Source organism: Vidua macroura, chromosome 6 (genome assembly GCF_024509145.1).
Source record: "Vidua macroura isolate BioBank_ID:100142 chromosome 6, ASM2450914v1, whole genome shotgun sequence".
NCBI classification, from domain to species: Eukaryota; Metazoa; Chordata; class Aves; order Passeriformes; family Viduidae; genus Vidua; species Vidua macroura.
In genome coordinates, this window is record NC_071576.1 from 20,551,639 (window position 1) to 21,574,335 (window position 1,022,697).

Sequence of the window (1,022,697 nt, forward strand, 5' to 3'; positions counted from 1 at the left end):
GCAATGTGTGGTTGAAAGTCTGTATGGAATAGGTCTGAAATGGAAACTGAGCATGCTTTCAAGACAAGATATTAAGGATAGATGAAACATGACTCAAAACTGTCTTGTAAAGATGCACTACAGTCATCTCACCATGAAGCAGGTGAAGTTTATAAATGGGCAAGGAGTGCATTGACTCTGGTCTCTCTAAGACTGTCACTATAAATTATTTTGACTTGTGACAGCCACAAGCCAAAGTAATAAAATAAACTTAAACCTGACTCTGTGTGCAGCCTATGAACATCTCTCTTCTGCCAGACAAAATGCTTTCAGTTGTCTCTCCTAGGGCAACTGATTATTGAAAAGCTTTTTTTTTTTTAAAAAAAAAAGGCTGGTGACATACCATTTGTATAGATATTTCTCTTGAGTCTCCTCTTCCCATCCTCTGTGTTGTTTATGCAGCAGACAGCATCAGTGCTGCATGTTCCCTCCTAGCCTGGAAATCGACTGTGTGGAATAAGCAGATGGAATGAGCAAAAGGAAACTTGAGGTCTAACTGGGCAGTTGGACTTAAGGAAAATAAAGAATAAATGTTTGTCATAGAGCCTGCATGTTAATGATCAGCCAGAGTTGAAAAAATATCAAGCTCAACAGTCATGAGGTGTGACAAACTCTTCTCTATGAAGGGAATTCAAGGCTGGCCTTTGTTAGGATGAGTTCCAGACCAGGATTTAGGCATCATGACTTTCAGTAGAGGAATTCCTTCCCTCCTCCACAGTTCAAAAGCTTGGTTGCAGCACATGAATGTACGGGGCTGACTTTGGATCATTGCGTCATGAATTTAGGTGTCTAAGAATAGCAGTCACACTGAATGGAGGGGATGAGGGAAAGTCTGATCCAGCCAACTGGCAATGTGATGGACCTCTCTCTATATTGCCTGGATTTAGAGAGTGATCTCAGAGGTGGCATTTTGAAATGGATATTCAGCTTCTGAAACTGCTTCTGGCAGATAAATGCCTGGCCTGTATGCTTCAGGTAAAAGCTGCCACTTTTTCATAAAACTTGTTTGAAGGAGGAGCCTTCAACAATCCTTGTTTCATAGCTATATTACTCACTCAGGAAGTGTTAAAGATGAGTATAGACCTTTTCCCTGCAATGATGCCATAAATAACTCTCATAGGGAAAATGTTCTGCATTTCTTGAGCCTCGGTTAGTGTGCACAGATTCATTGGAAAGCAAGTAGAAATAGAGTATAGTTGAATAGTACAGTGCTTGCACCTTGAAATTGTTCATAATTTTCAATTATTTACTTGTTCCTTTCATTGAAGGCAAAAACTATAAATTCATACAACTTCATGAAAAGATATAAATGAGAAGCAGTCAGATGCTAGTTAACAAGTTCAGATTACTTCCTCAATACCAGGGTTGCACTTTGAGTGTTAGAGTGAAGGATAAGAGAGCTGTTTTTTCAATGAGTATAGCAGTAATGGCACCCCACTAATGTCTCTAGTGGTATAAAATGAGAGAGATTAAGGACAGATAACGTAAGACATAAATATGCCAGTTCTTCTGAGCAGACAATATGACAAAGGGGAATTCAACAGCAGAGCAATAGACTGGCATGCAGCTTGGTTGCCACAATCAAATAGAGTGAAAACCATCACACCCTCAAGAGGTGTAATTTTGCTCTATCTTTTTCTGTGCCCATAAGCAAGGTCCACAAAGGCATATGGGATTTTTTCATGTACTTTCCTCTCTTTACTTTCACCTTAGAGATGACACTTGATCATTATGATTTCCAATGACTCATGCTCAGCAACACAAAGCTAAATTGATTACCAATCCATCCTCCAGGAAATACTGGTGGGTATCCTCAGGAATCTTGGTTAGGTTCAGGTAAACATCTCTCACACTGGTTCTTCTGATGACTAGAGCAGTTTGGTTCTTCCTGCTTTCTGTTTCTAACAACAGAAGTCTTGTTCTCAGTTAAATAAAAAAGTATATACATAGTAGGCAAAAAAATCCAAACAACAACAGCAACAAAAAAAAAACAAAAAAAAACCTATCCAACAAAACCTTCCAACAGAAAATATAATGATATACCAGAAGAACCATTTATGCATTAAAATCTCTTCTCAATTTTCCAGAAGGCATCCGAAGCTCATTAAAAGAGGCTTTATTTTAGTGTGGTTGTGGTTTTCATTTTCTCTCTTCTTAAAACAGCTTCTGTCACAGACAAATCACTTTCTCTGGCATTTTCAAGCACATATTTCCTAGCAGTCATGCTAATACCATCACAGGAGGGAAGCATTTAACTATTGCTGTTTCAACTCTATCTCAGCAGTGCGAAATTGTGACTTGCAATTACCATTGAATTTTTCTGCAGGGAAATGTAGCCGAAATAGAGCCCTTGCCTTAAAGAATAATACCAATGAACTTATGCAATGACTGATTTCTGCACTATGCAAATCTGTTCTTTTCCGTGGTTGAATTGGTGGAATACAAAGATATCTCCAAGTCAAGTGATTGTGATGTACACAGGACGTAGCACACAAGCTTGAGATTTTGTTGCAGGCTATGATAAGGATCAGATCAGGGGCAAAATTATTCAGTGATGGTTGATCTTACCTGAAATCTGCCTCTATTGTCTGAGTGCCAATCTGTGGTGGCCTTATCTGCAATACTTGCTATGTAACAGCCTTATTCAAAAAGTTTTAAAGTCAGTGCGAGGCTTCTCATTGCTTTTAACAGTTTTATGTAAGGCTCTGATTTGAACACACATGGGAAGCCTCAATTATAGCCTTCATCTCCCTACTTTGAAAATGTGGTCTTGGCCACCCAGCGTGAAGAAGCCTTCCTTGGTGCCAACAGCTGGATTTTTTTATTGTTGTATCCCTTACAGGCAATGTCACTTAGTAGAGTCTGAGTCTTAGCAAGGTGCTGCAGACACATTCTTAATTTTAAGTCACCTTATGAGCCTGTGTAAATCAGGAAGCATTGCTTGGGCACTTAAAATCGGGTAGGTTCTCACCCAAGTCTTTAAAATGCAGAATCAGAATAGCCATACCCACATCTAGCAATCCTCAGTGATACTACATTAGTAACTACTGCTGTGGTTTTGTGGAATGAAGATGGGACCCTTTGGACCAGATGCATTCTGTTGAATGATCTCAAACAAAGCACTTACTTGTCAGAGAAATACTAGAAAGAGATGGTCTTGAAGGGAATACCTGACAGGAATGGTGTCGAGTTAATCACTGGAACAAATATACCCACTGATGGAGAAGTGGTTAAAGAGGACCAGCAGTCCCAGAACTAAACACTAGACCAGAAGCCTCTGCCTGAGTGGTTGCTATAGATGTAGAAAGTTAATAGGAGCCTGGAGCTAAATTCCCTTCTTGTGTTAAGGCATATATGACCAGTTGTCTGTGATGGCTTCAACCTTAATGCTTTCTTCATGGGTCTCCTGATCTGCAAAGATGTAGCAGCATTCCCAATAGAGTCAACCTGGTGACTTGACCTTGATGGGCATTTGAGGCATACTAAGGTGAAAGCTTCCAGGACACTGAAGCTGGCCTGATACCTCATTTCTTTTTATAGGAGGTGAGCTTGGTACTTTGTCAGCTTTATTATTAGCTAGTTTAGGAAGTTAAGTTAGCTCACAACATAAACAAGCATTGGAATGGATGTATAGGAGAGTGCAGAAGTAGTCCACAGCTGTGGCAGGGACATGGACTCTCTCTAGAGAGAGAATTAGACAAATGCAACCACTTCATGCAAGGTCAACATTTTTCATACTTCTTGCCCTGTATTTTCAGAGCTTAATGATCTACCCTGGTTCATGTCATGCTACCCTGTGTAGGATAGTGCTGCAGGACTGAGACACTGAGGATTATTGTGCAGATAAGAGAAGGTGATAACCTCAGCAGTTGTGATGGAACGTGAATAGATGCTGAGTAACAAGAAACTTCCCATTTACTCTGTCTTCTTCTGTCTTCCTGTGTCAAGTCACTGCCTTCATGAGACCCTCTTTTTATCTCTTTACAGGAAAAGAATAGTCCTCTACCTTCTAAAAGTATTGCAAGGCTACATTATTTTTTTTACAGAAAAAAAATAGTTGGTTTCAGCTTCAGACCTATCAAACATTCTCATGGTTCTTGTTTGTATACTTATTTTTTCAAAAATGTATGGGAGATGAGAAGACTGAAGGTTAGTGGTCCAAAACAAATTTTAGTGGTTATTACTGTAGCAAATAGTTGGATTAGGTAAACATATGAACAAGAGCTTTTTCTTCTCAGCACTTTTTTTTCCCCCACAGAAGAATGTGAGCCACTCTTTATTAGGTGTAAATTGTGTATTACTGCATCAAGAGATTGATGTTGATTTACATGGGATCATGGCTTGGCTCTCTCAAGCTCTGATCCACTTTGCTGGACTACTTTGTGACTGCAATGAGGCATCCTACTAATTTCTCCTGCAACCCTATTCCTCACATTTCCCAGGCCGTGGTGTTTGTGTTTCCTGATTTTACAGCACAGTGTTTTAATTATGGTCAGAAAAAAAACATAAGGGAAGGGAATGTTCTGATCTGTCTTTTAACTGCAGTTCTTACTGGTATTTATTTCAAAGTAATTATAGGAATGGAAATTGCTATGAAAAAATGGCCTTTTCCTGCTAACAATCCCAGACACTTATGTGTATTTGAGGCAAATCTGCGCACCTTTGTTGACACAAGTTTTATTGCGAGTCATATTTATTTTCCAGCCACTACTGTGAAATAGCCTTGCAGCAAAGGCTGTCTTCAAGGAGAGGAGAAGGGTAAAGAACCGGAGGGACTTGCAGCGCTAAAGTCACTTTTTTCTCTTATTCTCTTATCACAGGCAGCTTTTGCTGCCTGAAAGTGTGAGCCTCTCCTGCCCCCTCGTGCGGATTTGTGAGCACTGCCAGCAAGTCTCTTTCGAAAGTCTCCTCAGAGAAATAGCAAAATAGAATAACATGCAAAAGAGTTTCGAGATAAAGCAGTTGTGCTGGATAGTGTTTTAGAAAGGATAGACATATGAAGGCAGCTGTACAGACCTGCACTGGAGTATCTCCCAAACCATTAACAAAGAGAAGTTGCTTCTTGAAACTTGCTTTTCCAGGCTGTAGAACACATAACTTTGAGGATGGTAGATCTGGTGAAAGTCTCTTTATGTGTCACATTCAGATTTGGCAATGACTGTGTCCAAAATTTTAATCTGAAGAATGGTGTCTTCAGGATTTAAGCATGGAAAGAGTTAAGCCTTCTACTCTACTGCTTCTCTCTGCAGGACAGGTCTCCCATGTATGTTTAGCCTTAGCTGGAATGTTGCTGGGTCCTGCTGCCACCTGGTGCTTCTTATACCCTCATCTGGTACCCAGATGTCTCGGGCTACACATCTGTTCCTCTGGCCTGCGGTCTCTCACTATACTGAGTTCTAAAATATTTTTGGGTGCCTTTAGCTGAAAAAAATTATCAAGATGAATATCAAACAGTTGGTCAGAAATGGCATGGTGATCAAAGGGTGAGAGGCTCAGCAATACCTAAGCTTTGCATTAGTATTTCAATGCACAGTTTTATGTACCTGGTCCAATACTGACCATATTTCGAGACTATTTGTTTTGTTTTTCTCGGTGCTTAGACAAAATTTTACTGATGTTAATGGAAGTTCAGCTGAGCAGAATACAACTGGAATCAGGACTGTGGTATTTGATTGTTTTGGGTGTTTTTTTCTTAATACAGTGAGAGTCAGAGTGGATGGGTCTGTGTTCCAAAAGCATCTTAGCAGAAGATATTGAATTACAGCAGCAGCTTCCTCACCTTATTTTTGAGGACCAAAGTAGATTAACTTATGTTGTTGAGCAACCACATACTGACATTGTCTGTGGCATTAGACACCTACTGTGGGTGTCAAAAGAACAATCAGTAATACAGGACTTATCAAGAGCAGAGAAGATAAGTGGAATGGTCCATCCCCTAATTCTCTTTCTAGGTTCCCATCCTGTAGGGTTTGGATCTTTTTCATCATCTGTCTTTGCATAAATGAAATCCTAACATCCCTCTTCTCAATTCAGAACAAAAACCCCAAACCAAAACCGAAAGCCAAAACCAAAAAAAAAAAAAAAAAAGAAAAAAAAAAGAGAAAACGCACAACAAAAAAACCCTACAAACAACAAAGAGAGCAAATTGCTTCTGTGATTATGGTGAACAGACTCTTAAGAGCAGATTTATTAGGTCTCCTAGTCTCTAAACTGGCTTTGCTTACAGGAAAACATTCTTGCAAGCAGCAGGGCACCATCATGCTGTAAAAGAGAGGGGTGATGGTGGGGCACTTGAATAAACAAAGTCACAGAAGAAAAATCCACTAACAGTTATTAAATTTGAAGATACAATCTCTGTGTCAAGAATTCCCTAGACTATGGATTGCTGAGACCCCTGTCTTTCTCAAGGGAAGTATAATAACAATCTTGCTATGCTACTTCCCTTCCTAACAACTGATAGCCACTGCCAAAAAAGAGATAATCAGGTAGCTGATCTTCAATCTGGTCCCACCATTCTATTCTTAAAGGGTCTCTTAATCTGAAACTAAATGAGAGCAAATAAATTGTGATTTGCAAGGAAAGAAATTAAGTAGAGAGTAATTCACACACTCTTCCCAGTACCCAGCAGACCTGGCTGCAAATGTACAAGTAACTACAAAAACAGGGAATTGAAGGCCACAAAGAGCCATAAATGGATTAATCAGATCCAAATTTTAAATAATTCAGCTTAGAAAGATTAAGTGATAGTGGTGTTGTTATTGCAACTTTTTATAGGCCTCAATTAATTCTAGAGAAAGAGAGCCAATGCACCTTTAAAACTTTCTGCTTAATCAAGTATAGCGAATGCTCATTTAATGATTGTCTTTTTGTACCAACAAGAAGTAACAACGCTTTTAGCAAAAGAAATGGAATGAGAGAGAAATTGCCTAATCAGCCCTACTCATGCAGTGCTTTGTGAGAGAGATTATTGAATTTTCAGTCTCTGCAGAATTTTAATGAAGCTCTGTCTTGCTGGAAAATCCAGCCCTTTGTCAATAAAGTTCAATAACTCGACCACCCATGTAATAAGATGTACTGCCTGCAATCTTTCACTTGCCAAAGCCAGAGCCCTGCTGGAGTCTCCCTGAAAGTTGGAAGTACTTATTTGTTGTATATTTTCCTACAGTCTCCATGCAGTGGAATTTGTATTTACTTTAGTGAAGGTGTTTATAGTGAGGTAGAGAAAAAATTCAAATTTGTCTCAATCTGCTGGTTGCTATGCTAATAGGAATATTGCCCTGCTGAAAGGGTATACAGTGAACCTGTCTTCAGGACCACATCTGTCACAGCAAAACTCTTTATTAAGTTACAAAATAACTAACAAGGTATTGAAGAATTCAGAACTATAAGAAAGGAAGTGAAAGGTGTTTCAGTAATGTCTGCACTGAGAAATTAATGTCCAGAGAAATTAAGAGAGTCACTAAACATGAGAATACCCTTGCACCACTGCTGTTGCTTGGTATCAGAAGAAAAGTGAGACCACTAATCTGCCAAACTAGACAGAGCAAATTTCAAGGGATATTCACAAAATCCTCCAATAACCAAAACCAAGCAAAACAAAACCCAAGCAAATAACAAAAACACCAAAAAAAAAAAAAAACCAAAAAAAAACAAAAAAAAAAAAAACAAAAAACAAAAAAAAAAACAAAAAAAAACAAAAAACACAAAAAAAAACCCAAAAAAAACCAAAAAAAACCAAAAACCCAAAGAAACGAATTTGTCTGGATATGTGTGGAGTAACTATTATGTATACACCAAATTTTAAGTTTCAAAATAATCAGAAATTGCAGGGATGTGAGCAGGCTTTTTTCTATGAATAACTGGCCACACTGAGGTCTTATGTGCTGCTAGTTTCAAACAGAAGTTCTACATTTCTGGATTTACAAGACTTTTTGTTGATGAAAATTTCATTGTGGCACTAGCTTATTGCAGTGAGAAATTGTTTTTATATTAACTATGTTTTTTCAGTGGAAAAACTTTTGCTGAAGCAACTTCTATACCAATTGCTCTCTAAGTCTGGACTGTATTCCAAGATGAGCAAGAAAGGAATTAAAACTGAATTGTAATTTGTGTAAAGGAAAATCCATAGACAGCAGTGGGGAGCTGGGACTTGATAAAAACAGGAGAAAACTCGGTCTCCTCTGATGAGAGGACACAAATTTATTGAAGATAATGTTATCAGAAACTACTGGGGTAATACAGAGAATAGCACAGAAGCAGATTAGCCAGAGTAGGAGAAAACTTAGAATCAACCCTGACATCAAGGTTGTGATGGAAGTGAAGAAACCTGTAGAATATGTCATGGAGAGCAGTAGGAAGTATGAAGTTTTTCTTGTCCCAGCTGCCCATAAACATCTTTCAGACAATGGTATACATTAAAGGAAGCTAATACCACAAAGTTAGATGGACAGAATAGACAGGGGAGTAATTAGAGATACCCAAAGGATGAAGAATAGGCAGCCAAAGAAAAGTAATGCAGTGGATGGTGTTTGCTTTATAGACACAGCAGAAGATCAGAAAGGTTTAATGAAGATTCTTATAAGCTATGGAAATCTGTCAATTAAAACAGTATGAGTAGCTCTAAATGTTGCAGACTGCTTTGGAGAAGAATGTTTGTATACTGCCTAATAAAAAAGCCTTGTGGAAGGATGCCAAAAATGCATTAAAAGTTTCACAGTGATTGTTCTGGAGGAAAAAGGACTAAAGACTGGTGACCGTAGTTTTGGGTAGCTTTTAAGCTAGGTAGGTGTTTGGAGCTTTTGCTACCCTGACCAAAATACTCAACAAGTCATCCAGATTAAAGGAGATGTGAGTAATAAAGGACTCCTTTTCCAAAACTGGTCACAGGTAGCATTATGATCCTCTGGGAATTTTATGACAATCACTGGTAGAAATGAGAAGAAATGAGATAGGAAACAGGTAAATATCTTAGTGAGAAATATTAAGAAACACTGCTAAAGCTGTGGGGATTTTAGTCAATGAAAGAATAAATATGGAAATAGAAGAAAGCAGACAGAGGGAGGCAAAGAGAATGGGTAAGAGTAAGGGAAAGAGGAAATAATTCTGGAAGGAAATGGACATAATGGCACTACTGAAGAGCAATTTAATAGAATGGAGCTGTCCATCATATTGAAAACTAATATAAGTGGAAAGGCAGATTTAAATACTTGCAGAATAATTGTTTTCATGTCCAGCCAGAGCTAATCCCAGAGCAGGATAAGAATATGAACTGAATTTTTAAAAGAAAGAGACTTCTTTCCTGAGTACTTGCTGGTAAAATATTTTGGAATTGGATTAGCAGATAATGTATTGGAGAAGGGAAATTTATAAATAAGGTGTTGAAGATCGTAGGCTATTGAGCCCTTGGGAATTAACTGTTAAAAAAGTGTGAACAAAACAGCTATTTTAAAGGATATGTGTACCAGGAAAGATCTAGCTGCCTGAAAAGAGAAAAAGAGAGAAAAGACCAGAGGAAGAAACCCAGGAAATTAATGTTTGAGGCATATGATGTATCCTAATAGCAATGAAGGGAGTAAAAAGGATTGCCAGCAAGACTAGAAATCAGAGAGGGTGTGTCAAACAATGAACTTGCATGTAGCAGTGTTTGCTGGAGTCAGATAATTGCCAGAGCATTTGTGGTTTATGTCTTAGAACAAATGTCTGGGAAGAGTCCAGGCTTTGTCTTATTGAATGTACAAACCAACTGAGATTAACTGATTACTGATGAAAACAGGGCAAGAACCTTTTCCTCCGTACTCACCAAGTGAGACTCTCCAAAGGTGGGTGTAGGTTAGCCAAACCTTTTAAGAGTCATTTATTTTCCACCTCATAAGTTATTCAGACAAGTTAAAATGTGCCTTGAATGAAACATCCTAGGTCAATCATGAGACATGTTGCTCCATGCAGGAGTTACTGGGTACAATTCTGGCCTTTATGTCAAAGGGAGTCTGAAAAGTCTATCTTAATGTCCCTTTTAGTTTTACACTTCATTAACACAAAGTATTACATTTCATCTTCTTCATATGGAGACAGCATTCTCTATAGAATAGTGTGTTCTCTGAATTCAGAGTGAGTAGTATTTTATTACAGGAGAGGATTCTTACTGCATCCTTTTCTACTGGTGTGAATCCATAATTAAAAGGTATTACATTGAGCAGGTGCATGAATAAACTCTAGGTGGGACAAAGCAATGGCATCTCAGCAAAATGATTTAGAGGAGGATGTGTTTTGGTTCCCAGACTTCCCTGAAGACCCACCGTGTTCACTCCTGAGTGCACATCCTGCATGCAATTCTGTACCATAGGAGTACAATAAAGAGACAGCAAGCGGGAGCCAGTAACATGTGAAATGCATGGGTTCCTGTGAAGCAGCAATTCCTGCCAATACTTCCAAGACTAGAGCTCAGTTGCAGTCTTGCAGATGACATCTATGTAGGTCATTGTGGCTAATTATATATCCGAGAGCTATTTTCTTTTCTGAAAAGGTGCAAATAACTGCGAGTAGCTGGGTACTTCTCTGAGTTGAAATGGCATGAGATAACAAGATTTAATTACACTACATACAAGTAATTTTAACTTTGTTGAGAGCCTACATGAAAGGAAAGAAATATGGATTTTATTCCTATGTTTGCTACAGCATTTCCTTCATTATGAGAAATTTTTAAATTTACTCTTGCTGACTAGTACTGTGTTTAAGTATTTTGCATAAAGTGAGCCACCAGTGTATGGGTTAAATACTTGTTCTTTCTTCTCCTGTATATGTCATTTTATGTCTGTAAAATGTGGCTTAAGTCCTTAATATAAGATACAAAACAAGCACAAAGTTTGGTAATACAGTAAAAAATTATGCTAATGAATATGCAAAAGTCAGTCCAGCTCTTAAAATAAGCGTATGTGATAAAATATAGCTAAACAAAACTATAAAAATAGATGAAACAGAAACCGATGCAAAACTGCATCCGTACCGGATATAATATACACTAGGACAGTGTAGCAAGTGTGTTTTCATCAAAGAAGCATCACTACTGGAAAAATTAACACTTCAAACAGGAGCCCAAGAATATCCTTGGCCCTTATGAAGAGGTATTTTTTTGCCCTGGGTATATTTTGTTTCATTTTTAAAATAAAACTTTTTCAGTTTAGTGCAGCTTAAGTTTTATAATAGAAAATACTGATAATCATGCTACTCTTCTTAGTTGTTGCCATTTTAAATTTCATTAGGTACCATGACTCATTATGTACCATGTATTTTATTTTTTGGTGGAAATAATACTGAGAGATACTGCTCTTATGATATCTGCATGGTCTCCCTGAAAGGAAACATGCTAGCTGCTGTCTCTCTGCATGCAGGACAAAAGCTGAATGGGTCAGGAAGGCTTGAAAGCAAGCTCCTTGTTCTTGAAATTGGTAGGAGTGGTTTCAAGCACCAGCTAAGTGCTTGGATTATATAATAACTGCTGGCATATATCATCACAGGTATTTAATGCCTTTCATTTCCTTTGATTCTGTGAGTATCAACAATTTCAGAGTATACAAAGTGATGTATGTGAGCTCCAATATGCTGATAAAAGTCCAAATTGCCAACCTTCTTCTTTCTTTCTGAATGCCTGTCCCCACCTTCACCACATTATGTAATGATCTTTGCTTTCAAGGCACAAAATAAAAGAGTGCTTAAACAGTTAGATGCCATAACAATGACAAAAATCCTACTTGTGAATCCACTCCTTTAAACTTTACTCTCGCTTCTCTTTTGTACTAAACATATCCATATCTCCAGTGTTGTTTCATGTCTGCCTCTCTGTTTACCCTTCTTGAAGAAAGTGGGGGAGCGTAGGTTGCCTTGTGAAAGCGGATGGCAGGGAACTCGGGGTAGAATTCTGTTATCTTTTTTTCCTGTATTATATCCCAACTTTTCTTGATTAATCCTATGCTAAAGCTAGAGGAGGATCTTTTATTTGCCCGGCCTGACTTCCTCATCCTAAAAGGCACTTTGATTTGCATGGAAGGAATGGCACCGGAAAGATTACACAGAAAGGGGCTTATATGAAGGAAAGCTGATTGAGAAAGCTTATTTTTAAAAGTCTGGTCCTTTTAGTTTTGTATTATACATTAAATTAGTTCTTTACCCTTTATACTTCTGTGCTCTTGGTATGAAATAAAAAGTTAAAAAGAAGCATTTCTAATATACCATAAATTCTCAGGCACATTTTCCCCAAGAATGTGGAGCCTTAAAGCTGAGGATAGATCCAAGGAGAGTTAGATGTCCTGTTGTGAGCTGGGGAAAGGTTAGTAAACCTGACCTCATTCCTGCTTCGCTCCTGAGTGTTAGAGCAAAGGACAGCAAGGGGTGGAGTGCATAGAGCAGTTGATCTCAGCCAGATTGTTGTGGTTTTAGAAGGGAGGTCTTGATGGGTGGGTCCTGAACCATCCCCAGGGGAGCAGCATATATTACTAGAAGTAGATAGACCCAATTTTTATAAGAAGCAATGATAGACACTAGTGATAAAATGAGATAAATCACCCTCAGCTGGAAACACTAAAGGTCATTTGTGATTTAGTACTCAGAGCAGCTTTGGAAAGGCAATCCTATCCTCTTCATTAATCATTAAAAGTCCTGTATTGAATAGCTTCTTTGTCTGCAAAAATTCCAAGATGCAGAAATTTTTATGTTTTCCCTTCTTGATGTTAGTTAGTTTTGTATTTTTCATGTGTAATGCCCAGAGGCATAGCTTATCCTTTTACTTATTCTTTCTTCAAAGTCTCTTATTTCTGATGCTGTTGTAGAATGACACTCTTGCCCACTCCAACCTTTCATTGTATGAATGGCAAAGAGATAAGTGGCAAAAGGAATAGGAAATATTTTGTGTCCCAGCTTTGCGCAGCACTGAAGCTCAGATCTTGTCTTGTGTCTAATGAAAACCCTTCTGCCATAGAAGACATATTTGCTGCCCCAGTGGGCCTGTGGCCTTCCTCTAAATTCATTGTTGAAGGACCCTCTTCCAGACTGCCCCTAGCTGGGCAAAATGTATTTTGCCCTATGAGTAACGTAGGTAACATATATATTTACTCATTGATATGCAGAAATGGTCCTCTGAGAAAATGCGAAATTCATAATTATCCCACTAAAGTGAATTTCTGTGTAACACTGGAAACAATAATAAAAATAAAAAATCATTTTATTCTAGTGAAATGTAACGAAAATAAATTAGCTACCAGTTGTGAAAAATGAAGAGGTGATATGAATTTCACAATTACCTGAGATTTAAGCAGAGCTTTATGTCTTCTCTGTTAAATTCATTTGGTAGAGAAAAATAGCTAATTTATACAACTTGTGATAATAGGGGTCAATTTCTTTCCAAAACTTATCTTTTTTCTACAGCTCCACATATCCTTGGGTAACCTTTTGTCAGTGATGATAAATATACTTCCAAAGACTTCTGGAGACCTTTAACTTTGATGAGCAGTTCAATCAACATACTCAGTTATGACATTACTTCTAATGGATTAGGGCTTTTTTTTTTTTCACATACAATTGGGATGTGTCTATTCCTATAAACAGGTTAGAGAGAATAAGCATTTCTGAATTGTCATGACAATTTCATCTAAGTTTGTAAGCTGTTATAGCCTACAATTTGAGAACAATTTAATTATGTGAACATTGCAATGGTAATAAGGAAGACTGCTTATTGCTAGCTCACAGCAGAGATTATACATGATAGGTAATGAGACAAAGCTGCAGACAGCGGTAAACTGTCCTGTCAATTCTCCAGTCTGAATCTGCTGGTCCATGGATATAGAGTATGCTTTGTGCCTTTTTGGGGCAAGACCCAATGGACATAAGCCCTCAAACCTGTATATTTGTAGAGGATTGTTTCACCTGCCCTTTATAACTGTATATGCAGTCTCAAAGAAATTACTCACTATTAAACAGTGAATCAGAAGAAGCACAAACAGAGGGCAATGGAATTGTATGGGATTTCAGCAGAACCACAAGTGCCTTTTTGGCTTATTTTTCTTGTTGCTTATGTAAGCCCTTCACTATTGTGAGAAAACAAATGGCTCAATAATCCTACCCTCCTCCAAGTGGGCAGGATTATTTTTTTTCCACACCCCCGCCATCCCTCCACCAACAGTATGTGAATAAGAGTATTGATGAGAAGATGAAGGAATGCTGATCCCAGACAACATGTTGCCCTCTGATTTGATCCATTGTGCACATCTCTGCCATCCAGGATTATAAAGAGACCAACTTTATCTTATGTAAAAGGTGATTGATGCTGCACATATGTTGCAAGACTCAATAGTGAGCCTTTTATTTGCGCTCCTCTACCCAGCTGCTGACTCTGTAATCCAGGGTGGACTGTCAGGACACAGACATTTAAATGTGTATTTCATAGCTGTATTTTCAGTGGTTATGTCTCAAAGTGGCCCTTTTGACTCTGTTGTTATCAAATATCTTTTGAGCTTTGCACTCCTGGAACATGACATTGCCAACCCTTTCATAAAGTAACAGTTGTGCTCCAATGTCCGCTAGCCTCTGTTCAATTTCTGTATTGGTAGATGTCTCTGCTTCAGTAGTGAAGAATTGGGTCTGACTGCTGTTATTTCATTCTGTCAGTGCCTGTTGCCCTTTGGAAGGTGTGCAGGGCATGAGACTATGTGGCTAGCATGCCACTGCACCACCAGTTTCCATTTTTATTCTACTTGATGTCAGCTCTTCATCAGCTGTTTTAGAAAAAACTATGTGCGATGAAAGAAGACCTCGTATTTGCAATGTCATATTCCTTTTTGGAATCCATCTGAGGGCTGTGCCTGTAACACCTTTTTTGCTAAATGAGAGAGAATACACCTTTTTCATATTTTCACAGTGTCCATTTTTTTCCCTTATGTTTTGATGATTTGCAGACTGGGCATGTTTTAAGTCAGCAGTGAAATTCACTGTGCCCTGGGGACCACCATTTAAGGGTAATTTTAGGCTCTGGCACCCTGACTTAGCAGACACAGGTGGATACAGCTGCTGAGCTGTGCACACAAATGTTAAGCCTCTTGAGAAACAGCACAGAAAGCCAAGCAAGAAGGCGACACAACATATTATTCCTGCAAATGCCTGAACTCAACAGAACAGTGGTTGTGAAAGTGTGCAGTGTGCTGACTGAGTCTGCCTGAATGTGTGTAATTGCACCCATTGTTCATTCAGTCACAACGATGAAGACTGGTCCATATTTTTCCTTCTTCCCTCCCTTTCTCTCTTTTGTAATATGTAACTTTTTCTGTGCCTTCCTCTTTGTGTCCTCTTTGCAAATGGCCTTTGCCAAATAGAAATGCTGTCTGGCATTAATGGTTATACTCTGAAATAACATTGCAGGCTATAATAACATTCCATAAGAAATAAGCCATTATTTTTGAAAATGTGTGTTCTGTACAAGACTAGGTAATATGTCAAAGTTCTTTGCCTCCTTGAATGTGGATCTGTGCTTCTGTGTTATCTCCATAATGCAGAAGCAACAACATGTTGCCACTGTTTATAAAATTTTCAATATATTTTGATTTTTTTTTTAATTTAAAAATGCCTATTCCTCCTGTTTATGTAAAACAAGGGTGTCCAGAACTGTAAAATCACAGAAAATATGTTGCTGTTGTTGGGGAGGAGTTTGTTTTTGTCTTCTACACTGCTTTTAGGTCTTAAGTTCCTCTCAATGCTCTTGTACTGAGTTACATTACCTCTCAATTTTAAAGATTAATCATTAAGGCTTCTTTAGATAGCTTTCTGGTTATACAGAACCTCCAACAGAAACCACCAGCTGTATTCTTGAAATATTCTTGCCTCAGGAAGCTCATCTTCATAACAACTGTATCAAAGAGTTTATTAGCCGGAACTATGCCACATTTTACAAAATATGCCAGACAATGGAAATATTATCCAAACCGAGCTTTTCTAAGTACAGTTGGTATGAGCTACATCTTTGGGAACCTTTTCTCACTAAGCCAGTTTGCCAGCCATTCTTCCTAATTTTTGTGCTGTTCACAGTGTTATTTGCTGGGATAGGAGTTAGTAAACATTTCCCAGACTTCCAGATGGGACCACAGTCCCTTTCTTCTCTATTTCATATCTACCAGGGCTGACAAAAGACCCAAATGAAGCAGGTAACCAAACTGGGAAACTAGTGTAGACCCATTGCCTCCTTTTTCGGTCAGAGCTCTGTAAAGCAACATTTATCGCTGCTGGTGCCACCAGGGAATGACTGTCATCTGTGGCATAGCAGGTATGAATGCTTGTGAGGAGTTCAGTCTCTCCAGAAAGCCCAAATTACCCTTCCCAATAATTTCATTACTTGGCAGGAGCAGAAAGTGTGCTCTTTCAACAGTGAAGCTAAGCCTCAGGGGCTCAGCCTCTTGCCTGCCAGGCTGTGATTGCCCAGGCCTGTCCCTTCACCATGAGACCACAGAGCTCAGTGTCAGTCATGCTGCCTGACACCATGGCATGATCACCACAATATTCTACACTTCCATAAATTACTCACTTTTTGGACTGCAGGCAAGTCACATTCTCAGTGCCTCAGTTTCTCTGTGAAACTCACTTCCCTTTTTGTGGAGGTAGTGAAGGCTGGGTAATATTTGATTAATGCTTTCAGAAACAGGGGTAATTATAATCTCCATTCACCCCTTCTTCCCTGTGACAGTACAATGAAATGTAATCAATAACAATCAATTCCTAGAACTAAATAAAAAAGCCTCAAAAGGTAAAATGGAACTATTGTGGATGCTAGAGGCTAAAAGGTTTAAGAGATGGAAGTGAGCTAGTTTGGATAACTAGTTTTTGATGATGCTAGTAGCAAATGGTAAATATAAACTTAAAAATGTAAACTCTAAATCCAAATTTTACCTAGGGTTATCCCTAGGAAAAACAAGTCAGGGAAATGGTCTGTAAATGTCTATCTTCAGCAGTCCTAAGAAGATGGCAGTATAAGGATGATGTAGGAAGGACACTCTTACTCTCAGAATCAGGGCTGCTTTTGGTGGTGCACATGTGGACACTATTAGTCAGGGTTGGATGTCTTGTATTTTTAACTTCAAGATGAATCTTTCCTCTGAAAGATTTTGGTAAAAAACATTGAAACACATGCAATTAAGTCACAAGGTCAGATCCCACAAAAGGAATCTCAATTGTTTTGAACCTCTCTTACTGTATTTCCACATGATCATATGTGAATGCAAATACTGTCCCTTGAAATTAATTTTGTGTCAATAGCATGTGTATAAGAACTCAGCAGATATTTGCTTATACAATGAGGTGGGTGACAAGAAAATACTTATGATTTGATGGAAAGAATGTAAAAACCATTTGTCAACTACTCAGTAAGGCGAGTGCTGGATATACTCAACAATTTGCTTTGATGGTGGTGTGCATTTTCTAATTTATTGGATGCCTGCTTCCTTCATAAAGTAAATTATGTATCATTAATCTTGCTTGGAAGCTGGTACCTTCAAGATAATTTAGTGATTATTTTCTTAGATAATCTACCAGTTAGGAAAGTATGATATGATCAATATAGAGAACTAATCTAGCTATCAATGATTTATGTGTGTACATGTACAATATATGCCACACCACACTTGACCTCTCCTCTCAAAGGCATTCACATTTGTTTTGGGGAGTGAAATATTTTATTTCACATCTTTTGGCACTCAATGTTGATAGCAGCTAAGATTTATAATGGCAGAGGGAGTACATTGATTGATTCCTACACTCATCTACCTAAACATTTCTAAAATGTGGGAAATTAGCACTGATCCTTCAATAACCTCCATGAAGACAAAGCCATGAATCAGTATGCCCTGCAAGATCTGGGCTATAATCAGTGTTGGGAGGACAGATTGATTTTTGATTCAAGAAAGCAATTAAGCATATGCTTAACTTTGAGACCATTTTATGCCTATGGTAATCAGCTACCACAAAACCCATGTGCTTTTATAGCACAGCACTGGAGCCCTGAGAGGACAGTCCAAAGCCCATCCTACTCACCTGGAAATCACAGGAGGTTGCTACAAGAATGACTGAAGTGGGTGCAAGGAAGTGAGCTGAGCAGGGACAGCTGGTGCCTGCTTGCCTGCTAGATAACTGTGTCCACGTGCACTCCTGCAGTGCACGGATGCACTGGAGCTGTGCCTGAGCCTGCTAGGGATGGTGGGATGCTCCAGTGGAACTGCCTAGTGAACTTGTTCTCAAACAAAGCCTGGAGGCCACTTTTGCAAACACTACAGGGCCAAATATTATGGTCAAAAGATGCAGCAAAGATGAAACCCAGTGTTTTCCTGGAGGTAGAGTCTATTGAATCAGACCTTGTTCAGCAGATGCTCAACCATCTTCAGGGGCAAGAAGTATTCTTTCCTTCCAGCTTGGTTGCATTTCTAACCTGATATTCCTGTTACAATAATAAAAAAGGGAGACAGGATCTATTTGCTTTTGGTGAAATGTGTAGCTTAATGAGAAGGTAAAGTGGTTTGAAAAAAGTATGGCTCTGCCTATGTCTTCTCCTCAGCTGCAAGGTTTTGAAAAAAACTGGGTAAATAAATATATCTTTGAAGTCCATCTCCACTGCCTTCTGTGAATTTGCTGGTTCAAGTTGGAGCTGGAGATATAAATACTGCTAATGTCCAGTGGCAGATATTTATGTCATGGTTCTACACCAAAGGGGTCTTTTGGTCAGAAGTCTGTTCTCAGGAGATGTACTGGCTGATGAGACAGATAAATCAATGGTGTAATGCTACTGAAATTAAAAGGCAAATAGCTGTTCTCTGTTACTTTCATTTATACCATGTAAATGACAGTGGAGCATGCTCTGCTCTCTTGTTCCATGGAAGAATATAGTCCAAGAGGTAAGAGAAATATCTGAACTTTGGATTGTCCAACTAAAGTTGATTTTTGAACTTTTAAGGTTTGCTTACCACTGAAGCTAATGTGTTCCAGAAAAAGCTGTCTCACTTTGTGACCTTCTAATGACTAACTATTCTGCTCTATTTCATTTTTTATTTCACACCTCTCACCTTTGTATTTGGATGCCAGTGAGATGAACACCTTGAAAAGTGATTGAATTCAAAGGACTCCAAGTTTTCCCTAACTTTAGTTTTATAGTAGTTTTTACAGAAACCTATTTTTTTGCTCCAGTTAGCTGGCCTCTTGGAGATTGCTTTCTGACAGTAACCTGGGAACACTGCAGTCTATTATCCTGCAGGATCAAAGGACATGGTTTTTTTGCAATGGAGCCTTTTCCAATCCTATATCAACCATAGTAGAAGAGAATCTGCACACAGAGAGTTGATCCCATTTGGGCTTTAGGATGCAAAGAGTTACTTCATTAATTTTTCATCTTAGAAAACGTAGCTTGAAAGATGGCTTGAGTCATTTCACAAGACATAATGGGATAAAAATGTATACATCACTTTGATATATATAGATAATGTAAAATTGTAGAATAATTCTAGATGGAAAAGACCTTTAAGATCATTCAGTCCAACAATTTACCCAGCACTGCCAAGTCCACCACTAAATAATGCCCCTGAACTCCGTATCTACATATCTTAAAGACCTCTAGGGATAGTGACTCAACCACTTCCCTGGGCAGCCTGTTCCAATGCTTGAAAACCCTTCCCACGAAGAAATTTTTCCTAATAACCCATCTAAACCTCCCCTGGCACAACCTAAGAAATTTTTCTTGTCCTATTGCTTGTTACTTGAGAAAAGAAACCGACACCCACCTTGCTAGGACCTCCTTTGTGGGGAGAGATAAGATCTGCCCAGAGTCTCCTTTCCTCCAAGCTAAACAACCCCAGCTCCTTCAGCCACCCCTTGTAAGGCATGTGCTCCAGACCCTTCATCATCTTTGTTGCCAGCAGGCAGATTTCCAGCCTCTCTGTCCCCAGCCTGGAGCACTGCATGGGGTTGCTGTGACCAAAGTGCAGGACCCAGCACTTGGTCTTGAACTTCATGGAGTTGGTGTTGAGGATATAACAGATGTTATCTGTCATATAGGAGGCGTTGTATGGACATCTGCTGCCTATTGTAAAGAGCATGGGGCAAGGCCTTTCATTCAAAAAATGGCAGATTTGCCTGGATGCATACAGGATCAACTGGTCTTTGCTTATATCTAAAATCCACCCAGATCCTCCCAATTTCTGTTCACTTGCTTTATGTTCTTAAATTTTCCTCAATGAAGTTTTCTAGAAAAAAGTATCTTCTGTTAGTCATGCCTAGAAATGCATGGAGTGGAGGGTCAACAGTGCTGAAATCTGAAGTTTACCTATCTGCTCCTTAATGGTTAATGGAAGATATTTTTGGAATACAGCAAACACATGGATCTCTGCACCAAGATGAATGTTTTACCCTACATCCTTTTATTCAGTGACTTAGTCATAAGAGCTAAGAGATGGGAGATTGAGATTAATTTTATCTCTGCCTGAGGTTTGAAGTTGCATCTCCCACACTAATGGTCTGAATATCAGTCAATTAAATATCATGGGGTGAATAATCTTTTTCCCTTGAAACAGTATCAATTCATATAGAAAAAATGAGCGACTGAAAATCTGGATGGGGAAAAGAAAAGGACATTACTGCTTCAGAATTACAAAGCTACAGGGGAAATAGAAAAAATATTTGGCTTCAGTAAACCTTATGTGTATATTCACTGAAATTATACAGACACTGGAACTCAGGTCTCCCCTTTGCCAGATGGGTAGTGCAACCATCTGTGTTTCTGTGGATTTCATAGGACAAAAAGGGTCCTAAAATGTTGATGTTGTACAATGCTTGATTCTGGTTGCAAGGGCCAACTACCTTTGAGAATCTAGTACTGACTTTTTGCAATAGCTGGGGTGTTTTATAGTTAGCAATTATGGAAATTATCTATTATAATTTGCATTTTTATATACTTCATTCACTTAGCTGAATAATTATAGCTTAGGATTTAATTATCCCAAACACATATCCTTCTTGCCTCTAATTTTAGTCTGTTCTACTACACCTGTCTCTCATCTGCTGTGTTCATCTCAGTCGCAATATGATTGGAATGTGTTTCATGGAATTGTAGAATGGATTGGGTGGGAAGGGACCTTAAAGATCACCTAGTTCCAACCCCCTTCCACTAGACCAGGTTGTTCAGAGCTCCATCCAGTCTGGCCTTGAACACCTCCAGGATCCAGTTTCTCTAAGCAACCTGTGCCAGTGCCACACCACACTCACAGTAAAGATTTTTTACCAAACCTCTGATCTTAATCCACTCTCTTTTAGTTTGAAGCCATTCCACTTGTCCTGTTACTACATGCCCTTGTAAAAAGGCCCTCTCCATCCTTCTTGTAGGCTCCCTTCAGGTACTGGAAGGTATTTGTCTTCTATAATTTTCTTTTACTAAGATTTCTGATCTCCGTGTCAATGACTCTCTTGTTCTCTGAGCTGTTTCAGTTAGTATACCATTTGCTAAATCTTCTTAGAAGCTAACTTTTTTTTCCCTTTTTGATGCTGTTTCCCCCTTATTTAACATGCTCTTAAAATAGAAATAAAACCATATTGTGGATCTACTAATTTTAAGCAATATCTCTTCCCTCTTGAGGTCATTATTTTTATAAACCTTTTTAGAATATAAAGTGAAATGTCAAATATAAATATTTTTAGAATAGAAAGTGAAAAAGTCACTCTAAAGGAGAAACTACTAACAATGCAGAACAGAAAATTTAAACTTCTTCACTTGCAACTCAGCCAAATCTGTGGTTGAAAAAAGAGTGTTGAAAAATCTTCTGATGACAAGCTATGCCATTAAACTTCCTCACGACTTCATTTCTTATCAATGTGGCCATCCTACAAAGGCAGTGTTTTGATTCTCTCCTGTTTGATTTTCTTGTGTTTGGTGTAATAGTGCTGACTAATACACAACTTGGAAATTTTTTACTTTAAGAAGAGGCATTCCCTCCTCAAAATAGCTGAATATTTTGAGCAAAACATATTGAATTTTGCTATGTTGTCAGTTCTTGCTGAATGCCAGTAGAATAATCTGCCTCTGGCACTATTACAGTGGTGAAAGTACTGTTCTTGAGATCTGAAGGTAAACAAAAACTGGTTGCAACTGTTGAGCAACATCTGCAGCTCTTGGAGAGTAGAACAAAGAAGACAGCAACAAGAGCCATATTGTTATATTATTTATTTCCCTTTATATTCCTTTGTGAAACCAGAAAGATTTTCTTTTTTCTTTTTTTTTTTTTTTTTTTTTGGTAGGTGGTGTTCATTGCGGCTGCCAAAGTGTAAAATTATGGAGCTAAACCTCTTTGCTGAAATGATGTCTAAGGCTAATTCATCTGTCACATGGCATCCTACATCTGGACACACAAAAACTGTTTATGGGAGAGTCCCCCATGGGTAGGATCACTGCAAGTGATTGGCTTATGAAGAAAATTCCAACATACTAAAGTTAGGAAATACAATCTCTGTGTGGAAGTTATTGCTGGGAGGCATATGTCTCATTCTAACCTGCTGGGCTATATACTGTTAAATCTGGAAAAGAACAGGAGTGTGATTATGAAAATGAAGCTAGATACCTGTGAACAAGCAAGCAGCAATTTTCCTGGGATATGACTCTGTAAGTGCAGAGCACTCAATGCCAGCCAGGTGGAAGGTTGTAGTGGCTGTTTAAAATCAACTGGGTTTAATCAGTCAAGCAGCACGTTTTTGGGAAATGTGATTTTGTTTTCAAACTAGGTTGGACAGCAGGTTCCTCTGTAATGTATTCCACAGCATTGCCAGCCTCCAGCTATTAGCTGTGGATGGATTTACCCTGAGTTACCATGGTGAGCCTGAGGTTCAGATTTCAGCCTTATGTATTTATTGTGAATAGCATTGTGAATAAGATTTCAGAGTTTGGGAACATTTGGAGCTGGGTATAGTGACACTGGTAATTTGAGTCACTGTATGACCCCAAGCTATAGTGGGTCTGCATAGAGCACAAGGAGTGGAAGGAATGAAAAACTTCTTGAGATAATGCTGTATCACTGGGATCTTCCTCCACGCCTTTGCCTTTGTGTAGTTGATGAACTACAACAAAAGTACTGATATGGGCATCACACTGCTGATATAGACACAACAACTGGGAGCAGTGTGCTGCTACTAGCACAGGGGAATTCCTTCTCTACATTAGATTCCCATAAAATACCAACACCCTCACTGACCCAGTTTTTGATTTCACGATGCTTAGTGATCTGAGCCTGATAACTGAAGAGTCACCTAAAACTTCAGGAGCAGAGTGCTCAAAGACTTCTCTGTTAGAGATAAATTATTCGCAGCAAGAGTGAAACTTGCATGTGTTGGAAGTAGAATTGTTGCTGCATCAGACTGTGATCATGATGGCCTCAAAACTATCTCAAACATCACTAGAATTTATTATGGTCTGCTGTTCAACTACCTTTGGTAAATGGCAGCTGAAATACAGAAGATGTTCGATAAGTAACTGAACAATAAACCAACATAGAAACCTCATTTTCTCTAAGTAGTAAAGCAAGAAGCAGAGAATCTGCTTTGAGAAGTATCAGTGATGTGCAAGTGCCAGTAAGGTGCTTCTAAAACATGTAATAAGCTACGTTAGAAGAGGGAATTGAACAATCAGAGCAATATAATGTGTCACATCTCCCGTCTGTTTCCCTTTTCAGTTTTTTGAATTAAATTCAGTGAATGTTCTGATTGAAAACTTTTTGAGCAAGACCACTTACTCCCTTTCCTAAAATAAAGTATATTTTTTTTCTAGGATAAGTCACTCTACTTTTATTGCATCTCCAGTAGCATCCAAACTGTTGGCTATACTGGTAGCTGGTAGCAGGTCTTTGTAGGAAGCAACAGAATAAGCAGTTCATGACTCCCAGTTCAGAAAATCCTGTTTTCTAAAATAGAAATGGTGCAGGGAAAAAAGTCCTTCCAGAAAGTGTAATTCCAGATTCTGAGATTTCACGATATTTGTAGCCGAAGAATGCAGAAGGCATCTCTTCATTCAGCCTCAGACATGGAAACAGAGTCAATGTGGTCCTACACATGACAAAGCAAGAGCCTTTTGCACTGCTGTGCAAAAGAATTGCATATGCATATTGCATATGCAGAAACTAAGAAATCCTGAAGAAAGTGTTGACTCTCATAATTGCATCCCAGGATATAAGAATGAACCCATGCTAGATTCTTTCTAGCTTGTAATAGAGATATATAATCAATTATTTTCAGAATTTCTCAAATCCTGTAAGATCAGGGCTTGGTTGGACAGGATCCAAGCACGAAAGAGACTGAATTAAAAGGCAATTGAAAAAAGACCTAAAGAATACAAAGCTGAAGCCAAAGCCCCAGCAGAAACTGCTTTTGTTCTCATAGCTGGGGGCAGAGTCAGTGATCTTTCCTGAAAATAAAAAGTAAACAAAATAAAATGTGACAAGATATTCCTCTTGACAGATGGTTTAAATTTTAATACATCCTGCTGATGTTTAAAGGCTAGGAGGTCTTTTACTGTTTCAGCCACCGTGAACTCTTAAACTTATATCTTTTCAATTTTCAGTTTTCCCAACTGTAAGATGGAGACAATTGAATTATATCTTTTTACACTATTTTTTAGCAGTTGAAGATAGGTGAAGGTTTCTGTGGATCTTGTGAAATGGAGCAAATTGAATGTAAATGTTTTTCATGTTCTTAGATACTTACATTGCTGGTCAATGGAGACACGCAACTATTGTGTCACTTTGCTCTGATACAAGAACTGAGAAAGAACACTTCTCAGTCAAGCTTCAAACTGTCTCCAAGTGCTTGTGACATGGGAGAGAATTGGACTCATGTTCTGGATCTATCTATTTTTAATGTAATAAACAATTTTCATCTAAACACAAGCCTGTCTAAGAGCCATGAACATTGAGCTGAGTTTCAAGATAAGCAAGCAAGGGAGAAGGTACAAAACCAAGCCTCAATATATCCTATGTGTAGTTACTCACAAAGCTGTGGAAAAGAAACCCATGTCTCTGCATTCTCCTCAGTCTGCCCCTTGGGCTGCATAAGATTCCTCTAATTTTTCTGTCTCCCTCAGTAGAGCTAGAATTGTTCATCTTAGACTGAGCTCACAAACAAGCTTCTAAGCTTTCAAAATAATACTTGCAGCAACAGCAAAAATGTTTCTGTAGTTATGTTAAATTTTTGGTGTCTTTTATTAACTTAACAATAACAACACTGTCAGTCATTCTAGGATATTGTTTTTGTAAATCATGTCCAGCTATAAACTGTCCTGATAATTACACCACTTCCCTGAAAAATCTTAGAGCTTTATCTCCATGAAAAAGGAGACATTACATTCCAGTCATTAGACACATTGCTTTGCTTTTCTGATTTCTAACATAGCTGATGTGTGACTCAGAAAACAGATACATGATTTGGCTTTGCTGTCATCGATTTCTCTAGCACATGAACAATAGGATTTCAGCCCACTCCTACGCTGCTAAGAAAATTTCTGCCAGTTAGGGCAAGTAGTATGATATCAATCTACTTTCCCCTATATTTTTCAAAGCTGCAGGTACTTGTTTTACTTTGCCATTAGCAAGTTTCACTTCAGAAACTGTAGCTATTGATTCCATTTCTATTAGCAATATATGAGCCTGGCTGGCACAAGAGGTGCTTAGATCCATTGTGTAGTAAGAGTTGAGATTCTTGGGCTGATGTGACCTCAAAGAAGCAAAATACATCTGAACGTTTTGCACCACAACAGTTCATTCCTCACACCACAAGCTGCATAGTCAGCATGATGCCACAGGGAATATTACTTTTCCATCAGAATCCCAGTATTTGTCTTGTGGTGTATCCTCTCAGACACAGCTGCTGCATTTCACTTTACTTGTCTCCCTGGTACTTTGTTCTTCCAAAAGAAAATTCAGATTCCTTCTGATATTACTGATAGATGGGGTGTTCCATTTTCTTGCATTATCAACCATATAATCTCAGTGGCAAAATTTCTCATTGATTTAAATGCACTTCAGTATGACTAATTCTTCTGTTGGAATGTGTTTCTGATTTCAGAATTCCAGGTGTCCAGTTACAGATAGGAAATTTTCCTGAAAAGGTTTTTTTAACTGCTCATGAAAATGATAAGCTGAAGTTTGAGATTCTGGAGTAAAGCCTATCAAAGTGGAAAAAAATCCTCAAGTACCATCAACATTTGGAAGGCTCTAGATCTGACCTATTAAAACAGACAAGCCACATATGTATTTTCATTTCAGTGATAAAATGAAGTTAACTATTTATATTTGAGCTCAGAAATCTCAGCTGGGGTAAACAAAGGTCTTCCATCAGATCTTCATAGTTCTTATTTTTATTTTTGGATTTAAAACAGAACAACTAACATTCTCATGCATGAAGACTGACTGAAAATGTATATGTACAAAAATACCAGAAGAAACAATGCAATCAGAAGAATTACATGACTTGTTAACCAAGGGAACAGCTGTTTTTAACTAAAATCTGAAAGGTGTGTATTTGCATCAGGACAAGAAAGCTGTTGCTCTGATAAGGTCACAGTAGAAATGACTTCTCAGCAGAAAGCTTGTGCTCTAATAGCAGGAGAAAGGCAACAAGCTACATCTCTGTGAGCCATTTCTTCCCCTACTTTTTATCCCAAGAGGAATTTGGTCTAAGACTTGTGGAGAATGAAGCAAAAACATATCTTGAGGTAAAAGGTTGTGATACCTAGTGTTGCTCCAGCTGTGTCTGAAATAACCCTGGGTGATGATGCTTCTAGACTTATCTCTTGGGGAAAACAACCAGTATTTAATAAGCCTGTCTTTATGAGGAATTTTTCCTTCTTACTAGCTTGTAGTCCCCTGAAATCAAATATGGTGTCCACACCATCATATTTAAAAATCAGTAAGACTCATTGAGGGAAAAAGCTCTATAGAAACCCTTTGCATTCAGAATAGTAAAATCATGCCCAGATCAAAATTAATTCTCATAGGTAAACATCTCCTGATTTTTTATGGATCTGAAATTTGGACCAGAATTTTGTTTATCAACTAATTATTTTACTGAAGGTTCTTTAAACTTATTTGTTCTCTTTATCTCTGTGAACATGATTGCCTGTATAGTCACCATAGGTCAGTGGGTGGCTTGTGGGGAAGATGTTTAATAGGCATTTTGCACAGAAAAAGTGTTCAATTTTCTCTTCCAAAAGTGAGGTGATGACTTTGTCTGCAAGACTGGATGCTCATTTTCAACAACAATTTCTTTAAGGGATAAGTAGCCTTTCAGTTGAGTGTCTTTTAATGTTGTTAATCCAGTTAAGTGCTTGTGCAAAGGAGCCTGACAATAATGGCTAACCCATCTGAAAGCCACCCGTAATTGTCAGGATCTGGCAAAAGGCTGCCTCAAACACACTGGCTCATACCCTGCAGCTGACATGTCTTCTTCCCTTAGAGCTCCCTTTCTGCACATCTTTCTGACTTGATGTATTTTGTCTTGTCAAGTAATTCCATAGCTGTGACAATCTTGTTTCCAAACTCTTTAGCACTCATTCCTGACCAGTTTATCTCAGAAAAACTCTTTTCTTCCCTTTCAATAATTTAAAAACTATGGCTGATGTCTTCATAAGATGGTTTTTCACAGTGTTTAAGTTTTGAATGATATTATTATGGCCATAAGCTACAAGACAAAGGATCATGTACTGGGAATGATTTTCTGACATTAAAATCAGTTTCTGCATATTTGAAATGTTCTGAAGAAAAAGACGAATAAAAAATTTTCTTCTGGCTTTGCTCATCACCAAACATATTTATTACTGTGATGTAAGAGTAAATAAAGTGTTTCTTTTAATGTGTAAACGTATATTATATTGTGAAATATTTTAACTTTATTCAGTAGGCCTAAATTGAATCATTTCAATAGAACTTTGAACTGCTCTTTTTATTGCCTTTTGACTGTTGTGTCTTTCATTGGACCCATTACTGCTGGAAATTATACATGCTGTATAAATGTATACATGGCCCCTTTAAATAAACTTGTTTATTTAACACACCTGGCTGCAGCTGAGTAATTGGCAATAAACTCTGCAATTCACACCCTGCTCCTCTGGTTTGGTGAGGCCAATGTAACTGTCAAGAGATGGTGCTGGTCAAGGTAGGACTGTGTAACAAGCCTCTGGAGAAAGGCTTTCTGAATCATGTTTTTGGCTATAAGTATATGACATCTACCCAAGCTCCATGCTGCAGTACTGGTGACTTGGCAACTGCTTCTACCTTGCAACTTTGCTTATAGCCTAGCTACTTAAAATGTTGTATTATGTAAATGCTGTTGCTTGTTATCCATAGTTTTTGGATAGGTATGCAAAATGTAGACAGCTGCATATTAAAAAGGCTCTGTTATGAGCTAGTTGGAACAGATTGCAGTTTTACAGAAGCGCATGTTTGCTGTGCAAAACTGAAAGAGAAATTGGAAACTGAAAGAGAAACTGAAAAAATGAGACTTGCTAGACTTCTCAGCTCCTATGATTACTGGACAATGTACCCAAACCAAAATATCCCATGTCAGGATTGTATTCATAAATTCAACTACCTACAGTGTGGGCTTCCACACCTGAGCTAGTAATATAAACATTTATAAAAGTGTGATCTGACCTGAATGTGGCACTTATAATTTAGTATTAAACTGAAGGCTGTTGGCAAACTCTTTGATCGGATCAGTCACAGTGTAAACTCTAATGAGTGTAAATGGACAAGATTTCCAGTGATCATGAAGTGATTCTAGACAACAAACAGAGATATTAATGTGTGTTCAACATGTGTTTAACACACACCTAAGTTCCTTTGCTTCTTGCAAATATATGTGGCCTATGCCAGACCATAAAATTCAATGCTGAATAGATCCTTCAAATTTTTCTGGAATGTTACTGCTTATATTCATCAGAGGATTTCAAACATATTTGCAGGCACATACTATGGCTAAAAGTATTACCAATGCCATATGACTGAAAGTAGTGGTGGCAAAATCCTCAAGAGGTTAACAGTATTTACACTGATGCAGTTATTGGAAATGCACACATAAGCATAAAGCAAAAGACTTGAACCAGCCCAGATAACTTTGTGTGAGTCAGAGTCTGTGGCTGTCACATAGCCTGTCCTTGGCAGCTCTAATGAGACACTGTAGAGAGACCACAAGGCTGAAAATTGCTAGGGTCAAATTCAATACAGCCTCCTTCAGGCAATCCTTCCCACAGACGCTTTTTGGTCCTGTGGTTTTTAGCACTGATGTGCAGTTTGTTGGAGTGTTGTAGATGCTCGAGTCAGTAGGTGCATCTTCCCGTTGGTCTTTCTTGCACACGAGTTTATTTGGCATTTGCATGCTGCACTGTATCAACTTTTCTTTTCTTGGTATGTCCTATGCAAAAAATCCTCAGCTCTAACAGATCAGAGAAGGTAAACAACTTCCTCAAAGGCACAAAATAAAGTGGTGAGAGAGCTGAAAAAAGGACTGAATATCCAGGTCCTCTGATCCCTTTGCATTAAATTTTGACAGCATTCTTTTCAGAAACTGTTCCAGTGCCACAGTTTTTAAGAGGACTGAAAGAATTCCAATTAAAAAAATAAAGACAATCAGCTCTTTATGATTTCTTGCAGGAAAGCTTAATGACATATCTCAAATTTTCACATTTGTGAAGCTGAAACTGGTTAGTTTTTCTCCATATAAAACAAGATATCAAGAGCTTGACAGTAATGAAACATTCATTTTCTTTATCTTTGTACAAGGCAGACAATTAGTAATTTTATGGTTGAAAAAGCTCATTTTTAAACCTTGCATGTGGATGTTATTGCTAGACCTATTCTGATGTCAATTTTGTTGAAAAATGATGAGTGTGACTTATTCTGAATCTGGTCCCTTCTGAAGGGGGAAAATCTTTCAAAACAAACAAACTGAGAAAATATTTTCAAAAGATTTGCAAGTCTTGTACACTTTCTCTTTTGATTTGTCAGGACAACTACAATGTATATTTTCACACTAAATTTATGCTTCACATAACTGGCCTTTCTCTGGCCATCTTGAATGCCTTTTCTTCATTGAGTGGAAAAGCTTCTTAAACTTTCTCTCTTGTGCTGGCTCTTCCAGTGTCCTGCTGCACTGGAAGTTCATCAGTTGTGGTTTGAGCAGACTTGTTTCCAATTGATAGCCAAGTATTACACAAAAATATAGAAATGACTGTTCAGCTGAAGACCTTTTGTCCCTTAAATGCTGTTCATGAGTTTTGAGGCCTTGTTTGACATCAAGAAAAGTGCTAGATTCAGTCTCTGAGAGTTTCTACTTCAAAGGCTTAAGCAATATTTACTTGGGACTATCTCTCCTGAAGTTCTCTTCTGAGAAACTACATCTTCCAGGATTTCATAATAAGCCCTAATTTTTTTTTTTCCCCTATCTGTTTCTATGCCAAGGAAATAAGCCCAAAGGGATACAACATAAAATTTTATCAGAGGAAAAGAAAAGGAGTAAGAGTAAATAATCATGATAGGAAAATATGAATGATAGGTTTAAATTCCTGCCAGGGCATCCTAAACTACAGAGTCCGTGAGGTATCTGGCTGTTACTTTTCTGGCCTTGTAAGTAATATTTCAGGGTTGATCGCTTCAGTTTGGAGAACATCAACTTCTGAGCAAATCTTAACCTGTAAATGATATCCAGAACCCAGTGCCTTTTGATATTTGAAAAATGATCTGCTCAGGGGGAGTTCAGGCTGCTTCAAAGCTGCTTGTTTTGTCTCCCAGCAGATGGTTGTGTTCTCCTTCCTAAGCTAAACAAGCTCTCTAGGCTCTTTGAAAAGACAAATATTTATTGAAATCATATTTGCAAACTGAATGTAATTTAGTAGCTTTGCAGATTTTGTTGACCTGTGCTGTACAGTCCCTCTTGCCACGGAACGAAAGGTTTCCTAGTGTGTGCAGTCTCTGAATGGCTGTCAGTGCTCACCGTGTTTGAAGTGGGGGCTCAGTCACATCAAGAGTTTTCCTATATAAGTTAAGGCAAATCTTGCTTCTGAAATTAAAACAGAAAACTCTTTAATTTCAAAGTAGTAGTTGAACGCTTAAGCTGAAGGAGATTGTCCCTTAACTCCTTGCAGACAGTAATTTCAAAGTTAATTTTTTATCTTAGTTATACCTGTGTATCTACAGTCCTTGAGCAGAATTACCATATGAAAAAAATCTTCTCCTTGCTCTTCATTTTGACATGATGTCTGACCCTGAGCTCACTGACATCTGAAGATGTTTGAGGACTGTGCTTTTATGTTTGTGTTCTCTGTGCTCTGCATGCTCACAGGCCCAGCCTGACAGATGTTGCAGCAGGCTGGAAAGCACAAGCAGCACTAAGATGGGGAGATGCCTTACTGCCATTAAGGTTCTGAACTCCTCACTGTTGATAATTTAGCTTTGTGGGTATGTACTTGAAACTTTGTGGGTTTCATGGGATGTAATATCAACATTGTGAACCCCAAAATGAGAGCAAAGGAGTTAAAGCCTTTTTTTAGCCAACAACCCCTCATGCAGCTGTGCAGCCCCATCATAAGCCACAGCACACTGTGCTTAGACAGTTTCAAGTTCACAAAGATCATTTCTATGATGACCTCCATTAAACTGATTTGTGGAATGTTTCATTTTTTCCCAGCTTGGACATATCTTATAAATTTCAGGAGTCAGGACTGTTATATCATTATAATGGCTTTCCTGTAGAGGGAGGTTTGAAACAAATCTCTTCAGTGTAGTGGGGATCCTTTTATGATCACAAGCATCAGCATGTAGTAGGGTCCTTAAAACAACATTATGACTTTCATGATTTCTCCTTTGTTGTTGCCTTTTAGTATTTCCCTGGACCTGCTTGCCCAGTTCCAAATTGCTGTTTTACAAGGGTCTCGTGCTGCCCCTCCAAGAGGTGAAGTATAGTGCTCCTGCTGTATATGCTGCTAGCCTGTGTTGAGCTCTGGTTTTGAATTTAGAAGAATGCCTGCTGTCTCTGTTAACAATTTAAAATAAAAATCTGTCTCCCTCTTGCATCACACCCCAAAGGAAAAAAAAAAAAAAAGCTTCAGTTTTCTATGCAATACCCCCTATAATTACTTAAGTTGGTCCAAAATGGTTAAGAACCTTTTTACTATTTTGGACTTTTTTTTTTTTTTTTTTTTTTTTTTTTTTAATTTTTATTTAGAAGCGGTATCATGAGGAAAAAATATAACCATGGTAAGAACTACCAAGTTCTGACAGCACTGGCATTTGCAAGCCATTGTTTCTATACTGTTGTCATGGTTGGACACTGGCGCAATGCCAGCGTCCCCATGAAAATGCACTTTTTCTAAATAAATGCTGTGAGATGTTATCAGGAACAGAGCAGAGCAGGTCTAAGCTTAATAACAAAGGAAAAAAAACTTTATTAAACTACTACTAATACAGGAAACACATAAACTAAATCCAGGATGAAGACCTTTTAAACCACCCCTCCTCTTCTCAATTCTAAAAACACTTAGCTATGAAACATCACCCGGGATTCTTGATCAAATTACCACCCTTCAGGTAATCTATACTCAAACTATCAAGGGAGAGAGAAGTCTCTCTTGTACTACAGACCCCTAGGAAACACAGCTGCCCCCCTGTGTTTCCCTGTCACACATGGCAACCGCCTGGAAAAAATCTGTCAGTGTGACACTCTCTATTCTATGTCACAGTGTTCTCACCACTGTGCATGGACAGACTGCTCATAGGGCTCCTTTAAGGATGCTTTGCTACGGACTCAAAGATATAACAGTTCAGTTTCTCATCCTGGGACTACAGTCTCCCCTATTTTTCTTTGGGGCCGAGGGGTCTAAAAACAGGACTCATCTTCTTCCCGAAGATAGAGGGTATCACTATTCTCTCTTCAGCTTTCTTTGTTTCTCGCCATTCTTGTGCTGCTCGAAGCTGAAACAGGTCTCCTTGGGTTACCACTGCATCCCCTTAAAATGCAGTCTCTATTGCAGGAGAGTTTGGTTCAGTCTATGGCTAACAAGAAAAGTCAAGCTAAAGCTACTTCATCATCTCTTCTCACTTAAACATTTCTTTTTCTAACATCTCAGTTCCTGGACTATCTCTCTTTTACTATAAATCAAGGAGGGGTAATACTTTTAAAAAGCCCTCATTTCTTGGAAAGGGTTAAAAGTTCAGACTCCCTGGACGGCTGATATCTCAGTCTAGTGTTTCACTTTTCACGCTGGGCATTCCCCCTCCTTCTCTTTCTCCTCTGCTGGCAGATTTCCAGGTGCCGCCAGGCTCTCTGTCTCTTTCCCTCTTGGTGGGGGGGGGGGGGCAAAGGCATCTCCGCTTCTCCCACTCTTCCGTCCACAGGAGCTGGCTCGGTTCTAGACCCTCAGCCTCCCTCGGCTTACCTGGACAAGGCCGCGTGGCTTCCCCTCCCCCACCCAGCCTAAGGCTGGGCAGGGGGAGAGCCTGCACTCTCTGAGGACCGGAACCCAAAGAGAGAGTTCTCCTGGGAGTTCTTGCTTTTAACCCCTTGTGTTCTTAGAGGCGTGTCTATACTTTCAGTGGTCACTCTAGGTGCTAATATCTAAACCTGACTACTGATTGGTTTGACCCAACTTCCTGGAAAAAAAATTTACTTCTATGTCAAACTACGACACTCTACCCTTCGCCTCTGAGAACACACATTTTTAAAATTATTATCAAAATTACATTCAACACACTTCTACATAAAACAATAACCTACACTAACTCTCTACCTCTATATTGGCACTATAACTTAATACATGCTTTGCTCTTATTCCTTTTGATCTCATCTTATAGCTCTCATCTTATCTTCATCTCATCTTGCCTAGAATTCGATTCCCGGTCAGGGAACCAAAAAATGTCATGGTTGGACACTGGCGCAATGCCAGCGTCCCCATGAAAATGCACTTTTTCTAAATAAATGCTGTGAGATGTTATCAGGAACAGAGCAGAGCAGGTCTAAGCTTAATAACAAAGGAAAAAAAACTTTATTAAACTACTACTAATACAGGAAACACATAAACTAAATCCAGGATGAAGACCTTTTAAACCACCCCTCCTCTTCTCAATTCTAAAAACACTTAGCTATGAAACATCACCCGGGATTCTTGATCAAATTACCACCCTTCAGGTAATCTATACTCAAACTATCAAGAGAAAGAGAAGTCTCTCTTGTACTACAGACCCCTAGGAAACACAGCTGCCCCCCTGTGTTTCCCTGTCACACATGGCAACCGCCTAGAAAAAATCTGTCAGTGTGACACTCTCTATTCTATGTCACAGTGTTCTCACCACTGTGCATGGACAGACTGCTCATAGGGCTCCTTTAAGGATGCTTTGCTACAGACTCAAAGATATAACAGTTCAGTTTCTCATCCTAGGACTACAGTCTCCCCTATTTTTCTTTAGGGCCGAGGAGTCTAAAAACAAGACTCATCTTCTTCCCGAAGATAGAGAGTATCACTATTCTCTCTTCAGCTTTCTTTGTTTCTCACCATTCTTGTGCTACTCGAAGCTGAAACAAATCTCCTTGAGTTACCACTGCATCCCCTTAAAATGCAGTCTCTATTGCAAGAGAGTTTAGTTCAGTCTATGGCTAACAAAAAAAGTCAAGCTAAAGCTACTTCATCATCTCTTCTCACTTAAACATTTCTTTTTCTAACATCTCAGTTCCTAGACTATCTCTCTTTTACTATAAATCAAAGAGAGGTAATACTTTTAAAAAGCCCTCATTTCTTGAAAAAGGTTAAAAGTTCAAACTCCCTAGACAGCTGATATCTCAGTCTAGTGTTTCACTTTTCACGCTAAGCATTCCCCCTCCTTCTCTTTCTCCTCTGCTAGCAGATTTCCAGGTGCCGCCAAGCTCTCTGTCTCTTTCCCTCTTAGTGAGAAGAAGGGGGACAAAGGCATCTCCGCTTCTCTCTACTCTTCCGTCCACAAGAGCTAGCTCAGTTCTAGACCCTCAGCCTCCCTCGGCTTACCTGGACAAGGCCGCGTGGCTTCCCCTCCCCCACCCAGCCTAAGGCTGGGCAGGGGGAAAGCCTGCACTCTCTGAGAACCAGAACCCAAAGAGAGAGTTCTCCTAAGAGTTCTTGCTTTTAACCCCTTGTGTTCTTAGAAGCGTGTCTATACTTTCAGTGGTCACTCTAAGTACTAATATCTAAACCTGACTACTGATTAGTTTGACCCAACTTCCTGAAAAAAAAATTTACTTCTATATCAAACTACGACAACTGTCTGAATGAAGATTTTATTTATAAGTTTCATATAATGTATAAGCCCAAATAGAGACTGTATAGAACTTTGTAATAGTCTGAAATAAGATATCTACTTTAAACAAAGTTTTCAGGACAAAAAATGTCATAAAAAATTTAAGAACTAGCAGCATAACTGCTCATATGGGAAAAATGGAAACTAAAATTAATTAAAAATTTGGGATGTTGACTGAGCAATATTCATTGTAACAGTTAGGACTTAAAAATGTAAAGGGATAAGAAAATCTCCTTATTACCTTTCATGTTCACCGTCATCCATCATGGCTTTCAGGCACTATATCAACAGCGGGACAGATACGAAAGATTGTCATTTCAGCTAAGAATAGTATTTTTAGATGTCTGAAGCCATTTTTAGTTTGTCACTGATATACATCTGGAACAGCCATACTGATTTTTCTGGATTTACTTCAAATTCACACTGGCATTTCCCTATGAACGGGTGTGAATGCCTCATTTGAAGAGAGCAGCTGTGAAGTCCAGTCTTTGGCTACCCCTTGTGCACAGCGGCTCGGGTGAGAAAGCGCGTAGACGGGAGCGCGGGGCGTTTGTTGCAGGGCCTGGTGCGTGCAGAGGCTCCCTGCTCACAGAATAACAGCCTGTCACACCCCCCTTAATGGCCACCGCTGCCAAGGATCGTGGCGGGTCTGTGGAGTGCAAACTAATTATCACCAACAATAGTGTCTGCTTATTTCTCGCATGAATGGATAACATCTTCAGCAGAGCTGGGCACATATCATCACTCAGGTTTAAGGGCTGTTGATTGGACAGAGGATGGTTTGTGGCTATTCATAAAGAGGAAGAGTGAAAATATGGCCAGTTTCGCCTTTTATAACTGCATTTGCAGTTCCAGGGTAATTACCTACTAAATACACTCCAAAATCTCTTCTTCTAGATGCAGCAGGTGAAAAGTGCAAAATGTGGAGGATGCAGAATAAAAAAATGCCTTGATGCTTAGAGATGTTTTAGACATATTTTCTCATAATTAAAGCAGCTCTCTGTCAGCTACTGTAAAGGGCTACTCATACAAAATGCTGAGTAACTCCTATAGTCAATTTTTCACCCTCCATTTCCAGACTGTTCATACAGTCCAGTTCTGCAAGGTGCTGTACTTTCTTGGGACAAGCTGATTCCACATAGACTCAAAGGCATATTCTAGAATTGGGCAGTGAGCATGGTGCATATCACCAGGTGTAGATAGGCACACAATGAGTGTGAGAGCAAGGGTAGGAGCTGAAATGGTGCTTTTCTCCTTTTCAAAGGGGAAGATTTGATCTAGGACTAGGTAGGAATGAGTTACTTGTGGCAGCTACCTGCCACGACCTCAGGCAGTGGAGAAGTGCCGGCTGGCACTGTCCATGTGAGGCCGGGTGGCCGCCACGTGGGTGTGGACACTCCAGGGAAACGGCGTCTGCCACCCTGGTAGTGCTGCAGCGTGGGTTATGCAGCTTTGGTAGCTCCACATGCTGAGAGGAGACGAAGAGATGAGAGAAGGACACTTTGTTTGCGAGCCCTAAGAATTTTTATTCCCCCAAGTGTGGTCAGAAAAAAATGCTCTCGGAGCGATGCAGTGCAAAATGCCCGAGAACAAAGAACGACAACAGGTTAAGTAGGAGGTGGGCAGACAGGGGTGGAAACCTGGCTCCCCCAGTGGGGACAAACGATGGAGACATGACATGGATTATAACAACCAATGGTAACATAACAGAGGTGGGTACAGAGTCCTGGCACGAATAGAAAGGCTAAGGTGGGGTGATTGATACAGAACTTTCATGAAGAACCTGGGGGTGGTTACAAGATTGACACCCCGACAAGGAGTGACACCCCTGACTGACAGAACCAAACAAGGAGAAAACAGGGAGAGGTGAGGAGATTGACAGGTAACTGTGGATCTGAGTGGCAGGAACTTTCAGGGTAAACACCTTGGAACAAACCACTGTGAGGGGAAAAATAGGGAAATACAAGGAACAAACCTAACTAACATTAATAAAACATCTGACTAAATAAAACCAACCCACAACAGTTACTCTATGACTAAAAACAAAAGCAGCTGGTATGTGTGGCATACAGGGGGGTCCTAAAGACAAGAAAGGGATATTTAAGTGGTTTTCCATGTAGCAAGAAAGGATAACTCTGAAGTCCAGGAATCCTGGGAGCTAAGGGAGCTTGCAAATATATATACACACATTTGTCTGCTTACTGAGGCCTTGCCTTTGAAGTGGTGGCTAAAGCTGAGATACAGAGTGACTGCAGTGAAGAAAGTACTGGTCTTAATGAGCAATCATAGATAAAAAGCCAAAACGAAACAGAAAGATGGCAGGTTTTCCTACCTGATATTAACTCCTGCTGAGAAAATATGGACAAATTATTTGACTTTTGATTTTCTTTTTAAATTTATACACCTAATAGCTATTTCATAGCTTCCCTAGGATGTGTTACCAAAGTCACTGTCCTTGAGATCAAGGTTGTGCCCAGAAGTCTGGTGATAGTCGTAATTAATGTACCAGGTTACTTTGGAAAAAGGGGGAAAGGAAAAGAAAAGCTTCTACCACTGCTGACTACATTTCATAAGAGTAAAAACACTTCAGTAAGCATTTCGACACTGTAAGAAAACTCCCTGTTTCAAATATTTCTCTCATCTCTCCCTCCCATCTGTGTTTTTGCACGATAACGCCCAAGAGTATTGTCACTGGACTAAATCATGTGAAGGACATTTCTCAAGGTGTCCTGCTTTCATTGTAAAGTCATTTCTTCCCTGGAGCTGCTGCTCTTCTGAAAGAAAAAGTCAAGTTTTTTGAGCTAAGAAATCATGATTGTGCTGGAGCCCAGGCTCCCCTGTGAAGATGCTCCTGAACTAAAGAAACATTTGGATGCTGGATTTGGCTGGTCCTGGCTGCCAGCTGATTCACAGACTGCTGTTCTTTTTATGCAGTTTGCTCTCTCCCTCTTTGCTTGCATGTCTGGAATAGGATCTAGATGCTTTCTGAGAAGCTGCTTTTCTCCTCTCTTAGGTTGTGGATTCTGAGAGTGGCATTGATGGACAGTGCTGCCTGCTCTCCTAGCTGGAGGACTCTCAGTAATGACATACCATGAAGGAAGGGGGCACGGAAACCCCTGTAGATTTTGAGATCAGTGAAAAAAAACCCAAAATCCATAGAGAAAAACCATCAGGAATTTTCTTTCTCCTGCAGAACAAGCTGTATATCAGAGTACCACTATTTTGCTGGACCTTTCCTGCCACCTCTGAAAATTCTCTCTGGTTCAGGTTCATAGCCAGTGATTCATCTGTATCTGAACCTGCTCTTTAGGTCAGACTTTGGGACATAGAAGAAAGACAATGCAGAGGGGCATTGCCCTAAAGGAACTCTTGAGAATTTCTGGTTCTCTGATGCATTTTGGTATGTAGCCTTGGGGAGGGACTGGCCCGCTTTCCTCCTGTCTCTTCCACTCATGTCTTTAATGCTGCTTCTTCTTGGAGCTGGTGGCTGATGGAATTGCAATAAATGGGTTCTGTGCAGTGCATGATCCCATCCACATATGGAGAAGGGGTTTGGCTCCAAAAAGGTTGTTATTCAAATATTACAGTAACCTTGCCTCATGGAACAGGCACTCGAAGCCAAGGCAGCTCAAAAAGCAGGCTACTAGAAGGATTTAATCTGAAAATAATATGACTTTTAAATTCTCTCTGTGTGAGAACCCGTGTAGAGCAAAGCTGTAGAATGCCTAAAATAATGCCAAATTATGAGTTGAACTGAAAGAAATATAAAGAGGATGCTAAATGTTTAGTACAATTTATACATACACAATAGTTCAAATATATTATAAATGTGCAATAAATACACAATATAAATGTATAAGGGGAGCCAAGCTGCCTCTTTCAGAACATTACAAGTGACAGTAATGACAGCCAGTGTTGTTAGTGCTGAGAAGCTGAAGGAATTCTCTATGCTAACATTTCACACCCCTGTCAAAGGCTGTATTGTTTTAATGACCAAATGCTCCTTATGAAGAAGTGCAATTTTCAGGCTTAGTGATGCCAAAAAGGTATAGTCATTTTAGCAGCTCAGGATTTCTAATTTTTTATCAGGAAAGGAATTAATTGTTGGACAGTGTCAAAGAAATAATCTGGGTTGAGGCTGGCAGCTCAGATTCTTGGCATTTTGCTATGTGATTGCCAGGAAAATATACATTTTACTAGAGAATATAATCTAAGGAATGTGAAAATTTCTAAATTGGGATTTTATTTCTCTCTGTCTCTCTCCCAGTGTCCTCCTAGGTGACTTGGGAGAAATCAGTTGCTGTGCTTGAATTACTCCATTTATATGGCAAGCAAAATAGTACAGAACATGAATTTCGATACAAGAAATGAACTTGACTCTGATGTCTCATTTAGACTTCTAGTTTCTTACTGCAATCAAACTGCAGCATCTCAGTAAGTCTCATATTCAGAACAAGCTGTCCTCCTGTCTTATAACTTCTCAGAGTTTCTTTTAAAGTTATATCAAGCTGGTTATTTAATTCCACTAATTCTAAAACTTGTGATCTCTGTTTTCATTGCACAAAATGACAAACTGAAGCAGTGGCTCGCTGGCTTATCTAAGGTCACACACAAAGTAAGCATCAGTCAGAAGTCTGACTTTGAGTCCCTTTTTGAAAACACAAGATAAAAATACTTATCTTGGGCACGATTTAAGAACAGCTTGGAAAAAGAACTTTCCTAGAGAAAAAAAACAGAAAAGTCTAGGTATGGCCCATGCACTTTAGATCCCAGGTCCTCTAAATACCTTTCTGAAGGAGCAGACAGGGGTGAAATGTGAAGGATATTTATGTAGCTTGCTGAGGGTACAGCAAAGGGGAAAAAGAAGAGGGTCAAAAAGATTGATCAGGTAAGTCAGTGAGTTTGATGTAAGGGTTAGGACTTGTGACATGGATTAAAGATTATCTTGGAGACTTATAGGACACTGGGGGTGTCAGTAAAAGATAAGAGAAAAAGTCAGCAAGATGAGGACCACTCTTATCTTTACCTTGGGTATAAGTGAGCCAAAGAAACATGCCATTTCAAGCTGCTGAAGTTTGCAGATGTTGCCAAGAATGAAGACAAACTTGGGAAACACAAGAGAGAATGCAGGCCCAGATTTCCAGTTCTTCTGACTATTTAGATTTACTGTCATGCAGAAACAAATTTAGAGCCACTTGAGATATGTGACTGTGTTCAAAGATGTTTTGAAGTAAAAACACTGATATAATAATCAAGTGTTGGTAATAGTTCTGTAATGTTGAAATCAGTTCTGGATTTTTATAACAGCTCTCATATAAATAGGTAAAAAATGATTCCTAAGTTTTTACTAATCTGTATTACTTCCCTCCAGGGTGAGATATAGTAACTGTCTGCAACAGGGAGCAGGAAGCATTTAGAATGATTGTCTGTGTCTGAGCAGAAATGAGAATCTAGGTTTATAACTGCACCCACTGGAAGTGTGACACTAGAAATTACATATTTTATGGAAAACTGCTCAAGGCAACTAGTGATTAAGCCATCAAGCAATTTGAAATCAAGGGATGCTCCTTCTCAGTAACACAGTTAAAATCAGGTAATTGTTCAGGGCTGTATCCAGACCACACGTCTAGGAAGGGGGGCTTGTGATCTCTGGAATTAAACAAAGAAACTGGGCTAGGCTGAGATGAAAGGGCAGAACTCTACTATCAAATTTTCTGTGGTTCTCTTCAACAGTGTACCCAGCCCAACGGGGCTGCACTTCTGCCCTTTGCTGAAAGCACAGAATGACAATGCAGCTCTGTCCAAGTTTATGATGTAATTTTGTAAGTGCTCTCTTCTGTGTATTTCTTCTCAGTAGTGTAGCTCTTTCATCCAGTGCCACTACTGTCTTGGTATTCTGAGCACATTCAGAAGCCAGTCCAATTTAAATGTACCCCTGTTGTGATACCTTTATTTCTCAAACCCATCTAGAGTGTGTGGGAAGGAATCATTGTGGCTTTCTGTTTTCAATGGAATCTGATCTCTGTCAAGATCTCTGCTCCGGGCTTTCCATTAACAGCTTTTTGTTTACTAATCACTTCTTTTGAGCTACAGGCATTAACCATTTATGCAATCAACCATAATACCTGGATAGGATCTTTTACATGTTAGATTGCTGTTGTTTGTTAAGAGTGAAAAAATTGCTTGTTAAGTCGATGTCTGATGAGAGGATAAATTGCTGGCAAAGGAAATAAAAACAGCCATGCTGTAACATATCCACAGCTCATTTAAACTTTGACAGCAGCTGGATCTGAATGCTTCATCAAAAGGTGTAACATTTCCCCAGCATAAACAATTGTATCTCTGTGTTCCAGAAAATTTCTTCCTTATTCAAAGTGGTGCTTATTTTATGCCAGAAAGCTTGAATGCTAATAACCTTAATGTTCCTTGAAGTAATATTAATTAGGCTAACGTTTTCCATCTATAGAATAAAACTAATACAGTACAGAACTTTACAATTTTAATAAGAAAATCAAACAGCCAATGGGACACCAAGTGTCATCCCAGTGCAAAACCTGACTGGCAGGATTTTTATGATTTGTATATATCCAGCTCCCAAAGAGTTGTTTTGATTTATTTAGGTGGTGGAGAAACAACTCCTGCAGAAATGTTGGAGATGCTCCTTTGCCCAGCCTGCATGTGGCTACCACGAGTGTTTGGACTTTGCTGTACACATCATTTTCTTGTTGTGTGTCTCTGTATTAACTGTTGCCCTCTGAATCTTGGCTGTAGACACACCAAAATGGCTGTTCATGGAAACAGCTTGCTTCCAGCAATAGTCTCTTCCTGTGCTAGTTTTGCTGGGTCCAGTTGCCTCAGTGTGATGGTTCTGAGACATTTCTGTGGACTTCTCCTCCTTCATAGAGAGTCTAGGAATACTTAGTCATCTCTGGAATGACTAAGAAATCTGGCAGATGTTATACCTGAGATTAGACACTCACCTTCAATTCAGACACCACTGTGTTTAGGGCCAATGCTGATGCAGTAGTAACACTTCTGCCTGCACTCATGCTTTGTTGAAGTGAAAGCTGTTATTTCTGTATTGTGGCCTGGCATAAATCCTCTAGAACTGGAATTTTCCTATTTCCCAGAAAATGGAGAGCCACAGAACCACAAATAATACTTCACAGGTAGGGAAAAGAACAGAAGTAGTCACCTGCAGGTCTTTAGGTCTTCTCTTTAGATGTGCTGCCTACCTCTAGAGGTCCTGGAGTCCCTCTGTGTAGTATTTCAGTCTCCTGCATTGTCTTCTAAGAGAGACAGTGACCTGTTCAGTACTCCTCAGCCATTGGTTTCCTAACATCTTGCAGTGGCTCCATTTTGAGCACAATTTACTCTGAGTATTTTAAAAAATGTCAGAATACCAATCTTACATCAGTAATCAGGTTTACAAGAGACTGGTGAAAGTTTTCAGCAAGGACAAATAGACTCTTTTTTCCTGTGTAAGCTTCACTGGAGCCTGGAGAGTGAGAAACATCTAAACACAGATTTGATGCTTTCAGATATTTTCAGAGGTCTGAAACATCATACAGAAGAAGAGTATTTGCTGTTAATTTTTAATTTTGCACAGAACACTAGGGGCAAATATTTTGTAAATCAGAAACAGGATGACAAAATTACAATACACCACAACTTATGGAAGATTCTGATGTCTAGAATGACCCAGGGTAAAATGTCCCAAGATTAGAATTTTAACATGTAGCAAACTTTTAACATGTAATTAATTAAAATTAAGGAATGCAATGCAGCACATGCTACACATAGAGGGTGATTTGCTGGCTTAGGGCCTAATACTTAAGAGATTCTAGATATCTATCTGCTGAGTACAAGATCAGTAAAAGCATGGTATCTCTAAGTATGTAACTAAAATGAGATTAACTTCATCTAACACCCCCCCCCCTTTGAAATTAGTAATAAAACTTCTGTTATCATCAAGAACTGATAATCAAGAGATAATCCTGTTTTATTACTTGGTAACTGAGACAGAGATTAAAAGTAAGATTTTCCAAGAGATGAGAATTCTCCCAACTCTTGTTCCTTATGAGATGTCTGGGAATTTTACTGCTGCATATGCCAGTGCCAAAATATATTTGGAACCTCCCTTCATCGCCTTAAACTCAGTAGGTGCAGAGCACCACAAAGTATTGTGTGTGTGTCCTCTGTTTGACCTGTGCATGATTTCTGTCTCTCAGAGCACACACTTCCTTGGGTCCTACAATGTTGAGTGCATTCCAAAGGATACAGATAAAACAGTCTCTTCCACATGGATTAAACCCTTTTACTTCCTGCTTTCACCTCCTTCAAAATTTCAAACTGGGAGAGAGCAATCAGAAAGGAACCAGACATACTTTGAGATTATTTTTTTTAGTGTGTACAAAATAGGATAAAATAGGCACTGATGTAATTTTGAATAAAAGTCATTGAAAAATAGTGGCAGCAAACTGAGAAATTCGATTAATTAAACAAAAAATATGAGAGGAGAGGGTTGTTTATCTGTGCTTTATCTAGTAGAAATTAATGGATCATGTGGAAAAATAGCTACCATTGCAGATGAGTATATACTTCAACAATTAAAAAAATTATTATTGTTTACCTACAGCAGTAGTAAAGAATAAAGTCTATGGAACCCGGTCTGTGTGGGGATGTCTGTGAGTGCATCAAAAGCAAACTCATGAACACATATTCTCTGCAAAACAAAGGACATTGTTTCCCTGTAAAATACAGGTGTTGCTGGCACTGCTTCAGATCATCTGCATTTCTTCACATGTTCCCAGCCAAACAAAGCAAGACTTCACAAATACTTAGATGAACTGCGATGCACCAGAAAAGAGGGAGCAAACAGAGTGCATTATGTCTCTACCCATCTGAAGGCTGGGGGAGCAGAGGAGAACCAGGGAGCAGAGGTATAGCAAGGCAGATCTCAAATCTTTAGTAGTCTTGGGTTCCTGCCTAGTTTTTGACTAAGATATAAAGGATTTGTACAGAAGAGCACCCAAGCAGAAATAGTGAGCCCATCCCCTTCCTGCGACCACCTGAATCTCAAACTATGTAAGAAGTACTGTAGAGAGCACCTAGTAGTCCTTTTCTTGGCCACTTGGCCAAGTATATTGAAATTCTTGCTTTTAACAGCATGACCAAACCAGGACAACATGGAATTCAGGCAGGAAGAAGACTGGGAGTCACTGCAGAGCTGGAAGGTGAGAGATTATTCCTGCTGGACAACTAGGGAGGTGACTGAAGGGCTTCATTTCATGGCACTTTATGAAAGCAAAACAAATTAATGCCTTCTGACTATTAAATCTGTGCAATATCAGTGAAACATTGAACATTGTCCTAGCAATAATTAAAGGGGAAACAAAGGAACATGATTCTATGTTTTTGTGGTCCTTGCCCCAGATTATTGAATTTGCAGCTATAATATCTTACCCTAAGAAAGCTTTAAATGAGACAAGGGTTTTTCATTTAATTTGTCACATTATTTTTGCAGATTTTATTCAATTATTTTTCCCATCAATTAAGAAGATTTATGAATATGTTTTCCATTATGTGATGTTTGTCAAGTAAATTATTCATTAGTTTTCCCTCAGCTAGCAAATTATTTGTGAACCATCATTTCCCCTTTTGTTTTTCAACCTGCTTAGATTTCTAAAATGGTGACAGAGTTTGTGTTTGATGAATGTGCTTTGTTTTCTTCATATTTTTTACATAACCTTTTTTAAAAATATTTTTTAATGTTATTTTTACATAACAAAAAAATACACTTTTTATAGGCATTCAGACTCACAGTTAACTAGTTGAACAGTTGCACTTAGTAATGAACACATCTAAGACCCCAGCTTTAGTCTAAGTTATTAGCCCATACTATGTTCTGCAAAAGTGAAGTATGTTAGATGTCATGTTATTGCTCAGTTGTCTAACATTAAAGATTTGAAATATCACTGAAGAAACAGAGGACCTTAACTCTCTCAACTTGCATAATGATCACAGTAACACCAGGCTACAGACCCAATTTTCATTTCATGACTCCTAGTGCTTTGAATAACAAAGGCTGAAAGGCACATTCACCTGCAATACTGTGGGAGTTAAGGTGATCTTGAATTTTCAATGTCCTTATTTGTTGCTGCCTCAGACAGGTGGTGGAGGATCTTGTACAAGTTACAGCTACAAGACTGATATCGTTGGATTGTCGGTAGCAATGAACCAAAATGTCCATCCCTAGGATGCCTTTAATACAATTGCTTATCTACTTTGTAGAGCTCAGCAATGCAAGTTAAGAGGGGCAATAACTTTGTCAATAATACAGCCAGGGTTTGAGTTTGGCATACAGGAAATGAGATTAATGGGTGTTGATATTTATCTGCATCATCCATGTGACATTAGGAATTGGCCTTCTATCATGTCCTAGGGGGCAAGCACTTGTATAGAACAAGATATGGTCATCATCAACACTGAATTGCTGGCAGACTAAATGCAGGAGCTGTACAGGGTGATGGGGGTGAGTCTAATTTGCCCTTTGCATTGGTGTAAACCATTCTGAGTCTCCAGGCAGTGGTAAGGTGCTACCCTGCTGACAACAGGGGGGAAAAAGTGGCCTGGTACAAGTGAGTCAGAAGTGAAGAAAAATAAAATGGCTGGAATAATTTGTGCCTATTTGATTGATTCTCAAAGCGTGTCCCATCCCAAACACTTTTTCAATAATTTAGCTGTTTCTATTGTGCTTGCTACAGCTATTGTTTTTCTGTTCCTTCTTGCTGCAGTGGAGCAAGTATGTTTTAAACGTCTACTGCTATGGAGTTTATCTCCAGGGCTCATGTGAGAACGTTAAAAGAGCATGACATGGGTGTGCATGTGGAAATGATCAGTAATCTTTAGCTTGCAAGCGGAACTCTCTTATCTCACGATGAGGGAGGAGGGAATGAAATTGGATTTCCTGCTCCTCATGACAGTTTCTATAGCTGTTCTGTGGTAGCCCCATTGGGTACAATACTGCACAGCTAACCTAAGCTGCTTTTCTCATTGGGAGCAGCTGCCAGTTTCTCTTCAGAACTGTGGGATGCGAAAACTATGTATAGAATTGGCACTTTCCTTCTTGGTTTATAATTTTCTGACTCACCTTATATAAAGTTTTCTCAACATTTGTGCCTCACAAGAGCACACCCAAAGTAATTAAGAGAAAAGCCCCAGTTCTTTACAAGAACAATAAAAAAAGCATTATTGCAATTGTGACTTTAGCTTTTGTCTGGAGAGATAAACCAAGAGCAGATGTTATATTTGAAAATAACTGACAGTGAATTAGCCATCTACAGTGTGTCTTGAAGGTGCTGTAATGCAAAACAGACACTGTGTTCACCCCAACTCTCAGCCACACACTCAGTGCGTCGGCATAATAGGAGCAACCAGATATTTGTAGTGGTGGAACATGAGACAGAGAAGCTGAAGCTTCTTGTTGGAGATAACTCTCAGTCAGGTGCAGTCCATGGGATTATTCTCCTTTCTGTTTCTTGAGTCAGTGTTTTTTGGGGCTTGTCATTGTGAGGAATTAAGAAAGTTCAGCTCAGTCTAGATTATGTCCTAAACTAATCTATCTGCTCACTTTTTGCCTTCTACTCAAATCATCCTCACCTTCGCTTGTGTGAGGTGAGAGTGAATCCTGTGGCTTATCCCTTCTGTGTCATGTTATTTATTGAGCGTGAGAGCCTTCCACTGCTTTTTGCGTTGCTATGGCAATGGTAGGTGAGGCCCATGCTTCTAGTCTGGTTAAATGCAATTTTAATTGCTTCAATAAATGTACTTTATGCAGTGAAGGCTAATGTTAATGTTGTAGTTATGTTACATCACATGTAGTAGAGATAAAAATAAACGTTAATGTAAACTTATCTTTAACTGGTTTTGAAGCTGATGATTTAGCTTTCAGCACTCTGCCTTTCGTGCTGTGGCAGGGCTGATTGCTTTGGGTAAACACTTGTCTCCAGCTGAAGCCATGGGTAAATAGGATCGGAAAGATGTGTCTGCGCCATAGAATTCAGTTCCTTAGGATTGCAGGTGACTGTAAAATAGGCATTTAGCCTAGACTGATGCACAGAGCGTCTGGATCACGCGATATTCTAGAAGAACCCTTGGAGCATTCTTCAAAATCCTGTAACAGAGTTTAAAACTTTGTCTGCAGAGTGCTGTTAGGAAGAGGGCAAGAGACAGAGCTATTGCTGATCTATATTTCCATGATTACCCTGCCCTACAGAGCATAGGGAAATCATATGTCATGGCAATGGAATGCATTTCTAAAGGCCTTTGGGAGAAGGTTTTAGTGGCAATTGCTTTTGTTCTTCTCACATGTGAAGAGTGAAATATGAGTTGAAATAGGCATGGTAGGGTCATCTTCTGACAAGATACTGAAGACTGGCAGTGGACCTGTAGACTTTGTCTCTATATCCAATATTTCTTCCTAACAATGAATTGTGGAAAGGGATAGAAAGGAACTGCAAAATTGGTTTGAAAGTAGGAGACAACATCCTGGAATGGAAAAGCTACAAAATTGGCATGTTTGAATTATTAAAAAGCTTTAGAGGAAGCTTGGACAGAGTGAAGAGATATCTTTCCTAAAGAGAAAATACCATATACCAAAAGGGCCTTTTATTTAGCAGAGAGAGGACATAAGACCAGGCACATCCAAGCTGTATATAAACCAGATTAAGCTTGAAGACAGACTCATCAGACACAAAGAGAGTCTCCAGCAAGTCTTCACATGAGGACTGGCACATTCCTAGAGAAATCGTTTCAGTTTTACACAAGCTGGTGGACAGAAAGGGGCAGCAGAGGGGGAAATTCTGTAACATTTTATATACAGATATAGCTACACTGTTTATATGCTCACATAAGCACACAAACATATAAGGCAGAAGTGATGATTTGTTAGGCTTTTCTGGCTCTAGACTCCAAGGCAGTGATCTGTGTGGCAGTACTGAACTTGCTGTTTATAAACTTCTTACAGAAGACTTCTTAAAATAAGAAAGGTAGAAAGCAATTATAAGTTTTGTTGAAACCAATTATAATTTTTGTTGTTAAAGCTCTGTTAGATTCTGAAGCAATTATGAGAGAATTTGAATTATAATGTAAGTGTACAGTGGTTAGCTTTGATATGTGAAGGAAACATGGTTTCTAGTAATGGAACAATGTTGGCAATTAAACCTTGCAGTGCACAAAATGTTTGTAAACGAGATAAAGGATGTGTGTTGGTTGCAAGGGTCTTTATATGCCATTAGTGAAGTCTCCTTGAGTTTTGAAAAGTTTGACATAACCACTTTTTCATGGAGAATATATAAAATACAGTGTTTAAGTTCTAGATTAAAGCATATTATGTAGATGAAATAACTAACCAGTGGACATGGTGTACAAGTGTGTACATAAGTCTCATATTCTAGAGAAAAAAATTGTTTAGAAAAATGGTTTGTAATCAGAAGAAATTTTACTAGTACTTTTGCTAATATTAATATTTAGAAGTATAAGAATGATGCAAAGTTTGTCTTTGTGAGAAGTTTAATTTGACTTATTGCTTCCAATAAATAAATAAGATATTGATATATAATCTATAAATAATATATTGATATAAGTAATATAGAGATAAAGATAAAAAAAATTATGAACTTAATTTCTGCAAAGTGTTATTTCTTTGTCTTGGTCATGCCCAGATTTATTAACTGAAAATGTTAAACTTATGCTATTCTGCAGATCTGCACCATTTCCTACAATAATTTGATCATTTGTGTGCTTTCCAAGGCTCTAGAAGTGTTAATCTTGAATAGTTCTTAGGGTCTGGTGATAGCATAATGTAAAAACAAAGTTAACCAATTCAAAAAGTTCTAATGTAAAAGCATACATCATATGTTATAGCGGAGCATTTTTTTAAATTAGCAGTTAGAAGAAGATACCTAAATAATGAGCTGTTTTGGGTGGCTTGCCAACTTGCAGCCTGATTGTGCTTTCCCCTGGTGCTGGCTGCAACCTTACCTGCAGTACAGGAGGTGGTGCGTGGCATCCTCTGCTCCTGTGGGAAGTATAAATACCCTGGTAGTGCAGGGCTCCCAGGTAAGGGCTGGGACTGCCAGAAAGAGCCATTTGGGACCTCCTCCCTCATCCCCCCTTCCTGAATCCCCAGCATAAAAGAGATGTGTGGAGATGCAGAGTGTACCTGTCTGTTAAAATGAGCAAACATGATGGTTTCAGGTAGTTAATGTTGCATTGAACAGCACTAATTTGATGAGTATGACATGAGCTATTTAATTTGCATTGAATCATTGCCTTGCAGCTGCATCCTAAGCCCTAAAAACTATGGGTGTCTAATAAATCACAGGAGCCAAAGTGGCAGGTTTAGAATTTGCAGTACCTCCTAATCCTAGTAAAACAGTTATGAAGTAGGGTGAATAACTAGTGGTGAATGATTTTGAGATCTATTTTGTCTGTTTTTTAGTTAATAAATAGCCTACCAAAACCTTGTGAGCCTTTTTAACTTGCCTTTTATTACCAATTATTTCCTGATTCCTTTCTGCCAGTAATTTTTGATCTGTTTTATAGATGAGATTGCAGATCTTTTGACGATCAATTCAGAAGTAATAAAAGTATATATGTATTAAAGTAAAGTATACCTTTAATTATGAGCAGCTCTTCCTGATTAAATCTCTGCTTTTCTCTGAATTATGTTAATTGACTTATTAATTTTGGAATAACTGCATCTGCTTATTACAAGTAAATAAAAAATGAATATGACATATTTATCTAGGAATAAAGCATATGGAATAAAATCTGTGAATCACAGATTTGGGTCTAGACTGGCTTCTTATGTTATCTAACTGCAAGAATGCACAAACCTCCATTTTTTTAATGTCACTGCTTCCTCATATGTGAGATGAAACCCTCATGATTCTGCTATCTTTTCTCAAACACTTTGAGATTTTAAAGTGGATTACATCCACTGTGATTTGTCCCTGTAGATGATGACCCACATCATAACTTTTGGGACTCAACTTTATGACTTTATAAATTTGATCCTTTTTTTTTTTTTTTTTTGATGTCAGACCTTCATTGCTACTCTTATAATTTCTTGTTATCATTTCTTGGTGCAGTCCATATTTGTAAACTGAAATTTGAAGCCTGATACCAAGCTTGTCTGTGCAAAAAGATTTCTATTTTGTGAGGTTTGAGATGTCTACCTCAAATGCAGAAAACAAAATTTGAGCATCTGTGTCCAGTTTCTGCTAAAGACACTAGAAAGGACTGCTCTTTCTCTGGGGTTGGTAAGTGTAATCAGATCAGACAATTAGATGTGCAGTTGCTTGGACACTTGCAGAATATTTTTACAGAGCAGTTATATTACCAAAAAACATTTATTCATCAAAATATTCTGTAAGAGACAATTTTGACAAAGTCAGAGCTAAACCAAGAGCACTGAGAAAGTCTTCATAAGCTTTTAACTACTTGGGAGGTGTTACTTAGTGAACCTCAGTGGATAGTTGCAGTGGATAGTGCCCAGTGTCACAAACATAATACCTGTGAGATGGCCCCATACGGAGCCATCCCAGTTCATTCTCTGTGATGTTCAAGAGAAAAAAGTGATTTAAATTAGGTGAATACTAATAACCTGGCTGTTATTATTCTAAAGCTGAGTAACCCTGAAACAGCACTTGATCACAAAAAATGTGTCCCAGGTGACTTGATGCCCCTCATCCTTTCACCAGTCTAGAGAAATCTGGTGTTAGACAGTGTCATTCCAGCTGCAATATAAGTGAAAGAAAACAAAAGAAATGAACCCACCCCCCTCCCCCCAAAGTCTCTATTACATCGTTAAAGTTCACTGTCTTTGGCTGAGCTGTGAGACTTGACACCCAGACGAAAACATCTATTAACATTCCAAAGGCACATTTGTTAACTGCAGAACTATTTCACTCAGTGCCTTGGCTAAATTATCTTTTTGCAAATTACATTTTTTCCCTAATCACCTCGGGTACTTCACTTGGAAGGCTTCCTACTTTTCTGCATCCAGCTGTCAGGTATTAGAAAAGCTTCACACCAAACTTGTTTTGGATGATATCTGGAGTAAAAGGCCACTAATTCAACCTGCTGCAGTGAGCCCACCTCTGCCCCTTTAGCTGTCAGGAACCTTGCTTGTTTCTTAGCTCATATTTGATATGATGGGAAACTTGTGAGACTAGCTTGTGCTTTTCTAGCACCTGAAGCACATTCAGACTGGATTTAGTCATTATTCTGAACCCTTGCCTGTATCTTATATGGAGATGCAAATAAACAGCTATGCCAACATTCACGGGGCTGTTAAGTTCAACAGGTGCTGAGGTCCTGGGTAGGGTGTATCAAGGCAGATCAGTTTATATGGCTTACAGTATGCATCATTACCCTCTTACTTGGATGCCATGGCTTCAGGCAGGCACAAGGTTTTTCTTGGCTTCAGGCAGGAATGAGGTGTTATCTTTTTGCCTGTGTTTATTGACTTATGCAAACTTAAGATTCTTGAATTATTAAGTTAATTTTAACATGATGATTTCTGGATAAAATACTCAAGCACCAAGGCAAACCCTGCACAGATTAACTTATGATTTAGCAGAATGCTAAAGTCTCTCTTGCTTGAGGGATACATGGAAACCCAGACTCCCAGTAACCCAGACTTCAATCACTGTACTGCCAACTATGCAAGTGGAGATGTTTTCTATTCTTCATTTTGTAAAAAAACTACTGTGGAGCAAAGACTGAAAAAAAAAATCTGAGGCAACTAAAATATCTGTGAGAGGATCTGATCTCCAATTTCTGGCCTATAGAAGTCTCTTCCATCATATAGTTTCTGGATGAAATGCAGAACAATCCAGGGAATAAAGACCAGATAGCAGAGCAACAGGTCATCAATAAAACCATGTCAGCATCTTTCTAAACATGGGAACCATTAGGTACCTGTGCAAGAGTCAGGCACCATGAGTGGCATTCTCACATTTAAGGTATCTAAAACATTAGCTTTGAAGCTATGGGCATGGTAGGCAGACAGTGAGGTGGATTGAATACTGGCTTAACAGTTGTACCTAGAGGGTGGTGGTGGTCAGTGCTATGAAGTCTAGTTAGAGGCCAGTGGCCAGCAGTAGGGGAATCCTAGGGTCAGTGTTGGGTCTAGTCCTGTTTTCATCAATGTACATAAATGCCAAAAGGGATGGTGTCAAGAAGATGGAGCTGGGCTCTTTTCAGTGACAGGACAGGACAAAACAGTGTGAGTTCATCTGAATTCAGACTATACTTATCAGACAGGGCTCTGAAAGATATGTAGTTGTGGGGGATGCCTGGCTCTGCACATCAAGCTTAGGAAGAATATAGAGATGGCTGAAGCCAGGTGACATTGTCGCAGAACCTCAGCTCTGCTTTAAAGGGAAATTTAATTGTTGACAGCAAGAGGTTGGCTTGTATTTTTTCCCCCCATCCTTTTGTTAAAAGACACCTATTTTATACACCAGACAAATTAAATGGCCTCAAAGTCTCATACCTCTAAAAGCACAGTTGACATTCCTGCAGAAAAGTATGTTCCAGACTCCAGATTTCCTTCCCTCCCAAGCCTCAGTTACTTTAACCATGAGATGATTCAGCCTCTAACCCATTCATTGCCTAAAAAACCTGAGAGCAAAAGTTTTGTGTTAATCTCTGTCAGTTTTGTGTTAATTCCAAGTGCTCAGATCTGAGTGCTGACAATGTTTTTTAAGGCTTAGCCTACCTACATAGGCCTATCAAGATGTCTTTGGAGATTTATCTTGGATATGGAAAATAGGATAGTCTAGGAATCTGGGCTGACCCATTTAGGGAATGAAAATAATTTGTGATTGAGAGATGCACATTCAGGGATATAAGTCTAGATTGGTATTTTAATGTGAATGAGTAAACAGTCAGCACTATAATAATCTGTAAAGCATTTGATCCCAATAAACCATCTTAATCCTTAAGGCTATTCTGGCAGTAAGAGATAACGGCACAGAAACAGAAACAGAAACGTTCTTAGCATAAAGCTTACATATCTATGTTTACTGTGTGTGTTAGACAGTTTCAGACCCTTTTCTCCTCTTTCCCAAAACTGATGAGCACTTCATCTGTACAGTCTGCTAGTTCCCTATTTCACTAGCCTTTCAATTTGGATTTTTATTATTTCCAGAAAATGCCAAGACAAAAGGAAAATCAAGTCATAAAGAAATGCTTGGGACTAATGCTACCCCACTGACATGCCCTCTGCTTCAATGAAGTTTCACTGCAGATTTTGGTTTTAATAGCCATACATGTGGTCCTGTGCTTTGTGGGAGGATGCATTTCCACATCTCTGGTCTTAACAAGCCTCTTAGCTCAGTGTTTTTGTGGCTGTCTCCTGGCAGCTGCATTATCTTCATTGTTGTCTGCATTGCAAAGGGCTACAGCTGAGAAATGCAGAGACAGTGAATGCCCAGGCAGTGAAGTGCTAAAATTTATTTAAATTGTTGTCACTACTAAAGACTGAATGATACCTATGAAAGGGTAGGAGCAAGAGCACATTGTACCTCCAAAACCAGGTAGTGCCACTGCAAGGTTATGTTACCATAATTTTTTTATAATCTTCAAACCAGCACTTGCTCCTCTAATTTTGGTGTCCTGGGATCTAAAGACACTTGAAGTCTGTCTAGTATTTAGTGAACATACAGACCTTGTCAGCAGTGCAGATGTGTAGTGCCTGGTGCTACTGGCACTAGTGCTCTGCTGGCCTAAACTGTGTGGCAGACATGAAAAGGGGACTATTACTTACAGCTCAGAAATCCCCAGGATAAAGGTGGGAATTGTTCTATAACTTTTTTTCATTGATCAACTAGTTTGCAAAATCTTTCTAGGTTAGATGGGTGAATGGCCATTAGGGCTTTGACTCAGCTCAATGTTGTTTGCTAGGGAAGATGAAACCAATTTTTCCTTCCCCCACAAATAACAAGCTCAGGTTAAGACTCTTCAGCACAAATGTCGCCTTGTAATGGCATTAAAATAATACTTGTGGTGTGGAGTCTTCAAGGTCTGGAAATGGACTTTGAGTTCCCTCAGTTATGCAAATACCAGCAAAAACCTAGCTGGGAACTGCTCGAATTGGGACCAAACAATCATTTTGCATCCATATTTCACATTTAGCAATAGCTTTAAATTGCTTTTATAAACAAGAATTTGTAGTTCTTATTTTTGGGCAAGGATGTGTAAGAATTTTAGCTTCAACAAATCTGCACAGGTGCCACTGCAAGAAATGATCCTTAGTATATGGGACACATTATAGGTTGTATTATTGATTGAGAATTTGAGGAAGGAAGTATATATCCTTTTGTTTATATAGGAGAATCAGGAACTGGCTTCAGATTTGAACATACTTTCCCTTTATATGTTTTTTTGATCAATGACAAAGGATTTCTTAACTTCAGTAGTAAGAAGTTGCTACTGCTATTGCTCAAGCTGCACTATGTCTTAGTGTTAAATAGTATTGTCTGATGTGGTGACCCTGCAGGTGTATCTTAAGTGCAAGAGCCCATGCTTATGTTAAATGCAACAGTCTTGTTGATGGATTTGGCTTACATTTACCCTGATGCACTGTATATGCAGCTTATTTTCTTCCATTTTGCTAAGCAAATTAGTCAATGAGAAAGCAATACTATGAAGTGCAATTAGCTATGAAAAAGAAAAAAGAATTGTAAAGCAATTTGTAGGTAAAATAAGAATTGTAAATTTATTTGTAGGTCCTGTTCTGTAGAAGAAATGTTGATATTATGGCCACTTAAAATGAATTTTTGAGGGCTCAGAAACATCAGAGAGCAGAGAAACCTTTCAGATGCTTTCTATACTCTCAATCCTTGTGTTAAAAAGGCTTTGAGGGAGCAGAAAACACTCCTTCAGAAACTTTCCCTGTTACAAAGTAAGCCTTTATGGTGCATACCATAATAGTAATTCTTTATGATCATAATGTGGCTAATATTAAAAAAAAAAAAAATCAGTGAACACCATGAGGTAAGGAAAAAAAGGAACCATCCAAACAGTTTTTACAGCAAAACTTGTAGTGATTCAGAGATTTATGGAAAGGGAACACTTTCTGTTTATTGTCAGGAAGCTTTGCCATTAGCTTCAAAGGAAGTTTCAGTAGGTTCTGGATGTTTGTAAGAGTTATGACTCAATTTATGCAGATAACAATATCTTTGTTATCTAAAATCTTGGAAACACTATGTATTTCAGGGCAGACTTGTGAGCGATAACAATCAACTTCAACTCTCACTGACCCAGGAGGGCTGTGGTATGGCATTTAGTCTTACTTCCTATAATTACATGTAATAAAATTGTCTTGTCATTGATGTTATTGTAATTGGTATAAAAAGTAGTTTATAGCAAAATATTACAGATGCAGGCAGTGATTTTCTGCAGGAGTTCACAGATGGCAAAGCTAGACTCTGGCAGATTAGTACTGCCAGAGTATAGTGCTTGCACAGTACAAGTAAGCTCTAGCTCACAATGCACATGGGAGAAAAGGGCTTGATTAACAGATTAGAAGTTGCTTTGGATGTTAAAATGCATTCATATGCCTGTATATTTACCAGTATGTATAAATCCAGGACATTTAAAATAAACAGTTAGAAACCTGTTTCCATTTTTAAATGGTTTGTTCTTAGTTAAAAGTGTTTTATTCTCTTTTTAGAAGCTCCTGCATTTACAGCATTTGTTCTAAGTTTTCTTAGCCAAATCAAATCAAGCCAGCTCTTGATTTGGAGAAGCTAGTTAATGGGAGGAATGCGTGTGTTATACCTCTGGCAGCACCACAGTGTACTTTGGAGGCATGAGTAAAGTGGGAGAGTCTGGAAGCTTTGAGAGCTAATCTTTTTCAACCATGGATTTTCTATATAACCACAGGCAAGTCTCTTTGTCTTAATTTTCATCCTTGCACAGGGGAGATACTAGTATCATCTCACGAGGGAACCATGGATGTAAATTAATGTTTGTGACTCAGAGAACAGCCAGAAATGAATAATCATATGATGCAGAAGAAGTGGTAGAGATCAAATACTTACAGAATTCAAATAGACCTACTGGAAGTGTCCTGCATAGTAGAAGTAAACTCCAGTGCATGATGCATGTGGACAAAAGGACTTGATTTAAGTTACACAAAGAGTTTTAGCCCTGGCACAGTTCAGCTCAGTATTCTTGGTTTTGGAAATCAATATCATGTTCTTCACCTGCTGCTTTACTAGGTGCATGGCTGCGCACTGCATGCAGGCTCTGTTTCTTTGTCTTCATCTGTTCTTAAAAATAGCTCTTGGAAACTGTGCCTCAGAAGGGGAACCACATCACCTTGTGAGTGATCCTTCCATTTATCTCTTTCCCTACGTAACTAAAGACTTGCTGTTACCATCACTTGATAGTAGTAGCAAGTTTAAATTACTGGGCCAGGCTATAAGACTGAAAACTGTGAGAACTGTGTGCACCAAAGAGGTCATGCAGATACCATTACAAATGGTTTACAGAGCATTTACTTTTCCCATTTCCACTTCTGTTTCTGTGGTGTGAGTCAGTCCTGTTTTGTTGTTCTGTGTTTTAGCACTTTATGTAAGTATTCTTGAAATCCAAAGGCTGAATGAATTTTTTAGAAGTGTTACAAAGGCTTTGGCAGCGTTATTAAATGTATATATATAATTCTTTCCCGGTGAGTTTAATTTTCCATGTTTTTCAGCCAAAGCTGTTAGGCATAGTGCCCATAGCTTACGAGCCATTAAAGAAAAGCATGCCTTGAGTTTTTCCAGCTGCTTGTTCAGGATTTTTCTGACCCGTGTGGACATTGTCCTTTTGTTGTATTCTGTGAACAGGCAGACAAATGAGATGCATGGAGTGGTAGATGAAAACTCTTGCTGAGTGGCTTTAGGTTGTGCTTGGTGGCAAAAGTACAGGTTTGGACTTCAGTTGGGTTTTTACAAGGCATGTAAATAATTTCTTTTTTTTTTTGGTCTGCCTCAATTGAATTTTGGGAAACAGCATGCTCACGCAGCTTCATCTTAGCATGCTGAAATGGATTTGTCTCCAGGGAATTTACAACATATCTAAGCCATCTCTCATTTTTACTCCCACTCTGAAGGCAGGTGAGTTATGTAAGCTTCATGAGAAAAAGCAGAACCTTGTCCACCACTTGCCTACACCATTAGGTACTGCAAAAACCCAAGCAATTAACACTAGCTAATTAACTTTATCTGACTACTGCACTGAAATAGCCTCGATTTTGAAAGGTGTTTATATAGTTGATTTCCCATTTTCAATAAGAATCAGCCAGCTTAATACCTTTAAAAATTAAGCCTTTCTTTAGCTGTATGCAGTCCAACATAATCTCTTGAGTGTGCTCTTTTCCCACTCTCATGCAATCCATGTGCCCAAATTATAAACAACAAATCCCTGCAGAACAACATTTACTGAAAAGTTTCCTTGAATGGCACCGCATTTGCTGATGTGTGAAGGACAACATGAACAGGTACGCCAGAAAAATGGGGTTATTTGGAACTGTTTGGGGACAGAGAGGAGGTATAGCAGTGTGCAACATGTATTGTCTGAAGAGAAAACAGAGTGTGATAGCTTACTATACAGTGTTTTACCAAATTGAGTAAGAGATTCTGATTCTTTTTTTCTTAAATAACCCAGCAGATGTTGCTACTGTGGGAAAACTTTCACCAATAAAGAGTAAGTATCAGCCAAGACCTTGCAGCACCCCAACCTCCTTAATTTATCACGACACCTCTGGCTGCAGTACTTCTGTTGCCTTTTTTTCCATGCAGCCCCCATCCCCCAGGCGCCGGCCAGTGGCCGCCGTGGGTGGCCGGTGGTGAGCAACACACGCCACTGCCCCTGGGTCTCTGCTGTGATTCCCAGGTAGCGGTTGGTTCGCTGTGACACGGGCAGCACTGCTCTGAGAGTGCTACTAGGACCCGAGATAAAGAGACCAAGAGAGGACACCTGTGTGCAGTTCGAAGAAAGTTGTATTGCTCAAACGCCGCAGGGACAAGTGACGGGGGGGCGGGGGTCTGGTTACAGTTTTTATAGGGGGTATAGGTGATAAGGTAAAACCATTAGAGACAGTGTCCAGCCTGAATACATTACAGGTCAAATCCAATGGGAATAACTCAGGGGAGGGGTAAATGCTCAGGGGAATACAGAAAAGAAAACTTTCTAACTTCAGATTCACAAAGCCTTTTGCCCTTTGCGCAGCTGCGCGTCACCACATACTTCTATATCACCTAGGCAAATGTGCTGTCAGAGTTCAGCCTGGGTCCCATCCAGAGAGCCAAACAGCAGGCAATAGTCTTTCTTTTCATGCTAGTACCTCTACCAACCCAAGAAGAGCCAGTGAGGTTGACAACTGGAAGGCAAGTCTTGTTGCTGTTCCATTTCTTTGTTATCGCTTGCATATGGGAAGGGAAAGGCAGTGACTTGTTCCACTATATAAGAAACACCCTCTAGGGAGCCAGTGCCAACCTTGGCAGTATGATAAAATGGCAACAGATGCATGTGACTTTATGTTCTCACAGGGCCCTTGACAGAACTATGTGATCTTGCTAATGCCTTACAGACTGATAGCATTAAAAACTGCATCTCTGTAGAAGTAACATGCTTAACTTAGGCCCTAAGTGTTAAGTCACATTCATTATTTATAATTCATGTGTCTTTGCTTTCCTTGGGAGTCGTCATCATCATCTTATGGTTGAGATACTTTCACTATGGAATTGACAGGAAGGATATTTGTCTTTTAATCATTATTACCAAACTGTCTGATCAGTATGTTCTCATTTCTTGTGGAAGAAAAACACTCTGGCATGGCAACTGCAGAGGAGACCAGCGTGTCTGCCCTCCCTCACAGACAAGAAACACAGACAGAAAGGTCTGGAAAAGGAACCAGCATTGACATTGCTCCTCACTGTCCTTTTCTGCAACACCAGGGCTGGGAAAGCTCAAGCCCATTCGTGCCCAGATCTTCATGACTTGTTTCAGTGAAGAACTTCTGCAACTGTGCAATAAACAGAGATATGCTGAACAGTTTTAGAAATACTGAACTAGGCAACTAAGAGAGGGATCTTCAAAAAGTGCCACAGTAAGTGGGATGTTTACCAGTAGAAAATGGCAGGAAAAGGAGCAGCTGTGCAGTCCTGGTCCTTGAAAAGAGCTATGTACCTAGCTCACTGATGGTGATAAGGCAATTGTGTCTGCTCCAGATACTGGAGTGAGTCCGATAAAGTGACATGAAGATGAATAAGTGATTGGAGCATATGTTGTACAAGGAGAGGCTGAGGAAGCTGGGACAGCTCAGCCTGAAGAAGCAAAGGCTTATGGTGAATCTTACTAATATGTATGAACACCTGAAGGGAAGCTGTAAAGCAGAGAGAGCCAGGATCTTTTCACTGGTACCCAGAAAAAGGGTAAAGGGAAATGGGAACAAATGAATTAAATTTCATCAAACCACAACAAAAAATGCTTAAAATGAGTGTGCTCATTCAGAGCAGGTTGCCTAGAGAGATTGTGGCATTTACATGTAGAGATATTAACAAAAATAGACATAGTCCTGGGTGAGTTGCTGCCGTTGACTCTGCTTTGGGGTGGTAGTGCTTCGACTACATGATCTCCAGGGGTCCCTTTCTATCTCAACAATTCTATGGTTCTGTGATGAGCCAAAGACATACAATTATTCCAAGCCTTTTGGGCAGCAATGAAATCTCTTTTCTGACATTTTCATTTAGCCTAAGTAATAAAATGGTCATTAGATGACAGAAAAAATGAGAAAAAGCATGACTATAGCCAGAGGGTTAGGGTAAGTCAGGTTGAAATTTCTTGCTTCACATAATATTTCATAATGATATGAAGTAAAACAGGTTTTGAGAGAAGTACCAAGGAAAAAAAAAATTTTCAGAACACCAACTGCTTGGTGATAACGAACTTTTCTGCAATATTAGAAGAGATATTTAGGTTCAGATCTATATCTCCCACATGCCAGCTGATTGCTCCAGTACTGAAAATATTAGGTACCAGTCATCACTCAGGAATTTAATGATTTTGGGAGGGAAATGAGTGAAGATCAGACCAGTACCTGTGGGTTTGATACATGTGGGAATCTGTAAGTTGTCAGAACATGATTCACAAAAGAAAACAGTAAAAGAACCTCACATGTATGTACACATACATATTCTCACCTATGCAAATGTGAGCAAAAACAATGTAGAAAATCACAGGCAATACCTGAACTTTATCCTTCATTTTATCTTAAGTTGAATTTGGTTGTAAATGAAACCTGTGGAAAACACTTCTCAAAAGACCTATGGATTCCACCTAGGGGAAAAAAGGTGTAGTCATCCCCAGGTGAAAATGAAAGGGCTGTGAAATACTCATTTGGCTGACCTGCAGATGCCTGTAAAAAGTAAAAAACTTATCAGATAGCTTGGGAAGCTTGAATCTGTCAAAACCCCACACTACTACTGTGAACAGAAGTTCTGCGTGAAGTTCTGCTAAATGACATTGGTAATTTTGCATGATGGCCAGAATCAGACTATAATGCCCAGTAGGACAAGGAACATTCACTACCGTAGTTGGGGTTAACTGGAAAGAAGTGAACACTCAGACCATCTACCATTGACTCCTGGCCAAATATGAATCCAGAATCCCATAAACATCATTGAAAGAGCTACACACTTCAAAGGGAGCACATAAGAAAGGGCATACTAATCAATGTCCTAGGTATGCTTTTATCTGAGATAACTGAAACCCATATTACAGAGAACTGTGCAACTGATGTGGTGGAAGTGGTATGAGATAGACTCCAGACTCAAGTTTAATTTCTATACCTGCAAAGGAAAGAAAAAAGGTTCATTGGACTAACAGAAGAATGCAAACATGAATGTGATTCTGTAATTTGGTGGTTAGACACTCCTGTGGGATGGGGGATACTTACATCACAGAATATTTTCACCTTTAAAGGTCTGTAATTTCCCTGAAGTCTTTTGGAAATAAAAACGCAGCAAGATCCAGGGCTTTGGGAAGAACATTTTATTGCTAAGCATATCTTTAAACAAAATGCAACTAAGAAAAGAAAAAGAATCAAAAAGAAGAAGAAAAAGAAAGGAAATAAAAGCAATAACATCACGATAACTCAAATAAAAATTCTCCAGGTTGTCCATAAAGCAACAGGGATATGGTAGTAGCCCACATACAGAAATGCACATGTTCCCAAAAACTGTCCAATAGAAACTTACACAAAAAAGGAAAGTGTAAATATTTTTTCCTTTAACTTAAAAAAGGAAAGCAAAAAGGAAAGGAAGAAAGAAAGCAGAAAATCATTTCACAAGACTCCAAGACTCCAAGAACAGCAATCTTTTACAGACATCAAGATATAATCAATTTTTATATAGTTTCGGCCAGTTAAGTCATCTAAAATCGTGCTTTCGTACCTTTTTAAAACCTGTCTTTTTTTCTTTATAGTATAAAAAATAAAAAAGAAAAAAGCTCAACCTCACACACGCACACACGCACCACACACACGCACACATACACGCACTGAAAATATTTGTTAACATGAAAGTGCCTTCTCTAAGTGTTTGAGAAGACTGTTTTTCTGAATTTAAGTTCCCATGTGCGTGTGTGTATCTGATGAAACTTCTTCAAAGTCAAATATTCATGCGACTTTAAACACCAGCAAGAGTAGATTTCTAAACCTAAACAGCTGATTATTTTTCATCCGCATACAGCAAAAGTTTTCATTTCTGATATCCCAGGGTTCTCAACCTGTCTTGGTTTCTGTTGTTTCCCACTCTGTCTGTCTCTCCCTCATCTACTTTTTTGCACATGATAAGCATGGCCGTCAAACCACCTCACTATTGTTCTGTACAGTAAGATAATCCTTTTCACAATAACTGGGAAAATGTAGAAACCAAACAACCAAATTAAATAAGTCAAATAAAACATAAGACATTCCCAATTTAACCATAAAACAGTATATACACCATTAGGGTATCCATATAGAAATTATACTAGCAAAAAAATAGTAGTAAAATATGTAAACAAAATTTCAGGTTTTTTTTTTTGACACAGGTAACTGTGACAAAGCTAAAACACACGCTCCCTTCACATTTTAAGGTTTGCTTTTGTTGTCTGTTTCTTTTTACTCTGTTCTTCAAGAACATTCTCATTCCGCATTAAGACCATAACAGAACTCCTTTTCCAGCCGTCCCATCAGACATACCATGATAAATATATCTGTGTGTATATATATATATTAAATTATTAAATTAATTTTTCTTTATTATTTTTTGTGTGTCACAGCAGCTTTATTTATTTTCTTTTATATAAAAGAGAAGGAAAAGGGAGAATAGGGCAAATGGAAAGACAGAGATGATCTGAAATGTCAAGCTACAAAATTAAAATATTACATATGAAAAACAGTTATATGTCAAAAAAACTATGTAATTTGCATTCTTTTACAAGTGTTTAGCTTTTTGGATGTTCATTGGTCTTGTCACAAGTTGAACTCCAGTGGTGTCTTTCTGATCACTTTATTAAACTGATTTATTATTATTTTTTGCATGCATTGCAATGTCACAGAACCAGATCCCAGAGGAAGGCTCCTTTACTTTTGCACAGTATATTCAGTTCAGGACAGTAAATAACTTTTAAGCATTGTTTTTTGAATCTCCGAATCCTGTTAACTATACTTTGGTTGTCGAATGCATACTGAGTGCTATACTCAAATAAAGCCAATGACTGATCAGAACAGACCCAAACCCATCTGCTCTTCAGTTCAATTGCAAATACTGGAGCCAGATCCAAGAGAACCAGCTTTCCATGATAATTTTCCTCAGCACCACTCATCAGACACTTTAACTGCGTTGTTAGCAAACAACTTACTACAAGATGACGGATTGTAGAGACAATACAACCAGATATGCAGAGTAAACACCACGGGTAGCTTTTGAGTTCATATACGGTAATAGTCTCTCTTTATTTATTATGGATATTTTTTCCGAGATTTCTTCTCATGTCCTGGGTCACCCCCCACATCACTCCACTCCACTCTTCCCTCCCTCACCCAAAGTAACCAAAGAAACCAAACAAAAAGCAACCCAAGAAACAAAACAAAATCAAACCGAAAAACCAACAATCTCCAAACTCATTTATTCCCCTCCTCCAATCTCGAAAAATTATGTGTATGCTGGACACGGCCAGATCAGTTTGTTCAATATTTCTTTGTTGTTTAATAATGTTTATATTTTTTCTTTTTCCTTCTTTTTTTTTTTTTTTTTTTTTAATAAGTAAACTGAAAAATTATTGATACAGTCAGGGACCACGAACATTGTTAAAGACTCACTTGGAGATATGAAACAAGTAAGCCATGAAGTCTTCTACCTTTGCAGAAAGTTCAGCGGAGGAGGAGATTTGGAGATGTCCGAGTTCACTAACAGAGCAGAGCTGTGCGTGCCATCTCCAGAACGCTAAGTGTGCTTTATAATACATTAGGGCAAAGATGCTGACTCCAAGTGATGACTTAGACATTAACAGTCACTGCTGAATTTTTTCCCAATACTTTTTCCCACAAACGATATCTCCCAATCATCTCGTTCGCTGCAATGGTTCTGATATCTCAGTTAAATCTCATTAAGTATTTCTATATTTATATATAAATAATTATTCTTTTTTACACATAATACTCTTTGTCCTTGTTTTTCTGCTTCTTGTGGCCACTCTTTGAGCTCTGCTGCTTCTCCTTCACGAGCGTGCCGTTGCTCTGGGCTGAGTTGCTGATGTAGTTCCGCGTCTCGTCCACCTGATAGGACCCCTCGTCCCTGTTCCTGTACTTGTACATGGCGTACAGGAGGATGAGGATGCAGAGGGCGGCAGCAGCCACAATGCCGACGACCATCCCCGTTGTGCTGCTCGACTCACGGACCACCTCTGAGGCCCCCGGAACCCGTCTGATTCCCGGCTCCGTGGGGTTTGCTGTGGGCACATTACGGAACATGGGGGAAGTGATTAGCGGGCTCTTCAGCTTTGTGCTGTCTAGCTCATAGGCAGTGGGCAACGGAAGCAAGACTATGTCAGGCTGGGGTTTGAGCTCACGGTTATTCATTTTGCCGGCTGGCAATTTGGGAATCATCACAGTCGAGGACGAAGCTGTGGAGCGGATCAGCTCAGGGGACAAAGACGTGGTAGTAGTCCTACCAGTTTCGGAGACTTTGTTAGGTCTAAAGTCCTTGGATTCCCACTTAGGTGCGTGTGCTTTGTAGCCACCTTCGAAGATTGAAGTGGAAAGACTCTTATCTGTTACCAAGGAGAAGGTGGTGTAAAAATCTTCATCATCAGTAGGGGGTAGGTTAGAGTCAAAGGTTTCCCCTGAGCCATACCCAGATATCACCAAGCCATCATCATCACAACCATCGCTGCCTTGGTCCGACAAGCAAGGTAACCCCGCCTCAGAGGTCATGGACAGGGAATCTTTGGTGGTCTCAATAATGGTGAGGAGGGGGCGAAAGGTAGGGGGAAGTGTAATGAAAGGTGCACGAGTAGCAATAGGAGGGATATCTAAAGGGTCTTCTACAAGTAGAGGGATAACTAATTCACCTCCTGGGATGGAAAAGAGAAAAAAAAATAAGATTAGTACATTTTAATGACACAATGCACCATTTTCAGTTCATTTAAGGGTGAGAGAGGATCTGGGCCTTATGAAAAGGTGTCAGGGGTCAGCTTTCTCTCTCTAGCTACACTACCAACATACTTTCCTGGGGCTGCTTTTCAGTGTTCCCTCCCACCCTGCTTGGACATTGGTAAGGTGCATGTTCCATTTCCTACCTATGCTAGGTATGTACAGTGAAATACCCTGAATTTTTACAGACCCAAATTTTTTGATTTTTGAAGATACTCTCAAGTGACTCTGTGGTCATCAATTTTTGGTAGTGATCTTTTTCAAGCATTTGGTTAGAATACTGTTTAAATTAATTACTTTAGACTGCCATAGACCAATGTTCTCCTAGATATATTTTCCACCACTCATCTTGCCAGTTTTTCCTCTTCTGATTATTTTAATTTAAAATAACAGTGGTATTTCTTCTCTGCCATTCTAATATGCTCACCCTCTGCAGCAGTATATAAGTCCTTTCCCTATGGGATTTTCCATTCATCCATTTCTTCCTGATCATTGTCTGGCTTTTAAATTGTGGGAAGGTTCATGAAAGTGAGGGATGGAATAAGAACCAATTACTTACTGGGTCCATGAAGGTACACTCAATGTTCATCTCTTTTTAATCTTTAGCATTCTGTTTGACACTAAGAATGTCCCTTTCCTTGCATCTTTTGGGGCTACTAGTGCCATGCTATCTTCATCTTCCATTCTTCTTGATATTCATTTACTATAATTTGATTAAAAATTAAGATAGATTTTATTGTGATTGACAAAATAACCGAATAAGGACTTTGATGAACCAAGTTAACACTTGAGCACAGGATTGTACTGCAGAAGTTGTCTTCACACCTACTGTAACTTCTTGACAGGCAGAGAGTTGCAATCAGTTCTGCTGGTTTCTAACATGATGGTTACCTGCCTACAGAGGGCTGAAAATAAGGTGGACTTATGGTCTCCTCTTCAAGCAGAATAATAAAGCTATAGATGTAACATTTGTACCTTACAACAATATAAGATGCAAATGAAACAAGAAAATCAGTGTATCATTTCTATGATTTGGATTCTGAGCAGCAATATTGCTACTTTTAGAGTAATAGTCTTGTGTTGTCTCTATATTATAATGTGACTGCACCTCTACTTTTGAGTCTGTGGTAGTTCGTACTCCACTTATATTGTGGAATAAAAAAAAAAAAAGGCATGGAATCTTATTAATTTATATAATTCCTCTACCTCTGGTTATACAGTCTTCTGTTGACATACAGGTCATCAACAATTTTTTTTTAGAGTGAACTATATTGGTTTTGAAAGTTTGTGTATAAATTTTCCTTTGGGTAATTTTTCTTTGCCTAGCCATTTAAGTAAGCAGCTTAAAATATAAATTGAATTGTTCAGCTGACATAATGAAAATCACCTAGATCTGTTCAAAGGAGTGCAACTCAGTAGGAAGCATTCCTAATGCATAGGAAATTACTCACCATTGCTTAAGGAGGATGTACAAAAGGAATTGTAGTTTCTAAATAAATAATTCTGGGTTTTAGTTATGTATTAGTAACTGCTAATGAACAGTTTGGCATAGCTACAATGCTGAATTCATCAGAGTCAAAAGTTCTACTCTCTCAAATCTACCCTATATATTACATGCACTTGTTTCCCATTGAATTCTGCCAGTAATGTCCATGGAATGTCTATAAGGAATATTGTCTAAAATCAAAATACCTTCTAAATGTATTTGGAGAGCAATATATTTGAACAAATTACACATGGGAGACAGAAATATACTGAAAAAGATACTTAACAGTTTGATTAAATCTGGATAGCTGAAATAGCAATATGGCTTATTCTTTTCCTTAATGGGAAACTAAGTAGTGACACAGTTTAATCAATTGAAACAGTCGGAATTCTCTCAGAGGTACCAGGGTAGAAATTATGCCAAAATAAGAAATGTGGTACTTTGCATACTTTCACGCAAAGCTAGTTTTAAGTTAACATACAAAGGAACAATTTGAACATGTTGTTTAGTTTTCTGAGCTTCCTCAGTATGTTCATATATCTCTTTTGTTACTGCAGAGAGACTGAGGAAATAAGTATCAATGTCTCCAAACTACACGCTTTCAAAAAAATTATGTAAAAAAGCCCACAGTGTAGTCTGCCAAATGGCTACACTGCATTTTGTGCTCACGCATCTGGGCTGTTTTCTGAGCAATGTAGAAACTAGAGCATATAATATGATTTATAATGTCCAGAAGGCCTATCCATGGCTTGAGTAGAGCATCTATAATCTATGCAAACAGGTGGTCTCAGGATGAACTTGGAATATGCCTTGGGGGGAAAGATCATCTGTGAGCCTGGTAAAAAAATGAATAAAAATAACAGAATTTAAGTGAGGATTGCAACAAATTGCATGAGTCTGGAATTTAAGTTTCAGAAAGTCAGGGATAGATAGTGTTCCTTTAAACAGTTTTTTAAAATCACTGTTTTACTGTTCAATTGCAATACTCATCTGTGATTTTCATTCATCATCTATGGCACTCAATTGGAAAAAAAAAAAAAGTTTGTCAGCTTTTAATTGCTCATCTGGAGCCTTGAAGTGCCTTTGTTCTTAAAAGCTATTATACTGGCCTACAGCATCAGTATGTAGTTGATCTGCCACCCATTGGAGCAATATTTTGGGTAGCTTTTGTCCAAAAATAAGTTATCTTGGTTCTCTTAATGATTAATTTTCTGGAAGGAATCAGACATTTCTTACATTTAATATGTATTTACCTTTTGCCCCAGTAACCCTTGCATTTAAAACCAGGTCATAGTTATATAGTTTTTGTTGCTATTGAGGACTTGAGATAATGATCAAGACTACTGGAACTATAAAAATGATCACAGCCCTCTTGAAATATTAAGTAAAGTTGATAGACTTGCTATGATAAGTGGGGTTTTACATAAGTGATGGAGAAAATAATGGAGCTTTTCAACACCAGCAAGTCTGTTGGATGGAAGGCAATAAGACAGAATCAGGACTAAGTTTTACAAAGCTTTAATCTCTCAATGTATGTGAGGAGAGAAATTACTTTTATACCAGGAGCACTGGATTAATTTTGATGCAATTATTTAATCTTATCACTAGTTTTTATTCCAAATTGTCCAATGATCCACACTATGGTTACTTGCATACTCAAGAAATAGAGACTGTTTAAGGTCCTTCCTTAGGAGTCACATCTCCCTCAAGGAGTTAATTTGTTGCATTTACCTTTGTGGGGTACCAGGTAGATGCAAAGATGGTAATAATGTTTTGATTTTTAATTTTTTAATTCTCTGTAATAGAAGAAACTGAGGCCAAAAAAGGCTGTGTGACAGTAAATCAGAAAAAGCACTCTAGGTATCAAATCTGGCTTCTCTTTTATTGCATGTTTAGGCATCTATGCAAAACTCACAGCAAACTTGAAGCTGTAGGTCTAACAGGATGCAATCACAACAAATACTTCTTGGGGTATGTGATTTATAGGGGAATAAAAACATCCTTAAAAATGGCATGATAAAAATGCCACTCAGCCTAAGAGAAATGTGTTATTTAATGATAACAGGGAATGTAAATCCTGAAAAGTTCCCAGGAAAGTGTGAGAAATATGATCACCAATATCTATAGAGCAAGTGCAAACTTTCATATCATACCTGCAAGCAACTCTATAAGTGGTTCTACATTTCTACAGGTAAGAGACATGAGAGGGAGTCTGGTGACCAGCAGATTGTGAGTGTGTGTCTAGGGGGAATCATCTTTCACAGAAAAATGGCTGAGGGTGCACGAAGCTGCCTGGAGCCAGTGGTCCTCTGATCGTGGAATAGAGGCGCCTCTTGCCCAGGCCCCGCGTCAGTTTAAAGGTGAACACTGAAAGATTTTAAAAACTAAACAGTCACTTGGTTGTCAAGAATATCTTATGCAGGACTTGGATCCTAAATGGTTTCCTGTAGAAGGCAAATGTTTTATAGATGTAGGCCTCTAGAAAGAGCTAGAGGAGCCCGTGAAAAACCTTACATGACAATTTCGAAGGGAAATACGTTTGAGAGAGCTTTTATGTTTGTCATATTTTCTTTTCTCCTCACCATGTCTACCCATTTTTCAATTGCAAAATTAATGCTTTGCAGCCTTGAATAAAACTTACAGGTTCAATTTCCAAATTGTTCTGTGCTATTAAAAAAAAAAAAAAAAAAAAGAGCAAGGCTGCAACCCTTGTTGCAATTTGGGCCATGGCTTTCAAACAAATATTCTTGTAAGACTTAAATTCTTCTTGTGAATGATTCAGGCTGTTTCCTGGTAGTTATAGGTTTCTTTGCCCCCTTTTCTTCTGTTGGCTGTTAAGCACCTGTTAAAAGTGTTCACTGGTATGCTTTGAGTTCAGGGTTACTTGAGCAATCCAAAGATTTCACAAGGATTTTCCAGATTTATTTTTCACCTACTCTGTCCTTTCTCCCCTAAGGAGGAAATAGATGTTTCTTGAATAGAAATATGTGTTTTAAAAAGCTCCTCTTGACAACACAATGCCAAAGAACTAAACAAAAGAGAAACAGATAAAATTGTTTCCTCTGCAGTGACATAGATGCAAAACTCATCCACAGTGTAGATGAAAAAAAAACCCAATCCCAAAAAACTTAGCACCAAACTGGAAGGAGCTCTGAGAGAACTGAAGTCTGTGAGCTGGGAAATCTTATACCAAACAGCCGAGTGGTTTGCTTGGCCTTCTCATTCCAGAAAGTGTGTATATATTAATTAAAAATTAGCCTTTTAATCTAACACATATACTACTTTCATAGAGTCGTGCTTTTCTTTAAACTACCAAGAGCACTGGGGATATAAAAGGTCTACTTAAGCCTTGGAGTGGCCCTGCTTTTTGCTTTATGAGAATATTTATAGATATATAATTCATACCTCTGGAGCTGAGCTCTAGTCAGAGTCCTCTGCCACTGGAAAAGACAGAGTGTTTAAAATTTAATAGAAGCCTTATGAACTGTGAGGATAGTGTGGGCAAACCAGGAACGCAGAGGGCACCAAAAATTCGATAAATAAAACAACATGAAAAACTGTAGCAGCTGCTGGTTTTCATCTTTAGAACCACAACTACTTCAGTGGAGTTTCAGGCATCAAACTGATACAGGACAAAAGGCACACAAAAAGGAAGCCTGAAAGATTCATCTTCGGCTGATGATGATAAGGAACACACCTTATAGTCTCTCTTTTCCAGCTGCAACTGCAGAGCTTTAAAATGTCATCCATAAAGGCTGCACAATTCATCCATTCCTGCAGGTACTTGAAATTCTGCATACAAAGTTTGCAATTTTCATTCTATTCTATGATGTTCCTCTGAAGTCTGACTCCATTTTTAATCTGAAATACTTGCCAGAGAAATAATTCCTTACCTTTCCCCCCGCTTTATCAACATAATAATTTCTTATTAAAAGACTGAGTTCATAAATTTCAGTCTAATGGTATTTAGTTAATTCTGCTTTGAGTCCTCTGAGGATAAAAAGAGGAAATTATTCAGGATATAGTCTCTGATGCAAAGGAATGATGATGCTAACACAAAACCTAGTATATGAACATCCTCAATATTTTCTACTCTTACAGTCTGAATTAATTGCAATTGACAGAGAGTAGTAGAGAGAAAAACAAGATTTCCACAACGGAATACTGCAACTCTTTATCTCAGATATCTCCTTTTCATTTCAGAGACTATATAGTCCTCAAAGTCATTTGATAAACCTGGATTTCTGGTGGAGTTGCTTGAAAAGAATTTCCTAAGCCCCTCCCTCCTACTATATTAAAAGACATCAGTAAATGCAGTGTTTCCCACCAGATGGCTCATGAGCAACAGGAAGGTACGGAGTTTGGGAGCCCAACAAGTTAATGTTGGGCTGTTTGTTACTGATGTCAATTATTGGTCACCTTTGTGGAGTTTTAATGAAACAGAACCTTCCAGAGAGGTCCTGACATCATGTCTAGAAGCAAAATTCTAAAGCAAAACCAAGTATTTTGGTGCCCAGACACTGAGCTTCTCTGAACCAATTGAGGTGTGCCCTCTTCTATCTCCCACCATTATTTTAAACTTTTATGATTACCTGGTGACAGCTTCCTATTCAGTAAAATTATTTGTTGTGTTTTCAGTGTCAGTTGTCCCAGGGTTGAACCTAATATAACTGCTGAGCACAGCATTACTATGCAGAAATGGTGAAAACATATGTACTTATAAAGAAGTACAGCTTTCTCTTACTTTTAGTCACTGCTTTTTGAAGAAACTAATGCAAACCTCTTTTGTGGTAAGGAAATGTTAGAGGTTCAGGATCTGTCTGCATAATTTCTGGATGATGCTATCAAGTCTGATACTAATGGTAATATGGTGGGTGCACTAACCTGGTAAGAGTACACTTGAGAGTATCATTTGGACTGGACATCAGGCACATAATCAGCAATGAAAAAATTCAATAGAATAAAATAGTTTCATGGGAATAAAGTAGTAATGGTGTAGAGCTGCAGTAGGAAAACCTGGAGAACTACCAAAATGCTACAGAAGTCCCATAAATTTTGACTTGACATGAAGGCTACATCACCAGGTTAATTACAATTTAAGTAGCATGAAAAGAAGTAACATTACTGGTGATTTGTGTGGGGAAAGGGAAAGAAAGCTTATAGGGGGGACTGAGAAAGAACAGAACCAAACTGCCTCAGACTCCTTCACCCCGTCCTATGCATAATACAATATGGCAATCGACAATATACAAAGAGCACATAACATAAAAGCAAATACAAACTGGTTAAAAAAAGAAATAAACTTATATGTATTTTCCTAAAGCAAAACAATACACTAGAAAATAAAAATGCCACAGCAACAAGGTCAGAGAAAGGAAAAACAGAACAAGTAATTCACTTTATCAGCAAAAGAAAGATCAAAACCTATGAGAACTGAAAAAAAAATGAAAATCAAAAACATTATTTCCTTTAAAAAAAGGTAACCAAAAATACATAAAAATATTTAGAAAGCATACCACATTGATTTCATAACAGTCAACTTACATCAACAAATTGCCCGCATGTTTTTTGGCATGAAAGGAAAAATTTACAAAAGAAAGTTGTGTAAGAATGCTCTTGGACAAGTAGCATTGCCACATTCTTGTAACTTGCTTTTTTTTGCTGTTGTTTCTTAAAAACTTTTTTAGCAAAATGTTTATTATTTCTTTTTAAATATATTTTGTTTTACAACAAAGGGCGATACAGGGAGGCAACAACACATACATCCACACCACATAACATGAAAAGAAAAAAATCTTGCACCTTAACAAATTTGAACTTGTTTTTTTTTCTGCTGTTTTTGGTTGTATTTTTTTTTATCTTATGTAAAGTTGTTAGCATATTGCAGTTGAAAAATCCTGTACAATTTATTGAATTTACTTTTGCTTGTTTGCATATCTACACATATAATTTTTTTTTTTTTGAAAAGCAAAGTTGGTTGCTTTTTTGCCTTTTTGGTCAATTTGATATATATTTTTTTAAACATTTTCTTTTTTTCTATAATTTTTGTGTGTGTGTGTTTTAAGGAATGGATGACTGCACATAAAATTTTAACAATGCTAAAGAAAGGGGTGGTGAAGGGGAACTTATAGGAAGAAAAAATGCTTAGGGTGGATGGAGTGGGAGTGTAAAAATCTATGAGTGTACTACACAGGAGATGAAGATGATGGGAGTGAATGTGTAAGTCAGTTGCCATGTCCATGTAAGGGCGGTACGGAGTGATCTAGCAGCATTAGAGCTTCTGGCTGTAAGGAAGGGATGGGCAATATACAAAAACAAATGAGCATATTCATGCCCATCAACAAAAAGAAAGAACAGAACTCTAACATTGACAATCTCACAAACCCTAAGCTGCAACTTCTTCAACATGCAAGTTACAAAAAAATTAATAATTATAGTATTAATATTTACATTTTCATTAAAGGTTCTCAAATTATAAAAACAGTTAAGACTTTTCCCTACTAAAATAGCAGTAAAAATACACAAACTAATAATAATAGTAATAATAGTAATAATAATAATAACCAGAGAGTAAAACAAAAAAAACAAGGAAACTAGTTTTATGCATTGGAATTAGAACAACTTCATCTGTAGCTACCCACAGCCTTCTCGTTCTAAGAATCATCTTTTCTGAAGTCCATCGAATTGACATCGTATTCTTAGTAATTGGAGGCAATCATTTCTTGAGTACATCAAATGTACTGTTTCAAATGTAAAGACTGTGTTTGCACACCCCATCTCCAGTGTCAAATTAGACTGCTTTTATATACAGATTCCCTGGAGAATCTCAAAAATACAGCTGTAGGATTCTGCCAGTGAAGTAGTTCCTTATTTAAAGACAGAAATAGAGGGAAAAAATTGCAGAAAACAATTCATAACTCTTTTGTTTTGTTTGTTTTTTTTTCATTATTAGATTGGAACAAATCAAATCTAAGATAGAAATTCAACCATTGAAAAGAAATACATCAAAATAGAACTATGTAGAGATATACTAAAAAAAAAAGCAAAAAATGAGAGTTCTCTTTGTTCCCAGGAAGAAGGGAGATAAGGACAATTGCTGGATTTTGAAATTTTATTTTTAAAGAAAAAAATTATTCCACACACTTTCAAAGATGGACAAACCAGATGCACACATTGAAAGGAACAGACAAAGCAGTCTAGGGACACTTTCATAATTTGAACTTTTTAAAAAATAATTGGATTCTCTTTCCTTCCATCCCCCTCCCATTCAAATATGTTTTCAATTGTCGGCCAAAACCCCCACCACCCTTGAGTGTTGCTTTTTTTTTTAATACATCTTTTTTTTTATCACTTATTTTTAAAATAAACATGGAAAGGAAAAAAAAAAAGACGTGCAGTCTGGATGTACGTCATAAATAGACATAGAAAAAGATAGAAGAAATTGGCTGAGATCGACAAATGGGTTATATAATAGCTTAATTTTACTGTAGGATGTTAATAATAATGCATGCTTAAAGTAAGTTGCATTTAGGGAAAGTAGAAAAACAGAAGAGCAAGCAAGGATTTCGGGGGTGGGCAGGCAGAAGGGAAGGGGCAGACAAGGGGTGTATGATCCATGCCTCTCCAGAAAGGGCAAAGCACATTCCAGCAAGATCTCTGCATTTCTGGGGGAGGTCAGAAGGGGAAAAGGGTAAGGAGAAATTATAAGCTATGCTAGGATATACTTTTCACCCTGTGACCTACTTGAATCCACTCAAAACACCAAAATCGATCCCTTCTTCTGACTCTTAACTCTCCAAGGCACACCTGAAATCAGTGGCATATATTTCTTCCTAGTGGCAGAAAATGCTGCCACTGCTAGCATTAAGACAGAGACTACTTTCTCCTATGCTACAAAAGTATTAAAAGTTCAAGGAGCTATTACTAATTGGTTCTTTCCTAAAACAGTATTCCAGATACTATATGTCCTAGAGGGGTCCTCAGCTTCTTCTGAATTCCTTAATGACACATATGATGTCTGCATTTTTCTTGTATAAAGACCATCCCCCTAGATATCAGAGTCCTTCCAAAAAGGAACTCAGGACCTCAGGCAAACAAACTGTTTTGTTTGGTGTTTTAAAAGACAACAAAATTACATATAAAGCTCTGGACCCTGCCTAAGAGAAATCTCTCCAGCAGGTGGGAAAATCTGGCTGTAAGCACTGTGTACACCTTAGCTTTCCATCAGGAATGTCAGCAAAATCATTCCCTAAGCCATCATAAGGTCATGCTACCACCAATCAGTTGAAGTGGGAGCTGTCTTGAGATTGAATTTCTGGGAATAATGGGGATAGCCTCCCTGTGGATGTGGCCAGGGGTACTTCTGTGTAGGTACGATTACAAACAGGTAGGATATTCTGGTACTTATTAACATGAGGAGCAATAGCACCTCTAAAGCCACTGACAGTTCAGTGCTAGTTCTGGGGAATATTAAATAAGTATAAAGCCCACAAAAATTAAATAGCCTGGGTTGGTTTTAGATGTATTACTGAAAAGTGTCCAGTTCTGAGAGGAGTTATATAAGAGCTCTACTTCAGAAGTGATGAGGTTGCACTGACTAACAGCACAGTGCAGCTGTAGCTGGAATGTACCATGCCTGTTCTGGGAGGCTACACTGGACCTATCTCCTGCATCCCTTAGGTAAACATGTTAGGAAGGGAAGAGGTCAAACCACAGAAGAGGAAACCTGGTCAGGGTAATCCCAGGGACAAAACATGCAGGTTACAGGAAGCAAAATGTTGGTCTACACAGGAAAATTTGGAGATTCATTTGTGGATCAGAAAAAATTGATTAGGAATATGAAAAAAAAAATACAGAAGCGAGGCCCTTTCAGACCTCAGTGGAGATTTTTGTTTGGCAAGGTTACAAGGCTAGTGTCCCTGGACATCACTCCCCACCAGGGTTCCGAGCCTCTGGTTTAATTGTATTTAGGGAGTTTCACAAAGAGGCATTTAAGCTTTGAATTTTAATCAGTATTTGTCATGACTTGCAGCTGGATTTTCAGAGCAGTGAAATATCCCCCTTCAGCACATTAGAATTGAGTGCCTTCTCTTTGATGCAAAACAGACTGTAAGGCATGAATCTGGTTGCCAACTGTGCAGTCTATGTCAGGCCTCTCCAGAAAATACTTATGCCCTATTTGACGATAAACTTCTAACTCATTGCGTGAGGGTCTGGAAAAGCCTTTTACTGCCTGAAAGATCAAAAGAGAGAACCATAACTGGAGCCAGAGACACTTAAAGAGATGACAAGATTTTGTAAAGGAAATCTTGATGTTAGCTTTACAAGAGGATTTGAAGGGTGCTAAGCCATTTTTTATTTGGTCAATACAGAGGTGCTTGAATAGAAGTAGAGTTCTTCAGAAAATCTGGGACTAGCAATTTCTGTTGAGGCTGGGAAAACCTTCTTCAGTATTTAAAAAAAATTCTGGCTGTTAATAGTCAAAATTAGATGTCCTAATTTGAAAATTGGATCCTAAATGCTTCCACATGAAGCTACAAGATGCCATTTTATTGCTGAACACTTAGCAAATTATTCCTCAGAAAAACAAAGACTAAAAAGCACGAGTAGTACAGCTTTTTTTTTTTTTAATTTTCAAAAACTTAAAGTAGATCAAAGGACTGGTAGTATAAACATCTGTATTATCAAAGCTTACAAGTTTCTTGCTTGAAGGATTGAGCTGATAGCCAGTGTTTTCAAATGAAAAAATCCATATATCAACAGAGAAGCAATTATACAAAAAGCTCCTTGTTCAGTGACTTCAATGATAAAGTTTTATTATACAATTTTTTTTTCAAGTTGCATTTTGAAGGGAAATGAAAAAAGTGAAGGTAATGCACATTTGTCTCTCTCTCTCTCTGTGTGTGTGTGTGTGTGTGTGTGTGTGTGTGTGTTAAAAACCAATTTGAAAGATGGATGGTAAATTAGGATCTAGGGCTGCACTGCTGTACCCAGGTTCATGCTCTGGAATTAACCTCTGGAATTTCCATGTCTTTTACCACTCTAGTCACAGAATCACAGATTTACAGAATCATAGAATGTGCTGAGTTGAAAGGGGCCCACTAAGACTATCAAAGTCCAACTCATGGCCCTGCACAGCACCATCCCCAAGATGAGTCCCACCATGCACCTGAGAGTATTGCATCAACACTTGAACTCTGCCAGGCTTGGTGCTGTGACCACTTCCCTGGGGAGCCTTTTCTAGTGCCCAACCACCCTCTGGGTGAAGAATCTCCTTCTAATATCCAGCTTAAACCTCCCCTTACACAACTTCATGTCCTTGTTCTCCATTAAAGCTGTCAGTTTCTCTCTTCCCTAACACACTGTATCCCACATTATTTGAGTTCTGTCCAGTGCAATGCAACTCTGGTTCTTCCTGCTTGTACTAGCTCCCAAAACAACCTGCTCATTCTTGCATGCTTTTAACCTTTCATAGTGTTTTTCAGACATCCAGCCAAACAAATGCTTAGCATACCACAAGTAACAAATAGCTTATAGATTAATAGGATTAAATACTAAATTTCAAAGCAAAACCTGTTCCCTACACCCAACTCAGAATAAAAATCTGTTCCTGTTATTCCCATCAGCTATCTGCACTAATTTAAACTGCAAGACAAGTGTATTGAATTAGCTGGTCCACTACAAAACAGAGATAGGAAGAGCCTAAGAATATAAATTAGTTATATCACTTCCCTTGCACCAGCTGTTTGTACTGGTAAAAAGCTTTCTCATTCTAAGCCCATGGGCACATCTGAAGCTTAGAAATAGAAAAGCAATCCAAAGTAAGAATACCTATATGAGAATGACTGGCAAAGTCCCACACGCTGTTCTGTTTGGGTTTGCGTGTAAGAGTTAATTAGTGGGGCTTCTTTATAGCAATGAGCTAAAAAACTATCCAAAATGAAAGCACATTTATAGCTCTGAGAGCTAAGGAAATCATAGGGCTAAACTGCCACAGCAGTAAAGAATTTTTCAGGTGCTTGCCATAAGCTTATTATCTTTTCACAGTCCTTCAAATCAAAGAGTATTTGATGCTTCGAGTGCTAAGCGGCCCAGCCAATATCACTGGCCTGAAAGCATTCTGCCCATGCATCTCTAAACTGTCTCTTTCTCCAGGGAGAAAGATCTGCTGTGGTGTTTTTTGAAAGACTGAAGATTGATATTTGTAGTCAGCCCAGCTAAGGCCTTTTTTATTTTTTTAATGTAAAGCCAAACTTATTTAATCCTAGAAGTCAGCTAAATGGAAAGAAGTGTTTCTGAAGGGATTTTGCAACCAAAACCCAGATTCTCATACTGACAAACTCAGCAGCAGAGTGTCATCCAATAATTTGAGTGGGAGCAGGAATAGATGTATTGGTTTAAATAGTTGTATTTGGTCTAAACACATGTAGCAAAAGTTTTCTGCATATTTATGGAATACTAAAATGTACATAATTTTCTGCTAATCTACAAATATAGAGCAGCAAGGCTATATTAGTGTCTCCTCCTTTCTTCAGTATACAGCTATGAAGCAGACAGGTAAAAATACATGTCATCAGGTTGTGCAAATGCTAGCAAATACTTCACGACTTCTGCATATCTTCTCAGTAGTAGCATCCTAAGAAGTCATACACTGTTGGACAGGTTGGATCAATGAGCTGAGATAAACTGTACAAGGCTCAACCAGGCCAAGTGCTGCTGAACATGAGCCAGTGTGTGCCCAGGGGGGCAAGAAGGCAAATGGCACCCTGGGCTGTGTCAGAAATAGTGTGGTCAGCAGAACCAGGGCAGAGGTTGTCTCCCTGTGCTAGTGAGGCCATACCTTAAGTTCTGTGCTCAGTTTTGGGCCCTTTACTGCAAGAAAGACACTGAGGTGCTGGGACATGTCCTGAGAACAGCAACAAAGCTGCTGAAGGGTCTGGAAAGTCCTACAAGGAGTGGCTGAGGCAGCTGAGATTGTTAAGCCTGGAGAAAAGGAGGCTAAGGTGAGAGCTTATTGCTCTCTACAACTACCTGAAAGGAGGTTGTGTACTTCAGAAGCAGGCAGAACCCTTTTTCAGTGCAATATTTCTAATCACTTGCATACTAGGCTACATTTGCCATTTCTGTTGAAAGTTCCTACAAAGTAATCAAATTAATCCCTAAAACAGCATAAGCACATTACATTTTTAAAGTCTGCAGCTAATCCAACTGCAAGTAACTCAGCAGATGGAACTTCCTCCCTTGCTTTGTGAGAGGAGAACCCAAAGCATAGTAGAATCACTGGTAAAAGGTTTCTCTTGCAATGAACTTAAACTTATTTTCTGAAGGAAAAGTAGTGATACTAGTTCTGCCCTCAATAACCCCCCTTCTTTTAGTATTTCCTGTTCCTGTTACAGACACAAATCAGTGCTGGGAAGAACCTGAGTTTGCAGCTTTTGTCCAGAGATAGATATTGTACTTTTTATCTTGGAGTTGTAAACAAAATAAAGCAAAGGAAAACCACACAAAGAAAAGTGTTGTCCACTTCTTCGATGGCTAAATAATCCAGGAACATCCCAGGCATTACTTATGTCTCTGGAAGACATTCAAGACCTAAAGCATTCCACTTTAGAAGTCTCCACTGATGCAGCTACACCATAAGGTGTACATCTCAAGGATACGTGGGAATCAGTACAACCATAGACCTTTAACAGTGTACACACAGTACCAAGGAAAGTGTTGGACAAGCTCTAGAAAAGAGCAGGGGTGATAACATGTAAGCTGGACTATACAAATATGGTGATGAATTCCAACTAATAACAATACGCAATTTCCTTGGTAATTATCTCAAGCTAAATAGTGCAATTATTGAGAAGAAATAACTAACCATGTCTTTTCAGCATTGTGAACATCAGTTCTTTATAAAATGTAGAGTGAATAGAATTTACAGTGTGATGGTTGGGAAGAGGCTTTTTCCAGTAGGCTTTGAACAAGATTAATTTACCTGTGCCTTCATAACTAAACGTTTTTATTTTAGTAATCACAGTGTATGATAGGGATTCTTTATTCTACTAAGTTTGAGCAATTTTAAGGTTCCTCCCAGAGTAATTGGGGTGTAAGAGTTAAGAATTGAAATGACCTGTTCAAGTACATGTTAAAAGACTGCACAAAATCAGGGATTAATAAGCTCCTTTTCCAAATGATGGAAGTAGTACAGCCCTGCTGATAATGTTATTTTCCTCATGTTACAAGAAGCCTTTGGAAGTCCAGAACTGTGTCCTAGGACTATGGGACTTCAATCTCCTCTTCAGACAAAACCAAGGCAAAATAGTCCTCAGAATTAATACAAGAACTGCCCCACAGCCATCCTAAAAGGCAAGAGCAAGTTCTCCTTCAGTAAAATGAGCTGATGTTGCATACACTAAGGCTTTAATCCCCAGCAACCTGTAAAGGAAAAATGCTACATAACAGTCTGTTACTGATGAGAAGTTTACTACCAAGTAGCCTGCTGACAGATTCTACAAAATTACCACTGGGAAGTGGTAGAAAACCCTAGGTAGAAACCCTGATAATCTGTAAACATAAATAAATAGAACCCCAATTCTTCCTCCAGAAAGGAAAAATGAGAGTGCCAAGCTTTTGAGCAGTATGTTAGGTGTTGTTCTCTCACACCAGACAAAGTGAGATGCTCTTTCCTTTTGATTTTAATGATATTTAAAAGCACTAGAATCCCCTTGAGATGTCAAGCAGAGGTGTAACAGAGACAGAATGGCAAATGCTTATTAATCCATAGTTTGACGTCAATTCTCCTACTAGGCAGCACTTGTAACTGCATCAGACACACAATAGAGCTAACTAACATATGAGCTATCTAGCTCTGAAGCACTGCAGGGGGAATCCTTTCTATAGGAGCTTTCAACATGTGAGCTAGTTCTGTCTATCATTTAGAAAAGACAAGAGGGGATGGTGCTGTGACTCAGGCATTTGGGAATGGATTTTTGGCAGGACTTCTTGTTTGTTTGTTTTTGCAGGGAAGTTTAATACTAGACATGAAGTGCAAAAGCATAAAGAGAGGGTGCTGTTTTTGCAAATTTTCTTTTGAAAGTTCAGGATTACAGCAATGGAAGGCTGCTGCAGGCAAGTTTGAATCCTATTTTTCAACATCATGAATGACTGGAATAAATTCTACTGCGATTCAGAAGCCAACGCTTTAAGCTGTTTATCAGAGGTTGCATTACAGCAAGAAAGTGGCTGCATAGGGTATTTGCTCTGTTTTCATAGAATATTGGATTAGAAGAGAAACAGATCTCATTCCAAAAGTTAACTTACTTTAGTATTAATGATATTAGTATCTGGGGCCCCCAACATAAGAAGGACGTGTTGAAGCAAGTCCAGAGGTCATGGCCATGGAGCTGAGGGCTGGAGCTTGGAGACAGGCTGAAAGAGCTGGGGCTGTTCAGCCTGGAGAAGAGAAGGGTCCAGGGACACCTTACAGCACCTTTTTCCAGTACCTAAAGGGGGCCTACAAGAAAGCTGGAGAGGGACTTTTTATAAAGGTATGTAGTGATAGGACAGCAGCTTCAAAATGAAACAATGCATATTTAAATTAGATATTAGGAAGAAGTTCATTATTGTGATGGTGGCGAGGCACTGGAATAGGTTGCTCAAAGAAGCCCCAACCCTGGAAATGTTCAAGTTGGATGGAGCCCCGAGCAACCTGGTTTAGTGGAAAGCGTGGCTGCCCATGGTGAAGAGGTTGGGACTAGGTATTTGCACTCACTCTAACCCAAACGATTCTGTGATTCTATACTATGATAATTGTATCTATTTCAGAATCACAAGTAAAGCCAATATGTCCACGAATAAAGTTGAGGATCTCCTCAGCAGAATTCTTCAGGTCCGTACAGACTTTTAAAACAAAATTTCAGGATGACTGCTTTTTGCTATTGATTAATTCTGCTTATTTCATTTGTAAGCTGGAAGTAAAACTTAAAGCTTAAAGTATTTAAACTTTCTCCCTAATCCTTAATCTTTCTCAAACTACGATAAGATAATGTATATCTCACTATCCCAAAAGTTTGTTTTCTTTGTTAGAGAAGCTGAAGCACTACCTTTCAAAATGGAGAAGGGGGATGGGGGTTATCTGGGTGTGTGGTGTGTATTTATTTTTTTTAAATGAACAGTTAATATTCATAGACCAGGGCAGGTCAGATTGCTGTGGAATCATTATTTAAAATGATATATAGTCATATATTTAAATATGTTTTTCATATTATTCCTTACTGTATTACAGTAAGGAATTGAAGTATTTACATTTAAATTTCAGGGTCATTGTTAGAAAATCAACTGAAAAGTGACTGCATAGCTATTAACCATGTCTGAGCTTCATGGTTTAGTAATTCTCAGGAGCATAAAAATCATGAATACCTGTGAAATGAAAGTTAACTGCAGATCAAGTCTAATAGGATGGAAAGTTAATTAAAAGAAGCTAAAAAAATCTTATCATATTAGGCTTTCCTCTGCTATGAAGTAAGACATTGTATGGTTAGATTTTAATAGGAAAGTCTATTACTTTCTCATAGACTCTAATTTCCTTTATCTGTATGAGCCACAAAATTTTCTCATGCAGAATTATTTTTCTGATGAATTCATTATTTCTATTCATATTCTTAGTCTAATTGATGGTCTTAAGCACAACCAAAAAAGAGACAGAGCTGGAAACATTATGTTAATAGAACAAACACTTTATTTGAGCAATTCTGCTATTGGCAAACTTGCAGCTTTGAACTTTGTGAATGAAACAAAAAGGTGTTCAAATTTTAACCTTATTGCCCTGTGATTTACTGCCTTATTAGGGTATTTATGAACAGCACTGTTTTGAAGTTAGAAGAAATGTTTCACGTTCAAAAGGCTCATTATAGACACTTGAGCCTGTTGCTTGCCTTCTGCAAAGGACATTAAATGAGAACAGGCACACGGACCAACATTTTACTGAAGAACTGGCAGATTTGCCTGTTTTTTCCAGTGCCTAAACAATTCTTGCTAGTCCTTCATGGTAAATTTAAGTGTTTAATGCAAAGTGGCTTATTTTCCCAACCTTCCGAGGCATTGAATTATTCATCAAAGTGGAAGCATGCCAGAAGCCAAATTATAAGTTGCTACTGCTGCCTTATAGCTCCATCACAATTCCTTATTATTTCTTATTTCATTGTCTGGTAATTTAGTAGTGGTAACCTCAGCTGAAAAATACTGAGAAAGGGAAGCGAGTGGCAATTCAAACATACAACTACAAAGAGCAGAATTCAGCACAGGAGCATGAAGCTTTGAGAGAAGATGACAGCTGTATGTGCTCTGTCTTCATAGGTGTGGACGCATAACATGGAGTTAACTGGAAAAACACTTCACTTCTGCTCTTTCCTCAGCTTCACCTTTCTCTTAAAAAAATACATTCCACTTCAAAACTCTACCATGGTGTTTCCTGCTTATTATGTCTCATTGGATGATTTTCCAACCTGATAAATATCTACTTCCAACCCTAAAGACATTCTTCATTCCAACTTGCTACCAACCCAAGTTAGGGATCTGAGAGATGAGTTCAGGTCTCCTATCATTACCACTCAACAGGAAAGACTGTAGGTTAAGGTATGTACTTGGCAACCTTGTAGCTACCCTATTGCCTTCAGTGATCTTAAAGAAATATGACTGACTGAACTTTAAAATTGAACATGATTCTACAGGGAAAGTGAGGGACAGATTGGAACCCATTCTCTAACTCCAGCACTGCATGGAATTTACAGGGACCATCAGGATACAAAACCTTAAAAGTCAGCAGACTGGTCTCTGAAGAGGAGGAAACACTTTCTGTTTGCTCATCTGTGGCATTCAGGTATAGCTATGGGTGAAATTAATCCTTTTGCTTAAACAAATATGGCTTTTCATAATGAAAAAAACAATTTTATTTAGAAACATTTCCTCTTCTTTATTACTGCGGTTCTTTTAAACTCAGCAGTAGTTTATCCTCCTTCCACCTCTGCAACTGTTGCATGCCCTACAAATAATTTTCTCCCTGCATTGCTTCATGTTTCTTTCAACTAAAGCTTGTTAGTGAGACACTTAAAGAAGTATCCTTTGAATATCTCTGATTATATTTATGAAAAGCAGACAATAGCATTCATCACTCTTACTAAAGGTCTGAAAAGCTTCTTTTTAATACCTGCAGAACACATTTCAAATCTGAGATAAACAATGCCACTGAAGAAGTAACAGTGCATTTCTGGTCAAACACCTTACCTGGCATATAGGGCTGTGTGCTCTGTTAGATAAGATCAAGAAGATCTGTAACACTATCAAGTGCAGAAATAAAAATGGAAATAGCAATGGCTTACTTTAAAGACAGAAAAAAGCAAAAGGAAGATTTATCCCTGCTCCCTTAATGAATATTAATGTGTACAGTATAGATGCACCAGCTGGGCTCAAAAAAGTAAGTGAAAATCAGAAGTTGCCTGATCTCAGAAAACCAACAGGCATTCCTTATGTACTCAAACAGTGTAGAATAAAGTCGAGCATTGTAATGAAATACAGTAAAAAATGTAGATGATACGCACCTTATGAAAACAAGCTGCTGTATTTGACAGCTGAGCTTTGAAATGCCCCAGCTGAAGTCTCTCCTCTCTGTTACATTATTTGGACTTTTTTTTACAGTCTGTGGTTTAAGGTCTAGCTAACTCTATATAGTGATTTTTTCCACATATAACTGTACAAAAGCCCTAATACTATAAACTGCTAAATACTTTCTACTTTTATTAATCCCAAGTCACTCAACATCTCATCAGGCTGCCAGTTTTTCCAGCCATGTGGCTAATGTAATTAACAAATATGCATGCACATGCATATATACAGGAATGTACACAATTTTTTTTGCATTTTTAAACTATGAAAGTATTTATTTTGAATCCAAATTCTAAACTGCTATAGAGATCCAAGTGCTGACTCCTTCCTTTCCTAAAAGAAAAATCAATATCCCGTTCACAAATGCTGTGGACAAAAGCTTTGGAAGAGAGTTATAAAACAAGTGAGGAATGCAGCAGAAAAGTTCTGGTTTTGGTAATTTAAGCCTGTTACCAAATGTGGTCTCCCAGGAATTCCTTGTACATACAATTGAGTTTTTTTTTCTATACATGCTATATATTACCTAATCCACTCTTTCAGATCTAATGTTCAGCTCTGACAAACAATCCTACTTTTGAAGCTTAAGAGCATGATTTGCTACTCACTTGCAGCAGTTTTACACTGATAATGTTTATATGCATTATTGCTAACTTACCTAAGCAGCAAAAGAGAGGTACAGCACGTGCATAATTTCTTACAGTGGAATCAGAGAACCCTAAAATATGACATGCAGTCTATCTGCTGGGGACAGGATATTACCAGCACTCTGTTTTCACATCTAAGATATTTGCTAGAACTCTCTGAAATATGTAATAATATTACGTAACAGAACAATACTGACAGGTTTTCATATATATTTACTATATGTAACCCATATATATATATTTTTCCTTTTCTTTGTTTTCTATTTCCAGCACCTTTCCCAGTGCTCCAGTCAGAGACATAAAGCTCAAATTTATTGGATTTTATAAAAGGAAACTGCATTTGCCATCCCTTAATCCTTTCTTGAAAAGAATCTCCTTCCTCTGCACCACTTCCTATGCCTATTAAGCTTCCCAGCTACATTCAGAACTCGGGCGCTGTATAAGCAGAGGCGTCACTGTAATGGAGCAGAGAGATAACAGTGCCTCTCTACTCGGCTTTGTCAGCACTACCCCTGAAATTATGTGTACAGTTCTATGCATTTCATTACCAGAATAGAGCAGCACAAGACAATACAAAAGAGAAAACTGATAAAGAACTGCTGTTCAACAAGGAACAACAATCATTGCTCTAAGTTGATGTCTAAAATCTTTGCCTTCTCTGTAGATAGCTTCATCATCTTGGTTTGTACTTGCTGAAATCTCCCTTGAATTAGAAAATTGATGTAATATGACACACAGAGTAAAAGCTGTCATTGCTCTAACATGGCTAGATCCCCAGAAAAATTACCTCCTGGTGTGTGTATCTGTTTGAAGATTTGAGAAATCTGAAGGATCCAAACACAACTTTTATTTAAAAGTAGAGCAGAGATAAACTAAGGCTGGAAACTGAAAGAAGAATTAAGACTCCAAGGTCTTATTTCGAGTTCTGCCATTCAGATAAACCTTAAGGGCTCAGTCTACAAAAGGATTAACTATCTCTTGTCATTGTATAAATCTAAAATTTAGATCCTAGAAGCAAATGCTCAACTGCTCTAATATCCACAAAGCTCCTCTTAACTGCTAGAAAAATTATGGCAATACAGCTATAAAATGTTGGGGCCATTGGACACTCACATATGCAGCCACACCCACGATATAACTACTAAAATTTGTTTAAAAATAAGCATCTTGAATGGGTAGCTGGCATCAGAGATTAAATGCCAATAAAATGCAATAAACAATATTGTTTGTATAGGGATTTTAAAGCAAAAGCCATAGGTATCAATAGCAATTGATATTCTGAAGATCACCGAAAATCTGAGCCTTCACAAAATGTCTGCTATTACAGTAGTCCAAATGGCTTTGATCTGACTTGCTGCTTAGACTCCTAATTAATTAGCTTTAATGAAATGTAAGCAGATTTGGTTGGGAAAAAGAAACAAAACTGTTCTAGTTCCTCAGGATACTTTAAGCATTTCATGTGAATATAGTGTTCTTACATGAGGCATGCCAAGCCTGGCAGGTCTTGAGAGTTTCTTAAACTATCTGAATGGGCAGCTTGTGTTTGGACACTTGCCACCTATGAGACAGGCCAACAGAAAACTTGTAGCTTGTCATCAGGAAGGAAAGGTCATCTCAGAGGCAAAGGAAAAAAAAGTCACCAGGACAATAAAAAATCTGCTGGTTCAATAGTAAACGACATAGAGATGATTGGGACTCATTTTTTCTGTACTATCATGTCTTTGTGTTTGCTGGAGACAGCACTACCAGAACACCCATTCTTCAGCAGAGAACTGTGTAAATCCTTTTCAGAGGAGGCAAAATAGGGGAAAAACTGCTGTACCAGGATTCCCTGCTCTTCTTGCATGGAAGAAGAACTACTAACAGAGTGAGTTAGACACACAAATGGCTGCTTTCATCTTTCAACAATCCCGTTATTAGAATAGAGGTGCTGCAGGCACAACATCTGCAGTTTGTTTTGCCATCTGTTTCTAAAAATATTATATCAGCGAAGGAGACTTTTTCCTTGTCTCTCAAAATCATTTTTGTTTGCTTTTTCTTTCCAAGGGAAAAGTGATGGATTTGGAAAACAGCATATGTGGGAAAGATCACTCAGCTTCAGGGGTGGACTTTACCATTGCTATTCAAAATACAGTGAAAAGCTGTGAACAAAACAACTGAAAATTCTGAAATGTACTGGCTCAACTCCTTTGATAAATGTAATCAAAGGGCTTAGTCTTCTAACGTAATTTCTACAGAGCTAGTGACAGATGTTTCCTATGCAGGAAAGTATGGTTTAATGTTCTGGGGAACCTAATGGGGGAGAAAAGAAATTGGAAAACAGAACTACAAGAAGCTCTGATGTTATTTACAGGTGAAGTTTAATAGTCATATTTTCAGAAATCATAAAAGGAGAAAAATTAAGTGGGGGGACAAAAGAAGTCCCCATAAAATACTTAAAAAATTAAGTTTACTTTGTTTCATAATCAGAGATTTTGTTAGAATGCAATTTTCACTTGTTTTAAAGCACCAAATTCAAAATGCAAAAAAAAGTAATCAAACCCAGAATTTTAGGGGTCAAAGAACCTTTTCTTGTTTTGGATATGACACAGACAGCTCAGAAGAGACTAGATGGAATCCCTACAGTATTTTGACAGCCCTGAATCTTCATTTTTTTACTAAAGAAGAGCTAAGGCGTGAATATATTCAACTACTTTTCAGTCTATGAATCCCTTTGGGGCTTATTTGGCATGTTTAAGCATGTGAAGTAAAGGGTGGGAGAGACTGAAATGTGAAAAATTAAAGACCCAAACAACTGGCCATTTACAAAAGCAGCAGGTGCTTTGCTGAGGCTTTGCTGAGGTTTGCACCCCCACACTTTTGGGTGTGTGGTGGCAAAATCTCTGATCTGTGTAAGAACAGCCCCAGTGCCAAGGAGGGGCCTTCCACCAGTGGACTGCATATGACCCACAATGTTCCAGGGAATGCCACCCATCAACCATGGGAATGAGGGCAGATCGGGTAGGATGGCCAGTTTACTGAACAAAAGAGCACTTTATTTTATTTCAGATACATACATACTCCCACTTCACTGACTTTCTCTCCAGCTGTCAAACCTTTTTAATCCTCTCCACAGGTCTCTGAGAGTCCCCAGAATCCTGTCAGAGGTAAATGATTCAGAACCTCACCGAAGACACCTCCCTGCTGTGAGTTCAGATGCGTGACAGGGATCCTCTGTTTCAGACTGTTCCCAGATCTCAAACCTGAGTCACACTTGCCCTCACTCACAAAACACCTCCCCCAAAATGATGGGATGTACTAGCAGCTTTCTGAGTTATACAACTCCAAAGACCTGAACTAGCACAACATAACAGGCGCATGAGAAAGAGGATAAGGCAAGATTCAATGTATTTGTTCCACATTTGCTTATAAAGCTCCTCAACAAGTTTATTCTACTATTTCAGTTCCCTAAAATGCTTCTTTTAGCCAGAACATAAACATGGCATTAACAGATGTATAAATATACACACATGTACAGAGAGAGAGTGAGCGCGTGTGCACGTTTTGCAGTATATTTATCATCCCTGTCTTAGCGCTGAAAAAATTTGCATACAGGAGAACCATGGATTCTAGGGGAAATACAGGTCTCCAGGCACTCCACAGTAGACTTGTTACTGAATGGAGAGAGGTCAGAAGAGAATAAAATTTTATTTTGATGCATTACAGAAAATAACCGTAACTATTTACAGGACTATTTTTGCTCTTTTCATTGGTCAAATACAAAATATATGAACTCCTCCAGATTTCAGGAGTGAAATCAGTTGTTGCTAAAACTAGTATCTAGAATCAGTCATACTGGTTCCGTATTAGGGAAAAATCCTGAATTATGGACATATATTAAAAAAAAAGAGCTCAAAATTGCTAAAATTGCTTTTCATTTCTGCTCTCACTCCAAGAGGGAGCAACCTTTCCCCCTTTTTTTATTCTTCTGACATTTATTGTTCTGACACTGAGGTGGAGTGAAACCAGTGGAGATAAAATTTGGGCCATTTTCTTGTTGCTGTAAAAGAAGCTAATTTTGAGATTTTGTTTTGAGATTTTTAAAAAATTTGTTTTTAAAATAGTTGTAGTTGCTCTTGAATGTAAAAAGAGGAGGTGATGATCCTTATAACACCACCCCATGGGACAAAGAACTTTAGTTTTTATGAGACTCAGCAGAAGTAGAAAAAGAAGGTCCTTGGTGGTGGGTCTTTTGCAAGGTTTTAATAATGTATTTGTTAATGCAAAGATCAAATGGGTTCTCAAATTAGTAGGCATCTGAGATTTCAAATCAAGCCAGTCTAATTTATTTTTGGTTTGTTTTTTGCTCCTATACCTCATTTCCAAACTGTATGGGCTTTGTCTTCTGCTCCTCACTGAAGCTAAGTAGTATTAAAGAAATACTACACTTGATGTCTCCTAGGAACTGGGATCCCCCTCTTCTTACACTTGGGAAAAAGCACTGATTTCTACAACTTGTAAATAAAAAATTGGAACTGAAACAGAGAGGCAGAATGAAGACAAAGTAATAACCCCTTTGTTGTTATTACAAATGTTGGTTTCTCATTATCTACTTGGGTGGAAAATAGAATAGGTTTTCCTGCTCTCCTGAGGTATTATTCTAGGTGTTTAGTTCATGTGAACAGCAGTACCTTTGAACTTATAGTACATAAGGCACTCTTAGGTCTAGGCATGATGACCAAAAGAAATTTATAATAAAAACCTCTAGAAGCAAAATCCTATCTCTGTCCCTAGTATCTGTAAATGCTCAGCATGATTTCTCTCTAACAGATATTACTTATCTTTCAGAAATCAGATACTTTCTTCTTGTTTAAAGGTAACTAACAGTTGCTATAGACATTTGAGGTTCTAATAAACAAACATTTGCTTTTGATGCAAAATCTGTTTCTGAGTCATGTGCTAGCTCTTCTACTGAATGTGTCATTGGCTATTTTTATTTTCTTTAACATATATTTTATGAAGCTGAAAATCAAAGCTAACAAGGACAAAAAGCAAGTCGCAGCAGGTTGAAAATATCATATCTTAGTATTTTAGACATGTGTCAGCTTGATAACATAGGCACAGCACTAGAGGGATTGCCAGAATGTGACAGTGCACATGGCTTTGAGTTTAGAGAACACGCTTTAAAAAAAGACTGGAAGGCAGCAAGGGCAAGGTAGCCAGACTGTGGGGCTGATTCTGATCTTTCCTGATCTTAAATGCAAAACCAGGGAAACTTACACCACCTAAGTCAGGCTGGAGAAACTGTTACATTTTCAAAGGAAAACTCTACAAGCATGCAAGTCCAAGCAATGGAAGTGCTGATATTTAAGATCTGTATATTGCTGTCCACTCGTGACATTAATTTTTGTAGTCTGAGCATGGTTCATTCCAATGCATGTGTTCATTCTAGAGGGAAAAGTGATATTTAATGAAAATATTGTCACACCAATGACCCCTAAGATTAAAATACTTGACTTTTGTATCCCTCTCTTTATTCTCTCTGCATTAGCGGATTAGGAATTGTACCTACTTTATAAAAATATGTGATAATATTACTTTTCACAGTAAGTGAAGATGGCATGTAGTACTAAAACCTTAACAATAACACAGTTTATTTGCACATTTGTGGTGGGTAGCAGTACAGAACCATTTTGGGGTGTTGAACAGCAATTTGCACCTGAATATCAAAGTCCATTAAAACAGTAATTAAATCTCCTTTCCATTCATCTTTACCTCATTTAGCTAGAAGTACTTCATTTACCCTGCCTTACAGGTTGGCAAACGAACAATATACACACACAGTCACAGAAGGAATTGACAGTAGAACTGGGAGTGCCACACCAAGTTCAGGCTTTTTCTTCTTGGCTTAAACAACTGAATTCTCAGCTTTCCTCCTTGCTCAGTGACAAATGTCACAAAAGCTGAAACCAGCAGCCTGCCCTGAGACAGAAAACAAAAATAAGAACTATTTCTAGTGCCAGATATCCATATATAATGTTACAGGGATAAAACAGAGCAAAATGGGACCTCTCACAGCATCTCCTGCACTTGAGGCCCCTGCCCCTGCAGCAGGCTGGTCACAGGCATAGCAGAGGCTACATAAGGCAAACAAAAGTCACCATTCAGTAGGAAACAGAAGCTTTATCACAGCCTGGAGGTTACTGTCCTGATGCCTGGACACTTGATCGTCACATTACTCCAGCCTGAAGGTTACCTTGAACTTCATGATACAGGGGGCTAAAACTCCAATTGTTCTGCTCCAGTAACCTGCCACTTGTTCTAAAAAATTGGTTTCTTTTGCTGTTTGCATCGTAACAGGAATGTCCTGGTCTCTCTGCCAGAGGGCAGTATTACACAAAACTACAAGCTTGTTCATTACAATATAATTTTATAAGCAGTTGCTTTACTTAAGCAATTGCCAAGAAAAAGCTTTAGAATTCAGTAGGAATTGCTGGTTATGAAAAACACAGGAGAACTAAAATCTAAACCAAGCCAGCTTTAAATATTGATTCATTTTCTGTTGTAATAATTACACTCAGTAATTTTTCTCAAATTACATAAGAATTAAGAAAACTAAACTGAACATAAATCATTGGTTTCCACTGGTGAAATAAAAGTGATCTTTTTATCTCTCTGCAAGTACAGGAAACATATCTTGGGAAAGTTAAATGAAATACCTAAATAATTCCATGTTGGAAACCTGAGCATATCCCATCACTTCCCTCTTCTAGTAGCTCTTAGCCTAAAAAGGTATTGTATTATGGTCCTGTGAGAAAAGTTCACAGGTTTCAGTGTCTTCTCTTCAGAACAAACTAATTCCTACAAAAAAGCTGGAATTTTAGCTAGGCTAAAGGTGTGTGTAAGTATGCTTTTTGTGATGATGTGAACATTATCTGCACAAAAACTGTCTGCCTTTTCCTCCACTATCTTGAGCTGATCCACGGATGCCAGCTGATGTACCCTAATGCGCTGAAGCTTCCTGTGCCATCAATGTGGCTAGTACATTCACAAAGAACTGAATTAAGGTACCAGGAAATGAACCACTGGGCAAGCCAAACTATATTTTTTTCTAAACAGTATTTCTAGTTTAAGCAGATGCTTGAAAACTCAGTTTGTTTTCCTTTGCCTTACACATTATTGCACATTTATGATGCATATGGCAGATGACACCCCAGATGCAATTCCAGAATTGTATTCAAGTTATACAAGTAAACATCAGCAAGCCAGCTTTCACCAGCATCAGTAAGAAGCAGAGATCACACAGTAACAGACAGAAGACTGACCCCACAGAATGAAGACACACTACTCTTAGAAATCTTAGGTACATCCTAGACTTTCGTCTGCTAACTACAAACAAACTATGAACTGTGGATTTTAAAAATACATTCAGAAAGATATCCTTTCATCTGCACATGCAGATTCCTTTTCCAAGACTGGCTTTTATAAAACTTCCTAGGTACATCCCATTGTCTGGTGCCTAAAGCACAGATAGCAGGAATTCTTACTCTAACACATCAGCATGTAGGCACAAATCCCTTAAGAAGCTGTAAAAGAAGTCACTTTAGTATTATGCCAGCAAACCACTTCTAGGAGTGAAATGATAACAGAGTTTGAAAACTATTGAAAACAGAACAGCTGCAAACTTGAGTCTTATGAAGCTCTGTGGACATCTTGAAACACCCATCCTGAAGCCTCGAGGAGACACTCAGAACATCATTCAAAGCTTGGTGCCTCTTTGTGGACCTCCCTCGGGTAGGTGAGGAAGGGAAGAGGGGAAGGGAAGGGGATGAGGGATGACAGAGCGCCGAGGAGCTAAACACCAGCTTACGAACAGAGAACAGAATCACATAACAACACTGGACCAATGGACTCCAAGACACAGTGACAAGACAGATGGACACAAACAAGACGCAAAATCACTACTGAGAAATAAAAAAAAAGCAAATAAACCCCATTAAAAAAGTAGATCTATAACTCCGAGGCTGCAAGAAGTAGCCAAGGGTACTGGTATAACTCTTCCAAAAAGAATAAATTATAATATAAATAAAAATTAAAATCAAAACAATATCCCCCCCCCAAATCATACACTACAGACTTGCTCGGTTAGCCTGAATGCGTAGCTCTGATGGAACATACGATGGTGTCATCACAGCCCATGCACGGTTAATGAAGGCCATGGTTAGTTACATCAGCTAAACTACAGCATGCCAGAAAAATGATCTTGCACTGACCCAGAAATAAAAGATACAACAGACACTCTGCATTGCAATAAAATTCTTTTTATGCCATCTGCAGTTTCTAAGGTTCTTTACATTGGAAGAGTTTTTCCTGGGAATATGCAGGGTAAAGGGAAAGGTTTTTTTCCTTCTGGGTGTTTTTTTCTCTGAACTCAATTGAAAAAAAAAAAAGGAAAAGGGAAAAAACAGGATAGAGACTTTGCAGAAGTTTAAAAAAGTAGGAAAATAAAAATAAAGGAAGGGTAATACTCTTCATTCTTTTGCACACAACTTTCTTGGGACATCCAAAAATGTGAATTTCTTGAGGATGGCAAGAAAAGATTTTGTTGCCTTTATTGGTTTGCAGATCTATATCTCATTCTTGAGATGAATAAACCATTATTTTGTTGGAAGAAATCCAAAAATATAAATTGAGAAGTACAGCAATGATTAAAAAAATTAAAAAAATAGCAGTATGGCACGATTACGAGCCAAAAAAAAAAAAAAAAAGGAAAGAAATATAAAAGAAACTAAAATATCAATCACCAAAAATTCATGCGGCACAAGATGAGGTGAAACGACAGAAAATGTTCTTCAAATATATACAATGTATATATCTATCTATATATACACGGAGTATGCGTGTATATATCGATCGATATACCTGTATAATTTTTTTGTTCTCCCTGCCCCACCCTACCCCAAGGCTAATTGGTAGATGAAATTATCAATTAAAATTAAAAAAATAAATAAAAGGAAGAAGGAAAAGAATCTAACAGAAAAGAAATTAACGTGCTTTGTTCAAATAACAATATCATGCATCTGTCCACACCAGCGGATGCCAGGGTTAGATGAAGGCATGAATTTCTGTGTAAACATGTGATTGGATGATAGGGGCTACTGCTGATATTGGTCATTTATTACTTTAGCATATAGATATATATGCACACTGTATATATAGTGCATATATAGATAAAATAGCCTCATGGGTGGGGCCTTTGGACCTTACATAGATAGAAAGACCAATATGCTGAAAACCAATCTCAGTATCCCTAATGTAAAAAAAAAAAAAAAAAAAAAAAAAAAGTCAAACACAAAACTAAAAAAAAAACAAAACTTCCTGTAAGTCATCTGCATGATTGTAAAACTTGCTCATTTGATTTTGTTTTGGCTGTAAGATTGTAGCTAGGAAATTCCACAAACAAGTGCTGCTATTATACCCTGGGAAGCGTTGTGGATGAACTCCGGTCCTTTGGGTCCATATGGTGTTCAGCTTATGAGATAGGAAGTCTATTTCTCTGAGTACTTGGAGGCATGCACATAACTTTAAAGGCCATTTCTTACTCACAACATGAGAAATGGGGAAGCATTCCTGCTTGTCAGAGGGAAAGACTGGGGATAACTGAGCACTGGATTGTGGAGGGCGTTCCTATTAGGAGAACAATGAAAATTCCCTAGCTGCTTCAGGAGCATTGATGCAGTTATGGACGACAACAGCCAAATCAACACCTTTAATTTCTTCAGGGAAGTCTTCATTTCCAACACATTGGTTTTTGTACTGTGCCAGCTGTTTTGGAAGACAGATTATGCTTGTTTTTTGCAAAGAAATCTCTGACCCAGGCAAGCTGCAGGTGGATGACTACAGGCCAGTAAATTATAGATACAGAGGGCATATCTGTTGGATATGTGTCTCCTGTGTGTAAGTGTACAAAATGTCCAATGCAAAGAACTGTAGATTTTGGCATATCTTCTGGTGTGTCCAGTCCCCCATCAGAAAGGCTTACCAGTCTGATTAGACAATGACAGCCTTAACGTATATGAAGCCTTTTGGGAAACACAGAGCAAATATCTCTGGGAAAAAAAAACAAAAAAAACCACATTGGAAACTAAAGGGCTGATAGGAAGGGAAAACTGGCAACTGCACCAGGGAAGAAACACAGGACGTGTCAAGCCAGGGAACAATGATTAAGCCCTACAGACCATTTCAAGAGGCTGTATTCTGGGCTTCAGACTAATTGGTGAGTGTTTGGGTCTCACTGTTTTGAGTAGTCCAAGGAGCAGCTTGGGCTATGATCCCAACCAGCTGCCTGGCCACCAGCATCCAGGCTGCCTGGTGCCCGAGCTCCACTAATGGACATCCTTAACAGGAATGAGGGCAATGGTATGAGGAGACAGCAACAGCTGTCAGGAAACTGTAATTATCATTGTCAAGGCTTTGAAGTCTCAGTAAGATCAGATTGTAAGGGTGCTCCTAATTTCACTGAAAAGAGATAAATGCTTTCTTTCTTCACAGTGCTTCCTAGTCATTCCTTGTTAGAAAATATGTTTTCCTTACAAATCTTACATTCTCTGAGAGCAGATGAGTGACCAAAAAACCACCACAGAGCTGTGTTTAAAAGCACAGACTCAGGACCTTGGCTTGAGTTTTGAGGAACTTGAATATTTGAGCCTCTGATCTCCTTGGAGCAGGCCAGAAGACAGTCCTGTACTCATACCAGAGAAAAGCATCTGTTTTGGCACAGAAAAAAAGAAGTTTCTTGGCCATGTACTAGGACAAGCAATATTTTCATAGAGATAAAAAAGGATCTTCTCTTGACTGTTAAGTAAATGCTTCTTCAGGGCAGATGAACAGGCTTTTTGCCCCCTGTATCATTTAGATTAAGCCTTCTGGGAGATCTAGAGATCTAAGGCTATCTAGGCTTGTCTGCAATAAGATGAATAGGGGGTAATCATTACATAAAATACAGGGGGGGTTTGGCTCCACAGCTGTCATTGCCGTCACTTAGAATAAATCCTTATGTATACATACTTGTCTACAGGTGATGTCTGTAAGCTACCTCAGTCAAAACAAGTCCAGTGACAGCTCCTGTTTTTTAAATGAAGTTTTTCTACCAAAATTCCAAAAGAAATCACTTTTGGAAGGGGGGCACAAAGTCTTAGCCAGCCTGCTACAGTGAGCATTTCAAGCCAGCCTGGAGAATCCTGGAGAGCAGAGGTAGGAAATCAGCTTCACACTGCCTTTTTTGAAAGAGATGCAAGTGTTCAGATGCAGATCGTATGCACATGAGATTCAGGTCTTGGATTCAACTGTCAATCAGAGTTAAGTGGCAATAAGACCCTGCCAAATGGTCCTGACATGATATTTAGTCTCAAAGAGGACATGGTTTTCAGCCTCTGAGTACATCAAAAACAAAGGCTTCAAAAAGACTCTGTGTAGAGTACTGCCTCTGATGCCAAGGACCGAGACCTAAGTAATATCTCTAGATATTGGGATTTGATTCTGACCCATATGAAATCTGAAAACTTCTGATCTGCAGGGAAATATTCTCTGCTGCCCTTGTCTTGGCTATTGCACAGCAGGTTCATAGTGATGTGTATCATATCTCACAGCTGCAGTAGTGAGTTCAATAACCTTTACATTACTAGACCATGGCACTGAGGGTGATGGAAGGCCAAATTTGGCGGAAACTCAAGAGCTTTAAAAGCTACACATTATCAGAGCAACAAAAAGAAGACTGTGCTGGGTTAGGTCATTTAATTTTCAGTCTGCTGTAAAAGGGATCAGGCAAGGCAGAAGGCAGTGACCTGTCAACAGAACAGGATGAAGTAATTTCAAATGAGCCCAATTAAAAAAACAAAACAAAAAACCAAAAAAAACCCCAACCACAATAAGTTTTAAAAATATCTGAAGCCACACACTAGAAAACACAAGCAAGATAATCTGGATCTTTTAGCTCCACAATGTACATATTTAAATACCAGTTCTTGGCGTGTGGCCAGAGTTCTGACTTGGCTGGTGAAGTGTAAAGGCAAACATATCTGCTCAGCCAAGCCAGCACTACTGGATTTTGATAAGCCAGCTTATTGCTTTAGTGCTCCAGAGCAGAATGGGCTGAGTGAGTGCTTTGATACTGCCTGGATGGCAGACACTGGAATGCAGACAATAAGATAGACAAAGAAAATGAGAAGCCCCATAAACCTGCTACTTTTCCTTCTTATTATGATGGAATGAGCTAAGTTTATGCAAAAAGGACCTGCATATTCCTCCTCCTTCTGGCAATTCTGTACACCAGCACCTCTGAGAGCAGGAGAACTCAATCTGGAAGTGCAGATTTCATCAGCAAAGACCATCTGGGAGACTTATTTTTACATATAATCAAACTAACTTTTATTCTCAATGTCATAGTAATTCCCTAGAAAAGAATCAGATTTCAGTGGCTTATGTGGTCCGCCTTCCTATGCAAGAGGAGTAGGGTGCAATGAAAGATACTGGTGAAATTTACAAGAATGTCTAGTAGTTTAGGAGAGAACCTTCAGCAGATTTTCAGTGAATCATATTATTTTACACAGCAGATATTCAAATGTCTGTAGGCACTTATATCTGCCAACTGTAATGCTTAGCAGGATTTTCAAAAGCAAGTCATTTTTATAAATCCAGTTTGTACCTGTTTGTAGCATTAGATTTTTAACTGTGTCAGGAAGGAGGTATTTTTAGTCTGGAAAAGTTGCTGTACAGCACTATGAAATTTCATACTAAACATGCTGTTTTACCAAATTTCTACTCAAACTTTGATTTTTCCACTGGCAGCACAAGTTGAAAATATTGCTGTTACAATTTCTAGCTGCTGAAATTATTGTGATTTTTGAATCAAAAATTTACAAGAGGAGGAATCTGATACGGACATCCTTTTGTCATTTAGTTGAAATACATGGCAGTCAAAATATAAATTAAAAAAAAAAGTCTTCACATGTTAGTGAAGCTTTAATGAAGTGACTTCATTTATTTGCATATCAGTTGCAATACCTTTGTCCTTGTTTCCACGGTCCTATTAATCTCACGCCTCACTTTCATTACAATCACTGTGCTGGCACTTCATTACTACCTTTCTTTAAACTCTTACTACCTTTATTTAAGTACCCCCATTGTTTATACTTCACAATCTAGTAATATTTTGACTGCTTTTCCTCTAGATGGGGAGTAGAAAAATTCATAGAAATCTGTGAAAAAAGAGATGGGAAGTAGGCTGAGCTACCTGTTACCAACAGTCTGTGTCACTGCCTTCACTGCCAGCACAGGGAAGTCAAGAGTATGGGTGGAAGTTCCCAGCTACAATGCAATGCCAATCTCAGGTTACAGCAAGACCAAGTTCTACTAAAAATGCAGGTACACCATGACAAATTGAAAAGAAATGTGGAAGCACTAGCCTTGGGTGAATTTTTATGTTATTATTATATTACTCAAATAGCTTCAGGAAATTAGAAACAGAACATTTATAATACTTTCTTGGTATTTTTTGTAAAGAAAAAACCCCATCATCCCAAATAAAACAAAGCAAAAACAAACAAAACAAAACCAAATGAAAGAACCCCCTCAAACTATTTATATGTTTCACTTTTAAAGACAAAAATTCTAATAAAAATTCCTCTTTTTCTTTTAAATGTACACAGAAATTCGATGATGTCTGTTCTCTATTATAGAAATGCTTAACTCATGGCAAGCCTCAAAAAAGAAGACTTGAAAAAGCCTGTAAGAAATAAAGTAGACTGCAGTTGCCTGCTGGATACCACATAATATATCTCACCAGAAAGAAAAGCCATCAATTTATCAAAATGTATCTGAAAGGGAGAAGTTGAGTCAGTTCCACATGGCCAGTCCTTCTGACTCTTTAACGGATACATTTTGAAGCATCACTGCAGATAACAAGGCAAGAATTACTACTAATTTTGTTATGTTAAAACTATGTTTTGGTGCTCCCCAATTTCTTTGGGGTCACAGGAAACAAAATTAGTATAAACACATTACCATGTTAACTGTACTCAAAATCCCATGGACAAATGTATCCCTTAACATCCATCTTCAGAGTAATTAAGAAAGATTAAACATCGCTAATAACTGATTTTTATTTCACTTTTCTCTTCTGTTTTCAAATGTTCACCCTTTCCACTTCATAAATCTTCATTATTTGTCTCACTCCATATTGATTTTTTTTCCGACTGTGCTAGTAAAGTAACATCTAGAAATATGTGAAATATTAGTCAGCTGGAATCACTTTCAGAAAGTTTGCCTTTCCATGCGAACAACTTTATATAAAGCAAATAGTGACTACATATCAGTGTTCTGCTGTTGCCAAGTCCATGGGATCTGATGCTTGGCTGTATAGTTTCTTATTTTATATACAGTGTATATATACATCAATGCATATATATACACATATACACACACATATATACATATATAATTATATATGTATACATTCACACACATATAAAATATATGTATGCATTGTTTTTTGCAAATGAAATCAGAAAGCAAGCAAAACACGACTGACCTGACTTACCTGTACTGGGCTCACAGTCAATGAAATCTTCATCATCACTGGAACATTCAGCTGATGAAACGATGTCATCTGTTGTCTGGCATATGAAGCAAAGGAACAAAAGAAAACAAAAGTAAGATATTTGCAAGTCAAGACTATTACAGAGGCAGCTAAATATCCAAGGGAAAAAAAAAAAAAGGTTTCACAAATGCAACTTTTACAATATTTAAGTTGTACCAAGCACTCCATATATGCCTGTGTAAATGTGTCCTCCATTGAGCTGGAATCTCCTGTCTAGTGACAGTGCCTATCCTGTGCTGTTGAATATTTCAGGTGTTCACAGGTGCTGTGCACCTGCTGGGCTGTTTAAGGCAGCAAGTGGATCACACTGGTGCTGTTGAATGAAGTACAGTGGGCTACAAAGCCTGCCTGGCTGTCAAACTGCCTTGAACAGCCTCTGTAGATGTGTCTGCTGGGAGGAGGCTGGGCTCCTCCATAAATACCAGTATCATGTAGGGCCAGCCAGAAGGCACTTCCTGAGAGACTTACCATGTGAGGCATGCTCAGACTGAATATGCTTTCTGCAAAGAAAAATATATAAGATAGACCCAGATAATTCACAGCACTCAGCTAGCAGTACTCTTTGCTGTGCCTGATTCACCACTCTGAGGCAGACATAATTCCTCCTGTTAATGCACCTCTTGGGCTGGGAATCTGGTGTTGACCCAGATGGTAAATATCTGTGCCACTCACTTGTTGCATGATGAAGAACTGCTGCATGTGTCAGGTATGCTTAACATGCAACCTCACCTCCTTGCTTAGCAAGTGAACAGGGCTGTGGATGCAACTAGGTTGACCAGATGTAAAGTCTGATTCTGAAAGGGTTAAACCAAACTGAAACCATTCACAACCATTACAGGTTTCATCATATTCCTTTGCATTTCCAGCTGGTGATATTCTTCTTCTTTTTAAAATTTTCATTTTTTAATATTTTTTCTTTCTCTGTGTGTACTGCTCTAATTAATGAGCAGCATGTACTGCAGCATGTTAGAGAGACGTGTACTGGTGTCTCTTCCCAGCAGCATCTCCTGCCTGTAATTGCTGCAATTAGTTGAATTAGTAATGCAGACCATTAGGGAGAGCCTGTGGCAGCCTCTGGACACAGGTTGTAATGTTCCTGTGCACAATACAAAATTACCCCAGCTCAGCAGCATTGGCTCAACCATGGCTTCTGATGAAAGTGTCTCCCTTAACAGCTCTTCCTTGCAGAGAGCTGCGTATTCTGCCAAGCAGTAGGATCAGTGGGATGACTTCTGAAACAAAACAACTGAAATGCCCCTCACCAGGCAGGAAGCATTCTTGAACTCAAGAGCAGGACAGCTGCACTTCAGTACTCTAGGTGAATATTTCTGGGAATCTCACATCTCAGCAAGACTTTCAAATCCTTATTCCTGATAAAGAGTCTCCAGCTTTAAATAAGGTCTCCTTTACATTCTTATATCTGCTATGTCTGTCTCCTACATGTCCCTTCTTTCCTTTACAACAGAGTTCTGAGGACTCTGCCCCTTTTTTAGCCTCCTGTGCTCCCAGCACTATGAAATACCTCTGACCCCTGTTAGAAGTTGCTTACCCTCCCCATCTCTGTATTTGAGCTAAGGGGAGAAAAAGAGAACCAGGAAGTCAGTTAGAAAGATCAGACTGAACCTAATGATCCTTCAGTCTTGATTTCAGTGGCTCAGATTGAGCCAAGAAAGAAAAACAGGATAGGTCAGTTGCAAGTAAAAATTATTACTCTATTAAAAACAGAGTATCTGTAAAAAAAAACAGTCATCAAGTATTTTATGTGTTACTCAGTCATACTCAGCATGGTCATTTGGCAATGTTTTGTGGAATGCTATCTTGCAGTAGTTTCAAGCTTAAATACTTTCATTAAATACTTTTACAATCTTGCTTCCATGGGGAGTCAAGATTAAAAGGAACTGAAGGCAATATGTTCCGGCCTTACATTTCAAGGTCATTTTTTTAACATCTTTTTTTCAGTCATTGAAAGTGGAAGAATTCTGTTGAAATCCTGCTGACTTCTCTTAAGACAAGCTGGCTTTAAAATTTTGTCTGCTCAGTAAGGGGACAAGAAAGGAGGAATGCACAAAATAGAAATTTACTTTTTTCAATTCTCCTGGTCCTGTCACAGACATTTTAGAAAGTATTATTTATCCCCAGAAAATTTATAACTTATACAGTGATCACATTCTCCAACAGTGAAATGCAGCTGTCCCTGGATAAAAAGATATTAGTTTTTAATTGCACCAATGTAAAGTAATTTAGCACAATTTAGTAAACAAGGCTATACTGCTAGAAATTTTTAAGCAGGGCAAATGTAGTTAGTGAAACTGGAGATTTATACTGTAGTTGTCTAAGGGTAAGGATGGCACTGAATAAAGAATAAATTATGGATAGTACTGTGAATAAGGAATAAACTATCCATCACTACTAGAGGACTTTGCTCAGACAGTGCTAAAACCCTGGCAATTGGTTTTGATTTCCAGATTAAATTGAGATCATGCGGATTTTGGTCTTAGTTGAACATCTGACAATTCACACTACTCATAGAAAAACAGTGATGATTTGCTCCAGTAGGAAATAAACATAAAAATTATAACAATGGTTTGTTGTCACTTATCAGCTGCTATACCTATTTGATTACCCACTTACTTGCTCAGATCTAAAGGCTTCATGCAACATTAACGTGGAATCAAATCCAATTGAACTGACAATGTGATTTAGTATTTGTAAAGAATAAGGAGTTCTTTTATAACTATTTTTTCCTCTTGCATATTAGGGGCATCATATGAAACTAGGAAGGTAACAAGGCCTTTTTTTTTTTTTTTTAAACTGGACATCTCCTTGCAACAGAATACTAGTAAATAACAAAAGTTTAGAGCATTTTGGAAGTGATCAGCAAACTGAGGGTCAAAACATCTTTCCAAACCTATTAATTATCCTATATCTAGTTTGGGAAGTCCCTGTACCACAACCTGAAAAATCATGAAGCCTGGCCCTTGTTCCTCTTCTTGTTCAATTTCCCACCTCATAAGCAGCTTAAGGCAGTACATGCAACACATTTATGCTGCACTCTGATACGTGTACTAGATTTCCTGCTATAAAATCCTCTTGCAGCTTGTGTTGGTTCTGAACAGAGAAGGGCACAGTAAGCCAGACTCAGACAAAATGCAAGCATGTGAAGTGCAATACTCACCTTCAACCTCTATTTGCACTTTTTCATGACTGGTTCCACACATGATTTTATCAATTAATCTCAATTTTTCCTCCCCATCTCTACTACATGCTATTTCATCTGATACTCTATTTTTTTTTTTTTCTTGGTGATTGCTCTTTATCCCATCCTGCTGATTTTGTGTATATAAAAATGAGGGTTAGAAAAAGAAAAAAACCTCCAGAAGTGGTGTTAGATTTAAGTCAAGGTCACTAATGAGATCTCTAGAAACCACAGAAAAGTACACTAATCTGTGTTGCCATTTCCTATCTTGTATTTTTAATCTGAGTACTTTCCATCACAATTCATCACTAACTGATTTTCTAGTCCCACCACATATTGGTTTTCCATACACCTTCTGCTCAGATACCAACATCTGAATTATTGCAAAGGAATAAAACTATTACAGTGAGAAAGAACAGCAAACTCCTGACCAAAGGAACAGGGTCAATGAAACATCCAGAAGGCCATTATTTCTTGTAACAGTAATTTGTACCTTTCAAGACCTTCCTGGAGCTGGGAATTTTCACTGGATGTTTATTAAACTTGCTGCTTCCACAAGATAGGAGAGGCTAGTGAGCAGAGACCCTGGAAATCTATCCACTAACATAACTTCTTCACATCAGAAACAGCTCACTGTGAGGCAGTAAGGAAAACCACTACCCCATTTCTGGTCACTTTTCCCCATTTTTGAAATGGTTCTCATTATACTCACCCACTGGCCCAGGGGATGTAGCTGGATTAATGCTTTAGTGTCTACCCAGTGATCTAGGGGTAGTAAATGCTAAACATTCTTATGTACAGGGAAAAGGATAGTAATGAAACTTCTCCATATGCTGTGATGGAAATGATGTTTGTGTTTTCATTGGAAAGAACATGAGAGAGAAAATATTTTTCCCTTCCCGATATTAGCTAAATTCTATATTAAAAATAATAAGTCACACTATACTATTTTAAAATATGTATTTCATTTCTAAAGAATCCCAGCTTTGAAATTACTTGGCCTGTATTAAAGGCCATAAAACTAAAGATAGGTATTATAATAACTTTCAATAAAATCTCTCTCTGGCAGGAACCCTTTTTATTCCTTCCTCTGAAAGATTTTTTATGGCATTTATATTATTATTTTTTCTCTCCCTCTCTCTAGTGTTTAATGAAATTGCTTTGGAATAAAACCAGGGTAGGAGAAAGTGCTAAACTCTGAGTCCACCCCAGAGGATTTATGGGCATACTTACCTTCAAATTCTTTCTATTTCACTGAATTGGCTCCCCATTCCTTTCCATGAATTATTAGTTCTGTAATCACCTCCTCCTAATTATTCACTCTAAGGGCCTCTTCAATCTTGACATGGTGATAGTTCTACAATCTTTGTTCATTACACTGTATGTACTGGTGTGGGATATGTAGTGCAAGGAAATTTGGCATGGTGTGGCAAGACCTGCTCAGGATGACTCGATTCCTGTCCAATCTTTAAATTGCCCAAAGCCCTAATTTATGTATCAGATCCATAACCCTTGCTCCTTTGTTCTACACAAAATGGCAGGTGCTGAATCTTCCTTTTCCAATTACAAAGTTTTTCTTGACACCTTGCTGTTTGGGTACACCACTATTTAAGAAAGATTAAGGATGCTGGATAAAATAAACTCTGTCACAGAACAGCTTTATGAAATTATAAAAAAACATACCCAGGAATGATGGAGTTCTCCCTTCCAGAGGGAGAGAAAAGACAAGGACACATAAATTCAACCCTCAGACAAATTCCTGCAGAATTACGCATTTGGCAGTTGCTTTACTTGGTAAAGTGGGATTCAATTTTCCTACTTGCCTTTTTCTTGAAATTCTTCTGCACACTATACATGTTACTTCCAATTCAACACCATTATTTGAAAAGCAACACTTAATGCTTCATTGTGAGAGAAGTGTAAATCTATTTGCCACCGAGGAACCAGAATTTACAGTACTTCTTGAAATATGACCATCACAAAATGCTAGGCACAAATATCTTCCCAAGAGTGGAGAAACACAGTTGTATTAACCTGGGCACTGCATTTGTCTTTCACACTTAAAATGTACAGAGAGTAAAGTCAACAAACTTTTTCCTAAATACTACCACTTGACTCCCTCCATTCCTTCCATAGTGCTGTATTTTCTATAGATCTCAAATTTATTATGGACTATGGACTACATATTTTCTTCTATGCCTAACAGCATAGAGTATAAATGATCCCTTTAGAATAGCAAAAAGTTAGTGATGTTGCCCAGTCTTCTAGAAACCAAGATGTTTCTTGGCAAAGAATAGGCTCAAGGCATTTGCTATCGTGCCAAAAGAAGATAGCAGACAAAGTGTCTGTCTCATTAGGAGCCATTTCTAGTTTTAATACTTCCACCTTTTGTACTCTGGGAACTGGGCTTTTTAAAGAACTTTTCGTATTCTGTTCACACTATTCAATTAAATGAGAATCCTTCATCTGTCCTTTCTACACGTTACATTTGTTTCTCACTTTTTAATTAATCTTTATTTGCAAAATACCCTGGAGGTCACTACAGTATAGCGGACCTGAGAGACTCAGTCTGGACAAACTCAAACTACTACATACAGATAGAAATAATCTGCATACAAATGGGAAAATATTAGAAGTGCTGCAAAAATCACAATGAAGTATTACAAAAGAAGCTGCAATCTGGGACTGTATAAACTTTTAAGGGGAGTCTTGGGTCTCCTGTCTTTTAGTAAAGTGTATTAATCTTCTCATTACTGGATAGAACAACATGTATTTTCTTATCATGGGACAGACACAGCCACAAATATGTGCAAGCCTTTTGCACCCCCACATACTAATGCTGAGGTTATGTCTGCCTCTGCAGGGTCAATGCATCAGAGAACATGAAACTAATAATTTTTCTTCATATAGCTAATTGGAGGTAAATAAAAAAACAAGAGGACCAAATCCTCTGTTTGTTTAAATTGGCATTGATTTCAACCAGACTGCAACAATTTGCAGCAAGAGAGAATGGCTCACTACATTTAGTTTTGGACAATTCAAAGCCGAAAGATTAGGAGTAATTTTAGTTAATTCAAAGAAGAGCCACTGAAAACTTGAGAGATGTATGAATGAGACAGGTTTAGTAAAACTAGATATCAGAACTTGATTTAACAAGGACTTAAGGTATGATAAATTTTTACAGGTGTCACAAAGGACATCAGAAAGAATGTAGAACTATTTAAGAGTGCTTCAAAAAAGGATAAAATTAAGGGAAAAAAAAAAAAAGGTGCTATTTTCACTAAGAAAAATCTCAGTAGTGATCTTTACCAACTATGGAGAAATTTCAAAGAAATACCAGAAACCATTAGCACTGAGGTCAAGCAGTTGCCTAAGCCATGAATACCATTAGTATATGCCCTAATGGGGAAGAGCTTACTCCATCGATCTTCACTCCAATCTAATTCACTCTAAGTCAAGTCCATATTTACATCCTCTCAGTCACTACGTAATATAAACACATTACACATTTCTCTCTGTCATTGCTAAGCAGGCATCAAAGCTATTCAGCACAGCCTTTCAGTTTGCTGTGCTTAGAGCCAGAATCACAGAATATTCTGAGTTGGAAGGGACCCACAAGGATCATCAAAGCCCAACTCCTAGTCCTGCACAGGTCAGCCTCAAGGATAACACCATGTGCCCAAGGATAACACCCTGTGCCCATGTGCCCATTGTCCAAATACTTCTTGAACTCTGTCAGGCTTCATGCTGTGACCACTTTCCCTGGGGAGCCTTTTCCAGTGCCCAGTCACCCTCTGGGTGAAGAACTTCCTCCTGATAGCCAACCTAAACCTCCCCTGACACAACTTGAGGCCATTCCCTTGGGTCCTGTCACTGGGGTGGTGTGTTACCTACCAAGAGGCTGATGGGTATCCAGCAGGCATGTACCCTTCAACAGCAGCCCAGCAGAAGTGCATCTCCTGGCTGCATGCTCCTGGCTGGATATAAAAGCTGATTTCCTGTCAAATTATAGCATTAGGTAGGGATCATGAGAGAGCTACCCCTCAACAAAATCAGCCATTTGTCCATGACCATGGCAGACAATAGATTAAGGAACTAGGCAGTTAAGTAAGAGAAAGCAAAAAATAATCTTCCCAACTGTATGTCAATCTAGATTCATGGGCAGTCATGATTAAAAAGAGCTTTGAAAGCTTGAATTATTCCTTTGAAAGCCAAAAGCTTGTCTCACTAAAATCAATAGTTCATTAAGACTGTAAAGTCTGACTCTTCTGGACCAAGTTTGATGCCAAATTTCAGAGACTTTGTTCTGTGCCTGAGCTGTGGAAAGTCAACAGGGAAAAATCATGTTTCCGCCTTTTGTCTCTGTCTGCTGGCAGTGGGAAGGGTGATGATGTTGTGAGGCAGTGTGAGCAGAGAGAGAAAGAGAAGGGAGGGCAAAGAGGGGAGAAAGGAAAATGGGGAGGATTAATTCATCTGTTGTTCAAGGCACCCTGACAGGGGAAAGAGAAGTATTGAACCACAGCAGCTTAACCCAACTTCAATGTACCTTCCCAAAAGCATAAGGAATGTAATTCTTCATGGTGTTCTGCTGATAAGCAAATCCTCCTAAATCCTTTCAATTTATTTCTTGGCCTGAAGAAATTACATACTATTTAGGAGCTAAATAAATAAATAAAATTTCATTTCCATGAATCTAGATTGGCTGTTTATTGATTACATATGCCCACAGAGCCACTTGCTTTTCTATTTCTTTCCTTTCCTAACAGAAGAGGCTCTTTTTGACTTGAACTAGAAAAGCATCAACTGGTAAGTCTTTTCCATACTATTCAATGTAACCTTCAAGATCTGCAAGAGCTTTAAACTGGGGTGTAAAATACCATTTATTGGTATTAATACAAAAAGATACAGCTTTGGTGTGAGAGAAGACACTTTCTCCCCTCTAATCAACCAATTCCTCATTTCCATGTGAATTTTCCTTCTTCCAAACAAGTACCTTCAAGATGAAAGTTGTGTGTCTATACACTGAAGACAGAACCTCTTGGAAGGAAGAATATTCACACTGAGTATTACTTTTCATCATTTGATGAAGGACCTTGTGCTCCCTCCCTATTATATTTTTATTTCTTATTGAAAGAAATTATTACTTGAAACAGAAACCATCAGTCCTCTGTTATATAACCACAGTTACGCAGATGGTGCTGATGCAGGTGAAAACTCCCTAAGAAAGGTACAAAAGGTATGCCCAACATGAACTAAAGTAACTAAAAAGCTTAATGCTAAAAATCAAGGCTCTACAGCTGACCCCACGACAACTCCCACACAAAAGTCCATGACAGCTGCTGGAAGAACAATTTGCTGTAATTCAAACACTGCTCAGAAAAGTGACTTTCTGAATATTACATTAATCTACACAATGATACTTCCCAATCCTTGTCCAAAAGTCTTCAAACGGGAGACATTTCTTTTAGGAAATGGTCTGAAAATAGACTCAGAGTGTTCTCCTTTGTGCCTTTATCCCACTAAGAAGAACCAACAACCAGCTGAACACGCAGGGCAGCATAAACTTCAACTTCCTGCTCTTTTCAGCATCTGCTTAAAGCAGGACACGGGAAGCAAAGGCTGACTAAAGATTCTTATAAATATGTAGGGAAAAGCCAGATTATTGACAGAATTTAGCATCCTGCTGGTGTGAGCTCTAGTCCCTTAGGTACACATTCTAATATATTATCTTAAATGGCCACAGAAATAATTTTATTAATATGCTGGGCTACAAACTACACTTGCTGAAAGATAAAATGTTACATACTTCACCAGCAGAAGGGCAGGGCAGATCACTGGGATGCAGTTACTTTTTAAATTGCCCCAGGCCAAATTGCCAAGGACATTGAATCAGAGTCTACATGTTACTTTATTTTCCTGTTATGGTCATAAATTTGCTATCTGACATAAGCAAAATTGCCCCCTTTCCTCGTGCTTCTGTTTATATTGCCATAAAATGGAGAGAAAACAGTTTCTCTGCCTGCTTGGCATACAATCATAATTCTAGTAAACATTTTACATTCTCAAAGCAAAGCCTAAGTACAGAAAACTCCTTTACATTTAGTAAAGGGAGGCCTACGTTTCAGAAAGTTAGAGACTCAAATGATGTGAGATGAATCAGCTGCCCTTTGAAGACTCAGCCTCTAGTAAGAGTAAATGGGTTTTTCTTTGCGTGCTAGCTGGCACTTAATAACTGTGTCAGAAGAATATTTTTCATTTACACTTTGCTCCTTTGCTGGAAATCAATATGTCGTTTGCTGGCATTTTCTCCTGGACATCTTTATTTAGCTTGTCTTTTTTCCTCAGAGGGGAGGGAGTTGTATTTGATTTTGTTCTGTTATTGATTGGATCACTCTGAGCAAGAAATAAATAACTAAGCACAGCACAGTAGCTTTAATGACAATCTCTTAAGCATCAAAATCTGCACACCATGTTGCACTCCCCCCAACACATGATTAAAAAGAAACAAATCTGTAAAGTACAGCTACTGTATAGAAAAGAGGTAGTCACACGTGCAATTTAACTGGCATTTCTACTTATGTGATCACTTAATAAAACCATACAAGTCCTGTTTCTATTAAAGCAGTAGTCTTTTTCCTGTAGCACCTACTGCTGGGATCTCATAATCGCTTGCAAATGAGGTTTAATGAGAAATTGAGATACGGGAGATCTTCTCCCAGCAGACATTGTTCTCTGGAGAAAACAGGAGCATGTTCACATACTACACACTGATGGCAGTCCAGCCTGATCCCTGAGGTACAGCAGGCCAGCGAATGCTGGCGGAGGGGCAGTCGCTGTGCCCCAGCTGCACTGAGCAGCACCAGCCACAGCAATCCTGCCAGCATCCAATGGGAAGGGGTGGGCAAGCCAGCCCCAGGGGCTGCACAGTAATTGCCCATCTTTTTTTTTTTTAACTGGGAAGTTCTTTACCTCCTCCCCTGTGTCTCTCTTAATTTCTTTCACTCATTATTACATTGACCACAAACAGTTTGCACACACAGCTGTAAAATTAATAAAGGAGAAAATACCCTAGTATGGTCCAAACTGTGGTACTTAAAAATCTAATGCGACAGGGTATGTTATTCATAAAGTAACAATGAACGTAAAGACTCTGAATAAATGTGCCTTAAAACAACTTCTGCAATTATTATAAGTACCTCTGAGTGCAAGAAGATAAACAACTATCTTTGAATATTCACATTAATGTGCTAGACTATTCTTGCCAGACAAATATTCCTCTTGCTCTCCAAACATTAACCCACACTTAGAAAATGGCATTTAAATACTGTTACTCACAGGATTCACACATTAGCTCACAAGGGGAAGGCAGTTTCCACACATTTAAATGCAGAATAAACATAATGTAGAAGAAATAAATGCAGAATAAATCCTGGCCCACTAGGCACCAATCAGCACCTAGAAATGCTCCCTGAATAACATTAGAGAGTATGACATTTAAGAAAGGAAAATAGCCACTAAATACCTATATGTAAGTACCTATACAATGTATGTGCTAAAAAAGGGCTACGTATGGTTCTAATTTATAAACAATAAGGAGTTTATAAACACAAATGTCACAAAAGCGGCTGTGGTAGAACTCATATTTCCCAGGAACATTGACAGCCTTTTAATCACAAGCCCATCCTTCCTCTCTTAATATAGGATGTAAATGATTACCAGCACTAGTACAGAGACATCTGTTTGCTCAACAAAAGGCATATATTACCATTAACCTATTAACATATTGACATTATCATGGTCAAATCTAATAAAAATTAAGTTAAACAGTTCTAGACAATATTTCACCCAAAAATACAACTGCTAGATAGCTAACACTTAAAAATCATACTTTTCTATCATTACCATTTTTTTCCATTTGAAATATCAGTAAACGAACACCTTTACTGGAGGGTCAGGGAACTGACTTCACACCACATATTAGCAAAAAACACGTAACAAAAGAGTAAACATGGAAATAAAATCATTACCACCACCACCAGGGATCATGGGGGAAAACTTAAGAAAGTTAGAGCCAGAAATTTGTCTAATCGTAACTTTATCAAAGAAAGAGATCTGTTCCCATCAAACATATACCCATCAGCTTAAAAAACATACTTGGTCCATCAAATACTGATGAAACCAGATAAACTTCAACCTCACAAGTTGTGGAACATGACAAATGGATCCTGAGCATTAAATCAGAAGTGAATTTCACTTAAATGGCACACAAAGTGGTCCAAGCTGCAAATGGTTGTTATGCAAGAAAATTTTGCCGTTGGGTAAGGCAGACTCCCATGCATAACAAGCCTGATAAACACTTATCACCGCTGGGTTTCTCAGCAGCCCCTGCCTAATCAGAACATTTGCCCTGTGAAGGATAAGAAGGCCATTTTCCTTGCTTATTTATTTGGTTTTCTAGTGAGTTTGATTAACTGTAGTAAAGACAAATCAATCTTTTGTGTTTGTGTAAAATGGAAAAAGGAATGAAGTTAGCTTTAATGGCCCCAGAGATGCTCAGCTGGAAGGCACTTACTGAGCAGAGAGCTAGACAAAGGAATTCAGGCTTTAAACACCATCAAGAACTGGCTGACATCATCTATACTTCTACCTGCTTAAAGGGAAAATAACAAACCCACTCCACACACAGTGAAGAGGCTTTCTTTTTCTTTGCAATTCTGTCTATAAAGGCATCAAGTACTACAAGGTTCTTCCTTGTGTCCTTCAGATTTCCACAGTGTAATTTGGGAGATTCTAGGAAACAAGTATCCAAAGGAACATCATCAGAAGGAGAGAGGATTTGAAGCTCTAAATCATAAGAATACTTTCACTGTCAGTAAACTTGCTTCTCAACTCAGTTTTGTGGCAATGTTACATTTTTGACATCAATAACCTCTTGGTAAGTGCTGAAAGATAGCATGAAATTCATGCCCACTATGAAATGAAGAAGCTTCTGCATAAAGAATTTGAACGAGACAGTAACCAGTTGAAAGTAGAACTCCAATAAATTTTTCCTCTCATATATTCTAATTATAGTGTCAACAACAGCAGAAATCACAAAAGAAATTATACCATTTTAATGCAATGCCCATTAAAAGCCTTTAGTAATACAAAGAAACACCTGTGTCTTCCAGACTATGGACAGCCAAGTTTTAGCCCATGGAGGATTTAACCTTAGTCTCACCAAAAGGACAGCTTGACCAGGATGGATGTTGCATCCTGGGATTGGGTTTTAGGGGTTCTTATTTGTGTTAGCTAGCCGAGTCCTGTGTACCCCTGCGCTTCCCCCGTGTATTCCCCACCCTGCAGTTTCTGGCCCCATGCTGCCTGCTGTTGGGCTTTCCCCTCTGCCGCTCCTGTAACCACTCCCCCATCCGGCCCCGGGAACCCCCGTGTCTGCTGCCCCATCCCCACGATCCCACTCAGCCCGAGGCTTGGTGCCCGCCCCTATGGTTCTCTGGTTGGTCGCTGCCTTACGTCATCATCATGTCACCTGCACGGATTGGGGGGCGGCGTCTGCCCTCCCTATCACATCCCCTATATCATCCCGCTCCTTCCTGGGTCCTGGCGCCATTTCCCCCACGTGGAGTGGGAAGCGCGGGTCGCTACCCCCCACTGCAGCTCTCAATGACAATAAAGCCTTCCTGCCTTCCTCGTGGGTGATCTGGACATTCCTTCACTCTTTACCTCGGACCCGTAGCGCGGGTGACAGAACCCGGCAGACCCCGACCCGTGTGCTGGTGCCAGCGGCACGCGGGAGAGAAGCAGCGAACCCAGAAGTCTGGGGGGAGGCGGCGCCGGAGGGCGTCAGAGCTGCCCCGAACTGGGGAGAAAGAGAGAACGCCGCAGATGGAGCCAAAATATAGCAAGAGTCCCCACATTCAAGATATTCCAGACCCTGAATAGACAGATAAAAGTGCATGCTTAGGTTTCTTGCTGCATCAGTTTCTGCTTTTTCATAAAAATTAAAAAAGCAGAAAGAATCAGAACTTTTGTTCTAAGGAAAGTTCCACCTTCCATTGCTATAGCACTTAAAGTAACAGCTTTGGGATGACGGTATGTTTCTGGTCTCTCCTGGTAAGAAACAAGCTCAGTTTCCCTTAAAATTCCCTTTTCAATGGTGTCATTATTGTAGCTTCACTTGTACCAGAAACAAGACATAATAGCCACTGAATTTAAAAGGTGGTACCTCTGTATTTTCAGATGTAGGCCCTACTCACACTAAAGGGATTACTGGCATTACAGACATGAGGGCATATCCAAGCTGGTAGAGCTCCTCCTTTTAGGTCCAGCAATGCTGACTGAAGAAGGCTTTCTGCCAGCAGAGTTACACCACCTATGAGTGTTTCAAACTCAGCTGACAATAATTGGCATAGTTATGTCCATATCAGGATTTTCATTGTCAACAGCAGGTAAACTCAAACCACGCGCATTTCTGCAATGTGGGACATGCAGTGAAGTTGTCAGAACTCCAAAGTATGACACTGCATTCCTCTGAAATGCTTCAGGATGGAAAACATGTTTCTAAGAAATCCTGTAACTGACTCCAATTACTAGCAGCTCTTATTAACTGTCTCACAGTTATTAGCAGGCATTTAACTTCTGTCAGGAATTTGCAAGTAAAAGACTGCAGTCAGTGAGATTTCTTTTTATTCAGAAATCTCAGGTGAGAGGGGTCCATTCTTTTCACCAAGTCTGTCTGCCCATTTTACACAACTGTGGAATTATACAGAAGGGCTGGGTGCCAGGATGCCTCTGCCACTGATTTGCAATGACCCTTTACAGGGCTGTTAATATGTCAGCACACGATGGCTTAATTTTTAAGATAGTGAAGATACACATGTATCTCTTGGAAGCAAATGTCTGTAAGTTGCTCTGACAGTACCTTGAGGACAGTGCTGTGTAAAGCATCTGAAGAAAGATTATAGAATTCTGAAATTGTTTGGGTTGGAAAAGATCTTTAAGATCACTAAGTCCAACCATTAACCTAACACTGCCAATTCCATCACTAAACCATGTCCCTAAGTGCCACATCTACGCATCTTTTAAATACCTCCAGGCATGGTGAGTCAACCACTTCCCTGGGCAGCCTACCCTGATTTTATCCAGTTCTTTATATTTTGTGAGAAGAAAGACTCACACTGTCCAAATGGAACTCCCATATGGACTGTAACAAACTGTTAAGGGCTGAAGTAGGAGGGACATAAGAAACATTATGCTCTCTTTAATGTTTCTGAAATGAAATAAAATATTGGAGGTGACTTCACAGTTCCTAAAATCTGAAGTTCCTGCACACAGGAATTTCTTGCAACTTGCTCATCAGCAGGGAAAGCCTGCAGTGCATATCTATAGAAGTAAATGGCAGCAGAGCTTAACACCAAAGGCAAATGACCCTCAGAAAAAGAACCCTGCCATGGTGAACCACCAGTACTCATCAGAACACAAAACTTGCTTTCACAAGCTCTAACACAGCTTTTCCAACAGGTGCAGAGTAAAGCTCTGTAACCTCTTTACCAGGCAGCTTTGAATCTCAGCACCTCATAGGTAGTGGAACAAATTGCCTGGCTGGTCCCAGGATATCCCTTTTACCTAAGTCTCCCACTTACCCAGAATGTGCAATTGATCGAAACAAGTGCTACAGCCTGACACCATGGAGCGCTTGACAGCTGTCAACTCATTAAGTTCTATTCACCGGCTTCCCACCTCCTTGCCAATGTATTACATAAATTGCATTTTAGCTGGCAGCCTTTTCCTTTGCCTGAAACCATTTTGTACTGAGCATATTTAAGTTCATTGTTTTTTTTTTTTAAATGAATTTATTCCCTTCCCTTTGGTAATTTGCCTTGCCTTGCAACAGTTTGAATGGGCTGCAGGATACTGTTTCATTATCAAGCTGCAACTGGAAATGAATATTTTATAGCAGCTGAACAGAGGTTTGGCTGTAAATGACTATATCCTAATTACACAAAACAAAAGGAAGACAGAAAGAAAAATGAATTTAATTAATGAAATATTGATGCAATTTACAGACAAAGCTTTCCCATTTAGAAGGGAATTCCTGCATTGTGAATTTTATAAAGAGCTGGAGGTTCACTGCCTCCTTCTTGATTTATCTAGTTACGTGTCTCATATTTAATTTTTGCTTCTTTCAGGCTCTTTAAAATGCCTGAAGATATGTCTGGTATCTGTCCACACTAAGTCCCAGATGTAAGTGCTTCAAATGCAAATATATACTTATAATAAATGTGTCCTAAGAACATGTAGAACCAGAGCAGAAGTGCAGCCATGCTAGCTCAAATTCCACTGAAGCCTTGACTCCTGCCACTGGCAATAGACATTTATGTTTGCTGACAGATAAAGGATAAACACAAGAGAAACCTGCAGAAGTACTTTTCTCTCACACATGCCAGTTGGAGTGGCAAGCATCAGTTAGGAAGTGGTTATACCTTCAACTCTGTGCTGCATAGATTTTGTATTTCATGGTTCTTAATGGGCTTTTTGACCACATGTTGACATATTAGCTTTTAAAATCTATTTATATTTTTTTCTATAATATCATATGGCAGTCAGTTCCACATTTTGTATAAAAGCATTTCCTCCTGTTTGATTTCAGCCTGCTTCTGCGTTATTTCACTCCTCAACCTTTGTTTCATGAGAAACTGTGAGCAGTCATTGCCTCTGATCCATTTTGATTTTAAAGATCTCCGTTATCACCACTTAGTTACCAATTTTTCATCATGAAGAATGTCAGCCTATTTAACCTCTCCTCATGTGGAAACCATTACATATCCTGCAGCTTTTTTATTCATCATAGATCAGTTTTTGAGAGCTGATGGCCAAAAGTGAGTACAATGCAGAAGGCAAGGCACAACACAGATTTACACAGTGGCACAATAATAGTTTAGATTTTTTTTTCCTCTAACAATTTCTAAATTTTGGTTTGCCATCTTGAATGCAAATTCACGTCCAAAAGTAACCAGATCTGGTCATTTGTTAGCATACAAACTAATTTTCAATGTTCCATGTGGTTAAGAAGATATATAAATCAGTGCCAAATAATGCATTTTTTCTGTTCTGGCCTCAGTTTCTGACATCTTTGAATTAAAGGCCCTATATCAGAAGTGATTTATTGATTCCTGAGATGCTTCAGAATGCCACCTGTTGAATTGTATATGGAGTGTGATCTACAAAGAAGCAATAAACCTTTTAAGAGGATGCTGCATTTCTCAGTCATTCTAAGTCCAACAAGCTGACACCTTTCTGAGGTCACAAAAGGCACCTGAGTAAGCTCGAGGGACACCTGTCAGGTTCACAGAGTCAGGAGGGAGAAGGAGAGCATTGTAATGTATAATCATTTAAAATGGACTGGAGCAATCCACACAAGATCAGTAACAGACAGAAGACTCAGTATCATAAATAGAAATGTGGAATGTATTACACATTCCAGAAGTGAGGACACACTGTAGAATCTGCTCCAACTTGTTTCCTTATCTCTTTTTGATGGCAAATGGTCTTTATTATCATGCATGTTGTAAAGTGAATTAGGCTTAAATATAATGTCAAGATGCTGCCTGAATAAAATTAGAAGATGAGAATAGACCTGAGCTTTAAAGAAAATCACATGCAGTTGTAGTTTTTAGCCCAATTTGCAGTTAAAAATGGAAAAACAATGGCATATGTTTGCCCAAAATAACCTTTCTCTTCAAAACATCTGTATCATTTTGGATGAGCATGACATTTCACATTTCACTGGTGTGGACTCTATTGTCCACTGGGGGATCAGTAAATAAATACTTTTAAGGAAACTGCTCTGGTTTGAAGTTAGTAAGGTCAAAGAGAATGCAGACTAATATATCCTGTAACTACAGAACCAAGCAACCACAGAATCTGGTTCTATGTGAAATGCAGTCTTCAGAAACATGGGGGAGAAGCTATTGACTCTTGCCAGGCCAATCAACCAGATACCAGTAGGCAAATCTTGGTAAAACAAAGAGAAATCATTGACCTGAAAGTGTATAATCTAGAATTTTCTACAGGCATAGTTTCTTTAAATCCTGTATAGGATGTGAATATAAAAGACATAAATGAAAACACAACTCCTATACAGTTCCATACCTTGCCATTGGTTTAAAGTAAATATAATTTCTCATCCACTTCAGCAAAAAGAGAAAAATATATCAGAAGTGAATGAATGAAATAAATGGATATTTGACAAGTTTGGAAGGGAAATAGACACCTTTCACAGACTTTATTGCATCTCTCCCTGTGCTATGATTTGTTTTCTAGACTTTAGTCTCCATTTCCCACACACTGTTTCCACCTTCAGCCCAAAGCTGTCAAAGTCTTTCTGTTCCTACTCTGCCTCTCCCTCCCCTGCAGTATTACTGAAGCTCAGGAGCTTTGGTCTTCTACTTTCAACATTACTCCTCTTTTTCTCTGCCACCCCTTCTTCTTTCATACTCTGAGGAAAACTGAGTGGCTCTTTAATACCAACAGAGATACTGATTGTAACTCAAACACAGGCTTTTAAATTTGCAGGGGAAACATTTCTTTAAATTACGCATTATCAGAAGGCATAAAACTTATATGTGAAGATACAACAGCTATTACCTGAATTTTAACAGTAATGATATTACCCACAGCCTCAAATCAGATCAAGATTCTGTTATTTAGATACTACAGTATAAACAGGATAAAATAGACTTTGTTGCAAGTACTGCTGTTTAGGCAAAGAAGCAATATATTTAGTACAGCTGACAAGGAAATAACACCTAAGTTTTATGGTGAGTTATGATTTGCAAAGATCAGTTTCTGCTCTATGCTTGAACAACCCCAAATGCCCTTTAAAAACAACCTCAAAACCAGACTGATATCAAAGTATTAGTTTTTGGATAATAATATTTTTTTACTTGCACCTAAATTTCAGACATACTATTCAGCACGACAGCAAAGCACCCACTGGACACCATGGAGGGTGCAGCCCCCACAGAAAGATCCAGGCTTGACATCTGTGCTTCTGAATAGCTAAAAGCAAGGAAATTTCTCACTTTGTCAGGAGCGTAGGAACAAGAAGCTGCAACATCTCCTTCCCACAGCAGTGCCCCGATTGCAGCCTGCTGTGGTGAGAGAGCCTCTCCCCTCCTCGGATGACAGAACAGAGACAGAAGACACCCTTAGGAAATACCACTTATAGCCAAGATTAATGAAAGAGCAGAGGAAGTATGGGCAGAAAAAGACTGTTTGGCTAAACATGGATTACTTAATCTGGTTAGCCTGGGAGATTTCCAAAGAGGCTAAAAAAGACTTTATTTAGGAATGTTGTTAGTGCATGTGTAACATTAGCTGAGATTATACCTTAATAGTCTACAAAATAACATTAGAAAAAAAATATGCTTCTAGGGCCTTCTGACAAGAACAACTTCAGGAAAAAAAAAAAAAGAAAGAAAAGAGAGAACAAAAATGTAATTGCCTGCCTATCAGCTCCACTATCATAATTACTTTCAAACTCTTGACATGGGTTGAATCAGATGAACACCAAATCAATTTTTGCAGCCAGCAATCATTGCATTCTTAGCTCATAAATTAAAATGTCACTGGTAGACTGAGTACAAAATAATGCCTGCTTCAGTATTTTAGCCTGCAGAGAGAGCAGCGTCTTTCTCCTTGTTTGTGAGTGTAGCTTGTGTATCCTTAATCACTGTACAGTACATTACACTCATCTAATTCAAACCAAAGTTTGCACTGCTGGATCTCACACAGGAAAACAAGAAATTACACACTACCTACAGAGTGGGATAGTTTATCCCCCTGGGTGTCCAGAGCCCCAGCCTAGATCTGGGGAGATGACAACACGAGTTTTTGTCTTGCCTGTGCACAGCAGCAGCATTGCAGCACTGGGGATTTGCTGGCTGCACACTGGTACAAGGGAGGAAGTGCCTTAAGCCTGCACTGCACTGTCCTCCCCTTCATCCTTTCTGACCTGCAGTGAACCTCATCAGGCTGAAGTGAGTAGAGGGCTACCCAGCACAAAGAAAATTCTCAAAAAAGCCCCATATTTTAAGGCCAGAAACTATTCATTGTTGTGATCTCTTTAAGGAATAAAGTGATCAGATTAAATTTATGAGTCAGCAGCATATGTTGAAACCTGACCCATAATAACAAACTGCTTAATTTCATACTACCTTTTGTGTCTCATTTCTGAGTCTGAGTAGACTGAGTAATTTAATGGGCTGCTCTGTGCCCAATACCTTGCCAATCACCTCTCCCCCTCTATTTTTAACCACAAACTCTGCAGCTGAGGGTCACAGAACCAGGCCACTGAGTTTACTTTTCATGTAACTAGAGTTACCAAGATATCTCATTGTTTTCTCCTTTTTAGGGGCTTTAGCACTTTACATAACACTTAACTGCATTTTTAACTGAAAGCACATTGCTTAATCTTTACCTAATGATTGAGATAATTTTTTTGTCATGTAATGGGACTAGCCAAGCCCCAAAAATCCTGTTTTTACTCTGAACTATCTTTAACATCATACCTTTCCAAAAGATAAAACTTCAAGCATCTTACTCTCTCACCCACCCCAGCAGAAAAGGAGCTATGAAGATCAATACAGGTTTAATTCCCAATTGCTCCAAAATTCTCCTCCAAGGCTTCACCTCCAAATACCAATGAACAAGACATCCAGCTGTACTAGCAAATCCAACTGATAATTTTAAATGCATTTCTGTAACAGCCAATGTCAGTATTCAGAATTTTGCCTCAAGGGATATATTTGAAGAGTTGAGGATTTTCTTCTGCTCTTTCTAGCCTTCTGAAGCTGAGCTATAAACTCATCGAAACCTCTACTGTAAAGTAGTTCCTTATTTAGTAAAAATAGGATTGCCTATCAGTTCAACCCAACCAGCAGCCAGTATATAGTGGAGTGCTGCATTTAGAGAAAGTCTCCCCTCTTTCTTACAGTTGATTATTTCTCTAGTTCAGAAAGAGAAATTTCATTTTTAAGTGGAATGGTTGACTCTTTATCTGATCAGCAGGGTAATCTGACCTCACAGGATGTGATTAGCCAAAGGATCACAAGGTCTTGTACGTTTTTCAGTAAGTTGCCTGCTACTGTCTGCCATGGGGAGCTCTGCACCTTTGTGCAAAAGCTTTCTGCTCAGCTGTGCCACCTAAGAGCTGACAACTGATCACACTGGAGCTCAGCAGAGGTATGGTCTCATACCTCTCTGATATTGTCATTAGTACAGTACCAAAACAGCAGTAGGTGAAGACTCATCAGGTACACAGAAGAACAAGAAGAAACCTTTAAACGTGCAGGAGCCAGTATGCAGCTACTTCAGTTCTACATCAAATAAAGCCATGAATAAACGTACTCTTCTGGACCTCTTCCTCCGGATTACTCCCATTTTGGATAGAAACCCATTTCTAACTTCCAGCTATATCTTATTCACAGTTGGGTAGCAGCCATTTTGGGCCATGCAACCCTTTTCTTTAAAGAAATAGTTTCCCAGTGTCCACTTTGTAAACACAACACCCTTTCAGAGAGCAAGCATCTCTCTTTTTTTCTTCTAGTATGCAAACTAAAGAAGCTAAATTGTGAAATATCTATTCTAATAAGACTGACTCCCAATTCACAATTTGTCCCTCAAAACCTTCTCTGTACCAGTGCCAAATCCTTCCAGTCATTCTGGAACATGAGCAGATATGCTCTGAAACAGCACTGAGCAAAGTTGATTTTCTTTTTATAAAATACTTTAAAGAACTATTCTGCTGTACTAAAATAGTGGCATGTTTGTGTGAAGATGTTTACAAGTTCTTTACTTTCACAAGTAGAGGAATACAGACAATTATGTTCTGTCAAATAGAAAACCAGGTTTGCTACTAGACTACCAAAAAATCTGACACCAGTTCTTAAGGAAGGGATTTCTGGTGGATTAAATCCAATGATGTTTAAGGATCAGCCCAACATACTATTGAACAAAATTCAATTCAGACCATCTACAAAAGTCTGGAAACAAAAACGTGTGCCTTGCTTGAGCACAGGAGAAAGTAAAGAGATCAAGCTGAGAAAAAAGGGCAGTTACTTTTCAAATTGTCATCTTTTATCTCTGAGGAAACACAAAAACTGAAACTGATAACTCTTGATGCATTATCATTTATAATAACTACATTATGGAGATGTAATACAGAGTAGTCCTTGGAAACTCCAAACTTAGAAATCAAATATAATGAATAAGTGAGAAAGCCCCACATTCCATTTCAGTTCTGCTGTCCTTATCTGCCATGCTAATATTTAGAAAGTAATTATTGCTCTTGATGATTAAACTTTTTTTTTTTTTAAACTTTTTTTTTTCTCCTCTTGAAATGACTGATTTTCCTTTTGAAGTCTGCATCACCCTGAAGGGAAAATACGATTTTTTTCCTTTTTGCCTAACAAGGAAAGGGGATCAGAAAAATTAGAATAAAATTACAATAAAAATTAAAAAGAGGGAAGGGAAAGAATGAGCAAGGAAAGATAGGAATTTTTTGTTCTTTTTTAATGAGAATTGTCTTTGGGAATTCACAAAGAGAAAGCAGTGAAAAATTATGAGCTCATCACATAGGGTATGACACCTCATGCTGCAATCTGGAGTTCCTATAAAGAGGTGAATGGGCACTGCTGAAAGCTCATTGCTGGGGAGAGGTTAAAATGAGTTCTGCATCACCAGGCCAGGCATTTTCATCGTACCACATAATTTTTTTTGCAGCAGTACTGCAGCTGGGTTAGTTCTCTAAAGCAAGCACAAATGTATCTTATCCTAGAGTCTGAGTGTCATGACCAAGTTAATCTGGGCTGGAGGGAAAGGAATATATGCTGTAATGATGAAGGGAGGCGTGTGAACCCAGATGGCTGGATATTTTATCAATATAAAGAGGTTAAACTATAGAAGTTTAACGACAGATGCATGTACCCCCTATAATAAAAGGCAAAGCAAATAAAACATTAATATACTATAAGACATACCAAAAGCAAAATACAGACATATGTGGTTTCTCATTCTGTAACCTTCTCCCATTAAAGTGATCTAATGAGACATCGGGGTTTTTGGATGTATGGTATACTGAAACCATGAGTGAAACTCCCTAAGAATCAAAGCCCACACATAGGAATGCAACTCATCCACTCCTGAGTTTCAACCCCTGAAATCAGTGTATGCCATGCAAATTAACTTGGTCAACCTGATATAGAATATTACCTCATAATTTGTGAGCATGGCTCCACTCTGCTGCAATGTGAACACGCTGGTGCAAGGTTGGACTCGATGATCTTAGAGGTCTTTTTCAACCTTAACAATTCTCTGATTCTCTGATTACTGCACTCTGCTCTTGCAGAATGGCAAGCATAAGATGTGCACTATTATAGATGAAAGACACTTTCTCCATAGCCCCTACATGAGGCTGAAAGTGTTGAAACTAATACTTCAAAGCACTCTTTGGTAAGAATACTCAAAATACCACATGACAAAGAAGTGTTTTTTTTTTTTTTTTTTTTTTAACAAACCCTCAAACCCCAAACTCAGATGTGGTTGTTTCCAAGGGAAAAAAAAAAAAAAGAAAATAAAAAGATGAGCTATGAGGTCTTAGGAGATGACATACTGACCGTGATACCCAGCTAAACTCTTGGATATCTGCTGAAGCAGCTACTCAAGCCAAACTATAATTCACAGAAACAAGCTGGAGAAGAGTCAGCTCTGGATGAAGTGACTGGCTTATTTTGGAATATGAAGTGTTTCCTCTTGACTCCAAGACATGCTGACTGTCCTTGGGGAGATGCTAAGAAGAAACCTGATCAGATGTGATACAAAGTATCAGAATTGGGTTGTGTAATGGATGGCCATTCATTGCCTTTGTATCTGCAAAGTAGCTAGGTAATATCTACAATAAAATAGATGTCTTCAGTTGCTAAAGAGGCTAAACATGCATTTCCTGGCATTGTTAGTGCTTAAATCATCAGCAAGTTTTGTCATTGTCATCTTCTTTATTGTAAATACACTGCTTTTGAAGTTAATAAAATGACTTGTTTCTCCCTTGTGCTGGACCATTTGCATAATTATAAAGAGGGTTCATGAAAGAGAGTCAATGAGATAATTCCCACATGCAAATTAAAGATCTTTCAATTAACATGGCAGGACGTGTGTGAAAACCATGCTAATGTAGTAGAAGAGATCCCTAGTGGCACTTCAGTAATCTGCCTGTATGCTAAGGCATCTCTTTGTCTCACTTCGCTTTGTCACTGGTGGCCCTTGGGCAAGAGGGCAGTGGAACAGAGAAAAAAAAAAACAATGCTTTTTGGGAAGGATCTTTACATCAATGTTACTGGTGGTGTGGGAGAGCAGTACCTTACCCTTAATATTTTTTCAGGCAAAAGTCAAGTTGATTGATTAAATAATCATGTCTCTTCATATCACGGAAAAATATTAAGAAGAGTCTGATTTCCAGAAAGCTTTTTCATTCACAGATCAATTTGCTTCTAGTTCCCCTCATGAAAGGTGACTTCTCTCTCCTGTCTTCAGTAATAATATATGCACTACTTTCATATGGCTTCCCTTGTTTCTCTGCTTACAATTAATGGCCCCTCAGAACAACTACTGAAAAGCAGATATGAGTAGAAAAGGACACTGGATACTTGACAACACCTTAGCTTATACCTGATTAAAAGCAATGAAATCACACCTTTAGAGTTCATATATATAAGTTGGTGATCAATTCAAAATCACAATTTAATATTTCCATGAGTATAAAGATGCTAGATAATGCTTTACAGAAGTATTACATCTTTCCCTCAAGCTTGGGAAACATTAAAGACCACATACCAGAAGACAGATGCTTGCTTGCTACTGTGGCACCCTGCTAGCTTTCTAATCACTGAATAAATTTTCAAAAGCAGCTCTTGCCCAGGAGAAGTGATATCTCTGTGTCTTCCAGCAAAACAAACAGAACTGTATTATTTTAGGTGCTAGTTGCTCCTTACTTCTGAATTGGGACCTGATTTAGAAGTCTGCAAGTCTGGAAATCAAGAGTCCCTATGTGAGCATGTCAGAACTCTCCCATGAAGGTATCTGCTTTATTGCCATCATGCTGATATCCTCCCCAGGAATCTGCAATAGCCTAAAAACTGCTTCTCAGGGAAAAACTTACTGATTGCCTTAAAAAAAACAATCCACCAAGCAAAATCCCAAAACCTGCCATTTGCTCTAGGTAGGAATAATTCATCAGAAAATGTATTTATGTGGATGATGAAGGCAAGTAACAGCAGTGACTGTCACAAACTCAGAACTATGTTAAAGAAAGCAAGAAAATTATCTTTGCTGAATGCACTCAATTTGTGTTGTTTTTTTTTTTTTAAACCACAGACATGCTCTAATTAAAGGAATATGACATTCACAAACAAGAATAATCTCCTACCACTTAATCATGAGAATGAACTGGTAGTGGCCTTGGTATTAGTATCTCTCTCTCAGTTTTATTAATTTCATCACCAGCCCACAGGTTATCCTTGTAAGTTTTCTGCTTCCTGGTACTGATGTATCAAGGAGCACAACCTAATTTCATGGAATAAATACAAAACTGGGAATCATAACCCTTATTGTAAGGGCAACTGCTTTTTCCCTGGCTTCTGCACCAGACTGGTGGAGCAGACCTAATCCCTCTCATCTCTACTTTAGGGACAAATCACTTTCCCACTGAGGTCTTAGTGTTCAAAACTCACAAGGGGAATAGTGTTGCAAATGAATCCAGCTGAAACGCAAGCCTTGGAGAGCAGCAAAGTTTGCAAGGAAGAAACTGTATCTCCCACATTGTGCATGTAACCTCCAAATCATTGGAGTTCTCATCCACCTACCAACATTTAAGAATAAAAAATGATAATTACAAAAAGCTGCTGTATTTGCATTCCTGCGTTTCTGGATCTGACCAGTTTATAGAGTAGTTCAAACAGATCAACAGTTTTAAATGCTATTTTTGTGGTAGCAAATAAAAATCAGGAGTTCAATCTCAGCAGGCTATTAGTTTTATAATAATTATGAATACTAGTTGTTTTATTATGCATCACTAACAAAGTAAACTCAAGCTTTCCCAGCACATTTTAGCTTTAACAAAGCAATTACTTGAGTCAAAATCATGTATCAAATTGAGCAACTTCTAGCAAGAATTGTATTTTTTTCTTCAAGTCTTTGTTTTTCAAATAGTAAGGCATAATAACTTCTTGAAGAATTAGTAATCAATGTGTCACTCCTCTAAGTAATTATTTTACTTGAAACAAGTAATAAGACTGTGTTCCCATTTGAGGGCACATGTAATTGCAGTGTATTGTTAATTCTGCAGTCTTTTGTACAGAATGAATACTCAACTTTAATAATCATAGGAAACTATCAAACTATCTCTAGTGTACATTCTCTAGAAAAAAAGGAATGAAAAAAGTTAGGACTCTGAGTACATTTTTAAGTTTCAAACTTCAGAGAAAAACACAATTTACTGAAATGTACTCTGTGTGTGGTATTTGTGTGCACACTCAGCATGTCCTAAGGTTTTGTTTGTTTGCTTGCTTTTGTGAAAGAAAACTATAGGCCTGTAGAACTTAGAATCAAACGGGCTTGTTTCTTTATGCTTGTCTCTTCAATTGCATTTTCTGTCATACAAGGAGCAGAGCACAAGGCTCTTCTCTGCCTCAGCTTCACTGCCTTTAAAGTGCAGAAAAATAAAACCATCTGCAGTGAACATTATTGCCATGAGTGATTGTTTTCTAAGTGCTTTAAGGGCAGTAGTACACATTCTTAGCATTACTTATTTTTAAAAGATAAATTAAAATTAAATATGATAGAACTTTTCAGCTTAATATATGTCTCAGGACACATTAGAACTTGAAGTTGTATTTTTGGAATGAATTTTCATGTGAACTGAAACAGATATTTTACAGTCTACATAAACACTATACTTGAGTATGAGAAATGACTTCCATCCACAGAAAGTGTTCAAGAGCTGATGGATATGGCCCTAAGTAAACAGATATGACCAGACCTACTTTGAAAAGTCTGTTGGTGGAGCTCCTTGTTTGTAAGAGTCTTCCTGTACTGTCCTAACTGTTCTGCACTCACAAGTGTGAACCTCATATGAGTGCACAAATGGACAGGACAACAGTGAAACCCTCAGTCTAAACAGCACTTGGCAGCACACAGGATGCAGCCAAGGCTGTGCTTTGAGCCAGTTCTGATCCCAAAGGTGATTATACATATTACCTCACAACTGTGCTTCTGCAAAGTCTTTCCTCACAGCTGGACTTCATCTGTGAGCATTGTCCTGTGTTAAAGCACGCAGATGGCTTTCCTAATGCAGTGAGCTCAGGGAACATGCACAACTGTCCACACCTGGCTGTGCAGTGCTGCCTGCAATATCTCCTGCCACTACACAAAAGCACCATTTATCCCAGACTCCAAAAGCACAGGTGCCACTGCTGGGTCTCTGTCATCGCCTCTCACAGCCCTGTGCTTTCAGCACCGTGCTGGGGCTTGAATTAATTGCTGCCAAAGAGAGAACTGCAGCTTGTCAGCCATCAGGAAAGCCCATGATCACTCATACACTGCTGACACAGGACCAAGATGCAGCCGAGTGTCCAAGCTGGATGTTTATGCTATTGCTCTTATTTTGCCCATTTGTTTGTGGTTTAATGCCTATACAGTTAATTTGAGCACGATAAATAGCTTTTTTGAGAAAACTAATTTGTACACAGCTGCAATTAATCAGAGTGCCGAGAAGAGTGCACCAGAGCTGAACGCCCTGCTGAAACACATGGTTGTGCTGCCGCCACACGCTCCTGCATTCCTGTGAAGGTTAAGCCAAATTGCAGAGCCCTGGGAATTTGAGCTTGCACACATGCTGGCTCTCCTCCCACATTGGGTCTGTTAGGGAAAAGCTTGAATGATTTTCACCTGGAAGCCTCCTGGGGGTTGCAGCCATTAGTTGAGAGGTTTAATAACTGCTGGCAGGGGGGAAATAAAAACCACCAGAAACAAGCAATTCACTGAACTTTTCCAACTGCACAGCTGAAATTTAGTATCTAGTCCTGTTCCTGAGTGTTTTCTTTATATTGCCTGATCCTCAAAACTTTCATGGTATGAGAGCAAAAAGATAGCAGCTATATGGCAGCTCCTTCTTACAACAGATCAACCTGTTAAGAATCCAGTAGTTTTAGTTGTTTCTACTGGATTCCATCTGATTGCAATAAGTTAATATTCCCAAGGATGGAGAAACTGAGGTGCACAGAGCAAGGTGTAATGTTTTAAAACTTCTGCAGTGCAGAGTGGGTTCCTGCAAACCTTGAGGACTGATCTGCAGTTGTACTGAATGATATGCTGACTCAAGTGAAAATTTTGAGTGCTGGTGCCAAATAGAACTTCTCTGAAATGAGACAAAAATTCTACTTAGTGGCACCTATCATGCCTTGGGGCATGCAATGGCTTGTAAGATGGTTATTAAGGTTATTAATTAGGTTAATCACCATTGCCTAAGGTGTATCCAAGAGTTATCAGGAAGAGGTTCAGCATTCACTATAAAAATCTTGTCATTTAAGAAAAAAAAAAAACCCAGATAAAAAACAGAAAGATTATGTTTGAAACCTGAACCTCTTTCTAATACTTAGATGCTCTACATAATCACTAGAAAATTACTAATATCCTTTAAGTATTACTACTCAATGAGTCTTAAATGCAGAAGAACAGTGATTGTGGAAATATCACAGCTATTACGAGTGATTCTTCAAAGGTCAGAGTAAAAGGTCCTCCCACATGTGCCATTATATTACGGAAGATAGTCCCAAAGGGACTAGAATGAGCTATCCCAAAAACACAAGACCATGTAATCTCTAATGCTATTGATTTCAAAAGTGCTAGAATAAATTTTCGTGACTTGATTGAGAAACAAAAGGCAACATGGAAGTTAAGTTCTGACTATATGGCCTTGCTGCAGCTAAGGGAAGAGAATTTCATATTCCTACCCATTTTACTTTCCTGTGCAGACACACACAGCCTAGCAGCAATACCTTGAATAAGGGAAGAACTTCAGCTAGGGAGTAAAAGCAGGTGGCCAAAGAATTAAAACCTACAAATGCCCCTCCAATAAATTCACATCGGATAATTAGTGTCAGGTTTCTAGTTCTTTCTTCTTTGCAAACTCTTCAATGGCTTCAATAATTTGCCATTACCTTGAAAAGGAGGGATGAGAAAAAGGGCACTCAAAATGGTTGCTTAAAGACATAAGCACTGCGGTATGCACTTGGGGAATTCTAGTTGCAGGGCAGAAAAACATCTGCATAGATTTTTAAGGAGACTGAACTTGTGAACCCTGGAGTTTAAAAGCTTTTTTATAATTCTGCACAATTTGTGTGTGCTTTTTCTTCTAGCCAGAACCTTCCTTTCCTAAGAAGCAAAAGTAATTATAGTGTTGATTCCAATAAACTCATAGATAGTGTTATTATTTCTCTCGTTTACACCAAGAACATGCAAACATATTCAACAGTCTTTGTCACAGGCAAGAAAAAGGAGTCACCATTTCAAGATTGATCATAACAGTGGGGAATAAAAAAAAAGCCAGGCCCAGAGTTTGATGATTGACAGTTCTGAAGGTAGTGAGATACAGTTTTGGGCTGAGAAGCTGAGGTGATTTCTATGGGGCAATAACAACTGCACATGCAACATCAGCTGAGAAACCAGAAACCCCAGCAGGACTTCCCATCACACTTTAGCAAGGATAAAAAGCTGTGTTATTGCAGACCTTACATAGTGTCTTCTGTTATTAAAGTCTGCAAAATACAAAGCTATAGATCAAGTAAAATTCGTTATTTTAGTCAGACACAGCAGTCCAGACTTCTAGTTTCTGCTGCTGGTTCTCATATTAGACTTTATATGGCCATCACTATTATAGCACCTGACCAAATTTTATGTTTTATCCTCATAACTGATATAAAAACTATTAACCTCACTTTCAGAAAGCACTAAAGGCACCAAAAGGCTATCTTCCCTAAGATCATATGGGAAATTCATAAAAGGAATGAACTGACCCAGTTCTCCCAGGACTCATGCTTTGCATTTTCTCCTTTGCTCACATCCACTCAAATGTCCATAACCTTAGTTAGATCTGGTTATAATTTTATTTTCATCAAGATGGGTAAAAAGACTGAATTTTAAAGCTTTCTGAGTTGCTAGGATGAAAGGCATTTCAAGAAATTCAGTGTATTATAATAATCATTGGCCTCATGCCTTGCAGTAGTAAAACAAAATAACATCACTACAGCTTATTATTCTTTAGATAAAATGCTTTCCTTGTTTCCACTACACTTGTAGTTCTGCAGTGTTCAACTCCATAACACTCAAGCTCTCCTGTTTACTCCTTGAGCTCCAAGCCATAGTTAAGATTTGCTCTGTAGTGCCTCACAGTGAAATCTTTGGGTGGGTATGTGTGGGCAGCCAGCAAACAGGGGCAATAAAACTGATCTCAAAATTTATTGCTACAATATACTGATTGTCTTCACTCCTACTGCGCTGAATGGGTTGAAGATAAAAAGTCAGAGATATCCTATTGAGAGTTATGTATCAGCATTACAAAGCAACTAGATCAATGCCTACACAAGAACATCAGCCAAAACCAGCACAAAGGCATAGCATCAGGTAAAAACCAACAGACTTACAGAGACCACACCATGTTCTTACTGCCTGTAATGGGACAGCTGATGCCAAGTTCAACACTAAGCCTGGAATACTCACTCTGCTTTTATGTGATAGTGGTTCACTGAAGTGACCTAGAGGAAAAAAAGTCCCTCAGGCTAAGCTAGCTGGAGCAGCACTAACAGCTATTTGAGATCTACTTCTACAGTAATAGAAGAGGACTGCTGCTACCAGCTTTTGAAACAGGTATGGGGAGCTAGCACATGGCAGCTCAGCAGAACAAATACTCTCATTAAGAGCTATATCCATTAAAGCTATCATGACCCTCTGCCTGCAATTTACACTAGCCCTTCCTACGTACATTAGAGCTGAAAGGAAATGGTGTGAAAGGGAAATGCACTAATTTGAAATAAAAGTTGCACAAAAATCCTAAATCATATTCAAGTGCTTTCTGCTAGATCAATTAGCAAATTCCTATTGCCTCTTGTAGAAAGGCTCCCTCACAAGGTTTATAACTTCCCTGCACTCTCCTATAACAGACAAAGAAGTTGAGATTTTCTGGAGGTGATCCCTCTGCCTTCCTGTGCAAACCAGAGAAAGCTTTTTAAGGGCTATGCTAATGTGACCTGACTGCGCTGGTGTGAGTGCAGGGGAAGCTGCACATGCCAAGTGTGAGCGTGGGCTCATGCATGCATTTCTTGGTGCCTGCTGAACAAGACTGCTACTTGTGGGAAGGAGTTTGCTGTACCTGAGAGCACTGACGTGTGTAGGTGAGGAACATGATGTGGGAGGGTGTAATACACAGACACATGAGTAGGTGTGTGGGTTTGAGAAATAATTACAGCCAACAGAATGACATGATTGGGACTTGCTATAATTTTTTGAAGTACATGAGTGTATACTCTCTGGGCAAATGGTATCTATATGGTCATTTAAGGTGTACTGTAAGGCATCATATGTAACTATGTACACTTTGATGAATTTATTGAAGATCTCTAGGCATGGTTTAAACTTTGCCCTCTCACCTTACATGTTGGTCAGTATGGGAGGGACCAATGCATTCTAGGACAAGAATTTTTTATGCAACTAAATAGAAACACCCCTTCTCTTCCCTTCTAGGTCTTGTCAACTCATTCAACAGCAGATTGTTGAATTACCACCTTTACTTGTCCTGTCCACGAAGCTGTTTTGGGTTTAATTCCCATCATGTACCTAGAACATGCATGAAGCACTTAGTTCTTTGGGATATAAATCATGGGAAACCTTCCCAACACTAACAAAACTGTTCTCTCTACAAGAAGTAGGCAGAAAGCTGAACTGAGCTAGAGAAGATGTCTCTACCTATTTCAAATCAGATCAAATTAAAGTCTCCAAAGGCAGAGGCATGAACCAATTTATGTTTTAAGTGTTTTTTCCTTCCTGGTGTTGAAAGAAAAGATGACTATCACTCCTATTATGCTTTCTCTTCCCTCTAGTTCAAAACTTCTGCTTGATCCTTGAAAAGAGCAGCCTGTGTAATCTCTTTTTGGTGACTCGCAGTCTGTGGGGCAGGAAAGCAATCCTTGCAAATGAAATTCATCCCAGCATTTACAAACCAGACAAGAGAAAAGGAGGCTGAAGTGAAAAGGAACCTTTTGTTTTCAGCAGGGAGCAGAGAACAACAAGGAAATAAAAAGATGAATAAACCTGTCATAGACTTTTTCTTTATGGAACAGAAGCACAGTTATTAGGTACTCGGAAAGAAGGCATTCTGGATATATGACTCCTAATACATCGTCCATAATGCAGCAGTGTGCAGAAGGCATACAACTTTTCAAACAGTTGTCAGAGACAGAAATAAATACAGTGTCTTAGCGGAAAAAAATGGCTGGAAGGATTAGAAGTGAGCATTTGGGGTGGTGCAGGCAGAAGTCAGAGAGCTCTCTCTGACAACATGTTTTCATACACAATACTTGTCAGAAAAAAAAAATATTAACCTATTATTATTATTTTTCTTTTACTAATCAGGGTGAGGTTTTTACTGCTCATAAAATGTGACAAATTGATAGTGCTCAACAGAAAGGAAAGGCTGCAAATACAGAGCTCTGCCAAGCATATCTCCTGCCACAATTGTGGCACTCTTTATTAAACATGGGTCACACCACCCATTTGAAACCCGTGATCTGATTAATTTGAAGGCCCAAAACCCCACTACTAATCCTCCTCACTGCTAATTGATAACTTCTGACCATATCAGCTCTGACTGAGTACAGTGATCTTTGTATCATATTTCTCTTCAGTTTCCTATGTCTGGCATCAACTGCATGTGCCACCATGCTCTGTAGCATTCCTTCTTATCCCAATGCTGACCTCCTAAAAATGAGCAGAATGTTCTAATACTTGAGTTGTGTGAGTACTGTCATATCTCCTAATGCAATAAAGCTAAATTTTTTGTCATACACTGACTGCATTGCATAGTCTTACCCATTGGCCTGTCTGGCTGCTTCACCAGCATCACAGATCTGGGGGGCAAAGAAGTATCAGAGTGTATAGGTCTGGATGCAGATGGGCATATTAGGAAAGATCAGGTGAGAAATCAAAGGTGGTTTGTCTGCTGTTGCAAATGCTGAGTGGAGGATGTTTTGTTCTGTAAATTTGTGCATTAATACTTTGAACTATGTATCAGCCATTTCTTTTTACATATGTATACTGCTAAAATGCATTTGCTGTTGTTTTTTGGGTTTTTTTTTTAACATTCAAATATTATCAGTAAAAGCTTCAGGTAACAGCAATAAAGACATTTACCAATTATCATTTATGCCTCACGATGACATTAGATCATGCCGTCTCCATGCTAACTAATAAGAATCAATTCTAAAATGAGAAACTTGGAAGATCTTTTCTATTCTTTGTTCAGCAGTTTGCCATTATATATATTAAAATTAACACAAGAACCACTACAAGACTATTGCCTAGCCCAAATTTCTTTAGAAACAACCTCATTTAGGACTTGGGCCTGAAAAAGAAAAGAAAATTCTTTTCAGTGCTGGATGATCGCAACAGTGAAATTTTGTCTGACCTGTTGCTAGAAGCAGGGACCACAGTACTGACATGAGATAAGTTGGTCAGGCTTAAATATCAGAAACTGCAAAGCTTTCAAATGAAACTGAAGTTTCACCTGAATAGAACTTTTTCTCTGAGATTTAGATAAAGGATGTTTTTTTTTTCCTTATGAATGAAGTAGTGTTTATAAGAGCTCTGGCTGAAACGACAAGTGCCCTACCACAGCCAAAAGAAAAAAGCTGACAATCCACCAAGGTTGGCAACACCTTTTCAGTTTCACTGACCTACCTATCTTTCACTCTCCCTCCCTGGCCTAATCTCTTTCCCTGATCTTTCTCCGCCTTGCCTCCCACATAACTCTCTGTTCACAAATTATTTCCACTGTTTCAAGGAAACTATATAGCGCAAAATGAAACAGCATAGCACAAAAACCCATCCCTTTCTTATATTGTACTAAAATGTTATGAAAGACACAATTAATTTTATTCTTTCTATCCCTACAAAAACCAAAAATGAAGTTGCAGTAGTAACAGCTCAAATTGCATCAAAACAAAAAGCTGCATTGCTTTCTGGCTGGCTTGTAACGAAACACAGTAAGATGTAAAGTAAGGCCAGTTTTTACACCAGCTCTTCTCTTTGTCAAGGTACTGCTACAGACATTATCAGTTTCTGGCTTTGAGCTTCTTTCCTCAGTACCTTATTGTGCACAGAAATGTAGAAACATGCAACTTAGCTTTATGGACAAGGCCAGGGCAATGAAACGGTGATTTGTCCTCTCAATAAGAGTGAAAGACAACTTCATATAATTAAGTCCTTCATTCAGTCTGCAACTAAGCTTTATTCACATAATTTTTCAATGTAACATAAACAAGTTTTATGGGTCATTACTCAGACAGGTGTGCTGCATACTGCATCTTTCAGATCGCAGGCCAGGAAAACGAAAAGAGGAATGGCAAAATGACTTGGCTGCAAGCAGTCAGGGAATATGGTGAAATGTTTAGTGACAAACATTAAGTTTCACTTTCTATCATCCAACAACCCTTTTGAGGTTTGATGTTACATTTCTTCACTCCTCCCCTCTTTCCTACCTTTTATACTTTACTGAAAATGGCATCTTTCTGATACCAAATTAAATAAAAATCAATTAATTGCTCTCCTAACTCTGTAAACTAAGTCCTGCAAAAGTGAAACATTCACTTCCCAAATAAATCAAAAATCTAATTTTGTTAATTTGCACCCTTTATAATAGGATACAATCTGCTGTTTGTTCCTGCTGTGTAGGACTTAGGGAAGATGCTCTTCTCAGCACAGTGATGGCCAGACCACTTCCTTGCTAATGCGTAATTCCATTCAGAAATAATATTTGTTGGGTTAATTCTACCTTCTGACAGTGGAAATGAATGTGCTTCTGCAATTGCATATAAATGGTCTATGGCATTATTTTCCTTTAGCTTCTACATACTGCCAATAGGCTTCTCCTGATGCAGTACCCACAATTTCCAGAGAGTTTTTATTCAAAATAAAAGCAGTTTCACCTAATTACCTTCACTGATGGCTTTGATGAGTGCATTTTGTACTGATGTAATCAATTCCTATATCTTAACCAGGGCTGCTAATTTCTTTCATCATGCAAACTAACTTGAACAATCATAATTACATCTTCAGCATCCTATATGACCTGTGCTGATTCTGCAGTGAAAGTGGACAAAGCTCTGACAACCTATGTAGAGAATTGCCTATTCAAAAAGTTCCTACATGAAGGTAAAATCAAGTAAATAAAATTCATCCCCTAAGGTAACTGAAGAAGTATCACACCACAGGAGGTATTCAATGATTGCAGTAAATGTTTCAATTTCTTGGACAACAAAGAGTCTTTTAAAATCTCCAGAGAAGAAGGCCTAACTTCTTTATTGGATCAGTACCTGCAGAAATCTGAACTGGATATGCCACTCCTTCTTTTGTTGCTTTCCAATCTCCCCCCCTCCCCCTACCCATGGTCTTCATGAAAATCGGGATTAAAAAATGCAGCTTTAGGAATTAAGTGGATTTGCACTTAAATCTGAGTCACCAGCCTCTCCTGTTCTAAACTACTTCTGCACATTGCTACACAGATTTTGCACTCTACAAAAGACAGATGCAAATAAGAAATGAGGGAAATGAAGCATGAACAGACTAGAAAGACAAATATGTAGCCTGTTAGGGATCTAAGACATGTAGTGCTCTGCTTATGCTGAATGATTGTAAAAAGTTACAAAAAAGCAACCTATAAACGCAAAAATATTTTGGAGAACATTAGCTTCAAACTGTATCACAATGGATGGGTAGATTGACATTCACATACCTACTTTGTTTTTGATAAATATTTCTCCATGACTTTTGCAGATTAAGAGATATAGTTACAAGCACATATTATAGAGTTTTTTCCCTAGCTCACAGAATCTTGGAGCAGATGAGATGCCGTGTTTCGACTTACCTGAAGAACCTTTTAATCACAGAACTGTAAAGAACAGAGACAACTTTGACTCAAAATAATTTCTGCAGAGGCCTGTCACTGATTTAAAGCCATAAAAGGTGAGAGAATCCCATCCACTTCTGAAAACTCTTCCCACTCTGAAATTTGAATGTATTACTTCCCACCAAAAAGAAAAAACAAACTGTTCTGACAAGAAAAGCTTTCACTTTGTACTTCACTACCCAGGAAGAAATGTTCTAATATTCCAGCCTAAAGTCATACTATTCTGAGTGCAACTATTTAAATATTACAGCTTGAACAGAGAGGGATATACAAGATCATTTCACAGACACATTGGCCAATTAAGTATATGGAGTTAATCATAGTTACATCAAAGTATGCCAAGCATGACAAGAGGTAATCACAAGGCAAACACATCTTTGTTCAATTGACAAGAGAAGCAAAATTGCTTGTAAAATTCAGAAAAATTTGTATTAATGCTATCCAGTAGCAAAAAGATTCTAGATAATTTGAATGCCCATATTTTACTATATCAAAACGAACATAATTCCATATCAGTTTTACAAATTGGTGTATATAAGGAGAATTCAATTACTGTGAAAGTTGAAATAATAAGTGTACATGCAAAATAAACTGTGCATTAGAACATGTGTATTTAAATGACGAAAGTACCTATTCATACAGACTAACATCTTATATTTGGTAAAACAAATATAGAGAGAAATATTTTTTTAAATAAAGCCAAATGGAAGGTTTTAAACCAGTGTGGATTTGAAAGACAAAGCTGTTTTTTCATTTCCCTACCTAATGAGAAACAGATCATAGATTTACTCATTATAAGTAGGAGCTATTGTACCATTCGGGTGTGCAGTGTTCTATGTACAATGCTAACTATTATGTACTGAAATTGCACAATGCAATCCTGTGGAAAAAAATATTTGCAATCTAATTTAGTAAATTCTGATACTAGAAGGAATAAAGCCATTTGGTGCTGCATACCACATTGGCTGATTTTCCCTGTTTCTTAACCAGGTAAAATTATCTGCATGGAGTTCTGGGCTGCTACGGTTAAATTGCTCCCAATACCTGTGCACATTTGTTCAAAGCTACCTTGCCAATCTCTGTACAGGACTACAGCATTCTGTGCAGGTATTTAAAAATACTTTACTGAGGGAAGAAGTCAGAGCCCAAAAAGGTAGAGTTAACTGATGTACTGTTTATTAGATTTGGTTTTAATAGCAGTCAATAGTAGCTCAGAGCTAGTGTTTTGTAATGTAACAGGCTGGGTTGGGAGGAGGATGTGAAGGAAGACCGTCTGCTTTGTGCTCTGTTGACGTGAGCATGCAGCACCTGGTAATGCTGCAGTTCTGAATCACATGAGCCATTAACAGAAAACAAAGTCACCGAAGCAAAAGACAGGAAAGCCACAATACATCTTGGAGTCAGTCCCAGCTAGGACAGGCTCCTTGACAAAAGTTCAGGATGAAAGCGGTATAGTGCAGATACCAACAAAAATGCCAAGAAGAAATTGTTTGCAGAGAAGGAGAAAGAAAGATAATCTCTGCATCACATCTGCAACATGAAGCTTTAATTAACATTTCACAAGCCCTGGCACACTTGAAATGTCAGTTTCTGTTTGGTATGGAAAATCTGTGGGGGGTTTAGAACCACAGCTATGGACACAAAAGCAGGACTATGATTAGGGCACAGCTGAAATAAAATCAAGCTGCCTTTCCTTGTGGCCACGTGAATCATGACAAAAATAGAAGCAGCTGTTACTGTTGGTTTGGTTGCACTGGGGACAGCTATTGCCACTGGCACAAGTAACTGGCTACTGCTAGCATTGCTGTAGTGGTTCCACTGGCACAGATCACCACTTTTCTGTCTGCAACAGCTTTATGAAAATATCACTGTTCAAAAATTTCCATTTGGTTCAATTTCTTAGCTGATTGCTTTCTTTAGAAATTAATACTCTATGTGTTTTTGGGACTAAGCCCCCTCAAGACACTGCTATATATAAACTAGATCACAGGCAACAGAACTGAAAAGTTATGTATTTCAACATGATTTACATTTGCTAAGCAAGGATATTTTCAGTTCTTTCTTGGGGAGACTATTCCAGAGTTTATCAAATCTTGTTTTTATGAAATTGCTTCTGCTTTCAGTCTAAATTTATTTAATCTTAGCTTCAGCCCAATACACCTAGTTGCCTCAATACACCTATATGTCCTCAATGCATCACGCTAAAGCATTTATACCCTTTAAATATGCAATGTCTATCACAGTTCTCTTGCTTCAGTATCATTTAGCAAACAATGCACATTCATATTTTGTGTAATTTCTTATCAGCTCAGCTTGTGTTCTAATTTTTACCTCTTTTTTTTTTTTTTTTTGCTAGTTAGGCATCTGAAGTGGCATGCAATGATATCACAGGAGAGGCAATTCTGTTCAAAGTTATTTTGAAACTCTTTCTTTGGGCTTGACAAGCTCTGTAGACTGGCAACTTACAGGGTCATTTGCTATTTACATAGCAGTATGGTATCTTGGCACAAATGGGCAAAGAAGAGCCTTGTGTTCTTGTCATCATCTACAGCATCATCTGCTGCCTTGATGAAGCATCTTCATTTCCCGTGTACATAGCACTAGCTAGAAGCTCTAATTCAACTATTGCTGCACTAAGTTCAGAAGGAGGAGACATAACTATTACTATGGCTACCTAATTGTTTCATTACTTTTGTTGATGTGACTCATATGGCTCATACTGCACTATCTCTGGAACATCCCTAGTTCCCTTTAGCTTGTGGCTTAGCAAACTTACTTTATGCATCAAGATTCAAGCAGTCTGTGTGGTCTCTCTAACAGACACTTCAGAAAGTTAAAAGCCCCATTCCTCTGACAGTGTTATAGAGGCACTGTTTCAATTTCTTCATATAAAATTGTTTCAGAGTTTTCAATACATAAGATGTCCCAAATGACCTTTATCTATTTTTCCCAGAACTGCCAAGACTATTGCCCTTAGAGGTACATCTGAACAACACTTCAAATCAGGATAACATAACTTCTGACCTCGACAGTTACTCTATGCTTATCCTCTGTCCCAGGAGAAGACAACTTTTTGTTTCAAAAGGTATAACAGGAGGCAACATGGATACAAATTTCATTTCATAACATCAGAAGCAGCTGCCTCTTTGCACCAGCGTGTGTACACACTATAAATTAAAATATAAGCCCAGGAATGTACAGAGGGATTATTAGAAGGTGGAAATGGATTTTTAAGCATTTTAGGTTGTAGATGTTTGATATGATGAAGCCTTGCAATTGTAACTGACTGCAAGTCAATGAAGAGAGGCCCTGCAGAAAGACCTTGACAAATTAAGAGGGCTGGATAATCACCAACCATATGAAATTTAACAAGTGAAAATTATGGATTCTGCATTTGCCCTGGGACAGGGAAACCCTGGATGTATGGACAGACTGGGGCATTAGAGGCTGGAGAGCAGCACTGCAGAAAGGGACCAGAGGATCCTGGTCACTGGCAAGTTGAGCCTGAGCCAGGCAGTGCCTTGGCAGCCAGAAAGGCCAAGCCTGTCCTGGGGTGCATCAGGCACAGCATCACCAGCCAGGCAAGGGAGGGGATTGTCCTGCTCTGCTCTCCATTGGGGTGTCCTCACAAGATTAAAAGGACATCAAACTATTACAGACCATACAAAGGAGGGCTACAAAGGTGGTGAAGGGTTTGGAGGGGAAGATGTATGAGAAGCAGCTGAGGTCAAGTCTGGAGAAGACTGAGGGGAAACCTCATTGCAGTTGCAACTTCCTCACGAGGGGCAGGCACTGATCTCTTCTCTTTAGTGACCAGTGACAGGACTCAAGGAAATGGCCTGAAGCTGAGTCAGGGGAGCTTTAGATTAGATATGAGAAAAAGGCTTTTCACACAGAGGGTGGTTGGACACTGAACAGGCTCCTAGGGAAGTGTCACAGAACCCAGAGAGTGGTTGGGTGGAACAGGCTTCCCAGGGAAGCGGTCACAGAACCAAGCCTGACAGTTTCCCAAGGTGTCCCCTGACAGAGCTCAAGAAGCACTTGGACAACACTCTCAGGCACATGGTGTGACTCTTGGGGAAATTCTGTGCAGGGACAGGAGTTGGACTCTATGACCCTTATGGGACCTTCCAACTCAGGATATTCCATGATTCTATGAATGTTAAAGAAACGCTTCAGAGAAGAACCTAAAGAAGCTTTACCCTTGCTTGTGACTTTTTAAATAACTGCATCTACTTTACCTTTCTCTCATGCTTATATTTATTAATTCTTTTTGTGAGGAGATTAGAATTTGTATTTATATATTATGTATCTAATATAATTTTGTATATCTGCATGAATGCATGTGACTAAGGAAGGAGGCAGCACACTGAGGTGCTGGAGTGGGTCCAGGGAACAGCAGGAAAGCTGAAGAGTCTGGAGTACAAGTCTTATGAGGAATGGCTGAAGGAGCTTGGGTTCTTTAGCTTGAAGAAAAGGAGGCTCAGGAGGACACCTCAGGGCAGCGGTCAGGAGAGACCTTATTGCTCTCTACAACTACCTGAAAGGAGGTTGTAGCCAGGTGGGAATTGGCCTTTTCTCCCAGGCAGCCAGTGACAGGACAAGAGGACATAGTCTCAAGCTGTGCCAGGAGAGGCTAAGGCTGGACATCAGGAAGAAATTCTTCACAGAAAAGGTGATTAGATATTGGAATGGGCTATCCAGGGAGATGGTAGAGTCACCATCCCTGGAGATGTTTAAGGAAAAACTGCACCTGGTAGTTAGTGCCATGTTCTAAGTGACAAGATGGTGTTCAGTCTCAGGTTGGACTTGATGACTTTTGCCACCTAATTGACTATGTCTGAGAAAAACTGATTCTGAGAAAAACTTTGTATTTTGAATGTGTGTAAGGATAAGCTCTTCTGGTGCCAGTGAATGAAGAATTTAGACATTTATGTGTGCAAGGGTAAATGTGAGCAGGAATGTGCAATGTGTGTGTGTAAGGAGCAAAGTCAAATTAAAGACAGTCATGTGAGTTCAAGTATAAATATAAATAGTCAGCTCCCTGTTTGAATGAAAATCTTAGGTAGGCAGAAGCTTAGAAAGGCAGTGCAATTCTGTTTTCTTTTGTGAAAATTCTTTTGTAAGCCCGTCTTTTAGGTTTTGAAGGTTTTTGGAGTACTTTTTATATTCTTGCTCTTCCACATGCAGCAAAATATGTTCTGAAATGATAGTTATCTGTGAACTCAGCAGCTCTGCCAACTAGAAAAACAGCTTTCAGCCCCACAACCCGTTTGGAGAGATAAAGAATTGCTGTGGTCTTGCACTGAAATGGACTGACTTCATTATCACACTCAATGATGGTTTTAACTTCATATTTCCTCAGCTCTGCCTGAAGGAAAAATGATAGCTTTGATAACCAAAGAATATTATTAAAGATAGTTTCCCAGGGAGTTTAATGATAACTGCATTATTTCTCCTTAAGAAAATGAAATTGTGAAGCTAGTTATGTTCGGTGTGCTTAACACTGGGAGACTTTGGACTACTGGGTTTTAAAGGGCAAGCTGGCTCGATTTTTTTTATACCTATGTGTGTTGGATTATTCAATGGAACTGTTTTTGGGTCACACTTTGAAGGTAAAAATGAAGTCTTCCTAGTAAGTGATCTTTTAATCAGATTGTGGACTTTTCTTTGGTGTTTGTAAACAATGAAAATGAAGTCTGGATTTAGTTATTCATCCACTGTGTATTTCACTGTTTGATCACATTAGGGATTTCATGACAGAGAGAACTTTAACTTTACCAGCCCCTCCTTATCTTTGGCATACATTGTACAGTTGATCTTGCTGCTATGAATAAGATTAGTGGACTTTTTTTAAAACTATGTGCACATGCTGATGAATGTTTCCAGGCTCAAAACCTTCTTAAAATGGTTTCTTCAAACACAAGGTGATGAATTATACACAGGAATTTGTTATTATATTATACAAGAAATTCTTATATTTGAAGGGATGAAGGGATGGATTCTGTCCTTGGCTGTATTTCACTAAAATGGTAATTATAATCTGGTATGCTACCATTACTGATATAACATGGGCTACATTAACATCCTTCCAGTGATAAGAAATGTGCCCTGACTTTATGAGATCACATTTTAAGCAGCAGATACTTCCATCTGAAAAGGCAAGCCAAAAGGAACTCTTTAATCTGAAATTGCAATATGCTTTATAAATTTTCTTTCACCAAATGTAATGTCATCCTTAGGGAGATAGTAATTACCAAGCAGATCAGATGAGTGATCTATCTAGACCAGTATCACACATTCCCCAGAGCAGATGCCAGCAGCTGTCTCCAGAAGACTATACCACAATTTCATGAGGTACCATGAACTACAGTTACTGTTCCAGTACAGTTTCACAGTGTGTTTCTGGTAGTGCCTTAAAACAAGTTGAAATCTCCTTTTGGAGTTCTACAAAATATTACTGAGGAGTTTCTCATTAGTATACATTTGTTTAATCCTCTTTTGAGCACTGATAAATTCTTTGGTTTAGGCTCTTTTTTGTAATTAGTTTTATAGGTTAATTATCTTTTGAATAAAGCACATTTTCTTCTATCATCTTCAAATATATCACCTTTCAAATCCTCTGAAATATTCCTGTTCTTGCCATTTTGGAAAGGACAAATAAGAACATTCAGTATTTCCTCCCCAAATCATTCAAGAATTTTCCCTGTGCCTGCCTGCCTTTTTTTGTGACAGCCACAGCCTCCTAAGTATTTCCTGCTGTAATTTACTCTTGTGTCCCTTGTCAACATTAGCAGCTGTTTTTTGAACTTCCTTTAGTTATACTACTTCATGATTCTATGAGCAGAAATAAATGCTACATCCTTGGTAAGGATGTACCACTGTTTTATATAATGCTGTGATCAGTGGAATTTTCTACCCCATTATTCCTGTATCACAGTGTAATACTTGCTTTTTGACTTCTGCTGTGCAATGAGCAGATGTTTTTACAGAGCTTCTGGCAATGTCCCTTAGGTTTTTGTTTTTTCTCCCTGAATGGTTACAGTTAATTTAGAACCTAGTAACGTGTATGAACAATTCAAATTATTCCTTGCAGTGGGCATTACTTTGTAGTTGTCAACACAGGATTGCGTATGATGTTCTGCTGCCAGTACAACCTTCTTTATCAGGTGCCTCTGAAATTCCTCACCATCTTCTTAAACATAGACTTCCATAAATAATTTCTTATTATCTGCAGATGTTGCAACTTCATGGCCAATTCCCTTTTCCACATCACTGATTAAATGCAGTGGTCCTCAAACAGAAGTTTGAGGCACTCTTCCATTAACCTTTTGCCATTTTTCTATTAACCTGAAAATCAAGCATCTATTTCTCTTTTTGGTCTCTTGTCCTTTGCCAGTTGCAAATAATGACAGACATTCACCTTTTTCTATCTGACAGCTTCGCTTTCTTATCAGCTCTTACAAGGAATTTCTCAAAGACTAAATATGTCCCAATTATTTGTTTCACTATCCCCACTGTATGGATGGCATAGAATTAATACGGGCAGATTGGAAAAGCACATTCAATCCCAGAGTCTCACTTTCATATTATATAAACTTAGGTGCTGGTTCATACAGTAAATTAATTTAACTACCAATCCAACCAACTTTCTTTAAGTCAAAATAACTGAGCTATATAAATATGTACTGAAATAATGTGTACTCTGCTTCTGTTCTACAGCAGTTATGTTCATGAATCTTTCTTAAGCTGTTAAAGATTTGCTCCTCTATTCTAACTGAAAGCCCTTTTTTTTTTAAACTAACAACCCACCCCTTTATAATATTCTAATCTATCTTCCTGAAAAGAGCAGGTTTGAAGCATGTTCCATCTATCATAGAACAGCTTCCAAGAAAATCTTCAGCAACTCTTTAATGCTTTCTAGGAAGTGTAATTTCTCTCTTTACTCCTTCATTGTCAAACCAACACAGGGATACTTTATTGAACATCCCGATTCTGATATTCCACCTGTAAAAATCATTAGCCTATTACTGCAGACAGTTAGCTAAGGATTTCCAAAACAATTTATGTCTTAAAGCCAGTGACTTGAGAGGAACTAGAGAGAGAAGTCCAGGATCATGAACCATCCTGTAACTTTTCTATGACATTATCAGCTTCAGCATTTAAGTGGTAGAAAAGAGGGGAAGAATATTCAAACTGAAAGTGCCTGGAGAACAACAGGGAGGTGAATAACAGAAGAACTGGATTTTTCAAAATCAAACTATGCCAAAGCAGCCAGTTTTCCCCATGGGTTGTTGATGAGGGTAGAACCAGAACTTTATACCTTGAAAACCCTTCAACAGAGTTTCACATGCCATAGGGAAACATACTTCTACATAGTGGCACAAAAACAACTGAGAAAACATATACTGAGAATAATTAGCAGTGGTTCTGAATGAAAATGGGAGGTTATATTAAGTCTGTTTGTCCTGCTTTTGGTATTAATATTTAATCTATTTATGACCTGGAGGATAGAATGAAAAACAGGCTGATAAAATCTTCATCTTAATCAAATTTGGAATTTGCCACAAAACTGAATTTACTTCAAATTGATTTTGAAATTTAAAATATAGGAGGTGCAATGCAATAAAACTAAACACAGTTTCTACAGTAGATTAGAATAAACCTGCCTGACTGCAGAATGAGGAGTGATCAGCCAGGCAGCAGTTGTGAAGAGGAGGACCTAGCAGGATATACAGCAGTGAAAAAACTCATGCTGATATTAAAATAGGGAACAATAAACCAAGGTGTATAAATACAGTTATAGCTTATTGCAGAAATACAAGCCAGGGGTCTACTTTAGCCTCCTGTACAATGTATTCAATGTTGGTGAATCTTTCCCTTAAACACTATATTTGGGTGCTACAAAGCCTGTGAAATTACAGGGCAAACAACTGGAGAATATACAGGACACAGCAACAAGAACAATCAGAACTCTAGAAAACAGAGACCAGAAGAAAGGTGAAAAAACTTGTTCTTTTGCCTAGAAGATTGGGCCTGAGCATGGCAGCAGTACTAAAATATGTTAAAGTGTGCTGCAAAGAAGGTGACTTGAAAGATGGACATAACAAGAATCACGAGCTTAATTTGAAGAAATGGAGGTTTCAGATTAAACATCTGTCTAGATTGGTCAGGTGGTTTTGTGAGTTTCTTTTCACCCTCATTATCTACGAGACTTACTTAAAATAAAAAAAAAAAAAGAAAACAGCGGCAAGAAAAATACCGAAGGTATCAGAAATGGCCTTGGGCAATTGGGAATAGGCCATGACACTGAGGAATCAAGTTAGTACTATGCTAGTTAAAATACCTCTTGGCTCCCTATTTTAAGCCACAAGCAGCAACTGAAATGACTGCATCCATCAGAGAGAGCACCATCTAGTCACAGTAAGTGAATTGAGTCATATACTCTGGATTTATCCTGTGGCATGGCACTGATTCACTGCGCAGCCTTAGGCAAAACACTTGAGCTTTCTGCACTTGCTTTCCTTCTTGGAGGGAAGAGTACATAACCTATCTCAAAAGCACATCACAAGTGAATCATGGTAGAAGCCCTGGTTAAAATGGCTCATCATCAAGGAAACTGAGAAAAAGCTTGCTTCCTAGAACACAGCTTCAGATAACTTAAGGGCACAGGATCATTGCTCTCTGCTACTGTGGCCAATGCCTGTGTAACACAGGTTGTTTTGATCCTTTCAGGCAGGCTGTCAGAACAGCTGAAATAGTTCCCAACAAATACAAAGAAAAATCTCAGCAGATGGTCACCACGTATCCTTTCAGCCTATTTCTCTGCTTTTTGCCTGCCTTCTTGAGCAGAAAAATCACTGCTCCTAGTGCACTCTTACTGAAGGCATTTTACAATGTACTACAGTGAAACAAACCATTTCAGTGTAAGGTTGTTCCTCGGCAATCCCAGGTCCTATGTCTCCTACTTGACATCACACTACCCTGCTTTCCTCTGGACACTTAATTTTCATTCAATCTCTAGGTATTTTATGACCATTAACTTAATGGACCATTATCCTAGGACAGATCCATCTTCACTCTTTACAAGCAGAAAGTTAGAGTCCAAATAATGAATTCAACATCACAAAGCAGGGAAAAAACTGAACTGAAAACAGGTTCAGGTTGATCTGATTTCCAGTTCTGCGCTATGATAACCTACATATATGTATATATGAGTATGCATGGATATATATGGATCCATATTAGATGTATTTTATATTTCCATATGTGCATGTGTAAGACAGTTTGCTTAGCGGTGAAGACAAATAGAAGCATATGATTCCAGTTTCCCTTTACTCTGTAAAAGTGTATTCCAAACAGATTCAAATTCAAAATATGCATGAGATAACTAAGTGTTTTAAACGATATCTTTCATGGAATAATGAACACTTATTAAGGAGTCTTTAGGGGAAAAAGAGTAGAAATTGTATATGTTGGCTAAAAATCTTCTGATTACTGTGTGCCTTATTTAGAAAGCCAACTCTGACCTTCTATTTTCTGGAGAGCTTGCATTCCTAATTTTGGCCGCTTCTTTCTTTGTTGACTACAGAACTGATACACTTTGATTTTCATACATGACTTATCTAGTTTCCATGTGCTTCAAAGCTGTCCAGCCTAAAGGCATCTATTCTGGCCTCAGTCCAAGGCAGACTTCAATACTTAGTGGCAACTGGGGACATGCACGATAGGGGAACACAAGTCCTCAACTCTTAGATTTCTCTATTTAAAGGAAAAGGCTAAGCTGTCAAATACAAAAAATGGAAGCTGTGACAGGGCACAATGTAGAAGTCACTGTATAGAAAAGAATAAGAAATTTGTTTCCCTTTTTGAAAGACTCCAATTGATAACTGACACTCCTGTCACCTTCTTAAGTCACCTGATCCAATTTTCTACTAAGCAGTTCAGAAAAATCTATAGGTAGCACAGCCTTTGCCAAAGCAGATCAGAACATCAGTCAGTCCTCCTGCTTACAATACCCTGCCACTTCACGTGCCTGGAGAGAGCAGTAGTTTCATCTCCTATTCAGTCCTGCACTGTAGCAGATCAGATAACCTCACTCAGAATGAGCACCCTGTATTCATATCTAACAGCAACCACATGAACCTACATTGTCACCCTGTTGATAGTCACTGTCTTATACACAGGAAGGGAGCAGTGAATTTGTTCTATGTGAGAAAGCTCTTGTACCACGCTATTGCAATATCCGAGCATCTTACAGCACTATTTTAAAGGCAGTGATTGTACAGCTGGAGCAATTGCTTCCTCTCACTTCATCAGCCTAACCTATTCACCTGGAAAACATATTTTCCTTTGGCAGAGAGGAAGATCTTAAGCTTTTCCCTGCATTCTTCTCTCATAGAAACAGTGATCTTGGGTAAGAGGTAGGCTAGAGAGAAGCAGAAAGGGAAGAGAAATTTCAAGGCAATAAAGTGACCACTAGCTATTAGAAGTGAGAGACAGGAAATACTTTTTCCTCTTGCAGCTCTGCATCATTCACAAGAATGAGGGAGCAAAGAGGTCAGGAAGCTGGGCTGAGCACAGGCCCTATGTAGAGTCATGATTCTCTGCAGATACAGAAGCACACTGCAACTTGCCTTTACAGAAGTCTGGTATAAATGGTGCTGATTTCATAGCTGGTTGTTTCTCACGGAAGAGCAAAGCACAAAACAGCAGTGCTTCAGCAATACATTATGGCTAAAATATGTGAATGCATATGCAAATTAAGCAGGGTTTTCCACTCCTGCAACATTACTGAGTATCCCCCTGTGTAAGAGATTTTGGGAGTGCCTGTTGTGTGGGCATCAACCTACACATCAAAGCTCTGCTATTTCTACAAGGAACAGGGGGGTAAGCGGCTCTTCCTTTCTAGCCACTGATTAATCATTCTGCACTGCAGCAGAAGCCATACTCCATAGGCTTCTGACTGGCAGTGTTACAAAAAGCAGAAGGATGGCCATTTGATGGAAAATCATTATCTTCCCTCTCCTGTGTATGACCACAGTGATAGTGGCACAGGAGAAGTACATGAACAACCTGTAGAAGTTGCAGTGTTGACAACACACTTCAACTCCTCTTTCAAAAGCATCATCCTAGAACTGCAAATGTTCTTTAAAAAAAACCCAATCCTTTTGAGGCTTTAGAGAATCTTTCTTTAAAAAAAGTCTGGCAGCAGTGAATTTCAACAGTGCTGAAGGCCAAAGATTTCCCATTGCAAATATCTTTCTATCAGAAGGTCATAATCCCATTCTGTAGAAATAACACCCATCATTAAGAGTACTTGTTTCCCCCAAAGTCATATGTCTCTGGCCTCAGCAAAAAGGTGCCATTTAAGGGGAACAGACTGATGCTCACTCTGATCACATTCTCAATGTGCATACATACAAGAAAGAGCAGTGAGCGTATTTCAGTGATCAAGCTCTTGATTTTATCCCTGAGCACAAGATTTCAGCTAGTGATTTCAGATTTAAAAGCTTTAACTTTTCCCCTCATGCTAGGAAGCTTCTCAGGTTATAGCTCTATGCTTTAGATATTGGGATCTATCAGAAAATGACAGAAATTATGCCATCAGTAACAGAATATATTAAAGTCCAGAAATGGGATTGCTAGAAGAATATACTTGGAAGCTACAGAAAGCATTTTTATAAAAAACTCAGTGTATTACAAATAGTAAATTAATAGACTTGTGCCATTCTGGTAGAACTTTTAAGGCCTGATCATTCAAGATATTCTTCAATAAAATAAACCAAATAAACTAGATCACCCTACTCCCACCTATGATGGTCATACTATTTGCCTAAAAACACGGGATCAGTGTCCAAAGTGTAGTGCATTTCAGTAATACTCAATTCATTAGTCATTAAATTGAAGACCATAAAAAAGTCTCTCTTTAATAATATATACATCTTTTTAAAAGAGAAAATTACAATTTTTATGGAAAGCTTTTTTATCCTCAGTTATAAATGAAGAGAATTTGCATTGATGTGCATAAACTAAAGGGAGAGAGAAAGAGGAAGATGAAAGAAAGTGTGTGGAAAAAAAAGGAATGTAACTAATTGCAACACAATTTATTAGCTTCAAAGGTCAAGGCAGTCAGTGTTTTTATTGGATCTGTTTACCTAGGGGCATTTGCAGCGCCTTGACCTGAAACAAATGAGTTGCTGTGGCAGTGCTTCCATATATTTATGTCATTCCTCGGCTAATGCAAGTATTTCTTGAAGTCCTAGTGCAGCACAGCCAGCTCTGTCCAGTCATTATCCATTGGCTGAAAATGCCAGGCAACAAGCAGTGGCACAGAACCATCAAATAAGTTTTTCCAACCTTCACTTCATTGCTACTGGATCCTCTTTGCCCTTGGGTTGGTCTGGTGGCAAACATCCTTCACAGGAAGGAGATGGCAGCAAGGGGTTGTGCAGAGCCCCTTCACTGAGGAACGTGCCTATCCATGCAGAAGGAGTGTTTTCTGGAGAGTTACTCCTTGCCAGGGTATTTCAGATGTGCTCTGGGATACTCACAGCACCAACAGTATAAAAAAAGACCCATAACTAGTAACCAGCAGCTTCCCAGATGATCTACTTTCAGCTGCATTTCCACTTGAATTTCCAGGCTTGCAACTTCTCTCGAAAAGAATGGCTCATCTAGTTAATAACGAAAGTTCAGGATAGTGGAGTTTTCCAATTCACTCCAGTTAAGACTATTAAATCTTCTGTAGCACTGGCTCAGATGTCAAGCCTAGTGGAAAATGGCATCCTGGCTGACATAGCAGATGTTATGAAAGACCAGCTGTTATGTTCACCCCATCTTTTATTAGCTGCTTTGGCATGTGGGCTGAATTTTTCTGTCTTGAGACTATAACCCTGAAATTCCTAGTAATACTTTTGCCAGCCAGCCTTCAGCCTCTGCAGCTGGGTTGCTGAGTTTCTCCGAGGGAAGCACCCAAGGAAGAGCAGATGATACCTGAAGATGCTTCAAGTATCCTGACTTCAGAAATGCTTGCTACAGAAAGTGTTGCAAGTTCAGCCTATGAAAAAATTACTCTAAAACAGAGATGTGAACTAAAGCCTCTTACATGAAATGAAGCAGGAAATGGCAGATACCAATCTTCTCTTCAGCTGGGGGTTCTACAGTGCCACACTGGACAAATGAGGGATCAATTCTACAAAACTATAGGTCAGTACTATTACTTGTTCCTGAAAACATGCTGCACTATTGCTAAAACCTGAACTAGTGGTAGGTTTACCAAAGGCTTCAGCAGCTGAAGTACAAAACCAAGTGCACTAAAGCAGCTATAATTTTTGGCATAATATAATACCTGTGCACTCATTTTACATAAGCCACATAAATCTTACAAATTATATTGACTCTGAACCATTAGTGATTTACATTGGATATATTCTGGAAATCTAGAGGCATTAAATATTATTCACATGACTTATTAAAAATGTTTTGCAAAAACAGTTGAAGCCTTCAAGAGGTTAAATTGAAAAGCCTATATAGTATCTATAGCCTATATAGCCTATATAGTAGCAAAGTTAACCATCTTTTTCTTTTAAAATATTCCTTCCATCTCAGTGAGCACAGTATCACTAGTTCTTAGACATGCCAGCAATGCAGAAATTTGTCATCTAATAATAGAAGTATTAGAAGCTGCTGTGATGCTCAAAGACTGAATCACCTTTAAGTTCCTTCTACCTGGCGATAGTCTGCTTGTGAGACATACATCTCAACAGAGAGAGGAAAGACAACATTCCAGCCTCAGGCTTTCTATACATACAGCAAAAATTAGAAAACCAGGACGTAAAACTGTCTTGAGAGCAGTGCTTTCATGGGATGACAAAACTAATTGGAAGTTTTAGGCCTGCAATGTTAAAGGAAAATTTTATTTCAGGCTCTAACTAAAATGAAGGCCCCATAGAGGGAAGTTTTTACAGAAGCTAAGATACAAACAATTATCCATGCATTAAAAAGTACTGCAAGAATTAATTTAAGAAGAGCAATAATCCTTTTCCTGTATGGTGCAGATACCAGACATAAGAGCAGGCAAAGGCTGATAAGAGGTAACTAGAACTCACTATAAAGTGTCAGAAAGTCATTGTCATACAAGAATGAAATGCTGAAAAAATGACATTGACTGAAAATTCTCATAGTTCCCATTAAAAGTTTGAATGAGATATTTTAATTCAAGCTGATATTATTTAGTTATACACCTCACTTCAGTTTTCAACACTCACTCAAACTCCAGTCCAATGTTTATATTCAGTTTTGACAGTTCAAAGAGTTACTGCATTTGGGAGCTGTTGGTAACCATCAGATACCACATAATGTCATGCTGGCACAGTACTGGTATCTGCAATTATAGTTTTACACAGCTCAAAGAAACAACTTAATTGTACAAGTGTGTACCAGGAACAAAAATACAAAAGATCAGCTGGACACAGGCTTACTGTAGTGCCACTGTTATAATTATGTGATATATTTGTTTGCAATACAGCTCTAGCAATATATTAAAAAGTTTAATGTTTGCGACATAGCTGGCCTGTGTGTAAAATTGGGCCTAAGGAGACTGATACCACATTTTGTTTGACAGCATTAAGAGATCAGAATCTTGACCCATCATTTTTATCCCTGAACTAAAGCTCTGGCCAGCCTTTCTTCTTTTTAAAATACTCATTTTAATTACAGGTAAACAAATGTGATGATCCAAATAAGTGACTGTGACACTGCAGGATGGAGAAACACAAATGGTTTTCCAGTGAGAACAAAAAAATCTCAAGTCTGAGAGTGGCCACTGACATTTCTCATCAATGCTCTTTAGGCATCTCCAGCCCCATGGAGAGAAGAGCCATATGACTTCCCTGCACCAGAATAAATGTGTAAAGCAATACCCATTTGCTGGAGATACACACAATTGCTCTCAAAGACTGTTCCCTGCTTCTCTGTAGTCAGAAGTGGAGGTTTGTCCCAGAAATGCTAACAAGTTTGTGCTAGCTTGTGTAAGGCTCTGGAAGAACAGTGCTGGGCAGGACAAGACGACAGCACTCAGAAAAGAAAATGCAAGCTATTTTTGCACAGCTCAGAATAGGAACACGGCGCATAAAGCTCATCATCTGCTGTGGTTACCTTCAATCCCAGCAGTGACAAGTGCTGGGCTGTATGTGCATTCTCATTTATCTGTGCAGCTCCAGGCTGAGGGCAGACAGCACCCATTTTACCACAAGACCATGCTTGTGAGACAGGACAAGTGTATTTTCAATTTGCAAGTAAGCAGAGTCCTGTCAAGGGCAATATTAATTTCTACAGTGTCTGAAAAGCAGCTCATTATTCCTGACTCTGCCTGCGGGTTATTGGTGCATTAAATAATAAAAAAAAAAAAATCATCCCAAATAAAGGCATTTGTTGTTATTGCCAGCAGTCTGCATTGGTCTCCAGGAAGACGTGTCAGCTTACTGCAGGTTTCTTCAGATATATAATGACAGTACTAATAAAAGCAATTAATTAGTGTTTTTCAGCTATACATCCAAAAATGCTTTACAAAAGAAGAAAAATAAAAAAGAAATATTAATGCCACATCACATAAAGAAATATTCTGGGTACATAGGGACTTAAAGGCTGGGCCCAATATTATGTTGAAGTGTCAGGCAAAGTCTGGAAACAAAATGTTATTGAAGAGAACAGAGAAAATGGTGTCTGTAACAGCTGGGGGACTTGACCCAATGACCCACGTAAGGTTTTCCTGCAATGGAATCCTGTAACTCTATAGTTTGTGCCTAAACAGTTGATTCTGCTGTCCTGTCTACTAGACTGTGCTAGAGAAGGAGACTGCACAAGTTATCTATTTACTGGTAACAATTAAATCAGCAAAATATCAAACAAAATTTCTACACTGAAAAAATTGCTCAGTGAACTACAGAAAATACCATGTGATTCAGGACCACTAAGAAGACTGGTGATAACAAAAGGAAGTTTTGAGAGTTCAAGGCAATTTCTGCATCTCTGTGTCAGCTCAAAAACAACTGTCTTCTGGAAAAGTCTCTGTCCTCTTGAAAAGAAAAACCAAACCATACAAAAAGCCAAACTCAAAAAACCCAAACACACCCACTGAGTATCAGAACAATTCAGAACAAATCTGGGGTTTCCACCCAAGCTGCAAATGTCAGACCACAGCCTGCTTGCATAAAGAGCCATTCTCCTCAACAGAAAGGCAGTCCTCACTAGCAAGTGTCAGGCAGTGCAGGGAATAAGAATTCTCATGATCCCAGATTGTCATAGTTAAATATTTCTGCAGTAATCAAAGAAATTATGGTCTAACTTTATTTCAAGAATGAAATGAAGTCCTGCTTTACCAACAGAAAAGAAACAGCTTTGACCTGCACTGAGTAACCCATACCATGTCATTAGATCATTGTGAGGTGGCAGAGGACATTTACAAGCTGGATCTTGAGTTTGTCATTGTTTGTCAAAGGAGAAAGCATAAAAAGAAAAGGTAGCAGGCTAGTATAAAGTAACAACTAGTTTAGAAGCTTGCTTCAACATTAATTCTTATTATTTCTCCTGTGTAGTTATTGAACAATTTCTGTTTTGTTTAATTCTGATTTGAAAGAAGAGAGTCAGGTTATTTCAATTTATAGCTAGCTATACCTAGCTAGACGTTTTCACCACTCTATAGTCACTGCTGTGACTACACTGATATGAAGTTACCTGTGACGCAGCCTTGAAGTTACCTGTTACCAGGTGAGTGAGAGAATTCTAGACAGAAGCACAGAGCTTAATGAAGGCTGTCTTAAACTGCTTCTCCCATATACACTGAATTTTAGGCTGCCAGTTCTCATGGACTGGATTACAGAAAACAGCAAACAACAGGTATGATTGACCAGAGGGTTCCATTTGTGTAGTTTTGTAACACAAAATCAAGGCTAGGCAAACAAGAAAGCAACTGATTCTGAACAAATAAATGCCAGTATTTTATATTTTGTGAAATGTACTGCTGTATTACCATGCCTAATTGAGTAATAAACATCCTGGGAGGATTAAGTATTTTCATAAACAGTGCTTGCAGGAGTCTTAGCCACGACAGTAGTTTAAGGCAGTAGTTTAAGCACTCCTCATGCTCTGGGAATCAACATCTAGGGACAGAATCCAAAAGAAATATAGCACACACATACAAAATTCATGAGCAGGTGCACTGGGAAGGTAACAATGTCCTCAGAAACCTCCTGGCTGTTTCATGGGTTCAGCTACTGTCTGCTAAGCCCATTGATCAAATTAAGACTAAGCCCTGCAAGGCAGGTGCCTACCATTGTCCCAGGAAAGAGCTTCATTCTCTTTGTATTTTGCAAATTTGCTGGAAATGGAAGGGTGCACCCTGTTCAAAGAGATGTTACAGAGCCTCTAGCATTTGTGAGACTCATAAAAGCAACTCCATCCGAGGGAGTTTATATCAATGTATTAGGTTTGTATTCAGCTGGCATTAAAATAAACAAAAGGTTTAAAATAAAGCACTGAAGAAGAAGCAAGGAACTATGAAAAGATAACTGCATGAGGAAGGAGAAAGACATGTGATGATGGTGTGATGCAAGACAGTGAAGAGAAAAAACAAATACCAAAACCAGAACATGCAAGCTGAGACAGAAAAGGTTAAGTCTGAGCCCTGGCAGTCTAATGAATTTACTGTGAATTCTTTGTGGGGGAGACAGCTGCCACTGAGTGCACATAAACACTCCACAGCAGAGCAGCTTCAGAAAGCACAGCAGAGGTCATTCAGAAAATCTCGACATCTCAGAAAGCCTTTTTTATTTAGAATAAAAAATCTAGAGTTTGACATGAATGGTTTGATTTGTTTTCCAGGTCTGCGGAAACAGATGACACAGTAAAGCCTGGAAAGTGCATGTGAGCTCATCATTTTTACAGAAGCCTTACAAGCATCTCAGCCTTGGTGAGAGGATCATGCAGATGTGCCTGCCAGTCTAGCTGTATTTTAATAAAAAACTTGCTTTCCTGGACAAGTAACTAGTTTCACTTGGCTCTTCTATCTTAAAGAGAAATAAATTCCTCAGAAACCATAAGATGTTAGCTTGGTACAGAAGGAGTAATGAATAAACCGTTCTCATGGGATGCCAACATAGGGTGTGAGATATCAGTATAAGAGGTCAAAGCCAAAGGTAAGTTTAAAGAAAACCCTTGACAACTAATGAAAATCTTTCACTGGTTCGAGAAGGACTTCAAAGTGGTAAAACTGTCACAAAAGGAAGAGCAGTCCAAGAAATAAGTCATTAGGTGAATATACCTAGGGGAAAAAGGATATTTGTCTGAAGCAAGTACTGTAGTCCTTTAAAAGGTTAGGATCTGTGTCTTCATTAGGCACTACAGAATGTAATACCATGCAGAGAAACTTCAATAACACTTTGCAAGGGCATTGAAAACTTTGCCATATTAAGAAACAGCCTTGTTTAGAACAGAAGCTTCTGACTGACATCCTGCTTTACTGTTGCAGCAGTGGTTGAAGACATTAACGTCCCCACCAGAGGTTACTGTCCCTGCAGCAAGGGCAATGAAGAAGACTCGTGTGTCCATTCCTCCACAGCTGCAGTTCAGGAACCAGCATGCAGTCTAACCTGCTCATCTAAAGGGGCTGGCACTGCAGCACAGGCTGTGACCTGCAGCAGCCCAAGCACAAGCGTTATGTCCTGATCTGCCAGCTCTGCCAGGAGGCAGCTTAAAGGAATGATCAGAGACATGTGAATGATGACCTACTAAACGGCAAAATTCAGTAAGGGAAGTCTTTAAGTCTCAAACATTGAATCTTTTCTATCTCTTTGATTCTGCCACTGAAGCTGGCCACTTGCATTGTCTGTTCATTTGCTACCTCTGAAGACAGTTGCAGTATAACATTCTATCAGTCAAGTCAGGTCATGTGTGAACCAATTAATCTGAGACAATAGATAATATTTCCTGCTTTTCAATAAGCAATGTGACAAGTTAATATGGTGAACATTTAACACTGCCTAAACTGAGTTAATTTAGACTTAGTTTGGATAGTGCTTCTCTGTTGTCCAGACATACCTGTTGTTCCTTGACAGAAAAATAATAAGAAAAAAATCAAAACCACTTACTGCCTCTTTGGATGAGAAGAGCTTGCACATGTTAACATGATATACAAAGTACACCATGAAATGCAGATGGGGAAGATTCTCATTAATCAGTGAATGTAATTTTTTGTGTTAGAAGGGGCCATTGTTGAGGTAATGGTCATCTTGAGATCATTTGACTATTCAGAAACCTTTTCTTAAATATCAGTTTTAGGGCTGTCCTGATTTACTGACAGCTTGGTTATTTATATCCTGCTTTGGTTTGTTTTTGCTTCTTGCTTCATGGCCATGTTGAAAGAATCCTTCATTGCCATTCCAGACTACTGCTGACTTAGCTATGCATTATTAAACAATAATTAGCTGCTAACCTACAATTAACTGTGTGTCTGTGATGAAAACAAACAATCCTCAGATACAATTTGTAAGGTGCTTCATAAAGAAATCTTGTTAACAGCTGTTTTCATTACTGTTAGCATGCATACACAATAGTCCAGCAGGTGCCACAAGGTCTATCCCAGAGCCTGAAGCCTTTGGGCAAGCAGGTTTGAAATCCACCTGCTTCCCTTGTTACAAAAAAAGAGAATCACAGCCCTAGACAGTAAGATTTGGCTGGAGGGATTGCTTAAGTCAACTCCCTCTACCTGGTACTATGTCAAAGGCATCAACTGAATTATCAGTTTTCCCAACTTACACACAAGTAGGAATGCAAATTCTTTATCAAGACCCAGGAATGGCTGAACTTCTGCATACAGTCTGATGCCAAACAAGGTCAAATTAAGTTAAAATTGGCTTTCTGATGCTGCCATGTAGGCTACAGCCCAAATTTCACTGCTCTGTGCAAAGGAAAATCATGCCAGACACATTTAAACAGAGCAAAAATGGCACCTGGAACAACATGATCTAGGTAAATGAACAATGACTGCAAGCAGTGATCAGAAAAATGCAGTCCCACTAAAAACACCATACCAGACTAACAGGACAGTCCACACTTCTCCATATCTCCTTCAGGATAGATGTACAATTTCCAGTAACAAGTGCTTATGATCACATTCTTCAGTGTTGTGAATTTTCTGTTAAAATATCACTTTGCATTTTCAGAAGGCAAATCAATGTTCACAAACACATCCTCCCTTCTATTATTCTATATGTTTTAGAACTGGCCATCAGATTTTCTTACATGAAGATTTCTAATAGAGAAAATTTGTTTCTAGTAATAGAGAGTATGGCTACTCCTGCCACTGACATCTTTGACAACTTTGAGGCCATAATTCATATTATGGTTTTTATTATAGTTTTTATCTGCACAACTCAAGTCAGAAAATGTTATTTTCCAGACCCACACTTCCGTGCAAGTAAAAGTGAAAAATTAAATGATGACTGCTAAGGAAAAAACCCAAACCCAAACAAGTTATTAATTCAGTTTTACTTCTGCAAAATAAAAACCAGGCTTCCTTTCTTTCAGAAAGTACTTTTTTTTCCTTCTTTTAAAGGGCCTGTCTGGATATCAAAAGGGAAGAGAAATGGCAGGGGTCTGGAGTGATTTTTTTTCTAGAGTCTTTGCCTTCTATGAATGAATTTGCACAAGACTGCAGAATAATGCTCTGGTTTGAAACATGATGAAGTTATGATTTAGTCTAGTCTAAACTACATATAGTTCTACAGTAAAATGTATCAGTGATATTAATAAAATATACTAATAAAAGATGAGAATTTCTGTCTCAAAGAGATCAAATAAACAAGTGGATTTCTGAATTCTAGGTAAAGTACATATGTGTTTTGAATTAATAGTCATTATTTCTCCCCACATCCTTAGTCTGAATTAATGGACCATTGCAGGTGGATGACAGTAGAGCTGCAAAACTCTCAGATGCCAAGGCAATATACATGACAGGTACTGCAAATGTAACTTACCAGATGGACCTTAGCTCTACCCATGGATAATAGTAATCACTCCTGTTTTCTCTGTAATGTCCTATTGGGAGAAGTCTGGTACAACACTGCCTAACCACTGTCACCTTTCATTGCCACCAAGTTGCCTTTCAGCTTTAGAAGGACAAAAAAGCAAGGGAAGAACAGCTAACAACAGGAAAAAAGACTCAAAAAAATGAAATACCCAAATCCTTCTGACCTTCAGCTACAGCTGCCATTAAATCAGGTTTGAATAGAGGAGAAATAGTAAGTTCCAAGTGACCAAACCTGGCAGAAGTAGAGGGACAGCCAGCCTGTGCTATTCCCTCTCTTTGCTTCTAGAACAATCCTCGGTGTTCTAAACTGTTATTTACACCCTCTGCCTTGCTCAGTCTGCAAGTGTCTTGGGGAAAGGTGATGACAGTGCCATCTTTTCACCCTATTTTTCCCCCTCACAGTAGAAGCCCTGATGCCATTTAACTGTGGCTGCCTTTGATGCCTCGCGTCCACCACTACAAGAGAAAGCAGGAGAGCACAAGTGCCTGCCGAGAGTTGCAGCAGCAGATCTTGCCAAGCCACGCCAAAGGAAACCTGGCCCTGTGGAGAGAGCAACTCAGAATCTGAAACAGAGACATGTCTCGAATGGTACAACAAACCATCATAAAAGAACAAGTCACAGACTGCAGGGCTAACAACTCACTCCTTTTGATACAGCATTTCCTAAGGCCAAAGTGAACATAGCAGATCCTGGTCCTTAACAATCCATTGCCAGGCTCTCACCTTCCTGTCCAGTTCATGCCAATTTCCCTCCTTTTTTTCCTCCAGGAATCACATGGAGCAGATGTGAACACCATTCCCATGGCTTCAGGTAAGAAAGGACAAAATAAATAACTTGCAAGCATTGGACATTAGCTGAGAGGCATCCAGAGAGACACTAAGCCTTTTCACAGCAGATTGTAAGTGGTCCTTGCTTCTTGCCAGGGCAACAAATGTTACAGCCAAGCAAGCAGAAATTTCTCTGCTGTGCTTGAGTCCATAAACAGGACAACGTGTAATCAGCCATCTGAGCACCAAAGAATTATTCATCTTCAGGCAAGCAACAATACCTCAGAATGAGTCAGATGTGGGGGTGGAAGAAGTCCTCTATGTGAGAGGCTCCCACCACAGTGGTTCTTTCTGAGGCATATACACAACATACAACCCTCCTTCTTCCATCCATCTTTCCTTTTCACCTTGGCATTCTTATTTATGTCCAGCAGCTGGAAATCCTGCTGATTCCCAGCAACCACACACAGCTCTGTTATAGAGCGGTTCCAGCTGCCCTCCTGGCTCTGGAGGAAGCCCATAAGCTCTGCTGCACAGATCCTCCCCTAGAGCTCTTAAAGCTGCGTGCCTTCAGGGACTCCAGAGAAACAGGCTGTATATTCTGACCTGCTTACCATATCTACATTTCTAAATTTCATTCTCACTAATTGCTAAATCTCAAGACAAGCAGGTCACAGCAGTAGTCACCTGAAAAGCCATTGCTCACAACCTTAAGAACAACAATCAAGTCTGGCAGGTGGCAGAGTAAATGGCAATGCATTAGGCAGTTAAGACAACTATATACAACTTAAGCAGTATATGTATGCATATATGGGACAAACGTGAGGAGAAGAGTGGCATGTATGAGGAGTGCAGAATCAGTTTTAGCTTGCTTTTCTACAAATATCTCCAAGGAGGCTATGTTTATAACAATGAAACAAATCTACAAATCTGGGCACTAGAGACCCGAGTGCTCACATAAGTTTTAATACAAATGGCATTGCTCTAGCAGAGAACAAGAGGATTAACTGCTGCCTAAATGTAATCAATTGGGAGCTAAGAAAATTATGCATAAGATTTGGGCCCTAAACATATTTGCAAGTCTGGAGCCTACTCTGACGGCATTATGCTAATACATCCACAGCAAAGAGTAATCAAATAGTCTCCAGGAATACTGACCCTACCAAAAAAATGCTTCCAAAGCATAGATATCACAGATCACAGAATGACTGGGCTAGGAAGGGACCTCTGAAGGCCATCTCATCCACCCCCCCCTCTTCTAAAGCAGGTTAACCTTGAGGAGGTGCATAGGATCACATTAATGCATTTTTTGAGTACCTTTAGAAAAGAGATCTCACAACCTCTCTGGGAAGCCTATTCCAGTCTCTGCCACCTGCACAGTAAAGAAGTTCCTCCAATTCAGAAGAACTTCCTGTGTTTCAGTTAGAGCCTATTGCCCCTTTCCTGGCACCACGGAAAAGTCTGGCCCCATCCTCTTGACATCCATCCATCCTACAAGATGTTTTGTATACATTGATAAGATCCCAAACAAGTCTGTTCCTTTAATTCAGGTATTCCTTTCTATATTCTTCTGCTCAAAGCGAAAACAAAATAAGGTCTGACCTTTTAATTACCATATCTTTAAGTCTTTTTTCTTAAGATCCTGAGGAAACAAGACAATTGGAATCCAATCCTACCCACTCATAAGACAGGCCTCCTACTTAAATCTAAGTCATATGCATTCAAAACATCCATTTCTGTTTTTATCACAGCACAGAGCACACAGCACAAATTTTCTGCTCTCTGCTTTGGACTCTAGAATCAAAGTGGTACTTCAGGGTCTTAATACCACTATGAAAGACCTAGGCCAAGAACCAGGGAGAAGGGAAAGGGAATACACCACCTGATGGAATTCACAAGGTATTACCCGTACTATCAGAACAATGCCTGTGAACTTGGTTGTGACAAGGACCAAGGATGCTTATTTGACTACAGGGAAAGAAAAGAACCATTTACAGAGTAGGTTTCTTGACAGATGTTGAATGAATAGAGTAAGGATTAGAAAACAGTAGGTCCTGGCTCAGGACCTGTATCCAGCCTGCTACAGCCTTTTAGCTTTCTAGCTGAAGTACTGCAACCCCAAAGCAGCTTGGCAGCTCACCTCCCTCTGCAAGATGCTTGTGTTCCACTTGCTGTGGTCTGTCCCATTAATCTTCTCACCATCAAATGTGCTCTAACCTCTTGCTTCCTGCATTAAGTTTTTCTAACAGAAGGATAATATATTAAAGGAATAATAATAACACTGATAACAATAGTCTAAGAAATACATACTTCTTTCTCCATATTTCCCCTCGTTTGATTAGTCTCCCAGCAAGAGCTGCATTAATCACTGGGACAAGAGATAAAAGATAAAGTCCAATTTGAATTTTGCTGTGTGCTACTGAGAATGTATGTGTGTGTTCAGGCAGGAGGGAGGGAGGCCGCAGGATAATCTGTCATTTTATATATTTATGCTTTTGGAGGCAGTCGGGACTGGTTCTCCATTGTTACCACAGATTAAAATCATTCATGTCCTTATACTTTCATTGGAGGTCATCGTTCAGGAAAAGAGAGATATTATGACCAAGTTAAATTCAAGCTATTTCTGCAAATCTATGTGTATGGCTTGGACACTGAGGGTATTGCTTGGATGTTAGAAGAACACAGCATGTAGTATTTTTTTGTCCTTACCTGACCTGACTCTTTTTACACTGAGTTTTCTTGCTTTGAAACAATTATGGGAAAAGAACTGTTGCAAGTGAGAGGAAAAGGTGCATTTTAAATTATCTTAGTACAAGTGAGTGTTCCCAGCTCTTTTCTGACTTCGAATTGCCATGGAAGAATCCACAGATCCTCAGATCTCACTTCCAGCATTTCTACTGAACTGAGTCCCAGCCAGCTTGGCAAAAATAAAAGACTTTATCCTTAGGGAACATGGACTGTGGAACCAAGAAAAGACTAAAAGTAGAAGAGTGGTTACTTGGCCATATGGTATGAGTTTGTCTTTCCCTAAAAGGTTTCCCTAAAACCTTTGCTTCTCCAGAATAGAGTTCCTAGAACCATCAGCCTACCAGTTCTGGCCAGGTCACTCCCCCACTTTAAATCCTGCTGGTTCTTTCCCATATCTCTGTGAGAGGGATGTATCTCATCCTTTGGATCTTAGTTACCATCTGTCCCTCAGCATTTTCAACATTTCCTACTCTCTTATCATGCCCCCTGTAAAACTACTGGTATTCCCTGGGAATTGTCCTTACCCAGAAATCAATTTCCTTAGAACACCTAATCTGAGACCCAGTAAAATGGGCAGTACAGCACCAGTTGAAAACTCTGAAAGTAATTATTAGGGAAGAGGATCCCTTTATTAGTCATTTTAAGGGTGAAAAGCCAATGTATTTTGTATGTAAATACAAACACCAAATACAAATACCAAACAACAAATAACTTTTCCTCCAAAAATCCACTGTAATAAAAAAGGGAAGCATTTATATCCTATGCAATATGAGGAGAAGTGAAAACTATTTTCTCACCCCTTTGGCTTTATTTTTCCTTGGAAATTTTGTGGAAACACATTCTTGTCTTTCAGAATTTAATAGAAGTAATTTTTCAATCAAAAGGAACAACATCCCACCTACTCATATGCCATCTAAGGGAGGAGGTAAAGAATTGGTGGTTGCATAGCCTGTCTTGTTAATCACTACTTTCATGAGCTGTACCATGACAGACATATCTTGCAAATCAGTGACAACTCATCCCACAGATGAAAAAGAAACTAGCAGAAATCCTTCTGTTTCTGTTAGCTAACAACACCATCATTCTGCAGAAAATCCAAGGCATTAATTAGATGGTTTCAGAAAACAGGTCTGTCACAACAACACAGATGTGTTTCCAATTTCTGTGCATTCACTGAAATGAATGATCTAGGAAAGGTAAGAGGTACATTCCCACCTCTCTGCCAGTCCTGAAAAAAAAACAAAACAAAAAAAAAAAAAAAACCAACAAAGATCCAAACCAAACAAATAAAATGGAACTATATGTTCAGGAAGTATTCTGGCAATGTCTGCAGCTTCTAGGCATTTCCCCGAAGTATATAAATAGCAAGAAGAACAGATATGCTATAACAAAACATGAGCCAATCCTCCAACTATATTTAAGCCATAACCATTGATTCTACTCCATTTGTTTCCAAGTAGTTGCCTTTGCAATATTGGATCTCTTCATCATCTCTTGTCGCTGCACAACCATCCTAGAACAACACACTTGTCCTATTATTTCATTTGGCTTGGGATCAAATGTATGGTCAACTAGAATAGCTTCAGTTCCTGAGTACTGTATTAATCAGATTTTGAAAATAATCTTTCACGTGACTTTCAAGAATCCTTTTTGACAAGGTAAATGACATGTCTAAATGCACAAAGGGATACTGTGCTCTGAAAAAAAGTACATACTGATGTTATTAATTTTACTTTCTGAGAAATGTATGTCTGCCTTCCTGAAGAAGACAGGTATCAGCTTACTACAGCTGTTATTTCAGCTTCCTATTATTTTATTCAAGAAAAGGGTGTGCTGCTTGTTCAACTAAAGGCAAGTAAAAATTTCAGTAGTTCTTGGTCAAGACAAAACAAAGTATCAGAGAAAAATCTAAAAAGATTGTAAAATTCTAGGAAAGTGCTAGACCTGCCCCCTTTTATCCTCCCCTTGCTCTTTGATGCTGGGCCAAATCTTCACTTCCAAAATTGACAGGAGAACAGAACTGGGTACATGTGTCAAAAACACCAGCTGAGATTTTGCTGCAAGACCCAAGTGATTGCTCAGACCTGTAAGTTAAGGGAAGGTAATCTCAACCCTTTTAGAAATGAATCAGCCAACTCAGACCTTCTGTAAACTATTAGACTGAAGAAATAAAAAGGCAATGTGTATCCTAACAAAACACACAGAGGAGTGGCTGAAGTGACTACTTACTAATGCTGCTATATAAAAAAAAGGCTATCCAAAGAATTAGTGTAAGCTATATTTTGAGAATTCATGCTATATGCCAACGTGTGAGTCTCAAGTTTACCACACACATTCAGTCAAACCCCTGCCCTGGAGTCATGAGACAGACATCTGCATTTGGAGCCAGCAATGGCTACTAATTTAATGTTTAATGTTCCAGTATCACTGCTGGTAATGTCAACAAATGACAGCATAGACCCGCATATGCATGAACTGTTTTACAAGCACAATGTTCTCTATTACTGTAATTGTGCTTAACAGAAATGCAAGGCTGAGTTTACTTTCATCATCTGTACTTGTCAGCACTGGGGAGCATAGGCTGGAAAAATAATATTACAACAAAATCACATTCTTCTTTTGAATGGGCACTGCACTTGTGGCTCACTTATGGCACTTCTAGAAGATCGGATCCCTATGGCACTTTCAGAAGTGCAGCACAACTGTCTTCTGCAGAGAGTGGATGAAACCATGAAAATGTAACATTCTGTTTTAGATTATATGACCCTTACAGGTAATCTGAGTATCCTGAAAACAGCATCAATAAATATAATTTAAACACACCATACCACTTGCACATCTAATACTCACTTGGAGAATTTTTTTGTGCCTTTCCCATACAGAACATTATCACCATATAATATACATGTTTCTGGTTAGGTAGCTACTACATTACACACCAACGATTCTGTATTTCAGAGTGCACTAAATCTATTTGTAAAGTATTTAGAGGTCATTTGGTCTTTTTTCATTAGAGCTTTGCAGTCTTAGGATGAAAATGTCACTAGTGACTTATAAGAAGCAAAAACCAAATTAAAGGCCAATTTCTTTCCCTACCAAATTATTATCTATGAGTGTAAAAGAAAGTACCTAGGCAAGACCAAGGGTGAGACAATTTTATTTGTCTTACTGACAGTGAAAGTCTAATTAGACTGACAAATCTTCTGTGCTATTTTCCTTTGTGATATACACTGTAAGGAAGGATTTAGCCTGGAGCTGCACGTTATGGAAAGACATTAATCAAGATTATTGGACACTCAACAGAAAACATAGTTAGAAGGCTGAAAAGCCTAATGGTTAAAAATAAAGGTTGAGAACCTTATTCTAAGCCATGACAGTGGGCTGGACTCTCCATATAGATAATGGCAAGATCCCCTCTTCTACTCTCTACAGAGAACAATCTGCATGTAGTAAGTCATGAACTGTCATTCTATGGGTCTAAAATCATAGCTGAAAACATCCACAAGTAATATATTCTTGTCACCTACAAGTTATAGTTTGAACAGTTAGACAAGTGTAATTTTCTGCATCTCAAGAAGTTGAGGCATGCCCTGGATATGTAACAGAGCACACAGTTTCTGGTTCCTCATGGAGAGCATAAGTTAATCTGTCTTCCCAGAAGGGTTCTGATCTCTTTTTCACATAAAACTGTTTTGTTCTTGGGTCCTCAACCATCCATGCCATAGGCCAGACATATTAGGGACCTGCCCTAGGGCCTCCAGGAGATTACCTGGTTCTCCACTTGGATTTGATGAACTGAGTGTGTTTTGAATGGAAGATGTGTATCACGATGCATGATCTCTAGACTAGCTTTAGTAATTAACTTTGCACAAATTCTTTGAAAACTGAATGACCCAGATGTAAACAAAGACAGAATGAGCCACATAAAAGCATATGGAGAGTCTCCTAAAAAGCTTTGAACAGCAACTCATAAAAGAGAATTCTGACCACTCAAGCAGCTGCCATGGAAGCAGAAGACAAGAGATTGAGCGTCACTTTAACCTGTTTTCACAGAGGTCTCCCAAACCAAAAAAATCCCTGAAGTACTTCATTAATAAATGAAGTTGTTTTTTAAATCAGCAAATAGGGACAAATAGGGATTCCAGGACCTCTAACTAATGAAGTAACCCTGTGAGAAGTGTGACAACCTTGCAAGAATGCAGTGTGGTACAGCACAGTGACTCTCATGCAGAAGCAGTCTGCATGGCACCTTACTGTACCACACAGAAAAGCTAGCAGCTTGTCTTTCAGGCCTTTGTGGCTATTGTGGCAAAGCAGAAGTCTCAGAGAGGATGTTATTGTCACAGGAGAGTCTGATGTGTCAGGGCCCTGAGAGGCAGCAAGAAATTAGCACAGCACATGCCACTTCTGAACAGACTGTACTTAAATCCAGGACAAAACCATGCGTGAGAAAAGTCAAATCAGTGCTTCTTCTTGTGGCAGCAGAGCACAAGCATCATTTGCAACTCACTGAAACAAACACCAGTTGAAATTTCTTTTTCTCTCTTATTTTCAGTTAGCAAAAAAAGTCAGCTCTTGCTACTTCCTTCTCTGAATCACAGGAACAATCCCAGCAGTATAGCACACAGCCATATATCTCACCTGTTTCTCACTCAAATCCTAGCTGTCCTCCTTTGCCTTGAGTTTTACTGCCTTGCAGAAATTTAGTACAAATTTATAGACATTTTAAATGCTAATTTCAGTGCCACTGAGTATTTCCAGCAATATTTTTCTCTCAATTCCCTTTATCTTGGTTGTTTGTCCAAAACTATATATCATATCTGAGATCTTCAAAAGTTGATGCATACCATAGGTCTGAACATGTACTGTGTATTTCTAGACCTCTTCATTTTCCCAGCTGTTTTTCTCTAACTATGTTCTAAAATACTTCTGTCAGTACTCAGACTACCTAACTGCAGGAGGTGTCTTGGTGTGTGTTACAAACAAAAATATCTTTGCACTTATCATGCTCTTCTGCAGTTTCTTAACAAGTGATGTGTAAATCTAAGTTTTCTGAAATTCGCCTGGATTTCGTAACACTTTGTGATTACTGACTTGATATTCTGTACAAGGTTTATATGCATTTCAAAAAGGAATAGTTTAAGTTACTTACATATGAAAATGAGTAATACAAGTAGCACAGATACTCCTAACAGAGTAAGAACAGTAATTCTTTATCATGATTCGTGCTATTTCACATTAGATGCTTCACTTTTATTTGTATCATGCCTGGTATTTCTACAATTGACCAGAAACATTCTGTGCCAAGTAATGTGCATGTGCAGAATAAAAAGTACATTTTGAACCCAAGGAGCCTGCAATCTTAGCATAAAACAAGATATTACACATGGATACAGAAACATGGATAATAAAACAAAAAAAAAAAAGACAATATTGATTGACTTGATAAACAGTTGTCTTAGACCATCATCAGCCTAACTTTTTGACTACTTTTTGGCATGCATCATGATGACAAAAATGTTTCAATGGGATTGGAAAAATAACCTGCTATTGCCTTTTGTGTGATATCAGGAAGCAGAAAGATTCCCATGATCTAATCTAAGAAGTGAACAAAAAATGCTTGAATTGTGCTGATCAGAATCAGAAGAGGCTAATCTTTAAACAGCCATGAAAGCAAAGAATAACTGTTTATATCTGAGCAGAAAAGAGAAGAGGAAGCTGGAACAAGGTAATAACTAACTAACTGTATTTGTACCTCTCATAGCCTTAGGTATCTATATTTTATGTTTCCCAAAGAGTAAACTTGCTAACCACCACTTAGATCTAAAATTGCAAGCAGGCTTGATGATGGTGATGTCGAACACAAGCAAGATAAAATAACCATTAGGCACCTGAAAAACTGTGGCTGGAGATACTGCCCAAACAGGAAAAGACAATTTCTTCTCACTTTCACCACACAGATACTGCAACTTAAGTAGACAGAATCAAATTCCACCAAAAATAAGGAAGAAAGCCAAGCTATCTCTGCTGCAACAGCAATAAAATGGCCCAATATTGAAATGCAGAAAGTTGTAATGGAGGTATGTATTGACCTTTATTTTTCTTTCAGCGGGTAGCATGAAGTGTCAAAGAGTTATTGCTTTAATATCAGCTGAGATGAGGCCATTTGTTGTGGTGCGTGTGTATCCAGGAAATCGCTGCTCTAACCATGTTTTTAGAAGCACTTTGACACTTTATTAAATCTTCTTGATGCTCTTTCAGCACACAGTGGTCTCTGTAGGCTGAGTGAACTGCCACGTAGGCTAGGCAGGAAGCTTTCAGAAAGAGTTCCTTTTCAAGCAAGCCAGCACCATTTCCAGCTTGACCCAGCCCATAAAGGTCCAGTGCCACTTTCTGTCCACTGGCATAGCTAAACACAATTCTGCTGCCTTTAAAAATTATAGAGGGCAGGATAAGAATCACCGACTTTATTGTTCTGGAGATGTAACTGTACAAATATTTTCTCTAAAATTAGAACTGCAGAGAAGGAACTGTAGTTCTCGCAAAGTTTACAACAAACAGTGACCAAACATGGGGTAATTTCCCCTCATTTAGTTGAGGCTTTATAAAATCACCTACTGGGTGTTTGATGCTAATAACTCAATTAATCCTAGTCCTGTTGCCATCTGGATTTACAGAGTACCAAAGCAGGCACTGTTAAACCTCAGCTTGGAATTAATTACTCTATAATAGTTGTAAATTCCACTGCAGCCAGACGTACCTCACAGAATCACGGAATAGCTGTGGTTGGAAGGGACCTCTGGGGGTCATCTAGTCCAAACCTCTGGTCAGCTAGGATCATGCAGAGTCAGCTGTCCAGGACAATATGCAGGTGGCTTTTGAATTTTAACAGCATGGACTCCACAACCTTTTGGGGCAACCTGCACCCCTGCTCAGTCACCCTCATGTTACAAATGTTTCCTGATGATTAGAAGGAAAGTCCTGTGTACCAGTTTGTGCCCACTGTCTTTGGTCCTGTCACTGGGCACCACTGTCATCTTTACACTCTTCCTTCAGCTATTCGTACACACAGTTAAGATCCTCCCATGAGCCTTCTCTTTTCAAGGATGAACAGTTCCAGCTCTCAGTCTTTCCTCATACAAGAAATGCTCCAGTCCCTTACTCATTTTAGAGACCCTTAGCTAGAGTCTCTCTAGTAACTCCATCTCTCTAATGATTTCAAAACACATTTCATTCCAGTTGATAACACAATAACATGATAGCATACTGCTGAAATTAATAACCCACAGCTCAGATTGGTTAGTCACATGATTCTTTTCTTTGCATTGACAAGGAGACCCAAGTGAAGGTGTTTATTTCTAATCAGTACCATATTCTGGCTGCCACAAAAGTGGTTCCAAAACCACTGCATTTTAAGGGTTGAAATAACTACTTTGGCACAATTAAGTCACATAATCTGAAATTAATTTTTTTTATATAGGAATGATGATTTTTTTACCAAATAGATGGGAATGGCTCTATGTTGGAACATCTACGTTTTACAAGAAACTGATCTTGATAGCATTCCTTCAAAATTCTCTGCAGGAAGGCTATAAAAGGGAAATAAAAAATGACTCCAAATGGAAGTAATGCTCCATTGCTTTTCTCCTCATTATGAACTTCACTATTGCAGCAGTTCATCCTGTCATAATAATAAATAACCATACACCCACCTCCCATTAAGCCCGTAACTCTCTTCGGAATATATTTCCCCACATATGGAACTTTTGAAACATAGTTGAAACCTTGTTCTTGTTCACATTGTGACAATCTCACACAAATCGGCTCACACTAGATCAGGAGCAAAATCTACTCCTATTCTTACATGTTTGTGCCACAACAATTCAGCCAGCTGTTTGTCCTGTGTCCAACTCAGGAGGACAACATTTTTAAAATAAAGAGTTACATGGAGCATTATTCAGAGAACATAGCTCCTATGAACTTATAAATAAGCAGCGAGACAAATTAAGAACTGAAGGGAATGAAGAAGACTAATTGACTCACCTGGATGCTGGGCGGTGAACGATTTTTTCGGGTGGTAGTGGTCGCCATCGTGGTTGTTGTTTCCATAACTGTAGTCGACATTTCCGGTGGCACCGATGTTGTAGGTGTTGTTCCCAAGATGGAAGGGACTTCCCCAACGAGTCGGACGCTTCCATTGATTTTAATGTTGGGGTTGTTCTCTGCCGCCATGTTCAGCACTTTCAGGCCATTGTAATAGAGCCCGGAGAGCTGGCCTTGGAAGAGACGCCCTCTGTCCTTCCCTCCTATGGCTATTTGCGCCTGGGTGTTGAAGATCGTTAACTGTCGTCCTAGTGAAGGGGGGTGAATAACATTATTGACAGACATTTCCTTCAACTTGCATACTACATTGAGCCCCGGCCCGAAGGATGGAAGTAGATTCATTCTTGGGAGTGCATATGATGACTGTAGAGAAACAGTATGGAAATGTGGTGCCTAAAAGTCATCAATAAGGATGATTAGCCTGGAAGTATGAATACCTGAAACTGAACCTTGTACCCCAGCATCCACTCACACATCAAAACTCTGGAGGATCTTCAGAAATTTGAACTCGTTCTTTTAGGATTGGATGAATTTTAAACTACAAATAGGACTTCAACATGTGGCTATTTTTCTACTATCAATTCAGACTGCAGTACCTGTCAAGCTTTAGCCCATAAATAAACCTCTTTTTGGACTGGCTAAAGCATTGGATTAACTCATAAAGCCACTTTTAATAATGACAAGGTTTCAAGGGTTGGCTCAAAACAGTGAAACATCAGGTAAAAATAAAGTGATATAAGAATTAAGTAGGAGTGTTATGACAGGATCACTCATGATCTTTCACCTGTAAACTTTGTGTTGTGAAGGCTTGCAAATCTAAACCCGAGAAAGAACAAACACAAACATTCCTATGTCTCTGAAAGAGCAAAGCTTTTGAAATAGTGAGGATAACAGTGTTTCAGATGCTTTCGCTCTTACAGACAGTGAAATTCAAATGTAGGCAGGATTATGTGGTTTAGTTAAGGTCACATCTTGAGTATTAGAAAAGGTTCAATATCACATGTAATAAAAATACAATTATTAAAAATAAATCTAGTAACAATTGCCAATTCACCTAGCTCTGCAGGACACATTACATTCAGCCTGGACTGCTCTATAAATACTGTTTGTGTCCCAGGCTGCACTAGGTTGACCATGTCAAGAAATAAATTGCTTCATGAAGTGCAAAGGCAGTGCCTATGATTTCATTGTTCCTCAAAAGATTAGGGGCATGCCACCTGAAATCTGCTGAATTAGCACACAAACTAGACTGGACATTGCTCAGAAGAGTTATTAATGCAGCTTCGAATCAATCATCATTTAAATATCTTGTGCTTTCCCATTTTTACAAAGTTTGAAATATATTTTCCAATCCCATTCCCGCTGCCCAGTTCTCACTTGCCACTTTCTGTCTAGTCCAGCCTGATGAGAGGTGCAGAATGCCACCATGTAAGGAAAGCACAACCTATGATCCACTGCTCATTCCTTCACAGCCAGTGGTTAGAGTAGATCAAAATACATGGGGGAGCTCACCAATTTTAGGCGTCGTGGCAGGTCTCGAGGTCAAGTGGTGATGCGGTGTAGCATCATCTTATGGTGACAGGATGGACCATGGGGAAGAGAATGGGGACAAGAGAAGAAATGTATCTGAAAGTAGTTCCTGTCCCCAGATAGGGCCCTAGCTAACTAAGCAACAGTATATGGAGAGGTGGAACACACAGACATATGGAGGTGGGCTGCACATCCCTTGTGCTCCTCACTCTCAGATTCATAAATGGAAAATCAGGACTTGGTCAGGGTGGAGTAATTGATGAAGAAATGAGAAATAAAAATGGGGGATATCCTTCCCTTGGAAAGTGTTGAAACACCTGATGTGAAGTTCTGCATCTCGGGAGGTTTTAACTTGCCAGAGGCAACATATGTCTATTAAAACATCAATAAACATGCACAGAAGCCACACATCCTCAGAATGTAAATAGAGCCTTTACTCTTGTCTATGACAGAAATAGGGCCCAGTAACAATGTCTGTTAAGACATTCATCCCTCTCAGCCCAGCTCCTGTCTGAATTAGAGGAAATGGCACTGTGTAGAAGGTCAAATTCCTGTCCCATACCATGTCCTCAGAGCTTGCTTTTCTTTTCTATCATGTTGTGCTTTGGATTTTATAAGGGATATGCTGTAAGAACTTTACTATGCCATTTTCCCTTCTCTGAATATGTTCCCTCCCTCTAGCACTGTAGTTCTGTCCATATTGTCCCTGCCCCTACAAACTCAGACATGTCACTTGCTACTGTTCCCTTCTTCCCACCTCATTCATGATAAGAGTGCCAAAGAGTAGAGGTAAGATGAGTAAAGGGACTTAATTTTGACGTTATCCCTGAAAACAGATGGAAGATAACTGTAAGTTCAGTTTTCCATTTGCATTTCCATTCCTTTCTTCCCTTGAATTAATTTAGTATCTTTTTTCATCTTTTGCCAAAGGGAAGAAGGTGGATGGTGATAAGAAAGGAAAATTTTTTGCTGTTCCAGGTAGGAGAGCTCCCCAGACAAGGATAGTAGAGGGGTTCTGTCACTTTTTCTGGAGGATTATGACTTAGCTCTGGATGTCAACTATTCTAACCCAAGATCATAGCATAGCTTTACATGTCTGTCATATCCCTTGCATTATTTGCAAGAATGAACAGTAAGTATATTAAGCCTGAAAAAAAGAGACCATGTCTCCAATTCTGGGCCTTCATCTGCATCTTCTAATGTTGAAAGAAAGTGTACACCAAGGAGATGACCCTTTTCCAGAAAAAAAAAATAAATAAAAGGAAATTTGATTGTGTATTTTGGAGTCTTCACTGTCAAATGGTTTTCCAGATCAGGGGATCAGGATTCATGCACTGCACCATATGGTTAATGCTGGAAACCACACTAAAAAGTGTTTGCTAAAAGAACAATCACTGGTTGCAGTCACCTACTACCTGCAATTCCTCATTCTTTGCTCTAAGATGGTGTACACACGCATGGTAAAGACACCAGGGAAATGAATATGGGATGAGAAAAATCTTTGGAGAGAATATACACTTCCTTCTGCCACCATATATCACTTCTGATCATTCTTTGAATGGAATTTAGCTGAAGCCTTTACTTCCCCCAAGTAAAATTTATCTGGCCACTGGATTTTATTGAGGAACTATTTACATTAATAAATTCAACTAGGTGCGTAGTTTAATTCTGCAGTCCTTTTTTTTCACAGAGAACTCTTCCTGCTGATATATTGGTGTCATACTAAAGAAAAATTATGAGGTGTTTTGCAAGTATTCTGAATAGTTCAGGCTCTTGTTTCTTTGCTCTCTTCATTGTCTTCTTCATTTGGAAAACTGAATTCTAATTAAAAATAGCACAGAGAAATCTGAAGTGTAACTTTTCTGTAGCACTAGGAGAGATTTTGGGCCTGATTTTGCAAATCCCAATTCATACTAATAGTACTTGCTTCAAAAGTACAGTCATTTACATCAAGGAGACTTTACAGGTAAGAGAGATTTGAATAATTAAGTACTTCTGGGATCAATCCTTTTGATGAGATGCTTCTGGGTCTTTATTAGCTCATCCAATTGCAGAACAAGTAACATCTGTGCCTTAGCAGACACCAAGTATTCTGCTAAGGAAATCTGCTGGATTTATGACTACTGAAGTTGAACAATTTGAGGCTAACACTTCCTTTTATATTCACATACATAATCTCAATGAAGTTAATAGCATTTAATATTTTCCTTATTACTCATGCAATTCCAGACTGTAAACCTGGGCTCTTAAAATGACTTTAAACTAATTTATAGAACTTAAAAGCCCTTCAAAGCCAATAGTGATTCCACTTCAGAAAGATAATATGTTATATTTGTTTTCCAAGAATGAACTATTTCATTATTATGAATAACATAGCAGTACCAAAGGAAGACCAAATCTATAGCATTCAAAAATGTCAATCAAAAAGTGTTTCATCTTACCTCACCCAAGCCAAGAACTCACATGGGCAAGACAGCTATTTTATATACTGACTCTTTGATGAATCTATTCCTACAACCATCAGTTTGTCTTGTTCCATTTTGATACAAAGCTACCCTTTCAGTCACCATCTTTATAAAGTCTTCTGACAGAAGGTTTCCATGTTACATTAATTGTTAGATGGATGACCAGATGGATGAGCAGGCTGATGAACAGCTACATAAATTAGTCATTCTTATATTTTTTTAATTTGAGTGGTACCTGAGTTGCTGAAAATGTCTGTCTACTTTGGAATGAAGGAACCAAGCTATACTGTCTCAGGGTTTACACTGCACACATAGTGGAAAGACTGAATTTGCTTTCACTTTAGTAAAAACATAGCTCTCTCCTTCTAGCCTGACCACACCCAGTGGTTTAAGAGTGCCTGAAGACTCAAATATAGTCTCTTTTAGACTCTAATGCATGTGTGATTGTCTTTTAACAAAGCATCAATATCCACAAAAGGTAGACTTCAGTTCAAAACTTCAGGATGGATTACAAATGAAAGTATCTTGGCATGCTTTTAAGCTCAAACTTGTAGAAGCTGTGGCATAAAGTAAAAGATATTGTGGAAAACCAAAAAGAAAAAAAAAAAACAAACAAAAAAACCAACAAACCCACAACCAAAACAAAAGAAAAAAAGATGGATTTCTCAAGCACATGAATTGCATAAAGGAATTAGACATGCATCTGTTTTAACAAAATTGAGGCAATCATTGTCTTTAGTGTTAAAGGGACTTTAGCAATTCAGACTTATCAAAATTATTCTCTTTTTAGTGTTAAACTTTATTTATCTGTTTTAGTTTGATCTTGTAAACTAATAGGGCAACCCACTGAGACTCAATAAGCATTTTCTGTTTATTGTTATCTTGAAATTTATTTACAATTTAGCTGAATTAACTGTTTATGACATACTGGTGGTAAAAAAAAAAATCTATTTTGGTTACACAAATATTTTTGCTTTACTTTCATTAATACTTTATTTTTAGTTTTAAACATTACACCTTTGCAGACCAAACCTGAAAAGTGTGCAACACTGCCAGCTCTCGTTGAAGTTAATAGGAACTGAGTGTGCACAACACTTTGCAGGATCAAGCCCTTCACATGAAAATATTTTGACTGGATTTAGCCACATCCTTCCTGACCTTAATTCATACTGGATAAATCAATTTGTTAATTCAGCTGAGGTTAGAAATTTGAGACAGAACATAAATTATATTTTTCCAGTCCTACAAGAGACTGGTTTTCCTTCCTGGAAAATGCCTTAACAACCACAGTCTAAATCAGCACAGAAAATGCAAGACCTGAGTTCAAAGGTCACCCCCTTTTATTAGCAGTACTTTCATAAATGGAAACAAGAGAAGACTGAGTTCTGCTTTGTCTAGATTTCAAGGCAAGGAGTTAGTTACAATGCTTTTGTTTTTAATGCCCCATTTACTAATAGAGAGAGAAGATCTTCCTGACTTTAACTCCACTGTGTTACCAAGAGCCTAGTTCAAGCCCTACTGAAATCAGCAAGTTATTCCGTTACCTTCAACAGGCTTTTAAATGGGTTCTACATCCAATATATTCTTTTTTCTCTCTCCAAATTCCTTACTAAAAAAAAATTACTGTTCTGACACAAGTCCCATTTCAAAAGGTCATGGACTGTATACAGAACTTTAACTCAAGCCATCTGGACTTATTAATGTTAACAAGTTTTTTTGTTGAACTGAGGCCAATTACTCCAGGCAAACCCACAAAATTAAGTGGCACTGCCTTAGACTAAGAATTTGATCCATATTTTAGATAAATATAATTTGAGTGTTCAACCTGTACTCCAGACATAGTATAAAAGCAACAGAACAATCATTTTCTCTGTTTTCCTCTCTGTAATTTAAATGAAAATGTTAAAAAATATTTTCTTTTCAACATTTTTAAAAATCATTTAATTATCCTAATATAATAAGGAAATACATAGCCATAGTGGCTAATCAGACTCATGAGGAAAAAAAAACAACTTAAAGGAAGTGGTTTAACAAGTAGATTTGAAAATCTTTTAAGAAAACTTCAATAAAAAAAGATATAAATGTAGCTCAAATCCAAAGTAAAATAGGAAAATCATGCAGTGGTTCAATTGCCATAATACATGTTGTTGCTCTTCACTCTTCTTCATTTGGCTTTTTTTTTTTTTTTTTAGAAATAATTTCCTGAATTTTTGCTTGTTTGTCATTACTATTACAGCAAGCTTAGAATTTCGTCCCTTTAACTGCATTTTAATAGCAATGTATTATAGCATGATTTATCAACATATGGCAGGTGGAAGCTGACACAAATTATAATGAAAATTAAAACAGTCATTTATGCAGCAGGCGATTATCATTTAAGAAACATTTATTTGCAGGCTTTAAAAATGAGAGTTTAGAATCAAATGGGTTTAAAATGAAAGTTTTAATGACTGTTACCTTTTTCCTGCAGCCACTCCTCTACAGGCCGGTTATATTTGAAGGGGATTTTCTGTTTTACCATTTGGAACCGTTCACTATCAGTGTTGCCTTTAAAGTTTAAAAAACAGCTTAAAAACAATCTGTAAAGTCAATGAAATAGTTAAAACATCCTAGATTTTTTTGGGTTTTTTATGACCTTATTTAGCTATAGATAAATAAATGCGCATGTGCGTACATATATATATATGTATGTATATATACATATTTGAAAAGAGAGAGATTTATCTTTAGTAGAGTGGAGAATAGTTATACATCCAATAGCCTGAGGTTCTGGAAGGTCAAAGAAATTAAAGCCTACAAAAAAGATAACTCAGATTCTCCTCAGAGTATTTGTTTATCCAAACTGATTAGAAGGCATGTGCAATTTGTCTGCAATGTGAGACCTTGAGTGAACTCAGTGCCATGAGTTAAAACATTTTGATCAGATCTGATTGCATATGGACATGGCACAATATGTCAGTCACATAAACACACAGTCGTAATTTGAATAACCTTCTTGCACCGGTAAAAGACACGTGTTAGGACTAGAAACCCAGTAAACAGAAAAATAAGAAAGGAAGAAAATATAAGAAATTGATGACAAAGTATCTAATAGAATTAGTCTAAAGAAAAATCCAAACACCTAAGAATGGAAAGATAAACAGGAAAAAAGAGAAGTAAAATTTGGCAAGAAGAAGAGCTGTTAATTAAGGATACATGAAAACTTCTGTTCAGTTACCAAAGACTTGGGCCTCTTGACAGAATAAAACAAACACTTAGAAACTAATTTAAATAAAAGCAGAAATAATTAGCCAAAATGTAAGTTCTGGCAATTACAGTTCAATTGTTCCATGTTGATGGATAGTAGAATCATCCAGTAAAGTGCACTTTGGTGGAAAGCTCTTATTACTTGCACAGCACAGAGAGGAACAGGATTCACACAAAGCCTCTGTCCAAATTCCCTAGCTACTGGAAAATTGAACAGGTCAGATGGAACCTCTAGTAGCAAGGAGCAGTTCAGTTTGATGGTGCTAGGAATGACAAGTGCCATCATTCTGCTTTTTCATTTTCTTCAGCTAGAGTCACTTTCTGATTAATTCTAACTTTTGCTTTAAGTATTATTTTTACAAAAACTCTTCAGACAGGCATAAGAGAAGTGCTTTTTTTTATATGCAACATTATAATATTGTAGAAAAAGGATTAAGCCCACAACTTACTGAAGTAATGCTACCATAAGCAGAAGTTCTGTAGATCAGTTGTGCTCCAGTATGTGTTTTGAATAAATGGTGGTTGAAGTCAGCAACTGCCCTGCAGAGTTTGCAGTATTGCCTTTAAAGTCCCACATATAAATATCCTAATGGGGCTTCATATTTATTTGACTTTCTGAAAGGAGATGCTGCAATCTTTTTTTCAATGTAAAGAGACACCAATGAAAAAAAGCATAACTAAAAACTAAATCATGTAAGTCCAGCCAGTCAAGAGCAGACACTGTCTTACTGCATGGAATAGGACTGGTGAATCTCACGTGTTTGATCATCCTTATTGAAGCTCCAAAACGCTGCCAGCCTGTGTGAGGTACCTGCTGACCACAGCTGGGCTCTCCAGCAGCACCTTGGAACTGCTGAATTTCTGCTGCACTATAGCAACACACTAAATATAGTCCCACAAGGATTCATATGACCTAATCTTAAGGAGTATTTGTAAAAATCATCATCTATATCACTGTAAGTTCAGCTGTAAGGAAAACAACAATTTGGATTTGGGTTAGTTTCTCCAACTATAATGATGCATATTTAAGAGCCTTGTTGCTTATTTGGGGTACACAGTAAAAAAGAAGTAAAAGCATTTAAGAACAGCTTTACAGCCCAATTACTTACTAACTTCCTGAAAAGTCAGATAACTTTTTACCTTCCATATTATATATTCATTATATTTTCATTGTGAAAAACTGCTATTCCCCATCATAGAAATACCTAATTAAGCACCAGCTGACACACATTATTGCTCCAGTTTCTCTGTTGCACCTCAGATGCCTGACATAATACAGTTGGTAACTCAGATAAACTAGAAGGAAAATGTGAAATTGAAAACACTCTCTGTTATCTGTCAAGTTATATTTAACAATGTACTGTGACTTGGAGTCACTCACAGACATGAAGTTACATTTAAATAAATTCCCAGTTCTCCTAATTCATATCAGCACCACCAAAAAGTCAATTCTATACTTCTCTGAATACACATTTGTAAACAGAAAATTTGAACCATGTTCAATTCAGGAACCAAGAAAAAACTGATAAAGAGGATCTGAGTTAATAGAAACAACAAAAACAAAGAAAAAACTCTACCTAAAGCTAAAGAGATGGCAATATTAACAAAACAATGAAATGACAGCTTCCCTTCCTGCAAATTCTGCCAATCATTTAAGCCTAGGTGCAGCTTACAGCACAGGGAAGCAGACCCATTGGTTTGGGGAGAACAGAAACAAAATAAAGTCAAGCTCACTACAAAAACAATTTATTTTTTAAGATCAGTTAGCAAGACATTCAGCTTAGGCCTTTTCTCAACACACTAATCCAGGCCCACCAAAACAGATAAATTACATAAATGCAATCATAAAAATTCTGCATCACCTTTAGGATTGTATTTGTTTAGTGCCTATTTTTTTTTTTTCTGCATGTAGGGAAAGAGTACTAGGTTCTGAAAAATCCTCAGGAGGCACTTCAATGGCACTTCAAGACCTAAACTTCTCTCTCAACTCAGACTTGAACCTCTACAAAGTGGCTGCTACTCCTTCTATATTGCAAGTAATAGAGATAGACACAGTTTTGATAGAAATGGGGGTTATCCCCCACTTTATAGAGTGCATTCTGAGCTAGGAATACTAGTTAAATGTGTTGATATTAAAATGTTGATGGGCAGGAACATTTTCTATAGCCCCAAAGAAATTCTATAACACTATTTACAAGCAAAAAGAAACTCCACTGTCTTCATCCATATCGGCATGCACATATAAAAGGAACCTTTTTACTGGTGGCAATGAGATCTTTTTCAGAATGAAGACAGTTCAGAGGAACACTAGAGTCAGCCAGGGGCTGACATGGAGTGCTTCTTCCTCTGTGTGAAAGGCTGACTATAGAAAAAAAAATGTGGTGAATTGAAATTCCTCAGAAATAGGGTGTCTGACAAGAACAGGCCAGCAAGACTGAGGTAAAAGAAGGAAGTGGGACAATCAAAAAAGACATAACTATGAAAAATGGGTTTCTTATAGTTCTAGACCTTCAAGAAAGCCAGAAATGACAACTATTCCCCACCACATCTTTAAAAACTTTTTTTTAAAATCAAGTTTAATTTAATTTTATTATGTTATTATTATGCAGATATATTCAGCAAGATTAAAATACATATAAAAATCATACCTTTAAAAGCGATGAAAAATTGAAGGGCATTAGAAAATTCAAATAGGTTTATATTGCAACATTAGTATCTGATCTATTCTTTGTTGGTTTGTTTTTAAATTTTATTTCAGACATAACTAAGAACGATTTTTAAAAACATGTGCATGAGAATGTGTTCACTCATATACTCAACTACAACAGTGAGCTAAAGAACAACTTTTTCATTATTAAGCGCTTAGAATAGCCATTAAATATAACCAATAGAACCACACAATTACTAAATTAATACTGACTTGGAGTTGTGCTTTAAAAAATAAACACTACATTTGATATGAGAGCTCAAAAAGGAAATATCATGGTTTGCAACACGAAGTAACATAAGTTTGGCATGAAGAAAGCTTATTGAACCTCTGACAGCTGAGGCATGATGCAATTAAAGGTGTTTCTCGTCCATCTTCATACACAGAAATTTTCAGTAACAATCCTTTTGTGACCTCAGTGTAATTTTTTTCTACAGTTGAATGATTCACACAAACAACCCATTCACGTAACTAATACAGATTCTCTCTTTTTTTCCTTTTGAGTCCAGCTTTGATTCCAGGCTGTTCTTCAGAATAGAATACACAGGACAGAGTGATTTAAATTTTCAGAAAATACTCCTAATCATATAATTCTTCTGCGTTCAGAATCAATGTAGGTCTCAAAGGTTGCAGGATATAGTTTTTAGTAGTAAAATTGTGTTGATTAGTTTTGCTACTTGTGATTTACTAAATATTTTCCCCCTATAGTTTCTAGCTGTTTAAGTCATTCAAGTACCTATAGGAAAGACTAATTTTAAATAAGTTTCCTCTTTTTTCCTTCATCCACGTAATAAATTCCTGTATGTCAATATGACTTAGAACTGCTTAACAACTTAGCTTCTTCTAAAGAACTGTGCCTCATAAACACATTATTTTGCCTATTTTTATTCCTTTTTCCTGTAAAAATTCTAAAGCCAACTGTGAACACTAGGATTAATAGAAGTCTTTTGTCCCATTTAGGACTTACATGTACAATTAATAGAAATTCTGCTTCATGTCCTAAGTTTTTCAAGAAACTGATAAGCAATCAGACTTTTATGACCTCAAGGATTTTAGCGGTAGCATCTTGAAATCTTCTAGATTCTTGAATCTCAGTTAACCTGAATATTCTTAATATTTCAAATACCATGGACATTGCTAAGGACCAAATACTTTGGAAAGGAATATGGCAGAAGTGCTCTATGTTTTTTGGGTTTTTTTGGATTGTTCCTCTTTTTCCAAAGGAAATGTGGAATCCAGTTATACAAATAATAGCCTACTGGTTAAATATGATCAGCTGCCAGCATTCTGTCTTTTTTTCTGAAGCCCTCGGTATCCCTGCCCTACAGACTACACTGATAAATAGATCAAATTCACTTTGAACTTTAGCTTTTGATAATCTTCAATTTAGATAAAACTAAAATGGGGAAAAAAATCAAAATAATTTGCTTGTGCCAATCACTACTGGCAGTTCCCACAGGAAATACTTTTTATGCAGTGCAAGAGTCCAAGGGACACAGTTTGAATTTGCTCGTGGGCAAAGCAGAATTTTCTTCCAAAACCCTTCAGTGCTGGAAGATGTTATTCTTTTCTGCTGCTCCTTTAAGAAAACAAACAACCTTTATTGCATTAAGCTTATTTCTAAACCAAAATGGAATCTTAAGCCAAAGAAAGTACAAGAACTATTGAAACTCTGAAAAATCTTGCTTCTTGGCCTAGACCAATCATAATGATTGACTACCTCTTAGGTGTGAAAGAGAAAAACTGAAAGGTTCCAGCAAATTGCACTGGGCAGAAAGAAAGTACTTGCTTTTAGGTGGAATATTAATCCATCCTGATGTGTTGTCAAGTCTGTGAAGATGCTGAAAAGAATACCATAAGAAAACACTCATCTGGTCTAAATTACTGTCAAAGGCTGGTCTATGAAGCAGAATTTTCTTCATTGCTTCTAAGTCTCTAAAAAGAAGGAGACATTTTATCTAATGAGCAGTTATTACGTGAAAGATGCTACAGTGTTACTAATGATTTAAAGAAACATCTTGAGATCAGTTTTCAAGCTTTAAAATGTTTCCACCATTTCCCCCTTATTGTAGATGGAATATCAGTAGGAAAAGGGCTTGTTAACACCTAGTGTTTGATAGCTCAATTCACCCAGCAGCCTGTAATGCCAGCTCCCTTTGAGTTTTTATGTATGCTCATAATCTCACTAAGATTTACACACACCTAATTGACATCACCATGGGAGAGAAGCAGTCCGCTACAGCATGAAAAGTATATTTGATGGGTAAATGCTCTACTAACATAAACTGATTCCGTTCAATTCAACCCCAAAACTCTCCTAGGGCTGATGCTGTGTGCACTGGAAAAGGAGACTAGCATGCATCATGGAGAAGCTACCATTTCCCCTCTGAGAAAGGGAATAAAAGTTTCCAAAGTGTGCTTGTGATTGGCACAGACTGAGCCTCTTTAACCACTTCTGTTTTCAGGCAGCTGCACTTAAAAACTTACAAGATACTCAATTGCTCCATTTTCACATTTCCTTAAGCACATATTTTGTTTTAAATACTATGAAGCACAACCACTATTTGTTCATAGCTTGTATGTAATTAGATAACTGACACAAGTCTATTAGTAAAGGATTAGAATCTATTTTTAAGACTAGACCTTCATACATCAGAAAGGAATAAAAACACTTACCATCAAGTTTTAGCATCAGGGCTGTTTATGTATAGATGTTTATTTTGTTGTGTTACTGTAAGACCATATTGTGGTTCATGTTATATAACATAGGGAATGGTTGCACTAAAATCCAAACATGTAAAAAATCTCTACTTACAATGGCTTTAGAAAACACTTGAAAAATGTCCAAACCTGAAACCACAGATGTGGCTTATACAAAAATGAAACAGGATGGCCATGGTAAATAAAATAATTATAAGGCAGATGATCTGGAATCTTTCTAACTATCACAAGCTGTCCCTCTAAAAATTCTTGTAAAGCTTCAGTTTTGCCTTGTATAAAAGGAGCGCTATAGAAGATTAATTCAAATTCGGGATTTCATTTCATTTGAGTGAATTGAAAAATAGACAAGTCTTAACATTGTTTAGCTTTGCTTCAGTTCTTGGATATTATATTTTTCCCCTGCCTTTACTACAATATAACTACAATATAGTTGCATCTTTTGCTAATGAATTCTCATTTTATTTCTTGTCCTCATTTTTCCCTTAGTCCTGGATGCCCTTGACTTTATCTTCAATTCCCCCTGATCACATTGTTTGCTGGGAGCAACACCTTTTATTCTGTTCATCTCACTATGGACTGGAGTTAAAAGCTGACCTTCACACTGCAACCCTCCTCAGCTCACTGCCCTCATGACAAGAGACAACAAGGTCTTGGTAATAGAAGTACTAAAAATATGAGAGAGAATTAGCAAGCAAGACTCCAACAGCAATACTTATTCAGGCAACTAGAGCTGTTTCTACATCTCTAGTGCCTCAGCCAAAATCTTTACAATGGCACTACTCCCTATTTTATCTGATCTTTTTTTAGCCTAAAAAACTTGGGGCTCTAATTTAAAGTAAAGCACTGTTCAGACCAAAATCATTGGGAAATTCAGAAGCAAACTAAGAGGCAGGAGTTTAAATGTCCGTGCAGGAGGTACAGCTGACGTGGACCACAGTGACACTAATAAGACCAAGAAAGACTTGAAGAAGTCATCTAATTCAGTGCTCTGCCTCAGGACAAGATCAATAACATTTCAACCTCCCTTAGATTAGTCTTTCAATCCTGGTTTGGATGACTGAGAAAATAAGTGCCTTACCCTCGATAATCTAACATAGAAGCACAATAGGAGCAAAACGAAAGAAAACTCAGACTAACAAAGGTGGAAGAGGGTTAATCAAACCTTTTCAAGCATTCAGAGGAAAAAATAATATTGTCAAAAATGTGACTCAAGTCTTATTTTATATGTGCACATTATGCTGAATCAACCCTGTAGAATTTGGGGCCATGGGCATGAAATAAAAGCAGTCTGCTTTAGTTCTCATTTGAGCTATGTTGGAAAACTGAACTAGTGTAGAGTACAGAGAAAGCAGTTACCAGTTCAACCTGTGTAAAAATATGAAACAATTTGAGTGCCTATATTACTATATACTATGTTTGAAACGTTTTGTGAGGAATGTGTAATTTACTGTGTTTTTTCACTGACCAGACCCAAATTGAGCCCCATGTCAGGCAGCCAAGGCTGAAGTATCTATTAAAGAAAAACTGAAACTACATATTGATCTTTCCATTTTAAGCAAGGGAAAAAAATCATTTTGAAGGAAGAAATCGGAGATTGGAATAAAATCCACTGCTATTGTCCCCACATCCCACTTTGATTCCCTTGTGAAAGGTCAGGATGTGATTTGTGTTGCCCAGTGGGAACAAGCAGCAATAATCAAATACCAAAAGCACTTTATTTGTATTGACACTTTAAATTCTATTAACTCTCATTTATCTTTGTGTTTTGTGCATTTGTCAGGACATAGAAACACTAATCTAATTTACATATTTGGGGTTAGACATGAGTGTAGCTATTTTGCTTCCAGGAGCAATGTGAGACTGAAAACAGCTCAGTTGCCTTTGGGGGGTGCATGATCTCAGGTAAAAAAAAAAAAAAAAACAACTTGTGACTTTATACCTGCTTCTCAAAGGGCCAGTGGTTCTCTACCACAACTCTGCAAACAAGAGCAGCTCAGTTCCAGCAGACCTGAAGTCTCTGCCTTGGTGCTGGTAGTTGGATTGGCTCCATTAGAAACCTTCAGATGTTTCTGAATCTCATTTCCCTGTGCACATATTATTAGGGAGATAATATGGGGAGTTAAATGTACAAATAGAGAGAGCATGTGCAGTCCTTTCCCATTAATACAGTGCTATTGTAGGGAAGCTACTCAGTCAGTAACAATAATGAGAGTAACACCTGTATGGCTCTTAGTCAAATGTCACTGATGAGGACTGGAAAGCTAACCAGTTACAAACAACCAAATGGCAAAAACTCTATGGAAGGGACAAATTCTCTCAAGTGAGTGCCAGGAAATAATTAAAAGCATGTAAGAAACTGATGAAAGAAGAAATTTATTAAGAAGCACTTCCTATCAAGATTGCATATGAGACTGTGCTACAGTATCCTCAGGGAAATTATTGAATTATTTAAAATTTTCCTTGTAAAAGCGGTGGGGGATATCAGTTTATTACAGATTGGAATAAATGAGAGCAAACAGGCCTTTTCCATTACTAATTGCTACAAATCATGAAATCAATTCTTCTGTTTGCAGCAGTTTAGGAAAAGGAAAAGAGAATTCTAGGATTCTGTAGCAACCCAATGAGTCTTCTCAAAGACAGATGCTATTCATGAAGTTGTGCCATGACCAAGAGCACCAGGTACTCAGTAAGTAGCAAAGATGCAAATTCATTGACCCAGAAAGACTTCCATGTTCAGTGAATTGTAGAATATTTTCTATTTAAGTCACCAAAGATAAGGTAAATTGGACCTTTATCCTCAGTTTACTGATGGGAAAAACTGAACTGCAGACTGGTAAAAGACTACTCAAGATCACAGAGAAAGGCATCTCTAAACACAAGGCTGGGATTCATGAACTTCTGACTCCTAGTTCCATGACTGGCCCCTTTCATTTCTGACCATCCTTTCACACAGTTGCTCTACTTCAGATTGTAGCATTGGATTTTAATGACTTCATGCTTTCCAGTGCCTTTAGCAAGCAGGGACAAGGCTGATGTGGATGCATAAACCCCTTCTGTCACTGCATGTCAGCATGTCAACCTGGGATTACAGCTGGCACTGTTTTTTCTGCAGGCAATGTGATCAGAAAAGCACAAAGCAGTTCAAGCCTGTGATCCCTCAGGACAGATGTTTGTTTGCTCATTCTTACTGTACACACGTGTGTTTATGAGAGAGAGACAGGGAGAGTAGGACAGTTAGGGAGAGAGAGATATAGAGAAGAAATAAAACATAAAAACTCTGTTTGACCAGGAGAACTGAAATAGAACCAGCCAACCAGGAGAGAAATGTAAATATATTAATGTCTGGAAACTCACTGCACTGTGCTGTGCAGCAGGATTCTATTTAGCCTGAGTCTCCATCTGAGAAATATTTCTCCATCCTTCTCTGCACTACATTATACAGCTACATCTGATGTACCATCAAATGGCTGAAGCAATAGCAATTGGTTGGATGGGGCTTCGAGCAACGTGTTCTAGTGGAAGGTGTCCCCACCCATGGCAGGGGGTTCGGAACTAGATGATCCTAAAGGTCCCTTCCAACCAAAGTCCTTCTAAGGTTCTAATTAATCTTATGCCAGCAAAAGAGAAATTTACCAGAAATCACTGTTGATAAGGTTTATGCTTGGTACCTGGACCTCATGCAATCATGGAGCAATGGACACCAACAGATGAGAACAGCTCAAAATATCTGAAGATTCAGTCAGGATACACATGCCTGTGTGAATAGCTGTATACTTTGACATGGAATTGTTGGGAAAACCAAGCTATCAGGATAGACCTATATCTCTTAGCCTGTAATTACTATTTATGGAAAATGGCTGGATGTCAAAGAAATACAGGGAAAAACACATGGATTGTATCTCTTTTGCCCCATAGTATCTCAGGCACTGGGACTCAAAGGCTTGTAGTAAGTATATGAATGCAATGCCAATACTTAGGGATATTCCAGGGTTCTTAAATCAGATACCAGGTGAGAACAATTAGGCAGAAAGATGCATCAGTGCCCTATGGATACTGTATTTTAGAATATTTTAAGCAACCATTCTGACAAATGAGCAAATCTAGGACTGGGAAATCATAAAGTTCGTATCTTCATGAGTTTCAGTTTATGCTGTATTACCATTGTCAAAGGTCAATATAACTTTTCCTAGGCATTCACTCTGTGTTGCAAGAATTTATCTTACAAACAACCCTAGTCAATAAACTAAGCTCAGAGGAAAGCACTGGTATTTGAGAATCAATATCGTCAATGGAAAAAGAATCAGAGAAATAGAGAAAAATTAGAGCTGACACTAAACTACCTAGGTTTTGGTTTGTTATGGTTTAAATTTGGCTGAGCAATGGAGTCACAATGCAGCAGAGTAACTTCTCCAGCTGCAGAAGAAGTGGAAGTGTTTCCACACAATCATGTCTTCCTGAATAAATTAATGACAGGAAAAAAAGGAACCATTTGCTTTCTAACTGAGAAATACAAATGTAATTACTGTAGATATGATACAAACACATACAGTGTATTTGACTTCATATTTCAGATCACAAACTAAATGCAAAAGTAGGGCAATTTTTTTTTAGGAGGACATCTTTTGGGGCATATTTTTGATGTTGACATGATGGGTTACTGTAATTCTCTGGAGCATCAGACACTTGACAGGTCTCAGACTCAATAAACTTGATTAGACGAACAATCAGGCTCTAGGAAGACAGAAGAGAATACCAAATCCAGGACCATCAGAAGGAAGTGTCATTTTGACCATTAAAGCAAATTTTCTTCTAAAATATTGGGTATTTGTCTGTGGATTTGACATACTGGACATCTAGTCTGATTCAGGAAGATGTAAGAGTGTTGCTACACTAATTCAGATAACAGCTGAATATACAATACATATACATATCTCTGTTTTTTTGGACAGCACCAAAAAAACTTTTACTCAAACTGTCAGTACTTTCTGGTAGTATTTTCTTTATCTAGGCTATAAGCAAGATAAATATTTTGGCTAAATTAAAACTAGTATTGCCTCTGTGTCACATATTTGCATGTTAGAACAACCTTTTATGTGATTGTTATGTAGCAGAAATAAAGACTGCTACAGAAGAATACTTCTTTTCTCCCCCATCGGTGGGATCTTGGATGGGAATTAGATGGTCATGGCAATTTGCATGAAGATACTTTTCTGTGTCTACTTACTTCCTTAGGTAAACTCCTTCTATCACCCCTACTGCTGTTATATCGTATTGTGCTGTTTTGCTCTGCTTCGAAGACCTTACATGTCTTCATAAAGACCCATGCATTTCCCTCTTTCTTGATGGCAAGCTGATAAATTCCAGTGCTTGACAGACTGCCACTCACATGGGCTTGAGGTACTTGGTGAAGTTAAAACTACAGCTCACTCAGACTGAATGCAGTGTGTTGCAAGAGCTCAGATAAGTTTTAAGAAACAAAACAGGAGCAATAGATACTGGAAGCTGCAATATAACCACTTTTTTTGTTCATTTGTTTTCTGTCTTTTCTCGCTAATGTTCTTATAAACAGAATTTGGAAGACAGAAAATCCTTGCAGCGCTCATGAAACTCTTTGAGGATGAGGAAAATCAAAAATAAACCACAGCTTCATTTTTCCTGTGGGAAAGTGAAACACAAAATACACAGCAGTTAAATTCTAAGTGTAGTAGCAACATTTATTTAACTTTTATATCATGTCAGATCCTATCCCATCATCCAGCATGAAAACATATGCACTAACATGAGTTTTTCTGCACAAATTCCAAAGTATATTTGTTTGTTGATGACTTCATATATGGAGATTTATATGTCATTGGATAGAGGGGAACAAAACTTGAGTGTTCTTATCAGGTAGCCATATTTATCAGTTTTCCAATCCTATAAATATATTATAGATGCTATGACCCTGCAGTGACAAGCTACAATCAACTCTTGATTTCATCAACTTGTCATGCTTTAATCATCCCTCTTGGCAGATCTTTCAACATATGTTGCAGTACTACCTTCAAAATGTGCTTCTCCAATTCTGTTTTATTAACCCTGTCTTTTTATATGTTTTGGGCTCATTATGAAATGCAGTAAATCTGTCAAAGGCACTTTATATGCTATCTCCAATTCATCTTGATAGGAAGCATCTGAGAGCTCATTTAAGTCCCACAAAATGAGTACAATATGAAAAGTCAAAATCCACAACAAAGTATGTAACAAGAACCCTGGTGATCAGATTCAGCCTACAGGGCTAATAAAAAATCAGTTCTCTTGTTTCTTACTCATTGCCCACTCAAAAAAAAACATTTGGATAGGAAAATATTAAGACCACAGTGGGATCTGGTAGCACCAAGAAAAAAATCCCTTCAACATGCAGATCAAGCAACATATTAATGATTCCAAATCATCCAGCATAAGATGGATCCACAACTGGATTCAGCCAAACGTCTTACTATTACCTTGGTTTCAGAAGCAAGATTTCAGAAGTGAAAAGGAGATCATAACAGCCTCAAGTCTAGAAATTTTCTCTAAGGCTGCATTACTGAACATTTGTAAATCACTGTGGTGGTACAATATGAGCCATGTAGAGGTACTGTGCAGAGATAAGTAAAAACTTAGAAAGAGAACTTGTTGCAATGACTCAGACATCTCAGTTAGTTCTGCTTTTGAGTTTTGCTTGTTAATTTCACAATCAGCATTACACTTTGCATCACTGAGCTCACAAGAACTAATAATCACAACATTGCCTATTATTTACAATATCAATGCACATGTCAGCTGAAGAATGAATATGTAGTCTTTTCCTAATTTCCCCAGTGATGCCACTATTAGACCATCTAAACTTACCTTCTTTTTCTTGTCTAATGCATTATAAGTTAAATAAAGCAAAGTTGGAAGAGGTAATATCCCATTGATAACAGTTAAAAACAGACAAGCTTTCAGAAACAGAAGATGCAAAAAAATTACAGAAGGAGAAAACTATAATGTTACTCATTAAAAAAAAAAAAAAAACCTTTCAAGAAGAACTTATATATGTAGAAATGAGGCTGCTTTTTTCAACTCCATTGGGCTGACTCATAAAAGCTATTAAGCTTCAGTAATTCTGCCTATATAAGTGAAGACTAATACAGATATCACACACTATTTCTCCACAATTAAGCCACTTATTTTCTAGGTTGGTCAGCAGGTAGCAAAACAGAGCACAGAGAAGTTGGCTCAGTCCCCTGCTTCAGTCTTGGGAAATCAACTGTGTCCCTATGTTCAGCAATAAAGCCAGTGAGATGAACTCACAAAGAACTTGGACACAATCTTGTGAGACCTTCTGTTTTCAGTATAAGATAGGGATAATATATAAAAATCAGCAGTCATGGGTGGGAGCTGCCCTGTATGCTTTACATCAAATAAATCCTTGCTAAATTTTGTCTTTAACAACTACAACAACCACTGCATTATCTGAGGAGATTTCTCATCATAACAAGCTCTTGTGTGTTTTGTGTAATTCCTTTACAAATAACCTTGAGCCTTCTGTATGTCCTCTTAATATCTCAGGAGAGGATCTCATTTTCTCCTCCTCTCTTCCTCTCCTGCCTGCCTTTCCCAACCCCCCCCTCCTCAATTATCTCTTGCTGTCTTCTGGGTGGTTATGTTTAATCTCAGGATTAGGCAGAAGCCTGCAGTTTGCTTTGAACAGCTTATCAGCTTCCAAGAGACATTTACAGGGAGAGAAAGACTCCAGTTTTGATAGCAGTAATTGTATTTAGCTTGTAAGATACAAAGCTATTTATCTCATGGTGGGGAAATCACAAAGGGAGAGAAAGAAAATGTTGTCGATAAAAACTAAATAAAGCCAAAAAGAATGGAGAGAAGAGAGAAGAAGAGAGAAGAGAGAAGAAGAGAGAAGAAGAGAGAAGAGAGAAGAAGAGAGAAGAAGAGAGAAGAAGAGAGAAGAAGAGAGAACAGAGGAGAAGAGAGAAGAGAGAAGAGAGAAGAGAGAAGAGAGAAGAGAGAAGAGAGAAGAGAGAAGAGAGAAGAGAGAAGAGAGAAGAGAGAAGAGAGAAGAGAGAAGAGAGAGTCGTCACAGTCCTTTCAGTAGAGGGATGAGGTTGGAAATGGACATCACTGAACAAAAAGATCATGCCAGTTGTGGAAGGAGACTTCATTTCCACATCTCTGGAAATGAAATCTCTTCTTTTGTTTTTCACAGAAACTTACAATAATATCCCATCATGGATTGTGGGGTGCCATGCAATACTTACTGCTTAAACCAACTTCAGGTTCTTTTATAAAATTCCCTTTCCATTTCACATTAGCAGTATTCAGTCAGTATTCAGTCTGCTCTCACAAAAAACAACTTCATACTTAATTTTTCCCACCGCACAATTCCTGTAAAATCTCTGATTTTAAAATCTCTTAAGTTCTCCTACTGTATGACTTCATTTTTAAAGTGCCTACAATAGGTTTGGGTGAGTATTTATGGAAAAAAATAGGATCTAGATATTTTGAATCTTATTAGGCTGCAACCAGTTTTCTAATTTGGTACAATCAAATAAGCGTGCAAGCAGGGAAGGGTTAACATCATCTCACTGAGAAATATTTAGCACTTTGAAAAAGTATCAAATGGGTAACAACAATTTAAAAAATGCCAGATTCCAAATATTCTGATACTTTTAATCACAGAATACTTTTCCTAAAGGAAGAATAAGATGGAACCAAGCTTTCAATCTTATCCAGACAAACACAAATACTTCAAGTTCTTTCTACCACCATAATTAATTCTCCATAGTTAAAACAGATGAAATGAAAAATACATCTATTTTTCTACATTATAGGGATGTAGTATATCATTTCAGGTGTCCCAAAATATGTCTCAAAATCGTGAAATTTTCTCAAAGACAAGAGATCACAAAGTGAAAAAAAAATTGAGAAAAACTGACAGTCATGAGATTCTTTCTATAGCCTTTGTTGCATCACCTTTCACTTAAATGCAAAACTCTAACCTCTGCCTGACATTCTCTCTTTCTTTGTGAGCAAGTAGTTTAGACTAGAGTATTTGGAAAGTAGCTACAACAATTATCTAGCTCAATCAGGGCTGGCCAAAAGTCAAAGCATGTTCTTAAGGGCATTGTCAAAATGCCTCTTGAACACTTAGGGGCATGAGGCTGCTGACAATCTCTCTAGAAAAATGGTTCTATTTGACCAGTCTCTCAGTAAAGTAATGCTTCCTAAGATCTATTGTGAACCTCTAGCACAGCTTTGAAACATTCCTACATGTCCCATCACTAAGTACCATGGAAAAATAGCTCAGCACCTATCTCTGCTTCCACTCCTCAGAAAGCTGTAAAGAGCAATGTCACCCCCAGCCTGCTTTGCTCCAAACTCGATGACCCCGACCTCCTTAGCCCCTCTCCCTAGGACATGCCTTCCAGCCCTGTCACCAGCTTTGTTGCTGTCCTCTGGACATTTTCATGGATGTTCACATCCTTCTCAAATTGTGGAGCACTACTGTGAGGTCTCACCTTGCTGAGACCACACCAATGCTGAATAGAGCAGGACAAACACTTCTTTTGACTGGCTGGCTGTGCTGGCTTTTATGCTCCCCAGGACATGGTTTGCTGTTTTCACTGTCAGGGTCCACATATTACTTACACTGAGCTGCTGCCCACCAGCACCCCAGATCCCTTCCTTCGGGGCTGATCTCCAGCCACTCCTCTCTTAATTTCTAATAATGCCTGGTGTTACTCTGCCTCAGGTGCATAATCCATAATTTGTTCTTGCTTAATTTTATCCCATTAATTATTTTCCAATGCTCCTATCCCCTAGAATCCCCTGTAAGGCCTCTTGTCCCTTGAGGGGGTCAACAGCACCTCCTAGTTTAGTCTCATTAGCAAACTTCCTCCATCTACTACCTTCCCTTCATCCATGAGATAGGTGACCTTACCATAGAAGAATGAATATATTGAATAGAACTGTCCCTAGAAATGTCCCTGAGGAACAGCTCTGGTGACAGTTGCCAGGCAGATGTAGCCCCATCCACCACAGCTCTTTGAGCTCTGCAGTTCAGCCAGTTCCTAACCCAGCGCAATGTGTATAATTCATCCCACAGCTGGGCATCTTGTCTGGAATGATACCATCTGAGGGATGGTATCAAAAGCATTACTAAAATCCAACAAAAAACTACATCTGCTGCCTTCCCTTCATCCATGAGGCAGGTGACATAAAATTAGTTACATGGAACATTCCCCTTGTGAACTCATGTTGAGTGTGCTTTATGACTGCATTATTCTTTAAACGCCTTTCAATAGCATACAGTATAATCATCATAATTTTTCCAGGATCTGAGTTTAGACTAACAGGTCTAGAGAGCTCCCTGTATCTTTTCTCACACCCTTCTTATAGCCTGGAATAGCAGTGGCTAGGTTCCAGTCAGCAGGGACCTCCCCAGACACAAGACCCTTGTTAGATAATTGAGAGGGTCCAGCTGCTAGCACCCTTCAGTATTCCTTCACTTAGCTGAAAAATTATTCAAAGAAGCAAGTAAGAACTCAGCCAGTTTTCCTCCCTATCTCACATAAAGTGTACGGCACAAATCAAGCTACTTCAGATCTTTCCACCAAGCAAATGAAGAAATACATTTTAGCAAGGCAAGGTTGATGCCTTTCACATTTTAGATAGGTAGGAGAATCTATCACTTTGACCTGTTTCTAAAAAGCTTATTGTTTTAGACAAAGACTTTGTCTCACATAGACTAACAAAGATGTAGTTCAAATTGGATTGCTTTAAAATGAAATTGAAAGAAGAAGATATGCTCAACAGGTCAGGAACATTCAATCCTTGGAACTGGAACTACTCTGAAAGAAAATCCCAGCACAGATACCAGGGTCTCAGAATCAGCTTTTTGTCTTACAGGTATACACTTATCTGGCCAGAGCAGTCAGTTCTGCTGCCAAGAGCCAACTGTCCAGCTTTTCCAGAAATAGAATTTCCTCTCAGAAATGTACTTCAGAGACCAAATGAAGTAGGGGCATAGAGGATGAAATATTTTTTTTCTTTTATCCATAGCAAAAAACCTGCAGAATAATGTAATTTGAAAGGGCAAAGACTACTACAAAAAGACTGAGAGATAACTCAAGAATGATAAAGGGGAAAAATATAAAATATATGCTGTATGGATGAAATAATGAACCCTGATAATAATCCAGTTGTTTAATACTGTCTTATTTCTTGTTTCTAAAATGCATTAAAAAACCCAGGCCACACTTGTCTTGCTGAATCATACATCTCTTTAAATGACAGCTCCTTCCTACCTGTTGTTTTCTTTCCTTTAATCCTCTCCTTTAAAACATTACTTTAATAAGATTTAAATTTTTTATCATGGAAACTCTTATTTCACAGTTTCTCTTTGCCTAGTTACGTTGTTGTGGTTTTTTTTTTTTTTCCTACTGCAGAAAATGTAGTTGGTGCTTGGATGAATGAACAGGAATATCAGGCTTGTTTTGACATACATTACAAATGTGGCATCACACAAAGTATTTCTTTACAGGGAAAGACAGTGAATAGACTAAAAGAAACTCGTCCTGCTTAAGAAATAATGAAAACTTAGGGACTGAGGTATCCCAGTTCTGTGTAAAAACTGAAGATTGATTTCTAACTATTCTGAAAATTTCTGTAAGCTGTCTCAAATTTGATGGGTTTCATTTTAATCAAAATGCAAATATGTCAGATGCTTCCTCTTCCTGAAGTCTGGGTCCAAAATTACTCAAATTTCATCATTAAACAATTTATTTAAATATAGAGAAGGCTCTCCCCAGGAACATAAAAGCAGGAAAATAACAATGACCAAGCACAACCTGTTTTTGGGGAGATACTTAAAAGGATGAAAGCATGAGAGACAACACAGAAAACTGTACTTTAGACTACAGCAAAAGTTGTATACCCTGACTGAGAAAAATGATATCACATTGTGACAACCAAGTTAATGAATCAAGCATGAAGAAATTGGCTATCAGTACAGCCTATGGAAAAAGCCCATCTCCTTATTGTGTTCTTGAGAGAGAGGAAAAAGGGCAAAATTAATGCAAATAAATCATAAACAGCTCAATGGTTTTGGCTGAACCACAACATCTGAATTGCAGACAGCAGCCTCTGTGCTCATGCTACTTCTTTGACATCTCCCAGTTCTCAGGAGCTTTGTCTCAGATACCTTATACTGGGCTACTGTTCTGTCTTATTGTCCAGTAAAAGAAACTCTGGTACTTTGAAATGGTACCAAAGATGAGAGATCATCCCTAGTAATTTGGATTATTTCAGTCACAAAGCCAACTTTAGCTCCAAGTTAATTCTCTCCTTTACCATTTTTCTCTAACCCTTTTCCTTATGAGAAAGTGCAAAGCTCATGTTGCAGGTGACTGGAATGCAATTGGATGCCATAAAACCCAAAATGTCAGTGCCTGAGTTGTAAGTTTGCTGACATTCTATTTTCCTTATCTTTTATTTCAAGTTGTAAAAATACAGCTTTGGAGCCTTTTGGTCCCATTGGGCTAGTTTCAGTTAATTTCAATTTAACTAAAGACTGTATTTTAAGGAAAGACAATATTCTCTCACTTTGCTCATTTAATGAATATCCAACTTTTATTTGTACTTTTCATTGAACAAGTAATTATGAGTCTAATGTATAATCCTTCCACAAGTAATAAGACTCAGAGAGGAACATGGAAATACCATTCAGAATGCAGCCCTGACTGAAGATTGCACCATGTGTGATGACAAAGAAAGTACATTAGATAGTTTATAAAATTTGTAAACATTAGGGTATAGTACTGTGTGGAAAACCAAGCACACAAAAAATTGTTTGTTTTACAGACAATGCAGTGTGCCCAAGCAAGCATGGTCTACAAATACAGCGTTTGCTAAACACTACAAATAACTGTGTTTCCAGAATTGACATGATGCTATGCAAAACATAGGGGATTACTCAGCTACTATCACTCATGAATTTAAATTTTCAGCAGGTTCCAGTTGAAACACACTGTATTGGCCTGGGTCCATCCAACCACAAAGCCTTTACAGAACTGAATCTCTGCTGAACACAGGTTTGGTCTTGCAGTCAGAGCAAAACACAATAGTGCAAGTTTGGTTTGTGAAAGACAAATAATTAATTTTAAATGCTCCTGTTCAGTCTTTTTTTTTAAACCATTGACTGCACAGAAAATGGGACTAATAAGTATTGGTTTCCTGTAATAATTGGTTCATTGAATCTTTTCTGAATCTTAGGTATTCATAATGCCACTCTATTATATGGATATTCTGGTATTTAACATCAAGCCACAGTCCTTTCCTTTGGGAAGGCTGGAACATTGCCCTCCTCTGGTGGTGTTGTTGTTTTTTTTTTTTTTTTTTTGTTTTTTTTTTTTTTTTGTTTTTTTGTTTTTTTTTTTTTTTTTTGTTTTTTTGGTTGGTTTGCTTGGGGTTTTCCCACAGGAATGTAATATTTTCTGTTTTTTTGATTTTTGCCTAATTTTTTCAATTTGGCTAAAATATTGGTTTGAAAGAAGTAGGAAATAAATAAGGGAGAAACCTGCACACACGAAGTATGGCCCCATAAGCCTTATTTTCACAGAGATAGGCTGAAAAATTCATCATCTACAAACAGACAAAAATTGAAATACGTGCACAGAAAGGAAAAGGTGTCTGGAAGATAGAGGTGTCCTTTTTTTTTAGGGTACAACTACACACACTCAATACTAGCCCAGAACATAAGATTAATGCTGATTCCATAAAACCATACATCTTCTAATGAAAACACAGAAATATCTTTAGCCAAGGCAGAAGCCCAGGGTACTGAGGTAGTCTCTGAGTGTGATTTATTTTCCCTTAAAAAAAAATAAAATCTCTAAAGCATTGAGCTGAATATTTTGTTTCTTTACACCAGAGAATTACTACAACAAGCAATATAAGAAGAAAATTTATTCATAGGATTTGTAGTGACTGTAATTGGCTGCCAACTGGATTGGAGGTATTCTACAAAATAATTGATGAAAGGAGCAGAAAAAAGATCCTCAGTTGGACCTTTCCTCTCAATCCAATGGATAGCAGAGCTAGAACCTAACACGGCATATCTGCCATGGCATTCTTCATAAAGAATTTTTTCACAGAAATAAGATTAGTAATTGAAATGTATCCTTTTGCATACACCTCACAAAACACTGACAAAGGGACATATGTAGTAGAGAGCAATATAGCACAGATGACTCACATTTAAAAATGTTCCTGTGTGCTTTCTGAGGGAGTAGAAGAGATTAAGTCATCCCCTTGGAGTAATTTATTAGTATAATGTCACATAAATTAGTATATAACCTCAAATTAGGATATTTCCGAGAATTTAAGTTTCTTTTGAACAATTCCTATACCACTATCAAGAAATCTTCCTGAGTTACTACTGCACAACCTAGAAATAAAGAACTGAATGTTTCTTAGACTCAATATTGAAAACCAAGAAGATCATGGCTTGACCTTAGGCAACAGATGAATAAGAGGAATGTGGTTAACACTGGAGTCCTTTCCTTGTGTTCATTCTTCCTTTTATAACCATACACATCATCACACCTCAGCTATCTAATGCACTGTCAGCAGCACAAAAAGCAATCTGTTTTTCACTTGGAGTAAGTTTGATCTTTCAGCATGGTGACAAAGTATCATGACATTGTGATTTGCCAGTGGTGGGATAAAACATCTGACAGTGTATCAAGAGCCAGTTATTCACTATTTCTGGTGGATTTAGGGTGATAATTTCCAAAGACACTGAATTTTTCCACTGCATTTTGACAGAAAGTCAGCTAGGAGTTGTCAGTTTTGGTTAGATGGTGTGTTAACCTTTGTATCTGCAAAACTAAGAGAGAAAGTGAAATTCAGATAAAAAATTATGAGGCAAGCATAAGGTCTGCTCAAATACTTCCTTAATCTTCCATATTCCTTAAATTTCTACTCTATATTTATATAGACAGTATAAATAGAGTCACTGCTCCTTTTCATAAAATCTGTTCAAAACCTTTCTACCCTAAATATTTAGAAAATATCACAAGTAGCAAAACCAAGTTTGTCATTGAATGGCTTTGTAGAACCAGGATTCACTTAGAGACCTCTGAAATAGCGTGATCTATGGACATCATACCACACAGCTGGCATGCTTATTCTTCCAGTGTAAAGGACAATTAATTTGATTTCCCAGAGATAAGATATACATCACCAGGCTCGTGACTTTATTGTCGGGATGAAGCAAAAAAGACTTATGTAGCAACCAGTTGTTATTAAACATTAGGTTATAGGAACAGAGAACACTGAAAGAGAAAAACAGGAAGAAAAATATATGTACCTGTGGGGTAGTGTTCATTCACTGGCCAGCTGTCAACCTGAAGCGTTGCATTGCCACCATTCCTGGTAAAGCGCACTACATGGTATTTGCCATCGTTTACAGGTGTGCTTTCCTCTTTAATAGAGATGTCCACTGTGCCAATATTGAAGACTACACCAATCTTGCCTTGCTCCTGAAAGAAGAAAATAAACAAATGTTTTAAAATTGCTGCACTTAGCAGAATGTTCTTGGCCTCTAAGTCTCTAGTGGGTAGTTCTGCCGGTAGATGGCACTGGAGAATACACAGAAGTGTCATTTTGAGCTTCATCAGGACACATTTCATTGGTTCTGCTTCAATGCAAACACTTTCTTTCACACTGTTCTTTACAGCATTAACCTGAAGACAGTGACTCATTTGTTCCCATAAAACATCACAGAAGACAGGTGAGAAACCAGGCAACAAAAATCAGGAGATGTGGATAAAGAGTTATTTGAGCAACGTCTCTACTGATTATTATTAGTCACTTGTTACATAAAATGCAGCCACAGACAGGCTGTTATCTCAAAACCTGTTTTGTTCTGTTATTCTTCTTGGGAAACAATACAGTCTTCACTCCCTAAAAAATAATTGAGGGATCCAACAGGAAGAATGCAGTTAGAAGATGAATGGAACTCAAAGGGAGCAGAAGTGTCATTAGCTGACTTAGAAATCTGGAGGGAAGCTACCTAAAAGACAGAAGCAGCTCATCTAATTTTTCTCCATCACACACCAAGCAGTGCCTTAACAATAAAGCAGTGTTTTCCCAAAATTTTGCACCAGTCACTGACTGAAAGGGAAGAGCAGGCAAAACCTGTTATAGTAGCCACAACACTTCTGCAGGTCCCCTCAGGTGATTCCAAGTAATGACCATATTTAATGACTTTAGGTTGCAAAATACACCCAGAGTATACTCTGATTAGATATATGCATTTAATACTACTGATTTAAACAGTGACAGAAATTTTCATCACTGTACAATTAAGAGAAATTCATCTTCACTCAGTAAGGAGAGGCACAGTATGCTGGTGTCAACAATTATGAAGGCATATTATGTGCATATTATGACACTGTACATATCCAAAACTGGTACTGACAGGCAGACCTAAAATGTATCATATAGGAAGTCAATGCATTTGATAGCTATCCATACTATAAAATTGAAACAACAACAGAGAGAAGATGGCCATCATCTACGAAAAGATATCTTCCTTGAAAAAAACTGAGGTATAATAAAGGGTCACAGGACAATTCTGCTCCATTTACCACCTTACATATCTGCTTAAAGGGCAGAGGATCCCATTCTTCAGGGCTGTTTCCCTAACTTTACTACATTCACATTAGCAAATCTTGGCAATAGGAAAGAAATTTCTCCTCTTGTACTTGATGGCCACCTTGGATTCCTCTCCTGGTATCAAAAAATCTTTTTCTGAAAGTTTCACTGTGTTTCAATTTCTCAGAGAGGTCTTTCTGATTCCTGATTTACCTTACATTTCAAAGCTTATTCATACCAAAGTACTCATCACAAATTCCTTGTATCTTCAATACCCTTCTTTTTTTTTTTGACATTTTCTTCCTAACGCCAAGTTTCCTGTTATCAGACTACATCACTGTTTTAGGAAAGGAAAGAAAACAGTCCTGTCGCTGAAGAGGTCATGAACAGTGGTTCAACTACTTGAAGCTTAGCACTGAAAGAGTAAACATTTTGGTTTTTCTCTCATTAAAACAGTAAATTTTACACTGTGCTAAATATATGCTGGATAGAAAGTTTCATGTGCATTCATAGTGTTATTCTGTGAAGGGACTTTTCTTCAAGATATCAGTATCATCCTTTTCTTTTTACTGGACCGTGAGGTAAGTGGATTGCTGTTCCCAGCAGATGCCTGAAATCAGATGCCATTTGGAAACAACCAATGTTTCTTCTCTTATGCTAGTCCAAAAATAAGTGAAATTTCAGTTAACAAAGATTTATTTCAGACAAAAGCATTGCTGGCACAGCTTTACCACTTTGACATATGAAGTAAGTGATCTCCCAACATTGTTTTAGTAAATCTTTTGCTGGCAACCATATAATTATCTTTACCTGCATAGCAATTGCCAAAGAATACATGAGTAATTTTTTCCTCAAAGACTCAAATAACATATAGTGACCAGGTAACCTGGCTACTGATATTGTGGTTTTACAAGAGATTTCCTTACAATCAGCATCCTGGATGACTTCTCATATTGCTTTTTAATTGCCATCAATACATCAAGCTTCTTTGGCAAACTGTGGCTGCTCTAAGAAGAGTCCACCTTAGTGAAGGTATAGCATGAGTAGGTACGATGAAGACCTGCACCTTTTCAAATGGAACAGATTAGAACCACCACCACAGAAGAGGATTTAAAGGTATTCAGAGTGAAAGCTGCATACCTTCAAGCCTACAGGCTTAATGAGGCAAAGGTAAAAACTTGCAGGTGGGGGAAAGGATGGTGGGAAGTTCAATTAATCTCTGCAGAATGAGAAAATGTTTCTGATTTCTCCTCAGAGGAAAAGGAAATAGCACCTTTCAACATTTCCTTTCTGAAGGCTTGAAGGAAAGGACCTATTTAAAGAGCTAGTGATAAGAGGGCAAACTGGGAAAGAGATAAGATTCTGGAAGCAGAGGACTGCAAAATGCCAGTGGCCTTTAGTCTGATGGAGAGGAGGGAAATGAGCAAACTGGTGCCTTCCCCATCCCAAGAGGCATCCCCTCCCACAGCCATGAAGAAGTGCAAAAAAATGTCTTAAAATAAAATCATGGTTCTTGTGGACAGTCTACTCCAGCTCTCTTCAGATCACTCTTGGGCAGAGCTCCCTGTGACTCTGTGACTCAACTTTTGCAGAATCATAACTTCCGAGACTCTTATTTGGACTAAGTAGGAACTTGTCATGAAAATGGTTTTGTTCCAACTACCAGAATAAAACACAACACAATATGTCAAAGGCACTGAAGCCAAAGTGCACACACAGACCCCAAAATACAGTTTATTTTATATTTTTAATCTCCAGGGCACCAGGCACTATAAAAAAATTAACAATTAGTTTATGCATTCCTGTCAGATGAAAAAAAAAGCAAAGCACAGAGAAAATCCTACAGCAAAGAACAGTGAGCATGGACACAAGGGGCAAATCCACAATTTATTTTCAACATCTCTTCAATTCCAGTTTCTTGCACTTCAACTTTTCATTAAAAACAGCTTTTACCAAGACCTACCTTCCTTCTAAATCTGAAAGACAAGCTTTACCATTACGGTTTAACACGTCATGATGGACATAGCCTTTCATTCCTTTCCCCACACATTCAGCTGGTGGATTTTCTTTCCATAACCAAAAAAAGGTATTAACTAGACCAGTAAATATGTGACAAGATTTACATTTGAGCCACTACCTATAAAATTTATTTTGTAGCTATAGGAAAAAAAAAAATCCTAACTATACAGCAAGGGACAAGGTGAATACAGAGCCACACAAAACAAACAAGTTAGGTGGTCCAAAAGGGTTTGAGAGAATTTTAACAGAAAGTGCAATTTTTTTTTCCTCTCTATATTGGTATTCAGTGAGTGCCCCAAAAAGTTTCCATGGAAAGGCGACCATTAATTAATGTTTTTGAAACCTCAAAGTGACATCAGGTGCTGGCACTATGTCTTGAAAAACTGAAACCATTTTATTTATAAATAATGAAGTGAACTCAGCATTCAATCTATCTTACTTTTTCTCTTCTTTCTTTATGGCTACTGTGCCAAAAAGGATTTTTAATGTTTTTTCAAGAATTTGTCTTGTGCTGATTGGTCCCATAAAATTGCTGCCCTCAAAAGCCACATTACCACTTCATTCCTTAAAGCACTTCTGGAGATAAACTTCTGCCATTATGTCTCTAAGAATTTAGAAATATAATTATGATCACATAATGGAATGGTTGTAGATAAGTTAAAAGAAGAAAAAAAGCACAAAATACTGAAAAAAAATTGTACAAGGCTTCTCCTTCACCTGTCTACTCTACACAGACTCCTGGCAACAGTTTGTTATATGCACAATTACCAAACATTTTCAACATTATTAAAGGACACGAGAGCTAATCTACAGCCTGGATCAGGAGATCAGCAATTTATTGCTTGCCCTGAAGCATTGGTTCACTTTGGGCAACCTTTTCTTTTACCTTTCTGTAAACTAGATTCTTTATCTGTGACAGAGGAGTTATAGACACCTATCTTTCCAAGCTGTACAAGCCCTGAAAATCCAGATATATTTCACTTAAACACTGATTATATACTGCCAATCCAAGCATTTCAGCCCTGAGAGCAACTACAATCTGAGTGGAGCAGGTCTTAAGCTGTCCTCAGCTTCTACATTCAACTCCTTCAAAATCTGTTCCTTTCCTCTGAAGGGACCTCAGAACAGGTCTGAGGTCTTACAGTTTAGCAGGTATGTTTTAACTTTTGTTTCCCTTCATTCAAAGAGAAGCAGAGCCTGTCCTGTGTGCAAATTGGTGGGCCTTTGCTTTCTCCATGCCATGCCTTTACATTTTGAAGGCATCTGTCTTTATGTAGCAGACCAGGTAGGAAGAAAGTGAAATGGGGTTGGCAGTGACTTTGTAAGATGAGCAGTTAGAGTGCACACACACATGAACAGCCAAGCACAGCAGTTCGATGGTACACGTACATGAACAGCCACATGCACTCTGTGCTCTGAAAAGGGCTTTACTCTAAGGTTCTCTTTTTCTAAATCTAAAATTTAAATTGTCCACATGAAAAGTATATATTTGTTCTCTGCATTCAGAAAGCATTTCATTTCAAAAACCAAGAGAGAGAACTCCAGGCATAAAGACAGATCCTACTCTCAGCTGCATAAATGTGAATCAATAGCAATTCTGTTGAAGAAACTCAATTCCTACTGATGGAAGTGGAAGCAGGGTTTATCCCAGTATCTTTTTGTGTTGTTTTGCTTATTTTTCTGAAGCAAAATGTAAAATTAAAGGAAGCATTTATAAAACATACCTGAAATCTGACTATAATCCCAGGCTGTGTTTTCTCACACTCATTTTATTGTATAATATTTAAATAGCGACTGCTGCACGTACTGCCTCCTCCTCCCACACTGGCTGGTTCCAGCATGGCTAGACACCAGCCCAAACCTGGCAGACAACACTCCTGGTTACTCCATCCTGCAGATCATAGCTGATTTTGCTGCTCTCATTTGAAATTGATACAAGCTCTTTTAGTAATACAACAAGCCATCTCATGCTGTAGGAAGGTTTAGTAAACTTCCCCACCCCCCCCCCCCCCCCCAAAAAAAAATGCCACACACATACACTTCAACTGCACTACCCTCTAAATTCAGGAAAATTGCCTTGGTTTTATATAACCCTGAGAACTGCATTTCCTGGAATGGCTTGCTTCTTCTTAGGCTCCTCACAGTTGCAGTCTATGTTTTTAAAAAGAGATTGAACTTTTATTTTTTCCTCTTTGTTTTCACTTCTTTCTTTAAGATTTTCTTTGCTTGATTTCCTTTGGGGTTTTGTTTGCCTAGTTGTTTTTTATTTTTGCTCTGCCTCAAACTTGATTCTGAATGTTAGTCCCTCTGAATGATTGCTCACTCTCTGTGGTTTAGGAGGCTTTTCAGAACAGTGCTAAATGCTGCAAGTTATCCAGGAGAACTGAAGGTATAGATGCATATTCCACAGAGGACACTCATTTCTTACTACAACTACAAATCACTTGATGTGAACTCACTGTAAACAGAAACTCAGAAAGTTCCTGCTGATTTGAAAGGTAGTAAAAACCAGCATTGTCCTTAGAGGGCCCTTCTGGGCCGTGGCTAGAACTGAACGCATGGCTGGACAGATCTTTCTGGTACACATGTATCAATGGATTTTAGAAGGGCAAGTATTAGAACCTGTATTCAGCACAGAGTATAAGGCAGTTAGTTCTACTCTTCTCTGCCTGGCCATATTCAGTACTGTTTTTAATATCACTGAGAGGTAAGTCTGAAATCAGGATTCAATATGTAAAAAACTCCTCAGCAAAAGGAGAGTTTACTGAATGAAGCCTGCCTTTATCCAAACAGTGACAGCAGGGGAAGAACACTCAAGAACCAGTATTGCCACCCTGGCAAATATGAGAATCAACAAAAACAGCAAATGATCTGAGAGAAATGACAGGCACTGAAGTGCACCTGGCTTGGAAGTTTTTTGATCAGGGTGCCAACACTTCACAGTTATCTTGAAACAAGGAAAAAATGTTAAGGGGAAAGGAAATACACAAGTCAGGTAATTTTGATTTTTAAGGGCTGTTATAAGAAGCAGTAGGTAATTTTTTGTTATATACTGTTACTGCTTCTTTAAGGTGCTCAACCAGATCTATTCAATGCCAGTTAAAACCTATTTATCAGAAAGAATCACACACACACAGAGGATAAATATATATACAAATTATTACCCTTTGGGGGCATGGTTTTTAAAAGAAGCAGTTCTCAGTGATACATAATTTATAAGGCTAAAAAGGACAATTGTTATAATCTACTCACTTCTAAAATTTTATAGGAGGTCATATATCTTGCCTAAATTGATTCTTTTATAAACTACAGGATATATTTTAGAGCAACATTTGTGATTTGCAGCTGAGTAAAGAAGTCTAGGATTCATTACAGTTGCTACTTTGATGGGATTGGCATAGTGTTGAAAACGGTCAAAAAAGCAAGTGGAATTCAAGAATTATAATGAAAAAGAACAATGTACAAAAAGAAAACCTCTATTATAAGTTAAAGGTGGACCTTTGACTTAAATTCTTGAACACAGTGCATAGATCTTTATAGGCTATCTCAAAAAGAAAAAGAGGAGATATAAAAGGTTCCAAAAAGTAGTACACTTCAAACTGTGTATACAGCCATGAAGCAATGATTCAGCACTAGCTCAAAGAACTACAAATATCTAAAAAAAAAAATTTGACAATTATGTTTAAGCAAAAAAAAGTACCAAATTCATGGGCAGAATCAAGAGCCATTGAATACAGCAATATGAATATAACCTTGTGCTCAGCTCTTCCTGAAAAGTAGATCAGTATTGTTTAACTGTTACTGCCTATACTGAAACACCATCTAGCATCATACTGCCACAAATGACTTGTAAGTCTGTGACCAAGCCAAAATTTTCTTGAATGTTGCTACTGATTCTTGTTCATTTTAAGAAGTGGTGAAAAAATTAAATTGAGAAATATTAATGAAAATCAAATCTTTTCCATTGAAGGTTTAAGAAAGATAGCTTAGATAAACATCTGTCACAGCCACACACAATGCCTTTAGTCCATCCTCAGAGTAAAAAAAAAGCTACAGCAAAAGACTTAGCGTTCCAGCTTCATCTTTCCTTGACTGCAAACTCTCTCCTCAGTTTTATAGAGCGTAAGAGAACCTCAGCTCTCCCAGTTTCTTATTTAAAAGCAGGTTTTCCAGTCTTTCTTTCATTCACACTTCTCCATGGCACTGAAACTCCTTCAGTTTACTTATACTTTTATTTCAAGTGGAGATACCAGAAATTTTTTACGTTAGTTTACAGAAATTATACAATCTTACCAAGGGGGCTCATATTTGAGGCTTATTCATCATGATCAACAGTTAAATTCAGGAGTGCTGTCTGGGAGTGCTCCTTGTATTGAAAGATGATCTCTACTCTTTGGGTGGAGACACATTACATTATTTGGCTAAAGTAAAATTTATACCAGTTTCCTTGTTAAGAGTTTAACAAATTTTCCAAACTGTCCTTCATTTTTTGCCAGTTGAAGGTTTGTGTGAGACACAGATGGTAATATGATACTTCTCCAACGACCCTTACTACAAGAAATTGTAGCACAGCCATACACTGCTACTAAAGTATGTCTTACTCCCGGTCTTGAACCTTTTTTGACCAAACACCTTTGCAATATTACAGAAATAGAGTTACCAGTGGGATATGAAACTGCCATTCTCTTGGTTTAATGTTACTCAATCGCCTTCTCTCCCTGCATCTTTCTGTCTTTCAATCTTTGTATTTTGTCTAATAAAAGTTTATTTTATAAACAAAACTACCCTGAAGAAAATTAAAAAAAAAAAAAAAAAAGCTCAATTCTGTGACAGTTCTACCAGGGTCAGGAGTGACTCATTATATGTACAACAACACACACAAGATATTTTCACCAAGAAAAGACATAAAATGTAGAAGCTGCTTGCTTATTTCAGCCTAGATACCCTGCATCAGATAAGAGCTTTACACATCACTGAAACAGTTTAAGTAACATTAACACATAACATCAGCAGAATTACACTTAGGAATTAATTTTACACCCAAAGCTCACATATTTCATGTAAGGTGATAGCATTAGTACAGATCGAGACATTTAAATTTTAACTCACTCACAGAGGTAATCAAGATTAGTTAGATAGAGTACAGGGTTGAAAGAAAAGATTTTGCTTTTACTGCTGGTCTGCTGTACCTTGAAAAAGCCACTTTAATTTCTCTCTCTCCAGTTTGCCTTTTTATAATGTGAAGTCACATTATCAAAAGGCTTATCAAACAGTATAGTTGTATGTTATCTGCCCCAGTGGAGTCCTGGTATCCAGTGGGGCCTCCAGATGTTGTTGCAGTACAGTTAATTAATATCAAGCAGGGTATCCTGCTTTACATTATCATCATAGTCATGATGAGGCTTGTACTAAGCTTACCCGAAACCCATTTCCTCAAAATCTGGGGAATTCTGTGGCACATCTAGTTGCTCTTGTATCTGATACCTGCCAAGCCCAGTAATCAGTGATATTCAGCAGTTTTAGAAGGGAGGCTTCCTTCCGTGCTATTCAGTGCCTACGACGAAGTGCCCAATTAAATCTTTATTCCTGTTACCTAGGATAGCACCAGTACACTGCCACTCAATTAACAGGCAGTAAAATGTTTCAAGAAACACATGCAGGTGTGTTTAGGCCACACAATTTCCAAAAAGCAATGGTTATTACACAGCTGGTGAAACTCCAGCCACGAGGCTGCTAAACCCCACTCATTTAGGGATATCATACTGCAAGTAAAGAAACAGAAATGAGCAGCATGCTGAAAAGGGGCATTTTCTAATGAAAACAAAATGCAAAACAGATTAAAGGGGTTGATACCTGTCTATTGGTTCACTGGCAAATACATTATTCAGATGGCTAATTTGTTCTCACAGATTAAAATACACATCATAAAAATATGCCCTATCTGAGGGTGTGAACTCCAACTATAATTAGGATTAAATATTCTGACAATGTCTTCTGAAAATATAAACAGTATATCCTGAAAAGTTTTGTGAAATTATACCTTGTAGATATGATCCTGCACTAGGTCAGAAACAGGAACAATTCTGAATGTTGACAGGAGCTTCAATTTTCTCAGAGAAGGGAACCAATGCATATTGTATGCTGCATTTTAAACATGAAGTATGTTTAAGCTGCTGCACTCTTCCAGAATTATAGAAGTTCACTGATTAAAAGTAGGCCTTTTACCTTTCTAAGAGCTGCTCTGCAACTCATTCTTCAGATAAAAACATGACCAGCTGCTAAAATGTCACATTCACTCAATAAAGAAATTACTGCAGTAGCAAGTCACATTTTAGTAGGGCACAAGAACAAGGAACTTGCTCCAAAGCAGAGATCTTCCAGGAGAAAATATGTCCATCCATCTCACAACATCTCCCCTGGGGTTTCAATCCACTGGACAACTTTGCCAACAATCTGTGCTGGCAGAAGCTAAAGTGGCAGTCATGCTCCAGTGGTTTGAACCTCACTGGACACCAGATACTCACCAAAGCCTCTCTATCACTTCTCCAATTCAGCAGGACAAGGAGAAGAAATAAAATGAAAGGCTTATGAGTTGAGATAAGGGCAGGGAAGGATCACTCATGAGTTGCTGTCACCGTCAAAACAGTCTCAACTTAGGGAAATTGGTTTAATTTATTACCAACCAAATCAGAGTAGGGTAATGAGAAATAAATCTTAAAAACACCTTCTCCTTGACTCTCCCTTCTTTCAGGACTTTACTCTCGAACTCTCTACCCTCTCCCTGCAGCACTATGGGCTTCACCATGGGCTCTATCCCACTGCCATTGCTCCTGCTCAGCAACTTTTCCCCCCTTTTAAACTATGTTTTCACAGAGGTTTTACCACTTTCGCAGATGGCCTTGGCCAGCAGCAGGTCCTAGTCTTGGAGTTGGCTGGCATTGGCTCTGTCAGACAGCTTCTTACAGAAGACATCAAAACCCTGCCATGCAAACCCAATACATACACAAAATATGGAATTAAAGATCTGATACTTACAGGCCACGTGGAATAAACCATGTACTTTAACTACTTGGCTTTCTTATCAAAAGCATTGGTACAATTGTGAGATGTCAGCGAGCTGAAGGCACAGCATATATTACTCAGTAACAGCAATCAGAGCTGTCTCCACTCATAACCAACAGAAAAGTGAACATTTGTCAAGAAGATGGCATTAAAAAAGGACACTGCATTCCAACAGGAAAGGTGATCACAAATACCAACTTGCCACCCTCCAATTAACCCAAGTGCAAGAGCTGTAGAAGTGCAAGGGGTGAAGAGGCTTTGGACAGAATTAATCTATTTAAACTTGGTTTTGCCTAGAGTATATTTTTTTGCAAACTCTCTTCTCTTAATCATAAATTATAACCTAGTGCTTCAGAGTGGTCTGAAAATTTGTATTTAAAGGTATTATATGACTAAGCACTATATACTACTACACTTTCCTTTCTTTGTGTTTTCTTTACAGAATTTTAATAGAATAGAATTCTAATAGAATTTAATGCATCCAGGGCCTGTGTTCTATGTTCCTTTTGAAATCTATGAACAGATTCCATAAACTGTATAATATCAACAGCCTATTGTAACCAAAGTAGTCTTTACTAGACAAGCAAGAAGTTTGAACTAAGGTTTAATAGGTCTCTCCAATCCAACAAGAAAAAGAGGGAAATGTGAGGATTTGCAAACACAAACAGTACCTGGATTCAATAACAGCTTATTTCTAGTTTTTCAAAGCTTGTTTTCTTAAAATGGCAGATTTTTTTTCAAGTTAGTATAATGAGGCTTTTGAGATGTGGCTGGATTCCAGCTGAAGGCTTTCCTAATTCTGAATTAAAGACGTTTCCTAAGATTTTTAATGGAAGCAGAACATTAAAAATACATGAACATTGCTGTATAGGAAACTTAAATTTCTAATGAAAATAATTTAATGGCATGACAGAGCACTGATAGATAAGAAATAGTGGAATATTAGACAGAGATGGAAAAAGAGAAGAGGAGAACATAGTGATTTGAAGACATAGCTCACAAAGGAGGCCACCAGTACCATTTCATGCTGGAAAGCAGAGACAAAGATAAATGACTTGACAAAATTTTGCAGGAACAAGAAGCTACAGAAAAAGAGCAAATAACTGAAATGTCCTTCATTTTTAAGCCACTACCTAGCAATTTACATTACCTTAACTTTGCTACCAAGGAACACTTCAAACATCCATGTTTTACATATACATAGGATGAAACAACTACTAAATAGGTAAAAAGGCTGCATCTGAAACTGGTTGGAAAAAGCACCTCACATCAAGACTGACTTTTCCTACAAAGATGAGAATTTTATTAAATCAAGCTAGGCAGCTGTGAAAAAAATTACAACTTTGCTATTTGCATATTTATTTTGTGTTGCAGAATTTGCTTATTTTTTGGCAAAGGGGTATCAGCTGAGCCCCTTGCCAAGCATGTACTATGCTATTTAAAACAGAACTGCTGCCAAATGGAAACTTGATTGTTTGGAATGGATGTCACAAAAAAAGCTGAAGTACTGAAGTACACCTTTAGAGACACCCTTTATTCAGAAATCAGTGTAGCTACCATTAGGAGCACTGAGGTAAAGGAATCTCAGGGTATGGGAGGTAAGACCAGTACAAAACCAGCCCTAACATGTCCATTCCTTGATCAAAGAAGAATTTGTAAGAATAAAATGGAGCAGCCAAAGGAATTTAGATATACAGGACTGTTGTGATTTAGACCATACAGTTTATGCTTACATACTGGAAGGAAAAATTTTCTTGCTTTTGTCCAGCACTTTGTGATTTAGCAACACTCAGTAAATATTACCCAAGTGCAAGAACAGAGTTCCTCTGTTCATTCATTATTTTGTCAGCAGGCTGCTGAAATTAGTAGGTCAAACTCTGACATTTCTACTCAGGAGAAAGCCCTACAGAGGACCCAGATCTGAAAAAGGATACTGTATGTTCAGCACAAAATAACATGGCCTTTAAAAATCAAATTTAAAGAACTGCCATTTTGTTTAGGGGAATAAGAGTAACACAGGCCTTATCTTTTTGCAGTGATATGACCATAGCCCCAACTCTCCGTATTTTCTCCTTCCTAGACAATTTAGCTATCTGAAGAGTTGATTGGGAGAGACAAACTTGCAACAGGCTGATCTTGTAAAATACAAACTGAAGGAGCAATAGGGGTGATGGATGTCTGTGGCCAACTATTACAGCTGTTATCTGTGTCTTCAGGCAGATGGAGGACAACACTGGCAGCATATGGCACGGGAGCTTGGGCTTGGAAGGCAGATAGAGCAGACTTCTGATAAAAGGAACTAAAACCAAAGCAGCATGGTGGCTAGCAAGCCAGTCTGACAGACTGAAGTGTTGATCACCTTCCTCATTTCTGCACCTCTAGACCTTACTCAGTTCTATAGGCTCCCATCTCCATCCTAGAGCTGGCCTTTTAGCTCTGCCTGCAGAGAGGGAGCCAAGAAGCCTTAGAAAGGGGCTTGTGTCAACAGGCATTTTGGCAGATGCACCAGGCAGCAGTGGCCAGTTGGTGAAGCTGGCCATGGTGAACCTGGCCTCAAACACTTCCAGGGATGGGGCAGTCACCATCTCATTAGGTAACCTGTTCCAGTCCCTCAGTCCCTCACTACCCTCATAGTATAGAATTACATACCAATCAGAAATTATACAGTATTTTAAACAGAGCCATTTATTATAAGATCATGGGCTTTCATCAGGAAAAAAAAAAAAAAAAAGCTCCGAGGATGATACACACTGTCAAGATTCAAAAGATAATTTTGCAAATTGGTGGGCAATGCTAGTGACACAGCTTTGTCAGGCTATAAAGAAAATACCAACAAAACAAAGCATGTGGGGACACTTCAAGAACAACAAATAAAGGAATGCCAGCATGGATTCATGGATTCCCTGTGTTTGTAGCTACCATGTGTTCTATATTTAGTCATATTACAATTAGAAGAAGATGAGAAAATACAACAAAATAGCACGCATCTGCTTTTTGCAAAAAAAGAGATTGTCCTGTTCATCTCTGTGGCATTCCACTGCTCCTCTGAATAAATATCACTATCCTCATTACAATATTAATAATCGAAGACTCTCCTTCAGAAAATGGAAATTGTTGCTTTGGAATTAGTAATATGAAATTTATGCTGATCCACCAAACGCCACTCATGCTCTTGTACCAAAGAATTAAGTACACGACATAAGTGAAATAAGCTCCAGGGAATTCATGTAACACCAGCCTGCATGCAAAGATAGCCTATACTAACACTTAAAGGATGGATAAAACAAACAGATTGTACTTCTGTATCATAAAATCACCATAGTCTTTCTTCACACCAGAACACAAGTTAACCTAATTACAGTCTCCCTAAATAGATGGATACAAATGCCAGACTTAATGCACAGCAGATTCCTATGTCAGGGTTCTGAAACTTTCAGAAGGGTTTGCACAGCTTCTCATTAATGAGCCTCAAACACTAGCAGAACCCTCCCATTGTGGGAAAAGAGACCACCAATAAATGGCCAGACTACATCAGGGAGCACAACAACTGGTTCAAAATGTCAGGTGTATTAAAAAAAAAGTATCAAAGAGTTTTAAAAATCCACCCTATGATGGCATTTAAACTTCTCAGATTTTCCAGAATAAAATAATTACAATAGTTTTATTTAATTACCCAAATTTTGTTAGAATTTTAATTTCTAGATATATTACTTATTCTTACATTTGGTCTATATTTTCATCCTCCCTTTTCCTTTGAAGAAAAAAAAGAAGCAGAAAAGATGACAATATGAGATAAAGCAGAAATCTTCTTACAATTTATAAGCCTAAACTTCAGATATTTATTTTATCTGAAGACACAATTTTCTAATACAAACAGCAACATTATATTCAGTGGAAGGCATTCAAACTCTAAAAATGTATCCAGTTAAAATCTTGCTTTATAACATTTGTAATTTATTTTTATCTTTCCTAGACAAAGAAATATGTGGGTTTCTCAAATTGAAATTACATGTAGAGCATAACCACTTCAAACTGGTAGCTCATGAGGCCCACTATTAGCTTCAAAAAGGCACATCTGATTTTGCATACTATATTTATCCCGTGCCGTTGTTGCTCTTGCTAAAGAGGTTGGCCTTCCTTAAGCTCCCTGCCAAACTCTGGGAAGCATTATCTCAAGGGAACAATAAGAAGAATTACTATCAAGGGAGATAACACTGCAGTCCTTTTAATAAGGACTCGACATTGAAGCATGTGCTACATGGTGGCAAGGGAAAGTTTGTTTAATATACTTTCCTCACACAAAGTTATTTGAAACTTATATTGGTCTGGTGCTTTTTAATATGTAATTATCAATTCACTTTTATCAAGAATCACTTTCTTCTTTCAGGTGACTACATCTCAGATTGTTTGGGGGTGATTTTGCTTTCAATGTCGCATGTTAAACAAAGATGCAACCCTAAATCAGTGGGCTGAGTATCACAGTCAGTGGTTAACAGCCCTACAACCTTCAAGGTGGCACTGGTGACATGTACTTCCCCCAGCCTCCAGGACTCTATTTCCTTCTTTCTTTGTGAAACTACATAGGTGGTTTCAAGAAGAAAAAAGAACACGAAAGCCTTGCCATCTTTTTTAGCAAACACTTCCTCAACAGAATGATCTGAAATGGGAAGGAAACATGAAAGAGGCTTTACTGTTTTTGAGAGAAAGGTTAATAGCAAGAGCTGCATTTAAGAAAGGAAAGAAAAGAAAAAGGTGAGGGAAAGGAAAAAAACCCAGCAGCTATGTCTCAATTTTGATCAAAGCAATAGAGAAGTAGCTCTGCCAAGTGTCTCCCCATTTTTCTGGTTATCTTTATAGACATGCAAGATACAATAGTTAGTCTTTTTTTTTTTTTTTTTAAACATCCAACTACATGCAACAAACAGTAATGAAAACTCCCTATGTGACATCCTCACTAACCAATGCACCTGCTGAGAGGACTCCAAAAAGAGCAGTGAGATTCAAACCCTACAACACTTTTTCTTTTCAGGTTTTCAGGACAGATGGACAGAAAGGAGTTCTAAATTAGTCTGGGTGCATACTAAAACCTGACTTTTTTTGGGATTTTCAATTTTTGCAACCACTATCAGTTGGGCTGAGACTCTAACTCATTTGCTGGAGACTACCAAACAGCTACAGAAGATTTGGCATCTCCTTTTATTACCTGCGTGAATTGAGATCAACTGCTAACTAGAAATTAGGGGCATTGTTTAATCCTGGCAGCATTCCTTAGACTTCACTGTTGTTTATCTAGAAATACATTTGGCTTGAAAACTGTTTCTTTAAATTGATCCTCTGAGTCTTCTTAACCCTGTTAGCGGTGGAGAATTGGGTATACTGCATTATTTTCTGAGATTTGCCTGTGGTTTATTTGCAAAAGCCACTTTTCTATCATTGCACTGACACACAAATGGAACCTGCACTTAACCCTGCCACATTTGCTAGCTGAACACAAATCAAAGATTTCCACTCTTCATTGTCAAAAAGATGAACTATTTTCTGTCCAACTCAAGCAGCCCTACTATATCCAGATCAGTCGCTTTCCAGAAACAATGTAAGCCACAATACCAGGTCTTGACCACTAACGTCTCAGAACATTTCCCTCTTTTGACTATGGGTTTATGTGTACTTTCCTTGCTGTGACAAGCAATTTTGAAAACACTCTGCAGTTCCATTTGTGTATGTCACTTACAAGTTATAGTGCTTTTTGTCTTGTATACCAGGGTTGGAACAATGCTATGAATTGCTCCTTCCTGAAGAGGCACTCATAAAACTACAAAAAGGAAAAAAATGGGAAAAATTAAGGAGGAAGCAGACCCACAAAAGCATCAACACTATGTACCAAAATACTACTGCTAATGTCTCTACTGCATGTCTGAGATAGCTGAAAAAGAGAACAGATGCAATGACTCACATTACTAAAGGTACAGGGCTTGTGATCAGAGCTGAGTTTCCTGGATTCTTAAATCAGCAACTTTTTCTAAATGCTGAATTAAAGACGTTTTAGATAGCATTTCAAAGTTACAGTTGGTTACATTTGAGCATGCTGACCGTAACAATGTTACATTAAATATTTTCTTTGTAATTAAGGTAATAGCTCTTAAGATGGGTAATGGTTTTCACTTTGCTAATTTTACTGTTAAATGGAAAGCAAAACATAGAAAGAGCTTAGCAGAGCAGCGTGACAGAAGGGCCCTTTCAGCTGGCCTGAGGTGTCACAATGCTCACAGGCCAGGGGCAGCAGTGTCAGGGCTAGGCAGGCTGTGTGTGCAGGAGCCCCAGCCTCAGGATGGCTCAGCAGGCACAGCTCCACGCGCAGCCCACAGGAGCAGCCAGCACACAGCACTGACAGCCACGCTGGCTGCTGCCTCACAGTACACTTAAGCTTCTGCACAGACACAGGGGAACCTTTTTTCCCAGCAGCACAAGGCCAGTTCTGCAAACTCCTGCTCTGTTGGCTGCTGAAGTATTAACACTGGGTATCCTTGCAGCATGATAAAGGGAAAACTTATGTATGCCAGCAATAACTTAGGCAGCAAATGACCTACTTTGGTTACTGAAGTTCAACCAGATTGCAACATGATACAACACTGTTATCCTGCAACATATTCCTACAGTTTCAAGAGGATTACTTAGATTTGAATTAGAAATTAAAATTAGTTGTGCTATACAGAGACTTTTATAATAGGAAAATCTCAAAAAACTCAAAGTACTTCAAACTAGGAAAGCTAAAAATGTGAAAGTATGAGATATACAAAATAACGTATGAAACTTAGAAGTGAAGCACTTTGATTCATCTTTTCTGATTAACAGATAACTAATGAAACTATGTTATCCATTTCTTTTCTTTTTTTAAGAGAGCACTAGTTCTAATCTAGGCATATATTTGCTATAAAATATTTTTGAGACCATTGCATTAGGAGCTAACATTCATAGAGGTAACAACAATTTCTAAGGATGCAATTTTCTCTTCAAGAAACCAAGAATAAAGACTCTTGTATTCCAGAATACAAAATGAACTGATAGTGCTTAGACAAAAAAACTTTTGTAAGAGCCCAAATCAGGAGCTGCTTCCTCTCCTTGTGTTGGTTTTGCTTGGTAAAATTTACTGGCCTAGACATTCCCATCTGGAACACATTGATAATTCTTCTGTGTTCAAAATTATCATTCTGATATAGGAGCTCTTAAAAGTTTTTGTCATGGTTTTTGGTCCTGTTTCCACAAGCAATAAATGTTTAATCTGATTTTTCAAAATTAGGCCCACTCAGCTTATCTAATATATGATGAAAAAAAACTCCTTTACCCTTCATAATTACAAGAGAAAAGTGTTAACTGTTAAGACAAGTAAACAGCTTTCATCATGCTCTCTTTTTGAAATTATCACATTATTCTTGCTCACAGGATTTATTACAGAGTAAGGGAAGATTCTCATTGGATCTATTCTGAAAACACCAGCAGCATATCACTGCTCGCCAGGTAAAGAAGGACAGCTGGCAGAGCATTTAGTCCAGTGACTGGAAAAGAGCAAGTCATTTGTTTTTGTGAGGAAAGTCATGGTTTAATAAATCAATTGGTGAGCTTCATGTCAGAAGATCTTAATCCTACCCCTTATGTTAGAAGGGACTTGCTGTGTAACTTGCAGGAAGCATAAAGACAATTTTTCCCCTCTTTTTTTTCAAATGAGAACAATATTTTTATTAAGTGGGTACAGAGATCCCAGAATGGGAGAAGTCTAGACAAATGCAAACCTCACCCAATCATTGTCTGACCTCTTACTGAGATATTTACAGATCTGTTTGCAAATTGAACAGTTCCTGATAGCAGGATAGCTTGTTTCACTGTTCAGCCCACCCCTCCTGTCTGCAGCTGCTCTCAGGGGACGCATGTAATCATTACATTTGTCACGATGGCAATGGTGATAATGATACCGTGTGCACTAATGAAAGGCAAGTACATATTTCACTTTCTGTGAGGGATGGTGCTTGGGCAACACTGCCTGCCAACTGTCTCTGTCCACAGCACAACCTGTAATTTAGTTAACAAAATGAGCCATTTCAGAGATCAGTCATTATCCTGCCTGTCTTTATCCATTTACTGTTGCTACCAGTGATAAACATAGTAGGTCTTACAAACAAGGCCCTTATGGCTGGAAAGGATGGGAAAATAAGAATAGAAAAAAAATAGGACACTTGCCCAATCTGACCTGTGTAGTCAGATCTTTTCACCAGAGTTCTGGAACTTCTGCTTCTTCTCTAAAGTTAGGCAAAAGTCTCTTGGACATACAATTTATTCTCAATTTTGCATCTTCACTTCTGGCTTCCTTGATACTTTAAAGGTTTTTGTGTGGTAGCTGTGGTCTGAGAAGAAATTATCTCTAAAATTTCTTCCTGCTTTATGTCCACCATGTGTTTTAAAATCCAGATAGATGCTATGGTTCAGTTAGTCTCCTAGACAAATGAACTTTTAGGGATCAAACAACTTCAGTAGCCATAAAGAAACAACGTCTGTCACTACTGATGTTTGACCTCCCATTTCCACGAAATCTGATGAAAGAATTCAGAATATTTTATTGATTTACTTTTCCCCTCTATTGATGGAACAGGTATATCCAGACCCCTATCCTCATCAGTATTGGGACCACTGCTTATAATTCAATATTATTCATGCACTGAGTGAAATTCTGAGCATAAATCATTCTACACCATGGTCTACAACTACAAGGTGTCACTCATTTTCCCCAAATTTAGTTAAAATTTGGTACTGCATTGTCCCTTAATTCAGTTGCCATTTACTCCACTCCTGTATGTCCATCAAAAAAAAAAAAAAAAATAAAAATCTCGTATCTTTGAAAATTGCAAGGATTTCTACATCACAAGAAGTGGGAAGAAGGATTTGGTTTAGTCTTGAGGGCTTCAGAACACTGTCATAAGAGCCCTAATTCATTTTTGAGAAGCCACTCAAGTCTCCCACTGTCACTGCTGATGAGGGGCATGCACACTCCCTGCTCTCTGAATGCAATCAACTTAGGTCTTAATGACTCTCCAGATGATTTTAAATGTCTAGAGCCATAACCTAATCACAAGGATTTCCACGAATATTTGATTCTGAAAATGGTAACTTGAACAGAAACTTTATCTGCAGGCTGAACTTCACACAAAGGTACTGCACTGAAGCAAAAAAAGGTGGGAAAGGGATGATATCAGGTCTGGATTTTCCCCATTCATAGCACAACACTAATGCTATGCTACCATTTAATGACTGTTGTGTAGTTTACTTTGTAAATAGTTGTGAAGAGCTACAATACCTACTGAAAGACATTTAAATATTTAAGATACATTATTCTCAGAATACAATACAAATTGTGGTGATCTTTCAAACATTTACTTAACAGTTACAAGTAAAGTTGATTTCCAAGCAAAATTATGCAACTTCATTCACATCCTATAGAGTACAGCCACTATAGTACTGGAAAGTAACACAGACATCTTTGGGTTTTGGTAGTTTTCTTTGGTTTTTTTTTTTTGTTTTTTTTTGGTTTTTTTGGTTTTTTTTTTTTTTTTTGGGTTTTTTGTTTTTGTTTGTTTTTATTTGGTTGTTGGTTTTTTTTGTTTTTGTTTGCTTGTTTTTAAGTATTAATGATGCTTGTGACAATGAGGCACCTGCAAACCCTACTTCATTGGTAGGCACTGTAACAGAAATAAATGTCACAAATTATTAAAATATGACAATATAAATTTATTATTCTTTCTATAAGCAATCAAATGCACCAGGACTTTTGGATCTACAAAGATGTAATAAAACACCAGATAAAAGAAAACAGATGTCAGACAGAATTTCAAAAGGCCTTTTAAAAGAACACTTTTTACCAAAAAACCCTATAAACAACATAACAGAAGAAAAAGTGCTGTAAAGGATTAAAAATTATAAAAACACAGCAAAAAGAAATTAGGATTAAAATTGTTGGGCTTTTTTTCAGTATGATAAAGAAAACAATGCAGGCACTCTGCTTAAGCATCCTCACCTCACCTAGTTGTCAGTGCTATGGAAAAGGATGTAAATAACAAAGAAACAAATCTGCAACTGGCACAAAATTATTTAAGTTGTTTCTTAGTAGAAGATCTATGAAAATGGTCTATGCAATGGCAAATTAAATTTACTGTTGACAGATGCAAAGAAATGCATGCTGAAAATAACTAATAACTGCATGTGTACTGCCAAGTTCCAAATTAACTGGAAGCACCAAGAAAAAAGGCCCCCCTGTGTGTGCATCTCAACCTGTCAAAGTCTAAAGATGAGATACAACATGGGATGAAGATCCTAAATGAGGGACACAGTAAAACCACTCAGGCAGAAAACTTCAAATACTTGGGAATTTATTGTGAATAGCTTTTTTTTTGTTTTTTTTTTCTGAAACCTCTGCTCAGTTGTTCTGTATTTCTGATACAGGCAATTTTTTTCAATATTAAAATTTGTCAGAAACCAAACAGCAACAGAACATAAGTTAATCTGGGACCAAAAAAAAAAAAAAGGTGATATCCCTTAAAGAGTCAGATTTTGAAAAAATTTTTCACATATATGTCAGTACATGAGGAGGCCACTGGAACATCATTAACCCTGGATTCTACAACATGTCCAGATAGATGCTGATTAGATGAACCACCGGTCCAAAGAATAATATTCACACTTCTAGCACTGCAATGCAATCCAGTTTTGCCCTTCATAGCACTTTGTCAAGATATAACTAGGTGAGGCACATATTCAACCTCCTTTTATTTTTTCCTTTGATTACAAAGGAGTCATTGCTCAGACTGAAGTCTTGAATTTTCCAGATTGTGACACATCTCTGATGGATGAATGATTCATGTCAAATGAACCAAAGCCATGCACAGCCTTACATCAGTGATGGAAAGATGCTTAAAGCACAAGCCAAGTGTGTTTATTTCTTAGAGGACCCTATTCCAGGCAAGCCAAAAGAACAGCCTGCTTGGCTTTGTGGGTGACGCAAACAACGGAGGCAGAATTCACGTTGCATTAAGTGTTTTGTAACAACTTGCAAAACAGAATATGATCTGACAAAGGGGTGGAACACGTAGGAGGAAAAAAACACTTACAAAGATTTGGCAGCATATCCATGGGTTAAATATGTAAAATGTGAGAAGCATAAGAAGTATTTAAGGAATGTAAGCTACAAAAAAATTACTCCTCTCCAAACCCTGACAGTTCCCTACTGACATAATTAGACTAAAAACCAAACCACATAGACAGGGCAGCAAACTCACCGTGGGATGTGATCTAGTTTAAGTAGATATGGGGCTGCTAAGAACTAAGGTAGAAGAGAGATATGCAAAGGGGTTCCTGTTTTTTCCTTACCTTGCCCTTGTTCCAAGCAGCTGTACTTGTGCAAGTCTCATGAGTTTAAAAATTTATTCCTTACCAGGGCAGGATCATTACATTTCTATGTGTCCCTGCTGGGATAAAAATAAGGTCAATGTGTCACAAGCAAGATGATCTCAGTGTGCAAAAAGGAAGAATATTACTAACAGGAAATCACTGAGCCACACATATGCTTCTCAGTCCTGCACACAATGAGAAGATATAAAATTCTGAGATCAGAAAAAAGGAAAGAAAAACTCAAATAATAAACACCCTTTCCTCACAGCAGTAGACGTCTTCAGGTTCTTATTAATGCATTCAAGAGGAGAGGATAAATAAGCCACATAAGTATCTCTAATCTAAATCTCTATATCTATGTTCTCCATACATAACCAAGACCTGTTTGAAATGATTGTGTATTTGGTTGTCCTCTACTGATCAACATTCTTGTCTGCAGAATGTACCAATCTAACCATTTACACAGTTTAAATTAAAAACATCCTGATCAACCTGGTCAAATTATTATACAAGAAACTAGGATTGAAAGACAGGATGGCTGTGGACGAGTTTAATGGATTGGGTAAGAAGGAAATGGACATTTTTACATGTATCTACATTGAAAAGTAAAAAAAAAAAAAAGTCTAATAACAGGTGCAACCACCTTGTCTTCTCTCCCCCTACCTCCATATCTTCATCCAAATGACTCAGTACTAAGGTACCAGGAGAAGACATTTCACATTTCTGTAAGATCAACCTGACAGCTTACCAGCTGTTTCTTTACTCTTCATCCCACAATGGCATGAGTAATCCAAAGAGTGTTCTCACTTTCTCTGCTAGCAGCATGGTTACCTGCTGTTCACTTCTCCTAGTCTATTCCCTGAGCAGCAAAGTACTGTCTCTTTTATATCCCACTCACTTTGCAAACCACAGGCTTTGATATTGTGTAAGAGCAACTATTACCTCTATCTCATCCTAGAAGTTCTCGTGCTGGGAAAACAGCTTCCCATCTCCTTTCTCTAATATCACTGCCCCAGAGATACTTTTGTCAATTTTTGGTGCTATTTCAGTAGTACCTCGGCCTGAAGAAGAAATGTATGGGCCAACATGTATTTCAGTTGTCTCCTTAAATACTAAAAGAACAAAAGTACAGTTATTGAATAAGAGATAAACATGGCCAGTTTAGGGGAAGGTCCTTATCTCTTACAGGCACCTATTGGTGTCTAAGAACAAAAGACACTAGTGCAATAGGCTTTGAGGGGCTATGAGTCTTGTACTCTCAAAATACAAAGCTCCTAGAAAAAAATACTATGATAAAATCACTACCTAGGACTTGAGCCAATCCTTGCAGATATGTGTAACTTACCCTGGGTTGCACTATATCACCTGAAGTCCAGAAGTCTGAAGAAAGTACATTTAGTGTCACAATCAATAGCTGGAAGGGCACTTGAAAAGCAAGCGTACCCCAAATTCTCTGGTGAATCTTGTGGGTTAACACCTGCCATGTCCCATTATATCAGCCTGAAAACATGTAAGGGGCCAGGATGTGCATAGCCTTACTCAACAGAAATCACCTCCCCTCATCCTTTTTTTTCTTTTTTAAAGGATATTTTTTCCTGTTGCCTGTGCCATTCACCATTTTCTGAATAATTGTGTCTGTGTAGGTAAAAGGCCTGTGGGATTTGTTTGCCCTTCTGGCAAAGGATGCAGGCATGTCCTAAAATGGAGAGCCAGGCTTCCATTGTGTTTGCCAGTGCTGTACAACTGGCCTTTCTGAAATGCTACAAAACAGAAACAGACTAAAGGAGGATGGTAGTACTTGCCAAATGGTATCTCCCATCAAATGCACACGCTGGTCTGGATAGCCACTTGGGTGAAGAAGTAAAAATCTGTTACCACTGGGATAGAAACAGACATCCAATATCCCCTCCCACACAGATGGAGGAAAATAGAACACCTCACTGGAAATGGTTTTCAGAAGGGACACAAAGCAGGAAACAAAAGAGGACAGACACCAACAGCACAATTTTTTTTTTTTTTTTACAACAGGTTTTTTTCTCTCTCTCATCTAGTGTCTAATCCATAAAGGAGCCTAAATCTCATCTTAAAAAAACCCTTCTGTTCCTGGATGCACTTTACAGACAATGATGTATGAACACAAGAAAGCACTGTGCTTAATAAAAAAGGACTTTCCTGTCTCATTCTGTGTAATCATATAATAATATTTCACATACCAAATAAATGGAGAAAAAAACATAGAAAAGAAAGAAGGCTCAGGATTCAAACCGTGAGGCCTAGGTTTCTTCAGAGCTTTTGACTGTCTTTCTACAGCTCTCTCAAACTAAAGTAATAAACAAAGTCAACAGCAATAATACTGATACTGCCAGCAGAAATAATTTATCCTGTGACAGAGCAAGAAGAAACCATCAAGAAAATGGCCTTGCCATACTCAGTGACAGGATGGCATTCATAGTATAAAGGATACAAATCAGCAACACAATGGGATGCAGGACAGACAGCACTTGGTTTGTCTTCAAACAGGACTTGTTTAGCAGTGGATCAGACAAAGATACTGATAGAGGAGACAAGGCAACAAGAGACAGAGACCAAGTCTCAGAAGGAGGGAAACAACAGAAAATAAATGGATTAAATCACCAATCAACAGAGATGATGGGAAGTTTTCCGTATTTTTGTTCTTCACATAAGTTCTTTGAAGAAAAGAGTTATAGAACAACACACTGAAGTTCTAGCAAAAGATATATTACAGTACAGTCACTATTATTATCACTGCTTAATAAAAACTCATTTTCTATACAGTCACAGCTCTTAGACCATCACAAAGCATTCTGACACTTTGAAACCAGAACATGGCACAATGGTTAGCAACTAAACAAAGGCACAAATGAAATTTGCAATAAAACATGTTTAAGCAATTTGGGCCCAGGAATAATGGAAATTGGGCCAATGGGAAGTCAGACCACTCAAAAAAACTATTAGCTTGGGAGAAACGCCATAATGGGAAGTACAGGTTTAAATTTTAGGTGCCAAGTGATTACAGCCCCATTTGAACTGGGCCAAGGAAGCAAGACCAGCACGCTTTCTGCTGTGAAAAGCACACAGAGATATTTAAAGACCATAAGCACAGTTGGAATGTCAGTTCTACCATCTGTCTTAAATGGATCCTCTTCAATAATGGTTCCACTCAACAAAATTTTGAAGCCCTATTTTTGTGTCAGCTCTGACAGTAAGACAATATTTAGGCTATAACCTTTAAAATGGTCTTTAGCTCCCTTCACACTTACTACAGCCTGTTGAATTAAAAAGATTACAGTCAAAAGCAAGTACAGCATCCAGAATTTATAATGGAAATTAACAAGAAACTCACACGTACTTATTGAGTTTGTTTTGGTTCTGTGTGTGCGTGTTTGTTTTTATTATTCAAGACTTGCCACAGAAAAGTCAAAGACAGCATTTCACTATGAGGCTCATGCAAAAAAACCCCAGTAGTGATGGGAAAATATAGGTGAAAACAGTGCTAATATGGTTGACAGTAATGTTTGCTCCACCAGTCTCTCCAGAAAGCTTGTTTCACTTGTGTAGACAGCTCACTATTTCAACTCTATTCACAGAATCAGGATCAGGATCCTATCAGAGGATAGACAAGTCAAATTTTAATGGTCATACTTCCTGAGAACATGCCTGTTCCTTCGTAAAACTGTTTTATTTCAAGCAACAAGCCCCATGATTTGACTTTGGCAAAGCAGAGCTGATGGCTCCAACAAGATCTGTGGTCATCCTGCACTTTTATTATAGCACTTGATTTTGGCACAGATTAAATTCTCCACAGCTTTAACCAAGTGTAAATTTTTAAAGTTTTGAAATAATTAAACTTCTCCCTTCATCTTCCCAAGAAGAGCAACTGTGAGAAATGAGAACATACTGAAAGTATGGAGATGACTAACTGATACAAAATTTTCACATTTTGGAGGTTGCTGTCAAATAAAAATTCAACCCACTTTTATAGAAACTGTTAATATTGATGTTAAATCATCCATCTCTTTGAACAGTTCCAGAAAACGTAAAAGTTACCACTGTGAGTGGGAGTTAATCCTGTATGTGAGACAGTGAGTTCCAGAATCTCACACCATGAATTGTACATACCATGCTCACTGTATGCAAGCATGACTCATCAATCTATCTGTACAGATGAATTGCATCACTCCTGAAAAGAGAGGAATGTTACATATCCTTAGTAGCACATAGCAATGTCAAACATCACTTTCAACCAGGAAATGTTTACTCAAGCAATGTAGAACTGAATTATAACAATCTGACCCATATGGAAGGCCAGTACATTTTTCCCAATGTTCTTGACTTCCCAGAAATGTTCTTGCTTTTATTTTAGGATTGCATATTTAGGCACAAAGCAATTTAAACTCCATTTAGTTTTTGAAAGCTACCAAGATGACAGGTAAGCATGCCCTGCCCACAGCTGCACTTACACTTCAGTGTGCTGTGGAACAGACAGCTCTCTGCAGCGGGACAGGTTCTCCAGCACCTTGTCTGTACAGAAAGATGGGGCTTCTCTGCCAGCCTTAGTCACTACAATTCAGACATGTACTCATAGTTGCCTAGAATACTCCCATACTGAGTAGTGGGTAGGAGCACTTTCAGAATGAGAGTGCACCCATTTATCCCAGTGGCATGATCTGCTCACTGGGAGCACCTGTCCCTCTCCTGACTATAAACAGAACCCAGAAAACACCACTGGGCTTAAAATGCAAGATTACAGACAGCTGATGATATGTAAGCTATACAGATCACAATTACATTTCCATAGCTCTTTTTCATTATTATTATCCTCTGACTATACCAAAGGGAGTGTGAAAATGTAGCAAGTCTTTTGGTCTGGTGTCTTTAAGGGAGATGCATTATCTCAAAACACACCTACATCTGCCAGCCTTTGCTATCACATAGCAACGCTTATTGACCTCAAGTGGCCCAAGAATGTTTTCAAGTAATTATTTTCAATACATATATTTGCCTCTACTGTTTTGTTTTGTAATCATCTATAAGTATTTAGGTATTAAAAAATAAATTATTTTGCCAATAATGCCTGAAAGAAGATATATACACTAAATATGCTGGAGTTAGAAAGACCCCAATGAAATGACAGCACTGAATATAAGAAACGTGGTCAAGACATGGGTGTTTTCATCAAACATGTCATAGCCTTGTTTTCTCCTAGCCAGCAAGTCTTTTAATATATTGTGTGACACCTCCATTCTCCATAAACAGGCAGTGTGGAAGTTGCCCATCTTGTCTTAATCAAAACACTGGGACAGAAAGTAACAACATTGTATAATATTATTACTGAAATACTTTCCTGTGTTTATTTTTTTAAATCCTAGTTTTTCATGTACTGCATTCTCATTAGATTTTGATGCAGTCAGCATCAATTTCTAAGCAGCAATAGTAAACCTCATGAATCATTTTGGCAAAACCTTCCTTGAAGTGACTTTGAAAAGGAAAGAACTTTTGCTAGCTTTATCTTTTTGTCTTTGAAAACTGGGACCATCACACACTTAAGTACATACTCCCCCATTCATAAACAGCAACATACTTACAGCTAACTGTCTACCTCTTGCAGTTTGAAACTTCAAAGAATCACCTTCCTAATATGTGCTTCTAATTAAATTTCAGTCCCTAACCACAGCTGCTGTGATTCATGCATACCCTGCAAGGTTCAGTGTTAATTAATGAGGGCTCCTTAAATTCTCTGAGCCGGGGTGTGGGAGAGAAATAGGGGGTATGCAAGACATGAGGATTTCTCACGGTTGTAGGGTGTTGTGATGCCCCTCTGGGAGGCAGCTCAATTACAGTATGCATCCAAACAAGAATGAAAAAGGAGGTGGGGAACTGGGAACAGAAACCCACACAGTGTATTATTCATAAGCAAATATATAATTATGCAGTCTCATGAATTAGGGATCTACACATTTAAAGAAAGACAGAAAAACTGTGTCAGAATATTGCTTTGCAGTGTATTGGTTTAATATTCCCTTCTTCCTACAAAAATTTAGAGGTAAAGTGGGACACAGTCAAGAGATCCCAGGGGCCTCTAGGCAACCCAGGGACAATTTCTGACAGGTACAATCTGAAGTATTAATAAATTTCATGGAGTGTGGATTTCTACAATCCTTTCTGGGACTGCAATTCAAGGCTGCAAATGAAAGCACCCATCAGCTCAGCATCTCTACAGATAAGAAATTTCAAGGTGAGATTCTAGAGCTTTGCTAAATAAGCAAAGCAGTTGGTCTGGCTCACATGCATGTAAGTTCATAAATAATCAGAGTTATTATCATGTATTTGTTTTATGCACAGGGCAGGCTGCTCGAGACACCACAATTCTCTCTTCAGCTAAATGTCTGTCAGTCGAGAACACATTTACTCCTCACAGGTTGCACAAAATATTGATCTGAGAAGGCTGTAATTGGTTGGATACAAGGATGAGCCTCGAACCTTTATTCTTCAGTATTTATTTTTTACGTGATTGCAATATCCTGCCTCTCCAAACATCTTTCATCCTTTATGTCTGTTCTCAGCAATGCAGCACAGAAACTATGTGACCCCAGAATCAGGGTCTGAAATTAAGTAGCCGATAGCTAAAAGAAACCTCAGAGGGGAGGTTTAGAGGAACAGAATGTAAATTAATGAGGAGGGATTTGGCCTTAGCTTTCACAGTGCTTCCTCTTACAAAATATTCTTTGGCACATTTAACAGTCCTGAGTAGTCATGTCCTCAGTCTTCATCTTACCTAACCACTGATATTACAGGTGCTCTGAAAACTCCAATCCCACAGGTGATAAGCATCATGCTTGCACTTGGGGTGGAATCACATCCTTCTTTCTCTTTCAGAGGGAAATTTACAGTAAAGACATTAGCAAGCCTTCCCAGAATCAATTTCATGTTTGGTCCTCTGAGGACTTTAACTAACAGTGGATAGGCAATAACCACAAAGCCTCTCAAAACACATTATTTTTTCCTGTTAGTAGCAATTCTGCATAGGATTAAGGAAAATGAAAAAAAAAAGAAAAAGAAAGAAAACCCCATATTTTTAAAGTAACAGGGGAAAAAAACCCCTCTAATTCAATATCTATCCCGAGTGCTTACTGTTCCTTGCTGGTTTGGAAACCCTAACCCACGGACACTCAGTTATTTTTTCTAATGATTGTGTAAGTACGTGGTAACTTAATCATTACTTTTTCAAGCCAAGGACTGGCTCTGACTTTGCTGTGCTAGTCTGAGCTAGGTACTCCCTTTGCAGGGGGCACACTGCAGCTGCTCACATGGAAACAAGACACTCAAGAAATCTGAAAGCAAAGCTAGCATGCTCTCATGGTCTAAACAGCATTTATCCACTGCCTAGATCTAGATCTGAGTCAATCTCAGGAGGAGCCTTATACAAAGCTCTTCAAAATTTTTTAGCAGGCAGAGGGGGCTGCTCTATTAGTAACTCCAAACACTGGCTTACCAGTAGAAACTCTTTCAGGATGCAGGTTTTCAGCTCTGGTTAACAGCTTCTGGATTTTAACATTTGCATATTGCCTAAAAAATACAGAAACTGCAGATATACTGCCACTGGGGCCTTTTTTATTATTGCAGATAGCAGGTTGAAGCCATCGTGGTCTAGGAACAGCACATTGTCTTCTGCCTATTTCTGTCTCCAACAGGTGACAGTTATCACCAATTCCTTTTTAGATAATTTTGCCATTGGCAAGCCCTCTATTTCCCCAGAAGCAATTATGAACTGGTTAGTCTTGTTTCCTTAAGATACAAAAAATTTTTGATACTTAGATCTTAAAAGACAGGAGAAAAAGCTTTCACTTCTTCTCCCCAGTATACTCAGAAAAAGTATGACCCCTGGGAGAGCATGATTTTTCTTTCAGTTAGATTAAAGGAAGAATCCAAAACCCACAAGACTAGTGATGCATGGAATTGCAGCCCTACATTGGCAATTCCTAAATACTATAGCAAAATACACCTTTTCAGCTGAAGAAGAGGAGGCCTAGTTTTCCAGAGTCAAACTAGATGGGCTCCAGTCCAATTCAGCTCTATAATCTCTCTTACTAAAGAGAGATTATAAATTTTATCATGTTCTGATTTATCCCAGACTATAGGCTCATGGGGCTGCTATCCTCAAGAATTGTTCTCTAAATCCTTCGGTGCTATTCATATTGGACTGTAATTTGAATCCTTCTTTCTACCAGCCTTTTTCCACTATGGCATCCACACCTGAGTATAAAATTGCATTTGTGTATGCTTGTTCACAGCACTCAGCAGCAAGACACAAGAGAACTTTCCTCTGTCCTTCCACATCCTCTTGTTGTCTTACAACTTCAATCAGCATGAAGGGAAGGTAACCAACTTTGGTAGTGCTTCTGAGGCAATCACGCTGCTCAACAGAAAACCTTCTAGGCAAATGCTCTATTATCCCTCAGGACAAATACAACAAAGAACTGACAAATCTATGTATAATGCAATTATTTCCACCTTTAAAGACATGTTAGAGTATCCTATGGAGCATTTAATCTGTCCATGATATTTTCAGGATGCAGGACTCTGTTCCTCCCTGGGGATCTATCCCTCACTCGTTACGTCATCAAATGGCTGAGATCTCCAGAAAATCTTGGAGATTGTTTGAGGACTACTGCTGAAAAGAATGTTTGCCATTCTCTCAATATTCTCCACAATACTATGAAATAAAAAAAATGTATGTATGACTGAAAGCTCAATGAACAAAATCAACATGTAACAAATGAATTGAAACCTTGACATCCTCACAAAACTGCCAAGAGATAATGCTTCTGTAATGTTGTCCTCCTGATTTTTATATTGGGAGAGAGGATTCAGAAACAATATAAAACTATTTGAGAAATAGAACAGTTGTCTTCCCAATCCAAATCACTAACAACACTTTATTCAGACTTGAGATCATAAGGTTTAGAAGATCCTTATATTGAAGTGGGATTAGGATTTAACAAATCAGACCCTTCTTCCTAGATCTCAAAATAAGCCTGGCCATACTGCCATGTGTGAAGACATTAAAAGCAGAAGGATAAACTCTTCTAACCTTTAGCCTTAATGATATTTTAATGTTGCAGAACTCAGTGGAAATGTGGCTTCAAACCATTTCGCTTTTTTTGCTGTCAAAATGTAATGATCTGTAGTTTTATGAATTTGCCACTCTTAGAACAGCAAAAAAAATGGACACACAAGAAATGTAATTTCATGATACCTAACTTATCAGTAAGTCTGAACTCTGTAGTCAATATTTCTTAAAGATAAGAGCACATCATCTTCAGTGCCACACCCTTTAAGAACTGAATATTGTCCATTTAAAATCTTTAGCTGTAAGGCCGTGCAAAGCTTTGCAATGCATCCCCTGTAACTGCTGATGATTATAGTGATAATCATGACTTTTTCTCCCTACAAGTTTCAAAGGCAGCATATACCAAAGTTAGCTGTGTTTCTCATTAGAACACTGGTCCAAACTTTCAAAATAATTTGCTTCACACTTAGAAATATATACATATGTACACACAGAGACATACATATATATATATGTATATATATACACACACATACACACACTGTGGGGATGTGTAACAGATCTATAAATTTATTTACAGTGTATTCCCCAAACTTTAGATCATGCATATGACCCTCTATAGGGTCTATCTAAAACTCTGGTTTTACATTCCAGTCTCAGCTCTTTCTCCTGGGTTTCCATAACTTTAAATAGGTCAAATTGTGCTGATAAATAAGCCCCTAATATCTATGTACAGATTGTTAAAGAATAAATGCCTTTTCAGAGCTTTTGCTAAGAACAAAATTAGTCAAAGAAATAACTAGATTTTAGCTGAAATTAACGTCAATTTACTTTACGGAAAGCTATGAAAAATCTTATAAATTCCTGCCCCTCACCCTTTATAAATAAGACCATTATTCCACCAAAACACAATCTTTTACAAAACTGCTTCGTTCACAAGACAGAAAAAATTTCAGAAAAATAATTTGAGCTTTCTTCCCTCAGCTACTCAGAGTTTCTTCCATATAGTCCAAGGAGTTATGCTATGAGACAGTGTTGTAACACTGACTTCCATCATTAGTCAGTGAACTCTCACCCAGTGATACCTGGAAAGGATACAGAAGTCACATTTTGCCTCTCACTGTCTGGAAAATGATGAACCCTTCTATGTTTTTTAATATAATTATCTGAAACTATGGAATGTGTCTCTCTTAACATTTTAGAGATCTTTTAAAAAGCCAGTTTATCTTTTGAAGTGTCCTGGAGACCCATGAACAAGAGTACCTTGTATAAATTTTGTTCTATTTAACTGGATAAATTTTAAATGTCATGCAGTAGTCGCTTTGAGAACATAACAGAGAACCACTTTTGATTAGGTCAAATCTTCATGATCTTCAGGCTCGTATTAGTTTGCCCACCCTCTAGATCTTCCAACTATCCAAAGTGCTGCCTGGCCTTTTTTTTAATCTTGAGCTATGAAAAAGCTGTTATTGCTCACACCACCTGCGACAGTGTTTTCCATTTTTGTCAAACTTCAGGGGGAAATACTGACACCCCAGATATGAGCCATGTTCCCTGCTTAGAGAAATCTGTTTCTCCTACCTAGTGTACTGGAGCCTTCATAAGATGTTGTGTTTGGGGAGGTAGTGATCTTGACCGCACCGTCGGCTGTGTTGGACCTTGTACCTGGGGCTTGAGAAGCCCACTGCAGAGCAGTAGCAGCCACTGCATGGAACCTGTGGGAGTGCCCTGTGCCAGCCTGTGCTGTGGGCTGGTGGGTGATGTGACAGAGATAACCTCACAACTTGTCAGGAGTAGCTACATGATTCTCTTTGGTACTCAAAATAAAAGCGCTACAGAAGAGGAGGGAGGGAGGCAACTCTCTGCAGACAGGATCTGGGCAGAGTGCTGTGGGAAAATACATCTGAGCTGCACAAAAACAAGGTTCCCAGACTCTGAAAGAGTGTAAAAATTTCTCACTATCTGCATTCCTCTCTTATTGAAATGGCTATCCTATTAAGCCATTTGTCACCTGTTCTTTTTATTTAAATCCAGAAAGAGCCCTGCTTTTCCAATATCATGCCCCTTTCCTCTGCAGAACATCAAGCTGGTCCAAGAAGCCCAAAACCTTGCTGGAATGAAACACATACTTTATGGGTAGTTTTACCTTCACACACAAGGACAGCAAATACTCTTCTAAAAGATCAATTTGTTTCTCATACTAAGAGAATACTTCATTAATTGACATGACAAATACAGGCTGGGAAAACGCACCATTAATCAATAAGCATTGGAATGATAGATGTAAGTTGAAAGCTTTGCAGCATCAATTGGCATTTATTTCACAGTTATGTTATTTGTCATCTGTTGTTCAGGCAATGGTTCTTAGGCAGCCTCTGGAGCATACAGAAATATGACTGCCAGCATGTCAGAGGCTCCCATGTCACATATGGCATGTGAGATGTCCTGGGGGAAGAATGGCTGCTCCACAGTGCAAAGGGTTCAAAGCGGTACCCTTACTTGTTCATTCATTTTCAGCATATATTGTAATATTGCACTTTACAGGCGCCAGGTTAAATTGATTTATGGATTATATTAACAAGTTTTAACTAAACCTTGCAAAATGGGCAACTGTCTTAAAAGAACCACAACCTGAGAACACTGATAACATGAGCACAAGTGAACAACAAAAAATGACAGAGTTGACACTACTTCTGCTCCTAGTTCAAGCTCCTCATTAGCCACTTTATGAGGTAAAAACAGTGACAATTTGGTCTGACAAGAACTAGGCCAAACATCTTTTGTAATTATCAAGAAGATTATTTGAAATATGCATTTTCATCCATGGTCTTAATGATAAACCTTGCCCTAAACATACATTATGCTTTGAAATAGTAGCCTCCACAACTAGGAGGGCATTTAAAAACTGAGCATCCATAACATGAATACAAACATCTTACTCATGCAATATCCAGCACATTACAGGACTTAAAGGCTGTTTAGTAGTAAGTGGTTTCTTATTTAAAAGTGAAAGAAAAGAAGTCACATGTTGAAATGCTTGTTCCTCCTGCCATGGTAAAAACGACTGGAATAATACATGGAAAACAACATTGCAACAAACTTAAATGTATTCCTTAGTAAGCAAGACTTTAAACCAGTAGATTCTTTACAAAACTTTGTCGTTAGATGAGTGGGTATTGACTGTGAAAATCTTTTGTACCACAGAGAAGTTGTCTGGTTATCTTGTGGCAAAGTGCTTTCACTGAGCTATCCAGCTTCAGGATGAGTTACATACTTTTCTTTAGCAAAAAAACAATTGTTCCAAATTTGCTGACCTTTTTTGAGATGACAAATGGCTGTCAGCAGTATGCTACCTAGCAAATATATTGAAAAAAATAAACACAATCTGTCCCTTCAAAGACAGGTGACATTTTAACGATGACTACAAAAACATTTACTATTCTAAGAATAAATAAAATTAAATAATTATTTCAAAATATTGTTTGTCATCATAATCTCATCCTTTTTTAATTTCTGTTTTTGTGCACATTCAATAATACACACAATATATTAGTACAGTAATATATATAATAGTACAAGCAGAGTTAGGACTAAATATGTAGGGGATGCAAGCTCAGAAACTTTTAAATAAGGAAGTGAAATCAAAACTGTTTGGAGATCACTACTGTAGTATAGGTAAGTCAACAGTTATAGCAGCACATTATCCACAGCATGCTGTGGGATAAGGGGTGGTTCATAGAGCAAATGGAAATTGCATCTAAGAATACCAAAACCCAGAAGAATTGGTGGATAGTACTTTGCAGACAGCCTCCAAAAAATAGTTGATTGAGCTGGTAAAGCAGTTGGCAAAAATCAGCCTGTGATAGAGCTGAGGAGGAAACAGGTTTAAAAGACAGTGCAGACTAGCAGAGCTGAGGGAATAGTCTATCACAGGTGCTTTATGCACTTGGAATCACACATACATACCTCAGCTGTGAAATGTGGCTAAAGCTGTGCTGCTTGTGATGAGATGCTGCTCAAGTGCATTTCTATGAGTGTCCTATGCTTATATGACACAGTGGCTTTATCTCTGCCTATAAACCTTGCAGCTGCTGAAGGGGGAAATAAAAGAAGCTTCTTTCTGAGCAGCTGAAATCATACTTTTAAAGTGTACAATTGCCTCTTTGATAGATCCTTGTAAGACAGCTGAGAAATGATGACAGAGGTGAAAATACTTCCTTGTAAACTGCAGAATTTCATCACTAAGTCTATCAATCAAAGTTCCATTTGTCATCCATCCTACACATGTAGTAATACTTATTACCAGAGGTGGGAAGCTGCCGCACTCCTACCTCACAGCTAATCTTTGTTGTAAAGAAACACAACAGCAATTTACACACAACCGACCCCTTTAGCACAAGAGATGCACCCTTATTCACCATGCCCTCAAAGATCTTAATCTTATTTTACTAAAAGGACTGAAAGAGATGAAGGACTGAGTATCCTAAGGGAATGGAAGGTAGTACAATTAAGGACTGTTTGCAGGAATGATTTTCACAAGTTTTAGCTGAATGCACCACTACCAGTATAAGGAAGATGAGTGGGGTTTTTTACCCATTTTGAATATTCTTTAAATACTCTTGGTTAGACATCAATCTCAGCTAAACCAGAGCAAATTCTGCATGCAGTGCATACTTCATATAGCAGGAGGTATGAAACAAGATCCAAAACTGGCTGTATTTTTAACTTTTCTGTGTGGCAAAACACTGATTAAATCCAAAGCACACAACATGAAATAGGAACACAGCAAATTCAGAGGAAATATTGGGAATCTACCATAGTATTATTCTGTTTGAGTTTGCTAAGAGCAACGAAGAGAAAATCTAAGAACTATTGTATTCATGGTAATGTAAATTGAAAAAACAGCCAAACAGAGTAATTGAATGGATGGCCTTTCTCTCCCACTGAAGCTAAAAGAGCACTTCCTTCAGCAGTAAAGGGCCTGTGACTCACTAAAGTATCATCATTCCCTTCAAAAAGGTGCGGAAGCACCTCTAGCAACACAATATGCTCTTTACTATCTTCTAATACTTCTAGAGATGCAGTACTAAGCCAGTTCTGTGAAATACCTCTAGTTTGTTTCTTATTTCTCAAAGCATGGTTAAATTAACAGCAAGACATGGTTCTAGATGCAAAAAGGAGATATGTAGTTACACATGGTCCAGTTTTCTCCCTTTTACAAGTGTCCTCCCTTTGGTATTGTTAGGAATGGGGTATTCATAAATACACACATAGTATTCAAAACAATACTAGCTTGTTCAATTCCACCTTTCAGCTCTATCCACCTTTTAAGAGATCCAACAACTGATGAAATTAAATGAAAATGAATGCATCATTCTGTGCTTGCACCCTTAATTCATTCCTTATGGTTAAATCTACTTCATCTACTCCAAGCAATTTTTCTTCAGCATTTGCTTTCTTCAGAAAAGCCAAGTGCAAATTAACAGTATTTTCAGTATTTTTTAGTAGACAGCTTTCTGAGGGATGACACCCTCACCCTTGGAACAGGAAACAACATCTCAAATACCATGACAGTTGTAGGTTAATCTGACACTGGTAGGTATTAGACTGACATGACATTGACCAGCATCTACTGGACACACGGTTATCTCACCATTACCTTTTTTTATCTCACACCTTTGTGAACACCACAAAAGCTTAGCAGTGGAATTACATAAATTCATTTCTTGTAAGTACCTAACAGTTATGTGAAGTGACTCTAATAATACTCTGTTCAATGCTCAGCACATTAAAATTTCTGTTTCATGATTTGTTCATTAATGGCACTATAATAACTCAGCACCTCATCAGCTGCTCTAAACAAGCATTTTTTAAACTAAATAATAAATAATTCATAAATATTTATAATTGATAAATTAGAGAGCAGAAAGATCAATTGTTGTGTATGCTGTATGAAAAGGACATTCCATTAAGGCATCAACAGTGCTGTTGGCTGGAATATTAAAGAAGAGAGAAGAACTGTCTGTGTATTGGTGGAAATGTAATGCATTCAATCCAGTCTTTTCTTGTATCAGATTCTGCCTCAGTTTTTTTACAATATTTATACTGATTCAAACCTATGTTTCTACTTGATCTTGCCAACTTACATTTCAGTTCAATCTCAGTCTAGCCTTCTGGCCAGCTTGTACACAATCTTTAGCCTACTTGCAGAACTCTGGACAAAAAGTTTCTGGACTGTCTAAATAAATGTTAGTATATCTGAAATGAAGCTCCTAAACTCCCCTGTCCAAATCTTTCCTTTTGCTGTCACTGAACATGTTTTCCTACATTCTTTCCTATCACTTATAGGATTGTAACAATCAGAAGAAAGTGTTGCTTTTCTATTCTTTCTGGCTATGCCTAAACTGGGCTGCTTCCTTTCTATACCTCCTTTGGAAATACTCCCCCAGCTTCCCTATGTATTAAAATTGCACTTAAATTGCACTTCCTGCTCAGTTAATACAATCCCTCCTTTCCAGTTTGTTCACTCTCTTTTTTTTTTTTTTTTTTTTTTTTTTTTTTTTTTTTTTGTGTCATGGGCAATATATAACAGTTTTTCAATAGACTGCAACACAACATGCAGTAATTCAGGCAAGAAGTGAAGAAAATTCCTTCAACTGAATTCAGAGAGATGATGATATAACTTCCAGACACAGATATACTGGAATACCAAAAGTAATATCTTTTATCTTGACAATCAAGTTTTGATGACAACATGTGGGCAGGTAGGTCAGATGAGGCAGCAGTACAATGCCTGTAGCTTACATTTCCTTTCCTTTACATCTCTCTCCCTTTCCACCCTTCTGTCCTCTCTGCAGTTAATGTGGAACGAAAAAAAACCAAAAAACCTAATGGATTTCTTGATGCATTTCTGAAATAATTAAGTAATTAAAATTGAGCAGAATAGAACAGAATAGTATTTTTCCAATTGTCTTTTTCAGATATTTTTCTGTTTTTCAAAAACTTGAAAACATGCACAGAAGTTAAGATATTACTCCAATGCATAAGAAATCATGTGCCATCAGTCACTGCCATGGATTTTCTTTTGTCCTTGATTCTTCTGACTGATTGCACTAGACTTAACCTATTAAATATTTAATTGCTTTCTTTCTTGGCCTCTGTGCATCTGTAACTCACCTTGAAGCCATCTAATTTTGTATTATGGTAAGATTAAGTCCCTATGACTGTTCATTTTGTCATTTATCACTTTTCAAAATGATGCAGTCTAAAAGCATTTTTTTTAAGGAGGATCCAGTGGTTTCATTTGCACTGCCTATTTTTCCTTTAAAAGAGCACAGGATGATGGCTGCTGTATTCCTCCCAGCCTACATCAGCACAAACAAAAACAGTGCATTTTATTACAATTAACAAAAGACAAAAAAGGATAAACTCATGCAACAATCCATATTCTCTGGTAACAACATAAAATATTTTAGATTACATATTTTTACATGGCATGTAAGAGCAGAGAAAAAGAGGAAAAATGAAAATCTCTTAGAATGTCTCCCTAAGAAAATTGATGGAAAGATGCCAGCAACTGCTACACAAAAGAAAACCACAAATAGTCACATAATAATTGTATGGATGACAGTCTCCTCAGAGTACCTTGATTAGCATCTGTTCTGGTCCCAGTATTGAAATACCCACAGCATGAAGACACTACCAGCTGTCACCAGCACAGTTCTGAGAACAAGACTCAGAGATGTTCAACCTGCTTCTTAATCTCCTGAAAGGTATCACCACCTACTTCAAGGATGAAGGGGAAGTAGTAGACACAGTTTTTTCCTGGGATTTAGTGTAAAATTTTTGATACGATCCCTCAGAGCACCATTCCAGACAAGATGCCCAGCTGTGGGATGAGCTGTGCACAGTGCACTGGGTTAGGAACTGGCTGAACTGCAGAGCTCAAAGGGTGGATGGGGCTGCATCTGCCTGGCAACTGGTCACCAGAGCTGTTCCTCAGGGTTCAGCTCTAGGGACAGTTCTGTTTGATATGTTTATCAGCAATCTGGAGGCAGGAGTTGAATGCAGTATTAACAAGTCTGCTGTCAGTAACAAACTGGAATGTGTTGCCAACTCTCTTGAGGGACGAGAAGCCTTGCAGAGGACTCTAAGAGAGATTTAAGAATGGGACAATCATTAATGGTATGAAACTGGACAAGTCCAAATACTGGATCCCATACCTAGGATGGAGAAAGGCCAGGCACAAATATAAATTGGGAGAGGAGTGGCTGGAGAGAAGCCCTGAAGAAAGGGATCTGGGGTGCTGGCGAGCAGCAGCTCAGTATCAGTCAACTGTGTGCCTGAGAGTCAAGACAGCAAACCGTGTCCTGGGGTGCATAAAAACCAGCACAAACAGCCAGTCAAAAGATGTGATTGTCCTGCTCGATTCAGTCTTTGTGTGGTCCCATCTCAGTACTGTGCCTCACAATTTGGGAGAGGATGTTAAGGCCTTTGAAAGTGTGCAGAGGAGGGAGGAAACCAAGCTGGTGAAAAGACTGGAAGGCATGTCAGGAAGTGGCCAGGCAGTTGAATTAGATCATTGTTGTAGGTCCCTTCTGAAAATATTCTAGTCTGTTCTAACTGGCATGGAAACTTCGAGGAAAACAGCTTAATTGCAATATTTGCCTTGCCCATTCTACAGTTTCTCTAATTCTGCAGTTCTGATAGGCTACTCAGCTGGTCACCACCTCACATAAAGAATCAGACTTCCTCAAACGTAATGTGACTCAAGTTTAGTAAAAGTACTTAACAGCTTGGAGACGAGTTGTAAGAAAGTGTAAACCAAAGCTTCAAGATTCGAGCAAGTCTGAGTTACATTCCTGTTGAGATTACTGGAAGACAGATAAATGACGACAATAATGGAAATAATTATATTGTTTTGGTATTGTCCCCAATACCAGCAGAAGTGAGAGGACTATGAAATGAAAAGCTTCAGACTTTGTATTTTGTCTTATAAAAAGGGTAAAAAATCCCTTAATCATCTCCAAGCACCACTACCCTACATCACAAATATGCCATGAAAGCTGGCATTAACTGTTCATGGCATAACTGTCATTCTGCACAACTGTTATTTCTTTTTATTTCTAGTTTCATTCACCATTAAATCTCCAATCCTGATTCACAAGATGCTACTCCTAGAGACAAATGACAAAATGGGAGCCAAAGAATTGGTAAAGAATCAGCTGTAAAACTAGTTCTCTTTAAACTTTTAACAGCATGGAGAAGTGTCTAAAACCCTTATATCAGTACTTACTGGTCTTTTTTTTTTGTTCAATTTTCCTTTACAGCCTGAGGAAATGAGCTCATCTCATGGCTGTGTCATAGACATTTCTCTCCTTCTCTGCAACTCTTCTTTCATTTTGTCACAGTTGCAGTGGGCATCTGCATTTTTCTTATCTTTGCCATATCTACATTACATTTTAAAAGGGTTCAGGCTGCAAAGACAGCTGATTCATTGGCAAAACCTTGTCTATTGCTCACTTTCTCTTCAGGAATATGTGCCTTTCAATAGCATTTTGAAGAAATGATAAACTATATAAATTACTTAATCCATGAGAAAAAAAATGGATCAAGGCAGCTAGATAGTAGTTATAGTTGATAGTTTTTTCTTTAAAGTAGATTTTTGAATTGTCTTCAGGACAGCATGAAAACAGATGGGAACTGTATTTCCTAGTCAAGTGCTGACAACTCCTGAGTGTTCTAAGAGATTCTCATTGAAAATGCAGGGAGCAGAAGATGCCATGCAATCTAACTCCTGCTCCTGAGATACAGGATCTCTTCCCAAAGAGGCAGACATCAAACTGTCCTTGCCTGTGTGACACTTGGTTTTTGTTTGGTTTCCCCCGCTCCCTTTTTCCTTTCACATTTTTGAATACAATTTCATTAACTTCAGTTTACAAACACTGAAATAACAAGAATATCTCGATTGTTTATGTTCATGGCTCAATCCCTTCTACTGGCTGTAGTGAGAACAGTCCTGTCTCATGCAATGCACACCTTAAAAACTGAGCACAATCTCCTTTTCATCAGAGGCTGACATCTTTGGTGTGAAAGCATCAGAGAAATTCTGGGGGACACCACATAACAATATGGTAACATGGTGGTGACTGCACATTACTAAGATGATTTTTATTGTGGGCTGATTGGGCCTTTCCACACATTGAAGTAATACACAAATTCAATTTCATAGCAGCAAGTTTGCAAACTTATGAAATAAAAAGTTGATACTAATATCCAAAGTTAAAAACATTCAGAAGTGCACTGTATGTACAGCAGCGTACATCCAGTCTCAGCATACACTGCTCAGAATACAATCACTATAAACTTCTTGCAGCAGTAAACACAGATTCTAATCCCACTCCAATACATCCAGCTTGCAAGATGATGGATGGGACCCATTGAGGAGCAGTTGTTTCACAGCACAGTGATGGGCCCAATGTTTGCACAAGCAAATGTCACCTAGAGGTTTCTATGACTTGGCTAGATAAATCACAGTGGATCTGTTTCAGTGTTGGAGACTGATTTGGTTTGACTCATCTTCCACAGTCCTTTCCATCCACAGTTTCAACTACTCTATTTCATTGTTTCTTTTGAGTTCAAAGGATTCCATAACTCATTATAACTAGAAACAATTTTATCATACCAAAGTAGGCTTCTTTTTTTGACTAATTGCTGCATCCCACCGAAACATCACAATACTACAGCAGATTTATGGCAGGAATCCAGCCTTAGACAGAAGTGAAACAGTATTTTTAGGAATGGATAAATTTTGCTTACTGCAAATATGTTGTTCTGTGCCTTTTCATAGAATTAAATAGTTTGGCCCTTTGCTCATTTTTACTGTTTAAAATAATAATTCTCTTATAGCACAATAAAATGGTATGCTATGTACAATATTTTATTGGAAGGACAGAAGATTATACACTGGAGTCAAAGTAATCACTGCCGTGCCACAGTGGTTGCCAGTGGAAAAACAGGAAAATACTGACCAGTTTCAGTGTTGGTTAGCTCCACAGAGAAGCCATTGGCATTATTTGTGACAGTAATGTCACAAAAACCAAGTAAAAGATCTAAGTTTCCTCCTTTCATTTGGCCATCACCAGTATCTGCCCATTCATCTCACACCCCATTCCCAACCAATTATCACCTCTTCTTCTCCTTACATAATGGCAGGGATGGGATACTTCACACTTCATTTATAGTTCTAGGGCCTTACTGACAAACACACCCATCATGCATGACATGGTCCTTTTTAGGATTTTGCCCTGGACAAAATGATTCAGACGCAACACAGATGCAGGTAGAGCCACAGGATGCAATGTTAGAGACTTCAATAATGAAATCCCACCAATGTATCATAGAAATTCTATGCAACATCAGTGCAATATGATCAACCGTTGCTATTTAATATAACTTTCACTGGAGATAAGAGAAGCAATTAGACTGTTGAAAATTGTGTTAACATCTCTCATAATTCAATATTGACCATCACCAGCACTACAATATGTGGTAAGACTGATAACTAATTTTGTGTGCAATTCCTGTAATAAGGCAGAAAAGAAACAAAAAGTTATTGGAGGTGAAAATGTTGTGGGATTACTTGATGAAACAAAACAGTGTTTCACCAGTTTGACTAGATATATCTGTCCTTTATTCCTTACCAAAAAATAGTTCCAGTTGTCGTAAAATACCATAGGCATATTCACAGACAATTAATTGCTCTAATATCAATATATTTCAAGAGTGAAAAAATATATTCTAGTAGTTATTCCACCCAAGCTCTCAGGAGAGGGATTTTGGACTTTACAAAATGCATGAGAATGTGGAATGTGTTATGAAATTGAGTTGTGAGGGCTAGGGGAAAAAAAAAAAAAAAAAAAAGCAAGCATAGTTAAGATATTTTCAGCCTCTAGTTCCAAATTATGCACCCTTTATACAGCACCCTAATACCCTAATTAAGTCACACCAAACAAAAGCCTTGACCTGGACACTGCATCAATAAATATACAGCATCTGAATACTACAAGTGCCAACAGGAACAACAGAACAACTCAAGTTGATCATAATATTCACAAGGAACATAAAGCCTTTCAAGCAGCATGCCTAGATGCAAGAGTAGATTCAAAGTATTCACCCTGTAAATCACAAAGATTCTAAATAGTGAAAGGTTTTGAAACAGCATGCAGTACAAGCAGTGGAACTTCCACTTAAGTATTTTAAATTAAAGGTAAGCAAAAGACAAGTAGAATACAAACCCCTCAAACTTATTAATTTCTTTTACAAGAGAAAGACAAAAAATCTAAGAGTAATTTCTAGACAAACTAGAAAACAACAGAATAAACAATTTGATTAAGATTTGCCCAAGATGTTTGTGCAGTTTTGGACATAAGGATGACGAAAGGCAGACTTGAGGTCCCTAGTGAAAGCAAGATACTCAGGCAGAGAAACACATCTATGAAAGACTACCTATGGCCACCCTGTCCTTTAAAACTTTCTAAACATCTCTGCATTACTTGGTCTTTCTGTTTACACTCATAAATAAGTGAGTAGCAGTCCTTCTGCAGCCAGATCTTGTACACATACTTACTTACTATGGCTTGTGTTGGAGCAAAATATTCCAAACAGCTTCAATGCATTTTTTTCACCTGAAATAAATATAATCAACTTTGAAAGCTGAAAGTTTGAAAGTTTTAAACAGGATTAATTTAGAGACATAAACCAAACAGTCCTATCAGATTATGTGCCTCAATGTGCAAAGCATATAAGAATGCCAGTTTTGGCTGTAGGTCAGCTAACTTGTGATTTTGTAAATACCATACACATAGCCAAGGGACAATGAAGCATGGGAGGGCACACACAGATGTGCTTTTAAAGATCTGTTCATACTTCTTGCCTACAGGAAAAAAAACCCCAAAACATTAGGGCTTTTCCTGGAAGATTTCTGTTTCAAACAATTAAAAGTAACTTCTTGTAGTATTTCTGCTGATGGACAGTGTTGGATGCATGTTACTGTAAAAATATTTATCTTGATCCCAGGAAAGATGCATAAAAGTTTTAGTCAGAAAATTTGGCCCTGGTGGGACAGCTATATTGATTGATTGCAATAATTACAGTCACAGTTCCTATTTCATTACTTGAAGGCCACTCTGTTCTGAGAAAGGTGCAAGAAGAGAACAGTTATCCCTCCCTAGGGAATGCCAGTTTCTAACTGATCTCTAGATTTTAAAGGAAGTTACCTTTTCTTATCATCATCTCAGACCTTAGAATAAGAGTAAATAACTAACTAGGAAAATAAATAACTAACATTAAAAAAAAAAAAAAGAACACTAACTAGGAACATAAATAACTAACTAGGAAAGCTAATCCAAAAAATGGTAACATTTGTGGTGACAATTTTCTAAACATACTGCATACATTCTGTTGCTGGCCTCAGCCCATTTAGGTTTCCTGCATGCACTACACAGCAGCCAGGTCCTGAAGGAGTTCAGTGTCACTAACAATGTAATGAAAACTAGAAAAGGGAACTGGGAATCAGGAACACATTAAACACCACAGACTTTTCATCCTTAACTGGGGCTTTGTATCATTCTTACAGTAAACAAGTTGATACTGATTTTAAAAAGTCTAGGAGTTGGACTGTTACTGTGCTAAGGAATTGGTATTACATATTGCCCTGGACTTGAATGGATCATAGCAATAATAATGGAGCTCACTGAAACCTCAGAGATTACTTTCTCAAATGTCATTTACTCTGGTGATTTGCTGTTTCTGTTTAATACTTTAGGTGGGCTTTGTAATGCCCACAAAAATTTAAAATTACTGGCCTTCACCCAGCTGGTGACTCTCAAATTCTCAGAGCTTTCCTGTTCTTATGTACTAAGAACAAAAGAATGCAACTGTTGATTTCAATGTTTTTGTTTCAGGAATAAGCTCTTTGAGGGATGTCTGTGTACATTTTTGTGGCTTACAGATTAAATAACATTTACTGACAAAAGTTTAATAGAAGTGTAGCAATGCCTTGCATTTACAGATCATCTTTTGTTAAACATCTGAAAGCACTCTATGAATACTCATTACATGAGCCTCTTAGTTGGATTTTGAAGGAGGTAGCAGGTCTATTTTGCAGAAAGGAAACTTCAGCACAGTAAAAGAAGAAAAAAAAAAACCTTTCCAGGCAATTTGTTCAAAACCATAAACAGATCTTATAATACTAAATCTTGTGTTTAATTACCAGCCCACTTTTCACTTATACATGAAATAGTTACAATTATGTGTCACCTTTTCTTGGAAAGGTTTCATTGCAGTAATTCAACCAAGTAGCACCGAAGCACTATAACATCTCCTGCTTAACATCTCCCTTCTCCCTGACTGCCACAGACTCATACATAATCTGCTGATGTCCCTGTCTGCCTTTTGGCCTCCTACTTGACAAGCTGGTATAACCTGTGATTTTTAGTAGATAGACTGACAAGAAAAAATGGGAGGGATCAAAGATACACACCCACATTTAATTAGCCTTCAACATGACTGCTTCATGGAGAGCAATGAAGTTCATAAACATCAAAAAGAATTAAAGCCTCAGTATAGATCCATATGCTTAATTTACTGCTGCCATTGACAGGAAGGCTGCTGTAGTGGGAGACTAGCCCTGCACTTATGGGTCAGAACAGAATGTCAGAAGTTAGAAATGAGCAGATATAGGCAGTCCATTATTCCAAAAGACCAAATCATATCATTTCCGCAGCTCATTGCTTTTTCACAGCTTTACATCTTAAAACTTTTAGTATCTTTACATCTCATATCACATCTCTCAAGACCTACTCACATTTACAAAACGGAACCTAAAGCCAGAGAACACATAGCTGCAACAGATACCCAGAAGAACATGCTGCAAAACAGTGGCAAAGATGCATTAGTTCAGCAATGTTTGTCCACACTCCTTGGACCTCAGGCCATTTAATCTCGCTGGATTCCTCAAGACGAAAAGGAGCAGAACTCATGTACTACACTAGCTTGCTGAAATAAACATTAAAAATGAGACTTTAAGTGAAAACTCCAGCTCTTGATGAATACACGTCTTATTTCTAAGCTGATGTAGAGGACAGATCAATGCCAAAAACCTTTCTGTTTTAAGGTGCCTGTTTAGTCCCCATTGCATTCTGGTAGCATATAAACCTGCCACTAATCACTTTTTGTATTAGAAGTAAATTTGCAGAATGACTAGGACAGAGATTTGCCTAACGTTTGCAGATGTAGGATTCATTTCTTAGAAATACCTTGAATAATTTTCAAACCACTTCTCCTACTCCCCATTCAATTAGTCTTCATTCATTGCTCTCTTTTCCCCTTATTTTCCTTCTGTTTTCATTCCCTTACCACAACCACCTTGGTTTCAACTAGGTGGTGATGAGGGAGAGAATATGTCTCTGCATTTCAGCAAGACTATTTTTCTTCAGGTAACAAAAAAATATTTGCTAATTTCTCTCTTGAGTGGGTTTTGAAGATTTTCCAAGGCTCAAACAAGTATTTCTTAACTACTTCTAGAGCATTCAACTATTAGAAAGTTTCAGGTTATAGTTCAGAACATTTTTATTGCCCAAATTAGGCAATTCTTCCATCAGTTGGCGTGATCTGGCAGCAAGAACTCCAGAGCATGTTTCTCCTGCATACCTCTTGTTCCAAGGTTTGATGTAATAGCTGGCATCCTTTCCTTCTCTTTCATGCCTGGCAGCAATGGAAACGGTGCACACATGGTACCCTTGCCCCCCATGACAGTCCACCTGTGCAGAACAAGGCTACTGCGGTGCACGCTGAGGACACAAACACACCGAGACCAGCCCTAACACTACAGGGCCAGGGTGGGCACTGCTGCTCACAAGGGCATTGCTGTTCTCAGAGCAATGTCAAAGCAAGCAGTCAAGCCAGCTGCTCCCTGAAGCATCCTCCAGGCCACAGCTGCTTCCATGCATGCACCCAGGATGCTGAATTTCAAACGCTGCATGAGCACAGACACGTCACTGATGTCTGTTCTGTATTTTCCTGTCCTCAGCTCGCTGAAGTAAGGCATGGCATTCAGGAAGCCAGTTGGATATTTCCTACTGACTTCAGTTGGATCTGAATGGTGTCCCTGCTGAGTAGTACTGCGGTGACAGCCTTTGGAAGGGCAATGACAGAGCAGCTTTTAGCTGAGATGCTGAAACATCATGTATGACATGGAAGAACAAGCTGGGAGTGTGTGGGGAGTTTAAGCTCTGTGTCTGTCTGTGAGGACTGACACACAGTCTGAGTGGTGTGCTACAGCAGCCAGGCTGCAAAACACCTCACATATTTAAGCAATCAAAAAAGATTTATCTATTAAATAATTGCTGCCACCCAAGGATATCTCTCAGTGAGGGTAAATACATCCTTACTGGCAGATTCTAGACAGACTAACTGATGCACCATGAAGACAGGAGATGCTTGCACAAGGCAAGGTTATTGTGTTGTCAGCCCAGACAGATACAACTTCTGTAGTCTTAACTAATGCAATAAGGACCAACTTAGAAGAGTGATCTAATTCAGTTTTTGTAAGGGATAATACAGTAGTCAGAAGAGCTTCTTTCTACTTGCAAAGGAAATTATTTTACCTGCATATATAATCCTTGTCCACTGCAGCATTAAGTGCATCTGTCTTTACTGATTGATTTGGCTTTTTTTTTTCCTCTTTTCAACCCTCTCCACTCCAGGCCTTCACAGGGTGCTGGTGTATCAGAACTTTTACTTGAGCTGTTACTACTCCCTTACAACTGGATGCCTTCCTCTTTTCCTTTCCTTCCTATTTCTTACTGTGCATCAGAAATATTAAATTCACCTACCAGTTCTCCTGTATACTTTATAAAAAAAAAGAAGATATTGCTGAAATTATTGATGGCTGAAAACAAGTCTTTAAAGTGGTGGTGTCATTTCACCTAGAACCACTCTCCCGCACCCTTGATATGCCTCAGAGCCTGAAAAACCAAAGAGTATTTATTTATTATTATGTTATTTTTTTATCTCTATCATCTTTGGTAAAACATGAAAATTGAGTTTTTAACCTTGCTGGTCAATTTCTCAGGTATCTTCTTTCTTCAGACCAAACCTGCATCTCTCAAGATCAGATGCCAATATTTTTTTTACTTGCTGTTTCCAAGATTTCACAACAACTCTAAGTCAGGAATCAGTAGCACAAAGGACTGCAGGTAACTAATGTATTGAGAGAACACTGACTATACTAGAAGTGAAAAAATGTACAAATAAATTCAAGTTATCTTTGTCAAGATGAGAAAAGTTTTCAAGAAAGAGCAGAAGCAGGACAGGATCAAGCAGCATTTAGTGATACACAAGAAAATGGATACACAACAATGACATCTACATCAGTATTTCCCACCAGCAGCTCAGCATTCTGCAGTAGCAGCAAAATAACTTACACTTCAGTGGAATTTTAACCACAAACAAATTGACCACTTTCTTTGTTCCTATGAATAGGAAGGAATGAAGACTAAATCTCCCATAGGAATAGCTTGTATGCACAGAAAGTAATGTAAGTCATTTATCACTACTCTGATGTTTTTTTCTAATGAACATTCTCCAGCTACTGAAAAATAACACAATAATGTAACACACATTTTGCTACCTGAGTGAAAATGCCACTCACATCTTCTCTTTACTTAACTACAGAATACAGAACAATGAAGGTTGAACCACGTAGCACCTTCTCTGGAGTGAAGCAGATTTATTCATACAAGATCCTCTCCCCATTAAAAAAAAAAAAAAAAGAAAAAAAAAAAAAAGAAAAAAAACCCAACAACAACAACAAAAAACCTGGAGCTAAATTGCTGAAATAAACAAAATATTAGATGAGGAGAAGTAAAACTATTGAAACTTCTAGTCTCTGGCTTACCAGTTCCAATCTAAACTTTGTAAAAAGAGGCTGAAAGACACCATTACCAGATGATAAAGGGACTGCATGAAATCAGAAAATGGAATTTAGTTCAAGTGACAGATAGGCCCATCTTACAAACGCAGTGAAGGAACCAATAATTGCTTTCCCTTGCTTTTGACAATTTCACTGTAAAAAAGCCCAACCCACTGACACCGACTGCCTCACAGACAGCCAAGAAGCCACTCAATCAGGTACAGTGAGTGCAGGGATCCAGGGACTTTTCCATAGATCATACTTGTGACATAATTGCTAATCAGGTTAACAGAAATCATTATTATCCTTTTCACAGCTGTCATTAGCACTAAATTCAGTTAAAATACTAAGCAAGAGTATAACATCAAAACAAACGAAAAAATCCACAGAAAAAAAAAACGATCAAGCAAACCCACAAATAAAAAAAACCCAACTCAAACCAAAATACCAACATCTCTTCCAACTTTTCCATTAATATTGTCTCAAAAACCCACTGCCATTTAATAATGATCTATGAACATGGAAAAAATACTAGTTAGTAATTATTTCTGAGAAAGGTTCATATGGTTTGGTTTCTGCTATTACTTTGACTATTACTTCATTAATTATTTGTGTGCAAGTTTAGTTCAGAACTGCATATTCACATGCCTTGCAGCTTGAAGATTTTGATTGCTGCTGCAATCCCTCACTTCCTGGATGTATTGAGCAATGAAGCTGTCCAGCTGTTCTGCGGTGCTGAAATAGTGATTCAGTAAGGAGGTGATGGCATCAGATTTGATTTGTTAGTTTGTATTGCGGTTTCTAGAACCCATGAATCCTTCTCATTAAATAACCATCAATCGTGTTGGAGATGATTAACTTCTGAAGTCAGAATTAAATCAGCATTGAATCTGCACTGCTATTAGTACAGTTAATTTTCTGTTTGATGGCTGATATGCCAGGTGTCCATTGTTCAATGTAACTTGAAAAGTGAAAAAATAATTGCGTGCACATGCTCTTCTCATTTCAGTAATACACTGAATTCAATTTCAAAGAGTGGGTGAGAGCAGTGGGAGTTATAATGGTATTGACCTTCCCCTCTGTGGAGGATGCTAATGCTGCAAAACAATCAATATACTAAGAAGACAACCAAAAAAATGAGGCCACATTTTTGCCTTTCCTCCTTTAAGATTTTTATACTGATGATGTGCCAGGAAACTCATTTTACATTAGACCAGTAATTCTTTCTATACAAAGTGTTATATTAGCAGCTGACAATCCATCGGAGCCAAGAGAGCCTTCTTAAGAAGGAAGTGAAATGAGAGAGGTTGCAGAACGGGAAATTTGACTTTTTTATTGCATAAAATAAAATTCCCAAAACAATAGCTCCTTGTCACAAAAAAATAACTAGATCAAACAGCAATTCTCTCCATCCTCTATTGAAACCACAGTTAGAAACCTATAGGCTGCTTCTAAAGGAGGAAAAAAACAATCCACCAGCTTGCCAGCTGAGCATTCTTTTTTCTGCTGTTACCAGTGTTTTCTGGGCAGAGTACAAGGTTTATCCCTTTGTTCATTAGGCAACAAGGTCTCTGCTGGACACAGAGTAAGAGCCAAAGTATTCATAGGCAGGATTTAGAAAATCAGCTTTTGCACGAGAACAGGAGATGGCAAATTTATCACACTATTGTATTTCTAAGAAAGTTTTTATTTCTATAGAAATAGGTTTTATTTCTATTTATTGTACTTCTAAGAAGAATACTAAAGAAGCTGGACTTTTGTTAATGCTTCAGTGTTGGGCACAGCTCTCTTTCAGCTCTCTTGTAGTGCCTAACCTCAGGCCACTTGTCTTTTATCCCTCTGCCCACAGAGTACAAAACAGGTTCAAAGATAGAACGGGCAGAGGTGTGAGCAAGAGAGAGCTGAGGAAGGGGTCATGTCACTGTGGTGTGCACCTTCGCAGCAGCAGCCTGTGCAGGTATGAGAACAGCCTGTCCACATTCTGACCCCTGGATGAGCGTCACCCACTGAGAGACAGCCTTGTCCTTCTGCCAGTAACCATCAGAAAGCTAAGCAAATCTAACCTGTCTGTAACATGGACTTGTTGTCATGAGAGAAATGGACATCTTATAAAGGCCCATTAGCCTTCCTGGAATTTATAGATACTGCTGGTCTACAAAAGAATAATTAAAAAGGTAAAAATACTTGTAGAATACACCCATTGGAGGAAGTTGATAGGGCAGCAAGCACTAGTGCAAGCCACTAAATTCTGTTTTGGTAAGTGTGCTTTTGTCACGATGGTTCTTTATTAAATCATTATTTAACCATTTAGAACTTACAAGCTCTACACGTCTTTGTGTATGTAAACCAAACAATTGTTTTAGCTACTCCTTCCTCCTACTTGTTAAATTTATCAGACTGGGCACTGGTAAACTGTCAGGAGTAAGTCTTACCTAACAAGGCAATTAGCCCAACAATTAGTATATATATACAGGATCTGTCCCCTCAACATCTTCTAAAAGCCAAAATCAGATTAAATACTTTTCCTGAAAGCAAAACCAATTATAGAGAGCCATACAGCAAATGAACCTACTGAACGAAATAAATGGAAGTACTTCTCAAAACCAGTTTGGCATCCACACATCAAATATTCAATAGCATTTACTTGATCTTTATTACAGCCTTCTGCCATGCCATTGTTGTTATTTTACTTTGCAGTTGTAGGCAGCTCATTTTCATCATCAGGGACTCATTAAGAGTCCGCAATTTGATGCTTAATGACTTGTTAACCCTGAGTAAATATATTAAAATAAATTCAAATTGAATTGTATTTGGTTTATTCTTTTCTTTTTGTTTTGTTTTTTATTTTTGTTCAATAACATCTGTAGCAAGAGAAAGTACCATTTAAGAAGGACTTTTTGCTAAAATGGGTTCCAGATAGTTCACACTTAGTTTTCAACACACAATCCACCTTCTTATGGTTTGCACTCCTACATTTTCTGTTATTTCCTTTTGGTTCATATAGTTTCTTCAGCTCTGGTGCTAGCTCTGATATGGAAGACATTTGGCCTACCCTCAAAAATGTCTCTTAAATACTTGGGTACTACCCTCCCCCTTCTTCAGTTTTCATCCCATTACAAATGCAGTTTTAGAAAAATCCACTCTTGTTCTTTTTCAGGGTTTGGTTTTATAGGCAAGGAATGTGAAATAAAAACATCAACACCCAGACAGTTCTACTTGGATTTTCCTATGCCGAAGGACTGCTGAATCTCAAATGTTCTTGCACTCCTCTCTTTTCATTTATGTCTTAACAAGAGGCAGTTACTGAGCTCTAGCTGGTTCAAATCAACAGGACAACAGAAAAACAAAAATAAACACCTGCTGGAGATCTGCAAGTCTTAGTCTTTCTCTACTGGGTGAATCAAGTGTCTGAAGCTTTAAAAGGAGCTGTTTGATGCTGTATTTCAGCCTCCTACGAAGCTCTTATGGCCAACTCAAAACTACCTGTGGACAATCAGAAATGAGGTGATGCTGTTCTACACCATCAGTTTTCAGGCACTGTCTGCAGGCACAGAAGTGAAAGAAAGCAGACTTCCAAATTATATTATTCTAATGACCATTTTGCTCTGCACTGCACTGTTCTCCTGAGTTATGCTGCTCATCTGTCAGGAATTATCACTAAATAACAGAATTTCTTTTATTTTATGCACTAGAACTATCCATGCTTGACAGAGTACAGTTGGTGTGCTACACATTTGTGGGAAGCAACTTCCAGAGTTGATAACGAAGAGATGTCTGCTAAACATTACAGTGCTGGGGTTTTTTTTATGATATCTCTACTTACTGACAAAATTGGTGTTGAAACTATTAGTTCAGAAACAACACGACTGCAACAGAATGGGCCAGACTTCATTTTTCTTATACATTGTACAAGTTCTGGATACAACATCAGTTAAGGAAAATGCTGATATTCTGACCCCAGATCAAGCCTGTTAATAGTATCATCAACTGATAAAGGAAATAAATGCTGTAAAATTGAGTTACAAGAAAATGTTAGGGGTGACAGGCTGAAAAGTGAAATCAAATTTTATAGGCAAACTGAAAGATGTATATATATTTATTTTTATTCCTTAATTTGGCTTATTAGATTTTCTAATTTACAGAAGCCTTTACTGATTTGCAACTTTAATTTTTTTGTTTTTTTTTAAATTTTGCGGTTTTTTACATAATTCTGGCATCTGCACCTAACAAGTTCATATACTACCCTCAACAAGAAAAAGCACAGGGAACATAGATGCAGATAGTCTCGAGTGGAATAGCTTGAATAAGATTTGTGATGGCTTTTTTCCCTCCCATGGTTTTACTTGGCAGATTTCACAAACTAGAAAGACAAGAAATGTCACTAAGCACAAGCAGAAAGACACTTCCTCAAAGTGCATTGTTTAATTTAGTGGCTGTATGCTGCTCAAAAATACTTTCCACAAAATAAATGAGACTTTACTAGTAAGTGAAGAGGGTCTCTTTTGGATCTCTAGTCAACCATGGGTTGACTCAGTCAAGTTTTATACTTTGATACTTTGTGTATTTTCATTTGAGAATATGGCTTTGATTTCATATTGACAGCTCAAAGCTTCATTCAGTGTTACAGGAATGCTGTTCCTTGGATAGAACAAAGCAATTGTTGAGTTCAGAAAAAGAATACCAATTTAAGTTATCCTATATAATTAAGAGAAATAGATACTGCATACCCAAGCTGGAAGTTGCTGTAATATGGCAAGACTAATACCTCAGTTTTTGGAAAGTTACAGGGATCTGACCAAATGCAAAGGGCTTGAGGCTGCTGCTTTACTTCTGTACAGAGCTGAGCTGAGAAATACTGCTTCAGTTGATTTTAAAAACTGCTGCTAGGGAATGCAGGTATTTACATCCAGGGTTTTGACCATTTGCTTTTTAAAATTCCTGATGGACAGTTTCACAAATAAAACCCTAAAAAGGCTTGCTATTTCAATTGTGGATTGCCTTAACAAAAGTAAAACTGAGAGGATGCTTACAAATGACAAGTAATTGATATCCACACTTCTCCAGAGTGAAAATAGATAAAAAGAGTTCCTTCACTATTGTGGTAAATAATCAAAACCAACCAACTAACATTTCTGACCCATGGTACCATTCACTCAGAATCAGACTCATTTTTGAGAACCGGTGCCTAAATGAACAAGCAAGGGATTGGCCCACTGTGGCATATCCTTGCAGTGAAGACAATGCACTCTCCTTTCCCTAAATAGTGTGCCAGATAGACAAATCAATGAAATGCAGGCTCATCAAACTTGGCTGGGGTGGCATACACTGTATGGCAGAGTATTGTCTGACCCAGATTCATCCAATACAATGTTATGAGAAGTTTGTGCTGACACAGAGATGAAGCAGAGAAAAGAGCACAGAAATTTGCAGTTTCTAATAGAAAACACTCCTCTTTCCACTGTTATTTTCATCTAGGGAAGCCTGCTAATCATACAAGAGGTTAAGGCATGTTATACATGTCTCTTTTGTACAGGAGGGCCTTTATTTCACCCTTATATATTAGAAATAATGAATAAGTCTAAAATCAATTTTTATCATTAAAAAGACAGCTTAACTCTGAAGACTTTGTTTACCTACTTCTTCTGAGGTCATTCTTTTTGTTGAAGAAGGATTAGTCTATTTCTAGACTCTGTCATAATGCATAACATCTGTACTTTTTTCTTTCATTCTCTACACTGAGATTTAATATGTAATACTAAGTAAGGTATAGTTTGACAAAATGCCATTTTAATGGCCTAAAAACCATGCAACTCCTACTGATTCCTTTATTAAACAGATTTAGGCCAGTACTACCTCATCAGTATTTAAAAATTTTACTCACAGAAGAGAACCTGGGATTGCAGAGAGAACAATGTTTACATCTTCTATAGGAAGCTAAATCCAATAACACAAACACAACAAAACAACCAACCCAAAAAACCTCCAGCCCCTCCAACCCCTGTCAGATCCCCCCAAAACTCCCAAACCAAACCAAAAACCACAAAAGAACTCACAAAAGCAAAAACCAAAACCAAAGCAAATCGCCACCAACAGGAAAAGAAGCAACTAGTGACAGCAGCAAGTTTTTCTTGAAATTTTAAGTGTATATTCTTGTGAACAAGATATACAAAAAAAATCATAGGCATTTACTTCACCATCATTCATGTATTATAACTCTCTCCCAGCGCAAGATTGTCTCACTTCTGCTAGTATTTTAGGTGATCTATTTCTAACACAGAAAAAAATTCTGTCAGTAAAGACATGATGTTTATGAAGTAATTTTCTGAGGAAGTACTTGAAAGCCCGTAAGTGAAATAGATGGCAGAAATTGAGAACATTTTAATTATTTAATGCATTTCCTAATGCTTTGTCCTGCTTTATTTTTTAGTATTCAAATAATTAGCAGTACAAATGGAAGTGGCAAAAATCCCAAATCTATAGCACAAACACAAGAAACCATGCACTTAGGCTTTTGCACTCCTCAGTTTGCTGAATCTCAGCAGCAGGAAGTTTCTCCTCCTATGCAAAGTCTTAATTTTCTTTTTTTTTTTTTTTTTTTGGTGTCATCCTATCCTCCTTTTTATAACCTTTTGTTCACCCTACGAATTCTTTTCCTTTCTTGGTTGTTACACTCAGAATGGTTTTCTAGAGAGGAGAGTGGATGGAGTTTTATTCACAAGTCTGAAATTAAGGATACTGCCATTACTATTTTCATTATTTCAAAGATGCATTGAGTTTTGTTTTTGCCTAAAACTTGTTCCAAATTCACTTTTGGATATTAAGAAATTACAATGATAAGGAATTGATTTCTCAGCAGTCAACCTTCACTTAGCTTCCTTCTTCTGTAATACTGCTGGCATTGTGCTACAGCTGGCAAATAAAAATTAAATGTCTGAAAGGTCAGAGTATAGCTAAAAGAGAAAACTCTCCAATGACAACAACAGTATTTGGGCATCCATCTATTTTTCCAAGTAAGTGACTGCCTCTTTATGGTACCTTCAGAGACTTGTGACTGACTCTTACAGAACTACCAGCACTGCAAAGATGTAATCAGCTCAATCCTTTAATTTTACACCCATCATCACTGAGAGAGCAGCTGTTTCTCTGCAAAGACAAACAGCCAGTAAGTTCCAGTAGGGCCATGCAACAGACAGAGCTACTGCCAGAACAGTTTATAGGCAAAATCAAGTTCAAAGGAAAGTAAGTGTGAGGAAATCAGCATTTTGAGACTGACTCTGAGGTGGGCAAGGCAGGTGTGGTTTTCACCAAGTACTGCATTTCCTCCCCAAATAGTTTTCACTACTTTTTTCATTTTTAAAACTATAGAGAGGAATTGGGGGGTTTTGCAGGTGAAAAGCTTTTCTCAAATTATAGCTGGATAGCGCTAGCTATAGAAAGTCTCAGGGCATATAAGCAATAGGGCAATACTACAGATAGATGCTGTGACTTATTGACAGCATCTTTTTGTTTTTATCTCAGTCTTTCCCTCCAACATTGCCCATACAGCTTTTATCCACTTAATACTCATTGCTATTTCTTGCACTGCAAGATTACCTCACCCTTACAATATTGCTGCCTTGAAATGCTCCTTTCTGAGCCTTCTAAAAGGCTCTGATAATGCTCGTGAATGCTGACTTGCCTGCCAATACTTGATAATTCCTGCTTTAATTCTATCAAACCATTCTGCTGTTTCAAACCTTCCTGATACCTTAGCCTTGCACCATCCTTGCTGTTGCATCCCTGCCCAGTCTCTAGCCCTGGGCACAAAACTCACCTTAGTCTTAAGTTCCACTGCTACTTCTGTTTGAACATCAAAATAACTTTTTTCTAGAATGATGCACTCCTCCTTGATTCCTAGACCAAGACTTCCCAACTCAATTCCCCAAAGTTTAAAAACTCTATGAAAGTTTAAATTCAATATTCAATGCCTACCTTCAGGCAGTAACTGCTGCTGCCAAGGTGGGAAGAGTCTTCCCCCCCAGACTCCCTGCGTTCCAAGTACAAGAAATGTCTCACTGTAACTCATAGGCATAAAACCCACATTAAAGGGAAAAAAGTTGGACCTCTTACATGCCTCTGATCCCATCTGCCCTCCCACAGATGCACAGCATAGGGACAACTACAGGTTTTGCTTCCTGAATAGGTGATGCCAGTGAAGCTGTGGATTGATGTTGAATATATATGGATAAATCTATTTCTCACAATTCTAAGTAAGGGTGGATTAGATAAAATACATGTTATTTTCAGGTGACATTATCTTGTTTCTAAATTGCACTTAAGGGGTGTGCAAAGAGAACAGAGTCAAAGATTTCTTATCTAGAAGCAGAAAGTTAATTTGTGTGATAAACAAATATAAACATTTTTGATGAATGAGAAAAGAGAGAAATGAGGAGTACCTTTGAAAATCAGCTATCTTCTGCATAAAACAGAAAAATTACTGATGTAAAAGCACATAGCTAAATGGTTTAGTTCATGAATGGTTACAAAACTTTTTCAAGTCGTTAGTTCAAAAAATGCTTGAGACCTAAAAATTCTCAGAGCTGATCCATTACCTAGATGACACAGCATACTAACCAACCCAGCAGCTCTGCCAGAGGACAAGACAAGCTCTTTCCCTGTAGATCAGCTAAGACATGAAATGTTTCAACAGAAAATATTTCAACGCTGGCTGACCATATATTGTTCTTCTTGATTGCTGTCTGGCTGGGGACATAGCAGACAAAAATTTGTTCTGACCTATATCCTGACCAGAAAACGACAAGCATGCAGTAAGGTTACTCATACGAAAATATTTTCATTTAGTTGTGTTGGGGGCTTGGAGCCTCTGCCTCACTACAATTTTGGAAAATATTCACTGTGGAAAGAAACAAACTCCAAATAAAGGAAGTATTCATTTCTCATGCTATCAGGGGATCTCAGAAGATTCTGAGATGTACCTATTATAGTCAGACCAGCCATGGTCACAATAATGCCACAGAGTAGGATATAAATGGGCTGCCTAAATGGGAAAAGACTATTCATCTTCCAAAAATCTTCACAGCCTTTGTCAGGTAGCTAATTTCATATCTACACATTGTCTCTCTTTGTGTCAGTAAGTCCACATACATTACCCTGAAGCATATGCTCATCTCTTTATGGCTGCTTATTTTTCTTTGTATATTTTCCCATTTGTGAAAAATCTGATCATATGTCCAGAGCAGCTACACAAGTAATATCTTTCCCATGTAACTATTGCTTATAAGCTTTTAAATAAACTTGTTTGAATAACTCTATTGAAACCTTGAGGAAAGTGACTTTTTAAATTAATTACACCTTTCCCTTTCCCCCTTTGGTCCAGATCAATCAGTATAAAGTAATATCAAAGTGGGACGAATCTTTTTCCAGCATTTCCAAAGTAAAGCAATCCTTCATGCCTTTGTTTTTTCCTTAAAACTGGACTGAAAAGAAAAAAAACAACCCTGGTCTTGCACTGTTTCCTGCTGTGAAGGTTTCTTCCTTCCCCTTCTTTCTGCGAAGAAAGGTAAGTCAGTTGAAAAAAGAAAAGAATGAAAAAAGGCAGCTTTGCTGACTGATCCATTTCCCACCAGGCAGTCCTATTGTGTCTGAACTGCATCTTCCTACTTGGACTGTGAGCAGGTGATTGATTGAAAACATTTGTTAGTGACTGCAAATGGGAAGTCAGTCTTGACTTTGAATAGTCAAGAAGTTGGAATTTTTTCCAAAGGAATTTATTCAAATTTTGTGCAGCTGGATATGTCTGCTAGGGATGAGACTCAGAGGTGCTTTGAGGGCAGAAAAGATCAAGGTGGTAACAACTTTCTAGATGATGGAGAGAAACATGCAAAGTCCTGAAAAAACCAGCACCCACCATCTCCCCTCTTCCAGCCTAGTGCTGACATTTCCTTTTCATCTGTGCAGGAACATCCTCTCTCACTACCTTCGATTTATTGCCCTGTGCTGATGTGTAGTGCCTCTGTGCATTGCTACTCTGTTACCACATCTGGTTTCAGTGATGACCAAATTTGGGTGAGAGTGACTTATGCTGATACAAAATCTTAATGTTCTTTCTGAATCCACCAGGATGACAGGACTGTATGAATAATGCTGTTAGAAGAGTATCAGTAACGTGTTTGTCAGGATAAGACCCCTTGAAACCCTGGGTTTGGCTGCAGCATTCAGAGCAGTGGAAAAACAAAGATTTCTCTGGAAACTCTGTAGGAGCTAGGAGCTGCCGCCTGTCACAGTGTTCAGGTACCTCTGGGATAAGCAGATGATTACCTGACTGTGACCAGGTGACAGTCCCTGATCTGTGCTATGGACTTCAAAATCTCAAGGCAGCAAGCCTTGGACTTTTGTTTTTTGAGTGGAAGTAATCCTTGATACAATCTGACCTACTTTACCTGTAAAAAAACAACAGGGACAGATACCACTGATCAGCTACAGATTGCTTTTTGCTGCAATGAAATCCCACTGAGGTCCTGGGGACCTGAATGCCATACAGTGATGACACAGCAGTGCTCAACAGAAATACCAAAGTGGACTGCCTACATGGAAGAGAGCATTCAGCCTAGTTAGGAAACGACAAAGGATTGCAAGTCAGGAGGTGCCCAGAGCAGACCTCCAGGGCAACGTGATTAGCTTGACTTTAACCCCCGTGCCTGGCCCAAAAGCAACAACAGCAGATAAAAAAACAGTGGAACCTTTTTATGATCTACTTCAAAAAGTGATTGGCAAAAAGCAGCAGGAAGGATGCCAGTGTGTCATTTTGAGTCCGTGGTGCAACAGATACAATTCCATCATAAAAAAGCATTTCTACTTCTCCTACACATGCTGTGACACAGGGGATCTAAGATCCCTGAGCAGCTTCAATATGGGAAGGAGTGACTTATGAAAATCTGGTACAGCTGAGAGGAACTGTGCAGAAACTCTTCAAAGGAGTAATTTCAAAGAATTTTAGACAGTACAACTGGAGAAAAACAGAAAGCAGGGAGAAATTCTGTAATATTCTATATTATATCCAGGATCAATGGCTAAAGGCAGTGAAGGAAAGTGCCTGTCACCTAAATGCTTTGAATCTGTCAACCAGAATTCAAGTTGATCCTGGATTTAGGCCTTCTGCTTATGTTTAAGATGACTGTACTTGACTTCAATTCCTGGTCCCTGCTTTGAGCAGAAAAAAAGGCAGTGTTAGAGACCAGTAATAATTAGAAAGTAATAGAGGGAAGAATTTGCTATTCTGTTTCAGTTTTTACTCTGTCACTTGCCTATAATCTAGTCCTCACTCTTCCCTTCCAAAGCCAGTGCCCATTTTTAAGAAGAAGCCAAAGGAATACATCCATGACTTGCTGAAACTGTGTATTTATGTCAGCCTGTTAACTTTTCATTGCAGGATGAGCTTTTCATGAGTAAGAAATTTTTACAGTTCTGAGACATGTTTTACTGTGATGAGGTAGTATTTTCTGTTGCCATTTACAGCATGGAACAGTAAGGAATACAAGACATCTTGGATGGCCTACTATACACCTTTCAGCCCTGGTTCTATTCTCAACTGAAGTAGAAACTTGAGTCTGGACTTAAGTAACATCACTTAATGGTGTGATGATAAGCCAGAACATTTGGCAACATTAACATTTTATTATCAACATATTAGGGGCAGCTGACTATCTTTGTCCATATTTAATATTCTTCAGTTTTTGCCATCTCAAACTCATCTATTTTCACAGCAGCCAGACACCTGCACTCTGACAATTCATCACCTTATTTAAATACTGAAGCATGAGAAGCCTCTTAATAAGGTTAGAAATCCAGGTCTGTAACTTGAAAAAATACGCTTGACCACACGGGTATTGGAATTTCATCATAAAACATTCAGTGACAGCAAGGAAAAGCATAATTGACATACACCAAGATAAAATATGAAGTATGGTTGCTTATGACACATTTTGGATTTTGTAATTCTATTTTTTGTTGTCTTGGTTTTCTTCTTGTGTGGGAATGGGAGCTACAATTGTTACTAGCTATAACTTTTGAGACCTCTATTCATTTTGAAATGGTATGTCATTGAACTATGACACTTTTGCCTCAGACCCGAACACAGTACAGTGGAATTTGTGTTCTTCCTTCACTGTGCTTACTGTTACATAAAATCTTTATTTTTATTGGTTTAGGAAGCAGGAGAATTAGCTCTAAGACACCAGTGATCTCTGTGTAAATCTGAATTCATTCTATTTTAATGAAAATCTTCCAGTGGCTCTATTTAAAACAGGGTAGCAGCAAAAAACTAAGTCTAACCCTTGGGCTGAGGATACAGCCACTGCAAAGGATAAGCACCTGTTCAGCTTGAGACACACGCATATGTAAATCCAAAGTGAAATATGTCACATGGCTTATTTTATTTTATTTTATACAATTCTTTCCTCCCTCCCAATGCTTTGAAAGCACTAAGGCTGGCTGAAAAAAAATCACAGGCACAGCAAGTGACACAGCTCCTGTGATGGCTCTAATGTCTCCCTGAAACACTTTTCAAAAATGGTGGTGCAAATGTTAAACTTTCATTTTAAGGGAATAAAAAAAGCCCCAATTTTACCTTTTTGCTTTGGAAGGAAACAGCTGTCAAAATACAAGCAGGTCATGTGATGGTGTCCTGTTAACCCAATTTTACAGAAACCTCTCGTCAGCTAGACAATAGCAACCTTTAAGATGCAATTCAGCCTTCATCTGTGCCATTACTGTCAGTTATAGATACTTTAAATGTTAAAATTGCAAAAGAGAAACTAAACTAAACTAAACAAAACCAACCCAACCAAACAAATAAAAAATAAAGGGCAAAAAAGCAATACCATTAAATGCGACCCTCCCAACATTTACATAGCACTGCTACACAGAGAGATTGTGGTTGGAGAGTTGTGAACATTTCTCTAAAGTGTAATTTAATGCTAGTCTGCACCTCAAGTATGGCAATCTAAATTCCCCTACAGAACAAGTCTTTTGGTTTTAAAGACATAGCAATTTCTACCCATGCTTAGAGAAAGAGTGGGCGTTGTGAAAATCAGAAACTACTGCACAACAGAATGTCTTATGTTCCACCTAAATATTTAGCTAGAAAAAGGAAGGCTAAACAGCTGTGCTTTTCCTATCCATATATTTCCCTACAATGAAAAGAGGTGGGAGAGAGGAAGAAAAGTTAAGCTAGAGGATAACACTGGCCCCAAAAGAAATGGCAGTACATGGGCTAACAGCACACCATAGGATGCCAATTAGAAACTGTGCCTCCTCATTATAGGATTTGGGTTCCATAACAACTTTTCAAAACACAGCAGAAGAAAAAAATTCATTGAGTTAAGAGACAAAATAGTATTATTATTGAAAGTAATTAAATGATACAGCAACTTGCAGTAGCAATAGCTTGGGATCAGTGACCCACGGGTCTTTTGCAGCCCTAAGGCCTATATTGTAAAGGAAGGAAATTAAGCTATATCAGTAAGAGAAATCATTTAGACCACTACCTAGATCACAGTGACAAGATTGTACTGGTGCTTCCTGCAGTGCTGACATGCCTTCCTGCAGTCTTGCTGAGCACTCGAGCAAGGAGCTCCCACCTGAACCAGGACAGAACCAGCCTCAGTGATAACATCAGGATTCATTCTTTTGAGCTACTAGAAGTATCATATACAGTCAGAGACCTAATTGGGAAGATTTTCTGGGAAATGAGAAATAGATACTACGCTGAACCATTTATTTGCTATGAGAAATTGTTGGCTGTCCTGGAAAGGTATAATCTTCCTAGACAAGCCAAAGTAACAGCTGTCTGACAATACAGTTTGTCAGAATAATCATTTTCATGCTATTACATAGCAGGCCCTGTGAACCCAGCTGTCTTTTTAATGGTGGCAGCTCAAAATCTTTCTGTGGGAAACAAACTCATTCTCTCACTCCCACCCATGCTAAATGCCATTACAAGCCAACATATTAATATCACTCCACTTGTACATTACATATGATGCTTATGTTTAAATAACACCCTCAGATACAGTATGAGCAATCTGAACTTTCTGATGAGACTGAAAACTGGCTGCAGATTTTAGGTCTTTCATGTAATGACTGGTTTTCCTCAGTGTTTGCTGTATACAACAAATCTGGGAGATGAGCTTCCAAGTTTCTGGTTTAGTTTAGTAAAAAATTACCATTTCAAGCCTTAATACATTACCTTCCTGGAACAAAATCTTCTCCCAAACACACAAATGTCTGTTTTGTGTAGCAAATCCTACTAAATACATTTCAAACTGTAAGGAAAGAGGAAAGAAATGTTTCCTCTTTCACAAATGTTGCACAGCAAGACCAGCAAGACTGGGGGACAGGTTAAATGTTCTAAGAACAGGATTCTGAAACTGTTTTGTTTCCTGTTGCAAAGGCACTGGAGAAACCACAAATATATACAAACTGTATGTCACCCATGATACTTGAAATCTTTCACCTGTTTATGCCACATGCTGCCATTCCAAGTTAATTAAAAAACCCAAACAAACAACAACAAAAAAATCAGTAGTTGCAAAGGCATCCAGCTTACATCCCTCCCCCCTTATAAGATATGGAATTTTTCCCACCTAGAATGTCTCAGTTCAGTTTTGGTTCAGGCTGGATACTATGTTCAAACCAAAATATAGCAGAAGTGTCTGCTAAACAGCTGGCTCTCTAGACTTCCTAATGCTTAAATTCTCACAAATTATCTATGGCATGTACGTAAATGAAATAGTGCAATGAAACATGGAAACACTCAGGTCTCAATTAGAGTTTCATGTAGCAAAGCACTTTTAGCCCATCCACTCCCATGGGAGTGTGTGTTACCTCACAAGGAGCACAGAGCCAGTTTCACTTCTAGCAGCTGTCTACAATCGAGGAAGGGAATACTGTAGGAAGCAGCTTTGGCTGGAGAATTATATCTCAAAGTCTATTCAGGTCAATACATGAACACCACAATATGACATTTCCCATGCTGCATGGTATGTGCCTTTAACACCTAACTTTAATTTGTAAAATCATTGCTTTCATCATAAAGAAATCTAGCAAATAGTGGGTAGTTCCAAATCTCGTGACTTTTGTGGAGCCCAAGAATATCCTAGGAGAACACTGTGTTGCAAGAACACCCGCTACAGCATTTGCTACTAAATTACATCCCAAACTTGAGAATAATACTCTCTATTATGTAAGGCTTATAATTCAACTTTTCATTTGACATCTCCTTTGTGCACCATGGAACCAAACAGGCTGCCTTTTCTGAATGGAACAACAGTTCTCATTTCATATGTCTCATTGAAGCAACACCTCTATAGAACAGATGGATCTCCTTTGCACTACACTCTATGAAAAGAAGTGTCATTTAAACATGAGGCCTTTATATCAACTGCAAATGGAAAAATAACCAGCATGGCTTTCTGATCCTGGCAGAATCTGACTGCCTGCTTCTATTTGTATGCTTTTGAGGATGAAAGTCTGAGGAAGAATAAATGGGGATAATTTTTAAAAAGCTAAAAGCCAATGCTTATCCCCTCAGTTTCTCTTCTCTCCCCTGACATTAGCTGGAAGATAGTGATGGGCTGTGTGCATGCATGCAACGTGCATACAGACCCCTTGCACAATTGTAGAAGAAAACCTAATTTCAGGAGTACAGCTAGACACACAGAACTCAAGAAGCAAACTATATCTGTACATAATCCCATATTGCTCTCAACAACTCCAGCAGTGTTTATTGGACATCTGCCCTCGTAGCACAACCGTGCAACATTTACAGTCCCACACTCTCTCTATTGCACAATTCAAGAAGAAACTAACACACTACTTGAGTAATTGGGTTTTGTCTGGCTGCTGCACAATGCCATCTGGGTTTAAGGCGTTTTTATTCTCCAAGTTATGAAGTCAGCATCACACAGCTATTTTGGAGGATGGCTATTGCACACCACTCACAATTTGAAGCCATTTTCTTCCACTGATAGAAAAGACAAAAGCATTAAAGTAATGCACTTTCTTTGTGGAATTGACTTTAGCTGCCTAAGTCTAAATGACTATTGCATGCCTTCCAGTTCAAGAGAGAGAAGAAGGGGAAGGAGAAAGGGATCATTAAATGATTATTTTGCCACACACATGGCAGCTGAACAAAAGTCCTGTGTGATAAGAATGAGGCAATTTTTAGGTTCTTGAAGGTAGAAGAGCATAATACTGACAACTGGTGTAATACCTAGAACAGTCTTCTGCCCCTCTGCTCTGAGGAAAATAAGAAATACACATATTTTAGTTCAAAATGTAACCTCATTCTCACAAGAAAAAAAAAGACTTAAACATATACATTGAACACACTATCCCTATTCCAACAGAAGGAAGCACCCACCAAAATAGACTTTTTCTTTCACAAAACCCCAAACAACTATCAAGAAATAGAGCTGAATTGACAGGCATACTGAGATCCGTAAGTTTCTAATGTCAGCTGTCTTTCAACGAAATACCCTGGTATGTCCACAGGTCAGTGTGTCCCTTACTCTAGAAGAGTGAGTGAGTGGTCCTCAACCTGTGCAGGTTCTGCAACTGCAGCAACCATAAATGCTTGGGCCATTGGACTGCATCTGTAGATATGCATGGTTTGAGAAAAGGGGATTGCCAAATTGGATGAACTAACTAATAGACTAAACTTTTAAGCAAAACTTGAGAATTATCCTGCTTTTTCTTAACAGAAATCAGTCCCATATTAGGACAGAGCTGGAGATAGAAGTCTGCAAAAAAGTTTGTGAGAGCCAGATACCCCAAGTTTATGTGCTAGTATGTCCACAGAGAGGAGAAAAACGAGCGCGTAAAGGATTAGACAGATCAAATCCAAATTAGATTATGCTGACAACTTCCTGAGGAAATACACTCAGGTGAGATTTCTAGGCCATCAATCTCTTACAGATTCTTATATGAGAACTCTTAAAAGAGGTTCATATCAGGCTCAGTACTCCAGAGCCCTCTCAGCTGTCACTGCTACAGGAAGATGGGTTGCAGTAATAAATCAGCCAGGGAGAACAGGCTGCTTTTGGCTACCGTGCAACTATGCTGGGACTGTGATTTTTCCTCTCTGGCAGCTGTGTCAGGTTTCCCACACTATGCAATACCCCTATCCACATAAGAAAACCTGTCTTAGCTCTCACTGTGCTAAAAATTTCCAAGATCAATGACACAAGTGACGTTTTTATTTAAATAATATAGGCAACACCGCTCAACAGACATCTACAAATGACTTTTCTTATGTGTGTACATGAGCCCCTGTATTCACCAACATTTCAGAGAGGCACACATATCTATTTAAGAAGAACTGGTTTAGGTCTAATGATCAGAGATGGCAAAAGTCAGCCTTTCAGGCTATTTTATTATGTCTCAGAAGAAGCAGGCAACTTGTAACAAGTGCATCACATCCTGCAGAGGATGTAACCAGGACAATTGTTTATTCCATTACTGTTTTCTTCTCCTTATGGTGGGAGCTCTGCTGAAGAAGAGGTTTTTGTCAGTGGGAGAGCAATTCCTAGTGTTACTTTGTCATACCCCACAGCCAGGTATCCTTTACTTTTCTCACTGCTACGGGTAGCTCAGACCTAACATACTATGTTCATTTTCTCCTAACATACCAGATTTCATCTCTTTTCCTCCTAATACTCCTCTCCACATTGCACATTCCTTTTCTTGTTTTATTTAAAACTAGTAAAGCTGTTATTCAGCAGCTGGGAGAAAAGAGATTTGATGAGACTCATCTATTGCTGAGACCATGCTGACCTGGATCTTTCACTTTTCTCTTTCTCTCCCCAGTGAGCTGCAGTAATAAGAGCTCAGCAGCTCTAAAAGCAATCAATACAGAGATGACGTGGGCAATTACCAGCCTGGACAACTCAAAGGACTTCCAGTAAATAAATAAAGAAAAAACAAGTAAGTCTTCTGAAGCCAAACAACTCCATCAGGAGCCTTTGTTGAGGTGGAAAGTCACAAGGGGTGGTGGTGAAATAAATTAATGTCCAAGGCAGATGAGGAAAACTGCAAGGAAGGCATCAGAAGTAGTATGCAAACTGGCACAACAGAAGCACAAGGGTCCAAAGATATGAGGACCAAAACCGAGTTGGTTCCAGCAACCTGTCTGTACCATTACATAACTCCATGGACTACAGCGATACAGCAGAATGCCATCGTTGCCTTGAGATGTTTACAAACTCACAGTCATACAAAGGTGTACCTTAAAGACATGTTAAGACAAGCATTCCATTTCTCCTCTCCATTTTAACTCCCACCCAGAAAGCCTGCACCATCACAGCACGTAGCTTGTACCTCAATACTTCCCTTTTCCTGGGGCCAAGACTAAATCCATTTCCCTGTGGAATGCTGAGAATGAAAAGCTCCACAGCTATGGCAGGATTGCACATTCTTCCATCACTCTTCAAGATGTTAATATAATCTTGGAGTGCCAAAAAGCTCAACCCCTCATATTAATCACCTCACTAATGTTGTACTTCTACCAGTCCCATTAATATAAAATAGTGCTTACTGAAAGAAATTTTTAATGGCTGTCCTCTTGAACATTGGTTGAAAGAAAAATTCTCCCAGATCAAACCATTTGCATTAGTTTCGCCAGAGTGATTCCTTTTACTTTCCCATCACCCCATTTTTATTTATATAGATACTCCTTAATCCTTCAACTATCTAATGTCTTTGCTTCTTTTTACCCCTTCATCTCTGACACAGAATGTTTGAGAATGTCTGATGTCACTCCTCCCTCCTATCAAAACCATGCCAGAGGCAGCAAACTAGATGTCCTGAGACTGCAGTGTAGCCCAATGGAACTGTTTTTCACGGCTGGCAAAGCTGTTTCACCACATGGTGCTCTGCATCAAACAGCTCTTACAAACCTCCTGCACCCTCAGGGGGTTTGACTCAGGCTTCAGCAGCAGCAGGCAGGTGGTCTGCAGGATGACTGACACTTCAATACTTACTATAGGACTGGGGGTGGCAGGAAGGCACATACATATTTCTTGTCTGTCAGTGACAGTAGAAATGGGAAAACAAGTGACACCTGCTGCTAATGACAAATGATGAGCTCAGGTTCAGAAAGGCTCATTCACACTGCAGGTAGTATTCATGTGATACACGTGGGTTCTGAGATCCAGAGCAGCTTAAGTCACCAGGAAAAAGCAGAGTGAGCTGCAGATGGTGCTGTCCGTATTGACATGTTTGCACCCCAACTTCTTTGAACTAAAATTTTGCCCATATACAAAAACTGGATGCTCAGTTACTGATAAGAAATCACAGCATTGTTTGGGGTCTGTAAAGTTCAGGAAGTAACCATTAGAAGTGCAGACTATTATGCTGTTAGTGCAAAGACAAAGGCTAGGTCAGGATTAATCTAGGACGACAGAGATAAGCACGGGTCATAGCCATGGGAGTTCTAGCATCAACCACCAAATATGAAGTTTCTGCCTGTTCATTAACATGCCATACAATCCCAGCATTTCTGTTATGAGAGAGTCTCCAGCAGGCATCACTGTTTCTGTGAAAACACTGTCCCCATGTGCCTGTGCTCTGCTAGGGGCATTTGCATCTGCTCTGAGGCTAAAAACGGAGCCTGGCCAACGTGATTTCTAAAGCAGCAAGATTCTCCAAGGGGGCAACTATTTCATCCATTTTTTCAATGAAACCTTCTCTAGTAGCAACTGGACTAACTTGCTCAGTTGTCACTGTTTTTTGAAACAGACAGCCATTAAACAGATGCCAGTGAGGGGGAAATACTACAGCCCAATAAACACTAGGCTTAGCCATGCCTTTGAAGACTGGGCCTCATGGCATATATCAGCTCCAATGCTTCTTGGAGACCACTCGATGGACCACAGTTCCTCTTCCCTATGTTCCTTCACTTTTGCTAAATCTGAGGCAAAAGCAGTGTGAATATTCCTGTGGGGTTTTTTAGGAGAGATTCATAAAAGTGTAGCTTGATGACTTAGGTTTGGATTATCGATGGGAAAGGTGAAAGAGAGTTCTGGCTTGAGTGATAAACTTGGATATCAGAGAATAAATCTAATGGAAAAGAAAAATCTGTCATTCTTGCTCACATCTGCAGAGCCTGCATTGGCAATTGGGATTTATTTTCTTAATTATGAGCAACTTGGAGCTCTCCTGTGGTCCCTTGTATCACCTCTCAGGCTCCACTGATAATACAATAGCATGTTTCATTCTAAAGCAGAAAAATTCACCTTGGATCACCACCCCTTCAAGGTTGTTTGGTTTTTCTCCCTTCACCCTCCCCTGCCTGTCTACGCTTACCCCATGTATTCAGACTGCCATGTGCAAAGTCCTTCTCCTTTGACCAAAGTATGAGAGAAGGGCAGATGAAGCTGAAGTCAGAGAACCACCAAACCTACTGACCCTGTGCACCTGAAACCTCAAACCAGGTTCCACTTTAAGTCTGTACAAACACAGCTGGGTCACTGCAAGATTTATCACAGTATGGATTGTAGGATCAGCCTCAGAGCATCTACTGACATCGTAAACCCTTAGACCTTTTGCTGTGGGGGCACCTTGAGCTACATTTGTTGATTAGTCTTGCAGTAATGTATCCTTGCAGTAATAACTAAGTAGTCTAATTTCAGGCATCTTAAAAAACAACAGTCTAGCAGAATTGGGCAACATCCAGGGATCTATGGACACTTAAGGCTGTTGTGACTCGCCAACAGTCTCCAAATATCTTGTATTTTCTTTCACAACTCACTAGCTCTCCCTTGGATATCATCCTCAAGACTTTTGCTATAAACACTATAAAGTTGCATTGATTCTTCAGAACATTAAAGATGAGTATGAGGTAAGTACCTCCAAAATGCATCCCATATAATGGCCACATACAAAAGTGCATCTGTTATAGCTGTACTTTCACTTACTGCTTGATTTAAAACTAGTGATCAGAAACTCTCTACTGCATGAAGAAGTTTCTGTGGTATTAATCTTACAACAGCAAACAATTTTACAGTGTCATACTGAAGTGTGCTTTCATTCATACAAGGTAGGGTATGGACACCAAGCCATGAAGTACAAACAGAATAAAAGCACAGGTTAAAGAACAAAAGCTTCAAGTCCCTCCTGCAAAGTAGAATTGTCATCCATAATAGCTCTACAGTATAATCTAATTGTGAGTACTGACTGCAGGAATAGCGGTTAGGGCATTAAAAAGAGAAGAAAAACATATAAAAAAGTTATTGCATATCTTGACATTAAACTTTTAGTTCAGTCAAGCAAGTAAAGTGGTGCAATGAGTGTATCTTGAACCAAATCACCCAGTGGTCCCTACTTCAGAGTAAGCTGAAAGACAAGCTACAACACCCGTACCAAACTACTACAATGCACAGTGATTTGCTCCTCACCCCCACATGAGAATTAGCCCAGAAAAAGAAAATGTGGACATTGCATCCTCAGAAACAACTCTTTCATTTTAGAGATATTCTCCCATTCTGCCATCCAACTTGCTAAAGCAACAATGTTCCTGCTTATTTTTTAAAGAATTATCCTGGCATGTACAATTTCCCAGTCATGAACTAATTTGAAAAATAGCAGTGAAGTGGTTTTGTTGCAGAAAATTAGGAATAAAACTCTCTAACACCCTTTGTAGCAGGAATTACTTTATTTTCAGTGCCGAGAGTGCAGGGGATATCTCCTCCTATCACACACTGCAGTTATCTAACATACTAGTTTTATATCTATGTAATTAATACATATACGTTGCATTTCCCCAAACTTATACATAAATGCTAAACATTCCTGCAAATTATTTTACATATTTAAATCACTTCTCAGAACTCATTTACATTAGAGTAGGGTTCTCTTAATGGTCTCTGGTGGTTGTTTTTGGGAACATCACATTTCTCAAATTATCCTCGTATGGTCATAAGCCTCCAAAAAAGCAGTTTCCTCTTCTTGAATGCATCCCAGCTATGTGGTATGACCAAGATATACCTTCTTATCAGCTTTGCTCAGGCCAACAGATTTTAGTCTCAAGGCTAAGATATCTACTTGCACACATTAATCAGTGATATGGGTGAATACAGGACTAAGCACTGTCTGTTAAAGAGAAAGGAATTTATGAGACTTAAACATTATTTACTGCAATTAAAGATTTTCCCAACAGCTTTCCAACCTTTTCCAAGAAAAGCTCGTTCTTTGTCATGATGTAAACCTTTTCCCTGGCAACTACTGCTGTAAGCTTTTTCCTCCACCCCCCTTAACAGTTTTATTTGTGTATCAAAGACCCAAGGCCTGTCTCTGACACAAAATAGTTACTCAGATTAAACAGCTGAGAAAACTAGGAGAAAATCTGCAGAAAACCAGAAAAGGTTAGAATTACAGAGAGAACTAAGTTTAGTGAGAAAAAAAATCGTTCCTATCTCCAGAATTCAAGAATGAAAACACCAACACAAAAATGCTAAGAAATTCTATGAAAAAATCAAGGAACTAGCCAGGCCTCTTGCTTTAATTGGAGATCAGTCTAGAACACATACTTGCTTTAACTGGAGACCAGTCTAGAACACATACTTGGATCAAACTAGCCACCTTCCTCAGGATGCTTCCTACAGATCCTGGACTTTACTTGCTCTACTTCTAAAGTACATTCAAATGTTTTGAGGAGGTTGGGAACTCTCACAGCACTGATGCCCAAACGGATATCCTACAAAAGAGGATATTCAGCTCCCAAAAGAGTCACTTAAGAGTAGAAGTAACAAAGAACTATTATCTTTGAAACCTCCTGCCTATTGACTCTTACAGTGGCTGTTACCACCTTGGTGTTCCTGTGCATCCTGATGTGATTGGAGCACACCAAGCACTTCCTTCACTCCCCATCTCTTATGGCTACATCATAAGGTTGCCAAGGCAGGGAGTATCTCATGGTTGCTTTTCAAAGCAGACAATGAGCTCTTGTTTTATTATTAGAGTTCCATCACATTAAAGTGCTATTGATAAAAATGAATAAAATTATCCATGTGGCTCAGATGAGTCAGTGCTGCCTCATCACAAATTTTCCAATAAAAATAAAGTTAGGGCACCTTCACTGAAACATAAAAACTGGCATGGAAGAAATTTTTCCAAGTGTCTAAGAACTGTCTTGAGTATCTTAGGAAGTATAGAAACCCTGCACATGCTCTACTACACTCCTTACCTACACGAGCCAAGGTTTATTCAGCTTTTATTCATTCTAAATGATGTTTAAGTTTCATCTCATGCTTTCATCAACTTGCAAACTCAATTGTGCTTTCTCCAATTATCTTTTATTTCTTCTATTGACCCTATATCTTCTAAAATTCTTCATTCCTAGTATAAAAACTCCTTGCTTCGTGTCTTATACAACAATCCCTTCAACACTCATTTCCTTGAGCTGCTTTTAATGTTTGCTGTCTTTTATAGACTTTCACTATTTCAGCCATTTTGTTGTGATCAAACCCCCATAACTCAATATTGTCTTACTTTTGCCACTAATTTATTTAGAGATTTTAAATGCAGAAGAATGTGGGTGTCTATTATGACCCAAAGTCCCAGTATCTGGATCAAAATGGGACAAGGTAGTGAGAGAATGAAACATATTGGATCATATTCTCTGAGGAGGAAGCACACTTCAAGGTGTTTTCCTACAGAACATTGCCTTAGAGTAGGAGGCAATGGAACAAAAAACCTTGGAGAAATCACAAACATTAGAACTAGCATTGATCAGTTAATAATGAAATTTCTGTAACATACAGACAGGGTAATTGGTGGGGGGAGAGATGAGTATGATAACATTAAGAAGCTGAAAATGCTGGTGACAGCAGGAAATAAGCAAATCTGTTTTGACAGAGCAAGAATGGATGTGAACATCTGCCACATTAATGATAACTAGAAGAAACTAAGCAACTGGCTTTTCTTACTCTCCCCTGCCCCCCCTCACTTTTGTTTTTTGGGTTTTTTTTCTGGTGGATTTAGTTATGGGGGCCAGGAAGAAGGCAAGTTATATAACATGGGCAAGATGACTGATGTTTGTTGTTTGCAGTCCTCTTGGAAAGACAGATCTGCTGAAATAATAAAAATACCAGCTTTATATTTCCCAAAAATCAAGGAATAAGGAAGCTCTCTGTTGTTATTGTCATTAAATATTTATACTGCTCTACATAGAAAAGAACACAGGTCATGGCACAAATGTTCTGTGCAAATATTGCAAAGGGTAGTCCAGACCCAAGAACATACCAGTAGAAATAAAAACAAAACTCAAAAGATGCTGGAGGAAAACACAAATATAAGGGTCAGGTAAAAAGCTGCACTGAAAAAAAATCTGTCTATTCTCTCTCTTTTAATCAATCCCATCTTCCCACCACCGCTGAAGGACCTGATCAGTGTCCTGTTACCATAAATCCAGAGTTCATTGCCCAGATGAGGGGAAAAAAATTTCAAAATCCCATTCATGCCACCTCCTTCACAAACGTGTCTTTTTAGCATAGATTCACCTATGCTCTCTGTCTGTATGACCTGAATTCCATTCTCCATCCCAGCCCTCTGTGCCTTCTGCCATAGGAATGACCAAGAGTCAAAAGTGGCTGGGGGACACATCAGGAGTGTGAAAGGAAGGCATTCAGAGCAAAGAGTTCTGCTATGGTGCCCTGGCTACTTTACTCCTCCTCCCTGGAACTCCTCTGACATACAACTGAGGACTGGTTCAGATGATGGAAACCACCTTATCATTCTGCATTTCAACAGCAGGCGTTCACTTGAAACAAATGCACCACTATACTAGGTTAGCCTTGAAATCATAAGAAAAGTTAACTTGATCTTTGATGGGGGGGGGGGGGGGAAATCAAGGTTAAGGGAAAAGGAAGACTGAAAAACCCCACAACCTCACCATCAGCGACAGAAGCATTTTTAGGAAGAATGAATTAGAAGAAATTACAAAGTTTTTCACTTTAGAAACACAAGCTTTCCTGGTGCAAAAAGTATTTTTGCTTCCTAAATGAAATATGCCTCCCATTTTCCCTAGATGGTAATAAAACATACAAGCATTTTCTAAGCATTTCTGTATGTGATCCTTTTGTAGTCCATGGCTCCAGAAACCTAAGCCACAAAGAAATTGGGAACTCTGGAGTCTGTAGCTCTCCATGTCCCAGGTTCTGAATCAGGCAAGCCATAAAGAACATATCATTATCCCATACCTCAGGAACATCTCCAGGCAGTTTCTTTAAAATACCAGAGAAGAGGAGAAAAGAGATGGCATGCAGTCTGCTAAATGAGTGCCCTCCAGGAGGCTACAGAGGTTTCCATCCAAAATCTACTCACTTTTTTTTAACTAAATACTCACCTGGATAATTTATTTTCTTTTAGGAAATTAACATTTCCAATTAGAAAATTCTTGACCCAGATCCAGTGTTCATTAATCAGTGTATATTACTGAGCACAGAGGACTAATACATCTGTGTATACACAGACATATTCTTCCTTCCCTGAAGCACTTTGATGTCCAAAACAGTGGGCTACAATATTTCAGAGATGTACATGTAGCACAGCCTCAGGCATACTGCACCTGCTGAAAGGGTTGGCTAACTGCCAAGCATCTTTCTTTTGGAAAAAGCATTTGCTTTAATATCAGCTAATTCCAGGAAGGGGGCTGTGCTCTTCTTGTTTGGCTATGTCTTTGCATTTGCAATGAACAAAAGAAAGGGACAAGGCAACCATCTGTGGGTGCTTCATAGAAAAATAAAACCCCAGTGGGCTTCTTATTACAAGGAGGAAAACAGAAAGAATAAGAGATAAAACAAACTGAATGAAACAAGCTGACACCCTGAGCTCACTTCTCTGCAGTAGACTTGTTAAGCATTCCAGCCCAGACAACCTGGAAAGCCTTTGAAATAAAATTTAAAATCAAAAGGTTTCCCCAAAGCATTTGCTTTTCCTTAAAACAGTTTTGTTCTATCTAGTTTAGAGAAAGGGAATCCTACTCCTCCCTACACATTTTTATAGTCTTAAATGGAACAGAGCCAGGGCATCAGCCAGACACCAATGATCAGATATATTAGAGGCATTTGCATTTGGCAACTAGAGATGATGATGAATACACTGTAATATTTTGAAATAATATATATTTCCAATTAGGTGCATATGCAATTGCTATTCTGTGATCAGATTCACTCAGCACTAGAATTCATAATGTAAGGTAAACAGAATTTTCTAAGTCTTTTCCCTCCATGTGTTATGCTATTTCTCTCCACATAAACAGCACAGTTAACACCAGCAAAAACCAACACAACCTGCCTCCAAATACAGTCTCACATCTCTTAACTTTATCAGTGCCTCAAGATTATTACTAGCATGAGCCAAAATACAATGCTCTTCGTATAAAACTAAGGTTTCGCACTAAAAAGAGTGAATCAGCAAAAGAAAGCACAGCCTCCTCCCCATACTGAAGAGTGAAGTAACAGACTTCTCTCTGGAGATTTCCAGTAATGAATTCCTGTTTTAATTGAAGATGCAGCCAATGCATGAGATCCAAATAGGCCTCCCTCTCTTTCTCTCTCTAGGTGATGCTGTGCAGGAAAGAGCTTTTAAATCAAGCAGCGAGCATAATGAACTTCAATTTCCCTTTGACAAGGGCAAAATTACAAACATACACTTCACTTCCAGACAATTAATTAATTTGTTTACATGATTTCTTTGCTTTGTTTTACTTTCATGATTGTTTTCCCCTCCACTTTTAAACTTTTTAGCTCTCTAAGGTGTAGGATTAGCTTTTGACAACTCATCCTGGTCTCAGGCATGGAGACATGAAAATAAAGCAGATTTTTGCAGCAGGGAAGGGAAGCACTTCCCTTCAGGCTTACTGCTAGCACCTAGGGACACTGTTAAAGCACACATGCCCATTCTGTAGAGGACAGCATCAGCTTTTGCCACTTGTTAGCAAGGCAGACATGGTTGTTGCCACTTGGAAAATGTTTGCCCACTTATTAGCATGAAAGGATGGACTCTCAAACTGCTGGTGTCTGCAAAGAACCACAGGCTGACAGTCAGAGATGAATGTGACTGACTTCCAGGGGCAAAAGCCTTCTCCACCAATGGAATGCAAAGGCAAAGGCATCAAAATAGCCAGCCAGAGCCAGCACCCACAGGTATGCACACAAATATGCAGGCTCCCAATATGCAGCTCCCTCTCCTGTGGGATAAGGAAACTACCTCAAAAGCACTTGGGAGTAGTAATGGGGAAAAGAGAAAAAGCACAGTGGACTCAGTGAGGATAAGACTGATAGATTTGAGATAGTGAATATAAATAATTTTTTGCTGTAAAAAGAATGTTTCTTCTACATAACACCACAGACTAAATCCCTCTAGCAATATCAATACTGTCTACATTACCACAGTGGTGCATGTTTAATTTAATTTCTGCTGCTACAAATATAGGCCAATAAATTTGACAACACATCTGTTATTTACTTGCACTCAACACAAGCATATTCATGACATTTACTTTGCCAGTTTTAAATTTAACAGCTTTCCTTTTATTTATATCTACTTAGTGTTAGTGAAAAGTGCTCTGGTGACTTTCCATATACATGTAGTAAGTGCAGCACATTTAGCAACAGTAAAATATTCCTTGGCTATGTACCATTACTGCACACATTTCTGATCACATAGGGCGAAAATATTTTAAAGTGGTATAAGATTCTTACATCCATTCACTTTGAGTATAACTAGTAACTCTGTGCAGCTAAATCATGCCTGCAGTTGTACCATCAGCAGAGATCCAGGAACTCATGTCAGTGCTCATTGAGTTGCTGACACACACCGAGGTCCTTCATAGACTGTGACTTGCATCACAAAGAGGATTTCACATGAAATATTGGCTCATTCCTATCCTCTCCATCCTTTCATTACTCTTTTGGAGTAAAATATGAGTAGGGGCTTAAAAAGCTGTGACCACAGATATAAAGGAAATACCACAAATATTACACAGCAGATTCACATGGAGAGCAGTGGGAGAGCTTTCCAAAGTAGTACAGAGAGGTGATGAGTGCATCCAGGTCAAGGACACGAGCATAGGAGCACCCACAGAGAACAGTGCCTTGCACACACTCATGCTGCTCGCATGCAGGAACCAGGGACTGGGACTGTGATGACAAAGCACAGCTGCACTGCCTCGCTCTTGCACTGCCCCTGAGCTAGGCTGTCATTCTTCTGTCTCTTGCACCACAAATCCAGTATTACACTGGTTAAACCATATAAGTTTGCAAACTGCGTTAGACAAATTACACAAGACCAAGGAGGGAGATGAAAATTCACAAATCAATACAAAATTGCAGATGTGGAATTACAGCAGTAAGATGACTTTTCCTGTCTGACCTCTGGTTTGGAATTCTCTGCATTTTCATGGTACTACAACTGGAACAAACAAGCTCATTGACATTTGACAAAGCTATACAACTACTATGCATTCCTGTAGCGTGGCCTTTTTCTTTCAGTATTAGTTATAGTTGTTAACTGCACAAAACTGACTCCTTAAATAAAAGATCACAAGCATGTTAGAAAAACTCAATAACTGTGCTGCTTAACAACAAGGCCCTCAGCCCATGGTCAGATTTTACAGATCCCTCAGACTCAAATATGGTCTATTGCGATGAAAACATGCTACTAAATTGAAGATCATACCACAATAATCTGCTTTTCTAAAATACAGTGTATAGAGAACTATGCATATCAATACACTTCATAACAGTAGGACTGGGGCACACACAGCATGGGGTCTTTTAGAATCTATTTTGTAGCTTTGCAGATGTAACAGCTTTGCAGAGAGAAAGAATAAGCAGTGTAGAGGAACCAAGTATTTATCTATTGAGTGGATGTGGATACAGCAGCCAAACTGCAAGTGTGTGTGCATGTGTCTGTTGGGGAGGATGGTGGGGGGAAATGAGACACAGTAAGACAAGATAGCTCACACCATCCAAACTTTCTATCCTGCACTAATCTGCTACCTAATTCCCAACTTGGAAATATCTTGCTAGCTCTGCTGAGGACACACAGTTGGCTGCCAGCTTGTGTTTCTACCATTAGCAGTGGAATTGCTGCTGCTCCAGACTCCAGATCCTGAGATAATAGTCACCTTCACCCTGTCCTACAGCTTGGTGTTGAAGTTGGTAATTCTGTCATGTTCATAAATGACATCTACAGTCTAAATCATTACTTTATCAGTCTAATGTTTGTTGCACTCTCAAGTTGTTCAGAACAGAAATTACAGTCTCCATTGACCACGATTTCAATTTCTGCTCTAAAAAGAAAGCATAATAAACAATAAAACACCATTTTTGGTTAACTAACCTTTGGCTTCATTATTGACAAACAAGAAAGAAAGTTGATGTCTTCAGTATCTGAAGGGGGCCTCCAAGAAAGCTGGAGAGTAATTTTTTTTTTTTTTTTTTTTTTTTTTTACAAGGGTGTGTATTGACAATACAGGGGGAAGGGCTTTAAACTGAAAGGAGGTAGGTTTAGATTAGCTATAAGGAATTAATTCTTTACTGTGAGGGTGGTGAGGCATTGGAATAGGTCTCCAAGCAGAGCTGTGGATGTCTCATCCAAGAAAGTGTTCAAAGATGGTTTGGATGGGCTTTGAGCAACTCGGTTTACTGGAAGGTGTCCCTGGCAGGGGGGCTGTAACTAGATGATCTTTGAGGTGCCTTCCAACCCAAACCATTCTATGATTCTTTGGAAACAAACATGCCCCTTGATCTCTGCTATTTCAACAAACTCTTTTCTTCTTTCCAGAAGGATATCTGATAAAGAGTGACTTACATTACACTGGAAACTGCTGAATTTGAAAACTAATGGAAATAACTCCTGCCCCTCATTCTTCCTACATTTTCACAAGCAATTTATTTTTTTCTTCCTTTGTTTTGGCTTAGTTTGTTGTTTTGCCATTTCCTTCTCTTTCCCATTGCTTAGATGAAATTCCAACAGCCCATTTCTCATTGCTTCATACAACGGAAACCACTGGAGAAAAGCCTGTAAAACTTGGCACCAGTAGCATGGGGCAGAGGAGGGGAAGTGCCATTGCCTGTGGGGATGTCTTAGAGAAAGAGGAATTGCTCCTTAGTTACCTGCCCAAAAGCTATTTTCAAGAGGTGTGAGGGAAGCTTGGAAGAAGAAATGAACAAAGATCAGTTTAAGGCTCTGTCATTTGCTGGGTGTCATTCACACTCAGAGGACTATTTTACTTAAATAATCTCTAATTTTTAATCTGCCTTTCAAACTCTAAGCTCTTTCTCAGTTAAAATTAGAGTCTGTCATGATTGTAGCACTCAGAGAGCATATCATAGGGGGCATATGTAAGTTGCTATCAGACATTACTACCAAGTGAGCCTGTTCTCTGTGCCTTCCCACTAGTCCTTCTCTGGCCTTTAACCACTATCTGCAGTAAGCCAAAACGGTTTTACAAGTTCCTCTCAAGATCAGTTTGCTGTTTACATAGGCAGACTAGTAAAAAGCTTTCCTGAACAAATATATTTGTTTTATCTCACTGAGTGTTTATGTCACAGATTATTCAGCTCATCTTCTAGTAATTATTCTATCTTTGAGCCAAATTTTGCAACTGAAAATTTCTGACAGCATTAATTGTGTGACCCAACCTTTTTTTAGAAAGGTTTTCTAGGGTAAGTATTATCAAAACCTTATTCCTGGAGATAGCTGTAAACCTTTGTTTCCCATAGCACCTTGGTAAAATCCCCACTAAGTGTCAGCACAGAAAGGTATAAGGCAACTGAAGTACAAACCTGTGACTTAAAGGCTTTAAAGGCACAGGCCACTCTGTCCCATAGCATTGGTGGTATAGCACAGGAACTGCCATCAGGACAGCACAACACCATTCTGATAATTATCTCCTAAACACAAACTGGACACAGCTTCCCTCAGTTGCCTGTGGCTTGCATTTCTCCTAAAGCTATGTAATAAAGGAGAGCAAACTAAAGAGATGTAAGCTACTGGTAGCAGGAGCAACCAGCACACTTCCCTTGAGCCCCACTTAACGCTGATGGTAGAAGCGAGCATAGACAGACTCTGTTTAGTGGTGTAAATACAGGCTAAACCCTCCAATTTCACTGGAATCACTAGAGGTTCACACTAAGCAAAACTCCAGGACTATGCCTCTAAATAACTATGTGCAATAGGTAAGACACTTTAGATATTTAATGTTCACAAAATTGAGTAAGCAACAATGAGCAAAACTGTCAGATTTACATGATAGATACATTTTTCTTGCAAAGCATCTTTGAAAGGTGTTTAAGGTCATCCAAATATTCCCTCAGAGTAATGGAAAAAAGCTGGTTCCTTTGAATTTTTTCAGCAATATTAACATTTGATCAGTGAAATTTCTGAAAGGTAGCAGCCCAATGCCAGGGCATGCTTATCCATAGAATTGAAGACAACATTCAGCTCATTTCATTAAGAGCTTTTCACCCTGCACAAAACAGCAGCCAAGTCAGGTCACTCAAAAGCAGCATGACTGCGATGGTTAATTTAATTTCCAGAAAGCTGATATTTATTCTACTGATAGAGGATTTATAAACAGTAGGTTGCATGCCTCTTAGAATTAGGAGTATCAACTAATCTGTGGATAAAAGATGCAGTCAAATTAGCTGACTTCCAATTCCCAACAGATACCTATGTACACTACAAGAAAAGACAGTCATAGTCCAGAGATAGTCAGACTGCCTTCACCTTGCTGTGCACACAAAACTGTTACACATATTTGAGATAAACCATAACTGCTCAAAGTTGTCTGACAGGTGCTCAGCCATTCAACACAAAAATGGACAGCCAGCAAAAATTAAGACTGTTAATGACATATAAATATATATTAATGACATATAAAAGCTCTTCAGACATCAAAATAGTCTTAGGGACATTTGAGAGATGCTTGCAAGAAGCAGTTTGATTATACAACTGAAACTACAGGATTCAACTAGGAAAATGCTTCAGCTTTGGGAAACCATGGGACCTGGTGTGCCTTTAGAACCAGGGTAGGTTCTTGTAGCTTTGAAAATGAATTCCCTGAGACATTACAATGGGGGTTCCAACCTCACTACAGGTTCTGGAGATGAGGCTACAGAATTTCCTGCCTCACGAAGAAGTTATGGTAACAGGAAGAAAGGAACATTAAGGATATTTATTCTCTGCCCTAATAACTCTGGCAGAAACATTCATAGCAATTCTTACCAGGTTTTGGGCGATGCAGAACACAAATAATTAGGTGCTGAGATCTGTAAGCACACAGAAACCATATATATGTACTAATTATCAAGATGCACATCAATGGCATGACTCATCAGAAATAAATGAAGCTACTCTCAGCAATATATTTTCCTCAAGGAAAGATACTTAAACAGGAAAGCAGAATAAGCTAAAGCAGGCAGGCGTAAAACAAAACATGAGATTTCCCCCATCTTGCAATTCCTACAATAATCATGAGATTCAACTTGTCCCAAAACCCCTGCTCACAGCCATTAAAACAATTTATTCTTCTTTCCCTATCACATGCAGAAAGCTAGAGAAAAGCTGAGTTGAGGTTAACCCCTTATTCACTGAAGACAAAGCATCATCATTTCAGATTCTCACAATGAGCTTTGAACACATGGGAGATGCAGGCATAGACCAGATAATGCCCCACTCAGTCTGATTTACTTCCCTAAACAAAAAAGAGAAGCCTCACTTCCTCATGGTAATTAAAAAATTCCGTCTTTCCCGAGACCATTGCAGGGGTCTGTATTTAAGTCTAGATTTGACAACCTCTCTAGCTCTACAGCTCTCAACAAGCTCAGCTTCTACTTTTGATCTGCCTTAGGTAGGTGGGCAAGAACCGTACAAAGAGTTAGTTCATGAGACCTGGCCCCAGAGATCCAGCCTTACTTACCCTCAAGGTTTTTTTTTTCTCTACCCCTAATTAAACTTGAATTTACACTTACAAATACAGACCATTCTCATTCTTTCTCTCCATGCACATGCAGAAGCTCATACTATACACATATTTCTGAGTAAATACACATATTAATATGTGTACTGGTGTAATGCAAATTTTAAAGGCCACTTGCATGTCAGGTATGGAAATGAGTCATGAACCTTGCTTCGAAGATTTTTTCATTGCTCTACAGAAGAAATAAGCTCCAAACAGTCCCAGAGAATATAGTCTGCTGTTAAGGGCTGCTGAAGCACTAAGTTTCACTAGTTAGATGTCAGTGGTATCTAGATGTTCGTCTGTCCACAAAGGTGATTCCTCTTCTCTGCCAGACTACTTAGCCACAGAGAGCACCTGTGAGAACAAGGTCATTTCAGTAGCTTTTGGCACATTATTCTTTTTAAATTATAAATTATCTGTGCTTCTACCTTTGACCAATGCATTGTGTGCTAGCAGAGCATAACTCTGTGACTCCCACTAATGATCTGATGTTGATTTTACCGACAATGAAAAGGAAAAAGTAGTACCTCAAGGGACTGTATTTGGTACTGTGTTGATTAACAAAGAAAAAACTGGGGTTATATCACACCTTTTAATCTCTTGGTATTACAAAGTATTTAACAAAACAGTATAATTGGTGTTTGAAGTGAAATACCACCTGGGCAAGGGAAAAAAAAAAGCAGCAGCTACAATGTACATGAGAAAAGTTCCCTCAGTCTCAGGAGTAAAAGGAGAGGCTTTCACACAAGTTGCACCACACATGTTTTGATATTGGTTAAAGTAACCAGATTTATCTGGGTAAGTTAAACGGCCCTTTATGCTGTCTTTGGTTTCCAAGCAATTGACATTGCAGGGGAGCAACAACAAAGGGAACTAGGAAACCTTTTGTCATTAACTTTTTGGTGTGATCAATTATTTTGTGATCTTTTGAAGATCCCAAGTAGGAAGAAACAGGAAGAATGTCAAGCAACAGTCTTTAAGAGAAATGGAGGAGGTGTCGGTATTTTTTTTTAATCAATACAGAAAGCCAGTAAGTGCTGTGATCCCACAGTTGCATACAAGTTTATCAAATAATTATAATTTGAGACTGGCCTTTGCTTGAGTGCCTAAAGGAAAATAGAACAAAGAGAATTCTACATCCAGCCTTAAAAGCCCACTGAAAAATCCAGGTGGTTACTATAGTATTTGATTTTGCTTCTGCTACTGATGACATTTAGCTGGACTCCAGCACCTTGACCTGTGAAGCAATCTGTTGGTAATCAGTTTGCATCATTATGGATAATGCATATATTCTGTATATTGCTAAGCGTACAATATTTAATGCATATATAATGATACAAATGCCACAAAGCATTAGAGTTATTTATACCTGCGTGATTCATACACAATACCACTAAGATCTGGCTAAGATTCCTTTTCCCCAGTATAGGCCAGCACTTTCAGAGGCCAGCCTTAACTCTAACCATACACTGTTATGTCATTGTAGGCATCCAGGACATATAATTAAGCTACAAAACACAGGCAATCCCGAGACTGCTGACATTTAAAACTGTAGGTTTTCACAAACATCTGCTTGACTTGTGATATGTAGGTGAATAAATTCACAAAGTCCAAACAGAGCTTCCCTCTGCTTTTTAAAAAAGTCAGAAGATGACCTTGATCTTGCTTGACCCTAATGATCTATGTTTTCTTTTAAGATTTTGTATACCTCTGTAAACAAAAATGCAGAATAAGAATAAAAGTTATCAGTTGATGAAATTCATCTGAATTTAAGAGTTCTTATTACAAAACTTTAACAATCCACTAACTTTTACAGTCTTTGATAGCTGAGGATACAGCACTCATTTCTGCTAGCACTTCATAGCCATCTATAATTCTGCCACAGAGATTATTTTTCTAATTTGTCACTGTGACATGGTCACACATCACAGTGATCCTAGTTCTGCATTGCTCCACAGATTTCCTCTCTCTGCCCAACATACATGGCCTGTCTTTATTTTCACAACCTAGCCCGTCTAGTGTTTCTCTTATTAAGAGATCACTTCTGATCTTTCAAAGATCTATTGTTTCAGTCTCCACTCAAATTTACACATAGGCAGCTTTTTGCAAGTCCTGTTCTTCATACTTGGCAGGAGTACCCAATTAAATATACATGAAGTACCCCAGTACTCCCCTGCAATTTTCAGTTAAAATTCTTAAAAACTCTTGAAATGTGGAGATCACCACCCACAGCTGCCTCATTGTTTTTCCTGCCTTATTCTTTTCATCTGCCTGTGAAGGTATATCTGTTGTCTTTCCCTAGGTTACTAGCGTAACACTCTTGATAGAATAAAACATGCTTTTTTTTTTTTTTTTTAACACATAAATTCAGTTACTGAGAAAATACCTGACACTCAGTTCCGAGTTCTGTAGCTCAGTATCTTTTTATCATTTTCTTTCAAACCATGTCTCCAATGTTTTCTTCTGAGTAAAGTAGCAGGTGATAAGCACAGGAAGGTAAGCAAGAAACTACTAGAAACAGAAACTACTACAAATAAAAAGGCTCTACACAGCTGTTTCTGAGCTAAATAGAATTTTGCACCACCTGTGATAAGGGATAACTTCAAACTACTAAATCCTCTTCCACAAAGCCTATACCCAGCCAGGCTGAGCAGCTTCTGTGTCCTCACAACTGAATAGACACATTCAGCACAGATGCCCCTGTTCAACACATAGAACCTGAGAACCTTCACTTTTGTGCAAGTTAAGATTTCCTTCACCCTCCTCCTCTTTTGCAAGTGTGTGTACGTGTAGCCAACCATCCTACTGATGAGCAGAGCTGCATCCTCCGCAGGCAATGAGCTGTTCCTGCAGCTGTTAGCACAATGTCTCCCTTGAGAGTGCTCTGAAGTGCTAACAGTTCACCATAACTTCCACACCACCTCTTCTCACAGGGCTTTTTTTCCCAATTTCATTTATAGGTGAACTCTAAGACAAGCAAAAAGAACAAGTATCCTCCTCTACATTCTCTACATTTGGATTTTTGAATCCTCTTGAAGAAGTTTCCCCTTTAGGGTTTCTTCTTAGAAATCAAACACATTGAGAAGTATGCATCCAAATTTTTATTTTTATATATTTAATACATACATACAAGTATATATAAATATATATACATGCATATATATATATATAAAACCAACCACTTTCCGATTGGCTGGATTACTTAAAACTGAATGCCTCTGCCCTAAGAAGCTGGGGACTCATTAAAAAGATATGTGCAGGGAAACAGTCTCTTGTTATTACCTACATTTAATTATTCCTCACTACTCATCTATCATACTACATAATCTCAGTATATAAGAAAAGACAATACCTTCCTAAGCATGCAACTACCCAAATCCCAAAGGTTTTAGTACAGGCTTTCAAACCCTCTCCAAGCTAGCAGGGAAAAGGAGACTAGCTTTGCTTTCTGGACCTGATTTTTTTGGTAACTTTTTAGTGGTAGCCTTTTTCAGGCATGCAGTAGGGTGGGTTCAGATAAAGCACTGCAGTCCAGTGCTTAGGGTGCTACTGTTAGATACCACAAGGCTCCTGGATTCCATATCTGGCTCTAGCAAATAACTCCCTGTGTGGCCTTGCTTTAGACTTGCATGAAATTCATTTGTTGCATCTGTAAAATAGGTATGATAATAACAGTCTAACTATTTTCCTATTGACCCAGTCAGATTTTCTGAGCATTATTGATTTATCCAGTAGGAGCACCTCTTCCAGTGATAAGCACTGTGAAACTGTAGTTTCTAGGTGGACATTCTTGCCCACATTGTATTCACTCCATCTTTCACAGGATAAGACACTGGCTCCAAAGCTGAACACCATCACTTTTAATTTCGTGTTGAGGGGTATTTCTCTTGAGAATGCACCTGTACAAGCCAGAACTACTGCACTCTGCCTTGCCAGTGATGTACTGTAAAATCTAAGGTAAATCATCCACCCCTTTACCTTATTTTGCCTGTTTTATTTAATGGAAGCATTGCTGTGTTACTGGAAATATCTGCAAGGCTGCTCTTAGGGTCAGCTAGATATTCATTACCTCAAAGAACCCAAACAATGCAGACACACCTAACAGCCTATTCCAGTGCTACAGTGCCTTCTGAAAAAAAAAATAATATATATATATATATATATATGATTGCTTGCAAAGAAAGAAAAACTGCTAGAGACTAGTTCTAGATTAAAGCACCATCTTTTAACTAACAACACATATGTGTTGCCAACAAAATATTTGAGGAAAACCTACTAATTTCTAAGATCAGAGGGAACAACCCTTTTCTGGTATGAAAAAGAAAAAGAAATACCCTTATCAAGTAATAAATAAAAGGGAAGAGTTGTAGCCCATATAACCACCGAGGCATACCACTGAAAGAAGAGAGGCTGAAGAAAGACTATCAAAAGACACAAGACATTCATTCTAGACAAAAAAATACCAGGGATGTAATTCAAACTGCCATCAAGGCAGAAATCAGCAAAACCACCAAGAGTTACTGTGTGCCTAGAGAACAATGTAATGAACACATGGAATTTCCCTTTATTATGGGTATCCCATGTTCTTTAGAAGAAAATGCATCATTACAGAATTGTCAGCCAAGGGATATGACTAAAGGCATCACTGCAGCATAACGGACTTAAAGCCCTGCTCATCTGTTGGAAGCAGCTCATGCACAGCATGCAGACTTTAATGATGGCTGGAAAGCCCTTCTGGGCTTAAATCTATTTGCACACTTTGAGATCATAGCATGACTGCCAGCAGTAGCTGCCTTAAAAATAACTCCTAAATGTTTATTCTATAACTGGCAGTCACACTGTTTATTGGAGAATAAGGTGATCACTAAGGCAGGTGGAGATGCCACAAAGGGCATAAAATGATGGGTCATGTTTTTTTGAAAATCTGTCACAAAGTTTCTGTCTATATGTCCTAGGTAAAAGCCACACAGTCTGAAAGCACCAGAGAAACAGATATCTTAAAGACTGAATGCAGAAAGGAAGAACATGTGATATATCATCACCAGGGCTGGTTCTGGAAATGGCATGGATATACTTTTGTGGGGGTATAAAGGGAGTTTTTTGGGTTTCATTTTTTTTTTTTTTTTTTGAGAGGGTGCTGGGAGTTAGTTCCCAGACAGCTTAGCTGTAAACTTCAGCTGAAAGATGGCAAGTCTATTTCACTGTATTGTTATAACCAACTACAGGCTCAAATCTGCCTGCAAACCATGTGAATTCAGATGCTACCTCCCATCTAATTTTTTGTTACCAGAAGATTTTTATAGCAAAAAAACAATCAGGAAACAAAGACGGTAAGATGCTAGTAGTAGTAGGGGGAAAAAAAAATCCATGACTTTAAAGGTGTGGTGTTTACATCTGCCACTTTTGTGATAATTCTCCATGCATTGGAGGTATTGTTCATTAAAAGCTATACCAATTACTGTAACTTTCTCTTTTCAGATCTGCATAGAAATGCATAATGGTACCATGGAGTGTTTGTTCAGCTTTCTTTGTTTTCTTCCTTCACTGCTCTCTCTTCAAAATGCTCATCTCTTCAAGATGATCTTTTTTCACTTTAGTTTCAGTTACTCTTACATGGGAAAACTTCCCCTCACTGCCTCATTCTTCTCTGACCTCTAATACTCAATGGGCTATCTTGCATGAACTCCTCTAAAAAAATTCACAATCAGAAAGCCCACTTGCAGCATTTTGAAGCTACAAGTTAGAATTGAAGGCAGGGATCTGGAGCAGTTTACATAAAAGCATTTTTTTATTCTATTGAAAATATAACTTTCACCCTACCCACAGGCCCAGATGTCACCCCCCTCTCCCTTCCCCAAACATCATGCACATACACACACTCACTCCTCAAAAGAATTTGTATAACAGCCTCAGCTGGGGTTTACATGTTCTTCCTTATTAAAGTAACTAAGTCCATTGATCTCCAGTGAATCATGCACTAGGGGATGATGCATAAGCTTAAGCCTTTTTGAAACATGTTTAGGTGGAAGAATGATTTCCTGTTGTTTCTTTGCAGATAGTATCTGCACCACCAAAAATCCATCAGATTTACCAATAAAAATTGCTCCTTGAATTTTGAATGTCCAGTTCAGTTATCCTCACAGCATAAGACAAAACGGAAACACACTGGAGCTGATATAAGATCACAGTAAGAAACTTCACTTTCCTATACATAAAATAACTCAAATTAATAAATATCTCTGGGTGTCTTTATCATTAATCCCTTTAAGGAGACTTGAAAATATATTTTCCCCACAAATTGTTTGCCATTATGCTCAAAGAGATGACGCTTTGAATGAAAGGTTGAAGTACTGAATATATACAACATGAAATGGTCTGGTTACAGCTACAGTTGGACTTCACACTTGTATGCAGCATTACAGTGCCCACAGTGCTCTCCCCACAGGAGGAAAAAGGTCAGAAAAAACCCTTCACACTATCCAACTTTGCCTACTGACATTATAGGATGACTTTCTCAAACATGGTTGAGGTTCTCTTTACCTAAACCATTTTGGGTCCTCCTATATAAGCCATCAATCTTGGAAGCTTCCATGTTGTATGTATGCATGCAACCAAGCCAACACCGACAAGTTAAAACACTATGTTTTGAGGACAAACTCAAATACTGAATTAATGAAACATCAACCATAGACTGGATTGTAGCATTCAGTGCAAAGTGGTCCAAATTCTGCTAAGGGCATCTATAATAGGACCATTAAACATATGTGGTAATGTGATACATATGGTTTTGCAGACAATTATGCCACCCCAGTGAACTCCAATCAAAGTTAGTCATTGTTTCTTGGCTGAGGTGCTTGCTTGTGGCCTATTCACTAATTCTATTTACATATTTCTAACAGGGATTTCTGGTACACTTCCAAATAGCTTTATTCATTTATTAACAATGTGAACTGGGATATGCAGATATTTTTCTCTGTAGTCCCCTGGAGATCAAGGGGCACAAGCTTGCATAAAGCAAGAGCCAACAAATGAAGTGAGTGAATTAAAATTGTAAGAGGAGAAAAAAAAATTCAACCAATTTCCAGATATTGAAATTATTATTATTGAGAAGAATAATTACACAACCTCAAGGAATAACTGAGCAGTATTTGTTTCAAAAGTATTCAACCAGCTTCAGGCCATGTGTAAGCACATGGGTATGAGAGGCTCCTTCAACTACTCATTGCCACTTCCCTGCCCCTTTTGTATCAGTACTAATTAGCAACATAAAGAAATATCCCCTGCATTTTTGTCATCATGCTGTTCAAGTTACCTAATTTTCTTGATAGCATAATCCAGTGTTTGACATATGCTTCTGCAAGATCATATTATCTAAAACAATATTACCAAGCAACCTCTGAATGAGGACTACATTAATGAGGACTACTTAAAGCCCGAGTGAGGGGTAAGTTGAATAACAGATACTTCTACTACATTAAAACCATTACAGAGCAGGCTTCTTCCTAATATAGGTGCTTGACATTTCCAATTAAAATAACTTCTTTCAAGCTATTACCATTGCAAAAATGAAAATGTTTACACTGAAGTCACCAGTACTGTCTGTCTGCTTTAAGTTGTTTGCTTCATGAAGTTTTAGCCTCAAAAGAGTATCTGCCTCTTAATACTATTCCCTCTTTGGAGTCAGGAACAGCCCCTAACACTTCCCAAACCGCAATATTTTCATACTTTAAATAAACATTTGTGAGCAACTGATCCAATCATTTCCCTCAACTCACTTTAAGTGATTGCTCACAGCATTAACAACCTTGGGAGGTTTTATTGTGTGAGATGACATCTTTTAGCAGACTAATACACAATACAGCCAGGAAAATGAGGTTTTAGGGAAATATAAGTCCTTTCTTCATGTCCCAAAGAGAGAAAAATGTTACTTTACTACAGTTTTCAGAAGAAAACCTCATTTCCCCAAAAGCTTCCAGACATTCATCTGCTAGATGGTCAAATAAAAGTTACTGCCAACATACAAACCCTGCTTTGATCTTTACGACATTGCAGCTACAACAAAATCAACATTATTCCCATTAGTTACTGTGTTGCATTCAAGTGGCAAAAGGAAGTGCAGTTACAATTAATATTACAATTAATAAATAGTCTTGTTGTGACTTAGAGATGTTCCATGGTAGAATCTCAGCTTTTTGAGTAATTTGCTTGTTTTAGTCAAACCCAAGGAAGTAGTACACATTCAAGAGAGGAATATTTGCATGGTCAGATACTTAAAATAGGTAAAGAGAATTGTTTTACTATTCATTTTTACTTGCCAGCTGTAGGCCCCAGGTTATGATTTGCAGAAATACTGAGCATTCAACTTTAACTTAAAAATTACTGAGCATGCAGAAATGCTGAACTTTCTTTCAACTTTAACTTAACAGGAACCCTGTGTGAAAATATGTAATACCACCTGGTGCTAACAAAAAATTCTCTAAACAGTTTATCAATGTACAATTTACTAAGGAGAATAAATTTGCCCAAAACCCATGGAAACTCTTGACTTTAACACTTCTGTTCCTTAATAATGACCTTCCAATATATCTGTGTGCCTTGGTGGTGACAGCTGAGATGGAGATTCACTGTCAACAGATGAGGGCTTGACTCACTTGAGTACTGATGAGCTTATAACCTTTTAACATCTGTACATAATAATAATAAAGCATTGCTGTTGTGGTTTAACCCCAGCAAGCAATCAAGTACTATGCAGATGCTCACTCAGCCCCCCCACCTCACTTTTAGCCCCCCCAACTCAGTGGGATAGAGAAGAGAACTGGAAAACAACAAAATGTGTGTGTTCAAATATGAACAGTTTCAGAACTGAAATAAGGCAAAATATAAAAAAAATATTGTAACTGTAACAATAAGGGAGATAACAAAAAGAGAGAGGAATAAACCCCCCAAAGTGACTAGAGATGCACAACACCATTGTTCACCACCCAGTGATGCCCAGCCTGACCCCAGCAGGGATTGTCCCCTCACAGCCAAGTCCCCCCACTTTAAATATTGAGTGTGACATTCTGTGGTATGGAATATCCCTTCAGGCATTTCTGGTCAGCTGTCCTGGCCATGCTCCCTTCTTGCTTTTTGTGCACCTCCCCTCTGGCAGAGCATGAGACACTGAAAAGTCCTTAAGGTAAGCACTGCGCAGCAACTAAAACATCAGTGAATTATCAATGTTATTGTTACACTGAACCCAAAACACAGCACTGCACCAGGTTCTAGCAAGAAAATTCACTTTATCCAAGCTAAATACAAGACAATCAATATACAGTCTTAATAATTTACAAGCCAGAGGAAACGTTGCTCCAAATATTTGATAATCTGCACAAAGAGATAAACTAGCCTATAACAACAGATAGTAGCATTGCATCAATATGCAAAGATTGCATATTGATCTCAATATGCAATCTTTGCATATTGATGCAATATGCAAATATGCAATCATGTGGATCTCAACAGTGTTTTGTAGTCTCAAAGAATGACCTTGCCTCATGCTCCTGAGTCAATAATGATGGCAACAGCACAGCAGGTATGAGCCCAAACCGTAATGTTGAATCAATAATCACTATGCTGGGTCATGGCCCCGCATCAATCTGAGATGGTTTTACATTATGATGTTGCAACAACTTCTATGATGTTGCAAGGTCATCTTGCATTGGCTTGGTGGTAACCATGCCATGATGTTGCATGAATATATACAGATACTTGCCTGTGACAGCAAATGAGTACAGAGAGATGGTAAATTTTGAACTTACCATCATGGAGTAATCATGCATGATATTTTTGATAATGATTGGTGACTTGTATGTCACAAGGTCACTTAATTTTCTCTTTACGGGACAAATTCAGGTGAGTGTGAGTCCTAAGTAGGTAAAGTTTTGCCAAAACTAGCAAAGGCACCCCTTTACCCAAACTGTCCTTTCACATTTTCACTCTGACCTGAATGGACATCAGGCTCTTGCACACTTTTTATCTGCTCAGCCATTTGACTGAATATTATTGACCTCACTACAATCTGTGTAGAGTAACAAGAGTCAAAAGGAAACTACTGTGACAGGGAAATGGGCCAATTATGCTGAGACCAGCTTTTTCCCTGGCAAAAAAAGATTCAAAGCATAACACATCAAGATACAGAAGGAAGCAGGAACCCAGTGATTGCTGTCAAAGGAGGAGAACAAAGGGATGGCAATTATTTTAATAATTTTCCAAGAGGTGACAATAATGTTTCTTATAATTGCAGAGAGAAGCAGAAATGTCAATAGTTCCAACAGCCTTTCTTTCTGAATGGTGCCTGAATCAGCTCTTCATTTAGGCTATTGAAGCATCAACTATTTCCCATTAAACTATACTTGGGTCAGTCTGCTTTGGTCACACTCAGCTTAGATTGAATTTGAGAATGATAATTACTGTGAACACACATCATTTTCCTGGGGTGAATTTGTTTCAATTTCTTGATACTATTTCCCCATGCATGTTTCCTTTTATGTTTCCTTTACTGATACATTGTTTTCTTCTATTTCCTCATTATTGCTACAGTGCTGATAGTTGTTGAAGTATGTTTTCCTGAAATCCATTTCATGAAGTTTTATCTTTAAAAAAAACCAAGACACTTATTTATAACCGTATTATAAAATATAACAACAAGGATTGCTTTTTAAATACAAAAATAGCCCAGTAAGATTAAACAAAAGATGGCACAGCAATTACTAGTTCTTTTGTCCTCATTTTCAATGGCACCTAGTAAGCAACAACCCAAGCTGACATAGACCTTGTACTCCTCTGCCTCTACTCTGTGTGTGCTTGTACTCTGCCTGTGCCTGTACACTGCCTGTGCCTGGAACAGGAACAAGAATCTGGGCAGGAACAAGAATCACTCTCTAAAAGCAACCAGTTTGAAAATTACACAGAAACTAGAGAATACTCAGAGAAATAGAGAAACCTGAGACTACTCAGCAGAAGAACAAAATATAACAGTGAGGAAGAATGTAACTGTGTATTCTCTGCACGGGGCCGGACACAGGAGCTTCACAGAACGGTCTGTGCACAATGTCAGCATTCCAGCCCCTCTCGTGGTACACACAGGGCTCTCCCATAAAGGATTCCAACATGAATAAATATTCTCCTTTCGATCATTTCCCACCTGCTGTAACTTTACAGGTGAACTGATCCAAAAAGCAGTTATACCAGAAGTGTATGTAATGAAGTTGGAGTATAACAGTGAATTTTAAACAGAACTTGTCTCAGTCTCCCAGTACTGTGTGTAACCTGTTCTGGAGTTCCCAGCCCATCACTTCATATTTCATTTTGACAGTTCAGTGTATTCCACCCTGAGTGCTAGACCTGAAAATGTAGACATGTTTCAGATGAAACAGAAGGTTAATTAGAAAAGCTGAAGCCATTAATGAAGGCTATCCATTATAAATCAGTTGGTCCACTATTCACTTTCCCCATATCCAGAAGTATTTATAAGTCAGTGATAGGTTTTTAGGGCTGATGACATCTCTTAGCAACTGTATCACTCTGGTTATTAGATCCCACAAGCAAAGGAGGAAAACATTTTCAGACAGAAAACTTCTAAGGAAAAATTCAAAGTGATGAAAGACAGAAGACAAAACTACTTCACACCTCCAGAACTTTCCTGACCACTGCATTGCAGTGGACTCTGGCCTTGCATCTGAGTCACTGAGTGCTGCTGGTAATGAAGCACTGAACCATGAGACACAGAAGATTTTAATTGTAGGTTTGCATTTTCATAAAGAAAAATTATAGCAACAGCTGTTTTAAAGTAAATATATCAGTCAAATAATATATGCATTCTGTATCATAAACCTACCAGGAGTTTGCAACAGACAGGTAATTTTGAATACTCATAGACAATGTTGAAAGATGTCAGAATATTAGCAGGGAAAATTATCTTCAGAAAATGAGAGCAGAGTTTCTATTAATTGTCCTCACATACATGAAATTTATTTCCCTTGCAAAATAAATCTATCATTGAAGAAAAATGTTTAATTAAGAAATGTTAATAGAAACATGCCTTTCCAACAATTTATATTAAGATTTTATTGCCACGTTAAAGATGAAAGCCTACTCAGTTGTGAAATCATCACTTACACAAAGTGCTAAAATCATCATCATTGGTTAACTGTAGAGTAAGGGAAAAAGACTTAGGAAATGCAACACGGAATCTGTCTTCAGAGGAGATGATTATTACCTTGGTCTTTTCCTTCTCTGGGATTTTTCATTACTGCTAGATGCAGGGTATTTTTCCATTGCCCTTTTTCAAAACTTAAAGATGCTTTTCTTGTGTTATGGTTTGCATGATCATAGATCAATTTTAACTTCTAACTTGAATGATTATAAGTTTCTTATGTAATATCACATACTGAAGTAGCCACTTCACAATAAATCAGTATACACAATTATCATAAACTGACAAAATTACATCATATTCCTCCCCTTTAAGGTCATTAAAAATAACTTAAACCTACCTAAAAAAAACCCAAACTCTATTGAATGTGCATTATTATGCCTTCTGCTTCAGAAAATTTTCTATTCCTTTTTGCACCAGAGATCTGCAGAACAAACTTTAGTGATACTTAACGTCTTAAAGTTCAGCTTTTATCCTCAGGAGAAAATTCACCCTAAATTCACTACTTGACTGTTCAGTGTAGACAGAACACTTTCCAAGGCAAAAGTTTACAGAAATTTTACACAAGATACCCCCCATATTGTACTAAACTTCTATCTCTTTTTATCTTACCTTCCATTTTGAATAAATTATTTCTTGCAAATACTTTTGTGTTGATCTTTGTCCCTCTTCTTCACATAAAGTAACAGGAAGTCCTGGACCATTTTAGACATTAACTTGCAAGTTTTTAGCGGATCTTTGAGAAATGTTGATTTCATCCTTCTAAATGGACCATCACTGTCACCTCACCCCCATGTTTTGAAGACTGAACTCCCTTCATCTATACTGAATCATACTTTTCCTCAGTTTGGCAAACCTTCAAAAAGCATCCAAAGCCTGAAGGAATCCCCCAGCACTCCAAACGTGGGGGCAGAAACTGTCAATAAGTTGGCACACACACAGGCTAAGAGGATCTGCTTCTTCATGTCGGTCTTAACATGTTTAGATACTTCTCTCAGTCAAACAGAGAGGATATAAGTAACAAAGAAATTCAACAACAAAAACTAGCAGGGTTTTTAGTAAGATACTATCATTACAAACCTTCAGATCTAGTACTGGTTTCAGTGAAAATTCTCAAAAGAATAGTCTTTTCCTATCAAAAATAATCAAAGCACTTTTTTGAAAGTAAGACAACTGACTTGTTTATATTAGCGCAATAAAGCACCCTCTTACCTTCAAACAGTAGTCCTTTTATACTTTGAAAATTAATTCCAGATCCTGTGAGGGTTCTATTTTCTTTTAAACTTCTAAATTACTATAGTTAAATTCCATGGCTTCTTCCTGATTTTCTACAACCTATGAGTCACTACTTATAACACTTTTTCAAGCCCACCACCCATACTCTGCTAACAGCTCTGACATGGGAAGGGAGGCAGGAGGCACAAATAATAAGAAGCAGCAGAAACCTGGACAGCATGAGATGCAGTGATAACACCCTGAAGGCTACATTTACTGTCTTTGAGGCAGATACCTTCACCTGACCTTTTAGATTCAAAGCACTCTTTTGGGTCAAATGTAGCCGTTCCATATGGAGCAGATTCAGGTTCACCAACAAAAGAATGGAAGGAATTTGAGTCTTCCAGTTGCTCAGAACTGCCCCCCTAATGCTTTATAGTGCCAGTGGCTTAGATCTGTCGGGCAGCCAAACTCTCACCCAGCTGCTTGCTCACTTTCCTTCCTAATTTGTTCTCCCTTCTGCTGAAGACTAGGAACAAGAAAGCTCATGGTTCAAGATAAACACAGGGAAATCACTTTACAATTACTGCTGGGGACAAAACAGATGCAGCTGAGGGAAATTAGTTTACTGCTAGTTAATGTATATTCATTTATTTACTTGTTGGGTTAGCAGGAAACAAAAAGACCAACATTAAAACAGAAGGAAAACACCTCTCCACCCCCTTTCCCAGGCTCTACTTGACTCCTTCACTGCAGATTCCAGTCCCCTGCCTTTGTTATTACCTCAGGCTACCCACAGTCCCCTCAGTGAGGCAACAAACGTGGATGGGGGTAGAGTCAGTACACAGCAGTTCTCTCTGCTGCTACTTCTTTCTTACACTTTTGCTCTACTCCAGAGTGGACTCTCCAGAGGCTTTTTTTTTTTTTTTTTTTTTTTTTTTTTTTTTTTTTGGAATATCCATCTGTTCCAGCATGGGGGTCTTCCACTGGCTACAGCAGATAATCTGCTGTGTCATGGAGTACCTCCTCCTCCTCCTCCTCTCACCTTGGTAATAGCTCTGATGTTTATCACCCTTTCCTGAATGTGCTTCCACCAGTGACACTGGCTTGGCTGCTGGGCTCAGCTGTGTCCTGCATTGGGTCCACTTTGAAGCCAAATGAATCTGGCGTGGGGCACACCCTGGTCTCAGCCCACAGCAGCCACCCTGCAGCATCCACCTTGCCCACATTTACACCCAATACATGCTTTTACATATGTGATGTAATAATTCAGGTGGGTGCACAACACCCTCTCTTGTTCCTCCTAGTAGTATTTAAACAAGGCACATTCACATCTGTGGATACACCAAATCTGAAGCAGATTAATTTACTTTTGCAGATATCTGCCCACTTATGCTGTAATTTTTAGGGGTCCCTGTCTCTGTACCTAATTTATACACCTGAGATAGTGCAGTTTGGTAGTGATGTGGACCACAGCCTCTTTAGTCCAGGCAAGACAAACCGAAAATCCCAAATCATGGAGGAAGTAATTTTTTTGTTCTCATTGTAAGTAAGTGACAAGAGCAACTTTCTCCCTTGTACTCTTCCATTTATCAAAAATATACTTCAAGTGAACAGAGTGAATGTCACTAACATTCACACCTGACAAAAGACACAATGCAACAATCTCACCAGAGAGAACAGCCCTGCAGATGAACTCGTCTGCTCCATATTTGCTGGTTTCAGAAACTTATCACCTACTCCAATAGGTAAGAAGTAAAAAATAATGGTTCTAGTTGTACTTGAGAAAAAAAAATACATCAAGATTAATTTTTAATGACTTCTTAAAAAGTACTGAACAATACTCAGCAGCTAAAGCTTTCAGCTCTTTAACTGGCTCAAATATATTCTGTGGACTATGCCTTGCCCAAGTGATATGAGTGACCCCCAAAACCACTTATTGTATCAGCAGTTCTGGGAAAGAGGCAGTGAATCTCATTCTCCCAGGAAAAGGGTGGCTTTTGACACAGAAGTGCAAATGTGAAAGCAAAAAAAAGTTTATGAAATAAGCTAACTAATTTTCTTCTTTCATGTTCAAAGAACCAGAAACCATACAGTGATTGTCAAGCACCACCTTCATGGAAGTTCCAAATCAGGAATTTCTTTCAGCAAGCACTGGGGAAAATTCATCATGAACCAAATACTACACTGCATAATGCTCTGAGGCACATAGCATTATTCTTAGGGTTGTCCTGTGCAGGGCCAGGAGTGGAAAATGATGATCCTTGTGCATCCCTTCCAGCTCCGAATAATCTATGATTCTGTAAATCCTATGAATGCTAGTGAAGGGATTTTATACTCAAAATTCCTCATGGCAAAAAAAAAGTTTTCCCCAACTTTGATAGATTTAAAAGTTGTTTAAAATTACAATTTGCCACTTTCATTGAAGATGAAATTCAAAGAAAAAAGAAGCAAGAATCAGGCACCATGTACATCTCATAGTAGCAATATTGAGAAATTTACTGGATTATCATCACTTTGGTCATTATGATGTGTGTCAGAGTAAGGGTAGGTGTTATGCACAGATCAATACTGAAAGCACTATGCAATACCTAAATGAGGTGGGCAAAGCAGTGCACATTTCTAGTTTTGCCTATTTTTGCATTTTTAAAGACAAAATACTCCTTCCTATGCCTCTATAAATCTCTTATTTTCCTAGTTTCTTTTCACACCCAGTTTTGTAATCTAAGTTTTTCATTAAGGAAATAAATAAGCTTACTAACAAATAGCTCTTCTGAGAGGAGGGGGACAGGAGTAGGGCAAGCAGGAAATACACTGTGCAACTTGATCAAGGAATCTTAAGACACAGCCAAAGAAAATCAATATTGGGTGCCTTGCTTCAAAATTGCGTGCAACAACGTATTACCCCTGTCCCTAAAGAGCAGCAATCATCCTTCAGTGCCACTGCTCACATTACAAGTGATGTCTTTTCAATTATCTCAAAGGCCAGATTTACCACTCTCTTTTCACAAGTTCACAAGCCCATTAATAGCCATCTTGGGAATCACTGCAAGGCTGCAGACTACATATCACATGATGATCTCTCTGATAAAGGTTTTATAAACTGAGTCAATGTGCCATCTAATGTATCAAAATACTTTTTTTTCCTAGACTGACAACAGGAAACCAGAGAACAGCCCCTCTGCCTTCTAATCCAGCATTATTATTTAACACCAGCTGTCACCGAAAGCTGGAAAAATAAGTTCTAGGAAAATAATTACATGTAATAAGTAATGACGTTATGATGAATACCACCACACTGGGAGGGAACTGAAAGGTTTTGGTTGAGAACACATCCTTTTAAATGATCCTACCACTGCTGTAAAAGAATTTTGGAACAGATGTGATTGGATGACATCTATCTGCAGATGCATCCAGCCGTGTCTACACAGCCAACCAAGCTGAGAACCAAAGACACTCTGCATGGTTTGCAAGGACCTAACTTGGGTCTATAATAAAGTAGTGATGTGTATTTGGTGCTGGAGCTGCATCAGTAAATTCTCCCAAACACAGCTGAACATTCAGGTGCAAAAGCAGTGAAACCTGCCTGGAGCTGCAGCTTGTGAACTTGTATGTTTGAATTTGCATTAGTCCTGGTTATCTTTATGATGACCAATTATAATACAGAGATAGCCCAGAAGAGCCTGGGGGGTTTGGTGGGGAGCTGCTGACACAAAGCACAGGCAATGCAATTCTCTGTAAATGCCACTGACAGGTAAATATCAAAAAACAGAGAGGAGCTGAAGGGCAACTTTGGCACAAAACAAATGTAGGTTAGACTGACATGTATGAATACATATAGACATTACAATAAGTTAAAATCTTAAGAAAAATATTGATTTTTAGACCAGCATTTCAATAGAAATAGCAAAACCAGAAAACCAGAAGGGATGAGGTAGACCTGATACAGCCAGAAATGAGGATGCAATGGTGCAGCTATGAGGGTAGAGGACTGGACTGGATAACTTAGATAGTCCTTTCCCTGTTATGTGTTCCTAAATCAAGATGTGCACCCAGCAACCCCAAAAACCTCATTTATATGTGTAGTCCCAAAACCAGATTTTTCCCATCAAAAAAGGAACACAGGAAAAATTCTGATCAGAATAAAAACCAATGAAGATTTTAAAATCTGTTTCAAGCAAAACAATTTTCTAACATGTAAAATAGTCGGAACTATATGCCTTTTTATCTACAGATTCCAGTCAAAATTGAGTTAATCTCCTTTGAAAAAAATTAAGGTAGTTAACAGCAGCAGTTGTGGGAGGACTATAGTTAATTGAGCTCTCCAAAAGTTAAGTTTTAAAGAAATATAAATGAGATGACACAACCTCCTTCCCTTCACAGAAACAGACAAGAGAAGGCAAGAATATGGTGCACATATTTCTTACGAAGGAAATTTTTGCATTAAAAAAACAGAGAAGATCTGTACATGAAAAGACTTACAAGTTCTTCAAATAATTAATACGAAAGAAATTTTCTAGTCTCACAACTGGACAGAATTAGTACAGTTGGATTTTAACACATCGTAGGCAAGTCCTTTCAACGTAACAGAACAATGGACTAAATTCCTCTTGTCAAACCTTCCCAAAACTGTAAGGGTAAAAAAAGCAAGTCTCAGCAGTGATCCCTGGAATGATGGATGATGCAGAGTATAAATTTATACACAGGCTTCTGTACATTAGTACAACACCACACAGAAAATCACACCCAAATGGAACCCCTACTTCTCCTTGACAGTCTCCTAGTCCCACAGCTTAAATATCTTCCAACACATTAATGTTGTCCAGCTCATGATAAAATGCAAATCCAGTGGCTACTCCTGAAAGTCTGTATTAAGCAAAAGATTACTGTTCATTGAGGGTATAGTCTCTCTGAATATATTTAGGATACAACACACCTTCTATGAAAGGTAACCTACTGATAGCAAGAGTATTTGTAAGTGTTGTTTAGCAATGCACCCAAAGACCTGCAAAGTTAGTGGATCTATTTCTATTGCTAGTTTAGATAGCATATTGAAAACATGAACATAGTTCCCTACAGAACTGATTAATCCCACTATCTCTTTAAGGCTGAGCAGTATCATACTAAAAGGGTTAAATGATCCAAAACCTGAAATCCTGCACATGGTACTGGATTTCAGATGAGATTTTCTGAAAATAACACAATAAGAGACATCATAAGATAGGAAAAGAAGCCTGAGTCAGTATACTTTTTTTTTCATACTTAATAAATGCTATTACCCACCTTCCAGAAACTGTACTCTTAACATCAGTAATTGACAAGAATAAAGAATAAGCTAAAACAAGGACTGTGTGAACTGAAAGTAAATTTGGACAGTCAAAGCTAGTAATATACTAGATTATCAGATATGGGTAAAAATATACTCAGCTGATGCTTTGCACTGTCCCAAATTATACCAGTTATACAAGGCAGTCCTTTTCTGTAGGCTAGAAATTGTTTAAACAAAGCACCAAGAATTTAAGTGTAGCAGAAAAAAAGGTATGCCAAGATATTTAAGAGAATATTCACACTACATAAGCTTTACTTCAACTTGCTTTCAGACTGTTGAAGTCTTTACAGTCTCTTCATCCCACTATCCCACTTTTACATAAGGAGGTGGAAGAAGAAAATGCCTGTATCATGTATTTAACATAAAGCCTTTCAAACCAGCAGGAATCCTTCAGTTCAATCATGCTTTATGTACTGAAAGGTTAACTAATGGGAGAGGCTTATTAGCAAAATAACACCACTTCTGCCTTGATGCCAACACCCCACAAGCCAAGCAAGCTCAGGCTGCATGCACGCTTAGAGAGGAAAATCAAGCAACAACAAATACACCACACAGCATTTTACACCTGGTGCTGTAAAATCAGTTCTCAGATGTGTGGGCAAGAGCAGCTTTCCCAGGGCACTACCTTCCCCCAGCTGTTGGTACTAAAGCTCTCGGGGTGGGAGAAGGGGGCACTTTGAAGACTTCTGATTTAAGAAAAGATGAACATTTGGAGCCAGTTCTGAGGCAACAGCCCCAGTTATATCATTTAACCTCTAAAGCTTCACTTTTCTCATTTCATAAGCATGTTTAAACTACCTTTTCAAGAGATACGGTGATGTATTGTGTTTATATAGCAGTTCTAAAATTACATGCAAAAGTATGTTTTAGGCATTATAATAACTGTTAGAACAATGTTTCTGAATAGACACTTGTTTCTTGAAAACTTATGGTGAGAGAAACTCACAAGAATTTGAATGCTAGAGTTTTAGCCAAATTCCAGTGCATTTTCTCCTCAGAATTGACTCTACAGTGTCCTTGTAGAATAGGAAAAGGCAAAATTGCCCTTAATTTCCTATATAAAACTGTGCAGGACTAGTCATTCATACTCTCTACAACAGATGATTTTCAACTCAGTCAGCTGCATATCAATGATCAAGTTATCTTTTCCCTGCATTGAGTTTTGAAACCCTATAAAATTCAAGTCCTACAGCAAACAATGTCTAATATTGTTTGGATTAGATCAAGTTCATATTTTTTTTCCTTATAAGATTCAATAATATGTGCTGTTTAGGATGTTCTTCCTAGAGGCTTAATAGAGAAACAATTCATTTTGCTGTAGCTGACGTAGTATGAAACAGTTGTTAACCTCTGATGAGAAGGTTACACGATCTACCAAGCTGGGGTAAATTATACTGACAATTACCCTTGTTTAATTGCTTTTGAGTAGTACTCAGTATGTCTAAATGTGTGGTGAATTATTATTGTAGCCTGCTGCTATCCATTAACATGGAGATCAAGAATTTTATTTTACTTTCTTGATGCAACCATAGAGAAGGCGATAAAGGCTTTAATTGCAAACAGATTTATTTTGGAACCTATTAGTGCAATTTATCCAAGCATACAGATGATGGGTTGGTCTGAACAAGCTTGTAAGTTTAAGGCTTCTTATAAAAGGTAAAAATCTATATTGCCAATTTTTAGAATCTACAAATACAAAAGATTTTAGTCTCTTTTGGAACAAGTACTGAAAACCTCACACTTGTCTTCTTTGACTCTTGGTTCTTTCAAGCAAAGAATGTCACTGGACATGATCTTATTTCTTTGACTCTGCCAGAAAAAAAACTTCACATTACTTCAATTCCTTTGTATTTCGTATTTAAAAGAAAAATACTAAGAAGCAGAGTAGAAATTTTCTCAACATCAAAAAAAGTATCCCTAACGTTTCTTTGTTTATTCACTCACTGACAAGACTGTGACAAAATTTGAAAATCCCAATTATTAGTTCTGAAATACTAAGAGAAAGTACTGCAAAACAGGAAAGGCAATTCATCTCAGGTTTTATTGAAATTATGATCTATTATATAGCCATAGATGACATATTCTACCAAAACACTACAGTCAAAAGAGAGAGTAAAATTAATACCAAGAAAACCACAGTATTTGTACAGTATAAAAGAACAAGCAATAGCATAATATTTATTGCCATACAGGGTGTTTGGATAGATACTGTGAGGTACTCTGACATTTGATTGCTTAACGTCTAATAGCAATTCACAGAACCACAATGAATCCTAAGACAAACCTGGACAAAATAAGAAAGTTTCAAGCTCCAGAATGTATTTTAAACAGCAGCTGCATATTTAGGGAAGAATCTTTCTTCTGAGATATCCCATTTGCTTCTAATTAGGAACAATTTTTTTTTATTTCTGCACTTAGACTGAAATACTAGTGTCTGACTTTGCCAGTTGTACAACACTAAAAGTGTCAGATGTGTATTCTGAAAAAATGCTGTCCACTAGACCAAACCACTATGATCTTAGTAGATGCTTCTGTGACTCAGCAAAGCTCTATCTTTTAAGTTACAGTATTTAGTTGCCCTTATCTTTAAGATAAAACAGACATCTTAGTCAATAAATTTTCACAATATCTGAAATACTCATAATTAAAATATGAATTCTAACAGAACAGCTGTAAATTAAACAGGTAAATATGCAACTTTGACTTCAAATCTACAAATAGAAGAGATCAATGGACACTCCAGAACATACAAGATATTGAAAAAGCAGGCTAACTACTACAAGGTCTCCTTAGAAGAGTATGAGCAACTTTTACAATCTTTAAAATATAATCACATCTTGATAAACCATAGCCATTACTATTACTTTTGGATTAGATTTTAGTTTAGTGATGCACATTAGAAAACTACGACCATCAGGTGGCTTTTTTATCTTTAAGATAGGTTTCAGAAAGTTACCAAAATGTAACTTCCCGCTGAGTGTCCTCCATCTCTTCCAATTCTAAATTTTCACTCTCTGTTATCAAGCTGAATTCAACAGATTTGATAGCTCAACTCCCCAAATTATTTTCAGATTAATAACTCTAATCAGGCTAATTTATGGTCTAATCAGCAATTTTACTATTCATGCCAACATTGCCTTACCAACTCTTTCTTCTATGTCTCCAATCAGCTTCACAATGTTCAATGACAACTGCAAAAACACTAGGATCTATGCACAAACTGTCACTGAGTGAGGAGTTAATGAATCCCTGTATCAAAGTGCTGAGCTTCCATGCTGCCTGAACGGAGCTAGGGATGCAAAATTCATCATCTTTAGCCACGGGACACCAGCGCGCCATTTCCTGCACCACTGCATTCAGCGCCACACGCTCATTCAAACTCCTGGGGCAGACACCGGGGACAGGGCAGGGAATGGAGCACAAAAGAGAGACTGGGTAGGGCACTGAGAGAGCTGGGTGGGGCACAGTGCCAAATGGTGCCAGCCATGAACAGGCTCACCGGGGTGAAAACCTCCCCCATGTTCATAGCTTTAGTCTCAACTCATGGCCTTCTACCAGAGACTCCCACTCAAGAGCTAGGAGATAACAATAAATGGACAATTCCTATGCACAATATGAACTAGTTAAAATTCAATAAAAATGGATTATTAATCACCTCCTAAAATTAAAAAAGAAGTACCAATAACGTTTTAAAGCTGGCTTGAAAACTGAAAGTTCATTTCTTTTCTTCAAATTAGTTTTCCTTTACTAATTCTTCTGTGCTCTAGGGAACGATAAATGCAGCATGCACAAACACATGGGACTTCACAGACCAAAAGGGTTTAGGAAAGGACAGGAAAAGACTGAGAGCATTTTGGGACAAGATCATTGTGTATTTAAATAGAATGCTTCCATTAAAAAAAAACAAGTCAGGCTCTTTGGCAGTTTTACACCAGCTGGCAAAACAACCCGTGACACATGCATATCTCAGATTTGAGGGTCATTCACATATAGCCTCTCTCAGGCAACATAACAACACTGAAATCATATATATTTGCTATGGGGATTTTTTATTCTATAAACCTGATATAATGGGCAAGCAGCTACATTATAGTCCATTTTTTTGTGCAGATGATCTGCATATGATAGCCTATAATAAATTCACTATTTTCAAAGTACATGGTCAGGAACAGAGGCCTTTTTCCAGGTCAAGACTATGCAGGAGAGCTTGAACCTGCCTAGTAACTGAGCCCTCCCCAATCTGCTCATTCACTTATTCCTCCCAAACAAGGATACAAAGATAATTGGAGAAGCAGAAGTAAGAGAACCTGTGGATGGATATAAAGACAGTTTACTAAGTGAAGCAAAACCGTACTGCTTCCCATTTACAGGCAGATGTTGAGCCACTTCCTGGTAAGCAGGGCCTCTACATACACAACTTACTTGGATAACAACCTATGGATAGGCCATAAACCATCAGCATCCCCTCTTACCCTTATTTTCCCTGCTTTTTTTTTTTTTTTTTTTTTTTTTTTTTTTTTTTTTTTGCCAGGTACATTATCTTATGGTATGGAATGTCACTATGGTCAATTTAGGTTAGCTTTTCCAGCTGTGCTTCCTTCCAAATTCCAGTGCACTGACGGCATATTCACTGAGACATTAATTCATTATGGTTTGTCTTTTAACTTACAAATTAGCTTTTAGGGTAATTTTACCATCTCCAATTCTTGTGATCAGCATAAAGAAATGGAGTGCCATTAACATGACAGCCTCAACTGAAGATGACTATCATCCCAAGGTAAAAGGAAGATGTGACTTAAAACTTGCACTTGATAACACAAATAATTATAGAAAGGACATAAACACTTGTGATGTGCTCTGTAAGACACTCATAACCTATTTGTAATGCAATAGCTCAATGCTTGTAGTCTCCCAAGTTATTCCTTGCTGCTAGGGAACAGTACTGCCACCCCAATTGTTGCAGTACCAGCACTCTATCTGGCCTACAAAGCTAAGCAGAAACCTGCTCCACTGTAGCAAGGGGAGGTAGGACACTTCTTAAAGTACTGCAGTACATGTATGTCACATCTTAAATGAGCATTTTCCTGCCAATCCCAATTACTTTAAATAGAATGCAACCTAAGTTAAGTTAAAGGTATCCATGAATTAGTTAGTCTGAACTTCAAGAACTGACAAATCACAGTAACAAATGTTTATAAAAGATATATATGATGATGTGAAGGAGAGACTCCAGCGAATCTTCATACACTAATGTTATATCAAAACAGTTCTTCCAGCCCCTCATTTGGCTCATTTTCCATCTCACCTAGGAGGTTAGCAGTCAAGGCTTCAAGCCTTCAAGCATACATTAATTCCCAGGTGGTACCTATTAAAGATGGTATATTCAGAAGTCTCTGCCAGAGAACTTACTCCTAGCAGAAAACTACATTCAGACAGTTTATATATATATAATAATCACAAGAGACCTGCAGAGCACTCCCTTGGATGGTTGCTAGATTTGTCTTTGTAAAAAATGTCTGTAGACAGTTTGTTCTTTTAGACCATCTAAGGATCTAGACAATATAATATTTTGCTTGAAAGCTCATGCTAATTCTCTCCCCTTAGCAGCAAGCACTCTAGTCACTCTCATTCACTAGTTGTTCACTTCCTCAGCTAAATGTGTTATACAAGATGTTGTCTCCTGCACTTAGCCATTTTATAAATAATTTCTTGCTTTAACAAAGAAGCCTTTTTTGCATTTCACCTTTTCCTGATTCACTGATTGCTTCACTATAAAACATCTTTGATTGAATATGTGTTCTATAACAATCTGTAGGGGCCCATAATTTGTATAAATTAAATTAGGAGAAATGTACACAATTCTTTGCTGTTTCATGAAGGAAATAAGGCATGATGGGCATTAAACACTTTGGAACTGACAACTGCTTAACCATTTCTGGTATTCTCCAAGAACTGTATCAAACTCAAAGATACCGATTACTGTACACACTGATTGAAATCCTGGAAAGGCAAGAGTAAAAACACTGTTCTAAATAGATATCAATGTAAACACAGTCGAGATATGGTAGATAAAATTATTTATGTTCACAAAAAATAAACTTGAACAAACTTAGGGTTCCATACAAGAATAAAAAAGGTGGTCTAACATGGTGAATCACCCTAAGATAAAACTGTAACATCAGTAAAGGTAGCTAAAAATAAAGCAAAACACAAGATAGGATATTGAAGCAGATCACTGTTCCACAGCCTCTGCTGATATACTGCCTGCAAAATAATGCAGGTTAGTCTTAAGGAAAGCCTGCTCTTTCTACTTTCTTGGATAAAAAATGTAAGCCTGTTAATGTTCTGTCTGTATTCAGCCTAGGAAAGGCTGAAATATCTTGCATCAAAGAGACTTTGGTTTCAGAAAAGTAAGACACAAACTCCTATTGTATTTTGCCTCCATTTATTATCTCAGAGTAGCCTTTAAGTTATTCAGTTCATCATATACCCTCTGGTTACGATAAGGACAATGCTGCATCTATCCCTCTCCTGATTCTAAATCATCTGCTTCTTCTGTATCTGCTCAGATGACATACCACTGCAGTTTGGAAGGCAGACTTCATAGAGAAGAGCCAGAATTGGTTTACAACTGTAAAATCCACAGACTTGGGCCACTGTATAACTGAAAAGAAAAAAAATTACAAAGTACACATTCACTTTCATCCATTTATACTTATTTTGATTTAGCAATGCCATCTCTAACTCAGGGAAAGCTTACTTTTTGCTACACTTATTGCTTAAAAATCAGAATTGGCTACATCAGATTCTGTAGCCTTCAGTGGTAGTCTAGTGCTAAATGATGGACCCCCGCTAGCCTGGGTCTACTTAGGCAAAACTCATCCTAAAATCACTAACGTTTTTGCCCAAACCTGAATTCCTTCTTGTGGGGAATTCAGAAACTGGAACAGCCTCACAACACCATTCTGAAGATCCAGAAGCTTGATAGCAGTTTACCATACAGAACAAAATGAAAGAATGCAGACTAAGCCAGCAGCACACATGAATGATTTCTGTCTCCACAATTACTACAAGAATGACACCCATCATCACTTGCAGCCGTTTCTCTCCCCATTTCATCTCTGTGTTTTGTATGTGATGAAGCACAAAAAATAAGGTGTAGTGGTACAAAGTGAATAAACAGACAGAAGCACTGAACCCACAACTCAAGACAGGCAGTCTTTTAAGGGTCCATTGTGGAAGACAATTTCCTTGTATAGGTTTGGACTTGTGCTTTGAATGAATTGTCAGAAAACCAAAAAAATAACATAAGGAGGGTTCTGATGCCCTAGCAACACTCTCACTTCATGTGCTACAGTCTGTTCACACAAGCACCTCATGCTTCAGATGCAACATCGATCTGGATGGTATGCCATCCATTTCTGCAGGGCTGCCACCTCATTCTTCACTGTAAGTCAGGAGAGAAAATAGTTTCAGAGGCTGTAATTTTTTGTCATATAAAACAGACATCTTAGTCAATAAATTTTCACAATATCTGAAATACTCATAATTAAAATATAAATTCCAACAGAACAGCTGTAAATTAAACAGGTAAATATGCAACTTTGACTTCAAATCTACAAATAGAAGAGATCAATGGACACTCCAGACCATACAAGATATTGAAAAAGCAGGCTAACTACTACAAGGTCTCCTTAGAAGAGTATGAGCAACTTTTACAATCTTTAAAATATAATCACATCTTGATAAACCATAGCCATTACTATTACTTTTGGATTAGATTTTAGTTTAGTGATGCACATTAGAAAACTACGACCATCAGGTGGCTTTTGCCACCTGTTATCACCAATAGAACACCCAGGAAAGGGTGAGGAGGTCAGCATCCAGTAAATAGCATCCAAAAGAGTTTGTGAATGGAATATCTAAAAAGGCTCCAGGAAAAGAGGTATCCCCAGGATTTTTTATTAACTTAGGAAAATCCCTGTCAGTTTTATTATTACTATTCTCATTAAATATAATTGCACCTGAGAAAGTCAAGATGCTAAATATATATAAAATAAATTACCTTAAAATTAGTGTTCTCTCTTTTTCTTATAATTTGCTTTATGGTCTAAGTAGTTGGGTTTTCAAAGTTTATTTTATTATCACATTAATCTGTTTTCATAGCTCTGATTTAAAAATCTATTTATCCCACATTTCTATTACAATTTTACCTATGCTGCTTTGCTCCTCTTGACACTTGAAAATGGCCTAATGGAAGGTTTTGAAGAAGAGAAGATGGACAAAGTCTTTGATTATGACAGCACAAGCATGTGGTAGTTTTCAGACAGTTACAAAAGATCTTCATCTCATGAAAAGTTTGCATGCAATTTGCTAAGAGATCCTAAATGGCCTTAACTGTCATTTCAAGATGCACCTTTAACTTTAGATTTCTTCTTTTTTTTTCTGAAATAATCCTGATGTAAGCTCATTTCTATTTCTTTGAACCATAAACCAGAGATAACAAAGTCTTACAGACATTCAAGAAGTCAATAACACTTTAAAAATTCCTCTTCAACTTTCCTATTGCATGTCACAGCATGAGTCTCAGACGACCTTCTTTATTTGAACAGTTAGGTAGAGTCAGATATATATATGATGAACAGTGATACCATACCCAGAAGAGCACAGCAGCATGCCTTTGCTCCTCATGAATGACTGGCAAATCCTCCTAATCCACCCTGACCACAAAAGAAATTAAAGAGAAATTAAAGCTGAACTAGTTCTATATTTACTGCTAGTGAACAGCTTCAGGGATAAAATTGGCCAAACTACACAGGAAGCATTCAACAGAACTTTTAGCAATAATATCAACTACAATAAGTAGATTTTATTTAAATATCTGAAATTAGCACCATGCCATACAGAGTAGTTTGAAAAAAAATATGGAAAAGAAGCTGAAAAATTTTAATTATTTTCTTTTCCAAAACTGATGGGAAAGAGAAAGCAATTATTTTCTTTTGTTATTATTTTTTTAATGAATGCATATGTCTCAGGTTAATTTATTTGTTTCAATCTATTCAGCAAAACTTTTTATAATTAAAAAAAATCAGTCATCAAAATGTTCAATTAAGGGTAGAGAAAGGTAGATGTTTGAGACCAAGATACAGAACAAAAAATATGTGCCTACATCATTAATGCTGAAATGAGCCATTGTGCAAGTATTTATCTTACTGTAGACCTTAATTTCTGTCATTGGTACTTGTGTCCATTTCCCCTCTTCCTTCCACTGACTACTACAAAGAAGAGCTTGACTTTCATTTTCTCTATAACATCTCATTAGGCATCCAAGAGCACATGATCCCATCTTAGACTTTTTCTACAGCCTCAACAAATTCATATCTCTGCACCTCTCCTCACATGCAAGGATACTGTTTTCCAGTTAATTGATAGCATTTTATATGTTATAATGTAACACCTGAAGAATATACATTGCCTTGCTCAGACATGTCAAGTCACATTTACATAATTTGAGTCACAGAGTTCCAACCAATTAGGCTTAGCACTGCTCACTTTTACAGTCTTCTGGGGCTCTTTTTGTTTTGTTTTTAAGAAAGGAAGAAAACCTGGGTTTCTATTAAAAAAAAGAGCCAGGATTTGATCTCATTTTCATTCCAGCACAAAAAACCCTAAATATTTGGATATATCACAAAAGAGAAAAACCAGAATGGGTGACAGTCTAATGGCTTAAGCCGTATCTATCCTATTCCAATGAATCTGAATTTTACAACAGGATTCAAAACAAAAAGAACTTAAAATGCTGGCAGTGAGCACTAGAACATTGTTTCTGGTTGTTTCAGAACCACCCTGCCATATATCCAATGCTTCAACATGATTCTGAATATGGCAAACTCCAGCAGCAGACTAATGCCCTTCATCATTTACATTAGGTCTGTTTTGGCCCCTAGCATTCCTTCCTGTTCACTTATATCTTCAAGGTTCCATGAAATGTCAACATACCCCCAGCTCATTCAAAATTTGCAAGGGGCCCAGTTGCCCTTCCACTATAAATTAATGCATAATATATTGCAAATAATCACAACATCAAGTAACACGACCAGCCTCCATCTCTAGTAAACCTCTTGGCTATTTGCCAGACAAAACCAAAGCAAACAGCCTCTTCTCCTCCCAAAGATTCGCATACAGTAACAAACTCTGAGTGTTTCCAGTCCTAGTGTTCTCATTTTCTCAAATAATTCAACTATCCTAAAACCCCCTTTGCTCAAGCTCTCACAAAAGTCTATTTTTTTATTGCAAAGCCATGTTGTGCTAACATAAAATTCTTATTCTTTTGAACTACCCTGCTAGAGCAAGCATCAGCTATGTCAGCTTGAGGATCTGTTCAGTTCTCACTTAACATTCTTTGTGAGGAAAAAAAAACAACCTTTACTTTTAAACCCTTTTACTCTTTGCTTTCCAAGAATAGAAATACTTCACCAGAAATTCAGCTGTATTCAGGACTGTGCATATGAATCAATAGATTACCACTGATGCAAAATGTTCCTTCATGTTTTGAACAAATCCTAGTATTGAATCACATAAAGCTTTTGAGTTTGTTTGTTTCCTCCCTCCCAAATTACTTTTGGCATCAAGATTTAATTCTCTGTGCATCCCATTCAGCAACTCTACAAAACCCTGAAGAACGACTATAGGCAGTTTAATCTGATGAGAATTGAAGACATAGAAAGTACAGAATACAACACAGGGTATTTTAGAGTAACAGCTTGCTTCAAACACATATCCATTTAAGAGAAACCCAGGTCTGGGAGAGACATGGGCCTGTCTGTACTCACTATGTGCAGCTGCAGAAAATCACCAAGCCCAGGGGCACTGTCAATCCGGACAAGAATGCCATCCTTCACTGTTGTGCTGAAGCCCACAGCAAGACGGTCTGTCCTTGTGCTTGGTCTGTCATTAGCTGGCCAGGTGTACAGGATGAGACCTCCACTCTTCCCAAAGATATATGTGGCACCAGCTACAAGACACAAAACCAAAGAAAAGTGTATTAGTTACTTATTTGCCAAGTCTAGTGGTAATCCTATGACTTCCGAGAGGAACAACTTAAGCAAGCACATACTTTCATTAGTTACAGGGGTGAAATGAATGTGTCCTGCTGGCCAGGCCTGATGAAGTACATTATTAGTTCCTCAGTAAAGCCATGCAGCATTTAAGACAAAGATAAGTGAAGAGTTTATCAAAAATTATCAAGATGGCTTATCAAGAATGAATGATTTCATTAGTGCTAATAGCCCAGACAAGGCTGGAGAGAACACTGTTGTTCAGGGGGAAAAACCACAAGCCACTCCTGTTTAAAAAGCATGGGATTCAAGAAGGGGATTCAAAGAAAATATTTCTCATTTCTCCTTTAGTTTAGACTTGCCTTCAGCTAAAGTCTATCACACATAGTAGGAGACTATACTTTTCTCAACACTTCATGAGATTTTTTTGATATCTAGTCCACATATTTCCAGCATCATTTGTCTTGTCACAGCTGAGCCTGGGAATTTGTTCCTTGCCCTTGTTTTTAAGGACAACACCAAACTTCTCCCATGCTGAGCACTGTCCTCCCACATTCATGAGGGCCATCTGAGCTGAGGAAGGCAGAAATGTAAGTGAAGAATTATTATTGCAGACGAAGAAGCTGAGAAGCTAAAGCATTTGGAGTTCACATTCTGACTTGTACTCAACAGTCTGAGTTAGGAGCAAGATTTTATAACTCAGCAGTTATAAAATCAATCCCTGAGCTTCTAAAAAAAACATATCTAAAATTCCTGTCCTGTCCAAATCTACAGGCAGGCCAGGAACAACATTCCTCCATGTTTCAGCCACTTACTGTGTCTCATTTTTCTGAGCACTATTACAATGGTTACAGAATAGTAAGCAAAAATAACCAGCTTCTGTTACTGCAACAAGGATAAAGCATATGTAGAAAATACAGGCAATTACTGGGTACATTTTCTAATCTGAGTGAAACTACATTTGAGGATTACAATATGTATCAGGCAACCCTGTACAGAGTAAAAGTAGACAGATACAGAACAGGTAGGATCATAGAACGGTAATTTCTACACTTGCCTACAAAGCTGCAGCTTCACTAAAGCTCTCTATGACCTGAATTCCAAATAAATCCTACACATTAGTAGAAATAATTGATACACTTCTCCCTTGCTAAAGAGGCTTCCTCTACACATCTCAGAACACATTACCAAAATAGACATCAAAAACTCAGCCACAGAGAAATCAAATTATTTGTGAACAGCTGACTCAATGACAGAGTGATAATGAATCATGTTTCCTTCTTCCCTTCTAGGCCTGTGCACATCCAACAGAACATGCCCTCAGTAAATTCAGACAAATGTGTCCAAAATCAGGGTTACATAGGAAATTTCAGTCATAATTCTGAATTACCAAAAAAGCACATTCTGGCATTCTGGAAATATGAACATACACTATTTCAGTTTGAGAAAGAATAATTTTATAGACTCGGTCTCCTCATTCAGATTTAAACTCCAGACAGAGGGTGTATGACTATTTTAAGATGTGCAGAAAGAGGTTTTGTCTGTTTGTTTAAACACATCCCCAGCTCTATCTGCAACCTTATGGTTAGACAGCTGGACATGACCAGGTAGTGAATTACTTATGTCCCGCCCCCCATGCTCAGGTATAACAACAGTCCCCCTAAAACTACACTACAAATATACTCCTTCAGTTTATCAGTTTGTTCTATAACTTGTGTATTTGCACTACAAACTAAAACTAGGCAAATTAAAACCCACTTCCCAAAATTACTCTCATTTGAATCTCAATTTCTCCTCCTTTTCTTTGTACTGGTTATCAGGCCTTTCAGCAGCAAAGACAAGCTTGGAGGTGAGTTCTTCACTCTTTATGAAGACAGATTACTTTTCTGCCTCTCTAGGAGTCATTTGGCTGCAGGTAGACCATGTCAGTCCTCCAATGAGAGCCAATTAGAACCAATTACATCTTCACAGGCCTTTCATGAGACTTAACTACTTAAACAGATCTTATTTTCTCCTCACAAAGCATAGATCTTGCTTGTAAGCCTAACCTGATAATATTTAGTACTTTGGTATTATGGTACCAAGGTTCCTAAGGTAAGGATCAGAAACACTAAGAAATAACACAGTATAAATCTGCCTCTGTTGGGTCTTATTGCAGTTTTCTCTGAGATGGGTCTGCATAATGCTTCATAAGACATGCAGTACTCTGGTTCAGCTGGGAATGTCAACTCAGTTCTGGAGTTCACCTGGTTCACAGGCTGTCCAACTTTACTTCAAAAGTGTCAGGGGTTTACTGTGATGCATTTTGCAGTCATATATTCTGGCAAGGCAGTGAGTTCTTGAAAGAAAGATAATTCAGATGCAACAACCAGAGCAGCATTAACCCAAACAGACCTTTAAGTAGAAGTCTGATGGCCAGTAGTTGTTTCCTTATTTTCCAGGTCAGAAAATATCTGCATAATGAGAGATGGGCCACTTGCTTTATCTGTGTGTAGCTGAATGTACAAATATTTGTTGGATACATCAGTGCCCCTTCCCTTCACCAGCTTTTTGATAAATAGGATATCCATTGACATTTTTAGAAAGAGATGCATATTAACATTGTGCCAGTATAATTTTTTCCCCAAATCATGAACAAAATAGTCATTCCAGTCTGAAAACATAAGGTGCATCAAGTAAAAGTGAAAGTATAACAAGAGTTAGCACCACCTTACAATCACATAAAGAGGAAAGATAACAAAAAAAAACAAACAACCCAACCATGCAACAAAAAAACACTTGACTTAAATACTTCTATTTGACTGCATCAACCATGAGTTTATAGAGTTTGAAAGCTTGAGACAATTTTGAAAAAGACAAGCAAATTATAACCCTGAACTTCAGGAAATGAGATTTCAGCTTCACCAGAACACCAGACAAGGCCTGGACAACTCTATTGGATTGGACTTGCTTCAAGCTGGTGTAAGCTGGCTAGACCAGTTTACCTCCAGCAGTCCCTTCTGATCTTAAATCAATAATTATCATTTCTTTGTGGTGTTGCAGAGAATTGTAGAATTAATCAAAGCATTCTGATTTTTAAAAAAGCTGGTGAAATTGCACATCTGTTCATCTTGATATCTTCTTATACCTAAGGTCTGTTACAGCCCTCTTTATCAGACAAGAAATTGTAATTTTTTTCTAAGATACTTTCTATTCAAGACAGACAGAAGAGTACACTCTTAATGAGCAGCCACTGTATATTTAGTTTTTTCTCACTATTGAAGGTTTAAATATGTAACTCCTTTAATAAATACAACAACAACTGTGCCCTAACAATAGAAAAGTCTGAAGGACTGATTATTTTCATGGTTTTACAATGTATTGTTGTTACAATGTCTCACCACTTCAACTATATAACACTAAATTCAACCCATACCATGCAAAAAAAAAGAAGAATAATAAAATCAAGGATACAAAGCATAAGCATACAAAATTAGTTCCTCAGTCAGTTTTGTGAGCAATCCCACTTTTCATAGTGCCCCGGGCCAGATTACCAACACATATAAACAAATGGAAGCAGAATATTTTCATCTACTCTACATGTTGCATGCAGAATTTGGTCACCACTGGGAGCTCAGAGAACTGAAGAGGCACATAGCAAGGAAACACACCCTACAGATTTAAGCTACTAGGACACCATTACATGTTTAGCATATACAAAACTTATAAACTCACTAAATTCAGTGTGGCAGACTGGCAGTTGACTTCTCCTAGAAACTACCTAACTTGTAACTTATATCACTGGTGTTTAGAGATCAAAGATGGGTATGTTACAACACACGTGACAATGCAGTCTGCATCTCTAGCTTAGGTAAATTATGTATTTGCTAGTTATATTCATGAATAGAGCTGTTCGTTTATTCATCTTCAGACAAAATAAAATAGTTTGAGGCAAAGACTCCTCATTGAAAACTTCTAACAGAAAGGTCATAACTAAGATTATAAGCCACAGCAAATAAAGCCTACAAGTGAGGTGTTTTAAGAAGCCTTTAGTTCAAGTTGGCACCATCACTTGTAATTTTAATTCATAATTGCCTAAAGACTTCAAAAACCTATTTTAAGGATGAGTTTCTTCAATCAACATAGTACAACTGCAGCAAAGTAAAGTAGAAAAATAAAATAGTAAAGTAAAAGTAGAGTAGTAGAAAAAAAACAAGTCTATTGCATCTGCACAAATTATGACTGCTATGTCCCACATTCCTATGAATTTCCCCACACTAAATAATTGATTGCAAATTCTCTATTTGCATCTACTAAGCCATCAAAAGCCTGGTTTGCTCAGCTACAGCACAGCACACACACTCATTTCCCTGTGGCCAAGAAAACGCAACATTTGGAAGGCATTACAGTGTTTATACATGACTGAAGGGTTAACTGCAGCAACTCTGCACTGGGAGGTGAATACAAGTTTAACATAGTGTAAATGCTACAGGTCATATTTTTACCAACAAAAAGTACCTTTAGAACGCAAATTATAAAGAACCCAGACCAATTCAAAAGCTACAATACTTACTTGAGTACCTTTCAGAAACCTGGCCCAAGGGGGGATAGTCATGAGTGGCATGGAAAGTTGGAGGGCATGGGCTACCTTTTGAAAGCCTTTTCTGCTTCAGTGATTTAGAAGTTCACCCCTGAACAACAATAGGACCTTGATAAAGTGACAGAATATTTGCAAAGAGAATGCTGTGGCACCTCGAGAGATGAGCCCTGGAGACATATCCTGTGCCTCATGCCACTGCCTGCATCACCACCTTGGTGCTTGAAAAGCAAGTCCTGAAGCAGCACAGCACTCTAGAAAGAATTGAGTCTGACAACGGAATTCATTTCAAAAATAACCTTGTGGACACCTGGGCCAGAGAGCACAGAGTGGGTGCATCATACTCCCCACCCTGCACCAGCCTCTGGGAAAACTGAACAGTACAATGGACTATTAAAAATCACATTGAAATGAATGGGTGGTGGGACCTTCAAACATTGGGATCTACATTTAGTGAAGGCAACCTGTTCAGTTAATACCAGAAGCTCTACCAGTCGAGCTGGACCTGCACAGTTATAACCTCCACATACCAGAAGGGGAAGAAGCCTCTGTGGTGCACATCAGAAAGGTGTTAGGGAGGACAGTTTGGATTAGTCCTGCAAAGGCAAATCTCTCTGTGGGATTATTTTTGCTCATGAACTTGGATGTATTTGGTGGGTAATGCAGAGGAACAGGGAAACACAATGTGTACCTCAAGGGAATTTGATTATTGGGTGAGAGCATTCTGTTATGCTGAATTTTGTAATACTGGTGGCTAAAATGATGTTGCCACTGTATGCCATAAGTACCATGGACAATAAGGATGGACTGCTTCAGTTACACCAGTCGTGAGCTTGTGATGCAGCTGGCAACCAGCCAACAGTACATGAGCCCTCCTGTCCTGGAAGACATCTAGATGGATAGGACATCTTGTGAGCTACTGTCACTCAATCACACACGTCAAAAAATGGAAGTCTCATCAAAACTGAGTGTCATCAATCATGACAAAAAGTCTTATTCCACCTAAAGATCCTCTCTGGCACTTGCACATCTCTGAGACTCAGTTGCTGTGTTTTCCACACCCAGAGTTTAAAAGGTCTATTGATACAAACACCTGCCTGATTTAAAAAAAGGAGTTGGGGGTTAAAAAGGTTACAGAGGATCTAATCATCATCATCATCAGGCTCATTCGACCATTCCATCACAGTATCCTTCCTGGGAAAAAGACCTAATACTTTCTATTATATGACTGCTGAAACATCCTTTTATTTATCAAGAGATTTAAATTGCCTAAGAATAAAGAAAACTTAAATCCCTGGAAAATGCAAGACTTCCAATGTAATCCTAAGAAAAAAAAAAAAACAAAAAACCAAGCTTCTATGCTCAGAGTTCTCATGAACTAGCTCTTCTTCCTTTCAGGATGCTCACTCTTCCCTTGACAAACCCTCTGAGACTGAAATTGAACACTATATTCATCTCAAAAAGCAGGCATTGTTTGACATGAAACTGAAATTCCTTCCTCACTTCAAAATATGAAGGAGCTTCTTCTATACAAAAAGGAGGAGGAACTATAAAAGCTGCAAGACTAAGACAAAACAGAAGCAGCAATTCAGATCACGCCTGCTTTCTGTGTTTGTCTTTTTTAATGACAGCAAATTAATACGAGTCACTTTCCTCCCAGTATGTGTGCATCAGCCAACAATTGGATAAGACAGTATGTTACTTCTTATTAGTTACACTGCATTAAAAAGATTGGAAGAGGAAAAGAAGGAGAGCAAGGGAGTGTTCCTAGAACTACTACAAGGTCCAAGATAATTAATGCTTGAAATAGGAATTCTCTAAATCTGGAATACCAGGAAGATTGAGGTTTTTTCCAAATATGAATTTGCCATGGGGCATGTTGAGGATGTTTATCATCTCACAAGGAATTTAGGGAATAGCTCCTGACTAAAACAGACACAAGATGACCATAGGCACACCAGCTTAAACATAAAAGATTGTAACACTGAAAATATTTCTGTAATACCTTAATTTCTATTACAACAACATGATTGCTCAGACAAGGATTACTATCATGTCTTCAGAATTGATCCTAAGTGTATACCCAGGGAAAACTGAGAGTAGAACAAGCCTATTTCCTTTAAGTATGCACTCAGATCATTTTTCTTTTCATCAATTAACTCAGCCTCATGTGGTTTGTTTATACAGTAATCCCAAAGAGATGTATTTTTCAAGTACTTATCCAGTCTCTCTTTGAATTCATTTAAAAGTTTTGCATTCACCATAATGTCTTCAAAACCCTTCCCAGTGACTCACACAAATCTGCCATTGATGTAGCAAGTTAAACATTAGCCAGCTGCGGGCCCTATCAGCACAGGCAGTCTACAGCATCTTGCACTCTATTAAAAGGACCTGAGGATGTTAGTAGATGAAGTGATTATTCCCCTTTACTCAGTGGTTGTTAAACTGCATCTAGAATAATGCATCTGATTTTGGATTGACAAACTGGAGTGAAGTGCCTCAAATGAAGTTGAGTGGATAAAGTGCCAGCCTTGTGAGGAAATGCCAGCAGATTGGGGCTTTATCAGCCTGGAGATGACACAGCTTCAAGGGGACCTAAGGGCAGTCTCACAGCACCTGCCAGGAGGTTACCAAAAAGCCAGAGGTAGGCTCTTCACAGTGGTGCACAGCTGAAGAACAGAATGCAACTGCCATACTTCGAAGTAAGAGAATCTGACTCTGCAGCAAGGAAAGAGCTTTCTCCTGACAGAGACAGACATGCAAACAGGTTTCCCAAGGAGATTTTAGAGTCTCCATGTGTGGAGGTTTTCAAGCTATCACTACATAAAACCCCAAGCAACCTGATCTGACTTCACAGCTGACCTTGCTCCAAGCAGGGGTTTGGACTAATGACTTCCTGGTGTCACTTTCAGTCTGAGTGAAAAAGGATCATCTTTTTGTGTGAAGAATCATATTTTTCATACTTGCTCTTAATAAACAGATGACATGCTCCCTAGATCTTGTTCTGTAAGGCACAGTAACCTGTCCCTATATCTATCCTCTCAGTGTCAACTTTGCTTTGCAGACTTATATCATACCACCACCCTCAATCCTTAAGTAATTTCTTTCAGTAAAGAGACCAGTTGTGTCATCAAATTGAGCTACCACAGCTTTACGCAGCTAGATGACAGTTATCAATCTAGAAGAAGTCCACAAGGACAATTCCTCTAGGTCTTTTTATTTTCCCTTTTTTCCCTACACATTACAGACTATGAAAAACATTTTGCAAAAAAAAACCAAACTCCCCACAGTACTGACAACAAAATAGAAAAAAAAAAAAAAAAAAAAGGCTTAACATCACTATGCACCAGAAGAGATAAAAGAAACTACAAACACAATTGAAATATGAAATTTGAGTAAAAGTGCCTGGAAAATTGTGACCCCTTGTAGAACAGCAGGATATGTTTACTAGGGTCAAGTTATCCACCACCTACCAAGAGATTCCATTACTTCATTACATGCAACTGTGACTAATTTCAGTAAAGGTAGATGGAACCATTTCTTAGTTGCATTCTGCTGCCAAAGAGGAGGTAGCATCAGGATGCAATTTCTTATTTCTTGAAAAAAGAGCACACTGAGAGGACGTTTGAGAAGCCCAGAAGGCAGCATGCCAGAGGAGCTGAATACAGAGACTGCTGTTAGCAAGGAGAAGCACAGCAGGATTCATAGCTCACTTGGGGCTTGGACAAAGAACCAGTTCAGTACAGTTTTACAAAATCTGAATGGTAACAAAATGGCCTAGATACCCCTCAGGACAGATGAAGGCCAAAATGCTATTACTGATCTCAGCCCAGTCAACATTCCCCTAGAGAATCTCTTTCTAGTGTTTATCCTTAGCTATACTTTATTTATTCCATTAAAACAAATTAACCCTCACAAAAAGATGAAAACAAAACAAAACAAAAAATCCAAGCAAAAAATCCCCAAAACAATGAAAACCAACCAACCAAAAAAATTCCCCAAGACCCAAAAACCTCACACAAAAAACAAAGCAAAATTGCAAAGACAACTTCTGTTCTCTCAGCTTCATTGAGTCACTTCAGGTTGAGTAGCATAACACCTTGCATGACCAGTCTGAGTCTACAAGATTTCACTTGTTTTAACTGTAGGCAATCCTTCACTCTTCATTACATATCTGCTCACATTTCCTTAATCATAGATATGAAAACAGAAAATACAGTTTAAATTTACTGTCTTCACTATCATCACTGTAAGAGACCAAACCCAAACTTTCAGTCCTGACAGCTAAAAATGTTGGGCCAGAAATATCAGCTACTGGGTATTCATTAGAGCCTCAGAAGGTAAGAGTTTCACCAAATCTAATATGCTAAATTAGCAGCAGAGTTTGGAAAAAGAAGTAAGTTTTCAGGTATCTAACTTTTTGCTGGCTACTAGCATTTTAACAGTATGCTTTTGAAACAAACTTTTTTTATCTATCACCAATAGCCATGTTTTGGTTCTCATCAGAGCAGTCTCAGAGCATACAAGCTGACTCCTTAAAATCTTCCAGTTATAAGAAGATCCAGCTTATAAGATACTAGTCTATAGTACCAGACTAGAGCTAGTCCAAAGTAACACTTCAGAAGAAAAAAGCCTGCAGTATAGATCTCAGGTCCTTGGTACTTAATTTCATTCTAAAAAATCAACTATCATGCTGGTTGTTATTATAGACAGAGCCTAGTCTTCAATGACTAAATGGGGCCCATTTTGGTCCATCAAGGAAAGAAACTCAGAGTTCTGAGCTTTTTGACCTCACCTCAAATATGACATTGTCCCTCACAAGTACTGGAAGGTCAATGATGAGAACAAATGCATTTGTGGAAGCTCACCATTCCCAAGGCTCTCTAACTTCCCCCAAGGTCACCTAGTGAGAATGTAAAAACAAAAAGTATCCAGAGCTATTAATAGGGCATACCAACTATTCTGTAAATGATGTGCAGCTTTTCTTGCTATTACCTCTTCTTGCCACCATGAAAGGACATCCACCACTAGGAGAGATGGACACAAGCAAACTTCATACAGGCAATCTGTTAGAAGTACTGTGCCAGAGCAAAAGACAAGTCTAATGGTTGTTTAATCATTCTCACCATGAAGTGCCAATTCTTTAGTGTCTTATGACATTCATGAATGATGCAGAGGGCTAGCATGATGAATGCAGAGCAATTCCAACTGACAGATACTTTCAGAGAATTTATATCCTTCCCATACTCCCAGAACAAAAGGGCTCTTGAGCTGAGTTATCATTTGTTCCATGAGAGGATTTACAGTCTTGCCAGCAACTCCTTTTACCCTACTCTATAAAGCGTTTATTTTGATATACTGATTGTGATCATTCAAGAACAACTGTATCTGAAGAAAGTCAGCAGGGGAGAGAAAAAGCAGAGTGGCTCTGAATAACTTGCTCACCTTGACCTGGGACTTCATTCCCCTCAGCCAGTTTGCTTTGTCTTTGGTATCAGTTCTTACCCAGCATCCTCTGCTATTCCATTGTGTTACATTACAAATGCAATATCACTCAAGGGAGATGTGTAATTTCCTATACCAGGCTACACTTCCTTCATGGCAAAACGTGAAGTTTAGCCTCAAAAGCCATCCACCAGAGTCTCTTTTTATCATTTCACTAGAAAGTACCTCAGCATCACAGTTTTCACACCAGCCTAGAGTGGACTCCATCTTACAGTCACACACAGCATGAGATTCAGTGGCAAAGGAGCACCCGGACCTTACCCAGAAGAGCAGGGTGATCAAGGCACAGAGTACCACAATCTCAACAGGACTCAACAAGACATTCTCCCTGCTGTGATGAACACATCAGCATCAGAGGTGTATTGCAGTTTAGCTAATGCAACGCTTCTCATCTCTGGCAGAGGCTACCAGTAAGTCTTGTGACTTGATATTTAGCCACTCTCTAAAAGTTTTTTTTCATCACTCTTGTATTCTGAGAAATTCAGCAGTTACAATCTTGACTAAAATACATCATCACCTAAGAGGCCCTGAGTCTGTGGCCTTCAGCTGCACAAAGCAATAGCATGTGTCACACAAGTGAGGATAATGAAAGATCTGTGGGCTGATCGCATCAATCTAATGACAGCAGTGATTTCCCTACACTTCATTTTGAAAGCTTTAGGGGACTTCAGGCAGAGAAGCAATAAGTTTCTATGAATATTACAAATAATATCCATAATATCACTACAGAGAAGGATATTATCTTTTTTTTACCCATTTTAAATGATGCTTTAATGCTATAATTTTGGACCTCTATAAGTATCTGATTTTAAATGCCTTGAAATATCCTGCTCTTAAAGGGCGCCTACACAAACTAATAGGAGAAACTTAACTTGCTTGCCTTTGAAAGTAATCAATCAATCATTATATTAGAGGATATTGCACCACATCACCACACATTGTTAAGGTAGACCACTGACAGGTGCTACCAAATACCTATCTAGACATGTAGAAGGGACTTCCTAGAGCAGTGAGTGAGCCATATAGTTTCTAATGGGTATCCTTAAGAAGTTCTAGAAAGATAAATTAATAAGGCTGAAGAAAAACAAAAAAAATGCGTTGGCCATGTCCTCTTAACCTCTTCTTCCACTGAGAAATTTTGATTAAAATTGATCAATATTTTCTTCAGTTATTTTTCAAGTGTGTATTAATCACCTCTAAGCACTAAACCTCAGTATTTCTGTTTCTGTCTCTACCACTTTATTGTGAATTGCCAGCTTCATTCTCAGTAAAGCACTTAATTACTACATCATTTATTTGGGAGACAACATGGGGAAGAGTTGCTATCAGATAAACCTTTCAGGGTGCCAAAGACATAAAATTCTATATAAAGTTGATTTCTGTGCTCCCTAAAGGGGGAAAAAAAAAAATCTTTCTCAAATAACCTGGAAAAAGAAATCCCAGTCTATCTTTTCTTTTTCTCCCATGCTGTAAATACAAACTATTGATTTACCTCTAGCTCTTTCATGCCTTTCACACGCTTCAATAATACAGAGGATTTGTTCATCATCCTTTCATCTCCAGGCCTGGAAGGCCTCTTAAGCCCTCTGTTAAGGGTCACTCACTCTTCCTCAAACTGCAGCACTAGCATCCCACAGAGCTCCACAGGTGACAGCTAGCGAGACATGCAAGTAGCACATAATCACTTACCTCCTGATTTTTTTGGCAGGTGAGACAGAAAGACAAAATTTATATAGACCCTAGTTATTCAAACTTTTGATCATTTATGTTTGATCTTTTGTAAGTCTCCTTCTGAATGCAACATAAAACCAGTAAAATACGGATAAAAAGTAATTTCCAATGCAGCACCTTGCATGAAGTTGAACTGGCAGCACTGTTCCATCAGGTCTATACTCCCACAGAAAACAGGGAACATGTGGACATTCTCGCCTCAAATGCTTAGAAGCAAAGAACCATTGGATAATTGGAAGGAACATGTCAAAATAATTTTGTTTTCAGTCTCCTCCAACTCAATGCAAAGTCAATGAGAGAAGGTTACTTAGGAACTACTTCAGTTCAGTTTTGAATGTCTTAAAGAAAGAAAATTCTCCAACTTATTCATTGGCAACCAGTTCCAGTATTTTACTCTCCTACTTGGTAAGTTACTATTTTCTGTATTCCATCTTGTGCCTGTTGCTTCTCATGCTATTTCTGTGGATCTCCAAGACGAGTCTTATCTATAAACTCCTAGTCTGATAATTAAAGACAACCACAGTTTTTCCTCCCTCTCTCCCCTTAGGGTTCAACAAACCATGTTCTCTCATATTTTCCAGCACTTTTACCACCTTCACGGCCTTCTGCCAAGTGAAGCCTAAACCTGAATGCAGAATTCCAGATGTAGTCTTACAACTGACTACAGGGTAGGAAAGCATTCCCTCAGCCAGCTGACTGCACTCTTGCTAAGGCAGATCACTGTGTAATTGGCTCTCCAAACAAGGACACATTGCTGACTCTAAGTCAAAATTTTCTACACAGCTGCTTTCTTCCATTCAGTTGGCACACACCCTGTTGCACCTCTTGCCCAGGAATTCACCAGCCTAGATGACTTGCCATTTTCTTTTGTCAAATTTCATAAAATTCATCATGATGACCCCATTTCTCCAACCTGTTGAGGTCTCTCCAAATTGCATCTCATCACTGGCTGTCCCAGTTTGGTAATTTGCAAGCTTGCTAGAACCACATTCAGTTTCATCGCCCAGGTCACCAGCACATACATTAAACAATACTGGCATCAGCATCAACCCCTGAGGGCTATAAGGTGCCATAGTCATAAGGTGCCTGATGAACTTTGTGCCATTGAGTTATTCAACCAACTCAAGCCCAGTCAAGCCAACTTCCCACCCACCCAACACACATCTCAGAGGTGGGTAAATCAGGATACTGCAGGGGACTGTATCAAAGCCTTTGCAGAACTGAAAGCAAACATCTCCTGCACCCGTTATCCACAGAGCCAGTGTCATTGCAGAGGGCAGTGAGTTGGGCCAAGCATAAGTAGCCTGCAGCAAATACATGTGGCCTATTCTAAATTAGGTTTTCATCCTCTGTGTGCTTGCAGGTAGCTTCTAGGAAAATTTGCTCAGTCATCTTCCCAGGAACTGGCGTTATGCTGACTAATCTGTAATTCTCTAGTAAATGTGGCATTTACATTCCCCCCCACCATTAATAACATTTTGACTCTTTTGTTTGGTTTTGTTTTTCCCATCTATTTTCTCTCCAAGTACCTCACAATTTCTCACTGTATTTATTGAAGATCAAAGCGCCACAGTGTGATGTAGGCTCCTGGATCTTAATATTTCTTCTATCCCAGACAGAATTTCCACTCTTCACATATGCTGTCCTCAAGATTCCTGTTAAAAATAGATCTCTCCTTGTAAAAACTCAGTCTCAGGACGTGCAAGCATTGCTTCATCTATTTAAGGGCCTGAAAACATAAAGAGAAGCTCCTGTTCCACTTAGTTCATCAAAGAACAGGACCTGCTCCTGAGTTATGTCATTGTCTGTTTCGTGAACACACCAACTATGACCAGGGCTACATATATCATAATGTCCCATTTTCCTGCAAATCCAGAAAAGTGTTTTCCTTCTTGTAGAATGAGTCTAGACTCACAGTTCATTAATCTGATATTTTCTTCATTTTAGCAAAGTTGAATGGGCTCACTCATGTTGTATACTTGGAGCTATAGGTCAGATCTTCTGATTTATGTATTCTGATCCAAATCCAACTCCTAATTCTGCTCCTTTGCTGTAGAGAATAAGATTACTACAGAATTTTTCCAGCATTTCCATCAGTAAATGCTGCTATAAGATACTCATAAAGCCTATGAGAGATGCAGTTTCTTCAGGGAAGTCCTTCCAACATGTCATTCTGACAGTTACATCTTCCCTTCGGTACTGATAAATTGAAATGTGTTCAAATAACATAAAGCAAGTTCCAGGAAAAGCCAATTTTTTTTCAGTGGTCTCAGAGGTGCAGGCTGTTCCATGGGCTCATTTTCCTTTGTTCAAAGCTTCACAGGTTATTTTGAAAGGTGGCCTCCATACAGTACTTTGAAGTACTTAACACATTTGTATATTAATTTATTTTTTTTTTGCATCCGATCAGTTTCCACATCACTTTTGCTAATCCTCAGTGTTATTTATATTTAAACAACAGCCTCTAGCTTTTTTTTCTCTCCATTTGATTCTCCCATAAGTCATAAAATGCTGAATTGATAAGCTGACAATAACTGCCACAACAGAACAGTAAGGTCACAAACATAAGGAAAAGAGAATGTAATTCTGACCTTGCAACAAGCGTAAATCTGAGTAATTCATCTCAGGTCAGTGATTTAATTCAAGTACATTTAGTTATAAAAGAAATCATGCTCATTGCAGTACTTCAAGGCAGTATCTGTTTGCATATTAATTTATATTCAAATATAATATCTTATGTAGCATATTGCATTGGGGAAATAATAGGGAAAACCAATCACTGGAAAACTGAAGTCACTACCAGTGAAATTTTCCACTTCTTACAGAATGCATCAGAACTTCCTCCAACACTCACATATTTCTGTGACAATGTATTGCATGAGTAGGTGAGATGGATCTATCTTTTTCAAGGCAATCCTCATATAACACTTCCAGAATAGACTTAAACCACACACAGTTGAGCAGAATCATAGACATTTCTGTCCAGTTATTTTGGCATTACACATAGTCTATCAACAACCAGTTACTGTCATGGTAGAGCAAAAGGAAACTGATGACTTGTTAGGGCTTATATAGCAGCTAGATCATGCAGTGGAAAAAGACTAGAAATCAAACAATGTGAAAATTGTAAAATCCTCTCTTCTGAGTTACGCTGAGTTAGGCAATACATGATGAGGGAGTTTAAGGCTGTCCTGCTCAATTGCCCTGGTGTAGCTACAGCTGAACTACACCAAGGAGAGGGTATAAATAATGCCTTACATGGAAAAGAAAAGAGACCATGTGCTAGTGGATGCTAAAATACCATTGTAACTTGTCCACTCATGAAAGACTGACCAATCCAGACACTGAGCAACTACAACCATACTGAGTTCAATCACCTTAAGACCTATGGTCTACATACATTTCTGTGTTCAGGCAGCAAGAACCAGATAAATAGCAGACCTGTCAGCCACTGGTAAAAGGAGCTGTTATCTCAAGAATAACTATTAACTATCTAGGATAGTTACTATTTTCCACCATATTTGCAGACACACTACATTTGTTTCCTATATGCAACATTACAAAACCAAGCTCTTTGGTGGGTAGAAAAGTACTGGGTTTTTTCTTCACACCACTTTGGAAAAATTTTGTAGGGAAAAGAAAAGAATCAAAATAAACATACTAAGAAAATACCGGCATAAAAAAAAAGAATAAATATAAGTTCCAAAAATCTCACATGAGACTCTCATGACAACAGTAACTGTACATGCTAACCCAACTAACAAAAACACAAGAGCCCTCCCCCACTCCTGCACTTTTAACAACATGCCAGCATCTTGCTTAACAAGTGTGCAGGAAAACATAAATTTCCATTGTTGCTCAGCTCTCAGATGTGGAGATTTCCATCACTAAGCACTACATACATAAATCAAGATATTGCATTTCAACATGCTTTCTTACTGCAAACATATTGCTATCGCTCTTTTTATTAAAAGGGGAAAGGTTAAAGAAGTTGTTTCCTTCAATTAAACTGCAAAGCTTGGTTTTACTTCTTTGGCAACATTAGCATCACAGATTATTGTATCGTGTTTATTTCTCCTTCCAGGCTACCCTCTGTATGCAGAAAAGAAAATAATTGCAATGTTTTCCTCTCCAGATCTTCTTCTATGACATACATCTTCAACAAGACCTATGAGAAGTGAATTATGAAATTATGGGTAAGGCAAGTGACATTTAATCAGAAAGAAAAGTATTTGGAACTTCCTAGTTATACATGTATACCACTTAAAGTCAGCCATTGATTAGACTCTCTAGAGACTACTGCAATGCAAGTTGAAGAAAAGTATTTCTATTTGAAAAGACAACTGATCCAGCATTCTGAAATAAAAATATTCTTGCTTCCAGGCACACAACCCTATTACTGCAGCTCCCATTTTTCCTTTGCTATCCCTGCTGTTCCTTTGTAAATTCATTTGCATTCAGTTTGACATTACAGGAGATCCTGACACACAGAGACATCCTGTATCTCCAATACAGGAATAGAATTTAGTGATTTGTTTGTTCAGCACCGACCCAAGGGTATTTTGATGTAATGGTGGTGTTTTGCCTGCCACCAGTATAAAATCAGCTAGTCAACAACAGCGTGTGTGTCAATAATGTTGAAGCACAGACATCTTAAATGTATGTATTTTTATGAATTAACTTAAACTCACTATATCAATCTATTTGCAATTTGAAAGGAAAAACAGACGGAAGTATTGGCTGACCTCATCCCTTTCTGCTCCAGTCTGAATTATCCACATCTAAAAGGACTCACTGAGGAAATGGAAAAAAGGCTATGTACTCTATACATAGTTTCTCTAAGGAGCATGTTTCAAAGACTCCTATAGTGAAAAAGGAGATCAACTTCCTACGTGGCAGCAAAAAGGAACAGCTAGGAGTAATGCAATGAAAATGGAAGGGGGGGAAAAAAGAAGAAACAAAGAGTCAGCTGAATATCAAGGGCAACAATATTTACATATAATTACATTTAATTAATGATAATTATATTATCATTGTAATGATAATTACATTAAGGTTGGAAAAGACTTCCAAGATGATCAAGTCCAGCCTTTGACTGAACACTGCAATAGCACTAATGAAGATGAGCTGTCTCCATGCTTTTATTTTCCCCCTCCTAGTTCTGAAGCAGGCCTTCCAAAAACCATCCTCACTTCAAAGCTATAGTGCCTAAGCACCTAATCAAATTTTCTAGACATGTTTCTAGTGGACACACAAGAAAGCTGTCTTCCAGAAGTGCGTATGGGTCCCAAAACCTCAGGTACAGCACTACTGTTTCTGGTGACCAATCTACACTGCTGTATAAAGACCAAAATTTTTACACAGAGCTTGTAATGAGCACTGTTCAGATGTGTCCTTAAAGTTCTTTTCAAGTGGCAGTTCAAAGAACATCACCAGCAATATTTATTTCTTTATTTTCTTGCCATATGTCTGAGACCTTTTACTTGGGGACTTTTGTTTGACTTCGGTTTCAGTTTCACTGCTTTTTCTCTCTCCCTGCTGATGCCTGCCAGAGGCATCACCATGGTGACTAAAAGACCTCCTGAGAAGATAACAAACTCTCAAAGTTTTCCTTCAGAGCAGTCTCCAGCTGTTGCAAACGTTCCCCATTTATCTCTTCACAGCCTCAATTAGAGCAACTGCATCTTGGAACCGATTTCCTCCTCCCTCCTACTGAAAATGCTTTGGTCCACCTGTCAATTGGCAGCCTTGCTTCATTACTTGCTGACAGCTCACAAAACAGCTCCCTTCCCCTGGCAAATTACTCCTAATCAATTCCTCCTGCAACATTATCTCATAGCTCTTCGACATACAGACACATACTCTCGCACACTGGGAAGGGGCTAGAGCTGGGATGGCTGCCTCCCTGAGAACTATGATACATAAGGAATTTGATGCATGGAATATTTTCCTGGGCTTGATGTTGGTTTGTTCTGGGACACTGGATGAGCTTCACAGTCTCACTCTCACCTTCTTTCTATACAGGGAAATTTCTTCCATGAGCTTAGGGAAAAGCTGATGGAAGAAATCTTGATTACTCAGGATGAAAACAAGAGCAAGTAAACAAACAGTATTAATAAACATCTCACTACATTATAATTGACTGTTTACCAACAAACTCCCTGATAATCTCTTAATTTTTGCTTAGTTGCCCTATCAGATAATGCTTTTGCTTTAATTCCAAATCCTCATCCCCTTTCTTTACACCAATAAGGTAAGATGACAAATACCACAGAAAGACAGCTGCCCATTCTGTAACCAGAGACAAAAAGAGCCTTCACAACTCTGATGCATCATCTAGGGAACTTTAATCACATTAAGTGATTAATGAATCACTGAACCAGGCTGTCTTATTTAGAGAAGATGGAAAAGATGAAAGTCATCATGAAATGTGACCCATACTACCAAAGATTATTACAACTTGTTCTTCTGACAGGTGGATGTTGCTTGATGCTGTTACTTCAATATTTCTTAATGCTGTTTTTTCTCGATGGTACCATACTATTCACTAGACATCAGTCTAGAAGTATGTTTGAAGAGTTTTTATGCATATATTTCTATGCAAGTGTCTCCTTTGGTTATTAATAGTTTGTTAATGTAATAAAACACACTGAAAATACCTGTGCATGTGGATACAACAAACTCATCAACTGATTGCTTCTAAAGGGTGCAGAGCATACAAGGGCACATTGCTGAGATGTTAAAGGTCTTTCTTTGCTAGCATATTTTAAAGCTGCTGAAATTTTCTCGGTTGACATGGCTCTGGATAAGGACATCTGCTTGGCAGATTTATCACTGGGAGAAGCCACACAGGTTTTAACTACACTGCCTCCAACACTGCTGCTACTGAGTCATGAATTTCTGGGGCTGAGAACTAAGTTCACCTTTGAATTGTTTTCACTCCTGGCCCTCCCAGGTGAGGCTGCCAAGAAGATGTGCAATCAGAGTCATGAGTGATAATGGGAACTGCCAAATGGATCCCAGATGCACCAGTTTCTGCCTCTGTTCTGCACAGACACAGCACTAAGTCTTTAAGGGCTAATGTAATGTCATGGAGCAGTGCTTGTTCAGCATCCTTATTATGTGCAGGGAAGCAATTTTCCTTTTGTGCTACAGAGTGCAGAACTGAGGGCTGGACACAAAGATCAGAATAAGGAATGTTGTTCTCTTTTCCTATTTTTCCATATGGAAGAAGTAAAAAAAAAAGTGTCAACTTCCCTTAGAATAAGAAAATCTTTCTGGGCACTTCATCATATAAACTGAAATAAGCTGCAACTTCTAATTTTTTTTTTTTTTTCATTTTCAAGCATTTAGTAGTCCAGAAGGCATATGTTTGTGGGTATCAGTAAGCATGTGACAAGTGTAAAGGATTATTACAGGCTGACTGGATAAACCATATGTCAATCAAAGGTGGGGAAATCACATGTACCAATACCCCCAGAGACAGGGGATATTAGCAGTCTCATTTGAAATTAAAGGAAAAATGAAATAATACATTCCTTTTCAAATCTGTGCTGTCACAGAAATAAATGGAATAAAACTATTAAGGGAAGCCCAGCAGTCTGTAATAAAAACATGTTAAGAAACAGAACCTGACCTTACAATTTTTAAGAAATGTTTTTGCTATCACTCCTTATTACGTGGAAAACAATTATCAAGAGAACATGATAAATTCTTATAAGATATATAAGATTTTTGAGACATACCACCACACAACTAGCTCACAACAGACAAAAAGTACTTTTGATTTCTTTTTTGCTCTCTGCTTGCATTTACTTCAGGCACCCAATACACCCCAAGGAAACAAATCCCAGCACTGCACAAAGACAGCATGTCTGCTCAGGGACCTTGCTCAGACATGTTCTGTTGAAGTGAATTCCAAGAAAGACTTGGAGGTCACCTTCCCCTTTTTAGTTATTAAGAAACATTTGCATGATGCTGGCTTTATAAAATGTGATGATAATTTCCAATAGGGATTCATAACAACACTGTCTAATTTAAATCCATTTTTCTTTCTGTGATAGTGCTTAGAGAGAATAAATACTACTCACATTTGTCAGCCAGGGAAAAGCACCTCAGTGGTCCACACTTCTGGAAGAGCTTGCAATTCCTAGTAGACTAAATCAAGAAGTGCAGTAGCACAGCATCTTTGTCTCCCTGTGATATACCAAGCCCCATAAGGTCAGTGAGACAGAGAAAAAATTCAGGGATTCCAGTAGGGGGATTCCCAAAGGTGGCCTAGGAGTCCATAAAGACAATCCGAAACTGCAGAACCACATTACTATGTTCCTGTTTTGTTTCTGTTTAGAAACTCTATGATGAATTTATGATATTTCCTGAAAATTATTTTTGACAGTAATACAATGCTGAAAAGAATGAATCTGAGAAAACACACTCTGTTCCTTACAATATCTCATCCATTTTGATAGGGACCTATGCTGATATCAGAGAGTTACAGCTTCTGATGAGTTCCAATAATAGAAGTGACCAATGCATTTTCATGGAATGAGTTGCACAGAAGAGTACCTAGTAATAAATAGCGAAGAGCGATAAGCACTGAAAATGAAAAAATGGAAAATCACAATCATGCCTTCCTAAGTCTTATCCCTTCAAACATATGCAACAGGACATCTGCCGCTCTTTAACCTCTCTTAAAAGCAGTTACATATCACTGTGAGGAAAAAAAGTTTGCTTGCATTTGTGCCTACCAGTGGCACAAATGCAAGCAAAGCTGATGTAGTAGTTTGATGTTTATGAGGTCTGTCTTTGTTTAAAACCAAGTAAAAGCATCATTTTCTTAAGTGTAAAATATAAATCAGAAGACAGAAACCCAACAGAACCAAAAAAAATTGACTTTAAAGATTCAGTGGGACTAAAATAACTGCCATGCAAACCCCTAACCTCTGCTCCCTGCTGCTCAGACTGGGAGCCCTGAGGTGGTTTGCCACTGAGGCACTATATCTTACCACCAGGATCCACATTATGTTATTCTGCAAGTACATTCTCTCCACAAGATTATATAGCTTGTTGCTTCTACTAATTAATTACAAAAATTACAGTCAAAAAATCCTACTGCTCAAGAAAAGAAAGGGTGCATACAAAAATGCACTGAACTGGAAACGATACCACAGAGCCCTGCAGCAGAATGATCTAGAATATCTAATTAGCTATTGCTGAATTTATTTTAACTCAAAGGTTTCCTTTTCAATCCATTTGCAGAGCTTTCCATGAAAGAACAATAAAAATTGTTTACAGATCAAAAAAGAAAATTCATTTGTGGGATGTCTACAAGAGACATCTGCACTATAACCCAAGTTATCTGCATGGCATAGAAGAGGCTCAACCACTGTTTCTTGCCTTACTGGAAGCCTTACAAATACATCCAAGTCAGTTCTGCTGCTGTCCCATTGTCAGCCCAGAAAGGTTATCTAAATCCCATCTTCTTCCCAAAGATACAAATAAAGACTATGGAACAGGAGAACAAAGACTTAGTTCAGCTAGACCTCTGACAGTCAAAGGAAACATAACCCTGTATTTTTCACATGGGAAGTATGATCTTCTGTTGCTCAAGCATCTGTTTGTGAAATCTCTAAGATATGACAGGCCACTTCTGCACACATTGTCATTTTAGTGGAAAACATAACATGGAATAATTTCCATCCATAGAAAAAACTCAGATTCTCACATTTATTCTATATGACCTAAAACTAGTTCACAAATACAGTTATACAACTGTCTGCAGGAATCTTCTTACCAGTAACAGTAGAAAACAGTAAGTTCAACCATTTGAACACATTAAACTCAAAACAATTTAGCTCAGAAAATATCCATGATGCAGAAAAAGATACACCAAAAGCATCACCCCTTTTGCTGGAAGTTTTATGTGACCATGTGAAACTTTGCAACTTTAAAAATAAGTGTTCCTAAAGATCAGTCACTTATGCTCTTCACTAGAAATGTAATTGCAGCGTCACCCGGGATTTAAAAAAAAAGAAAAAGTTACTGGAAACAATGCAACATTGTACTTATTGACATATTTACTAAAAACAGAAAAAGCAAGTGTTCAAATTACAAAATAAATACAGCTCTAAGCCATCTGGGATCCTTCCTACAATGCTGTTCCCTCCTTACCCAAGCAGGTGCCATTCCTGCTTTTAATGAAGTCAAATTAAGATCTTCCAGAGAACTTCAATGCCTCAAGATGAGACACTGCTTCTCAGTTGAGACTTCCTTAAAGCAAATCAAAAGGGTAAATGTCTATCACATCTTCGCCTTTTTTGTATGTACTGCGTTTTTAGCATGCAAATAGAAATTTACTGCATTTTCCATCCCTTCAAGTTGCAGATACGCAAGTCACGAAACGATCGAACCTACAGTCTTTGTTTGATCCTAAACCTATTGAGATGAAAGGCTTTGAAACAGGACCTTTAATGTTTGGAATGGATTTCAAAGAAGCCTCTAATTAAATTTATTTCTTTTTATATTTTTATTTTTCATGATGAGTTAAGGTATAATGGGACAAAAATTTGAAAAACTCTGGTGAGGACCACATTGATATACAGAAGGACTTGAGGAATCTTTTTGGATTTATTATCTATTATCTGCTAGTATTCCCTTCACCTTTAAGTTAAGTCTACCAAAAGAAGATTTTAGCCAGAGGGTTACAGCTGCTCAGGATATCCTCTGTGTTCAGATCCCATTTAATTGCATATTATCAACCATTCCCTGGAGAACACATTTAATAGATGATGAACATGTTTCATGAACAAACTTTCTCAAGAGAGCTGTGAGATTTAAAAGCCCTCACAGAGAGCAATGATCTGTGTAACTTCGTATTCCATGGAGAACACCATTGCTTTGTTTGAACTCTCAAACAGTGGGGGAAATTGAGCCCACCATTGGGGGAGGAATTCTAATTCTAAAAGTACATTAATAGGTAGAATGAGCAGCCATCGTGTTGGATTGAAAGATAGTACACTTGTTACCGGGGTGCTAAATATCCCAGTTCTTCAGAGAGATCAAAATATACCTCTGTTCTGCCCCCCAGTCATTTTCTGCTTATTCCCTTTTAGCTTCCAATCTGGTAGTCTCTCTCCATGTACAAAATGGAGTAGACAAAGCCTGAAAATAGGCATTAACTGAAGAGAAGCAGATGTTGCAGTCACGGGTGTCTGTCAGAGGTAACTGTTTAGTCACCTGAGGAGAGGGCACTGAAGGGGGAAGTCTCTAACAGAGAATAGCTTGACAAAAGGTAAAGCATAGGACACATAACCGAGGGCATAATCAAGACAACAAGCAAACTCCTCCTACCATGTTCATGCAATGTTTATTCAGTATCATCTTGATCCATTTATAGATAGACATAAAATATTATCTATAGCTAAACACATGGTGAAGGATCTGGGGGAAAGGACTGCCTCTAAAACGGTTCAAGTGCAGAGCATCAGCATCCTGAACCACAGCAGTTTTCAAACATACTCCCATGACTAATCAGATTATGATAGAAACTTAAAAATCTTTTTAAGAAAGCCTATCAACACAATATTAAGAGAAAAAAAAATGTGTTCAAAACAAATATCACAATCTACACATGTATATGTTTTGGTAAACCTTTCTTCTAGATTAAGTCTTTGTGCCTTACCCTTACCCTACAGTCTGCAACACACAGTCATTTAACTGGAAATTAGGTAAATCTGATCAAATTAGACAGAAGTTTTGATGAATTAGATGCAGAATAAAAACAAACATCAAACAAAAAAACCCAGAAGGGGAATTATGTCTACAGGAGTCCAGGCAAGTATCCCTTACAGCCAAGCAGCTTCACAAGTTTCCAGCTCTCTCACTGCAATCAGGAAGCTATAAATAAATACTTCTTCCCATTTCACTTTTGTAAGATCTTTCTTCCATCAAGTAATATTCTAGAAAAGTTGGATATTCCAAAAGTGCCATTTCTGACCTTCTGCATTTCTTCCTTTCTTTACACTGTTTTCAAAGAAACACAGATGCAAATACTACAAACTGACTTGGAAAACAAAACAGACTTGGAAACTTTAAAGGATCTTCTGATGCAGCCAGTTGTGTAAAAGGCAACAGTGTTTCTCTCAGATCTATGTTTATCTTGTTTTAATGAAGTGGATTGCACCTCCTTTTAACACATTGCTTTCTATCTATACATTTTTATCCAACTAGGAGTATCTAGAATCAGTCGAAAATTCATTAACACTGACATTTAGACAACACAAAGCCATTTCAATTCAATTAAACAAACACAGTGTGTTAACCTTCAGCAAAAGAAGTAGCCGTTCATTTTTATAGGCTTCCGTAAACAGATTTCTGGGCTTCAAAGCCAAGATCAATAAAGCTTCTGCAAACAATAATAGTCTCACACAGACTCCATCGACAGCTGCTCAGAAAATATAGGCTGATTCTAAACATCTTAGTGACTGGGTGCTTTCTCCGTCTTTTCCTCTTGCTCTCTAACATCAGAGTGCAAATACCAAGACCTTAGTGCATTCCTTCAGAGCAGACACTAAAAGGAGCTGCTCCATTCTTTAGCAAGAAAGTCTTCCCATTGGGAGAAAACTTCGGGACAACAGTGAAGCCATGTGTTACACAACTACCTAAATGCTGATGAGACACATATTATGCTGTAAGACACTATTTCCATATAGCAAGAGAGATAGATGAAAAGTCTTAAGCCTTCCTCTTTTTCCTTTAGATCAGTGCTATCAGCTTAACACTCATGGAAAACTTTCACTCATCCACTGAGCAGGCACAATTCAGGGACCAGCTGTGTCCACAGTGTCTTACTTTCCTTCCTATAGTCTCATAATGCAAAGTAACAGAGAATAATTCAGAACAGTAGCTTCTGCATTCCTTAGCCCTGCTAAAACTGACAATGCAAAGGGAAGTCTTATGTTCTTATCTACTCCAATAAACATTTTATTTCTTCCTACTTACATCCCCAGAATCTCCTTGACTGCCAGTTTAAGGGGATATGCCTACGTGCAGGGATTTGCTTGGTTTGGGTTTAGTTGTTTGTTGGTGCTTTTTTTTTTTTTTTTTTTTTGAGGGGGTGTGTTGTTTGGTTGGGTATTTTTAAACAGCTCTTTGGAACAGAGATGGTATCTTCTTTAGTAATGCCATACTTCAAATCCACTGATAACTGATAGCCAGAAAATACAGTAGCAGTGCTATGCTTTATCAAGTGTAGTTACTATCACAATAGTCAAAAGACACTTAAATAACTGGCTGAACAGGAAACACAAAATGCAAAGAGGTGGATGGCAAATCATATCTTTGCTCTTCTAAGTACATTAGGAATCTTGGAGACACAACATCACTGAAACTAATGTTTAACAATGAGATGCAATATTACTGTAGTTACATAATCACATATGGCCAGCCTTAGAGTTATGACTTTACTGTGGCATAAGCTTAGATCCTTATATTGTTTTTCCTTCTTTCTCAACAAACTCCCTGTGAAGTAAGGAAAAGGGATAAATACAGAATGAGTACAGAAATTCAGAGACTTCCTTCTATCATCTCTCATATGTCAGTGAAGGATTGAGGTGAGAACTCAAAATGTACTCTGTTCTCAGAGATCCGGTCTCACTCAGGTCAGTGGATTAGGCTGCTTGAGAACTACTGAAAAGTCTTATCTCTGAACAGAAGATTAAGGCTTAATTTTGTGTGGTCAGTATGAAGGTTTTGGAGGGCTTATGTAACTCCACAATGGTTGGTCCAGCTATTGCATTAAAAAAAAGAAGTGCACATCTTTCCTTCAGAATAACTCCCTACAACACTACAGAGTTTTGTAACATATGAAAAGGAAGCTATCACACATATTTCTGTCAGACATTATACACCAACAAGGCACATTACATACATTTCATTCTTTCAGAGCTTAGGACCTCATACATTGCCTGATGTGATGAAATAAAGTATAATTTAATCACAAATATTAGAGACATCAAAGGAACTTATAGGATGTGTAGTCCATCTTAATAATGGAAGACAAGCCTTCCCACAGATGGCCAGCTACCAAATTCATGGTTTAGCTGTAATTTTAGGCTATCTCCTATAAGTTTGATATCACTATTTTCATAGTCACCCATTTCATTTGCTGAAAATTAGAACAAGACTGGACATTCTGGGAGTATTTAGTAAATAGGTACATGACACCATACTGGCCAATAAGTAATGCTCTACAACATATTAACCCTTGATGCACACATGATATTCTGCTGAATACCTACAATTTGCAGATGAGGTGGTTCTGGTGCTTGCTGGATGCCTCTGGTTTTTATTTAGCGTATTTTTTCACTAGAGTGCCAATAAATTAACTTTCTATTCATGGACTTCTCATCCAGAGGAATCCTCAGCAACACAGCACTTACAGAAGCAATAAAACAAAATCCAAGCAATAAGCCTGGTGGGGTATATTCCCATTTAGGTTGATTCCCAAATCACCTTGACAGATGGTGAGGGAAACTAGTCCATGGGCTACAGCAATTAATTTAGGTCTTCTAGGTAGAAGCCTGTACAGTGTATAACAGGAATTTTTCCTTCCTTTCACTACTGCAAACTAGTGCCAGATTTACAAGGTGCCATTTCCAATGAAGTCTACAAGGAATAGAAAGTACTCCAGACATCAGCACTGTTGGGAAGTGGGTGCTACTCTGTCTAGCTGGCAGAATTATTTCTGCTTTCAAAGGCATTCAGTAACATTAGCTAAGTTAATTTTGAAAGTAATTGTGCTTCTGCTAGTAAACACCATTTGTATCACTGCATAAGAGGTTGCAATGTATTGTGGTAGATTTGTTTGGCTCTGTCCACTCCCACTCTTACCCCTCAATTTATGAATGAAATCTACTTTTTACAATGAGTGCCTCTTTGGAGGCAAACGAAGTGAACACACAGAAATTCAGCAAAAGAAGAACTGTGAAGAGGCACTGGTGGGACTTAAGGGAATGAAAAGGAAACAAATCCTAACAGAGGGTTACACAAAGCATCTGAGCCCTACGGCAGAGGACTCACTGCTGAATTCAGTTTATCTGCAGAAACATATTGTTAGTCAGGTGGAAAGAAACTAATAAGCTTACTTCTTCCAAAGGCAGCAGTTCATCACACCTCCAGTTTCAGAGGTTACAGGTTTACTCAGATGAAGTCAGGTGACAGGTACCTCATTTTTATCACACCTGGCCTAAACGAGGAAACCTGTTGGTGGGAAAGGGCATCCTTTATACCTCTCAGCACTAAAGATAACGACTGACCATTCACTCGAGAGCTCATGTAGCTGTTATATTACTTTTTATCTCTCATCCTACATTGTAAAAACACCACAGTTTGATCCTTGAACTAATGTGAATAATATAGACTATGTTCCTATATCAGTATCTTCACACCCATACTAACATGAACAGCTAAATGAAACCTATACTTCAGAAACAGATCAAGTAAAACTCATCTTCTCTCTCATCACATAAAATTATGTCAAAGATGAGACTAATCCTCATGAATCACACAATCCACTTCCTTGAGGCATTCAGTTACTTGAGTCATCCTTCACGCTTATCAGCAATTTGACTAAAATACCAGCAAAAAAACCCTCACAACTGCAGACACCTATGTGGGTGTGATGAGTTGGCCTGGCAGGAAAGCAGGAGCCCACCAAAGCCACTGTGTCACTCCCCTCCTCAGTTGGACAGGAACAGAAAATATAAGGAAAAGCTTGTGAATCAAGATAATGACAGGGAGAGATCACTTGACATTACTGTCATGGGCAAAACAAACAGACTGAAGTTGCAGAAATTAATTTATTACTAATTAAATCACAGTAAGATATGATAAATAAAATTAAATCTTAAAAATATCTCCCCCCTCTCACAAACTTCTTCCCAGGCTCAACTGCACCCCATTTTTCTCTACCTTCTCCTCACAAGCAGTGAAGAGGAGTGGGTCAGTTCATCACACACTGTCTCTGCCACTGTTTCCTCACACTCTTCCCCCACTTCTGTGTTGGGTCTCTCCCATGGAAGACAAACCTCCACAAACTTCTTGCACAGCCCATGGGCTACAGCGGTTCACAAGCCAATGTAACATGGGACCCATTCCATGGGGTACAGTCTGCTCCAGTGTGGTTCCTTTATAAGGTCAGAAGTCCTGCCAGCAAATCTGCTCCAGTATGGGCTCCTCTTCACGGGGACCCAGGTCCTGCCAGGAAGCTTCTCCAGCACAGGCTTCTTACAGGGTCACAGTCTTTCAGGCACACACGCACCTGGTTCCACTACGTGTTCCTACATGGACTGCAGGTGGATTTCTGCTCCACTTGGACTTCCATGGGCTGGTTTCAAATGTGACAGGGGAATAACAATACACCTACATGTCTGTCCGCACATGTCCTGGTTTCAGCTGAGACAGAACTCATTTTTTTCCTAGCAGTCAGAACAGTGTTGCATTTTGGATTTACTATGAGAATAATGTTGTTAACACAGTGATGCTTTTGTGCAACAGTCGTTGCTCAGGAGTGCTTACCCTAGGTCCAGGACTTTTGGGTTTCCCACTTTCTGCTGGTGAGCAAGTGCACAAGAAGCCAGGAGGGAGCAGCTGACCAGAATTGGCAAAAAGGGATGTCCCATACCAGAGAATGTCACACTCAGTTTATAAACTGGAGGGATTTGGCTGGGCATCATTCAGTCAGTGGTGGGCAATGGTACTGTGCATTACTTGTCTTTCTTGAGTTTTAGTCCTTTTTCAACTTTTATTGTCTTCTTTTCCATCATTATTATTATGATTACTTTTATGTTTAACTTAACTTCAATACTTAAACTGTTCTTACTTCAACCCATGGGTTTTCCTTTTTTTCTACAATTCTCCTCCCCATCCGCTCAGGATGGCAGGGACTGAGACAGTGGCTGCATTGTACTTAGTTGCTGACTGAGGTTAAACCCAACATACATAAATAACAATTACATCATCACTTTTCAGAGGGAAAGCATTTCTATTTCACCCTCATGGAACATTACTGTATTAAACCCTACAGTTCTGAACTGGCTGTACTGAAAATATTAGCATTGTTTAGGGGGGGTAAAATGAGTTCTCGAAACAAAAATTGCATTATTTGCTTTGGGGACAGCAAAAGGAACACAGAAGGGCTCCCTTTTAAATACATGCTGTCACTTTGCCTATGTTCCATACAAACCAAATACAGAGTTAACATCCTGATAAACAGTTTATGCTAAATTAGGATCTAACAGAGAAGGCAATTTTACTATACAGAATTTCCCACATTTTGTCAGAAAATACCATCCTCATGGCTTCCACATGGCTTTCTTCTTACCATCCCATGCACTTTGCTAAAGAAAATAATAGATTTTCATTGTTTATCGCATGGTATAAAAGACATAAAAAATGCTATAATTTAACCATGTTGTTAACAGCTGTTCCCCTTCCCCACTGGCATTCACATCACCAGCATTTAATGATATAGTTAATGATGCTTCTTCTCAAAAAATAAAAGTGCCCAAGACAGCAAGGATGATAATCAGAAAGTGTTCAACTTTTCAGCATAGAAATCAAAATCTGAAAATCCAATTCCCTTTTCTACCTTTCCTTTCAAAAGCACACATGCAAGATACTGATGGCAAAATAAAAATGGCACCACACTTCATGATTAATCACTTTCTCCACTTTCAACTACTCTATTACAATTTTCATTAGTGGGAAGTAAAAGTACAGCAAAGAGATGACAAAGTACAGTCCTTCCTAGTACTATGGAGCAGCCCCAGGACATCACATTTACATGCTTTTTCACAAGATAAGCACCAAAGGCAAGCAAATGTACTTGTCCAAATGGTACTACTAAGAGCAGATTTGTGCTGGCTGCAGCAAGTAGTTATCAGGGCCAGTCATATACACCAGATTTGGAAAAGACATGTTCTCAGAAGGAAACATGGTGTTAAAAGAGTGATAGACTGTAACAAAAACGCACAAAGAAAAAGAAACACATGAAGAATTGAGGCAGGTGGAAGTGAAGGGTGAAGAGCAGAGTTGAGAGGAAGCAACAAGATCTATAGTTAACTATTTCTACCTATAAGAGAGAGGTAAATTAAAAATTTGAGAACACACAAAGACACATATATTACTGTAATAGACCAAGAAAATGTTCTTTTCAGCAGCACCTGCCTGTCCTTCTCATAGAAGAAACATGCTTTGATCTGACTTCACCAAAATCCTAAAAGAAGAAGAAAGAACTCTAGAAATATAGTTGTAAAAGTTCTACCTAAAATATGAAGAAAAGTCATGGCCAAAGCACTCAGCCACAGTACTTTGGCATGCTTTAATGCCCCTTGGAAAAAAAAAATCGACCAAACAAAAAACCCAAACACTCCACAAAACCCACCAACTATTAGGTGGGCAAAGTCATTGCAGTGGGTTTGATGACTCACTAAGAGGATGTGATCTTTTACAATCTCTGCTCATGATGAATATGCTTTCTTGAGCTGCTGCCTGACCGTAAAGCAGACAGCATGGGCTAGAGGTCACTCATTTAATTGTCTTGCCAAGTGGATCTTCTTTAGGACAAATCCCAAGGGCTCTCTCCCTAAAGCTCTCACTAAAAGTAATGGATCAGACTTTTGAGTACCAACAGCAACTAGAGCCAATTAAAAAAAAAAACAAAAAAACCACCTGCTCAGAAAGTCAGACTTGAGGAAAAAGATTAAGAAAATTAGAATTCAGTTATTCCAGTTGCTTGCTTCATCCATCCCTTATCAACCTTCTTGTAGACTAATCAATACATAGATAGCAAATTATTTCATACACACAGTGACCTTGCAAAATATTCCAATGACAAAATCAACCAGGCACAACAATAAGACTGTTTGCTACAGAGGCTGAAATTAATATTGAAGTCACAACAGAACATTTTGCATTAATGCTCAGTACAACATACCAGCAACATATCCGCTCTCCACACTCTTTGTGAGGAAATGAGGTGAGGGTTTACATTTCTGCCCCCTGTTCTTTTCTCCACTGTGCTGACACAGGTACTCGGAGTGAACCAAACCAAAAATTGTTTTCTTGAATTATTTTTCTGGATCATTGAACTGGTTCCTCTCACGAACTTGCACAGTAGAGTCAACACCATCCAGGCAATAGGAATAGCAGTAGAACTGTTTAACTTGACCTCACTGCCAAGATCTCAACAATGCCCAACAGTAATGTAGACAGTATCAAATACTAATTCATTAAACATTTATTACTCTACTATTTTCAAACAACACACAAAAACCACCACAAAAATATAACCCACCATGCCTTAACCTCAGTGACCAACTGCTTTCAGATCACAAGCAATCAGAAAAAGATTTAAAAATCCTGCATCTCCTCCCTTCCTTGCCTTTTTATAATTAATACATTAAAAAAATATAAAAATATTGAGATTACTATTCTGTATAGACTTGCTTCTGTACTTCCCACTTACTGTTCTATGTACCTCTCAAGTACTGAAGAGTAGAACAGAAGATGGTTTCATTTGCATTGTTTTCCTCTTTAATGATTATGTAATTTTAAAAATACATTTTAGAGAAGCATTGACCCATCAGACACCTTGAGCTTCAACTAGCATTAAAGTACTTCAGTTCAGCTGGTGACACTTGCTTTCCTGCATTCCTCTGAAGCTGTCCTTCAGCCCACTTGAACCTTGCTACCACAGTGTTTCTTTTCTTTCCCACCCCTCAAGTGGCATGTCTGAGAGGACGGTATTCCCATCACAGATGCCAGAGCAGCATCTGTACCATTCTCTACACAAAATGTCTCATCTCACTGAAAGGTAACGGAACCAAGTAGCCTCTTACTCAGTGCACAAGATCTGCTCTAGTGATCACACCCCCTGGTATTTCAGGCTGGGTGGACACAGTATTTTTAAACTACAGTTCAGCTTTCACTTAAGAAAAATATCCCATTAGAGAAGCAGACAGGGACAGAAAGCTTAGTTTTGTTTTACTGGCAGAAGCTACAGGTAGAAAAATCCTCATGGTTACAACAATCTATGTGCCATAATTCCCAGAAGTCATAAGCTGAAATTGTTCAAACAACGATCATCAGCACTTCAAACTTCATTAGGGAATACAGTTCTGCTTCTGCAGCTGGCAAGAGGAACACATCTCAAGTATGAAATTATATTGTGTTTGCCTTGGCAATGTTTTGGCTGCAGGGGTGGCTTTTGTGAGAAGATGCCAGCAGCTTTATAAGAGCTGAGTCTGGTTTGGCCACCAAAAGAGTTGGTGAGTGATCTCTCCCTGCCCTTATCTCAACCTAGAAACCCTTGGTTGCAGCTTTTTTTCCCCCTGTCTAGCTGTGACTGGGGAGTGAGAGTAGCATGGTACGCCAAGGAAGGAAAGAATAACCAGCCCTCATCTTCCCACTGATTCCTTGTATCTGCCCAGGAATGATCCTCTACCTGTAAAGCCTCTCCTTCCAGAAGGGGAGTAGGCAGGAAGGCCTTGGCTGCAACATACCAGGAGTGAACAGCCTGTTAAATTTCTTTGCCATGAGCCACCATCACTATTTTGTCACTTCCATCATTAAAGGTGTTCAGCTTGCCTACGCCAATCCTTTCACAGCCTTCTGCTAAGGGAAACATTGTGCACAAAGATGTAAAGAAAACAGTAAGAAGCAAGAAATGAGAGACTCACTGCAGTTAAGGATTCAGAGCTGATGAAGTAGAGGGTTTTAGGTTATTTTTAAACATTGATGCAGTACTGTAATGTGCTAAAACCTTAAAAGCCAGCATCATAAGACACACTGCCTTGGATTCTGTGATTCTGTAATAAAGCACTTGCAGCACACTAGTCCATGTGTCAATAATTGAGCTTCAGGGTTTTTTTCCTTCTTTTTCATTTTTTCCTTAAATAGTATGTTGATATTCAAACAAGAATATTAATTACTTCATTGAATAGAAGTGTCCTAGGGCTTTTTATCTCCTGCTCAGCATATTATGATGTACTACATGGATTAGACTGCACCAGCTGCTAATTTTTTTAAACAGAGTTCACTCAAACCTTCTGTATTGTGTGCTATTATGCAGGAATTGTCAGGTCAATTAGGACTAGTGCAGCCAAAGCTCAAAAGGTGGTCATTTCACTACTATAGGGATAAAGCTGAATAAAGGACATGGGAGATGCAATAATGTTAAGAAAGAAGAAAATTCTTCTAATGGCTAGACAGACATTACTTCATGGTCAGAAAAAAAAGTTGTAACTAGGTCACAGCCCCAGTATGGATTTCTATATGACCTTGAATCAGTTCTCACAATTCTCACCAGGCATATTATGGGATCTGAGATCCTCAGCTAAGAGGTACTAGAACCATGCAAAATTAGGGCCTATTTCAGAAACACCTGCTCTCCCTTCTGGTTTTTTTTTAAATGCAGGTGACACAATCAGTGACTTCAGCAAGATACTAAAACATACTTAGCACAGCCCTTCTACAGTCACTTTCACCTCCCTCTCCTTAGGCTCCTTATTTAACCCCCTCAAATACACACAAAGGGACCCATAGATGGGAAATTTCAAGAGGCAAAGACATTCCAGAGATTTAAGATTTAGCAATGAATGGATATTTATTAAGTACATGGAGTGGACGCAAAGTGGCATTGGTTAGTCAGGTTTCACACTTCCCTGCCCCTCCTCCAGAGTTACTTTAAAGACAATAAACTTTATAATGAAGTATTGATAACATCTTCCCATTTAGGCTAACAGGCTTATCACGCACTCCACCACTGAATATGCTGTTTTAATTAGCAAGATGGATCTCAGAGCTGATATGTTCTGTTGTGCTATAATTTCTGCCTTTACAGTAATTTTCTCCTGTTTTTCACAGTATAATGTGCTATAAATCCTACTTAGGTTGCCTCACTGGCCTGTTGCTGCTCAGAGTCAATCTTTCAGGCCCTCCGTTTCCATGACAACTTCCCGCCATCCTCCCATTTGCAGAATTATCCTACTGCCCCCTGGGGAGACTGTTTCCAGTCTGGATGTTCGATGCTCATGGGCTCCTAAATCTGGAGCTCCATTCAGCCCCCTCTCTGCCTCCAGCAGATTTGGTTTGCCCACCACTGCCATGCTGTCTGTGCCTGGGGTTGCACCCAGGGAACTGGGCAACCAGTCCTCTCTTATCCCTCTGGAACGGGGGTGCCTAGAAGGATAACACAGACTTGGCTGCTTTAATCCCTAAACAAATCACAAACAAATTAAATAACCTCTCCTCTCACTCCAGGGTTATGTTTTTTTTTTTCTCTGTATCCCCTGCTCCCATATTCAATCTCCACACAGACATTTCAGACTATAAGCACATACCCTTACTGGTTCTTAATTTTCAGCTTTTGTCATGTTATCTCTCTTATATTCTTCTTTTCCCTATTTTATTTTGTCTTCTATTCCTTTCTTCCTCTCTATAATATTTTCTTCTATACTACAATGCTTTCTAAAGACAGATGTGATGATCCAGAAACCATTACAAGGTCATCCATCAACTGCTCCTGCTCCCCCAGGTCATACACCACATTCCACTAATACTTAATTAAATTTCAGTCTTTGAAAAGAAAAGCAGGATTTTTTTTTCTCTCCTATGTGTCTCCTGTTTATTTTTCCTTCAGTCTCATTTTGAGTTGTGAAACATTTATAAGTTAGGAGCAAGTATCAATCCCTCCATGCTGTTTCAAGGAAGAAAAAAAAAACAACTAGGATTGACTGTTCTCTAGAACTAAAGGAGAGGCAGAAGGGCTGCACCTGAGATAACAATTTTTCTAAAGTCACTGTATAAAGACAGCAATTAGGAGCCTACAAACATGCAGGCAGTGAGGAAACAGCATTTCTCAGATTTCCCTCTGCATGACCTATTGATTCTCCAACCTTATTTCTGTTTTTATGGATGCAGTTCTCAATAAACAAAGGGTACATAACTGTTAACAAGAAGAAACACTTTAGGGATATATACACCACCTAACCTTAGGCATCTAATAGAACTCAAAGCTCACAGGTATACAGTTTATGAATAGACAGGATCAAGTTCCTCTGAACTTTGGCCTTGGCAGCAAGCTGAAAGCCCAGGTTAGGTGCTTCAGGCAGGCTGGGTGAAGAAGGAACCTTCTTACAGAAGATTCTTCCATAAGTTTATCATTTCCACAGACCTAACCCACATCTGCAACATGGCAAGTCTCCAGCTGGACTTCACTAAGGTATGACAGACGTGGGCACGACAGTACTTCATCAACCCATGGCACAGTTAAAAAGAAAAATGACTTCTGCATGGAAAGATGGGATCATTCCCATCCTTTACTCTTCAGAATAATGACAAAGGAAGCTCTACAAAACAGCAAACGGAATCCACAAGTGGGAGTCTAGTAATTTTAGAGCACACATTATGGTATCAGATTGCTGATAAAGTGAAACATCTCCTATCTTAGCTGTAGCCAGAGTAGTAGCAGCTACAGAAATGCTGGAAATCCTTCATAATTCAGTAGCATCTCTACAATCTTTACATTTCCACTCTAGTCCAAATTTCCAAAATGCAATCTGGGCTGTGAAACACCTGCTGCCCTTTCAGCTCTAGACCTAGCCTTTAACACAAACCTTTACAAAGAAGGAGAAAGCGCAGCAAAAGAATTTGGATCAAGAAAAAATAAACTTTCCCTAGGGAAGCCTCACTTAAGAGTGTTTTGGTTTTATTCCCCCACTAAATATTCATGCTATCATCAGTTTATATTCAATAGATCTCGTGATTAATGTAAATAAGGCAATCCCGATATCTTTAATATAATAAGTGGGATTCTTTTATTCACCTTGAGTAATATGGATTGTAATTCACCTTTTAGAATTTGGTTTTTATACAAACTGAGAAGTCTGATTTTAAGACTAACAAAAGATTATACATGAAAGAAGAGAGCAAATATTAGAAAATACAGAATTAATTTCCATTAAGAAAACTTACACAGAAGTAAGGATATTTTTCAGAACTACAATTTATGAATTTTTTTTTTCCCTCACATTAAGGACAGTTTCTTGCCCTCATGAGTCAGGATCACCTTCCATCTTGCACATGAGAGCTTCAGTAGCTAAATGAAGCAATACTTAGCCTATACGTATTCCATATTCCCTGCCTCACATTAAATGCCTCAGATCACACACTTTATATAGATTGGCAAGTGTAACATGTTTGTCACAGTTATCATAGGAATTTCAGCACCTTCAGGAAGGTTTTCTTTGAACTGGATAAAGTGCTGAGCTAAAGCCTAGTTTAAATTGTTCTTTTCTCCTCAATCTGTTTCTTAGTTTAGAACTAGACTTTGGAATCCCTTGACCAAAACACCACATTTGTTCCTATTCATACAACAGATCAAACTGTTTAGAGGTTTTATTTGCATTGACACTGCTGTAATACCTATGTAATTATTAATGATTGTTTTTAAATGGTACATACAAAGAAGAGGCATTCTGTATCAGATCTGCACTCCATCTACTCTGACATTCCATCAGCTAACTTGAATTTTGCTTGTTGTGTTCTCACTCTCCCTTTCACTGTGCAGATCTCCAGACCTCACACTGTTGTTTGCACCACAAGGCAGATGGACCAGCTGAGTTCTGATCCATCTAAGACCAGAAAAGTTGCTTTATTGGAGGGGTTCTATTAACTTTTGGTTGGTTAAGGTCACACAGATAATGACTCTTCACCTGAATTCCAATGACAGCACCTGCTTAAGGTTAGAACATGAGAGCAGCAGCCTTCAGTTAAGGCTGACTTATGCTGTCACACAACAACATCCTGATGCCTTCACCAGCACAAGTGCAGAGCCTGGCTCATTTTTGAACTCAAGGAGGGCACAGAAATATCATGCTCTTCTTAAAACATTTTAGTTGAACAGACTATTTCTGTACACCTCACAAAAAAAAAAAAAAAAAAAAAAGGTGCTCCCCTGTAGCTGTATCAGTGATTGGTTAAGAAAAACTCTCTTTAATTGCATAATACAAGTTGTACAGTCATTTTAGAACTTTCAAGTATATTGGAAATAAAGTTTACAGTGCACCAGAGGCATGCATTTCTCCTACTGCTCAAGGCAATAAAAAAAAAAAACCAACAAATTCACACCAAAATAATAATAATAAAAAAATAACACAACCAAAAGTCACAACTTGCTCAGAACCTTTCATAGGTTTCAAACTCCTGAAAACACAGTATGATCAAATTTTTGTTCAGAACAACCCATCAGTGGTAAACTGACTCCATGCAAACAGTACCACACAATTCCAGCTCCCTAATACATAAAACCAGCAAACAGTCAAGACTGTGATTATGTGAAAATTGCTCTAATACTCCTCTGACAGCACTCCAGCTGAGAAGTCTCCCTGAGCAGTGAACAGCTGTTGTGTAGTATTTACATTTACTTCTTATCTTGGAGAGTGCTCTCAGTACAAGCTCTCCAGTATAACCTGCAAAAGGATGACATACTAATGACTACCTGAGGTCCAAACAAAACCCCCAAACAAACAAATAAACAACCATGAACTGTACTGTGAAACACTATACTTTTCAAAAGTTGGAGGGCCAAATAGAGAACATTTAAAACTTTTCTTGTGGACTCAACTATGAAAATTTCAGCCGAGATTTTCAGAGAAGTTTTGCTACACAAAAACCTTCTGTGCACTTTGCACTTTTGCTGAACCTTTCAATAAGAGACTAGACAATGCCCAGAGACTGGACATCTCTCCATGAACATTTGAAGGGAGCTGTGCATGTGTGGAATAAGAATGAGGGAAGTTGATGGCCTCTTGAGCAAGAATTACCCATATGTTATGGATTAACAACAGGTTCCTGACTCTTTTTATATATGTTCAATATGTGTTATCAACAACTTGAATCCATCAGTTTTTAAACAAGGAGTTGGATTTTTCTGACAACAGTTTGTTATCCTACGTAGAAATGTATCGGATAATGAAGTACTGCGTGTTTTGAAAACAAGATTATCCTCATCAAAACAAACGGGAAATTCAAAGAAAAAAACCCAGAAGGAAATATTGTACTTATCTAAACTATGACATTAACCTGGGAAACTACTTCAGCTAAACTTGTTCCAAGAGCTGAGTAATACCCCTGAAAAAGCACACATTTCTAGCAATAGCAGCAACCCAATGATATGGCTGGAAGAAAATTAAGATAACCATCTCAGTTTTCCTACCACAGCATTACCCAGTCTGGGGTGTAGAAACATTTCCTCCTGATACTGTTATTTCTCACATGCTGTATATAGCATTATCTAGGGATACAGGTAAGATACCAGTTAGCTGGAAGTCTATTTTAAACAAAGCTTATGCTCTCCAGACTGTATAAAAATTGGGTAATGAGCTTGCAATCTCTGTTCCACTGCAGTTTTATGGGAGGATCTTGGTCTCTTGATGCACACAAGAGCAGGGAGATGCAGTTTCTCCATATGCAACTGCACTTGGTATCACTGGGCCACATGATGGGGATATGCTGCTGGGACCATATGTTGAAATTCAAAACAGACACTTCAAAGCACAGACATGCCAAGGCACCCAAGGTCACAATCACAGTGCTTCAAAACAAAATGTTAAAGTCTCTAGCAAACCAGGATTAAAAAAAAAAAAAAATCAAGCCTGCTATAAACCTTTCCATGACAGATTCCACTGGTTCATCACAGTTATTCATTACCAGGTAAATAACAATTGATTTCAATGTCTCTGCACACATCCTGACTCAATAAATCGTTTTTCAGCTGATGAGCTACAGCTGTCCCCAAGATAAACATCACCCAACCTTAAAACTACATTAGAACACATCCATGTCAGCATGACTTGCAGGTTTTGTTTGGTGATAAAGGTCAGTGAATATCAGGAACTACTTTGCTTATGCAGCTAAACGTGTATATATATTAGGCTTTCTCAATTTTAGTATCCATAATAATACTTAAGACACACATTAACTAATTAAGAAATAAGAAGTGGGATCTACTAAAGAAAATCTGAGTCAGGCCAGAGTTTTCTTGTGTGGGCCACATACCCATTGCTTGAAGTGTAACATACCTCTTTTTGTTCAGTTTTCAGCCTAAAATGCCTTATGTGTCTCAGAAGACAGAGATCACTCTTGATGTCTTCCACATCCACCCACACCTGACAGGACATCCCTTCTAGTCAGAAACAATCCCTTCCACCCCTGTCAAGAAATAGTACAAAAGAAAAGAGGAACTGAATGCCCCCTTCCATCCCCTAAAATTAAAATGCCATGTCTTACTCTTTTTGCAGTATTGTCAGGCATCTCCTTACATGTCTATTTAACCCTCTCTTTCCACAGATGCCACTTGAGTCCCAAGATTCACACAGCTCATCTTAGCACCTTGGACCCAGTTTTCCATTCCTGCACACATTCTTGGGGTACCTCACAACCCTGCTTCCCCAGCATTTTTAGTTTTTTTTAAGAACTTCTTTTCTTTCTAATTCTGTCCATCAGCACTAGCCATCCATACTTATCCCTGTACATTCCACTTGCACACTCCACCCCTCTTGAGCTTGAGAGCACTGATTGCATCAAATTGGGCATAGTTACATTTAGTGGCTCAGTATCCAGCAAGGACAGGCTTGAACCATTTGAAATCTTCATTTAAGCTCCCTGCTGAGCTTGCAGGCTTACTGAGACAAGGATGCACTGAATCTCAGATGGACACTGTGATTGACTTCTCTGTGCCTTCACCCAGAGAATACTTCAGGTGCAAAATCTGTGATAATCTTGCACCCATCTGTGTGATGTGATGTGCCAAGACCAGGCAGAGGAGGAACTGTCCCCCTCCACACCCTACACACACAGACATAAAGAGCCTGCATAAGCTGCTTATGCAGCTGCTGACCCAGGAACTCATTTGTGCATGGAAGCACTATCAATTAAAGAAATCTTTATTACCCTGGAGGAGAGAACACCTTTCGCATTCTGCATTATTTTTCCTAGACCAAGGATCATCAGGTCAGGCACAGCAATAGTCTGGCCCAGTGCTCCCCAATGAACAGCTTGCTTGTGCTGCATCACGGTGGCTGCAGCAAACTACCTTTGCTTTCCTACTTCTCAAACACTGGCCTAAGGTAATTGCAACACATCCAGACAGGGCCATGTGGAATGATATGCTGGGTATGTTTTTGAAGTACTTTTCAAAGTAATGAATAAAGTGTGGCATTTCTTCAAACGTAAACAGGACTATCTTTCAACAAGCAGTTAGGGTACAGATCATCCTTGTGTAAATTGTTCAGTCACATTGGCAGCAAGTGTGGAAGCAATTCCAGACAATGGAACACAGGTTTGTACCTTCTACTTAGCATAAGAAAAGGTAGTCCTTTCACCCAAAGAAATATTTGGTTCTTAGGGTAGTTTGAGTAGAAGAGCACTGTGCAAAAAGAGGACAAGGACCATTATGCTCTGTTAGTCATATGAGCATGGAGGCAAGGGGTACAAAAAGGGGGAGAGCTTGCACCAGACTGGGGCATGGAACAAAAAAAGCAGCCGCAACAAAACTTGGAAAAGGAGAAAGCTTGGCTCAACACATTAGGGAATGTAACTGCTTGCAAAAATTTGAAGTGTAAGTGCAAAAACAAAAAGTACCTTAAATAACTCTTAAGAAGAAAAGGATGAAATCAAACAAAGGAAATTGCAGTTTGAATGCCAAAAAAAGTATTTCTTTTGAAGGATTTTGTTCTGTGAGTGTGTTATATATGATGAAAGACATTGAAGACTACATGCTGGCAATATATTGATTGGAAGCAATGCTGAACTGGCCACTCTGAGCTTGTTGTGCCTTGCCTCCCACCTCTCTTGATTTTAAGAAGTTTGGCACACTTTTTCTTTCTTCACCTTCAGCATCAGACAGATGCCAGAAAAGCATTTGATATTAAGCAAAAGCCTCACACTGGTACCTTCAGAAATGAGCTTCAATGCCCTAATTAGTCCAATACATCTTTGGCAATGTCTATATCCCTTATATAGTCACAGCAGTGAGAATCATGCAATCATGAAATCTAAGCAGGAAAACAGATGGTCATAAATAAAAACTTTGTGTGTAATTCATTTTACAACATGGTGCAAGATCTCCAACTTGATAAAGAAATGGGAAGGAGCAACACTGAAGAGATCTTTGGCTTTGAATTCCTGTGTTTAATTTGGTTTATAGATTAAAATAAAACACAAAGATTCAAATTCAAATGGGCCCACGAACACATAAGTGTATGCCACAGAACTGGGATGCAGTTTAATAAAAGTGGGATAGCTCTCAGAGGACAGCAATGCACTGAATTTCATTAGTGCATTTCATTCTCAGGAAGATGCAAGCAGTGGCACTTATGAGAAGGGAGCACCGTGGATCTCTGTAGGAGTGGGCCATGTGAAAAAGCTGGACACATTAGCAATTAGTGTGCTTGAGGCCAGGGATGAAGCCAACTCCTGTAGCTTCTCTAAGGAGCCCATGTTGGAACCATCAAAAACCACTTCAAATTCTAGATCCACTGAGCAAAAGAAAACGAGGACTGTAAGGGATGCTGTGTGTTAACAACTGAGGTTTTCAGCAGAGCCAAGTCCATGGAGCCATGTATGTGCAGAGGGCTGCTTCAAGGTGAGGTACATCCAGCAACTTGTAACAGTGATGGGGTTACAGGGGAAGGAGAATGTCACAGAGAGCTCACAGACATTATCTAAAAATTATTTACCCCATGATAAAGCTTCCAAATGAATTTCATCAGCACATCATTACTAAACTCCATTGATTTGGAAAAGAAAACAATTAATGCCAAAGCCAACATCTGTGACATCTTTTAATATGATATTGCAAACCACAGGAGTGTAACTTAATAGCTAAGCATTTTGAAATACTCTAAGTTTTACTGGAGCATTCAGGAGAAGTCTTTAAGATTTGAGCAAAAGTCATCCAGCACACAGACTGGTGCTATTACATGCACCTGCACTCCTGTTACAGGAGTTGTCACAGTAACATGAGCAAATACATACAAACTCCAAAGTCTCAGGAGGATACCTGCTACTAAGTGATACATTCAGTGGATAAGAGAACTAGAATCTGCACACCAAATGCAAATGAGACTGACAGTCAATTGCATTTGTTCACTCTCAGCCTGTGTAAGAGTTTGTCACACAAATAACACACAACTTCCCCTTACCTTTACCTTCTCCAGCTTGAGCAACTCTCCTCCCTCAGTTACAGTGAGGCTTCTTAGCTGTGCCATGACATCTGAAACTGATGGACTGAGTCAACAGGTAACCAGTTCTATTAGGCACTGACAGCACTTGAGCTGTGGGAGCATCCAAGCAAAGGCTCTGGACAAGTCCAGTGCTGCTTTGTCAGCAAGCATGCAGCTGTGCATTGCCTTCTTTCAGCCATCTACTGCCCTTTTCTCTCCTTTTAAAAACTCTGGGAAGCCATCTAACGTGTGTCAAATTTAATAATCTAGTTTCATAACCTAGATGGATCCTCTTCAAAGGCTGTAACGAAACCTGGGGAGCTCCAAAGAATCAGCATGGTGGTGATGCCAATGGGAAAGCTAACTAGGCAAGGTGGATCTATTTAAAGCCAATTCTCACTTTGTAGCATACCTGCAGGGTATTTTTAGGACTCTGAAAACACTACTGGAACATCAAAGAACACAAAATAACCAAAATTAGTTTTTCACCTGTGGGGTTTGCTGAGTTGGGAGGAAGAACAGGCTTGCAAAATGTGCCACATAAGTCTGGTAACCAAAACCTAAAAGTAAAGTACTCTTCCCAAAGCGTTCAGAAATAACAAGTACCCCTTTGACTTCTTTTGCAAGGAAGGAAAATAAATAAAAAAGACTCAGGGACAAACATGAAATATGTTTGCCTTACATATTTTCTTCTTACTCTTGCGAGTCATTCCTCTTCAAAATAAAAAGAAATTCAGGGGAGCATGCCACAAGGCAAAGAGAATCTGCCATTGAGATAACATATGAAAGTCTGTCTTCATAGTTCATCATCCTAAAGTTTTGGGTGGCTTAGAGCCTTTGCATGAAACTGTTATTGCCTCTGAGGAGGAAGAAGGAATCAATGACAGGGAAGAAAAATTGAACGCAGCTCTGTGCATTGCTTTTATTGCTGTTCAAGAAGAGAAATACCAGAACCAGGCTTCTGGCTGTTGTACAAGAATCCACTGCAACCAGAGATATAAAGTCAGTAAAACAGGATTACAGAATTTCTGGGCCATCCTTTACTGCCCAGCACAACAGCCCACAGGACTCAGACAGGTAACAACCAGAGAGCCCCTGCCACAAGAGGTGGGAAACTGCCTTAGCAGCTTCTTCAATCACTAAACAAGGACTGCAAACTTACATCAGAAGAAAAACAATTGGATATTGCATGTCACCAGGTATATTTTGTTGAGGCAGGTTTTTTTATGTGCATTTTTCCTACCTTCAAATAAACATATTGTCAGCAGGAGAAGTCAGATAATTACACAGCAGAAACTAACTTCAAAGCAAGATGGTCAAACTCAGTCCCAGGCCAGGCTACATGCAAGCCTATGGAATGCAGTGGACAGTTTACACTGGCACTTAATGGCCCCAGAAAGTTTCAAGAAATAGCTTATATCAATTTAGATCACCTCTAGATTCAGGATTCAGGCTGACAAAACTTGTCTCAAATGTGAGCCCAACCCTACCATATTATAAATCAACTTATAATAATAGAAGCTATAAAACTTATTAAAATTATAATAAAATTTATAAAATTAAACTTATAATACAACTTATATAAAGCTTATAATAACAAAATTATTTGTGAGAGAGGAGAACCATGGCTGGTGGTCTCCAGCCAAGGAGAGCCCCTCTTTTTTTTCATATCCTTCTGCAGCAGTTTGTAAGACTGCTTATAAAGACAGCAGCACTAAATAGTCAGAGTGGAGAAACTGGAGATAGAGATTTGAGCAAGTGATGGGAACGCTTTCAAAAAGAGTGAATTTGCAGCAGAGTAATTACACATTCAGTGCTTATATCAAGTGCTGCCACCCTAGCACCCATTTCTCTGGGGCTAGGAAACATCTCTCACTACAAATAAACTTCCACCATCTTTCCACAATCTAGACAAGGACTAACTTCTACTCAGTCCTTGTTTTCAGGATTAGATCACTAAACTACCCATTGTCCTTTATGAGCACACAGAGAAAAAACAACTTACTTGAATTATTTTTCAGTAGAAAGGTTCCTAATGAAAACTCTCAAGTTCTTCCTAGAGTTGCCAGTCCACCAATCTAGACAATATTTTACGTGTGTTCAGGAGATGCTTGGCTGTCATTAGTCTGTGGTCTGCTTTCAGACAGATTCCTGCAGCTTCCAGAATGCATGACTGCTATGATTCATCAAGGGATATTGTTTATTTTCTTATTGTCTTGATGTGGGATTTTTTTCTGCTTACAAATTATCTATGAATGTCTTTAGTTCTTCTCTGAATAGTATTCATCTCTGCCATCATTTAGTAATGCCTAAGTGTTCATAAGTGGATATAAATCTGAATACCACGTAGTTTTTAAATAAGGTGGAAGTGCTTAGTTCTTGCAGTCAGAACACACTGCTTCTTGAAAGATGCTTTAAGTTCCCCCTTGTACAAATGTGATACTCAATCACATCATCAAAAACCTTAAAACAAGGCTAGGGTACATCTTCTTGTTCAGTGTTCATTTCAAACACTGTCCTTTTGGAATGCCAAGAAGCAAGTAGAAACTCATAGTTTCTGTAGGATTTTCACATTATTGCCATAGGAAGAGTCTATATTTTGTAGTTCACCTATCAGCTGGAAGTTCTACCTCTATGTTAGAGGTTAGAAACACTATAGGTAGACCAGGAAATGACTATTTATTTTAGTCAAGCCGTATACAATAGGTGATCTCAGAAGACAAGTGACACAAAACTCAACAGTCTCAAATTAAAATATATAGATACACACACCAGCTAGAGATAGAAATCTCAACTTTGGACAGACAGTTCCTTTTACACTGACCACAGGTTACATAATGTGGGATATTTCACCACAAGTTTGAGTCCAAGCTAAAGGAAGTTTTTTTCCATCCTCTCAAGGGCTCAAGAGGCTGATACCGTGAGTCAGAGAAGGCTTTCAATACCATTTCCACAAAATAAAATTCAAAAAAATATCCCAAGGAATTTTATGAAGCAACCTTACAGGGAACCAGTAAAATATTGACTTGATTTCTACCCTACTCTCTCACTTAGAACAAAACTACTGACTCCACTTCATCAGCACAGAAATATGCTCTTGATGTGATCCTGGGCAGTGAGCGCTGTGTAAAATACCCAGTAAAGTATGGGATCTTAATCTAAATTCTGTAAAAATTTTGTCATATTTTCCCTAAGAGTCCTCGCTGCTCATGCTTTCTTCATTCTCAATTTGTGACCTCAGGGCACAGCACCTTTTGGTTTTTGTAAGGGTAAAAAAAGCCCTACAGTTGTTTCATCTCTTAAACATTTCCACAGAGCTGTCATTTGTGGACAAACTACACCTGCATATTCCAAGTTCAAAAACTTTTGGTTAGAATTCACCAAATGGGTATTTCAAGACTGTACAATATCTGCTCCTTTTTTAAAATAGTATGAAGCTCACAGCTTTTTATGGTAGGGAGACAAAGACAACAGAACACCAAAGCAGATGGGTTCAGCTGCAACTGTGAGTTTTATTTTGCCAGAGAGACCCCAACACTGAAAGTAAGTTTTTTCAAGTGTGTGTCCTAGTGACAGCATTACAAAAATAATTTAGAACCAAACACATAATTATGTGCATTTATTTCAACCTTCCATTACTGGAGATAACAAGATGAATAGTGGAATGCAAACTTTAACAATCCTGTAATTACAGCCACTGAACCGTATGTTATTGAAAGAATTGTGCAAAACCCAGATGCAAAACAATCAATGGGGTATGTTGTAAATAGAAGTGAAACAGTAAAATAATCAAGTGATAAAGAAGTAATGTGCAGCACTAAATAGCTTCTCAGCATCTCTTTCTACCATGTTTAGCAAATATTTTTGTTTTTTTCTTTCAGGTTATCACTCTTTCCACTACCATGTATTGTTCAGAGGTTATTCTCATAAGTGGCCTGGCAGAAAATACTCTGATAGTTGCTGTCAACAGTTGAATATAACTGGAATTATAGAAATACTGCGAGATCTTCAGTTTACACAGATGAGAAAGACTTTATTACAGGTGATCAGGATTAGAACCAGTTCTTACAATGACCCAGGGACTTCAGGCTGACCCTGAAGCCTGAACCTAAGCAGCCAAGCTTAGGAGCTATCCACCCCTGGGGTAGGCTGGCTTTAAGAGCCAAACTACAGACACCAAAAGCAGACTATTGTCCACAGGCAAACTGAAGTTCCCATTAATACACAGCACAGCCAACTATTTTAGCAAGATTAATTTATTTTCTTTATGATGGGCAAAGATCAGGAGGAAAGGACAAGTTGTTCTCTTTTCCCCAGAAGAGCTATTTTGTAACATACTGATATCTGTAGTTCAAGCAGTCTGAAGCTATTTTAGTCTACAGAAGAAGAAACATGCAACCTGGATTTTAACAATCCTAATGCATCATGGACTCTTCTCCATTTAACCTATTATTTGACTTCTAATTTTGATAGCACAGAGTCAAGGGACCTCTTTAACCCCAAATGTCTCTCCTTTCTCCACAAACACATCAAGGAAAGAAAACAACAGACTATACTACCAACTCACAGTATACCAAGAACCCTGGACCTTGTCCTGGCATTCAAAACAGCCATTTCAGCCATTTCATCAAGTTACCTCAGATCAGCAAAGGCAAATGGTGTCTTGGGGTGTGATATGAAAGGTTAGAAATATATTATAGCCTTTCAACTCCTAGAAGCAAGTATGTAATACCATCCCTACTGGATATTTGAAAAAATAGGAAAAAATTCACACTAGCCTAGACACTAGCCAGTACCAGCAACAGCATTAACTCTAGAATCTACTTTGCAGGTCAGACCTCACAGTTTGCAGTGCCCACTGTGCTGCTTCTCAACAGCTTTATGCACCTACAGTGCTCTGCCTGTAACAGCTCAAAATATGAAGCTACCTTACAACATCCACTTTATTATTCTTGCTTTCCTAATGGTACAACTAGCCAGGTTCAGCTTAACAGTCCTTTTATCATTCATAGGCCTTTTTGATAGGACTATCCTTAGTTAAGCTCTAGGTTCACTATTACAGCCCAAAGATGAGACAACTGGGCAGCCCAACCTCTGATCTTCCAGAGCTCACAAGCTGCTATGCTACTTGTCACCACTATAATTTCTCTTCTCCTAAAAGAAAAATCCCCACTCTCTCCTCTTATTGAATCTCCTACCCTAAATAACTAAGCATTCTTACCACTCACCAATACCTCAATCTTCATAATCCATACCTTCTCCCTGACAAACAGGCTCATGGTTTTCCCATCCTCTGAGGCTGCCCTCTCCTACAGAACACAGATATAACTGACCAGGAGTCCCATCTTCAGGAAATGAGGAAGCCTCCTTAACCCTTGATGGGCTGCAGCTGAGATCTTTAGCTCACAAGTACTGAACAACTTCAAGGCATTTTTTTGAGTAGGGCCAGAGAGTTTATATAAATAAAGCGTATTAAAAGTTACGTATGGTGCATTTTACATCATTATTGGTTGGTGGGTTTTACTGGGATCTATCACTCATTTTCTTGCAGGCAGCTCCACACATAGCAAAAGATCATCACAGTGTGCCAATGAGACTCTTTCAAAGTGGTCAGAGAACAGCACTGAGGATTTGCCAATTGTTTCAGGTCTTGGCATGATTGAGGGAAATATTTCATTCTACATGTTTTAAGTGATTTTTAATAACTAGAAATATGTCCTCGTTTGTCAGGTTTCAAAACTTTTGTTGGTATTAAAAATACACAACCATCAGCTAGATGTATACCCAGGAGATATTTATCAAAACAAAATTCTAATGAGAAATAGAATAATTTTTATTTGCCCTCCTTCTGCATTTCCCACTGGTTAATTACTCATCATGTATTAATTTAGCAGGATCTAATGAAAACATCCTCCCATGCTTCCACCTAAGAATGTCCTGCTTAAAGGTGAAAGACCACTAATTGCTGAGTAATCTTGACTCCACAAGAGCTGACAGTCTAAAGTCCTTGCACCTCCAATTAATAGGTTTGAACACACCTGTTTGATTAGAAATACAATTTCTAATCAAGAGTTTCTCAGAAGATAAACTCATACCTGAGTAATTAAATGGGAAAGAACATAGGGAGCCCAACTGTAACCCCTCTTCCCAGGTGGTTTGCAGTATACAATGTTATACTGCAGACAGTTAGCAGACTCTGAGCTCCTTTAGACCTTTTTTTCCCCCCAGTCAAGTGAAACTAAAGGATAAATGCAAATTCTCTGTGTACAAATAAAAGATCAGAAATATAACTTCATTGCAACAGTCTGACTATAAAATGTTATCTATAAATAGCAAATAATTCACAGACTGCTTCTGTCTGCAATCCTGGAGCAGATGAAGTTTTGGTTACCTCTTTTATATACACTTTACCTAGAGATGGTACCACTACTGCTATTTTCTCTCCCTATACACTTGAGGGAAACTAATTTACACTAACATCCAACAGCCCTTTGATATTTAGAGACTAAAAGCAAATATATTAATTGAAAGCACAAGAAGGAGGTTCTCCCTGTATGGCCTTTCCTAATCTTTCTCCCACCTGCTTGAGTATGAAAATTTTATTTCCCCAGGAACAAAATTAAGTCAAAAGAAAAGGACAAGCATCCCTCTTCCTCACATCCCCATGTTATTTTACATGGAGGTAGCATCAAAAGTCCCATCCAGTGGAGACTCACTTCCAACTATGTAATTTCTTCAGCAACAAAGTAGAATACAAACAATTCTGGAGCTTAAACTGAGAAATGTGAACTTAAGATTACATGACCTTAAAGGATATATCTAAGCCAATATAGTAAACTTAGATGAAGAAGATGAAGACAGATCAACCACGATGCACATTAAGAAGCTAAGGTATTTCTAGTGGATTTCTCTATCCTGTTATGAAAGTCCAAAGAGAATTTTGAACTGTTCAAAAATCGAAGATGGTATCAAAAAACTGCCTATGCTTCCTGATTTCTTTTATGCTTTTCTTTTGATGACAATACCAGGAGGCCCCTTGAATAAGTTGCATTTTGTTAATAATTCTAGTAGCAAGTAAGATTGAATATTTTATTTGTCCTGACCAGTAGGGAAACAACAGTCATACACACTACTGCATAGCCAGGTGCCTCCAAGCTAATTAACACCTTTTTTGGTTGGACTAAGCTAAGACAAGTTGCAAAGCACATATGCAAAATATGCAAGGAAGGAAAAGGGAAGAAAACACACCTACGCATGGAGGGAGAAGATAAAAAGATTAGATAAGGGTGGGGGGAATAGCACAGCAAGCATTTTAGAAATCTCTGCTAAAATCACTGCTTAGTTGGCTGGGTGAGAGGAGGTTAAGATAAAGGCAAAACCTGTCTCTGAGCTCCCATTTACCTCAGCAGATAAACAACTTTGGATTAAAGGCAGAAAAAAAAGCTGAGATGTCAGCATACTTCAAAAGCAGAACATTTTACTCAGTACACTTTCCATTAGCTGGATTGCTTCTAGCTCTCTCTCTCTCTCTTATATATTCCTCACTGACTTAGCTTACAATAGTGCCAATGACAAAGTTGAAGTTACTGATAAAAGCCTCATGGAATCAGTCTAATCCATGCAGCATAGACACGCTGTTCCCTAACTACACCAAACATTAGTGTTGGGTAAATTTCTGCACAAAACCAGAAAAATGAAGAAGACATGCTTAGTATTTTTTCTCCTTCTCCCTCTATACATATTTTTATAATCTGTCTTTATGTGGCAGGATAGATTATTAAAAATTATTTATCAAAATTAATTTGGGTGGTGTGGGTACCAGAAAGGAAAAATCCTATGCATTAAATTTGATGTCTACAGAGCAAATCTGAGGCCAGATTCCTCCTTGGTATTTAAAAAAGCTATTAAAGTGAGTAAACTAAATAGGCCTGGAACATCAAATCTAAACACAATTTCTAAGCTTATGAAGTCTGAGAGCTGTTCATCTCTCTTTCTGCTTTTTGAACCCTCCTTTTTTCCATATATCCTTTTTTGTTCTGTCATCTTATCAGAAACAAACAGAGGGGAGATGTGATAATAGTCTTCAAGTACCTGAGGCTGCTGCAGAGAAGGAAATAACCCATTCTCCTCATCCAGGGTGGATAAGGCAAGAAATAACAAACTTCAGCTGCAGCAAAGGAGATCCAAGTCAGATATATGAAATGGTTTTCCATACTTAAAATATTGGAGCCCTGGCTCAGACTGCCTGGTGAGACTGTTGCATATCTGTCACTGAAAGTCTCTACAAATAACCTAGATCACGCTCCATCCAGAAAGACACATGCATAATTTGTCTTGCCTTGATGCAGACAGAGGAGATGATTTCTTAAGACTTCTTAACCTGAGCTCCTGTGATCTTATAAGGTAAAAAAGGTCTGGATTGGGTCTGGTAGGTACTTGTAAGACAGGTCACCTGACAAACCAGCTGTGGAAAGATTTCTGAGAGTCTAATCAATAACTATCCAATATCTCAACTGGGCTATGGTCTACCAAAAGTGTCAGCAATTTAGTAAAAAAGGATTTCTGATGACTTTAGTCTACTAAGATTGTTTTCTCAATCCCAACTGTAAGCTGAAGTCTCAACTACAACCCAATGTTTAGACTGTCTGCGATTTATCATCTTAGTAAATCCTTGGATCCCAATTAATTACAGTGGGTGTTTCAGGAGGCATATTGGAGAGAGGTCTTAATCTAAATGGTGCTTTGAAGTGGCCAGGAAATACAGAGTTGATCAGTAGCACATGCTGAGGGTACATTCCCAGCTCCAGCAAAAGCAAGTAGCTCAACAACATCACACAGAAGTGAAAATAAGGCAGACACAGATCCACTATGCAGAAATCAGATGGAGAGAGAGAGGCAGGGATCCATTTGCTTGTCCAGTTTTGTATCAGATGCCAGACTTGAGTTTTAAAGTCATATAATGCATAACCAAAGCAGCTACATTTTGCATGCAATAACTTCAAAACCTCCTAATGAAAGTTGAATAAGACAAAATAACATAACACAAAGTTTTTATGAGCAGAAAACTGGTTTGCTTGTTTGGAAGCTATACATTCCTACTGCTCAATTACATCTTGAACATCTCAAGCAGGAAAAGGAGGAGATTCTCATCTCTCTGTGACCTTTCCTACCTCCCTGGGTACACTCCCCTCATTTCTGTAAGCAACCCTGCCTGATAATGAAAAAAACCAATAGAATTTTCCTCTTCAGCTTTGGAAGGCAGATCATCTAAACAACACAAAAGCAAAATACCCCATTCACAAGCAGATCAAAGGAAACACAGACAAGAATTCTACAGAAAAATCTCTAAAAATCAGTTGGAAAAAAATGTTTTAAGAGTCCAGTATAGTCCTTTCTTCATTTATTGTCACAGAGCATAACCTAATTTTGCATAGTTGGATATGAATAAAGTATTCTAGAGATTATATGTCATTTACCTTCACCTGAGTTCCAGCTAAAAGACATCTGCCAAGAGAGGAAATAGACTTTCCTATGGTCCTTAACCACCTTGAGGAAACCCAAGTGTAGCTGCTAATCTGAGCATTACTGAGCACTTTGGCTCTAATACCACAGTTGTGGCTACAGCACTGAAGCTGCTCTATTCAGTTGTTCTGCTGCTAAATATATTAACAAATATTGGGCACCCCAAGCCCACAAGAATGCTAAGCATCATACAAAAAACAAAATAAAAGCAGTCATTGGGTAGGAGTTTGCTTGTGCTTAAACCAGTACCATGAAAGATTATCTCCACTGCTCCATGGGAGTTACACAGAAGAAAAATCTGTATGAGAAGAAAATCAGAAGCAGTCCTGCACCAGAGGACTTCAGCAGGTGGACTGTTATCTGAGAGAGTGGGGCTCAGTCAGTGTCTCACTGGGCTTTCCAGAAGCCTCAGACAATATTAAAAATGCTGCAAGCTACTACTTCAGGATAGGGTCACTGGAAAGAACCATTAACTCCAAAAGTAGTCAGTATCAAGAAGGAGCAGGAGGGGAAAGACTAGAATAAACAACACAAATATATGGTGTTTCCACACTCACATTTACATAAATGGCACATGAAAGAAGGAAATGTTCACTGAAGAGAATGAAAGACTGAAGTCAGATAAGAGGAGAGCGCCCAACACAACCCCACAGAGACTGGAGCAAATGTAAACAGCCAAGTGGAGACATTAGAGAAAAGAAAGGCAGAAATTTTATATAGCTTTTATTTACAGAAGATGATGCACTATTAAGATTCTTTCAAATGTTTTTTTTTCCTAAGCAGTGAAAAACCAGCAGCATGCAGATATTTTATTTGTAGCAAAAAAGATGTTTTAGTGCCTAGGCGTGGACAGGCACATTACTGGGTATCCAATATTGGTTGTGTCTTTACTTGTTCATTTATCAAGCTGCAGACCTATGCATTTCTCACTAGAAATCACTCTGGGTATGTGCAGTACCTGATTCTTATTTATACTAAGGCTGCATTACTCATTCAGTGTAAAGGATCCTTATTCTGTGTTGCCTCTATACATCTTCTACACCACCATCCCTTTGTGAAAAGGCCTTGGAATAAACAAGAATCACATCTGTAGGTTATAACTAATTATTGCACTTTATATTTTTACTGCACATGTATTGCATTTCATTACTGCCCTGTTTTCTCGTGATGCCTATTGACAGTGACTGCAGTGAGAACATTACATGAACTTTATTTTCACCCTGGACTTGTCAGAAGGCTGTTCCACTGACAACATAAGGGAAAATCAAAAGTCTATCCAGAGAAACTTCCCCTGCACAAGTTTACAGAACATAACCATGAGATGTTTCCATATAAGATGCCCATACACAGTCATGATGAATATAATAGACAAATCTAGATGTATGTACTATACACAGGACAGCAATAAAGCAATTAACAAGAATTAGATGAATAAATTTTCAGGCTCTGCAAACAAAATCTACCACTTAGAATACAAACTGCACAGCTATTTGCATTTACTTTTAGCGTGCTCTCAGGAAAGTACTAATCACCTCCTCAAATCCCTACGTTTCATTAGAAAACATCATAAATTACTCTTCTTCTATCCCATATGTAAGGGGAACACATCTTTCAATATACTGTAATTTTACCCGTTCTAGATCTGAAATCTACAGTTCTAGAATTTACTCTGTGGCTGCACTGATAATAATATAGAGCAGGCTTCAGCAGACTTAATATCATTTTCAGGACTCAGTGATACCACATACAGACATAAATCTGTCACGCAAGATGCAACTCCACAGTTTCTCACCTAAATTTTTCCCATTCCTAGAAAACCCACACACATCTTCATCCTGCAATGAATATTTTCAAATTTAACTTTTTAAATTGTCTAAAGTATGGAGAATATTTTTGCCTGGGTGGTCCACAATTACCATTATTATGGAGAAAAAGATATTGAAAGAGAAGAAAGAGAAAGGAGAAAAGAAAAAAGCATGCATGAGAAGAAAAGAGAAAATGTGTAAGATGGTGTGAGAAGAGTGAAAAATACAGAGAAAAGAAGAAAACATGTCAAAGCAAGTCTGCAATAAAAAAAAGTTAAGAAGGGGCAGGAAGGAAAAAATATAATACATGTTTATTATAAGATGTGATATATAAGAATAAATATATGATTCTCATTATAAGCCCCCATTCTGACAATTCATTACAATACAGCAACTCAAGTATCTATTATACTTTTCAATCTGCTAAAGAATAGATGTTAAGAAGATAGATGCTGAAGTATGGTATCAACATTTCCCTACAGCCACAAACCTCTCTGTCAGCACAGATAAACCTGTGCCAGGATCCCTTTCTTATCAGAATATGGGCAATAAACAGTTTAAAATCATGTTAGATTGAAAAGATCATTCTTGTTGCAGCTCCTTCAGAGCAGTCAGAAGAGCAGCACAAACTTATGTTGAAATCAAAACACCTTTGCCTCTTCATAGTGAGATATTAATTATGTACTGGGAATCAGCATTAAGGGAATGATTTCTTCTTACTGACCTATGCCTGCTAAGATGCTGAGCTACAAATTTAAGTAAAAGCACTTTGGCCCAATCTTATCCTGGGAACAGATAGACTTGTGCAAATTCTGGTTATCAAGACTTCTGAAAATTAAATATAATGAGAAGTGCCTTGTTGTTTGCTCCTAAAAGAATAAAAACCTGCTGTTGGCAGCAAGAGATCTAATCTCTGGCCAGCATTTTCACACTAAAGGAAACACAGTTAATTACAGAGTTTTATTTGTTTATGAAAAATTCTAGGGAAGCAATAAAAGGAAAAGCAAGAATCATTAGTGAAAAACCTTCCTGATAGTGAGCTCTATCTGGCTGTGAAATTGTCTCTCAGAGGAAAAGAGTCCATTGGTCATTTTTAATGGAATGGATAAAAATCCTATTGAAAGTAACAAAATTCAACACAATTCACTCAGAGCTTCAGAAATTCCTCATTAAGTCTTCTGAAGAGCTACATCCTTAGATGCAGGGTTCTACCAAAGGTCTTAAAACCCCTAAGGAAAGACTGCAATTCTGAATTCACAAGAAACAATTCACAGGACTATTCTCCATTGGAATAACATATTAATTCATCATTCATACCACATGTACTCACATCACACTTGATCTGCCTTATTAAGTCTTTCTCACTTCTAATTTGCACACAAATATTCATTTTTATATTTCAGGTTCATTATCTGAAACACCATTTTTTGAGTTATATCAGTCAATAGTTATTAAATTGGGATCAATGTTAGAAATACCACTATATTTTTCTGTAAATGACACCTTTGATTTGCTAGCAAATTCCATACTTTGTAGTTAACAGTCATAAGAATTACCTTTATTTCTTGTATTATATTTTTATGAAATTGTTATAGTTCTTCATTAGTAGCTTGATTCTTTTTCTTTGATGGTTAATCTAAATAGTCCTAGGAAGCAGGATGTCTTTGTTATCAGCTATCAGGGAACTATTTGTTCCTTGGGGAAAGTCCCATTATTTCTATGAACTATGCTTTCACCTACTGCATAACATTGGCTGACAAATTTCAAAGAAATCTGATAAGTTTATTTACTACAAGGCTGTCATAAAGGGCAGATGTAGATGTAGAACAAAATTCAGAAGCTGAATTGTAAATTAGAATCTGTTAAGTAAGTCCTAATTCCTTACCAGTTTAATTTTACTAAATTAAATTTATTCCCATTCTAAACAGGAATATACTTCATCCTAAATACCACATCACTGCATATGTTAACAAAAGCAGAGTAACAGACATAGACTGACTGATGTCATGGGGAGGATTTCTTCAAGTATTACTCTCTATGAAGTGAAGAATTTCTTTCTTCTATACACCCAAACATCAAGGGACTGTGCAAAGAAAGGGTGTCTCAAAGACTGTACTGCTTCTTGCTACTATTTCCTACTCATTCTTGTGCCTTCAAATATACATGATAATGTTAGTGGTGGGAGAAGTGTATAAATTATTATTGGCTAAATGAGCATTTATTTTGCATGAAGACTTTCTGTTTTATAATCCAATCTTTTCACAACTCAAAATCCCATTGCCCTATTATCGTCTTCCATACTTCCTGGGAGAAATGGCAGAGCCCATCATCTGATTCCAGTTCTTTGTCCCATCTTTTAAATATTTCATGCTCTTCTGGTTATGAAAACCAGGAGACAGTCATCACAGCATGGTGTGTCTAGCACACACTAGACACTAGCTGCTGGAATCTTTCATGAGTTATGATTTAAAATTTAAGAATGATGGATAGTTGGCATATGAGACACAAGTACTCTTTTTGACCTGACCCTTGAGAGACACTTTCCTGCTTTCACTAGTTGTAGAATCACACTTTATGCTGTTATTTCAATTATAAATAATTAGTGTTTAATCAACGTTGTCATAAACAGCCAAGCAAATACCACAGACTGTACTGAAGTTCACTGGATGATAGGTTTTAATAGCTGTGGCTCATAATCACAATAAAATATTCTCCCCTTATGTGTTGTGAGTAACAGCAGTATTTTCTCATGATGCTTATTTGTCACATATGAACTCTCTGTAAACCATTTGCTATTCATTAGAAATGAGAGTAGATAAAATTCAATAGACAAACACGCGAAAGCTCTGAAGAAACATGAGCATTTTCTGCTCTGCAGTCAGCCAGGTGCTCTTGCACAGAAACATATACATGCTCATCTCTCCTTTGACCTAAAACAGAGATATGTACAAAATCTCACTGACTGTAATTAGGAGATTGGATATTCTATGTGACTCCTTTACAGGTGAAGAAACTTTCTTTATCTGATGAAATAGTTGTGTATACTTCTGTATTGATAGTCAGCCTGTTTTATGCTCTGCAAGAATAACAACCCTTCTGGTTTTCCTGAAGGTAACTCCCATCCACAGGAAGAATGCCAAGATACTTAATTTCTATATACTCCAATATAGTTTAGAATAAAAAAGTGCATGCAACAGAATAGCTGTTCCAGTGTCACATATAGCCAAAATACTCCGTAAATTAATGCAGGCACTTAGCATTTTGACTTAGGGAAATAGATCAAAATATTACAGAAGTTGCTTCACCCCATTCTACCATGGAGACTAATGTTATTATAAAAGGGTTATTTTAAAAACCTGTGTACATATTTAACTTTAGTTAGTAAGTCAAGGCACTTCATTAAATGCACACTAGACTTTTATGGCATCCTTGCACTTGTTTTCTTTTTCTTTTCAGTCTCCTCCATCTCCTCCAGTCTCAAATATGTAGCAGTGATTTATTATTTCCTATGGGGACTTAGAGAAATGCCATTTCATTTCCCTGTATCTTTCTATTTTTCCAGGATGACTTATTGTTGAGAGCATATTTTTACATGACAGCCCAAGAACTGTCATCTGATCAGGAAAAAAGAAGGGCTCAGCACACACATGGAAGAGGAGAAGATTCAAGTCCCAGGCCATTCATTTATTCTGTAAAAATAACTTCCATAATGCTACATGTATTAGTAAAAAGAAAACACTGATATTTCCAAAAGCCCAGCAATTATTGAAAATCTTGAAGGCTTTCAAACTTTTGGACCATTACCTTAGGTGAAGTGAGATAGAGAATACAGCTGGTGAAGCTCTACGAAACTCTCTCTCTTTTTCCTTTCTCCTAGGGAACAGCCTGCAGTCATGGGCTGACAGGGGAAAAAACCTACCAAGGTCCACTTCAACCTCTGCTATGACATAGGCTAAGTCCTCTGAATTCCAAAGGTTCTAAATAAGGGCAAGGTGATGCAGGTAAGCTTTTTTTAAGCTGCATGGTGGCTGGAGCCTTCAAAGGCATCTGCCAGGATGGGCTGTGGTTTGTGCACATCCATGTGTGAGCTGGGGTCTCCATCAGTGCCTATCAGGTGTGGCCAGAGGTGCACTCTAGATGCATCTTTGACCAACAGAGGGCAACCACCGGTGCTTGAAATCAGTTGCCTTCTTCTGGTAAGCAGTACATGGAACTGAATATATTTCAAACACACATATTAATGCTCTCTGCAGAGAAAATAATCCTAGCAGAAATCATATCCACCTCAGAAGGATGCAACAGAGCCGAAGAAGGTAAGAAAATGGCAAAATGGGGAAGGCTTATGTGCAAATGGAAATTAAACTAAGATTATTCAACTTGGAAGACAGGATTAGGAAGATTTACAAGTCCATGAAAGAGACAGGGAAGATAAACAGGGAATAATCAGTCACTATTTCACAATAAAGAAGAGAAATCAGATTAGTAAGCCAAAGCTTTCTGAAAAAATAAAAAGAAATACTTTTCTTCCACATAATTCATAATTAAAGTTGTTATCACAAATATAAATGGACTGAAAACATCATTAAAACAGTTCACAGAAGGAAATTCCACTGATGATTTAAACACAAAGACGTAAATAAAATCTCTGACCTTGGAAGACTTTTTTGGGACATGGGAATGTATTTCAGAAAAGGGATAACTTTATTTTTGCACTGGTTTTATACTTTTTCTTCTTACTATGATATTTTCATTTTTATTTTAACATCTGACCATGACTGGATATGAACAGAAACATCCAGCTGTGCAATAGAGCTAATTAACAAAGATTTCCCTTCAGTTCATGTAGCAAACAAACGCATCCTTCCATTGTATCATTACACTATTGTGGACTTTCAAGCAAGCTTTGAGTCGTATACTCCTTGGTGTAATGCAAAACCTGAGAAACTTAGAGAAACACAGTTTTGCAAGGTATATTTTAAAATACAAGAACAATCCCATGATGTCAGTGCTGACTCTGATCAGAATTCTGACTCCGTTCTGCCTTTTTGGACAGACAGCTCTACTCATTGTAGTTTTAAGAGTTAAGAGTAAAGGACTACAGTGTGCCATTGTATAAGAGAATGCATTTTTCATGCAAGGCCCTGGCTATAATGCTGACAGCATATTATGAATATAAAAGCAAAGTCATCTTCATAAAAAAGCTAAAAAGAAAATAGATTTGTGGCACAAAGCAGAAATACCCTAGTTGTGGTCTGTAGAGCACAAAGGGTAGATAAGACATTTCTTGGCTGTCTGGGAGGAACAGTTTCATCATAAAGCTCTCCCTCTGTCTCCCTTTTTCCAATGACAGAATTGCATTAAAAAGGAAGATACAAATGTACACATTCCTAATCTCACTTTTCCTTGCAAGCCATTGATATTGCTGTCACCAGGATGTTGTGGGTTGAGAATCAGTGAAGAGATGTCCCAAAAAGATAATGTATCTTTAAAATGTTTTGGAATCCCTGTAATAAATAATGCATATAACAGCATGAGAAATAATATGACTAAAACCTAAATGACACAGTTCAGGAGTTATCAACTCAGCTGGATTAAAAGTTAAACCTTTAGACCTGAATAACTCAAACTGAGCTCCAGATCTGAACATAACTTCATATGTACAATTCAAACAAGCTAATTAATTTTTAACATAAGCAATTTTGCTTCTGTGGGAAAAAGACTATCTAGTACAAGGTATGTCCATCCCAAGCTAAATCCCCTAAAGAACATGACTTATGTGATCTTCTAAGTGCCCTCACAATAATTACACTTTTTGAACTCTGCTGCTATGCAACTCTTATATCCAGTATTGCTTGAGGACACCAAAATAAATAGTTAGTAGCTGTGCTGGGCTGACACTGGCCAAACGCCAGTGCACCCACGAAAATAATTTATTCATTTATGCCTTAGCATAAGCAAACAATGTTAATATTGGTATCGAGATGTTAATAAAGGTATCGATAGCTATTACACAAAAAAATTGCTGTACATTTCATAAAGTACCCACCACCCTTCATCCCAACCACTTAATGTGGAGAATTCAGGTATGTAAGGCAAACCAAAGCCTTTCAGTTTCACTACCTTGTCCAAAAGCCCAAGTTAAGAATCCAAATTTGGGCCAAAACACCACAGATGTTAGCACAAAACAGGCATAGTGGAGTTACTTTCAAAGATATACTGATAGTTAACGAGCAGTAGATTTAAAAAAAAAATCCAAATTTAATGGTGTGGTTTTTCGTTAGTGTCATTCACTCATCCAATATGCAGCTATCAGAGGCTGCTGAGTGCAGTGGAGTCTGGCAGGGGCTTGTGTGATCAGGACCTAGCTCTGCATAATGACCATATTGATAATGTCTCAGGTTGGCAGCCGAGGCACATAACTCAGACATACCAACACCCATTTTCTCTGTTCCACAGTTAGTGCAGCTGCTTGCCTCTAAGAGTGCTCTACTGGCATGGCCAGCTGATTTTTCCAGGTGGAGATGAAGTATGTTTGTAATACCCTTCAAAATAGTCAGCTGCAGGAACTGCAGAGATTGCAAAGGGTTTTATTAAATGCAAGGAGAACAAAGAACTCAAAATCTCCTGCAGCGTATTAAAAGAGTGGTTCCATGCATAAGCAAATAAATAATGATGCGTTCACATAAATATAATGGATTTCTCTTCTCCATCTATGGTTCTTTCCCTCCTGCAATTATTTCTGAGTGAAGTGAAATTGTAAATAGCTTTACCCACTAAATGATCTTGAGAAAATTATTTCTGAAGTGCCACAGTGCAGCTTGGGGGCTTTTCCCAGTCATTCAGTGCTCAGATGATTAGCTTGAAGCAAATTTTTGCAACTATGCTCACCAGGGCAAAAACACATTGTGAGGAATGATGAAAGCAGAACCTAAGTCACATTTGATTTTCAGCAGAAAAAGGCTTTGAAACAGGACTGGAAAGATGCTGAAGGCCACAACAGAAGTGCTTGCAAGAGCTGGGGTTGTGAACTGGAACAGTGAAAGCTGAAGTTATCCATACTGAACTAGCTAATCTACAAACTTCATTTTAGGATAGAGATGCCAGGCTTGGACTGCAAGAGAGCCAAGGGGAGCAGTGAGCACTGCATGTGCAAAATGAAGCACACTGGAAATACTGCCAAGAAAACCCAGGTTGGGACAGCATGGACGAGCGAACAGCCCTGGCAGAGCTGTGCAGTACCCCTGCACGGTGCCTGGCTCTAGCCAGCAATGCTCAACCTTTCCACTGAAAACAGACAAGAGCAAATCCATCAGTTTTACAGTTTCTTCAGATTCTCAAGGCCCTTTATCTCTCCAACTAAGGGATCAAGAAAGTAATTATCTATCTAGTTTGAATTAGTTCCTTCTAGAAAATGGTAGAGAAGAGCCTTTGAAACACCTGTGTAAAACACTCTTGTGACTAAACTAATCTTCCACACCATTACCAAGATTCCTCTATGGAAAGGCAGGCATGAAACTGTTCTGATTGAAGAAATGTAATGCCTTGGTCAGAAGGTGATTCTTTTACCCAGTAGGTTTCAAGAAAATCTACCAATTCCCTCCAATTTCTGTGAGAAGCTTACACCTGAAGAGAACTCAGCAGCCACAAAAGTCTCCTAAGTAGTCCAAATCTTGATTGTTTTCCTAACAAAGGAAATAATTTGCACAATATATCACTTTGAAAAACAGTTCATCAGCACTGATGCCTCAACATCATCTATACACTAGAAGATTGAAAGATAGTCAGGAGATTTTATTCATCATAAATATACACAACTTGGGTTCCATCAGACTCCACATCAGCTGAGAAGACGGTGTGAGCATCCAAGGAAGAGGCAGAGAATAAGGATGTCCAAAGAAAGAGTTTACTCATGATTCTCATCCTGCCCAAAATCATTCAGCTTCACTCTATTAACAGGAAAGGATGTCAGGATGGCAACCCAAGGTGCTGTAAGGAAATGATTGGTGCCCATCTGCTCATTACTTTTCTTCACCAAACACATGCACTGTTGTCATGCTGCAGTATGGCTCATGTCCATTCTCTGATATTTCCAATGCACACAAATAGGTTGTTTAGGAGGCTTGATAGCTGAGTTAAATCATTGCCAATCAAAACCAGCTGTTCAACAGAAAAAAATGTTGCCACTGATGCAAGAGAGGTGTTGGTCGTGTTCCTTTAACTGGATGTGGTCACAAGGCAATATCTCCTCAACAAACACAACCCACACTACAAATCTCTGCTTAAAGATTGTTGGTTGAAAGTGAGGTCTACCCTAGCACAGTTGGTATAGCAGTCTTTCAGATGCATATTGACTGGTTCTCACCCAAGAAACCAGTAGGAGTCAGTTCTAGGGGACATCCAATTCTGCAAGTTCTCTGTGACTGAAGAAAGATCCACAATTATGCATAGCCCTAGATATCATGATTGGAAGCAATAAATACAAGAAAACTATACGTAATCTTTTTCATCTCCTATTTTCATAGAAGAATTAGCAACCCATTAGATTGACTAGGACAGACTGAGTGTTTCTGTCAGAAACAGAGTAAGTGCATGCATTAAAATGGATTTTTAAATGTATGTTGGCCTGAGGGAAACAGCTTTGCTCAAATCTTTGTAAACAGCTATTAACTCTCCCCCTGCCTTTTGAAGCAGATGTTCATTGAACTGTGAGAGGGAAAAATACCTAAGTCCAGGATGTGTTAAAGATCTGCAGCCTCATCAAAAGTTTCAGGTACATCTTTTGTCACTATGATGGGTACAGCTCATCTCTGCTTACAGTAAATTAAACTGATCCCAGCAGCTGAGACCACACTGTGTCAAAGAACTAGGTGTGCAACAGAGCAGAAGATACAATTGGAATAGCCATCATCAACAACATTTTGTCAGCGGAGAAATTACTCCTCTGATCTCCATCCTCATTGCTAATTTATTACAAATCATCATCTATTAAGGAATATCATTAGATGTCTTCTTGGCTTTGATACTTCATACTTGAAACCAAAGCTTAATTTTTGACCCATGAACATGTAGTGAGGGACAAACCCACCACAGAGCTATGAGGGAGTATCTCATCTGCTACAGTACCTTCCCCTGTAAATGAGTAATGAGTAAATGGCATGGACTGACTGTAGGAAAACAATCACTTTTAGCTGGCCTCTAATTAGCATAAAAACTTAGCAATAACTACACAACTATCTCTTCATTAAACCAATACATTCCCAGAAATAAATGGGGTAAAGGTGCTTCAGGACACTAAAGCCATCTCCCTAAGAATCTCCTGGCAAGAAGACAAAGACAGGGAACTCTCTGCTTCTTTTAATATTTTTGTGTAAATGATCAGTCACCCTCTCTATTACAATTGTACCTGTTTTTCCATTTTAATATATTTAGATTCAGCTCCAAGTTACTGTTTTTCATTATATATTCCTCTGCAGATTAAAGATCCATTAGTGCCTAGTATTTTCTTCCGGTAAACATACTTTTATACTGACACCAGGTCACCTCAATTTTGCTTTCCTGAGGTGTCTTTTAAAAATGATGGAGTGGTGTTGCAGATAATACACCTGGGGATACTTTCAGGTAGTGATTCTATTCTGCACCTAATTTTTTCTCTGATATTTCACATGTTCCAAAAGTTGTGTATGCAGGCTTTACATGTGAACTAGTTAGGAATTTGATAAAAGTATGGAACAACAGCTCCACTGTACTTTAAAAATAGATAAGGGTTTTTCCTTCTGTCTTTCTCAGATCCCAGATTAGAAAATGTTTGGTTTTTTTTGTTTTTTTGTTTTTTTTTCTAGGTTCAACAGAATACTGGTTTTTTTTTTCACTGTGTCTTCATTCTTGGTGGAAATTTTCAATAGCTGCAATAGTTTACCCTAGAAGTGGATGCATGTACCTATGGCTTGAAAGGTACATCTGGAACACTGAGACTGATTAGAGATTACTGGAGCTTTTTTCAGGAAAAGAAAAGTAGTATCAAATGCATTAACTTTTAATACAGAGTAAATATCTGCTAGAAAAAGCACTGAAGTTCTGCTTTATTTTTGACCTTGAGATTACAGTTTGTGTGTTTTACAGAGTCACAGTAGCAATCTGAAACCACACATGCTTTGCATTTAACCATGCCAACAATGATGAATCTGGCTATCAGAGAGAATACTTAAAGCTGTCAGTTTGAATTAAGGCTGTATTTATCCTTTAAAATGCTGCTGATAATAATGATTTCTCCCAAGAGTCAATAAGTCCCTGAAAAAGATTAAAAAAGAAAAGCACAGGGAACAACAAATCAGATTCATATTTTTCACACAGTACCTTCCTCTCTACCTTCTCTGTTCAGGTGAATTCAGGAGCTTTATAATTATGAACCTATGGCTTGAAAACATATGGAATAAAAAAGTAGTCCCAGGGCATCAATTTAACAATCTCAGTGAGTCCTAAACAAACAACAATTGCAAGATCTCTAAGGACAGGCTTAAAGTTAGGCACGGGCTTGTGCATTGTGTTTAGTGAAGAAAAAAGTTCTCTTGGATACCATTGCCATTTTCAGAGCAAATCTTTCTTCTTCAAATCACCCTGAACTTTTTCTGATCGAGAATATTTGGCTGAAGTAATTCCATGACCTCCATTATTCTCCTTCCCAAAGTGTTCCAGATAAAAATACATCTTCCATTTTGATTCTTCTCAGAAGAAAAAGGAGTGGAGAAACACAAGGGTAGTTGCACAGATGTTTTTACTTCATATATAAAAGAGTAATTTTGTTTAAAATGTTTGCAGCATTAAGAACCAGTAATTTAGCAAGAACTGAGAAAATTTTCTGTGCTTTGGAAAATACTATTTGTTTTTAGAATGTGTGGGTGGTGTAGAGATGTCATGACTAATGTGATTTGCAATACAACTTGATCAAATTGCAGTGACATCAGTGCTGGTACAGAGTGCTAGACTGTCACCCCTAGAATATAAAGTCCACAGAGTAGATACAACTTGAGTTATAAAGGAGAGATTCCTATTGATTTCTGCAAATGTGTTACACTGGGAGAGGCATTTTCCAGAAAGGGGACTGAGTTCCTTTCAGTTTTTCAGCTGAAGATGTCAAAGATGTCAGAAAACTATCAGTGTGCTTTTTAAAGAGGGCTAACTCCTTGTATACAGCCAAATAAAATTCCTCCAAATGAAAAAGGTCAGCCAAAATCTCACAAAGTACATAACTCCTCATCACTATGGAAGTGGACTGGCATCCACCTTCTTTCTCTGCAAATTGCAGTAGTCCTTTCTTGTGCTGTAGCTATCAGCAGAACCTGCTGAACACACATTCTGTGGGCAAATAATGAATTGAAAGGATAATAATTATCTCCATGTGGAAACATAAGGCTCATATATACTTCAGGTTGCCAGATTGAAAATTACATCTATTAAGCCAAACAAATTACTTGTGCACTGTACTAGAGGTAACCCATAAAGGAATTTACTTCTTCTACCTTTGTACCAACCTGTGTTAATTTAGATAATAATAAGTGATGATTTGCCACATTAAATGATTGCAATAACTACACAAAGTTTTATCCTATCAGTCGGCCCTTCTCAATTAAAGAAAGAACAGAATTAATCATTGCAAGCCAAGGTTTCCTAGGAAATCTTCTCTTGCTATCATTGAACTGATAAGAGGGGTCATGAGATCACCATCTGAAATCTACCCAGATTTCAATAGACCTGTTACCACTATTGCACCAACTGATAACAGTCTGTATGGTTTCATTCCAGCCTGCACATTGCAAACATATCTCACTAATACTATAACCTTGGTTTATTTCCATATGCTGGGTAATTGCCATGTACTAAGTGATAAATTAAAAAGATTAACCAAAGTACTAACTACAATAAAGCAGCTAATTTAAGAATTTCAGCTCTATATTATCTTCTCTTTATTGAAATGGAACTTAAAAATCCTCCCTCTGCTTCAGCTAATGATAAAATTTTAGATAAAGATAGGTTTCTGTATTCTCTATTGGTTGACAAATAACAGTTTATCCTCTAATTATGCAGCTCAAATAGCATTTTCCTTGACTGCAATTCCACACTTGCATATGGATCTTAGCCTGCCTAAGTGGAAGACTGCCCCCACAGCAGTAGTTTTCAATCTCCTGCAGGTTAGAGGACAGAGAAGCTGCCAGCATGTCAACAAAGGCACTTCCAGAAAAAATTCCTGGTGTGATGTGGAAATAGCAAAGATGAAGAACAGATCACCAAGGCCCCACCAATACTCTGGAGTTTATAGAGCTTTTGCCATTATCTGTAAGCCTTTCAATGCACATTGAAAAGCTGTAGTTAAACAATAATAAAAACTCCTTTAGTTAACCAACAACTCACTAAATCTTCAGGGAGGATGTCTGCCCCCTCTGTGTTGCTCCCTAAATCAACAGTGTGTGCTAATGGTCAGGAAGAGATTCAGGCTACTATGGTCCTGGGCATGAAAACCAAATCTGCACCACTAGTCACCTGCCTGGGCTCTTTTGCACCCCAGCGTGTCTCTGACTGTAAGCTGTGAAGTCCTCGATTACTATTCTGAACATTGGAAAGATAGAAAGTGTGTGAAACTGCCAGATGAATGCTCATAAGGGAGCTTTAGAATGAGGCTGTGCAGTTATATCTCTTTGAAATCCAAACCATGGATTTACAATATGCTATCTTAATAGACATTGCTCCTTGCTACCATTATAAAATAATAAAATCATAGAATCATCAAGATTGGAAAGAAATTTAAACAAGTTAAATAGGACTGCTCCCAGTACTGAGCCCTGGAGAACCCCTCTAGGGACTGACTGCAAACTGGATGTGGCACCATTTACCACTCTCTGGACCTGGCCATCCAGACAGATTTTAACCCAGTGAAAAGTGCACCTGTCCAAGCCGTGGGCTGCCAGCTTCTCCAGAAGAATGCTGTGGGAGACAGTGTCAAAGGCTTTACTGAAGTCTAGGTAGACTAGACTTCATCCACTAGTCAAGTCACCTTTCCTTCATCCACTAGTCAGGTCACCTGGTCATAAGAGGAAGTCATGTCATAAGCTGAAGATTAAGAGAGATCCTCTCCTCATGGGTTGGCACATTCTGGGAGTACTGGGAAAGTACTGGGAGTACTTGTGTTCATCACAAGTAACCTTTAGCATCACACCATAGTTTTCCCCCTTTGTAGTACAAAAGCAACACCGGACTTTTTGCCTGAATTGTATTTATTCTGCCAAACTCAGAACATGTCTATACAAAGGACATAACTATGTCTTAACCCTCTCTGTGCTCCAAGTTGTCTTAAAATGAACCAGCTGAAATCTGTAGCTACATTACTGTGGGGCTATGCCCAGGTGAACATGTCCTGCCTCTCCAGAGGTCCCATTATCTGGGTCACAATGCCAGGCTATCACAACTCTGTAAATTTTCGACTTGATCTTACTCATGTCTGAATAACTCCATAGTCAGGCAGAGTGTTCTCATATCTATTTCCATCTGTCCACTCTGTCCACTTCAGCTCTGTTAGAAAAAAAATGTTCTCAAGCTTCATCTTAAAAACAGTTTTCTGACTCTCTTCACCTGCCTGCCTCTCTTTGGAAACTGTCCAAAAACCTCACCACTGTAACAGTTAAGAATTTTCCTGTCATCTCCAAATTCCATTTATCCATTGCAAATTTATACTGTTACCTTTTTCAGAAAATTTGCCTTTCTGAACTTAAAAAACATTGCTCTCCTTTGTGCTTAACTGACTGATGCAGTTACAGGGAATAATCACCTCCACTCGTAGCATTTGCTCTGCAAGGCTGAATAAATCAAACTGGTTTACAATCATTTTCTGGGAAGAACTTTTCATTCCTCAACAACCTAGAAACTCTTTATCTGTTCCAGAAGAAATTCATCTTTCCTGAACAGAAGTGACTAAAACAAGACACACTTTCTAAAAGAATCCTCACCAGTTTGGTACGGAACAGCACTAATGCTTCCTTATTTCTGCTGGATATACGACAGGTCTGCTGATATATCCTGGGATATAATTTGACATTTCCATCGCTTTTTCATGTTTTTTCAACGCCCTTTGTTTCACAAAACTGCACCTTAAATCTCAGAGGAGTATGTTCATGCACAACATTTCTGATCCCTTTTAATTCCAAGCAAAGACAATCTTCATCAGAAAGAAGAAGATCTATGTCTGGGCACAAATACCTTGGAATCTGACTATGTTCAAAAGTTGGTTTTAATTGGATCTATTTTTTCTTTGTAGTAAGCTATAAAAAAATGCTCCTACTAGAGTTCTGACATTTTCATTTTGGAACTAAATTATATTGATGCAAAAATGCAAAGCAATTGAATAGTACAACTACACCAGATGTTTTCCAAACCAGTTTCTAAACCCAGTTCTTTTTCAGAAAAAGTCAGTTAAGAGAAGCAGTTAAGAATGTTCTCCATCTCCCTGGTCTGGATTACCCACTCCATTCATCCCTCTGATGTTCTGAGTAAACCAAATACAAGAGCATTTTCTTCCCCGAATCCCCTTCATGCTTTTTTGCAATCCTCTACAATGCAAAAGATCCTGTAGAAGCAGTGTGGTTTGTCAGCCAGATCTGACACCGGCCTTGGCCTCTCTTCTCTCGAGTGGCTCTTGAAATTCAACAAGAAGATGATTAAAGTGCTGCTGGGAGGAGGGAGAGTTACAGTGATGCCATTCACACCACACTCCATACAGTTTCTGAAGAACTCACAGCAAATGGCATATAATAATCTCTTCACTACCAGCTTTAACCAGCTCCTCTCTGGATCGTGACTAAGTTCAATTCTTACTAAAGAGACCCTGTCAGGTATTTTATATTAGTTTGCATGGGGTTTTTTGCCCTCTGGATGTCTTAAGCTATTTCTTCTACTGTGGAAATATTTTGATTTTGAGCAGGTTTTCAGGCAAAATAAGTCTGTGAAGCTCTGCAGAAGTCAGTTTACACTACTTGATGAGCTTTCCTTCAGCAGACAGATGTGGGTTTTTTATCCCAATTGTTTCTTTAAGAGAGGAAACAAACTCTTCATACTATCTATCTTTGTATTTCAGGTCAAATCCAGGACACCAGCAGCAAACCATGTAAGTAAATTTAAGTACTGAATTGGTTTCATTTAGGAAAACTAAAGAAAAAAATGTATATACTAAAAACACACAGGGCCTGGTTACAAATAAGCTAAAATCTCAGTTAAAAAAAAAGCGCCAAGATTTCAAAATCAGTTTGCAAATTTGGCAGCATTTAAATCTTCCCCCCCCCAAACAGAACAGGAAAAGTGATAGGGAATGAAAGGCCTGCTTTGTGAGACCAAGGTGGGCAGAGTGATGTGGATGTGGATATGCAGTAACCTGTTGAACAGTAACTTAGGAAGCTGACTGCTATTTTCAGTTCCACCAATGCCATGCTTCATAAGTCTCAATAAATTCCTTTATTTCTTGTGTCTCAATTTACCTACCTACAAGACAACAATAATGATTCAGACACCACACAGGAGTTTGAAAATCAGAAAACACAACCTAAATGCTAGGCATTAATATCTAATTTTTTTTTTCTGTAAACACAGGATAGTCCTTAACAGTTGCAACAAAATTGCACTGAAGTGTTAGAGATCATGTTTTCCCGGAATTCCTTTTAATTTAGATCCTCCCCAAGTCTCCTTTTAGCTCTGCCCTATTTTGCAGAGGTATTTCCATATTGATTTGTCTTTGCTTAGGTAGGTTGCTTTTCTTTTTTTTTTTAGAATGAGAGATTTTCCAGGTGTGCTGTACATTCATAAATAGCCTTTGAAGCAATCCAATATAATTTCAGCTATATTAATTCAATCCACTTGCTATCCTTGAAACAATTTTTGACTTTGCAGAAACCAGCGTTTGCATCTAATGTAGCAAGTATTGCAAATTGCCCTTAAGTGCTTAAAAATTAGTTTCGGGCTGTATCTGGCATCCATTTGTCACATAAATGCAGCAAATATAAGGCTTTTATCAGCAACATCTAACATATCTGAAAGCCACAGATAAACTGTCAAATGGCAACAAATTTTGTTTGAGTCTAATCTAAGTAGGATTTGAAATACAAGAGTGTTGCAGCCAGTTAACACCCTAGGAAGCAAGATAGATTTCTTCACAAGAATGGTAAGGCATATCTCCCAATATGGGGGGTGTATGTGCATATATATACCACACCTGGATGATGAGTCTCTATTTCCTATCAAATTAGTTTGCAGCACATTACAATCCCACAACATTAAAGCCACACCAGATCTCTATGATGCAATGAAGATGAACAGACACGTACTGGTGGTGTGTGTGTGTGCAGCCCCTAAATGATTAAAAAGGGAAAACTTCTACTGAAGTAAGAAGAACAATATCAGATTAATCCTAATGCTTTCTACCTCTAAGCACAGGTGCCATTATACTAGTTTTGCAAATGTAAAGCTACAGTACTTAATTTTAAGCACTTGCAACAAAAGTAAATAATTAAATCAGTAAATCTGATTTTCATCACACAAGAATTGTAGCTTCCACTGAAGACAGTTATGGTCAAAAGCATTCAGGCTTAGATCAGGTATAATAATAATAATAATAATAATAATAATAATAATAATAATGGTATTGAAGTACATAAGTTTTACTGGGTCTCCTACTTTTTCATTTTCCCCAGTTTGCAGATAAATATCTAAATAGGTGCTAACACTGTTGCATGTGTGAAATGAATGAAGAGGCATGTTCCGTTCCTCACCTTCAAACTTCATACTCTTTCTATCCTGCCACAACTTCAATAGTCCCTATGACAGTTGCAAAGTACATGTGAAAGCCTCCTAGTTCTTTTTTAAGGGTCTACCAAGATCTCTATATATGGTTCTCACTGTTACTACATTTTAGGACTCACTAACTTTCTTGAAAGAAAGTTAGGAGTGAATTTGATCTCCACCTTTCTGAAGCAAAATAATTTGGAAATATGAGGTATTACAATGTTCAGCTCTTAGAGGAGTACTTTTTGTAAAAAGGCACTGAAAATCCTTTGAAAGAAAGAGAACTTTTCCTTCACCTTAAATATTACATGGCAAGATCTTGGTTTGGGGGTAGGCAGAGCAGGAGGTAAGGCTGTCTAGTTCATTTAATGAATTTCATATAATCACATCAGAAGCCTATACAGAAGCAGAATTAACCAAGACTGGTTCTTTAGAAAAAAAACCCTTGAAACTAAGCAATCATTTGAAAAATTGGCCCAAACTCTCTTGCATTTATGCCAGTTTAAATGTGATGCAAATTCCCTAGCTTCTGTAGCACTACTTTCAGATCACAGCCATAGCAAGAAAAGAACCCAACTCAATCTTCTTATTCCCAGCTCATAAGCAACATGAATTCAGCCTGTGGTTTATGAAATCACTTCCATGCCACATATCCCTCCATTCTTCCTCTGCCTCATTTGCTGAACAAATGAAAAAAAGCACTTTCCGTGAAAAAGCAGCAATAATGGAATTATAGCTGTGAAGGTAACCTTAGCCCATTCCAACTCCAGTCCACAGCAAACTGCTAGCTGCTGTCCCAGAGAGCTGCACTCTGGAGTGGCCCAGCAGCAATCTCATTGACTTTAGCTTTCTGCAGGAGTAGGACACCATTCCCTCTCACCTGGACCCCCCTACATTGTCTGGGGCTGCTTTTCTCCCTTTTCAATTGGATATGAAGCCAATGATACTATATCATCCAATAATTATATAAGGTCACATTATTTCTAGATATACTATTAATCTATTAGGGTTTTTTTTTAAAAAAAAGGAAGATAAAAAAATCTAAAAAGGAAATAAAATTTTTCTCTCAATGGCCCCATGTGATTTTCACAGCTATACACTGTATGGAATAATGTTGCCCCTCACAGGCTACAAGGATGAAGCTTTAAGAAGAGTAATGAGAATAAGGAACCAAGAGGCATGGCTCAGTCAGGATTTCTGGTTTCTGTTGCCAGTCCCAAAAGAATGCACTGACTAGTACAACACATGTTGTTCCTATGCTGCTGGTAAAAAGGATAACAATATTTCCCTCCTTTCTCAGGGCATGTCAAGAGTATCAGGTAGCCACAGAGGTGCAGCCAAAAGACTGCACTGCATTTCCTTCATCCTCTCTCCCTACAGCTTCCATGTGCACTGAAGCACAAACATGCCTAGCTCTAAATTTCATTAAAACATTAAAATTCTTTTCTTTGATTAAAACAGAGGGGATGTAGGTAAGGATCCCCTATACATCCTGCTTACACAGGGTTTAGCACAGTTGAATGGCTTTGGGAACCATTCCTCATCTCTGTAAGGTTGTAGTCAGAAGGTTGAGCTAGGCACAGCAAAGAGAATGCAAACACATATTACAGTCAAAGAGAGGGTCAGGCCCAAGTCATATCCAGCTCTGGATTTCAAACTCACATTAGAGTCTGGAGAGACTGCTTTTCAGAACTGAGAACCTGCTTTTAGGGGGGATGTATAATAGTAATGGTATCAGAAGCAGTGAGCTGAGGTGACTGCTATTTTCTCAGGACCTAGAGAGAAAAGAACAAAACAGAAATGAAAGGGAGGAAGAGAGGACAATGTAGGCAGCAAACACTCATCTGCTTCAAAATTAGCAGAAAAGCATGATAGTAGGGAAAATCCTACAAAAAAGATACTACACTGTCAGCAAGAAAGGGCTGCTGCAGAGGGGGATCAGCAAACAGCCTTATTCTTAAGGCCCATGGATTTTGAATTTTAGAGAGATTAAGCAGACACATGATAGTGGTGCAGGAGTGGAGCATTATGTCCAGTTCACTCTAAACATGTGTGAGTCTTAATACTGCTTTAATTGTCTTGATACTATTTATGACATAAGCTCTGTAAGGAAGACATCTAATATGCAGAGCACACATATGGTCCCTTCTAAACACAAAATAGGGCAGGCATTCCCCTCTAAGAGCAGCCTGCTTTACAGATCCAGCACAGCACAATATCACATTGTCACTCCCATGCCATGCATCCCTCCAGTCATCACCAAACAGTAATGCACATTGTAAATGAGAACAGGCTAAAGGGCTAAATGTTTCTCACTGCTTTCAGGAAATTATTAGTGTATTATGTACCCAGCTTCCCTACTTGAACTATCTCTGTCTATCTTTGGGAGCCCAGCAAAAAAACCTAATGATACCCTAAGGATGTTTAACTTCCTCTACATACTGCCTCTTTTTGCTAAGGCAGCCAAATGTGAGGTTGGCCTGCTTTCAGTACGTGACAGACCAAATTCAGATATAACTGGCCAAGTTCAAGCAAGGTATATGCCACGCTCTCCAAAGAGATGATTAAAACTTTAGGAAATGTAAGTCGAGTCATCTTAAATCAAAGAAATGGGGCAATGCTGTAAAAGTAAAAGGGGAAAAAACTATTTTGAGCACGTCTTGGAAAAAGTCTGGGACACATTCATAATGGCACGATATTCCTCAAGGGTGTTTTCTTAAAGGATATGCAGACTGGCGCTAGCCACAAAGCAGCAGGCTGAGAAGGATTGTGGGAGGGAGCAAGAGAAATTTGGGACAAGAGAGGGTGGTCTAAAGCAGTCATGTGCTAGGAGGCTGAAAATAAATCAGCTCACAAACTCACATAGGTTGTTATGCAACAGTGCGTGAGATGCACAAGTATCCTCAGATCTGGTCATCAGTATCAGCAGCAAAGGCAGAAAAGAACCTTTTGACATCCAGTGTGTCAATTGTTGTACAACTGCTTTCTGTTTATTATCTTAGGAGGAGAATGTTATTTAAAATTGTATAAAGGCAACCTATTTGTAAAGGAAAAAAGTGCAAGTTCACTACCCTTAAGCATAATTAATTAATTTCCTTGAGCTGAAATAAACGTGGCCAAGACACTCTTGGCACTTTTCACTCCACTGTTCTCCCCACCAAATGTCTCATCAGTAACACTGAAAATCTCTTTGGTCTCATAGAAGCTTCACCAGAAAAGTCCATCCATATCCTTAGTGTGTTTCTTTCCCTGACCTGTCTTCATTTTGTATAGTATGTCAGGTTCCTCTCTCTTCAGCTGTTATTCACATTTCAGAAAGCTGCTGGGACTGAGACAGAAACACAGGAACTTCCTTCACCCAAGTTTGGACCCAAAACTGGCAAAAAAGGTACAAGAAGAGGCCAAATAGTGTTTCACTGTTGGGCTGCTGGCCTTTTGTTGGTCCAGGGCAGGAGCAAACAAAAGTGAATAATGTCTGCTGGTGGTTCAGGACCCTTCTGACATGAATTTCGTGGATTTGGATCTGATTTTTTAGAGATAGTATCAACTCAGGAAAACCAACACATACTGTTATCCTACAAGCACCTTAAAAGCAAGGAGTCTTTGGGGAGTACCTCAACAGCAAATACAAGGAATGATTGCATAGCAGAGATTCCCTTCCTGGCTGTATAGATGAGCTCTCCAAATCAGCATAAGTGTATGTGAGCTGCTTAAGCTACCATCACTGTATACACATATACACCATGTATATATACACCATGTATATATGGTGAAAATAACAAGAGAAGCTGGCAGACAGGCTATCACTTTATCATTGTAGCCATGGTCAATCAATTGAATTCAACAATTCAGCACTTTCCCCAAGTATACTGACACACTATATATCCAAACTAATATAGCCATATTCAAATTCCTCTAAAGGCTCTAGCTAAAGGGCTACTTTCCCTTGAACAGGAATCAAAGATGTGATGAGAAAATGTACAGGTTTTTTATTACCAATTATGAGGGTATTCATGCAGCACTGCTTAAATATTATCTTCTAAAATTGATAAAAGGGCAATGTAAGGGGGAGTTCTTCAGAGAGCAGGAGACCAGACAATTAAAGCTCTTAATTACAAGGCAATACCCAAGAACTTAAAGATCATACCCAGACTAAACTCTGTCCTTTATACCAATATTCATCCCTCTAAAATACATCTCTTAAAAAAGTCTACACATCATAATTTTCTATCATATTTTAAAAGAATTTTAAGAACATTTCATGCACCAGTTAGTTCAAAGATACTATGATACATTAAAAAGTTCAAAGCTGCAGCTTCTCTCTTTCCTTTAATACCTCATTTTAAGAAAGAACAGTTGCATGCAATTTAATATTCCTCTTCACCAAGGGTCTGCACTTGTTGTAACAGCCTTACCTCAAGACTGTTGTAGAAGCTCCTTTAACACAGAGAAGAAACAACAGTATATACTGTACTCATGGTAGTGAAACAGACCAATCACATGTTTGAAAGACTATGGGAAAATTCAGACCAAGAGTCCTACGTGCACAGAGGAGCACAGGTCAATCACCCCTGCAGCTGCTCCCACCTAGCCACCATCACATATCTAGACAGCACCACAGTGGGTACACTACTGTTGTGAGGGACAACATGAGCAGGTGGTGCACTACTGCCTCTAATTCATCATCTTAACCAGTGACATATAAAAAGCAGTGAAACACAAAATGCTATTAGACCTGAAAAGTTGCCATAATTGCAATAGCATTGCTAACTAACCATTCAGCCCCATGTTCTGAGTAATTAGGGCAATGGTTTAGGACCAGCACTTGGTGGCATTAGCAAAATGGAACAGGAGATTGAGCATGATGGGTGGGTTGGTAAAGAGGGGGAGGAGGAGGAGATGTAATTTACAGCTTTAAGGAATCATCTGTTAAAAAAAAACCATGTGTCCTTCTTTACTGAAAAGGAAGAAGTTCCCCATACTGTATGGATAAGGAAAGGGGATTCAAGACAATGGCAAGGTGACAGTCTGTTACAAGAACGTTTTTGACTTTTCTTCTCCCCCCACATACAGATTATGTGATTTTGCTCTGACAAGTCAGCAGGAGAAAGGAAAGTCTAGCAGTCAGGCTTTTGCAAGACAAATTCTGTATGCTTAAATGATGAGAGAAAGATGTTACCTTACTTCCTCTTAGAATAAAAAGGCTGATGTAAGTCACCTACACTGCAGCTCTGTACACAGTAGGAGGGGACTGGGGGAGTTCACATAATGCAAAGAAAAGTACCACAGAGGGAGGAGAAGCTCTTGCTTCTTGCCCTCCAGTGTAAGGCTTCAACAGTAAAGATTCTGCAGAAGATGCAAAAGATAAATATGCATGACTTATTTTTTCACGGCCATTAAGAAATCTACCCTGAACTCTAGCAGAACTCCAGCTAACTTTCTTGTTTTAATTCTTACCTGAAGCCCAATAGCAGGGTCCAAAACACAGAATTCCTTTTTTTAAAATTCTTTCAGTGGGGGTAGGAGAGGGGATTTTTGATGGAAAATTGCCAGCAGTGATAGTTTTCCCACACTGCAGAAAACTGAAATGTGCAGATTATTACATGTCTACATTTGTCTAATTTAAAGTTCCAGCCACACAATTATGTCATGCTTTCACTTTTAAAAAATTAAAAGCTCTCTTATTAAATTGCTGTTTACCACTGTAGGTAGCTGTAGATTGTTATTGCCATCCCCCCATTCTACAGAATCACAGAATTATTTAGGTTGGAAAAGACCTTTAAGATCATTGAGTCTGAATGTAACTTAACACTGCAAAGTCCACCATTAAACCATGTCCCTGAATACCACATCTACACATTTTTTCAATATCTTCAGGGATGATGACTCACCACTTCCCTAAGCAATGCTTGACCCTTTCTATGAAGAAACTTTTCCCAATATCCAATCTAAACCTCCCCATCACAACTCAAGGGCATTTCCTCTTGTCCTATCATTTATTTACTTGGGAGACTGACACCCACCTCACTACAACCCCTTCTTTCAAGTAGTTGTAGGGAAAAACAAGGTCTCTCCTGTCTCTTCATTTTCAGGTAAATACTACTCTTCTCTCACTGACAAATGTTTCAATTGTTTTACCAATTATATTTAAGAACTATCTCTCCTCTAAGGTAATAGCAGCTTTATGCATAGGAAAAGTATTTCATTCACAATCATACCAAGACTAAATATATTTGTTCCTACTCAATACTGTCCTTTAACATAACCAGAGAATGATTTAGTCCTTTGGCCATCATATTACCCTGAGAACTTATTTTCATCTGAGTAAAAGCCACCATCCTGAAATCTTTAGCAGAAACCAGTACTTCCTAAGGTACTCTGTAAGGATGGCTTACATACTTTGTTTTAAAACTGATATATTTCCAAGCAGACACTTTAAAATGCATTTTGTTCAACTGCCCTCAATTTGCAATACAATTCAGTCTATCAGTGACATTTCATCTCTGAATGTTTGGACTACCCTCTGTTTGAGCCATTCAGTGCCAGGTGGTCTGTAAAGAGGATTCACAAGATCATATATATATATATATTTCCTCTCCAAACAGCTGTTAAAGGCACAACTGTACATTCTTATTCATTCAGAGGATCTTACAACATAGGTGGCAGTGGCATTGTGAAGAAGAGAAAATAAGCCAGCTCTGTCAGATAAGGCAGAAAGAAAGGGTCATGTTGGAAGACTAGCTCAGCAGAAGAAAGCTGGCATACATGAGTGAAGCAGGAATGACCCTCCTCCACATTTCAGATCACTCATCTGTGGGGCTGGGTGCCTCTCTACATCTGAAACAAAAAGCTCTGAGACTGACAGTGCTGTTCCAGGGTCTGAATTGAGGGTATGTGGCAAGGGAGTGTTAACAGGGAGAAATATGCACCACGACCATGCAGGGAGAAACAAAGGGACTGAATAACTTGTATTTCCATGATAGGAGTTTTTTGTTTTTTGGTTGGTTTTTTTTTTTTTTTTTTTTTTTTTTTTTGTCATGGACAAGAATTTAAATTGACTGTCCCTTCAACCTCTGTGTTTTTGGTAACAAAGTCAGCAGATTCCGATAAGAGAAAGCAGAGGCTTTTTTTCTGCTTAAGAAAATATCCTTTTCTAATGGGAAGTAGAAGATTCTAAAGCCTCATCCCACCTGCCACACAGCAGTGCATGCCACATAACAGCATGCCTGGGGAAACTGGCAAAGGTAATAACATTTCCTCTGAACCCTTGATGGTGGATAAAGAAAAGGGCACTTGGTCTTCCCCTGCTCTCTTTGAGCTGTCACAGAGATGTGCTGCACCCATAAAACAAGGCAGGGCTGCTGAGGAATTCAGAGCTCCAAGGAAGCTTGTTTAGCTTTTTTCCATCCTCTGAGAGTCAGAGGCCTATAGAAAGTATTGTGGTAAGCACAACAGCAAGACCAGAGAGGGAAAAAAATGTGTTTCTGGATTTATAGCCATTTGTTCTGAGCCAACTGACAGAATCTTAAGTGGGAGGGTGAGGAGCACAGGGTGCAAAATTAGCCTGCATTTAAATAAGAGACATGTGGGTTTGGAACCCCTCCCTCCTCTGTTTAAACAGCCCAGTGCTGCCATGAACAAAGCCTAAGAAGATTATGTTCTGTGAGGATAATCTCAGCTCTCTAGTGCTGTCTTGGCTTCAGAAACACAGCATTCCAGTTTTCTCGCAGGGTCATTTCTACCCTTTCCCTTCAGCTCCTATATGCTTCTCCAGCTACTCTCTGATTTCTGGAGTGAACTTTTTTAATGTTATAATTATCAAGGCTCCTTGGATTTTCTTGCCATTCAGGCTTGAGAGAGACAGATTCCTCACCTGAAGGTAACAGGTTTAGGTGTCAAGGAGCTTTCTCAGCAATATAGGTACCCCTTTGGAAAGCAGAGGAGCAGCATTCCCCATGTGTATGGGGACCCAGCAGCCCAGAGCGCCTCATTGTCCACCCAAACACATTATCTCATCTGAGCATTAAATAACACAAAAAATATTCCAGCAGATCAAATACTGAGCAAGCAGCAATAATGCTGTCACTTTGGCAGAATGTGCAAATACTGGTGCAGATGGATAGCATTTGTGAAGTAAATGAGCAAGATGAGAGAGGACCCCTTTGATCTGCCCTGTGCAGATCCCATTGCAGCTGAAGGCAGGTCAGGGATAGCTGTTCCCATCCTGACACACCCTTTCCCACTCACATGCAGACTCTTTTGCCTTCCCTGCTGCAAGAGTGCAGAACGGCTTGCCTGGCAGGCACTGTGCACCACTTTAAACATGCTGAAGTCTGAAGAGTGCCATTCCTTTATGCTAGGTTTGAATTTGTTCCGTGCCTGCCAGAAGACTGGAGAACATGCTGTGTGGGGTTTTCAACTGCTTTAAACAGGTAAAACAGGTAAATGAACATCAGAGTTATTTTACACATCTGAATACACTGTGCATAATATGCCTTGCCTGCAAATACTGTTCCCCATGTTTTGGGGTACATGTTCATGTTGCCTCATTTACATCTACTATTTGTATATGTATATAACTACCAAGACAACTGATAAATATGCAGGAAGAATAACTGGGAGAAAAAAGAAACACAAGGACCAGGAGTCAAAACACTGTTAAGAGCTGCAGCCCTTTCCTAAGGTAGGGTCTGAGGTACCTGGAAGCTCATTGCACAGGACAGGCACAAATCTCTACACTACCCTGTGCCAAGACCACAGGATCAACCTTGTCCAACACCTGGATGTGATAAACCCAATAAACAGCCTGAGAATGCACCTTCTTCCTTTGGTCCAATGAAGGTTAGTCTGCCTTGTACTTGGTCTTACCATACTACCTTAGTCTTTCATTTGGGCTGTGGACACAGAACTCTGGCACTGACATGACAGCAGCAGAGCAAATAACCAATATCACATAAATAACCAAAGTAACTGTAATTGTTCTTTGCTGTACCAAGTCCTGCAGTGTTGACACCAAACAAATCCCTTTGACTTGTATGGATGTTTGGCCTGATTATGGATTATCTGAATCAGCCTGTATACCACAGGCTACAAAGGAAGTAGAGCATCAGAGGAAGAAAACAAACATGAATTGCTTTCAAGTTCACCCTCTGGCTTAGGAAAGATTGAAGCAGCCAGTACATTGCCCCATTCCATCATAGTCCCATTGATCTGGTAATGCTGCATCAATATTTGCCAGAGTCTTTCATATCAGAGCTCCGGATGGGAAATCCCAAATCCCAGTAAACCCAAATAAATGCCCAAATTAATTAAAAAAACAAATGCTGGAATAAACCCATTTATTCTATTGTAATTTCTTTTCCAGTGACATGTTGCAAAGCCCAGCAGGAGCACACCTGCTGCATGAAAACCTCAGGGGAATTTTATGAGATTTCCCTCAAACCCAGTAAAAATGGCCAAGAAATTCTTTGTGTTACAAAGTAGCATGTCTTAAAACACATTAGAAAGCTCTGAAGTATGCAATACAGTCTCTGTATTCAAGACCCTTCAACCCAAAGTACTTCCATCATGGTATATACACAGTGCAACTGATTGCAGCCCTCCTGAGGTGCCAGGTAGTAGCTACACATGGTATAAAGTAGTAGACCAAATATCACATGGGATAAAAAACAAAAAAAAAAGGATCAAATATCGACATGCTTCTGAAATGCTGTAAGGACATTCAGTGTCCTTTCAGATCACATAGTTGCTCTGGGTGTGAAGACACAGGCACAGTAAACCCTCCAAGGTCCATCTCCTGCTGGAAATCCAACACACAGGCAAGGAGCCAGCGAAACCACTTCTGTCTATAAACGTCCTGAGGCTTCCTGGTGTACATGCTCCTAGTGGCTGGATGCCTCTGCCACAGATAAGCTCCCCAGTGCAAGCCTTTCCTTTTCTTCCTGCAGCAATCCTGCTCAAAAGTCTCATGTCAGGCATTAGGAAAAGGATCAACAAGGTGAAGTCTGACATCACATGGTGCTATTTGACATGAGCACGTGCATAGGTGTACGTAATTCTCCCTGCTGAGAATCCTGATCTCCCAGGCCCCACAGCCACACCAGCAAAGGAAGAACAACACCCCAGCTAAGCATGGAGAGAAGTACTAAAATGACAGCCACTTTGCATTTTTAATGAGGATTGTCTCCTTAGTGTCTCTGTACCTTCACAAAGCCCTCATCACTGCCTCAAAACCCATCTTGTTTCTCTCAACTGATTAGGAATTCTTATTCTTGCTTGTTTCCCCTCCTCCCTGCCTATTCCTGTGTCCTTGGTGTTAGTGTGTCCTGACAGCAGCAGCTCTGTGGTGTTCTCCTGTCTTTGCCAAACACCTACTACTCCTTGTGCTGCCAGTCACCCACAACTGCTGCTTCTCCTGCACCACTCACACCGGGCAGTCAGGAAAGTCTTTGTCCCCCACCCCAGCCAAGAGGAAGGAGCATGCACAAGGCCCTGGGGAGATTCCATACTGCCCATGTCTGTACCCTAAGTCTGTCCCAAATCCAAACTAGGGCAAGAACTCCATATATATCAACCCTCCCACTTAACACCCTAGTTTTCATGAATGGAAAACCTGGAAAAATGAGAGGGTGCAGAGATGCCACGTGATCTTGTCCTGGTAAAAGATTCAGATGACTGGGAGACCAATAATTCGTGGTGCAATACAGTATACATGCAGAGTAAATTTAGTTACAGCCTGACATTCTTGCTTTCCTGCTTGTAAACAGAGATAATTGTGCTTTCCTAATTAGTGCATTAGTGTTGAGAATAAACATTGAAATTCTTGAGGCATATCTTAGCATAAGAACAAAACTCACAGAGGCTGAAACCATCTACAGAGGCCACAGGAAAGCTTTGCTTAGCTTACAGAGGATGTGCTCAGAGAAGGCTGACTGCTTCCCAAATGGAACAAAACCATCTTAAAGCCATAAAACCTCCAGAGTACATCCAACACTACCAAACATTCCCCTTCCTCTCACAAGCTCTTCTGACCTCTGTTTTTCCCTTTACTAGTCATCCTAATAGATCTTAACAGCTGTATACTTTAAATATACTTGTATACTTTACTAATGCAGTTCAACAAGGCTATAATTTCACTATGTTTCCTCAAGGCATGCACAGCTCAGACTCTTTCTTTCTTCCCAAAATCCAAGGTTTAGATGACTGTCTATGGCTGTACAGAGTGAAAGCTCTGGGCATACATCAAATAATTCAGAGGTAGAATAAGCATCAGGAACTAAAACTGACTGACCTTTTAGTCCCTGAGCTCAGCCCTTTTGTTTTCCAAGCATTTGATGGACCAGTAACTCACTCTTCACTCCAATCACATTGAAACTTGAAGGTTCCTAAGCCAAACTCTTCATTCAAATAAAACTATCCCAGGGGTCACAACAAAGAAGTATGTGCTTGTTCTTCAAGTGAGATAACATGGCAACTGTATTTCTGTTCTCTTTGAACAGGATTGCTACTGTTGTAGCAAACGATGGCTTCTAACCTAGGCAGCACTGCAGCCGCACAGCGAAGTTTTAGTGAGCAAGTTGAATCCTTTTGGCAGGTTTATTCTCTCGTAAGGAATTCCTTTCATTATTTAGTACAAATAAAGATATACCTTCATAAAAGGCTTCTGCTGCTCATGATGCTCACTTTTATATTTGATAGCTGAACAAACAGCTAGAGACCTTTGCCTGTTTCACACTAGTGTGCAAGAGGGGTTCTCTTCTGAGACTGCTTAATTTTCAGAAGAATATTGGGTTTTCATATGGAATTAGATTGATATTGCATCAGATTTTGCTTTCTACCTTTAAACTCCTCTAAGGGAGTAAAAAGAGCTTGCAGCACACTTGGTTCATCCAGCAAAGCTAGGCACCACAGGGAGAGACTCCTGCCTGACCTCTACAGGTGTTAGATAATGACTTGAGCTATGTGATTTGAATATCCCTCTGTTAGAGCCTGAATATGCCTCTGATACATGTTCCCCTGTAAGGGCAGGGAGTGAACTAGGACTGTAAACAGCATTTCAGACCCTCTCAACTTTAGTTCTACATTAGACTAGGAAGGACCATGTAGAGACCCTATATATGCCTTCTCTCTGCCCATGCCTGCTCTCCTCTTACAACACCACTAGCCTGCCATCATTTTCAAAGATTTGCCACTGAGCTTTGAGAGAGAGGTGGGAGTTATTGCATCCTTCCTCCTGCTTGAAGATGGCTGAATACAATCCAGTGCCTTATAATAGCAATTTGTTACTATTTTGAGTGAATGTGTGAGCTGGGTTCTGCTGCCCTGTGGCAATAGATGGTATAAAGCTGTAGGTCTTGTTCACAGCACAAAATGATACTTCTTTTAACATCTCTGCCGTGTGTTACTGGCTAGCCCTTTAGTCTCACCTTATTGAAGACTCTGAGAACTCAGTGCTGATCATTTGCTTCCTGATTCTTCACAGTCCTTTCACTAACCCTGAAGTAGCCTTCACTACCTCAAAGGTAGACAATCCTTTTCAGCATCTCCTGAACTTACCACCTTCAACAGTCAGTGCACATTTTTTCCCCAGATTTTGCCAATGCTAAGAAAACCCAAAGTGGAACTGTGTGCTCTGATTATGTCCAAGCCAGAAATCGTAAGTGCAGAATTTGCTAGGGGAAATCATTGCAAAATAAACAGATGAATAAGATACTCTGCATTTTGCAAGCCTATAAAAAGCTGGGCTGGAACAGAGTGGGCAGGAACTTAAGGGCTGAGTGCCAATCAGGATAGCTGAGGAGTCTGTTAATTTATCCCCCAAAGATTTCCTTCTCCCTTAGGTTGTAACTAATAACACAAACTCCTATCTAATGCTACTAATGCTATTATGCTGGAAAGCCCAAACCCAAGGAGGGAAAAGGCAGTGTCTGGCAGCAGATGCCAGAAATCAGCCAAGATCAGAAGCAGAGCATGTCTTCTGGCTATATGTATGAGATAAATGTGGACTTAATTTCTATCCATATCCCCCATACTCTGTTCTCCTGAACCCTCCCAGTGCCTTTTTTTCCAAAACTCTGCTCTGTTCATATCAAAATGATAATTGTTAATTTATTCTGCTTTTCTGGTTGCTGTGCTAACCCACAGCTTGTGCTGCTTGGTGTCTAAGCAGCTTGTCCTGGGGATATGGTTAAACCTGCCTTTGATCAGCATTTAATCCTTCAAGGTGCTCCAGGGGCTGCATTTTAGTTTTTATGTGAAAGCAATGAGAAAAGGCAGAAAGGAAGGAACAGGGTTTTCACTCTTGTTCTCCCTCCAACCCTCCCTTTCTCCGAAAGAAACATTTCCAAAGCACTGGGGTGGTTGTTACAGTGGGAGAAGGAGCTGCTCCATGGGCCTGATCCAGAACTGATGACTGTGAGAAGCAGGAGCCCTGAACTTCAGAAGCCTAATCTGTCCATCTCCACAGGTAGCCCAAAGATCTGTGCAATTTTGTATCTCAGCTAAATATAAGCTGCTTGTTAGGGAGAGAAGCTTATTCTCCCCTTCCTTCTTTCAAGCTTTCATCAGTGAGAACAAGTAGAGGTAGCATTTTAAACAGATGGGAGCTAAGGGAATCTTTCAAAGTAAATAAATAAAAAGTAACTTGCAGTTCCTACACACAGCTAAATATGACTGTCTAGATAAAGCCCTAACTGTGGGGTACAGCCATCTGTAGGAATGCAGAAGCTGCAGTAGGAAAATAAGGCATGGAGCTGGGGAAGAATTTGAGAAAGCAAGACTAGACTGGTTGAAGAAAGGCAGCTGATGCCAAACATCCCAGATAAAGCTACTTAGAAAAGGATTCAGTTAATGCTCTGGTACAGCATCTCTAGGAAAACTCCTGAAATCACTTAAAACTCACTGTGTGATGTCCACATCAATGTATTGCCATGGCACAGGACTTCCCTCAATGGGGAAAATGTACTATCCATTCAAAGAGTTTACAAGCACTTGGTCCTTGGAGATCAAAGAGCAGCATACTGTCCACTTGTCCCCTACATTTCTGGCTTTAGATTCACAATGTAGAGGCCACAGAATGGTACTTCTCAACCTCTCTGTACATGGAGCTTAATCATTGCAATGATATGACACCTACTTTTCTGTTGTTGGCTAGATCATGTCAGCCAAGCTCTTGATGTCACAGAAATGAGATACAATACAATAAATGCCTAGCTAAGGTACTTCCAGAGTACTGATCAATGCAGTTGTCTAGGAAATGTATCATCAGGATATTAAAGTTGGTTACCATTCCCTAAGTGCTCTGCTAGGTTACTCAATTTGAGATTAAAGGAATAAATCAAAAAATGGTTGGAACTGTAACAGGAGAATACTACCATTGTGACCACCTATATATGGTTTGGTTTAGTAAACTTGGGATACACTGTAGCTCCTGGATTCTACTTGGTTTGCAACAGAATTGTTTTGTGCACCTGATGAGGTGCTTCTTTTCTCTAGGCCTCAGCAATCTCATGATATTCAGTTTCCTTATGAAACTCAGTTTTCAATGAAATGGAATTAATGATGTTGTCCTGTTTTGGTAGGATACTTTTAGCTGGCTCCAGACATGTAAACAGCTGTGAAATTGCAAGTAATAATTTATCTCATTTGCACTTGCTTACAGCTACACTACTGTAACTCTTTGTATGCTCCTGTAGTTCTGCTCTGTAACTGGAGATAGGAATTAGAATTTTAACCTGCTACTTATCACATCAGAAAATGCGAGTCACTCACCTCCGACATTTAGGAAAAAGTTCTAGTAACTACATGTGATTTTGAAGTACCAAATAAACTTCACTGCTTGACTTAAATCTCACAAATCTTCATGCCATGACACCACACTAAAGGACTGCCAGCTGAATGTGCAGCAAACAAATGAAAATCCCTTAACAGTTAGATACATGACTTGTTCAAATGCCATACAGGAGAAACATTTTTCATCTGGTATGGAAAATAAATTAGACACATGCCAGCCCAAATTCGGCATATATTAAATTCTGTGAAACACCCCTTTTTATCACACTTAAAACATGTGGAAAATACTGATCATATAGGGTTAAACCGGTCTTCAGAAGAATTTAAACAGATTCCAGGAGTGACTATATAGACAGGAGTTCCCTGACATCCTATGCTCTCTGCTCCATGGCTCTGAGCTGCCTCAGGGCAGGAGGGGAGCAGCCCCTTCCTTCCCTCTTCTGCTGCTCCAAGCCCTGCAACCTTACAAGAATTCTTGGTTTCTCATATCATGTTGTACTCTGCAGCCGTAAAGAAAACATCACATTAGCTTTGCTGCAGAAAAAATCACCGCTACCCTTGGTGTGCTAGCAGAAAATAATTGAGAGGCACTTGAAATAAAGAGTAAAATCTATTATAAAAACATGTCCCAATCCCTCTTAACTGAGCTTCAGCTATCCTTACCCATTTTTTTTCCTTCTCGGGTTTTTTCAATATAGAAAAAATAATGTGTTAAAAAAAATAATAAAGCCAGCTAGCACAGCAGGAGCTACATGCTGATTAGAAAAATTTTGCTTTCTTGGGGTGCAGGTTTGGGGGCAGCAGAAAATGAAGCAAATAAATGGTATTAATCTTTTAAACCTGGGAGTTTTAGCTACTGCATTAAAAATTTGGCAGTGGTATCTTCTAATCCCAAAGCCCAAGTACAGAGTATTATCCAGCAGACTGCATTCCCACACTTGACACCTCCCTAAAAGCTTTCTGTCATGTGTGCCAGTTTTATCGGCTACCTGGAGGACTAAAAGAGAATTCACTCACTAATTCCCAACCTCAGAGCAATCTTGCTCTGTTCCTTGAATGGCAGGGTGAATAGGGCACTATCTTTAGAAAGCCTTTGCTTATTCAGTTACACCACCTTGCTTTGCTACCAGCCCTGAGTCCAAACCATATTAGTGAGTAGATGCAGCAAAAGCATTTTCTGGTGGTCTAATTCTGCTCTCCCTGCCTTGCCCTGAGGTGTGACTGTCTCTGATGTGGACCATGAAAGCTGATGAGCAGCTCACAAAGGCATGATGAAACACTGCAGGTCAAGACATGAGGAAAAAGTCAATATCCAAGGAAGCCTGCAGGAGGAATGTAAGGAGTTGGAGTAAAAATAACATAATTGGGACATAGCCAGAAATGAGGATTAGCACTAGACAACATCAGTGACAATGAATGAGGAGGACTCCTGGTTGCATGTCTTATACCAAAAATATCTCCACGAGAAACAACCTGCCCCAAGAAGAGTGAGCTCAGTGCTAAAATGCTCGAAGTGCCATTCCAGATGAAATCTAGGTCCAGGTAGTGCAGAATGTGTCTGTGGCAGTAGCCAGTGTCATATCCTGTGGTGAAAGGACAGCAAACCTTGCTGTAAGAGGAAATTGATGTAGTTTAGTAGAACAAATGATGCAGCTGGAATAAGCAGGCAAAATATCAGACACAAAATATTTTTAATGTCAAAAAATGAGTCTGTTACAGACCAGTTTTACCAGTGGTTTACTAACCTTGCTTTGTTTACACACTAACACCACTGCAGCCACAACACTGTTAACTACAATCTGCTGTAGTACATTTTGGTAGTATGTGCTTCTGTACCTCCTAGGTCTCATCTTCATTTCTGGGCATAAGCAGAAACAGCACTTTTCTTACTCAGAGTGAAAGACCCCTCATGCTGCCTTGTCAATGGCCACTGTGAGGCACAATCTCCTCAAAACCATGCCAAACCAACTTCCTGGTCCTCCACCAGAGGGATAAGGAAACACCACCCAGTTAAAAATAGATGTTGACAGATTTCAGATCATTAATATTGATGTTTAACAACTCCAGATCTCCTGCTCCTTTGAGAGTTCATCCATAAATGCAATATGGGGTCTGCAAGGAACATGATAACTCTCCTTTGATCCTGTCCTCTTTTGAGTTATAAAATAAGATTTCATACTAATATCTGGGTCAAGGGACAAACTGCTTGGAGTTTTGGTGTAGCAAAATACTGACTGCATTATTTTTCCAAGTCACAGCTTCCCTTCTGGATTCTGACAAGGAAAGACTGACACACCGGATAAACCAGGGAAGAAATTACATCATATGCAATCTGTTACTTTCTCTCCTTCTCTTTTTTTAAGACACCTGAAGCAGATAAAAAAGCAGAGAGGGGGGATCAGATCCTCACAGGATATAAGCTGGCACAGCTCTGCTATAGTCACTGAGTAGAATGAGTCAATATATTGATACCTACTGAGAAGTTATCCTGTGTACCTTAAATATTAACACCAGAGTCAACATGAAGGAAAAGGGAAAGGGGCTTTCACCTCATCTGTTCACCTTTTCAGCCTAATGAATGTATAAGTTCCCTAATGAGCACACATACACACACACACACACGCTTGCTAAAATAAGCCTGGCTGAGTCAGAGAGCCACTGTGGGACCCATCTGCCCCTGCTGATCAACCTCCTCCGCCCATCCACCCACCTTCTGCCCCAGAATACACCTTGCTCGGCTGCCACACTTCTGTGTGAGGCACAAAGTTCCCTGTGCAAGCAGAAGAAATAAAAATAATAGCCTAGGCAGGCTTCCAAAAGTCAATTATCAATTTTAATTGATAATTTAAAAGGTAATTGGTCCACATTCTGCTATTACTGTTATCAATGCAAACCTGGGAGATTGCAGTTAAAGATAGCAGAAAAGACCTAGGATGAGAACCAAGTACTCTCCTGCTGTATCTGAACTTAAAGCATAATTTGGCAGTATGTAGTATACATTCTTGCTTCTTTTTGTGCACATTGTACTAGTTCATGAACGCATTATTTAACCTGGGGAAACATCAGAACTTCCCTTCATAAATGTATTTCAATCCAGAGGATTGCTCAAACAGAAATGTCCAAAAATTGGATTTAGAGGAAACCACAGCTGAGAGACTGTTAGATGATGAGAAAAGTCTTATGGTACTTAAACACAGCCCAGAAACAGACAGTGCTGGATATATGTATGAAGGTACCTTATACATTGTGTATAGCTCTCTCTCTCTCTCTTAACTGAAGGAGCCAGTTAAAAAGATTATTTACATGCTCTGAAAAGCTGGGATTTGCAGTCTGGAATAGGGAATGAATAACAGCAGCAGCAGTGTCCTTTTTGGATCCAGCACAAACTATACACCATAGGCAGGACCTATCATTGCCCCCCACTGCAGAGTGAAGCTCTCCAAATTAGGTCTGCTAGACTCAGGACTTCCCTCATACCCATACCTCTCTCCAGCACTGGCAGACTGGAGAACCTTTGAGAATTCTCAGCTGTGTCATGTGGCAAGAAAAACAATCCAGTTTTGATCTCCCCTGTTTTTATTTCTAAAAACAAAGTTGACTGTGGTCAACAGCCTTTGGGGATTTCTGCTGGATTGGGAAAGTTTAATACTAGGCATGCTGGGCAATGGACTAAAATACTTCCATATTACATGTCAGGAATAAACACAAGGCGATTGAACTTAATCAACTCAATGCCTTCTTGTTCCTGTCACACCTGTAAATGCTACTGACTGTCATCCAGGGATATGCTTTTCTAGGACAGGCAATTTTCCTGTGCAAGGGAAGTTCATCACCATTAGATATGAAGGACTACCCTATCCCTCCTCATCTCCAAACTCTGCTTCCTTTGGCAGTGTTCTGGTGCTGAAAAATCAGTGTTCTGATTTTCTTAGATAATACAGTTGCTTTAATGTTTTCAAACTAAAGACTTCTTAAATTGAAAAGTGGTGTTCTAAAAACTACAATATTTTACTTTTCAACATTTTTCATTTTTACAACATTTTAAATGCCAATTCTATTATCAAAAAGGTTATTGGAACTGTTACCAAAATAGTTATAACTGTAGTAAACCCCCTTAGAATACAAAACCCAAATCTATTTTGAACCCTGGGAACAGAAAAAGCACCAGAACCTCTATATTGAAAGGGTAAGTTGAGAAACATTATCCAGCACAGCTTTTTAGTAAGTCACACAGTTAACTCATTCCTTGCTGCACTCTCTCTCCTCTCTTATCCACACTGAAATGTAAGAAATACAAGCACTGAAATGAGAGTGGCATTTATTTCCTTTCAACACAACACAGACTGAATTTTACACAGTCAACCATTCTACCTACAAACATACCAAGCAGAGTTTCTAGGGGCCTAGCTACTCACTTGCCCACAATTTCATGTAAGAAGTATGAACTACACAGGTTCAGGGCACTCTGAATAAACTGTTTTATTTTATATACTTTTTTTTTATTATACTTACTGCATGCTTTGTAGTAAGACACACAGAATGCTAAGTGGTCCTGACCACATGCACACATGCACACACCAGTGCTTGGGCCTCCAGAGCTATTTAGGCTGTAAGAAGAAAGATCAATGAATAGGATTTAGGGATCCTACTTGCCTTTTTGCCTCTAAAATGCCAGTGCTAGTGAATAGCTGCATGTGAAATCAACAACAAAAATGGGAAGGGAGAAAAGAAAACCCTTTTCTGAGACATAAATTATGATTTTTTTTAAAAAGTAAAGGCACACAGATCTCCCTCCTGTTTAAATGCTCTCTGGGAGCACAGCCATAGAGTTCAGAGTAACAACTAAAAGGGTTGTCACGTTAAATGGAGCCAATGATGGCTAAGTCTCAATCCCCAGTTAATCATTTGCTCTCACCAGCATGGTAAAGCTGAGCATCCCAAATCTCCAGGACAGTTGTGCTAATGAAATAAGCAAAAAAAGTCAAGTGAGATGTTATCTGAGCCTGCCTGATGAGATTGCAGTTTGCAGACAACCCTGGCTTATCTTAGATGATGAACTATCGTGGATAAACAGAATGCATCAGGTCTGTTTCCCCAAGACCTTGACTTGCTGGTGGTAGGAGAATATGAATAACATCTAGGCAGCTCAATATAGATTAAGTGAGGAACTGGATAAGATCATGGTGTTAATGAATATGCCCTTTAAAAATATCACCAAATACCTAGTCTGATAACCACACACTGCAAAGCTTTATGCTTCTGGTATACATACTTTAGGGCAGGTAAATTAAGGTAAAAATCAAGGACTCTAAATGTAGCTGCAAACACACATAAGGTTTTCTATGTGTGCCCTCACAATAGCACCCAACTTTTACATGATCAAAAGCTACTATCCATCTGAAAATTCCTTGCAAAGCTGTGTCACTATCACAATTCTGACACATAAGAGGAAACTGCAGTATTGGCTAGGATTATAAAACCAGAACATACAAGATACAGAAAAAGGCTCTTGGACCCTGCTCTCCTCTGGATTCCCAAACACTATATATCAGTGATGTTAGCCAGAAACAGTTTGGTAAGAAAGACACAGAAATCTTGCAAAATGAAGACTGAATGTTGTCCCACACACCTGTGATCTCATCAAAAATTATATATTCTGTTTGATAACTGCCACTGAGAAACAAATTTGAAAACATCTAGTTTAGGCAGGCAAATCAATAATGAGTAGAGACATGCAAGGAGTATTCATTTATGCAAATGTGACTGCATTATAGGTGTCTGAACAAGCTATTGTAATGCATTGCATTAATGTACCAGATTGTTTATCCTAAACAACGTATTGCCTAAACAGTGACTTGTTTGGGCTTTAAATTTATTTAGCTTTAAATACCCAAAAAATATGGGTACCTAGCAGTGATGGTGGGATTGAGGCACAGGTCAGCCTTGTTCCAGCAGCAGGCTACAGACCAAAACTGCTTGGTGCAGAAATAATACGGGAGTTCACTGTGCAATCTTTTTGTAAGACAATCAATGACACCTTAACAAGCCCACAACTATGGCTGGGTTTGGAAAAACCTACAGCACTGGGCTATTACATAGTGGCAGTTAAAATAATACCATGACCTTATAACTGATGTATGACATTGCTCCAAGTCTTTGCTTTTTCTCAGAATTTCACTAGCAGCAATTTCAATTTAAGAATTCCTCTTCAGTTAAAATCCCAGCTAAAGAGTCATAATACAACAAGTATTCCATTTTAAGCCTAAAACTGTGCAAAAAAGCATGGTTTAGAATACTCACTTCCAGAGTCCTAGTCACCTACAGCTAAAGTTTAGAAATTTTTCTCATTCCCCCTGCTGTTCAAGCCACAATGTATCAAGTACAATAGAAATAACAGCAACTATTTTAGGAGCCTTCTAAATGGATTAATACTCGTGTAACCTAGGCTTTCAGAATGGTTCTAATGGCATAGATGTGAGTTTTTGTTTGCATTTGTATACAAATCATTTTATGACTAGCATAGGTTGAGAATTTTCCACTGCAGGGTAATTCATCAGAAGTAAACTATTTTTAGGGATTGTTCCATATTCAGTTTTAAACAAGTTTAGGCATTTAACAATAAGGTTTCAACGTCCATTGAAAACACGTTTTTTTTGTTTGGAAAGCTTAATAAATAAATATTTCAAAAATTTTAAAAATGTGAAGTTTCTATACCCATGATGATTAATAGTTATAAATGAGCAAGATTTGCCTTTAGTAGACTAACCAGTATAGAAGGAAAAAAATCAAAACATAAGGAACATAAACCCTCTTCAGATCTAAAAATGTAGCAACAGCTTTCAAAACAACATTTAGGTTTATACCAATAGCTCTAAATTTAACACTGTAATCTAATAAATTAGTCAATTTAAGGCAAGAGTACTGTTACCTGCAGGTCTATGGGGAGTGGTACTAGAAATGGTAATAGGCTCTCTCAGTTGAACAGAGGGAGAACTAATTATTGCCTATAGGATATGAAGAGTTCACAGACAGCAGGACATAAGAAGAACTACAACATGCAATAAATTATTATTGCTATCCTCAGCCCTTTTAGCAGTAACACATTTTAGTTTCTAAGATCGTTCTTTGAAACTGTTTTGAAGGACTCCTTTGAGGATCAGGGCTAATAGGTTAGAGTGATTGTGAAAAATGTTCTCCCCCTGTTACCTGGATGTTTCTATTTACTGAGTGTCTGGGTGAGTTTGCCATGGTATATGGCAGGTTTCTGTTTTCCCCAGCTTTGGTTCCATGAGGACCTTTGCAAGCACTGGATGACTTTGCAACACTGATTAATAGGTTGAACCATACACGTGTTAAATCCAGGGCTCTGGACTGTTTACTGTGAGTGACGTTTTACTATGGCAACTACAGAAATCAGGCTGTCAGTGCTTGGTTTCATTACATGAATTTTGTTCCTGGGGATGAATTTGGCAAGATTGTTGCAGAAGTAGCCTGAGAGTACAGGCATTGTAAGGAATGAGTTTTGGGAGAACATCTTTTAATGATATTCGTTTTCTTGTAGAAGTTTAATGATTTTCTGTTTAAATTCCTGCATATGGTGTTAAGCCATAAGCAGATGTATACAATGGGTGTGTGTGCACAGAAAAAGGGTTGTATTACTGTTGTTTTGCATCAGGTTCTTGTATGTCTCACAAAAAGATATGACCAATCTCTCTCAAGCAGTAACTGTTTAAAGAAGTTACTTGGACTGATCTCTGGATTCCTTGGAATAGCCAGTTCAACATTTTCAGCTTTTTGGGGTTTTGTCCATATGGAAAAAAAAAAAAAAAAAAACTTGAGTAAAATAGATGGGACAGCTCTACATTATTTGTACCCTACTCTACTCACATCATATGTTACAACAACAAATGGAAGTCCTTTCTGCCCAGGTCATAAGTTCCCTGGAATCCCTTTTCTGTGGCTGAGTCTGCCAACTGCTAGACAAACACAAGAGATCAATAAAGATTTTCATCTGAAGTTGGCACAATGTACAGCTGAGGCTGAAACTGGGATACTCAGGTCAGAGCTACTTCTTTAGACAGGCAGGTACAGACTGCAGCAGCAAGGGAACTGACGTGACCTGCAGCCAGCTGAGAGCACGGGGCCAGCACAACAGACTCTTCTTGATGCTAAATGTCTTCTGGTTTGTAATGGTGAAAGTAAGATCAGGCTGGTTATGTCTCCCAAGACTAGGAAATATTTCAGCTTGCCATTACCACCTGGGAGTTTAGAATATGCAGAGGTCAAGCTCTGATTTGTCTGAAGTGACAGCAGAAGGCAGGGCTAAACCATGACCCAAACCCACAAGTTGCTGTTTCCATACTCCTTACTTAGTCTACTCTGCCTCTTTCCCTGTGGGATACTCTCATGTGAAAGCTGCTCTCTGGGATTTACAGCAGTTTAGATGAAAACACTGAATACAAAGGACTTATTTCTATGCATCATGGACTGTTACTGAAACACTGTGAGTACATGGCAGCTCCTGTTTGACACTGGACACAACAGGCTTAATGTCACAGTTTGGAGGCAGAAGAGAAAACATTTCTGGCAGCATTTAACGTGGCTGAGGTTATTATTACTAGACACAAATGCAAACAAAAACAGCTCTTCTGCAAAGCAATGTGTAGTCTCTCTCTCTCACACACACACACCATAGTTCTAGTCCTCAGAAATCCATGATGTGGGCTGCTATTAGGAAGAGGTACAATGCTGTAATTCTTGTGTAGCATGCCAAATATTTCAGGAAGATATGGACATGCACTGTACCAACAATCTACCCACAAACCATAATTTTTTAAGGAAAAAAAAGTAAGTATTTCAGACATATCAGACTAAAAGTACACGGATGGATTAATCATGATGGTCAATGCTTCCTGGTAGTGTCAAACTCACTATACATGTGCCTCCCTTCCCTGTATACGTGTTTCAGCAAAGAAATCCTAGACAGGAACACAACCCTGCCACCATGCAGGAGCAATGTGAAAAGTGCACTGGATTGGATGCCACCACTGCCAGGTTGTACTGTCAGCTTTGACTTTGTGCACAGCCACATTCAGAAAACCTAAATTCTATTAACCTCCAAAGCCTGTTAGGTGCTTCCAATCAGGCACCCTGATAACCTGGACTGAGGCGACAGAAAGCAGCATACCCTGGGATTTCAGCAGAACTCGGGCTGTTTAAATGTGGCAACAGTTTCTGACTCAGCAAACTGCTTTACCTCTCCATGTCCCATTTTCTCATCATAGAATAAGAAATACAAAAACTGGTTGCTTGCCCTCTTATCAGTGCTGTGATGGTCTAAGAAGCTGCATAAAATGCTTTGAGACGGCAATTTAAAAATAGCTAAGGAAAAAGTTAGCAAAAGAAAAAGACTTACTAATACAGAACAGCATATGAAATATTATAATATAACAAAACTACAGTGAGTCCCCTTCTCAGTTCTTTACAGCATAAGGTGATCACCATTTGTGAGGTCAAGTAAAAAAAAATTACAACCCTCCCTTGGGATATACAATTAAACATATCAAAGAGGTTATTTGCATCCATCTGTAGCATCTGGCACTGGCCACAGTCAAGAGACAGAATACCAGACCAGATGGTCCAGTGTATACGGAAATTCTTATAATCTTCTGTGATTAATTTTTTCCTTCAGGTTGGATATGTCTCTTCAAATTGTGTATCAACATCTAACCAAAACTAGTGCTGACACATCATTGATTGTACTGTGAGTTTATCTGCAGCTCAGCATTCTGGGACAGTTTAGTCCCTTGCTTACCTCAACTCTAAAGGGGAATTTCTTTATCAGTGAATTTCTACATTCACTCACACATTTTCCAAGCCTTGTCCTCAGAGATTACTGACAGAGTCCATGACTCAACTGTAATTTGAACCAAAAATCTTTTTTAGTTCCTGAATCTTTGCTACTGTAAGACTGTAGCCTACAAAACTATAGACTATAAGACTCCAAATGATTTTCAAATAGTACAGTCTTGTCCATGAACTTATAGAGTCTAGGTTTGCACATCAGGATCCTAAAACTTTCCCACAAATTCTTTTAGAATAATTGCACCGTTTTTCTGTGATCCATGCAAACACATGCAAAGCAAGGGTGAAGTAAAACAGCAAAGATAAGAGAAATCTTGTCTTTTACAAGAGTCACCCATTGCATTTTTTTTTTGGTTGAGGACCATGTAGGTAAGAATAATCAATTATTTTTAATCCTTATTTTATTTATAAATAATTTATTTTACAAATAATTAGAAATCATTAGCACTGCAGTATGAAATGATGACATTGCAATATTATAATACATCAGGGACTTTGTTGCCATATTTTAAGCTTCTTAACTAACTAGGACCTCTTTAAACATTGTCAAGTTCAGCTACACGAAGGCCAGGGATTGAATCATGCTCTCTAGTAGGTGCCCTTGAATCCAGGAATTCAACAAGGTTATAGAAAAGGGTTGCTGTAGAATGGTTGCTCAGGCAGTGAAATTGGATAAAAGAAAGAGCTCCTGCAGATATGACTGCTTTGTCTCTACACAGTATTTAGAGGGAAACACTCTCCACACAGAGCCCCTAGCCTTTTCCTGAACCTGAACTCAGCTCTCTTATGGACATGAACTAAGCATCATCCCAAACCTCAGCAGAAGTCTAAAAACCAAACACTGCTTCTGAAGAGAAGCAAGTTTCCCCAAGGAGAAATATACTGCACATATCCCTATGTACACATGGAGAGGTGACCTGGCAAAAATGCCCACTGTTCAAGCACTGCATTTGAACAAACTGCTCCTCTTAGGCTCTTGTTGTGTAACAGAGGAGCACAGACAGGGCAAGCACACACCCAGAGGCACCACTGCTGACTGCCACACAGCCCTGCCTTTACCTGGGCCTGTCCTAGTAACCTTCTTAGCAACACAAATAAAGCGCTGCACAGCTCTCCCCCTGCCAAGCAGCAGCAAAATCCAGCCCTTCTCCCTCCACAAAAAAATGTGCCTTGAGTCTTTAGACTGATAGGCAATAAGTTAAATTTATTAATGTCTTGTTCTAGGTATTGACAATAAGACTTCTAAAAACATGTGGTGAAAAAAAGAAAAAAAGAAAAAAAAAGGAAAAAAAAAAAAAAGAAAAAATAAAGCTAAATGTGTGATTCAATCATCACAGTAACTGGACTTCTGAAACATATAGAAAACTCCAAAATCTAGATCCAAGGTCAAAAAAATGTGTGGCTAAAAGACCACTGTATATTGAACATCAGCAGCTTGGGGCTCTGGTGAACAAGATGCATATCCCACAGCCTTCTTCAGAGCACTTGAAACTCCAGCTCAGATGAAGAGGAGCCAACAGAGCAGCCCCTTTGCTGAGCTCTGATACTGTTCCTTCCTGTCCTGTTTATTTGGTGTATTTTTTCCTCTAGCTTCAAATTGCCTGTCTCTTTTCTTGAGAATTACTTGGGACTTTAATGGCTCTTCTAATGCTTCTCTCCTTTACTTCTGATTAAAGAGAAAGAAAGAATGGGAATGAATTTACACTTCAGCTTAATTTCCATCTTCCTCCTCTTTCCTCCCTCCCCTCTTCTTTCCCTTGATTGCTGAAATAACCTCAATAATTTTGTTCACGATTTTTGATAAAATGAATTGATTGAACAGTTGCAGACAAAATCTAACTTGTGAGAGAAGCAGAAGACAGCCAACAAGGACAATGAAAGTAGAGGCTAGGGCATACAGTCAGCTTTTGGGTCACTGGTCTAAAAAATCCACTCAGATTTCTAAAACCAGTGAAGAGAAATGCATGTCCACAATGCTCCTTGAAGCAGTAAATGAAACCATCACCAGCAATAGGAACTGCTCTCACAAAGAAAGGACTGAAACAACACAGTGCATCTAATCACAGAGCCCAGGCATTGCCCCTGCTTCTGACAATGTATTCTTAGGATGAGAATCAGTATTTCTTTGCAGAACTGGCTTCCTAAAAAGGCACCCATCCTTCGCAGGACTTCTTCCAAAGAGAGTACCAGGAGCCATACCACTGTGATGTTCCTTCAATTCCAAGAACCAAATATGCTGGCTGAAGTTTGAAGATACGTTTCCAGAATGTTGGGGGAAAAACCTAACAACATAGTTCTTCTCCTTTCACACATGTTATGTCAGGATCTAACAAGATTTTAAAAAATCATCATATTTTTGCACTACAGCATAGAGAAACTGAATCACCTGGCAATGTATGATTCATCATCCAGTATATTGAGCTAAGCCAGGAGCAGAGCTAGGGAAAATGTTTGGGGGGGGTCTTGTCTTCAGCTCTGTTCCATGCTGTTGCTGAGGAAAAACCTCTTCAGCACTGCTCATTAACAACTGGAATATGGCTTCAATGACATCAGTGAAAAAATTTCTCATCAAGGAATGCACAAAAGGCTCAGGTTTTGACCATTTTTCAAACAGTTATCAAGTATTAATTAAACCAGTAGGGAAGGCTACTCATTTTGCCAGTGTATATTTCCTAATGACTGGGCCAGGAAAAGTAGCCAAGTATATGGCTTGTTAAGTAGGAATTAACCTGTCTGAAATAACAATTACCTGAATCGAATTAAGCTTTGATACACACCGCTGGCAGAATTTCCCACCCTGCCATCTGAGCAGAATTTGCCACGTTGATATTTGGTTACAAGATATATTCTTTTTATACAAAGCAAATACATATCAATTCTGAAGGACAGGTACCCACATCACCTTATTCTGTTCCAGCCTACTGCAATCCTGGCATGTTCATAGTGCCTAGTGTCAGAAAAATAAGTTACAAGGTAAATGGATGTTTGTATGGCACAGACACTTTTTGTCTCCAGATTCTCCATGAAAAAAAAAAAAATTGAAAATAAGTTAGTAAGAATTCTCTGCTCTGTTTCTCTTCTTCAAGCCTTTATAAGGTGCTGAATATATTTCTCAAGGAATATTAATTTCTTTGTCTTCTCCTTGCCTCTAATGAACTGCCTCTGAATGCATGAGGGGAGAGGAAAGAGAGCAGGCTCCATGGTGAGATAATAAAAAGTGAAAAGGCATTCAAAGCCATCAGTATCTTCCAAACTTACACTGACAGAAATATGCTGAACTGTAGACAGGGGAGCAAGATCAGGGAAACTTAGAATAGCTTTGGCATTCACTACTAAGCTACAAAGAGAAGATGACATTGGGGGAGCAGAGGTCATGCCACAGACAGGTTACACAAGCACGTGACTAAATGTAGGCCACATAAACTGAGGATTACTCTAGGTCCTATCCAGGCCACCAGCATTCCTAAACACTGTACTCAGTGAACATCAGTGAATGACAAACTCTCCTGTGGAAGCACAGAACATCATCATTAGCAGCAGAATAATCAGAATATGAGAAAAGCTGAGATAAACTACAGATAAGCTACCATTAGACAAGTAAATCAAGAACAAATAAAGGAAAAAAGTCAGGTTTCAACCTACTGTTATCACTTTCATTTCACCAGATACTAAAAGATCAACACTGCTTGTAAGAAAACATACCTATATGACTGCAAGCTCCAAGAATCTTTGGAGTGAAACTGTCCCACATGATCACCATAACTCAGGAAGTTACAAAAGATGAAGGCTTTAATGCAATAAACACAGGAATTCCTACATGTTAAATCAGACAGTGTGAATCTTTCCAGAGTAGAAGCCAAGTAGAGACCTTGGGAGAACCTATTTTCTGTGTGTAGTCCAGTCAATGTAACACCCAAATAAAATTAATCAGGTCCTTCTTTTTTTCTCTTTTTCCTTTTTTTCTGTTTTTATTAATTCTCTTACCCAGAAACACTTGGATTTCTTCAACAAATTCAGGTCTATTGTATCTTTTATGTGTTCTCTCCCTTAACCACCCTGTGTTTGACTTCCCAATGCTACTCAGGGGATTTCCATACTCTGATGCTTTGTCCTCGTGCTCATGGTTGAAGTCTTTATCAGAAAAGAAGGACTTCTGTGCACTGAAACATTGGTAGCTGAAACAGCAAACACGCAGAACCAGCTGGACAGAAAATATTTCCAGACGTTACCCCTGTAAAGTCTCCACTGGCTGGAGTTATTAAGCAAACTGGTAGAGCAGGAGCAGCAGGCTGCTGTAACTGCAAGATCCAGCCATGACAGGACACCATGAAAACCCTCACTGGACAGTGTAGCAGATGAGCAAGGAAACAAAGGGTTCACCAAACATGTCCAGAAAGTCAGTTCTTGTCATGCAGCATGATGTTAAAGACTGAACTTTTTGAAAAAAATCCAAACTTCAGCTCCTCGTCCCTTTCAATAATTTGATGTTCTTAATTTAGATTTATAATCTTCCAATAATTTGACCTGATTAATGCATATTAATAATCTACCAGTAATTTGACCTGATTAATATGCTGAATTTATTCTAAATTTAAAATCAAGTTCCAAGGATAGCAAAGAAACTGATTCCCTCTGAAGTTATTAAATGGAGCCTGGACTGCTGACTAAACTGATGGTACTCTCTTCCTGAGCCCTCTGGAAAACAAAGTCTTCCCTCACACTTTACCATGTGGCATTCACAGAATAAGTAAAGGGTCTTTTTTTAGCAATATTTTTACATCTTTCTGATTCATTCACCCTGTTTCTTGATCTTATGCAGACACAAGACCCTCTGCAGATTGTAAAATACTTCCCCTTCTGCCCTCCATCATCACGAATGCAAAAAGATGAAATATGCAAAAGTAAGAGATGATAAAGTAAACTTTAGCACTCAATCAATTTAGTAATGTCCTTTATCAGCCCCACTATTCATGCTTTGCAACCACTATAGCTCACACTAACTTCATTTTCATCTTAATACACCATACAGAAAAGCAGCCTAAATATACATCCCCAGATATAAAGCGTATAATCTGTAAACTACAGGAACAGGCAGATCATTTCCATTAGTTTCTTATGTAGCAAAAACCACAATTTACACCCAAAGCATATAATTATATTCAAATTCTAAAAGACAGTTTTGGAAGTACTTTAAATTCATAGTTTGGGAGAAAGTAACTCAGGGATATAAGTAGTTGTTTTAATGTGCAAAAACAACACACACATACAGAATGCAAGAGAAGCAATAGGCAAGAGTGGTGAGAGAGCCAGGGTGAATCATAGGTCCTTGGCTCCAGTGGCTCTCTGGAGTTTGGTATAGCCAGCACTCTGCCAAAATGCTGTCCTGCTCCCTCAGAAACACCAGTGCTAGCATTTGGCACTAGAGCCTGTCCAGGCTTTAAAGCCATAAGGGAAAGAAAACACTACAAGGATCTATGTACAGAATTTGATGTGTCTTGCTTGTCCTTCAAGAAGAGATACAAGCAGGCTGCTCTTTTAAGGTTCTCTCACATCTGAAGCCGAAACTGGGGTTTCATTCATTTCTGTGGCTCCCTGCCAGGGATCTCAAAGCACACAGATGCACCATAACTGCTCACCTCACCTAGGTGAATAAATGGTTTTCTTTTAATTGCACAGATGAGGAAAACAAGTCAGAAAGTAAAGTAATGTCTTGTCAAGGTCATACAACAAATCAGAGCCATCAGTCAACTGCATGTTGTCTTGTGTACAGAGGTTACAGAGAAGACATGAAACCATTTTTTTTTTTTTGTTTGTTTTTTGCTAGTACAAATGACCTTTCATAGTTATTGGACCACCAGGCCAGGACAGAAGTGCAAAAACAAACAACACAAAAAAAAAAAAAAAAAAAAAAAAAAAAAAAAAAAAAAAAAAAAAAAGGCAGCCAATCAGCACAGGACTGTCATCTGGGGCAGCTACACAGAGAGCTGGTCTTCTTAAAGCATAGCACATGGAAAAGAAAAAAAATCAGATTAATGAACTTCCCAGACAAAATTTATACTCCTTGCACTTAGAAGCTCCAGCTCTTTATTCAGTTACCTTCTGTATGGCAAACCATGGAACTTCCCCACCACCAGTTGAAGACTATTAAGTTTTTGTCAGTATTACCACATTACACGATCTAGGTGCATTTTCCTCCTTCTAGTGAGATGTTTTATGAATTTGGAGCTCCCAACAGCACAATATATAATAATCCAGTGGATGTCATAATACTGTTCAAGCATAAATTTTCATGCCGTGAAATTTTTTTGCCAACATGGCAAAAGAAGAGAAAGAAAAAGAAAACAACAAGGGAAAACTAGCCATAATTATTAAGAAAAAAAATGTATATTTTTAAATGTAGAAATATTATGAAAGGTAACATTCTCATTCTGCAGTATTGTAACTACATAGCTGATATCACATAACCATATATTCTTTACAACATCAATACCTATACAAAACATACAGCAGGATCTGTCATCTGTTTTTGAAATGTAGTCATCGCCTCTGCAGGAGAATGTGGCAGTTGCTTGAAAAGTCAGGGCTGCATTAGCCAAAAGCAGAAACAATAAAGAAAAGAAACCTCTCTCCAGTCTAAATTGCAAAGGAAATACAAGAAGGAAGAAAGTCCTGATCTAATTCTGACTAGGACTAACATTCCCCCTTTTGCAAAACGTGCTATGAGATACTGAGCAAGCACAACATAGCTTTCAGAGGAGGCTTTTTAACACGTCTTAAGAGACTATACCTTCAGCAGTATAGATCTGAGCAATGTTTCAAAGACACAGAGACATATAGTAAATAAGACTGACAGCTCAACAATAAGTTTCTCATGTTCCAGATCTCATAAGATCATTGGGATCTCCTAAGAACAAGTACCAGGTGAACAGACTTTGACATCAGTTTTGGAGATCAATGCAAACTATTCCAAGTTGAGAACAGTTAATACAGTGCACAGAATGAGAAGTCAAAGCATCTAATCAGAAACTGTTTCATAGAAAAGCATGGAAAGGACAAGTCAAATAGCAATGTAATTTTGAGGAAACAGCCTTTGTAAATATCAGATTTTTTCTGTATTCAACTACTGAAAACTGTGCTTTCTCAGAAGAGCTACAGAGTCAGCACAGGGAGGGAAAAGCCCAGATATGATCACTTAAAACTCCAAGTGAGTTAGTTTGGATGCTTTGATTTCTGGATAGCCAGCTTGAGATAATTTAAGGAGATTTCTTTTAAAAATAATTAATCATTATAGCATCTCTGAGGAAGGCAATGTAAACATCTGAGCACACACCAGCACTAGTCTTTGCCAAAAAATTAGGCTTCATTGTTGATATGAGAATAAAGGCAAGCCACAGAAAGTAGACAGACTACTAGCTTTTCACCTTTGCAGAACTTAATTGCAACCTTAATTTCAGCTCAGAGAGAAGTTAATTTTGCTGGATTGCTGACTGCTTTGTGCAGAGCGATTTTTCCCATTTTGTTAAAGCTATCAATCTTTGCTCAAAGTAATCTCCTGGTAAAGGAGTAACGGGAAAGGTCCTGCTTTGTACTGGGGAATGGACAGTGCCAAGGATGGGGAATCTGTTTCCTATCATAATGAAAAGGCAGGATTGCAAGAACACAGAATCTTGAAACGAGGAATAGGTCACACTGGAGGAGCAGCAAGGACATATGTATTTTTAAAAGGGTACACTGCTAGAGATGTGTGGCGATCTTTGATGCTGGTTTGCAGAATACCTGCCTATCTTATGGAAACACTCTCTTGATTTGTCCAAGCATTCACTCTCATTTGCTAATTTTAAAAAAGATATAAGAGAAGGAAATGCTTCATATAAATAACAGAACATCTAAGAATTGATTCAGGCCTGAGAGTTATACCCACAAGATCTGGTGATTGCTCATTATCAGTCCTCACAACAGACCCACACTTCTTCCTATGACTAGTGCAACAGCCGAGCCAGCCTAGGCCCCACAAAGTGAAAATGAAGAGAAACTATCTGTGCCCACCATTGCTCCCAGAGCTGCAGAGCAGACCCTGCAGGCAGGGGCAATCAAGGCATCACACATCACCTCTGAGCACCCCTGCTCCACAGCCATTAAGGACAGCCAGGGAACAAACAGCTGGAGGAGAAAAAGAGAAAGTAAATTAATTAATTCACCACTAAGACCAAAAAGGCACAAAATCCCTTCATTTTATCTGTCAACTAGAGGCACACATTATTCATCAGCTGAGGCGATGAGGATGTGGAAAGAGGGGCTGTGAAGTCACTGCTGCAGGCTCCAGCAAAGCAGCTGACCCAGCACAGCGCTAAATAGCCCAAGGGAGACAGGAGGATTCAGCACATGCGAACCTTCAATAAACACAGCCCCAACTTTGTTCCTCCCTCTGTTTCACAAGCCCCTAGTGAAACAAAATCAAGGGTTTCCCTTCCTATTACTCAGGGATAAAGATTCTGCTAGTCTAGGAAGGTCCTCACATGGAAAAAAGATTTGTTCTAACTTGCTGAAGTCCCCTGCCTGGCCAGGCTCATTCCTCTGCTGACAAGGAGGTAAACCTGCTAGAAAGACTTTCTCCTTGAGAAGATGTGCTGTGCCAAGTTTTGCATTTGCAGGTTGCAGCCCAACTACCCTAAAGCACCAGCTCAGTGATTTCAGAATTAACTCTTGTAACATCAGCACAGTAGCAACTGCCAGATCTGGGTCTGGTCCTGCTCAAGGTAAGCCACAAGAAGGTATTCCACTGATTTTAAAGGAGCACTAAGACACAGGCTCCAAACAAGTACTCACTGTCATGAGACATTTATTTTTCCTCTGTGCTAGATATTAATTTGCTTCTTCAAACAGATTGAAATCCACTGGGATGTAGGAGAAAAAAGGAAAATATGTTTAAATACAAGACTGAGTCCCAGTGGTCAGCACTGTGGGGCTGAAAGACAACACAGCAGGGCAGCCATGATCCTGATCTGATTCCTTCCAAAACCAGTATTAATGTAGCCACCAAGCAGGGCAGCAAGCAAAATTAATTTCTTATTTCTCTATAGAAAAAACAAATAATCAAAATCCCAGAAACACAGGGAGTGCACAGCCTCCTTGGAATCTGACTCCTCAACGCTGTTACAGATCCAAGTTCCAAGGGCCTCTGTTGTGCAACAGTGAAAGAACACACAAAAATAAACCATGCATGTTTCCAAGACCAGCTGTCTTTGTGGTCTCTTCTTCCTCTCCCTCTCTCAATCTCTCTCTCTCTGTCCACCCCATTCACCCCCTTATTCATGGCCAAAGGATGTTTTTATGACAGCTTTGCTACAAGGCATGATTAGGAAAGAAAAAAAAAAAAAACAACAACTAAAAAAAATCCCACAAAAAAACCAAACAACTCACATTGACTTATGCATTAGCCTGAGCTCCCTGAATTCTCTATTTCCCTTGTTTCCTTTCTGAAATGGGGACATAAAAAAATTGCCTGTTTCTCACTGAAGTTGATAACTGCTTTTGCTCCCGACTCTTAAATGAGGCTTCGCTTGACTTTCAGGGCAGATGGAAAAGCCATCAAGGAGAACAGAGCTATCATTTCTTGACCAGGAAACACACTCTAGACTCTCACACAGACTACTGTCTGACTATAACAGCAAAACCAAACACTATCACATTCTGTGACATCCTTCTCTCTTTTCCTCACAAGTGACCTACAAGCCAGAGTTTGCTATCCCCTTTCATCACAGAACTAAGCTACAGAAGCTGGGGTGTTGAAAACCTTTTGGGGCAGTGACTGGCTGATCTCTCATATTTCTTGCTTTAGCACAACAGGGACTCTCTCAGATGGTCCTCAAGCATTGCTGCAAATAACTGGGCTCCTGCTGCTAGTGATTAATAACCCATAACTGAGTTTCACATGGGTGGTGCTTAACAGATGGTCTTGATGTCTGGCATGGCATTGATTCCCTTCCCATGTGGGGCCTGAATGTTTCTCTTGCATTTTAGGATGGATGTGAACTTTGGAGCAGAAGTGGGAGTTTGATAGGCTGATAGTACCACTTGTATCTGCAGAAATGGCTGAACACCTCCCACTCAACCTACTGCACCCAGTGCCACTTCAGTCCTGAGCCCTCGCCTCTGCAGCACGGTGCTATTCTGCAGTGCCCTGGGCTCCCCCTCCCGCACTGCCAGAGCATCGACGACCCACCTTGCAGAGCTGCCTGTCACCCTCTTCCAATGCCCTCCAGCAGCTCTGCCAGAGCACCTTCTGCTAGCACAGCCCTGCTCCGCTGGTGCTCAGCTGTGACCTGCAGCATCTGCCTCCTGGCTGTGTTCCTGAGCCCTTTCCCTCTCCAACGCACCTTGGCTCAGACCCGCAATACTGAGCTTCTTCCACAGCTCTGCCAAGGTACCTGGAGATTTCGTTGGAGGTCCATTCATCGCTGTGCCATTTGAACCCTTCAGACTGCTCTGCTGGTCGTCTGAGCACTTATCTGGAGTGCTCCAGGTTTCAATAGCCTCGTAACCCTGACACAGCCCTGCCAGCACATCCTCAAAGTCTCTGCTGCAGCCATGTCATGCGGCACCAGCCGTGACAGGGCTCTTCCTTCCTTCCCTTCCCTCTCCTTCGAAGTGTTCCTATGCCTCATTTCTGACACTGGTTCTTCTTCTTCTGGCCCTGTACAAATGTGAATCTCTAGGTGAATACTCCTATGATGGAAGGCCAGACCTGACCCTGACCTGCAGCCCTGGAGGGAATGGGCCAGGCCTTGGCCTGCCTGCCTCTCCCAGCTGATGTGACTGAAAACAGAAGCTAAGGGACAAGGACAAGATACAGGAGAAGGTGGAGATGAGGAAAAGCCCCCATGTCAGACAGGCCTAGGCCAACTCCTGTCAGGGTGGGGAGACTTGAGAGAGCTGGTTAAGAGGTTAAGAGGCTGTGTAGGTCCAGCTGCTGAGCACTGCTCAGCATTTCAGGGCCCTCCCTCTCTCTCTCGGCATCTCTCAGACACCCTCTTCCCCTTCTCCCTTGCTGCCAGAGTGAAAACCTACTCCCTATTATTTCCTGCCCCAGGGTTTCCCAGGAAGACACTACCAGATACCAAGCAGGAAGCCAGGAGCAGGAATGAGACCTCGCCTTTTCCTTTGTACGCCCCTTTCTATGCTCACCCAGGAACGCAGCGAGCGAGCAGGCAGGGGAGGAGCGGCGGCGGCAATTCCCCAAGCTCCCGGCTGGCCCTCCCGCAGCTGGGCGACCGGGAAACGAGGGTGGCCGGCGGGGAAGATGCGCTGCTGCAATGACCGTGTCAGCCGCTGCAAGCCAGAGAGTTAGCGATTCCCCGTCGCAGGATCCCAGCGGGACAGGAGCGGATGCCCTTCCGCCGTCCCGAGCTGTTCGGCGCTGCCGTCTGACACGGAGAGACCCGAGCCCGCCCCGGCCCCCACCCTCCGTCCTGCTGGACCACACCGGCCGGGGAAGTTGGCTCTCAAAGCGGTGCGTCCTCAGCCCTAGGCTCGGCTCGGCTCGGGGGCAGGGGAGGAGCGGAGGGTTAATGGGGAGGGGGCAGAAATATGAGGGGCAGGGAGGACCCCCCTCCCCCGGAGACACAGCCATGGTCCCTGCTCCCCCTCTGCTGCTCCAACTACTCTGCAAATAGGTTAGAAAGAAACAAGAGTGGGAACCCACCGTGTCCTCCTCGGAGGGAGACAGGGGAGCGGTAGATAGAGATAGGCACAGAGTGGTGCTTGCTGCCGTGGAAGTGATGCTCATACTGAGCCTGAGAAACAGACGAGGAAGAGGAGGCAGAAGAAGCCACGTTAGAGGAACTCCACACAGAGCTGACGATACATCCCCAAAAGAGGGAGCACATCCACAGGGTCCAGGCGGGGCGGCGTCCCGGGCAAATGCTGGGGTCTATTCTCAGGTGCATGGTCAAGGCACAAGACACCTACAGACGGGCAGTCTGAATTCCAGCCAGGGAGAGAGAATAACGTTCATGATGCCAGGGGACCCATGCTAGCAGAAAGGAGAGTCGCTTCCGAGGCTCTAGGGGTGTGCGTGTGTGTGCCCAAGAAGAAAAGAGACAGTGTGTATGCGAGAGCGAGTGCTGGCAGGGAAGGGGAGGGATGGGGGAAGGTTAGTAACCACACAGAGACGAATAAGACGCGCCGTTTCCCAGGGCTGGATCTACTGTGGCAGGAACCCCGCGGCCGTACCGAGCCTCCAGGAGCGCGCAGGAAAGCCGCACATGTCCGCACGAGGGTCCTGTTCAGGTTCCTCCAGGATCACGGGGTCCTTGAGGACTTTTCCCTGCCTGCGATCCCTGTCTCTCACTTTGCTGAGAGGGACTATTAAAAAAGAAAAAGAAGAAATAAGCCAGGGACCCCAGGTAAATTTTTGATTTTTTTTTTTAATCCCAATTCCGGGGGCTTTCTCTTGCTTCTCCACTAGCAAGTGTTGCAATGCAGAACTGCCAGGACACGCACACCCGCGCATACACACACGCACACACACACAGCGATCTAGATTGTCATCCTCCTTCCACGGAATCCAGGCGACCGAGGGCTCAAGCCGATTAACCCTGCGCAGCCGTCGAGCGCATCGCCAGGTCTTTTCCTGCCGCGTCGGAGCAGCCGGGGCGGGCGGCGCGGTCCGGTCCGGTCGCGTCCGGTCCGGGCGCGGGGCGAGCGGAGCCGGGGGCGGCTGCGGGCGGCCGGCGCCAAGTGCGGCCAACTCGGCGGCGCAGGTGAAGCGCAGCCGGGGAAGCGGCTCCGCCAATGGACGAGCCGCATGCAAATGTCCCGGCGCCGGCGAGCCAATGGGAGCGGCGGCAGCGCTGCGCAGAGGGACTGGCCGGCTCCGGGGGGAGGCGGGGCCGGGGCGCGGCACCGCCCCCGCCATTCATGCGCTCGTGCGGTCCCGCGCGCCCCCGGCCCCCGGGAACACCCGGCTGCCGGAGCCGCCGCGCCGGGAACCGGAGCCCGGCATTCGCCGCCGCCCCGCCGCGCCCGCGGCCGCCGCCTGCTCCGAGCGGCCCCCGCCGAAACGCGCCCAGCCCGTCCGTGCGGGGACGGGACCTCCGCCCGTGCCGCCGTCCCGCTGCTCCTCGGGGGCAGCCGGCGCGGGGAGCCCTCGGCCGCGGCGCGGGAATGGATGCGCTGGAGTAACACCGTCCCGCCGCGCCGCCCTGTCCCAGGGCTCGTCCTGCGGCCGCAGCTGCTGAGGAGCAAACGAAGAACCAGGAATGATCGCGCTCTTTAAAACTCCCTCTGGCTCTTACAGAGTTTTAATTTTTTTTTTTTTTTAATGCTCCTGCAAAATAGGTGTAGTCCAAACAGGTGTGTCTGCACTTAATCCTCGGAGAGTGAGGAATGCAGCCGGAGATTGCAGCCCATAAATTAATAAACAAATGCAGTAGCTTTATCTAGTAATTTGCTGCCTATCAATTTGCATGGCAAAAATCCCCAGCCACACTGGGGAAGGCAAGCACCAGGAGCGAAGTGACTTACACAAGATCACTCAGGGAGCCAATAAGGAGCTTTAGAAAAGGAGCCAGCCAGCCCCAGGACTCACCTTGCACTGCACTCCCTCATCCCCTTTCATTTATTCATACAAACAAATAAATTGTTTATGACTGTAAGTTTTCTTGCTTTCCCCTCTAGAACCGTGTTTGTAGGTGTGCACGCATGCGCCCCTGAAACCTGCTGTTTGACTCGAGTATTTCCCTAACGCTGAGGTGCAGTGTTTCCAGTCCTTGATCTCAATTTGGTACAGCATGTCAGTAACTTGTAATGATCAGCTTGAGTTGCACACCTAATACTATTAGTTGAGACTGATATGCTTGTAAATTATTTTCTAGTAACTTATAGTGTAAGTGATCTAAATCAGGGGCTAAAGCATCCACAAATGCTTTGCTGTTTTGCTGGGTTTAATCAGTGATTGTGAAAAGCAAGAATATTATCTTCATATTTATCTTAACATCTGCTACCTAAGAATCTCAGCGTGCTTTAAAATCTTTTATTAATGAAGCCATTCAACAGCTTTAGGTATTACTTTGCCATTCTGTAGATAAGGAAACAGAGGCTCAGTCATGTTGAGCCAGTGAGTGACTGATAGACATGGGAACTGAACAGACACTGAGATTCTCCATCCCAAGCAGTACATGCTTTTCGTATAAACTATTTGACTGATTTGGTGGCCATTTGCTAGCCTTAAAGTGTGAATATCAGCTTTCCTGACAATGGGACACACAGGTGGAGACAGGACTGAGTAACCTGTAGTGCAGGTGCCTCCTGGATGGCAAGTTTGCAGTGCCATACAGGGGGCACAGAGCAGTTTTATCTGTGCAAGACAACTTTTCCTGGCCTTGAGTTTTGTTGAGGAAACTGAAGTTACTGCCACACATGTGGTGGGATACCCAGAAGGATGCTGTCTTTGTGGAAAAGAAGCTCCCTGCTGCTATGTACTTGGGGGAAGGGGGGACTATAACCTGTCACAACACCCTTGAAGGGCTGCTGACACATGAGTCAGCATCCTTGAATCCCTCATCACAGAAGTCCTAATTTTCACACAGTCCACAGACAAAGTGCTTTGAAAAATTTATTGTGTAGTTAAGCTGTAGGGAGCCTGATTTAGGGGAAGGGGGGAAGGACATGTATTAAATACACATCACTGAGTAGCTGATCTGTAAAATATAGGAAATCTGAATGAGTTTCAGACCCAGGTAATTATGAGCAATGCAACAAAGATCTGCCTCCAATCATTTTACTTTCTGTTTTCTCTGGCTACAGCATTACAAAAAGGACAGAACGTATCACACTTTATAGGATCAGTCAAAGGGGCTACAGGTTTAAACATTGAGGACTCAATGCTGCTTTTCCAGGAGGTGGGAGTGGAAAATTCATTACTTTGTGTGGAAAATATATATGTTTTAAAAAGTGCAATTCTAGAGATAAGAGCAGGGGAACTGCATGGATACACTCCTTGCCCCTGTCCTGCAACTATTTGCCCTGTTACTGAAAGAGAAGAAAACAGAAGAGGTTGTTTCTTTGACTAAACTGTGGTACCATCCTTCAGATTTTGATTCCCCTTTAACAGTCCAACACACCACATCCTCTGCTCCATACTCCAACCCCTGTTCATGCTGGCCACCTACCTCTTGGGTTGCTTGGGAGGCAGAGCCCTCAATGGACAATAAATTACCAAGCTCCAAAACAAGTCACTGATGCTTTCCCTCATTCAGTCTGCCACCAATCCTTCCCCACATACAGATGTACCACCTTAGGTACTGGTAGGACATACAAAGGTGAACACCGCTTCAGACTGCCCTGGCCAGAGACAGAAAATGCCTGGACAGTCCCAGAACAGGAGAAATAGAGTGGCTGTGCATTGCCCCTCTGATGGGGATTTGCTCTACATTCTGCCTACCAACCTTCTTTTGCTGGAAACAGTGGGTAAACTGCCTTAGGCAAAAATAAGAAGGGCCAAGAAAACCAAACTCTAAGAGTACACCATAAAAATAAATAATGAAAAAAAGGAAAACCTGTGAAGCTAGCTATAAATACATCACAGGATTCTGGTGACACCATAAAGTACTGGAACTTCACTCTGCATTGTTTTATGAGATGTCAGTGGATGTATTTACTGCCCTGTAGTTCACAGGTGACTCATTTATTTAGCAGTACCACTGCAGGAAGAGGGCAGATTTCAATTGCAGTTTTCCTCTTGGGTGGCAAGGGGAAGTTTATAGTCAGAAGTGACATTTCAACATCATTCCCACTAGATTTACTTCAGAAGAGGCTGCCTTTGTTGTATTCATATTAATTTATTTAATCTGGGTAAACATGGAGTCTTTCTAAATGCTCTTGTGTCTTCAGAACCAAGACGGAATCCCTTAAAGGACAATGGTTTCCATGATATGTTGCTCCCTACAGATATGAGAAAAGTCTTATTTCCTACACAGCTGTTTCTTTTACTAGAAAAGCAGAGGGCCACTATAATCCACAGAAATGAGAATAAAGCAATTGTTTCTGAGTTTTAGAATCCCAGAAAGAGACCCAGTTATCTTCAAGCCCAGGAAGAGTTTGCACTCCATCTTATTTAAAGGAGCAAGTATAACTTTCTCTATGTTTCCTATTAAATCTTAGCTGTTAATTACTTTGCTGCACTCAGAACTGAAAAATCAGTGCTGCTATAAAATCACAGATCTTTTAAACTGGATCCAATGGGGAAACTTGATTAGCATTTATCAGTACAGGGTGCCTGCCAGAGAGAGGACAGCTTTGCCTCCACCAGTAGAAGCTAACAAGGTACAGTGTTAGTCAGTGCTTTGGTATATAATAAGGTTAAGAGAATAAGGTCAGCTAGAACAGCCTGTCACCCAGCAGCTTTTCCCAGACTGAACTGTTTCTCCCAAGGTTCAAAACAGTTCCATTATTTTTTAAATGTACTTTTCCAAAAACAAGGAGGGTGAAAACATGTCATACATATGACGTTAAAATACAGTTTTAAATAAACTAAACTAAACTAAAATAAACCAGAGGGAATTGCATGCTGTAGAGAGCTTAGGACTGGCATATAGACACCTTTGTCTTTAGCAAGCTACTTCAAATTCTGCTGACAACAGCAACAACCAAAAATCTAGTAAATTCTTCAGCAGTGCTGGCAGAATTAACTGCTCTGAGACTAGTCCCTGGTGCCCCACTGTCCTTGTCATCACTGTCTCTCTGCAGGCAGCCTCAAGAGGCAGGACCCAGCAGCACCAAAAAATTATCAGTGTTTGCTCATCCAGAGCGAAAGGGGAGGGTTGCTCCAGGACAGGGCTGAAAAGTATGCACACAGCTGCTGTTATGCAGTACTTTTTCTTGTGTGCAGTACTTTTTTTGCATATAACCAAGTTGCTGCAGCCTCTGTAGTTCTCAGTTTTATTCTATATCTGGGGAAAAAAAAAAAAAAGTAACCTTTTCTCAGGGCTTCTGTGCTTTCCTTTAACAGTTACCCACAAAAGTTGAGGCTTATGCCTTACATGTTACCAGTATCAAAGGGCAGGTATTCTCTTTTCTGCTCAGCTCCAAGGGACCACAGATTGCCAAAAGCAACTAATATAGAAGCTTTACAGCCTAGTTTTGTTCTCATTTATGTCAGGAATAAACTCAACAGAGCCAGTAGGTTGACATCAGTGAAGGGAAATCTGACCCTTGGTGTCCATTTGTGAGAAGAAAAATGCAAGTTGATTACAACCAGTTAGTCTGGGCTAGCACTAAGTTAGCCAAAAGCAGTGGTAACCACTGAGACACAAATTCAGTTCTATCAAACATCTAATTTAAGGGCTAAAAATCTTGTAAAGTTTTTGTAAAACTTTACAAAAAGTAAAGTTCAGACTTTCTGACACACCTGGAGTCCTATGTTGGTGGAAACAAGCAAGAACAAGTGCATGGGCACACAAATACAGCAACATATCTCTTTTTTATAATCATTAATCAACTATAATTGGGAAAGAGGCAATGTCAGGATTTGCTAATGCAAACTGACAATAACATGTTAAAATTGCCTGTTTGCTGGATAATGTGTAAAGGATGATCCACTGTACTCAGCACTATGCAAACTAACACAAGCTGTGAGTCCCTTCCCTGGAGAGATTACAGACTTGCTGGAAAGGCATGAGTCAACATATGTCAGAACAGCTTTACGAGCAAACAGTACCTTTTTTTGGCCAAAGTCTGCTAGTCTGCAAACCTGTGAGAATGGAAGGCACTGGCAATGGTGCCTTGACACAGGAGTGTCTGGTCCATGCTTTCAGCCCTGAGCATGGGAGTTCTTTATTCCCTCATCCCTGGGAATTGTCCTTCACAGAATGTGCTGCAGAGATACCCCTGACCACCTGCACAAAACACCAGCAAGCATCCTCTCTCCTAAAGCTGCCTCAAAAATTAGGACAAAATCCTTCCCACACCTCAGACATCTACCAGATCAGCAGTTATGAATGGGATTTGTATGAAATAAAGGATGCTCAAGTTTAGTTTATTTCAGTCATCATAAGGAGGTTCTGTTATTCAAGTACCAAACCTCTCCCCTTCTGTCTCACCTACACTTTAGTCCCTGCCTCTGGGGTACTTTATCAAAGTGGGCTAAGCAGGCTCTAGTCTGCCCTTCAGCCATGTGCTGACAGGCAGACTCTCATCTCACAAGACAAAACCAGTCTTCTGTGGCTGCAGAGCTTTTTCCTCCAGGAAGGTTGGAACTACATCTATCTCCTACTCTCAGTAGAAGCTGGGCTCAATGGCAGCTGCTCAAAGCTTGTCAGGCAGAGAAACAGAACCTGCTTGGACTTCTTGTATCCCTTTCAGCAATGTGACTTTTTATCAAAGGTTTTTTCAGGCTCAGAAAGATTTTAGAAACTAAAAGACTAGCTGAGTTTGAAAAAATCAGAGTTGCCCACTGCTTGACCTTAGATAATTATTGAATCACCAATGAAGAAAAAGAGCCCAACAGTTTAATTTTCTGATGTTTCTTTCACAGAATTCACACTTCTACTACCTAAGTTTCACTAAGTATATCAGTATAAAATGGTAGTGACCTGTAGAACTGATTTCCATTATTCATAACAGCCCCCTCTTACAGATCTGTGATTATCCTGATTTTATGTTGAGCAAAATTCATCTCTAGCCTAACTCCTAGCTACTGATACTATGGATGCATGTGGCTACTATGTTTATGTAAACCAAAAGCTATGTGTACCTTCTCCTTATGTTTGGAATTAGTGTTGGCAAGTCAAGGTGAAGGGGAACAGCCTGTTTCCAGCCTAGGTGTGAGCCCTGCCTGGGATAACACACTGCTGTGATCCCTTGCCTTCAGTGACTCTCACAGCAGCAAGAGGTTAGCTACACAGCAGATCACAGATGTTGCCTGCTGTAATTTTGTCTGTATCTATTCTGCAGATCCAGAGTTAGATCTGGAAGGTCTGCAAGCCATGCCTTACACACTGGGGCACTAACAGAACTAACATTCATGTCATGAATTCTTCGTGTGGAACACTAAGCTGGGAAATTATTTTTAAGAGCTCTGAGTTATAAATTTAAATAGAACCTGAAAGGCTGAAGTAGAAAGACATAGAGAATAGATGGAGTTAAAATACCTGCTGAGATAAATAGGGAACTATTTTAATTTTACCCATGAAAGCAGAAAGAAGACTTATTTTTCCTTTTGCACTCAAAGAAATCTTGTCTGACACAGAAAGGAAAAGCTGGAAAAACTTGCTCCTTTAAACTGACTTCTGTACTAATGAAAAGCAAGTTCTCTAAAACACACTGTGCACAGGCTCCCCTCTGCTTCTCTTCTCTCTTCCATCTATCATCTTTGCTTGGCTGTTGCCTATAATCACCTGTTCAACTCACAGCAATAACTTCCAGGTGACTGCTGTTTGCTGTGGTCATCCAGCCACCAAAAAAAAAAAAAAAAAAACCAAACCAGAAAAAAACCCCAAAAAAGAATTAAAAGCAAAGAAAGATAGAGGGGGAAAACCTTTCAATGACATGAGTGTCTCACCACCTGACAAAGAGAGAACTGATTCCAGCGGCCAAGCCTCCTTGCGTGGGAGCTGCTGGTAGGTGTAATTTCCTAAGATGTATACCTTGTCAGAGTGCAGGAGATGAAAAGAAAAAGAAGGTCAGAGCAGCCAAAGCTAAAAATTTGAAGGACAAAAGACGCTGTGGGGAACAACTCTTCTGCTTTTAACCCTGAAAGAGCCCATTCTGCGTGGTCTGTGTCAAATTACTTATTGGCTAAGGTGTAACAAACAAGATGTTAGATGGCCTTCTGTGCCCAAAGGGGACAGCTGTTTTTACATGTGGTGCCTCTGCTACAGGATAGTACACAGTATACAGTCCAATTGCTCTTAACCACAGTGGAAATGAACATTTCCCCTCCAAGTTACTAGGCTCATAATAGACTAGACAGACAGGTCTAAATGAAGAGGCTATATTTTCCCTGTCTCCACCAATGTAGTATAAACTTTGCCTACAACGCTCTTGGTGATGTCTGAAGTGTAATGGTGAAGAATCAATTCTCTGGAAACAGTATATACACCAGTGTTCAACTTTATCATTTTTTTTTCCTCCTTCTCACAAATATGCCGTAGTCAAAGAAGTCACATGTGATACCTATGAATTACAAATGCATTAATCAGGATATACTTAATCTTAGCTTTTCTTCTGTGCAGACGTAAACATACTAAAATATTGTAACTAACAGCAGTCTATAATATGTTGCAACACTGTGATGGTATATATAAGCATCTCACTAAGTACGTGAGCAACATGACCACCAAACAGGCAAACAAGACGTAGTTATTTGCTCATGGGAGGCATCCAGGCAAGAAAAAGTTGCAACCAATAGAAAATATAAGCATAAGGGATGCAAACAGACAGGCATCCTGCTAACACACAAGAAACATGTCTGGGGAAAAAAGAACAAGAGAAACAGCACTGTTGGCAGTTGAAGATCCCATTTTTGGGAGATCAAAACAGCATTAAAGAATCAAGCACGTAAAGGGTAATTGGATATGGAAGATGACAAGCCAGCATCACTTTCAACTTCTCTCATCCTTCTCTACTTCTCACTTCTCACTTCTTCTGCAGCTGAAGTGACCAAGAACTGTAGCTGTCAGTGCTAAGTGTAGAGAATCAGCTCTGTGGCACTGTATAGTCACAGTTAATTTAGGACATAAATGTTGGAGAATAACAGCTCTGTAGTTTTGTATATAAAGCATTAATTAATGATAATATTTGAGAATTAACCATTAGCATAAAGTGTGTTGCTACTCAATGAGTTCAGTAAAGTTTTGGCTTAAAATTCAAAACTGGTCTGATTTACTAGTGTTCCTAGCAATCTGTAATTCCCCAACATACAGATACACACACGTTTTCAGTTGCAAAATTGAGATGTAATTTCTTCTCTATCATACAAGGAAGATTATTTTCTTCCTCTTTACAGATACTATTTATATATTTGAAGACTTCTGCTATGTCCCTCCTCCCTAAACAAGGACATTTGCTCTATTGTTCCTTAGAAATCTATGGGGTTTAGACTCTGCTCATTATTGCTGGTTTCCTAAAGACTTTTTCAAAGTATCTACATTTTTCTTGAAGTGCAATGTCCCAGACTGGATGCAGTCCTTCAGATAAAGTCTTATGAGCACTGCATACATAACAATTATTTCAGGTATCTTATTGATGATTCTCCTGTTTACATTTCTTGTAAGGTGTTTGCCCCTCTTGCACAGAAGGAGAACTCATATTAGCACTTTGCTAGCTACTCCCAGTTATATATCTTGTAACATGGGGAATACCACTAAGCTCTTGTCCACAGGCTTCTAGGCCTTTTGCACTGAGATTTTTAAAAGGTTTTGCAACTTACAGAAAGTGCAGCTTAAGTCACTGCATTATTATGCTGAGGTGAGTAGTTACACAGCATCAGCTACCTGTTCCCTGCTGATATGTGTAATACTTCCAAGGACAGGCTCTGGCTTCAAGGTATGCAATGCACCCACACAAACAAATCAAACAGATGGAAGCAGAATATAATCTAGGTCCATTTGCAGCAACTGATCAGGGACCTTACTGGGATTCTTGGTCTCCAGCAGAGAGGTTCAACAAAAGCACAATAGTGAAAATAAGGAGCACGAACTGCTTTAAAAACATCTCTCTCCTTGTGAAGCACCTCCCTCTCCTGTCATTCCCCAGGGTCTCAAACTCCACCTACACAAGCTTCCCCAGAACTGCAGGTCTCCTGAGGCACCAGCAGTTTCCTTGACTTGTCATATCCTCCAACTCACATGTAATTCAAAGAGTGTTCATAGTATTCACATGGATGCAAAAAGCCAACTTCCTCAAACTGAACACTTCCCTTTGCCCAGCACCCTAGTCTTTGAGCAAAATGGAAGGGAAAGCATCCCACAGCAACAAAATCCCACTGGAGCTGAAAATCCCACCAGAACAAGTACAGTCACCAGGAGTACAAGGATTTTAAGCACCAGGCAGCCACGAAAATTGGGACATGGAAACAAAGGGAAGCAGTGATAGGCTGTATACAACAGATAAGGCATGAACTGCTACCAACATGGATGTATGTACTATCTATTGGATAGAGCCAACAAAAAATCCAGCTACTCTTTGTAAAGTGCCAAGGAAAAAACTAAAAACAGGAATGCAGGGGTTACATTTAGATGCATACAAACACGTGTACATGCAGAAGAGCACACACATTTCTGCTCTGCTCTCTCCTCTGGAGCCTCTTTATCACCTCCTCAGACCATCAGCCCAGGACAGCTACAGAAGAAACAAAAAACAAACAAACAAACAAAAACAAAACAACAACAAAACAAACAAAAAACCAAAACAAAACAAAAAAAAGAAAAACAAAAAAAAAAAACCAACAACAAAAAAGAAAAAGAAAATAACAAAATGCCTGGCATGACTTGTAGAGGGAACTCACTTGAAGAACCACACTTCTTTATTTCTTCCATCTGAATTTTGAATTGGTCATACAAAAGCCATCTTCACCCTGGACCAATAACCCCTTAAGTTATAATTAGGTCTGCATATTTTTAATTAGATGCCACGTTTCACCCTCGTTGCCTTTTTATTAGTCACCTAAATTGAGCACTCAGATGGCAACACACAGTCTGCCACTGACTCGTCCAGGGTACTGGCAGAAGTATGGTGGGTATGTGAGGGTGAAGGAAATGTGAGTGGTCTTCAGGATGACTAACTGTGAATCATTTTGTGGCTGTCTTTATCTCTGCATTCTCATCTCCTCCTGCACAGAAATCTAAAGGTAGCTACTTTATGACAGCCCAAGCTACCAAAAAAAAATCTGAAGAGACAGAAAGCAGTATGTGATCAACAGAACAAGCAGATATACAGGTGCTCTGTATAACACATTTCCTTGCACTGAGACGCTACTTACCCACTAGCAGCCCCTACACTAGGTGTTATCACCAGAAATGTAGCAGCAGGCAGATAAAACAAGGGCATCTAACATTCCTGGCTACCTGAAAATATGTTTGTTCTACAAGCAGCAGAACTACAGAAATAACTGATTAGGAAATGAGGCTTTATGATTCCCCTTTGCTGTGCTGTGTGTGCCCTCCTCTATTCACCACAATGTCACCACATGACCTTTGGTTCCCCCTGCATTCTCTCACACTTCCTCCTCTGATGTGTTCTGATTTTTGTCACACTTCCTTACCCCACTGTAACACCTTTCATTTCTTTTCCTTCTCACGTCTTGCTTTGGCCGAGGAAGAGGTAGTCTGTGTGGATGCAGGTTCAGAGTTGCAAGCCTACCAGCTGGTGGGCCAGCCCTTACGCCTCAGCAGGGATGAGGAACAGGTTTAGGAGGAATTCAGTATCTCTGGGGCTTTAGTGCTCCTGTCAAATATGGTGGCTGCTGGCCAGGCAACCAAAGGGGTGATGGCCAAACAGAAAGATTGTAGAGGCAGGATTTCCCCATAAGAACAGACTGAAATAATACTGTATTTCCACACTTGTACAGAATGGTCCAGAAGGAGTCCTTTAAAGGTGAGTAATTCTATTCCCCTTTGATCAAGCATTATTCTCCACCAGAAATGGGAGATTTCATCTATCACTGGCAACAGGATCTAGACCAGCTAGACCCCAAAGGCAGGATGGCGCTTTTCCGCACTGCAAACATTGCTTCTGTATCAGAACCAAACACTGAACAAAGCTTGCACTGGAAAGAGAAATCAATTATCTAATGAAGTTTGAGTGAAGATGAAAATTCTATACAAGCGTAAATTTCAAAACCAGTAGAAAAGCACACTTCCAACTTCTGTCAGGGAAATGGGCAGCATCTGAGGGAAGCCCCAAGCTGGCTAATTATTTGTGGGTTCTTTGAAACCCTTTGACCCATCCCCAGAAAGACTGCTGAGCTTTGAAATACTTTTAACAAAATTTCCATCTAAAGGAATAAAGCTATAAAAACCTTCTGCTTTCAACAAAGGATGATCTAATAATTTGTGTTTGGTTTGTTATTTTTTTCCCAAGCAAGCTGTATTGCAACAAATCACTCTCATTATTGGATTTTCTCAGGTCACTAGTTACAGGCTGAAAATAATGCATATACAGATGTTTATACAGAGCTTATCATGGCTTAGGTTACATAAATCATGGTAAAATAGGGTTAAAATCACACTAGATAAAGCACTGAGACAACCAGGCAAAAATCCCACTCCATCCAAATGGGACAGCTGGCATTTAGCAGGTATTTTTACCTCCATCTATCTTCATTTTTCTCCTTATCTCCCATATTTGTAATGGCCCATCCCATCCTGCACAGTAACACACACAGGCTCACCCACTCACTCCCATTTCTTCTCTTGCCAAGAAAAGCATCCTGGTGGGATTCAGTCATTTGTTGTCCACAGAACTTCTGGTGTGCGTCTCTAAATAGCTGACATCTGGAGAAGCTATACCTTCCTTGGCACAATCAGATGCTGCTAAAGAACATGACAAAATGCCTCATTCTTAAAATATCTTTTCTCTTCCCCCTACTTCTTTCCAACAAGTTTTTATTTCTGAGAGGGATTCACAGTCCACTTCATATAGTGACCAGCTTTCCCAGCTGCTGCTCCCAGGGACATAAAGAAACCAATGTAGAAGTACACACTGATAACAATCCATTATTTCTGCCCTCACATCTATAACATGCTCATTGCTGTTTAGGAAGAATTTATCACTCTAGAACACTGCTGCTGAGCTAGGGAAACAAGTGGAGCATTGAATTCTTTAATTACAAAACTCCACTTTCCTTTTATCATTCAGAAAAATTTTATATCAACTAAAACATTGGTTTCCCAAACTACAGAATTTTCTATCTATACAAATATGTTTCACTTAATGATTATTTCTGGCTCACAAACAAATAGGGAGTCTACAAGAATATGAACCTGATCTTGACACGATTAAAAGACTGAAAGAAATGCAGAAGGGGGAAAATGTTACATAGATTTCCAGCTTGCCTCAATTTTGAATGCTTGATTTTGCAACAGAAATCCCAAATTATTCAGAGCAGGGTTGTTGTTAGCTTTTTTAACGTTCTCTCACACACACATGCCAATCTATTCATGTTCAAGTGTAATCTTTATTTCAGTGGAGTATGCTTTCATTCAAAAATATACAGCTAGCCCATACATGCCTCAGGTCACCCAGGCAAAGGAAATTCTAACAGCCAGCAAAGTGATGGGTAGCACAGATGCTCCTGAACTGATTAAACTGCTGTTGCTAGAATACACACATTGCAATCCCTTTCCCTTTTGGTTTATTCAAGGTACCCTGTCACTCTTCTCCAACCCCTTCCAAACTGCTCTTGTTAGCAAGTTGAGAGAATTAAGTTGACTTACTAATATTAATACGTCTCTCTAATTCAATAGCAGCTTGTTCAGAGAATGCCACCTGCCTTCTCTTTAAGCAAAAGATACTGAAACACAGCCAACACTTTGCCCAGATGTTTCAAAAGCTAAAATTAGACACACCTGTTTTAACAGTTGTTTCAGCAGCTGGACATTGGGATTTGGATCATTCAGATTTACTCACAGCTTTTTCCCCTTAGAGCCAATAGTGCAATTTTAGTGTTTCATCCTGTGTTTAGAGAAATGTATGCTGCAGGGGATGGTGTGAATGAATCAAAAGAGGTCAGAATGTTTCCCTTCCACATTGCTGGACCTTGCTACAATCCAAGAAAAATTGCTTTTTCAGTTCCTGCCTTCAGATTCCAATGAGATCAAGATATACTGGTCTTGACCTAGTAATATACAAGAACAAGATCTTGAGCCATCTATAAACCAACATAGTGATAAGCTGCAGGTATGAAATGGCAAGTTTGTGAGATTTGTACTCTCCTTTTGCTGCAATGAGTTGGCAATGCTCATAGCTAAAGCCAGCAAGTGAATCCTGCCAGATTTTCCATGCAAAACCCACTTCTCCAGCATCTAAAGCACAACTGTCCCACCTGTTGTCTTCACATTCAAAGCGATCCCTCACTGCAGAAACCTATGTCATACTGGAAACAAAAAACACTGAGATGTTATGAAATAATTGAATGCAAAGTGAAAAACAAAATAAATTAAATCTTACTGAAATTACACTTTAAACACTTGCTGGAGCTGTTTCCAAGCTTCTGTATCTGACTAAGTTGCTTGAGAATCCAAAAATCTTTCCAAAAAGAAAGGTTCAATTCCCTAAAACTGCAGTATTTCACAATCTAGTTCTGTTTGCCCTTTTTCCTGAGGCAAAATTAATTTATACAGTGCTATCCAGACCCATTTATTCCCAAACTAGTGTCAAGCCTTCTGGGGTTGACTGTGGGACCAACCGGTAAACACAATCAGGGAGATAATCTGTGTTACAAAGAGCAGGCAAAGCCAGGAATTCCACGAATTTGTGTTATTACTAAAAATAAGACACAAAAGAATTCTCAAGACAGTTCTTGAAGTTACAGTTGGCCCTGTAGTCTTAGAGTTCCCATATAACCAGAGGCCATAAATTTGGAAACATGAGTGCACTGAGTTATACAGAAGCAAACATCTCACAGAGTATATACTCATTATGAACTCCCCTGGAATGGGCACCTGAGTGTTTTCAAAGAAAAGACACACTTATGATATGAACCCAGAGAGTTAGCATGCACACCTATGGAGATTATTTATAATGTACATAACTGTATGCAAGCATACAACCATGGCCATACAGGCCTGTAGCCAAGGGAGCAGGGGCCTTAGAGCACAGTGCACATTATCAGCTTCCCATCAAAACACACTGCAAATTTTCTAAGAGAAAGGGGCAAGGGTAGGGAGACTACTTGGCTGTCAAATCCAGTAATAAATGCTTGTCAGGAGTGTTTTTGAGTAGAAGTGTTGGAGAAGTAGGGCCACACAATTCAAACTGCCCAAGTTGAACTCAAGAGCAGGGATGACAGGAGTGACAGTGACACAAAGACTTTCTCCTCTTTCTGGGAAATAATGAACAAATCCTTCTGGGTAATTACTCTGTTACACCTGCTAGCCCTGCTCTCAAGTCCGTATGAGACAAAAGATGCTCCTATCTTCCCTCAGATTAAATGTGCCTTGTAAAAAGCGATCCGAGATTGGCACGATAATTATCCTTCCTCATTAGAAAGCAAGCCCTGAACCTGACTGAATATGACTCCTTTGTCAAGGCCCTTTGTGGGCTCTAACAGAATCAAGCCAACATCAACAGGAACACAACACTTCGTGTGAACAAAACAACACAACATATCAAGTAATCTTGTCTTTTTAGTTGCTTTTTCTCTTCCAAGCCTGATAAGTGAGGTGGGAAGGTGCCAAATTCTTTTTTAACTAGTATAAATGTGCCTAAATGTCACAGAAGAGCCTTGTGAAGTGAAAAGCTTTCCAAATGTTTTTTTTTTTTTCTCCCACATCTAAAATAGATTGCTCTTTTTTCTTTTTCTTTTCAATTAAAAAAGGCACACTCTCTCAGACCACTGCCTTTCACCATTCCAAGGGTCAGCCAGCTGTAGGGACCCAGAGAGCTTTCAGTGTTCTTCTGGAGTATCATATGCCAATAGTGCAAGGGTACACCTTTGCCCATGGAAGCCAGAAAGAAGGGTAAACATGTGGATAAATACAAAGTTAAAAGCTCTTCTGACAAGACCATGAGCAAACCTAAAAGGCCTTTCTGTGACGGAACATACATGCTCCCTCTTTTTTTTTTTTTTTTTTTTTTTAATGCATTTTGAGCATATTTGTTGCTTTGGTTCTTTTCTGTTAGCATGAACGTGAGCTGTGACTAACCTCCAAGAACTCTGACCCCAGTGACTGCAGCACCACCATGGAAAAGGCAGTGCTGAGGCAAAACACTGTCCTAGCACAGACAGGGCAGACAGGACAATCTCATTTAAAAGGGATGAGTGGGAACAGCTCAAGCTTCCACACTGGTGCACATCTAGATATGACTGGTAGATATAGCACACTGAGAAGGATGGGTGGTCAATGGTCAGTCATTATGGGAGCTTTGTGACAGCAGATGAGGGCAGACAGCACTGGCTAGTGCACAAACTGGAGAATTAGGAAGAACTGCAGAGAACTGTGCTTGGTGGCCTCAATGAATCAGCTACTTCCCTTTTAGTACAACCAACTGTGGTCACTTTATCATCCCAAAGGTCACTCCTATCTCCTCAGTCTGGCTCATTTCTTGATGTTCTCAGTTAAAAAGCTCTGACTGCACTTCTGGTCTTACCAGAAGGTTGTTAGAAGAGGCATCCCATTTGGTTCTGCAGCCAACTATAAGGCTCAAAGAAATGATCACATCCTATAGCCTGTTCAACTGCTGCAAAATGATGCTACTTTCAGCAGTAGGAGCAGAACTGTGTCAATGCACTACAGTGTCCTGCAGCAGTGTCAACTGAGATGTGTGGTGCCAAAATGCAATGGCATTTAAAAAGAAAACTTACTCTTCAAGTCATCACATTACAAGTACGTCACAGAAAACACATATAACCTACAGGAATGCTATAACTTAACACATACGAGCGGAGGCAGACACCGAATTTAGGACACCTGACATAACAGAAAGGTTACCTTAGATATGCTGCAAAGGAGCCCTCTGCAAGCTACTCACACTTGGGACTCCACTGCAACCTATCCCATTCTCAGCCTCCTTCCAACACCCAAATCAAGAGACACCCACACTGGAAAAATGAAGTCTCGCAAAAGTAATTTTACTATTTCACCATCTGCCACAGTCTGCTCTTTCCCAAGAAGGAATGTGGGCCTTTCCATTCCAGGCAAAATCCAGAAGCTCAGACTAGTAAAACTACCATCCTCTGAACTCTAAATCTCAGAGCTGGCCCCTCAGGTGCAACAACAGGGATTTTTAACTTCTTTTTTGTTTTAATATCATCCTGTTCCTTTTATTTGCCTTTTCCTTTTTCTATGTGGGTAAAGGGAGAGGAAAACTGGGGAGTGGGGGTTGTTTTCATGCTTTCATCTGTAGTAAATAAAAAATTTTGTTTCATAAAAATTAAATGAGCACATTCAATGATACTATATGCCTGCAGGAGCTCAGATTTTAAGATACACATCAGCCACCAGTGGCCTCAAATTAAATTATGCACTAGCAATAAAAAGCATCTCACATTTAAAAAACAACAGAATTCTTGATCAGTGAACATTTCAAAACCTCTGTTCTGCAGAGGCTTACCCAGGTGTTTGCTATGCAGATGTAACAGAACATTACTACACTGGAGCAGTGGTTAATTGCTGTGATCATTTAAATACGCATTCATTTGCTTTGGATTGAGAAAATGAAAAGCTAAAGTGGAGTTGTTTTGTGGCCCCAGTGCTAGTTACTGGCCACCTCATCTAGGTAAAATCTGGGTAGGCAACGTTGCTCTTCCTTGCCTTGCCTCAGCTTTCCTAAAACTAATCACCCTCACAGAAATCTGACTTATTTCATTGGTCTCCATTCTCCTGTGACCACTTGCCTCTTTCTCCTTTTCTGTCTTCCTTCCTTGTCTCCCTGTTTCATGGGCTGCACTGGGACTAGGAGCAAGAGAGCACATGCATAAGCCCATTTCTTTACCTTGCTGCTTACAGCATTTCTCAATTTCAGGTAAGTTCCTTTTTATTACTGCTGGCTGGCGCTTTATTTGCATAAGCATGAACTATGAAGCAGTGTTACCTCTCCTCTTCTGCAATACCAGAGTCTCCTGATGAGTTTGAGTAGTTTTAAACAGGGTTATGCCTTCTCTTGTGCCCTCTTGCAAGCTTGGTGTTCTGCCAGGCAGCTGCAGAATGGCTGCACTGAGTGCTGAATATTCCCTGTGCAGCAGGCTAACAGGAGCTCCGAGGGGGAAGGCTCATCCAAGCTCCCACAGCTAAAGCCTGGCAAAAAAAAAAGAGCATTCCTGCTGCCTTGAAAATGATGTATGTGCACTGGATTTGCACAACAGCCATGTATGATGCCCGACACTGCTGCCTGAAGCCCTGCACGTGATGTGAATGGCCACGCAAGGAAACACGCTCAATAGCATGGACCTGAACACTACCAAGATCAAGCAGTAATGTAAAAGGTAAAGTAACTCCACTGCCCACAGTCAGCCTCTGCTTGCAGGGTTTGTTTTTATGTAGATATTCATGTAGAATTTAATGGCTGGCACACTGAAGGGGATAGCTTTGGCTTGTTCCTTTTGGATAGTATTAAAAGCTTTTACACTGGTTCAGTGATTCTTGAGAAAAATAACTGTTTCTCCCACAAACTTCAAAAGACAGGAGGTTGCAGTCTAGCTGGAAATGGTAACAACAGGCCATCTTTTGATACTTCTACTTTTTTGATACTTTTACTTTTTTCACAGCTCTAAAAGGAGCTGTGAAAAAAAAAATTATTTTCTCATCTTCTAGGAATTAACCAGATCAAATATGCCTGACCTTCTGATGAGCAGGAAATGTTGAGGTGTTTTTCTGTCAATGCTTAGACCTGAGAGAAAAGTTGAGGTCATATCCAGCTGGTCAGACTAAATTACAGAAAACTAAGTAGCTCAACCTCAGCAGTTCTGATGCAAAAGCAGCTACAAGAACCCCTGGCCAGTGTAATCCCAGCAGCCCACATATAATTCACCTCCATGATGCCCTCAAAGTAAGGGGTACACATTTACAGTAAGTCACATACTAAATACAATTTGCAGGCTGCTAGCCATGAGAAGGCCTACTGCTAAGAAAGATATGGGATCAGCACTTTTTTTTTGTCAATTGTGCCAGACATTTAGGTAAAACTCTTTGTCCCGGGGAAATGGCCAAACAAGATTATGCAATACCACTGACATCTCATTTTCTGTATGCTTGCTAATTCGGTCTATTAGCAAATTTCATTGCAGTCACAAACACTGGCATAAGCAAATATTTGCTTTTATTCAGCCAAGTTTTCAAAATTTTTGTAAATCCCTCAGCAGTTAGAGGAAAATTAGGGTCTGCCTGTTAATAATTTATGTCAGACTCATGCAAAATACCCAGATACGTAGCAGGAGAGGAGACTCCATTCTCCTGGTCCAAAGCTGCTGCCTCCTGGACTGCAGAAGATCTGACCTCCCCCCTGCAAGTGGTGTACAAAAGTGCCAGCACACTCTGAGCAGCTCTGGGCCTATTCAGCACATCAGCAGAACACTTGGTTTTATTCTACATTGAATGCGTAACCCTGAAAGCATACAAAAAAATCCTGCTCCAAAATCCACAGCTATACAAAGAAATTGTTTACTACATAGGAATATTTTATATTTGTAAAATGTATGGTGTCAAACTATGCCAAAGGAATTTACTGCCAGAGTTTACATAGAAAGGAAGCATTAAATACTCCAACTTAAAGGAGAGCCAAGCTGAGGCAGTGAGGGACAAAACACACCACTGGTGGGGTCGGGGGTGTCTCTATGTATTTCTACACAGCCTCTAATGACATGATCACATGCTACTGTTTTTTAACATGACCTTTCCTTCACTCCTTGCACAAGAAGAATAATGCCTGTTGAAGGTGCCATTGCCTGATCCTATGTTTTTTCTTCATTGCTCCATTTGTGGCCCTTCCGCACATTACTAATCCTGCTCTGAAGAGTAATTTATTTCCACATGGGCTTTTCTGCGGTGCCAGTCAGCAAAGCACTGGACTGTTTTGCAAAAAATAATTACTCTGGACAACACCTTTCTCAGGTGATAAGCTCATTTTCCAAGTGCTGAGTTCAGGAATAGGGAAATTGAATCCAAATGTCCACTAGTATTGAATGCGCAGTCTCAGATTGAAAATTCTGCATACACACTGTGCTTAGCACCCTATGGAACCTTACACATTTGAAGCATAGCTAGTGCTGACTTTATTCCTGCTTTTAAGGGCTCAATACTGTTTCTATCCAAACTCTAGATCTCAAGTAAAGGAACAGAACACAAGAAATGTGTAATTCAGAGGTGACCTGAAGAAAAAAATTATCCTAGTAACTTCCCCAGAATCATAGTGTGACTCTGGGGAAGAAAGAGGGATAGAAGAATGAGATGTCCCTTAATCAATGCTTTGCTACAGAGGTATGCCTCCCTTGTAAGAATCTTTTTCTTCATTCACTACACATTCAGCTTCAGAAAAATCAAAGTGGCATCCTATGTACAAGGCCATCAATTTGAGAACAGATCTCAAGTACCAGAAGCTCCTTTTTCTTCTGTGCACAGCATGGGTGAAAGGCATAGAGGGGAAATAATGAGTAAAGATGTTACCAAACATTGTAACACAAATACCATAACCAAAGGATCACAAGGCCTATTTGCATTCATTTTTAACTCCTTGACTTTGGATTGTCCCCAGTCCTTTCAGATTTGTTAAATAGGGAACAGCTTATATAAATATTTATACAGAGATAGATAGGTTTGTAAATACAGATATTGAAATATATATACACACACATAAAAACATATAGCCTTCTCTAAAACTTATTTAAAGTTTCAGTGAGCTCCTTTTGATTTAAAGAGATGCTACCATATCCATCGGCATTTCTGTTTTACATTTTTTATTGAACAAATCTAGAACTGAAAACTAGATTTCCTTCAAATTCCCCTACCTGCATAATACAAGGAAATGAAAATGTCTGTCAGCAAAAGTAATGTGTTTAATACCACGCCAGCCCTAAACATCAGTAGAGATTTCTGTGTATTGCAGATAATTCTATCACCAAGCCATATTGCTCTGTGATGTGCTTTTATCTTTGCTGTAGGATAATATCAATATTTCAAGCACGAGCAAAAGAATGTTTTATGAGATTGATGTGGGAAAATACGGTGACAAATACATAAAAAAGGGCAAAGAAAAATGCCAGGTAGTCATCATAAATGCCTTCCATTCCCACCAGAATTTGTCTAGTTTATCCAACTTTAATCAACAAGTAGAGGTCCACTGGGGCACCAGTGACTTGGATTACATTTTCAGTGCCAAAGAAGAACAGCAAGCAAAAGAAATAAGAATAAAGAAGGTAACAGGATGGGGAGACTGTCACCTACATCCTAGAAGTTTAGACCTTTAGAGGTCAAAATCGTATTTTGTTAAACTTTTAAATTAAATAAAAAGAAATTATTTTTAAAGAAGAAAATAGAATGGGGAAAAAGAAAAAAAAGTATTGAGCCATTTGCTTCACTGCACACATGCCTGATAAAGGCCAGATGACACAGGGCAAAAATACTCAGGGGATAAAGCCATGATGCCCTGAGCAGGCAGCTTTTCGGGCACTGCTGTGCATGGAAGTGCCCAAACAAGAAGTTAACCCTGTATGGCTCTGGTTGAGTGAATTATTTACCTCCTGCCTACCTCTGCAAAGGTAGACAACGTTGGTTTTTTGCAGAAAAACTCTCAGTTACAGATACAGTTATACCAAGAAAGAGGTGCTTTTCCCCAGTACAGCTAATTAGCTACCTGTGCCCCACACTGGCACAAGATCTAAGCTTGTGTATATAAACTTTGCAAGTAACTCTTCTGGCAAATCCACCAACACAGATCATTTGTCATATTGTCTTTTTTTTTCCTCTGGGGCTTGCAGTTCCTCCCAGTTTGACAACAGAACTGATGACTAGTATTTAACCCCTTTCCACATTAACACTGCAGCTGTTCAGCCAGACTGATTTGTTACTCTTGCTTGGTGTTAGGTACCTCAATATTTGTTTGTTGAACTGAGAACCCTTACAGGAAGCTGAGACTCAGGAAAAGAGTTATTGGCACACTCTGCAATCAGTTTTAAAACTGTTCCAATTCATTAAAATTGAGGTAATCAAAATACTAGTTCTGTCAATCTTGTCTCGTTTAATTGGAAGAAAAAGGAAATCTCACATCCCGATCTTTTCTAAAGTATCCTCCAACTCTACTGTCCAACTCAATGTTCTCCTGGGGACATTCAGATAGTTTTTAGTCCATCTGAAACAGTGCTCATTTCAAACCCAATTTAATGAAATGCCTAAAATCTCTTCAAAAATAACTCTCATAACAAGTACTGAACCTTTTATGATATTACATTATTACCAGACAGTAAATTCGTCTGTCTCCCCAAATCCCTTACCAACTTCTTTTAAATACATAAATAAAGAGTGGGAGTTTCAGTGGATATTATTTCATAATATGTGGATCTGAGACATTTTAATAAGGAATGCACTTTCAGGCTAAGAGGTATGAATTGTACACCAAAGAGAATAGTTTAATACACTGCTTAATGCTGTCATCAAAAATGATAACAACATGATGGCTTTTACACGTTTTAACATTTTTTTTTGTTCTGGAAAAAGTGGTAGTGAGAACTATATTTGTGTATTACATAAATGTCAGAAGTAACACTGAACCAGGCCAGTGACACACAGTTCCAACAGCATTGCCTCTCCCTTACCAAAGAAATATTACCTGAACAGAGAGATCTAGGGATTTCCTCTGAGAGTGACTCTTAAAGAGAGTGCCTCTGCTGTATACCCCACCAGTTCATGTGAAATAATGCACACCTGCCATGTCCTCACATCCTCTTGCTTCTACATACAGTGTATTTTTTCAAAAGCTTTGATACAGAGTCAAAGTGTGACATGTTGATAACAGCATTTGAAACAGGAGCAAGATGGACAGGATACTCCTATCTACCAGGGAACAACCCATGACCAGGAATCCCCTGCCTGGCAGAGGGTTATGCAAGAGACAATTTTGGAGAGGCCATCACAGCAGCAATCTCCGTAAGCTCTCTGTGCAAGGATCTAGAGACATCCTGAAGCATAGATAGATATACCTGAAACAGCACTGTAGCAGTAGTACCAAGCATGAAATAACTCTTTCAGGAGAAGGAAAAGGTTCCTCCCTCAGCTATAGCCTTTCTAACAGAACCTTGCCAGGAAAAAAAACCTGAACTGTATTAGCCTATGATCATACAGAAATACTGTTGGGGGTGCATTCTTCCATTTCTCAAAAAGAGGTATTGGAGGCCAGTAACTTAAAGACAGGAGCCTCCTTCAACTGGCAGCAGCCCATGGCAAGCCACCCAAGTCTTGGTGCCTTTCCCTTTCCCAAAAGGTAGAAGGGAAGAAGTGGTATTTTCTGGAAGCAATCCTGGATCCCCCTTTAGGGAGTTACCTCTGCATGAGTCCATAACTGTAATATTAGCAAGATTTTGACTCTCATAGTCCCAAGGATGGGAAGATTGTCAGGTCCCATATGGGAATTTCCAGGAATGAATATGGGACTTAACTCCTGAGGCATTGACTATAAAAGGGGAGGCAGAGGAAGTAATATTGCTCTGGCTTTATTTAGTCCAAAATGTGAGTCTTATTTTTGTGTTCCCCAAGCCCCACCAGGCTTGTGATATAGGACCCAGTCTACTCACACAGCACATATCCATTTAATGTATTCCTATGGACTCAGGTTGACCAAGTGGTTCTGTCTTCGAGATACTGTTGCAAAAGGAGAGTTTTTAGACTGCTAAAAAGCAATGTAAAAGTAAATGGTTCTTTTAGTGTTCTGTAGCAGGGCTGTGCTAAATTGTGCAAGCTCTAGCAAAAAGTATTAACTTGTACATAAATGTTTTCTCCTGCTTTTTTATTCTTCCAATGAACAGGAAGTCCCTAGGGTCCTGTTAACTGAGAACAGTAAAGACTACTTGCACTTGTCAACAGAAACAGGTTTTACACCTAACAATAAAGTATTCTGGCACTTTATAATGTGTACTTGCTTTTAGCTCCGTACCCCTTAAGAGGGATGCTGGCACTTTTACACATTCAGTGGGGGTAAATGGGGAACATCTGAAGCCACCCTGTGCCCACTTTCTGGAGGACAGGAACTTTTCTTATTCCATGGTACACCATTACCTTCTTGAGGATTCAGCACCTCCAAATAGTCAGGCAACATTTTCCAGGAGAGTGTTTGGATTTATCAATCATATAGGACAACTTCCAGATTTCTCTTATGTTAAGTTTCTGGCACAACACCAGTTTCCCTTTTCCTACCAATCAAGACCTCTGTTTCCCATGGTAATATTAAAAAATCTGTGCTGAGATAGAATGGGAGAGCATAAGTCATAGAAATGTCCAAGAGGGAGCACATGCCTCATACAGGTCCTCATGAAGACCAAACACATAGCTCATATGTAGCTACTGACCTAAAACAGCATTTCCCTTTCCTTTTGCTAGGGAGCATGTTTTCTACACAGGAGAAGTAAAAAAAGCAGGCTGGAGTTTAAGGCTGGAGCCTTCTGCTCTTCTAGATTTATGTCTTTTCAAAGGTATAGGAGTCCTGACTGTTTTCATATCGAGATATGTTTGGTGAAAAGGTCAGGAAAGTCTAGCCCAAGGTAATGTTAAATTTTAGCATTACCATGAAGAAAAAAAAATGTTCTTGGTTTTAGGCAGTGGGGGTTTTATAAAAGTATTAGTTCTTAATGCTGAAGTACACATGAATGAAGGGAAGTACGCAGGTAAACAATCCAAGTTTCTGTGCTGCTCTATCCTCCCCTCCCCACATACCTCAGCCCTGCCCCCAGTGCTCCTGTGAATTCTTAGACCTGGCTTCTCACAAAACTGACCAACATTTTCTTATATGTGTGTACAAGCACATCTGTTTTATTTATTTCAATGTAAGTATCTTCACGGGCTTTACAGAAATAAAATTGTTTTTCCTCCCCAGTATGAAAACATAGCACATTCAGTTATTCTTTACCTAAATAAGAAAGTTTCTCATAGCTCTGATAGACTTTCCTTTTCAACTTGTTTGCAGCTTTTCAAAACTAAAAAACCTAATAACATTATTTCCTAGCTGGTTGCTATGAGCACTGCATCAAAACTGCAAATTCTAAAGAGTGAGGGCTGGTAGTTTTGGTTGTTCTGGGTTTTTTTTTTTTTTTTTTTTTTTTTTTTTGTTTTTTTTTTTTGTTTTTTTTTTTTTTTTAAACCCCAACAAGTTGATTTTGGACTTAAAATTGCATGTGTTTAATTAAGAACTGCACTTGTGGATTCTCTTTGAGTGCTGACCCAGCTGAGCACTGGTCCTCAGCTCTGCACTGCTGCTCTGCCATTATGTCACAACTGATCTCGAACTCTTCCATCTGTGAGTTATTCATTGCCTCTCCTCATGTTCGTCTGCTGGCTATTTATAAATTAAACTCCACTATCACAGCAGTCACTAGTTTCCCTTAAAGAGGATCTAAATTTACAGAATAAAATGCTGAAGTTGCACAAACACTCTCTACACAGAGAAAAAAAAATAATTCCCATCTTAGAAACAGCAGTTACTGTGATATATTTGAAGTATTTCACTTGGGTCTATTCTAAGTATCGCCATTTGATGCAGCCATTTTGGATTTTAGCAGGCATAAGGGCACCAACCAGCTTACTGAGAATCATTTGCACATATGCTGATAAAGTCCTGCCTTGCAACAGACTGAAAAAGCAATCACCAGTAGGCAGTTTAGCTTCCTGCAGCTTCAGAAAGCCTGTGCATAAGTGACTGGAGGCTGAAAATCCCTAGGTATCTTATAGCCATACTCTGTCAGAAATAAGCCCTGGGGACCAGATCCTCAGGTCTGCATTCTCATTGCCTTTGGGAAATCCTTCTAATTTATACCAGCTGAGGAATCGGCCTTTATATGTGTAGTCTCCATAATTCTCTTCTACGACACCTCAAATAAAATGAGAATGATAAAAGCTGAAAGGGTATGAGAGCGTGAAAAGGAAGCAACTCCCTGCTCTATCTTATACCAGTAAAATCTCTGTTCAAGGCAGAGCTTGAACAGTTGCTTCAGATCCACCCTGACACACAGAGAGCAAAACCTGACCAAGGTGATGTCCAGAATTAGGAGTGCAACTCTTGATGCATTTTCTTATCTCTGCTATGCTTTCTTCCTGACCTTGGGTAAGTTGATTAACCTTTCTTTTCTAAGTTTCTCTAAAAGTGGCATGACTCTGCACCTCCCATAGAGGTTGTGGTGCTTAATTGGCCAGTATCTCTCAAACACTTGAAGTGCTTTGGATGAAATACGTTGTGCAAAAGAAATAATTGAAGTCAATGGAGCTGTGACAACTGACACTAGCTGGTGGAACCCTGGTGTTTAATAGGATCAGAAGGAGGCTTAGTTAAAATGACAGGAAGCCAAAGAGGCATTTGGTGGTAATAAGATCATAAATGAGTCAAAGGGGTTACTGTTTGCTGTAGTAATACTCAGAATTTTCCATCTTCCAGGCATTTTATCAGCATCCATTAATTCTCAGGCCTCCCCATAAACAGATCTGTAATACATCCCCCAGTAAGCAAATAGAAAAATTAGGCAGATGAGTGATGTGACTTATCCACAGAACAAGATGTAAGAAATCAAATTTGAGCCCCTGGTTCCCAAGCCTACTCTCAGAGCTCCCTTTCTGCCACTCTTTTGTTGTCTATATATTTCCTTATCTTTCTGTTTCAATTATGAAAGCCCATCTCCTGCTCCTTTTTCTGCAAGCATCCTTGCCTAATTCCCTGTTAGATACTGCTCAGATCTAACTCAGATCTGCTCTTCCGTCAACTTCTCAAAGCTTTCAGATACAAAGCAAAGCTGGGGGGAATGCTGCTGGGCTGAGCAGCTCTCCTTGTCTTAACAGCCCTTCTTCCCAAGTGCCAAGATGTAACAGCTTTTGCTCTTCCAAGTATTTTTCCTGGTTCCCTACAGCACCTGGCTGCTGCACTGCAACCTCTCTTCTCAGAAGCAGTTCTCATCAGAATATGCTGGGACAAGGTCTGTCGCTTCAGACTGCCTACTGCTCATTGCTGGAAAAAATTTGTGACCTGCTTAAGCCCCTAGGGAAAATTATTGTCATTACTTCAGCTCTTGACGATGTCTGACATTAGAGGATGCAAGGCTGAGGTTATGTAAGTGTGCCAGACAAATCCAGATGTTCTAAAGAGTCCAACCACAGCTGCTCTGCTCCTAACCCCTCTCTGGAATGGGTGCCAGGCCAAGATTTTGGGCACTCAGTCTAACTAATAGCCTCCAGGCACGTCTCCACAGACTAGTTTCTGTGTAGAGGGAATACATGAATTTGAATCAGTCCCCTACTTGAAAACACAAAAGTGTGCTGGGATGCTTCTGTACGGAAATGTCCCAGCAGATGGAAATGGAACATGAAATGGGGCAAATTATTCAACTGTTATAATGTTATAAATCCATAAATATGCAACAAACCCAGACAATATAGTTTACTCTATAATAAAGGCTTCCACTGCTGCTTACAACAACTATGCCACAGCAACACTGGGGGTAATTACTCTTGTATGCTAGAGGTTTCTTTAATTTTTTTTTTTTAAGTTATTTGCCCTAAATTTACACTCATAGTTCAAAAAGAAGAGGTTTGGCTACATTATCCCTACTTAACTAAAACCCAAACCGGAACAAAGGAGAAAATATAAAACATTACCGAATCAAACCTCAGCACTTATTTGTTATAACACCATGATGAGCTGCTTTTGCACACGTTATTTTCTGGCTAGCTACAAAAGAAGTTGGCTTTTTTCACCCTTAAAAAACAAAACAAAACAAAACACCAAACCAACCACCCAAACAAACAAAAAAAAAAAAAAAAAGAGAGCATTTTAATTTTCATAAAAGTGCAAATTTTGGTCCAGATGAAATTTGAAGGTCTAAGGAAGTAAACTGAGTACATAACTGGATAATAATTTGTTTGGGTTTTTTTTTTTTTTGGTGGCTTTTTTTTTTTTCAGAACAAAAAGGTAAAGGATGCATATTTGCTCTTGCTGACACTTGAGTGCTTTGATGGTGACATAACACTTCTTGTGCATCTCTGTTTTATACATTGGAGACAGCACATCAGACACAAAAACTGCAAAGGTAAACTGCAAATTCTTCCAATCCAGATGAAATGGCAGTTAGACTCATAAAAAAAAAAAATATATGAAAAAAAAAATTACTCTTCCTGTCCTCTTCTGTGCTCTTTGCTTACTAAGATGTAGATTTTGAGGCTTTTGATTGAGATGTTAAGTTCTTAACACACTGAGTATCTTTTGTTACAACACAAGTGAACTCCCTAAAAATTTTACCTCCAAGTCAACAGATAGGATTCAGCTGGACTGACTCCCTGTATAATATACACAGGTTATACTCCCTGTATAACCTTATTGAAATCTCGTCTTATATTCCTCCAAAAGGAACTATTACAGTCAATTCATTAATGTGTAAAAATGTGATTAAAGACCATCAGACAGAAAGTCTTAAAGAAAAAGCATTGTCGTCATAGATTTACATTAAATTATCTTAATAAAATGAATGCCATGCTATCTTTAGTTACAAAGTTTAAAAAAAAAAAAAAAAAAAAAGGTAGGCATGCAGAGTCACACTATCTGATAACTAACGCAGCAGGGAGATCCGTGACAAGTAGATCCACAACAGCTAAAACTTCTGAGGTTTTCTGCAAAACTACAGGTGAAAGCAATGACATCTTTCATTTAGAGGCTTGCTCAAAGCTCATCTCCTAATACTGTTTGTCTGGAAAAAAAACCCAGAAGAGAGAGAAGGTAGCAATTACCATTGGGGAAAACATAAAAGATGACTGCTGTGTGTGTGCCAGGCATTGGGGAAAATTACTACTTTGTCTTTAGCAGAGAGATGACATTATCCCTGCAGCCAAACAGAACCTACACTGTAAATGCAATGTCCAAATATATTCAACAAGAAGAGGAGAGAAATCCAGCTGGATTAGAAACAGAGCCATTCATGAATTAATTGGGACAAAGAAGTTTTGCTGACAGTCTAGGCTGCATACAGCAGCTTACTAGTCATTTAAAGAGGGGGCAGTACCATTCCCATTTTGGGAGCTCTAGCAGGTTTAGTGATGGGAATTACCCAAGATAACAGTGGGAAGCAAAGTGGTCACAAGCACAGGGGAGGTAGTCTCAGCTGGCACTGGGCTTTTTGGATGCATTTGAGTGAAGGATACCCCTGTACTGCCAAATGGAGAGCCAATACTTCCCTGTTTGGAAATAGATTCCAGGATTTGATTTTTTTTTACAGTAGCATTGGTCTGGAATGATCTACAATGATCCAGTGGGTATATACCAAATAAAATGATGGCTCATTGTACATGTGAGCTTTTCACATTTGTACCTGCTTTTCTCTGTGGCTGCTGGCTTGGAGGGAAAGACTTGGACAGAAAAGAAAAAAAAAAAAAGGCATCACAAGAGCCCAGGGGAAATGGGGCAAAACTGTAATGAGAAAAAGGAATAAATAAATGGAAGTGGTACGTAAGCAGCACTTAAGTCTCTGTGAGGTTAACACCAAACGCTTACTCCAAGCTAAATAAATGCTGCCTTGGGACTGTGATTAGAGCAGGCAGCTCAGGGAAGGCAGCAGATTCTCAAGGCTGGAGCCAGGGGAAAACTTTGAGAGCTCAGCAGTGAGGTGAGCATTTTTGAGCATTAGGTCCATCTGACCAAAGGGAACATGATGTTCACAATAAGGGTGAAAGCACTCCCCTACCACATCTATCTAACACAGTGCCATCACGCTGCCAGCCTGTGCAGAGATGTCATGTCATTCTGTCACATTAACATCACAGAGTTTCAGAGCAACTGGAGATATCACATGCCCTGTCCAAACTGACCAACTCATGAAGCCAACAGCTTGAAATGCCTCCTTCCCATGTTAGGGTCCTAGCTCAAGACAAATGATCAGGCAGTCAAATGCAGATCAAAATCCTTGTTTGAATAACCTGCCTCTTGTAATACTTCTCCTTTTTTCAGAAGCAGGTATTGGATAAAACTGCTTGGGTGCAGCCCTCAGTCAGAGGTAGCAGCCAAATTATCAATTTACTTCTTCTGATTCATATTACATTCTACCTGCAGGTACGTAATCAGGCTTTTATTCACCTAACTGCTCAATCCTCTAACAAGCAATTCATCTGAAGAGTTTTTTTACTGCAGGATTTCCACTATAAGGATCTTTTTTCCTGTTGGAGAAGGAACTCACTGCTTCAGTGCAATACTTTTGCTCATTAAAAATAATTTCTCAGTGAGTTTGATCATAGTAGCTCTTCAGTCATATTAGAGACCCTGTTGCAGCATTACTACTGGAGAACATGCTAAAGACCAGCAGGGAAAATGAAAGGGAGAGAGGAAAACAAGAGGATGTAAGTACAAGACAGATTGCTGCAAATTACAAGCAAGCGCAGACCTGCTGCTGCCCACTGAGGTACTGATTTGTCCAGCCCTGGGAAATGTGCTTGACCATAAAGTCAGACTGTACCCTCATCAGAATTTCTCACCTACTTACAAATGCAGTTCTTTATGTATTTTCTCTCTTGCCTCACTCTCTTCTTGGCTCCCTTTCCTCTTGGATCATCCTTGGCTTTCTTCCTTTACTACTGTAACTTCTGTGCTCACCACAGATGCTTTGAAGCTTGCTTTCACAACATAAACTCATCCCAATCTTTAGGGAAATTTGGTACAGAGAGAGCCTGCAGTTTATATCAGCAAATTCAGTAACACAAGCACATTGCCCCAGAGAGATGGCATGTTCAGCTGCCAGTGAGCTTACTTCAGCTCCTTTGCTTCTGCAGCAGACAACTCCCTCCTCAGGAAGCCTTGTGTGTGTGGTGAGGAGCAGGCCTGCACAACCTGTTCTGTTACAGGATGTAACAAAACCTGACAACTTTCCCTGAAGCTCCTTGTTTTGAACTAAATAAGAGAACTGGCACAATCTGGAGGTGGAGAAAGATTATCTCAAGACGCAAAGCATGCTAATCTCCCTTCTTCTGACTTAAGCACAGGCACCAGTCAATGACTATTTCTAATATCCCGCCTAAATAATGAATCACATTATTCAGAGAAGTATCAGCTCAGACAAATACAGAAAGAAGCAAGGTACTACTTTTCATTCTGTGGGACAATTTCACCTCCAAAGTAAGTTAAAAGCCTTCCTGAGGCTCTTCATCAGTCGAATACAGCTTTGTTTTAATAAAATCAAAGCAGAGTCCCCTAGCATAAAAGTTCCAATCACTTCAGGGAATTCATGACTGTACAATGGCATCTACTTTTCTTTAAGCAGCAGAAAAAGGAGGAGCTGGATAGTCTGTCCTGGACATAGGAAATAATATTGTGATTGATCACCGTTCAGCCTGAGGGAACATACTAAAAGATCAAATAAAAATCTGCAGTATTTGTTTAGAGAGGGACTACTGCTCTAACACAAAAAGAGTTCATATCCCAGAAATCTCCCTGCCTGTGGTAAAACAAGAAACATACAGCTCCTGGGATTATCCTGCAGCAGGACAACCAGTGCTGCAGAAGGCAATAACTAGTTGACACCTTCTAGACCTTTTCCATCTTTCATCTTCTTGAAAAGAGCTGTCCTGGTCACTGTGGTCATGTAATCTCCTAGGAAGACAGAGGAGTATAAATTTGGGCCTCCAGGCTTGAGTGGCTCATGTCAGTGTTCACTACTGACTCCTTTGTACCTCTGCTGTGTCTCAGGAGTACTTTGATTCACTTCTAACTCCCAGATTCTGGCACTGGTAGGTGAGAAATGGCCCTCCCACTTGCTTTTAAACCCTGGGGAAATTCTGCACTCTGTTTTATTTCTAGTATCTGTTCAACTGGTGTAATTGGGTTGTTTCAGGATGGATGAAGCTAGAACTGAGAAATGGGTATCCATGCGTTACTGAAAGGAGAAAAACATAAACAAAATCAAGGACTTGAAGTTAAAATCTTAGACACTCCCCTCTCTTCCAAAATCTCATCTGTAACATGTCAGCAAAATAGATGGTAAAGGAATTCAAAAGACTCTCTTGCTTCCTCAGACTGGTCCAACAGTGATGATGATGATAATGCCAAGGGAGCATCTTTCACCAGGAAGGGGAAGAAGTAGTTTTTCCATTCAAAAAAAAAGATGGAATTAAAGCAAAGAGAATGTGAAATGAGAAAGCCAGCATCAAACAACAGACATGATGAATTGAACTTATAAACGGATTTTCTAGTTGTCAGGCAAGTATCCTCTCCCAGAAAGTATGCTTTATAAAGCACTTAAAAGAAAAATCTGTAGACTGCTATATAGAAACGAAAACCCCACAGGACTATAGAAAAATGTCAGACAGGAGGCACTGGAACCTCCTTTATTCTAAACTATTAATGGGACTAGTGTCAACCCTTGTATATGGAAGAACCCTTGTATATGGAAGAGAAACAAGCATGAACTGTCAGCACTCATACAAGAAAAAGCCCCATGAGCATCTGTCACTCTTACCCATCCTTTACCAAGTGTAATACATGTCTTCTAGTGAGACTTGCCAAAAAAAACACAAATCACCAGCCCATTAGGTAGCCTTTGTACACTGGCCAAAATTCAAACTGTCTGATTTAAAATTCAAATGGGTGCCTCAGCATCACAATCATGCTGGCCAGGACTCACCCATCATCTCTTTAGGCCTTTCCATATGAGAGAGTCAGTCAGATCTTCTTCAGAGTCAATAGGGGTATTTCCAAGGCTGAGTTCATCTGGTGTCTTTTAGATGTCCATTTTAGAAAAAGAGGAAAGAGATACCAACTTCAACACTGAGCCTCAGAATGGAAATGCAAATTTTAATGCGTATCAGATCTTTTACTGAACCAACTCTCAATCAAACAGATGAGAGCTGAGGATTGACATAAATATATATAAAATTCAAGTAGTATGAGCTAAAATGAAAGGTTACAGCAAGTCCTCTCTAGTGTCAAATGGGAAGTTTGTGTGCCACAAAGATCAGCAATGGTAACATACTCCATCAGATGTTCCTCTGTATTGATGCATACTGCCAGGAGAAAATGGGTACAGACTCCACACTATGCTCCACCAGGATGTTAGCTACAAAATTTAGCATACACACAAGGTAAGTAATGCAATAAGTAAACATAGAGACTGGTTGTTACGTTAAATTCCATGACTGAAAATCAAGACTAATTCCAACAGGAGATCATTAGAACTCCAGCACCCAGACTTCAGCCTGTGTACTTTTTAAGCCAGTACTGACTCTGAGTTCAGAGACTTAGTTTGGTAAAACCAGCAAAAACCTCAGGAATTCAATGAAGATAAGGCTGTTAGCTGTGACTAATCAGAACAGTCTTTTAGGAAAAAGGAGAGTTTAATTACCTTAGTGTTCTACTCAGTAACTTTTCTAGATATACCAACACACGGAAAGATACGTGACAATGTGGGTGCCAGAGTTTATATCATCACAAGCTTGGGACAGCCATGTTAGTCATGAGTTTGATTCCTGTCTCCTTCTTTTCTGAGGTGCATTAGCTGCTATGGAAACCGTATCATTAGAATGGGCATGGCTTTCTGACACCCAGATGAACCCCGTGCTGATGCTAAATGATGTATCTTCTACACAGAGATAGGTCTAACCCCAGCATATTAACTAATCCAGATCCATCACACACAATCTGAAATACATTGCTATACAAAGGAGGTAATTGACAGAAGTTTTGCAGGTTTTTTCCTATTCTTTCCCATTCTTAACCAGTGGTGGACTTCTCATACCCTGTAATGCCATGAAAACAGCAAACTGCTCAACACACAGCTGCAATGATTGGGAATGTGACACTTAGTTAAAGAAGCCTGAGAAAACCTTCCATGCTCCAGAAAGACTAGAATCCCTCTGATGAAGTACAACCACAATGTAATGAATTTAAATTTTTATGCTTCTTTCAATTTTCCTTTTGAAAGAACGATGCAAGAGGTGCTACTTCAATTGGATCAACAGGTGTACAGAGAAGCTAGACTTTTACATCCCCATGTTAAATGGTGCTTACCAAAAGAGTAAGATACAAACACAATGAGACCATGGGACCCTGTAAAAAAAAAAAACTAAGAAAAGAAAAGCAGTTCTGTTTAATTAAGTGGCCTATCAAATTCCATAATCTGAATGAAAATTTTTAAGGGGAACAATGAAACAATAATTTTTCTGCTCAATGAAATCAATGGCTCATCTATTCTTGTGTCTAAATGTGACAACTGCCAAATTTTCTAAGCAAGATGTAACCAATTCCCTTTCTGCTACTGCAATTCATTTCCATGCTACTGCACTATAATATGCATTGTTATATTCCTCCCAATGCCATTCCGTGATCTCAGATAGGAGGATCAATTTGGAAAAGCTTCAAATGCTGCAAAATATTTACCAGATTTTAGAACACCTGGAAAGCTATGAAATAATAATAAAACCAGTAATTACAGTATATAATGTTTTTTCAACACTGTGCTTGTGATTTACTTCATTTCCCCAGTCTTCTGTAACTACAGAATAAATGATGAGATATCACAAGAAAAGCAACTGTCCGGATCTCTCATGCAAGCCCAGAAGTGCATGAAATACCTTTGCTTTAGCAACCGATCCTACACCACTGTGAAGACTCAAAAAGACTTTGAAAATCTCAGTGAAGCTTCTAAAACAAGCAACTTGAAAAAATTCAAATTATCATATTGGTCATAGCACTCAACCTCCAAAATGTCATTTTTGGTCTTTATTTGAAGAAGCAGCAAATGCTCTCAGTATCTCATTGAAGATGTATGCCTCAGTTTACCAATTAATTCTGAACAGCAACCTCCTGTGACCAAAGATATTTTTCCCCCTGAAACAGTATAGTCAAATTATATCTTAGTAATTAAGCCATAGTAAATTAGACTTGATTGATTAAAGTCTACTGCTCTGCAGAAATAAAATTATCTGGAAACCATCATGTAGCTATTAACTTTTAACAAAAAAAAAAAAAACAATCAGAGAAGTCTGAATATGAAATAGCACCTGAGCTGCATATTGCAGTGGAGAAACAAGTTCAGGACTTGGGCTCCCCCTGCAATAAGTAGTTGCAATGCTCCATGTTTGGAAAAATGAAGACAACTAACCACAACACAATAGGCATGTACATGCTTTCATTTTTTATTTCTTAGCTAGAAAATTTCCAATGCTGCCTTTGAAATTGCTAGCAAGCTATCTTTGACAAGGCTGCTCTTTCTACTATTTGATGTTAAGCAGAACCAAAAAGGAGTCTCTGGTGGGGTCTTACACATCTTTAGCCTTGCTAAACTAAACAGGTGAACTTCACAGCTCTCCCCTGAACAGTATTCAAGGCCAATGGCTAAGTACTAAGAATTAAAATCCCCAAAAGATTGTAAAAAGGTTTGAGGCACAGCATGCCTGTGCATCTGTGACAGATGGTTACTTCGGCTCCGTGGTCACACAAACGATTCTCGGTCAGATCAGCAGATACTTGGTTTACCTTGGACTTTTACAACTAGGAGGAGGCAAGGATACATTCTTCAGGACACTGGTGAGCTAATTACAAAGAGTTTCAACCTTTCAGTTTGTACACACTCAAAAAAATTTGGGCCTTTCTTGTAGATCTCTATAGCAGCCTTAAAACAAATTACAATAATCTTGCTTTACTTAGTTACTTTTTACATAACTTACATGTAGTCCACTCACATCTATTAGTTAAAATCTAAAGGCATTCCAGTAGATCTTTTCCATACCTTACTAATGAATCCACCAATTTAAAATAAAAAGTCAGTTTATCAATATTTTTTCCTAGTAGAGACCACTGCTTTGAAGATACTTCCATGGTGTGCTAACTTTAATCTCCTATTTCAGGGCAAAGTGCCACCACACTGTAGTATTTGCATTGCACTCAGTGGGCCTAAGACAATCCTGGGATGCCCGAGTGCTGCAGGTTGGCCTTTCAAGATGGATAATCCTGAGTAACCCTGCAGCAGCCCTGCAGCAAGCCTAGGACGAGTGAATCTATTTCTGCCTGCATCTCTCAGTATCCTACGGCTGTGTGGTGCTCACAGGGCTGGGAAGAAAGTCTACAGAGATAATGGCTGCAATTTGCAAGGGCTCCTCTTTGTTTCACTGTCTGAGCTTGCTTGCTGAGGCGGCACTAATTGCAGAACAAGGCTTCAGCTCAAGGGGCCTCACAAGCAGAGCTGCTTGCTCCTCAAGCTTAATTCCCTGATTCGTGACCTTGGAACAGCAGGGACAAGGGAGAAGAGGGAACACATATCCGACAGTTGTTGCAGTGAGGACGGCAGAGTGGCCTGAGGGCTCAAGACATAGATCCTGTTCTCAGCTCTATTTTCTACTGGATGTCAGCTGCGGACACCTCACAAAATCTTCCCTTGGATTTAAGTTTGTCTCATAATGGTGATGATCAAGTGCTTTGAGATATTTGGATGACAGAAAATGCAAAAACATTTTGGAGCATCTCATTATTAAATATAGGACTAGACAAACACCTCTGAATTTTGTTAATATTCAGGTAGATAAATATAGAGCTGGTTGCACTGAGTTCCTTCTGTGTTTTCCTTCTGTGAATATTATAGCAAGTGACACATAATGTGTAATGAGGAAAAAAAGGAAAAAGGGGTAAAAAGAATAATTTTAAACTTGTATTAGAAACTGTTCAAAGAAAGAGATTTTTTGATTGTGTTACCTCATTTGCATTTGAGAACTGACTTGTTTTACAGGAAAAGCGCAATATGATCTTATTGTAAAAATAATAGCAATAAACCCCCCTAATTATAAAGTCCACTGAACTTTCCTATAGCCAAATCTCTGACTAGCTTCCTCCTATGTGGCATCTGAAGAACCTTCTTTTCAATGATCTAGAATCCTGTGTACCAGTATAAAAGTAATTTAAACCACACCACATTTTCATAACTAAATATAGGGATGGTAGCAGGAGTCACTTTTAGGATACAAACTGAACAGGGAAATCACATTGCAAACGTTTAAAGAGAACAGCACTAATGGGAGAGATGAGTGGGAGTAACTCTCCACAGTGAGAGCCATTGTGTCTGCAAAAGGGCAAATGAAGGACACTTTGAGCCTTCCAGCTCCACAAACCCAGAACCAGGGAGCCAACAGAAGGGCTTCCTTCCTGACACCAGACTATGCCAAGGGCAGCTCCAGCACTGCTATGCCAGCACAACCAAGAGATCCCATGCGCAAGACAGTGCAGAAAAAGGCAGCATCTCCAGATGAGGATTCTCCAGGGTAGAAGGAAGATTCTATCTCCAAATAAAACTAGGTCAAACTTCCACATGCTATTCTTTTAGTTTGGTCCTCTCCAGCCTCATCTGTGCTCTCTGCTTATGACACCTGAGAAAATCAGTAACTACATGGCACGTGCCCCTAACTTGATGAATTCTATGTCCAGCACCTCGGTATTGGCAGTAGTGTCTGCCTTCTAAAGACAAAGGAGGAGCTAAATGACCTCCCTATGCATTTGACAGAAAAAAAAGCCAACAAAGGAAAAGCAAAAGTCATGCAGTACAGTTTGTCCTCTAGGCAATTACTAAGGTCAGTCCCAACAAGCAAAATATAAGAAAGGCTGATTTTTAGAGATTCAAGCTGAACCCCAAAATGTCATTGTGCACCTTGGTGGGCAGAAGTTTGATTACTAACAGCTTCTCACTAACAGCTTCAACTTCCCCCACCAGGACGACGGGAGAGTTATATTCACCTCATAGTAAGCAGAAGTCAAATTTCAAAACAGTTTTACATCAATAGAGGCAATAGAGGTGGGGAGAGGTGAAGATGCAGAGGTGAGAGGCACTATGTTCAAATGACACAGAAATAATGTCGAGTCTTACTTCTTTTCTTTCAGATTTGCTATAAACCTTACAGAGATTAAAATAGTAGCCCTGGAACTCCAAAGCAAATAGACTAGAAAAAGCAATACACAAGTACTAAATGTTACATTGTACACAATGGCCACACTATGACCAAGGGGCCAGAAAGACAGATGAAATTCTGATTTTTATTCCTGAACTTGCCACATCTTTGCAAGTTCATCTTCAGCAAGCCATTTATAGGTCTTCTGTACATCCCTTTCATAGTTTATAAAAGGGACAAAAATACTTCAAATTCTTCATACAAAAAGTACTGTACATGACCAGGGTGTTATAACTACTATTAATCCATATAACCCAAATAAACAGATCCCAAGTCCTTAAAAATTAAGAGTGTAGAACTGGGCTATGATGCTGGAAATGTTCATAATAAGATATTTCTAAGGACATTAATTTATGAATCACTTTTCTCCTATACAGCATTGATACAGAATAATAATCTTCATGGAAAATAGAGAGTCTTGGCAGTAGACTTCAAGAGCACCTAGTGAAAGAGCCCAAATTGCAAGTGTTCCTGAAATGACAGTTTGTTCATTGTGTTCCACTGGCATCTCCTGATTCCATCTCACAATCTTTTTTTTTTTTTTTTTACTGTGTCTCACTTGATAGAAGGAATCCTTGTAAATCCAAACAGAAGCACATTTAGAGCAGTTACTAAGCCCAAATTAAATAACCTCCCTTCCCTCTTATTTACAAAGACACATATTTTTATCTTCAAGTATTTCTATTCTACAAATTCAACCAAGAAAAATCTGTAGCCTGACAATGCAGCATTGGCATCTCCTGCTGAAAGAAACCAGTTCCTGCCTGACAACTTCAGTACTACCAAATGCTTTTTCCTATCATCCTTCAATGTTTACATTATATATGAATATGTAATAATAATACTAACACATTATGCAATAACATATATGCAACAAATAACAGCATATAATAATGTTTTAATAATGTAATATTATAATAATATTAAAAATAATTAATACTAATTAATATTGATATTAATTAATATTAATATTATATTATTATAATATAATAATAATATTATATCTGGTATAATATATATAACAATATATAATTATGTTACATTAGAAATAAAAACAATACTATTGACTTGCACCGTGGCATGAGAATCAGTTGAAGATGTAACATTATTACAGAATTTGCACTCCATATTTAATATACAGATGATTATTGAAGAATGGTAAAAAAAATTTCAGTACCAGAGCTGCTTCCCATGAATAGATAAGGTTTCATCTAGATACCTAGAAAAGCACATTAGACTTCTCTATCCTCTCATAAAAATACACCAGCAGTTGTACTGGACAGATGTGGGTTTAGCAAACACACTGGACTGCTCTGACCACACTGACTGCATGCTCAAAGCTGTTTGTCAAACACATTGATCACCTTCTGTTCAACTTAGATACTGCCTTCATCACTGGAGCTTCCAAGCAGTTTAAGTGAGATTACTTTCATCTTTTCTTGCATTTCTCTATTTAATGTCAGGATTTTTTGAGATACTTGCTGAAGTAGCAAGTTACTACAGATTGAGTGTTCATTACAGTCTCAGTTTAAGGCAAGGATAGTGTGCTGTGGCTGCAGCAGGTTACCTTGGTTGGAACTATCACCTTAATCTGTGTTGTCCCTCTCTGTTGATCATCTCTGCTTGTCATCTCTCAACTTGATTTTAGAATAGCATCTCTTTGGGAAAGCAGCCACATCTGTGTGCAACATGTTTTAGCCATTGACTAGCATAAGGCAGCTGCAATATGAATAGAGAAAAAGTTGTCAAAATTTGAGAGAAGCAGAGAGAGCTCCACTGGCTATAGCAGTGAGCTTTAAAACCCTAAGTTTTAAGTCCAGCTTGATGCACGCCACAGAGGAATCCATTTCTCAGTAATGAAGTTCACATTGCAGTGTGAAGAATTTTGGAGCAAACACTGTTGGCAGTGGTCCACCTAGAAGGTACCAGTCACTTCATTATATAAGGACCAAAGATAAAATTAGACAGAACAATGTGTAGCATCTTCTAGAGCACAATGACTCACATTCACACGAGGCTGTCAAGCTGGAAAACAGCCATGGAGAGTGTAAAAACAAGGCTGCAGTAAAAAGTACGTCTCCAGATTCCTTTGCTGAAAATAGAGAGACAACTAAAGAGCTAGGGGCATATAGTGATCTGCAACTTACTGCTGTAGGCTACAGAAACTCATGAACCATAGTAGATAAATAATAATACCTCCTTCCTTAAACATTGCAAATCAGCAAACAGAGGGAATTCATGGGGAAAATTATGACAAAAGAAAGATTAAATATCCCTAAGAGGAGTCTCAGGAGAAACTACTCAGAAGGTGAAACCCTTTCCTGTAATGACGCATCAACTTACACAGAGACTCCAGGCTACCTTATTCATACATTCCAGTTTAGCAGAGACTATAAAATGTAGGATTCTGTACATTTCTATCATTCAGAAACAGTGTATCACTCTCATTGTAGTACACACAGAATGAGATGAGTAGATCTGTCTGGCTGCAAATATCTGTTCTCCTCCCTCATTTCAACTTCTAATGAAGGAAGCAACATTGCTGATCCTCCCTTCAGTGCATTCTCTACCTGTATAACGTGCACAGCCTTGCTCATCAACTCACACAACCAAGGAAAGACCATTTTTTGTTTCCAGTCTGGTTTTATCCACCTGAATCCATAACAACTCAGGTTTTAGAATTCAGCAGAAAATGGTCCTTGAAACAATTGCTGGGTCCTGACTGATGTCAATGCCTACAGTAAATATTGTCAGGAGGCACTTCCCAGGCACTGTCAACACCTCTCAGTGAATATGTTCAGAAGCTGTCTCCCAACAACTGTGAAGAACTCTCAAATTATGTGTTCTGATGCTAGCACCCAACTGCTGTCATCTCACAACACACCTGGTCAAAGCTGCTTCCTGAGTGGCTGTTGATGCCAGCCAGCCATCCAGGTCACTTGTCTGTACTGGTGGTAACATGAAGAAAGTCACAATGCAATTTGGTTTCCACAACAGCTAAACATGATCTCTACAAATTCATCTCACAACCAGCAAGCACATTGCTCTGTACTGTGGCCTTGGATAGCAGGGAACCCCTGCAACACATGGGAGTTACAGCACTGTGTACCAGTGAACAAGAATTATCCAGCAGTTTTATCCAAGTAAGCAAGTAAAAGTACCACCACTGAAACAAAGTGGATCTCACTGCCATGAGGTTTTACCTCTCCCATATTTAGGTGAAAATTCCATTCTTAAGATGTCTCTTCTCCCTTGCTGTACCTTCTTTTCTATGGTTCATTGCAAGCAACACTTCTCAATCTTTGATTTCAAATAATCATCTCATCCCTACTTAGTCACAAATTAGTCAAATTGTTCACATTTAGTTTGTTCATTTAAATCCACATGCAATTGTTTGGCTCTCTTAGGAGATGTACAAGGCTAAGAATGCTTTTAGTGAAAGAAGAAAATGACAGATTGTCCCTCAATGTGTCTGTGTATATATACACACACACATACACTGTATGTTCTGGCACATGGTAGGGTGTATTTACTGTATGAGGCCATATGGTTGAAGAACTAGAACAGAGGAAAAAAGCCAGTTTCTGAATGTTATATGTCTAGTTTACATATCGTCAAATATATTTTAAATATATGGGAAACAGTTCATGAGATTCATAACTGGTAAAGAACAGGCAGTCACATATAAAGATCAGTGAGTGTTCAGGAGTCAGATTTACAAAGAAAGAAGGTGGAGCACTTCTAATCTGTATGAAAACTTATCACTGCTCCTGTCTTTTCAGCTTAATAAAAACTCTCATAAAAATCTGAGTATGCCAAATGTAGCAGAAGCAATATCATAATCCTTGCATCATGTGTGGATTTACTGGAGTACATTTCCACTTCCAGTGGTGGAATCACTGAGCACTCTAATCATGTAATACAAATATATCTATAGAATTCTTGATGCTTTGTGTGCAAGTATAAATATGTTCAATGGATGAAAACACTGAGAGTTAAAAGGCTTTTTCTACCCAAAAGAAAACAGCATAACAAGAATTAGCTGAGTGCTGGAAAATAAACCAAGATAAATTATGAGAAATAAGCACTCAATAAATTCCAACAAGTTTGAATATGTAGATTATGCTTGTAATCAGAAGCGATTCAAATTTTTAGAGTGAGTTACCTACATCCATGCTTTCTTGTTACTTGTTGCTTTGAGGCTTCTTTTATTCCTTTCTTATGTCATTATGGAACAGAAATAGCCACATTTTGTGGCACTTCCATTTCACTGGAGTTTTAACTGAAAGAGAAGAGTCCAGTTCTTCGACAGCAACAGCCAAAGGCTATGGCCACAATTGTTTGTATCCATTTATCTATGCCAAGTTTTGCCTCGTGAACTCATCATTAAAACCAAGACATGGGAAAATGGTACCCCTGGGGAAATATTAGACAGGAACTGGATCCCCTCTTTAGGATTTTTAGGTGTATAGAGAATTAGACATACTGTTTTCAACATATGCAGCACCTTGTTTGGAACCTCCTAATGTACTGAATTACATAGCACCATTGTGAAACTAACAGCTCTCTGATTTTGCGAAGTTATTCTCTTAATTAGACAGCTGTGAATAATTCAGTTTACTAGAGAACAGTTAAATTCATTTTAGTCTAGCAAACTAACATAGAATAGGGTAAGTTGGGAGGAACCCACAAGGATCATTGAGTCAAACTCCCAGCCCTGCACATCACCATCCCCAAGAATTACAACATGCACCTGAGAGCATTGTCCAAATGCTTCTGGAACTCTGTCAGGCTTCATGCTGTGACCACTTCCCTAAGGAGCCTGTTCCAGTGCCCAACCATCCTCTGGGAAAAAAACCTCTTCCTAATATTCAACCTAAAGCTCCACTGACACGGCTGCAGGTCATTCTCTTGGGTCCTGCAAGTGGTTACCCCTGAGAAGAGATCAGTGTCTGCCCCACCTCTTCCTGTCATGAGGAAGCTGTAACTACAATCAGGTTGTCTCTCAGGTTTTTCTTTGCTGGGCTGAACAGACCAAGTGACCTCAGCCACTCCTCCTATGGCTTCCCCTAAATGCCCTTCACCATGTTTGTGGCCCTCCTTTGGATACTTCCCAATAGCTTAATGTCTATTTTAGATTGTGGCACCCAAAACTGCCCCCAGCACTCGAGGTGAGGCTGTCCCAGTGGAGAGCAGAGCAGGACAATCCCCTCCCTTGCCTGGCTGGCCATGCTGTGCCTGATGCACCCCAGGACAGGGTTGGCCCTCCTGTCGCACTGTGAACTATGTCAACAAAGGACTTGATTGTACATCAAATCACAATATTTTCTTCAAAAATGTTCCAACACCACAGGTGCTTTAATAAGTGAACTTAAACCCAAGGATCTTCATGAACAGATAAGCTCTGCTTCTTTAACGGAAACCCATTCTTACATCATGATAGCACTAGGAATCAATTATACAATGTACTTCAGTATACTTCAGTTAACTGTTGCCTACAAAATATCTCTAGTTTTGGCAGGCCTTATTTCCTATTCCCATAGCCACTGAACCTCTGTGAAACCTAAAATCTCTTCCCATTTCAATGCCTCAGTTACTCTTCCTTTCAAATATGAGGATGATGACGTTGGTATCTACCTCAGAGGGATTCTGAAGATTAATTCTCAGATGACTTGAAATTATCTGAACTGTGATATGTGGGTAGAAGCTATGAATTATTAGCAGATGTTGTTATTATAGTGACAACTTCCTACATTTTAAAATCTCACATTTTTGTGTGAAAGAATAAAGAAAGAGAAACACCTCTTGGTTTCTACATCAGGACTTAGATTTTAACCTTCAAGATTCTAACTTTATTGAGCAGAGAAAGAAGATTGAAAGCAGGGACTGGAGAAGAATCTGAAATTCAGTGAGATTTTCTTCTCTGTCTTCTTTCTTAATAGTTTCTCTAGACGCGCACTATTACCCATCAGGACAGCATTTTGCCCCACTGGTTAGAAATGTGCTGAGAAAATACAGTCTCCAGCTGGCAAAGGCAGGACTTGATACATAATGTGAAACAAGCAGCAACAATGACAGGACAAAAAGGACTTTGACAGAGAAAGATTGATGGTGGCAAACGGAGAAGTGTCACAAAGCCAACCTCAGGCTTGCCAAACTCCAAAGCCACATTTTTCATCTGTGGCACTTTTTCCCTGGTGCAGCCTGCTTGTCAATGGGACTAGTTCAAGTGTTCAGCAGGTGAGGAGATGTGGAGGTGAAGAAGTAAAGACATCATTCTTCATTACTCACTTCAGAAAGGAGGAAATGAAAATAAGGAAGAGTCAACCACAGTACAGTCTTGATTAATTACCAGGCTTGTCAGTGACAGTGAAAGCCAGAGGATATTGCTATATACACACAGAGCAAATCCAAGTTCCCTGAGAACCATCAGTTCAATGAGGCAGGCACTAGTGTCTGGATCCTGAAATCCTGCAGGCTGAAAACACAGACCTGAACAACCATCCAGCCCCTCCTCACTCCACATTGCTGCTCTGGGCCTCAGAGCTTTTTACTTGGCAAATCTCATAGTCTGGCAGTAGCTTTGGCCTTACAGTAAGCAAAATGTTGCACATTGCATCTACAGACTGTGAGAACAATTCCGTTGTGTAAAACTGGAATGGTTGCAGAGGATTTAAATACTTCCAAAGTGCAAATCACATGAAATGGTGATTTTTTAAAAAAATTTTTCTGATATCTATCCTAAAATTAGATAAATATTTCATTTGGAAAACCTACCTTTATTGCTAAAGAGGCCAATACCTGATCTCTCCTAACATGTTACTTAAAATAATTTAGAGTGTAATTATGGGTCTCAGACCATGTACACTTAGTATTCAAGAAAAAGTGCTGGGTTTTCCTTCCCTGATTTCCAACCTTGTAAACTCAACCTCTGACCTAAAGTCTACACACTTCCAGCTCATATAAGATCTGAAATAAAGAATGTACTTTTACAGTCAATCTTATAAAAACTTTTAAGACATGAAAGATGATGCATCTCTTTTGCTCTGGAAGTTCTGCTGACTTTCATGAAAGTGAAAAATACTTTAAATGCATCTTAATTTCTACATCCTGCAGTTCTAATTCTGCAGTCACAAAGGATTAAAAATTGTGCCTATTATTATTTGAGCAAATAGTCTTGAAATCCTATTCCAACAGGTTTCAGTCACTGTGGCAACTACTGAAAACCACTTGTCCCATGTTTGTTAATAGTAAAATTGCTTTCAGCAGTGCTTGAGTGGGGATTAGAGCCACTGATGACAATTACAGTTAAAATACAGGTCACTTTCCCAGCACACACTAACCATGAGCCTCTGCAGTACCCAGAATAAAAACTCTGACACTAAGGACTTGTATACTGTGAACAATTTTTTTACACAGTCCCTGAAAGAAGGAAGATTTTCTTAGCTTAAAGATAAGTATTGAGAGGTCTTAATAGCTGTAGGAGGTCTAAAAAGCATACCTATCAATGTGGCCTCTCTCAATCTCCTCACACCCTGTCATCTCCATCTGAGGAGTTAGGCACGAGGATATCCAAAAAGTGAGCTCTGCATACATCCAGCACAGCAAAGTTGGCAGCACTTCTGGGCACACACGAGAGCAGAGTAGAAAACCTCCTAGTAAAATTTCACCAGAAAATGCAGATACAGTGTCCCAGGCAGCCATGCTGCCTAAGCAGAGTTTTCTGTATCTTTTAAGCTGTGCTTCTATCACCAAAGTGCTTTTGTGGATACCAACCACAACCCTTTGCCATGGAGACTTTCACCACCCTGTTAGCAGAACACCTAACACAACCTATTTCACAGCCTTCAATGTGTGTATCCTCTCAAAATGTGAAGGCCATAACTTGAGAAGGATTTAACTGATGTCACACCACAGTATGACCTGAAAATAAAGTAGTGGATGGAGGAACATCTTTCAGAAAGCCATGAACCAGCTGTATCCAAGCTGCAATAGAGTCAGAAGCAGCACATCTGGAAAGCATTGTGTCTGCTAAGAGGCAGAGACCAACAGCTGTACATGGATAACACAACACTGCTAGGAGGAGAACAGCACATATCTCTGCATGGATCTGTTCCACACATTACAGAGACACGACTCCTTGTGGAGCTGGGCCAATGCACCCTGCACCATGCTCAGCTCTGCAGCACAGTAAGGCCAGTCACTGCTCAAGGTCACTTTATTCATCTACAGGAAGTATGGAAAATGTGCAAAACCTGAACTCCTAAAAATGGCATCACTTTTATCTCCCTGCTCCCCCCCTTCCCTGATTATCATGTTAAAATGGTCCCATCTCTTCAAAACATAAACACCATCACCCTCAAAGCATGCATGCTTTCTCGGGAAAAATGAGTCACTTTCTAAGTAAAGGCAAACTTTCTTTAGAATCTTTTAAATGTCTTCATGCAAACATGAAATACCTGTTTTAGCAGGGTTTCTCACTAAGCAGCTGGTTCAAATCCCAGAGAAGGAAAACTGTATAGATTTGTGTCTTTTTTAAAATAGTTTAATTTCACCAGGTTCTAACTTGCAGCTCAAGGGGCAGAAAATATGTACTAATACTAGGGCCTGTCTTTTCCCTGACACACTTTATTCATTAATCCCACATAATGAAAGCCAGCTTGAAAGACTGTTCTATTTTGCATTCATTTTTCATGTTCACTGGCTCTCAGCATCCTTCACTGCAGCTGATGCCTCAGTTAAGCTCCACAGATCTGCCCCCCACCATCAAATCCATTCTGAAAGCACCCAAACCTGCTCTCAAGCAAAGAATAAGAAATGCACCTGCAAATGCCTGAGTAGCTTTCCCCTTCACCCCTCCTTGCAGGTATCTGTAATTTGTTCTTCCCAGGTAAGCCTCCAAGTTATAGCCACTATGCTTCTTCCTGGCCTGACAATGAAGCCTGACAACACTTTCTCTCAATCATCTGAAGCTGTCAGTCATTATGATTGACACACCAACTCACAGCTTGAACATATTGCACCCACAGGAATCCCACTGCTGTCTAGGCTACACAGTGATAGTTTCTGACCAAGCATTCTAAACCAGGTCTGGACAAAGGGTCTGAGGCAGAAAAACACAACAGATGTGCCACCACCAGGTTGGTGCTCTCCTATTCCTTATGTCCATCTCACAGCTCCAGAGCAATAGCAGGAATGAGATTTAGATCACAAGATTTCTGAGGCAGAAACTATACATTTTATTATGTGCAAATTCAACACACTGTATGACACATCTTTATCTTTGTGCTTGAACTAGTAGAGAGCTTCCATCAATGGAGAGGAGTTATGACACAGCTGAGAGATTCTGATTCAGCTGTTAGAGGAAGCTATATACAAATGCAAAGTTTATCAGACAAGGGAAAACCTTCCTACCTTTTGCCCCAGTACTCAAACCAAGTGTTTCAAATGTTAGAAAACACTTTCAGTTCTTCCCTATGATACTTCCATCTTTGCACCTGATAATACAGTCACAATTCAAAGTGGGAAGTGAAAACTGCCTAAGAAACCAAAGACACTATGTTGTTTCAATTGCCCAAAAATGAAACAGAAATACTAAATAAGGTACAAGAAAGACTTTCCACTTTAAAAATAAACTATGATTACAGAGATCATAGTGTTTAACTGACAGAAGAAGGTGAAGAAGTTCTGTAGAAATTATAAGGTGAACTTATTCTTAATCCTGGGGTTTAAACAGGATGATGCCTCCATACCATGCTGCCCTATGTCTCTTCCATGCTGAGCAGGTATAAACTCTCAGCACTCTTTGCACTGGGTTGACAAACTCCAGGGAGCACAGGCTGAAAGAGAAATGAATCCCCCTACATTCAAAGTAACATCAAAGTCTTGTCATTTATTGTGTGCTCAGATGTTTATTCACACTCTGCTTAGGCTGGTAAAAAGTATGGATCAGATGTTTAATGTTTTCAACAGCCACCTAACACTAGAATCAATACTGCCAAACACCATGGGTTGTCCCTCATTAATACCCTTACATCAGTAGTGTCTCTGATTTAACGTACTTTTAATGGCTTTGAGCATTTGATCCATACACTTCACTTGCCTAAACAGAAACATCTCTTGACACACTGCACAACATGTGCATGGGCTATGAAACCAAAGAAGCAGAGCAAACACTGAGGCAGTGGCTGCAGACAGTCATGCTCATCACTGCCCTTAGCTCTTTAATTAACAGATAAAATTTCACCATTCCAGCAGATAAGTGGTAGTGACAGGAAAGGCAGAAAGCAGAGAATGAGAAAGAGAGCAAGAAGAAGAGTAACTTTCATGTTATTGCTCATGTTTAAAGAGTAGTTTGGAGCGCTAAAAAAACACAAGGAGCAAAAAGGTTCTGATTTTTCATCTTTGGGGACTGTGCTATAAAGGTTTGAACTTATCTTTTTTAGGACTTGTGCAAATCCTCTCCACTTTTGTCCTAATGCTGTATCACACATTATGGAAGTATTTTTGCTGGACATCACATAGTGGTACTAAGTGAATATGCAGCTACACAGGATGCTCTGGGGCCTCATGTTATAAGCTGATGGTGTGACTATGTAAGACAAGCACCTGTGGGCAGATGGGTTGTCCCAGTGTATAAACACTAAAAAGGATCCACAGAAAAAAAAACATGCCCTGCAGATCCAGCCCACTCAGAACTACTCAGTGGCTGTTGGTTATACCCTCTATGTGTGCATGTCTATATTTTAATAGTTGTATATATACACACACACAAGCACATAATCTCTACTAAACAATTTCCAGAAACTAATTACAGCCTTGACAGGGTGGGTCTTGCATCCTGATAAATTGCACAGCCACAGCCCATATATATTCCACAAAAATGTACCTCCGGATTACTATGCTTGTGGTCACAGCTCAGTGAAAAGCACTCTCCTCTAAAGGATGACAAATGGCATCCTCACACTTTTTAGACTTTTGCTCTTATGACTGCATCCTCGCAGCTTATCATGTGTTTCCACACCTGGGGTCTCCAAGGAAATTCCTTAGCACCTAGTGACTGCCAGAATTTAGATTTCACTGTGATAGAGACCAACTCTGCATTCCACAGGGGCTCTGCTCTCTGTCTCTAATAATCTGCACAGACATTGCTCTATGGAACAAATCAGAAGGGCAAATGACAATGCATTGCTCTCCCAGCAGCTTGGCCTACCCATCACCTTACTTTAGCTCAATAATTTTGTTCTGGCCTTATTGTGGCTGCCTTCTATATAAATACATCTTTCACCTTCTACCTTTGCTTTAGACAACATAATATTTCCTTCCCTGTGGAACATGGGGTATGGGAATGTGGCAGACCGTTGCCTCTAGGAGAGTGGTACATCACACTCTGAAATCACATGGGGATTTGTTCTAACTTAGTGTCATCTGTAACTCAGCTGATTCTTCTGTTCAGTCATTGATTCTGTCAGCCTAATTTATTTCCCCTACACAGATGTGTACTTCTCCCTCAAATAAAGAAGAAAAGACAGAGGTGACAAGAGGAAGAGCAGGAAGTCAGGGCATGTTTGTTCCATAACAGCATGAGGCAGGTGTGTGGGGGACGGAGTAGGGCTAGTGCTATCCTCCAGTAATCACAGCTCAGGGAGAAAAGCTTGCACTGCAAGGCGTAAAACATCTTTGGAATGTGATTTTCACTTGATAACCAGATTTTCTTTTATATTTTCTTCCTTTTCCCTGTTTATCTTGCCAGCCTGTAACACGTGGGAGTATTTTCCTTCTATTAAAGGGGAGTTTATCTCCCATTCTTGCAATAAAATAAAACACCTAAACAAACACATGAAAAAACCTCACTGAGAAGAACACTCTTATAATCCATCTAGAATAGCTCAAGAAAGCAGCTAACACAAATTGGATCAAATAAGAGACAGAGACGGAGAACTTCTGGTCTCTCAGTATTCTTGTGGATTTCCTGTGTGGTCACCTTTGGTAGTACAAGTCCTTGGGAGAGTTTGCAGCCTGCTGTTCTCCAGAATTTAGAAGGGAAAACTTGAAATACCATTATTTCTTACTTGTGTAACATTCCTTACTCATTTTAATGGATGAAAGCCTGTAGTACTGTGGCAATAAGGGGTATTCAAAGAGTCAGTACAGTAGAAAAGTGTGGAAAACCTTAAAATACAAGGCAGCAGTCCTTTACCATGCTCTGCTAATGGTAGCTCAGCCACTATCTCACCAAAGGGTGGGAAGGAAGAGAAAATCCTGCTGCTGTTCAAATAGCAAACATGGTTTGGTACCCGGGGCCAGCAATTAGGAGACATGGTCTTATTCCCCAGCCATGCCTCTCCTCTCCAGCAGAACGTCCATCACACTCATACTCTGAAGTTCAATTTCTCCATCTGTATAATGGGCACATATTGGCTTTCTTCCATAAAACACAAAGATCCACAGAAAACTGCCACATAAGTGCTAATTATTGTTAAAAATATGATTCTGTCCTAACTCCTTCAGACACACTAGCAGCAGCTTGGAAAATGAACAGTGCAATCTCAGTAACGATGATCATCCCAACAGCACGGGTATGTTTAGCTCTGTATAAATCAGGCCTGGCAGCTTGATGAGTTGCAAGGAAGGCGATATCATGTCTCCAGAGGAATGGACAAGTGCTGACAGCTCACCAAGGCTTCCTCTGCACAGACACTAAGCAGCTTTCTGCAAATGCTCAAGCTCCCGTGAGAGGAAAGAACGATATGAAGAGAGGGAAAGGAAAACATTTTGTAAACTTTTTTCTCAATTTTTTTTTAACTTCTGCTGCTGTTCCATCTTCCTCCCCAGCTCCTTTTTATTACAAATTAAATAATTGCTGGGCTGTAGCCCAAAACACTGAAGATTTCACATCTTGTTTGTTCTAATTATATCAGTCGGCCTGACAAAATGGTTTCATCAATGGAATTGCCTTCCAAGAGCTTCAGCTAATCAATTCTTTGACACTTAATTAAGAACTCTGCTGGTCTGGGAGGATTCAGGGAAGTTTGGGGGGGGTGGGGGAATGTTGAGCAACAAAGTATCTGTAGAGTTCAGGTCGTTAAAAATCCTGGCACAAACAGACCTCTAATTCCTTCACTGTCCCTACTTTAATATTACCTCACACTTTATCCGTCTCTCTAACCACTTGCTTCAGTTGGGTTTTTAATTACTTTAATCTTAGCCCTGCCACCAGTAATGGCTTCAAAACACCTCTAGGGCCTTAGATTTACTTTCAGACAGATGCTTCCAAAGCAGGCAGCGGTAGACAGGCTCAAAGCATAACACTTCAAGCTGGAAGTGCAGCGGACCTCAAACACTAAGCAGAGCTCGGCAGCACTTGGGGAAGAGATCAGTGCAGGGAAGACACGCTGCCCTGGTGAGAGGAGCCCAGAGCAGGTTCACTTCCCCTGAGCCAGCACCATCCTGACAGTGCCTGCATGTCCTTGCAGGCTGCAGGGTAATGGCTTTCTTTTGAAAATATCTGCCAGGCAATTGGGGATCACCCATCAGTGCAAGTTGTCATCTAGGTCTGCAGCAAAAAGACAGTTGTTTTTCTTTTGAATGACCAGTGCACTAAATTCAAATCTTATATTGGTTTTCCTGATTGTACAGGCTCTCATCTGGCTAAGGGAGAACAGATAATGACCATTCTGGCATAAAGTTAGAAAAGAAGAGAGTATCTGATCTAGGATAACTATTTACATTCACTGCAAAGTTAACCCACTAATATTTTTTCTTAATAGCTCAACACCAGCAATGTGAGTTTCACCTGGACGAGTAAATTGTATTATTTGGTGGCAGTATGTTCTTATTTGGCCCAGATCAGAAATTAAAAAGTGTGAGCTACTTGAAAACTGTACCATTTAAGAAAGAAAAGTGGCCTTTATAAATAACATCAAATTAGAAAAAACAAAATAAATAAATAAATTAAAAACCAAAACCCCCACAAAAAAACAGTGAAAACGAATTGGTAGAAAATTCTGGCTAAAATCTGCTTAGTTTAACAGTGCTTAAAGAAAACACATGGCAAATGCACCCAATGTCATTTCACATGCTAAAGCCACATCACAAAGCACATACTGAGCCCTATCTTGCTGCTCTTCTCATGGAATGCACAAGGTTAGCAATATCAGAGGTAAGCAAGAGATGGGATGCTCTTAGCTTGACCATACATTAGCCAGATTTGCATTAAAATGCTTGGTTACACTGCAGATTCAGAGCCTCAGCTTCAATTTCAGCAGTGGCAAAGACTGACTATTAAGAGTTAGAAGGCCAAATGCTTTACTGCAAAGAAAGTAGCCAGAGACAGGCTCCTTCACAACATTAACACATTCAGAACTGCTACTCAGAACTCTGAGAGCAGTTACACTTTTTCATTCTAAACTCCATAAATTTTGGAGTGTAGCTCAGAAGACTTTGGATGAAAGACAACCCTTAAAAAGCTTCTCTATCTTCTGAAATTTAGGATTCAAATTCAATAATTTTGTTTCAGGTTCATCCAAGAATCAGATACATAGCAGAAAAGGAATTAACCAAAGATATAACAAGAAATGACAAAGTGTGTTTGGCACACATTTGCTTACATCTGAAAGCCATTAGCCAGTAACTGTAAAATCCTCTATTTGTTGTGTCCATTCTTAGCTTGGAAATCCAAAAGATTCCTTAAAGAACCAAAAGAGCTTTAAAAAAAAAAAATCAATATTTAGGTGTAAGGTGTCTAACTTTTACCAATATTAGATGGCAAGACTGGCACACATAGGAGATTCCCTGAATCCATTGTCCCAAACAGGAAAGAAAAAATGGTAACAGTGACAAATTCAATATATAAACTTGAAGTTTTGGCCATCTTGAAAGACTGTGGGAAAGCCAGATACACTGTGCAGAACCAAAAGTGGAGGCAAGCAAACAGACACCTTTAGCTCTCAGCTTCCAAGGAGGTTAGATCTCATCCCAACAGCATCAAGAAAAGAGTGACTAATTTTGTCTTTCTCAGTTTTGTCATTGTCTTTCTCCCAATTTTAATATTGCAACGGAGAAAACCTTTCCCTTTGCACCTCCTGCCATCAGGATATACTTTTCTGTATTCCTTTCTCTCACTACTCTTAAGCTTTCAAATTCTTTGTTTTCCACAAGAAATTCATCACCTTATCCCTGTTCACTAAATTTTCACTTCTCTGAAAACAAGAGTTACTGTACTTTTATTTCCATTGATGGAGGTGTGTCAATTTACACAGTGGAAAACTTTGTTTATACTAGACCATAAACTTGATAAAAATTATTTAAGCAATAATGGGAAAGTTCTTTTATTCACTGCTAAAACAAATCTGAGTTTGTAGCTTGCAGAAAACAGTGAATTTTTTAAGGAACTAGCTGACTGTCTGGATCAGCCAGTATCAAAAAAAAAGAACACAGCAGAGCAAATGGAAGATGAGGCTAGTAAAAAATGAAATTTGGGAATTAATTAGGAGCAGAATGAAAAAGATTGAAAAACTACCTTTATAAAGCTCTGTATTCATTCCGGTCCTTCAGTGTTGACTGTCAGGAAGTTAATATTTTGCTGTAAGAAATGTGCAAATCTTTCATATTTGTAATTTTTTTTTTTTTTTTTTTTTTTTTGGTGGTGGGTAAAAAATTAAGGAAAAAGGAGAAAAGGTCCATTTGCTTCTTCTCAGAGAATATGATTTCAAATTTCAATTAAAATGAAATGAGCAGCACGATTATCGCTATGGAGCAGGCGCTTGGTAGCGCAATAGGCCCCTTTCACTGCCATGGCAACCGGGCCTCATTGTCACGGCTACCTTGGCACTACATGTAATTGTCGATGTGTGAGCCTGCCTGATAATACACAATCAATACCCCATAAGCAGCAAACATCATTTTCTGTCTGAGGGAAAGAAAAAAAAAGGAAGGAATGCTTGCAAAGGAGAAAGAAAGCAGCAAAAAGAAACAGGGAACTGAGAAAAACAGAGTAGGAGAGAAGAAGGAAGACCTAAGTCCAAAACACCGTTAACAATGAAACGTGCAGCTTTTTTTTTTTCTTTTTCTATAAAGCAAATAGCTGGAAAAATCCCACCAGCACACATGAGCACCTGCTAAGTCCTTCTAATAATATATTAACTAATTGTTTATGCCAACATCATTAAACCATTATCCAAACACCACATCAACCAAGAGAATGCTTTTTGTACGTAATCAACAGTAATTTTGGTAATGCCAAGTTCTCTGGAAAGAGCCAGCACTTACAGTCCAAAGCAGGAAGCTGATTTTGTATATGGATCATTAAGTTTTTGACTAGCTGAGTATAAGAACAAAACAAAACAGCCCAGGGAACAAACAGATCTTGTAGGGGAGTTTAGTCCTCAAACACATAGCAGAAAGCAAACTGTGATATCAGAGTGGAGACAGGTGCAGGAGGATAAATGGAGAAATAAAAAGTCTGCTTGGTAGCAGATACTTTGGTCTGATACTGATACTTTGGTCACCTCGTGTTCCTCTTTGGACACTGTGTTCTTTTACCTAATATTTGCATGCTGTGCAGTGCAATTGGGTCCCACTATCAGTGAAAGAAAATGGAAAATAAGAAAGGATACACAGAAGAGTATAAGAGAAAAGTGGAGGGAAAGAAATAAAAAGAACAGTGCAGGAAAAATAGGGGGGAAAAGCTTGACTCTATTTTTTACAAGTGTGGGGTCCTAAAGATCAACCATGCAGGCACGTTTACTTCAGTGTGAGCTACCTGCATGTTACACCTGTATATACAAGCAAGATAGAGCCTAGAAGACTGGCACCACTAGAAATGTGCCCATGCAGCATCAGCCATTCTTCTCTAGAGAACAGCAATACTATAGAGATTTCAGGTCAAAGTGGGTAATATTGTTATGAGATGGCATGAACTCACTGTCTTCAGATTTAAGGCATTTTATTCCCTCAAAATTCTCTAGGGATAACTTTGACTCTGGACTCACCTGAAAAAGTGAGGCAATAGTAAGGGGATTGAATTCCTCTAGATATGAAAACAGGGATCTCAACTCCTTAATACCAGGAAAAGCCACAGACTCACCCAGTCATGGGGACACAAGATTCATCTCATACCCCTGCACACCTCTGGGTGGTATCAGGTGGTGTTAGTGAGGCTGAAGGTAGTTAAGAAAAATGTCTTCAGAATGGTACAGAAAGGAAGTGCTCCGTGTCCTCAGCCTTCTTCTAGATCTTTTTTATTTTCTTTGTAGATTTACGTATTCCTATGAGAAACTGAGAAGATGTTTTGCAGGTATACAGAAACAACTTTTGGGTTTCATAGCACAGGGCAAGGGAAGCTGAAGGTACAACATAACAGAGATAGGCTTAGTATATTAATACTGAGTGCACAGTGGGAATGTCTTCCCATTTTAATCCTTATGAGATAATCATCTGTAATAAATTAGGCACATCAGAGAGAGAGAAGAAATTCTTCACTAGCTTGGGCAAGCATGGGCAGATGTGAATCACCCTATTTTGTGGTCTACCATTTCTTAAATATCAGTGTTCTGTCTTGCTGAATCTGAACATGTACCTTTGCTTTAGACTGGTGTATTTTCAAAACTGTGCTTCTCTGAGATATCACATGTGGTAATATTCATTATAAAAGCACATCATGCATTCAAGCATCCAATATAGAAGTGAAAATGTGTTTCTGAATGAGTCCATTTAGACAAAGTTCCCTGTTCCCATATGAAACCACACAATGCAGTTGATGCTGAAAGTTCAGCTTTCCGAAGTAAAAAATTCTGTTATAATTACACTGTCAGCATTATTTTAGTTACACTATCAATCACCTTTTGCATGAAGGAGAAGTGCATCATACACATTTTCCAAGTCCAGGAAGACTCCTGCGTTAGTACTGCAGCAATATGCTTTGCATTCCCTTATTACCAAGCAAGGCAAGTCCCAAAAAACAGATCAAGGGATAGTTACCTGAAGCTTCTGCTCTTCCCATTTTAATCCAAATCTGAGAGAAAGATAATGAAGCATATGGGTCTCACCACACCTTAACTAAAGACCAACAGAGTCTTATATCATATAGCCCTGAACCTTTTATATGCCTTCAAACTCCCTGGCTCTTCTGAAACTACATGATACCATCTTGCTCAAACTCACACTCCCTCCATGATGATCAACTGTAACTTGCACCTTTATTTGTCAAATTCACACTGCATAATAGATAGGATAATTGGGCCCCAGTCGACTAACTTTTATGGAACAAACCTGATAACAACAGACTGATTGACAGCCCCAGCTGTAGAACACAAACACAAAGTCTTTTAGATTACAATGTTCTAAATGTTAATGCTAGGGTTGAAAAGCAAACTTAAACAATAATAAAGGACATACCTGTAACAAATGTAATGACAGAAATTTCCCTGGGACTTGAGTTAGGCCTGATAGCATTGTTCTAAAATAAAACTTGAAGACACTATAAAGTTCTAGTTTTAGTAACACTCCCCTAGGCTTCCTAGGGATGCCTTATCATTTCCCAGTATCTGAAGAACTACTTTCCAGACACTCACGTAGGAAGCTTTCATTTTCTTTTCCCTTTATGGACTTTTGTTTCATCTTACTTTCTACCTCTGCTCCTGACTAGTCCCACTCAATCACACACACTCCAAAAATGAATATAAACCCCTAGCAGACAAAACCAGCAATCTGTTTAGTTTTGACTCTTTGTCAAATTATCTGATCTATTCTGACTTTTAAGTTCTGTTTGAAACAGTATGTCAGGAGAAGCAATCAAAACCATTTTTGTTTACTGTGTTCTTTTTAGTAAAAGCAACCTTTTATCCATTTCTAAAGACAAGTTATTAATGAGTCTAATTTGTGCTATAAATAGAAAAAAGAAAGAAATTAAACAGCCACTCTTTTCATCCCAAAACAACATTAAAAATATCCATTGAATGTATTACATAAACTTAGAATACCTAAGTAATTAAATAATGTGATCTTGTAACTAGTAAGGCTTGTAGATGCAGAGGCCTTCCAGCTCACTGCAAGATAAATGCCTGCCATACTGAAAAACATCCTTAGCTCTGAGAAAAACATATGTGTTGCTTCTGGTACTTTTATCAAGACATGCTGAAGAATTCAAAACTCCTATGCTTATTTTCAGGTATTAGAAGAAAATGTGAAAAGAAAATCTGCAAATATGGCCACCTTCCATACACCAAAACTAACATTGCTCATGAGCACTGGGAACAGGAGTGATGTGCATGCTCAGGACAGAGGGATGCTACAGTCTGAGAGAATGGAGAACAAAGGGAACAGCAGTCTGAAATACTAAAGCTCTTCCTGTAAGCCACTCCCACTTTCTGAGCTTGAATGAGATCGAGTCCCTAGTCACTACATTTACAGCTGCTCATTTCTTATTTGCACTATGTAAGGTAAGTCATGGAACAGCCACACGATGGAAAGTTTCTTATGGGAATTCAGGGAGAATGTTTTGCCACTAATATTCACAGTTAACAGCAAAGCTCCAGAAAATCTGATATGTCAATCTTTAAAACCTTTTTCTGTTAAACAGCCTACCTCTTCTAATGAGATCTAACAGGCAATCTAAGCTGGCATGAACAAAATCTGTTTGAAAAGGAACTTGGGCCAGTGGATGAATATGTCTGGCCTCCTTGTGCCTCATAACCTTGTCCTGTCCTTCCAGCTCTGGGTGACTGTGGCATGCAATGGGGACAGTGATTTTAAGTCAATGTTACAGTTCAAACTGCTCACAGACAAGGCTACAAGCGATCGCAGGGGCTGTTTGACAAAACCTGCCTGATGGTTGGAAAGGCAATCTCGCATAAAACAGCGTGCTTCCATAGATGTCTATGAACTTTTCAAGGGCACATAATGCAAAAGGGGAAGAGATAGAAGAAGGGGAAGGAAACAATTCCAGGTTGTGCAATTAGGAAGAAAAAGGCACAAAGCAACACACAGGAGAAATGTCAGGATGCATTTCTATTTGGCAACAAAGTCCCTGGAACAGCCTCCAAGAGCGAAGGTGGAATTTGTGTTGCTATAGTCATTTATAATTAAACTGGATGTATCACTAGTGATTGTGACATAAAGAACAAACTTGTAGCAAATGCCAAGGGAAGGACTAGATGGCACAGGTGTTTGCCATTTCTTGTGTCTAAGGCATCTTTCACTTCATTCATAAGTGCTTTCTAGTCTTTATGCAGAAGCCTTTTAATCCCACTACCCTGGCAACATTCCAACTAAGTAATTGGTTTCTGTCTACCTTAAATTTCTTTTTTGTAGCTTTGATTTGTTATAGCATTATCACATCTCCTCTTAAGTGAAGTATAATATTTTGCTGCCATGTTCCACTACAGAAGTAGTTTTTAATACACACAGAAGGAGAATGTGGTGACTGTTTAAAAAAGCTCAGCAAACATGAAAATGTAACACAGCAAATGGAGGAGGAGATCACAGCCAATACAAATCTGCTGCAGAAACTGAGCAGAAAATAGCTCCTCAAATTGGAACTAGACCAGAACCCTGGATTTAACATATCTGCAATTGTGAAAACTGACAGAAGATCTTTACAAACACCAAATAGGCCTGTGCATTATCCCCAAAGACCAGCGGAATCAGAACAACTTCAAGGGGCAAAAGACCATCTACCAAATCATCCCTAGGGATTCCTGCAAAAAACTGTTCCTTTGGGGTGTTTTGGAGATCTTTTCTTTAAGTCCTAACTAATGCTATTTGAAGTCTTGTGACATCAGAACACAAGGTTGTGAGGCTACATGAAGTCAACTTTGTAGTTCCTTTGTAGACTACCCTCCTGTCCTGTGTTTTTAGCATGTATCTCAGTCTTAAAATCTATGAAAAATTAAAGACCCCACAGACCACACTTGAAAGAAAAAACAAACATCAAAATAAGATGTTAGATTCTTTTCCTCTATGCTTATTTATTCTGTTAAAACTTGTCAATTTAAGTTCCTAGTTGGGTTGATTTCTTCAATTTCTTAAAAATGCACCCACTCTAAAAATTACACAACATTGCTTATTTTAAACTGTAAATGTTCGAGAAAAACACATACCAGAAAAAAAGAATTTCCTCCCTTTGTTCTTCCCAATAAAATAAGTTGCATGCATACCACATGCAAAAGTAAACCCTTGGAAACTGCATGCTAGGATCTCAGGAGACATGGAATTAAAACTAGAGATGACAGTATTTTCTGACAGTCATTACAATTACTGCTCATTTTTTGAAGAGGAGCATCAATATTAAAGAAATATGAAAGCTTTTTTTTTTTAGAACTGCAAAAATAAATAAACAATTGCATTAGTTAAATCCATTCACACATCTTGAGAGGTTATTTATTTTCTCTGAGGGCTGATAAAAGTTCCTGATGACATGCTTTCTAATTTTAAAATTGCTCTCACTTCACAGTTCTGAAAAAGTGGATGCCAGGGAGTGAGCGGGTGGGTCTGTTTTAAGTGTGATTCACACATTAGGTTCTCTGATCAGCTCATGCATATTCAGAAGTGCCATCCAAGGGCTGTGGGGTTCAGGAGGAATCCAAAGACCAGAAAGGAAAAGGGTCATTTGGAAAGAACTGATTAAACTAGGGGAAATAAAATAGGAAAATTGTTACAATATCTTTGCTTCATGTGTCAGGCATGCAAAAGATGCCATATTTATGCCTCAACAGAGTATGTCACACCTGCAGAGAGCCTTTCCCTGTCCTGAGCTCTGGTTCTTCCCACCATCTTGTGACCCTCAATATGCACAAGTAAGCTGAGGCTGCCATGGTCTCCCCCCACAAAGAAGACATGTTTTCAGAGATGTCTGGGACTGGAACACAAGATCCAAAGCCAAGGCTGATTCACAGTGTAGTATTTGTGAAAGGTTTGTGTTTAAAGCATCCTGAAACAACACAATGCCCTGCTAACATGTCATCTCTTCTGTACACACTTTTAAATACTCCCTGCTCCTAATGTGGGTCTGATCAGGGTAGCTCTTCCCCAAAGTAAATAATTCCCAGGACAAGAAAAGGCCATTCTTGAGATGAGATACAACCAGGTGATGATGTCAGCTATTTAGGTGAAACTCTGCTGTCAGGCCACTAAACTCGTAACTTGGCATTTTTTTCAGATCATCAGGCTGGCTAGCAGAAATCTTTCCTCCAAGTCCTGTACTAGAGGGAAGTGCTTTGTCTCTTCCCCCTCCAACTGCAAGAGATTTGCTGGTATTGAAGAGGGTGTTACAGAGTAACAAGATGGCAAACCTGTGTCATCCTGTGTCTTGGTGGAAAAACAAAATTCAGCCGTGACAGCTATACAAGAAGATTCTGTATGATGGCTGCTGTGCTGGACACAGACATGCCCTGAAGCACAATCTGGTTCTCTCACTGCCTTCATGATTAACATAGCCCATGATGAACAGCCTCATCACAAAGTCTGCAAATCCTGCTCCAGCCTAAGCAGATGAAAAAGGTTCTGTTGACTGCAGTGCACATACCTTGGTCCTCAGGTGCTGGCAAGCACAGCTGAGCTGGGGGAGGTAGAAGAAGGTTGGGTGGCAGGGAGGGAATGTGTATGATAGAGACACACACAACACTGTAATTAAGGGTAATTTCAGAAGCATTTACCTGTGTTTCAGTGTCTGACAACTTTTCACTTGTGAATGGTGCAAACGCCTCAGCTCTATAGACTGATCTTGTTTTTATGTTACTGGAATGGGAGGAGCAGAAAAATGAGAATGTAATTTTCTGAATTAATTACCACCACTGATTTGAGCAACATGCACTGAAATGCATGTTTAACTCTTGCTCAGGATCTATGTGCCCTACCCTAAGAGAGAGCTGAAATGGAGCCATGCCTTGTGTTTACAAATACAGAGCTATTGTAGAGGCTCTCCTGCCTGCAGAAGGTAACCAAGGATGAATGCTGCCATATAGAAAACTCAGTGTTTTTTGAAAAACTACACTGGAACCTTAACTTCATCTAATATGACCTCTAGCTAGCAAAATCATTACCGTAAATATCACCTTTGTTCAGTCACCACCCTAAAAGCCACTACTTGATTTCCATTTCCTTTTGCTGAAAATCTGAGGTTCCCCATCCTTGAAAAAGTACTATAATGGGATTGAAAACCAAGCTGCCACTCACCCGACTTATATCCCTAATTCTGCAAGTGGCTCAGTTTTGGGTACATTACGTCACTTCTTTCCACTCCTATTTACCTCCTCCCTAAGGCAGTAGCAGCATCTTTCACCTTTGTCAAGTGTTCTGAAAGTAGGGACTCATAGACTTCTGAATAATGAAAACTTTGGAGATGTCCAGAGTTAAAAAGTTGTGAGGAAAAGTGCATTTTAAGTCCAACATCCAGTACTTGCCTCACTTTTTTTATTTACTTATTTTTTAAATTAGCTTAACAATTGTACTCCAGGTTCTGACCCTCAATGTCACTCTCTGTCACGTCAAGGTATGTCACACATCAGACTATGACATATTGGACATGAGAGTTTTTGTCATGAAAAAAAATACTCCATCCTGACTTGGTGGTGGTGATGGGGTAAGAAAAAGGAAATATAAGATGCAAATTATTTTATCTCACTTAAATTAAAATCACAGTTTATTTTATCCATCATTTTTCCTTAAATACATAAAATATTTCCAGAGTATATAGCACAAAATGACTGAAAGCATCAACCAGAACTGCACAAACTGTGCCCAAGTGATACATGTTATATTCTCAAACACTTCTGTCCTGGGTTCAGCTCTCCAGATAGTTCAGGCCTAGGCACTGCAATAACATTGTCACCCTCTTCAGAACTCATGCCCGTCCTTTTGTTACCTGTAGCAATTATTCCACAAGGTAGCTCAATCAGCTCCACCAATGAACCTGTGCTGAACCTCATGTTGTTCTAGTATTTCAAAACTTGTAGAAGCCCCTTCTGGGGCTGGAATCTATAGCAGAGGAGTCTGAGATAACTAGATTCTTTTACTCCAAAAATTACTAGATAACTAGATTCTTTTACTGCAAAATTGACCCTAGACCTATGCATACATCTGAAAAACCTGTAACGTATCTATGTTTACTGTTTTAATACAGTCTAAATCCCTTTTTCCATTTTTCTTTCTTGCTTCCACTGTGCAAAATGAGTATTTTCTGAGTAAGCCACTGTATGACCGCTACTACATAAGAACATAATATCTTCTTCCTGCCAGTGTGATATGCAAATCTTGTTCACATGTTTATGGCATTTTCCTTTATTTCTCTTTTGTATGTGATTTTCCACTTCTTCCACTTTTTTTTTTTTTCCAGAGCAGCAGGGAGCAGTATGTAGCTAAACTAAATTTTCTGCAGCACACAAATGTGAACAAGCTCTATGTGAACAAGCCTTGGAGTAATGATCACTGATAATCCATCCGGGCAGAACTAAGAACAATTATGACCTCCATTTCAGTATTCAAAGCAGCAAAATCAAAAACAGAAGTAATCTGTCACAGACAGCAGAAGGCACCACCATCAGCTGAGGAAACTCTAAACAGATTCTGGTGAACTGTGTGGTAGCAGCAATTAACTTTAGATTGTCATGTACCCACCTCTGAGAAACAGCATGACTGTGTCCCTTGCTAGTATCAGGCTGATTGGAAGGTTCTTCAGCATTACACTTAGATCAGCAACACTGAGTAGGTGGCTCCCTCTCACTCATTGCACAGTGCTATCTATCCCTTTAGGACACCTGGATGCCCACACTCCAGAGCACTGAGTCAATCCCAGCCCTGCCAGCAGCAAAGAGGCATGTCCATGGTCAGAGCAGCACACAAAGGAAGATGATGCTGGTTAGTGCCTGACACTGAATTGTAAGGGAGGAGAGTTTACTGTAAATAGAATATTAAATTAGGAATGGGCTCTTTCCTATTAAAATAAATCAAGAAATTGCATAATTTTTTGACACAACTTGAGCTGATATATGCAACAGGAGAGAAAACAGGAAGGGAAGTATCATTTGCACTTTGTATTCACTTCCATGGATTGATCTGACTGCTGTTGGTGGACAAAATATCATAGCAGCTACTTCTTCTTCACTGACAATTTTTAAGGATTGAAAAAAGCCTTCCTATCAGAGCAAACCTTATCCTGCAGAGCATACTTGCATCTTAATGCAACTCAGTTGCTGCAAAGATAGGGACTGAATTCACCATGTACATGGACAGGACTTTTTGAGGAGTTCCTGTCACAGACTGGAAACATAATTGATCCTAAAAAAACAAAAGAAAACAAAACTATTTGATAAAAGTGTCAAATCATCAGGTCTGAGAATAACAAAACCAGCCATACATGTCCTAAGCCCAAACACAGATGCACAGATCTGTCCTAGGCAGAAAAAGCTACTCAGTGTAATAAAGATGGAGAAGCAGGAACTCATACTGTGTTTGCAGGACCTAGCAGCCCTCTTCAGAAAGTGATTCAGGATGAGTGCCTGACACAGGTGCTCCAAAACTCTCTGACATCTTATTTCTCTTCAGAGCCTACACAGTGCCTTACAGCTTAGTTACTCAGAACACATTAATAACTTCCAAAATGCTCATGGATCAATCACAAGTCCAACTTTCTCTCTGAGGAAGACTGACAATAACAAATAGTAAATTCTGTTTAATAATCTCTGATTGGCAATTAATCATCAGTCCCCATGCCAGCACTTTCCCTCCTGCACACTTTTCTCCCGTCATACAGGTATATCTATGTAACAGCCCCATAAAGCTACCAAGTGCCTCTTTTCTGGAAATAGGTCCTTATCTCCAGAAGGCTGACTGTGGTCTACTCACCCCTCCAGCCCTACAGAGTGCCCTAACAAAGCAGACCTTGGAGAACAGGTATCCTAGGTGAAATCCCAGGGACACAGAAGCAGCAAATGCAAAGGCAGCAGCTGCCAAGATGGATGGATGTCTCTGGTACTGCAGTGAGCATCACAGCCTCTTGCTGCTCTCTATTTGGAACTGAAAAGACCATTTGTAAATCATTTTTAATTGTCATGTTAAAGTGCACAGAGTGCAGCAATCTGAGAGCTGGTGGTGTTGGAGGCTTGACACCACCATCAGGCACGGATCAGCAGACAGGATAATAGAAGGAGAAGCTGCAGGGTAACACAAGCAGGCACAGGCAGGCAAGTGGGAATGTGAGAGAGGAGGGCAAGTGCTCTCACTGCTCTCTTCTGGGGAGCAACTCATGTGAACTCAGTGGCAACATAACCTCTTACATCATGAATTAATTGGGCCCATTGCAAAGACACACAAATTCTTTAGAGGATTTTTCACAATGAAATGACCGGGTTACTCGTAATTTTTCTCTTTTTAAGTGCTGGGAAGTGGCTTCTCCAGCTCCTAATAGTTCATCCCTATCTTGACTAGAAATCATCACGAGAGGTTGCTGCTGAAGCTCAGCAGGCTCTGACAAGCTATTCACCTTATTTGTATTATGCCTTTAACCATCTCTTAAGGGAAATGGTTCCTAGAAAATCTCACCAAGCCAGGGATCTTCTTTCCAGAAAATATGGTTCTCCAGAAAAAAAGATACTCAGAATCAGAAAGGGTCAGTCACTCTGGACGTATCTTTTCAGTAAGTCCTATACTAACTGGAGAAAGAACTTTTTAGGTTGATCTAGAAGTACAGGTTCAGTTGTTTCTCATTAACCTGTCTGCCTCAGGGTATCTGTGAAACACCAAACACAGGTTTGGATCCTGTTTGTAAGAAGTAATAATAGATAGTAATGGGTGTTAATTGACCTTCACGTGCTTCGCACAACTACTATTTGCTGTTAAAAACTCTACAGCACTTTAAACTGAAGTGTGTTCAGTTGAGTTTCAGAGGACAAAACCTCTCAAATTCCTTGTTCACCTCTCTGATCAGTCAACTACTGGGGAACAGAAAAGCAAGGACTGAAATCAAGGATCTACCCTGCTTTCACGACAAAGTAGCCAGACTACTGTAGTAAGGAGTCCTGGGCGCGTTCTCTCAGTTGGTACAATCATTATGCGAAACAGCAGGCAGCAGGAGAGAGGCACAGAAAAGGGTTCTGCTTCACTGAGGATTCTTATTACTGCTTAAATACAGAAGATTGGATTTTCTTTCATTATTACTCCCCAGGAGACCTGGGGCCTTGCAGATCTAGGATATTTTGTAATCTGACATTAGGGACACCTGTTCATCTGCAACACATGGATTCACTTAGCAAACACATTCTGATTGTACTGAGAGCAGCAGAAAAGCTATGCTTGCAGTTTGAGGGTGGAAAGTAGAAATGGCTAACTGCTGCCCTTCAGTCTCCAAGAAACTGCTTTGATTGCTGTTATCCTATTTATAGTTTCAAAGAGCTATCCTTGAATTAGAAGTAAGAAGTTGAGAACAGTCATAGCCATGCCCACCTCTTCAATAGCAGCACTCCCAGGGTCATTGTTCTGCCAGGGTCATCTGCCAGCCAGAAATGAACACCATGAGAAATTAATTTCATTATAAATAAATACAGAAAATAAATACCAACTTTATATTATGAAAACAGCAGATAAATGCTCCAAAATTTGGTTCATTATGCTTAAGAACAAGTCCAGTGCAATACTGATCAGGAGAGAATCAGGCTTATCTTTTCTGATATTCTTGCTGAAGCTTTCTCAGCCGTAGGGAACAGAGATGATGCACAGTAACAAACACAGCCAGTTCCCTATGCAAGATTTCAGTGGCCTGCTGAAAGGAGTTCTTCTATATGTGAGGGGAGCCCTTCTAGAAGCCTTGAACACTTAGCTTTTCCTCCTCTCTGTTAGGCCTGTTATTGCCATCATGCTCTCTTATCTAAGCAACCACCTAAGTGGCAAGAAACTGGAGTGTTGATTTGGTTGAAAAAGTTTTGGCTATAATTTTCATTGCTGCAGTTTTCATCTGAGCCCCAAATGATTTTTTTTAAGGGTTCAAAAATATTGTTCGGAGTTTGATTATTTTTGATGCCATGGTGCTAAGTATTTTGTAACCCTCTACACTGGGTGAACTGAGAAGGAATTAAATAATTAGGTCACACTCAGCAGAATTGTTAAGAAAATCTGCCCCAGTGGTAGGACTGAAAGAACCCACAGAAAAATAAGGTAAGAATGAGCAAACTGTGAGAAGTGTGGGTTGACCCCACAGAGTTCTGTAGAATATTGATACTGAAGTGTACAGGTGACAAATTAAGTGTTAGCTTTGTGAATTACTTCACTTTTTAGCCCATTAGGAGGAATATCTAATTATTTTTAAGCTCAAAGTAGAACCCAAGGATAACGCTACCCACTCTGACAATATACCAAAACAAGAATACTAGGGAATCTTACATAAATATGCAGAGAACCTTTTCCCTTACTGCCAGTCCCAGTTCTAAGAGTCAAGTAAACAGACAACTCTGACAGATAAGCTTTGGTAAATGTATCTCAAGCAGTTTAACACATTACACACCTGTCTATCCCACTGCTTTACTAGAGAGGTCCACCCTTAAAAGTAAATAAACAAAATAGGGACTTACTCCGTGCCTAACTTGCTCTAGGTTACAGCCCTAACCAGTACCTTAGCAAAAACACTCTTCTCTGATTGATTCACCTGAGTTGTTAGATTGTAAAATCAGTTGTGAAAATGCAGATACTCCCCTCATTTTGTCACTCCATTGACAAAAGTGTTAACTATATTTGCACTGAAATAGAGTCCACAACTGAGAAATGCAATGCTAAATACATCTATTTCTGCCCTAGTCTACCCATGGATGTCCTAGGATCATTCAGGCTATCCCATTTTTGACATTTTATTCAATTCAAGATCTTACAGAAAAACTGCGGTCTGCAAACACATTCATCAGGCCACTGACCAATTCAATCGATTTGTCTGTCTTCTTTCCTTTCTGAACCACAATTCTTTTGACATGAGCTGCCTGTAAAGCCACTAACAATCTCTTTCCATCCAACCAGTTCCCTCTGGAATTGCTGAAGAACTTTCCTTCTACTGGTGCTGTCCTTCCAGAGAAGCAACATTTCACCAAGGAGCAGGGTATAAAAGCTGTGTGAATGGTTTTGGGTTCACACACTTTGCTTTCAGTTCTGTGATTGGTGCTCTAAGGTGAAAATAAGTACATAGAATAAAATGCAAAAGAGATAAGCAAAAAACAATCCTCCAAAAGGAGTAACTAAACAGGACAGAAAACAAAGAGGAGCTCAAGATACTCTTCAAGTCACACTTCTTCAAACAACTTAGAAAATCTATTTCTTGCCTACCTTGATTTTATGTAGGAAATTGGGGGTTGGAAGTAGTTAATTTATGCTTCAGGGGAAAACAGAATGTTACCCCTCCCATTTGCAGTTTTCTTCAGTTCATTAAATGAAAGAAATTGATTTGGTGAAGGTAATTTTGTAATTAAAAAGCTTATCATGGCTTTCTCTAATGAGCTAAGCAAACAGACAGTAATTCAGTGACAATATTTACACAGTGCACACTGGGGGACGTTTGTTTATAAAATTAAATAATAGAAGGAAATAGGAGGAAGAGAGAAGGAAAAGAAAGCAAAGGAGATGAGGTCAATTCTAGATTCAAGTTCATTCCAGGGCACTGGTTCTCTTACGACTTTCTCCTGTTTCCATTGCATCACAGCAGCAAAAAGAGGAAAAGGCTGTAAGTGACCTAAGCTAGTCCCTTGTGTAAGTGGGCTTTTCACAGACTGAATTTACTATGCTCTCATCTCCAGCTGGGACCATAGCCAACTCTATTCAGGATTACAGGGAACAGCTTTATACTCATTCAAGACTAAGAATTACCTTTCCAGGATACATTTCCTCCCTCTAGGGTGCCAGAAGATTCATACACACCGACTGAGGGCACAGTATGGGAGGGAAGACAAACTCTTGAGAGCTGTAGGTAAACTTGACTTCAAAAAGCTCTTCTGTTACATTTGGAATGAAACTCAGAACTCAAACTACTCCTTTTTTACCTTCAGAAAGCAAGAAAACATGACAAAGATCCTTCCTCAAGCAAAGCTTTGTGCATTGCAGGATGAAAAAAAAAAAGAGAGAGGAAATCCAGCAGTTCCCTGAAGACTTTTTTCCCTCTTGGTCTGCTCTGTTATGCAGAGGTACACCATTCCCATCCGAGGAGAAAGCTTCCTAGTACAGAAAGGAGGAAGTCTCTTCTCTGCCTGCTTCCCTCAGCCTTCAAAGTCTGTTTTCCAATCATCTCTCTCTGCTCTGTGTAACTACGGATGAAACCTCTGGCAGTTTAAGAGTGGAGGGAAGTGAGCTCTGGAAAAATCATTCTCAGTTTTCTGAGTTTCTCACACTTAAAAAGCTGTTCCCTCTATTCTTGAAAAGAGATCTGGCTCAGATACTGTAGCAATTGACAAGTGCAATTCAAGGAAAAAAGAAGAATCCTAAAAAGAGTGAGCAGAAGATCAGTTAGATGTGAGGCAGCAGAGAGACAGGAAAATGCTGCTAAGAAAAAGGTTAATAGTGGGAGCAAACTCACAAAGCTTAAAAGACCAGAGAGAGAGAACAAAACGGGAACTTCAGTGGACAGAGTAAAAGAACCTGTGGATTTAAAAAATTGTCACGTTTCAACTCAGAAATAGCTGCCTTCTGATGCCTAGCATACGCTTTGAAACCCTTCTTTACAGTGATAATGTAGAGCTCATACAAAAAACTCATATTAACAAAGAAGAAAATAGTTTAGGAGATTTAGCTCACAAATTTCCAGATGAATTCCCTTAAAAAGGATGAGGTACATTCATCCCTATGCATCATCAGAGGTCAGCATGTCACTGTGCCTCATGGATATTTGAGGGGGGACATAACAATGAGACCTCCTTCTTTCCTTAATATTTACTCCATGATAAGATAACCCACCTCCATTCTGAACTGAGTCCAACAGGAAGCACTAGTGAAGCAAATGTTCCAGCACCTCCTGATACTCTGACACCAAAAGGCATTTTTAGATTAAAAAAAAAAGAACAAATGAGTTTCTGTCTGCTGAGTCCAGGTCCACACCTGTACTTTTCTGAATAGCCTCTCAAAAATTAACACCCGGCCCAATTTACTAAGTTAATAACTGATTTCTGTGGTGTAAAAAGGTATTTGCAACTTACATAGAGTTGAAGGGAGCTCAGTCAAATTGCTCACTTACTAATCACACCTGATGCTTCCTTACAGTAAAAAAGGAAGTTCTCCATCTCTGCTTTCCTCAGAGGTATCCTGTACATATCCCATTTTTTCTCCAATACTGGATACTGCATAAGAGCATTCTGAGACCACAAGGCAGGCTCTGAAATTCTGCAGGAACTGAACTCCTTGCTGCAGGAGCTGGACATAACATACTCATATGTCTGAGAGCACACTCATGACAGTGGCTTGGAACAGAGGATAAAGTCTCTAAAATGAATTGGAGAGATGCAGACAGATAAAATCACAACCAAACTGAGCATCTGTAATAATCCTTAATCCATTCCCCTAGACAGGAGACTCCTGTGAGTTTTCCAATACCACACCCTGCTGGCTGTCCCTGAATATTCTCTGACAAGACAGCATGATTGCACAATCATTAATACCAGACATCCACACATTCTAACAGTACTAATTTGATACATATTAGGCATAAACCCACAGCTTCAGCTCTCTAAAATTAGCCAACGAATATGGTAGAACATTTAAGGCTATTGTCCTGTCAGGTGGGGTTGAAAGCACCTGACCCAGCATATAATCAGAGGTGCAAAACCAGATAGTCCAAGATCCAGCATGAAGTCTCTAAGTACATACTAAAATCCTTTGAAAAAATCTGAGAAATCAGAATAAATTTATTGGTGCCACGTGGCCCAGCTTTTCTGTTTTCATCTGAGATGTTCTAAAGCTGCATCACTGAAACATCGTCATTATGCACAGCAGGGAGAATCTCTTTCAGTACACAGGCACAGAGACAGAACCTAAGACCACAAGTGCTCTGCTTGCCATGACTCACAGTCAAATGTGTCTAGGAATTGCTGATAATTAAGACTTATGAATCTCAGTACACACACTCAATCCTGCAAGCTAACAAGCACCCCACGAGTTAGAGGAATTTGATATACTCACCACAGTTACTAATTGCTTACCAATGAACTGAATAATTGGTTGCCAATATTTCTCCCAAATCCCCTTTTCAGCTATATTTTCCAGCATAAAAACTATTTTCCTGTTCTTCATCCTTCGTCTTCTCTCATCCTTATAACTCTTCCCTTAAGTGCTTTTGAATCCAGGAGCAATCCCTTCAGGAGAACAAAGTTAGCCAGTGATGATTTGCTGGCAAGAAAATAGACAAGAGCCCAAGAAGCTGCCTAGGTCAGACCTCAGGGTAGAACTGTGCCACCTCATTAGCTGCAACAGTAACATGAAAATCCCAGTGGCTCTGCAGTAATAAATATGTAATAAACGCTACCTTTATATATAACAGAAAAACCCTGCAAGTTACACTGCTGGGGAATAATTCTGCTTTGTGCTTAAGCAAACTGACTAAATGGAATATAGCTTTTCCATCTCTTAGTTCTGTAACCAAATATTCTCAGCAAAACAGCATATACATTTCTTATTTCTGTTTTTTTATTTTTATTTTTATTTTTGGTTGGTTGGTTAGTTGGTTTACTTTCTGTTGTGTTTTGGTTTGGGGTTTTTTGTAATGATAAACTTGTAATTGATTCATTTATGGGAGACTGGGTGTAGCTGTCTATATGGGTGCTCCCACAGGATAGAAGCAGAGGTGCGCTAGCAGACAGCACTGCTCATGAGCTTAGACTATGAAGAGAGAGGAGAGAGTCTCCTACAGCTCAGGTAGAGACAGCCACTGGCTTTTGGAAGAATAGGACTAGACCTATGTCCAGTGCCATTATGCTGTATTGTAGGGACTCTTTTTTGATAGGACAGTAACTGTTGGGAACTCACCCTGGATTTCCATTGAACTGAAACAAATTATACCTGAGGCGACACTACACAGAGAAAATTAATAGATAATGACTTAAACATCTGAAGGCCAGCTGAAAGAAGGCAAGTAGAAGAGCTACTGAGAAGAACAGAACTGAAAAATGATCCACACATCTCCCACCTTACTGTCAACCCAGGGTGAATATTTTCTCCTTTTCTTATATATTTTTTTAACCATGGGAAGTGAGGTTGTCGTGATGAGGAGAGTATGAAGTGGCTGTGAGGTTTCTCCAAGGAGTATTTAACTACTCCCTGGGTATTTTAGTGCCTGCACACGTGAAACACTTGAGTATTAGCTTACCACTCTTTCTCCAGTTAAAAGCATTAAATTGCAGATACCAAGTGTTTTCCTCCCCTCATTCTCTTTAAAATTCCTGAAAGCTAAAGCAGTTTTGTCATGACTCACATTATAAAAAGAACAAGCGATGTGACTGCTCCCACTTATCATGCACATGTACAAAACAAATATTCTCTGTCCGCTCTACCTTGACTTGCTGCTGCCTGCAGTCTTATCATCACTGCCATCTGTTTAAGCATTAATGCCAAGCTCTGCTCCATGAAGCAATTTCTTTTTTTCCTTCTTTATTTTTTCCCCCTCGAGGTTGGAAATCTCCCCCTACTCCATTATTCTTCTATCACTCCCATTAAATTAACTAGAATTCGTATAGGACAATGGAAAGAAGAATTAGGCTACAACATGAGTAAAATCCTAGATGGTGACAGAAAATACCCATTCTCAGAGCACAGAGACTGGACACAAATCACAGTACCAAAGAGAATTTGAAAACAGACACTTTTTATGATTTTAACTACAACCACTTATCTCCCAGAATATATGGTTATTCTTACTAGAGTTATTCATGAACATAATTCATTCAGCGACACAATCTGATCACTGTTATACCTTTTGATTCAGCAAATTTGTTAGCGATGGAAACATGATTAAGTTTCTAAATTAAAAATACATTGAGAAAACTGGTGAGGCTTTACATTAAGTTCATAAGTCTTCTCAACACAGAGATTAGTTGGGTTTTCTCCATAATCAAAGTAATGTCAGTTGCTGAATAGAGGCTTTTCTTCTGAAAAATTATACCACCTCAGCCCCTTTCAGCTCTCAGCTTACCATGTTACCACTGCTGCAGTTACAAAGATATCCAAAGTAGGATATGAACTTTTGTGAAGTCACACGAAAAGTTAGGCTTTAACTGTCACTTGAGCATACCTTTCAAAAGTTGCAACAATGAATAGAATCTAACCATGTAGAACAGATGTCATATTTGGGACAAATAACAGATTAAATTTCCAATTTCAATAAAACAGATTAAAAAGCTTTACCAGATATGAAATAGCTCTTCATTAAATCCTCACAAAGTACAGAATTTTTGCAACTACCTCTTAACTTCTGCTCCTTTTAGACTATGAACATAACCCTTTACATATATATGGAGCTGCTGAAATTATGAAGCATTGGACCATATTTTGGTGACAAGTTTTTTGAATGACACTAGTTCATCTCTGATAAGGATGAACCTCCAATCTTCTCAGTCCTTGCTAATAAATTCAGATTCAAGGAGCTTTGGATCTGTTCTCATTTTCAATGTAAAAGCAGAAAGAAAACACTGCCAAAGGCTTGTGCACATTTATCATAACCAAATTTCAAACTTCAGCTCTTCAGTCTTTCTGAGAGATGGGTGAATGGTTAAACACCTGCAGTAGCATTTCATAGCTCAACCTTGTCTTGCAATAGACACCCAGATGAAGCAGAGGGTTCCTTGCTACTACAAAGTTGTGATACACACTGCTCTGACTCATCACCAACTTTTTCTTATGACCAGTAAAGGTTGCACAGTCTCTGCAGAAGGCAGCATTCCTAACTCACTTTTACAAAGCCTTTTATCATTGATACTGTGTATAAATCATTGAGTAATAATGATTATGGTTCATTTTTAATTCACTGGAAAAAAAATCCATACAATTTTGGCCCTTCTTTATTCCTCATGGACTGAACCATATTTCTGTGAATGGATCTGTTGTTCAGAAACATCCACCAAATAGTTCATTTGAGCACATTTCCGCCTCCAGAACACTTGCGAGCTGCTCACTTCAATTATCTGCTATTCACAGTGCGCGAGTGGCAACACAGTACTGTTTCCAGTTCCTGACTACGGGGAAAAAAGTTTTCAAATGGGGGAGTGATAAGCAGCAAATGCTAAATCACTTTTCATAAATAGCTTTCAGAGATAGATGACTGCATGCTACATTCTCACGTTAAAGCCTATAAAACCTACAAAATAGACAAATGTTTTTTTTACAAATATCTTCAGGAAAGGAAGAATCTGACCCCACATACAGCTATAATATTATTCAGTACTTTATTTCTAAAATTATTTACAAGTTAATTTTTGTATTAAGCAGCAATTTGATATCCATGAGTGAGATTTTAAAACTCTTGGGCAGTGACACTATACTGAAGAATTCATTGCTGTTTTTCAAATGGAAAGAAGAGACATATCGGAGGAAACTCAGTAATTTTTAAGCAGATTCTGCACCTTCTCTACTGACAATCATCACCACTTCCTTTTCCCATTTTGTGTGCTGTATACCTATGTGAGTAATGTAATTTTCCACCCCAAGTTGTGATGCTAGAAACCCACTCACATTTTTCCACTACCTGATAACTAATCACTGCAAAGTTCTCTGATTACAGTGTGGAGCATAATAATAGCCATGAAGGGAGATGACCGAAAATTTCTTGGCATCAATCTCAATAGCTAAAAGCTGGTTATGCTATTTCTGTTCCAGAAGAAGGAGAGGTGCTATACTATATAATTTAGTAACTGGATAACAGCATTCTGCTGCCATGGTTGAGATGTGGCACGTGATGGTTGCACAGTGACATTTGTGTGGTTGATTGATGGAGAGCAGCACTGAGTTTGACAGGGTGTGGCTGTGCCATGATTTTGCCATGGGTGACTCAATTTTTTTTAAGGTGAGGAATAGACAAGAAGCTGTTTGAGTTGACAGAAGTCAAAAATGAGATATAATAAGTACCACTCTAGCCATCTATAGTAACAACATCTGTTCCTTCTGAGTCCTCTTTTCATTTTAATTTTGAACTGTCAGTAAAAAAGACAAGATACCCAATGCTGTAACTAATGTCAGAAGAAATCAGCCAAAAATCAAGAAAACGAAAGGCAACAAACTTCCTACATTTTTTTTTAGCCTAGTTACCCTAACCCCCTTGGCTCTTCAAAATCCTCCCTCTTGTTTGCCAATACAGTGCTCACCCCCTCTTTATTTTCAGAAGTATTTTTTTACAGTTAAGGGCTGACTGTACACTCCAGGGTTGACGGGGACTTCGACTGAATGCTCACTTCAAAGGGAATGTGCTGGGTGCTTACACACAAAGGACATGGCATTACTTCTCCTGCTGCACGCAGTGCGCCCTGATGAATAATCGAGGCAGCTTTTATAGAGACGCGAGAAATGCCGATCACAGTTTGTCTCTGAGTCAGTTGACATTTTTATTTTATATATAAAGTAAATTAGGGTGGAAGACAGACAGAGAGCAAGAGATGAGGCTGTGTGCCAACCTCTTCAGATCTCATTTAGTCTATCTTACAGAGCACTTAGTCTTTACAATCCAGCATGCTAATAAGGGACATATATCCCCTCTCTGAGAAATTAATAAATCTTGAGACAGCTTAAAGGAAAGACAAAAAAAAAATTACAACCTTTAGTGTAGACATCTGTGCCTCTGTATGTGTAAAGGGATTAGAGAGGGAGGGGAAGGATTTGCAACATTGCTGAGGAGAGGGACATGGGGGGTGTCAGATATTTCCACAGGTTAAGAGCTATTCCAACATCTATTAAAAGTAACCTCGTAATTGCATTGGACACAAACAATGACAGTGGAAAACCAGCTCCCTTTATAGGAACTCTGCCACAGTGGTTTGTAAGCTCTGCTGTCTTTGTGATAGGCCTCCACCACCCTCCCATTGTGCTTGAGGGTACTCCCAAACCTCAGAGAGACACATCCCCTCACTGGGAAGTGAGTGACAAGAAGTGCAGACCATCTACTTGACAACTTAGTGAACATACAAACTAAACTCCTTTTCAGATTTCATCTTTTTTAAGAAACTAGAGTTTCATTAGTGCTTGAAAAGCCTGACAAGAAAAAAAAAATCAGAAATTTCACAAGTGGGAGAACTGAAGCACAACATATCAACAGCAGAGTCTGGAAAAGAGCTTGGGAAAATCAGCCATCAACTTCTGCCTATTCCTTGACATTTTTGCAGTATTTCCACTTATCTCTGGGTCCACTTGCTATCTATATCAGAGTCACTTTTCACACAACCTTATACTGAGGCTAAAGCCAAAGCCTACTTTTCTACCACAATGTTTCAAGAAACAGCTAGGTAGGTCCTGATAAAGAGAGAGAGCACCATGCACAGCCAGTGAGGATCCTGGGAGATACTTCAGAACAACCTGAGTTTCACATTTTTGACTGATCCTACTTGAGGGATGCTCTGTTAGAATAAATATATTTATTGCTTTTTAGAGAAAAGGACTGTTTCTTACTAATCAACCTGTGCCAGACCCAAGTTTCATCAACACAATAGCTACATGCAGGCTAACTTACAATTTAGTACATGATTACCTACTGCCAGTTGATCCTCAAACTTTACAGTCCAGTCAGTGCTGAAAAATGTTAAAAATATCACTTATTTATTATTATGTATTATTATGTATTATTTATTTATTTATTTATTATTATTTACTATTATGTATTTAGTGGAAGAGGAAGGGAACTGGGGGGAGGAAGTGGGAGAAGGAAATAGCACTATACTGAAGAAGAAAAAAAATTAAGGTAAAAAAATTGGAAGAAATAAAGCAGAAGAAAAGGGAGTTGAGACTTCACAAGAAGAAGTTGAGACAGAAGGGCAGAAATGCTTTTTGCTGCCCTTTGGCAGCTGCAAAAAGATAAAAGTTTTTAAAAGTTGAAAAATAAATTACCTGTTTTTTTCTCCTCTTTTGCAACATGGCTGCAGTAAAATTCACTTACAATCCTCCCCTCTCCCTGCTAAAACCAGCCCAAGGTTTCTCAGCTGAACTGCCAAAACTGAAATTTTACAGTCAAAATAAAGTAGATTGGGAATGCTGTCAGCATAAGAGCTTGAGCACACCACTCTTGTCCCTTCCCATTTTATGTGGGCATTGGAGTGACAATAGCAGCAGTAATCCCTGGCTAAAGGATAGGTGTCTATGAAACCACCCCTAACAGGCTTTGGAGCTGCAGCCAAAGCCAGGCTGCTTGCCCACCACAAAGCATTCAGTGGTAGAAACCTGCAGTCCAGAGAGTGCAAGGCATCCCAGCATCCAATTCCTCTCCTTCTAGTACAGGCAAAGGTGTCAGAGGGGTTACTCTGTGTTACCACTCTCAGCAAGCTACCACTAACAAGCACCTGCTTCCTTGAACTGTCCTGGCTGCTCCTACCACCATGGAAGAAATCAGTACACGGTGTTTAACACTGGGACTGTGCACCATTGTTTGGTCTCTGTCTTCTCTCTGCCTCTCTTTGCCTCACAGCTTCATTTCCCTAATAACCAAAATATTTCCATTTGATTTTCCCCCATTTACCCTTTCTACTGTGCTTTACTTGTGTCCTTCATTTGCAATTAAAACTATCTATTACTGGAGTATCTAAAAATATTCCATTTATTATAATTATTCCATGTGCCTTCTTCTGCAGTCTCAATATTCTGAAAAGCAAATTGATTTCACTCATACAGAACATGAATTCCCTGTTCTAGCTCTATGCAAGATGCAGTAAGAATTTTCCTTTTATTTTTGGGATCTCAGCATTTCTAATCTCAGGACTGTGTGCATCAGATGAAAAAAACCAAAACCAGACAAAAAGAAACCACTGAAAAAAAATTGCATGTAATAAAGGATAATAATTGTTGTTGTTGTTATTATTATTATAAGTGTGGCTAAGTTCTGATTTTCTCCTACCCAGATCATATATCTTCAAGAAAATATTTGCTCTGTTGAGTTGCATGTTTCCACTTTTACGTACTCTGAGATGAATGAAAATGAGTTAAAGAGGTGTGCTGATAGTTCACATGATTATTTTTATCTTTGCTACCTTATCAATTTCAAAATGTCATTGTATTAATGACTTAAGTGGTTAAATAACCTATGAGCTATTTGCTTTACACTGAATTAAAATACAGACATTTGATTTTTTTTTTTTAATTGTCTTTTGTTAATCTAATGAATTAAACATATCCTAGAAGTTCAATGCCACATCAGTGTCACTGACTGCAAAGCTGAGGCTGTGGCCGAATTTTGGCAGCTTGTTAAGTGAGAATACTGGGCAGAGACACTGACTCTCTCTCTGTCCTATAAGTTGTTTTGCTTATATGTTGGGGTAAAAGAAGTTTTCTAGAAGGGGAGATGCTGAGAGTTTTTCTAATTCTTTCAGCAGTAAATGTTTCTTTTTAGTTTAATTTGGTGGTTATAAAATGCTCCAATTCCATTTGTATGCCTGTTTGGGGGTCTGTGCAAGATTCAGATTCATTATCTTGTTTTATCAAGCATGTAATAAATAAATTCAACTAATTTGAAACTTTCCATTTGTTCATGTTGTTTATTTCTGTATCTGTCCTAATCACAGTTTTTCTAGCTCCCTTTTTTTTCCTGTTTGCTGTACTCTTATTACTATTTTCTTATATTTGACTGGAAGTTCCTCACAGTCATGCTGTCATATACATTCATACAACACAGACTGCATTGGGACCTTGGGACTCTGATACTTAGAGGAATTTGAGAGTGATCAAAAACAGATCCAATAAACAAGAAGAAAAGGTAAGTTTATCTCTCATCTGCTCATTCATGATTATGGCATTGGGAGAAGAAAAATACAAAATAGTTTTCTGGGCAATTTATTATAGCTATATATATCTGTGGTAATGCCTGAATACCAGGTAGCTGCCCTTCCAGCAGAGCACAAGCACAAGAAACCCATCTACATTGGGACGAAGAAGAAAAACAAAAAATTCAGACCTAACTTATAAACTTCCATATTCCAACACATCTAAAATAATGTTCTGCTTCTTTACTTGATCTCTAGCTCACTCAGCCCTCAATTTACTGTAGAGAGCTTTACAACTTCAACCACAGATGGTTTTTTGCAATTGTTTCAAAGATAGCTTAAGTAAGCACATCCAAGAGCAAATGAAGACAAAACCAAATCCAGTTCACAAGGAGCAAATAAAAATAATCCAAATTTTCTCCCCAAAATAAATAGGAGACAAGGATATAGATGATGTGCAAAACCTACAGAGATTATGCAGAAGAGTACTGTCACAAGTACATACATGTATATATCTTTCCTTGCAAAATTTCACACTTGAAGCAAGTCATTCAGTCTGTCTGCTCAAAGGAGATTCAGGGCTCAAGTGAAATCACTCGCCATCCACTGGAGACTTCTGTTAACAATGAACCCTCCCAGTACTTCCCCCTGAATTACGTTCAGGAAGCAAAAAGTTCAAACTCCATAAGTTTCTATCTATGCTTTTCCCCCCTCCAGTTGAAGCTCATCACCATTTTAAAGTGCCAAGGCAGTCTGAGAGGTTCACCCTTGTGACCATCTTGCAAGACTGTCAGAGTGGAAAACTCATCAAGTCAAGCACGATATTCCAGGGAGGGCTCCCCTTAGCCACATTACAGTAACTGGATCTTCTCATGACCTTCAAAATGCCACTTCAGTTCCCTCCAAAGAGACTTAAGCAGCCTCTCTGCCATTAAGATGTTCCTTCATTTGTCAACAGAAAGCTGCTCAATTGCTAGCCTGAGCAAATTTACATAGAAATTACCAGCAATACTCTGCAAACACTTAGGAGAATGACAGCAGAGACAGGCAGCAGAAACAGTCCAGGATACACAGCCTACAGAGTCACTACTCTAAGATATAGAGGAAAATGTTACCAGGAAAATTCACTGGACTTGCAGAACTATTAATATATGGGCATTCAGCAGTGTGAGGCCTACTGGGGCTCTGAGCATACTAGTTCATCCAAAACCTTTCCACAGAATGAAGACAATGTTGTCAGCATTTCCTTCCTACCTGACAAGTATTTCCGAGTTGCCAGGCAGTTGAATCTTATGTGAAGCCTGCAGACTGAGAGGGCATCATGATAAAGAATGCCTGGCTTTTCAGCCTAGCACTCAAATTTATCCTCCTGTCCTTGACAGACAAGTCTTGCTGCCACCCTCAAAGCTCCTCCTTGAAGAGAGCAGTCTCTCCTTGTCATACTCCTCAGGTCCTGCATCTACTCTCAGTCTTCCCAGAGACCTTTCCCCACCCCTAGAGACAGCACCCAGACAAATTTAATTGGTTCAAAATTGTCTTTTTTTTCCCCCTTTTTTTTTCTCCTTTCTAGGCTTCCTGACCTGATCACAATAGACTTTTATGCAAAAAATTGTAGAGCTGTGAAGTCTGCCCGTAATCCCTTTGTCAAGCACTACTTGTGGAAGTATCTAGCTTCCAAAGCCTTGTATGAGTGCTCAGACAATCAGAGATAAAATACAAATCTGACATGGTTGCTTCTTGACTGGGAGCATGACTGAAAGAATGCTCTAAATTCTCAATGGCAGCATTTCCCCAAAACTGGCCTTCAATGGAGCAATTTTTCTATAGCAACCAACAGCCTCAGCACAAGGCCTTAACCCTATAAAAATTAAAATGCAACCCAGAAACTTGGAAGTAATTATGGTTGAGGAACACTAACAGTACTGGGCCCTGTCTGCCCAAATAGGGACACTTCAAGAGTCAAAGTAGTGAGCACTAAAGCATATCAAGAGAAACAAGACACTACGGCAGCAGAGACTGTTGGATAACTTAAGGGTAAATAAAGAGAAATCAAACAGCAAAAAACTGTCTTCCTCCGTGAGGCGATGTACATTAATGGAGGTACATTTGTGTGAGTGTACACACAAGAGAAAAAAAAGGCAGGGCATGGGATATCTGATCCTTACTATGTGCTCTTGACATCAAATGACTGCGCAGAGTAGAAGAAAAATCCCATTTCAAATAATGATCAAAGCCACCATACGGAAATGAGTAGCTTCCACGTCTTAAAGCTAACAGGCAGATAATATTTATTCCACAGTATAGACAAAACTCTGCCTTCTGTCAAGGAGAAAAGAATAAATTGTTTTCCCATAATGGTGTTTTCAATCAATTTCCCTTCAAGCTTGATTTAAGAGGATGCCATGCCAGAACCTCAGGCGAACGGAAGAAACCGAAGATACTCCCCATGAAAGGTGAAAACAATGATGCAAAGTTCCATCCAAACACCAGTGTTGCACGTACGTACAGTCATGCACTCCTCTCCCTCCTGCTCCTCTTCAAATAAAAGGTTTGCAGCAACAATGCAACTAAGGGCCAGCAACGAGGAGGAAGAAAGAGTTCAGAGCATAAGGAATAACAGCAATGGATATAGGTTGGAGTGCATGTTGCTTTAGTTAGGGATAGAAGTCCTAGGGAAACTGTTACAGGTAATTTTGTTACTTACACAGGTATATGCTGTATATGTTATAGATTCTTTTTTAAATTAGTGAGACCTTTGTAGATATTATCTTATTATTAATATGCATGCATATAAGAAGAACAGTCACATCTGGTAAAAACCTTGGCTTCTAAGAAAAGCTGAAAGGGGACAGAATGAAGAATGAGATTGCTCCCAAGGCATTGCAGGCACTTAGGTACTCGCAGAGCTAGGTCATCGGGGAACACTTTAGCTTTAAAAATATTGCCTTGTTAAAAATTGTGCATATTTTCTGGGGTTACAAACAGCCCTTTGAGTTGGAAAAATCACAGTAGTTTCTGTTTCAGAAAGAGACTGATGTAGAAATTTTTCCATCTATTGCTTTTAAATGCAGATTGTAGAAAGACTGTTTCTAGGAGGACAGGAATTTAAAAAGAAAATTCTTAGTATTTTTTAATCCTGGAAAAAATGTTAAGAGTTTGACCCACAGAGAATATTGACACTCAGAACAGTTCCACTAGTATCAGAATCCAAACACATAGTCTCAAAATTTCAACTAAGCTTTTAACAGACAGAAATCTGAAAGACAGAGGACCCCTTATTCTTCCTCTCAAAAGGTTCCTCACAGGATGCAATTCCCAGTTATATAAATCATCTGTTCAAAAGTCATGGGATTCTTACTATAAGATTTTAGTGAGGGGATGTTGATTTAAAAGACACAACACCATCCCATTTTCTTTCTGACAGAACTTTAATTTGAATGGATGCTGCCTCAAGACAGAGCCGCTTTGCATGTTTGAGTACAATGAATTCCTCATGGCAGTACAGTAAATAAACAGCTAGCAAATGATTTGGGTGTTCAATGGACTTTGCAAGCAAGATTCTTAACAATAGCAATGTTAGTTAAGCAAAAGCTAATGAACACTTACGACAAATGACATTCCCATTTCCTGGCCCTAATTCTCTCATTACTTATCTGCATTTACTAGTTTTAGCATTGCTGACAACAAAAGCCAGAAGCACAAAGGATGCCACGTCCAATGATGACAGCACCAGAATGGCAGCTGTCAATTAAGCTGGGGAAGGGTACTGCTGGAGAGGACAGAGTTAACTCCCAGCACAGCCCAGCTAGGACCAGCAATGAGAACTCACTCCTGCTGCTGAGTACTTATCCATGCACACGTGTATCTGCGCATGCACCTGCACAAGGAGAGCCTTACAGCAATCTTTTAAAGATTAAGATTTTCTCCACAAATGTAGGCCAACATTTTCAAAAATAGATGTCCAAAGTTAGGCATTCCAAAATCCATATTTAAGCATCTACAGAATTGTCCTCATTCTCAGAAGTGCTGAAATTGCCAAGGGCTGTAAAATGCTCAAATTCTGAAAACCAGGCCACATCTTTAGGTGCTTGAAAACAGATTTAAGAGCCTAAGTTTAGGAATCTGTATTCCTAACTGTAAACTTCTATTACCCAGGAAGACCTGCTACAATTCATCACACATACATGACATTCTCAAAAATGTACAATTCTAATTGTTCTAAATTTTCAGTTGCAGCTGAAAATTGCACCACCCAAATCAGAGCAAGATCACAAAGGCAGCCACTGGCCTTCTTCACCTATTTTCTGGTAGTATTTATGGCAGTAAATTACAGTGATGTCAAAGCACATAGTGAACAACAGTGGCAACTGACCTAGTCCATATTATTTTTATCTACCCTGAATTTCCAGCAGAAGAAAGGATGAAATTGATGTAAGGTTGCACAAGTCAAATTAAAAAGAGTGCTGGTTTTGGCTGGGTTAGAGTTAATTTTCTTCATAGTAGCTGGTATGGAGCTATGTTTTGGATTTATTCTGAACACAGTGTTGATAATACAGGGATGTTTTATCTAGTTTAGAGATAGCTAAAACACAGCCAAGGCCTCTTCAGCTCCTCACACTACCCCATCAGACTGGACGTACACAGGAAGCTGGGATGGCACATAACCAGGGCAGCTTACCCCAACTGACCAAAGAAATATTCCAGACCAGATGGTACCATGCTCAGCATATAAAGGTGAGGGGAGAAGAAGACAGAGAATATGTTCAGAATGATGATGCTGGTCTTCCCAAGTCACCATTATATGTGATGGAACTCTGCTTTTCTAAGGAAGGACTGAACACCTGCCTGACCATGGGAGGTGGTGAATGAATTCCTTCTTTTGCATTGCTTGTGCGTGGCTGTCTCTGTATTTAAATCTGCATCATACAAGTGGAATAGGCTCCACACTTATCAATGTCAATCACATTTATTAAACATGTGCATAGGGTATATCTGCTTACTTAAAATGTTACCAAATAGAATTCAGTCGCATCTTTTGAAATTGATGTCAGATCTTTCAGCTTAGGGAAATTAAAAAGAAATACAACTGTGTGGCATGCTGGTGCCTCAGCAAGCAAATAACTTTCCCCTGTGCTACATGTGGTAAAAGCAAAATAATAGCATAGATAATATTTAAAGGAAAAAACACACTAAGGAAAGTTTCATCAGTGAAATAGCCAGTATAAAGAAGATCTTATTTTAATGCATTGATACAACAACTCTTCCTCCTCTGAAGCCAAAATCATTATATTATTCCTGTGAAATACACTGTAACAAAACTCTTAGTGTGAATCAGGGTCTTCATGTACCTCTCTTCTCCATTTTCCAGCAGCATTTTAAAATATTTGCTGCATCCTGTAGCTTCAGTGATTAGACAGCAGCAAAGACAACATATTCTACAAACTGCCTGAACCTGTACCCAAATAACTATACTGTCCTATACTGCTGGCAAGTGCTTGATGAATGGGCATACTAGAACAACACAAAATTATCCTGAATGTGAGGTAAGTCATCATATGCAGCAACATCTTACTAAAACTGTGGTGAAAGCAACCATACTTGCATAACTTATTTTATCAAAATATTTCCCTATTTGTCTATCACATTTACATTTTTAATATATTCTTACAAAGGCTCAAATTCTCAGTTGTCCTCAAATGTGTTATTTCACTTATATCAAGTTATTATCTTGAACAAGTGAGAATCTGATTACAAATTCCTTCACTTAACAATAAGCTATACAGTTACAACCACCATTCAATGGCACACAAACAACATTATCTAAGAGTTTATAGCTGGAAATAAAGTAAAAGACCTTTTTCCAAAGATATAGCAAGAGGAAATTAACATAGGAAATTAATCCAAAGTGGTGAATGCTTTTAAATATATTGTTTCAACATGATGTCCCAAAGAAAAAACATGTCTACTAAGTCACCCACAACCACAAGCACAGCTTAACCTCATACAGAACAAGGATGTGTGAATCTGACAGGAGCCATTGTCACTCCCTATGCCTCACCAGCCTCCTCTGGTGAGGCCACATCCCTTTGTGAGCTACCCACATAAGCCCCTCATATTTCAATAGGACTATCTCTGCTGCAGCATATGTCTATATGCTTCTTGAATCCAATGCACAGAGGGACTTGCTTACTCAGCTCTAACTTCTTCCCAGAGGCTCAAAAGCTGCTCTGAGGCTAAGCCTCTTTGTTCAAGCACAGAACCAGTTATATTGGCTTCTAGACCACTGTGTTTATTCATCAACCTGACCAAACACAAGGCAATTCCAAATGCATGTTTGTCAGCAAAAGGCCCTGCAAACCTCTCCTTAGCTCATGTGAGCCAAAAATGCTCCAGTGCAAAGGTGGCACCTATGAGTTTTTTGTAGCAAAAATTCCTTTCCATTTCATTTCATTTCCTTTACATAACTCAATGACACATGAACTACAAATAAATTCCAAAAGTATAATAAATGAGAAATGGTCTCTTAAACTACTTTTTGACCAGAAACTTCCCTTTTTACTTGTGTTGCTACAATTTTATTTTCTGCAGTGACTTAGGGAAAAAGAGGTTATGGGAAAGATTGCAAGGAAATACTTGAATGAGTTGAAAGTGGTGTTTAACACATAAAAAAAGACAGGTCAAGGCATGGCATTTGTGCCAAATAGCTGTTAAAGAGGTAAAAACAGAAGAGTGGAAAACCAAAAATAAGATCCTGAAGTCTGATAAGAGCTAAACAGGAATCGCATTAAGTAGAAATGGAAGGAAGAAAAGAATTTTACGGTGCCTTGGATGACAAGTAATATGATTTGAGTAGGAAATGTAAAAAAACCCTGTCAGTTCAGAAAGAAATGTGACGCAAGCAAGATGAGCACTAACAGAGAAATGGCTGCAGATTGCTATCTCAACAGCCACTTGAATGAACTGCACACAAGGAAATCCAAAGGAACAAAGTCACAACAGTCAGTGCAAGAGATTAACAGAATTATGAACAAAGCTTCTAGCTGGAAGACTGAGTTTAGTCAGGAAAGTGACAGCTGTTGTTGGCTGTGCCAGATCAAGAATTGGATGAGTGACAGTTTGCCAGTCACCTGCTTCTTGTGAGCTGGAGCTCAGACCTACTAGTGGGCCAAAGGAGGGAAAGCATGCTCAGCTACAAATTTTAGTGTATGGCTCTTGTCACTGATAGAGGAGTTGCTCTCTGTGTCTCCCAGTGTAGGAAGAATCAGCTGCCTCTGAATCTTGGTAACTCTGCATAGGACAACTTCCCAGAATGCCACCATTCACATAGCAATGCCAGATCCAAGTTTTTCACAGCAAGCATTTCTCTTTGAAACCCTAAGCTCAGTTTTGCAGACTTCCACACAGAAGAACACCAGTGAAAGTTGCATAGAAATGCTCCTGCAAGAAATGACTCAATGGCAGAAGTAGCAGGAGTTATGGGACCACAGGAAAACATTAGGGCAAAAAGGCTCAGATTTCTCTGCCATACACATTTCATCTTAATATTTTTAAAAAATCAACTTAAAAAGCTTTCCATGTTAACCAATGTATCTGCTGATCCCTAGGGACCACACCATCAACTTTAAACCTTGAGTTTATGAAGCTCATTTTTTTCCCTTGATTGGATCTTATTGTCCTATGCGTGCTACTGGAAGTATCTCTGCTGTTCTTAGATGGTGGCTTGCAGCCTCCTTGATCCCTGTGGAGCTATGTTCTTCACTATGACCCTGTTATTTTGACACTGCCTTTCTTACTGCACCCTCAAAGGGCCAACTCCCTCTTTGCAGAGGCAGACAGTCACAGTTAGAAGAGATACACATCATGTACTCTATTACTGAGTAATTGCATCATTATTGAAAAAAAAAAGATAACAATAGAGAGGGACCCTTTGTCTCATGCCAATGCTAGCAAATGCACAGGCTACTGTTAGCAGATCAAAGCCAGTGAACACTGAAAAGAAGTGGTTAAGTTTTGCATGGAATATGGTTTGCTAATATCCAGCATTCAATTCTGCCTCATGGCCTGTGTCACTGTAAATGTTCCGTTCCTGAGGAGAAGAGAAGCGTGGACACTTAGCAGTATTGGCAAGAATGTGCTTTAGAGCTTTTGGAAACATTTCCTTTAGTGTAAGAATGCTTTTGGTAGGCCGTTACTGAATATCTGGCCTAAATATTTATTAATCTCTTACTTGAGGGTTTGTTTATATTCTCTAAGTATTGCACGTTGCATTTCTTTTAGGTTTTTCCAAACATTTTTTTTCAGTGAGAGATTGCTCATTAGTTATATATATTGTTCCATATAACACTTCTAGTTCACTAAAGATTTCCAATGTACTTAAGATTCCACAACACCATACAGCAGTGAGTTCCAGAGGCTCATTATGTACACTAAAACAGAGTATTTCCTTAGATTTCAAATAGGCAGCTTCTTTGGGAATCATCTGCAAATATCCACTTTTAACATTATATTCCAATCTTGCATTAGCTAAGTCTCATTGTGCTCAATACAGATACATAATCAATTAAAATATGCATATCTTAAGGACTCTACTTACAAGAAAATAAGAGCAAATCCACCAGCACTCATGAAAAGCCTAGAGCACACCATAGAATAAAGCCAGTGCTGTGATTTCAGTGTTTAATGATAGAGAGCTGTGTTCAATAACAAAGTGTGTTTCACTTTAGATTAACATCACTTAGGTTATTGAAAACACACTGTGCTCTGTAGCTTATGTTTTTGTGGAGGAAGAAGGGAGTATTAAAAACTTTCTTTCATTCACTAACTTAATCCCAGTTTGAAGGGCTTAAGCTAAAAATTTGAGATGGGCTTTCATTGTTGGGTTTCTCAGCTTTCTAATTATATCCCTTACTCTATAAAACATGCACCACAGTAAAGAACCAGAGGAACTGGCAGAATGAGGCAGACTGAAAATGTCTTAATTCTTCTGACCTTTACCACAATTTTCTTTCTCCAACAGAATACACAACTGACCTTTTCCACCTACTGACAGGACAGCTTATGGCAGATTTCCATTATCGAAAGCTTTCTGAAAATTCACTGCAGTTATTACTGGTAACCCAGCTCAGCTCTGCAAGGATATTATAATAGACAACTCCCTGAAACCTTAACTGTTGTTTTTTTCACATTCCAGAAAGTCACAGTGGCCATGCTTGCATACCTGCTAGCTTTCCAGATGTGCACAGAGGCAAAATACCTGCAAGACAGCCAAACACTACAGCTGTTCCCAGCAGAAACATGGCTGAAGTGTTGCCAGATGCACCAAACATTCATCTAGGTCACAAACTGCACTGGGTTGAGGGATGTCTCAGTCATTAGGCTGCCTGCCTAGAATACAGGAGATCTCTCTCTGACTTAGGAGGTGACATTGAGAAAGTCACTAAACCCCTATGGCTCTGCTCTTTGTCTGTAAAAAGGGGGTGGAGTGCATCTCCTCTTCAGTGTTATGAAACTCTTGTAGACAGTGAATCATTTACCACTATTCTGGTAACAAGGTCCAGATGGAGAAATTTGCAGAATATTTTAGTTTAAGTTTATAATTTAATTACAGAAAGACAACAAAATATTGTGGGGTGTGGTATACAGGTTTTATTGGTACAAGCTGGATATGTGATTATTCATGCCTAGAAAAGCCAAGTGATTCATTAAATTTGTATCAACTGACTAGCAACAAAGACTTTGTACCCAGCTGCACCATCCTGGTCTCTGCAAATTTCAGACTTTTATTAAGAAACCCAAATGTTTGTGATACTTTTTATACTTTTTCACATCTTTTTAATTGAAACTATTTTTACATTGCTCCAGCTGTAAAGTCAAACTCTTTTAGCAACCATGTGTTCAACAACAAGGATCACTGTGGTAGAGAAAACTTTATATTTTTATTCCCAAAATAACCTGTACTCTTATGCTTGCTTTCTTTGTTTAAACTAGAGTCAATATAGACACATAGAGTCAGGAGGATTTTGAGTGATTATCACATATCTTGACAGAGAGCACCACAAAGTGAGAAGCTTTTCCATAACTATATGTGCCTCTATGGTCAGCAAAGACAAAGCTTCTGGGGTTTGCAAAGGAGTCAAAGGCAGTAAGACTTAAAAGAAAAGTTTTAATCTATAAATCAATGCAGCAGTTGCATTGAGAGTGTGGGAGTGATATTTGCCTTTCTCACTCAGATTTGGCTTGGGATTTAAAATCCCAGGGGTTTCCATCTTGCATCCTACTCTGGTTTTACAGGGAAATGAGCACTGAGAGAGAAACATGAATGCTCAGACAGCAAGGCCAAGAAAAGGATAGGAGAAGAGTACATGCACAACCACCACACTGAAAATGGGAACCAAGCCTCCTTACATGCACAACCACTCGAAATCACATTTTGAAAACAGAAGTGGAATTCAACACGAATCGAAGAGGCCTGTGATGAGTCCTACCAGTAGAAAACTTCTTGAGACAGCTAGAAAACTTCTATCCTACCAGTAGAGAACTTCAGAGACAGCTAGAGAAGTCCTGAGTGCAGCACTCAAAAATTATTACAAACAGCACAAAATATTAAGCCAAATATATGTAAACTTAGTGCATGAATTTCAGTGCTCTGAGTATATTTACTCTTTGGTAAATGTTTTCTAGGTAACATAAAATTCCACTGCAGACAATATTCTTTGCTTTGCTGTAGTATGCCACTAACCATCATAATATTTTGTGCCATTATGACAGAGAAAAAAATTGTTCATAAAGCTTTGCAAGGGCCTTCCACAAAGAAAAAAAACACTCCCAAAAATAGCTTTCCAGGAAAGTGTTATTTCAGATTTTAAGGCAACCAGAACTAGTACATGGTTCATGTACATTTAATTTAGAATTCTACTGACACTACTCAATAGTTCATTCTACATTAAAAAGAATTTACAATACAGGTATCATTAAAAATATCCCATGCTTCAGACAGAATGTCTCAGTCTGGGAATGAACAGTGACTTTCAATCAAAATCTAAGAACAGGACAAAAGTATTATATAAAACATACTACATATCTATTTTAAATAAATATATAGTTATACATTGCACTTAGAAAGAGAAAAGATATTGAATGAAAATTAATGTAGGTAGAATCCAGAAAGGAGCACATATTTTAAATCTCACACAAAAGTCTAATTTCCCTGTAGAATTCCAACCTGATTTCTTTTGTTTTGTAAGACAGAAAAGCTTAGGTAAATATGTAAAAACTGATTATTCATTATTACTTAGCTAGTGGGTTTGGCTCTGACATTTCCTTCTTCATTTTCCTTCAGACTGCCTATCAAATACTACAAAGCTCCATTTGACAGTGCTAAGCAGGAATAGACATGAAGAAAATCTGTGACTATCTTAGACTGATTTAGGAGGACAGTTTCAAATTTGAATATGAAAATGCTGGGCCAATGCTGACTAAAAAGAGAAATAAAATCTGCAAATATGAGATGCATAGGAAAGATGGAAGATCAATGCAAAATAATAAAAATCAAATTAAAAGCATAAAAATATAGACTGAAGAAATTTAGACTGGAAATCTTCCAGAAAGTGAAAAGATGCCACGGAATTATTATTTATTCTTTACAATGTTTTCCACAGAATCTCAAAACTAGATCACAAATATAAAGTAACAGTTCCATTTCTCAGAGGATAAAATCTGATCACTAAGGACACATAATTAAAACACAGAAGAATGAAAAAAGCAATTGAAAACAAAGCTGTAGGGGCCTTACTGGTGCCAATAGTAGCATAAAATAAGTTTTCTATTTCTGAGGAGAGTGATTGTAGCAAAAGTAAAAGACTTGCAGACATAGGAAAAAGGATACTGCATGAGAGAGTCTTGGGTTTTTAAGGGAGGTGTGATTATAGAGGGATGACCCTCCAGTGGTAAAACACAAGCACAGGACAGTAGAACATCTCTTACATGCACATCGAAACATTGCTGCTGAATGCAGAGACAAGGTGACTTTGCTGAGGAAAGGCCACAGTTTCAGACATCAATCTTTTGCTTATCTTTTACAGCCATCTGAATGTACCACCAAAATCTGATGCACCACAAAATCTTCATGAAACTGCTACTCTGGGACCTTTTGTTCATTTTGCCACTTTTCACATCTGAACTCCTCCCTCTTCAGCAACCCAAAGGTGAGATGCTCCCTCAGCCTGTCTCTGTCTGCTGCTGTCTGAGTACTTCGGACTCATTTTGCATCACAGAAAGAATGTAATTTTCAATGTCTGCCATTGACAGCCATTCCCCTTTCCCACTCATCCTTCCTCAGCAGGCTAACACATAACTCATGCTAACACCCCCGCTGAAGGTGAGAGAGATGGCCAGTTTAAGCATCCCATGCTTTTTCCTAATCTGTAACTGATAACCTCCAGTGTGACTCAACTGTTTGTCCCTGAAGAGGGCTTAAAATAAAGCAAGGCTGCAATGGTGAGAAGCTGGGTAAATAAATGTTTCAGTTGTTTAGTTTGGGGATTCTGGAATATTTAGTTACAATTGACAGAAGTTTGCAAGCATCATCTACTTCTTCAACACCTTGGGACTGCATTGAAGTCATGCTCCTAAACTAAACTAAAGATAACATAATGATCTTTCCTTGGTTTGGCAGCATATGCAAACTTTAGATTTCACAAAACTGTAAAGATTTCATACAGATTCTCAGAAACCAGGTATTTCAGGAAACATCAAGCTGATATTTTCCACACTGATCCAGAGGAAGAGAGTATGTACTGTCTGGAAAGCTGTAACTATGATTTTATCTTTACATTCCTGGCCTCCAGGGAGAGGTCAGAGAAGGAAATTAATTTTATTTTCTCTTCCATCTTTAAAAGGGTTTCTTTGTACATGTTTGTCGGGGAAAAGAGATGAAGGAAGGGACCTGAGACTAGGAATTTTAAGCAGCACAGCACGTCACCAAATACTTTGTTTCTCTACCATTATTAAGAGCAGTACTTGATTTCTCCTTTCCTGCCAGATTTACTTTGTAGGGTTTGCCACATAGAGGCCTTCATTTGCCACATTGTGGCACAGGAAATCTGGGGTTGTTTCTCTGAGGGGCTAATTAGGGATTTCTATTCCATTCCAGTATCTCTATTTAATGCCTGAAAATACAGACACCAAAGCTCCTAACTGGACTCATCCTTGCTCTGTATTTCCATCCAACAGAAAAAAATCCCCTAGAAAAATTGCTACTAGAGCAAGCTAACATTAAAAACAGAGTTTGCTTTTCTTCTTCTAAATGAGTTAGTTAGAAACCAGTCAGCTGTTTGTTCAACATTCTGAGCCAAAGCCAAGCACCAATCTCTCCCTTGACTTACATTTGCTTTGAGAGTGCAAACAATAAGCAAGCTGGGGCTTAATGAGCCTGTATGTGGGGTCAGTCTGGCAGAACGAAAGAGGATGGTCATTTTTTGAGCTATCCCAATTTGAAACAGAAACTAGAGGGGGATAAAAAGAGCAACAATGAACTGAGGACTTGCAGAAATGCCTCACAGAAAGGATTTCATGGAGAGCAACTCCCTGATGGTTTCTTTACTCCAGCTGATGGTAGGATACCATATTTCCCAAGCACTGGCACTGAGCAGCTAACCCAGATCAGCCTGCACCAACCTTTGGCATAGTGCAGTGGCACATCTGGACTGGGAAGGAAGTACTGAGCCTCTTGTACAGGAATGTATATTTTCTTTTAGAGAGATTTGTTTCAGATAAAATGTGTACTATCCAACATGCAAAAGGAACATGATTCCAAAAAACCACCCCAACATCTTATCCTTTAACTATTTCTGAACAGCACATAATAGAACATTTTGCTAAAACCCAATTGTGTTAAAAGCAAAGAGTTTAACCATCAGAGCCAAAATGAACATCCAAAGCTCGTCTCAAAAACATGGAAGATAAACAATTCCAGACAAAAAAATACTCCACCAACTAGGTGGAGCTGGACAGTACATGCTAGAGGAAATACAGAGCCATGGTAGCATCTTCCACCAGTCTCTTTTTCCCAACTTATGCCACAGGCTCCATTCTAGGGCACATTTCAAAATCTGTCTTCTACAAAATTTAACAGCCTACTTTGATTTGCCTGCCCTCCACACTTCTAAAGAGAAAGAGGAATGCCAACTCATTAACCCAAGTGCTCAGTTATAAAGGTGATAGGCTGATAGGCAAATTCTAACAGCAGACAGGATTAATGTCATAGAATATCTCTGTGCCATTCAGAGAAGGAATTTTAAATTATTCCATAGCAAGGTAATGACTTTTCAAAACTTTACCTTTTTTTTCTTCTTTTCAAAAATTTACCTTGGTAGAACACTCCCCAAGCTGCAAAACAATGATCAGAAAAACTGAACATCAGACAACTAAATGGTTAAAATCCTGCTTGTGATTTGCTGCAGATGCTTTCATTGGGAATGTTGGAGCATAATAGGTCTGCGTAGGAAGAAAGGAACTGTATTTTAGTCATCTGAATATATTCTAGTTTTGGTTGGGTTCGGTTTTTTGTTGGCTGGGTTTGGGTTTTTTTTTAAAGGTACACTCAATGATTATTCAGGAGTGGACTATTACAACTGTTAAAAATAATATTCTTACAGATTGTAATCAGCTCCAGTGTCTTTCCACATGTGTGTGGGTTGGAGATGAGCACCATGGCCAGTAGGCAGGGACTTTTTTTGTACTGATGGGGGTGTATATTTAATCTTTATAAGTTACTCTGATTAATTCACATCAAGTCAGCATAATTTTCTTCACTATTTAAGTATTCCAGCTGCCAAGATTCCTAAAACAGAGTGAGCTGTGCTCCTGAACATGATCAGGGTCATGCCTGTTTTTTTCAACCAGACTGAAACCCACCAACTCACAACTTGGCTGGGACTTTTCTTCAATCTCATTGTCAGAATAATATCCAGAATGGTAATTTCATAGTAAGACTCCAAGTCTCCCTTTCTCAGCAGCTCTCTCCTTTTAGACTATTGATAGAATTCAAATTATGTAATTTCAGTTCCCTCAGGTACCTTCAAAATACTCTGGCTTTTGACATACGTAGCAAGAAAATTCCTTCATACAAGGTTTTTCCATTAGCAAATGCCCAGGGAGCAAGAGAGGTGGAAAGATTTTACTTCCCAATTAGTTTCATCTGGGATGTTCAAGGAAAGTCTTCCTTTCCTATTCTATCATTCATCCCAAAAATGTCTAACTAGGAAAGTAGCACCAAGTTTTATGGATCAGTTGTAGCTTCTTCCTAGCAATGATCCTTTTCTGTCTGTAGCTTTCACGCCATTGTCCTGCTGATGCTTTTAATTCTTCTTGGTTTGCATCCATTTTAAATGAAATAACCTGATCAGATTCCTTTTGTCAGAAGGCTGAGGTCACATCAATCACAGCAAGAGTTTTCTGGACACATGGAGAATGAAAACAGGTTGGATACCTTTACATTTTCCATTCTCCTACAAAAAGTCAGAGTATCCATTCATACAATAGTTTTTAACACAAGCATGAAACACTTTATTGTATGTTTCATTCACCCCCAAAAATGCATATGCAATCTAACTGAAACTACTACAAATGAAAATAATATTCAAACTGTTGCACCCAAAACAATAATGTCAAGTAGAATCTAAAAAAGACTACATAGTGTTTCAAAAGAAAGCCTTTACATTTTCATATAAAAGTGAAACTCTCAATTTAAAATGTCTAAGTTTTTAAGTCAGTAAAAATAGTAACTAAGCACTTATCCTATTCACATACAGAAATACATTGAAATATACTTTAATTATAGAGAAAAAAGTGTGCTTTATTTTTTCCAACACTCTTTTCTATTTCAATCAGCAAATTATAAAAACAGCCTTTACATTGCAGTTCTACATACAACAATTTAAAAAGCTACCTTTGACGTTGCTCTTCAGTTTTCTACAAATATATGAAATCATTACAGCTACACCTACCTGTTCTACTCATCTGTACTACCTTCAACACTTGAAAAGTAAGCCTACAAATGAATTTTGCTTCCTAATCTCTTGAAGAGGTTATTGGTTACACCATCCAACTTATTGGAAAATATAGAGAGGCAGTGTAAATTTCTGGTGGTCATGCAGAAGGTTTAAAAAACATCTCTCCTGGCTTCAGACATACATTCTGACATATATCCTGCCTCTTTTTATTATGCTAATGAGTCACATACAAATGTTCATACTGCTGAGACTGCCAAGGTTTACACAGAACCTATTCCATCAGCAGAGTTCTGATCTGTCTTAAAATCTGTTGCTATTGATCTTTGGTCCTCGGCCCCATGTGGATCAGGATACTCACATAATCAGTTCATTCAATGTAGCAGTATATTTGCAGCTACTATGGAAAAGTTGCGTTTGTTTCTCTCAAGCAAAATTAACACGCTGAGTTATCACTCTGGTTTTAGTAAGTAAATGAATAGGAACCAGGCTGAAAGAGACCAATGCATTCATTTTCTCATATAAATACGGGCTTAAATAACCTTGCTCTGCAGAGGTGAGAGGTTTCTAGACACTGAGATAATCCAGCTCGGTAGTTTCTGTCAATTTAATTATTTTTTACTGAGACTGGCACTCACTAAACCATCTCTGATTGACAGCCCTGGAGATGATGTCCTGCATTGTCTATGGAACAGATACAGTGCAAGAAGAAGCAATGTTTTTAGGTCTGATTTATTTTCATTTCAGTCTTAAATGTGTCCTTCAATTTTTAATTGATGACAGTGACATCTCTTTCCCACTAGCACCCTTTTTTATTTTTCTGTAAAAGACAGTTATTTCCTTCAGCCATATAGATTTTACTTCTAAACTGATTAATTTTCCCTAAATACAGACCATATCTTCATAAATACTCTTATTACCATGATTGCCAAAAAGTCTACAGGTTACTTAATCAGTGACTTAACTTTTAAACATGAAAGCTAATCTTTATTTACATTAAATACAAATATCTGCATAGTTACATTTTAATAAGGTTTTGTTTTATGGAGAAGGAGATCCCTAACAGAAACTGGCATTACAGAAATGCAATGAGGAATGGAAATAAAGAAAAGGGAAAGGAAAATGAGGAACAAATAATTTAAAGATATTGGCTGACATGTGCTGTTTCACCTGTATATATACCACTAACTACATGGAGCAAGGAAACCACTTTGAGGCAAGAGAATAGCACAAAAGCATCATAACTGTGACAGAAAATTTACAACCAACATCTGCAGGAGGCAAAAGTGAAGGAAGAAAGAAAGGATAATCTAGTGAGCAAGCAATTACGAATCTGCTTAAACCTGAGCCTCAAGAAAGATACAAATATAAAGGTTGGTGTGCTCACAAAGCCCAGCTCACGAAGCAATAGTTGCCAAGACCCAACCATTGACATGAACACACAGGGAAATTCTGCTGTAGGTGGCAAGGAGACAATCAGATCCTAACATAAAAGGCAATATCCTCATCTCCAATCTTGATCTAAACCACGAGGTTTAGTACCCTTTCCAACTTCCCTGTTAATAGAAATATCCAAAGTTAGAGTGATTATCAAAATAAATGTCATCTCTGCATCTGGCTAAACTCCTGGCCTTAATGAAACCCTTTGGCAAATCATGCATTCTAATATCTAGGTTCAGCTTGTTACCATACCACACACTTGTGCGTTACATATAAAATCTTTAAAAAAAAGGCTTTTAAAATGAATTTAAGCACATTACACATCCTTACAAATCTGTTAGATCCTGTTCTTATAATGAGGGTAACTGCACTTTGCTGTATCTTACTTATCTTTACAACATCTCCAAATTACAGACTGTAAAAGCATTCACTACTTGAGTCATGACTAGGCAGGTGTGTAAGGGACAATGTACTTAGTGATGAAATTAGGTAAACTGTCACATAATGGCTAGTCACCAGCTCCTTCAGCTTGGAAGAATTATTTTCTAAAGACCATTCTCTTGTTCTTTGTTAAGTTTTAAGTAAGCGAAACACCAAGACTGCTCACGATTGCTCTCCAGGGACAATCACTTCCCCTGGCTCTCCTGGCCACACTATTGCTAATACTGGCCAGGATGCCAGTGGCCTTCTTGGACACCTGGGCACACATTGGCTCATGTTCAGTTGGTTGTCAACCAGAACCCCCAGGTCCTCAGTGTCTATACACTCTAAGATCCTTTTCTGCCGGGAAGTTTTCCAGCCACTCTGCCCCCAGCCTGTAGCACTGCCTGGGGTAGTTGTGTCCCAAGTGCAGGACTTGGCACTTGGCCTTGTTGAACCTCATACCACTGGCCTTGGCTCATTTGTCCAGCCTGTCCAGATCCCTCTGCAGAGCCTTCCTGCTCTCAAGCAGATCAATATTCCCGGCCAACTTGGTATTGTCTGTAAACTGACTGAGGGAACACTCAATCCCTTCATGCCTATCATTGATAAAGATATTGCACTCAACTGACTCCAATACTGAGGCCTGTGGAATACCACTTGAGACTGGCCATCAGCTGGGTCTAACTCCATTACCACCACTCATGGCTTGGCCATCCAGCCAACTTTTTAACCAGCAAAGAATGTGCCTGTCAAAGCCATGAGCAGTCAGTTTCTCCAAGAGAATGCTGTGGGAGACAGAGTCAAAGGTTTTACTAAGGTCCACATAGACAACACCAACAGCCGTTCCCTCATCCATTAGGTGGGTCACCCTGTCATAGATGGCCATCAGGCTGGTCAAGCAGGACCTGTCTCTCATAAACTTGTGCTGGCTGGGTCTGATCACCTGGTTGTCCTCTGTGTGCCACATGATGGCACTCAAGATGATCTGTTCCATAACCTTCCCTGGCACCAAGGTCAGGCTGACAGGCTAGTAATTCCTTGGAGGCTCCTTCCAGCCCTTCTTGTAGATGGGTATCACACTGGCTAACCTCCAGTCTTCTGAGACCTTCCTGCTCAACCAGAACTGCTCATAAATGATTAAGAGTGGCTTTTCAAGCTCTTCTGTGAGAGAATCCCTCAGTACTCCTGGGTGGATTCCATACGGCCCCATAGACTTGTGTGCATTAAAGTGGAGCAGCAGATTACTAACTGTTTTCTCTTGAATTATGGGGACTTCATTCTACTCCTCATTTCTGTCTTCCAGCTCAGAGAGCTGAGTGCCTGAGGATAGCTAGTCCAACCACAAAAGACTGAAGCAAAAAAGGCATTTAGTATCTCAGTCTTTTCCTCATCCTTTGTGGAAAGGCTTCCACCCACATCCAAAAAAGGATGGAGACTCTTTATGTTTTCCTTGATAACAGTAAATCTTTCACCCTTCTGACTTGTCAAAAGAAAAAAGGCATCATCACTATGGGAACATAACTGTGACAGAGAATCCCTGAACTGCCTATTGAGTTTTGCCTTGGACAAAACCTACAACAAAGATGCCAAGGAGGCCTGCCAGGGACAGAACATGTACACAGCCCCTTCATAGTGAGTTCCTTTCCTTATGTTTTAGCCCACTCCTCACCTTGTTTGCTAAAGCCTTTAACCAGGTCAGAATTGGAAGATTTATTCCCTACCGTGGCTGCTTTGACACAGACTTTTCCACAAAACCTTAAAGTAATTTTTGTACTTTAGAAAACCTATATTATGAATGATAGAAAAAAGGCATGAATTTTGTATCAGGTGTCAGCAAGACACCTATTATTTAAACACTAACAAGGTCCAGTGAGGCCCTGTTGAGCATTCATAAGAAGACCATAGGCTGGAAGTAAGGAAGGAAAGAAATTAGTCAGGATGGCAAATTGTTCTCTTTCAGGATTTCTTTGCTTGGTGTCTTTGACAATGTGACAATGCAGTTTCAAATCCCAGTAATAGACAGAAAGATTTGAGACCAACATTCATTCTCAATTCTACATCTTAAAACAGGGACAGAGAATGCCCTCATTTAGGGTTCAAATTTAGCTCCCTCCTACTTGGACCTTTGTGCCATCTTGCACCTCTTACGAAAAAAATATTTACATGGGAATTGTCAACTCAACAAGCAAAGGGAGCGGAAATTTTTATATCAAAAGAACAAAGCCTGCTGCAAGTTGGCTTTCTCTTTTCCTTCTTAACAAATCATTCTGTGGCATGAGTCAGATAATATGGAGTGGGAGGATCACACTCCAGCAGGCTGTGGTAGAGCAGGTGGAGCCACGGAGACAGCTTGGGCATATGCAGCATGTGTGTTTTCTCTTGAAGTACTTGGAGAAACAAGTGCTACAAAGCTGATTTTGCAAAGGTATCTTGCTGGCTAAAGTCGTACTTTAAAAATACTGGGATTCCTGAGTTATTTTCCTCCACCTGCATCAATTAATGTTTTTATTCTGTAATTTTTTTTCCAAGATGAGGCAAAAAACCCACAGATTTGTCTCACAGACTATTTGGGAAACTAATTCTGAGAGCAGATGACAGCTGTTTCAATTATCAATGCATAATACTTGTGCTATTTTCTGGACACAGAGCAGACTCAACAGTGTAGAAGGCATATTCTACAAGGGGGACTCATATAGTGAAGCTGGATTATTTTTCCTGGCCCCTAAACACTGACTTTTTTCTGATTCTTCTGCTGTTACACTCCAGGTTAAAGTAGCATTGTGGTACATACAAGCAAATTGTCATGTTAACTCTACTCAATGGTTTTTACAAGGCTCTGTATTCCTCCAAACATCCAGAAGCTTTTTAGTGCTGAAAGTCCCTGGATTTAATGATCAGTTTTATTCCATTTCCAGGATTATAGATAGCCTGGGTCTGTTTGTTTGCCTTACCAATAAAACTGGCATCAATAAACAATAATGACAGTGATCCCAGAGAAGTCACATTAGTGTAAATGAAAACACCCAATACTTTAACTGCTCCTGCCTTGTCCCCTTCTTCCTCCCTAATAAAATCATCCACTTTTAGCTTTTTGAGAACAACAGGACTTCTATTTCGGGTGAAGAACAAGAAACAAAGGTCCATGGTAAGAAGGCCAGCCCTTGCATTAATGTAGCCCTTCAGTGGCCCAGCAAATAATTTAAAATAAATAAACAGTGTGAACAAGACACACCAAATCCAAATTTGAATAATGAGAACTTAAGGTTTGCTGTTCTTTGGAATATTATTTATATGAACAAACAGTAGCCTCAGGTGTTCTCAAACAAGCCCAGCAAGCTCCCTAAAGGTTTGCTAGCTGACTGCTTGCCTGAGGGCCACTGGATCTATTACAGTCTTGCTGTAGCTTCCTACAGAAGAAACCCTTCCTGAGTGCCTGAAATCTGGCACCAGGCTAGTCAGTGGGTATGCCAAGAAAATGCTGTGGAAACCCCAGTGAGACATTACTTACTGTGCCTAGCTTGGGATGCCAGACTTTTGACATCTCAGGTCACATCTCATTTTTAATGTGTGTTAGGAGCTTTTATTCAAGGTGGAGGGAAGTGTCCTCTCTCCTTCCATGGTAGACAGCTCAGGCTGAACACAACTGCAGTACCAAGGGATAAGGGAAGATCCTCAAGGGGAAAAGTGGTGATGAAATTGGCATGATTGCTAGTGGCTGCTTGTAGGAGACTGAGCGAGTAATTTGGAAAAACAAGCTTGTTAGAGGACAACGGGAATGACACCAATCTGCTGTAATGAGCAGGCAGTAGAACAGTGCCTTCATGTCAAGCTCCATTCTGGGTTTGAGCCACACACTGCAAAGGCTGTGGCCTTGCTGGGTGTAAATTAACACAGCCTAATGACTTCTCCTCTCTTTTTAGTCTCCCAAGCTAGTATCAGTTTACAGTGAGAACAAAAGACAAAAGCAATGCAGCAGAATTGAGGGCAGACTAGGAGATTTCCATCAACTATGCTATAAAGACTTTTATTTGTTAGGGTGAAGGAAATGAAAGACTGGATGCTTTAACCAACTGTTTTGGTCTTGAGGTTAAGCAGTTACTCACCTGGGGCAAGGAGCTTCCAGCTTGCTCCAGACTGTGGGCATTTTTAAAAATGATCATAACACTCCCGAGTACCATGCAGCTATGAGAGCATTGTCCAGGGAGTAAATTCTTCAGATGATGAAATATTCCTTTTACAGATGGGAACACGGTTGCACAGAAGGATTAAATTACTTGCCCCAGTATTATAAAGTAAATCAGTGATAAAATAGAGAAAATAATCAGATGTCCTGATGCCCACTTCTGTACATAAATCACTAGACTATAATTTCTTCTGCAAGATCATCATTTCCTCCTTTCATATGCTATCTTGCTGCCAAGAGAAAGATTATTCTACATGCTGCATGGACTAACATTTTTCCAAGTCTAATTCAAAACCTGTCAAGCCATGGAGTTGCTCTTCTATTCTCCTGGGAAATGATTCCAGAGCTTGACAGGGCAAGGACATATCTCCATGACAGGAAGTTTTCTATAATATTTACCCTTAAATTTTTCTATTCTCCACTTGTAGTCATCTAAGTATCTTGTCTCTTTCTATAGTATTTATGATCATCAAATACTAGCAGAGTTGTATTTCCCCTTCTCTCTCCCAGATATCACTTAAGCAAGATTAACTTTCAGTAATACCTCTAAAAGCAATTCCTTTAATTCCCAAAACAGTTTTAATTTCTTTCCCTAAACTTTCTTCACTTTTCCAATATTAGACACTTATTTCAGTGATTCCACAGTGTGTTGTTTGACCTTGACCAGTACTTCTTTTCTCCCTGCTGATGGGATAGACTGCAGCAGAACACAGGATGTTGGGAAAACTGGAGTTTGAAGCAGGAACTCAGTGATGGCACAAGACCCCTAGTGTTGAGGGATTACTGGAAGGCTCCTGGAGCAATGTTTCTTTTCATCCATTGGAACTGGAAAGAGTGCCAGATCCTACATTAACATTGGGCTAATTTAGGTGAGAGGCAGAACTTACTGCTTCCTTCCTGTTCTTTTTACCATTTTAGCCCACTGAAATCAGAAAAAAACAGACATTAAATTCCATCATTAAATAATAAAAACGAAAATGTTTGTTTCACTGCTTGGCTAAATCAGCAAAAGACAAACACCAATACCTGAAACCCCTGAGGTTTCTGCTGTGGTCAGAATGAAGCCTCACAAAAATGGCCATCTCAGCAGAAATATACAACCCTGGGCTGCCACATTAACATAAATTACAGCAGCCAGAAATTATTGCTGCCTCTAATCTCCGAAGACTCAGGAGCTGAACTGCGTTCAGCGGAATGACCTGTCCTCCATGATGCATTAGTGTTTGCACTCTCTCTCTCATGCACACACAAAGCCCGTCCTTTTGAAGCACAGAGATTTATGTTTCCTGAAATAAAAAAACCTATATTTTAACTGCTCCTGCCTGTTCCCCTTCCTCCTCCCTAATAAAATCATCAACTCTAAGCTTTTTGAAGACAGCTTTTTGGGACTTCTACTTTGGGTGAAGATCAAGAAACAAAGAACAACCCAAAGCTTCAATTAGCATCTTGCTACTGCCACCCAAGAAGAAACAATAACTTCTTTTCATCTCATATTTCTAAACTGAAAGTGATGTGAAATAGTTAACAAGAAGTTACAAAGAACCTGTATGCAATCATGCTTGTACAAAGTCACATAAAAAAACCAACTTGCTGATCTTCTATTTTTTGAATTTATGCCATCCATCCCTCTGACCCATCCCCTATATCCCATGTCTTCTCTAACTTGTCTTTACTACTCCTTAAAAATATTACAATTATGCCTGTGAACAAGTCTGTCTAAAACAAAACTAGGAAAAACTAATATGCACAAGTTCTTATTTCTACTAAAGGTTGGCTTATTTTAACTTAATAACTGGCTTTTTGTTTGCTTTTTAAATGCTTTTAGTTGCTTTCAAGAAAACTGATGATAGCTAGGTTTAAACCAAACTGAGCACTCTGGCTGAACAAGGCTTATAGGAAGCAGTATCTTAAATTTAACCAGTACAACTGATGGCAGAGGAGATCAAAGACTGAAGGTTTACTGTTGAGGACACAATGACAAAGATCTGCCTAAAACAATAATAATAAGTAGATGCTGAATGCAGTGGAATTGGTAGATTTAATTGCTACCCAAGTATTTGAAAGGTAGACAAAACAGAGAGTTGAAAACAAGCTTCCACTTCAGACAAAAGGATAATATCATGCTGTTTGAGGTCTTGAGCAATTAGAATTTTTTAAAAATCCAGCAAACAGCAAAGCACAACACAACACACTATAGCTATGTAACTCCTTCAAAAGTCATGTGAGAGAAGTCACACTCTCCAGGCAGAGAGAGTGACAGAAGTTTAGGTCTGTCTGAGCTCATGTGTGGTGTGGGCTAGGGATGTGACATTTGAGGAAGGATACATATAGAGAGAATCGGTGCTCTGAGTAGACAGAAGCATCTATGTTTCATATTTTATTTGAGAATGAAGGACTTTATATAATTCTTTAAAAATAACAAAAATACATCAAAGTTTTCTGGCTCTGTGAAAATCATTTCCTCTTCATAATGGAATAAACTACTACCCCCAAATTTAGACCAACTGTTGTAGTGAAAAGAAGCCAGTTTATAATAGGAAGGTGGCAGCAATAAATAACCTGACATCTATTACTGAAATAAGAGCACAGTGTTGACAATGGCTGAGGGTTACTACTCTGAAATCACCCTACATAAAATGACAGATTAAATCAGATCTAGCTCTATGCATAATACAACTCTTCCACACATTCAAATGTTATGTTCTAAAAGCCAAACAGCAAACACAACTCTCCACAATGCCACCATGTGACCTGAAGACTCCACACTACCCTTCACTCTCTAGGACTGAACAGCTGTCGTAAATATAGAAAGCATGTTAATACTAAGGATCACTGCTATTACAAATCTACCAAATAAAATATCTGGAATAAAACAGTTATTAATAATCATACTTAGGACATTTCATTTAGGACTAGATGTTAGCAAAGTGCTACCAACAGCATGTTAATGGCTATTTGATGCAGGCAACCCACACTGCAGAGCCAGGAGAAGCCCCAAAAGCTTATTTTCAGAGAAAGCTTTGCATCTACTCTAAAAGGCCTTTTTAAAGACCAACAGCAACACCAGATTAAATCTGCAACAGAATGGATGACTTCCAACTCTAAATCAGTGTTGAAAGTCTCCCACTCTTCTATTTCAAACTCATCACATGTTCCCATCAAAATAATCAGCTGTGAAAGAGTGAATTATGTCTATATTTAAAGTTTATACTTTTAGGCTTCGGAGCTGTATCCCCTTGAAACAAACAGAAACAGTCCTAACATCCCTCAAAGGCACTGCTTATAGGCTGTCTGCAGCCTCATCCATCTGCTTGGAAAATATTTAAAATTATACCTATATATGAGACACACTGTATTAAAACATTGCCAGCAAATACTTCAGGCAGCACCTAGTTCTCCCCTCATTTATACCTCTCCTTTCACAGCAAGAGACAGCACTTTCAACATCAGGCCTATCGGGTTATGTCAGAAACATAACCACTGTCCTTGTGTCATCTATGTCAAAGATATCTCTTTTTCCTTCCTCTTCTTCCTCAGATCTAAGTCCCTAAGTCTAGAAAGGTTGTCTACTTCTTTTATGCCTCAACTGAGAAATCAATAAATGCTTTCAGCCTTTCCAACTTTATGTTTTTATTTGACAAGAGTATACAACAATAACGATCTACGTGACACAGTTACAGCAGAAAATTCTTAGGTGTACTATTACATTTCTGCAATTGAACAGGACACAATAAAAGAGATTTAACCTAAGTGTTACCCTGCCTTTGCAATGAAGAGTGTGCAAACAGTTAATTAAAGTAACTTACCTAACACTATATCGTCTGATACAGCATCCAAATCTTTCACTGGTTAAACTTTAAGGTGACACACTCACTCTGTGGTAAAAGATCATCCAACTCAGGGTGTTGTCCTGGAATACTATTTAATTACCATTATTCAAGTAAATGTTCCCTATTTCAACAAGCATACACTATAGTCCCTCTTGTCCTTCCTCCCAACCCATTATGAGCTCACTGGACATAGCACAGACCTGTAGTGCCATGCTACAAAAAAGTGCTAAGGAGGATGGAGATGTAGGATTCCTGCTAAGTTTTGGGATGCTTTGGCCAAGATTATACCACAGGGATGAATTAAGGATCATGATATGATTCTTAAAATTTACATGACAACTATAAAGTGTTCCTAGATATTAAGGAGAGATTAGGAGCTCCCGCCTTGTCACAAGCACATTGAAGTTGACAAAAATATTTTTCTTAAATGAGCTCTTCATCTTGCTCATTTCCCTCCACTTAAAGAAAAATCCAAAACAAAACAAAATACAAACGATTGTCAAAAGCTCAAATAAGTAAACAAATAACAGAGATCATACAAACTCATCACAAAAGAAATGAGTTTCTTGTGAGAAATATTCAAAAAGCAAGGCTAAGCTAATTAAGTGATGCCAACTGCAGGCAGGCTGGGATGCCCAAGGCACCTTCCTGCCTTGATAATTATATATTTGGGCTGCACTGCCATAACTCTGGCTTATGGCAATCTCTTCTCTCTAAAAAAAAAAAAACAAAAAAACAAAAAAAACCAAAAACAACAACAACAAAAACCACACAGAAAAGAAAAATCAAAGTCAGCTATGGCTCGACAGGTCTGCAGTAAAGCCCAGCCATGTAGAAAATAGAGCAGCAGCTGCACTACAGGATCAAAAAACAGAGTAAGCAAACTCCATTATCAGGCAATCAGGCGAAATTATCTTACTGGATTAAAAAAAAAAAAAAAAAAAAAAAAAAGAAGAAAAAAAGATAAAATAAATACACCCATCCTCACTCCCCAAATGTCTCACACCCAAACCCAAGGGATTTGGGTTTCTGACGCAGGATTGCTGCATAGTATCCATTACCTGCCTTACAGGCTTTTTTTTTTTCAAATGTTTGGCTCTCATCAGACTTTAGTTAAGCATTGCAGAAGGAAGAAGCAAAAAGCATGCACAAGGCAAGGAAGTCTAATGCAGCAGACTGTCCTTCACAGTCATGTTCCATGCACAAGGCTCTTGGAGGAGTCCTCCTACCAAGCAAGGGAGGAAGGGTGCTCTCACATCCTGTCAGGGCATAACAATGACATGGCAAGCTCAGGTAAAGTACATATATCATAGCATCAGCAGACAGCATCCAAACAATCTCACAGAAACAGGCTCAAACCATATATCCATGAACAGCTATATTATTAGAGTGTTTAGAAAGTTTAATATTGCTAATACACATATCTACCTGCGAATTCAGAGGCAAATTTTAGATATTGAACTCTCACCTCAAGTTCTTCTCTCAGTATATAAAAGAGCTCTCCCCCTGAAAAAGTTCAGCCAGCCTTTATCCCATAAGATAGCGGACGTGAGGCAGGGACCTCAGAAATACTGCTGGCTAATGAATTTTGAGGCTCTAGTATACACATGCTGCCCAGAGATACAAGTATCTTTCTTTCCCTGAACCTACTAGAGCCAAATCCCTGCTTGGGGATTGGTAGTCTATTCCCTACAACAACCCTACTTAAAGCCTTAGGAGGAGGAGGAGTGTCCTATTACACCTGTACAATCTCTGATGGTGTTCTCAGTTGATTGCAATAAATTGCAATTCCTGAAATACAACCAGACACCATTCTCCATCAGATGTGACCAAATTATATCATCATTTCCTAATTTCCCAGTTCTCACACCATGTCCTGTTCACTTCTTTCTGCCTATTTGAATGCATGAATCCCTGGCTGCAAAGACTGAGGCATCTAAAAAGGTCAACCCCCAGGTGTTTATGGGACACATCTACTAACTTTGTGGCTGGAATGAATGTTATGTAGCACTCAAGTACCCTCTTTTTTCATGCATATTTATATTTACGACTTGTTAAAAAAGAATCCTCAATGCCTCAAGGGAGTGTTTAGAGGACAGAAATTGCAGGAAATCCTGTTAAATAAGGTGTCAGTGTGTGGGGTAGTATCAATATACATCTTCTAAGTGGTTATCATACAACAAAGGAAAGTGAACACCAGCAAAGACCTCTGGAATTCTGGCTCTTTCAATGCCCTGATCTTCAGCAAAAAGTTTTTCACTTGTCTCCATCTCCTACACATCTTTAGCCTTTTGGGATTGCCAGCCTTCTGCATGTACAGGAGAAACAAAAAACCACAGAAAAACCACAGAGCCAACTATAAAGAGCTGAGGGGAAAAGGTGGGTGTCTTTACAACAGAAAAGTACTGAGGTACCTTGATATAACCCTGCACTGCAGAGAAATCAACTTACCCACAGCAACAGAAGCCAAGGGCAGGGAGCACACCCTTCTACTGAATTTGCCACCATTTGTGAGATGATCCCAGCATAAAACAGCACAGATAAATCCTGTAGCTGCAGTAAAAGTAGGTACCTAAGCTTGAAACAAAACAAACCTCACAAGAGAAACAGAGTAATACAAGGAATTTTCATTTAATCTCCCCAAGTCTTTTACATTTAAGGTACTTTGACAATTCTTACTGCAGTATACTAAAAGTGCATCAGGATTACAAATAAAAGGATCTATAAAAAGATAAATAAACTCTTGAATAACCATGCTGATACACTACTGAAACACTAAAACACCAAACTGGACTCAAAAGATAGCTTTGGTTTTATAAGCACCTCCAGGCAAGCTGAAACTGGACACTGGACACTGCCCTGCTGTAGCGATGCCTAGAGAGGAAGGAGTAGCACCCTTTGGCACTGCAAAGCCCTTCCCTCCACAGAACCCAGCTGAAGAGGGCAGGTGGCTGCTGCACCAACACATACACAAGCTAACAAATCCTCTGGAAGCACCGACAGGCAGTGTCCATAGGGCCTGCAGGAAGCCAGAACTGCCTTTCTGTGGCCTCTGTCGTTCAGTACGCTTCAACTGGAGCAAAAGCCCACGTGAGCTGCAGATCAGCAAGCTGCAGACCCACCCGAGCAACAGGTAGAGGGATAAATAGTGGAAGTCAACATGTTTGAGAGCAACTGGGAAGTGAAAAAGTTTCACACAAAGCAAAGACAAACAGCAACACGATAAAAAAAGTAGCTGAGATGAATGCAAGTGTCACTCATCTTCAAGAGGTCACAGCACAAAAATAAATGAAAACTGGGTGTTGCACTACGACACAAAATAACTCATGCACGCACACTAAGATTGAAAGAGTAAAAGGAAGTAAAAGGAGGGAATTTTATTTCTGACTTTGTAATATGTAGAATTCTAAAAGTGGTAGTGGATTGGAGGATGAAATTGTTACTTCTCCAACCACACTGGTTAAAGTAGCAGTCTATTAATTCTTTCCTCCCAGAAAGAAGAATGTAAAACAATTATTATTTACATGACAGTGCGTAAGAAACTCTAGTAGAAATATGTAAATATCAGAAGGTATAGGAAAAGTTTTAGAAGAACTTCAAAACTTTTAAAAGGACAGGGTGACAACTGGGCACGCTAGGGAGTGTAACATGTCCTCTAAGGATATGGTGATGTGCAAATTATGATCAGCCTCTGGGAAGGCACTCTTCTTAATCCCTAAATTGTGTGAAATGGGCATCAGTACATAATGGGGGGGGGGGCATTTTACAGATGTGCCCTCATGAAAAGACTAGGTCTTTTTGCATTTAGAACAACTGCAAGCCAGGGGCTGTCTGTATTGCCTCAAGATGAGCTGCAATGCAAGTCTCCAACTGACCTTCAAAAGGGTGCCACAAGGAACTGTCCTCAACAGGAAGATCTTACTACTGTTCCTTCCAATTTCACAGCCGCAGCTAAGACACAACTCCACCAAAACTCAGTCCTTAAAGTCACCTTGTGAGACCTCAGTGTTTACCCATGAAAATCCAGCTTGTGGATGCACAGAAGTTCTTGAAAGAATGAATGGTAGGTACACAGGACCAAGTTTGAAGAGAAACAGAAATAGAAAAGAACATAATGCATTGACTTATTTTCTCAAATTCTGAAACTTTGCACCACTTCAGAGATGGTCTGTGGGATATGATGGAGCCCCACTGACACAGTAGATTTCAAGTAGAAATCTTTCACTAATATACTCAACAATCTGACTACCACTGGCATAAAAGAAAACATGCACATGTCGCAATAGTGTGTGAGCACATCTCTGGGAGGTCAAAATAATACTTCAATATAAGAGCTATATTGAAGCTCTTATTGCACATCTTGTCAGGAACTACAAGGGTGTTTGTGTAACATTTTCTAGAAGAAAATCCAGCATAGGCACAAAAAAAGGTGTTTAATTCACATTCAAATATAATACTACAGACAGAAACATTAACCTACTTTACCTCTTCTTCAGCAATGGGATGAAAGAGATTTCAAGGTCATCATTCATCATCATTACAGCTTCACAAAAACTGTACTAACAAGAGCTGTAGATAAGAATTATGTTTTTACCACTGTATCATCTAATTCCTGTAGTTTTCATAGGCATACCGTGTGATTTGGTTATTTTTGCAGCCTTTTTGCATTTGCAGATGTTCTAGCAAATGGTATTTATTAGAGGAATATTCCAGTCTTGAAAAGACGCACATTTCAAATAGCATATTTCCCAGATAATGCAAATTTGGATGGGCTCAATGAAATGGAGAAAAGGTGAAAAAGAGGCCAGATTCACCAAGAAATATTTGCTAAAGAAGTTCCTGAAGAGCATGATTTAACCAAAACTTCTCCATTTCTGTAGGCCAAGAAAGAAGAGTACATATGCAAATGTATTATTTGTTCTGAACCACTTTTAAACTTCAATATTAGTTTTAAGATCTTGGTATCTAGCTTGAAAGAATCATGTAGAATACCTGTATACAGTCCTCTCATGTCTATATTTTTAATCATTTTGTAATATATGGTCAGAACTTAGATGGCTCTAAAATGTCTGCAACACAAAGGTCTCTTACTGTCATAAATATGAATGATAATACTGTTTATTCACATGCCATTTCAAATCCATGGATATCAAAAACTTTTGACAATAAACCTTGTAAAGACCCTATGGTGTATTACAAACATTAGCCTTTACTTTCACACCTACAGCAGGCTGACCTGATATCAGAACTAGGTCTGCAGTCCAGGAATTCTGACCATTTTTGACTACTATCTCATGCCATTTCTCAGCCTTCATCACAGCAGCCACACAGCCAACTTCATAGTTCTTACTTCTAAATATTCTCCCAAATTCTTCTCCACACAGCAGCACAAGAAAAGTCAATCTAACACTGAAGGAAATAAAATCATCTATGCTGGACACAGCTGCAAGCAATTTCCAATTATTCCCTGATAGCTTGGCATCTCTTCATCGTGTCATTTAATGCTATCAGATAATAACTAGTTATTTCTCAGACAAATAGGTGGAATCTAATCCTCTTCTACTTGGGTTTGCAAGACTTTTCTTGTGAGTTATCTCCTGAGATTTTCTTCTCCAATGGAACAGGCTAAAAGATTTCAGTAAGTTCAGAGTTCACCAGGGCACTTGACATTTTTTTCACAAGATGTTCTCATGCCAAATAGGTGAGATATTATGCTGAATAATATTGCCTATGCTGCAAACTTCCCTTGAAGGGACACATTTCCTTGGAGTGAGCAACCTGGAACTAGATAGAAAAGCAGTAAAACAGAAAAACTGATGGACATCAACCCAAGATGCACATCCATCAAGGAAAGAAATTACCATGTTAGTCAATACTATTTTTTTTGCTTCAAAATTTGTACATGGGAAAAGAAAACAGTAACTCAGAAGTCCTTGACTTAAGTTCTTTCACTGCTCAGTCACCAAATATGATTTTATGCAACAACCAAAACACACTGGCAAGCTGCAGCTTTTCATATGAAAAATGTTCACATCTCTCTCCCCAAACACGCCATAAAAAGCTTCCCATCACAGACACTTTAGCAGACTGTTTATGGTCTGTAAAAAATGAAAGGAATTATCTCTCCTTCATTATAAGGGCACTAGGCCAAGGCAGCACAAAAAGGGAAACTGACAATGCTGTTGATTCACAAAAGATTTGTTTTAGGAATTATTCTAGGGTATTCCTTACCAGATGTCCTAGTCCAATTCCTTTCCCAACATCCTCCATTAGAAAAGATAAGATAAATACAGAACAATTGGAGAAACATCTGAGGATTCATCATATTCTGTAAACATCTTTGCAGCATGGTGTTTGTATTTATCTTCTTTTCATCAACCCTGATGTGAGCTGCTTTTGTAGTTCTCCACAGACTTAATGCTAACATCTTGGGGAAAACAAAACCACTTTAGAAGTTATTTCAGAATGTGCAGATATAATGCAGGAACACTATTCACAACCTTTATATTAGTTTCAGAGGCAAAACAGAAAGTACATTAAGGCTGGTCTGCATAAAATTTCTCATGAAGCCAGATTCTGGTGTGAGCTAGAAAAGAGGCTTTCTTTGAACTCTGTATTGCTAGCATTTGCATTTTGAAACTGAAATTTCCCCTTGAAACTCCCAATATGTTTCTGTTACCTTCAGGGAACAATAAGGGAGCCCTCCTGTGGATAATGCATCAAATTTAAATTCCCATGACCGACAAGGAGACTATGTAACCTAGGGGATAAAATGGCTCTATTTTAGAGCAAAGAGAGTGAGGTGGTAATCCACTGGAGGCTGTAGTTTAATTTAAATAGCTATTAACTTTGTTCCATTGGGGCAGTTATAGCTTAATTCATACTACTTTTCTGAAGCAAAAGAAATCATATCAAATAAAACATCCAGGCTACAAAAGATATTTTAACAAGACAAAAAAAAAAGTGTGATGGCTTTTTATATAAATTATGAATGTAAAAATATAATTATTTATGCTTCCAGCTCTTGGAAGGAACCTCATTCATGAGGCTTAACTTTAGGGACAATAGTCACATGAGGGCATCAATATTGTTTCTATTAGTTTAGTTAGGTATTTGCTCAGTCTGGACTCTGCATTCCTTAGTACATCACTTCTTCCTTTACACAAAGCATGGCAAAAAATATAATATCCTCTTCCTCCTTTCTGAAACAGAGAAATACTCAGAAAGAGAGAACACCAAAACCAAGTTAACTCTATTGCCTACCTTCAGTTCTTGTGTTCAACTCATCAATTTTGTTGGCTTTAAACAGCAGCTCTGCTCTTACAAGGAGCAAAGTGGACACATTCACCATCACAACACACTGTTGTTTGTTGTCTGCCACTGGCTTCGAATACTTAGAAAAACAAATGAAGAAGAAAGTATTTGGCCCTGCTGGGATTTCAGCACTGAAAAAAAAATAATTTCTGTGGCAAACATTTCCAGAAAAAGCAAACATTTAAAAGTTTTGCATAATCTTACATTATGGACTATAGGTGCTGACTTCCATCACATCTAATAGGGCTTACAATTGCTCAGCACCTTTACAGGATGGAGATTCTGCTCTGAAGATCATAACTGCTGCTTTTCTGCAGTCCTCAGACTTTTTCTTAACTATCCTATGAGCTCAATTCCCTTAGCTGATTTCACTTTTGAAGTGGTTGCATACAGAATGCCAATCACAGTAAAACCTTACAGCTGTAGGGACTCCTACTCTAGAGGACACTACTGCAGGAATTGTACAGGCAGGTCAATTCACCAGCAGGGAAGACAAAAAGCAGCACTGGAAGTTAACAGAGCACAATTTTTTTTTTTTTTTTTTTTTTTTACAATTACTTTGGCTAGGAACTGAAGAATATTCAATGCAATTGAAACTGCAGGGAAAACTTAATAATCACTTGTAGTCCAATTTGTTCACAACACTGAAACTAATGCTCTATCTAAACTTACAACACAGGCCTTATGGACAGCAAGTAATCAAGGCTTGACTTCTGCCTTCTGTTGAAGGAATTTTATCACAGATTTTTACAAAAGTAGAGATAAAATTCAACAGTCTTTGCTGCCATGAATCCTCTCTATAAACAAAGAACATTCAACCTAACAATATTTTCTTGCTTTGATCTGCTCTCTGAAAAGCTGCACCTAGTGGAGTATTTCTCTATCCCAGATGACAAGCCAATAAGGAATAAGACACAAAAACATGCCTTACTTCTTTCTTAGTCTGCCATCATATAAGGCCTGATTTCCAAATTCGCAGACATAAGCAGGAAGATTTCCATTTCACTCAACTAAATCAAAAACAAATCTATAATACAAGACAGAGAGAAAATATTTGCAAACTCAAACATAAGCAGCAATCTTAGAATTCAGTATGTACAGATAAGGCAGTAATATTATAGACCCAATATCTACATACCAGTGTCAGCACAGCAATGCTGAAAAATGGTCCATCAAAAGAACAGTATCATGCATATGGCAAGAAATAGGGCAATGGACTTAATATTTCAGATTAGTAGTAACCACTATGCAGGAGAAGAACTGTCTTCTGTGAAAAGATGTCTGAAATACAAATGCACTCTGGTATGCTCAATATTGCCTGCACCAAAATCCACAAGTAAACTACACAGAAGGATGATTGAAGAAAGAAAGAAAAAACAAAAACAACAAATACAAAAAAGCCACACACAACACCAAAACACACAACTACTTGAAGACATGTAAAAACAGGAAAAACCCTAAGGAAAACCAAGCACCAAGATACAAGTGAAGAAAGGAAATACCTTCACTTTGGAATAGAAGCTCTATCAAATATTAGGAAAGCAAATCAGTGAGAAGTAATATAACCACACTGAATATCTGCATCCAGAAAATAAATGTGGGTATCTCAAAATGACTGGTCTCTCCAGATTTTCCCACAATTACCGTATTTTGTCATGAGCCAAAAGTTACAAAAAATCTCCACTGCTCCTAGCAGTTTTAGGGAAGAAGCCACCATAGAAGAGAATTTCCAAAACTTAGGAGTTCTTTCAATATTAAAAAGAAAAAATTTCAAGTCTTAGGATAACATTCAAAGCCAGCCACATTGCAGCAACTGTGACTCATCAAATTCTCACCTAACACAGCATGAGACAGGAGAAAAGATGCAGGTAAAAAGGCATGACACCAAACCAGTTTCAAAGATCTTTGTGACTGGAGGCAGATTTCAGTGAGTAGTTTTATAATACCTTCAGCCCCTGCCTTTTACTGGAGTATGAGCCAGGGTCATCACAATCCTGGAGATGAGATACTAATACACAGGATAAGAAGGAGAGGAAAAACAACATAAAAAGAAGATTCATGACAGAATTTGGAATCTTTGCAGCGTTTAATACATCTCCTTAGAGATCTTAATTGCACATCAATCTTCTTCAGCTGGAGAGTGAGAGGTGAACGTGCAATTCTTTAGCTTGGCAGAGAGGGCAAACTGAAGTTAGAAGAAAAGGAGAAAAGAAGGACATGCTGAATCAAAACTGGATTTTCTCTCCCCTTACCACAAGAGGACAAGAAGCTTTTCCTTAGTGCTTGCCAATACAGGAAAATTACTTTGGAACAAATAAGAATGTGGCTTAACAGCATTCTGTCTGTAATTCCCTTATTCTATACCTAGAGTTCTTTTGGCAGTTAAGCTTAATCCATTTCTAACCCACACAAAGGCATGTTCAGTGCAGGGTACCCACGCAAGGAATTAGTAGAGAATAAGTATGCTAAAGCAAGAAGACATAAGCACAAAGTTCTTCATCAACCTTCATTGCCAATGTCACCCTTGTGACACTCCTGCTGCCAAGGCAGGAAAAAGAATTAGGTAGGAATTGTTGCTCTCTTCTCCTATAAATGAAAGACAAGAATTACCCTCTGCTGGTATCAGAGCAAGCCACATCCAAGCTATCTAGCCATATTCAGACTGGCATATGCAAGATAAAACAAGAGAGTAGTGTCCAATCTATGGACACAATCCTCTTTAAAGCCTTTAAGCTGTGTGTGATCTATGTGGCTCTAGACAGAACTTTAACATTTCTTACTGTAAGTCTTGGTTTTGGCTGAGATAGAATTCATTTTTTTCCTTGTTTCTGGTATAGTCCAGTGTTTTGGATTTAGTATAAGAATAATGTCAATAACATACTGATGGTTTTGATATTTATACTATGTCAAGGACTTTTCAGCTTCTCATGCCCTGCCAGGGAGAAGGCTGGAGAGGCAGAAATAGTTAAGGAGGGACACAACCAGAATAGCTGACTCCAAAATGATATTCCATAGCATATGGTGTCATGCTCGTCATATAAACCAGGGGAAAGCTGGACAGGGCCCTCTGCTCAGGAGCTGGCTGGGCATTGGTTGGGGAGTGGTAAGCATTGTGTATCACTTGCTTTGAGTATTCAAATGCTTTAGTTATTATAATAATAATTATTATCTTTCTTTTGTGTACCATTTAATTGTCTTTGCCTCAACCCGTAAGTTCTCATTTTTAGTCCTTTCTCTGTCCTCCATCCCAGTGGCAGGGCCAGGGAGCGAGTAAGCAGCTGAGTGGTGCTCAGTTTCCATCTGGGCTTTACCCATGACACTCTATGAACAACTTATCTATCAAGAAAAACAATTGTTACAGTCCAGACTTATCAGATCTAGGTTGGAAATTTATGTAATCAACAGACACTTGATTAGTAACTATGACCTTGTCTGTATTTCATCTCATAAATTCAAGATCAGAGAAGTCACTAGAGTTGAGATTACTATCTCAAACTCCAATCCTCAAACTCTCCTGTTCTTCATGTTCCTAAAGGTACACCAACAACGGAATGCCCTGAATTCATTCAAAGGTATGATGAATATGACTCCCATTCATACCAACAATATTTTGTTCTAAGGGCAGTTTAGAGTCAAGCAGAAAATAAAAAAGACGCTAAAAAGCATTCCCAGTTTCTAATTCAGAAGAGTCATATTTTAAACTATTTTAAATTGTAGACTTATGCCACACTTTATGATTGGGAATACATAACATTTCTTCACAGACCTAAATGAACACTGTCAGGATTAAAATTATGGACTGTCCCCAGATGAGCATGCAGCGACACACACCTTCAGACCTTTTTAAGCCACCTTCCCCTAGGTTCCTCATGAGATTATCTGAACATGTTAGAAAAATGTAGGTTAGATTTCTTTATTATTTTAATTTAAGATATGCATGAAGTGAGAGATGAGTGGTATCAACCCATTGCACTTTCTCTTTATGATCAATTCTTTCTTGCTCTTATATTTAACGTTTGAATAGTGAAGAATAGAGAAGTCTCTCCTGCTTCTAGAAATGATATTTGAATTATCTTTTTCTATAAATATAAAAGGTACTATAGAGTCTATACTTTCTGGAGGTGAAGCATAGGCCACATTAATTTTTAAAACCAAAGCCATATTTTGAATCTAAGCAACACATTTCACATTTCAGGTCTGGCATCTCAACCATAACGTAAAACTTGCACTAGCAAAAGATGAAACGGGGAAAGCACGTTTGTCTGCCCTGGAATTCTGCTGCCCTTAGGCATGAGCCAGAAATAATCCCAGAGGCAGAATGCAAATGAAATGTCTCGTCAGCGTGCAGGCCTTAATGCATTTTACCTTAAACATTTACATTAACAGATGGTCCCCTGCAGTCCCATAAACTCACTCCTGAGTTCATTTCCATCTCACTCCAGGCCCCATTTGTCACTGGTCGGACAGAAGAATGTTGCAAGGGAGTTGAGCCAGAACAGAGGAATGGGAGAAACTGTATTAAATGATTGGTGTCACCTACATATAAGCATTTGACCTCAGTTACAAAGGGAGAAAAAAATAGTGTGTAAGAGGAAAATGAATGAATGGTGATGAGCAGATGACCTAGAACTACCAAGATTAAAAAAAACAAACACCCCCCCCAAAAAAAAACCCAAAACCAAAAACAACAAAAAACAAACAAAACCAAAACACCAAAACAACAAAAACCACAAAAAATTCCCCCCTAAAAAACCAAAAACCACCACCACCAAAAATCAAACAAGAAAACCACACTACTCCTTTTGGGGAGGAGGCAAATGGTACTTTTTAAAGTGGACATGTAGCTGTGTACTGTGACAGTGGCCTAGGTTGGCTCATGTATTTCAGGAAAAGTGACTGACATCAGGAATGGCATAAAACAGCCAGACTGCTCAGCCCTCACTTGTGGGAGACATAAAACTCTCCAATCATTCCAGTGCTCTTGTACAAGACTTTGGCTTTTGCTGAGTCTCTAAATTCTCAGCTCTGTCACAGAAAGGGATATTGGTTTAACCAGGGGAAGAATAGAATTAAGCCCTGCCATGGTAGGTTGAAAGATACCAGCTCTTGAGCCACAGCTCATCTGTGGCTTGGGTTTGTTATAGCAAGGAAATAAATTTTGATTTGCTTGTGTTATTTTTATCTTGGCCAAAAGACAAAAAGAAATTGTTAGAACAGAGATACCTGCCAAAACAAAACTCTTAAGTGCAAGAAGAAAAACCACAAATCAGTCTAGTTGAACTCCATGAGGGATAAGAACACAAATGGATAAAAACTGGTGACAAGGTGCTACTTCTTTATTCAGGATCTGAAGAATATGAGCAACAGAGTTTGATCTATATTCTCACCAGAGTCTTACACAGATGCCATTGGTGCTCAGACTGTCCCAGATGTATAATACACTGAGTTATCTCAGAACATTTCTCTGAAGCACAAAAATATCAACTCTATTTTTCAAACTGAACTACATCAGAGATAAAGAAAATTGTCACTCCACAAAGAATATCCTTAGTCAAAAAGAAAAATTAAGTGAATCACTCAAATCTCCAGTTAATGTCACAATCATTCAACTCTGTCCAGACCATGCAACTGTTCTTTCTCCCTTCCCTGTGCAAGCAGGAAACAGGTGCTGGGATGAACTAGCACTATGGCCTAAGCTGCTTTGCTGTGATGGTAAGAAAAAGCACTGCCAATACATTGTTTTAATCTCAGAAAGGATGCCTTTGTTTATTAAATTAAAAGCTTACTTTACTTCTCTAAATTGCTTCAGGGGATAGAATATGCTGCACTTCACATTGCATCCATGGATTTTATAGTGTAAATTTGAATACAAGACTTATATTTGAGAATTAATGACAGTGCTCTACAGTAAAGATCAACATTCATAAGAAAATCCCATTGTGTCAGATTACTAAAATATATTGTTTTCTTTAAATCAGAGGAAGCTTGTCTACTCCTAAGTCTTTCAGCCTGAGTCAAAATGTAAGACAATTATGAGAAATACTGTTTTCTATTCACCAGCAATTTTCACACAGGTTCTTTAGTTGCAGTTCACTATTGCCCAATGACTTCACAGATCATGCACCAGAGCATCCAGGTACTTTGGAACAGGATTTTGCTGAGCAAAATTTAAGAACATATTCATAAAGATGGGATTTTTCTTTAACGTCTCACACTTCAGAAGCCATTGGCATGCTTCCTCTATTTTAGAGGCTCATTAGAAGAAAAGCTTTATAAAACAGAGGAACAGAAAAACTGCATTCTCCAAAGATCCCATACTTGCATTCATGACACTCACACATTCTTTTCTTTCCCTAGAGTTGAACAGCATCTCCCTTGAAGGAAACCTCTAACCCTAAAATGAGTTAGCAGTATTCATGATAATCCACAATTTCTAATTTTCTCATTATCTGCCTAGCTGAAAACCCTACTGGTACCTGGCAATGAAAGCAAGTCACAGCAGAAAGGCTACAAGAAAGTTGTTGGGAACTGCACTCAAGGCAAATGCCTCTGGCTCCCTCCTTGTAAACCTAGGCTACTTCCAAGTATAATTAAGGGACTGTGTCAGGAGGGGAAGAACAGCCTTGTAGAGATAGCCAGCTATATAAGAGCCACCTCTATCTTTAACATTGTTGTAAACTAGTTAGAAATATCAGTTCACTTGAACAAAAACTGGCCATGACCTGTATTTTAAGCATTTTCAAGTGCAAGTAATCAGCTAATAATTAGGGCTCTTTGTCAGAAGTCTCTCTCATTTATGCCATGTCTGGGGCTGAAACACATTTTATTCCACCTTTCAGCCTGTACATAATGAGGAAACAGGAAATGTAGCAGTGAGACTGGTTCTTCAAAGATGTGATAACAAAACAAGTCTGAATGGCATCAAAAGGGGAAACTGTACCATTTTGGAAGTCAGCGGCCAAAAAAATTACACTGCAACAATATTCTCCTCCAGCAGTTAAAATGCAAGCCTGACTGTTGCTGTGTTCCTTCTACATTAAACTCAGTGAACACCTAGGGGGTTGCAGTGAGAGGGAATTTTAGACACCACTGTATCCCAAAGGCAACCCTCAGAACTTCTGTAATCTCAAGGCCAGCACAGTCACTGTGAAATTCAGCCAACTTGCTTGCAGAAACAACTTCTGCTTTTACATCAGGTTACGCTTTTCCTCCTTGCACTCTCAAACCAGCTGGCGAAAGATCACACTCTCATGGCTGCAGTATTCGCTAGTTTGTATTTGTTACTATAATTACATTTTGGTCTTCAGCTTTAAAAAATCTGAATAAATCCTACATGTTTTTGCAAACTACATTCCCTAAATAGACATGCTCATCATCTTCAAGCAGCCAGACCTTTCCAATAATTACCTGCTAGGATACCACAGTACTTGTCCACTTATTGTGGCCTGAACTGGAAGATTTTTACAGATATCACAGTATGTGCTGCAGTGCCCAGAGTAATGGCAACCACACATATATACATGCAACCACACAGGTATTTATACACCTCTAGAAAACATCCATATAACACTGCTTTAAGCTGCATTCATGTATATCCTGAGTGAGTACAGGTGACTTCTACAGGAGCAGCAATTCTCATAGGTCTTCTTGAGGGAACGGGCTTCATATCAATGAACAGGTAAGCTGTCCCCGTTGCCAATTGCTGGACTTCATAATGATGAATACAGCATTTTTCCCATAGAATCATTCCCTGAGCCATCCATGACGAGGAATTCAAGTCCAAGAACAAAACAAATGTTTGAGTACAGGTCTAATGCTGAACATTTATGCATATCTTGCTCTCATTTTTATGTCACTTTGACTCAACTGTAAAGGAAAGAAATCTCCACTCAGTGTTACTGGATGAGATCATGATAGCAAGTATTTCATTTCCACCAAGGCAAAATTTTACTCATCAATCTTTTGTGTTCTTTCAGTGAGTGGTGATTTAAGCGAGCTATATTTATAGCACTGATTCTGCGAAGGGAGAGAGTGCCCAGTGAGAAAGGACTGCAAGTGATGGATCCCAAGGGAGCTAAAACACAGATGTCATAAAAACGCATTTCAGAAACTGTACACAAAGGCACAGCTGTGCAGTGGGAAGCAAAACAGGTGGCACTGGCATCAGGGGCTGGCAGAGCATGGAAATAAACATACTGCCTCGTGTTACAGTACAACATTGCCACAAGATACCATCAAAAAGACCCATAAAAAAGGCCTCTGAAAAAAGACCTCTTTCTCCACTGCCTCTGGAGAAGTTGCTGAGGTTAAGCAGCCCCCTTTAAACAAAGCATCCCTAGAGCACAGAGTGCATTTGTCCTCCATCTGTGAATTTACACAAACTACCAAAGACTTGTGAAGCCAGCTGGAGTTAAGAGCCCCTCAGCAATATACTGAATCAGTTCCACACTCACCCCGAAGTCCTCTACTTAGAAGCAGCTGTTTTTCTACTGCTTTTGTTCAGCTTTGCACCCTGAGGTTGAAGAGGCCAGCTATCCCTCTCACTCAGTGTCAGGTCAAGAGACAGCAACTGAAGCAGCACAGGACCCAGGAGTCATCCCATTGCCACTTGCCGGTCTGCACACCAGACCAGGCTGCTTCACTTCGCTCTAATCTGCTGTTTTGTAGACAAATTCTCTCTGCACAACAGATTTTGAAGAGTTAATCAGCTCTCTTCTCAGTGGTTAGAACAGATTTAAGGGCAGTGTGATCCTAGCAGGATGCAAGGTTGTGCAATTTACTGCTATAAATCAACTGCCTTGATTCAGATTTTGAAGGCTGGAGCAACTCCATCTGAGGCAGTGGGGAGCTCACGCACTTCACTGACATCTGACACCTTGCAATGTTTTAAAAGTATGTTCTGCAAAGCAACACCAATAAAAATGACAGTGTAGAGCTCTGTTTTTGTTCTGTGATGCCAGATCAAATCTTCTGAACAGACACTCAAAAATCTAACGTAGCCATCCCAACCACACTGTCTTTTATGTCACCATCCACAACATTCCTGTTTTAGGAACATAGCTGCCACTATTGGTGCAACCATGATTAACACACTGAATTGCCCACTATGTCCCTTGCTTTTCAAAGGTTCTAAATCTAATCTTTTTGAGAAGGACATAAGAATCACCCAGATAGCTAGTTTGGGACCAGGTTTGTGTCATCTGTGCTTGTTTTCACATGTGAATTTTATTCTTTTTAATTGAAAAAATAAAAATAAATTTTAAAAAAGAGCAATAGCATACAGTTATTCACTGTTCATCTGTACAAAGAAGGTATTTGTATGCCCAGCTGCTTCACAAAATCACTGAAGATGCCAAGTTGATCATAATTGAGACACCAGTAAAATGCAAAGTTAACTTAAGAAAATTAAAGCAGCCTATTAAAAATGGAAAGTGTATGGAATTACTTTTGTTATCAGGCATTTCAAACCCTTCAGTTTTTCCTCTGACACTTGTTTGTATTTGTATTGTTTGAAGGAACATGCCAGGATTTATTATGACTAGAAAATTCTCAATGCTATTACTCTTCCAAATATTTATATATTTTGATGAAGAGGATCTTCTTCCACAGTGTTTCCAATGACTCTGAGGTATGCAAGTAGTACAAGGTGCAGCTCAAAGAGATTAGAGTCACCAAAATTTTAAGACACAACACTTACAAAAGAAAATAATAACATAGCTGGTTGAAACAAATCACATTTGAAAAGAGAGTTCAGGATAACTGTAGAGATCACCACAGAAGTAGCTTTAAAAAACAAAAAAGCCTCTCCTGTCCCATGGGTCAACTGCAGTGACAGAGTCTCCAGCGGGAGCTTGGCTTGCCTCACTGCTGCAACTCTTGCCAGCCCAGCTTCACTGTGATCCCTCCTCTGACCCCCACGCAGATGCTGCAAGGTTTTGCTGGTTCTCAGACATTAGACATGTGAAACAACCAAAGAATTTTTTTAAAATTGACTTTACTGAAATTTTCCTTTAACAGCTTAAGTATTTAACAGCTTAAAATCCAGCTGATTCCAAGGAGCCTTGCACACAGACCATCAAAAGACCATGAGGCCCGGAAAGATAACCTTGCAAAGAAAGCATGGGTTTAGGACAGTACCACAGTATTGAGCTCAGTTTTCCAACAGATTCTATGAAATACCAGGAAAAGATATTCAAACATTCTAGGACAAATCTAATGATTTCGTTTTATTTATCTAGAAAGATAATTATGGGTATATGAAAAGTCATTGAGCACACAAATGCCTTTAGCATCAATGGGAAGCCAAATATCTCATTGTGACTGCAGGGGTAAGGAGACAAATGAATCAAGCTTCTTATCTCAGGGCATAAACTCAAATTCCTCATGTGAAAACCCTGCCTCTGTATTTTCAGGAGAAAGTATGGATAAACAAATAATATTGGATAATAGCTAATTCTTCTCAGCCTACTGTGGTTTTGGCTCAGCCTTGCTACAACTGGTTTTCACTCATTTAGCTAACTGTGGCCACAACCCCATCTGCATCCAAAGATGCCTGGTTCTACTAATTTTTACATCTCAAAGCACTGCATCTTACTGCACCCATCAGACTGAGCCCTGGCTATTGATTAATCCTTAGCAAAAACTGCTACAGGCCTGTTCGGTCATAGGCAAACAATATCAGATTCCCCAATTCCTTTTTCTTTTCTTATTTCCTTTGTTTTTACTTTCCTTTCTTTTTTTCCTGTTTTAACTCAATTAATTAATTAAGTGCCTGGCAGGGCCAAGGCCCTCCCCACAACCTCCCTTTTGAGTAACATGCCAGAGCACCAAAATGGCTCTTTGTAAATCTAATTGAAACAAAAGCTATTGACCCAGACACATTTGCAAGTAAATCTGGTTGGACTTCAATCAGAGAGCCTGTGTTTGACAGCAAATTATGCTTAGAGTGCTACAGCAAGAAAAATTAAAGGACTGAAACACACACCAGTAAGTCTAGCAAATGAGATTCAGAGCAGAAAAGGAGAAGTGCAGGGCTGTTTCTTATTATAGGAATCTAGCACTAAGGAGATTTGTTGCCCTCCAAGAATGCTTGGGCACAGGAAATGATCCTACACTGCTGTGAAAAGGGCAACAACCAGAGACAGGGGCTAAGGGTGAAGTTAACTACATCGCAGGAGACCTGAAAATGTCACCTTGTCTTTTGATTAGGGGTTTTTCAGTCTAAAGCTGAAAATGAAGAAAGCACAGTTTGCAACTGCTGCTCCAAGAAATTATCTTCAGAAAGGCCACAGCAGTGCTACAAGTCAGTGTAATGCAGCTACCAGCCCTGTCCTCACCCAGATAATAATCTGCTATGTATTACTGAAATAAATACAAATTCCAGCAGAAACAACTGCAGTGGACAGCTGAATCCCCTGTTCTACAACCTCACACAGCACATGAAACAAGGAGATCCTGAGCAGGAAGGTAAAATGCTCCTCATGCAAGGAGAGCCACAACACGAAACAATCATTGCTTGCTACAATTCAACAGAAATAAAAACATTATGTCCTGGAACAACCCGGAGGGCAGAAAAACATATGAATGTTCTTAGGGGAAAAAAAAAACAAAAAAAACAAAAAAAAAAAAACCCTACATAACATCATCTTCATTCCCACCACAAAGGGGCTAAGACAGCTCATCATTTTTATTTAACTATGCTCATTTGGGTGTGATATTTATCAAAATAATTATGCCAATATAAACCCTAATTTAAACACAATTCTGTATGTTGGCACAGTAATCATGGTAAAGACCAGGATCTCTGACTCTCTTCTAAAACTACTGTGCTCTGCATTTGAAGCCTTCTTCATGCCTTTTCCTCTTTATCCACTTTATATCATGGTGAAACATCACGGTCCATGATAAATAGATTAACTAGAAGTGGAAAATAGTTTCCAACACTTTTCTCTTGAGACTAGGAAAATAAGCTTCCCCCTCAAGGTTTAAATGAACTTCATGAATGGATAACCAAACCTCATAAGCTGGCATGTCCCAAGGAACTTTACAGACATAAATCTTCCAATCAAGCCCTCTTAGTAATCTCTGTGTTCTCTGCTGCTATCAGCTGGGTTCCCACTGAACAAGGCAGGCGGCCTCACAGATCAGTGGGCAAGTTGTGCCTCTGATGTGTTTGACTGTCACATTCATAAACACAACAAGCTCTGCCAGCAGCAATAGCAAGGCAGCATGGTGGGGGATTCAATACAGTTCACAAGCTGCAGAGTACAACATTCATCAGTGCAAACTCAGTCCACGGCTCTTCAAGCTGGCTTTCACAGCAGGGGCAGACAGCTGCCAGTGGTGCCCTGTGTCCTGCATTTGCTCACTTCTCAAACCCTGAATCCCCAACGCAGGAGCTCATCTTCTGTGACCTACTGGACCTCGTGGCTACAGCCTAACAAACACTGACCGCTCAGGACACTTTTAGAAGCACCTCAGAGAGATGCCCCACCTCTCTCTTAAGGGGAATTGAGTGCCAAGCCTTTCTCTGAAAAGGACAACTGTATAAGCTACATCAAATGCCTCAGACAATTACATATCGGGTCCAAGAAAGCATCCTGGTACCTGAACCCAGCAAAGACCATTGTCTATCAGGCCATGACCTCCATCCACATACCATCTCCTCCTAGCATACAAGTAGATATGAAGATAAGTGCTTTTTGAAAATAAAGTAGTAAAAAAAAAATTACTGTGATTCCTCAATACCAAACTTTTTTTTTAAAAACACGTGTTTAGGAACATTTCTCTCTCCTCTCCCTGAAATGCCATTACTGAGACGAAATTGGAGTATTTAACAACACATTCAATTGTGAAAGAGAGAGCAAGGAAATGATTCTATATTCAAATTTTAAAATAGAAACTTAGGAAAGTAAAATCTTACTATATAACCCATAGTTTGAAAGGGTAAAAAGATTGCTCTGGCCAAGAAATCTCCAAGAATTTCACCCATCCCTGGAGATGAGACTCTTACTTTCATGCTCGATAAAGAATTACACACCAGTCCCTGGTAGCCTTGGCTTAGTGCTGTGTCCTGGATCAGAGCTGATGGGAAGCAGACTGTTACCTACTGCATTGCTGCAGCTCTTGGACTCTCCAGACATCAGCAAAGATGAGAACCCAATGGATGGCAGCTGGGGACTGAGCTATGAAGGGAAAGAAAGCAAAATGAAAAGAAAAAAATAATTGAAAAGATAACTATGTTGGCTACCTTGACAGATATTGACAAGAATAGAAACAATAAAAAAGTCCCTGCTGTGAAAAACTCGTCAAGTAGGGGATGATGCATACCATGCAGACCTCATGCAGTGTCCTCCCTCAAAGATGTCACAGTTCTCATCAGCTTTGCTACTGTAATATTCCTCCAGGAGAGGAGAGCTTAGCTGACACCCTGCCAGCCGTCCCAATGACTGCTGACAGCCTCAGGGAACATAGGGATGGGAAACGGATGCCTGCATTCAAAGGCTGCTGTCAAGCCCAGATAATAACCCATGCTGTAAGGCAGCATTGCCTAAGCATGTGTAAATACCTACAGGATCCATACGTACACACACACGCATTTACATATCCTCAGCTGTATCCACAGAGATGAGAGGGAGACAGAGTTGAGTCTGCACGATTCCAGCAAGCCTGGGGTGGTGTTGTGAGGCACAATGTGAGCTTATTCACATGACAGCTGCACTAATTCCTTTGATCTGCAGTGACTGGGTTGCCCCATTGCTATGTTATATAATAATATAAATTAAGATCAGCTACAGTAAACAATAATATAGCATGAAATACAGTCAGTGTTTGTTCAGTGGACATTACCAGGACAGACCCAGAAATAGCACAGCACCTGGAGAGAGAAAATACTCCCCTGAGGTTTTGACATGAATTTACTGAGCAGGACCTACTGGATGCTCCTTGCCACTCATCCTCAGAGTCTGATCATCTTGCCTCAGTTTTGGACACATTGCAGACAGTAAACTCCGAGTCTATGCCATTCTCCCCTCACCTCAAAGCTGTAAGATACCAGCAACCCGTGGAGATTTGACTCCAGTCAAACTGCAGTATCCATTTCCCACATGAGTGAACCAAACGGGCACTTGACTACCTGCCACACCTTGCCTGCAGGTAAATGCTAAGGATGTAGCAAGAACATTACCCTGTATTCACAGTGCTCATTTGACTAATAGCAGTAAGAAAACTCGAAGGAAAATGTAATATGACATTAAATTAGTTCATGTTCTATACATATAACTCTTTCAAAGTTTGCAGGAGTGGATATAACTTATTTTAATTCTTGGCAATATCACATTCCTGAAGATGCTTCTTTAACGCATGTCAGCGGCCAAGATGAGGGCTGGTAACTTTGAGGGGTGCAGTTAGTTGACACACTGCAATATTAAAAGTATTCCTAAATTTTTAATTTAATTCCATCTTCCTTTTTTTTTTTTAATTGAAGAAATAGAAAAAGGATAAAAGATCTAAACCCTTCACAATCCAATCCAAACATTAATTTTTTATACAGGAAACCACAGGAATTCATGTGTTTTGTTACTGTCCAGGGCACTGTGGAAGCTGACAACCAAATTACCAATTTATGGGCTACCCAGCCTTAATCCACCTAAGCAGCAATGTATTTCATAGAGTACAGATCTAATTAAATATTCATCACTTGGGCTGTAATTTGATCAGATTTACCAAATATGGTAAATTTGGTCAGTGGTTTACCAAATATGAAAATCTGCCCACCTCCCCAGCAAAACATAAAGCAATACTTAAGTTTAAAAAAGATGACAACAGTCAACATCATTTGATGGAGGGTTTTCCTCCTGCTCTCCTTCTTTACTGTACCATCTGGGTTACCCAGGACTCAAAACCTACAATAACTCACTTTATCCTGTTCCAAAGCAAACCACAAAAAAAAAAATCAGACCATGAGTTCCTGAGGCCCTATGATTTACAGGCAAACAGCTCTGATTCAGTCCAGAGTGAAAGAGATCAACAAGAAAAGAAACCAGAGCCATCACAAAACGTTAAGTGTTTTCAGCTTGCCACAGCACTGATTAAAGAGGAAAGTGTTTCTCAAAGAATATGTGGAGCAGTCACCTTTCCCGGCACCAACTTTGTGCCATTTCTCAGATCATGACAAGGAATTCTCTAAAACAGAAAAAAATCAGACCCCTACTTATCAGATTGCCTAAGTAAAACAGCATTTTTTTAATCAAAAGTCAGCCACATACCAAAGGAAATCTTACCAAAGAGAATGAAATCAGAAATTCCACATTAAAGTTGCTGTGGGCTGGATGATGGATATGAGGTACTTGCTATGGCTCAATAAAGCCTTGTCAGTTTACACCATCATGTGGGCCCGGACTTTTAGCTCCTGCTACAGTAGAAGACAAATCCTGAGAAACATGCTGAGACAGCTGCTGTCACAGTTAAATATCATTGGCTTTTAGAGCAGCACCTCTTAAAAGAGAACCTGCTGGCCACATTTCTTTTGATGCAGCCCAGAATACAGTTGGCTTTCTGGGCTTTGAGCGTGCATTGCTGGGTCATGTTGAGTTTCTTATCCACCAACATACCAAAATCCTTTTCCTCAGGGCTGTTCTCAGTCAGTCCATTTTTCACCCAGCCTGTATTTCTGTTTGGGATTGCCCCAATCCAGGCACAGACCTTGTACTTTGTCTTGCTGGATACCATAAGGTTTGCATAGGCCCACCTCTCCACACTGTTAAAGTCCCTCTGGATGGCATCCTTTCCCTCCTACATATCAACTCCACCGCTTAACTTGGTGTTGTCAAAAAACTTGCTGAAGATGCAGTCAATCCCATTGTCCATGGCACCAACAAAGATGCTAAAAAGGCCCAGTCCCAACAATGACCCCTTTGGAGCATTACTCATCGCTAGTCTCCACTTGGAATTGGAGCGTTGAGCACAAGTCTTTGAGTGCTACCATCTAGGCAATTCCTTATCCACCAAGTGTTACACCCATCAAATCCATGTCTCTCCAGTTTAGAAGCAAGAGTGTCACTTGGAACAGAGTCAAGTGCTTTGCACTAGTCCACATAGATTACATTAGTGGCTCTTCCCTTATCCACTCTAACCCTGGTCATAGAAGGCTTTCCCAAAAAGGAATGTCACAATGCAGGCTAAATCATAGCTAGGACTGGAAGTGAACCACTGCAAAGCAGCTATAAAGGGACTGTTAAACAAATAGAGATTTTGCTGCTTAGCCAGGATACTGATGCTAGTGCTACTGGCCTAAAAATCACCAAGAACAATATACAGCTCCATTCGAAGGAAAAGCATACCAGAACTTGATGGATGGGGGTTGGCCTCTCCTCCCAAGCAACTAGATAAAGGACAGTAGGAAATGGCCTCAAGTTGCACCAGGTTCAGGTTGGAAATCTGGAGGAATTTCTTCACAGAAAGGGTGTTCAGGCATTGGAATGGGCTGTCCAGACAGATAGTGGAGACATCATCCCTGGAAGCGTTCAAGACGTGGTGCTTAGCGCTATGGTTTAGTTGACATGGTAGTGTTTGATCAAAGGTTGCACTCACTGATTTTAGAGGTTTTTTCCAACCTTAATGATTCTATGATTACCTACAGGTGCACAGGATTCAATTAAGCCTATGCCCGTGGTGCCTTTGACAGCAGGCACCCTTCCCTTCAATTCTAAGACGACTCACCTTCACTTCATTCTCCACCTCAAAAATAACACAAAATGTAGACAGGATCACAGCCACTACCAAAAAGCTGATTCCTCTCTACAAAGCATACTCAGTATTCTTCAGAGCTCTAACCAAAGAGCTGACCTTGCCCAACCCTGCACAGAGGGGATCTTTGACTGCATGATCTAGCTCTGCCACTAGAAAGAGGTATTACTGTCATATCCATTTACCTTTGCTAGCTCCTGGCAGCACTGGTAGGCTGTCAAGAAAAGAAATGAGCTAATGTTCACCAGCAGACCCTTGCCCGCTTCTGCTCTCTGGACATGACAAGCTCTGTCATTTCTCATATGTGAAAAATCGGAGTAATAATGCCTCTCCCCTCCAGGATGATATAATGGTGTCTGCACAAATAGAGAAGAGCAGCAGAAACTCTGGCATTCAGTACAGTGTGCAGTATACAGATACCAAGAAAAACAACAAAATATCAGAACAAAATATTTTTTTAATGCCATCTTTGATCAAAAGAGGATTTCATACGTGGGGAATTGGCTCACATTGCTATTGAAGAAAAATCCATTGAAGCTGGTTCCTCACTGTTGGTCCTTTCAACAGCTCTGCCTTTACAAGTCAGAGCTGCCACATTTGGCACTTCCTTGTTTTCTCCAACTGTGAACCTGGTAGAGGGATCTGGAGCTCACACTGCCTGTAATGCAGACCTTTCTCCACTGTTAGAGTTGCACAGGCTACAGGCAAAGACTGCTACTGCCACTCAGTGCTGACACTGGCACTGATCATTTCCTCCAGCTGAGGAAAGGAGAAAGCAATGCGAAAGGTTGAGACTGCAGAGGTCAACTCTTCCTTCCCCCTTGTCAACAAGCTTTTTCCATGTGAAAAGCCATTACCAAATTTATGCCCTCTTATGGTTCAAATTCTCTCAGAGACTCTTACCCACACAAACATGTAAGAACGAGTCAGACATTGGGCAGGACAAGCTATATCTCGACCCAGAAATCAAACCTGCAGAGAACCTCTCTTCCAACTTGTGTTCCCCCTATCTATCAAGCACCTCTCACCTTGACTAGTTAAGAGTATTGATGAATACCATCTCTTTGCAAGTTCATCAACAGTATCACACAAATAATATGAATGGCATTGAGTAACGCTAAAGAGAAGCCCATCAGCAGCTGCCTTAAGAAGATGCAGAGAGTGTTTAGCCAAAATTATCTTAAGTGCTTATGGACTACTTCTTGTCACTGCTGGTTACAGAGAATCTTATTCCTCGATGATTCACTTTTTACACTCCAATGCACAGGCCATTTCAAACAAACCCCAAAAGAGATACTGCGATGTACTGAATAAATTGTGCAAAACCTCTGAATGGCTCTGACACATGCAAGAAAATAATTGCACTGAGGGAGCTTCAGCTGCTATGTACTTGTAGGGAAAAAAGTAAGTTTAAACACTAGGTATACCTATTTAAGAAACAATGTGATGTAGTAAGTCTGTTGCATAACTCATATCAAAAAAGGGTAATTTATCAAAAGAGAGTTCTATTCCTGTCTTGATCCAGAATCCACATTGGAGAATAAAACACCCCACAATAAAAGAAAACCCCAAACCCTAATAAAACCTTTGGCTGATTGAGCATGAAGGAAATCTTTTCTCAACATGTACCAAAACATGCAAAGACACGGCACGTAAAAGTTCACCTGTGCTGTCACCTCTTCCTCTGCTACACATTGTATACAAATGATTGCCCTCGAGGGTGCAATTTAATTCTGCTCATTTCAGAATTAGCGCAGCTGCTATTACAGCAAGGCCATTTCCTCTGCAAGAATTCATAAAACTTGAAGTCCAGAAGTTTATCTGCTTTTTTAAACTGGCAACTGCACTCACACACAGATAAAAAAAGGAGATAAATAGCTTAAAAAAAAAATGGAAAAAATTTAGAAGGACAGAAGGATTGGTGAACTGTCAGTGGTCAGTAGATATCAGCAAAAATGAGAGGAAGAGAGACAGAAAAAAAGGAAGGAGAGAGACAAAAGAAAAAACAAAAGTGCATTTTTATTACAATATTACAAGCCCTCTGATTGCTCTAATTACACCTAAAGGAAAATAAAACATGCCTGCTAGTAGCAAGTGCATGAATAATTAACTGGAAAGGAAGGAAGGCTGCAAAGATGCAAAAAGCCCAAACAATCTTAAGCTATGGGCAGGTTCTCTGCAAAGCAGGAAAGCATTTAGTTCCTGATGTGTGGTGGTATTTTTTTCCATTTTCCTCCCTTCCTGTATGTCAGCTGAGCTTTTCTTCTCCTCCTCCCCCACCATTCTGGGCCTGTGGTAAGCCACTTCATCTTGCAATGCTTATACTTCTTACTGTGACTTACCACTTCAAGTGCAAGCTGTCTGATTCTACAGACTGTTTGGGTGAGAGCATCTCCTAGGAAAATCCAAGAGAACACATAGGAAATGGATTTTTTTTTTTTTTTTGAAAGATCAACAGCGCAATTGCAGCAGTCCCTAAGGTGTACAGTAAAATCTGAGGCTTCAGCAGACACTAAAAACATAATTAGACCCTTTAAATTTAATAGTGCTCCCTTTCACAGCTCTTCTAAACAAAAACAGCTTGGGCCCCAATGTCTTAACCCACCTCCAGTCATCTTAATGATTTATACAAGGAGATTAAATTAAGCAAAATTATGGTGTTCTTTTTGTCTGCTCCCTAAACTGTCCTTTAATTTTGGAAAAGTAACCCTCAGGAGTTTTTCCTTGGCACAGAAAGTGAAACTGAAGTGTTAGGCTTTGGAATGTATTATACAATACAAACCCACCCAACTAACCAATCATATAGGAAAGAGCAGAAAATGGTTTGATCTTGTACTTTAGCATACACAGTAGACAGATGGGTTCAATGGAAAATCTCTGGAATGAAAAGAAACAAATTAAACCAAAGGTGATCAAATAAATATCTTAGGTAAAGCTTTTATGTTCAATATAAACAAAAAGCAAACACTTCTGGAAATATTATTAGAATTTTACAAAGCAACTGGAAGGGATATGGGGTGGGTAAACATGTTATTAATGACTACAGAGAGAATCTCAAATGATGAAGTATTAATCGTCATTTCATCTATTTTGCTGAAACCTCAAAAAAAGAGAATAAACAATTCCAACAGGAAGTTACTAATAGGACCCAGCAAAGGTTGTATCTTTTCATCCTGAAGCAATGTCTTTGCTGATCCATAGGAATGAAAACATTTGCTTGCAATTAATCAAGGAATTAAAAAAGAAGTCTTGACCTAATTTTCTGGCATTCCAGAACAATGCTGATATCAATCACTTTAAGTCTGTAGTGGGCTAAGTGCTAAATAAAGCTACTTCCAAATTACAGATATTTACCAAAATAAACATATTTATTACACAGTAGGCAAGGGGAAGAAAAAGAAAAGAAGGAGGAAAATAAAGATTTAGAAAGAGAGGTCCTTACATCTACTTATTTATCTAATATCTGGAAGTAAAAGCTTTTTGGAGTGCAGAAATCCAATTGCTACATGCACCATGATGGATTAGCTCTGGTAAGATGAAACAAATAGCCATTCATCTTACTGCTCACATCAGCACTGGGTGCACCATGTACAGAACTGAAATGAAAAGCCTACAGACAACCATAAGCGGGGGATGAACAGACATTTGCAATGTTAGAGTTGTCTGTTTCCTACAGACAGCCCTAACATGCAGTACAAACCTTTGCAAAACAGTTTTGGTACCAGAGCTAACTCTGAATGCCCTTTTGGAGTCTCAAACCAGTCATATTTGAAACAGCCATTCTGTAGTTCTCCCCTCTCTATGGACAGTCACACTGAGAAAAGCATGTACATAGTCATCCATCCTGGAACTGCTTGAGGGCTCTCCCTCCCCTCAAAGCATCTCAGGAGGTGTGCCCTTCAAAGACCTTTTATCTACTGCTGTAATACAACTTCCACACGATCTCCACCAAATGCTATGGCAGCATTTTGTTCCCACTTTTAAAGCCTCATCTAAACATGAAGATTGAAATAAACATATCAAAACAGCAAATTAATGTATCTAAGGCTACTCTTATATTCATTTTATAATGCCTTAATAGTTTTACTGATCAGAGGTATATTGCCCTAAGGAAAAATGGAATTTCTGCATTTATGGCAAGAGAATTAAGAGCAAAAAAACCTAGTCTTGCTGGAATCTGAACTTATGGGTTCAGGATACTTTCCATTTTGATGCTGAGAGCCCTGAGTAATGATCCTCAGTCCAGTACACCACTTTCCTCTTGACTTGGAGAAGAAAAGGCTTAAGAAAGCCCTGATCTTTAGCATCCTATTTCAGGACCTTTAGAAAAATTTTGAAGACACCATCATCACTAGTATTAAAGTAGATGCACAAAAATAGGGATTCAGTTGAACAGAAAGTTGATTATGGACATAAAGCAACTCAGGCATGGCAACACATTTTCTCTCTGGCACAGCCAGAAGTGACTTTCTATTTACCAAGCCAGATACTCACTCTCACTTACTGACTCCTGAGCCACGCAGCAAACACCCTGTTCCTACTTTCTTCCCCAGCAGATGTAATTAAACACTTTCAGGACAAAATTGTTTTGTTATTTGGTTTCTTCTTTGTTTTGCCTTTTTTTTTTTTTTTCCCCAAAGCACCCTGTCCTCTGTCTCACACTGCTTTTTATTGCTTAGATGAAAGAAACTTAATGACTTTTCAGCAGTATAGTAATTACAGTCCTGGTGGAGTCTGTAGAGGCAGGAGGTCACTAACACCTGAGCAAATCTGATTCCAAACAGCGTATCTCCCTTCACCTGAAACATATAAGAACTGTAGTTGCCTCAGGGTATTCATTCTGCACTGTCTTGCATGAGTGGAAGCATATGTTTCTCTTTCTCATCAGTGTTTGTCAGAAATTTCTCTTTCCTAAATCCCCTGGTCAACAGCACCAATGGTACAGCTGCAGTTATTCCATTCTCCTCTGCCCTGTGAGAGGAGGAGCAAAAGGAGCCCAGATAATAAGGTCAAGGGCTGAGGAAAGAGTGAAGGACTTCAGAAAGAAAACCATCCTCTCCTTAAGGCTACAGAAGTGTTCCAAAGCCACATAAAGAAGCAGTAAAAGAGACCCTATTTGAGATGCAGAGCAATCAGAGAAAGGAGAGAGCTCTACCTACAAAGAAAATTGGAAATGAGAAGCAGCAACAGAGAAGGTTCTACACAAGTTGTGCACTTGAACCAAAAGAAGTCTGTTTTCTATCACCTCCAGACCCTGAAAAAGGTAATGGTATCATAGAGCCACCTTCCAGAGCCCTCTACAGGAAGAGGAGCACCAGTCCACACATACACACCATGACTCCAGTCTCCAAACAATAAAAAAAAAAAAAACAACCTGAAGTGGTGAAATACTGAATGTTTCCTAATGTACAGTATCCTCACATCCTGCTGTTATCCCTCCTCTTCTGAATAGAGACTTTTTAATCAGAGTGGCGTGCATGATTAGTCATGATTAAGATACAGATGATTACTCATATGTGAACCTCCACTTAGGAGAGATAGCTCCTGATAAGTTTTATTAATATAATTTTAATCCACAGCTAAAAAGTTAGTTGTTCAGAGGGTTTTGGTGCTCATCAGCCTCAATTCACATATTCACCTAGTACTAATTCTATTAGTGCATTTCATCACTGAAAGAGAGCTCCCATTAAATAAACTTCATGAACTGTTCCACAGATGTTTAACAAACTGAACAAGCTTCCTCACACTCACAATTCTAAAGATCTATGTACCAAAAAGCTCCAGCAGATTTATTTCTAAAACTCACCAGCCTCACAACTGAGCATGTGCCCAGCTGTTGCATCCTTGTTAAATGCTCGGATTACATGAGCTTTTGCTCAACAGTAGCTCTGGGCTCCTCCCAGGAGCCAAGATCTGATGAACAAACATTCATGAAGCTTCTGGGAAGGAAATAATTGTAAATGCCAAATCACCATAATCCAGACTTTATGAGTCTGTTCTTGGCGTTTCCCTTTGGCTCAGATGTCCTCTTCAAAGGGAGACCTCTAAAGAGAATCCAGTGGCTGTCCACTCCTTCATGTGACAATAAGCCTGTCATTCACCCAGTAGCTTTCAGTGATTATCCAACATTCTCTGAAACTCATGCAGCTTTGTTGTGCACTATCACATACTTGTCTCATTTCAACCCAGAGGTGGATACATTGCCTGAATGCAGCTCATAAATTGCTTCAGGCCCTCTTCGAGTAAAGGTGCTGGACAAATGAGAGCTATTATTAGCATAGACAGCAGTGGTGTCCAGCAGCTAGGACTGGACAGCACTGGTTAGCATTAATCTAGCACTTCTGACTGTCAGGGTCCTCCCTCTCCCACACTGTAACACCACATCTGTTCTAACACAGGAGCAACATATCAAGCCATCTTGTTGCCACCGAAAAATTCAGTGTGATGACCAAAGAACTCACAGATTTTGCTGGGACCTAAAGCACACCCAGGAGGCAACAGTAATGACACACAGAGCTGCCTCATTAAAAAGAGGGATGATCTGAGAAATATCAACGTGCCAGACAGCTGCTAGCAAGCACAAATTGAAGGGTAGCTGGATTGTGCCAGCTGTCTCCAAAGCAGCTGCTTAGGGTAGGACACAACTTTCTGATGAGAGCAGCTGGGAGTAGAAAGTGTGGCCCAACAGCCCAACGAGTTAATGCTTGCTGCAGAAATGTCTCCAAGGGTACACTTCAGTCTACTGAACAAATAAACAACAATCCATAAGAGAAATAGAGAAGTCTTCAGATCCAAAGGACATGAGGCTACAGTAAGTTCTTGCTGTTGATAGCATTTCTCTGCCAGAAGTTCCATAAAACATTCTGCTCAGAAAAGCTGTTTATATTTCATCATGTTGCTTTTCTTTAGATTGGATTTCTAACTCATGACTAGTAAAGCCCATTTTTAAGATGTGTAATGCTTATTTCGCACCAAATAACCCTATGAGCTGTCAGGGGCTATCATATTCCCTTCCTATACAAAGCACTTGACAAAGAGCTTTATAAAAGCATTATCCCCCTATTACAGGTATGCAAACTAAAGATCAGATTACTGATTCAATATTCAGGGGAGCTGGAAAGGTATATTGTTCCAGGGACATAGACAAAACACCAAAATCCAAACTATAAGGAGAAAAGAATCCGTCCAACAAGAACATGCAGAACTTTTACTGTCCTTTTTCATCCAATGGTTCCCAACAAAGTGATGAGGAAAGGAAAGAGATGAAATTTTATGTGATAGATAACAGAAAGGAAAAAAAAAAAAAAAAGAGAGGAAGTAAACTGATATTCTTTGGTTATATAAAGAGTAAATGGGAGTGCTAATAATGAGCAATAGATTCCCAAAATGTGTCTCAGGCTCTGAATGGATCATGCTGCCTTGCTTTGACCTAAATGCTGGAACTAATTTTTTTTTTCACATCAAATCAAAATCAGAATATGGGTCCTTTTTGGTGGTTTTTTTGTTTTTGTTTTTTTTTTTTTTTATCGTAGCAGTTGACAAGACTTCAATCATTGCTTTTACAAACAAAATGACTGCTCAGTGATACGTGGCAAGCCAGAGTGGCTGTATTTGAAGTCCATGGTTCATTCATATTCTGTGACAGATGAGAAATATATAGTTATAATTTGTGACAATCTCTGACAGAGTTTATCAGTTTTAAAGGGACAAGTATTCTCTAACCCAAAAAAATGGAGACCATGCAACACACCTATTTCACTCAATACTGTGTAACTTTAACACAGTACTGTTGGTCAGTTCCGTAACAAAGAACTGAGAACAACAAAGTAAAGGTGCCAGCCACTGAAGCAATGATTCTTCATGTTTGATTACTCCCTAGAATACATCATCTCAAAAGCAGACCCACAGAGTTCCAGGTGCCTCCAGGCTCTGAGAAGCATTGAGAAGATGGCATTTCAACTCTGAAACACACCCAAGCACGACATGAAAACAAAGCAGGGGGAGAGGGTAGTAAAATTCAGGCAAAATCAAACTTCCAAATTTCTAGGTCAATCTACACACACATTAGTCATATGCTGGGTCTCTGTGTGCCAGGACATAATGAAACTAGAATCTAAATAAAGTGACAGAAACAGAGACAACATAACCCTAGTGTGTCTAATGAAAATTCTTCTCTGTTATAAACAGAAAATAAGGGTGTGGAGAAGACGCTGCTCTGTAAAACTACCAGTGAAACACTTTCTCTGTATATAGAGAGCTTTAAAGTTCTATAAAGTTCAAGTGGGTGTAGTTTGCCTTCAAATTTGAGGCAGCCTCATTTAGAGGACACATTGCATGACTTCCAAATATAACCTGACTTTTATTCTACCTCATTGTCATTACTTCTTAGTCTTAAATGTAGGTTGAAGGAAGCAGCTGCCTTCTACTGCCTGAAAAATTAAAAACTGGCTTATGGCAAACCCAACAGCTTCCATGTTACCCGTAGAGATCATCAAACATTCCAAGAGATCATCAAATATTCCATCTTCTGTGCTGCCTTTGGTGGGAAAACAAAATATACATACAATTTGTTTGGTTTGACTATTTCAGATTTTATTCCTTGCAGCCTCATAAAGACATCTGTATAGAAGCAAAAAGAGGAGTGCCATAGCTAGGATTCGGAGTTGCTTATGCTATAAAACTGGTAGCCTCACATTTTTTGTGATGCTAGGCAGGCAACAGGAACAAGGACAACCAGTGGAGAAAACAATCAAACCTGTACTCTTACAAAATTCCTCTGGACCTGCAATGAATTCAAAGGATGTTTTAGCCTCTCTATTGCTTCTCCATTCTCACTTGGAAACAAGATTCCAAATTCATCCCTAACCACACAGTGCTTAGGATGGCTAATACTTTTAGCAATCCATTCCTCCTGGTCACGACAGCGTCTTTGAATTGCAGCCCTGATATTTGGCATACCAATTGATTCCACTATCTACTGTTACCTGCAAGCTTAAAGAGAGGGATTATTCCACCCTATCACCTCATTTATTAGTGAATGCATTAACCAATATCAGCTCCACCACTGACCGCTTGGGAACACCACTGCCCTATGCCAAAACATAGGCGTTTTGTTTCACCTTCCTAAAGCAACAGCTCTTCACGTGGAAAATGTGGGGGTTGGAACTAGATGATGTATAAGGTCCATTCCAACCCAAGCTGTTCAAAGAACCAGCAGTACTGTGATGAAGAAATAAAAAAACTGATTGGCTGACAAGTTGGAACTCATCACACTTTGGCAGGGGAAGAAACAGCACAGATCAGATCCACTTCATAAGTTTATTAGTTATCAGACACCAACGCCTCTCTTCTCTGGCCACCATTCCTAAAAAAACTAATAAAAGATTTTTCCAAAGAAGCAATGAGGAAATCTAGACTCTGACATGAGCCATTATTTACAGAGTTAATAAAAAGGCCCTACATTATTTATTCCAAGATCTGCAGCAGAAGTCCTACTTTCTCAACCAACATGAATAGTTTTTGCTTGAAGTGAACACTTATTTCTACATTTTTCAAAGGATATTAAAATATAGTTGGAAACATCAGCAATCAAGTGTCCCTGTGAGGTAGATTTGTGCTGTTAGCTGCAATTGATGAAGTGCAGCCACTTCTAGGGTTGAAAACAATACTTAATTACAGTATTCACACACACAAAACCCCTGATATTACATTACCAGGTCCATCCAATTCAGAGGCTTATTTTAAAACTCCGATATTTGTATTTAATTAAAGCAGTTTATAGTCAGACAATTAATCTTCCCACTAACTAATTTTGAATAAATAAGGAAAACCACTAGTTGCAGGATCATCTGGTCAGTTATTGCCCTGGCTGTGGATCCTTCATACTAGGAAAGAAGCAGCCAGCTTGACTTCATCAAGCAGAAGTCTTCAAGTTATAGGTCAGAGGTCGGAAATGAACATGCAGTATCTTTTAAAGAAAAGAGAGTATATCTCATCTGACTCCTGTACTTGGGACAGTGATAGAGCTGGACTGTAGAATGGAGTCTCAGAGCCAAGTCTTAGTTCAGAGTACTCTGTGCCAGTATAGTATATGCTGGACTAGCAATTTTGGCAATTTGTGATGCATTTCTTGTATATTTACTGTTCACATATAGCAAGTGCTGTGGCTTAATTTTGTTATGTTTCTGCTCTGAAAAAAAATTGAAGCAATAAAACATGATTGACTGACATTTTTGTCTCCATACCACAACACTGTGCCAATAGAGCCATGCCACCTGTCACCACTGCTGGCTGCAGAAGACTGAGCCCTCCCTGACTAATATTTCCCCCAATTATCCATGGCTCACCGGTCAAAGCCCTCTGCATTTTCAGTTCCTTTAAGGATAATCTCCTCTATAATTGCACTGATGGGAAATGACAGATTAGAAGGGAGAACAAATGATTTTCAGTCTGAGCTCTAGCAAGTTCTTACTGGATTGTTCTCAAATCTGCATGCTCTAGGCTTTCCTAGCAGTGTCCTGCAAGCCATCTCAACATTCACACTGCAGGAGATGCCTGCAATTCAAGGCTGCTGAGGAATCAATTGAATCAGGAAAGAGCAGTGATCCCCATCCTGTCACTCATTTACAGGAAGAAGTAGATAGGAAAGCTATGTGAAAGAAAAGGTTGAGTAACAGATTTGTCTCAAAAGTTGAAAATTATTGGTCAGCTATCAATGCTTTCTAAAAGTATGCTCTTGCAACAACAAAGAAATATGACTAGAAAAAACAATGGGTGATCTGTATACCTTGGTGAAAAGAGAGATGGGCCAGTCTTGGCTTTCTGGGCCAATACATGGCAACTGGACTTCGCAAAGTGTCACTTTCTGTTCCCCACCTCAGCTTCCCGAACCACAATTATGAGTTAGAACAGTTAGCAATTTTCCAGCAGCATTAGAAATCTATACATACATAAAAGAAAGCTCCTCAAACTGCAGCTGGAGAAGAACTGTACACAGCTTTAATGCTGGTGCCTCGCACAGCACTGACTTGACATCCACCTGGAGCCCAGGGACAGCTGTAGCCCACAGCTCTCTGCTATAAAGGGCTGTACAGAAATGTTCTTTCAACATAGAAGGTAGTGACATGAGCTAGCACAGAACAGCTTACTTTCTTTAAAGCCCTAAAGTGATCAAAAGATCTGATGGGCACCACAGAGCATCTAAAAGGAGTGAGAGCCTTTGGGATCAGCTGGGTGCCAGCCGCTCTGTAGGCACAGCTTGCAGAGCCAGCAGGCTGCCCTTCTGCACAGCCTCCATTCTCAGCCCCTCTCTGTCAGACGTCTCACAGCTGGGGGGAAATGCTGGCTCAGACTCACAGGGGACACAATGGCAACACTTAAAAGAAAACAAGGTATTCTGCTTCAGAAAAATGTAATTAAACAATCCTCATGCCAGCCACTTTTCCTCAAGCTCTGGATCCATTGTGCAAATAAAAAACAAGAAAGAAAAAACCCACCACAGATTCTTAGCACCATATTAAGTTTTATGTCCTTTAAATTTTACCTGCAGAAAATAAAACAATTTGTCTGTTTTCTGTCTTTTCATAATGCATTTTTATGCTTCTAGGTGTCTGCCTGTTTAGACTCTAGGGGCTGTAAAAAGTATTCTGTACACCATTACCTGAATAAACACCCTATAAATTACAACTGATATTTATCAGCCTCATGGCAATTCCACTACATTAGAAATAGTACAAGACTGTATTTAGATTGATAAGATATGGGTAAAAGATTAGCATACAGAGATGTCTAAATCCATGTCTGCTATTCTAGACAAAATACATACACATGTTACTTTAATTAACTCTCCCCGCATTTGGAATTCCACCAGGATACAAAGCTAGCTGAATCACAAAATGCAGTAATATTTTCAGCCCAGCCCGATAGTTCACCAGAACCATTCAAATCAATTCACCCAACAGAGACGTTTGTCCCTGGCCTGTCACTATGGCCTGCATTGAGCCTCCTGCACTTCTTTATCTTCTGGCAGGGCCATCATAAGCAAGTGACACAGAGGGCGATATATGGGTACTCAAATAAGTTATAAATCCTCCATCCCTTCATCAGCCATCAGCCTAAGTGAATTTACTCCAGTCAGCATTGGCAAAGACTCCTCTGCTCTCAGGAACAAGTCAGCTCTAAGATGACATGTTCTTCAAGGAAAAGCTCTTCATTGCTTTTGGGAAAAGAAGGCTTTGCAACAGGAAGGAGTGGCAAAAGGCTGCATCCCTGACAGATGCCTAAGTATCAGCAAGTCTCTTGCATGTATTCAGATGCTTCTCAAATGTTTAGAAATCCAAACTAAGAATCTGTCTCATAAAAAAAAAATCTAACAGCATAGTTATTCCACTGACCAAACTTTGTTTTAAGGCACTACCCTTAAAGTAGTAGTAATAGTAATATCAAACCAAAATGCTAAAAAAAACAAACCCAAAATACCCAACACCTAGACCCAAAAGAGTGAGCAGTTACCTGCACTTCAGGATAAAGATAAAAAGACTGAGTTGTTTTAAAAACTTAGAGGAGCACTGAAAAATACTCTCCTCTTTCATAACAGCATCCTAAGGTTTCTTACAAGGTCTTTTTGAACACCCTTGAGAGTGTCACAGGTATCCATTTCCCTGTCACACAGCTAAAAGGATGGTAATTGAAGAGTTGAGTAGCCATTTACTCACTAATGCAAGAATCCTCGACAGGGTACACAGGCAGCCAGATGGTCCAGACCAGTAGAGACACCTTTGCACAAAGCACTTGAAATGCCAACATCCAACACTGTAGGTACATGTACATTCTAACTCCTTTCCTCCCTGCTGTAACTGAAGGCCTCACCACTGCACGTGTTTGATTAGCAGATATCACAACTGCAAAGTTCCTGGGCCTTCACTGCTTCCCTCTTCCTTTTCAGTGGTATGGATACCAGCTCTACAGCACCACTCTGCACTCAAGGGGCCAGGTCTAAGGAGCTTTGTCATGGCAGGTCAGTCCCGGGATGCAAATGGCTACATAGCTACAGCTTCTGTCTACAGAGAGAAATGCAGAATAAACAGAGACAGTTTACATCAGTGAAGTCAGAGCCCTGGCCTTTTCCCTAGCAGAGGATATATGCTGTTCTGCTAATAACTAATTTGATTGCATGTAAACACAGATTTGATCTTATGAGTATCCTGTTATCCACTTTTTTGTGATTTCTAAGTCACAAATTATCCAAAAAATCTTTATAAGCTACTGTAAAGAAAATATTCACTTTCCCAACAAAACAAAAATTAAGGCGTTTTGTTGGACAGTATATTCAAAGTTGCAGCAATACGGAGAGGATTAGATGGACAATGAATCTATTCTGAAAGATCTGGTACAAGTTGTCTTACCCTGGCATACTGAGGAAAGCAGAGATTTCCACCCACCAGCATTTCCTTTATTTCAGGCACACAGACTTTGGAGCAGTTATGACAGTGGTGTGGTTTAGGTTTGAGACACAGACAATCTGTTCCAGCCTGGACACCCAGGCTATAAACTTTACCAATGACTTCCTCATCATCAGCCTCACAAAACCAGTTTTCCAGAGGTTTTCCACATACATACTAATTTAGTTCAAAGCACAAAACATCAGCCTAAAAAAATCTAGTAAGCATCTCGGCTCAGCTAAAGGCAAAGTTTTAGGCATTTAAGGCCTAATTTCAGTTTGGAGAAAAGTTTAGGTCAATATTTATGACCTAAGACCTTTTCTTGTAACAAGTTCAACTACAGGGCTTTCAAACAGAAATCATTCAGCCCACCCTGTCCTGGCATCTGCCCCCATTCTCAGAAGTGCTTGTGCAGGCACAGTCACACTCTCATCTCAGTCATTTCACACCATCATAAAAGCAGCAGCCTCTTCTTTCCCATGCATACATCTCATTACCCATCCTTAGTACACATCTTGAGTAATGCAATTTAGTTCAATGTCACCAAGAGAAAGACATTCCTCTGGGATTGTCATTACCATAAACCACAATCTGCTGCCAGCTTATATGTCCTTATTCACCCCTTGTTTTAACTTTATAAAGCATAACCAAGTGTTTTGCACTCCAGTGCTGTCACTTAGATTCAGAAATCTTTTTCTCTTCCCCCCCAAATTCATGCTTTACATTTTGCTTTATACATCCCTTAACCTTTCAGTCCCAGCATCACAGCACAGCTCTGTTGCCTTATCAGTGCCCATCTGCTCATCCCAGGTTGACTGGCACCTTACAGAACAACTTCCCTGGCCTGTTACAAGTCAACCAACCTCTCAGGACATGAGATTCTAGCCAGCAACCTCAGAGGGCCTGGTGCTACTGTCAGGTGAAGCAGGACAATCAAACAGGTCATCAGTGTAACACAGCTCACAGCTTTCCTGTATGAATAAGCCATCTCAAAGTATGATCCTACAGCAGCTCAACAGCTGAAGAGAGTTAAAGTCATGCAGGAGATTTTAAGATCTCTACAACAGAGATTTTTTTTTACTACTTGCCTGTGTAGTCCTCTGCCACTAGCATAGGTTAAGGTGTCATAACAGATTACAGAAAGAAGCTTGAGTCTTGAGGGGAAGAAATCTGGAAATGACCAATATTTATATTCTGCTAAACAAAGGGCATTAAAAAAAAAGGAAAAAAAAAAAATAATCAAAAAAAAACCTCCAAACTACTAGAAGGAGCTACAGAGGGTTTCAGCAGTAGATTTAATAAGAAGACAGGTTCAAATCAAGTATATCCAAATCAGAACATGATCTGTGACGTGGTAGTTAAATACCTGGATGATGAATATTGTTAGTATATGATTGTACCCTGTGTCTATTAGGGATAAAAGTCTTACTTTTCATGAGTAACTTGAAAAAAGTATTTGGAAAAGAAGAGTAGAGGTCCCTTGTCAAAGGAGACATTTCTGGACTTAAAACCAGAAATATGTGAGACTTCAAAATCCTAAAAAGTGAACTTGTATCTACATAGTGATTGAAACTAGTCAGAAAAGCTAGGATAATAATTTCATGGTACACAAGGCAGTTTTTGCCTTATGCATATAAAGAAAAACTTTTTTAGCGTATGAGAAACAGTTAAATCTCTGTTAGCTAATAAATGTATTTGCTTTTATTGCTTCATCAATTTTAATAAGGTCTCTTGTTCCCTAAGATTCTTAACCCAAACTAATTTTATGAAGATTTTACCAAAAATCAGACAACCTCTGAAGAGAGGTGCTGAAATATAGATATATAAATACTTCTATTGCTCAGTTAGAGAGCAAGCATATATTCCAAGCAAACTCTGTTCCCTCCAGGATGTTTTACATGAACCCAAGTGGTCCAGGTGGTGCTGGTAACATACTGAATTGGTCACTGATGAGCAAGCACTGGAGATGCATCACTCCATTACTGTATCCATATTCTGAATCTTCTGTTTCTGTACATTTCTGCCATACACTTTCACATCAGTTCACTGGACTTCTGGGTGGAAAAGCTTTAAAACATGTCGTAGTTATACAACAGCATGTCTCCTTAACCCTTCAAAACTCTGGCAAAAAAGGAAGGCATATGCAATTATAGCATGACCAAATACATTTTACCTCCTTGAGCTCTTCTGCTTTTAGCATGGTGTGGAATTTTCCTTCATCTGATTTTTTTTTTTTAATAGTGTGAGTGATAGTGTTATATGCTGTTGAAAATCCATCAAAGTCTATCTCAAATCTACTCTGGAGCATTATCTTGGTATGCAGCTAATACAAAAAGGACTTTGCAATGAAAGGTGCTACAGGTGCCAGGGATCCCATGTTACTGAAAGATTCATGGGGTCTTTACAACACTTTATTCCTTGTATTTTATGCCTCTGAAAATGAATATGTCTGCTCCTTTTTTGCTAAATTTTAGTGTCCATGCCTTGCAGATGTGAATGATAATGAGAGTTCCAGAGGGAGGAAGAGTCAGGCCCTAGAGTGCATGCAGTGACCCCAAACTTTAGCAAGGCAAGGTGACTTGGGAATGTCATTTCTTCACTGTGGAGAACTGCACAGTGAGAAAGACAGCATAGAGAACAATACCCTGGTGTGCCAGAGCAGAACCCAACTGCTGATTACTAGCTCCCCTTGCACAGAAAGTCCAAAAATGTCACATGGCTCCAATAGTAAGATTTAAATCCTCCAAAACAACAAAATAACACAAAAAAGACTGCTCAAGGGGAAAAGTCAGTGCTATAACTGCAGCTGAAAAGAGTCATTCTTTGTACCAAGAGATGCTATGACAATAGCAGTAAAAATAAATCACTCTGACTTTTTTTTGTTCAGCAGTGGCATTTGTCTGCCACTGCTTTTAATTCAAATTGGGCTGAAAAACAAGACTCATCCATTTTGAGTCCCGGATCTCATGTAACAGTAAGGGGAAAGCCACACAGTTATTAACAGCCAAGCAGTAAAGAAAAAGTAACTTGATAAAGGTGGTACATTGCAGGCAAAAAGAGATCATTTTGCTGCTTTGGGATTTCAGCAAGGCTGTGGGAAAGCTTATATATTAATAAAACATGATTATTGACATTCACTAAGACTTACTGTTAGGTCTTTCCCTTTTTCTTGTATACTTGTACACTTGTACTTATTTATCACAGTCTATAAAAACCGATCATGAAGTGTAAAAATGTTAGAATTACTTTATAAAGAGTTATACATCTATACAGTGTAATTCTGCAAACAGCTTCCCAATATCTCAAAAGCATTATACATAAGAAATAGCATCCTGTTCTTTAGATGGAGGTCATACTGCCACTTTTGCCATTAAACACCAGCAAGGCCTTCAGATCTCTCATACTCTATAGCATTCACATTCTTTTGCCTGTTCTATGGACTAGGTTATTCAGAAGATTTTTTTCTCCTAGGCAGGAACATTTCTGCACTCCAGAAATAATTATCTTATCACTAGATGTGAGCCCCAGTTGGGCAGACTAGAGAGAAATAATCAAAGAAATCAAGCAGCATGCCTGCTCATTTAGGCCCCCTTCTCCTTTAAGAGTCCAATGCTTCCCAGTGCTTCTTGCTTTCTTTACTTGTTCAGGACTTTAAAAACTCAGGAATCATTTACAGTCATGCCATATCTTGCTTACTTTTATATGCCACCCTCAAAATACTACTCAATTATACCAATAAGCAGTAGATTGGCTAGTAGGTACTTCCTAATCAGTCTTCCTTTTCATTAGCATCCACATTATCTGTGTAAAATATGAGGGTCCTTTAAGAGACTTCCCATCTTTTAAATGAAGTGGCTCATAGGTGACCTTATTCTGTTTCTGTGAAATGGTATACGGCACATCAGCTTATCTCCTAGTTTGTTTCCTTTATCTGTCTCTCCCCAGTAATTTAAAAAAAAACCCAAAATCTTGCTGTGCTGCTGAGAAGAACTCATGAGAAGGCTCATGTTGCAAACCTCTTTCCATGCAATAAATTCAGCATTAGAGCAAACTTCTGAGGTACCCTCCATATGTCAGGTTTCTTCTCTGTATGCTCTTTCAGAAGAGACAAGAGCCCCTAATCTGCTGAATCTGTTCTGTCTTGGCTTGCTACCAAACTTGCCAAGAGAAGTGATAATCACTTGATCCATTTTAGAGAAGCACAGGGAAATAGGTTCTAAAGAAAAGGGAAGTAGCTACTTGTTCTACAGAAAATAAAATTAAATCCTAGATTTCACCAGGATGCCAAAAGACCACACACTCTGGGACTACATCTACCTTGGAGTCCTCCAACCCCTTGAGCTGTTGTAGGTTTTTATTCTTCCTTCTACTTTTTTTTGCCCTTTTTCCTTAAGACGTGCCCTCAGCTTCCAAAAGAGAGAGACTGAATAATCTCCTAGTAGCTGACAGAAACAAGATCTTCCCACAGGCAATCATTCAACCAGGATATCATTTATTCTCTGCTTTTCCCCTCCTATCGTTATGCAGTTTCAAAACCCTGAATGGCCTTGCAGTTCTTTATGCTTTTCCTTACCACAGATCTGAAAGACATGTAACTGCTATCAGCTCCATTTTGCTAATATGAGCTACAAATGTGGGTTTAATCAACTAACTGAAGGCACCATCCTATTTACAAAAATGTTCATGAGCAACAGACAGTAACAAGCTTAACAGATCTCTGTTTTAGAACGAGATGATTCAGGCCCTGAAGGATTCTGCTGTTCTTCATTGCCCATAAGGGGAGTTTGACTAGCTATGGGGCAGGTGTCTGTGTATGGTACAATTGAGTCTACAGTGTAACTGAATGTGCCAAGGTTCACCAAGGTTTGCTTACCAAGAAACAACTCTGCCAGACCAACCAGCCCACAAAGCACCTCTGAAAAGGATACCTGGAGTGGTCTGCAGCTGCCTGAGTCAGTGCTGGGAGAAAAGCACACACCCCAGTGCTTACAAACAAGTTTTCATTTCGTCTTGTGCCAGCACTGCACAGACACTGCCACCATTATTTATTCCTATTTACCAAGCATCAAAGAAGGTAAAACTTGCAAGGAAAACCAGTAGCATAATTCAGATAAGAGTCATACTTCCACATAATACCCAGTTAAAAAAAGACAAAATGTTCAAAAATCCAGGACTGTGCTTTCTGAACAAAAATAAATGCCGATACATGTACAATACTGGTCAAGGAAAAATAACTAAAACAGATGCAGAGGAAGGCTATCAGGGGACAGACAAGCCTGTCTGGGAAAAAGAATATTAAAAAGTCTTGGCTTGTTCAGACCAGCTAAATAAATGTTGAGAGGAGATACATTTACTGTGCACAAACACCCAGGGGTAGAAATAGCTGAGGAGTGGAAATTACTATTTAACTAAGGACAATACTGGTACAAGAACAGATGGTTATAAACTGCCAAAGAATAAATTTAGACTGAAAATTAGACAAAGGTTTCTAATCAGCAGAGCAATGAAGCTTTTAAAAAGCCTTTACAGGGAACAGGGGCAAAAAGCTGCTCTAAATGAGGGATAAAACTTCATGCATTTCTAAAAGGTATTATGAAATACGGTTCCCTACCAAAGCACAGTACTGGAGGTAAGGACTCCTAAGGTTCCTTGCAGCCTCCTGCTTCTCTGTATTTCACACTAAAATCCATTCACAGCAGCACCAGCATATCAGAAGTACAGTTCTGAAATATCTTGCCCTCCCAGAACAACTACATGAAGAACCACTCTAGCTGGACTCTGCTGAAGGGTAAAACAAGATAGCTTTTAAGGGAGGGACTTAGGGAGCAGCCAAACCCATGAAGAAAGCCTGAGCTGAATTTTTACCTTATTACAAAAGCCATTGACAGAAGATGTCACCTCCTTTTTAAACTGTTGAAAAATTCCAGGGGCTCCTGGGTACAGAAATACTTCTCAACACATTGCTCCATGCCAGACAACCCTCCTGATGACCATCAGTCACTGAAAGATGCAGTTTTGTTGTCTGATCATAAAATATCTTTATCAAAAGACCAATTATTTTTTCCCTCTTTATTTTAATTAAAGTTTTCTATAAAATACAAGGATGGAGCTCAACGTTATCATTACACATTGTGTCTGTTTTCTATGAGCAGGACACAGTCAAGTCTTTGGCACACCCATACAGAATGGTAAATATTTGATCTTTTCAACATGTGCAGGCGCCAAAAGTGATAAAGCACAGGAGGAAGGTAACTTCCTGAAAAGTACTGCAGATTATAGGGTTTGACCTGTTTGCTTCATCCCTTTGTTATGGCTGCATCGTGTTTAGCATCTGGGGACAGGCCACATACAAGATGTATCATTATTTTAGGATCAAAAAAACACAAAAAACTCTCAAAAAATGAGGATTTGCCACAAAAACTGTATGTCATCCAGCAACTCCCCATTGACAGCCATTTCTATAGTCCATGTTATCAGGGCAGTTGAAGATATTCTAAACATTTCAGGTGAAAGTGCTTGGAAAGCCCTAGACCCTGAGGAGATATTCTCTGGGATACTCAGAAAATTGGCCAGAAATAGTCCATGGATAAGTTATCTGGACAAGACAGTTCCTGATAGAGTGAGGAAACACATGAGGTATTTTTGTAGAACACAAACTTCACTGTTTCTTCAGAAAATCTTCAGCTAACTGATGTAAGACAGTACATGGTTTTCAGTTGCAAGCTCTGTCCCCTTGGGCAAATTATGAGAGCTCCAAAATTTATATAAATAACCCTAAACTGACTGTTACATGCAGAGGCCATAACCATTACCACTGTACACCTCCTTCCACAGACTAAGACCATGTTCACTGTGACTGAATCCTCTGATGATAGCAGGTTTTCAACTGCACGCCTGATTAAATGCTGCCTTCCAGAATTCTTGGATAACAGGAATTAAATTTTAATGCCCTTAATCTAGTTGACACTTTTTCATAAGCTCTTCCTCCTCTCCTTCTCCTGTGTTATAAATGACCAATTACCTAATCTATGCTAATGCAGGCTTTGGTGGAGGCTAATGAAGATGCGGTGGGTGAGATCCTGCTTGCAGCACAGCTCCATTAGGAAAGGTTAATCACCTCCTATCTTACAATCCCACGTTTTAGCTCCAAACAGCGAGGAGGCAGAGAAAAAGGCATCCATCACATTAACCAAATAGCACAGCAATGCCTGGCACCTGATCAGCAGTAAGGTGCTCTCCTAATGGGAAGAGGAAGACTGCAAAATGAAGACCAACAGTGACTCTCCAAGGTTGCTCAGGGACAGAGATCCCCACGTAAGAAGTAGGGAAGGGAAACACCCCCAGATTACAGTTGAGATTTTTGCTTTAGAAGAGAGGTCTACATCTTCCTTCCCTGAGAAGGAAGTTCATCACACTGTATGCAATGTTGCCCTTTCAAGGAATCAAAAACCTTGTCTCAATGAAATGAGCATAAGCAGCTGAAGAAAACCAGAGAGATACAGCCCCAATCTATGTAGAATGAAACAAACCTTCAGCTACTTACCATTATTTCATCATTCCAAAGCCTCAGGAACAGCCTAGGCAACGGAGTAGTGATATCTCCTCTCTACATTCAGACTATCCATTGCTGTTCAGTGTTGATCAACAAGAATCATTTATCTCCAGTGAACTTAGAATGCATGTGAACATAGAGCCAAAGGGTTTGTTTGTGGCATCAACAAGGCCTAAACCTGCATGGCTACACCTGCTTCTGTAGACATCTAGAGCTAACCTTCATGACACCAACTCAATCCATTACAAGTCCTTACTTAAAGAAAGAATAATTTCTTTTGTGAACTGAGGCAAAGGGATTGTTGGTAGGAGGAGAGGAGACATTCCTAAAACTTTTGCATTCTGATTGACTACACAATAATGTTGTGTAATTACTACAAAAACCAGATTTTTTTTGGTTTGGCTTGTTTTGTTTTTTTTTTTTTGGTTTTTTTTTGTTTTTTTTTTTTTGTTTTTTGGTTTTTTTTGGGTTTTTTTTTGTTTTTGTTTTGGTTTGTTTGGGTTTTTTTTGTTTTGTTTTGTTTTTTTTGTTTTGGTTGGCTGGTTGTTTTTTTAACTCTGAGGGTTTTTTCTAGAATTGTCTTCATTCATTACCACTGTCCATGACCATTAAATTTCCCTCATATAAACAGTGAAAATACTTCCTCCTCATCCAGAGATGCTCTGAGAAAAATGAAAAATACTTCAGTTGTGAGACAGAGGTATTGGTTCTTTGCTGTCTATTATATGTATATGGCTCCAGGTTACCTTCCTTGCTGGACCTCTTCAGCTATTACGGTCCTTTAGTGTCCTTGCCCAGATGACACAAATATTCTCCCTTTCATCATCTGAGATATCTTACAAACCCAATTTATGCAATCAAGAATAGCTCCCATGATGTCAAAGGTGAAATAGGATCCTCTGAAACTGGTAACATGTATGGCAGAAGATAGTAAACAATTTTTTTAGCTGTGTTTAGTCATGATCAAATTTAGGCTCTTTAGAGTTCTAGAGCAACCTGTCATCAGCGAGTGTTCCATTTAGTTTGCAAAATAGGAGGATGTTTCCATGCAGTCTAAACTTAACCTTACTTAAACAATTCCTACTTCCCTCTACTCTTGATCAATAAATATTCAAGTGAAACATTTTATGTTAATTTCTTCTGAAGCAGAACAGTAGACAATAGCAGCAAAAGAATCCTCTGCTTGGAACCTGAACAGTGAAGAAAACATTCAGATGGTCACCCTTCACAGCTGCCTACTGAAGAAAATGCTTACTTGAACTGCCAGCAACTCTGATAGCTAAGGGACAAGTTGTGAAAAAATACAAAAGGAAAGCCATACACACAGCTAAGTGGCAGGCAGAGGTTTAAAATTTTATCTGAGTGATCTCTTTGCAAATCTGCAGAGTGTATACAAGACCAACATTAGGCACAGGAGAATAAGAAACCTAATTTAGGAGTATGAAATTGCTTTTTGAAAGGATTTTGAAAAAAGCTTAGAAATTATCCTTTCAGAAGCTCCTGTCCCAAAATTGCTTTCAAATTATTTTCTAAATACTTAACCCTTTATTTTACTAGAATAAACTTTATTTTTTCTTCTTTTTCCCTAAGGCTTTAGATGAACTAGCCAACACTGAGCTTACTTGTTTTAAGAACCAGTGATAAACTTGGATTTTATGCCCAGCTAAGTTGAAATAAATATTTTAAGGTTCTCAAGCTGTGTCTACACAGCCATACTTATCAGACAACGTGCAGAGACTCAAAAGGACCTACTATTATACCTACTTATGATAGAAACCAGTGTAGTTCAATGAACAGATGACTGGATACAGCAAAGACACTAACTCATGGATTGCAGCAGTCCAGGTGAAGACATCCACCGCACCCTATGAGTACTAACAAAGAAAGAGAATTTGCTCCGTACAAATTGCAGGGAAAAAGCTCTATATCTTCCACATGGAAAGGTTGCAGTTAAACAAAGACCACCACTAACATCACACTAAGAGACAGAACCTAGGTGCCCTCAGACAGTTCCAGCACTACTCTGTCATAGGTGGTTTCACAGATCAAAAGGGAGAAGACAGATTTACTGTCCAGGCCAGAAGGTTCCAGGCATAGGAGGAGTGTGGGCCTTGCTGTGCCCTGCTTCTTCAGGCAGACAGTCATTTGCCTTAAGAAGGTTTTTCCTTTTCTTTGGTGTGTGAAACAGAAGGTAATTCTCAGGTGGATTCAGAGTTATTCATAAGTGTCATTAGATATTGCTGCAACTGGTCACTGTGCTTGCTAGTTTGTATTGTACTGGTGACTAAGTGAAATAATAGGATTTCTGCCACCAAGGACTTTTCTATTACAATTAGGAAAATTAGGAAGAGATACTTCCATTATCAGGTTTACAAGTTTTACAGGTTTCTGAGAACATCTGAGCTCAACTTTTGTTTTCTGAGAGAACTAGCACTACCAAAACATCCAGTCAAAAGCTGTAATTGGCAAATGCTAGAGGTCATGAACAGTGGTTCCATCAGAATTTCCTGTTGGATTTCCAATTTAAAACTTACAGTTTTCAGCATTTATTTAATAGCATTCACTTACCTGGAAAATATAAAAGTCTTATTCAGCTTTTGACCTCACTTCTCTGACCACAAGCCTTAATTAGAGCCAAAAGAAAGAGAACTGTTCTGATGTTGAAGCTTTTCCTCAAGAACTTTTCAAGATCTTCCAGTTCGCCAAAACATCCTACAAAGTAAGCTATGTAGTGGTCATCACAGCAGAATGGCTGTTATTGTCTCAGAGACTGAGCCATATCTGAACCAGAGGAAGATACATAAGTGATCCCAAACTAGCTCATCCTCCCTGCCATCTTCCAACTCCTTTTGAAGAGGAAGCTTTCTTTGACATCAAATAGTCTCACTACCTTCTCTAGCTAGCAGTTCCCAGACGAAAAAGATATATAAGACAGGAGCAACAAATGCCAAAGGGAACTTGGAGTCATTAAAAAACAAAACAAAGAAATTAACAAAAAAACCACAAGCAAACAGGAGCAAGAGAAAATTTGCTCTATGCTTCCTAGTTTAAAAATTCTGTCTCTGGAGAGTTGAACCCCTTCTGCACTGATGTGTCCTCCTGCTGTTTTACTGTAAGCTCTGTCAATTCACAGCTGCTGCTCTGCACAAGTCCTGGGCTGCCTTCAGAAAAAAACACATGGAAAAGCTGGGGAACCATTTCCCCCACTCAAACAGCAAATCCCAAGTCAGAAAGAAGACACCAACACAGAAGTCAGAAACCTGCATTATAACAGCAATGACAAGGTGAGTTGGGCCAAAGCTGTACTTATCAAACTAATGAGAGCAGTGTCAGCTATTTCCCACACAGATCAGGCCCTGCTTTGAGCTAGGCTACCTCACCCATGCCCCCAACATTCTCATCCAAAATGCTCTCAAGTTACTGCTGCATTGTGATCCAGACTGGCCTCCAAAGCTCAGTATAATCTATATGTAGTGAGCACAAATCACTTAACTGGAACAGCAAGAAGAGCTCAGTTATTTGCTAACACGCATGCTTTTGAGGAAAGCAAAGCAAGTAACACATTGTATGCAGAAAACACCTTCACATTCATAAAGTCTTGATCATATTTCTCAATCCCCTAAGCCTTGAAGCCATAACTACTAATGAAGGTAAGACAACCCCAGAGAAGTATGTGGGGAGGACTTAGAGACAGAAAGCTATCAGTGAAGCCTAGCTTTTATTGTTTGGTAAATTTTCATGGTAGCAGAGACAGGACACTGATGGAGAAGTGATGAGAAACATCACTTCTGAAGTTAAAAATCCCTCTGGTGTATATCTGATGATACACAGAAGCACTTCTGAAGTTATATCTGGGAATTAAAATTTGAATAAGAAATCAGAGATGAGCTTTGAGCATTGGAACATTTACTAGCACCTTAAAAAACTTGCTAGAGGTATCCAGATAAGAAGCTTTTCTTGCCCCGGAGAACATGCATGACATGGAATTTCCATGCCACAGCTCTTGGGGATTAATGATGGCAAAAACTGCTGCTTGTATCCAAAACATGTCCTGAGGTAAGGGAGTAAGAAACAATCCTTACACAATGATGTCATCAATGTAGTTAGGTCCTAAATTTCCCAAGCTGAGCGAAAAGTAACAACTGTGAAAATTGTAAGATGTGCATTAGGAATCCTGCTGAAATGCATTTAGGTATTTGAAATGGAAAACTGCTACAGACTTGCCCCAGAATTGCAGTTGTTCCACATGAATCAGGACTAGTCATAAGGAGTTAAAAAGTGGGAAGGGTCTCAGCCTCATTTAGGCATGTAAAGATTTTGTACCTCTTCTCTACTAATCACCTCCACACCACTTATGGGGATTTGAGACTAGATATTATAAATCAGGAATCCACTCTCAGTCAGCATAAAAGCAGTAAAGTGCAAGTTCAAGCTTTTGAAAACTGCCAAGAACAAAAATGGGAGGACAAGTGAGGTCAGACTGTTCTTCACAGAAGCATGAGGAAATGAGAGGCAGAGCTGTGAAGACACTGGACACACATCTACAACACACAATGAGTGATAATCAGGAAGCTAAAATGGCAGACTCCAGGGATACACAATGAATGGATGGAGAAGCCTTTCACCCCAAATACCTGCTTCTGTAACGAAAAAATCTGTTCTACAGAACAAAGGGAAGTTCTCTATCCATAACTTCAAAAATAACTAGTGAGTTGCTTCTTTTACTTTCCACACTGACACAAAACTTGCTTTAGCAACCCAAGAACAGCTAACACCCTGGCAAGTTTGTCAAAGGTGACTTTTCCCCCCCAAGAAGTCTCTTTCCACCTTGTGGCAGAAGATCAGTGGACTTCAGCCATTTCAAAGACAAGCTTTCAGTGTTTCCTCCTTGCAAAGACAGTACCTTCAGTAGTGCTCTACTCCAAATCTAAGTGAAAGCAGGAGAAATAAAACACAAAATGACTCCCAAAACCATAAATAGGAAAACATATGGTAGGAGAATGAGAACAGCAGAACTGCTAGTTATTTTAAGTGACAAGATCACATAATTTAAGTTTCCAGGGCTGAAGCCCTGGAACATTTTGCACAAGACTTAAATAAAGAAATAAATGTGGAACTAGGCAGACCACTGCAACATGCAGACATCTTCCTGACTCAGCAAGCTATCCACAAGGAACGGCCACAGACAAGAACACACAATCTGAGTTTTTCTGTTTGCTCTTTAGTATGTCTGCCCTGAAACTATGGCATCTGGAAGCAGCCTCCAGAAGGTTTCCTAAACCCTCAAGTCATGGCAAAGCTGCAGGACTCAATAAATATCAAGGAAGACATAATCTGTAGAGGACTATACAAAGCCTTAGGTGATTTTGGAAAACCTCTTTCTGAGATTAATTTGGAGAGGCGAAAAAGACAGCTGGAAGATAGAGATTATTTCTAACTTCATTTCAAGTTTTCATAATCCAAATATCCACCAACAACCTGGGAAAACTAAAGCAAAGGATGCTTGGGGTCTGTGGGTACACAGCACCATCTCGTGGAGTGAATGGAACAAGTATAAAAACCAAGGCATGATTCCAGCACTTGAGACGTCTGCAGCTTGGCTTTTTGACAGGCTGCTCTTCTAGAAGGTTAACAAATCTCTGTATCGAATTTGTGCTTTATAAAAAAAAGTTCACTGCAGATCTATAAAGAACAAATGAACAACAAACAACTCCCTATTTTTATCTCTCAAACTCATCACCGTTAACATAAACACTGCAGGCCTCTTCATAAATAGAGTGTGGGCAGACAACCATCTGTACTGAATTTTATTTGCCAGCAGGCCTAGCACAGCTGTGAGCACCCTTTTCTTACAAGTCTGAATCTTATGTACTTAAGGTGGGCAAAGAAAACAAGTCTACAAATACTAATTTTGCCAGGAATAACAACCTATACTTCTCTCTATTTAGTACTGGAAAAGAAAAAAGCCGAAAAAAAGCCCTTTTCCATTTAGAAAAAGAAGGAAACTCAGAGAAGCAGCTATTCCATCCTTTCCAGTATTTTCTCCCAAATATGGAGGTATGCTTACAGAGTATCTGAGGAGGAACAGCTTAAGTTACCCAGCTGGTTCACATCTTACTGGTAATAAATAAGGATTTTCAGGCATTATTGAAAACATGAAGACCTGATTAGTTTCTACATTATGACAGGTACACATTCATCTGTGCAACAGAAAGCATTTAAGTGTCCTGACTTCTAAAGGAGCTAGGCAAATACAGGGGTCTCTGTGCAGAAGGGATGTAGTTGGTCTTACTTTCAGCTCAGTCTCAATTATTGTGTTATACCCAGCTCCACTTCAGCAAATACTTCAAAGTTTATTCTTAGTTCATCTTGGCCTCCAGGATGAAAGTTGTTTAAAAACAGAAAGCACTATGTATATTGTCTATGCATGTCAAATAGCTCCCATAATTATTTTAGTACATGTCTCTTAAATGTGATATTTGGGCTAAGTATGTTCCCTGGTACGCCTAATTTAAGTTTAAATGACTTGAACTATCTATATTCCACACACATGAGCTACCAGTAGCAATTCCACAGCCAAGTGGAGATCTCCACGAGGGTACCTCCCTTCAGACAAAGCACAAATTTATGTTTCAAGTATCCATCAGAAACATCTCTATTTCAGCATGATGGGGTAAGGGATTTAAGTCTCTAACCTCTTCCAAATAGGACAAATGCCACTGGTAACAAGTGCAAAAAATGGAGAGGAAAAAAAAGAGAACAGGCCAGTGGTTTTGGTTTTGGGGTTGTCTGTATTGTTTTTTTACTGACAGTACAATCACTTAACTCCTATGATTTGTTTTAAACAATGTGAAGCATAGACAATTCTGTCTGATCTGTTTCCAGCATTCAAGTAACTATAACAAGATAAATTCTCAGGATAATCCCCATGCTGCAGCACTATATGCTTCAGCATCATGTGGCATGTAGGATTAACATGGTGCCCTGCCTAGCTCAATATACTGGACAAATGTGCACAGCTCAGCAATAGTTCACACAGGTATTTCAGATATCTATGCATGGCAACTCGTGTACCAAATGCATATTCTGCAGAGCTGACACTACAGTTACAAGACATCAAATTCATGCCCTACTGGGTAACTTTACATATTTCTGTCAAATATGTCTATTGAACTCAAGATAGATACTGGTATCTCTGCCTCTCACACACATGTACAGTCACTCAAACAGATGTTCTCTCGTCCCATATCACACAGCAGGAGTGCCTACAACTATTTGCTGGCAGTCAGATTCACAGTCACTGCTTCTGAGAACTTTGGCTCATTTGCACAGAGCTAGGTCTGCTCAGTTCGTTCTGCACTGGTAACACAATCAATCCAGTGTTACAACAGCAGCAGGCAAATGAGTCTGCTGATGTCAGCAACGGTGCTGCCTTCTGTAACATGCATTTGGCTTGGATCCATAATGTCAAACCTGGAGCACAGGCACTTTTTCTGACAGTCTGCATATCCTAGTGAAAGACACCTGATGGCTGAAGTCTTCAGTAATAAAAAGAAATACCAATATTAGCCCTCTCTTCAGCATTTTGTGGTGTTGAACTATGAAACTATCTGTGACAGGTGAACTGTTAAAGACACAGATGCTTCTATGGGACCTATAAATTGTATGATGAATGGCTTGTGATATTGCTATCTTCATCATTTGCCTGAGATCAGAGAGCAGAAATGTAACAGACAGAAGGTCATTTAGTACAATCTGAAAAAGAAAAAAAAAAAAAGAAAGACAATAAATATGACAGATGGTTATGGGAAGCCAGCAAACCTGACACCAGTTTTGCTGTGGTCAAGCACTGCAAATAGGTTTCAGACCAGAGACAAGAGGAAGAACAGAGCCCCAACCACACTTCCTTCAAAATAAATGTTGGAGTCTCTCTGGAAGAAAAATATGCTTATATTTGGCAGTTATATTATTGAAGTCAGAGGCTAGTCAAGACACTCTGGTCTAGAGGTCAGTTATGTTATCTGAGACAGTTACTCAATAGACACGAGCACAATTACTCTTAAGGCTAGAGACACTTGAACAAAAGCTACAAAGATCAAACTCTGCTTTCATATGGATGAAGTAATTTTCAAATCTCTTTCCCCATCCTGCTCAAGACCACACTCTCAAGCACTGTGTTAGCAACACACAGAAAGGCATATCCTAGACTAGGGAGGCCACCACAAGCCCATGCTGCTTATCTCCATCACAGAGGTCTGTGAAGAGCCTCAGGAAGTCAAAGCCAGCAGCTTGTTAAATAATAAACCTAGGCAGAGGAGGATGAACTAACTTAGGTCAATGCTTTTAAACCAAGATTAGTTGTCTTCTTTCTCAGGTTTTTAAGCATTTTCTGCTAACTTTCACAATAAATTCATCCTCATGATGCAGTCAATAAATCCTGAGCTTTGTTTTGAAAATAATGAAATCAACCACATCCTGCTTTTTTATTTCTTCATATTTTCTGTTCAAAGCTATTCTAAGACTTTCACTGAAATATGCAAAGTTTTTCTTGCCCTAAATGTGCAGTTTTCATGGATTAAACTACTGCCCATGCAAAATTTTCACCAGCTCCGTATGCGCCCAAGACTTTGAAATGATCTAACGTTCACAGATTTGAAAGCTTTTTCATCTGCAGACAGCTGTTAGCTAACTGGGGTTTCAGTTAACACTTACATTCCAAAAGAATTCAAGTTATATGATTATTCTTAAGGTTTCTTACTAAAAAGCCTAATTCCTCCCATGATCAGAGAAGTTATTTTATGTCCCAAAAATCTCTAAGGACAGCAAAAGGCAACTGAAGTCCCAGACTGCTCTCCCAGCATTTGCCAAGGCCTCAGATGTCAGTACACAATGAAACACCTCCACAAAGATAAATTAAATCCACCAAAATGTGCTCCCCTGTGCAAAGCTTGTTTCACAGGTACCCAAGCAGCCAATTTCAATCTGCCCCTCAGGGACCATTATTAAGATAACTGTAATTAAGGTTTTTCATCTAATCCCCAATGTTCTACAGCTGAGATTATACACCAGCTCCTGGGTAACAAGATTGCAACATAATAAAGCTATGTCCCTATATGCAGTGAAACTCCACTGGAGATCAATAGCAGCCTTCTGTCAATGACAGGAAATAATTAGTACTTTAGGCAGCTCGGATAGTGAACAAAAAATCTCCTTCAGGACCTCTGACTCCTCCTGCCTTTGTTTTTCTTTTAACAATTTCCATTGCAAGACAACGAATAAGCATAAAAGATCTGTCTCTTGGTCCCTACTGACCAGCATCCTCAGGTAGCCCCAGACTTGCAGGCTCAAAAATCAGCAAGAAGAAAAAAGTTCAAGAATTCCAGTACTGCCTGAATCTCTCTGCATGTTGGCATTCTCTCAGCTACCCACACTGTAAATATTTTATGACATAGATTTGCCCACCTAATAACTGTAATCTTAAAGGTAGCTTTTAGTCTAAGGTATATAAAAACTATATATATATAAATCTTAAAAACAAAACAATTAGGTACATTTGATATATGGACTGTGAGAATCCCATAGCAGATTCTGATCTGCAACTATTGGCATAAATCAGAAGTTACCTTATTGAATTAAATAATTACTTTGTATTTATAAATGTTACTGCAAACAAAGTCTAGTCTGTAAAATGGAAAAGATTGACTTCAATTCTCATCTGTTTGTTCTCACCCAAAAATGTAGGCTCCTCTTTGCAAACTGTTCTCTGTGTAGACAGCCTGGGAAACAAGCAATAATCACCTTGAGGACCCAAGAGGAATAAGGAGGCTATACAGGGTGTGCTATGGCAAACAGCTCTATGCTGCCTGGGAAAGCACCAAGTGAACCCTACCCCATCTCGTTAACACCATTACACCCCACTTATCACACATCAGGTTTAGATTAACAGCTTAAAAGCACACATATATAACTCAGCTGAGGGCTGCAAAGATGGGAGGCCACACAAAGCCCAGGTGGGACAAAACCAGATTAAGGATTATTGTAAGGCAGAGCTTCCATCCAGGACAGTAAGCCCAAATGGAAATCATATTTTCATAATCCACAGTGTGACTTACAACAGACTCATAGGGGATTGGAGGGAATGATCAAAGCCAGCTGTGTGTTCACCTGGACTAGTGACTGGGTATCCTGTTGCAGATCAATTGCAACAGCTGAAAGACTAAACAGATTTTTCAAGGTTTTTTTTTTTTTCCCTTCTCTGCACAAGAACAGGTATTATCTGCATACCATATGGCACTCAAAATACCTCATGCTGATGAAACCATAGTAGGTGTGAGATTATCAAAAGTATTTGGACAATACAATTGAGGACAGAAGTTTCATAGCATTGTGTGGGGAAAAAAAATCCAATTAAAATATAAGTCCTTTGCCTATAAAATCCAACTCTACATACATTTTTCCTTATCTTCCAAATTCAGTTCTCTACTATTTTCTGTGAAGAAGCTACGATAAGAAGAATCATTAAAGAGTAAAACTGATTGAAGTTGAAGACTTTTTGTATTTTTCTGAGTTTTTACATTTACTGCTTCTTAAAAAATATGAACATGTGCAGGATATTACAAAGAAAATGCTAAATTTAAAATTAATCAAATCATTGTTGCACTTGACAATTTAGAACACTTAATTTATTACTTTACATTCAGTCTAAAGATGTGCTTACAGATCATCATTGACAAATGGATCTTGGGGTGACAGAACAGAGACTCTTATTCCACTGTACAACATTTCTGTTTCTGCTGCCAACTTACATCAGTGTCTTATCAGTGATTCCACCCTGGCTGCACCATTACTGAAGGAACAGCTTCTGAGGCCAAATCTCTCATGGGGCAAAACACATAGGACACAGTAGCACTTGCTCAGCTACTTTTAAGATGAAAAGTGAAAATTATTGCCATGACTAACAAAGAGCATCAAGTTAAAGAAAAATACTGTCAAAGGGAGCAGAGATCACAAGGAACAAAATTATGGCAAGAGCCTTCTGTGACATGCTTACGAAAATGGCATAGCTGGTGAACAGCACCAGGAAGGGAATTAACTGCTTGAACTGCTCAAAGGCTGATAACAGAGGCTGTAATCACTCCCACTTGTAAAAAGTCTCTCTCCTTCCTATTGAAGTCTGTAGCATGGCTGGACCATAGCTTATGTGCTGACAGCAGCCAGGTGTGCACAGATATCAATGACTGATTACAGCTCTCATTCTAAATGCTCCTTCTGCCAAGCTGTCGAAGCAATCGTAATTAAATTACTCACTAGAGACCTAGCTGCATTTTGGGGATCACAAAAGGATAAAGTTGACTAGCTTTCAGTATTAAAAAAAAGGAAACACTTTCATGTCAGGGCACCTTGAGAAGCTGAAAGGTGCAGAAGAAGCAATTTCAAAAAGCACCTGTCACTCAAATTTCCTCTTTCTCCCCCAAAACAGACAAATTTCTCCTTCTAATATTGACAGCACTGCCCATTCCAGATGACTCCCAAATGGAGCATGGGGCAAACAAGTTCCTGATCTGCAGTCTGACCTGACGTTTAAAAGCTGTTACTAAGGGGAGGGAAAATGTCTTTCATACACTGAAAAGAAAGAGCATTCTTAAATCACTGAAGAGCTAAGGCAATTATGTAGCAGGCTATTACTAAGAATCAGAAAAGTGCATGGTGCTTTACCAAGTAGCACCAGTTCCTTGCCCTAAAGATGTTACCTTTCTCGGACCTGCAGGGCAAATGAAAGTAAACAGTGCTAAGAAGGATGAAAGCAGAGCTCATAACTCAAATCACATTGGTACAATTGACATCATGTACTAAAGTACAGCATTGCATTCCCCTTCTTTTTTATCCCCGTTCTCAGAGGATATGGTCATTCACTCTCAGAAGACACCAAAGGCTTAAGTTAGGAACTGAAAATGAGCCATCAGCCAGAAAACACTAGTTATAATAAGTGAAAGACCACTAAGTAAGCAAGAACAAAGCATGAGGAGAGAACTAAGAAGTAGGCTGAGTGTCTGACCTGTTGTAATGAAGTATGATTCACTCGAGATAAATCAGAGGTGACTCTTGCTTCATGTAGGATGGATGTCTCTGTAGTATCAAAGGCAAATCCCCAAGCATGCTGATATTTAAACAGCTGACTGGTTTAGCCATGCATGACTAATGAAGTCTATGCAGATTTATTTTCTACACACTAACAACCTCTTGCTCTCTGACTCAGTAAGTGAGTAAGCTGGGCACATTAGAAACAAATGGGTAATAATTAAACATGAACAATGAAGAGTGTTTCTGTAAGTAAATCAAGCCGAGTTTGTTGGCATTGACATTAAATGAGGTCATGAATTCTGGACAAAAATTGGCCCAGATGATAAAAAACACAAAATACTGAGACAGAGGGAATAGGGCTCATCTCCCAGCTGGGGGTCTGAATCCTGCAATGGAGAGCATGAGCTGTAACTGCTCAGTGACTCACAAAGTTAGGGGTGCAAATGGCTCATGAGCACATCAGAATAAAGCCATCATCATAAAGGAAGGGTTGCTTATTTAGCCATTTGCCCTGCTAGTAGCCTCTTCTAGTGACTATTCTGCTATGCTATTTAAGCAGGTGTGAGGGAAACCAGTTCTGCCACTGCAACCTAGTTTACAGATTATGTTCCAGAAGCATAAATACACTTTCATACACATTCACTTACTTTGTAGGGTGCAAAAAAGAAGGACAATAATGAAGAGGGATGGGCCTGCTCTGACAGCCTTGGTATCTCACACATGTGGGGCTAAGACCAGCTTCAGTCTTCCTTAATCAATCAAAAATACTCTGTGCTTTACTCTAAAGTATTTGTCTTAGACATTTTTTGCTAATTTTGATATCCTTCCTTTTATGTCAGCTAAGAAAGTGAGGCTAGTAAGCCTCACTCACTGTGATTACATAACTGAAGTTACCAAAAGCTCTTCTTGTGACGGTGATAAATTAATGAACAATGGAACAAAGTCACCATAACTCTCCCTCTAATCCTTCCCTCCTCCAAACGTGATTCACATAAAGACATTAAAAACATATAGGTTATGCAATACATGGAAAGGGATTGTGAAAAAAAAATACAACTTATTGCACAAAAAAGCCCCTAACAGCCCTGTATATTACTTCTCTCCTAGACAAAAAACAAGCATCACTCAGCCAAGCAACCTCATCGGAAGGTTACTTATCAACAGGATCCTTGAAAAGTATGGAGAGTGCAGGCATATGAAGATAGCAACACAAGAGGACAAAAAGCTTGGGCTTCCTTTTCCTTTTACCAATCAAATGGAAAAGTTGTCATTAAACCAGGTGTTTTAAACTAGGTTATTACAACCCAAAGTTTATAAATAAATGAACAGATAACCCCTCTAAAAGGACAATCAATAGTCAGCAGATGGATTTAACTGTTTCAACAACAACATAAAACCTGTTTCAAAAGATGATTTATACTCTGTTTGCACAAATCATTGCTGCAAATCATTGATTTTTCACAGGCAAACACCTCCACTAATACATACTTGTGTTACCCTGGCAATTGATCTTGGAAAGCTTGACCCTCAGTGTTACTCATCTGCATGAAGTACTGAGTAAAACCCAGCATTTTCTATTATCTAGTTTGACATGGATATACCATTTTCATTTGCTAGACTGCCAATGTCTCTTATGCATTCTCTCTTGTGCAGAAAATGCTATTGTTTCATCAGACAGACAAGAATGTGAATTAATCAAAGAATCTGTAAAGCTGTTCATAGACAATAGTTTAAATACAGGTCACTTCTCAGGTAGGTTGGAATACTTAACTACCATGTTTTCATCATGTATCATGGTTAACATTAGCAGGATGGAGTTCACCCCAGGCGCAAGAAACTTCACTAACATCGTGGGTTAACTTTACTTCTGCTACCTTACATGCTTAAAGTTGCACATTTGAACAGTCTAAGCAACAGCCTGGCATGCCAGGGTTTAATATTTCTAATATTAACTGCAATACACTGACTTCCTACATCTTAGAGTAGTCATGTAGATTCTTAAAATAGGTTGAAAGGCCACATTTATTGAATGTGATGCTGAAATGACTAAAACATCTATAAAGATTGAAGACTATAGAACAACTTCAAAAATTTGAGAACGTATTTTAAACGGCACAGAAAATAGAACCAGTATATCCTGAATAGCACTACTGCTTCTATTTCTACCTTTCACTTCAGGAGTTAGTACTGGCCAGTGTGAAGGGCAAACCTTTAAATTTACTTTTGTACAATGGACCTTCTCAAATGAATTTGAGGAGAGGGGGTTTCTGTTGGTTATTCCTGTGTTTGGTTTTTATAAGCATCAATACAGTTGTACAAGTCAGAATGAACCATATTAAAACTGAATCTATGCCCCGATAGCTCCCATTAATTTCTTATTCTGAAGCATCTTGATTCCTAAAAAGTAAAGAACATCTAAAACAGAGCTACAGACAAACAGCTAATATTAAAGGCTGTATCATTATTCCCACTGGGAATTTAAATCCTAGTCTGATTAAGCAATACTGGTGAATGGATAAACATGTCTATAGGTTTACAAAATGCATCTCTGTCACCTCTGAAGGGTGAAGGGCAATTACAACTGCTTCCTCTTCACCCTTCAGAAACAGCAGTTCCAAGCCAGTTGCATCTGAATTAGGAAGTTTAATGGCCTAGCCCTGGGACAAAAATTGAAAAGGAAAAACATATTGGCACACCAAGCTTTACTCAGCACTGATAAGACTGAATATCTTTACAAAGTTTGCTCTAGCACATAATAAAACAAAACAAACATAAATCACACCTACCAATAGTTAATTAGGGATAATCTAGGAGATCAACAAGAATAATTGAAAAGAACACCATACTTTCCATTTATCTATCTCAGAGGCACAGATATATTCTTCATCATATACACAAAAATGCAAATTTCCAGTGTGGACACTTGACTTCATTAACATAAATAAAAAGGCAAAATATGTACAGTAAGTCAGCCTTTTGCTATCATTTTTATTGTGTAAAACTCGACCTGTTCCAATTACTTCAATACTCCATATTTACACCAGTGGGAGACCACCAATTGCTTATAAGGTAGAAATAGCCATCTACTAAATTAATATAATGGATTGCTGGGGCCAAAAAAATGTTCTACCAAAAAAGCCTGATGCATTTCTAAACAAAAGACCTCAGATTACGCAGAAGGTATCTCCCCCTGTGATTACTTGCACTAAAATCCAGTCTAGAGTATTGCTTCAATTGATAGATGCCTGTACTTTGATTAGGAACCATATCTAAAAAGTAGGACAGAACAGGACTTTAGCCTTCTCAACTACACACCCACAATGTATCTTTACTTTATCAGGAAGTCCGAAGTAGAACTCTATTTCCAATGTCATGATACATGACAAAAGCAAAATCAAACAAACAAACAAACAACCCCCCCCCCCAAAAAAAAAAGTTATACGCACTTTTTGAAGGTCCAGGATGACATCTTGTCATGTTCCAGAAGGAGTCCACATGACTTACCTTTCCAGATCACTTTGAAACCCACATCCTTCTGCCTGCATCTGTAAATTACCAGCCAGGCCTGATAACTGGAGGCTGACTCCTACACTGCCCACAGCAGCCCCACTCATTTCAAGTCCCTACTCTGCATTATTTCCAGCTGCCAGCTGAGCAGCAAGAAATCCCCAATTACAGACATAGGAACCTGACTCTTCCTGATGCTTCTGGGCCAGTCTAAGCCATTAGTAACAGCTCAACAAGGGCACTGTTCTGGAGTTGTGGAGCCAAACACATTAGAAACAAACCCCACAGCATCAATAACATAAGAGATTTCCTGGATATGTATTTAAATGCAACCCAACAGAATTCAAATTAGTGTTTCTTTCACACATTTGTGTGTTATGCTTAGCAAGTCTAAACTGATTGACTGAACGAGTAGTTTGAGAGTGGGAAAGTGGGTGTCCAATTGATAAAAGCAAACCAAAATAAAAATGCAAAAAATTGGCACCAAATCTTGTGACTCCAATATGAAATGTTTCTTCTCGACCCAAAGAAAACATTCTGAATTCCAAAGCAACCCAAAACCAGATATAGCATTACAATCTATAAATCTGTGTCAGTAGTACCTTGTTTATACAGCCCCTGTCAAAGTATGAAAGCTGATGGAGCTTTCCAATACCTGTTTGAGAGAAATATGCTGGAAGAAATGGGAGACCAACACAGACAACACTACATGTTATGAATGACTCAGAAAAGCAGGCATTTTGGCCTTCAGCAGAAATGACTGTCACCATATGCTACACAGCTTGTCATATATGCCATCAATTCAGTCATGTCTCAGACTTTTAGGGGAAGGGTTGCAGATATGACAGTGCTGTGGTACCAATATTGCACAGACCTTGCTGGTACTGCTAATTAAGTCAGCCACAAATACCTTAATGAAAAGTAGTTTTTTCTGGGTTTAACATTTATACAGTCAGTGAACCAAATTATTGAAGACCACTGTTATGCTTACTACAGCACTCATGATGTATTCCTTTGTTCCCTGCCTTGGAGCAAGTGAAGGAGAAGGGGGCAGTCACCTCAAATAAGAGAAGCAAGCTGACAGTAGAGCTGAAGTGATCTGTTCCCTCCAGGCAGGAGCAAAGGCCAAATCGTGATGAGCAGAGGGAATGTCAAAAAGCTGATTATCTGCCCCCTAAAGGCAGACTTAAGGGGTTTGTTCAATTATTTTATCACAGATCCTAGTAGTAATTGGCCAAGAACACCAGCATTTTGAGATTAAGCAAATCAATACCCCAAGAAGCACAATGGTTCTGCTGTGTATTTAACTCATCAGTGGTTTTAAGTGAACCTTCTTGGAAACATTACTCAGCATTTCAGCACACAGGCAATATTTCACTAGAAGTTTAGAACACTACTATCTAGAACATTACTCATTTTACATGCATTCCATGCCTTTATCACCAAAGTCTCAGTGAAAATCTCAAGGCATAATTCAGTACACAAAACCTGGACATTTTTTACCTATGAAAATATTACATACAATATGTGCAAAGTCATTCCTGGTTTCTCTAAACCAGGAATTCCATTAACATCAATTACCATCATTGGACTGATGAAGTTAGCTTTCAAAAAGAAGAGGGGGAAAGAAAAAAAAAAGGGGGAAAAAACCCAGCCAAACAAAACAAATACATACTGAATTGAATATTTTCACTTTAAGGAGAAAAAAAAAATAACTCGCTGTAGGCTTTAAAGAAATTTCCAAGGAAAAAAGTTTGGATTTGACACCGGGAAAGTTGTATTGCAATCGAAAAAACAATGAATCATCTGTTTTCTGTGCTCTCTTATATCAGAACTCACAGGTCACCAATGCACTGAAAAGTCTACTTACGATCATTACACTGGCTCCCAGAATATGAAGTCATGGAGCAATCACAGGTGAAGCCTTCCCATTGCTGATTACAGATGCCCTGATTCGCACAGGAATCTTCCTGGCAGGTAGTGCTCGGTCCTGGAGAAAGGATGACAAGCAAAGAGTGAAATAAAGCTGAGAGAATCATTTGGGTAAGGCCCACAATATCTTCAATTAATCACTATCATTACCATCAGGATCCTCATGCAGAAGAGAGAAAGCACTAACTAAACTAAACACTGTTCCATTCCTGGACATGCAAGAAACTCAGGTAAAAAGAGCACGAAGACAGTGTACACCTCACAACAAAACAGCAAACTGTAACACAGAGAAAGGAAGAGGGAACAGCAACATATTCCCTCTTAGGCAGGTCAAATTCATATGTTCCAAACTTGCTCAAAGAATTTTACAGTAAAATAGGGAGTAATGCCAGGCCAACAAACATGGCCAGGTTGTTGTGCTTCCCTAGAAGTTTGATCCCCTAATAGAAATGAAAGCTAATTATTAGGCCCATGAACAATGCCTCATCATACTCAAAGAACACTGATAATGTAGATTCAAACTGAAGTTTTGAAGCCTCAGCTGGCTACAATTTGGCTTTATAGGTTAATAAAAGTTGGCCAAAGAAAAACCAAACACTCTGACCTATCACATAGGTTCCTCTGGAAACATGCTGATAAAGTCCTCAGAAGGGCATAACACTTATCCATAACACTTCTCTTTTATGGACTGCTTGCCATGCTTTTGGTGGAAGCAGCCACCACTAACAGAATAGCCTTTCTTTGTTCTGTGATTTGCAGCTAACAGTTGATATCCTACTCAGGTAAGCCTTGCAAAGACAAAATCCAAGCAACGGGCAAAAAAAGTAATCTTCAGATCAGAGAGACTCTGAATTACAGCTACTGTGTCATCCACAAGGAGGTAGCTGGATTCTGAATCATCTGAGAGCAAGCATGAAGATGCAAGTCATAGATTACAAGAATATGAGTTTACAAGTTAATTCCTGGGCAGGTATTTTGTATTCAGCATTCTAGACAAAGGTATGTCACTCCTGTTGTACAGGATTTTAAATAAAATGTACATGTACATTGGACATACCTACTATGCTATATCCTGTATGTGTTGGAAAAGAAGAATTGAAAGAAATAAAGCAGATAATAAAGGATCAACTGGCTAGGCTGCCTGAGATCAGTTCATTAACCACTTCTGGTCTAGGAGAATGCCACAAGGACAAAGAAACAATTGTTCAACCCATCCCAGCATCTTTCTTTACAGTCTTTGCTAGCAACAGCAACTCCACAAGACTCAATCCTTTCCTTTTTTCTTCATCATATCAACACTACCATCTGTATTTTATAGATTAGATAGGACAGACCAAAGCAGAGACAGCATTTTTAAATATTTTAACATAAAATGAAACCCTTCAACCTCCATCAGACACCATCCATAGTGATTTCACTAAATCCCATCATTGTTCAGCACCTTTGATACTGAGATTGCACACCTGGGCACTTCTGTATTTCCAAGACCTTGTAGAACCCACACCTAACTGGAAATCCCATGTCAGGCCATGATCCTCCGAACAATTCAAAGACCAAGCCAGAAATGAACCCTTAAAGCTTTGGTGCAGAGTTTCTGCTCTCCCCACCAGATCATCTTTCCTCACTGAAAGAACAGAATGGATAAATTTCAGTAGCTTTTCAGCTATCTGCATTTCTTTACATCTCTCCTGCAATGAGAATGAACATGTGACTCAGTAAGCAGAGTTTGACTGAACATTAACAAAAACTTGAGCTTCTTCCAGAATTTATTACACTGTTTTAAAAAACCAACCAACCAAACCCCAAAACCTCTAGGTAGAAGCATAAGTGTGGTAAATAGAAGACGACAACAAAACCCCTGAAGGAAAGTTCACCTATTGAAAAGAAGTGACAGCAGCAGCCACAGCAAGAAAACCCCTTGTTGCCATGCTGAAGGAAAGTTGAGCAGCATTTTTCAACACTTTTCTCCTCCCCTCCGCCTCTTCTTCCCACCCACCTAACTCTCATTTGCAGCCATATGAATCCCAGTGGTCTCAGTGGCACAGTGTGAAATTAACAGATCACTTCTAGATTAGAACAGAGCTGACAGACTTTCCAGCGTGGGCTGGCAGGCACATGTATGTACAGGCCTCCCTCCTGCCTTTACTTGTAAAAATCACGGATATAAATATACATACATGTGCATCAGGTTGTGGTCTGATACTTGCTTCAGACTTACTCTGGCTGAGCAAAAGAAGGGATAACATTTAACAATCTGAAATAGAATATTAGTTGTCATTTTGCCTAAAATGCCTAAATTAAATGAGGATGAGGAATGAGGAACAGATATCTCTCCTGCACATTACTATCCCACTATCTTAACCTCTAACCTCAATCATGAATACCAATACTCCTAGAGGTATAAACAAGCAAGATATCTATACCTATATTTTAAAAATTAAACCAGAAAACAACTGTGACTCTATGAAAACTTTCTACAGCCTCAACTATTAAGACCATCACAAAGAAGCAGAGCAGAATACCATTTTCAACAATGATTCTCCACTTTTCCTATGTTTTTCTGAGAATGCTTTAATCACTAACTGGACTTGACAATGGGCATATCCTTTATCTAGATGCCGCAAGAGAAAGGACTCTATTCAAGGAATAAGACTGCATGAGGCCCAGTACCTGTGGCTTGAAGTCTTCATATGATAGAGCCCAGAGAGCCAAAGTACTTGTATTCATGGCCTGTATTATGGTATCTGAATTGTATTTAACAGAAATCAACTGTGAAGATGGGAACAGCACTTTCAGCAGCCAGAGGGGACAAAAAAAGGGAAAAGAGAAAAAACACAACAATGAGGAATTTTGAAAGCCTGACAATACCACAAGGAAGCTTGAAGCCTGATCTGCCATCTGTAGAGTCAGTGGTGACAGGACAGCAATGCTGGGTACTTGGCCTCACTTCTTAGTACTATGGGCCATTTGAATCATAAAAGGATCGTTGTCTCACAGAGTTCATCTACTCCTGCTGCTAACAGTCATTGCCTGATGTCATAATCCTCTGTAGCAACAGAATTTTCTTCAGAGCAACTAATAGGGATGTCACAGGGAATTAGGATTTTGGATTAGGGAGCAAAGTGACAGAAGCACAGGAAGGATTATAAAACATGAAGATTGTGCTACCACGCACATGCCCTTTAGTGCTAACGAACAAGGAAAGAAGATGACAAACAACTTATATATAAAGCAGTAGAATTGTTTCTAAATTACCAGTGCCATCAGGACTCAGGTCTATTTTTAATCTCATTCCTCTGGCAACACTGAGAGCAGACAAAGTATTTAAAAGCAAAGTTTCAGAACTAGTCTTCACATAATAATCTGAGATACCTCTGATTTGTCTGTTTGTAGCTGAGCTTGGTGCATTGCCTTCTTCGTGCCACACTCACAGTGGAAAGAGGAGTAAGTGGGCAGTAAATATCAAGTAGAAGTGGAGAAGTCCCCAGTGCAGAAGAGCAACCCCACTAGCAGAAGCATGACTTGCTGTGTCTCTTCCTGTCCAGGCTAAGCCTACCAATAGAGGCATCTCCTTTGGAACATGAAATAGAAAACCAGGATTCTTCAACAATATCCTTTTTATCTTTATGTCTGCATCTCTAATTTTTACTGGAATAGTTCAGTATCCAAGGACTCGCAGGATCTGAGATTTGTTGGGTCTCCCTCCCTAGGAAGTACTACACTTTTCTTCAGCTACTTATCCAGATGTATTGTTTGTTTATTAAATTTTCTACTAAGTATTTGAAGAAAATCACCTTTGAAGAGTATAATAGCCTGATCTTGTATCTGTAGTCTGCTTAGACAAATTGCTTTTTCTACCCTTTTTCCTACAGTATCAGTTGTATGGTATGTTTCTCTTTGCCCTGAAATTAAAAAAAAATAAAACAACTCTACTGCTTCATGTTGCTAAAACTTCCATGTTTCACTGGCAAGAAAAGTCATTCCTTCTGTGTCTTTTGAAAGCTCTTTGCAGGAAAAGGAACTTGCGAAATAAAAGACAGTATTGTGTTCATTGTTCTTTCAAGTTACACATGGAATCAGTTTATACAGCAGTTGCAGGATTATAACACAACTGCTTCATGCTTTGATCACAATTAGCAATAACTATTAAGATAAGCAACCCATTATTGGTCTTGCACATAACACCTTCCTCCACACATCAAAAATTCACTCTTTTTGAAGGGAATCAACCGTTTGTGTTAATGTTACAGTCTCAATAAGATGAAGATCAGCAATAGGGGAAGTTCAATAACAATACAGTTCCATTTTCATTCTTCATCTCCCTAAATGCTCTCATCTCTTCCCCTTCTATCTTCAGAAATGTTACAAAGCAATAGGAAAGTAATATACACAAGACATCTTTACAGCCTGTGCAGAATAAGGTGCTTTTTTAGTCCTATAGTTCCTAAATTACAAATGTCATGCAGCACTGAAATATCTCTACCACTACTGTAAAGTCAGACATTACAATCAATTTACACTTTTGATAAATCTACACTCTACTTCTGTCAGCATTCCTCTTTCATAACCAGAGAGCGTCAGCCTTTTTTAATTCAATCTGCAGTAGCAGCTCAGCTCAGAAAGGCATCAGGTCTTGGAAACCATATGCACTAGGCAGAAAATAAACCAGTTCCAGGACTCACTCTTCCTTGCAGGTTAAGTAGGAAACAAAGTTATGCCCAATAGTTTTCCAATGTTAGAATAATTTGGAAAACAAGATTTTTCCTGTTTAAAAAGTGAGCAAAATTAAGGCTGCATCCCATGGAACCATCACTTTCTGGGATGGACCATACCACACATACTGTTACTGACAAATATGTATTGGTGGTATGGCAGCATTTACTTTGCACAAATGCAAGAAACTAAATTATAGTCAGGGTTCAGTGCATGATTCAGAAAGTTAGGTCCTGTATTTTGAGTCACAGATAGCAGAAAGCAGGAATATCACAGACTAATATAGCAAACCAGAACCAAAAACCAAACAGATTTTCAACTATTGCAAGGCCAGCTCTTCAAGCTCTCAGTTTCATACTTTGTTAAGAACTCATCATCCCTTTCATCACCTAAATAAGGTTAGACATCTGTCAGGTTCCATATTTAAAGTTACTCATTGTCAGAAATAACTCAAAAGCCAGCATTCTTCTGTCCTCTGAAAAACGTAGCCATTTTTTTCATTGCCTCAACAGAGCCTGAATACTTCATCCACCTGATATATGTCATGGTGCTGAGTCCTTTTGTTCCAAATAAGTGGCTGGTCTGAAAACTTCAGGAACTGGGACTAGTTAAAATAATAAATATGCACAAATGTGCTTTCTCCCACAGAAAGCACATCTATCTCAAGATAACACAAGAAGGGAATCTAGAAGCAATGGCAATTCATAGATATGGATCTGCAAAGTGCTGGGATTTCCTTCCCCTCAAAGAAAGCTGGCGTATACCTGTCACCCTCTCCCTCGCCACTCTTCCACTTTCCATTTCTAGGTAACGTAAAAGGTCATGAGCAACGTGTTTATACACATGCTGGTGAGGAAAGAACAAAAAAAAGGCCAAAAGAATAAAAATCCCAACCAGAGAACAAGAAATCAACTGCATAAAAGGGAGTATGCCTGCACACAAAATGCAACAAGGGATAGGGAGACACAAATGAAGCAGAGGAAGTAAACAGCATTTGGGCATTCAGACACAGAAGCTAAAAGCATAAAGGAAAATTGAAAGGGCTGTACATGAACAAGAGAAAAACAGAGTACATTGGAAAAACATCCTTCCTCACTGCAAATCACAGCAATATAAAAGAATCACAGAATAATCTGATTTTGAAGGGACCCACAAGGATCATCATGTCCAGCCCTTAAGATGAGGCATCATGGCCTATCCTGAAATAGCCAAACCTATTTAGCAAAGGTTGGTTTCCTGGAAAGCCAATAATCCACTTTATGCATTCAAGCCACACTTCCCCTTAGGCTTCAATGTAATCAGATGTCTCTATCTGAAGGGCAAATATTCCTACAGGGTTAAGACCTCTGTAAAAAAAATTGAGCATGAGAAGGAATAATCTTCACAGGTGTAATATGCCTTTGGTTCTGAGGACTCTGGAAAAATCAAAACAATAGATCTCTTTGTTCCAGAACTTCCTGTGCATGATGCATCCACTTCAATAAACATCAAAAATCAAGTCCAAGGAATTCCTGAGCATTCATTCTGAATTCTGATGGACACATAACTGACTACAGAGAACAACAGTGGCTGTGGCAAGAGAGACACAATACTTTCTGATGTCTAATGTAAATTCCCAAAATCATTGCCACAATTTGAGTGGATGGCACAAAACATCTAAATCCTAAAGTTATTTATACTCCAGTGTACTTCCAGGACACTTTTTTCTTATCACTTTCTTTTCTCATTGGTCTCAGTCCACATATATTTCCTATTTTTTCAAATATCATCTTTTACTCCTTTCATTTACATAAACTTCAGAAATCCCCTAGGGGCAGCACCCCTCTATATCACTCACCTCTGTAAGACAGAGTACTTCAAATTTTACAGTTGGGAACAGGTCAGAGATGCCAACAAAATGTAGTTGCAGTCAGATGCTCCACATGCATAAAGTGAAATACTTCACATCAACTTCTCTCTACCTCAAGGCTGGCAAATATTTCAGATTCGATATCTCATATGGATCCAATTGCTAAAATTATCTCATGCTGTCAATATCATTAACTGTTGGGTGAGAGGGTATCTCTTAATATGCTCCTGTCAACAACTGCTACAATGATAAACTGTTTACCTATTAAAATATCCTTATTCATCCAAATTTATTTTTATCTTTTTCTACTGAGCCATAGAACACCAAACTCTACCTAAAAAACACAGATGATATCCTGAAGGAAAGGTAATGCTACCTGCCCATACCTGAAATACAGAACAAGAATATTTTAATTTGAAAATGGTACATATTATACTAGATGAGGTCAGCAATATCACCAGGTCTTCACAGTAAACACAGTGAATAGAAAAGGAGTTTATGAATTATGTGATTAAAGCTACAAACCTTAATTCCAGAGATATGTAAAATGTCAGGAAGTCTCTATCTCAGAGGGTGAAACAGGAACATTCTATATTTTGTCTCACAAAAGAACCTTAGACATTAAGTGGCTTAGACATAAAATTTCAAGATGACTAAGATGATCCCATAACAGATACCATCTGTGGCTTCAGAACTGCTAAACAGAGACACATTATTCAATGCCTCTGACTTCCCCTTATACCTGAAACCATTATCTCCTTTTCCATTAAAAAGGAGGAACAATTTTTTTAACTTTCAGCATTACAGAATAAATTAATTTGTACTCTATATTGCAGTCTTTACAGATGAATTGGGAAGTACATTTTCATTATCATATTTAAAAGGATTCACCTTCAATGCCATGGAAAACATCTTTCTGTTTATACTAGTATCAAAGACCTATTAATGTCTAATAAGCATGTTTCCTTACTTATGTCCCAGGCAAACAGTTTCTACCTCCTGATCTCCCTCCTTAAGATCAGTACTAAAGAAACTAAATGAACTTTCTGTTTTTTAAACCTCTGAGGGCCTTCTACATCTTGATGCACAGCCTGATCATTAGGCTTTCCAGGAAATCAACTGGTGCTTTTATGGCTATTCAGAGATTGATACAGTCAAATCACCCAGGTCAATAGAAGCAGCTCCATTGTTTGCCATGTTCTTCTTCAACCCAGAATCCCCCTCCAGAGATGCTGGGGTTTGCCATTCTGTTCCTGTCTTAGAGGTGTGCCTGCACCCAGTAAAAGGCACTAAATGTTACATAAAAGTATTTTTCATTGAAACAAGTAATGGAGAAGAACAACCTTCACTACCTTGCAGGTCAGCTTTGGTCAACTCAACTTTGTTAGCAAAAAAAAAAAAAAAAAGCAAAGACAATAAACAACAGGTTAGTATAAAAGCAGATAAACCAGGCTAACATATCACTTTGAATAAATAAAAGCAACTGGTATAACTATCACAGCCAACATGCATAACCAAAACACACAGAAATGACAACATAAGCAACAAGAGTGCAGAGTGACTACATTGATGCAACCAATAGATAACAAAACCAAATAGAAAGAGAAGAAATGCATTTAATTCACACACACACAAAATCTATAGATAATACCAAGAGTAGAAATAAACATCAAATTCTTTAACCAATCTCTCAGCATTTACCATAACTTTAGAGAGATTTTGTCTTGTTTGAGAAATACATAGAATCCATTTAAGTAAAAAAAAAATCTATTTGACTTTTAGTACCTCCATCAAGCATGCATTTAGTTTGTTTGGCTTTTTGTCCAAAGCGGATTTATTGCCAGAAAACCATAGAGGACTGATAATTCTATAAGACAAAAATTTCTGTTTATCCAAAGAAGTGAACTCAACACTGGATATAAGTGACAGTAACACCTTGCCCCCACACAAGCTGTCACCTGCTCATAGATTTCAACACATTCTTAAAAAAAACTTACATCAACAGGCAAGCAGACAGCTCAGGCCTGAGACCCATATAGTCTTAATCAGTCATTAGAGCAAGCAAAAGAACAAAGGGTACCAGTTCATTATTTCACATAGGTCAGAATGATCTTGTTATCTGTGGTCAAATCAGAGTCAACATGGAAAAAAAAAAAAATCATAGGCCTACTAAGTCTGACTGTCTAAAGATCCAAATACACTTTGAGAAGACTGAAGAGCATTAAAAGCAAAACAGTACCACTGATGCTTTTCCATGTAGGCACAGGGTCTCTTTTATTTTTTTAAAATTTTGTTTGGGCTTTTTGTTTATTTTGTTTGGTTGGTTTTTTTGATGGAGTCACTTTACAAGGAAGCCACATAGATTTCTGGTGTGTTATACTTTGATTCTAAGTTTTCTCTTTCAGAATGGAAAAAGTAGAGGACAAAGATGGGAGTACAGGCAGCAGCTCCTGAATCCACTGCCTCTGAAGGTTAAATATTTCTATTACACAGGACAATAGGAACAACAATACACAAAATCTTTAACCTCATTGCTCAAAAGATAGTTATTTAAGAAGTGCATACTTACCCTCTTAACCTGTTCTTAAAACATTCTAACATCACAGCTGATACTGAAGAAAGATTGGTAGTTCTCCTTTCCCCATTGTCTTCTTTTACATTTACAACCCAATAAATTAGAACTGACACGTGCAGATGTCATTTCCTGTGCTTCCTAAGAATTTTAACATTTTAAATCTTTGCTGTTTCACAGCCTATGAATGACTCAAGATAGCAATTATCCTCCCTTTTGAGATAGTCAGAATTTTCTCTCCACTTTTGAAACCATTTTACTACATAAAGCTATAAAATCCCATTTTCCTTAAACAAAATTCAAAAGAAAAGAGGAATGAGTAGAAAGAAAAGGATGCACTTCACCATGCATCATTTTCAACACTTATTCTAACAAAGTAATTTCTCTATAACAAACAAGTACTTTTCCTACTTCCCTGCACCTCGTTTTCTTTGTAGATGAGAGAAAAGCTCATATTTATTCCATAAATCCAGCAGCACTATGAGAATAGATTACAAAAAGCAAGGAAAAGGAAAGATGTCAAACCATCATGGAGCAAATTAATGCTCCATTCTTCAATGGACAACCTTTGATTCTAGAGAGAAAGTGAAGTATGACCAGATTTGAATTTTCTCTACTGAGCAGATGAAGGGTGAAATCCTTTTTGACATTATCCTGCTGTGAGATTTTAAGCATGAGATTAGATTTGCTGTTTTCCACATACTGCTTAGTATGCAAAATGTGCTTCTGATTATCCAGCCTGTATGTGTCATTCATGCTTTCCATGCACCAGTGAATTCCAAAGGTTAACTATACTATTTCATGGAAAGTAGCAAAAGATTATGATTTCACTGTGGGATTTGGAAAGAAGATTAAATTAGGACCATAAAAGAAAAGTCCCAAAACATCTGGAATAGTGTCAGCCAATTTAATAATAATCTGTCTCCTTTGTGAGAAGCTGTTAGTGGAACAGGTGAGGTAGAAGCAACATTTCTAAAGCACATAGAAAACTACTTTACTGAAGAAATAAAATGTTCTTTAGCCACTGCTGTTAGGTTTTTTTGGCCAGGCACAGGATGGGGTAAAAATATTTAGAACATGCAGCTGAATTTCAGATAGCTCTAGTGCTCATGGTAAGCAATACAGGGATGTCCAATTAAAAGAAAGGAAAACACATGACAAGATGTGGCAAATTAATAAAGAGATGAAAAATGCCTCAAAGGCAGAAAGTACTCATCGATATTGAGGGCATCCTCTTTAAACTACACATAAGATTGCACATCTGATTAACTTTTTCACAGACCACCACTGAATCAGTCTAGATTTTTGTGGATGGAATAAATGGATCCATTTATCTAGTAGCAGGACCAGGAATGAGGAATTCAGCAAGAAGAACCCATTTTAAAAGTCAAGAAATTAGAAAAGGCTGAGCTGAAGTTTAAATTGTTTACTTCAAAGAAGGGAAATGAGGTCACCTGGTACAACTTTTTCTTTCTACCAACTCTTCATATATACCATAGTGCAGACATCTCTCTCAGACTGTGTATGTTTGATGTAGAATAGTCTATATTGCTAAAACTCAGCAGTGAAAAGTTTCCAACCACTCTTCACAGCTGTTGAGATACAGACTGGAGACAACTATGTCCTGATAGAAGACTTTTCTTCAGTTTCTAATGATTTGCTCGTGTTCAAGAGCCTCCACCCACAATTTCAAAGTGGTTTGCAAGACATAGATGAAGTTCATACTTTTATCACAAATACAAGAGCACCTGGAAGATAAATTTTATGGGTGGGGAAAGCAAGGCCAAAAAGTAAGTGGCAGACTTGCCTTCAAGCTTCCACTAGAAGAAGCCATCCCATTTGAAGTCCTTTCTGAGAATTCACTTTGTCTCTTCACTGTGTTTAATACCCTGATGCAACACTGACACAAGGACCATTTAAGTCTTAACCACTTCCCTACTTTTGGTAGCTGTTCTCAGGCCCTCTCACCAATGCCTTTTTTGAGGTGGTGGTAAGGGGAAGGGCCCTCTTGTTACATCAGAGATAATGATGAAAGCTGCAGTGAGCACAAGAAATCAAGAAACTGTGAAAAATGAAGAAGTATCTTGGTATCATGTCGTTGTCCCCAAGAGTTTTTCTCCTCAGAGCTGTGTGTAGCACACCTGAACATAGGCAGCAAGGTGGTTTCTGGCTTTGTAACATCCCTTCAAGGGAAACACAAGCTGCCACTACAGATCTGACCAGACTGTCAAGATCTGTGAAGAGCTGCCTATTGTTCCTGAAAAATGAGGAATGTAGCAATTGCAAAAGACCAATGAAAATAAACCAAATTACCATATGAAAAAAAAAAAAAAAAAAAAAGGTGTGTGATAAGAAGCTTTAACTTCATAAACTCATTTGACATTTCACACTCTTTGGTTCTCTTCTTCCAGATAATCCACCTCAAAATCCTTTACCAAAAGCAATGATACTACAGGATACACTGAAACACAAAACATGTCAGTGTGGTAGCTATCATCTTGTCAAACACACAGGTGATTGAATGGTAGACTTCAAAGCTGAAACCATGAGCTTCTACAGCACACATGGAAGCTGCATGATGCAAAAGGGAGCTGATATGTCACCTCACAAAAACGATGAAGAGGTTATTTAGTTGTGCTAGCCTAAACAAATCCCACCACATAAAATTTAAAGAAATTATAGCAATAGAACCAGTAGGACATCGGAGGTTAAGTAATTCTTGCTTTAAGTCTTGAACTGACTTTTTTTAGCACTACTATACACTGTTAAACACCAGCCAATTTGAATCCCAAGGATGCCTGCATCTCAAGAGTGACTTGTATATATGACTAAGAATGTTTTGGAAGGTTCCAAAGAAAAATATAAATATCCCATATATCCTAATTGTCCTATAAATACAAATTATTGAAAGTGCTTCCTGTCAAGTAGAAGCCTTACTCATCACTGGAACACAGATAATTCTGTGGGAAGTGTGTGCTTTGGTGCACAGGGAGGCTGAATCATGCTTAAGCACACGAGAGGAATAATGTGCTCAAGAAGTTCAATGGCTTGCTCAAATAAAAGGAGCTAAGACAAGACAATAAGGAATATTATTTTCCTATTGAAACTTGTGAATCTTAATTGGTGGTATGACACAGGGTACTGAAATACATGAACAGAGATAAAAAACACAAACAGGATGCAACAATGTCACCCCTTTGCAGCAGTACTGGTGCATCTTAGCCAGGACAGTGCTCTCTGCTGACCTACATCTCATATTCTACTGTTCTTAAGGCCTTTTTTTTTTTCCTAAATATTCTTTGATTTTTGTCCTGAGATGAAACTGACAGTTTCTAAGAAAACAGCTGCCACATTGTAATCTCTGCCTCTGAAAGTAAGACCTCAACAAAAGACAAGCATTAGCAGAAATCTCTCTCACATGACCTTTGAAAGACAAGATTCATATGTGGCAATGGAATAACGTTTCTTTAAGCAAGCATATTCCTGTCATGTAGGCAGAACCTCTGCCCTTCATGATGAAATTCAGAGATGTCCAGCAAATCAACACACAGCATGACTATTCAGACAAAAAGCCTGCAATGGTTTATTAAAAACATATTTAAACATCATGAGACAGCAAGGACTATTTGGGACTTCTGCCCTTAAAAACATTAAGACTGCACACAAAGTTACTTCAGATGGAAACAAACTAGGGAGACATAAATAAGGACTGAACAACCTTAGAGTTTTTCTTTCCTTAGAGAATGGGAGATAGGTGTGACTTTCACTGGCAACTGTAAGAATAGGCACCAGCAGGCAGCAAGACAGATTAACATATTCCATCTTAATGAATATGATGAAGCTTTGAGGATTGTTATGATTCAAAAAATAAGAAAAAACAAAAACAACAAATACAACAGCTTTACGGTAACCAAATTCTCAGGTTTTTTTACTAATCCTAAATATGCTGGCAAAAAAGAACACTTTCCTCTTCAGCAGTTTCCTTGGTACTGAACAGGGACCATTTGGGAAGGTAGCAAGGGTACAGCTTTCCAAGATCAGGCTCTTCCAAAGGCAGAATGATGACCATTATTGGCTTTATCACCCATTTTTTTAGGTCTTTTTCCAATTCCAAGTCCTGTTTGAGAGACTTTAGAAGAGAAGGGGAACTTGCATTCTGGAAACTGAAGCAATCTCCACATTCAGGCAGCAGCTGTGCTGGTACCACACTGGCACACAGACAAAGTGCCACGTTATGTGTTTTGGGAGCAGCACTGATGTTACACAGCCTCAGCAATACAACACTACATCAAAGAACTACACACTGGGTATAGGAGAAGGAAACACCACAGCTGTAATGGGGATACTCTTCTGGGAAAGCCTCATGGCTCTAATCCTGAGCCACACACAGAACAACAGGATAATCTGATTGGGTGGTTCTCTGGAGGAGGAGGGCTAGTAGAGAGCACATGCCAGCTAAAGATCCAATAGGTTGCGATAATTTTAAACAAAAGTTATTCAAAAAATCCTTAATATTGAAGAGCTTTCAGTACATCAAATACAAATAGAATAGACTTTTTCATAAACATCAAATGCTTTTTTTCCTTGAACGTTATAAACAACTATACAGAAAAGGGGTATTCTTTTGTTGGCTCTGCTACAAGACTCAAGTTCTCCTACGCGGTGCTCATTTCCACAAGGAACAAAGTGGTTAATAGACACTATTAAGAAAAAAGAGAGAAAGACAGAATAAAAACAGCCTACACCTGCCCACCAATGCTGTGAGGTGGGAGTTCACATGGAGTGAGCTCCTGTGAGACGACACAAAATTCTCACAAACAAGAGTATTATTGAGGGAGCATGGAAGGAGGGTTGGGACACAAGAGCTCTCAGCCAACCAGAACACTGAGACACAAGTAAGGGATCAGATCTGACTGGATGATCAATTTGGTACTCAGAGTTATCTCTCAGATGATACATTCAATCCTAAGACAGAGCAGTCTTGACAAGCCGCAGGGCTTCATCATGATGTAATTTGTAATCTTGACACAGTAAGGAAAGACGATCAAGGAGTCTTTTCACGTTGTGAAATTTTTGAAGGATCAGTTTGGGACATACATCTTGTTTTAGCAAACGTACATACAAACTTCACAGAAAAAGCTATCTTCTTGTAGTGACTGGTAGCCAACACAGCAGACTGGTACTGAACGATTCTAGACATAATGGTGATTGTCATTTAACCCAGACAGCAAAACCTTGGAGTTCTGGATGGTAAGTATCCCAAGTGCTTTGGGAATTGAAGCCATATGCATCATACTGAGTCAGTGATGCTGATGTCAATATTCTTTTAACTAATAGGAGCTTACAGGAACAGCAAATTATTTAAAGAGGCTTCAAGAAATCACTACTGTTTTCATGCTGCAAAAAGTAACTCATCCCACTTAGTTCTAAACTGGCTGGAAAAGAGAAACAACTGAAGAGAAATGTTTCCCAGGTAGAAGAGGCAATGCCTCCAGTGCTTTCACTGGAGACCCACTTCATCAAAAATGAACTCCTCTTTCAGTCCAATCTTTACCATTCAGCTCCTTCTACCTTCCATTACTCCTGTCTCTATTTGTTCTTCCAAATACTTACTTCTGTGGGTTCCAAGGAAGGGTGCTCTGAAGCACAAATGAACTGAATGCTCAGAACATCTTCCAAAGCATTTTAAGGCTACTGCAATGTTAATAAACCACTCTGAGAAAACTACTAGTAAGTAGTAGTCTGTCCCCTAGTACCATCCTTTCCCACTACTAAAGCTACCAATCCACATGGGATAGAGCATGTAAGAAAAGAGCTGCTAAGCCACTCACAGGAACTGTCAATCCATAAGCCCCATTTGGTAGACAGAAGTGTAGTGAAGGATATTGCCATGGAAGCAAACTAATGGAATGGACAGTAAGGTAAACAAGTAGATGCACAGAGTGCAACAATGAAGTGGGAAGTGAATGCTGGAGAGGGGAACCTCTCTGAAATCAATTATACCTTCACATCCACGCTCAATCTGCCCACTGCGGTGCAGAGCATCGTTGATAAGGTCAGGCAAACGCCCATTTAGGTCTACAGATGCCAGACAGCCCTGAAATCCATCACGCGAGGCCACAAGCTTCGGGAGGTTGCTATACATGCCTTGAGCAAGGCCAGCAATGTAGAGATCACCTAGAGCAGAGAGGGATAAACATACAAGGAGGAGGAGGTTACACACCTTCTAGAGTCTCTTTTCTTGCCACCAAACATGAATAAAGCAAAGTGAACACACATTCAGAAAAAGTTAAAAACAGAGCAACATACTGTGCAAGAAATCATTTCTGCTTCCTTTACTACAAAAAACTAAAAAAAACCCAAAAACTAAACAACCAACCAAAATAAAAACAAAGCAAAACAAAGAACCCATCACAAAATCCCCTAAATAATCCCAGTTCTCATTGCTACCTAGTTAGTTTCCTAAGTAGGAAAATCTGAAAAATTACGATTTCTGAAAAAGCAAAATATGACACACTATTTGACTACAAGAAGTTGTCAAACAAAAAAGAGATAAATGAATTTGAAAGCCAAAATGTGCAAAGTCCAGATTTACTGTTCTGTAATGGATGGTTACTCCAAGCTTTCTCCTGTTCACTAGTTCAGCCCTGCAAGAGCAAAGATGGAATATGTTAATCTTGTAGAGTTTACCTTTAAGATCCAGATTTTTGGCACCGTTGATAACCTGAGTGACCACCTTAGTGTCCACTTTTAAGCTGTGTGTGTTACTGTTATCTCTGGTAATGACAACATTGTGCCATTGGTTGTCATTCAGAGGACGATCACTGTTGCCTTTGATAACATTAGGTCCATTTCCAAGGTCAAACACATAGTGTATATATCTGTAAATATAGCAAGAACTGGTTAATATTCTGGAAGAACTCCAGCATTACTGAGCCTTATTCTAGCCAGAGCTGGTAAATTAACTTTAAAAAGTCACGAAGGGAAATATCTCTGGATTAGAAAGTTCTAATAAGCCAAAATATTAGCCACTGCTTTGAAAGAATATAGTTGTTTCCTTTCCACCAAAGTGTAAAGATTAGTATTTTGAGATGACAACATTTCAAGTAATCAGATTCTAACCATAAAACATTCTTCTTTTTCACAAAGTTCTCTCAGAGCCACAAAAACAGTGTCTGTGCATATAATTTTTTTTTTAATTGATAATATTGATAAATGTACTGGGGAGCAACACTAGATATGCATGTTTGGGGCATATATTCCCCAGGTTAATTCTGAGTTTTGAATAACTCCCATAAGAAGTTAATTAGGAAACTCACTTGAAATATTGTACTAAAATTCTCATGAGATGCTAGACTTATTCAAACAGCTGAAAAACAATTAGCAAAGCTTTAGCAAAAATAGAGACCCTAACAATGACTGAAGTCATGGGAGTGTTACCCTGAATTATTTATATAGTTCAAACACAGAAATCCACCTGAGGATGGAAGAGAAGTATTCTACTCAGGAAAAAAAAAAAAAAAAAAAAAAAAAAAGACAACAAAATTCTACTCTCAACAGAGCACCAGGAGATCACGACTGTTGCTTTTTTTATCACTCAATGTCCCACTTACAGAAGTATGTGCAAAGCCAAAAATGAAAACAGATTGAACTGAAATGAAAAGGACTAGTAAACTGTGGAAAACATGTCTACCATGACGAAATCATCAGAGATCAAAATTTTTTCAGCTAACAAAGGATTTTTTTATAAGCTATAGGTCTTCTGAAAAGAATACAGCAGTTCAAAAGCTAGATGAGTTCACTTTTCATCAAGCATCACCAGCAGAAGTACAAATTCAGCAGCCCATATGCTTTTTCTTTTTCCTTCACTGGAGATGGCAGAAAAACAATACGAAAGTATTACAATGGGAAAAAAAGGGGGAGGGAGTGGGGAAGAAGAGACATACAAAGCCCTCAGCACATCTCCTCCTCTGTGCTAATCTGCAAGGTTGGCAGGACAAAACATTAGTCCATGTCCCAATGACTTAAAATACTAATGTTGCACACTGTAAAAATGTCCCTCCCACAACCACAGGAGGAAGTCAGTCATAAAATCAGGAGTCTTAAGCTTCAGTGTTTTTGTTTAAACACATTGTCTTACAGCTCAGCAAACAGAGAAAACATGAGTGTCAGGTAAACTTCTCTTCATGTAAGCATTTTAAGCTCACCTATAAGTAATTTATCTATAAATAACCTGGTAGAAAACAACAGAAAGCCACTTACCCCTTGACTAGTTCAACTGCGATAAAGTCATTGCCATCACCACTGTTAAAGAGGATGAAACCATCAGCTGAGGTTGTCTTGAACTGAAAGAAGAGGTGCATGGATGTGTAAGCCTGCAGGGTGGCCAAACTCAAGTAGCTGCTCTTAGTCTTGAATGTCACAGGGTCAGCTATAATGTTGCGGAGACCAAAGCGTGCCTTCAGCTCGCAGTAGTCAATGTCACCGTTCTTGCACAGGTCAATGTAGAGCATCCCGTTGAACATGAGGCTCTGGAGATGGCCGATGAAGCTGGAGGGGATGACAGAGATGTACCGTTTCTCTGTCATGATCCCTGTCTCAATGTTGTGGAACTCCAGGCGGGTATGATCACCAACCATTGTGCCTGAAGGACAGAAACAAGGAGGAATATTGGGGATCAGCAACAGGTTATATGGAGCCCTTCACACTCCAGTTTCCAGACTAATAGCAGAACTAAATCCTATCCGATCACTGTTCAGTAACTTGCGTAAGAAAGGATGCATAGAATCTTGGTGGAGAGGCTTGGTGGAGATGTGTGAGTCTAGCAGTTGCCAAAACCTGGCAGAAAAGACAGACCCCTAGAGGGCCATGGGCAGCAAGCTCTGTACTTTTCTCTGTGCTTCACAGACTTTGTCTGTGAAGAAGACCAGGCATCGCCCTTAAAGCCAACGGTGGGTGATCTATTAGATGCCGCAGACCATCTGCCAAACAACTCGAACACTTCTGAAACAACTTTTCCAAGTGCATCTCCTGAAAACACTTGATAAACATAGATTAATATAAATAGAGCAGTGAAAGAAGTGAGAACAGTCATAAAATCGCTGATATTTATTCCTTTGTTCTCTCCTGATGCCTGATGTTATTCCTCTCCTTTAAGAGCACGGCAGGAGGGAAACACACAAAAATGCAACAGGTAAAAAGCCCTCCATATTTTTAAATCATCAACCTACCACTTGGGCTATTTACCACATCATGACAAGATTTTAACCTCTCAAAATATCCAAGCTATTCAGTATACCAAATACTACTGTCAGACTCCTCCTACCGCATATTTAAATGTTTCACTTAGTGATCTAGGCACCAGTGCAGACACAGAACCCATACAGACAGATGAAATACAGCAGTATGCTACAAAGACAAGTTGGGCAACATCAGAATTCAGAATGAAAATCCTTTCAGCCAATCTTATTTTAGCCCTCCATAGTTTTTCATTAAGGTAGTTTTCACTATTTGGTCACATATGCAATTTTTTTTCTACACAGGCCTTGGTCCATTTAGTAAACATTCACTTTACAACTACTATTCAAATTCTGCTATATATAGGCCATTATTTTTCCCTCTCCTTAAATTTTCTGCAGTTCTCATTGGGTTTATGAAGCATGGTGTTGGTTGTGGGGTGGCTGCAGGGCAGCCTTAGTGAGGAGAGGCCAGGGCTACCCCATTCCTGATATGGCCTCTTCCAAATGGCTCCAACCCACCCAGCACAGGGCACAGCTGAGCCCCTTGGACAAAATGGTGGTACCTGGGAGAAAACGTGCAAGAAAGGACAAAATGCTACCCACAAGAAACAAAGGGAAAAAAAAACCCAACTCAAACCCCCATGAACACCAGGGACAGAAAAGAGGGAAGAGGGGGCATTCCATGTTCCAGAGCGGAAGTTCTCCATCATCCACAAAGATCACAGTGGTGCAGACAACTACACTGTGACTCATGGAGCACATTTGTGCTAGAGCAGATGGATATTTCCTGAAGGAACTGCAGCCCCTGGAGAGCCTACACTGGAGCAGGTTTTCCTGAAAGCCTATGGAGACCACCCATGCTGGAGCACTTCAAGAAGGACTGCATTCCATGGCTAGGACCCCCACTGCAGCAGGACAGAAGTGTGAGGAGGAGGGAGCTGTTACAGGCTGAGCACAGGCACCATTCTCCAACCCCCTTCTCTGCCTAGTGGGGGCAGGTGAGAGAGGCAGGGAGGAGCAAATCCAATAAAAGAGGGTGGCAGACACTGTTCTACTTTCGTGTCTTGGTTTCTCACCATTCAACTCTATTTTTAATTGGCAGTAAATTAAATTCATTTTCTCCATGTCAAGTGTGTTTTGTCCATGATTATAATCACTGCACAGTCCTCTCTTTCAGTAGGTTTTCCAAAGAAAACAGCCACACTACCTGTTGGTCCCTCTCATAAGATTTTAACATGCTGGTCAAATTTACCAGGTTTAAAATCCAGAAGGTATAAAGATATTTAAATTCACACTATTTCTGTGAAATTTGACAACTGGATAAAGACCGGAATAAATATTTCTGGTGTGCTATAGACAGAGAAAATTTAGCAACAGTATCTGACGAGAATGCATCTGCTGGTCAGCGAGCATATCTACACAGCTCTCAACCAGTCACTGCAAGACATATTTGTCAGTCATTGAAATTATACCTAGAAATCATACAAATTAGCACAGCTGAACCCAGAACAAACTCCTCCAATTCCTCTAGGTTGTATCAACTGGGATGTATAAGCTTTCTCATATTCTGTGCTGTCTCCTGAAGTCTCCTGTAATTTCTCACCATAGCAGTTTCCAGGCATTAAAAGACAAAACAACCAAAACAACCAACCAAAAAGCAGTAGTCCTTTCAAGGCTTTTCCTATGAGTTGTGATTTTTTTTTTTTTTTTCTGTTGGAGGTAGAACAAAACTTATATATATATATATATATACGTTATATATATATATATATGTTATATATATATAACACTTATAAAGACATGTGAATGATACATCCTAACTTGTATAGAGAGCCAGATTATATGAACTGATGGCCATTTTCTTGCTTAGAGACTCTGGAAACTCTGAAATATTTCTAACCCACCTCTCATGGTCATGTACAAACTGCAGTTTTTCAGTTTATACTTTGTCCAAATGTGAACAAGTTTTATTCAAAGACAGCAAACAAGCACAGTTGTTAATAGAAAATTTTCTTTCAGCTATCTATTTCAAATATGAAGAAAAAATATTATAAAAATCAATTCACCTTTTTCACTTATTCCAAATTTTACCAGTGGATCTAAATATCAATGCAATTTTACCAGTGGATCTAAATATCAATGCAATTATACAAAGACCATGGAAAACTTCAGTCCAAGCAGACACAGCTGATCAAATTTAGAAGCAGCTGAGGGCAGTCACAAATTTCTGACTATTTAAAAATTCAAGTGTCAGCACCAATGCAAGTGTTTTTAAATCCTGAAACAGTTATTTACCAGAAATAATATTATTTTAGTTTGAAAAATTGAAGTTTCCAGAAATTGAAATAGGACACAGAGAAATTTATTTAGACAGCTTTCTCACTTCCACTACTGTGATCCTTAGAGGCTCAGAGTTTCAGTTTCAATATGATAAAATTTATGATTTTTTCCAAATCAGAAGTGTATTTTCTTAAAATTAGAAAAGTCACTTAAAAAAAAATCCTGGTTCTTTGAAAAATTAGAACAATAAAATTAAGAGATATCTTAAAGGTAAGAAAACTCCTCCTTTTTTCTCCTACACTTAAAAAAATACAAGGCAATTGTGGCCTAAGTAGGAGAAAAAACCCAAGACTGGGGAATCTAGAGTATGCTGGGATAGGGAGCCCAAATATAGGGGGCATCAAAAATGGAGTGAGGGAGTTTGGAGGAGGTGAGCCCAGAATCTTAGAAAAGGTGAAAAATGAAAAAACTGGAGTTGGCCTAATAAAAAAAAAAAAAAAAATAGTGCTAGAGGCAGTACTGTAGAAAGTCAGGAGTAGTTCAGTGAAAAGCTGCAAAGGACATGGCAATACAAGATCAGAATCAGGACAGAGATGTAATTTCCTAGGAAATCATGGAGTGCAATCCAGTATTTTGTGATCTTATTAGCTATCAGCCCCACCTGCAGAGTTCACCTCTAGTTCCCCACTGTGTTCTATAGAGTACTGTACCTACTACAGCAATCAGAAGCTTTCTAGTTCAAGTGGTACCAGACAGAAAAAATTCCAGCATCCACTGTGGTATTTGGGTGCTAGGAAGATGTCATAGAGAGGAATATATCTGCTGTATTTGTGTCTCATTTACCACTGATGTTCTGACATCTGTTCTGAGATCAGGAGGAATGTGGGACAAAGGTTTTGTGATTAAACAGTAAAATGCTGTCCAGAGTTGGATTCTGTCTTTGCCTTAGATGTTCTACAGGAAACCAAGTCAGACACTTCATTACAAATTTTTCATAGGTGGTCATTAATTGTCTACATCTAATTCCCCAAGTGGCAGGGTTGAACTAATTTAAAGGATGTAATTTACAGACATGCTAAATATTTCTGATGCAAATTACTAAAAGAACATGGCAAACTGGTACTTTAATCTGGTGCCTTGTTCCCAAACCTGTAAAATAGGAAAAAGATGCCCATAACATTTCATATAACATAGACATGGGGATAGATCCAGTTAAAGCTGCTTAGTTCTGTATAAACATAATGATGAGTAGCCTACAACACACACACACAATATAAAAAAAAACAACAAAAAATTTTTAAAAAGTCTAAATTTAGAGCAAAATTCAGCTAGTGTGCATTGTTCTAAACAAGCAATAAGAAGACAGAAATCAAATAGGCTGTTTATTTTTACTGGGGGCCCAATTTAGACTTCTGATCTATGTCTAAGACAGCAAGAATCCTGTGGAAAAATCTATGTGACCACACCACTGAAGACTGTTATCTGCGCAAGGAAGTGGGATGCAGATTGCACAAAAAATCTTAACTCTGGCTTTTCTGACTTCTGACTTTGCCATGATGGCATTCTCTTATCAGATATTTTTAGCTGTAATGCATCTTTAATTATGTAATTCATATACATGTACATATGCGTATCCTATTTTAGTACAGGATTGTATCATTATTATTTATAAACTCAGCTTCGTGAAAAAGACTTCAAAAACAGATGGCTTTGGGGGATCGATTCGGTAATGCAGAGAGTGCCACCTCGTGGTGCTTCCTAAAAAAAGCATATCCAGAAGAACTCTTCTCAAATTTAGAAGTAATCAGAATGAAGTGTTTCTTTTAAGTTCCCTCTTAAATAAAATTCGTTTTTCCTATTAGCTAATTTTGACCAAGCCACCACCAAGGTGACTTGTTTCTTGTTCTCTCTTGCAAAATCACAGCCTATATAGGACAGCACAGATTTACTTCAGAGAGAAAAGCTTTCCAAATAATCTAAATTACCACAATATTTAAAATAATTCACATTCATACAGAAGGAAAAAACCTTTTTTTTTTTTTTTTTTTTCAGATATAGGATATAGTGTTCTGGCACTATGTGTAGCAGCCATTACTCCTAGTTGCATTCTGAGTAGAAGCTGCTCAGAAAAGAGGATTTCAGCTATTTTGGAAACCAGCATGGGTGTCAAGTAACAATTATACCTGCATCAGTTTTGCATCCAGGGTTCCCGGGTTGGGGTTTTTTTTTATTATTATCAGCCTCCAGATTGCTGATGTTTTTCTCAAAAACCCAGTTCCTAAAGTTATATACAAATATGAGAATTTTAGACCTTCAAAAGAAAATAAAGATACGTTTCTGGCTCTTGTAGTCATGGGGAATTGGACCTAGAAAGTATCATCTCTAAAATTCTGCAATCAAAAAAGGATCAATCTGGAGTACTTTGATCATTTCAATGCAAATCTTAACCTAGGACACCCCAACTTTCCTGACTGATCTTTTCTTTCCTCCTTTCAACTACATTTCTCTGCAAAAAAGAAGCAGAAGCTCAAAAAGCTGTCTGGAAATGCAGAAAATTATTTTTAAAAATCCAGGAAAAAATAAAAAAGGACTGACACAGCTGAGAACAAACTGCTTTGCTTGCTTTTTCTTCTGGAGGGCTCTGAACCACACACACAAGACCTTGGGAAATAAAAAAAAAAAAAAAAAAAAAAAAAGTCCTAGGTTATTATTAAACTACAAAAAATAAAATTAAAAAAAGAAAGAAAAAAAAATAGCAGCAAAGACATAAATCTGTGCTCTGTAACACATGTACTTCCTGCAGGTTTATCATCAAGGAAAAGTTTGTGCAGAGGAACGGTCCAGAGAGCCTTGGCCTTGCTTCCACAGTACCGGAAACCATCACACATGCAGCTCAGGAATGGAGTGTATTCAATCTACTTCAGAAAGAGCCTGCACCAAGAGAAAGTTCTGCTGAACCTCTCTACAGTCTGAGATAAGTACATGCTTATCTGTCTCCTAAACCTGTATCTCAGGTCGTTACAGTTGTCACAGAAGTTTCTGGTGCTGGCTAAGAAGTCTCTCAGACCTGAACATTCATTTTCAACATAGTGACATAAAATAAAACATGATTGGTAACAGGGAGGGGTGGGAGGAGAGATACACAGAAGAACAGGGAGGAGGAGCATAATGGCAAAGACTAGAAACCAAGACACAAAGACAGTGATCAAAAAACACTGATACATCACACTTACCCTCAGCAACATCATCATCCACGATCAGCTTGAGGCTCTTTCCTCGCCGCACCACGCGGACAGTGTGCCACTCATTGTCATTGAGTTTCTGCCCAGCATAAAGAGTTTCAGGTCCCTTGCCTGGGAAGGGTGATAGGTGCAGCAGTTAAAGCCAGACCCACAATTGCTTTAGTACTTTCTCAGTGGGAAAAGTAATGAAAATCAACTTGGTGTGATACAGACCAGTAGAGCGTACAGGTATATAACAACCTCTAATCAACCCTCACATCTACAATTCCCAGCTTAGGGAATGACAAACCCTTCCACTCAGTCAGGTACCTTCCTCCACAGAGCCCTAAAGTCACATGCATTTAAAAGGGGTAAAAATCTCTCTTGTGCTATGGTACTAATTTCCAAACATCACACTGCACAGCACACTACAGTAATAGGAAAACAAGTTGATGACTGAAATGTCTCTAAAGTGGATCCATTACAGTAGCATTTTGCTCTCCTAAGAATCTGGATTTACAACATCCCCAAGGTACTTGGGATTCTTTTCAAAGTTAAACACACTGGTCTTTCAACACTTCAGTATCAAACACCAGGTTGGTTTCAGTCTCAAAAAAACCCAAAAACAAAAACCCCACAAACACCCCCCCAAAAAAAAACCAATAAAAAAACCCTCACAGAACTTCATACCCCACCTTTATAAATAATTTTAAAAAAATATATATAATCTCAAAGAAAACCATTCACCAACCTCACTGATTGCTTTAAGGTTCTTTGGCAAAGCAGCCTAGATTTGAGGTGCTTACTTCACCCCTTGGATATCAGTCAAAAGAGAAAGACATGTCTTCTCCAAAAGGTTCTCCAAAAAGTTATACCACAGTTGTCCTTGCAAACAATGCTCCTGGGAAAACAGCATTAGTGCTACCCATATTTGTCTAGTTTTGCTCACCCATCACAGTTGACAGGCAATTACTTAAAAAAATTAATTGTTCAGATTACAGGACCGGAACACCTCACTCATGTCAAATGGTAAGTGAAATTGAATAATGGTGTGTGCTAAATTAAAAGCATCTATCCTCATTTCAGTACAGTACTAAAGTGGGGGGGGGTTGATCCAGATATACCAGAAAATGTAGAATGAGCACAGCCAAAGTTGTTGCACACCAGCCTGGACCCACTGCCCAAACTGGCAAAAGGGAAACCCAAGAAAAAAAAAAAAAAACAACGAGAGATATTGAACATATGAACAGAGGTGGGATAGGGACAGTGAGGCACTGCTACAGCTCATCGTACTGCACTGGTAAAACTAATGTCAGATAGTCCACAGCCCACAGGATGCACAGTGCCTAATGAGCAGCATTACTGTAATTGCTTCTCACCCAAGAACGAACATGGGCAAAGAAGACGGTGTCTCATTCAGCTAGGATTCTGTATGTCATAGAGGAATTCTTCAGAAGGAGAACAAAGCAAAATAAATATTCTGCTACTCTTTTTAAAAAAAAATCATGCAGTTCATGCTAATAAAAAAAAGGATATTAATACCTTTTTCAAATAAAGACCATTGCCGGACAATTTTACCATAAACTAAGATGAGAAAAATGTTTTTCTAGTGATCTGAAAGGTAAGAGTCATTCTTGGATTAAAAGGATGGGGAGTTGTATATTGAAGTTACAGAGAATAACTCCTTAGCAGGAGAAACCCATAACTTCTGGTGTCCCTCATCCATGTGCCAAAGTTACACACCACACATATAATCAGCTGAACAAGGCAGTTAGATCATGGCCAGAAAGTTTAAGATTTTTGGCTCCAGACAAGCAAAACTCTAAGAATCCAAGAAAGTTATGCTAGATTTACCTTAGTAAGTACATTTTATCCTAAAGCAGAATTCACAAAATTATATCTCTGTCTAGATAAACAACGAAATTATTGTCTACATCAAAATACACAACACCAGTCACTATACTTCTACACAGCCACTTTCCAGGTAGGAAGATGAAGGAGGTCACCTGGAACTGTGTGTTTATATAATGCCATCTGAAAGCAGGGGAAAGGGGGGAGGGGTAGCAAATGCTTTCTAAAAAACCCAATTTTTCCACATACCCATTAGAGCTCTGGAGGGCTCAGCCAAGAGAAATAGTCAGGTGTGCTGGATTCTGCTCAGCTGACAATGCAATGCTTTCTATGCAACAGCTCTGTGTCCAGCATGGTTGAGTAACTCAGTTGCTGTCCTTCTAGATCCCATTTTTCAACCCTAGCCTGACAAAACAGGGATCAGCTAAAACAGTCTGGGGTTTGGCTTGTCTTGATGCCCACTGTAGCACTTTCAAAACAAAACTGTGACACCAACAGAAGTTATATGAATATATTCTTAGGAAAATGTAGCTTAACCAATTCACAAATAAATTAATAGAAAGTTCCAGCATTCCTACATTTTCCAAAAGAATAAGGTTGTCTACTTAGAAGTAATTGGTTAATAGATTGGGCTAAAAATTTGAAAATTAGGCACTGCAGATATGAATTACTTTATTACTTAAGTCCATGTCTTGATCAGCCAGTTTTATATTTGATCAGTAGAAACCAAAAAATAAGTTTTAATACTTTTGTTCACTTACCACCCTCCCTTTTGCAAAAATGGGCATTGGCTTCTTTTAGTAGGGTTACCCAAATAACGCTATATACAAAAATTCAATACATGAGCATGCTTAAGAGCATTCAGATAAATTTTTCAAACCAAACATATATGATGTTAAAATAAAGTATAAAACAAACATTATTTTACTCTATTTAAACTGGTTCATTTTCAGATGTTTTCAAGACATTTATGCAGCAGTGGGCTGACCTGAAAAAACAGCAAAATTGTGTCACCATTTTTCAGCTGAGTGTGCAAATAAATTGCTGCTCTTTGTATAAGCTCCCATTGAATTCTAAGTAGTTCCAAGAACTGTGTATGGAGGGACTTTAACATCTGGATAACAAAATTAATTTCATTAAGCATGATTACTACACATGCCATTACTATACAGACATTTACGTGTGATCAATTTTTAAACAAGGACTTGAAGATTCCTAATCCAACAGTTGCTTATGCTAGGAAAAATAGAAAGGAAATAGGCCATGTGTTCCTGCATCATAACATGTTCTTAGGGACATGCATTGTCCCTAAGAACAATTTCCTGCCAGGCATTTCTGTGGTCTTATGTTTTGCAGTTTTATGGTTTTTCCTCCTTTCAAGCTATCTGCACCTACATCATTCTTCAAAAAGGACAACAGACATGTGAGGAAGCAAAACAGAAGATCAAATGGACAGAGAAAGAAATCTAGAGATTTGTATCTTCCCTTTGTATAACATTCTTTTATGATAAAAGACAAGAAAAGGCAAACAAGGAACTCTTGTAGCAATGAATGGCACACCTGGAAACACTTTCTATTTATAATACTTTGGGCCACTGGGCATTAGGTAATTTTGACAACTTATTTCTTTTTATGTATGAAAAGAGTAAAGGACAACATAACAGTAAACAGAACAAGAAAGTTTTTACTGTTGCAATAACTTAACTATTAAGCTGACAGAGCCTCACTCCTGTTGGCATCTCTGATCGTCTTGGTCATTCCATCCCCTTTCCTAATTCTGTCTGAGGAACTGTGTATTGTATGGAATTGATCAGCACGTTTCCTTTTTCCAACTCAAATGAGGCAGGCTAGTGAATATTCCTTCTATGCTTTGCAGTGGCAAATACTACTTAATCAGAAGCAAAAATATCTGTCTCTCAGCCATCCCCAAATTCTGGACATGAGTTCAGCTGCAGTTCAGGCTTCTTGAACAAATACTATTTGATTCAGCCACAGTGACTCCTCATTCTCCCATGAATTCTCCAACACCTACTCAAACTTTTATGCACATTGTTCATAAAAAAAGTTAGTATATGCTTTCTAACATGGAAGAACTCCATCCAATCTGCCCAGAGTGTCCCAAACATTATATATCTATCAAAGGTGCACTGCTGCTAATTAATAGCTTGGCTCAAATAAACTATATAAAAGTGCCAAGAATACATATGCCAAAGTATAAAGAATCAATAAGCAGATCATGCCTTCTAAAAATGCCAAGTTGCTTTCCATGTGCTCCCCAAGAACTCGCTTGATCAGAACAAACAATTGGTCAGAGGCATGCAGTTCTGGCAATACCTCTGAAAATGCACTTCTTATTCACCCTCAATGGCTAACAGCACATGAAAATTTCCTCTATGAGATAAAGGAGAAAGAGGGTTAATCCCCTCTGCAGTTTCTCACAGGTGGATCAAAAAGTGTGCTTTTACTTTGGTGCAGGCTGTCAGCATCTGATCCATTTATAAGATTAAAATGACTTGCAGGAAACCAGGCTATCTTTATCATTGCATGTCCTATCCAACACTACAGAAGTGAAACACTGAAGTCTACAGAAGCACGAGAGCTGAACAGAAGGGACATTGCCATATTGATGAGAATGGACAAGGTGCTTCCCTCAGTACAATTACAATGATAAATAATTCTACAGTGATACTAATGATTTTCAAAGACCCTCAATAATGATAAGGTTTTCGCTGCTTTTTCTTTTTCACTAAAATCCTTAGCTACCACCTCAGATTTTTTCAGTGGAAAGATGAATTTTTGTGTCTCTTTTATACAGGGCAACATCCTATCACAATGCCATTAGCATTCCAAGGAAAAGAGGGGCTGGGAAGGGGAAGTTTCTTTGCCCCCTCACTCCCCCTTTTTTTTCATTTGTGATGGAGGAGGGGCATGGGTTGTTTTTACTTACACCTTTATATAATGACCAGAGAAATTGTGGTTTGCTGTATAAAATGTGTACACAGAGATTTGTGAAACATGACAATGAACCACAAGACCTCAAAAAAGGAAGAAATGGGTGCAAGGACAAAGATGCTGGCAATTTTTCACACACCTTTGTGGCTTCCTGATATGCAGTAAGTTCCTACAAAGCACAGGTCAAATATCAAAACACAAGAATGGCTCAAAAGCAGAGCTGGCAGCTTTTCTGAAAATCAGCAACTTTCAATCTTGGTTAAACACAAACCACTTGTGTAAATTTTGTTGTTTCTTTCAGGCAGCACTAGTATGGACAAAGTGTTTTAGGACAGTCTTTTCTTTGCCCAGAACTTGCTGTTCAACACCAGGAGCATTGTTAATTGCTAAGAAACAAGTGGCAACCCCAGACATTGCAGATATTTATCTAGATACCCCAGTCAAATCAATCTATATTCTCATACACACACACTTGTTTTGCTCATATACAGGCTTTAGAATTCCTCTTTTCAAGAAAATGTTGGCTGCCAACAAGGAATAAGCAGTTGAATTCCCCTACAGGTACTCAGTACCTTCACTGGGAGCCTTACCTGCAGCAGTCTGTCCATTTCCTCAAGGAACGGGATCATGTCCATGTACTACCCCACAAGTTTAAACAAAACATAGCATGCACTTAAGAAACAACCTTTCTGTGAGGCATGCTAAAAACTTTTATGTTTACAGCTTTACACAGTGGCTTTACTGTGAAAAGTCAATAAAGTTGAGATGATTTACATCAGCCTACCCAGAAGCAAAGTTTAATTATTCACATCCATTCAGCAGTAAAAAGCACATACACAAAGTCCTTTAAACATCCACAGAGTCAATTAGCCCCACAAGTGCAAGAATTCCCTGAAACACCCAGACTAATAAAGTGCAGGGAATTAAGCCCAGCAACTAACTCAAAAGTAGCAAGACCACCCTACTAGATCTCTAAAACATACCCCGATTTCCATATAAACATGACAAAAAATAAGCTAGGTGTAATTCTTTTGTATACAAACTATTTTAATTTTTTAAACCCTTATTAAAAAAAAAAAAAAACACAACCAACCAAAACCAAACCCAACAAAACAAAACATAGTTCCTTGCTTTTGCTATAAATACATATATCACCATACTGAATAACTGTTATTTTCACTTCAGACACCCTGGCCAATAAGGTTGTAATAAGGTTCAGCACAGATTCAGGCAGCATTCAACACAGTTGCAGCTTTTCATAAAGCTCTGAAACAAAACTTAGTGCAGAAACTAAGTTGCATGTCTTTCAGGTGACATGAATATAACTTGTGATTAAGAACAGGGAGATAATTTGATTGCATATATCATACAGGTCACACATGGCACAAACTGCAGTTATATGGAGGTTTTTCCATCAAAGTTAGTCGGTTATGCTCCTTGTTTACTTCAGTTTCACTGCTGCTGAATTTTAATGCCTTAGACACTACATTGTGTATCAAGAGCAAAATAATTTTTAACAGAAAAATGTTCGTGTTAATAGAAATTTGATCTCCTCAAAAGGGTTTAAATAGGAATTATAATGAAAGGATATTTCATTTCACCCAAAAATAATTTTATTCTGATTTAGAAAACATCCAAAATATTTCAACTTCAAGCTAAATGAAAAAAAAATCCACTATTTAAAAATAAAATTAAGCATTATTATCTATTCAAGATAATCTTAATTTTTAATGGTACTAGATGGTTTCCCATTTTTATTGAGAGAGCTTTTTCCACTTTTAAGGAAAGGCATTTTATTTTATAGTCATAATCAGGGAGGAGGTCAAAAAAGGACACAGAAGTATGTAAAATAACCTCAAGTATTCATGCTTTTAAAATTAAGATTTACAAGAGTTTAATTAAATTAACTTCAAAGTGATTTCAGTCACACTGACTCTATGTTTGTTTTCAGATAAGGCTGTCATATGAACCACTTCACATTTGCCCAACGCCTTAAACTGCTGTTCCTAACAGATCAGGGTAACAAAAGCTTCAGCGTTGGTATACTGAGGAATATAGAAGCTGCTATATTGTGACTCATCTACAGCTTGCCTAAGGAATTATTTGTACACACTGGATTGTCACAGAGCAAAGCTCAAGACTACTCCTGGTGTAAGTGGAGCAGCCAGGCAATCACAGGAGCAGCATCTACGGCAGGGAGCACCACTAGAGGGAAACCACATTCACTGAAGCTGCTGCTTAGACAGTGTTATGTGAGTACAAAGGAGTTACAGTACTCAATGCTGCTTTCCAGAGTTTCACCCACTGATATATTTTGCTTTGAAGATGACTCCACCCCAGCAATTAATAAAATAACTCTAGAACTTCAACCCTGTTTTGTCTCCATAATAGCAACTACCCATTGATTGCAGGTATATTTGTTTAATGGGTATAATTTGTCATCCAAGAAATTAGTATATGCAGAAATTACAAATACGCAGAAACTCATGAAGTTTTACCATAAGAGAGAGTTTTAAAGTAACCATTATAGCAACAATTATGCATAGACTTTAGCACACCACAACAGTAATAAAGAGGAGAAGACATTTTATTTAAAGGAAGCTTTACATTTTATTAGCTTTCCAGTGATGCAGTAAAATCAAAGCAAGATGAAGGAGTGAAAAAGCTAGAGATTTAATTCTTCTCTTTATTCCTGTGTAGATACAATAATAGAGATACCAAATCCAAACAGCTTCACACTAATCCTATTGATGTACCTTACTTGAAGCATAGGCAGATTATGTTACCAACAGTAAGACCACTAAAGTTTCTCTTCCTGTTTAGTTTCAAATCTCTCCATAAACGCTACAAAGCAAGTGGATTAATCATGATGATAGTGAGAAGATACTGGCGATGAGGCTGAGACAACTGGAGTGAACCATATTTATTAAACAGACACACATACAGCAGCAATGAAATAATTTGACTGCTGAATGAGATTCAAACCACTTAGATGGGAAAAAATTATTAATCAAATGTATGCGTCTTTAAACCAAGAATTGACCCGTCTCCCTCACACCCCTTCACGAAGGTCTTCGCTTTTGCTATGTTACTAAGTACCAGGAAGGAGTAAGCTGGAAAAGCTGCCGTTAAGTGAGAGTTCCCATGCTCTAAATGCCTCTATTACTTAATTTGAAAGGATTATTTGAATTTTGCATTGATATGATTCTTAATGTAGAGAGGAGGTTTAGTGCCTTTTAAAAGTATTATAGTAGCAACTTCTCTTCTAAATCTGCAAAGCAAGGAGATCAGAAAGATGGATAAATCATACAGTACATGGCAATACAGCACCTTATGGTAATTGCACATGTGTCTTTCAGAAAAGAATCTGAGACTATTTCCTAACAACAGGAGAGTGTCTTTGTCCCCCTCTTTCAGAGCACAGAAAACAACACCAAGGAAAGGGTCTCCTCTCCCCAAAGGCACATTTCGCAGTTGAACAGAGAAACAAAGCTGAGTCAGAGAAACAAAAAGCTCCTTGAAGCTCCAGTCCCAAATATTGCATTAAGGGTTTTTTTGCTCTTTTTTTTAATGATCTTTAGAACACACTGCACAGTCCTCACCAACAGCATAGCATTAGAAGAGACGACAGTCCTAGTACCAACACTTCTTTATCCAGATATGAAGGGCAAAGAACAACATCATCACATGTTCGAAGAACCTAAACTTTTCTCTCAATTAAAGTACCGTTCCCTGTGGCACTTGGGTGCCTGAGGTGTTACAAAGGCACACAGACTTACACCTTCATTGTTCCTAGGAATATGACATGAACTAGCTTCAGCCTCCCTCTAAGAGCGTAATAGCATCACAGAAATTATGTCCAAATGATTACAGAGCCAGCAGGATTCCAGTCTTCTGCAGGGGCTACAAAGCACTGCATATGCCCTTTAGGTTTGGCTCTCTTTTTACTACCTCCATTCTGAACGGTGTCACTCTTTTTTATGATCTTTGGAGTTTCTTAACTTGCATATTAACCAGTATGAATAAGTCTACTGGGAACCCCAGGTGTCTTGCTAGGGGGAACATCAAAATGCATAGAAATCATACTAAGTACAAACAGCAAACAAAATTTGCAAGTGGAGATCCTTTGTCTTCAGATATTACAGGCAAGTTATGTGTGCATAACTGGTAATGCACATTGGTCCTCCCTGCTTGAAATGAGAAGGATGGTAAGTGGTACTTGTACCTAACATGGAAGTATTTTTATTTCACTTAAGGAGCTATTGAGGAAGGATCAAATGCTTCTGGAAAGCTGAGGGATCAGTAGTGCAGACTGGAGTGTTTAATGCTAAAGGCATTTAAAAGCTTACCTGCCTCAAAGAGTGACAGAATAGACACCTCAGCTGCTGTTACTTTTTGAAGAGCCATTGACTATTCTCCCATTTCTTAAATAGGAATGGTTAGCACAAGATAGTGACCATTTGCAACACAGATGATATTATTGTGACTGAAATTTTCCCTGATATTTAATAACTACAGCATTGGTATATTTTTAACCTATTTAGATAAACCACATTTCCAGGTCACATAGCAGAAAACAAGTACAATCCAATAAAAACACTTCATACAGAAATTCTACTGAACTGAATCTACCTATACAAGGAGTAGAGTCGTAGAAGACTGTCTCCAAATGCTCCCTTATCCTTTCTCTTCTTGAGCTGCAAGTTAAGTACTTCCTTTTGGTTAATATCCTCTAAGCTTTTAATTTTCTTCCTAGTATTTGCAGAATTCCTTATTTATACAGGACACTACAAGACTGATGCAACCTCAAAGTTCTAGGAGGCAAAATGTGGACAGAGCTGTGTTGCCAGCAAAAGCTTGGACCCTCTTGTCTAGCTGCAAATAATTTGTTTAATGACACTTAACCCTTCTATTTCCAAAAACCTTTCAGCAGTAATCACAATGCATACTCCCAAAATAACTGGGACCCTGCTAGCAGAAACCCACCTCAGTGATAGCAACAAGATTAGTATCCACTGATGAAAATCTTCCTCAGGTGCTTTACAGACACCACCAATCTCCAGTCTCCTGATCTCAAAGACTGCTTGCTTTCTACCTAAACTGAGAAACCCAGATGAGAAAGACAAGTGGTGTGTAGACCTACAGGCAAGAGCCTCCTTATTTAACTTAAGGAGCTATCAAGGAAGGATCACAGGCTTCTGGAAAGCTGAGGGATCAGATGTGCAGACTGAAGGATAGTTGAGGATTTACAGATAAAGATGACATCTGAGGCAAATATCGAGAACTCCTTTGAAATTCAGATTTTAAAAGTCACAGCTTTCATGTCAGCTAAGAAGCATGTAAAGCAAAAAAAAATGCCCTGGGAGAAGAAGAGGGAATTATAAAGTTAAGCACATGATTTTAAATATATCCATATCTCTCTGTCCTCAGTGCTCCCAATAGCAGACAGTGTAGGATCCAAATTGATGCCTCCCTCTTCTCAAGAGGATGCCATACCTCTTGAGTTACTCCATTTCATATGTATGCCTTCATAAAAGTCCTCTGTGCTTCATATAATATCTACATGTAATCCTAATATTGTTAAGATTAGATAGGAGTACACCAGGTAATTAATTGTAAGGAGTCATCCTAAAGCAGCAACATACCAGAAGAAAGAGAAAAGAGAAACAAAGCAGATCTCTTCCCACAGAAAGTAGACTTACTCCTGGAAAGGTACCACCAGCATTTGGGGATCTTCTTTTGGTGCTCAACACAGAGAAAAGTTAATGATCACTTTAAAAAGGCCTCTGACAGCAACATCAGCGTACAAACCATGAGCTGAACACAAGGAAGGAAAGTGGTGACTTTACAGACCCTGAGCTCAACTGATGTCTGTGTATCTTCATCAGCCATCTTGGTTACAATCAAGGTTTATCAGTCCTTGTGCATCACATTTAAAATAGTAGGAAAAATTTTTAAAGAAATAAAAAAAAATCTGGTTGTATGGGATTACATATTAGGTCAAGCTCTTTCAAAGACATTTTAAGCAATAAGGTTGCTTGACTATCAAGTAATAGCATATATGTTGACCTCTGGCTAAGTTGTAAAAACTGTAGAATTTGATTCATGACATAAGCTGGTCACAAACATCTCTCTATAACATCTAACTCTTTCCATTTCCCATGGAAAGCTTAGTGATGAGCATACTTGGTTTTCCATTGCAAGTTTCAAAAGACATCCTTTTCTTCTGAGAAAAGGTTAATTTTTATGTTGCCTTTTCAAAGACTCAAAAAAAACCCCAAACCCACAAAACTTCAACACAACCTTTTTCTCCCTCTCCAGCTGCCTGTTAAAAAAGGAGGTAGCAATTGTTACAAGGATGGGTAGATTTTACACACCTCTCTCCCCACAATGTCTCTTTCTAGCTAGTGAACAGCTGGTGTGCTGCAATGCTCATCAAACCAATATTTCTCTAATTTCTATCATTCACAGGAGCACTTCAAAAATGAATCTGTGCATGTTTAGAAAGCATTCAGATTCTATGCTGAACAAATGCTGCAAAACTACTAGCATTTATACAGTCCATACCATTAGCAAACATAATTTTAATACTATCACAGCAGCAGAACATTTACAGATTCTTTTTAAAATGTGGATCTTCAGATTCTACAGTCAGTGCAAGATGGACACCAGAGTAAGTAGAAGAGACCCTCAAGTCCCATGGGTCAATCAGTTGAGGAAACTTGATTCCCAGGACAGCACCAGACTGCTAATACAGGCCATGATACAAATGATTGGCACAATGATACAGCACATGAGTTTTAAGCTCTCTATAGTTCCCACAATTTCAAGGGGAATAAGCACTCCTCTCAAGAAGGGTTTTGGCTGGGGGGAGGCATTGGGTTTTTTGTTTTGTTTTGAAATACAAAAGGATAAGGCATTTCAGGATCACGTATTAAGAATCACTGCAGAATCAGTCAGGAGAAACAAATGCCATCACTTAGCTCATCACACCCCCAAAAACATTAATGATGTAGTGAAGTAAGGGCTTGATGGAATATTCAAAGCAATAGCCAAGCCTGGAAAATGAGGATTAGACCTCAGAAGACTCCTGTTTCTAAATCTTTAAAGCACTGGTTCTTCAGAAGTCAGGTTTTCATAGAAGTGAATATTTTTATCTGCAAGTGTTACATTAGCCTGAAGTCACTAAGGTCTTCTAAAACAATGCACTGGGTAACACTCTGTAGGACCACAGGTCAAGTTTGGCATTGTTTTTTTTTCCTTTTGGTTTATTTGTTTGTTCTGCATTTTTTATTTGCTTAGCCTGTATTGCTACTGGATGCTTTAGATAACTGATTGCAAACTACTCCCTCTTACTGGTTTGTGAGCTTTTATCAAGTGTAGCATTTCCATCCAAAGGGCTGGATGGCTTCTTGGAAACCTGAATTGCTTGAGTGACAAGCAATTATCCCCGGTTAGCAGCCTAGGTTTATCTCTGGATGGTTAAACAGCCCCACCTCTGGGCTGAACCCCCGTTTGCTAGGAAGAGGCCTCAGGGTTACCCTCTCACTTCTTCTTTACTTTTTTTTTTTTTTTAAGGAAGAGATGGAAACTAGTTCTGACCCTTTTCCATGGCAAAGACTAATTAATGGTATCTCCAACTGACAGCAGTTCAGTTTTAACAAATGCATGTGCACAAATTCAATGGCAGCTTGATTTTCAGAGGTGCTGAAAGGAAGCTATAAAACACATCAGTCCAGAAAATCAGATAAACTGGTATACAAATTCAAAGTCTCAGTAAACAGTAGAGCAATTTTACAGGAAGGGATGTATTTATAGATGCGTCATCTCTCATTCATTACCAAATCCAGTTTTAAAAGTTGCTAAACATTTGTTCAGTGCAAAGCATGCTTAATAGCAAATTGGTAGCTAAAGTTTTACCTATAAACCAAGCTATTTGTACAAGCCTGCAGGCAACTGGGTCACATTCACTGGATCTCTTAAAATCACTGTCGCAATTTCACGCAGGTACCGAGGAAAAAAATGTGTCAAGTACTATTGAGATAAATTGGAATTAAGGAATTTCTAATTTCTCACTCAACATCACTAGCATCACAAAGCGAAACAGCTTCTAGTTTTATACCAATGCTGCCTTTAATGAGGTGTCAAATACAGACACATGGTTTCATGCAAGGAACAATTAAAAGACTATTTCTATCAGAATACCAATCTAGGACAACCATCTGGATCAGCAAATTTACTCTTTTATATTTATAGTCAAATATAAGGTAACGCCACATAATCAAAAATTATGCAAAGAACGTCTGCTCTCTCACCAGCACAAAGAAATAACCCTTCAGCATTTAAATAAATGCAATGGAAAAATGCACCTTTTGTGTGACTTTTCTGTAAGCCACATCTGATTATCTGCTGAAGAATGCTCACTGTTAGAACAGAAATAGCACGTCAGACTATGCCATTAAGATGAACATTAATACTATAGGCAAACACGTTTGCAGAACAAGAACTGGACCATGGAAATGCTGCCACACCACAGATCACATTTGACATCCAGGAAATAAAATAACAGGAGGCATTTTGGTTCACTGAACAAACTGACAACATCAGCAGAAGAAAAATAAAATTATTTCATGCCAATTGGAAAACGTCCTTGGTTTCTGGACCAAAAATTGCCCTGTGAAAGCAACCCAAATAATGTTCTGCATGGAGATTTTTTTTTTTTTTAATTCAAAACCAAATAGGGCTGAAGTATTCACATTATGCCTTCTTTGCTCTGGTATTCAATGGTGAGGCCAGGCCTCCAAAGTTTCTGACATATATAAATAAATTCATGGGATGAGAAAGGCTGCACCCAAACGTACTGAGGGAGCCAGCCATAGTCCATGAATGAACACCTTCAATTACCTTTGAAATGCTGCAGTCACAGAAGGAGATCTCAAAGTGACAAATATATTTTTAAAAGCTGGCCTTGTTTTATGCAGGGAGTTGGACCACAGACCTCCAGAGACCACTTTCCAACCTAAGTTTTTCTATGAAAACATTTTATTTCACTGGCAACCAGACATTTTTGGAATATAAATAATTTTTGAATAAGTTAAACATTGAGACATTGTGAAAAATGAAAAATCAAAATATTTTTATATTAAATGTCATAATATGTTTATGTTTCCCATTTCTTTTTTCATAAATACTTGCCAAGTCCAAACTAAATTGACAAATAGATGCAGTCAACATAAATCTGCGCATTTCAGCTAATAAACTGTTCAAATGAAAACACTTAATCTAGTTGTACTTGGCAGCAATACTACTCCTGGAAAAAACAAAACATTTGTGAGAAAAACCTTCATTCAGAAAAAAAAGTATATAAAATTAATAACCTCAGGCAAAGCCTACAGACTAATGTCCCTATTTATAAATATTTATCAATATAAAGCATTGACCAACATAGTAAAAACTATTCTTAGCATCAGACATGAAAACAGCTGACCCCAAGTCTGTATCTAAAAACTCAGGTCTGTGAACTCAAGCTGACCAGCACCTCTGCTGTACCATCAGCAGTGATGCTCTGAACACACTGATGGCAGCTGCCTTTTACATCAAAGTTATTCTTTTGGACTGCACTCTTAAGATGGTACAGATGCTTACAGTATGATCCTTTACAGAATGATCCCTAGGGAAACAGGCAGATTTTGCATATAAGTATCAGTTGGGAGAGTTCGCCCTCATCAAAATGATTTTGATTCTTTTTATCTTCATAGTGAGAGATTTGTCAAAAATGCTTCCTACACTCCTCATCTGTGTTCATGGCAGAGATAGCTCCTATAGCCAAACCACTGACATCACAGCAAAGCAACATGGAGGAAATCAAGCCTGCCCTGAACAGGGAACCATTCTAAGTCAACCCCATTCTCTCTGGGTGCCTCTCATCACAGCAGTGATTCAGTTCAAGCCCTCTTCAGTCACAGTTATTAGACATGAACAGAGCAATCCCCAGTGTCTCTCAGCAGCAGAAAGCCTGGACACCTCCACTTCTCCATATGCTCCCACAGAGAGGGAAATGGGCTGTATCTCCAGTGCACCTGATCTGACAGCTTTCCTCTGAAAAACTAAAAAAAAGTATGCAGACACATTTCTCCTGCAGCCCTCTCACCCTGAACAAACACTGGGAACGAGTTTTAAAGTCAGACTGCAAGATTGTGCAAAGAAACACCTGAATCTCCTTACCAAGGTTTTTTTTGTGGCCATTTTCAATTTCTTTCCTGACAGTGTGAACCCCTTTATTAACATAACATGATTTATGCAAATAACCACAGCTAGCATAGGAGGCGCTTATTTTGTTATGCCCAGAATTTACAGGCATTAAAGGAAAGATAATTCTTTCTGTCTGGCTGCAAAATTGCCACTAATGTTACACAAACACTTCTCTGGCTTTAGGCCAGAGCCCCTGCTATGCATGCATCATATATCCAGTTAACATCCAGTTTTGGGAGAGCAAGGTCTACAGCTAAACTAATTCTTGGAATAGGACTGGCACCACCTTTTGTCATTGGCCTTTGTGGTGAAATTGTATCATAAGGCTGGCAGCCTGGTTTTCATTAATACAAAGGTTTCTGCTAGCCACCACTCTGAAACAAAGGAAGCTTCTGCACAGGTGTGGGAAGGCATGGTGAGGAGATGCAAAGCAAAAGTTTATTTTCCCAATGTTCTGATCCTGAAAATTTCTCTTCCTTCTCTGGTGTTTGCATACCTTCTGTCCATATGGACAACACAGTGGATGTGCAACAGAACTGCAACAGGCCAGCAAAGTCCTGCCTTGCAGCCTCTCTCATTCAGAAATGACAGAGACCAGACTGAAGCAGTAAAGCACCTCAGCAAATGACTACAGATTGGCAAGGCTCAGAGAGGCTTTAATTCCATTGTGAACCTTTAAAATATTAAAAATATTTGAGAACAATATTTGCATTTATAACAACTTCCATATCTGTGAAACTTAATCATAGATAGTTTTACAATGGAAAAACAGGTCCAGAATTTCTTGCAAAGAAATGCAGACTGTAACTAGGACAAAGGAAAACCTTGAAAATATACAGATAAGAATCTCTGCTTTCACTAACACTTTCATGTGGAATGACACTCAGCCAATCCCATATAGAATATGAATCAGCTTGATGTTGGCCGCTTAAACAGCTTTCTAGCTACCACCTAAGTACACCAAATGCTAAGAAATTAATCACCACCAATTATATTCCATGTTAGCAACTATCAGAATCTGTCAATTATCTTGTAATTTCAAATTATTTTACCATTTTCTTTCCACTTTCTCCACTCACCTATCCTGTCAAATGAATTAAATGCATCAAATAATAAGAGGGAAAAGATGTATTTCTAAAGGCTTAGAGGGAAAAACCTCAACATTACAAATAGACTGCAAGAGCCCTTGGGAACATTCAAAATGTATTCAAACTTGCAAAACTGAACAAACACCCAGAGTTATTTCCAGCTGACACCTTACACTATCCTGTCACAACAGATATATAACAGATATAAGAAGAAATGACCTCAAAGAGCTTTACACTTAAATAGCCACAGACTAAACAAGAGACATTTCTCTTTTTCTTACAGAAGCATTACAGAACTGAGAGGTAGAAGAGTCTGAAGTCCTCACACTCATACTTCTCTGGATATAACAGATTAACAGTTTTTTCCTACATTACAGCAATATTTAGAGACATCTTGCAAAATATTATGCCTCTCTGTAATGGGTGTTTATCAAAAGTAAATGGCTGTTTATCAGTCTAAGCACAAGTAGCTTATTTCTCAAGTGCCATCAGTGTTATATTTCTCCACAGATAATGTCTGGTAACCTCAAGGTATGTTTAGGCAACATTATAACTATGATGGCGAAGAAATAACTCTAACATGTTGGGAGTTTCCACACATTCTGGATTATCTCTTTCTTGACTTCTCCTCTAATCCCTGACAGTTGTTGTGGAAAACAAGGAGGAATCTGGTTCAAAAATAATTTCTCTCATTGACTCCATGTCACTTTCACTTTACACTACATATCTGACTCTTTCCCTGCAAGATTCCTGAGGAATCACAAGTTTTACCATGCTAAGAAAGCCTGACTAGGAAAGCAACTACTTGCAATGGTGCAAACATAAGCTTAGTGCCCACATGCAACTCTGGGAAGGCCATGTAGATCTGCAAGAGCCAGTTTGTCCTCAATTTATGTATTGCTGGAACTAAATTAATCCCATCTATAGTATCTTTGTGATCCAGGAGTACTAATCTTGCCAGGAATGAGTGAATTACCTAGGAAACACAAGTTTAAATGAAAGTACTTCCTAGAACAGCCTACTCTACAAGTAACACAAGTGAGCTGGTGGTAAATAGTACTCAAGACATCTGATGTTCCCTAGATTGCTGTGCTTCTTATTACGCCTTCTTCAGCTACTTACTTCAGCTACAGTTAGCCAGCCAGCCTTACCTTAGCCTCTATAGAAAATGGGAGATCTCCCTGATAAAAATTAAAAGTAGTGTCTGCTCAGCAGTAAACACAGCCCAAATATCTTGTATTCATAAGCAGTTCAAAAATTCATATGAAAAGAAGTACAATATAAACTTGCATTAGAACTTCCCAATCAACTATCTGAAAACTATCTGAAAAATGAAAAGTCTTCTGCTACCCCACCCAATGCCTCTCTTCTTCACCTAGAAAAAGTCTGTATGCAGAATAAGTTATGAAAGATAAATCTGCTAGTCAAAAAAATTCAGAAATCAGTAATATGACAAGGAGAAAAAATGAAACCCCAATTGCCAAAAAATCCTGTGTCCACAGATCCCTTGCATTCAAGGCCAGAAGTAGAATCTCAGACACCTCCAATGTCATCGACTGCCACAAAGTCCTAAGGGAAGAGATACAGTCTTAAAGAGCCAGGATCTAACAATTGCAGAAGTTTGAGGGTAGCACTTTGGAAGACACTTTGGAAATAAAGGGAGATAGGTACCACTATGAAGTTCAGAGGCAATTCTGCAACCTGGAGGAGCCACTGGTATGAATTACAGTTGAAATGACCCAGAACAAATAGAAAGGTTTCAACATTTTGACTAAACATAGGTGATTTATATGCACTACATGGGCAGCCAGGAGGAACTGAGAAGCTACAAGCTGAAGAAAAGGTTTGTAACAGCCAAATCCGTCTATTAAGAAGGTGGCTTTTCTTCAAGCATCCTCCCCAGCTTGCTAAAATTCAAGCAAATCTTCTTTGCTTAGCATCTGATTTTGTCAGGGCACAGGAATGAAAGCTGCTTCTACCTAATACACCCACACAAATTGAAAATTTTTGTAAAACCTCGAGAGTTCTGCCAAGACTTGTATGTTAAACTGATGTAATTGTGATGCTTTGTGTAACAATTTAGAAATTCGTTCAATCATAGCAAATAAGTCTGGTAAGACTGACACATATGATCAGGCATTACTGTCCACAGTTCACGTTAACTAAATACACTTAGTGTATTCAGGGATTTCATAAAATCAGTGATAAAGTAAAATGCTTACAATTTGGACAAGTCAAGTAGTCATTCCATGACTGAGTACACACGATGAAGACTTGCAAAGAGGAAATGACTGAAAGTGTCTACTTTGACCAAAATTCACAATAATTCACTTTCAACATTTATCATAAACATAGAACAGAGTAGAAAATGCAGTATTTTTAATTCATTTATGGTTTGAATAACCATGTCAATAAACTCCTTATTTGCATCTAAAAATGCCTGAAATGCTTACCTTCACTGAGAAAGACAACCAAAGACCCTTTGGTTTTTTTGTTCTGGTTTTGGGGTTTTTGTGGGTTTTTTTTGGTTTTGTTTGTTTCAGGCATTTTTCTTCTGATATCTTCACTTTCATTTAATACATTTCCACACTTTTGGTATATCACACTTAACATAACAATGTTGCATAACTTTAGAAAAGCAAAGCTTGCCTCTGGTATGTTTATCCCAACAAATGTAAGAGCAGTATTGTGTGCTATTACCAAAGACTTTCTCACAGAACGGCCAAAGCACAAAATTTCCAGTTGGTTCTAGAACTGTGATTGTCAACCCTGTTTCAAGATATGCTCCTTGACAGCTCCCAGCATCCTTTCATCATTTTTATGTGATGTTTACATCCAGTCCTCTAAATTTAATCTCTTACATTACCATTATGTTCTACTTTGATTAGATTTTTCTCTAATAGTAATAGCAAGGTACTTGCATAACTGTTGTATAAATGTGATGAGTTCCTTATGAGAAAGCAAAACTGTATAATTTTACTGGAGCTGCAAGGCATGTTCTCTCAGCTGCTTATCTCCAATTCCACAGGTAATCATCCAAATGCTGCGGAGGATTCTGCTTGCAAGGCTCTGCCACTTCTCACAAAGCTGCGTGCGTGTAGCACTTGATCTCACACCATAGCAACTGACAGTAATGGTGTCAAGAGAGAGAACTTTGATATCTGTCTTTAAGGTGTTGAATAGTCTTTTGATGACATAAGGGTGGAAATCACAAGTTGGTGGGTTTTTTAGTGATATTCAAAACTTCCTTGGATAAGGCTCTGCAGACTGACCTAATTAAACCTACTTCACATAACACCCCAGATGAATGGCTCAGGATATCCCTTTAGAGTTAAATTACTCAGAATTCTCTTATCTTGTCTCCTAGAATCATAGAATGGTTTGGTTGGAAGGGGCCTTAAAAATCATCTAGTTCCAATCTCCCTGGCATGGGCAGGGACACCTTCCACAAGACCAGGTTGCTCAGAGCTCCACCCAACCTGGCCTTGAACACTTCCAGGCATGAGGCACCCACAGCTTTTGTGGTCAACCTATTCCACTGTCTTACCACCCTCACAGTAAAGAATTTTGTTCCTAATATCCAATCTAAATCTATTGTGTTTCAGCTTAGAGCCATTCTCCCTTCTATCAGTATGTGCCCTTGTAAAAAGTCCCTGACATCCCCAGGCTCCTTCAGACACTGGAAGGCCACAATTAGCTCACCCCTAAGCCTTCTCTTCTTTAGAGTGAACAGACTCAATTCTCTCAGCCTTTTCCCACAAGAGTGGTGTTCCAGCCCTGTAACCATCTTCATGACCCTCCTCTGGACTTGCTCCCAACAAGTGCATGTCCTTCCTGTGGTGAGGCTCTAAGAGTTGGACACAGAACTCTAATAAAACTGGGGTCTCCACAGAATAGAACAGAGTGGCCCTGCTGGCCACACTTCTTTGGATGCAGCCCAGCTTGGCTTTCTGGGCTGTGAGCACACATTGCTGGGTCACATACAGCCTCTCACTCACCAGCACCTCCAAGTCTTCAGCAGGGCTGATCTCGATCTGCTCATCCTCAAACTCTGTTGAGCCTGGGGTTTGCCCTAACCCAGGCACAGCACCATGCATGTATAAGAACTGCTTGGCCTGGCTAGCACACAACTCCCAGTCACCCAAGGCTAAAATGTTTTTAAGAAAAAAATAAAGATAATCTGGATGACTAATGAGAAGCTCGAAATCAGGAGAGACACAATAAGTTAGCAGATGGACAGATAAAAGATGAGATGATACACTGAAATAGAAAGTGGTATAGAATGACATATTAAACTAGAACAAAGGAGAACATGCCCACAGCATGAACAATCACTGTAAGAAACAATAAAGATAGGCTTTGAGGTACAAAAGAGATACAGAATAGGTGACAGGAAAAAAGACTACATAATTTGAAAAGACCCTAGGGAATAAAACAGCTGAAAGACTGCTAAAAATAATGGTTTGCTAGATACATGGTCCAACATGATATTTGAAGAGGAAGGGGGAAAAAAAAAAGGACAAACACAAAGAGGTAGAAAATTGCTTTTTTTTAAAGCACAAAGCTGAGGAAGAAAAACAAACTGCAGGCCTTCATGCTGAAAATAGCATTCACAAGTAACCTCCAGCTTTTCTTCTACAGAAAATGTTTCAGAGTGTCAAACAAAGGAAAGTATGACAAGCAGCATCCTGGGCATTTCAAGGCAGGTCCACAAAGCATGGCTCAATGTTCAATCAGCTCTCAGATGGAAATACTGCCCTCACACTTGCATACAGTACAGCCAAGTCACTGTAACCTTCTCACATGAACAGGAGCAGCTGAAGAACAACTAAATATTCAGAATCTGCATTATCACAAGCATGTATATTTTATTGGAATGAGGAATGAAAGAGAAGGCTGTATAGAGAAGACTGACATGCAGTTATAATCCTGTATTAACTGCTGCATTTGACAATACTTGCAGGGATTAAAATACTTGGATATTTACATGAAAACTGTAGACAGACCAACTTGTTTTCCTAGGTACACACTTGAGAAAACTCAATAGAAATAAACTATAGTTTTTGCTTGGGGGGTAACTTCTTTTGACCCCTTTCACAAAAGAGCTAGATGAAAAATACATTTAAATCCCCTATAACTCCTGTTCTTTTTCTACAAACTACCCAGTCATGAATCCATCTTCAGCACTTGCAGAACATAAGTCATTCTACTGAACTTTTCTGAAACACAGTAGGCCTCTTCACAGCAGTCTAAGCAAAAATACCATATTGGAGTTGGAATCAAGCTCCAATTTCAGTGAAGTTGCATTCAGGCTTAATTGGCCTCAATATCTCTCTCAAACATGATGAAATGACACAGCAACTGCAGTCACTGCGGCACAATGCCACAGAGAACCATGCATGATATACCTTGCCCAGAACTCATCTGTCCTGTTAGTGATGTTCATTGCGGATTCTGTGGCTTCTCTAATAGAAATATAGACGTGCTGACTTCTTGGGCCACAAAGATCTAGGCAATAAAAATAATGGGGGAAAAAATAGCAATGATTTTTCCCACTATTGCTATATTTTATATTTGTCATATGGAAACCATATTGAATGAACTCCAGAATGTGAGTGGACTCACCATGGCACAGATAACTCATGAAGAACAGACAGTGTGCTCGCTTAATTTACTTCACTAATAAACCAGTGAGAGGCTTCCTTTAGAGTATTATATATGGAGGTAGAATAATAACAACATAAATTTGATTGCACTTCAGGAGACAAAAATAAATAAGAAGTCACTCTCTGGGACTGCTACAAAATTAACATAAAACCAACAATATCAACATTGAAATTAAGTGTTGGACCGCTACCATATTATTGAAGAGGAGTCACAATAGAATGGTGTTTGAAATTTAAGAAATAAGCTGATTTTAATTACGAAGACTCTTCAGCACCCAAAGTTTTCAAGTCAGGCAAACACCTTGGGAATGCCATGAAGCTGACTGAGTGACAAGTTCCTTTGTTTCTTGCATTTTGAGATGCTAAGTAGGGACTATTTAGGATTTTGTGCAAAGATCATCTGGCCTTCTCTTTAATATCGATCTTTCCCAGCACCCAAAGTTTTAATTACGAAGACTCTTCAGCACCCAAAGTTTTCAAGTCAGGCAAACACCTTGGGAATGCCATGAAGCTGACTGAGTGACAAGTTCCTTTGTTTCTTGCATTTTGAGATGCTAAGTAGGGACTATTTAGGATTTTGTGCAAATATCATCTGGCCTTCTCTTTAATATCGATCTTTCCCAGCACCTGTTCAACATCAGCTCTTCTAGGTCTTGCACCTTATCATCTACGTGGTACACAACTGCATCCAGAATGGACTACAGTATTGTACTAGAGATGCTAAAATGCTCAAGAAAAGTAGAAAAAGGAATTACTGCCTCTCCCCACTGCAAAAGAACATTTTCCCATGGAGCTCCAAATCCAAAAGGACAACCGCACTATAATGGATGCTAAAAGTGAGGGGTTTTGACACTCACATGACAGCATCCCTTTCAGGACTTGAAGGCAACTGCCTCACTTTCCAAAGAAAATTACTGGCAGAAAGAGACATCTGAAAGAGAGACACTATTGATGAAGAAAAAAATTAAAAAAGCATTGTGGAAAGTGTTCATGTTCACATCTTTGGACCCAGGAGTCCTTCACAGTAGATGCTTCATTACATGCACTGCCTCAAAAGTCAATAGGATTGAAGAGCCTGAGCAATACAAATCTCTGGGCTTTACACAACTGTCCATGCAAATCTCACGTTCACTCTTTGAGAGCTCTTCAGCACTTCATCCTGCAAATCTCATTTACCTGTCAGCCTCCCTATCCCTGGAATTCTCATGAGACATCTCTGATAAAAAGTAACATATTCAACTGCACACTGAGCAAGTATCCAGTCCATAGGGGTATTGAATGCATCCCAAGCTTCATAATCAGATCTAAGACTGCCCTCCATGGTACCTAGTAACACTACCTGGTACCATTGTATATTTTTTGGAGGAAAAGGGGCTCGTTTAAGCTAAATCAGTGGTATAATAAAAAAAAAAAAAAAAAAAAAAACCACAAAATAAAAAACAATCCAACAAACAACTACAACACAAAAAAACTCTCCCCAACACATTTACTACCACCACTCATAGGAAATAGGGGGTTTGATGTGTTAATCTGTTTCTACAACACTTATTCCCCACAATTGATGGAATAATTTTTGGGCTTTCTGAATACAATGTGAGGAAATTGGGAGGTTCTGAGAAACCCTCATACTCTTAGAAACAGAGAAGCAAGCAAAGAACAGTGTGTTAATACAGTTGAGACTGTCAGAAAGAGAGAATTCATAACATAACTGCTAGCTTGGGCCTGGTTTGTTCAATTCAAAGGATTTCCTGCAAGCTGAAAAACAGATGAAAATATAATTGAGGCATTATGGGACACTGAAGAGCTCTTTCTAAACACCTTTGAAACACAGTCAGTGAATAAAATGCAACTATTACGCTTAAGTATAAGAAATGTAACAGTCGCAAGTCATGATTGTAAGTTACAACAGTTGTGAGAAAACAAGCACAACAGAAATATATCTGTCAACTTCGTGAGAGAACAAGAATGAATTCAAGAATCGAAAAGCAATTACAAACAGAAGCAAACCGTGATAAAGTACCACCGCTTTCCTACCCATGAAGAAATGAGAGTCCCAGGAGAAAAGCTCCTAGAAAGGAGGATAACCAGAGTCACTTATAGTTTTCTTTTCAAAATAGAAGTTGCTACATAAATAACTATGTTATGCGTCATATAAAGCAGAGGAAGTTAAACTATCCTATCCTTGAACTGTGTTTTTTCCTTTCGTTTTCTTTGTGGCTTTTTTTCTTAAATTTCTTGTAGCAGCAAAGCCAGAAATTCCTTTTGCAGGTTACCCTTACAAAGCATCAGAAGACCCTTAGATGATAGTATAAATACTCTTAGCGTACTATGACAGAGAAGTGACAAGTAAGTTTCAAAATCCTTAGCAACTTTTCTTGTTATAATAATCTATTATTTTGTTATTATAATCTATTACATGTGAATCCAAGTGTTTTTGTTATACAATTCAATTCTTGGCAAAAAAAAAAAAAAAAAAAAAAAAAAAGTCAGTGCTTCAAAAGTTAAAAGTCCAAGCTATTTTGGAATAAAATGTAAAATGTAAGGGAAGGGAAGCCCTTTAAGTATTACATACTTCCTTCCCAAAGGAATAAAGTCTTTATTCCTATCAATTTTAATGTTTGTTTGGTAATAACACATTGACAAATTAATAGAAAGATTAAAGGAATTTCTGTGTGCATTTACAAACAATCCCACCAACCCTTGGATGGTCATTCTTTGAACAATCTAGTCCAACATTTATTCAGTGTATATATTCAAGGAGAAAGAAAACAGCAGGGACATGCCAAGACTGGTTTAGCTCAGGAAAGGCAGAATGGCAGACTACAAATAAATCTTTGAAGAAACATGGGCTACTTGTACATGGTGCTTCCCTGTGTGAATAACCAATAAAACCTCCTTTGCTTACTTGTAAATCAGCTTAGTTCTAAGGCAACTCCCCAGGTCACCACTGAAGCTGTGATCCTGGAGGGACTATTCACAAATATAGTATGTGGAATATACCAAGATAATCAGCATGACTGTCTCTTTGATTAACTTTCTGCTATTCATAGAGTTGCAACAATACTACAAATAGTAGCAATGATAGATGGTAGCATTATCAAAATTACTACTGAGCTGCTCAAGGACCCCAAAGGATTTAACATCAACTTGTATATCACAATTGAGAAGATTATTCATTGATTTTATTTAAATTTCAAAACAGAAGCAGTAGCTTTTTTTTTTTTTTTAATAAAAGGAGTGCATATTGACTGCATGTTTAACAGTTATTGTCTTTGGGCTATTCTGTAAATAATGAAAGAAAAGCAAAGCTCAGTGATCCTTCCACAGCTACATACGGTGGACCAGAGATGCTAATTCCTTTCACCATTTCTCTATAGCACAATTATGTAATTCATATCACCACAAATCCACATCACAACTTCTGATTACACTGTAAAATATATTTTTTTTCTTTTTTTCTTTTTTTTTTTTGTCACAGTATTTGGAAATCTAAACCAAGACAAGTTGTAGGCTTCCTTTATCAAACAGCTTTCTTCAGGAAGATATCAGCAGGCACCTCAGGGTCAAGAAACTCGTATTGGAGTATACTCACATACATGGGTATCGAGTGTCTAGCCTAGAGTGTCTGACTGCCTGCCTTCAGCTCAACTACTGAGTGCCACTTAATGTCCCACATAATCTAAAATAATCCAAATTATCATTATATCCACCCACAGTATCCATGACATCTGATACTGTGAAACAATAACATTACATGATTTTTCTTTTCAAAGTTACCCTGCTGTAGTGCTACTTCTACTTTGACAGCTCACACTGATGTTTGATATGCTGGTGGAAGTACTGGAAACACAGTTTTTCCCAAGGGTAAGTTTTCAAATGTCAGTTCACACAAGTGATGTGCCTAAGGTTGAATATTTTGTTTAGAATATGTTTAAATGTTGATTTGATCAAACTGAGCTATGGCAGAAAACAGCAACGTGCAATTCCTATCAAGAAATTAGCATGAATGACTTTCAAACCAAACCAGTCAGAATTTTTGCCACTGGTTCCACCTTTTGTTTAAAAAGCTATGCAATTAGGAGGAGAAGAGCTGTAGCCAATTATCACAAATATTTACCACTCCACGACTCTGCTTTAAAAAGATCAACACAGAATCACTTCTCCACTTAACTCCTGTCTGCTAATGTAACATATAATGACAGAAAAAAAGAAAAGCAACTTCTTTCCATTGACAGCTAACAATTTTCCTTACTCAAAGTATCAAGCAGATGAAGTGTCCTAATATCTTGACAATCTAACTGAACCGTTACAAAAATGTCAAATTGGCCACTACCCATTCATAACTGAAAGTTTTTGTAACCTCTTTCTTAATGCAAATTGGCTTTCACACAAGTTTCTGGTTTAAATTTGTACTTTAATAAGGAAAATCTTCCTACTTCTTGATAGGGAACAAGCTAACACACTTTTGAAACCTCACATCATTTTTCTTTGATGAGAATAATAACTTGTGTTATCACTAAATACTAAACTTCTTGAGTTATCCCAATATCTTTCTTCCTACTTTATAAATACAATTTTCAGCAACACTTGACCATCTTCCCTCTGAGTTAACACCACTTCTGCAAAGTGGAACTCCCATGTCCCATTTCATTACCCTATGCTTTTCCCCAGCTTGCCTATGCTAGGTTCTGAGGTTGGTTGCAGGTTTCACTGACTGGTTTCCTGCAGTAGGGTCAGTGAACAGGAGAAACCAGGCATCACACACAAAAGCAACACAGCTTACAAGCTCTGCTTGCAGAGGGAATCACCATGAAGAAAAGAGAAAGAGGAAAGAGGAAAGAGGAAAGAGGAAAGAGGAAAGAGGAAAGAGGAAAGAGGAAAGAGGAAAGAGGAAAGAGGAAAGAGGAAAGAGGAAAGAGGAAAGAGGAAAGAGGAAAGAGGAAAGAGGAAAGAGGAAAGAGGAAAGAGGAAAGAGGAAAGAAAGAGGAACCCAATGAACAAACAGGGGGGATAGTATCAGTGGTTATTATCAACAGCAGTCCAGCATGAGAATGTTTAAAAGCATTTGTAATGACCTTATGACTGACAGAAAAGGGAACTGTCCCAGACTAGTTTCCATGCATTGCAGGGAAATATTTTATGCTATTACTTCTCTAGTATTGCGCAGTGGCATCACTTAAAGACATTCTGTTCCTCAGTCTATATAAGAAGTATTGATGGAAGATCCTTAACTACTTTAAGATCAAAACTAAGTTCAATATTTGTCTGTATGCAAGTACACCACAATCTTCAAAACAGGAATATAATCTATTTTGCATAATATTACCACCACTATCACTAAACATCATATAATGCCACATTAGGTGAAAGAATGCCAGTTACTTCGCAATAATGACCTATGGATGACCAAAACAAAAAAAATCTACCTTTTACAAGATATTGCCATCATACATCTGAAGGTAATTAAATGAGGATAATGTGCAAAGATCTTTTGGTAATTAAAGCAACCACTCAGATGGGTCACATCACAACAGAACAGTCACACTGCAGACTACATCTTTCTTGTCATTTACAGCTGATTTCCTCTGTGACATCCTCGACAGACCTACAGATAGCACTTCTGATGTGCTAATCACAAAAAGCACTTTGCCTGAACAACCCACAGGCAACATTTTATCCGACTCTCTGTGCATAACTTAACACCATACCTAGGATTTCAACTCTGTTAGAAGCTTCTTATTCACTTCAGACAGTATATTCTACAAAAAAGTGCAGCAAGCAGTGTGTATTTGTACACACATATACACATATCTACTTTTTATATTCTTATTGCAATTTCAACAGGCATTCAACTGTACTTCTTCAGTTGTTCTGGGGCTGGAACCTTTTATCTGTGTAGAGACTTTCTGTGGACTAGTACCTGCTGCAAATACTGATAAAATAAAACTCCAGCAGATTAGTCATCACAAGATCTAGAGGCAAATTTTGAAGCCGTTTAAACATTCACAGTAGTTTCCAAAATACATTATCTCACCACAGATTGATCAGATTGTTTACACTAGCATTTTTGCTACTCAAACCGAATACTTCCCTGCTGAGAGATTCATAGACATCTATTTTAAAGATCACTTTGTAAGTAATATCAGTTTTTAGAAACTTCTGAGAGCTCTAGATCATTTTATACCATCTCCTTAAGATTCCATGAGGTTTGCTAATAGCTTCTAGAAGCTGCTGATGCCTCAGGAAGATGAGAAAAGGACCTAGAAGACACTAACATTTGGTGTATTAACTGTTTGATTGTTTCACTTGCCAATAGAGAACTTCTAGAAAAATAAACATGATGAATACCCACTGGGCAGGGTGCCATATATGAGGCTCACATGCATGGAGGAACATGAGTGTTATTTCCACATGGTGCAACATTTTCACTAGAATGAATTATGCACACATTCATTTGACAGTTATGAAAAGTACTGCAGAAAGCTAGCAGAGACTTAATCTTGCCTTTCCCTCCCCAACTTCAGCACTGAAATTACCCTGAGTGTTTACACAATCTGCTTCCCAACAACCAGCCATATACAGTGCACTTTAGAAGAATACAGAAAATCAGAATATGGCCAAACAATCTAATATAACAATATGGCAGACACACAAAAAACAAGTACTGTTGTGAGACTTGAGCTTTATTATCACCAATATCAACTGATTTCAGTAGTTACCAGTGGAAATTGTTTCCTAATTGACCATCTGTGCAACTGCTCACTCCTTTACTCCAATGCTACCAAGATGCATTTCATTACATCAGACAGTGGCTCTTCATCAGTATTTCATAACCTCCTGCTCTCACTCTTCAATTTTCTTCAGGAGTATTTTATAAAACCTCTGTTCTAAGTATTCATGACAGCTTTCTAAATCCCCAAACTACTGAAATACAGTTATTCCTTGCAATCACCTAAGCAGTCTACAGAGAACAGGCAAATTCAGTCAAGTACTGGAATATCACCAACAATGGGAGCAACAGCACTGCTTACGGACAACAAAATTATATTCATCAATATTTTAGTACCCCACTGGATGAAACACCAGCAGAACAGCAGGTTTCATTACTTTGAACAAGTCATCACCTTTACACTATTCGTCAAATGAAGTAAAACACTGGAATTAATAAATAAATAAACAACTAACCAAAAGTACCCAAAACAATGAAAAAAGTTAAATTTTGACAGGTGAGGAGAAAGAGAAATAAACAAAAGCTTCACCTGACCCAAGCTATTCAGTGTAAGTAAAAAACTCATCGCAGCACAATATGTACCAGCACAAACACAATTTTCACTTTTTCTATACAAACCTGCCAGCTGCTCACATTTTCATATAGATAACAAAACATATTTCCTATATACCAATATCACTTAATGCATCTACCATAAAAATGTGCCATTAGCTAGATCAGCATTTAAAAAGTCTGCACAGGCCTCCTTTTCATGGTTCAAGTTGTTTATCCAAAAATTAGTCACTTTCCTTTGTTCAATCCAACCTAAGCATTTTCCTTCCATTTGCCTATGCAGACACCATAAAAAGGGCACATATTCCTGAAAAGTGGTGAACATTAAAAGAGAGCAAAAAAAAAAAAAAAGTAGCCCCCAACCCTTTATTAGCCCATTTCTCTAACAAGTACCTCAATTATTGCATTCAACAGTCAGTTTGAACCTGTTCCCATTAGGCTTTATAATTGAAGTCTTCTTTAAATGGTCATGAAACCTATATATACAGGCAATTACTTTTTTCCTCTTCAGCCTTCCAAAGTAAACATTTATTGTTATAAGATGTCTATTCATCCTTGTATAAAAATGAAACTTGCAGGAGGCTAGGACAGTACTTGCCATCCAGTCCTTTTGTCTGCTTTTCATAACCTGCATACATGGTTTTCTTCAGACTATTCAGACTTAGTACAATGTGGACAATCTCTGATTTCTGTCAATAACTCCTGTTTACCATTATGCCAGGACTTGTTGCCTCTGCTTTTACCCTCAAAGCACTTATCTATTCATACATTTAGAAAGCAAAATTAAGTTAGTGAGGCACTGGAACATTAAAAAAAAAAAATAAACCAAAACAGAGTAGTCCAAGCCACATCAATATTAAATTAAGATCAGTCTGCATTACTAAAATGCCTTTCAGACTGTTTTTTCAGGTATCAGGAAAACTAAACACTGTGGTAAAAAAAATCTACAAAACAAAAATGCATAGATAATGAAATCATTACCTACACTTTTCATACCTAAACTGCCTTTTCCTTCCTCTCCCAATGTTCCACCATTTTTACCATACCTACAAAAAGTAGCAAATACACAATGTCCAGTCAATTTAGTGTATTTTTTAAAGAATTTAGATGTATTAGTGTCTTATTGCTCTCGGCATTTCTTTTGGTTTTCTCACCACAGTCTACATGCATCCAAGCTCTCATCTTGGGAAGCTGCAAATGCAAAATATCTCCACGTAAGCAAAAGTGTTTCTGTCTCTTTCTTAAGACTCATTTCATTTGTCAGAAGGTGCACTGTGGGAGGAAGAAGATGGCCCTGGAAGGCTGGCACATCTTTAATTTCTAAAGGATATATTCTACAGCTTTTCTTTTCCAAATTCCAAAAGTGGCTTAGTAAGGAACTTTGAAATAAACAAACCTTAATTAGAGACTGATTAAGTACATTAACATAACAAAAAAGCTAATAGCCTTAAAACTACACAAGAGTAAATTTAGATAGCATCAAAAGAAATAGCTTCATAAAACTAAATGTAATTTCAAAAAGAAAGCACTAATTTAAAAAGTTGTGAAAGGACAAAAACAGGACTACTAAATGCAAGATTAAATAATAATTCCAGAGAAGCAGCACCACAAAAGTTCCAGCACAAGTTTGACCCCTCAGATGTACAGACAAGGAGTGACAGCACTGGGGGGATTTTAATTTTTTTAATTTGTTCCTTAGTACACATTTTTGAGGAATGCATATTCACAGAAACATTTAGGTCAGGAGGGACCTCTTGAGCTTATCTAGTCCACTAGATCAATCAAGGTGACCCATACCAGGTTGCTCAGGAGGCTGTCCAGTCAGGTTTCTGATATCTCTAAATGTGAAGACTCCACAAGCTCTCTGCTTCCATGTTTTAACAATCTCTCAGTGAGAAAAAAAATGTTTTTCATCTGGTGTTCCCATGGAAATTTTCTATTTTTTAAATATCTGGGCACTGCCGAGAAAAGCTTTGCTTCTTTAGTGCCTCATAAGTCTTGACACCCTTGAGCTCTTCTTCCTTTCCCCTGCTACTTCCTCAAATCCTGAAATCACTTAGGAGGTGTCTGCTAATCTGTGCAAGCCTCCTGCTTGGTTTTGCTCCATTTCCTACTTGTTGGGACAGACCTTGCTTAGGCTTGGAAGGTCACATAGGATCTCCATCAGCTCTCCTACAGCCCTCTTTTCAGGGCTGTATCCCACAGGATTCTTCTAGGCAAATCAAGAAGTGGGTGAAGCATGCTTTACTCAAGTTTAGGGATGTGTCCTGCTTTTTGTTCTACTCTCTCCACTTAGGATCCTGAACTGCACTGCTTCATGGTCAGTGCAGCCAAGTCTGCCTTCAACTTTCAAACCGTGGCCACTTCTGCCTTGTTTGCAAGTACCAAGTCCAGCAGAGAACACTTCCTCATTGCCTCCCTGATCATCTGTATCAGGAAATTGTCATGAACACACTCAAGAAATCTCTTTGAGCCATACAGCTGTCCTCCCAAAAAATACAGTGTTTAATACTCCCCAAGAACCAGGGTCTGTGAATGAAATTCTTCTTCCAGTTGTTTGAAGACAGTCTATTTTCAACCACAGACACCATCTCCAACACCACCCACATCTTCACCCCCAAACTCTTGACTGAGTCCTGACCGGTCTCAAAGCACCACCCCATGTGTACGGCTGTTCTCGTATCAAGTGCAACTCTCTCTCCTTGCCTTCCCAGCCTGTCCTCCTTAAAATGCTGTCTCTCTTGATTATAGCCCTTCATCATGTAAGCCATCCCACCACACCTCCACAATCCTGGTGAGGTCACAGCCCTGTTACTGCTCAAGGACTTGTAACCCCTCCTTTTGCTCTCAAGCAAATATGCTGCATAACACAAGTCCTCCACACCTCCCCAAGAAGCTGCAAGACACTTGGATGCACAACTTCCACTGATGGGCCCCATGTGACATCAATAAGCATGTTAATAGTCTATGATTTCAGCAGAATTGCACAAGAAATATTCCCTTTCACAAGCTACTGGCTCAGTCAGAAACATACCAAAAAAGAAAAGTAGCAGCATGTATTACTAATGGTTGCTAGTACCTATAAATAGAGGAATCTGACAAATTCAAAAGCAGAAAAAAGAGGCAATAAGACAAGATGATGAAATGAAGAAAGTTGAGACATAAAGCTTAGCAAAAAATGTGATAACATAAAATATACTCCACAGTCAAACATAAGTATGTGTGAGGGAAAACAGTTAAAATATTTGGTTTATGCAAAAGATGTGACAAGATGTTAAGACAGTTTAGTGAAGCCTTCTTCCTCTTCTAACAGACAAAGAAGAATTGTACAGACTTGGGTGGGTGTTTGTACATGTTCTGTGTTAAAGTGAGTCAGTAAAACAGAATGTAAGAGGACTTTCTGCTGCCCTTCTGCAAGAACAGACCTCTGTTTTTACCTCCAAGGAATATTGTAGAAAATGCATTAAAGGACAACAAATAAATTGTCAACTTGAAGAGGATATCTGGATTCTTCTCTTATACCAGATGGTGTATGGGATATAAATAAACTCTCTTCTACACACAATTGTAATGAAAGTGAAATAAAAGAGAAAGAGGAAAAAATGTGTTTGATTGATAAATTCTAAAGAATTATTTAACTGTATCCTCCGCTACTGTCTGATCTCTGATGTCAGCTTCATGCAGAATGCCTAGGGAATGGCTGTTGCACTGCATGATGGGCTGTACATTTCTTACAACAGAAAGTTCAGTTTTCCTTATCAAAAGTTTTTCCCTCTCACTCCTGAGGTTATGTTGAGACTGCAATTTGTGCTCTGATCATCACATCAGGGTCATGACTATTGCCACAGGTACTGGTAATAATGAGCAGAAGGCTGTTTGCCACAGACAAAAACCCTGCATAGTGCCAGCCTTGCATCTTAGGACCATTCTGGAGCCTACACTAAATCCCTGCTGCTGTAGAAGTAGCCCACTTCCATGTCTATCCATATTGGTATGCCAGCAATATCCAAGCTAACCTGAATTGAGCTAGTCTAAATCTATCTTGGGAACCTCAGGGAATATATATCCACAGAGGCTGGGAGGGTCTTTGCCACTCAGAAGCTACTGAGCTTTGCTACCTCTACTATTCCCATAGCAACTGCTACAAGGAGACCACCTTGCCAATATAGCCCCTCAGCTTCTCCAACTAATCTGCAAGGCATTGTCTAAGCAGTCTATGGGCTTCCCCAGATGATCTTCAAGGGTGGGAGGTACAGAAAGGCATCCTGCTACAGCCAAGGCTCCACAGCTTTCCTCGGTCGGCCAGGCCAAAGTCTGAAGGCTCAGCACTGTGGAACCCCAGCTCCTTACCTGGGAGAGGAGCAGGACTCTTTTACCAGCTTAGTTTCTAACACAACCAATGTGCAGGAATGTCTTTGAAAACCATCCTGTGTTCTGTATTCCTACTAAGAGGCACAGTGAAGTCAGCCCACATTTCTCTCACATCAGCTTCCCCTTTGTGGGAGCAGCAGCCAGCACAGACCTCACATTTCTGCTCTGCAAGTACAGGTTTCAGTTAATGAGCTAAAAGATATGCTCTATTAATTATGAATAATGTACAGCAAGAACTCACAGTAGAGATGCCCAAGAAAGTGTGCACATGAAAGCACTAGACCTCTCTGATATTTACACACTATGGTGCTTACAAGCCTTGCAACAGTAAAACCCCTGAATTGTTACTATGAAAGGCCAATTTCAGTTTCTGTGGAAGATCATTACAACAGTAATACAATGGTACAGCAAACTAGAGGGAAGAGCTCCAAGTGATTCTGAACTTTCAAGCAATCATCAGTATTAGTTTCTGTACAAATGGTATGCATATACATATGAAACTGAATTAAGACTCAATATAGATTATTTTTATCTCTTAAGAAAAGCAATTTTTTAAGCATACACAATATCTAAATATATATATCTATCTAAATATATATATACACGCACACACACATATATATAGCCTTCAGAGAACCACTTCACTTTTTTCTACACTTTTCTCCTGTGGGTGCCATGGCACTGCCCATTATGTGTGTTTTAAAACCACAGGCAGTGGCAAACAGCTGATGCCCAGCCAGGCAGACACGCCGTGCATTGGCCTTACAGCTCCCACCAGAAGCGCACACGGGCCCTGTGTCACTAGATGGAGCTCACCACCCACCAAAGCCACACACGGCACAGGATCATACGAAAGCAGTGGAGAAATGCTGTCAAACAACAAAATTTATCTTCAGGCAACCTATTTAGTTGGTTTGCTTTCTTGTTTCATTCTTCTAAATGGTTCCGTGCATTCTTAACCATAAATCTCAGCAGACTGATAGGACACAGAGAGAAATAAAGGAGGTACAAGGTAAGACTGCTCTCTGCACATTCTGGTTTATGCATATAAACCTCAGAGTTAACTGATCCCCGTGCAAAGGAACTCATGCTTTAACTGCTTGTTTCTGGGGATAATCTTGTCCACTGAGGTAAATCCAAATTAAAAATCTTACTTTACTAGATAGAAAACTGAAATCTAGAAAGCTCAGAGCTAAACATAAAATTTGAAACAGTTTTGAATCAATTCTATAGTTGCAGTATATACTTAATATACTCCAAGCTTCAGCTGAAACTACAAAATTTTCATGTTCTACAAAAATTAAACCTCAGTAGGCCAATTCAAACAAATTTACAAACTCCCATCAATTATGGCAACCAAATAACAGTAACCTTTGAGGATTAAAACCTAATGATCTGCCTGACTTTTATAGCTTTGCTAGTCTTGCAAAAAGATCCAGGTTTACAGTCCTTTGCCTAAATCAAAAAGAGTTTTTCATAATATTAACAACACTAAATGGCTCCAGAAAAAATACTATCTACTCTTAAAAGACCAGGATGCAGTGTAGTAAGACTTTTGAGAACCAGAGCTTCATCTTCTCTCAATATGTTCTTTATTAGTGGGTGGTTAAAGAAAAACACACAGCTGAAAAAGGGTCTTTCTGCTATTGTGGACTGCAAAGAAACAAAAGCACCAAGAGCAGAGAGATTTCTAAAATAAGATGACTTTGCTTAACAAGTTGATGCTGTCAGAAAGGTTTGCAAACAGCATTCTTTGGTAAATGGACAGCTTTGCAAATGCTTATGTGGCCTCACTTACAGTTTGCACATGTCTCCTCTAGTGACTTAAAGTGGAAAAGACACACAGTACAAGAAGGCAGCAATGTCTTTATTCCCCATGCATCTCCTTCATAGCAAAACATTCCCCAAACTGCAAAACATGTAATCAATGGTGCATGAAACATAGGTGATTCTTCTCAAAACCTGAAAGACTTTCAGACAGAAAATTTCACACAGAACTGGCCTTACACAGTTAAGAGAAGAAAGGTGAACGACACTCAAAAAACCTTCAGTGGTGAAGCCCTGTCGATCTGGTTTGTCTGCTCACAGTACCCTGTGCCTAAGAACAGCCAAAACAGAATCCCAGTGCAGGTATAAAGGAAAGTAGCAGTAAGCAATCACAGAGGAGTCTGATCATCAAGGAGGAATCTCTGTATGTGAGAAGTATCTTCCAAGACCCTAGGATGGAAAGACTGAAATAAAAATGAAATGAGTGCAAGTCTCATATGTCCCCTATGTATATTCTATCTATTAAAAGAAAATTATAACCTAATCCTAGATGTACTTTTATCCAGATGAATTTTCTATTAAAGAGCTGCAGTTAAGCTCTTTGCCTTGATGCTATCTGGAGGTAATGAGTTTCACTGCTTAGTTACAAAACATGTCAAAAGTATTTTATTTTATCAATTACTCTTAAATCTGCTGCCTTTCAGTTTTAGTTCCATGATTTAGATTCTCCTGTTACTTCAAGAAAAAAAGAGAAATCCATGCATCTTATCACCATTCATGACTGAGTAGCTCTGTCATTGTCTGCCACTCACACCATATCTAGCTGATATACTCTTGATTTCTCCTAGGAGTACAACTTGGCTGCCAACCGTTTATCACTTGCTTGTGAAAAGAAAAAAACTTGCAGTCTCAGAAGGAATTTTCCTATTCTAGCTAAATTTTACTTAAACAGGAATATATATTTAGAGGCACGGAATACTAAAGATGAAAAAGAGGAAGCCCTGTACCATCAAACAGAAGGAAATGCCTCGCTGGGAAGTATACAAACAGTGAGTAACAAACTACAGTCAAATCTTAAGTACAGTGAGAGTCTATATCTCACAGTGAACTTGCAGCTAAAAAACAAACAAGCTCTAATCCACTTAATCCACTTTTCTATTTTCAACCGTGGCCATTGCCACAGGCAATGGCATAGCTATAAGGAAGAACAAGAGTGGGACACTGTTCTCTGCATCACATTTCTTCTCAATTTTTTTGTTGTTAGAGGTTGACTATGAAATTGAGCCATAAAACTCCCCTCAAACCTCTATGACAAACAGCAAGATAGAATCCAATCATCTATACAGAAAACTGAGAACTTACTGAGGTTTTGAAAGCATCAATCTGAATGATTACAACAGCTTATCAATTGTTTGAAAAATATTTTCTTGTAGTAATTTTGCATTTTCTATCCTTCCATTTTTAACAGGATTTTCTTAGAGTTTTATTAGTTTCATAAAACTATATTTCCTCTGTCATTTTTAAAGTATTTTAGTCCTTCCTTAGTTTCTGCTAAAAAACAGAGTTTTAAAATTTGAAAAATTATTTCTCACATCTTATCTTCACACAGTTCCACAACACAAAAGCTCTTTTTTTACCTAGAAAGGCAATCTCAAAATTTTCAGGAACTGAGAACCAAGCATTTGTAGAAGCAAATAAGTTCACATAGCTCTAAAATTAGAGAATCCTTTGCTCAATAAGTAAGCATTCCAAGCAGCTGGATGCAATTAACTAGAACAAAGTTAGTTTGCAGCTAACTAGAGCAAAGAAACAAGAGTTTAAGACTTAAGAAGGAATATTATGCCTTTTAAATGCCTTACATCTCTCAAACCCTTCAAGTTTGGAAATCAAAGTCTGAAGTGCTGCATACATTTAACTAGATGGAGTCTTGAAGAAGATCTTTTCCCCCCATCTTTTCTCCTCTCATGTTTAAACTGAAACCTGTAAAGCTTTCCCAAAGAACAATTTTGATTACTCCAGCCCCAATGGATATTTTTTTCCCCTTCTATTTCCTTATTCTCCAGGGAAATAAAGGGCAGAGAATAAAGAGCCTTTCTTGGGCTTTGTTTCAACTCAAAAAAGAGAAAATTAATAGAAGACCCTAGAGTGCTGTGAAATGGAGGGAAAAAAATAAACATTGAAGAGAGGCAGTAAAAAAACTTACAGTCCTGTTAGCAACTATCCAGCATCAACACATGCAGGGAATAGAACATTTGAAACTTAAGTAATATTTTAACATTAGTGCTTTCCAGTCTATTGTTCAGTTTCCTTTCTCCCATAACCTGTCTCATTCTATGTCAGAGGCACAAGAAGAGAAATATTCCTGCTGTAAATCACAAGATAACTTCTAGACCAAACTCTCAGTCCTCAGCCTGCATTCAGGGTTGCATGCGACAGCTTGCCCCCCTGGACATCAGATTCTCTAGCAGCAGAGTGCAGGGAGGACTTCCTGACCAGCTCATCCCACAGCATGTTACTCCTCTTCCAGAAAAGAGTCATTTAAATGAGAAGCTCACTACAAACCCAATCACTTGAAACAAAAGCCACAGATCTAGGTAAAAGCTTTATTTCCATCAAAATTAATAACTATATTAACCATGAACTGGTATAACTAGACATTAAATTAATTCCAAAATACTTATACTCCACTGGTTAAATACACAAATTGTTTCACATACTACTAAACTGCATTTAATTCTTAAGTGAAGCATAATGCAATACTAGAGCATAGCACAGCAAGTAAAGACTGTCATGGATAAGGGTAGCTGAAAAAGAAAAAACTGAAAATTTGGAAATAAGGGGTACCACTTAACATTCCCATCCTTGGCAAATGCCAGTTGAACAGAGCCAGGTTTGCCTTCTCAAGCAACACATTTTGCTACTGAATCAGAGGACAGTCACAGGGTATATCGCCATGCAACATATCAAATCACACTAAAAACATCATTAAATGATGATGTGCTATTACTACTTAGATTTCTGAAGAATCCTCAACAATCACATGCTCTTCTCACCAGCAGCTATAGCCCTACTATTTATTTATCTCCTGTCTGCCCTAGTCTTGCCAGGCTCATAACATTTTACTTAGGACAACATACTGCTGCCTAAGCACATATGTCTGCACCACTTAAAACACACTAGTGTTATCTGAGACACCTACGCAGCACTGGCAAATATGACAAGGAAAGCTGTGCTTTCCTCGAGTGCCAACTACAGGCCAGGCTAGCTACCAAAGGAGATTTAAAATGACACTGTACACCACTCTACAGTCAGTTGAATCCCACCCCTATTCAGCTATCCCAACCCAACAGTTTGGAGAGGCTGGAGACAGTCTGCACTCCTCCTCTGCTCCCCCAGCCAGCAGCCCTTCTCCCAGTAAAGCACTGGTGAGAAATATTGCAGCTGAGAGGACTGGGCTTTGGGAAAGCATCTTGTGGTGGGGGATGGTCCAAGGAGACCACTGATGTTGACAGTTGCTTTTGAGAGAGGGAACCCTAGGAGAGGTGAACGGGGTCCTCCTATCCATACTTCAGTCTGGGAAAGAAGTGCCCCAGAAACAGGTTTTCAAAACATGAAATCCACCGGTGCCCAAGAGGTCTGGCCACAGGCTGAAAGACAGCACTTTTCATCCAGGCCAGAACTCCAGATCCCCCTGAGGAAATTTAACTTGATGATAGTACAATGGATTTTAGCACTGGTAGTATGAAACACTAACAACCCATGCCTCCACAGCTGAATGGAAAGCAGTCAGCAGCAGCATCACCAGCAGCTTTCAGCAGCAGCCCTGCAACTTACAAGAAATGCAAATTTTTAATGATCTCTTCCATGGTCCCAGACTACCCAGTCTGACAAGACCACACCTACAGTAGGAAGAGCTGTAAATAATTTAATGAGTAAAAATATGAAGGTTTCCACTCTGAATAACTGGTTTTGAAGGAATCACAGTGAATTTCAATATTCCTACACCTACACACTTGCAATAAAGTGAGAAAGACTTATAAAAGCACAGGCAAGTCTAGTTGATCCCATCCAATCCACATCTTTACTATCCTAGTGGAACACAGAGTATTTCTACAGAATTTCCTGTATTTATTTATTAAGAGTTGATTTCTTTTGTTTTGATGTAAATTCCTTTAGCCAGTCAAAATGCAAATTAAAGTTTAGTTTTTATCAGCACCAGTCTGAAAACAAGCATAAACTTATTGCATTTCAGTCCTTGCACTTTCAACTTCCCCATCTCTTTTGTAAGATACGAGTTCTCTACTCCATAGGAGAGTTCACTTCTCCATAACAAGTACTAAGATGAAATAAATTCTCCTGCCTGTCACACAGATTCTTCATCCACTTTTCCAAGAACAGTATTTTGTTGACAATTACTTACAAAAGAGTTCACCTTGAGTTCAGAGATCATTGCATGTATGGGTACCATCAAAAGCTACTTAGGTGATAATGGGACTGGTGGACAGGAATCTGCCTAAACAGGTACATATTAGGCATCCTGAGGGACCAAGGATGGACTTTCACTATCATTCTTCTCACAAAAAAGAGCTGAGCTATTAGAAACACAGTTTTCAAGTCTTTTACACATCTCAGGAGGAGTAATTTTAAAATCTCTGGGATCCTAGAGCCAGAACAAGGACATGGCTCTAACAACATCCAAACTATGAAAGGCAAGACATGAATTGGAGTTTACAGAACATGTGTGCACAGGCTAAAATCCAGATAACTGTAATGGTTGTTTGTTGGGGAAGATGAAATAGCAAGGCCCTATAAATATGATGGCCTGGCAAAAGAATCAGAGAATACAGATATCGAGATGAAAACAAGGTTTGAAATACCAAACCTTAATCACTGAGCATCTCGAAAACAATAATATAGCCAAGCTGAAAGCAATCCCCCTTTCTGATGATCTAAAAGGTCAAATGGAATGTTCTGTCTCACCCCCCAATGTATGGTTCATCCCATACCTGTAACCCTCCCCTGAAGTATCCGATGTCTGTAACCCCATTGGCCCAAGTCCTGTCCCAGCCCACCTTGAAGCCCCTGATAAGGTGTGGCCGAGGGACCGGACGCTCTCTCTGGGACCCTCCTGCTGGGACACCCACCTGGCACCATCTCTCTCTCTCTCTCTCTCCCCCCGCTCTCCCTGGGCCTGCCACGAGTTGCAGCTAGCAACTCCAAGCAGGGCCCTTCATCCTTTACAATAAACCATATGCTCTAAAGACCGGGCCTCAGAGATCCTTCACCACCACCCATCCAAACCATCCTGGAGCCCAGCAGTCCCCGCAGTTGTTTACTGAGAGAGTACCAGAGGCTGAAATCTCCATGTACTTCATTGCCACTGCTAAGTTTTACTGGCTTGTACAAATATTAATTTAGTCATATTGTTTTCCTGTTATCCTCACTTCAAATTAATGAACAGCTCCAGGGATCTTTGCTTTTGTTACTAACAATTAAAAGGATAAAACATAAAAATATATTAATAAATAAGAACAAGGAATTTATTTTCTTCTCCCAAATGACATTTAAACCAAACAAGAGGCAACAAAAGAGTGCATAGGGGATTCTCCTCTTATATCTGGAAGAAAATCATTGTCTAAACACCCAAACACTGTCTAAAGAAAAGGATATGGTATGCCTAGTAAAGTCATAGACAATACCAGTGCAGGCATATATGAGAAGATGAGTGTTCCAGATAGATGTACATCTCCCAAAGCTATGCAGTGTACAGACTGTCAATGTATCACCAACCAAGCAGACACAAAACCACGTCAAAAAATCACAAGCAATGTCTGTATAGCCCCATAACTTAGCTACATCCACAGGGCATGTGACTTGATTCTGTACAACTTGTGTGTGTCTCCACCACACTCCATTTCATGGAGAAAATATCCCTTCAACCAAAGCCTCCCCTCCATTTCTGCAGGTTTTTCACACACACTTTGACTCAGAGGTAGAAGTTGTTCCACATAAAAGAAATCTTTCTGAAGAGAAGCCTGTGAAACTCCAAGGCTGGCGTGGGGAAGGCTGGGTTGCCAACCTATAAGTAAATATTCTAATTGGTTTTTTTGTAAGGCTTCAGAAAAAGACAGAGGCTCTCACTGTGTGACCACAAAGTAATGGCAAACTGCTATTTTTATTCAAATTGCAATTTAAAAAAATGGTCATATGGATTAGGCAGTGGATTGAGACACAAATACGGCCCAGGTTCTTTCCAAACTCTTCCCCAGCTTCCCTTTAAACCTCTATCTGTCCATCCTTAATCTATTAACTGAGACAATACTGTCTCTCTCTCTCATGAAATACCAATATATTAAATGCATCACAAATGTGTCAACAATAGCTATGTCAGAAATAAATGGCACAACACATGCAACTGAAGCAGGAGATGGTCCCCACCTTTCAGGCATCAACCTGAATGCTGCAGTTGGCCTCTGCATGTTTTAGATGGCTGAGCAGATCCTGGCTGGGCTTTTTTTTTTTTTTTTTTTTGTAACAGAAATTAAGCATTCTGGATACTATATGAAATGACAGTGACCAATTTGGTTGAAAACTCTGCTCCTCTAGTCTCTGGTTAACAAGCAAGGAATGGGGAGCAATAATTTATTAACAAAATACATACAGAAAATGGCTTAAAAACATGACCCAACAAGATCTTTTGAGGTTTTCATTCACCTCTAAGTATTGTCAAGTCCACAAATTACAAAGAATGTATCTTTGCTTTCAGATGTTAGGAATGAGAATGGGGGCGGGGTAAGAATTCATCTTACCTTTTTCAGAAGCACCATCTGATGATACTTTTCAAAAGCATTTTATACAGAGTTAAGTTTCCACCATGGAATGTTACTGAACACATACTTACTTTTGGTGCATATGTCCAATCCTCCATCACCTACCATAGATATGCTTCAGGCATAAAAAAGCACCAGGAATGGGACTTCTAACCAAAGCAGAGAAAGTTCCAGAAAAATCTTTTAACAGGAATAGACAGGAACCAGCATAAAATGATATTTAATTGGGAGGTCATGCCCACAGATACCCATAACAAAACATCTTTTTCTTGAAGGACACATTCTTTCTCATTATAAACTTCCAATGTCTCCAAGCATGACTTACCAAAACCTCAGATGTTGGGAGCCTTTCTGCTTTTCTATTTTTCTTTTCTTTAAAGAAGTGAAAACAAAAGAAATCCAAGCTACATAGACAAGCAAGACAATTTAATTCACAGCAGCACAAGCTGTATCACTTAGTCAAAGGAATGTTCTAAACACCTGTTTATGAGCAAAACCAGTCATAAAAACAGCTGTTAGCAGCAAACAGAAGCTAACAACAACAATTTCCCATCCTTTTCCAGACACATAATGACATTTAAATCACATAGCATCACAGAAGAATTGCAAAGAGCTGATGGTAATTGACATAATTACTTGTATGCATTTCTCCACTACATAGTGTTTGTGCTGTAAACCCAAGCATGTTAAAAGTAAACAGAGCTTTTGAAATCCTAAAACAAGAATATAACATTCCCTGCTGGATCCTTTTAACTTGTAGGTGTAAAGAAAACAACTACTTCAAAGTTTTAAACTTCAAAATGCATAATTTAAACCTCAGGCAGACACTGAAAAAATTAAAACTTCGCCAGTTCCTTTTGGTTAAATGGGTTCAGTTCAGAGCGGAGATGATACACAAGCAGGTAATGAATGTTTATGTGATTAAAGATGAAGACAAAAAGAAAAAGAAACCACTAGGGAAAATATGCATAGTTGTATTTTTCTTCTTTCTTTCAAAAGAACCAAATCTTTCACCTGCAGATCTTTGACAGATCAGAGCAGAGGAAAAACACATAAGTGAATGTGAATCACAGAAAACTCTCCTTCCTTGAGTATGTATTAGCATCAGCAAAACCACAAGGGAAGCAAGGAATAACAACATACTGAATGTTTCCTCTCAGAGTGGACTGCTGTTTAGGAAGGCTACAAAAAACCTAAATGACAACAGATTTTACTAATAAATATTTGAATCCACATACATGGACTTTGAATTGGTGTTACAGGTTAGGAAGAAGAAAGTAGCTCTGCAGTCTAATGTGTCTCCAGTTATATACAGATCCGTGGGTAAACTGTGACACCGTGTGGAAAAAAAAAAAATCTCTTATAAATACAGTTAAAGCATCCAATGAAGAACATAGGGGAAAAAATCTCCCATATAAATAATAAATGCATCACTCTAGATAATGAAACTCAACAGGTTAAATGATGAGCCCCGGTGGAGGATTGATATCAATAGAATATACTATAGTAAGTATGGAAGAATGTAGAGAGGAGACGGCATCCTCCATATACAAAGAAAGAAGGTTCCAAAGCTATCAGTTCTTCCATACATATAAACTTTCTAACAACCATTTCTCAAAAGATTTCTTTTTGACTCTCTATTTGAAAACATTTTTGGATTCAAAATAAAATAAGTAAGTGGCAGTGGAAAAAAGCCTACCGGCCCAGAGTGTAATTAAAAAAACCTCTAAGAAAAACCCCAACCCTGTCACCCCCAAGACATTTCACTTTGGCACAGCTTTTACCAATATTCCAGACAAGGCAGAAGGATGCTGTGGCTGTTTCCAGAGCCACGACTGTTGACAGATGGGAAGTGTCTCATAAGTACTTTTAAAAGATTAAAACAACTGGATATTTTATTTCTCTACATAGCTCAACCTGAGATGCATCTTAGTACCTTTCAGTTATTAATCCTTCATTCTTTTTCTCTGTGTTAGCAATTTTTTGGGACAGCACACAGGCTGAGATAACTTTCATATATCAGATGGCATGTCAACAGATAATCAAATAACGTCTTCTCTGTTCATTTGTAAAACAGCCTTTCTATTGAGCACAAACAGAGGAAGCCCAAGTGATGTTGAAGCTACACTAATGATTTTTGCTTCACAACCACAATATCTAGTGTTTAGAAAGAAGAGAACAAGGCCACATGCCTCTAAAAACCCTTGCAGGTTCTGGCCTCGTGTTATATGCAAATGGCTATTGAAACAACACCAAGAAAATAATGAAAAGCTGTAAAGAGTGGAGTGTAATGAATGAAGGATAGAGAATGGGGGACATACAGAATTTACATGATTAAACACTTAACTTAAACTGCACCTTAACTTACCTGCTGTAGTGTTCCTGGATCAATTGCAAGATAAGCTAATTAGAACTGAAAAAATAATGGGTGCTTAAATAAAGCATATCTTCCTCCAAAGAAAGTCAGAAAAGCACATTTTCTTCCACAGAAGGATCATAACAATCTGGATTTTCCCAGATTAAAAAATGCTTGTCTTCCAAGATGACCTCTTGACATATCTCCCAGACACTTATAAAGTACTTTTAACTCTACAGTGTAAGGATAGCTCATTTTTCCTACTTACTATTCAACTGAAGATATACTTCAGACCTTTTCTAATGTAATTTAACTTAGTCAAAATCAAATTTATCTATCCAGCACTGGAACAAGTAAATCCTGTTCCAGTTAAATCCCAGCCAACTAAGTACCACAAGCTGCTTCCTCACTCCTGTCCTCACATTGTGGGATGGGGAAGAGAGTCAGAAAAAGGTAAAGTGCGTGAGTGGAGGTAAGAACAGTTTAATAATTGAAGAAAGCAAAATACTATGATAAAGGGAAAAGATGGAGAGGAACAAAACCCCAATATCATTTGGGTTCACAACCCTAACCCACTGCTCACCACCCACTGACCGATGCCCAGCCAGGCCCCCAAGCAGCATCTGGCCCTTCACAGCCAAGTCTCCCCAATTTATATACTGAGTGTGATGATCCATGGTATGGAACATTCCTTTGGGCAGGTCAGCTGTCTTGAACATGTCCTGGCTTCTTGTGCACTGGCTCGCTGGCAGAGACCAGGAAACTGAGAAGTCCTTGACAGTAACAGCTAAAAGTCCTGCACAACAACTGAAACCATCGATGTGTTACCATTCTCATACCAAATCCAAAACACAGCTCTGTACCTAGGAAGAAAATTGACTCTACCCCAGCTAAGATCAGGACAATATCAAAAGTCAAACCAACATTTCTACCTGCGTCTGTCTTAACCCCTCATGAGAGCTATTCATACTAGTGAAATAAGCTGATCTCCATGCATTACAGTCCTGGTTATCAAGTGCATATTTGCAGTAGAAGCTCTTTTTATTGTAATGCAGAGTCAGTTTGCATATGCATTGAACCTGCTGTTTAAGAATATTAGGAAGAGACACATCATTTCCTCAAAAAAATCCATTGTTCTACAGCCAGGAAAAAATAAGAAAAAGACAGATTAACTTTCTAATGCTTTGTCAAGCATTTCATGATTTGGTTTCAAGGGGTCTTCCTGATGTTCAGCAGTGTCCATCACTTTATTGTGTCACTGAAATCCACATCCTTGGCAATTCTTAAGGCTTTGCATGGAAGTCTTAGAACTGTGACATTCAAACTGAAATATCAATTTGCACCATTTTTAAACCAAATTGTTTGTTCCTAGCAGTTTACAAGCGGAGTAAAATAAAACTGAGAAGCTATGGCACACACATGCTCTGTTAACAGCAAATCTATAAATTAAAACTACATAAAAATGTAAGGACTATATAGTAGAACTAACTCCTACATTTTCCTCAAGTATCTTAAAAAAAATAAAATAAAACCAAACAAAACAACACCAAAAACCCACCAAAACAAACAAACAACAGAAAAAGGCTTTGGGTTTTTTTTTTTAAGCTTTCAAAAATATTTTGGGTAGCGAGGCAAATAGTTTATGGGCAGTGTCGTCAACCACCAGAGGATCTTCCACACCCCAAAATTACAATCTCACACTGTGACACTGGCATAAAAAATGGGCAGAGACACAAAAAAGCAGCACTATATACAGGGTCCCTAAATTACAGTATACTACTGTGGAAAAGCAGATTGCCAATGCTGATTGCTGTCTAATATAAAAGCAGTATAATTTTAAAAAGCCCAATACAGAAAGTGAACCTACCCTGCATAAGCATGCTGCTGTCTTCTGTTATTAGATATTCAATGAGCCACAGACAAAACCATAAAAACACAACCAACAGCATCTACAGGCTCTCTTATTAAGTTCAGGAAATCCTCATTCAAAATTTCTAGGCTATATATACTTAGATGTTCATAATTTTAAACTTTTCCTAGAATTTTGTGATATGAATGAAACAGGCAATCAGAAAAAGTAACAAGGCTGTAAGTAAAACCACAGCACACATAAACAGACTATTCTTCTACTACTAGTTATGGCTGAATACACACACAAAAGCCAAGATGCACTCCATTTAGACAGCAAATGAACTGACTGAAGCAGGAACCTTTAATTTCTTGGGTTTTTTTCTCATAAGCCATCCAAAATATCATAAAGACAATTATCTCAAATCACCAGCCTTTTTTGACTTTGTTGTTATAAAGTTTTCCTGAGTAAGTAACTCTCTTAAAGTTCCCATTTTATGACCAGCTTCAGACCAGATATTGACTAACAAAGCAGTACTCCTTGCTTTCTGCACGACAAACACAACCTGACTGAATCCCTAAGCCTACAGAAGCACTTGAACTCCTTTTCAGCAAGATCAGTGCCTGATACTTCTCTATGCTGTCAAGAGCCCATGTTGGTATTTATACACCTTCACATAAACAACCAAAAATCCAGTGTCCAGCAGGAGAGTGTCCCTCATGTCATGACAGGACAGGATGATCCTTTGTGTCATTTGTCTTTTCAGTAAGAAGACATATTGCTGTAAAAGTAATCAATCCACAGAGACGAACAGCAGTATTTGTAACAGAGTGCATCAATCACGTGTTACTGAAACACTTCAGGGAAGACTGCATCAAAGAAAAATCAAAGTGCTTTGAAGAGAACTATCTCCTCCCTGCCACCATGAAATCTCACATCAGTAGCATTCATCTCAGCTTTAAAATTATAAATATGCTTAGAAGCAGAGATTAGTTTCAGTTAATTTCCACTCTCAGTTATTTACTAACACTCAAAACATATCAATAAAATTTTGTAACTTTATAAAATCCCTCTTTTAGAAAAATTTAAAAAGCACTACTAAAAAAAAAAAAAAGTAGCTGTCTTCATTTTATGAAACAGGAAACTGAAAAATGTTAAGGTGCATGTAAATCATAAAATACTGCCTGAGCTAAACTGAACTCGGGTGCTTTGTTTTCTGACCTTTTTCCCCAACCATCAGTGTGTGAATTCCTCTGTGAGTGTAATTCTGAGAGTTCTCCCAAATGACTCTGCTTTTCAGAAAGAGAAAAGAACTATCCAAAACTTCATTTTTCCACAGAAACAAGGACAGTGTTTATGCATCTAGGAGATGGGTTTAGGAAATTTGTGAATTGTTTAATAACAATGAGAATTGTGAGTCACACAAATGCTTAGAAGAATACATAATATAATGAGAAAGCTGTGCCCAGTCTATGGAAGCCATTCAGAAGATCATGCACATCAGTCTGCTGAGATAAATCAACAGCTCTGCATTGGGACACACAAATGGGAATAAGCAGGAACAAAGGAAAAAAAAATACAAAATTACCAAGTATAAGAAACTGTCTATTGGTGAAGACTGAAACCACAGCCAAAGTGACTTTCAGCTATAGGAAAGTACACTCAGTTGGATTACAATGAAGAATGGGACAAAAGGACAGAAATTAATCAAATCTCAGAAAAGTGCCAACTGAGATTAATTTTATTAATTACAAAAAAAAAGGAGGGCAGATAAGAGGACCTGCATGTTACACTACAGTAAAAGAGTAAAAGCTGTCACGTGTTCTGCAGCACACAGGCAGTGGGTGGTGGCAGGCAAAGAACATTTAATTGTTTAATTGTGTTAGCACTGCCCAGTAGTGGAGTTCTTTTCACACTCGGAAGTGCCAAATAACATTTAGCAAGTGTTGGAAAAAGAAGGATCAAAGGCTGAATACAAACACTACAAAACAACTATGAGAATTAGAGAGCACAAGTCACTATGACAAAGTTCCAAGTGCCAAAAGAAGATGCACCACATGATAATGCAACCAGCTTTGGATGAGACTGGTGGGAAGGACAAAAACTGGAAACAATTAAAGCATAGATGAAAAGGCCAATTACCTGGCATCACTTAAATGCTCAAATCGAGGCAGTCCCCTTCAAGACTGTTCCCCAATCACATCTGCTGAAGTTAATACCTTAAAAAATGCTCATTCTCACTAGTACTAGTTGTGTTCAAAAGGAAACAGACATCATGCATTTACAGTACCAGTTAGATCACCCAGTAAAGGCATTACAGGATAGCAATGAAATAGCACTGAAAGTGAACATTACAAAAAACTAGAAATGGGACCGTAGAGAGCATCTGTTTATAAAGGGAAAGCTGAGATTTTTTACCCTCTAATGGTTTTTATTCCCTAGAAATGCAAACTCAACACCTGTAAGAAACTCAGTAAACTAACTTGGCTAAACTACATATTTGGTGGGAAGGTGCAGCAGAATATCAAGACTTCAGTTTCCAAATAAAGAAAAACTGTCTTTAAGTACCAAATTTATTGCAAACAATGTAATAAGGTTGGAGAGAAAATGGACGTCACATGAGCCCTTCCTACTCCTCAGTTTTTCACCTGATTGGCTTTTGGGATGTTTTGGTTGTCAATTGTTTTGCTCCAGTTGAAAATGATTACTTTCTCTCTATCAGACCTGGGCCAGCTGTTTATTCCTTCAGCCTAGCACATGTATTAGCTTCATTTTCATGTCATATGGTCATTCAGACATCAGTCACCTGCTGGACAAGTACATTTTTACATAAAAGCTCTCATCTAGTGTCTGTTTAGCTCTGCACTATCTGTCACACCAGAACATTGTAGCTGCATCCTCAATCTATACCAGAAAGGAATTATCCAATTTTTGTGAGAAGTTTCTGGTATCAATAAGAAAAAAAAATGGCAAATGAGAACACTGAGATGATTGAGAACCACTTGTACTTATAAACAGCTGACTTAGATTGTCTCTTGGAGGAGGGGTACCTCAAATGAATGAGGCAAGTGTGCTACCTGCAAAATGACAAGATGTTGCCACAAATTGTTCAGTTGCTAATTATTAGGGTACTGACAGCAGAAAACTCCCATTTGGTTTAGATAAACTCCAGCAGAAGAAAGCTTTGTCCAAATGCTCTGACAGAAAAAAATTGGAAATGTCAGAAAAGTTAAGCATAAAATAAAGCTAGTAGAGTGTTGACAACATTGTAGAGAAAGGATAAGGTAGGCCTAATAGTCAAAGCAATAAAACACATCAAAAACATCTATCATTCCAACCTTTGTTTTAGGCAAGTTGTGCTCTAAAAATAAAATCCAATATGCTTCACCTTTAGCCAAATGTCCTGAGGAAAAACTATTTTAACTTTTGCATCTCTCCACTCAGTTTGGTAGTAGGCACATGGCTATGATGGATTCTTTCTCCATTGCCTGAGAAAGGGGGGCAAGATGTGAAAGTATCATGAGGGTCTCACTCTTCTGCAAACACTCCTGAAGTTCAAGAAAGAAAGCAGCCCAGTAGTATGGAAAACTCCTGTTCCTCCTGCACACATCCAAATTGCTCTAAGAGTAAGCACAATACAAACACTCAAGCCTGTCAATCCTGCACCTTCAGCAAGAACTCTCTCATTTTAAGCAATCTCAATTAAAGAAAATTTAAATTAATTTCATTCTGTACTATGCCCTTTTGACCTCATTTAGGCCTTAGACCTCACAGTAGCCCACAGCAAAATGCAAGGCTGGCAGCAGTACTGGTCAGTAAGTTTTGGATCCTGCGCCTTCAATACTGAAATAAGAAGTGCCAGCTCTACAAAGGGTCATGCACTGGAGAGGCTGGATCACAGAGGCTCCTAGGTGCTGACTCCAAAATGGAAGTCAGGACTTACAGAGGCACCAGAGCAGCAAACAGACATAGGTTTCTCTCTTCAGCATACAAAACTGTCTTTCCTGTGCAGGTAATGTAGTTTTTGGCACAGGTGGGACTAGGTTTTGATTTGCAGATATAAATGGAACTGTTTCTCAACTTGGTGAAAGGCTTGTTTCTGTTATGTATAATGTACAGAGAAGTATAATGATTGTATATATTACAAACCTGCTAAAAGTCAAAACACTGTGCTTTTTTTCCAGCATTATGCAAACTGTCTCCCCTGTTCATTCTGGACCTGCAGAATACAGAAAAGTACTACCTAAAACTAACAGTTGTTTTCTATACCTGATAAACTGTGGGTGAAATTTTAGAGAAAGAACCAGCAGCAGTTATGGAAGCTGATGAGTTCTGTGCCCGAGTCTTTAGAGCCCTCTCTGCCTCGTCAGAATTACCTTCAACATTACAGGGTGACACTTAAAGCACTTCCTGACAAGAAGATTTGCTTCTTGCAAGACACGAGCAGTGTTTAAACACCAGAAGGGCACACCACTCATAACCCCGGATTCACTTATTCATTCACTATTACTCAAAGATCACAAATTATAGTTTAATACCATCATCAAAAAGAATTACAACCTTTCCTTCTGTCAGCAAACCCTGAACCCTGACAGAAAATGTCTGATTTCCAGGTGCTTACCATTACAGCTACGCTACTGAAGTGATAAGAAAGTTAAAAGTGGCTGAACACAGAGACTTAGGTTGACCCACCCTTTCATATCTAAATGCAAGCTTCTTTTTAACAAACCTGCAACAGTACTCACATCTATCATTAATGCTGCTAAACTGTAATTACAGCTGGCAAGTATCTAGTTCAGAGAGAACAGCAAACAGCAGGCGTCCCACCAGGTGATGCCATGTTCCACCTTCCCTTCAAACAGTCTTTGCTACAGAAGCTCCTGGCATTGTTGGGCAGGGAAGACCAGGAGGAAAGTTCTCACACAACTTTCTGGAGCTTCAGGGAAGCTGTACATACAGCCATACCAGCAAAGAGACCACAACTTCTAGTTCCATATATTTCCCAACTGTATTTCTGCAGCCTTCACAGCCTTTATTATTAATTAAGGTCTTGTAACTTCAGGGAGGTAAATATCACTCATTCATTTACACATAAAATCACTAACTTTGAGCAAGGTCAGTTCCAGAAGAGCCAGGAGTGGATTAATACATTTTTCTGGGCAGAACAAGTATTATGATCATATGCACTGACCTCCTGCACAACGCAGGCCACAGCACTTCAGCCAGCAATTTCAACACTCAGACCATAACTTCAGTTTGAACTAGAGCTTATCTTTTAGAGAGACATTCAGCCCTGATTTAGAGCCTCCAGGTGATGGAGAATCTTCCATCCAACTAAAAAAATTGTTCCCATGATTGATTAATTACCCACACTTAGAGATGGCTTCCTTATTTCAAGTCTCAATTTGCCTAGCTTTCACTTCCAATCATCAATCCTCATTACATATTTTCTGCTCCAAAAAGATTAAGGAGCAGTCTACAATAAGAGACCTCTTCCCTGAACAAGTATCTGTAGGCTGTCTTCAATTCCCCTCTTAACCTTCACTTCTATAAACTCTGTAGAGTGAGTTTCCTTGTCTCTCTACTCAAGTTATGACACTCCTAAAGTACACATCCTTAGGAAGTAAGCTGTCACATCATTTTTATAGCCTCCTTCTCAACACTTTCAAGTTTACTAGGAAATGCTACTTTTAATGCAAAGGAAAAAACCTTAAATCCTTACTTTTTTAATGGTCTCCAAGGTCACATCCGAGGCAATTCCAATGCATGAATATTCCTCTACTTGTACAGCCCAGTTTTCTCAGCTACAGAATTAGAGGGAGCATATGCTTAGCTGGCTAAAAAGTTTCTCAGCTCCCTTTTCAGAGCTACTGCTTCCAAAGTAAGAAATGCTCTTTGTTACTAGAAACAGTAATTTGCCACAGGCTGTATTAAGAAATCAATTACCCAAATGAGCCCACCTCACCAGCTATTCAAAAAAAATCCAGGCTGATTGATTTTCCCACACCAGTATTTGTCTCTTCATTACCTTTCTAGTAATTTTAACAGCTGTGTCCTTTATCTGCTTGTAGCATTACAGCCATTACCTCTTCCATGCTCTTGATCAAATAAAGTGGTGCATGTATGGCACACATCATCCATGGTGCCATCTTTCCCCTTCCTCACTGCCACAGCTATTAACTGACACTGACCTTTATTTTCCATTGTCTAGACTTCATTAGAAATCAGAATTGATATTTTACAGATCAATTGTTTCACCTTTAAAAAATATTTCTTTAATAAATATTTAGGTCTCAGAGGCTTAAGACCCACATATACAGGATACTCTATGAACTCTGCCACTGAACTATTTTGAGATCATAACTGGCACTTTTCCAAATGCAGAGTAAGGTATTTGCTGATTACTATTCCTTTCTCTGCACTACCAGTGATTATTTTAGATATTCATCACTCACACTCTATAATGGAATATTTTTTAAATTAAATAAATCTTTCAGAATTTAAACTTATTCACCATAGCCAAGTTTATGGTGAAGTATTTTTTATTGTGTTTGTTTGATTTTGTTGTGCTTTTTTTTTTGTTTTGTTTTAAACAAATTCATGTGTAATTCCTATAGTTTTCTTTTTCAATTGCTTGCACTCAATCTCCCAATTTCTATCTCCTTCCCCTCAACACAAAAAAAAACATACTCTGTAACTATCACAGCACATTTAAGCACCACACAGAAAGACACAAGGACTTTCATATATTTCACTATGGACAATCAGTCTCAAATAACATTGTGCTTCATCACTCTTGTAGGTCCCAGTCACATAAAGTAAAGGAAAATGCAAATTATTTTTACAAATATATCCCTTCAATATAATAAGAAAGGCTCACACATAGCCCAGATATGGTTCAGAACTCAATACTGACAAATCCAACATCACCTGTTATCTAGTTTTGTCCAGAAAGAAATCCTTCTGCTTCCAAGTCAGAAAGAGACCCAGGGAAACTGGTGGCCCAAATGCTGCACAGCTAGCTACCAATGCACATATAAAATCTTCCTCTGTAGGAAGATTTTCTTCAAATGCTACCTACTTCATGCCTTTGGATTAACAACCTTAATAACATTATCAAAAAAACCTCCAAACAAAAAATAGCTGGGATAAAGGTCCAGTTAACAACAGATCACCAGTCTCAATACAACAAATCAGAAACTGCAGGTTATTCCCATTAAATATTCAAGAGAGCTACAGAAAGTACTTTGGTTTTGACTTCCACATCCAAACTCACTATTATGTTTTCCATTAGGCTGCTCTAGTCACAGTACCTGCAGAAAAGAAAGAGCCCTTGCTCCCTGATGGTAGGGGCCCAGTTAACCTCTACAGGAAGAACTCCTGCAGAGGACAAAATCTAGTTATTAAGCCTATTATTTGCAGTAAATGACAAAACACTAAAAAAAACCAGCAGCTTACCATGAGGAAAAGGTGAGGGTAAGTACAATTACCTTTGGCAGCAAACAGATTCACATTGGAGTTCACATTTAAGACATTTTTGAACTCAAGGAGACTTTCTGAAACCAGGTTATCTTATTTCCTTCAGGATAAGCTTTAAAACTAACAGAAAGGAATTCTGAAGTGTGATGGCCTATGATATACCAGAGTTCAGGCTACAGTGTCAGGATGATTCCTGCTGGCTTTACAATTTATGAACGTAGGTTCACAGCCACAAATGCTGTTTACACACTGAAGAGGAGGGGCACTCCCCCACAGAGATGGTTGAAATCAGTGTTTCATTTTCTCTCCCTTTTAGAAAGCTGAACTAATCCAGTAATATTGACCTTTTATATTTAGCAATATTTTACAATGTTCACAACTTACAAATTTTATTCTGTTAGTTTTCTTCCCTCCCTGTGCTATATACAGCTTTACCTGCTTCTCTTGGTCACCTTCTCATTCCTTCTCCCTCCTTGTCTTCCTGCATTCATCTCCTTTGTGTTCAACCACCTTTCTCACCATCAGGTACCATTTCCTTAGACTCTTTTCATCCCCATATACACATGCTACTAAGATGGGAACAGCAGAGGAAGGAAAAATGCATATCTTCAGAAACACTGTGAGTCAGCAGGGCTGGTTAAAAAAAAAAAAAATACTTCCACTGATAACATGCCACAGGAGTCTCTCAGGCTACTGTCTGTCCTAATGAAATGAGTACCACATGAAAAGGAAGGAGGAAGAGGCAGTTTAGACTTCATGCTCTCAGGTAGGGCTGCCTCTTCTAAAACAGCCCTCTGAAATATGCCATTTCAGGTGTACCACAAAGAAAAATATTGTTTCATCTATGTGCCTCAAGTAAATCAGAAAGCTTCCTGTGTGCTGGGACAGCTCCAGTGGTGCCAGTCTGCACCCTGAGGCATAAGGAATGCAGAGCTCTGAGCACAAGCCCGGCTGTGCAGCCCTCCCACACCAATGTGGAGAAAATCCTCTCTGCTAAGTAAAAGTTAAATAAATGAGAGAGCAGATAGCAATGAAACATTCAGCCAGGAAAGCAGGAGGGACCCAGAAAGCCTTAACTGACTGGGAATTTTTTCTAAGTTCAATTGAGAGGGCTAGAAGAGTATATTCAGTTATATTCAGGATAAGCAACCACAAATAAGTCTCAGAAGTGCAGCACTGAAGCTTAATGAAAGTAAGTAGCATTAGACAATAAAAACAAACACCAGGTTTCACCTATCTAGCATCCTAGGCTATTAAATGTTTCTTAAAAGTTGCATCACAAGAAAGATTAGCATAGGCTAAAGCTCTGAATACAAGAAGGCTTTAAAGCCCCACTTTCACTCCCTGTTTTGTCACTCCTCTTGGAAACCGCTTCTGTCCCCAACACGTGCTTTAAGCCTGTCCCACCTTTCTGTAAACACACAATAGACAGCAAAATTTCCAGTCTAGAAGGCAAAAAGGGGAAAATTCTAACTAAGGTGATTTACCCTGTCCAAACCAGAAATCATCAGCATACCCTCCTTGCAGACTTAGTTTTCCTACAGTGTAAATTCTGTGGAGAAAAAAAAGGAAGGGGGAAAGAAGCGTGCACAAGAGAAAAACCCCACCCATTCCCAGCACAGCCAAGCCCTCAGACCCCACATGTCTCCTCCAGCCCCACTGACCTGCAGCAGTACAGAGCCTGTCTGCCCACATCTCTTGCTCCTGGAGAGGAGACCAGACCCCTGGAGGAGGCAGCCCCAGGGCTCCCGCAGGCAGCAGCAGCCTTAGCACAGCTCTCTCCAGCTGCAGCCCCCAGCACCTCCCCAGGTGCCTCAAATGGCCCCACACCAGCTGAGCTCCAGCACTTCAGTGGTGGCACGTGTTGCCCCACTCCATCTAGTACTTCACAGGAGAGAAGACTTTCAAATGTAGTATTTTCTTGGGCTTTTAATAGCAGAGATACAATGAGCCAACAGACCTGGATGAAATGGCCTCAGTCTGTAAAAGCAGTGGCAATGGCACTTGCCAGACAGTGGTGAGGTATTACTGCTGTCAAAGGTGAGGGGGGGAAAGACAGAATATCACAATGCAGAGACTGGTAAAAGCTCCCACAAGACACATAGCCACTCACTTCCAAAGAAAAGCCAGCCCCTGGATGGCTGAGGACAGAAGAAGGGGGAGGCCTTTGGCTGGGCAGTCACAGGACTTCAGTCTCACTTCCCCAGCTGTTCAGGTCCCACCTTTGGGAAAGCAAATGCCTACACAGCTTCTGTCCCTATCACTATTGAGTAGGACTACTCTCTGCATGATCTGGCCATGCAAAAATGGTACCATGTCCCATCTGTCCCACCTTGATGTCAAGGCTTATCCCCATTCACTCAGAAGAGCTATACCAGCACTGGTTTCCAGCTCTCTCGGCAGATTCCAACTAGATTCAGGACTCAAGTTACTTTCCCTATACTTTGCCAATATCTTCGGTGCAAACCAACTCCCACATTCCTGCAGAAAGCCCAAAGTTTTATGAAGAACCTCAGGGAGGACTACAGCTCCCACCCAAGACTCTTTCTGCTGAGGATGCACACAGTATGGGACAGACTGGTCCGAGCTGAAGACTGCACAGCTTTTTGCAAACTCTGGTTAAAAAATGGCACTGAGATGGTCTATGAAAAGGCAGTGTCTGATGTCAAGTCACTGATGTATCAGACCCCAGTGGTACAATTCAGGGTACCACTATTCCAGTAATACTACCAGAGGATCCAAATAATGCCAAGTAGGATGAGGCTAACTTTGAGCACTGGGAATGGAGTTCAGTGATTATTAGTTCTCAAAAAGGTACATACACAGGATTTGAATAACTTGGACTCAATTTATGGCTTTACTACATATATTTCATGTATAATTGGCAAACGCCCCTTACGATTTTAAGAGACTTGTGAATCCTTAGTGTAGATACAAATTTTAAGACAAATGTACTGAATGGTGATGCATCCAGATTCAAAATGTTTCTACACAGATGTTTCATAGTTCAAAGGGCATTTAAATGCAGAAATCAGTCCTAAGTCATATGGGAGGTCAGGATAGATCATAATGGCATCTTCAGGCCTCAGAACACACGATGTAAGGCAAATGATAATGCCTAAAGATGTACTGGTAAAGCTGAACTCCTGAAAACAGATTAGCATAGACAATTCAATGTCTATGTGTTTTGCAGAAGATGGGTGACTCTGTGGAGTACTTAAATTTGTTGTTCATGACCTGTGTGTACTAATGTGGATTCTATGACTTCTGTGGTCATTGTCCCAGCACTCTGTAGGGTGCCTCACTTGCTCCAGTGAGGAGCTTGGTACCACATTGGCTGCTGTTTCCATGATTTTCAAATCAAACTAACAGTAAGTCTTCAACTTATTATTTAAGACTAGCTCTGAAGCGTAATAACTGAATTTGAAGTTTGCTGTTAGTCACATACTCCCTTCAGGGTAACAGTTAACAATTCAATCACCAAACCTGCAAGGCCTCTTTCTAGCAATGCTCTTCATAGAATCCCACTAGCAGTGATTCACATCCTTCCTAGTCTTTCTCAGTTTGTGACTAGCACTGAAATACTGAAGTACAGGCTTACAAGCAAAATTGTCTACTCAATTTGTATGCCCTTCTAATGCAGGGACATGGGCAAGTCTGCAGTGTGAGACAGCAGACTGTCCTCTGTGCTTCTTCAGACAAGCATAGATTATCTAAACTGGTATTTAGTTTTTGACATATATAGCCTTAGGAGTATTGAACACAGAACATCTCCTGACAAAGATGGGAGCTAGAAAACCAACCCCACATGTTGGAAAATGTTGATTCCCTGTCAGATCCCCTCTCTAGGTGGAATATTGTTGTATTTTATTTTTAATTTATTCAACATCCTCTAGGTGCTGTAAATGAAAGATTAGAAGGCTGTAATTTAAATATTCAGTGTCAGTATATAACAAAGAGCCAGATTCCTTCTGAGAATAAATATTTCTTAGCAACAGTAGTTCAGCCTGTGGATTACTTTTTCCATATTAATATAAAGGGGAAGATGCTAGCAGATATCACAGTTCAGTGTTTAGCAAGCAACAGAGTGTCAAGAATTGTCACCAGATGAACTATTCTAATGAGTGAAGAAAAAGATGCTAGATCTGTCGAGTGGGAAGACTTGTGGGCTTCTACTCTGCAGCAGGTAGACAATTGGTTCAATTTAGCACTACCTGCTCTGAAACTTTCTGTCCAAAAAACCCTTGAGAATTATTGGCTTGGAAGAAATATCAACACAAAACCAATTAGCAGCAAAATTGTACTTTCCCAACTGGATCCCTATTGGATCAAAATTAATCTAATTCATAGGATTAATGTCTCATGACTCAAAAATCAGGAATTTGAGAGTAGGATCAAAAACATGTAGTATTTTGAGGGAACTAATTCTCTTTGTGGGGAGGCTGGAGAGAAGAGCTTTTGTGTAAGAGAATACTTCTACATTCTTTCTTCTTGCCTTTTTAAATCCATATGTCAAAAGTTAAATACCAGTTTCAAAAATCTGAGTCTATCTGAAAAAAACATCAAGGGAGGGTCTTCTGTTTTACACTTCAGATTTTACTTTAGAAGGTCATAAAGATTGAGCAGACAATTCTGCTCATAAAGTCTGTACTTCCTGCAATTTAAATCCTCCAGAACAGTACAGTAACAAAAAAATAGTGGCCAGAACCACAACCCAGCAGGTACAGTCTTGATGATGTTACTGGTCCAGGGTAAACCTGCTTGAAAAGTGGAAGTGTAGAGCATAGAGAGAGTGGTGTTTCTGAACACACAGGGTTCAGCTGGCAGCCTGAGCTTGGGTGTGAGTGCCTGCCCTCTGCAGGGGTGTGCCAGCCCTATGGCCAGTGAAGGAGTAGCATTGGAAAGAATAGGAAAATGAAATGGACTCCTAAGTCCCTTCTGTTAAGCAAGTAAAGTCATTGCTTGTTTGTACTAAAGAGGAAAATCTCCTTTGAAATGACTGAAAGCAAAGGCTTGGGGAAAGGGCACTGGACACCAGCAGTCATTGCACTGCTGATGACAGGGTATGGAGGTCAGCAAGGATCCTGGATAACTCAGCTGGTGGAGTTATATTTGCCCTTATTTTTACTGGAAATCCAAAGCCTTTGTCTTTTCATTTGACTTGATGTACCTCCTGTACTTGCATTTAGTTGCCTGCATCAGCACCCCAACTTTTGTCTCAAGCTGCCCAACAGCTGTAGAAATTAAACTTCAATGGCAATGCCTAATTTATATCTTTCTCTCATGAAAAAGCAACTGAAATAATGGAAGATGCCATGGAGAAAGAAAAATTCAATGAGCAATGCTAGGCACAGATTTTTAAACCTGGTGCTTATTTTTATCTAAGCAAAAAAAACTTGCTCCTGTTGAAAAGCTCTCTGCATTAGCAGTCACATTTTTTTGGCAGTGTTTTTGGTGAAAGTAGAAACACAATCTTAGACCTGCCTTGAAAAGACAGGGCATGTAAGCTCAGCTGGCTTGTTCTAGCTATTTACAAAGCAGTTAAAATGGCCTCTTTCTTCTGTACCCTTGGCATGAACAAATCAATAAAAACAAAAAATGATTAGACAGAGTGAAAGAACAAATGACTGACTTGCAAGAGAAATAGATTCTGTAAAGACACAAAATCATGCAGAACCATTAAGGCCCATATGCCAATTGATAGATGCACTCAGTGAACATACACAGTGCAAGAGTGTTCAGCAATTGCAGCAGAGACATTCTAAAGACAGAGGCTCTCCCAGAGGAGGAGGTAAAGAAAAATGGCTCCAATCTATAATAAAAAATTACATGCACATACACGCTGTGTTTTTGAGCATGATTTCCTCTTTTATATTCCAAGGCTTGGACGTTGCTTTGTATGTTCAGATCAAAGCAGCAGCTGTCAGAGCTCTGGTATTGTTTGGCGTTATTTATAGAAGGGCAGAGAACAATTATTCTCAAGGTATGGGAGGGCTCCAAAACAAACAGGTTAAGACCAAGCTGAAAGAATTTGGAAGCCAATTTGCCACGTGTTACATATCATACACCCAGATCAAAAGTGCAAGTCCTCATTCTCTCTCTGCTCTGACTTGAGAGTACTTGTTCACTTAAAAAAATAAAATTAATATTCTATTCTCATGACCAGTTGACCCTCCCTTCTCATATATTTCTCATCATTTCCCACAGTGAAAAAATGACTGCACTCTATTTTTAGACATCTAAAATCGACCTTGTCAAAACTACAATTTCTTTCATAAATTTTGGAACTTTCACCTTCGCTTGTTATTTAAAACTGGTCTCTTTTCAATCTCTTTCTATCTCCTCACACATAATTTACTCTCTTCTGATAAAACGTATTCTTCCTCTGCATTTCCTCCAAGCCTTTTTTTACCTAGCTAACATACCACATTTTTTTCAAACCTCATCCAAGAACTTATTTCATTCTTTTATATGGGATGCACATTACAATTCTTTTCCTGATAATACTTGTCTTTGTGCTTCTGACTCAGATTCAAAAGGAATATTGCCTTCTTACTTCAGTAAGAAACAGAATCATGTTCCAATTACATGGGTGTCACTAGGCCTTGTATGTACATACATCTCTCTCTTTGTAAATTTATATGAAATGAAATGCCAGGAGACACAATTAAAACCAGAAAAATTCTGACCATATGTATAGAGTTGATAATCACATGAACACTCCTGTACAATATGAAGATGCCTTTGACATAATTGCATAATTAGAAAAAAATTTCAGCAACAATCCACTTCAGTTTCATCTCAGATTCCAAAACAAGGATCTCATCAAAGCTGTGAAGTTTAATGCCAGCATTCGCTGACTTCCTGCCACTTACCAAGGTAAACCACAGGAGCCACAACTCTAGACATTTCCAGGAGTGCAAAGAGAAAGCCATGTCAACAGGCACAGCTTCAGCCACAGCTGTAATGACATTTCCCAGTGCATGGGCCAAAGGGAAACCACACTGACATAAAACACATCACAACATTTAACAGGGTAAACAGATCATACTCTCATGGCACAGAGTCAGTATCATCTCTTTGCTTTTATCTAAATTAATCATTTTTTAGCACACAAGCAAATTTTAGCTTTAGTATTTCTTCCTACAGCAACTAAGAGACTGCCATGTCTGTAAGATAGCTATCTACTTCTGGTATATAGTAATGAAAGAAGCAAAACATTATATATGGAGAGTATCATAAACCAGGTAACCTGGTACCCAGTCTGCAGATATTGCAGCCATCCAGAGAGAGATATGCAATTATGTGCAAGCCAGTATAATTTCTTAATGTCAACCTCATCATTCTGGTCTAATTATTCTGTCATTTTTATGGAAATTACAACTGAATCTGAAGTACAGTGCATAAATACCAAGCCTATAAACCCTTGCATACTAACCACATTTACAGCAGTCCAGTTATTGCTGATGCAGGAGACTGAGCATTTGTTTCATTGTTGTTTAAGGATCAGGTTCATCATTTCACACTGTTTCTGAAAATGAAGGCACTAGTGTAAGAAACACAGTTATCTCCCTCAATGTGCTTTTCTCAACAAATACAGAAAAATCAAAGCACAGGAGAGAGACAACTGCTAATAACACTTTCAAATTTCGTTGTAGGATTTGATCATGTATGGATAGAACATTGCACACACTTATTTTTGCAAATATTTTCATATCTTCCTGCTCATTTAAGTTCATTTTCTTTATTGCAGTTTAATCTGGCTTTTTTATTCCCATTGGTGTGGCATTTTTCATTGAATTGATGGTATATCTATCTAAATAACTACATCTAAAATTACACATATGCCATGGATTTGATTTTTTTTATTTCTTTCAGAAAACTAATTACCATACATAAAAGAGAAAAATTTGCTTGCTGTGATTCCACCAAAATGAATCAGCCAATCTGGCCTTTAACATTTTGAAAAACACTTAAGATTACTGCCACTTATTGCTGTAATGTTGTGGGTAATAAACAGAAATTCACGATTCTTTCATAAGCACTAAATATGTTTGCACAATACCTTTGTACTTATGATATTAAGGCCATTACAGACATTCAGGACTTCAGTTCCTAAAGCCTTCTGGCAAGAAGGTCACTATTATTAGCTGCACACCACTGAAAAGATGACATTCTGCTAAATAAATTACTTCCCCAGAGTCTTGCTACTGCAGAGTTCAGTAGAGACTATTACTATTATTATTATTATTATTATTATTATTATTATTATTATTATTGTTATTATTATTGTTATTATTATCTGGGGACTGTGAAGTGATGTTGATTTAAGAAGCCTCTATCAGGCAATGCTCCTGACAATCACCAGGAGGTGCAGGTGGCTCCAAATTGCCCACTGGAGGAGGCCAAGTTAGCTTCCCGCTTTAAATGATTCTCTGGAAGATCTTAGTCCTCTTCACTGACTAAAGAGAAACTAGTGTCAACAAACTAAACACTACTAATTTAATCATTAGTCTAAATATGAATGCCCATACACTCCCTCTATGCCTTTTATCCTTGAACACATTTGAACAATAAAATCTTCAGAGCAGATTCTGTCTCTAAGCCATCATGTAAAAATATATAGCTATTCATACGTAGATATTATTCCTATCAGTAAGAACTGAAACTAGGTTTTTCTTCATACAGAGCTGAAGCACTTAATATCAAAACAGAAGCAGTACTATCCTGTGCTGTAAGGGCACCAATGGGATGTTTTTATCAAAGCAAGGATAGACTACCCATCTACTATATCAACATACTGGTATTCTCTCATATTAGGTAGCCATCAGGTTATGGATGTAAATTAGTTCACCTACCAAAACTGCCTTATCCTTTTCAAATGCAAATATTCTGGTCTCTCTTGCCTGTGAACACACAAGAGCTGGCCACAGTAGAAGGCTGTGGAAGTGAGGTAGGAATGGGGATGCTAGGCTCCATCTCTAGCCACTGTGGAAATCCTAGAAGCTATAGATAGAATTCTCAGTACTCCAAGAAAGTATGTTTGAAGTATGGACCAACCAAACAGGAACAGAACTGGGGCAGTGGACTGGTGATTGAAATGATTTAGAAACATCTGTCTCTTTAGATCAACAGTTCCACAGCACAATGAACCTTTCTGACCTGTTCATTAATAGTATTCTTATAAACTAACAGTAAGCAGAACAATGTACAACACTAATCACCACCTGATCTTCCATTGTGAGATTTGCTACACTCAATAAGAACTGACTCAAACTTCCCTACAGTCTCTGATGCTTAGAAATTAGGGTTTGAGTTTGTTTCACGTCTGTGTTTGCAGCCAGAGAAATTGTATGCCAGCAATTTTGTTGGTACTTCAGATAGTTTTCTTCAGAAAGTGCTGATTTTGAAATGTGGTTTCAATGCTCTTGGGAAATTTCTTCCTAGATTTTCCTCTGCCCTTGCAAAATCTGTACAGGTTTTACACTGGGTCTACCGCAGTTTCAGAAGACTGACTGCTACTTAGAAGCAAAAGGTCTGAAACTATTGTCCCATGAGACTGAATGTGAGGTTTTTTCAGTAGTGATGCAATTAACAGTGTTCACATTTCATGGGTAGTGTTTTATCCCTAACTGATCAGTTTCAGGTATACTTGTAGTTAGCAGCTAAGCAAGCACTTTGCTTTCAATCTGTGTGCAGCCTGCAGGTTTCCAAAAAGTGCACTGGCAATAAATTCAGTCACATATCCTTCTTAGAAAGTAGAAGTTGGATCCCTCCATATACTATTGGTGCAGTAAGGAAACGAGAGTGAGTAAGAATGCATAATCTTTCTTTTTGCTCATACTTCCCTTTCTAGTAAAACTTGTAGTGTAGCACCAGGGTTGAATGGCTGCAACAAAGCTTTCCATCACTGTCAGAAGTGCTTGAAGGATGGTACCATATTAGGCAGTTTTGAAAGCCCATAATATCACTGCTACTGCTTCTGCACATTCTGTCCTTCACAAATTCCATGGTGACAGTAATTCCACCACTATTGCAGCCTCTTAAGTATTAAATCATCAGCATCAGTATAATACTCTAAAGATAAAAAAATACTTAAGAGCTCTTCAGAAATGGCTTTTAATTTTAGGTTCAAATCTTAATGCACTATGAAACAGAATCAAATATTCTTTCGGTGCTGTGATCAAAAGAGATGCCAAAATAAAACAATGCCTTTGCCCATTTTCAGATTAAGTTACTGTTCCTTCATAAAAAATAAAAAAAAAGGGAAGTGGGTTAAAATATTTTACAACATATCACTCCTTTATTTTATCAGAACTGCAGTTCTACAGGTATCTCTAAGTGATAGTATATTCCCAAAGCTCTCAGGAAAGTGCTGTTTCTATTACATTTCTGGTCCAGTCAGAAAAAGCAAAGACACAAATCTTACATGAAAACATGCTCATGTTTACCCATGGAGTCTCAACACGATACAGGTCCCCAGAGGTAAAACTGTAATACATTAAAACACACATTTTTGCATTCAAAGCTAAGTGATCAAGATCCTCAGTCTTTTCAGACCTAAATCATTCAGATCATGGTGTTTGAATTAGGCAAAAACTCTCCCAACATGAAGACATACTTGTACCAAGAACTTGGACTTACTTCATGTACCTCATGACAGGAAAAAATATACAGAACCTCTCATTTGTCATACTTTCAATTCTGAAAATTTCCCCATAGTATTTGGGAATAGATATTTTAAAGCTTTAAGATCTGATTCTTCACAAATGCTGAAATCTAAAATCCTGTGAAATTTGACAGCTGTTGACTACGCTCAGTACCTCTGCAAAATAGAGCTAAAGTAGAAAAACATCTTAATAACCTCCTAATGGACTCCTGAAAACTATTGTTTCAGCAATCAGAATGACAGAAAGCTGGCTCTTCTCCCCTTACAGTACAGAAATAATTGACATTTGAAAACTATAAAAAGCGATGCAAGGCAGAGGAATAGATTTATATTTTAACTCCATTTAAGTGAACTGGAGAAAAAGGCTTTGCTCGGAAGGGCAAAGCAGAAAAGTACCTCTCTCAAAATAAGGAAGAAATATTTCCTTATGATGCATCAAAGTTTACTTGAAACACGAAAGTGTCTTTTACTTTTCTACTACCCACAGTGAGGGAGGTGGCTAGCACTCATTCAGAGTAACATTTTCCCACTCCACCTTCCACATTCACACTTTGCAATTTGAAAGGAAATATTCTCCAGCCCTTTGGCTCCCTAAACAAATTTCAGAGCCAAAGTTCTTCGTCCTGTTTTGCAATAGTTCCCTTGCCAGAGTCACTCTTCGTGCAATTTGTGCAAACTTTTTTTCAAGTTTATCTTGGCTCAGTTCAAAATGTATCAGACTGAATTTATGGTAAAGAAAAGCACAAGATCTTGTAGAAATTTAAAGTCAGAGGGTTTTGTTATGAAATGAACATCAGATGCAGTTCCAATATTAGCTTAAAATGGACTTCATATGTATTTGCTTAATTACTCCTACTCAGAATTCTCAGAGAGATTCTGGCTGCTTCAACTGAGGATTTGGCTTTAAAGCAGCATCGTGTTTTCCATTTGCTGCCCTGGGTTTCTACAGCTTAAGCAAGGAAACTCCTTTCTGAATTCATGCCTAGTTAGGAATATCAGTTATGACAATATGACTGGGTTTAATAAATATTTTCTGTACCTTCTTAGCCTAGCTGCCCCACATACACTCTTGGCTGCTCCTATTATGAAGGATTATCCACATTCCTGTGTGAATTATTATAAAATACTTCAGCTCCATAAATATTCTATGAAATTTCCAATCTCAAGAGGTGTTAAACCTTTCTATAGGTATTCCAACTGATATATTTTATTAAGGATGTTCTGTACCTACTTATACATGCATATTTTTTCTTATTACATCAAACCTGATCTTAGGTATCACTAGCTTTCCTGAACCCTACTTTTGGAATCAGATGCAGATGGCAGAAACAAATGTTTTAAATGCAGTACAGTATCCACAGTATGTGGATATAATCTCTAGGAGAGAATACTGCAGTTAGGATAACCTGATTTGGTGCAGCTGTCAGAGACACAGAACAGTAGTTTCTGCTATGGCCTGGCAGTCCCTTCAGCCTCCATTTTTGTGTTTATAGTATTTAAGGCACAAAGCTTCAGCTGCATGGCAACAGCTGTTTTCATCTAAGGCAAAAAGAAGGAACTCGAAGGAAGCAGAGCACGCAGTTGTTTGTTGTGCTGATCAGTGCTGGCCTGTGGTACAGTCCATGCTTTGCCAGAGTTACTTGCTTCCTACAGAGCATAAAAGATACGGTAGCCCAGTGCTACTGTTAAGCACCTGTTTGCATTCAAGTCTCACACAGCTCTGCCAGTGAACAGAAACTTCATCTTTGCTGCTTTCTACAAAGCACTGTGAACATACCTTCAACCCTTTCATAGGTAGAAAACAGTAACATGGCAAACAGAAAATGATCACATCACTTTAGAGATGTATTTAAACTTCTCAGCACATGAACTGAGAGGAGACTACAAAATCTCCAGCAGCACCACGAGATGGTGCTCAGCCCCCTCTCTAAGACACACATGGAGTTCACCAGAGTCAGGAAAGTTTGCTTGAACTGGGTACTGGCATTCCCAGCATAAGCACACATGGACAGTTGAGCTTACAAATGATTCTCTCTATGCATCCCTGATGGATACAGCTGAAAAATATCGTTGTGCTGCAGGAAAAAAAAAAAAAGAGAGAGAGAGAGAAAAAAAAAAGGCTCTGCATTTTTAAATGTTTTTATGCTGCTCTACCTTCTCTGTTGTATTTTATTATTCTTGAAATAAATCAAAGTGTGACTAGTGAGTGAAATATTATAAACCTTTATTACAACAAAAATTGGTCAATTTTATTGGTGCTGCTTTCAGTGGCAATGATAATTTAGGAAGCACGTTAAAATTATCCTAAGCAGAAAAATATAATATATTAAATATAAGCATGTATAAATATACATATATTTAATATAAAATATAATATAATAAATTGTAAGTAACAATCTTTCATTCTTTCTAATATAAGAAAGCACAGAACTAAATGAGGCTAGTTTCTGTCCATCACAAAAAAAAAAAAAGAAGTGATATTATCCACACTTGTGGCATCAATATTTTGGCAATTCTAGGACTATGATCTGTATTTTCATGGGAGAATACAATTTGGTGGCAGAATAGGCTACACTAACAATGTGATTGGGTATAAGAAATTAAAGTTGCAGTATAATAGTAACTACTAGCGTATGGTTTGGCCAACTGGGTACTGACCTCTAAAAATCTCTGCAGTCCTCTACAAATATGCTTCTACCATCTTGCAGTAAAGTTCAGAGTTGCCACATGATCTTTGAGGCCTTCTTTCACAGAACAACTGGCTGCATATTAGCAGCAATGAATATTTAATCTGTAAGAGCCCTTACAAACTCCTGGCTTCATTCACTGTCCTACTAAGCAAACACTCCGTACTAGCCTACAAGGAAAAAATGTCTCACATATCTATAGCTCTTAACAGGGCCTCTTTGCATTAAAACATTTTTTATATTATTTCTGTCTTTAAAAAGGAATTATGAAATTCCAGCAACATTTGCACCAAACAGTTTTTTCTCTTGCACTGAATGTGCAAACCCACTTTGTTCAAATTAGAGTCTGTACCATTATAAAGTCTACAAATGCCCACTGCAATGTAGGGAATCTGTTCAATATCTGGAACTCCTATTTGAATAAATGCAAATGGACTTGGGTTTTGGGACCATGAAATATCAAATATATGACATCTTTCCCCAACTCAGGGAAGAAAGACTTGTGGTTTTGCTTGCAGCAGAACAATTTGGCAAATACTGTCCCTCCTCTTGAAACTACTGTCCCTCCTCTTGAAGCTTGTGGAGTTTAATCCCACAAATTCAGGAGAAGAACCATGCTAGATGGAAGACTGCAACTTTAAGTGCTTTGTTTAACAGCTTGGTAAAGTAGCAACAGCTTGAAACCTGAAAGATGCTCGTATGAGTCAAAAGCAATACCAGTTAAATTTTTTCTTTTCCCTACCAGTTCAAAACAGTGGGCTGAGTAATTTCAAGTAAGATTCCCCTACAAGCAAAAAGGGAACAGAAAACACACTAATCCAAATGATGTCAGCATGCTAGTAGTTTATCAATATACAATTAAACCCTTACCTGAACCTGCTCTTGCATTAACAGGTAATTAGCATAATAACTTCCCTGTTTTAAGTTTTCTGGTGATTCTGTACTCCAATTTCATGAGCAAATAAAAATAATAAAATATCCTTGGATGATTAAAACTCTATCTGGTGATTTTATTTCCAGTTCCTAGTCAGGCCTGGACACTGAGAATCTACCAAAAGGAAGAAGCGATTTTTCCATAATGAAGTGAGTTCACATGACTGTTTAATATAGCAATCACTGAGGTGGCACAAATAAAAAAGAAATTTTACTGGGAAAATTACTTGAGAACTTCTCTCAGGCTTTCTAACTTTTCACATTCAAAATGAAAATGCTCAGCATATTGCATTTTCCGCTAGGTAGAAAATGATTTATGATGACATAATGAATTTTCACCACTGATCAGACACATCTGTGGCATCTTAGTCAGGTTTCTTCTGCCATCAAAGCTTCCCATATATTGTACTCCCTTTGCACAAAAGAAGCAAGAAGGCAACTACTATCTTCTTGGCCCTGAATTCCCAAGAATCACCTTTTTTTGAAAGGAGCAGAGATAAGAAATTAAAAAACATTACTGCTGAAAGTTTTGCTAAGAGCACGTTTCCAGAGATGCAGCAGCAATGCAAGCTTGCCATGTGCATCACACACCAGTGTGCACCAGCTTGACCAAGCAAGACCCTCTCTGGGAGAAAAAGAGTTCTTGTTCTCCATGACTCATTTTGTCCCTGCACCAACAGTAAACATTTCTGAGCTACTTCTTCCAGAGGCAGACCACAAATCTGCAGCTCACCTTGCCTTCCCCAGCTCACTTCTTAGCAACCAATATTTAAGCACAGAAGCATCAATGGATATTTTTTAAGTGAACTTCTGTGCACAATTGTGGTTCTCTGCTCCCAGAGAGAAATTTTCTAGGAGCAGTGCCTTTTGCCAGACAAACCAGCCTAGCAGTGGAAAATACAGGCAATGTGATGGATCACAGTGGTAGGACAGCAGCAGTCACTGCTGAAAGAGGTGGGGTGTGTGAGGATTGTTAAACCTGGAAAAAACCTCTCAGCTGTGGAAAGGAAATTTTTCTCTACTATCAATCCTCTCACCATTCATGGAAATAGTAGCCAATGCTAAAGTCCTAATGCAGTCACTATTTGATTTTAAGATAATCAACAGCCTGACATCTTAATCCTGGAAACAACATATTTCATACTCCTACACAGCTCCCTGGTTCTACCTCTCTCACAGTAAGTTTACTCAAACTTAGTGCCTTCTGAAGAAAAAGAAAATAAGTGAAATGGAAAAAGAAATTACCAAATCCTTCATGGCTGGACACCATAAATGACATTGTTTCAGTCAACCTTTACTGTCTATTTCACTGTATGGCAGCAAAAGCATTGCCTTTTTAAGTTCTGTATCAAAATGTTTACAAGCTTTCAAGGGTATGTTCTTTTCCAGAGTGTACTGGCCCTGGCTGAGAGGGAGTTAATTTTCTTCAGAGCAACACACATGGTGCCATGTTTTGGATTTGCAAGCAAAACACTGTTGATAATACACAGGCAGGCAGAGAGTGGGAGAGCAGCTGTGTGCTTCTTAACCACCTACAGGGGTTAAACCAAAACATGGAGAAAAGTGCAAGTGATGACAGCTGATCTGAAAAGAACACAAATCAATTTATACAAGGAAAGTGGCCAAAATAACAAATTGAGGGGCTTACACATTTTTCTATTAAAGCCTTTTTTTTTTTTTTCCCAGGCAACCTGGCTGAGATCCTGCAAATATTGCAATAGAAAAGGAAAAAAAGGAAACAAGACTGTTTTCCCCAGACATGAGAAAGGAAACTGATAATATAACAACTGGTGGATAAGAGAGAAATGTTGCTGACCACAATTAGTTAATTCAATATATCATTAAACAAAACCTAGAAACACAAGCCTTCTTCCTCAGTTACTCCAAGCTTCACCAACACTATCTTTTTCCTCTAAAAATAAAATAAAATATAAATAAATAAATAAACCTACCTCAAACTTTTCATATTTCATAATCTTTGTTATAGCATCCAGGATCCCAATAATTAATTAGCATTTCTAACATTAAGTAATGGGTATCTATCTTAGTGACAGACAGGATAATTAATATCATTTGTTTTGATCTTCAAAACAGTTCTCTTTTTTAGTTATAATCCCACAGAAGGGGTGACAGGCTAAAGGAATTGAAATATATATATATATATATATATATATATATATATAAATGCACAACAAACACAATCTTTTCAAAAGTCAAAAAGAATCAAGAAAAGCTGCTGGGGTAAGAATGATAGCCAGTAAACCAGAAGAGCTGTTTTCCAAAAGTGGGGCATTGATTCCTGACAGATGACTGCTGAGCTTCCAAAGTTAGTTTACTTTCTTGTTAGGTCTCACGACAGCAATTTATGTAAAAATAACACAGACTACATTCTGCCAAGCTCTGCTTTCACCATTGCCATCTCTCCATAAGGATGACCTGTCTCTCCCTGCATACTGGAACAGAAAACTCAGAATTGAGACTTTCAAAGGGACAGTATTAGCTGGAAGATGAAGGCTGACTGCTGTTAACTAACAGCTGGGCCTAGCTGAATTCTAGCAAACACGGACTTGTGATTGTAGCCTACATCTGTGGCCCCTGATAAAATATTCTGGGATTCAGGGACCTTGTGATATAGCAAATCACAGTTTGGAATTGCTCAAATTAATTATGCCACAGCAAAACCTTAATCTTCATGGCACTGTCTGGATGAGGAGGATTAAAGACACTGTGAAAAGCCTGTGCTCATGAAACCCAATGTTCTGCCCCCAGTAATGTCAATCACTAGTACCTCTTGAGCAGTCACTCCTTATCCAATATCCACTGATCCTTAAAGCTCACTGATTTGGCCTTAAGTTTACAGAACAGGTGGCACCCAACATAGCAAGCAGTGCTTGTGCTGACTGATTTTTCTCTTTTACTTTATAACTATTTAAAGCCTCATTAGAGATGCTCTCTCTGGGTTGTTTGCAAACAAAATTAATAATATATAAAATACTCACTTCCTCCTAGATCCTGAGGCATGAGTTTTCAGTTTGTACCAATGTTCTTGGAATTAAAAAAAAAAAAAAAGTGAATGTTCTGGCAACTAATTACACAATGTAATCTACAGAAGACATGTTGTCTAGACATCATTGAAGTGGAGCAGTTTCTCATATGTGCTTTACGTTTTCTCTCTCACCCAGATGGAAGATGTCCACGTGGAACCCAGCCTAAAAAGAGACTTATCCTCTCCACTGCAACTGATAATTGCACGGATTCTGCTGCTATCTTTGTAAAACAAGCTCAAAAGCACTACTTCACTTTGTAGGGGTACCAAACAGCCCCTGAGTTGGAAAACGTGTCTTGGTTTGGGTTAAGGACAGGGTTAATTTTTTGCAGCAGCCATGAGGGTGGGGAACCTGGAGCTGTGTGGGCATGGCCAGGGTCCTAATATTATTCAATACCATTTCATGTCATTGCCAGGGCAGAGAAAGGGATGCTCTTTCTCTCCCTTTTGGGAAGAAAGAGAATTCCTTTCTGGCCATGGGGAAAGCATGGTGGGTGGAGGATCTGCCTGCCATTGTTTTTCATTGTCCAGGCTTGGTGGGCATTTTGCATGTAAATCACCCTTTCTTTGTACATATTTTGTTATTGGTATTGTTCTTGTTCATTTTCTTATCTCAGGGATGATTCCAATACATGGTTCTTAACTTATCTCTGCCTTTTGTCTCCCACTGAAGGGTGGGGGGGGGGGGTTTGCAGTTCATGGTTTTCTTTTCAGTGGGAGTACTAAATTGAAGAATACCATTCCTAAACTACAACAATTAAGCTAATAGGGGTTTTTTTTGCCACTTTCTTGAATCAAGAAAGTCTGAGACAAAAGAGGTCACTTCATAGTAGCTGCCACAGGGATGAGGAATTTGTTGCATTATGAAATAAAGCTCATCTCCACATCCATAAAGGAGCTCAAAGAGACAACAACAGGAGGGGGAGCACAAATAATATCTTCCTGGGTTATATCCAGGGCCATCAGCCCACCAGAGACCCATAAGCACAAGCCCCGAAGAGCATGGGGCACAGCAGCAGGTGGGAGCACAAATCACAGACTCCTGAGCAATGAAAACCTTTCCAGGTCTCTCCCAGGGCTGTTCCAGCAGAGCCATTGGTTCCAGTGTCCAGGCATGACACTCATCACTGTATGATATCTGGACTAGCTCTTGATATCACCTTTTGGATTAAGGGGATTGCTGCATAGGGTGGGACATATGCGATGTTGGGGAAAAGCAGTTTGGGGTCAGAAAGCCTTACTATGGGATGTTTAGGGGAGAAACCAAAGGTACAAAAAGAGAGAAGATTAGGTGATTTTGGAAAGAGCAAGACTGGGAAAATAAATATAGGGTTTAGGGTATAAAAAGGGCTGGGCATGTAAATAGAAGCTGATCAGTATTTTTATCTGATCAGTGCAGCCTGTTCTGTCTTCTTATTAAATTCCTTTCTATGTCTTTCCTGGGTGAGAGCCTTTCATTCTCTGTGCATGAGGGTGTATGGGGCTATGAGTGCTGCAACTGGAATCAGACCATGGGGTCAACAGGCCCAGATGTTCATGGTGCCAGAGACTGGAAAGAATGCAGGTCTGCGAGCAAGAGTGTGAACTCTAGCAATGGGCCTGCCAAGAACACATCTTCAGCTGGCTACGAATAGAACTGGAAGCAAACAGTGGCAGTAGCCTCACCTCTCTTGGGCTGTTGGATCTAGCAGGGAAGGTTCTCCTCTAAGAGAATTCTTATCTTGCCATCTGACAAATATCTGGGAAGACTGCTTTTGATCCCCTGACAGAAGAAGTCTTCCAGAGACAGGCTTGCTCTCTTCTTTCTCCTGCACAAGGCCAGACCAGCATCCCAAGTGTGAGACTGCTCAAAGGTGAAATCATTCTCAGCTGGGCTGTGCAGATGCTACAGACAGACACCAGCTTTGCTTTCACCACTACAATATTGGTGTCAACATACTATCAACTTGGCACTTTGCAGGCTGCATAAATATTCATTTCTTCCTGATTATGTTTAAATGGAGCTAGGAGATACTACAGTCACAAATATGATGTGTATGTTTAATCATACCGCTTCACTTTCAAAAGAATGTTTTCTTGTTAGAGTACTATTAAGGTTTTATTAAAATGACAGCAACAGAACGAGGAATCGGATAAGTGCACTTGGTTTTACAATATTTTGATTAGAGTTAGCACAGCTTCCTATTTACTTATGATGATACAGAAAAAAGAACTTTAAATCTCTCCCAGAAAGTTACACATCATAGATTCATATTTTATGTTGTTACAGTTGCACTTAATAAAACGAAACATTAACACTGCATTGAATAAGGCACTAAATACAATAAGCACAGCAACTGAAACAGGAGAACCAAACATATTCGAGCTGTCATTATTATAAAAAATTACTGGATTTCAAACAACATGCTAAATTTGAGACCTCACAGAGACACAGAATCAACTGTGTAGTAATGATTAGACTGATTTTTTTATCCTCTTCCATTTATGTTTTTAGCAGCAGGTAAAAGAAGAAAATATGGAAGTTTTGAGGCATCAAAAGTGACATGAAAATAGGCAATGGCTTTTCTGGCATGCTTTAGTGAGAAGAAAAGGCCTTATTATGAAATAGCAACCAATAAGACAGAAGTGTTCACTGTCCCAAGGAGCTACTTTTGGCAGATCTCTCATAGAATTAGTGTCAAAGTATGTGACTGAATATTGACACACCATAAAAGGCTTGTGAGGAGAGAGAACTAGACCAAGAGTAGTATCCAAAAAAGAATACAGTGAAAATACCTCCAAAATCTAACAAATCTGTAGCACACACAACTCTGCCCTCCACACTTAATACTGAGTAGAATGCTGAAAACTCTCCACATCTAATCTGATATGGAGTCACTGCATATGGAATAATGAAATTAAGGACTAGATACCTTTGAAAAAATGAAGAAAAATCAGAGCACCAGATGTGACACAAACTATAAAACTATCACAACTTCAACTTTCTCAAAGTGAACAACCCATTTCAATGAACAGTTTACAGGAGAGGGACCGTTTTCTTAGGAAATCCTATTTTTAAAAAATAAAATACATGTAGGCAAAAATCTAAGAGACTCATGTTTATATACCTATTCTCCCCATGAATCCAACCAACAAAATTGTGCTAAACATTATGTCTGCATTATGTTGAGGAATTGTTCAATGCACCTTCACACAGTTTATTTGGAGATCCTGGTCCTGCCTTTGGTTGTGCTGATTTCGCACTCAGGGGAAAAAAGAGTTACTATATAGCTACATATGTGTGAGCAAAAGCATTGTTGGGTCTTCTAAATGTGCAGAAACAGAAAAGCTCAGTTTAGGTATCTTCAAGAGTGAAAGGAAAGGATGAGATGAGTATTAAAGTAAGTACAGAGATGGTAAAAAACTAAAATACAACAATTATGAAACACAGAGAGAAGGTAAGATGAAACTGTGGAAAACAATATTTTGCATCAGATATACAATAGCCCAAAGATACGTAAGAGGAAAGCCCTCAATCTTTTCAATGAAAATTAAGAGCAAGTATAAATGCTTACCTGGGACAAGATGCAAGACTCCTCTCAAACAGCATGAGCTTCAATGCTTGAAGTAGTGGGCTCTTAAGCTACATGTTCCACAAAACCCAAAAAGTACAGCTCTGTTTACCTTTAAAACCATGCACTGGGTCCCTTCTATTCAATTACCAGCGGCGACTGCTTGACCTGAAACTCTTTAACTGCTGGGAAGCCCATTTGTCAAGTTACTTTAAAACACTTCTGCTCATTTCAACAGACCCTGGCAGACATGGATGTGGATAACTCCCTCTGCACAAGTAAATGTCAGTGTGCCTGCAGGAATGCTTACAGTGATATTTGGTCTGCTTCTGCCTAACCATATTTTATTCATTTAAGAGTATAGTTTTCACCAATCCCCAGCAGGTTCCCTTTTAGGACAGATGACCTGAGTTATTGCAACAGGCAGCAAAAAAACCAAGGTACTGGAGGGACTAAGAGTAGAGATGTTCATTTTCAGCAAAGCATTATAAAAAATAAATTAGGAAGAGCCAATGTGTTTTAAATAAAGAAATAAATCTAAACCTTCAGGGAAAGACTGTATTTAAAAATGCAACAGGCTCAACTATTAAAAATGCATGGTAGCAAAGTGATTCAAGATGTTTTGATGCTTATGGGGAAAACTAACAAAACCACAGAATTCTGTCTTTCCACTGCTTTCATTACAGGATTCTCTTTTTCCTCTCTTTTTTCTCTTGGGTTTTTTTTTTTGTTTTGTTTTGTTTTGTTTTGGGTTGTTTTGGTTTTTTTTTTTTTTTTTTTGTTTTTGTTTTTTGGGTTTTTTTGTTTTTGTATTTTTTTTTACTGTTTAGTCCAATTAGTGCTAGCTTTTTATTTGCATAAAAACCAGGCAATTGCTACTTGCTACTAAAGCTTCCCACCTGAAGACAGTCTTCCACAGCTAAGACTTTAACAGGCAGCTGTCATCAAAAGCTGAAGATGTTGACAGCATCAGATTGTTGTCCAGTACCAGAGGAAATGGATCCTCAGATGGCAAACATAAAGAACTATGGGGCAAGTGTTTTGATGGAGTTACAGATGGCTAAGCAGCAAGAGCATACGAGCTCTCATGAAGCAAAAGATCCTATTTTTATGTAAATGTCCACACCACTGCTGTGTAAAATCTAGCAATCTCAGCTACCACATTCAAGACACTTTTTCCCATTGCACATTCCATCTTGAAATTTAGTGTGAAAACTTCAAAGAGCAGAAGGAATTCAACAAGATCTTTCAAGATTTGAGTCATACACTGACTAATCCCACTTGCAGCAGTTTAATTCCATACAATAACTAAGCACCGTGCAGCTGCTTGTCTACACCCCTCCTCCCATCAATGGCATGGGGAGGAAAATCAGAAAAAGGTAAAACACATGGGCTAAGATAACAAAAGTTGAAATAAAGTAAATTATCATGAACAAGCTTCTATGGCATATCAGGGCTTCTCCCCAGCTACAGGCTAACAGGGACCACTTCTCAAGTCCAAAAAACTAATTGCTCACACTTTTGTACAGAGTCTCAATCAGCTGGCATTTGCCCTTCATAAATACTTCCACATAAAATTTAACACAGAGGACCTGCTCATTCAGGAATCTGGTAACAAGTTAAGATAAGCCTCAAAGCACAATTGAGAGCTAAACAGCTCCAGTGTTTGGGGAGTGTTTTTTACTTTGAGGCCTACATCAAGTTTGATCAGCTCTTTGAAGTAGAACAGAAAAGATTTGGTTTGCTCAGTCAGTCTAGAAATGCATATGATCTGTCACTATTTTTTTTTCACAGAAATTTTATAATCCTTCCTCCCTATTTCTACATACTGAAAAGAATCTTAGGTGACCCAGAGGTTCAGATGGAATTTCTTATAGAAACCTAAGAATGGCAAATGCCATATATACATATATGTAATATATATATATATATGGCATTATATATATGAAGTATATATAATATACTTTAAATGTAAAATCTATTTTTTCTTTATTCTACACCCAAATAAAAAAATAACTTTGAATAAATATCATGTTAAGTTGTCACCATTCTGTAATAAAGCAAGAGTTTGAAGCTTCTTTTCTTTGTTTTTAAATATGCCTCCCTTTTTGTAGTGGAGAAGTGCATACAGTACTGGTTGTTATTCTTATGTGGTTCCTGAAAAGTTTTCATAATGACAATAGGTTACCAGTGAAATATAATATCAGCTCATCGAGTTCCTGAGGTGCTCTTCTGCAAAGCTACGAAATAACAGTTCATCTCCTCTTTGCAGAAACCTAATACAAAATTTTCCACATACAATCACCTTAAAGTCTTCCCGCCTCCCTCTCCAGCTTCATATCCCACCCCAAACCCTTCAATTTCAGAAGATTTAAGAAAAAAAGAAAAATAAAAGAAAAAAAGAAAATAAAACCAGCTTATAAAACAGCAAAGAAAATAAAGTTATTTTAATATATATAGAAAGAGAACAAAATGAAACTTGAGGGAAAACTTACTGGCGTTACAGTTTATCCTGATACAGTCTAGATGGGGAAAAATAAATGAAAGATGAAATTGCATCCTTCAAGGTAACAGCTGCAGACATCCAAAAACAATCAGTCCACCCTTCCGGGGACAGACACACGCAAAGAGATGTGGCCATTTTATACTTTATACACAGTCTGTGCAAGTTCAGGAGTGGGTGTATATGTACAGTATATTCTATGTAAATATCTGTTACATAAATATATATATATACATATATATATATATACATATATGTATAGAGAAATATACCAATATACATACATAGCCACATGTTGACACAAAGTTCTTTTCTTTTTAGAGAAACCTACAAATCTAAGAGAATCTTCCACTCCAGACCATGACTTGATATGAATTACAATTTTAAAAATTACGATCAAGGCATAAAAATCTCCCTCAAGATACAAGTCATACTCAAGTGTCATTTTGCTTTTTAGAGACCTTTAGCAATTTCTCTAAGAAGCTTGAAGCTCAAAGTGAACCTTTATACTTGGTTTCTTTTAAATTAATTTGTATTGTTTTTGCATAAATACACCATCTGTCAACAGAGAATACCTGTAAAATCAGCCTATGAGATTTTTTGGTGCAATATTTAACCCTTTCCAGCTCTCCCAAAGACAGATCCTCTTCTAATTCCCCCAAAGCCAGCCCAAAACACTTTTTAATATGTGCACAGACACATTTGACACTGTCCGCTCAGGTGAGGAAAGGGTTAATATACTGCCCAGTTGTGTCCTATCATAAAATGGCCACTTGCAAACAGCTAACCGCACGAACGCCCAGCCCAGATTTCAGCTAGTTCTGGAGGTTGGGAATACTTTTTTTTGGGCTTGGCAGGGAGAATGGGGAAGTCTTTCAAAGGTCCCCAGCCCCGCCAGTTCCTCAGAGCCCAATCTCATCTTGCTGTCTGAACGCTAAGGCTGAATGGGGTGTTTGTAACGTTCAGGGAGAAGATGAAATGGGCAGTGAAGTGGCAGATCTGGGAACCTTTGCTGCCCTGCTTCATTCAGAGGTCACAGGCAAGGGAGAGACAAAGACAGGTACAAGGAGAGAAAACCAGTTATGCTTGTGGAATCTAATAAATGGTAATGGAAGAGTCTCCACAAAGAAAGCAAGTTGAGGTAGGAGAGCCTGAGTAGAGGGCTTCTGAGCATTGCTTCTCTCTTTTAACACACTAATGCTCAGCATATCTCAGGATGTGATCCATAAGAGGATCTTTCATTTATAAATGTCCATTTACAGCCTTGTCAGCATCCACTGCTGTGGTATCTACCATGGGCAAGAGCTTTCATATTAGTGCTATTACATGTCTTGGGCTATGCTGGCCTTCTCTCAGGAAATCACGGCCATGAATAATAGCACCATGAAGTGGATACGTTGTCTGGACAACTAGAGCTTTGATTACCAGGAATGGTTGTATTTATTACAGAGATATGGCCCAGCAAGGGAGATTATATAGAATGGCAGAGAAATATAATGCAGTTTGCTTCTTAACTGGCCCAATTTTATGTTTGTTCAGACAGATGTAGGAAAACTATTTCAGCAGCTAAACGCAGTTCTTAAAAAATGAAGGAGGGGAAAAAACAAGAGTCTATAAATAATAAATAAAAAGTTGTAATGAGCAGGGACATACCAATCACGAGTAACATAGCCAGAGAGAGTCTGTTTTCAAGCAGAACTTCTCCTGAGAAAATCTGGGTTTGGTTTTGTGCGATTAGGTTTGTCATGTGTCGTCAACCGCAACAGAAAAGTGGGAGCAAACAGCCCTGGAGCAACTGCTACGATCACCATACAGTGGTGGCTATATCCCTTACAGGAGTTGGGTGGGGTAAAGGGAGCTCTGAAGTACATGCAGGGGAACTTCCCTCTCTGACCTGATGGAGAATGACAGCAAGAGAGACACCCAAGTCTCACCACAGGCAAGTGAGGTCAAGAGAGTTGCTACAGCTGGAACATGGGAATTTCTTACAGAATAAAGAGCAAGTGTGCTGGAAAAGGAAACATACATGGCTGGTCCTCAGCAATATTCATCAAAGTCACTAAAATCAATCTTATATTATTGATGTCTGCAGCGTTTTTTTTAATTCAGTGATACCAAACCAACTGTTTGTCCTAGGGCTTGCCCTCAGGCTGAAACACTACTCAAGATGAAGTGATAGATGTTCCAAACTGAAAACCAGTGTAACCCTTATCTTGGCTGCAAGATTCCTATTTCAAAGGATGAGAGTCCAGGCCACTGAGAGGGCTGCCCTGACAAGTGCCCTGACATGGCACTACTACATCTCCAGACTGTGAGCACAGTCTGCAATGCCATGCAATTGGGAACCAGACAGAAACACCCAGGTGCACTCCAAAGGAAGCAGCTCACCATCCAGCTTTCATCTAAGTGGGTCAGTATGGATCCTGCAGGGCAGCTAAGAGAAGGCATCTGCTTGCACTGTTACCCCAGCACCACTGTATCATCCACACTACCATCAAAGAGCATGCGTATGGTTTTTTTGTTGCTTTAATTTTGAGCCTTGTCCAAAGCAGTCCAAAAATTTTCCAGCCATTAACACATGAAGTTGTGTTAACAACTCCCTCTTAAATGAGTTTTTGAAAAGGAAGAAAACACTTATGTTCCACTAAACTAGTAAAACATTACAAATCCAAAGCAGAGGTTTTTCCTGGCAGTGAGGGCGCGGGTGTAGTCTGGTCTTTGTGCTCAAAACAGCAGCATTTGGCTAATTCAGGAATAATTTTAAAAACTCCTTGGGATTACTCCTGCACAGTACCAGGGCAGTAAGACTTCTGGTAATCATCAGCTGGGGCACTAAGCCTTGTTAACAGTATTTACTTCTGAAATAGATTTTGGAGATGAGTATGCCTGAACAGCTGTAAATCCAGTCACCTACCACTTCAGCAATTGGATGAGGAATATGGTGGGTAGTAGGGAAGTGAAAATAGAGTCTCTTACTGCATGGGGAGCAGAATTAGCTGAGAAAACCTCCTGCAGTTACTTTCTTTTCATTAATTGTCTAATGTACACCAGAAGTTCATTCCTTAGTGCTCAGATGAAAGGTTTGCCAGAGCATATCACCTGAAAAATGGGCCAAAGACACTCTCCTCCAAAAAGGCTAAATAACTCAACTGCAGTTAGCTAACACAAGGGATCCATTATTTGAACGGAGGTATCTTTAGCAGCAAACCGAGATCTGTAATTTAGGCCTGTGTTTCTTACCATTTTTATCTTTTTGTCTGAAAATAGTAATATTTATTTGATGCTGCTAAGCCTTAGGCTGTTTTTTGATGCTGCTTAGCCTAAGGCTGATTAATCCTTGAATAAAGAAAGACAGTTACCTTTACTGTGTGAGGACAAAATGGTTTTTCCTTTGGATGAGCAGCCATATTTGGTTGTGGAAGAGTATTTTAGGGCAAGAATAGGACAAAAAAAGATAATCAGGGCCCAATGTTTTCTAAGCTCACTCTGAGATATTTCCTATGGGAAAACCAGATAAAGTCCTGTGCACACTTACCCTACATTATATTGAGGCTCCTTGCCTATCTCCTATTTGCACTATTTTTATGTAGCAATGGCAAAAGAAACTTTCCCTTTTGGATGGGCAAATGTGGCTCTGACACCGTTCAGGATTTATCTTAGGAAAAGACAGGTGAGAGAGACTATTACACCTCTTTCAATGAGAGGAGGCAGGAAATACTTATCCTAGTCACCAGTGACCTGAAGATATGCCAGGCCAGGAAGAAAAAACCCTGAAATAGTCTTTAATGAAAGGCAGTATAACATTATAATCCTGCCACTTATAAATGGGAGGAAAAATGTGAACGTGGATCTCCCTATCAGACCAGCCATTTCTTTCCCTTTCTGCACATCATCTCAGCATCAAAAATTATTCCCAAGCATGTTCCAAGCTATGATTTGCCTAATATCTCACTCTCTCTCTCCTTCCACTCCAGACCCATTTCTTCAAAATCCTTTTCAACAGAGATAGGTATCACATTTGGATTTCTATTCTTCACACAACAAAAACTCAAACTACTGAGAGTCATGCTGTCAACATGAAGATGTGCAGTGCCTCAGGCACCCACACTGGAAAGGTCTGAAGCAACTTCCTTGCCCCCTTCCTGAGAGAATTATTCATTGCTGCTCTTCCTTTCCCTCCCACGTTCCAGAGCAAGCGCCCAGCTGCCCATGCCCAGCCCCACCCTCCGTATGTCTGTCCCCTGACTGGTTTGGACACTGAGTGCTGGGGGGTGAGAGGGATATGCCAGCCCCTGCAGGCTGCTCCGTATGCTCTGTTCTCAGGGCTGTTTGCCGTGCGGGCCGCAGGCTTCAGGCCTTTGAAGGGTCGAATACCATCTTTTGATTTACCATGGCTGATGGGCTATGGGAAAGCTTTACAACTGAAACACACAGAAGAGTCAAAAAAAAAAAAAAAAACCCAAAAAAAAAAAAACAAAAAAAAAGGAAAAGAAAAAAAAGAAAACATAGGAAAGACCTTAATAAAGACACAAATGATAATAAGTAATCAAATGGAATAGATCACAGAAGAGAAGAAAGAGACAGCTCTTAGTATTAAATGACACAAGAAAAGCACAATTAAATAACTCACCCCTCAAAACAGTCCTTTTTCACACACATCTATCACGGGTTAGATGCCCGGGGGATACTGACGTATAGCTAGTCAGCACCAAGCATACTCAGATCTTCAGAGGTGGTGTTGATGACTGTTTCTCACTGGTAAGGAGATTTTGGCAAGGTCGGGTAAAGATTTAGTTCCTGTTCGTGACATCTGGGCTATGAGCAGTCTCCGTACAGAGTTATTGTGACTTAGAGTAAACAACTGGAAATGAATGGCTCTGATAAGGTGATTCTTCCTCAAATTCTGTTCTTCAACAGCAATGTAACTGCTGTTTTGGTAGAAGGAAAGTCCTGTTTCAAGGACATTTTCAGACAGTTTTATAAATCTGAGTAAAGGAGAGGTGAAGCTCAGTCTGGGTTCCAAAAGTCTAAACTAGCCCTCTGTTGAGTTAGACATAGGAGAGTGCTGGCAGGTTTCCATTGATCCAGCCTACAGTCACTTCAGGGAAGGTTTAACCTCACAAAAATTCACAGCTGAAAAGCTGGCAAAATGTGGCATACACATTTCTTCAATTCCTGCCACTACACAGAATCAGCCTTCCGTTTACACAGGGGTTTGTTTAAAGATTTTGTCCCTGCATTAAGCTGTCAACAACACATCTTTTCTGAACATGTGTAGACTATCTGTCAAATCTTTAGCCACATCTTTTAGGTGCCAGACAGAGTTGAACAGTCCACCTCTAGGCTAAGTGATGGCATAACAAATCCCAGTGAGTGCCAAAAGTGACCAATGCCAATCAGGCTTACCATGTTGACAGGCCCTGAGGGAAAAAAATCTTCTGCCATCATGATATAATGAAAATTGGAAAGGAAAAAGTAAGCTTTAAAAAATAAGTATATTCAGGGTAATATAAATATACCCTCCTAATATCCTCTTAGGGTCCAAGTCTAGGAAGCCCCAAACATCCAAAATTAGTAATTCCCCCAATTCTCATTCATTTTTAAGAAGACAGAATCAAACAAGTGGTGTCTTTCTCAGAAGAAAAAGTGTCAGTTTTTTATGAAGTCTGGCAATTTTCATGCTGTAGTACTTCTCATGTGGGAATATCAAAGGTGATAAAAGCAGCCTTTACTAAAATACTAGCACATCCCTCACAGGGTGCAAAGAATTCTTCTTTCAACAAGTAGAGGAGCTAGGGCTTGAGAAGTAAAAGAACTGGCTCTGGGCTACAAGAGGGTACTGTAGAGTTGGGCAGATACTCAGCTGCCCCAACACTTCCCCAGTAGAAGCATGCCACTACCAATCTTTCAGTAATTACTTTTATTTTCTGAGAAAAAAATAGCTAGCCATAATTTTCAAGAAACGAAATGGGGGAAATATTATCTTATTTTTCTTGATTATTAGCAACTAATTAGATCAGAAGAAAATGCAAACACAAATGCTCTGGGGTTTTGTGGAAGATTCTCATTGCACAGGTAAAGAGGCTCCACAGCAGTTCTTTTGAGTTGCTCTCCAGAGAAACTCTGCAAATCTATGAAATTTTCCTTCACTTAGAGTTAATATAGCAGAGATGACTATCATCAGATAGCTGTTTCTCTTTATTTGAGGAGTTACTAACACAGCTGAGGTTCATCTATTGCATCTGTCCTACAGGCCAGTCTGGATAGCACAGCAAGTGCACTTATGCAGCTACAGACTCAAGAATGCTTTATGCTTCTTCAGTCAAGCTAAGCAGAGCAAATATGCAAATATATGGGTTTTTTTTTTTTTTGGTTGGTGTTTAGCTTTTCTTTACTAGAAGGCCAGAGTTTCTATAGGCTTTTAGATGGACACTTTTAAGATTTATGAACTTGTTTGATGCATCTTCTTCTCTTCACTTCCTTATTCAAAAGGTAAATAACAGGGTCTGGGTCACAATTTCAAAGCCAAAAAAACCACACTAGATGCAAATTTAACAAGCAAGCTAGTTTCAGAGGACAACATATTTTACAAACAAAGCTGCTACATGGTTTGCTCCTGGTAGCCACAGCAGGGCTCTGAAGATGGTGATACTATTACCTCTAAAAATGTGCAACTTGTTCCAGTGGGCTTTAGAACTTTAAAAGCTGACAGAAGCTTTCATGGACCATACACAAACCTTCATACAAAATAACCTACATATTAAGAGGTATAAGATTATGCACTGTTATGTTAGTTTTGCCTCTTTGAGTCAGCACATGAAGCAACAAGCTGCATCACTGGAAAGTGAAAGAAAGCTTCAACTCATGTATTTACATTCTTTAAAAATGTGTCATTCTGTAGAATACCTAAAGACTAGCAAGAAAATTAATTGAGGCTAATCTAAAAGCACATTCACTCCCAATTGTTTTTGGATTGTTGTTATTGTTGGACTTGTTTCTAATTGTCTTTTTAAATTATTTTCTGGGAAAGTGTAACTCTAAGGAGACAGAACACAGCCCTTTGGGATGGGGGCAGGCACTTTTATTATTGTTAATTTCTTTTTTAAAAAGTCACAAGAAAAAGACCAGGCTTTTTTATTAGATAAATAAAATATGGCAAGTGGTATCAAATGCTGCCAAATGATGCAAAGGGCAGGGGGTTCATAGGACTTCTGCTTGCCATCATATCCAGTTTGCTTCCTTTCCATGTTTGCCTTTGACTGTTTTGAGTGATGCTGGATGAATGAGGGATGTAACTGATCAAAAGATGGACCAAGTAGCATGTTTCACACAGAGCTCACCAGTCCCAGACCAAGAAAGGAAACTTAAAAACTTAAAGACTTAAAAACCAACACTGTCCATAACGAAGAACTGACAGCAAATCTTCATGCAGCAGTGCAGAAGAGAATTTCTCTCCACAAGAGAATATAATTATAAAAGTTTCAGCAGTAGTTTTAGAAATCAGTCCAATCCAATCAAACCAACAGAAAATAAATGAAATAACTTTTTAAAAAACACTAATCACAAGCCCAAACTAATAGTGAAGAGGGCAGTGGAAGGTGTTTATACGATACCTAAATTGACCATGAGTTTGACCCGGCCTCCATCCAGCTCCAGGCGCAGAGTGTCAGCAGAGTCTCGGGAGGTGGTTGCCATCAACAGCCCATAAGCACGCTGGGACATGAAACGGAAGGACACATCTTCTGCTTCTGTGTGCATAACCATAGGCATGATGATCTTCATGTACATGCTGCCATCATAGCTCAAGATAGAGGCCTCTGCAAGGAATCAGCAAAATTGCAAAAAATTAGAAGTTACATCTCTGAGGAACCCTCACATCTACCATAGAGTACTGTGCTTACAGAAGGCATAGCACTTGCCACAGAAAGGTATGTAACTGGGGAAAAGTGCAACATTTAACTGCACTCAGAAACCCTGCAGGGCAAATATGAGCACCAAAGAAAGATATGGTGTTCACTGCAACTGGTGACAGCAGTACCCATGGACACACAATTCCCAAGGTCAAGCATGTTAGGACAAAGCCCCTTTGTGATTATAAGCTAGCAAAGCTTTCATTTTCCACATCTCCCTCAGTGCACTGAAGTCCAGCCTTCACTAGGACTAGCAGTAATGACTAGAGTGACTAGAGTTCTAATTTCTGGTACTCTTGCTTTTGTTTATTTAGAGAGAAATTCCATTTCATTGATATCACTTTAAAGACAAACAACTGTATAAAGTGAATTTCCTAATAGGTCTTTTCTAAATCAGATTTGTTCCATTTTTTGATTTTATATTTTTCCACTACTTACTAACAACCAGTGCTAGTAGAGCTCTGCTGACACAATCAATGCAAATGAAGAAAGGAATAAACCAAACTCCATTGCAAGTGCCATTCAAATGCAGGAAAAGTTAGAAGATAGAGGCACAATGAAAGCCAGTAGGAGGGGAAAGAAGTGAAGAAAGAAGTTATATTTTTCTATAATCTCTGAAGATGTCAAAGAAAATTGGAATTTCAGCTGGGGAAAAGAGTTAAATTTAGCATTCTCTATTTGTTCAGGGTCTTGCCTGCAGAAAGTGATATTCTCCTCTAAGGGGTAGAATTAAAGTCTTGTGTTAGAACTGCAGCAAGCACTACAGCATGGCAATCATTGTTTCTTCACGGACTACGCTCAAAAGCATTTTTATCTGCAAACTTTACTAATCTACATAAATATATTAATACATGAATCCGAGCATTTTTATTCCCCACAGCCAACCCCTGTCAAAGGCAGAACTGTAGAGATTGCTTCATATAGGGCTTCTACCATAAAACTACATATCAAAATCCCAGAGTTTTTAAAAAAATAGACTGTTTCAGCTTCCTAGAAACATGGATGGATTGCTCTAAAGCTCTCTTACCAGTACCTCATCCAGTTGAGTTCGCCTGAAGTTTTCTCAAATGATTGACTGGGATTCTCTCCAGGCACCACCACCCCACCACCCCCAGAAAATTAGCAGCCCATCTAATTTATCCAACTGCAAAACATGTATCTGGAATGTAGATGTTCTCCTTATGTTTTCCTTTGTCCCATTTTTCCCAGCCAATGAGAGCAGACTTTCCATCAGGAAACAGCAAGCTTGGCAGAGCCAAACCTTACATCCTCTCAATGTCTGAATGTCAGATGCTACAGTAGGGTAAATGGGTGGGAAACTGAGGAACAGCCAAATGTCCATGCCGTAAAATACCCATGGCAAGCTCCAAAATGGCCAGTAACAGAACTGTTCATGCAATGCAATAAATATGCAAATGATGTGATAAATAAATATATAAATATTAAGCTGATAAAGTGATAGAGAAGACATGTATATGGTTCCAAAACGTTTGGTGGAGATCACTATAGGTGTGCTGGTGCAGCAACCCACCACACTAACAGCTGGTATGCAGCACATCTGCAGTCATAGGACACACAAACAGATTAAGAAAACTTTTCTGGGAGGACCATTAAGATGAACATCCCTGCTCATCAGTTTTCTTAGCTGCACTCGCCACACACTGTCATGGTCTGCACGCAGAAAGCTTTCTACACACATCACCCACTCAGCCATTACATTACACACATCTCTGGTACCAGCTGCCAGTGCTCCCCTGGGGTCCCACACCTTCATTTGGCCAAGAAACAGAGAAGGAAAGAAAGCTTCTTTTTCAAGGTGGAAGAATAGTTTCTTCTTTTCAAAGTGCAATTCTCTTCCCCCTCACGTCTGCACCTCTCACTTGCCACCCACAGCTGCAAGCTGGAACTAAATGTACTGTATATTATACATACCCTCAAAGGCAATGCCTATGTACACACAAACCTTTCTTGCTCTCTTCCCTCTCTCTCTCTGCAGATTGTATTAGAAAATGCAGTCAAGCATGAAATGGCTCTTTTGACACCTTCAGCTGAGATGTGCCTTGCATGAAACAGCTGCTGGCCCTAGCACATGAATAGCTGGGAGAAGGGGGTTGGAGGATATCGGAATAACGAGTGGGAGTAGCTGACACAAGTGTCCCAGCTCTGCTGCTTCCATCTCCACAGTGCCATGCATTAGGTGCTTTGAAAACAGGAGTTTTCTGCAGTGACTAGAACAAACCAAAAGCATGGTAATAACGAGTCCCTTCCCTTCAGTAAGAACTTGTGTCCTTCAGCTTTACTGATCCCATTGCTAGATAATTACTGTCCTTAGACAAGAAATCCCAACCCCTACTATTATACTTATGTAAGGAGGACCTGAAGAATACCCAAAATTGCTGAAGATGACATAAAAGTCTAGACAGTGTTTCAGCTGACATCCCAGAGTAGCTTAAATCAGGTATTACTGTCCCTTCTCCAGTCAGTCTGCTACAAACACGATGTGATGAAACCTTGTAACAATTAAGGAGATAAAATTAAATATCTTGAAACAGTTGAAACAGCCTCCACACAACCCCAGGAGACAATGTTCTGTCTCCTGTGTGTGCCCTATGCACTTGATGTATTCCAAAAACGACAACATTTCATTCTCACTTTGCAAGCCTTCACAGTCTGGAGTATCTGAGAGCATTTCAGCACATCTTGCAAGCAGAACATTCCCTCCAGCTATGAAAATACTCCTTCAGAGGAGGGTATTGCCTAGTAGCAGTCATACAAGTAAAACCTATTTCCTTTTCCTGACAGTCAGTCCCCAAAGCTTGAGAAAAGCATTTTACAGTTGAGCAAAACATACAGCAAATCTGCTCAGGGGTGAATGTAACCTGGCAACAAGTGCATGACCTCAGCCTCCCAGACACCTGTGCTGGCAACTTCTGCCTGAACACAGGCATCCATTCAATTGTCCTCAGCCATCTGCAGCAATGGCACTGTAATGCTTTGTTCAGCACCATAAATACAGGCAGCAGCACAGTTATCCAAGTTTAAAATACATGCACATTTCTGCCACCCTTCTACTTTTAGGGTAGCTATTATATTGGATGCATAGGAGCAATATGTGAAATCATGTTTGAGCCCCCCACAAATTTGTACAGACAAAAATATTGAGTGGCATTTATTTGTGATCCCAGTGCCAGAAGCTTCATTGCCATTAGCTTGGAGACAGGAAGAGGAAGAAATCAGGTGCTGGTTCAAAACTGCTCTGACATGATGCCAGAAATCTGTGAAAATCAGTATGTTATTAGGAGCAATTAGCTTCCCAGTCTTGTGCTCTCAGACCCTGCCAGCTTTAATTTTACACTTAGCATCCAAAGGAGCAATTCATTGCTGCTTCCACACAAGGCTCTGCATAAACCTCCTAGGGAGATGGAACAGGCATATTCTTAGCATACACACAGAAAATTATTTAAGACCTCTTCATGCTTTTTTTCCTGCTTTCAAACCACTCTCTTGTATTAATCTCCATTCCTCACCTCTTTTCCTTCTCCTCCCTTTTAGTTTTTCTGTAGTCTCCTGTTCTTCCCTGTGGTCTTTTTCCTATGCCTCCCAGACTACAATACAGTGTAGTTTCTTATTGAAATTTTCAGAAAGGTGACAGTGCAAAAAGAATTAAAAATATCCACACTTCATGAAAGTTGCAGTCCCCAGTGACAGGAGTTCAGGGCACAGGACATTTTCCCCAGCTACATTTGTGAGACCAAAACACTTAGACCAGAGATTTCTGCGTCCTTGTGAATTCAAATATCCCTAAAGTGCCTAACCTTTGTATTTGCAAACCAATTGCAACCAATGCCTTTCCTGCAGGCATTGATTGCACAGCTCACCTCCTGCCCTCACATATCCACTAGCAGACACATGGTCCCAAATAAAAAATAGATTTTCTGAAAGCCAAAATTACACTTTAAAACAAAACCAAACCAAACAAAAATTTTTAAAAAGGAGCAATAAATCCTCTTTCATGTCCAAGTGGATTCCATACAGATGAGTTTCAACAAAAGGAGCCTGACAAGTAATTTGGGAAGCCCAAATGTAATCACTTAGACTGAATCTGATGACAATCCAGGAGAAAATGCTCCTGTTTTGGTGGACAAAGATATGGATAAAGATTTGATGGGAAATTTAAGTGCTAACAAGCAGTTAGGACCTTGCACATCATCCAGCAGGATGGGTGCCAGAAGCTGTGGAGTTCCCTGTGCCAGTGCCTTGCTGCCCAGGGCTGTCCCATACACAAAGGAAGGTGAGTGGGACAGATGTGCAAATGGGGGCCAGGTCCAACCAAGAGCCAGGAAACCTCATGGTGATGAGGCAGGTCCATGCTCAGCCCAGGAAGTCAGTCTGCTGGCCAGGGTTCAGAGCAATTGCCAAGCAGAGCCACAGTGACAGGGCTGAACAAGGGCCTGGCTTGGCAGCACCCATGGCTGGCACACTGTGGCACCTGGGGACTGGCCCTGCCGCAGCATCAACCTGTGGGGGTGAGACCATGGGGGTCCTGGGCCATGAGCAGGGTGGGGGAGCCCTGGTGGCCAGGCAGGGCCTGGGGGTGCCTGGTGGTACCATGCTCTGGGACTGCTTCTCATTGAACCATAAGAAAAGCCCATGTTTTCTGAATGTGCTATGACACCATCTCCAGTAAACTGAATTTTCCCTGGATGTCTCCCATCTCATTATCACCTTAAACTTAGTCTACCAAACAGGAAAGAGCAATTTGAAGGGATGTAAATGTAATTCACTAGTACTGAGAGGGACAATAACAGAGAACACAAAACCATCTTTAAAAACCTGCCTAAACTGAAGCATTACATTAGAAATAAGAATGGGATTTATTAGTCTAGCAAAATACCATGCAAACCATAAATACCACTAATAAGCCACTGATAGGGTTTACTGTGCTAGTAAGTGCAAAGCTATTCTGCTTTAGAGATTTCAAACTGACAAGATGTCAATAGTATTATTATGAGTTGTTATCCACTGGAAACTCATAAGGATAAAACAGTAAAAATCTTGGACACATACAGCTACAGAAAAGTAAAGAAATCAGGCTGGTTTTGCTGGTACTTAATCTCTCTGAAAGACCAAAGGATTTTTTCAACATCAATCCAAGTTTTTCTTTGCTTCAAATTAAGATGACACCTTCCTTCTCCACTCCCAAGTGGGTATATGGCTGCTTTATAAAAGATCTTCATATCCTGAAACTCAGTATATCATTATTCCAGCTCCCTCACACTATTTAAGACAAAGTACACTCCTTTCTACTCAGCTTCTCCTAGCTTTTATTTTCAAAAACCTGCCACTCCTGCTTCTCATCTCTGGCTTCTTTCTGCTCTATATACTATTTTCTTAAATTCAAGTTTTCCAATTTGAATAGCATATGTCAGTTAAGACCAAACAAGCACTTAAAGTGGAGTAATTACATAAGACATCCTTATCACTGCACTGTGCACAAAATAGTTTTAAATGAACAGCAAATGTGAGACATAATAGAGCAAGCTCCAAGGCATTCATCACATTTTCAGGGATGCAAGACTACTGGTGGAGCAGTAGTAATAATTGTCACTTATAAGGCCCCTGCTATAGACAAAAATTGCTAGCAGATATTTACATAGGCCAGATGACATCCAGATGAATATTCTTCACCATACACATTTTTTCAAAACCTTGCAAATTTTATTTCTCGACATTAATTAAAACATTTAATTTCTCAGCCTGAAAATTCCTGAAGAAACCTAAAGTGCAAACCACATCTATTTATTTATCTAGAAAGTCAGAAGAAAATAAATACTCTATTCACCAATTTTCTTTCCATACCACTGTCTCCCCCTGCTCTATCTTCTACCCCTTTGAAGTCTTCCCAAACACATAACCAAAGCCTGCAGATAATATTATTGACTAAATATCCACAAAATGGAAGACATAAAAAAACTAGGTAAAGGCAAATAAAGAGCCCTAAGCACACAGAGCATGTACTATAATGTCCTTCAGACAGAAAAAAATTATGTTGATTCATAGAATTTAGACTTTGAAATTACTTTGGTTATGAACAAAAGTAATTCTGATTTTTCTTTTTAGAACAGCACAAATTTTCTTTTTTGAGTTCAAAATTAACACCTGGCTCTTCTGCTTCAATATTATACCAAAATCCTATAAAGTTGTCCTGAGAATTTTCATTTTAAAGTGGACTAAATCTCAAGGAACTCGTTAAAACTGTGAGGCTTCTACCATTGTAAGGTAAAATCCCACAACATTTTTGCCTGTCTACAGCAAAAGCTTCAAAAAGAGACCTTCCAGATTTTAAACTGACCTAGGGAAGATATATTAGGGACATGGCTCCCAAATCTGTCTCCGTTAATAAACCTCTCTAACATTTGTCATCTGGATTCTAGATTTGTTTAACTTCTGTATTTAATCAACTCTTAAACTCCCCAGGTTAACCTGTGTCTACCCTACAAAGTAGTAGGTACCAGTTTCCATCAGCATCAGGCTTGTTACGCCTTTCCTACACTCCTGTTGTCACCAGACACAAGAGAGTACGAGTTAATCAAGGGGTGTTGTCATGTGGGGAGTTACCAAAAAAATAAATTCCTGTACTCCACAATGAGAGGCAAATAAACTTCGCTTCTCCTTTCTCTGGGCTGCAATCATGAAGAGCTGGCCTAGGGGGGAGCTGTAAGAGCACTGAGTACCACTGTGGAAATATTTGCAGACAGAGGAAACTGTAGCTTGTAAATGTTATTGCTAGCCCTGGGAGGTGATGAGTGAGGTTATATTGCCATCCTGAAGCTTGGCAGAGACTCGGGAGAGCCAAGAAGGAGCACACGTGCTTTTCAAATCTACTCCAAATGTCACTCTAACATTTACAGAGCTGTGTACAACTATTTGGGAAGAAATCTCTGGCAAGAAGGCTAAGGGTAGAAGAAGAATTTTTCCTCAATGTAAAGGAGTGTAATGGGGAAACACGATACTAAAATCAGAGTTTGAGAGTTTGCGTTACCATGGGTGGCACTTTAGAAAGTGATGCAACTTCCATTTAGCTCGAACATCTTTGAGTCCTCTTCATGTCAAGCTACATGAAGCATTTGATCTCTACCTGATGAATATTGTGCACTGAGAAAGGGAGATTGCAGCAAAAATGTTTGGTTTACCTCAGTGTAAAGTGAAAAAAAGAGGCAGCAGAGACAATTTGTAGGAAGAGAAAATTAAAAAAATTGTACAGAAAAAATTACACAATGAGGGTTGCCACACACTGCACCAGAACAGCTGCAGAAACCCCAATCTTCAAGTTAGTCTCACTTGAAGCAGGTGGTGGGGATAGCAACTTCCAGAGATCTCTTTCAACCATGATTATTCAATGCTAAGTGCCAGAATGCCCTGGTTTCACTGAATATTGCACCTTTTCACAGACATCACCTTACACCTGCAAATTGCTACTGATTTGAGATGGAAAAGGGTTCCAGAGTCACCATCTCTAGAAGTGTTCAAGATGCATCTGGATGTGGCACCTGGGAATATGGCTTGGGGGTGATTATGGTGCTGCTGGGTTGATGGTTAGACTAAATAATCTTGAAGGTCTACTTCAACCTTGATGATTCTTTTATTCTGTGATCATCAGTCTATCATTTTTGAAAAGCAAGGCTGTAATGTAAACTACATTCATAACCTTTTTAAAATCCGTAAAAAACCTATTCTCAGTTCTGTTTTTCTAATATGGAAAGAAAAGCTAACTAATATTGCCTCCAGGTGTTGGTTTAAGGAAGGTTCACAGCATTAGATAACCCTCAATTTCATTTCCTTCCTTTTCCTCATCTGACAACACCAAATCCCTAAACTTTGTAAATTCCTGGAAGAAGTACTTTAACAGAACAGGGAGCAAATGGAAAACATTGGTCTACAAACTGTAGGTGAAACTTGTCCGTATCATACTGGTTTTGAAAAAACAAAAATTCTTCAAGCCAATCACTAATTTACAAAGGGCCAGAAGTGAGACACTGCTGTGCTGAAAATAAGTAAGCAGAAGAACTAGGTAACTATTTATTAAACTCATATAAGGCAGGCAGCTTCATGGAAACAAGAATGTCACAACACTTGCAAAGGATGGAAAACAGGTCATCTTTGAAGGGAAGCCCAATACAACAGAGCAGGTAGCAATTAGGAGGGTAACAATAATAATACATGCTGTGGAAAAATACAGGATAATATGTAATTTGGGGTTTCAGGCTACAACTTCCAAGCTTGAAATACAAGATAAACTAAGCTGAGTTCATAATTCTAGGATCTGGAGGAAAGTTCCTTCAGAGCCTTTTCTGCTCCTATCACAGATCTGCTGTCTTCCCTAAAAACATTCTCAAAACCACTAATCCGAGAGTGGTCCCCATCTGAGAGCAACACTCGGTCAGTGCAGCACAGACAGTGCCAAAATGATGACACTGATTTCCAGGCATCCCACAGACTCTGTCCATTCCTAATGAAGATATCAGCAGAGATGCAACAGTCAGATCTGTTCACCCAGCTAATTGCAACCACTGTTTAGTTATTGGAACCATGACAAAAAGGCAAAGAGAAGCAGAAACCAGTAGCTGGCGTGGACTGGCAGTTGATATTGCCAGGATCATGAAGGCTCAAGCTAAATGTACATGTTCATGCCTGTAAATTTTACTAGCAGATAAAAGAAATTTAGTTCTATTTTCAAGTAACAGATACTGCCTTTTGAAAACATGATTGTATCCCAGACTAAACTCCACTTTGCAACTCTGGTACTTGTAGATAAATGTTTTTAAAATAAAAGGAATTTCAGATAAAAAAGAAAGGGAAAAAAAAAAGAATTGGCATGAATATGTGAGGTGTTTATTTACTAATGATGACCCAAATTACACAGAATTTCAGTGTTTGGACAACTACAGGAATGTTCATAAGCTGTCCCTCTCTAATTCCAGACATGACCAAGTGCAGTTTCTATCTTACAAAACCAGTATCTTTTGATAAGGACCCAGATAGAAATTCATAGTCCTTAACACTGGTTATAATTCTCACACAGTTATTAAACTCCTACAAGCCTATCTCAAATGCCAAAGGCTGTAGTGCAGGACTGTGTACTGGTCCAACTGCATAAACTGGCATTCAATGAATGCATTTAGAAATAACAGTAGCCAGCACAAACCCTTAGTTCAAAACTCAAAGATTTGCGTTCATGGAGAAGAGAGTTCCATTAATCTTTTTCTTCTTCTCTGAGCTCCAAGAACCTCCATTGATCTTGATAGGAATTGTAAATTATAATAAATCCTGCTTCATGTTGAAGCTATGAAGATTTAGTCAGCATTGGCAACTTACAGGATTCTCCAGTCAAAAGAACTGTAGATGTATAAATTATGACAGCAGCTGTGACCCTAAAACTTTCACATTCACCATTGTGCAACCCATTTTATTCTCTTTGAAATTCAGGGCAGCAGTCAGAATGCAATGAAGAGTGCCATACTCCAAAAGCACCAGCCTGATGTCACAGCCAAGCAGAACTGGATTTTCTTCATCAGCTTCTATCATGGACTTACTGAGCTGCTGAGGCCTGAGACTATTCCTATTCAAAACCAGACTGACCAAATCTTGAAATCACTAGCTATCTTAGAGTGAAAATGCCATTTATGTGCAGAAGATTTTCAGATCACCTTCTATGGTGGCTATGACTTTTACTGAAATGCATGGATCTCTCAGGCTCCTAACTGAAAGTGGAAAGCTGTCACATTGTCACCCCATATCAAGACACTTGCATCCATTACAGATAAGATGTAAGAATGTACCCACATTCTGTATTGTTCTCTTTATACTAGACATAATGAAAAACTCTAAGTTAGGAGAGCTTTAATGGTGAATAACTGGCTATTTATCCTGTCTAAAGCACTTCTGTCCACTACAATGCAGTCCAGAGGGACATTTACTCTCTGGATTGCTAGCAGCAGATTAAACACAGCCTATTAGGGGAGAGGGTCCCCTCAGACCTGTAAACTGCCTCAAATGTAAAATTCAGTGTCTGCTTATCAGTGACTGCACCTCCTGATTGATATCACTTTCCCTACACCTTCACTCAATGCTAGGCAGCACACCTGCAGAATGAACTTCCTGGGAAGGAACTCTGCCATGAGTGGGCAGGTAATAAGCTTCACTTCACTGTGGTCTTCTCAGGTTCTCTAGGTTTTTGAACAATCTCTTTATGATATTGAGAAGAGAAAACACTCACAGAGCAATAGCAAGGAATAATTGTTCCCCACCCACATCACTGTTAGTCCTTATACAGTTCAGAAAAGCATTAAGGATGGTACAGTTGATATCTCTCTCACAAGGGTGGGGTAATAAATTCAAACATCAAACATTTATTCCTAAAGACCTAAAGAGTTCAGAAATTCCTTAGACAGAGAAAAATAGGAATTTTGTAATCTCAAACTAAGACTGGGCTTCCCATATCCAAAAATCACTGTTTAGAATGACCTGTAGAGCTGCCTGTGCACTGAGGAAGTCTGGGACAAAGGGAGGAATAAAGCTACCCGTCACAAATATGATATATTTTCTAATCTGGGTGGCAGACAGAAAGTGCAATCTCTAAGAATGGATTCTGAATCCTAATAAAAACATAGGTGGTTGATAAAAACATCAACAGCCACAGTCTTAATACTCTGTACAGTGGAAAAAACAGTTTGCTTTCACCTAAAATGTCTCCCAGGCCTCTAAGTGCAGAAGAGATGGAACGAGGAGACTAAATTGCAAAACCCATCCCATTTAGATAACTGGGATCACATGTAAGGTCAGGGCAGTTAATCACTACCTATTTGCTGAAAATTACCCATAAAGGATATTAGACACACAATACTTTTACAGCAATTGGCTCTTGTTGATATGAATATGAAATAGGTACCCAGTAAGAGTCACCTCAGTAACAAAAGGAAGGAAAATAATCAGAACAAAGATGGAAGTCAAGGTAAATTTGGGGGATGGCCAGTTCAGATATATGTTTGGAGGACTGGAGAATGCTTTCTCATGTACTATTTGGCCAAATCTCCAAAGTGTATCAGAGGAAGTGAGATTATTAGAACAGAGTCCAACACAATTTAACAAAGCATGGTATAAGCAGATGGGAGCGTGGCTATCAGAATAACTTTGCATAAAAGCTGTGGCAAATCCATCATGAGGTTTTCCAGGCTCTGAGAAAGCCTGACCAGAACTGGCTATACCAGCAAATTATGTTTACTCCAAGGGTGAAAATTTTCTCTTTCCTCATTATACAAGGATGAAAAAGTGGTGGGGGAGAGAGTCTGACATTTCCTACTCTCAAATGGTATTTCTCTATAGAGTTAAAAGCCATTAATCATTACTAATTAAAAGTGGGGGAAAAGAAAAAAAGTAGTTACATCTGAAGGCATTCTTTCAGTTTTTCCACTTCTTTTTGCTACCTCCTTGTCTTGGGCTGTCTGCAATCTGCACCCCTACTGTTTCTGTACCCACTGGAAGGGGCTGAGAAAGTTGGGCTGCAATTCCACAAACACAGCCTTCAGCTGCAAGGAGAAGAGGCTGGCTGCTGCCCAGGCAAGCAGGAGGAGTTAGGAACAGCCATATGGATGTGCTCCTCACATCTGCCCACATTTAGAGGAGTCACACAATCCAGCCCAGGCAATAACAAGCACTCCAAGCTCCACAAGGACAGAGTGGTAGGGGGAGCCAACAGCTGTTATCTGTGGCTGAAGCATGATAGTGGAACCTCCTGTGAAACTGGTATAAAGCCTTGGTGTCCCAGATGGACTCCAATTTGAAAAATATTTGGGACACCATCCAGAAGCCTTCCCACAAGGGATGTAAAGTTGAATTAAAGCCAATATAAGGAAACAGAAGAACTCATAGTCTGGAAGTTTCTACATTCTAAAGGATCCTGTACAATTTCAGAAATTGTATAGATAATAATTATTTTGTAATAACAGGCTCTCTTTGAGCCTACCTGTAACAGCTGCCTATTGGGACACCTTCAGTTTAAAATTGAGTACACTGCAAAAAATAATGTAAACCCAACTATCTGTATGTATTTCATCTGTCATATAGCCCCCTTCTACTGTTCATGGCATCAGAATATGGTATTTCTTTTTTTAATATCTTTCATAGTTTTCTTTCTCCTGTTACTGTGCAAAATGCCAATACAAAGAATGGCAAAAACAGCAAGCTACCTGCACCAGGAAATAAACAAAGCGCATCAGAAAATTACACTTCTTGTAAACTGAAATAAAATTTAATTATATTTTTCAAACCTGTCCTTCCTTCAATTTCCATTCAGCTTTGGAACAAAACAAATCAGAATATGCACAGTGCTTCCAAATACACAATACCATAATCTTCAATGACAGTTAAGGGCTGACTCATCCTTAACAGCAATTTTATCAAGTCAGAACAAGATTCTGCAGAATATCAAAGCAAGGGTTGTATCAAGCCACATTGCACCCTTTCCCCTGGGGAACACACAGTTACACCTACAGCACTTGGCCTTACACAGCATATCACTTCTTTACCCTGCATAAACATCCTCCCATGCTGCCCAGACTGAATACCACAAAGGGAGGAATACAACAGAAAATACATAACCAAAGGAAGACAGGCAAAACCCTCACTCTTCCAAAGTCAAGTGCTAAGCAACCAGAACTCAGGACTTATTTGGACAATACTTTCTGATACACAGGATGATTTTTGGGGGTATCCTTAGCAGGGCTAGGTGTTAGACTCGATGAACCTTGTGGGTCCCTTACAGCTCAGAATATTCTATGATTCTGTAATCTATGGTGTTAAAACTGCCATCTAATGGTGAAACTGTAACTTTGAAGCAGGCAGAGTAGACAGCACTCAAGGAAACAAATCCTGCTTTGACCTGTAGCTCTTGGATTTGGATTGACAATCACCTTTTACTGCAACATTTAATTATATGCTGCTTCCTCTAGCACTAGCTGCTGGTGAAGCAAAAGTGTATGTTTTAAGTGACAAAACATATTTTCATCAGGATGTGATTACTGACTCAAACTGCCAGATTTGATTTCCAGTTTTGTGCCACAGATAAGAGACTGCACAGTGAAGAATATAATAATGCCAAAGTTCAGGCTTGGACTTTTTGAGGACTGATAATGTCATCTTAATTTCTGATAAAAAACCTACCAACACTGAACACATGCAGAAATGCTGAGTTAAACCATCTAAATTTCTCCAGTGATATATATTTACTGGAAATTTCAGCTATTCCAGAACCAAATCACTGTCAGTAATCTATCATGTACCTCATGATCTGGTCGTACAGATTCCAAATCACTTTCCTGGTGACTCAGGTATGGGCATAATTTTTGGCCTTGCTATGCACCTAAACCAAAGGAAGCTAGTTCAGACAAGTCAGTATTTGTCTTTCCACTTTGCTTAAACTATAATTAATAGTACCTCTTTATTATGCTTCCACTGATCCCCTAATAATTGTAGAATCATAGAATCGTTTGGTTTGGAAGGGACCTTAAAGATCATCTAGTCCCAACCCCCTACCATGGGGAGTGACACCTTCCACTAGATCAGGTTGCTCAGAGCTCCATCCAACCTGGTCTAATAATGTTGGCCTAATATCTAAAGCAGAAGGATACAAATTAGGACTCCTGAGATCTATTCAACAAGTCACTTTGTGATTTTCCTTATTTGATCTGAAAGTAGGAAAGAATGTAATTTACCTCTCTTCAACAACATGTTTTAGATTCTCACTAGGCAATCATTACAAAGTAAGCCAAATATATTAAAAGGATGTCACTAATTGAAAAATAGAACCTAAAGAACCCTTGTATTGAAAGTACTGTATGTCAGGCACAGACACATTTGGAATCCACTTCTGACAAGTTATTGACATCTAATTCCATACTATCACCAAAGACAGCTCAATTTGCTCCCCCTTTTAATGTGCAAGTGAGGGCCAGTGAGTCTGTCAGCCTCCTGATGAAAGACAAGTGCCTAGGATACATATAGAAAAAATAGTTCCTTCATAAAACTCTCTCTCCAAGTCATTCAAGAATTTAGAATCTCAGAGCTTAATACATGAGCCATCATTCCCCATATCACTGGAGAAAAGGGATGTTAAGCTCTTCACCCATAAAAGCAGGTATGTGGCTTCTTCAGCAGAAAGAGAGACATTTCTATTTTCAATATAAAGTGAATCACAGGCTGTTACACTGGGGCTTAATCATGATCCTGAAAGTTCAGTACAACATCTGTAGTGAACATCATGCTCTGCTTTCTCCTAAGGGTTCCTGGAGGGCTGCAAGGGCACGGGGGAAGCCCAGAGGGTGGAAAAGCTGTGTGTATTAAGGAGTTAATACACTTCAGCATGTATTTCAAGTCTGTTTGAAGACAAACACAGTGTCAAGCTTTTCCCCAAAAGGGTTGCTAGTAGGAAATCAAGCGAGTCACCAGTTGCTGGGTGAGCAGAGCAGGCAATGGGGATGCAGAGGCCATGGGTCCCAGGGACTGGTACACTCTGGGGCCACAGTGACAGGTGGGTGTCAGTGCTGCTTGAGGCCATTAGATGGTGAAGGAGGCTGTAATTGTCTCCTCACCCTGTGCCACTAGTGCTGAGAAGTACTTATGTGTTTTTTCAAGGGACAGCAATATGGCTCCTCCCTGGGGTAGAGGAGAAAGCAGAAACACACAGCAAATCCCAGTCAGTTTTCTGTGTAGTGTCACTGCCACCACCTCACTGTCACTTGCTGGACAAGGTCCCAGGTTTCCACTCCCATCTGCACAAGTTCTGGATCAGCAAGGGCTATTTCAAAAGAAGCTTTTCTTAATTTACACCTGGAAAGGATAAGACACAGCTCTATACCACAATACAACCACAAACAGCTGTTTTCTAAAATAAGAAGCTGACGTACTCTGACCAAAGAGGAAAAAGAGTAGATCTCCTAATAGGATGGTTTTCCTGTCTTTGATTCCTGTTATTTGAAGTCCTCCACATGATTTCAAAGCATTAAGATGCACTCAGGAATGTCTTTTGAACTGGCCTATTTTCACAGCAGAGACTGAGACAGAAATAGAAGACAGCTCATCCACTGTCACACTGCAAAGCCAGGACTGTGCAGGGACACAACCCACTGTGCAGGGACACAACCCACTGTGCAGCACAGCTGGGCTGCTGCCCTCCATTTTCTGGATCATCCAAAAGCCGCCTGCCACCTTGTTGTACTTTTCGTCAGACAAACCCTGAAAAATTCTCAGAATACCAAACAAGTCAAAATAACGAAGAGGTCAATAACTCCTTTGGAAACTGGAAAATAATCCACAAGCCTAAAAATAATCTAAATCTGTAACGGAAAGGGGACTGATCTTGACATCACTTGAAACATAGCTGGTAAGACTCTATAGATACAACACCTGCTTTTCTTTCAAATTCTGCAGATAGAGACTCAAAAGGGGAAGAATTGAGGCACAAGACAGTTTTTTAAGATTTCAATTGGCCTTTTTTTTGGACTAGGATTTATTTGCTGCAGAGTTAAGCATCTCTCATAGTTACAGATTCTCTATTTATATCTGCTAACTGTGCAAATTTCCTGGTTCTCTGATTCCAGACCAGCTGCTGGGCACAGCTGTGCTCCAACAAAGGCACCAAAACCAGCAGGATTGCTGTGGGACTGTCATACTTCCCTAATTTCATCTGCATCTGGAAGAGGAAATCACAGTGCTTTTCTCACCCACTCCTGACACAGCTCAACAGAACACCACCAGTGTAATTTAAAAAAAAACCCTCAGTGATAGATTGCCAGTGTGAGAAGCTTCCAAGCTTCCACAGCTTTTAAACATTGCACTAAAACTTCCTGCACAACCTACAAGGTTGCTAACACAAAGAATACAGGAATCTAAGTGAACAGTCACCTGCAACCCAAAAGACAGAGCAGAGGATATCCTGTGAGCAATTTGACATGTGGAGAGATGAAGGCATAGAATTGCAAGCAGTATAGAGTCTGGCAACAAAGAAGCCTCTGTTTAGTGAGAAGAGGGGGAAGTACAAGCAATGCAGCTAGGCAGAGCACCCAAGGCCTCACAACACACTGCAGGCTGTATGACCACATACAGCTATGTGGCATCTCAATCTTGAAGTAGGTTTTCAGAATGCAAATTCCATATTTCTGTGGGCATCCTCAAGGATGCAGCAAGATCAAGCCTGCACCCAACAGAGGGTACTGGCACATCCTCCTCCTGGCATGCACCACTGGCTATCTGAAGCCTGCCCCTGCTTCCCCCACACCCTGGCTTTCCTGAGCACCATCCTTACTTAATGGCTGCTTCACACTCTGAGCACCTTACTTACAGATTTGGATTTTACTCTAAGAGCTGGTGAGCCCCTAAGCACTACAGAGGGCAACACTGGGGTTTGTCAGGATTTACTGCTTTTATTCAGCAAAACCTAAATGATTTGCCAAAGATCAAACAAAGTCCATGACAGAGTAGAACTAAATGCAAGTGAACTAAATAGTGAACTATGTTTTTGTTGGTGTTTTGGGGGTTTATGCAGGTGAATAATATTTTGGATGGCAGCTTGTCAGTCAGAAAAGTCTCTGTCTTCCATCTGCCACAAAGATGAACAGTTAGCAGCATACTTGCTGGTTCTGCTTATGCACTGTCTGGAAACAATGAACCTTACAGTAGGCTCTCCTCGCCAGCAAACTGGAAACAGCATTCCATGCTTCTCTTTCTCATGTGAGTCTGTGAATACCTCTTCTAACTGAGATTTGAGCTTGAGATCTGAGGGTTTTTTGGCAACAGCTTTTCCTTACAGTGCATTTGACAAAACCTACCTTAGCAACGGTCTTTTCTCATCTGATACTGTAACACACACCAAATAAATTGTTTCTAGTTTGCCCAAACATGGAGTTTGTTCCACAATCCTTTGAGACCCAGCAAAGAACCTTAAGTATCAAAAGGTTATTCTTACACCATTAACTATTGTGCCCCTCCTAATTCAGTATGAGTTATTATAACAAGCAATTATATTGAGAATCAAACAAAACTTACTTTGGTAATCAGTGTCTTGCATGTTGTATAAATTTATTCATGTACTCACTAATTAGGAAAACATATCCAGTCATTAACAAAATTCAGAAAGGAAAATAGGTCTTTTGAACTTGGAAGACAATTCCAGGGTTTGATTCTGAGGCATACATTTCCCAGATTGATCCAAGCTAGAAGCAGAAGAGCTGGCTGGATCATGGAGCTCCCTCCCCTTCCTGTCCTCTTACAAAGTGTGTTTCATAGACGTGTAGAGCAGCCTGGCCTTGCTCTGTCATTTTAGCCATCCTAGTTTCCAATGCCTAACAGATGGGATTTCCACCCTTTTCTATGGCTTCTTGACTCCTGCTACAGAAAAAAAAAAAAAAAAAAAAAAAAAAAAAAAAAAAAAAAAAAAAAAAAAAAAAAAAAAAAAAAAAAACGCCAGCTAATTGTTGTGATAGTATGATATTCACCATTTTTCTTTTTACCAATCAATATGTACTGAAATCAATATGTACTCTTCTAATCTTTCTCCATAATTCCTCCCTTCAGCCTCCTAATTATATTTCAACTTATTTTGCCAGTTTCCTTCATATTGCTGGATTTTACTCTAAGCTGCACAACAGTGCTTTCTTTGCACCTTTTATAGTTGTATTTCTTGAATATACATTTCTACTCGTGTGACTAGGAATAGTTCTAACTAGCACAGGTGTAGCTGAGTGCCCAATGGCACTTCATTAGTACACAATTTAAGTGGTGAGGAGTTGATATTCAAGCTTTATTATCTTGGCAAAGGTCAATGGGTAAAGCTATTTAAGGCTCCTTTCTTGTGTGCTCTGTAAATCTCATATCACTATCGAGTTAAATACATCCAGCCAATCACTGACACACTACACAAAATTTCATCATTTGTTTAGTGCCTTATAAAGGGCAATGAATAATTTTACCTTTTCAATGCCGAAGGAACAAGAAAGTTTTTTCCCCCTTGAGTGGCTCAAGTACTATAGCATTTTACTTATAAAAGGTTGCTTGTGTATCTCAAAAAAAATACAGCATTGTGTCTCAACAACCACATAAGGATTGCAATAGCTCTGCAGGTGTAGAAAAGTAGAGAAGACAGAAAGTTACTGCTATTTTAAAAGAAAATATCTGACCTTTACAGATTTTAATACACATTTTGGGTCTAGGCAATGTTGCTCTTTTGGGGATATGAACTCAAATCATCAACACACAACACCAAGAGTGGCCCCCATTTCTATACTGATGAAGAATAAAATACTCTGTGTCAATTAGCAATAACAGGAAAATTAGTTAGATAACACAAAAATAAGTATCATTCATCAGGTTAGGTTTCTAGCTGCTCTCATGGCAGGATGTCCATTAAGATTAAGAAAAACTATGAAACAGAAGGTCAAGTATTAGCAAAAGGTATAGATTTTGCCAGTCTTCAGCTTTTCTCATCCTAGAATCTGCAGCTCTTAGTGATTCATGAATTTTTCCACATTGCAACCCTTTTATGATTTTGGAAAGTCCTAAGTATCTGGCTTTTTGGGGAGGTTTTTTTGTTTTTTTTTTTTTTTGCAGCAGCAGCAGCAGGGGAACACAAGGCACAGAAAAATGAACTTGCCTGTAGTTATTTAAGCCAGAAATAGAATTCATTGTATACTTTTGTGAAGCACCGAATTAGTGAAGTCCCATATATGTCAAGGCTTGTTTTGTGAGAAGCCCTGATCAGACTTACTCTCCAGGCTGGCAGAGATGCTGAACTGACATGACACAACTCACCACTCATCTGCAGGTACTGCCAGCAGATCAGCAGATGGTCTTGCAAAGCAAACAGGACTACACACAACATAGCACAGGATGCTCTGTGCTACAATACACTGCAACACAGCTTCTGAACAGCATCTGCAGGGCAGCTTTGCAAAGATTTCTGAGTAACAACATTTGCTGTGCTTTTACCCTGGTCCACAGGAAATCACTGGTTTTTAGCTATCACTGTCAGATAACATTTTCTTAATCTTTACTTTTTCCTTAAGTTAAGGCTTATACAACTTCAGTTTGCCTTGTTAGCACATCTACTAACTTCTTCCATGTTTTGGTCAGTTGGAGATCCCTGGATTCTGATCAGACACACAGGGAGTGATAGTTGAGTGAGCAGTGCTTGGTAAGAGAGAGGCTGTCCCATGGGGAGCTGTGTGGTAATCAGCTTTTCATTACTGCATGCTGAAAGGCCAAAGTGATTCATGAGTGCTCTCTGAGTGGGAAAAGGGGAGAGGAAGAGAAGATGAAGGAACTCTGGTTCTGATATTAATTATCTCTATCCTATCACAATATATAAGTATTTCTCTCTAGAAACTGCTAACCAAATATCCCAGGACTATATTATCATGTCTGCAGAGATCTGCAAGTATTATTTTAGAGACATCAGATAGCTTTTTTAAGGTGGAAAGAGTAGCTTAGAGCCCTAAGAGTCTAACGACTAAATTAAGCACTATCTTAGATCCAGACACTTAAATCCCAGTAAATGAAATCTTCTCAGAGTCAGGGTTTATGGCTAATTACATTTGTAATCTTGAATCTTACTGTAGGTGCCTTACCAGTTCCATATCACAGTTTCCCAAAATATAAAATTATGATGATATCAATCTCAAATATTATGCATATGGGAAAAAACAGCACTTATTTGTATAGGATTATCAATCTGCATCCTTATAAATAGTTTAATGTGGATTTATTTAGCATATTCTGATAGCCCAAAGACAGGAAGGGATGTCAGCAACTTCCTGGCTTTCTCCCAGCTATGATCTTGTCTGCTCGTTTTAAGTTTGAAGGGTCCCCCATGAGTTATCTATATGCAGAGGTACAAAAATTCACCCAAGCCTCTGTCTCTGGCTTCTACAGAGAGAGAGGTAATACTGTGAGATTTGGCAGGCCCCACAACACTATGGCAGAGAACAGCCCGAAGTCCATTGCCAGCTCATGTTTCAAATGGGTTACAGTTCACTGCCAGAAGAGAAAACATCTCATTTCCAAACACAAACAGCCTGATGCCAGGACCCCCACTCCTGGCTGTATCTGAGTGTTCTTCCTTCCTGCCCTGAGGCTCCCCTAGGTAAGCTTCACTAGGAAACTGCTCAAGTGTGTAATCCAGAAGCAATGCTGAAGCAGGAAAAAGCACAGTTACCTGCAGGCACCCAAACAGATGCTGAACTACAGTTCCTGACATGCACAATCTCTTCAGTGCCTAACAGGATACTGCCTTTCAAGGGATCGACATGGGAAAAGAAAGTTATGGGTGCCACCCAGCTAAATAGGATTTTATTGACCAACACTTTGACGGAGCACATAGATAAAGCACCTCTCCATAATCTGAGTGAAAGTTGTCTAGGAAAACCAACTCACAGCAAAGGGGACACGGCAGCTGTTTCAAAGCTGCTTCTCCGGAAAGATTTACTGACTGAGCCTTGGCTGGTGGCACAGACTAGAGTAGGAACTGTAGGCAATACACACATAGACACACAAAGAAAGGTAAATGATCTGCATTTTGATTTTTACAGCTTCTAGAAAAACAACAGTGTAAAAGAGAATAGATGGGCTCAGCAAATCGTCATCAGCCAGAAGGAAAAGACAAAAGAAAAAAGAAATCACAGCAGTGTAAATCAGTCAGGGAGAAATGGCTAAATGAGGATACTGATTGCTAATCTGCATCCTGTCACTCTGACTTTATAAACAGGTGAGCTAAGAGGCCATGTGTGCAAAAGCAGCCCCATAAAAGCACTGTTTTTCCCAATCTCATCTGTATTCACAGTGGACCAGGTTTTCACTTTATGGCTGCAATGTTCCTGTTTCTTCTGCAGGTCCATTAGCACTGTGCACATTGCACAGTCAATACCAATTCCAGCCTACACTTTTCTGCCTTTTTTATTTGGACACAAGTCCTTCTGTCTGCTGGATTCATTACTCTTCGACATGGCTATTTGTAGATTCCCTTTATGTTTTGATTATTTTTTAAAGCAGCCCAAGTGCTTTGACTTAAATACAGAAATTAAAATACAAAAATTACTTTATTTAAAGATAAAGTGAAAACAGTGAGGCATTTAAAAATGTCATGATAAATCATTTCTGTTTTTCTTTACTTTAATCCTTTTTATTTTCCATAATTACTTTACCCAAAAAACTTGCAGGCTATAAAATGACCCCCACCTCTCCCCCCCAAAAAAATGCCAGCCTTCTGTTCAACACAGCTCTATTCATTCCTTTTTTTGTCCCCCTTTCCCACATCCCAAGAAATATTTCAGGACATTCTTAGTTCTTCTGCACCAGACAGGAATGTGAAATTTGATCAAACTGGAAGGTGGCAGAAGGAATCTGGCAGGCTTAGGGGAATGGCATACAAGAATTTGAACAACATACAGAACCAGGATGTCACCTCAGTAAAAGGGAGAGCAACAGCCTGAAAAAGGAGTCAATCTCCACCCTGCTGAATTCTGGACCATCCCCACCTCCTTCACCAAGGTGGCTAAAGGCAGCTCCTTCACACTACAGTGGTGCTTCCAGCATCAGACTGGGACTGGTGAAAAGTGAACTGCCAACTATTACCTGTGCCTTACTTTATTCATACCCTCAGATGACCAATCCCATGTTTAACATGAAGAAAAGATGAAATTATTAAAAACACAACTTTGAGGCAAGCACCTTGGATGCAGTGCTAAATCAAACTCCAATAATACTTGACAGGAAAAGAAAGGCTAAAATTCATCACTGGTAAGTCCTCCAAGGGGACAAATCAATCAATTGCAAATGTAGAATAAAGGAAATTTGCACAAATTGGATATGAGAACTGACCAGCAGAAATGGGGTAGCAGTGGTTTGTGGGGTTTGCCTCAAAAAATCAGATTGCAGCAGAAGAGAAATTCACTGAAGAAATGGCAATAGAATGGTGGAAACCTGGATGTTTTTATGACTGGGTATTGAACTGTCAGGCTTCCCCCTCTAGGAGCCAGAACCAGTACAATAAGATTCATGTAGAGACTCTAGATATTTTGAAATTCCTTAGTATGCCAAAAAGCTTTCCTTTGATCTATTTTTTCCTCTTTGGTCACAAACATTGTCAACAGAAAGGTTAAAAAAAATACAGAACTATAAGATATTTGAGACCATTTCTGTATTCTTGCTTCCTTCCCACTCTTTAGCAAGCACATGCCTTTTGCCAGTCACTTGTTCAGAGGGGGATCTTGTCCTCACGTGGCAGATGATACATGCAGCACAAACTCCATTTTGTTCTGCTTAGTTCAAACCTAGCTCTGCTCCCAGGCTGGCTGCACTAAGCTGCCTCATGGCTCTCAGTCTTCAGCAGTTTCATACACAAAGGAAAGGAAATCAGAGCTATAGAAGAAGAGTTCCTCCTTTCACCCTTCTACTTTGTAGCTCTACCAGACCAGGCAAGTCAGAAAGACTGACCTATTTCCTAACCTTTAATGCAAATACTTCTCCAAGAGATGACTAAGGTATATAAAGGAGAGGTACTCTATATATTTCTCATTCTAAGTACAAGCCTAGGGCTCCAAGAGCTGTCAATCTAACATGCTTTTCAACTGAAGGGCTGAATTGTTATTTTTCATTTTACTGATTTAATGAAAGGTAGTGGATAAAAAAAAAAATCACTGTTTAAAATACCGTATTTTTTTCTTTCTCAGCAGTTTGAAATAGGGCCTGTGGGTATTGAGGCAGTCAAACTGAACTAATTCCACATGACTCCATTTGAATCCTAAACTCTGGTGCTTTGATACAACTTCCAACAGTAATCTCCTTCAACCTTCTCTGCCCTTTCACTCCCTTCAGCAGTATTACAACATGAAGAATTACAATTCTTCCTTGTTCAGAAATGGAAAAATGCTGTTGCTCACAAGAACACAAGATTAGTGTGGCAGGTAACCCAAAGGGTACAGGCTGACCACAAGAGGACCTCGCCCTAAGAGGAAAAACTTCAGAAGTGAAAAGCTGTAGGACATAAAAAAATGGAAGCATCATGAGACTCATGGCATTTATTATGGAGCTGTTTTTCTTGTACATACGCCTTGCTGCTGTGTCCTTTTAGTGGGAGGACTTTTGCCTTAATGTGATGGATGTCCCCTAAGTTTTATGTTTTATCTATTGCCAACTCATCACCTATAATCACAACAGAGCAGGAAGTCACTCTGAAACTCGAATTAGGACTTGATTCATCAAGATGCAGTTTCCCTCTTTGCACCTTATCTCCCAATTTTAACCTCATGTTCTCGATTACCCAGGAAAAAAAAAAAAAAAAAAAAAAAAAAAAAAAAAAAAAGAGGATTCTAGTAAGAAATAAAAACTATGAGTATTATATTTCCTTTACACATTCTCAGATGCCTTAGCAGTGAGAATGAGAATGGTTTCCCTCTGGAGGGCCATGCCTTGGAGTCTGGTACCTAGGACCACCTGTGGGCTGCTCTGTGAGATAACTGCATTTGAGACAAGACAGACAAACCAAGCAGACTGGGGGCAGCCAATATACACCACCAAATAAGATCTTTCTATGCTTGTGGTGATTGCTGTGCTTCTGCATATCCTTTCCATATCACATAATAGCCTCATCCAATCAATCAAAGTGTCCAAGGGATGACTGCCTATCTCCACATGCAGAAAGAGTCAATTAAGGGAGCGTCATGAATGCCAAGTCTTTCCTCTCCCCCTGAGATGAATAGAGGAAAAGAAATGAGACAGAAAATTCACTGTGCCAGTGCCTTCCTTTAAGCACGATGGCTTTGACTGGGCAAAGCAGGGAGATAGAGAAAGCTAATTTCACAGATAACATCTCCAAGGTCTATATAGTCATTTTAAATATTGGAAATAATTTTTCATGACAAATGAATCTACTTCATCCTGGCTTCTTCCATCAAGATATTCCCTTTAATTGTAAGGACAATTGGCAGTCTCAGCAGAAACACTAAATGGTCTGATTGGAGGGTATGGAAAGGAAGTGGGGTATAAAGCCACAGGGACTGAGTTCAGCCACTAAGCTATAAGAGACTCAAAGACAGAGGTAGTCTCAAGCAATTCTTGAACCTAGTGTCATCAGTTAGTCTCTGGACACCTGACAAATCACAACACATGTGGTGCATAGTCACAGTAAGTTCATTCTGGATCATGCATGTGACATGCTGTGAGACTTGACTAATAATGATTACTGACTCAAAACATTTGCCCATTTGGGGAGGCGCCACAGTGCTTTGCTGAGGCAGGTTTGCACCCCTGGAGGAAGGAGGGGAACTTTTGGATGTGTAATGGTTAGTCTGAATAAGACAGAGGGGGTGAACTGTCTCTGCCTGGAGGCTGCAAACCTGGCTTTGAGGCTGATCAGAGGCAGACCTTGTAGAGACAGGATGGTGTCTTATATCATGCCAAATTGCCCTCCCTCACACATCCCAACCCCTCCTCCAGGGGAGGGTCACATTCACACTTAGACCTATCGATGTCAGAGGCAGCTGAGAAGGGAACATAAATCATCAAAGAGCCTCAAAGCACCCCCAGACTCATTTCTGTGGCTTTCCACCAGAGGACTGAAATCTCCTCCTCCCAGAGGAGGTACCTGAGTATTCCCACAAAGTCAGGGTGTACTTTAACCATTGGACTTTGTGTTTTGTTGGCTTCTTCCCCAGTTCCCCAACAGATCAAGATAGATCAAGACCATTATTTCAAAAAACAGAATCTACAGATGGCAATAATGTATCTTTTTACTCTTATCCTTTCTTTCTCTTGCTTTCTTTTCCCTATGCATTTTCTTAAGTAATATTTTTATGCTTTCATGCTGCTGTATTACTATAGATAATAATAACCAAAACTGCTACATACCTGCTTTCCATTGCAACTAAATAGTTCTAAAATAAACCCTACATATATATACATATATGCATATTTTCAAGCACTGACCATTCAGTGTCCTTTCACTGTAATCCACCCAAAAGGATTTATTAACAAAAACCTGTGTTACTCTTGTCTTTGTGGGGGAGAATCATAACATGCCATCATGTGTCTTGCAGGGAGTAACCTGGGAAAGATATCATGAAAAGGTAAAAGTGTATTTTCCTTCTTTCATCATGAATTATCTCTTCAAATTATCTAAGTTTTACTAAACTCTGCCTTCCCCTGTGTGCTGGTTTTTCTGGGGTAGAGTTAATTTTCTTCACAATGAGTAGTGTGGGACTATGCTTTGGAATTGTGCTGAAAACAGTGTTTACCACATTGAGATGTTTTTGTTATTGCTGAGCAGGGCTTACACAGAGCCAAGACCTTCTCTGCTGTCCACACTGCCACACCAATGAGGAGGCTGAGTGTGCACAAGAAGCTGGGAGGGGACACAGCCAGGACAGGTGGCCCCAGCTGACCAAAGGGATATTCCAGACCATGTGTCATCAAGCAAAGAATAGAAAGTGGGGGGAAGAGGAAGAGATTTGGAGTGATGGCGCTTACCTTCCCAAGTCACTGTTACATGTGATGGTTGAACACTGCCTGCCATGGGAAGTGGTGAATGCATTCCTTGTTTTGCTTTGCTTGTATGTGTGGCTTTTGCTTTTCCTATTAAACTGTTTTTATCTCAACCCATGAGTTATCCCACTTTTAGCCTTCTGATTCTCTCCCTGATCCTGCTGGTGGAGGAGTGAGTGAGTAGCTGCTTTGGGCTTGGTTGCTGGCTGGGGTTAAACCATGACACTGTGAAATTCAGGCAAAACTGACCTGCTGTGACAAGCTGCCCCTCATTCTGAGAGTTATCTGAGCAACATTTTGTGCCTTGACTTGTTTTGTGGCTTACATTAAGGAGAAACCATTGTTTTGAACTGTCATTTATAAACCACAAGAGAAACAAAAACATCACTATAATACTGGTCCTGTAGAAGAAGCCTATACTAATAAAAGTATCATGCTCTGCAAGCATTAATCAAAAGGTCTTACCTACCCATCAACATCTTTTTTTGTTGCTGTTCTAGTGTTCTTTATAGGAGTTGACAGTACACAAAATCATACAGTTCTGAGTAATCATACTTCTTGAACTGGAAGGACCTTATGAAAGCTACACTCAGCAATAAACAGCCAGAAGTACAGAAGTTTAGAGAAAAGCAGCAGAAATTATCTTCTTCTGTGCCGCCAACTAACATATTCAGATGAGATGAAGAGCACCTGGAGTATAACAAATTCACATGTAGCACGGAAGTCAAGAGTGGCCTTAAATATCAAAAGCATATGATGATGGAATCAGGATGAAGAAACAGGAGGAACACATGGATAAAAAAATCACACCCATAACATTATACTATATAGGAGAGACAATCAGTTGGTTTTTATACGGTCTCAGATTTTCCAGCTGCTTGGCAGATGCTGTTGGAGATTGTCACATCAATGAGACTCTTCGAAGTTAAAGTTCAACAGCATAAAATCCATGAAATGGTCTTTTCCCAAGCAGATGTAATCACCCTGACTGCAGAATTAACTGCGCGCTCTTCTGTACTGAGGATATCACAAAGGCACTAGAGTGCAACAAATGGAGTTACTTGTCCTGGAAAGCACATATATTCAGAGTGGCTTTTGACTGAATGTATATACCTATGGACAAAAAAGTTATAATGAGTGATAAGGATCACAATATAAATCCACAAAAGTGAGAGAGTTTTAAATTGTTCCTTAATATTGTTTCTCTTCCCTTACAAGCCCACCTTGGCTGCACTGTCCTTATTGGAGCTAGCACAACAGCTAATGAGCATCTTGGGAACTGTTTGAATGTTAGCACAGACATTATCCCACAGAAGAAAAGGAAAGAATTATAAGATGGAGGATACATAAAAGCCTAATAACCAGAATAATCCAGCATTTATGCAACAAACAGTAGCCTTCTGGTCTGACAATCAGTCTCTGAGAGATACAAGGGAGCTAATCACAAAAAGCCAGGTGCTTCTTGAACAGGACTGTGAACAGCATCTTCCACAGTAGTAGCTGTCTGTGCCAGCCATAAAGGGATCAGCCACAAGTGTTACGAATGGATTGATGGCAAGTGAGAAAATTAACTTCTCACAGAAAATGCTCTTAGGAAAGTTAGCACTCTTCAGATCATGTTTAATGGAGATTTTACCATAAAATTAGTGAGAAACAAACTGAGATGGGTGTCAAGGGGTTGTATGAAATTTTGTTGTTAAATTCAGATGGAATATTTTTTCTGCAGTTTGGCGACAATTTGGGAAACTGTACAATAGGGACCTATGTGGTACTAGTAAGTCAGTGAATAAATGAGGTCTAGAACAGACCTAATTTCTAACATCTTACTTTATAGCATGAAATCAGAAGAATTATTCTGATATTTTGATTTCCTTAAGTCTTTGACTGTTCATGATCTAGCAAGAATTAAAAGAATTAAAAACATTGCAGCAAAGACTTTTCTCCTAATGTGTCCATCTCTCCTGGGAACCATCAGTCCTATAGGAAAATCTATTCTTGGCAGTTATCTAGCATTTCCCTGCATACTCAGAAGGTCTGGACAGCCCAAAAAAGCATCAACACTTATGAGTTGCTTTAAACAGACCTTCTAAGATGTGATTATCATCAAATATCTTCACTAAAATTAAAAAGAAATCTAACCTGCTACCTGTGCTTGAGACAGCAAAGTATACAGTACTTTTCCTGTGTAGTAAATCATTCTGTAGCATTTCTCATTACCAGTAATTTTACAACATCTCCCTTCATTGCATACATAATGGGAAAAAGTGTATTGTCATTAAACGTCTCTTAGTAAACACTGCTGCAAAGGTACCTGGCAGATAATAAAATATGCAGAACTATGCTCAACATCACCATTGTTAACAGCAGATGTGTTGCTGCTCACAGAGAGTTTAACACAAAATACAGAAGAAGGCAGCTTTGCCCAGGATATTAGCTGTCCATCTGTGATCCAACAGAAATGAGCACTTGTTCCAGCCCTTGGGAGAAGAACCAGAACGGGATATTTCTGTCTTTCTGCAATAAACACTGAATGCAGCTCAGCAAAGGAGATGGCTGGAACAAGCCTTTCCCCCCACCCCTTTCCCTGGAAAGGACTCAGGCTGTGTCCAATTCTGAGCAAATACCTTTTGTGGTTTAAAATCTAAACCTCAACATCTTTTATTTCAGTCTTAAATGATCAGAAGTCTCATATCAACCCGCCTTTCCCAATACTATATACTTAAAAAAAAAAAATCCAAGCAAACTGCAGTCAAATCATTTAAGTAGGAGAAAATGTTAAAAAGTGAGTGCTCAACAACATTTGATTCTCATTGGCCTAAAATGATCTGATTTTCAGTTGTCTTTTGCTTTTTGTACTTCCTGGGCTCTGGTCTTCTGCAGTCACTCTCATACTGTTTCAGTGGAAGGAAAGTGTGCAGAGAGTTTTCAAGATCCACCAAACAGACCTCATGCATCCTTTTGAGCCCAAGGCATTTTCACTGCAGCTACAGAAAACAGCTAATTTGAATACAATTCACATTCTCTTCCTCCTGCTTACTTAATGCCAGGGCTTTGAGATCCTTTTCAGAAAAGTCCAGGGTACTTTGTAATCACAGCTAAGTAGTACATCATCCTCCATGAGCCAGATACCAGCTCCTACCTCCAACATCTTCAGCGCAATTAGCAGGGAGTTGCAATGACCTGATGCAACTGATGTCAAACACTCACAAATTACAAGGCAAAGGGTAAAGATGACATTAAGTACTTTTTCTTAAAAAGACACACCAAAGATCCTTCACAACTGCTGCACAAACCCACACTTCCCACTCTCCTGCATGTCTGTAACAGTCCTCCAGCCCTTGCTGACAAGACTTGAAACTCACCCTAATTTCTCTTAAGTTCAGTTTGGACAGGCAGCTCACATGCAACAGGAGGAAGCATGGTATCAATCACATTGGAGGCATCTTTTTGTCAATTACCTCAAAGTTTGCCCTGCGTCTGATATCAGAAAGCATTTGGGAAGCATTCCCATGGGATTTCAGATATTTTAGGTCCTTTATTTAAACTAACCAGCAGAATAGCAGACCTGTTGAAAGAAGGTACTTCAGAAGAGAGAGGCTGCACTGCAGACACTCTTCTCTGGTACTCTACTCTTTCTAAAACTCTAGGATGCAAAAATGATTCAATACTACCAACAGTACAAGCACCAAGGTTTGGGGATTTTTTCCCTAATGCCCAGCACACCACAACCCAAAACTAGCAAACTCAGAACAAAGTCTCAGCATGAACTTGCAATTATAACTTTCATCATAAATCCACTTCACTGTGCCTGGGATTCATGTAAGAGCTATGTAAAACTAAATTAAGTTTAGGAGTCTTTCTGGCATGATTAAATCTTTCTCTTCACCATATTTAACAGCAGTGCAAGAGAGCTCAGGGAGCAGAGGGAGGTGAGATCAGTACCACATTGCAAGGCAGTCAGAGCATCACTTGCAGGAGGAATTGTGTCCTGTCTATTAGCTTCTTCTCTATTTCCTTCCTTTCTTTACTATATTTGCAACATAGCCGCACTGAGTTAGACTGCTTAGTAGAGAACCATTATGGAAAGGTGACAGAGGATGAGAAGCAAGGATTTAAGAAAATAACAGTGTGTTACCTGGTCATCACAGTCTCTGGTGGAAGGTGTGAAATGGGGACTGTAACAAGCTAACTGCCAGCATTTGCTGCTGCCTTTGCTCAGCCTCACAGCCTGACACTGAGCCCTTACGGCCCATGAAAGCACAATCTGGTCTTTTCCATGTCTTGGCCCATCTCTTCCATGAAACTTCAACAACCAACTTGTAGTTTCAAGGAGAAACTACATTCCTATTACTAGAAACTATGACACTTTCAGACTGCTAACACCTTTGTCTGTTTACATCACTGCCATTACTGAAATAATGAATAGATCCTGGAATTGTAAGAATGAATTTGAGGCCTTGGCAGCAGTTCTCTGCTCTCTAACCTGTCAAACTCCATTACAGCAAGGTTTCTCTATCTGCACAAAAGTACTCCCTGAGAAGACCACTGTAACCAAAGTCTATGTTGCATCCAGTGCAGCTGGCTGAATATACAGAGGTGTTATTTCACTAACAAGACAAACTCCCACAGGCTTTAGATAGAAGTGACATACTGAATACTGTGTATTTGTATTGTTCCGCCATGAATAAAAGGAACCCAAACTTCTTTTCTAACTGACACAATCAATGTCCTTTTTAGTCCCTTTTAAATGTATAATGTCCTTCATATCACATAAAATTTATGAGAAATACAGCATTATAAATGTAGAAATCCTGTACCTGGAAGGTGGGAGATACTTTATCATCAACAACAAATTGATCACCTGCTTCTCTTCCAAGAGTTGTACGTATGTCCATCCTATTTTCAGTACTTTAATTAATGTTAACTATGCACTTTGCTTTGTGATAAAGATTGATTTTCCTGATAGTCACCAAGCACAGGAGATTCTTTATTCTAGGCTCCCCTGCCCCTTAACCCTTTATCATATATCTTGGGCTGGAGGAGTTAGACTCCTCTTTTAGCAGGACAGAAGTGTAAGAAAACAATTAAGTGAGAGATGGCAAACTGGAAAAATGGGCCAGTAGCTGTCCCATATTAGAACATCTAGCCTGCTCCTTCTTCATTCCTACACTTATGCACCAGCCTGGCTGCCCCCATTCCTGTGGCAGCTCATCAGTCACTACACTGCAGTGCCACCGTGGCATGGCAGAATCCCTCACTTTGATTCCCCTGCCAGTCTCCATCTCAACCTTTCTCTTTCCAACAGTGTTAGGAACACAGACCAGATGTAATCTGGTCTGAAATAATCCTTGAAACAATCCTTGGACTTGAAATAATCCTTGGGTATCACACCAGGAAAATGAAATTATCATTGGTAGCCTGCAATGCTTTTTGTTCATGGATACAAAATCAGTGGACACTAAGGCAGTTATTAGACATTAAACATTTATATCAGAGCAGTATGAAGCTCCTATGTAACACCACATAAATATTCTGGACTCAAATGCACTTCAATTTGTACAATTTTTTTCATGTATCCACTCTCAAATATTTATTCCCTGTGAGCTGCTTCTCACATTTCCAAGGAGTGTCAGGCATTATAGTGCCATGTTTTGCCTGACACTGGGACTAAACCAGCAATGGGTCTGCAGCTTCTAGTTACAGACAAAATTAGTTTCTCAGGATTAGGACCTTTGCATGCATCTTTTATACTGTCCTGAACTGTTTCATCACAGTTTTGTTAACCTTAAATACATTCTGATTCTGAAATATATTTATTATGACCTCAAGTTCCCATGCTAGACATTAATTCATAACTGTATCTCCCTAATTCAGACTGATGCACATCAGAGCACAGCCAAGTTACGGATCTCAGGCCTGGCTTGATATTAATTTCTCCCAAATTAAAATGCTTACATGCCTTTAACCTACTGATTTCTTTTCACTGACAATAAAAATAGAAAAAGCCAACACCACTGATATGACATGAACCCTGTTCTTTATGTCACTGTTAGCTTTGGATTCTCTTCTGAGAGCCAGGTCTAGGAGATGGGCATGAGACAGACTCCACAAAGACTCGATTCACAGAGCTGGTGACTCCTAATACTAAATAGAGACCAAAGGCAAACATACATGCAATTTTTTGGGGGAACAATCCATTTATGGTAACACTTCCTTTTATCATGTTTGCATAAAACCTAATCACACAACAACTGGCCAAAACGATTCCCAAGACTATGGCTGAGAAAACTATCTGATGTTTTCCAGAATTTTCAAATCCCAGGTAGTCAAAAGAGAGAACTGCTGAGCTGACATTGACATAGCTGATGCCCATGAATCTCACATTTTCACCCATGTTCCCCCAGCACGGATGGCAGTGTTGATGCTTCAGCTGTTTTAAGGCCTACTGGCAATTAACTACTATTGCTGCTTAGGGCAGCATGCAATGAATTTCTGGCTGTGAGCAGTTTTATGAACAATCACAGATCTTGTACTTGAAAACCTAAAAATCCCATCCATATAGGAAGAATTTTGGTCATTAACAAAAAATTTCTGCAATGAAGAAAGTCCTCTGTAGAGTGAATGAATTCCAAATCTCAATTATGCCTAATATTTTATGTACTGTAGCTAAATTTCGTGTTCTAACTCATAAGTGGCATGCTACTATGATTAATATTAAAAAATACACGAAGTGGGAAAGGTGTTGCTCAAATATTTATAGCACAAGTTCAAAAATATCTGAATTTCAAGTTCTAAGACACATGCTATCACCATGGTGCCAAGTGAGGCGATATAAAGAAGGGACTGAAAGCCCTAAGACTCTGCTAATGGTTTACAGTTATTTCTTGGGTGTACTGTGAATGCAGTTTAGCCCAAATGCAGTGCTAATGGCCAAATATTAACAGAAAGACTGGTTTAAATGTAAGAAAACACCCTCTAGGGAGGTGGGCTTTTTTTGGAACTGATCTTAGCCCCATATTTTTCTGTAAAACCACTCACCTATCTCATTCTGATGGTGGTAATAGCATAATAAAGATAACAACAATTAATGGAACCACCTACGTACCTGAGAAATACATAGTTCAAATATCTTCCATTAGTAAATCCTTTCCACGTGATCTATAACATGTAGAAAATTTGCCTGCCTACACGAGCATCACCTGGGCCTTATATCTCCAACTCATATGTCTTTAAAGCACAATTCTGTATGAGTATCAATAAGATGCAGAGACTCTCCCATGAATCTCTACAGATTTGCCTTACCAGAGACATGCTGCTTTTAACACTGTCCCATATGGCTTTACTCATAAACAGCCATCAAGGAAATTCTACTAGACAAAAAAAAGAGAAAGCCGATTCAGATTCATCGTCTGTCCCATGCAGGAAAAAATCTCCATAACTGAAGCTCACACTTGGTACAGTTTCCAGTAATTTGTTTGAGACTTCTCACATGCTGCTGTATTTCCCACCTCAGGAGACAAACCGTACTTAGCTAAAGAAACTCTGGAACCTGAAGACAGGATCTTCAGAAAGCTTAGGGAGGGAAGTGGCCAAGTAAGTTCATAAAACAAGGGTGGAAAAGACTGGAAGGAAACAATCAGAGAAATTTTCCTACTGTGGGGACTGGAACTTAGCATTGGGGAGACCAACAAGGACAAGGGAGAGTCTTGTGGGAGCACTGGATTTTGCTCTTGTTCTCATGCACACCTTCAGCTTTGTGTAACTGAAGTCAGAAAACACAACTTACCTCGCTCACATGTTCTACCCCAGTAGCCAGTGCCAGTGCAGTCACAAATGAAGCGGTTCCAGCCATCCTTGCAGACCGCGTTGTTCTTACACGGGTAGCTGTCACACTGCTTGGTGCTGAGGCGGGAGCAGGACGACTTGACTCCGGCGGCGTTCTGCGCCTCTGCCAGCTGCCGGATGTTCTTGCTTCGTCCGTCAATGAACAAGTCTCGGATACAGCCGACGTAGCCATAGTTCAGCATTGCTGTCCAGAGCTCTGTGGGAAGGATGAGTCCTGCCCGGTTCTCTGGCAGCCCACCCAGGTACATGTCACCTTCCAGATCCAGGATCTCACTCTCCCCGCTAGCGGTGAACGGGGTGCGCCGGCTGTTCACTGATATAGTACCTAAATGAGGAAGATAAGGAGACATCAACACTTCAGCTACAGACTCAGTTTAGTTAATTTTTTTTCCAATAACTGAGTGAGGTTTAAGGTTCAGCATAGGAGAGTGAAGATTCTTTCCTACCCAAATGGCATTCTAACAGTGTCTTTCACATAGCTCCCTCTCCTCCTGATCCACAGGTCCTAAGTACTTCCATGCAGCCACTGATCATGCATCTGTATCCCAAATTGCATTAGAAAGTCAGAAGCATAATAATTCAATAGATAAATAGTAGCATGTAAAATTTGAGCATTATTCAATGGTATTCATCCAGCAAAGCAAAAACTTATTGAGAACACAGAGGAGTTTGGCATAAAGACTAGAGAGAAAAAAGATATGCAAAAGCATTTTAATTCCCACTATATATCTCTTTCAGAAAACACTCCATCAGTACCTCCAAATCTGGACCTGGATGATGGACCAACATAGACCCATTTGTAATTGACATGGAGAGAATGGCTGATGCATTGGAGGAAGCACTGTGCTACCATTTAGAGAAAGCATTGCAAGGTGGACCAAAGGACTGATAGCAGTGTTTGATGTAAATCAAAACCAAAAAATACAAAGTCCTACACCTGAGTCACAAAAGCCTCACACAGGCTAGCACAGGCTAGCAACCAGCTGGCTAAGAAGCAACTCTACAGAAAAGGAACTGGAGACAACTTGAACATGAATTAGCACTATGAACTTGTAGTGGCAAGAGACACGAGCTGCAGTAAGGTGTCCTGGTTCCAGCCAGAACAGAGGTAATTCTCTGCAGGAGCTGGGAGGGGCATGGCCAGGGGAAGCAAGTGAGCAATGTGATTTGCAGAGTCTCAATGGGACCACTGAATGGGAGAGTACCATTCTTAAGCCACAACATAAGGGAATCTCCAGCTCCATAGAAAAGGACATTTTTTTGCCACAAAAGTGGTCAAACACAGAAACAGAAACCTGAGAGAGGTTTACAAGACTGAAGGCATTCAAAGCTCAACTGCATACAACCTGAAGAAAGTCTAGACTGAAATAGAAATCTCCAGAAGTTTGTCCCAAAGTAAAATATTGTATGGCTTTACAAAGAAAGTTTTCTGGTCTCCATTTTATACAGGAAAATCGAGAAAGAGAGAGACAAACTTATATCTGAACAACAGTTATTATTAAAACTGTGCTAACTTCCATATGCTCCAAATCAAATGCAGGTATAGTGCACTGAGGTCATTCACGTGTGTTTCAAGAAATTGTCCCAGCACATAAAATAATCAGAACATATAATTCAGAAATACAATCAGAATATGTAAAACAGGTGCAGAAAAGCAAAGTGACTTGTTTAAGGTCAGACAGTGTGTCCAAAGAAAAACTGGGAACATAATGCACATCTCTCACACTCCAGAACAGTGCACTCTTCTGAAAAGCATTCAGCAGTTTCTGTGATAGGGTTATCTGCCCACTAGACACTCATCTAAAAATCAGCAATTCACTCTCCCTAGCTATAAATCATCACATCAAATTGCCTTGTCATTAAGACAGTCTGTCTTCAGAGACATTATCCAAGCTTTAAGATTAAATCCACATCATTGGATTTTTATCAGACACCCCTACAATAAGGAAGAAGAGTTAATAGAGTTAACTCTATCTGTTGTCTCTGTGAGAAAGTACAGTCATGTACACACACCTTTTCTTCAGTTGTAAGAGGTATCTTCTTAGAGAACTGCATGATACAGACAAAAGGTATTCCATGTGTGTGATTTTCCATAATAACTGAGGAATAATATTGGAGGCAGCAGAGTGTCAGAAGGAACAGAGGCATTACAAATTAAAAGCTCAAAGAGAACCACAGTTATTTGATGAATCATTTTGTAACAACAAGCTAGAGCACCATAGGTATTTTCTCTTTTATAAAATAAGGAAAGAGAAAATATGACAATACACATACTGTCACACAGGCAGCATGTCACAGAGCCATGGGAACACAAGTCCCCTTCCAGTATCTCCACTGCTATTTCTCAAAAGCAGCCTGTAGAGTACATATTACTCTAAAGCTTAGAACCAAAATACTGGAGGGCTGAGCTCTAGACAGCTGCTACTGTGGGGAGAACAAATGTGCAAATGCCACAAAGGTAAAGAAACCCCCTAAAAGACAAGAAATATTGGATAATATGAAGTGTAAAAGCTGGAGAAAGATGGTGAGATGATGAACAAGAAATAGGCTAGGCAGCAACCTAAACATTCTGAGTGTTTTGTACCCTGCAATATCTCCTGCAAGGAGATGGCAATAGTTTGGATGAACAGCACTTTTAAGACCAAGCTGCTGAGATGGAGAAATTCTGTATTGATCCTAGAAAGGCGCACTCACATAAGCTGACATAGGTTTTTTTTCCCCTTCAGAATACCATGTTTTCCACTCTGCTTAGAGTAGATCCAAGTCCATCTTGTGAAATCAGAAGCATCTAAGCATCTCCTCTGCAGTGGCATCTCCTCCTCAGTGCTGGACTGAAGGACAGACCAAAACACCCCCTGAGGGCAGAACAGGTGCACCAAACAGTGCACTGATACAACTATAAACCAAACCATCTAGTAAGATTTTTTAGTGTCTGATCAGGTGGGAAGTCATGTATGTTTTGTAGCTGATGACTAGCTGAAAATATTGTCCTGTGTAAAATGATCAGTGTTCCCCAGCTACAAACTGTGACAGGTTTTGTGAACCTGGTGGGAGCTTTCCCAAAGGACAGAAAGGACACAGGACGTTAGGTGTCCATGTCCACACTGCCAGCTTCTGTCAGAGTAGAAAGACAAAAACAGTTTTGTTGCTCTGGCAGCCAACACAGACCAAAGCATACACAAAGCCTAAGGGAACTAGAGATGATTATCTGAGCCTGACGGCCAAACTTCCCTGCCTTAGTGCACTGCAATAGTGAATATTTGGATTTTTGAGATATTTTAGATCAGCAGAACCTGAAGTTTTGGACTGTTAGAGAAATGGGGAAAAAACAAAGAGAGATGACACCTAACATAGGCCTTGCTGCTTTAGTAATGAGAATCAGAACTTGCAGGTCACTAGCTCATTAAACTCAAAAGGGTGTTTACAGCAATCATTATGTAAATTAATTGTTTCTGTTTCTGAATTATAGTCATCTATACTGGGGGGGGGGGGGGGAATATCTTCAAGGTGTAACCATGCTCCAGTCCACATGTGGAACAAAAACCACAGACTGAACAAGAAGAACTCCTTGAAGTCTTGAACTCCTTTCTCACACTTATCCAAAGTTGTGAGCAATGAACACAACTAAATAAAAAGAAAAAAAAAAAAGACAAGACATCATATGAACACGTTCTTTCTTGCTGAGAAAAATGTTTCAAAATCTGTTACCTCTAATCAGTGTTCAGAACATCATAGACCTCCCTGCCAAGTGACAAACAAGTCAGTCCTACAGTGTCATCCATCAAGTAGCAATGTGTCTGCCACACCCTCCTGTGAATATGTCCAAATTAACACATGTCCCTCTTGGTAGGGTTTTGCAAATATTCTTTGCATAGAGCCTATGTCATTCCTGTCGCTTCTCCCTCTGCAGCTGCTTCTTCAGGGATGAGACAGTCCCCAAGTGAACAAGCAAAGCTGAAGTCAGTATGAAACACCGCTAATTGAGTTTACCCCTGGAAGTTAATTAAATTTTAGCAATTCTAAAGAAATCAAAGCTCCATTTATTTATTTGTGGCTTCCTTTGTAAAATGTTCCTATCGATGTCTTTAGGAGATAGCAATATATAACCACATATACTAATATATATATATATATATATTAATATATATAACACACATATTAAGTCCAAGCAGAGCGTCATGCCAAATACAAAGAAACTACTCACATCATCAAAGGAAAAAATAGCTTCAGGCAAAGACCTGTTCAAACAGCTAGGCACTGCATGGTATCTCAAAGTCAGCTCTTCTAAAAACTCAAGGGAAGCACTGCATTCCCTATACTGATGGTATTCAGCTACTGGAAACATAAAATTAGGGACCTAAAACTATCATCTGGAGATCACCAGACAAATCTCAAATCCACTGGCAAATGTAAGCAAAATTCCTTTTGAAGTGAAGGCTTTGAGATACCAATGGTTCAGAAAAAATTGAAGTACAATTGTTATTCTCTAGATGAAGCTACAGTAACTGAGCTTTTTTTTTTCCTCCACAATTTCAGAGTCGATCATGACTATGTTAGCTTGATATTCAGCACTGGAAACAATAAAAATATCTCTTGGCAATTGCATGGTAGGTGTATTTTTAGAAATAAAGTAAAACACATATTTGAAAATCAGAAGCTGCAAAGAAAGAAACATCCATTGAAAGTTGGCTCAGATTTTAAGACTAGAATCTGTCATTCAAGAGAGTAATGAAACCTAACTCAAAACTACAGGATACTAAAGGAAACAGAATGGGATAAAAATGTTGATCTGTTGCCATAATTTTTTACTGGTTATGCCCATTATTCTTATTTTTCTCACAACAAGATCCCAAATGCAGAAACCCAAGGTAGATCAGGAAAAAATTCTCAAACTGAGAACAATGGTACTGAAGGACCTTAAACCTTACCATCAATCATCATCATAACTATGCATGCAATTGCGAATATATGGCCAGAATATCTGAGGATTGTGAATAACACATTAATAGATTACCTCTGTGATGTGCTGTTCAAAGTTCACACTACACATTTAATGAAAACATTTAATGAAAACCATTCACATCTTTGCCTTGCTGGATAAACACCACTGGAATAACACTAAGCTTTGTTAAGGAGGTGACTCATATCTAACAGGTTTTAAATGTTCTGAGAATTAATACATAGCCCTAGGTCTGAATCTGAAATACAAATCTATTTAAGAAAAAGTTATAGCTCTACCCGATCTTCCATCTCGTTGAATATCCACATGGTACCACTCTCCATCATTGGCTTTCTTCTGGGTGGCCTTGACTTTAATGGTCCCAGAGCCCATGTCCAGCAGCAAGTAGAGGTTTCCATCTAGAAGCTCAACTGCAAAAAAGTCTACCTTTGTGTTTTTCTGGCTTCTGGTATCTTTTCTCTCCTGAGGCTTGCCGTGGGTGAAAAGGATCAGTCCATTGGGTTCAGTGGTTCGGAAATCAAATGAGATGGAGCCCATCCTCTTGGTATTCCATTTAGGCAGACTAATATAGGCCTCAGGTGTCTCAAAGTTGATGGGATCCAGTGTAGCCACATTTTCACATATGAATTTCACTTCCCCATAGATCTTCATCTTAGTATCACCAATCCGTGCCAAGCGAGACAGCTCCAGACGAATGTCATTATTCTTATAAACAACCTGCCAGACACAAGGAAAAGTATCATACATCAATCCTGCATACAATACAAATACCCCAATTACTTTCAGCCATGGGAGATAAACTTTTCCCAAAAGGCAGTGGGGAGAGGAAAGGAGAGGGTGCAAGAGTCTGACATCATGACAGAGGGAGTGAGTTGAACCAGAAGAGTGAATAGAAATGACAGCAATGGGTACTTTGCAATGACTATAGATCAGATAAGCAGTCAAAAGAGAATATTTAACTGAAGGGCAGTGAGAACAATTAACTCTACCACAGGCCCACTCTGCTGTAAAAGCTTCTGTACATAAAATCCAGTGTGTGTCTGGTATCATGCTGTTATATTTGCATAAATCCCATACAAAATACATAACAAAGTGTAACCTCCATGTCCATCTCTACTAGCCACAGCAGGGAACTTGGTACCACTGTCATTTCTCTATTATTCCTATAGCCTACTTAACTACCAGGAGAGAGACACAAAAAACTTTCAGCAAGTTGCTGTGAACTCTTAGTGATTGCCCTGTGGGTCCTGAAGAAAAAAATAACAAAGACTTAAAATTTCTATGAGCAAGAAATCTTAGATCACTACTGACATAAACTTGCCATTGAAATAGCTCTATAGCATACCCTTACTCCAAGAAACCAACGATTTTTGTGCTAACACATAAAAACCTTTTCATTTTCAGTGCCTGGACTCTCACTTTTGTGGCAGGATGCAACACACTTTCTCTGGGTTAAGGACCAGAACTCTGGGGTCTATTCTTGCTACATGGATTAAAATTAGCCAAGAGAAGAGTCTCAAACAGGCAAGCACTCCTGAGCATGTCTGGCTTACTCAGGAGTCCAGACCTCCTACTCTTCTCTTTCTCTCACGTACAGAATGAATTCCTGGAAAGCAGGCTCTTCTCTGCCCCATGCCGTTCTCACAGAGGCAGGAACTGGAGAAGGCACAAAATTGAAATACTTGTAAACTGTACTTCCTCTCAATTCCCTTCCACGCTTGCTAAATGCAGAGCTGGTATGTACAGCAAGTAAAACCACTTCTGCAAGTAGCACAATTTTTATTGAATTCTTGTTCAATGATACTACTGAAGACTCTAATTTCTTCTAAGGAGTTATTATTCTAAAATACTTTCTGTCTGTCACATATAGCATATATATATATACACACGTTTGATTTCTTGTTTCAAAATCTTATCAGGATGAATTGTCAGCAATTTGCTACGAAAATAGAAGGGAAAGGAGATATGCATTGTTACTTCTACTATTAGGACAGGAAAGTCAGAAAAATTAGTATGCGGTAAATATTAAAAGGCAAATGAGAGAAAGAATGAGGGATAAGCTTATATATTAGGTAACTTCAAGATGAAAAAATAAATTAAATCATGATGCAATACATTCATAGCTATCAAAAAATTTCCAGCATTCTCTAAGAATTAAAGGAGAATTTCCCCAGTGTAGTCAGATTTTCCTGTTGCAAAGGCAAAACGTAGAGTGAAAGGAGAAGCCAGCTGTTAAATCCCATTTGGAGAAATGGCACAATGCTCTAGCTCTTCCCAGCAGAGGACAGTATTGACCCACAGTAACTAGTTTTGCTCCAATAACGTGCTCTGCCCTCACACAGGCATCAGAAACATCAAGGCTATTAATATCTGCAACAGGGATAAAATTCATTTTCAATTTATGGGACTGTAGTAGTTTTATTCTACAGATTAATCACATCAAATGCTCTCATTAGAGAGACCATACACCTCCTTCCACTGACACAGCAAGGGGGTGCATTAGAGCCTTCTCTCTCTTCCCAGACAATGAGGTGCACCTCAGTCAGACTGTAGTTCTGAGCACTGCATGAAGTCCTGTCTCTGCTTCTCAAGGAGAAAGAGGAAATAAATAGAGCAACTAAAAGGATGGAATAGGATGCTTTATGAGAATAGGCTGAAAAGGCCAAGCTCATATTTAGAGATGACTGAGAAAAATATGATTGAAGTTTACAGAAGATGGAGAAGGTTAATGTAGAACAGCTCTTTGCCAAACCCAGCAATAACAGAGTTAGAGGTACTTACTGAAACTTGTATGAAATCAGCATAAAATGGATTTTATTTACACAGAGGGTAGTGAACTTCTGGAACTTGCTGCCAGGGGAGGTCATGGAAGTAAGGTGCAACAGACGACACAAAAAGAACCAGAAATAACAATGGACAGCAAGTCCACAAACTGATACTGAAGGAAAAAGGAAGGAGTTCGTCTTCTAGCAATTGTAAACCAACAGCAGCGGGTGCTGTGGGAATGTAAGGGAATGCACCACTGACAGCAGACATGGTCATGTGCTCTAAATAGCACCTGCACCCTCCACTATTGAAGACACCACACTAGCTGCATGGATTGACCATTCTTCAGGCCCACAAGGGCTTATGATTTTGGTGTACCATTGCACTTTTGGTTTCACCACAGCATGAAGTTGCTTTGGTGGGCAAGAGAATGCCAGGCCTGAATGAGCTGTGGCTTTAATGATTCTAAGGAGAGCTGCCCTTATAGGATACCACTAACAATTGGTCAAACCAACACTCCTCTAAACTGCATCTTGACCCAGTCTTCCCATACATGAGAGAAGCAGACAGGCAGCACAGTACCCTACATGATTGATGGGTGGTGCTGGGTTGTATCTAGTCATGACTCTGATCTGTTTTCAGCTATCTCTGCGGGTTGCTGGTAAGGGGAATATCATATGCACATAAGCAGCTCCCACACCCACCCGAGCCACATACAGGTTACATCTCCCTCTTTGATGTATTTGACACTTGAGTAACAGGTCCCATCTTTTCCAGGAAAATGCAGAGGGTTTGCCTCTGAGTTTATTTGAGGTGTGATGCTGACCGTTTTGTGTTTCATTAATCATACAAGTACCACAGCTGGAGAATCCTTGAGACAGAATGCCTTCAAAGGAACCAAAAAAAATTACATAAAGTTAGTTGTAATCAAGAAAGTGACTAACAATGAAGAATCTGAGGCCAAGAATGAAGAGACTAAGAAAGCAAACACAAAGGAAGACCTGGGGAGACGAGAATGGCTGTTGAACAGACACAAGAGAGTTCTGAATTCAATCTTTACAAATAAACATATTTGCCCCAGTCTGAATCTCTGTTGTTCAAATGTCGTTCTAAATTATTTTCTTTTTAAAAAGCCCAAAACAAAACACCTAACTTGAGAAATCTAAAAAGGCACCTATGTTTATGGAAGAAGTGCAAGTGTTTCCATAGGTGACTTGAAGTATTATTGACAGACACATTTGGACATCAACATCACAATGTATAATCAAGTACACCAGAATTCTCATAACAATAATAGAAAAGGATAGAAATAATGGCTGGGTGTAAAACCAATGTGAATCCTTAGCAAGAACAGAGAAATGTTAAGGCAACTTCTGATAATGACAGTTCAATTGTTAAAGCAAAGGTTCAAGATTGAGGAGGGAATATAATTAAATTACTGGTATGCATGTCCCATAGTGGAGAACATTCAAATTCATTCTGTTTAATAGGCAGAGGTTAAAATGTGATTCAATTGCAATCCACAAGTACCTGTGCAGAAAATGGAATTTGGCAAGAGAGGGGTCTTCAATGCATGTGACAAAGGGACAATGAGATCTGGGGGCTAGAGATGGAAGTTAGAGAAATTCACATTTTAAAATATTATGACTTATTTTTACATTAGGGTAATTTGCTAGTAAAATAATTTACTACAGGTTATAGTGTGTTCTCTGCTACTGGCAAATTTTAAATTAAAATAGTATCCTGCTTTCTCTAAAAGACATAGTGAGACAGGAATTAATTATACAGCAGATCAGCCTAGATTATCATAATGGCTCTTTCTGGCCTCATAACCCATGAATCTTTGTGTTTTAATGAAATCAACAGAGGCTTCAGTGCAGTTTGCAGGACAGATGATGCACATCTTCCCAACTGCTAAAACTGCCTGGTAAAGAAGAAGATGCTATTGTCAGTTCTGGTCTGACTTGTCATCAGCACTTTCAGTCAAGCTTTTTTTATATTTTTACATGTTTGGGATCCTACCTTAAAACATACCACTAAAAAGGAAGGCAAGAAAAAAGTCTTGGACAAAAAAACTGAATCTATAACTCAAATATATAAGCTTCAAGAAATAGTTTCTTAGAGTCACCTGCTGCAAGTCAGAAAAGATACATTTTCATGTTTCACTGAGCAAGGTTTCTGCCAGCAGTAGAATCTACATCTGCCTACCTCTTCCTACCTCATAGTCTCATTTTATGAGCAACCTCTGAACTACCTTGAAGGCTCCTCAGTATATGCCAAAATACCTACTGAAACCGAGTCCTCTAAATTCAAATGAGGCCATGACTGTCTCAGAATGTTGCTCCTCTCTAGGACAGTCTTCTAGGGCCACATATGGCTTCAAAAGCAACTGAGAAGTAAGCAGAGCAATGAAAGCAGTGCCCATAGACTTCTACATTTACGTCATGTGTCTTCTGAACAATGCCAGTCTTGCCTGTTAAAACAGACACAAGCTTGAACTCATCCCAGGTCTGATATGTATATCAGAGAAGGTCTAATGGAGTCAAGGACATGATTCCTGATACAGACATAGCCATCTTTATTTTGGGAATGAAGGTGGAAAAGAGAAAGGGGAAGAAAATTATTGCAAAAGCTATGCACAGAGCTTTTGAAAAGTTACCTTCATTCCTCCAATCTTAAAATCACTTTATATTGCAAAAAGGAAACAAGACTAATGAAAAAAAATGTTTTTTTCCTTTTCCATGGGGACTGTTTCTAAATACACTTTAACAAAGGAATATTGACCATTCAATGCCTTTGTTTCATGAATTAGACTAGTATAAATGGACGGTCAGGAAGGGGATAATCCAGATACACACAGTCCTGATAATCAGCAGTAGAATTTCATGACATCTAAAACACTCTGAGGGAAAAAAAAAAAATACGCATTAAATCATGTTTCCTATAAAACTGCTGAGAAAGAAGAGCTTGTTTTAAGAAGAGCTAAAACAAAGTCACAATCTAGTTTTGAGGTTTCTTTAAAATGGCAACTCTGCAATTCTGAAGCATTCAAGGAATTTCTCCAGCTAAACTTCTTATAAGTTTCACTCATGGGTTAATGACAGCTCTAATCAGATGGCTTTTCACAATGATGAAAAGCATCTCTCTGCAATCAAGTGAAGTTGCATATAGCGAGGGAGCAACAAAAAAGGAGGGAAAATTATGTGCTAAGTTTGGCCAGTAGCCAATATAAAAATTCCTCTCCAAGTGGGTGTCATTTAGCGGGAAACATGATTTTCAGTACAGGCTGGACACAGGCATGCTCCAAAGGGGAATGGCTGCCAATAGCCTGGCAAATTAGATGACTACCATCATGAACCATCAAAAAAAAGAGCAATAACCTGAAGGCTGCATATGTTTAGCTAGCTAGGAAGAGTACCTCTGAAGGCCAGCCAAATTGATCACCTATTGCACCCTGGATATTGCTTTTTTCTGTCCCAGGCTAGTGCCTAAAACTTCTTTAAAGGCATCTACATATAATCAAGCAAGTTCCTACAGAAAAAAGAAAAAAAATAGAAAAAAAAAAAGAAAAAAAAAAGAAAAAAAAACAACAACAAAAAAAAAAAAAACCACACCAACAACAGTTTATCCATTGGTTTATTAGATGTGTGTTTTTCTAGCCCTCCCTGACAAGCAAGTAGAAACAAACACACTGGGTTAGCAGTACTTTACTTTGTCTGGCGCAGACTGTGTAACAAGCAATTCAAGTCTTCAGTCATGGGTAACTAAAGCTCCTATAGTTATTTAAATAGCACTGTGTGGACTGTGGATACCTAGTATAAACATATTTGATGTTCCACTGGCATGACAACTGTATTCAGGTAATAAACACTACCACAATTCTCCCCACACTGAAACAGTTAATTTACCTATTGTGTAAAACAATGCATTGAACATTGATGAAAAGTAACTGAAACTAAACAATCAAGACTCGATATGACTTGTGCAATGTTGACTAGAACAATGCAAGTCTAGATTTCACCTGAATTATGTTTAACAAAGAATATGTGTTCACCCAGTGTTGAGAAATCCATTCAGTGCAGCTCAGCTCACAGCTGCAGCAGCAGGTTGAGCTCTGGGTGGGAGGAGCCCAGATCAAGAGGCCATGACCTGCCAACACTTTGGATAACATAGAGTATGGTGACCTGTGGGCCAGCCAGATGACCAGACACTCAGGGAAACCACAGGAGGCAATGACTCCAGATTTTGGGGCACTCTGACTGTGGGGGTACAAAAGCCCAGGGATTCCTCTGTTCAAGGTCCCTCCTCAGAAGCACCGAACTCAAGTTGTTATTTTAGCTATTGAACCAAGATTAAACTATTTTAAGGATCCGGAGATTTGAGATTCTGCTTTAGGAAACCCAGAGTTGAGTGGGTAAAGAAACCTTGTCTGACCATGTGAGAGTGGTACATGTAGCTGCAAAGGGGTCTCTACCTAGCTTAGGTGCTGCAACTGTGACTGCCAGAGTGGCTGACTCCTGGATGGTCAGACAGAAAGATTTCCTTCACTCCCAGCTAAAAATAGGAGTATAGTGAACAGAATGCCTAAACAATAAGACAGAAGTATTTCAAGCTTCCCTACAAAATTTTTTTCAACCTTAAAAATCAATTATGGTTTCTGAATAACTTCAAGTTTTGTGGAAAATTCCAGAAGAGAAAAGAGATTAATGTAGTCTCAAAAGACTTCTAGGAAGATAGAGAGAAGCATTCCCTAAAGCAGGATATAAAGAGAAAGGCTTTCAAGGTGCCAGGAAAAAAGGAATGAAAAAGGCAGAGTGGAATTTCTTAACTGATTTCATAAAAATGTTTCTTTAACAGATAGAGAAGACAGAAGACCAATGACTTCACTAGGATGACAACTATCCTTTGATCCCAAAAAGGACATCACAATGGCCACAAGGCCATCAGTGACATGCACTAGCTGTGGAGTCTGTGTACAGCCAGGCACAGGCATGCAGCCATCAGGATGTTACTGCAGACCCCACAACTACATCTTGAGATAAATGTGATATGGGAACATTAGAAATTATACATATTTATTTGTAAAAAAAAAAAAAAAAAAGTCATGACACTGTCTAGATGAGAGAAAAACCTTTTTTATGGTCGAAAGAGAAATGCTGCTGAAGGATTCTGTAGCCTCCAAGACCAAAGCAGTTTCCTCAGCTACAGAAAAGGCAGCACTAAGATTAAGTAGAATTGGTTTTAGCCTGAACTATGATTTGAGGATGAATGCTCTTTTGCAATGGAAGCATCAAATCCTCTTCTTTCCTTGCTACACAAACTTCAAGTTCTGCAATAAGTGAAGAAAGGGATCACAGGAAATAAGTTATCATTTCTGTATTTTTTAAAATATCTCTTTCCCACAGATTTTTCTAAGAAATTCTAGGAAAACATCTAAACTCAATATTTTCTGAAGTATACTCCTCATGTCACAACAGCCAACTTGAGATTGTGGAACTGGTTTTACAGAAGTGCTTATTAGCCAAAATATGTAAGTGAATGCAAGGAGATATTTTGTCTTTACTGCTAAAGCTAAAAAACACTCTGAGAAATTAGATTCAGATTTCTCACTCTGTTTCTAAAAATCTAGTTGATTCTTTTTAATTCAAAGGTAGAAAACTAACTGTCTGGTATTTGACAGTAACATAGCTCACCTTTAAGTCACAGCAAAGCGTTTAAGGCATTTCACTGTAGATTCAGGTGCACAAACTGAACTTTCCTCTATTTTATGTTCTATTCAACCTCCATTTGGCATAGCAACAGAGAAGAAAAAAGCTGCAGGACACGGGAAGCCAAGATGTTCCTCACTTGTGCCAGAGACACAGATATACCTCATGCTAGTCCAGAAATTAATTTGTACCTTAGATGTATTTCTGTATATAAGGACATAGAGAAGATAGGTCTGTACTTTAAAAATATGCATCCATATACAATAATGAGGAAATTCTCTGTTCTACACTGAGCCTAGTGCTGAGGTAAAACAAAACAGAAGAAACCAACACTTAGCTACACATAGAAAATCATTCATTGGGTGGGTTGAAAGATGCATGCTGGAATGTAGGGAGACACAGAAAGAGATAGTGCTGTACTCCGCTGGAGATCATGGTCACTTTGGAGAATTGTACTTCAAGAAAATAGTGGAACAATTGCAAAGAGTCTTGACTAGAACAATGAAAATAATCAGGGGTCTAGAAAATAGAAGTTTGAAAGGAGACACTATAAAGTGTTCAAACAGAAAAAGGCTACTACAAAGCAGAAAGGAACAATCTCTTCTTTGTACCCATGCTGAAAAGGACAAGAAATAATTGGGAAAAAAATAAAGCAAGAAAGTGTTAGAGAAAGGATTTTTTTAATTTAAGAACAGTGAAGCACTGGAAGAGGTTGTCTGAAGAGCAACAATCACTGGAGACCTTAAATTTCAGGCCAAAAGAATTGCTGTCAAAACCCACAAAGATGTCATTGTTTTTGTTTTGGGACAGTGGAAGTGTAAAGGATTAGATAACCTCTAACAGTCCACTCTAGTTGTATTTTCTATGATTCTGCATTGGGGGGTGAGGGGAGAGTAGAGGAACATGTGAAAAAGCAAATTGCTATGTATCTAAAGACTTTCCTATAGTGCTCAAGCACAGGAAGGAAGAATAAACCTTACAATAACACAATACTGACACCTCACAAATTTGAAGAGCCTCAATTTACAAATCACCTCCCTAGCAAATGAAGTCTTTAGAGTTAAATAAAAAATAAAATTTTAAAAAAACTCTTAAAATAAAAAGAAATATTATCACAGCAGCTTCTTTTCCAGCAGGAGTTGAGTTCAATTACATTCAGTCCTGCAGTGAGCTTATACAGACTTTCACCAATTACAAAATATTTTGCTCCTCCCAAATGCATCCTGAAATCTCAGATTTGTCTAGCAAGCACAAGCTAAATCTGTCAAGCTTGGTTCAGTATGATTAAGTGAGGAAATGATTACTGTCAAGTGTCTTAAGAATTTCATATGAAAGGCTGAGAGGAATTATTTTAGGATGGCCCCATTGATCATTTAAGGCTTGAGCCTTGTTACACTGAAAAGTCTATCAGACAATGACTTAGCAAATAACACTCCATTTAGTGATTTCATTGTATTTTAAATCTACCTAAGGTTGTGCAAGTACAAAAGACCTATCTCAAGAAATAAATCTGTTTAGTATGGCTGGGTGAATGTTTCCATCAGGATGACTTTTTAACAGAGAATTCCATTTCCCTTGCAGAGAATTAGCAATGAAATGCTTCACTTCAATCTGTAACAAACCAAAATGGCAAGTTTAGTTTCATCAAACTTTACAGAAAAGCTTTTGCATGAACTTAACCTTAACATAAACCAGCATTTTTCAGGCATTGCATTTACTTTCAATAGTGGTCCCCATTTTTACCTCTGGTCTCCACTCCCTAAGAAAACATTTTGACATGACACAGTGTCAGTGTCCCACCTGATATCAGCAGAGACACATGACTGGTTTTGCCACAATGCAGCTCAACCAAATACTCTGGTCCTTCTGTGAGAATGGACACAAGGGTCCTAGAGGGCACATGAACTGCACTGGAAAATACAGCTTGTGTTAAACTGGCTCCAGATTATTTGGGGTCAGCTCAATCAATATGAAATAATTTGATTCATAAAATATCAGAATGTTACACATGAACCCAATTTTGAAGATTTCATGGATTTAAATTTTTAAAAAATTCATCTTACCAGCAGCAATGAAAAAAATGTCAGCTGGAGGAAACTCCTTTTGAACAGAAACTCTTCGTTTCACTCAGCTTTTTACTTCAGTGTTAAAATGCATTTTAATGAGAACACTAATGTGTAAAGTCTTCTTTGAGAATACTGAACAGGTATTCCTCACTCACAGATATGCAGATTTTCCCCACAACCTACCTTCCCTAGCCAATATGCCTTGAGCCTGCTTCACTAGAATATCCCTGGAAGGTACAAGAAGGAAGTTCAGTCTCCATATGCCAGGTGTCTCACTGCTGAGGTTTCCAGTGTAAGCAAAGCAACTGCTAAGCAAATTGTGCAGACCACAGCAGGATCTTCTGTGTTTTTGTCATTTACCCAGCAAAAAAAAAAAAAAAAATTGAAAATATTTACCATTATATATGGGAAAGCACATGCTCAAAAGTGAGCACAGCTCAAGTAACAATGAGATTACAGCCACAGAGGAAGCATTTAGTGGATTTAGTATTGTACAGACTAAACCTACAAACTTAAAGTGGTGCCACTGCAGCAGGATGGTGTCACTGTTTGTAGCTGGACTCAAAGCTGAGGGTGCTGCATCCCAGCATGTGTCCCTCCCTCAGCCTTAGCACAAAGGTCTCAGGGGCACTGGCATCTCCCTCTACCTGCAGTGTCAGCCAAAGAAAGAGGCATCCCTCCAGCTAGGCTCTCCTCCTGTGAGGGACCAAAGACACTCCGGGTCTGCTGAAGAACTCCCATTACAGGATGACACTGTTTTCATACATCTAGCCCAAAATACTATGGGATTCCAAACTTCTTTTTTAATGCCCCTCTTTTTGCCCTGTGCAAAAACTTGTCAACCCTGACATCTCTCCAGGATCTCTCTGCTCATCTCTCTTCAAATTTTACAGCATGGAACAAAGTTCAAACCCTCCATGGGTAGGATTTCCCCAAACATTTATCTGCACTGGGCCTTATGTTGTGTGAAAACAGGGATGTGATGAGCTAACTATTTGCTTGAATATTTGCTGTAGAGGGCAGGGAATGTAGTTAATTCCCTACCTGAAAGAAGCATCAAGAGAAAAATACTGTCATTTTATAACCCCCAACCTGGTGTGAGTAAAAGAACCATAAGCTCTTTTATATCTTTCTCTCCTGTGTATCTAAAACTCTCTCATCTGTGACCTTCATCTCTAAGCTTGCAACACTAATAAAAGGAACAGGGGCAAAAATATTTAAAAAAAAAAAAAAACACTACCTATCTTCTGCTTGGGATTGAGCCCCAGTTACCACAATGCCAAAAGATCCAGCTCATCTGTTCATCCAGATGCCACCCAGATGTACCAGCCACAGCTTTAGTGCACAGCACAACAGTGAGACCAATAAAGGGAGGCTTGGAATGGGACAGTTCCCTCTCAGTTGTTCATCTGGTTTTATCTGGCCTCCAGAGTAACTTACTAACAAAACTCTCCCCTGGGCCCAGCACCTTTACAGGTTTCTTGGGGAAGAGTATTAATACATGCAAAGAGCCCAGTGGCACTACCAGGGTTCACCGAGGCTGCTGACAAAACTTCACCTTCATCCCTTGCTTTGATCTGGAAGCTGTGCTCATGGAGTGTAAGTCCAGCAGCTCCTGGGGAGGATAGGGAAGCTTTCAGCATTTCCAGAGCTGCTGCCACAGTGAGAGAACTTTAAGGAAAATACATGAAAGCAGAAACAAAAGCAAACACAGCACTGAAATGAGAAGCAGAAATGGGAGACAGATGAGGACCTCAGCACCCAATTCAGCACCAGATTACACTTTCTTCCCAAAGTAGGTGGGCTGCTGCAATCAGGAAGAGAGAGAGCTCTTCAGAAAGGAGAGGTCAGGACTGGAGTCAGCACTAAACACCAGACAAAAGAGACACCTGATTAACTGGTTCCCAGCACAAAAGGAGCTGGAAAAAAAGATCACACCGTTGCAGAAATACTTTATATAAGAAATTCCTACAAAACAGTTTAAGTTACTCGGTGAATATTAGTGTCTTGGCATTAGTTTATTTAATATTGTATTATATTCCACTCCCCCGTTAAGGGCCACTATCCCTGACTTTGAGAAAGTGAAAGAGGGAACTGAATTAATACAAGTCAATAGATGGCACAAAAGAATATTCCTTCTTCCTAGCTACTACCTTGTGCCTAAGCTGGAGAAAATATTTTGGTAACACAGATCAGTGCAAATAACCTACTAATCTCTTTCAGTTTTAGAATTCTATAATGTAAATACTGAACAATAACAAACCTTTCCCTCAGTTTGTTTACTTTTGCTACAGTGCCATTTTAATGCACCCAGGCATGGGGTTCCCATCTCCTCTGTGTGGAGCCCAAGGAAGACTGATCTCGCATCTAAGGAAGCTTTTTTGAAACAAGACTAATTTACGTATATTTTCTGTTTAGCTCAGTACTGTCTTACTGCTTAAGAATTATCTATACCAGATCTTAAGCAGAGCAATAGAGCTTACATTGCTCAAACACTAACAGGCAGAAAACAAAATCTGCCTTAGCCACTCTTTGGCAAGAATTTGCCTAAACCTTTCTGTTTAAGTTGATTTCCCATGCACTTCAGAGGTTTAAGTCCCAACCTTTTCCAACCTTTACAGAGCACTGAGGTACTACGGTGACAGCAGCAGTTTCAGAGCATGGTGAACTTCCATTTCTGGAGATGACTCCTTTGGAGGAGGGGGTTGAGAAGAGGGCTCTGCTCTTATTATTACCCAGACCACGTTGACCAGAATATAGAAATGATTGGTCTGTCTACATGGTACTCAAAGAACCTACTGTTTCTCCTCACAGCAGTTTTATTCTCCACTGAGCAAGCTCTGTCAAAAACAGCAAAATACATAGAAATCAGTCAGCCATTCTTTTTCTAATATATCAAGAAAACTTGTCTGTGTGTTTTACTGGCAGTTGAAGGGGAAAAATAGGAAATAGGAGAAAATGGCTGACATAGTCACAAAGCTTGAAAAAAAATTCCTGGAAGCAAGGACACATATATATTCCTCAGTGCAGGACAGGTTGAATGTTTGGACATTTAATCACCCTACATGCTATATTTTTTTGCCTAGGTTCTCTTACATATATTTACATATCTATATACTGTACATAGATGCACAAGAAAGCATATGTATTTATGTATTGATGTATAGATCTGCACTGGTAGCTACTAAAGGCATATATATATGGGTTCATGTGCATTTGTAAACAGTACCTGTATGTACTCTACTGTATGTGCATACATGTCTACATGTGAACTCAACTCTGCACTTGTGATTTTTTAGGCTGTGCTGTTGTGATTTAACCCTAGCCAGCAACAAAGTACCACATGGGATGGGGAGGAGAATCGTAAATAAAATAAAAGGTACAAACTTGTAGGCTGCGATAAGAACAGTATAATAATAATGATAATAATAATAATAATAATAATAATAATAATAATAATAATAATAACGATGATGATGATGATGATGGAGACAACAAAGGAGACAGGAATAAAAACCCAAGACAGACAAGTGATGCACCACACTATTGCTCCCACCCACTAACTGATGCCCAGCCCATGTTTATCCAGGACAGGAAAAGCAGCATTAGAAGAATGCATCTGATCTGCATGCAGATCCCCACATTCCATTCTTATGCAGCTGTGTGACCAACAAACTGCTTGGCATCCTGGTAACTGCTACCCTCTTCCCTGAAAGTAGCTCACAAAGCAAGAGCATATCTTACTATTGAAACACAGTGCTGGTTGGGGCTGAGATAGAGTTCATTTTCTTCACAGTAGCTGGTATGGGGCTGTGTTTTGGATTTGTGCTGAACACAGTGATGGTTATTTAGAGATGTTTTTGTTATTGCTGAGCAGGGCTTACACAGAACCTCTTCTGCTTTTTCTACTGCCACACTGGTGAGGAAGTTGGGAGGAAACTCAGCCGGGACAGATGACACCAGCTGAGCAAAGGACATTCCACACCATGTGACATCATGCTCAGCACAGAAAGTGGGGGGAAGCAGGAGGAGGGGAGGGATGTTGGGAGTGATGGTGTTTGTCTTTCCAAGTCACCATTATGTGTGATGGACCCCTGCTCTCCTGGAGGCTGCTGAACGCCTGCCTGCCATGGGAAGCAGTGGATCTATTCCTTGTTTTGCTTTGCATGCATGCACAGTTTTTGCTTTTCCTATTAAATTGTCTTTATCTCAACCCACAAGTGTTCTCAGTTTTGCCCTTCTGATTCTCTACCTGACCCTGCTGGTGGCTGCACAGTGCTTGGCTGGTGGCTGGGGTTAAACCATGACAAACACCACACAAGGATCGAGTTACCATTAGAGAAAAGACTGGTGGAGGTGAGATTACACCAGAATCCTTTCAACTGAAAATTCAGCCTTTCCACACCTTCCAGTATATCCAGAAGTAAGATATCAGTTCAGAAGATGCAACTAACTTTGCTGTTAGTTACATGACATTTGACTGTGTGCTGAGTGGGACTTTGCAGAACCTAATCATGCTCCTTCATATATTTCTTTTTCTTTCACACTGGCATGGTCAAACCTGAAAGAAGCACATAAAAGGGAAGAGGCAAAGAAAATGACAACAGGAGCTTTTAAGCTTTTACTGGATTTGGCACATTATTGCCTACAGTTCTGTTCCAATTCCAAATAACTCAGTGTCAGCTCTGATTATTGTACTATTTCAAAGACACAATTAAGAAAAAAAAAAAAAACCAACACAACAACCACATTAAAAAAAAAGCCCCATGTGCAGAATATTAAGAGGAAAATGCTGAAAAGTACATTGTTAGAGAATATATGTTCAGTCCATGATGCTTCCCAGCATCACTGTGTCCTGCCACTCTCAGGCAGTCATTGTTCTGCTTGGCTCAGGTCCTTCACATATATGACACTCAAAAGGAGAGAATTAGTGGTGATGGTTATGGCACACTGAAAGTGCTGTTGTTTTCTATACTTTACTATACTCTTTTTTTCTCTTTCTTTCCCTATGGCAATATACTTTGAAAGGGCTGCATTTTTCAGCTATACCATACTTCCCCATTTTGCCTTGGGAGCAATACAAACAGTAGACAAAGCAGGCAAGTTATTTCTCTAACTCCTCAGTCACTCTGTCAATAAGGTCTGTATGGTTTTATAACACAATGTCTTTGCCCTTCAAAGCACAAATATTTCACACTGTTCTGGCATCCACAAGCCTGATACCTCTCACTGCAAACCTATCATTTGCATGCAGGACTATCAACAGGTATTACTACGGGTAAGAATTATTTCCCAAGAGCTTCTAAAAGGAAAGACGGCTTGCAGACATCTGTCCCAGATTCTATTAGTCCCTCACAAAGCCACAGAAGTTCAGAAGCCAAAGAAGAGAAAAATTCTCTACTGTTATTTCTGCACTGTGCTACAAATTTGCTTTGTCCTACATAGGCTAACATGCCTCTTAAAGGCAGATTATCAGCCTCTTGCCATTTTCTTCCTTGCTTACACAAAAGTATTAGACCCTGAAAGTCAAACCCTAAAATTAGTTTGAAGCAAGAATATAAACCCCCTCATGTTAATCACATCCTGCAAACTTGGCTTGCACGTTCCTGTAAGAGGTATAAAATGCATAGTCACTTCCTTCTAATATCAAGTTTCATTTTGCCAGACTGAACATATAATCTATGCAACTAAAGGAACATTAATATTACATTATTACTACTATTACTGCAATTGCTATTGATCATTACATGTTGAAGACACTGGTATAGACAGTAAAGTAAGGAGGTAGCAAGTGGCAGGTAGCAAACTGCAAGTGACAGTTTCTACTGACATGGAGAAACACAAGGATCATCCTGTACCATCAATTACCAAAAATTTAGTACTGCAGCCTTATTTCAATAGATACCTTGGATTAAAAAAAAAAAAAAAAAAAAAAAAAAAAATTAAGGCAAAGAAGAGGAAACACACATACAGGTATATTTTTCTTTGAGGCTTCTTCTAGTTATTAATAAAGCTGTCCAGGTGCCAGAGAGAGACAGACTGAGGCAGCACACTGGGGAGAGTGACACTGCCCAGAAACGTTCAGTCCTACCTCAACTGAACTACAACCACAGAGCAACTTCCAGGTACTACAAAATAGTCATGACGCCTAAGGGGGTCTTTGGAAAAGAACAATAAGACAGCTAAAACTCAGATTACTTATCACTTTGCCATGCATATAATAATATATACTCAGACATATTATTTCAGTTCAGGCCACTGCTAGATTATAGATTTAGGATCAAAGACTCTAAGCAACTCTCACACAATGGGAACCGTATCTAAGCCTTCCAAACAGTGACTATGAAAAGAGCATGCATGCCTTGGTGCATAACCAATTGAACATGAAATGCCTTTGTAAAGCAGTTCTGAAGAAGACTAATTGTGATTCTTCAGTGTCAAAGTAGGAAACTATGAAGAAAGTACAGATAAAAGACAGTGATTAAATATATAGTACTAGTAAAACCTTTTCATAATACTGGAGCTTGTTATCTTGCCTATGCTTTAAAAAATATGTTTAAAAATATCAAAGAACACAAAAAAAACCCCATTTAATCTTATACTATACTGGGTGAGCTATCCAATGGATTCAATCTATTTTACCCAAAGGTAGGTTATAAGCTGATCCAAATCTACACGCTATAGGGATCTCTGTCTGACAGAAGAGATCTGCTTTAGTTTAGGAGATAAAAGCATAATGATACAGCCAAATCACAGCCATTCAGGTTGGAAGTAATGTGCAATGTGTCCTAGTGATCCAATGAAAAAATCAAGTCTTTAAATCACTATAGGATGTACTATAGTAGTTAAAAAAAAGTTGTATCTTGATACAAAAGTGTACCATAACACCAAGATGGCAATTGTTTGTTTAAAAGGTTCCGCTTATATAATTTATTAAGTATGCAATATTTTTTCTCTGTCAGATATAAATACATGAAGAACCTAAGTGTTTATATCACAAGAAGATGACAAAGTATTTTGCAATCCATGAGAATAAAAGAGAATGTTGATCAGCTACCAGGAATAAATATGCTTTATTTTTAATTTCACAGACTTGGGTCACTTGCTCCAATTTCTTAAAAGAGCTGAATGAGGAGATTTATTATCCACTGGGATTTATTTTTAATCTTGGAATAACAGAAAGATAACAGAAGAATAAAAAAATGATAATGTTGTGTGAATGTTTTAAAAAGCCAAACAGGACAAGATGTATAACCATAGAAGGGTTTAGCCTGGATGAAACATCAACCCTGAAGGAAATAGCACAACAGCTTCTATCTGAAGTGCTTAATAAAAAACATTAAAGGAGAGGAATACAATAGTTACTGTCATTAGACCTTCCTGTGTAAAAGGAGCTTCTGTCAAATAAACCTGATATAATTCTAATGACAATGGTGAAAGAAGAGATGAAGCATTTTTTAAGGTATTTAGCTGAACACCAGAAGACAGCTCTGCTCAAATAAACAGCATACAAGAACAAAACAGGATGTAATGATAGAGAAATAGATAGATAGATAGATAGATAGATCGATCGATCATCATTCCTCGGCTGAAAAGTCTCACTAAGTATTTGTCAGTGGGGTAGCATTACTGATAAGGGCATTTCTAATGCACCATAAGAATCTATGTTTGATGCAATAGTATTAAATATTTTGTCAATTACCTAGAAGTAAATATAAAAAGCACTGAAGCTGATACTTGAAGGTAACACCAAGTTTGGCAGACCACTGAACAACATTTCTGACATGTCAGTATTACATAGTTATTCATAGAGCATGGAAATCCAGGCCCTTTCATTGCAAGCAGCTTTTAAAATATTTGAATACTCAAATACAGAACCTTACAAACATGGAAGACAGGCCATAAACTACAGAACCAGGAAGGGGAAGCTGCAAGGAAACTGCACTTTTGAAAACAATTCAGAAACATCAGAGGAGAAAATGTGAGCTTCCAGTAAAACACTATGGGCAAAAGGGCAGTCCAGTCTTGGGACAAATGAATAGAATAAGCAATATGCAGCATTAATACCATATGCACTGTAACCCTAGGTATAATTCTAATGTCTACATTTTGTTAAAGGACTTTAAATAATTGCAAAGAATATATCAAGCAGCTTCAACATGATTTGAAAACTAGAATAAATGCCTTAGAGTAAAATACAAGGAGCTACATTGATTTCGTTTTTCAAAAGATGAATAAAGAAAAGACTTGATTACAGCAGATAAAGGAAAGACAACAGACTTCTGAAGCATCTTTGTTTCAGTAGAAAACTGCATCAAAAGAATCCACATTTAGGGGCCATTTTCAGACAAATTTCAAACAGATTAAAGACCCAATTGCTTTTGTAGGAGGAGGTGGTTAACCAACACAACAACTTAAAGAGGTCCAAATTATGAGATTTAATGTGGGGGACACAGAAGTGAGGTTTTATGTTTGTTGTTTATAACCACTCTGAATCCACATATGAATGGGGATGAATAATCACCTGAAGGCTGAGGTAGCTGGATATGGAGGGGAGTTGGGGCCTTAAAATTCTCTGACATCTTGAAATGTTTACATGCCACAAATCACTTAATTAGAAAGAGAAAATATGAGTATGGACTCAGTTTAAAGAGCAGGCACTTTTATTCTGCTGAACTAAGCAACACATCAGGTGTTATGTCTCCTGGTTTTTATTCCTGATCCTGCCACTTATCCATTGAATACCTTTGGCCAGGTTTTCATATGATTTCTTAGTTGAGAAAGTCTTTAAATAATTAAATAGTTCTAATACATGTAATTCTCCAAATAATAATTCTTTTCAATTTAGTCACTTTTTATTTTCATATATGTTAAGTCTCCAGTATCCAAAATGCAAAGAAACCAAGGTGCAGAGAGAAGTCTTACTTGTTCTTAAGACATCTTTAGCAGCAGTAAACAGAACACAGAAAATGACAGTCACAGTCCCATGGCAAATAACTCTGTAGAAATGTTTCCATGTTAATACACTGAAGGGAACAATGGCATTCCTGGCAGGAGAAGATGGACAAGGTGACCTGACAGATGTTTACTGTTTCTACTATCTATTATTCTCTGGAGTTTTTCCCAGTAGGGTAAGCACTTATCATCCCTTTTTTACACACCACCAATCCACCTTTCTGAGGAAGCAGAAAATGCTCCTTGGGTTTTAAGTCTTCTGTAAAAGACAACTCCAGATGTATACAGTGCTCAGAAAAGGAGTCCAGTTGGACAGTAATAAACCTTCTTAACAGTTACTTCCACAGTTACAGCCACAGGGAAAAAAATACAAATGATCACTGTCTGACCATTAGCCATGGATGGAAAAATCCCCAAATCCAAGTTAAGGCTTGAGAGCTGTCTGCAGCTACCACAGCCCCTAGTAATCTGGGGAAATTTGCCTATTGGAAATCTCCCTCCAAACATTTACAGAATTCCCAATTCCATGCATAGAAGGATCATCTTTAATGAAAGACAAATCCTTTTACAATGCAGCTCAACAAGCAGAGCAGTAAAACTGCTTCTAATATCCTCATTTCTAATCAATTGTTTTGCAGGCCTAAATAATTATAAATGGTGAAAGAAGTCATGCTGTTTTGCACTTCCCTGCTAATATCTGGGATTCATCTAGCCCTCATTGTTTTTCTTTTAATTTAAAGCAGCTTCCTCATATGTAAATGCCTACACATATGAACACCTGTTTTCATTCAAAGGGGCATCATTACACCTCCTGCCAACATGGGGCACTCCAAACTTTTCTCAGCCCTTGTGTGTCTGTTCCTCCAGCTCTTCCAACACATCTCACTTCCACATCTATACATTGCTGCACAAACCTGTATGCCAAAGTTCACACCAAATTGATTCTCTGCTGCCTCCCCCCTCAGCTGTGTACAGGCTTTCAGGAACATAACCTTGCTATGCAATACTTCCAATGAAGGGATTATGTGTACTACAGCCTCTGATGGGTTATGGCACACTGTAGTTAATAGAAGGCAAAGCAAATGGAATCTCAACTTTGAAATGCTGCAGGGAGCCTAGAAATGGTGCAGCTGTACCAGGAAATATTTAAACATAAAATTCTCCATATTACATTGGATCAGTATCCTGTATCTGAAAACCACTTCATCAAATACCCAAGCAAGTCTAGCAGAGCATCTATGTGGCAATACCCACCCATAAAACCATTTCAGACTCCACTTATCTGGGGCTTGTGAGAGCCTGCATGCAGAAACTTATGTCTTTGTATTTCATATACCATCAATAATTTTTCTTCTGTGATTTTTCCAGGAACATCCCATGGCAAGGACTTTCATTACTTTAATTGCCATCATATTTCTTTTTGATTGTTCTGAAGCTTGCCCTACCTTTGCCTTTTGAACTTACACTTAATCCCTGTATTCAAAAAGAAACAGAAAATAAACTATGATTCCCTTCTCTCATATCCTTTTTCCATCAGTTCAGTTACAAAGGGCCCCAGGCTGTACTGACAGCTCTTGCATAGAAGTATCTCTAATGACCTTTAATGATCTTTGTTGCCCTTCTCCCCTTTCTGAGATTAAAACAACAGGATGACAGTGTCCAGTGTGGTTGTATTTAATGACACGTATTTCATTATATTTTCTGGTTTTTTCTTATTCCCTTCCTAGAAATGCATAATACTAGATGTGCTTACTTGCCCAATATTGACCACTGAGTAAATATTTTTAAATAACTATTTAATAAAACATCAGAAACAACTCAAAGTCCATCATTGCATATGCATAACAGGGATTCTTTTCTCTCCCCCCCAATATAAACACTTCAATTTGTGTTTACACACATATAATTTAATCTTCTATTTATTTGTCCAGACATTCAGAACTACTAGGTCATCCTCTGCAGTCCTGCAGACAATCCTCACCTGAAGAATTTCATATTCTCAGTAAAATGTAAGCTGTCTCCATCCACATTCCTTTCCACTCATAATTCCACTAATGAATCTTCAGACCTCAGCACGGATCCCAGATGACTTTCCACTAGGGCCTTCCCATGAGAACTATTTAGTGCATTCTGTTTATTCCATTCTGGTTTTTACCTTCCAACCAGTTCTTCCTCTGTGCCCAGACCTTCTTTCTCTGCCATTGCTTTTTCAGTTCCTGAAGAGCCTTTTGGTGGGACACATCACTGAAAGACTTGAAAGCTACACTACATTAGCCAAAACTCTCCTGACCATACACTTACTGTGGCCTCAATAAAACCAAGGAAGCTCCTGGCTGTGACAGATCAAATACAATGCCAGTACTATTCTTAAGTGCTTGGCACCACCATCAAAGTTTGTCTGCTCACTCCAAAGAAGTGGGGTCTGTGGAATGGTTTCAGGGGGGTGTAGCCACACAGCTGATCTGTTAGACGGGTGTTTGAGAAGGCAGTTTTCAGATCTAGGCATTTGACATGGCTCTTCACAACTTCCTTCTCTCTAAATTAGAGAAATATGGATTTGATAGATGGACTGTCCAGTGGATGAGGAATTGGTTGTATGGTTGCATGCAAAGGGCTGTGGTCAATGCCTCAATGCCCAAATGGAGATCAGTGAATAGTGGGACTGTGACTGTTCAGTACCTTCATCAATGACAAAGACAGTGTCATCAAGTGCACCTCCAGCAAGTTTAGAGATGACACCAAGCTGAGTGGTGCAGCTGACATACTTTGAAGAATGGGATGCCATCCAGAGGGACCTGCACAGGCTCAAGAAGTGAGCTCATGAGAACCCCATGATGTTTAACAAGGTCAGCTGAAAGCCCTGCAGCAGGTGCAGAGGAGGGCCACAAAGATGAGCAGAGGGTAAAAGCACCTTTCCTATGAGGACAGCCTGAAAGAGTTCAAATTGTTCAGCCTGAAGAATAAAAGCCTCTGCAGAGCCTTCATTGCAGCCTTTCAGTACTTAAGGGGAGTTTTTAAAAGACAAACTTTTTTGCAGGCCTGTTGCAATAGGACAAAGGCTTATGGTTTTACACTAGAAGAGGGTAAATTTAAATTAGATATAAGAAAGAAATATTTGATTATGAGGGTGGTGAGGCACTGGCCTTCAAGAGGGGTGGTATGATCCCTGTAAATATTCAAAGTCAGGCTGCATTGGGCTCTGAACAGCCTGATCTAGTAAAAGATGTCTCTGCTCATTGCAGGAGGGTTAGATTAGATGACCTTTAAAGATCTCTTCCAATTCAAACTATTCAATGATTCTTACCAAAAGGTGTCCTCATACATACCAAGTTTTTCCCTTAAACTCCAGTTGCAAAACCAAAGAGGAGACCAACATTTAATTGCCTTCCTCTGCTGGATGCACAGGCAAATCCAGCCTCCAGGAAAAATGTGGAAACAGCTGGAATCAAGTTTTTAAAAACCATCTGTGGTTTTCACACAGACACAAAACTCATAAGAAGGGATAGAGTGCTTTAGAAAATGCACTTGATGTCAAAGCTGTCCTTTGAATTATTAATGCATAACTTTAAGTGAAGCTCACAATAAGATGAAAGTTATTAACCTAATAAGTTACATGCATAATTAATTTCTCCTATGATATATGATTTGTGAAGTTCTAACAAAATGTGTCACAGAGGTTGTAAACATGAAAACTAGCCTGAAGCCTGAAGAGCTAAGCATATGCTAATTAGAGAACATATGAGAAATCCACAGTAAGAAAAAAACTGAGAAGAGAGAGGAAGAGACAGCACTGCATATCTATGTGGTGCACTAGTGTCAGTTATGAGTAACAGGAACTAGGCTCAGACAAGGAGGGAGAAGCAAGCACACCAAACCAAAGGAGAATGGAGGCGTTCAGTATTCTCATTATCTTAGATGAGGCTACTTTAAGACAAATCAGCCCTGAAATATAAGTCAGGGAAAGTGAGGAAAGTGCTCAGCTGACAGCTTATCTTGTTAGCTGAACACTCAAGCTGCAGAGGAAGAACCCATTCTTAAATATGAACTCTAAATAGGAACTCTACTTTCTTAGAGCTTTGCTTTTAATAGTGCAATTGACTGTTTAGCTACTATGTGGACAGAATAAATAAAGTGGGCATCCCCAGTAACATCTTCTACTTGAGAGAGATAACAAACACAACAGCCTTGTCCTTTAGAAGTGGCAAGTCATCACAAGGATCCTGGTTTATCAAAGTCTTGAGAAAGCTTTTTCCTTTTCAATATGTGGTTTTCTTTACAGTCCTTTACATCTTTGAGAAGGGTGATATGGTAGTGCCCCTCCTTTGGGAGGCTACAACCAACATTCCATTTAGTCAGTCACCATAAGGGATTATATAGGGCAGCTGCAGAAATACACACATGGTTATATCAGCAGCACTAGGAGAACAGATTTCACTTTAGCATTTCACTGGTCTTCTCAAGAAAAACTGTTGTTTTGAAGATAGCCATAAAACAAGTAATAGAGTGTGAACTGATCTTAGTCTGTTTGTTGGGAAGTTGTCCTAGCATCACTGAAGTTGAAACAGGCTAGAAACCCGTGTCAGAGGTGTGAGAGAGCTGGCCCCTACATAAACAGAAAAACCCACTCAGATATTGAGCTCATATTACCTTAAACCTCCAAGTACCAAAGCTCTCAGGCTCTGCTGAACTTTTAAGTCAGCAGTTAACAATATGAGGGCAGCACTTTGCTGCCCATGCAGTAATCTTGCCAGAGACTGGGAAAAAAATTGTCATCAGAGCCTGTTTCAGATTGTTGCAGTGGTTTGGCCAATCCAGCTGCAAACATGAAAACTCCTATTCTCCCCTCCTAGTATTTCATAGCAATGTTTTAGTCACCTCAAATGTCTTGCATTCCACAGCCAGATCTTTTCTCTGATGGAAGTTCAGAAAGCATCAGCATACTTATCTTCACATCTGCTCAGGGCTTGAAACCCACTGGAACACTTCACAAATAAAAACAAACTGGAAAAGGAACATTGGAAGGCAGCTGAGAAGCAGGATGAGAATGGTATGGATTTGACCAGCCTTCTGAAAAACCACTGGCTTCATTCCCTATTGCTCCTGCTGCCTCATGTTGGTAAGTACATGCAAAACCAGATTGTCTGCCTACCTCCTGCCCAAATCAGGGGAGCATCTTGCCTCTGGCTGGCATCTCACTGCATTCAGCTGTAGTGAAAAAGGGAAATCTCAAGGACAACCAATCCAGCCAGGATATTCTGCCAAGGTCCTGTTCCTAGCTGAGGAAATAGTCCTCCCAATTTTTCTCAGCCAGAAAGAGAGAGAGAACATACACACACCCCCACCCCCATTATCCTAAAGCCCGCAGGTGCCAGCAATCCAAATAAACGTAGAGCAATTAACAGAATTAACACAGCTTTAAATAGCTTGGCACACCAGATGCGGACTCCTAGCAGGGTTCTATAAAATGTGAAGTTATTACAGATAAAACCATTAATCATCTGTTCAGAGACTTGTTCTAGATGCAAAACCCATTTCACTTAAAATGGCTAATAATCAGAAAGAAAGGCACAGATTTAACAGGAATGATTATGCCATTCTCAAACCCCATTTCTAAATGCCATTTTTCATCTCTGCCACAGTTCCCAAACCTCTGTGTTCCCTCTGCTTGCTAATGCTGATACAGTAAGAATGCTTTGCAGGCATCACTCACAATTACCTCTCAGGGTGCTAGAAATGAGATGCCACCTCTCAGCCTCTTCCATTTTGGACAGAGGAGGTTAGTGACTTGCACACTATGCATTGCTGCTTTCCTGGATGTAGTTGTTACTGTTCAGTTGTGTGTCATCAGCCCCATGCAGCTCACAGATAACTGATGCTCAGCCTGATGAATGAAGTGTTCAACTGCTAAGATTTGTGCTTAGAAAATACAAGCATTTTAATATTCCCCACACTGTGGCAATGTGAAGTCACCAGTAGCCACCGTACACAATATAACAACCCTCCTGATATTCCCTTAAGACCTATTCAAAAAACTTCTATTTACTACATCTATGTCTAGATAGCTACAGGAAGCAGAGGTCAGGGGTTGACCCTAATTCACCTCTGAGCTCTGATGTTACCATTTCTAACACTTCCACTTATGGAACCATAGCTTAAAGAGCATTAAACCCTCTAAGTAGCAATTCAGAGCTAAAATTGCATCCTTCCACATATCTATATTAATCCCATAGATTTGCTTAGGAATCTAGATAAATACACTGTTAATTCCAACTAAATGAATTCTGCCTGTGCAGTTTGAAAAAAGGAGGGAGATAAAACAATCCTAAGGCACAAATATTCAGTGCAACAATTGTAGACCAAAGCCAGAGAGTACCAATGACAAAGAACTAAACCAGAGAGCATATCAGAGACTATACAAAACCTGCTTGTATTATACCAAGCCTGCTGCCTTTTCCATGCAGCTCAAATAACAAATGCTGCCCATTAGCTGCCTGCCCACTCCTGTGCTCCTCACACTTGATAGCTGGCTCACTGCTACGGAGGAGTGGCAGACCTGGGTGGAGTTGTTCAGCCCACTCACTCAACATTCAAACTTCATCATCTTTTCCTGCCTCCCTTGCTGGCACAGCTGAGCAGCCTGGATTTTTGTGGTGGGTAACAGCAGCTCAGTCTTTCCCCACTGCCCACAATATAAATGCACATGTCATAGCAATACTCCAATTTTCAGGGTCAGTCTGCTGCTCCCAAAGAGGGAACACTTGTGAGGTAGCTGAAAATGCCTGTTTTATATACATGTATAAAACAGAACAGTCTTGCAACTTCTCTCATGTAATTTTTATTTATATTAGCATATGGCTGTCCTGACTCTCCAAAACTGCTCCCATTTGTATTTCTGTCTGACAGGATAAGGATGGATCCTTAGCAATCTCTTTAGTGCAACATAACAAGCAACACATAAAAACATATCTCCTATTTTTTTTTCAGTATTCATCCAAACCAAGAGTTTACTGATCTCAGTGAACAAAGCCAAGTAAAGCAAAAGAGGCTCATTTACTTTCAGTCCAAGGTGAGCACATCAGACTTTGGACAGCTGAGGTTAAGATCACAGCATCCATTAGGATGGGCCCACATTTGTCTATCAGCATATGAGAAAGATAGCCAGAAATCCTTACCAGAGTACTCACCAGAGTATCACCACTGCTCTGCTGATGACTTCGGACTCAGCTACATTTGTCTATCAATGTATCCTGTCTTAGTTTGCTCAGTCTTCAATGGGTAGAGATTAGACCACATATTTTTGTAAGGATTTTTGTTTTAATACTGAAATGTTACCGACTAACTTTATTATATGCACCAAACACAGGCTATATTGCTCCAATCCCCATTATGTTTTCTGAAATTGTTGATATAAACATAGTTCTACACCTGTAAACACTCTCATTTTCTGAGCCACAGCACATGGCACATCCCTTGCAGCCACAAAAGCTCAGCAGGAGTTAGGTTCATTATGCAGGGAAAAAAGCCTGATCCTGATGATCCTACTGCAAAGCAAGCACAGATGGCCACAACACCAGGACTGAGAGTCACATGCGGGCAGCTCAGTGGGGATTCAGTGGAGTGCTCCCTTACTGTTGTGTCATATCAGCCCACTGGCTACCATGTCCAGTGGTGACACCAACCTCTTCTGCTAGTTTCTTTCCTAGGCACCTGTTCCAGTGGCAGTTGAAGACAGTTGAACTCAGTTAGACCCCACTCTGTTTTAGTTCCATAGATTCTCTTTAGCTTCTAAGTATGGTGGCAGTACATAGCTCACACAGCTCTGCAAAAAGAAACCTCTTACACCCTCATGCATGGAAAGATCCAGTTTCTATGTTTGTTCATCAATGCTTGCTTCAGAAGGTATGCTCAATCTATATACATACTCTATTATTCAGACTTTGGCTATTAATTACTTTTGTAAAATTTCTAATCGTGCAGTAAGTTTAGGAGTTCAATGCTACTGAACTGTTGATATGCAAATTATCCTTTAAATTAATCCTCAAGAAAATATGCATGCTCAGACTGACCTAGAATCCTACAAGATGCTGTTTGCCAATTGATAGGAGTTCCAGAGAACAAAATACTACATTGTAATAAATGTGACCCTAACAAGAACCTATTTTTTTTAGTTTGCGAATAGAACTCTAAAACAAACAAACAAACAATGTTTTTTACTTCTAGATTCATTATGGCTGTAGGATTCTACAGCCTTTGATATATGAATTGTATCAAAGAAAGAATTTGAGGAGCCTAGAGTTTTTTTCAGTACACAGTTGATAAAATAACATCTCCTCCATATTCTGTCCCAAAGTTAAACCTCAAAACTCACTTCCTGTCTTTGGACTTCCCATGTTTTACTAATTGAAAAATAATTCTAGCACTTCATTTTCATGCTCCATTCACTAAACATTAATTTTCATGAAGCAATTTGAAATTGTTTTCCTGCTTAACTGGAATACTTTTCATGTCTATGAGATAATGAGCAAACTTTCTACAGTCATGAGTACATTACTCTTCCACTTTTCTGTGTATCCAGAAACATTTGATGAAAGACATTGATCAATAACTGAGGTTAGCTTATGTTATTTTGCAACAAACACTCATTTAATATCATTATGCCAGCAAAGCTGTTGTTATGGATTCATATAAGCCAAGGTAACCAAGTTCTTTCAGTGTCATGCATTAAGCAAGTAATAATGCTACCAGAAACCTCACTTTGGTAGAGTAGGCAAGGGCTAAGCTACATAAGGAACAGAGGCTTTGAATAACCCCTTAGCTAAAGCAAAGCTGCAGCTAATACAGAAATATCAAATGCAAACCAGCCCAGGACCTGAGCTTATAAGCCTTACCCAATGAGAAAACACTACCATATTTCCCTCTCCATCTATTGGTCTACTCAGAATTCTCTCAGCATGTTGCCTCCAATTGTATTGCTCTCTATTTCCAAATGCCTATGTTCCCACCTCAAAATCAAATCTTTCCAGAAATAAGTGGGGATTTTTTGTTATTAGCTTAAGAATGTCATCAGCAGCTACTCAAAATGCTGGCCTGCATCTCCACCGTTTTATGTTGCCACAACAGTGGTAGTTGAAAACCTGATGAAGACTTTGTGTTGAATGCTCTGCAGATACACAGAGAAAATGACTGACATTCTTGACTCCCAAGACACACACTGTACAGCTGCAACAGGAGACTGATCCCCCAGAGTAGCAGCAATGCAATTGGAAGTTTGAGAGTGAGAGGCAACCAAAAACTTTAAAGACCTCTAGATCTGGCATCTTAGGAGTCAGGGTCATAATCATCATCTGGTCTATTTTGAAGGCTCTGGCAGAGAGTATTAATGAGAGACCAAGAGTGGAATAATATTCAGCCTTTGGCTGTGCTTTGTCTGCTTCTACATAGTGCCACTAACCTCTCCCTTCCTTTTTCAAATGTTAAATTCATTAAATAATACAGATAGAAAGCAGACAGGCCCAAACACAATAGGACAGCTGGAGCAGCTATTGGATTAACATATGTGGGCAATTAGTGCCATTCATGCTGTAAGTTCCTCCACTGTACCTCAGTGCAATCCCTACACTGTTGATTCCTGATTCTCCTCTTATGCATTCCTGGCACTCTGTTAAGTCACTGCTGTGGAAGGGGATCCTGGGCACGCAAAAGCTTTTGGGCTTAGGGAGGGGTTTGTACAACTACAACTTTCTTTGTCTGCCTGTTTTCCTGTGTTTTTCTGCCTCCAGTTTTAGGCTGCCTTCCATCTGCACCTTCAGCCCTCTCCCAGGTGTGACACTGCAGTCAGAAAAACTCATCCCCAAACAGAAACCACATCATCACTACACATCAAATAGTCCTGAAAAAGACCAGGCTTGCAGATAGCATCCAAGATTTACATACAGCAACTGGGCACACTCATGAACCATTCTGAAATCTGGCTCCTAGAAGTTAAATTGCAGACAGAAATGCTCTAAGCTTTCACAGCATTCTCCCATCACAGACAGATGATGCCTGACCCCTGTAATAATTTCTGCCATATTCCACCCATATACAAGCCTCACTGCTTCCATCAAGCGGTTTGTACCAATCAACATTTTTCAGAATTGAGATTTTAATTAAGCATTGATAGAAAAATGTAAAGATTTCATAAATTCTCTCATGAATATCCATTCTATAGGGACCACCTTAGGCTCTTCTAAAGCATCTCCATCTGTACCATTTAAGTCCTGCTCCAAGTAAATCAAATCTGAGTGTCTGGCTCCCTAACCCCAGGAAATATTCTGATTCTCTCCCTTCCCTAGCAACTGGATATTGAAATACTATTTTCCCCTCTTTGCCCACACAGCTAAATTCCTACCCTGCCACTTTCCATCTCCATCCTTGATTACTAAAAACTCCTCCCTGAAGCCCTTGATTACACACAAAACACAGCTGTTTCTTGTTACCTTTCTTGTCCTAACCCTTTCTGGCCATGCAAGTTCCATTCAACCCATTATTGGATACTTTTTCCTTTCCACCTTCAGTCCGTGCTTCTCCCTTTTTAACAATCACTATCTGTTAAAGCACTGTCACACCTTCCCTGACACCCATTAACATTATTTCTGCTCAATTCTCTCAAGATGTGTTCCTGTATCTTCTCCTATCCCATCTCCATATCTGGTTTCATCCATGATAGGAAATGGATGAACCAGCTTCCCCCAAGATTTTATCTAGAATGATTAATCTTAAGAATGAAAGTCCAAAAAGCCTTAGATTCTATGCACCTAGATTCAATGCAAAAGAACCTTAAGATTCAATGCAATGTCCATATTTCATGTCTGTGTATTACCCTATTTGCATATCCTGTATGACTATTTTCCAGTCTTGTTGCCTCATTAGAGTGTCAGGTATACTGCAACACTGCCAGGATGGCTATGGAGAAGTGCAAAACAAACATGGTTCATCACACATAGGGAACTCTTTAATTCCAATGAAAATAGAGGAAAATCCCAACCTGAACTACACATTAATACTTGTATTTATGCCTTAGGTATATTACTGCTAGGAACCTGTTCAGTCAAAACCTGTAGCCCCAAATGAAACAAGAAACATGAGAATCTAGTCTATGGTAAAAGGAGGTACCATTAGGTCAGAAATGATCTGACCTAAAGAAAACATTATCTAGATAATGTGATATTTAGATTAATTTTACGAAATATTATATAGACACTACAGCAGAGGAGTCCTGAGACCCTTAGTTCCTTGTCAGGAACACATTCTTAGACACTCCAATTCCTTCTAGCCAAGGCTTACATTCTGCTCACATGAAGTATCTACCCTGCCAGAGCTGCCCCTCCTCCTGGCACCAGCCCAGGCTGAGTGCAGAAGTCCCTTCCTGCTGCCACGGGGCAGAGATGGTCACTAGGCACTCTGCCCCCTGCCACTTCAGCACCTGCTTGTTGTCTCAGAGGAAGTGGGAAGGCAATGAGCCACTCAAGGAGCCCTCTTAGCCCCAAGATGAGCAAATTTGTTGGTGTACTCTCAGACTGATGCAGTCTAGAGGAAATACAAGAGCTTACAGTGGAAAGGCTGAAAGTTTCACCTCAAAGTCTCCATAAATCCCTTTACTTTCCTTGGAACATGACAAATCCCTAGAGCCAGTCTTGAATGAATGCAGAGACCATTCTGCTTTAACACCTTCAAGAGCTCAGTACAGGGCTTGGCAGGATGTTCTCCACCGTTACAAATAGTGCAATCCATTTGGGGTGTGCTATGTCTCTGGTATCAGCAATTACATAGCTAGGACTTAACTCTGAAAGAAGAGCTTTGCTCTACTAGAAAGGACAAACTGAAAGGAACAATATTTGTTAATATTGTTCCTACCCCTTCCTCTAACTTACTTAGCTCAGAATGTTTTTGTTAAAAATCCAAGCTCCTCCACTACTGCCTAATGAGAGACTGAGCATCCCTTTTGGCCATGGAGAAAAAAAATATGTAAGCTTAAAACATAAGCTATGGGGACCGATTTACGAAATATGCTGACAAGCTACACAGAAAGCCAAGTAAAGCTCCTCGTAGCCAGTTCTGGAACCAGACACATCATAAGCACACAAGCACTGCACTAACCCAGTTCTGCCTCCTCCAGGATCAAAGCTCATTGGAAGTGTTACTGGACCACTACTATAAGTGGGGTGCTTTTAAGCAGACTATAGCTCTAAAGCAGCCATCAAGTCAAGACATCTGCTCATACACATCTCCTGTCATTGCTTAGTCAAGTGAAGATTACAAAGCACATTTTGATTATCTGTTTTCTTCCTCTCATTCTTAAGCAGTTGCTTGGGTTTTCGTTCTCACAGAACATTATGAGCCTGGGATGACTATGTTGGCAGCTCTTAGCACATCATGCAAGCTAACAGAATACAAATGATTATATAAATAATAAAGCTGCTGAAGATTTTCTTGTCACTGTTTTCTTTGCTCCATTGGCTTGACTTAAAGCACACATAAAAATGGCCTCTGCTAAGTATTATGTTCATAGCATCCATAAATAAAATTAAGATCCTGATTTAAAGAGACACTAAGAGGCTGTATCTCCTCCTGCTTTCAATCAAACTGGGATGCTCAGTGCCTAAGAAAACCAGGCCCAAGGCTCTATAAATGTAACCAGAAGGATTTGATCTCTGTATGGCCATTTGTATTCAAGCAACAAAGTTTCATTTCCTATAGAAGATGCTCACAAACTCTTCTCTAGCATATGTACATCCCTTTCATCTAGAGGTCAGGCAGGAGAGCAGCTTCAGACCCTAACAACTCTCCCTCACATCAGAGGCCTGGCACATAACATACAAACCCTGACACCACGAGTTGAGCATCAGTAGGATGATGACTTGACAAGGCAATTACAGCCACCAAACAACATCTAGCTCAGCATTGTTGCTTCCATGACTCCTATGAAAGCTTTTATAACACTTTGTGGAGACCTCAATATCTGTATCCCTATTAATCACAGTGATAATCACAAATTGCATTAGAAGAGATAAGAAAGAAGACAAAAGATGACTGCAAGCCAGCATCAAAACGAAACTGTACCAAGTTTGGGATTTGGACAGAACTCATCTTTTAACTGTTTTGTTTTGGGTTTTTTTCCAAGGATCACTTTTTTTGTTCCTGCTGCTAGCCAGGCAGTCCAATCTCTATTACATATGTGTGAATTTTCTCAATGCTGTGGATTAACTATATGGCAAGTGCAACCAGCCAGAATAAGACAAAAGAGTTTCCAGAACCAGCTAGCTCTTCCTGACCAATGCAGCCTCTCAAGCGCACAGACTTAGAAACCCAGTGTAAGGACTTAAAGATCATAATTGTCTGTCTCAAATACTGTTAAGGCCATGACTTTGCCATGAGATGAGCACAGAATGGAGTGACAGGATAGTGCTAACTCCAGGCAGAGGGGAGATCTGGTCAACACATCCTGGGTAATGCATCCAGACAAAACTTCCCACTGTGGCGAAATTTGTAAAGAAGCAACTTCTACACATATCACTGGTCAAACAGAGATCACCCCAAGTTATAGGACAAATGGCATCTGTGACCACTGAGGGACACCCCGACCTCCCAATCCCTTCCCCAAATACGCCTCCATGGATACCAGGAACTTGGACTGTAAATTAAGCCACCATGACCAGGAACTTGAGATAACATGGAGGTGATTCTATTGTCCAAGTGTTATCTCAAGCCTAGGGGGAGGTAAACAAAGCTGTGAGAGCAGAATGTATAACTCATAATGGACATAAAGAATGCAGAAATTATGGGCCACAAGGAAAGCAACTATGCTGAATCAGCTTGGACTGGGTAAAAGGTAATTCCATCAGGGGGAGATTGTGACTGCTGACTCGCAATCCACCAACTCAAGAAACCCACCAGCTAAAAAAACCAGGAAGACTGAGCATGGGACTAATTAACATTAGAAGTGAGGGAATAATTAAACCAATAGAATAAAAAATGTGTGTAACCAATGAGCATTAATTCCTTTGTTTGAAAAGATACATAAACAGTTTTGAGTGACCCCAGGCCCCCCACCACTGAGAAGCCTAGGGTGAAGGACCAATGGGACACCACTGAATGCATGAGTGGTGACTATCTTCTGTTTGACCTGTCTCTCTCTTTTTCTCTCTTTTCCACTTCTTTCTACCTCTCTACCTAACATTTTATTGTTTAATAAAATTCATATGGTATTGTTTGCACTTTAATTCAGGGAGAGGCATCTCCAAATAATGATATCGTAACACACGGTACACTTCATGTCCACATGCCACATGATTGGCACACCTCCCTGACACACTCGCATGCTGCATTCTCCTTGCAAATTTACACTTTTTATGCTACCTTCAACTTTCATTTTTCTGTTTTATTCTATTTCTCTATCTTCCTGGAAAATTCAGATCTAACTATACTCCCAGGTGAAATCCAGGACCTTAAAATTATTCTAAATAAGCTTCTGATTATGATTTTTTCATCTCAAAATGCTGTTTAGTAATCAAAGACCATTGTTCCTTTTATAATGGCTATTGCCTAAGTGCCTAGAATATAGTAATGCTTTCTTCTGAGGGGTTAACAGCTTAGAGAAGACACCTCTCCTACTACCATGAGCATTTTTTTCTGTAATCCAAGCACTGGAGGTGTGATTCTGCCCTTAAGTTCAAGAGTTTTCCAGCCTTCTGACCAGCTGAATGACAAGTTTATCTTTACAGAGCTGCTGCAGTCATCAGTATAAAATTAGGCACCAGGGAAGGAATTAATTGTGTAAGGCAGGAAAGAGTGACAACTTTAGCAAATCAAAAGCACAGAGACAAGAATTAATTTCAAATAGTTACCTCTTTGAGGCAGCCCATGAAGTTATTGCTTACTGGAGACCCAGGTAAATCAGCAGTACTGGGGCTCCCTCCCACGTAAAAGAAGTCATCTGAGCCCAGCATGGTGTAGTCCTCCTGTGTGTAGCCCGTGGTGGTAAGGATGCCATCCACAGAGATTGTCACCTGTTTGAGGGACACAATGGACAAAAAAAATCCCAGTAATGACCTTACAATCCTGAACAGAACAACTTACCTCCCCTATAATTTTATGCCAGTTTTATTAAGGATTTTGTTGAGATTTGGTATGCTTTTTTTTGTTTAGTTAAGTCGAGCTCTATTTTCTGGTCTGATTTTCCCACAGAGAAATGCTTCAGCATCTGCTTCTTCCTTTTCTGGTGCATCAGCACTCTCAGGCTTACCCAGCAGCCTATCCATCCAGATGCTTTCCATCTATTCAGGCCAGAAAATATAACTGTCCTTGAAAGACGTTTCTCATATTAGCTGATTTTATGATTAATTAGAATTTATTTTCATGATTACAGTTAGTTATGGTTGTTAGTAAAAAAAAAAACACTAATGAAGACAAGGTTGGTATTTTTTATTTTTTAAGTTTCTTTTGCTCACAGCACACTGACAATCATGCATTCAGGGATAGGGGGAGAGGGAACTCACTTTCAATACATTATGGATGTGCATGCCATGTACCTGGAGAGACACACACCCACCACCCACCACAAAGAAACAAACAAAAAAAACAAAAAAAAAAACAGAAAAAAAGAAAAAAAAAATTCCAACTAACCAAAATATCAGCATAAAATAAATCAAACGAAAATAAATTAAAATAAATCAATCACACACCAACAAATGTGATAGAAGTGGATATGAGAAAGAAAGAAAGAGCTACAAAGCGTGCACACACTGCACTTTGACCAGTCATGCCAATATATCTAAGGTCCAGAAAGATGACAGGAAAAAAGCAAAATAAAGAGAGAGAAGGAGAAGAAAAAGGGAGAAACAACCATTTCACACTTGCATGCAATCAAAAATAAAAATACCAAACAAATTCCATAATAACAAAAAAACTCAAAACGAAACAGAAATGTCCCCAAAATTTCTAACCACAAACACATGGAGGTTGAAGGGTGACAAAAGGAAAGGGTGGGAGAGGAGGAAGTGAATTTGATGTGTTTTGCTTAGATGTTGTTAGTGGTTGCAAGGGAAGATGGAGGAAAATAGATCGAGGCCAGGAGGAGACGGGCGAGTCACCAGACGTGGACATGCCATGCAGAGTGTGTACTGAAACAAACAACTGGCTGAGCTCCTGTTGGCCACGCAGGTAGAGGTCAGAGAGAGAGAGAAAGTGAGAGAGAGAGCAAGAGGGAGGAGAGAAAGCAGAGGGAGGGAAGTGGGGGAAAATCATGAGAAAGAGGACAACTCTGGCCAGTTTGCCCGTAATAGCCATTGTCACAACAAAAGGGTGAGAGAAAAAGAGAGCCTTCACCACCACGGACTAGAGGCCCTGCAATGGTTCTGATCTAGAAACCTTCAGAGTAAAAAAAAAAAAAAAAAAAAAAAACACTAAACTAAAAGCCAAGAAAAAAAGCTAAATGAAAACAAAAGCAAAAGAAATAAATCTAAACTCAAAAACAAGGGACAAATATTCCAACAGTTTATCACTGAAAAGAAGAACTGAAGACAGAGGTGAAGAAAACAATGAAAGAAATGTCCAAACCCTATTTCCAGAAGAGCTGTTAGTTGCTTTTGATGCTCATTTTTCTATTCAAAAAGAAGAAAGGAAAGAAAAAAAAAAAAAAAAAGAAGGGGGAAAATAACGTGTTTTCAATGAAATTAGAATAAAATTAAAGGAAGCAGTAAGTATAAAGGAGGGGGGGAAAGAGCAGGTAGGGGGAGGAAAAGGCAGGTAACACACGGCAAACCCAAAAAAAGAGACAATAAGAATGATATCTACCAGACAATGTAGTTTGTTTACCATAGCGTGTCCAATGCCTGAGTGCTTTGCGGAAAAGGGGGAAGAAAGGAAATTAAAAAATCGTGAACAGAACGATTGTTAATTAAAATAACTAAAAGCAAAGATGAGTCGTTAGGGTGTTAGTACATTAGTTGGTTAGTAAAAATGACACATTGCATGAATGATCTAGTGTTAGTTTTTCAAAAAAAGGCGTGGGGCACCTGAGACACACAAAGTGAAAAAGAGGACAATATGACCAGGACTCTATGGGGAACCATGCCATTTAGACTGTAAAGAAACAAGGAGCTGCTTACTCTTCCCAGCCTGGTATTAGTCATTAACTTCTACCCTCATACACATTATCCAGACCTGAAGCAAAGTTAAAACAGTGCAATACTTACTCTTCAAATGTTCATCAAGGTGCTTCCCTCAAACAAGAACCTTGGGCTCAGAGATATACACAGAGAGTACACAGCTTCCCCCTTCAGCACAAACCCAACCATGACTCCCTTCGACCCACCACCACGCCAGCTCCTCTTCCAAGCTTCACTACCCTCAAGTGCTGCAGAATATCACAAGGCCAGTATTTCCTTTGGCTGGAGAATACAGATGAAGATGAGTCCAAGACTCTGTGTCTTTCTTCCAAGTTTCCCAGTCTGCAGGTTTCCTTACAGTAGCTGAGTTTCTGACTTTCAGGACAAGCACATAACAGTGCCTGTGCTTGGCTGTTTGCCTGTAGCTCACTTCTGTCATCCAAGATACAGGAATTGAATCTCTCCTACTGTAGGGAGAAACGTGTCAAGAAATTGTGTAGAAAGAATTGTGTCCCTTGTGTCCAGGTTGAAGACAGAAGATTGACAAGACCTAGTGTCCCTCCTGTTTCACTGCATCTCTGTTACACAGGAGCTAGGAGAATTTACCAGTTGGTTTGGTTCAGCAGAACTTTTTTAAGCTGTCCCGAGGCATGCAGGCATCAACTGTTAGAACCTACACTTGCCTTCTTTGCATTTTAGCAGTTAAGGAACTAAAGATCTTCATAGTAGATTTTGCATTGTGACTAGCTTTAGTGTTAATAGGAAAGGGCAGCCTGTAGAGGCTCCAAGTCCCTGTTCCAGTGTGATTGAAGTTGGCAAGAATTATCCTAAACTACACAAGCAAGATCTACACTGCCTTGTGTAAAAACCATCTGCTTGTATGCTTCAGAGTTGTGCATTGACTAGGGAAATAGGGTTTTGAAGACTTTGTGGCATTGAGCATGAAGTCCCAAGGTTATGTGCCAATGGGAAAAATTATGTGAATAATGAAATAATAATAATAGTCTGTACTTGGAAATAATGAGCACAAACTCCTGAATTCTTCACCAAGGAAGTCTTACTCACAGCAAATGGTCGTGTTAGTAAATTTTTACAAACAAGGGAGTTGAAGTATGGGACTGGGTGAAGAGCATGCTAAAAACCAAACAGAGTGTCAGCAGCAGACCTGAAGACAGACACAGAAAGTCTGACCTTCAGTCTCCTCTGCTCCTCCTCCCACCAGACCACACTGCCCCAAACACACTCTGAAAGCCCCAGTAAAATTCAGCCGTGATCCTATTGCTAAGTAAAGATTTCTCACAAGGCAGAAAGAGGGCTTAGTTTTAACTGAAATAATAAGATAAATAAACAAGGAGATTTGCTTTGACATTAACAATCACTACTCAAGGGAATCTGTGGATTCACTTGGTTTGTCTCTAAGGAGATTAACTGCTGTGATAGTCATTTGATCTAAAAAAAAGCAGACCTTAGTACTCTCCCAGCTTAGCTACAAAACATTTAACAATTCCAGAAAGTACTCGGCAAAAGTCCAACTATTTAAAGTTCCACTCTAATTCTAGAAACAGCCAAAAAATTATTCAAATCCTCCTCCCCTTTCTCTTAGCCCCCAAAAAAGCAGAGGAAAAGATTAGATAGGATCCTGAAGCTGCTGATAGTCCATTTAGCTGCAATTGCTTAGATTTAGGTAATATTCTTGGAATGTCTAAATTATTGCCTTTAAAGTTCATTTTAAGGGGAAATAGATCTACCTCCAGTGCAGTATTTTCAACCAGTTACAAGGAGGCTACTGATTTTGTTATAAAGCTTCAACATTCAGAGGCAATATATTTTATTGGGACTTTATGTTTGGTTTTGGAATGGGTTATTTAAGGAAACATGAGCACAGCTGGAAACAAGACTTTCTAGTGAACTATATTATACTGCAACGTTACAGGTGAATTTATGTCAGGAAAGACATAGAACCGATAGTCTTTTACATACAAAATTATTTAGGTGATACAAAATTATATTGGATGACAACTTTTAGGACTATCATGACTGCTTTGCCTCAAGGCCTCACCACTTCCAATATCTGGGCAGCTTTATGTTCTGGGTCAATGTCTTAATTTTGAGACAGATCAAAAGTTAAAATGCAAGCATCCAGGGAAAAGATGACTAAAAAAGAAGTCCAGCCTTATTTATATTTATTGGTTAACTGTATTCTGTCATGTTTAACTTTAGAAATGGACCCCAAATCACCTCTGCTAATTAAATGTAATTTTATTTGAAGACAGGCCTTTCTTTGTAAAGAGCCCATCCATCTAATTAAAACATCTTCTCTCTTGGCCAGTAAAGTTGGACCCTTTAAGATTTCAGGATCACTTAGAAACATTCACAGTGAATAGATCAGGAGGCTCAAAAATTTACAGTGCTGCTTAATTGGCAAGAGACTACCTACTTTGTAATAACTGCCAAAGTACTGCCCTGGTCTCATCAAATATGAAAAGGCATAGACATATTTCCATTTTCTTGGTCCACTTCTGTGGACCAATTAAAAAATCACTATCTAAAATATTAAGAAAAAGAATGTAACAGCTTCCCATCCACAGTTTTGTTTGTGACCCTCCACCTTCTGCATCTTCCAAGATTCAAACCAATCCTGGCATTGAAGCAAGGATTAATTTTGCTTCTGGCACATTTGCCCACTGAAATTCCTTTCAAATGAAAAATAAAAAGTACAATTAACTAAAATGGCCAATGACCTCTACTGAGATATTCAAGGACCAGCTGTTCTAAAACTACCTAAAAATTAAAAAAAAAAAAAAAACATATTAAATAAATCCATATATTCTGACCTTTCGAGACTGACAAACCTAGACCACTTGGTGCATCTCCCTCTACTATACTGATGAGAAAGGTTAAACAAAATAGGATCATTAAGACCACCCACTGCATAAGAAATGAAATTTTCATCTGTATATAAACTATGGAAAACGTATTGATTTTTTCCATAGGTGAGAATTCTGTAGTCTCATTAAAGTTTGATGACAGATTTTTTTCCAGACCCAGACATCCTAAGCATGTAGAAATATAAGGACTTAACGTGTGAAAGACAAATAAAAATTTGCAGCCCCAAACCCAAATATTGAAAATAAATGAATTCCTGATAACAGAAAAATTATCCACTGACCTCTACTAGTACAGACTTTTTCTGATTCCTGGCACTGATTATCCTATACTCACAGACACTTTGCTCTTAGCTAGTGTAAAATGCTACCACAAATTGCATTGTATAAATTTACATAAAGCTATTTAAAGGTTTTGCTAATATTGACATTAATGTGAAAATAAACAGGTCACATTGTATTCACAAATTGATATTTAATTTAATTTAAAATCTTAGTTTACAAGCTATTTCTGCTCCTCTACCTATCAGCAAGACATCAAATAGCTCCTGTTCACCATGCAAACATCATTTATTATGCAGCGGATGGCCCTTAGTGACTTGATATATTTACCAGCTTTCAGAGCAAAGTTATTTAATTTTTTCTTATCTATTTATGTATGAATTTATATTTCATGAGAAAGGCTTCAGGATTTTAAGAGTAGCCTACTACCAAATACGTCACCTGATATAGTTGTCTGCTAGGAAAAGCAGCGTGTAGATGTGCAAAATTACAGTGGTAAAATCAGAAAAACTTTTCCGAAGTGGAATTGTAGGGTGCTGGGTTAATCTGAGTTTGCATAGGGTTTTTTGATCCTTCCACTTTTCCAGTCCTCACAGCAAACAGAAGAGTCTCAAGGCAGAGACAAGAAATAAAGTAGAATCTCATTATAGAAAGAAGGGAAAAAAATCAAAAAGAAGAAAAGAAGAACAGAGAATCAAGAAGACTCAGAGAGACTCCAGCCAATTAATTCCAAAGCTATAAAGTTAAAATAATTACACACATACCCACCAGTCTGCACACCTGCACACTCATATGCACACACAAAAGAAAAGGAAAAGAAAAACAAAAGACTTTCAGAATTAGAACTGTGACATCATGGCAATGGTTAAACCAATTAACAAAACTGAGAGAAAAAGGAGAGAGGTGTAGAGCGTTGGCTGTTGGCAATAGGCTCTATTCCCACAGTAATTAAATGCAACAAGAATATTACTGATTAGATTGAATCATAATTAAGGAAATAATAACTTTTAAAAGGGAGAACAGAAAAAAGAAAAAAGGAAAAGGGAGATGAAAGTAAAGTTATGTCACAAGTTTTTATTATTAAATCAAACCAGGAAAAAACCAGAAAATTAATAAAGTGGAAATGAAGATATTGCAGGAGGGATAAATTCCCATCAACTAATGTTTTTTTCACTGTCCTTTAGGCACCAAGATCCAGAATAGGTGGAGAAACTCTAGCAATAGCACTGAGCTTCCCCATTTCTCCATTACTCTCACCCATCTGCCTGTCCCAATAAAACAAAACAAAACTCTCCCCAGCACTTTCTCCCCTCCACCATTACCTGTCGCAGGTTGCGTGTCACCTTAACGTCGTGCCACGCGTTGTCATTGAACTTGCCATTGACCGGCTCCACGATGGCCTCAAAGGCCCCAGACCCCAGGTTGATGACCAAGGAGACTGCACCATCTTTCAGGGCCAGGTTGACGTAGTCAGCTGACTTGCCCGTGTGCAGAATGAGCCCATTGCGTTGCCATGTCTTGAAGGAGAGCGTGATCTCATCGCTGCTGCTCTGGATGGGGTTTTGCGACAGGTCATAGCAAAGGTATTCGGAGCCACGGAAGGTGGCCATGTTCTCATCTCGCGCTGGAAAGGAAGGGAAAAAAGAGATCTATTCAGCGGTCAGCCAAGAAGAGATTTACGGTCGTCATGAATTTAGGCATCCCACGGCACTGTCAGCTGTAGAGCTAAATATCAAGGCATGCTAATAACTGTAGAGCTCCTTTTGTAATATGGCTACCAAGAGAATTAACTGCAGGGTCGTCAGTAGCGATGAATTTCAGTGCTGTGTTTTTAGTTTCACTGCAGCACTGTCTCCATAGGGACCATTCAACAGTATGCGGTGGAGTCCAGGAAAAGCACATTTAAGGACTGTTATAAGACATTTCACATCCTTTTTAGGAGAGGGATGGAAAGCTCTATTATTCACAACACAACCACCACATGTGTCAATTAAAAAAATACCAACATCTCACAAAGATCAGTATTTAGATTCAGCACTACTGCCATCTGAATCTATCTTAACCTATCCGACAGGAAAGTTAAGAAAGACACCAGAATATAATCCTAACAGAGCTGCCCCTTTCTTTCAATTGAAAGACCAAGCAAACAAGAGAGCCACATGAAGTGTCCTACAGATTTCTTCTCTGAGAGCATGAGGGAAGTCCAAATAAAACATTTTGTCCACAGTTATAAGTAATGTTGCTGGTAAACACATCTGAGAACTCTGCCTTGTCTTATCACCTTATCCAGGAAATCTGTACTAGAGAAGGCCATCTTTTTCAATCAGCAAAAATAAACATGGGAGAATTATTCACAGCACATGACATTTAATATTTCCTCATGAAGAAAATAAATCTCTTATGTACAACAAAAAAAACCACTGCACTTATTTCTCAGCAATTGGAAGCAGCATTTGAATACCATGAAAATCCCTTGTGTGAGCTAGAGGTCTACTTCCCAGCACCTGAGTTTCCAGTCACTCAAAGCCAGTTCTGCTGCAGTATTGTGCTTATGTGACTTGAGCCAGCTGCATACCCTGATTTTATCCAGTGGAAGAAACACAGGAGAGTGACAGGAAGGCTTGGAAGAGGGCTGGCTAGTGCCAGCTGGGAGGAAATGGTACTTGCAATGGAGTCTGTATAGATCCCACCCCCCACTCCATATTGCAGCACCTTCCTGACTCCCAGCTGTGAAAGCAAGGCTGAGCAGTAGATAGTACAAGCAGTCAAGTCATCATTGCTTACAAATCACTGCACAAGGCAAATGCTGGTCCTATTTTCATTGACATTAATAGTACTTTTCTGTTTCGTTTTGTACCATTTAGTAATCCTGATAAGGATTAGCCAGAATTTATTAGTACAAGACTGAAGGGAAAATACTTGTTGTCATAGCCATTCTTGGAGAATAACTACATGGTAAAATCTGTGTTCTCACAGCATAAAATAATGATGACAAAACAGTACAGTATTGCAGCTTGTATGTATAACATTCTCAAGTGAAAGGTTTGCTTTAAGCAGAGACTCTTGCAGAAGCAATGTGTGTTTGTACTTCAGTAAGCAAGCCATGTGTCCAGATACTCCTGCAAGCAAACAGCCACCCAAATTGCTCCATGCAGCAGCACACATTGGGAGCCAACTGGCTCAAAAGCAGCTTTTCAGAGGAAGACCTGTGGTCCCAGTGGACAAGCTGAGCACAAGTCAGCAGTGCCTGTCCTTTCAGCAAAGGCCAGCTGCATCCTTGGCTGTATTAGCAAGAATGCAGTCAGCATGCCAAGGGAAGTGATTCTTCCCCTAATGGACACTTACAAGATCATATCAGGAGTGCTCTGTCCAGCACTGAACTCCCTCATAAAAAAAATACTTCAAAATACTGGAGTCAGTCCAGCAAACAGCTACCACCATACTCAAGGTACTGGGGCAGTTAATGTGTGTGGAGAGGCTGAGGGAACTGGGTTCATTCTGCCTCAAGGAGAGACAACTCAAGGAAAATCTTACTGATCTCTTTAATGACATAATGGAAGAACACAGACAAGATGGGGTCATATTCTTCTCAGAGTTGTGCAAAAGGATGAGAAGCAACAGATGCAGTTGAATATAAAAAAATCTCATTCTATACAGAAAAAAAAGTTTCGTCTTGAGGATGGTCAAATAGTAGGAAGGGCCCAGAGAGACTGAAATCTCCACCCTTAGAAATACTACAAACTTGATTAGGCAGAGCTGCCTAAACTAAGCTGCCTAAACTAACTGGACCTTCTCTAAGCTAATGGAGCCTCTGGAGGTCCCTTCCAAATTATTTAGCTCTTTGATCTTATTCTGAATACATTTAACTACCACCAATAAGTGTTTATGCTTCTATCAGTGTTAAACCAGCCTAAACACAGAGGGCTGCCATTGACTGCAGATCTGGAAGTCAGAGCCAAGCACTTAACTACCCTCTCCCAACATTGACAATTCCCCTGCCTGGGCACTCCTGATCCATTAGAAGAGAATGTGTTACAAGCAAGTTAGACACATGCTCCATGTACCTGCAGGTAATTCCCATCAAATAGCCAGCATCTGAGGGCAGGAGTCAAACACAATCATTGTGAGTGAGCCTTTTCCCTACAGCTGAAGATGTGCAAAGCACTGAACACACATTTGTGAAGGAGGACGCTGAGGTTGATTGTTCACTCAGTACAAGACATAGGACTAGGGCTCATTTACACTTTTTCAACCACTTGGATGAAATCTCACTTATCCACTCAATACAAAGGAGAAGGCAAAGAGCAGGTTAGAGATCTAAACAGTAATTTAAGGCAACCACTGAAGACTAATCAAAACAGAGCAGAGCAAATTCAAAGAGATATTACTTCTATTTGTACCACTGGTTTTAATAGTGTGTATTCAACTATGTATTTAGCTATGTCATCTGTCTGTTTCCTCCAGTCATCTGCGGCTGACCCTTGTCATAGAAGGGATTCTGTACTTTATCCACCTTTGTATCCCTACTGCTCTTGGGAGAATGTCAGCTATTTCTGTTTCATGTGTTGTTATGGGGTTTTTCTTCCTTCTGTGACTCTGGACAGACATTCAAATTTGCAGATCACCACACACTAAAATATCTCTGGGGTTCACTGTGAAATCAAAATTCATTCCTGTCCATGATTTGTCTCATAAGCACAACTCCCAAGGTCAACACATTTTCTAAGACTGTATTTTCCAAATTGCTGATTCCTCAACACCTTACCAGTGGCCACATGTTTTAGCAGTCTCATGAAAGGTTTCAGCAGAGCCTAGTATGTGCACCAAAGAGCCTGACTGTGTATCCCCTGAGCTACAGCACAGTAGCTTCTGTCGGGCCACATGAAAGGCTTCTTCCCAAGCATGGCCTCTCCATACTGTCCCAACTGTTAGGATGAGCTGACATACACCATAGCTGAGACCAAAAAGCACCTGAAAATTACCAGAGAGCATGGAGGGGGGAAAGGGATATAGGTTCTTTCCACAATGAATAAGGAGGAAAAGCCCTGAGTAGGCTGCAGGTCTCCCAGTATTTCTTTATGCTTTCAGACACGGTCTGGCGACACCTGGAAGACCACAGAGCAGTGAAGCACTTGTTATTTGTTAGCTCATGACCCTTATGCTGTACAGTTTTGAAGGTTCCACAGATTGCACTGCAATATTTATATCTTCTGTATTCCTTAAATAATGGTAGTGTACCAAGCAGCTTCTGCACAGCAACACACAAGCTAACCTTAAGATCCAAGCTGAAGTCAGCAGGGATCCTTGGTTCACGTTACATGAAGCAATAGATCAAACCCTGATTTTTCTCGTATGCGAAACCCTGTATATAGGCAGTGATATTTAATTTAATTGATGATCTAGTTATTAAAGGGTGCAATGCAACTGCATAAAATAACATTTACTTAAAACATATTTGGGATATGTTTGAAACCTATTGATTTTTGTATGATTTGCAAGATTTAATTTTTAACTCAGTTAATTCTAAATAGATATAAAAAAATCAGAATCTGTCAGCACATATAAGGAATCAAATCTTCCATTCCTCTTGTTAGTATTAATCTAAATTCATTATTTACTTCCTAATTCATTCGCATAACTAAATTCTCTGCAATAGCTGGGATTTTCAAAGATCCAAGTCCTGTACAAAATTCCACACTTGGACTTAAACCTTCACATATTCAAGATGCAAAAAAAAACACCTGAATAGAAGCAAAACTCAGAATCTTCAAACTAGCACAGATATTTTCCTTGAATGAATACAGTCACTGAGCACTTCAATGGGAAATGTTACCATTTTCTGACCAATCCCTAGCAGACACACCCTGCACATTAAGCAGTTACCATCACCACCACACTACAAAGCCAGTTTTGCAAGTCTCAGACTTATATCTGTTTAAAATCCAAACCAGCCATCAGCACATATCAGAGGCTGAGTGCAGGAACAGAAACAAAACCACAGCAAACAAGTACCTAAGCCAAGCTCCTGGCTCTTCTCATCCCTGAAGAAACCCCAAAGCTTGCTGAGTCCCAGGTCCCCTGGAGAGACAAAGAGCCCAGGATCTTCCCATACAGTATACAGCTATACTGCCTCCTCAGCAAAGCCAGATGGCAATTTTAGCTTCAGTTTTTAAGTGCAATGTTGTTGCTGTTCCTGTCAAAGCTCTTTCTACAAAGAAGAATATTCATAACTCCCAGGATCACTAAGAGGTAGAAAATTCGGCATTTTGATTTATAGATGAGGAAACCAATGCACAGACATTTTAATGGGTTTACTCAGAGCCACCAAGAAAAATCAATGGTAGAGAAAGAATTTGAGTTCAGGATCTCCTATCTCTCCATCCTGGGCTCATTCCAGAGGTTCTCATACATTTGTGGAGGGAAACCAACCTCCTACTTTTCTCTAGTCCTTCCAGGACATCATCCTAGCTAAGGTGTGGAGAAAGCAACCTTTAAAGTTTTGGATGATGCTTGAAAATAACTACTTCATGATTGCAAAGCTGAAAACAGCAAACCCTAAAAGCACTCATTTTGCTCAAAGGTGTTAAGTTTCATACTCAAGAAAAGCAGCATCTCATGTAACAGGAATTTTGGCCCCAGACACAATTAAGAAATATTTAGAAGCATATAAAATAGGCAGTGACTTTCCTGACATCTCCTGAAGCAAACCTCAAGTAGCTCTCCTAAAACCAAGGGTCAGCTGCTCACCCCTCTCAACTTCACTGCATTACAGATGTCCTGTGAGGCAGTCCCTGTCTCACTGGGGTTTGGTTTACAGTCAACACTATGTGACTGAATGTTAAAACTAAGGAAAGCCCTCAGAAGTGATCAAAGCACCTTGCCTAGATTCATGTCATTAAAACAAACCTCCAGGCTTAGTAATTTAGTAAAAAAATTTAGGCTTTTATTTTAAATAAATGGTCTCAGAATCCAGTAGTAGCTAAAAGCTTACTGCAGCCTCTATTTATCCTTCTGCTGCATTCCTCCTTTCCACCTTTGAACAGGAAAAATAATACATCCAAGTAATTGGTTTTTTCCTAGTCTAACCATTCGTCACACCACTTGATCAGATCATCATCAGACTCTTTCATTTACAGATATTATTTAATTATTTAAATACATTAGAAATAGTGTACAACGCATTCTTCAGTGCATGAAGCATCTTCCAAGCACCACCAACAGTGATACTGATATGTGGAAGCTGTGAGAGCCATATCACAGCCTGCATTTATATTCTAAATTGCATTTATATTACAAATTGTAAAGTAAGAACATATAAGTCATATTAATGTCATAATGAGATGACTGAACTGATTGCATTGATTAAATCTTGGAAAAAGAATATGACTTCTAACCTCAAGGAAATTATAGGAATAATTTTGCAGAAGAAAAAGAATTTTTGCTTGGAAAAAAATTGTCAGTAAAATCATAGAATGATGTTAAAACAGATAAAAATTAAGTGCTCAGCTGCAGTCCTACAGTCAAAGGAGTAGTCTCTTAAGTGCTTACTAACGTTAAACCATTCTGGGAAATGTTACATTTTTCAGAAATAGTGTAATGTATTGTTTCCTCAGACTCCTCGTGCTCACTTACTCGATCTACATAACTTGTAACTTGGAAGCAGAGAGGAATCAGCATTACAAGATCAGAAACAGTGTGAGGAAGAATCAATGCAAGACAACAATTCCCATCCTGTTTAAGAGATGCAAAAAGTCCACAGCAAAGGAGTTAGCCCAGGAGTCCACAGCAAAGGTGAGATGTACTCAACAGCCAGTGCTACTTCAATGCCAAACTCAAATTTTGCACGTAGTGTAGCAGCTCTAATCTTATGCAAAAAGCTCTTTCACCTCACCAGTAAGAACAAAGGAAGCATTAATGTTCCACCAGAGAACATCAAGTGCCTAGCATGAATCATGCCCTCTACTCTCTTATCTGCTACTTTACCCATTACCCTTGAAGTCTAAAGTAAAATGCTTGTTGAAAGGACCTCAAATTTAAACCCAGAAGAAATCAAGGAGACTTGGCAATACAGTGAATGTTCAGGGGTTTTTGTCAAACCTGACTAATCTATTATTTCCCTGTGCAGCTAAGCTCTTAATGAAAACAAGAGGAAGAACTGCTTTATCTGAAGATACTGCATGAGAGCTCTGGAACTGCATGTTCCACCTCTGCTTTTGTCTGTGTGTGTCCTTGGATGATGCTCTTTGGGCTGGCTCCAACACAGAGGAGGCTCTGACCTGTGGGACTGCAAACCATCCCTAAGAGGTCCAGAACTAGCCCTGCAGAGTGACTTCTTTCACCTGATGAATTTGGATCACGGTACAGCAAAGACTGAATGCAAAGGGAAGGAAGAGGGATAACAGTGTCTGTATCTTTAGCCCAAAAAAAGGAGAAATTTTCCCTAGGCTCCCGATCCTCAAAATAGTTGACACATACTAAATGTATAAAGCAGTTTCCATATATCAGTGTCACATAACACTGGCAGAGCTAGTAGCCTGTTAGAAGCACAACTGCCCTATATTTCTAAAGTATGACTATGAGCCTATTAAATAGACAGAGATCTTATCATCTAAATAAAAAAATATTCACCCAAATGAAAAGCTATTTTGCTTGTTAGTGCTAGGAATCTCCTTTTCACTCAACAGTATATTGCAGTCATTTGGCAAAATTTCTTCTGAGAGGAAAAAACGTAAATCAGTTGTACCACACAAAATCTCCTAGTGAGTCCACATATTGAGCTCACACATACATTTTTTTAACCTAGTTTTGCCAATTATATGATCCACAGGTTCTCTACTCACTCTCTAAGCCACATACTGCCTTTTCTAAAGAGAAAAGCAAGTAAACAGAAGTGTCTGAACTCCTCCAGTAATGCACACAAAATAGCTGAAAAACACAGCCATAAAAACCTTTTTGCTAAAATGTTTTGATGACAAAAGTATTAATACTACAATAATGAAAATGAATAAATGACATGACTACAAAAGATTATAGCATATGTCTGGTAACATCATTTCTTTAAATTGCTCGTTAAAATTGATCTAAATGACAAAGGGCATGGAAGTCAGAACCTCAGCTTTTTATCCTCAACTCTGTCACTGATTCACTGTGCAACCTGAGGCATTTCATTAACCTTGGCTGTCTCCATCTGTACTATAAAGATAACAAAAACATAGGTTAAGTCCTTGAGACCTATGGGAAAAGAACTCTATGAGTTTAAAAAAAGTCTGAAAACCAAGAAATGTTCCACATCTGTGAGGAGACTCCCTCTACCAACCCAGTATATATGCAGTGTACAAAGTGCCCTGAGAATCCTCCTCTCCACATATTTTCCATTGTTTGCTAAATACAAACTGTACTGTTGTCAGTGTGTGATGTTGCATTCTCTGTCAAAGAAATTATAAACTCCAGGTATTGGTCTGACACCATGGCACTATGCACTTAGAGCTGTGTTTGTTCTTTATGTTCTGATCAGATGACCATAGGGACAAAAAAAAAAAAAAAAAATCTGCAACAATGTCTTCCTTAACCCAAAATGAAGTTTAAAAAATTTGGTTACATGCCCTGAAAAATATACTTCTTTAAAAAACCCTACAGCTCCATTTTAAAATGAAAGCATGAAACACGTTTATTTTGAAATGAATGATGCTGAATAAATCAATTTTTAAAATAATTTGCCTGAAAGAATTTGATACAGTCATATAAATTAACAATTTGTTTTGGTTGAACAGAATATACTTTCTCTTTTCATTTCTCTGAACAACTTTGCTACTCTCACTCCTAGTTCCAGAAGGCAGAGAAAAAGCAAAGTATTGCTACAAATTTTGCCAAGGGATATGATGATGATTTGCTGAGCATACGACTAGATTCCTCTAGATTCCTCAATGCTAAGCATGGATGAGGGCAATTCCCACTGCTGCTGTATTTACTTTTTTTTACATTTTTATTTCACTCTGCAATTTCTATAGTTTTCTTATTTTCCTGCTGCATCACTGTAAAACATAAGCATGCCAGCCACTGAACACACCACTCAGCAGAAATGTTTCCTCACAGGCTGAAGAATGTTCAGCAAAGTGCAAACTGATGAGAGAGAACATCACAGTACCATGGCCATAAAGTTCCAGGTCTAATATATTCACCAGCTCTGCTCTCACAGTGACATCTCTACTGCTGGGTGGCTACCTGGCCCATCCACCCTTCTGTGTAGAGCAACCGTGACAATACAGGTAAGAGTGTGGAAGCATACAGCTGAGCTCTTAATTCACCAGCTTTTCATCTATGTATTCCTGACCAAATGTGCTGTTTCTTTACACAGACCAAAAAACAAAAACACAACACAAAAAAAAAACAAAAACAAAAAAAAAAAAAAACCACCCAAAACAAACAAACAAAAAACCCCCCAACAAACTGAAGAACTGAAGCAACTTGCAGGCCAACAAGCAACACTGTATTCACTCCTAAGAGAGACTGACTGTTTTTCAGCAGCAATCTGTATCCCAGCTGCAATTCCCAATTTCACACTACCCTTACTCTTCAAGCCTATTAAAAGTCAGAAGTCAAACACCAAATATTAATTTTGATTCTAAGCATTTAGACCTGTTTATTACTGGCTGCAGATTCAAGAGCACTAACATTCAGCTATTAAAACAGTGTCCACTTGGCATTTTTGTTCCTTTCCACACTGAAGACAAGGTCTCTCCACAGTTTTCTGACCTTAGTAAAAAGTCATACCATTAGAGAGAAGAACATTAGGTAGCTATCACAGTCTTCCCTATATGTGTGGTATGATTAGTCCTGCTTGGGAGAAAAAACATCAACACTGTCGGAGGGAGTCTTCCAAGACTGACGCAGGAATGACCAAAATTATTTACACAGAGAGGAAGTTGAAAGGGCATTCAGAGCAAAAGCATGTGTAAGGAGCCCGACAGGAGGCAAAATTCCTGCTTCTGTTGAACAGCACTATTTTAGAGAACTGCTGGAAGCTCACAAAGAAGGGGGCAGAAGGGAGAGAGGCAGCAGCGCCAGAGGTGAGCGTGTGCTGCTGCATGCCCGTGGCTCTGTGCTGGCAGCAGCCTTCCAGCAAGCGTCGCGCTTGCTGCTGAGCAGGGAGCCCCTTGGGCATCCTTCCAGCGGGAAGTGGGAGTAGAAAAATAGTTACCGCTAATCACTGTAATAACACAATAATGATCCACAAAATTATCCTTTTCAATACCAGTGAGCAGTATTGAAAGCCATGCCCATGGGAAAGGGGAAGTGGAAAGGAAGGTGAAAAGCAAAAGCGCAGTGGAAGAGAGACGAGAGCGGGGCAGAGCAGCACCAGTGGTATCACAGAGACTGCAGTAATGTCAGCTTCCCACGGCTTCTGTGCTACTGGAGAGTGGGCACATGTGGAACCCCAGTACTGCCAGGATAGCAAAATACAATACACTGCCAAACACTACTGCTGCCCTTCATTTATGCTCATTGTGAGACATCATTAGGGCCATTTATGGAAGTAGCAGTATCCAAACCCAATTTGAGGCAGAACAATTCTTCTCAAACAAAGCCACAGGCAAGAGACTGTTACAAGCTGGCAGAGCAGCTTTGACCAGTAATTACTTAGGGGCAAAAATGTGTGCATTTGTATGCATTGAGAAACATGCTAGGCTTCTGCTATGTGGATACAGCAGCAAGTTCCATGTGTGTTTACCAGGGCAATGGACACATATGCAGCATAGGAAGGACAGTTGCCCACCCAGCATATTTCTGTGGAAAGGCAGACAAAGTACAGCTGAACAAACCCAATAGACAGACGTGAAGAGGAGGTGTGCCCTTTGTTACAGTGTAAAAGGAAGCGACCTTAGTGTGAAGAGATTTACAAGAGCAAGAAACAGAATCAGGTTGAAGTGGATGCACTTGCATACATGCAAAATGTGGGATAATTAAAATCCTTATACAACTTACAGTACACATCTGAGGGCAGGAATGAAATGCATCTTCCCCATGTAACTTAAGGGCATATACACACATGAGGACTTACACACAGATCCATGTACACAGAAAAAAATGAATGTGTGTCTTGGCCAGGTGTAAACACTGGAGTGATTACACACAATCTCAGGGCATAAGCATAGATGTCCATGGTGCATGAGGATGCAAATGTGGTGGAAGCATACGGAACTGGCACTGTGCATGGGGATGAGAGGGAGGGTGTGCCAGTGCTTCTGGCGCATGCTCCAACTTCATCCTGGGCTTTTTTCCTTCCTGATTTAGTTTTTTTTTTATTTCTGTGGCAGAGCAGACTCCACGTCTACAGGGAAGGTGCTTAATGAGTCAAATCCAATCTCTTGAATGTCTTATCAGTTGTGGACAGGCCTGTTTCTGACAGCTGACCTTTCTCACTGCACGCTGCTGAAAAACCCATACACCACAAACAATTAACACAATGCTGAAAACACAAAGCTGAGGGAAGGGAAGACTCTAGATCACTATAGACAGCACTACATCAGAAGGAAGAGAGTGATGCACATAAAAATGACAGAAAGCATCTATAGAAGGGTTTCATTCCACCTTATTTTGCCACACACACATTTTATTACCGTCTTTACAGCTTGGCTGTAGCAAAGTTATGTGCAAAAGCAAGGGTCATGTAAAACAAGAATGAAAAGCGTAGAGAACAGGGGACATTTTTGTGATGTATATGACATTAAGCCCATGCACAAATAAATATATGGCTGAATAAATACATCCAAAACTGATACAAAGAGGAAAGTTCCTTACTAGAAAACAAAAGCACACAGAGCAAAGGAGGTGAAGAAAGTATCAGCCTGCCCTCCAATACCTCTGCTGTTATGGGACTAGTTCCTAAAAAAACACACAATAATACATTTACTTAAAAACCTAAACTGAATATTGCCTGAATTAGGAAGATCAGAAATAACAAAATTGTCAAATAGTCCCTTCAATAGTGATAAGGAGGCTCATCCACTGATGAGTGCAACTCCAGTTCCAGGTAAGCAGGAGGTTGCTCCTTTTGGGAGGCACAAACACCTAAACATAAAGTGGACTGTCTAGCCAGTTGCTCAAGGGATTTGTTGCTCAAGAAAGGATCAGAAAAAACCTGCATGTTTGCAATTCTGCTGCCAGCTCAGCATGAGACTTGGGCAAACCATAAACATTGCATTTTCTGAAATCTCTCTTCACTATCAGAATTTTCTGCAACAGGTACATGCCACCAACATGCTTGAAGATCAAGACTCATGTATCTCAGATTTCAGAAGCAAATCCTTGGCACACAGAATTCATATCCTAATTTGAAAATGTATACAGCTATCTTTTGTGCAGTAGTCTCCCTGTATGTGCAAAAAAGCACAGTCTACCATTATCACATTTTGGTTTTTCAGTATTATTTAATGCAATAGCATAACCTCCAAAAAGAATGTGTTCTTCCATCTTAACAACTCCTTATATATTCAAAATAGGAGCTAAATTACAGTGAGGAAAGTTCACAGAAAAAAAAGTTTGCTGGAAAGTTCACAGAAAAAAAATTTGCCAGAAGCTCCACAGAAGTCATCTGGATGCAGCATCTAATTCATCTAGACACCTGTGGAAAACTAAACATGCTTTTGAAGATTTTGCATGCAACCCACAAGACTGACACAGTAGTGGGTTAAAAGGTACAAAAAGTAATTTAAGGTCATAGGGTGGGGGAAGTTCCACAGCAGTGCAAAATATGTGTCAGTTTAGCATCTCTGGCTGGTAGTGATGCTGATGAACAGAAAAGGTATCCAGACAAAAGTATTCCAGTTAATCACCGCAAGTACATAAGCTCAACAAATCAAAAAAGATTTTAAGAATAAATATTTCATTATAGTAGAGGTTTTTTGTATTCAAGTGAAAAAAATTATGTCATGACTGTAATTCTTTCTTAGCTATTCCCATGTGGTCTTTTCATACATACGTATTCTATCCATTTATTTCAATGCAATAAAAATTGATGCTTAGTATATACTGTAATTATCTTTAAATACTTATCAGCTCGTCTGTTTTCATAAATTTCTGAAATTATCTATGCTATTTGGAATAATAGATAACAGCTATTCTATCAGCTCATCCAAAATTAGTAACTTCATATCATCAATGAAATGAATTTCATATCTTGATGTGACAGCACCAAAAATGAGCCCAGATGCTTTCATTAGTTCAAGTTACTGGGTAGCACAATCTTATTAAAGTCTTGTACACATTATCAAGACTGCATATCAACTAAAAACAATTTTAAAAACAGTCGAATCAGTGCTTCTCTTTAGCACTATAAGCTAAACTCTGAACTCACTGGCCTTGATAAAAATAAGGAGCAATTTTATGGCAATTAGTGAGGGTATACTGCTGGAAGTAAGACAGCGATCATGCTGGTATCCATGTTCATGTTATTTTTCCTAAGCCTGTTGCTAGAAGGTCAGAACTGATGTAATTCTTACTCTTAAAAGCAAAGCCCAACTGCTATAAAAACTACTTTTCAAATCTCTCTGCAGGAGATGTGACACTGCCCTTGTGCTACACCTACTGTTGAAAAACCTGTGATTCTTTTTCAGTTCAGAAAGGTGTTGTCATTATTTTCCTGGAGATGAGTTCACCCTAGAGGGTCTTCTGTGGTTTGGGGGTTTGAGACTTGGTTTCTTTTTTAGCAGCAAAGACTCTCATTCTAATCTAAACACCAGGGGTATTTGTATATTTTATAAATATTTTCCAATTCCTCTTTCACTGCAGTGTTGTCCCCCTTTTCCCACACATTAACGACTCCATTAACCGGCTGACATCATAGTCTTGTAATTTTGGAACTGAAAGCTGGTCAGAGATTTTAGGAAGTTAGGATGGCAGTTTTGGTCATGACCCATAGAGCAAACCCTTGTGTATCCCATGCATGTGGCCAGCATGAAGGATCGTTGAAGCCCTTGCCACGTGAAAAACATCACTGTGTTTAAAATACAAGGCAATTCTGAAAGTGGACTCTGCCACTTTGTAACCTCAAGAGCCTCCAGATTAATTGTCTCTTGACAGCTCTCTGGTCAAATGTGCTCATTCCAACAAAAAAAAAAGTGTTGGTGGTTTGTTTCCCTCTAACTTCTATGTCTACCACTACTTTGCAGAATCACAGAGAAGCTGAAATTTTTTTTCATGCTGCCTCAAGAAACAGAATTTTGTCAAAACAAGTTCTACCCATACCTTCATAACGCCACGATCTATTATGGGGCTCCTGAAAAAGGACTGTTGGTAAAATTTGGTCTCCACATTGTAAGTTTAAGAGCTTTTCTGTTAAAGCATATGTCAGAACAAGGCATACCATTTTCTCACAACTCTGTTGGCTCTGCAGAACTAAAAATAAGAGGGATTAAACCATATAACATTAAATTAATTCATATAGTTGATCTAGCTAGATATATATATATATATATATATATATGCAGTTTTATCATTACATGCAGATAACTTGACACAAAGAAGTAAAGAAACTTCACTAAATACTTTTTTCCCAATTTTTGCAATTTTTTCTGGCTTGCTGCTATACATCAATCCCACAAAGGGACTGAACAAAAGAGAACTGTACAACTTAACTAGTCTGGGAAGACAAAGGAGGAAGAGAACTCACTGCATTTAGTACATATTAGTACTGAAAGCTTTTTTACAATTACCTGACAATTTGCAGCATTAAGCTTTACCATCTGCAGCCCACAGAGCATCAAAATTGTTCCTGCTGTTGCTTTTAAACTTTCTTGGAGCACCACTTCCCTGTTTCTTTGTCCTAGAGATGTGCAGATTTTTAACTTCTGTGATCTACTTGGCTCGACCATACCATGATGTATAAATCATAAGACATAGTTGTGCCCTCCTCACCTGGGAATGTCTTATTGAATGGCCTTCACAATGCTAGTTAAAACAAATTCTCAAGCTTCAGAGATAGCAGCAGAAAAATGTTAGTGCTGACCTCAATATTTCATAGCATCTAGTAAAACAAGATTGTTGGCCCCAAAGATTCTGTTTCTCAGTGGGGGTAAATTAAGAACTCATTTTCAAGCCCTTACAAGAACTGCAGCAACTCCATAAAGTTCCTTTAGTTGTGGGTGGTTTATATATATATATGTGCTAAAATTGCTTCATCTGACAGAACTGAGGCTGTTCAGCCTGAAAAGACAGAAATTACCCTTGACAGAAACTGTAATTTCCACCAGCTACAATTTCTTATAGTCATGCAAGCACCAGTCAGAACAGGCTGTGGTCAGCCCTGCTGATCCTTCAGGTGGTTACTCCCCTGCAGGCTTATAGCCCTCCAGACTCCACCTGTGCCTGCTTTTTCACCTCTATAAAATAGAGCTCTTTCTACTGGCTGTAACAATTACTCTTTCCAGAGTACAACATACCTTGTATGTACAGCTGTGCATCAATATTCCACAACCACTGAGGACTAAAACACAGCTGGGACATGACCTTTCTTAGCTGCAAGGGGACTTTTAAAGGGGCAGAAAGACATTGCAGCAATGGGAAACTTGGCTTCTGCACATCAAGGAGTAATCCTGACTGAGAGGCGGGGCACTTGTGTCTCTGTGCGCTAGGCAAGCATGTGGAATACATCACAGCAACTCCTTCCTGGCAGCTGCCCACATGCATCACCTTACCCTTCAGTAAACACAATGCAGCTCATGCCTCAATGTGAATGCACTAGCTTGCCTTCCCTTAGAATTAAAAGAGTACATGTGTTTCTTTTTAATAGCCAAATTCAGTCTGGATTGCTTCTGAATGATTTGTTATTATGGTAATAATCTAAGCCAGCTATCTCCCTTCTAGCACAACCCACCTGGTATTATTTCAAATTCTTTCAGCATGTAGGTTTTTCACTGAACTCTTCTCGGACTTTTCCAAAACTCCCTGAATAGTGCTAGAGATGAATGCACCATTTCCTGGGTTGAACTTCAAATGTCAATGGCTCCAGCCCTCCTTCACCTCCCTGGTTGCATCTGCTATGAATCACTAACTCATAAACACAATCCATAACCTGTAACATCTGAGTTTATCAGTTATTTTCCCACTGCTGCATCTGCCTGCCTGAGGTGTTAGGTTTCCATTGGGATTGACATACACCTCTGATAAAGAAATGTTTGTTTGGTAACTGCTTCATATTGATGTGTTTACACCAAACACTAGCACAGAGGGAGAGGGAATAACAGATTAGGGACCAGTTCAAGTTATTTTTATAACACTTATAATATGCATGTGGTTACAAACAGATTTCATGGCTTTATTTCAGTGGGAAAAATTACAATGAGAAGATTATTTTTTTTTTTTACCAACTGGCATCACACCGTAGCAATCAGCTTTAAAGGCAGATACATTGGAAATAACTCATACTTGATGTTCCTGCTTCCTTCTAAAGTAATAAAAATGCCCTTACACAGTGATGAATAAAATCTCAGATTATAAAATCAACAGATGACCACAAGAAAATATGTCCAGCTAGTATTAGAGCATCAACCTCATTGCAGATTTTGCCAGACAGTTTGTTAGATCTTACTAACAGTCTCCTAGATATCTCCAACTTTGCCTTCTGCTGACTAGTGTTTCTGTGGCTCACTCAGTGCACTGGTTAGCTTACTTTGAAGCAGTCACATGGCTGTGTGGAAGCACATCACTGGATGTGCTGGCCAAGCTATGAGTGGCACATACGTGATAAACACGTATCACAAAACAATCAGCATAACCCAGCCACTGACTGTCTTAGCAGAAGCCAGCAACTGAATGAACTATGGATATTAAATTCCTCTCCAGAGCAATTTTTTGAGCCAGACAAAACTCTGATGTACACCCATTAGCCATCTGTATGGCATTTCAGTCAAAGATGGCTCTCTTAGCTTCAGACTCATCTCCAGAGCCTAAGTGTTTTCTGTTTAGGCTGCTAATCACAGACAGGGAGCATGAAAAACAAAAGGTGAAAGGAACAGAAGAACCTTTAGTGATGGAAGACATTTTAAAAGCCAGAAGTGAGCTTTCCTTATCCTCCAAATATAAAGCCAGAGGAAGGACTCCCTATAGAAGACAGAGTGTCTGTTGTTTCACATGTGGGTACACAACTTCACGTGTGCAAGTACACACACAGCGGGAGCCTCCTCCCTGTGGTGGAGCACACGGTGCCTCCAGAGCAGCTCTCAGTGCACTGACCTTCCTGTCACACTGCACGAGGGCACGCAGCGTGTTCAGCAGGGCAGGCAGCCAGACACGAGGGATGCTACGTGCACACACGTCCGGTCCTTACAGACGCATGCAAAGCTGGGCTTGCACCCACGCGCGTGGCTGTCTGCACACGCAGATTCCTGCACCGTGACACACACGTGCACTGGTTGCACAAGTGCTTTTGAACGTGCATGCGCACACAGTGCCCACATGTTTGCATGGGCTGGGCAGGGTTCCCTTCTCCCTCTCTCTCTTTTCTTCATTGAATGGGAAAAGGCTGTCAGCAATTTCCTTCTGTCAGCAGCTGGGAGACACTTTTCTGCAGTTAGCTGCAATTTGTTTCAATTATGTGTATTAATCACAGCCTGCTCCTGATGGGATTCTTCATAAATGAAAATTTTTTAAAAATCAGAGCTTTTCTTTTTAACAAGCCGATTCCTCTCTCATGATGGCACTTAATGATTGCAAATTTGTTGGGAGAGTGGAGGAAAAAGAAAGAAAAAGAAAAACTGGAAAAAATATCCTTAAGACACTTCCATGTTTGCTTATTTTATTAATAAGCACCATGGCTCAAGAAGCTGGCAGGGCATGCAATTGAAATGGGGGTCAGTTCACTGTCATCTCAACTGTGGAGAGAGAGCTCTTAATAGACTTTACACATAAAAATCTCCTAGTTCAGGGAAGTGGTGGAATTACATCAGTTAAGGATTTTTGGGCTCCAACTTGCTTTCTTTGAAACCTAAAGCAGAAATCACCTTGCTACTGTTTCAATAGCTTACAGCCAGCATTAATTTTAAAGACACTGGAAAAAGTAGTGAAAAACTGGGAAACCCATAGCTGCCTAAGGGCTGCTCCCAAAGTCTACTGGAACATAACCAAAGTATCAGTGAGGTGATTGTTATGCAGTGTCTCAAAGTTGCTTATTTCATCTGGGAGTCCTAAGAGGACTTCTGAGGAGCATGCTCTACATTTGCAGTGAAGAAGTAAATAAAATCAGATACTTAGGATGTATGCTGATATTTTGGAAATATTCTGCTTAAACAAGCTCCTCTGCAGAGATATGATGGTGTACCAGGATATAAGCCAAAAGGATCTTTCCTTCTTTCTCATAATCTGCTTTCCTCTAGCAGTTATTCTCTTACCTGCTATTGTATTAAAGATTCCCCCCGCTCTGATTTGTCACAAATCAAAGCGAGGGCTGACGAACTTGGAAAACTTAGGAGTCATGGAACAGATTTTACCCAGAGGTGAAAACTTTTCCCAGAGGTGGAAATATTTCTGGGAAACTGCTAGGATTCAAGCAATGGGCACTTACTCCATGGCCCTGGAATTTTAAATCAAAAATTATCCAAGTACCAAAAATGTAGATGATTTGTAAGTCATGATCAATGTATTTTATCAAAGACTGCGTTAGAACAACAAGGCTGTGCTAGAATAACAAGGAGGTCCATCAGATTGGTACTCCTTAAAGCTGTATTGCAATGAGTCCTTGCAAAATTTGCTTTCTAACAATCTGCTTAGCTAGATTTGCTCACTTCATCACACTTAGGGAAAAGAAGAATGATCCTATTCTAGGTCCATATGGCACAATGTGTATAATACATCACTTAGAGAATTTAAGCCTACTCCTACCTTAAGATTTAATGGCACAGACACCATTTGGGTGTACAAAAAAAATCCACCCAACATATCCCCTGAAATCATCATATCAACAATGACAAATTCATGAGTGAAGATGTCTTTACACTGGCAGAAAATACAACTTTACAACTTGTATGTTGGGTTTTTTTCACAAGGGCCCAGGCACACTAACAAAAGAATTTATAAAGTATATCCATATTCAAATGAGCTCTTTTCATAACTAGGTTAATAAAGTCATAGGTACAAGAAAGTCAAGTCAAACAGGTTCTACATCAGACACGTTTTCCAGGACACCAACATGAGACAGGGATTGATGTGATTCTGGACATAGCTACAATGTTAGCTACAGTAACTAGGGACTGTGCAGCTGCCAGAGCTCTGCCACCTCATGTGATTAGGAACTGCAAGATGGTGTACATTTGTGGGAGAAAATGATAACTACTCTGTTCTGAAAGTTTATTGTTTAGTTCAGAGTGTTATCTGCAGAGGGACAGGTCTTAAAGACCTGAGACAGGATCGCTTGCCATCATCGGTGACCCTTGTTCTCATCTCAGATTTGCACAAGCAGGACATTTAGAGAAACTAAACCCAGAGCAGTTACTAAGTGAAACTAACCCTGAATAATTAAGATGTGAAAGAGTCACAACATTAGGAATCATTTAGAAACCAACATGATCTACAACCTAGATGCAAACTGCCCAACCTCTGGGCACTCTGTGGTCACCAACTCTCATCACAAGAAGCAGTACATCCCTTCCACTAGACCTTTCATCTACATTTCCATCACAAATTTCCATTACATTGTGTTTTATTTGCCAAATTAAAACACAGCCCACATAAATATGTTGGTAGAAGGCTCATCCAGAAAACTTCATCCTTACTAGAGTCATACTGACATGTGCCCAGACAAAATGGAGAAGAACAAGGAAGAACATGGGAAGTCTGAAAGGTGCAAAAACCTTGGAGCTTCACAAAACTCTTGGGCTTCAGACACAGCAATATTCAACACCAAGAACAATAAATCCAGAGAACGTGATAGAGAAAGCAAGATGGACAAGAAGTAGGGAAAGGAGAAAAATAAGAAAGAAGGAATACAAAGAAATAGAGGAAACCAAAAGGGACAAGTGGAGAAAACAAGCAGAAAAGGGAAAGAAGGAGAAAAAGAAGAGGGAATGAGAGAAAGTGATAGACAGAAGGGGAGAGAAATCTCTGCTGGTACAGTAACAAATAAATCCCTGCAACATGACAGGCGTCTGCTGAAGCATTTCATTTCCCTGCAGCATAATGGTGTGTTATTGCCCATTATCTGTTCTGTCAGTGCCAGAGTCGATATTAAATGAGGGGCAGCTGCATTTAGCTGCCATTTTTCAGCTGTCTCTCTGTTACCATGGAGACATGCTTGTTTTTTTGATGAACCTGGCTGCGAGCAGAGGGGTGTGTGTGCACAAGGGGGAGGCAGGAACACCGCAGAGCAAAGGATCAAGACAAACAGTGGAGGGACACAAGCAAGGGGAGGGCAGGTCCCCTGGACCCAGGCACCACAGAGACAGCCATTTCAAAAACCCTCTTAATATGCAGAAGGGCCCACAGCCGAGTGTACAGACATTGCTCTGACTTTCACAGATTCTAGCAACTGCTCCTTCATCCCTCTGCCCTTCTCCTTTCCTTACACCCTCTGCACCCAATCCTCCCCTTGTGTCTGGTATCTCTGCAGCAACATCTCTAAGACTATTAGAAGTAATGATTAATTAAGCTTCTCAAAGACCATGTAGCAGGTTGATGAGCATTAATATTGCTAAAATACTAATACATGAAGCTCAATGAGACTGGATGTGGCTCTCTTTCCCAGTAAGATTTATGCAGCAAGCTGCTGCCACACATGGGTGCTGAACTCTAGATAACTTCACTCACCCTTTTCCTGTTTCAAATATAAGAATGTTCCCTAAAGTGAAGTGGATGGGAGACATCTACACAGCAAACTGGAATCAAATGAAAGAGATCTCATTTCCTTTTCTCGACTACTTAACACAAAGCTTCGTTAGAGGAGAGATGCACTGTGGTCTCCCTGCCCCATTTCCTTGATGGTGGCCACTCCAAACCTTGCATAGATTTCATCTCTAACACTGCTGGCTTTAGACCCACAATCAGCATACCTGCAGTGGTTGGGAAAGCCCATCTGTTCTCCAGTGGCATCTCAATCCCCAGTACAAGAAACTTCTGCTTCAAGTGTTGACCACACAAAGCACCAGAACTAAGCAGTCAGTTCTAACAGCATTTTCAGTTTACTTACATTACTATAAACTATTTATCTTTGCTTGAGGGCCTTGTTTTTTCTGAATTGCTTGTAAAGGGTTTTAGAAACATTGGAGAGACTGACATGGTGAAAGTCAAACCAATAGGCTATATACCAACACTAACAAATGAAATGGAGCCAGAGTGTACTCCTAGACTTTGGAACATGGTAGTTTGCAATTCTAAACGACTAGAACTCTCTCCAATATAATTTTCTCATTTTACTAGCAGTCTTACAAATTATTCTGAGCACAACTTAGGGGTTAGGATATGCCCATGACCATTCCCAATGCCCATTTTTCATACAACCATCTTGTTCTGTATGTTTATGAGCCCAGACAGACTATCCTGCAATGGCCAGTCTCAGTGCCAGGAAATATTTCCACACATGCTCAGCTGATTAGTAGAGACAACCAGGCAATCCAGCTTGGTGACAGCCAGACAGTACTTTGTGCAGTCCAAAACTGCAAGGATAAGGGTCTTGTTGACATATCCTAGCTCTGTCCATCTTAACTTTCTGTCAAAGGGCTGACTTGCACAATTCTGCTTATCATGCAGCTTGGATGCATGCACAGAACGATGGAGTCACAGCTCCTCTGTAAGCCACGGAATACTTGAGCCATATCAAGTATGGCTGAGACATATCCTCCTAAACAGATAAATACGAAAAGAAGACTAATAATCCCACTCAAGCTGACAAGGATAATGGGATGCCTGAGAAGTAAATCACAGCCTTAAGATACATACCAAGAACACTTTTGGGGTCTCAAAATTCCCTACCACTAAATGGGAATATTCTGCTCCTACACTCTGTACTTGCAGAAAGTTCACTCACTTCTACATCAACTATCACGATACCAAAAGGAATTGTTTGATGTGCAATGTTTATGATTAAGTCTAAAGATCCCCAGAGGACATTTACTTCTCAATGGTGAATTCATGGTGCAGATATGTTGTCAGACACTGAGAACATTCAGCTTTTCACAGCTGAATGTTTCAACGGCAAGCTGCTGCTTGCTCTTTAGGTGAGATCTACATTTGCCTTGAATTCTGATTTACAGCTTCCCAGTCCATCCTTGGATTACGTTTCTCAAAGTCCAACCCTTTTATCTCCCTTAAACCTCTGTCCTGCCCCTTTGCCCCAAACCCTCAGACTGAACAGCAACAAAGTCAAACATCTTTGCTAGGAAGTTGCAAGCAGAAGATGCAAAGGTGTCCAGGCCCAACTCTGGTTTGCAGTGGAGTGTCTCATCTCTTTCTGTTTAATCTCAGTGCAGGTGAAACTGAAGATATACTGATACATAAGTAACACCAAGACACACAGCAACACTGAATAGTCTTAACTTTTAAAATTGTAATTTCTGCTTCCTTTTAGCTTAGAGCACCCTCTTTTCCATACCCCCTGTTTTCCCAATGCTTTTCTTTGAATCTTCTCCTTTATTTGTTCATGCTGTTCAGCACGACATAACAAACAAACTTCTCAACACTCAAATACTCAAGTAGGAAACTACTGTTTTAATAATTGTAAAAACTGCAGTACCTTCCAATGATCCACGGCATTGTCTTCCAGTGACCTGCTGGTACAGACAATTTCAGTGTCTGACTGTTCCTTTATTCAATATATTTGCTTTATAGAAGCCTTTTAAAAGTCACTGTTTCTCAAGACCTGCCTAGCTCTCTCTGCTCCATGCTAAGAGACAGGAAAAACAAAGGATCCAAGTGTGTCATTGTATTAATATGTAAGTCCTCGTCTCGTAATTGCAATGTACCCATATTTTGTCATTTTCTCATCAGAACCCCTTACTCTGATGTTTTCCCACTTTGGGCCTTCTGGAACTTGACAAAACTTTTAAAAGCATATTCTAAAGAAACTCCTCATGTGACATTTAAATGGCACAATGCTGTTGATCTTTCCCCCAACTGACATCTGCTCCCTTTCTCTATGACAGTTGCATAGAACTGCTCATATATCTTTTCTTATCTTACTGACCATTGGTTTCTTTAAAATTTCTGATTGTTCCACACTGATGAAAAAAGTTGTGCCTGAATTGCTTACATGCTATTCCTTTCTATAGCTTTTATCAACTTTCATAACCTTTTGCTTTTGAATATGGAGCTATCTTAAGCACCACAGAGTACCAGACTGACATTGGATTTGCAGGATCCTTTTTCTTTCGGGGATGCCTCAGTTCAGAGTGTCTGATCAAAGTTATCTTTGTAGTCCAAGAGAATTTTGCATACAGTAGTGGAAATAAACATCTGATATACATGATTGAAAATATGAATGCTAATGAACTGTTTAATCTGTTAGGTCAATGACACTGGTTTTGGGTTCAACGAGTGAGGGAAGCTAAAGGGAAGAAAGAAATATGCTCTAAGCCTTAGAGATTTTGTTTTAATGTAATCTCTGGTCAGCAAAGAGTATGACAAGAGCAATAACAGCAGTTTTTGAGACAAATGGGAAAGCAAGGGGAAAATTATCCTGCAGAGCTCTCATAAACAATTCTGTGGTCATTTCAAGGAGTTTCTAGAATTGTGCCAACGGCAGTCGAAATTAGTTTATATAGCACAAATAAACTGGTTCCAGAACCTGCCTAAACTGTCCCATTTGAGTTAAGGAATACATCAGAAGAGCGAGGGAATTTGAAATTAACTCCTCTGACCACATTCTGCATACCCAACAACTCCACTGAACTCAAAAACAAAAAAGGACAACAAAGATGTGAAAGAAACCCAACTGCTAGATGTTACAGACAGATGATATTTATTCAGTAACAGTTTCTAATCAAAAGTATTGATTTCTAACTCAGGGATTCTTTGTGGAGAGCTTTCAGGCAGACAAAACTAGCACTTAAATTTCAAGGAAAGAAAGATATATCTATCTTTTGATGTCTTTGCATCTTTATTTTCCCCACTCTCTCTTTCCCAAGAACAATACCCATCAGTTTTCTTCCTACAGCCTACTGTCTCAATTCAGTCACTGAAAAATAGGTATGTCGTGTTTGGCTCTAATTATTTGCATTCATGTAGCACAAGGCAACATAGCTGAGGATCAAAGCCTCAATGGCACAAAGGCTTCCACAAAGGTGCCCCTTTAGTTCTGGCATTAAGGATCTAGTGCTCCTGGTGATGCTTTTCCTAAATCTGATTCCTACTACTGGTGAAGGAATGGTGTACATCACTCTGCCAACAGCAGGTCTGCTTTTCTGTGCCTCAAAACAGGATCCAACTTTGAGTATTTCAATATTCCAACAGAGCCTGGGACAGCTCAATTCGCAAAAATGCAGCTCCAAGGGGCCAAAATGTGACAAGGTCAGAGCCCAGTACCAGAGACAGCTTTCTATAAAAATGTGGCCTCCATTTTGACTATTCAGGAATAGATTTCAAACCTCAGCATCCCTGATGCTGAGCACTCCTTATGCCTTGCCTGTTTGTAGCTTAAGTCATTCAACTGCAGAGGTGGGAAAGAAGGTTGAGTCCTCCAGATACAGCCTTTTGGCACTGAAGTCTCTCCTTTCCTATGCTTTCCTATTCCATATTGCCCCAGGAAGGGATACTGTGTTTCGCAGAACACTAAAACACAGTCATGAGGAATATAAACAGTGAAGTGTATTTCCATGTCACAACAGACTTTATTAGAATAATTCCTAATCGTGACTGTTTAGAAGCCCCATAAGAGCAAGAATAATTACATTTAACAGAAAAAGTGATAAAGAGACAAGATAAGTCAATTCTCCATCCCTCTCCCCTTCCCCATTGCTACAAAATCCTTTTTATTTCATCTGCCTTTGGGAAACAAGTACAAGGGAATGTATTCTACAAGAAAAAAATGGCAATTTCTAGTGTGCCCAGGAATCTTCTACTTGTGACATCCTAACACTAGTTTCCTTGAGTGGGACCTTATACACATTTGCGAGTCTCAGCATAAAATAAAGACAACGTTTGGAACCCCACTAAAAGACAATCTAAAAGAAACAGCAAGATGTAACTAAGCAAAGGGAAGTATTACAATACTTTCCTGAACAGCACACTGTGAAAAGAACCCATCATTTAGATACAAGTTTGCAATTTCCACCATGTTTAGTACAAACAGAGAAGACAAAGCATTTAGTGCCTTATCATGAAGCATCACTTCCTAACCTGCCCCTGGGATCTGAAGCATACATCAAGCAACACTGAGCTGTTGTGGTGCAAAACCAGTCAGAGGATAATCCAAGGGGTGCAGAGACTGGAGCACAAAGCATTTCTTCTGGTATGGCAGGAGAGGACAGGCTTGTTATGGGGACTTGCCAAAAGTACTGCTCTGTGGGGGCTTATGGATAGAGGAAGCTCCTCTTGCAGAATCCAGTTCAATCATTATAAAGATAGTGGCCCTCACAAAAGCAGCTCCTTTTGGGTACAGTGGCCTACCTTGGATGTTGCTGACTTACAAAAACATGCAAGAGTCTCAGCAAAGGGAGTCTGTTTTGGTAATAAAACAATGTCTGACAAGGACAAGTCAGGGTCCTGAGTACACCAAGACACTGGGCTGGGGACTGCCCCCTCCCTCCCTGCTCTCTCCCCAGTCTGCATAGCTGCCTCTCTGGAGCCAGTGGGACATGCCCTGGCTGACAAGGACCCAGTCCAGTCAGTCCAATGGCTTGCAGTCACCAGCAAGCTGTCGGTCCCCATGGTGGATCTGACACAGCAAAAGATCTCTAGATGCCAACTGGTACCATCCACAGCAAATCCAGACCTACTGTCCCAACAAACATGAAATGATGCAGCTATTCCAGCTAGCAGCTTTAAAATACCCTTCTAATATGCACTAGATACATTCATTAGAGCCCAGGGATAGCCAAACCATTTTACCCCTCTCCTCCTTTCCTTTAACTCCTCTAAATCTTAAAAGAACATTTGTTTTCAAGCTGACTTGTCAATTAATTTCATCCTCTCCCAAAATTGTCGGCAGTTGCAGATTCAGATCAGGTCCAGAACTGTCACCACAACACAAAGAAAAGCACTTCTCTCCATTTAAACTGCATTTTACATAACCGGGATATTAAAGCAGCCAAAGGCTCTGGGGTTTAATTCAAACTTAGACTCTCAGGTATGATTCTGTTTTGCTGCAGGTATTTTAATTTCCATTATAGAGAGAAGAGGAACAGAAACTTACATGGTTTCATATGTATTTGTTTTGATTTTTATAGTTGGCTAAAGTGCTATATTAATAGCACAGCAGGGGCTGCACTGAAACCAAAGACCTGGAAAATAAAATATTCTCACTATTCATTATTTCGGTACTTGCAAATTCCAACAAGATGAGACTTCTATATGCTTATCATGAAAGAGAAAAAATAGGCATGGATTAAAATAGATTAAAAAACGCCACTATTTATTTACAGTACATAAAGCAAATATACTTGCAAATTGTAAAAAGCATTACCCTTACAGTCCTCAGAGATTCAAATGTATTGGAATAAAAAGTAGGCATACCCAAATTAAATGCTCAAAGAGAAACAGGGAAAGAGACTTTCAATCTGATATGTAACTGCTGAAGAAAGACCAACCCAACACTTAGAGCAGAGCTCTGAAGGCCTGAGTCATGAATCCAAATTTCAGACATCTGAATTTTCACAAGATGTCTGTCATATCTCATCTTAAATCTGGCATGAACCTAATGTACAGACATGGTTAAATCACTTGATCATATTTTTCTTAAAATTAAGACTCTGAAGAACATTTAAAAGTGTTGTGAGATAAATTGCCCATAGCATTGCAAAGCAATAATATTTCCACTTTGTTTTGCCTAGTATTGAACAAACACTCTTCAGAAAGCACACACACAGTTGTTGAGGTCTTAATTCCAGAAACAAAAGCAAGTGTCACACATAGCCAGAACAATCAGACTTTTCAGTACCCCTCTCCCATTCCAGTCTTTACTCTAAGTAAATGAGCCTCATCTGAGCTAATTACACCCAAAAAAACCCCACCAAATGAGTCCTTTAAACAACTATTCAAGAAAGCATAAAAGAAATAAAGATTAAAAAAAGTTCCTCAAAAAGAAAAAAAAGACACAAATGCCTAATAGTATAGGGCTTATGACATTCAGCATGATGAGCCCCTGCTGACCTTATAGACACAAATTTGGGGTGGAGGGTACGTAGGGCTTTACAGATGATGTCCTATACCACCATGCAGAACTAAGCACTCTCTACAAATGCATGTGTGGTGGAAGGGGCCATGTCTCCTGCTCAGGAGAGTGCCCAATAGCTCAGGGCACTGCCTCATTCTGCTCCTGTAGCTACAGCAAACACGCCCACAGCCTTTGCAAGTCACCTAATGCAAGAGAACAAGGGTCTGAATGGCCCTTCTGGGGGCTGAAATTTCTCTGCCGCTCTAGGAAAGGTGTTGTCAGGATCAGGACAGTAAAAGATTGACTCCTCAAATAGTCCCCATTGTGTGCTGAAGGGGTGGGAAGGAATCCTACCCCCACAGTCAGTCTGCACGCCACGTGTTAGTAACAACCAGCGCCCAAGCACCAAAGACAAAAGATTTGGTAAAGGCTTGAGTCATTTAGAACTGATCTGATACCCCCCCCCAGCTTGTTTCACATAAGTTCTAAGTTCATAGAGAACTGCTATTTAAATGTCAAATGGGGTGGTAAGTTTAGGACTGTGGGCAGAAGCATGTGTTTAGTCTGGCCCAGGGAAAGGTACGTCCTCTAGTGATGCCTTGTTGCTACAGTAAGTTTAGTTCCTATATGAACCAAACACAGGGATAACAATGGTTAATCCTACTACACAACCATAAATAAGTAAATATGAAACCCAGTAACAAGTACAGTTTTTCAAGATTATGCTATCAGCTGGCTGAGAAATCACAGTCTCAGACTTGTCTATCAGACAACTGGTTAGTGATACAAGGTTGTTTGACTTGTAGCATAAGATAAACTATGCATTAACACTTTGCCTGATCATATAGGAAACTAAAGGGGAAGAAATACACTGCAAGCATCTCCGTATATAAGGTTTGTTCTCAGAAATATTCTGCTGAGGGTTAATGAAATAAGTATTTTGGGGGCAAATGTTTAAACATTAATGAAGACCAACTTAAATTGAACATCTACTCAACAAAAATGAAAACTGGTCTCTTACAATGGCTCCCTTTCACCTTTTGGTAAAACACAGCTCTGCATTGTAGAGGCTCTTTAATTTAACCATTAAATATTCCACAATGAGAAGAGAAGCATTTTTTGACTTTTCAGTTGTTTTTACACAAACACATACCCAGTTCACTAACAGCAGCATAAATCCAGCATATTTCCAATTACCTGCTACAAACCAAGGTTTATTTGCCAAAAGAGATTAACCAATAATTCCAAATTAACATATTTTAATAACATTACAATTAATTTGCCAGCAGAAAAAGGAAGGGAGAAAATGTAATGAACAAAGCATTCAGTTTTCCCATTCCCTCTGCTCCAGATGGAGTGGTGTGGCTTCAAATTAATGGAGAGATCTCCAAGGTCAAGAGGGAATGGTTACCTGATGGGGTCTGTGAACCAGACCCTTCTCCCCTAGTCCCTGCCCTTCAGCAAGACTGCAGCTTTTGCCATGGAAAAATTATTTCAGCTGTTAATTTAGTCTGTCCTTTTGTAAAATAGGCCTAATAGTACTCACTTATCTACTTCACTAGGATGCTTCAAGGATTAAAATTGATGTGTCCCCGCTGAAGTAATGTGCTATAATTACCCTGTTAATGTGCCCTCTCTTGGATAGAATGAAAATTGCTTAGCTGCGTGTCACAGTCCCACACCACCAGCGACTTGGGCCCTGGGCAAGCTCAGGCAATTGGACAATGTTCCCTCAAGCTGATTTCTCTTGTGCAGCTGAAGGGAAAGGAAAATGGCAGCCCTGCAGACAAGGAGCGCAGCAAGTGCACTGTACTTGAGTCTGCTTCCTCAAAGTCGCTAATTACGCAGAAGAGTGCTCCCTTCCAGATCAGTGGGAGGCAAGGACTACATTTTCTGCCTACATTTGGGTGACAAAAAAAACCCCCAAACCTGCTGACATCTTCCTTTACACAAACTAGATCCTCTCCTGATGAAAGCAGTGAAGTAGTCATACTATTTTAAATGTATCTGCAACATACAAGCCTCTGCCTGTGCTCCAACCACTTTTCCCCTGCTGTATGATTATTCCCAGCTAAGGGTCCCTTTTTATTCAGCTGTTCTAACTTCTAAAAATGAGAATAACACTAAGAAATTATGCAACACAAAGGGAGAAGATCTAAAATTTTATTTCCTTCAGAGAAAAGTGGTCAGAAGTACCTTTATTACAGATGCACTGTGGCAACTGCAAGTCTGTTTCTACTATCCAGAGACAGGCATGGTAAACACGAGGGAGTCCAGAAAATCAGATACAGATAGCAGTTGGCATTTGTGGAAATACAAATAAAAACCAGCACCATTTAATAATGGGCAGGAAAGAGCCTGATATGAGTATCATCTGCCTCCAAAATTTAAAGAAAGACAGAGCAGAGCAACATTTATGCACTGAATAGTATAAAGTTATGTCCAGATAAACAGGTTTTCCTGATTTCACAGCCCTATTACAATAATCAGGAATAAGTTGACCCTCCTGTCTTAGGAGAAGCATTTCAGGGGAGAAATTTCAAACAGCAGCACAAACAACAGTGTTTCAGACAGGCCAAGACCTCCTAATTCACTACACATGGGTACAAAGCCAGGATTGCAAGAAACAAACCCCACTCCTTCACCCTTGGAAACCTCAAACATCCAGCCTCATATATGAGAATCCTTCCTAAGCAGCCCTGTTTCAGAGACAGCCAAGTATTATCACTGCAGGAGTCTTAGAGGGTCTGCATTTCTTACAGATGTTATTTTACCCAAAGGATTTTCTGCCAAAGTTACAGTGAATATTTCTATTGTACTCCCTTAAAAAGTAAAGACACCTTTATAAAACTTCATAAAGTATTCAGCACACAGCAATCCCTGAGCAATGATGACTCCACACATTTGCAGAGCACACGTATTGCTTAAAGCACTGCAGACATCTAAGACTGGTTTTCCTGCTGTTTTTAAAGGTGGCCAGAAAATGCAAGCAATACCAATGAGGTAAAAGATACAAGATTTTTAAGAGTCACAGCTGTGTTGGGAACCAGTTGGAACCCCAAGACTGAACTCTGAACTCTGCAAAGAACAACTTTTTGTTGAAACAAGCTCTGAAATGACCAGAGGAAAGCTCAGCTGACAGAACTGCTATGACCTCTGTCTATCAGAAAAACTGTTTTTTAACAAAGCCATCGTATGGCACTGAGCTGCAAACTCAGTGCAGCATCCAGGGGCTCGCATGGTTATCCCAGCCTGCTGCTGGGTCAGTAGAAGCTGTTCTGATTAGCAGCCCATGCTGCAGGAGAGAACAAGATTTCCAAGTAGTTTCACACAGGGTTATTAATCACGATGAAGATTTTACTCATAACCCACACTGTGTTGTGACATATGGCTGCTTTGCTGCCTCTGTGAGTAAATCTGGTACATTATAGCATTCCCTGTGTGCCAAGTGTTTAGCAAACACACATGTTGGCAGCCAGAGTATTCCTGGAAAGAACATGTGTCTTGAAATGAAGCTGTGCTAATTGCTGCTCCATGTCATAACAGAGAAAGTGCCCTAACATCTGAGTTCAGCAGTGCTGGCACAAAGAATGACTGTCATCCAAAAAGCAGAGCTGGAAAAGTACCATGAAAAACCCAGTCAAATTAACAAATATGTGGGTTTGAGTACATCTGCTTCAGAAGTATCTTCTGCTCTTCTCTTAATTGATAGAAATAGGCGATTTCCATCAACAGATACTTTGGAAACATTTGGCCAGAGGTCAAACGGATAACAAAGCAAGTGTAACAAGGCAAAGAATGTCAAGTAATTTGTATAAAAATATTGAATTGCTGCCCAAAAGCCATGAATACAGGAATCAGAGCTTCACATAGATCAGTGACCAGTATGACACATACACCTCTATTATATATTGCTACCTAAATACTAATATACCCTTAAGAAGCTGATGTCTAAGAGAACTTAGAAAAACCGAAGTGGCAAAAAGAAAGAAAATATTTATGAAATCCAGAAAAAATTTATAACTGGGTATTTGGAATGCAAAGTTCAGTCATATCTTAACATGATGTATACTATAGAAACAAAACAATCCCAAATAAGTCCAAATGTCAGCATTTGTGCATCTGATTTTTCTGGATTAATTTGGTTCAAGAGTCTCCTGTGATAATCAGTTCTTATCCTCCCTTGTGAAAGTTGATTCCTGGTATTTTTTGAATATTCTGAGAAAAGTGTATATTAACAAAATTACAGCTGATAAATAGTTAATCATTTAAATTTGTGTGTATTTCACCAACACTACACACTGTGAGTATTTGGGAAATGTTTGGAAATAACACCCTCAGGTTTGAAAAGGACAATTCTGTGACCCTGCTTACAAAAAAAGGAGATCTCTCTAATAATCAGCAGCACAAGGATTGTGGACATGTGATATTTGCAGTTCTACTCCATCAGAAACTACAATGAAACTACAAAGAAGCATCAGCTAAGACTTTGCAGTTTTATAGCACCAGCTACTGATATTATTGAAGAAATGGAAGGAGAAAGAAGAAGCTGTTATATTGAGTTTTTTTGCATGAGACATAGTGTGGCAGAAGTGATGTGCAGATTGTGGATAATTTTTTTGTTGAAGGGTAGAAGATATTTTCTCACCTTACCTAAATAATGCTATTCTCTCTAGACATTTGCAGCAAGTTGTATGAAGTAGCTGATAATAAGTTAAATGCTGCAAAAAGCATCTATGTGCAATTTTTGTCTGCCATTACTGAGTGACTGACAGGTAGTGTTACCTGCATTTCAGCACACATAACTGCTGCTGAGTTTTAATTGGGGCATTTATTTTGAAAAGCTGAATGATAACATTATCAAGAACGAAATACTCCAGAAACAATGAGAGAAGAGGAGTTGAAAGGATGGCAAACAGTGCTTATCCAAACCATCTTCATCTCAGGCAGAAAGAAATTTTCTGAATCTTCTCCCTCCAAAAAGGGCTATCATTGAGTTTCTCCTTTCCAGCTGCCACAGGCAGCAAACCTCCATCTGTACTGCCCATTTCCAAATATGTTATGCTCTCTGAGATTCTCTTTTAATTACACCTACTAAAATTTTTAACCCAGCCTATATATTTGTTAACTTTTAACCCAGCCTATATATTTGTTTAGAACTCAGAAATCTGTACTGCCTAAGTTTGCAGATTGCCAGAAGCCTGTACCTGATGCATGTGGCATACTAATGCAATTAAAGCTGCATGTCAGACTGAAACATTCATCCAAAACCCACTAGAATCACATTTTTCTGATAAAAAGAAGAAATTTTCTAATGGCTGACTTCTCCACTAATACAAAAACCTCCTGCTGGCATCATCTTTACCCAGTGCATCACAGGATACTGCTGATTTTACCACCTAAATTGCACCCTGCCCTCCTCCTTAAATAAAGGCCAATAAATCTTACCAGAGAAATGCAGGTATTAATCATTTGTGCTTTCCCATCCTTTCCACTATATATGCAAGCTAACTTCTCCTGACATTTTGATTGCCACAGAAAAATCCATAGATTCAAATATTCATTTAGACATAAAAGAACACTTAGAGTACTAAAATTTTTAAATAGAAAAGCCACCTTTAGAGGAGTAGAAAAGGAATAAACTAACTAATCTCACATGACAGATTATAGGGCTGAAAGTGAACTCATTTTTTCTCTAAAGGTGCCTGCCTTTCAACAGCACCTTCCCACTGGAATACTGCATGTACTTTAAAATATTTATTAATCTAGTTTCATACAATTTACACCACTTATTGGCTATTGAAGGTCAGTGAAAGTATTCACACATGAAGCAAAAGGATACCAAAATAGTAATTTATCCAAAATTTAAAGCAGAAATTAGCCAGAAAAAGGCAAATCTTTCTGTGTCCCAGAATGTGCCTTAATGACTGTCCTTACACGCAGCTTGGTCCTTCACAGGAAGGATTAAATAATAATATCATGTTTCCTGTATTAAGTATCTTTCACTGCAATGGAAATTCATTGCACATACATCTGTAGGTAGAGGCAAGTTATAAATAATTAATATGATTACATGCAGTATATATCAGGCCTGCAACAGCTTATGTATGCTGGTCTCATACTGCATCTGCTGGGAGAGTGTAATGTGATTTAGTAGATAAAACACACTTATTATTTAAAAGGGTTATCAAATTTTGAGCTGCATTAAATTATACATTGAATCATTGTGTTTGTGGGGGTGCATGTACTCCTATAGTTCCTGTGTACAAATCAATCATGTTGCCTGGTTAATCCCCTACACGTGCATAACCCAGAGCACTAGACTGTAGGAGTCAAAGCCCAATACAGCACAAAAATAAATGTGTTTTAACACGCACTCTAAGCTTAGCTCTAAAGGCAGGATAGGCATACTATGGACATTTTCTAGGAAGGAATACACAATTCAGGATTGCTTTAAACCTCAAATCTGTACTGCTTGACTGCAAACTGAAATAGCACCTCAGCGTGCATGTGCACACGTGCATGCACACCATGTGAGACGCGCCCGCTTCTGCTGCAGACATTCCACGTCCCCTCGGGTGCAGCAGGTGCTTCATCTTCACCGAGCTGTTGGGCTGCCTCTCCATCGTGGTAGCAATATGTCAGTGACCACTCAGGAGAGAGCAAGTGCTTCAGACATAAAAAGGGGAAACAAAAGAGCCCTCTCTCCTTGTTTCACCCAACTTTGGTATTTCTGGTCCATCTCACTTAGTAAAGCCGGTGAAGGCTTCTTACACACAGTTCTTCCCATGCTCTGTAGTCATAACCTCCATGGCAGTGCTACTTCCTCTAACACAAGGCCTGTGAGGAAAAGTCTGACAGATTTTCTAATATATGCCACCTGGGACTCAGCAATCTCTTTTCATTTTTCCCCTTACAAACAAGAGTCTTTCTGGATACTCAGGTATTCTGATAATAAATGTGTGATACTTTGTGATACTTCATCTTTTATGCATCAGGTTGAATAAATTAATATCAATCTAGTCCATTCACATTGCCAGTACAAGAGAACATGAAGGCTTTCACCCTGAAGAAGTGTTAAAAACCTTTCATGCAGGACAAAGGTCCTGTGTACAGCCACTGCAGTAAATACACATACACACATACCTACCATAATCCCATTAATTCACAGAACAGTTTTCTTCGGAGTATGTTTGTATATGATTATTCAATTTAAGAAGGCATCAGCAGAAACAGAAAGGATTCTTAAGAGCACAGGGTGGCAGGGAGGGGTAGGAGTGAGGAATAAAATTATGAGACAGAAGAGAGAACTTCTATGCAGAAAATCCTTGATTTAACCAAAATAAAGGATAAGGTAGAAGCACAAGAAACAATGAAGCATCCTATAGCATCTCTCACACCTTCACATTGCAGGAACAAGAAAACTGGGGTGTTTTTACACAACGCATAATAACCTGTGGCATTCACTACCACAGAGTAATACTGAAGCCCAGAGGCCCAGCAGCACATAAAATAAAGCCAGGCACTTAGGCAGATAACAGAAACTGCTGCAATCACAGCATGTACTTATTAAATGGTGTTTACACATTTCTAGAAAATACACATTAACCCTCTAAAACATGTGCAGAAGTACTAAGTTAGAAAAGACAACTGTCAATGGAGTTGTCTGTCAAAGCTGACTGGAGCAAGAAGAACCATCTTCAGATGCCCTTTTACATGTCAATTGTAGCAGCATTGCTAATATACTAATTTTGACAGCAATCTGAGAAGTGTCGCATTGACACCAAATTGAAAACCGACATTTTTCCTTCACGAATGTTACCTTTGCTACTGGCATTTATTCTGTATTCCTCCATATGACAAATGAGAATGTCAGGTCACAGCACTGCACCTGTTTTGGCTCCCCGTTACTTCCAGGCTCACAGAGAAGGCTCCCCTAGTTAATTACTATGCAAAATGAGAACACAGACAGATAACGACAAGTAGCACAGAAGTTAATATATTTGCCTTTTTTTTGCTGCACTGGGAGGGTCTGAGCTATCAATTACCTTTTCTGCACTTGAGCCCAGCTCCACCATGCTCCATTCCAGATCCCTCTCACTTTTTCTGCAAGAGCCTTGCCTTTATCTTTACAGCTTTTCCTACAACATCAATACTTACTTAAGGGAAAATGTGAACAAAAGTTACCGAGTAATTCCCCAACTGACTAGCTCATCCCTAAAAAAAAAAAAAGCCATAATCTTGTAGGAATTATGGGCCAGAATCTCAAGATTCTGTTATCCACTAACATTGATCAGGGAGGGCTGCTCCCATAAATGCAGGCAGGTCCTGGTGAGCAGAGAGGATGATACACCATTTCTTTTCCAAGATCAGTGACTAATCACTCCCTTCCCTTTAAAAATATTTATATATATGTAGAGAAATGAGTTTGATCTATTACCCAGCAGAGATCAACAAGGAGAAACAGCAAATCCACTCAAAGGTACTGATTCATCAGTACCCTACATAGTCAAAGGTGAGTGAATTTTAGGTTTGTTTAGAGACTTTTGGGGGCAGAGGGCTTGGAGGGTTGGGGGTTGAGGTTGGGTTGGTTTGGGAGTTTTGGGTTGTTGGGTTTTTCTGTTTGTTTCTGGGGGGTTTATGGTGGGGGGGGGTTGTTGGTTGGTAATTGTTGGGGTTTTTTGTTAATTTTGGTGGTAGTGGTTGGGGAGTTTACACTTGTTTTTTTAGGGGTTTTGTATCCCCTTTATAACTTGCAGAAACTCCTGTCTACCTGGGTGGATGAAATCTTGATGTGCTTGGCCCACCAGTAATCTATGCCTCAATGAAGTAGGATCAGACAGCACTATGGGCCACACTCAGCAAGTTCTATATAACCACATCTCTTCAGCTTAATATCCCTAAGCATTCCTGAAAATTAATTTTCATAGTTTTACATTCACTCAGTGATCAATTATCTTGCAGAGATAGTAGATAGAGGTTGATAATACATAAGGGTAACTGAAGTTTTGTGGATTTAGAATACCTTAATGGTGCACACACAGTCTGTCAGAAAATAGAACTTTTAAGCTTTAGAAAATTACTTTTTGATAAAAATTATTATACCAACATATTTACATTACCAATTGTTACCAGAGAAAATAACTGGAAATCAGACCCTTAAAATTCTGTCTTAACAATGGACTTCTGAAGTGTGTATTTCATGATACATCACAGTGTGTCCTCCTGGCAATGAGACTTGGAGTCACTGGCCATGGGCCATCAGAGAGATGGATGAAATCTGGCCCCAGTCAGAGAGCACCAAGATAGGAAGCCACTGAATACCTGCTACTCTAGAGGCATTATCATGCCATCTCTATACTGCAGAAACTACGTTATTAGTCAAAACATATGTATTTTGAAGGAATTAATTCACACTTTCTATGAAAATTTGGTTTTGTAGCTTTTTCAACCAAAAAAAAAATCTTGGGTCAACCATGAATCTTTTCACTGCTTTGCCCCATACTGAACTTAGGTGTGAGCTTTTGACATGCTGAAAAAGGCTGATGGATGATTTGGCACCATCTCTGAGTTCTGTCCCACTCTTTGGTTCATTTGTGGGTTTGAACAGGGGGAAAAGTTAACTTGGTGAAAACAATGAGAAGTGTCCTTCAGAAGGTTCTAGGAGCACTACTCAAGACACTAGGAATAAATTGAACAAAGACAAGGAACAGAGGCAAAAAAAGAAAAAGTGTAACAGGTAATCCTAATAGCTCTTCTTGGCACATGTTTGTAACTCCATGGTATTTGCACTCCCCTACTCTTCACAGTCATGCTCCTTCTGCTCCCCTCTGCACAGACAGCCCTTGCATCTCTCCCAAACAATCTTGCAGTGCCTCACACTGGACACTGTAACTTTTCCTTTCAAGTTACAGGAAAGAGCATGGATCTTCCATGCTGCTGAAGTCAAGCTACCAGTCTCTTTCAGGAGCATAACCACATACATCTGTGAAGGCAGTCAGTAACTTCTGCACCTCTTAGAAATATCATATACTGCTATTTTGGCCATCATACAGAACCTCAATCTAAAGCCCAGTCCACTGAGGTAGGTAGTTCTAAGTTTACAGTTTTCCACTGAATACAAAATGAGTTTCCTGCTTACTCACTATAATGTTATTTCCCTGTTTGTAGAGATATGCAACAGGAATTAAGGGTCTTCAGCTTCACTGAAGAGGAGTCTGGCTTCAGATCTTTCAGGTTCTGTGGACAAGAACTAAGCGTCCTAATTTTTGTATTAGGATGAACAAACCTGGGAAAATCGGCATGAAAAATAATAAAATCCCCCATGAGGAGTTAGAGAATGCTGTTTCCTGCAGAGTAATCTAACTAAAGACATTTAAACTATTGAGTAATGGACCCAACCCTTGGAGATCTGTCCAAAACCAAGCTAACCACTAGAAATTCTTGTTTTAACACAGAGTGTCTCCCTTATGCTTCTATTTTCTACTTTATAACTTAGTCCCCTTCTTTCTCTATGTTCCCTTAGCTAAAACATTCCCCACTATTACAGAAATGGTATGCAAGGTCCTGTGGGTCAGTTGTTCACCACTGCAGGACATGAGGAGAAAAAAATCCAACTTCTCTTGAAACAATGGCAACTTAAAAGAAAAGCCTTATTAAAAATTCAAGTTGGTGCAGGGCACCGGACATTCCATTTCTGCTTTTACAAAAAAATCTGTGTAGGACTTCCACTTAACAAATTTAAGCACAAACATATTGCACATCTTATCCAATCTCAAATGTTTTTAGCACATAATCACAAACTCTGATTATCATCTCACTTAGAGACTGGAAGCATTATATTTTGAAGCCTGGAAAGGGAAAGAAGTCTCCTTATAATAATCCCAGAGGCCCATGGCAGCATCTGAATCATTATGTCTACCAAAGCCCTGACAAAGACAGCTTTATTTTTCTTCATAGCTAGTGGTTGGGATTTGGGTTTGCTAATTAATGCTGTGGCATTTGCTCTTGCAATGCCACAAAAGGGGCAGGTTAAGGTTAGAGAGTTCAACATTCACACTGCACAGAATGTTGGCATTTCACTGGAACTCTGCCAAAGTATTTACTGTGCCAGGAATCTACTCAACGTCATAGATTGGGCATGACCAGTGTCTTCAATAAGATGAGAGAAAGACAACAAACAGTATCTTCTATGAATGCAAAAGGTTTCCATCTGGAAACCAGAAAAAAATTCATACATAAATTTGAAACACTCTGCAAAAAAAGTGATCCACCTTCAGTGGAGTTTAGTAAGTAGAGCTCTGTGTCAGGAGAAATGGCAGATATGAAGTGTAATTACCTTTTTCTTCCCTCCAAACTCAGTGTTATACAAACTAGGACTGACAAGTGAACAAAGAGACTGAAAAAAGCAGGTTTTATCACCACAGCTTGTTTGAAAACCCAGCCTACAACCAGCTGCAAAATGCAGGGGCTGCTAGCCTATGAAGCAGACATGAATTAACAGTGAGAGTCATAGCTAAAATACACTGCACAGCTAGTTCATGTGCCTTTTGCAAAAGCTTGTATGCTCCTTGCAAGAAATAGACATGTCCATGGAAACAAAACTGTCAGCACTATTCTGCATCCAAAGGTCTCATGGCATTTTACAAAAGAAAGGAGCACCATTAACTTCCATTTTACAAAGGAAGAAACCTAAAGCATAAAGATTAATCTCAGAACAGCAGTACCAGAATTTAGATCATGTAGCCCTTGCTCATGCAGTTGTTCTCAAATCTCTCTCTTTTTCAAGTATGAAGATAAACAATTTTTTCAAGGCTTCAGTGGATCTGATCAAGAGATAAATGCTATTTAATGTGAAGAGGGTAGGACGTAATATCTAGAAAAGCTGAACATGTTAATCCTGAGCATTGCCAGCAAGTCACAAGAGGTGATCCTTCATCTCTACTCAGCCCTGGTGAGGTCACAGCTGGAGTGCTGTGTCCAGTTTTGGGCTCCTCAGTATAAGAGAGACTGGGAGCCCCTGACACAGGTCCAGTGGAGGGCAACAAAAATGATTAAGGGACTGGAGCATTTCTCTCATGAGGAAAGGCTTAGAGAATTGGACCTCTTTGACCTGGAGAAGAGACGACTGAGAGGGGCCCTTGTCATTGTACACAAGTATCTGAAGGGAGAGTGCCAAGAGGAAGGATCCAGGCTCTTCTTAGTGGTACCAAGCAATAGAAGAAGATTCTTCCACCCAAACATGAGGAAGAATTTCTTTACAGTGTGGGTTACTATGCTCTAGAGCAGGTTTCCCAGAGAAGGTGTGGAATCTCTGTCACTGGAGATACTCAAGAACTCTCTGGACACAATCCTGTACAATGTGCTCTAGGATGACCGTGCTTGAGCAGAGAAGTAGGAGCAGATGACCCCACTGCTGTCCATTCCAACCTTACCCATGATGTGATTTTTTTGAAACAACCACCTGAGTCACCAATGCAGGATTTGCATTTAATTTAAATAGCTGTTTAATATATCTTAGAAAATTATAAAATAGTCTATACTATTGACACCTGTTTAAAAATATGTATTTAATACAACATTGAAGACATTCTTCACATGATTTGATCAGGTGAAAAGACAATGTAAGTGGCACAAATCTGCAGCTGATTTGTTTAGAGTACCACCACAGACCACATAGCTCTGCTCTGTTTTCTCCCTCTCCATCTTGCCTAATTTGGACCTAAATAGAAGGTCTGAGAGTTGCCAAACTTTCAGCTCCAACAGATTGAGCTGATATTACCATACATCAGTTTCTGTTCACCCGTTGTAGCTCGGCTTTAGCATGCTGCAAAATCAAGAGCTCCCCAGTTTCCCCAAACACCAGCTTAGGAAGGCAAAAGGAACCACCAGCTCTCCAGGACTATGGTTGCCCCATTCCTCACTATGAGAAGCTACTATCAGTCATTTCTCAGTTTGCCAAGTTATAATAACACAGCTTGGTGGATTCTAACATTTTCTGTGAGGAAGCTCTGAGAACTTGAAATGAGAACTTGAATTTAGCACATGCACAGCCTGGGTACTCAGGATGCATCTTGTAGGCCAAGTTCTTGCATTAGAAAAAACTTTTTGGCAAGTATTACAAGTATAATGCTGTTAATGCTCTGTAGTTGCATTCTAGAATGGAACTCTGACAGATTTGCCCTGGCAAAATTAGGTATTTAATAGCTTCTTAACCAGAGAGAAAAATTAGGATAGCGTTTTGTAGATATTCTCAGTTCAGTCAGAGAGAAACAGAGAAAGATTTCTGCCAGGCTAAGCCTGGGAAAAAGTCCAGGAGGAATGTAATCAGGTGAAATGTTTTTACTTTAAGACCAATGCAATTAATGTTCACGATGTTCTCTATAAAAGAGAGACGTACTTTTGAATAAACGCTCATTCTTTGCTTTTTGAAGATGGAGTCTCTTCATTCCTGTTCCTGCCTCAGCAGCGACAGTGTTTCATATAGACTGTTGCCAAAACTTACTCCTTGTAGGTTTGACCATAAATCTCTACCTCCCTCCTCTGCAGAGGATCTAGCAATTACAAGGCTGTCATAAAGTAATTAGATTTCGGATCCTGTTAAATACAACATCAAATCTCACCATAACATTTGAAGTCAAAAACTTAGATAGCTCATTCAGTATGGTGAGGACTGAGGCCAAATCTGTTCCCTAAACCATGCAAGATTCCAATGCTCTATATGAGATGGATTACAATATTATTTGCTTTTCTGAGGTGTACAGCTTATGTCTGTCTCACAGTACTTCAGGTAAGCATGACTGTTCATCTCTCACTTCTCCTTTGCAACAATGCTAAATTGGAACATTTCTGAAATTTCAAACAAATTTAATGGAAGGACAATCTTGCTTCCCACCTCGTTGTCTGTAGCATTTACAATAGATAATCTATGGAAGCAACTGACAATGCCTGACAGACAATAAAAAAGAAAAAAACTCGTATGACAATACCTGGGAGAGCATCTTGGTTTTGCATATCTTTTTCTTGGTAATTAAATGCCCAAATTCACCACCACCTTCCTGCATCTTCACACCCTGGCTCCTAGGTACCCAAAAATTCAGTACCCCCATTTCTGTTTAGCTCCATTACAGAGTACCCTCTGTACAAAACTGGAAACATAGACATTTACCTTGTCTTTTTTATAGCAGTGTAATGGAGTGCTTGAGTGAAAACATCAGAGTGTCATAGAATCATAAAATGGCTCAGGTTGGAAGGGATCTTAACTATCATCTAGTTCCAATCCCCTGACATGGACAGGGACACCTTCCACTAGATCAAGTTGCTCAGAGCCCCATCCTGGGCAACCTATTCCAGTCTCATTACCCTCACCCTTTCTTTCTAATATCCAGCCTCAGTCTACAGTCTTTCAGTTTGAAGCCACTCCCCCCTTGTTCTGTCACTACATGCCCTTGCAAAAAGTCCCTCCCCATCTTTCTTGCAGGCTCCCTTTAGGTACTCAAGGGCCACAATAAGGTCATCACAGAAGCCTTCTCTTCTCCAGGGCATAAAACCCCCACTCTTTCAGCCTTTCCCTGTAGGAGAGCTGCTTCATCCCTCTGATCAACTTGGTGACCCTCCTCTGGACTCTCTCCAACAGGTCCATGTCCTTCCTGTGCTGGGGAACCCAGAGCTGGATGTAGTTCTCCAGGTAGAGTTTCACCAGAAGGGAATCCCCTCCCTGGCCCTGCTGCCCACACTGCTTTGGATGCAGCCCAGGACACGAGTTCTCTGAGCTGTGATTGCCCATGGCTGGGTCATGCCCAGCCTCTCATCCACCAGCACCCCCAAGTCTTTCTCAGCAGGGCTGCTCTGATCTGTTCATCCCCAGCCTGTGTTGAAACTAGGGGTTGCCCTAACCCAGGTACAGCACTTGCACTGGTCTTACTAAACCTCATGAATTCCCATGGGATTTGTATGGGGCCCATTTCTCAAGCTTGCCCAGGTCCCTCTGGATGACATCCTGTCCTTCAGGGTGTGGCAATTACACCAGTCAGCTTGGTGTCATCTGCAAACCTGATGAAGGTGCCTCCCTTTGCCTATATCATTAACAAATATATTAAGTAACACTGGTGTCAATACAGATCCCTGAGAGACACCACTCATCACTGATGTCCATCAAGACTCTGAATGACTGACCACTGCCTTCTGGATGCAATCATTCAAACATGTTGTTATCCACCACGATTCTGGTTAACTTACACATAGAAGCCTTTCTTGTTATTCTTTGAGTCTCCGGCCAGGTTTAGTTCAAGCTTCATCTTGGCCTTCCTTACCCTCTCCCTACACAACTGCACTTCATCTCTTCCCAGGTTACCTGTCCTTGTCTCCACTGGCTGTGCATTTACTTCCTTCCCTTTAGTTTGACCAGCATTACCTACTCAGCCATGGCGGTCTCCTGCCTTTCTTGCCTGATTTTGTGCTCCTGGAAATTGCTGGCTCCTGCACTCTATGGAAGACTTTCTTAAAGACCTATCAGCTTTTTCCACTCCCTTCCCTAAGGGCAGTCTCCAAAGGGATGCCACTGACAATCTCCCTGAAGAGCTTTATTCCTTACCTGACCCATACCCGTCAGGACTGCCAAATCCACCAATGCATGATCACTGCACCATCTATAGCTTTTAAAGCTGAACTAAAACACCAAAAAAGAAAGCCTCTTCATTAAAATCACTTAGCTGCCAGTGGTGGCCATAGAATTATTTTCTTTACTGCTACTATTAAATTATTATTACTAATGCAATTCTTATTATAAGGGTGCAACTGCAATTCATGTGGTTAAAAAAAAAAAAAAAAAAAAAAAGGCAGGAGTTATTTAAAATGCTGCTGCAACAGTAAATATCACCTCTGGCATATTTGTCCTGGAAGAACAGAGCACGATTTGGAATACCTAATTGAAATGTGCTACAGGAGATAAGGCTGGCTGCAGAGACTGACATTTAAAAGCGGGAGACACCAAACAAGACATAAAATATCACTGTTGCTGCCTCAAAGCAGAAAGCCACTTCCACAGAACTGAAGTTTTCTCCTACTCACCCCTCGCCTCTCCCCAACTGACAGACACAGCAAGCAATTAACCCCTTCCCTGATGTCACCAGTAGTACCACCCCCACAGAAATATAAAGGTTGCTACAATTTCATGTAGTTATTTCCTCCTGCAAATCACAAAGCCCTGCATGAAGCAGCATGTCTTCCCTCTTCCCATTCCTGTAAAATCTTGTTTCTTCCCTGACACATCAACATACCGAATTCCAGCACACAAGATGCTGGAAACCAGGCTCTCCTCCTGCCTAGCCCTGCATGGTAGCATGTGCACCCTGTGCCTACTGAGTAGAAGAGCCAGTAAACTCCTCCTTAACTGGAATGGAATCCAGGGATAGTGCCAGAATACAGAGCTTATGAAAAAATCCTTGGCACACAAGGGATATTACGATATGTTTGACTGCTCAATCTTTTGCTGTCTTAGTCAGAAGGAGCACTGGTGCCTTCGAGTCATCTGATCTGGTGTTGTGGACAAGCAGCATGGGATATAAATCCAGCAGATTCCATAAATACACAGTTTGCATCAATACTTCAAGCAAGGACTTAATTAGAAAGTTACAGCTCATTAAAAGAGCACCAATTAGCTTTTTCAACTACATACTTTTTCCTATGCCAGGATAACAAGGCAAAGATTGGGATGCATATCAGAAACAAGCACCTTGTGCTGCTCAGTGAAACATCCCAGTGTTGTTGAAGAAACAGCTCTGGTTAAAATGCTGGGTTTGAAATAGATGTTAGAAAATATGAGGTGAAGTTTCTGAGCCATTAGACTGTTCATGCCAATAGAGTAGTCACTGATCTTGAGCAAAATGGGAAATCCTAGCCCAAGAGAAGGTATTTTTAAATTTAAAAACTAGATTTTTCGTTTCAGGTTATCAATCAACACTTGCTTTCATATAGCACCATTTGGTGTCCCCTTGCTTCCCTGAATCAGGATGGGCCAAAGAAGGAGGTTCCTCTTTGTTGAACAATACACCATGTGGAAAGGCCCATGGTGTAGCCAAAGAGACTCAGCAGCCCTGTTTTCCTGGAGCTATTCTAGTCACTCCTGATAGGCAAACAACAGTTCTATTCTCCCTCTGTTTTCCACTCAGACTTGCTGTGACGGGTGTCATTCTTTTCCATGTTGTAGCACAAACTGTATTTCTCTTCCATTAACCCCCTTTGCCCGATTCTGGAGCAATTTTATCAATAAAACTCAATACCCAGAATTAGCAAATTCTGTGGACCCTTGACTAGTGCTTCCAGGTGGAAAGCTTGATACACAACAGAAAACAGAAGATAAATGCTCAGAAAGCTCATCAACCCTTATCACAGCATTTTAAATAAGCATGATAGAAATATTCCTTAGATGAGAAATATCTCCTCTGATGCGTCCCTGCCTATTATTCAAGAGTGTCTCAAATCAAGGGAGGTTTTTCTTGAGAATGCTTTAACTGTATCCCAAGAAGATATGCAAAACAACTACACGCAGACCAGATTGCAATGTCAGATATCCAATGTGTGCCATTCTTTTCATAAGCACCTACCTCGTCATTTAACGACTTGTAATAGCAAAACAAGTGCACATTTTGTTTTCTTAGACATCAGTGACAAGGGTTACAAGTTTCCATTAGAAGCTACCTTTCAAAGCAGGTGGCCACCTTATCTGTATGAAGCCCAGCCCTACCAGAATCCCTGCTCTTCTGGCCTCCTTCACACTACAAACTGAAGTACTCCTGAGACAAAAAATAGAACCGAACAAGCAAATTTAAAAAATCAGTCTGTGTTCTGTGGTTTGAGGCATTTGGAGGTGTTGCCAGCACACTTGAAAACCAGGAAAGGGGGCTGAGGGCAGAGGCAGAGGTGCTCCATGTGTCACAGTATAATATTATGACGTTTGAGATGCCTCCTAGGTACCGTGCCGACACTAGCGCTCCTTCAGTACCAATTTCTGCCACCATAAACTAGCACCACATGGAACGCACTGCAAGACTGGAAAATCTCTCTCCAGAGACATTCAGGTCAAGATCCAAATGCAGGAATTACACTGATTAGACAGGAAATCCAACACAGGACAGAAACAAAATGAGTGAGTGCCATCAGTCAAGTCAGGAGAGAAAATACTTCTGAAGTCATTTGTCCGGGTGAGCTCACCTAGAGAAGCAGAAGTACTAGGAAGTGTGTTAGAAATCTTGAAATCCACGTGTAGTTTTACAACTGGAAAACAAGGAAGGGATGAGGCTGGGATTCAGATACCTTAGCAGATTGACAGAATCCTAAATTGACTCCAGAGTAGGCATATATCAGGAACAAGGAACATTTTTTTTTTTTTAATTAAAAAATTGCCTCTTGCCAGTTCACTAAAATGTCTGTTATTTTAAGAATAATTTTGAATGTGCCCACAAACAGGTCCTTCCACAGAATCATGAAGAAAAATTCATGTTTTAGGTATCAATTTGAAATAAAATTTACTTTTTGTAGCACTCTACTTGATTCTGCATCTTGTAAGATCACTTCATATTGGGATGATCTGAGCAGCTGTTCAGGCTGACATTTCAGTGGGGTTGGTGAGAGAAATACCTCCTAATTTTAATCATAGAATGGTTTGGGCCAGAAGGGACCTTAAAGATCATCTGGTTCCAACACCCTGCCATGGGCAGGGACACCTTCCAGCAGACTGTATTTGCTCAGAGCCCCATCCGACCTGGCCTTGAACAGCACCAGGGATGGGCTATCCATAGCTTCTCTGGGCAACCTGCTTTAGTGCCTCACCACCCTCATCGTAAAGAATTTCTTCCCATTCTAAACCCACCATCTTTCAGTGTACAGCCATTCCCCCTTGTGCCATCACTATACACCTTTGTATAAAGCCCCTCTCCAGCTCTCTGGCAGCCTTCCTTCAGGTCACAAAAAGCTGTTCCTAGAACTTTCTACTTTCTGCGTGAGCAATCCCAACTCTCTGAGTTTTCTCATAGGAGAAGTGGTCTATCCCTCTGAGCATCTTGGTGGTTCTCTTCTGGACTCTCTCCAACAGGTCTATGCCCCTCCTTTGCTGGGGACCTCAGAGCTGGATGCAGTTCTCCAGATGGGGTCTCACCAGAAGGAAATAGAGGGGCAGAATCACATCCCTTGCCCTGCTGGTCAGGCTTCTTTTAATGCAGTCCAGGATACAATTGGCCTTCTGGGCAGCAAGTGCACTTGACTGGGTCATGTTGAGATTGTTGTCAACCAACACCCCAGAACTTTTTTCCTCAGGGCTGCTCTCAATCCATGTTTTACCCAGCCTGTATTTGTGCCTGAGCTCCCGACCCACATGCAGGACTTTGCACTTGGTCTTGTTGAACTCCATCTGTCTGCTAACTGTATAGGGAATTAGGGGAAGGCTTGTGAGGGGCAAACACGCAAACATGTGCTATGCAGTGAAAACCTGTCCACTTTATTTCTCAGTAGCTTCCAGCAGTTCTTCCCTTTTTTTATTTTTTTTTTTTTTGGAAGTGCTAATTGATATTGGCAGAAAAGGAAGAGGAAAGGAGGGAAAAAACAGAATTAATCACAGTTATGTACTTTTTTTTCCCCTCTTACAAACTGAAATCCTCCCCAGTGACTCTGTTTTAGACTGCTGTGGCTTTAGAAATAGCCTGGACAATTAAAATGCTCTCTCCAGGGCACTTCCTGCAGCTTCCTCTTGCCTCCAAACTTGCATCTCATTGAAGAAATGACCATCCCTCTATATGAAGACAGCCTAAACCAACAGGGGATTAGATTATCTTCCATTACCCATGAATTGTCCCTGTTCCCACATCTCTCTATTCTAGTCCCTAATCATTTTAAAAGAGACTTCTTTCAGTGTGTCTGACTAATATCAGCTTTTTCATTGCCTTTACAGGATATTGGAGATTCTCCCAGCTGTGCAGAGCCATTTCAGGTCTACACAAAGCACACGCCAGCAAATTAACTTTTAGTGTATTCAGTGAATTGCTGTGGGAGACCTCTAATAGAAACAGTGCAACAGAGGAAGGAGGGAAACTAGGGAACTACCAGGCATGACACAAGCATGGAAGTCCCATAACATCAGACAGAAGGAACCAGGGGAAGTCCCAAGGTAACACTAAGAAACAACTGACTGGACTAGTGAGTTTTTGTTGGGGTTTTTTGGGGGTTGGTTAGTTGATTCAGTGGTTTTTATTTTTTTAATTATATGGTGTACAATTCAAAGTAAGCACATTTCTGTGTGAACTAGCCTGCCCATTAAAATATATGGAACGTCCATCTCTCACTGCCAGAAGCTCAAATATAACTAGTATTCATAAGTTAGCACCACTATGAGGTTGAACCACGTTGTTATTTAAGGGATGAAGTGGTAGGATTGGCTTTCTAGTCTGTCCCACTGAAAGGCTAAGCATCAAGACAGAATCAACAGATCTGAGATGGACATGGCATTAAGCCTCTTCTGGCATGAGATGACCTTTCAGAAAAACACATTGGAAATACTGATAGTCACTGAGCACAAATGCAATTACATGGTGCTGCCAGTCAGAACAAATACACTGTATTGCAGCCACTGTGGCAGGTGAAGCAGAACAGACCCAGCCCAGGATGCCAGGCCTTAACCAGCAACTTCAGAATTCCTATTGCTATCCAGGCTCTTCTTCCACTCCAAGTGTCTGAGCTTTTTTATTGCTGGATATCCTTTTTTGCCCTGGGTTAAGCCTGTGGGTTTGCTTTTGCATACTGAGCTGTGCCTGTTAGCACATTATCACACTAAGACTCAGGAATGCTCCTTACTGGAGATGGGGAGTATTTGTTTAAGGACAGAAAAAGTGATGAAACATATGCCCAGCTCAAGCTTTCGTCTACTCTCTGCAATATGTAGTCATTGTTGTGCTGTCTGTGACACCCAATTTTGCTTGGTCCTAAAATAAACTCAGGTACAACCTACCTTTCAGTAGGAGGTAGGAGCTGCAGCAGGTAAAACAACACAAGGACACCAACTGTCCAAGGTGCTTTCCTCCACCCACAAGGAGCTGCTAAGTAAATACCAGCTCATGACTGCTAAGTTTAGCAGGTTTTGCTTCCTCATCCCTCAGCAGCCTCCTACCCATTATCCTCCTATCTACTGGAAGAAGATTTGCAAGTGAACATTTGGTTGTTCATTATGTATCATTCCCCCACACTGCTTTGCAAAGTCTGTGGCCAAACAGGGTCCTCCTCCTACCCTCTGCCTCTCAGCATCATTCCCACCTCACAATCACCTTTTTCACCAGCATTCTAATCTCAGCAGTGTCTGTCAGTGAGCCAAAGCTCGCTGAAATTAGTGAACAGTTGAGATCAGTTAAAAATTTCAGAGATTGTTTAAAAGAAGAGAGTTGTGCAACATGCTCAATAGAGCATGCTACTGTCCCAAAGAATGTCTGACAAGCACTTGTACAACCATGGACTTCCTGTAAAGCCCAGGACTGGGTACTACGAAATGTGACTTTTATTCCTGGCTTGTCTGAAGACACATATGATGACAGACAGGCCATTTAACCTCACCCTGTTGTTTTTCTGGCCTAAATAATACTGAAAAATATGAAAAATTATCAGCTATGATTCTCTGACTCAGCTTCATCTGTAAAACAGAGGTTCATGGGAGCAGTGGGCACAGAAGGACAGTCCTGAGCCTTATTGCTGGAGAAAATACAGGGATTGATGTATTGTCAGACAGCTTTTCCCTAAGTCACCAAAGTCTTTACAGTACCCCAAACAGCTGAAGTTAGAAGACAACTAATAACTCTACTGTGGGCCATTATAGGGTTTCCAATCCCATTTCCTCCCAATAAATCTTTCTTAGGTCTGTAAAGGTCTAATGAGTGCTGTCAAACTGAGCTGTACGAGGTGAACTATGAGCGGTGCAGCTGGACAAACTGGATCAAATGGCTTCCAGTAATGAGCATACTGGCCATCAGGGGACAAGGTCTCCAGCCAAAGTTAGAAACTTCAGAGAAACCCTGAGGTGAATGTTCAAGCCTGCCCCTGGGTAAAATCATACAACAAGAGCCAGAATTGCTAAAAACTGACATGTTCCTTTGGAGCGTTTTCTGAAAGGCCAAAAAGCTTGTGCAGCAGTGTGAACATGCATGTCATCACTTCCCTCTGGGAAGGCAGTGCTGCATTTTGTTGTTTTGTTTCAGGTTTTGCTGACTTCACTGCCTGGAATAATAAGCCAGATGGAAGGTCTGATTTTAAAGGATGAGAGCAATGCGTGAAAGTTAACAGTGGAGACAAAGAACCATGGCAGCGATGGGAGATAACTCATGGGGTGATGTTCAAAGGAGGAAAAGTTGTCAGAATCTGTACTATAGGGGAATGCAGAATGTAATGAAGACAGAAGGATATCCAAGCGCAACACAAGAATGAGTGAAATAAAGTGAAGAAAAATCTCCCTCTGAAAGAACAGTGCCTTTCAGACTCAAGCACTTTTTTCAGCTTAAAAGAAAGAATATTCACACCCATTCAAGTAGCTACAACTCTCTCCAGGACTGAGCACAGGTTCACTCATGAGGTGGCTCCGGCTGGGTCTGTGTTCCCAGCACCCAGAGAATGCCTCAGCAGGAAGGTAAGAAAGGATTTTTCAGGTCTCTCCTCTATAATTAGCATTTCATAATCTTCTCAGCTAAAAGAAAAAGGTAGATTAATCTCTGAGACTTTTTCATAATAATGTCGTACAAATGGTGAGTAAAAGCCAGCCCTTTCAATAAATACGATACAAAAAAAAAATGCTGTGCAGTTCTAACCAAGAAGCTCAGACCACCTGCAAAGTTAGGTCTATGCAATTTTTGTATTTGCATTTCATAGAGAGAGTATTATAAAGTAACATGACAGAGGAACATAGAGCATGCTACTGTCCAATATTTTTAAAGACTGAGTGCCCAAACTCATAAGTCCATACAATTTTCAAATGTCATCAATAAGCAATGCTCCAGATGCTCCTACATTCTGAAAATGCAGCTATCATCATGACTGCCTGCTTACAAGAGAGCAGCACCTCCTACCCTCATCTAACTCACTCCCACATCCCTTACAAATATTAACAATTGGAATGTCTATAGGACTTAACTTCAAAGAGGCTGAGATAGTACATAGGACTCATTTAGTCTGTGTAAGAGAGAGGAAAAAAGAGTTAGTTTTCAATTAAATGATAAGACAAACATTGTGAAGAATTGAGTCTTTTCCTTAAATTATAGTCCTAATTCAGTCATTACACATAATTATTAAATTTGCACAAAATGATTAGATAGGCTTTACTTACAAAAGAGAAATAAATGGAGCTGCCAATTTTGGCATATATCACTATTTAAAATAAAGACCAGAAGTCCTCCTTGGTGTGCAAGCCTGTTTGTGGGTGCATTTGCACCAATATCCATTTCAGACAGCTCCATTTTTCAATACAGTAAATAGTCAATGAAGATACTATCTATATTCACCTTAGAGCTTTTGATGTGTCCTTTTCACAGGACCATCATGGGTGATGCAGTACATATATTTGTGTTCAATTAAAAAAAAAAAAAAAAAAAAAAAAAAAAAAAAAAAAAAAAAAAAAAACCACGACAAATGAGCAGAATTTGGAAAAATAATTGAGTTCTTTCCAACAGGGAAAATGAGCAATGCTGCAAGCAATGCAACAGCACAGTAAAATGCTCTGGATAAAACAGACTATAAGGAAATTTCCAGAACTGATCAAAGCTCTGACTTATCAATAAAAAGGCATAGTAAAAACATCTTCCGCTATGTACTTGGCCACTAGGTCATATGCAGTAACATATATATTCCCCTTACTGGAAACTATTTGCTGCACTAGTGGTAAGAATTGTCACATTTGAAATGTGAAATCTTAAGCATGTCAGAAATTTTATTTCTCAATTATGAGGAAAAATAAATCTACTTCAAAATTCAGTTTTTTCCTTCTCTACCTCTACTCCACTCAGCATGATGTACTTAAATGTGAAATATGATGTACTTTAACAAGATTTTATAAAAGAAATAAAAAGAACAGCTGAAGAAGGATGCTTGCTGTGCAGAACAGCAAGCTTTCTAGGTCTTACAGAACTAGACTCTTACATATTCACTAGAATACTTATTGGAAGCATTTATGACTAGATAGAGGGGGGCTTCTATGTACTCCTACAGATCTCAAAGCAAACATTAAATGCTGCATAGCCCTCCTGCACAGCAATGGTTATTGCTGTTTACAGAGAAGCACGTAACACTGAAGTGACAGAAGCTGTACAGGGCTGCAGCTGTGCTGGGGATGGGCAGTGCAGGAAGACTGATGGCCACTGCAGCTGGAAGCAGCTGGAAGCAGGGATGTCTGGCCACCAGAGGAGGTGACTGGCCTGGCATTTTGAATCCCCAACACCAGCATGCACCGAATTAAGCAAATTATTCAGTGGCTGCAAAACTGCAGAGGTTGCTGAAAACCCTGAGCGATAACCCTTGTTTGTTCAGCAAGGCCACTTAACTGGAATGGGTAATACACCAAGGCCTCACCACAATTAATTGACACATTAATTGACAAACCATTGCCTCTAGCTTGCTTGATGCCAGATGCTGACAGTTCTTGTGGACTCCCTGGTTGCCCTCTACCCATGGACACATCCTGCTGCAGCTCACAGGCTGGCCTGGGGACACAAGTGCTTTGCAGGGGGCTTCACCAGAGAACTTGCTTGTGTAATGTAACTGTTTCAGCCTCTCTGTCACCAAATATCACCCTCAGCACAGGATTTCTGCCAAAGGAAAACAGCAGGCTCCATTTGGAGCTCTGGGAAGGCAAAATGGAGGTTCTACAGCAACTAGGGACCAAGGGGGAATATTAAACACTAACCGAGCATCTTTTCAAATTAGTCTGACTGCCTTATTTGCTCTATTCAGATAGAACAATGAGCTGAAATGTTACAAAGCATCTGCAGCACTGAGCCCCACAGGCACCCTCCCCCTCCTGCTGTGCTGAGCCATCACTCTAATACTTTTGCAGAAAGGAAATGTAAGCAGACTGGGGTTGAGAGCCCCTCTTTGCTCATCTTTCCCCACATGGTGCTGGTAACATCCATTGCCACATGCCAGTTGCATAGGACCCACTCCCAACTAAACACCTTTTGGTGGCTACAATCCCTTTTACATAAAACATTTAATTAAAAAAAAAAAAAGGCTTCCCTTTTTAATAAAGAACTAGTAAAGAGTATCCCACCAGATAAACCACCTCCAATTATTTTAAGACAAACAAGCCTCATTTTCAAATTAAAATGGGAACAAATGTGTTAAATGCACAGGGATGGTTTGACTCAGTTCAAGGATAAGTCTGTAAAAATCTATAGCTCATGATGTATATAGAGGGCCAGAGGTTGGAATTATCTCATAGGCCCTTTGCACTTGTAAATTAAACATTTTATAAAACATTATTTCTCTGACTCTTCACCACTTCAACCTACATTCATACTCGTCACCCCACATAGTCACTGTATGCCTGCCCCCAAGCCAAACCACAGAAACTACTGATCCAAAAGAATGCATGAACAGCACACCCCATCTCAGTGCCTGTTCCTCCCAGCCCCAGATGGGTGACCAAAACATCAGCACTGGAACTTAAAGGTATCCAGTATAAGGAGTTCAGAGCAAGAACTGTTCAATTAGGGCAGTATGAGCTGTTGTAGCTTCTTGAAAACCCCACTCATTCCAAAAGTCCCCTGCAGAGCAGCCAGGCCTGAGGCAGGCATCCTCTCACCTGTAGAATTAGAAAGGAAAAAACTCTTCTGTTTCTCTTTGTGCATGTTTCCACAAAGTGCACGTGCCAGAAAGGCCCAAGGAGAAAGGAAGAAAAGACTCCTCCTGAATACCAGACCAAATATGGAAAGGTAACCACAATTTTCAAATCAGAGCAGCCTTTTGCTCACCTAAACATAACCTAAAAAGAAGGTTGCTAGCCTCTGCTATTGGCTTGATACCAAAAACCATGAATTTCAGGAGCAAGGAAAAAATAGCACTAGCACCAGTGATCAAATAATTAAGGATGTGACCTCCAATTTCTGGTTCACCTGGGATCTAAACCCATTTAAGAAATGCCTGCTGATAAGCCCACCAAGAAACACACAGAGGTTAAGCCAAGGGGAGATTTTGATGTGCTTCTCCATTTTCTGCACCACTGCTTCCTCACCACACCAACATGCTCCAAACTCCCCTTTTCTTCCAGCTTACCACCTCTCTGGTACTTTTTAGAAACATTTTTGATTCAATTTTCTTGAATTAAATAATCCTCACTCCTACTGCAAAAAGAAAACCAGGAAGGATTGTGAATGTCTGCCTAGTTTAGGAAAGCTAACGTTGATTTAGACAACATTGGGTGCGTAAGGCAGGATGTTTGTTTACATCCTGCACGCTGCTTGTTACTCCTCTTAACAGCATCCCACGTTACTGGCTGCACTGCAACAGCCTCAAAATCTTTACAGTGTATTGACTCTATCTTGAGAGTTGCCATATGCTTTCTCTAACTGTTACATTAATCATTTAAGATCTGACACTGATCAGTTCACAGCATTTGTTCATTCACCTGAAAAACAGCTGCTGCTTAAGAGCTGCTATGGTTTACTTGCAACAAAAGCAGTTGCTTTTAGTTTTCCTCTTTAAAAAAAAACCAGAATAAATTATCTAACATAAAACAACAATGAAAAAGTACATATTTTGAAAGATAAAGTTTTGGTGAATGCTGTTAGTTGATGCACTCAGAAACACTCTTTCAAAACCATGTTTGGAAACAATTCATGAAACGACTAAGGCAAGACGTCTTCTGCTGATGACTCTTTGAGCCCACCAATGTGTCAGGTTTCTGGGTTTCCAGTAACAGTTATCTGTCTTCTCAGAGGAACAGGTTGAGGACTAAAAGTACTTATTTTTGAGTGGTTATTCATATGAAATGAAAATTTCAGATTTAGAAATAGATAAAACAGATGACCATACAGCCTAAGCGATGTTTTCAAGAAATAAAGACTTCGACAGTTTCACATCATGAAGTACATGCTAAGGAGGATTCTCAATCTTATTTCAAGTTAATCTAAGGTATAATTTCCAGAGAAGAATCCCATTTTGAAATAGCATCCAGCATTAAATCTTGGGAAATCTGATACAATAAAGTTAACATAATAGTAAGTAACATAAAGAAAATGGTTGTTGTTGCTATAAAATTTTGCATGTGTAAGATTGCTCTGTAATCTTAGTAGACAGAGAAACATCCAGAAAATATAATTTCATCCTCTATTTGTCTACTGCTAACCTGTGTCTGACATTCTTCTAGGCACTTCCTCACTTTCTCACAAAGCAAGGGAGAGTAAAAATGCGGCAGACCGCATTTCCAAAAAAGAAAATCCTGTAATAGTTTTGAATCCTCTGTTATTCACATCAACTTATCCCCTCAGCAGTAAGAGAGCATTCAGCTGTCACTGATCTGACCTACAGTCTTCCCCCATTCACAATGGGTAGCTCCTCACTGTTTGAATATAAGGCCTGCTAAAACTGATTTATCCTGTACTGCCTTCTGTTTGGTTAGTTACAGTGCCATTCAGTTTGTTAGAAGAAATACCTCAAGCTGAATTCCATAATTCAAACATGCACAAGACAGTCAAAAGAGACTCTGTTGTCAAGCCCATCAATGTATTAGCTACAGCAACAAGTTCCTGCAGCTTTTGCAAGAACCAAACCACATAGCAGGTCATGAAAACTGGTTCGGACTTCTCATAGGCCTCATGATATTATCACTTGATGTAGAGCTATGAATCAGTTCAATCAGTCTCTGTATTTTCAAAGCTGTAAGATAGGTAACCAAGGGTGACTGAGTTCACAAGGCAGAAACAAACAGTCCTTCTTTGGCTCCTCAACCTTCCTAGATACTCTTGCCCCAGAGTACCCAGCCCAAATACCAGCATTCTGAGATGAACCCTCCCTTGTTCACCACCTAAAATCATCTGCCTTCTAGCTTCCATCACTGCCAGGAGCACACCCCCCTGTACTAATCAGCTCTGCAAACACCAGAGTTCATTCCCACACATAAAATATAGATTGAAGGAAGTCCTCCAGCTGCCCCCTGGAGATCCAGGTTCACTCCAGACACCAGAGTTTCAGTTTTCACATCTGACTTCTACAAAACAGCCTTGGTTCATGGGTGTCTACTGCTCCTGACACAGCTCTGGCACATGTTAGAAGAACTAAGACTTTAACGGTATACAGACAGTTTGTTTCCCATTTTTGCCCCTTGTGAAGGATCTCTCAGACAACACCACCACCAAAGGCTGTATGAAAAGATGTTCTTCCCTTTCCTTAGCAAATTGCCAGAGGCTTTTAGAAGAGCAAGCATAAAAGAAAATAGCCTCTCCTGGCATTGCAACCTCCAGATTCTACTGTGTTGAAGAAGGAGGCCAATAGAGAACCTTTTCACTCCAGCGCTCAGCTGGAGGCTGGGAGACAGTGCTGGACAGAAATCATCACAGAACGTGTAATACAGTGTAACAAAGCTTCTGTCTCCCACATACAGCCACTTTTGGATGCTGTTGGAGAACAGAAATGTGTTCTGAGTCATTATGGCCACTCATGTTCATCTTATGATGGACAGCTGACATCAATTTCTCTCCTCTTTGAGCAAAGCCTAATGCAATTCATCAACTGAAGCAGGAAGCCCAAATGGGAGCACTGCACCTCTCTTTGTCCTGACCTGGGCCAGTGAAATGACAAACACTGATCCTGACTTTCACAGTAAACTGTGACAGGAACATCAGAACACTAGGTCTGTAAGAGTCTGTGGCTGAAAACAAACAATGGCTTCATTATTGCAGGAAGAAATTGGGAGCATCTTCTGTTCCAATCAGCTCATTGTGGGACACCGTACCATTTGTCATGTTGAAGGAAATGCAATGCTTCTGTAACTAGGCAGGCAGCACTTCCTCATTCCCTTAGCCTCAAAGCAACAGAGAGATCTTTGCTATTTAATGGAGATAGGAAGCAGAGAGCTGGAGAGAATTTTAAGGTGGGTGTCTTGTTTGAGCCGTTCTCATTAAGCTGTATAAATACTCAGTCTGGCCAACCACTGTTTTCATGGCTGTACCAGCTGGTCACAAAAATTAAGATAAAAAGCAAACCAAATGAAGTTCTTTCCTGCCTGTGAGAAATTTAAACTTATGGATAGCCCACAGATGCATGAAATAACATACCTCTAAGTCTCCTATCATAAGCATATGTCTACATGTGCTGGCATTTTTCCACAAACAGCTGCACATTCACATGAACTTATCAGAAAATCACCAAATCCTATATTGACAGGTTTACTCTCACATTTGCACAGAACTTCACTTCTGCATAGTATGACAAACTCCAGCTCACCGATTTACACAAGCAATGATGTAGACATGCCCTCAAACACTCAATCTGCCACTTTCCCTTCTCTTTTTTCCTCCCCAAACAGGCAGAGGCACAGTTACAGGCATATACAATTCCCATGTGCATCCCTAAAGACCCTTCTGACATTCAGCCACTGCGTGTTTGTCCTGAAATGAACTAAAAGGCAATGCCAAACCCTGAAAAAGCAATGAGCATAGCTGTTAAAAAGATATTCAAATACGTGTATTCTCTTATAATCATAGTCATTCCTTGTTAAATCAAAAAGGACAGAAATTTGCAGAAGAACCAATGCTAAGTAAGAACCTTGTTAAAACAGTGATGACAACAGACTGGCTTGCAGGAGAGCTCTTGGGTTGGAAGGAATCTGCCAGAACATTGCACAGGATTCAATTTTAGACCACATCTCACTTAATACTCATATTAATCTGACTAGGCACAGGACAGGAATGTGCTAAAGTAATTTACTGGCATTCAGGTAGGAGATTCTGTTAATACAAAGGAGGATCACAATATCCCAAGGATGGGTTGGATCATCATTAGGACTGGAAAAACAGAAATAATATGTGATGTAATATAGTGCTGATTTCTGACAATGAAATGCCATATACACATCCCTCCTATGGATCCTATCAGCAGCAACAACAGCTCTCCAAACAGCCCTGGCAGGCTGCATCCCCTCCACAGCCACTGTCCTCTGGGCACTAAAGTGCTCCCTGGTCATCAGCAAGGATGGCTGCCACTGGAGTATCTCCAGGCTTTCCAACACCCTAACACTTTCATTTTCTGTGGCAAATTTACCCCAAAGCCTCTAGCTTTGTCTTGCCTTCATAGCTGAAAACATAACTATGCTAAAGAAGAAATAAAAGCCAAGCAAGTTTCCCTTTACACAGAAATCACATTAATGCACCACAGTGAGCCTGGATTACATTATGGATGGAGAAGCCCAGGATAGTTCCCCAGTTATGCTGGATGATCCCCAAATCATGACAACTCCCATGTCCATCACCTTGTTTCTACGCTGTCCCTGCAGATCAGGATGCTGGAGCCCATGGCCTTTGACTAGGTGATTGGTGTCAACCCCAGAGCAGGCAAAGTGACAGGGGCCTGCTGAGTGAACTAGAGAGCCTGGTAACACACAGGGATAGAAGGACAAGGGGACCTCAGTGCTCGAGGCTGTTTGGCAAGTCTTGGGCTGGGGAGCTCACTAATAAATTCCTTCAGGAACCACCTCAGGGACAGCCCCAAGGAGACAACCCAGCATCAAGGGCACAACGCAAAGAATAGTTGTCTTCTGTGTCTACACACCCCTGAATTCAAACCCTCCAGTACCAAGAGCAGGCATCATGAGCTGTTTTCACCATGTTATACCTGGAGAAACTGAGGCAACAGTTCAACAAGTGATCAGCAAAAAATAAATAAAAGGCATCAGGACAGAAACAGCCTCATCTATTGCTCTGACCACTCACAGCACTGCGTTAGTCAGAAATCCCTCTACAACTGATGATTTGTCATACAGCAGCTCCCAATAATTTCTCTGGTATGTGGCCTGTATTTATTTTTTGCCCACAGCTCCTCATTAGCATGTCCTTCCTTGTTGTTGTGCTTCATTCCCCTGTCCTGTGTCATACTTCTGTGTGCCATCCACAGGCAAAGCTACTCCTGCTTCTCTAAGCAGCTCCAAGCAGCACATTACTCATCCTCCATGCAGTCCCACACCAAGCTGGTTCTCACCAGCATCAGGATTCAAAAATAGCACAATGTGGAACCACAGAGCCAGTCCTCATTTCATACCATAACAGAGGGCCTGAGAGAAATTAATTTAGGAAGAGAGTAGGCACAAAGGCAAAAATTCATGAGTCTTCTATTTTATTACATTTCAGAAAAAATATTTGTTTGGGTTTTTTTTTTTTTTTTTTTTTTTACTTCCCCTCTATCTCAAATATATAGAAGAATAAAAAGGATAATCTGGAGCTGGGAACTATTTGAAAACCAAATGAACTCCAAAAGAAATTAAAATTAGTTAAATATTTATACAGTGCAGCTCTAATTAAATTAATAGGGCTGCAGATGTGCTGAGGAGATCAGCAAACTACCTCCTTCACCTTAACCCTCCTATTCAATTATTACTGCAAAAATTTTAGTTAATTACTGACACAACTGAAGCGGCCTTTAAAAAGGCAAATCAGAACCCCAAAAAAATATGAAACAAATAGAAAAAATAATATCTTGCAAAGAAAAGAAGAATTGAATCCTCCTTCTCAGCACAGGTATCATGCAGTAAATATTTAATAGCAACACACATCTTTCCATACAAAGCCCCTAAATTTCCTGTACTCCCTGGGAATTCCTGAAACAGGATCACTGAGCAAATGCTGACAAACCAGATATACAGTTACATTCACTATGTGTAACCAGTCTCTCAACCACTCTGCCAAACAATCAGCATTATCTCCAAGTGCAAGTGACAGATCTGGACAACTCTGTGTGTCAAAACCTTACTCTTCACCTCTCTGCCATGTACTGGAAACTGCAGCTCTGAGTTAGGCAGTAACCTTTTCATGGATGTACAGAGTTGAGTGTGAAAGAGTGAATCTGCTGCATTCAGACATGAACAGATTCCTCCCTGTGAGGAGAAAACCAGGTTCCCAAGTCCTGCCCAGTGGGTATCCTAAACACTAAACTGCATATCCACATTTATGCTTCTATGCTTGTTTGCTCCTACTTTGCTCTCAAACATCATAACTATTTAATTACTTCAAACAGAGAAGAGAGTCTTCAGAAACAGGCAAAAAGAGTTATACCTTCCACTGCAAAATTATCTGCTGGCTGCAGCAGCTTGAGAAATGCTACATAACCATGGCTCCCATAGGCAGGCTATGTGCTGCAGCCAGACAAAAAGGGTGGCTCCCATCATTTCCATGAGCAGGCTGGTACTGTACTCCTGAGAACAATTAGTGCCAAGATTATGGATCCCAACAGACACAAGTTACATACTGGCACTGAGCAGTGCTGTCAAGAGAAACAACCCTGCATAGAGCTTTAGGCACTTCAGGAAATAGAAAACAACAGCCTAATGACCTCCAGCATAAGACAGGAGTGGGGAAAAATAAAAGTGAAAGGACTTGGAAGATCTGATGAGGGTTTGAGCACCTGAGAAGCAGTTAGATGGCATCAGGTCACGTAATTTTCTTTCGTGGATATAGTTCAAAGTCTTATTTGCTGATGTTTATCACAAAGCTCCCAAGTAATTCTATATGACCTCACAGGAATTCCAGTTTGTATTTCCAAAGACAGGGGTGCACACATGCAAGATTCTAGATACCCCTTAATAAAAAGCAAGAACATGTACAACTTGTGCCTAAATTCTCCAGATCACTTCCAGTGTCTCACTCACTCTCACCCTGGGGCTGAGACAACAGAAGTTGTTCCTTGATACAGCTTTACAGGGAATTCCCAGAACAGCCCTATGTGTAAGGCTAACCTGCAATAGAGATTCTCCCTCCTATCCCCAGCTGAGATTAAATGAAGCTAGATGTTCAAAATCATATAAACAGTTACAAGCAAAACCAGAAATACAGCTAATACCTTTCAATACCTATTCTGGCCATCAGAGACTAACTCTTCTGGCATCTTTGTGCCTCCCTGTTTCTGACCTAAAGTACCTAAGTGCTTCTTGAGTGCAAAAAGTATCTGGATCACCTACTTGCCATGGATATTGATGTGCCACAAGTGACACAACTACTACAGTTTTAATTCAGGAAGACACAAAACTACCTTGTAGAGAGAAGAGGAAAAACAAGAAAGTCTTGCAAATTTTTATTTACAATACCAATTACCTCAGATCTTCCTGTTCTAGTTCCACCTCTAAAGTTTGCCACTATTTCCATGGCTCCAGCAAATAATGCTGCACATCAGATCTCAAAAGGCCACTTAGATCACACCACAGGCTTCTGTGCTGTACCAAGAAGAAATTTTCCATTATCACTGTCCTCAAAGAGAGAACAAAGATGCACAAAGGATAGAAAAGACAACAGAAGAACTTCAAGCACAAGTAATAAGAACATTGTGAGAAAAAGATTCAGAGTCAAAAACAAAGTTCAGCATTTCCACCATCCATGTATCAGGAAGCAAAAGTTAGTCTTTTTATCAGCTCCAAACTAAACTAGCTACACTCCACTCCCCACAACGTATAACTAGGACTGGTTACCAAAGCCTTCTTGCTCTGTCCATAAAACCTAAAAGGCCCAGAATGCCATGTACTACTTGGAAAAATACCAAACAGCACAACCACTGATTAAAAAAAAAAAAAAAAAAAAAATTAATGAGTCCAAGAGAAAATGAAATGAGGAAAAGCCCTCAAGCATAACTTGAAGAAAGTAGAGGTCAAAGGTAGAAAGAGAAAAGCAAATGTCTGGAGACACTTTAAAACAGGACAGCTGGGTGAGACTGCTTTCTGCCTTGCTCATAAAGGCTCCCAGCCCATCTCTTTGCTTTGACTGCTTCTTTTTGCCAAAGATCTTGTTTTCCTTCTTGTCATCACTGTGGGCTTTTTCCCCCTTTCTCCCTCAGAGCAGCTGTCACATTTACTCCGGTCTCATGAACTGCTGTGCTGCGGGTGCGTGTGATTAATTATACCGTTAGCCTTCATTAAGTCAGTGGATTGGCACCCTGGTAGAGAGGCAGCGGGACCAGAAGGAGAAGCTATTGAGAGCCAGCAGGATCTGTGTCCCACAGTTTGTGTGTTTTTTGGGTGTGTTAGGCTTTTGTCCTCAAAAATAGCATTATCTGAGTGGTTTTATATGCTTTGATAAACCACAAAGCTTCTGCCTCAGTGTGTGCCAGGCTCAGTTTAAATAAAAAAATAAACCACCACCACCAAAAAAGAAAACACACACACAAAAAAAAAAAAAAAAAAAAAAAAAAAAAAAAAAAAAAAAAAAAAAAAAAAAAAAATTCTAGGTCCTGGAACATTTTGCTACCCCAAATATCTTGCTGCTGTTGCCTACTTGGTTTTGTGCAGTGGAAACCGAATAAGCTAGTGTTATTAGCAGAACTGACCATGGCTTTTTTCCTCATGCCACTTTAAAGAGATAAATCATCAAATACACCTAAAATACTTCCCTTCCATACTTCCCAGAAATACTACTTGGTCTTGCAGCAGCCCAGGGAAAAGAGCATTATGGGAGGAAAAAGAGACTCCATTTTGTTCATTTCATGGCATTAACTTCTTCCACACAAGGGCATGGGACATGTTCTCCAATGCTCAAAGATCAAAAAGAAAGCTCTGTTTCTATTCAAATTGCACATATTCATCTGAGCTGTTTCTACCTGTCTGGAGCTTAACCAATAACTGAGACCAAGTTTTCAATTCTTTATAAGATATAATTGCAGCCTAAAATCTTCATAATTCTGCTAATAACTCTTCACTCTGCACTACTGAAAAGAATACAGTCCCTAAAAGTCATGACACATCCCTGTTTTCTTTTGGAAGGATTCACTACAGATGTGCTTGGAATTTCTTCTCAAAAGCTCTCCAGCTCAAAACACAGAAAATCAGTTTTTGACATGATGATACTAGTCATAGATGAACACTCTGTGGAAGAGAATTTGAATTTAGGATAAAGGGTAGTTTGACCACTCTAGTTATATCATGTGGTTTCATAAACAGAAAAGCCTAAAACCAATCCTCTCCAGATTTTATTTTTTGTTTTAGTCACCATTAAAAAAATCCCAAATGAATACATTTACAGTTCATTCTTTGCAATTTCAAATCTCAAAAATTTGGTTTACCACAATTGTAAATTTTGCTATACAGCAGAGAACTAGGTGTGTCACAGTTCCCATTGCCAACTACACCAAATCCAGATGACTAAAGGATGTATTCAAATTATGACTTAAATTGCTCCACACTAGCCTCAAGGGCCCCAGAATAAATAGAATCCATTGACCCCATTTGAGCAAGACGATACCAAAATCTCTCTCTGGGGAAGGGGCAAAAGTGACTCAACATGGGGAGCTTCAACAGATTGTTTGAGAGACAGAAAGATCAGATAAAAGTCCAATAGAGCAGATGCTCTAAGAGGATTAGAGCAAGCGGATTAGAAGCCTTGAGAATACAAAGATCATCAGACTCATGATTCCTCTTTAAACATAATCAGGAACAAGTATCCCAACTTCCCCTACCCACTAACAATGCTCCACGTCCTTATTTGCTCTCTCCCTCCTCTTCTGCTTCCCAATCTCCCTCTCAATCATTTTATGTTCCTGAGAGGTTGTTAACATCACGTGACGGACTTGCATGAAGTCAAGTAGAAGTTTCTAGAAATGTGGCAGGATCCTTTTAGGCTAGGAGCAGCAGGAAGACTATGAAGCTGGCCAAGGACATACCAAAAACCTCAGGTCCTGATAAAAGCTGTTCTCAGGTGGGTGGCAACCAGGAATGCCAGATACCAGGGAAGAACGCAGGCCCTAAATGGATGAGGCCAAGAACATAACTGCTTTTCCAAACATTCTACTTTCCGAAAACCCGCTGTTTACGTGACAACATCACCTGTGTGTTACACTGCCTTCAGCTGTCTTTCAAGTAATTTAGTTATGGCTGAAGAGCCCACCAGCATCCACTGAATAATCTTCATCAAGTTACACAATACTGCTCTTTACTCCCAGCGTTGTATCCATCCCGCTTGGGCTGTACTGAAAGCATTTATCCACAGGATTTTTCCAGTTATTTTCTAAGTGGGTTTACAGATCTAAGTGTTGGGAAAAGATCACTATGTACTGAGGACCAGCACTAGGAAGCTGTGAAATGTATCCACAAAGTATGCATGCTTGACATTTGCTTAACTTGTCAATATAAACCCACAGGCATCCAAAAGCACAGCATGAAATATCATGCTATTCACAGGACCAGCCACACTATGGAAAGCAAGAGTTTAAGTAAACAACTGTGCATATGCTATAGGCTGAAATAAACATAATCTTTTCCAAACAATTATGAATCAACTCAGAGTTTGTATGTAATTCATGTGCTGTAAAAACATCTGACTTAATCAAATAATTTGAAGCACTATATAACAATCCACCCAATTCCACTTAAAGTAAATCATGTCACCATCAGTTTTACAGGGCCTAAAAAAAACCCAAACAGTCTAGAAGCCCTCATTGTTGAAATTAATCATGAAGTCGACCTACAATGACTCCATGAATATAAATATGCACATGCATGGCAAACCACCTCTAGCTAATATCACAGGTGGCAAACCTCCTCCATACTAAGCCATAGGCTGTGGAATGGGAGGTTCCCATCTTCTAGAGATCAATTGCATTTTGACACACCATACCTAGCTCTGGGTATTACCTCTGAACTCTTTATGACCCCTCCTCATGCTTTCCAAACTGATCTGCAGTTCAGGTCACATAGAGTCTTCCTCATGGCATATGCTCCAGAGCACTGTCTTATCAACCTCCTCTTCTAAAGCCTGGTTTATTTGTGCTTTGTGTTTGAAAGCAAATATAAGTAGATCTTAAAGTCTATGTTCATAAATCACCACCCACCCTTTCTTTACCAAAGTTCTCCAACTTTGGTGCCAAATGAGAAAAGTGGTACAAGACCCTCGGGAGGTTTCTGCAATCAGCAGGTTTGGCCCATGCCCATCCCTTCTCAGAAGGAATTCAACTGTTTACCACAATGATTGAAAATATACATGTGTCACCTCAGCTTTGCACATGACCTCTACTTACTCACCTCTTCACGACAGCTCCTGATGTTTGGCCTTCCTCCACAGAATAAAGAATAATCAGGTACCATGGTTTTCACCAATCAGCCCCACTGGCTTGTTGGGTTTTCTTTTCAGTCCCAGCAACAGGGTCGTGTGGCTGCATGCCTGCAAACCCTGGCTAGCTTCCCCCTCCAATCCCGCATGCCAGCTTTCAGAGACTTTGCCATGACAGGCTTGACACCTGGCTGGGGGCAAGAGAAATCCTGCCCATCACAAACAGAGCCCTCAGCCAGACATGTACTTCTCTTCCAACATGCTGAGAAAGGAGAAGACCCAACCCCTGCTACTGGTGTACGAGTGTCTCCTCCCCAAGATGACCCAAGTTTCCTCACTAGCCATGACACTACCACACACATCAGAAACATCCATACAGCACTCCAAGAGCTGTACAAAACAGCAGTGTTACTACCACAAATGACAGGCTGACAACAGAGAATATTCCTCCTGTCTAACTCTTATGACAACTGAATGGACAACTGCAGCCTTGTTCCAGTCTCTCATTCTGATGAAAAGGGGGAAATAAGGAGAAACAACGATAGCAAATCATCTGGAATCTGATAGAGCAGCAAAACTAGTTGGATGCACTGAAAGTAAACTCAGTTGTTATGTAGGGATATATTATAGCTACTTACCCAAGAAGTTATTCCTTCCAATGCAAAAATATAAATTAGGTGACCTTTCATTAAGAATGAGATCTGTGTTAAAGCCAGAGGCAGACAGCAAAGTTTTACAATGCAGGAATGCCATGATGCCCTCAACAAAAAACTACAACAGTCAATATATGCACAATTTCGGAAGGCATGTCCTGCTAGGGACAGCTGATGAGGGACCAGTTAGAGGAAATTAAATGAGATCTGCACAGCAAAAGGCCATTTCATTTTGAACTTAGAACTCTGGAAACTTCTTTGCCAATGTACCCAAACCTGACCCACTTTTTGAGCCTTTGCTAATTAAGCTGTTCCCTGCACTCCTCAAGCTACAACTTAAACATCCCTGCTAGTAAAGCAGTTTAGACACCTGAAACATCCACCAACTGCTGAACTACTTAGTGATGTGTAAAACATTGCAAGTATGAACTTGCATTTAAGGAACTAATATTTTACCTGTGAACACCAGCACCTCAGAGATTAACTAGTGCATTATCTTATCTACATCTCTGCTGACAATCTGCTTTATATCCTCCAAGAAGCTTTTCTTTTTCTGGATGCACTGGGAAGTAAAATAATTTTAAAAAATTAAAAGAAAAAAGAAAAAAAAGGTAAAAAAAGGAAAAATAAAATTTTAAAAAAAGTATTTGACAGAGGGTTATCACTTCTGAACTTAATAAACTTAGAAGAGAGAACAAGACAGTAATTGGCAAACAATAAGAACATTGTCTCCAATAACCTGCCATGATGAAGGGGAAGGGGAAGTAAGGATCCATGAGACCCATCTTAACTCATCTGCTTTTAACCACTGTGGAAGGAGCTGTGCTGACAGACTCCCATCTGCTGGTGGATCAGATACTACAAAATACAAATTGAAAAAAACCCACATTATTAGGAGAAAGTTATGTATGTGGATCTATATACACAGACCTCATCTAAAGCTGGCAAGCATGCTAGGGATTCCCCAGGACATTCTCATCTGTCCCCAGTACTATCACTTTGCAGTTGTCAGATCGAGGGCTTATTTACAGCTCAAGGGGAGCATTTTGATGAACAGCTCTAAATAACTTAGTGAACCATAAACCATTCTCCTGAAGCCAAACCCCCAGAATCTATCCTGAAGCCTAGTCCATAATAATAACTGAACTTTGCTACAAAAATTTTTTGTTGTTCCATTACTCACAGGGGAATGAAATGGTTGCAGCTTTATCACCCTGTTGCTAAACTGTCCTTCCATAAGCAGTTCTTATCTACAGAGTCTCTCCCCCCTGAGTGGTTAAGTCTCTTAGTATCCTGCAGCCTTCACTCACATCAGTCAGGTTAATAAACCCCTTCCCAGTACAGCCCCAAGTCTTGTTTGATAGCTCCCTCTGAGGCATGATGCACATATAAACTCCGAAGATTTTCCACAGGAGACCATGATGGGAGATAGGCTCGCCGAGAGTGAAGGATTCTTTATTGCCCCATTAAAGACAGAAATCTGTGGCTGCAATTTATTGAACAGTAAGACATGCAAGAAAAAAAAAAAAAATTGTCCAAACACAACAAACAGCAAATTACCCAATCTGGGCACCTATCAAGGGAAAAAAAATACTTCAGCTCAACAGCTGTCATGGCAGGACAGGAGTTATTCCTGATGAAAAGCAACCAGACCCTAATAAAAAAAATACTTCCTATGCAGAGGGAACAGAAGACCGAGAAGGACATAATAAGCACATAGGGACAAGTATTCCTTTGGCATGGGTAAAGACAGATCTGTAACAAGCTGCAAATTACACAGTAATTGTGTATGAGAACAGTATCTTACAAACTCAAACCTTTGACAAAATCCCAAGCAGATCCCATGATCTTTTATCACTCTGCTTGGCAGTTTGTACTGAACTGAAGCAGTAGAACTCAACCTATAGGGCACAGAACAGTAAAGCAGGAACTCAAGGCTGTTCTTGCAAATCTGCTGGAATATTCTGGCTAAGCCAATTCCTCTCCTCATGCCTGGGTTCCTGTGCCTGTCCGGGGAGCAGGCTCACAGCACATTTTTATGAAGCATTTTCTATCACAGGAAAGTAAGTTTTTTATTCCTTAGAGAGTTAAGAAGTATGATACTTCTAGGTTTTTGTATCACATGAAGCATTATTCAGCCTTTTTATTACCTAGTTTGTGAGCAGCAAAAGCAGAGTAAATGCAGCAAATACTTCACCTGACCCCTCTGTACAGGACAAAAAAAAAAAAAAAAATCCCAAGCCCTTGCATTTATGATAATTCTCTCTTGATTAAAACAATCTAGACTCTTTCCTGCGATTTTTTTTCATTGTGTGGTAGGGTCACCTGGCAACAGGCAGAGAAAGCAGGAGCTGAGCTTTTTCATGAGCCATGGCTTGGCATGGTTGTGCTTCAGGAGAAGCACTGGAGGGGCCAGGCAGCTGAGAACAAACCTGCTCTTATCCGGGAGGGGGCACTGGTAATACACAGTAGCCAAATCTTCAGGCTACCAAGCACCAAAATGACAGAAAACTAATTTTAAATGAAGATAATTACGTATATTGTCTTGACATTGTAGAAATTTAAGGATTTGTAAAATTAAACACTTCATGCTTCTAAATTAACTCAGTGCCTTCTGCACTTTTATAGAACCAAGCATATTTCCCAGCAATAGATCTGTAAAAGCTACCAGGTACCAGTATTTGGCCAGCAGTGAGCAGACAGAGCAGTTTACTAAATATAGATATCATGGCTGCTGCCCACAGAGGCGCTCAACAAACTGTGCAGGTTCCTTGCACAGACACCAGCATGCAGTGATGCAAAACCTTTCCATTCCACCTTCTGTTCCCAAACCAAACAGCCTGGAGAAGACATCACTATGAGTACTGAGACTGCTAAAACTGAAACATCAGGAAAAGAAACCTGGACACAGCAAGTACATTCACTGAGGGACCATGAGGAGATTTCACCTTGTAGAGCAATGTACATCACTGTGTTTTCACCAAATACACTGAGCCCCTGCAATTTCCTATAGACTCTTCCCACGTTCCTCATCCCTTACAGCTGTGAGCTGTGACAAAGTGTATTAAGGCATGAGGCCCAGTGAACATCTACAAGGCAAACTTCTAAGAGAAAACACCAAACATGCATGTTTACAAAAACATACGTCCTAGATTTTGGGAATACAGCCTTCTACTGGTCAGTTGTTAATTCTGGACACCTTTCTATGTTGAACTCTGTGGAGTTCATGCTCCCTTATATCTCCTTTCTTTCTTTTCCTGATGCCTGAAGTCCCTCAGGCCAGAATAATTTTGCTGTCTCCACTGCAGACTGGAACATTTGGGTTTGGCCTGTGTGCAAAAATGCCTCAATCCAGTGCCAGGCATGGGGGGTGAGGGGGAGTGAGGAGTGTCAGACTTTACACTAGGCTAGGGGTGACTTACAAATGAGCATCCAAACAATTCACGTGTACACTACATAAGTCCAGGGCTAGTTCCTCGAAGAGATTGCACCAGCTCACTCCAAAGTACCTGACAAGGTCCCAAAAGCAAGGCTGCTGTAGAAGATAACAGGAGACTCATCAGTTTGCCCTGCTTCCAGCAGCTCTCAAACTTGGCCACAGAGGACCTGTTTCATCCCGAGCCTCTGACTCAGCCCCAGCAGCTTCACTTGCCAAATCTTGCATTAACCAGCTCCAAGTTTCTCTCCTCACTGCACAGGAGAATGCTACCCTTTAGAATAAGTACAGCTCCTCACATATAGCCTGAGCTACCAACACTTAGGAAATGTTTTGAGTGTATAGTGACAAACATGCTGCCATTCAGGAGCTCAAATCTGGATACCCTGAACAGTCCTCCTGCTTGTGGGAGGTAGGGATGGCTTCTCCCTGCCCTGTCAGCCCAAGGCCCCAGAGAGGAGGGAAAGCAGAGGATGCTTTCTGCCGACAGCCGCAGGCTCGCAACGCAGGTGGGCAGCTTTGATTTCCTCCAGTAGAGGGCAATACTAACATAGGAAAGAAAAAATAAACCACAGTATTTCTTGCACTAAAATAAACAAGCAAAGGAATTAAATATCCTGATCGTGCAGCCCTGAACACAGAACAAAGCACTTGGATAGTACATGTGTTCATTCCAGAAAAAATGCTTCTGCAGTCAGACCCCGTTTAGTGGAAGGTTGCCCTACACAAAATTTTCAGATGTTTAAGGTAAGATGTTTTATTGTTCTGATTAAAATAGACAAGAGATGCTCACAGCAGAAATATAAAAAAACCCTTTTTGTTGTTCATTAATAAAAAAACTTTTCCATTCCACACAACTTTAGTCTGCATATATGATAAGGCCCAAAAGATCAGTGCTTCATCGTTCTCCCTGAACTAGCCCTGTTTGATACAGACCATTTCTTGCAGACAAAGAGATAAAATTTACCAGCATTCAATTTTATTTGTAATGGAATTGCCTCATGCTTGTTAGGACCTGAAATTAACTTTCTATGACCAAAGCTGCCACACATACACTCGTCACACATTTCTAAAGTCTGTGACAGTACTATCTCAAATTGTAATATGACAGCATGCTTCCACAGTTAAGTTTGAAAAATTAACTCCCTGTATTTTTAAAAATATTTTTCCTCTTTTATAAATAAAAATCTCTGCTTCTATAACTTTTCCATCCCATGACTTCAAAATAATTTAAAAACATAATTAAGTCTCACAAGTTTCTCTTACACTCAAGCAAACATCCTCCCTTAGAGACTGGGAAGTTGAGGTACACGACGTGACAGTGGGTCTCCCCTAGGTCATAAATATCTGCAATGGAACGAGATGAGAACCTTTTCTGTAGCTCCAGTCTTGTATTTTAAACATTTACCCATAGTGATAATCATGCTTACTGGCACAAGATACCTTTTTTTTTCTCTGAAGTCATCTATTGTCCTCAGATGATGGAGATGACAGATGGAGAGAAACTGTTTTCCTATTCACAGTGTTCTGCTATTATGTTTATTTGCTTATAAACAAGATAAGATTATTTTCTACTCTTTCATTCCTTTTGTTTACTTTTCCTTTCGACTAAACAAAAAACATCCAGGACTATCTTCCCAAATTTTTTTTAAAAATCAAATAATTTCCTCCATAAGTATTTGACAAGCCAAGTCACACCATGACTGATCTCAATAATAAAAATAGCATATTACGCACAACTCAGTGCTAGCCAAGGCTAATGTACAGAAATCTGTACACAAAGTGCTGTTAAAACCAGAAAGACACACATATTTTCCACCTAGGGAAATGTACCAGTGAATTTGCAGATCTTGGGCGAAATTTCTGTATGGATGCTTTCTATATGGTGCCCAGCTTCCCTGGACCTCTTTGGAAGTTCCAACACATGGTAGCAGTCAGATGACATTTCTTTGTGGATATGAGGCTTACTTCTTCCTCTGTCTCCCTTGCAGCCAGGCAGGGACAATTCCACACAGCTCCTTCAGAGGTGTGAACTCTCTCAGTCTATCTGCTCTATGCAATGGTGACCTCTAAAAATTATGACCCTGTTTATGGTCACGATTTTTTCTAAGGCCGAAAGAAGAAATTGATTTAGGCACAGGGTTAGGTATAGTCATGCACCAGAAAGAACACACAGTCACAACAAAGCCTGTTGTACACAGACACAGAGCTCCTCCCAGTCACAGAACAGTGACAGCCTATTTACCACTACTCTCTGCATCAAGACTGAAAATTAACAATTGCACCACCTGTTGCCATGCATAACTTCTAAGTTATTATCACAAAAGCACAAAAACAAAGGATCCTAAATATCTAGGAACAAGGAGGTCTGGATTGTGTCCCATGTCTCACAGTACCCCAAAATGCTTGCCTTGATTTGTCACCTTGACTTTAACATCTCCCTTTCAACATAAGAATAATGACATAACCGCCTTCCCTAGCAGTGACACTCAGAGTTTGAACACTCCAGCTTATTACTGCTGATATTATCATTATGGAAATATGACATAACATTAAGGACAGACTGGACATGGCACTCAGCACCATGGTCTAGTGTACAAGGTGGTGTTTGGTGATACGTTGGACATGATCTCAGAGGTCTTTTCCAACCTAACTGAGTATGTGATTATGCAATCAGAGTGCAGCAAGGACAGAATGTATAGCTTTCACAGTCAGAAATGACCATTACAACAGTTAGGCCACCTTCTTTTATGGTTTGACAGAAAGATATTTCAGGGCATAGCCACATAAAATGCTGGAAAATTTTTTCACCACTAATACCCCTGAATCCTGCCACCCTGTACCTCTGATCAACACTTTGACTCTAGAAGGCAACTTGAGCAGGGACTTAGTGATAGCATTGCTTGTTCAAGTGTGACAGGTTTATTTATAACAAAAGTAGCTTCTTATTAAATAAGGTATTTTCCTCCTACCACATAAAAGAGAATCAACCTGTAGCATCAGCACTTTCCCTGCCAGCAAATTAAAGTTCCCTAAGTAAGGCTGTAAGGATAGGATAATTGTGTTATCCTAAGAGAAGCTGTGAGACAATAGCACTCTGTGCACTGCTGAGGGAGGGCATGACATGGGAGGGCTGGAGAGAGAGGAATTGCTCTGTGTCCCCCCTGACCCTCTCCGAGCTGACATGTTTGGTCACTGTCACAATTTGGATTATCCTCATTGTTATCCTCCTGCAGCATTAAGCTGTTAATTGACAATGAAGTAGCTGTTAGTTGGAAAAGTGGCTCAGTCTGAGACCTGGAAAACATCACACAGTGTATATGAGGGAGCTTCTAGGTCACCCACGAAAGCAAGCAGCTCCTAAAGCTAAGTAAGGTGATTGCAGATAACAAACAGTCAGGATGCTTTCTGCCTGCAGTTCTGCAAATGCATCCTGATTCAAGTACAAAGTCCATCAACCAACCCCATGCAGGACGTAAGCACCCTTCCTTCACAGGGCAGGGATCCTAGAAATGAAGCAGTCACCTACCATCCCAGAGCTGCATCCCCACATGTCCAGACACCCTGACAGTCCTGGAGCTTTCCTATCCCTGCTCTCCCCACCCCAGCCCAGCCTGCACACCTCAGCCCACACAGCCAGCGCTCTCTCCAGCAATCTGACCACTGTGCAGCAGCCATGCCTACTCCCTAGGGGCCAGTAACACCTAGCCAAGGTAGCCCAAGCCAACCTCCCACCCAGCACTTCCCACCAGCAAAAGAGACTTCACTCAAGACATCAGCTGCAGCAGGGAAATTTGAGGGCTGTATTACAACAGGGCATTTCTATGAACAATTCACATGATCAGTATGATCTTTTCATTTGCACTTTTTTTATCTCCTCTCTGTACAAGGTATTTTCAGTATTTATTTCCTGAACAAATACTACCGTATTTTTAAACCAAACTAGTTTCCAGTTCTCTTGTCTGCCTAAACATAGTGAGGCCTCTCTCTACATAATATATGCATATTCAATAACTATTTTGAAAATTGCTCCAACCGTCATTGCTTCAAGACAGATCATGTAATTTGTGTCCTACATGTGCAAAACCTAACGCAAAGACTGACTTAATCAGACTCACATTTCAGAAGGCCAAATTCACAAACTATCAGGGCTACCTAATGCTTACTATTAATATTAGCTAGAAAGCCATGTTCTGAGTTTCAAGTGAAGAATACAGTTCTTACATACAGTTTTTACAGTTTTTACAAGACAACAAGAAGCCATGGAGGTGTCTTATTCTGTGAGCTTCTTTGAGTTTGTATTAAAGAAACAACTATGTTTACACATACAGATATAAAAAATTTAGGTGTTGGATATATTGCCTTAATTCTGGATCCTAAGGCAAAACAATATCTTGAACTATTACAGAAAAGAGATCAACAACTGAATGAAGCTGGAACAAAGGACAGCTGTCCAAAGCTAATAAAATACAGATCTTAAACAAATATTGTTGAAAGGCCCTTTGTGTAGCTTTTGTATTTAGTGTTTCTCTTTAAATTGTCTATAAGGCCAAGAGGGACAAATGGCAGGGTATATTTAAGAAGCATGATTTATTTCCCTTTTAATTTTTAATTTCCCAGTAAAAGTGACAATGTTATTGCTAGAAACTCACTTGCTCAGGGGCATTTTGGTAGTCTCCAGCTTTGCATGAATTCTCCCTAGAGATCTGAAGTTCCCCTGACTGTCATCTAGTAAACATCTGACTAAACTGCCTATTAGACAATAATGCCCTCCAGGCAAGAGGGGGAAACATAGCTCTGTTCCTCTGCAGCCTTCTCCCTCCACCCTCCCCAGTCCCCAACATTGTACAGACAATATTGCAATAGCTGTCTGTTTCAGGGGAAAAGGTGACACAGGGTGAAGCCTACTTAAATGGAAATTTCTGTTTCCTAATGTTTTAGGCTAGTGGTTTTCCTTCCTCTCTGGCTAGCAAGGACAATCCAGACTGGGGTTAACCATTTAGCTCCCATAGCCCACCAGGCATTCTACAAACTGGCAAATTCAAAGCCCTCTGAAAGGGGCTGGAGATGACACAGCAGGAGACAAATATCAAACATGCCCTGAAAACAAAGAAACCAGCCTTGCATTCCCAGCATTAAATGTTCTCTAGCAAACCCAGCCTCACACACAAAAAGGATTCCTGCTGGCCTCTCATCTGCCAGGGCTTCTGTATCAGCACAAGAACCCAGCAGGAAAAAGTCAGAAGGTCTCTCCCCATCTCTTACCCTCTTGCAAAAATAATAGTTCTCCAATGGACTGAATATTTTCAAGAGGAGGGAAAACCCCTGCAGAAGTGAGGACAAAGGCAATGACTTTTCCACAGCTCTGTAGCTGTGCGTGGGGGATTTATCTGCCAGCAATTCAAGCATTTGCATCCCCAACCACACTTACCATCACCATTCCTGAGCAACCTGATGTTGGGTGCCTTCTCTCCTTGTGCAGATATGCACTTTCCTTCACATTCCTGCAGAGAACTGCTCCCCACCGAGAAGCCTCAAACAGAAAGTTTTAGAATTCGTGATTTTTTTTTTTTCTCTGCCCTACCTTGCTGGAGAGCACCCAGGATTTACAGTGCTAGGGCTGAATTCTTCTCTCTAAAGTAACAGCAGTGATGATAAAGGAGCAAGACTGACAAAAGTGAGCTCAGAATCTAGCCACTAGCTTTCTGTGCCCTGGATCAGCCAGGGACACAAATGCTGCATGGAGAGTCACTTTGCTCAACAGAGAAGAGAGAGTGTGCTTCATGCAGCAGGAGCATCTCCAGCTGGTAGTGTCCAAAACAAACAGTACTGGGGATGAAAGAACCATGCCCTTTACACTGCTCATGCAGTACACATTTGCCATAATCTTCCCAACACACACTTCTACTAAGCCCCACAAAAAGAAAAGCATTTAAGACATCTCAAATTCAACAAAGCAATATGCATATGCATTACAGTGCAGCAGTTTGGAACTAAACTGGCAGTGAAAAAGACTTACTGGATCAGTTATTTTACATCTGATTTAAATTATTCTGCTATGCAAGGAGGTGAAGGTCACAGAACAATTTAGTGCTAGGGCTGTAGATCGCTCCCAGGTGACAGACAACTAAGCCCTCCTCCCCTCCAGCTCTGGCCTATCTCTGAACTACCAAAGAGCACAGGAGTCTCTTATCAGCAAAGGACAGATGCAAGTGGGTCCCCAGGATGGGGGAAAAAAAGGAGAAAAAGAGAGTCCCCCATGTTTTGGGGAGGATGAGAGGTTGCTGGGGATACCACTTTTCACTATCTACTACTCTTATTTTTCATTAGATTACACAGAACAAACACACTTGGCTATTAAGCAAAAAGGCACCAAGGGACCCAAAGAAGACAAATTAATTCCTGATTTATGAACAGAAAATGCAATAACCATAAGGGGAAATCAGCATATTGCTCATGTACTAAATGATCATTTCATAGACAAAACTGGGAATAAATCCAAGAATAAAGAATAAAAGCAGCAGGGCTGTGGTTGTAGTGTTGGGGGTCTAATCCACAAAGGAATATTATGGAGAGAACTATTAATTCATTTACCTGGAGGAATAACAGGAAAAACAGAATACTTTGATTCACTGTAGAGCAGGGCTAACCCACGCCAAAGGTTTTCATAATCTTAATATCAACAAGAACTTTGTATGTATGTACATATACTTAAGCATGACTACATGTGTGCATAATGTTTTTAACTTCCCATTGCATCTTCTGCTTCTCTAGTCCTCACCCTCTCACACTTCCAGCGGTGAATCAGAATCCTGTTTACAACCTTCTATTTTTCCATGCTGATTTCCACTTACAAATCTACTACAGGGACCCTGCAATTCTACACCAAGTGCTGAGCCATGCCAAACTTAACTGTGATCTAACTAGATAGAGCTAAGTGCCAGGTAAGATGCACAAGGATCTGGGAAAAGTACTTGGCTCTTACAGCTGAAGGACTGAATAAAAAAGAACTCAGGGCTTAGGAAACAGGAACTATATCAGTCTTACCTGTGTCAGCCACAGAGAGGCTGTCACACAGAAAGAATATTGAACAGTATCAGTCCCAATACAGACCCCAAAGGGAAACCACTTCTTACTGATCTGCATCTGGATATCTAGATCTTGACTGCAACCCTTTGGATGCAGTCATCCAGTGAATAGTCCACCTATTAAATCCATATTTACTGCTCCAATCACTAAAAACTTTTTAAAGCTGAAGAAAGAAAAAAAGACAATTAAAAATAGTGCAAAACCCTGACTTATATATCATATTTGAAAATAATTTAGAGCTGGCATAGCCCAGCAGGAAAGATCATTTGGGCCACATCTGCAATGATCTCACCTCTTTCTCTTTCCTAGAAAGATATTAAAACTACAGTGTTACATAGCATCAAGGGAAATCCACCTGGGTATCAACTCCACATCTGCTCTCTTCTCTCTAGGTCCTCTCAGTAGCCTTTATTCCCCCATCCTGAATCCACAATCTGTCCTCAGACCATAGCTCCAGCCATGCTGAATACAATTACTGTAATTGATGTGCTGCTTTTGTTAAAACCACAGTATCAATAAACAGGAGTAAAACAAGCTGCTATAGAAGATGCAGGAAATTTATTAGAATGAATGTATGCAGTGGCTGGCATAATAACTGTTGATGGCCAATTCATAAATCACAGCTGGATTCTTTGGGAGACTTGTAACTCCCAGGCAGCTTCTCTCATAAAATAACAACAGTATGAGGAAAAAAATGACAGAGTGCTGCTAAAGCCAGTGAAAAACCTTCGCTAGGCCAGTCACAACTCAAAACCTAACAAAAATCCATTATCCTAAGTTACCAGGCTCAGAATCAGCTAAAAAACTATCAGGAAATGTCAGGCAACAAGTTCTCTTGCCTTCTTTTCCAAGCAGCCAGTCACACCTCAAACCTCTAACAACTCACACCTCTGACCTCTCAAGGCCTGAAGTTTTAAGAGAGTCCAGCAACTCAGAAAGCAACCCAGTACCTATCAAAGCTTACCAAGCACTTCAGAAGTGCCCAGTCCTTGCAACAATACCACACACCTAGCCAGCACATTAAGACTGCTGCAACAAACCCAGCAATTCAGGGCACTAAGAGAGTTATCACAGCACATGGCAGACCTGCCAGTCCTGGTGGGACTGCATGCAGGCTGTGGCAAATGACCCAAAAGCACAACCATGGGGCTGAGCAACCCACCCAGGGAAATGTCATCCTGCTCTCAAGGTGGCAGGCTATCCAGAAGCAGGCCATCTTCTTCTTCTATAGTAACCCTGCAGCTTGGCCAGCAGAGTCTTTGCAATAGATCAGAAGCAGAAATGCCACACTGTTTTGGCTGCCCCATATTCTCCACAGGGCATCATTGTCTTGTTACAGGCCTCTGTCCCAGCACCCTCTAAAATAGAAACAGGGTGGTGATGTCCTGGTCCATCCCCTCTGACTTTTGCAAACGCCAAGGATGTGCAGGGTCCCTGATTACAAGACACTGGTAACCAACTATCCCATGTTGATCCCATGGATGAACTGACAAACCAGGGCATCAATTTGGCCTCCTGTCCTAATCTCTGGAGTCCTTACTGGTTCTGCACCCCCTTTCTCCCATATTCATCTCTGTGGTGTCTGATCCCTGTCAGTGGTGATGAGATGGTAAGGAAACAGCCAGAAAGGGACCTCGAGATAACAACTGTTCCATGTAAATTTATAATGGCAATAGTTTATTTTTATGATGATTTATTAACATGTTATAAATGTATAGACTGGCCTGAGGCAGCATTCCATTGTATTAGAGGTTGGTGCTGCTTGCAGCTGGGGTTGATAAATAGCACCTCCTATGCAACAGACTCAGGAGACCTCGTTATGCAGTTTGCCCTTTAGGGCACTGCACTGCTTTAGGACCAGGGCCGTGCACTGCAGCCTTAGAAGCTGTAGCTGCTACATCCCACTTCCAAGCCTTTTCCTCTCCCTAGGGTACTGCCAGAAATCTCTCTAAGCTTGTGCTGCAGTTTGAGGATCATGGCCAAATCTCATTTCATTCTGTAGTCACAAGCCAGTCTCCTAACTTGAGGGGTCCATCTCACACATCAGCAGTCTGGCTGGCTGGCTGGCTCCATGAGGGCCATGCAAGTATTTCCAACTGTGCAACACTGTTCACCATACTGCAAAATACTGGCTTACCCAGCAAGACATGAACTTGCTCAGGGCTGCCTGCTTCTCCAGCAGGTGTTACAATAACATTACTGTTTTGGTACTTAAACTGCATCTTTAACTTAGGAACCTCAGAATGCTTTTTAGCAGCATCATTATCCATATATTTCCTTGCTTCACATGAGGAAATAATTCACATAAATCCAAAAAAAAAGTGCAAGTCACAAAATAGGAATGGGAAAATTTTTCTTCAGTTAGGAAATCCGCAGTTAGGATCTTTCTAGATTATTCTTCAGTATATATCAAAGCCAAGAAGGATGCAGAGGTCAAGGTGCATACTCTGAAAATCTCACAGCACTTAAACACCATAATCTTAATCCAGTTTTATAGACCTTTATCCATGAAAGTAAGGCACAAGACAGGCAACTCAATTAGCCAAGGTCCTACAACTATTTAATATCATCATTTAGTTTGAAAACACCCTGAGAAAGATAACTAACACCATTGATGCCTTTGCTGTTACAAACAAAAAAATCCAGGTGAGAATAAAAAGCTCAGGAACTAACTGCTGTAATTTTTTTGTTTACTAGATAAGCAATGAGACCACACATCCCACCACATCCCTGATACAAGGGCATTTTGTTATTTTGGGGCTTTTTAAAATAATTTTTGTTCAGAGAGCCACGGTATGCAGGTCACTTTACCAAGAAATTTAGAGTTTTCATTAAGGCAAGAGCAATAGGCAACAGTCACAACAGAAACACCACAAAAAAAGGACACAGTAAATAATGATGCATATATATTGACAGAAAAAAAAAAGTATTGATGCCACAGTCTCCCTCCCTCCCAGGTGGTTAGTTCGTGAGATTTGCATGTTGAGCACACAGTGTACACCCCTGACATACAGGGTGTAACTCTGGCCTAAAAGCTGAGGCTCCAGAGGCAATGCCTATAGATGCTGTGTGTCTCATACAGCCCCAAAGATGCAATGCATACTGAGTCAATAATAAATAACTAACAGATTTCATCGGGCTTCAAAGTGCTCAGTCTTTAAAACCATGCCCATTTAACTTGAACTCTAATCCCTCTGGTTTGTTTTTTTCTTTCTTTCCATGATGCTTGCTTTGATGTCAAAAGCAAAGGAATAAGGGCTTCCAGTACCCCTGTCATCAAGGTAATAGATGTGATAGGCTCAGGCTTACCACTGACTAGGTTATTGATTAAAATTTGTCAGAAGATGCTTTGGAAAGGCTGCAAGAGGCTTCAAATAGGGCGGGGGGGAGGGGTGGGGAGGGCAGGAAGAGAAAGTAAAATGTATTTCACTCCCAGAAGTGCATTTCAAATGACTGAAGGTCAATTATCCCAGCAATTTACAGCCAGTCTCAACAATTTGACTTGATTAGAGACTATAATACAATAGGGGAGTTCTCATCACTCTATCTCCCCATCTTCCCTTCTTTAGAAGAAGGTTTGAATGTCAGAAATAGCAGAAAGCACAGGACATCTGCACTGTGGAATAAAGCATCAAACAACCATTTGTCCGTGGATCTTGGCAAGTTCAGACTTAGAAAACATATGCTACCTAGAAAACACTGCAGAAGGGTTTAAAAGCTTGAAAGACTGGGTTTGTGACAAATCAGCAAACAGGAGAGAGATTCTTTAATCATCAAGAAGATAATTTGATTGGTGGGGATTATCAGTTATTGGAGGAAGAGACGCAGATTTGGCAGTTGGAAAGTATGTTTGTACAGAAAATTTGATAATTTCACACAATCTTCTTTTCTCTCACTTTCTGCACTGGCCTGCCAGATCCATGATGTTTGCCTTTCCCAGGCCATGCCTCCATTGCCAGAAAGCAGAGCTCTGTAGCTTTTCCATTGCCACTGTGCTGTGCCACACACCCAGCCTGATACCATCTTAGACACCAATATCCAGGCTTCTCCAAATGTTCCAACTGGTTGTTTTAACTACTCTGAAGGCAGGTAGTAACAATGTTCTGGATGGGTAAAGCAGGGCTGCCATGCTATTCTCAGCAGCAACCAGACACACTGAAGGATTGTGAGTTGGTATGTTATTTGCATCCAAGGTCACTCTAAGTGGATTGGTACCTTCCTGCTGCCCAACCAAAGCATTCTCATACACCCGTGTCAACCTTAGAAAGGCCAATACATGCCTACTGCTTTGTCTACAGATTACTGCAAAATCAGTAGACAAAGGCAGGCATGCATCCTTCCTTTCAAACTGGTAGGATTATAAACCTATTAGAAGTGCCTCTGCCTGCCCCTGCACTAACAGGGTGATGAGTATTTTCTGTTCATTTTTTCATCTCATAGGTTACCAGCTGCTCACTTCACTGCTTCTCAGTGCAAACAAGAACTACCAAGTCTTCTGACCCAGAGCACACCAATGTTTGATTTCAAATTGTTTCAAGCTTCTATTCCCCCAAATACACAAAGCTGTCTTCCTCCCACAGGGGAGCAGAAGGGTTAAAAGCCCATCCTCATTCTCCTTGATGGAGGCCATCCAGCCATGACCCTGGTTGAGTGGCAGACACATAGGAAGTAGATTATCAATAACTCTTTTTTCTACTTTCTTTCACCCTCTCTCTATACAACGTCAATGAGCTGGAAAATGAAAGGAATAATGCAGGTTTAAGAGGCCAATAATTAGGTCACAGCTGATCTCTGCTCAGATCAGCTGACAGCTGGTGCCTATCCTGCCTGAGCGAGCAGGGGGAGGCTTTCAGGACTCACAGGTTTAGGCCAACCTCCCCTTCTCCCTTCACTCTATTTCTTTGTCCCCAGACTCCTGAAAAGCAAAAACTGACAAGTGTAATGCAAATGTACTAGGTTTCCATCCACTGGAGTTTACAGGGAGAAATTACTTTGCTTGCTTTTGTCCTAAATTACCTTAAATCCTCTTCCCTGCTGCCTCACCACCACTGTGGCAGACCAGCATCACAGCCTGAGTTACTGCTTCTGTGTTGTCCCCTTCCTCCTGCAACTCCATCCTGCCCATCCCCTAACATAATCACAATGTTTGCTTGTTTTAGCTTCCATAATCCTGTTGTCTTGCAAATCTCCTCACCATAATCCTGCTTTTGTCTGTCAATACAATGTTTGCAGTGGGGAGGAAGGGAGGTGAAATGTTTCTTGGAGCACAGAAAGCTTTTGCTGCTGTATTTCAAAGCTCTATTCGTTTTCAAACACACCCTGAGAGTTTGGCACTGCTGTCCACTCAACATTTGAGAGGAGTGTCACAGCCTCCAAGATGAAGAGTTTGCTGGGTCAAACCAGTGGCTACTACAGCATTAATAGCATGACAGCAAGGATGTGTTGTTTTATGTACGTGCACACACTACAGGGAGAGCAGGCAAGAAAAGAAAGAAGAGAAGAAAGAAGCTCCACTTTGCCTTGTCGAAGAGCTTGCACTGTCAATTCTATCTGGATGAAGCAGTGGCAGAAGCTGCAGAGTGGGGCACTGCTGTAGGCAGCGGCACACAAGGGATGAAAGAACAAAGCCTGTACCACTCACACACTAACAGAGTGGTAATGGGCAGACACACAAACTAGTAATTGATTGGTAGGAACTGTGGCAATTTTGTGTATTTGCGTGAATAAAGAATCAGCTTAATCAGACTAATTCCTTACAGTCAAAACACAACATGGGCTCCAGCACTCACAGCAAAACCCTGTTGCACCAGCCAAGTTTCACACCAGAACAAAGCAGCTAAGAATTTCACCCAATTTGGATGCAAAACTGAGTCAGGCCAAGTGCCCAGAAAACTCTTCTGAATTCAGACAACAATCAGCTGAAAAAGAACAACAAATCATGAAACTACAAGACGCTCATGTGATTTGGGGTTTGTTTGCAAACATTTCAGAAAGAGATATAGTACCTGAGCAATTTGTTCCTCAGAAACTGGTGAAGTGGATGAGAAAAGAGGGCAATGCATGTCATTCCAAGAGTGAAAGGAAACCTTAAGCAATGCTTTCAGGAGATTAAGAAAAGTATCATTAACATCCCTTTCCTTATGTCAATTCTCTACCTCAGGTCTCCTACTAGAAAAGAAAGTATTAAAGCATTGCATCCAGAATATCCCTCCTCCAGGGGAAGTCTGGCTCAAGCTCTTTGCAGAGAAAAAGGATTTTTGGATTTACATTGAGCTAAGCTTGAGACTCAAGCACTTGGGATGCTCAAAGCGTATTCAGATCAAGCTGCAGACACTGTTCATCCTGCACTTCCCATTGCAGGCCTTACTCTACAAAAGTTTTTTATTCTTTTTTTCTCCAAAGTGCATCATCTCAAAAAGTACATTCTGTGTAAAACTGCTCAAGTTTTCCCTACCATCTATGTAACATTTAGATTTCTGTCTTTAAGGTTTATTTGGAATATTAAGTTTTAAGTCAATTAAGGATATAGTTCAATTTATTGGAGATTTCAAGGCAGAAGAAATACACAGAACCCATCAAAAACCAGCAAGCATTGTTAATAAATATCTGCATCCTTGATGCAACATGGACATGATTACTAGACTAAATGTTGCTAATGCAGAAAGAATGTAGGAAAGGTAGTAAAGACTCTAGAAAAGGTATTTTATGAAGATGTTCATAAAGTCACATGAGGACAGTAAAAGAGTGGACTCTTGCTATGGGATGAGCCAAAACCAATGCTGCATAACCACTGCTTTCCCAAAGAGGCTGGGACTTTGAGGAAGGAATTATGTGAGGAGCTTGAAGCAGCATCTGGGACAAAAAGGAATTCCAGTAGAGCAGGAGTGGGTGGTCCCTTCCCATACTGCTTTCAAGTACATCAGGAATCTTTTATTCACCAGTTTATTCTAGAATATGTTGTTCCTTTAACTGGGAGAGCTCCTTTAGCTTCAGCTAAAGATAAATTTATTCATTCATACTCATCCAATAACCTCCCCCATCAAGACTTCCAGACATAACTTTTATCAGCAAGTTTATCCCACTTTCATACACCTGTCCTCACCTACCCAGGAATTCATGGCATTTATCATCTCACAGCAGTGTATCACACTCCATTTAATTTCTGAGCAGTCATCATCTAAAGATATGCAGCTCGATGTTGTGTGTCTTGAATCAAATGGAGTATTTCCAGACAAGTCACAGTATTTCACACTTATTTGGTTCAAATCTGGTATAGATTCCTCCACCTCCTGGGGTAGGCCAGCTAGCACTATTATGCCCACTGCAGAGATGCAGAAGCTTGGGTCACAGAGTAGGGAAGCAGCTCTTCCTCTAGCTGCAGCAGAGCTGGTAACCAGGTGACAAATAAGTACCTGATCCTGGTTAGTGATTTTTATTGCCACCTACAATATTCCCTCTATACTTGAGGATATATAAAAAACCTCCCTCAGAGCTTGCAGTTTTAAACACTGTCATGTAGAAGAAACTTTCTCCTCAAAGGTAACATGCTTAAATGGCAAAAAATACCACACCCTCTGCACCATGAACCACCAATGCCCCCACTCCACACATCCAGAGCAGTTTCGCCATGTCATCCAGACCACTGATGTGCAGAGGCAGCAGTGACATGAAAAAACACCTGCTGAAGCCAGGTCTCCCTTGTCATGGATGGCACAAATTATACTGCAAGAAACCAGGTCTGAGTGGTTTGTTTTCAAAGGGCTCTTAACCAAATATTTATTTAATACTTAGGTTCCTAATACAAGAGGCACCTGTCCTGGTCCCGTCCAGGAGAGCTATTTTTGTAGTAGGTGTGAGGAGACAGAACCTGGAGCTGGGTGTGCATGGCTAGGAATTCACTCTATACCACCTCACACCAACTACCAAGGACAGAGGTGAAGGAGACTCTGGCTTTGGGGAGGAAGGATGTGATTTTTCCAGTGGGAAACCTGTCCACTATGGTTCATTGTCTCAGGCTCAGTGAGCATTTTGTGTGTGAATTACTCTCTTTTTTGTATTCTTTCATTATTAATATTGTTGCTGTTACTGTTCATTTTCTTATCTCATTGCTGTTTTCAGTCAGTTGTTTTTATCTCAACCCATGATCTCTGCCTTTTCTGCCTCCCATTCAGGGGGTTTGTGGTCTTTTCAGTGAGTGCACTAAATTGGATAATATCATTCTAAACCACACCAGCATCCTGTTCACAAAAGATCTGTAAACCTGCACAACCAGCATCCTCCCTCCTCACACTTTACAACCCTAATTCCCCCCACCTAGGATTCCAATACAAGAAATGTGTCCAGTTTTGAAGTTTGAGGAAGCTCAGCTTCTTTCCTCCACATCTCATGTGACACCCACATCTCCCTTACATTTTTCCATAGCAGAAGCTTGTGTGAGGTTTCGGAGGTCCATGCATAATTTCCTCCACATGATCAGAAACAAAATCAACAAAAAGCCATGAGACAGGGAGTGCTTTTGAGGAACTTGCCACTCCCTCCCTTCCACCCAAAAATCTGTTCGTAAAAGAAGGAAGATTGTGAAGTTTGATTGCAGGATCATCCTGCAAGCACTTGATGAGGACTGTAGCTGTGAATAGTACATCCTGCTCCATCTCGCACCGACACTGAGGAAAAAGGATAACATGTACTTCTACAACTCCATCCACTCCAGTGTATTCTGAGGCATTTTGAAATTGAGGTAAAGCTTCAATATCACAGAATTCAACATTGACCTACTTTGAGAGATGGTAGCTGATCAGTGACAATATGCAAGAGTTCGAGCATGGCAGAGAAGGGTTCTGCATGGAGTGGAGAACATGGGCAGAGAAGCACTGAGACGGGGAGGTGATAAAGGTGCAGAAACGACCAAGAGAGAAAATCTAATAATCACTATTAAAAATGTGATATTTAAGTCAAAGAGCTCAGTTTTACACCCAGGCTAAAAGCAATTATGGGAAGATATCCTGCTTCCAATACTTTATCAGATGTTGTACATAGAAGTTGGTTTCACCCTTGACTTCTGGCAGATGCATTTTTCAAGACTCAGTAACAGCAAAGCCCTCAATTCTGAAATGCCAAAATTTATGATCAGAACAGTGTCTGACCTTAAGCTACCCAAAATGCAAGAGATAAATCAAAATTTTGTTGGATTGTTTTAACAGTCCATATATCCAAGTTTACTCCTGTGCTTGTTTTACAGCTGCTGACACCTTTGACTAAAACAATCCCCGCTGGATCAGTGTAGCCCATGACTTCAGTTCAGAAGATATGATGCTGAAACTCTGCAAATGCATCAGCAGAAGCTGCTTCAGGTTCATTGCTGCATTAGACTGGATATAACTTGCTCTGTAATCCACTTAACTGGGACATGCTTCCCCAAGGAAGTATATTTACCTACCAGATTCCACAAGGAATTGATATAAGCCAGCAACACTTAATGGCAATAACTACAGTATAACAGAGACATTAATTCTGCTCATTGGGGACAAAATGCATCTGTTAAGGAAATTTTACTAAGACCTGCCAATGCATAATGTTTACTCAAGATCTAGGCAGGCTTACATAAGTCAAGCATTTTCCTAACTGGGACAAACAGTTGCTCCAGGTGCAACATTCAAGCCCGCAGTTCTGCTAAGACTGCACGACTTACATTAAAGTAGACATGGATTTCACGTGCCCCATAGCTGCCAAGCAGCTCTCAGAAATTAACTCTAATAATCTTTACCCCATTAGTACCCCTTCTACTTCCCTGAAACCAGCAGCAGCTCAGACACTGGCTCCAACAGGAGGAAGCTAAGCTTGTATTTTTCTGTATTTAACTCCTGCTTCCTTTGAGACAGAGGGTTTTGAGACAGAAAAGGTTTCAGTAACTGTATGTTACAATAATAATGCCAACAACATTGCTGTGAATTTTTATTTTCTGCACAGCTGTGAAACTGAGTATGTACCTCAAATTCTCCATCAAACCATTAATGCTGGGACATCTCTCACCCAGGAAACTGTCAGTGGAAACAGCAATGATTATCTGGACTGTGATGCCCTATCTTATGAATCCCAGGAGGAGCATAGAAGAAATACAAGTGTAATTAAGAGACCTTCAGTATATCCAAGAAAGTAGGTTTGGGTGTGGGGTAACATTAACAAGCCAGTACAGAGCGAGCTCTGATCCAAATACAGTGTTCCACTGTTTGCTTTTCCACTGTGTTTTCTGCACTAATTCACAGCCACTGTAACATCAAGACAAGCTTCCATATGCTTCGTTTACTGACAGTAATTAATTTCAGCCTCTTCCCACATACACATTCATTTTATCTGACAAGCAAGTCATGAAAAGCAAGTCCATTCTCATAAAAATACAGGGCAGCTACCAGAGGTTGCCTTTCTTCTTAGCAAAGAAAATCTAATTGGTGCATCTGCTAAGTCACAATGCCTCTCTCACCCTCCCTCCACTCTTCGCTTTGCATCCCCTGATCAAGCTTAGGTCTGTTGCTTCTCACAGGCCTCCCCCCTACACCAGAAAATGTTTTTTAATAAAACACTTCCTTCCAGATGAAAAAGGAATAACTGGCTAGAGAAACGTCTGGGCACCTATCTCCTTGTCAAAACAGTGAATCCATTAATGATCATGAGAAAAGGAATAAATGTTTTAAGAGGCTTAGCAAGTCACTCAGAGAAGCACAGACTCTACTCTCCCTCTCCTCCTTACTCATTGACAGTTTAACCCATAGCAGTAAGGTAAGTAAATTAAAAAAAAAAAAAATTAAAAAAAAAGGAAATGCCAGGCAATTGAACACACTTTAAAAGTTCTTTATTAGGAAGAAGACTAATTTTTTTTTTCTGAAATCCACTTTTTGCTCACTTGTTATTATGCCTTCTGCAAGCTGTTACCCTGTTATCATTCTATACCAGTATTATTTATGGTCTCTTTGCTAAGTTAGTAATCTTTTATTAAATTTGGTAACTGTGTTTTTAGTTCTCCAGCATGTCTCAGTATTGAGGTGGGTGAGAGAAGTAACCATGTGATGCTGACAGAAGATAACACAAGTCAGCAGCTACCTCAGAGCTGAAGTCGCCATTACCTAATCAAAGTTCATCTTCACAAAACAGACAAAGTGCAACTTGTATAGAATAAAAATCTGGGAAGAAACAAAAGACAAAAATAATATATAACTTGAAAGCTGTTAACCCAATTTTCACTGTATCATCAAGCACTGTTGCTGCACTTAGAATCACACAGGCAGAAAATAGGGGCCCAAAATGTCCCCAGTGGACATAATGATGCCTTGCTTGTCAGGATGAGACACCTAACTGAAAAAATAATAAATACTTTAATTTGCTATTATCACAGAGAGCAAAGAAACATGGACTTACTGACATGTACTTTTTTCTGCCATCTCAAATGAGTGAGGAAACAGACATGCACATGAAGCAGGGTCTTGAGTTACAGATTCATGGTATCAACTGAGAAAACAGGAACCAAATCTAGTCCCCACCACCTACCAGGCACGAGTTCGCACATGTCCCTTTCTCTTGAGGGAAGATACAATACTGCTTGAATTTTCTTTAGACACATTATTTTTCGCTTTCTTGACTTTTATATAACAGCCAATCTAAGCCTTTTTCACTCTTTGATGATATTTTGAAGTATCGCTGCTATCTTGCAAGAGTAAAGCCTATTCTGCCCTCCACAAGCCACATCCAGGTTTCTTCTCACACTAAACAACGTGCCCAGTTCCAACAGCAGCTATGTCTCTGCCAATCTACCTACTCTTCTTAAAACATCTGAAAAACAATTAAACTGAAGAGAGTCATTCCTATCACCAAACAGATAAGAAAACCAAGCATAGAGCACCTTCAATCAATTTTTCCCATGTATTCCTTATTTAGATGCTTTCTTTTAGAGCTGTTGGATATAAGACAACTTGAACTCTATTTTCACAGCATTCTCAGAAGAATTAAAGCCATGCAGGAATCAAAGATCAAGCCCAAACTTAACAGGCAAAGTCGTTGACTACTTCTGGTCTGAGATCTGACAGCAAGTCTGTGAAGAAACTGGGAACAAAGTTCAAAAGTGCTGAAGTCCTCATTAATAACTAATCTACCCAAAATATCCATTTTCTTGAAACTCCTACAATTTGCTGCACTCTGTCCAACACTTTGAATTGACACAACACTGTCTTTGGGATTTAACCTGTAGAAATGACATTGCACCTGTGAACTTATTCTCCAATTCATATTTATGAAGAAATAGAATTAATCAGTCAAGTCAATGGTTTAAGATATGATAATCCTTCTTCTCACAAATGCAGCAGTAGGGAAGTGCAAATCAGAACATAAGTTGCTGTTTATCCAAAAAAAGGAGCATAAAGGTTAAACATGTCCAGCTGAGCCTCACACACAGAAATACAAACCTAGTTGTTTAGCACATGATAGCTGAGAAAATTCATGTCCCTTTTTTTGGGGCCCTCACACAAAATAGCTGACCCATGTGCATTGATCTGCCCTTTTTCTGCTACAATATACACAAGATGAAAATCCTTTTAGCTGACCATTTCTTAGCTCCACAGTCCAGTACTAAGGAAAATGTACTTCTTGTCTGTAGAGCAAATGGTTATAATACAAGGACTAAAGGCAGGAGCTGGCTTAAGATAGAATTCCCTGAACCCTCCCAGAAAATATTCATCAAGAAAAGGCTGAACCATGATGCCACAAAATTGCCACACTTTTCCCACTTAGTCAAATCAGAGCATCAGTCATGAACTCCTATAACTGGATCTTCTCACAGTTGTTAAATTTTCTACAGAACATACTATACAGCCATGGCAGATTATGTTGGTAAGAATTAAGCAGCTGCTAGTGTGGCTTTATCCCAGGTATGCAGGATCAAAAGGGCAGCTTTGCAATACAGGAGAGGAAAATGGCTACTGGATAAATGGGACAACAGCACATTTGGCAGCTATTGCAAAAGCTCTTTGCAAAATTTCTTTGGTCCTTCTCTCCCAGAAAAGAGGTGATGGTGCCTTTCATTCCTATTTTCTACACCTTTTCTCTGCCTTCCAATCCTGTCTCAATTTCCATCCATGTTTTTTCCATCTGTCCTTTCCCTCTTATCTTCTCTCATAAAGCAATTGCCCTTGTTTTTCTCCTTTATTTACTTTCCAGCAAGCAAACAGCAGCAGTGGTGCCTGCTTTGCACGCTGTGACTCCACTCCCTGTCTTCATTTTCCTCCCAGCTCAGGCTTAGCAGTTCCACCTCAGTGCTGCTCTCCTGAGACTCCCACAGCAAGGAGCAGCCTCAGCTCTCAGCACTCAAGCCACTGAGTAGGTTAAGGAACATCATGGAAGGGAGGCAAGTGGACACTGGAAGGGGAGAAATATGTCATACCCACTGCAGTCAACCATTCTGAAGGTCATACCAGAGAATCCTCCCCTCTCCCTGCCAACTTGAAGCTGTCACTGGTATTGTGAAAGCCTCTGAATGAGGGACTGATATTCCCTGCAAGCCACTACTTCCTTAAAATAGGGCCAAGAGAATGAGTAAGCTTACCAAGGACAAAAAAAAAAAAAAAATAAAAAAAAATTAGATAAACAGTCAAGCTCTCAGCCAGCACGCGCTGACAATGAGAATGAAACATGGGAATGGCAGACCAACCACGTGCTAAATCTCTCACTTAAATACCTCATATCCCTAAAGAAAAAGTATGATAAGAAAGGGCCCTGTCAGCTCAGGTTTCCCCCCTCCCAGAACCTTTATCCCATTACAGAGAAAAGAACTGAGCACACTGTACTGCCAATACACACCTGGCTGTGTCCATGGTGGTAGGGCACACACAGCCACCTTTCCTATTATGACATTACCAAGACACACAGCTATAAGCCAGGTATTGCACAAACACTATATAAGAAGACATCTTGTCCCAAACAACACGTAACCAAAATATAAAGCAGGATGCTGCAGCAATATGCAGAGAGGACAATGCATTTTCCACATAGTGGCTTGTTTTCCCTTCATTATTTCATCCTCATTATGGACAGTAATCAACTGGAATAATGGTAAAACTCACTGGCAATGTGATTACCTCCTCTACTCATAGATTTACCCTTAAAATGATCCTCCCTTGCAAATAGCTTACACATCTCCTCCATGTAGCATACCTACTGCTGTCAGGTATATTCCTACTCTCTCTCAGGCAATTTCTGACACCAATTCATTGTGTTCTGTCTTGGCTTTAATTATAACTCCTGGTGCTCAGTATACTGGGGACAGAGGGAGAGGTGGGCAGGGAACAGTGTCAAGTATGTCTTAAGCTGAAGGCCAGAAACACACCCAAACAGAATCAGTGACTGCTACTGGAAACCGTGCCCAAAGTGACGCACTCACTGCTCCAAACCAATAGCAGAGCCAGTGGTGGGATATATGAGCTAAGTCTCAGCTGCATCTTTACTGTCCAATGCAATGTAACAGGCTCCACATCTCAGTGAAACTTTCACATTCCATTAGTCTGTCAACTTCAAAAGAATATTCTGGAGCTCACAAGGTGTGAGCTACAATCTAGACCTCGGAGATTTCTCACACACAGCAGGACAAATCCAGAATTATTAACTCCCAAAACTATCCCAAATTTCTTGAAAATTTATGAACTCAAACCAGTCTCCTGAATCACCATCATCATCACCATCTCTTCTTAGAGGTTCCTTATCCAGCTGTTGACCAAAAATGCATTGCTACTCAGGACAAATACCTGATAAGTTCCCAACAGCAAACCACATACTGGCCAAGTTCATGGTCAGCACCAGTTTCAACTAATTGAGCAGCTCTCCTGGCAACATTTTGTTCTCAAGTTCAGCACTGGAATCATTTTATCCTAAGAAAATTAACACAAGAAAGAGATGAAAATGTAAGAAAAGGAGAGAGAAACAAACAAACAGGGCCAGTCAGAACTTGCAAATTATCATGAACAAAGGACAGTCCCAAAAAAGGAGTAATTCAACCATGTCGAACACCTTTTCTCCTAATCAGACAAGAACACCCTCATCAGCTGGGGAGAAGGCACACAGCCAAAAGCAATTCAGAGACAGCAGAAGGTTAAGACACCAAAGCAGTCAAAACAGCTGCAGGTATTTGAACATTTTTGGCCAAGTCATTACATATTATAGAACAGTGGCCTGAACAGAACTACAGATCCTACCTCTGTCATTTTGAAACAGTGATTTCCCTTCACATTTATCACTGACTTGTCAAAAAAAGTGAGCTTGAAAATATAAGTCTCACGTACTTTGCCTATGCCCTTTCATAATGGTTGGGTAAAATCCCAAAAATAATGAATTCAGAAGTGGGGGTTTTTTTTTGGTTGGTTTGTTTTTTTTTTTTTTTTTTTTTTTTTTTTTTTGTTTGTTTGTTTGTTTGTTTTTTGCTTTTTTTTTTTTGTTATTGAGGTCAATTTTTACTCCTAGCATCTTTAGAAGTTTCTTACTATGCTATCTATTATCACATCCCTAAAATCTGTGTTACTCCATTTTCTTTTATCTATAACAGATATTAACAGTATAACTGACATACAACTGTATTTCCTTCTCTTTTCACTATTGCATAGCACTGACAAGCATCAGCAGAGCTCTGTGAGCCCCTCACACTAGGACAGAAAGGAAATGCTCAGGGTTGTATTACACTGGCAGAAACCCACATACTGCTGAACTCAAAGCATCAAGAGAAGTTATAAATAAAGACTGACATGTGTTGACAGAGATGCAAATAACTGGATTTGCAGAACCTGTACCAGGCCCATGGCAGATGCTAAATAAATTTTCATCAAGAATTCACCAACATCTCCTGGACATTAAAAACAAAAGGATGAGGGATACATGTCATTTATCACACTTTTAGGCCCATATCCTGTCAGGCTAGGCAGCAAACAGAGTGGAACAAAAAGATGGTCTTTTCTCCATACAGCTTTAGTCTCTCAGTAATGGTTTGGGTCCACACAGCCTGTTTCTGATAATAGGCACAAAAAGACTGATCAATCTCTCTGAGACCTATGGATAGTAGTAACAGGAACCAATCTATGTCTTCCTCTCACTACAGAGAAAACAAAGTCAAAGTTGTTGAGCAGTTCCTGCCCAAGGGAAGAGAAGGGAAAGAATGAAGAGACAGACACAAGCCCTGCAAAACCAGCCTGCTTCTGTCATAGCTGCCAGACACACTGGAGCAGATGCTGGGGAGCACACAAGTGCTGGCAAGGGCTGGCAGCAATTGTGGCAGTATCTCACTTAGTCTCCTCATGTGCACTGAATTCTGCCCCAGGGAGTGGCAGCCTGGCTTTCCCAGGCACTGCCAGGGGGCACAGAGCTGCTGTGCTGTCTCCCAGCACCCCTGCCCCACAGAATCTCACACTGGCTAGATTTGGTCCTACTCTGTGGCCACAAATATAGCAGTCTTTCAGGACAGAGACAGCTCTCCAGACACAGTCACGAGTTCCACACTCACGCAATGCAATCATTAAGTGTGCGCCAATTAGATAATGTGACGTCAAAAGTGAGGGTTCAGAAATGAGCAATATGAAGGATGAATAAGCTGAAGGGACTGATTTATAGAAACATTATCAGGAGGTGTTTTTTCTGCTTCTTGCGTAAACTTGTCTTGAAAAACAGGATTACATAAACCAATAGCAATATAGAGTACAACTCTGACTTTTGAGTCTGAAATTGCACCCAAATTTTTCAAGGCTGCCCCTGAAAAATTATTACAGCTCTGTGTGCAAAAGACAGTTGAATAACTCAGAAGTGACTTTGCTGGCAATTATCCTGACTACTAAGAGGAACTGCTTGCCCAGACTATACATGAAAAAAATTTGAATATTGACCTAAAAATGTTCAGTTATTTTATTCTAAAACAGCTCCACCCAATTATTTAGTTTCAATAAGAGCTTTCATTAAAAGTGCTGAAAAGAATACATTATTAGACTGTATGAATTTGTGTTGTAAACTCAGCCTCCTATTAATCTACTTCTCCACATTGTGATGAGCAAACTACAATTTTTACAAGTTTTTTCCATGGGTTTTCCGATTTGTGTAAGGTAAAAAAACAATAATTAACAACAAAAAACATATTTCATTTGTCAAGACACATAGTTATTCCTCATTCTCCAATTTCAACAGAACTAGTTGGGGTTTTTAAACAGAAAACTTTCTGTAGAAATTGATCAGGATCAGCATTTGTGTCAAGCAATGATTTACATTTTCAGAGCCCAATCTTCATCTGTATGTGCTCAATGAAATGAATGACACTGATTTACACAGTGGGGTCTTTGGTCTACAGGTTTGATTATCAATAGCAGGTGATCCTATATTGCCATACACTAAACTACAGAGAAAAGAGGTGGTCTACTGTTAACCCAAGACCCTACAGAGGTACAAATTACTGACACTGCTTAAAATTGAGCCATTCAATTGCCTCTGGTGCATTTGCTCTTTCATACTCAACACATCATGTGACAGTCATGGCACTATGAAACAAAGGCCTGCTCGATTTGCTCCTGGCACCTCACTGAACCAAGTAAAACCACGGATGTAGTCAGAGTTGCACTGGTGTAAACGCTCTCTTGAGAGAGCAGGGCCTTGTGCTTCTCTCCTCTTTCACCTTGCAGCATGCTAAATTGATCCAGAAAGCAGTTCATCTGAAAAAAATACCTACCAACAATTTGTTTTAAACAAACACTTGCAGCCAGATCCCCCATCTCCATCGGCATGCAATTGTCTCAAATCACAAAAGGCAGGGAAACCAAAATTGAAAATTGATCTCTCTGTGGCCACGAAGACGGGAAGAATGATTTCCTAGCTGTGATTTTAAATAACTCTTTCTTCTCTCCCCTCTACCCCCTCCCCATACACATTTACATTTCTTCTCCTGTACTCTCCATCTTTTGTCGAACAGGAACAAAACCTTCCACCATCTCACTCTCTTTCCCCAGCTTTCTCATCAATATTCTATTATCAAACAAGGCTTTAGTTCTTTTTTCTTCTTTAAATCAATAAGAAGCAAAGCAGTAAAAGGGAAAAAATTAAAATCACCAGCAGATAAGGGGTCTTTACGAAAAATTAATCACTGCTAAACACTGACAGCTCACTGGAGTGTGTCACACACAGCCCCTGCTACATTCTGTTTGGTCCCACGCTGTCATAAAGGTAAACTACCTGCACCAGCCTGCCAAAGACAACTGAGACAGGAGAGAAAACAAGAATAAAACTTTCAGAATTGGTTTTCATATGGATGGTTGTCACCTGAAATCTGGAAGAGCAAGAGTTTGTAATGCCTGACCTCTGGGTGAAGGTAACACAGGAAGCCCCACAAGTACCTGTCATTGAAACCTACCTTAGCTCCCAGCTGGAAGCAGGGGCAGCCAAGCTGGCCTTGGACCTTTTCTGATATTAAAGTGCTCCTGCTTGTCTCCCAGGCCTAAGACTTTCCCCCACCAATACATCCATGAATGATGCAGACAGGTTTCAGGTGTACTGCTATACATATACATGTATATGCTTGTATATAAATATACACTCAGATACACCAAAATTATGTGTATGGGATATTCCATACCTAACATCTTCAAATGTATTGTCACATACATTTACCAAAAACACCTTTACATTATTTAGAACAGCAGCAGAGGGAAAAGCCAATGTGAAAAATCAGGAGAGAGAGGAAGCAATCTGGGTGTGCCTGATGCCAAGACTGCTGACAAGAAACAGCACTTTTCTTAAGCCATATGCCTGTATTATTATTGCCAGTACTTCTTCATGGTCAAAGGACCTTTCAAGAATCACAGCTGGACAGATAATCCATGTCAGTAGCAGGAAAGAGCAGAAAACAGTCCCACCAAAGTCAGCAGTTCATTTTTTTCAGGAATAGCTTTTAGAACTAGAAAGTACAGTCAATTCAAAAATAAAGCAAAGGAAATAGTTTTGACTCAAAGTAGTTTTACATCTTTGGGTAGCATACATTGTTCCTCTTCTGCCTGCTAAGAAACTCAAGTTACAGCTCTAACCTCACACACCTGCCCAGCACAGATGACACCTCCATACTCTGTCGCAGTGCCCAGCACTGGGCTGCACAGCTTCTGTCACACAGGCAATAAAAGAAACCACCGGACTTCCCACAGAGAGAACTTTAAAGCAGCCCATAGAGGGCTTCCCATATTCCTTGCCATCCTTCACCTATCCCTGTGACAGTTTCAGGGGGTTGCTGGGGTTCTGCATTCTTATCAAACCAGGAAGCACACACACAGAGACTCTCAGTGAGGAACAAACTAAATGGAGGAGTTTCCTGTTCCAGACCACCAGAGAGGAGAAAAGAAGCAGCAATGGAATTAGGGAAAGTATGACATGACAATCTGTCTAGCTTCAGGAAGATGACCATGAGACAAACCGGCTTGCTTATATAAGAATTGATTCCATCATCATTCCCAGTCACCAAAAACAAACTACAAGCATCCTTAATATTAGAAGGACCGATTTTGTCATTACCTTTTCACAGAGCAAAATTATTCAGGGGACAAAACACTGAGTCAAACAGGAGGCCTCTAAAGATAGTGTTTGTATCAGCAGGACAAAACTGGGATGACTCAGGAGAGAGCATATCTCCTAAAAAGTTGCCACCAATCACCTCCACACCTTGTTAGAGAGCACTATGCTGTTACACGAGATTAATTCTGCACTTCTGTTTAGGCACAAAGGTCCTCAAGCATTTACAATGAACAAAAGCTTCTTTCCCCTCCATACTGCTGTAGAGCACAGTGTGTTCTTTCCACTTGGTGGTGACATGTTCTTTCAGGTATGAAGAGAATCCTGCATAAATGCCTTATAAAACACTTTGGATCTATGTGTGCCATAGAAGAAAATCTTGAATTCTTACTTTAAAATATGCAGTTAATTTGATATGTTTACCTGGAACAAGAAGATAAGAAGGGACACAAGAACTTGGGGAAAACGTACAGTTACATCACTCGGTGATTCTAAGCAAAATCACCAAAACCAGAACCACAATGAGTTTAAAACCTCGCTCCATCCCTGTAGTGAAGAAATACATTTGTCTTTTCTGATCTCTTGGATTTTCCCCAAAAATGCCCAGCTACCCATGATGCCAAAGCTAGAGTTCTTCCTCAAAAGTTGCCCCATTCTCCTGCATTCACTCTCCCCTTTGCTTTCCTGTACAGCTAGCAAAAAACAGGAACTCTCCTTTTCTCTCCTAGCAGCATATGGCAACAGAAATTCTCCATAAACCTTTCAGAAGCATCTGTACTAACTTCTGTGTTTAGCAGCTATATTAATCAGAAGGGCAAACTAGAACTCATGAACCAAAGACTTCTGTTACACAGTGAATTAATGGGTAAAGAAAGTAAAACCACTAATCATTTGAAAAATCTCAGTTCAGAAAAAAAAATGCAAGCTGAAAAAAGCCAGGCAATATTTACCAAGGGTGAACTACAGACAGTGTCCTCAGTTAATGGCTTGCATCCCTCTCCCCTAGGGCCTGGCATGCTGTTTCAGCAGCTCCACCAGCAGTCATAATCAAGCACTCCTTCACTCCAGCACAGGACTGCTGTCTTGACAACTGCCGATGGCTTCGTGAAGGCTGTCTGCACCCATGCTGACACTGAGGAGGCTCTTGGGAAGATACACTGGATGTCTGCTCACAAAACTGCTTTCTTGCAGAGCAAGCAAGTTTGGTCCCAGGAGCAGCTTTGAGCTCACACTTAGAAGTGTTAGAATATATTCAGAAATTGCTCTCCCCAAAATACAGTGTAAGGAACAGTCAGGTGTGGATAGAATGTATAAAAAGAGGAGGAGATGTGGTAGACCAAATACTCCTGGATCCACAACAATAGGAATACAACCCATAAGATGCAGCACAGCACACAAACATCTGTAAATAAGCAATGGGCAGCCCATCCAACACCTCCAAATATACAAATCTGGGAGCAGTGTCATATATATATAGAATGGAAATATGAGTCCTAAGAGTCCCAAGCTGCAGCAGGAATCCCAGGCTGACAGGCTAGCTCTACATGTACAGCCCTAAAAGCAAAACAGCAAAGCACAATCAAAGACTGTAAATAACATGCAGGAAATAAATTAACAATGTGACACATTCAGAAGGAAAAAAAAATGGTAGCACACACCAAAATTTACTTTACAGCTCTCAAAAGGAAATCACAGAATTATAGAATTGTTGGGTGTGAAAGGACCTTAAAGAGCATCTAGTTGTAACCGCCATGCCAGGGATAGGGACACCTTCCACTAGATCAGGTTGCCCAGAGCTCCAACTAGCCAGACTGGCATTGAACACTTCCAGGGATGGGGTGTTATCAACTTCTCTGGGCAACCTGCTCTACTGCCTCACCACCCTTAAAGAATTTCTTCCTAATATCTAATCTACATTTATCCTCTCGCAGTTCAAAGCCATTCCCCTTTGCCCTATCACTACGTGTCCTTGTAAAAATTTCTCTCCAGTTTCTTTGTAGGTCCCCTTCAGTACTGGAAAGTGCTATAGGGTCATTCTGGACCTTTCTGTTTTCCAGGCTGAACAATCCCAGCTCTCTCAGCCTTTTCTCACAGGAGAGGTACTCCAGTTTTCTGATCATTTTTGTGGCCCTCTTCTGGACTCATTCCAGTAGGGCCACATCCTTTCCATGCTGGGGACCCCAGAGGTGGATGCAGAGCTCCCAGAGGGCTCCTCAAGAACAGAGCAGAGGGGGAGAATCACCTCCCTCAGCTTGCTGGCCACACTTCTTTGGATGCATCCCAGGATACAGTTGATAATGTAGGGTAATGTATTGTCTAAAGGAGAAGGACTGAAAGGACACAAACACCTCAAGGGTTCTTTCATCTTACACAGTAACATTTTTTAAATTTTTCTTTGATGAACCCAAAAGAAGGTATCTCCCTATTCCACTGAAAGAAAAACAGATTCAGATGTCCTTGTCTGTGATTGGTTGGAAGCTGCCAAGCAAGGATGTGTCTATATTTTTACTGCTGAACAAGAATCCATAAAACCAATCAGATGAAAGAGGGTGTCCAAAGGTGCAGAAACTGAATGCAGACAGATGAAAGGGCCAGAATTTGTCACTCACCTCCCTTAGTCTCCAAGCCTCATGGGAAAGCAAAAGGAAAAAAGAGGCCAGTACCCATGGGTAACCACTCTCAGGTTAATCTCAGATGGGGAGGGGAAAACGCTTCTCAAGATTAATAGCTAAAGTACTCAGGGATTAGAGATTAGGAGGAGAATCCTGTTTGCTAGGATTAAAAGGGCTGCGTTCACATGAAAACCTCAACCAGTGAATTGCCTCCAGCGAAACAGTGGGTTTTATTATTATAATTATTATTTCATTCTCCTCCAATAAATGAAAAACATCAGCAGGAGGGCAGCAAAATCCATCAAAGGTTTAGAAAATAAAACCTCTGAGGAAAGGTTAAGGGAATGAAGTCAAGATAGAAATCAGATATTAAAACCAAAAATCAGCCCATGTTATTAGTAGCACAGAAGATTATAAAGAAGGAGAGATTTAAAAAAAAAAAAATCAACTCACTTCCCAGAATCCATGTGGTGTAGTCTGTTTCTTTCCCCTTGGCTTAGCTGGAGGCAGGTGAACTACAAAAATGGCAAAACTTACCCAGTTTGCACATAAGGAAGGTACAGTTTAAACATCCAATGGCTGGTATTTTCTGAAGTACTAACTTCTAGCTTCATTTTGACATTTACTCTTGGTTGCTTTTCAATGACACGTGATTAAGGTACTTAATGAAAGTGTACAGGAAGGAACAGAAAAAGAATACGACTATGTTCTATCAGATGGGGCTAATAGAGAGGGGAAAGACATTAATCCAAATCATCAAAGCAGACATTCAAAAATGTAGTTAAGCAGCTTTTCTGAAATAATTTGCAGTGATGGAACAAAGGAAAAACTTGGATCCACCACAACAAAATTATCTGAACTAGACTCTACTTCACTTGACTCAATCCTTGTACAAGTAAGAATGTTCAGTCTGGATTAGGTCAACAGACCTGCAAGGCAGCTCATGAGGTCAGCAAGGAAAGGCAAGGCCACAACACTGCCCTGTAAGCAAGGAACCACTCTACTGAGTGACGTACTACTGCAAAGCACATTCCTCCCTTGCAGCCCAATGCCACGGGCCCACCACATAACCAGATCTTCTCTGTAGTCCTGTGTCAAAAATGCCCTGTCAGGAGACTTGGCATCAGTCTTCTTGAGCACTGAGAGAGAACTGGGAAATCTGATTACTTCAGCACACTTGGCATTTCAGGTCCACAAGAGCCACAAAATTGCCATATCCCTGCACAACAGAAAGTCCAGGAGGCTGCTGGTAATAATGCCATTCCCAACAAAAGCCATAGAGAAACAAGGATTGTAACAGGAAAGAAAATAAAGAAGGTATTCTTAAACACATGGGCTTGGCTGTTTACAAGGGACATTTATCTGCAGAACAGACCAGAACATCCTCAGCTTGCTTTAACAGGGAGCTGCAAAACCATCTGCATACTAGTCCCTAAATCACATGCACAGGCATAGAGGAAAAACTGGCTCCAGCTTTTACGGGGCAAGATCTGAAGGAGGAAGCATTTTTTTGTTGCAGGTTATTTGGAAATTTTATTAAACTGCCTGTGTATTAAAAAAAAACAACAAACCAATTTACAAAGCCAACCCTTGCTTTGTCTGATGCCAGATGGTGTCACTGCCAGACTTCCAACCACCACTGGCAAAGGATTCCCAAGGGGCCAAAGCTCAGGGGGCTGGGGCACCACCCAGGACAAGAAATCATAGTTTTCCGCTATTTATTCCTCTGAATGAACCCTGGTCCTTTGGGGCTCCCAAGGCCAGTAAGCAGCAGGTGGAGATGAAGGTGATTCATGGGGAAAGGAAAGTGCAAGCACAGCACAGGCCGACACGCAGACTGAACTATTCACGTACTGGAATCACCACTGCCTCCTCCCACCTCACCAGCATCTGCGTCTCCTCTCTTTCTAACCTGCTATTTTTGGAAACTCTGTGACTCACCTTTCTGATGAAGCCAGGTCTAGTTGGCTCTGCGCCCTGATACTTTTTTGTACAGAACAGAAATGGTAATTTGCTTGAACCTCTGCTTCTACACTCAGGTAAGCCAGCCATGTCTGCACAGGATGATAGCAATGCCACTTTTATAGCACCAGGAACATTTCTGTGTGAGCAAGGAATGCAAACACTGAGCTTCAGAGAGACTGTATATCAGGTTCACAGTCTACTTGCTTGGCTTCCATTGAAAAACAGACACTGGAAGGTAACACATGGTCTAGGAGGGAGCAAAGTGAAGAGGAACCTGTAGTGAAATAAAGTAGAATGTAAAAGCCAACGTATGATGCATACATAAATGACCAAGGCACACAAAATCCCTTCCCACTATTGATCTGTGGCAAGTCCTATCTCAAACACTTTAATTCTGAATACCACAATTTAGGGGGTAAAAAAGAAAAATACTGGGAAATATCAGGAAATTGCTGGAATAAGGAATTAGTGAGTACTAAGAATCAGCTAGCTTTAAAAAAAAGCAAACCAAAAAAGCAATCAGTGAAGATGAGAAGATATGATGGATGTGTATACTTCCAGGGAAAAAGAACATTGAACCAGAAAGGGTATGCTCCATTGCTAAAGGGAGAAACAAGATGATTAGATACTTAAAATCTTCAGTTTACCAACATCGTGATACTCCCTTGCAAATAACCTCCCACTCTCCTCTCTTTGGACTGCTTTCACAGCTATTTCTGTCCCATCCCTACAGGCAGTGCCTCCCCACTACCACACACAGCCACTGAGTCATGTTTCACTTACCCTGTAAATCAGTACTTGGTCCTACCTGTGCCACTTCCCTTCCTTCACGCTCATTCTGCTCTCTCCTTGCAATACTGATTTATAGTATAGGTTAGAGATCAAGTTCTCTGCTAAAAGATATTACATTTCCCATAGAAGTAGTACTTTTAAAAGCCAAAATCAACCATGCTCTACTGTACAGTAGAAACAGCTCTGCTCCCCTTCAGCCACCACAATAGGGAGAAAACAGGCCAGCCTTCTGAGGCAGGCTGAAGATCCACTCTTGGAGACTGATGGCTTCAAAGACAAAGACACATCAACTACTGGTGCTGGTTCTTCGGTAGGCAATGTGAGTTTTAGTATAAAGATTTGTTAGAGCCACTTCACAGCTCAGATTAAACTGAAAAACTGATGGTGGACAGTGGTGTGAATAGCATTATGCTCACAGTTAAGAACACAAGCACTCATTGCTACAATGCCTTCACTCACTGGCTTGTAGATGATAATCACAACCAAAGCCAATGCGCTGGTATTGCCCACTGGTACGGTTGTGACAGACAAAGCACCAGCACATCAGAGGGCAGCAGCAAAGCCACATTCCCTGGCAAAGGTACATCAGTCCTAATATAGCCTCGTGCTATAAAAAGACACAGAATTTTTACTGTGAATGGGGAGCTGCCCTGTCCACCATAATCACATCATTTGGTAAAAGCAAGAGAGATAGGAAAATGAGAATCAGTTCCTGACAAGAAAAAACAAAGCATACAAAATAAAATAAAAAAAAAAAATAAAAAAAACACCCTCCTTTCAACTGAAATCATCTAAAGAGAAAAAGCGGTAGACAGCAGAGCTCGATGTGTTTGGCTGAGAAGAAAGTTATTTACAGCAAGGTCTGGCCTCTCACTGCCACCATGTAATTCCAGGCAATTGCACTTTCAAATAGATCTTTTTGGAGAAAATCAACAGTGGCTTCGCTTTCAATCTACTGGAAAATGAAGTCCTGCAAATGTGTTACATAAAGCTGCAGCAGAAAGAGCAATGTGCACATAGGCACATAGTCCCAGGTGGAGCTTGGTGGGCTTAAGTACTCAACTCTGCCAGGCCCACTTCACATTTCCCAGCTCTCACATCACACTCTGGATTTCCTGTAACTAATGATGCCAGTCAGGTACTGTGGCAGTGACAAGTTTCCATAGGCTGAGTCCTATTGCCTCTATCAGTCCTGTCTCTCCAGGTCCAAGGAGAAGTGCTATCTTCAAGGCTCAACAAAGCTGTAAGCCTCCTGAGCAAGGCCCTCAGCCATGAAATATACAGTCTGTGAGGCAAAGGATCATCCCAAAATTCACCACTGATTGCAGCCCACATAATTATGCCCCACTGTCACCTTCATTCAACATCAATGTCTGCCCAAGTGTCTACAAGGCTATTTCCCAAGCCTGCAGTGACCAGTACTGCCCTGATCAGTGTATCTGCAGCTCTCCCCTCCTACAGAGATCCTGTCCCACTAGTGTCTTGTTATTCAAAAGCAACAGACACTAGGTTTTGAATATTTTATGTCATTGACAGTATAGCAAATATTGTAGAAAAATCATTCCTGACAGTTAGTACAAATACTCAGAAAAACTTCAGAAGGGTGACAATTGAAAACAAAATGCACGTCTTCATGCAGAGAGGGCTGGGGGCTGCATCATTATCAGAGGTCAACAACACGGGAACACAAGGGTAGCACAGTCAGACTCCACAAATCCTGTCACCACGAGCTGTTACTGTGTGTCACCCTCTCGCCCAAGAGGGTGAGGGTGTCCATACACACACATGCGTGCACATGCATGCCAGCCCCAGCATCCATTTCAGACAAAGGCCAAATATAAATTCAGAAGTATAATTTCAGAGCAAGTCAGAGGGATGGAAAGTAGAAGGCAAACCTAGGCTTTGAATTATCTCAAACTAGCTGAGATACCACTACTTTGTGAACACAGCAAAAGGTTAAATTCCCATTATTCATTTCATCAGGAATGATTTTGAACTAATACTTTCCTTCATTCAGAACACTGAAAAATTACAAGAGACAAACCTGGAACAAGTAACTCTAAAACAAGCTAATCTTAAGACAAACATGAACAACCCTTTTTGTTTTAGGAATACTAGAACATAGGTTTGGAAACACCTGGGTCATTGAGTAGGTTCTGCAAAACACCAAACCACACATTCAGTAAGTGTATGGCCCAAGCTTCACAGCAAATTCCACTCATACTCAAGCTCTTCAGAACACCTTCAACACCTCACAGCAAACCACTTCCAAAAAACTAAAGCTTGTCCCTGTAATATGGAAGATCAGTGGAGATTCAGGATCCCCCCCCCCCAGGTGCCCCACCTCTTTCACACAGAGACTATATGGACAAGAAGTCTCCTATAATCTCCTGAAACAAACCATGTCTGTCTCCACAGTGGAAGGTGATAAAATAATGAACCAAAGCCTGACAATCTGACCAGAAGAAATTGCATTTTCTCTCCCTGAATCTGGCCATTGCTTTAATCCTGACATGGTGAAGGGGACATGAAATCAGGCATCTGGGATAATGCAGTAACAATGGGAGTGCTGAGAGGCTTCGTGCAGCCTGCAGGCTATCTCTAACTGAATCTAATCTGCACTGCTCCAGAGGAAGATGGAAAAATTATCAGTCAGAAGCCTATTTGCACAAAGGTGGAAAACATTCCCTGCCCCTTCTAGACAACTGGTCCAGGAAAGCTCCTTTATAGGATCAAGCTGACTGCAAACCCTTTTCACTTCTCAGTGCTGACACCCATGCAAAGCACCCACAAGCAGCAATGTCTGTCCACTGGTTAATCCTGCTGCAGTGTAGAAAACTAATTCAACACAATAAAGTAAATGCAAAAGGGGTTTCTAGGCAGAAAATATTGTAGCTTTTTATATGGAAGTAGAGATTAAATTAAAAAAAAAAAAAAAAAACTAGCAACAGCAATTGCACCATGAGGGCTTGCTTGCTGTTTCAGTGCCACATACCACAGTGAGTTAAGACTTCACAGAAACAGCAGGGAGGAGAATTCAGGATCTTCTCCAAAAGTACGTGCCTCTGCCACCCACACATCAGAGGAAGCACTACTACTTTTTTTTTGTTTTCTTTTTTTAGCTCTCTAAGACACTTACAACTTGATGCACATAGCCCAGCTTTTCTGAGAGCCTCCACTAGAGGACTTCTCTTCCCAAGAGCCATTAGTCAGATTACAAAGCAATAGGTGTTTCAAAGGAAACCTTCTCCTTCCATACTGAGCCTCCCGCAGGTGGAAATGGTACGAAACCAAACAGCGATACACCCTGGACATGCATTTACACTCCCCTGAACACAAAAGGCTTTAATTCATTAATTGACACACGCCCACCCAGCATTTTGTGTGATTTACCAAAAGCACCAGCAGAGTAACAGAGGAAACCTGCCACTATATAATGAACAAGCCACAAGCCCTTTCTAGAGCAGCACTGGGAAAGAGTGCCAGGCCCCTCAGACAGCAACAGCTCTTCCTGGCACTCCTTGCTCAGGTTTCTGATCCCTTCCTGCCCCATCCCCTTGCCCTCCTCCTGCTGCTGTAGAGCACTGCCATCCTCCAGCCCCTGGTGCCTCGCTGCCAGGCTCATAACCCCCAGTACTCTGAAACACGGGAGCCCAAACAATATGGGCCTTGGGGAATAGCTGACAGCCTTATCTCCTGAGCCACACCACCTCCTGCAGCCTGTGCACAAATGAGATAACATCCTCCTGCATCTAAAGGATGCCCTTTTTAATCTTATGACTAAAAATCCTCAAAAACATTATGCAGAGAAAGCGTTTTAAGAGAAATTAATTTGAAACATAATTCATGGCCATAGACTGAACACCACTACATCACTGGGCACACAGGGAAGTGCTATTCCATTTGTTGCCCTCATAAACAAAGACACAGAGACAAGCTTCACATGGAAACATGCTTCTCAGCACACCGAGCATAGCTTTTTTAGAAGTAAAGCACATAGACCTGTAATTAAGTATCTAACACATCATCATGGACATAGCCTATGTCCTAGACAGTGATAAAGCCATGACATTTACAGCATTCAGAAAATCCAAACAATCAATTTGGTCCACCAAGCTACATAAGCCTGCAATAACATAAGGCAAAACTGAGCAAGAGTAGCAATGAACAGATTACTATTTTTAAGAAGTTTCTGTTATGTGGGTTCAGAAAGGCATATAATTCAAGGCTACAAATCAAATCACAAGCACCATCCTTGCATCCCCCTCTCCAGCTCCCCCTTCTCTGAAGGAAACACTCAGCAGCACTGCCCAGATGCTACATTTGCATTTTATTCAGCGTCCAGATCCAAGTGCCAGATAATCACCATATTTCGTTTTTTTACAGAAAGGTTAAAACCTTAATGGCCTGAATCATCAGAGCATTACTTCAGTCTGATTCTAATGTAAGCCTAATGCTTTTAGCAGTTGCACTGGGGGGAAAATCAGTGACGCGACTGCGAAACTGAATGGCCTAAGCATCTTATACAACCGTTATCTCTGTTCTAGTGAAAGTGATATAGAAACAGAAAGATGTAGGAAAAGCTTGTCTCAAGATGCACTGCAAGGTAGTTAAAGAGATGTGAACAAACCCCGCCAGTCTTTGGACTCCAAGTCACACCTACTGGACCAATTTTTTTAAAAACCCCTTTTCTCAAAACTACGCAAATAAAAACCCAAAGTCATTGCTTTTCTTTACCTTTCCTGCTACTACTGCTACCACCTGGCCTATCCGGACAGCAGCCTCTCACTGCCTAAACACTGGCATTCAGTTTGCATATCACTGATTCATATGGAAGGACAAAAATCCCTGGCACAACAGGAAAAGAAAATCTCTGCACCCTACACTACCAGTGCAGCAAAGACCCATCTAGTAAGCTGCATCAAACCCTGCTGCCTCTGTTGCTGTAAGACACCTGGCTATGTAGCATGCTCTTTTGCACCCAAATCAACAACTAAACAAGGTCCAGACTCCCAGTGAACTATAGTCATAGCAGTACATAAGCAGCATTTCTGCTGAAGCTGTTTGCCTAATTACTGGCTGGGCATATCCCTAAGTACTGGCTGTGACAAGGTCATGGAGCCAGACACCTGCTTTTCACATTTTCATTTCTTCAGGATGAAGGCTAGAAAGCATTTTCTGTGATGCTTATGCCTGCCAGTGTGGTAAGGATAAGGAAGGGTCACTTCACTTGACATGAATAGTTCTGGATCCTGTAAGTTTGCCAGATAACACGTGGACAGGAGAAAGAGAGACCCTCAAATAAGCATTTAGATCAAAAGGTGCAGAAAGAACCATGGAAAAGCTTACTCAGCTCTAGTTTTCAAGCAGAGGACTCCATCCACACAAATATTTGCCCTACTAATGCCTTGTCAAGGCTCAGTTTACAAAGTAATAGTAATGGGATTTCTCTCTTTTCCCTTGGAAAAGTTTATTAAAGTGAAAAAAAGTCTGGTAAAGTAAAAAAATCTTCTTTCAAGTTCTTCTCTGCATAATTTCACTCATAAATGGATGCAGAATCCCTCTAAATGCTCCAAAGAAATGAAATAATAGCTAGTGTAGAGAAGTTTTTATTTTTCATACACTTAAAGCTCTCTAGGGAAAAATTGCTTTTGAGTAATCATCTAACAACTTTTTTATGTATAAAATGAGTTGAAAACATTTTTGGATGCTTTTTTAATGCAAAAATGAGGCACAACTCAAAAACAGAATCCATGTATCTACAGATATTTACAAAATATATGCCACCATTATGTGTAGCCACTAGAGCATGCTTATGTCAAGTTGTCTTAAGCTCAGGTTACCTTTGATAGCAGTAAATCCCACACTTTTTCAGAAGTCATATAATACATTCACCTTCCCACAGAAAAACCCATGAGACAAGGGCAGAGAAGTGAAGTTGGAAGATTTTACCATTCACATATCTGAAACTTTTATCAGAAGTGAGAACAAGCAACTTAAAAATGCATGAACCAAGTTCGCTCTAAATCAAAGTACAAAGGAAAATGAGGCAAAAAGAGCACCAAAACAATGTTAATTATTGTCAACATTTTAATCACACCCAAGCAAAGGATTTTGAAATCATTACTCTTCCTGCAACCACATCTTGATCTCAGTGTTAGGATACTATTCCTTTCACAACATTGTTTGGTTTATTTTCCATATGTCATCCCATTCTCACTTTTTATCTTACTTACATTTATTCCTTCTGCAGAATGAATATCATCCCGGAAATAAAGTACAGTGTATCCTTACAGCTGAAATAGCTGTTTTCAACAAGCAGAAGATTTTTCTCATCTGTGGAAAAGTTTCTACAGCAGAGAGACTAACCAACCTATTTCTCTAAGTGGCAAATGACTGGTTATGTTCCCTACCCTCAACAAATGCTTTCACAAATTAATTTCCTTCAGAAACAAATCAAAGCAATAATCAAAGAACTTTTCTAACTTAATTTACCAACTCCTTAGGATTCATTCCCCAATTTGGGGTTAAAAGTAAAATGAAGGTTTTTTGGTAAAAAGCTGTCTTAGAACATGGCCAGCTTAGATGGCCACAGAGCAGACAGTCAAGAATACAGAAGACATCTATCCTTTGAGCTTATCCAAATCATCATAATGTGTCTCAGCTTTAAGTAAACACAAAAAATTCACCAGGGTTATTTTTTGCCCACACATAACATTTCTCATAACCAACAGATTAGAAGAACCCACAGAAGAGCCACTGCCTATTTAAAAAATCCTAAATAAACTCTGGCTTTGTAACCACATTTCAGTTCAAATAACAATCGCTTAGCTGCAACAGATTTTTCTCTACATGTCCAATATATGTTTTTTCTCTTTTATTATGAACTATATAAAAATCCACAACTCACACATGCAACTGATTACACTGATTTTTCTATACACACAAGAAGGTTTATTGAGTAGTTTGAGTAGGTATATGAGATGCAAGCAATTGTTTGTTAATACAGTCATGACTTGCACTTTCATGATACCCCTACGTCCTTTCAGACCACTCTGCATACTACATTTCAGTAGATCTTGCCACATATTTGTTAAACAGAAGATAACCAGAGCTGGCAACTCTTTAAGGCCACCTTTCTTAGAGCACAAGAATTCTCCATCCCGATGTGCAGGAAATCAGGCAAGGCAGGCCAGAAACTGGCATGGCTGAACAGGTATCTGCTCCTCAGACTGAGGAGTAAGAAGGAAATGCACAGACAGTGGAAGTAGGGACAGGTGACCTGGGGAGAGTACAGGAATATGGTTTGGATGTGTTAGGGATGGGATCAGGAAACCTAAGGGACTTGGCAAGGGAATAAAGAATATAAAGAATAACAAGAAGTGATTCTATAAATACACAAGTCAGAGAAAGCCAAGGAGAGCGTACCCCCAAGACAAATCAAAGAGAGAACTGGTGACATGAGATATGGAGAAGGCTGAGGTACTCAGTGAGTTCTTTGCTTCAGTCTTCACATAAGGCTTCCCACATCCCTCAATTCCTTGAACGTCTAGGTAGGGGTTGGGATAGCACAGACCCTCCCAGTGTAAACAAAGAGCAGGTTCAAGACCACCTGATCAAACTGAGTAGCCACAAGTCTATGGGATGTGATGTCATGCTAGAGTCCTGAGCTACTTGATGGTGTTGCCAAGCCACTCTTCATCCTATTTAAAAAGTTATGGAGGTCAGGTGACATCCCCAATGACCAGAAAAAGGGAAACAACACTAGTATTTTTAAGAATAGCAGAAAGGAGGACTCAGAACAACAGACCAGTGAGCCTCACCTCTCTGCCTGGCAAGATCATGGAGCAGATCTTCATGGAAATGATGCTAAGGCATCATACAAGACAAGGAGGTGATCCAAGACAGCCAGCACAACTTTACTAAGGGCAAAACATGCCTCATCAGTCTTGTGAAGAAAGTGACTGCAACAGTAAACAAGGGAAGCCCAGATGTCATCTATGTAGACTTCTGTATGGTCTTATTCAACACCATAGCTTCAAACTGGGGAGACAAGAATTTCAAGGGTTGACTATTCAGTGGATAAGGAATTGGCTGGATGGCTATAGCCAGAGTGTTGTGATTAATGGCTCTATATCCAGGTGGAGGCTGGTGACAAGGGGGACCCCTCAGGGCTCTGTCTTGGGACTGGTGCTCTCTAATACCTTTATCAGTGACACAGACAGTGTGATCGAGCGCAGCCTCAGCAAGTTTGCAGATGACACCAAGCTGAGCAATGCAGTGACACAACAGAAGGATGGGAGGCCACCCAAAGGGACCTGGACAAACCTGAGACATGGGCCCATGAGAACCTCATGAAGCTCAATAAGTCTGAGTGCAGGGGCTGCACCTGGATCAGGGTAAACCCAGACATGAGCACAGACTGGCACATGAACTCACTGAGAGCAGCCTCACAGAGGAGGACACAGGAGTTCCTTTGGACATGATCCAGAAGTTTGCACTTGCCCAGAATCACAGAACCAATTAGATTGGAAAAGACCTCTGAGTTCAAGTCCAGCCTGTGACAAACAACCCCATGTCAACTAGACCGTGGCACTAAGTGCCACATTCAATTTTTCCTTAAACACCTCCAAGCATGATGACTCCAACACCTCCTTGGGCAGCCCATTTCAATTTTTAATCAGCCTTTCTATGATGACATTCTTTGAAATATCCAACCTGAACCTTCTCTGGCATAGCTTAAGACTATGTCCTCTTGTCCTGTCACTGGTTGCCTGGGAGGAGAGGCCGATTCCCACCTGGCTACACCCTCCTTTCAGGCAGGCAGAGAGGCATAAGGTCTTCTCAAGCGTCCTTTTCTCCAGGGTAAACAACCCCAGCTCTCTCAGCTGCTCCTCACAGGACTTACCCTCTAGACTCTTCATCAGTCTGTTCTCTTTCTCTGGACTCACTCCAGAACCTCAGTGTCCTTCCTGAATTGAGAGACCCAGAACTGGATCTCTCCAGACACAGTACAGTGTCCAGTATGGCATCCATGAGGTGCAGCTGAGTACAGGGGAACAACCAGTGCCCTGGGTCCTTACAGGCCGAGATGACATTGGCTTTTTTGGACACCTGGGCACATGCTGGCTTATGTTCAGCAGCTGTCCACCAACACCCCCAGGTCCTTTTCTGCTGGGCTGTTTTCTATCCCCCCTGCACAACCACATCCTGGGCTGCATCAAAAGCAGCATGGCCAGCCAAGCCTGCTCCTCTACTCTACCTGAAGTACTGCATCCAGCTCTGGAGTTCCCAACATGAGAAGGATGTGGGCTCTTAGAGGAATTCCAGGAGGGCCACAAAGATGATCCAAGGGCTACAGCACCTTAATGTTAGAGAGACCTCCAGGGAGCCTTCCAGTACATAAAAGGGGCTTATAAAAAAGAGAGAGAGCAGGTTTTTACACCAGCATATAGTGATAGAACCACCAGCTATGGTTTTAAACTAAAAGAGGAGAGATTTAGGGATTTAGGTTAGATGTTAGGAAGAAGTTCTTTACTCAGAATGTAGTGAATCACAGGAAGAGGTTGCTCAGGGAAGTCATGGATGCCACACTCCTGGAAGGGTTCAAGGACAGGTTGTATGGGGCTTTGGGTAACCTGGTCTAGTAGAAGCTATCCCTATCCCTAAAAGAAGTCAGACACAACAGAGTGGTTTCAAATAGGGACCTTGGGACCATAGACCATAGACCAATCATTCTTCCCTCAAGCTGTAAATTTCAGCAACACCAAAGTGGTACCAAATTACTAACAAATCTATCCTTATAAACAACTGATCAGTGGCAAACTCTACCTCCAAAGATCATCCTCATTAGATCTGTCTACCAACTACTATAATTGCCAGATTTGTATGCAACAAATTCCACACCATTTTGGTATTCCAGGTTTCCTTTTTGACACATTATTTCTCTCATTCACATTACACTTAAATGGAATACAAGGTAACACTTAAAATAGGAAAACATCGTGCTTCACCCAATTTCCTCTCAAAACAGTGTTGGAACTATTGGCTAGACCAACAGACTGGCAGATGTTCATGTTATTCTGGGATGGATAGAGCTCTGACTGACATGAAAAGAACTGAAAGTTTCTAGAAGCATTTGCCTTTGAATGTGTAATAATCTAATACCTTTGCATGGAAATGTCCCGCTGCAGTAAGGAAACAGGGCAACATGGTATCAGTACTCTAACCTTAAACTATGTTGATTATAATTGCTAGAGGCTGCAGCATCCCTGGAGAGCACATACCTGAAAAGGACAAAAAATGAAGGCTTTCCCAACATGCTTTTTAAAGATGTCATGAGCAACAAAGTTAGTTATCTTGGCTGCTTTCCAACATCAGTAAGTATCTCCTTTGAAGTTACAATTAGATGGGAAATTTTTCTTCATTCCTGTACTTAACGATGTACGTTGAATTAGCGTGCTGTTAAATGACAAACTTCAGTTGCAAGCTAAATAAATCCTCCTGTCTACACAATTCCAAAAGTACTTCAGGACCCTTCAAGATGAAAAATGTTTAAGAACAATCGTGGTATGTTGCAATGAGTACTGCAATCTTTTCATTTATTCAATAATAAATTGATTTCTTCCCTAGAGTTGATGTTTCCCTTATGCCAGTCTCCAATATCCTTCCTTGATGCAGCAGTAAAATATTAAATTGCTCCTGGGGCTAAACTCCCAAGCACACAAGTTCTCCAAGGATCAGACTTTCCAATTTTTCATTTGGTTCAATAGTTGATCTTTGTAACATCTGTTCAACTGGTGGAAGTCCTGAGACTGCACTCCCTTAGTTCAGCTCTAGAAGTAACTTCTTACCACTTTTAACATCTTAGGGGGTTGCAGAGAATTCTCAGGTCTCCAGTGGTGAGTGGGGATTCATCTAATAGCTATGATGCACTGATAAATTGTGAACCAATAAACACAAAAGGAAGTAGCATTATCACATCCACCTTATTTCAACACAAGAAAGAACTCTGAAGCTTAAGGGAATTCAAATACAGCAGTGGAAGGAATTTTTCACCCTCCTTGACTCTGTACAATAGCAACCTCCTTCCAATCATGTCCTGAGAACTTCAAAATACACTAGTTTTTCCGTGCTTTCTTCCCTCCTTGTTCTTAAACTCAGATTCCCAGAAAGGGTTCCTTCACAGGGAATGCCCTCTTATTTTGGGTGCAATTATCAGCGTGCACCCTTGCACAGGAGATGCACAGAGACCCAGGAGAGTCCTTCAAGAAGCAAAAGGCAGGTCCTGGGCACAACTTACAGCCATTAAAGGAATCACTTATATTTATATTGGACAAGGTCCTTGTTCTCTAATACAGTCTGTTGTGCAGGTACTAAGACACCTAAGAAAAGCATGTCTGTGAGATCCAGCTGCCATGTGGAGCAATGACCCATCACCTGGATGGACTGCACACTTCACTCAGCTGTTGCAGGGCTGAGCACAGCCTCTGCAGTGCCACTCCAAGCAGCAGCGTCCCTTTCTGCCCTTGTGTTCCTACAGGGCACATAGACAACAGCACATCTGCTCTCCCAAATCCCCGACAGGCTTCCTGACAAGGCGTCTTGCCTATAAGCTATGACGGGTTACTTGGTGCTAGTGCCCTTGAATTGGCCCTTGCCTGGCCAAATTCACACCCCCACCCTCAGCCAATGCTTCACCAAGCTGCACACACTTCACCATTTAAACTTCTCATCAACTACTCCATCTGGTCCCCTAGGCAGTGTAATGAAAGGCTCTCATCTTGAGTTTACTTCTCAGGCATTGCACTGGCATCACTCCTCATTCTGGGAAACACAAGGCCAGCATGGACCTACACGACAGTCACATCTATACAGCTGTCCCAGGTTTAGCAAGGGAACCAAAACCAAGGACATACATTAACAAGTACTGGGAAGTAGCCCTTCCTCAATAAAATACAACATTGTCACCTAAAATATCTATTAGTAGTGATTTAAAAGAGTTGGAGTTTGACTTATGCTGCTATTTGGATTTGACACATGGTAAATGAGCTTTACTGGGGAAGGGGAGAACAATACTACTACTGCATGTGCTAGAATACAATAGAGAACTCTAAATAATCTCTGAAAAGGATGGGACTATATGAAGACATCTTGTGGAGATACCAAATTGGGACTGGAAACAGATGGTGGCACTGCTGTAGTCTTCCACCTCAGCTAAATCTGTTTTGAACCCAGTGGGGCTGGCTCTTTGGAGGGGCAATGTTCATGCATGTGGCATATATTGCATTCAATTCAACAGCTACTTCATTGCCTGTTTGTTGCTCTATCTGACCCTTGCTTCTTGACAAACATACACATTCACTGAGTCAACTGACAGTCTCAGGAGCACATGTTTGTATTCCCATCATACCTGAGCACTGGAATCAACACTGTAAAATCAAAATGCTCTGAGTAATTCAGTGGAGCACTTCACATAACTCCTAGATCCATGCAAATAATTGGAGAAGACTTATTTGACCACTTATATGATATTCTTTGTACCAGCCCCTCCAGCCTAATCTCATTGGCTTTGCCAGTTATTTCATCACTGTTTCAGACTCCTTAATAATGTAAAGGGTCTCACAGCTTGCAAAGGGCTTTTTAGTATTTAAATGTAGCATGCTATGCTCAGTTTCCTATTATTACATCTCATTACATCCTTCCAAGCCTTCAGCAATTCTATTGAAACATCTTTTTGAAGTATTTAGAAATTCTTAAAGGTCTCCCAACAGACAGTTTTCTTCTTTGCCCACAGTGTCTAACAGTTCCATTTCCTCTGGTGATCTGGCAAAGGGAAACCAATTCCTGTAGGAGTGCAATACGTATACTCAATTCATATCTCTTCCTCCAGAAAGAGATGGCTCACTTGTAAACTTCTGGGCTGAAGTCCATTGGAAAACAGTCAAAACAAATTTTTCATTCTGTTGCCACTGTAAATAAGAAACTGGTAGTACCACACAAAGGTCTAAGAAGACTGAACTAATGATGCTGTCTTCTTCCCAGAGACCATGCCACCAGGAGACACACAAAAAGGAAAAGGCAACACATTTGGTCTCAGACAGATGATAACCCAATTGATCTTGTGAGTGGTTAAAATGAACCAGTTCAGGTAGCCACAGAGGTGAACACTCCATTCCAAACCTCCACACCACCTCTCTGTAAAAATCAGATTTTGCCTAGCTGTACGGAGTTTTCACACCCTTGCTGCTCAGAGACAGAGCAGCAGAGGAAGACTGTTCCTCCTTATAGCAGGTGCCTCTTTGCATTAGCTGTAGCAGATTTCAGTCCCTACAGGAATACACCTTCCTCCCTTCCCACTGGGAGGATTAACACTTGTGCTCTCTACAAGCAACTGCTTGTCTCACAACTCCAAAATAAGCACCTTTGAGGTGCCTACAGGATACACATTGCCTCTGGTTCCTTGTGCTCTTGTCAAGCTCTTGGGGCAATGCAAGCTGTCAGCCACATGATCCCAGAGCAGAGGAGAGAGCAATGCCGGTGCTATCCAGGGACGGAGCAGGCTTGCTGTAATTGCTTCTAAAAGTAAATTCCACTGGGCCCAGGGGAGGACAGAGACTGGCACGTGCCTGTACACACTCACACAGAGGATCTCTTATTCCTTTCAGCTTCTACTGTGCAAGCTTACTGACCTCCTGCAGTATTAATGAATTCCTCTCACCTCCTTGCTCTGACATCTGCTCAGGAGAACGGATGAGTAAGCAGGTAATCCAATTGGGCAGGAGCAAAGCAATGAGCCAATTCTCCCACACAACTGTGTTACCCTCCTGCTCTTTGGCACTGCCTGCCCCTACAGGCCCTGTATTCCAAGAAAAAGCTTTTGGGCTTCCTGCCCTGAGGATGGCTGAACAGACCTTCTCCAGCTCCAGCTTATTTTATTGCTCCTGTGTAAGTATGACATAAAAGGCTAACTTCTCATTTCCAAGATTTCAACACTGACAAATCAAAAATGAAACCTTGATTTCTCTTCATCTCCTCCTCACTTTCTGTAAAGCAAGTTTTAACAAAAACAATTGCTCCCACACACAGCAAATTAGACCAGACAAATCAACAAAGCTTCTGCACAATAGAAACAAATCAGATCCAAATCAAACACTTTCAATAAAACAAGTTCTCGGGTAACCTTTAGAAAGTCAAAATAGGCAGTAATACTAGACAGCTGGGAATTAAGGACAGAAAATGTCCATAAAGTTACTCTAGCTTATGTCAGGGCTAGGACAAGATTGGCTGATGTAAGTTGCCAACCAGTGCTTTTCTCTAGGCTTGCTTTCCAATTGCTTTCCAATATTTTGGAAAGGAATTTTATTCTATTCAATCAGTATAAACATTAAGACAATTCTTACTGATGGTCAGATGAATTCTTCTTTGTCCAGGCATTTCTGCTACCACTACTTAATTTTGAGTTTCACCTAAATTTTCTTCTCCAGTTCATGCATGCTTAGGATGCCTGTTTGCCTTTCCATGTTTCACAGTCTTTCAGTGGAGCACCTCAATGTAGGAAGAGTAAAGATCATCTCTCCCACCTCTGCCATCTCCCATTCATACCATATCACTAAAGGATCTGCTAAAAATCAAAGATAAAAGCAAGAATGTAGACAGCTTTTCTCATTCACTATGAGAATGTGTTCATCTCTGTTTGGCTCAAAATAGTATCTGACAAGAGTGAATCACACAAGATCTGAAAAATTCACAAGAAATAAGCAAAGAAATCTATAGCTGCCTTCCTCAATCTCACTCCCTGACTGTCTTATTGACTTCTGCTGCCTGCATCGACCATGTGCAGCTACCTGTCTGCTTTCTCTTCCATTAAGGTAGCTACCAATAAAACATGAGAGGAAGAAAGAGAAGCACAGAATTACTGTGGGGATCTTCAGCACGGCCTCTTGCTGAGAGGGATAAAGAGGGACCAATGAGGAAATACACAGCACAACAATCATTTGCCTTCATGAGAAGCCAATGAGCTAATTCAATATGAAAAAAAATCATATAATAGATTTTACTTGATTTATATAAATGCCTAAAATATCCCAAAATACCTTCATCAGTCCAGCCCTGGGGAAAAGAGAGGAGAGGTGACAACCTTATAGAGCCTGTATACCCAGGATGCACCTAACCCCCAGACCTGGGTATGGAATTAAGAGGACATCTATCTTCAGAACAGATTAATCTCCATTCTCCCATTAATTCACACTTTCAACAACTTGTTTTCCACTACATTTCTTGCTCCAGTCTTCCCTCTAGTCTCTTAATGTATGAACTATACCTACTGACACTGTTTACATGACTAAATATGCTAACCCAGACATGAGGTAATAGTTGCATTTTTATGAAAAGGGGGTCCAAGGACTGAAATGAAGCAATAAGCCAAGATATGTTGGAAGGGCAATATCCACGTCATTCCAATCCACAAAAGGACTGGTATGAACTTGGCTCCCATTTCTTTTCAAGTTAAAGAGAAAAAATTATATAGACATTTCTCCAAGCATTTGACTTTTTCCTCTATCCTTTTCCTTCTCCTGACCCTTTCTATCTTCTGTTGCTTTAAGCTTCCCTCCTTGTGGACAATCCTGTGTTGTTAACAAGCTATACTTGATTTGAGAAGGAAAACAAAGAGAAAAGTTAGCTTTTGTGTGTAGGTATATAGATAAAGGCCAACAGCTGGACTCAATGATGTTGAAGGTCTTTTACAATCTAAATAATTCTATGAGTCTGTAGACATGTATTTATAGATACATACACACATCTTTCTCTACTCAAGTGCATAGATGAAAACCCATGATGTTTGAGAACTAATCAAGAAATTATTATGCATTAATATGTATATATAAACAGCCTTAGTCTCTCACTGGAGCACCATATACCTATGAGTTTTTGCTTAGTAGAAAGCAAAACTCATGGAGAAGGCTGCTCACCATGGCCTCAGCCCAGTGCAGAGTCAGCAAGCACCCTGTGGTCACATCCAGACCTGAAAGCTGGAAAACACCTCCAGGTTCACAGTTTAAGTGTCCACAAGAGGTAAGGAGAAAAAATATGAGAGCAAACGTTAGAAATTATTTTAAAAAGGATCTCTGCCAAAACAGAGAACATTATGCCTCTGAATATATTTTTAAAGGAAAGAAGCTGAAATACAAACACTGAGTAATACTAATATTTAATCACAGAAAAGTTGTAAATTTAGCCTGTGTAGAGCTCCAAAAGGAAAACAACCAACCACAGTATTATAGCGTTAATTTTTTTTCAAATATCCTAAGAGTCAGAAGAAGGCTACAAGTAAAATTTCTTCAGAGAGCATACCTGAAAGCCAAAGTCTGCTTAAAGTTCTCAACTTAAAACATCTTGCTTCCATGTCATCATGTCTGTCATGCACCAAAAAACCCTCATGGAGGCTTAAAACACGTGTAGTTTGTTCCTTAAATGAAAATGTAAGAGTCTGCAGATTATTTTCTTAATATTACAGAGGATCTTTTTAACACTATAGGTATATATTTCAGTCACATGTCAAGCATACAGATTTTTTCAATACCATAACTGTCATTTTTTACCTTTGTTTTTTTACAGAGATAAGCAAACATTTATGTGTTTCAAGGCCCACAATCACAACCAAACTTCCACACTTCCATTCTATGAAGAGTCTCCTTAAAACCAAAACAAACATGTTGCATCCAGCTCTTCCACAAAACAAGGCTACATAAATTGGTAGGCTTTTGTGTCACATACAACTAGTTTTCCTGCAAGCAGAGAAAAAACAAAACAAAACAAAAAAGCCAAAAAAACCAAACAACAAATTAAAAAAAAAAAAAAAGGCCCTAAAACCAACTTTCAAAATAAGCATACCTTTGCTACAGAAAGACCTATTGCAATGGGAAGGCATTTTACAGAATAGAATGAAAATTCCACTGCTGAAGGCCAGACATAGGATCACAAAGCCCACAAGCAGAGAAGGTGTAACTGTGTGCATGGCAAGTTCAGCCTTACTATGTGTCTTCTGTTTGCATCCATAGCAGTATGAAGCATCTGTCTTCCCCCAAGCAGCACAGGGAAGGGAGGAATCTTTTTGCATAGAGAACCATCTTGAGCAATACACTGTGGTCAAATTAAGTCAATGAGTCACACCATAAAACCAAGAAAAATCAGACACGTGGTTGCTTTTTCCTACTATGACCTTGATTCCATTCATGCAAAGCAAATGTTCCTAGAAGAAACTGACAGCTTGGCTATAAGTGAGGAAGGAACAAAAAAAAAAAAAACAAAAACCCAATTAATAGGATTTACTGGTTTGGTACACTGGCACAGAATTGCACTCCCCTAGTCCTCCAGCATCCATCAAATCTATCCAAGGCCAGAACAAGGCACTAGTCTCATCCTGCAAACTAAAAAATTCAGTGAGCATTTCCTTTGCTATGCAGTTACAGCATACCCAAAGTGCATCCCCGCAGTCTCCACAAAGCATTTACCATTTAGTAAAACTGGTCTTACATATCAGCAAGACAATTGTTTAAGAGAAACCTTAGGAGGATGATCTTCTCACTTGTAAGGAAGCTTGAGACAAGAAGATTAAGTTACTTGGAGGGAAACCAAAGTAACTGAAACAAAAAAAGGCAGTTTCTCATTTTTTCATGTAGCAGCCATTAGACTGATCTCAGAGCTCTGACAGGCTTTGGAAGAGGGAATACCAGTGAGAGGATTCAGCAGCACTCAAAGAGGTGGCCAAACCAGCAGACAATTAACCAGTCATGAACAAGCTTCTAAATCAGGTTCTTGATGGAACATACAACTATAGGAAGATTCAATCCAAAAGTCTCAAGTCACCTAACTCACATGATGGACAGATGATACACTCCCTCTTCCCAGTCCAACACTCTGCCCTGGATGGCAATAACTTTCCTCTGAGCAGTGTTGCTAGGTCAGTGCTGCTGGTCATGCTCAAATCTCATGGTCTCACCCAGATGGCAGCCTGGGGTCTGATACTGTGCAAAAACTCAGCAGAGAGTGTGTACAATACCCAATAAATCCAAGAACCCATTCAGCACCTATGTGAACACATAAAAATATAATTAATTTCTTACAAGCCAAAAAGCATTACATGATAATTTTGTGACCACAGAGTTGCTTTGGGCCTTGTTTTAAATTGGACTCTGTAACTTTAAGAGCTTATAAACCACATTCTAATTCCTCACAGCCAGACATGTGCTTAAACAAGGGTCAGGCTGGAATATAAATGTTGCATATCTCCACTGCCAATGCTTCAGAGCTGTTGAGTTCCCTTAGATGAGAGCTGGACTGAAGTCAGCTTGAGTGAAGGGTCTTGCATCTGGTTCACAGATCTCTTGTACTGCAACCACAACACCTTCCCCTCCCTCTTTAAAGTATTTTATATGAAACACAGTCTCTACATCACCTCTTTACAGTTTCTCCTCTCCTTTGATCTAGGCAGGATAAAGTAGGATAATCATATTTTTCTTCAAGATGAACAAAATCTCAATTTCCAATTAAAAATGACTCATTTAAAGAAAGGCAAATGTATGATGGTTGGAAAGCAAAATGGAGGGAGACAGAGACAGTGGTCATAATCCCATAAATCCACTGCCACTGTATTACTTTTAAGTATCAGAATTTAATATTTTGCCAGAATATTGCCATCCCCTTCCCCCTCCACCCCATCATATTGTTTCTCTTCTGTTTCTTGTAATTTTAGCATAGGGAAAGAGAAAAAATAATGTTTTGCTTCCAAAGCTATTCCAAATTATTGATCCATCAGTTGTTCTGTTCTTCTCAAATAATGAGGGGTATATAGGCAACATACATGTGACCTAAATTCTGTACTGCCTTAAATTCTAAATCTTTAAAATATCTCTGGATCTGAAGATGCAATTACTTGTCTGCACACCAAAAAGGCAAGAAAATAAATTTAAAAGAGAGCTGATATCAGAAGAGATTTTGGTAGCACAAGGGAAGATTTCATCATGCAGAAAAACAATTCTAGATAAAACAAAGATCTTTCTTGGCTGTTGATCACATAATGACCAGATTTCATGAAAGCTCTGTAGCTGTTTTACTAGTTACAGAAAGCAATAGCTGGAGGAATTTAAAATAAAAAGCATGTAACCCTAAAATAAATTACAGCTGGAATGGAAAGCTATTAAGTGATTTACCCAAACATAGGATTTGACCATCTTTCTTCTTGTGCCCAAGAAGGCAGGCTGAACTCATAATGGCTATGGAAAAGCTGGTCCCAAACATCAGCACACTCCAAGACTTGGCAAGTCAGGCCTTGGCATCTCACCAGAGGCAGGAACGGCATTAACGTAGGTGATGTATCAGAAAAGGAACGACCAATTTGTATTAGTCATGGACTTTGTGGCAAAGGTGGCAGCAACAAAATGTGAAACAAGGGAATAGGAAATCACAAAGCATTACCTTTAATAGCATATTATCAAGACTCAGCTGCCTATACCACACTGGCTTCTTTTCAGTTTCTGTTCATTTTTTTCATTGACAAGCATGCAAAGCAGCAACTTCACTAGTTCATCAGCAGTAAAACTGGGATTTGCATCCTAGCCAATTCCAAAAGAAAAAAGGTGTGTTGTTTCCATCAAAAAGGCAAAGACAAAAGAAGCACAGCCACACCCCCAACCAAATATTATACACCCCACCCCTAGATTCTTCCTGTAGATGTCAGGTTTATTTCTAATTCTCTTTCTGCTCGTTATGGAATATCTTTCTCAGTCTGGTTATGTGCAGCGCTGAGCTCTCATCCATACATGAAACCTTCAGCTGCACTTGCAGTACCAAAAAATATTTCATCTGAAATACCCAGATCTTAAAAAAAAAAAAAAAAGTTTCCGATCCTCCTGTTGTGGCTCCTACTGGGGCTAGAAGTGAGAAGCTAGCCAGGTGGGCACTGGCTAGAAGAGCCAGAGGCAGCAAGGCAGCACAACCTCAGTAATCCTTGACATGAGCATTCTCACCATTAACAGTTTCTTTGTGTCAGGAATACATCTGACTCATTGAAACACATAAAATAAGTGCAGGATATGTATTTACTATGTGAGTGTAGCTGAGGTCCTTTCCCTACCCACCCCATACCTTATCAATTCTACTGTAGATAGCAGTCATTTGTGAAGGAAAAAAATAGGCAGACAATTTATCTGCTAGAAGCACTGTCTGATTATGAAAGGAATGCCCAAATTTAAAACATGATTGGTAACAATTCTTGCAATTAAAAGTGTTTAACCCTATAACTAATGTTTATTAAAAAAAAAAATTTAAAACCCACCATAAAAAAAAAAAAAACAACCAAACCCAAAAACCACCACCAAAACACAAGCATTCACATAGCATTTAGAAAAATTATATAGATAATATACTGTATGGCCAAGTATTCTTAACTTAAAACATTTCATTGGGCTGTTTACATACCCTAAGATGGGCTTCAGGCCAAGACAAACCAAATTCAAACAGTCTCAGTTTGTAAAATATTTATATAAAATGTTGCATAATAGGAAGTGCCAGACCAATGAACCACCAAGCATAAGAAATCTGTAACACTGAGAAGAACAGCACAGAATGTACAAAATTTACTCCTAACATGCTGTGCTGTTTGATATTTTTTTCTAATCTTGCCTGTTAGATTATCCAGATACAGAAAGAAGTAAAATAACTAAAGACTTTTTTCTGTGCATAATAATAGCCTAGCCCAAAGCCAAGCCAAGGTAATGATGGCAATGGGCACTGAATTACATTCACTTTAACTATAAACAAAATGGTCTTAATCAAATCTTGCCTCATTCTTCACAATATTTCATTGCATTATGGTTTAAACTATGCAAATGTAAATATATTTCTTTCTAAAGGAAATTAAATAAAAATTCAGATTAGTAATACTTACCTATAAACTTCAGAACAAAATTTAAGACCTCAAGAAAACTTGAAAATAAACACACTGCTTCTGAGGATAGAAAATTCTAAATATCACTGCCCATACCATTCTAAATACCACTGTGATTTAACATGTCACAGAAGTTTTGAGAAAAAATTAATTTATTTTAAATATTTAAAAAAAGACACCACACCTACAGATATCCCAATGGCTGTTCTGTGCTATTCATTTTGATATAAATTCCACTCTTTTATGCTGTCCATATATTTTCCATGTGTAACAAACTTCTGAACTAAGCAAACCTATCAAAGAAAATGCAAGGAAACCAACTATGCTTTGGCAGCTGACAATAGCATCTTTTGACAGTGAGGAGTCAGGAAGGCAAGTTCAGATTGTGGGATATGCTTCTTCACAGCAGCTCTTTCTGCTACAATGGTCAACAGTAGGAAGGCCAATAGTGCTGACCTAAAATGAATAATTTTAAGGTCTACCACTGGTCATATGAGACAAAGAGTCCCATTCTTTCGAAAACAGCCCCTTCAGCCAACTTGCAGATATAGGCAGGTATCATTTGGTTGGTTCTTTTCAGGTAATTTTTGTCAGGTCAGCATCTCCAAAGATCTAAAAAAACATCAGCTAAATGTTCAGCTGATGACATCAAGCTGATGAGATCAGGTTAAAACAAGTCACATAAGATTATTAGCAAGGCAATTTCACTAGTGCAAGAGCACAAATTCTGTGTTCAAGGCATGAGACACAATAGCTAGACTTGTGTTCTTGTAGTATATTCTACCTCTCCACAGTGGTAACTGCCCTTCCAACACAACAGCAAGCATATGAAGCTTTCAGTCTGGTCCAGCTGGCAGCAGGGCTGGAGGTCCTGCTCTCAAATCAGCAGAATTTCACAGTGGGATGAAATCCAGAAGTCACTCAGATTTAGGCAGTCACTTACATTTTTCCCCAGTTAGCCAAGACAAAGAGACAGGGGCTTCCACAAAAGAGGTGGTTTTCCTCTAGCACAGAGTCATCTCCATCTGGGCACAGAACAAATACCCTCCATTTCCTAGGTTTTACATAAGCTGTGGGCTGCTAGGAACCTAATAACTCTGTATTTTCAGTTTTACTCGTTAGTAATCCTGATGAAATTTTCTGGTCATGGATCAAAGTTCTTTAAAGGCATGTGAAGTCAAATATGCCATATCTCAGCGTGTTGTTAAGGCAACTGAATATTCAAAGTTACCAGAAAATAAGTATTTCTTAGCTTACAGTGCTATTATTTTTTACCAGAATATGACTGTATTCTCTCCCACTCAACTAATTTTTCTTTTTGATCCCAAAAGAGCCAAGACAGGGAGGCAGAAAGGGTTGTCTGCATACTTGATCAAAAAGAACTATACAAACTTTCCATGTCCAAGGACCATTAGAAAAGGGCTGTAGACATACAAAGTACATCAGCACCCCCTAACATCTGTCCCTCCCAAGACCTTCTCTATTGCAATAATGCAAGCAGATCAAAATGCATGCAGAAGCCAAAGCAAAGCAAAAGGAGCTGGGATTTCTCTGTTCAGCTCCAAACTCTACCATAGCTGGTTGGGACAATAGGCAAGTAGCTAAGTGCAACATTTAAAATTTTTACTGTTATCAAAATGGCTTCACTTTGTATTTCTGATTTGAACCACATTAGTCCTGAAGCTTAGAGGTATTTATTAAATTATCCATGTAGTCCAGCAAGTGAGAGTGGAAGCATGATTGCTTGGTCACTGCACAGAAAAAGAAAAACAAACCAAACAAAACCACCTCCACTAGTCACATCACAATGAAGATGCAGGTTGGTAGTTATTTTTGACAGCTGTCTTTAATCTTCCCATACTTTGGATTCCCACCTCCAGAAAGGCCAGTGACACACAGAGTCCCTGCTGAACTCATCAAATTGCTTTTCCTTAAAGGAGCAGAAGAACAAATAGTCTTCCTCTCCTATTCATATACTAAAGCATAATCCAGGGCTAAGAGTGTCTACTAATTCAGAATAATTCTGACAAGCCTTATCCCAAGATATTCTTCTAACTAAAGTGAAACAAATTAGAACTATACACAATTATAGCATTCAGCTTTCCATTTAGTAAATTTACAACTACTCCTGCTTCTGTTTTACTTCTGGCCCTATTTAATTCTATTTAATTAAAATCCTTTTTAATCATGTCTTACAAGTTACTTGCCAGAGAACCTGCCCACAAAATTTTCAAACATAATTCTCAAGAGACTTCCGTGCCCATTTTACTGGCCCAAGTACACCACACATAAAAAACAAGTTAAAAATCCCAATCCCTCTGAACTTCAGCTACAACTGAATTGCAAGTGGCTGGAAGAGGGCAGATGCTCAGGGATGCCCTTCCAGCTCTATAGTCACTCCTGCAAATATTCTCTAGCTGTCACCACTTTAAAGATTTTCACTGATTAATTCAATTTAATTCAGAAATAACGAAACAACCCCCAAACTTTAAATGCAGGCAAATTTCTGAAATATATTGAATTTTGTTAAGCTACAAACATAAAGCAACAAACATCATTCTGTCTCTGCAAGCTGTCAGTCTTGATTCTATCAAGGACAGCTAGCTTGCTTTCTTTAGTTTTTCACACAGGAAATTCAATACAGGTAGGTAGTCCCTTCCTTTCTCTTATCACTCCTATTCAGCCAGTTCTGCAGGAACTGAGGACTATCTCATTTTCAGATTCCTGCACATTCTTTCTCACATTCTCTTGCACTGCAATTTTTTCAAAACTGGATTGTCAAATGAATAGTATTTATCTTGAGTGATCTTCCAAAAGGAAACACAATGTAGACTCCTTCTCCATTAACTATTTTTGTTATCTTATTCTGCGCATTAAAAAGTAACCAAATCATTTTGTCCCTCTCTGAAAAGGGAATTTCACTGCTGAATTTTGTATTCAGGCAATACATAGTCTGCTCACATTGGCCATTCAGAGAAGCAACACTTCTGAAAAACATAAAAAAGTAACTCCTTGTCTGCTTCCCATTCAAACATTACCCATGACTACTGCATTTTGAATCCTCAATTACTACAAATCCTGCTCAGGAAACAATGAATGTTTTTTACTAGGACAAATCTTGCTGCTGCTTGTCCAAGGTTGTGACTCATGTCAGTTCTAAAAAGACCACAGAATAGACTGGAGGGAAAGAATTATTAAAGAAATATAGGTAGAGATTAACAGATACCAAGTATTAGTATAGTAAGTGAACTAAGCTCTGAGAATTTATGTATACAAACTATCTATAGTTAGACAATGGCAATTTATGCACTTTTTTAACACACTAAACATTTATCCATTATTATATCTAATAGCAAAGAGTCACACAGGTTGCAGAGTTACTGTGCTAGTAAACAAAGAGATAATAGTATGAAATAAAAAATTAAAACCAACAAGAATTAGGAGATGCACACCATATTAATTTCATTCATTACAGAAGTTTTATCTACACTTGTCTTTGTAGACAGATCTGGGGACAAAACTGTGATTACATGTTTCTGTTCTGCAAGCAAGCCCTCTCACCCATCAATAAGAAATGGACAAAGAGTGATTGCTGCCTCTCACTAAATGAGCAAAGGCCAGTGATACCTTTGATGTGCTTTCAGTCTCTATAAGAGTAAATAAGACCTTCTCAATAGTTTCCCTGGGAGATTGCATATGTACAGATCAAGTACTGCTAACAGCAGGAGGACCAAACATAACTGATGACAGGAAGAAAAATGTTGAAGCTGCTGCAGATGAGCCAAATTCAGCTTGCTTGTCCTTCTACCCCTGTGCAGCTCAGACAGATCTCTTCTACTCCAGAAAGGGTCAAAATAGAAGATGGATGCTCAAGTAGATAAGAAATTCAGTCTTTGGACTATCCAACACAGTAGCCAGTTACATTATTCTTATACTTTTTATCGTATGGTTACCAATTCAAGTCTAGCCCCCATCCAGTACCATAAAGTCAGTTTATTATTGTCAGATTCTTAGACACCAAGTCTCCATAGCAATATAGCAGCAATATTACCAGTTCCTTACTAGTACTTTATTCTTTTCTTACATATATATATATATATATTGTGGATAGTAACTTACAGCTGTCCACAAGAATCTCCATCTCACTAAACAAATGTGCAGTATAAAAACAACAGTGACAGATCTATCATCCCATTAGTTTGTTATCTAGAGAGAAGGAATTCACAAAAGTCTGAGATAAGCAACTTCTGGTCAAATAGCAAAATGGTAGCCAAATACAAGTTATACTTCAACTCCCTAGTTTTGTTACTTAGTAGGTAACTACAGCAGCAGGAAAAGAGTTCAGGAGTCAAGACACCTCACCTTAGTTACACACGATAGAACATAACTGAACATAATTGATCTAGGTAGACTAACAGAAATCATTACATAAATAGCAGGCAGGTAGCCTGGCTGGACTCCTACACTCCTAGTCTTAAGATTTTTCCTGGGGTCCTAAATGTAATACCCAGACAATAAGTGCAGGCAACTGATTCTACCCTGAAACCCTTCAGACCAAAGTCTCCAAACATCCTGTACAGCCCTTTAGGGAAGGGAAGAGCTAGGTCCTCCCCAGCACTTCTTCACTCTAGCCCAGGCATTACACCAGTCTGCAATGCTATTTGCAGCTTCAAAACTCTGCAGATTCACCACATTCCTGTGGCTCAGGAAAGCCTTATAGGTCTCAACTCTAAATCCTACCTTCTAAGAATCATAACTCCCAGCTTATCCCAAGAAACCTAAAGACAATGATTTTAACAGTAAACCAAGCATTCCTGTTGATTCTCACTGTGTCCGGGGACACTGCAGGACTGCCTTTCTTCAGTGGGAACTGAGGGGAATAATGTAACCAGCAGGATCAGAGCCTTACTGGCCAGGGTCTGTCCCACAGTACACAAGGAAGACAAACCTGGAAATGGTAGCCACTTCCAACCAAGAGTACAGATCCTAAAGTAGTATCATAATGACAAGGCAGTTCCAAAGCCAAATTGGGAAATCAATCCATATGTTAAGAGCTAAGATGAGGTCTTGCAATTGCCAAGCATTGCCACAGTGATGAAGCTGGGCCAAAAATCAAGCCAGGTAGTCAAAGGCCACAAGTTGAAGTCCAGATCACACTATTCTTTAGCTAGGCACTGGCATTGCTGCAGCTCATCAAAAATCATTAACCCTTCTCCATCATAGCTCAGAAAAAAAGATTGAAGCTCCAATGCTGAGCTTAAATAGAATTCCTGGGCCCACAGGTGTGGACTCATCAGGGCTATTAGGGGTTATTAGTGCACTCAGAGCTCCGACACACCTGCAGTGTTCAGCCTGAGAAAGTCTGAAAAACAAAAGAGAACCCCAGAACCAGTGTCCAACCCTAACAAGACCCTAAAACTTCCAAAACTCGACTTAAATCTGGGAGAACCCCTTGAATCCTGTGTAATCTTAGCTAAGAGACTTATAAACCCCCAACCTAACCTCCTACAAATCCCAGCTATGGCTGCCCTCCCACACTACAAATCAGCCAAAAAGGAAGAAAATCCCTTTTCACAGCTCCACTGAACCCCGTTCCGTGGTGTGTTCCTGCTCCAGACAGCACAGCCCCATCTCCAGGGGTCTTAAGCCCTGCCCTGCAGCAGGAGTCAGTCTAGGCAGCACATGACTGAACTATTACACTTTTTTTTTTTTTTTTTTTTTCTTTTTGAGAGGGTGGGACAACCTAATATGAGTTAGGTCACTTGGCATTCTTATCCAAACATACCTCTATTGTTGACTCTCAACATTAGCTAAGATACCTTCTACAGCTTTAACTATAGGCACAGAAACCATGCTATGTAATAAGCAGTCATTTTCCATTTCATGAGAACGTCCCCAGACTCCTCAGCTGAGTGTACCGGGGTATAGCAGTTGTAATGGCTTCAGTACAAACAAACAGGTCCAGAAATTTTAGAAATCACTTGCAATAAATATGGCAAGTACATAGGGAATGCGGGGGAAAACTACAAGGTAGTCTCACAGGCTAACACTTCATTTTCTCCAATAGGAAGCAGGGAAAATTCTACAGAAATATCTGTAGAATTCAGATGCAGAATCAGCCTGCACTGTCAGCAATAGCAGTGGAGCCTGTGCTCCTCACAGTGGGAAACAGCAGTGGTTGGCAGGGGATGGAGGCCACGTTTCTGATGAGCCCTAGACAGAAAGGCTTCAATCTCCAGTGATGTTCATCACAGACCAGTCACCAGCGCCTAGTCCACATGAAAATAATAATATTAACAACATTTAAAAAAAAGGTTGAATATCAAGGTCAAAGTGATGGTAGACAAGTTACAACAGTAAATGTCCCTTGACAGCATTACAACTGAGTGCTGTATCAACAGGCTCAACAGCTCAGGCAGGGGAAAATCTTCCTGTCTGCAAAACTAATGCCTTTTTATTCACCCAGCCACAGTCACGCCCTGAAAAGTTAACATTAGATTTTAAAAATCAAATATCTCACCTTCCAGAAAACCTTGCACTTTCTCAACCCCCTGGAAGTGTTCCTCAGTCATTCACCTCAGAAATAAAGACCCCATCCAGGGAGCTGAAATATGTGGGTTATGCACTGAGAAAATATATTAAAATCTTTATTGGCTGCTCCATCCAACCGAGTCTTTTCCCATAAAGAAAACAGTCCCCATGACACTAATTTCCCCCTTTGAGCTGAGTGTTCTGTAAAAGTCTGTGGCTCCAAAGCAGACTGAAATGCAGCCACAGATGTGTGGAGCCAAGCTTGCCCCTGGCCACAGTGTCAGGGCAGGCAGGCCTCCATGCCTATATTGGGAGCCCTCACATGGCCCTGGCACCCCTGGCAAGCCCTGCCTGCAGCAGCCCCACTCCATCAAAGCCCATTTGCTGGCTCTCACCCAGAATATGGTCACTCATCCCTCTCTTTTTCGAAAAAAATTTAAACACATTCTTCCATAGCAAGGTCTCACACCACAACACATCATGCTAGGGGCTTATCAAATGTCCAGAACTGAAACCTAATCTGAACCAACACAGACAAGGCTCCCCTGATTTGGGATTTAGGGGAGATATGAGAGGCATTAATTGATAGCTTTTTCCAACAGGGGGCTTAGTTTTACAAACAGTGTCTTCTAGACTTTAAATAACAAAGGAAGAGAAGGGGAAATGGAGGAGGATGACAAGGAGATGAAGAGGATTGTGTCTCAGAAGCCAAATCAAAATGGATAGAGATAGATAGATAGATAGATAGATAGATAGATAGACAGACAGATAGATAGATTTATATTACACACCCACAAACATAGGATCAGAATGTGTCCACATCTTTTCACTGGGTGCTGTCCCACATTTACATGTTGTCTTGGGCAAAAGAATACTCCTAAGCATTCTTATATAATATTCCAATAGTGCTACTGTGAGAAAAGTTCAGCTTTACAGTGCTGATCCCTTTCACAGTTGGCCTTTATCTTGCGGCAATGAAAGTGGTGGCTCATGGGCAACCATTTTTCCCACACTTCTCACATTTCTTACACAGCTTTTACAAAAAATCATTATCCACAGCAAAAGCTGTTTCTTCCATCCTCCTTGTTCACTACATAGGAATACAAAATATTGTATTCCAGGTTGTACTCCAGGTTTATGGTCTGAGGGTCTCCCTTCACAAGAGTCACTATCAGGTTCACTTAACAGTGACTCCTATCAGACCACGTATCTGGAAATGCTTTTGCATCTTTGATGCCACCAGCTCAAAGTGCCTTGCATGGTTCTGCATCTAACCCCAAATAGCAGCTTAAAAAGTGCTCTTGACCATCTGGGCTCTTAGCTTTCAGGGTTTCAAACATGAGTAAAACCTAAAAAATATATAGATAATATCAGATTTTTTTTCAATGGAAACTACTAAAACAAAACCAAAAAAAAAAAAAATCTGGCTTTTTCACATTTCAACTTTTAAATACATCTACACTTTGATTTTCACTGTCCTTTCTTCCACCTCTCAAACCAAGGAAAAATTAGCATCACCCTCACACCCAGGCAAAAAGAACAGCAGTCTCTGGCTCTATAAGATACATTCTCAGAGTCAGTTCAGGGCATAAACACTGTCCAACATTTTCAGCTACATAATTTCACATACATCTTAAGTCATATGCCACTGCCAAACTTGAGAAGTAGATATCTTTCAGGACTTCATGATAGAGTCATTTGGAGCTGTCAACTACAATGCTTTAAATTAACAGGAGAATCATGACAGTCATTAAAACAATGTGGGAAATAATCAAGTGTCAGTTTTAAATTTTCCTGTTCTGAAACAAGACTGACACTTTTGAAGCAATAAAATAAGAGAGAAAAAGATTTTTTTTTCCAAAATCAGGCTGAGAATTTCCTGAGAACAGTCATGAATAAAATAGAGGGGGAATTCCCTGAACTCACTGTATCGATTCAGTTAAAAAATACCACATGAAAAGCCTTTTTGGCTAGGCTCCATGCATACAAAGACACAGGATAAAAGAAGAAAAGCATTTATACTTTCCCAACCTTGGGACAAGTCTGAAGCAAATTTCAAACTAAGTTCTGATTTGGTTGTTCATTCATTTCTCAGAAAAATAGAATTTGTTGTCCCTGGTGCAATAAGAGGCAAAAGACACAGGACACAAAACTTCCAGAGCAGATACAGCTATTAAGTTTTGTACAGCTCTATAAACAGTATCAATGAATTTGCATTATATGAATGAAATAATTTTTTTGCTAACTAGCTCAATGTAACTATAAATTTTAAATTTAAAAATATGGACTGATTTAGCCAAGGGAGTAAATTAACTGTTATAGTAGCTACAAATACAGTTTCATACTCATTCCGTTCTCGCAGAAGTCTTTAAAACAGTAGGAGCAAACGTGATTTAATTTCAGAAAAACATTAACAGTTCAGTATTTTCTCAGGCTCATCTTGGCCCCAAGCAGTCTGAAAAAAACTTTCATGAATATGCAGCCCAAAAATAAGAACTGAAACACTGATGACTAACTTAAAGGATTTCCTGTTCACCTAATCTGGATTGAAACAGTGATGTGGAGATGAATGGCACCAATAGCAATGTCCTGCTCTCTTAGATGTGCCAACATCATGCACCTGGGGAATAAGGCTGTGTGTTCAGAGCTAAGTTTACCAAACCATGTTTCAAACTTCTTGGAGCTTAAGGCATGTTGTTCTGCTCTCTAGGACTGAGACAAAATCTTCCTCATTCTTTAAGTCCTTCAAACTCCCTCCAATCAATTGCCTAACCCCATTCCATTAATGAAAACCACTAAAAAATTAACTAAAAATAAGCATTTGTCCTAACCAAGAAGGAAAATGTGACTTACTTTTGTCCCTTATCAGGTGCCGCTACTGAATTTAAACACACATCCTTGAGATTTCCACCCCTCTTTCTCTGTAACTACTTCAGTTACTGTTGAACTGTATAAAGCACATGAGACATTGGCAATTGGTGCCAGGACCCCAGCTTTTTTACTACTGTTGGCAAGTCAGCCCTGACTGACTTGGGTCTCAGTGCACCCTTCTGTCTATCAGCATGAGATATTAGATGTCCCAGTACATAGGCAATCCTCCCTGAAGGCTGTCTCAGTACACAGAGCTTCCCTTCCTCAAAAAGTAAACTGGTAAAGTAAATGAACTGCTGATCAATTTTTATCAGAGAACAAAATTCTCTTCCATAGTCTGCAAGTCAGCAGCCTTGCACCTAGTTTTTCCCAATGAAATACAAATTCCACCATAAATATAATGATGTTTATTAGGGACTTAGAAATGGTTATCAAAATTAGATAAGAAAAGCAGTATAGACAAGTCTGGACAATACCCCAAACCCTAGTCAACCTGCTAATTTATGGAACAGTGCCTCATTTTTTGTCTTGGTATCTTCTCTGACACAGAGGAAACCATGAAAAACCCATCAAAAATACATGTATCAAAGCAGGCATATGAACAACACTTGGCAGCTCTGAAAATATGAACATCAATCATTGTTTTGTGTATGTTCTACCAAGCTGTGAAAATGAGCCTCTCAAAGAAGGTGTGGGGGAGAATATGTGTCTATTACACTCCAAGACCTCAAAAAGCAACAACTTACCAGTCTACACTGCTTTCTCATGCTATAATAATCACTGAAATACATAAACCTGTAGAAAAACAAAGGTCATAACCAAAAGATGTCCCTACCCTTTTATCTTTAGATGCAACATCTATTTATGTTTGACATTTAATGTTAGAATTTTCATGATGATGTTTCAGAAGCCCACAAACACTAATGGTCATCTACATCCACATTTATCAGAAATCTTTTTAAGATGTAAGAAAGCTGCATTTCTAACTCCTTATGAACTAGAGAGACCAAGAAGTCAAAGGGCTCACAGTACATGCATTCTTTCCCTTTTCTAAATACAAGCAAGATCTTATTTGTGGAAGGAAACTGCCACATTAACACGCAGCAAATTTACTAAATGAAAATAGATAAAGGACTCTCTTCAGGTTATTCTAACATGTGTCTCACATTTACCCACTTAAACTTCACCAAAAAAAAAAAAATCCACTTTATCAACTAGTCTTTTAAGCCTTTCTTCTAGTTTAGGTTGATCCTTTGAGTCCACGTTGTCAGAAGCAGTTTTGGTAAGGACAGTAGAACAGAAGAGCACAGCCTTGGAGAAGTAGATAAAAGATGTAACCTAGGCAAATAGCAGTCACACAAAATGCAAGCAGGATGCCAGCTCAGCTCTGCAAGGCCCACAAAGCAGAAGTTTTGCAAAACAACAATATTGTGCTTACTCAAAAGCACAGGTCAAGGAAGAGCCACCTAAGAAGGACACCAGAAACGGAAGACAGACCTCGGAAGAACCGCATAAGGGCTTGCAATAAAAGGTACAATTGTGTAAAATAAAGTGATACATATACATCACCATATACATATGGGGGGGATAGCTAATGAATATGTAAGCAGTGTGCATGATAAACACTCTGTTTACCCAATACTTGGGCCACCCAGTTAGAGGAAGGATCCTCTGAGTGACCAGAACACTGTAATAAAGAATGCCTGCTTTCTGATACTCAAAACTGTGTTAGAAAGTTTCCATCTGGACGATTTTGGTATCAGTATCAAGTACAAAAGGGAAGGGAAGAAAGGCACTTCCATTGCCTCTGTTAGTGGCCTTCACCAGGGTTATCTGATCATGAAGTTTAGCCAGTACTTTCCAAGGAATGACTGTGCATCAGCAGAGACAGAAATAATAACTCTGTGTCAGCAACAACAGAAATGTACAAACTCAAGTATCCCATTCCTATACAAATATTTCTGCTTAAATATTTCTATTTTCTGCAAAGAGTTTCACTATTTTTTTCTTTTTTTTTCAATGCCCAAAAGACCACCACCAGAAAAACTTCCTACATACATCATGCAATAGAAAATTCTGGTGCAAGTCGTAGGTCCTAACAAGGCTAATCACACCTCTAGGTGAATCAAGACATCTACTCACTCAGTTCTATTCTCTTCTTCCTGGACTAATTACTCAGCAAAAGAGACTACAAAATGGCAGCTAGCACAATCACATCACTCATACAAGACAAATTCAGCTGTTCAAATCAATATTCGTTAGCAGGCAGAACAAGCCAGTTTTGAGAGTGTTCTAATTAGACAATAGATATTATTACAAAACACCTGCAATGTTTGTAATTGTTTAAAATAATGAGAATCAGTATTAGCTTCCAAAGGCACCATATGGTAAATGCTCGTTGCGGGCAGGCGGTCCCTCATAGGCTCTCAGTGTTTCAAAGTGCTCATTAACATTTTTTTGACTCCAAATGAACTTGTTCTCAGTTAATGCGCTGGCCGCTGGTTTGTCCTCTGCATGCTGACCGCCCATAAAGCCGGCCTAACTGCAGTGCCTCTCATCTCATGCTACAGGACCTGAGCCGGCTTCTTCGGGAGGTGTCGCTGCCAGACAAACAGCTTCCCTGCTCTTCCCTGGGGTCCAGAGTCCTTAGAAGACATTTTCAGGCAAGAAGCGTTACTCAGTGTTTCCTCAGCTACCGTCACAAACCGAGGCCTGGCACGCAAGGCTGCACTGCAAACGCTGTCTCGCAGCGGCCGTGCCTCCATGGGCTGCCAGCCGCGGCCTCCGCGCGCGGAGCTGCCCAGGGAGCCGTGAGAGCCCCACCGTCACCGCGCCAGCAGCGCTGCTCCTGCAGCGCCGGAGGCAGCGTCTGAATCCCTCAGAAATCCACACCAATTTCTGCGGAAATGGGAAAATGAAGCTTTACATTCATATACTGCTTAATCTCTTTGAAACAAATACGATATCTTTTCTGTAAGTCATATCAGCAGATTTGTATGTTTCAAGTCACTGATTATATTTTCTAATTGTAAGAAAAGCAGGTTAAACAGCTGCAGTGTTGTAGAAACAATACATGATAACAAATATAAAAATCCCCATAAGGTAGCTATTGCCATATCTCTTTTACAGAAGGATAAATTCAGATATAGGCTGTCCACACCAAGATAGAAATTATCACAGAGAAAAATCTTCCTATGTTGGTATGAAAACAGGCCTGTGTCTCCCTCAGGCACACTTTGTGCAGCGACTCCTGGGAGCTGACTGGAAAAGGAAAAGAAGGAAGATAAAGTATTTACTCCTTTACCTCCTCGCCTTAAACAGCAATAAAAAGAAACCAGATTCCAAATCAATGTAAATATACTATATTACAAATCAAATAATGTATAATTTAAGGTTCTCAGCCAAACTCTTTACAAGTATAACTACTTACGATGCCAAAGAGAGAAGCTGCGGAAACAGATAAACAAATCTTGAGTTTATATAAGTCTAAACTTAGATAAACTTGATAAGGTTTTGCTGCTGAGCAATAATTACACAGAACTGTGTTTACCTATCAACTTCCATGCCAGGGGTCTCCAAGCATGTTACATAAAAACTATTAAATCACTGTTCCCATCCCACATACGCAGCCACCTTTTTTACAGTATAGAGGCTGCTTAAATGCACTCTGCAAATTACATAAGACAGACTGAACTGCAACCAATTCAAACAGCAGGAAATGCAGAACTGGAATTCAATCACCTGAGTTGGGAATTAAGACTCTGGGGTGAAAACTCCAAGACTTCCAGAAAAAATATCAGAAATATCCAGAAAAAATATATGGATTTTTAAAGATTAAAAGTAAAAAGGGCCTTCTTTGAAACATTCAACCACCAGTCATGGTACATTTAGCTATGGCAGTGGACATTAGTTTTGAGTAAACCTGGGGAAGGAAAAAGCCTAACAAGCATCAGATGATCTTTCAAGATCTCTTCCAGCCTGGGCTATTCTATGATCCTACTAAATCATCAGGGCACATTCTGCTATTTTAGAATATGATCTTGTTATAAAGACAGTGATTCTCTGCCTTTATTTTATTGTTTGAGATTTTGAGAAAACTTCAGAGAATATTTTTCATCACTGAAATGTATCAAGTGGCTTTTTGAGGCTGCTACTAGAAAAATAAAACTAAGCATTTGAATTTAGACATGTAAAATTAGAAATTTTTTTTCTGGTTTGCTTACCTCCCGTTGAGGAAAACTAAATTGCATTAAAGAAATTTGGCCAAAATATATTTTGCTGAATGTTTTGATAAGCTCTACTTTAGCCCTACTATGGACTTCTTACAATAGAGAACCCTGGGAGAGATCAATAATGCATGTGTCACTCTGCTGCCCTTTCACAAGCTGCAGCAAGTGATACACCAAAGGAGGTGCAGATGAAAAGAGAGGGCATGGCTCCTGGGTTGAACCATAATCAACAGACCTCCCAAACTGGGCAGCTGTGAGCTGCTAGATCAAAATACACAAGGCAGTCTTGCCACCCCTCCACCAAGGTATTTTAAAACCTGGAGGCACAAAGGTGGTGCAAAGCCATCAGTACTGTTTTACTTACTGGTTGGTGTTTTCCTGTTGCTTCTCCTTAATATCTAACCCTGATTTGGACCAGTATTTTGTCAGTAATCTTTTCCCCAAGCTTTTTTCCCCTGTTCATTCAGCTTAGTTAGAATTATATGACCATATCATATCCCAAAAAGGGATAGATAGCGCCAGGAATGTTTGTTTCATGAGACAGCAAAGCCAAAGAACACAGTAAGAAAACCTGAGGCTGGATTTATTACAAGGTTTGTCCTTGTCCAGGGCTTTACACTTCATATTCAAAATAAAATGAATGAGGAAGATATGTGGATTGTTGCTCTGAATTATTGTGGTAAAGCACTGCCTGCTAAAGAGGCTGTGATCACAAAGTCTCTGGGCACCAGCATTTGTCACCCTGATTGCAACTCACAGCAATACATAAACTTTTTTAAAACGCTGTGAACATAGCTTCAGGGGGTTAATAAAGCTGCTTTCCAGTCCCCTACCTCCCTCCATTGATAACTTATTCAAAGCGTAATTGCTTGCAGTGTGCACCCTATATCACATAACTACTGCTGTTACACGTACTCCCTGGGGCCATCCATCACCTCTGCCTACCAGCAGAGTCCTTGTTCTTGCCTGACGAGGGCAGCCAGGGTACCTCTAACACGTGTGGGTTTGTGCCCAACCTCAGCTGACACCCCCCAGCCACAGTTGACTCTATCCTGCATTTAGCATTTCAAATCTCTTTTATCCTCAAATCCAACTCAGTCCATTGCTTACAAATCAACACTTAGCAAGTACTTCCAACAGACCTATATATGTTACACATGGAAAAGAAGCTTTTTTCCCTACCTTTTCTCCCCTGGAAAACTCAAAGGCCAAGTTTCCTCTCATTCAAACAGCACTTCCATCAGCCTAACTCCACATTTCACAGATGTAAGTCACTGCTTCCTTGGCCTGAGAGTACAAATACCAATGTACTGTCGAAGGAGGTTCTTTCCAAGCAGGAAAAAGCACTAAGCAAAACTACATCTTCACAGCAGTTGTAAGGCACATCAAATTGAAAGGACAACATCACAAAGGCAGACAAAGCTGGGTAACCTTTCCTAACCCTCACTCCTGAGTAGTACACTTCAACACCTACTAGTAGTACGTTTTTATCTTTGCCATTAATTGTATAGGATTCAAAGTTATAGTAGGTTTTTTTTTCCTTAGATGCATATGTGATCTGAAGACTTCCCAAAAACATTTTAAATTAGATAGACTACACTAATAGTAAGGAGAGGCTGTGTCCTGGGGCAAGGAAAATTCAAGCTTGACTCAGATATGCAGCAGAAATCTCTGTGCTGTGTAAAGACACAGTAAATAAAATAGTGGGCCTTTTTCAACATGGCCTCTTTTGGCTTTACTTTTGAGTCCCACACTTATCCCTTGCAGAAGGTCTGTGATTTGACCTGCAGCTTCCAGGCTTGGATGCCATACCAATATATTTGATACATGTTAAATGCAACACTTCACACCCTGAATTTCTAGTGAAGGCCTTTCTTTAGGAAAAGGATGACAAAGAATAACAAATACTGTCATTTAAAACTATCAAGATGCTTCAAAACATTGGTGTTTTGAAGGACCAAGATGCTTCACCAAGAAAACAATTTACTAACTGTTCTTCTTTACGTATAGATTTTCATCTCTCTGCATCGTGGGTTTTGCAAGCAAATTAATCCTCAAAGCATCACAGACTGCAGGTATCAGTTCAACTTCATAGACCAAAAAGGCAAAAAAAAAAAAAAAATCAAGAGGGTGGGTTGTAAGGCATGCCCAAAGCTATATAGAAAGTGATAGATCTGGTACTATTGCTCTTGAAAGTCTTGATCTAACATCTATACCCAACTGCTCTCAAATGGTGTGTTCAGCCTCACAAAGGGGAACAAAGCTAATAGAAACTGAGGACACATTTACCTGGTCATTAAGAGGCAACCCTAAGTTTCAAGCTGGTTAGCTTGCCAAGAGGCAGTGCGGTCACCTTATCTCAGGTGTGGTGCTACGCTAACAAAAGTCAAATTAATCTCCTGAGCGTCAAGTGTCACATTCTATTAACCATCCTGAAGAAAATCCTCACATCTGGATGACTTAGATTAAGAAGTGTGTGGCAACATGCTTGCCTCTACCAGAACATAAAAATATGCCCTAGAAAATCTTAGACCTGAAACACATTTACTCTCAAATCCATTTGACTTCAACAGATGGTTTTTTCAGTCATTCTGAGACACAAGGTTAACAAGTGGTTGGGATATACACTGTGACAGACAAGTACTTTCTTCTTTTTCTGTATCTCTTAATGACATGTCTTTCTCCTCCTCGGACGCCTATTTGCTCTGTGGGTTTACAGTTTTTAGCTCAAGGATTGTCTGTTACTGAGCAGATGAATAGCACCAAGCTTAATACATAAGTGCTGCTGAAACACACATCATTATAATTTCCCTAGCTGAATATTTTACCAAAATACCCCCCCTCCTCTAGTGACCTCTCACTGAAATGCCTCAATTGAGTACTAGAGTACTAGAGTACATTTGTTCAGAAACACTATAATGGCTTTTGCTAAGATATTCTCAGTGCTCTGCACATGTACTGAGCCAGCAGAGGTGCAAGCTACAAGGAAAATGTGGTGGGTCTTAAGCCAAAGCACTGTATTACTTGTAGCTCATGCCTGATTAATTTAATGTATGTGAAAGGAAAAGATAAGCATTTAATTGTTACTAGAAGTGGGGAAGCTGATCAGGGTTGAATTAGTAGAATCTGTAACCTAATTTCATCATTGTTTTGATGTTCTGAAAACTCAGAGCCTGTGTTCCTGCCAAACTGAGGCAGACTGCTCTTCAGACTGCCTTCTGCAATGGATTTTCCCTTCTTCATCCTCTCAAACTGGACATTGCTTCTAAATGAAGGTGACTAGCCCATCAGGTTGTAATTACTTCCATGCTGCCAAAAGATACACAACCCTTTTTGTGTGTTCAGGCACTGTTTTTCCTGGAATATCAGACTTGAGGTTCTACACTAATTTCATCCTAACAGTAACTGACAGCAGCTTCTCCAAGTGTCCCAGAATATGCATATGTACAAAGCACATGCTAGATCCTGTATGTTAGGTATTTATATGTTATTCTAAAGATATATGTGTTATCCTAGGCAAGTCTTCAGAATAATCAAGTTGTAAGACCTGGGAATAACTGAGACAGGTTGTGACACTCAGGTGCCCTAGCAGAAATGAAGCTAGACCTCTATTCCTCCAAAGAGATTTTATCCAGCAGCCTAGCTCTAACACTGAGGACATGCCTTACTTAAGGGTAGAATCAATGTCTTTTCCCCCAGAAAAACAAATATATTACCATCCCTTTACCTTCTTCACTTCCCTTCAGGAGATCATGCTCCACATGAGGCCAAAGGGAGGAGATTTTTCTTAATCTTGGGGGGAAAAAAAATTAGAAATAACAAAAAGGGAAAGGAAGTGGACTAGGGAGAACAGTTTTGTCTTTGTTTCCTTTCCCTACCTTCCCCTTGCATGGGAAAAAGTCTTTTTGGAAAGGATTTGTTTGCAGGGATTTCATTCAATAGGAGACCAAACATCTCAAATTCTTTCTGACACCAGTGGAGTTTAGGGTGCTTAGCTCCTCTTTAAGATGAAACCGAAATATGAGAGAACCTGAGTTATCATTTAGGAAGAAAAATAGTAACTGATATTAGACCTCTCCCCTGTCTGCCCCATCATTTAAGACAAATTATTTACCTTCCTAGAGAACATGAAGTGTACCAAATTCTCCAGGCTGCTTATCCAACAGGAGACTTAACACTCCCAAGTAGGACTTCTTCAAAACAAGACTGCTTCTCCTTTGCAACTTACATTACCAGAGTCTGTGATTAGCCTGATATTTTATCTCTGACACTGCGAGAAATATCGCTGCCATAAACCCTGCAGTCCTTAGTAAAAGTGGAAGTACTTGGCAAAAGCTAATAAAATAAGGAGCAATGACAGCAATCTCCAATGAATGCCCAAGGAACAAATGAGCCAGCTGCCCACGCATATGCACACATACACACACACAAAAGCATTTTTTCTTCACATGGTGCATACACCAGCAGAAAATGTATCATAAGAACACTGCTATTTTAACTTCATGCCACACAAAGCACCAGTAGGGAAATGGATGAGCTGCTTTCAAAGATCCTTAACTCCTGATTTACATTTCTCTTTACAAACTAAGTTTAGTAAAGAGAAATTAAATTTATTAAATAAATAAATCTATTAATAATCTACTAATAAATTTATTTAATAAATTTATTAGTATTATTTATTTATTAAATAAATTATAGGGTTTATTTATTAAATGAACTTATTAATAAATTAATTTCATTTCTTAATAAAATAAATTTATTAAATGGTTCTGTTCTTTCCTAGATTCTTACCAATGAGAGCAAGAAGAGGAGACTGTGTTGTAACCTTTTACAAATGCAACAAAACCTTCTCTCCTCTCTTTCACACCACTTCTACTCTTCTTCAAAGTTTTGAGCAATAAAATACAACAGCTGAAGAGTAAGGAAATAGGAAGTTGAAACACTTAAGGCTGTTCCAGCCACTGGTGCTGATCAGGGAAACACTCTTATGCCAGTAGTTCCAGCTCTGGAAAAAGAGAAAGGGAAGATCTAAGCTATCTCAGCAGAGGAAACAGAAAGATATAGGCCTCTAATAGGCCTACAAATTCAGCTGGGACATTTTAAAGATGAGAGAAATTTTGAACCTTGGAAATACTGCAGCAATAACATGACCTTAAAGGGCTATTATTCAAGGTTCCTGAGAAAAATTGCTCACTGTTCTCTTTCACTGATCTCTACGAGTCCCCAGTATCAAAACTTCGAGAAATACTGAAAATACAGGGTGTAATATTCAATTCTAGAAGTTACCCAGCTGAAATCATTAGACCTGCACAAAACTAGAAGACATCATTTAGATCCAAGGAGAAAATACTTTGTAAGCACAGTGTCTAGGTCCATTCTTCCATTTCTTGTAGGGTTGGTCTTGCAGTGCTTAAAAGGGGTACTTTGGGGCATGCTCCATTTTAAAACATCTCTGGATCCAAGTTATTGTTCCAGCTGCTATGCCTGCAGCATTTTGGCTGTTTACTCCATTAGCTGTTAAGAAAGGTGTTTAATACCACTATTAGAAATTTGTTCAATTTTTGGAAACTGAAGTACAGTCAGACAAAATATTCATATGACTACTTTTAATTAATTCTATTACAACTGTTTTGTTATCTCAAGAGTTGTGTGGCAGTACTCACCCCCATGGGAAGCCTTGTTCCTCTTATCAGTAAATAAGAAAGTTTCTCTTCTTTGGACAGTAATTCAGCAGCATTTTCTCACAGCTCTGAATTCCCTCCATTCTCCCTTCTTCCTGCAAAATCCCACTGATGATCAATCTCACTAAGCATATTAATATGCTCCACCATATTTGGCCTTAACTAATTTACATTACTCTAAAGCTTCATGTGATCCAGTTTTGGTCTGCTCCTTGAAAGATAAATCAAGGCCTCTGTACAGATGAACTCTGGAGTTCCGCGGCAATGTCTGTCACCATAGTACCTGTCCACATATTTGCACAACTCACCTACAGATGCTCATTCTTAATATTAAGCCTTTAGTTGCTTATTTTTGCAGATTTCAGAGAAAAGAACTGAGGTGGCATCCTCAGGCTGGAACTTGCCTGTATTTAATACTCCTACACTTGCTTTCTTGGAGCTCGAAAGAAATTACGGAGAAATGGTCAGCCATGCAGTGCCTGAGTCCCTTTGAAGTAACCACAGGCAAGGAGGCAAGGGCCTCTGATGAGGCCACCTATCCCTTCCTATTCACAGCAGGACTAAATCCACCACTTAATTTTGCTGTCAGAAGAAAAGAGTAATCAGTCATTGCCAGCCAAGGTAACTATATTCATAGTGATGACTACATGAAAAAATGTAAAGATAAAATTTTCAACTCCCCAGCCTAAACAGATCCTTCCATATAAATCTGCTGCCATTAAAAATCATTAATTATTACAGTGATGAGGATGGTACATCAAAGGATCATAGAATGGCTTAGGTTGGACGGGATCTTAAAGATCATTTAGTTCAGCCTCTCTGCCATGGACAAGGACACCTTCCAATAGACCAGATTTCTCCAAAACCCATCCAACCTGGCCTTTAACATTTCCAGAGATGGGGCATCCACCATTTCTCTGGGCAACCACTGTTCTAGTGCCTCACCACCCTCACAGTAAAGATTTTTTTTTCCTAATATACAACCTATACCTACTCTCAGTTTGAAACCATTCTCCCTTGTCCTGTCACTACATGCCCTAGCAAAAAGTCCCTCTCCATCTTTCTTATAGGCTCCCTTCAGGTATTAGAAAGCTGCAATTGGGTCATCCCAAAGCCTTCTGCTCTCCATGCTCAACGATCCCAATTCTCTCAGAATTTCTTCAAAGGAAGGTTTCTTCATCCCTCTAAACATCTCAGTGGCCTCCTCTGGACTCAATTCAACAGGTCCATGTCCTTTCTGTGCTGGGGACCCTGGAACCGGATGCAGTTTTCCAGGTGGGGTCTCATCAGAGCTAAACAGAGGGAAAGAATAACCTCCCTTGACCTGCTGTCCACACCTCTTTTGATTCATAATAAATAATTCCTTCTTTTTTTAAGAGATAATGTCTCTATTGGCTCACAACCATAAACCCAACCATAAGGTTCATCAGTACTCTTCTGACCTTCCAACCTTCCCTGAACTACCTGCTTCCTACACCATTCATTTATCAAGATTCTTCTTTGATATTGATTAGCCTTAGTCCCCTGAACTCCAAGACAGTTGTCTTGATGTACCCCACCACAGAGTGTGGCCTCTGTGATTACACAGGGAGGCCCTGGTCAGCTCCTGTCCCAAGACCTGAGATTTATACATGCCCAGTCTCCTTTTGGCTTGGCATCATCTGCTCTGCCAATGCTCTGAGTCATGCCCTTTAAGATGCAACAGCCCCGAGGTCGGACTGACAGACTGTGATGAAGAGGGGCAGAAGAAGGGGATAGATGCTCCCTTTATTTTGTCATTGCATTTACCCAAGCACTGCAAGGGAAATGTTACCAGGAAGCTGTTAAAGGGCAACTTTTTCTGGAGTCACCGATACATCTCTGTGTGACATTTACTCTGTGAGGAATGATTTATCCTTTCAGAAGGAAAGGCCTGAGTCACAGCTCAGCAATAACAAGTAAATCACCTTCTGGAGGAAGATAATGGCTCTGCCTACCATAGGGCTTTTTAAAATTTATCAGACAAAACTCTACCCCATTCTTGATGAATACTTACATTTCGTGTTTAGAGTATGTATGGTATTAATGCCCAAAAATAGTCAAGAATATCTCAGATTTATACCCTCCTCTGCTACTAATTCCCTACGGGACCCTCTTCCTCATCTTCCCCTTGGAAGACAAGACACTAATAATTCCCTAGCCCACACAGTAATTGTGGGAACACATCCAATACTGACAAAGAAATCTGACTCACAGATTGGAAGTGCCACTGGGAGAGTAAGGAGTACCAGCCTCTCACTTTTCTACTACTACAACAGAAATATAATAGAAGAACCAGGATCAGGAGAACAGGTTTATCTGTACTGAGGAACTTCCTAGCACAAAATTCTTCCTAGCACTACAGAGCCTGACAGAAGAAAAAAAAAATGGAAAAAGGACACAACATAAATGCAACAGTATTAATAAATTATATCCACCATTAGAATGCTCTTTAATACCTTTCCCCATGCCTTATCAGGTTACAACAACTTATGTTCTGCCCCAAACTGCCTGCTATTCACCATAAGATTATTCTCTAGTGATGTATTCTCATTATTTAGCCTAATCCACTTTAAAGCGATTTGAGCTCCAGTTTCTGCACAGGTTTAACTTTGATCACTTACAAGTGGAATCCTCCAGATATACACAACATCTATGTAAGTACAAGAAAAGACACAGAAGAAACACAAGGTCACAGTTAAGCATGTACTGGAAAAGCTCTACAGTGTGACCTAGACAGAATTACCAGAGGAAAGGAGAGAGAGATTTATACCTATTTACATTATCCTTTCAAACCAGGAGCAATTTCCCCTTACTCTAAAACACTGAAATTTCCTATGAGATTTGCTCATACAAAAGATGCAAAATGAAACTTCAGCTGCAACCACTTAAGCCTAGAAAACAACAACACAGCATTAATGGTGTCTTGTTTTATTATTACTAATAAACCCTCTCTCAGGGTTAAAAGCCAAAGGGAAATCCAGTAGCTGTACCTCCACAGGGGAACTTGGGTGTCCAGAAAGTTTCTGGCATTATTCACTGCTGCAAAGAGCAAGAGTCATACAAGACCAGCAGAGCCTGAAGTCAAATATTCTCACCTGCAGCAATGGTGTTTGAGTGCCAGTATGTACACTCTGTAGCCACTATGAAAGTGTTCTTAAAGTTATGAGATCCTGCTGTGATCAGAGCTTAACAGTACCTCAGTCCATGCTTGTATATGTGGGTGCAGGACCACAAATACTTTACTCAAAATTAAGCCAAATATATTTTTGGGATGGACAAAATGAAAAGCAAGGACATAGGACAGATTAGTGAAAATAAAAGTTTCAAGTTACCTGCCTTGCCTTTACTGGTGGCCTTTTCTCCCTCCTGCCTCGCACTTTGAGCATGCAGTTTCATAATCTGGGTTGCAGTACACCATGCACAGTCCCAGCAGTGTCCCTGGGAAAAAGGTCTGTCCTTCCACAGTGTCCAAGATCTGGTTCTTTGGTTACTCCTGCCAGTATACTCCCATGGCCACATTGTACTGCAAAACCCCTCTCTATTAAAATCATCGTCTTCTTCAAGCCTCCCTGCACAATCCAGAAAGTTTTCTTCCTCAGCCCATGATCCAGGTCTCCCAGTGGAACACATTTTCCTTTGGTCTGAAAAGTCTTGTCTGAGCTCATCCATAGAAGGAGAGAATGAATTTTAAGGAGACAGTAGCATTGTAAGCAATAAGAAAAATTCTGTCATGCAATTATTAAAAATCCTGCTTAAGGAAGAGCAACTGCATTTGGCTGTGTATCACACATCACTATGGACTTTACTCTCTTCTAGGAACAGCTGCAGACTAACTGCACTAGCCTGTGAAAAGCCATTCTGTATCAGAAGTGGCCCAGGGACTGCCAAAAGTCAAGAACTAGAGGAAAGCACACCTTCTTACACTCAGCCAAAATGCATATCCTGCAGCCAGTCAGATCAAGAGTTCTTTGACTAATCTGTGAGATAGGTCCATCTGCAAAAAAAGATCTTATTGCAGGGGAGTAGTGTCTTGAGAATGGACAAAAAAGAATTGAGAGAAGAAAATCACTTTTCTAGGCAAGTGATATACTATAGTGTCACTCTGTGTTTAAGCATACCACTTAGATGACATGAAGCTTGCATTTCGTAAGAATGAAAAGAACAAATGGGAAGGATAATCAAATCCAGAAGTGTCCAGGAAAGAATATGCAACACATACCATTTGCTTATTTGCAAATGGACCCATCATGTCCCCCTGCTCAGTACTTGCCTTGGTACATACCTAGGCAGCTTTTATGGTCTTCTGAAAACAACAAAAAAAGTTAATGGACTTCAGATCAACACAGAATTATGATTCTTTATTACAGTTCATCAGTGTTAAATCATTCTTATTCCCCTCTTAAGAGACAAAATCTGACAGTATTTCTTCTGGAACATGTCTCTAGTTGTTTGACTGGAACAATCAGCTTCTTGAAGGACAATCCAGGAAGCCCTTGCTTTTACCTGATGAATGTTGGTAACAACCACTGAACAAGTCAGAAGGCATACAAAGGCAGCTATGACCAGTATCACTACTGGTCATATGGAAATATGCATTCCCATTACTAACGTTGGTGACATGAGCCACAAAGTTTATTTTATATATGATTTCACTTCGTGAGGTGGTTTTCAGATATTCATTCCTTTCTAAACTGGAAGAGTATAAGGATTAGTTTTTTGTGACTACTAGAGAGCTCTTTGGAAAGCAGTTCTATGATATTTGCAACCTGAAGAGATGCTGGTACTTTTGGTGGTCTCAGAACAAGGTCACTACTCATAATGCTCTTTTTTCATCATTGTTCCTTTTTATCATTGTAAATATTTGAGATCTTCTCTCTGCTGATCCACCAAACCTATCTCTCTTCGTCTGCCATTGCAAGCCCTTGGATGCTCTATGAATCCAATGTCCAGACTGTTTGCTCCACTGCACAGAAATGCCATCATGCTGAGAGTCATTTGGCAACACCTGCCAGTGATGACTCTGTTTTATAACAGTCCATTAGCACAAAGTTCTTAATGAAAATGAAAGCTGGTAATGAAGCCAAAAGGCAGCAGCAGTCTCTAGTCTAGGGAGGGTAATTAAGCTAGAAGAGATGGAGAGACTGAAGAACAAAATTAACGCACAGAAAAAGAAAAAAGAGACCTGGTAGTGCATTAGTACTAATGTAGTTATGGCAAATCATCCAGTTTCCTTTATGAAAGCATTTTGTTTGTATTTGGTGGACTGTTTTTTAATTGCTAGCTGATACAACAACAGCTTATTGCTCCCTCAGAGATACAGATACAGATGTCACCTAGAGCAACACACACAGGATTTCAACATGGAGCAGATGAAGAACCTCTGGAAAATGAAGGAAATCTATATATCTATATTGTGATACATCTGAGCTTTGAAGAAGGGGAAAAATTTAAGTTATCCCCCTCTAAGTTGCCATCTCATGTTCACTAGGTGTGGAAGAGAAAGACTGGCTCCCCAAAATGGCTTACTTTCAATAAAATTGTCAAAAGTCAGTAGCTTACATCTTTTCACTTGCTAACATACTCTATAAGCTGCTGCTGTAGTACTCATTGCTAAGATGTTCTCTCTTGCTACTGGACCTAGAATACCTTTAACCAATTGAACAGCAACCTTTCTACATAATTTCTCTGAGACAACCCCAGGATAATTCTTTCTTCTCCTGTGTATTTGTGCTCCATATGTGTTTGGATATAGTGGCATATCTTGCCACTTTCTCAGCATGAAGACCTAGCATACATACGAGGCCTTTGTCTGCTCCCTCTTAATCAAGTCATGCATGATCTTAATCTTCAAGCCCTTTCAAAATACTTACAAATTGCTTGACATATCTCCACCTTACAATATTTAAGGTCCTTAAAAGTTTAGTCTAGGTGCAGCTTATCAGGTCTCTTTATAGATGAATTATCCACCTACTGCTTTATGAAGGATGTCATGGCACTTACACAACATTTATGCTGTTTTCTATCCACAATGATGATTGCAATTCTTTCCATTCTATTCAAATCTACACATTTCATTAATATGTCATTTCTTCTCCTCTTTGTGATCACTAAGAAAAGCACTAGACAGAAATGACAGTAACTTCCAATTTGTCTAGCCTTCTCAGTTCATGAAAATACTGTTGTATTTTGAATTACTAATTTATTTTAGAAAACTCATGTTAAAGCCAAATTTTAATTGTGGGGTTTTTTTAAAGTAGGGCATTTTGTCAAATAACACATTGGAGTCTGAACAATCACTATCTTCTTTTCATCCACTAATTCTGTAACTGAGTCCAAAAGTAATCAAATGTCCTCTATGAGTTTCGTTCATTAAATGCCACTGATAATTGCTTATGGTTCTGTTACTCCTTATAGTTACAAAGTCATTATTTTTAATATTGTTTCCATTATTTTATTAAAGGCTGATAATGCTTTTAAGAAACAGTTTGAAAGTTAATTCATTTGTTAATTCATTGTTTGGGGAACGATTCAAATTAAGCCATGCACAGAATCTAACTGTTGAAAAGCTGCCATAGTTTTTCATTCTCCTAAGAGTGTAATATAAAGGACCAGAAGAAACACAAACAGACAACTAGAGGTTATATTATGATCATTATGCTATTGCAGTACAGTGTAAGGCATACACGCAATGTACCACAACTTTTAGAAAAATCCAGAAAGGTTTAACAGCCTCACAGAACAAGACTGATGATCCCACTGTCTTTGGGTTTGGCTAATTTTTATGTATTTTATTATCATCCTGTAGAGCACAAAAGTATCTCATGAACTTCAGGGTCTTATACACTAGAAATCATAATAGGAAAGGTGTACTTAAATCTTTTTCTTTGAAGTAATGCCTGAAAGGTGGCAGGGAAAGAGTTGGGGGAAATATGAATCCCCAATGCCTCATGATCGAACAAGAGGAATTTTCGCTTTCCTACTCTAAGCAGCCCACCATGCCAACATGTAACAGCAAGAAGTACTAGAAATGGATTAGAGACTCTGACACTCCCTGCCCCATCCCCAGGGTGCCAGCTGCCCCAGATCTTGCCCAAAATTCATATGAACATTTCTAACATTTCATATGAACATTTCCAGCAGTGGCACCAGCAGAGAGCTCTGCCAGACAACAAAACAACCTCCTGCCTGCTTTGGCTCAAACATCACACCCTGGGAAAACTGGGGATCTACAATCAAACCTCTTCAGGAGTGGATTGAATAGCTGGCTCTGTTTATGTGGCATCCCAGCCATCACCAGGTAAACACCTGAACCTAGGGAATCACTGGCCTGTAACTAGAGACTGGCCACATAATAAATATGCTGCTCAATAAAAAGACAGAATCTTGTAATAAGAGACTCATGAATCAATCTTGTTGCTTCAGTGTTTCTTTCCTTTCTTCAAAGCACTCTCTTAACCAAGTGAAATCTCTATGTACAATGAAGTTAATCTCCCCACTTCCTGGCAAGCCAGTGTCTCAAATGCAGTAGGGACTTCTTCATTAATATTATATGCCTGTGAAAGGCTAGGGAAGTGCAACAGAAGCAAATTCTACATTGCCGAAGAATAATATCATTGCTTAGGCCAACTTCTAAATGGGGCTTTGATGTGACTTGCTGTACCTAGTGTGTTCAGCTGCAAGCTTGCTTAGCTCAATAGCTCTGTGCCAATAGGAATCCGAGTCTCTGGGCTCTGTTCCCAGCCTTAGTAGTTCACCCTATCTCTGTGGAAAATCAGGTAGCCTCTGTCCTTCACTGTCTTCTATTAAATGGAAACTACTAAGTGCTCTGAATGACTACACAGTACCTCCTGCTTACAGCTCTACCAGTGTATCTTGTTTCTAGCTCTGCTATCCCATAACTTGCTGAAGTCCAGAGTGCTGCTAACTGTCCCTCTACTTGCTGAAGGTCCAGAGTGACATGCACTAAGCTAACGCTGAGCCTGAGCAGGAGGATGGCATCAATGCCCTAGACCAGGGCACCAGAGGGACCCAGCACTACATGGCAAGTCAAAGCAAGGCAGAATTGGGGTTTGAGTGGTAGAGTTGTGGGACAAAACAAAACAGCTGTACTACAGCTCCAAATCTAGTCAAGCAGGCAGGATAACATAAGGAAACACTTGAAAATGTTTTTGGCATAGATGGAAAGATACTGACAGTCATTCTGATAACAATATACTTGGAACAAAAGAGATTTTTTTTAATCATAGCTATCCATTAATACAAACAAGGTAAAGCACACTGACACACTAAGAATAAAATCAGAATAAAATATACAAGAGAAATAATGATCACCAGAGAGAAAGAGAACAGTGGCTTAGGCAATCATTATGGAACTACTGAATGAGAATACTGGAATTATCATGGAAAACTTTTATTTATAACTTCTGAAAATTCATATTCTACATGGTCAAAGCTCTGGGAATTCACTGTTCCTGTCCCCAAGGTGACCCGTGAGACAAAGACACTCCAATCAAAGGCAACTAATGTATTAAAAGGGAGAAAGAGTAGTGTTAAATGAATTATGTGAAGGTTTAACAAAAAAATATCAGAGCTCTCAAAAAAGCATTCAGCAATGCCCATGCAATAACTCCACAAATATCTCCTCATTTACACTTGTAGCCCATCTTACTGATGCCTGACTGTCAACTGACAGAAGGGCAGAACTGCTCCAACTCAGAACCAGAATAAAATGAGTAAAGTCAGGATATGTCTGATCCTTATCCAAAAAACCATGACAACAAACATTAACTGGCTCGTTTTTGGTACATGTAACATAGAAGGCTAAAGACCATACAGTCATAGTCACTGTTGTGACTAAGAACAGAGTTGAAAGATTTGAGTGAAAGGGGGCAGCACACACAGTGGTAAAACCCAAAGTGAGAGCAGTAGCAAGGGTAAGACTAAAAAAGTCCCTGCCTGGGTCACGTCTCTGCAGAATATCTCACACTAAGGTGAAATATGTTAGGGCTCTGTCAGTCACAGCTGGGGAGCAGCCAGCAGTGACTTCCAAAATCTGGAAACTGCAGAGGAGAGCAAGCAGCAGGTTGAGAGGGAAGATACAGTCCCAAGGTGGGAAGCCAGTACCACCAATATTAACTTGCCTGTCTCTGGCTTCAACTACCCTGTGCAGAAATAGAAAACATACTTCCTGTTGGAAAGAGAACCTCATTCCTTTCTTTTCTGGAAAGTATGTTCCTTCGAACAGTACAAGTTGCAACTACTTAGTCTCAGGGACAGACAATTTAGTAGGGCTTGTATTGACAGGACAGGGAATAATGGTTTTAAATTAAAGAAGGGTAGATTTAGTTTAGATATAAGGAAGAAATTTTTCACTATGAGGGTGATGAAACACTGGAACAGGTTGCCCAGAAAGGTGGTTGATGCCCACCCCTGGGAACATTCAAGGTCAGGTTGAATGAGGCTCTGAGCAACCTGATCTGGTTGAAGATCTCCTGTTTTCCAACACTATTTGCTTTCTCAACAACTCAGCAAAATTTCTCTCAGGATCTACAGGCAGTGCTGCACTGTAAACCCATGCAGTGCCAGAGTCAGAAGATGTGAATAACAGAGCTAAAGATGAACTCAACTCTTTGCCTAGGGCTACTGCCCAAAGTCCAGGCTCCCATCAGGGATGACTTGTCAGGCCCTATGGAAGCACAAGCCGGACTCCAGGCCAGTTTGCAGGTAAGGTACAGCATGCAAACTGTGCTGTCCCTACAGAGTCTAGGCATGCCAATCCCATGGGGCAGTTCCTCTTTTCATCCCAAGAGGAGGCTGAGCCCCTCTTTTCTACCAGCATTGTCTGCCCATTACACAGAGGGAGAAGTAATCAAGGGACAGAAATTACTCAAAACATCTGAAATAATTTGTGACCACAGTGTGGGGCATAAGAATACACAGAATCCTTTTCTTTTGTACTTACTACCCAAAAACCTAGTACACTTACAGAGTAATTAATTTCGTTTCATGCAACATTAGACAAGAAACTTATCACCACTTCCATTTCACACATGGACAAGCTAAGGTTCACTGTGGGCAATCAGAACAGCCTGAAGCAAAATCAGAGCAACCAAGAACTGAACTGAAGACTGTAAATCTTGTGCCTTAACACTACCTTTCCTTTCTCAGCATGACCTCCTCCCAAGCTGAGATGCTACTTCTCCATATTCAAAGGTATTACTTTCCTCCCTAGAGAGACCTGAAGGCTGAGCTGGCTTCTCTTCTTTCTCTTTGCTTAGAGGAGAAAAAAAAAAAAAAAAAAAAAAAAAGCCCCACACATTCACAAACACACTCCAAAGGCAGTCTTATTTAATCCCAGTGTAATTCCCACTGCTCTTTCTTAATCCTTTCACCTGTGAGATAATTGCCAGCATTCTGGGAAGAACTCAATGCTAATCATAGACTTGCATAAAAAGACACAAAGAACCAGATAAAACAGTCTAAAGGAAATCACAAGGCCTGATTTAACCATGCACACACATATCCATTGCAGACACCCTGCTGAACTAGCCTCTTTCACAACAGATGAAAGGTCTGCTAATGGGCCTGGAGGAGAAGGCCATAAAAGCTATGTCAGTAAATAGAGGCTTTAGTCTTCTCCTACTCATTGTGGAATGAGACATTACAAAAATCAAATACCAAAATAAGCTACCGATACTAATACTAATTAGCTACCAATGCCTAATACTCAGCAAAAAATCTGTAGAGATATCTTCCCATCTTATTCTATCCAGAAGACCAGTGTTCACAGCAGATTCCTCTCCCACCACTTTAGCTGGGACTCCCAGATAAGAGTATATATGTTTCTACTACTCTTCCTTCTGCTTCCCTTCCCTCTTTCCACTGCTGATGCACTTCCTCTTCATTGAAAAAAAACATTCTCACTCCTTGAACAATTTAAGTGCCTTAGTCCTTTTCCACTTGCCCTTAAATTTCATGTCTTTGAAGAGAAACCCACATTGTCTCTGTGTGCTCATACGTACTTTTCCCAATAAAATCCTTACACAGCACACTCAGGGCACCTTTGCATTAGGATAGGTTATTTCCTTCTGTAGAATTTTTTTACAGAGAATATGTGTCATTTCCCTTTGTAAAATATGATTGCTATTTCTGTGGTCATGTATGTGTTTATCAACAGATAAATACAGTTTTAATCTTTTTAGAGTATTGCTTTAGCAAGTGGAATCTAATTGGGAGAGCCCTTGGTATAGGAGGCAAGTTATTTGGTGGTTTATAAAATAGATTGCACTGGTGCTTAGAGAAACAGGAATGGACAAGAGAACTCTGGCATTTATTGCCTGTTCTCCTCCAGCTCTCTCCATCTCTGTGTGCTTCTGCTCATTCAACTGTAAAACAAGGAAAACAAATAATTAACCTTCTTGCTTGGACGGATGTGAAGCTGAATGATAATGCTTTGTACTCGCTGTGTATTGTTTTCAGGACATGCTCTAAGTGCCAATGCAGCAGCTCCTTGTGCAGTGGTGAAGGGCTTTTGTCCCCACTCCATTGCTGCAGAGGCACAAAGGCCCCAAAAATTCACAGGGAAAGTCAACTGCAGAGTCAAGAACACAGCTCTCACTTCTGAGGCCTTTTCACTAAGCATGATGCTGTGCAGGAATGTACTCCAAGTATTTATAAGACACTTACCAGTTCAGGAGGTTGGTGAGTTGTCAACATGCTACATGTGCTCTGCTGATGACAAATAATCAGCACACACACTCAAAAAATATTTTTTTCATGAGATAGATATGGCTGGAAATAGCACAAGGGAAGAAAAGCAATCACTCATAAGAGTGGAGGTCATAATTCAGTATCTCTTAAAATGAACTGCTGAGAAATGGCCAACTGGAAATCCCAGCAAATAGAGCTGTAACAAACTCAAGGCCAGAAAGAATGGAATCAGTGTTTATCCACTGAGCTCATCAATATGAAAACTTGTAAAGAGGTTTCAAGCTCCAAAATCAGTCAGATGGGAGGAGAGTCAAAGACAAAATGATTTCTGAAATAAATTTATTTTCAGTTATTTTTGGAAGACAAAAAGGAGGGACATTGGTACACTGGAAAGCTGACAAAAATCATTATTCTCTATAAATTGCTTTGACATTGTATATGCAGTGACCTTCACAGCACTACCAGTTTAATGGCATTTACTTCAGCAGTAGCTGATTTCACTATTAAACAGGGATGCATAGCACAAGATTACACAACTAAATCACTCTTGTAAATATTTAATATCATTGCCTTTCTTTTTTTCCCCTTTTAACAAATCACTACCAAAGGCAGAGCACACAGTAGAAAATACATTTATTTATTCTATCCTGGAAAAAGCTTAGTGCTCATGCATTTTATCTATCTAGTTCTCCAAATGACTTTGACACTTGAAAGCCCTTGTGATCAAAACAGTCTGAAGGAAGGCAATTTTGCAACCATTTAAGAACTGATTTCATGCACTGATCAACATTTACAAAACTTGCCTGATGGAATAGCACAAAGTTTAACCCAGCAGATTGATAGCACACACCTGAAGGAGAAAATTAGTAAGAAAACTGCACGGGTTTAAATAAAAGTACCTTAGAAAACAAAAAGAAAGAAAATCAGAGATTCTCTCTCCACTCTTCTCTTCCTCAACACACCAAAAAAAAAAAAAAATCAACAAAGAAAAAAAACCACCTGTATTATGGATACACAGTGCAGCATAGCAGGAAATGAAGTGTCCACAGATTTCTCTTAAAATACATCTGTTTTAAAGATGGACTCAATAGAGAGAACAAACAAAGTACAAGAATGTAGAAAAGAAAAATTACTAATGTGTCTCTCTAGTATCATATCTTAATATAAAATGGACTGATAAATTGAAATGCTCAGCCTGGAATTGAGTACTTTAAGGATAGCAAGTAATTTCTAAAGAGAGCCTTACAATCTGAACATTCTGATTTTTCCAACTTTAGGCAAAGATTTTTTCCACAATCTGGCATAAATGGTCTGTCACATTGTGACAAAAATGATATTCTGTTCAAACTGCCAATGATCAGTGCCATAAAGCATTCTTTATAACAGTATTTCATGAGACAAGTAATAAAAGTTATGTTTCTTTTCAGTAGTTTAACAACAGGGGAAAGAAAAAACAATGGATATTTAGGAACTGAAAAAATTCTGGGGGAAAATTTGGTAATCTGAAAGATAAAAAACCCATATAGAATGCAGCTTTCACATATGCCTGCAGACTTCTCTGAGACTGTCTGCAGAGTAAGACTAGCCAAAATAAATATGAAAATGGTCAGAAAAATGCGTTATTTGGATGATGGAGTTGGCCAGTCCTGCAAGGAACTGGTGCCTGAGAGGTGTGTGCCCTTTGTCAGAGCTGGGAAATGCAAATGCACAGCAATGCTAGGGCTGCCCTGGGTTTTACAAAAGCTTGCAACATCTTTAATGCAGAGCTAAACGAGAGCCTGTAATCCCTGTGCTGTGATGCAGCAATGTGCTCTCCCCTCACAGGACAAGCCAACAGCTATACAAGATCCTTTTATCAACATTCACAGGGTTGGAAAATAACTGTTCACAGTTTGCTTCCCAACATTAGCGAGTGAACCAAGAATTGCTCAGAGAACAGGCAGCTGAATACACATGTAAAAGACAAAGGTTCTTCAGTGATATTTATTCTAGCCAAGTTTTAATATTTCAAGGCTTATAGCAACTAACTCTTTACATAATCAAATGTAATTATCTGATCCCAGCTGGTGATCAGAACATTCATCATCGACCTGGTCGTTATTAATATACCAGTAATTAGGGGAATAAAGGTGTATGCTTCATAACTGGCTTAATACAATTCACTATACCTAGTAAGACCCCAGGTCCCTTTAAAATACAATTATTTTAACATATTATACCTTTTTGTTACTACTACTAACAATGAAAAATCACAAAGATATAGTAATTTAGAGCGAATACTGAATTTTTTTTAAGTCTCCAATAAAATGAATTTGGTCAGTTAAAAGGAATCATGTGTTGTTTTAGAAATCATCGTATCCATAAGCAGTTCCCCAATCAAACTGATTGATATGAGAGAAAAGCTTGATTAAAATGCATGCAATTGACAGAATCAAATCATAAACACTTACCTACAAATATTACATACCATCTTCTTGCTCTACTGTAGGAGAGGAGGTGATTTCTCAGGCACCACTGTGTGGTACTGCTTGGCAAATGCTACTGACTTTTTAATGGTGACAACTGTGTACACAAATCCTAAAAGTACCAGTTCTGTTTAAAGACTTTCTCCACAAAGCAATGCTGGTAAAGAACCATTTCTATTAAATGCTTTGCAGTGTTTAACAAGTGAGCTAAGGCCATAATTTAATGAGAATGATCCAGAATCACTCAGGTTAATGCTGGAACAGTTTTAGAGTCAGATTCCTCCCTGCACTATTTCTTTTACATTAATGCATTTCCTCTGCTTCAGTATCAGGTATACCACAATAAAATGCTTCCAGAACAGTGAAGAATATGGCTCTTAATACCATTGCATCAAACCTCATATATACCTCAGTATAAAAAGCTCATCTAGTATAAGACCAATATCTCACAGAAAATCTTCTATAACAGAATCTGGGGACTTTATCCCTGCAGGCACACAACACATTCCCAAGTGCAAAATACCATTAATTTCTATAGGGTTCTCCAGCTGTTTAGGGAATGCAGTAGACTCAGCACAGCAACTTGCAGGGTAGGTTATTGGGAACCAAAATTTCAAAACAAAAAGGCTTTCAAAACAAATGCATATGCCACAACCTGTGAGGGCTGCATTCACACCCGATTCCTTGCTCTCTGCAGTGATATTTTCTATTATCTTCCCTTATTTCATAGCCTATCAGTACTGATTTCTATACGTGCACTAGAAACTACCAAGGCTCTTGAAACAAATGAGGAAATGAAAACCTGCATGAGAAGGAGCTCTAGCTCCATGAAAGGATGAGTACAGCCAAATAAATGAAGAGTTCTGCATGTCACAGGAAGATATGCTTTGCCAAAATCAGAATCAAAACCCACAATACTGATGTGGGGAAAATCACACACCATTAGGCATGAATGAGTAGCTGACACACATGACCTTCTTCACAGTAATAGTTTTACAACCATTTGCATGGCGTGTTATTCCCTGATCTCTAGTCAAAATATTTACCAGCTGGTAAAGCACAGCAAATAAGGCTGCTGTTTGTAAGCTCTTATTTTTAATGTACAAGATCCAGCTTACACAGCACATATTTTCTAAACTGTTCAATACCATAACGTTATCTCTCTAGTCCACAGAAGGCCACAAGGAGCCTTAAAACAGGAAACTCCCCTCTTTCACAGGGTTTCCTATTTTTGCAACTGTCTGATGTGTGTGACAGGGTCTATTTCAGTTCCTGATGGCATTATCATCACTTTGCTGCATTACCATAAAGCCCAGGAAATAAGCTATTACCCACCACACTCCTCCCAAACGTTATCACAGACAATCATGTGCTCACAAAACAGCATTAACTGTCAGAATTAGAGTCCATTTAAACTGCAGCTGTTCCTTCATTCCTAAATAGGTTCTGAGATCAAAACTTCTCCCTGACTGATCTCATTACTGAATGTCCATTTCAACTGGAAGAAGAAAAAGATCACCTAAAAAAAAAATATGTTTTACAGATAACATTCTTTGCTGTAATATGACAACCAGGTAAGTAACATTAAAACAAAGAACTTTTCAAAAAAATACAGTGGATGTTTTAGCTTTCAGATTTGTGAGTTGGAATTTTGCCTTCAAATCCTCTCTGGCGAATGAAATGAACCTGTAATTTTGATTTTCTATTTCTAGTTTCTCTTATTTTCAGAATCAATCTCAAGCTTCAATTATTTAAGGGAAAGATGTTCTATTTATTTTTAACAACAATACTAACTCTGCATCTGCTGTTAAATGCAAAACTTAAATCCTAGATTTAATATACATGCTGGTGTTCTTTTCAGCTAAAAACCCATGCCCTAGAAAGGCCCAAACCACCACAACCCTATATGCTGCTATTATCAAAAAACACCACAGATTATTATGTTCCATTTCCCATTCTGTTTCTTTGTCTCTTTGTTACCATCCATTGGAAGGGTTTCAATCTGCAGAGGAAAAACACTTTCGAATCTAAACTGAAAAACCTAAATGTCAGGAAAATGCACAATGTCTCTTTAAGAGTCAACAGTAAATTAACTTGCCCATAACAGTGCAATAATTAGCAGTTAGTAGCTTATTAAATGGATGGCAAAGGCCAAGCTGCCATCTGGGATCTCCAGTTTCTTGTGATTGTTATTATGTCAAGATGTGCAACTTGCATTAGCTTTCATGTCACTGCGCTTGCCCTTACTTTACATGTAAATTTTAATGAAACATACAGCACTTTAAAAATCAGACATCCATCAAAAGTGCTATTAGCCTGCCTTTTACAAAGCACATGGTCTGTTTTGCTACCTCTGCATCTCCACATACCACTGAATGCCTCAAATGAAAAAAACAGAGGGAGGGAGTGGGGGAAAAGTCTTTCAATTATATCAATTAAATACTCTCTCTAGGTAGAGAGAAACCTGAGCTTCACTGAAAACAGAAGACTACAATGCAGCCTAAGACGACAATATTTTAGCTCCTGTTTAAAGACAACACAACCACAATGCCTTTAGGTCTCACAGGAATCATTCTTCTTAATAAAAATGAAAGGCAGCAAAGAATCAGCTGCTTATTCACACATCAGAAAGACAGTTTTAAAACAAGACAGAAAGAAAACATGTAAGAAAAAATTAATTACCTATAAACTACAAAATACGTAAAGCATTATTTGATATCTTATGCATACACTGTTTGTAAATTCACACACAAACAAAAAAAACCAGAACTGTCCTATTATGTTTGTGTTCATAAATGTATTACAGAGATAATAAATAATAAATAATAATTTCTTTATAAAAAGAAGAATAAGACATCTATTCCTTTCCATTAGCTGATATTGAACATTTAAGTGACTTCATTCCCCAAAATTTACAAAATATCATCACCACTGGAATATAAAGAAATAGGACAAATGCCTTGCAGAAATGCCACCCAATACCTTACATTTGAAATCATCAACTATCAATCACCTCTAATTAGACCTCAACAAATTACATTAAAATATTTATTTTGTCCCTAAATAAAATATGAAACCAGCAGCAAAAATTCACTTACAAAACAAATTTATTCCAGAAGAATAACATCTTTATTCAAGGGGCTTTGATTCTATCAAAGAGGTTTTGTATATTTGGTATTTGCTAATCATAAAATAAAATGCTTGATTTTTTTAAGTAGTCATTAAGAGTAAAGTTAGAATTGAAAATCACCATCCTTATAATAATGCAGGATTTTTTTCTCACCAAAGGAAAACAAACCCACCACACATTTCACAGTCCTTTCATTAATACTTTTAATTGTAGAAACCAAAACCATACAATATTCACATTTAAAATCCAAATATTAAGATACTTTACAGGGCAAACAGAGCTTAAAAACCACTGCCAAGGCTGGCAAGACAAATCTAGTGTTGTTTTTCCCCTTGTATAATTAGACATTTAGAGAGCACAAACGATTTAATTTGTTACTGATGTTTCATTTCAACATTTGCATAAACTCTTGGCCATTCAGCTGGACTTATTCACATACAACCATAGAACCATTTAGACTGGAAAAGACATTTAAGGTCATCAAGTCCAACCCCCAGCACTGCCAAGTCCATCACTAAACTGTGTCCATGAGTACCCCATCTACACATCTTTTAAACATCTCCAGGACGGGCAAGTCAACCACTGCCCTAAGCAGCCTGTCCCCATGTTTGACAACTCTTTCCATAAAGAACTTTTTATTAATATCCCATCTAAATCCATCCCTGGTGCAACCTGAGGCTATTTCCCTTCATTCCATCTCTTGTAACTGGGAAGAAGAGGCTGGCACCAACGCTCGCCTTTCAGGCAGTTGTGGGCAGCAATGAGGTCTCCTCTGAGCCTCTTTTCCCCCAGATTAAACACCCCCAGCTCCCTCAGCTGCTCCTCATCAGACTTGTGCTCCAAAGCCTTCACTAGCTCTGTTGCCCTTCTCTGGACTCACTCCAGCACCTCAATGTCTTTCTTGCAATGAGGAGCCCAGAACTGGACACAGCACCCAAGGTGCAGCCTCACCAAGGACAGGGGACGACCACTGCCCTGGTCCTGCTGGCTACACTATTTCTGAAGCAAGCCAATACAAATCCTAATGGTATTACTGGTGAAAAAGAACTTGAAAATATTTTCCTGATCAGTAAGGTCCAGTCATTTCCTTCTATTAAAGCCCACAAATGCTATTTCATTTTTCCTGTGCTATTACCTTCAGGTCAATATTATTGAACATCTCAAAGAAGTAAGAACCTCATTCTCTGAGAGCAATGCTAAACCTTCCAAGACTTAAAAGACCTACTTCAGTTAAGAGCAGGTAGGACCAAAGCAGATGATCTGATTTTGCAATGTTGATTATTAAATGGCTAAATTGGCAGTAGCCTTTGGTCCACACAACATGCATTTTAAAAGATCCCACTCTTTCACTTCTCTCTGACAATTAAGAAAAAACCTACTTCATTCTGAAAATGAGAAGGCAGCTGTGTAGTTCACACTGAGCACAACTGATGGAAGGAAGGAGCAAGCCCTATGCCTTGAAGAAGAACCAGCAGTCAGCAGATTGCATGGGTGCCACAGGGTGTCCTGTGCATGCCCAGAAACCAGCCTCACTGGTTGTTCTCCAAGTCAGAGAGGGCATCTTCAGTTCTTTGGGTTCTTGGCCCACTGGATTCAATGTGAATTTTGCTATTGCCTTTTAGAAGACAAAGGACTTAATTCTCTGAAAATAGCAGATTGCCACCAAGAATACAGACAATTTTCAAAGGGGACATGAACCTCAGTAGAAGTCAGATCCAAACCAAGAGTGATGGTAAAACAAAACCCACATGGTGGAAGGTAACAAAATGGCAAATAACCATTTCCTTAACAAAGACTTTCAAGAGAACAAATTATATGGAAGAAGGTGATAACACATTAACTCCAGTAGCAAATTAAAGTTGGATATTTGTAATTTCCTTTGATATCATTTACTTGGCGGAAGCGTTAGGGAAGTAAACTTAATATAATTGTTCTTTAATTGCCAGTACCTCTCAAGAAGAGAAGTCATATTCAGCAATTCTTGCCAAACTTAACAAAAGTCCTTGCTCATCACATATTTACCTCACCTCCATGACCAGTTCTATACCTCAAATAAGAATTCAATGCATTTAACCTGAAACCTCAGTTCAGGTTAAAATGCAAGTGATATCCAGGTGCTTGTCTGTATCTCAACTACTCCAGCCATTACCCCAGAACACCTACAGTTCATCTTCTTCAATTTTCCAGGAATTTAAAAAGAAAAAAATTAAAATATCTCCTGAACATTTTAAAAAGGATAGATGCAGAGAAAGTCTATTTACTGCAGTGGAATCTAATCAAACACTTGCTTTAAATGATGAATGCAAGGTCACAGACCACTATATGCTATGAATGAGTTTTATGAAATCAAATACATCATATCCAAAATTAAATCAAATACATCATATCTTTTGGCTACATACATGACATGAGACAGAGTTGTTGACGAAAAACTACAAAAATGCCAAAAAAACATGAACCTTCCATGCGAGCACTAAAGGCATCTGGTACCACTTTCTCTGTGAGCTGAAGGCCACGTGTGAGTTCAAAATTACAGTTTGAGCCCTCTGGAAGCAATGCCATTTTTCACACAGACTGATGGTTCTCTGACAAAGTCACTTGCTATAACTAGAGCTAAAAACTACACATAGCTGGGAAGTGAAATGATATTTTCACTCAATGACACAATAAATTTCATTTCAGTACATAGGAATTAATTGTGGACTATATGTTATAACCCTCATGCCTACCATCTCAATTAGGAGATTTGCTTTGGAGAAGACTTTCAGCTTAGTCCTACACAGGCTGGCCTGAAGCATAAATACCACCCAAGAAAAGAGCATGAACTAACATCACACAAGACTTGCCCTGACCTACACTGACCCTTAAACCACACTAAGCCATACATCAGCTAACTGAATTACTGGCAGCTCTGTTGAGGCACAGTAACATTTTATATGGCCTGTTTAGAGCTTCAGGTTCTCATATTTTTTTACAGTGTATATATGTGATTATTATGTCCTGATGTTTACCTCTTACTGAGAAGATAGCTCTGAGTACAGCTTAGGTATTACCCTCCATCACCCAAGTTTGGAGAGAATATAAAAACTATGAAATTAATTATTGGAATATTTTTCCAACCTCAAAATAAAACAAATAATACTGATTACATTATGTACTCCATCACAGAGAATTCAACAATACAAAATTGTTAGAAGAAAGCTGGGCATCAGAAAAAGGAATCATACAAATTAAGGTGTTTAATATGCCTTTGTGCTCCCCAGAACTCATATATTACAGTAGTAATTATTGAGCAGAGACTGCTTGTGCCTCAAAGGAAAGTTATTATGAACAAATCCTCTGAGCTCATATCCCTCTCAAATTCATAGCTGCACAACTAGTCATTTCATTCCCCAGTGTCTTACTGGCATGGACACAAGCAACATCATCCAACATATTCAAATCATGCTAATAAATATATCAGATTTTTCAGCAGTGCATTCATTGGAACAGAGTAAGACTCAGCGTAACAAAACCTTTTAATCTTTCTCATTGGGAAATACGATCAAAACCAAGATTTTTCTCAAGCCATGTTTATAACTTATCAATCAATCTTTACTTTTCCTTCCAGTCCAGCTGAAGACCCATAGCAAGTTTGCAGCACTTTGCCTTTTTGGCAGTTTTGATAAGGGATGGATGACTGCCCTCAGCACGCCTAAGAGAGGTGTGAACTGCTGAAGAGCAGGCTGGAGCCCCAGAGAAGTCCAGCATGCCCTGTGCTCTACTGGGCTGCAAAGGAAATGGACCTCTCTGTTTAGCAGTGCTGATTATTTCTTCCTCTGCAGCTTTTTTGCAACTCAATTTCTCTTTGAAAAACACCTTTAAATGATGGGAAGCAGAGCCAGGGGAAGAAACAATAGCTCAAAAAACCTGCATTGTTGAATAGTATTGGACAAGCCCAGGTTCTGCTGCCACCAACACCAGTAGAAAAGCTACCAGCAGTGGCATCACTGTAGAGCAAGTGTCAGCAGGATGAGCTCACGGGCCTATGGCTCTATCCTTGACTGAACTGATGAACCCTTTGCACCCCAGCATCATCAACTACAGATGGCCTGACACTGCACAGCCCATATTTAGTGTGAATGGGGAGAAAATAACATATCTTAGGAAGGCCTCAAAGCATTAATCTTAATAAATATTTCCTCCATAATTCAATACAAAAGATTGTTAAGAGACTTTTAAAAATAAAAGCATTAAGCTCTCATATGAAACACATTCATAAAAATACACTGTGCCCATCAACAAACATTTCACAAGCAATGAAGTCTTAGAAAGAATGCGATCTCTACCTTTACTTCTACCTACAGACAGGAAGGTGTGCATCCAGTTAAGAGGAGGAACAAGAGAGATGTCCACCACGGAGGAAGCAAAAGAGAAGAGAAGGAGGAAGCATAAAAAAACCAGAAAAATATGTCACTGGCCATACTTAGAAAAACAAGGAAATGAGCATATTTATCTAGCAGCCAAACCCAACAAAACATAATGTCAAGGGAAAAACAAGAGACACACCACAACTAAAGCACAAAGCAAAGCTTAAACCACTGACAGTACAATCAGTAGCTGCCTGGTTAAGCTTTAATTTGATTTTCTACTGAGAAATGCAAACTGCTCATGCAATACCACGCCAGTGATATGCCTCAAACCACGTCAAATTCAAACCAGCAAAGGCAACAACAGACTAGGACAGGAAAAAAATAAATCTCATGGTAATATATTTGCTAAACACATCTCACCTACTAGAGCTAATGTATTTGTATATAATGTTAACACTGCATATTTACTCACACATATACATGTACATATTTTATATCCATCATATTTTTATAGACAGTAAATATTTATCAAAAGGCAATATCTGTGAGTTTGTTGGCAAGAAAAGAAAAGCCACTGTTCCCTGATGTGTTATAGATAAACAAGGGTGGCTGAAGTTGCCAGAAGCCAATAGTTTTCACATTTTTTGCCAGATAAGGGAGTATAGAAAGTGCTGATGTCTGACCTGAATAGGTCATGTAAGTCTTCATGAGCCAGCTGGGTTGCAACTTGTAATTTAAATGTCCAAGTGCAACTGTTTGCATAATCTAGTGCTAAATCACAGACTACTACAAAGAAACGTTCAGTGTTTTTGAGAATGAAAGTGGCCATCAACTGTTCTGATCACTTTCCAACATGCCTTCCTCTGCCAAAACAGCTTGCCATACTCAACTGCATCCTGAGCAACTAGGTCATGCTGAAGGGACTTGTCTGCTGGATGATCCTTCAATAAGCACAGCCTCTGAGCCAGGAGCCCAGTTGAACAGTAAGTGGGGACACAGAAGGAGCTCAATGCTTTCCAGAGTTTAGTCAGATGCTCCACATCTATAAAGAGCCCAATTTTCCTACCTTTCCTACCACACAGGGATGTTATGCAGTATAGAAACTGATAAGTAAGCCCCTACTTCACTTCTGATGGTTACTTAACCTTTCATGACCTCTGTCTTGAAAAACAGAATAAAAAACTGATTATGTCTCAAGTCTTTCCACATTTCACTGAGATACATAGAAATTACATCTGCTTTACTCAAGCACTTAATTAATCTTTAGCCTACAATGGCACTGTGTACTATCTTATTCCTTGGACTGTCTATCCTCAGATACATGCTTACTTAATGCCAAAAAAGCTTTTGTGTACATCTAGTCTAGGAAAGCCTCATCAGGCTTTAGAGTCAAAACTTACATTTTCTTCCCATAGGCCAAACACTTGGTCTGGTTTTCCTAGTGTACCACTTGCACACACCATGCATTAAGTCTTAAGTAATTTCACTCCTGCATTCACAAGACAAGAAGGCACCAAGAGTGCTGCTAACTCCTGTGCACCCGTGCCAGTGTCCTGTCAGGGACAAACAGAACCACAATTCTCCTCGCTTTACCTGTTCTCACCGGCTTCTTACACCACACCCTCAGAGTGCAAAAATGGGACTAATTATCCCATCCTGTCACAGACAATAGATCTGTACCTCTGTGCAGGGTGAAATATTAATGTGATCTCTGATATGGGCCTAGATCCCATTTGTAGCTCAATATGGGTTAGCCCTGTTGTTCTTCTCAACCATTTTGTTCTGTATGTATTTGAGTATTTTAAATTGCAGACACAGGACTTACAGGCCATTATATGCAAATTTCCTCAGGATTCATAATGAGTTAGGATCATGCCACAAGGGTTATTAACATACTTTTTGTAATAATTGCACTCTTAAAATAAAGACCAACGTTGAGTTCTACATTTAGTAAGCAGAAGTGGGAGTCATTACAGCTGGCACAAGAAAGAAATGGCAAGATAAAGTAGTTGGTGGGCTGCATGGAAGAGGGATGAATACCTTTTTACTATCCCTGGAATCCTTTCATGCTCCCTCCTGGGCATCTGAGTCCCAGGTTGACAAGAAGCCTTGGCTCATGGGACATAAACTCAAAAATGCAAATGGCTTACTGGCACTCTGTAAGCTTAGTTGCTTTTGTTATGCAAAGTCCAGCCCAGAAATGCAGCAGAGACAAAGCTCCTTCATGATCAGTGACAGAAACAAAGAAAAAGTGGAAGGACTTACCTTGTTCACTCATCATCAGGTGTGAGAGGCCTGAGATAGAGAGAGAGAGACAGAGAGAGGAAGTAAGAGAAAAAGAACAAACTGAAAAAGAAGCAGTAATATCCATGCACACTGGTCACAGTCCAATACCTGTCAGGATTGGAGCTCACATACTTGAACTAGACCAAGTATGGCTGTAGCACACAGGGCACAAACATTTGCAGGCACTGCTTCCTACACTGAGCAGGAAAGCTCAGTCAGTGGTAGAAAAAACCTGCTGCTCATTGCAGAATTGTGTCTGAAGTTCAGCACATCCCTGGGGGGGTGGCTCCAGAGGCACTGCACACCACTACAGCTAAATGGGCTATGGAAGCCAAGGTCTGCAATGACAGTCTGCAGTGAGCTGTTGTTTGTCTGGAGAGATACAGAAATAACTTATCCCCAGCTAAAGAATTTAAATTCAAGATTGCAGTGGTCAGTAAAAGGGATGCCATGATCACACCACACCTGCTTCAGATGAATCCTCTGGTCTAAATGGACAGACATACACAAAGCTATCATTATTGAACATGTGGCTTCATTGTATATTTTTAGGAGTCTATCAACACTGCTCACACTTACTAATTAGACACCAGTACACCAGACATAGCAAGGACTAAAAAAATCACCTGTAACCTATTTAAATACACCTCCACACCCTTTCTGGGAAGAACTGCCGATTCAGTTTCCTAGGACAGTGTGCCACTTTATGGCTCTATAGCTAAAGCTACTCTTCAGTTTCATAATTGAAGGTAAAGCCAGAAGGCAGCACAGCTCCCCTCAGCAGAGACAGTCATTGTCAGCTCTGCAGATGAGGTTGTAGTGTTTACTTGGGCTGCTCCACTCTGATAATTCTTTCTGGCACCAACCTTGTTTGTTTCAATCAAATTCTATGTCCAGGCCAATTTTCAAATAAGTTTACTGTACTGTATTCATACAAATATTGTTTAGATATTTCTGTATATATATCCACACCCAAGACATTAAGCATGAAGTGACCCATTAATCAATTTTGTGACACAAGATCACAGAACTAACATAAAAAAAATCAAGTCCTACACACTCAAGCCATGAGGGACACCTTTCATACTTGGTTCCCTGACCAACTTCCCTTAGCTTGATTCCTTCTCACATCTCCTACCTCGCATAGCACTTAATATGGCAGGGCCTTTGACGCACATACACACCACACACCCCATATTTTAAGTCAGTTTCTTAATCAAACAGGGCTGTGACTTTCTAATTTCACTGAGGCTGAGAGGTCAAATGACTTTATTAGAATGAGAATTTTCAACAAGCAGCATGCTGAGTTTGAATTTGTTTATTCCTTTCTCTTTCATGGTTTTCCTTTGCGTTGGCTGAAGAAATCTAAAATCCAGATCATCCTAAGAATATGTTCACCCACAGAGAACTTCAAGCCAGATAAGGGGATTAATAATTGTACAGTCTAAGGAATGCAAACACCTTAATGTTCTTGAAGATTATTATGGATTTAGAAAAATAATCAGAAACATAACATAGGTTTAGATTCTTTTAGGTTTTTCAGCTATAAATAAACCTAGCAGATTTGATACTGTAGGACATTCTAGTTTAAATTACAAGGTATAATTCAGTGAATCATTTGCTCTGCTAGGAGAGTGGGCTGAATTTTTGTCTCTATTTATGGCAACTGACCCCATCATTCTTGACAGGCAAATCTTAGGTCTGATCAAATGGACACTTGAAAGTCACTGTAAAAGGCAGGAAGACAAAAGTATAATTGTTAGGATCTATAATGCACAGAATCCCTGTATCAATGCCAAAAAAGTGAAAAGGCTAGAAGGTCTCAGTATGACATGCAGCAGAAGCTGGCTGAACAGGGAGGGGACATCAGATCCAAAACAGAGATGGGGACCCCGAGGCCTTGTACACTGTGGGAAAGGAAAGTCATACCTAAGAGACCCAGCATCAACAGGTGCAGCTACTGGGGATGGCAGGGGTTTTGTCCACTTGGACACAACGAAAGAGAAATCCCCAGAGAAGGTTCAAAGCAAGAGTCTACATTAAACACCATAAATCACACCAGGAAAAGATCCATTTTCTCTCCACCAGCCACAGAGGAGCTTTAAAAATCTCAAAAGGTCAGGAAAGTCAACATCCCTTTTTGTCCTTATCCCCAGAAGGCCAATGCCATGTGCCCTATCTAACCAGGCACCTCAGCCAGATGCATCCCCACGAGCCCTTTGCCTGAGCTGAGGAGTGAGCACGCCCCCAAAGAAATGCAATGCTGTGGCCCCTGATTTGGCCTTGGTTCAAATACTTGTAAAAGAAAGTATCCCTAAGAAATATTCTGGCACTTTCTGCTTCTTCACAGATTTGAAATACCACAGCAGCCATGGTACTGGTATTGTATGTACCTCTTGATCTTCTAGTCCCAACTCAACAATGAAAGCAGGGAGATTAATGAAAACTAATGTCCTCTCCCTTCAATGTTACTTTCCTTTACTAAAACAGGAAGAAAAAGGAGGGTGGACTTGGAGACAGGACAAAAAACCAGTATTGTATCATATGTTGTCCATAGACAGAGACCCTTATCTTAACAAAGAATATCAACAGAATTCCAGATTAATTATAAGATAAAATAATATAAATAATGAAATAAAATATCAGCTTTTCTCATCTGAAAATATTCCTGCCTTGCATTTTAAAGTAAGAGTGAAAATGAGTATATTTATCTCCAAGAAAATGTCATTAACAACCAAAACCTTCAACCATTGAGATATAAAATCCGTGACATTTGCAACACACGTTACAAAGGCCTTAAATCACTCAGAATAAAATCAACGTGGAAAATGTGAACTGACATAGTTGTCTCACCTTTACATCAGTTACAAGACATGACAAGATACTAAAACAATTTTCAAATCATAAAAGTCAAAGCCACCTCAAGGTGGAAAGCGGTAACACTTGCTGTTGAACTGTAAGAAACTAATATGGCATCCAACAAACCTATGCAAGAGCTGTAAGAATTGTTCAGACCTGCAAACTAGACCAGATTTTTCCAGATCAATGGGAACACCTATGACCATGCTATTTGGGCAGCAGTCAAAGACAAGCAAACTTTTTAGCAGGCTCAGGATACAAATGAACTCATTAGGCCCCAAAGCACATTATTCACATATTCTACCATCAGAATGTCTGTGCCAATAGCCATCTCATTCCAAAAGAATCCTATAAGAAAATGTGATTTTCCATCTAAACCCAGGTGAAACATGTTTTCCTTTGAATCTTGGATTTTTTCAACAAGAAACTTTGATTATAGCCCCAGCTATAAGGAAACCCAGCCAGTGTAGAACTTGGAAAAGGTTGATAAAAATCTGCCTGAGGTCTAGTAGCCAAGGGATTTCATGCTTTTTCTAAACCAGTTTAGTCATCCTTATAATAAATTACTGTCTGGACAGAAATGATGCCCAACAAAAATGGTGTGTAGTAAGTAGTCTGGAAAAGGTTTAGGAAAACCTCAGAAATAAATGGCTTATCTGCCTGTAAAGAAATTTTATGTCAAATTCAAGAATATGGTGAATTTCTATTCCTGAACTTCAAACATGAGTGACACTAAGGACAAGTGCATGGCTTCAGAAGAAAACTCTTGACAGGTTTTAGATAAACATCTGCTTGTACTCAGCCTCTCAAGGCCCAGTTTCTTTGAACATTCAGCAGTAATGTGAAGAGAAAGCAGTCTGTTTCTTCAGAACATCATTTTGTTATTAAAATAATATGTCCATTGCTGAGGGCAGACAGACCCAAACTCTGCTCTCTGGCCATGATTTATGCCTGCCACAACTGACTTTTCCTATTTAGGCCTGGGAGGTTTTTTTAATATTTTTTTAACCTACTACCCAATCAGTATTATTTTCTTAAAGTTTAAAATGAAGCTCCCTTGATCTCAAAGAAACATTTCAAATTACATTTTTTAAAAAAATTGTAAGCCATCTGCTTTCTATATCAAAATAGTAAAATTAAGTGGCTCTAATTGTACAATGTACAAAGGGCTAACACTGGATTCTTATGAAGCCCGAAGGACATTTTTAAAAGTAGCTTCAGAATACAATGATATGAAAGAGCAATGTAGTTAAACAGCAGTCCTCATATTTAAGGGTTTGCTAGAGGCAATTTTCAGTGTGGAGGAGAAAATATGGGAAACCCTGGAAACAATTTGAATCCTGCTCCCTCCCATCCCATTAGTACTTAGCACTTAAAATGGAAAATAAAGCTACAAAACATAAGAAGGTGAAGATAGCACAAAACACAGCTGAGAGTGACAAGTGATTGCAGCAACAAAGGAAGATGGACTTGTTCATCTAGTTAATTATAGCTTGTCCTGTGCTACTGGGCCCATGATGTGGGGGTGTGCACGTGTGCGTGGGTGTGCACGCACTGCTGAATTGCTCTGCTGTGGCAGGCAGCCTCAGTATTTCCCTTTTAATGATGCTACCAAATTATTAGCCCAAAAGCTCTTAATGAGTGGGAAAAGAGACTGCCAGGCAGCAGCAGCAACCCTGATCTCCCCTGGGGCAAGTCTGCCCAGAGAGGATCTTTTTTTCAGGGTATCAGGCTGCATGACCCATTCAGACAGCAGCAGGGCCAGCTGCAATGTATGTCTGAGATAGGATGTCAGACCCTCTAGTCCAGGATAAGCACAAAATCCTTTATGGCAAAGCTGAAGAAAGAAATCATGCAAACCGGGGACTCTTCCAGAACTAAAATGGCATCCACTATAGAGAAGAGCACTCAGATGAGTACTGGAGTCTGTTGTTTTCACCTCCTTTCCAAACATCCTAAAACTAGCAGTTCCTTAAATAGGCTTTTCTCTACTCTGAGCCTCATACCCCAGCTCTATTGGCAGTTCCCTTTTCTAGGGAAGAGAGCTGACAAGCTCTTTGTCTTCCATGTGGTCTTCATAAAATAGGTATCTTGAGGTTCGCTAAAACCAAAAGTCCAAGGAAAATTCCATAAGAATCCCCAGATACCAAAAAGAGGACATTCCAGCAGGGCTAAACAATGGGACTCCGAAGAAGAAGCAAAACCCTTGACTTGAGAGATGTGAAGAATGGATAAAGAACCAAAATCATTCTGCAGCCTAGTTCAGACCTTTTACCTGCTAGAGAGGTCAGCTCTGCTAAGAGGGTAACCTGATTTCTTGGCTGCTGGTGTACATGGGGCCTTTTCTTCTAAGCCAGCAAAGCAGTAGCACAGGCTGGGGAGGTCAGTTCTGTTTGATTCAACCATGACATGCACGACAGCCAAGGGGCTGCTCTCAGGCCCCAGCAGCGAGCCCAGCCAGGAGCGCAGTTTTGTTATTGTAGCCGCAGGCCCACTTCCAATCCAATTACACACAACAGCTGCGCTAGCTCCTCTTTCCCATCCCCTTTTCTTCCTCTGCTATGTAATTCCAGGATAGGTTTTGTCACTATCAGGGGCAGTGAGTCAGGGTGAATGGCATCTACTTTGAGTGATCAAAGGAATAAGAATAAGAGATAGAAACCAAAGAGAAAGTTTTTTACCCCAACATCTACAGAAGCAATAGTGAAAAAAAACACATACTATCTCCTTTGACTCCCAGCAGAAACAGTATTCTGACATTCCAACTGGCATTCTCCTGTAAGTATTTGCACAGGAAGGGTTACATGAAAACATGAAAATAAACACGCAAGTATTCGCAAAGATGGCCACATGCACAAGAGAATGTGAGAGTTCATGTGCAAGACCTGAGGGTGAATGCATTTTATCCGATCCACAAAATGTGTATCACTGCAAATCAGAGCACCTGATCAAGTAGGTGCAAAAGTTGTGAAAAAAACTGTTAGACATGGAATACAATTCTTCAGCTTAGAAAAGGTATCTCTGACAATATATATGATTGAGATAAAACCCTAATTGAGACAGAGCAGATGAACAGGAAATATCTTTCTTTATTTGTGGGAAACACAAAAAATAGGAGTCACTGAATGAAATTCTCAAGTAACAGGTGTAGCAACAAGTGAAATGTACTTTCCACATTTCAGTGATTAAACAAGGGGATTTGTTATCACAGGACAAGTGGAGTTAAAAAATACAAGTGGATTAAGAAAAACAAAGACTGGATAGATCCAGAAAAAATATGCCCATCAATGACTGTAGAACGCAATCTGGATGCAACATCAGGTCAGAAAGTCCTTAAAACAGTAATTACCAGGTAACACCAATGTACTGAGATAAGACCTATGCTATCATAGTTTCTTAAACTTCCTCCAAAGCATCTACTTTCATAAAAAGACACTTCCAGGATAGAGGAATTCTTGCTCTCACCCTAGTGATACTGCCATTATTTTTGCAAATGGGTTTGCATGTAAGTAAAAACATTCACATTCCAATGTAAGAAAATCACATTAGGGGGAAGAGTACCTGTGCAAAGGGCATGAAAGAATCAAAATAATGGTGACACCTATGAAGAACCTAAGTTCATACCTACTGGCTTCAAACTCTTTATGAGTGCCATTGACATTATGGCATAAATGCAATCTGACTCTGATCTAGTATCTTCTGCAAAGAGGAAACTTCAGACAGGCTGAAACCCATCATTTTCATGGCCCAAAAGCAGAGTTTTTCTTTAAGGAAGCAGAAGCCAGCATACAGGTACTGCTTAAATGACCCTATGACATGGAGTAAGGGAGACCAGCTATAACAGCAGACCTGAGATCAAGAAGGGAAAGAAGCATTTAAAGATGGCATTTGAAAGATTAAAGACTTGGATCAAAAATGAGCTAATATGCATATGCTTTCAACGATCTCTGCATCTTTATGAAGGATTGGTTCAGGTAAATAAAAAGTAATTTTTCCTCTGGGAACTACCTAGGTAATGTCTACTTGGTTTTGTCCATTCAGTTATATGCAAACACTAGTCAGCAGTAAAGTAATGACAGCCAAATGTCCAGAACTTAACTCTTAGCCTCCTCCCCATAAACATTTAAAAATCTCTCCCACAATAGGAATAAGTATGGTATGAATAGGGAAAAGCACTATTTAGACTCTGACACCCCCCTCCCCAGGTATCAGTAACAGCCTCCATAATATCAAGGAACCATATTTAGTTCTTTCTCCTGCATATATTCTTTCACTTAAAAAAAAAAACCACAAAAAATACAAAAAAAAAAAAAAAAAAAAAAAAAAAAAAAAAAAAAAAAAAAGTGAGACAGAGCATATAACTTTCTCTTTGATGTATTGGTCTTTTTCCAACTACTTATCTTTCAGAATCTATACCACTGGTAAAGAATAGAAGGTGCAAAGAAAGAAGCAGATGTTGTGCAGAAGTGACAGAGGCATCCATTCTGGTCTGTGCTGCATGCCACTTCCTAGCCAGGCACTTAAGTTCTGTACTAAGGCTCTTAAACTCCATAATCTTCAGCCCCAGCATTAAAACCAGGTTGTGAACATGAGGTGAGGCTGTAGCTATAACCCCAAAGGGAAAACTTAAGTACTGAAAGAAGCTACTTCTCCTCTACATGACACAGCAAGTCAGTGACCCAGCTGAGTGCAGACAGCAACAATCCCAACTCCAGGGCACTGTTCAAAATGTGGTGGTGTTGTTTTATAACTGAGTCATTACATTTGCAGGAAAGGTGGGCTGACATCTGACAAACTTCTTTTATATGTGAAATGCGCCAGATGGGATCAAGTTGGCTCTTGAAAAGAGTATGGCAATGAGCCCCTGTTGCTGGAGGGTTCTCCTTCACAAGCAGAGACCTCACATCCAGGAAAGGCTTATGCTACACATTTCTGTTTACTATAAAAATAAACCTCTTTGCACCTTGGAGTAACTGCACCCAGCAGAACCCTGTGGTGCCCACTCCTGCCAGCCCCAGCCTATTCACAGCTACCTCCTCTTAGCAGGAAATTAGTTTGAACCAATCTATTCAACATTAATGAATACTTATTTAATCAATGGGCTCTTTACAACCCTTCTGCTGCCTGTGGGTAGTTACCACAAGCACATAAAATCTGTGATTTGTCTTTCAAACAGTAGATGGTTAAAGTAACCATTTTGATAGGGGCCTGAGGCTCTGTCCTTGCAATATAGATAGCTAGATGGCCAATTAGGTATCAAGTGTCTGCATAGCTTGGCAGAGGAGAAGCACAGACTGCCCCGGAGGTCGCTGTCACTGCCCAACCCCACAGCAGTGCCAGTGCACCCCCGAGGGTGAGATGAGCAGAGTAAAGAGTGACAGAGCCTTGTAATGAGGTATGGGTAATTGTCAGACTGAAAATATACAGATGACAGAGAACATATGAAAAAGCATTCATATATCACTAAAAATGCACATGTGACTAAAAATCCACATGAGAAAGCATGTAGCAGTCCTGAAAACAAGAACACGTGTATGAGCAATGGGAAGAATAAAAAATGCACATCCAAGCATATAAATCATGAGACTACAGGGCAATAGGGCAGAAGAGCACAGTCAGAGAGCAGAAGGATGGACTGCTCCATGGTGCCCACACTAACAGCAGTAGAGTCCTGTACTGGATGTACTACCTCTGCTTGGGCTCCTACCAGTGATGCTATCAGCTCCTGCACACCGGGAGATGCCCCTGATATTACCTGAGGCAAGGGGCCATGCTTTCCCAATTCACTCATCCTCCTCTGCCACACACATCAACACCTTCAGGGTGTGGTGGAGAGACTTGTAAACTCAAAGCCTTCGGTGCAGGTCCTGTCAGATCCTGCCAAGAGGAAACAGGAGTTCCTGGACACCTCAGACTGGGGCAGAGCTGGTGCAGTTTCAGCCTCGTAGGTAATTGAAAAGGTTGCACATCAAAGTTAACAGAGTCTTTCTTTCCAAAGTGTGCCAGGTGACATTTGCCATTCGGCCACTTCCGTTCCCACCGCTGTCAGTTCAGATGCACACAGAATGCGAAAGTTCTCAGCAGAACAAAAAGGTGGCTGATGAGAGAAGCCAAAAGGCTAAATATGCCAGGAAAGTACCCAAGTGACAGACCCTCCCTGCATCTCTCTGGAGTGATGCACAAGATCTGATTATCCAAGTGTAGAAAAGAAGCAAATTGAACAGAGAACACATTCCAGATTCAGATAACTCATTCCAGGTTAGGTTTAGCAAAAGTTGTGCAGAAAGTTGAGAAGGAAAAGAGCTTTGACTTGCCCGTTATCCCATTCCAGCCAGGGCAACGTAGGGTGGTTTCTTGGGGTCTCATTTCTATTTCACGTAATGATAAAGCAGGTGGAACTGCCCAAGTGTGAAGTAAAAATTTGTTTCTAAAGTTTCATTGGCAACAGAATGTGGACTAGAGTAAAGTGGCCTAGTCTATCTAACACTTGTAGGTGAAGTTGGGGGACCCTGATCCTGTCAAAAATGAGAGAGCAAACTGAGGAGGGAGGTTTGGAGTTCTCTGTGGTAACATACACTATTGTGAAAGAACTTCACATATAAACAAGCACATGAAACATACATTCATTTTTCCTTTTAAATCATTTTTGCTCTGGTGGAAATAAAATTTTGATACTTAAATAAGATCACATATTCAGATTCAGCCAGAAAGATACTCATTGGTTTATAAAAACATAAAATAAAACAACAACAAAAAAAACTTTTATTAGTAGAACTGAAATCCAACATGTTATCAGTGGGAGTAGCAGATGGAGTAGACTGCAGTAGGAGAAAGAAAATTACTAAACTAGATTTTTACACCAGACTACACACAAATGTGTCAGAAATAAATTGTATATAATGCACTTTTTAATGCAATTAATTTCAACTAGCAATACAAGCAACCATTCTTAATGTAATTTTCATTAAGAAAACATCCCTTTAACTGACCAACACAATGTAGTCTCTGAAGAGGGAAGTTTGTGATCTTTGCTACTATGAAGGCCTTCTTTTAGCAAAGCCTGTGCAATCCAGACCTTGTGATGTCCAGCAGGAAGCAGGATGAGACCTGCCTTGGTAACTTACCACCACTCCTTAAGGAACAGCCTTTCAGCTAAGCAAAAGTAACACTTACCTGGAATACGATTGACATCTGTCGAGGTGTGTTCATGGCAAGCAGAAGGGAGAAAAGAAAGAGAAAGAAAGAGAAGAGAAAAAAAGCCATTAGAGATGCACACAGCAACTCAGCATCCTTGCATGGAAATCAATTTCATGCAAAACCAGAAGTAATTAGGTATGTTTGAAGGCCACCCATCTGCATCCAAGCACGCCGCCATGCAAGGGAGGAGGCACTGGCTCCCTCTCCACTGTGCATGTAAAAGTGAATCCACCATCATATCTGTCCGGAGAGAGAGTTCCTGGAATCAGATAGAACCAAGCCACATCAGTTCCTGTAAGAATATTAGTTAAAATATTCTATGTTTTTCACACACACAAATGCAAAAGAGAGAAACCAAAACCAACCTGCCTGCAGAAGGCTTCTATAACACATAAATTCAAGCAAGTTTCCAGAAAAATGGAAAATAACCTGCTCCCCTTTTATAAGGGGCTATGTGAATTTATGACCAGGTATAAGACAAACAACATAGTCCCAAAGTCTAGAAGAGAGCCCATTGCTTTTAATTCTTTCTGCCCATTATCTCCCAAAAAACATCCTTCATTGCAGACAGTAGTAGAGGTGGGGGAGAAGGAAGTATGCCAGAGCTCTGCACATACTGTCTTTCACAAGATGATAAATTCAGGAAAAGTGTCATTTGATACTTTTTCTCTCTGTGGTATAAGACCACTTTTCAGAATCAATCACATAAATCTCAAAATAAATAAGTCCTTTAAAAAGGGAGGAGCAAGACTTATGTAATTCATAGTACTGATAACAGAGAAGGCATATATTTGAATATACTGTCTGTTTTGGGCAGAGCCCACCAATCCCAAAGAAAGTACTTTAACAAAATGCTTCTCATAACTTTTTTAGCATCCCAAGTTTAGTCTTTCTCTGAATAAGCTACAGTGATCATATTATCAAGAGGGAGAATCCCCTGAAATCTCATAGGGTTAGATTAGTATTTTCCTTACAAGGAAGCCCTCAAAAAAAAAAAAAAAAAAAAAACAAAAAAAAAACAAAAAAAAAAAACAAAAAAACAAAAAAAAAAACTTGCTTGAGGAAACAGAGAGACCAGGTCCATAGAGGTCCATAGACAGCATTCTCCCCTGGAAGCTTGTACCCTTGTCCAGGAGTTGGCCTGGTGGAGTTATCACCTTTCCAGTAAAGCTTCAAAGAAATACATTAATGATTTGGACTCCAGATCCCAGACTACTTCTGCCACAAATCCAGGAGCATGACATACTGAGTGCACTGGCTTCATACTAAGGTCTAAGACTATATTCTTCTTCTCCCAGCGTGCCCTCCAATTTCCATCAGTATTCCACCTTCCCGTCCAAACCCACTGTGTTCCGGTGAAACTGGTGCCACTTGCTCTCCTGAGACATGTGCAATTCAGAGGTGAGTGATTCCTGTGCATGCTGCTTTTTGCTTTTCACTTTTTAATGGCTCCAAAACCATTTGAGGAAACATCTCTGTGGAACATTATACATGTATCAAGCTGTCCTTTCCTAAGGAGGTAACAACCCAAATAAAACAATGCATGAAGAAGGGAGGGACTGCTGCACCAATTCATTTAAATTCCATAGCTTTTACTAAACATAAATGGCAGATCTGATGTGGATTATTTGCTGCCTTTCCTTTTTTAGCCCATAATTGCACCCAAGAACAAGCGTCTTGGTTTGCAGGCCTAGAAGTACACTAAACACTGAAAGTTTACCTGAAAGTAATTACTTTTAGGTAGGAAAAGAAAACAAGTGTCAGGTAGCAATGCATGCACTGAGGATGGAAAGCAAAAGAAGGTGATAGCAGGGCAGAAGGAACGAGCAGACCATTAAACACCACTCCAGGATGTGAACATAATGACAAAGAATTCACAAGTCCACTGCTAGGAGCAGTCTTAAGCTGATGCACTGCTTGGGAAAAATCAGCGGCAGTTAGAGATGATCACATATCTCAGAAGAGGTAGAAGTGATTACCATAAGGTACTGCAAATGTTTCTGATAACCCAGCATCTGCTTGAAATTCTATTCTAAGCAGGTAAAAAGTTCTCAACCCATGTTGTCCTCTCAGCCTCTCTGCACACCTGACAATGGAGCAGGCACTGCTGCAGTCCAGGCTATCAACGGGGGCCTGGAACAGCAGGCGGCATCACCAGGGTGTCTCTGCTCCAGTAGGAAATCTATGGGATGGTTGGAAAAATAAAAATTACCAGCAGATAGAAAGGGCAAAGGAAAGAGCTAGCCAAAGGTTAGCAAGAAATAAACACATTAAGCAAGTAAGAGAAGAGGCTGTGGGCTGTAACTGATACACTGCTTGAAATAATACTTACTTAACTGTGTGAGAATTAAACAGGGCATGAAGGTGTTAAAAAGGGAAACGCTAAAGTGCTAAAAGCTAAAATAAGCATCTCTAAAATTTAGTTTCTCAATGGCAAGTAACAGCAAGGGGATTTCTTTTTACCTGTCTTTTTTTTTTGTGCTAATGTCCCTAAGATCAGTCATGCCCCATCCTGACTGATTTAACTCTTAGGTTTTTTTGCTGTATCTTTTTTTGCAAAGTTTTCACCCAAAATAATTTCTGTATACACTAGTTGCAGCACTAAAGTCACTGTTTGCATCTCTGTGACACTTCCACAGTATTTACCTACATGGCAGCCTGGGTCATTAGCGTTACTTCCCATACTAAATGCAGAAGGAGTTTCTTGTATTGCAGACACCCCCCCATGTGGTATCTGCTGGCAAATGCTGATTTCCAAATGGTGAAATTACTGTCTTTTCAGTTTAAACAAGAAGAGAAAGCACTGCTTTCTTTGCAAAGACAAAAAAAATGACACATAACCAGTCAGTCGTCACAAAAGACCCCACAATAAATACCACTGTGGCATACAAGTGAAACTGCCATGCAAGTCACAGAATCACAAAGCACAGAATATTTTGGGTTAGAAGTGACCCACAGGGATCATCGGGTCCAACTCCTGGCCCTGCACAGCACTACGCCCAAGAACCACACCATATGCCTGACAGATTTGTTCAAATGCCCCTTGAGGTCTGTCAGGATTGGTGTTGTGACCACTTCCCTGGGGAGCCTGTTCCAGTGCCCAAACACCACCTGGGCGAAAAACCTATTAAATCTTAAACATTTTTTAAATATTAAAATTTTTAATATTAAATATAAGTCCCCATGGGCAACACCATCACACTCTTGCAGTGTGGAATGTTACTCCACTTTGGTTCACAATTAAAACTGTGGTTGCGTATATTGACAAAAGGGACCCACCATACCTTATGGATGGTGGTTCTACAATTAGGAGACATCTAATGCCTCAAGAAAAGTAAATAACAGAGATGGCATATAGCTAGTGTGACCAGATTTGGGGACCTGAGATGACTCTTCTTCCGACCCTGTCATCTGAGATGTTCTTTCAAATTCTCTTTTTGTTTTTCTGTTTTGTTTACAATAGGACTGTTTAAAACATGTCCCCACTCTCTTCCTCTTCCATTAGCACTACCTTCCTCCACCTACACAGATCTCCTCGCTGCCACAGGGAATAAAGAGGGAGAACCCATGGCCAACAAAAAAATTCAGTGACCATGGGACTGACTGCCACATAGATGGAGGTTTCTCCACCTCCTTCAGCTCAGAGCAGTTCAAACACAGAAAGGTCTGCCTCTTAATGTAAGACGAGGCAGAGCTTGCTTTATTCTATACACAAGAGTCCATTTATTGCTCCTTTGTAAAGGACTGAGCCGCAAGCCAGTAGTGTTTGCTTTTGTTCTTTGATGATAATAGCTGTGTTGAAAGAGGGATCAGCAGGGCTGCTGCCTTTGTCTGGTGCAGCCCCAGCCATCTATCTGGGTGGGGTGGAGGATGAAGGGGAGCAGGGGGAACAAAGCAAATGTTATTATAGCTCAGATCATCTCCATGCCTGTACAGGAAACATCTGAGGTATTTTTCACTCTAACATTTTTAACACAAAGTTTAGCAAAAAAGGGAAGGTATCATGACAGCACACTTCTCTCTCCAGCTGGAAGACAAGGACAATACAAACTTTCTGAAGGCACAAGCCCTACCAATACTCATCACCCTGACTTGAAGAAACCTACTTTCATTTCCATCTCTGCAATCCATTCAATCTCGTCCCCTGCTTTGATGTGCTGTGGACACTTGTCTTCTGGCAGCTAAACTGTGAGCTACTGACTGAATTCACAATTCACAAACAAGCTGGCAGGTAGAAGCATCCTAGGTTAAGTGGAAATAGGCACCTAGAAGTGAATGGTACTAAAGTTCTCCAGCATCACTCTCCAGCACTCTCTTATTACTCTTACTCTGAACAGCAGTGTACAGAGAGGACTGGGGAGCAGGCAGAAACTGGAGAGAGAAGGAGGGCAAAAGCCATAAAACTTAGAAGTATTTTTTGTCATAGGAGACCCACTCCCAAGTGAGAGGAAATCCAGCTTTTAGATACAAAATGAAGATTATTCAGATATTGACACCTAAAACAGCTTTTCTAAAGTAGATTTGGCTCTCATCATTCTGCAAATACAGAAATGGATATGGGTAGAATCTCACTGACAGAAGCATGACTGGTTGGGAACTCAGGTACTTAATTTGACATTTTTATATATATATATATATATACATATGTGTGTGTGTGTATGCATATATATATATATAAACCATTCAGACCATCGATTAATGCATTTATGGCAGTCAGTGAAATTATTCAAAAGATACATGATAAGCCAGCCTGAACTCCTGAAGTGTGGTAGTAAGAGATGTTGGTGACTCAGAAATGGGTGATTACCTCCTAAGTGAGCTCTGACGGAACATTTTAACAATATGAAAAGCTGCATTTTGATTCAGCTGGAAGCACCTCAAACTGGCAAAAGCAAATTCCTCACTAATTTAATACTTCATCAAACAATGTGTTAATTTCACATGCTGATTTGGCAAGTGGTCTCATTCTATCCTAATCTGGTCTGTTAAGGCACAGATAAACATATGGTCCTACTTCACCTCCTACAGACTCTTCTTCTTTCTCTTCAGTACACAGTGGTTCAAAACCATCAGGGAGGGTTACAGCAACTCAAAAACAAATAGCATCTCCACTGTATAAACACCTTATAGTAACAATTTGCTTGGGTAAAGATGGGCTCAGTAATGAGATCAGTTCCCAGCATTAGCACATCCCTGGACACAGTGCTCCCACTGGACACAGACACTTTGAAGACTGTTGTATTTATGGTTAACCAAAGTTAAAATCTTAGCTCCATTGAATCCATAAAGGATTTGAAAAATTCTTTAAGAATGTCATGATTTTCATCCTTCATGCTTACTTAACATCTTTTGTTTTCCACTGGTAGTAGGATGCATCCCAGGTGTCCTTCCAATGATTCCAATGGGATTAATTTGCTAAATATTTAAGATGCTAAATGTTTAGGATACTGAAACAAATCCAAGACCACTCCAGCCTATGATGTCTGTCACTGAGCAACACACTGGGATCGTGAAGAACTTCATAGTACTAGCAGGTGTAGGCCTTATTGTCTCACTCCAGAAGAATAGGACCCTGTAATTTGTGTTAATGGAGTGTTGAACACTTCTGATTTTATTCAGTAGAGATAAGTGGTGACACATACACAAACAAGTTCATTACAATCAATTACATTTCTCTGTGTTCTTTGTCCTATGGCATCTCTTAGGCTGCCAGCCTCTTGGGAATAGTATTCACTTGATAGATTGCATAGAATTGCATACATTTGTGGTACTGTGCCTTTGCACAGCTAATACTTGGGATCCCAAAGCACTTATTAGCTGTGAATATAGGACTCATTCATCCAGTACTGAAAAGCAGCCAGCTCTGAAGTGAAAGAGACAGATGTTTAACAGCTTATAGAACACCATACAGCAGTTTAGCATGTCAGAATTAGAACAACAAAAATTACTTAAAGAGGCAGAATGAAACTTTGCTGATTCTACTAAAAGTGTGATTTTAAAGCACTCATGATTTAAATGAGGTGAAGCGATTTGATTTCAAAACTTATCTGTTTTTAAATCTTATCTGAATTACAGTGATTTGAGGCCGCCAATCCTTTCCTCCATACTGCGCACATTAATGTTGTGGGTAGCCTACCCTCTGCATGGGGTCAAATGTGAGGTCAACTGACCTATGTCCAAGTACATCACCTTCTAAAGTATAGGAAATTTGAGTGGAGCCTTTATCTACTAAGAAAAATTAAGCCTTTATCTGAAGGGGCCAAGCTTTCTCCTCTCAGAGAGCCAAGACACACAGGCAGAGTGTGTGCCCAAGCTAGCTGAGCAGACATTTGCAAAACACTATGGTTTTGCTGCTGCTTTGTGGCCATATAGGAAAGGGCTTTCATATCAACATGGTATGGATTGATTAAGTATGCTTGCTGCTTTCAGAAACCAATGCACAGAGTTACTTGGCTGCAGTAAGGAAAAAAAAAAAAAATCTTAGAAAAACAAATTCCTAATAATCCCTCTCATTAACTCTGTATCATTACTATTCTTAGATAAAGCTGCTTGCTGATTTCACAGCTTTCAGTGAAAGTATCATCGTCTCCCACACATCCTAACAAATATGCTCATGTACATTCCTCAGGGGCCAGGCTGCACTGCTGGGGGAAAGTCAATAGTTCTGTAGACCACTACTAGCAAAACTCCAACAGGAATTTAATTACTCAGTGCCCTCCAACCAATCTGTTGATCTTTTCTTAAGCTGCCTAGATACAGTGACTGAGCACTCCAGGAGGAAATTTCTCTATGTTTCATCCTAGGTGTCTGGGCAGTGGACAAAATAGAGGATTTGCTCCCTGCAATTTTGCACAACATCCTCATGCATCTACATTCAGCCAGTTATGTTCCCAGTTTTCTGGGAAACACAAAGATTCAGAACTGTAAACTTCTGAAGGGCAGATGCAAGCAGAAAAAAAAGTGTCCTTCATATCCACCATAGAGAGAATGAGAAGAAACTTAAGATGGTGTTTTAGCTTAATGTCAGAAAAATTTGGTAGGAACAGGGTAGTGAGGCTCTCTACTACTTTGGCCACTAAGAGCTTGTCAAAAGCATTGAAGACTATTAAGAAAAGACTAGACAAGTATTTCTCATTAATTTTTCAGATTCACCTGATCTTGTCTTGGAAAGACTAGTTGGCCATTGTGACCTTTTTCAATCTTATTTTCTATGATTTTATTATTCTCATTCAAAAGACACTTTACCCAGACAATCCCATCAGTAACAACTGCCAGGCATCCCAAGCCAGCAGCTTCACTAATGGAGCAGGGCAGACATCAAAGTCAAGCCTCCGACAGCAGCAATGCACAGGTACTCAATGAAGAGTCAAAGGAACTAAGAAAAATCACAGTACCATTATCAACAACTTCCAGCAACGAGACTGGTGGAGGTTGCATCATGATCAAAATGCTGATCATTCCTTGATGGACTTCTCCACCCCTGAATTTGTCAGGTCTATTCTGAGACATGTGAAACTGGTTTTCTTTGTTCCTGCAACTGGGCATCCCCAAACTGTTGCTTTATAAAATACATGAATAAGCATTTTCTATTCAGCATCACCATAGCATTCCTGATTATAAATATCTAATTCATCTCCTGCTTCAGCCACTTCTTTTCTAAGTTGAAAATGCTGGCCCATCAACATCCTCCGCAGATGGCAGCTGTATTTTACCTGTAGTGAAAAGGCACCAAATCTACATCAAGACCAGTTTTGATATTTATCCTGAAGTTAGTTGTACCAGGCCATTTATATAACTAGTATATTTTAGCACAGGTCTAAACACATCAAAAGTCCTTCCCTCTCCTAAGTACCAATCTGACCAAAACTCCAATGAGAACAAAGTTATTATTCTCATCAGAAACACAGACTGACAAATTTATGAGTAAGAAATGCAGACTGTGTTTGGACAAATCAGACTAAGATCACCCTACCACTCCAGCAGCCCTTGTACCTCACCAGAGGCTGGTGCAGATCCAGGCCCCTTCTTTTTCTGTTCAGCAGTATCATGCCCACAGTCCTATAAAGAGCATTTATCTGCCTTAGAATTCACTTAAAATGCTTGGGCCAAGAACAAGCTGTAGCCCCTGTATGAGGAGTACAAAGTATGTCACAGAATAACATGGACATTCTTGATGGTATGTGCCCAGTTAGGCACACACAGTACACTGTCTCCTCCACAAGCACTACCATTTGTCATTCAATGTTCCATGCAAACAGCAAAAGTTGCCATATGGTTCATTGTGCTACATATTGGAAATCACAAAGATTTTCCACCTAAGTAGCCACTCATAGGGGGAAAAAAAAGGGACTAAATTACTTTCCAGCCTTTAGCTACAATATTTGGGACCACAATTTGTAAGGCATTCTTATATTAGGAACAGTGGTACGGTCACATAGAAAGTTGTTTTTTAATTTTCTTAGGTAAAAAGAGGAAGATGATTCCTCTTTACTTCCCAGCTTGGATGAAACAAGAACCTATGGCCTTCTAAAAGCATACAGGCATACTCCTATGTCACACTTCTATATCATTACCTAGGCATGCCTGTATCTGCTCCACTCTTCCATGTCTGTATCCAGCACACACTTATGGCTGGAAACTCCTATCCTCATTCAGATTTCCATTCATGGTGAAAAGTCTCACACACTTTGAAAAGCCTTTCAAAAACTATTTGCAACATTCCCATGGGCAGTTTCTTCCTCATGTTTTAATTACAATTGAAACTATCTTCCCATTACAAGCCAAATTTTCTCTTGACTTTAACAAGAACTAAATCAATTAATGTGACATTTCAAGGGCTGCATCATGTCATAGCAATACTTATTCTTGTAAGCTGGAGGTGACACACAAGAGATCCTCGGGATATAGGAGTCAGTTTCTCTCCAATGGTCTTCTTGTTTCAATCGATTTAGGCACCAGGAAAGGACGGCAACTGGATGACTGCCCCTAAATGAAATATCCTCCCTGTCAGGAATGCCTTCCCTGGATTCACCAACACAGCTACTTCTTCTCTGACCTCTTGGATCCAGCAAAGGCAATACTGCTAGGAGGTTATCAGGTCATAAAGACAACCAAGAGCTTGATGATGCCGATGCACAACAGTGGACTTTCCTAAGATGACCACCTTGAAAATTAATTTATTTTTGAGTAGTCTTCTAAACTTACATGAAAAAGTGAACTAGCCATATGACCCAAGAAGCTAAAACTAGTTTCTTTGCTGGCAGTCTGCAATCTGCTCAAAGCACTGAAACCAGGCTGACACAGAGACTGGAAACCCAGGAATTGCCCACCATATCCCACAGAAGGAGAGGACATCTCCTCCTGTTGAGGAAGAACCTACACACATGCTAAGGATTTTCATCTTTGTCTTGTTCTCAGAACATCACCATGACAGCTACAAAAGGCATTTACTGCTGCCAAATCCATTGTAAATTGTGTTGCCTCTGTTCCTTTCTTATCATCTAAAAAATGACAGATAGAAATGAACTTCAGGCATATTTCCTATGACATATACATCAATGAGAATATTCAATAAATAGTAACACAAAGAACAGAAAAAGGAGTTAACCCAAGGAGATCTAGGGGGGGAAAATTATAAGTAAGCAGAGAAAGGTTTGTTAAGCCTATGAAATGGCCCAAGTTATAATCTATTTGCTGTACTCAATCTTGGAATTAATAAAACAAATCCCTTGATATGTCTGACAGAGTTATTAGAGGATGTTAATATTCCTCTCAGAGCAATTTGAAAAGGTGGAACTGGAGCCACAGAATGCTGTGACTAATCTAGTCAAGCAAGGGTGGAGAGAGAAGAAGGGGATCCCTTCTTCAAATCCACCTGACTCTCACTCATTCCTTATTCCTGTCCTGTCTACTCTAGGAAGTGTTAGAAGCTGTAGAACAAAAGGCAAAGCTACACAGGGGAAAAATCCCCATCACCATCTTACATGAGGCAGGAAGAGAGCCACTGTGCCACTGGTTGAGCCCTGGGATGCCTGAGCCCTTCCCTGCTCACAGCAGGCTGGGGTGTTGGGTCATAGAAGGGAGGACATCCTGTATCACTCACTGGTCTCAGAGGACACCACCTGAGCTCTGAAGAAGCATCTCGTGCAGGTTTGGAGGGCAAGGAATATTCATTTAACTAGTTACACCTGGCACTTACTAGTGCCATATGCCAATACTCTCTGTGCTGCATCACAGCATCCCAAGGCCCAAATGCCATATTACATCCATCTGCAAGATTTCCCAGAAAAATCAAGAGGTGACATTTTCTGCTTTAAAAGGGACCTCTAGAAGGCTTCATCCAGTAGCCCAGTTATTGTATTGTCAGTATCATGGTACCTCTTTGTTGGAAGATCTAAGTAGAATTATTAGCGTTACACCACCAAATCCAGATCATTGAATGTTACACACCTCGCCAACGTTCCTGAGGATATGCATATGTTCTTGAAAAACAGAGCAAGGCAGAGGGATAAAACTCCTACTTTCTTTCTCAATACTGATTATAGCAAATACAGAATAAAATCTAGGTTTGTTACAGGATTTAGATAGCTTTAATTTGGAATTCAGTTCTGTATTGGGAGCCTTGCAGAAAATACCGTATTCAAGGAGTTAGTGAACTTGACCAGACCATGTCTGTTGTGTTGATCCTTGTACCTGGGGCTTCAGAAGCCCATACAACAGCAGTAGCAGTCGCTGCAAGAGCTTGCTGGAGTGCCCTGTGCCATGGGATGTTACAACAGAAACAAAACTCTAACCCATCAGGAAATGACAAGTGATTCCATTTGCTACACAAAATAAAAGGCACTACAGCATGGGAAGGAGCAGGAAAATCCATTCAAGGTGGATGATATCTGAGGTCCATTTGATGGAGCACGAAAGCAGGATTCCAAGCCTCTGAAGTGACAAAAAATTTACTCACTATCCACATTCTTCTTTTTATTATTTCTAATTACAATGTCTATTTTATTACACCATTTGGTTTTAAGTCTTCTTATTTAGATCCAGAAAAATCCCTGCACACTATCTCACACACACAGCTGCTTCCCAGCACTAAGGGAGAAAGTTGTCAAAAAAGGCTGGCACAGTTCTGGTCAGCCACTTGGTGCCATAAGGTTTGTGCTTCAGTAGGTCTCTTCACCAAGGAACCACTCACAGTCTCCTGTTTTAAACACTCATCTCCCTGAATCGTCTAAAACCATTGTCTTGAAACTTACTTGCCATCTATAATGCGCTAAGCATGCCTCTGGATTTGGTGTAAGTATCACTTATTGATTTGCTCACTCCAATTCCAATTAGGATGGAGTTCCAGTGTGCCTGAAGAGTAAGAACTCAATTTATTACACATAAAAATATATAGTGCATGCTCTTCCAACATACAAAAATCATCCTAAACACAGCAATGAGTAATCGGGAGAAATGCATCTTCTTTTCCTCTCCTTTCTACACTTAACATATAAATTTGAGAGTATGTGTTAATGGGTTTTATATTCCATGTTATTGCTGTATTTGCTGCTGCAATATATATATTTAAATTAAACAGGAGTCATCAGGAGGTTCTATTGGAAGCATTTGCCTTGTTTATTGTTGAAAGGCACTGCTTGGAAAAGAGTAACTGCTGACTTCAGTAAATGCGAAACATAATGACGGGAAACAGCTGCATTCTGCATCTTTCAAAATGCTAAATTTTCTTGTGTGATTGTCTAAATGTAGACCTGCAGCCTGCAGCAGAATCTATGCAGATGCAGGCCCAAGTGCATAATCACAGGACCTCATACCCACTGAATTCAGCAGATGTCTCTCTTCATTGAATGGACTAGGCCCAGGCCCCTAAAATTAACAGTATTCAAACACAGGGAAAAAAATGTTTGTTTTTTCTTTCAATTAATGTGTTAACATGATACATATAAGCTTATATCCAGAAAAACAGAAAACAGAGAAGGTGTAGGAAAAAGGTACATATCTTTTTGGTACTGAAAAAAAAAATAGTTTAAAATGCCTACTGCTTTTAAATTTGTAAAAAAGAGTGCATGCAATAAATAGCTTCCATGCTCATTATCTCAGATTCTTTACACAAAAGACACCGCTGAACAGTATGAAGCCTCCAAGCTACCATTCAAATCCACTGTAAGTCAATAAAGATTCAAAGTTATTTCCATCTAGAAGTCTCTCCATAACCTAAGTGGGAATACATGAATAGACCCCTCAATTCATCTCCTGGCTGATTTCCAAATCCAGAAAATCCACGATCAATAACTGGCTTCCAACAGTACACAAATGTATTGAGCACTGTACAAACTGCGAGAGCACAACTCCCCACCAAGAAGACTGCCAAACACAGTGTCAAACACTAGCACTGATACCTCATCAGGGTCTCACGCACAGAAAGAAAGCAATTTAGTCTCTTATTTCTAAATGCCATCCCTTTGCAGAAAATTTCCACCAGATGCTTGTTACATGAGTAAAAGCTAGTACCTCTCCTCCAGGAACTGTTATTACTCACCGGCCAGGATGCAGCTCTATGTGTTCACGCACTAAAATCAGGGAAAAGGAAGGTGCTACAATCTGCAGCATACATCAGGCTGTTCCAGAGTGTTCGTACCTCCGTGTCTGATGAGGTCAAAGAGAGCCACAGCCCCTTTTTATTCCCTGAGCAATTCAGGGTTTGCAGCATGAACCAGGGAAAGCCATTCAGCTTGCTCCGATTATATCTAAAAGAGCCTCATTCACTGCCAGGTAAGTAATCAGTCCCACACTTAAAGAGCTAATAAAAACTTCCTTCACTAGGAAGACACTGCCCTGAAATAAAGCAATAGCAATTAGGGAAAAGAGATGCAATTCATCTTTGGATTTCAGTGATAGTCATAAGCACTGTTGCTGAAGGATTTGGAAGAGGGATAGTACCTTCTTTTCTATGCTTTCTAATTACTAAATGGGTAATATCTCTTCTCTCCTCTTCAGGAATATGTCAGTACGGATCCCATTAGAAATTGCTGGAAAGCAGTAGCTTTCCAGGATGGTAGGAAAAATTATTTTAGCTGCATCAAGGAGTGATTGGAAGACAGTATTCCTGAAATGGTATCTGACCTAGCTGGGTTTTCAAAGAAATAACAAGATTTTAAAATTTGATTATTCTGTATTGTCACCTCACAACATGATGTAGAAACAGGTACTAACATGGGCTTTTGAGTTCACAGAATTACAAAGTAGTTGAGGTTTGAAAGGACACTTATGGCCATCTATTCTGACTGCCCAACTCCCCTAGGTCAAAGTAGACCAAATTGCTCAGGACTTTAACTAGTCAGGTTTTTACTGTATTCAAACATGGAAGACCTTGCAACAGCTGGTGAAGTGAGCCTGGATATGAAAAACAGGACATACATTTAAAGAGACCTAATAAAAGCTGGTACACATTCATATAAAAGGGAAGAAGGAAGGAGGCGTAAGGGGCATTTAGACATCCAGACTAGTATGACAATCCAAACCCTGTCGTTTGGTAAAAGATGATCAGGCAAATCATTGCCTTGTACCACCTAACCCTGGATATTAGGTGACATACATAGGGAAGTAATAGAAAACTACACAGTTGCAAAATTAGGGCAATAGAAACCTGGCCCAGGCAGTACCTAGAGAAGCCGATGAAGCACTTGGTATCTTCCCTTGTAACAAGTTGGTCATGGAATATTTATATTAGCAAAATGTACAGAAGGAGATTTATAAGGACTATTTTTGAGTAGCCACCAGATGCTGGGTATCAAAAGTCTGGTGAGGAAGCTTGCCAGCTTGGAGGTATAGAGCAACAGGATTAATATTTGATCGAGATACTGATGATTTTCCAGTGAGAGAACAATTGATTGCATCTTCCTGGTTGTTTATATCATGTAGCATTTTATGGACATCTTGCTTATCAGCCATGCCACAACAGAACTCTATAAAAGAAGCAGAAACACTGTGTAGACCAGCCCTGACTACTTTCTAATCCAGGCTATTACTGTAGCTTCATCTCCCTCCTAGAGCACACCACTCACCACTGCAGATAGCTCAAGCGGCTATCCACGCCTTACAGTGATATTGCCCTGTTCCTATTGCCCATGGAATAGTCATGACCATTTGCACTGCAATGAGCACAATAAGGAATATTCTTTTTCTCCAGGATTAGCCATAAGCATTTGAGGTAAAAGCATGCAATCCCATTACTTTATGGTGCCTAGACAGAATATATTGACCTTGGTCATGTTCTAGAAGGCCAGAGATGAATTCTCAAATAGCAAACAAATAGCATCAGTTCTGCACACCATGATTTGAGAAAAACCAATTCCTTCTCACCAGCATATTACAATTTAATCCCTAGAGAAAAAGAAGCTATCCAAGAGGAGGATATTGCCTATCACCCATAATGTCCATGAATTTAATTGCTTGTTATGAGTGAAAGAGAAACTGTTGCAGCTTCTACCTGCCAGGGAAGTGGATCATTCTTCTACTCCCAAGTGCTGAACCCTTTAGAGTAACATAAAGAGTAAGGTGGTAAAAAAAAAAAAAAAAAAAAGAAAGGCCTTATGTGAGGAACACTGAGGTCAACAGGATCACTCCAAGGCATACCCCACAGACTGGGTAATGGTACGAAAGAACTGTCTTGAGCCAGTCTTAAGCTTGGTGAGGTCAGAGAATAAAGACCCACTTCCCTAGTCAGTACCCCAAACAGAAGACAGTATGTATGAATCTGCTGGGTTTGTTCAGACCCAAAAGAGGGAAACAACCTCCCTTATTATTTGGCATAATGGAGCATGAGCAAAAGCCACTTCTTCACTCCTACACAGTCTCTTAAATGACTCACAAAGAAAGCAACACCCACTTCTATTGGGGCAAGCTTTCTTAGGAGTGACACCCTGAAAAAGAATGGGGAAAAAGATATAAAAGATTAAACTGGTCAAGTAGCTACAGCCATATTGAATTTACAAAAGAGGGTGAGTCTGTTTCCAAAGATTTATTCACTAAACTCTGGAAGTACTCCTAATTACCACTGAAAATCTGCAGGTGTATAATGTGTGTGGGCTGTATTATCCACCAGTATCTCACTGAACTTCAGGTTGGGAAGCAAGTAAAACTATTGACCTAAGAATTGCATTCACTGCAATTCAATGATAAAATGCAAAACCCTAGAAAGGACAAGTTGGGCCTTCTGATATTTCAGAAAATTCAGTTCCGCTCTTAATTACAGCTATGAAGTCTCAAGTGAGCATTAGTAGTGCTTTCTCACTAGGTTTTACTCTTCACAGTCTTTCTTTATACCAGTACAGAAAGACATTTTCCATTGTCTCAAATGCAATGACCACCTTCTTACTGACTTCAGATCACTCAGCAGTGCACAGTCTCACAGCATATGGAGTATCATTGGTTTGCTGGATACTGCCAACTTCAGGCTATTTCTGTCATGGTCTGAGGCAGGACCTTTGCAATCATCTTAGAAAATACAGGACTTGGCTCTACTACCAACGATGATCAAGACAGCCTTGGTGCTGCGGTGTCAGCCCATGAGTGACATCAACCCTGGCTGTTTTCTGCCTGCTATAGTTTCCACATCAATCTTTGCTTTCCTGTCTGCTATAATAGGCACTGAATGAAGCCACCTCATTTGGGAGCAGGAGGCCAAAGCTTGTCTCCAACAGGACCTTCAAAAACTGCTCCAGCAGATGGAGCTTTTACCTCGTATCTTGCAATTTACAGTTTTGTGGAGAATGACAAGTCGGGCATCTGCCGATTTTGTGAAATTCCGATTTTTCTGAAATTCCCACACACAAAAGAGAAGCCTGTTGTGTTCATCCCCTATACTGATTAACCTTGGAAAATACACAACTCTTAAAACTGGCCAAGCTTTGAATCCAGAGAGGTCAGGAGGAGTCAGTTCAGACAGATGGTCTAGAAGATAAGAGAGATGAGTATTTTCTCAGAAATTAGTTTAGTTTGAGTGCATTAGCAATGTTCCATTATCTAGTTCTCTGTCCCGAGGCCTGGAGGGAAATGAAAAAAGGTCACACCACCTTTATTAAAGGACTCAGCCATCATACCATCCTATTAAAGGAAAGGGTTCTTACAAAGGGTTCCTACAAAGTCCTACAAAGTTCCTACATCTCTTCTAATTTCATTTATGAGGCATGTGTAGGCCAAATAGGATCCATACTGGCATCTGAAGACCTAGAAGACTTCACTCCTCAAAGCCAAGAGCAGAGGAATGAGGAAAGAAAAAAAAAAAAAAAAGACTGTTGTAGGAAAAAGAAGATTCATGCATCACTACAGTCTTCTTTTATTTGGCAAGGTTCTTGGAACACATTTGACAAGGGCTAGGAAGGCGTGAACAGTGTGTATCTAGTATCAGGTGGCAAATTCCAGCAAGGGAATCAGATGTCAAAAGGAGGGAGATTTAAATTATGTTCACGGAAGAGATCCTCAAAGATGTGGACATTTGATCTAGCTGAAGACAAATACTAGAATGCAAACATGGAAGTGCAGCTTTCCCTTCCAACTGAGTGTCTTGAAAGCTGATCAGTTTTCCCTGCTTGGACAGCTTTCCTGCTACAATCACACAGCAGGACTGGGTTTTCCCTTGCTGACTCGCTCTCCTTTTCTCCAGTTGCAAGTCCCAACCCCCAGCCTCCCGTAGCTTTGCCTCAGAAAGACAGCTTTGCCTCCCAGTGCCAGTATGCAAAAGCCGGCCTGGCCAGTCGCAACCAGGAGGCTCTTCCCCTGCTAGCCATGATCATCTTGACAGTTCTGCTTTCTCCTCACATCATCTGTCATCTCTCTCACTGCACCTCCCCTCCCTGAAAGCAGCCTCCTCCATCTACCGCTTTAGGGTTGGGGGCAAGAAGAACAATGATCAGTGCCAAAGTCAGAGCACTTACTCCTTCCTTCCTTCTCCCACTAGCGCAATAAGGCAAACAGAGCCAGGGTCAAGCCTGGATGGGACAATTAGGCTGGAGGAAAAGCTGTGAAAAGCAGCAGAACCATAAGCTGCTCATACAAAAAATCAGCTCATACTTCTGCTCTGAGAAAGGAACAGCTGGAGTGTTGATGTTTAGGTGTGATTTGGCTTCGAAAAGACTGCCAGAAAGATTTAAGGAAAAGATCCACATAGTCACAGGTCTGCACATCATTTTCCAAGCATCCATCATGGAGATAATAGCTGTACAAATACATCTGAGTCTGGACTGGCCGCTCACTTTTGTGTGAATATCTTGGGATCCAGTTTGACAGCACTACCAACAAATGTCACTCCTGATCTTGGGATTGCCTGTTTGTTTAGATCTGTTTCCTTCTGGCCTAGTTCTGATGATGAGTTTTATTACAGACATAAAGGAATTCCACTGATGTGGTTCTTCATAGCACCAACAATTAATTTGTTGTGCACTGCACTAAAATAATTCATACATGCTTACAGCTTCAAATAATTTCATTTAAACAGCTTCCATAATAAATGCCAGTCAGAACTGTTAGTTACCCTGAACAGAAGAGTCCTACTCATACTCCTGTATGCTATGCAATAAAATAGCATATCTGCTGGAGGACAGCATAGTTAAATGCAGTTTATCACAATTACATAGAAAATAAGAGAGCATTTTTGGGCTAAAGAGCATCTAGTCATGTTTTCTCATTATGTTATTGTTTCCAACATAAGCAAAATGTCATCACGCCCCATCTGCCACCATCTTCATTCCCCACTGAAGTTGCTGCTCACTTGGGTAACTGTTCTTCGCAAGGCAACTTTGTTTTCAAGAGCAACATTAGAAATGGGGCATACTGGAACCATTTTTAGTATCTAGAGAAGAGATTTTTTGGCAACAAACACAGAAAAAAGAACTCCTAAAAAAATTTAAGCTCCTCAAAGCAAGTAAAGCTAATAAAAGGTCTTTTCAGGAATCCATTTTTCCATGGGACTTTCTCTCTGCTCATGTCTTGGACAGGTGTACCCTTTGCTGGGTAAAAAACTGGATGGCCAAGCCCCAAGAATGGAGGTGAATGGAGTTACATCCAGTTGATGGCCGGTGACAAGTGGGGTTCACCAAGCTCTGCACTGGGACCAGTTGTGTTAAGTATCTTTATCAATGATCTAGATAAGGGGATCAAGTACAGCCTTACTTTGCAGAAGACACCAAGTTCAGTGGGAGTGTTGATCTGCTGGAGGGCAGGAAGGATCTACAAGGGAATCTGGATGGAATGGATTGATGGGCTGAGGCCAATGGTATGAGGTTCAACAAGGCCAAGTGTAAGGTCCTGCATCTGCATCACAACAACCCCATTCATCACTGCAGGCTGGGGGAAGAGTGACTGGAAAGCAGCCCAGAGGACAAGGACCTGGGGGTGCTGGTCAACAGCAGCTGAACATGAGCCAGCGTGTGCTCAGGTGGCCAAGAAGGTCAGTAGTGTCCCAGACTCTACCAGCAATAGTGTGTCCAGCAGGAGCACGGCAGTGATTGTCCCCCTGTACTCGACACTGCTGAGGGCACATCTCGAGTCCTGTGTTCAGGTCTGGGACACTCACTACAACAAAGACATGCTGGAGCATGTCCAGAGAACAGAGCTGGTGAAGGGTCTGGAGAGTAAGTCTTCAGAGAAGAAGCTGAGGGAGCTGGGGAAGAGAAAAAGCCTGTAGAAGAGGAAGCTCAGGTGAGACCTTATCCCTCTCTACTACTACCTGAAAGTAGATTTGGCTTAGGGGAGAATTGGCCTCTTCTCTCAAGTAACAATTGATAGGATGAGAGGACAAAGTCTCAAGCTGTGCCAAGGGACGTTCAGGTTGGATATCAGGAAAAATTACTTTACAGAAAGGGTTGCCAAGCACTGAAACAGGCTGCCCAGGAAAGTGGTTCAGTCACCATCACGTGAGGTATTTTTAAAAATGTGTAGATGTAGCACTTAGTGGTAGGTTAATGGTTGGACTTGATGATCGTAGATGTCTTTTCCAACCTAAATGAGTCTACGAAAATAACCAAAAAACAAAAAAGTCGAATTGAAAACTCTTCTTTCTTCATCACATATGAACAACCTTCTATACAGTCAGTTCTACTCAGCTGGAAGTTCAGCACAACAGATTCCTGCCTTCAGTGGTTCATTGGAGCCACTCTACTCTGGAACAAAGTTTCCAGTGAAACTTATTGTTTCTATGGACAATGAAGGCTGGACAGAAACTGAAGGTTACATGAGAGCCTAACCTTTGCAGGTTTGAAGAAATTCAGAAGGGAAGGGAAATGTAAAACCACACTTTCTCCTATCGCCTTCCATCCAAGGGTATGTTCAGCCAAATATTCAAATATTTGAAATTAGTCTTACATTTTGGTATTTTAAGTGAAATCATAAACCTTTCTCTACTGGAAACTTTTAGAGGAACTGGATCCTGTCTTGAAAAGTTGTATTGAAGCACACAGAAACCACAGACGGGCAAAACCAGCTAAAACTTTTATTGCTACAAGTATATTTTTCCTCATTACTTACTTGAAAAAAGCACTAAACAGGGGAATCCATAAAGCATAGCCCAAGCAGTGCTGCCTACTGGCACAAAGTAATGAACAAGCTGGTTCAAGATGGTTTCAGCAGGCAGTTATGAGACAACAGCCCCAAAGGCAGAACTTCTTGGTTATAGACAATCCACTCCACCAAAAAGAATAAAAAGAGAGTTGAAATTCTTTGAATTTCAACTAAAATTCTACAAGAATCCCTAAAATCCAATGCTCTGGTTTTAGCTTTACATTCAACATATACCACAGCATTTTGTGGGTTTTCTAGCACACTTGGATAAAACTAGATAAACTACTACTTTGCTTAATACTTAGGATTTAGCATTCTGGATTCCAATTTCACCTCAGGCAGCTTCTGACTTGATACCCTTCAATAATTCTCATTCTGCTTGCCTCTCAGTTTTGCCATCAGTAAAATGGAGATAGCATGTATTCCACAATGTGGTAGAGTGATGTGAAGGCTGACTGATTTATCAGTAGTTGTGAGATGCTTAGGAAAACTCTGATGAAATGTGCCACATGTATGCACAATTTATTATTAACCTGACAGCGTTTTAGCTCTTTTATTTTCCTGCCTTGCACACAATTCAAGTGCAGGATGCCTGAAGCACATCTGAATGGATGCCATGTGGCATTTTGATTGTAGCAGGTACTATCACTTAATTCTGAAATTCACAACTATAAGATCACATTTAAGCACTATTTTTGCAATTAATTTTCCTTCTTCATGCAGTTTTAAAAGAAGAGCATTTGACTGGTCTTGGTTTCAACTCAGTATCAGATCATTAAAAATATGAAAGCCAAACACAGGCAAGGAAAGAATCTCATAGAAGAATGTGCTCTTTGGGCCAAATCTTTAGAGGTGAAAAAGGACAGAAATAAATACAATATGAAGGTAAAATTATCAAAACTGCTATTTTGAATTCCAGAGCCGTCACAAGGCTTCAAGGTGCCTGAATCACTTTTCAAAATGGGACTTAGATTTTGACAAGATCAACAAATCTAAGTAGATTTGTGTTCAGTTCTTAGTTAAGGACATCTTCCATCAGATGAATGAAAGCTTTGCTTGAATAAAGAGTATTTGGTGCATGAAGTTAATTTTAAGTTGAGTACTATTTACAGGACCAGATGTGCAAGAAAACGTTTTATACAATGATCCTTACATTTGATATTTTCACTACAAAACAGCTCATTGATGACACAGTATCTTGAAGTTAAAGTAATTCACATACCCATACTGCAGCAGAGCTGTGCACAAGGAGAAAACAGCTGAGCAACTGTAAGGATAGAAAGTAAGAAGATGTAACCTACATTTTGTTTCACTCCCAGACTTGAAAAGGGACTTAAATTGTTTTAGTCAGCTTCCCAACAACATTTTTTTAATTAACTAGGAGGAAACTTAAGCAATTTCAGCTCTGGAAGAAAACTAGTGGAGACTGTTACAAATGCCCCAAAATAGCGTGATATAGATTCATGGATTTTTAAGACCAGAGGGAGCACTAAACAGACCTACAATATAGCGGTGACCTCCACTGTAAGTGGTAGCAAAGGCTATAATTAAACACCACTGACAAATGAGTTCTGAAATCACAGCCAATTGTTCTCCCGGGATAGAGGATCCGTTACTTAGTACTTCTGTTTAGCTATCTTTTGCCTCGGGCAAACTGGGAGTCACCACACTGGCAGCAGCAATGACAGGGAAAACATCCCAGAGCTCAAGAATGACTGTCATGCCATACTGGTGCAGATCCCAAGTGATTTTCATAGGCAGAGCCTTGCTTATCCAGCCCAAATTTCAGTTTGGGCTGGCTGCATTTCAAAGAGCATTTCTTGCACAGAGAGGTATTTGTTATGCTTTTCTTTGGGAATGCCTGCTGCCCAGTCCTCAGGTCCGGCTACACTGTAAACTACTTAGGTTCAAACCAACATGCTAAAAAGCTAAAAAACAAACTGCTGACACTCTCAGCCTCTCAAATCAGCAGCTGTGGTGCTTCATTAGCATACTCAGCCTTGCTGCCTTCACTGTCACTGTTGAGAAACTGCACTGTTCAGTGACACATATTAGAAGTCAAATGGGAAAGAGCCCACTCGAGTCCTATCCACTCATAATTATTCCTCAAGCCTTTCTTTTAGTGGAGCTCTTGACAGACAGCAGTACCTATGGAGCTGTCACTTCCAACAAACTGAAAGGATAACAGTGCTTCACACCACTCTTCTCTCCTGGGAGGCTTCAAAGGGCACCAATCTGGTCATTGCTGTATCTGTGCTCCAGGCTCCATTTGCTGTCTGCAAGCTGGAAATACGTTCTCCTCTCTGGTTAAGTTTAAGCTATGCTTAGGTCTCCTTTTGCCTGCTCTTCTGAACCTGACAGTTCCCACAGGAGCATGGTGGGGTTGAATCCATGGGTTTCCATTAGTTCCATTTGGTCACTGTGGGAGAACATGCCCCTTCCTTAAAACACGTCAACATTTTTGTGGTATATTGCAGTTCATCAGTAGTAGATCCATATTTGGGCTAATCATGTTGGTAAATTTTAAAATAAGCTAAATTATTATGCGTAATAGATATAGAGTACATTTTTTTAAAAAGTCAGGATTCAGAAATTCTACAAATTAAAAACACATTGCTTTTTTCCGCAGATTGTCATCCAAATCAGTTGGGGTTTTATTCCTAAATATTTTGATCTGAATGAAACCACCATTTTTCGCAAGGAAAACATTTCCAGTCTGTCTGATTCTGATTTGTCTTAGCTGGTCAAAATGTACCTTCACATGTCTTTCATTCAAACATGCCACACCAAAGGGCAGGCAAACACCAGACTGCCTTAAAGATACCTTTCTGTGTCAGATGCAAAGTAGAGATAATGTGTATAGGTATAGAGACCTTATCAACAGACAAAACCAACAGGCTTTGGAATTTGTTGTAGATGTGTTCATTGCTGCAGTTGAGACACAACTGAGCATTTCAGCTTAAGTAATGAAGGAAAAGAAAATTTAGGAGGAAGCAGCCAGCAAGTGAAATTACAAATTGATCACTTGAGCCCTACTTTTTTTTTTTCAGTGAAGAAAAAAAAAGTCAGATCTCCAACAACACAGTGCCCACTAGAGGAACTCTGAAGAAAGAGGATTTTGCCATTTTCTGCAGCATCTGATGTTTACTCTAAAGGTCTTCTACACAATAATAAACTTATAGTCATAACAATATCATCATATTTCAAGCTCTGGGATCATACAGCTACCAGTACCTAATCTGCCAAATTTTCAGCTAGATATGCCTGTATGAGTTTTGCCCCATCTTTGACACTAATATAAACCTACATCTAGCTCTGGTTATCCTGAGGGATATAGCAATGCTACTGCTTCACAATGGCAATATATCCATCCATAATCTTTCATATTCACTCATCTCCTGTTATCTTCCTTGAAGTCAAAGCTATGCGAATTACCTACACAGATCTCCCATTACACCAGAGGTCTGGTAGGCATCACACAGGGTAGTTCCTTTGCACAGCCCCCTGCCTCCTACCACACCAAGTCCCAGAGCAGGTCTCAGAGAAGCCACAGAGCAAAAGGCAAAAGACAGAAGTGAAAATACAGAAATTCTGGTTACTTTACCAGTTTTTTCTTTTAGGTAGTCCTAGACAAGAAATTTAATCACCTTTCCCCTTCACAAATTTCACCTTTTTCTTTTTTCCTTTGTTTCTTTTAATCAGCATTTTATTAAGGAATGATTCCACACACTTCTTCTCCATTTAAAAAAAGTTTTTGGGGAATATAAGAAATTTCAACCACATACAGAAAGAAGCTTAAGGAATTCAGCTGCAAACACAGCTGAACTATGAAATTTGCAGATCACACCAGCCACTCTCTTCATGGCTAGCCATTCCTCAACTCTTGTTCCTGACCAGCCTCAGTAGAGGAGCGTGGCTTTAGTTCCAAGGATTTTTTGTACATTACCTTGAGGAGAAAGGTACTGAGAGGCTCTCCAACCCTGAAAACCAGACTTGCAATATGGATGCAGAAGGAATAACCAGAAAATCAAACACATGCCTGTGGAGACACACCAGAGGTTCGGAAATCTCAAGCAGTGTGGTTTTCCTCAAGTATTAAGGCAACAAACCACAAAGAAAAGAAAATCCACCCAAGAGACTACAGAGGACGAGAAAGGCTTCTGAATAAATGCAGCAGCCAAGCAAACTGTGGAGCCTGCCAGGACTATTAGAGATTGAAGCCTGGTTTTAACCTACTGCTCAAATTCCTACATCTACCAAGGAACTCCTTCTTTCTTTTCTGATAAAGGTCTCTTGCCAAATACTCAGAGCCAAACCAAATCCATTATATTCACTCAGGTTACTTAACTGGTCAAATTCCATGAGTAGAGGAGGAAAATCAAATCTCAGAGCAAAATCCTGAGAGTCAAGTATACCTTTCCTCCTTGTCCTACATTGCAAACTGCAGACAAATACACCTGCTTTATCTAATAAGCAGTCAGAGCTTTGATGAGAGTTAACAGGAAAAGCAAGGTTTTTATGCACCCTTTCAGTGCCTTAGAACCACAAAACACTTGCCAGCTTCATGCTAATTAAACACTCAGAAACAATCCAATGGGCTTTTTTTGCTATTCTGCTTTTTGTGCATAGAGGAATAGAGGAAGGGCAAACTATGCCATTCTGCTTGGGTAGCCTTTTATGCTCTTTTTGCTTCCCCTGACAGCACAAGGTGAAGGCAAGTCTTGAGTATGGAGGGTGAAAGGGGCAGGCTGAAACCAGCAGCCACAGCAGGGAGAGAGCCAGTGCAGACAGGTAGGCAGAGGTGGGCCACAATACAAGGAAAAGCATCTGATCTGCATCTGAGGTTCACAGCAGAGGACATTTGGGAGAGGTCAGTGGAGCACATGGGTCAGATACAAAAAAAAAAGAAAAAAAACTCTTTCTCCTATTGCTTGTATCAGCACCCTGCAGTGCAGCATCTGCTCCGTGTCACCAACAGGGAAGAGGCTACACTGCTGCTCAGCCTCTGTCTTTACCAGCACAGCTGCAGCCTGGTCTGGGAAGGGTCTGCCTACTCACAGTGTGACACTGCACAGAGTAGCAGGAAACTGGGAGATGTCTGTTGAAAAGAAAGATGAGGAGCATCCTCAAAGATGGCCACTTAACAAAGAAAACCACCTTCATTTCTAACTGCATGTCCTAGCTAAAAAACTGCCTATCAAACCAGGTCATTCTACTGGGTGTTCATGCATTATCATCATTTACTTGTCATGCTAAGATATTTATATGTCTCTATCACTGTCATACAGAAGCATATGGGATTCTTAACACCTGGAGTATAGGAAGCCCCACTGGCTACATATTTCAGATATAGAAACTGAGACACAGGGGGTAACCAGGTACATATCCTCTGCAAAGAAAGGTCAATTGATTCAGTCTTGAGTCCTTCAGTCTGCCAGCAAATCACTCCAGGGATACAGAAAGACTGTAGCAGAAATGGAAATCAGCCGCTTAGGTGCTAACCCTCTTATGACCAGACCATTCAAGTTCTGCTGCCCTGCTTCACTTCCTTTATACGTTATACCTTGGTCTCTTTTCAGAATAATGAGGTGAACAAATGTACATGCAGGCAGGGCCTGGAGAGCTGACACAGCATAACTGGCAAAGGTGTCAGTAGCACAGAATGTGAATCCAGTGTACTCAGGTCTCAGCCCCATTTCAGAGCAAACACATTCAAATAGAAATGAGTTCTGCTTCAAGTAGATTCTGACATCCAGAGTCCTTCCTACACACCACCCCCCCCCGCCCAACATCTACTTCTCTCAGCCCCCGGGCTGTTTTGCGCACAGTTGTCAGCTCCTGGACCTGTTTACAGATGGAAGAAGGGCAACTCCTCTGCTCTGCAGGGTGGGTTTAAAATGGCAGTGAACTGTCTGCAATGAAGGATTGTGCAAGAGACACACACATACACCAGAAGACACATTGCTGTCTCTGGACAGCAATAACATGGCAATTGCCTTGCTTTCTGTAGAGACAGAAAAAAGCTTTTTTGTCCATCAAGTTCAAAGTTGGTCAGCAAAGAAACAATTAAAATTAGAAGTGAAATTAGAAGTTAGCCAAGGACAGGTGTCCATTCTACCATTTCATCACATGGATTACCACCTTCTCCTGCACCAGGGAGCACTCAGTGCTGATGCTGACGTGCAGAGGCTCGTCTTCTTTGAGTAGTGACAGAGTTCACTGGACAGATGTGCTCCTCCTCCGATTCTCTCCCTGGAGTTTTGTAGCACCATTTCCAGCATCCTCAAGGTATCTGGGAGGATTCTTGCCCTCCATTTTTCACCAAAACATAACAAAAATTACCTTGTGGCAAATGCCTTGCATACCTTCGTACCAGAATAAGGATGAAAGCAACAGCTACAGCATGTGCTGTCTTGCTTGGGGCTATATTTACTGCTGATTGACCTCCATGACAAGCTGCCTAGCTCAGCAGAAGCCTGTACAGTAATAATAAATCAACTCTTCCCACCCCCTTTATTTTTTTAATGGCAAAACCAAAGGAAAATAAACCCTTCTTCAGAAATCAAGTTGGAAATCACAAAGTTGGAAAGAAAATTTCTGACTTTGCTCACCTTCACATAATTATTACTAGTTTATTTAATTTTGATCTTTATTTAGTAATGCCCAAAAATTCCAGTTTAGATCCATATTGTGCACACTTTGGGACAGAGCAGGAGCCAGCAGATTGGTCTATGTGTTTACAGAGAATGCTGCTATCCAAATTCCATCTAGATTTAGTCCTCCAGAAGCTTGGTCATCACATTCTCTTTGCAAGAGCTAAGAACTCTTCTTTATTCTATCAGGCAGGTAAAACCAATATGGAGCAGCTACTGTAAACAGTGTATATGAGCTATGGTTTACTCTTCTATAACATTTTATAAAAGAACATTTTCATCCTGAGGCTTTTTCCTGAGTTCACTCTTCTCCAGGCCCACAAATTATTGTCACTCTTCACCAGTTCCACCTTACACCAAATCGCAATCTCCTTTGTACCCAACCACCACCTGCTTCACTTTTTCAGAGGAAATGTCCAAGCTTTGCCTAACTGAGGGGTTTAACATCTCTTTTGCCCAAGGTCTGTAGCTGACCTGCAATCCAGCAGAAAAGGATTGTAGCCCCATAGTCATCTATAATACAAGAGAGGGAAACTACAAGAATATAGCTGTCAGTATGTTACTGCAGCCGGGCTATTTGAATCAATGGCACTCACCCGACAGGTCTTCCTGCAGTGCCCCTGCTTTTAAAGCAGCAGAGTCTACAAAACAAATCCAGCTAGCTCTGGGAAGGGTTTGCTTTGTCTACACTTAGTGAGGGGGGTCCTTGGCATCTTCTGTGAAAGGGTATCTAAAAGGATCTAAATTCAAATCCTGTGGCTCCTGCTCAGTTTTAGTATTTATTATTAAGAATAACAAATGGTGCTTAAACTCCACCTTGACGTTTCAAAGCACTTCATTAACATTAATACCTGAACACATCATCTTTCTCTGGTGCTCATCTGGCAATGCATAAAAAAAATTGCAAGCAGACTGGAAAAAATATAATTTTAAATGCAACGAAAGGAACTTAAACCAAGAAGAATGAGCAAGCAAAAGAGATGGAGGAAACTGAAGTGCTGCAAAATGAAGTATAGGCAAAGTTCTTACCAGCTTTCTGCCCAATGGCCAGTGCTGTGACATAAAACAGCAAATTTGCCCCTTGCAATATTTATTTCACAGACTTTGGAGACAATCAATTCTAGAGTTTTGCACTGGTGAGTGAAGATCTGGGCCCATCCAAAGCGTGTGCCAGAAATGCCTGCTGTCCTCTAGAACAGCAGAGCACAAGACCAAATGGAGGGTCTACAACTGTTTATTGCTGGTGAATTCAATAACCAATTTATATTCATCTATCAAGGAATATGCAAGTGGAAGCAAATATTATGGTCATGTTCATTTGTTTCTGATTACAAAATGTATGTAAATGTATATGCAAATTAAGTGCAAGCATCAGACTCATGGCAAAGTGCCAAACTATTCTTTAGTGTTGTGAAGATTGGGGCAGCAGGCAGGGAGATACAGTGACTGCAAGTGAGGCTGGGCAGTGCCTTCAGATACAGCCAAGGCTGGGCTGCTCCGAAGGGGCAGGAAGAGGATAAATCCTGCAGTAACTTGTCACTTGAAATGAAGCTGAGGGGCTATAGAAAAATCTGTTCCCGATGCAGTTAGAAGTGTGATAATTACAGAGCAATGGGCTCCTCTGTCATTCAGCAGGCAGCATCCCCAGGAAATCTTGCTCTGTAATCAAGGGAAGAGCCGCAATCAAGCCCGTATTCAGCCTTCGTTTAGAAACAGCCCCTGCAGGCAACACAAAGGCTTCAGCATGGTGCTTTGTGAAGTTGGTGATCAACGTCTTGGTTCTGCAACTACAAGCAGAGTTAATGCATTTCTAAGCACATCTTCTGTTCACCTTTCCTCAGAAAGTCCAGAAGGAGTCTTGGAAGAAGGGTGAGGGTTTAGGCCAAAATACACTTGTACAGACAGTGTTGCCTTCACGCTGTCCACATTTGTGAGCTCACTCTCTACACAGCAGTGTCAGAGAAAGAGAAAATTTCTTGCAGACTAACAGCGTGGTCCTGAACGAGCAGGTACGAACAACCTCATCTGGCTTCTACAGCAGCTCAGCTTGCAAAATCTGCATGGGGAAGGGTTTTCTTGGTTTTTTTCTCCAGAAATATAAATGTATCTGTGATGATCAAATCCTACAGGAACGTCGTTCTCTTGGCAGCAGCCTGATTCCACAGAGACTGATGAGGTTTATTAGAGGGGAAGATGTCTCTGAGTTCAGCTTTCATGTCTAATGCCACCATTGCCCAGAAACATATGAACTAACAGCTACTCAAATCAGCCATCCTTTGTACCCTACAGAGCTGTCAGATTCAGTGAACCAGTTTACTCCAACTTCAATAAAAGTAGTCTCACATTTTATTCAAAACAGCCAAACTTTCCAAAGTGCACATATTTCCACTTCCACTGTATAAACTCAGACACGGAAACTGTACCTGCTCAGCTACCATCTGGGCATGTCACTGTTATGATGTACACAATCCTACTAACTCTGGGTGCACATGAAGTGCCAACATTTTTTTTTTGCACATTGGGGACACATTCTGGACAGGATTCACAGTTTCATCTCAGTATGGAATGGTTGTTCTCTGCTGACATCCATCATAACTGGAACTGCACTTGGAGTTACAGTAGCCTATATTACTGTAAATGGAGCTTCATTCCATCACAGTACAGAAACAGCAGGTTCCACTCTCTATTTATTTCTTCTATCTCTGGCCACAGAATAAATGAGTTTGCTATGGTTTTACCATCTGCAGACATAGGTATCAGTCAATAGCCAAGTAATGGCCTGGACACTGTCAAGAGAACTCATTATTAAAAAGGTACACATTACATTTAGCTATTCAAACAGAACTTGTTATTGATCAGATCCATCAGTTCCCAGTAAAAGAGCCAACTCTGATGATGAAATGAAAATATGCACGTAGACTATAGATTAGTAAATACTGTAATGGAGTAAAGCTTTCCCCCCCCCCCCCCCCCCCCCCCCCCCCCAAAAAAAGGGACTTGGTATCCAGTCGAGAGACCAATCTTTTTCAAAAGTGAGACTGGGAATAAAATAACCATGTTACTTCTGTATATATCCAGAGGCATGATAAAGATACAAAACAAAAGGGAACAGTTCTGACAACAAACATCTCATTCTCTTGGGGGAAAATAACCAAACAAAGAAAATACAAGTTGTTTAATGGCCAATCAAGCCACAAGCAGGAAGAGCTTGTAGCCAGTTCTGCTATTCCTTCCACATCCTACTGTTTATCAGTGGAGATTCTGCCACACTCGCAGAATTGAAAGACAACATCTTGTGCTTTTCAAAGTCAGACAAAAAGGTAGCTATACTTAATTTGGTGCCTGTTTTTTTCTTGCCGCTTTTCTTTGTTTGCTTGTTTCCACTTACTAAACAGCCCTTTCTTTTGGTTTTCCCATTCATCTGCACAGACACTGTAACATTTTTCCAATGACAGTATTTAACACACAGAAATCACCACTGCTGCAGCATAAAGGAGGCAGAAAACAAGGCTGATTATAAAATTCTGACATAAATCAAATATACACCATTTAGTAATATATGTGAAAACAAGAAGAACCAAACGAGGTAATGACTGTGGAAATATCTACATTTTATCCACTGGAAAAGTCCTCCGCACAGCATCTTCTCTGAGAGTGAAAAGACCCCAGCTAACAGTGAGTTAAAAGTGTTTGCTTAAGAAGGCACATTGTGACAAACTTCTTTGCTCACCCTTAACAGCAGGTTGGGCTGGAAACTGATGAATCACTATAGGAAACAAATAGCAATGGTGACTCATGGCTTCAAACAGTAACAATAGCACTGCTTATCCATGGTGTCTACAACAAAAAATATCCCTGGATTCATTAGAAGATGTATTTCAGATTGTTCCACCCACCCAGGAAATGCAGAAAGTCCACCCCTGAGCCCTGGTTAGAGTTCTCACAATTGTCCCACAGGTACATGGAATTCCTGTACTTTCTCAAGTGGTTGACTGAAAACCATATGCTGTTGATGTCTTGAGAAGCTCCCCAAGGAGTCTGGATCCATTAGCCCAGCAGCAGACAGAGCCTGTGTTTCAGGATGCACATGCCTGTGTGGCTCTTGCAATCTTCTCTCGCCATAGCATTTAGACCTGAGGTGTGTTTGCTCCGTAAGCATATGAAGATCAGGCTAGTGGCCCAGCTCCTGAACTGCCTGGTCACACCCAGAAGTCTGTCCAGCCCCACATAACTCATGGCTCAATAATTCTGCCTCATTAATGCTTTGGACTAATCAGGTCGGAGCAAATAGCTGGAAGAATTCTGTGTTCAACATTTCACAGCCTCACACCTCCTGCCTAAGGTTCATGTACTGTTACTGTATTATTTGGACATAAAGCCAAATTTTCTGTTGTTATTAAAATCAACTTTAAATGAATGCACATATGGATGCTATGTTTATTTTCCAAACCTTCCCTTCCTATAAAAACATGTTTCCTTCTCCATCTAAACGCAGAGTGTAAATGTGGAGCTGTAGGGTTTTTTACTTAGATAGCAACAGTATAGGGACTGTTTTCACCACATTTCACATTGCACAGGCTAAACTCTGGTTAATCTAGTTTCATTGCCAAAAGAAGTGAACAAATGGTAGCAGCGAAAATATATTATTGCAAATACTTCAATTTTGACAAAATTTCAGGTTGGGCTTTTTTCCCTTGAGATTGGACACTTCTTGTCCAGGTTTCTTTGGTTCAAGCTCAAACTGTGGTGTTTAAAGACAAATGTCATAAATAATGTTTTGATGAGATTCTCAAATTCACACAGGGATTTTCAGTTGACTTAAGTCTCCTGCACATACAAAATCAATTACCATCACATTGCTAAAGACCAAAGGAAAAAATCTGAAATACACTTCATCATGTGGTTTGCATGACTTAAGACTCTCAAACTCAAATTCAAAACGAGAGTACCAAACAATGAGGAAACATTCAAATCCCTCTTCCCTTTGCAACACTAAGATCAATTTAAAAAGCAATTTAAGCAATTTAATCAAGGATGCTAAAAAAATCAAGGTGCCATTCAGTGATTAGTATGCAAGTAATTGAAGGGAAGTATGGGGCTTCCACAGGCTAGCAACAGCTAACATCAAAAAAGTATACAATGTCCTGTCAATCACTTATATTAGTTATATACATATATATATATATATGTGTGTGTGTGTGTGTGTGTATGTGTGTATGTATATATGGCTCCTGTTTGCTGACACTTCACTCAGTTTTCAGGGACTACTGAAAAAAGCCAGCCATTTATTTTACCAACACTAACCTAAGGTACTTCTTAGTTTTATTTACCAGTTTATGTTCTCTGCCCTTATTAATAAGTTGCTGATGAAATGAATGATGACGATGATGATGAAATTCTCTCCATGCTACAAATGCAGCATCCTTTCAGAAAGACACTTGTTGCAATTGCTCACACTATCTACTCCCGTTTAATTACTTCTATTTGGAAAAAGAATGGTAGAAGCTGAGTTCCTTTGACAACCATCAGTAGGAATAAGAACTCTGTCATAGCCCTGCTAAACAACAAATTAACTCTTTGGATTGTGTAAAGGTCAGTGAGAAGCAGGGAAGTATTCTCTTACCTTCAGAACACAGCTTGCCAGCATATCCAGTGGCTGAGCAGTCACAGTGCGGCTCACCATCCAGAAGGAAGCACGTGCCACCATTTTCACAGGGGTTTTCTGAGCAAAGTCCTTCCATTTCCAGCCGGACCCCTTGACTGCCCAGAAGCTGCGGCTCAGAATTGCCATATTTAAGATCCAGGATAAATCCTTGAAATGGAGGCTCACTCAGAACACCATCAAGAGTCAAGGCAGCAGGACGAATGTCCAGTGGGACTCCACCAATAAAAAGGTCACTGACGATATTCATATACTGGCGTTGTGGACGCACCTCACCCGGCTTGGCTTCACCATCCAGCACTAGCACGGTCCGAAGGTGATTGCGGCTGACCATCAGGAAGTGCCAGCTGCTGTCGTTTACCTGCTTGTCTGTGATAACTGTCGTCTCTGCACAGTCCACACTGAACTGCAGCTGGATGCGCCCATCAACCAGGGACACACAGAGGAAGTCACACACACCACCATCATCAAAATAGAGAAGCAGCCCAGCAGAGACATTGGTCTTGAACTGGAAGCTGAGTTCGCTCCTAGTGCTGGCATCCCAGCGGAGGTAGCGGGCCCACTGGTTGGGGATGCCCATGAACTCCAGACCCAAACAGAGACCCAGCAAGGAGCCCAGCAGCAAACTCACCTTCAAGGTGAAGTAGATAGAATGCAGAGTGAAGCCCATTGTTTCAAGAATCTGCTCTTCCCTAGGAGAAAAAAAGAAGCCACACTACTGGGAGGAGAACCCCAGCAGTCAACACCAAATGTTAAATCCAAAAGGAAGAGAAGAAGAGCAGAGAGAGTGACAGAGAAGAGGAGAGTAAGTGGAAAGTGACCAAGAGGAAGTGTCTCCTCCCAAGGAAAGATCTCAATTATCCTTAGGAACCAGAGGCTTTTATCTCAGAAGTACAGGGTACATAAAGTGACTTCTCCAGATGGTGTACTTCTCTGAAGGGCAAAATAACCTACAGTGATTTGTTTTGGTAGAACACAAAGGTGACACTGATGTTCCGGGAGGAAGGAAAGGGAGAGGCAAAGCCCAAACCTAAAATTCTTGTTTTCTAGAAGTGATGACAATATTGACGGAGATGGCAGTGAGATAGAAGAGAGAGTGAATTCATAAAGCACGTGAACTTCAAGAGGGCAAAAATAAAGTCAATCTTCATGATGCACTGGTGGATACCCAGCCCATAATTCACTGCTTGGCACTCAGAGCGCTTGCAGGACCTGTGGGATCAAGACAAAAAAGAAAGGGAAAAATTAATCTTACTACTCACCATGTGTTTACTATGAAGCTTACTAACATCTTGTCCAATAACTTATTTACATTTCTTGATACTCTGAACATTTCTCTATGCTTGCAATTAGCTGTACAGGTCTCAAAAGCAGCACGGACATCTACGTCCTCAAAACTAAGAGGCCAAAATAGAGAACTCAGCAAGTCATCTGCACACATAACAACAATGAGCAATATAAAAATACACCAAATTATTTAACGCCTTTGATGTACGCAATCTCACTGACTTTACTGGGAAACGGTGCTGGAGCTTTCCCAGTAACAATTACCTCTCCATGAAAATGCTTAAGGTAAAGACCAGAGTTCCTTAGAGTTTAAAAGCTGGTAAGGGCAAGAGACGGCACTATCCAAACTTCCTATTCCATTGCTTACATTATGCTTCCTAGCACACCAAGGAAGCATTAGAGAATATAACCCTGCTGTCAGCCTGTCATACAATAGCTGCTTTTAATTTACGTGTCTTGCATACTTCAGAGACTCTACCACGGACCTAGGACCTCTGCAACCTGGAAAGATTTGTTATGCAAATTATTTATGGCAACCTGCAGCTTAGATGGTAGCAAACTTGTAGCTTAGATGATAAGAACTGTCTAAGCACTTAACCACTTACCCTGGTCTAGTGGTTTGGCAAAAAGGCCAAATTCACCCCTAATTAAGAGCAAAGAATTCCAACTGCCTTCAATGAGTTACATCTGTTAACACCGGGATTTAACTCACTTCTGCATACTCGCATGTGGGTGCCTGTATTCCTGGTGTAGGAGGATGTTTTAAGTGACAAGTAAAGGCAGCACAAAGTTAGGTTTATTCTTTGAAAATTCTACCCAAGAAGAAAGTAAGTTTTCTATTAACACAGGTGTTTGTTCACAAAGATGGGTTGGACACAAGAACAACTCTGGGAATGGCTAACATTAGCATTGATACAAAGCAGGAAAGGAGGTGATGAGACTCAAAGCCTTCAGCCTCACAGAAGTCAGCATGAACACAGCTTCCACAAACTGGAACACAAATATTGTGAGGCAGTATATGCTTGGGAAAAGTGCTGTGGACCATGAGAGCTGCTCACAGCAGATGCCTTGCAACCCCATCATCCATCTTGCTCTGAAGGAGAAGGCACACAGACACTGCACAAGTGGGCAGAGCTGGAAAGTTTCTGTTTGGTAGGGACAGAGGTTGAGCTGCAGGAGAATTATTAGAAAATGGAGGGGAGAGTTCACACAGTCACACCCTCACCTGCCTCAGGGACCTGCAGAAGCTGTAAGTCTCCAGAGCTGTCAGTCTGACAAATTTAGCCAGCACAAAAAACAAGTCACTTAGAAAACAGAAGGGATCAATTAAAAGAAAACCCACAAGTTGGAGAGAAATGTGAGCTTTCAGTGCCCAGTGGAAACCAGGCCTGTTCCCTGCAGCTGCCTGAGTGAAGCATGTTAGCTAAACTGCTATAAACACAAATAAAATCAAGTCAAAACCAGAGGGAAGATAATTCCTTTTAATTGTTAACAGCTTGGCTGAGGAAAATGGAAGGTGGGAAAAGGAGGTGTCAGGAGAGGTGTAATATGAACAAAGAATTAAATACAGAATCCAATTCCTCAATTCATTTGTCTTCCCAATAATCACAACTGGGATTGTGATTGTTCATGGGGTTGTGTTGCCTAAGTTAAGTTCATGGGGGTTTTGGGGGATTCTGAAAAATGGATTGAGAAAAAAATTATGTGGTTCTCGTCCATTTGCCTTTCTTCTCTGTGCTCCCTAGTGGATCCACTAAAATAGCCCATGATTTATGGAAAAGAATAGAGTGAGAGAAAGGTAAGAGAGAAAGTGATGACCCAAGCCTGGAATTACTGATGAGATGGAAATAGGAACATCATAATGTGTGTAAATTAGCCAGTGATATGCTTCCAGCAGCTCACAGTTTCCTGGACCATTTACTACCACCATGGCAAAATTCACTACTCCAACAGACAGCTCTGTGCTCAGCCTGAGCTGAGAAGGGTGACAAGCCCAGCATGGCAGCAACCATCCACGGAGACCCCAATGCAGCAGGGCTCTCACCCCATCTTTAAATTCTCCTGGGCAGGGGAGATTGCACCATCTGCATCAAAAACAGCCCTCAGTCTTATACTCGTCTCTCTCTGTTTTAGAAGACCAACACTTTGATAAGCAGTGAAAGATGCTATAAATCACAGCAGCAGGTGTGAACACTATAGATAACCACAGATGAGATGCCTATGTCCACACACAGTTCAAACTCCTGTCTGAAAAGTCTATCAATCTCTCCCAATCCCAGGATGCTGAAATCCTTTTTTTTTTTAACACAGACAAATCCCAGCCTCCATGGGTCACTTCAATCCTTGGGATATTTCAAAGGTACAATAATGGGAGTAGGCTACCTCTGTGGTGCAAATTTCTGTAATGATACAAGTTCAATAGGACAGAACAAAAGGCACAGCCAACAAGGGAAACCAGACAGAAATGGTTAAACAGCAGAATAGCAGTCTTGACTGAGGGAAGCCGAGGCAATTCTTTCTGTTTTGAGCAAGAGAAGCCAAGGTAATCCTTTTCTAGCTGTTTTGAAAGAAGACAGTGCCAGCTCTATTTCAGAAGAAGAAGACAATGCAAAAACCATGAAATATAGGTGTCATTGATGGTTGCTTCATTGCATTTTAGAACTGCAGCTCAGATTTTGGGAAGGCTGCCCACACCCAGCCACTAGCAGGCTAGGGCCATCTGTGACTTCCCCCAGAGCTCTGTCAGAGCACGTCAGTCCTGACTCACGGTGTTTCCCATTACTCCAGTTTCACATCTCACATAGTTAAGCCTGTGAGAGCAAATCCTACTGCAGCAGCAAGGTCTTCAAGAAGAGCTCAGAAGACCCAGTATCCTTTATAGCAGGAGGCAGGATCTGAATCCCAGCCGTGAGAGAGTAAATTGAGTAAATCCTGACACACCAATTCTGTGCCTCACCCATTCCCACAATTATTCTCCAAGACATGCTGAGAATGAATAATTTTCTGCTCTTACCATTTTATTTTTAGCATAAATACTACCCTAGCAGCCTCATACAGCACACTGCTACCATAGCAATACATTACAGTTTGGGACAAAAGCTACAGAATCCCAGAGTATTGTCTTACATATCCTATATCTCTGAGAAATCTCATTGTCATGGCATGACTACATCTTGCATGAAGAGGGACTTCATGATGGACAGCAGCAAGCAAGTTACCTCCACTGCTCTTCCAACAGCTTGTACTGCCTCCCTGGCCCACCTGAGAGCTACAGCAGCGAAGAACCTGCACACTGAACAGACAGCTCAGCATCTCACACACGCCAAACCCACTGCAGGAAACACACCCACTTGCTCTACTGAAACGTCCCACTCACAGGGCTGACAGAGCTGCACAAGTTCCCCAGCCAGAGAAGGGAGGCAGCCCCACCACAGTGCCAAAGGTGAGTGCTGCCTAACCACCCCACACTTTCCCAAACTTGACAGCAGTCTATTAATGCCAGGTCAGAGCCATCTGCTCAGCAGCCCACCGAGGGGGTCTAGCCCTTGCTTTGAAGTGGCTCTCAACCACTTATCAGCTGTATGTGGAGAGTGAGTGACATTATCTAATTGCCAACTAATTTCCATAATTACTGACTGGCACACTCTCTATGCTGGGTTAATATCTTTGCAAATGTCTTGAAACACACCTGCTTAGGAAAGGAGGTGAGAAGCTGTTGCTCTGCAGCTTATTTACCCAACTGCACAGAAAGGCTGCAGGAGATGGGTTTGTCATTCCCTGTCCTCCCTCCTCCACCACCTTCCTCTCTGGCTGCTAATTGCTTGGGGATGGACTTACTTGTATTTGAAAGTGTAATTTTCAGCAGAAAGAAGAACAGAGTTAGATTAATTCAAAGACAGGTTGGCTTCCCTTGCAAATCCCTGCCTCAGCAGCCCAGTGCAAGCCTATGTAAGTCCTGTTATTCCACTTCAGGATGCTGGAAAAAATCTCAGTGACACACTGATGGGAAAAGTTTACAGTCCACCAGTCTGACACCCTGTGCCACAACCAGAACCATTCACCATGCCACAGTTTGTGCAGAAGGAAAAATATACCTTGGTCACCTAAGATCCATGTATTTAATACCCCACATGAACTCACTTTTTTCCTTTCCTTCACTCTAAAACAAGCAAAATCTAATTGTTTTCTTTATTCCCCAAGCCCTAATGAAGCAGCAGAGCTTTAGGAAGGAGTAAACAGGATCCTAATTTGGCTCTGCATCCACGTGTCTTCCCTCAACTGGTGCAAAGCACAGCAATCAAATCATTACAGCTCTATGACATATGCTGCTCAAAACAATACAGTAAAATTTACCCTCAATAATTGACATTAAAAGTCCAGCTTGCTAGCAGAGAGAAATGGGGAATTCATAATATTTATTCACTCATCCAGTTTGGAACAACAGGCTCTTTTTGGCTAATGCTTTGAAATCTTTCTGCCTGATCTATCCCCAGCTGAATTGTGGCAAAAGACAAAGGGTCAAAGCATTAAAAAAAAAAAAATAACCCTTCCAATAAAAAATGCAGATGTGAAAACTGTGAGTTGCTATGGTGGAACACAGAAATCCTCCTATCACACAACATCCTCAGCAAGGATGCATGCAGGGATGTTTACAGAGAACTGAAAGGGGACATGGAGGGTTTGAAATTCATGAGACTTGAGAAAACTGCAGGGGCTAATTTAGTTTTTAATTCCTCTAGCAGCATTTGCATCTCAGTAATAAATGTGGACACTGCCTCCTACCCTTGCTGGGATGGAGAGGACTCTGGGGTGGTGCCAGGGAAGCTGAGCTGAAAGAACTAGGATGAATATACAGACAGAGAGCTTCTATATTCTTTCAATTCTATGATTCTTTTACCAAGGGAGATTTCAGTGGCACTGTACAGCTCAGAGGGGTCACAGGTAAGGCAAGATGGGTTCTGCTTAGTGAAGAGGCTGGAAGTGAGGTCAAAAATGGGGGCTTTACTTTGCAAAGAGCTGAACACACCTAGGTTCTGCTGAACTTGGCAGAACTTCATGGGATGTAGCATTTACATTACTGACTGGCTGGAAGCAAGGAGAGAAGCTTTATCTTGGACGTAGAGATATGTGCATATGAAGACCAGCATCTTAAAATTAGGGACTGAGAGTGACATGGAGCACCTGTTGACCTCTTCTGTATGGTTTTCAGGGATATAGTATTGGTGCCAGTCTCTCAAATCACTGTGAAACCACACATGCCTTTGCCCTACTCCAAGCCTAAGTAGAAGACGTATTCTTCCATGTTCTTTGGTACTTTGCACTACTGATATATCTTGCAAGCTTAACTTTTCCATTCTTGAAAACTGATACTGAGTTATTTAATTCTTATCTAAATTCAGCATTGAGCTCCCTAGGAGACAGCTGCAAATAACCTGTATCAAGCAAAAAGCAAGAAAACAAGGTATGGGGTTGCAATTCAAGAGTGTCCTCTTAAAGTAAGAAAAAAATATACTATAAAGCTCAATTAGTTTGTCTTTGATTCCCTGTAGTGGATTAGTATATACACATGCACATATATTCACTGTCAATTGTAACCTGTAGGTAGGTGGTTGGTTGGTTTCCTGGTACCTGGGCATGTGATTTGCAGTCAGTTTAAACCCACTGCCCTTCTCCCCATTCTGAGTTCTTCCCTGGGGAAGGCAAGAATGACTGCTAACCTTGGAGCTCACCTCCAGAAACACAGTGTAATACCCAAACTAGGCACCTATGCACGGGAGAGCTGAACTCACCTGCACTAGCAAGTCATAACATTGAAATGCCACCAGCAGCCACAGAAGGGATATGAGCAAACCAGTAAAATGCTTAGTTCAATAAACAGCATGAGACCATGGCAGCACAGCCCCACTTCAGACTTATCAGGCTGGAAAGTCATCTGGCTGCTGAAAGAGTTGTTTTATCATAACCACCCTTCACGTTTTTACCTCCTGGGCCTATTTAAACAAACTTCACTCAGAACCTGAGCTCTACAAATATATCCTGGAAAAAGAAGGGTTAAAAAAGCCACAAGGGACACTGTGACTCCCTTCTTAAACACTCTCACCACCCCACAGAGGAGCCCATCTAGTCCATGAGAGTGACCTTTAACTAGCCTACCTAGCCCGGGCTCAGCATGAATGCAATTTACAGACCATTTCAGCTCTCCAGCCTTCTTAATACAAAGAAGAAAAATCAAAACCCAAGCACAATGGAAAAGAAAGAAAGAGAAAGGGAAAATAACCCTGCAGAGCAATCATGTCTGGGGCTGCTCTGATGGCTTTCTGTTCCCTTCCAGGACACAGAAATGACTCCCAGTGTGTTAATTACCCCCATTACCACAAACTCTCCACTAACAAGGAGTAGCTAAAAGGAAGCTTGGCAGCAGCTGAGCAGTTATTGCTCTGTACTGCCACGAAGGAGAAACCAGATTCCCTCATCTCTGAGCTGGTACTAACCAGGAGAGCGATTTCTGCAAAACTCAACAGCCTTTATTGTAATTCCCATGGCAGCTGCACTGGGAACACTGGCCTTGCCTCAATTCCACCATCGTTAAAAGAGAACAAAGAATACCTGCTTTTCTAAAGACTCTGGAGCTCAACAGTTGGAGAGCTCTGAATCATTATCATTTATTTTACTCCTTCTGTAGATGGTCTGTCTCCATCCCCCACATCCTCTCCTTTCTGCCATCAAAAAGCTTGGACAGATCTGTAGCATTGTTTATTCTACCAGATCCGAATACACCAAATGCAGTCAGTAGCTATACACATCTCAGCAGGGAATGTTAGTGGGGAATTTGGTAGTATCACAGTTCTGGCATTATTGACAAGGGCAGTGCCTCTTCCAGAAGTACTCTTCCATTTTGTTTTAAAACATCCATACATAGTATTTCCATTTTGGTTTAATAAAAATCAAGTCTTTTGCAAATGTGCTTATTGTTACCAAAAATCAAAGTTTGAGCATGTCACTAATGCCTGAAAATAAGGCTGCTTCCAAGATTTTCCTAAGACTAACAGTGCAGAATGGGCTTACTTTCCCCCCAATTTGATACTACAGACACAGGCCAGCATTAGACGTTCCTCAAAGGGGACACACAACTGGAGTGTGGGGGGGACTCCTGACTTTGAAGCAAGAGGAAAAAAGCCACTGATCCACTGCTTTCTCAGTTACCTGATTTTAGAAAAAGGTACAAAGCAGAAAATCAACAAAAAAATAAAACAAATAGCCAGCATACTAAGTAACCCTACTAATACCTTGCTCTTCCTAGCTGTCTGTCTACCCATCTGCCTCTTTTTTGCGTACCCATTTTAAGCAAGAATGTTTTCTTTTCTGTCTGACAGAATCTAGCACAACATAGTCAAGAGCAGAGTTATAAGGCACTACACATGTATACACTAATAATTATGATTTTATGTACTTGAGCTAGCACTAAAATGTTTTTATATTACTTTCTTAAAAAAAAAAGGAAAAAGAAAAGCTTAAAAGGACTATCAGAATTACTATAATAAGAACAAAATTTTGACTCATTTTTTGTTTCACTTACAGATCATAGTCAATTCACACTTTCTTTAACATATTTTATACTCCTGGACCTATTTCCAGTAAGTCAGAGCATGTCAGTCTGCATGCTTTTAAATATTGTGACAGTATATTATAAAGACAGAAGGCAGAAGCAATCAAATTTGTTAATGTACTAAAAACATAGCATGTATAGAGGGGGACACTGAACCTGGCCAGATCTCCCTGTCATTAGTATGGCCAGTAATTAATTTAGATCATTCTCTTAGTCTGCTGGCTCACGGGAAAATAAGCACCATCCACTTAAAAAGGAAATAAAGGGCCTATGGACATCTTGAAATCTACAGTGGATTTTCCCATTATGTAACATGTTAGCACTCTCTAATAAATGAACTCAGTTTTATGAAGTCTTATTGCAACTTAGGAATCACATGCAAAAATTTATACTCAGCTTCCCTCAAAGCAAACACAAACACCCAAACGTAGCAAACAGACATGAGAAGCTGTCCAGAGTGCAGGCAGTGCTCTCAGTTCCCAAGCTCTTTAAACAGCTGAAGTTCCATTTACAGACCAAAGGCCTTTCAGGGATCCCAGTTAAACACTGGGCCAGAAGTGTGGGTGATCTGTATTCACCCAGCTCTCACACTGGCTGATGCTGACCAGCACAGGGAGCTGGCACTGGCGCCCTGCTAAACACTCTGCAAGTCTCAGGCACTGTGAGACGACATCTCTGCTTTCTGAACCACACTCCTCTCTTACCACTAGCTCCAGAAACATGTTGTTTTTCGTGGGTGTACACATAACAGCAGGCTGGGAATCTCCTGCCATGGGAAATCAATGCATTCTTCCAGCTATCTGTTGTTTTCATCCTCTAATACACAAATTCCTGCCAAAATTCATTCCACCCCATCCCTCTCCCCACTTCTACCTCAAGGTAATTGGGTGAACATGATGAGAAGCTATGTATAGATAGGTTTCTCAGTTCTAGCATGTGGGGGAAATGGAAGTGGAAATCTTTGCCAAGACATAATGGTTGCAAAAATCTTTAAGTGTCACTGTCTTGGCTGGAAAAGGATAACACTTCAAATGGCTGAGAATATTGAAAACTTTCCAGATCATCAAGGAAATTACTTGTAATTTTGCATGATAAGGGTCAGTTTCTAAACTGACCAGCAATTAGGTAAGAAATACACTAAACACATTCTACTTGCAAGGAGTGACTTCAGCCTGGCCTGTGCCTGCAGCACTACATGGTGATCTGTCAGTGTGCACCAAGCAATCCTCCACCTAACCCAGACTGCCTGCAGGCAAGGCTGGAATAACAAACCTGTCACTCTGCCACAGCAGTGGCCTCACAGCTAAGGACTAAAACAGCGTTGTAGGCTCCGGAGCCCTAGGGACCCTCAAAGCAGAAATACAATGCTTTTGGCACAATGTGTTTTGAAAGGAAGGCTGTTGAACAGGTAATCTTAGGCTTAGGAGTCCTATGGGCCCAGACAGTGGGACAAGTCACACACAGAATAGGGTTGTCATTTTTGGTTTTTAATTCATTTACACCTTCCTGGTGCTTCTGTGCTTCACACACAGTTTTGCCCTACACGTTTTCTCTCTAGTTGTCCTTTCCTCAGATACTTCCTGCTCTGCAATGTAGAACCAAACATTAAGATGTGAAAAACAAAAGGATTTTTGCAAAATTCAAGTAGAAAGGATTCATCTGCCTATTTCAGTGGAATCACCTAATGACAAAATTACATTTCCTGGAGTAAGCAACACACAAGATGCCAAAAAGGCAAGGGATGTATGCATGTAGCAAAGCACAAGAGGAATCACCATACAGACAGAGCGACAGAGTGGCAGATATTAGCTAAAACAAGAAGTCCAGAGGCTGGACAGTCTTGAGCTTTCAAAAGTACTTGGGCATGACTGCAGAAAGGTGGAAGAGCAAAACTGCATTTTATTTCAAAATTAACTTGGATAAAAACATTAAGAAATAGTGTAATGGAGAATAACCCTTCAACACCTGAGAAACAGACTGCGGCACAGCACAGCACTCTTCTATTTTCTCTCTGTATTAAAGCCCCAAACGCAGGAGTGTGCCAGGGACATAGACCCACAAAGCAAAGTCTGCCAGCCAGCTTAATACCTCAAGTGAGCTCACAGAAAGAAAAAGCTAACTAGCAGCACTATGGAAATTAATGCCTTTAGAAATTAGTTCAAATTTTCTAATGGAGCATTTTAACGCCACTGGAGGAGACATGTCTCTTTATTTAATCATTACTTGCTACATATTGATAAATCAATCACACTTGGTAGATTTAGAGAGATTAAAAAAAAAAAAAATATATATATATATATGTATATATATATATTCCTGCAAATGTTCCTTTAAAAGTCAGATGGTATTTTAAAGAGCTTCCAGCCTTGGGACTCACAGTGCAGTGCCCTGGAAGACAATTGACATTCTGAGTGACTGGGCTGCGAATTCAAAATCCCAACTCAACCTGCTCAAGCCAGGATTCAAACTCACATACTTTAAAAATAGGAAAGAAAAAAACTACAAAGAAAGAAAGAAAGAGCAAGGAAAATACCTGAATTCCTGCAGCTCCCTAGACCAGAATCTCTAAGGTTGCAGATGCAATAGTGGCTCTGGGAATATCACTATACGGTATTCCATAGCTGCATGGGACGTATTTTCCGCTTTGCCATACTAAATATGAATCTCTCTATGGTTGGCAATACAGCTGACAAAGGATAATTGTTTGTTATGAAAGCCACTAGTGAAAATGAAAATAACATTTATTATATTGAGGTGCTTTAATTGAATTTTCTATTTTTAATTTTAAAATGAAACATTCTAATTTACCTGGCTTTGGATATAGTAACTTCCAGTCATTATTTGCGGTTTATTTTTATTTCTTCTGGGAAAGAAGTATAGAATAGGGAAGGAGTATAGAAGTGGGAAAACTGAGACTGCTATATAAATAGCTTCATTCCTAGCAACTGCATAACTTTTCATTTCAAATCAATTTTAAATGTATTACCCTCCCTCTCAACAAAAAAAAAATCTGAACATTCTGAATAATACATCCTTTCTGCTAACATTGTTTTCACAGTCTGAAAAGCCATTATTTTGACAAAAACATTATGAGCAGTTCTTGCTAACAGCACCCACTTTTTCCTTTTCATACCAAGCCCTGCACTCAGCTCACATGTTGGGGAACTTCTGCATAGCTCTAGAGATAAGTGATGAGGCAGTGATGGGTCTTGCTCCTTTTTGGTCCCAATTTTCACCTCCTTGTTCCACATATAGCTTTTGCTAGCTAGTGGCAAGTTGGAAGCCAGTGAGAGAAATGCTGCAAGATTAGCCCCAATTTCTAAATTAAACACCACAAACCCTCACAATGATTTTTCTGCTGTCCACTGGTAAGGCAAGCAAGCAAAGACAAAACAGTACAACTCCTCTCTATACCTAAGGAGACACTCTCCCTAGGATGTAGCTAAAACATGTGGGTAGGAAAAAAAACTCACTAGTGAGAGCACTCATTCCTGAGTAGACTGAGCACTCCAGTCTCCCACCCCACACCTGTCAATAGTACAAAAATAAGTCTGGGAGAAACGGGGAAAAGCTTTTCTAATCAACACTTATATGGAAGATACCTGATGTGCTTGTAATAACCTGGCAGAACTTCTGCTTCCAAATTACGTTGAGTAACTGAGATTTAGAAGTAACTAATGAAAATGATTACTTGATACCACGGGCAACAGATGGTTCCTGCAACCTGCCAGTTGCCAGATTCTAGGCCAAACCTCTCCCCCATGTAACTTCATCACACATGAATTTAACTCATTTTATCTATAGCACCTAGTTTTTGGCTGCCAATATTTTGCTGCTCGGTAGTAAGATTCATGCAATGAACTTCATGTTCTAGGAGTCAGAGTACATGCAAGAGTCAAAATAAGGAGACTCGTGACTTGTTTGGCCTTAGGCAAAGTGCTCTTTCAGGGGATATAGCTAGGACTACAGCAGCCACATTGTAAAGTTTAATTAGTCATTGTGAAGCGCTCAAACCACTCAAAAGGCAAGCTAACAGAAGATCAATCTATCTTCTTTCATGGCATTAAGAGACTGCTCTCAAATTAAGCAAGGGAAAATGTATCTATAAAACACAACGTATTTTCTTCCATTATTCCTGATGTTTCAGCCACAGAGAGGCCCAGGTTTATTCTGCAGGCAGGGAGAAAGACAGGGCAATGATGGGGGAGTGGGGAAGCCTTCATCTGCCTCAACTACTGACCCACCTGCAGCTGCCCTCTCACTCCCCCTGCACCAGACAGCTTTGGCAGAGCAGAACAGCTCAGTCACAGAGAGCTGACATGGTTTGCACCTCCCTGGGGGCTGCCTTGCCCAGCCATACAGAACCTCCCTCCTGTGATACAACACAGGAAACTGCGGCACTCACCTTCTCCATTTAAATACCAACAAAATTAATCTGTACAATGGCTGCTCTGTGTTTTAAATGGGCATCATGGCCCACAGTTTAGGTACTGCCCAGTCAGGAGAACTGCAACCCCTCTTGTCCCCCCACAAAACTCCCTAAGGGAGAACTCATCTCTGGGGTTCCAGAAACAGGCAGTCAACCATCTGGGGAAAAAATGGGTACATTTATCTCCATTTTTGACCAGTGGTCATAAACTATCTGAAAGGCTCAGAGGAAGAGAAAGACATAAATCCAGGCAGGCTGCTTGTATGCAGAATTGCTCAGTGCTAAAGATCACTATGTGCAACTATTTCAACTTGCTTCCTCCACTTTTCTCGGGCTTTTAAAAGTCAAAAATTAAGCAAGTTAAAAAGACATTCATCTAACAGAAGAAAGTCCCTCTATGCATTTAATTAAGATCTAAATAAAGGGAGGAATCTACAAAGTATGTTTTGAAAAAATATGGGGTTTTAGATTCACTTAATTATGAACATTGCTTTAAAAAATGAAAAGCTGCTTTCAAAGTAGCTGGTTTTCAAACATGTGCGATGTACACTACAGCAAAAAGTAAAAGTGTCTCCATAGTTTACAGGAAAGGGAAGACATACACAACTGTAAGTTGCTTTTACAGAATCCCTAATGTAGGATTTCCTACAGAATTAAATGAAAAGGGAAGAGGATATGTAAAACCCATGAGTCCATGGGTCTTCCGATTACCTCACAAATACAGGCTAGAAGTAGTCACCTGTTAAAAAATACATGTCAATAAAGGTGTACAGTTACTCTGCAGCACTGAGCCGTCTGTTGTCTTGGACTACAGCTCACTCTTGGCTTTCTGTCAGATGACTCCCAAGAGAATTCTTTACAGCTTCACTATAGCAAACACTGCTCATCCAGGGCAACAGAATTAGAGGCATTCAAAGTATATCTCCTAAAATATCTATTCCCAATAGCTTTTCTGACTAGTGGGAGGGATTAATATTGCAACTGTACCATCTACACCTGCCATTCACTACACAAGTAGTTGATTTTAAGCCACAGGACTGCAGGCTGTTTCATGATGATGAAAATAAAGTCTGAGGTAACAATACCATAGAGGCAGGAATGCATGATTGAGCAGAGGAGGAAAGGAATGGTAGTGTTCAGTAGAATATTTGCTATTTAGGTAGGTAGTGGCAATAAAGTCAGAAAAAAATTATTTAAGCAGCACTGCTGGGGAAAAAAAATAAAAGGACACCCCACTGATTCAGTTGATTTCACAAACTTCAAGAACAAACTTCCCTTAATCTTCACACTCATAAAAGCTAAGAATCCCACAGGGACATTTTCCTCTTCAGACATGCATCCTCAACAGACTCTGCAACACTAGGCTGAGAAAATTCTGCTGTTGAAGACAACTGGTCTTTTTCCTAAGACCAGCTAGACACTGGTCTAGCCACCCCATCCAGTACTTTCTGTACATCCAGTACATCTGTATTTTCCAGTACATCCTCATTCAGTACTTTCACAATCAAAACACAAGATGCTGGACATTGAAATCAGCCTGTCTGTACTGCAACTGTAATGTAACTCTGCATTAAGAGGTACTAGTGTGTGCCTCTTCCTTTCCTCCTCCCCAGAACCTTCCTCCAGTGCTATCTCCTACTGCCCACTGCAGACTGGAAACCTGCCTCCTGCTCAGTCATTTTACATCCCGCTTCTCAACACCTAAAGACACATTCACACAGTTTTAGCCAAGCCATCCATCCTCTCTCCACTTCAGTCTTGGCTATAACCCAAAACTGGAGGCCACATCCAGACCACTGTGGCTTTTACAGCACTCCCTGCCCTAGCCCTCTTCTCATAAGCTGAGGAGTCCCAGCCCTCCCACGTCTCTTCACATGGAGTCTGGTGAATATTTTCCATGTTTCTAGGTGGGATCACCAGAACTGCATGAAGCCAAAAAGCTGTATCATAATGAGTTGCTATTTTGGTGGGGTTTATAGTGCAAAAAGTAAGCAAATTAATTTAAAAATAGGAGATGTTAAAAAAAAAAAAAAAAAAAAAACCACCAAAATACACCAGCATACCATTCAGTTTACTGTGAAGTCCCTACTAACCTGGATTCTCCTCTGGCTCTTTAATAGCTTACATCTTGGAGGTGTTCAAGTGCATAACACTAAGCAATGTGATTAGAATTGATCCAGTGAGTCTCCTATCCTGCCCCAAGGGAACAATTACACTGGATTGTAAGGACAAAATTAAAGTACTTGATTTTGGACCAGAGATCCACAGGTGAAAAGCCATGCTCCCATCCTTGTACTAAACCTCCCAGGCACAAAATGTTTATCCATACTTACTGGATAATAACTGAGTACATATTTTCCACAGTTATCAAAACATTCACCAATCTATTCAAGGTAATCATGTGAGGGTTTGGGGTTGAGGATTTTTTTTTTCTATTTTTGGGTAAGAGATCAAGTGAATAAAAGATTTTTCTTTGACCACAAGCTACCTTAAACTTGCCGAAGGGGAATGGAACTACATTCCACTAGCGGAAGAGATTTTCAGAAAAAATCCAAAGTGAGACATAAAAAAATGACAGTAGATTTGGGTATGTCAAAGCTGCAACCTCTGTCAGAGAGCAGGATGGGGAAGGAATGTCAAGAATAGAATAACACAAGGCCTATAGTCTCCTGTAAAATGAGCATTTTTACTGATCATGTTATTAAACATTTTATTATTTCAGTGACTACAATAACCCCATTTCTTGCTCCTGGGTTCGTGTTTTTCCATTATCAAAATCTGGCCAAAATACCAATGGCTCAGAAAATAAATTAGTTGATTCCCTTTTTTAAGAGCTGTGTTTGACTTTAATTACATTGATACTTGCTTGGGAAATCAGACTTTAATCTCAAGAGAGTATAAAGGGGGAAAAGGAAGGAGAAAAAACAGACATGGAGAGAAAGAAATAGAATAAGAATAGACAGTGGTGAGTCAGATTAATCAAATTAAAAGTTTCTAACCTCCTATCTCTGAAATTTCAGCCAATGTCCCTACTTAGGAATATAAGGGAATGAGTTTTTTAATTATTTGTTAAGTTTTCTTTTATCAGTCATCTATTCAGAAAATTCTGACATCTTCAAGCAGGCATGGTTATCAGTCATTAGAAAGTGCTTTTATCTGGAGCTGCTCATAAGAAACTGAAGACTTTCTAAGATGAGCTTAATGCAGAAGGATGGTACTTCAAGGAAGAGGAAAGCAGCAAACATGGGAGAAGTCTGTTTACCTTTCTTTCCATGTGGGTTAGTACGTAAGACTGAAGAAACAAAGCACTGCAGTCACAGTGAGCAACCAGAGACAAGTGCACAAGTGGGTAAGAAGTAGCTGTAACACAGCTCACTCAGTGGAAAATGCTTTTGCTTTTTTCACTTATTCCTTTCATCTTTTATGACTGAGTTTCTCAGTGACAAAACACCATGTTGTTTGTCCAAGCTGTGTCCACAAGTGCCAAAATATTTATTCCTAGGTGGCTATTTCACAAGTGCTGATCATCACTCAGCAGCATGGTCAAAACTTCATCTTTCATCCTTTCTCACTCCCCTGCACTCCCAACTTCCTCTCCTTCCAGCCCTTCTTTCCTCTACTCTTACCCCTTCTCATTCCATTTTAATCAAGGTTCTTTCCTAATTAAAACAAACAAATATGTGGAAGCAATTAACATCTTGAAGGAAGCAGATGGTGGAATAGTGCCATTTCGTTATTGCATTAAGCCTTAACTTGCTATCTCTTCAAACTTTGTGCACTTTAATTAAGCACTGTTACAGGCAAGTTCAATGGGCTCTAGAGTAGAGTTTATCCAATTAGCTCCTGAAAAGCTGATGGTGCATGGTGGCAGGCTGAGCGTGCTGTGCTGTATGCAGCTGGGAAGGGCAACTCCAGAGCCAGAAGGGACTAAGAACTTCCTTTACACATCCAGCAGGCAGGAAAGTGAATGAGAGAGAACCAAATGTTGGTAATGGGGCAGAAATGTAAACTAGCCCTGCTCTGCCATGTTCAAGTGGAAGTTTTCCAGTGCCCATGTCAAAGACTCAATGCCCATGAATTCTATGTGCACATATTTTAAGGGGCCGTGGTGACTTCAAATGTCTATGCCACCTTCCCAGAGACAGGGAAGGGGTGGACTTGTCAGAAGCACTTGTCAGAAGAATTTTCTATAGCTTTCAGGCCTATTTACTGCCCTCTCATCTTCAGCATTAGCACCACCCTAATCTTTGGCTTCCATTATACCCCCCAGATATAATGGACTGATGAAGAAGTGGCAGTTAAAGATCTTGAGTCACCTAGAAAAATACACTCAGAAACAGAAGGACTCTTTTTCCCTTGCATTTCTGTTTGCAGTCAGCTCAACAGTGCTGAACAGAAGCTTTTGCAGCTAAAGTAAGGAGTGAAAAGCAATTGTGTCATCCAGGTTCATCCTTTCACTGTACTCCACAGACACTTGCCAAAAATGTGGACAGTCAAAAGCTGCAGTGACCCTACCTCCCCCCTACCACATTCTGGCAGATGATACACTTCTATTCAACACTGGAGACAAGTGTCTCCCAAATCCTACTCACAAATATTTAAGGGAAAACAGCCAGTGTAACTCAGATGGAAACAGCCCTATAGATCCCAAGCTTCTCTGTACAGAAGTGTCTCAATTCTCTACGCCCATATAAGGAAAAATATACATCTATTTTATACCTAGCATGCAAGACAGACAATTTTTGTGATTCCAGTGTCATATGGGGACCATGTGGAGGAAATACTTTCTGTGTCTGTCAACCACAAAAATTACCTTTTTTGTATAACCAAGGTTGGAATATTACTTAAGGAAGATTCATAAATTACATAGACAAAAACCATCCCTGGAGGTCATCTAGTTTGAGAACTTCTCTGAATTAATTTCTGTTTGAAGCAGGGCAAAAAATATCCACTCTTGTCCTAAAGATTTCTATTAATGGAGAGTTCATACCAACTCCTAGAACATTTTTTCAGGGCCTAATTATCATAGTTGTTTAAAATGGGCACTTTATTTCTAGTCCAAATTGATCTATTTCAGCTCCTAACCACCTGTTCATGTTATATACCTTTATCTGCTCAAATGGAAAACCCTCTAGTGTAAAAGGACCTCTTCTTCTTCTTCGAATAAAAAATAATATGCAACATTTACTGAGGGGTACGACTCATATCATAGTGTCCTGGCATCTCTTCATTCATCAAAGTTTCAAACTCAAACAAGGAAACCATCACAATATTACGAAATGCAACCACAGCATGCTATAAATTTTTTTTTTTTCCTTGCAGACCCTTTCTTTTACAATTGTGCCATATACAGTGCAAATGTATTTATTGAATATTTAATCATGCAAAATTCAAAGATTACAACCATCCAGTTCCCATCATAACCATGATGTAGCCCCAAGAACAGATGTAAGATTTTGTGTTTTCCTGTGGATTTTATCTTAATTGTGGCTTGAACACATCACATGAAAAAGAGAGTTTATTAGCATTATGGAAACAGAAATTCTCAATTTCCAAACTTTGGGTACTTAAACTGTTATATTATCACAATGTAAGATGGCATGCAAACACAATAGGGCTATAGAATAAAGAACCACAGAATCATTTAGGTTGGAAAAGGCCTTCAAGATCACTGAGTTGAATGACTCAGCACTGCTAAGTCCACCACTAAACCATGTCCATAAGTGCCACATCTACATCTCTTATAAATACCTCCAGGAATGGTGACTCAACCACTTCCCTGAACAGCCTGTTCCAACGCTTGACAACCCTTTCTGTAAATAATTTCTTTCTAATATCCAATCTAAACTTCTCCTGGCGCAGCTTGAGGCCAATTCCTCTCATCCTCTCAGTTGTTACTAAAGAGGCTGACCCTTGCTACAGCCTCCTTCCAGGTAATTGTAGAGAGTGATAGGATCTCCCCTGAGCCTCTTCTTCTCCAGGCCAAACATCCCCAGCTACCTCAGCTGCTCCTCCTAAAACCTGTGCTCCAGACCTGTCACTAGCCCTGTTGCCCTTCTCTGGACACGCTCCAGCGCCCCAACATCTTTCTTGTTGCAAGGTGCCCAAAACTGGACACAGCACTTGAGGTGTGGCCTCATTAGAACCAAGTACAGGTGGATGATCACTGCCCTAGTCTTGCTATCCACACTATTGCAGATATCAGCCAGGATGCCATTTGCCTTCTTGGCCACATGGGCACACACCCTGGCTATGTTCTACCAGCACCCCAGGTTCTTTTCTGCCAAGTAGCTTTCAGTCACACTTCCCCCAGCCTGTAGTGCTGTCGGGGGCTATCGTAAACCCAAGTGACCTGATGCCATTGGTTGAACCTCATGCCATTGGCCTCAGCCCATCAATCCAACCTATCCAGATCCCACTGCAGACCCTTCCTGCCATCCATGAAATTAACAGTCCTGCCCACCTTGTCATCTGCAAACTTACTGAGGGTGCACTCGATCCCCTCATCCAGATGGTACACAGAACTGGGCCCAGTACCGAGCCCTGGGGAACCTCACTAGTGACTGGCCACAACCTGGATCCACCACCATTCACCAACATGCTGTGGGCCTGGCCATCCAATGTTTTTACTGAAGAAAGAATATACTCATACAAGCCATGAGTAGCCAGCTTCTCCAGGAGACTGCTGGAGAAAATCTGCTGTAGGAAACACTGTCAAAGACTTTACTGAAGTCTACGCAGCCAAAATCCACAGCCTTCCCCTCATCCATGAAGTGTGCCACTTTGTCACAGAAGAAGATCAGGCTGGTAAAGCAGGACTCTGCCTTTCCTAAATCCCTGCTGACCGGGCCTGATCCCCTGCTTGTCCTGCACATGCCACATGATGACAGGCAACATGATCTGCTTCATAATCTTCCCTGGCACCAAGGTCAGGCTGAGAAGACTATAATTTCCCTGGATCCTCCTTCTGGCCCTCCTTGTAATTGGGCATCATGTCTGCCAACCTCCAGTCAACTGGAACGTCCCTAGTTAGCCAAGACTGCTTATAAATGATGGAAAGCAGCCTGATAAGTACTTCAGCTCCTTCAGTACCCTTGGGCAGATCAATCCAGCCCCATAGACTTGTATGCATCTAAGAGGTGTAGCAGGTCACCAATTTTCCCCTTAGATTATGAGAATTTCAATAGTATTCATTCTCACAATATTCATTCTTAATCATCCACAAAATATTTAAACAATTTGATATGCATATGTAATCTCACACTACAAATGCACTTATATGTAGTCATTTCATTTCTATCCTTATTTAAGGCATAGTTAGGTTCATATGTGAAGTATTACATATAACTATACCATGTTCCCAGAAAGCAGATGTGTTCAGATACACATACTATCAAGAAAAGTGTTACCCTCAACTACACTAAAGGAAGACCTATGTTGCACTATTTGTATTGTCTATCTGGTTATTTGACCTCATAAATCAATTTGGCCATGCAATTACATTAAGTAGATGCTTAACACAGATGCACTAATAGGAAGCAGCAGATATGCTGGCTTCTGAATTAAATCTGACTTGGCCAGTTTACATCTTTATCACCAGCTACAGGGATGAGGAAATTCCAATCTCCAATGCCTCTGGAGCAGAAGTTGAGTCCAGGTTGCCACAAGGACCCACATCCATCATCCATGCTATGAAAAGAGAGATCCTTCTTCTTTACAAACATCACATGAGCTAACACAGTTTGTGCAGACATTTAAAATGTGCAGGAAGTCCTAACGGGTGGATATGCACACAAAGCTGGTAATGAGTTGTCTTAGAGCAGAGGTCCTAACACATCACACTGGTTAGACCTGCTCTATACTATTTTGACCACCTCTGCCCATGAAGGTGAAAAGCAAGTGTTCAGAAAGCCTCTGAGGATCAACCAGGCAACCCTGAGCCTATTTCACAAGAAAAGACTGAAACAACATGGCACTTTTAGCCTAACAAGATGAAGGCAAAGAGAACTGACTACTGACTATAAATACTTTAAAGATGGGAAAAAAGAGAGATTTATTTAATCTGGAAAAAAAATACTCGCACCAGAAGAAAGGTGCACAAACTGGCTGTAAGTACAAGTACACTGGGAATTAAAATAGTATTTCTAACAACCAGCAGAGTGAAGTTCTGAAATGGCCATCCACCCAGAAAACTGGCAGACATAATAAAAAAAAAAAACCCTGGGGATTATTTTCTGTAGAAGATACACATCTGCATGCCATAGGGCTCAGGAGGTCCTCTGCAGTCGGTGTTCCTACTCTGACCAAGGTAAATATTGTAAAACAACCACAAAAAAGCACAGTGTGAGTTCCAAAGAGCCAATAAATACCAGAAAGTATTTAAGACAAGGCTGAAGGATGGTGAGGGAGAGAAACTGTCCCCAGTGTACTGTTCCCAAAAATGTTTCAAGTCTCCAAAATAGTTTCACTATATGAGTATATGCTGTAGCTCACAGAGCTTCCATTACACAGGCAATTGGAGTAGATCACCATAATGGCCACTTCCGGCCTTAAAATTCATGGATCACAGGCAAGGTAAAAATGATAGAACATCAAGAGAAAACCTGAAATTCTAATCGCGTTTACTCAGCACTTAGAACCTGACAGCTGATTCATATCTCAAGTATTTTCCCAGCCAGGTGTTGCAGTTTTACCCAGCAGGCAGCTAAACACCCCACAGCTGTTCACTCACTCCTTCCTATCATGGGAGGGGCAGATGCTCTTGTGTTAACTAGCCACATCGCTTTGGCTGAATGTATATTCCACTGTTTGAAGATCCCACCACCCATTATTTTCAGTGTAGTCTTTAACACTCCATTGTATCATTTGATTTCCCCAGAGGCTGCTACATGATAGGAAATGTGACTAACAAATCAACAGTATACACTTTGGCCTATGTCTCCATGAGGCTGCTTTGAAAATGAGTCCCATTGTCTGACTGAATTCTTTCTGATGTGTCATGTCATCATAAGACTTGATTTTCAAGGCACAAAACTGTTTTGGGTGGTGGCATGCGGCACAGGATGTGTTTCCAGCCAACTGGTGGCTGTTTGCACAATTATAAAGACATAGCTCTTGCCTTGATGGGTTTGTGAAGAGTGTGATATAATCAGTCTGCCAGACCTCCCCATATTTATATTTTGAACATTATCCACCACACCACAGAGGCTTTAACAACTTCACCTGCTTGATCACAGCACACGTTTCACCTTCATGAATAACCTGTGCTATAGTGTCCATGGTCAACCCACCTGTCAATCACAAGCCCACCTATATGCTGCATCTCTTCCTCGGTGACCTGGGGTGTCATGGACCCACCAAGCTGGAAATAATTCACCCTTGTGTTGGCAGTCCAGGTCTATTTAAGCTACTTCAGTTTTAGCAGCCTTATCCATATGGCCATTGTTCTGATATTCTTCACTGGTCTGACTCTGAGGCCATGGGCATGATGTACTTTCACAACTAGGTTCTCTCCCCAGGCAGCAACATCCTGCCACAACCCAGCAACCCAAAGGGGTTTGTTCTGTCCTGTCAGTTGCTCTGCTTTCATTGCTGTATCCTCCCCCACAAGGTATCCATGAAACAGTGACTACTAAACTAATATAATGAATACTTATAATGAGCTTGTTTTAACATGCTCTGGTCAGCTCTGTCTTTATTTCAACCATTAGTACCACACACGGGGCACCAAAAAGGACTGTTGTGGTTTAAAACAGCAGGCAGCTAAATACCATACAGCCTTTTGCTCAGTACCCCACAGTGGGATGGGGGAGAGAATCACAAGAAAGGTAAAACTCCTGGATCGAGATAAAGACAGTTTATTAGGACAGAATAGGAAGGAGGGAAAAAATAATAATGATGACAAAAGAATATACAAAACAAGTGATGCATATGCAATTGTTCATCACCCACTGGCTGATGCCCAGCCAGTCCCCAGGCAGCAGCCCAACACCCTGCCAGCCAACTCCACACGGTTTTATTGTCCAGCATGACACCATCTGGTATGGGATATCTCTGACCAGTTTGGATCAGCTGTCCTGGCTGCTTACCCTCACAGAATTTGTGTACCCCTGGCCTGCTCACTAGTGGGGCAGTATAAGAAGCTGCAAAGTTCCTGACCTAGTGTGAGCACTGCTCAGCAACAACTAAATATCAGTGTGTTTATCAACATTCTTCTCATCTAAACTAAATACACAGCACTATGTCAGCAGAAACAAAGACACCAAGAAACACAATCCTGACCTAGGACTCATGCAGAGGTAAAACTGTAAACTCCAAAACATCTGATCTGTATTAGGTAAGAGCCCAGAGACACCTTCACAGCACTGGTTTTTGCATTTGTCATCATTTAACATGATCTGGAGAAACGTTGGTCCCTAGATAAAGAATACAAAAGTGGAAATCAGAAGTGCAAAGTAAATATAGTAAACATAATTTAACATAGCATTTAGGGGGGAAAAGCACTTATCCTAAGAAAGCACTAACAGACTATGTATTTGCAGTCTTATGGACAACTTTCAAAGAATAGCCATGCATAATCATAGGTACAACTTTTAGAAGCCCTTCACACAGGAACAGGAAAGGCACAATCTCTGCATTAATCACCCACATTTCACCTCCTGCAGCTAAGGTCTACACTACCAACTGCCCTCTGCATGTTGGTAAGAGTTGCTGGAAAGTGAGTGCTCTGCCCAGAACTCTCTTCAACCAGTCAGCCCCACCCACTCCAGGGACAAAATACATTGAATCCCCTAAAATACAAGAAGAGAGTTGTAGTTGAGCTTCCTCTAGAAAATGCCCCCAGAGGAGCACAGTCTCTATGGGCAATATGGGCAAAGTGAGCAAAACAATCAGAATGGGCAATGGCCAGAACATATATGTGATATTAATTCAGACATCTTCCTTTTTGAACTCCCAGATGAAACTGAAACCTCTCTTGCCTAGAGGTAACCAAAGAGAGTGCAAGAGAGTGCTGATTCTTACAGCAGAATTTACATACACACAAATCTTCTGTGTGACTGAACAGATGCCAAGTCAGTCTGAGAAGAACTCTGAGGATCTTCAGATGAGAGTATCTAAAACCTGCACAAAACAAATATTTATGGTCTATAAATTTACACAGGCACATTCCTTCTCCTTCCTCCACAGAGCAGAAACTCCCACTACAAAGTGTCTTGCAACATGTCAGACATACTGACAAAGCAAGCAGAAGCTGTGGGTTTTTTTCTCTGCTCCACATAGCAAGGCTATGTTCTTTATTCCTACTTTTCTGATATTTATCCCTCCCTTTCTTCTCCATCTTATGCCTCAAGCCAGAGACTTGTCTGCTGTCTCTTCATATTGGAAACATGCAAGCTTCTTTGGTTTAAAAGGTCAATCATAGCCTGTTTGTACTAAGTCTCTGATGCAAAAATCTCTTTGTATAAGCTAGGAAAAATACTGGAGAAGAGAGTGCTGGATGGAGGACTGTGAGATGCGGATAACGTATCAGGGGCATGGACACAGTTAAGGCACTGCGGCATATGAAGGCAGCACCCATCAGCTGAGGGGCTCATGGGTCTATGTCCTTGGTCAATAGAAAACAATGCAATTAAATTCAGCTCATAACAAGAAAGGCTTAAGCCAAATGAGGTTACCTTATATTCATCATAAACTAATACTGTCCACAAGGATAGTGACTATCTACCAACTGATGCCCCATATATTAATTTAAAGCAATTGACTGTGTTGCAAAATTTAACTCCTCAGGAAAGGGGCTAAACCAACAACTTCTGTTTTACAGATGGATAAAGCTATTAAGGTTGACACTTCATGATCAAGGGTCATGATACAGGCCAGGACATTTTAAAGATGCACTGCGATTAGTCTGAGAGCTTTTTTTTTTTAACACATATAAAAAGCTCTAAAAATAAAACACAAAATTTAAAAATGTATGTCATTGATGGGTTGTTCTATTTAATTTAAAGGCAACAATCATCTTTCAAAATAAACTGGACATAGTGCATGGTGCCACTACTTAACTCTATCCAGTTTGGCCATGCTGAGCTGTGTGTCATTAAGTTCTCAGAGGTAACAGAGCGATTCCACGATCAAAACCTCTCCAAAGATAAAAGAGTGAATCCTGTTCTTCCCCTGCTTTGCCAATGGTTATATTATATAGCTACACACTATCTACCACTTCTGTCAATTAAAAGAAAAAAAAAGGTTGCAATTGTTTCCTCTTTCCCTGGCCTGCCAGTCCTTGCAGCACTGCCTTCTACTGTGTTGATAGCTGATGGTACTGCTCAGGCAACTGCACAGCAATTACCTCTTGGCCTGAATCAGATGTGGTGAGGATAAACACTGTCCTCCACCACTGGAGGAGATCCTGGAACCCAGAGCTGGGTACCAGCAGTAAAAATGCAGCAGACTAAATGGTCCCTTATGTTACATGCTCCACAAACTACTTCATGTCCATATTTCTGTGCTCTCTGTGCTGCAGGCCTTGGAATTCATTTCCTCCTTCCTCCTCCCCTCAACTGTCATAATAAAAATAATCAAGTTCCTTTTCCATTCCCAGGCCTGCCCTCTGCCCTCTTCCAAAGCAGTTGTTTTCCATAGTATAGCCAGCCACCCAGGTTACACCAGGATCCCAAGTGAAAACCTAACCCAACCACAAACTCTATCAACAGAAAGACTAAAACCAGGGTTTGCTTTTAACTGGGTTTAAGCGGGACCAGCTTTTGGTAAATTATTTCCAAGTTATCGATAGCCTTTTGCAACTCACTTAAGGACTCCAGTCTGCACTGTCACTTGAGAGTTACAAGACCATCAATAGCAACAGAAAATAATGCACCCTGAGAGAGGCCAGAGCAGAACCTCCTTCTCCAAAATCTTTCTTTACCCATGTAGTCTGCAGTGAACCACAGCACTGAGTAGCTCAGTAGTACAGGCTTCATCTGATACCCACGCACCAGTGAGGAACAGCACTCCTCTTCCATAAGTCAGCATGTTCATTCTATTAGGGAAAAAAATTCCCCAAGAAAAATACTACTATTTCAGTTTTTTTCTGTGTGAAAAAGTGCAAGTCCTTGTCCTGTATAATCAGAGACAGCCTTGGAGCAAACACCCACATAGCACCCTGCTGCTATTCATTAATCGCTCCAGCAGCTTGCAATGAAATCCACAGGGAAATTTTATAGCCTTTCTTTAACTCTACACATCTGTTTGAAGACACTCCAGACAGACACACACACAACCAAATCTTTGAGAACTTGGTTCCTGTGGAGTATCAGAGAGGTGCCAAATGTACCTGCTCCCACAAGAGAAAAGAAGTAGAAAATCAGTGACCTCCATTTCCAGCACATGGCCTTGTACCACATGTACAAACTGGCCTTGCCTGTGTCTCCAGAGGGTATCAAAACATAACATGTCTTGGGAAACTCCCATGAGATATGTGACAGTCAAGAAGAAATGCTTTGGGAGCTAAATATCAGCCTCTGAGAGTAAAGCAGCCAAGATGGTACAAAGAAACAAAGTAAAGATGTTCATTACTTCTTCAAGATTGCAAGAAGGGCCAGAAGTCAGAGTTGCAGCCAAAGATAGAGCCTCCTCAGCTACTGCTGTTCTCAGATGCACACAGTTCTAGTGTAGAGAGTCTAGATTTTGTTGGGAGAAGATGGTGATTAATGTTGTCCAAAGAATTAGGGGAAATAATTCAGCAGTGCAATAATCAGCACTACTACAGTCAAAAGCAATTTTTACTGGCTTCAATAAGGCTGGGAAGTACTTTTTATCCCAGATCTTTTATTTGATACCTAAGACAGGATATTTTGTAATCAAAGACACCAACAAGTCCTGAAGATTGAATTTTGAGCTGCTCTTTTTTTCCTGAAGTTTAACCTGGGTATTTCTGAAAGACATAGACTTCCTCTGTGGTTTGGGTTTTTTTTTTTTGGTTTTTTTTTTTTGTTGTTTGTTTGTTTGTTTGTTTGTTTGTTTTTTTGGGTGTTTTTTTTGAGATTGGCGCACAGGACAAAGCCTCAATGATGTCTACACCACTGCAGATGCAAACTGCCACAGAAACTCACACTTTCCTTCTCCAGTCCAGCATGTTCCTGTTCTGGTTCAGATCAAGCCTCTGCATCCCATTTGAGAAACCAAGATTGTAGATAAAGACATAAAACCTGGTTAACTCTATTAACTTTACAACATCATGTCATGAAATGTCATCTCAGTTTCCACAGCTGTCAGTTTATGCCACGGCCCTTCTGGCCTGGGTTCCTCTTGCTCTTTCCATTCAGACGTGCACGGCAGGCAGCAGCCTCTTTGAGCTACCCAGCTCACCTGCACACATGCACTATAGAACAATATGAATATTACATGTAGCAGCCTTTGCAGCAAAAGATATAATAAGTCCTATATTTTTAATGCCACTTTTAGTATGCCTATAAAAAGACTCTATGCAAAAAATTGGATTATGTATTTCTGTTCTGTATGGGACTAGGGTACCAAGTGAGAGACATGGCAAGTGGGAATGCTCCTATCCAGGTGCAGCAGCCTTTGGCAACCTGCATCTGCATGGGATTTGCAGAGAATTACATAAAACTTATCCTCCTACAAGCATCAGACCTAGCTGAGCCCATAGGATTTTTACATCTCAAGAGGTTTTTACTGGTATATCACACTAGAAGTGCTGGTGAATGCTATCCTTCACAGTGACTGGATGACATGCTGCTCTTCAATTTCTCTGTAACCACTCAGAAATGTGACATCTTTACAAATCATCGTGTGCCCTCCTACAGCTCATATTAGAGGGCCAGAAGAAAGAGAAATGCCTGCCAGAAACTTGTAAGAAAATTTGGTATTTGGAGTTTTCTCTTATATTTCCCCTTACTTCTTCCAAACTAAACTAGGGCAAAAGAAGTAATTACAGCTTCACAAATATCTTACCTGCCTTTTCAATGCCCCTGTTACTGTACTTCAATTCTGGCCTGAAAAGATTTCCCCAGCAGCAAGAGAACATCTAACCTCCATGATCCTCGCAACTTTAGGTTTTCTTGAGATAGAAAACATATGAAACTAGCAGGACTGGAAGTATGTTAAATAATGGACAGCTGAGATCACTCCAAGTGTTTTCCTCCCCCCATGGCATGACATGCCAAAAGGGACATTCTGTAAGAAGTAGGGCTTCCTAGCAGCACTTCTGCCAAATAACAGAGAGACTTACCTGGGAATTAGGTCATTAAAACAGAGGGCCTGACTCACAGTGAGAGGTGGATCTATAAGTGACCTTTGGCAGACTGGAGCCACTGATCAATGATTACTTTTTTATTAAATAATTATTTTCCTGTACCAGCAGGGACATACAGAGCATTAACATTAACCTTTGCTGCACAAGGATTAGAGGAGATGACACCACAGAGAACCATCAAGAAAGCAGTGAGAAGTAAGGAAAAAGGCAAAACAGAAGCTTAGCCCAAAGAAACACACTCTTCCCCTCAACTCAGGGCTGGCTCATGCTGCCCAATTTCCCCATCACTACTCCACCCATCTCTACTCATTGTACTTAAGCACTGCCAGGTCAGTCTGAGAAAGAAGGCAGTGCTCAATTCAACTATAAAGGCTGGGAAATCAGGGATACCCAGTGAAGGCAGATGGGGCAAGGTGGCACATATAATGGTCATAACAAAATAAAGAAATCAGCTGCAACATCATAATGAAAATCAAGGACAATTCAAAAAAAAGCTGTGCTGACCCACAGCTCCCAGGACTTTAATTGATGGCAGACACAACCTGAAGCATTTCTATTTCACTGTTTGGCTTCATCCCAAAACACTTCTATCCATGCCAAACTGTTTGTCTTCACAGCATTTGCTCCTCCTGAGTGGATATCATCAGTCACACCCATCTGTGAGAGCTATTTTGTTATATGAGGAAAAAAGACCCTTAGGGAAAAGCACAGTTCATCAAATGTGCTACGCCTTGGACTTGGGTTCAGTCTTAATGCAGGTCTCCTGGGGTGACCCTGTACACTAATCAGGTGTGCCCTTTGGCACTGTGCCCTCAGCAGAAAGACCAGGTGGAACCAGGTGAAACCTTGAAGAGATGGAAGACTGAAAGCATGGGGACATGAAAAACCCCAGCAGATGGCAGGGAAGAAGCTTCTTTCTGCTTTGACAGTGGTTTGCTCTAGTGTGGCTTTTACTGTGAAGTTTCTGCTGGTTTCTCCACATACTTCTTTAGATTATATATCTTACAACATCTGGAGGGAGGATCAGATATTCTCCTCTCACACAGTCTAACTACTTATTCCCAGTAAGTGTTGTACCACAGTCCCCAGTAAAGCAGCATGTCTTTGTCTTGGTGCAGTGCCAAGAAACCAAGTGTCATTTGAGCCCCAGATGAGGAGAACATGCTACAGGCAACACAGCCCCCAGCAAAAGGAAGCCTTTGGCCAAAGAGAGAAACATGGAAACCAGAGAACAATACAAGAAGTATCTAGTTCACTTCATACATCTTGCATGTATATAATTCACCACTATATATTTCAACAGCTGTCACCCAAGGAGAGCTCACACAAATTTCAAGTGTCTCCCATCTATCTCAAAGAAACAGGAGACATGCTCAGCTGAAGTCCACCATCATCTAACCATTATCAATGCACAAACAGCTGCACTGATGGCAAAAACACGTCCTGTTCCTTATCTTCTGGGGTGATCAGTTCTTAATTGTTTAAGCCTTGATGTGTGAACCAGTAATTCAGCATGAGCCCTTCCCAACAAGAATCCAGTGAGTGTCTGCTGTCTTCAGAAGAGACATCTACTGCCCTTATCACTTCACATTGGTTTTAGTCCATGCAGAAGGAAATTCCTTCTGAAGAAGAAACAGAATCATGTGCACTAAATCAGAGACTAAATTGTCAACAAACAGATCTCAGCAGCTGGGGAGAGGTTGGGGAGCCTCATCAACTACTTTGCATAGAAAAACCCCACCCAATGTGACAAAGCTTGCCTATCTGAGGAAGGCAGTAAGCTCTCCAGTCTTCCTCTACTCTTGCTTTGACAATACATTTCTTGGCACTATAGGCCTCATTTCTTTGGACATACAGACTTACTGGTGTCTTCAAGGTCTCAATCTGCACATACAGTGTTTCCTTGCATTCTGAACTTCCTCTCCTTTCTCACCAGGGAAAGGAAGAATCACAGGGAGACCACATATTTTAAATTTACAGAATTCTTGTACAGACTAAGAAATTGCATCGTATACATCTGTCCTTCCCTTTCAATCCTCAGCAGAGTTGCTGGGCCTCACTCCTCCCTCACTCCCATACCAACTCCCAAAAACAAAGCCTCTAGCACCTCACAGACAGCAGGCAGGACCAGCCAACATCAGCTCCCCAAGTGACCTTCCACTGTCACACCAAGCAGAGAAAGCTGAGCTCTTCCAAGGGAAACACAAGATTCTACCTCTCCATCCAGAGAAGCCAAGGAGGGATGAGGAAGCTCAGTGTCAAATCCCAGCCTCAGGCTGGTCATTTGATAGAAGGTGGGATTTTAATTCCTAGTTTTAATCAAAGAAAATGTAGTTACAGACTTTGAAAAGCAGTGGCATCAAGAAGAAAAGTGGCAAGAGTCTGCATAAATCTTCTTGCCAAGTCTCCTGTTTCCCCTGGAGAAGGAAATGAACCAAGAGCAGATGCAGCAGCCATGCTGTCTCTACAGTATCATTTCTTCCCAATTCATATATCCATGCTTTATCCTTCCAGTCACAAGGTGCAGATTGACTCCTCCCTAGGAACTTGGTCAGACTGTAGGATCTGAAGAAAAGGTGAAGGGAACATTACCTCCTTATCCTATACAAACCTGCACCCTCCTCGTTTCTTCTCAATGCTTTTTCCGTGTTGTTAATTTCCTGCAATGATCTATATAACTGAGTCATGTGTTTCTTCTCATTATGAATATGAATCATTAGCCTATTCAATAATTTAAGTGGTCCAAAATTATACAATTCTTCAAACCTTTTCACCTTGAACAGAGATGTATGTATTCATATATATATATATATATTTATATATATAATTATATATAATTTTTTTTAAGTGAGTTGGATCGAGGCAGTTAAAGACTGGCATCTTCTTTCCTAGAAAGCTTTAAAATTCAGAAACTTGCACTTATTTTTTAACAGATCTTATACTGATTTTAAGCACACTTAAAATTAACAAAAAATTACAAAGCTTTCTTGCTATTTGTCAAAAAATAAACTGGCATTGGCAAATTCTATTCCATTAAAGGATATTGCCAATTAAAAGAAATCATTATTCTATTTGAATACTTTTTTATTTGCTATTGTTGCAAGCAACACCTAAGATTAATCCAGCTGAAGGATTAGAAGGGAAAATGCCTTTCACTTAAGTGCTTACTCCATGCATGTGACAGTACTTTGTGTCAAGCCAGTTTGACTGTTTCTCTTGTAAGCAGTCAGATCCCCTTTGGATTAGATCCGTAGAAATAGGGAAGGAAAAATACATATGTAAATGTAACTGCAGAAACTCAAATATTAGCAAGTGAACCCAAAGAGAACACTTTTTCTTTTCAGCCAAGTAATATTAAGCTGCTGCACAGTCCTTAAACAACATACACACACTGAAAATCCTCTGCCTCAAATAAACACACATTTCCCATCAGGCACAAAAACATATTCAGTGTTCAACAGACAGTGTCAATACTGGCTACAGTCTTTTTCACACACTCTACCCTAGAATGATGAGACATCTATGATTCATTCTCCAACCCACCTCTCCAATCACACACCTAGGAGGAAGGCATGTTGAATGTTTTGGGGGTTGTTTTCACATCAAGGAATAAAAATATTAAAAGCATTGCATTTCTTTTGGGATTTTGTTCCTCCTCAAAAGGAGTCTCGTCACTTAATTTTTCCCTTCTGCATTTCCCCACACTTCCCCTACATCTAACCCACTGTCTGATATTCTTTCCCTTCCCAAAGATTTTCTCCTTTTCAACCTTGCTCCTTCCAGACGTCCCTTCCAGTGTTGCCTCCTGGCTCTCACCTCTTCTTTCTGTGTGAAGTCAGACAGGTTCTTGTGCAGCTGTCAGCAGGGTCAGCACACACATGAAGCTCTGTTAGATCTACACTTCATAAATCAGAAAGCTGCCTCTGCTCTCTTTATTCACACTCTTCATTCAAAAACTTTTTCTCTAGTCCTTCTCCCTCCACCCAGCCTCTTCTACTTCCCTATATACCTTTGCGTCACCAAAAGCTTTGTACTTTTTTTCATGTTTTTATTTCTTGCTTTTAAAACTTCCTTTTTCCTACCTGTTCTCCAGCTACTTACTTTGGATTCTTTTGCTATCAGGCTGTCATCTATGCTGTTAGTGCCAAGCACATCTACAATACAGTTAAATCATTTATTAGATTCCTTTTTTACTTATTTTCCTTATTTGTTCCTTGGAGTCCTAGCACTGTCAGTTCCCGATCACACAGACATCAAACTTACTCCCTGTCCCCTCCTTCTCTCAAATGGCACCATCTTTTACTGGGAACTGACTACTCTTATAGGATACAACAGCCAAACATTTTCACAGGGGCACATGATGATGTGTAAGTGTTAAGAAGGTGGTTTAATATAAACTGATTGGATAAGTGAAACCTTGATTAGGCTGACTCCATTTGGAGTTTGGACAAAGGTTTGCACTGACCACTCTGGGCAACTTATAAGAGAAAAAAGAAATATAAGAGAAAAAAGATTCAACTGAGATACTTTGGTTGTAGACAGAGCTAAGCAAAGACACAGAGAAGCTCCAAGGCAAGAAAAGTCAGCCCCATCAGCCAAATACTAGAGCAACCATTTAACTCTTTAAGTTCAAACTCTACAGTCAGAAGGCAACTGACTGAAAGAAAGTCAACTTTCCAGCTACTTAGAGTAGCTAAGAGCAATGAGTCACAGGGTCAGCATCTATGATGCTAAGAGCTTCACCTGGAAACATGAGAGAAAAAAAAGGACAGTAGCAACTGCTTACTAGGCTGCTCCATAAGGCACATCATGGGACCAAAATACATACATCCCCAACCCCCAAGCAGTGAGTGAGGACAGAGCCTTTCAAATTCTGATTCACAATACTCCACATGAAAGTTGTTTGCAGTGACCTGTTGCTTCCACACCTTATAGCAAAGTTGCCTATAACATCACCCCCAAACTTCTGGCAGGTTACACTGTGATGTGACACACTACACCCAGGCAGATGCAGAAGGGTATGTGTGAAGGTGACAGAGGAAAAGGCAGTCAGAGAAGAGAATAAACATACAGGCAGCAGTGATTGAAAACTCTGAAAGTCTAAGGTCTCTGCAAATGCCTGAGTAAAAGCAGAGGCAGTCTCCCAGATCGATTATGCATGCACGCCACTGAAAACACAGACTGCTAAAGTGCCAGAGCTCTGCTGGATAATTTATAGGCTGGTGTTAGCATTCACAGAGTAGTGGGCAGAGTTCAAAGGAACGAGGTGAAGAATAAAAGTTTGAGCCTTATGAAAACACCATCACAGCCAGCATGAGCATCTGCACCACAAAGAGCTTCAGCTGTGCTGGGTACAGGCAGAAGCCAGCAGATGTTATCAAAGTAGGAGCCATCAAGTGGTATTTTGGCACAGGGGCAGAGAGTTCAGGGAGGGTGTACAATCAGAGGATGCACACGTGCAAACTTTGCAAGTGCTGAGCACGTGCCTGCTTGACTTTTGGGAAAGCAGAGGAAAGCTGTGTGCCAAACAGCCTGCAACCCACCCCATCTTCTAGCGCAACACTTCCTCACAATCTTCTTGATTCTTCTGTGCTTGCCATACACCAGATTTCCTGGGCTACTTCTGTCACAGAGATATACACCAAGCAGGGAATAACTGAAGACCTTCACATGCCTTTTTCAGTAATGGTCTCACCAGGATTTGAAGCCAGGACTGTAGGGAAGAAATTAAGCAAACTAAGCCATCCAAAATGCAAGCTTTATTTAGGTGAGCTTTAGTTTTCCAGCTTTATCACTGCCTGAGCCTCTTAGACATCTAGTTATCTGGAGACAAAGATGGCAAGACAGTGAGGTCATCAATTTACTAAGCCTTATGTCTGCTCACGTTTCAGATTAGACACAACACCAATGGCATTAGAATAAGTACCGTGCAGTTGACTTCAGCAGAGATGTAAAGCAAAGGCTGCCTCGCCCATCTTCGCTCCTCTCTCTGCAAGGCTACTCTAAAACCAGATCTTACAAACAGATATGCAGGTGCACAGCATGTACTGCCACTATTCACTGTTACCATCTAGTGCTGGAAACAGAATGCAAGGGAAAGCACAATATACAGACAAGATGAACTAAGGGACCAGTATTTTTAGTATTGCATGCATGCCCAGATAACACCTTTAAATTCCTTGTCATAGCTTCCACAGCATTCAGCAAAATCCTCTCCAACCCTACTCATTCCAAAAGAGAGTTGTCTGGAGGTACAAGTAATTTTCTGTTCTAGAACCTTTTCTAAATGAAGCTCTCTGGCCCTTGCAACACCTACCCGAACTGGGACGGCCCACAGGAATTTGGTATAATACAGTGTGTTGATAAGTATTCTAACAAATACTCATCTGACTCACTTATTCCTGCAGGTTAGCCTTCAGGGACATCCTGTTTGGGTGCAGTACTTGAAGCTCAATCAATTACAGAAAATTATCTCTATTAGAGGCCACAGAGGGGCATGCTTTAGAGACACAAATCACTTAGCATGAAAACCTTTTGTTCTACATTTAGGCAGCATCACACAACAAAATTCTTGTGTATGACTGGGTAATACAGTAATATAATTCAACAGAGTAATTATCACTACGAGACTACCCTCTGTACAATTAGAATATTAAGCTGGATTTTTCTCCGTAGAATCTGGAGGACTACAGTATTGATGGATGCCCATTCTTTTAGTCATGAGAGGGTTCAGCAGGAAGGAATTGAATCAAGGAACCTATGTCTTTATTCTTTTAAGCAATGGCAAAGAATCTCCATAAAGAGATGGCAACACTATTACATGGAATATGTAATTTGATTAATTCTGTTGCTAGACCTGTGATCATTAGGGTCTTGGCAATTAATCTATTGTTAGTCCACAGTATCATTCCAGGTGGGTTTTTAACTGCAATGCTAAAGTTGGAGGACAAAGGCACATGGTGCACAACACAGAATGTTGAGGGTTGGCAGCATCTGCTGATATGTCTGACAGCCATTAACTGAGAAAACTTTGGAATACTATATAAAACCAATCCTAAGATGAAGAGTGCACCAAATGTGATTAAATAAATCGGTCTGTTGTCTATGATCCTCAACAAAAATAATTTAAACTCCACCTATTGAATTTGAGGCCTTTTTCAGAGATAGGAAATAGAGATAGCAATTTGCTTTTGTCATGAAATAACTCAATGGCAGTATGAAAAAGAAAGTTTGTGCCTCCTACCCTTTCCACTTGATTATTTACCTCTGACAGTATAAAGAAGAGAGGTGTCAGGGGGACAAAAAATCACAGAACAAGAACAACAAAAACTTCACCATAAAATAAAACACATGAAAATATCTAGACAGAGTCCAGTGAAAAGAGGCTATAAAGCCATGTTTGTATGGCAAGGTTCTGGTAACTAGGAGGCTGCAGGGGTGGATCCTCTGAGAACTTCCAGAAGCATCTCCCATGTTCAGTAGAGCCAATGCCAGTGAGCTCCAAGACAGAGATGCTGCTGGCCAAGGCTGAGCCCATAACACTCTGTGATAACCAATTTATGAAGAAAAGAATGTTTCTGCACAGAATTAATTGCAGTCAGAAAAGAGAGGAGTGAGACTTTATGACAGGAAGAACTCTGCAGAGCACCAAGGTCAGTGGAGAAGGAGGGGCAGGAGGTGCTCTAAGCATCAGAGCTGAGATCCCCCTGCAGCCCATAGTGAAGACCATGGTGATGCAGGATTTGGAAATTAGGATTTGCCCCTGCAGTCCACGGAAATCCATGGGGGTGCAGAGATCCACCTGTAGCCCATGGAGGGGACCCAAGCTGGAGCAGATGAATACCCAAAGAAAGTTGTGACCCCTTGGGAAACCTGTGCTGGAACATGCTTCTGGCATGACTTGTGACCTTGTGGGGGACCCACACTGAAGCAGTCTGATCCTGAAGGGCCGCATCCTGTGGAAAGGGGTCTATGTTGGAGCAGTTTATGAAGATCTGTGGCCTGTAGGAAGAACTTACATTGGAAAAGTTCGTGAAGAACTTTCCACTCCTGTGGAAGGGAGCCCACACTAGAGCAAGGGAAGGACTCCTCTCCCTGAGGACGGAGCAGCAACAGAAACAACATGGGATGAACTGACTGTAACACCCATTCCCCATCTTCCTGCACTGCTGATAGCAGGAGGAGGTAGAGAATCAGGAATAAAGATAAGGCTGTGAAGGAAGGAGGGGGCTGCAGGGAGGTGCTTTTAGGACTTTTTTTTATTTCTCATTAGCCTGTTCGGATTTTGATTGGTAATAAATTTAACTACTATCCCCAAGTCAAGTCTCTTGCCCATGACAGTATTTGGTGAGTGATCTCTCCTTGCCCTTGTCTCAACTCATGGACCATTTGTTATATTTTCTCTCCCTGTCCAGCTGAGGAGGGGAGTGGCAGAGCAGCTTTGGTGGATACCTGGCATCCAGCCAGGGTCAAACCACCAGAAGCAAGACAGGAAAGACTTCAATGGAAATAGAGAGAAGATGTATAAACTGTTTAACATGTAGAGAAACAAAAATTACAGAGAACAACAACCAAATCTGAAATGACATACGAATCAGTTTACAAACAGAACCCTTTTTCCAGCACAATTACAGTGACAGAATAATCACTGGAGAGCTTTAAGAAATCATTCACTGAGCACTTACATGGGATAATCTAGCAAAGGGACCCAGGAGACCTTAAAGATCTTAAAGAACAAACTCCTCAAAGCACAAGAACAGTTCAATTCAATTTGTGGGAAGCCAAGTGGGTGTGGAAGGAAGCAGGCAGCTGAATGGGAAACTCCTGACAGCACTCAAACACAAAAGGATGCAAATGAAAGGTGAAAGTGGGGGTGTGCTTCTCAGGAAGAATACTGAAACTCTGCCTCAGCATGTCAGGATAAAAATTAGAAAAGCTTGAAATTGCATGAAAATTCATAAAATGTGAAAGGCATCAAGAAGGGCTTCTTAATGTACCCTGCTAGGAAAAGCATGACTAAGAAATCTGTGGGCCCAAAGCTGAATGGAACAAGAAACCAGTGGTAAAAAGAAAACATCTATGTTGCCTATGGATGGCATTAGATAGTCTTTGCAACATTTTGGTAAGACACCACTTCAGCCAACAAACCTCCTGCATTATGCCACTTACTTTGAATATTCATCCTGCTGAGATCCATCAGTCTTTCATGGTGTCCTTTTGGGCAGCAAAATCCCATGTTTAGTCTCATTCTTTTTCCATAATGATAAACAACAGTTTCCTTTGAAAACTGCAATGGACACTTCATTGTTGGACCAGTGTGTCTCCCTATCTATACCAGATGAATAATGGGAAGTTTTGGGACAGAAAAAGCCACATTGAGTGAGAATTAAGCTGTTTTATTTAAACAGATGGAAGATGCACACACAAAACCACCAAAGCAAAGGATGCAGTTTGAATTATTGTTATAATTCTTTGCCACATGCCTACAGAAAGCTTGAAAACAGCTAAGCTGTCAACATGCTATCATACCACCCATCCTGCTGACCAATCTTTGGGTTTTCTGCACTCCCCCAGTTATCTGTGTCCATCTGTTGTCTCCTGTCTCATCCTTAGCTTGCTAGCTCTTTGGGGCAGGGAACATTTTTTGCCCTGTGTTTGAACAAGCATTGTGTAGGTGCTACCACAATAGGCAGGAATAAAAATAACAACAATAATTAGGTTATATCTTAGTATCTCCTTGGGTTGAAATGTTTCCCTCCTGACTTCACAGCAGTGTTCATAAAAAATTATAACTTGGTGCAATATGGGGCCTCATAAACAAATAATTACATCCCAACCTACCTTCAACCATTTCACCAGTCATCCCTCCAGGGCTGATCTGCTGGGCTCTCCATATGCTCCAAATGGTGAGTGTGTGTGAACTCAGTTTCAGCAGAAGATACCAGCCTTGCAGTGTAGCAGGACTAACACCCTGCATATAACCCACAGATTTTCTTTGGACAGAACAAGCTTCCTACACACAAACTGCTGCCTCCTACTTTTGTGTGTCAACCCTGACTCATTTCTAGTGCCAAGAAGAAGAGTATAGTATCTTCATCCTCTACTCCCTCTGAAGAATGGCAAAAGGCTGCAGTCAGTTATAGGTTTATGTAAGATGGTGGAAAACAGTTACATTATAAACTGTGCACACAGATTGCGGCCAAGCACAACACTGTACAACTTCAACAAGCATATATTCCCAGATGTTCTTTGAAACTAAAAAGAAGATCTTCCTTCCTTGAGGCTCACTAGGGAAACTGTCTCACTGCACTGGAGACACTCAAATTCACTCCTAGGTCCAACTGGATCCAGACAGGCTGTTAGTATAAATCTAAGATTCAGGGAAAGATAGCAGTAACATGCCACATAGTATGTCTTGGACTGCTTGCTAGTAGAAGAAAGTTTCTGCTGAACTCTCAGGGAAGAAAAGCCCCATTCACCAAGAAACATTCTTCTCTCTTAAAGTCCCATAAGCCCCTCTCATGAGTCCAGAAGTCTACTGAATCAATCAATCTCTCTTCTCAAATCCACTGGGTGCAAAGGCACCTCCTGCAATGTCTCATCCACAGTACTCTGCTTGAGGACACTGGAAGAAAGATGTTGCAGTGAGGAAAATCCTTTGCCCTTGTCTACTTCTTTTGATGGAAGAGGACAGAATAATTATCTTGTAACTTTAACACACTGTATCTTGTAACTTTAACAAATCTGCGGTGGTTTTTGATAGGTGAAAGCAGAAGTGTAAGCCTTTTTTTTCCATTTCCAAATAATTTCACCAAATCTTCACAGTGTAAATTAATCAATAACCAGGATACAAGTCTCCAATAACTTCCAATTCCTAATTATGAAGATACAGGAAGTTGGGCCAGCCCTCTGCTTGTTTATCTGCAGAAACAGAAAGGTTTTCAGTGCTGGATGCTAATGTAACACTACTGAACACACAAGCTCCCTCAGGTTTTTTGGGATGTGCACTGTAAAACTGGATTATGCCAGGGGCATGGAAGGTGCTGTAGGGCAATTTACAGAGGGAGTGATTCACCCTGGCTCTGCTTCCCCAAGCTCCCACCACAACTGCCAGTGAGGGGACAAGCCTGCCTCTCAGGCACTGCAAGAGCTGTTGGGACCAGACATCAGGAGTTCAGGCAGACCATTCCCTTCTGAACCTGTCAAAACTGTAATAAAACAACCTAGATAAAATTATGCGTCTCCTGTCTCATCTGCTCTTAAAACTTCCTGTGATGAGGGCACTACAGCCTCCCTCAGGACACTGTTTTCCTGCTTAACTTTCCAAATACTCATAAAGCTTTTCCTAGCACTTACCTCCACATCTTCCTTGCTACAAATTAAGCTGATTACTTCTTGTCCTATCCCCAGTGGACACAGAGAACAATTAATCACTGTCTTCTTAAAACAAGCTTTTAAATATTGGATGGCTTTTCCCTCGTCAATCTCCTCTCTAGTCTAAACCATCTCAACCAATCCTCTCCTTGCAGACAGTGCTTGCCACTCTGGCTGCTCTCTCCCCACCTCCTTCCAGTGTTTCTGGTTTTCCTGCTCTCCTGGATGCAATGCTTTGCTGTGGCTTCAGCAGTGGCTGCTAGCGTAGAAAAACTACTGCCTGTGTGCTACATGTGACGCTCCTGTTAAATATACCCTAAAATGGGATTTGCTTTTTTGCAACATCACCACACTGTTGACTCATATTCAGTCTCTGACTCACAGTAGTGCCTCCCAGATCCTTTTCTGCAGTTCTGTTGCCTGGCTTGTTATCCCCCATTTTACATACAGGCATTTGAGTAGATCTTTCCAAGTACAGTACTTTTCATTTGTCTTTAATAAATTGCTTCTTATCAAATTTAGACCATTTTCTAGTTTAATTGGTAAATTATCTATGTTGTGCCAAGAAAGCAGATCAACTTCCAACCTCATGTTACACATTGGCAATAAAGAGAGCATGAAAGGAAGAACTGCTGTGTTCAAACTCCTTAAAAAGAGTTATTGTCTTATCAGAAGCTTAGCAATTCACTACTCCCTTTTCACTCTGCATTCTACCTAATTCTGGCAGGTTGACCCTGGCTGGATGACAGGTACTCACCAAAGCCGTTCTACCACTCCCCTCTGCAACTGGACAGGGAGAGAAAATATAAAGAAAGGCTCATGAGTTGAAGTAAGAGATCACTCATCAATTACTGTCACAGGCAAAACAGACTCAACTTCAGGAAATTAATTGAATTTATTACCAATCAAAATCAAAGCAGGATAATGAGAAGTAAAACCTAAAAACACCTTGCCCACATCCCTCCCTCTTTCCTGAGCTTAACTTTATTCCCAATACTTTACCTTCTCCCCACCAGCAGTGCAGGGAAATGGGGAATGGAGATTATGAGCAGTTCATCACATGTTGTTTCTGCTGCTACTCCCTGCTCTAGTCTGGGGTCCTTTCCATAGGAAACAGTCCTCCATTAATTCCTCGAGCATGAGTTCTTCTCATGGGTTACAGTTCTTCACGAACTGCTCCAAAAGAGATCCCTCTCCATGGGGTTCAATCCTTCAAGAACAGGCTGCTCCAGCGTGAGCTCCCATGGGATCACAAGTCCTGTCAGCAAATCTGCTCCAGTGTGGGCTCCTCTCTCCATGGATCCACAGGTCCCTGCCAGGAGCCTGTTCCAGCACAGGTTTTCCAAGGTGTCACAACCTTCCTTCAGGCATTCCCTGCTCCAGTGTGGGGGTCCCTCCATGGGCTGCAGGTGGATCTCTGCGCCCCAATGGATTTCCATGGGCTGCAGGAGCACATCCTGCCTCACCATGGTCCTCACCATGGGCTGCAGGGGGATCTCAGCTCTGGCACCTCCTGCCCTGCTTTCTTTGCTGACCTTGGTGCCTGCAGAGTTGCTACTGTCACATATTCTCCTTCCATTCCTCTATGGCCACAATTACTTTTGTGCAAAATTTTCTTTGCTTCTCAAGAGTGATATCACAGAGGTGTTACTATCATTCCTGACTGGCTTGGCCTTAGCCAGCACAACATCCATCTGGGAGCCATCTGGCATTGCTTCTGCTGGACATGGAGGAAGTTTCTCGCAGCTTCTCATAGAAGCCACCCTGTAGCCCCCCCAGCTACCAAAACCTGGCCATGCAAACCCAATGCCCTGATACACGGTGGTCTTCGTAAATTAACAGCCTCACAAAATACATTTGCTCAATGAAATTACAATCTGCTGCCAAAAAAAAGCACAGCAACATCCTAGGCACCACATCACTCTGTGACCTAAGCTAATACCAAACAGAGCTGCTAGCAACTCATTAGCTCATATCAACCACCAAGGAAGAGAAGGCACACATTTACAAAACTAATTATATTGAACTACATCCTTAAGATCTGGCTCAACAAAATTATGACTTTTGGTCCACTGGTATTAGATACACCCTTAATATGTGTTTGATTAATGACCTATATGAAATTACATCAAGGATCAATGTTTCTTTGTATTTTCTCCATAAAGTCCTTAGCATTTGATTCCCAGATATGCAGAAGGTATTTTTAATGCATATACCTGAAATTATATTATATCATCCCCTCCTTGACAATGCTGCTTGAGCTGACCAGACAAACTGGCAGGTTTTAATACCAGGACATCAATGAATTAACAGGCATTCTGAGTCTCTCAAGAAGGTTGGCCTTAGGCTCCCCACAGGACTTCTGCACTCTCTTTGTCCCCCTCCAAAAAGTCAAAGTAATCAATAATTTAAAATTTCTTTTCTTTGTGGTCTACAAAAAAAAATGTAGTGTGTAACCAGCCATCACAAGAGAACAATAAATTATCAGAATTTCTCTCACCCCGACATTAAAAAGGATGTTAACTGAATGTGTCCAGAGGAGGATAACAAAGCTGCTGAAATGCTAGGACACATGTCCTCTGAGGAGTGGCTAAGCACTCTGGGTTTATTTAGTTAGGAAAAAAAGGGGATTAAGAGGCAAGCCCACTGCTGTCTACGGCTTCCTGAGGAGGGGAACTGGAGGGAGGTGCTGAGCTCTTTCCCCTGGTATTCAGTGACAGGATATGCAGGAATGATTTAAAGATGCAGCAGGTGAGGTTCAGACCAGATATAAGGCAACACTTCTTTTCAGAGAGAGTGACCAAACACTGGACCAAGCTTCCTAGAGGGGTGGTCAGTGCCATATGACTCTCAGCAGCACTTGCACAATGCCCTTAATAATATCATTTAATGTTCAGTCTGCCCTGAAGTGTTGGACTAGTTTAAACTGGAACTATTCTATTCTATTATCAGATACATGAAACTTTCCTTTCAAGGAACTAACTGTTTTACAAATTATAATTTTGAATTTGTGAATGGAAAAAGTGATGACTGTTATGAAAAAAAACTGGTTAAACACACTCTGGGAAAAAAATCTAGACTTCTGCTTCTTAAGTTCATATTTAAGGACCAACCTGCCTGCTCTGCTGACACTCAATACCACTGTAGTGAAGTTCATGGGTCATGGATCAGTACATGCTGAGGAACACCTGGCTGAAAAGCCTTACAGGAAAGGACCTGAGCTTCTGGTGGACACCACATTGAATATCAGCCAACAATATGCCGTTGCACAAAAGGCAGCTAAAGGTATTCTGGGCTGCATTAGAAATGTTGTCAGCAGGTTGAGGAAGGGGATCCTTCCCTCTACTCAGCACTGGTGAGGCCAAACATGGAGTACTGTGTGCAGTTCTGGACTCCCCAGTACAAGAGAGAGGCAGACATAATGGGGGGAATCCAACAGAGGGCCATGAAGAAGATTATGAGTGGCTCTCATACTAGGAAAGTCTGGGACTGCTAAGACTGTTTAGTCTGGAGGAAAAAATACTCTAAAAGGTGTCTGAGGTGGGCAGTGTCTGATCAATGTACATAATTACCTGAAGGCAGGGTGTAAAGATAACACAGCCAGGCTTTTTTCAGTGCTGCCCAGTGACAGGACCAGAGGCAACGAGCACAAACTGAAACACAGAAGGTTCTGCCTGACCATCAGGTAACACTTTTTTACTGGGAGAGTAACTGAGCCCTGGCACAGGTTGCCCAGGGAAGTTGTAGAGTCTCCCTCCTTGAAGATATTCAAAAGCCATCTAGACATGGTCATAATTTCTGGGTGGCCCTGCTTGAGAAAGGGGTTGGATCAGATGACCTTGGGAGTCCCTTCCAAATTTAACCATTCTGTGATTTTCACCAACCATCAGCAGGTCAAAAATCTTCCTAGAAAATAGTTGCTCTGTGGCTTAATCTGTTATTTTTCAGATGTCTCCTGATGCTATAGCAGAACCTTCTGTACATTGATAATGCAGATGGTGCAGAAAGGAATTTAACAGCTAGGATGGGTTCCCTCTCAGGACAATGCTGCTATTTCACTTACTGCATGAACTGACTGAGATCTTTGTGAGATCACTTTAATTCAGACTTATGCAACACTCAGAAAGTTCACACAGGTTATTCCCTCCTTTCCATTACTTCCCAGAACTAGTGAAGACAGAAAGCACAGTGGTCAAAAAAACTCAAATCAAAACTCAAATCAAAGAATATATTGCTCACATCAGCAGAGAAGTTTATTTGAGATAAGATCTCAGACTAAAGCAAGGACTCTTATCTTCTCTATGCACCCCCAACACCTGGGAGCACAAAAAGAGGACAGCACAGCCTTCCATTGGCTCTTCCAGTCTATTGAATAGAAGAGAGTTCAACCAAGCAAGGGAAGGACATATCATAATCTTTTCTCACTTTCTAATGTTCCAAGGACCAGAAGAGAAAGTATCAAAAGTGCACATCACAACCTTATGTGTGTGTTCAGTGACTGACATCCACATGTAGTAAATGAAGGTCAGTTAGATATTTGCAAGTAACAAGAGCATTACAACTTGTGACTTAACTTGCACCACAACTTGATTCACTTATATGTACAACAGCAACTGTAAGAGTAGAAAATTAGAAGAATATCAAACTGGACAGTAAGCCTCTCGAACACCTTGAAAATAATCTCTCTTCCATTTTGCTTTTTAAGAATAATGAAGTATTTTATAAGAAATATTGTTGTCTACCTGGTAATTCCTTAACACATATCAGTTGAAAACTGTGCAGTTACTGAAGGAAGAAGATTCACACTTAAGATGAGTGAAGAACTCTAAGCTTAAGGTGAACAGATTTTTCTACAGCCCTTGCCTTACTTCCCTTCAAGATTAGTCATGAAGACAGGACAGAAGGTCCTTCCACACATCCCTCACCAGATCCCATTCCTCCACACTCCTTTAGTTTTTGCAGTTCAAGCAGATTCCTTTTCCCCCTGAAATCAATGTTTAATTAACACATTATTGGAAAAAAAAAAATGGGATGCAAGAGCAGACTGAAACAAAGCCAGCACTACCGTGCTCTGCAGATGCAGCCAGTCCCATTAGACAATTACCCCACTGGAAAGTTATTCCTCTCCTCATCCTCCTTCAGCTGCCAGCAAACATCATCCTCTTGCTTAGTTACCTTTCTTTCCATCCCCACAGGATTCTTTCCTTGCTTAGAAATGGTCCACAACAGCAGAAAAAAAGTAGAGGGAGAAGGGGAGCAAGTGCTCTCTGTGTAGCCTCACAGTATGACCGAGGCCTCATCTTTAATCCTGCCACCCCCACAGGAGCAGCACACTGATTCCCCTGATGACCACCCCATCAACACAGCAAGCACAGCAGAAACAGGACAGTGTGCTGTGCCATGAGCAGGGGATTCTCAGAGGGTCAAACTCACATGCAGATCCTGGAACTACACACAACTGAATGTACCCAAAGGCAGTGGAGATGCTACCGGCAGCTTCAAAAAGTTTACATCATACCTCCCCCTATCCTCATCAATTATTATTCTATCCCATTCTTTGGCTCTTATCCGGCTGCTGGGAGGTACTTGGATGCAGGGGATGCTGCAGCACTGTCAAGGGCATTATAAGGCAGGCCTAGGGCCCTCCCTGCTACACACACAGGCACCCACACTACAGGGCTGGTGCAGCTGGCAAAGGACAGCAGAGTCCACAAACTCCTGCGCTGAGCTGCCCTAGTTATAAAGGGAGGCATCAGGATCTTTGAAAGAGTCTACCATCCCAGCACTGTCATTCCCAGGATCCAAAGCTACTAGTGTTAATTAGTTCCCATGATGTGATGGATGACAAGCGGCAGGACTAGGAATGACACAAGCAGATTGTGTTTGAAATAAGCCGTCCCTCACCATCAAGGGCAGAGGAAAGGAATTTGGAAAGGACAGGAGCTCAGCACACCAGTGAGAGATGACAGATACGCTGACAGCCCCAAAATCCCTGATATACCCTTCCCACCACCCCAGCTCGCTCCTTCTGCCAGCGGACAAAAAACAGGCAGGGGAGTATGCCTGGGAGAGAACTCAGGCACATGGCTGTGAGAAACAAGAAGAAAGCTCTGAGACAAGGGGAAGCAAAGCAGATGAAGGGCTAATCCACCCTGTAGCAAAAGGCCATATTTCAGACAGAGCTGAACTTCTGACAGCTATAAGTGAACCTCCACCACCCTCTGAAAAGCCACATAGTGATACCCACAGCAGCCCAGAGTCTAACAGAGCACTTTGCCAAGCTGGCTGTGCGCTGCAC

The 1,022,697-nt window shown here is 39.4% G+C and overlaps 1 protein-coding gene and 2 long non-coding RNA genes across 13 annotated transcripts; 2 read left to right on the top strand and 1 right to left on the bottom strand.

Annotated features, from left to right (window-relative positions):
* Nucleotides 1–61,499: 61,499 nt before the first annotated feature.
* Nucleotides 61,500–770,274, bottom strand: NRXN3 (neurexin 3). Of its 11 annotated transcripts, none has more exons than XM_053979711.1 (19): nt 769,979–770,274; nt 763,228–763,389; nt 729,126–729,564; nt 723,829–724,212; nt 690,165–690,368; nt 682,544–682,570; nt 605,433–605,552; nt 598,943–599,324; nt 597,371–597,561; nt 596,684–596,857; nt 581,485–581,604; nt 308,287–308,468; nt 196,825–196,996; nt 175,214–175,303; nt 170,274–170,330; nt 168,702–169,009; nt 99,503–99,587; nt 64,862–65,081; nt 64,694–64,778 (listed from the first exon to the last, which is right to left on the bottom strand). In XM_053979711.1, exons 1-19 carry the CDS (start codon nt 770,264–770,266, stop codon nt 64,775–64,777), a joined length of 3,609 nt encoding a protein of 1,202 aa, XP_053835686.1. In that variant the 5' UTR covers nt 770,267–770,274; the 3' UTR covers nt 64,694–64,774. The 11 variants fall into 11 exon arrangements, 9 of the variants coding, with proteins under 9 accessions (XP_053835685.1, XP_053835684.1, XP_053835682.1 ...); XR_008437480.1 differs by lacking the exon at nt 64,694–64,778 and adding an exon at nt 72,191–72,930 and having other exon boundaries at nt 64,993–65,081; nt 99,512–99,587; XR_008437481.1 differs by lacking the exons at nt 64,694–64,778; nt 64,862–65,081 and adding exons at nt 70,012–70,086; nt 72,191–72,930 and having other exon boundaries at nt 99,512–99,587.
* LOC128808519 (uncharacterized) lies at nt 584,655–585,357 on the top strand. Its single transcript, XR_008437483.1, has 3 exons — nt 584,655–584,820; nt 584,940–584,990; nt 585,092–585,357. It is a non-coding gene; the product is annotated as an uncharacterized LOC128808519 (long non-coding RNA).
* Nucleotides 770,275–814,964: 44,690 nt separating the features above from the next.
* Nucleotides 814,965–819,441, top strand: LOC128808518 (uncharacterized). Its single transcript, XR_008437482.1, has 3 exons — nt 814,965–815,144; nt 816,887–817,102; nt 819,174–819,441. It is a non-coding gene; the product is annotated as an uncharacterized LOC128808518 (long non-coding RNA).
* The last annotated feature ends 203,256 nt before the right edge of the window (nt 819,442–1,022,697 follow it).

Coding starts and splice junctions, on each gene's coding strand:
- NRXN3 (XM_053979706.1), bottom strand. CDS start 770,266: ATGGCCACCTTCCGTGGCTCCGAATACCTTTGCTATGACCTGTCGCAA. Junction 596,858..597,370: donor CAAAAATCTGGATCTTAAAG/GTAAACTCTACA, acceptor TCTCTGCTCTAG/GTGATCTCTACATTGCTGGC. Junction 65,082..99,502: donor GCCCAGTACAGGTAAGTCAG/GTCAGTCGTGTT, acceptor TTTCCATCCCAG/GAGGTGAATTAGTTATCCCT.